Here is a 1,153,433-nt window from a genome sequence, read left to right on the forward strand (position 1 = left end):
CCAAACACATTTCTGTGCTTTGCTACCAGAATGGAAGCACCAGAGAATGGCAGGTCCAAAGGCATCTTGGAGCACCAAACTCACTGCTCAGCTCGTTTTTCAGATGAGGACACTGAAATGTAAAGAGGACACACAGCTTTTCAGTTACCAAGCACAACAAGAGCCTTGGACTACTGAATGCTATAAAATGCTTTTCATATCTCATGGAATAAAGCACAATCTTTAATCAATATTTGTGAATACAAATTTGAAGGCAATATCTACTTATTCATAAAACAACTAATCCATCTAGGCAATCCAGTTACTTAAACAATTAATTCCTTGGCAGGTGAAAGGAGGGTGTATTGCTGATGGGGAAGGGACTGCTAAATTGGCTGCTAAGTCCCATTCTCAGTTCTGTCCAATGGTCAGGAAAAGAAAAAAGTGCTTCATTGGTGTCCCCTCCCCTGCCATGCTGGAGGAACAGGAGGTGGTGCTTAGAGTGGTGGGCCATCCAATTTAACAGAATGAGATGGTTTTCATTCCTCAGGATTTACAGGATACATAATTCTGGCTAGTTGTCAATTTTGTCTTCTTCAAATGCAGGTTAGTTCTGGGTGAGCCATCACACATTTTTTTTTCCTTCCACATTGGCTTATTTCCTCTATTCATTCTCTTCCTCTATTCACTTTCTTTTTCAAAATGGTGCATTGTCACAAGTCCTAACAAAAGATAGACAACTAACTCAAGGGCAGAGTCAAATAGTTCAAAGGGCCTTCTCTGGAATTAAGCAGATATTTGAGTGACAGCCAGAATGACAGATAAAATCAGCAAAAGGTGATTTTAATTTTTTCACTTTCTATGTGCTTCTAGAATTATTCATTTTTTTGAATGAACAGTCAGTGAAGCTGCCTCTCTAATAGTAAGTTTTAAAACACCTAGAAGCTTGAAATGGATTTGCCTCCCATTTCCAATTTCATCCTGGTGTTTTCTCTTTTACAGACATATTTTATTCTCATAGATCTCTGAGTGTTAGAAAACGTTTCAAAGGCCACAGCATCTTTTCCATACGTATTAGTTGTCCCCAAAATGACTCTGCAGAACCACCTTCACTGATGTAGGGCTAGCAGTGAGCTCTGTTGCATCTACTTACACACCACATTTCTAGGTGTCTAACTACTATTCATTTACTCTAAAAGCCCTCGGGCTTATAAATGACGGCACATAAACATCACCACCTGACTTTAACAGCTCAAAACCCCCACGTGCTCATTTGGGAATCCCAGTCCCTCCCTGACTTGATTCTCTAATTATGTGTGTAGGCCCATGCTGGGACACATTCAGTTAGGATTTAGTCCCTCAGGCTCTTTGCAAGGTGCTTCACCAACCTTGCCACTGTCCTTAGGGAGAAGTCTGCTTAGCACAGCAGCCATCTGGTAGTGGCCTCCATGAGCCTTAAGGGGCTTGAGTTGTACTATAATGGGGGTGAGATAGGGCTGGAGACCCTCTAATGGAGACAGGAATGGCCTTCTCCTCAAATCTGTATTGTACTTTGTCACCTGGGTCTCAGAGTAACTAAAATTGGGCTCAAAATCCCATAACGTCTTTGTAGTGGATTGAATTATATCTGCCAAAACTCATTGAAGCTTAAATTGCATCCCCCAAGTTTTATGTATTAGAAACTTAGCCCCCACTGTGACTGTTAAGAGGGTGGGAAATCCTATTATGGTAATTGAAAGGTGGAGCCTTGAACAGGTGATTGGATTGTAGGACCGTGCAGTAGTGAATTGATTAAAAATGGTGGTCAGGGTGTGGTTCTGAGGGCTTTAAAAGAAGAAGAGAGTCTGTCTTTCTTGCTCCTTCTGTTCTCTCTGCTTTTACCATCCTGCAATGTGAGACCCCTGGGTCACTGTTGCCACCACCAGATGGACTTTGGACTTCCCAGCTTCAGAAACTGTATGCAATAAATTTTGTTTTCTTTGTAAATCACTCAGTTTTGAGTATTTTGTTATAAGCAACAGAAACGGACTAATATAATCTTCTGTGAATACAGCACGTTATGTGCTAACCTCTCCTTCCCTTTGTGTTCAAGACTGCTGTCCTCCAGACTGGCGGTGGGATGTGAGTGGTTATGCAAACAGAGGACAATATGCCACCCCCTCCATTCTCTCTTTTCACCTCAGCCCCTTTCATACATACAACAACCACAAGAACACTGCCACCCCCAAAATGCCTCCTTTAGTTAAAACTCAAGTCTCCTTGAAAATCAACTCATGGAAATGTATATATGTGTGTGTCTGTTGGGGAAGGATGCAGAGGCTGATGGATGGGAAAGTTTTTATCCTGAAATCCTTGAACTGAGTGGGGTAGAAAGTGAATGTTGGAGTCACTCCTGTGGGGAGGCCCTGCCTGCAAGGGTGTGCAGTTCCCTCTGGCCGATTGGCCAGGTTGTTACCTAAGCGGGGTGGTTGTCAGAGGGTAGATCCTCTTCTCCATACGTCAGGCCATACATATTGGACTGGCTGTAATGTCTGCCTCAGCTGACTCCCAGGAGAACAGACATGCTGATGAATGCTTCACCAGTTCTTTGCTGAAGATTTCATATAACTGCTCTCAAAACACACAGAGTCAGGGCATGAGGGCGGTGAAATTAAGGAGCTTCTGAACTGCACAAAGGAGCAAGGCCTTGCTAGCTTGGCCTTGGGGCATTCCAAATGGATGCTTTCTTGTTCACTAATTCTCCCTATTCTCTCCTCTCATCCCTTCAAAGCCCCTTTCATCTGTGCTCCCAACATCGTTCTTACCCACTTCCTACTCTCACCAGTAGTCCTAGAAATTCATCACCCTAGGCAGAATAATGGGGTCCCTGTGTCCCTCATTGTAAATTCCAAAATGTGGGGCCTCCATCACATACTATCCATCATGGCTTTTTTCATTGTACCCAGTTATTGTGGCCCCAGGATGAACTCACTTAGAGCCTCCTGGCTCTATGAAAACACTCTTCCCTTCCCTCGCCCCTGTCTTTCCTTCCCTTCACTTTCAGGACGCTTCCTTTTGGAAGACACTGTGCCCAGTCTTTGGGACCGATTTACATTTCTCCTTATTAATGTACATTTGACCTTTTTTTGAGAATAATCCTGGCCTTGTATGTTAAAGACACACTTGATTCCTCCCTGACTAGATTGTATGCTAATGTTTTCTTACACTAATTGACACGAATGGCACCAACTCTACATCTCTTCTTTCTAATCCCCAGATTTCTCCCTGAACACAGAATTTGGGATGTAGGAGTTAGAAGGACTCACAGGTCAAGCAGCAGAGACCATGATTTTTGGGTTGGGAGAACTGTGCCTTGTGCATGCAAAGTTAAGGTTTTACACAGGTTCTTTTGTCTTATGAAAGAGTACACTGAAGACACTAAGTCTTTGACTTGGGTTGGGTCCCCCAGAAACAGAGTCTGAAGAAAGGCTTTGAGTATAGTTGGTTTATTTGGAAGGTCATCTCAGGAAAGACCAACAGGGGAGGAGGAAGTGAGACAGTAGAGAGAAGAAAGGAAGTGAGCATGTGTGCAGGTGGGCTTCCAAGGCTCAGTCCCCTCTCTACCTCTGGGACACTGTGAGGAACTTGTCTCAGAGACATCCTACCCAAAGGGTGGGAAAGGTGGGTGTTTATTCTCCTCCATTATTAGTGAGTGCTGCTCCAGGAGGGCTTAACTTTCCCAGCAGAGTGTTTCTGGCAGGCCCTGCCCTCTGTTAGAAACCAGAGAAAGTCCTTGGGGCAGAGTCGTAAGTGCTTGTGGTTAGAAGCCAATGGCTTGTACTGGGACAGTCAGTGCCCAGGGGAATGGGCAGGGCCCTTGCTTACCCATCTGTTACTATCCTATTCAAAGACATGAGCAGAGGCACACTTTTATACTTTACTGGTCAGAGACCCGAAATGCAGAGAACCATCCTTCCCCTTGTTCAGAAACTATTCCATGCAGTTTGCTGTCGTGGTTTTTGAAATGAAAGCCCTCCCCACCCGCACTCCACAGAGAAGAGCTTAGTGAGGAAGAAGGGAGGTTGCTGGGATGTTGGGTCGTCTACAGATAATCACTGGTCTTTGTTTTGATAGCTCCTAAGAAAGTGGCTAAAGTATGCTTATAAAATAAGTTGAAAATAAACGTTTATTAAATGGAAGAATAGATAAAGAAATTGGGATTGGAACGAAGGATACCTGATCTCACAAGCTGTGCTCTTTTCGTTTAGTTCAGTCTTTATCTCATTAAGGAGTCCCTGAGCCGAGGAGACTGGAAACAGTAGCTGCCACCACTGGTGGCAACGAAAGGGTCCCTCACCGGGAATTGTCAGCCTTGGCTGGTAATGGCTTTTGTGTGTCTAAGACTGGGATCTGTAAATTGGCCTGCCAACCTAGCTAGAATGCAAAAAACCCCACTCCATCAAGGGCCACTCCAAATCAACCAAAATATCAACACTCTTAAAAGGGATCTATTAATAATTCAAATGTTTTAGTAATAATATAAGCACTTTTTCACATTATATCAGAAAATTTGACAATGTTTGCTCATATTTATAATTGTGATGGCTTTATTTTTCAGCAGTAGTGTGATTGTTAAGAACTGATGCATTTGTTTCTCCACTGAATAGTTTGGCTTGACAAAAATTTCCCAAAGCCTGTAGCTCTCCTTTAAATAAATAAAACTTGTCTAGAAAACCTCTGAATTCCTCCCAAGAAAAAGGAAGATATATTTAGCATAGGTTTAGTGGTGTTTCCATGTTTTTGTTTCTTCTAATTCTTTGATAATTAGTTAAGAATGGTATCTTTCTATTCAGGATGCATTCTGTTTCACCGGCTGTAATAGGTAATAAATTTATCATGGAGTAAATTTGCATACAAATTATGTACACGTGCATGTGCATTTACACACTATATTCATTCATTTGACAAATACTTATTTGCTTATCAATGCATTTGTCATTAAACGTATACACTTATTTGAGGGCCCATAATAAGTTAGTTGCTCTGCTAGAAAGGAAAATAGTCTTTGCCTTCAGAAAGACCTTAATTCAAATCCTATGAGCTACATAACATTGAGTAAGACTCTTAAACCCTCCAAGTCTGTTTCTAAATTTGTCAGATTGTAATAAATAATATGTACCTCAGGGTTAAATTAGATAATATATGTGAGTAAATTAACGTTTAATTCTATGGATGACCCTATAAGGTTGATATTACTATGCACATTTTTGTACAGAAGGCAATCAAGATTCTCTCAAATATGATTCCCTCAAACTTGCACAGAATGTCATCTATGTAGTTAATATATTGAGACTACATTCTGATTTATATGTCTGGCATCTTGCTTTAAAGTTCTCAGGGTTATATAGAAGTAGCAAGAGGATTCCTCTTATCTCAGGTGACACTACAATTGCTCTTATCAGGTAAGAGACATAGAATCTCTCTTTTATCAATTAGATACTCATTAAGGTTAGCAAGCTTTAATTGATTAGTGAAGGAGTGTGTGGCTAGTTAAAGGGGTAGTAGCAGCTTAACTGTTAACTGCAAAGCAGGGGATGCCTAACTACTCTGAAAGTATTTTCATTTATTTCTACTGGGTTTTATTAAACATCCAGCACCAAGGCCTAGGAAGGCTGTTTAAATATTTGAAGGAGAATTGATTGTGTATTTTGACATAGTTGTGCTTTTGCAGGAGTTTCAATGATCATATGGATTGGTTGTCCGTTTGATGAACTTCTTGCATAAGCAATGTTGACAAAGTCAGAATATTCCTTAAAGTGCATGTTTGGTTTCACTAGCATCATTCTCTAATATTGGGGTAAACATTCTTCTTTGTGTGTGGGAACACATTTCTAAAATCACAAAGGCAGGCAGTGAGAATACGTGATTTTTGTATATAAATATTTACCGTATAGACAACTTTTCAGGAACATTTAGTGCATAAAGGCAAGTAGATCTATATATCGATCAGGCTGCCTGGTTTCCAGGGTAGAGGACTCGATTCATCTCCCATAAATTCACTATTTTCTTTACAGTTTCAGGATTTTCACTGGCAGCATTTCTCCCTAGGCTATAAGGCCTTTGCCACCTACTTGGGCATGGGCAAAGAAGAAAAAAAAAGAATAAAAGAAGAAGGAAGTATGTATGCGAAGAATATTTTGAAGATAGAATTACAAAGCATAAAAAATGTTTACCTTTGATATCTTTTTTATAAGAGACCTAGGAGAAATAATTTTTGTATATTTTCTTCGATTTTTGATCTACTTTTGGCAAAGAAAAGGCAACGATGAGGATGGGTTTGGCGCTTGGCTCACCAGAGCTCTCCTCTTCTCTTTACTTGTCATCCACGAGGCCTGAAGGAAGTTCCCTGCAACCTGAGTCTTGGGCTTGTCACTTATAATGGGTACAATTATAAATACCATACAAGGTTATTGTGAAGATTAAAGAAAATGTATGCCAAGAACCCAGCAAACAGTAAGTAATTAATAATTTTAGCTATTTTGAATTTTTAGAAAGGGTATTATAGCCTTTGAGAAGGCAGAATGTCTGCTAGTTAGAATATAGCATCAGCAGTGAGCAAGGTGCTAAACTCTGTTTTGAGCTTTATCACTGACTTACTGTATACTTGGCCTTAATAATGTAGCCATTTAACTGTAAGTGACAGGGAAAATGTGATTTTGGAATCTGGTGATAATAACAGAGACCTAAAATGTGTTCAGAAAGGGATTTGAAAATGATGGGGGGCAGGGGGAGGGAGACACATCCCACAGAGCCTTGTTGACCATTGTGAAGACTAGGGCTTTGACTTTTACCACTTCAGGGTTTATAAGTAGAGGAGTAAAATGGCCTGAATCATGTTTCAAATGGACTGTTCTAGTTGCTGTGTTGATTGTAGCCTATGGGCTGGAGATGGAGGAAAAATGTAAGGGAGGAATGAGAAAGACCTTTCTCGCAGATATTGCAATAATCCAGGCAAGAGTTGATGGTGTCTAGGATCAGGCAGGTTGCAGTGGAACTTTTGAGAAGTAATCATAGCCTTGATGTATATTCAGAGTAGAGACAACAGTGAATTGGCTGTAGAGTGCAAAAGACAGAGAGGAGTCAAAAATCACTGGAAAGTTTCTGGCCTCAGCAACTGAAAAGATAACATTGCCATCAATTGGGATGAGGAGAACTGAAGTGGAGCAGATTTGGGGCGGAAGATTAGGAGTCCAGTCTGGTACATGCTTAATTTAAAAATGTTTATTGAAGTCTATGTAGTTAGAAATATGAGTCTGGAGTTTGAAAACAAAATCAAGCTGATATAAATTTGGAAATCATTTGCATAGAGATATTATTTAAAGCCATGGACTGGATGAGATCACCAGGAAATTAGTGTTATAGAGAAAAGAGCACCAAGAACTGAGCCCTGGGAGAGTTTATTTTCATTAAATGATGTCTCCCGAAGATTAAAGGAAGAGCAGTATTATTCAAAAGAGGCTGTATCTACATTTGATCATTTTTGTGCCTTGTAACTGCAAAAGATATGTCCTCCTGCATTTGCCAGCCTTCTGCTGAAAGAGAGGGTATAGTGTTGGGGCTCAGAGCATGATACCCCAAAGTGTGGTGCTTTGGCATGCTGGGTACTTAAAACTGAAGGACATTGGAAGGGTCTCAGAACCAAGGTCTCTCTGACCTCTTACCGTCCTGTCTCCTGCCCCTCTTTGTTCCCCAAAGCGAGTCATAGAAACCAGAATTCTTCTTCCCCAAGGTGGATCAGAAAAACTAGAACTTCTCTCCCCCAAAGCAAGTCATAAAACCTGGAAAGTTCACTCTCTCCTTCCTCCCTTGAAGATTCTCATTCCAGAGGGGCCCTGCCCCATACCCAGGAGGAAGAGAAAGGAATGCCACACAGAGAGGCCAAGAAGAATTTCAGTAGATGAGCTTTGCTGGGATTACCCCCTCTGTCTGTTACCATTAGATCATATACTTTCATCTCATCACATTTGTACACGGCTGTCCCTTATTCATCAAACCTAAGCATAAATACAGATAGTTTTCCTTGGGTCTTGAGGTCTTCATTTCTGAAGGTTCCCGTGTCATAAAACTTTGTTTAAATACATATGTTACACTTGTTTCTTGTTACAGGAGTGTCGGCTATGACCCTTATGACAGGCAAGGGAAGGTATCAAACCATCTGCCCCTACGATAGTAAACACCAGATGTAATTTGATCTTTTTGAATGTCTCCTAACTGTCATGGACTTGTATCTGGAATATACAAAGAACATTCCAAATTCAATAATAAGAAAACCAACCTTCTATAAAAACATGGGCAAAAGATTTGAACTGAAACTTTACCAGAGAAGTTATAAAAATGGCAAACAAGCCCATGAAAAGATGCATAGCATCATTAGTATTTACAGAAATGCAAATTAAAATTACAATGAGATATCACTTCATACCAACTAAAATGATCAAAAAACAAACACAAACTAATAAAAAACTGATAGTACCAAATGCTAGGATGGAGGCAGAGCAACTAGGCCTCTGATACAGTGCTGGTTAAGAGTGTGAACTGGTATAGCCAATTTGGAAAACAGGCAGTTTCTTATAAAGTTAAACATGTATTTACTATATTACCCCAGCAATCCATATTTACCCAAAGGGGAAAAAACTTGTGGTTATATAAAAACTGTGCACGCAGGTTTATAGTGGTTTTATTCATAGTTGCCAAAACCTGGAAACAACCCAAATGTCCTTCAACTGGTGAATGGTTAAACTGTGGAACATCCTCACAACAGAAGACTGTTCAGCAACAGAAAGGAAAAATACTGACACACACAGCAACACAGATGAATTTCAAATGTGTTATGGTAAGTGAATAAAGCTAGACTCAAAAGGTTATATACTGTATGGTTCTATAAGGACACTATAAATCAGAGAGCAGATCAGTGGTTGTCAAGGACTGGGATGACAACAAAGGGCAGAAGTGAATATTTGCAGGGGAGAGAACTGTTCTATATCTTGATTGTGGTGGTTATATTACTGTATACGTTTGTCAAAAGGTGAATTTTACTATGTATATATAAGAATTATATGTCATTAAACCTGAGTTTCAAAATCGGTACCATTTCTTTACACTAATAATAAATAGTTAAAAAGAAATAATCAGAAGAAACACAAAGCCACATGGCTTTTTCGTGTTGAATTATTAGGTAACTACCTCAGAAAGTCGAGAGAAAGCCAGTTACTATTCTGAAGTCTTTCCCAAGGGCTGGGCAGTAGATGGAAAGTTGACGAGGTCCTCTTTCATTTGCTGCATCCAGAAACACTTTGAACAAAGCCAGTGACATGCTTGCTGTAGACCTGTTGGGTAGCACATTTGCCTCAGTGGAAGGTGACCCAGACTAATGTACTAGAAAGTGTCAGCATACAACAAGCTTGTGTATTTTCAGATCCCAGACTCAGAGACTCCATGTATGATATTTTCACACGGGGTGAGGTTGACCTAAAACACCACAGGCAGATTCTCTGGAGTAAAAGATTTTTAACTACATGTCAGCAATGATTAGTTACAAAGGGAAAGAGAACTTGCCCCACTTGACAATAAATGACAGAACAATGTGACAAAAGCTAAAACCGGGGAAAAAATCAGTCCTTAAGATAAGAGGTTGATCCCCGGTAGTATTAGGGACAAGTCTTTTGATTACATCTTTTGTCCCATGAATAATAAATCCCTACCCTCAAATGGCTTTCTAGTTTGGTCTCCTAGATTTTGGCCTGGTGACCTCCAAAGTAAATTTGCAAAGTTAAAGGAATCTGACCTGCATTTAATATTTAGTTTCTATATACCTCCACAAAGTGTATTCTGGAGAGGAAGCCAGAGAATCTCATTATCCCCCTATAAATCAGGTACAGCACAGACAACATGTTCTATAGCTTTTTAAAGACCTGGGTAACAGTCTAAAACCCTGATTAGTAAAGATGCTCTTTTAAACCCTTTGTCTTAGGCTTCTAGCCAGACTATTAACTGTGATGCTGGCTTTCCGTGAAGCCTCAGCCACAATAATAATGCAACATGCAAGGCTTTATTCGAGCTAAACATGCAAGGATACAAGACAGGGTCCTGTCATAAGGACTGGCATTAGGCTTTAAAGAGGGAGGACTCAATAATTTAAAAAAAGTCATTATAATAATGGTAATTCAAAGTAGCATATGCTAAATTACAAATATGTGGTAGAAAGAGTAAATAGTCTAGAGAAGCAGCATATCATAAATAGAGATTTGAGAATCAAAAGTTCTGCCCGTAAGTCCAGGTTGCACTCTTTTGTTACTGAAAAGTTGGGCAACTCACCTAACCTCTGTAAGCCTCAGTTACTTTTTCAGTAAAAAAGAGATAATTATAAATTCTAGTCCTGAGACTTGTGAGAATTAAAGAAGATCATGACTGTAAATGTTTGAATACAGTACCTGGTGTACAAAGCACTCAATAGGTGTCAAGTATTGGTAATAGTAGAAGCAGAAGTAGGACTGGAAATAAGCAGATATTTCTGCAAGCTATGTCAAGTGTGCTCTCAGCAGGAGGTCCCGCCTGGAGCTATAAATTTGGGAGTATAAATGGTACTTAAACTTGTGGGGTGGAGTGAGATTATAGAAGGAGAAAATGTAGATAAAAAAGAGGATAAAGCGTAGTCTGGAGCCCTCCAGCACTCCAAAGTTTAGCAGAGAAGGAGCAACTCTGATTGGATTTTTTTAAAAATTCATTTTAAAATTTACCTCTATAACACTTTATAAATTCCCCATAAACATCACAGCAATGGAATTAGAGGACTCTACCTAAATACTGACAGGCATCTCCACTCACTTTTATTTCTGTCATTATTAATGAAATGTGGAAAAATAAGTTAAATAAACTTCTGTTGGCTTATGTCATTTTAGCCCAGGTCTCCATTGTTAGGGTAAAGGGTTGAAGCAATTATCTGGATAATTCAAGCAGAACCTACCAGGCCCGTGGGACCCCTTTTTCCTTCTGCTACTTTTGCCTGAGCAACCAGGGAATCACTTCAGTCCCTTCTCTGCCCGTGTAACTCTGGTCTGACTATGTCTTTAACCATTGGACCTTGTCAATGAGATAAATATATCACACTGGAAACAAATACCAGTGAGGGAAGGTGCTCTCATTTCAAATGTGAGTGTATTTAATTTTCATATGGACTTTGCAATGAGCCAGTGCAAAAGGCAGATCTAAAGTGTGAGGGATAAATGAAGGCAGGCAGTCGGGAACTGAGTCCTTGTCAGTTTGAAAGGAAATCAAGCTCACTAAAGGAAAAGGAGCTGAATTTTCTCGACAAGAGCCTGAATTATCATTTATTGTTATTTATGGCTCTTGAGAAGAATATCAAGACTACTAAAATAAAGGAGAACATTTTGACCCATATCACAAAACACCATGTGAATTTACAGCCTCCTCATTAGAGATATTTTTCTAATCAAGAAGCAGCACATTACACTCATGAAAAAGGATGTGAGGGGATGAGGCTTTTTGGTGGAAAAGCCTGGCAAATTTTACTTGTTTAAATGCCCAGGTTGGGATAAGTAACAGCAGGGTAAGTGCAAATTTCACTAGCAAAGAACATGCTCCCATTTGTGTGACTGAATATAAGTCCATGGGACTTGTGGCTGTGCCCAAATAAAGAGATGCCTCCAGCTCTAACTCAGCATTGACCAAGCCTGTCAGATCTTATCTTAATGAGCTACAGATCCTAGGACAGGAGAGAAACAAAACAAAACTGTGCGATAAGGTACAAAATGCAGTAATTGGATCAAGCTGAGGTGGTGGTGGTCTTTAACAGCAGCTGTGTGTACAAACGAAAGGGCTGTCACTGGAAAATAATTTGCCATGTCTCAGTTTTCACTTTTGTCCACGCAGTTGTGTGTCAGAAGAAAAGTCTGAAAGCACAGATTTTCCTTCTTCATTTGCCTTCCAGAATATTTGTCTCTATCTACACTTCAGCAAATTTAACAACATGGCAAATCCGAGAAGTTTCAAGTCTTATTTACATGAATCTAATAAGCTTTCTCAGATCATACAACTGTACTCTGCCTACTACCGGATGCATCCCCTATGTTGCTAATACAGTGTGGTAATTTGCATTGCCAGTGTTCCCCAGAATATGAGGTAAATACTGATGCCCAGTGCGGAGAAATAAGCCCTCCAGAATAAAGCAAGGATTTGTTACAAGTGAAGAAGCATTTAGTCCCCCATGACAGACATCAATCTTACAACAATTCCGTGGACATCGTTTCAGTAAAATATTGTCATTTAACAACCCACCCCCAAAAGTAGTGGCTTAAAACACCAGTTTACCACTTCACATCATTCTACAATCTGGGTTGGGCTCAGTGATGTGGTTCTGCCCCGTGTCGTGTCTGCTGGGGCTGGAACATATAACATGGCTTCTTCACTCACATGTCTGGAGCCTCATCTGGAATGTCTGGAACAGCTGGGGGCTGCTCAAGCATCTCTCTCCATGTGGCCTCTTAACATGGAGAGCTTCAACTTCCTAACAGCATCACGGTCTCAGAGAAGTCTGACTTTTACATGGTGGCTGGCTTCCAAGATGGAGGAGGCAGAAGCTTCCAGTACTCTTAAGGCCAAGGCTTGCCCCAGCACATCATTTTTTGACACATTGTACTGATTAAAGCAAGTGATAGGGTCAGGCCAGATTCAGGGAGGGGAAATAGCTTCACCTCTTAGGAGATGAAGGAGCAGCATGTGTGTATAAGAAGGGAAGGAATTGATGTTGGCCATTTTTAGAGGACTTACAGATGCTTCCTGGACTGCTCTACTGGGGATGGAGGACCAATGGACGTTGGATTCATTGCTGGGGATTGGTTTAAGCATATTATTTCAGAGATATGAGGAACCCTAGACATCATTTAAACAGTGACTTTCAAACAATTCTGTAGTTATAACAAGGAAACATTTTATATCATCATCCAGTATACAAAACAGAAATTAAAAAAAAATATATATATATATACACATACATATATTTCTGTAATATATGTGTGTATATAAATTTGTGTATATATGTACACCTACACACACATATACGTAACAAAAGTTTCACAAAGCAGTGGTGATTCTTAATATATGCACTGAACTCTCAAGTTTTTTATTCTATTCTGTTTTAAAGAAAGTTGATCTTGACCCATAAAATTGATTTCATGACCTACTGAAGGGGTAGCATTGTAATTTGAAACATACCAATCTAATCCTGTCTACTCATTTTTCAGTTGAGGTTGCTGAGGATTCATAAGGTTGGGTGACTCGTTAGAGGCAGAACTAGAACACAGGTCTCCTGATTCAGAGGCGAATGCTCTGTCAGATCATCACACTGCTTTTACAGACACAAAGTAAGCAGGGATCTAGTGTGAATTACTAATTTTGTTTAGCTTATGCTTTCTCATTGTAGTCTCTGCAAAAGTGTAAATGAGGGATTGTTGTTTCTTTGAAAGTATTTCTTTTCTAATTTCCCTGCAACTTAACCATGCTATGTATAATTTTTCAGGCATGAGCATTAACTCACAGAACTTTCAAGTAAGCCTATAAAGCATAACCTATTCTCTGCCCTTAGACTTTTTTTTTTTCCTGTAGTTTACCTAGTACACAACCCTAGGAAGTATAAAAAGAAATAAAAGCCCATAAAATCATCATATTCACTTATTAATGTATAGAGAAAAAAATTCCTGACTTTAAAGCTATGAAAAACCAGAGTGGTTTCTTAGGGAAGGTGGTGGAAATGTCCACAGGAGATTTCGAGGAATAGGGATGCCCTCCAGGAAGAACTGTAGTATATTTCTGCCTAGAATCGTAGGTTGACTAGATGACCTGTGAATCCAAACCGTTATTGACCTCAGTTTAATGGTGTTATGGGGCTGCATTAACTGATGGCCCAGTTAGTTTTCCAACAATAAAGCTGCTTATTAAGTAAGCCAAACTATCTCTAAATATGGAGCTGAAATTGATAGTGCAGAGCTGTAGAGCTGTGTTTGGTTCTTACTGTAGTTTGATATTCTACTGCAGCACCGCCCAATAGAAATATAATGTGAGCCACACATGCGGCACTACTAAATTTTCTCGAAGTCACATAAAAAAAGTAGAAAGAAAGAGGTGGAACTAATTTTTTTAACTTTACATTTTGAAATAAATTTAGACATTAAAAAGGTGCAAAAATAATACAGCATTCCCGTGTCCCTTTCACCCGGCTTCTTTTAGTGTTAGCATTTTGCTTAACCATGGGAAAGTTAGCAAAATTAAGAAACTGATATGGGTACAATGCTATTAACTAAACTACAAACTTTATTTGGACTGGTGAAATAATTAACCCAATATATCCAAAATAGTATCATTGCATCAGGTGATCAATGTAAGAAATCATTAAGATATTTTACATTCTTTGCTGTGTACCAAACCTTCAAACTCCAGTATGTGTTTTACTCTCTCAGCACATCTCTGTTCAGGCCGGCCACATTTCAGGCCCTCAGTCACCATATGTGGCTGGTGGCTGCCATGGTGGACAGTGCAGTTCGACTGTAACAACTCAGAAGAGACATGATCAGCAGTCTAGTCATTCTGCTGTGAATTACATGTGGGGTACTTGAGTTCATGGAGCACAGATGGTAGAGGCAAAATAGTCTGCTGTGAAGAGCACTGGCTTAAGGGTCAGGCGGAGTGGAATTCCAACTCTGCAACTTATCATTGGCTGTGTGACCTTGACATATAACTCTAAGTTTCTGGTCCTCTTTTTCTTCATCTGTTAAGAAAAAAAAAAAAAAGAAAGAAAGAAAAAAAAAGGGTAAATAAAAAAATGGAGAAAATAGCATCAACTCATGAGGTTATCAGATGGATCGATTGAGATAACACATGTTAAATGCTAGCGCAGCACGTCACCTGGAGTTGGTACACAACGAATGTTAGCTTTTAGTGGTCATCTGTGTCACTACGAGAAGATCAAACATATGTGTACTTTCTTCGGTGTTGAGTGATATTAAAAGTTGGGTTAGGGCTCTGGTTAATATTTTAGAAAGGCTCAACAAATGTTTATTGAGTACCTACTATTTGCCAGACACTGGGCTGAGTGCTAGAAGTATAAAGATGAATAAAGCCTTTATGGAGTTTATTATTTAGTAAAAGACAGATAGCATTTACATAAGAAGCTTACATTTTCTGTGTGCGTGTGTTTGTCTTTGTGTGTCTGTGGTGAAGTGGGGGATGGAAATTACTGTGGCTATTTAATTTATTTTTTAAATTATAAAGTAATTATATCTTTAAGTGTTAGGAAAACAGTTTAAAAATTGAGTATTACCGTAATCCTATCATCTTCACAATTAACTTACTCTCTGTCTCTTTTTTTGTATTTATTTTAAAGTTTTTTTATTTGCTTAATTTTGTGTATTTGCAATCAGAGCATGGGTACAGTCGCTTAACATTTTTATATTGCTAGGTATTTGCTGCAGAATCTGAAAGATCATTTGTAAAAGGGACAGTTACCTAAGGTATTTTTAAATAAATGGATTAAGCTGCATTTATTAGTAGGAATAAAATTTATTTCTTATTACCAAAGGGCGTAGTGAGCTCATGGAGATGGATAGTTTTGTTAAAGGATCCTACCAATGGAAACGATAACAAGAGCTAACAATTCTCGAGCACAAGCATTGTGCAAACCCAACAGCATGACTCCAGAGCTCTGTCTTTGCTAATACCCTCCACTGTCTCCAGTAAAGTTTGTTTGTTTCTTTTAACCTCTGTGTGTCGTATAAGTCCTTTTTTTAAAGCTACATATAGAGAATCAGAAAACAACAGTAGTGACTCTGCCACACTGGTAATTCAGTTGTCTTCGGGAAGTTGTAGTACAGATTATGTACTATCTGTCCTTCCTTCCTACCTTCCTTCCTTCCCTGATTCTCCCTTTTTCTTGATCATAAGCCTAAGGACAATGGAAGCATGGGAGTGGACTGAGCTGAACTAGACAGTGAGCCTTGGTGCCGGGTGTGAAATTCCTAGACACATGCGTGGTTATCCATAAGGAGGCAGCAAGCGAGCTTGCCCACACTCCCACGTGCTTCGTGGAAAAAAAAGTGAGGACACTATTTGCACATCATCCGGGTGGATATTTTGAAAAGTATATTCCTATCCTTTTATAACTTCCTGGTTTAATAGAAAGGCATGAGAAGACATTAAAGGTCCTTGGCCACACTAACAAAAGCTACTTACCTCCTACGGTTTCTACCTCTTTACCTTCTAAAATAACATCTTTGAGAACTGGGCCTGAATATCCTTCTGTCTATTGGATTTCGCTGTCCTCATGTCATAGTCATGCTTTATTATGAGGAGACATTTGAGGCATGTAACTTGCATTCTGTTCCTTCCCCCTGTACTCGCCATGTTTACCTCTGCTTCACACATCCATCTTCCCTGCGTGTGTTCAGACATGACAGTGGAAGTAAATGCTCTATTTCATGTCACCGGGGATGGATGCCATCTTTCCAAGTAGATGCATTTGAACTGATCTTCTCTGCATCACTGACATAATATAAAACTCCCACTCTGCCGAGGTGTCGACAGGTCCGTTGTCATACCTGACTTGTTTTGAGTTGCTGATTCTGAGGAGTCTATCTTGCTCTTGAAACAAATGTAGCCTCCTTTTCTGAGAAGCCCAAGTAAAGTATAGGAGAAAGGTTGTAGTAGTGATATTAATTATGACAATATTGATAATTAACATTTATTAAATAATTTTTTATGTATTGGGTTGCTAAGTTCATTTCTTCACATCCCCTATCTCAGGTACATGTGAAATAGGGTATGGGAGGCCATGTTCACAGTGGTTAGAATCCATGATCTGAAGTCACACTGTCTGGGTTGGAGTTTTGGCAGCATCACTTATTACTGTGTGATCTGATTCCCCTTTTGCCTTGATTTTTAATCTGAAAAATAGGAATGATAATAGTGAGGGTAATAAAGAGCAGTCCCTTATTGCACAGGGTTGTTTCTCAGACTAAATTTGATAATACGTGTAAAGAAATTAGAAAAACACCTGGCCATAGTAAGTGATTCATAAATATCAGCTTTATAAATATCAGTATTATGTTTATCCTCCTGTCAAAAATTAGAAAAAGCATCAAATATGCATGATCCTAAACTGCACCGTGATAGGTGGAATATCTGGACTTAAAGTCAGGTTTGTTTAAGGCTATGTGTTATCTAGTAGCCCAGAGGCCAAAAAGCCCTAGAAGATATTTCTGATATTTGTATATAAGTAACGAATGTTTCATTCTAATATAAGATAATAGTAAACATGCCACGTGCTATATCACATGAGTACATGCTATATCACCCTCAAGAGAAGACCACAGTATTCCCGTTTTACTGGACTTCCTTTTGTACCAGTTCAGGTGGCCCTGACCCACATACAAACTAAAAATCTAAAAAGCAAAAAACTGCAGTTGTGTGAGAAAGTCACACATCAGTTCCTGAGGTGTATATGTAAAAGTACTTTGTAAACTTTAAAGCTCCTATATTTATTATACTGGGGTGTCTATTATGTGGGTACCAACACCTAGGAATATTTGTGCCATCTGGATAGAAATAAAAGCCCCTGGAAGTTGATGTTATAACTCTCAGCACATTTTCCTCTCTATTTTTCTTGTTTCTAATGTTGACAACCGCCCACATGGTATTCACTGGCTCTCAGTGTAGCCCACAGAAATGCCAGCTGGCTGCATGCCAGTGTCAGGAGCATGAGATGGTTGAGAGCTTCCTCATAGCAACACCTTGTCAATGACAAGCATTGTTTCTGAATCTGAAATATTTTTCTTTTTCTGTCCCTTTGATTTCTCTTCCGAACTGGGAGTGGGACTCAGAATGGGTTACTAATTATATCGTGGTAGCTGTGATTCCTAACACCAGTCCGCATATTTATGCAGCATCACTCACGGAGCTGTACCAGCTAATCTGTGGAGACTGGGTGAGGCTGTCAGCATCCACACTCAACATCGCAGGCAAGTCTGTGTGCCTCCTTGTAGTTCCATGCTTGCTTTTCAAAATATGATTTGTTTTGTCCAAACCTGTCCAATGCACCACATCCAGAGAGAAACATGATAAAAACACAATATCTGCCTCCTGCCTATTTTTGGCAATTACAACAATCTTTGTCTTAAATTAATAGAAATGACAAATTTTCCTGTTTGAGAACCAATGACCATCAAAATTCAAACACAGGCATTTGAAAACCAAATACCTTTCTTCTCTCCTGGTAACAACTTCTCAAGTAGCATACAGACTCACTCTAAGGAATATTCTTTATTTGGAATCTGGTCTTGTGCACATTGGATTCCTTATTAGAGCAATAAATGAAGGAAGCTTACAGAGCTCACAGCACTTCCTAGACTGTGTAAAAAACACATTACCTTTTACTTGACAGGCATAATGCTTTAAAAATTGATCTTCACTGCCTTTAGGACCTATTTTGGCCTCCAAATTCTCCCAGCACAAATCTAAGGGATTCTGACTATATGAATTATACACATAATGAAAATACATGGTAAGTCTTCAACAGCTGGGTGATGTGTGCATAACATTTTAATAACTTTATATGTTACTGTGCTTTGGTATTAGTCTTCCAAGGGTGAGATCAGTTCACTGACTTAAGGTTTCTTTAGAGAATAGGGGAGTTAGGACTCATAGGCTTGTCATGCAAAGTATCTTTGGTTAATATTAGGTGCTGTGATAGTTCAGAATACTGTATTATCTCATGAGGAAAACAGTCTCCAACCAAGGGTCCTGGGGGTTGCCAGGTTGGATTCCAAGTGACTCTGGATATGGGTGTGACAATAGAAGAGAGGGTGTAAGATCCGTGCACCATGCACAAACCCGACACGCTGGGATAGCTCACCTCACACAGACCACGAGACAGAGTCCGATGCAATCAAGCAAGAGGAGTTTATTTCCAGCATGCTGGGGTCACTCAGCATTCAAGATATAAGCGACCCCGAATTTACAATACAAGCAGCTTTTATACAGTTTTTCTGAACAGATCTTGTGACAGGATGAGTTGTTGGTTATCTGTGGTGCCTTTAGGTTTACAGGTGGGCTTTAGCAGGCTGGCACCCCGATAGTGCATTTCTCAATTGTTTATCTTCCCTGGGGCCTGGCCAGGTGGCCTTTAGATAAGGAAGCAGTCATTTCCTGGAACCAGGTGGGGGCTATTAATGTTTAGTGTGCTCGGGCCTGACCTTTGTATGGCCCCTTAGAAGCTGCTTTGCTTAAGCATTTGTTACAAGACTGCATACATTAAGGTTATATTTTTCTACAATTCTACTACAATTTTCTATGCCCCCCTACAAGGGATTGATTGGTGCTCCTCTTGTACATGAGGTTTCCTTGTGTCTGCAGTTCCTGACCCAGGGCTGTCCAGTAGTTATCTACAATGTGACTATGATTTGGAATATTTAAGTTGTTCTTTTCTCTCTGAGTATTGCTTTGGTAGAATAACAGATGAATTAGTGTTTACTGAGCATTGTGTTCTAAGGCCTTTACATGTGTTAGTTCACTTAATCATCACAGCAATCCTACAAAGTGGCGTTACTGTTTTCCAAATTTTCAAATGAGGACACTAAAACACAGCAAAGTTAAATAATTTTCCTAGGGTCACACAGTTAGTAAATGGTGGAAGGGAAACAGACTCAGGTCCTCCCACTCTAGGCATAGTGTTTTAAATCACTCTGGCCATAGACTTTGAGAGACAGCTTTTTTGCAGAAGTAGCAGTAAGGAAATTTTCCAATATTAGGTGAATCTAGAAGGGAAGCAAGGAACCTCTGATTTATGATGCACAAACTTCCTGGCTTTTCAGGTTGCTTTGCCCTATTAGTAACAGCTTCTAGGATTCTTTAATTTGGGGGAAATGCTAAATCTATTGTAGCTATACAATTTCTCCTTTGCAATAAAAGTATTCTGAATGTGTAACATACTGAGAGCACATAAAGACACTGCAAATTGTAAGAAGTATGAGCATGAAGATCCCTTCAACATGTGACTGTGGTGGTGATAGAATAGATATTTCCAGAACTGGTGCTATCTGCAGTTAGCCTTCCCTAAGAAAGAGAAAAGTTTCCACTCCAAAGGAACGTAGTGTTCCCTACAATTAAAGCACTTGGTGATGCCCTAGAATGAGGGGCACTGCTGCACCTTCCTATTAGAGGGAACACGGGAACCACATTTTTAAGCTTCGTGCATAGTTATAAGACATGTTCTTTAAATGTTTTGCATGGTGCATTTGCCCAATGACTGGACATTTCAAGGGATGCCTTTGAATAGAAAGTTTTGATTTGCTCCTACTAGGACTAGCCCAGCCTCACAATGATAGAATGAGCCTTAGGTCCCCCTAAGTACTGAGCTCTTGTGAGCATCTGAGGTAGTGCTAAGTCACTGGGATTCCTAAGGGGCCAAAATGAAATGAGGGTCAGTTGAAACTCTACCCTTGGAGATCATTGTGTAGATCTTACCTTGGTCCATGACCAGGATGCAGGAGGGAGATGAGTCATTGGTTCCTTTGTTTCAATTCATTACATATCATTCCATATCACACAATCTGTTTCACTCTGAAGTCATATCAACAGCATTCTCATCTTGCTTTTAACCGGACTGAGTCCTTTAGAAATCCAGTGTTACCTACTGATGATTTTCACTATTGCTCCGCACAAAAATCATTAGCAGCTATTGTGCATGTTTTGGCTGATTCTCCTGCCTGTTTGGCTGCACTTAGAATCCTAGAGTATCTCTGCAAGTGAAAGGGTGTCACAGTAAAGACTCTACATGTTAGGATAATTCAGTAACTTATGGGTGCACTATTAATTTGATTTTGCTGCTGATCAGAGATAGGAAGAGAATTGTAATTGAAATGCATTGCCACCAATTTGTAAATGTTGGCACACATTATCCATCATTGTTATGCTATTATCCTATTAACATAAATTATCACATAGAGGTAATTTAAAACTGTTAACTGACATAGGTATATCTCATTTCTGGTGATAATTACACATAAAGGAAAGAGGTCAGGCTAAATGTTGTAGGGTATTATTGTGTGGACCATTGATAGACAGCAATGACTAAGTGATGTTAGCATCGAAAAATTACTTTGACTCCAGCATTTCTATTATTTTTCTGTTATACATGAATTTAAAGTATCATATTCAAATAAGCAGTAGATTTTTCTTAAGTACACACTTTTGGAACTAACTTTTATAAAGTTACTTCGGCTTCACACTAATTTAATACTGATTTTAATGAGTTTGTGCTTCACATTTTTTTAGCTTCACAAAGTTATGGGACATTAACTTTAAAAAGTTAGAAGACACTAACTCGTTACCAGTGAATTGCTGGTTGACTACATGAACTCCCAATTCATTTGTGTATTGATGAATTGTCTCCCATATTCTTGAGCAAATTAGGACAAAAAAATAGTAAGTTTATGCATCATTTTGTGAGTATGTGGGTATGTGGGAAGGTTCTATATGAAGACTACAATGTGAATAAATATTTTCTGTTTTTCTGTGGAGTCTCTCAGATTATGTACTGTATATGGCCTTTGGGATATAACGAATGAAAAGAAAACTAAGATTGATTATATGATGGAAGATAAAGCCAGATGAGGAACATTGGATTCTCAGATTTAGGCTTTGAAAATCTTACATTCTTGAAGCCTCTCAGCCAGAGATTAGGTTGTCAATGAATATAACAATGAAAATACTGGACAAGTATCATGCCGGGAAATGTTATATGAGATCTTGCTCCAACAAGATGTCAAGGACAAAATGTGAAATGACAAATGTACTCTTAACAGAATAATTGTGCTATCATTCCATCTCATCCAAAGGGTTCCTCAAGTCTTGTACTATTGAGTCTATGAAAGTTGTAGGTTGCAACTATTTATGAGATGGAGATGACACAACATAGGTGATGTTCTGGAGCTGTGAAATGGGAGGCCTACACTGACTCCTTGGTGCTCAGGTCAGGAAATAGTTGCACACAAAGTTATAGAGAACATGCTATAACAATTCTTTGTTGTCCTCAAATGTGGAGTGCTAAATGCCAAGTCAAGACACAGCAGAGTTGTTTCTAAATGATAAATTGTATACCAAATATGAGGGATGAAAGATATATATCATTAAAATTACCCTTGAAAATCTCAGGAAGGTGCCATATTGAAGACTGAGACGATCTCTCAGTGAATCCAGAACCACCAGCTTTATTCCCAGGTTTGGTGGATCACTATTTCTGTGCACCAGAGGTAGTAGGTGCATTCCATTTAGGGCCAGAATGTATGGTAAGTACATGTCTTTAAGTACTAGAATCTGAATCAACATGACAACAATATTTGCATGATGAGGGGCATGGTTGAAGGAACAATTTTTTATATTCTCACATTCCGTCCCCAGTTCCCCCTTGGACATACATGTGCTGAGTGAAATAGCAAAAATCGTGGGATCTATTACTGTATTAAAATGGTTAACTTTCAGTCTCTTCCTCTCTTTGCTCCCTCTTTTTACTCTTCCCCTTCCCTCTCCTTCCCACCACTCCCCCCCCAAATCTCTCAGCAGATAGCATTATTTAATATCACCCTTTCTCTTTGAGATGGGGCAGAAACGTTAAGGCTTCCTAAAACACTGATATATGGTATATGATCTACTCTTAGCTTTAAGATCTCTGACTAGTTTTTAAAACTGAGGTTCTCCAGATGACCACAGATTTCTCCTACCAGCAGGTGGTCCCCATTCTTATGATCTGATATTCTATCCTACACTTTAGAGGGAGACTATCGTGATGATCATGACTTGTCTAAGTTAATTCGTTTGCCCTTTCCCACAACCCAATAATGAATGTGCCATTACCCTCATTTTACTGTTAAGGAAACAGAAGTACAGTGAAGTTAAAGAATTTGCCCAAGATCACACATCTCGTAAGTGGCTGAGTCATGATTTGCACCCATCTGAAGTCTGGTTTGAGAATCCAGCTACTAACCATTATGCAATGATATCTTGCTATACAAAAGAAACTGGGTGTCTTTTCTACTTAGTTTGGTAAAAAAGAGAAGAGAGGATGATCACGGCCATACTGTACTATCAAATTGTAACAATGGTCCTTTCTAAGCAGAACTTCCCTTCTTAGAAAAGAGGATGTGCTGCCTCAGTATTTGATGCCTGCTGTTTACCTGCAACTACATCCATCCAGTCTTATGATCATTCCCCCTGGTAAATACTTGAGTTGATTTCTAGCAGTTCTATAACCTGATTTTAGATTCCTAAAAGGATTATACTTACTTTCCAGAACAGATTAATTCCGTATACGAGGGTACTTTAAAAAGTTCATTGAGAAATAGAATTGAAAGATAATGTGAATATTTCCATAAACTTTTTGAAGTACCCTTGTGTAATTTCAAAGAGTATTTAATAAAAAATAATATTATTTAAGACGCTTGGTCACACATATCAGAAATCTAACCTGTGGTAACTTAAGGAAGAAAAGAAATTTATTGGCTCATGATTTCCAAAGAACTGCTGAAGAGTGAAACCACAGGAGAAAGAGGGATGCTCAGACATGGAAGTGATGCTGAGGGTCTATCTGGCTCCCATCTGCTTTTCTTTGCATTTATTTTCTCTTACTGCCAACTCACTTTCTCCAAATGTCAGGAAATGAACAACTGTTGCTTACAGGTTTTATATTTTACATCGTATCACAAGAGGGAGACAGTTTTGTCATCGTCTTGATGTCAAGTTCAAGAATCCAAGGCAATATATTTTATTGACCTTACTTAGCTTAATTTCCAATCCCTAGAATAAATCAAATATGGCTTGGGATGGAGGGCTAGAATCATGTAAAAACATGTCAGTCTCAAGAAATATGTGGATGGAATAACAGGGTGATAAATAGATAATACTTACTGGTTTGTTATAAAAGACAACTCAACTAAGTTTATTTGTTTAAAGTTAGTAATAAATTATAGAGGTAACTATTGGACAGAGGCTTGGAAATGTATTTCTTGCTTTATGCAATTAGATGAATACATTGGGGAAAAAATAGTGCGCAAACTGAATTTTGTTAATGTAATAAATAGGTCATCATATGGAAAAAATGTATTTTAAATCTTTTAGCAAAAGTAACATGATTGTAAAGTAAACAATACCATTTTTAATTTGGATTTTCCAAGGAGCTTACTTAAAGTGTGCTAAACTTGTAGTGAGGAACCAATGGGAATTAGCAGCACCTGTCTTAGAAGAAGAGCTGTGATTGTTGAATGACTTGTGGGAGAATCAGAGACTGTGATTAAGACAGCTTTAAGCTGAGAATGAAAGTGTCCCCACAAAGTTTAGTGACTGACTCGTCAAAGGTTTTTTTGATGCTATATCTGCCACCTGGTGCTTTTTAATGAAAGAAGCAAAATAGAATTAGTATGTACAGCACATTGAATAACTCAATTCTGAGACATGGGTCTGTGCCAGCTCTTAGAAGAATCTGAAGTTTACAACAGGGAAATATCCCCAGTCTAGCTACAGCTGCCTTACACTGCTGTCATGGTGCTGGGTAAAAGATTAATCTGGACAAATATACTTAGGAATTATGTCAGTGCAAAAGGCTTGCATCTTATAGGGTTCACATTTTCAGCATTGAACTAGAACAAAAATGGGAAGGACAAATTTCTTTCTCATTCCCATTCAGTGAGGAAGACAAATGTACATTTGGGATTTTGCATATTTGACTACACATAAGAGTCAGATTGAAGCCCATCTCCTTGATCAGCATCAGTGAGTGTGAGAAATAATATTGGTCTGTGGAGGAACTCAGCAGCTCCAAACTCCATCATTCGGAAAAATGAATATGAAAAAGTCTTAAGTTTAATACTGTTTAGAAAGATGCTTTGTATTTAGATTTATACTTGATATTAAAAAATCTCTTCTGTCCATCATGAACTCTGAGAACATGATAATGAGAATATTAAGGCTGATTCTTTTGCACCTGGGGATAAATGTGCATTTGCACAGAAAGCTCAAAGGACAATTTAACATTGAATAAATATAATTGCTAGTTTATGGTGAGAGTAGGCTATCTCAGTAGCTTGAAAGGATAAGCTGGTATGTATGGGGAAAAGAGGAAGCAGAGGGATAAAACAGGGCAGGACAAACGCAAGAAGGGTACAAAATTGGTAAGAAACGGTGTGCTTATACAAACTGTCCCTGCACCTAAATTATAGCCATTGATTCTATATAGCCAAAAAAGAAAATAGGATATTAGAATTATAATTTGTGAGAAAGAAAGCCCAGCATCCTCCCTGGTCATTGAGAATTATGAATCATTACCCATTAAGTCATTGGGAGGCATTAGTTGGTCAAGAGTGTGGTTATAGGGTCTAAGTTAAAGAAACTTCCTTCTTACTGGTTGTGTGATCTTGGACAACTTAATCTCTTAAATCTCAGATCTCCCTCTTCAGAATGGGGATAATAATAGAACCTACTTGAGAAGGTTATTGTTCTATGTGAGCAATCCATGCAATATTATTACCAATATTATTGCCTTCTACAGAGCAAGTGCTTAATAAAGTTTCTTATTATTTATGGTTCAATCTTAAAAATAAACCATATACACCTCCTCCTTACTTCTGGGCAGAAAAATATGTACCATTATGAGTCATGCCGCATCCTGGTCATATTCCTTGCTCCAGTATCTTCTGGAATGACCTTGGCATTGCCTGGTTATAAATAATTCTTTGACTAGGGAACAGTAATAGACTGCTCAAGACAGAAGGTGACAACGTCTTAATTACTGTTCCTATCATTGGTTCTTAAAATTTTGGGGAAACCAGGGGTCTCTATGAAAAGCCAAAGACTCTTTCTGCACCTAGTGTTTGTCTGTACACATAGAAAACTGTTTTGCATACAGTCTCAGGGATTCCCCCACCCACCATACCACAATGGGCCCTTGGTTATGAACCCTTCTGATGTTGCCACCTTGAAAAAATACTTTTGGCCAGTTTCAATCTTGTCCCCCTTTCCTTCCTTCATGTAGAACTTTCAGGGTTCCTTACCCGCTATTCTCTAGATCATAAAGACGGGAGCAGGAGATCTAAAAGCAATGTCTCATATGTATGTTTTGTAGCAGCTTTGAACTTAGAGGGCTTCCTCCTGCATCTTTTGGAAATGTTTCAAGAAATATACCACCAATTCCAAGAAAAACACATTCCTACCAAATCCCTCAGGAATGGGCCAAAGAATAAACCTTACGAAAAACATAAATGCAAGAGTGTGTTCATTGTGACAGTTCTAATTTTTATTATGTCAAGAGCAGGGGCTAGCTGGTTAGCTCAGTTGGTTAGAGCACAGACTTACAACACTAAGGTCACAAGTTCAGATCACTGCACTGGCCAGCCACCAAAAAAAAAAAAAAAAAAAACCCAAACAAAAAAGAACATATACAATGAGTTACAGCCTCCAAACTCTGCTGATAGTGGAGAGAAAAAATGCCCCCAATCATTGCTTTCTTTACTTCCTATGAATGATGACTTATGGTTCAGCTGGAAACCTACATCCAAGCTAATGGTTTCCCATGATAAATCATGGAATGATTTATTTTTTCCTTTGGAAAAGTTGCAAACTATCTCTTCATGTGCAAAAGAGTAAATGGTGGTAGACAGAAGGGAATTGAAGCATAAAGAGCACGGTGTCTTCAAAATAACAAATGCTTATTGAGTATTAGTGAAGGAATAAGATGGGGAAGCAAAGGTCAGGGTGGGGTGAAGAGAGAGGAGAAGCCTAGGGAGGCCAGACTGCCAGCTGTCCACTGCCCCCTGCAGATATGTTGGTGCAGAGAGAGATTGGGAGGGGACAGAGACACTGTCCCTTCCATGCTAGACCGAAGCCCCCAGAGAAAAAGGCAGGTGTATTAGTTTGTTTCCATAACAAAATACCACAGATTCGGTGGCTTAAACAGCACCAATTATTTTCTCACGGTTCTGGAGACTAAAAGTCTAAACTCAAGGTATTAGCAGTGATGGTTTCATTCTGAGGCCTCTCTCCTCGGTTTGCAGATGGCCTCTTTCTTGTTGTGCCCTGACATGGTCTTTCTGTTGAGGGCCCACACCCCTTGAGTCTCTGTGTGTCCAAATTTCCTCTAGTTACATTTAGTCTTGTTAGATTAGGCCCAACCCTAACGACCTCATTTTAACTTAATCACCTCTTTAAAGGCCTTATGTCCAAATGTGGTCACATTCTGAGGTACTGGGGGTTAAGGCTTCAACATATGAATTTGGTAGGTGGGGAAGGGGACGCAGTTCAGCCCCTAACAGCAGGACAGCTCACCAGCTCACCAACCTCATAAACAGGCATCCTTACACAGGTAAGCAAAGTTTTTGTCTTTTTTATTAGAGCAATGTCTCTGTAAGGTAGGGTGACGCAGAATGTGGTCATCATCTACCTTTTCAGGCATCAGGACTCAAGACATAGGGTAGACAGTGACTAAACTGGCTCTTTGGCCCAGGTATATCCCAACCCTGCACCAGTTGTATCCTCTGGAGACTGAAGTACTTGGGGACAAAACACCCTTGTGAGCCTAGGAATGGACTCCAAGAAGGCTGCCAATGCTGCTTGAAAGGTTTGGCTACCATCCAGCTAGCACTGCTGCTTTTATTCACCATGGAGGTGCATTTCCAATCCTGTCAGCTTGTCTTTGATTTTACATTTTTTATAGTAACTTTCTAGCCAAATATCAATGCTGCTCACCGTCTTTTATATGTGCAAAATCAAAAGTTGCACAGTGGTTATGTTTTTATTTTATTTAAGGATTATTTCTATTTTTGGCGATCTTTGACAGCTCTTTTCAGCACCGGGTGCTACAATAAACCTATTGAAACTCTAGCTTTTATGGAGAACAAAACAAGCCAGAGAATTATTTCACCCAACTAAGTTGGGAGATAGATTTTTCTGCTCCCTTCAGCCTTCATAAATCCTGTGGAGTTCCATTATACGTTTACCTTAAGAATGGAATTTTGTGTCTTTCTTGCATTTTATGAATTTTGTCTGGAGTATTTCACATAAAAGAAAGAAGTACTTTCATATCTTTTATTTAAAGCCAAGACATCATCTAGACCAAAAAGATGACTTTAGAAATGCAGCCAGGACATGATAGTCTGCCAAAAATGGGAGGCAAATCTAAAGTGTGCTGAGCTAAGAAGCAAGACAGGTTTCAAAAACCTCTTACCATATTTATTTTTATGTGTATACTTTGTCTTGTGTCTATTCCCATATGATCTGCTATCCATTACCCAGTGGTAATGAAAACCTCCATGTTTTTTACAAGCTAGAGACACAATAAAAGTAACTGGAGGCCAGCAGGGCTGTCACTTCAGCTTCCTGCTTACTGGCCTCCCCGACACTCCCCTGACTCCTAACCCCTGCCCTTCTCTCAAGCTCCATAGATATATCTTTTCCTTTTCATCTTTTAAACTTCTTTCTCATTTATTTCATTGGTAAAAGTATAATGTTGTGTTTCAAAGCACTTTGGAATCAGATAGACCAGGAATTGAGATCTTGGCTCTCCACTTGCTGCCAGCTTGGGCAAGTTTCTTACCCTTTCTCTGCCTTAGTTTTCTTGTCTCTAAATTGGTGCAAATATGAAAAATAAATAAGGTTATATTTATAAAGCACTAAGCCTAGTGCTACATAATATATGTAGTGCTACATAGTATAGTCTTGGCTACATAGAGTAAATGAAAGCTATTTTTATCTGTCTTATTCTTTCTCTTTACTGTTTCTTTGATCTGGTCTTTTTTTTTTCTTTCCTTTTCCCTCCTCTCCCCTTCCCGTCCCTCTCCTTCTCTCTTCTCCTGTCCTTTTCTCTCTGTCCTTTATTGTCCAGGCTTCTCTTCTCCTAACAATGACAGAGTACACACAAACACACACACACACACACACACACACACACACACACACACACACACACACACACCTTTTCCTGTGACCTAATCCAGTGAGTCTCAAACAAGACACTATACTGGGTGTCCTTAAGGATTTTTAACTATTTCAAAAGCCTGAAGGAAGCCTTAAGTTGATCTGTGACAGCATTTCATTGTTTCTTCTCTTTTGGCTCCTTTTAGGTCAACTCAGTATAGTGAAACTGTCCAGTTCATGCTGGTCAGAAGCACTGATGAGGAGTTACAAATGTTTTAGATTTTTAAAAAAGAGAGTGGGGAAAAAGGATCAACTTATAAATGTACTTTTTCTGGGAGTAATGTCTTTCAAGATGTGGGGTCCATGAGGATTAGGGAGGAAAACAAACAAATTAAACTCTTTGTATTTCTCTCTTCATATCTCTAAAATTAAAGAGGTGAATTAGGGAATTTTACCTGTTCTGAATAATGGTTGTAGGACCGTGTCAGGGTGACTCTTTAATTAAAAGATGCTTTGATGTTTGAGGCCCTTTCATTAAAGTAAGACTATAAGAAATAGGTTTATTAATCCCATTGTACTAGCAGTTTAGGAATATTATTGAGGACTTGTCTACTACATTGTTCCATGTAGCCCTTATATGAAACCCATTTCACTAGTTCACATTGGCATCTAGAAAGCTTAGAGTCCAATTGAAGTCTCAACTATGGTCACTGAAGGGGTCTTTGCAGGTTTACCAGCTATACTCCATTGTCCCTGGTCCTGGAATTAAAAAACAATTTATTGACTTCCAGTTCCCAGTTCCACACATAAGGAGTTTGAAAGCCACCACTTCCTCCTAACAAGTAAAAAGTTCCGCAGACTGAAAACTCAACAACTTTTCTTGGATTTATAAGGAAGATGGACACAGTTTACCCTGATCGGAGAGACAGATGGGCAAATGCAGGGAGCCATGGCTTACCAGAGCAGACGCAAGAGAGAGAACTCACATGGAAGGAAGGGCTGGAGAAGGAAAACCTGAACTGTAATTAATGAATTGCTGGTAGCTTAGTTCAGGCATGTCTGCCTAGGGGGACTAGTCATAGGGGACCTCACATTTTTGTGTGTTTTACCTCTAGGAGCTCAACCAGGTTCTCACAATAAATATCAGAGAAGAATTCCCTTGTGTTTCTGGCAGGAGGAGGAGAAAAGAAATCATTCTGAAATATGCTGGAGAACGATGTTCCTAACAAGGCCTGCCTTCAGAGTAAACTAGTTAACCAGAGCCTAGCCCGTGGGAATAGTTACCAGAGCCTAATTCACCTGGCGGAAGGGAAATACCCAATTTCAGTCAGCTCTAACCTTCCACATGGGAAAGGGAAATACCCAACTCCAGCCCACTGTAGCCAGACTGTTTCACCTGAAGAGGACTGGGGAACTGCGAATGACTTGTGTAGTGCATAGACCAGAGGCACAGGCTCACAAAAGACTGGAGCATATCTATTGCTGCCAAACGAATCTCAAATTTAGCTACTTAAAACAACAAATATTTATACCACAGTTTCTAAGGGTTAGAAATGCCGGCACAGCTTAAGTAAATGCCTCTAGTTAAAAAAAACAAAAACCAAAAAAACACTGAGTCCTAATTATAAAACTATAGAATGCTTCCTTTCTCCCACACCTTACCAGCACATTACTAAAGGCCTATTTACAGCCATTTCTTTTACCTTGTTCATCATATCCAGCTATTGAGAAAAATTACAAGCAAATACTAAAAGGCGAAAAACACAGTTTGAGGAGACAGATTAAGCACCAGAACCAGACTCAGATATGATAGGAAAGTTGAAGTTATCAGACCAGGAATTTAAAACAACTATGATTACTGCCATTTGCAACAACATGGATGGACCTAGAGAGAATTATATTAGGTGAAACAAGTGAGGCACAGAAAGAGAAATATCACATGTTCTCACTTATTCGTGGGAGCTAAAAATAAAATAAATACACACAAAAAAAATGGGGAGGAGGAGGAGGGAAGAAGACACAACAATTACAATTCCTTGAAGTTAATACAAGGGAACATATATGAGGTTGTTAGGAGGGAGGGGGGAGAAGGTGGAGGGAGGGAGGTTTCGGTAATTGGCCACAATAATCAACCACATTGCATATAAAAATTATAAAAGAAAAAATATAAAACAACTATGATTAAGATGCTAAGCATTCTAATGAGTAAAGTAGACAGCATGCAAGAATATATAAGCAATGTAAGCAGAGAAATGGAAATTATAAGAAAGAACCAAAGATATATGCTAGAGGTAAAAAAACACTTTAACAGAAATGAATAATGCCTTTGATGGGCCCAGTATTAGACTGAAAATAGCTGAGGAAAGAATCTCTGAGATTGAGGATATGTTAATAGAAACCTTCCAAACTGAAAAGCAAAGAGAACAAAGACTGAAAAAAAAAACATTAAAAAAAAGACTGAGAATTTTCCAAAATTAATGTCAGACACATACCCACAGATCCAGGAAGCTCAGAGAATGCCAAATAGGATAAATACCAAAAAAGAGAAAAAAGAAAAAAAAAAAAAAAGAAAGAAAAACTACACTGAATCTTATAATTTTTAAACTTCAGGAAAAAAAATCCTAAAAGAAGCCAGATTAAAAGAACGCCTTACCTTTAAAGGAGCAAAGATAAGAATTACGCCCAACCTCTCCTCAGAAACCATGCAAGCAAGAAGAAAATAAACTGAAATATTTAAAGTGGTGAAAGAAAAAAACCCACCAAACCAGAATTCTATGCCCTGAAAAGTAAGATGACATATAAACAACTCAAAAGTCCATTAACTCATGAATGAGTACATAAAATGTTCTATAGCCACACACACACACACACACACACACACACACACACACACACACACACACACACACACAAACGATAATAAGGAATAAAGACTTTTTCAGACAAACCAAAATTGAGGGAGTTTGTTGCCCAGTAGACCTGCCTTGCAGGAAATGTTAAAAGAAGTTCGTTAGAGAGAAGGAAAATAGTATAGGCCAGAAATGAATCTACCTAAAGAAAGGAAGTGCATCAAAGAAGGAATAAATGAAAGTTAAATAAAAGGAATAAGTGAAAGTAGAATAAAAACTTTTATTTTTCTTATTCTTAATTGCTCTTACAGATAATGGTTTGTTCAAAATGACAATAGCAATAATGTATTAGATTACATATGAGCTTTTGACTATATCTTGGGTGTGTATATATAATATATCATATATATGACTATGTATATATATATATATATATATATATATATAAAGTAAATGACAGCAATGATACAAGGGACAGGAGAGAGGAGCTAGAATTATTTGTTATTATAAGGTACTTGTACTACCTGTGAAGCAGTATAGTGTTATTTGAAGGCAGACTTCGATTAGTTATAAATGTATAGTACAAACTTCAGGTCATCCACCAAGGAAAAAAAATGTATAACTGTTACACAAAGAAAGGATACAAAGTAAAATCAAATACAGTGTTCAATTAAAACATCAGAAGGCAGAAAAAGAGTGGAAGACAAAAATAGGAGCTAAGAACAAGAGAAACAAATAAAAAATAGTAACATATATGATAAGTATTATTCCAATTATATCAATAATCATTTTCAATGTGAATGGTCTAAATGTACCAATTAAAAGACAAGGGTTGAAAGACTGGATTAAAAAACAATACCCAGGTATATGTTGTCTACAACAAAAACACTTTTGTTACAAAGGCTACATATAGATTAAACGTAAATGGCTGTAGAAAAATACACCATGCTAACAGAAATCAAAAGGTAGCAGGAGAAGCTATATTAATTTCAAACAGAGCAGAATTCAAAGCAAGGAAAGTTATCAGGGATTAAAATAGGGCATTACGTAATGATAAAGGGGCCAATTCTTTAAGAAGACATAATAATTCTTAATGTGTATGTGTCTAACAACAGAGCATCAAACTACATAAGGCAAAAATTGACAGACATGCAAGGAAAAACGGATGAATCCACTATCATATTTAGAGACTTCAACACTCCTCTGTCAGAAATAGACAGATCCCACAGGCAGAAAATCAGTAAGTACTGAATTGAATTCAACAGCACCATCAATTAACTGTATATAACTTGACATTTATAGACTATTTATCCAATGACAGCAGAATACACATTCTTCTCAAGATCACATGGACCATTCACCAAGGTAGACCACATTCTGGGCCATGAAACATACCTCAACAAATTTAAAAGAATAAAAATCATACAATGTTTACTCTCAGACCAGAATGGAATTTAAAAATCAATAGTAGAAACATAACTGGAACAATCCCAAAATATGTGGTGAATAAGCAGCAAACTTCTAAATAACACATGGGTCAAAGAAGAAATATGAAGAGAGATAAAAAATATTTTGAACTAAATGAAAATGAAAACACAACTTATCAAAAGTTGTAGGATGCAGTCAAAGTTCTTAGAAGGAAATTTATAGCCTTGAATGTACATATTAGAAATGAAGAAAAGTCTACAATTAATAATGTAAGCTTCCATCTTTAAAAAAAATAGAAAAAGAAGAGCAAATTAAATCCAAAGTAAACAGAAGAAAAGAAGTAACAAAAATTACAGCAGAAATTAATAAAATTGAAAAACTGGAAATCAATATAGAAAATTAATGAAACCAAAAATTGTTACTTTGAAAAAAGTCAATAAAATCTATAAGTCACTAGACAAGCTAACTAAGAAAAAAAGGGGGAGGACACAAATTACTAATATCAGAAATGAGAGAGGAGACATCACTGTGGCTCCTATGAATGCTAAAAAGATAATAAAGGGATACTATGAATAACTCTATGCCCACAAATTTAATAACCTAGATGAAATAGCCCAATTCCTTGAAAGACACAACCTGCCAAAATTCATACACAAAGAAATAGACTATTTTAATAGGCTTATATCTATTAAAGAAATTAAGTCAATAATTAATAAGCTTCCAAAACAGATGAATTTCACTGATGAATTCTACCAAACATTTAAGGAACAAATTAAACCACTTTCCTGCAATCTCTTTCAGATGAGAGCGAATACTTCCAAATTCATTCTATGAGGCCAGCATTAGCATAATATCAAAACCAGAAAAAGATGTTTCAAAAAAAGAAAACTACTGACCAATATATTTCATCAAGATAGATGCAAAATCATCAACAAAATATTAGCAAATTGAATCCAATTATGTATAAAAAAATTATATACCACAACCAAAAAGAGTTATTCCAGGCACACAAGGCTAGATAAATATTAAAAAATGAAATAAGGTAATCTATCACTCAACAGACTAAAAAAGAAAAATCACATGATCATATCAATAGATGCAGAAAAAGAATCTGACAAAATTCAACACCCATTCATTCATGATGAAAATTCTCAGTAAACTAGGAGTGCAAGGGAAATTCCTCAAGTTGATAAAAACATCCACAAAAAACCCACAGCCAACATCATATTTAATGGTGAGAAACTAGAAACTTTTCCACTAAGGTAAACAAGTCATGAATATCCTCTTTCATCACACCTTTTCAGGACTGTGCTGAAGTGCAAGCTAGTGCAATAAGACAAGAAAAGGGAATAAAATGTGTGTAGGTTGGGAAGGAAGAAATAAAACTGTCTTTATTTACAGATGATATAATCATATATGTAGAAAATCAGAAAGAATTGACCAAAAAAAAAAAAAAAAAATCCTGAAACTAAGTGATTACAGTAAGGCTGCAGCATACAGGGTCAGAGTATAAAAGTCAGTGGCTTTCCTGTATACCAGCAATGAACAAGTGAAATTGAAATTAAAAATCTTAATGCCTTTTACATTAGAATAAAAAAAACCCCAAAACACTTAGGTATAAATCTAATAAAAATATGTACAAGATCTGTATGAGGAAAACTACAAAGCTCTGATGAATAAAGTCAAATAAATAAATAAATAGATATTCTATGTTCATGCATAAGATGACTCAATACTGTCAACATGTCAGCTCCTCCCAATTTAAATTTGTACATTCAACGCACTCCCAATGAAAATCCCATCAAGTTATTTTGTGGATCCAACAAGTTGATTCTAGAGTATTTATGGAAAGGCAAAAGACCAGAATAGCCAACACAATTTTGAAGGAGCAAAACAAAATTGGAAGACTGAGACTATGCAATTTAAATACTTATTATAAAGTGGCAGTAATTAAGGCAATGTGGCATTGGTGTGAAAACAGACAAGTAGATCAATGGAACAGAACAGAGAGACCACCAGAAATAAACCCATGTAAATAGAGTCAACTGATCTTTGACAAAGAAGCAAAGGCATAATGAAGCAGAGTCTTTTCAACAAATGGTGCTGGAAAAACTGAACATCCACATGCAAAAAACCAAAAATGAATCTAGACACAGACTTTATACACTCTACAAAAATGAACTCATAGACCTAAATATAAGACTCAAAAGTAAAGAACTCCTAGAACTCCTAAAAGACAGCAAGGAGAAGATCCAGATGACCTTGGGTTTGGCAATGATTTAGATATAGCACCTGGGCATGATCCATGAAATAGTCAACAAGCTGAATTTCATTAAAATTAAAAACTTCTGCTCTGCAAAAGACAACATCAAGAGAATGACAGGACAAACCACAGACTGGGAAAAAATATTTGCAAAAGACACATCTGATAAAGTACTGCTATCCAAAATGCACAAAGAACTCAAAAAACTCAATAATGAGAAAATGAACAACCAGTTAAAAAATTGACAAAAGTCCTGAACAGAAATCTCACCAAAGGAGATATAATTAAGCATGTGAAATGATACTCCACATCATACGTCATTAGGGAAATGCAAATTTAAACAGTGAGATAACCTCTGCATGCCTATTAAAAAGTCCAGAACCCGTAACACTGACAACATCAAATGCTGACAAGGCTGTGGAACAACAGGAACTCTCACTCACTGCTGATGGGGATGCAAAATGGTACAGCCATTTGGAAGACACTCGGGCATTTCTTTACAGAACTAAACATACCATACAATAAAGCAATAACGATCCTTGGTACTTATCCAAAGGAGTTGGAAACTTATGTCCACACAAAAACCTGCACAAGGACTTCATAGCAACTTTATTCATAATTGCTAAAACTTGGAAGCAACCAAGATGTCCTTCAGTAGCTGAATGGATAAATAAACTGGTATTCACAGACAATGGACTATTATTCAGCACTAAAAAGAAATGAGCTATCAAGCCATGAAAAGACATGGATGAACCTTAAATGCATATTACCAAGTGAAGGAAGCCAAACTGAAAAAGCTGCAGTGTTGTATGATTCCAACTCTATGACATTCTGGAAAAGGCAAAACAATGGAGACAGTAAAAAAAATCCATGGTTGTCAGGGGTGGGGGAAAGGGGAGGAATGAATAGGTGGAGCACAAAAAATTTTTAAGGAAGTGAAAATATTCTGTATAATACTATAATGAAGGATACATATTATTACACACTTGTCCAAACTCATAGAATGTACAACACGAAGAGTAGACCCTAACGTAAGCTACGGCCTTTGGGTGATTATAGGAAAGCATATGTCAATGTAGGTGCCGCAGTTGGAGAAAATATCCCCTCTGGTAGGGGCTGGTGATAACGGGAGAGGCTATGCACTTGTGGAGGCTGGGGGTATATAGGATATCCCTCTATCTTTCTCTCAATTTTGCTGCTAAAACTGCTCTAAAAATGCCTTTAATGGAGAAACAAAAAAACCAAAGCAAAACAAAAGCAGAACAAAACAAAAAAAGAAACAAGAGTCAAATTTTCATTTTATAATATTCACCTTAGATCTCCTTAGAAAAACTAAGAGTATACATTAATAAATATTTCTCATTCTTTCCTCTGGCTTCTCTAACTTCTTAGCACTTATGGATATCATTTCCTCCAGATACTATTTCAGTCCTACACTTTCTCAGGCTCTGTTTACCTTTTGTACAAAATCATTGATTAATAATTTGTGCACATACATAAAAGGGAAGGGGGGGAGGTCTGTAGTTCTTCCTTCTCTCCTGATCTTTAACTTTCACATGTAGACTTTTGTTTGACTTGCAGATGTCATTTGGTAAGAGGAAATCTACTCTTTAGTGGTACCCCCACATCATACCTGACTTCCATTCATGGTCTTAACTTTGCTGATGAAAAACTCTATTTTCTATTTTTTTCTTTTGTTGGTTTTACTTTGGAATATGCCATAATTTACCTTGTGGAGATGGGTTCCAAACAAAATTCTTCCTGGATTACTTAGTTTGTACCATACCTAAAACCAATTAGTTATTGCAACCCAGATTACCCACAGAACATTATTGGCTCATGCCAACTTTTGGTTTAGTAATTCACTCTAGGTTATTAAAGCTGTTTGGCATTTTAATTTTGCATATTGCTTCAGGAGGGTTTTGATCATTTACAGCAAAACTTTATTAGGCAAGATACACATAAAATATTATTTTATAAAGGAGAGCTGAGACACTGGCATGTGGTTGAGCACAATAGTAAATGGGCTCTGGAATAGGACTACTTGGGTTTGAGATCAAGCTTTTTCGTTTAATTACTGTGTGAACTTGAACAAATTACTTAGCCTTTCTGCACTTCAGTTATTGCTTTTGTTTTGTAATCTGTAAAATGGACATTAAAATAGCACTTTTAGCTTAGCTCAGAGCCTGGTGCATAAATAGTATTATTACTTTGGTGATTTTTCATTGTCAGGATAAAACAGTCAAAACTGGACTGCAATAAACTTGGTTGGACATAATTACACTTAATTGCTCTCTCTCCATGCTTCATGGACCTTTGCTGTTAACTTTTCATTATGCACAGAAAGCTGTCCTTTGCTCCAACTCTGTACTTGGACTTTGGAGAACAAAAGAAAAGCTAGCACATATGAAATGAAGCTAAAAAGAAGTTGATGATTTAAGTAAATGAGCATGTTTGTTATAAAACCCAGGAAGGATAAAGAGCCCCACTCAGTTCATTAACCAGTTACTAAATGGTGTTTGCATTATCCACATGAATACTAAATGAACTCATTATGACATGTGCTATTACAGTGAATAGCAAATGAATTCATAACTATGGGCTCCATAAAAATATTCCTAATGGAGAAGTTATGCATCGTCAAGTTTGTTTCTAGAGTAGTTGAGGCTTACATTGAAATGGGGAAAATGCATAATCCTAGGCACAACATTGGTTAGTTGTAGTTATTTGAGTAGGACCTACAGAACTGGAAACACAGTTCATATCTTAGTAATATGTCAGTAGCCTCAGATGACTTGATTTTTGGTTTCTGTCCTTTATTACTGATGGCTGGTGTCTAGTTTTGTCTTTGTTTCAAAGAGGATACAATTATATTCAGTTGGCCAACAGGAGCACTTTGGTTTGTGGTTAGGAGAGAAAGTCTTGAAGGATTGTCCACCTTTTCTGATTAAAGGCTATTGAAGGAATGGCTATCACACTTGGTCAGTTTCAGGTCAGCTGCTTTATATAAAATCCAGTGAACTCCCTCATCTGTCCACTTTTGCTCAGCTGAAGAAAAAAAAAATTTAGAATTAACAGCGTGAATGATGTATCCTTGAAGCCATATTTAGTTTTTATTGACCATCATAAATAGATTATGAAATCATGGCAGCAACAAAAGCACAGATGGTGTCTTATTATAAACCTGCAAACTACAAGTGATGAGCCTGAAGACTAGTCAGAGGGCACTCGTGGGCCATCAGTGGTCTAGAAACCACACTATACACTACAATAACCTCTCATCTAAATGCAGAATTAATTTCTTAGAAAAAAGGACACAGCTTCTTGCTTTCATAATAAAATTAAAATACTTCCAGGGCTTAATTTTCAAAAACCACCGGTTTTATATGTTATCCTAATTTATGGATTGCATTTGAGCCTATGAGAGTAAAATTTGGCAAGTAGTATAAAAAGTAGAAGAAATAGAAAGTAAAACTTTACTGATGAAAGCAGTTTAACAATTCAAATAGCATTACTTGCAGGCCTAAAATGTACAAGGCATTGTAGGGAATACATACATGAGAGACTGTGTTAGTCTTTAAGAAATTTTCATTGTATTCTGTTGTCTATCTATTTAAACATGATATAACTTAGACTGGAATAATACTTAGAACCAATATACACATATGGAATGTGAATAATAGTAGCAGAATAATAGTAAACACTTATACAGCACTTTCTTTGTGCCAGGAATTTTCTAAGCACTATACGTGAATTAACTCATTTAGTTCTCACAAAAAGACTGTGTAGGCACTATTATTATCCCCAATTTACATGTGAGAAAACTGAACCACATGCAGTCAAGTAACTCAGAGACAGCTAACTGATCACAACCTTTTCATGCTTTCCTTCCACGAAGGAGGGTTGTTGCTGAGAAGCAGCTGCTAGGTGTACAGAATCAGGAGGTTGCAGAAGAGAAGAGAGTCACAAGGTTCATGATACCACAGCAGAGAATTTTTGCAGATCAGAGAACTCGCAGAGCTTTAGGGTAGAACTTTTCAGAAAAGAAGGTGACATAAATGTAGATATAAAACAGGATAACCAGTGAGAAAAGTATAAAAAGTATTTGATAATTAGAACCACAATGATTTTTTTATTGGTTATGAATATTCATGAGATACAAAGCTGATTGTCACCCCTTGTGCCAAAGATGTGAAGGCCAGATCCATACTGGCATCATGCGCATTACCACAAATTGTGTTTGTACCCCATGTCCCCCACCCAATTATCTCCAACTTCCCTGCCCCTTCCCCTTCCCCCACCCACTCCACTTTGTTTCCCTAGGTATGCTCTCTCCCTCTGTAAGTCCAACACACCACTGTGGTCTTTCTTTCCTTCCTTCTTTCTCTCTTAGCTCTCACTTATGAGTGAGTACATGTGGTATTAATCCCTCTGTGCTTTGCTTATTTCACTCAACTTAAGTTTCCAAGCTCATCCATGTTGTTGCAAATAGGAGAATTTCATTCCTTTTTATGGCAGAGTAGTATTCCATGGTGTATATATACCACAGTTTCCTTATCCAGTCATCCACTGATGGACATTTAGGTTGGTTCCATGTCTTGGCTATTGTAAACAGAGCTGCAATGAACACAGGAGTGCAGGTATCCCTTTGACATGATGATTTTCAGTCCTCTGGGTATATATCCAGAAGTGGGATGGATTAAAGACTTAAGTATAAGATCTGAAACTGTAAAACTACTAAGAGAAAATATAGGTGAAACACTTCAGGAAGTAGGTCTGGCATAGGCTTTATGAACATGAGCCCAAAAGCACAAGCAGAAAAAGAAAAACTCAACAAATGGTACTACATCAAACTGAAAAGCTTCTGCACAGCAAAGGAAACAATCAACAGAGTGAAATGACAACCTACAAAGTGGGAGAAAATTTTTGCTAACTATGCATCTGACAAGGGATTAATATCAATAATATACAAAGAACTCAAGCAATTACACAGTAAAAGAACAAATAACCCAATTAAAAAATGGGAAAAGGTCTTGAATAGACATTTTTCAAAGGAAGACACACAAATGGCCAACAGGTACATGAAAAAAATGCTCAACATCGTTAGTCATCAGGGAAATGCAAATTAAAATTACATTGAGATACCACCTCACCCCAGTTAGACTGGCTCTAATCAAAAAGATGGTGAATAACAAATGCTGATGAGGGTGTGGAGAGAAGGGAATGTTCCTGCACTGTTGGTGGGACTGTAAATTAGTACAACGACTACGGAAAATAGTATGGAGATTTCTCAAACAACTACAGATAGATCTTCCATGCAATCCACAATGATATTTTTAGGTAAGCAGTATAAGGAAGTAGTAGGACATGGCAATGGTTTCAAGATTATATTTGGTTAAATAAAGATGAGGACATAAAAAAGTAAAGACAGGAAGTGAAGCCTGTTCTTTTTGAGAATTTTGGCCTTGGGAGCCAAAATAGGTTATTTAAAAAGTAGAATTAAAAAGCTTTACAAGAACAGCCTGGAGTAAATTAAGAAGGATTATCAGCAGGGAAGAGTCAATGGAGACAGAGAGATTGAAGATATGATCACCCTTTATGATACTGTATACCTCTTACACCACTGGTAGCATGGGAAATTGGTCAAAAATACAGCTTTTGAGTTAGTCACGTTGACTGGATACCACCCTTGTGTAAGGATCCATATATCTCAGTAGTATTCTTCCCAGTTCAAATTCTTTAATTAACTAATGGATCTACTTTATTTGCAATCATGATCCACAGTTGGGAGGAAAGGAGCTAGTGACCAAAATAGAGAAGGAAGTGAAACAGGGAATACCTTCAGGGAAGCCAAAAGAAGAGTTTTCTAATTTTTTAAAAATTTGGGCCATTTTAATATCATTTCAATATTTCCTGAAGAAATTGTTAGCAATCTTTAAGACTCCTGGAACTTCACTAAAGAAAGCCTTTTAAATACACACACGTGCACACACACACACACACACATCTCCAGTTAATATAACTGTAACACTTAAGAGTTGTAGTTTTGAACTGAAATATATAATATATGCTATGGTTTGAGTACTTTTGATTATTCTTAACTTAAACAACAGTATTAGAATCAGTCTAACTTACTAATGACACATTTCAGAAGAGAAAGGTCTTCTCACACAGTGGCTAGCAAAATGTTAAATGAAATAAATGTAATTAAATGAGATTTAACACACATCTCATTTAATACTAACAAGAATCCTGTGAAGCAGATATTATTATCCTATTTTATGGATGAGAAAACACGTTAAGTGACTTGCTTAAGGTCACACAGGATAGAAAGGAAAAGCATGGTCATGGATGGTCTAAATAGCCTTCCTACTAGTACTTTCTCCTGCATTACATTTGTTTTATTTGTACTTAAAAACGAAGGTATAAGGCAAGTATAAACCTCACCATGCTATTAAAAATTGTGGGGTTTTTAGTGTAATGACTTCTAAAAACTGTTCACAAGTATTGCACTATGGCTTATACCTCAGCAGAAATAGCTCTCAGCATTTCAAAAGTGGGACTTTTTTACAGCCAAAACTTGCTCTCAGATAAAGCTACTTAGTAGCAACTCCACTGACAACCTCCTGAATGTAATGTTAAGTAAGATCAGAATCTAAATGGGAAGGAATATTTTTCCGGGGGGGGGAGAATGTGGTTATTATCATCCTCATATTTATGTTCTTAGCATGATATTTGAAGAAAAAGCAGTGATGTGCATTTATTGATACTGGTCTCTACTATCCTCCTGGAGGTAATTGATCATCAGTTACTGAATTGTTCTCAATATCTTTTCTATTTCTACCATAAAGTTCACAATAAAAACAACAATGTATTAATGTAATCACTTATTCATTCAAGAAACTCTTTTTGAGTAATTATTAGGGGCTGGGCCCTGGGATTAGCATTTTGAATACAAAGACAAATAAAGTACATAATCCAGCTATCTTGAGGTGCTTGTTCTCTAGTGTGTGTATCTGAGGTATTTATAGATATGGACGCTGGTATGTAGTACTGCACCTAGAACTTTAAAATGTGCGATAAAAGAAAATATATTTATGAAAACCTGGCATTATGCTTCAAACTAATAGTTGTCCCCAAGGATCCAAATTCTAAACTTTTCCAAGAACTGCCTTATACAGCTTCTCCCTTCCCCACCAGCTGGTACAACGCCTTAGACTTAAGTGAGTGGGCAAAAATACTACTTAAATGATTTCTTGATTGGCCTTGGGGATCCTTATTCCTTAAAGGATATACTTGGCATTTTTCTCATGGCAATGATGATTTTTAATTAATCAGTTGGATTAATTTATTCTTTCATCAAACACTCATAAATGCCAGATGTCCTATGTAGTGTATGGATTGTTGCCACTGAATTCAATTTACATCTAAACAAAGTCTTGATGCTGCAGGATCACTTAAGAGGATTTGACATTCTGTCAAAATTATTTCTAAAGAACAGTGAGCCAGGCACTGTCTATATGATGGTAGCACTTTCAGTGTTCTAACTTTCAAATGCAAATGCGGTAGCCCCCCTTATCTGTGGAGGATATGTCCCTTTTTTAAAAAATAAATTTATTATTTATTTATTTATTTATTTATTTATTTACATTCTAAGATGGTGTGGAGCAGTTGGGAGAGAGGGGGAGAAGAGAAAGGGGAGAAGGGTAGAGTGAGTGGAGGAGGGAGAGGGGTATGGTCAAGGCCCATGGCACCCCCCTCATTCTGGCAGGGGAGCCTAGGGTGCTTCTGGCAGTGGCTCAGTCGTGGCTGGGCTGGATGAGGATGTTGCGGGGGAGCGTGGAAGGGGCTATCAGCCCCTACTGCCCAAGCTCAGGAGCCCAGGGCTGCTTGCGGTGGTGGCCTGGTGGTTGTTGCTGGGCTGGATGCGGACATCAGGGTGGCATGGTTGAAGCCCTTGGCCACCACCACCCCAGCTTGGGAGCCTAGGAGGCTTCTGGTCCTTCTAGGATTTATATGTGTTCTTTGGTGGTGTTAGACCCTTACTGGTTAATATCAGAACTTTGTCTCTGATCTGTGGGTTTTTTGTTTTTTCATTCAGTTCTGTGCTGGATTATTTGCTGCTCCCACTACTTAAACTCTGCACTGGAACTAATTTGTTGTCCTTTGCTTACTCCTAAAATGGAGGAACTTCCTGTGGGAACCAGCACTTGAGCCCTGTGGTTGAGCTAAATTGCTGCTTTGCTGCTGACTCCCTGGGAAAGGCTTTTTGTGGAGCTCAGATTGTAATTGTTGACCTTGTAAGCACTTCCAGGTCGCATGAGGTCTGGTATACCCGGGTTGTGTGGAAACTCTGGTCTGGGCCTGAGTCTTTTCATCAAACTGCACCCCCTGCAGTTCTATATCCCTGACCAGTCTCCCCTGAGTGGTCCTGCACTGATCGGGGGGCAGATCAGCTGCCCATGCTATGCCCCAGTGTTCCCCCAGTGGGCCCATCTCCCCCACCCCTGCACACCAAACACCTCCCATGGGTGGGCCGTGTGCCCATCCCTTGCGATGACTCACCAGCCTTTGAGTGGCTCCTTTTTTCAGTTGTCTGTGGCTCCTTGCTCCTATGTGGGTCCATGGGAATCTTGTTAATGATCTTGCTGGCCTGGGGGCCACCAAGGCCCTCTTCTCCCCTGCAGCCTCCAAGCAACTTCATATGAAAGGCACAGCATCAGCTTTCACCAGCTCTTGCTCTGTGTGCTCACCAGGGCCAGGCTTGAAGTGGTCAAAGTGGTCCCTTCTTTCTCTCACTGTGGCTTCTCTTGTCTTCATGCACTCCGTAGGTCTCTCCTCCTCTTCCCCTGAGCTGTAGCAGCCCCAGCTTGGCAGTCATTGCTTTTCAATAGTTGTAAATTGGTTTATTGTGGGAGAGAGTGACACTGGGGACCATTTATTTCACCATCTTGATCGGAAGTCCGAAGATATGTTCTAAGACCCCCAGTGGGTGTGCCTGAAACCGTGGATAATACTGAACCCTATACATACTACATTGTTTTGATCTGATAACCAAAACAACTAAGTCATTAATGGGTGAGTAGCTTTTACAGCATGGGTACGCTGGACAAAGGGATGATCCACTTCCTGGGTGGGACTGAATGGAACAACATGAGATTTTATCACGCCACTCAGAATGGTGTGCAATTGAAATTGAAAACCTATGAATTGTTTATTTCCGAAACTTTCTATTTAATTTTTGGGTCACAGTTGACCATGGGTAACTGAAAGTGAAACCACAGATAAAGGGGGCTACTTGGTGCTTTATGTTTGCTCATCAGGGGAGGAAAAAACTGAGGAAACCAAAACTAGCTGGTCACTGAAGGTGACGTGTGCAGTCAATTGTCCTGCCTCTCTAGGAAGCTGTGGCTTCAAAACACATAGGATGTATCTAAGCTGATAGAGTGGCTGATGCTTCAAAATCAAAAGAAAACTCAGAACTTAAGGCCCTTTACTTAAAAACAAAACCAAAGAAAGTTAAGTGACTTTGAGGGAAAAGCTAGTGTTTAGCAGCCAGAGATATACCACATGGAGTCTTGTGGGAGACTGAAGATGAGAACTTGGTTTGGATCCTACTGTTTTAATGAATGTTTATGAAATGACTAGAAAAATCATATTGTTGTCTCATTTTGATTAGGGTCTAAGGTAATAGAGTGGGACAAATTTGATAATGAAACAACTCCGGGAAATCTGATGTTTACTTTTAAAAAACCAAAAAACAAAATCCACAAAGCTATTCTTTTTACAGTGTAGGTGACATTTTTTATTTTATGAAAACCACTTTATTCTGTATCAGCTTGGGCTCACTCATTCCAGAGAAGCCAGAATTATGTGTCCCCAAAGTTGATGTATATTGTGAGTCAAAAAAATTGGCCCAAAGAGTTTAAGGTCATTTCATGATTAATTAGATTTTTAATTGGTTCTTTTGTGGCGCACTCTGTGGTAAATCCCATAAACAAACTTTAGAGTGTGCTTGTGTGTGTTTTGTCCTTTGGGTAATATTCAGTCCTGCTGACCCCTCCTTATTTTTTGAAATGCTCTCTGCCCTTGGAGTCCACAACAGCTTCTCTTAATCCTCCCCATCTTTTCACTTCTTAGTCTCCTTTTGGGGGTTTGCTCCTTTGCCCCATATATTTACCATAACTCCTACTCAGGTTTCTGCCCCAGGTTCCTTTTGCATCACTCTGTGCATGCTCTCTGAGTGAGCTCCATGATGACACCCACTTCTGCTCAAATACTTCTCCTAAGATCCCTTTGACTGCCTTTATGGGACTTCTCGACTTTGCTGTCTCTTAGACACTGAAAGTTCAGCATATTAAAAACTTGAGCTGTTATTTTCCCTTCAAACTTGTCCCTTTTCTTGTGTTCACTATTATTACTGTTGAATGCTGTCTCCTCAAATACCAACAGCACAACCTATTAATGAGATAAAGTTCAGTTCATTATTTACCAAGGTAAGGGATGACACCACCTCAGTAGAACTTTGGTGGTGTCTGGGAGGTGGGAAAGCAAGGTTCGAATGTATTGGGAATTGAAGCTTTGGTTTAAGATGGGTGTTTCAGTGTGGGGACTGATTACGATTGCCACCATCTCAGACTGGTGAAACTAGCAAGGTTGGGATTTTTGAGAAAGGGATTCAAAGAATCGTAGGGTACAAATTGTTGATACTTTTCACTGAAAAGTTGATGGGTTTTCCACAAGTCTTTCCCGTGAGCAATCGAACCATTTGCCTGAAGTAGAGTCTTCTGGAATGGTGAAGTCTTATCAATGAAGATAATAGAAGAGTACAGTTATGCTTACATTGACAATAAGTTATATTTGAGAGTGGAGTAGGTAGTCTCCACCCTCAGTATCTAATCTGTGTCCAATCTGTGTGTGGAGGCAGATGGTTTTGGTTGTCATATCCACAGACTTGCTTTAGACAACTGGGCAGATGATGGCTATGTGAAATGCACTTCAGTGTTTAAGCCTTAATCACATTAGACCTCTCTTGCAACTTCTCAAAAGAGTGCGTTTACAAATGATCATTGCTAATAAAAATTCCTTTTAAGACATATGTAATTGGATGACACTCAGCCTGAACATCTAACAGAGTGATTTCTATTCCCATCTGTGATCTCCTCTATGCACGACTCTTTAGTCCTCAGTTTATTTCAGGTACGTAACTCCGGTACTACCCATGACACTCTGGGGCACCTCTTCATCTATATATTGCATGTGTATTTTCCCTGATTGGTTGAAAAATCTTTGAAGGCAGTTCTTAGAGCAATTTGCCTGCAGAACAGACAATAGGAGTTCAATAAGTACATGTTGAAAAAATACGGTTTGATGATTTTGTACTTATTCTTATATGAGGTAATTTTCTTGGTAAAAAAAAGTATAATAACATGTTCCATTAATATTAGCTGATGTAAATGTTTATAAATCATAAACTCCTCATACCATTATGTAATTCCAGTTTGGATAACTGGCTGAAGGGTGGAGGTGTAGTAGATGGCAAAGAACATAGGTTTGAGGCAGACTGATTTTGGGCTCTTCAATACCCATGGGACTTTGAGAAAATATTTTAGCTTTCTAAATTTTAGTTTTCCCTTTGTAATATGGCAAGATAATTATATCTGACACTATCTATTTCCTATGGTCACTATAAGAAAATGTCACAGACTGGGTGGTACAAAATAACAGAAATTTATTGTCTCTGTTCTGGAAACCAGAAGCCCCAAATCAAGTGGTTGTCAGAGCCATATCCCTCCTGAAGCCGGTAGGTTGCCTCTTTCTAGATGTTGGTGGGTTGCCGGCAACCATTGGCATGCATTGGCTGGCAATTGTATAACTCCAGTCTCTGCCTTTGTCATCACATGGTGCTCTCCCTGTGTGTGTCTGTCTTCACATGGCTATTTTATTGGAGTAGGGTCCACCTTACTCCAGTATGACCCCATTTTAACTAATCACATCTGTAAAAACCCTAGTTCCAAATAAGGTCAGATTCTGAGATACAGGGGTGAAGACTTTACTATATCTTTTGGGGGGAGGATCAATTCAACCCATAACATTGACTTACAAAATTCTTATTTAAACTAGAATGACACACCATTGGCATCTAGTAGGTGCCACAAAATCATATTCCCTTCCTTCCTCCTTCATGCCGGGTTATAATTACAGTGACTGTTCATGACTGATTTCTGTCTGTCCCAGTGCCCTTATGCTTGTCAGAAAATGTGCACTCAGTGTGGCGAACATTGGGTCATCACACTGATTCCTGTCGATCCTCATCAGCTGGCAGGCTGTTTCTGAGGACGAGGGCTCATTAATGCTATTTGGTGTTTTCACGTAGTGAATCATGTTTGCCCTCATGCAGTGTTTAGCCACTGCTGGTTTCTTTCTTTGTCATTTTGTTCGGTCTCACTGTACTCCCTTCTACACCACAAAATGCTTTTGTGCGAGGAGCCAGCTCGCTCCAGAGAGAGGGTTGGTGCCCAACTGCCAGCGGACCCCAGCAGCCCCAGCTCTGGTACAGGAGGTGAAATGGCTCCAGGCGGGGCAAACTGTCCTAAGTTAGGGATGTTCATAGAAGGGTAGTTTGTTCTTAATTGTAATACTTTACTTTTGGCTGTACTTACCTTCTGCCAGATTTCTCATTCCCTTAACATTTAAGATTGCCAAATCAGGCCATCTGTAAAGATGGGAAGTTGTAAAACTGGGGTCTCTCACCAAAGTGATAGTTTTAATATTCTGAACAGAAGAAAGACTGGTTTTCCCAGTCCTGAGAGTTCCAAATAATATAGTTTGGAGTGGGTATACCCTCTGTCTTCTCCACCCTCGGCATTTCTTAGGGTTTCTGGATGTAGATGGATCTTGGTTTTTCTTTCTTTCTGTCCTGAATGTGCCTTGGCAACCGTTGTGGAGAAGCCCAGCAATGCCTTCATGAGCCAGAAAGGTTAAAACTGAGCTGACAGGGACAGCCCCAGCTCTCTGCTGTTGGTGAGTTATTCTGTTTATTCTACATATGTTTCCTTTTAATTAAAATGTCATTTTTAATTAAAAATGAAATGTCAAGAAGGAAAAAAAAATTGGCAAAGTCTGGACTATTACAATGAATATAAGCAGAAAAAGTCAGTAGAGAGAAATAACTTTGGAAAGGATGAGAACAGTATCATATTCATCATTTTGGTAAGAAAAAAACAAGAAGAGGTTTGGAGAGTTTTGAATGCCCTTTTTTGTTCATGGCGCATACACAAACACACACACCTGCTTTACAGTTTGTTCCCACAATTAGTGTGTGTATATATATACATATATATATATACATTTTTTTTTTTATGTGTGGGTACACGATTTAAGTTAACGAGTGATGCTGATGGGTGGCACATTTTTTGTAAGTGACAGAGCCACTAATAAGATGTAGCACTGACTGCAGAGGGCACCAATAAATTGTAAAAAACACCCCCGCTGGCCATTTATTTATTTTATAGAAATGTAATGCTTTATAGTTTAATATGGAGCTTTCATTTTGTTATAAAGACTCAAGACTACAATGGGTTTTTCAAGATTTTTCATCATTTATGCCTCCCATTTCAGCATTGCTCTGATGGAGAACATTACACATTATGATTAAATCCTCAAAGGGATGCTTCCATAGGCAAAAACAACTGTGCTATAGTATATGTCACCTTTTCTAGAGAGCGGAGACTGACGCGTGGTTAGAAAAATGGTGGATCTCCTAGAAATCAGTTGTGGAAGAATGACAAAAGGTAGTTTTGGCACTGGTTAAGGGAAAGGACAACAGGAAGTCAGCCTCTCCAGCAGGTGGAATCTGATCTGGTCTTCCCTTCTCTTTCTTTTTATACCTTTTTTGCTCTTTGGATCAGGCAGAGAGACGTCCTCTCCCTTTCCATGTTTGGCGACTTTTGCCTCACTTTCTTTCTTATAAGGTGCCATGCTTTTTCCTGACTGAGGTCTTTGCAAACTCTTTCCTCTGATCAAAATGCAATCTCCCTTTCCCCATACTTTCCATAACTCTTCACCTGCCCTCTCCTACTCATCCTTTGGAGCTCAGTTTATAAAATCAATTTTCAATGTCAATCCAACCTATCTTGTAACGACTACCTTTTCCTCCTGTCAATAGATCCTGTGACCTTTCCCCCATTACATTCTTTCAGAACTCCCTGGACTTCCCCTTTGTAGCACTTACAGCACCTGAATTAAATGCTTACCTGCCAACTTACTTTGCTTACATTTTCTAGAATGTAGGCTCTAGGAGGGCAGAAATGGTGCCTACCTTGTTTACAGCTGTGTCCCTAGCTCCTGGCACAGCGATATTTACAAATATCAGATAAATATTTGTTGTTGAAAGAAGTTTTATTCTCAGTAAAGTAAGACTCTGTACGTATTTGTTTAGTGTGTTTGGCTAAAAAGCAAGTTGAACGTAGTACTGGTACATACATAATATGAAAGTGCTTTACAAACAATTGCACATACCACTAGCCTACCTTTTGCTGTCTCTAGTCCTGCTGCAATCCATGAAAATAATAACTATACTAGAGTTTCATTCTCGTAATGATTTGAAAAAAATGCCATTTTATGGAAACACAATTCAATAAACCTATGTTGAGATCCTATGTGCCGGGCAGTGTGCTTAGCCCCTACAGTTCCTACATCTTAGGGGCTCTCAGTTTAATAACATTTGTTGAGCAAATAGGAATGAAAGAACACTTTATCTGTGCTAGCTGTCTTTTTTATTTCCTCATCAGCAAATGTTATCTGGAGGAAAATGAAAGTCAGGTGGCTGCCCAATTCTTAACAGCGTATATAATGAAATATACCCGTGTCTATTTATAAAACATAACCTGAAGGAGGGTGAGATGCTCTTCCCCTCATTTACCTCATCAGCTGATTAGTATGAAATTACTACTTTGTTAAAAAAATAAATAAAATGGTCAAAATGGTATTATGCATGTATTAATTTCCCTGTCTGGAACTTAATTTTGTAAATCTGAGAAGTTAAAGAAAAGACATCTCTTATCCATTTACCTGGTTGTTTTTTGCCAGTTATCTTTGAAAAATTACTGAAAAGGGTCCCCCATTTCTCTTTATCACCATGATAGTCAAGAAGTTCTGCCTTGTGTCCAATTGAAATTTCTCCTGCTTTATTAAACCAATTTCTGCTTGTTTGCGCCTCTGTATCCATGGAGAAAAACTGAGCAGCATCCCTCATAGAAAACGCTTTATATTCTTGGAGACAGTAATTTCCTGTGAAATATTTAGTTGAAAGTTCCATAAACTTTAAGAGAAAAAAAGGGCTGTAGTTAGCATATACTTTATGAAACTATTATTCCAAAGCTTTAAACATAATGATAGTTACATTTACCTCTTTGTGTGACAAATCAACTTCAAACCCCTTTTTAATAGCATTTGCTTTCCATCATAATGCATTTAAATTACTTATTTCCTGTCAAGCATGGTTAATTATTTTTAAAGTGTATGCATATAGCAACTCTTTTTGGCTTCTCTTTAATTTCTTGGTAAATCTTTTTGACTACATTCTAAAATTTAAATTTATAGTTGTCCCAATATGAATTATTACTCATTTCAAATTGATTCTGGCAATTTGATTCTAAAACCTTAAAATCTGATTATGGATAACCAATAAGAAAATATTCACATGAGATACAGAAAAAAATATTGTCTTTTAGAGTTGAGTGATTTTATTGCATGAGCAGTTTTTTTTTTTCAGAAAGTACCTAATCTCTAGTATTAATTTCAGAAGATCAGAGTTATTCACAATAGTTTAAGAAATTCAAACATTTATGTAACATTAAAAACACAATGTCACTAAAATTGCAAATATTTGTACAGCAATCTAGATGTGCAGACATTTTCTGGGATTGACAGCACATGGTATTAACTATCTCATAATTTTTTCATTCTTTATGTCAAGGAGCTCTTCTCCTTGGAAGTTCTATGATTGGAGCAGTCTCTATATACATTAGCAAAGAGTTGTGCCCAAGTATTTCCTTGGTTTTGGTGAAAGGCTGCCCTCTGGTGCAGAGATGAAAAGCAACTGTTAAAAAAACCTCATTTACCTTATTAGCTGATGCTATTTCTGTTGGATTCTGAAATGGAAGTGATTACTATGCTTAGAACTCACAAGTCATCATTTAGAAATACTGAGAATTCACTCTTAACCTTTCTTTGGACTCTTTATCTGAATCTTTATACAACTCATACCAAAGATAAACTCTCATCTTCAATACAAGGAAACAGTTCCCCAGTAGGAAGAACCTGTAGGGGTTCCCTTTCCACAAAGAAATCATGTGTTTTTTTCTAATTTAAAAATATTCTGATTTGTTAATGAACAGAATCGTATAACTAAATGAAAAAGAATCACTGCTTTGGGTCTGTTGAAGGCTAAGTGTTGGCTTTGTCACCAGTGGGGGAGAAGAAACTTGGAGAATCGTTCATAAAATTAGCTCTGAAAAGTGAAAAATAGGGCACATGCATTTTCTCACTTTGTTTTGTCTTATTTTTCCAAGCATTTAGTTCCATTGAAGAAGTAGTACTTCCAAAATGTGTATTTGATAAGTAGATAAGATAGATGGATTATTGTATCTGATATTTTAATAATAAGTTTTATTTTATGCAAATGCTTTCTCACACTTTTTAAATTTAGGGTTTTAAGGAATTAAAATAATTATTGTCACTTAAAAAAGAATTAGTTGAATATCTTTGCAAAAGTTATAAGAATGACTAAGAATACTGAGCAATGCTATCTGAATTAATTATTCTGTCTCTAACTCATAACTCACAGAATGTAGAAGTAAAGCTTTGATGTGGATTACAGTTTAGAATTCCAAGAAGTCTTTTGTCATCGGAGGATGTTTGAGTCCTTTTTTAAAGATAAAAATGACTTAAAAACAAACAGAGCCTCAAGAAAAATGAAAAGAGATGTCCCCGCAAAAACTTGTACACAGAAGTTTATAGCAGCATTATTCAAAATACCCATAATAGCCAAAAGGCAAAAACAACCCAACTGTCCATCAATTGGCAAAATGTGATTTATCCATACAATGTAATATTATTCAGCCATAAAAAGAAATGAAGTACTGATTGATACACTCTACAGCATGGATGAACCTTAACATGAAATATTATGCTAAGCAAGAGAAGCTAGACACAAAAGGCTACATAATGTATGATTCTATTGTGGGGAAATATCCAGAATAGGCAAATCTATAGAGACAGAAAGTAGATTAATGGTTTTCGGTGGGGGATGGGGGTGGAGAGAAGATGAGAGAGGTGAAGAAGAAAAGGGGAGTGACTACTAATGGGTACAGGATTTTTGGGGGGGATAATTGATAAAAAGTGATTATGGCAGTGGTTTCACATCTTTGTGAATATACTAAAAACCCTTGAATTGTATACTTCCAGGTGAATTTTATGGTGTTGGAATTATATCTCAATAAAGCTGTTATTTTTAAAAAAGAAAAACTCAAAAAGAAAAAAAGAAAAAAGAGAAACAAACCCACTTTGTTCTGTAAAAAGTCTTTTCCTTTATTTCAACAGCTGGTAGAAGGCCTTTATTTGGCATTTAGAATTCCTCGTATGCATGCAGTTAGCCTCATAGAACCTTTCTTGGTTTTAAAGATTTTATGTCTCGGATTCAAATCTGTTTTCTTGTTTTATGAGTTATTATTATGAATAATCTTCCCTCAGACTTTTTCCACCTCCCGGGACAAAATGCCTTGGAGGGAATGTAAATATTTTAAGTGTTGTTACAATATTTATCGGAGCAGAAACAAAGGCCAAGGGCGATATTTTTCCCTAATGGATGCTAGCACAGGCTTTGAGGTCAGACAGATTAAGACTCAAATCCTACTTATTAGCTGTAAAATCTTCCAAAGTTCTTTTTCAGTCTCAGTTTTCTTAGCTCTCAAATGGGGATAGCAGTACCTTCTTCATGCAGCTGTTGTCCTATGTATTAAATGAGATAATGTATTTTAAGCCCTTCACAAAGTTGCTTGGACATGGTAGATGTTCAAAAAAGATAGAAAATAATAATAATAATAATTCTGAAGGAAATAATTCTATTTATTTAAAAATAATCTTTATTTAAAGTGCCTGAGTACAAAACAAAGTTAACAGCTTCCTCAAGCCATTTTAATGTTAATTAGGAAGTTTTTGCTTTGGTCTTTAAAAATATGAATATTTATAGAGAGTTCATATTAAGATGCATTTTTTTTTTCCTCTTCAAAAGAAAAGCTGGATACAAACATGTAAGGAACCATTGTAGCTCTGGGGAAATGGGCAAAATTATTCTCTTGAGGTATTATTTTCAAAATAATGGATTTTACTTGTTGTAGGAAATTTTTTTCTGCCTTTCCATCACAATTGCAATCAGCATACTACCTGCTTTCAGCAGCAACAGAAACAGCTGGATCACCCATTTTGATGAGGGATTACTCTTCAGTATTTATAGTAACACCCATTTCACCAAGTGGAGCCCAAAAGAAGAAAAAAACAAACAACCAGCTTTTCCTATGACAGGTAACTGTTTTCTTTTGTATTAAATTTCCTTTCCTATTGCTTTCACTGGCTTCAGATTCTAAAGCTCATTTCACCACTCGGGGGACACTTAAAAGCAGCCAAAGCGATGCAGCCAATAGAAATTTAATTTTAAAAATATAAAGCTTTGCTTTAAAAAGTCTGTAGAAGCATTAAGCAAAATATTGGGAGATAAAAACAAGCACATAAACATACCAAAGGCCTTGAAATCTGAACAGGATTATATTCGAAGTCAGACATGCATAAATATGTGTCTTTTCTCAGTGATATTAATGAAACGGTTAATTCTGTTGTCATGGCAACAAAGAACAGCTGTGATAAAAAGCTAAAGGTCTACACATAATGCCCAATACAAGGTCTCTAATTCTGAAGCTGATTTTCTTAGCTACAATAGAAGTGATGTGTTTTCAATATCATCCTAAGCTTTCACATAAAATCCTTCTAGTTAATCCAATAAATAGACCAGTAGCATAAAAAGGAATATATGTTTGCACATTATAAACCTTATAAAAGAAGTTTACCTATGTCCAATCTCAAGAGGGGATCTGGAAAGTAAACACATGCTCCTTCAAAATAAAAACCTATTCTGCGTGAAACCTTAAAAAATAGAATATGTTCAAATGGGATATCAGGGTAATTATCAAATACATTATTATCTAGCCAGTCAGTAGGAATGTATTATAGTTGAGATAGTATCACCACTACCACCAACAGCAACACAACACCAACAGAATTCAATTTTAAAATCTCACTAGAATATAATAATGTAAGCAGCAGAGTTTGTACTAATTGGCCTATTAATGTCCCTCATGCAAAAGTGAGTTCACTACAATTTGCTGAATTTATCAAACCAGTTATCCACCCCAAGTTGTAGGTGAATTTCAGGCTCTGATAAAGACCCGTGCAATATTTCAGCTGTATTCGTAAACCTCTTCTCTTCACCGTCTTCTTGTCCCTGGGAGGTGATCTAGATTTTCTTGTCTTCCTCATCTCCACTCTGCATAGGTCTCTATCAGAAAAGACCTCTCTACTCTATTCCATGTTCTTAGCTCAGGTACCTGTAGTTTCTGCCCTGGATTACTGTAATCAAACAGGTCTGCCATGCATGCTACACTCAGATGTCAAAGTGATCTTTCTAAAACACAAATCAAATTGTGTTGTTTCTCTTAAAATCTTTCATATTTTCTCCCCTTACTATCTGAGAAAAATCCAGAGTTCTTAGCATGGCTTAGAAAGGGCCTCATGATCTGAACCTTTGCAACATTTCTGCCATCTCCTCCGATGCCCAGTATCTTACTCTGTAGTTAAAACAACCTTCTGAGAAGTTCTCTGAATGGGCAATCTGTTCTCAATATCTATGTCGTTTTATGGCTCTTTGTTCTTTTGAATGTCCCTTTTTGCTTCTCTGTGTAATTCTCTCTAATTTGTAGTTTAAAATTTAACTCATTTTCAAAAACAGCAACATAAAGCTTTATATATAATAGTATAAAAAGGGTCTAAATTTAAATGTTCCACAGTTAAATAAATAAGTGAAATAAATTGTAGCACAGGCTACCAACTATGCCAGAGATGCATATGTTTTGATGCAGAAAAATATTTGTTGCTATCTTTTCAGGTTGCTATTAGGTTAAAAAATAGTATATTCAATGTGATTCAAGGTTTTAAAATTAACTTTACTGATGTATAATTTGCATACTAGAAAATGTACACATTTTAAAGGTACAATTTGATGGGTTTTTAAAAATGTATACTGCCATGAAACCACCATCACAATCAATATATAGAACATTTTCATCACCCAAAAGACTCCCCTGTTCCCTTCTCTAGTCAATCCGCACTCCGATCCCGTCCCCAGGCAACCACTGATTTGCCTTCTATCACTATAGATTAGATTTCTTTCCTAGAGTTTCATACAAATGGAACCATATAGCATGTTCTCTTTTGTGTCTGGCTTTTTTGTTTTAGCATAATGATTTTGAGATTCACCCATGTTGTTGTGTGTACCAGTCTGTTTGTTTTAATTACTGTACAATATTCTAGTTGGAAACTCAGGAATTTATCTATTCACATGTGGGTTATTTCCAGTTTTTGCCTATTACGAATAAATCCTCTATGAATATCCAAGTACAAGTCTTTGCACAGACATTAGTTTTCATTTCTCTTGTGAAATATGTAAGAGTGGAATTGTTCAGTTGATTGGTGTCTTAGTCTGTTTGGGCTGTTATAACTAAAACACTATAAACTGGGTGTCTTAAACAACATTTATTTCTCACAGTCCTGAAGGCTAGGAAGTCCTAGATCAAGGCTCCAGCAGATTCAGTGTCTGGTGAAGGATTGTTTCCTGGCTTATAGATAGCCATCTCCTTGCTGTGGCAAGGGGCAAAGGGTTTCTCTGGGGTCCCTTTTATAAGGGCACTAATTCCATTCATGAGGATTCCACCCTTATGACCTGATCACCTCCTAAAGGCCCCACCTTCTAACACCATCACACTGGGAATTTCAACATATGAATTTTGGGAAGACACATTCAGTCCATAACAACTGGTAAGTGTATGTTTAACTTTAAAGGATACTTCCAAATTGTTTTTCAAAGTGATTGAACAATTGTATCTTTTTTGATGAGTGTTCAAATCTTTTGCACATTTTTCAACTTGCCTTTTTCTTGATTTCTAAGATTTTTAAAAACTTTTTCTGACAATAAATTTTCTGTTTTATATGTGTATCACATTGTGTTACATAATATTTTCTCCCTGTCTATGGTTTCCTTTTCATTTTCTTAATGATTTCTTTTAAAAAGAATAAACTTTTATGTGCTTACATTTTTGTAAAACTACAACATACACATCCCCCTATCAAATGCAGAAAAGAACCTGGAAAAATATCCACACAATGTATGCCTCTGGATAATCTAAGTGATTACCTCTGGGTGGTATTATTTTTTCTTGTTTTTCCTTCTAACTTTCCATAATGAACATTAATTACTTTCATAACTCAAAAATAATACTATACATGGTATATTATATGAATAATGTATGACATGAATAATATGTAAGAATATCTATTGCTGTCTATCTCAACAATCATCCCAGTTATGGTGTTTCCCATTGGGAACTGGTAATATTTACACTCTTCCAGTCCCTGGGGAGGTTAGATGACATGCTCTTCTTGTTGAGTTCCTTAATGTGTCTTTCATTTTTGTATTTCTGGAGCCTAGCTCAGTATCTGGCATAGTTCAGAAGAGCTATGAATAAAATTTGATTGAATTCATTTAACATATATTTACTGAACACCTGCTATGTGCCAGGAACTGTGCCTAACACTGGAATGCAAGTCATATATGAAATATAGATCTTGCAAATAAGTAACTTATAACTGGATAAACCTCTATATTATTTGTGCCTAGTAAAATGCCTAGCACAATGCCTAGCACTTACAAGCTAATTGAAAGACATGTCGATAAATGAAATAGAGACATAGTAGTTGAGTCTTGTATTTCTTAGAACCATTTTTTTTCAGATATATTACCCATTTATATGACAATTTTTTTGGCTTATTTAATATGTTCCAGGATTTGATAAAAAACTGAGAAATGTCTGTAGTGCAGAGACTTGCCTAGAATAGCCAAACCAAACGAGCTATTTACTTTGGGGCCTCTGAAGAGCTGACGAACCCTAATTTAAAGAGGTATAGAGAGGGGTCTGGCAAATAAAACTTTATTATTATTATTATTTTCTAGATGAGTTCATCCATAAATAAAAGTGGAGCCACTATCATCTGCCTGACACTGTCTTCTTTTTCTTCTTTGTTACAAGTGGTCAGATCAGATCTCAAGTCACTTAGAATTATCTCAATTATTAACAAGACCATGGTCATTCTCTACATAGATGTTGCCTATGTATTTCTTGGTCATTAGAATCAGGACAATATCATTATCCACATAATCAAATTGGATGATTTCATCCTCTGGCTCTAATCTGCATGATACTATTAACCAATTTCCTGTGAAACATTAACTGCCAGATAGTGGACATAACGTTGTTGGTTACTATGTTTGGTTACTATGTTTGATATTATTAGCTTTGGTTACTATGTTTGAACCTTTTTCTAATAAGGGCAAAGAGAAATTGTGATCGCAAGAAGTCTCAAGAATGTATGAATAAGGAAAATGTTTTTTCAGCAGGTAGGTTCTAGTTACATAATCATTCATACGTAAATAGAAAAGGCAATTAGGAAGGTGTGAGGGATATTTTTCCTGGTTAAATTGAACATTGACTATGTTTTTAATAGTGGAATGTCTTTTTTCTTTTTAAGCTAATATTTGAAGGGCAGGTTTTTTTTGTTGTTGGTAACCATTTATGACTGGAGATTAAAGCACGTTTTAAAAAAATTTTATGGCAGCATTTCATAAGATGAGAATTTTTGCAAACTGCTTCACTCTGAGTTTGCTTCTATATTCTGTTTTGCGGGTAAATCACTACTTGTGGGTAGAGATATACATCTTGATACGTTTGGTAATAGCTTTGTAGCAGAAAAAACTTTTTTGAGTGCAAATAGAGAAAATGTACATATTTTAATATTTAGGGTTTTTATTTTTATTATTATTATTTTTTGATCTTTAGTTTTTCCAGACAGGAAGAGGTTTCTGAGAAACAGAGGTGGTTGTTTAATTCCTGGTGAATTCTGAACTCCTTAACTTTTATTAAATTAAACTGGGGTCATCCCTTAATCTGGTCAATGCATTACTTTATTACATTTACTAAATCTTGCAGGACCCCTGATTTTAGAATCTCTTAAAAGAGTTAGACTTATTTTTTAAGCTTTTTCTTTTCTTCCAGTAGATGATAGAAATTGTTGTAGAAAGTCTGTGGAGACACCAGTGGACTTTGTCTGGTTTCATTTGTACTCACATGAGAAAACTCTGAAAGGGAGAGCAATGCTTCTTACGTAGTCAGAAAGCCCTGAAATAAGTCAGTTTTCGAGTTGGGGAAAGGTGGCTTCTATTATTCTGCCATAACTCCCTCTAAAACCCTAGTGGTTGAAGAAGAGGGCTCAGAGGGAAGAAGGAGTGATTAGAATTCTATCCTTAACAGTTAAAAACAAACAAACCAAGACCCAAAGTCTAACCCAATTGTAAACATTACCATCTCACCAATAAATTCAAGAATTTAAAAAATTTCTAAATGTTAAATCTGTAAATTTGTAAATTAAGCTACCAGTGCATCAACATCTTTATCTGTAAAGTGGAGATCATCTTGGTATCTACTTCATTGACATCTTAAAGTTAAATAAAATTATGTACATAAAGCCATTAAGACAATAGATTACACACAGTGACTCAAATATTAACAATTATGATTATTACTGTTAGTACTATTGTTACTACTATTTTTGACTTTTATTAATAATTTCTTCCTGGTGACCTGTTATGATTAACAGTAAAATCTGCAAAATGAAAAAATGCTGAGCATTCATCTTTGGTATAATCAGAAAGCAGAATTTCCCTTCAGGGAGAAGCATCGTCAAACATTAGAAACCATTGTATCCTACTTATTGAGTAGAAGAAATCAGTCTAAGTCTTTTAGGCCTATAGCTTGGAGGGAGAGAGTGCTGTGAGAGCCTGTCGGCACCTAAGCTAAGGTCCAGGGGCATGACAGTGTTTCCCACCGGACTGAGATGGCACTAAAGTTGAGCCAAGAGTTGGTAGTAGTCAATTCACAGTTTTATTTAGTAGTTCAGGTCCATAGTGTCTTTCCACAGTTCTGAAATATAAAAAGCTCCCCAAACCAAGAGGTTTCTTTTTGCAGGGTAGGTGTGGGGTAACATCATTTGTCAGCAAAACTAACCTGACCAGCACTCATTTGGGGGAAAATCTGAACTGATGTGATGATGTGAGTGTATCGTACATTGCTTACTGTCCTTAGAGTGAATATTATATGCATTCACCCAGAGATGTTAATGACTTTCTATATGGGGTACTGCCCTAGACCCCACTGATGGTGTTATATAATACCAAGTATATGCATTTTTTCCTAACATGAAAAATTCTAAAATAGAAAACACCTGTGGCCCCAAGCTTTGTGGATAAGGGACTAAGAATTCTACCTACTCACAGAATATTAGAGATACGAAAGGACCTTGGTTCCCCAAGCTCCAAGAAACAAAGGAAGGAAGGGGATCTCAGCCACGGGAGGTGACTTTCTAGCCCCAATGCTCTGGACTCTTTAAAACTGATGTTTCTAAGAGGTAAACATATGCTGGTTTGAGAGTCCAGTCTCCTTGGTTGTTCTGGGTCTTATTGTACATTGATTTTATGTAACGGTGTTTGTGATTTGAGGTCGTAGGGGTGCAGTCCAGGACGTGGAGCTGGCCCTGGTGCACGTGTGCTCACACGCCCTCAAGCCTGAGCAATGGAGGCTGTCACCCTGGGAAGACTTGTTATGGGCAGGGTCACCCTGCTCTTGCTTATAGAGAGCAGCCAGGGGACCAGGTGAAGCTGACTACAGGTGACTCCTCTGTTGTTAGATGTGAAATGTGCATCTTCCCCTGCAGTTTTTTTTTTTTTTTCTTTCCTGAAGCAAAACATCTATTTTAGTACTCTTCACACTTTTTTAAGGTTAGGGCACATCCAGCTGACAACAATTAGTCAAATAAAAATATTTACTAAGTCTGTTTATCTATTTTTGGTGAGGCATGCAAAAGAAGTAAAGAAATGTTCCTGCCCTGGAGAAACGAAACTAACAAACTTTAAATGAGAAGAAAACATTTCTGTTGTTAAACCAGGGCAGGTAAGTGTAGCTGTTTTGATTGACAGGGAGAGAGTTTGCGACTGACTTGGTTAAAGGAGAGAGGGAAGCATGATGAGCTGACTTGGTGACAGATTCTAAAAACTTGTAAACAGAAAAGAAACATCCATGTCTGCAGGGACCAGGCAGGAAATAGGAGGGGTGACCAAGGCCTGGTGTGGGTGGTGGGGATGGTCTGTGGACCTGGAGAGCTCACACCCTGCCTGAAGGGGCAGCCACCTCTAGTTTTAGCTCAGGGGTTGTAATTTTCTTGTAATGAGGCAGATAGTAAATATGTAAGGCTTTTTAGGCCATACCTTCTCTGTCGCAACTCAACTATGCAACTCTGTTACCCACAGAAGCAGCCACAAAGACGATTACGGAATGGGTATGACTGTTTCAGTAAAACTTTTATTTTCAAAAACTGGAGGCCATGGTATGGCCACAATAGTTTTCCAACCCCTGCTCTATAGCTGTCAGATTTGAGTTTTCAGAGGAATTTAGAAATCAAAGTTATGATGTGAGATATCTAAATTTTAAGATGTTGGCTCAAAAAAATTTTTTTTAATGCCATCTGATTCAAGAGAAACATTTCTTTGACCCCATTGCAGCCAATCTGCGTACTCTTGTAAGATTTGATATGGGCTTTATGGACAAGAAGAATTTGAAAACTGAAGAGAAAGGAGCTTTCTCAGTAGGAGGAGTAGGAAGGATGTCATGGGAAGTAAGGCATTCACGGTGGGCGGTTCAGGAGGGTGCACGCTGCAGTCAGATTGGCTTCGGGTCCCGTGAGACCTTAGACAAATGAACTCACCCCACAGGCTCGGGTTTCCTCATCTCTGCATTATAGGGATTATATGAGTCATTATTCATAAATGCATTAAGACAATCCCTGACACACAAAAATGATCAAATAGCTATTGGGTTAATAATAATAAAAAGACCTGTTAGGAAGACATATAAAGAACAAGCTAGATTGTTAAGGCCAGCTTACTATTAGAAATAAGCAGCAATTCTGTCACTCACTGTACATTTCCCATCAATGAATGAGTTTTATTATTTGTAGTACAGATTAATGTACTCTGTACAAGCAGAGCACTTGCATTTGTTCCAGAGTCAAACTCCACTCCTGACTGGTCACTCTCGCCCTGCAAATGCTTCTCTTGGTCCCAAGGGGGACCAGAAAGTATAGAAACATACATAAAAATACCAACTGGGGAGGAAGAAAAGAGAAGGAACATCTAAGGAAGTCTGTTATATGCTAATTGCCTTATGAATGCTCAGTGTAGTTCTACTACAATCCTGTGAGATAAATATTGCAGTCTTCCTTAACCCTCCGAGTCCTGTAGCTTGCTACTGCTAAGTGGCAGTGTCAGAAACTCTAACCAGATCTAAAGTCCATGCTCATGTTCTTTCTTTCTCTGTAGCTAGGGTTGCCAAAAAGGTGAGGGTTAATTAACCATGTCCTGGAATTTCAGAAACTGACTATCAGGTCCTTGTGAGCAAAGATCTTGTATGTCTTTATGTTGAAATCACCATCAGTAGGTGTCTGTTAAACAAATGCATGAGTACATGAATGAATGAGTAAATGAAGGTGCTGAGGACCTTCACTCTTAGCCTGTTTCAACCAGAGCAGCTCCACTTTCATCTGTTTTATCCTGTAAGATCTTAAAGAGGAGCTCATATGGAAAGAAAAAGTTTGGAGGCCACTGCAGTGCACACCACTGCCTCCCCTAAAATGCACATTCCTGACAGCAACCATTATCTTCCATGCGACATTTGAAAAAAAAAAAAAAATCAACAAATGATTGTTATGGCTACATTTCAGTAAGGAGGTGTTTCCTGTAGGTCTGAGCTGAGATTCAGATACATCTGTCAGTTTTCAGGAGCTCACATCCCCAGCAGTTCAGCAGAACTTCTAATGCTTGCACAGGATTCTTCTCCAAGTCTCCTTCCTAAGGGCAGACCCTGCCATGCAGTGTGCACATCCATAGGCCAGAGGGACATGCTCCTTGGAGGAAAAGGAAAGTTGTTTTTTTGGTTTTTTTAATTGAACCTATTATTTGGGCTAAGGTGTCTGTGTGATGCTGTTCCCGGATAGAAACAGAGAGAGGTGGGGAGAGAAATATTTGGGTTGGTAAGGACTCCATTTATATGTACTCTTGCTCCAGGCCCCAAAAACATTAAGACCACTTCACTGCACTCCTTTTAGGTAATACAAGGAGTGGGGGCACTTTTTCTTCTTCTCACCCAGCAGTAGAGGTGATGTAGCACTAAGAGGATTGAGAGTTTTGGTAACTGTGGTAACTTAAAAGTAGAATGTGAATAACAGGATATTGATAATGGAGTATTACATCAGCAGTATCCCAGGTTTGGAGTGATGGAGCACCAGTGTCCCTAGGACATAGGTGAATGAGAGAGTACACATTGTCCTTTGGAGTCACATGGTAATCCTTCTGTAGTTTTTGGAAACTGGGAAAGTGGTGTGCTCTAAAAAAAGACTAAGCTTGCAGGTGAGGGTTAGTTAACCATTGAAATTTATTTCATAATGTTAATGATATCTCATCTGTCTACACAAGCTGGTGAGGCCTGAAGATATTCAAGTTAGGTTAAAATTCATCTTGATGTTGTTTGATAGTTCAGCATCTCTACCCATCTGAGCAGACTTTCTAAAATTCAACCCTCCTTGCAATAGTTCTCTTTTAGTATGCTTTGTAATTCCTTGGATGAGGTTTCCTAAGAGTCTATTATATTAGGGAGCCCCAAATCTGTAATTTCCTTCTAATGAGGCCTGTTAATTGGAAGACAGCATTATCAAATCTAAACACCACCCTCCTTGGTCTGTAGGGTGCTTCGTAATGAGATGGATCCAGGGGACAGAGAGTTGCCAGACACATTAAAGAAGCTAGTGTCCCTGACTAAGGAAGGACTTATTAATGATTTTAGTCCCAAAGGAAGAGACACACAGAAAATCTTCAGAAAGAACGAAATGGCAATAGTGAAATCAAAGCAACCCAGATGGCCTATAAACAGGCTAATTATGTGGAAGACCCAGAAGCAACTCTGAAGTTTCTTCCTCAGCTGACTATGGTGTCTGCCAGGTAGCCAGATGCTGGCCAGGCAGACTGGCCTGCCACAGGTCATCAGCAAATGGTGCTCCACATTACAGCAGACGATAGCCCCCCAATTCATTTCTTTATGTAACGAAAGGACATTTCAGATCGTACGGGTGAAATTCTAGAAGATTTATAAACCTCCATATTATTCAGTGGATAAGAATTATTATGCAGATTGTTTTTGTTGCTGGAAAGGCATAATTATAGAACACCACATATATGTATTTGTGCACAACAATAAACATATTGTCAAATTGAAAAGAAAATGATTCCAGTATACTGTTAATTTCTTGTAATTTATAGATCAATGGCAAAATTTTGATGAATAATGTCATTTCTAGTCAGTGTTTTATTTATCATCTTAGAAGGGTCAAGTTCAAAGCTTGGCTCAGATGCTGACATAAGATGCTGTGATGGAACAGCTCTGCTTGTTCTCTAAGCCTTCTCCACAGCCTTTGTGACACCCTCTGACGGGCATCCGAGGGCAGGTAGCATAGGCCCTCTTGCTAATTGTTTTGTGATTTCAGCAATATGTGCAGAGAAGACAGGCACCCAGATTCAGAATGGAGAACAAGACAGAGGGTGGGAAAGGAAAAAGTGACTTTCGGTGTAAAACTAATAGAACAATTTAACCATGGCCAGGGGGAACATCATTAAAGATAACAAGAGGTACATTTAAGGGGACCTGCCTCAGTTTCTTAGCCATTTTTTTTTTATCATACTTAAGATTTTCTTCTTTTTAAACGTAGGAATTTCCATCTCTCTTTGTGCTTTTATTCTTGGTGATGATTAATTTTTGGGAATTGCGTATGAGTGGAAAGACTATAGACATGCAGGTATTATGCAGGTGCCACTTTTAACGATGCCTAATAGGAAGAGAGAACCACTGTTTGTGGTAACTCTGTTCGCTATCAGGGCTCAGTCTAGAAACCTAGAAGAAGAAACTCCCAGCCAACTCTTGCGCTCTTCCAGGCTCACACATTGTTATGTTGCACTGGCATTTTCCCGCGTACCTACAGGTCTCTCTCACAGTACTGTGTTTCCTGAAGGTAGGGGCCAGGTAGTAAGAAGTTTAATTCAAAATTTTATTATGGATGAAAGGTTGGTTTTTTTCATCAAATTGTGCTGGTACAACTGGAAATCCATATGCAGAGAAATGAAGCTGGATCCCTACTGTTAGCCATCTGAAAAAATTAACTCAAAATGGATCAAAAACTTAAATGTAAAAGCTAAAAATAGAAAAATCTTAGCAGAAAACATAGGTGTAAGTTTTGCGACCTTGCATTAGCTAATAGCTATTTAGATAAATTACTCTCAAAGTATAAGTAACAAAATAAAAAAATCGATGAATTGGTCATTATCAAAATCAAAAATTTTTATGCTTCAAAAGACATTATCAAGAAAGTAAAAAAGACAACCCACAGAATGGAAAACATTTTTGCAAATTGTGTATCTGATAAGGGGCTTGTATCTAGAATATACAAAGAACTCCTACAACTCAGTAATAATAAGACAAATAACCCGGTTAAGAATAAGCAGAGAATATGAATAGACATTTGTCTAAAGAATATATAAAAATAGACAATACACACAAAATGATGCTCACCGTCATAAGCTATCAGGGAAATGCAACCAAAACCCTAATAAGATACCACTTCACATCGCTAGGATGGCTAATATCCAAAGGGCAGGAAATAAAAAGTGTTGGGGAGGATGTGAATAAATTAGAACCCTCACACACTGTTGGCGGAAATTTAAAATGCTGTAGCTGTTCTGGAAAACAGGCTGGAATGGGTAAAGGGGCAGGAAAATCAAGTACAATGTATTTTGAGAAGTAAAATTAAATTAAATGAAATTTAAAAATAAATAAATAAATAAATAAATAAATAAAATGTCTAAAAAAAAAAAAAAAAAGGAAAACAGTCTGTCACTTTCTTAAAAGGTTAAACATAGAGTTACTGTGTGATCCAGCAATTTCACTCCTAGGTACACACACAAGAAAAATGAAAACATACGTTCACAACAAAACTTATCCCTGAATGCCCTTAGAGCCAAAAAATGAAAACAACCCAAATGTACAGCAGCTGATGAATGGGTAAATAAAATATGTTATGTCAATACAAAGGAATATTTTGCAGCCATAAAAAGAAATAAAATACTGATGATACATGCTACTGTATGGATGAACCTTGAAAACATTTTGCTAAGCAAAAGGAGTCAGTGACAAAGGACCATATATTGCATGGTTCTATTTATAAGAAATGTCCATAATAGGCAAATACACAGAGACAGGAAGTAGAGTAGTTGCTTTGAGAGAAATGGGGAGTGACTGCCTATGGACTGGGTTTCTTTTTTGGTGTGATGAAAATTGATTATGGTGACGATTGCATAACTTAATGTACTAAAAACTATTGAATTATACACTTTGTATCTCAATAAAGCTGTTATAAAAAATAATACATTGTGTACCCAGCCTACTATATGCCAAGCCCTGTACCTGGCTCTGGGAATAATACAAAGGTAAATATGACAACGGCTTGGAACCTGGTACACTAACACAGGCAGATGCACAAGGGGCAGAGATATTACCGGGAGGGAATGATTAATGCAGGCAGCTGGGAATGTCCTCAGAGAGGAGGCCCCTGCTACTTAGGTAGTTTTTGAAGAAAGAAAATAAATTTGCTCCAAGTGTGGGATGACGAAGGACAACACAGAATGAAGGGAGAGCACATGCTAAGGCAGGGGGGTGTTTTATGTCTTAGATTGTGGTATAAGAATTTTTAAAAATTCTTTGTTGCAAAAGGAGAAAAAGAAGGTTGGAAAGCACCATGTTGGGCAATTGTTCCAGGACTGCTGAGAGGTGGCAAGGATATAGGTTCAGGCAACAGGTGTGGGATGGAGTGGAGAGAGGAGACTAAGCAGGGGCACGTGTGTGGAGCCCTTGCTGTGGGGCTGTGCAGAGTGCCTCCCCTCATTTGTACACAACCCCATGAGATCTGCTAACTCTTTTCTCCATTGCAGAGACAGAGGAAGAAAGGCACAGAAAGGTAAGGTCACCTGCCCAAAGACTAATGCTGCTGAGTGGCAGAGTCGGAATCCAATCCTGGAATGTCTGTGGTCAGAACCTGAGCTCTCAGCCTCTACTCTTATTTTGAGGACATTATTCAAGTTCTGTATCCCCCATGAGTACTGGCACAAGGCCTGGCCTATCACTGGTCCTTGGAAAATAATGGTTGATTGAATAAATCTGTTTAGCTCAAGGATCCCATGCCTTGAACCCCCTCTTGAGCATGGGCAATGCCACTCCTTATGACCAGAGAAGCTAGAAATGGAGTTCCTGGCCTCATGTTTCAAGACAGCTGCCTCCTTCCTTCCTCTCTTATAATGTCCAGCAGGCAGATCCTACCACCCAGCAGCACTGTTCCAAATAGCCAGTATTTATTATTATTTAATTTTATATTATACCATTGGTATTATTGAGCCACTGCTTATTAACACTTTCCATGTGCAGGCACTGTGCTCAGCACTTTGCATGCATAATCTCCTTCGACACCACAAGAATGCTGAGCAGTTGATCCTCGAGAGAGTCAACAGTGTGGATTCAGGAGCTAGGCTGCATGGGCTCAAATTTTAGCTCTGCCATTTACCAGCAGTGTGGCCTATGCCCTGCAGTACCTCAGTTTTCTTATCTCTAAATTGGTGTTAATAATAGTACCTAATTCACAGGATTGTGGTGATGGCTAAAAGGATGACTGGATGCACTGTATTCAGTACTTCCATGTGGTGACTGCTGTTTAAATGTTAGTTGTTATTGATAACCTCCCCTCTGCTTCTGTTTACAACTGAGAAAACTGAGATTTAGATTATTATGTACCTTCTACGAGAAGGCACAGCTAAGAGGCAGAGCCAGAATTCAAACGCAGGAAGTCTGATTCCAGAATCTGCTTTCTGAACAGTATACACCACTACTCTACCAGATTCAGTCCACATGATATATATTCTCTGTGAAACATCCTTTGTCTTCCTCAGATGGACTTAGGGATGCTTTTATCTTTATTTCCATAATCACATGTTCAACATTTTATTAGAAGTATACAACGGTTTGTATTTCTAGTATTTTCCTATTACTTTATACAGTGGCTGGTATCTACTAAGTTCTTAACAAATATATGTTGTTGTTCTCACCTCTATGGCTAATTGTTTCTTCAATCCATTCCCTCCTCCCTAACCCCACTACTGCTGCTTTATTAGTCCAGGCACTCAACATTTCCTGCTTGAGCACATGTAACGGCACCCTAGTTAGACTCTGCTGCTATACGCCTCACTATACACACCGATGTGAGATCATCTGAATGAGTTTCTGTTCTGTGCAACAAAAAGAATCTGCAGTTTCCCAGATGATAAAATTGGCCTAAAAGCTAAATGTATATATGTGTAGCCCAATGATTTTATGATAATTTGGATAGTGCTGCCACCTGAAAGTCCTTAATAATTATTATTTGATGGATGTGGAATGATCTCTGCTATTTAAAGCATCGTGATGAAGAGTGTTGATTTGTAAACAGTTCTTGGCTGAGTGTAAAAATGGTTGACTTAATAGTAATATGCAAAGCATGGTTTTCCTTACTGTTGCTGTACCAAACAAGTTATTGAAAAATTTCAGCTGCTTGAAAAGTTCCATGTGGGTCTGTTTATGATCATGAACATCTTTAGGGAAGGGGTCTTAGTCTGTTCAAGCTGCTATTACAAAATACAAAGACCGGGTGGCTTACAAACAGCAGAAATTTATTTATCACAGTTCTGGAGGATGGGAAGTCCAAGATCTAGGTGCCAGTAAATTAAATTTCTGGTGTGGGCCCATTTCCTGGTTCAGAGATGACACCTTCTCACAGTGTCCTTACATGGTGGAAGGGGTAGATAGACTCCCTGGGGCCTCTTTTATAAAGGCACTAATCCCATTCATGAGGGCTCTGCCTCATGATCTAATCACCTCCCAAAAAGCCTCACTTCCTAATACCCTCACTTTTGGGTGTTGAATTTCAACATATGAATTTTTGGGGGACACAAATAATCAGACCACAGCAGAAGGTATCTTTTAAACTTTCCAAAATTGACAGTCATCCATTCATTAAAATTTGATGCAGAAGTTAGTAAACTTCCTTTTCTAAATAAAAAAATCCTTTACAATGCATAAAGGCTAAGAGGACTTCATTTCTCATTTGCCTCAGCATGAAACTTGTAGGATAAGTTTTAACTGCTCAGTTATACAATGTGGTGAGAGGCCAGGCAGATTCAGAATTTTCTATTTGCATCTTACTCAAGATGTGGATTCTGAAAAAATACTGTTTTAATTTTCCATACCTTGATGACCAACGAAGTTAAGCACCTTTTTATACATTTATTGATCATGTGAGTATCCTGTTTTGTGCAGTGCCTATTCATGTCATTTGCCTATTTGTTCTATTGGTGGTTTGTCTTTTGTTAAAAAAATTATTTATTCATTTTTTTAATATTCTGGACATGAGTCCTTTGTCAGTTTTATGTATTACAAATGTATTTTCTCACTCCGTGACTTATCTGTTCATTCTCTTAATGGTGTTTTTTGGTGAAAAAAGACTCCTAATTTTACTGCAGTCATTATTAACTTTTTTCTTCATGATTAGTGCTTTTGTTTGCTGTTCATGAAGTATTTGCCAGTATACACCCACCAGAATAGCTAAAACAATTTTTTTCTCCTAATATAATATGTTATCAAGGATGTAGAGCAACTTGAACGCTGCCGGTGAAATGTATAATGCTATAACCATTTTGGAGAACACTTTGGTAGCACATAAAAAACTAAACATGCACAATTTCTGTGATTTATTGATTCCACTCCTGGTTATTTATCCAACGTAATGTACAAATTTGGGCATCAAAGGACACACACAAATTTTCATAGAACCATTATTGGTAATAGTGAGAAAACCTGCCAACAACCCACATTTTCTTGAATAATAACAGATACAAAATTATAACACACTCATGCAAGGAAATACTACACAGCGATGAAAATGACTAAATTACCATTATAAGCAATGACATAAATTACTTTCCCAAGGATAATAATGAGTGAAAGAAGACAGTCATTAAAAAATATATACTGTTTGGTTCCATTTGTATAAAATTCAAAAATAGCCACAAATAGCATGGTGTGAGAGATCAAGACAGTGGTTACCTTTGCAGAGAAAGGAAGGGGTCCAAGGAGGGTTTCAGGGATGCAGGGAGATTTCTTGATTTGGCTGGTGGTTAAATGAGTATGTTGTCTTTGTGGTGCTTCATCAAAGTAAAACATGATTTGTTGCTTTTCTGTATGTGTTAGATCTTAATAAAAGAAAATTATCAAAAAATAAAATTAGCACATAAGACAAAAATAATATTAAATTTCCTTTTGAAGATATTTGACTTTGATTTTGCTATGTCTCATCTCCCATATCCATGTACTCTGCTCAATTTCTTGGGACCATATGAATGCTTAGTTTTTAATTCTAAGGTCACATAAATAGCTACTTCAGATGTTTTCTCTTCATGTCTTAGATACTAGATTCCAGAAACACAGAAGTAGAATGGACCTTTAAAATAATCTCTTTTGGGCCGAGCCTGTGGCGCACTCGGGAGAGTGCGGCGCTGGGAGCGCTGCGACGCTCCCGCCGCGGGTTCGGATCCTATATAGGAATGGCCGGTGCACTCACTGGCTGAGTGCCGGTCACGAAAAAGACAAAAAAAAAAAAAAATAATAATAATCTCTTTTAATTCCCTTATAAAGACCTAAAACAGGGCAGGCAGGAAGAATAGAAGTAGATGTGACAACATTTATTTCAAAAGTAGAATTGATAGATATCGGCAAGGAATACCTATGGGAGGAATGAAATGAGACACATTGTAATTGTTTTGTTTTGTTTTTCCCCTTGGTCCATCCATCATCCATTTATCCAAATTTGGTGACAGCAGAGACATAGAAGAAAGACAGGAGACCACAGAAGTTTCTTGATTCTTGTAGCATGTATAAGTTTCTTACTGCTGCTATAACAAATTACTCTAAACTAAGTGGCTTAAAGCAACACAAATATGTCTTATCTTATGATTCTGGAGGTCAGAATCTAAAATGGGTCTCACTGGTCTAAAATCAAGGTATGGGTAGAACATTCCTTTCTAGAGGTACTAGGGGAGAACCTATTTTCTTGCTTTCTCCAGTTTCTAGAGGCTGCTTGCATTCTTTGGAATGTGATCCAGAAATGGCCTGTTGAGTCTCTCTCATGTTGCATCACTCTGACACTCTCTTTTGCTTCCCTCTATTACTTATAAGGTCTCTAGCGATTCCATTCAACCCATCTAGATAATCTAGGATAATCTCTCCATATTTTAAGGTCAGCTGATTAGCAACCTTAGTTCACTTACTACTTAATTCATTTAATTACCCCTTGCTATGTAACATAATGTATTCACAGGTTTCAGGCATTAGGACATAGGCAAATTTGCAGAAGGGGAGGGCACATTATTCTGTCTATGGTACAGAACAATAAAGATAATACAAACTTTGAGCTCAAAGGGTGCCATGCAGAGCTTGAAAATAAAACCACATAAAACAGAACAGTTCCGATGATGCCTCTGTCTGAAACTCTGGATTCAGTAAAAACTAATGAACTCAACCTCTGTGCTTTTTAATTATGTGAAGCAGTAAAACTTTTTTTCTTTTCCTAAACCAGTTTGAGTTGGGTTTTTTGTCACTTGAAATCAAGCATCCTGACTGACATGAGGCAGAAAAGAAAAGGAAAAGGTAAAGAGTAAAGAGAAGGAAGAGTTTTTTGCAAATCAAATTATCAATCTTGAGTGACTGGGAGAAGCATGAAGCTATTATACATGTAGAAGGGAGGGAGAGAAGATGGGAACGAAGGAGGAGTCAGAGTGACTTTAGGCATATTGAGTTTGCAGTTTCAATTTGAATATCCATTGTCCAGTAAGAAGGGTTATATATATAGGTTTGAAAATCAAAGAAGTGGGGATGACAAAAATAGATTTTGCAATATCTAATCTCTTCCTTTTTATCTTTAACATAGATGTTTTATCTATGGTGTTCTTGGTTTGCTAGGCCCTTGGACTCCTATAACACCATTTTTAGCAGAGGTGAATATAAAGATACCACATCCTTATATTTAGAAAACTTTCAAAGGTCTTATTTTAATGGTTAGCTCAGATTTATACTGCAATATAAGGCATTGTCATTGACTATAATTGTTGGCAAAAGTATGATAAAAATTTCTCATGCTCATAGTCTCAAAAGAGAAAATAAACTGTCAATTCTATTTTACCCAACCCCAACCACATATGTTGGTTGAAGGTTGTATTAGTTCATTTCTGTTGCTTATAACAGAATACCTGAAACTGGGTCATTTGTAAAGAAATGAAATTTATTTCTTTCAGTTTTGGAGACCAGGAAGTCCAAAGTCCAGGGAACACATCTGGTGAGAGCTTTCTTCCTAATGGAGTGACTCTCTACAGCAATGCAGTGTATCACACAGCGAGAATGAGCTGAGCCAGAGAGCTAACCTTCTCAATTGCTCTCCTTTTAAAGCCATGAGAGCCACACCCATGACAATTCATTACTCCATGAATGGATTCATTGAGGGCACAGTCCTCAAGATCCAATCACCTCTCAAAGGCCTCACCTTTCAAATATCATAATTAGATTTCCCACCCTCTTAACACTGTTACCATGGGGGTCATTTTCAATACATGGGATTTGGGGGATACATTTAACCCACAGCAAGTCCCATCAAAACATCTCAGACTATAAGAAGCATAAGCAAAATGCAGTCTCCCAAATGCTGCAATACAAAAATGGGGTTTAAACATATTCATGATTAGCTTCCTACAGTCCTGTCCCAAATCCCTAAATCCTCCCTTCCTATTTTACTCAAAAGCTGCTCTTTTAAAGCAGAGGAAATATCTTTGTGTGTCTTGACTAAAGACATAAATCAAAAGATTCTTATACTCTACTTGGGTTCTCATATTTCCAGGAAAAATATGCAGAATTAACTTTTTCACTAATCTTAAATTTTATCATATATGTGTGTTTATACATACCGTGTGTGTGTATGTGTACAGTATATTTATTTGGTGCTTTATCTTTGACCACATACCTAGGCTCCATGGAGATGGATACCATAGAAGGTCAGGAAAGATGAATAAGCCAACACTATTAATAGGCAGGTAGATCTCATTTTAAATAGAAACACACAAAGGAAAATTACTGGTAAGAGAGGAGGTCTTGACCCACATGTTGATTAATGCAAATCTCCAAAAACTGCCAGCAGTGTATAAACTTGAATTAATCTATGGTAGTGGAATAAAGAAGGAAGGGCCATAGAAAGACAGAAGTACGCAGAAGTCTCTTGTTGCTTGCAGAACACAGAATATGGAAAAGCATTGCATAAATTCTGGAAATAAATAACTGCACAGATTCATAAGTTAATATGATTCGCTACTTTAGATTATTTTCCAGTGACAAAAATGACTTGGATTCTTTTATGGCACAGCAGTTTATAGTGAATATTAGAAGAATAATAAGTATGGATATAATGAAAGACAGTATCAGAGTTTATAAATGCTCTAGATCATTTAATAAAAGGCTGATACACTCAATGGGACACTAAGCCATGCATGTTTCCAGCACTAATGAACGACTTGACTTAAAGATGTCATCAGTAATTTTTAAAATTTAAGCAGTGAATACACATTAATTAATAAAAGAGGTACCATAATAATAGTATCATATTAATTAATACTCTCCTGTTAACTAATAAAAGAGAGAGCTAGCTATGGGCTACACAAACCTCACAGAACTGTTAAGAATCTGGTCCAAGTTTTCACTCGGCAGGCAGTTTGCTGAATTGTGTGCATCTGTGGGTAAGAAGAAAATGTTACAGCTCCAAATAGATAATAGTGTGTCTAATGGCTTTCTTGTTAATTGGATTAACTTCATAGGATAGAAGTAGACCAGATCCTGCCAGGTAATAAGCTCATTTCTAAGGGCACTATCTTTCAAGCAGTATTATTACATGATTTTGCCAGGCCATTTATAGGTAACTTAAGAAGTGCAAAAGTGAATAATGCATCTCCAAATATCCATATTATAGCAAAACATATAATACTCAGCAAAATGATCTGACAGGGAGGGTGGTGCCTGAAAGTCAAGTCAACTGAGCTTCATTCCCAAATACAGTTCCAATTAAGCATGCCAATTTATGTAAGCCACTTATCTGCTTTGTTTTTTAATTTCCTTTTTAAATTTTTATTTCTAGAAAAGAAGAATTATTTTATTTTATTTTATTAATATTATTTTTTTAAACTGTATGATGTTGCAGAGCAATTGGGAGAGAAAGGGATAGGGCAAAGGGGAAGGAAACGTGATGGAAGAAGGAGGAAGGAGGAGGGGCAGAATTGAGGCCTGTGGCACCCCCCCACATTCCCACAAGGGAGACCAGAGGGTTTCCAGTGGTGGCTTGGTCATTGCTGGCCTGGGTGCAGATGTCAGGTGGGTGTGACAAAAGCCCTCACCTCCCACCACCCCCAGCTTGGGAACCTGGGGCGCTTCCTGTGGCAGCTTGGTGGTTGTTGCTGGGCTGTTTGAGTGTGTCAGGGGGTTGTGGCCAAGACTCTCTGCCCCCCACCACCCCAACTTGAGAGAGTCTGGGGCACTTCCTGTGGTGGCTCACTGGTTGTCGCTAGGCTGGTTGCTTATGTTGGGGGATTGTGACCAAGGCCCAAGGCCACCATCCTTGGGACTGGTTGTGGGTGTTGGGGGGCATGGCTGTGGCTCCTGGCCTTCCCCCCTTTCTGGCTTGGTAGCCCAGGGGACTTCCAGTCTTTCTAGATGTTATAGGTGTTCTTTGGTGAAACGAGACCTTTACTAGTTAATATCAAACTTTGTCTCTGGTTGTTGGTATTTTGTTTTTTCTTTCAGCTCTGTGTTGGATTTATTTGCCTTTCCCACCACTCAGACTCTGCACCGGAACTAATTTGTTGTCCTTTGCTTACTTCTAAAAAGGAGACCTTCCTGTCGGGACCAATACTTGAGCTCTGTGTTTGAGCTAAATTGCTGCTTTGCTGTTGATTCCCTAGGGAACGCTTTTTGTGCAGCTCAGGTTTTAATGATTGACTTTATAGGTACTTCCAGGTCTAGTGAAATCTAGTGCACCTGGGTTGTGTAGAAACACTGGTCTAGGCCTGAGTCTTTTCATCAAACTGCACCCTGTGCAATTCTATATTCCTGACCAGTTTCCTCTGAGTGGTCCTATGCTGATTGGGGGCAGATCAGCTGTTCTTGCTGTGCCCCAGTGCTCCCCCAGTGGGCCCATTTCCTGCACTGCTCATGCTCCGAACACTTCTCATGGGATGGGCCATGGTCTGGTCCCTTGCAATGACTCACCAGCCTCTGAATGGCTACTTTTTTTCAGTTGTTGTGGCTCCTTGGTCTTATGTGGGTTCACGGGAACTCTATTAGTGGTATTGCTGGCCTGGGGGCCACCAAGGCCCCCTTCTCCCCTCCTGCCTCCAAGCAACTTCATCCAAAGAGCACAGCTGCGGCTTCTGTGAGCTCCTTCTCCATGAGCTCAGCAGCCCCAGCCTGGATGTGGCTGGGATTCAAAACAGTCAGAGGGATTTTTTTCTTCCTCTTATTGTGGCTTTTCCCATCTTCATGCAGTCTGTAGATCTCTCTTCCTCTTTCCCTGAGCTCTAGCGGCCCCAGCTTGGCTGTTGTTGCTTTTTTATAGTTGTAAATTGGTTGATTTGTGGGAGAGAGTGACACTGGGGACCATCTTGACCAGAAGTCCTTAATTTCCTTTTTTAAAACAAGTAGAAATAACCAGCTAATAGAATTGAGAAGATAAAATGAGATCGTTTTATATTTATATCTTTATACATACATTTATATATTTAATATTATATTAATATGATAAATGTGTTTATTATAATTGCATTTTACCTTCTCAAATATATATATATATATATATGTTATATATAAGGAGTCTTCAAAAAGTTCATGGAAAGATTTGCATTATCTTTTAGTTCCATTTTTCCAAAATCTTTTTGAAGTACCCACTTGTATATGTGTTAAGATTCATTACTGGAATCTTTTATTTTTTTGACAAATTGGTTATCTTACTTTAAGAATTTTTTTTTGATCTTTCTACTTCATGAAATATCTTTTTTCCAGGTTGCTATGATGAAGGTTAGCTTAGGAAGGTATACCATCAATTATTACTATGACTATCTGACTCTGAGTCTAGCAAATGTAGATTTTATTCAGTACCATTACATCTTTTAAAACTGTACTTAAAATTTCTATGCCCATGAATAATAGCAACAGTAATTATAATTATATCTAACTTATTAAATGTAAGGCCATTATCTTCTCCATTTTATTGATGAGAAAACTGAGGATTAGTGATCTAGTTAATGTGTCCAAGTTCACACACTCGGCAAGTGGCAGATCCAGATTCTATTATCCTGTGTGTCAGGTGAATACCTATTTTCACGTTAGCAGGAAGTTTGAGAAGCTCAAGTGAAGGTGAAGCACATTCGCTGTGGGCTGTGGAGTGGGTGAAGGAGTACCGGGTTTAAATATTGACTCTGCAATGTGTGGTCTTGGACAAATCACATACACTCTTTGAGCCTGTGAAATGCGGCTGATAAACCTACCTGACCAAATTACTGTGTAGTTAAATGACGTGTTTTATTTACATTTCAATTTTGGCATTTTCTTTTTGTCAGTAGTTTTAAAACAATGCTAGAAGAATTTGTTTTGCATTAAAAAATGTATGACTTATATAAAAATTCTTAGTATTTACAAATAATGTTTTTTCTTAATATACAAAGTCAGCATGAATTTTTAAGCTATTTTATTGTAGTGACAAAGCTCTCACATGAGTATTTAACATAAGATAAACCTTGATGTTCATAAAACAATATTAGATAGCACCTTAGTTACTGAGTGTTTTTTTATTATTGAAATTCTCTATTTGTTATGAAGTATAACCTGATTGGATGAGCTCTGGTATAAACTTTTTTTTAAGTGAACACATGTTAAAAATTTTATTTCACTCATTACTGAAAGATATTAATGAGCGAGCTGGTAAGATTACAGTTAGTTGTGGTATAAACATTTTGATTATAAAATAATGACATACAAGAGAAAAGACATTGGGGGGTGGGACAGGGAGAGGCTGGTCAACAGGTACAAGTTACCGTTAGATAGGAGGACTAAGTCCTAGTGTTCCATTGCACAGTAGGGTGATGACAGTTAATAAAAATATATTGTATATTTTAAAATAGCTAGACGAGAGGATTTTGAATGTTCTCACTGCAAAGAAATGACCAATGTCTGAGGTGATAAATATGCTAATTTTCCTAGTTTGATTATTATACACGTACTGAAACATCACACTGTATCCCATAAATATGTACAATTATGTGCCAATTAAAGAAAAAATAAAAATTTAAAATAAGAGATAGAATATGACATATTCAAAGCATTGTTTTGAATTAATTAATTATTTTAAGAAATTGGGTCACACAATTTGATAGGGCAGGTGGGCAGGCTGGAACCGTAGGAAAGAGCTACAATTCAAGTCCAAAGGCAGTCTGATGTAAAACCAGGAAGAGCCAAAGTTGCAGATGAAGTCTAAAGGCTGTCTTCTGAAGATTACCCTCTTGCTTGAGGGAGGTCAGCCTTGCTCTAATCTTTGTTTTAATCAGACCTTCAACTGATTGAATAAGACCCATCCGCATTATGGAGAACAATTTGCTTTACTCAGAGTCCACCAATTTAAATGTATATCTCATCCCAAAACACCCTCACAGAAACGTCCAGAATAATGCTTGAGCAAGTATCTGGGTATTGTGGTCCAGCAGAGTTGACATATAAAATTAACTATTATATATGTAGAACATTTAGTATAGCTTCTTAGACATTAATTAGGAAAGTACTCACTAATCAGACTTTCTGGTCTGGCCCTATGTCCCCACTCATGTCTGGAGGTAAAGAACCATGACTATGTGTGTGTTCGGATCAATGGCTTCTGGTCACTTGATGGTATAATGTGATTTTCATTCTTTTCTATTTTGAGTCTCTCTGCAAGCCACACATGTCAAATTGAGTTATGTTGTCTACAAACAGCATGGAAAAGAAAAGTTTCTTAATATAAAGCAGAAAGAAATGTGTATAAAGGAACAAAACTATTGTAAAGTCATGAATTGCCATGGCCTAACACAAGGCTCTGGTTATTCATAGTTCCCCAAATAGTTCAAGAAAAGAGCTAAAGCATTGTGTCCCCTCTTAGAAAGGGGTTATGTTTTTTGCCATCGCTATTAAGGGGATTTCTGCCTGGTAGTCAGTGTCTTAAAGAGGACTCAGGCATATATGCATGGGAAGTCTTTCATAATATCCCCAGAGGAGTGATGAACTTCCATTGGATTGAGGTGGGGGATAATACATTATGATGACATCCACGCAACCCTGGCAAATCTCTCTTCTAGATAAATGGAACGTTTTGCTAAGTGTTATCAACTCCAAAAGTGAAAATCCCCCACCATGTCAAGAGTGCAAAGGAGTCTGTTTATGCAAGTTTAAATATTGCAAAACTATCTGAGGGTAATATGAAGGGACATGCATGCTTCCTATAGTGATGATGGTGCCTTCAAGGTAGGCAGGCTGCTGTTTCCCGTGTGTCTGCTCATGGGCCATTGCAAGAAACCCGGCCTGATCCCAGCGAAAGATGCATTTTGGCAGAGTTGAATCAAATTCAGTAGGTAAAGCTGAGTAAGAGGGACAGGAAGTGAATCATTTTAATAACTACACTATCATCACCCTCATTAGATCGGAACATGTATTATATATACATTTGGATAGAATTCACTGTAGAACTTACCAAAACCTGCTCTACCTCAAAATCTAAATTGTTGACATGAAATTGCATTTGCAAAAAGAGGCAGCAAAAGACCATGGTTAAGTTGCTTTATAAAATTTTATTTGATAGTATTCAGTCATACAGGTTTTGTGGTAAATATACATTTCTAAAAGTGCATAATCAAATGTTTGATTTTTCTAGATCGTGCATTTGTCATACAAATATGCCACAGATTATTACTTTCAAATTTACCACTTAAAGATTCATATTAAAATAGGAAAAGATAAATGGATTCATAGGACACTATTTACTGATTATGAAAATAGAGAAATACAAAAATATTATTTAGCAATGACAGAAAATATATATTTTGTTTTTATTCCATTACTTTTGAAATTAAACATAAACACTAAAATAGAGAGCAGTCAAATGGTTTTGCACATTTAATATATATTACCAATACCATATTACTTATTCTTGAATAATGAAGCACATGACTCAGCCCTGTATAATTTGGGCTTTGTTCAAACATTAATTGCTATAATCATGAAAGTTACTATTAAAAGCAGACAGAGCAGATCTGTGCACAGCAGAAGAGTGGATTTAACTGGAGCTCCATCCTAAAATCTTATTTTGTTAGGAACACAGTTTAAATATTTAAAGAAGAATGTCATGTTGGTCCATTGGTGAGGAGTTTAGACATCTGTCTCAAGCATGAGTGGCAAGCAGTATTTAGTTAGTATGTATTCTTGCTTTCAGCATCCAGCACCCATAAGAAACTATTTCAGTGAGGGGGGCCTTAAGAAAGTTTTACAGTCCCTCTTTCAGGCTTTCTTTTCCTGCCATGCTAAATAATTATTTCACTTTCTTCATTTGTACTTTATGGAGCTAATTACATTTTCTTAGAAACAGCATTAAAATTAAAGGTAATTTTTAATTATAAAATGTTTCCTTGGAAACATTTTCTGGTGTGTTAAAGTGTCCTTTGTTCCAAAATACTTAATTTCATTTACAATTAGAAATGAAAGATGGAGCACAGCATAGGGCAATTTGGAAATTGTCACACTAATTGCCACAAAAAAGTTAATTTTTCACAATAGACAACTAACAGTGAACATCCAATTAACTGCTACACAGTTATTTAACAGCTATCATCAGGAACGAATTATTCTATTTTATGACCATTAATTGGCCCCTGGCATTAGACATTTTATCAATTTAGAAATTTATATAGAAATTATATATTTTATTTGGTATTTATTTAGAATTTATGTATTTGTTTTAATTTGGAAAAAGCTGAACACAATGATCACAATTTTGAAAGATCAGCATATGTTGGTGACATCAAAGTTCACAGCAACTGTTTCACAAATCCCCTTCACACACCGGATTCACAGCTAAAGGTAAGCCTCTCTTTGGCTTATAAGGCGTTGTCCTGGAAACCATTTTGATGCAGTCAATAATAGGGCAGACACTGAGACACAGAGTACAGCCTGTACAAGTGTCAGTAACGGTTGGCAGGTGGGTTTCCGGATCAAACTGTATAGCCTGCAAACAGAAATAAAGAGTATTGATGTCACTTCCTACAAAGGTCAGGAATGTCCCCATTTTAACACTAACATGTTTCTCTACTGCAGCGGAGCTGCTCTCTGAGACAACTACGTCCAGCACTGTGGTGCAACTGTAGCAACAGTTGAGCTGATGGAGGAAAGAATGAGAGACAGAGAGAAAAAAATCCTTTAAAATTAGAAACACAATGTTTAAAATTCCTTAGAGGTATTTCTCTTCATTGTGTAAGGAAAGTATTTCTTAACATCGTCACTCTCCAGTTTTCTTTGTTCTGAGCAGAGGTCGGGTCTTCCCAGTCCCACCAGCATGGGTGTCTTCTACTGGAGGGTGTCAGAGGGGCTTTCACACACCCTCCTTGTCCTCCTCGCACTGTTTGTTACCATCAGATGAGGCAATGAATGCACTTGTTTGGATTTCAAATAATGCATGTAGTTTTTAGAAGAAAGCAATGGAAAACAAATTAGCTTAAAAGCCAGCTTCGAGTTTTAAGGATTTCCAAGTGGATTCCAGGCATTTTCTGTCCCACAGCCAAGGGGACAAAGCACTGAATGGAGAGCAGAACACCTGTTGTCCTTTCCCAGCTCTGACACTACTCAGCTATACAACCAGGGCTAGGCCTCCAGCTCTGAAAGTGCTCAGAATTTTGAGAAATTTGATAATTTCTTTTCCTTTTTTCTTTTTCTTTCTTCTTTTCTAAACATGAAGCAATCTAGAATAAGCAATAAAAATACCTTGTTTGAAATTTAGGATTGATTTTTTTTTTTTTTTAGTTCTAATGATTATTTGCCTATTAAAGAGAAACATTTCAACAATGGAGACAACATGCAAGTCCTCAGTGGAAGCTACGAGATTTCTTTCTAGGAATGACATTAAGGCAGCTATGGCGGGGAGTAGGGAGGGGTCAGATGGTGTGGGCAGAGGGGACTAGGGGACTGGCCTGGCAGTCTCACTTGCAGAATGAGTACAATGTTTTTACTGAGACTGTGTAGACTGCGTACTAATTTGGAGTGATTAGATAGGTCTGAGGAAAATGATGAGGGAAATTAAGTGATCCCTCTCTCCAGTTAGTTACTCCTTGAGGTCAGATCTGCAAATCTTACATTTTCAAATGATTTCATGATTCTGATACTTTTTCCTGTCTCATACCTGTGTTATAATCCAATTCAAATATATATATATATTTCATGTTTTTATTTTAAAAATTCCTTCCTAAATGAAGCTACATGTAATTATATATTTATTCTACTTTTATACACATAAAGATGAAAATGGTCTTTTCAGAGTAAATTATGATAGATTGCTTAAAAGAAGTGAAAAATAAAAATAAAAGAGTCTGATCTTTAAGGAAACAACCATATTATATTTGAACAAGAACTACAGCTATAAAACCATAAGAAAATTTGTGCACATGAGTTATTGCTATGTTTTGTAAAGCAATCCAATGAAGTAATTGGTAAAAACTACAGTAATACTTACACTTTGAAAATGTGCAAGCATATAGAACTTGACATTCAATTAAAGATCTTCATTTTCTATTTTTCATATTTTGAAACAGAACAGTCAAAGAAGGACTTAATTTTTTTAAATGCATAGTAGTGCTGTTTTTTCTCATTACTAAGACCATTTTTATTGAAGTTATGCCAATGCTAGAATTCCAAGGTGAGAGTCATATGTTCTAAGATTTAAGATATTAGAACCCTGATGCTATCATAGTTATAGGACTTCTTGACTTATCTCTGACTGGTTAATTAGAGGAAAGATGAAACCAAACTGAATGTGATATAATTAGCATTTTCAAAATAACCATTAGAGACACCTTTCAGCTAGAAAACAGTGGCACATTAGGCAAATATTTGGTGTAGAACTAATGTGAAATTAAGGAGGAAGAGATTTTTTTAAAAAATTAAAATATGCCTGCCATAAGAATTTGCAAAATCCTACCATAAACAACATGGGACCTGCCCCTAGGTCAAATAATGTGAATAAACTTCACTTTCTAAAGATGGCATATTTTATCATTTATCTAGAAAATTGCATTGATTATTTCTTAAAAGGATTTTGTTTTACTGTATTTTACTTCTTTATAGCTTGAAATTTTAATGAAAATAATATTATTGTGTAGTTTTTGGCAACTTTTAAAATTTGATTTCTCCAAAGTCCTTATCTTAAAAAAAAATTCCCTTACTTTCACAATAAATAAGGCCTTTGAGAAAAACTCACGTTTAAAGGTGTTGTTATGATTATTTTTTTCATTCATTCAAAATTCAACCAGTTCACAGTCATAGCTGTGTCAAATTCTACTAAAAACAGCAGCTTATAAATATATAGGAGTATGAAGAAACAAATTAAAAGTCAAAGAGAAATTCATAGAATGTGTTTTCCAGAGGATATCGTACCCTGAAGGAGTCATATCCCCAGCTTTTCTTTTTTGCCCCTTGGCAGACTCTCAGCTGAAGGATGAGGAACTGGAAAGTACCTATTGTTCACTTCATGAGGCAGGAATACATCTTCTCGGCTTTTCCAGCTACAAAGGAAATCCTGGGATCGACCTATACAACTAGTTGGTGGGAAAGTGCTTTACTTTCTTACTGTAGTAAAAGCCCAATCAATACTGAACAGAAGAGAATTATTTTTTGGCAGAAGGAATCAAGTACTTTCAGAGTCATGGCAATAAATGGTAGTTCTTTCGCCTTCTCTCTGCATTGAAGCATAATGCTTTCCTAATTGTCCATAATTTTGTGTGAATTTCTCTTTCAGTTGGATTTTCCCTCTAACTTTATGGAAGATGAAATTATATTACAATAATACTGTGCATTGAATAGTGCATAGTTAGTATAAGTTATGACTTTCCTTTTAAAAAAATCCTATGCTACAAGGGTGAGAGGACAGAAAGGCCACTGCAGAAGAGCAATATTTGACACATCTGGTTTGAATTGCATACTTAGCAACAGAAGATGCTTTCTGCCACAAAAGCCAGAAGAAACATGCCTCACAGCACCCTAATTCCAGCAGGATTCTTACCTGGTAGCCGGAGTCATTACAGGTCATGTAGCATTTCCCGCAGTTGATACACATTTCTTCATCGATCATAGCCACAACTTGTTCCACATTGCTCAGTTCGCCATATGTTCCGAGGTACTGCAGTGCTTCTCCAATTACATCCTAAAAGATAGTTACTGAATTACTCATAGTGCTCATTTGAAAATATTTCCATATAATAAATAATCTCAGTCCAATTTTCTCTGTTTTCATATAATGTTGTATTATGTTAATTTAGGAGACTTTGGGTATTATAGTTCTCATAGATAAGCTTTCCATGATATTTATAGCTTAAATATTCCTGTCTTCTAGAAGATGGGCAATATGCATGTTTAGCTTCAAATACAACACCTAATTAACTGCATTCAATAGGTGTGCTACTGGATGATCTAAAACAGTATTTCTGTGGACAGAAATAAGAAATGACACCCTTTTCAGTTGTTTCAGCTTACTTTTTCTTAATTTTGGACCTTGAAGAACCCAGCAGTAATGTGAAGTGACAATGGGTAATGTTCTTATACCAGAAAACTTTAGATTGCTGGCAATGAGAGGCATAAATGTGTATGCGAATGCTATGCATTTACACCACTGTATTTGGATTCTAGATTTTCATTTAGAAAAGTGCTTTGATAGCACACTCACCTGTCATGTCTTGAAGAGTATATTTATATTTCATTATTTAAAAATTCTAATTTATGTTAATTAATTAGACTGATCCAATAGTTAAATCAGATGTTTTTTACTTTTAAAGAACTAGAATTTTCTTCATTCACCACTGGAGATCTTTCATGCGGTTGGTTACACATTGCTTTGTGATTCACATTAATTGGAAGTGTGCTTAATATGTGAAGCACAGACGATGTTTCATCAACAATAAGAAACACTTTGTTTCATAAAACACAACAGAAGAATGTAACAATGTTTGTCAAATTAGTATGCTGTCAAGATTTTCTGCTTTTGTTTTTAACTTTTCAAATGAGAATCTTTTGTTTGAATTCAAGGTCCATGTTCAAGGAGGTCTGACTCTTACTTAAAGCCGTTTTTCTATATTCTTTTCGGTATTTTATTTTCTGCTCTTCTTTTTTATGACCTTGGTTACTCTGCTTTACTTTTTTTTTCTATTTGAGCTGTAAATGACAATGTGCCCAATACCATGAGCTTTCATACTGAGACAAATTTTACATTATTTATACATTTGTATACACATACATACATTTGAATATCTCTCAAGTGGTAAGATGATAGAAAACTTCCAATACTGTGTTCCCTATTTTCTTTTCAATGTGTTGAAGTTATAATTTCAACTATACTTCAGTCTGTTTGTAGGTGGGTCCTTGATGTCCTAATCAATATCTGTATTCTGAATTGTTCTCACAAACTCGAGATCTACATTCATCAGCTGCATGAAAGCACTATCACTAGAAATGGCTACTGCAAACTCACCACCCACTGAACTTATCATTAACAACACAGAACTAGATCTTCCTTCATATTTCCTTAGCTTTGTAAATAACATTAGGATTTTTCCAATACTGGAGGCTTGGAATTTCAGAGTTATGCTTCACTCCAATTCTCATCTGGATCATGTTGCCAAATTTTCTGAGTTCTGGATCTACAATATCTTTTGAATCTTCTTTCTTTGTCTGCTACCATCTTTAACCATTATTAATTAATTTCCCATTATTTTTCATAGTTGTCAGGGCCTACTTGATATGTTTTGTCCTCACATTTTCCTTTCCCACTCTACCATATGCAATGTTGCCATCTTAATCTAGGCTGTAAGGCACAGACTAAATTTCTCACTAATTTACTCAAAAATATGTACTTAAATCTCTTGAATGAAGTACAAGTTCACCAGGCTGGCATTTGAGGCTTTCTACCAACATGTCTTTTCTATCTTATCTCTCATTTCCAAACACGATGTACTTCAGCTACACTGGACACACTTTTCAACTGACCTGTCTGAGGCCTAATGTTATTATGTTGGGTCCTCTGTCTAAAATACCCTTCCTCCCTATCTCCACTTTGAAAAATCCTACTACGCATCCTTCAAAGACTTCTCAAATGACTCTACTTCATAAGGATTTCCTCGACCCTTCCTTCTTTCCTAACCAGTATGCAGTGTGATCTCTCCTTCTCTTCCTTCCTCCCTCTTTTTCCCTCACTGTCTTCCTTTCCTCTCTCCCTCTCCCTCTCCCTTCCCCATCCTCTTTCTTTCTTTTTTTTCCCCCATTGGCCAATGATATTTTATCTATTATGTGGTACTAATGATAACATAACTTTTGAGTCCTTACTATATTTCAGGCCACTGCCATAATTTTAAAACATGCTCTTCCTTAACCCTTATGCATTTTGTAGATGATGAAGTGACTGAGATTTAAGGTATAAAATTAGGTAAATGATAAAGCAGGGATTCAGACCAGTGCTGTCTGAATTCAAATACCATGATCATAAGCACTCTGCTATGCTGACATTTGGTATTTCCTATTTAGCAAATTCTCCTTCACGTTATAGATATTTTCTCCACTTAGCTTCCTATGTTGCAGTCTCTTAGTAGGCTTTTTATTCATCTTTGTATTTCACATGGTACATCTTATTCCCACAGATCATTGAAACATAATGGGTAATCAAATATTTGTTGAGATAAATATATCTTTCGTATATCTATGTACTAAACATATAGTATAGTAGTAGGCACATAGTTATATGGGATATAGCTACTTTACTAAACATTTTTATTAATGAGTATTTTAAATACAAAATAATAATAGTCAAAGTATCTGAATATATTTAGTAATTTTTAATAGTAATAAAGTCATGACATGAGGGCACTATCTGGCTGTAAATGGCTATTTATATGTGATAGAAATTATTTTTTGAATCTAGTAAATAAGTCAGTCAAAATATTTGTTTCACTGAATCAGGTGATGGCAATTAAAATCACCAGTAAATATTCAAAAGATGATTAAATGTGAAACTCCCCAGTCATCAAGCTTATAAGGCTTACTCAAAAGAAATAATGTATATGTCTAAAGGGTTTTATTTTAAGAAGCAAGTCCACATTCAGTGTACATTAAATATGCCTTTTGCTCTATATTGGAGACTTGCTGTTGTCATTTATTAAAACATCATTGTCTAATGTGAATCCAAATAAAACAAAGTCTTTGGAGCGTCTAGAAATTATTAGCACATGGTGTTAAAAATTCACCCCTCATTCATCGTAGTTCTTTAAGAAAACTGTACTTTTTTAATCTGGAAGAGGATAAAAGAATGACAACTATTTTAAATCATTTTGGGAAAAAAGTATCAAAGAAAATGAATTATCATTCTATGTGGCTGAAAATGTGGACAGTTGTTTAAAACCCAAAGCCTCCAGGTAGTACTGCCAGCTTATGAATACCCTTGAGTACATGTCCTAGAATTTGGAGTTCACCGGAAGATGCATATAATCAGTAAAGCACATATTGCTAGTCTAGTCCTTCTTGGACACACATTAGTGGAGATTAGGGAACGTACATTCATTATTCCACACAGGGTGTGGATATACGAAGGTCGAGCAATGTGTTGTAGCCATCCCTGATTAGTGGAAATGTTTACGTGTGGATATGTGTGCGAAGAAAGTGATGCTAAATCCTTTAAATTATAGATAATACATTTGGTTTTAATGTAGATGTTCATGAAATTTATGTTGTGAAGGACCACAGAATTCCAGAATCATGTTTGGGATCATCAAAAGTTTGTTTTAAAAGATGAACCAGTCAATATTTCTGTTTGATATAAAGTTTAGGGCCAAAGAGTGAGGAACTAGAGGGCCACGATCCTATCCCTGATGCTTGATACTTAATTAATTATGATTAATATGAATGTATTAGTTTTGGACTATTTTAAATAGCTGGTTGAAGGATTTTCAAATTACAATTTTTATCTGGCATGCTAACTGTTCTTTCTGGCTTCAAGTCTTCGCATTTAATTATCATACTTTCTATAATTCCTGTAAATAAGTGTCTTCCAAAGGCCGGGACCGCAGCTAGCATGCTGTGGGCAATCACCATGACTTCTAACCTAAAGAGATATTTTAAATCCAATATTTAAATTATTTGAGTGTAGATGTTTAATCACTTAACTATTTCCTTATCTGTACCATGACCAATGTCACATATTCTTATCTCTTTACACCATGTTCACTCCTTGCCTAATAAGGTTATCAAAATAGAAAATGAGATCATTTGGTTTGCTCTCACTGAATTTATGCTGATTCTTAATAACTTCTTCCTTTACTAATGATACCAAGTGAAAATTTTAATAATCGTCATAGAATTCCACCGGGGTTAGGTCTCCATCTTTCTGGTCTATTTCTATATTTTCCCCACTACCCCTACCACATTCACCTTTTCTTTTTTATAAAACCTGGGGCAACATTTATTTTTCAACCATGTAGAAAAGTTGATCTCATACAAAAGAACTTTCAAGAATACAGCATGCAGTCTGTCCTCGATATCCTCTGTAATGCCCCCTGAGAGAGGAGGAAGGGAGGAACCTAAATATGCTGAGACAGAAGGGCAGATACCAACTAAGCTCTAGAAAATGAAGTAATAGATTGGCCAGAGAGCATGAGAAAAGCAAGCGATGGGACAGAAACAAGTGAGAGTCTGGGAACTGAAGTGGTGATAGAGGGTAGGGTGGGAGGGAGCTTATGAGTGAGAGAGACAATTGGGGGAGGATTGGCTGGGACCAAGGTTGGTTCCGTACAGATCTGTGGCCCTGATCACTCTATTCTTTCAATATGGGGTGGGCTCAGACTATAAAGTAGCAAGTTATTGCAGGACACCTTGGATTTAAATTCATTTAATGAAGCCAAGTGTGTTTTTGTGATATCCTTACCTATCTTAGGCTTTAAGTCTCAAATATGTTTTCCCTCCCCTTCTCAGTTCTAAGAGCGTTCTCTATGGAGATGCCAAAAAGATAATAGGAGTGGAACAGCTCTTCTCTCTAATTGTAATTTAACAGTATACCATCTGCTCTAAGTAGTGGGTGTATTTTCTCTTTTTTACTTTAAATAGACAAAAATACGTTTCTATTTTTCTTAATATTTTTTCCAAACTCAGACTTTTGCACTTCTGACCCATCCTTAAATCTTGCTGCCACTCTTCTTGTTCGTCGTAAGTAATGTGATCTGTCTTTTCTCATATGGCCATTGAACACTGAGTTATCTAAATGCTTAACCTTTTTTGTACTCCTTGGGAAACTTAGTGATTATGTCATCAAATTTCTATTTGACAGCTTCTCATTCTTCTTGATCCACCTTCGGGTTAGAGTTGCTGACTATGGGATTGTATTTATTGCTTTCTCTGAACTTCCTGAAATTAGATTTACCACAAGTGGCATACTTGTATGTCTAAGCTCAGACCTCCATTCCTTGGCCTAATGAAGTTAACATGGGATGGTTACTTTCCCTCAAGATTCATGTAGCTGCCATTTTCCCCAAACAGATTTTCATAAGGAGCCAGAAATGAGCCAATGCAGCAAATCCCCTCATTGCTTCTCTCTCTTTTGTGAGACTGGATTTCCAACAAGACAATGCAATAATTTTTCAGGTGTTTTGCCTTTCATGGAGTGGGATTTGCATCTGAAGTCTGTAAAAGCTTTCATCACTCCTCTATCTTGCCTGTCCATATTAACCATCTGGTTATGAGATCTCTGATGTAGTCCCACGACAACATTTTTGTGTTTCTTTCATTTCACTTTCCTGCAGCTGCTTACTCCTTGCTTGACTCTCTGGTTTATGGATTTCCACTCATGTGTATATCTTTTTGACGTATACTGCTCCTCTCCAAGCCCTTCAATTAGACCTACTCATTCCAAACAAGATATACCTTTCCACTGGCATATTCCAGTCAGGAGTTACATCTCAACATATCCCCAGAAGACTGAAGAGATTATTTTTACCAAACTCTGTTCAGTTTTTAAAGTTCACTCTGATAATTTTTCATCTGCTATTTGTTGGTATACAGAAAACTGAGAATATTAACGCTGCCCCCAGCCCATTTCTCTCGTATCTTCTGAAAATTGCTGGGCTAGTCCTCTACTATTTTTCTTCCTGTGCTTTCCCCTTTATGCTCCATGGTATCTAATACAGTCTTACAGTTTTATCTGAGTACTTTTCTCCTTCCTTTCACAATTCAATTGAAATAATAAACCACTCGATCAGGCTGACTGGTCTCCTGCCAACACTGTCTTGCCAGTCTTATGAGATGCCGTCCATCTCTTACTAGAAGCAGCAGGAAGAAGAGATGAAAACATCACTGGTGCTCCTAAACCATTCATTTTTCTACCCAGAAATTCAAAGACATTGAAGATACATTCCTGGCTTCATAAAAAGAATGAAAATTCATTCTCATATTTATCCACAGAAGTGGGAAGCATTCGGGAGACTTTAAAAGTCTTGGCAGACTCTCAAGTCTCTGTTATATGCTGCCTGGGAACCAAGCACGTTTCTCATTTAGCTGGGCCAATTGTGCACACTGTTACTTCAGTTCTCCCCAGCGAGGAGGCAAAGCTGACTCCTGCAGGAGGTGTTGCCTGCTTTCTTTCCTCCAGCTCAGGTGAACCTGTGGACTATGGTGGTAGCTTCCCCAGAAGGTCCTGTTCCACCTCTTAGAAGGAAACCCTTACATGATTGCAGGAGGCCAGGTCTCTTTTTCTTCTTTTGTCTCATTCTTCCCCTTCAGCCTCCCAGCACTGTTTTTCATTCCCTCTTCTTCCTCAGAATCCTTTTCTTTCTATTTCCTTCACAGAATGAGTTGCTCCACAATATGGCAATATGCATGATAAATGCTGTCATGATGAAATGGAAATCAACATGTGGCAGTGATAAAGAGGAAATTGACCAGATGCCAGGCTGTCCCCAGGGTCTCAGGTCTTCCCTGGGATAGGACTGAGAGCCTCTGAGGCCATTTTTCAGCTTCCAAGGGGCGAGGAGAGGGCAGGATGGCATGTTGGCTAGCAAGGACTTCTGGTTCTCAAGGACCCCCTAGTCACCATGTAACATTGGGAATAACCACTCTTGATGCTCTAGCCGAAATTTTTAGTGGTTTAATTAGTCTAACCCTTTCTCTTTTATATCATGCTGTTTAGACTGATTAAGAAAACTGAGTTATTTTCCTCATAGTGAGGATACAAGCAATAGCTTCTCGGTTCTGTCCTCTGTATGAATTCCTTTTGAACAGAAGAATAAGTTTACCACTTTGATGTCCCTACTTGCTTGATCCAGAAATTGAGTATTGAATTTAAGGTCCTGTAGCTGCATGTTATTACAAGTATGTTTGAACATGTGCTTTGCAAATATTCTGATTTGCTTGAAATGACACCTTCCTTTCCTTTCCTTTTCTTTTTTCATGAGAGACAGCAGAGGACAGTGCTTAAAGGTCCAAGTTCTAGGGCTACACTTTGAAATCAAATCTTGGTTTTTGACTTTGATACCTTTCTAGCTGTGTGATTTGGACAAGTTATTTAACCTCTCTGTTTGTCAATTACTTAATCAGTAAAATAGGACTAATACAAGCACTTCATAGGGTTATGGTGAGGATTAAATGAGCTAATTCACAAGCACATAGCAGTGCTGAAATCTCATAAATACTCAATAAATATTAGCTTTTATTATTAATTCTCTGCTTAATTAACACTAATTTATTAAATTCCATTTAAATATCACCATCTCTGTGAAGCTTTCCACAATTACCCGAGGCAGAACTAATTCCTTTCACTCCTATGTTTTCCCAGAGCATTTTGTACATATTTGATTGAACTGTAAATAATTTTAACATGTGTCTTTCTCCCTTGCTAGACTATGAGCTCCATAAGGATAGATTTCTTTCTTTTTAAAATTCATGTTGTAGTCCTAGTTTCTAGCACAATTCCTGGATTGCAATGAGTGCATAAAAATATATGTTAGTGCTACCTCTCCATTGAGATTGCAAAATCCCTGAGCCTTGTACCATGCCTCCTATGTCTCTGGAATCTCCCACAGTCCTTAGCACACTGCTGGTCACATAGCAAATACTCAATAAATATTTGCTGATTGACTGATATTGAAACTACCTATCTCTGAAGCAAAAGACCATTAAATCATATCTGAGGCATTTGAAAGGAAGAAAAGAACAAAAGATGAGATCTATTGAGCATAGCTTGCTTTGAAATAATATTGTCACATTCATAACCAAGGAAGATGGGGTAGATTAGAAACTTGAATGCATGACTGAAGGACTCGTTCAGACAAGAGGGGCTTAGTTAACTTTGTAGGCGATGGGGCTCTTTCTATAGCAGATGGGGAATAATATACTGTGGTAACTGAGAGGATAAACAAAGCAGTGTCATGGAGTTTAAACTATTGAACAAAGGAATCTATAAAGAGGCCAGCAGAGAGGAGGGAAGAAACAAGCTAGAATAAACAGATGGGTGGACAGAGAAAATATTAAGCATGAAAGCAGATAACCCGGACCTTCCAGGAAAAAAGGAAGCAGGAAAAATGGGATGTCGAGAACAGAAGAAACACTGCAGGGAAAACACGAAAGTAATAATGAAGCAGCAGAGGGAAGTACATGGCATGCCTGGGTACGTGCGCTAGAAAAAAACAGCGTAAGGACAGAAGCTGTGTCTGATGCACTTGCGGAGAGAAAATGACTCTTAAAGGGAACGTGGCTGTTATTTTCAATGGGGACTGAACAATTCATATAGCCACATCATCTAGATGGGGTGTGAAATCATGGACTAAACGGCAGGGGACTTGTATGAAAATTACAATAACCAAGGCTCCTTACCTTTGAATAGAACTGTGCCGTTCAGGGTACTTTCACACACATCCTTTCATTTAAAACAATGGAGTTGAGGCCTTCTGACATTATCTAGCATTTTTTCTCCCTCCTGCCAGTTTCTTGCCTGGATTGTTACAATAGCCTCCTAACTGGTCTCCCTGCTTCTGCCCCATGCCCCTCTCGAACCTTGTATCGTCACTGCAGCCAGAAAGATCCTTTGCAAAAATAAGTCAGACCATATCATTCTTCTTTTCAAAAAGTCTCAGTGGTTTCCTGAGAAGGACTTCCTATTTTGGGGTGTTTGCACTTTGTTTTCCTTCTGAACGGAACGTTCTCCCCTCAGATATCCACGTCGTTTATCCCCTCGCTTTTTCAGATGTTTCCTCAAATGCCATTTAATCAGGCAGGTATTCCCTGACCAATCTCTCTAGCAATTTCTATTCTCCTCCTAATTCTGCTTTATTTTCTCCATGATACTTGTCACCATCTGACCTACTGTGTATTCACTTGTTTATTAGTTATTGTTTCTCCCTACAAAAATGTAAGCTCCATGAGAGCTGGGATTTTGTTTGCTACCGGATTGTGCAAATGACTATAGCAGTACTGGAGCATAGTGGTTCTATGTTAATAATTATCAGGTGAATGAAGAAATGTGCATGTGGGTGAATATAATAATTGTTGCCAACTAGAAGCTGTAATCTCATTGACTGCATATGAGAGACAAAATGGAACAATACAAGGTGCTGTTGGTAAAAAGATCAGTTCTTTTTGATTCTGTGGGCCCTGTCCTCATTCTTGAGACTTCTTCCTTTTTTCTTGGTTTCCCCACACCATCATTTTCTTCTGGTTATTCTCCTGGGTTTTTTTTTTTTTTCTTTTTTGATTACTTCTTATTTGCCTTCCCCCAAACTCCCTACACCCTCATAAAGAGTTAGGTTAAGTAAGAAATAAGAAAACATATGTGAAGCCTCTGTCTCGTGTCTGGGACACAGTAGGCAGGTGATATGTCAGTTCTTGCTCCTTTATATCCTCCAGAACAGGCCCAGAGTCCCTTGAGTTAATCAATTTCAATATACTCAAATCTAATTTTTTTATCCCATAACAAAAAAACCCCATCAAACCTAAAAACACTAAGAATGAAACCCTGATTCATTATATATTTTTCTTTATCTCAATGGAACCATCAAAAATCTAGTCATGTCAGCCTTCTTATTCTCAACTCCTTACTAAGAGAATCACTAAGTCTTGGGGGAAGAATTAATAGGACTTCCTTAATTTTATCTCTGTCTCTATCACCATGGCTACTCACCAAATCCAGGACCACGTTATGGTTCAACTGGAATATTCCTCAATCCCCTTAGCCTTCTAACCCCTACCTAGTCTACAGAACTTCTTAAACTTCCTCAGGCGAGGTCTTCCTGGGTCCCTTCAACCTAAATTAGGTTTCTCTATAAAAGAGATTCCATACATCTTGTATTTTTCTATATAGCTCATATTACAAATATAATTTTTATTGTTAGTGTGATTCTTTGTTTAATATTTGTCTCTATCTCTATGCTTCATGCTTTGTAAGGACAGAGGTTTAGTCTGTCCTATAGATGATAGCTTAATTCCTAGAGCACTGCTTGTCTCATGGTAGGAATGCAACAAACTTGGTTGGCCTCCAGAGCTTTACGTTTTCCTACTGTAATATACGTTTTCCTACTGCACGTTTCCTGGCTGTAATATAAAACAGACGAACCTTTCCCTCTAATCCATTCCCTCTTCTTATCACTTTCCTTCTGATCTTGCTCAAGTTACCTCAAGAGCACTCTGTACACTCACACTTTATTGTTACTTTCTCAACCTTCACTCATTCTTCAGCTTGCCACCTCCAAGATTCTACATTTTGTCATTCCACTAAAGCTGCTTTTTAGGCCAGGATAAGTAAAACGTGATGGGTCTGAAGGTTACAGGAAGGGATTTAACGTAAGACTATAGTAATGATGGGGGAATTTTAAGAAAGGGGTACAACAACCGGATCCGCATTTTAAAAAGAGTACTTCATAATAGTTGGAGGATGGATTTAGACAAGAGTGACAAAAGAAAGCAAGAAGCCAGTCAATAGAACGTTTTAGAATTTCAGGAAAGAAAATGGAAGAAACTGCACTATGGCCTCAGCAGCAGGGGAAGAAGAGAAAAGGAGGGATAGTGTGAGAGATAAAAACAATAGACACGAACAATAGACGGCTCATGAACAGGATAAGTAGTAGGATGGAAACGAGGCTGAACGGCAGGATTGTGACAGATAAGAGGCTGGGTCGGGTGCTGTTCTCACTGAGCCAGAGGACCCAAAGGAAGAGCAGGTCTGGAAAGAATGGGAATCAGTTTAGTTCTAAGTAGGATGGCGCTGGGGCTCCCTGTCTAGATTCTCCAGGTGGAGGTGTCCAGAGACAATGAGTAACACAAGTAGGAAGCACAGAAAAGAGGTTCAGATGGAGAACAGTTGAGTAACCACATAGGAAAACTGTAAATGAATCATAAAGGAAGCTGATGTAGAGAGAAGGAGGCAGAGAGATGAAAACAGACGCCAACATCACGCCCGTCGCTATGCTCTTCTGCTCTTCTCCGCCTGCACTGTCGCTTCCGTCATACCAGGCTCCATGCTGCTCCCTGAACTCATCAGTCTCCTCAAGGCCCAGCCTCCCTGACCTTTTCCATCTGGCTAATATCAAGAAGAAGGGCCTATATGAGGGGTCTTCAAAAAGGTCATGGAAAGATTCTTATGTTTTAATTCTAGTTTTCCATGCACGTTTTGAAGCACCCTCATGTTGAACATATTCCAAAGTAAAGAATCAACATCATAGTATGAGAAACACTTTGGCCTTTTTGAATTAAAGTAGTAATGTGTAAGTAGTCTGGCCTTAAAGTAATGGGCTTATAGCTCAGAATTTTGAATTTCATTAGAAGTTTTTATTTATAAAGTTTTTTTTTTAACTGTTTATTATTGGGCAAAGAATTACTTATGGCATAAAACTTTTTATAGAAATTGACCATCCTTATCAGAACCTATCTAATCCATTTCTGATTCATCTTTGAAAAGTATTAGCGAATTCTGAGAGGTTAAAAATTTGAATATAAAGTAAGTGATGCAATTTATGGTACATTTTTGTTATTGAATTATATTTGAGAGATGGAAGGGATCACTTTAAAATGCAAATATTGAGGTCTTGGAACAGTCGTCTACTTGAGGAAAAAAGAAAGTTATAACAATACTTGATACTTTAGGACAAAACAAATTTTAGACTAATTAAATAGTTAAGTGTAAACATTAAAAATGTTACAAGAGGCTGGCCGGTTGACTCAATTGGTTAGAGTAGAGTGCAGTGTTATGACACCAATGTCAAGGGTTCTGATCCCTGTACTGACCAGCCGCCAAAAAAAAAAAAAAAAAAAAAATCTTAAAAGAACTAGATGGGTGAATATTTATACAATGTTATTGTAGGAAAGGTTGAACTAAGCAAATAAAGAAAGGGTGAAATCACAAAATAAACTTTTGCTAGATATGATTTCATAAAACTAAAACTTCTGTGCATATATATAAAAACACCATGATACAAATTATGAGACAAATGACAATCTTAGAAAATATTTCAGAAACATACTTGACCAGAGTACTATTATTTTTGAAATATATAAAAATTTTTTAAGAATCCAAAGGACAAAGATAAATGCTCCACCAGAAAATTGGTCAAAGGAAATGAGCAGCAAATTCACAAAAGAAGAAATGGTAAAATAAATATAAAAACATGCCAATCTCACTAGTCCTTAGACATTTAAAATTAAAGGAAAGCAAAATAATTTTTTACTATTACATTCACTAAAGTTAAAATAAATGAGTCATTAATGAGTGTCTAAGAAAATGGACCCTCTCTTACATTTTTGGCAGGAATGTAAACTTGCACTTTCTTCCTGGAAAATAATTTGGCAATATGTGTTAAAAAGCCCCAAAATTTCACTAATTGTAATTTCTCTTGAGAAAATAATAAGAGGTATATACAAAGATTTCTGTACGATGATTGTTATAATAGCATTATTTGTATAAAATTGTGGAAACAACCTAAAGGCTCAGCAATAGGTGAATTAAAACAATTAATAATAATAAATTCATATTATAAAATATATAAAACCATTAAAATGATGTAAAAAAAGCAATATATCCATTATTATGATATTTTTATGTAAAAAATTAAGGGTAAGAGAATCAACATTCTATGTTTGTTTTAAAATACTATACTTCGGTACAGGAAAAGGACTAGAATTTTATAAATCTAAGTCTTAATAGTGGTTAAGTCTAGGTGGTAACATTATGGTAATTTTTATATTAATCTTTGTGCTTTTAACATTAAAACAAAACCAAACCAAAATAAACATGCAACTATTGAAGGTCAGGGAGGAGGAGGAGAGAGTGGGAAAGGGACAGAGGCTTTCCTGTCCAGTACCTTCATTTCACAGGTTTCTTATTAGATATTCACTCTAAATCAAGTCATTTACTAGTACAACTGTGGCAAAACCCATATGTCCCAATTCCCTTACGAGTGATTCTCACTGCTCCATGTTGAAGTCCTCAACTTCTGTGAGCTATCGCTAGGTCTATTCCATATATTATCTAGAAAGGATCCAAAAGATTCTAGTTATCCCATATTAAGAATCAATCTTTTGACTCTCCTATGCCAGCAATTCTCAATCTCACCTCCATCTCCCATCCTACTACTTGTTTACTATGTGCATTGATCAAATTATTTAATCTCTTGTTGTTTCTCAATTTTCTTATTTGTGAAATGAGGATAAGGTTAGAATCTATCCTGGGCATTGCGAGGGTTAAACATAACATGTATAGTATTTGGAACAGTGTAGACTTTTTAGAACTATTAGTTGCCACATACTTCCATGAGAGTTTCCAGGAGATAATCTCTCCCATTTTGGGAAGTCATACTGGAATATGAATGAAAATGGATCTTATTAAGGGAAAACTGCTCTAATTAAAAAATGCAATTACAAATACACGCACACACACGGGGTCTTCAAAAAGGTCATGGAAAGATTTGTATTGTCTTATACTTCTACTTTTCCACGAACTTTTTGAAGCACCCTCATATATACGTTAATAAAAAAAGTACCGTCATACATGCATACATACATGTGTATGTATATAAAACTATTGGTAACAACACCATGATCTAGAGATCATGGGTCATCTGAAGCCAAGATGGACCGATGGATATTTCTGCGAACAGAAAGAGAATTCTATACCTTCCTTCTTCCTCTAAAATATGTGCTGTCTCCCACTCTATTATAAAACCTTGTAGAAAGCAAGATGAAATGAGCAGTAATTTGTTCTAACAAATTTAATTTCTCATTTTCCAAAGAGATAATTGCACTTAGAAAAATGAAAATACCCTTCTTCCAAAAAAGGCCCCCCACCATTATCAGTTGCTATTATGCTTTCTGACAGGGCAAATCATCTTCCTAGAAATGACAGCAGGTGGAATGGGTATAGAATCTCTGAGGAGAAGCCCAAATTAGTGGAAAATCCAGTGGACATTGAGAAGATCCACCAAGCAGCCTCTTACTGTGTCAGCCCTGATATGGTCTAAGATGCTGGTAAGATGGTATTTACAATATCTTGAGGCTTAAGTAAAATATAACACCAAGGATACTTCACTCTGGATAACCTATAAAGTGAGACAACTTAGGACAGGAATGTAAACCTGTACTGGTTTTAATAAGACTCTTTATATCTCCTTGATACTTTAAAAAATCTTTACTTATTTTCCTGACTTCATATTTTTTTTTTGGTTTATGTATTTCTTCTGAGTTGGATTTTTTTTTTTCTTTTTTGGATTAGTGATCTGCCAGCTTTAATTCAACCACTGTAAGTTTTTTGTTTGTTCTGTTTTTGTTTTACTCCTAGGTTAGCAATACATTCCCTGAAGGATTAGATGGCTACAAAGGTCAAAATGCCTTTATAATCACCTTACACATCTTTTATTTTAAATATAAATATTATATTTCTTTTGAAATTTTGATAATAAGGAAAAGATGCCTAGAGATTGAAATATTACATTTAATTTAAATTAATTAAGAAGATAGAGCTGGGAGAATTCCCACTTAACCCGAAATCATGTACTAATCATAGACAAACATGGGGCGAAAAAAGGCTTGTGAAGAGCTGCAAGAAGTGTATTTGTCTTTCCAATCAGTTTTCAGGTCATTCCTTTAGTAGCACACAAGTAATTCAAGGGGAACAGCTCAAAAGATTATTTGGGGCTATCATGCTGTTAAAAGTCCCAACTGTTCATTTTATTTGTAATTATGACATTGAAGTGCTGATAGAGTTTGTTGTTAGCAACTTCCATTTTTCCTTTCAGAACTCTGCATAGTTTAAATTTTGCAACATCAAGTCTAAACTACACTGTCTTTAGCATGGGACACACAAAAATTTTTTTTCTCTCATAGTAGAGGGGATTTTTAAGGGTGCCAATCTCCAGCTGACTACTAAAGATGAACTTCAGCTAGGTGTACCTAAGAGTAAAATTTTCAGCTGATGTTTCAAACAGAAAATGGACATGTGGGAGTAGGTGGTCACCAAATAAAGAATAAATTTCAGAAACTGCAAACCACATTTCAGTGATAGTGGTTTCAGAGAGAACGTCATCCAATAACACCCTCTTCTTTTCAATATGACAGCTTTAAAACAATTCCATCTTTTAGGGGGGCAGGAAAAAGGTGGGTGTGGCTACAAAAGAGCAAACTGAGGTATCCTTGTGGTGATGGGACTGTTTGTATGTTCACTGTGGCAGTGGATACACAAACCTACATGTGTGACAAAAATGCACAGAACTAAATACACACACACACACATGAGTAGAAGTAAAACTGGAGAAATCTGAACAGGATTGGTAGATTGTGTCTGCGCAAATGTCCTGGTTAGGATATTGAACAATAGTTTTCAACATATTGCCACTGGGGAAACTGAATAATGGGTACATGTGACCTGTCTGTATTACTTCTTACAACTGCATGTGAATCTCCATTTCTCTCAAAATGAAAAGTTTAAGGAAAACAGCAAGAAAGGTATACACACACAATTCCATCTTAATGGTGATTTTTGTTGTTACCCAGAAAATAATCTCCTGACATCCAAGTAAATGTACAGGCTTTCACAGGCCGAACCAGAGGAAGTTTTTCCAAAATGTAAGATATCATATTGATATTGATGATGCCTATCGATAATTTAGTTGTATCGTGTGACTAATATGAGATTTCTCAGTTAGTTGTAGATTAAAATATTTTCAAATGACTATGAGAAAACAAAAAATTCACCTTAATGTCTCCTGAGAAAACAATAAGAGGTCTATACAAAAATTTCTGTAAAACACATGCTTGACATTGCTCTAAAAAGTATAAAATATACTAACAAAAGAGGTTATTCTATTATTCAAATGCATTTTTCACCTGAAACAGAATTTTTAAAACTTTCAGTATATTTGTAAAACAAAATCAGTGATACATTTATATAGTAAATAAACATTTAAACTATATTTGTGTATTTAAGCAGTGAAATAGACATTTTTACATTTAATTTTTACCTTGATGGTAGGAATAGGCTTTTGGGGGGTAAAATAGTTTCTTTCAAGCAGTGAGAAAGCTGTATTTTGTTCTTTCAGTCTAATCTTGTGTTCTGCTATGATTTTCTTGCGCTGCTCAAGATAAGGTCCAAAACTTGGCAGTTTCTAAAAGGAAAACACACAAATAAGAAAGCACATTAGTTCATAGAAGAGAAAGATGGGAGGGTACAAACACAGATTCTTCTAGGTATCAGATTCCATTAATTATTAGAAAGAACAAAAGAGCACAATACCTTTACCAAATATGTATGTATTAGATATACAAATGTTACTTAAAATTTATTTCTAAATGGAATAAAGTTCAGATTTGGTAAACCAAATCTATTCACTTAAAACAATAGCTATTAGTTCAATAATTTGTTTTGTTTGTATAGACAAAAGTGAAATCTACTGATGCTTTTTTTCCCCCTTCATCAGGTTTTTTAGCACAATATAGACACAGCGTAGTCCTTGACAAATGCCTTTGTCAATAACAAAGGTACTTTGCCAAAGTTCTAATCTGTGTCTCTATTTTATTGTGTTCAAATTCTTACCACATCTCTTTAAAGATTGTAACTAATGTTGATTGCAATTTACTGGAATAGCTGAAAAACAAAATGGTAAAAATATTGATTTCTCTGTACAGAAAATAAATTTTATTTTACACGAAGCAGGCAAAGATAGAAATGAAAAGCAGAGGAAATATCAGTGTTTAAACAAACTACATCAGTATTCAAAATCACATCATGGAGCTTTAAATCTCAAGGTTATTCAATTGTACTCTACGAAGTTCATTTAGAAAGATACCTGGGTGTCATGGAAAAATGCTAAGTGGTTTCAAGTTAACACAAAAATGCCCTTATACCATTCATTATCCCACAATGATTTCCTCTTCACTTTGTCCTTACCCTCTTCTACAACCTTTGATCTTCACTTTTACTGACACATACTTCTAGTGAGAGACACCACTGAATTCCAAATGTTTTGTGTCAGCCTGTAACCTGGAATTGCTAGGTCTCTTTTATAAGACTGCAAAAACACCCTCTTTCTCCTGCAGAATAAAGCACATTTATCTAGCTGATGGAGGTTTGGAAAACTACAGCACTGCAAGGTCATCCTGATCTCTGACCTAGTAAGTATGCTGGTGAAAAATCACACTTCTTTCTGAACACTGGCCTCCTCTTGCCAGGTTGCATAATGCCCAAGGGAATGAGTTCTCTGATCCTCTAGAGATCTCAGCAGAGTTAGGTAAACTAAGCTTAAACCATATTCCAATCAAGCCAAGTGGCAAACTGCAACTATAAATTTATATTAGCAAAGAATGTATTTATGTGGAAATATCTAAGACTGATACTTCCATTATCAATTCACTGTAATTATATCAACAAGTCAAGTAAATAGAAACAATGTTATGAATGCTGAATTAATTTATATACAATTAGACTAGAACTATGTATTTCATCTCTGCACCTTAATGCTTTCCTAAATTACAATATTTAATGCTTGCAGTAATATGAAATGATATGATGGAGGAGGAGAACATTATGTATTTGTATTACCATAAAACAAGTTATGCTGACTTATTGAAAGCATCAAATAGATAAGACTATAAAACAAATCCTCAATACTCATCACATATGTAAGCCTCCTTTATATAGAAAAGATAATCCTTGCTTGAAAAGTCCATTTATGAAATGACTTTTTTCTGGGGCAGATGAGGTGTTATGGATTAAACTTGGTGCCAAAGAAATGCCCTTGGGGTCCAGATAACACCTCATAAGGTGGTGAACACATGTCCACATGATATAAATCTTGTCATAATGTCACTCTCTCCATGCATCTCTTACACATCAAGGGCACCTCAACCCTAATCTTATGTACTTGAAGATTATCGAGAATGGGTTAAGTGTTGAAGCACATGACCTCTGGTTCCAGCAGACTCTCACGTTAGCAAGCTCCAGGAAACTCTGAACCATTACCTTGGCTCCCTGACTGGGTTTTTTACCTTACTCAACACTGTCTAATTCCACCTAAGACTTTTGTAAAGGCTGTTAAGAAAACATTATTCCTGGAAATTTTGATATATTTTGCTTTAAACATAGATCAGAGGAGAATTTTTTTTTTCCATTTAGCTTATTCTTTTCCAAATGGAGAGAAAGAATGCAGTTAAATTTAAACCGTGATGATTTCAAATTGTTCCAAAAATGGCAATAATAATGATGATAATGATGACAATGAGGATGATGATGGTGAGTATTTGAAAATCACTTGATGCTGAAAGGAATACAGCTTGAGTAAACATCCAACAGCCTATTTTCTGTAATTTTTTGCAATAGTTGACTACATTGGCCACATATAAATTTATGCCATGCAGACTTTCCATGATTAACAGTGCTATAACCCTAATGCACTAATCTTTTATAATTATACCTAAGAAGGCATTCTCAATTTAACATAAAGATTACTATAGGATCTTCTCTGTGCATTGGTTAGCAGAATCCATGGACTTAAAGGAAAACTGTTCCCAAATTTTTCTTTAAATTGAAAGTGCACACGCACATAATATCAACGACTACTCCCTCAACCTTCCATCGCTCATCTCCAGATCAAATTGGTTCATTTGTGTGTAACTCCTCACTGTCCTATGGAGATCCTAGAGGGTAAGGTATAGTACCAGCTTCCAAAACTTCAAGGCTGCCATAGGCATTTTGCCTTCTTCATTAATATAAAAAAATTAAGTGCTTCAAAAAAATTATGTTGTATGTGTTTAAGTGGCTCTAGGATATTTGGGTACTAAACACTTTAAAAGCTAAGTTTTCTGAAAACATAAAAGATCAAGTCTCTTCTACACCAGAGGATCACCTACATTTGGGCATATGCTTGTGTTCTAATATTGCCAAAACAAAACAAAAAATCAACAACAAAGTAAAACAAAGATAAGAAAGAAGGAAGGTGAATGCACAGTTGGCCACTGTGTATGTGTGCAATCAGTGATGATTAATAAAGCATTTAGTTCAGATCTCTGCCTGAACATATAGTTAATTGATTTCCTATCGCAGGAGGAGAAGCAGCAGGGCCTGACAGAGCCAGCAGCAGGAGCTTTTCCTCTTTACTCATTATTTTCTTACAGAAAAAGTTGAAGCCTGAGGTAACTTGAAGTGAGAGGTTTTGAGCAACACGCTATATTTCTTAAACAAAGGAAAAAGTTCTTTAGGACTATCAAAAGCTGCTTTGTAACTGATGAACTGAATAAAGCTCAGAAATGGTGTGATTTTTGTTTCAATAGTTTCTCCAGGGATTCATCATTGATGAATTTTCTCTCACCAGAAAAGCTAAATCCTACTCATTTAAAGATAACAGTATCTCCCATGAAAACTGTCTCTATCCAGATATAAAAAGCATTACATTGCCGATAGAAAAGTGACAACATAATGAATCAACACTGATACCTTAAGCCAGCAAAGCTTTAAGGTAAAGAAGTCTATTTGGATTATAATTTATTCATGGATCAATCTAAAGGTAATTGAGCATATTATGAAATAGAAAAGTGTTCTTGTTTCTAATAGAAGCAGGCACTTGTATCTTCCAGTTTAAATTGCATAATTTTTATGAGAACAGCAGTAAGTTGGCTAATAGCACTAGTCTACAGTATTGTAATGAATCAACTCTATTTTCTTAATCATACTCTCTTATCTGATTGGAAACAATAATAGCAAGAAAAGTAATTACTTTGATATCTAAATGGTAATACATGAAAAAATAAAAGGATTTCAGGTATATATCACTTAGTATCTCTGTACATGTATGTCACTCATTGTTAACCTCAAATCAATCAATCTCCTTTATACTTGTGTGTGTGTATGTATGCGTGTATACACTGACTGAAGGATAAGTTAGATATAAAGGATGTTTCACAACTAAAAGTTGACCATTTTTTTCTTTCAAAAGACATGTTCACATATACTGTAGTTACACTACTTATCAGTCTTTCGACGTTTATTCAACAAATACAATATCAAATGTCTACTCGGGCCAGCAACTGTCCTGTGCTACGTTGAAAACTAAATAATTTCATATGATTTGTGTACAGTTACCATTGTTATTAATTTTATAATTATCTCTTGTTATTCATTAATTCAGATTGGATTATATACCAAGTATAGCTGGTTATTGCAGTTATCTCAAGGCATGATATACCACACTCCTTGGAAATCTGTTTGAACTCAATCAAGTGACCAACAATAGACAGAAAAATGAAGAAAATAAATCTTCAAAGAGTTGATCTTTAAAAAACTTAAGAAGGCAATCGGAGTAATTTTTGGACACCTAAAATAAAAATTATGGGAGCAGCATGGTATAATGGCTGGGAGCATGGGTTCTCTGAGTCTGTCTGGTTATCTGTAAGATGGCCATTGTGAGGTTTAAATGAAGTTATCCATGCGAAGTTCCTCACACACCCTAATTTCAACCACTGTGTGCTCAGCATGATTCAAAGTAGTATGGGAGAAGCTGGTTGGTTAGCTCAGTTGGTTAGAGCATGGTACTTACAGCACCAAGGTCCAGGGGTCTATCCCTGTACAAGCCAGGTGCCAAAAAAAAAAAAAAAAAAGTAGTATGGGAGCTAGAGATAAGAAGTCTCTTTTTTGTTCTACTCAGTTACTTTTCTTTTTCTCTTTCCCCAATTATCAAAGTAATCAGTTTCCTACATTTGACTCTGGTTTTTATTTCAAAATCAGTTTTAGCATGATTTAGATTCAGAAACAGATTTTTCCCTTGGGTAATTGGCATGTAATGCTTAATCACTGATACAACCATAAGCAATTTTTCATATTATTAAATTTGGACAGTGGAAAAAAATAAGAAGACAAAGAAGGAAGGACCATTTACATATTACATGCTATGTGGTGCCCAATGGTGCAAATTGGGACACTGGAGTTGAATGTGCAAAATACATAAAACATGACTATTAGTTTAACCTGATAAATTTAAGCATACAACTTTTGATCAAATATCTGATGTCTAAATCAGTCAAAAGCAATGACAGTTCATGTTTCATAGTGAAATTAGAAAGTCAACATTCACATAGTGGTTAGGGTACTGATTTAGAAGTCAGAATTTATATTAAAATCACAGTTTTGCATTCATTAGCTGTGTGACTATGAGCCAAATACTTAACTATTCTGCTACTAATTTTCCTTATCAATGAAATGAGAACGACAGCATCTAACTCACGATGTTGGTATAAGCATTAAATGGAATAATGTTTGTAAAATGCGCGCCTGCCAATTTATTCCCATAAGCCTTAAGTGCTTCTTTTGCATTGTGTACCATGCTCTGTTTGTCCATGTTTGCTCATGCATCCCCTCTACTAAGAATGTCCCATCCTTGACTTTTTCCCCTCGTACATGCCAATCTGGCTTTTTAGTTTCAGCTCAGCCTTCACAGCATTTAAATGGTCTCCTTTATTGCTACTTCTCCTCCCTGCCCAGTGTCAGTAGCTCCTCATGTGCTCCAGGGTACTCTGGGCACATTTTAATGCTTGCACCTATGGCTCCACCTTATCACTATTAGCCTTTGCTTCCACCTTCCCCACTTGAGATCCTAGACAGTTTTTGATCCAAAACATAATAGATACTCAATATATTTCTAAAAACTTAACAAGTGAACGAAGGAATGAATATCTTGAATGTATTTACAAAATCTTGCTGGTTATTTGAAGTGTTGAACAATCCCAAACAATTACTTTCAGAAAGAAGTTAAATTATATATTAGGTTCTTTTAATATTAAATGTTATATAAAGTAAAAAAAATCATACTTACACAACAGTTGTGACTCATAAATTCAAAAAATATTCGTAAAGTGCCAGACACTTGAAATTTATATATAAAAGTCTGTGACCTAAAAGAGCCTATAGTTAAAAACAGTCGTAGTACCCTGCGACAAGGGCTGTGGCATAGGTGACACAGGCTGTTATATCAGCGATGACAATGTGTACCAAATCCAGGCTGAGGGTCAGAAATTTTCTAGAGGAGGTGACGTCTGAGCGAAGTTCTGAAGGAAAAGGTGAAGGTAGGGTGGCAAGCACTGCAGATGGAGGCGTGAGGGTCAGGAAAGGGGAAGAAAATCCTCCAGGTGGAAGAAACACCACAGGGAGAAGGGTGACACTTTAGTAGAGCCCTGGGGAGCCAGCAAACTACTAACCCTCTGCTGTGTGTTTAACAAGACACAAGAGGGTGAGGAGCTTCCTGTGTGAAAAGCAAGCAGTGCACACTTTATTGTGAGGTGACGAAGTCAGAAAGTGTATGAGGAATAATGTCGATCAAAAGAAAAACATCTGACATACATGGACTGCCGGTGGAGGACGATGGAGGCAATATTTGCTTTTTGCCAAGGACTGTGAAGGTGCTGGGGCCTGGGGCCACAGAGACGAGCAGGAGGTGGCTCTTTCCAAAAGCAGTTTATAGGCTTGTGACGAAGACTGACTCATAGTCAAAGGAACTGGGATGAAAAAATTATTATTTATTATTGAAATAGCATTTAAATGACTCATATCAGGTTTCTTTAAAGAAACAAATTTAAAGCAATACCTTTAAGTTGAGCTTTGAGAAATGGCATGATTTAGAAGAAACCAATAAAGAGATGGTACAAACACTGTTGCTTTTGTGTTGCTTCACCCCCCATGGATTTGTCACCCCACTTCCCCTGGGTGATGGAGATGCAAAGGATTACTCAAAGCCCATCTCTTCTGAGCAGTGAGAAGCCCCAAAGTGGTTAACTTCCCTGTGATGTGGAATATGCTATAAAGCATATGTACCTCACAGGGCCTGGTTTTCCAAAGCCTTGCAGTTTCAAATATTGACCTTGTGGAGGACTGGAAATTTTCCTCAGGCTATAAGTCTCTGGTGTAAGATAAAGATTTGTGGCACAGCAAGGTTGCTGGCTTAAAGACAGTTACTGATTGTTATGTAAAGATACTGAGAAATTGCTGTAAGATCACTTAATTGTCTACTGGAATGTCATCTGGCTTGTTTCACTGAAAGTTACCAGCCTATATTGTTAAACTATAACCCCACCTATGTCTCTTCCTGTAAATTCCTGGTCTGTAAAATAAATGCAGGAAGAGAACCCCAATTCGGGGTTAATTTCCTGAGGAAGGGTTGCCTATTGTGGAGGGTCCCAGGAAAGTTAACCACTTTGGGGCTTCTCACTGCTCAGAAGAGATGAGCTTTGAGTAATCCTTTGTGTCTCCATCACCCAGGGGAAGTGGGGTGACAAATCCGTGGGGGGTGAAGCAACACAAAAGCAACAAAACACTATGTATGGAGAAATGCAGAAGAATTTTGAAGCAGAGGGAGAATGGAGATGAGAGAAGAGGGTAGAGGAGGAGCAAAAAGAGAGGGCAGAGCATGGGGCAGAGACGGAGCAGGGCCTGATAGAATGAGGGCTAAAGGACTTCCACAGAGATGGAGAGCCAGTGTTCAATCTGAAGAGGACTGCATTGCTGCAGTCTAAATCCTGTTCCATGACTACTATTTAATAGAGTCTGCTACAGGCTTACGGTCCTCAGTGAGAAATCTGTATGAAAACCAGGGAAATAGGGTTGAGTTTCATGGCTGGGTTGGCATACAGCTGAGAAGAAAACCAACGTGGGGTAAGATTTCAGAGAGATTCAGAATGAGAGAAGGAATTTATCACAAGAAGTGACCAGGAGAACGTAATGTCTAGGGATTTTGTAGCAATCTCCAGAAGGACAGGACAGCTGGCATCTGGGTTACAGTGGTAATAATAGGGAGAATAGGATAAGTAGAAGAAGAGACGTACAAACAGTCTGGTGTAACCCAGATCCAATGAGCAATTAATACCAACTAAGAGATTACAAAAGGCTTTATAGTGAAGGATGAATTTAAACTATGAAAGCAGGAAATATAGTGCTTGAAGAGAAAGGGAGATAAAGAAATAAAGTGAAGAAACTACTAGATGAGCTCACTCTTCTGTGGCTAAAATATACTAAGTGACAGGAAGAGTAGGGGATAAAGCTGGGAAATCTAAGGAGGGCTCGGAATTCTGGACAAAGCGTTTGGGTTTTACTCTTTAGGGTGTAGGGAAACACCAGATGTTTGAAAACGTGGTGGCAGAGGAAGTGTGGACACTGGGAGGTTCGGGGCGGTGGAGAGAAGAGAATGATGCAGAATGTGGGTGGTGGGATTATGGTAGTAGGAAAGTAAACTAGATTACTTATAAGATCATTATTATTATTTTTAAGATCCTATGGTAGGGAATTAAAAAGATTCTATGGTGTGGTTGTTACTTTTACGTGTCAATCTGACTGGCTGAAGGGATACCTATACAGCTAGTAAAACGTTATTTCTAGGTGTGTCTGTGAGGGTGTCTGCAGAAGACGTTAGCATGTGAATCAGTAGAGTGAGTGGAGAATGTGGGTGGACATCATCCAATCTGCTGAGGGCCCGATAGAACAATACAGTGGAGGAGGTGTAAATTAGCTCGCTCTTCTGGAGCTGGAGTTGGAGCATCCATCTTGTCCGGCCCTTGGACGGCACAGCTCCAGGTTCTTGGGTCTTAGGCTCGTCCCCATCCCACTCCAGCGGTTCTCAGGCCTTCAGCTTCAGATGCAGAGTTACATCATTGTTCTCGGGCCTTCAGACTCAATTACACTACAGGCTTTCCTGGTGTTCCAGCCTGCAGATGGCATATCATGAGACTTCATGGCCTCCATAACCAAGTGAGCCAATTCCCGTATTAAATTCCCTCTTATTATATATCTCTATATATCCTATTGGTTCTGTTTTCCTGGAGAACCCTGACTAATAATGGTATTTAGGAAAATAGAGAACCAGTGCTGACTACGTATCCCTACACCAAGGGTCCAACACTGATGTTCACTTCCACACTTCCTGCTGACTGCCACGCCCCTGCTCTCCCTGTGACTCTGCCCTGAAACCAATCCAAGCTCTCATTCTTCCTGACAGACCTTTATCTCTACCTCTGTGCTGGTCATCTTTCTGCAAATGGCCCCTCCTTTCTCACCATCCCCTGCTCAGTCACAGTCTCAAACAACTTTCAAAATTACATAGGAACTTGTGTTAACTGGGGGCTACATGGGCTATGAGCTGTGAAAGAGTCATTTCTCAGTCAAAATGAACATGACAAAGTGTCGGTGGAGAACCTGGGAGGGGGGAAATAGAATTACTTGCACTCTTGAGGACCCTTGGTTGTATTTTGTAGTGATAATGAGGTGGAGGAGGAGACATGGGGAAAATCAGCTTCCTCACCAATAGGTGCAGTGAGAGGTGATTTCAAGTTCTATGAAGGAACTCCACCCTCCTCCTCCTCCTGAACAGCACATGTATTTAGTGTTGCTGTATGCCAGACCCTTTGCAAAGTACATGAGTATGTTCTCTCTCCTTCACTGCAACCCTTCGAGGTGTGTATACTTACGTCCATTTACAGAAGACAAAACTGAGGTTGCAAAAGGTTAAGTAAATCATTCCTATTCTCACCATTCATAAATGGCAAAGCCAGGATTCAAATCCCAGTCTGCCCGATGCTAGAGCCGGTGCTATGCTGTCACTCGTGCTGTCACTTATATTTCTTTTTAGTCTTCACAAAGCTTTGTATAAGTATTTAATATACTTTTTATTGACACAAAGAGGCATATTATACACACACACACACACACACACACACACTCTCCATTCCTTGAAATATGTGCTTCTTGTTTTTCTCATCCCATAAACTGTGAATGGAAAAATGTTCCACACAGTAGAAACCATTAAAAAAAAGTGCTGAACACATACCAAGGAAAATATCTGAATTCAGTCTTGTTTATTACCGGCCTCAAGTTTAATGAGCTAAGTTAATACAGGTGAAAGGCCAGATTGTTACATGCAGCAATTAATGAAATACCATAGAGCTGCTGAGAAAATGATTAGCAGCCAAATGTGAATTTAATATACTTCATCTTCAAGAAGCAATACCCCATGGGAGGCATCTTGCTGGGGGAGGCAATGTGGTGTATTGGAAACAGTACTAATTTGAGAGTTAGGCGATAGGGTTCTGATCTTCGCCTTGCTATCAGCTGGTTTTGTGACCTGTGACAGGGTGCTGACTCCCTGAGTCTCAGTTTTCTCATCTGTAAAATGAGGGAGCTAGTCTAGATGGTTTATGAGGTCCTTTCAGAGATACGTTTTGTTTTCAAATTCACAGAGATTCTTAAGGTTTATGCCCAGGTGGCATCACATAGTCTGTGGATGAAACATTCAATTGAGTCATAAATTATAATAACCCTTTCTCTCCTACTTAACTATAAAACATTCTGAGCTGACTTAAACTGAAAAGTGTGGATATCATGGATGTTTATTGAACTTCCAAGGTTGAATGAGTTCATAAACTGTTTTAAACTTTATTAGAGAAAAGTACAACCAGAGATATCATAGCTATTTTTTCTCATTATTAAATAATGGTAATCTGTATAGATAATTAATAGAAATAAAAAATTTTTAAATGCATGGTGTTATAATCTTTATTAATTGGGAAATTCATATGGATCACATCTAACAGTACACAAAGTTTGATGTCTAGTTACAAACTCACCTGAGACACATCCTATAGAAAATCAACCACACAAATATTAGAAGTGAGTATAAATGATAACAGGCATGAAATTACCAAGGAAGTAAGAATAAAAAATATATACATACACTTGGAGCTGCATTTGGCATATATTAGAGTTTAGGACACTGGAGAAAATGTGACCCTTTGATAAAGCAGGGAAATGTGCAGAATGATCACTGGTCTTAGGATGCACAGACTGGCTGAATGACTTGGGGCAAGTCACCTGCCCTCTGCGAGCTCAGTGTTCATCTGTGTAAAGCAGAAATGAAAATGTTCGCCTTGCCTCTTTGCTCTTTACAACTGTTTGAAATAAGAAAAGCATTAAGAGATTACTAAAATATGGCTTTTACTATTTTGAAAATTGTAAAGCTCTATAGAACAGAAGTATTATTATACTGAGACTAAGTCTGATTTATGCTCAATATAATAAATGATGTAAAGATGAAGTGAGTGTTCTGAATTATAAAAATGCCACAAAATATTAACTACACATAAGGAAGACTTTCTGAGGTATAGTCCTTTTAATGCCTTGGGAGGATGTGGAAGAAATAATTTGCTTTTGAAATCTGCCCTTAAAATCCTACTGCTTTTGTGGCTAAATGTTGCATAGAATATCAAGAGCAAAAGCCAATGAGGGAAAATGGAATAAAAATTACTCCACACAATGGGATGGAAAAAAAGGAAAACATAAAAATGAGGCGATGAGGAAAATGGAAGGCAGCTATGCTCACCACTATACCACCAACGCGCTCAGGCGATGAGGAAAATGGGACTGCCATAAATATGAATGAAAATCATCCAGAATTCAGGCTATATCTGGAGCAGGGGTAGATTAATCGTTTTTTTCCATATTTATTCAATATGTTACTTAATATCTTCCTACACAGAAACACCTGAATGACTATACTTTAAGTCTTTGTACCTGCTAGTGTGGCACAGGACATAAAATATTAAAAATTTTGATCCAATCTAAAACTGTATTTGGAATTATAGTTCAGGACATATTTGAATAAAATGATCAGCACTTTGAAAGTCATTGTTTAGTGTTTTATGCTAAGTGGGAGGATTATATTGGAGAGAAAATGAAAGCAAGTGCAAGTATTTTTAGTTTAAAGGAAATAATTTTTAATATAAGTAATGAGTAAGAAATATTTAACATGGGAAAAACATCTTTTATGCGTTTGTCAAAGTGCTCCATAAACAATAGCTTGTGCATGCAGATGCAGAAACACTAACAAAAAACCCTAAGACAAAATTCATCTCAAACCGAAATCTCCCACCTTCAAGATTGGTGCCTTCCCTTCTACATTGACTGGTCATGTCCTTACTGAACTTTTTGGCTGCTATTTTGCCCAACAATACTGTAAAATTTTTGGTGTTTTAGGAAAAGATGCTGAGGGAAAAGCCTAATAAACTATATTTTGGGGAAAGCATCATTCCTTCAGAAATACTTATTATTTACTCTTTGTTTAGCACATTCCATGTGATAGGCATTGAAGACAAAATAAATGGCAAAATAGGTACGATCCCTGTCCTTGGAGAATTTGTGGTAGTTTTTATGCAATAGGAGTAAACATAAATAAATAGATAAACATACATAACATTCGTTACAATTTGAAATGATAGCTACTTGTCTGATTATTTGTTTAAGGTTAATCCTATAAGGAACCAATCCCTATATCTTTGCTGTACTCACCAGGCAAATCTTAGCTCATGTCAAACCCAATCATCCAGTTATTCCATATCTACACCTGAGAAACTGAATATGGCTGAAGAATATGACTGCTCCCCTCCAGATTGCCATAATTGCAGATGGATACTCATAGTGCCCAATAGGCCAAGCTATGCAACCAACCTTCAGCTTTCTTACTCTATAAAATGACATTTTCATATCTTCTTCTCTCTTCTAAAATTTAAATTGCCACTCCTCCTTATTCTCAGTTGATGATCTCAGATTATTAGCTAAAAATATAGAAGTCCTGTTCTAAATTTTATCAGCCCCCTTATCTGTACTCTGACTCTCTGTCTTCTCTTCTGTTATGGTGGGAAGTATCTAAAGTTCTTTCAAAGGACCCATTCATGGGTTCTATCTCACATTTCCTCTGGTCATCTGAAGAAATTTGCTTTGGTAACTTGTATCTTTCACCTTCCCACAATCCACCCTTATTTTTGGATTATTTCCATTAGCACACAGAGGTATGCTTTAATCTCTCCCATCCTAAAAACAAATGCACAAAACAGCAAAACAACTCCTTTGACTCTACAGCCACTTCCAGGCATCATTTATCTATTTCTCCTCAAACTTCTTTTACTTATTGCTAAGTAAGTGTCTGTCTTCACATCCTCACCTCACATACACTCCTCAACATACTCTTCCCAGGAAATTGTCCTCGATTCCAAGCCACTGAAAATAACAGGGTCAACAACAAACTTTATTTTGCAAATCCTTGGGCCACATTTTTGTGCTCATCTGACTTTGTCTGTCAGCATTAGTCAACCTAGTTGATCCTTCCCTCCTTCTTAAAACACTATCCTACTTTTCCTCCTACATCACTTCTGAGCACCTCCTTTGCTGGGGAAACTTTCTCTGCAAAATCCATACCTATTAGAATATCCAAGGTTCAGCCCTCGATGCTCTTTCCCCCTCTGTGGACACACTCTTTCCAAGTGATTTAATCTAATCAATGGCTCTAAGTAGCATTTATGCTTATGGCTCTCAAACTTATAGCTCCAGTTCTGTCTTTTATACTGAAGTCTAGACTCATATATCCAGGAACTTAACTAAAATATTTAATTAAGTATCGAAAAGTGATCTCAAATTTAACGTCTTAAATAGATCCCCCGTTATTTCACTCCAATTATTTTCCTCCTCCAATCTTTCCCACAACAGTTAACAGAACAAATGCTCACCCAGTGAAAAACCTAGGGTTGTTCTGGGTTTCTTTCTTTCTCTCACCTTCCCCTCCAGATCCACTCCTTCAGAAAATCTTCTAGACTCCACCTCAAGCATCCATCCCAAATCTCTCCATTTCTCACCATCTCCATTCCTATGGCTCTGTCCAAGCTCAACTGTCTCTCATTTGGAATACTGCAATCCCCTCCTAACTGATCTGCCTACTTTCTCTTTTGACTTGCTATAATATATTCTCCACACAGCAGCCTGAGCAATTGTTTTGAATAGAAATTATAACACGTCATTCCTCTGCCTGAAATCTTCCCATGATTTCATTGTACTTAGAATAAAATCTAAAAATGTCACCATGACTGCAGGCTTATCGGGCCCTTGCCTACCTCTTTAATTTTACTTCTTACCTCTCTCCTCTTTACTCACTATACTCCAGCCATACTGGTTTTCTTGCTATTCTTAAAAAGCCTTACAGTGGTCTTATGGCCTGAGGGCCTTTACATTTACTATTCTTTTTGTTTGTATCCTGATCTTTGCACGGTTGGATCCTTCACATGTTTTAGGACTCAGATAAAATGTCGTTCCTCAGAGAGGCACTCTCTGACCTCTCATCTAAAGCAGGCTCTCCAAATCACACTCCTCATATATCCCTTTTAATGATATTCACATTGTTTATTTGTTTATTTTTTACTTCCATTCCTTCTAGAGGACAATGAGCCACCAGAACAGCATGTTTACTTTGTTTACTAATGTTTCCCTGGAACCTTGAATAATGCCCAGTCCCTTGTACTTTCTCAAATGAATCAATGCACTGGGTACCAGTATATTCACAAACAGTGCAGACTTTGCAAGTAGCTTGGCTTCCAAACCTGGTTCCACTATATACTAGGTTTTTGACCTGATCAGATTTTGCTTAACTTTATCTCAGTTTCTTCATTTATAAAATGGGAATAACATCTAGTAAGGTTGTAGTAAGGATTATATAATTTATATAAATGATATAAAATGAAGTCAGAGCTTGGTACACAGTAGGTACTTAATAGTTCTTACCATCAACATTCTTGTTGTTGTAGAAATTCTAGCAATAGTTTTCTTTCCATGATTAACCTTGTGAATTACTTATGTACACAATGAAAATACTTTAATGTATTTATTTTAAATATGTGCTTTAAAACATTTTGCTGTGTGCTTTATATTATGCTAGACATTCCCTGTCCCTCCAGCAAACCAGTTTTTCAGCTTTCTAAGGGAAGTTAATGAATTAAGCATGTTCTACATGACGGAGAAGTGCATATTTCACACTTAGACTGCATACACTCTATAAAGTCAGGATTGCTAATAGAGTTATGTAATTTTATGCCACACATGGTCAAATAAGTAAAATTAAGAAAATGAAGATTTGATATTTGAAGAGTAAACATAAGCCCTAGTGCTGAAAGAACGAGAGTGAGACCATTCTGTAGCCTAAAGTAAATGCTGTCACCTGTGGGGGTTGGGAAGGATGCTAAGATCTGAGCCATTACCGTGCTACTTCATGAACATCTGGCAGTCTGTCACTTCACAGGCAACAACATCTTCTCTAAACAGAAGAGACTCCAATTCATCAGGGATCCCCGTAGTACAGTATATGCTTAACTTAAGTACCTGCTTTTCCATGATTTCCATAGATTATCATATTCATGACACTGTGGAGTGAAAGCATTCTTCTCACTCTCTAACCAGAACATGAAAAAGAAATTAAAACATTGGCAGGCACTTTGTCTCCAGTTTGTTGGACAAGTAAGAAAAGGACTTTCCACCCATTAATGTAAATGAAATTCTGTCAACTTAGAGCATTTAAACAAAGATGACAGCACGCTGTCTATTAATAAATACCTGACAGGATAACAATTATGACTGTAGTTGACTGTTTTTCTTTCAATAAATGTCGGTCAGTGGGAATTTTTAAAGAATCTATTTAAAATAAATTTGCAAGTCCCAATAACTTTTCCCCTCATCTCTATTAACCCAGAAAGAAACTTTAACATTTAGATTCTTGACTTCTTAAGAGTGGTTTTAGAACAGTGTGGCCAAAGCTTTTTAATGCATGTAACTGTCTGATTATATATGTGTGTGCTTACTGTGTGTGTATACACATGCATATCCACACAATGCATATATATAAATACATGCAAGGCATCCACACTCTAATCCAATATTTTGAATTCTGTAGAAAGATATAAAGCATGGTAGGCTCTTTGTTATCCAGGGGTGGTTATGGTTGAGAGATTGTCTAGGTCCTTTCGCTGCTACTTTTATCTGACTTTGGATTTTTTTCATTGTTGACTATCAGAAAAGAAGGATAAAGAATGTAATAAATTAATCAATCTGGTTACTCCTCAAGCTTTGGGAATACAGTTGGTAAAGGAGGAAGAAGTAAATCTAATAAATAAGTTGAGTTAAATAATAAAGTATTGATTATCTGCAGAATTCACTAATCCAGCTGGCCCAATGCCCCATTAGTTAGATTTGAGTAAGCTAGTTTTTAAACAGAATCCAGGTGAAATTTTAAAATTTCCTTTTGTGGAAAGTCTTTCTAAGAGAATGTGCTTTTTCTAAGGGAGAGTTTGGGAGAGGGTCTATGTTGGTGTATTAGAATGCCAGTTACAAGTACAGGGTACTAATTTTACCTTTATCTATTACAAATTGAAAGCATAACACTGTATTTCATTACATTTAAGATGCTATCATACATTCTTCTTATTCATACAATATGGAGGTAAATACAAGCAAAACAATTATTTAAAATATTGCTAAAATTTTTTCAGATTTAGAGTCTGATAATTTCAAGATGGTATCAATGATAACACATACTGATTCAGAGATATCAAAACATGAAAAAAATGCATGCCTTAGATTTGGTGAAATGCACGATATTCCCCAAATACTTATTGGCTCAGTTCTAAGTTTCTTTCTCATCACTGTTAGTAGCCATAATAAAGGTATCTCATTTTTCCTAGAGCAATGCCATGTGCAAATTACATCATTCCTAAAATCGTATTCATGAATAAAAGTCCAACTTTTAGAAGTATTAAAACTTCAAAAAAATTATCCACAAAGAAAAGCAGGGAATAAATGTCGGTCTATTTCCAGCTTTATCCCGGAAAACATTGTGTGAATATCTCAGAAAGAGAAGGTAAGAGGGAAAATCACTGGATGTCACTGAGTTGGGTTAAGTTCAGGTTGAAAGCTTCTGAGACAGGTGTCTTTGTTGTTTCTTGACTCCACTTTCCCCTCCATATCTCCTCTAGAAGTATGTGATGCCAACTTTTTTTCTCTTTTTAAAGAATATGTACAGTATGCATTTCAATCTTCTAATGTGAGTTCGAGAAGAAAATACCATAAACATCATTTGTTCCTTCAAAGGAAATTATCATGCCCTGACCATTTTTAAAGAGCATTAGTTCCCTCTTGTACTTTTGCATAAATGTCTTTCTTTGCATGAGCTAAATACCTGAACAGTTCACAAACTTAGTTATTTCTAAGGACAAAGTTCTGTTGATCAGCCTGCAGGGGTAATTCTAGCACTGCCCCTTACAGATACTTTTTCTAGGGCAGAATGAGCCACAGAGAGAAAGATATACAGGACAATGTCAAAAGGATATAGGATCATTATGCCATTTAGTGGCTGATGTAGGTTACATCAACCAATAGTCCCAGGAAAGTAGGTGTTTCCTGAATAAGAACGATTCAAAAAGATAATGTCATATTTTATTAGAGTCAATAAAACCACAAGCAAATACCATATATTATTGTTAGTCATCTAATGATGGAACTGTGAATACACTAATGGATTCCTTTAATGCAAATTACTGCTCAATTCCTAAGAAAACCGTTCCCCACTTCAGAGCCATTGTAATCCGTCTCTTGTGTCAGATGAACAGCAAGACTTATCCTCTGATCGCATAGGCTTTACTGCTTTTCGTCATTCATCTCTCACACTAGTAATCCTTTTACCTCTCCTTTCCAAGTTTATAATTTAAATGCAATCTATTCACTACCAAAGAAAGGACCCTAGTGTAAATAGAATGTCTTTTAGTTATGGCCACGGAAGCCATTACTGGTTCTACATGGTCTGAGTTCTATTACACATGACAATATGGGGAGCCTCACTTCTCACTTGCCTTCATCAGTTTTTTGTGTCAACACACAGAATTAAGGGTGGGTGCTGAATTTAGGGTCTTCTCCTGCTATGACTTCTTTCATATGGTCTTGCAGCATTTCATATTTGAGAACAAAGTCCTTGAGGACCAGAATTGGCCCCCATGAGTTCTTTGGTTTGTCATTAAAATGGATTTTGATTTTATTGCTTATAAGTTCCCAAATAGCAGATTGGGTAAATTGGTATTATTCTTCAAAATCCTAGGTGGCCATTAAAAAGAGAATTATGTTTAGAAGATTTTAAGAAGTATGTAAAACACTTCCATAATATATTTTAACGTGAAAGAAAAAGCGGAATTAGAGCAGTATATGCAGTATGATTCTAATCTGGTTGAAGAAATGATTGTTTATGACTATACACGCACACACACATACACACAGTTGGGATCTTTGCATAGTGAAATTAGATTTTTTTTTAATACTTACATATTTTCCTAATTTTGTACAGTGAGCACGTATTACTTTTATAAGCAGAAAAATGTTCTTAAAACAAATACTGTCTTAAAAACACACTAATGAGAAATATTATAAAAACCTATGCCAGAATAAAATTACAATTATTACTATGGCCACAATCCTATGTTTTTTAATATGAGCCTCAATCATACTTTTGAATGGCAGTTATCAGGAAAATTTATGCTGTGGGTGGATACATAGATAATGACTAAACAGAGAGAAATATGATAAGCAGATCTCAGGCCTACTTCTAAAATACAGTTAAATACATAATAAGTGAGAAATGTTTATTCATGCTAGCAAAGCATTGTATATATTTGAGGATATACATTTTTATTTCTGAGAATATGGAACTCCTAAATTTTAGTTCTATATAGGGTGTTGGTAAATTAATATCCTTCAAAAATTACAGTGTTAAGCTAACTTTGCAAGAATTAAAACTATAATGCTAGCTTTTATTAGAATGAGTTCTTTTTCATTTATATTTCTCAAAGAAGATATACATTTAGATATATATGAAAATGTTTATATATACATATATATATATCACAAAACACAGAATAAACTTTTCCCCTCCAAAGTTCAGCTACCTAAACAACTCTAGTTTTCCAAATGGCCCTGAGCCTGAAAGTATGACGTCTTTTAGGCTTAGAAGTTAGACTTCTCAAAGAAGGATCTTTGGTGGCAGGTATTATCTGCAGTTCCATATAGAATGAATAGAGTAAAGAATTAATATAGAGCTAAGTGCTACCCACACTATGTTCTGATTTCTCTATTTGTAGATTGAAAAAGCAAAATATTTTTGATTGGCTGGTGATGTTTTTTATATGCCAGTCATTTTTATGTATAAGTCACTGAATATGGAATTAGAAAATGAAACCAATTTATAAAAAGGTGAAGCAAAGACTTTGTATAGATTAGAGGCAGCAAATACACTGATATTGGAAAAATTAGGTATCAGTAGAGAGTTGGAGGATCTATAAACAGTTCATGAGAGAGAGTCAAGGCTGGGCTTTATAAGCTTTGGAGACCCATAAAGGCAATAACTATTTCACCAAGCATTTAAAAATGGATGTTCATATTTCACTAAGGCCTACCATACACACACACATATACCATATATAGTATATAAAATATGTATATATATATATAATATGTATTATGTATATAATACACCCACACACACACCCACCTACACACACAAGTATACATGAAAAGAAGCCAAGTGTATCATAAATTACATTCTCCTCTAGAAGCAAAAGACAAATTCATAAAAAAGGAAACAGGGCATGTGCACATGATCTAAAAACAGGGTAAGTGAAGAAAAATGCTAATGGGTCAATAAAATATCCATTTTTCCACTATCTACAATATTGAAGTCCAGATAAAGTAGCTGTGGAGACTGCAGACGCTGAGTCATCCAAAGTGATTTGAAAGTCTGGACAGTGTTCTGTCTGAATGATTCAATTACATTAAACCAATGTTTACGGAGCACCTACAGTTTTTTAGGTGCTGATCCCTCTAGTCGGCTCACTATTCAGTGAGGACACCCACCCTGACTGCACATGGGTGCCATCTGAAGGGTGGCTATGGTGCTCTAGATATATATATATGCAGCTGGTGTGAAATAACCATCATGGATCTATTGCAGAAATGGATAGTTTTTCTCACGAAATTAATATTTGTACGCAATCTCTTTCCTGAAATGTTTTATGGTACTGATGAATTACCAGTTTGGGTCACTGTCTATCCCAGAAGATGTTTTAACAAACAACTCCAAAACCCTGGGGAGAAAAGCATAATGACAGGTTGAATGTGCTAACACTATAAAGTTTCCAAAACAAAACCTTTATTGATTGAATGCCTTATCATCATTAAGAGTCACTCATTTATCCACTGCTTTCAAGTATATGTAAATGTATGGATGAACAAAGACTATTTTCCTGAACAATGTTCACTAAAAGATCACTTCAGAATCATGGGCTAAACTAAAGCTTTATTGTCACTGTGTAATGGCAGAGGACACTTAGAGGAAACTGGGTCAAGCACTCTTATCATCTTTCTCATATACTGATTCAACCTATATACTGGGATTTATTCAAACTCTTCAAAGTTAATGCAGGGACAACTAGAGGAGAAAGTTAACCCATTGTATAGATATTGCATGGAACTTTTAGTCTCATTATAATGTCAAAGGTATATTTTTTAATATTTTGTTTGGAATTTTTGCACCTTTATTTATAAGTGAAAAAGTTTCTATAATTATGGCCTACAATTTTTTTGATTGTACTATTATCAGGTTTTGGTATTAAAGTTGATTTAGTTTCATACATTTATTGGGGAGTTTTCTGTACCTTTCTATGTGGTGGAGTTATTTAAATAACATAGAAACTCTGATAAAACTATCAGCTATTCAGTTGTAAAACCACCTGTGCCTGATATCTTTTTAATGATTGTATTAGTCTGTTTCTGTTGCTTATAACAAAATATCTGGAACTGGATACTTTGTAAGAAAATGAAATTTATTGCTTACAGTGTCAGAGGCTGGGAAGTCCAAAGTCCAGGGAACACATCTGGTGAGGTTCTTCTTTAGTGGTAGCTTTACAATAGTAACTCAGGGATCTCACATGGCAGAAAACCACATAGCAGAGAGAGAGATAGCTCCTCACACCTCATCCTTTTAAAGACCTCGGAACCATGCCCATGACCACTACTAAATCATCAGCTTAATCACCTCTTCAAGTCTCCACCTTTCAGTTACCATAATAGGATTTCTCACCCTCAACAGTTACAGTGGGAATTAAGCTTCTAACATATGGATGTGGTGGACACAGTTCAATCAATCCACAGCAATGACAAATTTTTAAATTTGCTTTCCAATTCCATTTATAATTATTGGCTGCAAATTTTTTAAATTTGGGTGGTTTTTATTTGCTAAGAAATTATTCCTCCCTCTAGATTTCATCATCAAAGAATTATACATAACACTTTATTACTCTTTAATTCTCTCCTGTATCTGAGGTTACAGTTGCTTTCATTCTTTCAGAATATGTTTTTGCTTCCTCCTCTTTTGAGCTTTTATAATGATTTTACCAATTTCAAATGTCACTTTTTGTTTTATTCTTCCTTTTTTCTTTTCTTCTTGGTTATTCCCCAAACAGACTTTGCTAATGTTCAGGAGAAGTGAACATTCCCTGTGGGCCCAGTTTCTCTCCTCTCAGTCAAGGCTGGCCTTTCCCTCCGGGCATCCTGAGCTCTCTTTATAACCTGCAGGTCCTATTGTTTTTTTTTTTGTTTTTTTTTTTTTTTTCCCTCAGCATTTTTTTTTTTTTTTTTTTTTTTTTAATTTTATTTTGTTGATATACATTGTAGCTGATTAATGCTCCCCATCACCAAAACCTCCCTCCCTTCTCCCTCCCCCCTCCCCCCCAACAATGTCCTTTCTGTTTGCTTGTTGTATCAACTTCAAATAATTGTTGTTGTTATATCTTCTTCCCCCCCCCCCCCGGTTTGTGTGTGTGTGTGTGTATGTGTGTGTGTGTGTGAATTTATATATTAATTTTTAGCTCCCTCCAATAAGTGAGAACATGTGGTATTTCTCTTTCTGTGCCTGACTTGTTTCACTTAATATAATTCTCTCAAGGTCCATCCATGTTGTTGCAAATGGCAGTATTTCATTCGTTTTTATAGCTGAGTAGTATTCCATTGTGTAGATGTACCACATTTTCCGTATCCACTCATCTGATGATGGGCATTTGGGCTGGTTCCAACTCTTGGCTATTGTAAAGAGTGCTGCGATGAACATTGGGGAACAGGTATACCTTCGACTTGATGATTTCCATTCCTCTGGGTATATTCCCAGCAGTGGGATGGCTGGGTCGTATGGTAGATCTATTTGCAATTGTTTAAGGAACCTCCATACCATTTTCCATAGAGGCTGCACCATTTTGCAGTCCCACCAACAATGTATGAGAGTTCCTTTTTCTCCGCAGCCTCGCCAGCATTTATCGTTCATAGTCTTTTGGATTTTAGCCATCCTAACTGGGGTTAGATGGTATCTCAATGTGGTTTTTATTTGCATTTCCCGGATGCTGAGTGATGTTGAGCATCTTTTCATATGTCTGTTGGCCATTTGGATATCTTCCTTAGAGAAATGCCTACTTAGCTCTTTTGCCCATTTTTTAATTGGGTTGCTTGTTTTCTTCTTGTAAACTTGTTTGAGTTCCTTATATATTCTGGATATTAATCCTTTGTCAGATGTATATTTTGCAAATATTTTCTCCCACTCTGTTGGTTGTCTTTTAACTCTTTTAATTGTTTCTTTTGCTGTGCAGAAGCTTTTTAGTTTGATATAATCCCATTTGTTTATTTTTCCTTTGGTTGCCCGTGCTTTTGGGGTCGTATTCATGAAGTCTGTGCCCAGTCCTATTTCCTGAAGTGTTTCTCCTATGTTTTCTTTAAGAAGTTTTATTGTCTCAGGGTGTATATTTAAATCCTTAATCCATTTTGAGTTGATTTTAGTATACGGTGAGAGGTATGGATCTAGTTTCATTCTCCTGCATATCGATATCCAGTTTTCCCAGCACCACTTGCTGAAGAGGCAGTCCCTTCCCCAGTGAATAGGCTTGGTGCCTTTGTCAAAGATCAGATGGCAGTAAGTGTGTGGGTTGATTTCTGGATTCTCTATTCTATTCCATTGGTCAGTGTGTCTGTTTTTATGCCAGTACCATACTGTTTTGGTTATTATAGCTTTGTAGTATAGCTTAAAGTCAGGTAGTGTTATGCCTCCAGCTTTATTTTTTTTGCTGAGCATTGCTTTGGCTATTCGTGGTCTTTTATTGTTCCATATAAATGTCTGAATAGCTTTTTCCATTTCTGAGAAAAATGTCTTTGGAATTTTGATGGGGATTGCATTGAATTTGTATATCACTTTGGGTAGTATGGACATTTTCACTATGTTGATTCTTCCAATCCAAGAGCATGGAATATCTTTCCATCTTCTTGTATCCTCTCTAATTTCTCTCAGCAGTGGTTTGTAGTTCTCACGCTACCGAGTGCGCCAAGAACTGCAGGTCCTATTGTAAAAACACCTTTTTCCGGCTTCTACTTATCCCTATCCCTAACCTTCTGCCCAGGCGCTTTTTCCATGTCTCTTTCTTTTTAACATTTTGTTTTTCAAGCCAGAAACTTTGGCTTCCCAATATACAGAACCATTTAAATATGCATGTATAGAAAGTAATAGATAACTATAAAATAAATTCCATGCTTCCTGGCTTTTGCAGAGGGGCAGTGACCAGGGAGGGTATCAGTCAGGTCCAACAATACGAGCTGCATTTCTGTTCGTTTAAGTACCAGGAAAGAACAACGCCTGCTGAAGAGTATTGAATCTCGAATCAGAAGATCAGCAGATTAAGGTTCTAGCCCTTTGACTGAATTATCTTTCTGCCATATTCAAAAATTAATCTTATCTAAGGGATTGTTCACCAAATTTTTACCTTATTATCTTCTCAAAAGATTAGAGAAGTACATAGAGCCATACTGGGGGAAAAATGGCTAAGTTTCACAATCACATTCATTTGCTTCCAAAATTTTAAAAAGCTTGTTTGTTGGCTTTTAACAACTTACATTTTAGAAGTTTAGACTAAGTCACCTGAGGATTGAAGTTTAGTGAGAAAATCACTGTGCCAGTTGCAAATGGGAAAGAAGTTTCTAAATTTAGGCAGGCGCATGGCTTTGGAGATCTCAGATTCCATTACCTGCACATTTACCTGAGCAAGGAACACAGCTCCCATAATGGACCCCTCTTATTTGCGTGAGTAAGACAAACTCTCTGTCATCTTTAAAAATTTTTTTTCATGAAAGAGGATAGATAAAATAATATTATTTAGTGATGAAGGGAAAAAAATACCTTATTGTTTTTCACAGGCTTTGGAGACAAAAAGTTCTTGCCTTCAGGTATGGGCAATTTTGAGCAAAAGGCATTCATTATGAAGCATATGAGGAATGTGATTTATTGTGATTTCTAGTGACATAATAGAGCCCAAATAGAACAGTATTTGAAAAGAAAGCCCTGAAGTGCATTCTATAATTCTGGCTTACGAACATTAAGAAGTGAATTCTCACATTATCTACAATACATCTCAACACTTTAGTGTGTCCCCAGAAATCTAGGAAGGGTTCTCGGCACTAGAAGACCATTCAAGGCAATGACATGGAAATTAGCATGCTGAGGGTCCTGCTTTGCAGCGAAGTCCCTTGATTTCCATGATCTGACAGGAAGATGACATCAAAGACTGCAGAAAGGTGTTAAGGGGTAGCTCGAATGTGTGTGGTGGAGCAGGTGAGCGGTTAGGATTGCGTGTCACAGACTGACAGGAGAGGGAGTGTCGAGCTACCTTGCAAGAGAACATGGGCCTATCATAGAAAATATGCTTTTAGTTAAGCCTCTCAATGTCTAGAGGGAGGGGCAACCTTTCTGGCATGAATGCGCTACTGCTGTGAGGATCCAGTAAAAGGTCTTCTCAGGGTTTGTTTAAAAAGGTCAGCTCAGGAACTACTGACCCCCATGACTTCATCCTGACAGTTTTAGCCCTCTCACAAAATCACTCTTGTCACTTCTAGCCTCCTGAGCTTTTCTGAAAACAAAACCCTCTACCACCTGCCGTCCATTATTCCATCACTGAGCAACATGCACTCTCTTCGGCTGATATTTCAATTTATTTGTGGTTAGATGTGCAGTAATCCTCTGACTAAAGCCGAGGGAGCAGTTTAAAGATTTAAAACAAAACAAAGCCAGTGCTTCAAACATCTCTTCATGCAAAGCTTACCAGACACAGAAACGTGGCTAATTTTCCTCCATACAAAAGCAAAATGAAGACACGCAGATGGTCAGTGCCTGCCCTCTGCAGAGGGAGAAGCAGGGTTTGCTCCAAGTAACAAATAATTATCCAGGCCCTTTGTAAATCAAGTTGTACCACTTCTCCTGTGAGCATCCACAAAGACGGCTGCATATATTTGCTATTAGCTTCTCCTTTGTCTGGAGATTTTGTTAATGCCCTTTCTTCATATAAGTTTGTGTCGCCTTGTTCTCACATTTGACACTGACTGAAATAGCCTTGCCCAACCTTTGTTTCTATTTTTTTCAAAATGTGTATTCCTCAATGAGGTTTCATCTTAATCTTTTCTTTTCAAAAGGATATGAATTGAACATGCAGAGAATCGGCCTAACAGGACTGATTATCAATTTCCATTTCCTTTCAGCGCCTTTGCCACCCGTGGGCCACCTAGACAGCTTTCCTTGAAGACAAAGGGTGTCTGAAATGGACAACTTTATTATATACACTGGTTTCTTAGTGGATGACAGAGACTCATCACCCATAATAAATCCTCCTTCTGACCCTTTTATATAATGCACAGCTGAGCTAAAAAGGAAATCGATGTTGCAATTTTAATTTAGCACTTTCATTCTGTTAATTTATCTAAAAAATCCTATGCCACAACTTTCCCCTGTCAAAACAGCCAATTCCTGTCAATGTGAAAATGTGAAAATACTTCTTCCTTTTTTATTTTTTTAAAAATTGGTGTATGGCTGTAAAAGCCATGGGTCACCTACTAAACCCTCTATGTTTTTCTTGTGAGTGCAAAGCTCCTTTTGAAAGCAGTGTGAGCTCAGCAAGTTGTAGAAATATATAGGGTCTCTAGGGAGAAGAGAATCTGAACCTACATCATTTGCTAGCATTGCTAAAAGTTAGCATATATGTTGCTAAAGATGTTTGTGAAATGCTACTAAAATGGAATGCCAAGTGTCTGAAGTCTGCATTTGGTCATGAAGCTTGATCATACTAGTAAACTGGGGCTATTTACTCATGATTAATCCCTGGAGAGAGCTCTAAGTAATGAGCAACACCATATTTCTGTTAGAGCACCAAAAAATGATTCTGCTTTCACTCTTTTCTCTCTGTATTTCAGAACTTGAAAAAAGGCCATAGATGGAGACCTATCCTACTCTGGGTATGATGCTGTGATAGAGGAAAGAGGCCACCTGAACACCACATTGCAACCAGTCCCATGGTGGAGATGCAGGGCATGTGGAGCACCCCTGGAGAGGTGGAATCTGCTGCCTTTCTAACAGGAATCTCATGGCAAGAAATTGTTTCTTCAAGTCTTTGTTCAAATATCATCTGCTTAGTGAGACTTTCCCTAACTATCCCATTTAAGTTCAAGTTCTTCCCTGCCTCTACCTCTCTCCAGATCCCTATACTCCTTCCATGCCTCTTTCACCCTTTAGCACTTATGATTTTTAAACTTACTTTATAATTTACTTTAGTTTATTGTCTGTCTCCATCCCAACAAAATGTAAGGGTCCTGACTATTTCTTCGCTAAGTTGTCCTCAGAATACAGAAGAGTTTTTGGCATACTGCAGGTGCTCAATAACTATGTTTCCCAGAGAATCGTTATGAGGTCACTCCTTGCAAGTTGTCTCTTGAGTGCAGGAGTGGCAAGCATTGCACCCCTACTGTCACCCCAGAATGGAGGCCCAGTGTAGAGGGGTTACTGCAGGCTGGTTTACATAATGACTGCGTTTGGAAAGAAAAACACCTCTTGCTGTCAGAATCGTTGTGCCCTCTACAAGATCAGAACCTGGTACAGGAGAGGAAGCCCAACTCCAAACCCAGGATAAGGAATTAGCCCAAGTGTGGGCTTGTAAATAGAGTCAGATCCTAGGACTTGTGTGTGGCCAAACAAACCTAATTGGCTTGGGTTTGAAACAAAACTTCAGCTGTTGGTCCAGTGTGCTTTAAACAAAGTAATTCAATGAGGGCCATCATAGCATAGGTACCATGCTTGGCACCTCAAGTCCTGGGTTTATAAGTAGACTATTATCTAGAAAAGTTAGCATATATGTTTCAAGTCCAGAGCAGGGCATGGAGTATGCTATCACGGGGAATCAGGGAGGGTTTTTCCAAGACAGTGTCTTGGATCTTGAAAGATGGCAATGCTTTCAGTAGCAGAGATGAGATAAATGGCATTTAAGGCATTGGGAATGGTGTAAAGAGAAGCAGAATGCATTTGAGGAATAACAATAAGCCTCATGTAGTCTACTTACCTTGTAAATGTTTACTGGAAGGAAGGTGGGAAATAGAAATAATTCTAGAAAGACAGGTGACTATTTATATTGGGAGTTGAGTTTTCCATGTTGTATTATTTTATTGGGGAACTGCCAACAGCTTTTAAGGAGAAGACAGACTTCATTCGTAAGTCTCTGCTGTAGGCAGAATGTGTTATTTTATTTTGTTTTTGTGGCAGTGATGGGGTAGGGGTAAGTAAAATTTGTCAAGTAAATAAATACTTAGAAGTCCTGGACTATAAAGGTTAACAGTTATGGAATCTATCCAACTTCTAACCTTTAAGCAATAAATGTAGAATATTCTAGAACAGAGAGTTGTGACCTTGTTTTTCAAAGACCCACCAAACAGACTTTGCAATCTTGCTCATCATTCTTTTTAGTACTGTTAATCTGAGTGGTTAATAATTCTTTCTTATTTCCAAACCAAGCCTCTTTACCTTAATTATAAACAATTTTATCTTATTTCGTCCTCCATATACACAGAGAATTACCTTATGTCATTACCAAAAGTTAGCTTGCTGTATGCCTGAGAGAGTAAGCAAGTAACTGTTGAAACAGTCTCCTGTTCTTTTAAAAAACATGTGCTTTAACCTTTAATTATATCACTTATTTTATCCTTATCCCTTCAGTTAAAAAAAAAGCCTCTTAGCTCTTTGCTATCTTTATATTTTTTCTGAATATTGACAATAAAACTGCATCTTTCCCTGTGAAGAGTGTGACTATTGTAATAACTAGTGGATGATCATTTCATGACTCTTTCATATCATAAATTGCCTTGAGTGCAACTCAGTTGCACTGCTCTGATTAGTAACATTAAATACAAGGTGGCTTATACCTACAGATATCAAGATCAGACCATCCTCCATTATCTTCAAAGTAAAGGTTAACTACTATGAGGCCAGAGAATACTAAAATATGGTTTTGACACACTTACTGAAGTTTTAAAAGTAAAACTCAATTTCTGTTGATAAAACATAGGCTGAAAATTCTAATGCTAAACATAACATTGTAGGTTTTCATCTGATTTCTGAAAATTGGGTATTTTTACATAGAAGAAACATACTCACTTTGCATGTCAGGTAGTATGAAGATATACACACAAAGAGTTTACCACACTTCCTATAGACAAAATTTATTTTTTCTAATAAATTCTGCTTCTAACATTAAGGTTGAGTTTAACCAGTTCATCGAGACTTGGCCCTTTATTGTCTTCTGAAATTGGTACCATCAAATAAATTTAAGAAAAACAGTAAAAATCCAACTGAGTAGGGTTTGAAATATAGTACCTTCAATAGCCCAGAGGACTTTTACTTTCAAATCCGATAAACAAAGTAAATATATGAAGAAAAATACGTGCTCCTTGGCATCACATTTATATACCAGCTTATTTATGAGAAATTTTTCTTTATTGGTCCTTTGAATGTTAAGAAAATCAACAATCTAGATGCTTTAAAAATGGACGAGAGCATTTATTAACCAAGAAAATACACATGAACACATATAATTGAATGCATATAAACATTTACTTTTGGTTTAATTCTCCCATTCATCTTTCCCTAATTTTTCTATTTTATAGTCTATCTAATACTTAACAGATTTTTGTTGTTGTTGTTGTTAGCTTCATTACAACATCCTAAGTATCCTATTTCCTATTTAGCTGCTGCGCTGCTGTGGTTAGGCAGACACTTTTATTGAGTTATCAGAGGACTGTGCAGGTTCCGAACTCTGCAGCATACAGAAGTAGCCTGGGTGATTCGGGTCAATGTGCAGTAATGAATCTGGGTCCCTGCCAAATGTGGTCTGCCACTGTGAAGTTCTATCCCTGCCTTTTAAATTGTGATGTAGTTTCTTGTACTTCATTTTTCTTGGGTCTTGCCTCCTTAAACAACTTTGAAAGAAGTATTTTATACTCTCAATTTTTGCATGGAAATCATTGATTAATTGGTGAATTTATGGTTTTGGATGACACAAAGCCTGATCTGTAGGAACCAGAGGAAAATTTCATAATAAACTTCTTCCTTATCATTTTACCAAAGCAAATGCCCTTCAGCCCTGCCCTGTACCAAATAGCACAGATTTCTGGTATTTTAATGTCTTTAGTTTGATCAGACAGATTTTAATCTCTAATAAAATAATTCTCCTAACCCTTAGGTTATTTATTTCTTAATACTTTGTTATGAGAAAAGGCAAATAGTCATGTTAACTGGGTTGCAATGCTTTAATATAACATTAGTAAATTTTAAGTAATTTTTAAAACGTGGAGGGATACAGTTTCCCAAAGGACAGCCCATGGAAACCAAAGGACAAGATTTATTCCAAGCACAGATTCAATAGGCCAGAGTTCACATAAGAGTTTGTGTTTTGCATTTTATATTATTTCTTTCGACATGCTTCAGTGTCTACCAAGGATGAGAGAATATAGCCTCCACTGTCCACTTGCAATTTCTGTCTCCTATTTGGACAGACAGTAGGGACAAAATGTTTGGTTTCAATGGATAGAAGTCCACTGGGAAAAATTAGATGCTACTAAAATTTTCTTGCATCTTTGCACTCCCTGGCTGTTGTACTTCACCTTCCCCTGACTCCAGATATTTGTGCATCCACACAGGGAATAGTTTGTTTGATCTCCTCTTGTTGGAGTGAGCAGGACTGAAGCCATGTTGGGACCTGAAACTGCCTGGGCTGCAAGGAGGGGAGAATTTTAAAAAGGACAGGTTTTTTTTTTTTTTCTTTCCACTCTTTCTTCCCACCCCCTGACTTTCTTATCTTGCTTGCTAAATAGGAGAACAAGGCGAAGCAGTTCATCAGTACTTTGCAAAGCTAAGAGTTCTTTCTTTGAGATTTGTAAAGTTTTGAAAACTGATCAAGGCCGAACAACTGGAAGCTGACCTTGAGCACCAGCCAAGTCAACCAGAGCTCTGTGAAGCAAAACTACGCAAAAGACTTTGCAGAAGAGTTGATTCTACTATGGAGCAAGTAAAAATTTTGCAGGGTCCTGAGATAACAGCAAAGATAAGAACAGAAATGAAACAAAGCCTTGGCAAGACCCTGTACCTGACTCATAGACAGGGACCCCTTGTAAATCATGTCTCCTTCTCTCCTGCTTTTCACTTCCCACGTTCCATTCCCTTTTCCCACACCCACCCTCCTTTAAAAACCCCTCAGTAAATCTAAGCCTTTGAAATGGGGTAGTCTACCACCTTCTTCAGCTGAATACATCTGCTTTTCTAAACACCAACCATTTGACTTCTGGGTCTTTTTTTCTTTCCTTCTCGAGGGGGAGGGCAGCCAGACCTGTGAGTTCGATATCAATTTTGGGGAGCCTCAGCCAGAAGTTGAGCAAATTCAGTAACATTCAGTGATTTGCTGGGTGATTTTTTGCTTTATGAATTTAGGAAAGTCACTCATTCCTTTTTATCTGCTAAATGAGGAGTCCATAAAAAGATATAACAAATTTTATTATTTAACATGCTAGGAAGGAACAAAGCATAGGGAAATCACAGGACAGTAATGTCCCAAATTCTAATGGGGGTACAGACACTTGCATACCAGTGTTCATAAGAGAAGGTGAGGAGAAGTACAAGCCCCAGAACAATGGCCTCAGACCAGGACCTCGCAGTGGCAACTACATTTTCAGCAAAGAGGTAATATTTTTAAATAATCACTTTTTCTTTACTAAGGTGAGAACTGTTTGTTAGTGAGTGGACACTGAACATGTATGACCACATCTCCTATTTTATGTGGGTGAATCTTGTTTTAAAAGACTATCTCGACCACATGAGATCAGTTTTCTTAACAAACCAAAAAACTTACATCTTAGACATTGTGATCCTCTTTTGTCACTCATATGAAGCATATCATTTGTTGTAGAAAATTAAGTAGATTTTAGTAAAACTTCAGATGTCTCCCTTGGTACAAAAGAGCAATTCCAATCTTATAACTTACTAGTACATATCATTATTAGAACTATAGGGCTGGGATTTAAAAGACTCAATTTACTGAGTAGGCCACAATAAACCATAATAAGCAACTTCTGTGGTCTGAATATTTGTTGCCCCCCAAATCCATGTGTTGAAATCTTAATCCCCAAAGTGACGGTGTTAGGAGGTGGGGCCTTTGGGAGGTGATTAGGTCACGAGGGAGAAGCCCACATGAACGCAGTCAGTGCCCGCACAGAAGAGGCTCCCGGGGAGCCCCTCCCTCCTTTCACCACGTGACAGTATCCTGAAAAGACGGCCATATGTGGACTGGAAAATAGGCCCTTACCAGACACTAACCCTTTCAGTGCCTACATGTCGGAATAAATTTCTGTTGTTTGCAAGCCTCCTAGTTTATACTATTTTATTATAGCATCCCGAATGTATCAAAACAGCAATTAATTATTTTTATATAAATGGTTGCTCTTAAGATACTTGGAAATAGTTAACACTGTTTAGTGGAGAAATAATTTATATCAGTCCTTTCTTTTGAGACTATAAATGGCTTAGCACAACAGTAATTACAAAAGTAATCCTTTTGAGATTGTTAGTACAACGATCAACTTTAGCTTTTCTCCTGTCTAACTTGTCACAGATTCTGTTTTCAGGATAAAAATGAATGCAATTTACTGTACACTTGAGGCTCTTTCTAGAACTTTCCTTTTGGCCCTCATATTAAGAGCTGTGGTATTATGTGATAAATAGCTGGAGAAGTTGAGGGACAGTGGCCATTTCAATACTTTCAGTACAAGGCTCCCAACTGACTTAGCTTAGGATATCTTCTCTTTAGATTCCAACTTCTAAACATGAATATATGATAAACTTGCTTAAGTAAAGCTTCTAATTGTATCTGACAAACTCTTCTTTTGCCATCCTATTCATTTTTTAGTTACCTATAGATTGTAAAGCATTTCTATATAAATGTCTTTTCAAAAGCTCTGGATCTTAACAAAACAAGCCCTTGCTTTGGCTCGCCTCCCTGGCCCACTGTTCCAATTGTCCACACTCAGGCTGCAGCCAAACTAAATTCCTTGCAGTCCTCAAATGCTCCATTACATATGCCCCTCAGCCTACACAAGTGTTCTCTGGGCCTTTTGTACCCTTCCTCCATCCCTAACCTAGTGAATCCCTAGAATTTCCTATGTCTCTCCTTGATCTTGCCTCTTCTAAGAAGCACTCCCTGCTAACACTCACTTCCATAACACCTGGGAGCAACCCATTCATATCATTTATTGCACTGCCCTGAGTACCTACTTTCCTCCTAGGCTTAGTTCCTTGAAGGACGAGGACAGAATCTTGTAGTATTATTGGTATATTGCTTGTCTCATAGAGGTGCTTAAATATTTTAGTTGAGTAAATGAATGGGTGAATGGGTAGTTAACACTTCTTTTTTTTCCTTTTTTTTTTTTTTTTTTTTTTTGTGGCTGGCCAACCTGGGGATCTGAACCAGTGACCTTGGTGCTTTAAGGCTGCACTCTAACCAACTGAGCTAACCGTCCAGCCACATCTTTTGTTTAATGTGTTTTCTGTACATGATTTCCTCATTTCAGTTCTGGAAATGTCACCTTGGAATATCCTGGAAATAGCACCTTGGAATTTTCCCAAATTTTATGTTTTCTTTGGTATTTTTCTGCTTTGCTCTGCCTGAACAGTCATTCATTCATTCAACAAATATTTCTGAGTTTTGTTCATGTGCAAGGTACTTTGAAAGGTTGTACAAAGAACCTCAGAAGAAATAATACTTGATTGTTGGCCATAAGGGTCTTATAGTCTAATAGAAAAGGGAAGGCAGGCATAGAGAACAGAAACAATGGTAAGGGTCACAGAAGGGAAATGACATATCGAATTGGAGGGATAAGTCAGGCTTTTCTGAGAGAAGAGAACCATAGTTACTAGAAGTGGAATGGGGGAGAGGGAGAGGAGCAGAAAGGGGATTACTGAGAAATTAATGAGAAATTGGTTAACAGACACATTGAACCACATATTGTAATGATGAATAAGCTAACTATCCTGATTCAACCATCACATATTGCACACAAATATTGATAATAAACTTTGTACCCCATAAATATATATAATCATTTATGCTTCAATAAAAAAGGAAAAAAAAAAAGCAAAACAGGCCTTTCTGAACATAAACAAGATCTTAAAGCATGTGCAAAGCCTAGACATCATAGCATAAAGAGACAAGACATTCCAAGTCATGACATAATGTGTATGAAGAAGAAAGAAAAACAGACCATGTAAATTACAGAGAAAAGCTATGGTTCTGATTGGAGCTCAGTGTTTATAAAGAAGAATGACAATGCTGAGGTATGTTAAGAAGGGAGCTTGGGCCAAGGTAGGTAGTGGAGCATCTTGAATGTCAGGCTACAGAGTTAGATTTCTGTAGGCAAAAGGGAGTAAAGAAAGCTTTTGTGCAGAGTTGTACATCTCTCATTAGCAAACTCTGCCTCATCATCCTACACAATATTTCAGTACCTCACTCTTTTTTCTATGAAGCTTCAGAAACACCTCTTATCCCATTCCAGGTTCTTTTACCAATTATTTTATTACATTCTAAATGATTCTTCTAGAACGTCCAACTTGAAGGCTGCTAGAAAGGTCATTTTCAACCCATTTTTCCCCATCCCCATTAAGCTCTATTACTAACATCAGGGTCAAAATCCCAATAATTAGCCTCTACTCTAGTTTCCTTTTGGCACCCTTTCAATACCAACTTACTTGCTACAGATTATCCTAGTTCTTTTGAGACCTTTGACATCAATTTTTCCATTTCTGGAGCCATTTCTTTGTCTTACAGCCTTCTGTATTCTCTTTTATGAAAGACCAACTCACGGACAAGATCCCTTGGACATCATCTTGGATTACGGAAAAAGTGTACCAAATAGTGGCCATTAACCCCCTCCCCTCACAGTACTGTACATTGCAATAATAAACCTTGTGTTTGTTGCTGATTTTGCATGAACCAAGGACATAGTAGGAGGTATTCAATAAGTGCTTAATGAATGAGTGAATGAATAAATGTGTGTTGGTTCATGTTGGAATACATGTTCCTCAGTATGAAGTATTAGTTTTTCTATTCTGTATCCTCAACCATTCTCAGTGGTACAGACATTAAATATATTTTAATTAAATGAAGCTATTAATCCCTTCAGAAAAAGAATACCTATAGAAAAATCCCAAGAAACTGCATAAAAGAATAAATTTTCTCACCTCAAAATACAAAGAGCATCATGTATGGTATTTAGGATAATCTAGATAATACAGAAACACTCATACTCTTTAGCACTCATTTACTGATGCCTGGCATGTAAACTTTCAATAAAGTATAGATGCAATTGATTTTTTTTTTAAAAAAAAACCTGACTCAAAGGCTTCATAGCTTTGAACTAAACAAGAGTTCTGAGTTTTTATGACCTGCACAAACAAACAGAAGCTGGATATGGTTAGAGTTATCTGTGCCCAATATTTTAATTCCATTGTTCAATAATTTCCATTTCTTTGCATTACTTTTGCTTTATTATACTCTTATAATACTCTCAAATATATCTATAAAACTTTACAACCCTTTTCCAATGGCATATGGTGTGTGTTCTGAAGAGAAACATGTTTATGAGCTGAAAGATGGGAAGAAAATGTAAGTGCTCTTACGGGACTTGGCAAGGACTGCTGCCTGCCTGTGTGGCAGGAACACTGCAGTGTATCAGGTTCTCGAAACCTGAACAGGAGCCCTCCTATTTCAACAATGAATGGAAGTCTGAGAATGTGCTATACCAACTTTGAGGCTACTATGGATTTTTTATTGTTTATTTTTCTTTTTTTCTGCTGAAGACTGTAGTCAATAGATCCTGAAACAATATTTTAATTCTGTATGTGCAAAAGAGCATCAGTTGGGAGGGAGGGATGGAGAGAAATTTAGAGTGTGGATGGAGGAGTAACAAAAAGTAGTTTTACTGTCCTCTCCCACCAGAGTCCATCCAGACTTTGACCAGGCCAGAGTTGGCAACAGTGCTCCTGGGGGAGCTTTTTCTTCCAGAATCATCAGAAGCCTGCAGATACTTATTTTGAAAGGTCCTGCTGTGTTCTTAAAATGCTCGCTTGTTGAATACTAGATTCACATTTTTAGCTTCCTCCTGAATTCCTTTTTTTGTCTTCTTTGTCACAATCATTGATCTAATCAGACACACAGGCTAGATACCTTAGTGTGATCTCTGACTTTGTTCGCATTGCCCCCTGGCTGGTGACCAAGTACAGTCATTTCTCCTTTCCTGTTCTCCCCTCCCAGCTTTCCCTTCATCTTCATTGCTCTTCCCTAGTTTTAGGTCTTTATCTTGTCTCACATGGCCTATTTCAATTGTTTCTTAGTCAATCTCTTCTAAGTCTAGCCTTTCCCACTCAAATTACCCTCCAACAGGCCACCCACAAGATTGCTAATTCTTTTAGAAAGCCTTAAATAGCCTATTAAATAAACAACCCCTTTCCCTCCTCTCTAGTAAGTTGCTGGTTGTTTGCTTATAATTAACACCTGTTTGTAATCTTGATCCAGTACACCTTCGTAGCCTCACCCCGCGTGGTGGCACTGTTCCACACATCCTCTGTGTCTGCAGTGTTGGATGCATGTATGATCTTCTGCACACTCTGCTCAACTTTGATCCTCTTCAAGTTCTTCACTCTCTGAAATATGGCTCCTCTATCAAATTGGAGCTCAAAGGCTCTTGCATGTATTTCTGGATTTCTCCAATTAGAAACAGTCCCTCTTCTCTGCTCCTTGACTCTACTTTGATTGCATCCTATTGTACCATTTTTATTCTAGTTTGTAATTTTAATTCTTGTTGCACTTAGTAACCGTAGATTAACATCTTTATGTTGTCTTCAGCATCTTCGTTACACATTTGACAGTGTGTTTTTAATAGATACAGAATTGTCTTCGTACAGAATGTTGGTTCTAGTCACAAGGATTCCCCTGTTCTATATCCAGATGTTTCTGAATGCCTCAGCCTTTCTTGTAGATACTCTGTTGAAATGTGACATAAAAAGGCATGGATCTGCCTTTAATCAACAAAATGGGGAATTTCACTGTAGATCAGAAGGGGTACTCTCATGCTGTCTGCCACCCAGTGCTGATCAATCATAGATTTAAAAATAAAATGTTTAAGGAGAACTAAAGGATCCACTTTTCTGGATTCTTTAAATTTTACTTCTAGGTGCTCTAAATTTAAGCTAAATCTTTAGAGATCTACTTAGCTGGATGGTCCTTTGTAAAATTCTTGCCTCTGTCAACAGTGAAAAAGGACAGTATAAAATACTGAACTATGAAACCTCTTATTGCATTTATATCAGAGATGTGGCCCCAGAAAAAAAACCTGTCTTCTTTGTAAGGACATATCAGACATTACTTGAAGGCTTCCTACCAAAAACAGCTGTGCTTTGCTTCTGTTGGTTTGCAGCTGTAGGTCTTGTGAATTGTTTATGTGATTGCTCCACTCTTTGCACTAGTTGTTAGGCAGCTCCGAGTCTTATTTTCAAGCTCCCTCCGTTAAGGATGCAATCCCTCCTACTGATCTATACTCAGCTTATTACTGATGTGTACTTAGTCACTAACTCCATTCCACCTCCACTTTATTTTTTTCACTTTAAGTTCTACTCTCTGATTTCCTTTCCTGTCTACCTATCATCCATCTATCAATCATCTATTTCTCCACCTATCATCTTTTACCTAACCGGTTATTACTTTGTTGAAAATCATTATGAGAAGTTTTAAAAATGAACAGAGTTTGGGAATAAATAAAAACATATTCTAGTAAGTTCTATTTCATACAAAGTACTGAAGATAGCCTTTTACACATAGAAGGTACTCAAGGGTTTCCTGACAGAATTCAAAGAGTTTCAAAGCACTGAAAAATCCCAGAAAAAAGGAGCCATACTTCAAATGTAATAAGACACTTGAAGGAACTCAAATAGGCTTTTGATAAAAGTTGAACATAATAATACGGTACTCATCATCATTAGCTTCCATTAATTCCTAGTAAGTCATACTTCATAACTTTAGGTAAAAGCAGTGAGGCAACATATGACATATGTTTTCTTATGATAATTGTCATATAGAGGATCTAAAGAGAATGGTACTTTTCATGCATGTAATAATACTCAGGCACCACTGTGATCAGCTAACTCTGCTAGACGGCAGTCAGAAAAAGGGCATCAATAGCTCTCTTACCTCCACCTGAGAAAGATTAGTGCTATGGAATGTGCACAAGAAGAAGGTCAAGGAGCACAGATTGCTGGTGCCTGCTATATGTCAGAGCAAGACAACTGAAATACACTGAGAAGGTCAAGAGCAGTGGAAGCTGAAGAGACAACCATTTGCGTGCATGAATGTTCAAAGGATCTGAAGAAACTTGAGCACAAATGTCAGTGTTCGTGACCTGATCACATATGACTCAATACAGGGGTGAAATCCAGGTGCTCCTACTGAGGCGTTCAAAGTAGAGACCCCTATAGAATAAGACTGCAATAAGCCAAGAGATCCAGGTCCTAACAGGAAGGAAATCCATGAACAACACTTTTCTTTTTTTTTTTGTGACCGGTAAGGGGATCGCAACCCTTGGCGTGGTGTCGCCCACACTGCGCTCAGCCAGTGAGCGCACCGGCCATCCCTATAGAGGATCCGAACCCGCGGCGGGAGCACCGCTGCACTCCCAGTGCTGCACTCTCCCGAGTGCACCACGGGGTCGGCCCATGAACAACACTTTTCACACTAGAAATGAAGAAAGATCAATTAAAACTAAATAATTTTAGTTTCTAGTGTTATCTAGTAGCATTTTTTATGTAACAAAACTTTATGGCCACTTGTCCTTTACATAAATGATTTTTAAATGAAGACATATGGTTGCTAAGATGCTTACAATTTAAAATATGTTAGAAAAGATTTCTGTGACAGTCACAATTACTGAACTATTAAAAGTAAACACAACTAAAATTGGGAGGGACACAGGGAAAGAAACCGAGAAAAATTTTGGTTAAAAAAAAAAACAAAACAACAGATATTTTTAAAGACATACAAAATATGTAATTCCTTTATTATCCTCATCAGACTTTCTTACATCTCAGCATTCTTTAGGTCAATTAGTCAAATCAGTGCTAATTCTTTCTTCAACAAGAACATCATGACTGAGGTTAATACTTCAGCACAAGAACTGTTACTAATAATAAAAATTTATAATACCAAGAATTTTTTTCCTGGTGCGATAAACAAATACCCTTACAGATAAATAAAATACTATATCTTCCCACTAATCTGTTCTAATCCACATTCATTATTATAACTATTAAATAACCTACTGGGATAGAAATGAATGAGATAGAGGAAATCTTCACAGTTCTGTATTTCTAATATGAAATAGGAAATATGCATAAGAAATTGTTTCTATATTTTTCAATTATAAAGGTAAAGTAACTATACAAAATTTGACAAATGGGGAAACAACTACATAAATTTAGCTCTCTAAAAATCTTATTCTTATGAGTTCTCTTTCCACATTTTTCATGTGGAAATCATCAAGATGCAAACTGACACTTGAGTATGTTTGCTCACTTGCATTGTATCATGTGGAGTGTGCCAGACTGATGCTTAGGGATTAAAATACTACATCCAATGGACATACCATAATTTAATCAACTTTTTTCAGTATTGCTTCTAAGTTTTTAATGTGACTATCATTTGATTGTTAAGTAACAATGAAATGAACTTATGCATGCATATTTTTAAAAAACATATTTTGAATTATTTACTTAGAATAATTTAAAGATTTTAGATTACAGGATTTCTTTTGCAAAGAGTTGAACCCATTTCTAAAGTCACCAATATTCGTGAGATCACCAGTTTCAAACCAATACTCAATATTGTCTTAATATACGTGAATATGATTTTTTCTGCCTACTTAGTAAGTGATGTAAAAATGAGACCTTTCTTTACCTTTACATTTTTAAAAATACTAGTGAGCTTCAAAAATTTTCCTGTTTTTTATTAGTTGTATTTCTTGTTTTGTGAATTGTCTGAATATAGAGGTGTTAAAATTTTCTTCTTAAAAATGTATTTAGCCTTTTCTAAAATAAAAGCATTAACTCTGCCACATTTATTATATTTTCCCTAAATCTATTGTTAGCCTTTTCAAATTTGGGTTCTATATTATGCACATAGGTTTTACAATTTATCCAGATAAATCTATTTGTTGATCTTGTCTTTATTTTTTAATTGCTTTATATAGTGATATAATAGTTTTATTTTTTTCTACTTTTTTTTTGATTGAAATAATATCTAACTTATGCAGAGAAATCTACTTGTTAGTGTCTTTTTGTTGTTGTTTCTTGGTAAAATTGATTACCTGCACAATTTTGGTAATTATTCGGTTTTATTTTCTTATACATGTACTTTGGTTTGTTTTTATATATAAATATTTATTCCTTTTGAGATTTGTTTTGGGGTATGATAAGGAAACATTTTTGATTTTTTTCCTCTGCAATTGCTCTACATTATCATATAGCACATTTTAATTAAAAAAAAATCCTTCCCCATTGTTGTATAAAATCTTTTATGATACTTATTGAATTACTATACATATTAGGTTCTACTTTTTATTTAAAACTATATTCTAATTATATTAGGAGGAGACTGTTATGGGCTAAGTGTGGGCAGTAACATTACATTCATGATAACTTTTTATCTTGTAGGTAAAAATTTATGGCCAGGCTAGGGCTTTATACAGCTGGTGCTGAGCTGATCCTAAGTTTTCATAAAATGGGAAGAATATCACTTTCAACATTTAAATTTTTTAAATTTTTACTCATTTATTTTTTTGGTGCTGGATGGTATGGGGTTCTGAACCTTTGACCTCGGTGTTATAACACCAGGCTCTAACCAACTGAGCTAACTGGCCAGCCCTCTCAACATTTAAATTGAGGTTTTATTCTATTTCCAAAATGAAAATAACCCTCTTTATTAAAATTGAGTGTAAATATTTGTTTTCCTTTGATAAATGATCAGTTTAAAATAAGACTGAATTTTGTATCATCTCATGCATTCTGAAGCCAGACTGCCTGAGTCCAACTCTCTGGTCTGCTACGGACAGACTGGATAGTTTGGGAAAATTACTTAACTTTTTGTGCACTACTTTTCTCAGGGGTGAAAGGACAGTAATAGTAATCATTATCTCCTGGGGTTGTTACAAGGATTAAATACATTGAAGTAATAGTTACACTATTTCACCTAGTTTGAGAGGAAGGAGGGAAGCATGTCAGCAAAGGCGACCATTAGGCTAAATCTCAAAATATAAGTACGTGTTTGCTCTTTTAATTTCCCACTTTTTGACATGAGTTTCTGAAGCTGGTGGTGGCCTTTTTAGCAGAGGAGTTTTACTACATACTTTTAAAGGATCTGCTCAGACCAGCTCTACAGGGCATGTAGGATGTTGTTTCTTATCAATAGCCTTCGGACTAATGATGAGATCAGTCAATGTTGTCTTTGACACTTACCTCCTCTCAGTAAAATGGGGGTGTTGAGACCCTGGTGTTGAGAATTTAAATAGAAAAAGATCTAAAAAAACCCACGATCTACAAAAGAGTAGTGGGTTACTCACTACAAGCAGGATCTTACATATATTTTTTATTTAAGAAGTGTTCTGGAGGTAATTGACATTTTAAAAAATCAGCCTAAAGGGCAGCCTAATCTGCCATTTTTCTGATTTCTCTAAGCATTAAACTCGGTCACCATGAAGCAATGCTCCTGGAGTTTATTAGCTTAGCTTTGCTCAGGTATACTTACATTGAGTTGATTTAGCTAATACTTGGCTTTTACTGAAAACTGATATGGTTTAGCTATGTGAAAGACATTTTTGTATCTTTCACAAAACCCCAGTTATAGGCATTGTACATTATATTAATAAGTTTTCCTTACACATGAATCCATGTCACAACATTTTCCCAATATTTAGTACCAGGAGCAAAGTGTTGTCTCTTACAATAAACCTAGACGTCCTTTTTATTAGACCACAAGGACTGTAAAGCCCATGAGTTTCTTTAGTTTCTTGGCTACCAGTAAGTTTAGAGCGAAACTTAGTGTCCTGTTTTAGTAGCAAAGCTTACCTTTGGTTTCTCAAACAAGTGTTTTGTACTTCCCAAATGATTACTGATGTGTCTTAAATTTTAAAAATTGTGCTGTCTTAAATCTGTAGGCTACTTTAAATGGCATATAGGTACATGAATGAAACAGTTATTGTCTGCATTCCTCATCTGACCCTTGGTAAATATTAATTTTAAAAAATAAATTTTAAATAAATTTTTTTAAAGTAAATATTTTTCTTTTTTCAAGTAGATTTCAAGGTCCTACAGAAGGACAGAATGTCTTGTATTGTATCCTCTATATTACTTGCATATAGTATTCAATAGCTAGTCTGATTGATAGCTGTCTTTTGAAAGAATATGCCTACAGAGGATTTTTAATACTGGACTTCCATTAAAAATTGAATTGAATTGGGCTAATAGCAGAAATATTGGGCTAGATAGAAAGTCTCTCTCTTATTTTCAGAGTACTCCACAATGGACTATGGCTATTTTCCATATGTAGGGAAAACATATCCAGGATCACCATTCTTTAAATTGGAAGGGATTTTGATAGAGTTCAGCTCCCTCATTTCAAATTAAGAAAGACCCAGACAATTAATACCATTGGCAGAAGCAACATGCTGATTACAAAGTTAAGACTGGAATTCAGGCCTCCCTGTTTGCCAATTGTGTTGTCTGATGCCAATCCATTTATTCACTTTCTGCCTCCACACAATAGGAATGACCTGCATAATTTCCAGGGTTTGAAATCCAGCATGATCCTACACCAGAATCTCCATTCATAAAACCCTATGCGTTCAAAGTGCTAAGAATCATGACACAAATAACAAAATCCTAAGCACTCACTGTGCTATGCCTTGTGCTAAACATGTTTCTTTTTTCATGTAATCTTCACCATCACCCTTTTGGGTACGTACCATTATTATTCCTGTGTTGGAGATGAGAAAATGAACAGCAGGTCCCATGTTCAGCACCAGGATTCAGTGGAACTCTCATACACTACGCCCACTACCCCACACACATTTCCATGTTTTCCTTTTTGGTTATTTAATGAGATTTTCTCCCCCAAGCCAGACTGGGCTACCCTAGTAGCCCTCTCATGATATTCTCAATTCCCCTACTTAAAGTCTTTTTCCTGGAACTTCCTGCTATCAAAGCAGAACTTCAAATGTAGTGCTTTATGACTGGAAAGTCACAAACAGTGCTAGAATCCAAGAGAGCCTCAGATATTTGGACAAATCCTGGAGAAACAGTCACTCCCACCCCTTCAAAATAAAGACTCTCAGTGAAGATAAGGTGCCACCATTAAGGATACCTTGGAAGAATGCAGGAATGCAAAATGCAAACTTACGATAAGAAGAAAGGAAGTATAAGCCAAAAGCAGCTGAATACTTTCATCTTTTATGCCATCCTCAACCCTGGTAAAGAACAGCATGGTAGGTATTCTCGGACTAGAAAGAAGAGCTAAAATAGACAACCAACATTATAATATTTAAAAGTGACACAAATCAGAGAAACTCTCAGCTAACAAATCTCTTCATTCCACAACTGTGATATTTGTTAAAGGTGATCACCTGTTAATTTTTCTGATGAAGCCTCAGGAATAATATGACAAATACTAAGGAAATGGTTCAATTTGAACCAGGTTTATTGTTCAGCTGCTGGTGCACCATACTATGTAGTGCTCGTGAACTCTTTTCTAGTTGTGGAATAGCAGACCTTCCGGGAACACTTAAAATATATTGTCTTTCCAGAGCTGAACATACTAGACACTGCTTCACTGATGCATGTACCAGCTAACACCATGCCACACAATCCAACAATGTTTTCAGCATATTCAGTCATCTGCCTGGGAGAGACTGAAAATATGACTATTGATTTGGCTTGGTGTTTAATGCGGTGGTTAAATTTTAAATCACTGTACAATGACCAATACTTTGGGTAGTAATGTAATTCTTCCAGGTTTATCATCTCTCTTGAAGCTTGACTATTTAGTATATTGTGTAGCATTAAATTCCAGACAGGGGGAATAGGTTTAATAACACAAACACTTAATAAAAAAACTTTTCCACAAGCTTTCTCATAAAGGTATTAACAGGAAAGGACAATTTCTCTCATTGTGCTTCTCTGCAGACATTCTGCCAGCCCTGTATCTCTATCAGTTTTTCATAATGTGCTCTTGGCACACTTACTTTAATACTGCTGGTTTGAGAGCACTGTCTTTTTTATCCTTGTCACCAAATGTGCTATTCTGAGTACTTGAGATGTGCTGCAAGCAGGGATATACTGAGTTATATTGAGACTACAATGGCAAGGCACGTAGGATCATCTACTCCTTTGAAATGAGCCTTCAGGAAACAACTTCGTCTTGGGAATATCTCTGGCTACTCTATGCAATTTTTAAAAAGGGCTGATAATTAAATGTACCAGGCAACACTCCTTTCATATTCACTGCTTATATGCAGAGTGGTCTTAGTGGGTGCACACCTTACTACAAAGGGGGTAATTACACACATCTGGCCTTTGTCACAGAGAGTTTGACATCTCAACTGTGTACACAGCCCTGATCCAAGATGTTAGTGAACACATCTCTTCTGAGCAGAAGAGCTTTCAAAGGTTTTTCCAGTTTGGATAAAGGATGTTAGCTAGGTATGTGGCTAAGCACAGATGCATCTGGATATTCAAGTTGACCTGACTAGTAGATGCTGGATATACACTGAACCTGGACTGGCTGAAACCTGTTTTTGTGTGTGTGGCATGTGAAAACCAGCACAGATGGTGGGGTCAGTAATAAGCAACTTGTTTGTTGCTGCTGATTGGAGGCCATTTCTCCTGCCAGCATGACTCCACAGATTTATCCTGGCATTGGTGACCAAGGAGAGACAAACAATGTTGTTCAACAAGCATTCTGAATGATAGCATATGGCCAGAAAGAACTCTCTAGAGAATACCAGGACGTGTTGTGTTGTGCTATACTGTGGTAGTATTGCTCCTAAGCAGTAGCGGGCATGGTGAGTTCAGCTGGTTAGATGTATAAATAGAGGTAACTGAAAACAGCATGAAATACAATTTGGTGAGCTTGTGAACTGGGGAGCAATTGTGTTGTGTGCTGCTTCTAAGATTATTTGCTTAATAAACTGCATTAGTTTCATTCTTTTAGTCTCATTAGTTTCAGAAAATATTCATATAGTTTGGGTTCTAGTGTGACAAAGTGATGAGAATTCTTGTTGATTTAAAAATATACATATGAACTAATGAGAGAGAAGTATTAATGATGTTAGTCTAGAAGCTTAGTTAATTGGGAGTCTCTGGAGGAGTCACTCAAGTTGGTTTCTGCTAATTAAGGCAATGCATTTTCCAGGGACTTAGAGAACCAGTGGCTCTTCTGACTTTATGACTGCTCGTGGGGTACTGTGCCGCAGCAGTGATGAGCTTTCACTGATTCTAGTCACATGGCTGACTCGGTTAGACACATTCCCCTTTCATAACAAAGGCCCGTGGGCAGTAAACATCAATCATTGGATAAGTCACTAACGTGATTCTACATTAACTTTTTACAAGAATTCTGAAATTTTGTCATTGAGTTTTATTTATCCTTTCAAAAAATAAGAAATCTGCGAGAATTGTATATTTCTTCATAACCTTTCTGGATTCACAAATCTTATTCCAAACGTAGATTAACTTTTTGAGATAGCTTCAATTTAGGAATTCTGGTTTCCTGTCAATCTGGTACTGACCCATGCCAGGTCAGGTTCATAGTGCTTCAGATCTCTTCCCCTCATTTCTGATGCTGGAGAGGATTTCCCTAATTACAACTGGGTCAAGCCAAAGGAATTTTTAGAAAACTGAAAAGTACTTTCCATTCTTCTGATCAAAACATTATAAAAAAAAACCTAGTAATACTCTCAACTTCTGGATATGCAAGACAACAATTAAACAATATCAAACCCAAAGACTTGGTTTTATTCATGGATTTAAAAAATCTTGGACTTCTAGTATTTAAAACTTTTTTCCCTATAACTTGGGTTTAGCCAACTGAAGCATCATTATATCCTTGGTCTTAATGCTATTACCACACTTAGTGTTATTACCACACATATTTCTAGCCTGAAAAGACTTTTTATGTTTACAAGCAACAGATTGAAGGCAAAGACAGAGGCTGAAAACAAACTTAATAGTACTATTGTAATGGGATATCATAGGATGTTTCTTTTAGTCTCAGATGAGGCCCCCAAAATGAAAGAAATGTTGGCAAATCCCCTTCTTTCTAAAGAGGATTGGGCAGGACTTGGTAAGATGTCATTCAAATTTGTTCTGTAGATCTTAGATGTTGTCCCATCACCACGTCCAGCCTAAGGAGAATCAGAGAGGATATCCGAGAAAAGAGAATTTATTGTCAGCCTAGAAAAAGTGCTGTATTTTTCCCTTTCCTGCTATCTCAAACCAAGTGATAGCAGTCATGCCAGAACCTATTAAGAGTGGGGAGCTTGGCCAAAAGGGCATATAGTATTTTTTACTCTGGGCCAAATGTTTGTTACCTATAAAAATCTGCCTTTATAGGACAGTTGCTGACTTATCCCCCTTTGTGGGACAGGGAGCAGTCTTATCACCCTGGACGTGGGCATGCCCCTGGATGTTTGGGTGGGTAGCTGATAAAGGATGAAAGAAAGGAAACCAGTGTCTGACTATTGCCTATAAAGATCTAAAGTTTAGAGGTTGGCTGTTAGGGTTCCCTGATAGTAGGATCAGGAGAGAGAAGTCTGCACAGGATGGCAGGGCACAGGAGCTCATTTTGGGGACACCATGGAAAACTGCTGCAATAGAACTTTCTTGAAAGTCCTCCCAAAGAATGACAGTTCCAGTAGAAACAGGCTTGAGGGGTAAAATGTTAAAGCATAGGGCAGGGGCAGAGGGTGTCACTGCGGCTAGAGGATGGGAAGGGAGTCTCTGAAGACTCACGAGGGTATCTTTTAAGAAAACAAGCCAGCACTTGGGCATCTGCCCCACTTGGGATGGGATCAATACCAAACGGCAAGAGCACCACACAAGCACCTTTTAACCCTGTACGCACAGTGGAGGAATTGGAGGTGATGCAGAGAAGAGGAGAAGTAGGGTGAAAGGAGACATGGAAAAGTCACAGAAGACCTAAGTATGCCCACCATTTCCTCTACTGCCTGTAGGGCTTTGTGCAGGTTAAAACAGAGAATCTGTATATAAGGAGAGCTGAAAGTTTTCTGGCTGGATACTTTTTTATTATCTGACAGTGTTCTAATACCTGAAAGTGACCAGAAAAGATCTGGGATTTTATCTAAAAGCAAGAGCAAGAACCTAGTGGGTTTGAGAGAGAATAAAGATGTTTCTGGCCTGTTCTGAAAGTGCAGTTCATTCAGTAAACTGTAGTATTATTTTTTTTTCTAACATTCAAGTAATTAATTTTTGTGTTATATCATAAAGCAAAATTTAAGTGTGATCTGAGAGTGGGCCTTAAGTCTAATAGGTCTGCAAACATCTGAAGTGTAGGGAAAAGTCACTTCTGAGTACAAATTATACCTATGAACCTTGTCATAATGATCCAAATAGAGTGGAATGGGAAATCCTAATGATGTGTGGTGATCTTCCTTCATGCAGTTGTGCTTGCATTTTTCTAGCATCATCCCTGGCACATGATGGAAGCTTGATAATTGCATATCAGACTGGGAAGCTTAGGGGACTACAGGGGTGGGAGGTGCACAGAAGGTGGCCAGCAGGTTCTTGAGTTAGAAGGAAACCAAGTTAGGGCATGAAGTTGGCCACTCTTCTTCCACCCTGCCTTGCCTATGACTTTATCTCCTAACACTCCCTCCACCCACTCTGCTCCAGCCATACTGCTCTTTGCTGTTCTTTAGAGCTTTTTCACTAGCTTTTCCTTCTGCCTGGAAATCTCTTCTCACAGATATCCACATGGCCTATTGCTGAGTTCCTTCACATCTTTGCTCCAATGTCACCTTCTCAATGAGGTCTGTACTCACTGCTTTCCAGCCCTTCAACTGCTCCCTGTCTCTTGACCCCCACACTTTTCCTTTTTACATAGCCCTTATCATCTAACATACTATAATTTATTATCTTTATTGTTCATTTTTATCTCCCTTACTTAAATATAATTTCTATAAGGGTGTATTTTTTTTTCTTTTTATTGATATATTCCAAGCATCTAGAACAGTGTCTGGAATACAGCAGGGATTTGATAGTTATCTTTGCTGAATGAATGGATGACAACAGATAACCAGAGGTTTCTGTGCCATGTTAACTGGATTCCATTTGAGGCATCACAGAACCCTCTGGGGCAAGTGAGGATTACTGACTCCTTTGCCAAATACCTCCTATCAAAACCAGCATTCTGGGTATTCTAAAACCACACTCCAGAACTGCTCAGGGGCTTTTAAGTTGGAGAGCTCCTCTGGATTCCTCTTTGGTTGTTTGGAGTAGGGTTTACTAAATTAGATATGGAGGCACTCAAGGTTTATACTTTGAGTGCTTCCCTATATAAGGTAGAGGGCATGAAAATCTTGATACTAATGAAAATTAAAATAAATTAAAATAAAATCAATTTAGATAGTTCCTCAAATCAACTGGCACTCAGAGAGCATGAGATCATTTTGGCACAAATAATAATACTGCACAGTGGGGATAAGTCTATCTTCAGTAGGACTTCACCAGATAGTTCCACTGTGAAGAACCATGTTGAGAATTACGATAAATGCATTTTAAAGAAAACTTCATGTAACATTAGGGAAGAAAAAGAAATGAATTCCCATCATATGGTACTATACACACAGAGTTAGAAGTACATGAGAATTTCTCTTTTTCTCAAAGCCCAAAGAAAAGAAACAAAAAGAAAAACAAAAAAAGAAAAAGAAACAGAAAACATTTCAGAGATTTTTAAAGTTTCTTTCAAACAGCTCATTCTCAAGAAAGCATAGCTCTGTCAGACTTAACTTTCTCATATAGGTTTTATTTCCCTCTCTCACTAGGAAACTTAGAAAACTCTTACTCCTTTTATAAACCTTTACATAATCATCTGATTTTTGGTTTTTTTTTTTTTAAGAAAAATAGCAATTTATTCCTAGCCTCTCTTTGTTGGCCAAACTAATTTAATTTATTCTCCAAGCTAGATAATACCAGTTCTTTATGCCCTTCCCAGCTTTGCTTTTTGGCACTTGAATAGTCTGATTCTTTTGATTTTGGCTCTTCTAAGGCTATTTTGATGAAATATTTGATCAATAATTCTTTAGAGACTCATACAAAACTTTCCAAAGCTACTGCTTTCATTTTTAGTCTTTCTCACTATAAAAATATATGCTCATTACAGGAAATTGAGAGAATATAGAAAAGAAAAAGAAGGAAATAAAAATCACCCAGGATTTCAGCTTTCAAATATGTCCCTTAATATATGGATAACATCATACCATTTTTCTGTCCACATGTACATGTGTGTTGAACAAAACTGTAATTATATTTAGATATAGTTTATTCCTTCTTTTTTTTTTTACTTAATAATATGAGAATTTACTAGAGCCAGTAAATATTATTGGGGTGTCTCAGCATCTGCTTTAAGCACACTGAAATGTATTTGGGAATGAGAATATTTGACCAGTTACAGCAAAGTCTTTGAACTGAATTAACCCAGTTAATTGAACCCAGTTCAAGTCTTTAAAGTGATTTAACCCAGAAAAGTGACTGGATGGCCACTATTACTGACTGAAATGCCTGAACCACTTGTCCACAGGTGAAAAGAAACATCAGAGATGAGTGAATCTAGACTCTGGAGTAAGGAATTTTACTACTATCTGGTAACTGTACCAATTAGGGAGACCCTTCTGCCTGGTGACTCAGTATCAACCTCTATAAAATAGTAAATATAATTGTCATCTCTTTTCCACAAGGGTTTCTTAAAATTTAAATTTGTCAAGCACTTACAGATTTAAAAGTAGCTCTTTTTAGTCATAAGAAGTGTTTACCGTACTGTATTTCCAGGCTACTTGGCTATTCATTACTTCATACTTTTCGTTTCTGAGGTGAGTCAAATTTTAAACCAAAAAACATTTTGAAAATGAGTTTTACAACCATCTTTGTAAGGCATACATTGTCTTGCAAATTTCATTTTACCAGAATTTGGGCAAAGAGAATTATTCTCAATAAATGTGTAAAGGCTGTTTTTTTGTGTCATTAAGAAGAGTTTTTCAACAGCCAATGCTAACTGATGCCTCCAGTGTATGCTTTATCCCCAATTACAGACCTCCCTAACATGATAATTATTATTCCTGCCTCAAACCTCTGGTCATCAAACCCTAGTATGCATCACCATAAAACAAATGTCCAATAAAGGATAGGTCTCAGTACAAACTCAGAGCCAATTTTGACTCTCTAACCCTGGAAAAACATTCTCTGACTTTAAGACCTTTGATAACTCAAGTGACTTTTTAAGCAAAAGGACAACAAATGGGTATGCTTCCTTAATGCAGCACATAGGCAAATTATTCTCCTTCAGCTGTACACAAAGACAGTAGAAAAATCTTTCATATTCTGAGCAACCAACTAGAAATCAATCAACTGGCATATGAAATAAGCTAAACTATAAGTTCCAGATGTTACAGGGAACAAATACACTCAGTCATTGGAAGGAAAAAAATCACAGCCCTCAAATGGAAGGAACTAGAAGTTATGTGGTCATTCTACATGAAAAGTTCATGTTGACATTTCTCTTACATTAGCAGTCTGTTCCTGCTTTGATGGCCTTGGAAGAATGAACAGCAATATTCATAATCTCTACTATTAACTTTGCTAATTTTTTTCCCCAAAGAACACTGGGTCTTTATTACCCTGCAACTTTTGCTACTTGAACTGTTCCCACTTCTACAATAAATAGATGAAAATCAACAGAAAAAAGTTCCGAAAAGTGGCAGGCAGCATTATTGGTTTTTTGGGGGGGGATGGTGATGACTCCTTTACACACAGGTCATTTGAGTCATCATGAAACATCAACTATTCAGAGTCACATGCTGTGCTTTTCTGTGCTTTGGTGTATCAGAAAGGCAGAGAACTTGGGTCCATCACTATAATCTGATGTGGCAAAGAGGAGTGACAACTGAATTATTCTTAGATGAGTTATCATTTTCTTCTTACAAATCACATTCTTATTTGTGCTACACATGTGCCAAAATAGCACTAGTTCTCTCACTAAATTTAACAAATAAAATAGCATGCCTTTCAATGTCGTGGCTAAAGTTGGGTGATGTTGAGAGAAGGATGATATGCAGAAAGAGGTTAGTATGGCACAGGGTGTTGGTGGTGCTGATGGTGGTGGGGGGCAAGTGTGCACCGTTAATAGGAGAAGATGTCAAAAAAAATGAAGCATAATAATAGTGCAATTTATCCTTGCTAAACGTACTGCAGTGTGCTATAATTAAATATGAAAACCTAAATTTATCTCTGTGTTCGGTTGTCATTAATTTAACAGGGAGTGCACATGTTCTAATCTAATGGCTGATTTTTTTCTCCATGTGCAGCATATTAAAATGTATATTAGCCTCAAGGTGCATAAACACAAAATAATAGACCAAAGGTTTTGGCCTGTGGAGAAAAAAATCCATGCTCAAAGGCCGTCAAGTAGCTGTGATGCAGGGGAGACACTCACTTAGCCTCATTAAGCCAAAGCTCTCTTTTGCTTGTCTTTTGTTCTGCATGACAGCAGCCTCTTTGTTGTATAATAATTCATTCCAAGTTCGTTCCAAGCTACCGAAACTGGTGAACTGTGGCCATTTTAATGAGAAGTATTGGTGGTATGCATAATCTGGAAGCCACGTGGGCCAGACAATCACAGAGCACTGCAGCCAGCAAAATGAGATATTGTCGAAATCACAAATTTGTCAAGTTGTTTTTGGACAGGGTATTATAATAAGCACTAAAATATGCATCCTATTACTCTGCATCTGCCAGTCAAATATCACTGTAATGAATGCGTGCTGCAGGGTATAACCAGGCCGTTTTCCTAAGTAAAACAAACCACAGAGTACAGAAAAGAATTATGTGGGCTTTTTTTTTTTTTTCCTTTGGCATTGTTTGACTTTTTTTTTTTTCCCCTCTAAATCCTTTTGCACCAGGAGTCAGGTTCTCCTGGCATGGTGTCCACTGCTAGCGGTGAATACACAGAGCCTGCTGGTGCCAGGGAGCTAACGTGAATACATTGCTTTTTTAATAGCTGTGCTTACCAACTGAGAATACAAAACCTCAAACTCAAGGCTTAAATTGAGTCTAATGAAGAATTCCTGGGAGAGAAAAGAAAAAAAAAAAAAAAAAAAGACAGAAGAAAATCTCTCTCCCAATGATCCAGAGCCTGATGTTTTATCCTTTTCTACTTCAAATGGCTTAGCCTTTGGGACTTGTTTTGTTGTTTTTGTTTGTTTTTCCTATTTATTTATTTTTGCTTTTTTGTCTATTGGTTGGTTTGCTTTTCAGATGAACCTGAAGCTTTGGAAAGAAATGGTGGGATAATAACATCCCACTTCCGTACTAAATTGTTTAAGAAAATGAATACAACATTGATGTGTAAGATGAGTCTTTTCACTTGTCCATAAAAATAGTCCTTAGAAAGAATGACCATGTAATTTATCATCTAAACCAGAACTCTTTTGAGAGTAAAAGAGGGTGAATGATCAATAATTACAGGCATAAAAAAACAGGATTGTCACAGGCAAACTGGCACCTATGATCATCACCACCATAGGTTCTTGAATTGGCAAATGTGAAGGAAGCTCACCATGACCAAAGGCAGTACAATATGTTCTGTTATTTTGGAAAGTCTGTATTAAACATTTAGGAGTTTTTTTTTTGTTTTTTTTGTTTGTTTGTTTTTTTGCCTTCAGCCAATGGTCTGTCAGGTCTGGATAGAAGTATAACGATTGTGAAAGATAATCTAAGAACAGGGGGAAGGATCCACTCTTTCAGTCTTTTCCAGCCACTCATTAGGCAAACCTTACTGAAGCTTTGTTTTATGATTAGCAGGTACTATGTAAGACAGAGAGATATAAGATATTGTCCTCATGATGTTTATAACTGGGGCTATGGGTGGAAAGACGAGTAAAACCACGTACACATTGACTTAAATAAATAAGTATGCACAAAATAAATGTTAATATAGTTATAAAATAGATGGTCTCTTAGAGGAGAGGAATATTATATCTGGTGGGGGGAAAAAATGAACAAAGCTTCCTGGAGTAGGTAATGACAACACCTTGAAGAATTAGTAGAATTTCAATAGGCTGGGAAAATAGAGAGTCACAGTAATTGCCATGTCTTGGGCCATGATACTGAGGCTGTTATAGGAGGGAGCAGGGCATGTTTGGGGGCCACTTGACTCAAAGATGATATATATGCAAAGAAATAACAAAAATAAGATGGACAAAACAGGTTGCAGTGAGATCACAGTGAGCCTTGAACGCCTGGTGGAAGAATTTCTTACATCTGTTGGTCAAGAAGTGTCACTGAAGGCTCTGAACAGGAAAATAGGTTTTGGAAAGAATAAACTGGCAGTGATATATAAGAAGTCTGGAGAGAGAGAAGCTGGCAGGAGAAAGCCTACAGTTATACAGCAGGAGAGAGGTCCTAAAAGCTGACTAAACGAGGATATTGATATTTGAGATGGACAAAGACAAGGCTGCCCGAAGTGCTCCTATTATTTCCTGAAATATTTCTACTGTAAGATTTACACATATTTCCCAAGTTGTATCATATCTTCTCATTGTCTTCCGTGTCCTTGGCCCACCAGTCCCTCTTATGAAACTCTGTGCACTATCTCTGGCTCAGTGATCAGAGAGCCAGTGCTAACTCTTTTCAACCCTACTTTGAGAACGGGTAGGACCAAGAGAGTGAGGGTAGCATCAGCTTCCATGACTTGATAGAGCCTAAGCTAGTAGGCATTTTCTTTTACCTTAATGTTTCAAGGTATGAGTGCTTTGGGGATATGAGTACTTTATTCTGTTGCTGTAGATTTGAAAAGGAGATAAGTGCAAGGCAAACCAGAGCCCTGAGTTCATGTCAGGAGATACAAGCTAGATGCCCTGCCCATAGCTGGAATCATGGAAGCCTGAACGTGTAACAAATGTCCTGGGATCTAATGTCTGGAGTCCTAAATCCATGATGCATGACAGGCGAAGCTCTTCAGTGCCAGAGGTCTCCGTCTCTGGGGCACTGGTACAACCCTCCATTGCCCACGTGTCTTCTGTTGTGTACATGCATAGGAGTGCACGCACGCGTGTGTGTTAGTTTTCCTTTGGGACATTTGCTTTGAAGTCTGGCTATCAAACTAAGCTTTTCCCTGGTGAGAGTTCCATACTATAGAGAAAACATCTACATTTGCATGCAGTTTGTATAACTGAAACCGAAGACAGATTTGCCATGCAGCAACCAGGATAATTTCATTTATCTCTTAATTTCATTGGATTTCTATCTACTGGTAAAAATTCTGGATCTACTCTTCAACTCTGATGATGAATACTAAGAATTATTTTAATTATAGATCTATTTCATTTTGCAGGGAATAAGGAGAGTGTTTTTAATTTTTTTTCTTTAAAGACCTCAATAATATTTATCTTCTAAATGGGATTTTCAAATATACCACAGCAATCTTATGGCTTATTACATATTGGGAGATGTCTATTATGGAATCCCTGGCAATATCTGGTTTTAATTAAAATGAAATGTCACAGTAATGTCATCCCACATTCTGGTGTCATGGCAAAAGTCTTTGAACTTCTGTGATTAAATATGCAGAAATACTTGATAAAACTTCTAATGATCCTTCTATAGAAATGGAATCTCTTACACAGCATTGTTTGTAACTCCTTTACAAGTACAGTATATCCTTCTTTGTGTTATATCTATTCAAGTCTTAACTTCCAACTAAATTGTAATCTTTTCATAGAAAACACCTGCATCACTCTAAGTTCACAGCACAGCACATTTTGCATGTTTTGGGTTAAATAAATACTAGTGCGATGGAAAGGTAAATGTAAATATTTCACATCCTTTGGAGTTTATCTCTATTGTGAATACATGATATGCAGATGCACTAACAGAAGATGACAAATAATTAGCAATCTTTTGAAAATTAGTATTTGTTAAATGGATAGGATATGTGTTGATTATTGTAAGTTAATGTATAAACAATTAAAATGTTCTATATTGAAACATAAAGGGCCATATTGAAAGCTCCTGTTGGGGGCAATCTGATACTAAATTTTAGTTTTATTCTACCTGCAAAACAAAGATCACTTTTGTCTGATCTCAGTGCCATTATCCTAGTGTGTGGCAATATCATCTTGCAACTATATTTCTATAACAGCCAGTACCAACTACATAACCTATGAGTCCAGTGAAAAATAAATAAATGTAAGCCCTCTAGTTTATATATAAATCATTAAGGATTTCAAGATGGGGTCAACAGAGCATTAATCCAAGAGAAGGACCCTTCTGAGAGGGGAGTCTTGTGTGACTGCACCGGTTGCGTACCTGTGAAGCAGACCTGGTAACAGCCTCATGATGATGTCTCTGATTTCACTTTGCACATTTCCTATATATTCTCACATAGAAGCACAATGATGTATTTAAAATAAAATGTAGATAATGTCATCATTTCTGTGTAAAATGATTTGGTAGCTTACCGTACACATTTAACAAAATCCAAATTCTTTGTCATGGCCAATAGCCTCCACATGATGTGGCCATTGACAACCTTCCTAATCCTATGTGGTGTCCCTTTCCCTTTTTTCTCTAACTTTGGCCATCGGGCCTTCATTCAGCTTATTGCACACCTTCGCAGATGCCGTTCCCTCCCTCCAGGTGGAATGCTATTCCTTGGTTCCTTCTTATCCTTCAGATCTCACTTCAAATGTCTTTCCTTCAGAGAACTCTTCCCTGATACCCAAACCAAAGTAGCTACACATTTCCCATTATTTTCTTCCTAAGCATGCCTTTTTCCCCTTCAAAATCATTTGCACAAAATTTAACTTTTAAAAAAAACTAGTAGCATTTCTCTCCATCTTAGATTGCAATCTGCAAAAGGGCAAAGACCCAGTGTATCATATTCATCACAGTATGACAGTGTTTAACACACTGCCTAGATTATAGCAGGTGATAAACATTTCCTGAATGGATGAATAAATGAATGAATGAAAGCACCACTCAAATTCCCAGTAACATTTTTCTATTATCATTCTTTTCATGTAGGTAAGATATAATTCACTCAGGCAACTAGAAATAGAACAGCCTCACCCAGGCATTTTCTTGTGGGTCCAGGGTTCTCTCTGTACCATGAAGATGACTTTTTCTTAGAATAATCAGCATTTATTAATATTTATTTCTCTTACACAAAACAGAATCCCAGAACAAGGTACATTTCCTGCATCATCTGTTTTCATGACATCTGGATGGAGTGAAATATGAGTCTTTCTAGGTCCTTCTATTTCCGAATTTTCTACTCTACTTAAGAGTGAGCTGTTGACATTTAACAAACCACCTTGTTCTTCTTTAGCTTCAAAAAGAACTAAGGCTGTTTATAAGAAAACACACACAAATAGAGTATATTGCTTCTTCCTGGAATTCTAGTACATTATATTGACAAATGTTTTTCAATGCGATATTCATTGTATTATGTTCAACTGTTTTTGTTGTTGATCTAGAAACACTAGAAGTATAATTTTTAGCTTTGATAAAGTAATAAACTCAATAGAATAAAACTTTGTTAGGATTATGGAGTCTTGTTATAAGCAGCAAAGCTAAATCAATACACATACGGAAAACTGATATTGATATCAAATCTGGCTATTTTATTTTAGAAATGAGAAATCATTACATTCTAATAGCATTCTTCCATGGAATGTATTCCTTTTATAACACTAATACTGTAGAAAACATAAAAATGCCTTACATATATTTATATAGCACCTTAACTGCACTTAGAAGCATATACATGCGTGCGCACACACACACATATACACATGTATATATAATCTCTTTGATTCTTCCTAACAGTTCTGTGAAGTTGATAGGGAAGATTAAATTATCTCTGTACTCTAGAGGGGAAAACTGAGGCTAAAAAAGATTATCTGGTACCATGTAATCAGCTAAGAATACAGTCAGAATCCAGATTTTCAGATCTCTATTCTTTCCACTTTACTGTTACGTGTTTAACAAATACAGCAGATAAATGCATTTTAGATTAAAAATATACTAATGGGCATACTGTGCTATTCCATGGAACAACTTAAAAGCAAAAAGATTATTCATAGAAAAGTTTTCATTCAAAGAGTATACTATTTGAATCTCTTTAGTACTATTTATTCAGCTCTCTTCAGCATTTACCCATCAAAAATAAGTATTACATTAACATTAACATTATAGTTACTTAAGAACTAACTTTTTTTTTTAGCTTGGTTTAATTTTATGGATAAAGTATTAAACATTATGGACTAAGATTTCCCACCAAAAGGCACTTGAGAACGTTTTTATGTACTGATATTTCCAAGAAACTCTTCCTAATTTTGCAAAGCATTTACTTCATAGGAAACATTTTAAACACTTCTGGTGGAAAAATACATGTGCAATTTTAGCCAAAGTTTCCAAAGATGGGGCTGATTTATTTCCTTGCCTAAACCATCTCTAAATGAGATTTAAGAGTTTAAGAGCTGGGAGTGAACGTATGGTTGGGTTACAATATATTCAGAAGAATGAGATTTATGAAGTTAATGTCAGTATTACATTTAGGTGTAAAATACAAAAGTAGGAAGTATGAATGATGCCTCCACTTTGTTAGGTGATGACTGACTCCTCACACAAAAAAGAAATACACACACACAGATATATGCAGAAATACACACACACAGAAATACATATGCAGACACAGATTAATATATCTAATAAATGATGATGGTAATACCACATATACATACACAGCCACCCATATTTAATAGATATTAATATATAGTATATTTACTAATAGATATTACTCTATATAATATTATGTATACACAGGCACACATAATAGATATTTTCAGATATAATATATTATGTAGACTAATATACGAACATATAATTATCGTATTTATATGATATTAACACCATCAGTTTTTTTCTGTTAGGTTGTTACTCTCTCAGGTATAGCATGCCTGAGAAATGAATACCTTTTCAAGTTTATGTTTAGATGATTTTTGCAGTTATGTTTTCCCACTGATAAAGTAGAATTTTAAATATAACTTGTCTTATTTTTATCTGTCCTCAATTTGAGTGCATCCTAGTTCATTAAATTTAGAAATCCCTTCCCATTGCCCCTCTGCCATGTAGTTAATGATCTGTAAAACACAAACATGAGAGGAGTTCATTTTTTAAAAGGAACCCTATGGAGAAGCCCTCGGAAACGTGAGAAAGTCTTTTGTAATCAGCCACTTATTTATTTGTGCTTTAAGTACTGATTTTCATAAAATAGAGGTGTTTTTTTTTTTTTTTTTTTAGCAAGGCAAACCTGAAGTACCTTCTTTGGCTTAATCTGATTATAGCTGATAACATCTTAATTTTTTTCCCATAACTATTGACACCAAAACTAGTCTGGAGCTAAATGAGGCCAACTGCTAAGCAGGGGAACAGGATTTAGGTTCATGCTGGGGAAAAGAGAATAAAAGCTATGTCTACATTCCTCTCCCATTCTATCATGTTCATGAGGAATATGATGACATAGCAGGACATGGGAGTGTAGGCCCCGTTGCATGGCTCCAGAAGAACATGGGGAGCACAGTATTAAAAGCATGTGTCTAGGTAACTCACATGGTAGGTAGTCTTGTTCTAGGTAAGTTAATGTGTTTTGCCTGTTCCATGGTAAAAGTGGAGCAAGGTAGAACTATTTTAGACTGTTTGGCTTTTCTCAAGACCTGGGAAAGAGGTGGGGAGTTAGCAGCAACTGGTTATTTTCTCTTTAGGGGAACGGTTATGTGGCCTGAATAGCTGAGCACAAAGACTTGGGTTGGTTGGTGCTGTCATATATGTGGGATGTGTGTTAATATTTGGGACATATTTTTTTTTTTCTGTGTGATTTCACTAGTATACTTCAAATTTCATGCCTCCTAAAATCAAAGGCTTTCCGTATTCATATTTCCATGCATTGTCATAAATCAGACTTTGGAATCATCATTTAAACAATTCATAGTTCTTTTCATCTATCAAAATTTATAGCCTGTTGTTCTCTCGATCCAGTGTGAAGCCTGAGCTTTTCTGATTTTGTGTCCAAATATTCTCTGTGAATTGTCACCTGAAAATTCATTTAAAAAGAACCATTATCTGCCTCTTCCATGATGTAGCACTGGGTAGGAGCCCCAAATTGCATTAGTTGTTTTTATTATCCTAACACAGAAAGCCTGATTTTACTGTAATTTGTTCTTCACTTCTATCCCAGCACTAGGTCTCCTGATAATACTACTTTCTAAATTGTGTCTATTAAATGTCTTATTTGGTATTATTATTTCACAGATTCATATCTTACATTCACCCAGGTTTCATTTCATTTCTTCTTTCTTATTTGTAAGCTTGTTAGATTCTTTTGTGCAAGTTATCTTTTTTTGAGAATTGAAAATAGCTCCAAAATTATAGCCATCTACAAATTTCCTTAATGTTCTTTTGACCTCACTTTCCAATGATATTACTAAATAAGACAGATGAGATGCTTCTTCTACTGACATTTTATTTTATTGTGGTATATACTGTAATACTTCTTCAACTTTAACATACATATCAATCACCTGGGGATCTTGTTAAACTGCAGATTGTGATTCAGTAAGTCTGGAGTTAGGCCTGAGACTCTGCATTTCCAACAAGCTCTAATGATACTGATGTTGCTGGTTTGGGTATCACACTTTGAGTAGCATTGATCTAGATGATTCCAGCTGATACATAACATAAATAACTTGATTACTCTCAAAGTTCTTAACATAACATTTAGATTTCTATTCATTGAAATTTTTTTGAAATGGTGATTATTTGAAATGAATGAATTTCTTTGACCTTGGATTAGAGAAAGGATCTAACTTTAATATGACTTAAGAAAGGAAATTAGAACTTGGTTTTCCCTTCTTCAGACTCTAGGGTTCCGTTCTCAGGTAGGAAATCTTAACTGGGTTCTTTTCAAACCTCTTCTTGATAAACTATATTACCTAGTGTTTTCCCACATTTCAAATACATTTCACCTTTTCTGCCCATTCACACAGAAATTTAGAGATCCCTTTTCAGTGTATTGCCATCATCTTGCCTTTTTCTTATTGGGAAGATTTATCTGCTTATGTGGGATTTTATTCCTCAAATAAGACAGGTTTTATTACTGACCCCGAGGAACACAAATGCCTAGTTATCCTTATCTGTAGTTTCCTATTATTAACTCAGCTGTCTATCCAGGACAACAAAGTCCCTCTCATTTCCATGGTGACTGAATGGAGAAGCAATGATAATAAGGCATCAGCCAGAACATATGAGGCAGAGAAAAGAAGGCTTGAGATTTCTCCAGACTCAGGAAATATGTATTCTATGCACAGAATGGAGTATTGCTTCAGAAATATTTCACTTTCTGCAAAAATTGCCCACACCTCTTGATGGATATATTTTCAAGTTGTACAGGCATTCCCATACCTATAATATGTGTATAAGCCCTCCTTTACTTTTGACACTTTTATTCATCCTTAATGGTACATAGAGCTAAAAGTGATATATGTTCTAGACATGGCTTGATTTCAGGTGATGTATTATCTGCAACTAAAGAATAAGATTCTTTACAATGAGCAATGTTGAATAAGCGCTTCTATAATCATCAGGCATCACATATTTGGACTTGACTGCTCAGGGTAACCATATATATTCTTTCTGAAGTGCTGGGCTCTTAAAAATGTTTTACTTCATTCCTCAGTTAACAAAAATGACCCTGAAAAGTACACTGATAGCAAGTGGTATTGCACCAATTATACCCTTCACTGCATCTGATTGTAGGGTTTTCTCTTTATTAGCTTAAAAGTGAGCAATACCAAGTCCAATTCCCCAGGGCCTTTTGTGCTTCCACAAATCATGTCAAGTTGCTCACAACCAGTGAATTCATTACTCTGATTTAGAGATGGCAAGTATGTAGGATGAGAACTTAAAAACGAAAACTGCAAAAAACATTTATGTCTTCATATTGTAGAAATTTGCAGTTTGAAATGTTTTATATCCAGGTGAATTTTTTTCCGTGAGGATTTCTCATGTTCTTTGTTTACAATAGATGATTTTTGGACAGTCCCTCTTCTGTTAATGGCAGAGTACCTCCTGTTGGGCTTCTCCTGCAGATAACTCACCACACACACACAAAAGCCATCCAAAGGCACCGAAAAATGTCCAAAAGAAGGCAAAAACTGGAGAGGAGTTGGTACTTCGAAGAGGGAATAACACCATCCTTTTTTGCCTGAGGACAGATCCAGGGGGCACCATTCAGGGAGGTTAAAATTCAGAGAGAAATTCACAATCTTACTAGTTGACAATTCAGGGTCCAGGGCCATCAAAGCATGTAGAAACTGGGGCAATATCCATAAAGCAGAAAGCTAGGGAGAGTTAGCACTGGATTCTCCATGTGTACTCTACCCAAATTTCTGGCTGACTTCTAAGTTATGCATGTACTTGACAGGTACCAAGAAGCCCTGCTAAGGCTAAAAACAACTGTACAGATAATTTGGTGTGCTGCTAACTGTAGAGGAGGCTGAGTTTTGGGGTTTGCATTCGGAGAACTGCCTGCGAGAACAAGCAAAAATCAGTACTTTTAGGTGTAGAGAGTCCTGAGTCTCTCTACAATGTATCATTCACACAGTTCAGATACAATACAAAATTATCAGACATGAAAAAGCAGGAAATTAAGACCAGTTTCAAAAGAAAAGGTAATCAATTGAGATTAATCCTGCAGTGGTCCAGATATTCAAATTAGCAGTCAAAGATTTTAAGTCAGCCATTAAGACTATGCTCAGGATATAAAGATAAATATGCTGATAATAACTGATAAGATAAAAAATAATGCAGAGAAAGAGGAATGATAAAAAAGAAGCCAAAAGAAATTTTAGAATTGAAAAATGTAATATCTGAAACAAAAAATTCACTAGGTGGGCTTAACAGCATAATGAAGATAGTACAGGAAGAAAGACTCAGTGCACCTGAAGGGAGATCAAGAGAAATTGTCCAATCTGAAAAACAGAGAAAATTAACTGATTGAATTAAAAAAGCAAAAGAATCTCAGGGATGTGTGACATAAAATCAAAAGATCTGATACACATTTAATTGGAGTCAGAAAAGAGGAAAGAAAGAATGAGAAACAAATATTATTTAAAGAAATAATGACTACATGTTTTCCCAAATCTGGTAAAACACATACAGGTTCAAGAGGCCCAGAGAAGTTTAAGCTGGATAAATACTATAGATGATATTTTGAAGATTTATAACATTTTAATATTATGTAAAGGGCACATTAGGGAAAAGCAGGTAGGGGCAATTTTGGGACTCTGAATTTGTAGTATGTTTGGAAAAAACTGTAGCAAAAGAGATATGGAAAAATGGGAAAATAACAAAAATGAATTAGAAATACACTCTATTTCTTCTAAAACCTAGTATTAGAATGTTAAATAAGAGTATTGTATGAATGAGTTTATCCATGGGATAACTAAACACACATGATTATTCAGTTGCTATGCCACTGAAATAAACCCTAAGATTTCCTTTCATTTTCCTCTCCCTTCTTTTCTTTTCTCCCTCCCTTCCTTCCTTTCTTGTACCTTATAGAAAGACAAAGAATAATATTTCTCTTACTGACACCATTCTATTGAGGAAGAAATGGCATTTTACGACTTGGGTCAAGAGTCCTTGTGATAACCAATGGTTTTATATTTATAATGTTGCTGATTTAACTAATTTCTCAACAATTACTAATCAGTAGGGTGCTGGGCTTTCTAAGAGGATTTTACAACAATTTCAATTTAAAAGGCATATTTTAAAAAAATAAGTGATCAAGAAAAAATAATAATGACAACTTTTCTCTCTTCTTTTTTTTCAGAATATTTTTCAGAATAGAATAGGAATACTGGGAAGCGACACTTGAGGTGCAGGATGAAATGCTTTCCCTCAGCTCCTCATAGAGGAACGTTAGTTACACATCCTCAACTGAACTGACGCTGCATGTTTTCTGTAGTACTGATAAGAAAGTTGAAAATGGATAACTCTTTAGTATACCATCTGACAAATGTGAGATTAGAGAGTCCAGAAGAATTTTAAGGCCAAGTAATGGGTGTCTGATTCTGAGGGATAAGCTAACTTTGTAAATAGAAGAGAAAGATTGCAAGATATTTATCCCCTTCTATCAGGCCCCCTCTAGTTCCCAGGGTTTAAAATCAATTATAATTGCATTGGTACTTGAATTTTCCCTTGTCACGTACTTTGAATATCTGAACTTCAAAGAGAGCATGACAGCCTTACACACAGAATCCGTCAGCGGGAGCAGGAACGGTAACACCGAAATTATTTACTTTGTCCGCAACAGACTGTACGATCACTGGGATTCAATAATGTGATATCTGAATAAAGCCTTACTTTAATTACTGTTTTCATATTTTTTTTCCCCAAAGCCCAGTTCTTAAATTTTGAAAACAGAAATTTAGGTCTGGTCACTGTTCTCAAGGTAATTTTTCAAATAGCTTCAGGACAGCCTTAGCTAACTTGGCAAAATACCCTCAAAAGTGAATTAGCATGTTTAAACTTGATCACTCACTGTCACCCCCCCCATCCTAAACAAAGCCTGTTTAATTTTAAGCAGGCATTTTAGCATACAGTGGTCTAAATTCCGTCCTGTGTTCATACCTTGAGTTGGCTGATTTGGAGGCATGCAGACATTTTTCTGTATCTCATTTCAATTTAGAAACAACAGCAGATTAGTGCTTAAATTGGCTGAACAACTTCTGGCTTATATCAATTAATTTCTTCAAGGATTTTTCCTTAAATAAAGCATCTTTTCTACACAGCTTCAGGAAATGTCTCAAACAGCCCAAGTACATACATCACCATCTGAATATGTTCATTTTTAATGTTAGAAGCTCTGTCACAGAAAACAGCCTGGAAAACTCTGTGAGAGCAATGCAACATTACTCTGCTATATTGGTACAAGTATAAGAAATAACAGTATCGATGGTCCAACAAATTACCATCCTTTGTAAAGAAGAATTCTCTCCAGCTGAAAGCACCTGCAATCATACGGGAGCTGCAGGAATTTCTGAGCCACTCAACAAAGAGCAATACATCCGGAATATATAGAGGTATTCTCCCTTCTTTTTAATTCAGCGTGAAGCCTAAATCATTTGTAAACTGACTTTCCAAATGGAAAACAAACAAAAAACCAAAAACCTACTGTCAAAGTCCATACAATGGTTCCTGTGAACAATACCAGAAGCTAATGAGATAAGCCTCTGTCTTATTCCGTCTGTGCTGCGATAACAAAATACTACAGTCTGGGTAAATTATATTCAGTCAAAATTTCTTTCTGACAGTTCCGAATGCTGTAAAGTCCAAGATAAAGGCACCAGCAGGTTTGGTGTCTGTTAAGGGCTGTTCTCTTCTTCCAAAATGGTGTCTTGTTGCCGCATCCACCACAGGGGACAAACACTGTGTCCTCACATGGTGGAAGGAACCAAAGGGCAAGTAAGTGCTTTTTTCAACCTTGAGCCCTTTTATAAGGGTGCTAATACCTCCATGAGGTGGAGCCCTCATGACTTAATTACCTTCCAAAGACCACACCTCTCAACACTGTTGCATTGGGGAGTAAGTTTCAACATGGATTCTGGAGGGGACACTATCATTCAAATGATAGCACCCTCTTTTATGAACAGGTTTGAGAGGATAACCTTGTGGTATTCACTAATTTCTGGTCCACAGAGTTCCATTCTTAAGAAAAAGTGGCAAGTTAAAAAGTTGTATAATAAAACTGAGGCTTCGTACACATATGAAAAAAAGTCACTTTCCATTTAGGATTTTTGTAAGATGACTGATGGTTTGTTTATCTTTACAGTCCCTCAGCCCTTGGTAGCTGACCAACCCAGCTACCTACTCCCTTCAGACTTCCCCTTCTTTCCATTCAGAGGTACAGGCCTTTTACATATCAGGAATTATATTTTGTGTTATGAATTTTCCAGACATAAAGAAGGATCTGAAAATTTGCCGGATGGGACAATACTTATGCTTCAAAGTTTAAAAAAGCAGAATTTAATGCAGATACTGAAATATTATCTAAGTACCATATTATTTAAGCATTTTGGAAAGTTTCCTTATTTTCAATAGTTTTTATTATCACTAATGTTTGTAATCCCTTCAAAGAGTATATTACTAAATTAGGAAATAGTAACTATTTTTTATAGCAAAAGTTTGGATTTATAAAAATATGGGTTTATGCTTTGAATGAGGCTTTTCATGAACAGATTTATATTTCAAGTTTTTCTGATGGAATTTTTTTTTTCTTTTCTTTTCTTTTCAGAAGATATCCCATGGGAAGTTTATATGTCTCAAAAGTTTTAGTGCAGATTAAAAGTTAAGATCATTCTGGCCATCAGAAGAACGTAATAGACACTTCTGTGGAATATCTACCTCATACTGATAGACTCCCTGAATTTATTTAGTGTGCTGGTATTAGATTTAAAAATTAGAGCATATATCACTCCATTTCCTGTAAGTTACCACTTTTGACACTGTACAATTCTTGGACATAATTACTTTGAGTCTCTAGAGTTCAGATCAGTAAGCAACTAATGAAAGATTCCTGGTAGAAGCAGATAGAAGGAGACAATGGCTACATAACTGAGATCAAATTATATCCACAGGGAATATGGTGCTGTCTATATTCTGTGAAAGTCTACTGCGAAAGCACATTAATTTGGATGAATTATGTGAAGAGTTCTTTTGAATTGATGAGAAGTCTGAATTATAGATTATTGGGAAAGAAATGAATTTTCAGGTACATCCACTAGAAAGAATTGCTAACAAACGCTCATTTAAAACACCACATTTATTGTTGGTTTTCATACAAATTTTGATAGTGTACTTGAAAGCTGTTAATTATCTTAAGTAGGTTAAACAGTTTCTTGAAATGTGTTTACACTACTAATTTGTTTAGTAAAGTAGGGCTTTTTATAGTATAGAATAAAGGTATATTATAGCCTTGAAAGGTTAAACAATTTGTATTTTAAGTTAATGTTCAAAATTCACGAGTTTATAGTTCTTCATAACTAGTCTCTAGAAAACTTCCAGGCCTTTCTTTCAGAGGTCCACTGTTCTCATTTAATATTCATAAGCACAACCTTTTAATAAATTATTATATCCTGATAAAGTTATGTTTTCAAGTTTGGATAACAGATTTCTATAGTGGGTGATACGTCTAAAGATTTTCTTTCAGTCAATTTACTTTCTTAAATTCACAGATTCTAATTGTAAATCTGAGGGACTCTGAGAACATGAACTCTTTTTAAAAGTGTGATATTTGCAAACAAGTTAAACTTTTCTTAGGGAAATAAGAATATTATGAGGCTTACCTAATAACTATTTAGCTCTGTGATCCAACTAAAGATCTTCTCCACGGTGTCCAACAGGCTATCACAGTGAGCTGCCAAATGCCTTCCAGAAAGCAAGATACACTTTGTTGGCAGGCATTGTTCACTCTGTTGAGAGGATGTAAAATGCTCTGGGCTTTGGGCTTTGGGCTCTGATCTCCTGTTGCTTGGGTTCAAATCCCAGCTTGACCACTTGCTAGCCTTGCCCCTGTTTTCTCATCTGCAAAGCAGGGATATCAGAAAGACCTACTTGAGAGGTCATGCTGATATTTAGTGCTTGGTGTTTAGTAAGAGCTAGGCTAAAGTTAAAAATTGGTGTCTATTGCCTAGAAATATACTTAAGTACTGCCTGACTATTCTTGCTCATAGAGAGACAGAGCTTTAATTCTCATTTAGTGAATTTTCTTCTGCTCTTTCCAGATTGAGATGATTCTTCTTGGTGGAGTAGGTCTACCATCTTTGTGTCACCTGTAAACATTTAACAATGTTACATTACTTTCCTAAGAGATAATCTAATCAACACCATTTTCATTGCATAGTTCTAAAAAGTCAGTTTTTACTGATGGCATCAATGCCATTTGTGACTTACTCTATTCTTTTCTTTCCAATTCAGAATATGTACATACAGGCCTCTTCCTTACCTTCTGTCTTAGATGAAACACACATTTCCTTCCAAGGAAAAACAGTTGGGAGAAAAAGCCCTTAGTATGAAGATACGCTTACAGATATCTTTTTTTTTTTTTTGATGAATTGAACTAATTTTTGAAATACTGCCACACTTTTCTAATACACTCTATTCTCAACTTGTAACACTTAAACACTACTGAATTAGGCATATTGTTTTAATCTGCATTCTATACATATTTAGCATAAGAAATGAAAACTTCAAAAATACTCTCTGTTGGTGACTGGTAGTGCTGTACACACACTTATGCCCTGTCTTGTTTTGACTGTTGCTGTTTGACTTTCTATGTTTACTAAACTGAAATCCCTCAAAGACAACCTTGGAGCTCTCCACAGACCCCCAACCTCTGCCACTGCCTCATCTTACCCCAACCCAGCCCTGGAATATTACACCTTGTGGCACTCAATAAATAACTAAAAAGTAGATATTTAAATTTTTTTTCTGGGAACTTTTCTTTGGCACAAGAGTGTGAGGCCAGGTATCCTCTAGGGGACATCCAGACAGAAATATACAGGCATACATACCAGTATCATAAAAGGAGGGAGAGCACCCACATACAGATCTAGAGAACTCTCAGACACCACTCATAGATTTTCTTTTGGTCCTCTGCAGACCTGCATTCCTCACAATGCTTGAGTAAGGACTGTATGAATGGAAGCTTCACCTGTAGTTGTAGTGAACACACTCTCAGCTCCTTGGCAGGTGTATCTAGGGGTTTTCCTGCCATTATGTATAAATCAGATATTGCCTGGTACCCTGGACAGCAACAAGCATTAGAAACCCTTTGGAGGTTGCTTACCACTGGGAGTCTGAAGTACCTTCAAATGCTCAGTTACTACCTAGATGGCTAATTTAAAATAAAATTAAGATGACTTAAGAGAGAGGGAATGCAATGTTCACATCCACAGTTTGGCTGGACATCCAGCCAGGCATCCACCCATATCTGCACAGGCACTGCAGCTGCTGAAGGAGCAGCCTAACACTGGGGAGAACCAAGCGATCTATGGGGACCTATGCAGACCTCAGGATCAGACTTCTTCCCACTGTCTGAAGGCTCCCTCTTCCCTATCACTCTCTGGCTTTCCTTATCTTGAACACTTCCAAAGACATAAATAAGCGGACCAGAAGATGAAGTCCATCAAGGCACTTGGTAGGGGGAATATATGCATATAAATAAATACAGGAAGTTGGAACCCAAACAGGATTTGTTGTAGAAGAACTAAAAGTCAAGTAATTGAACATAATGGGGCAGAACAGGAGGAAGTGATGGGCCCATGACCTTTGCCAGGAAACAGAGGGTCCATGGTGAGGATCAGCCCAGTTGGCAGGATGGCAACATGGCTTGATGCCAATGGTGAAGAGCTGAGGAAAGGAGGTGACGTGCCTGCAAAAGCAACACTTTATCCTGAGTCCACCGAATATAAGTGAGCAAGGATCATGTTATTCTCAGTACAGCTGACTGCTGCGGGTCACTGGGAGAGAGGCGGAAAGCTCGCTGATCTGGCTCTGGATTAAAAGAATCCTAATCTGCTATCTGCCAACCCAGAATCAAATCCCAGCATTAGAAACAACGATCCTCTCTGCACAGGGGGACAAGTGGAGGCACTGAAGCGCCGTAGGCTGGTGTGCAGGTTTGTGAGCACACAGCCCAGGGTTAGAATGCTGCCTCTGCTCGCACCAGCATGGGACCTCAGACAACTTCCTCCTTCTCTGAGCTGTACTTTTCTCCACAGGAAAAAGAGAATAATGATTTATACTTACATGGATCGTGCCAAGGATTAAAGTAGATAATATAAGAAGCTCTCAAAATAATGTTAAACAACAACCACTTGAAGGTTCTTTATTTTTATTATCATCATCATGATGGTTCATCCTCCTTTTCTTTGGGCAGATAACCTTGTACTCATGAACTGACTCTAACAGCTTCATCTGTTTTATAAAATGACCACGCACATCATTAAATGGTAGAAGCAGAACCTAACCTGGCTGTGCATTCCATGGATCAAGTTTAGGGGCATCATTCGTCCTCCAGAATAAGAAGACTGATTGCAATGCCAAAAAAACGGGATGACAAGCCCCTGTAAGATAAAGCTCACTAGAAAAAAGGTATCTGTGACACGGGGAATGCTAGTGTCTAGAGAAAGTATAAGGATGTTATTAAACAAAAGGGATCATTGTGTTAATGCTCATGACACAAGAATTAAGGGATCGAAGTAAAAGTGGGTTTCGTGTGCCACAAAATTTGAAGCACCCTCATCGTTACAGTCATATGATGATATCTGTCTTCATAGCCCCTAAGGGCTCTAGCCAGGGTAGGAGAAGGAGATTTGATTTATAAACTCCAGAATACATATATCAATGAGTAAAAAATATTTCTTAGGCTTGTTAACAGATTTTTATTCTAATAAAATACTTAAAACTCATTATATTAGTTTCTGATGAGCCTTAAAATGCTTAACGAAGGAGAGAAATACATGATTCGATACAATACATGATTTGATAGAGTATAGATCTGATTTCTGCATGTAGAAATTCATATAAATTTGCTTTTGTCACACCGATTTTGATAACCTGCCATAAAAGTTTTGTTAATGCTAAGAGGAAAGACATAGCTAATGCTATGAATTCACTTAGATATCTCTGCCTTACATATTTTGGTAGCAAATTAAATTTATCACTTCATTATCCCTTCCTGGCAGTTGGAAGTTGTAGACTATAATGGAAGGTGCCAGAGTTGCTAATAGAATCTTCTCATCACAGATGAAGGAAATGTAAAAGCAAAACTCACAGAAGATTTGATGGGATTTATGCTAAAAGACAACAGCACCCAAAAGCACAAACTAAGAATGAAGATTATGCTCTGTCAGGGGATGGAATTAATTATCTAACGGATTTGTAACTCGTACTCCACTATAAATAAAATGTAGCAATTTTCTCCAATGATCACTTAGCCAGAGCCATCCCCAATACAACGGAATTCATGAGGACATTTACATAAAGGTTATACTGTTTTCATCCCTCAAGACTTAGTTCATCTATCTCTCCCAATTGCTCCTGATCCCCCAGGTTGAAATGCACATTTGTTCTTTTCTGCTTCTATAACTCTGAGAGCATAGTAACAGTTATGTGGAGAGGAGGAACAGCTAAATGGTTAAGGGCACAATTTCTGCAATAAACAGAATTGGGTTTGCATCCTGCTTCCACTACTAAATGTTAAACTTCTTTAGCCTCAGTTTCCACCTTTGTAAAATGGGAAGAAATATATATGTGTATATATGTGTGTGTGTGTGTGTACATAATATATATAAATGCATACATCTATATGTATGTATAATTATGTAAAGCATTTAAAGAGTTTATTACTATTATCTTATTTTTTGCAACTGACTGCCCTTCAGTGATAAAGGGTTTACCTTGTTCATCACTCATCAATTACCTACCACAGTGCCTGGCATGAAACAGATACTCAATATTTGTTGAATGAATACATGTACATATATTTAAATGACTGGAATCCGAATTCAAATTAAAGTTTCTGAGCTAGGCAGAAATATGTGAAATAAATTCTAATTAGTACCAAAAATCCCATCTGTCACAAAAATTATGGGAGTTCAGAAAAGATATGATACTTCTTTCCAGTCATAATTTTCTGGAAATGCATTTTAGATACTAGGAAATACAAAAGGAGAAACTTGAATACAAAAATACCAGAAACAAAGTGCAGTTTTTGACTCTTTACAAATTTGCACAAAATGCACAAAATGTACTTGGAGGAATAGAAATTCAATCTCAAGTGTTTTGTCTTCACATCTATAAATGTTATAATTTTATTATCCACTAATAATAATGCTAATACAAGACATAATGTCAATGCATATATTAAAGCATTAGAAGAGTGTTTGGTTTAAAATTTCCAGACAAATTTCCCACTGGGTTTGCTTATATGAGGGTTGGTAGGACATTAGGGCAAAAGAGCCCAGCCCTGCAGGTATCACTCTATCAGCAATCAATTTAAGGTTCTGTTCTGGAAACTCTGGCCTCAGGCAAGGCCAGCATTTGTTAACAGAGGCTGCAGGCATCGGCTGATCCTACAAAGCAATGTGAGTCGAAGGTCTACCAGAGGACCTAATCAAATTTTCCATTTTTAAGAAGCAGCTTCTCATTTGAATTGTGATGCTACATCCACTACCCACAACACCCCTCCAGGAGCCAGGTGTGCCCCTTGTTGATTTCCAAGCCCTAGCCAGCCTCCCTGATGTGAAAGGCCTAAAGTATTCCAATTCCACACCCAATGCCTGGGAAGTTGGCAGAGGGAAATATACATTTGTTTATGTCCCCAGACATCCATTTTCTTTAAGCCAGTTTTCAGCCAAGATTTTTATCTAGGTACCAGTGATTCTTTTCCAATGGTTAACTTCATAAGGTTTTTAGTTCCCAAAGGCCCCCTGATTAACAGTAATTTATACATATAAAATATCTTTAGTATGTTTTAAACGATGTGTCTGATTTTGTCCCTAGAAATATTACCAAATGCTTACCCCCTAGTTTTATTCAGTTTTTTGCTTTTATCTAAAAAATTAACTTTACGTGTTTATGTAAATTTACACAATCTATGTAAAATTCACAGATTGTAAGTACACAGATAGAATTTAGTCAAGTATATACACCCATGAAGCTATCACCCCAATAAAGACATGGGATAAAAACATCATTCCAGAAAACACCCTTGTGTACCTTCCTTCTAGTTCATCTCTACTTAACCACTGTTATGATTTCTAATCACATAGATTTGTTTCTCTCATTCTTAAACTCCACATACATGGATTTATTTAGTAAGTACTCTTGTATTTTTTGAGGATAAGTGTTTCTGTTTCTTTTGGAGAAATACTTGGGACTATAATTGTTGGATTTCACGAGAAATTACTGAAGAGTTTTTCAAAGTAGTTGTATCATTTTATACACCTGTTGGTGACATGACATTTCCAGTTGCTCTATATCCCTGCCATCATTTGATGCCATCAGTCTTTTTAATTACAGCCATTCTAGTATCTAGAAGTATTCTAGTGAAGTCGTATCTCATTCTGGTGTTCTGCTTCACTTTCCAATCCCACCTACGCATTTTTCTCTTTTTGTCCTCACCCAGTTTGTCAGTCCTTATCCCATGTTGTCCTTTATTTAAGAGAATACTGTTCCTGATCATAGGCCAGGCTACCTAAGCTATGGTGATGTGCAAGGCCACTGGGTGATGATAAAACACAGTTGATACTGATAAAACATGCATTTACCAAAACATTCCCTTGACCTCCTCCTGCTAAGCTTCCTTTGGGTTTCCCAGGAGGGGCAGAAGGAACCACCATCAACACAGCATCACAGATAGACTTATCAGCATGAATTAATTCAACAGATATCTGCTCTACTTTTGGTGCCAAAGGGATAAAGAAACAATAAAAGCAAGGGAAATGGGTCTACAGAATGTCTGCCCATCAACTCTTCCTTTTACCACTGCCATTTTCTCTAGGTCTTCCTCCTTCCTAAACTAGTTCACACATTCCTCTTAGCCCAGGAAAATCATCTTTGAAGCTCATTAGAATCAAGTGCATCACTTATTAATTGACTCAAAGTTGAAAAAAAATTTCATGTAATTTAGGCTAAGTAAATTTTTAAACAGTGCAAATCAATTGAACTGTCCTTTTATGTTGCATCTTTCAACAGCTGAATATTCTATATGGCATTTCACCAAAATATGATTTGATTTGCGAACATCTGCACCAGTCTGGAACACATTTTCCCCTGTACTTGACTTTTAGCTCATTATAGCTCTCAGATGTTCTCTCAGCAATCCTGTGACATATTGGAGTGTTACTGAACAAACATCAGTGAAGCCTATATCTTGAGTAGTGTCAATCTCAGTTGAAAATGTTTCAGCTTTCTTAGCATCAACACTAGAAGAATTTAATTAACCCTCTGAAACTTTCAAAATGATAGTTAATGCACGGAAGAAATGAGAAATGAAAAAGGTGGGTGGGGGGCGTGGGGAAGTGCTTAACCTCCCACAGGCCGATGCCTGCCACTCTCCTCCCCTGCACAGGCAGACCATGAGAAGCCCTGATGCCCTGCGCAGCCCCTCACATCCTGCCATGAAACCTCTGGCTTGCTCGATTGTCCCCATGGAGATGGAGAAGGTGGAGGTGGCAACTACTGCTGTCACACTCCCCTGATCCCCACACAAGGTCAGCTTCCAGCCTCTAATCAGCTCTTATCCAGCTGCTCTCATGTTTTTAGTAGGTAGGGCTGGGAGACCAAGGTCAGAAAAGAGCTGTCGGCAGTGACATGGTTTTTTGCCCACTGCTGCTATTACATTAAGGAAGCAGCTGGTGAGATAATGTATGCCAAAGTGCTTTGTAAATTATAAAGTGCTTATATAATTGTCAGGGATAATCACCACTGTTGTTTTATTCCTAGGTTGCAGAAAGAGCACTGAACTGGGCTATTGGGTGGCAAAGTCCACCAGAAAGCTGAATATATGGGTATGTGAGGTCCAGAGGGAGGTCTTTGCTGGGAGTACAGATTTGGAAGATAATAAGGAGGGTAAAATTGGCTTCATGGGTTGGATGAGCACATTCAGTAATATGAGAGCTACAAGCAGCACAAGGGAATACCAGTATTTAAGGAACAAAAAAAAAAAAAATGTGTGTGTTGGGCATGGGTGGCAGGGATGGGGAGGGTGTCCTAAAAGATTAACTGCAAGAAAAAGGTTCTTTTTACAGACAGAAATGTTGGTTTTCTCCATGTCTTTGCCATGCTTTCTGCCTTAGCCTAGGGTGTTCCTCCCACTCCTACTAGACTTTAAGTTTCAGATTATTCTTGAAAACATTCTTAAACTTCCTTCCACTCCTGAGTCCTGTACATATCTCTATATCATTGTAATAATCACACTATATTATAAATAACTCTTTAATTATCTAATTCCCACATTAGTCTGTGATCCTTTTAGGGGCACTGTTATGTTATTATTAATATTAACATCTATAATGCCTAGCACACCCTAGGTGTTAAAAATTGTTTGCTTGAAAGAAAGTAAGCGGGAATCCAGGAGAAAAGAGTGGTGAAAAAATCGAAAAAGAAATTTTAAGTACGAAGGAGTGGTCACTCATTGAACGTAACACAGACCTAGTAAAATAAAGATTGGGAGATGCCAGGTGGATTTGTTGATCATCAAATCATTGGTAACTTTGGCAAGATCAGTTTTCTTGATTTAGTGGGTGGAGATGCGTAGAAATCTAATTTTGATTGATTGAAGACAGAAAAGCCAGTAAGAAATGAGAGACAGTGAGTAGAGATGATGTTTCCTAGAACCTGAGCTGTGAAAGGAAGGAGAAATTCAGACCCAGTTATATATTTCTCTTGACAGTCCCATGAGATATGTATTATTATCCCAAGTTTTGGGGTCAGGAAATAGGGACTAAGAGAAAGTATGTAAGTAGGCCAAGGCTGACTGCTGACAAGAAAGAAGCCACACTCATCTTGGTTTTCTCAGTTAGATTAGGCCTAATATATATATTGTTGGATATACTTCTAATAACTTACTTAAGACCAGACTGTCTTAGTCTGTTCAGGCTCCTATACCAAAATACCATAAATTAGGAGGGTTATAAACCACAAACATTTATATCTCACCATCGTGGAGGCTGGAAGTCTAAGATCTGAGCACCATAGACTTGGTGTCTGGTGAGGGCTGGCTTCCTCCTAGATGACACCTTTTCACTGTGTCTTCATGTGGTGAAAGGGACAAGGGGTCTCTCTGCGGTCTCTTTATAAGGACACTAATTCCATTAATAAGGGCTCTGTGTTCATGACCTAATTGCCTCCTAAAGGCCCCACCTCCTAATAGCATCGCCTTGGGGGTTAGGATTTCAACATATGCATTTGGGGGGACACATATATTCAGACCACAGCACAGGCAAAATGGAGGAATAAACATTTTAGCTGTATGATATGAAAAGAAAGGTTATCCGGTAGACTCGGGCACTTTGCCAAGAGATCAAACCACTGATGAGATTGATATAATGGGGAACTGCATTATGGCACTAGCTGCCAGCAGGTGGAAAGGGATGCAGAAAGATGGGCTCTTTCATTTTACAATTTTTCACAGGACTAGAGAGCCATCAACCCCTCTGGCAACAGCTACAAGTTACCATGAAGTCTATATTAATCCTTCATAGACTGGTTGCACTATGGTAATTAATCAACCTTAAAATCTTGGTGGCTTAACAAAATGAAAGTTCACCTCTCACTACAAAAAAGTCTTTTGTGTCTCTGGCTGTGCTGCAGATGTCTCAGCCATCTAAACCATCCATTCTGTGTTGCCACCATTTCAACACAAGATGTTCGGTGTTCATGATGGCAGAGGACGGGAGTATGAAGAAGTGAATGCTAGTTATTAAGTGCCTCTGCCCAAAGAGCCACATACCACATTTCACTCACATTTCATTAACTAAAGCAAATCACTTACTTAAGGGAACATCCAAGGGACAGGGAGGTTTAAAGAGCACTATGGAACCAGGAAGGGTCAAAGAGCACAAAATATTAGTGAGCACTAGCAATGTCTGGCACAAATGTCAAAGGTATGAACAGAAACAAATGGTCTTGGAGGCTTATGTATATCTCAGTGAAGACTGTCTGCAGTAGTACTGGAATAATCTTTTCTTAAGAGGACTGGATTACCACAAATGTCATATGTTTATTTTTGTTTGTTTCACGTGGGACCTACACTAAATGGAAAGAAAGACTTGGTACACATTTAGGGTCTTGAAGGTGACCAGCTGGATAACCCAGAAATAATGGGTGACATTCTGCAGCTCAGTTGGACTGGGCATTTGAAGAGAATAAGCACCAGCAGAGGACTTAGAAAAGCTTCTATAGTTTGAGATGAAAAGGGATATAATTGATAAGCAGGAAAGACAAACAAAATGTTTTAAAGATGTATGACAACAAATCTTCAAAGGGCACAGTCTTGAACTGGTTTGCTGGAAACAACCCACAGCAAACTGGACCACATGGTGTGAGGGGCTGGGAGCAAAGGCTTCAGGGCACTTCCTGTCTATGAGGCAACTTCACGAAGGTGCCTGAAACTGTAAATCAAGGGATTCTCTGTGCAGCATTGGTCCCATTCTCTGTGCAGGGTGTAGTCAGATCGTCTCAGACACCTTTCTAGGGGTCACCTGTGACTATGATACACAGACTATATTTTAAGATATGGATTTGAGACACTACTGAGATTGCTTTTCAAGATTATACAGCATAAAATAGAGGAAATATTTAGGAATTAGACGGTTAATTGGGCCAGTTTGGGTAACCAGACAGAATAACTAGGTTTCTGAGAAGAGGACAGAGGATGGATATTTCATCTGGATATCAAAACTGACTGGGTTAAATGTGAGATTGCCAACTATTCCACAAAGGTGAAGATATCCTGGCCTATCCTTCCTAAGTTTCCAGGGTTTCAGTAAAGTGTTCAATAGCAGTTATAATCCATATCATTTTGAAGCTAAAAAATAAATATGAGTTGTTTTCTTTCTCCTTTTTTTTTTTCCTTTTGGTAAACCAAATCCCTACCCCACCACCTTTTTATTTCAAATAGCACATATTTAATTTTTTTCTCAAATCTTAGGTTCGGCCAAAATGGCATAAAGCTCATGTAATTAAAATTTCTGTTGACACTTTACATTATCTGTTGACTCCTCAGAAAATTGTATCTTCAATCTAACACTCCCTTTATTCAAGTGGGCAATGGGCTTAACCAGAGATATAGCAAATACATGTTTTTCTCAGAAAGAGTCTCAGAGGCATAGCTCAGAATTACAGACAGATATTTTGCTTTACTCCATAAAATCAGGATTAGGAACAAAGCTAACTCGTTTGCTATAAATGTCCACTGGTATTGTAGAGTCCGTAGGAGGGGGGTAGGGGATAAATTCAAGGATAGAATTTGAATTCAAACTTTAACTTACACGCATGCTTACTGTAATGGTTTCTTTTTAAATCCTCAATTTCCACTCCGAACAAGAAAAATTCTAATTTTTTTTTTCATGGTATAAAAGTAACATCAGAATTAATGTGGATAAGTTGTGTGGAAGATGAAAAGCACTTTTAAACAAGTTCTAAGTATATAATTAATATTAATAAGGTGCATTCTGATTAAAGTAGTTATATCTGATGAAGTAGGAGGAATTACACTTAACCACTCACTTTCATGAATGTGACAAAGGAAATAATTACATTTGTGCTTGGCAATTAGATATCAATTTTATGTGGTAAGGGAAAATGGGGAATCATAATTTTTACAAGTGTGATGAACAAAAAAAAGGACTGATGGGAGAATGGTAAAACAATGAAAATGTGTATGGCTTATGTTTTATTTCTGGTGTACAATGGTGGACTGCAATAAGGCAGCTGTAGTAGTTGCAAATTCAAAAGCACTGCTACCCAAATTTCTGGACCAGGTGACTTGTTGGTGCTTCACACTCAGACACTCAGATGCAGAAGTGGAAAGAAATGTTCTGCAACATCTCAATTTAATGTCCACGCCCTTGCAGGCACTGGCCATTGATCACACACCTCTGCTGGGCTTGGCTTTGCATCATCACAGCCTCGTCCACATAGGTGCTACCAACTGACTAGAGTCGCCCTGTGTAATGAACCAACTTACCCCTGGAATGGAAGGAACCAAGCTGGGAAGGCTCATAGGGTTTACAAACTGTTCTGGTTATAATCAATGCAAAACTACCACTACCCATAACACGTTGGCCTCCTACTCGCACCTCCCCTAATGGTTCATGTTAAATTCAGATATTGTTACTCCTGATTTGGCAACAGCAGTAGGCTCCTCTCTTCTGCCTATTTTAGGAACAATGATGGACCACTCATGACAAGTTATTTCCCAAATCTAAAATTAACTAATTTAGTTCCATTTTACCTAGACAGTGAACACTTCTGAATTATTTAGAAGCTTTTTGTAAAAGGGGGTGCTTCAAAGGATAGAGATCCTAGCTTTTGACCAGATCAAACAAAACCAAGGTAGTAAGATTATAAGTAGAAGGTGAAGAGAACTTATAAAAACAATATGTAAGTACCACCTGGAAAATCTACACAAAAGATAAAAGAAATCAACTCATAAAGTATTGCTCAAATGCTTACTTTTAGCTCAATATTATCTACATCCTTGGATATGGATATATTGCATATCTAATATTACTCCAAAATTTCTATAATAATAATAAGCACCACCATATATTGATTGCCTATTACATGCTATACACTTTACATATATTATTTCAAATCTTCACAAAGAACTTGCAAAATAGGTATCATAATCTCAATTTGCCTTTATAGAAATGAAGGACTGTGGTATTGATGTGGCTGGCCACGTCCACGTGGAAGAAAGACCCTGTGCCTGGATTCAAACCCAGATCTGCTGGATTCCAAACACTCTCTGTACTGTAGTACTCATTTCACTACAGCACATTGACTTCTTTGTGGGATCATTATACACTGATGAAATGATCAAAAGCTCAGAACTACAAGAGTGGGCTATCAAATCTTATTAGCATTTTTTGCTTCTAAGCATGAATAATCACCATTTATAAAATGGGTGTCTGTCCTCTTCATACAGGATACTTGGCATTCCAGCATTCTACCAAAGATATTACTCAAACCATCTGATGAAATTTAAAGATATAGATTAAGTACTATGCAGTACACTTGAGTCTGGTAATTTTAGAAAGCCTGAACTTTCAGGGACTGGTTCTTTGTTTTTTCTTTTTCTTTTCTTTGTTTCTTTCTTTTTCTTTTTCTTTCTTTCTTTCTTTTTTTTTTTTTTTTTTTTTGCCATGTTCTATGAAATGAACTAAAACAGTAGAAAATATTTAGCCTCATGCAATCTGGCTATAGTCATAAAAAGTGACCTCAGTAATAATGTTTTCTATTTCGATCATTACCCAAGTAACTGATGGAAATGGAAATGTCATCTGGAACTTTTCTAACAATATAATGTAACCATCTGGCAGTTCCAGGGAGAATAACTGCAGAAACAAAGCTGCAGCAGGGGGAGATAACATGAACAGGACTACAGGGCAATAAGATGAACTTGAAGAACAACGGCTTGCCTCTTTCTCCTGTCTTTCCTTTTTGGAGCTATCTCCAAAAGTGGTAATTAGAGAAATAAAGCAAAAAAGTTATTGTAAATGGATGGGAATACGCTGTAAGAGCCTTCTAGCAGGTCGCTCACTACAGCTTTTTCATTGTAAGATTCTATATACTTGTTAAGATTAAATTATTATTCCAGTTTTTATTCAAAAATTATATACATTTATTCTGGTCACATGTTCTTTGTGAGATACATGTGCTATGGATATTTTCCCATTCTGTGACTTAAGTTTTAATTTTCTTAACTGTGTCTTTTAATGAGCAGAAGTTAATTTGATGAAGCACAATTTATCAGTTTTTTTCCTGTATGGTTAGTGCTTTTTGTAGCCTGTTCAAGAAGTTTTTCCTGATCCTATGGTCAGGAAGATATTTACTTATGTTTTCTTTTAAAATTTTGTAATCTGGAGGCAGGGAGTATGCGGCTTCTGCTCAATTTTGCTGTGAACCTAAAACAGCTCTAAAAGAATTATAGTGCTACCTTACCTTTTATTTTACATATATATTTACAATTACTTCTGTGTCCTGTGTAAGGTAGATATGAAGTTCATTTTTTAAAAATTTGGGTGTTCATTAAATCCAGTCCATTTGTTGAAAGGACTTTACTTTCTACATTGGATTGCTTTTGCACTTTGGTAAAAAATCAATTGAGTGTATATGTGTGCATCTATTTCTGGACTTTGTGTCTATTCCATTGATCTATTTGTCTATCCTGACACCAAAACACACTTGCTTGATTTCTGTAGATTTATAGAAAATCTTGAAGGCAGATAGTACAAATCCTCTGACTTTGTTCTTCTTTTCAAGATTGTTTTGGCTACTCTAGATCCTTTGAATTCCAATGTAAGTTTTAGCATCAGCTTGTCAACTGACAATCCCAAAATGCATGTTGGGATTTTGACTGTGATTATGATGCACATACAGATGATTTAGGGAGAACTGACATCTTAACATATCTCATCATTGACGTAATTCTTCTTTAGTTTTTCCTCAGCAATTCTTCATCATTTTCAGTGTGCAGATATTGCATTTATTTAAATTTGTTCCTATATATTTTACAGTTTTTAGATGCTATTATAAATGCCATTTCAAAATTTAATTTTCCACTGTTTATTGTTACAATTGTTCATATAGGAATATAACTAACTTTTGCATATTGTTTTTGTACCATGAAACTTTGCTAAATTCACTCATTATTTTGATAGTTTTCATAGGTTCCTTAAAATTTTCTATGTACACAATCTTACCATCGACAAATAGACAATTTAATTCCTTCCTTTCCAATCTAGACATAATTTATTTCTTTTTATGTCCTTATTGCACTGGTTAGAATCTCAAGTAAAATATTGAATAGAAGTATAGAGAGTGAACATTCTTGCCCAGCTTTTGATGTTCAGAGAAAATAATTTATCCTTTCAACATTAAGTATGATGCTAGCTATAGAATTTTTGTTGATACTCTTTATCAGATTGAGGGAGTTTCCTTCTCTTCATGGATTACTGAGGGTTATTATTATAAGTGGATGTTGGATTTTGTTAAGTGCTTTTTCTGATCTAAGGACTTATACCCAGAATACAGTAAGAACTCCTAAAATTCAATAAAAACACAGTTAAAATGGGCAAAACATGTGAACAGACATTTCACAGAAGAAAATATATGGATGGCTAATAAAGACATAAGGAAGTGTTTAGCATCCTTAGTTATCGGAGTGATGAAAATTAAAATCCCAATGAGATATCAATACACATGTACCAGAACAGCTAAAGTTAAAAAGACTGAAAATATTAAATGTTGGATGAAATGTGGGATAACCAAACATGCACCCCACAGCTAGCAGGAGTATAAAATGGTACAACTACTTTGGAAATCTTTTTGGAAGCTTTTTTGTAAACTTGTATGTCCACCTTATGACCAAATGATTATACTCCTAGGTATTACCCAAGGGAAATGAAAATATGTGTTCACAAAAAGAGATGCAAGAATGCTAACAGCAATATATTCATAATAAAAAAAAGTGAAAACAGCTCCAATGTCATTATGAATGAATAAACAAGTTGTGGTACATTTATAAATTAGAATATTATTCACCAATAAAAAGCATTTAACTATTAACACCTGGAACAACATGAAAAAGTCTCTGAAATATTGTGCTGAGTGAAAGTTGCCACACACAAAAAACACACTGTGTAATCCCATTTATATATTGTTAAAGAACATGAACAAACTAATTTGGGTGAAACTAGATGGTGTTTGCTTCTGGTGGTAGTAGGGGGATGGATAATGGCTGAGAAAGTACACCAGGGGGTCTTCTAAGGTGTTGGCAATGTCCTCTATCTTGGTAGATGAGAGGATACCAGGGTTATGTGCATTTGTCACCACTCCTCAAATGGCTCATTTAAGACCTGCGTATTTTTTTCTATGTAAATTATACTTTAATTTGGAAAGATAAATAGAATGGGGGACACAAAACTTTTAAAATTGTAAATAGGAAATAAATATCTATTGCATTCTTCTGGGGCTGCTATCATTAGGCCTTTTGTAATGGTAACGCTGTTGACGTTACATATTCCTTTTGTACAATTTGATCTCTGTGTTGGACAAATTGCCATAAAAGAATAGATAGTTAGACATCAACATATAAAATTACCATAACCACATAGCAGTAGTTTTATGAAATTGTGTTACTTTTGGCTTTAAAATAACAGAGAATAATGCATCTGGTCATATGGATACAATTTTGGTTTCTATCATCAAAACAAAGTCTCCTTTTCAGAGGTGCTATAGAAGCATCATGACAGCTTTTCTGATATTATCCTTATGAAAACTTTTTAATGAGCACAGATTATGTTCACTTATTAATATCACCAATATGCATTTCATCATGTTTAAATAACTACTGAAAGTATTTTGGCATGCATTTACTGTTTTCTTCTAAAATGACTGCTATTCCTGAAGAGCCTCTCTGGAATTTTAATTATAAATTGGCTTTCTTTTTTCTTCCTAAATAAGGACACCACAGATAGTTTGTGCAATTTAATTCTATAAACATGTTGCTTTGCTCTAGGTTCTTGAAAACCCAAGTATAAAAAAGACATGATTTATGCTTGCAAAATACTCATAATAAGTTGCAGTGATGGACAAGCAGACATACAACTAGAAGATAATGTAATACTTGCAATACTAGCGATAGGAACAACGGGCTATTGGAGAGAAAGGAATGATTTGACTTTCCTATAAGGAAAGGAAGAAAGTCATAGATGGCCTCACAAAGGAAGTGACACTTAAGATGGATCTTAAAATAGATGAGTGATTGATTGATGTATTTATTCAGCAATTTGGCCACCATGTGGTTGCTACTGCATGGCAGACATCGTGTTAGGCACTAGCACTCAGTGTGTGATCTAGGTCCTCAAGAAGCTAATAAGCTAGGCACATTTTGCCACACAAAGAAGGCATAATGGTTGCTGGCCTACTTTACCCTTTCTGTTCTGGCTTCTTTCCATCTCATTTTACTAAACTAGACTCATACACAAAAAAGAGACTTTAAGCTCAAAGGTTGTTTCTTTTTCCTCTATTTTCATTTCTGCTGTAATGGAAAAAGCAATGGCTTGATAAGTAAAGTGACTATTAATTCTTAATGCTTCCTCTAAGCTGTTTTTTCTTTAAAAAATTCATTTCTTCATTCATTCACTTATTCACCCAACATTTATTAATCTCTTATTATGTATCAGTGCATGTCCAAGTAATTGGGACACAAAAATGGATAAGATAAGTGAGCTTACTGTCTAGAAGAGGGAAAAGATGTGTAAAAAATTAAATGCTGTGATACCTGTTGCAATTGAAGTTCAAAAAAAGAAGAAGAGATTAATTCTGGTGTACAAGTAAGGTGCAGTAGATTGAATTATGTCCACCCTCCCAAACTCACTGAGGCTTGCATTCTCTTGCAAGTTTTATGTATTATTAACTTAGCCCCCACTGTGTCTGTTAAGAAGGTTGGAAATCTTATTATGGTAATTGAAAGGTGGAGCCTTAAAGAGGTGATTGGATTGTAGGACCGTGCGTGCACTAGTGGATGGACTAAAAATGGTGGTCAGGGATGTGGTTCTGAGGGCTTTAAAAGAAAAGGAAAGTCTGTCTTTCTCTCTCTCTGCTTCCACCATCATGCAATGTGAGACCACTGAGTCACTGTCACCACCACCAGATGGACTTTGGACTTCCCAGCCTAAGAAACTGTAAGCAATAAATTTCATTTTTCTTTATAAATCACCCAGTTCCAAGTATTTTCTTATAAGTAACCTAAACAGACTAATACAGAAAATTTGGTACCAGAGAAGTGGGGTGTTGCTTATAACAGATACTTGAAAATGTGTAAATGTCTTTGGAACTGGGTGTTAGGCAAAGGTTGGAAGAGTTTGGAGGACTCAGAAGAAGACAAAAAGATGAGGGAAAGTCAGAATGTCTTGGGGACAGGTTACGTGGTGGTGAGCAGAATGCTTACAGATATATGGACTGTAAAGACCATTCTCAGGAGGTCTCGGATAGAAATCAAAAGGAGTTTATTGGAAACAGGGGCAAAGATCACCCTTGCTGTGAACTGGCAAGGAAGTTGGCTGCATTGTGTACATGCCCTAGGACTTTGTGAAAGTTGGAACTTAGGAGTTGTGAAACAGAGCATTTGGCCGAAGAAATTTCTAAGCAGCAAAGCACTAAGGAAGCTGCATGGCTACTTCTAACAGCCTACTCTGAGTTTTGGCAGCAAAGGCATGACATAAAGCTAGAACTTAAAAGAGAAGCAGAATGTAAAATTTAGAAAATTTGCAGCCTGGCCATGTGGTAGAGAAGCAGAGAGCATGCAATGGTGCAGCCCAGAGACCATTAGTTAAGAAGTTTAGTACAAGAGAAGGGGAAAAGGGCCTGAAGGCCCTTTTGGGGCCAATCCTTCCATTTCAGGCCCAGAGACCTAGGGAGACAAAATGGTCTTGGGGAACAGGCCTGAGACACCCTCCACAGACTCACTGCTCAAGACCACCTTGGGAAAGCAGCACCAGCACCCCGGCTGTTTTGGCTGCTCCAGCCATGGCTAAATTGGTCCCAGGTGTGGCTGGATCTGCAACTTTGGAAAATACAAGTTGGAAGCCTTGGCAGCATCCACATGGTGTTAGGTCTATAGGCTCACAGAATGCCAGAGCTCTACCCTGATTGCGAATCTCTACCCCAATTTCAAAGGATGTATGGAAAAGTCTGGGTGCCCAGGAAGAGATCTATCACAGGGGCATAGTCACCTCAGACAACCTTCACTAGAGCAATGCTGAGCAGAATTGTGGGGTCAGAGTTGCAGCAGAGAAACCCCAACGGCACCATGCCTAGTGGAGCTGTGAGAGTGGGACTGCCATGGTGACCCCAGACTTGTGGAGCTACTAGAGTGGAACACCAGCCTGGGTGAGATGAAGTGTAGCCTGAGACCAGGAAAGCCATAGGAGTGGAGCTGCCCAAGGACTTGGGGATCCAACCCCCACACCAGCATGCAGAGGAGGTGGAACACGGAGTCAAAGTACATGATTCACCAGCTTTGAGATTTAATGTCTGCCCTGCTGGGTTTCACACTTATTTGGGACCTCTTTCTTTTGGTCTATTTCTCACTTTTAGAACAGGAATATATACCCTATGTTTGTCCCACCATTGTATCTTAGAAGTAGATAACTTGTATTGATTTCAAAGATGGGACTTTGAAGTTTGGACTTTTGAATTGAAACAAGTTAAGACTTCGGGGGTGGAATGAATGTATTTGTATTTGAAAGGGACATGAATTTGGGAGGGCTCAGGGTGGAATGCAGTGGATTGAATTATGTCCCCCAAAACTCACTGAAGCTTGAATTGTGTCCCCCAAGTTTTATGTATTAGAAACTTAGCCCCCACTGTTTGACTGTTAAGAGGGTGGGAAATCCTATTATGGAAATTGAAAGGTGGAGCCTTAAAGAGGTGATTGGATTGTAGGACTGTGCAGTAGTGGATGGATTAAAAATGGTGGTCAGGGGTGTGGTTCTGAGGGCTTTAAAAGAAGAGGAGACTCTGTCTCTCTCTCTCTGCTCTCTCTGCTTCCACCATCTTGCAATGTGAGACTCCTGGTCACTGTCGCTACCCAGATGGACTTTGGACTTCCCAGCCTCAGAAACTGTAAGCAATAAATTTCATTTTTCTTAATAAATTACCCAGTTCCAAATATTTTGTTATAAGCAACCTAAACAGACTAATACATCAGGGAATAAGTCAAAGAATTGAAAAGTTAACTTGAGAACTGGAAAGCCATTCCAGACACATAGAACAGCACGTGAGAATCCATGCAGAACCAAGTGATCAGTTGTTGTTGGCCTCTGCTGTTTCCCTTTCAAGACTCTTGCTTAGGAGTCCTACTCTCATCCCAAGCACAGAACAGTGAAGACATTTCCTTCCATGCTTTGCTGATTGCAAAATCTGCTGTTTAAATATTGGATTGTCCAATTTCTTTCATGTTTCTGAAGCAAAGAATCTCAATGTAATTCTTATTTCCCACACCCTCAAATACCAAATACTATTTTATTTTCTAATATCGCTAAAATATAAACTTAGCCTCCATCTCTAAAGGAGAATTTCTGGATAAATACCATTTGTAGTGATACACATTTATGTATTTTTCACAAGCCCTTATTTAAAATCCTGGGAGTCAAATGTATCAATTCAGTACTGTTTTTTTGGATTTTAGAAAAGAAAAATGATACATATACCCCATTTTACCAAACATTCCCACCTCCTGCTCCAGCAAGGTGTGGGGTAGCAACCTGGAAGTAAACGCATTAGTCTCTCTGCAGTAAACATTTAAATGTTTTCCAAGAGGAATAAAAAAAGATTATAAAGATCCTCACATCAGTTCAGGCCAGGTTTCCTGCCAAATGAGTTATGTGAAACCATTTGGTTTCAGCACTTTTTGGGTTTTGGAATTGTTAGTGAGGAATTGTGTACCTGTGCTGTGATTATCTTTATTTTACAGATTTAGGAACAGGTTTAGAGAGATGAAGTAATTTGCCGAAGTTACCTAGCTAGTAAGGAAGTAATGAAGTGATGAAGCACCATATAAACCTCGTGGTCTTACTCTTAACTCTGCAAGTAACCACTGTGCTATACACAGGTTTCTTGTTGGGTGTTCTCTGCCTTTGGCCATTCAGAACCCAGTGTGACGCTGCTCTGGATTCCCTCTCTTGCCTCTGTCTCTTTCATTTCTCTTCCAGCTCAAAATCATTTATTACTAGGTTTTTCCATCAAGAGAAGCTTGTGTTCTTCCGGTCATCGCCTAACTTTTCAGTCTCTGACTTCTCTGTTGCTATTGGCTTTTTCATTCCTTTTGGTAATGCAGATCCTGGACCCCTCCTTCAAATCATGATGTTAAAATGCAGATTCCTGGGCCCACCTCTGACCCACTGAATCAGGATCAAGGTGGGTGGAGCCTGGGAATCTACATTTCTCCCAAGCATGCCATGTGGCTTTTAAGTACGAGTAGTTTGAGATCAACAGCTCTATAGTGTGACAAAGTTAATGACTGCTCTTCCTAGGGACTGGCTTTCCTCTTCCAGGAACAGATTTAAATGACCAGCACCATAGGACTATAAATACCCAACTTCCTGACCTTCAAAAGCCACCTGAAGAAACATTGCTTCAGAAGTTTAATCAACTAGTGAGGTAAGTATAAGGCGAGTATATTAAATATATTAATTACTTGAAAGATAACATGACCAACTTGGCCAAATCCTTGTTTCCACACCCGAGGCCTCATTTTCTCTCCATCGTCAAACACTGCATTGTAATTAGTTTCTTCTAAATATCTACTCTAATTTATTCTAGCCTGACCTATGAGTGAAAGATTAAGTAGAATAACAATTGTACTTTCCAAACAAAATTTTCTTGTTTAAAGAAGCCAGCTACTTTTACTGTGTCATTCTAAAAAAGGTCTACGTCTTCTCTCATTTTCCCAATAGCCTGAAAACACTGTGAGGAGCAGCAGACTATTCCTTCGCTAACAGAAGCATGACATGCGCTGTTTTCAAAGACATGCACACAAGTACACACACCAGCAACACTAAGGAGGGACAATTAGGAGGCCACCTGTACCCTGGATCCAGAGCAATTTGATTCGCTGCTAGGATTAAGCTAAAGGGGATATTCACCTATGGTTTTAGTCATGTCAGCCTGCACCAAAGAATCAGGAAGCACAAATCTATTACCAGACCATCTGCTTGTTCCTCAACTTAGTGTTGAAAACTGTATCACTAATATAATCACATAGGCAAAATCTTTTATTTTTTAAAAAAATGATAATGCTAAAAATTGTACTTACGATTTTGATGAAGGCTGCGCTTACCAAAATAAAGTCTAAATCTAGATTCAAACTATTAGAAAATCAACTTTTATTTATGTCATTGATACAAGTGTCCCCATTATTATTCATCTTTTATTTGAATATGCAAGTTTTGAAATGAATCTGAAAGTCCTTTAAAGACGATAAACATTACAGTGCAACACAGCTACCTATATTTCAGCTCACATGGCAACCACCCAAATTTGAGACAATGCTTTTATAGATGGTCATAAACTATCATGTCAGAAACAATTTCCTTGAGATATTTACATTGAATGAGTGTAAAGTCATTTGTGATTTTTTTTTTTTTTTTTTTTTTTTTTAGTTATGAACAACCTTAGGACATTTATAGTCTTTGATAAAGGCAAGAACACTCCCTGTCTAAATACTGCAGACTCAGTTTATGATAATATGATTAGTTACACTAATAATGTTGCTTAAGCACTGTCTGGTTAATTACAATATTATAAATATTAATGTCACAGCCTTTCTGTTTGATTGCCACTCATGGAGTCGTTCATCATGTTATTTTCCCGGAATCCACACTAAAATTTTATTTCTTTCTCCCCTTTTTTTCATTCCTGGACTTGCAATCATACACATTATTCTTCAAGAAAGCTTTCTTTTTGGCTATCTGTTAGGAGAGGGACAGTAATATCTTCCACTAAAACTAGCCAAATGTAAGTCAGTTATATTATTTCTCTTATTATTTCTGCATTCCTAACCCAGACATCCAAGGCAGAATATCCAGGGTTTTTGTTTTCCATTCTTTTTCATGTGACCTGTTTCAAGTTAAGATTCATTTGAATTATTAAATGCTTCCTTAAAGAAACTTTTTATACTGTCTCTCTCTTTTTTTTAAACTTAATTATTGATGTAGTGACAAGCTGAAAAGACTAAGAATTATAATTTTTCCTCCCCTCGTTCAGGACTCAAGAAATGTCTTCTGACAATGGTTGTCTGTTTAGAATAACACAAAGGAAATACAAAGGCAAAATGCTGAATGTTGTTTTAGAAAAGAGTTGCTAAAATCACTGTATTATACAAAATGTAAATGTAGTGTATATTTCTAGGAAAATAGCAGTTAGTAAGAAAGTTGGGACATAACCTTTTGATCCCAGGTTTAACCACACAGCAGAAGCAGTTACAAAAGATACTGATTAGATTTTAATTTTAAAAACGTCATCATATTATTCAGGACTCTAGTGATTTGATTGTCTTGAAAACAGAAAGGTAATGTTATAATTTCCAGAGCTTGTTAAAAGAATAAAGAAATCTCTAGCCTCCCACTGGAAAGAATGCCAGTCATCACCACAGTAACAAGAATTTGGAGGCACTTTACACTACAAACTCCAATCTTTTTCTTTCATATGACCTTATGTTGTATTGGTTTGATAAAAAGGCAACTTGCAAACCCATCATATAGCTGTAATCAAGCCTCCTTCAGAACGATTCTACTACAGAAATCACACCCAACAGGCATGGTGTTTCCTTTCAGTGAGAATGTGGAAGGCAAACAAGATCAGAAATAGAGACGGACCAAGGCAGAATTCTCAAGGATAACACAGGAAAGGTGAGCACATACCTTTCCGGTGAGTTCAGCAATACGTGGAACTGGTTTCCCTTTCTGGTGACTCACAGTGGCTGGACTCTGCCCATCCCAGTTTTGCAGTTCTTCAATGCTTTTCAGATAAAGCAGGGCTTTGAGGCCCGTGCAGTAGTCTTCAATCACAGTGAAATCCTGGTTCTGAATAGCGCTACATACCTAGAAAAGAAGGAGCAACCAACTAGACATCAAACGAAGAGCTAATTCCCCAAACCGATTCACTTTCCATTTATTCAGCAAATATTTATTTCATGTGCCAAGCACTGTTCTAGCCATGACAGGTCAACTGCTGCCTGGTGATGGAGGTAGTTAGGAAGGAGGGACTGCAAAGGCACACAGGGAAACTTTCAGGGACATTGAATATTTTCATTAACATGATATGGTGATGGTCTCACAGGTGTATACACATTTCAAAGCTTATTAAATTGTATACTTTAAATATATACAGTTTATCGTATGTCAGCACAGTTGTTAAGAATGAGATCAAATAGGTTGAGTTTTCAAGGAGTCAAATTTGGCACACCATAAGAAAGGATATTTTAACTCTTATATTCCTTCTGTTGGGATGGGCTACCTGGAGTTCGTTCCCACACCTGGAGGTAAACATCATTTACACTGCCTGTGTCTTCCTCCTTATCTTCCATTGTTTCCTTTTTGTTCACTATGCTCCAGTCACCCAGGTCTCTCCCCTTTTCCTCAAATTGGCCACATTCTTTCCTTGCCTTAGGGTCTTTTCTCAAGACCTTCTCACTGCCTAGAAGGCCTTTCCCTCCTACACATGGCTACCTACCAACCATTCTTCAGTCTCAGGGTAAAATCACTTCTCCAGGGAGGCATCCATGAACCCAGAATGGGTTATGGCCTTCTTTTACTCAGACATCTTTGACTTATAATTATTGCATAATTATTTGATTGACAACTCACTCCCCAATTTGACTGATGCTTCAGGAGGGACAAACTGTATGTATCTTGGTCACTATATTAACTCCAGTGACTAACATGGGGTTTGTCAATTATTTTCTCAACAAATATATGTTGAAAGAAAAATGATTAAAAAGAGATTTTTGAATTTGAGTGACCATATGTCAGAAAATAGAAATAATGAAATTCGAGAGTTAAGGAAGGTTGAATCAGAGAAATTAGGATTCTTCCACTAAAAATACTTTGATTCTGTGATTGTGGTTGGGATTTGAGTTAGAGCATGAAAAACGTGAATTTAGGTAATCACTTCCAGGTTGCCTATTTCCTAAGATACCTCTCCAATTTCGATACCACATGTAGACTCATTTACAATTGTCAGTAGGACATCTTCACCCAGATGGCCCAGCATCACTTCAAGTTCAAAATTTACACCATGGAATTCAATATCCTTCTTAATCTATATTCCAAATTCATCCCATGAAGCAACCACCCAAACAAAACTAAGCAAAGCAAAACTCATTTATATTCTATTTTCCCAGATGTTGAATACCTAGTACATATTAGGGTATATGGCAATGGCAGCCAATAAAGAAAAATCATGTCATACATGAATGAAAATGAGGGAAATACCTGAAAACGAGAGAATAAATAAGATTCTATTTTAAAGATTTAAAGCCTTCTGAATTTTTGAATAAATAAATTTTATTATAATGCTCACGTCTAGCATACTACCTGATAACCTGGCTATGCTAGGTTGGCTAAGAGAAATTATTGAAAATATGCTAAGAGATTCCAGAATGGACAATGGGATTGACAGGCAGGGTAGAGAAAATATAAACCTAGGAGTTCTCAGCAAGAAGTGGTAGTGATTCCATGGTGTGTATAAAAAAGACCAAGTGTGGAATTCTGAGAACACCAGCATTTAAAAGGAAGGCTAAGGAAGAAGATGATGATAGACATGAAACAGAAGAGATCCAAGACAGTTAAGTCAAATTCTGCAGAAAACTCACTAACATCAGAGCTGAAAAGTGATCACTGGATTTAGTAATTAGAGAGATACTTGCTGATATCTGCATTTATAGGGGAGAGCTCTGCATAAAAAGCAGAAGCTTTTTGTTTTGGGGGGGTGGGGGAGGGTTGAGGAACGAATGAAGACTAGGAACTGAAGGTATGGAGACAGACTGCTCTATAAGAAGTTCGGCTTCTGTAAGAGAAAGAGGAAAGCTAGGAGTATAGGTTACAGGGTTTTGTATTTTATTTTTTAAAGAGTGAAAATAGTTAAGTTTGGGGGGACTTTTTTCATTTCAGAATAGGACAGAATGACTTCTGTGCATTGAATTTCTATCAAAATTGAGAATAAAGCAATGTAATAACTAACATGATATGAGCTCTTATAATGGGTCTGTTAAACACTTTTTGATGTATTAACTCATTTAGTCCTCAAAATAACCCTAAGAGATAGGTTTAGTTTTTAGCTCTATTTTACAGATGAAGAAACTGAGTCTTAGACAAGTTAAATGACTTGCTCTAGACCACCTGGCCAGAAAGAGGTGAAGCCACGATTCATGACCACACAATCTAATGTGACCTAGACATAGACGTCAATGAAGAAAAGAAGTTTTAATGTAACTGAAATTATCTTTTCCTTCAACTATTCCATGAACCAAACACATATTTTTAAAAAGTTGATTAAATAATCTTCAACCAAAATAAAACTATTGTTTTGAAAAATCCATATTACTAGATAAAATTTGTCCATGTTTTTAATTTACCTTCTTACTTGTATAGTATGAGTAAGAATAATAACAAACCAAAACCAAAAAGCAGAAACAAAACCCTTCTTTTCCTATTTTGAAGTGCTGTATATTACTGCAATGTAGGAAAGATCATGAAATAACTTCTCAATATGAGCAAGACCATTTCCTATGAAGCCCTTTTACATTACATTAAAAAAATCTGTTTCTCAGGAGGAACAATTGGAGCATTCATTAGGCCTGTTATAAGTTGATTTTTTTTCCCCAGAACAACTATAAAGAGGATCATTATAATTTCCTCCGCAGGTTTCTTTCTTTTTTTGAATTGTAAAAGTCAACTAATGCTTTACGTAATCCTCTGTTTGCTTTGAGATTCTGTTTTTTGTAGAGTATGCTTATGGTTATACTTTTACTATAGTCTTAAAATAGTTCACCCTATGAACATAAGAAATCAAAATTTGAAAAGCACATCATGTCATGTACTTTATGGATGTTCATGACTATTGTAAAAATGTCCTGCTAAAAGGAATCTAGAAATACCTTGCATGGTATGAACAGTAAAGTTGAATCTCAGTCATCTCTGATTTGTCTAGTGAGAAGATACAAAAGCAATTAATTCTCTTAATCCACAAACAGCACAGTTTATATGCCTAAAGGGTGAAGTAATCAAAATGTGGACTTGTTCTCTTTTACCTATGGAAGGTGGGGCCTGCGGCTATGAAGACTTCCTCTTTCCAGCACCCAGCACCTCCTATGCCCTTTATCCTTCGGCGTTAGTGTTCTGCATAATTGGGAGCTATAGTGAGCATGTGAACGGGACACAAAACCTAAATAGAGAGAAGAGACTACAAGACGGTGACTGAGCATAGCTGAAGTGGTGTGCAATGTTGGAATCCCTGGAATCCACTATGTGACACGGATGCTGGAGGGGACCACTCTACATATACTTAATTGTAATGCAAATGTCACACTATGTATTTACCTTCCTGAAGTCAGCAATTTAATTTCTCCTTTCCAATAAGATTAAGCCTATTAATTTTCCTGATAGAATTTCTGATAGTAGGAACTTTGCCCATTTACATTTTCTTTTAAAATTTTAATATACATACAAATCATCTGGGGGGTCTTATTAAAATGCAGATTCTGATTCCGTAGGTTTGGGCTGGGAACCTGGAGTGGGATCCTGCATTGGTGACAAGCTTCCAAGTGATGCTGGTGCCACTGGACAACACTTAGAATGGCAAAGTTTTAAGCACCAGTAGGAGTGGACCTCATCTTAACCTAAAATGCTGTCTGCAAAGTAAACTTCTTCTAATCAAATTATTTCTTAATTTTTCCTATTAGATTATATCAATCTTTTCATGGCCCTTTAAAATACATATAAGTCATGTGTGAAAAAACAAGAGTAATTTTCTGGTTAAACTGTATTAAGACTAAAAATAAACCTTAGGATACAAGCACACCACTGGGAACCGAACTTTGTCCATGAGATCTGATCATAGAAAAGGGAATTGCTCAGAAAAGTGCCTTGTTGTCTGACCTTACACTCCATTGAAGGCTTTATCTCTATCTCAAAGGTAAGTGGTTCCTTTTAAAACTCCAGACATGTAGCTGCTATGCCTAAATGGGTGTATTTTATATGACATCTCCTAATTGTTTGTTTAACAGCTCTGATTAGGACTCTTAATAGCTGTTAACATGTTTGCTTAGTATAATTTGTAAGTTCTTTATGGTGAAGGCTGGTTTATCTTCCTTCACAGCAGGGTATCAGGTGCCATTATAAGGATCGTTGCCACCATTAATTATTTCTAGAAGTGTGAATATACCTATAGTGAGCTGTTTTAAATAGCGGCCCCTAGATTCTCAGCACGACCAGCCCTATGCAGGAGCTGAGTAGGTGGTGGCCCCCTGTGTAGCTTGATTTGAGGTGTGCCATAAAACTCCCATTGTATCCAACAGTCTCCTTCAGGGGTCTGACACAGTGCCCTGGATTTTTACTTTAGGTGCAGGCACATTTAACCAAAGCCTGTCTGTGCAAAGCAACTGTACAAATTCCTGGGAGTGGGGGCTATTCCTGGGAAGGTTGTGGGGGGCTATTCCTTCCTCATTACTTCTCATTAAATTAGATTAAACACATTAATAATAAATTGCCTATTTATGGAGCTTTACATCTTAAAACTCTCCTTTACATCTTATTTCTTTCAATACTCAGAAAAAACCTGGCAGGAAAGAGGTTTTACTTTAAAACTGGAAAGAGCCTGGACTTGAAGTATAAGTTCTTATAGGCAAATCCAGTGGTTTTTATGCCATATCAATTTAAAAGGTTAAGAGCATGCACACAGAAGTCAGGGAGAATAGGGTTCACACCACATCTTGTAATCTGTGTAATCATGAGTAACTTGCTTCACTTAATACTGGAAATTAAATACTTAGCATATAGGAAACTAAAAGGCAACATACGTAAGTGCTTAAAATAGTAGCTAGTACTTAGCTACGTTGGCATCAAAAATAAATTTCATAATATGAATAAATCATCACGGCATGAATTAGGCAGGATATAATTTTTTAAATGGAATTCTTTGGTCTAATGCTGCAAAAGAAGGTCATAGGCCTTATTTGTATTTGCATTAAGTTATGATCAAAAAAAGGAGCTTTGATCTTGTTGTCAGAAGACTCTTGTGAGAGACTTAGCTCTCATTTAGCAGCTGTGTGAACTGGGGCTAGTCATTTAGCTTCTTGAGTCCCCTCTCCCTCCACCCAATCTAAAAAATGTAGATGGTAAGATCTTACTGTTATAAAGATGAAATTACATCATGAAGGTGGAAGTGCTGTGGAAAGTATAAAGCTCAGACAGAATGGTACTAAACCTCATTAGGTATTATCAGGTAATCTAGAATTTAAAGTGCTAGTAGAAGTCAAAATGAAAAGTTTTGTGTTTTCCTCTGAAAAGCCAACTTCCTCTGAAAAGTAAAAGACAATATACCAGGAAGCTATTAAATAAAATCCAAATTAGTTTAAAAATACTAACCCGAGCTAAATAATTTGGCAAAGAAGAGTTCTCCCAAAATAGAACACCTTGTGAATGGCACATGCTTTTGTTTAATAGAGCAGCGCATTTTTCAAATATATTTAAAAATGCGTTAGAGTTTTAATAGAGGGATCTTGATCTATTAGACATAACTCAGATGAACCTATGACCATAATTATCCCTTTTCACTACAGGCCTTAGAAATATCTGTCTCCTGTCTATATGCAAGTAAAATATATATTTACAATTTAAGTCCAAAGTAGTTTCTATATGCAAGTAAAATATATATTTACAATTTAAGTCCAAAGAAGTTTCTAAGTGCCTGCAAATTCGTTGGTAAAAGGAATATTAGAAAGTAACTACATTTATGTAAAAGTGGAAATTCTTCTGCAATGGCTATCACATTCCAAACTACACTAATAACCATGTCTTCTGTGATTGGCAGTGATCCAAGAATCTTCCCATGGTCCATGTATGGAACCACTGAATAAGGAGGATCATCCATCCAATTCTTAAAGATTTTCCAGGGGAAAAAAAAAAAAAAAAAAGATTCTATGATCTCTCCTTACTAATCTATTTTAATAAAGGGTTAAACTGTTTATGTAAAACATCTGCAATATTTTACAAAGTGTTTTATGGTTTTCAAAACAAGCTGTCAAAAAGTCAGAAATATTTATATTGTGATTTACAGTTTTGAAAGCATGCTGACAAATAAGATCAAAAGGAACTAGGCATGTTTCAGACCAGCCTCCTTATTTCACAGGTTATGAGTTCAGGAAGGTTAAATGATCTGTCCACAGTTGCACAGCTAATTGGAGGCAGTGCTGGCCTCCCTACTCAGTCTGAAGCTCTGCTATAGCACTGCCTCTCAAATATCATCTTATTTAGTTCATACATGAATTCTGAAAGGAAGACAGACAACGTGCTATGATTGTTTAATAAGTGAGGAAATCAAAACTAAACAATTGAATGACATGCCCAAATTCAAAAGGTTAGTAAGTGGTAGGGTCAACAGTAAGACTCAGAACTTCTGACCTCTGCTGAGATTCTTATTTTTTTCCCTCTTATCTATTCTTCTTATCTTATTTCCATAAATTTCAAAGCCTTAAATGTGATTAAAGTCTTACATAAGGAACAAACACATATTTATAATTTTCATAAGAAGAAACTCTATATAGTAAAGTGATTTCAAATTTATTATTTAATGAATAATGACAGAAATCCACAGATTTTTAAAACTTAGGATCTTAATATTTGGATGACTCACTTGAAGGTTTACTACTAAAACTGGAAAACTGTCCTCTTCTGTCTTTGGATGGAAATGTTGTTTCCAATTCCATCTGTCCACCACACCCACTGATTAATTCCAAAGGCATAGAATTAGTAATTCCTCAGTGAATTGGGTTTTGACCAGTACTGACAAACAGATGTATAAAACTACAGTGCACTTAAAAAACTCTTTTATGTGTTTATGGGACACAGTGTGTTTCTTCAGTACACATATATATTGTATAATGATCCATTGTGGCTTTGATTTGCATTTCCCTGATGATTAGTGATGCTGAGCAGTTTTTCATATACCTGTTGGTCATTCGTATGTCTTCTTTTGAGAAATGTCTACTTAGGTCATTTCCCCTTTTTTTAAACTGAATTATTTGAGGTTTTTTTTGCTGTTGAGATGTTTGAGTTCCTTACATATTGTGGATATTAGCCCCTTGTCAGTTTGCAAATATTTTCTCCCATTGTATAGGTTGTCTCTTCACTGTGTTGGTTGTTTCCTTTGCTGTGCAGAAGTTTTTAGTTTGATGTTATCTCATTTGTCTATTCTTGCTTTTGTTGCCTGTGCTTTTGAAGTCTTGTTCAAAAAAGCCTTGCCCAGTCCAATTTCATGAAGTGTTTCCTCTGTTTTTTTCCTAGCAGTTTCATAAAAACTACAGTGTACTTTTAAAATAGGTGTACAATACATATTGTTAAAGTAATAATTCAGATTAACAATATTCCCATATGAGTTTTTGCTACAACATAAACATGGCATGAATTCATGAATAAAACACCAAAATTAAAATTTTATAAAAATAGAGGTTAAGAGACAACCCCTGGAGATACATAGCACATGGAGAGATAGATGGGGATATATTTGTATATTCACATAAAACCACAATCTTAGTTGTTCTATCATATTAGTTTCCATTTGTTGGAACTGTACAACATCAAAGTCATGATGTCCCTATATATTGCATTTAGCAGTAATGTAACAGACTACGTGAAGAAATCAAAGTGAGAGTTTCTAAGTAGTGTCCTGGCAATTGAGACAGCAGGCTCTTTCATCTGCTCTGTAACTGTGGCAGTGCATTGATTTAAACTCCTTCTGAGATCTCAAATGCTTTTATATTCTTAGGTCTCTCAAGTAGCTTTTTTCTTTTTTTTAAAGTGATAAAATTCTATCATTCAGCAGAATATCATCTTGTTTCCCCCAAAACAAGAGGGCTTATTTCAGCTTTGCTACTAAACTGCACAGGATCACTAAGTAAAATAGCTGTCCAAATATCATCCTACTAAGAAATCTGGCTTTTCATTCAGTTTTCTATGTTCTGACCATAACAAATTGAATTGGGGGGAAAAACCCAACAAACAAATAGCCCCACAGATGTTTTTCAAAGGTTCAGCTCAGAAAAAAGCTCAATGGATAAGCAGTTCTCTTATTAAATATTTTCAAAGTTGTCTTTTAATTATTATTCATTGATAAATTCTGACATTATAGGAGTCATTAATCTTGTTTTATTATATATTTTGTTATATCATATATTTCATTGTCAATCACATTACTTAGCCTCTTATCTAGCCTCTTAAATTACAGATTGACAAATTCTAAGTACAGGAACTTCCCCTTTTCCCCCCAATCAAGAAGGAATTTCATGGAGCTTGAAAGTCCATTTTTCAATGTCGATCTGTGGCTATTCCTTATCTAATTAATTTCGTAACCCACGTTCTGTTAAAGAGAGATTGAAGAGAATAAAGTGTTTTAAAGGTATTTTGTACTGAGAAACCACATTTTGCTAACCAGAATATAAATCATCAATTTTCCAAGTATTTTTTCAAAGGCAGCATAGGTGATGGGCCACACACTCCCCTATTCGGAAGAGCATTTGTGGGATTGATCTTCTCTGTTGCACTTTGTTGATGACACAACTTGACTGAAGATGGCCTGGGCCGATTAGTCAAAGGGCTGTGCCCTGCTGTTGAGACTGTCCCTGCCCCCTTCCTTGTATTGGTCCCTTACAAAGTGAACTCCAACTGGATTCAGATCTCAATAATGACCTGAACCGAGAGATAATAAAAAAGAGTCATACAGAGACACAGCACCTCTGTCTGCCTTTTATGTGAAGCTAAAGAGAAAATGGGTGAGCCAGGGACAATATATGGGGCCAAAGATTGGTGACTGCCATTCTGCCTCTTCAAAGATGTTGCTTGATGGCCCTGCCTCCCCATGGACATAAATATAGGACTAAAAAGACTGAGGTAACCCCTACAGTCTTCTACTCCCCAGGTTTCTATGCAGTCCATTCTGTGGTTAGGGGTTGTGGCTGCAGTTTGAGGCCACTTTGCTTCAGAGGCAGTAGGATTTTTCTACTAAAATAGTTTCTCACCACCCTGGGCTACTGCTTTGGTACAGCACCAGTTACCACAGTAATTTTCAATTACTCTGCAGTAACACAGGTGGTGGTATAAGAGTTTGCATGCAGCATTATGCATGCTCAGCACCTCTCAAGATAAAAGTGGGGCAAGAAAAGGAAACTAAACATCAAACAATAGCTGTCAGATGACTAAAATCCATAGTTTTAGGCAATCTTTCTTCTTCAACTGAGTCAACACAGCTGGGAAAACTTGATTTATCATATCATTTACTAAAATGTTACATAGAGTTTGGATCATAGGAGAATAAGTCATAATGCCTATAGAGGAAAAGCCAATAGGGAAAATTAACCCATGGAAAAATTTTCTGGACGCTAAAGATAGATAAAGGTATGTGGTCATTCAACAACAAAAGCAGACATTTGAACATTCCAAGAGAAGAGGACAGTTTGCCTACAAAGAAAAAAATTTGTTAAAATGAAAATAGCACCTGAATTCTGTCTACCTTTTAACCCAACAAAGCACTCACAATTCAGTAGTTGTTTGATGGCTATCTATTATTGATAAAAACACAAATTTGTGAGAGAGAAGCTGTTATCAGTGAGTCAACGATCCTGACAGAGTTGCCAGTATATTCTGGGACACAAAAGTTAAAATTCAGCTTATTATGAATGAATAATCTATTCAAGAGTTGAGCACTATAGGAAAAAACAAACAAACAAACAAACAAAAAAACACTACCTTACCAGTATTGAAATTAATATACCTATGGAGAGCTGGAGAAGCAAAGCAATAAAGTCTGTACTTTTTAAGAGGGGATTTAAAAAATACATTTAAGACTCATTCTTAATTCCTTCACTATACAGATGAAAAATATGAAGCTCAAAAAATTTGTGATTTCATGGAAAAACCAGGGAAATAAATCACATGCTCGATTTTGTTTGATTGTTTGTTGAATGAAGACCAAACCTGAAAATAAAAGCCTGGTCTTCAGCTTCCAAAGATGGATCTGCTGGAACATGGTTATAAATGAACAAAAGCAATGTCCAAAGAAATAGTTTTATCTGTGCATTTCTCACAAAAAGGGCACATATTTTATGATTTGTGAATATGGCAATTAAGCTGAAGAAAGATTATAGACACCAATAAAAGTTCTAGGTTGAGGGTTTTAGGAGGATACTTAGAGGTGACCATACAATGCACCATCCGAACTGTGACACTTGAGAGTAAACAGGGAAATTGCTATTAAAAACACTGGGACAATTGGCATAAACTGGGATTGTCCTGGACCAAACTAGAATCTATAATTCTTTTATTTAGAGGGTTTTTTTTTTTTCATTTTTGTACTAAAGAGAAATTTTCACTTATTCTCATGGAAGTCATTCTAAAATGCTATCATTTTAGGTTTGATTTAACATTCTGGTCTTTCAGATACTTATGCAGGCCTCAGAACATTAACATTGGATCAAATCCACAGGGCTTTTATTGAGTAGGTGAGGATCTGTAATCTTGGAGACCTGCCCTTATTCAGATAACCCTAGATTAAAGGGTCTCCCTTGGCCTCCAGTTTTTTAAAAATAATTTATAGATTATTTTGGATTTTGCACATAATAGAATAATTTTCAGACTCATAATTTCTTCAGAAAATTTTTATCACTCAAAAATTACCCAGCCATTCATTTATTCTTTAACTCAACAAACACTAATTTATGCAACAATCCTTTGGTTTCTTTTCACATTCTATTATCAAATGAAACTTCTGACTGCAGCAGCCTGGGGTTATGTGGTTTGTTTTACATCTGTCAGAATGAATCTTCCACGCAGAGCTGTTGTGAGGATCAAATGAGATAAGAATTATTAAGTACTATTTAACAGTAAGGCTTTGTTGGTATATGTGTGACACATTGGGTCTGATTCAGAGGTAAGAATAACTATTCAAGTTCTGAATTTTGTATCCTAACATGCAACTAGTGTTTTTCGAGGTATGTGTGTGTTGTTGTTGTTGTTGTTATTGTTTTCATATTGACTAATTTCTACAATAAGTTACTCCATTAGGCTCCAGGACTAAAATGACAACATGTATGTTGTAAAAAATTAGCTTAATCAAACAGATGAACATATAAGATAGAATTTTGAGACCAGAAAATGACTGAATTTCAATTGTCATGCTTTTTAAAAATTTATTTTTATTTATTTATTTATTTTTAAAAGATAACTGATAAGGGGATCTTAACCCTTGACTTGGTGTTGTCAGCACCACGCTCACCCAGTGAGCTAACCGGCCATCCCTATATAAGGATCCGAACCTGTGGCCTTGGTGTTATCAGCACCGCACTCTCCCAAGTGAGCCACCGGCCAGCCCAATGGTCACGCTTTAAGAGTATAAACTAAAATCTCATTACCATCCCCTCCCCACAAATCAATATGCTACAGCCTTTAAGTCAATTATTGAATATGACTTAGGTTAAAGAAGAGATAAATAAGGTAAATTCAGATAAGTTGGATTTTACATGTTTGTATTTCAGTCTTGACTATAAAATGTCATACTTTAAACCATTGCTTATATTTTGAAGTGGCTCTAATGAACACTACCTGTAGAGGGTTAAAAACCTTGATTCTCATTTGATTTTTAGTATAGGATTTTCAGGGAATACATGTATGTGACAAAAGTCCTTGGTTAGGGAGCAACAGCGCACAGCGGGGGGCAATGGCCCATCTAATCAATTCTAATCACTGATTAGGGATGGGATTATGTACTTTGATTATTTAACATACTGATTGTTGTTAAAAGATGTTGAAAGAATTGCTGTAGGGAAAAATGTGAAGAAATGTTTGCTATGGGCAAGCTGTTTGTTGATGGAAACTTTAGAGACAATTATACTTAGATTTAATCCATAAGAATGCAACTCTTGCTTAAATCATTTAAGGAGAGGTAATATTTTAGATTAGATAATGATCACAGTTTGATCAATTTAGCTTTTACAAATTGTACTTTGGAATATCATGTTGTTAATTTAAATGATGCTACTAGTTTCCATTGTTTAAGCTATACTTAGCCATAGACTTTAGTCACATTGTCCATGTCTTTGCGTCCTTTTGAAATGATTGAATCAACTGATTTTTCTTGTGAAACTTCTTTGTCTTTACAATAAGAACAGAAGGTAACTTTGAATTGGGGCTATACCCAGTTTCGCCTTCTAACAAAGGAGTTGCTGATGTGCAGTCCCTTTGGGATTCTTGTTGCATTCATGTTGCTTTGAGTAACCTTTTTTGCATCTCCGTTACACAGTGGGAAGTGTAACAATTACCTAATTATATAATACTCTAACATGCAACACAACTGGCTTTTTTTTTTTTTTTAACTCCCTCTAGATTTATTTTGTGGGTTTTAGAGAGGCCAGTGAAACAACACTGTTAATTTTGCTGTGTAAGACCAGGCATGTGCAATGGTGTATTTGGCCCTATGGAATTTACTAGTGACTAAATTGATTTTTTGCTTCCATCATTGTTTTCGGGCCCAATGATGCATCATGGAACTTTTCTCTCACCTCATATACATTACTACATCGGGTATCATCCGGACAGTGTTAATATCCATGATGTAGTGATTGATTTAGGGAGATGATAATGAGATTTTGGCTCATGCCCTTAAAACATGACAACCCAAATCCTATCATTTTCCACATGAGGAAATATGCTAAATATTATAATATCTGACATGTCTATCACTGTGGGATTAAGCCAGCTATCTGAAATAAAGGTTTGATATTTTGATTCTTAGACATATTATCTTCTTTTGTCTTATAAACACAAAATAATTGATTTGGGGATAATGGAGGTTTATACCTGCATGCCCAAATTTTTAATTTCAAAAAGTTTTAAGATAGTGCTTGCTTGTTCAGATCTGTCACCTTAAACAAAAAAGCCAACAGAAAGCATTGTCCTCTTTCCCTCTGATTATGTGGGAACAGGACCAGAGAACAGGGTAACAGAGATGTTTAACTGGGAACATTTGCATTTCAAGTCAGGCGAATCTAGTTAGAAAGTTTTCCAAAGACGGATGAATGATGAAAACAATGTGTGGGAAATCTAACCAGTTAAACACAACAAAGAAGCAATGTTTCCCGAATATTTGAAGAAGATGAATTACAGAAAGAATGACTATGTTTTTAAGGCTGACAAATGTTCAGGGTATTTTTCCCCCTTTGTACAAAAATTTTTTCTAGGCACTTTTATTTATTTTATTTTAAAATATACATTTGAGGTACATTTCATTTCTTTTAATCTTTTACTCAAAGATTCATATGTTCTGAAACAGCTTCTGGAATATATCTCTGAGAATAACAAGGCATTACTGAAATGGGCCTATGAACTATTCAATACCCAGGTACTTATTTCCTATATTTAAACATTCACTGATCTAGACTTCCTTCCAGCTGTTCATCTCCCCTCTGAGCATCTATCTGCAAGCATGTATCCACTTTGTGCCTAATATTATTCTAATCACTGTGAGGCAATCATAGGAAGTGGAAATGCATGATATCCTAGCTGAGAGATAAGACATACATTCATTTATCACCATTGGGGTAGACATGGATTTTCAGGCTTGGTACATGTATGAAAAGCATGATAGAAAAAAGCAGATACAACTGACTATCTGAGATCTCCACTGAGATGTCTCCCAGGCATCTTAACTATGGCCCGAATAGCATTCCTAGTTTTCCCATTCCCTGCAAGCTACTACTCCCCTAGTCCAAAACCTAGAAATTATTCCTCATTCCTTTCTTTTCCTGCCCACAAACACCCAATCTCTTAGTAAGTCTTATTGCACTACTTTAAATATATAATATGAATCTGTCTATTTATGGCCATATCCACTGCTTTTCCCTACTCAAATCTATCATCCTCTCTCACTTGGCCTAGTGCAATACTTTTTTCTTAATGCTCCCCCAAATATCTACACAATAGTTAGAATGATTATTTAAAATTATTAATTAGATTATAACTTACCGCTGCTTAAAACCAATGATGTCCTGCCTCACTTTGAAAAAATGGGACCATTTTACATGAAGCACTGCATGATCTGACCCCAGGCACACTGGCCTTCTTTGAGCATGTCAAGCTGATTTCTGCCTTAGGGTTTTGCCCTATCTACCTACAATGCTCTTCTCCATATTTTCACATAGATTGGTGAATCTTCTCATTTAGTTCTCTGCTTAAAGCATACCTCTTCAGAGAAGAGTTCTCCAACCAGACAATCCAGCCATCCGGTCACTGTCACATTATCTAATTTATAAATGTACGCACACACTTTGTTTATCCATTCATCAAGTTGATGGGAATTTAAATTGTCTCCAGTTTTGGGGTATTGGGAACAATGCTGCTATCACTATCTGACATTTTTCTTATATGTCTGTTTCTTATTACTGTACCTAGTATTTACCAGACACTCAATAACTATTTGTTGAATGAATGGAAATTATGACGACTACATAACACTGTTTGATAATATGAAGCTCAAGACTGAAATTCTCAACAGATATTAGTTATTGAGAGTTTTAAAGCCAATCTATCCCTGATCTACTTAACTTTTCTGAGTAATATATAGTTTTAAAAATTAAAACACTTGCATTGGTCATAAGTATTTATACCCAGTATGATTAGTGCTTCTCTGTAAGGAAATACTCTAATTTTAAATACTTTAAAACATGGAAAACATTTGAGAAATCTAGGAATGCTTTTAGCAAGGATGCCTTAATTAGGCAGACATTTAAATGTGCTTCCTTTTGAATTTGGCAGGGTTCACAACATTAATTTGATTACACTTGAGATACTGATAATAGTACAAATATTAATGGATTCTAAAATAAAGGTATTGTATCATTTTCTGGTAAGACTTTGAAGAAATAGAACTCCTAGTCATTATTGATACTCACCTTGTTGACCTTTCAGATTTTTCTCCACCATTATTACTCCTAATTTAGATTTCAAACCTTTAGTATTTATTAACTTTGTTACATATGTTACTTAAGCTATCTCTAAGTATGTGGATTTTTAAAAATAGCATTATTATAGTATAATTTACATACCATAAAACTCACCCATTTTAAGCATAAAAATCAATGATTTTTAGTAAATTTATACAGTTGTGCAACCATCAACACAACCTTGTTTTAGAATATTTCAAACACCTAAGAGTTCCCTTGTGCCCTACAGCAGTCACTCTTCACTGCCTCCCTAAGCTTCAGGCAACTCTTGATTTGTCTTCTGTATTTATAGATTTGCTATTTCCGATCACTTCATACAAAAGGAATTTTTGAATACAAATATTACAGTCTTTTCCATCCACTTGTATTCACTTAACATGTTTTTTATACATGCTAAAACAATCTTTATGCTATATGGCATCAGTCCATTTTACTGCTGAATAGTATTCCATCGTATACACATTTTGTTTACCCATTCATCAAGTTGATAGGAATTTTAACTCCAGCTTGGGGTGTTAGAATCAATGCTGCTATGATCATTATACACAAGTCTTTTTTTTTTTTTTTTTTTTTTTTGTGGATATGTGTTTTCATTTATCTTGGCTAGGATACATACCTAGAAGCAGAATTTCTAGGTTGTATGGTGGATTTATGTTTAACTTTCTAAGAAACTGCCAAATTGTTTTCCAAAGTGGTTGCACCATTTTGCATTCCAACAAGCAATGAATATGAATTCCAGTTTCTCCACATCCTCAGCACCACTTACTACTGTCTATCTTACGATACTAGCCATTCTAGTGGGCAGAAATGTCAACACAGTATACTGCTTAAAATCACAGACTCTGGGCCAAATTGTCTGAGTTCAGACTACAGCTCTGCCACTTATCATCCCGTAACTTAACATTTCTGTGTATAGACTGAGGACAATAATAATACCTATCAGTCTGTTTGGGCTGCCATAACAAAAATGCCACAGACTGGGTGGCTTAAATAACATTAATTTCTCATAGTTCTGGAGGCTGGGAAGTCCAACGTGATAACATTAATTTCTCATAGTTCTGGAGGCTGGGAAGTCTAAGATGAAGGTGTTATCAGATTTGGTATATGGTGAGAGACTGCTTCCTGGTTGGTAGATGGCCATCTTCTTGCTGTGTGTTCACATGGTAGAAGGGGTAAGGAAGCTCTCTGTGGTCTCTTTTATGAAAGTGCTAATAATCCCATTTATGAGGGCTCTACCCTCTTGACCTAATCAACTTACCAAAGACCTCATCTAATACCATCACATCGGGTGTAGGATTTTCCATATAAATTTTGGGGGACACAAACGTTCAATCCATAGCAATACCTATCTCATAGGATTATTGGAGGTGTAAATGAATCAATACAATTATTAGCTTACAAAAGTATCTGGCATATAGTAAATTCTATACAAGGGTTAGTCATTATTATTTTGTTTTGTTATTGTAATTTGCAAAATTATAATGTACTTAGCCTAATTGTAGATTATAGTTAGGCTTAGAAAAGCTGTTTATGTTCTCTTAATGATAATTCCTTATAGGATGCTGGCTTATAATAGTTAAGATAGTTATTGCAATATCCAGGCACTAGATTTCCAGGTACTATGAAAATCAAACTACAGATCTTACATGACAATTAGAATGGGCAAGACTTCCAAATGACCAGATTGATCTACCAGACAACTTCAGTCAAATATGAACACAGAATGACTGATTTAAATAGTGGTTTAGTTTACTTGCACCTATCCATGGGGGGGGGGGGAATGAAAACTGGTGTAGATAAGTTGTTCTCCTTATAAAGTCATCAATTATTTGACCATAAAGGCCTTCTTCCTCTATTTTGTTTACCCCATCTCTTTGTTTCCTTGTCTTCTTTCTCCTTTGCTTGACTGGATGATTAATGAATTACTGGTGCTTCTGACCAAGGAATGTACAAAGAAAGGACAAAAAGATGATATTCTCCCTTTCAAGTCACTGACCTGCCCATTACAGACACTTCTAGAAGGGCTAAAGTTCCATCTCCTTCTGATTAATAGCTTTAGAAGATGTTTTGCATGCATGCTTAGTAAGCTTTTAAAGCACATAACTAAAAGCATTTCAGAGCATTTCCCCTGGGTTTCTAGCTTTAAGCAAAGATCACTTCCCCATTCTTAGGTCACTGCTATCCTAATTTCTCCAGTTTCTGGCAAGTCTTGGGGTATACCAAGTGATTTCCCTAACAGCAAGCTAAAGTTTTCTTGAGACTACCCAACTTCTTATCCTTCTGCACTTCATTCTGGGGCCACCAAACTTCTTAGCTTTCTGTATTTAATTCTGGGAGTGAATTAATCTAGGTTATGATATTGTGAAACATTATTATAAAATTGCATGCTATTTTAATTTACCTGTGTTACCACCCATAGTCATATCAATATAATGTTCAACTACTTAAGGTTTTTGATTTCTGAGATTCTATGCTTCTATGAAAATAGCATGGATATATTCTGTCTAGTTTTAAAAAGAAGTAGGACCAATGGATAAAAGATATATGGAGGCAGGTCTTCCAAAGTTTGAGGAAGTAATTGCTTATAGTTATAACTTGATAACAGGTAAAGTAATAAGTTATCTTTCACTATGAATATTCAACCAGGGGCTTGATAACAAGTGTAAAATAGGTTAGTATACTGGATGAAGTGCCACACTGGGCCATGCCACAGGATGTGGGAGAGGCTTCGGTCAGGTGATAAAACCCAGAAGGATGGGGGCATTAACTCTCCAGAAGGATGAACTTCAACCAGTGGGAGAGAGAAGTGCAGAAGGGAATAGCAGATAAATTATCTCTCCATTTTTCCTGTGGTGGATTGTCCCATGGCACTGCTTTACACTTAGTCTATCTGGAGATGTCCCACATGGCCAACTGGTTTTGTCTCTTTGCAGCTTGTGAAGCTGTGGCTAATTCAGTAATGCATTACCTTGTATTTAAGTCCCATCTTTCTCTGTCTTATTTTCTTTTACTCTTGCTAACCTAGATTTTATCTCCCAATAAAACATTAACACCTGACCCTTTCCTCAGGCTCTGTTTTTTACCAACATGAGCTAAGATACATATGAGTCAAAAGCTAGAATAAAGGGCTACAAATTTAATTTTAGAATTCTATGTCAATGCATAAAACTATTAGCAGGGTGGATGAAGAGGATGATGATGATGGTGGTTAATATCTAGCATCTGTGTGGTACACTTACTTTGTTCCCCGTACTGACATGCTTTACATGTGTTAACATTTAATCCTCACAATCATCTATGATATAAGTATTATTATCTCTACTTTGCAGATAACAAAACTGAAGTATAAAAAGCTCACACATCTAATAAGCCCAAGGTCATACAGTTAATGAGTAGCAGAGCTAGGATTTCAGCTCAAGCAATCTGATGCATTTTCATTTGTGTTAAAGCATTCATAAACAAGATAGAGTCCTCTGAGGCTTCCTGCTCCTATTTGGCAATTCTGAGATTGATATTGCTGTCTGTGTAGCAGACACTGGAAAAGGTGGTATGAGTCCTTGCCACACTGCTTATGACGACAGTATGGTCTCCAGAGAGCTGAGGTTTACTTTCTTTCAAGAACATGTGGTTATTGAGGCATCAGACTCTGCCTCCCAGGCTACTCGGCTTGTATGTTCAAAAGGAAGCACCAAAAGACACTTAGTTGAACCAAAGTCTCTTCTATCTTTCCTCCTAGTAGATGTTTATGAAGCATCCACTTTATTTCATATTTAATTTAGGGCACTTGTAGTTTCATCTTTAATCATTTGTACCCACCATTGCACAGTGCATATTACATCCATCCTGCATACAGACAGACATGCCCAAGCTCAGGCTCACTGCACTGCATCATGTAACTGGGGCTAAAATATAAAGGTTCTCACTTTGTGTCGTGTAAGATACTTATGACTGAAAGTGACCTATACTTTCCCTTTGCCTTTCTGTTGTCTATTTAAAATAATGACTACAGACTCTCTTTCAACAAAAGGTCATTTGTGTCAATGGGCAGAACAGAGGATCAGATCACCTGCAGTAATTGCAAATTAATGCTCTCCTGGTAACGCATTAACTACACACTATTGATCTACAATTGAATCATAGAGGCTACTGAGAAGGGATTTTTACTTTCCTTCTTTTTTTTTTTTTTTGTGCTTTTATTGCTTTTTCCATCATGCATTTTTCTTTCAACTAGAATTTTCTCTAATTGTCTCCATTTTTAATTTCCCACAGTGAGATGACTTCTAACTTGTAATTAGAATCTGTAAAAATTCATGTCTCTGTCTCAAAAGCCTTTTAGAAATCTAAACTGTAACTTTGATGCCATAAACCACATATATGATGCACAGATATGTATTTCCAGACAGCTAAGCTTTTGAATGATTTTTTTTTTTTACTTAAATAGAAATCCATTTGGTCCTCTATCCAAAATTGCAATTTGTTGAGCAATCTACAATAAAGCATTCTAAAGTTTCCCCTGACAGCATTTTACTTGGAGAACATTGATGATGTGTTTTTCTTTCCTAGAGCAAACTTTTAACATATAAGTAAACAGTTTATTTCAGATATAAAATTTTTTTAAAAGTGTGTGAGAAGATGTAAAAATTCAGTAGAGTAAATATTTATATGCGTCTTCACAGAATACGTCTGACAACACCCAGAGTTCCTCATGTTTGTGTTAAAACTTTAACTGATAATATTTCTTCTACCTGGTGGAACTGATCACAAGCTTGTACTTGAATGCTGAATTTGATCATGCTCCTAGTCTAGACAGAGGTCATCTGGTCTAAGCCTGGTTTCTGAACTGTGAGTTGTGAATCACTTGAAATGGAGAGATATTCTGACAGCAATTTCCTTTATCACTTTTAGTAAACCTTGAACTTATCATAGATTTACTATATTTCTAAATAATAAAGGTCTTTAAAAAATGTTTTTAGGCCTATAAGAAGTTTGCTATTTTACTGTGATCTTTTTCATAGTTATTATTTGCAGCAAGAATCACAATTAATACTGCAAAAATAAATGTACTCCCAAACTTTTTGCTTATTCTTTAATCCTTGGTAAATCATTATCATCTGTACCAAGAAAACCTTTAATAAATGTCAATTGCATGACTAGAATTACATACGCCTGGTACTCTTTCTTCTAGGAGTTTATAATTAGAGACAGATACAATCAGAGTTGATATTCATTTTACAACCAATCTTAGAGCTGAACCAGAGTGCAGAAGGCTCCCTGAAGTGCCAATCATTGCTGGATAATGAGAAGGTTGGAGCAGGAGGGAGACACTCTGGGGACTGGGACTCTGAATTGTGATAATTCTTTAACATATTAAATATAATTTCTCTCTTATAACAAGCCAACTAGATAGGCACTATAACTCCATTTTATAGATGAATAAGCCAAGGTTTACAGAGGTTAAATAATCAGCCCAAATTTATCCAGCTAGTAAATGGTGAGGCCAGGAGTTAAACAAAAGATTGTGAAACTTCAAAGCTCCTTTTGTTAACTACCATATTGTCCATGACAATAGAACCACATTTGGATACATAACAATGACACAAAAGTATTATAAAGAACCTTCAAGACTACAAGGAACTAATATTTTCGAAAAATGCTAGAACCAAGAACAGGGTTTCTTAAGTGAATGAGCAACTTAAAACTGGTTTGCCAAAATTAAAAACAAACAAACAAACAAAAAAACATGCATTAGGCAATGATATAGAGGCATAAGGCAGAACTACTCATGTTTAATTTCACCTCATTCATAAGGGATACCACCAGCCTTTACAAAGAAGTTCTCAGAGCTTGGTTATATTTTTTGGTTCAGAGTGGTAGGCATTCTGTATTCCAGCTACTGTCTAACAGTGTCTTCCTCCTTTTCTTTCTCTTCTACTCTCCCTCAGCCTTTAGCAACATCCTGGATCAAAATCAGAAGGTGAACAAATAAATCCCTGCATTTTCTGATCTTGGAAGATGGTTAGAAATGATAGCTTTTCAAATCTATTTCATAAGCAATGAACTAGGAAGAAAATCAGGAGTACATCAACAGAAAAAAGGAAAACAAGAGTAAAATCATAATGCACCACATTTATAGTGATGACCTTTTTAGAAGAAGCTAACTCCAGAGGGTCTAGTTTGTTGTAAACACATTTTCTGGATGGTGACCAAACATGAGACTAACTATAAATAGATTTATACAAAAACGTGTGCTAGTATCTGGAGAATAAAAGATTTTAAGGTTTGGTTTATTATTATTACAAATAGAAATTGCTTCTCCAAAAGGCAAAGATGCATAAAAAATGAAAGGAACTAGTCTGAAAAGAGCTGGAAAAAAATCTAAATCTGTTTTGGACCCATTAGAATAGAGATAGTAATCATAAGGCAGAGAGAGAGACATCATTTAAAAAGAAGAGTGGCCATGACCCATGAGCCTCATTTTCATACTAAGCTAATAATTCAGTGTCATTTCAAAAATGTAATTAAGAAAAGCGATAAAGAATTAGGACAGCACATATAAAGCACAATAGTGGGGTGCAAAATTGAATGTCATGATCAGAAACTCTTAGTGACAGACAACATAAATGATCTAGGTCAGAGTCAAGAAAGAATTTAGCTAGGGACAATTACATAAGGTCAGAAATTTCATATAGCTATATCTGCAAACATCTTAGCTAAGTCATAGTTATTTTCTAACCTAAAATGTCATAGTTTGAAGGTATTTTTTTTTTACCTATAGTAAAATTGCCTTTCAAAAAATATTAGATTTAATTTCAATTAATTTTCTTTGAATCCAGACATTAATCCTTCTTTCAACAGGAGAGTGTGTAGTCATTCAAAAACCTAGCTGGTTTCCATTTAATTTCTTCTCTTTGCTTATAAACAACATTTGTTGTGCTGGAATCAAGATGCTTTTTAAAAATTAAAACCTCTTGAAAATAACCTTCCATCAAAATAATTTAAAATAATGTAATAACTGACACAGTAATTAGAACTTCATTGAATGGATACTAACAGCATGGTTTTTTCTTACATATTATTGCGAGAATATAGAGTTTCTATTTTTTTAAATACCCACTTATATACTGTTATTAAAATTACAGATGAAACGTTCATTAAATCTAGGGAATAAGAAACTGCGTAATGGAAAGAAAATTGTCTATTTTAAATAGCTAGGTGAAACAGTTCTGATGCCACTTGAGACAACTTTGAATGATGTCAACTACTCTTATTTCATATTATCATATTCTGAAGTGAATGATGGGAGAAAAGATATGAAATCATAGAATAAATATTTTCCATCTACTCAATGAGAATTTAAAATAGATTGTGCAAAAATTTTGTCATCTAAAGACACCCATCAATAAAGTGGGAGCACTAATTCTCTGTTTGTTACCAATATTGGTAACAAATCTGCACTCATGTGGAAACAGTGTCGTCATGCTGCTTCGATTAGTTATTTTTCTGTAGTTCTAATAAAATAACACATTTCATGATCACATTAAAAAATTCTATTTAGCTTGAATTAGCTCCATCAGAGCAGCTTTAGCTATTGTTAAAAATTGATTTGGTTATCTGAGTCCAGTGGCCGACCACCATGTGACCATGACTCTCCACAGCAAATGTCCACTATGTTCCCTCTTGCTTCTGTATTTCAGGATTTTCTATTAACTTCAGTGACAAATACGAAAAAGATGGAATTAAAAAAATAAAACAAACAAACAAAAAACCCACCCATACAATCTCCATGAAGTCACAGGTCACAATTGTACATGAATAAACTGATGACTTCCTATAATTTCTGATGTCATGAATCAAAGTCCTTAAGAGATTGAATTGTAATGGCAATATCATTGAATTACAGAAATCCATAGTCATTCAGTGAAAAAAGGTAATAATAGTACTTATATTTTCTACTTATAGCAGTAGAAAAGGGTGAATATTTTATGTTGAAACCTGTCACTAAAGGCAACTGACTCAGTGTGGGTGCTGGTTGTAATACAACCCCCTAAATAGATTTTTAATAGAAATTGTAGACTTAGTACTTAAATCAGAGGATGGGGACATAAGACTCATTGGGAAACTAGGTCTAGGACTAACAAAACTAAAAAAAAAGCCAGTGTGAATTTATTAAAGTTCTCCCTTCAAACTGTTTTAGAGGCAAATTACTAAAGGTATTTATTTACTATCCTCTTCATGAATACCTAATTGGTAGTCAGAAGCAAACTTCTTTTCTTCAGAGTAGCCCCCAAAAGATTTTAAGATCTCGAGTTTATGAAGAGTTTGAGAATACAATTTAACAAGGAGGTATTTAGAAATTTCAGTACCTGAAATTTACTGATAATTTTCATCTGTCCTTTTTATAGCTCTAATTTGCATATTCTAACTAATGAAAGCCTGTCAAATAAGATAAAACATCAGGGATTTCAAACACACTGGGTTCACTTAAATAAATTAGAAGCCAGTTGGGTTGACTGACAAAGTCATAAGAGCAGCTACCCAGGAACACAAACCCATCATCGGTTTTGAACCTTATTTTTAGGCCAGGGTGTTGCATCTGGTTCTGCTGTAACAGTCATTTTCATTCCAAGGTTGTACTAGGGAAATGATCTGGAGTACTCAAATTACTCTTCAGCTAATTTCTTAGTTTTTACATTCAGTATTCATTGATGAATTTTTCCCAATTTTTTAATTGTATATATTAAAGGTGTATAACATGATATTTTGATATACACATACAAAGTCAAATGATTACTACAGTGAAGCCAATTAACATATCCCTTATTTCATATAGTCACTGTTTTTGGTGGTGGTAAGAGCCATAAATCTACTCTTACTCATTTAGCAAATTTCGAGTATACAGTACAATATTATTAACTATAGCCTCATGCTGTACTTTCAATCTCTAGATGTATTCATCCTACGTGACTGCAACTTTGTACCCTTTGAACTACAACTCCTATACCCCTCATTCCCCTTCCCCTGCTGCTGATAACTACTGTTCTACTCTCTGTTTCTACGCATGAAAATGGTTTTTTTTTTTTTTTTTTTTAATATTCCACGTATAAGAAAGATCATGCAGTATTTTTCCTCTCTGTGTCTGGCTTAGTTCACTTAGCATAATTTCCTCTAGTTTCATCCATGTTGTCCCAAATGGCAGGATCTCTTTTTTTAAGGTTGAATAACATTCCATTGCATATATGGACCACAAAATTTCTTTATCCACTTATCTGTCAATAGATACTTAAGTTGTTTCCATATCTTGGCTTTTGTGCATAATGCTGCAATGAACATGGGAGTGCAGCTATATCTATGAGGTGCTGATTTCATTTCTTTTGGGTATATGCCCAGAAGAGAAATTGCTGGGCCATATGGAAATTCTACCTTTAATTTTTTGAGGAATCTCCATACTGTTTTCCATAGTGGCTACACCAATTTATATTCCCATCAACAGTGTACAAGGATTCCCCTTTCTCTACACCCTCACCAACACTACTTATCTTTTATCTTTTTGATAATAACTATTCTAACAGGTGTGAGGTGATGTATCATTGTGGTTTTGATTTGCAGGTTCCTGATAATTAGTGATCACCTTTTCATATACCTATTGTCCATTTATATGTCTTCTTTTGGGCACCTTTTCATATACCAATTGTATATTTATAAGCCTTCTTTTTTTTTTTTTTTATTGTCTTTTTCATGACCAGTAAGGGGAACACCCCACACCGCGCTCAGCCAGTGAGTGCACCGGCCATTCCTATATAGGATCCGAACCCGCGGCGGGAGCATTGCTGCGCTCCCAGCGCTGCACTCTCCCGAGTGCGCCATGGGGTCGGCCCTATAAGCCTTCTTTTGAGAAATGTCTGTTCAGGTTCTTTATCCATTCTTTAACTGGGTTATTTGTTTTTGCTATTGAGTTATGTGGGTTTATTATATATTTTGGATATTAACTCTTTAAAAAAACATATGGCTTGCAAATATTTTCTCCCAGCTTATAGTCAGCCTTTTTGTTTTGTTGATTATTTCCTTTGTTGGGCAGAAGCTTTTAGTTTGATGTAGTCCTGCTTATTTATTTTTACTTTTGTTGCCTGTGCCTTTAGTGCCCTATTCAAAAAATCATTTCCAAGGCCAATGACTAAGAGCTATTTCCCTATGTTTTCTTCTAGGAGTTTTATGGTTTTAGGTTTTACGTGTAGATCTTTAATTAATTTTGAGTTTATCTTAGTGTATAGTGTAAGCTTAGGATCCAAGCCCTTTCATGTGGATATCCAGTTTTCCCAACACTATTTTTTGCAGAGACTATCCTTTCCCCCATCATTTGTTCTTGGTTCCATTATTAAAAATTAACTGACAATGCTTGGGTTTATTTCTGTGTTCTCCATTATGTTCCATTGGTCTATGTACCTGTTTTTATGTCAGTACCATGCTGTTTTGATTACTATAGTCTTGTAATATTATTTGAAATCAGGAACTGTTATGCCTCCAACTTTGTTTTGTTTTCTCTCAGGATTGCTTTGGCTATTCAGAGTCTTTTGTGGTTCCATAAGAATTCTAGGATCGTTTTTCCTAAAAAAAAGTTTCACCTCAAGGAATTCAAAAAAGAAGAACAAACTAAGCCAAAAGCTAATGAAAGAAAGGAAATAATAAAGATAACAGCAGAAATAAATGAAATAAAAGATAGAAAAGCAATAGAAAAGGTTAACACAATGAAGGGTTGGTTAGCTAGTTTAAGAAAAAAAGATAGAAGACTCAAATAAATAAAATCAGAAATGAAAGAGGATATACTACGACTTCTGTCACAGAAATACAAAGGATCATAAAAGACTATTATGAACAATTAGACACCAACAAATTAGATAACATAGAAAAAAATGGATAAATCCAGAAACATGCAACCTACCATGATTGAGTTATGAAGATAAAGGAAATCTGAACAGATCAATGAGTAAGGAGATCAAATTAGTAATAAAAAAAATCTCCCATTAAAGTAAAGCCCAGGATCTGACGTTTTCACTTTTGAATTCTACCAAACACTCAAAAAAGAACCAATATAAATTCTTTTCAAACTCTTCCAAAAAATTAAACAGGAGGGAATACCTCCAGACTCAAGTTATTAGGCCAGCATTATCCTGATACCAAAGCCAGACAAGGACAATACAAGAAAAGACAAAGAAAATTATAAGTCCATATCCCTGATGAACATAGATGCAAAAATCTTTAACAAAGTCATAGCAAACCAAATTCAATAGCATATTAAAAGGATCATTCATCATGATCAAGTGGGATTTATCCCTTGGATGCAAAGATGGTTCAACCTCTGCAAATCAACAAATGTGATATACATCACTTAACAGAATGAAGGATAAAAACCATACAATCATCTCAACAGATGTGGAAAAAGAATTTGACAAAATTCAAAATCATTTCACTGTTAAAAAAAGAAAAAATCTCACTAAATTAGATATAGAAGGTATGTACCTTAGCACAATAATGGCCATATATCACAGCATGAAGCTAACACCACACTCAGTGGTGAAAAGTCGAAAGCCTTTCCTCTAAGATCAGTAACAAGACACAAATGCCACTCTCCCACTTCTATTCAACATAGTACTGGAAGTCCTAGCCAGAGTAATTAGGCAAGAAAAAGAAATGAAAGTCATCCAAATCAGGAATAAAGAAGTTAAACTGTCTTTGTAGACAACATTATTTTATATACGGAAATCCCTAACAATTCCTCCAAAAAACAGAACCAATAAACAAATTTAGTAAAGCTGCAGGATACAAAGTGAACATATAAAAATCAGTAGTGTGTCTATATATTAACAACGAACTATCAGAAAAGGAAATAAAGAAACCAATTCCATTTACAATAGCATTTAAAAAACTTAGGAATACATGTAGCCAAGGAGGTAAAAGATTTGTACACTGAAAAATATAAAACTTTAATGAAAGAAACTGAAGAATACACAAATAATGGATTGAAAGAATTCATATTGTTAACATGTCCATACTACCCAAAGCAACATACAGATTTAATGCCATCCCTATCAAATTCCCAGTGGTATTTTTTCACAGAAATAGAAAAAAACAATTCACAAGCATTTTCAAAGTAAGGTAGTTGGGTGTTTAACCATGGAAATGTTAACATCCTTGCCAAAACAAGATAAAAGAAATAAACAGTGCCACTGAGAAATGATACATTCCTAGAAATGGTAAGAAGAGTTCAAAAAACAAAAATTTCCCATTAAAATGCAATCTAAAGTCCTAAGAGGCATTTCAGTTTATAAACTGCAAGGTGCTCTATAATATTTTGTCTTTTTTTTTTTTTTTTAAGATGACTAGTAAGGAGATCTTAACCCTTAACTTGGTGTTGTCAGCACCACAGTCTCCCAAGTGAGCCACGGACTAGCCCCATATTTATTCGTTTTTATATTTCAGTTAAATTCTCAATTAGCAAGAATTTAAGCAAGTGATGCTACAACTTAGGATTTTTTCTTCAATAAAAATTTCTCTGGATTTACAACCTTCAGTTTTTATACAAAGGTTACCTCTTCAATGAAGTCTATTTTTTCCCAAGGCACTTATCATCTTAATACATACCTGATAATATACTTATATTTCATATATTATATATATTATCTCTCTTCCCTCACTAGAATGTAAGCCCCATGAGGTAATGGATTTTTCCTGGTTTTATTTATAGAAGTATTCCAAATTCTTACAACAGTGCTAAATATATAGTGGGATCTCAATAAATATTTATTGAATAAATGAATGAATGAATGATTCTCTGTGAGGCATATTGATTAATAAGGAAGGCATGTTCTATTATACTTATCCAACTTATACAAAAAGTTTAGCTTTCCATTTTTGAGACACTGGTACTTTTTCCAAAGTCACATGGCTTAATTTTCAAACACATGGATTCATTTAAAACTAAATTTAAGATTACTACTTTGAGGATAAATCTTTATTCCAGTAGTGAACTCACCTATCTAAATAGTCTATGAATGTGATGGGTAGTATATGAAGAAAATCAGAATCAAAATATGTATTTATATTGCCTTTTCTGTACTCATTAACTCTATTTCTATACCCCAGTGTATCAGCACCATCACACAGATATTCAAACACATTTCATTTGTCTGGTCAAAGGCCTTGTAAAAAATGCATTTTGTGAGTACATACTTAACTTCCGAGTAGAAATTATTAAAAAGTAGATTTGATAAATCTTATAGAACCAGAGAAAATGGATTGAGTTGGGCAATAAAAGTCAATGAACAGATGGCATCATTGAAATGGGAGGGTTTCAGTGGAGGGGTTTAGGGCTTTGAGGTATGTGAAAATGATCTGAACTAACTGCTAGAGTGAGTTTGATATGAAGAAATAAAATAAATAAATAAAGAGGGATGCTGAATAGCACCCAAGGCCCAGCTGACATTTAACACTGTGAACTTGGAGTAAATCCTATTGGCAGTTACTTGAATTTCTCCAACAATATTCAGGAGCCTGGAAGTATAGAAAATGGAATATTAGATTAACCCCGCATTAGGGAATAGAGCAGGGTGAAATTCAGTTACAATGAAAGGGAGATAGAAAAATCATACATTCTCCACCCCACCGAAACCAGTATCTTAATACTGGTTTTCATTCATACTTCAGTTCAAATTAGTTAAAAAATATTTTCTGGCTGAATGAAAATCTGATTCAAGGTAATGGTAGGATTGATAAATAATCTGTAATTTTCTACCAGTGAAAGCCTATGCATGGAACTTCACATTTTTAACAAAATCATTTGGGACACAATATTCTACAGAGCTGGAGAGTCTCTGGGACATTCCTAGTCAGAACTGAAGAGGCAATGACCTTTTATACCATGTGAATCCTTTTATCTCCTCTTCACAATTTTAGTAAAAATATCACAACTCAAGCACATTTAACAAATTCATTCAACAAATATTTAGTATTTCTGCTATGCACTAAGCAGTCAATACATGGGATAACCCACGGCTTATCTTTTCATGCCAGGCCTCATCATAAGGTGAGCCAAAAAACCCTAACAGATATGAGGCTAGTGAGTCATTCATGTAGAAATTGGAGCTGGAAGATCACCATGTGAAGTGGGTCCTAAGGTCATGATGGCCATGTGCTAGTCAGAAGCTCAGAGGGGGCAAAAACAGGGAGTAAACCATGGAGAGAGAAAGAGTAGATGGAACTTTAGATTCTTCTTAGGGAGAAATCACAGGGCCCACGAAAGAGAAATGGCAAAGGTCTCTCCCCAGAAAAGCACACCACTGTTTCTTGCTGTCCCAGTTCCACGGTCCATTCATGTATAGAATACAACTGGACTGATACTTACTAGATGTGGGACAGGGGGAGGGGAAAGGGGAAGAGGGAGAAATACCATAAGGGACACAAAAACTAATTACAATTTGTAATAATGAACATGCTAATAATATTGACTTGATCACTACGTAGTGCACATAAATACTGATAGTCAACTCTGTACCCCATAAATATGTATAAATAAAAATAATGAAAATAAAAACAATAGGCTTTGTTTTCTTAGTCTGAGTGGGCCTCTGAGTCTTGATTTAAGAGGAACCTAAGCAGAAACTGAAATTTGAATAATTATTTCTCCACCATAGTACTTCACATATGCGCACTTAGGACACATAATGCTGGTTTATTTTTCTGTTTTCACATTTCTTCACCCTTGGCTTGGTGTCGTCCGCACCACGCTCAGCCAGTGAGTGCACCGGCCATCCCTATATAGGATCCGAACCTGCGGCCTCGGTGCTACCAGTGCTGTGGCACACTCTTGAGAGAGCCATGGGGCTGGCCCCACATTTCTTCTCTTTGAATCCTGACTTTAAGGAGTAAGCTGTAGCCTGAACATGTAAGCTTGGAGTAGGCATAGAGGGCCTGACTATTACCGATATTTCCATGTTATAGGTCCTGTGACGGGGAACAGGCAGTGTGACCAGTTGGAAGAGTATTGGCTTTGTGTCTGTGAAACCCTAGGACTGAGTTCTGGCTCTAGTCATGTGACTGTGCCTACACAACTTACATCTTCCAAGTCTCAGTATCAATCAAAAAATATAAAGCTATGTTACTCTTGGGTAGGTTGTAGAAATACTGCATGCATCAGCAGCTTCTATCAGCACATGGTAGACAGTTGAAACTCTTCTCTCCCATGTGTGACTTATCCATGATCATGTATCTGGCAATGAGCAGGAGTCTGTTCTGGAACCCACTCATACCTCTGGTCCATACAATCCTATGTGTTCATGAAAATAAATTCAGGTCATATTCAAGCCTGGGTATGTGTTATCTTCCAGATTCTTCTTGTTTCACTGCTCTATATTCTTCCTTCCTTTATGATGTCCCAAGGTACCTCTTTTATGATTTTCTTTCCTCTTAAGGAACTTATTTTAGTCATTCTTATAGTTAAGGTCTCTGGGGAATAAATTCTGTTAGTTTTTCTTCAGCTGAGAATATCTTGATTTATTCTTCATTCCTGAAAGATACAGAATTCTGGGTTGACAGTTCTTCTCTTTCAGCACTTGTTGAAAAATGTTGTCACACTTCTTTCTAGATGCCATGGTTTCTGAAGAGAAATTCACTATCATTAAAATTGCTTGTCCCCTGCAGGTAAATAAGGTCTCATTTCTCTCGCTGCTTTCAAGATTTTTTTCTTTTTCCTTAGTTTTTGGAAGTTTGACTATGATATGTTTTGGTATGGATTTCATTGGGTCTATCCTGTTCAGGGTCCACTCAGCTTCTTGAATCTATATGTTCATGTCTTTTGCAAAAACTGGGGAGTTTTCAGACATTATTTCTTTGTCATCCCCACCTTCTCTCACCTCTCCTCTGGGACTCTAATGACATGAATGTTGGATCTTTTGTTATAGTCCTACAGTTCCCTGAAGCTCATTCATTCTTCTCTTCAGTCTTCTTTCTCTCTCTTGTTCAGATTGGTTCATTTCTATTGCTCTGTTTTCTAGCTCACTGATTATTTCTCCTTTTCTATCCATTCTGCTGTTGAGCACATCAATTTTAGCTATTGGGTTTTTCAGTGTGAAGATTTCCATTTGATTCTTCTTTACATTTTCTATGTCTTTGTGAAGAATTTCTGTTTTTTTTTTTTTTTCATTTGTTTTAAGTATGTTTGTAATTGCTTATTAATGCAATTTTATGATGGCTGCTTTAAAACCTTTGTCAGATAATTCTAACATCTCTGTCATCTTGGTGTCAGCATCTTTGAATTATCTTTTACTGTTCAGTTCCTGGGTCCTGGTATAATGAATGATTATTGATTGAAATCTTGGCATTTTGGGTATTATATTAAGAGACTCTTGATGTTATTTAAACCTGCTTTGGCTGCCTTTCCTTGACACTACTCAGGCAGGTGAAAGGAGGGTGCTGCCCCTTACTGCCAGGGAGAAGCCCAAGTTCCCTCCTTGGCCTCCTTTGGCACCTGAAGGGCATATCTCCTTGTTACTGCTGGGTGAGGGTGGGAGTTCTGGCTTCCCACTAAGCCTGCACTGATACCTCCCTTGCTAAGAGGGGGGGAGGGCCTTGTTGCTGCTCCCCATTTGGCCTTCACGGACATCATAGGGAGGATGAAGGGAGTGTGGCCTTACTGCTACAGGGTGGTGATGCAAATCCTGAGTCTCCACTAGAGCTCCTCTGACAACACCCCGGAAGAGAGAATGGATACCTCACTACTCTCGGGGGTGGGGGGGGGTGTTAGTCCAGGCTTCCCACATAGGGGAGCTCACCATTTCCCCTATTTATATAGGGGGCTGCCTGATGGGATGGAAGTCTAGGATCCCCACTTGTCCTTTGCTTGCCTGTATGGGTGTGGGGATGAAGTTTTTATATAGGGTGTTTGGCTGGAGTAGAGTATTTATTGTCTAAAAGTCTTCTTGCTAGGCTGCCCTTTTCCTTTCTTTCTTTCTTTCTTTCTTTCTTTTTTTTTTTTGGCCAGAGAAAGCAGGCTTTTTGCCTGCAGCTGTTGTTGTTTCTGGGTTGCTGGGCTTCTTTGGCTCCAAGTGTGGGATATATGAGTAAAAAACAACAACCAGGAAACTCATCACTGTGCTGTTCTTTGAGTCTCAAGGTCCCTAGACAGTCTGCCTATTCTCCACCTTTCAGAGTCTTTGTCGGGTCTGCTGCCAGGCGACCCGAACAGCCCTAGCCTCATTCCTTTAGGTGGGCGAGTGAACGGCCCGGGATTCCTCTTTCCCTCCTGTCCCCTTTGGAAGGAGACGGGGGAAGAGAGCCGTGAAGAGAGGTGAGCACACTGCCGGCCCCCCCCAAAACAGCCTGGTTAAAGGACACTCAGAGGCGGCGGGGGGTTCTGTCCAGCAGTTCCAGTTATTATCACACAAGCACTTGCTTTTATAGGCAGATAGGGAGGGGAGGTTTTAACATAATCCAATCAGCTTAAAGGTCAAGGGCATGCATCTTGTCTCAATGCCTAGCTATTGCAACCAGGCAGTGTTCACGAGCGCAGAAGCGCGTATTTGGCCAATAAGAGCTAAGGCAAGGTTCCCGCAGACACCCCCACTCTACTTCCTCCTGGCAGTGCAGTCTTAGGCTGCCAGATTAATACGCCCTTGTGGGCCTATAATGGCGCCGCTTGCAATGTCACTTAAGGTGGTGTTAGTTCTTAAGGCCCAACAAGTCTTCTTACATTATTAGTTTTATATTTAAGGGTTTTTAGTCGTACTCAGTGGGAGGCACAGAGAAAAGTAAGTTTACTTCATCTTCATGGAAGCAGAAATTTGTCTCCATTAGCATTTTGATACATATTATTTCTACCTTCGATTGTAAGTATTTCATAAGACAATGTTAATTCTGATTGTCAAAGCAGCAACACAAGATATTCGTATTCTACTTTTTTTCTTTGCCAAAGAATGTACGTAATGCTAAACTCTCTGCCTTTCAATTACCATCAGTGCTAGGTAGTGAGAAGTCATGTTAACAGAGGATTACCTGACAGTTCACATTCTTGTCATCATATGAAAAATATTATCCCTGGGTCAAGGTAGACCACAAAACCTGCATATCTGGCACCTCGGAGAAATACTTATGCTAAAACATGCTAACACACTAGGCCCATATTGAACAACATTCTAAAAAAATAAGTGCCTAAATAATAAAAAATAATACCTCATTTTTAGAATTTGTAAGGGTGCCATTAAGAGTACTATTCACTATATCTGAAAGAATCCTTTATGAAGACAATGGATGAATTTCCCTCAGCTTTGTACTACAAGAAGCAAAACAACCAATTTATTTTTATATTTTGAAAGTTATAAAGTCAATAATTTCCTAATTTCCTTCTTTGAAGGCCTGGTAGTTCAGAGTCAAACTTACTATCCCCCACCCCCAACCCCAGTACCTTATGTACCTTGTGTTTATTGGCCTTATCCTTGATTTAATTTTATTTAAGCCGAGATTTTATTTTTATCCAGATTTACTCATGTACTTGTTTATCATTCAGTAGTACAGTATGCATTTTGGTACCTGGTCTCATTTATTTTAGAAACAGATGGATGAATGAATACATGAGAAAAAGAGGGTTTGTAAATTCTCCATAGGACAGGAAATGAACCTCAGGTTTGTTCTGACTCACAAGAGGAATTTCATGAGTGCTGCCATGTTGATCCCACACTTTCTCTTTCTCAAGAGGCCCTAAAATAACATATTTGTTGTCACATAATTTGCATTGTATTTGTGAGACGAAGCTTTTTAAAGGGGCAGGAAAACACAAGTACTACCTGGAGGACCGAAGCTCCACTGTGGAGAAACTGAAGTCCACTTTCTGCTGAGTCAATTCCACCAGTGGCCAAAATGGGAAATCCAGGTAAAGCACGGGCAATGGAGGTCACAGCTCTTAAAGCAATAGGTCTGATCGCTGTCCCTACAGACAATGAGAATAATCAATGGTCAGCATATTGCCTGTATTAGTCCATTTCTGTTGCTTATAACAAAATACACAGAGCTGGGTAATTTATAAGAAAATTAAATTTATTACTTACAGTTTTGGAGGCTAGGAAGTCCAAAGTCCAGGGAACACATCTGGTGAGGGTCTTGGTGGTGGCGACAGTGATGCAAGGTATCGTATTGTAAAATGGCAGAGCAGAGAGACTAATATCCTTGTTCACTCTCTTTTTAAAGCCCTCCAAACCAAGCCCATGACGACCATTTTTAATCCATTCACCACAGCATGATCCTACAATCTAATCACTTCTTCAAGGCCCCACCTTTCAGTTATCATAATAGGATTTCCCACCCACTTAACAGTCACGGTGGGGGCCAAGATTCTGATACATAAAATTTGGGGGACACAATTCAAGCTTCAGTGAATTTGGGGGGATATAATTCAATCCACTACATTGCCTTATACTTACCATTATATAATGGCAATGTTGTACTGGACAAATTTCAAATTTCTTTATCTCTTTTTAAGATGTACACATACATAATGTATAAACGTTTTTATGATTCAAAGTATGTTGATGTGTCAATGAATGTGTATTTATTTTAAGGACTTTGATGCTATTATTGAATGCAGAAGTGTTATGTAAGTGGGTATAGCAACCCTAGAACGCTCGCATAATATACATGCATATTACAATTTGATATACAGTAATATATAAAAGACTGCATGGAACACTCAAGCATCTGTTTTAAAAAGAACAAGGAACTGCAGATTTAAAAAAGAAAAACAATCACTTACATTACATAAATAGACATACAGCTCTGTTATGTTTCTGCAAAGTATAAAGCAGCTGGTGTGAATACAGATACTGTAAAAACAAAGTGCTGATGAACTTACAGATTCCATATTGCTTTTTACATACATTTCCCACAATTTGAAGAAATAGTAGTTCTAATCTAATTAGGAAGAAATAGTGAGCCTATTCTAATTTTTAATATATTAGAAAGTTCTACCAAGTTAAAGAAGATTTACTAGAATCCAGATAAGAGTGTATCTGTTTAGTTGTTTTTTTAAAAAAATTTTAATTAATCAGACTTTACCAGTATTATTTTCTAATAATAATAATAACTGAATGGATGGACAGAACACTTTAGGGTCATTTGAAAAATAAAGATACTGTAGGAAAGCTCCTTTGGACTCTCAAGTATTAAAATCCCAGAGAAATTTAATGCTTTTATAACAGAGGAATATAATTTAATATTCCTGGTTTTCACTCATAGGTCAGTGGTCCTTTAATGGCATTTTCTGAACTAAAGATATTTTGCTTGTGTAAGAATTTGACATTGCCTTAAACCAGGGCCCCACAACATACACAAGCAACTGGTTCAGCCCCACGTGGTGGGTACTTTATCATCACCTTTACCACCACAAGCATAATCACCAGCACTGTCAATATGTATTTATTGGAGTCTTACTTTGAGGAATTGCACAGAGCTTTCCTTAAAATCAGTGTCTTTCTATCTAAAAAGGGTACATACTATATGATTCCAACTTATGACATTTTGGAAAAGGCAAAACTATGGAGACAGTAAGAAAATCGGTGGTTGGGTGGTTGCCAGGGGTTGGGAGGGATGGATGAATAGGCAGAATAAAGAGGATTTGGGGGACAGTGAGTATACTGTGTATGATACTCTAATGGTGGATTCGTGTTGTTATACAGTTGTCCAAACTCATAAAATGTATAACACCAAAAGTGAGCCCTAATGTAAAGTACGGACTTTGGGTGATTATTTGTATGTGTTAAGGTAGGTTCATCAACTGTAAGAAATGTACTACTCTGGTGGGGGATGTTGATAATGGGAAGGCTGTGCATGTGTTGGGTATATGGGCTACCTCTGTGCCTTCCTCTCAATTTTGCTGTGAATCTGAAGCTCTAAAATGATAAAGTCTTTAAAAAAACAGTGGCTTTCTTTTTATCTTGTTCATATCCATTTCAGATAAAACTTAACTGGTGCATAAATAATGCTTTTGCACTTAACACCAAAGTGTTTGTGGAAATGTCTACTTGTTGCTTCCACATCTAAAAAGCTTCCTGTAGATATTAGTATTTCTTAGTCAAGAATATTCAATGATGACACTTCAAAATTTCATAACAGACATTTAGAATACAAGATATTAAGTTAGGGCAAATTAGAAACTGGATGTCAAATTTATTTCTGTATCAAATTATTTATCAATGATTTCTTCTTAGTTTTTATGTTTTAACCATAAAAAAAAAAAAACCCAAAAAACTAACAGTGCACAGGAGAATTTATAGTGAGAATATAAACACACATTGATAGGCACAAATCTTTAGCTATACTAAAAAGAAACCTAAGTAAGAATAAAAGTTAAAGAAAGGCATTTTTAAGGAAATCAATAATTTAAAGAAACCTTAAGATAGACACACATCTATCACCACATAACATAACTGACATGCTCAATACATACTGAGATGATGTCTTCTTTACATATATGTTACTTTGAAGTAATAAAGAAATATTGGGATTCTTTTTTCCCCCTTATTTAGCTGACCCAAGAGAGTAAAAGAAATTTGAGGTAAGCAGATAAATAATTTATTTCTAACTGCACTGTTAGACAACTATCATTAACACTAAGGGGTAAAATTTCAAAGTGGTTTACAGGGATTTGGCCGCATATGCCAACTGATATTAATGGACATCAAATGGCAAAACTCCAGAACAGAGCTTTGAAAATTTAACCAGTTACATTTAAAGGGCAACATTACACAGGTGTTAAAAAACATCAGCACATCCTCACTGGCATTTGAAGATGTTCAATTAGGTCAATAAGACATTTTCTATTTCATGTTTTTCTTCCTTTTCTAAAACTTTTCTAATCTATCTAATAAACATGAAAACCTTTCAAACTAATAAAAATTACCTTTTTAAAAATTAAGATCAATTATGTTCTCTGAAGAAATGTGTTCCAAAAAATGAAGAAATGGATCTTTCTGTTGCTGAGCAATAGTAGATTCAGTTTTTATTTCATTATACACTCCATCTGATTTTTTTTTTTGTAACTCAGCTGATTTAACATGAAATTTAATCTATGTGTTCTCAGCATTTTTACGGGGAAAAGGTTTTAAAAATGACTTTCACCCACCATGAAAGATTTATGGAAGAAAACTGAATGTGTATAAAAGGGTCTTTCTAAATTGTTATATAGAAATTTCTTTTTAGTTTTAAAATGACGGAAATGAAGAAATAATAGGTTCAAGATAGAAATAAAATATTTGGTGTAAAGAAAATACATATATCAATACTTTATAGAGTTGTACATATAACAAATAAAATGCATAAAGACTTCCAAAATCACAGTTACTGAGGTAAAGATTTTTAAAATTTTGTCACTGCTACAGTGATTAATGATTTTAGACCAAAGACTAGGGAGGAAGAAGCCAGTTTGAGAAGCTCAAGGAATGTGAATGTGAACTCCATCCTTAAAGAAACAACAAGGTTTAAATCAAGAAATTGAAATCCTACAAGCTTAAATGAACTAATAGGTAACATACAATTAAAATTAAGTCTTCATCTACATGGGGTGGCCAGATGAACCTGATGGGAAATTCATTTACATCAAGCCATTCTGTTTTAACTGTGCGGAATCCTCCAATAAAAATCAAGCCATTCTGAGTCTCCATGTTTGGAAACAAGCTACAGTTTCAAACAAACAAACAAACAAAAAATGAACTGGACCTCTGAGTTGCAACTTTGGTGTAAAGAAATCTGTTATGCACCAAAGTGGCCTTTGTGGACTAGATTGAACTGTAACTTTTGGTATCTAATCAATGTAGGCCCTCCATGTAATCACGACTTAAAATGCAAATCAGTGTGTTGAATTCACAGATTGTTGATAAACTACACAGACCTGTTTTGGATTGATTCATGTTTTAGTAAAACATTTTTGTAAGCCAGAGATTTTGAATAAAGTTAATCAATATGACTTTGATGAAACTTTTTTTCTTAAGAAAATGATACTATCATTTGTCAGATATTTTAAATACAATTTCAAAAATGCTACCATTAGCTACTGTATTATGTACTGATATGTATGTATTAATGTACCATGTCTTAATCAGGTTCCTTACCCAGTCTTCATTTATCCATTCATCTGTCCATCCTCTATTCACAAAATATTCATTAAGTACCTGTGGCTTTTTTCCCTAGTTAATCAGTTTGGGTCCTAACCATATACCCAGGATAGATACTCAAAACACCAGCCCTTATGATCTTAGTAGGTTGTTCAAGGTAAATAATTTGAGTCCAATTATTCATTCTGTACTAGTGTTCCATTAGGAAAAATTCATATTTGTTTGAACATTGTACATTTTATAAATATTATTAGTGTAAATTCTAGAAAAAAGAGAATTTGAGATGAACTAGTTATATCAGACAGAAAACAGGGCCAACTGCTGAGGTTCAAATCCTAACTCTACTACTTACAAGCTGTGTGACTTTGTGAAAATTTGCTAATCTTACTGTACCTCAATTTTGTCATCTATAAAATAATGAAAACTGCAATAACTTCATAGAGTTGTTTTGAGGATTAAATAATTTAATAACTAAATAACTATATATATATATATATATATATATATAAAGGGGTAGCATATAATAAAATGGTAGAGATGTTTGCTATTATAATCTGTACCACCCTCAAGGACAATTGATTTCAGAGGGAGCATTTATTTAGTTTATGCTGACATTGTCCTCTATGTTGTTCTTGTGTGTTTAGCGATGCAATAAAACCATTTTTTAAACTGGAGACAAAAACATGATGCCTACAATGATAGAACTTTACAGCCTGTGATACCTTAAGAAAACCATACATGTCCCCTCCTTTTTCTCCTTTCTTAACAACTATCACTTGGCAGTATCATAACGTTAATAAGATTATTTTTACTCCAAAGGTAGAAATCTCAAAGGTAGACATCAATTTATTTAAAAATTTTTTGAGAATCCAAAGATCTATGCACTAGACTAATATACAAGAATTTTAATGACAACCTCAGAACTCAAGTTTATTGGCAAAAAGGAGGCAGAGATTTACATTGCATGACTAAATCCTTGAAGAGAAAAGAAATTTTTAATGGGCAAGATAGTGTGGAACATATGCTAATTTGGGGTAACTGAATTTTTGAATAATCTAGCTTAATTCTGTTTGTTTTTTCCCTAATCATTTGACTCCTAGGACAGCTACTGTTACACAATTAATTGTTAGAACTAAGTCCACAATAAACTCCCGGATAATAGCTCTAGCTGGCAATAAAACAGAAATTGGGTTATAATACTCACTCGTGCTCACTGTGTGTACAAAAAGAAAATGTAGTTTTAATTTGCTTACATTAATTAAAATATAATGAATGAAGTGGATAACAAATTCATTAGAAATTGAACTTTGACTGTCTAATTGTTACTAGTTTTAACATCATCCAGAAGAAAGAAAATATTAGCGAATCAAGAATTTCAAGGATTTGGGAGTTGAGAGATTGATTTTTATAAAATACACATAAATCAAGCACCAACAAATTTATGCTTTACTGAAGCAAGTTTAAAATGTTAATGAAGCTAATATACTGATAAATATGTGAAGCACAGCTATTTAAAAATACATCTTTACACATGAATTAAGGTCCTCTGAGAACATTAGCATAACTCAACCAGAAACTGAAGTATTAAAAGGATCTAGAGTTATATGTAAAGATGTGAAATCTAAAGGGAAGAAATGGGAAAAACAAGATCAATTGTTTTATGTTATTGTGTTGTTTTCGTTTTTTTTGGAAAAGCTGAAAACTTTCTTATGAAAATGTTTTAACTTTAGTCGAATTTTTCATGATTTTTTCCCTGAGTCTCCATATCTTTATAGCTATGTTTATCTGCTTCATAACACATCGAATGTGTTTATAGTCAATTCGTATTCAATAACTCTGTACCTAGCATGTGCCATGCATTTTATTTAAAGGCAATAGAGTTAACAATATTCACCAAGAAGTGGGCCATTTTCCTTTATGAAAGTGTCAGTTGCCATTATTGGAAGGGGATGGAGCTCTCGCTGATGGAGTGATTTCATACGCCAGACACTGAGGCTGGAGCTTCACACACGTTGTGCGATTTAACCCTTACAACTCTGTGAACAGAGATGCTGTCACCCTTATTTTGTATATGAAATAAGGGAAGCTGGAGCTCAATAAATAACTTGTTTAATGTGATACAGTTTAAAAGGCATACACTGGAATCAAAAATCAAGTCTCTGTGACATGAAAGTCCTTCCTTTTCAGTTATTACTGAGAAGTGATAGTGCAGCAATTGCAAAGCGAACCATCTTCATGTCATCTCTGCATTAGACCAGTATCATTTAGGCCTACTAATAAGAGCTCTGGTGCCAAAGTCCAGCCAATTAGGTTTAAGTCTCAGCTCAGTTGCTTTATGCAATTGGGACTTTGAGCAAGCTCCTTAACTTCCTAAAACATCAATTTTCCTTATGTACAAAACAGGGACATTAATGCCAATGATATCGTAGTTACTTGGGGAGTATTAAATGATACAATTCACAGAAAGTACCTGGCTCAGTGCCTGATAGTATATATATAAGTATAAGCTAATACTACTGTCAAAGCCAGAGAAAAGTGATCCACCCCCAAAATAAACATGTAGGGATAAACACTTAATACTTAAGGGGTGTTAATCTCCTAGCCATCAAATTTGGAGATCATCTTGCAATACATGTCATTTCATTTTTTAACAAAACTATGAATATTTGTAGCTTGAGTCCATGACTGCAAATATGTACATTTATGTGAATAAATCTTTATTAGATTTTTAAATGTAATTTGCAATATCTAAATGTACATGTTTTTTCATCCAGAAATTCAATTTTGAGGAATCTATTCCATTAAGACATAGACACAAAGTTACATGTACAAAGATGCTCCTTAAAGTATTAGGTTTTTTTTGTAGCAAAACAGTGAAAACAACCTATACGATCATCAGTAGTTATGCTATTTAACAGATAATAGCTCATCCATGTATGATATACTAGGAAACCTTTAAAACTGACAAGAAAATATCTCTAACATATAATGTTAAGAGTTAATCACAAGTAGGAGAACAATATATATGGTATGACACCATCATTGGCAAAAAAAAAAAAAAAAAAAGGTGTGAGATTACATTTAGTACGTGTGCATGTAAGTGCATAGAATGCTGAGTTTTAAATTGCTCATAATTATCGTCTCTGGAGAAAATGGTGAGTCCAGCTGTGAAGGAGTTGAAGAGGAACCTTCAAGTTTTGAGATCTATACTTCATACTGTTTGATTCTTTTAGATAAGAAGATGTTTATAATTTATTTCCATAATAAAATATAAAATTTTTAAAATGTCTAAAACTCACTTTACAGGAATAGGTATCATCAGAATCTGTGCTGTGAAATTTTTATATATGGGATGTGCTATGATTCTCTCTGTACATTCAGAAGAGCACATCTGGTTCTGTGTCCAATACTTTAAATAAAAGATTAACAGACACCACAGAGTGAATAGAATGATCTCTCGATCCCTCTGTTCCTCTCACACACACATATGATATATATGTACATAATGGTTGAAAAGAATCTTAATAGTTGTCTTCAAATATTTGAAAGGTAACCGAAAAAAGTCTTATTCTATCTTTTTTTCCAAATGAAAAGTGAAACCAATGGTTCAGCATACATAACTGTTTTTATTATTCTTATTTTTTATCATTAATTTGTTGCGAATTCAGCAATGAAAGCGGCTACATTGGGACTTCCCTAACCCTTGAACCTAGGTGGCTACATAGCAGGCAAGATGCAACATAAACCTTTCTGTACTGTAGGCAATATTGGGTTAGATGGTCTCTTCCAACTGAAAATTTGAGCATACTATGAACTTTGTTATGGTAGTTTAAAGAGCAGTTTTACATGCTCCATAGTTTCCCAATACATAACAGTGATGAAGGTATCTTAGAAAAGAAGCAAGTATGAGTTAAAATGAAATTTTATCATTAAATATATTCAATATAAAGATTCCTCCTTTGAGCACTTTCTAATTGCCAGGAATTTTCCTATGTATTTTTGCATACATTGTCCTGATGACATTACTATGAAATGGGTGTTTATGTCTCTAATTTTATAGAGGTATAAACTGAGACTCAGCAGGTAAAAGTATCACACCTTCAGGATCACTCTGTTAGAAAGTGTGGGTCCAGTATTTGAATCCAGGTATACCTGAGTCTTAACAACAATGCTATACTTCTTCCTTATTTTAAATGTCTGAATATAAATTAAGCTGCAAAAAGAAGAGTTAGTGACTTTATTAACTAATAAAGATATATTATCCAGGTATGATAAAACCAAGAAAATTAGCATTACATAAATTATAATTATATTAATTGTTAGGAAGGAATTAAATTAGAGCCAGAGTAGTTAGTAAATGCTATAACTGGAGTGCTCATATGGCCCAGCTTGTCCAGGAGAGTCCCAGTATCTGTACTCTCTTTCACTCTAAAAGTATCCCAGTTTGAATGATAAGTCATAAAATCTTACCAGCTACAACTAAAGATAATCATATAGGACAAAGATAGCTACAGAAGCACAGTGAAATTTGATTTGGAACAAAAACCATAATCTATGAGGAACTTTGAAACTCACTACATGGTCCAAGACTCAAAGGATGTAAAAAGAGTGACACGTCTTTAAATGTTACTAGAAGGAAAAATATATGGCATTCACTAGGCATATTTAGTCTATATGTTTTTTCTATTTTCAACCTGTAGGTGGCCACCACAAGCTACACTTACTAAACAACTCATTAGTAGCATTTTCAATACTGTCATCTTCAGATAATTAGCAATTTATTTAAATAACCAATTTCTGTAGAAATAATTGCCATGAAATGCCCTGAACCTACTTTTTATAAACTATAATAAAAGTGTTAAGATAATCCCTGACATTTGCAAATGCCATTAGTTCACGTTTCCTTTTGATAGTGCTATGGCATTATGTTTAAACAATTACCCGATAACACAGCAGTTTAATGAAACAGTACAGTAAGCACATTCTTTAATATGGCCAGAGAAGACATTCAGATTTAGAAAGAAATCCACTGTGCAGACATGTTTACACAGAGGAAAGACAAAGCTAAAAGAAAAAGCATTATTGAAATAAGTACATTATTGCTATTTCCATGTTGGTTTTGTTTTCATGGTATATGCTACAACATATGTTCTCTCTTTGGAAACAAGAATGGAGAGTTTTGTAAGTTGATTCATGTAATTGGCTGGTGCAAACCGAAATCATATACACTTATGAATATGCATAATATACTCATTATATTATTTGGCCTATAACCTCCATACGGGAGAAAACAACTAGTGAATTTTTCTTACTATTAATCTTAAATACACGTGTTTTTATTTTTAAAAAATGGTGCACATTTTCAAAGTAGAGTTATCAAGGAAAACTATAAATGGCTTTCAGATCTCAGTTGGTATTTAGCATTTAAAACAGACCAGAGTTCTAACTTTCAGTTTCTTCCTTGCTATTCAATTCCCTACTCGACTAAAACCTGTTGATGAAGGATCTTAAAGTGTTTCTGGGTTACAAGTGGTAAAACTCTTTGAAACTTACATGATTTTAAAGATGTTGGCTTTCATATAATAAAACAAAATTAGAATTCAAAGCCAATGGCAATGTCATTTTTATGGCTGAATTGAAATAATTTTGAGAGCTTATTAAGTACCAGTTACTTTGCTAAGTTATTCACACATTATTTATATCCTCACAACATCACTACAAGTCACACATGCATTATGCCCATTTTATAGATGAGAAAATCCAGGCTGAAAGAGGTAGATAGTATGTGCATATCAGAAAGGCAGGGTTGTGTGGTTAAATAATGCATTACAACAATAAAATAATTAGTATACAATGTCACCATAGAATTCATTGCTGAGTTTGAATATGAGGGTTTTTCTTTATTTCCAAATTGCCATATGCCTCAATCTCTCCCAAATAAGTGCTTCTGGCAATACTTCTTGCCTATAAATGTAAAGAGTTTACCTATAAATATAAACAGACTGTTCCAAAAAGGACATATTTTCTCAGCCAAGAAAGTATTCTGAACCATGAGAGACTCAGCAGACCTGGTGTATAAACATTTCTCATGTGATTTTGCTTAAGGATGTCTAGAGCAAATGTTATCACACCACATAAAAACTCACCATTCTATGTGTCGTCAGAAATGGTTATTTGAGGAGGAGAAAGAGGAAGATTATAAGGACAAGGATAATGCTGATGACCAGAACTGCATTTTTACCTTTGAGAGAATGCAGGATAGCTAGAAGTGAGCAGATTTCTGAGTATACATTAAAAAAACAACAAAAAGTCCCCCCTTCACTAGGATTGTATTCTTTCTTTCTTTGGAAAAACATGAGTTCTCTTGTCTCTGAAATTCTCTGCTCTGTTTACTCTGTGGGTGGTTCCATGGCCGGGGTGTCCATGGCAGCACTTGTTGTACTGTATAAAACCTTTCCTTTCATTCTCAGTAATGCATCCTCTCTTTACTTTACAGCGAATTACATGTGTAAATCTCTGCACCCTGTGATAAGACTGCATTCCTCAGAGTCTGCTGAAACCCAGCTGTACAGTAGGCAATGATGTTTTGTTCTCCTTGGGCTGGACAACTCTCAAAGATGTAGTGTGGACCAGGACATCTCTGTCCGGGCCCTTATCTGAACCCTCTGAGAAACAATGCTCGCTATCAAACTGACAAGGCCATTTGGAAAGGAGGGGCTCTGCTGATTAGTTGCTCTCTCGACTAGTTGATAAAATTTCTTTGTAAATTTCAATAGGATAAAAAATGAGAAATCGTTTCCAGTCAAAATTTTTTTCTTGTACCCAGCACCGTGCCAGTTGCTAAAAGGCAGCAGAGTAGGTCCTTCTCTCAGTGAGCTTTATGAAGAGATGAAAACGTGGGCTCCGCATGTTCACATGCCCAGTTTTGTGAGGCAGACCAGTGTAGAGCTAGGGCTAGGGTCTGGAGCTCACAGACCCCTTGAGCCTGTTCACAAACCCTTACACACAGGTCTACGAGCTAGGTAACCGGACAAAACGGTCCTTGGAGCCTTGGCTGAACTAGGAGTAGTCTTTATTCAGCATACACACGTCTAATAGCTAAGCAGTCCAAAGGAGAGTCTCAGAAACCCAACTACTACCAGCAAAGTCCAGAGAAAAACTGAGCAGCTGTCAGCAGAGTAAACATACTCTATTTTTAAACAAGAGCTCTGCTGGCCAGCTCTGCTTCACAAACTCAAGAACACACAATAACAGAAAACTGAAAAGAGACATTGGCACACGTGCACACTAACTCCACTCACACACAACTTGTTTACAAGAAATGTGCTGCTCGACCCCCAACCAGACCTAAGCTGAGGGAGCCTGACTAAATTATCCTATTTTCCCCACAACCAGACATTGCAGAGACTCAGGAGAGGAAGAGCCAGGAAAACTGCGGTTGTCCAGGAAGGATTTGTGGGAGGTGCAGGACTTTAGCTGGGCTCTCGAGAGATGGGTAGGTAGGTCTAGAGTTGGGAACTAGCATATTTCACAATCTGGTAGGGGTTGCAGACAAGGTGAGAAAAATTGCAGACACAGTAATGAACAAATCATGTTTGTGAAATACCTATGTCACTAGCAAAACTAAAGTAACCTCTCGGATTGAGCAATGGTATACAATGTATTCATGTGGGTAGGGAGGTTGCCAGGTGGGCAGGGAAACAGCCCTTCCCCTGTTTCCCAAACTACCAATATCAATCTCTATATGATACTTTATTTTTAAAATGCTTTTTAAAATATTGACCTGGCATAAGAATAAACAGGTTTGAATTTCAACAGTTTCTGAACAAAAGATAGAATGAGAGAAGTCCAAAGGTATTTATTCTATAGTGTTGCTATATTAATAGCAATTGAAGATATTAATAGATTAATAAATACTGCTACTTATTATTAATAAAAATATCTCTCAGGGGAAACTAGAGTATATACTCTTTGTACATGTCCCTGCCTGTAGACTTTCTATAGATCATAAGGATTTTTCTCATCTGATGAAAAAAGTAATATTAGGATTTTTACCAGACAGAAGAGATAAGGATTACAACTAGAATAGTATGATCTACTTTTTCAGAATATAGAGAGCTTTTGTAATGGAAGAGAGTAAACATTCCACTTTATTCAACCACTCAACTATTGCCAATAATGTAAATTTTTGTTTCCATAGATGCATTTACGCTTTTAACAAATATCATAAATATTGCAGAAATCTATAGTATGTATAAAGAGCAGCACATGATCAAGCAATTAGGAAAGGGAAAATAATTTAAAAATAAATTACTTCCAACAAGATCTACTTCAGTCTTTCTTAAAGGAACTCTCATACTACCCTCGACCATGAGGATATGCACCAGTCTGGAAACCTCTCTTAACAGAGGGCAGCTACATGCCAAAACCGGGAATCTAGTCACAAGCTGTGCATGTCAGTGTGGTTCCTGAAACCCCTGATGTTTTAGGGCTTTAGACTTCAAGGGGGTGCTCCTCAGCCAAATAGGTGATTAGAAACCAGTGGCTATTTGGATAACTAATGAATGGCCAAGACTTTCTAATGTACCTCATCTAGAACCAGATAAAACCAAATAGACTAATGTATGTAAAATAGGTAGCACAGTGACAAGCACATAGTAAGTGCTTGATAAGTAGTACCATCACTATCAAAACATTAAAAGGATAATAAGGGGATAATATGAACAACTTTATGCAATAAATTCCATGTTTGAAATGAAATGGACAAATTCCCTGCAAAACACAACTAATCAAAATTGAGACAACAAAGAACAGATAATCAAAATTAGAAAAAGACCTATAATTATTACAGACATTGAATTCATAATAAAAAACATTTTACAAAGCAAACTGCAGGCCCAGATGGCTTCACTGGTAAATTCTATCAAATTCAAGGAAAAAAAAAAACCAGTATTACACAAACAGTTGTAGAAAAAAGACAAAAAAGAAACAAATCCCAACTCATTTTATGAGGCCAGCATAATCCTGATACTAAAACCTGACAAATATATTAAAGGAAGTAAGATTAGAGAACAATATCCTTCACTAACATAGTTCCAAATATCTTTAATAACTTATAAGGAACTGAATTTGGCAATATGTAAAAGGAATAAAGCATCATGATCAAGTGGAGTTTATCCAAGGAATGGGAAGTTGGTCTAACATTTCAAAATCAATTAATGCAAATCACTACATTAACAGCATAAGAGAGAAAAATCATGTGATCATCTTAAAAGGATGAAGAAAGTACATTTAGGAAAATTTGAAATCCATCCATAATGAAAACTATCAGCAAAACAGAAATAAATGAGACCATCATCAATTTGACAAAGGCCATCTATGAAAAGCCTATTGCTAACATTATGCTTAATGCTAAAACATTGCCTTTCCCTAAGTACTTTTAATATTTTCTATATACTATATGGTGGTACTTTAAAAAGCTCATGAAAACATTTCTATTATTGTTTAATTTTATTTTTCCATGAACTTTTTGAAGTACGCTTGTATATTCTATCCTTTTCTATAAGCTAGCAATAAGGAATTAGAAAATTAAAATCTAAAGTAACACAATGACACAAAACAGCAACAAACTGGGAAACACTTATGAAAGATATGCAAGATCTGTTCACTAACAACTACAAAATACTCCTGAGAAAAATCAAAGAGACTTAAAAAAATTAAGGGCTATACTATATTCATTCATAGGCTGGAAGAGTCAATACTGTTATGATGTTAAATTTACCCATATTGATCTAAAGATTCAATACAACCCAAAACAAAATTCCAGTAAGCTTTCTTTGAAGAAACTGATAAGCAGATTCTAAAAGTTATGTGGAAACACAGAGAATCGAGAATAGTTGAAACAATCATAAAAAGGAAAACAGCCTTCAAGGGCACTATTTCAATTTAGGACTTGCTCTAAATCCACAATAATCAAGTCAATGGTATTAGAATATACAACAAATAAATGAAAGAGAACTGAGTCCTGAAATAGCCCCACAGAGCAATTGATTTTTGAGCAAGGCACCAAGTTAGTTCAGCAGGGCAAAGAAAACTCATTCTAGCAAATGGTGTTAGAACAACAGGATATTTGTAAAAGGAAGAAGAAGAAAAAATAAAACCATGACCCTCATCTCAAAAAAACAAATAAAAAAAAGACAGAAGCATAATACTACCAGACTTCAAATTACACTACAAAGCTATAGTAACCAAAACAACATGGTACTTGCATAAAAACAGACACTCAGACTAATGGAATAGAACAGAGAACCCAGAATTCAACCCACATACTTACAACCAACTGATCTTTGACAAAGGTAACAAGAATATACATTGGGGAAAGGACTGACTCTTCAATAAGTGGTACTGGGAAAACTGTATGTATATGTAGAAAAATGAAATTAAATCTGTACCTCTCACCATGTACCAAAATCAACTCAAAATGGATTAAGGACTTAAATATAAGACCCGAAACTATAAAAATCCTAAAAAAAACATAGGGGAATCACTTCAGGAAGTAGGACTGGGCAAAGACTTTATGAAAAAGACCCCAAAAGCACAGGCAACAAAATAAAGAATAAACAGTGGAATTATATCCAACTAAAAACCTTTGGCACAGCAAAATAAACAGTTAGTAGAGTGAAAAGACAACCTACAGAGTGGGAGAAAATATCTGCAAACTATGCATCCAATAAGGGATTAATGTTCAGAATATACGAGGAACTCAAACAACTTAGTAAAAAACAAGCAACCAAATTAAAGAATGGGCAAAAGAGCTGAATAGGTCCTTCTCAAAAGAAGATATACAAATGGCCAACAGACACAAGAAAAAATGCTCAACATCACTAAGAATCAGGGAAATGCAAATCAAACCACATTGAGATATCATCTCATGCCAATTAGACTGGCTATTATCAAAAGACAGAGAACAACAAATGCTGGCAAGGATGCAGAGAAAGGAGAACCCTCCTACACTGTTGGTGGGACTGTAAATTACAGCAGCCATTGTGGAAAACAGTATGGAGGCTCCTCAAACAACTACAGATAGAAATGCCATACAATCGAGCAGTCCCACTGCTGGGAATATAGCCAAAGGAGTGGAAATTATCATGTCAAAGGGATACCAGCACTCCCATGTTTATTGCAGCTCTACTCAGAACAGCGAAGAATTGGAACCAACCTAAATGTCCATACAAAGACAACTGGATAAGGAAAATGTGGTGTATATATATATATTCACAATGGAATACTACTCTGCCGTAAAAAGAATGAAATTCTGCCATTCGCAGCAACATGGATGAACTTAGAGAAAATTGTACTAAATGAAATAAGCCAGGCAGAGAAAGAGAAATATCACATGTCCTCACTCATAAGTGGGAGCTAAAAAAAAACCCAAATAAATAAAAAGAAAGAAAGAAAAGATACAACAATGACAGTAATTAATTAAACTTTCAAAATGAGAGAACAAAATTTTTTTTTTTAATTTTATTTTGTCGATATACATTGTAGCTGATTATTGCTCCCCATCACCAAAACCTCCCTCCCTTCTCCCTCCCCCCCTCCCCCCCAACAATGTCCTTTCTGTTTGCTTGTTGTATCAACTTCAAATAATTGTGGTTGTTATATCTTCTTCCCCCACCCCCGGTTTGTGTGTGTGTGTGTGTATGTGTGTGTGTGAATTTATATATTAATTTTTAGCTCCCTCCAATAAGTGAGAACATGTGGTATTTCTCTTTCTGTGCCTGACTTGTTTCACTTAATATAATTCATGAGAGAACAAAATTGAGGCCACCAGAGGAGGAAAAGGGGTTGGGGGCATAGTGAGAAATTGGTAAAAGGTCACAAAAAATGATTACATTGTGTAATGTTGAATATACTAATTACCCTGATTTGAGCATCACGTATTGCACACAGGTATTGATATTCAATGCTGTACCCACATATATGTAGAATTAATTCTTTCAATAAATAAAAAAATAAAAATGAAAACAAAAACCATGACTGCTATCTCACTTTATAAATTTATTTTTTTTTAAGATTCAAGATGCATTGTAGATCGAAATGTAAAATTTTAAACTATAAAGTTCCTAGATTAGAGAAAAAGAAAAACAGTATAACATCTTTGTAAACTTGAGTTAGGGAAAAATTTCTTGGAAATGATAATAAAAGCACTAAATACTTTTTAAAAAATGGGTAATGTGGAATTCATCAAAAGACATCATTAAGAAAATAATTATAAAGCCAAATTCTAGAAAACACTTTATGTGTACACATATATTTGAAAAAGGAACTCAGATCTAAAATACATAAAGAACTCCTATAAATCAACAATTTAAAAGACGCATAACTCAAAATGGGCAAAGACTTGAACAGATACTTCAAAATAGAAGACATACAAATGGACATTAAGTACATAAAAATTGCTTCACAGCAGGGAAACACAAATTTAAAGCACCATGAGACACCATTTCATACCCACTAAAATGGCTAAAAATGGAAAGGACTGATAACATTGAATGTTGATGAGAACGTAGAAAAAGCAGACTTCTCAAACATTGCTGGTAAGAGTATAAAATGATAGAATCACTTTGGATCATTGTTTGGTAATTTCTTAAAAAGTTAAACACACATCCATTCTATGACCTAGCAATTTCATTACTAAATATTCACCTAAGTGAAGTGAAAACAAGACTACAAAAATGTAGGCACAAGATTGTTCACGGTGGCCTTATTCATAAAGAAGAGAATGGATAAACAAATTTTAGTGAATTAATACAATGAAAACTCTCAGCAACAAAAAGAAATTGCCTACTGATATATGCAGCAACATAGATAAATATATGTTATATTGAGCAAATAAAGTCACACACCACGCATAAGTGCACACCCATGCACACACACACACACATCAAGGGGGAAGGGTAAAAAAGAGAAAGAGAGAGAGAATAAATATTATTTCATTTATGTGAAGTTTAAGAACAGACAAAAAAAATCCATGGTGATGTTGTAAGTCTCAACTGGGGTTGACAGCCAAGCAACTCAAGGGAACTTTCTGGTGAAAAGGAAATATTCTCTACGTTGTTTCAAATTGTAATGATGACAGATGTAGACAATTTTGAAAGCTAATTTCGCTGAACACTTAATATGCGTGCAATGTGTATGAACACTTTATTCAAGAAATAAAAATAGATAAATGCATAAATAAGAAGTAGCAAAAAAGTCCATCTCAAAAGTGAACATCTTCTATTTGAGTTCACTTCTAAGAAACCTTTTAATGGTCAGAATCTTTCAAAGACTTTATTTTATGAAATATGAGATCATCTTCCAATTTGAAAATTGAAAATGAATCAGTGATCTTATATTATGAAAGTTGAATAGTATTAAAGATCATCAGTGCAGTTCCTCATGGAAGGTAAATCTATGTCAACTACATGACACACTGGTAGCAATTTTTATGATGTTATTGGCCTCTTTAAAGTTTGTAATCTCCATGAATTTTTCTTGAAAGCAATGCTTTTAAAGAAGCCACATATATCACATACAAGCATGCCCATACCGCCCTGCAAACCCACACCCACATACACATTGTCAGTGATAAATCACTGATTACTAGGAATAAGGACACAAGGGGCACAAAAGTAATGCATACATAAAGGCAGGTATTATAGCTGGACTATACATCTAAATTATAATTCCAGAATTACACAGGCATGCTAAATACCACCTTAGTTAGGCACAGCTTCAGCAAGCCATAAAAGCAGTTTGGCCTTTTGCTGACTGTTGTGCTAAGTAAGATCCCAGAGCCAAATTTCAAAACGTCAACTGATCACAAATATCGTTAACATGTAATGAGAGTTTCTGTTTCTGCACTTTATTCCCAAATTGATATTTAAGTATATCTATATTTCTCCAAAACAAGAGCACAAGCACTTAAGGGTGTTATTCCTATTAAAACCTTGTAATTATAGACTTATCTTCCCAGTTGAACATTTAAAGAATATTTGGCTTATGGATATGTCAAGTCTATGATGGGTCTGTAATGAAATATCCTTTCTCTATTTGCCACTTTATCCAGTCTTTTATGTTTTCTGATGAAATTTCAGACTCTTGTCAAATCGTGGTTATAACATTGTTGATTGGCATGGATATTTAGGCAAATTGGCAAGTGTGCGATCCTGGATGACTCAAATCATTGCCAAATGGCAGCTAGCTAACTTCTGCTTGCCTGAAAAAGAGACAGCCTATTATCAGGACCAACCTGGTGGGAAAAGGATATATAGTTAGAACCTAACGCACATATCTGAGCAAAATGTAATGCATATGTTTTTCCTTATTCAGAGACACTCTTTCAATTTACATTGTTGCCATGAGTGTTTCATCATCCCAATGCTTAAATTGTGTATAATAATTCCAAATAATATTAGACCATTCTGATTTGGACGTTGAGCATCACAGATGTGCTAAATCCAGTTACAGAATCATGGTTAAAACATGGTTTCCATGCCCTAAGGGGAGAGACTAAAATTAGTAACTTTTGCCAAAACTGATGTACATTGTTTTCTCAACAGAACTCGGAGGTTCTTTGTAATTATGTATAAGTTGACAGAAACCATGTTAGACTCTAATAGTCTTACAAATCTTTTCAAGTATGTCTGCAACCTAGTGTAAATGGGAACAATGGTTGCTGTGTATACCTTTGTTGGAACACTAATGTTTATTTTACTCTGGGCCATAAGAGTAGAGGTGTGAGAAATGGTATGCTCACAGGCAGTAACTGGCATGGAAAAGATCTCCTGTTTGCAGTCTAAGAAGATCATTTATTTACAAACTCCAGAATATAAATCATAACACTCCCAGAATCCTTATTTAGTAAATGCAGAATTGTTACAAGACAGCTCATCAAATTTGAAATTTGAAAATGGCAAAGTATTTAAAAGTCTCAGGAAAAAATGATATATTTCCCATATCTAGCACAAATGGAACTAGGGAAACATATTATGATTACCAAAAAGGGCTAGCACTCTGAAGACTGTAGGCAAACAAAATGCTAACAAGTTTAATTATTCACAATGGCACATTTATGGAGAGTATAATGTGGCAATCAATGATTACAAGCCCACACAAACAGCATTGTAATAATTCTACAAGGCGTGTTCAGAAGTGAAATAATTTAGAATTTGAAATCAATAGCATTTATAGACATTTGAAAATGTCAAATGGAAAATGAATGCCAGTATTTGTATTCTTTCTGGAGCATTTTTATTTCTCAGATTTTAATTATTCCTTAAAAGATTTCCTGGTACCTGAAAATAAAAGCAAACATTTACCCTTTCATGTCTCAGCTCTTTGAACAAAGTTAGATTTGTTAGGCAGCTGCTTTATACATAGGAAAATGACAAGTCTTTGTGAGAGATAAGGTTTTTCTGAGTGTTTCCCTTTAATTTCCCGTCTTTTGGCTTTTTTCCCTAATGCCCTTCTTATCCTCACATGTCGCAATGTTTCTGTCCCATTCACTTCTCATTACTCTTTAGTAGCCTTTAAAATAAAAGCTTTAGCACAGATACTTTCCACCATATGCTATTATTGTAGTAAATTCTTAAATCAAAATACTCCTTATAATTAAGAATAGGTGAAATTGGGTAAGAGGTATATGGAAATTCTCTGTACTATCTTTTCGACTTTTCTGTAAATCTAAAATCACCTCAAAACAGAAGGTTTATTTTTAAAATATCCCTTATTTAACACTTGGATCTTGCTGCTCTTATAAAAATATTAGTCTAGTTTGTCTATACTATTTGGCAAAAACAGAGATACAAACTTGTGAATATTGGAAATAGTTTTTTAAAAAATATTACATTTAATGCTGTTTTTATTAATTACCATTTCCTACTAAGAAATAATAGCAATAATAATAGCTATCCTTTATTGAATGGATTAATATGCATAAAGCAATCTATTAAGGCTTTTATTTAAATCTCACAAAATCCCAGAAGCTATTATTTTTTATGCTACAAATGGTTAAATATCTTGTCTTTGTAATAGTAACTAGAAGATCTGATTCCACCCAAATCCGTTGATTTCCCAATTAGTGCTGCTTTCCACATTGCCTCCCTTCAAAAAGTTAACATTTATATGTACTTAGTGGGTCCAGGCACTGTATATATTTGTACAAGTGCTAAAAAATAACCTGCAAACAAGTTGCTATTAAACTAAAAACAAACATAAAAATCCTGACATTTTCTAGTAAAAGCTGTTCTAGTTAGGAAAGCATTTAACTGTCAACTCTAGTCTTTACTGACGCTTTTTTAGGTTCCTGAAAAAAAGATGTTTTTTGCCATTTGTCCATTAATGGCATGATGTCCAATCACCTTATCTACCAACAAATTACAGATCAACCGAGAAAGAAAGAGAAGAAAATTTAATTTCAGGTTACTCCAGAAGCTATGGCAACCAGGCTGTTTGGCAGCCAAAGGGTGTAAAATCCAGATTAGATAGATGGATGTATTTACATATTCACTTTTACATTAAACAGAGTGGATGACACATCCCTGTATAAAACCTATTATTTAAACACTTCAAGTGAAAAGTGTTAAAATAAATGGCTCATGACTTATGAAGTGTTAAAATAAACGTTTATTTCAACACTATACATGTCATAAGCCATTTATTTCAACACTTCCTACTTCAGAAGACTCACCCAGACAAGAAGAAAAGCTCTCATTTGCTGAGAGTTATGTCAAAAGGCCAAGACACAGAGGATGAAATAGAAGTTTTGATGCTAGAGCTTTGGTTTGGGGAGGCTCACATCAGAAAGTAGGATGGAAGGTTTGATGCCTAACACCTGATGAAAGCTCTGTGGCTATGTGGAAAACTGCTCAGCACTACCACCCACATTGGCTTCATTTAGACAGAACATTTATCTTAACTGATTTTGAGACTTCAGGGCATGCCTGAGCATTAAATTAGGAAGGAAATGGATCATTTGGGGGTATTTCTGCAAAGAAAACCCATGTTTTATTTCATGTCTCCACTTATTAGAGGAGCCTGATATAATCCAAAATCTTCAGGGAACAAAGCTTCCAAGAATAAAAGCAGAGTTTTAGAACCATAAATGCATGCAATTATACAGCACTTCTTATATACCAAGTCCATTCTAAGAGCTGTACAAATACAATTTAATCCTCACCACAATTTGGGCAGGTAGGTAGGTATTTTTATTTCTGCCTTTTTTGTTGTTGTTGTTGTTGTTCAGATGGGAAAACTGAGACCCAAAGTGGCTGAGTAACCTAGCCAAGGGGAACTGGTAAATGGTGGCGCCAGGATTTTACCCCAGGTACCTCCAGAGTCCACACTCTTCATCCCTGTGCTAGGCTGCCACCTTTAGGGACAGAATAGCAGACTGTTCTGTCTTGTGCTCCAGAAGTTATGTAGGCTTGAGAAGTCAAGTTCATTATTTCATTTCCAGGCAAGCCTAGTCCAAATGGGTGAAAATTTCTCTCCTTTGCAGACAAGATCTCCAGGTGAGAAGAATAAATGATATTTCTACAAAAAATTAGCACTGACTAATGACTGATGACAGTTGGCGCTGAGTTCTTTCAGTTTTGCCTGTATTTTAACTTTATTTTCTTACAAAAGTTTGAATATCTACAGGTGAAATGGGAATATCTGAGGGTGACTGAATCATTTCCCTCCAAGAAAGATGCTTCTTATGACCCTCTGATACAATTGCTGATTAAATGTTTCCATTTTTAAGCAAACCCAATAGTATAGTAGTAGACTTCATATTCTGAAGCAATTTTTTTATAGCTATCAATGGTAGGTTTCTCTCTCTCTCTTTCTCTCTCTCTCCCTTTCTCTGCCTCCTTCCCTCATCCTTTCTTCCCTCCCTGATGATTACATTCTCTTCTCCTCTTATTTACCTAACATCTATTCTTTCCTTTATCTTCCATCTGTACATTTTCTCTCCCCTCTCTCCAGATACCTTAGCACTAAGAACTGTGTATTGTTTAATATTTCTCAGTCTTTATAATTTCATAAATCTGTGAATATGATGTAAAACCATGTACTCTATCTGTAGATACATAATCTTGTTCACAAACCAGACTTCAAAATATCTACACCCTTTCACTACTTGTCCTGTCTTTCCACATCACACTACCATAATGATTACCAACCAGTTCCTTTTGAAATCTCTAGGCCAAAAATTGGTAAAAAGAAGACAGGGCATTATGACTCATGAAAAAACATGCTCTTAACATACCACAATGCAAAGAAAAATTCTGAGATAGTTATGTATTTGGTATTTCAAAAAAGAAAACTAAAGTATGGCAAAATTATGAAATGTATTGAGCAAATCAGTGATACAGAACATTTCTTCAAATAATAGCTAGAATAATGTTAAAATATATACTCATATTTATAAAATCTCTGTATTTGATATATTGTTATTTTAATATAAACTACTTCAAATAATATAACTTTGATATTTATTTATATTTATTTATTTTTATATTCTTATAAATGAGACCTGAGATTTAAGAATTACTACCGAGAGCATATTTTGATATTTACTAATAAAACTGCTATGAATATCTTCCTAGCTTTTCTTCAATTTTAAAAAAGTTCCATACTATCAATAGGAAAAAAATGAATTTAAATTTAATTTTTTATACAAATTAAAACTACACATTTAAAATATTCAAATGTTTTCATTCATTAAATCAGCAGACATATACAGAATGCTAACTCTGAAGCAGCTACTATGTTTGGAGGTGGTAACAGAAACAGGAGTTAGACATCACCCCTGTCTTTTAGAAATTTACAACCCAGCTAAAGGAAGCTATAAATGACTTATATCCATGCTAATGGCTGAAGTAAAACCTGAACAAATGACCATGAAAACTCAAAGGAAGGTGTATTGCACTTTGGTTGGTTGGGTCATCTGTACTTGAAGATAAAAATATAAGCTAAGTCTTAAAGGATAAATGGCATTTTAGAAGGCAGAGGAGGGAGGGATGGGGATCACAGATAGAGAGAACAGCACGAGCAAAAGGATCAAGATCTAGAAGGAACTGGAATATTAGGTGTGTAACAAGGCCTAGAGTAAAGGATGTATTAGAAGGGAAAGTACAGAGACAAGGTAGATGGAAAGTGTGGCAGGTGTCTCTGGAACACACATCACAGCCTCCCTCAACAAACTCTGATTTCAACTGCAGCTGCTATGGTCAGTTCAGTGTCACTTCTTGGGGTTGGAGAGAATGATAAATTTGGATTTGAGTAAGTACCTGAGGTTATCTAGGGGGAAAACAGCTGAGCTATTTAAGAACATGGAAGATAGCCTATTATTTATATTTTGGTTTACCATGCACAGTGTCTCCTGTACTGTAATTGGGATTCTGTTATAAATAGTTCTTAGAGCTAAAAGAGGTTGTGACAGTGTTGAGTACTGGAAAAAATTTGCTAAAATGTTATTCAATTGAAAAATCATGTATAGACTTTAGGATCATAAAACCATGGTATATAAATTCTGCTTTCTTCTCTTAAGAGCAACTGTGAGCTGGATTTTAATCACTTTAAAAATAAAGCTATCACTTGTCTCATAAGGTTGTTTTAAGAATCAAAGTAAATTCTGAAAATACTTTGAAATAATTAAAGTGTTATACAAATATTAGTTACCACATCATTTTTAATACAGCTCTAGAAATTGATGGATATATAGCAACATAGATTCGGAAGTTTCTGATGAGGATAAGGATAATTAAGATGATGATGAAAGTTAAAATGTATTATCGTTACTATGTGCTACGTAGATCTCTAAATACTTTCATATTTATTATCTCAATGATGATGGCAGAAATTGGAGTGGTATACCAGTGAACCAAGGACCAACATATTAAATCAAGGTGGGCAGTGACTTGAGGTCTGTGGATCACATCGGCGGGCATAGAGGCAAGGACAGTGGTAAGGTCCAAGTGGCAGAATGAAGGTAAGAACTTCAAAGAATGGAGATGGAAGACTGTACAATGATGATTTGGAAGTAGTGAAATAAAACAATTATATTAATGTTACTAGTTTTTGCTCACGTTAAAGCTCAAGAGCTTTCTTTTCTCATCCTTCCCTCATATCTGTGCAAGTCAGGCTAGGCAGACTGCAATTGGAAGATGATACAGACAATGGATGACATAGATAGGTATGTACGTATATATACAATATATATATATTTACATATATACAAAGTTACCTCTCACCACTGTCATTCCTGGCAGATAAAACACCACAAATCTTTTTATAGTTGAACGGCACACAATGCAAATGAAAGGTCTTCATAGGAAAAAAAAAATATTATGTTTTCACCCTTTTACTTTCTTTAGCAGTGATTAGTTCCAGAAATATAAGGTATCATCACTTCTCAAAAAGTGCTGTAGGTTATAAGATTGCTTCTCTGAAGTTGGCAACATGTAATAAATGTGCTTTATTCCTAAACATCAATCAGTTTCAAGAATGGCAGTTGCTTGCAGAATGGTAATAATAGGAATAGTCAGCTAATAAGTACTATAGGCATTAAAACACTAGATGACAGATGTGAAGACTTCTTGTTATGAAAGAACACTCTCTTATATAATTATGGTTTTATAACTAGTTATATGGTTTCTAATATTTAGTTTTTAGGGTTTCAGTATATTTTTAGTAACAAAACTTATATGACATTACTCTGTACTGACATAACAAATAAGATATACAAATATATCCAAGAACTACAATAGAAGTATCCTGGGTAGGTGTGGTGGCACTAGGCCATTTAATCTGAAGAGTACCACACTTAAATAATTACTAAAAGAGTGGTTTAAGAGCATTTGAACTTATTATAAAAGTATGGAATTGAAGTAAGAATGTTTGTTAAAAGTCTTTACAATTATCATGACATTAAAATGTTTGAGCATTTATGAAACAGTTATATGGATATACTTTATTGAATATGTAATTTGGTTAAAAAAGTGATTTTTATTTTCTAAAGCAAAACTTCATTTTGTGTTGAATACATAGAAAAATTAGGTCTCTAACCTAAATGGAGTTATTTTATGCTGGAGACTGAGCATAGTTATATAATGTAACATATAGAAATGCCAAAGAAGCATAGCAGACAGTTCAGAAGGAGCTCAGACAGCAGGTGCATTCCAGGAAGTACTCAGAGAAGGTAATCACCAAAAGTACAAAATCAGATAAGTGGACCACAGACATTCCAAACTTCAGAAACGTTTTGAAAGAAGGCATGGAAGTAAGAACACATATACTGTTCCTACAGAACAAGGAGATAACAACCATTCACCTTGAGTGGACAGTTTGTAAAATGATCATTGAATTTTAGGCTGGGTTGTAGATGGATGCTGGATTGTGGAGACTTAGTCTAGAATGACTAAGAAGTTTGACCAATAGGCCATTAGCAAAATACCTAGTGTTCTCTTTCTGTGTAGCTTATTGAAGTAGATTCTAAAAGGAATCTTACTACAAAGGTGAAAGGAAAAAAAGGGAAAGGGACCTCTGTGTGCTGGGCACTGTGATGGGCACCTTCTACCTTAGAATATGTTAGTCTTATGATTGTACTTTGTTATAAATATGTGTATTTGGGGTCACATCTATTCAACACTATTTTAGAAATCCAAACAACAACATGAGAAAATTAAGTATCAAATGATACTTGCTAGTGGAGATGAAGTTATGACAACCTTCTTTGAGAAAGAGAGAGAAAGATAAGTATATAAAGAACAGAGCTGATTTGTGTCTCTCACCTAATTTGCTAAGAAGGAAAATTGGAAGGGAAATTGTACCAAATGACTATTTTAGTCAAAGAAAATAGTTTGAGAAGATAGTTGCAAAATTACTTCTGAAGGTAGCAAAGAGTATGAATTTACTTGAAAAGGTAAAACAACATGCTTAGAATTCAGAACTAGGGCTAGGCCAGGCATTTGGTACATAGTATCTAATATTTCCTTCATAATAGCTCTACAAAGTCGGATTTTTGGTATCATCTTCAGTTCACAGAGAAGATACAGAGGTCATCAGCTGGCCAGCACGTTTCTGACATTTAAATTCTCTAAGTTCTTTGTATCATTCATGTGGCCTCTACCTAATAATTCCTGAAACATTGAACTATTTGCAGTTCTTGAGGATATCACATTTATTCAGAGCTCTGTGTCATTTCTTTTGCTATTCCCACCCCCTGTAATTTTTTTTTCCCTTTGTCTCCTCATCTGTTAAGGCCAATTCCAAATATTATGTCTTTTGGAAAGCATTCCGGGACAATTCTCAATCACCACATTCCTTCCTTTTTGTTCTCTCTAGCACAAGGGGAGCACCACCTTGAATAACAGCAGTTTCCACCTGCCTCTTCTCTGTAAGGGCAGGAGAAATGTCTAGTTACAGCCTTGACTGTAGGTATATCCATTGGAAAGGAAACAAGGGAATGCTTTAGGAAGCACTGGGCATGGCCACCCAAGTTTCTCAAGCTCTTTGGGTTTCCTCATATGTGAAAACAAGTCCCATGTAAGTGCCTGTCTCATTGAGTTAAATGAGAAACTGCATGGAAAATGCTCCACACAGAGCCTGACACATTGTAAATGCTTAATAAATGTTAGCTCTTACCACCATGACCTTCATCATCTTTATTCTTAGTAATAAATAAAATTCATTCCTCAACTTCCTGAACAATCCAAAAGGGTTACATTTTCTGCTAAAACTTGAAAACAATTAATTTTAGGTTTTATAAACACTGAAGTTTTTGGTCATGATGAAAAATAATCTTTATTTTTTAATTTATATTTTCTCTTAACTTTTGATCAAAGCCTCTAAAGAATTAGCAATTTGGGATACATTTACTTTTACCGGAAGATACATAAAGGACAATACCATTCTTATTTCTCTTTCCCTTTTTAGCAAGTGGAAATTATAAAACATTTTCTGACAGGGAAGATAATATCAGATTTAGGTGTATAGGCAGTTTCATTCTGGATCCATGCTGGGAGAGAAAACAATGAATGTTACATTTCATTTATAATTTCCACTGTGAACATGATAAGAACTAGTATATTCTCGAATCAAATTAATCCACAGTTGTAGCATTTAAGATACAGTGAAAATCCCTAACTCAAGTGTACAGTATCACCTATAAAGCCAAAATAAATGGGGTAAGATAAGAGTTCTCAGTCTTGGGTTATAGTGTCAATGTAAGACTTGAGCTGTGTTAATTCAACAAGCTTGATCTTGATTGCCAAAGCATGCTTGTCAATATTTAGCTCCCAGGGGGCATGTCAGGGGCCTTTACAGAAACTAGCTTAAATACAAAATACTATAGCAGGATTTGTGATCCTTTTCCTAATACTCAGATTAAACTGCTGATTTTTTTTCTTTTAGCTTTTTAAACTAGATACGTGTTTTCCATACTCCTACGGTAACAAGAAGAAGAGAAATTGCATAGGAGAATTGTAAATGCTGTTATTAGGGTTTCTTGAAACCCAAATAAAATTCTGTCACATGAAATCACTATAAGGCTTTTATCCGAGGTTTGAAATACCATTTCCCTACCATGATTACAATATAGAAAAAAATTTGAAAAAAATGTTAATCTGTATTCAGAAACAAATGTAATACAGATGAGATGATAGGTCGTGATTCCCATAAACTTAAAAACAAATAGTTTACAATTTTAATAACTCTACACTTAGAATCTTCTGCTACAGTAATGCTGTGAGGTTTCTAAGCTTATGTAGCCATTATTTTTTACTGTTTAAAGTGTTGAATCATTAAAGCAATTACACTTAAGAAATAATGGGGACCAACCTTACAATGATGAAAACCTACACTCTCTATGGTGATTAAGAATAAAATGATATTAAAAACAGTGTTTCTTTCTAAATTAATACATGTCTCTTTGCCATCTAACTTTTCTGGATTAATACTTATGGATTAGAAATCTACATTTTACTTTCTATTGAGCTTGAAAAAACATCCTATGATATTGGGTATGATGAAGATCATGACCCTCCCCCCCCAAAAAAAACCAACAAAAACATGTTAAACACATATCTCAGATAATTGAAATATTACCCCTTCATTTGATGATCAAAATTTTCATATATGTCCAGTCCTTATAACATGGCTGAAAATGGTCTTGATAATATATAATATTACCTAGCTGTTTTTTATCCAAAATAAGGGCTAAAGATGAAATAAGATGAATGCTGCAACAACAAACATCAGGCTGAAACAACCAGAAGAGCCAGATCATGATTCAGCTACTTTTGGTTAGCAACAGACAGTTGTGATTGATAATTCTGATTCTTAATATTTACATGACAAATTTCTCTTCTCAATGAATTTCTGAATTGAAAACTCCAATGATTCGTTGAAACAATACCAGTCTCAATTTATCATATTTGTTTTACTAAGCTAAGACAAGAAGAGCACAAGTCACATCCCTAAAAAAATTCTACTTGAAGTTTTTGGCAGTGATACATTTTTCCATTGGTGTTCCTAACTTAAGCTTCCTAAGTGTCAGGTGACCTTCACAACTATTATCATATTTAATAGATGAGAAACTGGACTCAGATGGATCAAGTGTGCACAACTCAACACCACATAGCTATTTCATATGTAAACCAGGACTTGAACCTGAGTCTGCTGATTACAACCTTGGTGCTCTGTCTTTATCAACACGTCTGAGATTTCTTGATCAAGGCAAGGCTTAAATACAAACATGCTGTAACTTCTGGTCCTAAAAATGATTTTATTTTCAAAGAAATATTACTCTCCATCATGTGTCAAAGATCTAGCTAAGGGAAAGATAAAACTTTACAGTATTCCGTTAATATTTTACCTTGTCTTTTCCTGAACAAAACTCCTTCAATTTTCCCCCAATGGATAATAATGTCAAGATCAGGTTTTTTTGTTTTTTGTTTTTTTCACTATCTCTTTTATCTTTGGAAACTGCCCTAATTGGATACTGGGAATCCGAATTATAAATGACATCATTCCACTCTTGCTCTTGTTCATCACACTCCCCCCTCACTGGTATTGTTTTTTTTTTAATTCCCAAATTCATGTTAGTAGGTCCTTTGCATGACCTCTTCCTTCTGCCTGGTGTTCTAAGTATCCATATTATCGCATAATTGGCACTTTCCATCATAAAAGTCTTAGTTCAAATGTCATTTCTCAGAAACAACATCCTTGAGCCCCAAACTAAAGTCCCATTCCCTTCTCTCTCTGTTACAATTATATCACCTAGTTTTGCTATTTCCCCAGCAGCTGGGAGAACCCAGGAATATTCTGACTTACTGTTCATTCATCTCTCCTCCCACCCACATCCTTGCTTACCGTCCTGCTCATTGCTGTATGCTCAGAGTTTAGAACAATACCTGGCATATGGCAGCCTCTCTTATAATAGATGTATAATGGATAAATAATTGAATCAGAATCTCTTTAATATCCAGATATAATACATCCTACAAAAATTGTTTTAAAAATAACATTTGCCTTTATCAGCCCCACCTCTGGGGATTTAAACATGGCAGAATTTGTGTCATCATGATGTACAATTTCATCACCTATTTTCTCTTATGTAGTGCATGGTTTTTATATCCGTACTGATTATGAGATAAATGTAATCTTTTAGTCTTCTCATTAAACTTTTAAACACAATTTTTCTTTCATCATTCCAGGTCTCCTAATAAGATGTTCAATTTCGAACATATAACTTATCTACTCATAAGTCAGAACATTTTGGTAACCTCCACTTAGGTGATCAGTTTTCTAAGAATACCGCATTCCTATATCATACTCTAAGTTTGACTCCTCTACTCAGAATTTTATAAATTAAACATTCCACATCAGATATACTCTACAGCATTTTTTTGAGAAAGGTAATTTATTATGCTTTAAGTAAAAGTAAAAATTACTTTTAAAGTAACATGAATTCAATATTATCAAATAAAGTCTTTGCCGATTACCAATTCTTTTAGATAAAAACACAAAGACATCCAGAAATAAAGAAACTTAATATAAATTTCACAAGAATTAGCTCATAATATTTTTAATAGAACATAAATTTCAGAGAAATACTGTGATATAGAATCTGTATGATTTGTCCCTCTAAGTTCAGAAGGGTATTAATAAATGCCCCTAGGCAGCAACATCCACTTCGCTTAACATGTCAAGGGACAACATAGCTGGAGAATAAAAAATAGCACAGTTGTGCTAAGAATGCTCAGCCACCGGGAGAACATAGCTCTGTACCATGGACAGAGTGCACAGGGACCATCAAGACAGAATCTAGGAGTGCTACCTCGTACAGATTAAATAAAACAGTGCTGGGGCCTGCAAATCAGGGTCCTAAACTTTGGCCTCCCCATGCAATTCAGTTCAATACTCCAATATATCTTGCCTAGTGACCTCTGGTGGATCTGCAATTTTCCTCATATTTTATGTGAATATTTCAAATGAATGCTACATTATCTAGTTCTGCCCCTCCCTTTAGTGGACAAATGAGAAACAAGAGCCTTATTTAGGTCAGAGAAATTTATCTGCCCCAGAGCATAAAGTTCCTGAAGCATCTTAGCCCAAATACTGACTTAAAAGGAAAAATGTTGAGCTGGGAACACAATGTTTTCTTCTTTGAGCTGGGACAAGTCTTTAAAATAGCCTGAAGTTACAGTTCGAAAAGGATTACTATCCCAGATCATTCTTCAATTTTGGTGAGGATAAGGAAGCCTAAGATATGATTTAGTATCTGTCAGTTTTGAGGAAGTATACAGTGTTAGAACCCAACTTCACAAAGGTCCAAAGCCAGTCCGAAAGATCAGGTGGTACATTCTTTTTTCACCAATGTGCTTTCTACTGAGCTACAGGGGAGGAGCTTTGTTATCAGTGAGAAAGCTCTGTACCTAAAGTCACACCAGAATCCTTTTCTTCTGACATCCATTCAGTTAACATACCTAGACAGTTGCTTCCTCTATCTTGATTTGAGTGTTTACCAGGATTCTTCAGAAGATTAAATGGGAGAAGAAACATAAAAGTGTGGGAGCTTGAAGTACCATATGGAGGCACATCATTTGGCCTTCCTGTCACCTTCATTAGCTGAGCACAGGGTCCCTACTATCTGGTGTTGAAGCTCAAAATATGTGCTTGGGGTAAAGATCACACCAAGCATAGCACCTGACTCAGCAGTCAGCTTTTCCTTGGGAATCACCACCTTAGCCCGTGCTATGGTTTGAATCTTTGTCCCCTCCAAAACTCATGTTGAAATTTAATTGCCATTATGAAGGTATTGGCAGGTGGAACTTTTAAGAGTTGTTTGGGTCATGAGGGCAGAGCCCACTAATGCTGTTATTGTGGGAGTGGGTTTCTCATCTTGGGAGCAGGTTTGCCCCCTGTTTCCCTCTGTCTCTGCTCTTCTGCCATGTGATGCCTTTTGCCATGTTGTGATGCAGCAGGAAGGCTCTTGTCAGATGCCAGCACCTTGATATTAGACTTCTTAGCCTCCAGAACTGTAAGCAAATACATTTCTTTTTATTAAAAATTGCCCAGTTTGTGGTATTCTATAATAGCAACACAAAATGGACTAAGACAGCTGCTCAAAAAGAATGTTTGTTAATATCTCTGCCTGGACTCCCACTTGCTCCAAAGTCTAGATCTTTGCATGCCTTTTAAACTTATTTGCTATTTTTCTTATATTCTAGGCAATTGGGGAATATTATTCCCCAAACCATTACCAATGATAATCATGAAGAATTTTTAATGGCATGACAATGTACTTATAATTTTAAGAGAAAACAAATGAGAATAAAATTGAATATATAGTGTGTTTTCGATGATGATAAAATATAAATTGCCTGTGTGTGTGTACATATACATACAGAGGGTATGCAGACACATCATATATAAACAGTGATTAGATTCAGATGATAGAATCATTGGTGATTTTTCTCCTTTTTATTCATTTTTTTATTATCCAGGTACAAATTTTCAACAATAACTTTTTTGTTTTGGTGATAATTTGGATGTGTCAGATCCATTGATTTCGAGGTAATTGCAATGTAGAATGATTTGACATGAGGGCTATTTGTTATATTACTGGTGGCTTTGTCACTGACTCTCCTTCCTTTTCCCAGCCTCAGGTGGGGGCAATACATGGATGCAATTTCTGCCGTCCAAGGATACCATACCTATGCATACAAAGGAGGAGCATCTTTTCTCCCAGATGCTGTTCAACAGCAGCTTCCTTTTACCATTAATGTTTGCCTACTGTAGTTGTGCACTAACTGATTATATTAGTCCGCTCAGACTGCCATAACAAAATTCCATAGGCTGGGTGGCTTAAACAATAGAAATTTTTTTCCTCACAGTTTACAGGCTGGGACGTCCAAGATCAAGGTGCTGGCTGCCTCGGTTCCTGGTGAGGGCTCTTTTCCTGGCTTGCAGATGGCCACTTTCTTGCTGGGTCCTCACATGGCACAGAGAGACTGAGCTCTGCTGTCTCTTCCTTTTCTTATAAGGTTGCCCTCTGTGTTAAATTAGGGCCCCACTCTTATGACCTCATTTAACTTTTATCACTCTCTCACAGACCATATCCCCAAGAAGAGTCACACTGGGGGTTAGGGCTACAACATATAAATGTGGGGGTGGGGAGAGGAAACAATTCAGTCCATAGCATTCACTATCTTTCCAAGTGAATTACTCCATAAACACTCAAATTTATGATAAGATATTTATGCCCAAATTATCCCTCTGAAAAGAGAATCACATTATATTCAAGATCTTACAAAGTCTCTCAGTGATGTAGTACTCCATGAATAAACTTATTTTGAAAATGACTTTACTTAATATTATATTTTGATTATTTTAGGAGTCATCTGATAGAATTATTTTAAATTAGAAGGCAAATACATTTTAAAACTGATTTAAATATTATTCTTGCATAGTGGAGAGACTTCACAACTGAAAAGTCTGAATACTGGAATAATAACCAACTTAGGTAAACTTGTATTTTCAACTTGATATAAATTTTTCAGTGACAAAATCATATATGGTTGCCATCAATATGAACACGTTTCCGTTCATGCCTTTTCCATATTAACTAAGCATTTATCACACACAGTGGCTATAACTTTTGCAGTTTCATGTGTGACAACAAAACTAGAACAACTTTCTTTTCCTTCTTCACAATTTCACAGATAGAAGATTCATTCTTACCACAGATCTTAGCAACCTCAGTATACGATTTAATTTTCTTTCCTCATTAAGTCTAGAACTTTTACCTTTCCATTCAAAGGAAGCACTTTACAGCTTCTCTTTGGCATATATGAATTGCTAGCATAACTACTTAATAACGTTGGGGCCGTTATTAAGTAAAATAAGGGTTACTTGAACACAAACCACTGAGTCACAGCGACAGCCAATCTGATAACCGAGACAGCTACTAAGTGACTAATGGGCGGGTAAGTATATCGGCATGCTGGACAGAGGGACAAATGATCGTCCTGAAAGGGATGGAGCAGAATGGAGTGGGACGGAGTGGGGCAGCACAAGACTTCATCATGCTACTCAGAACAGCATGCAGTTAAAAACTTATGAACTGTTTATTTTTGGAATTTCCCATTTAATACTTTTGGACTGCAGCTGACTGAGGGTTACTAAAACTACAGAAAACAAAACCGCATAATTTCCTAACTAGATTATAAGCACCATGAACGCCTGGGGTCATGTATGTTTCTCTCTCTACTTCTTTCTAGCAGAAGGTCTGGCATATAGTAAACACTCAATATTTGTTAAAGGAAGGAAGGAGGAAAGAAGAGTAGGCAGGAAGGCAAGAGAATCACTAAATCATTTCCTGTTAGCAGTCTAAATTCATAAACAATGGAGAATGGGTTCAGTCTTTCCACGGGAAGGAATTGTGACCATTATTGCATTGAAAGACCTCATGATACTCCAGTGAAATATCTGCAGACTCTAACCTTTGATCCCTCCCGAACTCTGACTTCTTGCATGTCTGCACCAAGTTCTGATATTCCTCATAATTGAGCTACTCCTTTGGGTTAAAGCATTGAACTCTAGAAGAGTCTGATTAAAATACACATAAGTTCTCTGTGGAAGTTCGTAAGCTGCGACATTTGCACCATTCCTCATTAACATGGACCTAATCTCTAAAAGCTGAGCAGGGATAAAACACAGGCAGAGCCAGGACATATTTGGTATATAAGCAATTGCCACCTAAGGGAAGGGTTTGGGAGACAAATGTTTGGCTCACATGAAGAAAGGCAATGTGGAAACTGGCAATTGTCTGCTAAAAGAGGAAGTAAAAGTGAGAGGGACAAAGATAAGTTTTGTCTTATTAAGTTCTTCAAGAGCCAACCTTGCCTAGTCTGAACATTTCAAAGTGAAGTTAGTTACATAAGTTCTCTCACAAGCTCTTATGGATTACAAGCAATTTTAGGCAGAAAGATGTCTACTCTTTATTTAATATCTGCCTCTTGTGTTCATTCCCTGAGCATTTATTGAGTGCCTACTACTACATACCAAAGACGCTGCCAATGGAAGATTTAAAAAAATGACCAAGGGAGCATTTCTGTGCTGAAAGAACTTTCAAACAACTAATAGAGAGATGAAAACAAATAATAATCACACAAAATGGTAAGTTCTTCAACAGAAGCACACTCAGAGTATGCGAAGCCCATCAGAGGGAAAATCTAATTTAGCTAGAGAATTCACAGAAGGTTTGTTTGCACACTGAAGGAAACTAGTATTTCCTCAGAAAAGAGACAAGGTGTGGACTGGAGGGAAAATGGTGGGTTTGAAGAGTAGAGAGTAGTTCCCTCTGGCAGGGGCACAGCCGAGTCTGAGGGCAGGCAGGGAAAATGGAGGCTAGAAAGGTTCTTAGGGATGAGCTTGTGGGCATGACTAATAAAGAGTCTGAAAATGAAAGCAAATTGGGTGTAGTGTAGAGAATGGCCAGGAGATGGGAGAGAAATGAAGGAAGTAAAATCAGGTAAGAGTTTATTTCAGTATTCACAGTCAGAGATAATCCTGTGGGGTTAGAAGAAAAGGACCAGCTCAGAAAAACAATAAGTAAGCAGGTTAGTTTTAGAGACCAACCAGATAAGGCAATACTTACAAGCCTCCCCTTGTCCTCTTCAAGAGGTAATATGCATTGGAGGTAACATTGTAATAAAAATCAGATATTGCTATTTTTAATTCAATGTTTTCAAGAAATTTGCATATTCTCCACACTCTGCTAGATACCATATTTTGAAAGCCCTGCAAAAGCATCAATTTTATTAATGCAGATTACGGTTATGCAGAGAACAAATTACTAGGGCATAAATATAAAGACAATTTTCAATTTATTCCCTACTCACCACTGCTTTCTACTTTACCACTTCCCAAAATAGTTGTATTCCCCATTCTCCCACTTGGTGAACCACTGAATCACAACATTCGAGTGGCAGAACTTCCACACTTTGCATAATTGATCTCAAGCATATTCCCTTATGATTCACGTTCACTGTGTTCTTCTCCCGGAAGTATATTTATATCAATAACCTCAGCTTCATTTGCCCTTATATCACAGTGTTCCTCTTTAAGAACAAACTGATACTCTGAGATAATTGAGAGCCTCTTTTTGAAAGATTTTTTTTCTTTCTGCAATTTAAACTTAGGTCAACAGTTTTTGTCAAAGGCAAATAAGAATATTTTTCTCTTTTAAAAACCCAAGTTTTGAACACCTCTAAAGGTCTCAATTTGATTTAACACTCAGCCAAGTCCTAGGAAAACCCAACTCACAGTCTTATTTATTTTTTCTCTACTTCTCCAACTTCCTCTACATTTTAAGATTATTTTCTGGCCAAATTAATAAAAAATAAACAAAATTATGGTAGAGTGCACAGGCATAGAAGCTTATTTTTAGAATGAGCTACATTTAGCTAGAAACATATTCTGTTGCTTCTAGTTTTGCTCTTTATTTGCACAACAATTAATCAGCTACGGTATGTCTTTTAATTGAATGAATGATCAACAACCTCTCCTAAATATGCTAAGGAGTTCATTTCCATCTGAATTCTCCTGACAAATACTAAAATAGATAACCTTAATAAGCTGCTAACGAGATCATTATAACTAGTTTTGTCTGTATTTAAAGTACAGATTTAAGATCTTCATTAATGATTAATTACTGGAAAACTTTGTTCCATCCCTTGAGCTATTTTTAAATCTCAATATACTATAATTACATATATTGAATCATAAAACTTTCTATGGTGCTGAACACAATTGAACTTTGAATAAGAACAAGTATGTTACAAATCTTGGCTGTTTAAAAAGGTTAAACTTTAAGTAGATTAATGACACAGTGATCTTCACCCATTTCTTTTTTTGACTGAGGAAAGCTATTTCATAATTTTCTGACTGGATTTATAGGAATGATTTCTTTAGAATATTGAACAACCAGAATCTTGAACTTTCTGATTATAAGGCGTCTCTGACATCAGATAAGTGGTACTGGAATGTGGCTTATCACTGACCTCTATTTTCAGTTGTGTTAAAATAAAGTGCACTTTTCTCCCATCAGTTTTAAAGGAGAATATCAATTAATTGTAAAATTATATTTTAGCTGAAACCAATATGTAAACCTTTCAACCCAAAGTTACTTGGGAGAATAGGAAATAAGTGCATTTTACACATGGTACCTAAAAAAATCAAAGAGGAGACAGAAATATGGGATGTTTCCTTTCATTAAAAACAAAATAGTTATTTCAAAAAATGACTTGTAGATAACTTGTACATCATGATGCCCAATTTTCAGAATCAAATTCGGGTTTAAGCCAAATAGTCTCCAGCAAAGAGATGAATTTTAGGAATGTGATTTCCTAACCTGTTCAGGCTTTCAAAACGTGGTTTGCCATGGCCCAACAAGGCCAAGGGTGAAACTCAATATTTCCTGACCCTGAAATCTTTGCAAAAGAGGAATGTTGAAAATGAACACAGAATCGTATAAACTATGTTAAATGTACAGCATGATATTCATCTATACTCTAACTAAACTATTCCCTATCACAAGATTTCACTTTTTATTATAGTACAATTACCTCCATACTGACTGCAAAATGCAAGTTAAACCTTTAAAGTGTAAATCTGTGCTTTTGTGTGTTTACCAGCCAAGGACATTAAACAGTGTGGGAGAGGGCTGAGGAAGGTGGTAAGCTGTTTATAAATCGGAAGGTCTTTTGCATTTATCTAGAAATATAGATATTGTCAATATGTGATTAAATTACTGCACCAGTTTTCCTGGAGGATTTGTATGTTTATTGCTTTTTTGTAAGACATTTATCCAGCTCTCTCAATCCTGTTCTCTTTCTTGCATGAATTCACACATTAAAATGAGAGTGTCTTGCTTGTCTGATATATGTCATTTGCATTATTTGAAACCCTGCAGCCCCCAAATTTCTTGGTATCTGTACAAAACAAAATTATGCAGTAATAATTTTCCAGGGATAAGACAATGATTAATAAAATATACATACAACAATAAGTTCACAAGCCATCTTTTCAGTTTTCCCATTGAATTTTAGGGATAAAGTTGAAGGAAACATTTAGTTTTGAAGGAAAAACAAGACTAAATTATTACCGTCATAGCCCATTGGGCTCACTGGAGATTTTATATGCCATAAAGTTATGGCAATCTTTACTTTAGAAGCTTACACTTTAAAGAAAAAACAAGTAAGGTAAATATTAGCTCAGATATATACATCTAAGTATGAGGAACTTGGAACAATATGAACCAAAGTACATATACTCATTAATAGTGATAATAAAAATAACAGAAAAAAAAATCCATCGAGCATTTACCATGTGCTGCTACACTGGAAACTGCTCCATGCAGTCCAGGAGTGATCAGTGCTGGTGACCACTCTTCCCTAGTGTGTGGAACTTGTGCCAGGAAAGTGCCTGCCCTTCCAAAGTTCTAAGGAACACAGACAAATTGGAAATAGAATACAACATAAGCATGATAGAGAGATGCACAAGAGGCACAGACTCAGGAGGAAGGGCTTCTAAAGTAGTTTGGGGAGTGTAAGGAAAGCACTGGAATGAGTCATAAAGAATACATGAAGTGTGGCTTTGAAGTCAGGAATGCATCTATGTCCAAGGGAGCAGTATGATGGTAGGTACAGAGCAAGAGAAAGCTTGGCACTATGTGGAAGTGTGAGCAGCTTAGCATTGTGGATCATGGCCTTGGGTAGGGCCAGGGAATGACAACAGATGAGGTTGGAGGTGTAAGCTGGAACAAAATCATCCAAGGCACTGGGTGCTATAGTAAGGTAACTTTTATCCTGGAATCCTATCCTTTCTTCAAGTTCTTGTTAAAATGCTACCCCTCTTACCCTGATCCTTCCAGTGAGACGTGATCTCCTCCTCCATGGAGCACCTATAGTACTTTCTGGAATTGCTCTTTTGGCATTCACCACATTTTCAATTGCAATAGGTGGTGGACAGAAAAGAATCAAAAACTAGGATACAGAAGGCAAGGGGTCTACTCCCAATTTTACCACTTAGCAATAGTCTAGTTACCTTAGGGCAGATCTATTAACCTTATTTTCCTTATCTAAAAACTCTGGGTGATAATACTTACAAACATTTGCCACACAGGGTCATTATGAGTATGTGAAAGTGGCTTTAGAAAATTTGAAGTGTTACTTGAGTTGTCTGAGTATATATCATATATTTCCTACAAGAATGTATACATCTTGAAAGGGGGCAAGATTTCAACTCTGTGAAGGGTGGATAGTAGTTTGCCAATTATTTACAAGCCTAAAACCTGGAAGATTTATTTATCAGTCATTCCTTCTTCCAGGAAACCTTCCTTTAGCCCCTTTCCCTGAGGAGTTACCTTGCTCTCTTCTCAGTGCACAGACACGTGCACAGCTACTGCGCTGTGGTTGCTTTGTCACTGTCATGCCTTCTCCCCATCTTCCTCCTCTCAGCTTCCTTCACTGGATCCTCCTGCTCTTCTTGGTCATAAAATGTTGAAATAGTTCTTAGACTTGTTCTTCTTTTATTTATTTTTTAAAATCTGTATGCATTTCCTATTTTAACTCATCAGGTTACATGACTTTTAAATACTGTGCACTGTTTATGGTATGAATGCACAATTCATGTACTCAGCACTTTCTTTTCCCTGAACTTCAGAATCAAATATCCAGCTAGTGACTATGCATCATCACTTGGATGTCTAAAAGACATCTCAAGTCCAACACATCCAAAAAATGAACGGTTGACCTTCCTCCCCCACTCTCCTGCCATGAAGATGTTCCTTTCCAGGGTTTACTTTAAATGGCACCATCGTTCATTCAGATGGTTGGACTCAACTACCGGAAGTCATCTGTAACTTCCTTCCTCTCATATCCCACATTCAGTACTTCAGTCAATCCCATCAACTTTCCTGTGCAACATACCCTGCACACATTCTCGCCCTCCACCCCACACTGGTCTAAGCCACCATCACCTCTTGCTTGGATTCCTGCATGAGCTTTCAAAATAATTTCCCTGCCTCCATTCTTAAGCTTTCCAGTCTGTCTGCCACACAATAGCCATTGTGACCTTTTATTTAAAAATAGAAGTCAGATCATGCAACTCTTAAAAATTAGAATAAAATCCAAAATTCATGCAGGGCCTACATGATCTGTGGTAACCCCTCCAGTCTCACTGCCAACCACTCTTCTCACTCACTTTACCTCACATCACATATGCTCATTTCTGTTCCTGAGCATTCTGCCATCTTTAACCCTTTCTCTTTGCAGTACTGATATATTACAATTGCTCAGTTCACCTTAAGTGACTAACTCTGACAAATGTGCCATGTAAATGTTTACTGTCATTTCATCTCATGATTCAGTCTGTTCTAGTAAATTCAAAGATGGAAAAAAAGTATCTTTAATTGTGGCTTAACATTTTCCTTATTCAGAGGTGTTTTCCCCTCTGTCTTGAATGATACATAACTACTGGTAATGAGTTGTTTTGTTTGTTTGTTTTTATTATTATGAATATTTATGAGATACAAATTACCAGGAATTGCTTTTATACCCCATGTTCCCACCCAATTGTCCCTCAACCAATATCCCCCACCCCCTCTCCTCCCCCATTCCACCTTACAGCCCTAGGAATGTTCCCTCCCTCTGTAAGACCACCACAATACTGTGGTCTTTCCTTCCTTCCTTTCTCTCTTAGCTCCCACATGTGGTATGTATCCCTCTGTGTTTTGCTTATTTCACTCAACATAAGTTTCTTAAGGTTCATCCATGTTGTTGCAAATGGGAGTATTTCATTCTTTTTTATGGCAGAGTAGTATTCCATGGTATATATATACACCACACTTTTCTTATCCAATCATCCATTGATGGACATTTAGGTTGGTTCCATATCTTGGCTATTGTAAATAAAGCTGCAATGAATATGTGAGTGCAGGTATCCCTTTGACATGATGATTTCCATTCCTGTGGGTATATACCCAGAAGGGGGATTGCTGGATCATATGGAAGATCTATCTGTAGTTGTTTGAGAAACCTCCATACCGTTTTCCATAGTGGTTGTATTAATTTACAGTCCCACCAACAGTGCAGGAGTGTTGCCTTCTCTCCATACCCTCACCAGCATTTGTTATTCACCCATCTTTTTGATTATAGCCAGTCTAAATGGGGTGAGGTGGTATCTCAATGTAGTTTTAATTTGCATTTCCCTGATGACTAGTGAGTGATGTTGAGCATTTTTTCATGTATCTGTTGGCCATTTGTATCTCTTCCTTTGAAAAACGTCTATTTAGCTCTTTTGCCCACTTTTTAATTGGGTCATTTGTTTTTCTACTGTATAATAGCTTAAGTTCTATGTATATTCTGGATATTAATCCCTTGTTGGATGCATAGTTAGCAAAAATTTTCTCCCACTCTGTAGGTTGTCATTTCATTCTGTTGATTGTTTCCTTTGCTGTGCAGAAGCTTTTAAGTTTGATGTAGTCCCATTTGTTTATTTTTTCTTTTCCTGCTTGGTGCTTTCAGGCTCAAATTCATAAAGCCTGTGCCCAGACCTAACTGCTGAAGTGTTTCACCTATATTTTCCCTTAGTAATTATACAGTTTCAGGACTTATACTTAAGTCTTTAATCCATTTTGAGTTGATTTCAGTGTATGGTGAGAGATGCATATCTAGTTTCATTCTTCTGCATATGGATATCCAGTTTCCCCAGCACCACTTGTTGAAAAGGCAGTCTTTTCCCCAATGTAGATTATTGCTGCCTTTGTCCAATATCAGATGGCTATAAGCCTGAGGGGTAATATCTGGGTTCTCAATTCTACTCCATTGGTCTGATTGTCTATTTTTATACCAGTACCATGCTGTTTAGGTTACAATAGCTTTGTAGTAAAATTTGAAGTCAGGTAATGTTATGCTTCTGGCTTAATTTTTCTTGCTCAGGATTTCTTTGGTTATTCAGGGTCTTTTGTTTTTCCACATGAAAAGTGTTTTAGTCTGTTTTGTGTTGCTATAACAGAAATACCTGAGACTGGGTAATTTATAAGGAAAAGAGGTTTATTTGGCTTATGATTCTGGGACAGCTGCATCTGGCATGGGCCTCAGACTGCTTCTACTCATGGCGGAAAGTGGCAGGCAGCCGGTGGGTACAAGCAGATCGCATGGTGAGAGGAAGCAAGAGAGAGGAAACAAGAGAGAGAGGGAAGGTGCTAGGGTCTTTTTAAACAATGAGCTCTCACGGGAACTAATCGAGTGAGAACTCACTCATTAATCTCCCTTCCCCCAGGGAGAGCATTAATCCATTCATGAGGGATCTGCCCTCATGACTCAATCAGTTTCCAACACTGCCATGTTGGGGATCAAATTTCCACATGAGTTTTGGAGGGGACAACACATCCAAACTCCATCAAAAGGTAAGATTGTTTTTTCCATTTCTGTGAAGAATGTCCTTGGTATTTTGATTGGGATTGCACTGAATCTGTAGATCGCTTTGGGCAGAACAGACATTTTCACAATGTTAATTCTTCCAATCCAAGAGCATGGAATATCTTTTCATCTTTTTGTGTCTTCTTTAATTTCTTTCAGAAGTGGTTTGTAGTTCTCATTGTAGAGGTCTTTCTCCTCCTTGGTTAAATTGATCCCTAGGTATCTTATTTTTGTGTGTGTGGCAATTATAAATGGGCTTACTTTCTTTATTTCTCTTTCTGTTAATTCATTATATTAGTATATAAATGATACTGATTTGGGGGCATTTATTTTGTATCCTGCAACATTAATGAAGTTATTAACTAGCTCTAGGAGTTTTTGACAGAGTCTTTAGTGTCCGGAGCCAAAGAGCCCGGTCATAGCCTGCCAAGGGTCATGCAGCACTGCCAATAGCCCTCTGGCACTAAAGATATAAATGCTGTGACCTTTCCACCCTTTTCTCCTTCCTACTGCTTGCACAGCCCTAGGCATAGATCACCACTGCATTGCTTTAGATAGCTGAGAAATGTTCCATTTCCTGGAACGATTTGCCCTGTGGTTTTTCCCAGAAAACATCTGCATACTTCCTTATCTGCTGATTCCCTCCTGCTGGCTATATAAGCTGTGACCTTCTGGCTAATAAACGAGACTTGATCAGATTACTGTCTTGCCTCCATTTCTCATGTCTCTTGTCCCATCCAATTCCCACTCCCCCCTCCAGGGTCCGCATTGAATATCCCGCAGGTTGGGACACTTTAGGTTTTTCTGTATATATTATCATGTCATTTGCAAATAGAGAAAGTTTGACTTCATCTTTTCCAATCTGGATTCTTTATTTCTTTCTCTTGCCTGATTGCTCTGGCTAGTACCTCTAGTACTATGTTAAACAGAAGTGGTGAGAGTGAGCATCCTTGTCTTGCTCCTGTTCTTAAGGGAAAGACCTTCAATTTTTCCCCATTCATAATGATACTGGTGGTGGGCTTGTTATAAATGACTTTATTGTGTTGAGATATTTTCCTTCTATCCCTAATTTGTTGAGAGTCTTTATCATGAAGTGATGTTGAATTTTGTCAAATGCTTTCTCAGCACCTATTGAGATAATCATATGGTCTTTGTCCTTGAGCTTGTTGATGTGATGTATCACATTTATTGACTTCAACATGTTGAACCATTCTTGCATCCCTGGGATAAATCCCACTTGATCATAGTATATAATTTTTTTAATATCTTGCTGTATTCTGATTGCTAACATTTTATTTTGCCATCTAGGTTCATCAAGGATATTGACCTATAATTTTCTCTTTTTGTTGTGTCTTTATATGGTTTTGGTATCAGAGTTATATTGGCCTCATAGAATGAGTTTGGGAGAGTAGCATCTGATTCAATTGTTTGGAATAGTTTGAGGAGAATTGGTATTAACTCCTCTTCAAAAGTTTGATAGAATTCAGCTGTAAAACCATCTGGACCTAGACTTTTCTTTGTTGGAAGATTACTAATTACCATTTCAATCTCCTTGTTTGTTATTGGTCTGCTCAGGTTTTCTATCTCTTCTTGGTTCAGTCTTGGCAGTCTGTATGTGTCTAGATACTTCTCCATATCTTCCAGATTTTTGTATTTGTTGTCATACAGTTGTTTATAATGGTCTCTAATGATTCTTTGTATTTCTGTGGTATGGGTTGTAATGCTTCCCTTTTCATTTCTTATTTTTGTTATTTGGGTTTTCTCTCTTCTTTTTTTTTGTTAACCTCACTAATGGTTTGTCTATTTTATTTATCTTCTTGAAAAACCAGCTTTTTGTTTTGTTGATCTTTTCTATTGTTTTTGGTGTCTTTATTTCATTTAGTTCTGCTCTGATCTTAATTATTTCTTTCTGTCTACTACCTTTAAGTTTGGATTGTTGTTGATTTTCAAGTTCTTTGAGGCATAGTGTTAGGTCATTTATGTGAAGTCTTTCTATTCTTTTCAAATAAGCATTTATTGCAATAAATTTGCCTCTTAGTACTGCTTTTGCTATTTCCCACAGGTTTTGGTATGATGTATCTATATTTTCATGAGTTTCTAGAAATTTTTTGATTTCCTATTTAATTTCTTCTTGGACTCATAGGTCATTCAGTTACCTATTATTTAGTTTCCATGTATTTGTAAAGCTTCCAGCATTTTGCTTATTGTTTATTTCCAGTTTTAGTCCATTGTGGGCTGAAAAGATAGTTGGAATGATTTCAATTTTTTAAAATTTGCTGAGACTACATTTGTGACCTAATATGTGGTCTATCCTGGAGAATGTACCATGAGCTGATGAGAAGAAAGTATATTCTTTAGTTGTTGGGTGAAAAGTTCTGTATATATCTGCCAAGTCCAATTGGTCTAGAGTGTAGATTAAATCCTGCTGGGCTCACCGCAGCGTGGGTTCCCAGTAATGTTAATGAAAGTTTGCTTAGTTAGGGGCTTCATCTCAGATAAGAAAGTACAAGAAAGGCTTAAAGTAATGTGTCATTGTATAACAAAGCAGTGTTTCTTGAGGTTCCATTTTTTTTTGTCTCTTTTTTTTTTTTTGTGACCGGCACTCAGCCAGTGAGTGCACCGGCCATTCCCATATAGGATCCGAACCCGCGGCGAGAGCGTCGCCACACTCCCAGCGTCGTACTCTCCCGAGTGCGCCATGGGCTCGGCCCTTGAGGTTCCATTTTTAAAAGTTCCATTTACTACTTCACCACCCTTTTATCACATTACAATTCAGGACAGGACAACCGGAAACTCTGGAAGGTGAGTGGACAGGGAAAGAGACATGCAATTATTGTTGGTAATATGCTAGCACATGACCAAGCTCTAGTTAGATGTCCCTCAGTGTTCTTAACTCAATGCCTAGATTTAGAAAGCCACAGGCCAGTCCCACAATTATGTTGCATTATCTGGTGGTATTATTAAATCCTGAACAGACTTCCTGATGTCTCTTCTCTAAAACTTTCAAAACTGTGCAGAGAAAAATGAGAACAGCCAAATGATGCTAATTTAATGTGTATAACAGAAAGGAAGCATCGTTTAAGAAAAAAACAAAGTTTTCTGTTATGTGGCAATGATGCAAAAAGCTAGAGAAGTCTAAAACTATGAATTCTGCTACTACAGAGAATAATCTGTTTTCCTTGCAAAGGAAATTTACGATTAGCTTATCAATTTTAATTGTGTGTAGATGTATGCACACATACTGAAACATACATATATACATACATAGATAATACACTCTTACTAAGAAAATGAATTAATAAAAATTAGTTTTCCACAACTCTTTGTAGACATTGAGCTATGAATAGCAGGAATTTACTTTTAAAACATATGACATGTTAAATCACTAAGATATCAAGGTTTTTATATAAAAGTTTTCAAGGATCATTTTTCAATTATATTAAATATGACACATATTTTGGTTAAACATGGCAGATTCACCACACATATGCACTCCTTCCTGAAACCTCACTTAAATGACAGTAAATAAATATTAAAATAAAATAAGAGTAAACTTATAAAGAAAAGAAAAGAAGGAAGTCATGATTTGCAGATGGGAAATTTTGGAAGATGGAGAGTGTCCTGAGAAGTGATAACTGATTTAACAAAAACTAAGAACATTCACCACGTAGAACCCCCCAAAAGGCAGCTAAAGACTGGGGAACAGAGGGCACAGTGGAATGCAGGGATGCACAATGGGCTCAAGATGGGAACAGTGTTTGAAGATGGTATGTAGAGCCAACAGGACCCCAAGATCCCTCTCGGACACTGTGCAGTCAGGTTTCTCGTGGTCCACTGGAGGCCAGAGGTTTATTTTTACTGCAGAAGTGTGCTAGATATACAACAGCTATCAAAACAAGTGGAAGGTTGTGATTGAGACAGGAGGATGAAAGGAGGGAAATAAAATGAAAGTCTGCACTTCAGTGCTGGGACTACCACTCACCCTCCTCTGTCCCTTTTTTATAGGAAGGCATATGCTTCCGCAATAGAAGACTTGAGGATCTTCTGAGAAACTGGTTGTCCTTAGAGCAAAGACCTCAACAGACTCACATTTGTCATCCCCAGTAAAAACGATAACTTACCACTCAATCTCTCTGCAATAAAGCTCCCTAGCTGATAAACTTTGCTTACATCCTTGAAGCTTCCAATCAACCTCCTAGTGTCTCACTCTTTAAATTCAATTCAGAGAGTTTCAAATCCCTGGACATTTCAGGTTTTCTACATGAACTAGAGAAACCAAAACAAATTATCAAAATAAGTGAATTACATTCAGAGGAAATAGAGATCATATAAGAATTGAAGGAAAACTGAAAGGAAAAAAAAAAAAATCTTTAGAGAGAGTAAGAGAAGACACTGCCTCCAGAAGACCAGGATGCAATCAAAAAGAAACCAATGAAAAGAAGAAAGAGTTGTAAAAAAATTAAAATATAATGATCAATAAAAAATAATTTCGAGGTATGACATCAAAATTCTCCCAAAAGAGAAAACAATATGATTCAAATAGGATAAACAAGATAAAAGAAATTAGAGAGGAGAATGACTAAAAGAAAGAATGAGCAAAATGGAGAACACAAATAACAAACAAAATAGCACCAGAAAATCCTTATTGTGAAAACCAGAATCTAAATAAAGCATAGATCCTACTAAAATGATCAGAAAGGGAGGAAATATATATACACGATATATATTAAACAAAAAAAGGAGGTAACAGTTGGGATCAGATTCCTCAATAACTGATAGAAAAAATTGGAATATGAGCTTAAAATTCTCAGTTAAAAATGACTTTCAATGTAGAATTTTAAACCCAAATTGTTAAGTATGAAGAAAAAATAGACATTTTTAATTATGCATAACTAAAAATTTTACCTAAAGTTTCTCAGAATGCTTAGAATATCTCAGGAGTTCTCAAACTAAGCTCCAGAATAATGACTAAATATAGCAAAGATGAAGAATATATAGGACTCAGAAACAGAGAGTCTGAAACAAATAGTAAGTTAAGAGATGTCCTCAAACGACCTCAATTAGGCATACGGGGAATAATTTTAAATTTTTCCTCCCATACTGTGTACCATATTGCAATACCACTAGTAGAATATAAAATTCTCTACCTCACTGCCATTTTTGAATTAAATATTGCCTTTAAAATATTTTACAAATTTGATTCTCAAAAATAGCTTACTGTAGCTTCACTTTGCATGTCTCTGCAAACTGACTTTTAAGGGTTTTTGCTTGTAGTTATCGGCTATTTACCAAATAACTCAAATAACTTTAAAAATCCATCTCTACTTTAAGCCAGAGAAGTATAAAGTCCCTTTTACTGACGTACACCTTGATATTATGCTGTAAACCTACACTGAGGGATGTTATCAGAAAGCAAACCCATTGGTGTTAGTGTGTTAACTCTAACACTTTTGCTGAGGATATAGCTAGTATATTACACAGATACATTAATTTATATATGATATTGTATACATGATATTCTATTACAGGGATCACATTAATTTCTTAATGAAGAGTCATGTACCTTAATTCTGAAGTAATTGCATTATTGCTATCTTATGAACAGTGTTTCATATTTACCTTTTAATTTTGTTCATTTTTTTGATATATAAAGTTTTAAAATAATACGCAGTCAAATATATTCAATATCTTCACTGACACTTTTCCATTTTTTAAAAATGTTTAGAAGGCTTTTCTATTTCAAATGGTAATATTCACCTATTTTCGTTTTTTTTATAATAGCTTAATTTAATGTAATTATTTGTTTTTAATCTATAATTTATCTTTATGTATAGGATTAAGAATGATATACTTAGATTTTTTTCTAAATAACTAATTTATTCATTTGTTATCTGTTTAATAATTTTTTTTCCCAATTGATTTGAGTCTTCTTTTATAATGTGTTATATTCTTGGGAATACAGAGTCTATTTCAGAATTTTCTGTTCTTTTGGCTTATCTGCTGGTTTTTGTGCTTGTAAACATTGCTTTAATTATCATAATTGTGAAATTGGTTTAAATAATTTGTAGTGTGTCTCCTTTTTCACCTTTCATCTAGTTGAAAAAATTGCTTAGTAATTTTTTTCCTGTTTGCTCTTGCTCCTAAACTTCAAAGTAATTTTGTGTATTTTAGAAAAAAGCTCATTCCAATTTTGTGATTGCATTAAATGTCAAATTAAATAAATGTCATATTTACAATAATGAGTCTTTTAGTACATGAACATATAAGAACATAATCTGTTTTGCCATTAATTCAAATCCCCTTTATGCTGCAGTAGTTATATTGTTTATTTCTTTCAGTCCCATATATCTTTTGCTAAGGACAAATATTTTATGCCCTCTTTTCCTTTTTTTTTTTTTTTTTTTTTTTGCTAGTCTTAATGTTGTTGTATAGGAAAACAATTAATGTTTGTATGTCTGCTGTACATTGGAGGCACTGTGCCCAAGAATATAAGCTTTGGAATAAGTCAGACTTGACCTCAAATATGAATGCACTTGAGTCTCTGGTACCATTTCCCACATTTATGAAATGATTTCAGGTCACTTTGAGATAATTTTTTTCATACTGGATATAGTTATATAGAATATTATGTTAACAAATGTTGTTAATATTAAGCCATCCTTGCATTCCTGGAATATATTTTTTGGTCAAGATGGTTAGCTCTTTTAATATATTGTTGAGTTTAATTTCCTAGCAATTAATATACATTTAGATTCATAAGTGAAATTGATCTAAAACCTTTCTTTGGTGCTTCTGTAAAAAAAATCACCTTTTAGTATGCTAGCTTCATAATGACTTTTCCATTGCAGAAATATTCTGGAACAGTTTATGTAGCAGTGGCAAAGAAGCAGCAATATATAAATATTACTCATATTTTATATATAACATTTAGTTTAATCATCACAAAAACTCTCTGAAAGAGGCATTATATTTACACAAACTATACAAATGAGAAAACTCAAACAGACAAATGTTAATTAAGTTTCCCAAGTCTCAAAATATAATTCAAAAGTCTATGCATTTGACCAATATGTTGTTTATAATGACTTTCATAAATGTTAGTTTCAAATTATATTACAAAGGCACCATTCTTTATGTCATGCCTCACCTTTAAGCATTCATTCATTCAACAATGTTTATTGAGAACCTACTCTATTTTGTCACTGTTCTAGCAATAGGAGACATATCGGTGAGATAATAGATTATAAATAAGTAAATTATGTAATACTTGTCCTCTTTTAAATTTTCACTGCTTCAAATAGTTATTCCTAAGTTTTTGAAAACCTGTTTCAGTCTATATTTTTAAAATGATCTAAGTCAAGAATGACATTTTTAAAAGTTTCCTGTTTAGGATAAAAAACTATATACCTGAATCCCCACCCACGTACCTTTGTTATTTCTCATTAACTACTCTTTGTTAATAAGCTAGGGATTTAGATCAAAGTTATTTCCTTTAAAAATGTTATTAACATTTGTGGCTTCTCTTTCAGGACTAATTTTTAACACAGGTATTCAGTTTCAAAACTCAATCTCCAATAATTATTTAGGCTTAAATATATGATTTTTTTAAAGATTAACATTTGTGTGGTAACCTTCTAATTCTTGAGTTCATTAATTTAATTCAATGGCTCTCATACTTCAGTATGCCTCAGAATCAGCTAGAGGGCTTGTTAAACTAGACTGCTGGGTCCTGTACCCCAGAGTTTCTGATTGAGCAGTTTTGGGGTTGTCCCTGAAAATTTGTACTTCTAATCAGTTCCCAGGGGATGCTTCCTACCACTCCAGAAACCATAATTTGAAACTGCTGTTGTAATTCATCACTCAGTTGTTTAGTACATATATCTTCAATAATATTTTTAAAGAATGGTATGTTATGCCTTCTGAACCAAGGTATATCTGAGACTTTTCCTCCTGAATTGACATGAGTAATATCAATTTGGATGTGTGATTATCATTTCCCCCAGAAATATGCACCACTTCATTTTCTTCTGGCATTCAGTATTGTAAGATTATATCTGTGGTCAGCCTAATTGTATCAGTTTATTCTTATAACTCAAAGTATTTCCTAGAATACACTTAGATAGAAGTCTCTTTATTGACTTTGCCCAGTAATCACTGGATTCTAACTACACACTTTTAAATTATTATTATAATATTATTATGTATATAATAATACAGTATTATATATAATGTATATATAATAATTATTATTATTCAGGAATGTTAAAAAATTAAATGCATGCCATTTATTATGAGTTAAAATATGGAAAGTGTCTATTAGATGAGTTAAAATATAGAAAGTGAGCTTAGAACAGTGGCTGGTATATGGCAAGCATGTGTAAAATGCTAGGTATTACTATTTTTTCTTTAATTATTCTGCTGCCCACTTCATCCGCCCCATTCCCACAACCTTCATTATGTATTCATTTTGGGGTTGTTTGTCCACCACCTTCTCTTTCTTGATTTTGATTTCTCTGTCCTAGCTCTCTACATTTTTGGGAGAGATTTCTAGCTATCCTTCACAACACATTCAATTTGCCATGATCTCAATTTTGCTCTGTCACAGCAGCAATGTGCATTTTTATGTGCACTACTGTATTTTTGCTTCTTTACTGTCTTGTCATTTCACACCCATTTCCCTATCCATTCTCTATTTTCTTATCTCAACTCCATGTGAATTGCCCCTGCTTTTTCTGTCTGCTTGGCTGAGGAAATCCCCTTTTCATGACTAGAGATGCACACAACACGATATTCCCAGCTCAAAGCCAAATTGGCAGAAGCTATCAGACCTCCATGGGACTCTATGGAAGAGACTAAAGGTGGAGAGTTTTATCTTTTCCTCCTTGCCTTGATTTCCAGCACTCTGTAAAGGTAGGATATGTGTAAACGAATACTAGGAATCTGGAGTCTCAGATTCTACTTGAAGATCTTGGTTTCTCTCTTTAACACCATACATTGCCTCCAGTAACTCCTTGCTCACAGAAAGAGAGATGAGGAATCTTCTTTCATTCTGAGTCTATCCTATGGCATTGGAATAAGAGTAATCCTGCTTGCCTTAAAATAAAGTAGGTATAAAAGTGCTAAGTGTTTCATTCCTCAATTTTTACCTACTCCTAAATTAGGGGGAAAAAACCATGAAAGCTGAACCACTTATCAAGAATATCGTTATAAAAACGACTCTTTTGACACATACAATCATCTACACATTCTCAGAAATACCTGGTTAGGAATAGGAATAGTAAAGAAAGGCTTCTAATGATCCATCATCCAAAGTTTAATATGATAAGTAAAGCTCACTAAATAGAATACTTGTGAAAAGTTTTGATGATTCGGATAATTGCCTGAAAGTCAACTGTTCCTTTGAATTTTTGTCATGCTTCATGTCTTCATACACACACACACACACACACACACACACACACACACACACACACACAAAATTATCACACCTCACAGTGGTGGCAGTGCCCACATTATGTTCCTTGTCTCCCTTTCAAAGTGGAGACTGTAGGTCATAGGTATGGGAATCCTCTGAAACACTTGTTGAAAATATATATTTCTGGCCTTATCTCAGATCTACTGAATTAGATGCTCTCTGGGCCCAGGAATCAGCATATTTAACAAGCTCCTCAGGTAGCTATTATCACACTAAAGATGACTTTGGTAATCCCTGCTGTATTATAAACCTATATAAGAGTAGTGAATCTAAGGAAAGGTCTTTAGAAATGATTTTAAAGTAATATACAAGGAACAAACACTCAACCACCCACCCCCACACACATTATTTCTACAAAAATATTACCACACTCTCATCTAGTATGAAGTTGCTATTAAAACAAAGATTTTGGAAGTTGGAAAGGCTGAGGAAAAAATACATTTCAACTACTCAAAACATTATTATTGGCCCAATTCATTTCTATTATGCTTTTACTTTATACTACTTAATAGAGAAATTTATAATTGCATTTTATTATTGGACTAAAGTAAAAGACCAAATGTTTGGAATTAGTGAATAAAAATCTAACACAGAAATAATTTGATCCACTAAACCTTTGGCATCTGCCTCGAAAAGTACATATGTTTCTTTGTGTTATTTCTCAGTATATTAATATGAAAAATGCATGAAGCACAGAGGTTAATAGGAATACTGAGAGGTTTACTAGACCACTTATAGTTTAATTGTGACCTGTCATTACTGTGATTTTTTTTTAAACAGTGATTAATCTTGGTGCTGTATTTACAGATTATTTTCAGTCAAAATTTTTTGTTAAAGAACTAGAAAAGCAGCTCTTTATGTACTTTCATTCTACCATATGTTAAGAACATTACAAAAGAATAAAAGAATAATTCAGAAACAGCAGGGGAGGGGAGGCATCTGCAGCACAACGGGTAAGTGTACAGTATGAAGAGTCAGACAGCATAAATTTCAATATACCTGGATACCAGCTGTGTGGTATTACATTATTTACTTGCCCTCTCTGTGCCTCAGTTTCTTTTTCAATAAAACAGGCCTAATTGTGCCCATCTGACCCAGCTGTTGTACTAATTAAATGACATAATAAGTGAAAAGCTCTGAGCATCTGGTGCATAGAAAGATATCTTGTATTCTATTAGGTAGAATTTCTTACTAAATTGCCAAAAGATTGCCAGGAAAATAAAGATGGCTAGCAAAGATTAAGAGGCAGTCTGATCACCAAAACCTTAACTGTACACCTCTGAATAGTAAGAATGAAATGGGGTCTCTTGCCTATCTACTATGTGCCTGTAACTTTCCTAGACTTTGGAGGAGATGATGGAAAAGAAGCAGCAACAGCTCCTGCTTTTCAGAAGCTTATAATCCAAAAAGGTCAATCATCAACCGATGTTCTAAATGAACTGAAAGCAATATAGGAACATTCCTTGGACTCTTGGCTTCTGATTCATACACTGTTCAAATTAATTCATACTAATTAAAATTTCTCACACCATATCATATTAGATATATGATAAGAGTTTAACCTTCTTATTTTATGTATTTTTTAAAATTTATATTTCATTTTGCTTTGTTTTAAACCAGGGGAAATAAGAAATGGTGTGGGTTTCTTTATCCCTATTAAAAAAGGCTTAGCAAAGGTTTTTTGGTCTTAAGTTCTTCCCCACCTCACCACCTTCAAAATGTCCTTCTCTCATTCCCCACCTAATGAAAAGGTAGCAAATCTGAGTTACTTACTAGTGCTTTTTGCAAGCTCAGTTGAAATTATACAGATGATACTGCCACTGGGAAAAAGGATGAATCTGTCCAAAAAGAAGGTGAGACAGTTGCAGGAACACATGTATTTGTAACTGAGGATTACAAAGAAGAAATTAAAAAGGACATCCAGGTTTGCTCTGCTGAGAAAAACAAACAAACCTGTCTCAGCTGGGCCAAGTGCTCACATAGTTTATCCAAGTAAGTAAAAAATAAGGTTATTTATTGCTATATTGACAGCAGCTTCATTTCAAGCAAACGCTGCATGCTTACACTTCAGTAAAAATACCTGAATGCTGCCTCTCATTTTTGTTCTTTGGAATGAATTCAAGAATTTTTCCTTAATTCAGCTAGTTGATTCAATTTTCCAATAGAGAGACTAAGTGATATAGGTAATATGGAACAATAATTTTAATAAGGGTCAAGGAGGTGTACACACAGACTTTCAAAGTCAAATAGAATAAATGTTAGATTAGTAAGCAATGTTTGTAGCCTATTAGAATTTAACAAGTAGATTATATTTAGACAGAGACTTAGCATGACAGGTATTGGATGAAGATTCTGATAAACATGCCTAGCAGTTCATGTTTGGAGACAGAGCTGGGCTTGAAATCAGACTACGACACGTTTTGGTTATATAAATTCTGGCAGGTTTCTTAACCATCTGGAGTTTGGTTTCTAAGTATGTAAAATGGACCCAGTGATATTCACCTCATAGGGTTTTTTAAATTAGAAAAAAAGTGTTCAATAAAGTGCTAGGCTATTACATACAGAATGTATCATTCAAAGGCCTCAATATTTCCATGCTGCTGCTATGCATTGCTTGAAAAGCCAGCACTGAAGAATACAGAAATGCTGACCAATTTTGCTAGTAACACAAAAGTCTGCCAACATAAATTTTCAAATACCATCAAGAGCATATATTAACTTATATACTGAGATTTATAAATCCATGAATGAAAAATTTCTTAAAATTGCACATGCTACTTTAAGAGACATAGTTGAGTTTATATAAAAAGGAAAACCAAGGTACTGCTTAGTTGTCATAAAGTTGTGGAAGATTAAATGAAATAAGCTAGTGGTCTTCTCACAGAAGTATACACACCCAGTGTCACGCTTTAGAAGGAATTTTATATATCCGATGAGTAAACTGATTTTAAGGGAATCATTTTCCACATTCCCAATTTCCATATGAATTATTTCTTACATTTGATATGCCTGATAAAGAGTGTAGTCAAGATTACACGCTGGTTCTTCTGCTCCTAACACCTGGGTTTCAACAGTCCTTCCCCCACCTAAAGGGGGGGCATACTCCTCAATGATCTTAAATATTACAATGATATACTGCCATGGAGTGTCAAAATTCTGGGGTACAAAATAAAATGATAATTCAAAATAATGGTGTTGGTTTTAAGAAAGTGATGGATTCTATAATTGTGTGATAAATATTTTTGCAAATTAGGTAACTTCCAAGCTGTTGCTTTCAACAAAATTGAAAGAGGAACCCATTAAACTGCCTGATAATTTTTGGTGAAGATCACTAAGTAATTTTTGGCTTATGATGTGGAAGGTGTTCAAAGATTTGCGAGAAATGACTACAATAAAACTCATCCAATTTCCTTTACTTATGTAGATAAATAAGTATTTTCAGTGGTTATACTTAAAAAATAAAAGCAGACAAGAATTGATGCTGAACCCTTTTTTTAAAAAAGAAATAATATGCTTTTATGGATACATGATCAAAATTAATAAATTTACTTCCAATAAAATTTACTTTTATGTTGAATAATTATCAATATTTATAATATATCCATGTTATTTTGATAAGGCACAAATTATAAATTATAACAATACAGAAGAAAAAATTGTATAATTTAAAGACCTAATACAGGAATTTTAAAAAATATAAATGTCCATTTTTACACATATATTTTCTTAAAGAGCAATTCCACAAGGTGATCCTTAAAAGATATTCAAGCATAAAAAAAATCAAAATAAGATAAACTGTGATGGCAAAATTGATTGGAAATATGAGTTCAAATAGAAAAAATATCATATATATCTTTCCACTGTTATTTAGAGCTTGTTTATGTATTTTTGAATGGCTGACAATAAGTATAAAATAGCACAGTAGAGTTATTTAAACTCTATCAGATTTATTTAAAAGAATGATGAAGAATTTCATTTTAGGAATTAGTGATTGCAAAACATTGGGGATTATGTCTTTTGCTATCACTTAAACTAATGGCTAAAATTTGTAAGGTCAACTAAAAATGGGTAAGGTGTACGTAGTTTGTGATTTTTTAATTGTGGAGTATTTGTAAGCATAAAAGTTTGAAGACCACCAAAAAATGTATGTAAAATCTTTAATACACTTTCTGACCCAACACTTGTTGGACTCCCCAAAAGCATAAAAAGTTAAGTTAGGCTGGCCTGACCTGATTCCTCTGTCACCTCCATTCTGATCCTAACTGTTACCATAATCACTCCTGGATCATCTTGGCAGTCTCCACCTTCAGCAAATACTGTCTGTGAGTCTCAAGGGTTTACTCTGTCCTCATTGAAGGACTTCTCGGACTGTGAGGTGTAGTTTTCTACCAGAGATTCACATGGCACTAAATTGTTGCACACCAGGACATTTGTCTATCCAGAAGAAGATTGCAAGCAGCTTACATGGTTGATGAACAGTGTTATGAACAACTATAAGCATGACTTTGGAAGACTTTCAGGGCATAGTGTAACTGTGTTAACAGCAGGAACACTGTGCATTGAAATAGCTTATCTGCCCAATGTTAGTTATTTCCTTTCTTCTACTGATAAAAGGATGCCAATGTATGAAGATGACAGGAAAGAAAGAGAAGAGCAGTAGGCTACCGATATTGTTGTTTGCTACATTTTAAGTGTTCAAAAAAAAATAACTAGGTAAATTTTTATGTATGCACTCATCCTGGGAGGAACTATTATTCAATATGTTAGTATCTGCACAATGTTAAAAAGAAAAACATAATATTTCATAATTGTGAGTTTAATTTTACCCTTGTCTGCCTCTTACATCTGTTTCCTTTTCAAGGGACTACTGATATCCATAAATTGTCTTCAATGGCACTAAGAATGGTTTCTCTTTGCATAAACATGGTTTGCATTCAACATTTAATCTTAAATGGAGGGACATATTCTTTTCTATTCTGAGACCTCAAATACTGTTACTTTTTCTAAGAATGAATTCTGACCCTACAATTTGTTTCAGATACTTAACTGTGGGCAGAGATTCTGCATTTATTCATAAACTACCATAATCCTCTAATTTCACCATTGATAAAGCCTTTGACATTATTTTAGAAATAAGATATTCAAAGCAAAATGTTCAATGACACTAACCTTTCTTCATCTACTGTTCTTAAAGTGTGCTCCCCAGACCAGCATCAAAAGTATTGTCTGGAACTTGTTAGCAGGGGCACATTCTCAGGCTCTCCCAGACTTATGCACCAGAAACTCTGGGAAAGAGGTTCAGCAATCTTTGCTCTAATAAGCCCACCAAGTTCCAATGGATGCTAAAATTTGAATATCACTGATCTATTGAAATCTGACCTCACCAGTAGGATGTCTGTAAGTAAAAATTGGCTGCAGTTTAGAAGTTTAATAAGAATATTTCCCTTTACCAGGATAGATGAATCCTGATACGTAAAAAAAATCATAAATATAAATCTTATATCTAAAAATTAAAGGTTAATCTAATTTTTTCTTAGGTAGTCAGACATTTGCTTCCAGCAGATTTCAAGATCTTCAACTACTGAGAGGCAATGACATTTTGATAGTCCTCTAGGTGCAAAGAATAGATGTGTTGGGTTTATAGTCAGAGTAATGGTGGAGAGCCTGGTCTGATGCTTAGGGATTTAAGACGACGAATGGATAAAGATGGTGAGGAATCTCATTCTAGTCATGCCCTCCCTTCCTAATTTCCCTTTTCACTGTTTGGTCTTCTTCCCCTTTTCCTTAGGGAACTGAGTGATTGATAGCCTAATCCAATGACTGTATTACAGCTGCCTCAACTAGGACTCTTTTCCTTATCATTAGCAGTTAGCCTATGGTTAAATTCACAGCTCACTGCTTGGTACGGCCCCTGAGATTTAAGGGTCTGGCCTTTAGAAAATATTTAACATAAAACTGAAATCTTGACACACTGAGAACTCAGTTCTCTGCAAGACTTCTTTAATTAATCCAATGTACTGTACCATTGTTCTGTATGAGACTGTGACATGATGAACTGTTTCTGAAGCTTACAGAGATGTGTAGTTCTAAATTAAACAGCCACTGACGTGTACCTACACTGATTTTTTAGTACAGTAGATATGCATGAATCTGTGAATATTTAAATTCAATCTCAACAGTGACACAATACTCTCTAGTTTTACTTTCATAATAGAACATTTTTTGATTAATTTCAAGCTTGAAATCATTCTTTATGAAAAAACACACTCAGAGGAAAGAAATTTAATAATTCATTACCACTGCTGCAAAGGTAAGTTTTCTTAATATGCTTGTCAGAGTCCCTTGGTTTACAAATTCTATCAAATATTTTTTTTAGGAACTGGTACAAACATTAATTTATTTTCCTAATTTTGAAAAAAGAAAAAGATATGCAATATCCAGGTACCCATGAATTTGTTGGCTCTTAAATACTATTTGATTCTATCATTTATTTGCAGGACAATAGTTATTTTAAAATACCTAAGGAAAGGATGTAGACCTTGATCTATGCTTTAAACCTTTGCCCTTGCTCCAGCCTGTCGATGAGCTGTAAGCATCTATGAATATGGCATCTGAGTCCCAGATGAAAAATTATGCATCTCATAAACTGCTATTCTGCTGAAATGTCAAGCCAAGGTAAGGCTGTACCTCAAACTCAGCACTTGGCATTTTCCTTCTGTCTGCTTTGTTGCCATGAAGCAAACATGAACAGTGAGGATTTGTGTAGGGCAGGTAGCAGGCGAGCTCACTGTCAAAAATCTATTATTAGGGCTCTGATCTCCTGCACAGACCACGATGGCTAAACAGAGAGAAACCCAAGCTCCAGGAAAGGCAATATAATGAAAAAGGGGATTCTTTGTCAATCTGTACATGAATATATTCAAATGAGCATTATTTAAATGAGAACATTTCTAATGGTGAGCTTCTTTCAACCAAAGTTATAATTTATAATGAAAATTGTAATTCAGCATCTTTATTTGATATGCCCACTTTGACTGTTCTGCACATATAGTGCATATATATTTGTATAACAAGGTCTTTAAATGTTTGATCAGTTAAACTTGTGAGAGTCAAAGAATGTTTTTACATATGTGAATAATAGACCAGATATTTTTGCATTATTTTGGTATACACACAAAAAGAAAAGAGATTAGTCAGTATAAAACAGAAGGCTCTCCTTTTAATTATTCTTTTTGGCATGATTTATCAGCACATTTTTTATTCATTTAAATTATATCAGGTTATTATAGACATTTCAAAGTTAAAACCTAAGCTCTTATTGATAAAGATGGTTACAATAGATATCTTAAATTGTATGACAGATAGTAGGCGTTTTTTTCTAAAAGGATTTTATGCATCAATAATCATGTGATTGACACATAAAAAAATCTAGCCCATTAAGAACAACTTCCCAATAAAAAACCCCAACACTTTATTTTATGTATAATTATAATGTGTACTGTAAGAACTTAAAGAGACCCTACCAAAATCTTCAGTTGCTTGCATGTATGAAAATAGTTAAAGAAAAATGTAACTAAAACTTTTGACAGTTTCCAGTCTATTACATGTTTTGTCATTTTCCTGATTTTACACAGATATTCACTAATAAATAAGTTTATGATTTCAGTCGGTCACATCGGATTTGTATTCATGTAGTGCCCAGTGGCAGAGCGCATGCTGCTAAGTTATTGCATAGTCCCAACAATTCACATCTAAGTAACTGTCTTGCAAACAAACATAAAATATGCAATGTGGAGTCAATGCTTAAAATCATTTTTTAAGCCACTATATTGATCCTCATTTGTGCAAGCTTTCTAAACTATACACTTTGTACTCACTTCCAGCACTACACCAGCACAGTTACAAATTACTACCAAAATTTCTAACTTGTACTAACAAAATATGTACAGGAAAGTGGAATAACAACAAATCGAAGAAATATGCCCATCCCCCATTAATAAAAAGCATTAAGAATACAAGGAACAACAACAAAAACTCCTTCGAATCAGTAAAACGCCATTGAAAGATGCTTGATTACTCTTTCTCTCGATGCAGCTGCAAACGAATAAAGGTTATACCCTTCAAGTCAGTTGCAAGAAAGACTTATCTTTAGTTTACGCCATGCAGGACTCATTCTTAACCATCTCTAAAATAAAATCATACTCACAGGGAGGACTTCATGAGAAAATGTCACATCACAACTGGATAACACCATTTATACTAGGTGATCATAATCACTGAGTTGGGGGCTATCTTAAGATGTCCTCATTATTTAGGGATGAGGTCAGGAAAAAGGTCAAAATTTGAAACTAGAAAAAGAGAACTAAACTAAAGCTAGGAAAAATGATGAGTAATCCACTCAAGGATGAAATTTATGTTACTGATGAGATTAGGGTTTCTTCCAATTGAATAAATAAAGCCAAAAATTTCTTCTCGCCTTGCTCCCCAAATACCCAACAATCTACTCAACTGTGTGGTGATACATGAATTAATTGCTGTTTGACATAACAAAAGGTTTCTGCATGGATTCTAGAAAAAGGAAAGATAGGTAGTAACAATTTATCAGAGTTAAATCTATACTATCCAAAGAAAGGTAGAGAATGATGGATTCTTTACAATCAACAATTTAGACACAAGTGCTTGTATGGTGGAGAGCTTAATTAGCCATCCTAGTTTTATGAAAATATTCCTTATGAATACTGAACAAGATTTCTTTTGCTATTGCTCTCACTATGAAATCATCCTATCTATAATTCAACTTTAATGGACCCATATTATAATTGAAATTCAGGTTTAAAATCATTCTGTTATGAGTTTGGTTCGTATGTTTGAGGCCCCTCCCCCCGATTCTAATCACCTACAGGTGAGTTGGAAAAACAGTTTCTACAAAAGCAAAGCTGAGGATACGACCTTGGAATGAGGTCCTAATTCTTGATACACTTCTAAACCGCAACAAGTAGAAGTTATCTTTCAGTAGGCTCAATGACTTCTTTTATTTAACGAAGAGAATTCCCTCTAAAACAGTAGCTTTCCAACTTTTTTCAAGTTTACCACAATAAAAAAATGCATTTTATATCATGGTATATGCATGTGCAAATCATGCTTATAATTGAAAAAGTGTGACCAAACAATGCTTTTCCCAACTATGTGCAAAGCATGTGTAAAGCATTCTGACATTTTTTTCTATTCTATTTTTTTAAATGTTGATTACAGTTCATTACACTTGATCGCATAGTATATACTCATGAGTTGGGAGCCAATGCTTGAAAAACATTGTCCTAGAATTCAGGCTAATCATATTTGAAATAATTCAACTGACATTTCTTACCTGAGAGTATATCTTCCCAATGCAAGTCACTCCCCTTTATTAGCTAATGCATTGTAAGAGAACATTACCAAAATGTGACCATTTTTCTATAGCAGGTGCACTACCCCAGATGCCTCAATATTTCCCCATTTAAACAAAACATAACCTTCGTTTCAAAAAGCAGCAATCTTATTCTGAGAAAAAATAATAAAGATTGAATCAAGTAGTCTTCCCTGGCAATGGAAAATATGTGTTGCTTTTCAGGTGGGTATCCAAGTTTGAATTATATTTAGCTTTTACCTAAAAAAAATCTGTGATTCAAGCAGCTCTTTTAAAAGTAGACATTCCAATGCTCTGAGAGGAAACTTGGGAAGACATTAGCACTGTGCTGTGGTAAATTTTTTTAAAAACTTGTAAAAAATACCTACCATATTTTGTGTTATTATCTATATTGAAGCAGCAGTTGAAGTCCTGACAGCCATATTTGATAAACCTCTCCTAAAATTTGAAACCATTATTATTTAACACAATTTTTCTAGGCTAGGTTTTGCTATAATTCACTCTGAAAGTACCTGGTTATAGCACTTGCTTCTGTCCTAAAATATATTATCATAGCCTATTTAAACTGCTTTTCAGATTCTAATACCTTTTTACTAAAGCAAGCATTGCTTTAAAGGAGAAAAACTGTATTAATTTTGTCAATATGGAGAAAGGCTATTTTCAAAACAGATTGTTTAATGTGGAAGAACTTAATATACAACCTATTAGAAGTGAGATACAAGCCCTTAAAAATGTTAGGGACTTTTCGTGGTTTAAAATGAAAGTTCCATTCAGTCTTAGCTGAGCTTATAGCCCAAGTGCATATTTATATATGAATTTATAAATCTTAGAAATAGAGTTTTATGGAAATGCTAACAGGCCCTGAGGTATAGCTGAACTTGTTTTCAGGTGCTGCTATAATTTCCAGTGTGTGTATGCTTAAAGACTGCAACACAAAAGGCTTTCTCTAATGCTGTAATTTCATGGTTTTATTAGACTGAGTTATAGTATGGGAGAATATTCAGAAATTGCAGCTTAAATGAGAAAACGTGAATTGTGTTACTTATATAAAATACTACTGCAATAGTTCTTTTATTAATTTTTAATGTTTAGCACCCTCGTGACCTCCTTTATTCTCTTGCTGTCAACATGGCAGCCTGGAAAAATTGAAATGGCCTGACAGAAAACATCGTGCACGTTACAGCCCAACTCTAGAGTCTCCTGACTCTTTCTGTGGCACTTGCTAACACGGTCCACGTTATTCTGCATTACAATAATATTTAAGGCCCCATGTGATAGCTCCTGATAAAAGAGAGCTGTGTCTGAAGCTTGAGTAGGTGTTCCTTGTCAGCCTTCCCCTTTCTGACGCTGTGGTTATGGCATTCAATTAAAAGCAGGATATGACCTTTTGTTGTTGCTGTTTTTTTTTTTTTTTTATCATGGCTAATAGACATACTTCATACTCTCAAAGCAGAATACCTCAACATGGACAGAGCTTTATTTGTGTCTATCCAGCTTCTTCCAAAAGCACATTTGGGTTTAATTCAGCAACGCTTTTCTTAAACAGGGAAACACTGCTATCTTATGTGTATTTACCACTTTCTCTATCACTGGAGAGATTAATCACCATACCATGACAGTCAAGAACCTCACAGCATTGTCTTTGCAAGATCAACTTCACGTTGTCACAGCCACAGAGTGTGCAGGGCAAATATGATGAATGGGACCTTGGGATAAAAACTTCTCCTTGTTTTTTAAATGCAAGTGTTTGGTGATGAGAAAGAGTGTGTGAAGGTGTGAGGTCTGCAAATGTCTTAGCTGAAGCTTAAATGCAATGCTTTAATGGTTTGTTTAGGGCAGTTGTGAAAGCAAGGCTTTTTGAAGAAGGTAGATCCAAAAAATTCTAGGAAGAGTGGAAACTCATCTAGACTATGAAAAAGACATTATAATCAGGGTGCTTATATTTTTCTCTTGAAGAGCCCTGGTATTAGCTTTACTAATAAGTGGCAAGACAATTATGACAATGAGAAATTCTGAGGAAAGCACAGACCACAAGAGAATAGAATTTGTACAAGACCCTCCCTCGGTACTCTCATCTTGTGCTAACCTTCACTTAAGCTTTCACATTCAGTCTGTTCCATCTGTCGGAACTATTAGCAATACTGACCAGCCATGAGTTATACAAATTTGGGATCATAAAAGACACGATGCTTTTGCTTGCAATATGATCTCATGATTTTTCAGCAACCTCCAAGGAAGCATAATGCAAGGAGAGGGCAACACCTACCGGACACTCCTCCATATGTGGTCCGCTTTCCAATACCCACTGCTGGCCAAGGTGTGCCATCAGCTTTTAATCCCATCAGGCCTGAGACAGTGTTGGTGGCTGTAACGCCATCTGCACCACCTGTGAAAAACACATTGTTTGTCTGCAGTTCTTAAAGACACAATGGTAAAAACCCATTCGAACCCCCAACATCCAGGAGAATGCACAGTCTACTTTCTCTTGAGAATATTTCCTCCCCTCAAATATCTTATTATTTGAATTTTAAGCATAATCCAGATTATGCTTAAAATTCTAGGCATTAAAAAATTTAATTACTATGACTTCATTTTCTCAATTATTATAAAGACTTGTTGATGCCAAATACTTTGCATTCAGTGTCAATTCCCAAGTAATTTACAACGTCTTTGCAAGCCAGGGTGCGATTTCCATGGATGGAATACAAGTATTTATGATTTGTAAAGTCATGCATTGACTTCACAGTTTATGTATTCAACAAATATTTAATGAGCATGTGTTTAAGGAAATGTACTAGACCCTATCAAATATAAAAGGAACTCATAAGAAATTTCACATTGTGGGAGCTGGTATCTTTTTTTTTTTAACTTTATTAAAGGTTCAAATGCTATTGATGAATTGTTATATACGAGGTCATTTATTTTAGAGCGGTTTGCTGACTGTGGTTTTGTCTCAATTCTTCATGTGTGAAACAAGTATTTTTTAGGAAAAATTACAAATGATCTTTTGCTCCCGAGCCAAAGTTTGGGGGCCTTTGGGTCCAGATTTAAGTCTACTGCACATGTGAGATCAAGTGCTCAATTTAACACTTTTCTTAAAATCTAAACAAACATATATACATATGTTTGTGGAAAAAGACCTACTCTAGTATGGCTACAAAATTCAGGCCAATATTTGCAAAACTAGGCAAGTGATGCAACGCCAATTCTTACCTTCCTTTGCGGCTCTTGCGATGCTTACAATATCAGTGACATTTGGGGTCAACTTGGCAAAAAAAGGAATCTGAACAGCTTGCCTAACCCAGCGACAGATGTTCCGCACCAGCTCTGGATCCTGTTCAAATAGGTCAGTTAAATATAGAACATAATTAAAGAATTGTGATCAAAATGTGTACCGGAACAACAGCAAAGCCAGAGACGTGCAAGACAAATCCAACTTGACAATGAGGTACATGATATATTTCTCAAATTCCTCCTCAGTATTACACCTAGACTCATTAGGGAACTGAGGTTAACACACTTCAAGTGAACTGCAAGCTCATCACATAAAGGTTAAATTCCTCAAGGGAGCCTTTGGAAAATAAAATTACAAAGAACCAAATGGAAGAATGTGTTTTCCACTTTCAGTTGAATAATATCAGAAATGAAACATAAACTTCTGGTGGCAAGTTCAGGAAACACTACAGAATTTCTAGTGACCTCATTGGTTTAAGCCTAATAAAAAAAGATTTAAACTGCTGACTCCTGGGTGAATGATATCAAATCTGAAGCATGTGGCTTTCATTATTAGAAGGCTTAGTCTTGTTGAAGTGTATTCAAAAGAAAACCTGAGACTTCATCATCAATCTGAACGTGATATATGCTATATGCTAATATGGAGTAATTCAGCCTTGGATTATACATGAGCTGATCAGTAACTTTCTGTTACTTTTGTAAATGTTACCAAGATCTGTGCAGCATTTTTCAACACTCATCTACTTGAAAGAATTGATCAAAATGACAAAAATGAAATAAAATATCAAATGCTCATTTTTAAAAGTAAGGAATAGACGTTTTCCTGCACCCGTTTTCTGTGATTTTTCAGGCTTTTATTTTCTCGTGGGGAAAGTATCATTTAGAGGGCAAACACCTATCCTTTCCATTGAAATAACTTAGCTGTAGTAATGTTCTTTGGTTTCAACACATAAGATAGTTCTTTTTTTCATCACTTTTAGTGCAAAATTTATTCTGACAGGTACTGATAATGTGCTTTGATAAATTACCTTAAAATATTCAATAGCAATTCATTATTGAACTTGGTAATATTATCTTAGCAAGTTAAAATGTTTTTGAATAAAAGAAAAACCCATAAAAATATAGGCTTATATTTAAACTACGAAATAGTAGGCAAGTATATCATTTGTAATTAATATTTTCAAATGTAAGAAAGTTGCTCTTTGCATTTTAACCTTTAGAATTCTTTTAAGATGAGATTTCTAACGTTATAACCTTTAGAAAGAACCTTTTCATTTAGGTTTAATGTGTCCTGATCCGTCATCCTGCATTATTCTAAAAGTTACGCGTTTTTGTGCTAAGATACTGCAATGAGGTAATTTCTGTTGATTGTTATCATCTCTACTCAGCAAAACTTAATACTTTTAACAAGAAATCTTTGGCTTGGCTTGTTCTCTTTTCAGAACAGTAATTTCTTCATTAAACATAAATATTAAGAAAGTACTATATGGAATGCTCTACAGGGCATACTGTGCATTATGAATAGTAAAATCTGGAGATTTAACAGTACAAATTCTAACTCATGAAAATGGAGATCTGCCCCTGCCCATGCAATGGTCATGAAATATGTATGAACCACTGCATTGGCATTATGAAGGCAGTTGCATCTTTGTGATTTCATTTCTAAGTTATGAATTTCCATGGGACTTAGCCTAGAAATGACAGTAACTCTAGATGATATGAATTGCATGTCCTTTGTGAAAGCTCTCTTTAAGGTAGAGTTTGACAATAATTTAAAGATCATTGCCTAATACATGGAAGGTAGCCTGATAAGAATTACTGAAATAAATTTAAAATATCATTTGGTTCCAATAGAGCAAACACTAATAATCTGATACAGGCTTCTAAGTGACTTTAATACTATTGACCACCATGTCTTTATAACTTACTTTGAACATTTGTCAGATTTTTTTCTGTCAATTTTCTCTCATCGACTACCTTAAATGAGCGCCTCTTACCCATTGTCTAACAATTTGGAATTTGTTCATAGTTTTTCAGTTCCTTAAATATATATGTGCCCTTTGTTACCATTATTTACTTGAATCATCTGTCTCTATTTTGAGATACTATAATTTGACTCTCCTATAGTTCTATGAGTAAGGGTGTTCAGATATATTTTTCTTGTCCTCATACTCAGCCAAGCCAGATACTGACTAATCATCATAGCCAACTGAAACACAATTTGATTACCTGAGAATTTTAAAAACAACTTCTGATCATCATTATTTTGAAAATTGAGTGTTCTGTAAATTGCAAAGTTTTGTTTGACAGGTATAATAGGGAATATTCTAATACAACTATAAATGTGGTGAGGCTAATAACATGATAAAATGAATTTAGATACTTTGGGGAATTAAAGGATAGACTATAACGTCACACTTTCCTGGTTTCTTCACACTTTTGATATGAATGTTCGAGATCTAAACGCAATTAATAGTTTTTCTGTATCTTGACCTTCTAATTTTCTAATGATAGCATCAGATGGCTTTACCTTTAATAAGAAGCCGGTTTTTGTAATCTTATTGAAATGAGTAAACTTTAAACAATTTCTAATACCCCTCAAAATCTTTCAGGATAGGAAACATACAAAGGAACTATTATCTCTCAGACAAATTGAGACTTTAATGTTATTAACACCAACAAAAAGCAAATTAAAGCAATTCTGAACTGTTCTTCCATTTCCAGGCACTCATAAAATATTTGTTGTGTCAATAAATGAAAAATAAATGAAACCAACACATTTCCAACGTATTTCTTTATATTTCCATCAAAAACCTAGACTATGTCTAGATTTAAGAAAATCCAGATATATTTTATGATAGATAATGTCTCAAAGCATAAAATTTAAGAAGACTACTTTACAGACCTGGGGTAATTCTGAAGAGAAATGATGAACAGTTATGTCAAAAAGGATAGCTTAAATCTTCTAAAGTGTCTAGTACACAAAAAGTCTATCTGAATCAACACGTTTGTATTGGCTCTTTCTGCAGGTGTCAATAATGCCCACTCCTGACCATGATTTGCAATCTCTCCCACATAAGCTGCTTGTGTGAGGTGTGTGTGTGTGTGTGTATGTGTGTGTACTTCAACATCTATTAACCCTTCTGTTGTTCATGTGATCACCAAAGGAAGCCCTGAGGCACCAGTGGGTTTCCTGTGATGAAGGTTATGGCCTTATAAGTAAGAGGGCACTGAGACCTTAAGGGAATGAGACCAGGAGAGCAAACAGTGGTCTTGAGGATACTACATGAGGTGAAGGGACCAGACTAGACTTGTGAAGTGCTGAAAAGAGAATGAAAGCAAGAACAGACAGATTTGGCAAATTTGAAATTTTCAATGAGGAGCAGCCAAGCAACTGCAATCAGTATGCTTTAGATTCCTATGAAATCCAAATAATGACCAGAGCAAAAACTAGAAAATGGAGTGCTGAGTACAGCACTTGCTGCAGTAGTTTCCATTGTGCAAAAATGGCTGTTTTTAAAGTTTAATTTCCCATCTGGGCCATAAGATAATTTTTAATTCTAGTAACTAGTGTATCTCTAGTTGCACATTAAGAGGGTTGTATAAATATCCACCTTGCTGCTTTTAAGGCCCTTAAGATGATCTCTCTATTGTAGGGCAGACATTTCCACCAATTACTTAGAGCATCAAATCTCATTGGTTTCATGCTCTCGACAAAGGAATGAGCACTATAGAATGAGACTGAGAATTTCTTGATAAGCTAAATGAGAAGTGAAATTTTTGACTTGAGGGAACATATCTCTCCAATTTACCTGGTAATTTTCACTCTGTACAATTCTTTTCAAAATAGCTGTCTTAGAAGCTGGCATTTCAATGAATCCACTGAAAAACTTTACCGGTTATAAAATGTTTTCCACTAAGGAACTCCTAAGTCTTAATTCACATGACATAGCAAGAGATGACTAGCATTTTTATTATGTCCACTTTTCTGATGGAGAGAACTGGGGCTCAGAAGATCAATCCGAGTACCAATTTCATCTTCTTAATTTTCTTTCCCATTATCATGTCCTAAACCATCATTTTCTTTTGAAATTGCTCCCTAAAGTGAAATTCGGCCATCAATTGTAAACTAGAACTATAAAAGCCTTCTACTTCATTTAGAAGTAGAATGATAAAATGCTTCCACTACCTCTATAAGACTAGATGTCACTGCAAAATAATAGGCAAAAGTGGTGTATTTATCCTTTTATGTCAAAACAATAGGACAGAAAGAGCTAACTACTCCAGATGGTCACTTACTCCAGATATAATTGTTAGTGAATGAAAAGATTGTGTCTTGGTATGGAGATGTTTTAAATTAACTTGTGTTTTAGCATGCGTCCTTCTTGCGTCTGTTTTCCTGACAAGAATTCCAACAGTGGTACAACCACTTTGGAAAACAGTTGGACAGTTTCCTGTAAAGGTAAACACGAACTTACCAATCAACCAAGAGAATCCAAAAGACATGAAAAAATATCTCGACACAAACTTTTGCACATGAATGCTTATAACATTTTCAAAATAGCCCCAAATTGGGAACAGCCCCAATATCTATCAATATGTGAGTGAATAAACAAATTGTGGCATATCCACACATGGAATATGATTAAGCAATAACAAGAAACAAACTACTAAATTATGGCACAACTTGCAATTAATTTAAAAAAGTTATGTTGAGTTAAAGAAGTACACTAAAGCATAAATTATATATGAGTAAAATTATATGAAATTCTATAAAAGGAAAAACTGTGCAGACAGAAAGCAGAGCAGTGGTTGCTAGGACTGAGGATTGGGGATGAAGAAGTAATTAAGTGGGAAGAGGTGTAAGGAAATTTCTGAGGGTAATAGAAATGTTCTATATCTTGATTGTGGTGTACACGGTGTAGACATTTGTCAAAACACTTCAAATTCTACATTTAAATGTGTTCATTCTACTTTAGGCAAATTATACTGCCATAAATGTCATCTAAAATTTAAAAAATAATTCTAAAAATACTCAAATATAAAAGGAAAAATGAAAGCCTGTGGCATAGCTGCATTCTAGGCAACACAGGTTCTGTCCTTTCTGCAAATATTTCTTGACCATGAAGCACTGCAATTGGTATGTGTTGGACGATAACATCAATGAGCAAAGAAGTCAGAGTCCACTAGGAAATACAACCCAGGCACGTAATAAAATGTAAGCTGGATGTTAGGCATCAAAAAAAAAAAAAAAGATCCTGATAATCTATTATTTCAGGTTATTAAAGAGCATGTAGCACAGGACTTGGCACATAGCAGGCATTCAACAAACATTATTAAATTGATAGTACTTACACAGCACAAACTGACACTGACTTTCTCATTTCTATTTACTTAGAAGACAATTGGGAGTATAAAATTATTGGGTCCAGGATAGTCTAATAAACAACTGTTTTAGGCACTATGCACACTATGCACTGTGTTAGACAATGTAGATTTAAAGATGTATATTATACTATTAGTATTTTTTAAAAACAAACTCCCAAATACTTGAGTACATGTGGCATTTATCCCTCTGTTCTTTGCTTATTTCACACAACAGGGGCTTAGCCATTTCTGTCCAATGTGGGACACCTCTAATAGGCAATTGTTGCCCTGAGCTCCCTACTGGGCAAGCAAAGATTTTTCTCACCCCACTATAAGGGTCCAGTGGCTCCCCTCACCCAATTCTACTTCCCCCCTCTTCCTTTCACAGGCATTGCTCCCCAGTAAACCTTTTGCCCTCCTAACTCCATCCTCCTAATTCCTGGAAGACTCAACTAAGTAGTTCCCTACTGGGTTGTGGAATTCTTCCTGTAATAGGATTAAGCTATATTTTATGAAAATCAAACAAGAAAAAGAAACTTGCCCAAGTGACCCAGGATATTTCATTGAGAGGAACACAAGAAGGCTAAACTGAATCCAAACAAATCTTTCAAATCTCTTCTGTTTTGCATTTCTGCCTTTGGCTTGACAGAACAAGGTCTCTTGGAAGGTCCAGGAAACAATCAAGTCTTACTGGTCTTACCCAGCAATAGCCCATATATGCCCCGGGGGAAAGAGAGGGCCTAATACCAAGAAGCAAGGCTAATTTTTCTCCTGTAAGAGAATGTGGTACTGGACACTGATTAGGTGTCCTTTGTTTAGAGACAACTCAGAAACATCCTTGGAGAGTTTGGACACTGACTTGGTCTTTTGATTCAGATCCTGCTGGAAGAGTCACCACTGTGATATGGGACACCAGAAATGATTGTGCAAAAGTCCACAGAAAAAGGAGATGATATCTTTGTGTACAAAAGCCAGATCTACCCATCAACACAGGATGTCCAGGGCAATCAGTGTATATGCTAATTCTCACCCCAATCCTATGTCTCTTGCTCATACAATCAATGACAACTATCTTAATAACACCACGGGAAGGTCACCTGGAAACTCCTTCAGTCTCCAGTGCTCTTTGTTCTGACCTGCACTCTATTGTAATGCCTGCTTTTGCTTTCATAATCCATTCCATTTGTCTGAATTCTAGTTCTGTCTTTCCCATTAATGTCTACATCTGATGTTCCCACTATCAGTATTCTGCATTTCTGCACTTCATCCCTTGTTCACTTTTTTCTGGATTGGACTCCTCTGAGTCTTGAACCTGCCTGAATTGGCCTGCAGTTGCCCTTCTTGTATCCATATTTAACTCATGACTTGTTGTCACATACAGCTAGCCAGTCCTCTCTGCTTTACAATGATTTTCCTTTGCCTCTGCTGGACATTTCCATTTCCCTTATTATAGCTTTTATCATCCTTTTCCCCCTCTAAATCAAGACTGACGCAGGATCTATATGTCTATCTTCATATGCCCTTTGAGAACCATACATTGACCATAGTTCCTAGGGCTTAAAATACTTCAAAATCCTTTACATTAAAACATTTTAGAAAATAGTTTATTCTCTTCCTGTGTGCTTTATACTGAGCTGAAAAAAGACCTTGAATTTTCCTTATACGTTGGATAAATTTTCCTTTTAATTTTCTGTGAACTGAAATTCTGGTATTATCTACCATACAAAAAAGGGTGCCATCCGTAGTTTGCTTATTAATGAGGTTATGCAGCATACCCTGGAAAATCTTAATATATGGAGAAACAAGCTATGCATATATTTTCCTGATACCACCAGTTGGTGCTCCAAATTGAACCCCAGCAGGTTTCCTAATGGCTGCTCAGAACACACTAAAAAGACTTCAGTGGGTAATGAAGTACAGGCAGTTGCTTGCACTACTATGTATGGATCCATTTTGGATAAGGGCAAGTAAGTATTTAAGTGCATAATATGGAATATTTCTTCTTTGCAGACTTCAGGCAGCTTGGCATTTGTTTTCTTAATGCAAAACATTAGTGTAAACAGTCTAGCAGTTGATAATTTCATATATCTGTGGTCTATTCACTTAGCTTATGTTTTCCAATGCTAGAGTTAGAAAACAACCACAAGCACAAAACCTCAGTATCTTTATAATCCCACATTGGTGTGAATGATTAACCAACACAGGGAGGAGGCTAGTGTAAAACAGCATTTTGCCCTGAAGCACCCACTATGCCGATATATTTAGGATGAAGAGAGTCTAGGGAAGTCATGCATCTGTCCTGGGAACTTTATGAAATTCAAGCAAGAAGGAATTACTGCTGAGGCGATTTTAAATAATGTAGCAGAGAAAACCTCAATCCCTTGGCAATGAATGATTTCAGCTAAGGAGAACTCATCCATAACAAGTTGGTATAGTTCCTTAAGGAATTTCTTCCTACTACTGCTAGAATTATCTAGGTTTTGTTTGTTTGTTTGTTTTGCCAGCTCTGTGGACTGATTTCCCTCTATGAGCTGAAAAGGATTTGGAGATACTAAAAGGGGGGTGACTTTGTTAAAAAGTCTTTGTGTGAAAGTGTGGGATGGAGAAGTCTTTAAACATGACCTTTTGTAAGTGTGATATTCACAAACTCTTGACATGAAATTCATGGATACTAGATTTTACCCCAAATTTTGAGCAATCCTGAACCTAACAATCCTTATGAATTTACTTATTTAAACTTGTGTGGTGGTTTGTAAGAGTAAATATCATAGGATTTGAGTGTGTATGCGTGTGTGTGTGTGTGCGTGCGCGTGCGTGCGTTAAAGGGATTCTCTATTTTAAAGTCTTTCAGGTGTCAAAGAAAGGAAACGTGGAGAGGTTACCCCATTGCTGGGGGTTTATTACAAGTACACATGGAGAAGTAGGAAAGCAGGTGAAATGTTTTTGGTAAAGGAAGAGCCTGTCCTCTGGGGACGGGGCTGCTGCTAATTCATCTTGCAGGACGCACAGCAGCTGTAAAGAACAACTCTTGCTTTCTTGTTCTTCCTTTAGGGGTGGAAATCGGCTTTTATTTCTCAGCATCTTTTTTTTTTCTCAAGTTCTACTTCGATTCACTTCTTTTTTCTATATTTCCTTTTTGGTTTGCCAATTTTTCTACTGCCTGCTGTAGAATCTATATATTTCAAAACCAAACTCACAGAGAAGGTTCAACACCATTTGTGTTCTTTACATTTTCCAGCATTTCACCTCCCTTCCTATTTTGTGGGGAATTTCCACTGTATGAAGCATTGGTGGCACACAGAAGCTACCCTGCTCTGTAAGCCACTGAAGAGAGAGTTTTCCTCTCTCTCCTCTCTGGCAACCAAGAAACACATACACGATCTAGGCTTAGCTCACTGAGGGTCCAGCCAAAAATGTTAATCTCACAATCAAAAAAGTGAGTGGCGAGTGCTGCAGGTCTCCTGATGGTATCTAACAATGGCAGTCGTGTTGGACGTCTACACTGGCAGGGGCTGCATGTTAGCTGAACAATTTGTGGTGCCCATTCTCTGGGCCCCTTTGATTTCTGCCCATTTTCTAAGCCTGATGCTTCTGCCTTCTCTGATTCTTTAAGACATCTTTTATCCTGCTAATAAATCTCTTTTTCACTTTTGATATCCAGAGTCAGTTTCTGTTGCTTGCAATTAAGAGTTTTAATTGATACAGGCAGTGAGCCACTATCCAGTACAGAGTGACCTAATTGCCAGAGTTATGGCATCACCCTCCCCGATAGGCTGTTAACTTTTATTTAGTTTACACTTTTTGCTCAGGTTACAAAATCTGCTACAATGAATTGTGGTCAAAGTAGGCAGACACATGCTTTTGTGGCAGCTGTGTGCCAGATACTGCGTCTGGTCACTCTCCTTTACACTTGATCTTAGCCAAAAGGCCGAGAAGCGATAGGTCACTCTCCTTTAGAAATGAGCTAAGGGCCTGGCAGGTCCTTAGCTTCATGGACTATAAAGTAAGAAAATGCCAATTTTTACTTAGCACCTAATAATTAATGTGAAACTTTCCTTGAAATGTAGGAATTGTGAAAGAATGAGGCATAGACTTTGTCCTCAAAGAACTTACTATCAAGTTATAACCACTTAGGCACTAAAAATTTGTCAGAGTTAATAGAATATATAAATGGCCTTAGGGATGGCAGTATGTCTCCATTCCTCTATAAATCACTTAGCATTTGAACATGTCATAATGAGCAAACCCTTGTATAATTCAAGAGACCCCTGCAGAAAGAAGTGATATATATCGCCCAGAACCAGGAAAGCTTGATTTGAAATGTATTAAGAGTAGCTATGATTTCTTAAAAGATGGATATGTAGACAGAGAATGGTAATATAGCCCAAAAGGGAAAATATCTTGAGGCACTGAAATTAAATTAAAATATGATCTCCCTTTCACTTTGAATACCTTCATGATTACCAATTCGACAAGGATCTTTCATTTATCCCAACTCAACTCTATGAAAGTGCCTGAAGCCTACCTTGTTGATAAAACAGTTGATGGAGCTTGCATGGGGGAAAAATCTTCAAACTGCTTGATATACAAAATCATATTAGTACCAAAAACAGATGGGTATTTACTTTTGCAATATTCAACAAATGTAAAGTACCCAAAGGACTGTTAGATAGTTTAAAATTTTGCATTTTTTCTTCACTTAAAAAGGATGTATTATGGTGAACTTTACTGGGTTGTATAGTTAATCTAGATGCAGCAGCAACTAATTAGATTTTTAGATAATATGAGCGAAGGAATCATTCAGCATTATAAGGAAGACTTTACCAGTTGCTAATATTTAACACACAACAGCTGATATCACAAATGCAAATCACATGTTGTTTATCTCTTTGCTCTTTGATAAGTTAAGGATTTTGTGGTGATATCGAAAGCTATTGAATCTGGACCAATGTCCTTAACTGGGTACTTGCAAACACCCTGCAGCTAACTATCAAGGCTTTATGAACAGTATCATTTTGGTATAAGAAACAGACATAAAAACAACCCAAAACAATTTCCTCTACTTGAAATATGTACAAAGTGAATGAGAACTTAGCATTGGAGCGATTACTTTTATTCATTTCTACAGTGTGCATGTATGAGGTGGAGTAGAGGGAGAGAACAGCATGGGTGACTGTAGTTTGGAACACTGAAGGGTTCACAAAACGGCACCAGCTGGAGTAGGGCCAGTGGAACAACACATGAATAAGGACTACATAGGAAATGACTCTAAAGCATGGGACTGTATGGCATGATGTGAAATGGGAAGAAAATCAGTGCATGTGAAGAGAGCAGGGAAGAGGCCTGGCTAGACGGTTCAGCTAGAGTTTAGCATCATATGGTTAGATCCATGTTTTAGAACCATAACTCCCATATGTGTCTGTGGGGTGAGTAGGATAAGGCAGAATGCAAGTGGGGAGACCCATTAAAAAGCTAAGAAGGTTCTAAAATAAAGGAGTTCCAGTGAAAATCAAGTATTTCATGTGAACTGGGATGTCATTTTAAGGATGAATATTTAAAACTTTTAAGATAAGGGCAAATTGGAGTTGAGGAAGGAAAATCAAGGATAGTTCTGCAGATCCCTAACTGTTGGGGGATAGCTATTTCATCAACCAAGTGAGGTAATACAAGAGAAGCAGTCTTGGGGTGGTGGGGGGAGGGAATAATAATGAAGGAGTTTTAGATCCCTGTAGGACAGCTAATTGAAAGAATCTAGTTGAGAGTTAATAGGAATCTGGATCTCAGGGGTTTTGGAACCACATATTTGGAAGTTATTAGCATGTAAATGGTGGTTGAAGTTAGGTGAAGGGATGAGACGATGGAAGGAAAAGGACTTGGGCCTTGGGATCACTAATACTAAGTTGTAGAATCCTTGTAAGGGTCAGAGAGAGAACAACCAGGAAAAATACAAGTGGGAATAGCAACTCCAAGAAGGGAGATGTGGATGAAGTTCTTGATGCAAAATACTGCAGAAAAATCAGGCAGAATGAGGCCCACCCAAAATGTAAGCAATAGACTATATCACTTAGAATCACTGGCAATTTATTGGTATGTAGTTAGAGAGACATAATAGGGTGAGAGACATTGAAGTGGGTTAAGAAGTTAATATCTGCAGACACATATACTCAAAGAAAACCAATAATAAAATTAATTTAAACAATCAGAGCCTAGAACTGTACTTAACATAAAAGATATATGCAACAAATATGTGTAGATTAATCATCATTTTATAGTTATCATAATTAGAACTAATTACATGGTAAAAGAGACCATTTGCTATGTTATGAGGCCATGCATGCATGTAAGGATAAAGACCATATGCTATTTTTTTAAAGGTATCAGTTGTGTTTTAAACAATATCTGAATTCTTGCAATATGAAGTCAATGATGGTTTGAGACACAAATAATGAACTTTGTTAATTAAGTATATAATTGAAATCACAGGCCTAAATAGGACATGAAGAATTTAGTGCATTTTCAGACAATATCAAAACTAGCACACATACGACACAATGCTTTACCAAGTGCTCTCACACATATTAACTTTATTGTGCTTAAATCACTCTAGCTTATCACTTTCTTTCAAATTTTCCCTTTTGAGAGATATAGTAGATCCTACTTCTCACAACATTTGTAATCATCAAACTCACATGAATCTCTTTCCCATCCTGCTACAGATCATAATCATCTTTTTGTTTTACCTTGAAAGAGAAAAAAATTACTGCTTACCATAATTTTTACAATGTTCTTGCATTAAATCTTTCTTCAAATGCTATTTTTAAGAAAGTGTTTTCCTAGTTATAAAAGGATGATTTCCTAATTATTGTGGAAGAAAATAAAAACTTGAATAAAGAAGAAAAATAAAAATTACTCATAATGAAAACAACTAAACAATAGCAATATTAAAAAGGTATATTTCTTTCTATTTCTTTGAGCAAGAATACACTTTCCTCAAAATTTAATTCTTACCATTTTTACAGTTATATATGCTTCATTTTTTCATTGTATCACGGGCATTTCCTATGTCATTAAACTTCTTTAAAAATACCATTTTAATATTTATTTCATCTTATAGATATACCCTATTTTATTTAATTATTTATTTTCCAGTTTTTGTAGTTTGAGATTGTTTCCAGGTTTTATTATAAATAACATTGGACTAAATCTCACCTGAAGGCTGGTGCTCATAATTCCCCTGCTTTTGTCGTTAGAAGCTAGGTTTGTAGGCAGAACTTAAATGCATTATTACAAAAAGAAAACAAATAAAAATAAGAATTTAGAAGATATAACTTGGGCTGGCTGCTTAGCTCAGTTGGTTAGAGGGCAGCCTTCTAACACCAAGGTTACAGGTTTAGATCCCTGTACCAGCCAGCTGAAAAAAGAAGAAGATATAACCCCTGAGAAGACCCAGGTAGTCAATGGACCTGGGCCTGGCTCTAGTGGAAACTTACAATGCTGTATGTTATCTTAGGGACAACTGGTGAAGGAGACAGAATAGTTCCTTCAGTGAATGCAAACTATCTGTCCACAATCAAAAAATCAGGGTTTAACATCTCCCACTCCCTCAAAGAGAGCACAGCATACAGGGCTTCTATGTCTCAGTCACATATACAGTAGATATCCTCTCAGGGTATGTGTAATTTGATTCCTCCACAATGAATAATTTAAGCCTATGTTATTCATAATGGGAGTTTCTTGAACCTTACACACGCACCATAGCTAGCTCTTTAAAGGGATAAAATAATAATGCTATTATACTGTAGCCACAGTTGTTTCTAAATAATTAAAAAATAGGCAATAGCTTATTTATACATATAAACCATGATATACAGTCAAAACCAGTCACTACATAACGTGATAGGAAAGTCATATTAGTCCACTTACATTTAACTACCAGACCAGAATTTATTAATATTGTTTCCCCCATCTACAATATCCTTCCCCATTCACATCACACACACTTGCTCCAGCCCTTGAGAGAATTCATTTCCTCATTTATCTTTCCCTGGGGTTTTATATATATTTTGATTGCTCAATAGAAATTTATTAAACAGATGAATGAATAGATATTACTTGTTAAATCACTGGACACTCTGATAAAAAATATTTGAAAAATATCAATAGTGTTATACATTTCCAAAGACACATTAGTTAGAAAAGATAACAGAACTATATACTACTAATAAGTGAGAAAAAAATCACTGGACTACACAAAATACAAGTTTGCTTTTACAAAGCATCCTTAAGTAATCTCTTGTTAATCACCTGGCAGTTTTATATCGACTCTCTTTTTTTCAATTATTATTATTTACTATAAATTTTGTTTTTATTTATTTATTTATTTTTAGAGAATTATACATACATGTGGGGTAAAATGCTGATTTTCAATAAGTGTATACAGTGTGTGATGGTTAGATCAGGATAGTTAGCTTATTCATCATTACAATATGCAATCATTGTGTCCATTGACCAATTCCTAGTTACCTCCCCTCCCTTTTATACAATTAGGTTTATTTAAAATTTACTGAACTTTTACTGTGATTATGCTACAATCAGTCACTATAGAAAAGAGTTGTCTATGAATTTCTAGATTAATTTTAATTGTATCAGTTCTTTGGACCAAGGGGCTTTATTTCACATTTAACTAAAGCTAATAGTTTGCTTAAATTGTGATAAATTAAAGTAAATATTTCCCAAGGTGAGTGAGAGACAACCTTTGAATATTACTTCCTAGATTTTGGGGCAATTTGCTTTATGCCTAAAGCAGCTACTAAAGAAGGGAAAAGAAGAATAATGGTAAATCTGAATTTTGTTAAGGTTGCATGAATAGGGATGAGCACTGCAAAAGTGTATCGTAGGATTTGGAATTGCTACCAATTTGAGTCCTGCATAAATTCATTTTTATGGTGATGCCATTAACTGTGAATTATCCATATTAGACTGGGAAGAGCCATTTATATTACAAGCACATTCAAAATCAAGCATATTTCTCTTTGAAATATAATCAGTGTTACAAACGTACACTTTTTACTTTCTTTATTTCCAGTATTTAATCCTGATTAAAGTGATACTTGATGAGCACTCCACTGGCTACTAACAGGTAAGGGTAAGTAATAACTCTGAGTTACCATGCACGAAGGGCACACTAGCTAAATGCCTTACCCTGCATTTGAACACCAATACACACACAAAAGAATGACTATCAGATCATTTTTACCGTATTTGTGGATTTTGATCAATATTAAAATTTACAAAGAGTATAAATATTTTGATATTTTATTTCTATGATATTTCCCATTGCTTCTGCAATACCAGGATATATAACGGATTTCAAGAACAGTTAACAATGTATTTAGACTTTCTGAAAATTTCAAGTCCAAACTTGGGTACAATTGTTATTATTATGTATACACATAAAATATCAACATACAAAAAAACTCTTATATTCCTTACTTCTTAATTAGGAAATGGACAACTGTTTGAACACCCTGAGTTTATCCTGATACAATATAAAGTGAAGCCATAAAAATAAATACTAATTTTCCTAACTATAAAAGAAGTCAAGTGAGCTCCTGTCAATCAGCAGCAGCCCTAAAGAAATTGTAAAGATGATCAGTCTATTCTTTTTTGTATAATTTTCTTGTTGTGGTTCATTACTATGGTTGTTCAACAAAGACTTAAACCTATATAAGAACTAAAATATGCACATGGTAAAGAATAAAGCATCATCAGCCATTCTTATCTGCATAGTAGTGGGCTGCATGTTGTGCAACTAGTAGTCCATAATGATCCTTCCTTGGTGGTACTCATTAATTTATTAATTCAACAAATACTTATTCAACTCTATCTGCAGGAGCTTAACAGTATTAAGACAAAGTTCTTACTGTTCTCATGGAGTTTTCTCATGGAAAATACAATAAGAAAAAGATGAATAAACATATAATATAATTTCAAGTAGGTGATAAATATACAACAGGGTAAGAGGATAAGAGGAGAGAGAGTGACTAGGGTGTGGGTACAGTATGCTGGAGATGAGTTACTTGGGTTATCCCTCCAAGAAGGTCACACTTAACTCTCTCTACATATTCTATGACCAACACACGTCATTAATTTGCTTTTATAGTTGCTTTAAAATTATTTTAATTTCACATAGTTAAATTTTTTCTTTGTTCACAGATTTTGAGTAGTTCAAAGTTAGAGACCATATATATTTTTTTCATTATGCAATATCATCCATAGGGGCAAACACAGTACTGGATACACGATAGGTACAATAGATGTATTAATCATTGGCTACATATTTATCATCTTAAATAAAACTTAATTAGAACAAAATGCTACTTCTAAACAAATGTTACCCTGAAATGTTTTACATGATCACTGCCTGTTTCTATCATCTAGTTCTACATATAACACAATAACAAGAACTGAGATGCAGGTGTTAGAAAGCTTGGAAAAGTTAAGTTGATTCTTAGCCAAGTGATTCACTAACACGAACCTCACTGTATGATTCAATTTTTTTCAAAGCTATGTATTGTTATATTTTATATGAGATCATTAGCCATTAGTTGAAACTGCAAATGTTTGCACTATGTTCATATGGATTATTGCTAGGGAGTAAGATTTTCTCTGCAAAGGAGGAAAGGAAGGAAGGAAGACAGAAAGAATGGAAGGCTAAAGAAGACTAGACTTAAGAAACTGAATGAATTAACTCCTCTGGAGCATTATGACATTTGGGTTTTGCTACAAATTAAGAGCGGGTGTTTAGAGCGGCTTAAGAATGAAGGGTAATTTTTGTTATTGAGATATAGATATAGGGTAATAAAAATGAATTGAATGCTGTGCTTTCATTAAGAAAATAACTTTGTTTGAATTTCTACTTAGAAGCTATATAATGTTTAGATTAGGGCAAGAATTCAGAGATATACAACTTTACTGACCTAATGAGATATTCTTGTCACTCTCTTATCTATTATCTAAGAACTTTTACATTAGAAGAAAGAATGCTTTATTTCCCTCATCTTCAAGGTTTATATTTCCAGGCCCTGTTTATTCTGAGATGCTACTGAGACGGTCATTGTGGATTACCTTCTAATTGCGTGCCTAAGAACACTGAGAATTCATCTGGTGTTTCTAAGACTGCATCCACGATCCATAGCTAGACATCCACCCCTCTTGCCCAGTTCTGCTACTGGCACTCTGCAGTCTGAGCTGCTTCTTTAAAATGATGGTACATCTTGTCTATGAGTGAGGTCTCTGAGCTAGTCTCTGAGTTAATTCTGTAGCTTCTGTTTCATAATTTGTCTGCTTTAAAGAGGCCAGATTGCTTTTGAAAAATTTAAAGCAGCTAAATAAAAATGCACATGTATAAAATAGGGTTATTTAAAATTTCTCACACATACATTAGTTTTTATTGATGACACACAGAAATACGTATGTGTTTGTGCATACGTAAGTATGCATATACATATGTGTGTACACGTATATATGTGTACATATATACACACACACACATATTTTTAGTAAATACAATAAGGATGATAGTAATATCAAAATAGGACTAGGAAGAGCACCACTAGAGGCAAATTTTTGAGCTAGGCATTCTGTCTTTGAAGGTCTAATCATTTTGTCGGGTTCTCTGTCTTAAAGGCATCTTCATCTACTCCAAGCCACTCTGTCTTCATGCTTGAGCACAAATACAATTCAAGGTCATTATCTCAAAATGGTAGTGGTCTCATCATGTGACAGAGACTATTTTCCATTTTTTGGATTTCTGGCATAGTGTCAGCAGCAATATAAACCACAAACTCTAGGAAAATAAGCTGTAAATGCATAGTCAAATAAGTAGTTTTTTTTATTACTATTGATGGATACACTGAAAAGCAAAAGAAGCAAGAATGAAAGAAAACTAGTACACATTATAGTAAATCTCTGATATTCATAGACTAAATATTTTTAGTTTCAACTATTTGTGCATGATTACACAGAACAAGTCATTTTAGTCTGTAATTCTGTAAGAAATTTGAATCACACAGTGAGGCTAGTGTTAGTGAGTCACTTAGCTAAACCTGAGCTAAGCTTTCAAGAACTTTTCTAGCTACCAGGTGCACTGAAGTGTAGCCTTGGCATTTTTTTTTTTTAACCTAGAAGTGTAAACTGTTTTTCCAAACTGATAAAAAAAACCCTTTTTCTATAAAATGACACCCAAAGAAAGCCAATTGCTAATTCTTATTATGGAAATTAAGAAAAATTGAAACAGTATTTAAAAGTTGATGGGTCTTAGCCAGAAAATAGAAGTTCTGGATTAATTTGGTGGTGACTCACACAAAAATGAATACACCATATGCTCCATATAGGAATGAGAAAAAGTGATGCTTGAAAATGTTTCAGCCAGTGCTCAATTCAGAATTTATGTTAATAGCATTATAAATGACTTTAGTTCTGTTTCTATAGAATCATTAGGGGTCTACAGGGATCATTTAAATATTTCAGTTATACTTTACTGCTTTTTACGAGGAAAATTATATATTATATTGATACTTAGGGATTTGAGAAGGTCTTGGAACATATCCCTCATGAATATCTAAGTCTCAGCACTAGTAGATTAACTTTTCCCCTATAATTTCTTGTTAATTCTTCAGTAATTGCTAAAATTTGGCTTACTTAGCTTATCACAGAACTCTATTTTTTGAAGATGTAGGGTCTTCTTTCAAGCTACTTAAAAATTTTCCAGTAAAATGCTTAGAAACTTAAGACTTAAGAAGCCCGAAGAACTGCAACCTTTCCAGATGTCCAAGCGCTAACACGGGCCATGGTTAAAGCTGTATCCTCTGCTGCTGCTAGGTCATTGTTTCACTCATTTTCCCACACTTCTTAAAAAACTATGGCAGACATTGTAGGATCTGTAACACGCACATTACATATGGTCTGTGGCCATAGCAGCTTACAGGCTAGGAGGGAAGAAAAAGTCCAAGCAATCATAGCACAAGATAGTAGGGGTGCAGCCTGCGTGGCATAATGAAAGGAGAGGGTTTGGGATCAGCTAAACCTCTGTTTTCCTAGCTCCGTTACCAGCTCCACAATAGGTGCCTAGCACATAGTAGGAGCTCAACAGATTCTAATTACAAAATGAGCAGCACAAACTACTGTCAAGCTCAGTGCTTAGGACAGCTATGTGAATCTGACCTCAAAGAGCAAACAGGCTTGACTAGGCAGACGTTGGAGGGGAATCTGTGCCACCGCCCAGGCGAACCAAGGTGCATGCCGGGAAAAGCCGAGCGTGTAAGTGCGGTACCACGGAGGTTCTGTGCAGGAGTGGGGGAAATCAGCCCCAAAGAGTGGGTTGTTAAAAAAAACACAGGATGCCTGTCAGTGTGATAAGCTTCTAGAGAGAGTATCTCCTTTGTTTTTCATCATGCTTTCCTTTGTGGCATGCCTAGGAAACTTTGCTGTCAGCTTTTGTAGACGCTGTTTCCTAAATTTAATTAGAGGATGTTTCCTAACATGGGAGCAGAGCCTTCCTTCTTCTTTCCAGGGTTGCAGTTGATCTAATCAGACTCAGCTCATCAAATTTCCAGTTTAGCTCTTCTTAACACTGGCTGTGCATCAGAATCAGAATCACTTGTGGAGTTAAACACACACACACACACACACACACACACACACACACACACACACACACACACACACACACACACACACACACACACACACACACACACACACACACACACACACACACACACACACCTGGGAGCCAGGATTCCTGAAGAATCTCATGGAAGAGAGGGTCCATGCATCTGTTTAAAAGAGCTTTGCAGGTGATTCCAATGTTTACAAATGATTGGGGGACAACTTTTAACTCATATCTTACTTCTTAGCAATTCTTTAAAACATGGGGCAAAAGTGGGACCTGTTCAGATATTAAAGCACCATTGTTTGTCCTTGGGATCGTTATATATTTTTCCGTAAAACAACTGAATATATTATCATGTGGCATTGATCATAAAGATATGAAAACTCAAAGGGCCTGCTCTGTTTGCCACAGTCTTTCTGACTAAGTTGGGTCCCCACAGTCTTCTACATTCCCTCTTCCATTTGGCCAACTCAACAGAGAGCTACCAAAGATAACTCTAAATTTCTTATATTTCAAAATAACATGTTGGAAAATAAAATAGCACAGTTGCTGCATTACCTCAAAGGAGTCCACGCACCCTTTCAAGGCAGACACTAGATTGGATTTATTGTTTCTCATTTTCTTTTTCCTCTTCCTCTCCCTCCATCACAGTGATCCGAGTCTACGCAGACTCCCCTCCCCCTTGGGCTCCCTTGGGTTGTTTTCTTTTCTCAGACCTTTCTGTCCCTCTTCCATCTCTCACTCTATCTCGTCAAGGTAAATAGTTTCATATATTTAAGTCACAAACAGCTTAATGGTTTTTCCTTATAAAGAATATTCACATTTTAAGAGAGAACTCAAAAAACAAAGTAACAATGTCTCTACCTCACAGAATGACTCAACAATGACAGATAATTCAAATGTCATGGCATAAGAGTAGAAAAGATACATTTGAGCCATTAGGCCTTTATGAAGTACCTCTTGAATCACACCTTGTAGACTATACAAAGCCTGACCCTGAACAGGTGGATGCAGTATCGATGAGCCGAAATCAATTTTGAAAGTTTTGCGGCACTGTTTAAAAAATAAGCACAAAGAATACTTAAAGAACCAAGTATAGTAAAACCACCAGTCATGAGACCTAAGTAGGAGATACTTAATAAGCATTTGTAGAATTAATGAGTGTGCCAACACTTTTAAATAATATCAAGGAAGAAGAACTGAATTGGTAACTAAGATACTAGTCCTAGTTTTCTGGCCTAGGAGCAAGATGAAAATGGACAAGAGTAGGGGGAAACTGAAGTGGTCACAAGAACCAGAAAAACACAATTTTAAAGAGATGGGAAATAATTTTAAGGAGAGGTTTTAAATAAGGTCGAAATCTGTATAAAAAAAGTGAGAAGGCAAAAGGTTGTAAAAATATTATTGGTGACATTTCTGATAGTGTTTTGAGTAGAGTGAGAGATGTGAAGACAGTTTTCAAGCGGATTAGGAAAGAAGAAATGAAGAAAAATGGACAAGTCTATTGCAAGTGTGGTGATTTGAAACAAGGTTCATCTAAGGGTTTTTATCATGCGTGTAGAAGAGTGGAAAGGAACCATGAGGAGGCAGAAAGAAAAAAATGTAAAAGATGGGGACAGAGTAAGATATTAAAGAAGTTGACAAGGCTGAATTATGTACATGAACAGGGAGGTTTGTCTTAGAAAGGAGGGAGTTCTTCTACCTGATGCTCACTGGAAATACATATTCCCAGGATTTTCAGAGCAGTGAGGAAGCAGAGTTCCTCAGGACTCTATCACATTCCTCTTGCTGAACTTCCTGCCCAAACAAAATAGTACATCCCATTCACTGGGGCCTCCCAGGACAGATCCCTCTGTCTCCCACTGCTCTATGGCAGTAGACCTTCAAAAGAGGTCTTAGCTGAGGGGGCTGAACTCCTAGGCATTTTGCTAAGAAACTGCTAAGGCAAGTACAAATTAAAGAATTATGACTCAACACAAGTTTTGAGAATTGGTTTCCAGAAATTACCCCAAATAAAATCAATACAGGGCTAAGGAGGATTTAAAAAGAGCTATAATACCAGGGTAACTCTCAGTCTCACGGAATGGCATGGGATTACTTAACAGCTGAGCACCATTTAGCTACATTAATAGGTATGGCTGTGCCAACACTGGGCAAGAGCTATCCACCAGCAACAGAACCTGAACCTGTGGCACCAGGATTGGCTAAACAGTGAACTTGTTTTTCTTTATGGGAAGTGAGGCTGGCCAGTTAGCTCAGCTGGTGAGAAAGCTGTGTTATAACCCCAAGGTCAAAGGTTCAGATCTCCATTCTGGCCAGCCCCCCACCCCAAAACCAAAAAAAAACCTGCTTAATTCATGGGAAGTGAGTTATCACTAAACCTGTCAGGCGGAGTGGGGTCCACACTTAATACTATTGCCAACTATATCTCAGTTTCTCCTTTTGTAAATGCACTGGCCCATTGATTATTGTTTATGAAAATGTCTATTGCTATACAGTCTATATACTACAGAATTTTCTAGATGAAGTAGCAGAACATTGTGACCCCATTATTTTGACCTGCCATTTTATCTTCAAAGACATTTTGACTGAGACAGTGAGAAAATTAGATTTATCAGAAATAATTCAAACAAAACAAAGGGAAAAATGAAAAATTGCATAAGGTAAAACTTTCACACTCGGTGGCAATATTTAAGACTGAGAAAATGGATTCTGGGGAGATGGGAAGATGCCAGGCTGAATCAGCATCTATGAAAGCCAACTGGTACCTATGACACTTTCAGTTCCCCAGAGAAGAAGAGCAAGTGTCAGCCTCATTAACCCTGGGGAGGGGAGAAGAGCAGAATTCCCAGCAGGTGTGTAGTTCATACAGCAGACTCCTTGGCCACTGGAGAGGACCCAGCTGCACATGCCAGCAGAGTGCCAATCGTGCAAAGAGCACATCTGCCCAGGTTTCTCACAGTCCTTTGGGAGGCTGCCTCCTCTTGCTGGGTAGGCAGTCTTGAAAGGGTTGGTGCATAGGTGGGACAAGTCACTCTAAGTATTCACCTTTTGGAAGGAACTGACTTTGTCCCGCTTGCACCTAGAGAGTCTCAGGACCTGGTCTCATCCCTTCTCAATGAAGGAGTTATGGATGCCAGTGTGTAACCACTGCCTACTAGACAAAACCACCACAACACCAACAACCTTTCAGTTTTCCATTGCTCAAGAGAACCTCAAACCCTGACCTGTTCTTGTATGACAAAACCTACATTACAGGGCAGTCAAAGAAAACTTACTATGGATTTCATGGACTCTGTTACCTGTGGAGGGAGTCAAGCTGAACAGGTAGCTGCTATTAAGAAAGAGCTAATGAATGAAATAGAGGAGAATGTTAATTTAAATGTAATGAGTATTCTCAAGGAGATGCAATTAGAAAATAAAAATAATAATTACTCAAATGAACAATAATGATTTTCAGAGTTCTAAAATCAAACAGAGAAATTGACAAAGAGAATAGCCACTGCTGAGAACTGAATTCGTTGTCTGAATGATCAAACAAAAGAAAACAAAAGAGAAGGAAATTAGCAATAAAATAAGAGATTTAGAGGAAGATCCAGGTGACATAATATGCAAAGAAGAAGAGTTCCAGATGGGGGAAAATTGAGCATGGAATAGAAGTAATAATCATGGAAATAATAGAATAAAAATTCCCTGAGTTGAAGAAAGACTTTACTGAATGGGCTCACTAAGACTCAGACAGGATTAATTTTACAAAAAGCCACACACCTAGACATAATCAGGGGAAATGTCTGACCTCCAGTGCTAATGAAAAAATTCTTTCTTCTACCCAGAGCAAAAAAATAGTTTTCTAACAAAAGAAAGATTATCTGACTATGCTACTAAAAGAAAAGGACTGTGATCCCAGAATCTTTATACCAGCCAATATAATACTCAAATGTTAAGGAAAAAGCACAATGGTTTTCAACATTCAAGAACTCAGAAAATTTGCCACCCATGTACTGATATCTTATCTGAAGAAAATACTTAAGGAAGTACTCCCAACCTCATAAAAATTCCATCAGAAGCAAATCTCCTTTTTCCAAGAAGAGGAGAGAACAGTACAATAAACAGTGTTAAGCATCTTATTTATATGATAATTCTGTAACTAAGACTTAGAAGAGAAATTATAAAACAGATTCTTAAAATTTATATGTGTGTGTGGGTATGTGTGTGTATTTAATAAAAACCTGGGACTAAAAATTTTCAGCTATTCAGTAAAGCCCAGGAATTATGGAGGGAAGAAAGAAGACAGTAAGCAAGAAAGGAGTCTAGAGGTCTTTAAAAAGGTAGGAAAGGAGGTGTTCAGGGGTAAAAGAGGCAAGTGGGCTGTTCTAGTGCGACTGTTACCATTATTGAACTTGATATTCTAATTAAGGAATATTGTTTTTGGCATTATGAACAGTAGAAGATGAAAGTTCCAAACTAATAGAGTTAGAAAAACAAGGGGGAAAAAACAGCAAAGTAAACAGTAAGCACAAAATAATATGAAATAATAAGTCAAATAAACCAACTACCACTATATGTGCTAATAGGCTGAATTTCCAATTAAAATTAAAAATATCCAGACTGGGTTAAAAAAAAAAAAACCCTAAAATAGAAAAAAAAAAAAAAAAAAAAAAGCAGGAATGACAAGATTAATGTTAAGAATGAAAATCTAGGCCAAAAGCACTAATTAAGACAAGGAGTAACATTATACAATGATAGCAGGTATGATTCCCAAAACCATATGCATAAACCAAATATCAAACAAGTCATGTCACTTACAACTCTAAGGCTTAAGGGTTGCCATAAGGTTTATAACTCCAGGAAAAAAATGGGAAACTATATAAAAACACAATGACAGTAAGAGATTTTAATAGATCTGTTTTAGATTTTGACTGATCTGTCAGACTGAAAATAAGCAAGGATGTAGATAATTCACATGATACAATTAACAAGATTCACTTAATAGATAATTGTGGAATTATGTAATAACATGCATAGCACATGCATTTTTCTCAGATTTCCATGTGAATACATTGGACATACAATTGGCCACAAGAATACCTCAGCAGTTGGGGGGGGACCAAAATAGCTGTTTCATACATTGGGTTCTTTGACTAGAATCTAGTAAATCTGCATGTTAACCACCAACAGAAGATGTATCTCATTCCTTCATCCTCTGCTGATACTTGCAGGAAGGTGTTAACAAAGACTAGCTCCAGAGAGAAACTGGTTCAACAGATGGAGGGGGTACTGTGGCACCAGGCCCCTGTCTCTGGTTTATGGTTTGGCTCTATGAGTCCACAATTTCCCTCACTGGGCTTAGGCTAGTTTGTGTTTCTTTTATGTTTCCATCCAAAAAAGAGCTGATTAACACATAGTGAGTGCTCTCTTTCCCTCTATCGGTCTCTGTGTCTCTCTCCACATAGACATGGATTCATACAAACACCTTCAAATATATCATGTTGAATTGCAAAGACCCTCATTTACTGCAGAAATGCTCAGATTTACCTCTCTATGCACAAGACTTGACAAGTTAGATTTTTCTCATGAACCAGTCTTCTCTTCCCTAAAATAGTATGATTTTAGAAAAAGATCTATTGTATACAGAATATACATAGGGACCTATGGAATTTCCCCCTTTCTAAATTCGTTCACTGAACACGGACTATACCATTAAAGATGGTATAGTCTTTATCTATACCATCTATACCATCTATACCATTTTTGATTTATCTAGCTTAGCATTTATTTATTTATTTATTTTTTGGTGGCTGTCAGGTAAGGAGATCTGAACGCTTTATCTTGGTGTTATGACACCACCAACTGAGCAACTGACCAGCCCCAAAGCTTAGCATTTAAAAAGGGGAAATTTACATTAAAGACTTTTTACTTTCACCTACAAAGTTAATGGTTCCTATTTCCTTTATCTCAAAGCAGATAAGAATGATGACCTGATAAGAACAGCTGGTTTCTTGGACAGTCATTTATTACTTTGTTTCTCTCCTTAATGAAGATTGGCACATCCTTTTCTGTTCATTTTCTAGTCATGCTAATAGTGGCTGCAGAATCAAGTCTTTCACAGATGAAGTCTAACTCTTCCACTGTTGTCCTGGAGCCAATTCCATGTTCAGTGACATCTGGTTGGTAGCTTGAAATTGGCCATGGTGGGAGTATTTGTACCACGGAAACCAGTAAATGCTACAAATCAGGGATTTATTTTCAGTAGAACTACTTTATCAGCATACTACTTGTTTTGTTCCAGGTAGTTGATTTGACAAAGTTTAGAATCTCATATTCTAGTGGGAAGAAATAAATTAGAGAAAAGACCCATTAGAAACTGATTATGTTCCTCCTGAGCAAATGAATTTATTTCAGAGAAGTATAATTTTGTAAAAAAAAGTCATGGAGTCATTAAACTAATAATTTTGGAAAACGTTAAGTGTGAAAAATCATCTTATAAAATTATAAGCCGAGAAAAAAGTAGCACTTTTGCTTAAGGCAAGTTAAAAACATGATCATGTCTACTTTTCTCTTTTTAATCTCCTATATTCTTGTAGTATTGAATCTTTCTATTTTCTACTTCCAAGAACAACTAATTTAATTTTTCAAAAGATAATTGGAGTGGCATTTCAGTGAATAAGAATATTTCATATTATGCCTTAATAAAACTTGGAGACCTGTTATTATTATATGGAAAAAATTACCAAAGCTTTTTCTTTCTGATAAGCACTGAAATATTCTTATTACTTCATTCAACCTAACAATGCTAAGCAAAGTCAACTTATGATCTCAGTGGAATTAATCAATATCCAGCCAATTATAACCAGAACTACATTCAGAAATGGCAAATACAGTTGCCCCTCAGTACTTGCATGTTCTGCATCTGTGGATTCAACCAACTGTGGATGGAAAATATTTGGAAAAAAATTTGGAAAAAAATAGCAATACAACAGTAAAAAATAATACAAATCAAAAAAATATAGTATAACAACTATTTACATAGCATTTATGTTGTATTAGGTATTAAAAGTAATCTAGAGGTGATTTAAAATATAAGGGAGGCTGTGTCTTAAGTTATATGCAAATACTGCAGCATTTTGTATCAGGGACTTGAGCATCCATGGATTTTGGTATCTGAGGGAGTCCTGGAACCAATCCCTTGTGGATACTGAGGGACAACTGTATGCATATCAAAGTCATATATGAAAACTTAACCTGAAATCCCTTAATTTACATACTCAGATGTCCAGAAAAATAAGAAAGGTAAAGACAGGTCAAAACTAAGCACTGAAACTTTTAGCAGTGATGAATGTGCAGAAGTCTAAATGATGGATTTATGTTGGTAGTTGAAGTCATGATAAGAGGGCTGTCAGTAGCATGCAGGGCTCTGGCTTTAAGGATTTTGAGTTGTTTTTAATTAGCATCCTTTGCAATTACTGGCCTTGCCAGCTCATGAAGGAGATTATCATCAGTCCCCCCCCCCCCCCATCTCTACCCCCACGTACTAAACCACTACTGGACAATTCAGTTTATTTTTATGAGAGACCAATTTTTAGGTCTGGATGAAGTCTGCTACATCTCCTGTATTTGACTTACAATTTCAGGTGTTTTTTTAAAAACATTGTTAAAACCAGAAAAAAACAAAGCAAAACAAAACAAAACCCTTACAAAAACATACTGTGAATCAGTACATTTCCTTAACGTTGTAAGGGTCTTTTGAGATTCTTGTGTGTGTGTGTTTAATTGTCTGGCTATCTTCTATGAACTGAGAAAGGCCTTCTTTTGTTTGAATGTGACAGATCAGTTAGAACTGTGGCAACTACTATTTACAGCTATTGATTTCAATGTGACATTAAAAGCCCCAAATTCAACCATTATTCTCTTCAATTGTCACAAACAAAGGTTAATAACCGTTGAGTTTGGACTGAAGGAATCAAGGAAAGATTGCCAACTGAAATTAGAAGGTTGTTTCTCTCTGAGTCACAAGTCAGTATAACGGTCTCTGTTCCTTAGATTGCATGTATGTTGTCATCATTTTAAAAATGTGCCTTTCTCTGAAAGTTATATTTAAAATATAGAAAATGAAAATGTAGTGTCATAAGAAATCATGCCATTTAAAATCATAAACAATTTTAAAAGATATTTCTCCTCACACAGAGCAAAAACATTGTTTTTTGCTCCCATAGCAGCAAAATAATGTTTCTCATAACTGTAAAAAGTGGTATGTGGCATGATTAAACAATATTTCAACACTTTAGTTCATGCAGAGGTTACCAGCTAGAGGGGAGAAAGGTTTGATTAGGTTTATGTCTTCCATGAGAAATTTTAAAGGAAAGCATGCAACTGCTCTAATATATGAGTGCTGAAGCTACAAATGGCTTTCTTTTGTGGGCAGGTATGAAAGAACAAAGTCCGTTTACTATAATAAATAGGTAGAAAATAGCTGGTGAGATATTATAAATCTTCACAAAAGCAATGACAAGTTGAAAAAGTCTGTAAGTCTTTACAATTTCAACTTGTTTATATTTATATCATGATTTACTACCTATTTATCCCAATGGTAAATGGTAAAGTTCATGTGCTGTGTCCATGGTAAAACTTTTAAAACAAGCATCTTTTTAAAAAAAATTAATTCAATACATTTAATTATTATTGATTAATACATCATCATTCAATATTTATAGAACATTATAAAATTATACTTCTCATTAGACAGAAATCACCCTTTTTTGGACTATTTCATAAAAAGGGAACCTAGACTAAGTAATGAGTTTAGGATAATTTATTATTGGTCGTCATTTCTAAAAAATAAAAACAGAATCTTGCCAAAAGTTAACCTGTACTTGTTAATAACCATTCTAAGGAATTTTGAAAGTGAAGCAATATGATTCCAAATAAAAATGCTTTATTCTTTGAATAAAGAACATTTAGGCCTGAATTACTGCTATGCAGTAACATTTCATAGCTCTTAAGATAGCAATAATGGCAGTGAAATTATTTTAACTATATATTCACATCTTGTGTACTCAAGCATATATATACCCTATTAAAACCTCACTTCTCAAGATTAGTTATATTTTAAAACACATGGGAATTAAGAATGGCTCATATATAGAAAATTGTATGAAGAAATGAGATTTCCCCTTTCCCAATCCCAGAGGTTCCAAACACTAGTAGTGTTGGTATCTATTCTTTTCATTTTTACCCTATCTTTACAGTTTACATAGGTACATCTATATATACTTATATGTATTATTATTATTTAACATTCAATCATTCCCTTTTTACTATATATACACGTAAATATATATACATATCTCATATATGAAACTTGTTTTTTACTCTTTCCCTCTGATTAAGACATAAATCTACCTCATTTTTTTAAATAGTGGCAGAGTATCCTATTTCATGGATGTGCCATAATTTACTTAACTATTCTTTAAAGAAGGACATTTAAATTGTTTCCAGTTTTTGTGTTATTATAACCAGTGCTGCGCTGAACTTCATTAATCATGTAATGCACATACTATGATCTAGGATACAGTCATAGAATTGGATTGCTGGGCCTAATCATAAATGCCCCCAAATTTACTTAGATGCTATAAAATAGTTTCCCAAAGGGTGGTATATTTCATTTTCCCACTAATATTCCATGAAAGTGCCTGCTTCTCCACATCTTCTATAGTGCTAATGGTTATCACTCTTTGCCAACCCAATAGGTGAAATCTAATATCTCTCTTGGTTTAATCTGCATTTCCATGCTGGCCAGCTGAGTTGGATGTCTTATCCCGTTTACTGACCATTTATATAATTCTGCTTCTTTGAATTGCCTATCCATTTTTTTTTTCACTGGGTTGTTTGTCATTTTCTCATTAATTGGCTAAAAATCTTTCTTTCTGATGTCCTTTTCCCCCTGCTTATGAGAACAATGCATGCTCGTTTTAGAAAATACATATGGCAAAAAGAAGATGAAAACTGCCCGTATTTCTACCCAAACAGAGATAATATTTTTGCACGCATCTTGTTAGTAGTGTCAAGACAGGGTAGAATCATGTTGTCCATTCTATTTTGCCACCACTTCTCTTCATTCCACAACATAGCTTCAACATTTTTCAATACCCCTAAATGTTCATCCATGACTGAGGTTTTCAAACTTTCATCAAAAGAAGACAAGAATAAAACAATACTAAAATCATTTTCCAAGCAAAATTTCATTTTGAAAACTCAAAAACTGAATCAAAATGAAAGTGCTCAGTTAGCTTCCCCTCATAAGTCATATCCTATGTTGGATAATGATAACTGTGGGAATGCAAGAACACTTCTTTTAATTCACAAGTGAAAAACAGCAGGAAGAAAAGAGAGGGCTACCTCAGTTGCAATTATGTATGCAAACAGGCTCCATTCTTCTGAATACGTTACGTTCTTTAATCTTCACTACAACTCTATGACATGAGTGCTATTAGTAACCCTGCTTTACAGAAGAAGAAATGAGCACAAAGTCACTTGTTTTATGTAAGAACATATAGCATGCTTACAGTCTGAAACCAGAAATCTAGTTCTGGAATCTGTGCTCTTAATCACTAAGCAACCTGCCTGATAGAAGTACAAAAGCATTAATGAAATCATGTGTACTTGGGTCATGTGTTTTTCAACAATTTTTTTCCAAGATTATTTTCCCCAACATGTTGCAAGAATTTTAAAACTAGGGATTTTTTTTTTTTTAAATTAGAGTAAATACAAAAGAATATTTATATTACTTAAAAATATATTTGTATTTCTCATACCTTTGCTTTTTGAAAAGTTTTACAACATACATTTACATTCCTAAATTAATTTTTATATATAATATAAAATACTCCTAAAGTAATTTTTACATATAAAAACTTTTAGTATTAAATATATGCATGGAATAATACTCTTACTTATTCTTCTGCAACTTCAATTTTCATATCAATACTATATCTCAGAGATTCTTTTATATTTTTGCACATAGCTGTATATCATTCATTATTTATTGCTGTATAGTATTCCACTGTATAACTATAAGTTTTTCCATCTCTACTATTGTAAATGGGTATTTGTTTTTTTCTAGATTTTATGTTGTTACCATCTCTTCTCTTACATAGATCTTCAATCCTTTTGCACATTTTTATATTGTTTGTCTTTTTCTTCTTGATTTTAAGAAATGTTTTGATACATGCATACATTGTACAATGATCTAACCAGAATAGTTAGCATATCTATCACCTAAACATTTATCATTTCTTTGTGGTTATAACATTCAAGATTCTCTTTTATGGCTATCTTGAGATATACAATACAATATTATCAGCTATTGTCACCCTAGAGCAACAGAACTTATTCTTCTCTAACTGTAACTTTGTAACTTTGTGCCAGTCTAACACATTTCCCTGGCCTTCCTCCCTCCCCACCCCCTCAACCCCACTTCCCTATCCTGGCATCTTGTAATCACTAATTCTATCAGACTTTCTCTGTAGATCATCAGAAGATATGTGAATAATGTCATGATTTTTCCAATGCTTACATTTTTATTTTCTTATTTTTACATGCTTTTTAAATTTTTAATTTATTTTTCTAGCCTAACTGCATTGGACTTGTATATCTAATACACTGTTGAATGAACATGTTAATAGCAGGTACTCTTATTTCATTTCTGATCTTAAAGAAATGCTCACACATTTCACTATCCAGTTTGATGTTTGCTGCATATATTTTGGAAATATATTTGGTCACTTTAAGGATGCTCCTTCCTATTCATGGTTTTCTAAAAAATTTTTTAAAATTACGAATGGATGTTGAATTGTATCAAACATTTTTTCTGTATCTATTGAGATAATCATGGAATTTTTCTGTTTTAACCTGTTAATGTGATGATATGCATTAATTAATTTTTTTTTTTTTTTGGTCAAACCAACCTTGCTTTACTGAGATAAGCCCTATATGCTCATACCATATTCACCTTTTTTATGTGTTGCTGGATTCTGCATGTTAATATTTTGTGGTATTTTGCATCGACGGTCATGAGTGAGATGGGACTATAATTTTCTTTCCTCACAATGACATTTCAATACCAATATTATGCTGGTTCTCATAAAATAAGTTGAGGGGATATTCTAGGTGTTTTGTTTTGTTATATTTTTTGCTATAGTCTGTAAGAGTTTAAAATCTTTCCTCCAGCACTTCTGATTTTTTAAAGCTTGTTTGGAAGTTTTGCTTTCTGCGCACTAGAAAACAACCTCACTGGAATGTTGGTCTGCCTTTCAACAGTTAAAATGGAAATTAGGAATCTTTTTGACTAATTAGGTTTCAAACAGCTTTTGCTTGTACAGTATATTCATGGATGTTAAGAAGGCATTGTCACAATTAAGATTTTTGCAAAAATCCTTTCCAAGAGGATGTTTTCCATCAACAAACAGAGGCAACATTAAATGCCCGATTAACAAACATAATGTCCTCTTTAATAATTCTCAGCACTCTGGTAATTCTGTTAATATTATTGTGCTATCTACAATTCTCTCCTTTTGTTTCATGTTCTGAATAATTCAATTAAAAGTCTGACAAAGCAATAACAAGGGATTAAATGTTGTCTAATTGTAATTCGAAATAAAACATAAGCTATTTGGGAACATTTATTAAAAATTCTACCAAACCTTTTCAAGTATCTGAAATTGTTGGATTCTACAAAATGAACCGTTAACTGCTTAGCCAAGTTATCCTGCATCCTTTTTTGTTCCTAATTCCAATGAATGAGGAAAACAAAAATGTGAAAAACCAAATAAAATTCTTGCAAAATAGAACACTTGGGAAGGACTCTAAGATGTCTCTCTTTGTCCTACATAGAAGGAAGAGTGATGCCTTTGCCTCCTTTCTCCTGAATTGTGAGGGAAAAACACCTGACACAGCCTGAGCACTGAATAGCAGGAGCTCCTGGAAGGCTCATACACAGGGGCCTACGATTTTGACCTTTCATTTAGAAAACATTAATATACAAGGAATGTGAGGGATATGAAAAGAATGACAGACCTCACCCTTAGAAAGCATTTACTCTGGTAATGGTGATAAGACAAGAGTGTCATGTGTGTCACAAGTATGTGGTTGGTGGACAGAAGGAAGCTAAGTACATGTGGCAAGGTGAATAATGATCAGATGTTAATACCATAGGAATCAGTACCCCTTGCCCCACACATAGATATAATTCTGCTTCCATTCTCTAAGCTCTCATCAGAATTAATGATGAGGAAAGATATGGGAAGGAAATCACCTATCCTTACATCAAGATTTAAAGCAAATAATATAACCTGGTGTCATTTACAGAAGAGCTATGGAGTAGTGGTTAAGTGCGTGGGCCTGCAGTACAGATAACTTGTAGCCAGTCATTTCCTAGTTGCAGAATTTTGGCCAAGTTGCTTAATTTTTCTATGCCTCAGTTTTTGTTTTTTTTTTTAATCTGCAAAAATAGGGACAATAGTAGTACTAGCTCAGAGGATTGCTTGAGAATTAAATATCGTAACTACCAAAAATGGTAACACATTTTCTGGCATATAAGCTCTATAAAAATGAGAGCTATTTGTTATTAGCAATGTAAGTTAATTCTACAAGTTCTTATATAAAAAAAGTGATGATTCTAAGAGAATACAAAAACCATGAGGTAGATTCGAAGAAGGAAAAATTGCTAAATAAGCAAAAGAGAAAAAAAATATATAGAAATGAAAAAATAAAGTTAATTATGAGAAAAAAATTTAAAAATTTAGTGAGAGAAATATGGGAAAAAGATGGAGGTAAGAATGACAAAGGAGGTGATCAAAGAAGAAAGGAAGCTGTTGGGAAATTGAAGTCTCCTTTGTAAATAAATAAAATCAAACTTTGTTATAATACCAGAAAGAGTATAGGCAGTAAAAAGGAAGGAGTTTAATACTCAAATCATAGGCTGTAGTCCAAAATCCTTATTTAAGCAGCTTCCTAATCTGATTTTGTACTGTATACAACCAATTTTTTAAAAATAATCTAACTCTCCACATTTACCTACTTTTTCATTCTTTGTTCACAATTTATACAGAAATGCTTATGACATTTTTGTATTTGCTCACCCATATGTAAAACTAGACAACTTCTGCAAGCAGCTATACCATTTGATAAATCCAAGATGCCCTAAAAGTTTAGGTTACAGGGATCAGTGAAATAAATTAACTGATAAATTAATAGTTTATTATTGGAAAGGTTGTTTTTAAAGTTGGCAAGTTTTGTATTAAAATTGGCACTAGTCAAGGCACAGCCAGAATCGAGCTTCAATTATTAATGATGCTAACCGTCACAAATCAGGAGAAAAATAAAAACATATAACATAGTTGTTCAGGGTTGTTTTATATATCGACTTCAAAATATGATCATTTACCCAAGTGTTTGTCTTAAGTGAAATCTAGTTGACAAAAGTGCAATAGGAGATTCAAAAGAGACATACTGTGCATTTTAACAAATTAGTGTTCCAAGTCAAAGGCGTGTAAAATAGAACCATCAGGCAGAGCCACTTAGTAATGAAATGAATGAAACGCTATAGGGTAAACTTATAGAAAGTCATTGCATTTGGTGGCATTTGCCGCATGAAGTGTTGGTCTTCAGGATGGAATGTGTGGGAGGTTTTTTTTGAACCCCTCATCTTCCATTGTGTCATAAATATTTTCCCTGTGACTAGTTATCACATTTACTTATTGACTTATTTACTGTTAGTCTATTACCTCAATTTCATTTTTTTTTTAAATTTTATTTTGTCGATATACATTGTAGCTGATTAATGCTCCCCATCACCAAAACCTCCCTCCCTTCTCCCTCCCCCCCTCCCCCCCAACAATGTCCTTTCTGTTTGTTTGTTGTATCAACTTCAAATAATTGTGGTTGTTATATCTTCTTCCCCCCCCCGTTTGTGTGTGTGTGTGTGTGTGTGTGTATGTGTGTGTGTGAATTTATATATTAATTTTTAGCTCCCACCAATAAGTGAGAACATGTGGTATTTCTCTTTCTGTGCCTGACTTGTTTCACTTAATATAATTCTCTCAAGGTCCATCCATGTTGTTGCAAATGGCAGTATTTCATTCGTTTTTATAGCTGAGTAGTATTCCATTGTGTAGATGTACCACATTTTCCGTATCCACTCATCTGATGATGGGCATTTGGGCTGGTTCCAACTCTTGGCTATTGTAAAGAGTGCTGCGATGAACATTGGGGAACAGGTATACCTTCGACTTGATGATTTCCATTCCTCTGGGTATATTCCCAACAGTGGGATGGCTGGGTCGTATGGTAGATCTATTTGCAATTGTTTAAGGAACCTCCATACCATTTTCCACAGAGGCTGCACCATTTTGCAGTCCCACCAACAATGTATGAGAGTTCCTTTTTCTCCGCAGCCTCGCCAGCATTTATCGTTCATAGTCTTTTGGATTTTAGCCATCCTAACTGGGGTTAGATGGTATCTCAATGTGGTTTTGATTTGCATTTCCCGGATGCTGAGTGATGTTGAGCATTTTTTCATATGTCTGTTGGCCATTTGGATATCTTCCTTAGAGAAATGCCTACTTAGCTCTTTTGCCCATTTTTTAATTGGGTTGCTTGTTTTCTTCTTGTAAAGTTGTTTGAGTTCCTTATATATTCTGGATATTAATCCTTTGTCAGATGTATATTTTGCAAATATTTTCTCCCACTCTGTTGGTTGTCTTTTAACTCTTTTAATTGTTTCTTTTGCTGTGCAGAAGCTTTTTAGTTTGATATAATCCCATTTGTTTATTTTTCCTTTGGTTGCCCGTGCTTTTGGGGTCGTATTCATGAAGTCTGTGCCCAGTCCTATTTCCTGAAGTGTTTCCCCTATGTTTTCTTTAAGAAGTTTTATTGTCTCAGGGTGTATATTTAAATCCTTAATCCATTTTGAGTTGATTTTAGTATACGGTGAGAGGTATGGATCTAGTTTCATTCTCCTGCATATCGATATCCAGTTATCCCAGCACCACTTGCTGAAGAGGCAGTCCCTTCCCCAGTGAATAGGCTTGGTGCCTTTGTCAAAGATCAGATGGCAGTAAGTGTGTGGGTTGATTTCTGGATTCTCTATTCTATTCCATTGGTCAGTGTGTCTGTTTTTATGCCAGTACCATACTGTTTTGGTTATTATAGCTTTGTAGTATAGCTTAAAGTCAGGTAGTGTTATGCCTCCAGCTTTATTTTTTTTGCTGAGCATTGCTTTGGCTATTCGTGGTCTTTTATTGTTCCATATAAATGTCTGAATAGTTTTTTCCATTTCTGAGAAAAATGTCTTTGGAATTTTGATGGGGATTGCATTGACTTTGTATATCACTTTGGGTAGTATGGACATTTTCACTATGTTGATTCTTCCAATCCAAGAGCATGGAATATCTTTCCATCTTCTTGTATCCTCTCTAATTTCTCTCAGCAGTGGTTTGTAGTTCTCATTATAGAGATTTTTCACCTCCTTGGTTAACTCAATTCCTAAGTATTTTATTTTTTTGGTGGCTATTGTAAATGGGCAGGCTTTCTTGATTTCTCCTTCTGCATGTTCACTATTGGAGAAAAGAAATGCTACTGATTTTTGTGTGTTGATTTTGTATCCTGCTACTGTGCTGAAATCATTTATCAATTCCAACAGTTTTTTTGTAGAGGTTTTAGGCTGTTCGATATATAGGATCATGTCATCTGCAAACAGGGACAGTTTGACTTCATCTTTTCCAATCTGGATGCCCTTTATTTCCTTCTCTTCTCTGATTGCTCTGGCTAGTACTTCCAACACTATGTTGAATAGGAGTGGTGAGAGTGGGCATCCTTGTCTAGTGCCTGTTCTTAAAGGAAAAGCTTTCAGCTTTTCCCCATTCAGGATGATATTGGCAGTGGGTTTGTCATATATGGCTTTAATTATGTTGAGATACTTTCCCTCTATACCTAACTTATAGAGGGTCTTTGTCATGAATGAGTGCTGAACTTTATCAAATGCTTTTTCAGCATCTATAGAGATGGATCTTCATACCTCTTTATATTTTGAGATTGTGGAGTTTTTTTTTTTTTTTTTGGTGGCTGGCCGGTATGGGGAACCAAACCCTTGACCTTGGTGTTACAAGGCTGCACTCTAACCAGCTGAGCTAACTGGCCAGCCCCCATAGTTCTTTATATTTTGTTCTCTCTTCTCTTCCCCAAACTGAGAAGAAAATATTAAAAGTTGGAAATGTGAAATATGTGAAAGTCTAACAGGAGCATTTTACTGCATTTGTAAGCTGGCAGGACAAACAACTTATTCTTGTAGGTGATTAAAATGAATTCTACTACAAGTTTGACAGCTTACTCTAAAAGACCAATTAGTAAAAATAAAATAAGAGAAGTTGTTCCCATTGTGGTTGCAAAATGATCTGAAGGGCACATCAATGTTTCTTTTAAAAATAAACCTGATATAGGAAAAGTTAAGGTGCAGAATTCAAAGTGGCATCGAAAGAGAAAAAGAAATCATGGAATGAAGGAAACACTTAACTGAAAATTTGGTTCCCATTGTGGTTGCAAAATGATCTGAAGGGCACATCAATGTTTCTTTTAAAAATAAACCTGATATAGGAAAAGTTAAGGTGCAGAATTCAAAGTGGCATCGAAAGAGAAAAAGAAATCATGGAATGAAGGAAACACTTAACTGAAAATTTGGAGACATGAGGGAGATTAAAAACAGTAGAGAGCTTTAAAATGTAAAGTAAATGAGCACAGAGACAGAAGAAATCATGTAAGTGGTAGAAAACAGTAAACTAACTTTTTTGAGCTACTATAGCAATTCTTATTTAGGATAACTACAACAAAAATAAAAACAGCAATAAACTTGGAATACAATAAAGAAAAAAACAGAGAAAGGATAATTAGAAAACACAATAGGGGAAGAAATAGAAAATCAAAGGTGATTCAGAGAAACAGGATTAGAAACAAGGAACTAAATATTGTGAAAGAAAGAGGTCAATTGTAGATTTTGATGTAACTCACCGATATTTTAGTGAGTAAACATACCAATTAAATTAAACTCAGCTACTGCAAGTATTGCAAAAATCCACAGCCATACCAGAAATGGGGTTACTGTTTCTGTTTATTTTTAACTGCAACACAAAAATGAGGTGGAAAAAGCAGGCATATTCTTGGGTGTTCACTGCCATGGAGGTTTGAGCTTTCTAATCTGATGCAGTGAATTCAGGCAGAAAAATCAGAAGCCCTTTTTAAATAACTGTAAATAAAGAGTATGAGTTCTAGGTCCAAAGGGATCAAGGAAAAGAAAGTGGAGGAGGTTGGATGGCAAATAACAATGTGATGTGTCCAGAAAAAAAAAGTAGAGAAAGATAACTTAGAAAAACAATAGGGGGAAAAAGGAAAGAAAAAGGAAAAAAAAAAAAAATGGAAGGAGTATGACAAACTAAAGACTACAAAAGACAGAAGAGAACTGATGGTGTCCAGCGACCCCCTCACCTCAGTGATGCCTGCCACATAGTAGTTGCTCAATTAATAACTAGTGAATTAACTGAATCAGTAGATGTTTCACCTACTGGAACTGTCTTTTCAGGCTGTATTCATCAGTGGAAAAACAATAAAGGAATAAGCAGATAGCTGGATTTGCCAGAAATAGTGTCCAAAAAATTGACACTTTGGAGTAGACTTATTCTTGGAGAAAAGATGAAAATACTGGATAATCTGAAATTGATAACAAAAACTTACCAATACTATGTGAACTGATCTACAGGAAAGAAATAGATCTGCGCTGTTTTCAAAAAACGATTCTACTGGTTGTTTTGATTGTTTTTATTGCCATCAGCCTTGGCACTCCTCTGGACATGTGTTAAGAATTCTTGGAACCAAAATGAATAGCACATACAGTAAAGTGCACCTGTCCTGAAGGGAAAGTGACAACTACATAACACCATGTAAAAGAATGCAGACAAAAAGAGAATTTGTTTTTCTGTATTATATGAGACAATAAGGCAGGAAGAGAAAGAAAAGTCAGGCAAACGACTGCACGACAGAAAAGGAAAATGAGGCTCAGAACACACAAGATCAAGAAAGGGGGGTGTGGGAGCCCACGAAGGCAGAAACAAGGTAACAAAAAAAGACAAAACCAGCAGTAGAAAAGAACTGTCAGACACAAAACCCTCAAAACAATAGATAGGAAAAAAGGGAACAAGATGACGGGGAAAGAGCAGCATGGAATCTAGTAAGAAAAAGAAACAAAAATTTCAAATAATGGATTTTCTAACACCCCTGCTGTTCCTCCAGTGCATTGTGTCACAGTCTCACAGAGCAGTGCATAATTTATTATGGTCACTCACTGCCAGGCTTCGATAAAGGGCAACAGCTATATGAAAATATTCCCCACCTCCTGCGTAGTTTAATGATCTACGCTTTGTGGAAGGGTAGGGCTGTGCAATGGCAGGCAAGGGCACAAGGAGCACTTACAGGGCTGGAAGGCACTCTGCATATTTAGTGCTTCCCACCACTTGAAGAAAAGGTGAATTAACTCTAAGGACACCATTATGGGGGGATTTCACCCCTCTTCAAGCATTTCCTAAATAATCACCTTCTGCCCAAAATAGTTTCTTAATGCTCGATGCCACATCTGCCCTCTTTTATGGGAGGGGTGATAGGGTGATGTCAAATTTGAACAACAAAAAATGAATTTTTATAATAAAATCAGATCTTGGCAATTAACATTAACAATTGGAAAATTGCATTATATTTTAACCATGTCTGGAGATATTTTTTAAATGCTAGAGTTTCTCTTTAGAAATGAATATCGGTATGGAAAAATTAAAATCACATAAAAAGAGAGACCATTCAAATTGTTTTTACCAATCGTTCTCAGGAAACTGGCCTTTTCAGCAGTATTTATATAGAGAAGCTTTCATAACCTCCATAAATAGCACTATCTTCATAAATAGCACTAACAGAGAGGCATCACTAAGATTGTATCAATAAGTTCTACGGTTGATAAGGCCAGGAATTATTTCAGTGAAATTCTTTTTAGAAGCAGTAATGCCTGAGGGTCAGGAGCACAGGCTCTTGAGCTGCACGGCCAAGATTTGGATCTCGATGCTTCCATTTACTTGCTGTGTGACCGGGCCATGTCACTTATGTTTTCTGTCTCTGAGTTCCTCCATCTGTAAAATGGGAATAATAATAGTATCTATATGATGGATTGCTGTGAGGAATAAGTGAATTAGCCCTTGGGTTCGAGCCTGGTGAACAGTAATTGCATGCCAGGTGTCACCTATTATACCTGCTCTCAAAGTGTGAGGGGACATTTGGGGCATTTGTAATCCAGAACTGTTCTGCCACTTAGTAGTGGGCACAGAGATGGCTAAAAATTGCACCCCTTAATCCCACTGGTGACCGGGCTGGCCAGTGCATTCTCTTTCTCTCCCTTGATCCCTGGGTTCAGGAAAATAGGTTTGTGAAAGGAAGGAACAGCCAGCCATTTTGATGTCTTTTATCTTCCAAACTCCTATAGTAAAATGTAAAAAACATTCATTCTTAAACAAAAGTGATTACTAAGTTCCAAGGATGGAATATTTGAAAAGGAGATACCCATCTTTCCAGGGCACTGGAAATTGTGGATAATATGCATACTTAAGTAGTATGTACTTCTGGACAAGTATCTTTATTTTCTATTTTTTTAACTTAAGTTTTTATCGAAACATAATTGATTGTACATATCTTCGGATATAGCATTGAATATCAATACCTGGGTGCAATATGTGATGCTCAAATCAAGATAATTAGTATATTCAACATTACACAATGTAATCATTTTTTTGTGGCCCTTTATCAATTTCTTGCTAACCCCTCCACCCCCCACCACCCCCATTACCACCTCTGGTCACCTCAGTTCCATTCTCTCCTTTGGAAAGTTCAAGGAATTATTGTGATTGCTGCATATTTCTTTCTTTTTTTCATTTATTTGTTTATTTTTTTAGCTCCCACTTACGAATGAGGCCATGCCATGTTTCTCTTTCTGTGGCTGGCTTATTTCACTGAACATGATTTTCTCTAAGTTAATCAATCTTGCTGCTAATGGCAGAATTTCATTCTTTTTTAGGGCATAGTAGTATTCCTTTGTGTATATATACCACCTTTTCCTTATCCAGTCATCCATTGATGGACATTTAGGTTGGTTTCAACTCTTAGCTATTGTAAAAAGAGCTGCGATAAACATGGGAATGCAGGGATCCTTCTGACATGATGAATTCCATTCCTTTAGCCATACACCCAACCGTGGGATTGCTGGATCATATGGCAGTTCTACCTGTAGTTGTCTGAGGAACCTCCATACTGTTTTCCATAATGGCCACACTAATTTACAGTCCCACCAACAGTCTAGGAGGACTCCCGTTTCTCCACATCCTCATCAGCATTTGTTATTCTCTGTCTTTTTGATAATGGCCAATCTAGCTGGTGTAGGATGGTATTTCAATGTGGTTTTGATTTGCCTTTCCCTGATGCTGAGTGATGTTGAGCACTTTTTCATGTTTCTATTGGTCATTTGTTTATGTTCCTTTGAGAAATGCCTATTCAGCACTTTTGCCCATTTTTAAAATCAGGTTGCTCGTATTTTACTGTTAAGCTGTTTGAGTTCCCTGTATATTCTGGATATTAATCCTTTGTTGGATGCATAGTTTGCAAAATATTTTCTCCCTCTCTGCTGGTTGTCTTTTCACTCTGTTGTTTCTTTTGCTGTGCAAAAGCTTTTTTGTTTGACATAATCCCATTTGTTTATTTTTCCTTTTGTTGCCTGTGCTTTTGGGGTCTTATTCATGAAGTTTTTGCCCAGTCCTACATTGTGAAGTGTTTTCCCCTATGTTTTCTTTTAGGGGTTTTATAGTTTCAGATCTTATATTTAAGACTTTAATCAATTTTTGAGTTGATTTTAATATATGGTGAGACATACAAATGTAGATTCATTCTTCTACATAAGGATGTCCAGTTTTCCCAGCACCATTTATTGAAGTGGCGGTCTTTTCCCCAAAGAATGTTCTTGGTGCCTTTGTCAAATATCATTTGGCTGTAAGAATGTGGGTTGATTCCCAGGTTTTCCATTCTTTTTCCTTGATTGGAGTGTCTGTTTTTACACCAGTACCATGCTGTTTTGATTACTATAGCTTTGAGGTAAAATTTGAAGTCAGTTGGTGTTATGCCTCCAGTTTTATTTTTTTTACTCGGGATTGCTTTGGCTATTCAGGTTCTTTTGTTGTTTCATATAAATGTTTGGATTGTTTTTCTATTTCTGTAAAGAATGTCATCAGTACTTTGACAGGGATTGTATTGAATATGTAGATTGCTTTGGATAGTACAGACATTTTTACGTGTTTATTCTTCCCATCCAAGAGCATGGAATGTCTTCCCACCTTTTTGTGTCCTATTTAATTTCTTTCAGCAGTGATTTGTAGTTCTTGTTGTAGAGATATTTCACTTCCTTGGTTTAATTGATTTCTAGGTGTTCTATTTTGGTGAGGACTACTGTAAATGGGCTTGCTTTCTTGATTTCTTTTTCTGCTGGCTTATTATTGAAGTACAAAAATGCTACTGATTTTTGCATGTTGATTGTGTATCCAGCAACTTTACTGAAATTATTTATCAGCTCTAAGTGGTTTTTGGCAAAGACTTTAGAATTTTCTATATACAGGATAATGTCAACTGCAAACAGAAACAGTTTGACTTCATCTTTTCCATCCCGGATGCCCTTTATTTCTTTCTCTTGCCTCATTGCTCTGGCAAGGACTTCTAAAGCTTTGTTAAATAGGAGTGGTGATAATGGGCATCCTTGTCTTATTCCTGTTCTTGATTTTGTTGCTGTGGTGTATTAACATGTGTATGCAGTACCATCCTTGCATCCCTGGGATGAATCCCACTTGATCATGGTGTATAATTTCTTGGATGTGTTGCTGTATTCTGATTGCTAATATTTTGTGGAGGATTTTTGCATCTATGTTTATCAGAGATATTGGTCTGTAGTTTTCTTTTTCATTGCATCTTTGTCTGGTTTTAGTATCAGGGTGATGCTGGCCTCATAGAATGAGTTTGGGAGAACGGCCTCTGTTTCAATTTTTTGGAATGGTTTGAAGAGCATTCTATTTAATTCCTCTTAAGAAGTTTGGTAGAATTCAGTTGTAAAGCCATCTCAGGTCCTGGGCTTTTCTTTGTTGGAAGATTGCTGATTACTGCTTCAATTTCACTGCTTGTTATTGGTCTGTTCAGGTTTTGTATTTCATCTTGGTTCAGTCTTGGTAGTTTGTATTTGTCCAGAAATGTATCTATTTCCTCCAAGTTTTCAAATTTGTTGGCATATAGCTGTGTATAATAGTCTGTAATGATTCTTTGAATTTCTGTGGAATCAATTGTAATGTCTCCTTTTTCATTTCTGATTTTCATTATTTGGGTCTTCTCTCTTCTTTCTTTCTTTATTTTTTGGGTTAACCTAGCTAATGGTTTATCTATTTTGTTCATCTCAAAAAACCAACTTTCTGTTTCACTGATCCTTTGTATTATTTTGGGGGTCTCTATTTCATTTAGTTCTTCTCTGATCTTAATTATTCCTCTCTGTCTACTAATTTTGGAATCGGATTGTTTTGTTTTTCTAATTCTTTGAGGTATAGTGTTAGGTTGTTTATTTGAGATTGTTCTGTTCTTTTGATGTAAGCATTTATTGCAATAAACTTCTCACTTAGTACTGCTTTTGCAGTATCCCACAGGTTTTGGTATGCTGTGTTTTTATTTTCATTAGTTTCAGGAATTTTTTTGATTTCCTGTTTAATTTCTTTATGGAACCATAAGTCATTCAGGAGCATGTCGTTCAATTTCCATGTACTTGTACAGTTTCCAGAGTTTTGCTTGTTATTGATTTCTAGTTTTAATATGTTGTGGTCTCAAAAAGTACTTGAAATAATTTCAAGGTTTTTAAAAAATTTTTAAATTATAAATATACAATATAGTTGATTTTCATGTCCCTTTACCAATTCTTCCTTTCCTTCCTTCCTCTCCCAATATCAGTTTTTAAAAATTTGTTGAGGCTTGATTTTTAACCTAACAGGTGGTCTATCCTGGAGAATTTTCCATGTGTTGATGAGAAGAATGGATATTCTCTAGTTGTTGGATGAAAGGTTCAGTAGATATTGCCAGGTCCAATTGATCTAAAGCATAGTTTAAGTCCTGTGTTCCTCTGTTGATTTGTTCCCTGGATGATCTGTCCAATGCTGAGAGGGGAGTTTTCAGGTCCACAGCTATGATCATATTGGGTTCTTTCTCTTTCTTTAGGTCTACTAGTGTTTGCTTTATATATCTGGGTGCTCCAGTGTTGGGTGCATATATATTTATGATTGTATGTTTTCTTGCTGGATAGATCCCTTTATCAGTATATACTGGCTTTCTGTGTCTCTTTTTATGGTTTTTGGCTTAAAGCATATTTTATCTGACATAAAAATAGCTGCTGCTCATTTTTTGCTTCCATTTGCATGGTATATCCTTTTCTATCCTTTCACTATTAGTCTGTGTGTCTTTACAGGTGATGAGTGTATCTTGAAGACAGCATATAGTTGGGTCTAGTTTTATAATCCAATCAGTCAGTCTGTGTCTTTTGAGTGGGGAGTTTAATCCATTTACATTTAGGGTTGTTACTGGAAGCTACTGTCTTACTTATGGCATTTTATTGATTTTTGATTGGATGTTTTAAACATCTTTTGTTTCTTTATTCTCCTTTTATTGTTTGTCTTTGATTTTTGTTGGCTTTTTCTGAGTAGGTAAGGTTTGGTTTCCATCTCTTTCTCATTTGCATATTTGTTCTATCAATGGGTTTTGTTTTTTCTTGTGTATTCCTGGTAGTGATTATCATTTTGTGAATTCCAGATGCAGGACTCCCTTCAGGATTTCTTGCAGGATTGGTCATGTGGTGGTAAACTCCTGTATTTTTTGTTTGTCTGGGAAATACATTATTTTTCTCTCATTTCTGAAGGATGTCCTTGCTGGGTATAGTATTCTTGGCTGGCAGTTTTTTCTTTTAGTATTTTAAATATATTATCCCATTTTCTTCTGGCCTGTAGAGTTTCTGTTGAGAAGTCTGCTGTTAGTCTGATGGGTGATCCCTTATAGGTGATTTGATGCTTTTAGGATTCTTTCTTCATCTTTGAGCTTTGCCAGTTTGACTATAATGTGTCTTAGAGAGGATCTTTTTGGACTGAATCTGTTTGGGGATCTTTGAGCCTCCTGGGTCTGAAGGTTTGTGTCTCTCCTTATACCTGAGAAATTTTCTGTTATTATTTAGTTGAATAGGTTTTCAATGCCTTTTCCTTTTTCCTTCCCTTCTGGAAAACCCATGATTCAGATGTTTGTGCACTTAAGGGTGTTTGCTAGCTTTCTTAGATTTCTTCATTTTCTAAATTGTTTTTTTCCTTTTATTTGTCTGCCTGGGCTATTTTGAAAAGACCATCTTTGAAATCAGAAATTCTTTCTTCTGCTTGCTCTAACCTGCTGAATCCTTCAGTTCCAAGAATTCTGCTACATTCTTTTTTAAGGTATTAATCTCTTTGTAAATTTATTCATTCATGTCCTGGATATTTTTTCTCATTTCATTGTGTTGTCTAACTGAGTCTTCTCGTATCCCACTGAGTTTCCTTAAGATTGTTGCCCAAAATTCCTTTTTAGTCATTTTAAGGGTTTCCTGCTCTAAGGGGTCAAATATTTGAGAATTATTGTATTCCTTTGGTGGTGTCATATTTTCTTGTTGTTTCATTTTTTTTTTTTTTTTTTTTTTTGTATTTCTAGTGTCTCCACATTGATGTCTGATCATCTGGTAGAGCAGTTGCTTTTTCCATTACTCTCGAGTGGGCTTTGAGCAGAGAGACTTCCTCCTCTTTTTCTGAGCTCCACTGGTGACTCCTTGTGTCAATGCAGTCAAGTGGGAGGTGGGCTGTCTGCACAGTTGTCATTGGCCACTATTGTGGCAGCAAGCCACCTTTGTTGTGGTAGTGGCTGTAGTGGTGGCTGTGGTGGCCTATCCACATGAAAGTGGTGTTTGTGGCATGACCTGTCAAGGGAGGGTGCCCACAGCTCCTGCCTGGTTCCCTGGGTATGATCTTGCCATCTGTTGGGTGGCAGAGGGTGCCTGCAACTCCTGCCTGGGTCACTAGACATGCTCCTGCCTTCTGTCAGTGAAAAACATCTTAAGAATGGATTTGAAAAACAGTTTGGAGAAATCAGAGATGTGAAACTTAAAATAGTCAAGACGGAAAGATAACAAAATATCAGAAGAAGATATTGAGACTGGTCATAGAAGGAGGAAAAAAAAATTAAATTCAAGTTCCCAACTTAGATAAAAATCAAGAACTGCCTTACTGAGTCATACTCAAAAATAATCCTGCTCAAGATCTTCTCACTGCCAGTGGCACAAGAAAACCTTTGCATGAAAGGTTTAATTAATTCAACTATTCACTCCATTCATTTATTTCTTCATTATTCTGGCCATAAATTATTTACTGAACACCTACCATGTGCCAGAATCACATTAATCCTTGGGGTTTCAATGGGGAGTGAGTCACTCTAGTCTCAGTTTCTTTATTTGTAATGTGGAGAATGCTCTGTTTTCCCCCTCAAGGTTGATTGGCAGTAAATGCAATCCTCTGGTTGTACTAATTTACATTCACATCAACAGTGTACAAGTGTTTCCTTTTTCCACATCCTTGCCAAAACTTATCTTCCATCTTTATGATAAAAGCCATTAGGACAGGTGTGAGGTGATATCTCATTGTGATTTTAATTTGCATTTCCCTAATGATTAGTGATGTTGAGCATTTTTTCATACACCTGTTAGCTATTTGTATGTCTTCTTTTGAGAAATTTCTACCCAGGTCCCTTGCCCAACTTTTATTCAGATTATTTCTTTTCTTTCTATAGAGTTGCTTGAGTTCCTTATATATTTTGGATTTTAACCCCTTATATGTATATCTCACAAATATTTTCTCTCAATCTGTAGGTTGTCTCTTCACTCTTGTTTGTTAATTGTGCAGAATCATTTTATTCTGATGTAATCCAATTCATCTATTTTTACTTTTGTTGCCTGTGCTTTTGGGGTCGAATCTAAAAAAACATTACCAAGACTAATGTTGTGTAGTTTTCCCCCTATGTTTTCTTCTAGTAGTTTTACAGTTTCAGGTCTTATGTTTAAGTGTTTAATCCATTTTGAGTTGATTTTGTATATGGTTTGAAATAAGGGTCGAATTTCATTCTTCTGCATATGAATATCTAGTTTCCCCAACACCTTTTATTGAAGAGACTGTGCTTTTCCCAATGTGTATACTTGGCACCATTGGTGAAAATCAACTGACCATATTGTAAATGTATGGATTTATTACTGTACTCTCTATTCTGTTTCGTTGATGTATAAGACTATTTTTATATCACTACCATACTCTTTTAATTACTATCACTTAATATTATAATTTGAAATAAGGTAATGTGATGCCTCCACCTTTGTTCTTTCTGCTCATGATTGACTTGGCTACTCAGGGTTTTTTGTGGTTCTATATGAATTTTAAGATTATTTTTTATTTTTCTATAAAAAATGACATTAGAATTTGAATAGAGATTGCATTGAATCTGTACATCGCTTTGGGTAGTGTAGACATTTTAACAATATTATTTCTTCCAATCCATGAACATGGGATATCTTTTCATTTATTTGTGTCTTCATCAATTCCTTTCATTGATGTTTTATAGTTTTCAGTGTAAAAGTCTTTCACCTTTTTGGTTAAATTTTTTTGTTAAGTATTTTTCTCTTTTTTTGCAGCTATTGTAAATTGGATTGGTCTCTTAATTTCTTTTTCGGATAGTTTATTACTAGAGTATAGAAATGCTACTGATTTTGTGTGTTAATTTTGTATCCTGCAAATTTACTGTATTCATTCATTAGTTCTAACAGGTTTTTTGGTGGAATCTTTAGGGTTTTCTATTATAAGATCATATCATAAGCAAACATGAAAGCCATGATCTAATAATAGATTGTCCTGAATTCTTTTCCTATTTGGATGCCTTTTATTTCTTTCTCTTGCCTAATTACTTTGGCAAGGACTTCCAATACTATCTAAATAGAAGTGGTGAGAGTTGGCATTCTTATCTTACTCTGGATCTTAAAGGGAAGGGTTTCAATTTTTCACTTTTGAGCATTATGTTAGCTGTGGGCTTATCATATAAGGTCTTTATTGTGTTCAGGTACACAAAATATTTTAGGTTTTAAGTGTAGGTTTAAAATTGTTCAAAGTACAAATGGCTCCATTTAAAAGAAAGTGTTTAATATGAGCTTAGTGGTGGGGGTTTGGGAGAGCATACTGAAAATACCAGAATCACAGATATCGGTGGATGGTCCAAGGGTGAAAAGAAGAAGAACCCCTGGGATTTGCAATTAGGAACCATGGTTTTTTTCTTAGGCTAGGTCATTAGATGGATAACAAACACCTCTTAATTGAACAGGTCATCCATCATTCCATGGAACAAAGAGAAAGCTAGAGGGAGCAGGAGTCCTGAAGACATCATCCAGTTTCATTGATCCAAGCAATCCTGGAGTCAACTTCAACCTCATTCCAACCAGTTACATCAGCTAAAACATCTGTCTTAGTTTATATTACCAGAATTCCTCCATCTGCACAAGCCAGAAAGCTAAGAATTATCTTGCCATTTACCTCTTCCTCAAAACCTATACCCAACTCATCCCCAAATGCTATTGAATCTATTCCTTATCTTTAACAAGTCCATTGCTCTGGATATCTATCATATTTCCTAATCTAAGCAACAAATAACTATAACTATTATTTCTTGACTGAACTGCTGCAAGGGATTCACAGCCGGTCTTCTCAAGTCCATTCTCATGCTCCTCTATTCCATTCTCTCAAAATGAAAATCTAATCATATAATTCTCATCATCCTTACCACCAACCCCTCCCCCACAACACACACACATGCACAGGCTTGTACATACACACACCCTTAATGTTTTTAATAGTTTTCCATTGCTGTTTGGATAAGATCAAAATGCTTAACATGGCCTAATATACGGAGTCTTACATAGACTGACCTGTACTTTCCTCTCCAACATCATCTTCTACTCTAAGTACCCCATTCTACCGTCTTGCCCTTGATGTGCCTTGTTTCAACAACAAGGCTTTTGCTTACATTTTTTCCACTGTCTGGAATGCTCTAATCCACCCCAATCATTTCAATTAGTGAAATTCCTACAAATATTTCAGTTATCAGCTCAAACATCACTTCCTCAAATAAACCTTCCTTGACCTTTCAAACTAGACCAGGAACTTCACATTACATGCTCTTCAAGGGTCACAGACCACTACTTCATGGTTAGTATCTCAGTTACACTCTTCTGTTTGTGGGGTTATTTGACTGTTTTTCTGTTCTCTTAAATGGTAAACCCCATGAGGACTGAAAACGTTTATTTTTGATCATCATTATATTCTCAGCATTTCACACAACTTTGGTATGTATTATAATTATTTGTTGAATGAATGAAAGTGAAGAAATATTTGAAGATTTTGGGAGCGAGTAATACTTATGGGATTTCTAGGACTCATTTCTCCTAAATAGAAAGGCTATTCTTTTAATGTTTGAGACGTAGGAGATAGAAAGTGGAAGTAGAATCAACAGTGACTAGAGGAAAGAAGAATAGAAAACAAACACTAGTAGTGAAGGGATACTATTGTTCCTTTGTACATCAAGCTCTCTCATATTACACAAAACACTGTTACAAGAAAAACAGCAGTGGTAAGACTTCCATGTTGTCAAACAAATGCTGGGGTAGCCAAAAAGAGAAAAAATGTTACAAAGGAAAACGGAGATTTATGTTCATTTGATAGTAAATTAGAAATTTTACAAATAAGAGAAAAAAAATCTGTAGGTTTTTTTTCTGAGTCATGAACACACAATAAGTGTAATGAAATTTGCAAACTGATTTATGAGGACTTTTAAAGCTGAATAAACCAAATAGAAAGAAACAGGGAGAGACGAGAAAACACTCAAACTGTCAACCCTAGGAGAAAGAAATAACACATAACATGAGGAAAAAACAAAGAGGTTAAAGACACCTCAAAGGGAAAAAAATTGTAATTCATGCTTTAAATTGATTTCTCCTTAAATGCAACTTTTTGTAGAGTGTATATATTTATTACTCATATTGCTACTTAATAAAGTTTGTTCTTTTTTGGTGGAGAACAAAAACAACGTTAGCTACAAAACATGATTGTCATTAACACTTGTGTGATATAATCAATGCCAAGACAAATTTCACGTTTGTGTAAAATCTGTGATTCTCAATAAGCACCACCTCAGGTTTGTTGGGGGGGGGGGTGATATAGTTCTCTGAGAATGTGGCTGCCCAATGATGACAAAAGCCATAGAATCTTTGATCTTCAATTAACATTCCTAAATTATAAAATGCCATGATTTTAATAAATCTATTTTCCTGGACTCATCTTTTGTTGTGGCCCAATACTTCTTCCTGTAGTTAGGAAAATCTATGTACCTCCTTCCTGTCATGGTTCACCTATTCCAGCTGGGAACCTTAAACTGATTGCACTCTAAAAGACTAGTTCTACCCCAGTACGAAGTGTGGAAAAACATCCTCTCTGAGGTAAAAACGTTCTCACTTTCAAGGTGTTCTTGAAAGTGGTGTCTCTTATCCCTTCCTTTGATTTGTCTTATTCATCATCCTCTCTCTTGCCTCATCTTGACCTCAGCTGCTTCTACTCTTAGCTGCTGACTGCCTACTAGTTTTCGGGTCCAATATTGTTCTTTTGCCTAATATGATGTCTCCTTGCTCATGCGTCTCTCTCTAGGCCAATGACATTTTAAATTTATCTTTATGCCATAGCCAACAAACATATAGAAACTCTGCTATATTTCTCAAACTCACTGTGATGTTAACAATGATCATTTGAGGGTAATTTTTAAAAGGAACATTTTTAAATGCTTTTGCTGCTTATTTCTGGAATATAAGAAATGATGAGTACAATCAAAACCACATAAGCTTAAAAATATATACATTTAGCTGTTCTTCCTGCAACTATTCACCAGGTGATCCACCTATTTGTTACTATATATAGCATGTTTTACTGCCACATGATGGCTGGCTTACACAAAAACTATAATAGTCCCTGACCTAGAACTGATACTTCAGTTAGATTTAAATGGTGTTGCTTTCTACTAAAAATGTATAATTTTTAAAAGAAGCAATTATTTTTATATCATTAACCAACGTTAGTAACAACAACTGAAAAACTCATAGACAACCAGCTTTAGGCTAAATATTGGCAGTTATATAAATTCTTCTTACACATCTCCTGTAGTTATCTACTTACACAAGCACCCATGTCTACGCAAATGGCTGGGAATTAAAATCAAATAAAAAGTTGGGCAACATAACATAGTATACAGCAAATATTTCTTTTTGATTGCAGACACTGTCATAAACAAGTTGATCATTTATATTAAAACACTTCAAAAATTATAATGCCACAAGGGTAATAAAAGAGGACAGGATATATCCAATGTATGTGGGTAATATCGATCTTAGTCACTTTTGCAGAAGCTTATGTCATGCAGCCATTTCTCAGGTTTCTTCATGGAGCTATGTTATTTCATAGTGCAATGATTTCCAAACCTGTGAATGTGATGTCTCAGGACTCAACTCGTTGAGGCCAACCTAGCCAATCCCATATTTACCCAGTCAATTCACAGACCTCAAGTTCCAACGCTCTAGCCCAAACCTGCATGTGTCCATGCTGAGTTAAGCATGATGAAACATCACATTCAGGCCAATGAGGCACTTTATCACATACATATCTTATAAGGGCTGAAATCAGAAGGAATGAGAGGAATCAGGAATCTGCAGAGAGGAGGTCTCGTGGGTACATACCTGACCAGTGTCAAAAAGCAAATGGAATTAAGCAGTGATCCTCACCTTAGATTCCCCAAGAGAGGCCAGGGCTGTGGCTTCAGTTGTTGTATTTACAACTGGGGTTCCCACATTCCTTTCTCTAGTCTTTGGTATTTCTCATACCCTTACTCAGGTTTAAACTCTCTGGGATATATATACAAAATTCTATGAACGTCAGCTGTTTTGGCTTTAAAAGAGGTATCTTTAAACTATCTCCTCCACAGACATCTAATGCAAACCTGATCCAAGCAGGGCTGTGGTCATTGCTCCCCGGACAATGTACTGTGTATGAGATACAAGGTCTGTTAACCCAGCTGCTGGAGGAAGACTTTATTTCCCAGGGGAAATTCTAGCACATCTGGGGCAATGTGGTCCTCACATTTAATTTTGGATTCTCTTCCTGTTTACACACATCTGCTCTCTGGCACAGGTAGGAGTCATAATCTGTGGTTAATGTATGAAAAAAATGTCAGCAGTTTGAAACAGACACAAAGCCTCTCTTTTTTAAAAAAAAATAAATAAACATAAGGCCTGTGTAGATTAAGTTTGCACACAGAACAAATCAAGAGGGAGATATCAAAGTATTGCTTTGGGTGATCTTATTTGGAGTAATAATCATTTAAGATCACTGAACATTTTAAGATTTACCACGTTGAAACCTACTTATTCTTGCTTAGTTAAACCATTATGAAAGCAAGACTGTATTAATGTTGAGAATGAGTTAAACATTCCAGTGTGTAGAAGTTCTATGCAGAGGATATGTGTAAATAAAGGGAGGAGGCTGTGAGGTAGCAGGACACAGCAGATGGTAACAGTGGCAGCGTCAGGCTTGTTCAGGCTCTTGCTTCGCCTGCGAAGTGAGAGCAGTCTTCCCTGATTATACTATCATTTTGGAACTTTCCATCCAAAAGAATCTTTATTGAAATAGTTGTGAACTATTTAGCAATCAAATGTACAATGAAGGCATTCAAACCACTCAACAATGGGAATCCTACAAGAGCTAGAGAAATAACATCATCATAGCCTCTTGGAACTGTTAGGTAAAGAATTCCAAATTCCTTGACAGTAACTCTAGGTCACCATAGATTTTAATGAGAGTATGCACCAAGTTTCCACTTTTAAACCTTTTCACATGTAAAGGTTTTCTTCCTTTCTCATGGAAAATTTGGTTAATTGACTGAAGCTATGGGCCTTGCTAGTTGGTAACCTCAAGCTAAGGCAGATAAGACCTTCCTAGTCTCCAATTCCTATCTTGTATATAAGGGGGTTGAACTGGAAAATCTTTAAGCCTCTTCTCAGTTCTAAATTTCTGTGCCTCACTATGCCACATCATGAACTCAAGCAGAAGAAATAAGCAGTTTGTGCACACACACACAAACAAACAAACAAACAAAAAACCAGAAAAAAGTTTTAAAAGTTTTTGTTTTCTGACAGCAGGAAAAAGTCCATTTCCAGAGGATTATGTAATTAGTACTGAGAAGTCCTGTGAACATGCTGTCTCTTGCTCTTCTTTCTCGTCATGTGGAAGACAAAATAAGAAGGCAAGGCATCTTAGCTCATATCCCACCCCACCTCCAACCCCCAGTCAACTATTTTTCTTTTGGTAGCTGATGGAGGGTCTTAAAGGTACAGCTGGCTGAAGAAGGCAGCCTAGAGACTTTACAATGTCAGGAACATAAGGGCATCAGCAAAAATCCTGGGAAGAGTTGATCTCAATATTTAAAGGTTGAATCAGAAAGACACATGCTGATCAAATCCATGTTTGAGGATGAGAACTTATTCTTGGTCAAATGTTTGCTATTACTTACATGTACTGGAAACAGTGTCAGAGGAGCTGAATTAAGCTCTAGTTCCTTATTGCTGCATGGCAATGCAGGCCAAGCCTGGCCATATCTGTCTATTATTTCAAGAGAAGTCAGAAATAGGATTTTTCTGTCAGATCCACTATCATTGATAATAATTTCAAAAACAAAACAATGACAACAACAAAATGGTATTCAAGGCTTATTCAGCACTGGTCTGAAGTTTGGTAAAAAGGTTCTGCAGGATGGAAGTAAAAAACGTCAACATAATTTTAAAAGGACAAAAGAGGGCTATTCACTCAATGCAGTGAGAATAGTTAATATTTAGGAAAAGGGGATGACCTCAAAGAGATGCCATTTTAGCAAGATTTTATAGAATTTATTGTAGTCCAATTGCATTTATAAAGTAATATGCTGTTACAGGATGGGTTTACATAAATTGCATGTGGACAACTTTCAGTCTGAATGCTAAGGTATCAGAGCAGCTCCCCTCGTCCCAGGAGATGGAACCTAAATGGTAGGCTCTGGTTTGCTTGTGTTTCTATATTTAGAGAAATGGGAATTTAGAACTACAAAAGACTTTAGAGCTGACTTAGCCATGTACTTAATTTTCAGCTAATAATAATAACATTTAATGCTAATATTGGAATACCTACTTATTAGGAGCAATACTAACAGATTTCCCTAACTTTGGGCTAATTAAACTGTACACTCTGGTGGCCAATGACCAGATTTGCAACCTAGGAACCACGGGGGACTCATTTTTGCAAAAAGTGGGATAAAAACTCAACCTCCTTCAGAGGGTAGTTATGAGGAGAAGAAAGAATAATGTCATAATATAATTTTGACTCCTTGGAGTGAACACTACCAATACTGGACCAAATTTTATATTTGCTTAAACATCACAGTGATTGGGGACACCATTAACTAAAGTGAAAGAGCAGGCTAGAGTTTTATACTTTTTTATAGACCAAGGGTTGGTTCTGTTTTAGCCACTTTTAACTATAAGATATCCATTTAACCAATGGTAACCTTTTGAACAACTGCTACATAGATGAGATGAATTTATCTCATTCATCAAATAAATTAAAATATACCAAAACATAAGCAACATTGGCTAATGTAAAAACAATTAAGAATCACATAAGTAAAACACTAACTTTATGCCGGCTACAGAAATGACAGGTGTTTTTAAAAAGAGCAACACAATATGCATTCATTTATTTCTTTAGTTGTTTTGGTTTTATCAATGCTCCATGAGGGCAGTTTAAGAACATATTAGCCTGCTACCTATAATGTTAACATTCACAGAATATTAAAGGTGGAAGGGGATTTAGAGATCTTCTTGTTCAAATCCCATTAGAGATGGAAACTTATGCTTCAGGAGAGTGAGTGGCTTGATCAAGGAGACATAGATGGTTGACGGAAAGAATGCAGAATGAGACTTCCTTTAAACACCTGGCAATGTCGAAGTGTTAAAGATTTTATATGAAGCTTCACTTTACAGGAAAGACACAATTCAAATTCCCAAGGTCAGCTTGAGATTTTCTTTATTTCTACGAATTTCATAAATAAATATGATGCCTATATATTGCAGAGTAGACATTATGGCTTTCCCTGTTCATAAATTTCATGATTTTTATATATAGTGATATATATATAAGTGACTAAAAATATACACACACACGTGTGTGTGTGTGTATATATATATATATACAATTTATACCGATTTTACACAGGCAAACTCACTTAGTTACAAAGGCAGTATTCTTCACTTATTATGTATTCGTGGGAAAATATTTGAGATAAAGGGAGAAAATACAGGTGTTTAGAAAGGAAAATGTACAAGAAAGCATCTCTGATAAATAAATAATAGATAAATATTCTAGCCATGTAACTAATATCAGTGTCTCATCCATGAAGCAGACATTGATCAGGCTCTGACAATGTAAACAGCGCTGTGCTTGGCACACAGGACGTTTTCAACAAATGGAATGCAAGATCACAATGCCATGGGGAAGAGGACTGGAATGGCTTCCCACTCCCCTAACACGGAGTACAAATTCCCCATCTCACCAACCTGTGAGTGTTCAAGACTTTGGAACTTAGGGAGGGGGAAATAAACAATGGGAACAGGAGATAGAGAAAGGGAAGAAGAAAGTAGAGGAAAAGGCAAACAAACTCAAATGTGTTTGTTGTCTCCTCCCAAAAGTCAGGGTCATAAGAAAGTTTTGCTTTTTTAAAATATACTAACATTCTTCCTTCCCTTCATTCAGAATATTGAACATTCATGGGTCCGGAGGCAGAGTAACCATTAAAAATATGTTGAAGCCAAAATGATCAAATTTATTTTATTTTTCAATTACATAATTTACAAGAGAATATGATTCAAAAGAAAATTTCCAAACTTGGCTGATAAGAAGAATTGGTTTCAGTTTTAGAGATTATTGCTAATAAATGAAATGGAAATGTTCATATTATTTCCATCAGCCAAGATATCATGGTTTTTGGAACATACATTTTCCAAGAGTTTTAGAAATCTTAATAATATATATGACTGCAAAGTTTTAGTATTTGGCATTCTTATTCAGCCATAGGCTACACAGAAATTTATGTGGCTAAATAACTCTCTAGAGAGGATACACCTAAGACACTTAACATTTGGGTAAATTCAGATACACTCACAGACACTAAAGCCTACGCTAAAAAATAAACTCAGGTGGAATTTGGGCAACATTTAAAAAATAATTATCTTTGTGGCAGGGGATAATTATTAAAATGCATTCTTCCTTAACAAATTAGTCAATAGATTTAAATTCCTCATAGCTGTTTTTATCTATGTAACTAAAAGATACTTTGGTTCAGAGACTGTGAAATGGGTAAAGGGATAATCTTGACTTGAAATGGGAAGAGGCACTCAGGAACTGTTCTAGGTGTCCTTTTAGAAGGCTTCCTCATTTTAATCAAGTTACACATCTTGACACACTGACTGTTACATAATCATGTGACTCATACAAGTCATGCTTTGATTTAATGATATTTCCCCCCACTGGGTAATTCTGAGTCTTTGCTCTGTTACTGAACTAATCTTCTGGTTAACCTGTTGTGAGTGGAATGAGGATACATTTGAAAAATATTTGACTAGCCCTGCCTCTCCAGCTGCTGCATAAGAATGGTTTCATCCTAAGTCACACATCTCTTCTGAATGTTAATTAAATATTTACAAAGTACTATAAAATACTCCCTAAATGCTAATATGAAAATAGCAACCTATGTTCATTTGAATAAGCATAAATATTTCCCTTCCCAAATTAAAGGCCTCTGAGTTTCATTCAAATCAATTTGATGACTTGAGGGAAAAAAAAAAAAATGTTGGGCACCTACTACTTACAAGGTCCTCTGCCAGATGTGAAGATAAAAGTAAACTTTACAGAACTAGAGTATCTGTCAGAAATTACATTTCATCTTATTTAATTCACACCACTTCTCCCTGGGCTTAACAGCTAAATTAGATGCAAAACACTAACCTTTTTAGCATTAAGCTTTTACATTGCTCCTTAACATACAACACCATATCTAGTTACTTAAAGATGAAGTATTTTCTATATATTAACATATTATTTCACATTTTATTCATTAGGTTTTTGAAAGTATTTTAGCATGAAGGTTCCATTCGTTGTATCCAAAAGTAAAAATAGCATCAAAATCTTTTTGCAATTCCCCAAATACAGTTAGGGAATAATGATCATATGCTAAAAAATGTAAAATGCAATTTGTGCTGTGCCCCATTTACTACAAAATCACTATGAACAATGCATTTTGTACAGTATATTGCTCCAGGGAAACTGGATCAGCATCAGGAATGAATAAAGAACATTGCATGTGAAATCAGCTAATTCTGCTTCAGCACTTTTAAAGACTATTTGTTATGATATTACTTCCTGTCAAGCACATAATGTGATATTTTCCTCAATAAAACTAAACAGTTGTTGTAATTTCAGCTTCCCTCATTTTCCACTTTTTAAGCACTAAATATTTAAACAATGCAGACCTGGAAGTCTCAAGCCAGTCATCTGATCCATGCACCTCCCTACCTAAGATATAGTAACTATCCATACAGGGCCTGTTATGCCACACTGGCAGACAGTGCCAGCTGTCGAGGTCCTTACCTGCCCACAGGCCAGGCCCATTCCTCTTTCTCCCATGCCATGTGGACACGATAAATTTAACTCCAGGGCATCTGCTCCAGAAGCCTTTAAAACATGGAAGGAAAATGAAAGAAAAGACTGAGCTTTATCTGTACACCAATATGCTTTCACCAGTGATAACTCAACATAAGTCACTTTTGTCAAACTTTAGCTATGGCACTCTGTTTCCCGCATTACAGTTATCTTGTAAGATATATTTTAACTCTCTCAAATTAAGGTGTGAGTAACAACAACAACAACATATTTATCGAGGGCTTAAAAGATACCCCTCATTGCATCATATGCTTTACATTTAAAATCTCTAATTCTCATAATCCTTGTATTATGATACTGATTTTACAGACAAGGGAACCGAAGCATAGGGAGGTTAAATGACAAGCCCAGTTATTAAGTCACACAGTAGAGATTTTAACTCAGATCTGTTTGACAACACATTTATCTCTTCCCATACAGCCTCTATTTTTTTAGAAACAAATCTTACTAATTCTGGATAATTGATACTGGGAGTAGACATGCAAAGAAAATGTAGTAGGATTGCTAGAATGAACAAGTAAAATTAAAAATGTTTTTAACTGAACATAAATTTTATCATATTTAAAAACAGTCCGTGCTAAGAAACATGAAATATTGATACTTTTGTCTTATTTTAATAATTAAATAGAAATCCTTCTTATTTAAATAATTAATTCCTTAGTATACAAATGGATCCTGTCAAAATGAACATATTTGTTCAATCTAAATATTCTTAGAATACTTGGAGAACCTTGGAATTCTTGAGAAGTCTTCTGTGAAAACCTTTAAGAATAAACAAGACACTTTTAAAGTTTAACACAGCAATTTGAGAAATGGGGGATAAATTAAACAGTTTCAGTTTTATATTCTCTTACCTTACTTGTAGAATTTCTCCAATGCCACTATTTCTTTTTAAGTAAAGCCAACCAGAAGCTTGAATCAATTTCAATAATATTATAACATGTCTATCACATTATGAAATGGCTTTAAAAATTTCACTATTTTCTATGTATACAAGGACTTTTTTAAAGCTAACAGCTGTTTTTTCAAGGTTTCTCTTTCTTTCTAATTATTCAAGATTTTAGCCTATTTTTCCTGCTTTATGAATTTTAATTAGAACCTCGACAAACTTAAGAACTCCAGTTAGCTATTTCTCAGTCGACTTCCTTGCCCATCTTTATTCATTAGTGAGTCTGCTTTTTCCTCTTCACATTTGTGAAAGTCCATTTGATCACTCAGTCTCTTTTCTAACATGGTGTCATTATGGTTTTTGCTTCCCTGATCCAATTTTAAAATACTTCGTGTTATTTGAAAATTACTATAAATCATGCTACATTTTTCCTGCTGCTTTGGTAGTGAGCACAGACAAAGCACAGCCTGACAAACTCTGAGTTCTAACCCTAGGTCTGCTGCCAAGAAATTGCGGAACCTTTGGGCTAGTCAGTTAACTTTGTTTGTCTCCAGCTGCTCAAATGTAAACTGTAGATTATATGACCTATCTCATAACCATGTCATGTGGGGATTACCGGTTTAGTTAAAGGACTGCAGATTGCAATTATATATAACACTACACTTTTCTTATTATTTGTTAGTTACTTCAAATATTTCCTTTAGACTTATTTATTTAGCTGAACTGCAGCAATTGACAGTAAATCAATTCAACAATATTTTGGATTAGACAAAGCTTTAGGTGACAGTTATATATGCATGTGTATTTACATTATTCATATTTCATCTCACACTTATAAACAGCTACCATAGTAGATAAAAACTAACATTAATTGAGTACTTACAGTATGCCAGATACTTTAGTAGATACTTTGTATGTTTTATCTCACTTAGTCCTCACAACAACTCTAAAAGGTAGGATACATCATCATTCCATTTACAACTGATAAAATGGAGCCATAAAGAGTTCAAGTGACTTATCTAACATCCCATAGCTTATAACTGAGATTAGGGTCTTGAACCCAAGCATTTTGAGACCAGACCCTGCGTTCTTACCCAGTATTATAATTTATTAGAGATCCCTTATCTCATGGCTGGAGTTGTTACAATGTGTTAAGAAAAACATAACAATTCAATACTCACACAACTTCTAAATCTGAAGTAAAAATCAACCCCTTTTAAAACTGAAACTAGACATGCATTCTGACTCCTGTTAGTCACAAGCTTTTTAGTTTGGTCACTTAGCCCAGAGTTTATTCTACCTCACCTGAGTGGTTATAAAATCGAGTAACCTAGTAAAGGTAGTGGCATAAGAAATACGCTGTTTCTAATGTCCAACGTTATCTATTTACCATTCATTCATCTATCTATACGAAGCAGACAGTATATGTTAGCAGCGTGGACTCTGGAGCCAGATTTTATGGGTTTGAATCCCACCTTTACCACATACTTGCTGTGTGAATTTGAACATAATATTTAACTAATTTCTGCCTCAGTTTCCTCATTTCAATAATGTGGGAAACACTGGTACTAAGTCATAGGGTTGTTGTCCTGAGGCATAAATAAATTTAATAAAAGTAAATGGTTTGGAACAATGTTGGAATGTAGTAAATACTACACAAGTGTAAGCAAATATTCTCTGTCTATCTGTGTGTCCATCCATCCATCTAACAAGAACCTCTGACCTGACCTTCCTCTGCCTTGATCTGAAAAGGATTTAAGATAACTCACATTGCCCTACATTATCTATACCTCTGGGGGGAAAAGAAAAAAAAGTAAACTACTCTGAGGAATTCTTGGAATAGTATCAGTGGTACAGTTTCTAAAATTCTCTGAATCACTTTATAAAAATGTCAAAACCACAAACCCTGTATGACATACACAACAAAATCAGGTATGAAGCTCATCTCACTTCTCTTTCTCTTCTCCTTTGCCTTGCCTTCTTGATCAACACAGCTCTGAGGTCACTGGGCAGAGCCAGGTAGGTTATCGTGCGCATTGGAGGAGCCATGAGGGCCCGGCGTGGGTGTCACAGCCTGAGCACAGTGAGAAGGACATCTATATGGAGGGTGGCTCTGTGTGGTGTTTCAGAGTCCACTTCACGGGAGGTGGGGGCTGGCAAAATTTACAGCAGCATACTGTGGCAGGGCAATACAATCCCTGTATAATTCTTGTATTCTCTCTTAATTTCTTCTGTTAAAAGAACACATGAGGCCAGATGTTGACTTTCTAAGTAGAAACACTATCATCTAACTATTTTGTAACTATCAAAAACTGGAGATACAATTTCTCCCAGATCTTAAACCTCTCTGAGATGGACCTAGAACACGTAAAACAGTGAACTGGCTTGGGCCCCACTGGACACAAAGTCAGTTACCATCTAGTGGGGTGTCCATCTCCACTGGGCCTTTCTTGCCTCATCCTACCAATGATGGTCAGACCCTTGGCAATCTCTCATGTTGGGAAAATAGGATAATTTAATCAGGCTCCCTTGCCTTAGGCCCAGTTGGGGGTGGTGCTACACATTCTTTGCAAGCAAGTTGTGTGTGGGTGGGGTTAGTGTGCATGCACAGCAGCACAGCTTGGCTGGTGTTTATTGCTTTGGGTGTCTGCCCTGTGCACCCATGTTCTCGAACCTACAGCTCCAAGGACCTTTTTGCTGGTTACCTAGCTTGTAGTCCTGCATGTGAAGGGTTTGTGACCCAGTCTGTGAACGGGCTTGAGGGGTCTGTGAGCCCTCTGCCAGCCCTAGCTCGATAATTGGCATAGTCGTAGCAGGATTCTGAGCAGGTACAGGAACAGAAAGCGCTTGGAAGAAGGAGGAAATGTGGCTACTTTTGAATATGCTCTGCCCTATGGCCACCCTCCTGTTGACCGGGATCTGGTTGCTGCTCACTGTATTGCAAGGCAGCATAGACCAGGCACTTTGGCAGAAAACCCCTTGGGAGGGGGAGGAAATGTGACTCTCCTTGAGCATGTGGTGCCCAGTGTCCATTTTTCTGCTGACCAGAACCTGGCTACTGCTCACTATGCTGCAAACTGATTGAGATTTGCAGCAGAAAGCAGAGTTGTTGGAAGCATGGATGATTATCCTGGAGGATGATGTGCAGCGACTGCCTACTCCTGCCTCTCACATCAGGGAAGACGACAAACCCAGTGGTGAGTTGAGGGAGACCTTGAGTCTCCAGGCACAACCTGTTGTGTCTGAGAAAGTGAAATGCAAGCAGACCATGGGACTGGGTGAGCACCAGTGGGCGATCCACAGGTGACCCAGTTCACCACCTATGTCCTGTATACCCAGGCTGAATTGGTTGACTTGGGGAGACAGTTCAGGCAGAAACAGGGGGAGCCCCTGGCTGCTTGGCTGTTGCGGTTATGGCAGCAGCGACAGAATAGCTGCAGATATGCGCAAGGGCAAGGTAATCACTCCTTGATGGAATGGGTGAGTGCAGCTGTCCAAACCGTGTGGGTGAATGCTGAAGAACTGCCAAAAATTGTGAGTAAATGGTAAACACATGCTGAGTTCGTTCAAATAATTCAGGAGCTGGGGATGTGGCAGTCCATGTTTAACGTGAACGTCCGTGGCCCAGACGATGAAAATTTTACAGGCAGCATGAGAGACACAGTGCTACAAAATGCCCTGTCAACGTCCTTTGGGTCACAGATAGCCATTCCAGCCACATACATTGGTTGTCCTATACATGAAGTAACGACCATGATAGCCAGCTTGGGAGAAGTAGAGGAGAGGAGACAAGCAAAAGGGGTCCAAAAGGTGGAAGACCAAACCCCCAAGAAATGCTCAGGATTTTATCCCGAGGGGGACCAAGCAAGACCAGCTGTAAGCAGATTTGGCTTGACTTGCTTGCAGCAGGGTTGATAACAAGGAAATTGATCGCCAGCCAAATGTGGTTCTGTTTGCCTTGTGGCAGCAATTGTGCCCTGAACAGTGTTTCACGAAATGTCCAGAAACAGGTAGCAAAGTGCACTCAGTGGATTAAAACATCTTTTGGTTGCTCCAGAGGAGGCAGATTAAATGTTCCATTTCGATTAAGGAGCAGGCCAAGGTGCTCATTGTTTAGGGGCAGGCGAGGACTGGAGGCCTCCCATTGAATTGGCAATATATTGCTTGAGGACAAATGTGCAGCGTGTTTTGGTGTTGGTGGATACAGGTGCAAAATGTAGCCTGATGTATGGCAATCCAGATAAGTTTCCAAGGGCACAGTTCGTATAGATGGCTATGGAGGACACACAATTGAAGTCAAAGCTATGTCAGTGCCATTGGGCATAGGATGTTTACCTCCTTGTGTATATACTGTATATATATCCCCAGTAGCTGAATACATCTTGGGTATGGACGTACTTTATGGTCTGCACCTGTAAACAACAGTTGGAGAGTTTCGGCTATGAATATGGACCATAAAGCCTGTGTTACAGGGATATGCTAAACATGACCCACAGGTGTTACCCAAGCCAAGACGTGTAGTTAATGTAAAGCAGTATCGCCTACCGAGAGGACGTGCAGAGATAGGTGCCACTATATTGGAGTTAGAGAAAGTTGGCATTATTTGTCTGGCTCATAGCCCATTTAATGCTCTGGCTGGTATGGCTAGTGAAAAAACCTGATGGTACCTGGAGAATGACTGTAGATTATTGAGAACTAAACAAAGCAGTGAATCCTTTGCATGCAGCTATGCCTTCAGTTCATGACCTGATGGATCAGCTGATGACTAAGCTGAGAACTTATCATTACGTATTGGACCACAAATGCTTTTTTCTCTATTCCAATCTTGGCTGATAGCCAAGATCAGTTTGCCTTCACCTGGGAAGGGAGGCAGTGGACCTTTCAAGTATTGCCCCAAGGCTATCTGCATAGCCCAACCAACTGTCATGGTTTAGTGGCTGGGGACCTAGCCAAGTGGACTAGGCCCAGCACGGTTACAATGTTTCACTACAGTGATGATGTGTTACTAACCTCTGATTCTCTTGCAGATTTAATCCAGGCAGCTCCAACACTGCTAAGTCATTTGGAACAATGTGGGTGGGCCATAAACACAGCCAAAGTGCAAGGACCTGGGCTGTCAGTCAAATTCCTGCAAGTGGTCTGGTTGGGTAAGATCAGAGTCATCCCAGAAGCTATTATAGATAAGATACAGGCATACCCTCAACCCACAACTGTAGCTCAGCTACAGACATATTTGGGGCTTTTTGGGTATTGGAGAGCTTTTGTACCCCATATGGTCCAAATGGCATGCCCACTACATGCACTGACAAAGAAAGGTGCCCTCTGGGATTGGACTGAGGAAGTAGAACAAGTTTATCAGGCTATGAAAAGGGCAATACAGCAAGTATAGCTTTACAAGTGGCCGATCCCACTAAGCTGTTTGAGTTAGACATTCATATAACCCAGGAGGGGTTAGGATGGGGTTTGTAGCAGAGACAGGACTGATTCCACACACCTGTAGGATTCTGGTCTCAGCTCTAGAAGGGTGCTGAAGTGCTCTACACCCTAATAGAAAAGCAGTTAGCAGCTGTGTATTCTGACTTGATAGCCACTGAAGCTATCACAGGAACTGCCAAAGTCCTTGTAAGGACAACATACCCCATATGTTGGCTGCGCACTTGGGCAACCAACCCTAAAACGGGTATAGCTCAGACTCCCACTCTGTATAAATGGGGAGCATATATAGAACAAAGGAGCACTGTGTCAACGAGTCCTCTGTCCAAAGAGTTGCAAACTGTGCTAGGCCCAATAGAGGTTGTGGAGGAAACTTTGGCACAACCATTACCCCTGGAGGTGGAGGCTCCACCTTTCCATGAGGGACAGGGACCTATCACAGAAGAAGCTTGGTATACAGATGACTCTAGCATGGGAACTTCAGCATTGTGGACAGCTGTTGCTGTCCAGCCCTTAACAGATACCACATGGTATGAAAATGGCACAGGGCAAAGCAGTCAATGAGTTGAATTGAGAGCAGTATTGATGGTGATAAAAAATGAGCCTGGTCCATTAACCATCTGTACTGACACCTGGGCTGTGTGCAAAGGTTTAACCTTTTGGATCTCTACTTTGAAGTATCAACAATGGATGGTAGGTAACTGACTCCTGTGGGGACAAGCCATGTGGCAAGAGTTATGGGAATTGGGGCATTAGAAAGAAGTAACTCTTTTCCATGTCACAGGACACTTCCCCTTAGCCAATCTAGGAAATGATGAGGCTGATGCCTTGGCTAAGGTAAGATGGCTGGAGAGAACCCCAGTTACTGATGTAGCCCAGTGGTTACATTGATGAATGCAGCATGCTGGCAGCAAAATCATGTGGATGGCAGCTCAAAGATGGGCCCTGTCTATAAAATGGGAAGATGTAGTGAATGCCTGTTGTGCTTGTCCAGTGTGTGCTCAAGAGAGTCCACAGCCCTGGCGGGTGCCCCATAAAGATGGGTAAATAACTCGAGGAAAGGTGCCCCTGACTTGATGGCAAGTCAACTTTGTCAGACCACTGCCAAGGTCAGAGAATTTCAGAGACATCGTCATTGCTGTTCATATGGCTACTGGTCTGTTTGTATGGCCTTGTAAGGCCCCAGACCAGGTAAACACTGTGAAGGCATTGAATAGCCTTATGGCTATTTATGGTAGGCCTGTAGTTATAAAGAGTGATAATGGAACCCACTTTACTGGACATGGGGTTCAGAGGTGGGCCTCCCAGTTGTCCATTCAGTGGAGGTTACATGTGCCATATCATCCCCAGGCAGAGGGAATGACTGAATGGTACAATGGCCTTTTAAAAAAGGGACTAAGGCTATCTACCCAACCCCCATCCCTGAAGGGGTGGACATGGTGATTATGGCCGACAGTCAGAATTCTAAATGAGAGACTCCACAAAGGTGGACCCTCTCCAGTGGAAGCACTGTTGCATAGGGCTGCAGCACCTATACAGCTGCAAGTCACTACTAAAGATAAGCTTTTGAAGCCAGGATATGGCAAGAATGGAAATATTCTCTTAACAGCCCCAACCTGTTTGCAACAGGGACAGACAGTACAATGGGAGTATCCTTGGAGAATAAAAGCCCCCCATATATGCTGGGTAGGTCTAACAGGGCCTTGGGGAAAAGGATTAGAGGAAGACTAGCAAGTTTCACCTTGGGTAACAAGTACCTGGCCTCCTTGAATAAAGATAACATTTCCTGGAACAGAAAAGCACTCTATCCCAAAGGGCACATTTATATTACCATTATGGCCAATTATGAGTTCCCCTATACTGTTACATGTAGAATCTACAGATCCAACAGTGTTAGCAGATAAAGTATGGTATTATAAGCCAGATAAGATACCTATTCCTGCAACCATCCTTTCTCAGCATATATCTTACCAGAGGGGCAAGAACTTCCCCTATTGGTAACAATAACGCTTCTGTCTTTTCGTCCATAGTGTTCTGGCTGCAGGCACTGCACCAGAGATGACTGGGTACATACATACATTGGCGCAATCATCTATGAATATGCATTGAAATGCCCATCAATATGACTGCAGGATTCGCATGGAGGATCATGCTAATGGTGACTACTAACCAGACATATGCGGCTAATAGGTAAAAGGACAGAACTACAAGCCTTAAGGCACATTGAACAGACAATAGGTTATGCAAATGTAAGGTTCATTTTTCCTCAATAAGGGAACATCGAGGAAAATTCTGGATGCATAGATTGTACAGCGAGGGATACAGAAGGGGTGGATTGTTGGGAAAATAGAATAATTTAAGCAGGCCCCCTTGCCTTAGGTCTGGTTTGGGGTGGTGCAGTGCATTCTTTGTAAGCAAGTTGTGTGTGTGTGTGGTTAGTGTGCATGTGTAGCACTGCCACTTGGCTGGAGTTTATTGCCTCGGGTGTCTGCCCTGCACACCCATGTGCTTTAACCTACAGCTCCAAGTACCTTTTTGCCGGTTACCTAGCTCATAGACCTGTGTGAAGGGTTTGTGACCCAGTCTGTGAACAAGCTTGAGGGGTCTGTGAGCTCTAGACCCAGCCCTAGCTTGACACCTCATCAGGTTTTTGACATAAAACCTTCAGATTTAGATTTTAATCACTTCAAGTTCCTTTTTCTCAAATGAAGATCACTCTTCCCATTTACTCTGGAGTGACCACTTTTTTGTTTGTCACATGGCTATACTTGAGTTCTGAACTTTTTTACTTCATTCAACAAATATTTGTTGGTAGGCAGAGACCTGTGCTTGGAATCTTGAAATTGAGGGTTAAGCAGTGAACCACACAGGGGTCTCCACCTCCATGGAGCTTGCTTTGTAACAAGCAAGACAGAATAATAATAAGTAATGGCTAGTAACATCATTGTTAATCACCACTTTATTAAATGCTGCAAAGGAAAAGCACAGGCAGAGGCAGACCCAGATTTGGGGGAGCACGAACATTAAATAATTTTGAAAACCCTTTTTAGGAAAAAAATGATTAAAAATTTTAAGCACAAAATTAGGTACAGGGGCCTGAAAGTGACCTGTTCAAGTAAGGGCCCTGGAGCTTATGCTTCATTAAATTCATGGTAAACTGGCCTCTGCAGACAGGGTCTTAGGGAGTTTAGGGAGAAGTTTAAACAGGGGGTCAAGGTTGAGGAAGACAGAACATTCCTCGAGGAGGAGAGAATATTCCAGGCCAAAAGAACAGCAAAGGCTCTGAGTTAGGAATGTGTTGGAGGAGTAAAAGAAGGCAAATGGGAGCTGGAAAGTAGAGAATAAACCCAAGATGCCACTGGGGAGGTAGGCAGGGGCCAGACCATACAGGATCAAGTTAAGGTTTTGATTTGCTAAAGATGGAAAGATTCTGAATTGATTGAGAGCAAGATTAGTGGAGCTAGTGTAGACAGACTTGGATTAGGATGGTAGCTATGCACACTGGGCCACACCCAATTTACATGCTTGCTCAAATTAGATGGCCTTCCTTACCACCTAGGGTTTGCCACTAGCTCAAAGGGGAGCCAAGTTCCTATTGCTGTCTTCACACTCATATAAATGTCAACTCTCACAGCCTCCCTCAAGACAAGATCTGGGCTTTGTTAGAGCCTCTGCTGTCCCTATCGAAGTGGGAGCTCCAGGAGCACCAGTGCCCAGGCCTCACCTTTCCCTCCAATTCTGGGTTTAGATGAAGTATCACAACACATGGTGTGGGATCTGGCTTCCCTACCAGCAGCCCAGAGGTAGCAGGGCATATAACCCAAAAGTGCAGAGAAAAGTGGAGTTCTGTGGTGTGAGGTTTGACCAATGACAGGAAACTGGAAGGAGCCTTGGCAAGACCTTGTACCTGACTCTTACACACGGACCCCTTGTAGCTCACGAACGCTTCCCTCCTACTTTTTTTTTCCTATGTTCCATGCTCTCATCCCCCTCTTTAAAACCCCTCAGTAACCTGAGTCTTTGAGATGGCATCAGCCTGGCCATTCTTCTTCAGGTTTACCATGGGGAGATGGTGTTGGTCTGGCTGTTCTCCTACAGGTTTACAGGAGAGATGAGTTAGCCTAACATTTCTCCTCGAGTCTCATCTCTCCTCACTGGTATTACTGAATAAAGGCTGACTTCCATTTTCACCAGCATTTGACTTTGGATTGGTTTGCTTTTGTCTGGCGGGCGGCAGGCAGCCGGACCTGTGAGTTCAATATTAATTTGGGGGAGCTTCAGCCAGGAGCTGAGTGTGCCCTGTAACAACATGACTGATGGGGTTGTGGCCAGCTCTCTACTACACCGTAATGTATCTGCTTCCCTTCTCTTCTACCTCTTCCCTCACTCTCACTGCTCTGGGATTGCATCCTTCAGTAAAGCGTTTTCTTGTTAACTTTGACTCAGGCTCTCTTTTCTAGGCAAATACACATTAAGAAAGAAATAGATTCAGGAGCTATTAAAATGGATTCAAGATCTATTTAAGACAATATTGTGAGCCTTTAGTAATGGCTTAATTTGGTATATATCTGATTACTTATTTAAACTGTGAACACATGTATATAGCCGAAACAATATCTAATTCACCTGTTTTGGCTGGCCAGGGACTTTACCCACTAGGTTCTTCATAAATCTTCCTTTTCATGGAATTGGAATAGACTATCAATGCCTCAGAAAAGCAGGAGAGACTGTGATCAGATACCTGAACGAAGAAAACTGAGCAGAGCCTAACAATGCTACTGATTTAACACCAAACTGTGAAAACTTTTCGAGAAGCTGCTTCTTTTTCATGGTGCTCAAAAACATGACAAATTCAAACCAGGTTGAGAAATATATAGAAGACATTAAAAGCATGCACATTCTAAAGACATTATAAGCATGTACATTCTAAGGTTAGAGTAAAAAGGAAGCTTTGGTTTGGTATGGTTTTATTTCCAGGAGAAAACAAATCTTTCTCAAGAATACGTGTATGTTGGAGAAGATAGACCTTACAAACACTAGCTTCTACTAACAGCATTTAGTTGAACTTACGATATTTTTAAAATGTATCTAGGTTCTTTTTTTTTTTTTTTTAACTACCCACATGGTCTTAAATGTTTACTCAAAATATAGTAAAATAACAGGGTAGGTTCTGGTGAAACCAACAAAAAATAATGACCCCTCCTGTACAAATTTTAATTCTGACAGTTTCTCAGTCTTTTCTTTGTCTTGTTCTTGTACAGTTGTATCTGTTATGCTGTTCCACATGTGTCATTTGTTTTGAGATATAGTAGTAAAAAGCTGATAGCAGGTTTCCTCAGCTCCCTACTGTGTAGTTCAAGACTTAACCTATTGCAAGGAGTATACACATCATCCTATCAAGTCATCTGCCACTTAAACCAGTTGGCATGCTACAGTGCTGGTGTGGTTGGTATCTTTGACTTCTCACATCCCATGACCACCATTCCCAAAGAAATGGACATTTTAGATGGTATAAGAACTTTGGCTTGTTTTATCTTTGCTGATTTGTTTAATGTGGGCTCTTCGATTGTAAGAAAATCTGTTTTAATCTATTTTGAAGCATGTGTTCCATAAAAACAAAACCAAATAGCAACCTTATAAAACATTATTGGGAACCGTGATGGAATCCTGCTGCCTAATGCTACCCTTCAACGGTGCGTGGAGGCCTGGGGATACTTCCTTCATGGGACACCCCTTGCATTAGTCCAGATTTAAAATTATAGGAAAGACTCTTTTTTAATTGACATCATCTAGAGATTGACCTTCTTGATATGTAGATTGCTCTCCTGTGGAGAGATGTCACAGCCTGTTTTGACCAAATGGAAGAAATACTCCTTTTTTTCTTTCTTTTTACTTATTTATTTATTTTTGTTATAGAGTACTTAGAAGATGATATTAAGTAAAACTGCAATTAAAGAAAGATATGGAATGTAAAAAATATCTTTGTTAGCTAGTATGTTTACAATGAAAGGCTTTGGACTTTTTAAAAGTAAATTTGCCTATTTAAAAATTAATGTCCATTATGGAAGAAAATAATTTTCTAAAGTATTTTATTCTTACAGAAAGGCAGAGAAGCCAGCAGCGTGATAAAGCCATTCATCATAGTCAGCTTAAAATTGGCAAAGCTTGAGCCAAGCATGGGCTGTGTGGAAGATTTCATGGTCAATTAGGTAAATACATGTATAAAATGGACCCAGCACAGAAGATCACGAAGCCAATTACTGATCATGTTTAATTTCACCCCCCTAAGTCCCAGAAGTAATTTTTCCCCTCACAGTTTTAAAACATCCAAAGAGAATGTACAGTCAATGTTTCTGAGCACTATAGAGGGTTTTATAATATTTTATGATATAGAGTCAATTAGTTCATAAGTATCATTAGATTTAGTCTTCTATATTTCAGATAGGTTTTCAAGAACCCCCAGCTAAGACTGTCTAGACTATTTTCCATGATAGCATAATGGACATAAGTGTCCAATTTTCAGTATGTATTTTCTATTTGAAATACAAATTTGAGGCACATGGTTAGTTGTTTACATTTGTGCAAGATTCAATTCATATTATAGAAAACCTGCTGACTAGTGTTCCATTCAGGAGCATTCTGTCCTACTATTTTATGCATGTCTGTATTCAAACTGGAGTAGTATTAAATGAACCTTTTATATTTTAAATATTCAAGAGTTTTATATTCAAAATTTCTTCTCTTACTGTCAAACTAGTGTGCCTAAAGGCAAGGTAAGATCAAGTTAGACTCTCAAAGGTAGAATTAAATTTTATCATGGCATCCATCATAATATACAGTTTGCTTAATATGCAAATAAAGAGTATATGGATTCAGAGAATAAAGGAGTTTTTAGGTAGTGTGTGAATCCAAGGGACCACTTTCATAGAATAGATTCCTTTCAAATTTACATTTCCATCATTTTAACAAAAACACAGGATAAACAGATTATAATAGAAATGTTTTAAGTTACATTTTCAATTCAATTTTATGTCTACTGTATTATTTTTCATGGCAGCTTTTATTTAAAACTAATAAAAATAGGAGAGAAGAAATAAAATAAATATATACTATAGAAATCATTACCTCAGCCTTTTTGGAGAGTTCCATCCAGTCATTTTTGTTGTAACTGCACATGATGCTAGAAATGACAATCTTAAAAAAAAAAAAAGAAAAGAAAAGAAAAAAAGAAAGAATATAAGCTGAAATAGTTTTGTTATTGTATACAAAGACATTTAATATTTAATACATGTGTTTGTAATGGTAAACTATATTGTAAAAATTAGCTTTCAATCTGTTGAAAACAAATTATCAGCAAACACCAGGGTATTATAGTGGAGCACAGGATGACATTTGGAGCTTCAGACTTAAGTTAGAGACTTTCTCATTTACTATCGAACACTTGAGAATGTTACTTAAGTTTTCTAATCCTCAGCATTCTCATTTTTAAAATAGAGATTATAATACTGACTTTGCCATCTTCAGAAAGAGGCAGTGGGAATTACAGAAGTTTGTATATGTGAAAGGATTGCCTAAATTAAACAATGCCATAGAAATGTTTATTGATATAATTACTGGTATAGCTAGAAGGTTTCAAGCTATGGAAAAGAAAAAACTAGTATCTCCTTCAATCATAACTCATTATAGCATGGTTAACAATACCTTTCATAGTACATTGCAGTTTTTAATTTTATTAAATATTGATTATTTAACTACAGTCTGAGTAATCCTATAGCAGAGGCATTATAGCCTGGTAGTAGCAATTAGTACCTGCTTTGAATCTGGAATGTCCAGGTTAGAACCCTGACTCTACCACTTACTCTGTGGCCCTGGGCAAAATGTTTAGTTTCCTGACTGGTAATGTACAGATAATAGTACGGCCTACTTAGAAAAGTAATAATAGAAATCGCTACGACTTATGCAGTTCTTTTGATGTGCTAGGCACTGTTTTAAGGATTTTTCCTCTATTAACTTATTAATCATTCTCAGTAGACCCCCATTTTACAGATGAAGAGGCTGAGGAACTGAGATGTGAAGGTCATATAGCTCATAAGGAGCAGAGCAGGGACTCAGACCCAGGCAGTGTGACTGAGGGTGTGTGCTTTTAATCAGTTGGTTTTACTGGCCCAAAGAAAGTACTCAATACATGCCTCTTTTTTATTCTCACCATTTAAAGACTATGAGATTGAGACACAAACAGTTTGTGCCAAGCCGAAAGTCAAGAGTCTACTGGTAGAGTCTCCGAAAAGCCATTCACTCTCACCACATAGAGCTCTTGCATTTATGCGTAGAGAAAAAGGAAAAAAAAAAAAAAAAAGCCCACAAAGATATGTTGTAAAAGTCAGATGAATGTTTTCATCACTGAGAGAAGGATAGAAACTTGTGATCATATTGGAGAGAATTCTGAAAACCAGGGAGAGAAGGCTGTCTGTAATGTTGGGTTAATTTTTTTCTATCCTGATTGGCTATAAACTCCACAGGAGCTGGGACTGTTCTGCACCACTCGTCATTTTATCAATAATTAGTAGCACAAGGTTTGGCACGTAGTAAGGACTAAATGAAGGAGGTCAGCAAAGGTTTAGGAGCCGGGGGCTGCTTTATCAGATCATCTTTTTAAGAAGATTGAGTAGAAATTTTTAAGAAGATTGGGTTAGAGAAGGGAAAAATAAGAATTCACAATTGGTGAAAACTGCTGGCAAATTATTATATGAGTTAGAGTCAAGAGTGATCAAGGCTGATGAAGAGGTCAGTCTTGGTGACGAAAAAGATGTCAAAATACAGGGAACTGCTCAAGTACAGGGAGCAATTAAGAAGTAAGAATAAAAAAATCTGAGAGTCTGAATCTGAGTGACTGAGAAAATCAAAGAACATTAGTCAGAGAGAGGTATTACAATGATCAGAAATATGGAAGTCAGGAGAAAGGGCAGATTTGTATAGATTCCTTAAAGAGAGAAACAAAGAGAGATGATGAATAGAGGAGAAAAATAAAGAATGCCTAATTATTGTTGGTTGAGTTTAGTATTCAACTTTTGTGTCTGGTGAGGATGCAGCTTTTGAGAATTTGGGAGAAAATGGCAGGAATGTTTGTTCCTTGGTCTTTTCTCTAGGAGCTAAAAGAAAGTGAAAAATCATATTCTAAACTTTGCAAGCAGAAAAGCATCACTGGCAGGCAGCTTCAGTAAGAGATGCTCTTTCTGCCCTTTCCAAGTGATCTGATAGCTCTGCCCCACCCTCCAGCTGGAAAACGAACCAGGGAGGAATATCAAAGGGGGCATCAGATCATCTAGGACTAGACCGAATGTTATAGGTATCCCTTGCAAAAAAAAAAAAAAAAAAAAAAAAAAAAAAAAAAAATATATATATATATATATATATATATATATATATATATATATATATATATATATTAAGGACCACATTGCCTTGGAAAGGAAAATTCAACTGGGATAAAGCCTGGGGGCAAGTGACAGATTCTTATTGTCTTCAGTGACCTTGAGGCAGAGGTCAAGTAAGAAACAAATTTAACAAGAAAAAAAAAAGGCTTTAGGGAAGGGGCAGAGCCCTGAGGCTTGTTGCTAGAACTTCAAGGGCAGAATCAGATACAAAGATACAGGCTGAAAAAAAGATTCTAGCCATTAGATACTAGGTCTCTTGTGGTGAAACTGACAAGCAATAGACCTACAGGGTACCATAGGACAACCAGGAAGATCCTTCTGGTGGGCCGCATCCAGCCAGGCAGATGGGCTGACCAGAGAAATCCACTGTCAGGGAAGCAAGGTTTACCAACACTGACAGCAGGATATGATATATGTTCTCAACTAGGCACTTACATGTTTCCCTTTTTCTAAATGGCAATTTTAATTTTGATGAAGCTGTTTTTGCTTCAAATTTATATTGATTGTGCCAGTGTTGGTTAAAATCATTGTTTGCCCTATAGGTTGCTGAGAATCATGAGGAGCTACAACTGGGCTTAATGTAGAGAAATATTTGTCACCCAAAGAATTGTTCTGGATGAACACATAAGTGTTATCAAATGCCTGTGGATTCAGTGGCTGGAGATGATTTCGGTGGCCTCTCAACAGGGAGGGGTTATCACAGGTGGAAGAGATGTATTATGTTGAGCAGAGGCAGGTTTTAATTTTATGTTCTGAGCAGCTAAGCACTAGCACTACCCTGTTCTCCTTTCCCCATCTACTGGAAATAGATTCTAACTTCTTGTTCCAAAAGATGGGAAAGTATCCCAGACTTGACTAATCATAGTGTTTGGTTACTCTGCTCCCATCAAAGTCCTTCACTGGAGCTGGAAAAATATAAGGTCATTTTCTCATTGGTCCCTAAACTAGAATGAAGTATGTTCACAGCTGCCGACTCCTCACTTAACCACCTCCCCTACTGGCCCAAAGCTAGCTACACTAGAAAAAAAATAAAGCAGAGACAGAGGAAAGTGGAGTTGCAAGATGTGGAGAGACTCATATTGCAGCCACTTTTAGGGCCAGGTGCCTCACTAACTTGTGTGTACATGTGAACTAATAAATACTATTTTTGGCTTAAGAAAGTTCAAGTTATATTCTGGTTTTTATCACTTACAGTCTTAAAAATTGCTACACGTAAAACTAAAATTGTCACTTTTGAAATAACTTCCTAAGCAATTTATTTCACAGTCGAGTAAATCTAAAGAAAAAAATAACTTTATACATTATTTAAAAAATGCTAAATGGTCTAAACATTCTATATATCCTTATCTAAAACCAAAGGATGGCTTGTGAAAATATATGGTGTCATTTTATTTCCGAAGAATGAAGATAACCAAGAAACATTTTACTTTTTATTAAAAGAGATTGAGATTTTTCAAACAGTCAGGCTAAAAGATATTAACACTAAAAGGACACTGGGCATAATTTAATCTTTTTTTGATGATTAGAAAGCCCTTCAGTGTTTTGCTGTACTCAGTTTTTAATCAAGCAGGAGAGGTCAGGTTCTTTTTTTTTCCTATGAAAAAAGAGAATTGATGGGTATTTTATATTGTGAAACATCATGCAGTGTAACTAGAAATGAATACTCAATAAAACATATTTTTTAAATTAAAGTAACCTTTCCCTATATCAATATTTCACTTAATTTATGCCATTTCTAGTGCTCCATTTTTCATGGCTCATATTTTAAAACATGATGGAATGAGGTGATATGTAAAGCCAGATGCTACATAGTATTTGAACTTTCTGCTTCCATCCTATGTTTTATTATACAGTCAGGTGAGAGATTTAAACACTGTCAGTTAATCAGTTAACAAGCCAATTGAGCACCTACAATGGTAGGCACTAAATGGCGTGTAAAAGAAGTTTAAGACGTTGACTTAGAGTCTTTGTTCATTCAACATCCAACAAATATTTCTTATGTGCCAGTAACTGTTCTAACTCAGAAGTGATAAACAAAACAGAAAAAAGTCTCTGCCCTCCTGAAGCTTACATTTTAGGGAGGGAAACAGTCATAAAAAGTGAAAAAAATACATTAATAGAACTATTTCTATGTCAAGATTATCATCATGAAGGCAATAATACAGAAGAGTATGACAGAATCACTGGTGTGCACAGAGCTGCTTCAGATGAATGGTCATTAAAGGGCTCTCTGAGTTGAGAGCCTAGAGATTACTGGAGTGAGCAGGATGAAGCTGTCTGTGTTGGACCTAAAACCACATGGGCTGTAGGTAAATTTTAAAAAGACACAGTTTTTTCCTGGCATACATTTCTCTGAGTTCCCTCTTTTCCCATAGTTATTTGATAGTTTGGACATTAGTTATGGAGCAAGATGACTTTATTTACATGAATGCAAAGTTGTTTTCCAGCCAGCCTGAAGCTGCAGACTCTCACATACAACACAAACCCAGCACAAGATGGGAGCAGAAACCAGACGGTGTCCTGGCAAGACTCTGCACCTGAGACTTTCATGAAGTCCTCACTGCTCATGTGCCCCTCTCTCCCGCTTTTCATTTTCCCACATTCCATTCCCTCAACCCCCTCTTTAAAAACCCCTCAGTAAACCTGAGTCATGGAGATGGCTTTATTTTGGCCATTCTCCTTCTGGTTTACTGGGGAGATGGGTTAGCCTAACATCTCTCCTCAGGTCACTGGTATTCCTGAATAAAAGCTGACTTCCATTTTCACCACTACTAGACTTTTGAGTGGTTTGCTTTTATCTGGGGGTAGGCAGATGGATCTGTGAGTTCATTATTATCAAATTTTGGGGAGCCTCACCAGGAGCTGAGTGGCCCCTGTAACAAGAGGAGAAGGCACCTCACTTGAAGAATGGAATGGGGAATTGAATGAAAGCTGGCATTCTAGGTAGAGGGAACTTGATGTGCAAAGACTCTTTGGTGGGGATGAGCCTGGTGTGTTCAAGAAAAAGAGAAGGGCTGTGTGGTTGGAGTTTCATGACTGGACAAGAATAGTATAAGAGAGAATGAGAGAAGCAGGCAAGAGCCATATTTCTGGGAGCTTTGAACCCAGTGGGAGTTTGGGTTTTATTGTACATGCAATGGGAGGCCACTGAAAGTTTTAAAGGAGGGTGATCAAATGATCTGGCTTGCATTTTCAAAAGATGCTTCTGACTACTTTACAGGGAATGGGGAATGGGATAAGGGAGTTAAGGGTGAGAACAAGAAGTCCAGTTATGTTGAAATAATGTGGCTTGCATAATGTCCACAGAGATGCAGTGAAGTGGATAGTTCTGAGCAGGAATTCATAGGACTGGTGAATGGTTAGACTGAGGGGGTAGTAAAGAAAAGGAGAAATTATGGATGATTTCGAGATGATTGGTTTGAATTACTAAACACTAGAATGTAGAAAATTTACTGAGATGGAATAAAGCCCAGTGAAGAAACCAGTAGGGGAACTAAGAAGTTCAATTTTAATATATTACATATAAAATGTATAGTAAGCATCCCTTTGGTGAAGGCATCAATTGTGCCACAGGAGTCCAGAATTCATTAAAGGGGTTGAGGTGAAGGTGAAAATTTTAGAGACTTTGATATAATGACATTTAAAGTCACCTGGGTAGATGACTTCACGGAGGAAAGACAATAAGATAGAGAAAAAGAAAGGGTCCAGGACTGACCTGGAGCCACAAGAGAATGATGGTGTCACACCAAGAGAAGAAGCATCCCAAAACTGTGATGATGCTTCTAAAAGTTAGTATAAGAAAACAGAGAAGTCCACTGGATCTGAAAACACAGACACCATGGATCACCTTTTTAAGCTGGGTTTCAGTGGAGCAGCAGGCACAGAAGTCGGACTGGAATGGCTTGGGTGAATAGAATATGAAGAAATAGAGAGCTTAAACACAGACCTCTCAAGGTTCTGTTGGGCTAGCTAAAAGAGAAATGAGGCAGCAGATGAAGGGTCACGGGAGGTCTAGTGAGAAATTTTTTTTTTTTATGAACCCTATTTGAGTATTTTTTACACTGTTGGAAATGATTTGGAAAGAGAAGAAGCTGTTGAGAAGGCAAGAGGTGTTGAAGAATCCAGAGCACTAGCAGAGGAGGCAGTCTTTGAGAGGGGCAAAGGCATTGTTTTTAGTTTAACAGGGTAGAAGGGAGGAGTAGAGAGAGAAAAATTAGGTTTGGATACAGTTAGGCCTATAGATTAGGTGTGGAAAGGTGAAATCATTCTTCGTGGTGTTTAAACGTTTTTATGAAGTAGGAGGTGAGGTCTCTCGCTGAGAGTGAAGAAAACTAGGGACAGAAGTTTAGAATTATGAGGGAGAGATAAAAGTATGAAATAGTCATTTAAAAAAATGGGATAGCAAATTTACTAGATTATAGTGTGATTACCAGGCCAAAGAGGCAGATGTATTTAATCAGTGTTGATAATGTTTTTAGAAAATAAGATTAATTAGCAAAAATGAAAAGGCAAGATGATTCACAAAATTGGAACACAGATTAGAGCCTCATTTTATGACTGAACATAAAATACAGGTTTTATAGATTGTCTTAGAGTTGAGATCCATCATATCAAGATGCTTTTTGGTGCTTTGGTCATTAAAATTTAATAGGTTCCATAAAAGGCCATTCTTATATTGAATTCTGTTTTGTAGAGAATACTTTTAAATTGGAATTTTTCATAGTTTGGACTTTCATTCTGACTAATGAACATAACAAGAAAATGTATGCTTTCTGTCTAAACATCTAATTTCTATGAGACAAAATTTTGAAGCATATAAAATGCCAACTACAATAACTTATGAGTTAAATTTTGCATGTTTTTCTCACTGAAAAAAATACCTTAAAGTTTAAAAACAATAGCTGGATGTTTATGCTGCAAAAAAGTGGTGCTAAATGGCTTCCATCATCATCTTTCAAAATTTTTAAATTAAAGAATCAAAATTCATAATCAGTTTTTAAATTTTGATGTCTATTTTCTTATGGAATAAATAAAATGATTTTACCGAGTAGTTTTTCAAACTGAATTACAGTAAAACATACACATTAGAAATAAAAGTGAAGAACATCATAAAACTTCCAATTGGTTATAAGCAAACTGTCTTGTCAAATTCCCATTTACTCAAAATCTATGCTTTAAAACACACGTTGACAACACTGTTTTGGTATTCTGTATCATACTGTGAACTACATTGGAAATCCAGTCAACAAGTCAGCTTCAAGACAACCTCAATTTTTTAGTAAGGAAAAACTGCAAAGTGACAAAGGTGAACAACTGTAAATTACAAGTAGCCGAGTTAGTTTTGTCAAACAATTTAACAAAATCATTCCTAACACTCCTGGGATTATACTGAGGGGGAAAAATAGCATGGGGCATGTGGTTTACAAAGACATCTAAACTAAGAAAATGTGTTTTTTAAATATTAATTAACTATACAACATTCAAATTTTAAATGTACTTTATGCCTTAGTTCAAATATAGTAAAAGTGAGACTGGTGCAGTTTTCCTGAAAAGTCCACATTGATTGTAGGATATTTGAAGTGAAACTCATAAGCTTTTCAAATTTTATTTGCTCATTGCTTATTTAATGGTCTTAGATGAGAACAGTATCCTTACAAGTTGTCTTTTGAAATTATTTTAAAATTCTTTATTCTGGGGCCAACAAATCTCTTGTTTATACAACTATTTCAAACATAGAAAAGTCCTATTTAAGTAAATATACAAAGATATTACTTTGACAAAAAACTCTGTAGAAGAAAATTCTAGAGTGTTGAGGTCACTTATGTAACAGGGTGTTTTCAGTGTCATCTCGATATATATAAGAAAGATGGTATGCATTCTCTTTGTGTATCTTCATGGACATAACGTAGCTGGCTTTATATGACTGAGGCTAGTAGGAGACCTAGAGTTGATACGTCAGTTGTTAGAGGTTAGAATGGTCAAAAAGCTCATATTGTAAGTATCCAAGGATGTTAAGTTACACAGACAAAACAGACCAATATAAACCAGAATTCTATATTCTTTTTTAAAAAATTATTTTTATTGAAATGTATTGATCATACATATTTATGGGGTATAGAGTTATATTTCACTACATGTACACAGTGTGTGATGATCAAATCAGAGTAATTAGCACATTCATTACTGCAAAACTTAATCATTTCTTTGTGATATGAACACTGGATCCCCTCTCTTCTAACCATTTGATACATGCAGTAAATTATTGTTAATCATATATGCCTAGCTGGACTCTACACCAATTTATCTGCTAAAGTATATGATGGAGAGTTTCCAATATGTGTATAGCCCTCAAACTTTGGAACAGTTAATTAGCTCCATGTCATGAATAAAGCCATGATAAAAAAAAATCCTATTAAATTTAAATAATATGCACATAGTTTGCATAAAAAATCAGACATGTTTTTGACCACAGTGGGAAAAAAGCAACCACTGTAGACCACTCCAGTAACTCCAGCAACTGCTGCTTTTTCCTCCCCTTTCGATAACTCAATATATTTTCATCTGGTTCTGTCCCCATTGTGCTTAGGAACTAATCTCCCCAAAGTCACCAGTGACTTGTCAAATATATTAGATTCTTTTCAGCCTAGATCATGACTAGAACTCTCTTCAGCATTTAAGACTTCTAACCATCTCCAGCTTCTTGAAACCATCTTCCATCTGAGCTTTGGGAATGCCGCTTTTCCTTACTTTTCCTATTTTTGTTGTTCCTTTTTCTACCTCTGCTCATCTCTTACTTGTTGATGCCTCTAGGGTATACTCATGGTCTTCTCTTAGTCCCCCTTCATACACATTCATTAGACATCATATGTGCAATCATTTCAAATAATATCCACATGCAGAAAAATTCAGTGTTCAACTCTCACCTGCATCTTTTTCCCAAGTGCAGGATCTGTACACCCAACTACCTTCTAGCACCTAAATTCAATTTTCCCAAAACCAAACTTAAATTTTTCTACACTAAATTTATTTATTTCTCCACACTAAATACTCATATGTTTATGCTCCACCCTTTTGTCCCAGGTTAGAAAACTAGAGGGAGATTTTCCTTCTTCATCTCTTTCTCATCACCCACATCCAATTATTCACTGAGTACTCTCTAGTCCACTGGTTCTCAGGTCTGGCTGAGCATTGAAATTACCTAGAGAGTTAAAATAATAATAATAATAATTCCAAGGATTCTGAGTTATTTTTTATGAAGTGAGGCCCAGGCATCAGAGTTTTTCAAGAATCTCTAGGTGCTCTTAATGTGCAGGAAAGTTTGAGAAGTACTGCTCTAGCCTACTTCCCAGATATCTCTTGGAAGTGTGCCTGGCTCATCATCATGACTGTTTTAATTAAGATCCTCACCATTGCTGCCCTGGATTACTGCAGAAGTTTCCTTATTAGTCACCTTCATGTCTGATTTCAACCAATGCTATCTGCCAGATCCTTCTAGAGGCAAACTTCCTCATATCACACTTCTGTTTCAAATCCAACTTCAGGATAAAGTACAACAATGTACTTTAAAAGGCTCTACAAGACCACAATGCAACATTTGCTCTGACCACACTGAATTGCTTTGCTTCCTGAATGTCACACGCATTCTGCATTCTGTAGACCATATGTCTATTCCTTTTGTCTGAATGAATAAGAAATAGTCCCTGTGCTCTTGGAGCATATGGTATAATAAAGGAGACATGTGTAATTTGATACAAAAATAATTATAGTTGTACTAACCAGGACACCGTGACAGCAGAAAGGAAAGGGTGATCACTTATACCTGTGAGAATCAAAGAAGGCACCATACAAAAGTGACACTTAACTGAAATTATCCGTGGGTATTTACTGGAAATGGATAGGAAAATAAAGAAGCAAGAGTGCACCAGGTAGAGTGAGCAGCTGTGTTTAAGAAATATGCTATGTTTAAGTAATCTCAGGCAGTTCAATTTTGCTGACTTTGGGAGAAATGAATGATCATACTTTATGGAAAATAAAGCAGAATGCATATGTAAGAACCAGATTCATGCAGTCAAGGGACTAAAATGGTAATTTCTAATTAGTCAAGCATTTAGACTTGAATTTTAGATCCTTCTGACTAGTAAATTCCTGCTCTTCATTTGGACATAACTTTCAGGAAGGCTTCCCTATTCCACATTCCTCCCCCAACTGTGTCAGGCACCCTGCCTTTTAGATCCCTCAGAATCCTTTGCATTTCTTTGCTATAACAGTTGTTATATTCTATTTAATTGCTTTTATGTGTTTTTAAAAGATGATTGAAATTTTTGGAGGCAGGGTCCATTTTTTTTTATCTCTATATCTCTAGCACCTAATGTTGTACCTTGCGCATAATTGGGACTCAATAAATATTTGCTTCAAAGGAGTATTAGAATAGGTAGCTGAGAAAAGGAGTAATTTCTAATAGTGTACAATTTTATCACAAATTCTAATATCCACATTTATGTTCATTTCTACATTCCAGGAGAGAATGAGAAGGACAAATGGGTGGTACAAGGTAAGGGGTTCAAGAATCTCTTATAATCTATAAAGTAATATTTTGTTTATAGAGTAATAATGCATTATATTTGTTTCTATATTTATACTTAATGACATTTTCACATACATTATTTCATTTATTCCCCACAATAACCTTGAATCTAGAGAACCTTATATTGAGAATAATGAGGCACAGATAATTTAAGTTACTTTTCCAGGGTCAGGTTAATCAGTATCAGAGGCAGGGTCTTTGGCTCCAAGTTCCTCTCTACTACATCGAGACTAGATTATATTGACTTTCTATCCCTTCAATTTATGTTAGAGATTGTAGTTGATTGCACGTCCTCAATCCTCTTGTGGTAGATTGTTTGAAAAAAGGTGTTCTCTCCCTGTATCCATGCCCCTTTGCAGATTTATTTACCCAACTCTTGAGTTTGGGCTGACTTTGTGACTTGTTTTAATCAACAGGACATAGAAGAAGTGGCGTTATACCACTGCCAAACCAAGGCTTGAAGAGGTCTGGTACTCATCTGCCTATTCTCTTGAAATCCTGCACAGCCATGTAAACAAGCCATCCCAGACTGCTGAAGGATGGGAGACTGCAAGACACAGAGATCAGCCACACAGCTGAGGCCATCCTAGACCAGCTAGCCCCTAGACCACCTGAACTTGACCACAGATGGAGTGAGACCAGCTGAGACCAGAAGAACCACGTGGCTTAGCCTAGTTAAGCATATTGCTAACATGCAGAGTCGTGAACTTATAGTTGCTTCAATCTTAATTTGGGGTGTTTTGTTACGTAGTAAAAGCTAATGACGCCACTTTCAGTAAGTACAGCAATAACAACTATCACATGCTGTGTACATGCATGTGCTGAGCACTGAGTTTACCTCTAATCCTTAGAACAACACAACATAGAAATTGTCAGTCCCTTTTTACAGATAGAAAAAAAAATTATTTCAAGAGGTTAAAGAACTACTCACAGTTGCACAGCTAAGAGTAAATACAAAGCTTGAATTGTCTGGCTATAATATTTTTGCTATGAATCATTTTTCTGTGCTTCTTAATCACAAATTTATAGAAAACCTGTGCATTTACTTTTACAGATGGTGAATTTTATTCAATGTGTGTCAATTTTTATTACTTTCATTCTCAGAGGCTAACCTTACTTCTTCTTTTTTTTTTTTTTTGTCTTTTTGTGACCGGCCGCACCGCGCTCAGCCAGTGAGCGCACCGGCCATCCTTATATAGGATCCAAACCCGCGGCGGAAGCACTGCTGCACTCCCAGCGCCGCACTCTCCCGAGTGCGCCATGGGGTCGGCCCTAACCTTACTTCTATATTCTTAGCCAGCAAGTTAATTCACTGTAGTTCTGTGAATACCATCTAAGCTAGATAGGCAGATGGGACTGCCTAGGAAATGATAAAACCAGAGGAAAGAACAAGTGAGCAAGAACCCATGAGGTGATGTACTGTCTCTTGACCACTTAAACATGTTAAGGGCTAAGATTAGGGAGTAGTGGCTCTTTATAATATGGCCCCAAATCAACTACTGCCTGTTACCTTGACACACCAAACTGAACCCCCTATATACTGCCTACCTCATGTACTTTCAGACTTCCATTTTTTTCCCCATGCTGGTCTTGTTCCTGCAGTACCACCCTACCCCTCTGACAGTATATCTCCTATCTACTCCTCAAGGTCCAACTCAGAGCTAACCTCTATTATGCCACTCTCAATGATCTCCGTTATAGAATCACTGTTTTCACTTAGCATTTGAGTGGGGTACACCTACTTCTCCAGCTCCTGTCACACTGCACCACAGATGGATGCTTATATATACCACTGTCTTCTCTTACTTTCCTTCACTCCACTCATTCACCTTTGGTTTCATAGCATTTGGTTCAGCATAGCCTACCTCCTAATGTGCTTTTAATAAATGTCTGTAGAAGGAAAAATGGCTTTTTGTTATTAATTATTTTAACCTTTTGGTTCATCCCTATGAAGATCATAGTGCTTTCTTTTTCTTTTTTTTTTTCTTTTTTTTTGACCAGTAAGGGGATGGCAACCCTTGGCACGGTGTTGTCTGCACCACGCTCAGCCAGTGAGCGCACTGGCTATCCCTATATAGGATCCAAACCCATGGCCTCGGAGCTACCAGCGCCACACTCTCCCGAATGAGCCACGGGGCCAGCTCGATCATAGTACTTTGTAAAGGCAAGAGTGCATATGTGAAACTACCATGACTGCTATATACGTATATATAAAGACCATGACCACTACTATATGAATATATGAAAGTAGTCATGTACTACTAGTAGTAATGTCTTGTGTGTGTGTGTGTGTGTGTGTGTGTGTGTGTATACATACGTATATATGACTTTTTTTTGAGCAGTTTTATATTCACAGCAAAATTAAGAGGAAGGTACAGAGATTTCCCACATGTCTCCTATCCCCACACATGCATAGACTCCTCCATTAGCAACATCCTCCATCAGAGTGGTACATTTGTTACAAATGATGAACCTACATTGACACATCATCATCACTCAAAGTCCATGGTTTACATTAGGATTCACTTTTGGTGTTTGTACATTCTATGGGTTACAACAAATGTATAATGACACGTATCCATCATTATAGTATCATACAGATGATTTTCACTTCCATAGAAACCTCTGTGCTCCACCTATTCATCCCCTACTTCCTCCTCAACTGTGGGAAACCACTGATCTTTTTACTGTCTCCATAGTTTTGCCTTTTCCAGAAAGTCACATAGTTGGAATCATACAGTACGTAGCCTTTTCATGGTTGTATAGGTCACACCATTTTAGTGCTAAATAATATTCCATTGTCTGGCAGTACCAAAGTTTATTTATCAATATCTTGATTGCTTCCAAGTTTTGGCAACTATGAAAAAAGCTGCTATAAACATATGTGTTCAGCTTTTTGTGTGAACATAAGTTTTCAACTCCTTTTGGTAAATTCCAAAGAGTATAATTGCTGAATCTTATAGTAAGAGTATATTTCGTTTTGTAAGAAACCACCACACGGTCTTCCAAAGTGGCTGAATTATCTTGTATTCTCACTAATTTGTATTTCCCGCATAACATATGATGTGGAACATCTTTTAATATGCTTATTTGCCACCTGTACATCTTCTTTGATGGAGTGTCTGTTAAGATCTTTGGCTCTTTTCATATTTTTGTTTGTTTTCTTATTGTTGAATTTTAAGCGTTCTAGTATATTTTGGATAACAGTACTTTATCAGAAGTGTCCTTTGGAAATATTTTCTACCAGTCTATGGCTTGTCTTCTCATTCTCTTGCCATTGTCTTTCACAGAGCAAAAGTTTTTAATTTTAAAGAAGTCTAACTCATCAATAACTTCTTTCATGAATCTTGCCTTTGGATTTGTATCCAAAAAGTCAGTGACATATCCAAGGTTATTTAGGTGTTCTATGATATCTTCTAGGAGTTTTATATTTCTGTGTTTTATATTTACATCTATAATTCATTTAGAGCTAACTTTTGTGAAGGATTTAAGGTCTGTGTCTTGACTAATTTTTTTGCATGTAGATATCCAGTTGCTCATCACCATTTTGTTGAAAAGACTATCTTTTCTCCACTGTACTGCCTTACCCCTTTGTCAAAGATCAGTTGAATTATTTTATGTAGGTCTATTTCTGGGCTCTCTATTGTGTTCCATTGATCTATTTGTCTATTATTTTTAAATTAATGATTTTTAATTCACATGTATTAATCATACACATTTAAATGGTTATATTGAATGTGTTATATTTCAATACATGCATATAATGTGTGATAAATGCATTTGTCTATTTTTTTTACCAGTATTATACTGTCTTGATTACTACAGCTTTACAGTAAGCCTTGCTGGAAGGTAGTGTTAGTCTTCCAACTTTGTTCTTCTCCCTCAATATTGTATTGGCTATTCTGGGTCATTTAAATATCCATATAAACTCTAGAAACAGTTTGTCAATGTCTACAATAAATAACTTGCTGAAATTTTGATTGCGATTGCATTGCATCTAAAAATCAAATTGGGAAGAACTGATATCTTGACAATATTGTCTTTCTATCTATAAACATGGAATATCTCTCCACTTATTTAGTTCTTTTTTTATTTTGTTCATCAGAGTTTTGTAGTTTTCTTCATATAGATCTTGTAGTATTTTGTTAGATTTATACCTAAGTATTTCATTTTTTTTGGTGCTAATGTAAATAGTACTGTGATTTTAATTTCAAATTTGACTTGTTCATTGATGGTACATAGGAAACCGATTGACTATTGTATGTTAATCATTTATCTTGCAACATTTCAGTAATTGCTTGTTAGTTTTAGAAGTTTTTTCTTTACCATTTAAAATTTATTTTCTATATATGTGAATATGTTATCTGCAAACAAAGACAGTTTTATTTTCTTTTTTCAAATATGCATAATTTTATTTCCTTTTCTTATCTTATTGCATTAGCTAGAACTTCCAGTGATGATTTTTAAAAGGAGTGGTGAAAGAAGACATCCTTTCCTTGTTCCTAGTCTTAGTGGGAAATCTTGTAGTTTATCACCACTAAGTATGATATCAGCTTAAGGTTTTTTTATAGATATTTTTTATCAAGTTGATGAAGTTCCTCTGTATTCCTAGTTTACTGAGAGTTTTAATCATAAAATCCAATGATTTTGTCAAATGCGTTTTCTGCATATATTGATATAATCATATGATTTTTCTTTTTTAGCCTATTAATGCGATGCATTACATTCATTTATTTTTGAATGCTGAACCAGCCTTGCATGCTTGGGATAAATCCCATTTGGTTGTGGGGTATAATTCTTTTTATAAATTATTGGATTCAATTTGCTAATATTTTGTTGAAGATTTGTGCATCTATGTTCAGGGGAGATTTTGGCCTGTAGTTTTCTTTTTTGGAAAATCTTTGTCTCATTTTGGTATTAGGGTAATGCTGGCCTCATAGAATGAGTTAGAAGATATATCCCTTCCTCTGAAAGAGATTTTAGGGAATTGGCACGATTTTTTCTTTAAATGTTTGGTAGAATTCACTAGTGAACACACATGGGCCTGGTGCTTTCTGTTTTAGAAGTTTAGTAATTATTGACTCAATTTTTAAAATAGATATAAGCCTATTCAGATTTTTATTTCTTGTTGTGTGTGTTTGGGCAGATGTATCTTTCAAATAATTGTCACATTTCATCTAGATTATCAAATTTGAGGGCATACATTTGTACATAGTATTCTTTATTATCATTTTAATGTTCATGAGATCCGTAGTGATGTCCAATCTTTTATTTCTGAAAAAGACCTCTCTCTTTTTTCTTAGTTGTCATGGCTACAGGCTTATCAATTTTATTGATCTTTTTGAAGAACAAGCTCTGGTTTTGTTGATTTTCTGTGCTGATTTCCTGTTTTTAATTTCATTGATTTCTGCTCCAATTCTTATTATTCTTTTCTTCTGCTTGCTTTGAATTTAATTTTCTTTTCTTTTTCTAGTCTTCTAAGGTAGAAACTTCTTGATTACTGATTATAGATCTTTCTTCTTTTGTAATATATGCATTCAGTGCTATAAATTTCTCTCTAAGCACTGCTTTTGCTGCATCCCACAACATTAGATAAGTTGCATTTTAATTTTTATTTAGTTAAAACATTTATAAATTTCTTTTGATATTTATCTTTTGACTTGTGTTATTTAGAGGTGTGTTATTTAATCTCCATTTATTTGGGGATTTCCAGTTATCTCTCTGCTATTGATTTCTAATTTAATCCATTGTAGTCTGAGAGTAGACATTGTATGGTTTCTATTCTTTTAAATTTGAAGGTATGTTTTATGGCCCAGAATGTAAAATATCTTGGTGAATGTTCCATGTGAGCTTGAGAAGAATGTGTATTCTGCTGTTTTTGGATGAAGTAGTCTAGAGATGTCAAATTATATCAAGTTGATTGATGGTGTTGTTGAGTTTATGTCCTCACCAATATTCTGCTTGCTGGATCTGTCCATTTCTGATAGAGGAATATTGAAGTGTCCAGCTATGATGATGGATTCATTTATTTCTTGCAGTTCTATTAGTTTTTGCTTCACATAGTTTGATGCTTCAGTGTTAGGTGCATATATGTTAACAATTGTTATGTCTTCTTGGGAAACTGATCCCTTTATCATCATGTAATGCCCTTCATTATCCTTGATACCTCTGCTTGCTTTGAAGTCTACTTTATCTGAAATTAATACAGCTACTCTTAATTTCTTTAGATTAGTGTTCACATGGTATATTTGTCTTCATCAATTTACTTTTAATCTATGTGTGTTTTTATATTGAAAGTGGGTTTCTTGTAGACAATGCATAGTTAATTTTATTTTCTGATTCACTCTGACAATCCCTGTCCTTTAACTGGTGCATTTAAATCATTGATGTTCAAAGTGATTATTGATTTGGTTGGATTAAAATCTACCATATTTGTTATTGATTTCTCTTTGCTGTCTTTGTTCTTTGTTCCTATTTTTGTCTTTTACTCTTTCTGCTTTTTGTGCTCTTAACTGATCATTTTATGATTCTATTTTCTCTACTTTCTTAACATACAGATTGTACTTCTTTTTTTAACTTTTTTTAGTGGTTGCCCTAGAGATTGCAATACATATTTACAACTGATACAAGCCCACTTTCAAATAAAAATATAATGCTTCATGGGTAGTGTGAGTATTTTATAATAATAAAATAATTCTAATCTTCCCTCCTGTCTCTTGTATCATTGCTGTCATTCATTTCACTTATATGTATGCATACACAAGCACATATAAATAATACATAAGTATGGATCATCAAATACATTGTTGCTATGATTATTTCCAACAAATTTTATTAGATCAATTAAGAATAAGCAAATTAAAATTTTGTATTTACTTTTGTTTATTCCTTCCTTGATGCTATTCCTTTCTTTGTGTAGATCCAAGTTTCTGACATACATATAAAATTTTCCTTCTCTCTAAAATACTTCCTTTAATATTTCTTGCAAGCCACATCTATTGGAAATAAATTCCCTTAGTGTTTGTTTGCCTGAGAAAGTCTATTTCTCCTTAGCTTTTGAAGGATAATTTTGCAGAGTACAGAATACTACATTGGTGGGGTTTTTTCCTCTCAGTACCTTAAATATTTCACTCCATTCTCTTCTTGCATGCCTAGTTTTTGAGGAGAAGTAGGATGTAATTCTTATCTTCATTCTTCTACAGGTAAGGCATTTTCTTCTCTCTGGCTTCTTTCAGGAGTTTATCTTTGATTTTTTATAGTTTAAAAATGATATGCCTAGGTGCAGTTTTGGGGGGCATTTGTCCTGCTTGGTGGTCTCTGAGATTCCTGGATCTGTGGTTTGGTACCTGACAATTTGGTGAAATACTCAACCATTAATATATCAAGTAATTCTACTGTTCTTTTCTCTCTTTCCTCCCCTTCTGCTATTCCCATTATGCATCTAATATACATTTTGTAGTTGTCCCACAGTCCTCGGATATCCTGTTCTGGTTTTCTTTTTCAGTGTTTGTTCTTTTTGCTTTTCCATTTTTGAAATTTTTATTGATATATCCACAATTCCAAAGATTCTTTCCTCAGTTGTGTCCAGTCTACTATTAAGCCCATCGAAGGCATTCTTCATTTCTTTTCAGTATTTTTGATAGCTAGCTTTTTTTTTTTTTTTTTTTGGTTCTTTCTTAGGATTTCTGTCTCTCTGCTTACATTGCCCATCTCTTCTTTCATGCTGTTTATTTTATCCATTACAGCCCTTAGCATATTATCCATAGTTGTTTTAAGTTCCAGTCTGATAATTCCAACATTCTTGCTATGTCTGGTTCTGATGTGTGCTCTGACTCTTCAAATTGTGTTTTCTGCTTTTTGGTATGCCTTGTATTTTTTCCTGATAGCCCATTATGTACCAAGCAAAAGGAACTTCTGTAAGTAGGCCTTTAGCAATGTAGTGAGATAAGGGGGAGGGGAATAGTTCTGTAGTCCTAAGATTAGGTCTCAGTCTTTTAGTGAGCCTAGGACTCTGGACAATGAACTTCACAACTTTTTCTTAGTTTCTTTCTCTCCCCTTGGGTGGGACAAGATGGCTAGAGCGAGCTGGAGTTGCATATTTCCCTTCTTCATGTGTCAGGCTAGAGTTGACTACAGTTGGGTATTTCCTCCCCAGGTCAATTAGGCTCTGATAATACCCTACCTTGTTAACTAGTTTCTCCTGAGGGCATCCTTGTTAAAGTACAGAATGATCTGGCATATTTTCAAATAGTTCCTTTTCCTCACCCCTGATAGACAGAGGAGGGGATTTTTCTCTAATATTTATTGTAGGAAACTTATCAAGCTTCTGGAGGTAAATCTAACAATATTGCGGGAGGCACCATAATTAATGACTGGGTCACCAGCATTTTTTAACTCTTGGACTTGTCTGCACTGATACTCCGGCAATTTGTAATTACAGTTCAGGTTTTATTTCTCTGGTACTCATTTCTAATGTGGCTTCCACTAGTGAATCTCAGCTTCACTAAGCCATGACTCCTTGTATTCATCCCTGTCTCTCCAATCTTGTGGCAGCAGTTTTGTCCTGTGTCCTCTCCTCTCTTGCCGATCCAAGAAGAGTTGATTTTTCAGCTTGTTCAACTTTTTACTTGCTGTTAGGATAGAGTGGCAACTTCCAAGCTCCTTATATGTAGAATTGAAAACCATCTACCATATATTTTACATATAAGCTACCTATAAGCCATTTACTGTTTTCATAGCATGCCTTTGGCACTGACTTGATCTATAATGTCCAACTGAGTTGTTCTACCACTGTTTATCCTTTACTGAGGTTGCAGTAAGTCACTGAAGTCATGAGATTTGAATTCACAGTACACACATAGAAGGGTGTGTTTTCTACATAAAACCTGTGCATGAGATTTTCTTTGCTTTTATTTAAATGGTCATGATATATTGCTTGTATTGAGATGGCTCATTCAGAGATAGATCTTTTCAAAAGAACATAAAGGGGTTGTTTTAAAATGCATTAGGATGTATCTCTATTCCAATTTTAAGCTTTTTTATTCAGAAGCTATAACAAATGTACATTTACTGAACTACTTTTCTAAATTAATAAGGCTAACAGTTAATATAGTGTTAAAATGTAACAGGGGATTAAAGAAAGAAGTTGAAAAGAAAATAATGAAAGTTTTCAATAAAATTACGTGGAATAATGCACAACATTAAATAGTTTGGACACTTCTTCCAATACCAAACCTACAGCACATGTGTGTTGTAAAGATTGTTGAAATATTTTCTGTAAAGATTTTAAATTCCCAAATGAACATTTTATGTAAATACTAAGTATTATTATAATTATTTTATGAGATGTAGCTCTTTTGATCTCATTAATTATGATTGCATGTTTAATGCACTTTCAGTTAGATAATCCTGTTGCGTAAATTAGTTGTACCTTGTCTTAAGCAATGTCTGGTAAACTTCTGGAGAACATGGGCTATGTCTTCCATCTCACCATGCCCCTGTGGGCTGGGACTTGCTGGTTCTGTTTACCAATGTAACTTACACATAGGAGGAACTAAGGTAATATTTTTTGAATGAAGAAATAAATAGAAGAATAGATGGAATGCAATCAATGTTTGTTAAATGCAATGCTTTAAGAAGCCAAGGACTTTTAAAAACACACAACTTACTCTTTTCCAACTATCGTCCTACTTCCCAGAAATTCTTCCCAGAAATGAAGGCTTAAATTCAATTCACTGTGGAATATGCTATGCACCCTCCCACTTGGGAGACTCTGCCCTGGCTACTTCCTCAACCTTGTATATATCGTCCTCAGACATATACGTGGTGTTCTCCCACACCTCCTTTAAGTCTCTTTTCAAATGCCATTATCTCAGTGACAACTCTTTAAAATTGCAAACCATCCCCTCCCAGTTCTATTTTCTTTTCCATGGGACATTCTGTTATACAATTTCTTATTTGATATATTTATTGTCTCTCCACAGCTGAAATGTAAGCTCCACTAGAATAAGAATCTTCACTGGCATGCAGTAGATGCCCTAGAAATATTTGTGGAATGAATAATTAAATACTAACATATCATTTAAATGTCTTTCTGCATCAGCTACCTGATCTATAAAATGGAAATAATTTGGTTGGCCATACTTATTTCATAGGGATTGGTATGAGAATTACATGGTATTATATATTTGACATTAAATCCTTTTCAATGAAATTCAATGATTATTTTTATAACTGAGAGAATAATGTCATATTCAGATTTGCCTTTTTCTATAATTCAGTTAGAGTACAAACAATGACATTTTGAAATAGTGGAATACTTCGGATCTAAACATTCTCAGATAAGACTTTTAAATATATGTCATTTCGTATGCTCCTTTGATCTTTAGGAAGTATTACATCGTGGGCATATTATATTTGTAAAATAATGTAGCTTTTTTTAAAAAAAGAGGTGGATCTACACAACCAAATTTTATAGATGAAGTCACATTTCATGGATATTTTAAAAATATTTTTAGATTTAGCTAAAGTTCTAGGAATTCACTAGTGTTTACGATAATTTTTATTAAATTTTGTTTCTTAGTTGACATTATTATTTCAGAAAGTAGATTGAAAAATTTTTCCACTGACCTAGAAAAAAAATTCTAAGAACTGTGATCCCCAGGCATGTGTGCCTCTGTGATTTGGAGAACCCATAGACAGCTACTATTATAAACTGATGCCATGTCAGAGATAGAATGGTGAGCTGAGACTGGCTGCTATGTTGGGTGAGGAAAGAGTAGAGAGTGAACCAGATATCAGGAACAATGCCCTTTATCTGAGCAGTTCAAAGGGCATGAATTCCAAACCACAAAGCTGGAAGCTTCTTTTCTGACCCAGGCTCTGCAGGAGACATGAATCTTCATTGCACTCTTTCCCCTGTGTCCTTGTATAGTTACTCATTCATCACCTTTCTTCCAATGAGACCGTCTCCTTCAGCACTGCATCTTTAGAGCCCGTCCCTGAGCCAGGCACCGAGGAGCTCAGTGAAAACTAGATGAGTGAATAAACTAAGGACTCCGTGTACTCTTCCTGCATGAATAAATCCATCTTCATTTTTTTTCTCTCTCTCCTTCCTCCCCCTTCATCATGTCCCATCCCCACCACAATTTCCCTCACCTCTTTCAGACCTTTCTGTATAAGGAGGTATTTCCATGTTGGACTCACATGCTTCTACCTCCCTTTTGAGCTGCCAATTCTGCCAACAATGGGCACCTTGATAAACACCAACAGAAACCAAACCGCTAACAAGCTTCACTTCTCAGGATCACAATTAATGATACTAAAAAATAAAACATTCATTTTATCACTAAATACTGATAAACGATTCCCTTGCCATTACACGATGTTGATACATAGGAATTAACCAAGGATGTTTCCCTCATTTCGTAAGCATCTTAGGGTTTCATCTCTATTACAAATTTCAGTTAAAAATGTTTTTTCTCAGAAGCTTGGCAAAGTGATTTACAATAGAAATAATGACAGGACCTTTTTCAAAGTGATTGGAACCTTTGTGGTATAAACTTTATACAGCATAATGAATGTGTTGGCATTTGTTCCTTATTTGCATGCTATAAAAATAAAACAGAGTGTACAAGAAGTACCTGTTAAATTCACATTACCTGTTAAATGAAGAGACTCAAAAGGCAATGTAATCTAATTAAAATCAAGAAATAGTATTCAAGCCATACTTACATACTTCTAAGATAATACGTATGCACTAATATTTACAATGCATGCAAAGGGTATACACCTCATTAAGCATACTAAGGATGAAATTCCCAAATTTCTTTGGTCTAATTAGTCATTTCAAAAAATTATTCTTATGTGAATATTAGCTATTTCAAGTGCTGGACTAAAGTCACGTTTGACTATAATCAATGTATTAGCAGTTCTAATCCAAAGAAAACTCTTAATACCTTCTCAGAGTTTAAAACTTGATGCCTTTTCACAAAATATATTGAAAGTTTGAAAATAAAAAAGTATTTTTTCTCTTAAATGTGCCTTTTTCTCATTGTTCATACTCGCCTGCTTGCTCACAAGTGTCCAGATGTTGATATCAATGCCGTTTTCAAGGAACAACAATGAGGTGTTTTGTGATCTTTTCTCTCCCTTCTCCCACACATAATTACATGATCTTTGAAACTTTCAAAACAAATAGGAGAAAAGTAGTCTCTCAAAATGAAGTAATTGTATGGCTGGAGTTTACAGTCTTCTAAAATAAGAGTAGATTACAGTGTACATTTTTCCCACCGTATAAGATTTGCCAATTTGAAAGTTTACTTAAGAAATAAACTTATAAGCACACAATTGTCTTAGAAATTATCATATGAGGGTATACACAATTAAGAGTCAGGAAAAAGTATAAAACCATAATTTGGGGTCATTAAATTCTTCCTGTTTTGATCATTGCTATAAGTTTCAAAAACCTATAGCATTGATTATTTTAATTAAGCAGAATAAAATGAAGAACAAACCGACTGTAGAATAATTTGACTTAAAAGACAAATTCTAGTTCAGAACCTTTTGAATTATTTACAACCATTTCCAGCTAGTCTATCATTTAAGGAAAGAACAGAAAGGTATCCTTCCCCTACCCCACCTTAAACAAGTCATCATAGCAGAGCACCATAAAAGCTTGGGATGAGGATTTTAGTCTCGGATGCAGCCTATGTCCCCACATGTCTCATAAATCCTTCTAATGCATTTTCACAGGCATGATCGTGAATGCTTGTTCAGTGAAAAGGTTTACCATATGCTGCATTTTTCAACTACCAAGAACAAAGGGCAAATGGTCCCTGGCCTTGTCTTTGGAACAAAAAATATAAAAGCAAAACAAAACCCTCTTACATTTCTACAAAATAAAAGAATGAATGCAGATTGCAAAGGCTGAGTGGAAGCTTCTTTTGGCACCATGCTGCTCTTTCTTGAGACAAAAGTGTTCAATGAGGGACAAATAGGAAGAAAAGGAGATACAAATGTAGTAGACCTCACGTGTCACCCAATCCATCTTCTCCCTAGTGAAGAACTGTTTGCTACAGTACAGCATCAAATGTTTCAGGCAGCATTAAGAGTGATGGGGATTTTTTGCTATTTATTTAGGAAGAATTCATAATACAGTAGGTAGTTACTGTCAAGAGTTTTGTTTTTGTTTTTTTCTTTTTTCCCTCAGGACACTCTTAACTAAGCCTCCTAAATCAGGCTAAACAATTTCCCTCCTCTTTTGTTTTAATATGTTTTAAGACTTGGAGTATTATTTCTGATTAGACAGTAGTCATCCAAGCCAGAGAGATTTACTGCATTTGCTAAATGTATAACATATTCACTCCAAGTTATATGTAAATAATATATGTGTGTATACAATATATAGATTATATACATGTACATGTACACTTTCTCCTCAACTGACTACCTCAGTAACTTCACTCTGAAATAGTCAATCAGGAGCACAAATTACTCAGCAAAAAGAAATAAAACAAAACAAAAATGAAATTAAAACATTAAAAATTCTATAAGTTGAAAGGAAAACTGCTAGTATCCAAATTTAACCCTAAATTTTTGTCCACTCTAAGTAAATGTGTTCTATTCAAACTGTAATTTATTATAATTAGTCTTTCTATCAGTTGGTTACCATCCTTGGTTGAATGCACAAGCAATTTCTGTTGAAGGATTCACTGTACCAAAATACGTTTAATGGCAAATAAGCTGTAGGTGCTGTAAAGCTCATTATATGAGATATTATCCCTGTCTTATACCTATAGTCTTGAAGAAATCCCAGGAAAATTTTCATTCAAAGCAAATTACCAACTACATTTCATGTGCTGAAGGACTTTACAGTTTGGGCCTGGTGGTGGTTTCATGGTGCCATTTCTCTGATGTGCATTAGAAGGACCCATAGCAGAAAATTAACTTGGTTTTCTAACTATCAGTGCAAGATGTTTACCTTCTTAAAACATTCTTGGCTTATTAGTGTTTATTTATGTCATATAGAACTACTCTGCCCTACTCCATTTCTTACTACCCTCTTATTTATTTGTGGAAGAGGTTTTATTCTCTATTGAATATGCTGTAACTGTAAAATTTCTGAGAGTAAAGTCTTTCTAGGCCCAAAATATTTTAGTTGCCAGCCTATATCTTACTAAGCTTCCCAGCAATCAGCAGTACTGGAGCATTTCTGTTGCCTGGCTTAGCTTTGATCTGCACTGAAGGGTCAGCGTGTTCTTCTCATCTATTCATTGTAAGTAACTTTGTCAGTAAAAATTTTTTTTAGCTCACTCCAAAGAATCTTACCTAAATGAATCAGGATGCTCTTTTCCATAATCTTCATCATTGATCAAATAACACTTCATTTATAACTATAAAAACTACTGTGTTTCCCGAGGTGTCTATATTTAAATGAGGTTATTTATCAGGAATATGACATCTTCCATGGTGAAGTTTTTCCTGACATCTCTGCTGAATCACCCTTTCTCTGTTAAACAGATGGTGATTATAGCTTGTATAAGTATGGTTTTTATGAAGTAATGCCTTTTTGATTAATTGTTATTTTTGTTAGTAAGACAGGTGATTTTCCTGTCTGCCCAACAAGTTTATACTCTTTTGATGAAGGGGATTCTCTTATAAGCTTTATTTTTCCATATACAGTGTTTTCCACATATTAGTTATACACCTGTCTTATTACCAAAAAGACGAAGGAAATGATTAGTTTAGCAAGAGCAATCCAATAATATTGATGCTTACGGACCATTTTTCAGTTCTCATTTCGTCAGAATTTGGTATTACTTCACTTTTTGTTGAGAATCTGGAAAACGGGTCACAATACAGGATCCTTTACAAAGAGGGCAATCTAATTCCTTATGAAAGGACTTCAGACTGTGTCATTCCATTTACCTATACGGAATAAATTCACATGAATTAGCCTCTCATGTAATGTAGTGCAGAAACTTATTGTGTGGTCAATACTTCATGTAGAGTTATAATTTGGAAATAGGTAAAGGAAATGTATCCTGTGACTGTGCATGGAGCTAGATCCTTCCAGAGTCAATGATTGAGAAAATGCTTTACTCTCTGATTTTTCTTATCCATTAGATATGAAATTTTTGGACTCCTCTCATTTTTGACTTTGAAAATGCTATTTATACAGCAACCTATTTCCATCAGAAATGGATCCTAGAATACTTTAAAACCGCTGGCATATCACTTCTCTGGAAGTACTTCTGTGGAGTCAGCAGTTGGTATTGCCTGTGGTAGAAAACTTCACATTATTCTTGGTGAAAAGAAAAAAAATTCTACCTGGAAATCATTAGGGATCCATGACCTATAAAGCTATTTGCAAATACAACAATTTTAAAACAACTTTAAACAAATGTAAAAGTATCGCTCCACTTATCACTGAGATGACAGGATTAATCCATTCTCTCCGGGGTATCCCTAACCCAGAGGTGCTCATCAAATTCTCCTTTAGTTAGGCCCTCACTTCGCCTCCGGCCTAATGAATTTCTTGTTGACCCATATTTTCCTACCATTGGATCTCAGCATTTATCCTCAGATATAATACAGCCACACTAATATTAATTAATTTTAATTTTATAAAGAGTGTATGGAAAGATCTGGAGACAGATATCTCCCTTGCTGTCTAGCTGTTTGGCCACCGACAAGAGACATACTTCCCTAAACCTTACAAGGGAGCCCATCTGATGTTAAAAGGAGCGTGAGCTTCCACATTTACTAGCTGTGGACTTTGGGTGAGTTTCATAACCTCTTGCATAAATCACTAACTTCTGTGAGCCTCAGTCTCCTCACCTGTAACTTGGGATTCATAATAGCTGTTTTAGTGAATTGTCGAGTTAGTTTTTAAAGCATTCCTATTTGTCTGTCAATTTATTTGTCCCTACTATTATCTCTACTCCAGTATCCACTGCTACTCCTATATCTATATTTTTAAGTGATAAACATAAATCACTCAAAAATATTAGGTAGTTCTTTTGCCTCTACAATTATCTGAAATTACTGTATACATGTATATTAAATACTAAACCAAATAAGTAAATATTTCAACAACTAACATACTGCAATATACGTCTCTCAATAGTAGAATCGTGTCAGCTGAATGATCGAAGGAAATACAGAAAATACATTCCTTTCAAACAAAGCTATACCCAGTAAGCAGAATATCTTTTAATTGTTGCCTGGTATATTTGTTTTTGATTTTATTTTACTTTGTTTGTTTTTATTCAATTAAATTTTTTTCAATATTGAAATACAAATATGCTTCTCATTAAAAACTACCTTGAGCATCAAATCCCATGCAATAAGATTGTTAACCATTGTAAACCCTGTCATGTCTCTGAGAAGCAGAGGAATTATCTTGTTATCAATTTAATAATGGAACACTGAAGTAAATGATGCCTTCCACTGACACCAGTAACACTGTCTCTCTGGGGAAATTCATGCCTGTGAGAACTGTCAATCTAGATGGATATGGACATATTAAACATACCCCCTTCAATCCATAAATCTACCCTTTCTGGAATGCCTTAATAAAAAGATTCCTTATTTTGATAAAGACAAACTATGCAGAATATCTTGACATTACTGACCTATAATCTCTTTATTTAAAAAAAATATTTTGTGGATGGTTCAGTAAATAATTTAATAAATTTATCTCTACTTTTTTTTTCTTTTAGCATAACTTACATGGAAATAGGTTTCCAAGGTTTTAAATGAATGAAATATTAATAACTACACAGAGATGTGGTTAGTGGATATAATGTATTTCCTTTAGCTTTGGCAAGCTTTCTGTGAAACACAGATCATCTTTGTTTTTTGCAGTAAAATTGACTCTAGTTCTAATTCAGATGGATATAAGATGATTCCTTATATTAAAAGTATCATACATTTTTCCCATGAGAAAATATGACAAGAAAAGTAAAATTTATAAACGTAAATGTACCAGTCAAATAAATACACAGTAGTAGAAAATAATGAAAATCTCAGTACAAAAATACATTGTAGAACAAGCAGAAAGCAAGAAACTAGTTCAGGTGCACTGTTAAATTATCAAAATGTGTTGGTATCTAAGATTGCTGGTGCGGACTAAATTTCATTAATGGACAAGTTTTAACTAAATCCTAGAAGCAACGGCACCCACCCTAAGCACTGAAAAAGGAAGAACAGACATACCGACAAGGGAAACATCCACAATTGGACATCCCACAGGCCCCAGATACTCCATGTACCCATCATCTCCCTCCTCAAATCTATGCCTCCGGGTGCATTTTCTCTTTAGTGAATGGAGCCATCAAATAAACAGTTGCTTAAATAATAACTGAAAATCATTCTATAATACTTTTTCCCCCTTACATAATAAGCTCTACTATTGCTACTTGAATAATCGCCATCTCTGACAATTCCACCTCCTACCCCACTCTAAAACCCATCACCTCTTCCATATCCATTACCCTTTCTGTAGTTCAGGTTGTCTTCAGGAATTACCAGGTCTTCATATAGATCTGGTAGCGAATAGCCACTCAAGATATATCATGACTCTAGTTCTGACAACAATCCCATGAGATAGGCACCAATACTCCTATTTTAAAGATATTTTTGAAAATTAAAAATAATCTTTGTTAAAGGTTAGATGATTGAAACAATTTAGAAAAATCCAGTATGATGAGTAAAAAACCTACCTCCAACCCTACCCTCTGCCCTGAGGCCTTTCCACAAATGTAAACTCTATTAATGTTGCTTATCTCTATAAATATATGTATTTTTACCAAAGAGATAATATTATGCATACTGTTTTTTAACTTGCACTTTAATTCCAAAATTTATCCTGGAGATTTATTAAATCAGTCTCTATGGATACGTATTTTTTTCATAGTTTTTTTAAAAAAAACATTAAAAAATGCCACAATAAATATTTTTTACACATATGTTGGAGATTACATCCACTTCGTGAAGTTTTCCTTGAGAGATTTCTGGGTCAAAGGACACATGTATTCAAACTTTTTATTGCTACGATCAAATTATTCTGTAGAAAGGGTACACTAATTTATAATCTCACTCAGTGTATGAAAATATGTATTTTCCCCTATTTTCTTATATTCAAGAGAGTCCTGGCAGGAAACAAACAGCACACTCAATTTTGGATAATTTGAGTAAAGAATAATGCTACAGTCTGAATGCCCTCCAAAGCTCATGTGGAAGCTTGATCCCCAATGTGGCAGTGTCAAGAGCTTGAGGCTTTGGAAGATGATTGGATTGTGAGGGCTGTGCCCTCATAAATGGATTAATCCATTCATGGATTCATGGATTAATGGAGGAGTGGCACTGGTGGATTTGCAAGGAGGGCTAGTGAGCTAGTTAATACATACTCAGTCCCCTCACCATGTGAGCCTGGGGACTGTGCAGAGAGTCTCAAGAAGAAGGCCCTCACCAGACATGCTCCATTGATTTAGGATGTCCCATCCTTGAAAACTGTGAGAAATAAATTTCTTTTCTTTATAAATTACCCAGTTTCAGGAATTCTGTTATAAGCGACAGAAAACTGGCTAATACAATAAACAAAGGGACTGCTCACAGAGATGTAGGCTTGTGTAGGAAAATCACGTGGGACAGTGGAGGGCACTGGGGGAGTCGGTAGGGAGCCATCATCATTCCAAGACCAGAAAGCTGATGAAAAGAGCCACCAGACAGAAGCTGAGATTTCAGAGGTGTCCACTGCCACTGCACAGTGACCCTGTAGCGAGTGAGCCCCTCCCTCTCCTCAGTCTCTCTGATCTTAACTGAGACCCAGTGGAAGACAGAGGGCAAGTGGCCAGTTGATGAAGGCAATCTTCTAGATACAGACACTGTGTGGAACAGAGCAAAGTGGATCTGAGCGGCAAACTGAAGACTTCAAGCACACCTTATAATTCTCCAGAGTGAAAACGGAAAAAGGGTCTGTGTACAATGCAAAAGTTTGTGGATTTTTTACCCTGCCATATTAGATTCTGAACTATAATAAGCTCCTTTGCTAACTGGCTTTTTTGTCTCCATTCTTGCTTTCACTTGCATAAGTTTCTGCAGAGCCACTCAGGAATCTCTCCAAAATCCAAATGGGATCATATCATTTCTCTGCATAAAACCTCTCAGTAGTTCTCCATCTCTCCAGGGTAAAGCTGAAACTCCTAGGCAAGCATAAATGGCCCTTCACAATCGGGCTCCTGTAGTCCAGAGGTATGTCTGCAACATCACTCCTGCTGCCATCCCATTTGCATTCAGCACTAGAGCAGTACCAAGCCATTTGTAGTTCCCAGTTGTGGAACATTTTCTCATACAGCCATGGGACTGCATCGTTCTGCCAGCAATGCCAGTGCCTCCTTTGTCCGCACAGTGAAGTCCTAGCCATTCTTCAAGATACTGCTCTAATCACCTCCGCAAGGTCCTATCGCTCTCTCCTGTGGCAGAGTTAGGCACTTGGTACTCTCAACTCCTTTGTGTCACTGCATTTCTCACCTGCATACAGTTTTCTGAACCTACTTGTTTGCTTCTTTCCCCTTCGGAACAGGAACAACAGGGCAGAAGGGGTGTGTGTCTTGCCTGCTTCATTCACCTTTCTCTTTGGCACCCAGCACAGATGCCGATGTCCGATGGCCTAGGTGTCAGTCCTGGCTTCTTTACTAACTTGCCATGGCACTTGCTAAAGCCCCTTCATTTCTCTAAGTTTCTTTGCTGTGAAATGGATGCAATAAGAGTGTTAAGGGCTTGGAAAATATTACTCTCTTAACTCTCACAACAACCTGAAGAGTTAATACTCGCCAAGCCCTTAGGATCACATCTGGCATACAAGTGCTCAAGAAATGTTAGCCATTGATTTTATCTCCAAAATCTTTCTGTATGGTACTAAGGCAGCAAGGATCTTATTTCCAAGAGGTTGTGAAAGACTGTTTGCATGAAAACCCACTAGATTTCCCTAGAAAAATGTGAAAAAAAGTTTTTGGCCTGGCACTAAGCCCCCTGAGGCTATCAGGGTTCAGATTTCTTTCTTTCTTTTTTTTTTTTTTTGGTGGCTGGCCAGTACAGGGAACCAAACCCATGATCTTGGGGACATAAGGCTGTGTTCTAACCAACTGAGCTAACCAACCAGCCCCTCAAGTTTAAGATTTCTGAGCAAGGAAAAAGAAACAAGTGGTTACCCAAAACTTTGGTTGACTGAAAAACACAAAGGTGTTTTTTTTTTTTGTCGGTTTTTGATCTTTGCTTAATCCACAGCATACAAGAGCGCCTAGCACATAAGAGATGATAATAAACACAAGAATACTTCAAAAAGTTCATGGAAATATAGAATTAAAAGATAATATGAATCTTTCTGTGCATGTTTTGAATATCTCTTGTATATGTCAGAAAAATGTATGTGCCTTAGTCTGGGGCACAAGCTACTTATCAATATGGAACACTGCTGTGGCCTGAGGTAAGATACAGGCCCCTTGTCTTACTGCCGGGGAAATTATTGTAACTACTCAGGGAAGTTGAAACGCACCATTCAAAGAGCAAAGCCACAGTCTGAGGGTCTTAAAAACTGTTATCTCTGGTGACAAATTCTCCTTCAGATTAGAAGACCCTATGGCAACAGCAGTAGGAAGAATGTTTCTAAGAACAGAAGCAGGGAGAACTGCTGGCAGAGGTGAGGTTCTGAAATAGTAAGAGTGAGATAGTGAGACACGTAAAGCAACAGTCCCTGTGGACAGGAGCAGAAAGACACAGAACAGGGGTAGCAGGGAGTGGAGTTCTGCATTCATACCGGATGCTGGTTCTGAGTCAAACACCCCAAAATTGTTATTCATTCTCACACCTTGTGTTTCCTCTAGGAAAAGCAAGAGATATGGAATTACCCTCATGAATAATTGCAAGTGATATTGTAAATAAACTAAAAAAAAGCAAAAACCTGATAATCTCTTAGTCACTGATACTGGTTTGAAAAGGATTTCTACATTATTATATATAGGTACCAATATTTGAATATGGAATTGTTTGCAGTTTAGAAAATGTACATTTTAAATAAAATAATAGCTTTATTAGGGAGAGATTTACAATACAGGGAAGAAGGCTTTTTACAATTCGATGGTTAGTCCTTATCAAGGGAGCATGGACATAACTGGAGAGGGCTTCCGAGGATACAAAACTCTTTCTTAGATGGTTGAGGTCATGTTTGCAGACTTCCTCTGATAACACATGTGCTGCTGACTAGAGACTGCAGTAGGCTGACTCATTTCCTACCTCCATCATGCTGTTGGGTGGGTGGCATTTCCCCAGATTCTGCAGGTCACGATAGAGACCCTGAACACATACCCGGGTAGTAGGCCCTGGTACTTCATTCACTGAGCACCTACTATGTAGAAGGAACTGGACTAGGTTCTGGATATATAGTATTCAAGAAAACAGATGTGATACCTGTATACTTCAATTATATGATCTAGTGGAGAAGAGAAACATTCAAGGAAGATAAAATGGTGTATCACTACAAAATGTGGCAAGTGCTGCAAACTAGTTTCTATGCGAATATATATAAGTGAATAAATAAATGAATGAATAAATAGGGACTTAATATAGCTCGCCCTTTTAGGCAATGCCTCCACATAGAAATGACATGAAAGTGGAAATCTGAGAAATGAGTTGGAATCTATTGGATGAAGAATGGTTCAGTTCAAGTAAGGGGAATATCACACAAGTACATCAAGGCCCAGATACAGTGAGAACTAAGCATGTTTAAATAAATTTTAAAAAGCCAGTACTGCTGGATGGTAATGACTGAGTAGGGAATGGAATGAAATGCTGTCAAGGAAGCAGACAGTAGCCACATTAACATGTTGGTCCTAGCAAGAGAAACCATATTGTGATTTTACTAGGGATGAGGTAGAAAACTCTCCAGCTCTCCCATGCTGCCCATATGCCCATTTTCTTCCACTTGAGGATGGAGATGAACAGCAGTGAATTCTTGATTTTATTCAAGTCTGCGAGTAACCACACACCCTCTAAGCTCATTTTCTGTCTGGCTCATAGTCTGGCCAAGTAGAAGGAGGGGTGTGATTATGGCTAAGCAGGGTGGGTGGAAGGAAAGCAGAAACTTCTTTTGTTCCTTCCCTTTCAGACCTGATATTATCCTAAAGAAGAGAGTACAAAACGACATTGCATCCCTCCTGCTGGGGAGAGTGCAGAATTGGTCATGGGCAATTGTGAACACTGAGATGACATAGTACCCTGGTGACCTGAATGAGTTAATGCATTGTCCAGAAGCTCTAATTTACAACCAGGAAGAATTTGGGGCATTGAGAGGCAGATTGAATAGGCCCATTTTTACCCATTGTGATTTTAGTGACAGGTCCAGTTTGCTCTAGTCTAAACTGGCTCACCAAATCAGGCATTCAGACAATTGAATCACCAACCCTTTGACATACTGTAGAATCTGGGCAATGTAACACAGCACTGTCACTTCAGGTTCCAGCTTAATGTGCCCTTTACTTTCTACTCCTCTTCTCTTTTCAGACATTTTGTACTGAAAAGCTTTTTTGAGACACATTTTAAAATAAGAAATTAATATTGTCACTTATCTTTCCATTAGCCTGTAAGTGCAAAATCTTGCCGATAAGCCCACAATAAAACCAGATATTCAACCAAAAGTACAGCTAGTCTTCCTGATTCCAAGATTTGCACTTTAATACACCAGCACTGTCACATTTGTCTTTTTGTATAGAAGTGTCTTAGGATATAATAATTACATTTGTTTTTATCTACTAATGATAACGAGACAATTCAAATAAAATCTGAAGCCAAAGACAATTTTAAAAGACACCTCCAGAGCTTTTCATAAAATTAATACAAGTGATATCTAGAAAGCTCTTAATAATCTTCAGATTAAAGGCTATATGGAAAAGCGGTTCCTATAGTAATGGGTTTTCACTGGTTACTTGCCAAAGCTCCGGAACTTCTGCTAGGGTTATGCAGGAAGAATATAATACTGCTGAATAAATGTAGGATGGAAATATAACTCTTTCACCACGTGAGTAGAAAAGACAATCGAGAGTGGTGGTCAGAATACTATGGGCAAAAAAACAGACACGCTGTTTGGGTAAGAGAGAGAAATACAGTATGGAAACAAGACCTGTTAGAATATGAAAGAAGAATCTTTTGGTCCCACAGGTTAAAGTATATAACCACTTAGAGAGCAGTGTTATATCACCAAGGTGTAGAGTTTGGATCCCTGGACCAACAAGGAAAAATAAAAATTGATTATACTGCTATGTGTCTTTATTAATTATCATAAATTATTATTTATAATGAAATGCTTTATACCACTCATTACAGAGTGTGGTAATTCTTACAGGATTCTTTTTGTCACCTTCATAAGATCAATGCTAAAGAGCATTCCCCTTCCCCAGATATGATATTAGCATGTGAACTAGTGGCACTCTTTGAATGTTATATTTTGTATTCTTGTGCATGAAGTAAGCAAAACCCTTTTCTGAACCCCAGCAATCAAAAGTTCCTACACTGGCTTTTACCCACTTCTCACATTATCTTTATTCGAGCAGGTTCTTTTTTTTTTTATTTTTTATCTTATTTTGTCGATATACATTGTGGTTGATTATTGTTGCCCCTTACCAAAACCTCCCTCCCTCCTCCCTCTCCTCCCTCCCCCCCAACAATGTCCTTTCTGTTTGCTTGTCATATCAACTTCAATTAATTGTGGTTGTTATATCTTCTTCAACCCGCACCCGGTTTTTTGGGGGTGTGTGTGTGTGAATTTATATATTAATTTTTAGCTCCCACCAATAAGTGAGAACATGTGGTATTTCTCTTTCTGTGCCTGACTCGTTTCACTTAATATAATTCTCTCAAGGTCCATCCATGTTGTTGCAAATGGGAGTATTTCATTCGTTTTTATAGCTGAGTAGTATTCCATAGTGTAGATGTACCACATTTTCCGTATCCACTCATCCGATGATGGACATTTGGGCTGGTTCCAACTCTTGGCTATTGTAAAGAGTGCTGCAATGAACACTGGGGAATAGGTATACCTTCGACTTGATGATTTCCATTCCTCTGGGTATATTTCCAGCAGTGGGATAGCTGGGTCATATGGTAGATCTATCTGCAATTGTTTGAGGAACCTCCATGCCATTTTCCATAGAGGCTGCACCATTTTGCAGTCCCACCAACAATGTATGAGAGTTCCTTTTTCTCCGCAACCTCGCCAGCATTTATCGATCAGAGTCTTTTGGATTTTAGCCATCCTAACTGGGGTTAGATGGTATCTCAGTGTGGTTTTGATTTGCATTTCCTGGATGCTGAGTGATGTTGAGCATTTTTTCATATGTCTTTTGGCCATTTGGATATCTTCCTTAGAGAAATGCCTACTTAGCTCTTTTGCCCATTTTTTAATTGGGTTGCTTGTTTTTTTCTTGTAAAGTTGTTTGAGTTCCTTATATATTCTGGATATTAATCTTTTGTCAGATGTATATTTTACAAATATTTTCTCCCACTCTGTTTGTTGTCTTTTAACTCTGTTAATTGTTTCTTTGGCTGTGCAGAAGCTTTTTAGTTTGATATAATCCCATTTGTTTATTTTTCCTTTGGTTGCCCGTGCTTTTGGGGTCGTATTCATGAAGTCTGTGTCCAGTACTATTTCCTGAAGTGTTTCTCCTATGTTTTCTTTAAGAAGTTTTATTGTTTCAGGGTGTATATTTAAATCCTTAATCGATTTTGAGTTGATTTTAGTATATGGTGAGAGGTACGGGTCTAGTTTCATTCTCCTGCATATGGATATCCAGTTATCCAAGCACCATTTGCTGAAGAAGCAGTTGCTTCCCCAGTGAATAGGCTTGGTGCCTCTGTCAAAGATCAGATGGAAGTAAGTGTGTGGGTTGATTTCTGGATTCTCTATTCTATTCCATTGATCAGTGTGTCTGTTTTTATGCCAGTACCATACTGTTTTGGTTATTATAGCTTTGTAGTATAGCTTAAAGTTGGGTAGTGTTATGCCTCCAGCTTTATTTTTTTTTGCTCAGCATTGCTTTGGCTACACATGATCTTTTATTCTTCCATATAAATGTCTGGATAGTTCTTTGCATTACTGAGAAAAATGTCATTGGAATTTTGATGGGGATTGCATTGAATTTGTATATCACTTTGGGTAGTATGGACATTTTCACTATGTTGATTCTTCCAATCCAAGAGCATGGGATATCTTTCCATCTTCTTGTATCCTCTCTAATTTCTCTCAGTAGTGGTTTGTAGTTCTCATTATAGAGATTTTTCACCTCCTTGGTTAACTCAATTCCAAAGTATTTTATTTTTTTGGTGGCTATTGTAAATGGGAAGGCTTTCTTGATTTCTCATTCTGCATGTTCACTATTGGAGAAAAGAAATGCTACTGATTTTTGTGTGTTGATTTTGTATCCTGCTACTGTGCTGAAATCATTTATCAACTCCAAGAGTTTTTTTGTAGAGGTTTTAGGCTGTTCGATATATAGGATCATGTCATCTGCAAACAGGGACAGTCTGACTTCGTCTTTTCCAATCTGGATGCCCTTTATTTCCTTCTCTTCTCTGATTGCTCTGGCTAGTACTTCAACACTATGTTGAATAGGAGTGGTGAGAATGGGCATCCTTGTGTAGTTCCTGTTCTTAAAGGAAAAGCTTTCAGCTTTTCCCCATTCAGGATGATATTGGCGGTGGGTTTGTCATATATGGCTTTAATTATGTGGAGATACTTTCCCTTTATACCTAACTTATAGAGGGTCTTTGTCATGAATGAGTGCTGAATTTTATCAAATGCTTTTTCAGCATCTATAGAGATGATCATATGGTCCTTGTGTTTGAGTTTATTAATATGGTGTATCACATTTATTGATTTGCGTATGTTGAACCAACCTTGCATCCCTGGGATGAATCCCACTTGATCGTGATGAATAATTTTTCGTATGTGTTGCTGTATTCTGTTTGCTAGTATTTTAGTGAGGATTTTTGCATCTATATTCATCAAGGATATTGGCCTGTAGTTTTCTTTTTTGGTTATATCTTTACCTGGTTTTGGAATCAGGATGATGTTTGCTTCAAAGAATGAGTTTGGGAGATTTGCATCTGTTTCAATCTTTTGGAATAGTTTGTAAAGAATTGGTGTCAATTCCTCTTTGAATGTTTGGTAAAATTCTGCTGTGAATCCATCTGGTCCTGGGCTTTTCTTTGTTGGGAGCCTTCTGATCACAGCTTCAATCTCCTTTATTGTTATTGGTCTGTTCAAATTTTCTACATCTTCATGGTTCAGTTTTGGGAGCTTGTGTGTGTCCAGAAATTTATCCATTTCCTCCAGATTTTCAAATTTGTTGGCGTATAGTTGTTTATAGTAGTCTCGAATGATTCCTTGTATTTCAGATGAATCAGTTGTAATATCCCCTTTTTCATTTCTAATTTTTGTTATTTGAGTCTTCACTCTTCTTTTTTTTGTTAGCCATGCTAATGGTTTGTCAATTTTATTTATCTTTTCAAAAAACCAACTTTTTGATGCATTGATTTTTTGTATTGTTTCTTGGGTTTCTATTTCATTGAGTTCTGCTCTGATCTTAAGGATTTCTTTCCATCTGCTAACTTTAGGTTTGGATTGTTCTTGTTTTTCTAGTTCTTTAAGGGGAAGTATTAGGTTGTTCACTTGCCATCGTTCCATTCTTCTGAGCTGAGCATTTAATGCAATAAATTTCCCCCTTAATACTGCTTTTGCAGTATCCCACAAATGTTGGTATGATGTATCATTATTTTCATTAGTTTCAATAAATTTTTTGATTTCCTGCTTGATTTCTTCTTGGACCCATCTGTCATTTAGTAGAATGCTGTTTAATTTCCATGTGTTTGTATAGTTTCCAGAGTTTCATTTGTTATTAATTTCTAGTTTTAATCCATTGTGGTCTGAGAAAATACAAGGGGTAATTCCAATTTTTTTGAATTTATTGAGACTTGATTTGTGACCTAATATGTGATCTATCTATCCTGGAGAATGATCCATGTGCTGATGAGAAGAATGAATATTCTGAGGTTGTTGGGTGGAATGTTCTGTAGATATCTGCCAATTCCAATTGGTCTAGAGTCTTTTTTAGATCTTGTGTTTCTCTACTGATTCTTTGCCTAGATGATCTGTCTAATATTGACAGTGGGGTGTTCAGGTTCCCTGCTATTTTGGTATTAGTGTCTATTTCCTTCTTTAGGTCTAATAGAGTTTGTTTTATAAACCTGGCTGCTCCAACATTGGGTGCGTACATATTTATGATTCTTATGTCTTCTTGATGCATCAGTCCTTTTATCATTAAGTAGTGTCCCTCATTGTCTCTTTTTATGGTTTTTAGTTTAAAGTCTATTTTGTCAGATATAAGAATAGCTACTCCAGCTCGTTTTTCTTTTCTGTTTGCATGGTAAATCTTTTTCCATCCTTTCACTCTTAGTCTATGTGAATCTTTATGGGTGAGGTGGGTCTCTTGTAGGCAGCATATAGTTGGGTCCTCCTTTTTAATCCAGTCAGCCAGTCTGTGTCTTTTGAGGCGGGAATTTAAGCCTTTTTCATTAACAGTTGTTATTGAAAGGTGCTGATTTATTCCTAGCATTTTATTGGTTGTTTGGTTGTCTTAGGTGTCTTTTGTTCCTTGCTTTCAGATTTACTGTTTGGTTTTTGTGTTTGTTGGTTCCTTAGGTTGTAGATAGCATTTTTGTTTGTTTGTTTTCTCTTCATGAATGCCATTTTTATTATACTATTGGGTTTTGATTTTTCTTGGGTTTTTATGGCAGTGGTAGTTATTTTTCAGGAACAAAACCCAGTACTCCCTTGAGGATTTCTTGTAAAGGTGGTCGTGTGGTAGTGAACTCCCGCAGTTTTTGTTTGTCTGAGAAATATACTATTTTCCCTTCATTTTGGAAGGATATCCTTGCAGGGTAGAGTTTTCTTGGCTGACAATCTTTATCTTTTAGTATTTTGAATATATCATCCCATTCCTTTCTAGCTTTTAGGGTTTGTGATGAAAAGTCTGATGTTAGCCTGATTGGGGCTCCCTTATAGGTGATTTGACGCTTCTCTCTTGCAGCTTTTAAGATTCTCTCTTTGTCTCTGAGTTTTGCCAATTTGACTATAACATGTCTTGGAGAGGGCCTTTTTGGGTTGAATACGTTTGGACATCGTTGAGCTTCCTGGATCTGAAGATCTGTGATTTTTCCTATACCTGGGCAGTTTTCTGCCACTAATTTGTTGAATATTTTTTCAATGCAATCTCCATGTTCCTCCCCTTCTGGAATACCCATGACTCGGATATTTGAGTGTTTAAGGTTGTCTGATATCTCTTCAGATTTTCATCAACGTCTTTGATTCTTTTTTCTTTTTTTTTTGTCTGCTTGTGTTATTTCAAACAGCCCATCTTCAAGTCCAGAGGTTCTCTCTTCAACTTTGACAAGCCTGCTGGTTAAACTCTCCATTGTGTTTTTTATTTCGCTGAATAACTTCTTCAGTTCAGCAAGGTCTGCTACATTTTTTTTCAGGACATTGATTTCCTTGTACATTGCCTCTTTCAGGTCCTGTATACTTTTCCTCATTTCATCATGATATCTAGCTGAGTTTTCTTGTATCTCATTCAGTTTCCTTAGAATTATCACTCGAAATTCCTTGTCAGTCATTTCAAGGGCTTCTTGTTCTATAGGATCTAGAGTTTGAGATTTATTAACTTTTGGTGGTGTACTTTCTTGATTTTTTGTATTTCTGGTATCTTTTTTTTGATGTTTATTCATTGTGGCAGGGGGTTTCACAGTCCACCGGTTTGAGACTATTGACTAACTAAGATGTTGCTCTGGTTGCCAATTTGGTATGGCTACCTCCGTGACTGCTCAGTTGGCCTCTAGTGCCTTGTGTGTGTGGTTGCCTCGGGTCTTGGGCCTCGCCGGGGAGCCACCTCTCTGGTCAGCTTGGACTCTGCTGGGCTGCTGGATCACGGGGCGGTACCGCAAGGTGTGTGGTCTCTGCTGAGCTTCCACTTCCCGTACAGGACTTCTCCCTGTTCCGTGTGCTCTGGCCCGGCTGCTAGATCACGCAGTTGTTGCCCCACAGGGTGTGTGGTTACTGTCGAGTCTCCGCCTCCCTAGCCGGACGTCTCCCCGCTCTGTGCGCACTGGGCTTGGCTGGGACGTGTCTTCTGTAACCCTCGTCTGTCAGCTGGGCCTTCAAGACCCTGCTCAGCACCACCTCACCCATGAAGTCTACCAGGTTTCTGCTAGGCACAGACAACCGGTCACTCTGGGTGCCTTTGTAGCACTGTGTAGATCTTTCTCGGGACTTATCACCTTCCTCCTGGTATTGCGGTTATTTGTGTACTTGTCTTATCTCCCACACCAGAGCGTGAGCTCCTCTGAGCAGGAGCCCGCAGCACAGGGTTCACCTTTGAATCCCCCCGGCGTGGACTGACTCTGGTGCCTGCCCGCAGTCAGCTCTCCGGCAGGTTCAAGCGAACTCGGGAACTCTCCGACCACACTATTCCTAATCAGAAATCGGTTAGGAGTTTTTCTGGACTGGCGGCCACAGAGATGGTATCTGCCTCTCGGTAACAGGAAGTTTACCGGGGGCTGGAGCCCAGGGTGTGGTGGAGTGACAGTCGGCCCAGCCCATACTTTCTTGCCCTCCCGACGCTGGCCGGGGACACCCCATGCCACCAGCCCCTCCAGAGAACCACAGAGGGAGTGGGAGGGGAGGCCAGCCCACAGGCCCCAGGAAGCCCTGCGCTGGGGCAAACAAGTGGGAAGGCTCAGTGAGGAGGCGAGCTGGGCGAGGAGGACAGGCTTGGCCGAGCCAGGCTGGAGCCGCCACCACCTGAGAAAATGGAGGCAGCCCCGGGGCCGGTGAGTGGTCCGGAGGGGCAGGTGGAAGCCGGGCGGGCGTCCACCCACCGAGCAGGGCCAGGCCGGGGGTCACTCACGGGGCTGTGCTGGGCCGGGCGGCTCCCTCTCTGCCTCTGTGTTGTCACCGTACCTGTTCTTGGCTGCCGCCGCCTCGGGCTGATCACTCAGTTCCGCGGCGCGGCTTGGGCGCTCTCAGGAATCTTCTTTTATGCTGGCCTGAAACCTCGAATCCTGAATAGGGCAGCTGGCCACCTTCAGCACGGCCCCAGCCTCTGGGATCCTGGCAGCGTCAACAGCGGCCCGGCGCCGTGTTCACTGTTTAGAGACTCGCTTTTGCAGCTAAGAAACAGTTCTTTTCCTGCTCCATACTTCAAAGCTGTTGCCTTTAAACGAGGCAGCCTCTCCTGCCAAGGGCAAAGTGGCGGTCAGCCCCCATGACTGGCCACCAGCAGCGGTCCTCCCTTAAGAGACGGCAAGAGGAAGGTCCACCTATTCGAGCAGGTTCTGAATGCACAGGCCTAAGCAATTCAGTTTTTCAGATCTGAAATATTTTTGTACTAAAAAGTATTTGAAGTTATAAGAATAAGTCACATTTATTTCATATAAATTACTCAAATAATAAGTCTTCCCTAGAATTTTAGGCCAAATGATGACTATGCTTTGAGTATTGCATTATAAAAAACTGATAAAAAAATCAATGGAATGAATTCATTACTTTGAAATTTTAGGTAATAAATATATGTACATCTGGCACATATAATTAATTTTTTTAAATGTAGGTGAAAATCAACAGGACAAGTACATGTTACCAAAATATTTCAACTCAAGAAAGACAAATGCAAAATATTTGGCAGAGGTCTCCCCTTACAACAATATAATGCAATAGATTATTAAGCTGTTCTCTTTAATAAACTGATGATTTGCCTATTTAGAACCTTTTGGTAAAACATAATTAGTCAAATGAAGATATTTCAGTGTAACATAAGAATTCTACAAAAGTAACAATTATCAAAGCAGATGGTAGAATTATGACATTATCCTGTTAATTAAATATTAGCCAGGAGTATTTTTTTACTAAAACTCTAAAGAAATGAAGGGGAAAAAAGAGAATTAGAGATTTCTACTCTCCTTTCATGACTACAGCTTTTTGAAAACTTTAGTGTCCTTTAATAACCCAACTCTTTGTTACTCCACATAAAAACTTAGAAGGGATATTTTATAGAAAAACATGCCTATGATGAGTAAAGATTCATATATGGTTGGGATCCTACACTTACAGTTAAACTTCAATGGAAAAAAAAGTATATTTTTTTGCAAAATGACTTCATCCAATCACACTATGGCTTCCTCTAAATCCCCCAACTCTGGTCAATTCTCCTTGCATAGCATTGTAAAAAAGTTCTCATGTGAACCTTGACAGTATTCTTTTAGTTATTCTCTTTTTCATAAGTTTCACTTCTTGTTTGATTTTAACTGCACAGTTTCATACATATTATATACGTTGACTTTCATTTACTGAAAAATAAGTCTGCAACTTCTTAATTCTTCACAACTATAATCAAAGAACCTAGCAAAGCACACAGAAAAAAAATTGTAACATTTGTTAGCGTTCTTGAATATTTGGGGGTGAGGAAGTTACACACAAATGTGTTTGTTATATTTTCTATAATTTCCATAATTTTTCATTTTTTACAAGATTAAAATAAAAGCATTAATTGAAATCTGTGCTTATTAAATGTAGGTTAGAAATGGAAGGCTATAGAACCAGGAAACAGCTGAGAGTTGGAGAGAAGCGAAAGGAGTTAGGAGGCAGGAGGTCACAGAAGTGTCAATAAGTATGTGGGGCGGGAGACAGGAAAAGTATGAGCTTTTGTTCAGATAACAGGATCTCGCCTTTCAGGACTGTAGAGGTTGCATAATTCTTTGGGAAAACAAGATAAGGAGCTGTCTATGGAGGAAAGATAGTGACAGGATGGCAAAAGTAACCGGAGGATAAAAAGTTAAGTTGTGATAACAAAGATCATAAGCGTTGATATTTAAAGTTGCCTGGGTAATGGCAAATGAAGATTACAAGTAATATGCCAAAGCACACCTTTGGAGGTGAGGAGGAAGAAGAGAAAGACATGCAGAGCAAGGACCCACGGGACTGTGGGATAGAAAGTATGGCTTAGTCTCATGGAATATGGCTTGGTGATGTAGAATGTCGGACTCAACACCTAGGAGTGCCCGTGGGAAGCAAGAAGAGTGTTGGATGCAACTACCGGCTTAAAAACAGAGGAGTGCATGAGTGGTGGGGTGGGGTGGAGGGTAGGCAGGGAGAATGGAAAAAAGTGACCTCTAAGAGAGTTTTGAGGAATGCTCCTCTTTTTCAGAGGAAATAGGTATTCTAGTGAAGGCAAAGAGTTAGATGCAAGGGTCTAAGAAAATACTGAGGTTATCAGGAGACGACAAGAGGCTATGGGTTTCAGAGGGCAGAGTAAGAAGGTAGGTGCTCTAGGAAAAAGCAAAGTTAAGTGCTCTTTCGTGATAACTGGTTACAGGGGATTAACTGTCAGCAGTGATGCGGAACTCCTACTAGAAAATGAGAGGAGCTAAATCAGTAGATGTCTGATTAACCATCTAGGCCAAACTAGAATTTTGTTTCATATGATGATCCTACAAATTGCTATGGCATGAGAGATTTAAGATTTAGAGTTGGTAGAAGGACTCCGTTATTTATGTGGCATATAGTAAGTTAACTTGTTTTGAACCTGCACTATTTCTTTGTTAATCCTCAAATGTGTCCGTTGAGAAAATTCCTATCAAAAACTACTGACTTGCAATATTTTGACCCCAAAAAAGAGGCATATAGCCAAGGATTTATATTTTTTGTTTGTGTATTTTTGGAGTTAATTATGTATTTGTTGGTATATCCATCAAAAGGTAAAGTTTCTGATATTGGAAGTCTTGATGATCGGACAAAAAGAACCTTCTTGATTTTTTTTTCCCCTGATTATTATCTCAAGAAGTAACATAAACCTACTCCTATTTCTGCTGGACCAAATGACTGACATTTTTGTGTACCCAAAGATCTATATCTTCATCACATAGGACAATAATACAGAACTCCTGTTTGTCTATTCTAGGAAATTACTAAAAAAAACCATAACCCCAATCCTTCACTGTACACTAGGTACCAAAATAATTTCACAGCTGATTTAAAACTCTTACCCTCATCTTCATGCCCCAAGTGCAATGTGACCTGTCTAGCCAGGAAACTAACAGAGCATTCTCTCCCTTCCTCTTTCTGCCTTGTGTTCCCTAGCTCCCAGCAGTGGTCTGTTCCCATAGTTAACCTCACAGAACAAGATAAAGCTTTCTTGCCCAATGAAGCAAGAAAAAAAAAAACTCTCCCTGAAAGTGTATCTCCATCTCAAAATATTTTTTCCACAAATAGATATTAATCCTGCCCCTTTGCCTACTCAGCCAACAGTCAAAGAACCTCAGAATATAAAAATTCTTAGTAATTTTCGATGTTGCTCCCATCAAACCATTTCATTACATATGACTAAAATGAAGTAGGGAATAGAAAATAGTATGTATTCACCTCTGGAATGATCTCATATATTTTCTGTGCATGAGATCCCACTGGCTTCTCTTATGTGCAATTCAAAGATGCCAAAAAAAAAATGGCTAAGTATTTACAGTTCGGTTAAAATGTAAAAGCTCTTTCTTCTACTATTCAATACACACTGTAACAATACAACAAAAGTTATATGTTACAAAAGTGATTTCTGAGCCTCGGTGAGTGATCCATTTAATCAAATTATTGTCAGAAGTGTAGTATCTTTTTTTTTTTTTTTTTTTGTCCTTTTTTGTGACCGCGCTCAGCCAGTGAGCGAACCGGCCATCCCTTTATACATCCGAACCCGCGGCGGAAGCGCTGCTGGGCTCCCAGCGCCGCACTCTCCCGAGTGAGCCACAAGGTTGGCCCAGAAGTGTAGTATCTTTAAGACAGGGATAACCTTGCCCAACCTCTTTGTTTATAGATGAGATGGTGACTTGCCCAAGTTCAGATAGTTGGCAACAGAGCTGTGAAAGATTCTAGTTCTCCCAGATTCTGATACAGTATTTAATCATTTATTTTGTTACACTCCATGATTTCTCCCCTTATCTAATCTCCCCCTCTCCAAATTAAAGCCTCCCTAATCTATCAACCAGCTGCTTAAATCTATTTTTGGAAAGAAAAGCAGTTCTTCAATTTCTGAACATGAAAAATTAAAAAATTTAAACTTATTAGTCAACAGATACTTATTTGAGTGATTATAATATGCCAGGCACTGTAGAACAAGAACATGGAAGTAGTGGTGGTAGGAAGGCAGGTTTTGTTCACAAGGAAGCTTCAGAGTTTCAGCTCATTATTTAGAAGTAATAAAAGGATAGAGTGCTAGTAGGAAGCAAAGACTAAGAAATCCAATCAATCAGCCAACAAACAACAACAACAAAATCTACCTGAGGCTTTTCAAAAAACTAATAACATCTCTTACAGAAACAAATGATTCATATAATTTGAAAATGAAAGTGTTGCTCAAAATCCAGCAAAGTCCTTAATTTTATTTATTTTATTTTTTTGAGTGTGTGTAGATGTTTTTATGTTAGTGTGTATAGATGTTTTTATGTTTCTTCATGTGAGTACCAGTAAGGAAGATTTCTTTTAGAAATACGTATATGGTTATGATTAAACTGCAGTATTAATTTCGGTGAGAAAATGGCTTTTTTTTTGTTAATAGATTATTGGGTAGATACAGTATTAACATTTTTAAAGAATCTAGAAAATGTTATAAGGATGCAAACGAAATAAAAATATCAGCTCAGAAAAATTTTAGAGCTTAAGGAGCAACATAGTGAGTATGTTTAAAATCGGACATTAGACACAAATTTGGATTTTGGGAGTATTACAAATTACAATACAAATTACTATGTAATGTTCTTAACCATACAGAGAAAATATCATACATTTTTCTCAAACTATTAACCAGTGTAACATGATAAACATTTTGGTAGATTTGAGTTAATGAAGAATTATTTTTTTACTCAATAGGACATTACAACTGTACTAATTACATGATTGTAAAGATTGTAATGCATTATAGCTTGTTTTATTTTTCATAATTTTATTTTATATTTTATGTGATCAACTAGTATGCTTCTTAAATTAACTAATTAATTTATTTTTATAGTAATATACCATGTAGTTTTACTTAAAAATATACAAAATCATGCAATGTATTGTTTTGTATGTATAAGTACATGATACAATGTCTTCTTTTTTGTTTTTTTTAAATTATTGGAAAGGTGCACACCAACTCCAGCACACTGGGTTCGTTTGGGAAGGGTGAGAAGGAAATGAAAACAGAAAGCAGGCACAAAGAGCCTTAATCAATAGAAGGAATATATCTATGATAGTGGTCTGCAATTTTTTTTATTACTTTTTCTTTTTCTTCTTTCTTTTTTTTTTTTTTTTTTGAGGAGATATGATTAGGTAGATGTTAACATTTATCAGTGTTGTATATGGAAAACTTTGGAGTTCAATTCCTGGCTTTGGCACTTTCCAGTGCTTTCATCTTGGGTGAGTTACTTTTCGTTTTTTAGGATTAGTTTCCACATTTGTAAAATAAGGACACTAATACCTCCTGTCTAAATTTGTGCTGAGGATTGGTGATAAAGCATGTCTATTACTCAGCATAGCAACTGGCACAATGATGGTTAGTTATTACTAATGAATTTAGTCATCATTAATTATGATATTCTAATAGACATTGGCAACATGCGATTCCAAAGGATGAGCATGCGAAATTTAATATTATCCTCTTGATGTGTTTTACTTTGTGGGGGAGAAGGGAAAGTTGCAATAATCAAAACCATATATTTAGGAAAAGAGGGATGGTGTGCTTAATGTAGACAAACTGAACACAAGTTTGTATAACCTGTGGACCGAAATCTCTAACCTTTAGTTTTTCCCTTAGTAAAAAACAGACTGAGCCAGATGATGCCCAATAATTAATAATTCAAATATTCTCTGGCATCCAACGACTCTCTGCTAACAGTTCAGACATGTTTGTTGAGAATGCTAAATAATAGCAACTCCAATTTTTGTACTACGATCAGCTTTCCCTCTAAGATTAGAAGGCTGCTCCAGTGATGAGTGAGGCTAACTCTTACTACAAATCAGAAAACCACAGTAGATGTACAGAAATTCTTTAGAACTATAAGAATGGAATATACCTTTGGAGAATTCTACTGTGTGATTTGACATATTCTATGTAATCAGTCACTGAAAGACTCAACAGATTTGGTCAACTGTTTCTCAGACTTAGCACAGATTAGGACACGTGTATTTTAAATAAGAATAATAATTTTGAAATAGTATTTCTACAGCTGACTTAAAAAAAAACTTTTATGGCATGTGTCCTTTATTTATATGACTTATTTTTATAGATTATTAAAATGTTTAAGAATGTCCCCTTCCACATAAAATTTAATAACATGTTACGATGTGTGTGAAAGAGGAGGCATGGGGCTTGGCCCTAGGAACATGGAGAGATCACTGTCTGGTAGGAAACAGTGGCTGATATACACATAATTACAGGGTAGAGTGATGCATGCATTGACAGAAGTATGATTATCCTTCCCACAATATCTGGCCTCTCTTATCAAAGCTCTAAATTACACCTATATCCCTTTTTGTATCTGTTAAAATTGCCTATATGTAGCTCAATCCTTTTGAGAATTTAGGAAAAGGTGGAGCCTGGGGGTTAGAGAGAAAAAAGAAAGAAAGGTAACAAATAGAAGAACAGGCTTAGGATTCTTTGCCAGACAGTCTTGGAAAAGACAATATAAAAGAGGGCCTTAGAATTAACCCATAGGACAATTCATTATTTTTTTCCCAAGAAATATTTATTAAGCTCCTCCCATACACCAGCTACTGTTCTAGGAGGTCAAGATTCAGGGATAACTGAGAAAAAAGAGAAAAAAGATCCTTACCCTTATGAAACTTATACTCTAGAGAAGAAATAAGTTTCATGAGAAAAGAGACCTTGTCTGTCTAATTCAATGCTATGTTCTAAAATAGTGTCTGGCAGTTAGTACATATGCAATAAATATTGGCAGAATAAAATAAAAAATAAAGGAATAATTCATTCAGTCATGAGTACTATTGAGGTGCTAAAACCTAGCAATAGGATTGACAGTGACCAGGGTTAGGGATAGGGGCCTGTTTTCAAAATGATGGTCAAGGAAAGCCACTGGGAGATGGTACCATGTGAATTGATCCCCTCTGCCCCAATCTCTCCCTTATCTCTTTATAAGATTCAATTTATAAGACTCCAACATGTACGTTAGAACCTCAGATCTTAGATACGGTAGCATTTTTCTCTCTGTGGTTTTTCAGTTTCAGTAATTTTCATTTCTCTGGCTTCAACTTCACTGATTCTTTTCTCTGTTATGCCCAGTCTCCCTTAAACCTAGCCAATGAATTCTTCATTCTCATATAGTATTCTACTTTTTTTTTTTTTATTTCTATTTGGTTCTTTTCAATATTTCACTACCCTCTGATAAAATTTCACATTTTTTTCATAAATGTTTTTCCACCTTTTCGACTAGATCTTTTTTTCACATTTATCATGGGTATTTTAAGTCTCTACATGATTATTCCAGTTTTATCCCTAGATCTGCTTCTTCTGAGCACCATGAAGAAAACTCTCTTGAACCCGAGGTCACATTTTTTTCTCGTGTCTTATAATTTTGTATTGTGCACTAGATAGATCATATAAGAGAACAATAGAGAATTTCAGAAGTAATAATTATACCCCAGAAAGGATATACCACTGCTACCATCAGGCTGCTAATTTAGGAGACTGAGTCGATCAAATCTGTAGTTAAGCCCAGTCTGGGCTCTGTGTGGCTTAGTTAGATTCAGTTCTCCACTGGCTTTAAATGCTTTTAGGGTTGGATCAGAATTTTTCCTTAAGCAGGACTTGGGGCTTGAGCTCCAGAAGGACTCCAGAATCTCTTCATTATTATCAGTCCAGCAACCAACTTTATTTACAAACCAAGGGATATTTCTTGCTGCTTTTATAGCCTACCTGTTTTGGGGGTTGCTGGGGAGTTCTCTTTGCTTTCTAGTCCCACCCTGGCTTTTTGTGCTTCAGGATGTCTTTCTGCTGATCTTTCCTTACACTAGCCTTCCAAAAAGTCACTGCAGTACAAGTGAAGGCCTAGATGCATTGGATGGATTTCTCTCAGGGCTCAGCAGCCGTCAGCAGGCTTTTTAACTGGAGAAGGGAGGATCTCTCTCAGCTCAGCTACATTGGCTCCACATTTGGTGGGCAACTCGGTGAAGTCCCATGGGTGAGAGTTGGTTGATGACTGCAGAGATGGTCCTTGCCTGGGCTTGTAGGGGTCTCATGCATCAAAGCACTCAAACACATCCTTTAAAAGCCCTTTAAATTTTAACTGGTTTCTCTATGGTGACTTCCTTTTCTTTTCATGCCTCCAGGGGGCAAAGCAGTTGTGATTTGCTTCTTTCCTTGTCACTTTCTAGAATTTAGTTCATTTGAGTTTACTTGTATGCACAGATCTCTGATAGGTTTTTTAAAAACTTTATTTTGCAGCTTATCAGATTTGTTCTGGTTGTTAAGGTAGGTTGTTCTGGCTCTCTACATCCTGACTAGAAGCAGACGTCCTGCCTGAATTTCAAAGTCATTATCCAACCATATGATACCACTCTTGGTAGTTTGAGTTTGAATTGGGAAGGCCTTGGAAAGTTGTAGGCCAGAAATTGGCAACAACTCTGAGTCATAAAATATGTCATAAAACCATAGAGCTGAATAGTATGCATGAAAACATATGAAATATAAAGTATCTGAGGTATACAGTCTGGGTATCAATAATAATTATTGTTATAGGGTGTTACATGTCATTGCTCATGTTGATCTACACTGTTTCCAGTAAATCATTTAAAAACTTATTGTATACACAGCTTCTCCAGCCTATAATTGTGTTCATTTCCTTTATTATGACATCTCCCCTCCCCTTACCTTGTAACCCAAAAGACATAACTAAATTTACTATTTAAACTAAATCAGGCACAAAACAGTCACTGATCATTTTAATACTGGGGGTTTTAAAGGACACATTATGAAAAAAATTAAAATGCAAAGTGCAGCACAAAATTAAATTAAATTATTTATTATGGAACGATTAGTCAATCTAGTTACTTCCCTAAATTTTGCATGAAGAAAACAATACGGAAAATTTCCTTTTGGATGATCAGTATATAGATCAGAAACTCCCCAAAGAAGTTGTATTAATAAAGTTAACACATTCCTTATTAATGTTGTAGGCATTTTAATAGCATACAAAGTGAAGTACCTACCTCAAAAAATGACTTTAATGATAAGTTATATCTTTGCTTTATGTACACCATGGATAATTAGTTCAGGAAAAAAATCTCAAGGGGAGAAAAAATAGTCAGCTGTGAAATTCTCAAATACTCTCCTTCGATTGGGTACAAATGCTATTTGGGCTAATACTAGGGATGCATAAATTCTTTCTATCCTATTTACAATCCAGTCTTGAATAGTTAGGAGCTCATTTTCCAGTTTGTGAATTATCTAGGTCTTTGATTCTTTCTTCTTTTCCCTCTGGCTGATTGCCTTTCCCATTTCTCTGCTTATTAGCACCTCCACCAGAAGGGGAAGAAATCCAGGTGAAAAGAAAAAGTGAACAGTACATACACGGACAATCCTAAATACTCTGATGCTTAGCTTTAAAAAATAATCATTTTTCTATTGTGAGTGTGTATACGTGCATGCTTTTTTTCTTTACTTTCTCTATCTCTCTGTCTCTGTCTCTCTCTCTCTCTTTTTTTTTTTTTTTTTGAGGCAGTACAGCTTCTTAGCAGCAGACTTGAGCTGTGTGGTCAGATGTTCTGCTATCAGTTGGAAATTCTGTCACTTACAATCTGAGAAATATCCTTGGGAAATTACGTAAATCCATCCCAGATATTGGATTTTTATCATGAAATTGGATGATATTCATAATTCCTTACAAGGTTTTTGTGAGATCAACTCAGAGAAATACAAATGTGTATACTATAAACAGCTATACCAAATTAAGAAACTGTTATGTTTTGAATTTGTACAACCCCTGTGTCAATTCTTGTTTCATATATGTCCCTTAAGAATCAGGGCTTGCTTTGGGAAAATGCTCATTGTCAAAATGTATCTGTTTTTTCGTTTTCTTCCTTTCTCCTTTTCCTTAAATCTTCATTTTTTCCCCTAACATGGTTATGAAATGCATTCTGGTAGACAAGTTGAAATAGACCAGTACATATATGGTTGTATCTTTACTGATGAATTTCATTCACTGATTCTTCCCTATCTGCTATTAAAATGGATAACTACCAGTTGCCTGAATTAGTGTATATTCCTACCAAAATGGCCTTAATTCTAATGTGTCTAGTATTTATATAACTTTCGTTCTTAAAATGAAGACATATCCCACAGAATACAATTTGTACTAAATTAGAGGGATCATTATACATATATTTAACTGTTCTATCAAAGTATACTTCATCTTGATATTTTAAGAACGTTTGGTTTGCTGGTGATTAAACTAGTAGTCCAATGTCTCCCATGACCATTGTCCTTTTAGATGGTTTACAATTAACTGGATCACATTTGTGGGTCACAGTTTTAAATTTTGCTTAAACTGAATCAATTACCTAACCATAAATAATGGTTTAAATAGGAAAACAGTCATTAAAACACAGTATACAACCCTTTAAAGCAGTAATGTGTTAAGTATTTATTTTTTTAAAAAAACTATCTTAAAGAATAAAGAGAATTCTTTCAAGTAAATGTCTTAGAAGATTTAGAGGGAAAAATGTGAAATTAGTTATATGTGAAAAATAAATCTCTGAAGAGTATTCCTTCTAGTACACCACGTAAAAGAATAAAGTACCTCTTGGCACAAAAAGGAAGCTTGGGGGCAAGGAGATGGTTGTTGTTATCAACAAGGCAAAAAAGAAAAAAAAAAGTAGTTTGTAGCAAAGTTAACACAAGACATAAAATTATACGATCTTATGTTGTTATTTAACAACCTTTATGCTGCCTACATTTAAATTTCTCATAAAAGTGATGCTTTTTTCTAACATTGCTTTAAAATTAACAAATTAAATAGTTCCTTTCAGTTTTTTTAAAAAAGATACATTTTAGGGATTTGAGGAGAAAAGTAGGAAAATAATTGTTACAGGTTTGATTTCATCCTTTCTCCTTGTTTCCCCAACCCTTTAAGAGAAGAAAGTATTAAAGTCGAGTTATCAACACTGAGTAATACAAAATATCACCGAATAGATATTAAGGGAGCCCACTGAACAAACCTCTTCATCTCTTTGAGTATGAACTTTATTTTCATTTTTCGACGTGGGCTGGGTGTGTAGCAAACACATGTAATTTATAAATTGTTTCCATCGCCTCTCTCACGAGCTAGTTTGTACCAAGAAAGTGTCTAAATTCAATGGATCCATCATCACCTTCAGGGTCTCTACACAAGTTTCAGTGTGTTAGATGTTGTACTTCCCAATCAGAGAGACAATATTCTTACCCCAAAGGCAGCCTGACAAATTAAAAAGTGGAGGGGAATTGAGAAAGAGTATATTAGAGTCAGTTAATGCCTGTATAATGAGTATTTTTAAAGGTCTGATGGATTTTCTCAAGATTTTTCTTTTACCGAATGACATGAACCACCAACATTTTAATCTCCCACAAGGCTGAAGCTTAAACCTCCTACTAACAGTTCTTTTATTTCTTAATACTGTATAAGGTCATGTTAAGCTCCCCCATGGCTCAGTAACAAAGTGAGGATGGTCAAAATGCTAGACAATTTTGTGGAGGGTGATGATTGACTGGTGGGTAGGGGAGTGGGGTAGGAAATGTAGAGCTGGGTAATGGAGTTTTTGCCATTCAACCCAACTTGGCCATTTGTATGTTTTCCTTTGAAAATGTCTATTAAGCTCCTTTGCCCATTTCTTAATTGGGTCATATATTTTTTTTACTGTATAATTGCTTGAATTCTATGTGTATTCTGGATATTAGTCCTTTGTTGGATGCACACTTAGCAAGAATTTTCTCCCACTCTGTAGGCTGTCTTTTCACTCTATTGATTGTTTCCTTTGCTGTGCAGAAGCTTTTTAGTTTGATATAGTCCCATTTGTTTATTTTTTCTTTTGCTGCTTGTGCTTTTGGGCTCATGTTCATAAAGCCTGTGCCTATGCCTAATTGCTGAAGGGTTTCACCTATATTTTCCCTTAGTAATTTTACAGTTTCAGGTTTTATACCTAGGTCTTTAATCCATTTTGAGTTGATTTCAGTGTATGGTGAGAGGTGCATATCTAGCTTCATTTTTCTGCACATGGATATCCAGTTTTCCCAGCACCACTTGTTGAAGAGGCAGTCTTTTCCCCAATGTAGGTTTTTGCTGCCTTTGTCTAATATCAGATGGCTATAAGCCTGAGGAGTGAATTCTGGGTTCTCTATTCTACTCCACTGTTCAGAATATCTATTTTTGTACCAGCATCATGCTGTTTTGGTTACAACAGCTTTGTAGCATAATTTGAAGTCGGGCAGAGTTATGCCACCAGCTTTATTTATTTATTTATTTTGCTCATGATTGCTTTGGCTATTCTGGGTCTTTTGTTTTACCATATGAAAGGTAAGATTGTTTTTTCCATTTCTGTGAAGAATGTCATTGGTACTTTGATGGAGATTGCATTGAATCTGTAGATCGCTTTGGGTAATATGGACATTTTCACAATGTGAATTCTTCCAATCCAAGAACATGGAATATCTTTCCATCTTTTTGTGTCTTCTTTAATTTCTTTCAGAAGTGGTTTTTAATTCTCACTTTAGAGGTCTTTTACCTCCTTGGTTAAATTGATCCCTAGGTATCGTATTTTTTGGGTGACAGTTGTAAATGGGCTTACTTTATTTCTCTTTCTGCTAATTCATTATTTGAGTATATAAATGCTACTGATTTGGGGGCATTTATTTTGTATCCTGCAACATTACTGAAGTTATTAACCAGCTCTAGGAGATTTTTGATAGAGTCTTTAGGTTTTTCTATATATAGTATCATGTCATCTGCAAATAGGGAAAGTTTGACTTCATCTTTTCCAATCTGGACTCCCTTTATTTCTTTCTCTTGCCTGATTGCTCTAGCTAGTACCTCCAGTACTATGTTGAATAGAAGTGGTGAGAGTGGACATCCTTGTCTTGTTCCTATCCTTAAGGGGAAGGCCTTCAATTTTTCCACATTGAGAATAATACTGTCAGTGGGCTTGTCATAAATGGCTTTTATTGTGTTAAGATATTTTCCTTCTATACCTAATTTGTTGAGGGTATTTATCATGAAGGAATGTTGAATATTGTCAAATGCTTTTTTAGCATCTATTGAGATAATCATATGCACTTTTTCCTTGAGCTTGTTGATGTGATGTATCACATTTATTGACTTTTGTATGTTGAACCATCCTTGCATCCCTGGGATGAATCCCACTTGATCATAGTGTATAATTTTTTTAATGTGTTGCTGCATTCTAATTGCTAATATTTTGTTGAGGATTTTAGCATCTAGGTTCATCAACAATATTGGCCTGTAATTTTCTTTTTTTGTTGTCTCTTTATCTGGTTTTGGTATCAGAGTTATATTGGCCTCATAGAATGAGTTTGGGAGAGTAGCATCTGTTTCAATTGTTTGGAATAGTTTCACGAGAATTGGTATTAACTCCTCTTTAAAAGTTTGATAGAATTCAGCTGTAAAGCCATCGGACCTGGACTTTTTTTTGTCGGAAGACTGCTAATTACCACTTCAATGTCCTTGCTTGTTATTGGTTTGTTCAGGTTTTCTATCTGTTCTTGGTTCAGTTTTGGTAATTTGTATGTGTCTAGAAACTTATCCATATCTTCCAGATTTTCAAATTTGTTGTCATACAGTTGTTTATAATAGTCTCTAATAATTCTTTGTATTTCTGTGGTATCAGCTGTAATGTCTCCCTTTTCATTTCTGATTTTTGTTATTTGGATCTTCTCTCTTCTTTTTTTTTGTTAATCTAGATAATGGTGTGTCTATTTTGTTTATCTTCTCAAAAAACCAACTTTTAGTTTCGTTGATCTTTTCTATTGTATTCTGGGTCTCTATTTCATTTAGTTCTGCTCTGATCTTAATTATTTCTTTCCATCTACTGTCTTTAGGTTTGGATTGTTGTTGTTTTTCAAGTTCTTTGAGGTGTAGCATTAGGTCATTTATTTGGAGTTTTTCCATTTTTTTGATATAAGCATTTACTGCAATAAATTTGACTCTTAGTACTGCTTTTGCAGTATCCCACAAATTTTGGTATGATGTACCTTTATTTTCATTAGTTTCTAGAAATTTTTGATTTCCTGTTTGATTTCTTCTTGGACCCATAGGTCATTCAGGAGCCTATTATTTAGTTTCCATGTGTTTGTATAGCTTCCAGAATTTTGCTTATTGTTTATCTCCAGTTTTAGTCCAATGTGGTCTGAAAAGATTGTTGGAATGATTTCAATTTTTTAAAATTTGCTGTGACTAGATTTGTGACCACATATGTGGTCTATCGTGGAGAATGTTCCATGAGCTGATGAGAAGAAAGTGTGTTCTTTATCTGTTGGGTGAAATGTTCTGTACATATCTGCCATGTCCAGTTGGCCTAGGGTGTGGATTAAATCCTGTGTCTTTTTGCTGACTTTTTGCCTGGAAGTCCTGTCCCATATTGAGAGAGGGGTGTTCAGATCACCCACTATTAATGTATTAGGTCCTATCTCCTTCTTTAGGTCTAAGAGTGCTTGCTTGATATATCTGGGTGCTCCGGTATTGGGTGCATACATGTTTATGATTGTTATGTCTTCTAGCTGCATAGTTCCCTTTATCATTATATAATGGCCTTCTTTGTTTTTTTTAATGTTTTTGGTTTAAAGTCTATTTTGTCCTGTATAAGAATAGCTACTCCTGCTCGTTTTTGTTTTCCACTTGCATGGTGTATCTTTTTCCATTCCTTCACTTTTAGTCTATGACTGTCTTTACTCATAGTAAAGGTGAGGTGGGTCTCTTGAAGACAGCATATACCTGGGTATAGTTTTTTAATCCAGTCAGTTAGTCTGTGTCTTTTGGATGGGGAGTTTAGTCCATTCACATTTAGTGTAGTTATTGAGAAGTGTTGTTTAATTCCTGTCATTTAATTGCTACTTGTTTAGGTGGTTTAAGTATCTTTTGATCATTATTTCCCCTTTTATTTCTCTTCTTCAATGTGAGTTGGGAATTTAAGGTGGAACGATTTAGCTTCCTCTTTCTTGCTGGTATTTTTGTTTAAACTGTGGATTTTGCTCTTTCTTGTGTATTTGTCATGATGGTCCCCATTATTCACATTCCAGATGAATGACTCCCTGGAGAATTTCTTGCAGAGCTGGTCATGTGAAGGTGAACTCCCACAACTTTTGTTTGTCTGGGAAATACACTATTTCTCCCTTGTTTCTGAAGGAGAGCCTTGCTGGGTAAGGAATTCTTGGCTGGCAGTTTTTTTCTTTTAGTATTTTGAATAAATCATTCCACTTTCACCTGGTCTGCAGGGTTTTGTTTGAGAAGTCTGCTGTCAGTTTGATGGGGGTTCCCCTATAAGTGACCTGATGCTTTTCTCTTGCTGCTGTAGAATTCTCTCTTTGTCTTTGAGCTTTGCAAATTTAACTATAATATGTCTTGGAGAGGATCTTTTTGGGTTAAATCTGTTTGGGGACCTTTGAGCTTCCTGGTTCTGAAGTTCTGTATCTCACCCTACCCTTGGGAAGTTTTCTGTTACTATTTCCTCGAGTAGGTTTTCAATGACTTTTCCTTTCTCCTGCCCTTCAGGAATACCCACAATTTAGATGTTAGAGGGCTTGAGGTTGTCTCCTATCTCTCTTAGGTTTTCTTCATTATTTTAAATTCTCTTTTCCTTTTTTTTTTTTTTTTTGTCTGCCTGGGTTATTTCAAGAAGACCATCTTCAAGCTCTGAAATTCTTTCTTCTGCTTGCTCTACCCTGCTGCTTTCTTGTTTTGTTGTGTTCTCTAATGTTCTCTAATAGAGTCTTCCTTTATTTCTTCAAGTTTTCTTAAGATCATTGCACAAAATTTTTTTTCAGACATTTCAAGGATTCCCTGTTCCATGGAGTCTGACTTTGGGGCATTACTGTATCCTTTCAGCAGTGTCATTTCTTCTTGATTGTTTGTGCTTCTAGTGTTTTTTCACTGATGCTCGGTCATTTGATAGGGGTTTGCTTCTGCTATTACACTGAGATTGACTGTGGAGTGGCCCTGGTTGCTACTGTGGGGGGGTGAATTGTCTTTGCTTGACAGTAGGTGTGGTGATGGTTATGTTAGACCACTTTGGTTCCCGTTTGTGACTCTGTGGTCATAGAATGGGCCCCTAGGGCCATGTAGTTCTGCTGGGCCAAACTCAATGGGTCAGATCCATAGGCTGGTGCTACCCCCTTGGTCTGAGGCAGGGTGAGGTGTCTCCATGATGCTGCGCAGTTCCACTGGCTGGTACGGACAGGCTCACCTGCACAGTGCCAGTTTGGGGTGCACAGGCAAGGCTGGACCCCCACCTGGGTCCAAGGCAGTGGGGTGAGGGGGCCATGTGGAGCCACCTAGTTCTGCTGGCCGGGGCTGGTGTTGCCGCTGGCTGCTTCCAGTAGGCTCCCCTATGCAGTGCCTGTTCAGGGTGCAGAGGTGGAGTCTGGAGCCCCCCCCCCCCACGCCTGGTTCCAAGGCTGCAGGGTGAGGGGGCCACATGGAGCCACCTAGTTCCGCTGGCTGGTGTTGCTGCTGGCTGCTTCCGGCGGGCTCCCCTGCATGGTCCTATGAATATTCTTGTAAAATCTTTGCATTAATATATGTCTTGTTTTCTCTTGTGTAAACACCTAAAAGTGGAATATCTAGATCTTATAGTAGGTGTATGTTTAATTTTTTAAGTAACTGCCAAACTATTTTCAAAAGTGATTTTAGCACCAGCAATGTATAAGAGTTTCTGTAGCTCCATATCCTTGCCAATATTTGATATAGTCAGTATTTTAAACTTAGACATTCTAATAAGTATATAGTGGTATATCACTGTGGTTTTAATTTGTATTTCTCTAATGACTAATGATACTGAGTACATTTTCATGTGCTTACTATCCAAAATCTCCCTTGGTGAAGTATCTGTTTAAATTTTTTCAAAACCAGGGGAGTTGTTTGCTTATTACTGGGTTTCAAAGTACCTTATATATTCTGGATATAAGTCTTTTACCAGATATATGCTTTTCAAATATTTTCTCTCAGTCTGTAGCTTACATTTTCATTTTTCTTATCAATGAGCTTGAAGAACAAAAGTTTTTAATTTTGGATGAAATCACATTTATCATCTTTTTTTTCTTTCAAGGATGGTGGTTTGGGTTGTCTAAGAAATATTTGCCTAACCTAAGGTGACAAGAACTTTCTCCTATGTTTTCTTCATGAAGTTTTATAGTCTTAGGTTTTTCATTTAGGTCAATGAATATTTTCAGTTAATTTTTATATGTCATGTAAGAAATGAATCTAGGTTTAATTTTTTGTTGCATATGAACTTCCAATTTTTCCAGCATCATTTGTTGAAAAGACTGCACGTTGTCCACTAAATTGCCTTTTTGCACCATAGTAAAAAATCAGTTTTCATACACCTAATTTGTAGGTCATTTGCAGGACTCTTTGTTCTGCTCCATTAATCTGTTTGTCTATCTTTATGCCAACAGCACACTGTCCTGATCACTGCAATTTTAAAATAAGTTGGAAAATCATAAAATTTTAAACTTTTAACTTGGTTCTATATGAGCTATTTTTTAAGTCCTTTGCACTTCTATATGAATTTTAGAATCATCTTGTCAAACTCTACAAAAAAAAGTCTGATAATATTTTGATTGAGATTGCATTTTATCCATAGATAAACATAGGGAGACCTGGCATCTTAATAGTTACTCCTCTGATCTATGAACACAATATTATCCTTCCCTTTATTTAGGTAGTCTTTAATTTCTCTCAGCAATTTTTTAGTTTTCTGTGTTCTTGTCTTTCATGACTTTTGTCAGATTTATCCCTTAGCACTTCATGTTTATTTCAATGTCCAATTAAAAATACAAAGATTTTTATAAGTTGATCTTATTTCCCCCAACCTTGCTATACTCATTTAATAATTATTTAAAGTAGTACTTTGGCAGGGCCAAGTGTAGAATGAGGCAAGTTAAGCATTTACCCTGGGTACAGAAATTAAGGGAGTGAGAAAAATCTCAGTCATAATGGTAAACAGTATTTAAATATGATATTTAAAAAAATAAATTTTGAAAACTACAGCCTGTATGCTACCTGCTTGTTTCTGTAAATCAAGTGTTTTTTTGTTTGCTTGTTTGTTTGTTTTGGTACATTCCATTGGATTTTCTACATAGACAATTAAGCCATCTAAGAATAAAGACAGTTTTGCTTCTTTTGCAATCTGGATGTCTTTTATTTCTTTTTCTTGTCTTATTGGACAGAACAGAACCTCTAGCACAACATGGAATAGAAATTGGTGAAAGCAGATCTTGTTTCATTTAGAGAAATATATAAAGGATGATTAATTAGTGGTAGGTTTTTTTGTAGATGCCTTTCATCAGGCATTTCCATTTTGTTTTTAGTTTGCTGAGAGTTTTTCTTTTTAAATTAGAAATAGATTTTGGATTCCTGCAAACGTTTTTCTGTTAGGTTTATCGAGATGATCATATAATTTGCATGACTGTGATTATGATTATTATGGCTTAGTTTGTAATTTATGTGAATGAATTACATTACTTCCAAATGTCAAACCTACCTGAAATACTTAGAATGAACCTCATTTCGTCATGATGCATTATCTTTTTGTATATGTTATTGGATTCAATTTGTGAAAATTTGTTTAGAATTTTTGCATTCATGTTCATGAGGTCCACAGTTTTCCTTTCTTGTATTGCTTTTTCTAGTTGTGGTATCAAGGTGCTGGCTCCATAGAATTAGTGAGAAGTATTCCCTATGGTTTACTTTTTTGGAAGAGCATGTATAGAATCATTATTTTTTCTTACATAGTTTGTAGAATCCACTCATGAAGCCATCTGGGCCTAAAGTTTTCTTCATGAAAATGCTTTGAACTAGAAATTAAATTTCTTTGATGTAATCTATTGCTTCTTGATTGAGCTTTGATAGTTTGCATTCTTTAAGGCATTTGTCCATTCATTTAGATAAATTCATTTACATAAAATTGCTCATAATATTGTTTTAGTTACTTTTAATATCTGTAGAATGTGCAGAGATATTTCCTCTCTGATTCTATCTATTGGTTATTTGTATTTTTTTTTCTCTTTTTTTCCTGATCAGTCTGGTTAAAGTTTTATCAATTTGATTGATCTTCTTAAAGCTATGACTTCATTGATTTTTCTATTATTTTTCTGTTTTTTACTTCACTGATTTTGCCCTCTGATCTTTATTATATCGTTTATTTTATTTACTTTGGAGTTCATTTTTTTTTTCCAGTTTTTAAAGGTAGAAGCTGAAGTCATTAATTTGAGATCTTTCTTGATTTCTGGTGCATGCATTTGGTGCTATAAATTTCCCCATGACTAATGCTTCTATGGCATACCACAAATTCTGACATGCTGTATTTTAATTTTCAATCAATTCAAAATACTTTCTAGTTTCTCTTATGATTTCTTTTTTTTTTGATCCAAGGATTATTTAAAAGTATATTTCTTATTTTTAAATATTTAGAGATTTTCCAAATAATTTCCTGTTATTATTAATTTAATTCTGTTGTGATCAGAGTACATGATGTGAACTATTTTTAAATTATTGAGACTTCTTTTATGATCAAGAGTATGGATTATCTTACTAAATGTGCTGTATGTATTTCAAAAGACTGTGTATTCTCTTGCCATTGGCATGCTCTATAAATGTCAATTAGATAAGCTAATAGATAGCATTTTGCAAATCTTTGCTAGCATCATTTTACTGTTTAATTAATTATTTACAGAAAGGAATAGAAATCTCCAACTATAATTATGGGTTTTTCCATTGCTCCTAACTATTCTATCAGTTTTTGTTCCATGTACCTTGAAGCTCTGTTATTAAGTGCATAAACATTTAGGACTACAATCCTAATGACCCTTTCATCATTATAAAATGACCTTTTCTGTCCCTGGTAATAAGCTTTGCTTTGATATCTACTTTGCTATTAACATAGTGAGATTTTATTTGATTAGAGTTAGCAGAGAATATCTTTTTTGATTGCTTCAATTTTCTCCTATTTGTACCTTTATATTTAAAGTTGTTTCCTGTAGGCAGCACACAGTTGAGCACTGCTTTTTTTTATTCATTCTGAAAATCTCTACCTTTTAATTGGGGTGTTTAGGCCATTTTTATTTTTAATGAGATTATTGAATGGTAAGGTTTAACTCTATTACCTTACTTTATGGTTTCTATTTGTCTCATTTCTTCTGTATTCCATTTTCCCCCTTTTTCAGCCTTCTTTAGGATTGAGTGCTTTTTATGATTCCATTTTATATCTATTGTTGGCTTTTTAGCTGTAACTCCTAGTTGTATTATTTTAGTGGTTGTTTTAGAGTTTACAGTATCTCTAAAATACTCTTTAAGATACTCTTAGAGCAACTTTAAAGTAATCTTAATGCATCTTTTTTGACTGTTGCTTTTTTATTTGTTTTATTTTTTCTTAATGCATCTTTAAGTTATCATCAGTTATCATCTTTAAGTTACATTACCTGTAAGTAATATAAAACTACACATAAGGTAGGTGCTAGAAGGTTACAGTAGTATACTTCCAATTCTTCCCTCACAACTTTTGTACTATTATTGAAATACATTTTACCTTTACATACATTATAACCCCACACCATCTTATATTTTTGTTTAAACAAAAATTGTCTTCTAAAGTGAGTTAAATAATAAGAAAAAATCAGTTGTCTTTTTTTCTTCCAGCACTTTAAATATGTTGCTCCACTGTGTTCTAGCTTGCATTGTTTATGACAACAAATCATGGTAGTAACCCTTATATTTGTGCTTTTGCATGGGACATGTCTTTTTTCTCTGGCATCTTTTAAGATTTTCTCTTTGTCACTGGTTTTATTAATTTGATTATGCTGTAAAACCTTATTGTAGCTTCTTTCATGTTTCTTGTACTTGGAATATATTATATTTCCTTTTCTGTTTGTTTGTTTTTTGTGGGGGAGGGTGGGTTATAGTTTTAATCAGAACAGGGAAATTTGTGTCATTATTTATTCAAATATTTTTTCTATACCTCCCAACCAACATTGGGAACTCCAATTACACAGGTATTATTCTTGTAGTTGTCCCCAGCTCACTGACAGTATGTTTATTTCTCTCTCTCTCTCTGTTTCATTTGGGTAGTTTTTGTTGCTTTGTCTTCAAATTCACTAATCATTTCTTCTGCAATTCCTAAAACGCTGTTTATAACTCCAAGTGCATTTTTCATCTCACTCATTGTAGTTTGCATTTGAAGTTTGATCGGGTCTTTTATCTATCTTCCATGCCTTAGCTTTTTGAACATATGAAATATAATTATAATAACAGTTCTACCATCTTGTCAGTTCTGTGATGGTTTTAATTGATTGATTTTTCTTCAATTATGGGTTATATTTCCCTACTTTTTTATATATCAGGTACTTTTTGATGGGGTTCCAAATATTGTGAATTTTACCCTGACTGGTATTAGATACTTTTGTATTTTAATAAATCTTCTTGAACTTTGTTCTGGGTTGCAGTTAAGTTACTTGGAAATATTTTGATCCTTTAAGGTCTTGCTTTTAAAGTTTTCTGGACATGACCAAAGCAGTGCTCAGCCTAGGGCTAATTATTCCCCAATACGTAGAATTAAGACTCTTATTTGTACTCTACACAGTGCTTGTGACCATGGGGTTTTTCAGTCTGCCTGGCAGGAACAGTCACTATTCTCAGATCTATGTAAGAACAAAGTACTAGTCCCTCTAATCCATTCAGACAGCTCCTTCTTCAGTCACTTGTAGTTACTGATCTGTACTCCACTGCATACTCAAAAGGGACCCTCTGCAGCTCTTTGGAGTTCTCTCTGTATGCAACTCTCTGCTTTCTGGTACTCTACCTTGTGAATTCTAGCCACACTGTCTCTCTGCGGGCTAAGCTCTGTCTCCTCAACTTGGCCTGCATACTCTCTTTGGGTGACAGCAGAGCTCATCTCCTTTTTTTTTCTGTCTCTCAGTGACCACTGTCCATTACTGCCTGATGTTCAAAGTCTAAAAAACTTGTTTCACATATTTTGTAAGTTTCTTTCTGTTGTTGTTTCAGTTGGGAGGGTAAATCCAGTCTCTGTTACCCCATCTAAACTGCAGCTAAAGGTTTTTTTTAAGCAACTAGGAATATCCTCTCTCAAGAAAATACTTGGCTACACTGAGACATAAACCAATCAGAAAACTTACATTATGTATTCTTTTTTTTTTTCTTTTTTGTGACCGGTAAGGGGACTGCACCCTGGGCTTGGGGTTGCCCGCACCACGCTCAGCCAGTGAGCGCCCTGGCCATCCCTATATAGGATCCGAACCCACGGCCGGAGCGCTGCTGCGCTCCCAGTGCCGCACCCTCCCGAGTGAGCCACGGGGTCGGCCCCATATTATGTATTCTAATTGAGTTTTGCTTCCTTGTTTTGTGGAATTAAACACATTTTAATTTTCTTTCTCTGCTTCTATGCTGATACCAAGAAAATAATTGTCACTACTTAATGATTATTTTAATGGGAAGCTATGAAATCAAATGAATGAATGATACTAAAACAGGGACAAATAATGAATAAAACATGAGACAAGGAGTCAGAAGACCTTAAGCTATATGAAATATAATAAACTCAAATTCAAAAGAATCACTAAAAAGCCTGTTTAGTGAGTTACTCTTTAATTTTTTAATTTAAAACCAGTTCTAAAATGTCTTTTATGTAAACCATCAATTCACAAAGGATTTGAAAATCAATTGCGTAATGCACTTCAAGAGCTATACACATGCTGTTACCTTTGACTTGCCAAATCTTCCTTTCAGAACACATCAAAAAATATTTTAAAACAGGAATAAAAGCCAAATGCATAAAGGTATTCTATACAATATAATTTATAGTAGTGAACAATTGCAATGTGTCAAAATATCATGCATAATATCTTATTTGAACTTTACAGCAACCTCTGAAGGTAGGAACTCTTGTCACACAGATGAGGAGTTGAGGCCCAGAGTGCCCATAAATAGCAAGTCAGAGGAGATGCTGAGATTCAAACCTTTTCTGACTGTAAACTTTCTGCCTTTAGCTCCTAGACTATATCAACTCTAGAAAAGCAAAAACAGATCTGTTAGGATAACTGGGTATATACAGTTTTACCATCACTCACCTTTACTTTTTAAATTTCCATTACTGCAATGATTTATTTTTATTTTTTGTAAGCCAGATGGATTTTTTTAAAAAGTCAATGAAATAATGTCAGTAGATAATCTGAGTTAAGATCCGTCCCAGAATTTGGCAAAGAAAGGAGGCTTATAAGTAACTATCTATGTCCTCTAGAGTTAATGAACAATATTAGAAAATCACTACTTAAGCTCTAGTATAAAAAAAGGAACTGTTTCCTGGGGATATACTAGCCTTTCCTTCAGTAGCTACTCCAGCAGTTTCCTAATTTATTTAAAATAAATCAGCATGGGAATGTGTAGAAACGACAGAAACACGACTTGGCAAGCTCAAAAAATTCCAGAGGGAGCAAAGGAGGAATCCCTTCAGTACAGGGACTCTCTAATTTCTATTTGTGAACATCCTCTTTGGGATATGAGGATGAACTATGGTGATGTTTGTGTTTTACAAGGTTTGTGATAAGAAAACAAAAGTAACTACCTTGTGCCTGTTACTGCTGGCCTGAGAACAGATATATTATAGTTTCTTTGTTACTAAATTTTATTTTTCTGGGCCGAGCCCGTGGCGCACTCGGGAGAGTGCGGCGCTGGGAGCTCAGCGACGCTCCCGCCGGGGGTTCGGATCCTATATAGAAATGGCCGGTGCACTCACTGGCTGAGTGCTGGTCACGAAAAAGACAAAAAAAAAAAAAAAATTTATTTTTCTAAACGAGTTGAGCGAATAACAACCTCCCACCGTCCCACCCCATTTCTAAGGAGCAGAACTTATTTATAAATACTTCAAAGAAAAGGAAGCCCACTCTGGCTGAGTAGGCCTTCATGGAGATTTGTAAGAAGACTGTACAGGGTTTCTGGGGTAATGAATATCTACTAAACAAGCAGTTAGCATCGTCCTTTTCGGAGTAAACCTAAATCTGACTCAATTACTAGACCTCCCTATTTTTGAAAACAGAATTTAAAACGAGACCAGGTAACAGTTTAAACCAAGGTCCAAACTGAGTCACTGACCTTTTTTTCTACAGACAGCTACATCCTTGCAAAGCATTAAGAACTGGGCTAAAAAATGTCCTGAGTTGGGACTAAGGACAAAATAATGGTTGACTCATGTCAGAACTTCTTTCTTTGTCAAATAAAAGATTTTGTTTGCTTTTCTGAAAGAGCCCATTTGAGGAGGTGGGTAGGGAAGGATTGGGAAAACATTGTTAATTTCTCAGGTTACTCAGGGCCAAATGGAATACCTCTTCAAGGTGTAATGAGAAGATTTCCAATTCTAGTGCCTTGACTCACTAGCTGCGTGACCCAGGACATTTAATGCAATATTTCTAGAGGTCAGTTTTCTCAGCTGTAAAATGTGAAAAAATCTCTGCTTCATAGGTACATAAAGCCCTTCACACAGTGCCTGGAACATACACAATGCACTTGGTAATTAGCTCTGATATAGGAATTTTATAAATATTTAATGGATATATCAAGGGCCATGAACAATACTGGTTGTGTATACAGTAGTATCAACTGATGAGCTTTGTAAAAAATATACACACATACATACACATATACATATATACACACACACATAATACATTCATTGTATCCACACCAGAATTTCTGAAACAATTGAACTAGGATATGGCCCAATCATAAATACCCTTTTGTAAAACTTCACATGAGATTCTAGGGTGCAACCAGAATTGAGAGCTATTGGACACAGGTCCAATAACCTGAGGTCCAGAGACGCTTGATAGAAAACAGGAAATCTATAAACTAGGATGGGAAAAAAATTAGACCTTTATTTTTACTAACCTGCCACTGAAATTTAGTATTTTTCAATCACGAATGCAATAATACATAGTAGCACTATTGACATCTGTAATTTTGCACCAAGAGAAATCACAGAAAATCATAGTAGAGTTGCTGCAGAAATGTCAGGTACTTACACTCACCACTATATCAAAATTGTAGCAGTTATTAGGCCTGCCACTAGATTGTGTTATTTAGTGCCTTAATAAAGAGTAACATATATATCACGCTAAAAAAATATTTTGAGAATTTTATTTTAATATAATATGAATCCTTTGTAACCTTATAAATTTTGGTACACACAAAAAGTTAAGAACTCTGTATTTAGAGGCTACTGGTCAGTAAAACACCTTCAGGAATGCTCATGATTAACTTCTTTGGAATCATTTTTAACTTAATGTGTGCAATACTGATCTCTCAGAAATTAATTGAGAAAGGGTTGTTGCAGAAATGAGGTGTACTGTAATAAATGCATATTTACATTTTGGTTGTTCTTCCATTATGGATTTCTCTAACAAAGCCATCATTCCCTTTTCTATTGCCCAATTGACTCACTGCTGAATCCCAACCTTTTGCCTAACTCTTACGTTAGCTGCCACAAATGATAGAAAATGTCAGTCTTTGCTTGCTAATTCAGTACATTCAGATATTCTTTATTGAAAAAAAAAATTCCCAAGAGTAAAATATATGATTTATAAAGCTTTCACAGTGAAAATGAAAGGATTCACTTAAAATTGATTTTTGTAAGCCCTAATTATATAGCATACTTCATAATAAACATTGCAAAATCTCAGCTTAGGAACAAAAAACTGTTAGTTAGTAATAAATTGTTACTACAATGATCAATGTGCCAAATTTAATTCACAGATAAATAAAAGGACAGAGTGAAAGCCAAGCAGAAGTCTACTATGAGTGGAGGCTTTGGTATAACTCTGTGATAATTAAAAGATGAGCCCTTAGAATACATTTCAGGGGGTTTTGTTGCCTTTATAGTCAAGAAGTTCTTCAGCTGTCTCCTCTGATTCATGGTCAAGTGGTGCCTACCGTCTGTGGAAAGAGACACTAGCTACTAATACGAGCTGACCTATATGCGCCCCCAGTACAATTTCTTTTTCAGAAAAGTTGGCCCTTGCTTTGAAGCTGCCACAGTGAGTTGAATTATCCAATCCCTGTCATTAAAGGTGGCAGCCATGCACTCGAGAATGATGTGGGAAAACTCCAGTGAGAGTGATAATTAAACCTGGAAAATGAAGGGTCACCTTCTTTCATTCAGCTCATTGGGCAAACCTATCAGAATAATTCCAAAACAGCGGGGGATAGCCTACTCTCAGCACGGCAATATTGAGGTGCACACACATTATTTCTGTGGGTTCAAATGAAATGCCATTTTAATTGTATTTAAAATGTTATCTTTGTTATGGGGAGTAAAAATGTTAGAAATTAGTTGTAAGAATACAGAAAAAGAATAATGAGTATAATCTAAATGGGGAAAGAATTAGAAACAAGAAAAGCATGCATTGTTTTCTCAGAAGAAAAAGCACTATAAGAGAAGAAAATTATTGCCAAGGAATTTGAAAAGAACATTTAAAAGTGTCTCTTCCTTCTACTTGACTGTGGAATCACAAAGTGTTTCGTCTCAGCTTCCTTGTCCTCTTTTACTGACATTTCTTGGTGACCATTATTATAACATCTTACTCCTGCCCAAGAGAGGGCAGAAAGCATCTTGTGAGCTTAAGACAAGCTTTGGTGGTAATTATTGTCCAAGAAAAGAAATTTTTTCTGACACATTGGCTTATCTGAATATTACTGATGCAATATTTGAGAAATTATATTTCATACTATTCTTATGTTGCATTAAAAAGTAATACTGAATATTAGGGGCAACACAGACAGGTGCACTAAAGAAAACTATTATTAGACAGGAGCATTGAAGCTGAAACCAAAGTTCAAATTCAAATTCTAGCTTCAAAATATATTAGGCATGTAACCTTGTGTGTGTTACTTAATCTCTGTGTGTCTTAGTTTTCTCATCTATGAAATGGACAAAATAAAAGTACCTAACTTATAGGGTTGTGAAAGACCAAATGAATTAAAAACACGTAAAGCATTTGTAACAGTGCCTCACACACAGTAAGTGCTATACAAGTGCTCACATATTATTATTATTATTATTATTATTATTATTATTATTATTATTATATTGCATGTTCAGTACCTAGCATAGTACTTAATATTGTAGACTAAATTGAAAATATATTAATATTTCCTTTTATATTTGACCATTTTTTTGTCTTTGTCATTCACAGAAAAGCTTTCCAAAAGATGTGGGTCCTTTAAAAAACAAAGCTAGTCATAATTGTTATGTAGAGTTAACTGTACAATGTGAAAATTGAGATAATTACAACATCAAGCTCAGAATGTGCAAAATTCCTAATAAGCAGAAGCTATAGTTTTCATACAGGTCTTGATAATTCCCTTCACATCTGAAGGATTGTCTTGAGGAAGGCAAATTATATTTGCTCTGGGTGATTATATTTTGTTTTAAGAGAAGAGAGAATTTTGAAACAAAATTTTTTGAAACAAACAATTCTGAAAACAAAACAAAACAAGAAAACTAGATAGGCTAGGCAATAGTATGGTATCTGCATTCCTTTGCAGAATTTTGCTATTTATCAGTTTGTAGGTGAACATCCACAAATTTTATCATACGTAAAATTATTATTAGAATACTTAAGGTGTTCTCTTTTGTGTTTGAAGGACATATATAGAAAAACCTTTTCCACCTCATAAACACACACATTGCCCCAAACCTCAACCTCTGTTCACTACCAGCTCATTGAAAGAAAGAATGAGAGCAAAATAAATGTGCATAAGTATGTGTGTTGAGAGAGAGAGAGACAGAGAGAGAGAGAGAGAGAGAGAGAGAGAGAGAGAGAGAGAGAGGGGAGAGGGAAAATAAATGAATGAAATAAAGGATCACTCTAACAGACTATTGAAAATACTTTCTATTATATTTAAGGTGGATTTTACTGCAGTATTTGTGTACTGTTCTTTAAAAGAAAAAAAGGTCTTATAAAAGTTGACTCATTTAGTATAAGGCTTTTAAAATCATTTGGTAAATTATTTCCCATTGAGAAAATATAAATAAAGTATATAAGAAGATACTCTGCTTCTGCCTCAGGTTTATATTTAAAATGATTTATAGTCTGCAATTTCTTCCTAAGGTCATCACCTTCATAAATACTAGCCACATGCAGTGAAAACCAACTCAATAAAATGAGTATTTCATTTGTCTTCCTTCTGCTTATGTAGATACTTCTTTCTTCTACATGGCACCCATTTATAACAAAGCCTCACATTGCATGGATTTTTATGAGTTCTTGAGCTTTTCGTTCTTTTTTATCTTTCTATGCATCAACAAAGCAACTGGCAGATTTTTTAATAAAATATGTTATACACATTAATATTTATAAGCCTATGAATTGGATGTTTAAATAAACATTCACCAACTTATGCCGATTCTCTTGTTTTAGATGTTAAATCACACTTACATTGTCTGGAAAGTCAGCCTTTAGTTCAGTGACACTTTGACACCAATATGCAGCCGTTTTCTCACTGATGAGTTCAATATTTAGGAAGGAGCTTTGTCCAGGGCCATACATGGGGCCAGAGGTGGTCCCCCGGATGATTCTGGGTGAAACATTTGTCACAATGTCCTGATGAAAAAGAATAAAGATATTGAGTCTCCTTTTGACAAAGAAAACCTGTGATCTTTATTATATGCTCATTTCCATATGAAAATACTTTACCATGTTCCTTCTCACATTTTTTTTTTTTTTTTTTTTTGTCGTTTTTGTGACTGGCCACCCAGTGAGCGCCCCGGCCATCCCTATATAGGATCCGAACCCGCGGCGGGAGAGCTGCTGTGCTCCAAGCGCCGCACTCTCCTGAGTGCGCCACCGGGTCGGCCCTCCTGCTCACATTTTTACAGAATAACTTTTAATATACTTTAAATTACAGTTGAACATAAGCTACTTCCAAATGAAAGGGTAAAATGAAATATTTGTTAGCTTTAGCTAAATTATTTCCTGTGATTCTAGGTTTAGCATTGTAAAAAAATAAAAATATTTAAATTCATTAACACTGGTTTTGGCCATACACATTTTAAACTGTTGCAATTACATGAAAAATAAAAATATGGCAGGTAAATATAAAAATATCATTTCAGTCTATTTAAGTATCTCCAATTGTACTTTAACTCCAGTAAGAGCTAATCTTTGTAAAATATTTTTTTTCCTTAAAAGTAATTCCAGTGTAAATCAGCCAAGGAATACATATTGGTATTACCAGCTCATCAAATTTTAACATATATTTGTAAAAACTAACTGGGTCTAATTTCTTATAGGTTTGTATAACTATATATTCACATTCAATGAGAAGAAACTCTCTTTTCCCAAGACTGAAATGAGAATATCAATAACTTCCTGATAACTATAAACAGTAAACAGTAAAATTAACTTGCTTGTTAAGTGTAATTAACAATCCACAACTGCTTCTAAAGCTGTATTAACAAAGAAGAGTAACATTCTTCCATTACTTCAAACTAAAAAGAAACAAAGAAGGAAAATGTTTCTTTTGCCAACTTCCAATTAAAATTAATTTTGAGTAAAGGTCATTTAGTTAAGGATTTATCAGAATTAGTCATTTAAGTACCCCTCCTCACCATCTTGTCACTTTTAGTGAGATAACATGAACCCCCATTAGTATATAGCAATTAAGGTCAATTTACATATTTTAATTAAGAACCACCCCATATAAAACAATTAGCGTAATAGGCATACTAACTGGATTTCATAACATTTGGACGTTTTTCCAACTAGATAGACAGGAAACCTTAATTAGCATTAATTAGTGCTGATCTGCATATGTTTGATAAGGCATACCCTTGCCACAAAAGATTATTTATTCCTGAATCTGCCAAATGCTACAGTTGCAGAGGATAAAAGGACTTTTCTTCACATTGCATGTTAATTTCTGGTACTTTACATTCACTTTTACATTTGAATTAGTATATTATAAAATAAATTGTATAAATGTTACAATAAACCTCCTTAAATATGTACATTTTAACCTATAGGAATCATGCCAATTAATATTTTACTAATTAAGCCATTCCACTTGCATTGTAATTGTGTGCAACATCACCAGCCTTACTTTGATTTGCTATTGTGAAACCATGTTACACAATCTTAATGGATAAAATGACAAATAGAGTCACTCCAGGAAGCTCAAGCCTACTGGGTCAAATTTCCATATTGGCAAATGCTTAAAAGTGTGCTCTGCATCGGTACAGGTACCTCTGTGCAGCTCAACTGGTAGCTACTCTGATGTTGCCACAGGCTGAGAAGACAATTCTAGAAATGTTTCACTCAAATGAGGCTGGTTTTCTTCTATGTTCTGGTTTTCAAGAGCCATACCCTTTAAGCCTTGATGTCCTCCTTTTCCTCTGTTTTACCTCCTACTCTAAATGCTCTTCACCTAGACGAGTCCAACCTAGGCCACCAGTTCTCTGTACAAGAGTACTTGGCCAAGAAGGTAAGCAGAGTCCCTATTCAGTATGCCAAGCCATATGCCCTGGTACTGGGTAGTTCTGCAAATGATGTGGCACCTGTTTTAAATGACAATTTTATAATTAATTGATCTAGAAGTGGCACTTTCTGCTTATTCAACAAAACTGACTCTTGTTAGCATCCTGTCCATTCTTCAGATCTTAGCTCAGACTTCAGTCCCTTTGAGAAGTCTTTCTGATCTCACCAATTCTATCAAAAGTCTTAATAACATGCTCTGACTCATGCCACCATAACTAAAACCTTCAACACTAAAGTAGGTCTTGTCTTGAGGCATGGGAAGCAAAGGTATTTATTTCTGGCCCCATTCTGTTGTTGAACAGACAAATGGGTTTGGACTTCTATTCAAATTTCAGGTACAGGTACTATGCTTAGATCTTTTCCTACTAGTCCATTCCTTTAGAATTCGAGTCCTTACTTGCATCCTCTGATCTCTCCACTCAATACAATCCCCTGCCTCCACCATGGCTAGATCCTGGTACTGGAAGTGCAGTAATACAAACTGATCACTACTACTCCCTCCCCACCCCAGCCTGCTGTGGAGCATCCTTGGCAGGAAGCATGCTTGGACTTCATCACACTGTAGCTTCTAAGGCCTCCCTGAATTCTGGCCATAAACTCCTGGATATAGCTGATCTCTATAATCCAAATAGAATGGCCCCATTCAGATACAATCCAACTTGCAGGCTTTTCTGGTTCATGTGTATGTACATTCCTAACCTGATCCATGACCACTTAGGGTATTTTTAACTTGATGAGCCTATCAGGACTTTAAGCATCTACAGTTGCCTATTGTGTCTTTGCCTTATGCTAGGGTCACATTTACACAGTATGTGTAGGGATTTTTCCAATTTCATAAATTTAAAAAGACACAGAATAGAAGAGTTTCAGCTATACTGAGTAAGAAAAAACCCCATGGTCCAGGAATTCTAAGCCATATGCTACTAACAGTAATTCTCCTAGTAACAGTTGGTCAGCAACACACACTAGCCAGAAAGGTCAATAAGCTAACAATATTTAATGGGTGGACAGTCAAGAAAATGTCTCTTTCTTAAAATTTCCCATTAGTGATACCTTAAAACCCAAAATTCTGCCATTAAGGATTTTTCCTTTGTGTATTGTGAGTTAAGTTTATTGTTAATGTTGGAATTGTTTCATTTTTCTTTTCTACAATCCTGTATTAAACTGTAGATATACCATTGGAGGGTTATCAATGATCTCTTTAACCAAGATAATAAACAGCAAGTACAAAGCAAATCCAAAGGAAATTTTATGTCTACTTTATGATAAGAAATGTTTACTCTTGTGTTAATTTATGATAGGGACTGTTTCTTTAAACAGGTCAGTCTTCTCTTTCCTCAATTCAAGCAAAGATAGAAGATCTTTTATAACTACCCAAATTACAGATGCCTACATGTAGAACTTGTTAACTATGAGTGAGTCAATTGTTAATACAACAGAAATTCAAAAATTCAACATTTTTGAAATTCAACTAAAGTGGCAAAATTCTGATATGGTCATCTAGCAATAAATCAGTGACAGAAATTTTATTCTAAGTTTTCTTTTCCAAATTCACTCATGTTTGCTACTACTTTGCCAAAAATCTTCTCCATTGACTTGAGACTTCTTAGAATTTTTAAATTAAGTGAAAGATGAATGAAAATGTAGATACAACCAATTATCCTTGGTTATATGACTGGAGAAAGGGTTTCAATAATTGGGCAATAACTTACTAAAGTTTTTGACCTGGGAATACTAGAATTTGAGCATGATTTCATAAGAAAATATTCTGCTTTAATATTTAATAGCTAAGTCATATTAGCATTGCTTAAGGGAGTTAATAAAAGAAAATAAACATATTCAAGAATAGTTAGAATAGATAAGAGTTCATTCTCTATAATAAAGATAAATTACCATAGCTCTAATCTTCAGTGCATTAACATTATTCAAATTTTTAAAAATAGATGTTTATAGAAAAGGAAGTGTTGGGTGATATCTCTGCTTTATGTAACATTGTAACTCCCACTATAAAATCAAGTATTACTAACCTCTTAACATTTGAAGTGATGATAGTGATTTTTCAGCATCAGTAAAGAGATTTAAATGGTAAACAGAATGATTGTATTTGTTTAAGTTCATTTATTTGGCCTCTCATGCTAAAATCTTACATTTCCATGGTTACCACTGAATTAAGATAGTTGTGATGACTTCGTAAACAGAAAAAGAAAACTTTGCAGAAATGTCTTGTTAAGAGACTAGAAAAAGAACTGGAGTTCATCAAAGTTGGATGAAAGTAAAAAAAAAAATTGCAGAGTGAATCATAGCTACAAATAACACAATGGATAGATTTTTTAAACATGTTGTTGAATAAAAAGGGCAAATTGTAGAAAAATATATAGAATATGACACCTGAGTCAAGAAAAAAAATACTTATCTGATAAAACTATAAATGTAAATAAGGGAATAACTAAAAATAATTCAGGATAGAGGTACCTCGTGTAGTAGGTAGAAGTTGGGGGAGAAATTGGAGACAATAGGGAGAAGAAGGGCATTCTAAAAGTATTAAAATATAACTTTAAAGAAGCTTTATTCCTGAACTGCAGTAGTGCGTGGTAGAATGAAAGATTTGTATAATGAGCTATGTGGTAGTACAGTGTATATTGTTATAAGCTATAGAGAAAGTTTCATTAGTTTATCTGAAAATCTATAACTTAAAACTAAGGGATATTTGTTTCTTTTTTAATTTCCGAGATTCTGCTGTGATTTTTTTTATTAGTCAAAAAAAATTTCAATTCTTTGGTTTCATAGATAAGAATTTCAAAAATGAAATGCACTGCAGGATGTCTTCTAAAATATATCAGTTTCCTACTAAAATTCTACTAAATATCTAAGTAGAATTTAACTATACATTATTCCATGAAAGAGGAGAATCACTTTGCAAATAAGTCTAACAACTGTTAGACTTATTACATAATAATTATTACATAATATAACTCCATCACTGTAAATGTCATACTGCTACCCTGGGAATAGCAAAAAGTAAAATAAAATTCAAGAGTGGCCCAGTTTGTAGTGCAACTCCACTATTACGATAGAACTCTCTAACATTTTATTTTCTTCATGAACTAAGTATATTAAATTTTGATTCTTCCCCAAAATAAACTTTATGATGCTCAGAATACTTTCTGCTTGGTTTTCTTGGAGGGGCAAAATGGGTAGGATGAGTATTAGTTCTCAATAAATAATTTTTTCCATGCTAGTGTCTTATATAAAGATAGTACTCAAAACATGAGTTAGTAAAAGAATTTACCCCTTTGTCACCAAGAACTTTAAATCTATCTATATGAAAATCACAGTAAGCAACAGTAACAATGTTATCCTAGAAATATAAGTCATCAGAGAAGTGGCATTGAAACTGCAAAAACACTAATAATGATTTACAGCACATCTTTCACATACATTATCTCATTTGATAATTACAACTCTATCATCATATGCTAATGGTAAATCAGAGGCTTAGAAAAATTAAAGTGACTTTTCCATGGTTGCAGAGCTACAATGAGTGTTAGAGCAAGACTAGAACTCAGAGGTATTTATGTGATATGAATAATAGTGATAATTAGTGATCTCTCAACATTTGATGTATGTACTAATAATTAGAACTGTTTTTAGTTGCAAGAAAAATAAATCAACTTGAACAGTTAAATTTTTAAAAAGTGGGGTGTGTTGCATTTGTTTTAATAAAAAGGAATATTTCACACAATGCAATGAAGAAAAGGCAGCTATACCTCAGTTAGGAATGTTTCTGTCTCTTCTCTCTGCTTCTGTTTGTGTACCACTTCAATCTCTCTCTCTACAGAGGTTTTCCTCTCAATTCATATGATAGAACACAGCTCCCTGACAAGTCCCATGTTTACGAGTTATAGGTTTAGCCACTCCCCAAAACTTGTAATCTCTTACGTCAAACTTAAATCCCTGGTAGCAGAGAATGTGATGGGTTTAAGTAGTGTTAGATATTTATCCCTCGCTTAATTAACTATGTCTAGCAGGATGGAATTAATTAGGATTCACATAGATGCTCATGTGAACAAAGATGGAATAATTGAGAGCCGGGCAAGTAGTATTAGAGGAAATGACTGCAACAGGACTAATCTGTGTAAGTTCACCTTTGAAATCTTAGAAGAAAATACCATAAGACACTAGTAAAGTATAATTAACTAGGAAAATGGCTGTAAAACAAACAAAATAATTATCACTTAGTGAAATGAAAACTCTCTACAATCTTGAATCAACCATGAAAATTCATGTCCTATTTCTCTGGCCCCAAATCCACCAAGATCAAAATTCTAAGAATCCTTTGAAATTCACTCATGTTTTTAGACTACAACAGGAATTCTGTAATTCCATTGTGCTGGTATGCTAAAGACTGTCAACGAAAAGTGGCATGGGGTGTACTCCCTCTCAGTCTTGGGCTGGACTGAAGTGACTGAATGGATAGGTATCCTATGTTAGGAGGGTAATACAGTGGAAGAAGTGGAAAGAAAAAAAAAAATAACATCACACTGTGTTCTAGGATGAATAGAAAAACAATTTACTGTAACAGCTGAAGTGACTCCATTTGGTTGTATCTTTGAATTTAAAAGCTTCTTCTTTTCTGTAACCCAGACCACACAGCCTGTAGCTAATTGCCAGAACACAAAGGCTCTTGCTCACATTGTGCATAAAATAATAACAGAAAAAATTATTAACCCAGATGGTCATTCCTTACTAGCTTACTAACCTGATTTTATTTGAGAATAAAAGGAATTGGACCCGTGGAGAATGAAGTATGGTGCTGGTCAGCTCCCACCTGGGAAGTTCCTTGATGATTTATCTGAAACACTCAAGCATGGCTGCATGTCCCCGTTTGGTCACCATGATTCAGCTTTCCACCACAGACCCCTGTAAAACCCTTTGGCAAACCTGAGAGAGGCAAAGATGGTCTTTGAGACATAAGTCCACCATTTCCTCAGGCTGCCAGCTTCCTGATTAAAGGCTACCTTTCCTTACATCAATTCTTGTCTCTCGATTATTGGCTATTGAGCAGTGTACTATACGTCGGGGAAGGAGTCAAGGAAAGAGTTTTACTCACACGTTCTCCACTACACACCCTAGGCCAGACATCCCTCACCTCTTGGAAAGTGTCAAATATTTAAAATACTTGGTGTCTTTCACTGCAGAAATATGAAGATTAATTTTCTGAAACTATTTTTTTTTAATTTTTATGTATGATTAGTAAAATACTGGGCCACAACCTCATGTAGTCTTTTGTCCCCTCTTGCCCTTTTCCAAAGAGCCTGTGACTTTGTAAACTGGATAGTAAAATTTATTTGTTTAGCTGTTTGACCTTCTCATCTAAGGTCCATCACTATAGCATAGGAAAGTTGTAGGATATTCAGAAAAATAATATAGCACATGCCTGCCATGTGGTATTTGATAAATAAATATTTATTCATTCATTAACTCACCAGCTTCAGAAACAGTTAAAACAGAAGTTATAAGAGTTCAGGTAACAGTCCAAGCAACCGGAAATGAGGATGAGAAGATATTATAGAGTTCAGTCAGATTGTAGAGAGTCTTGAATGACTTTTAAGGAGTTCAAACTTTTTTCTGCAGGCTTTGGGAATTCATTGTGTTCTGTCTCCTATTCAAGTTATTAATACCAATAGCTCACAGCAGCTGTGCATTCACAGAGATAAGTTTTACAAGAAACAGATGAAGAGCTTTTTCAGTGCTGATATCAGTTGGATTAGAACGTGATTAATCAACAGACACACTGATTAAATTATTGGGTTCACTGTTCAGATAAGAGGTTTTGGATACACTCTGCCAAACTGTAATTAACTTAGAAATTTCTGCTGGCCTGCTTATAAGATGATCATGTGATATGCTTTGAAGAAATCTTTTAAGGTCCAGAACAGCAGCTGTGAAGGTGTAAGCATGAGTCAGTGCTAATAATTATTAATTACCTTTAAGTATTAGAACAGAATTTTCATTAAAAATTATAAATATTTTTAAAATCTTTATTTTTATGAAACATATATAAATCCTCTGGTTCTACTCGAGAAGCCACTGTAAATGAAATGGCTTATTTAAGGGAATATCTAAAAGAATCAGATAGGAATTTTCCATTTCTGCAATATGGTTAACAAGACATTGAGAGAAATTCCTTGCAATATAGCACACATAAAAATAATGGACAGGATATGAAAAAAAAAAAAAAAAAGAGGCACAGCTGTACTGGTGTCAAAATAAGGACATTTCTGAGAGCAGAAATAATCAAAAAGCAGAGATCCACTAGGGCAAACTAGCTTAGGGTGGTGTTTGCCCTCAAGGTTTCTGCCAATCCCTAGTGGCCTAGAGACTGAGTTTTAATGGCTTAGAAACACCTGAGATAGTAGACAAAATCAGGGACTGAACATGGTGGTAGGTAGATTAGAAACCTCCACATAAAGATAGGGCCAACAAAAAATGATACTCTTAATTTATAAAGTAGAATATTACTAGAGGGCAATAATGGGGTATTTGTCCATTTCAGCCTTAATTACAGATGAAAGAAAAATAAGTCTCCCCTAATAATTCAAGCTTGTGAGGGTCTCAAAAACCAGAAGTAAAAACTTTGCTTTACAAGTGGTTCTTGGTCATGGTGTCCTTAGATAACTAGTAGAAGAAATCTCAACACCTCTCTGGAAAAATTCACTTTACCCAGGTATCAAAAAATTTCCATAAATACATTTCCAAGGAACATAAGTCCACAACATAAGAAAACTACTAAGGACATGAGAAAAAAAAAGACATCACAGGCAAAAGAGTCAATAGGAATAAAAAGTTACAAAGTCAAATCCATTGAAAAACATTTAAAGTGGGATTATCAGATATAGAATATAAAATAAATGTTTAATATGCTTAAAAAATAAAAGAGGACTATAATGTATAAACAAGAATAAGAAACACAAAATTTACCACACAAATTTAAATTACAACCAAATAAAAATTTTTAAAATAAAGAATATATATAATAACTGGGAAAAAAAGATCCTTAATACTTTGGGGTAAACAAGAGATTAGTCAACTTGATGATATATCTGGGAACATCACTTGAAAGGCAGCCCAAACAAGTGTGAAATACAATCAAGAGGTTAGGAGACATGGAAGAGAGATTAAGAAAGTAAAGAAGAAATCTAGCTGGAGTTCACAAGAAGATAAGGAAAATTGGGAGAGGCAATATATCAACAGATATTATCAGAGATTTAATGGAATTGATGAGAGATACCAAACCTCAGATTCAACACTTAGGAAATTAAAAACTGAAATCTAAATACATTTTAGGAAATAAACTACCACAAAGAAAGAGAAGACTTAAAGAGTAACACAAGAAAAAAAGACTACCTACAAAGGAAAGGCAGATCGACAGCTAAGTTTTTGGCAGTAACAATGGAAGTCAGAAGGGAGTAGAATGTTTTTTATAAAGCAGAAGTGTTAACTGAGAATTATACACCTTGCAAAACTATAATGCAAGAATGGGGAGACAATAAAGACACTTTAAACAAAGGGAATGGTGAGCAAATAGACAGCAGATAAACTGAATGAACTAATGCAACTATTCTACTAGGATAGATGTGAAAAACAAAACACTGAACAATAACAAGATAAAAGCAAGTTGCATAAAATATAAACTGTATGATTATATTTATATGCAATACAAAGACAGACAAAACTAAACAATATACTGTTTATGGGAACATTAATGGAAAGACATGTACAAAAGCAAGAAAATGATTATTACAAACTCTAGAATAGTCACCTCTTGAGGGGAGAGAAAGGGATACAATTGAAGAGGGATACACACAGATCATCAATGGTACAGGACTTGCTTATTTTCTATATCTTATTCTGTGAAATGAGAAAAAAAGCTGTTCATTTTATTATATCTTAAACTGCATGCCTACATTATCTATACTCTTTCATAGGCATGCTGTTTTGCATAGTTAAAAAAAAAGTAAACTAATCAAGCAGTAAAAAAGAAGGTATACCATGCAAACCTGAAGGTGGCAGTACTCTGAAGTTAGCAGTCTAGGACTCTAAGATTGGCATGTTGTGCCTCAGCATTGCGGCCTTTGGTGATATGTGGCTGTGAACAATGTTTTAGAAAGAGTACTGATTCTAGACATTCCTCTAACAAAATGATAAGATTTTATGACATGATCTTTAACATCACATTCAGGTACCACTGATTACCAGAGCCAAAAGTCATTTATCTATATAACTCTAAAATGTACAACATGGAAACATTTCAGATTGGAGATGTTTCTATCTTAAACCCTTGACACAAATTTATGATATAGGGTTAATCTCAAACTTCTATTTAAATCCCTTCTGGCAATGCACAGCTATGTTTTGACTATCTAAGGGAATTCTCCCTACCAATATCCTACTGACTAAAATGGGAAGACACAGCATGATGGAGAAAAGAAAAAAGTTTCTGCCAAGAATATGTGCAACCATTCAGCTAATGAAAAATCACTCATTTGAGCATATATACAAAGCCAATCTTTCCTAAATGTAAGCTAAGCAGCTATGAGATTTAATAATTAAAACAATAAAGTTTAAAGTCTCTTCTCTCATCATTCTAACACCCCTACTCAATAGCATTCTTTCATATATTAGGCGATAAAGACACTTGTATTATAATTACAAAACACCATTTAAAAAATGTGTTATGTCCTACAGCACTTAGCCTTGACAAACAATTACTGGATATCACATTCAACTGAATACAAAAAGCAATCTTTATCACAAGATTAAAATTAGCCTTGGAACAATAAATGCTTTCAAAGCCATTGTAAACTCCAAACTGCTTTGCACCAGTCCCTTTTGAGGAAATGCAAACAAGTAAACTGAAGGACATTTGAAAAACTTCCTGTCCATGTCCTCTAAAATTTTTCAATTTTTTTTTTCTTAGTTTCAAAGGGACAATCATGCTGCACCTGAAAGGTGATTAAGGCGGCTTCAAACAGAAAGGTTTTACAAATCAAAATCGAAACAATACAGAAACAGATAAAAAAAAAAAAAAACAACCAAGGAACCCCTGATAATACACAGAATGTGTTTATGCACAGTAAGACTTCAGAAAGTGTTATACATCGTAGGACTCTATTTCAATTATCAGGACCTCTTTCTAGGCATTATTGTAGGGGGAAAAAAATGAACAACAAAGTATTTCCTTCATGGAGTAGAGACCTGAAAGCAAATGAGTTTGTTAGTTCGTTCAAACCAAGTGTTCTGAGATAGTATATTTTCTTGACAACTCATCCTTCAGAAGACAGTATAAGTAGAATTTTGTTACTTATGTTACTTCAAAAATTACTTTAATCATGATAGCTACTATTTCTGAAAAACATAAAATCAAAATCATAACAAAGAAGAGGTGGGAAAATGGAAAAGGTGTATATATCCAACGCTAGGGCTCAGAAACAGATATCGCAAAATATGGTGCTTTGACACACTGGACTAAAGAAGCAACCTCAAGGTCTTTCTGACCTCTCCTTCCCCTTTCTCTGAATCTTCTCTGTCTCTCCCAAAGCACTGGATGGGGTGCCAAGATTGACAAAAGCATCTCCAAATGATAGTTTACATTTGTACAGTGCTCTACAATTACCATTTGTTTTTATATATAAAGTAAAATTTGACACTCTTAAACATCCTATGAAATAAGGAAACATTTTCCAAGGGTGTTCTCTGGGATATTTGAGGATGGATGGGAAGTTAAGTGACTAAACCATCTTGGGGATGTGGACCTGAACCCCTTCCCCCACCCTTAAATATTAACTGACTAGCTTTTCTGCTTCTGTAATTAGCTTGCGCAAGGTTTTACAAGCCCCTGCGGGTGGGACTTTCTGGTAAGGGCAGAAAAAGGACTTCCCAAACCACCCTAAGTTCACCCAGTTCCGGGAAGGGCCTAACCACACAAGGGGTGGGCTGTTGGGCAATTCCCCAGTTCCTTGTCTGTATACCACCCCACTGAAAGCCACCAATGAATTTAAAAGTCACCTCAGGTGACCAATAAGCTATATACAACTCATCCTGTTGCCAAAGTCTGCCTACCAAACTGTATAAAAAGTGCTCTTGTTAAGAGCTTAGGGCCGCTTCTGTCCTGAAGATGGAGTGACCCCAGCATGCTGGAATAAAAAAACCTCTTGCTTGATTGCAGCGATCTCTGTCTCCTGGTCTTTGTGAGATGAGCCTTCCCAACAAGTAAGATTCATGCTTTCGGGCCAGTCTTACAGGGAAACATGGAAGAGATATTTTTTTCTTGGGGATTCTTAATACATCTAAGCATATTAAAGGTGTTGAGAGACCCAGTACTAAACCTGCCTTATATGAAGCATAATTTTCTATATTTTCTCATATAATTTTCTATAGCCCATATTTTTGTATTTTCACAAACCTGTTTTAATCTAAAACTTTTTCTGTTGTATTACCCAAAAATATCTTGCAGGAAATTAATATTTTATAGTAAATGGATTATGATATATTCATGTAGGTCAGGGATCCCCAACATTTTTTGATCACGTACTACATCAACAAAAACAAACTTCTGACCATCCATCTCCAATAAAACATTTACAAAAATAGGAATTACAAAAAAAGAGAGAAAAATAATATAAATGGATAATTTTATACTTTCTTACCCCAATGCTTTAGAGATCTCTGAACCCACAATAAACAGGAAAGCATTGAAAAAGATCTTTCCAGAGTGCAGAAAGAAGAGGAATTTATCCAGAAAGGAAGCTTAAAATCTGCCTTACAAAGGGCAGGAAGATTGTCCAGAGCAGTAGACAAACTTCTATTATAGAGAGTTAGATAATAAATATTTTAGAGTTTGAGGGCAATATGATCTCTGTCACCACTACTCAATTCTGCCATTGTCACATAAATTAATGAGTAAATGTGTCTGCATTCCAATGAAAATTTATTTATGGACACTAAAATTTGAATTTCATATGTATGCATGTATTGACCAGCTGTTTTCTTCTTATTGCTACTTATATGGATTTCATATAATTTTCACATAACAAATATGATTCTCCTTTCTTTCCCCCATACAATTTATGCTATGGTCCAAATTTTTTTGTTACCCCCAAATTCATATTTTGAAACCTAATCACCAATGTGATGGTGTTAGAAAGAAGGGACATAGGGAGGTGATTAGGTCATGAAGGTAGAGCCCCCATAAATAGGATTATCTCTTATAGAAGAGGCCCAAGACAGACCCCTTGTCCTGTCCATCACGTGAGGACACAGCTAGAAGGCACCATCTATGAACCAGAAAGCAGGCCCTCACCAGACACCAAATCTGTCGGTGCCTTGATGTTGAACTTCTCAACCTCCAGAACTATGAAAAATATATTTCTGTTGTTTATAAGCTAACTGGTCCACAGTATTTTGTAATAGCAGCCTGAATGCACTAAGACAGTTTAAAAATATGAAAATCATTCTCAGCTAATGGGCTGTACAAAGACAGGTGGGAGGCTGGATTTGGTCCTTGGGCCATAGTTTGCAGACCTCTTGTCCCAAGAGTGAAGGGGTAGATTAAAAAGGAAAGCCAAGGATGACTACAGAGGATAAATTAAAACAGCACTTTGATTTTCCCACTATGTTTAAAGGGTGATGGGTGAATAGTTAGTCAAAGATGATTCTGTTTCTTAAGGTTAGTAGGACATAAGTCATTTAAACTGCTTGATAATAAGTATCAGTAAGAAATAAACGGTTAGTTAATACACAATAACTGATTCCAAAAGATAAATTTATTCAAGAAGACAGTTCAAAATATTCTTTAAAAAATGATGGTGCTTTTGACAAGTTTTCAGGAAACTCCAAAATTAGTCAGAGGTGGTAATTTTTGGAAACTCCAAAATTAGCCCTCTGTGGACAGTCACAACTAATGTTTATCAGCAGGAATTGTTTCTGCAAAAATGATATAAAGGAACTGGCTTTTAATATATCAGCCTCGTTAGGAACAAAATACAGTGCTCCTATCTGTAATGTTTGATAGAACTACATATAATTATTTTCAAATTCAGGTGAAGGTTACACAAACATCACAGATTTCCAGAAGCCTTTTATGTGATAAATTTAAACATAATAAAACCTCATGGTTCTGATTACCAAAAGCTAAACAATGAGTTATTTATTCACTACAGGCCTACAGAAGTACAACCTGTCTGCTAAAATAGCCCTAAGGGAAGCTAGAATTGAAAAGAGAAAGACCGATAAATAAAATGCCACTGTTTCGTCAGAAACCTTTTGGTTTGTGGTTGCTTTTTTAAAAAACAGTATTATTACTGATTTTTCTGGTAGCAAAAATAAAACAGTAGTTGTAAGCACCATTATTTAATACTAGCTAGAGAGAAGAGAGTGTTGAAATTCATTCATTAGCATATTGATAAGTTTCTGCTTCTCTAATAAAATTAAATTTCACTAAAGGTTCACAACTTACACTGTAGATACTAACCATAGCACGATATTATGATCTTATAATTGGGTTACAATGTCTTGGATCAATTTTGTAATGGGAGTAATTCCAAAGTAACCTTATTTCCTTTTTGAAATGGTTACAAATCTAATATATAGTGAAATGTGGAAGATCCCAGGTACCTGAACCATAGCAAGCAAGGTATCTGTTTACTTAGAGAAGTTGGAAGAGATGGGTCAGCAAAGAATACTTAAATGGGTTCTTATTCACCTGGAAAAGGGTTTCTAATATGATACAAAAAGGCTCTGCCCTCGGCCACGTCATTTTCATCATTTGTACAAATAACCTACAACTATATAGTCCTGGATATAGACCTAGGGAGATCACATTTATTAAATATGCTGATGTTATTGAGAGAAATTACAAGGTACTCCAATGGACTGAGATAGTAGATTAAGAGACATAGGCCTATACTGATTATCTCAAACTGACTTCATCCATTTCCCCTATATTTTTATAGTCATTTTTTGATATGAAGAAGCAGTATGCTATATTGGTTAACAATAATAATAAAGTCAGATTACCTGTGATTACAAACTTATTCTTTTATCACAGCTATTTAGCTGTGCCACCTAGACAAGTAACAACCTCTTTCTATTTCACTTTCCACATTGGTGAAATAAAGATACTCAGAGATATCTCAAAAAGTTATTGTTGTAAGCAGTAAATAAGGAAAAAGAAGTAAGTGTATTTAGCTTGGCTAAGGTAAAACAAGGGATGTGGCAAGTGCTTAGAACAGTATGTAGCACAATACAAAAGTTTACTGTGATTTCCTGGTCTTCTATGCATTAACATTCTTTACCCTCTCCATAGTTGTGATACATGCAATATGATATCAGTGTATATATTTTTTATCTTTGGTGAACTGATGCTTAGTTTGGGGGAGGTTGTACGTAGCTCTGGATAGTACACTTGCACCAAGATACTGGGAGAACTCTAATCTTCAGGAGGGCTTCTAAGTGCTGATTTGCTGAAGCTGTACATGTTAGTGATACAGTTGGAGCCACAAAAGGATTACACAATTTCTGAATTAGTTCTCCCAGTAACATGCCACACTTCTTGATCAGGTGAAGGGAAAGGATTTGAGCTGAAGATTGTGAGTACTACAGTGTGGAAAAGGTCTAGGTCATACAACTTTTTAAAAAATTTAATGCAAGAACAGAGCTTGAGATGTCTACTTCACTGATGTAAGTGTGTATAATGAGATAATAAAGTTTCCCCAAAAGTTGCACATTGCACTATTTCTATCTTCAATATATTTAAGGGGTCTATTAAGGATATCATAAAGATGAAAGTGGGGGTCCCAAGATGGGGAAAAAAACAGCTACAGTCAGGGAGGGAAAACAAATATGTTGGATTTAGAATCAGATCCAAAGAGATGTTGTGATGGGCCAGAGTGATAGACTTATGTAACAAAATAACATGTAATAAGTAATGTAACAAAATAACATGTAATAAGTAATAATTTTGTGGTCTAAAACTCCAAATGCACAAGTACAAGATAGAGAAGGCATAGTTCATCAGCTGAGAAGCTTAATAAAATACCATGGAGCTTTTATTCCAACATAGGTCAAAAGAGGAAAGGGGGCAGCACAAAAAATTAATGAACATATTAGTAGTAAATTAGTATTAGGAAAAGGGATGTGATTGTCCCACTCTTCAGAGCTATTCAGAATCCTGCCTCCAGTGTTAGGCAAATTAGAATGCTTTCGGTGGGAAATGAGAAAAACAAAACAAAACAAACAAACAAACAAAAAACAGGTCCAGAGACTTAAAGTCATGTCATATAAGGAACAGTTAGAAGAAGTTGGCATATTTTACTTGGGTAAGGTAAAGGTAGGGACATATAAAAATAATCATCGCTTATGTGAAGATCATAGAGAGGGAATTTTGGAATTTTATAATCACCTTAAGATGAGATAACCTGCACAATAATTAGAAACTACTCAAAAGCATTTCAATTGTTCTTTCCTACCTCCAAAGCTATTTACAGAGGCAATTGCCTGTCTCTGGAGAGTTCCTCTTAACTAAAGTGTCTGAGGATAGTGTAGTAGACATCTACTGGATTATCTACCCAGCACTCCTTTTCTGTGAATTGTCTTTTCTTTCCTTCATCCACTGGGTTGCAGGCACCCCCTCACTCACTCCTGCCCACAGAACTTTTGATTGTTTAAGGGCTCAATAACTTCCAACAGAGCCCAGACATGGTTGCAATTTTTATTAAACTTCCTTCGGCAAGCTGCTTTCTTATGTTTGGGATCTGAGGGACATCCCCTTTTATTTTTCACTTATATTTCAGTTGTTGAAATCTAACAAGACTAACATACATATCAGCTAGGATACTGATTGACAGCAAGATTGAGAGGGGGAATGAGGAGATGATGGTCAATAAGCCTGTAAATCCACTTCTAACTGATATTTTGTATTTATGTGACTATTTTTAATAAACATCTATCTTTAAGGGCAGAATTTAGGAATTTGACCATAAAACAATTTGATCAAATTGTATAAAATTAAACAACCATTAAAAGACAAAAAAACAGAATAAAATTTTCCCCAAATACTTTAATGAATTTTAACTGATCTTTTCCAGCTTTATTGAGGTATAACTGACAAATAAAAATTGTATATATTTAAGGAGTACAATGTGATGATTTGATATATGCATCCATTGTGAAATGATTACCACAATCAAGCTAATTAACACATCCATCACCTCATATAGTTACCTCTTTTTGTATGATGAGAATACGTAAGATCTATTCCCTTAGCAATTTCCAAGTATACGATACAGTATTATTAACTGTAGTCACCATGCTGCACATTAGATCCCCAGAACTTATTCATCTTACAGTTGAGCGTTTGTATCCTTGACGAATATCTCTGTATTTCCAAGTCCCCTTCGTCCCCAGCTCCCAGTAACCACCATTCTATTCTTTGCTTCTATGAGTTCATTTTTTTTAGATTCCACATATAAGTGAGATCATACAGTATAGTATTTGTCTTTCTGTGTTTGGCTTATTTTACTTAGCATGATGTCCTCCAGGTTCATCCATGCTGTCACAAATGTTAAGATTTCTTTCTTTTCTGTGGCTGAATAATATTTCAGTGTGTGTGTGTGTGTGTGTGTGTGTGCGCGCGCGCATGTGTGTATACAAATTATTTTTCCATTCATCCATCAAAGGACACATAGGTTGTTTTCTTATCTTGGCTATTGTGAATAACACTGCAATGAAACAAGAGATTGCAGGTATCTCTTAAAAATGGTCAAAGTACCTGCATCAAGATATTTCCAAAGAGGACGTACAAATAGCCAGCAGGTATATGAAAAGGTGCTCAATATCACAAATCATCAGAGAAATGCAATAAAAACCACAATGAGATACTACCTCACACATGTTAGGATGGCTATTATCAAAAAGGCATGAGAGAACAAGTATTGGTGAGGGTGTGGAAAAAAGGGAACCCTTGTGCACTGTTGGTGGGAAAGTAAATTGGCACAGCTATTATGGAAAACTGTATGGACGTTTCTTAAAAAATTAAACACAACTGCCATATGATACAGGAATTGTACTTCTGGGTATATATCCAAAGGAAAGGAAATGATTTACTAAATTTGTTAACATTTGTTAAATACTAATGAAAGGTCACCAAAATGACACAGTCCAAGTTTTAAATATTTTATTATTTATAAATAATTATTTTATAATAATGAACAATGCAGTTCAGCCAGAAAGAACGGAAATGTAATTAATTTGTATTCTAAGTGTAAATATGGACATTAACACAATCAAATACAAATGCTAATACAGCCCAGTTATGCACATTCTCAGTGTTTGACTAAATACAGAAAACATATCAAAGATATATTTAGAATTATAGGTCAGGAGTTATGTCACACATATTTAACATTTTAAATTTGGGGGTACTATCTCTAATAAGTTTTAGATATTTGGAATTCTTTGATTAGAGAGTTCAGATATTAAGTTAACTATTCTTTTAAAAACTTACAGATTAAAATAACTTCTAGTAATTTTACATTAGATATTTTTGAATATACTTATTCACTCATTCATTCACGTATTCATTTAATTATAATTTAGAGGGAAGTTTTTCTGTATCAGTTACTATTCATTATGATTAATGAATAAAAGTAAAGTGAAAGATAAACATACGAGATATGTGTTATTTATATTTAGGTACAAAGTGTCGTGGTATACAATGCAGAAAATGCAGATAGACGTGTAATTTTGGCATTTTGAATATCCTCGGTAATTTTTATTTAATATGAATGATATACATATTATAATCATGGCAAATCTTTGGTATCATTTTTCTTATAAAGAATTCTATAAATCATGAATAAAATGCTATTCCAATATAAATTCCTATCATTGACTTTTGGAATTATAAAAAAAATGAATCTAACTTTTATCTATAAAGTAGTTAGAAAAGCTAAGGCAATGCTGTAAAAAAAAAAAAGGAAAAAAGAGCAATAATATATATTAGCAAAATTAACACATATAATAAAAATCAGTAACTCAAATAGTGTGGTTCTGTCACAAGAAGAAACGGTAAGATCAACGGGCAAAATAAAAGGCCAGGGTATGTGGACATGATGTGTGTGAATATGGCATATAGTTAGGCTACAGTATTCGATCAATAGGGAAATATGAAGTATCCATATTGATGTAATAGAATCAGATGTAATAGAATAATTAATAAATAATTTAGTGAAAAGTAAGCTTAAGTCATGACGATTTGCCATAAACTAAAATAAACTCTAGATGACTTAAAAAGGTAAAAGCAAGCAAATGCAAAATAGGAAGAAGAAAATGTATATTAACACGTCACTCAGCTTTAAATGTTGAAATACTAAGTATAAAGGCAATGACAATAAATGAATGAATAAATGAGTGAATAAATAAATAAATAAGTATATGGAAACAGGACAAGCTAGACTAAATAAAAACTCAAAACATATGTATTTACAAGCCATGTAATTAGAAAAAGACAAATGAAAAACTGGACAGACATTTGCAACATGGCTAGCAAGGATTAATATTCTTGATATATGCAAATGAAAGGATTAACAGCTGAGCAGTGGCCTTTCCTCTGGCTCCCAAGTTGGCAGATTTTTTTCTGTAAAGAGGTATTTAGCAAATATTTTACTCTTTGTGGGTGTGTCTCTGTCACATCTACTCTGCAACTGTAGCATGAAAGCCACCATAGACAATATAAACCAACGGGCACGGCTATGTTCCAATAAGATTTTATTCATGAAACTAGGCAGGGGACCAGGTTTGGCCTGTGTGCCTTAGTTGGCTGACTCCTGCTGTAGCCTCAGAGGTGTGCAAAGAGTTGACCTTTGGCCAACAATCACTCAAAGAATGGATACCTGAGCCAAGATAAATGAGAGTCCTGCTCAGGTCACACTGTACCCACTGGGCACCTGTACCTTATCATTCAGTTTGGTTTTTAAGAAATCTATAGTTGATGATACAGCTACATCAGAGGATTGGTGCTAGCTAGATACCTACTCCAGAGAGAGTCATGGGTTAGCAGGGTAAAAAAGTCTAAATAGATCCCAGAGCTGATGGTTTCCCTGAACTGAGAGACCGCACCAAGTCAGCCTCTTTTCTAGAGACCATGCAAGACCCACAGTGCAGAATGACGTGGAGACACTGAAAGCTGTGCTAGAGAGTCACAGCATTTCCACTTTGCTGTTACTGTGCGTACTGTACAGATCTGTTTAAAATGAAGTAAACTTGATGCTAAGTCTCTGAGTTTGACTATCAGTCCAAATCCAAAGATAACTGCTACTGGAGGAATGAAATATATGTGTGATCATAAAAGGTGTTTAAAACCAATAAGAAAAAGAGAGCCCTCTAATAGGAAATGATCAAAAGATATAAACAAACAGTTGACAAAATAGAAATTCATACGAAAATTAAGTGAAGCAATGAAATATGTTTTTACCTCAGTGATCAAAGATGGAAATATTAAAATTACCCATTTATTATTATTATTATTAAAATATCCCATTTTAAAACTATCAAATCAGAATTTATTTATGTATTAGTAGAAGCTTGAGGAAATAAGGATCTTCATGAACTGTTAGTTAAGCTTACAATGGAAAACTTAAAAGAAACTAGGCAACAAAATGTGCCATAAAATACACTTTTTGAGCTATAATCCCACTTTTCGGAATTTATTTCATAAGCAAGTCACAGAAAATATAAAAAGACATGTGTATATTGCATTTGCAGCATTATTTTTAACAGCAAAAAAAAAATAAATAAAATAAAATCACTCTTTCAATAAGAAGTTATTAGTCATATAAATTATGATGAAACCAAATTTAGCAGACATTGTTCATTGCCTATCCAATATCCATTCCTTTTTTGTTTTTACGAGCAGAATCCTGGTATTATTTAGGGGGCAATGTGCCCAATGTGCCTCTCTAAATTCCCTTGCACATACAAGAGGCCAATTGACATGGATCTGGCCAGTGAAAAATAATCTGAGAATTTCTGGAAAAGCTTTCATCCCTAATATAGATCTGTACCTTCCTGCTTTTCTTCTATTTCTTTCTGCCTAAAAATTATAATTCTCAGTAGCAGCATTAAATGCTAGAAAGCAAGGAGCAATGCATTAGAATTTTTGAAGAAAAATAATTTTTACACCAGAAATTTTAAATCTGCAAGGATTCTAAAAATATTCCTACTACACACCCTTTCTGAACAGCCTTATGGAGGATTGGTTTTAGGAAAATAAAAGATCAAACCAAAAAAAGGAAAAAAATAGAATACAGGAAACATGCAGAGCATCATAAAGTGAGTAATTTGAGGACTCAGAAATGCAAAGAGTCTAAATTGAAATAGAAGAGGTTGGTCTCCAGGAGATAGAAGGAAACTGAAAGAATCTTTGGAACTATGTGTATAAAAAGTATTTACGCACATGTAACAAATCAGGTGAAATGTATAGAAAAAAATTAATGATACCTATGTAAAAAGTAAAACTTTCGTTAAAAGGTGCATGCAAATTACTAAGCCCATGTAAAACAAACATTTATAAGACAAAGGGAACATAATTGTGCACACACCACTGGGGTTAGCAATAAACAGTATTTACATGGTGCAATAAAGTAAAATATTAATAATAGAAAAGTAAATCCTATGGAAGTATAACAGAAAATCAACAGAAAATGTCTATATTGGAAAAAATGCAACATAATCATATTATTCAGAAGCATAGATTTAGAAATCTAAAACATGGTAAGAATTGAAATGATTGCTTTGCAAGAGCAAGAAAGAAAAGTGTGCAAAGATGGGGAAGAGAACAGATGAATTACATCAAAATATTGTTAGTAGTAGTTAATGTTTAACCTTATGTACATATTACTTTGCTAGAAGTGAACTTCAGTTTTAAAAAGTTATAAAAAGTAGGATAAAATATGATATGAAGAACTGATCTGTTAGAGATTATTATCCCCTACTTCTCAAAATGACAGAGGCAAATAACTCAATAGAAAAGTAGTCAAAGGATTTGCACAGTCATTTCACAGAAGAAGAAAGGCCAATATCAACTACAACATGAGAGGGTACTCAACCTCACAAGCAGTCTGGAAAATGCACATGAAAACCACGAGATGCCACTTTTGGCCCATATGATTTTGCCAATATGACAAAAATTTGAAAAGATTGATAACATGCAGTGCTGGAGGTTGGAGGTGGAGGGAAAGATGGATACTTTCCTGTGTTACTGGGTGTATAAACTGTTAGGGCATTTTTGGAAATTAATCTTCAGTGTTTCTCAAATCTTAATAATATACTTCTGAATAAGCTATTCCCCTTTTAGAAATCTACTCTAGTGACAAAATTTTGTAAAACCTAAATTTACATCAAGAAGAAATGGTTTAATAAGTTATTCTATATCTAATCAATTCTATGAATCATGCAGCTATTAAAAATATTAGTGAATAATACCAAAGTATTTGCCTTCATGTGGCTTATATTCTACTATGAGATAACAGACAATAAACAGAAAAATAAAACCACATGTATTAATATAACTGAAATATTAGAAACTTGATAAACTTAAAACTATTTCTTAGGATAAAAAGTAATGATACATTTGATTATGTTTCATTCAACTAATTGATAGCTCAATTGGCAATTGCCAATTAAGTTATTTGCCTTTTTTTCTCACATAAATATTTTAAACTATAAAGTCCTCTTAGAAAACTATATGATCTCTACTTTTTTTCTCTCTGTATATGTGTGTTCATTCACACACATATATTTAGACGCACACAACATTTCTAGAGAAGGCTATAAAGCACTGATAGTGGATTATAAATCATCATTGCATTGAAAATATTTTTTTAAGATTACTTTTACCAAAGTAGATGCATTACCTTCTCCTATGTGGTGGGGAAGGGAAGGTCTATCACATCAAAAGTTATAAAAGGTATATTACATGTCAACTTGACAACAATTGAAGCATGGTGTTGTTATTGAGAGAGGAGTCTAAGAGGTATATATAAAATCCTAGATGTAAAGAGTTCCTGTCAATCAGTGAACTGTACAGTTATTTAATACGTGGATGTATCCAGTTCTTCCAATTTCATTAAACTGTTTTATTCCTCCTTTAAAGTTGTGTTATCCATCTGAACACATATTCAATTACATTTTCCACTAAGGATGAACTGGTAAAATCAATGAGCATATCATAGACATCTGTATTTTTCTTTCTCCATTAGAGTTTAAGATTGCTACAGTTCTATAACTATTGACTGGCATCATTAGATTATTCAGGGTGAAGAATTTGAGGCAAGGATACTGTTTACATGTGAGTACTATAATAGAAAATATAGACTTAAATTCTACATTTTTTTCTTCAAGCAAAGGTGAACCAGATTCAGGTATACATGGCAAAAGTTCTGATTTGGATAAACAATATGCACATACCAGTTTCATTAGTGACAACAAGGAAGCATTTTTATTATCATGGTGGAATCAAAAATAGCAAATTTAGCTCTCATAACATAAGTAGCCATTGAAGAGAAAAGTAGGAATTTCTGCATTGATTGGGTACGGAGAACAGGCCAGCTCTCTGTGTGCAGAGAGTTTTCCTCTTCCCCCACCTCTACCTTCACCCCTAACTTCCTGTTATGGAAGCTAAGATTTCAGTTTTTTTATAAAACCTCTCACACAAATTTATTCTCCTCCAACCTCCTAACACATTTTAACACATTTTCAGTGTTAAGTTTACATACAATATTTTTATGTTTGTAACTATATAAATACTGGTCATCGTAGAACCAAATAACAGTCTGTGATCTTCTTTCTTTTCTTGTATTACTCTCTCTTTTCATTCCCACCAAGATAAGTGTTTTTTTATTTTCTTGGCTTTTCCTGAATCACATGCTGATTCTTTCCATATGCCATGATAACTCCATAAAACGGCTCATAACTGGGTTTTCCACAAGATCAGAGCTATCAGGTAATTGAGCAATTTCCTCTGTTTCCTGAGAAATTCCTCCTATAGGCTCTTGGCTGTTCCACTGGAATTTCCCCTTGCAGTTCTACCAGAATTTCCTTTTGCCTCAGTCCAGTGTTGACTTCTCATTTATTTTTTCATTTTGGTGTAGCATTTTCTCTAGTAGCTTTCTAAGAAACGACTCATGGAAACTAAATGCATTTGTCCACTCTTGCTATGGTTTGAATGTGTCCCCTCCAAAATTCAGGTGTTGTCAATGTGATAGTATTAAGCAGTGGGGCATTTAAGAGGTGATTAGGTCATGAAAGCTCCCTCCTTGTTAATCAGATTAAGGCCCTTATAAAAGACGCTACTTAGCTTGTTTGCCCTTCTGCCTTCTGACATCTCAGGGTGCAACGAGGGCCCCATCAGACCAGACATGAGTGCCTTGATCTTGAACTTCTCAGCCTCCAGAACTACAAGAAAATAAATTTCTGTTCTTTATAATTTACCCAGTCTCAGCTATTCTGTTGTAGCAGCACTAAATGGACTAAGATGTGCTATCTGATTGCGATTTTGATTGGTGCAGAATTCAACATTAAAAATAATTTCCCTTTGATTTTTAGAGGCATTGTCTTCTAACTTCGAGAGTTACTTTTTTTGGACTCTCCTTTCTTTATATGTGACTTGCTTGCTAGAATCTCCTAAGATCTTCCTGAACCCATGTTTAGAAATTGTATGATAAACACTGGTGTGGGTATTATTTCGTTGTACCCTCGTGGCCCCCATGCTCTTCATTTCTGGGACATTTTGTCATTTTATGTCATTGAAAACTGCCTCCCCTTTATTGGTTCTGACTTCTCCATGTAGCACAACTGCTTTTAGGATACTGAGCTACTAGTAATATTCTGTACTCTTCCTCTCTTTTCTCCCCTATTTTCATTTTGTTCTACCTTCTGGAAGATGTTCACAACTTTACCTTCCAAGTCTTCAAATACATATTTACTTTTTGCTATTATAGTTTTAATTTCCAATATTTCTTTCTTGATTTGTTAACTTTTATTTATTTATTTTTATTTTTATTTTTTGTCTTTTTTGTGACCGGCTGCACCACGCTCAGCCAGTGAGCGCACCGGCCATCCCTATATAGAATCCGAACCCGCGGCGGGAGAGCTGCTGCGCTCCCAGCACCGCACTCTCCCGAGTGCGCCACAGGGTCGGACGATTTGTTAACTTTTAAATAGCACTGTAGTCTTATTTCACAGGGTTAGTATATTCTATTATTTTTCTGCACTGATTATCTATTATTTTTCTGCTCCCTGTATTTAATCTGGTAACTGTGACTTTTTTTTTTTTTTTTTTTTTTCTGACCAGTAAGGGGATTGCAACCCTCAGCATGGTGTGGTCTGCACCATGCTCAGCCAGCGAGCACACCGGCCATCCCTCTATAGGATCTGAACCCGCAGCCGCAGTGCTCCCAGCGCCGCACTCTCCCAAGTGGCCATGGGGCCAGCCCTGACTTTGTTTTTTATGTTTGATTATTGTAGTCTCTGTCTTCTATGTTGGAGAATTTCCATAAGTCATCTCTTTACTTTCTGACTACATTGAAAGCTTTTTCTCTGTCTTTCACCTTTTGTTTCACTATGATGAGTGTTGATAGGAGTTTCTGTTCATTTATTTTGTTTGAAATTCATTGAACTTCTTAAATTTATGAATTAAGTCTTTTAACATTTCTGGATATTCTGAGCTATTCTTTCTTTAAATATTGGTTCTTCCCTATGATGTCTTATTTTCTAGAACTCTGACATACTCTAGTTTAGAATTCTCATTATATTCTTGATGTCTTTTATTATTTTGTTCATATTTTCCATCTTTTTTCTTCAGATATATTTTCCAGTTCAGTATTTTCCTCTTTAGCTATGTAATCAATTCTTGAGTTTTCTTTATTTTTTAATTCAATATAACATTTTGATTTCTACTTGTATTTCAAATACACTGGTCATTTTTCATGGTTTAATTTTCAGGAATACAATTGCTGATCCTTTGCAAATTTCTTCAGTTAAACTTGCCTTGAAGCAACTATCTGGCTGCCTCCAGATAGGAAATTAAGTTTCAGGTTTCTTTAGATGGCATTATTAGCCCACTCACTGTCTCTTCCCATAGTTTACTGGCATACTTTGTGAGCTATGTTTAATCACCAGATATGTTCATCATTGTGAGTTTGTATATATGCCACAGTTTTAAAAAAATTTCTTTAAAGAAAAATTTTATTCCATTATTGAAATAGAGTGAAGATTAGGAGATTAACAAGTGTGATGAAACTATGCTCAACAGGAAGTTAATACATTGTATCTAGTGTGAGTAGTTTTTACTACTCATGCACAATCCCAATTAACCTGATTATATGACGATTAATAATTTCAGAGGCACATCATAATTTTACTACTCATGTACAGTTGTAATTATCCTGATTATGTGACAATTGGTAATTTTAGAGGCACATCATAATTTTATCATCTATTCATTGAGTAATCATTCACTTATGAAATTAGTGAAATATTTTTTTGAAAATTTATAAAGTTCATGAATAATATAACAGTAAAGTTGTGATGTATTTGCAAAATATATAAAATCAAAGAATCTGTTTGAATACATTAATACATTATTTTAGTCCTCCATTTTGCAGTTTTTAAGGGCTGAAGGTAAAAATCAAGGTATACTACATTATATAGAAAATAACAGACACACATTTTTGTTTTGAAAATTGGGACTTCCCAAACTTTGACAGGTTGCTCATGAATTTCAGGTTATAATTCATAAAAGAATAATACTGAACTTAGGTCATGGTGATCATGGGTTATGAGTATGTAATTTATGTCATCTAAATAAGTGTAAGATGTTGATGTCACAAAAGACACATTCCATGTCCATTATCCAGAAACACTGCATTAATTTAGAATCCTTTAGATTTAATGTTCCTGTATATAATAGAAAGATACCTTACTGTTAGTCATATCCAAATCAAATTTTATATACATTTAAGATTAATTCAGAATTTCTAACATTCCCAAATAACTGGAACATTTTCATTGAGCCCTTAACTTTTGTTCTTATTTATCATATAGATTTATCTCTAAGTAATTGGAACAGTAAGCTACTGAAATGTTCTAAAACTAAAGTTTTCTCTGTGTATAAGCTATTCCAAGATGTCTATGCAAAATGTATTTTCTCTCCATAAATTATCCATTTTATTATTTTTTCAAAGTTACTAAATAGCACTATTAAAACAGCAAGCATTAATTAAAGAGTAAAAAAAGACAAGATAGAGCTATGTAAAAATAAGGGTTTTTTAATAGTTTTATTTTTATGTAAAAATTAAATAAATATAGGGTGTTTTGGAGATGAAGTCTCTAAGAAACATTTTATCTGTGCTCTTAGGACATATTTCACATACTTTCTCAGAAATAAAAAACTAAAATTTGAATTAATTTTCATAAATTTATGGCACATGGATATTTATTTACTCAACAGCCTGAAATTAAAGATGACCAAGTTTGATGCATAACTCATTACATTAATTTTTTTTTACAATTATGGTATATCCATGAAATAGAAAATTATGTGTCAGTAGAAACAAAAACATAGAAACACAGACATATCTCTACATTTTACTATAGAGTGACTTCTAGGATATCAACTTAAATTTTTTTAAAAATGGGGGGGGAGCCATATGGAGAAAAAAAAATTTCACTAAGGAGAATATACAGATGGCAGATAAGAACATGAAAACATGTTCAACATCATTAGACATTAGAAAAATTCATATTAAAAACCACAATGAGATATCATTACATACCCATGAGAATGGCTCCAATAATTTTTAAAAATAGTGACAAGTAACAATGTTAAATACTGCCAAGGTTGTAGAGAAACTCGATCATTTATGCATTGTTTGTGGGAATGTAAAATGTTATAGCCACTCTGGAAAACAGTGGCAGTTTTTTATAAAATTAAACATACATTTACCATATGATCCATCAATTGCACTCTTGTGTGTTCATCATAGAGAAATGAAAACTTACATCTGAACAAAAATGGGCAGACAGATATTCATAGCAATTTTATTTGTAGTAGGAAAAAAACTGGAAATAATCCAGTTGTCTTTCAACAAACGAATGGTTAAACAAACTGTGGTACACCCATGCAATGGAATATTGTTCAGCAATGAAAAGAAACCAGCTATTGACATGTACAAAAACTTGGATGCATCTCAAGGGAATGATGCTGAATTAAAAAAAAAAAAAAGGCCAACCCCCAAATTTACACACTGTTACACACTGTATAAATCCATTTATATAACATTCCTAATATGAGGAAATTTTGGAGATAGCTGATTAGTGGTTTACAGGCACTAGGGATGCAGAGAGAAAGGGGACAGAAGTAAGTGTGATTATAAAAGAGCAATGTAAGGGATCTTTGTGACAATGGAACTGTTCTATATCTTGACTGTGGTGGTAAATACACAAACCTACACATGTGATAAAACTGCATAGAACTAAATATGTATACACACACACACACACACACACACACACACGGAAAAAAGGTAAAACTGGAAAATCTTCATAAGATTGGCAAATGGCATCAAAGCCAATATTTGTGCCCTTTGTATTTTAGTCTCTAATCTCTATTTCATAACGAATCACAAATTTACAGGTATAAAGTCGGAAAAATGGTGGCTGTGACTAGATGACACCACTGTTTGAATACATAAAACTTAGTAAAAAAAGATAACCCAAAACTTCATTAAACTATTTATGCTCACTGACATCAGGAATCCCACTTTTAGGAGTAAATTATTGTTAGGAAAAATGTATCTTCAAGGAACTACTGAGTACTTGGTATGTGTTATACTAACAGAAGTCCAGGTTTAATGTCGGGTTCATGTGACTACTTTGAAATTAAGGCAAAAGTTCAAGTCGAAAAATGGGATAAATTTAGCATAGTAAAGGTAAAGAAATGCTGACTCAGAAATGCTCAAATATCCCAGAGGATTTCATTCTCATCACAATTACATGTGATAAAATTGCATAGAACTAAACACACACACACACACACACACACACACACACACACACACACAAAGAATAAAAGTAAAATTGAAAAATCTTCATAAGACTGGCAAATAGTATCAATGCCAATATTTGTGGTAGATAATACATATGGAAAACTTATCCCAGGACCCACCCCAGATTTGACATCACGTTACTGCCCTGGTTAGTCCTCTCCCACTAAAATAAGAATGACAAAATATACCAGAGATAATTAGCCTTTGTTGAGCACTTACTAAGCCCTAAGCACTTGCTCAGGTTTTACTTTTGTTACATGCTAAAAGACTACTTGATACATGCATGAACTCAGTAAATTACAATGATTAATATTTCTTGATAACAATTTTACAAATAAGGAAACTGAAACTCAGAGTTTCAATAACTGATACAAAGTCTCATAGCAAGTAAATTGCAGAGCTGGACTTTATTCATTAGTTTTTTTCATTCAACGAATACTTGATACTTGCTCTAAACATGCCCCTTGATAATAAGACCTATAATATTTTTTGAGTACTTACTAGATGTCAAGAAATGTATTTAGCACTTTCGTCACTACACCAGATCAATGATGGACTGTGTGATATTGGTTGGGCAAGTCATTAAACCTTCTATCACTCAGTTTCCTTCCTGTAAAGTGTTGATAATTATAGTACTTTTACCCCATTGTAAAAAATGACATGAAATTGTATATGAAAGATTCTTAGAATACTGCCTGCCACATAATTTGTGCTCCATGAGCTGTCATCATCATCATCTATGCATTGAATATTCATAACAATTCCTTATAGTAGATATTCTCTCATCTGCTCTGCCACTTACTAATGGTTTTATTAAGAGCAACCATTCTGGGTCTCCTGTTCTTGTCCATTGCATGGGACTAATAATGATATATACTGCACAGGGTTTCTGTAGAGATTCGGTTAGTTAATTCATGCACAGTGCCTGGGACATAAGCACACAGGAATTGTTTTAAATCAAGGAAGCACCTAATGGATGGAGAAAGGGAGCATACATAAGTAGCTAAACCCTTAAACTAAAAAAGAGCTGGGAACACTGCTTTTCTGTCTTCACTTTCTTTTTAAGCTGCTTTTGATGTCGATTTAAAAGTGACATTTATAATGAATAAGAGGAGACCGAGTGTGTGGTAGAAAAGCATTGACTTTGGAATTGGATAAATGTGAGTGACAGCTCTGGCCTCACCATTTGCTATGGATTGAATTGGGTCCCCCAAAGTTCATTGTATTAGAAACTTAACTGCCACTGACAGTGTTAACAGGGTGAGAAATCCTAGTATTGTATTTGAAAGGTGGGGCAATTATGAGATGATTAGATTGTGAGGACCGTGCTCTAGTGAATGGATTCATCCATTGATGGTTTAATGGTGGTCACGAGTGTGGTTCTGATGCTTTAAAAGGACAGCATATGGGGACAGCTCTCTCTCTCTGATTCTGCCATAATCACCATGTCATATACCCTGCATCACTGTGTAGAGTCACCACCAGGAAAAGGCCCTCACTAGATGTGTTCCCTGGACTTTGAACTTCCCAGCCTCTGAAACTGCAAGCAATAAATATTGTTTCTTTACAAATTACCCAGTTTCAGGTATTTCTGTTATAAACAACAGAAATGGACTAATATACCATTTAATAGCTGTGCGACACTGACTAGTTTAATTCTCTGAGCCTCAGTTTCCTTAACTCGAATATTATAAAACAATATGAAAAGATTTAAAACTTCTATCTCTGAAAGCTGTCATGAAGATTAAATCAGATAATCTATGTCATAATAGCACATAAACCATTTTTATCATATTGTCCATTGCATAAAGTTTTTAGAGGAAGGGGGAGGTGCTCTACAAAAGGATTTGATTCCTAGGGTTTTGCAGCCTCATTTCAAACATTTTTTCCCCCAAGTAGCAACATCAGCTGATTACCCAACCAACCTTCATGGCAGCACTGACATTGGGAAGACATTTTTAAGTTGTTTTAACTGGTAACAGGACTCATTATGGATACATCTCATGTATTCAGTGACAGGTTTCCCTTTTATGTCCCAATGCCTCAAAAAGATTTCTTCAGAAACTGTATTTTTAATTCATTTCCACTTGTCAATGGGGGGAATATCAGGTTTTATTTCAAATTTATGTCATCTCATTGCTGTGTGATACTTGACATTACAAAATACGAAGCAACTCTCCACACATTAAGCTCGATACTGTCATAAATTTGCACTCCAAGCCCTCATTGACTTCAATAGGGCTTCGGCTTGTAGAATGATTGCAGATCAAGCCATTTTGATATAATGTAATTTTTTTAAGTAGCTTTTTTCCATAAGTAGAAACATGCTGTGAATAGCAAACTACCTGCACGGCATACACACAGCAGTCAGTAATCCCGCTCCCTGTCAAAACATTTTCTGTTCATATGCAAGTGTTGACTGTGGAAAGAGACTTAAAAAGACTTTAAAGAAAATCTCTGTGGCCACACTCTACTATCTATTAGCATAACACAATTTGAGGAACTTCATTAAAGTCCGTTCTTTTAGAGCCACGCCTTGAATGCATTATTACAATAAACCATCAACTGGACTATTGACCTTCTTTGCATGCAGATCATAGTATCATTTCTTTCATTTTAAAATCAGCTTTTGTTTCCAAATGAAGATTTACTTTGTCAGTTGACCATAGTCTGAACACACCCCATAAATCATGAAGGGCATAGTCTGCAAATATATGTTTCAAGTTCAAGCAGCAATGATCTGCTACTTAGAATCCTGAAGACAATAAACATTTTTATCCAATCAACCAGAGTCTAAAGAAATTCAAAGAATGGAAACTCTTAGAAATATACAGGCTTTTGGATATCAAATTACCTTTGAAACCCCCCACCCAGAAATATCTCTAACAAAATCCATTTGAAATACTGCTTCAATATTCTAAAAAATCAATAATTTAAACCACAGGTTGAACATTTTTACTGCTTCCACTGCTGACTGTCATTTTTCGAAATGAAAATGCTAATGATACCGAAGGGGAAAGCACTAAGCAGGAGAGATGCATGAAAGAAACCCTGGATTGGCTAGACTTGCTGGTTTGATCTCTTTCTCCCTCACTCATCTGTGACAAAATGTCTTTTAAAATCAACAACTTTCATTTCAGTGTTTCTACAAAAATGCACTTTTCTGTTGTACATTATATCCTTCTCTATAGGAAGTTAAGGAATGTGCTGCAGCAAGACATTTTATAGTAAATATGAATACAGAATGTAATACCAAGGAGGCTCTATTATTTCAGTGTAATCTATAATGTTGGAACACCTTTAAAATATTGCACAGAGCACTAGGGAGAGGATAATCCCCTAGTACTAACAGTTTCATATTCATACCACTGTACTAAAACACAGGCAGTGAAGGAAGACATGGAAATCCAGAGCCCAGAGGAGTTCAATTCAGAAGAAACTTTTGCATTGCCTCTGAAATTTATCTGTAGTGTTTAAAGATTTAAGAAATGAAATTGTGAGATCAGGGTCATTGCCTTCCCTGTAGGGGTCCTGGCTTCAAATCTGCTCTACCTAAGACCTTGCTAGTAAACTTGGTGAATGTCAGGGTAGACTCATTTTTGTCCAAGGACTGGGAATTGTGATTTATGAGATGTAAAACACCTTAATCAAAGAAGGGCTGAAGAAGGGCCAGGGAGATAAAGCCAACAAAACAGTGATTATTAGTGGATAGTCAAATATGACCCCATGAACTATGGGAGGGAGAAAGCTCCTCCCATAAAAAAAGATGGTTAAAAAAAGGACCTTGGGGACTTTCAAGATGGCGGTGGCTGCGGCGGCTGGCGCGGAGTAGCTGAGGTGGAAAAGGCGGCCACTGGGCCTCAGGTAGCCGGGAAACTTGTGGACCCTCCTCTTGCCATCTCTTAAGGGAGGACCGCTGCTGATGGCCGGTCGTGGGGGGTGACCGCCACTTTGCCCCCGGCAGGAGAGGCTGCCTCATTTACAGGCAACAGCTTTGAAGTGTAGAGCAGGAAAAGAACTGTTTCTTAGCTGCAAAAGCGAGTCTCGAAACAGGGAACGCGGCGCCAGGGCTGCTGTGGATGCAAACAGGATCCCGGAGGCCGGGGCCGCGCTGAAGGCGGCCAGCTGCTCTATTCAGGATTCGAGGTTTCAGGCCGGCATAAAAGAAGATTCCTGGGAGCGCCCGAGCCGCACCGCGACTGAACAGCCTGAGGCGGCAGCGGCGGAGAACAGCGGCGGAGAACGGGAAAGGCAGCAAACCAGAGGCAGAGAGTGAGCGCCCGACCTGGCACAACCCTGTGAGTGACCCCTGGACCAGTCCTGTGGGTGGCAGACGCCCACCCGACTCCCGCCTGCATCACCAGGCCACTCACTGCCCCGGGGCTCCCTCCATTTTCCCAGGTCCGGGCAGCTCCGCCCGGCTCGGCCGCCACTGAGCCCTCCCACTTGCTTGGCCTGGCACGGGGCTTTCCAGAGCCTGCGGGCTGGCCTCCCCTCCCACTCCCTCCGCAGTTCTCTGGTGGGTTGGTGGCGTGGGGCGTCCCCGGCCAGTGTTGGGAGGGCAAGGAAGTACGGGCGGGCCGACTCTCACTCCACCGCACCCTGGATTCTGGCCCCCGGTAAACTTCCTGTTACTGGGAGGCAGATACCATCTCTGCGGCCACCAGTTCGGAAAAAAGCCTAACCAATTTCTGGTTGGGAATAGTGTGGTAGGAGAGTTCTCAGGTCCACTTGAACCTGCCGGAGAGCTGGCTGCAGGCGGGCGCTAGACTCGGTTTATACCGGGGGGATACAAAGGCGAACAAGTCCCGAGAAAGATCTACACAGTGCTACAAAGGCACCCAGAGCAACCGGTCGTCTGTGCCTAGCAGAAACCTCGTAGACTTCCTGGGCGAGGCGGTGCCGAGCAGGATCTTGAAGGCCCAGCTGATAGACGAGGGGTGCAGAAGACACGCCCCAGCCAAGCACAGTGTGCACAGAGTGGGGAGACGTGCGGCCAGGGAGGCGGAGACTAGACAGAAACCACACACCCTGTGGGGTCGCCACTACACGATCCAACAGCCTGGGCCAGAGCACACGGAAAAGGGAGAAGTCCTGCACAGGAAGTGAAAGCTCAATAGTGATCACACACCCTGTGGTACGTGATCCACCAGCCCAGCAGAGTACAAGCTGACCAGAAAGGTGGCTCCCCGGAGAAGCCCAAGACCTGAGGCAACCACACAACAAGGCACTAGAGGCCAACTGAGCAGCCACGGAGGTAGCCATACGAAATTGGCAACCACAGCAACATCCTAGTTAGTCATTAGTCTCAAACCAGTGGACTGTGAAACCCCCTGCCACAATGAATAAACATCAAAAAAAAGATACCAGAAATACAAAAAATCAAGAAAGTACACCACCAAAAGTTAATAAATCTCAAACTCTAGATCCTATAGAACAAGAAGCCCTTGAAATGACTGACAAGGAATTTCGAGTGATAATTTTAAGGAAACTGAATGAGATAGAAGAAAACACAGCTAGACATCATGATGAAATGAGGAAAAGTATATAGGATCTGAAAGAGGAAATGTACAAAGAAATCAATGTCCTGAAAAAAAATGTAGCAGAACTTGCTGAACTGAAGAAGTTATTCAGCGAAATAAAAAACACAACGGAGAGTTTAACCAGCAGGCTTGTCGAAGTTGAAGAGAGAACCTCTGAACTAGAAGATGGGCTGTTTGAAATAACATAAGCAGACAAAAAGAAAGAAAAAAGAATCAAGGACATGGAAGAAAATCTGAGAGAGATATCAGACAACCATAAGCGATCAAATATCCGAGTCATGGGTATTCCAGAAGGGGAGGAAAATGGAGATTCCATTGAAAACATATTCAAAAAAATAGTGGCAGAAAACTTCCCAGGTATAGGAAAAGTCACAGATCTTCAGATCCAGGAAGCTCAACGATCTCCAAACGTATTCAACCCAAAAAGGCCTTCTCCAAGACATGTCATAGTCAAATTGGCAAAACTCAGAGACAAAGAGAGAATCTTAAAAGCTGCAAGAGAGAAGTGTCAAACCACCTATAAGGGAGCACCAATCAGGCTAACATCAGACTTTTCATCACAAACCCTAAAAGCTAGAAAGGAATGGGATGATATATTCAAAGTACTAAAAGACAGAGATTGCCAGCCAAGAATACTGTACCCTGCAAGGCTATCCTTCCGAAATGAAGGGCAAATAGTATATTTCTCAGACAAACAAAAACTGCGGGAGTTCACTACCACACGACCACCCTTCCAAGAAATCCTCAAGGGAGTACTGGGTTTGGTTCCTGAAAAATAACTACCACTGCCATAAAAACCCAAGAAAAATCAAAACCCACTAGTATAATAAAAATGGCAATCATGAAGAGAAAACAAGCAAACAAAAACGCTATCTACAACCTAAGGAACCAACAAACACAGAAACCAATCAGTAAATCAGAAAGCAAGGAACAAAAGAGACCTAAGACAACCAAACAACCAACAAAATGCTAGGAATAAATCAACACCTTTCAATAACAACTCTTAATGTAAGAGGCTTAAATTCCCCAATCAAAAGACACAGACTGGCTGACTGGATCAAAAAGGAGGACCCAACTATATGCTGCCTACAAGAGACCCACCTCACCCATAAAGATTCACACAGACTAAGAGTGAAAGGATGGAAAAAGATTTACCATGCAAACAGAAAAGAAAAACGAGCTGGAGTAGCTATTCTTATATCTGACAAAATAGACTTTAAACTAAAAACCATAAAAAGAGACAATGAGGGACACTACTTAATGATAAAAGGACTGATGCATCAAGAAGACATAACAATCATAAATATGTACGCACCCAATGTTGGAGCAGCCAGATTTATAAAACAAACTCTATTAGACCTAAAGAAGGAAATAGACACTAATACCATAATAGCAGGGGACCTGAACACCCCACTGTCAATATTAGACAGATCATCTAGGCAAAGAATCAGTAGAGAAACACAAGATCTAAACAAGACTCTAGACCAATTGGAATTGGCAGATATCTACAGAACATTCCACCCAACAACCTCAGAATATTCATTCTTCTCAGCAGCACATGGATCATTCTCCAGGATAGATCACATATTAGGTCACAAATCAAGTCTCAATAAATTCAAAAAAATTGGAATTATCCCATGTATCTTCTCAGACCACAATGGATTAAAACTAGAAATTAATAACAAACGAAACTCTGGAAACTATACAAACACATGGAAATTAAACAGCATTCTACTAAATGACAGATGGGTCCAAGAAGAAATCAAGCAGGAAATCAAAAAATTTATTGAAACTAATGAAAACAATGATACATCATACCAAAACCTGTGGGATATTGCAAAAGCAGTATTGAGGGGAACATTTATTGCATTAAACGCTCACTTCAGAAGAATGGAAAGATGGCAAGTGAACAACCTAACACTTCACCTTAAAGAACTAGAAAAACAAGAACAATCCAAACCTAAAGTTAGCAGAAGGAAAGAAATCATTAAGATCAGAGCAGAACTAAATGAAATTGAAAACCAAAAAACAATTCAAAAGATCAACGAATTAAAAACGTTGGTTTTTTGAAAAGATAAATAAAATTGACAAACCATTAGCATGGCTAACAAAAAAAAGAAGAGAGAAGACTCAAATAACAAAAATTAGAAATGAAAAAGGCGATATTACAACTGATTCATCTGAAATACAAGGAATCATTCGAGACTACTATAAACAACTATATGCCAACAAATTTGAAAATCTGGAGGAAATGGATAAATTTCAGGACACACACAAGCTCCCAAAACTGAACCATGAAGATGTAGAAAATTTGAACAGACCAATAACAATAAAGGAGATTGAAGCTGTTATCAGAAAGCTCCCAACAAAGAAAAGCCCAGGACCAGATGGATTCACAGAAGAATTTTGCCAAACATTCAAAGAGGAATTGACACCCATTCTTTACAAACTATTCCAAAAGATTGAAATGGACGCAAATCTCCCAAACTCGTTCTATGAAGCAAACATCATCCTGATACCAAAACCAGGTAAAGATATAATCAAAAAAGAAAACTACAGGCCGATATCCTTGATGAATATAGATGCAGAAATCCTCACTAAAATACTAGCAAACAGAATACAGCAACACATACGAAAAATTATTCATCACGATCAAGTGGGATTCATTCCAGGGATGCAAGGTTGGTTCAACATACGCAAATCAATAAATGTGATACACCATATTAACAAACTCAAACACAAGGACCATATGATCATCTCTATAGATGCTGAAAAAGCATTTGATAAAGTTCAGCACTCATTCATGACAAAGACCCTCTATAAGTTAGGTGTAGAGGGAAAGTATCTCAACATAATTAAAGCCATATATACCAAACCCACTGCCAATATCATCCTGAATGGGGAAAAGCTGAAAGCTTTTCCTTTAAGAACACGAACTAGACAAGGATGCCCACTCTCACCACTCCTATTCAACATAGTGTTGGAAGTACTAGCCAGAGCAATCAGAGAAGAGAAGGAAATAAAGGGCATCCAGATTGGAAAAGATGAAGTCAAACTGTCCCTGTTTGCAGATGACATGATCCTATATATCGAACAGCCTAAAACCTCTACAAAAAAACTGCTGGAATTGATAAATGATTTCAGCACAGTAGCAGGATACAAACTCAACACACAAAAATCAGTAGCATTTCTTTTCTCCAATAGTGAACATGCAGAACGAGAAATCAAGAAAGCCTGCCCATTTACAATAGCTACCAAAAAAATAAAATACTTAGGAATTGAGTTAACCAAAGAGGTGAAAAATCTCTATAATGAGAACTACAAACCACTGCTGAGAGAAATTAGAGAGGATACAAGAAGATGGAAAGATATCCCATGCTCTTGGATTGGAAGAATCAACATAGTGAAAATGTCCATACTACCCAAAGTGATATACAAATTCAATGCAATCCCCATCAAAATTCCGAAGACATTTTTCTCAGAAATGGAAAAAACTATCCAGTCATTTATATGGAACAATAAAAGACCACACATAGCCAAAGCAATACTGAGCAAAAAAAATAAAGCTGGAGGCATAACACTACCCAACCTTAAGCTATAATACAAATCTATAATAACCAAAACAGTATGGTACTGGCATAAAAACAGACACACTGACCAATGGAACAGAATAGAGAATCCAGAAATCAACCCACACACTTCCTGCCATCTGATCTTTGACAAAGGCACCAAGCCTATTCACTGGGGAAGGGGCTGCCTCTTCAGCAAATGGTGCTGGGATAACTGGATATCCATATGCAGGAGAATGAAACTAGATCCATACCTCTCACCGTATACTAAAATCAACTCAAAATGGATTAAGGATTTAAAATACACCCTGAAACAATAAAACTTCTTAAAGAAAACATAGGAAACATAGGAGAAACACTTCAGGAAATAGGACTGGACACAGACTTCATGAACACGACCCCAAAAGCACGGGCAACCAAAGGAAAAATAAACAAATGGGATTATATCAAACTAAAAAGCTTCTGCACAGCAAAAGAAATAATTAACAGAGTTAAAAGACAACCAACAGAGTGGGAGAAAATATTTGCAAAATATACATCTGACAAAGGATTAATATCCAGAATATATAAGGAACTCAAACAACTTTACAAGAAGAAAACAAGCAACCCAATTAAAAAATGGGCAAAAGAGCTAAGTAGGCATTTCTCCAAGGAAGATATACAAATGGCCAACAGACATATGAAAAAATGCCCAACATCACTCAGCATCCGGGATATGCAAATCAAAACCACACTGAGATACCACCTAACCCCAGTTAGGATGGCTAAAATCCAAAAGACTCTGAACGATAAATGCTGGCGAGGTTGCGGAGAAAAAGGAACTCTCATACATTGTTGGTGGGACTGCAAAATGGTGCAGCCTCTATGGAAAATGGTATGGAGGTTCCTCAAACAATTGCAGATAGATCTACCATACGACCCAGCTATCCCACTGTTGGGAATATACCCAGAGGAATGGAAATCATCAAGTCGAAGGTATACCTGTTCCCCAATGTTCATCGCAGCACTCTTTACAATAGCCAAGAGTTGGAACCAGCCCAAATGTCCATCATCAGATGAGTGGATACAGAAAATGTGGTACATCTACACTATGGAATACTACTCAGCTATAAAAACGAATGAAATACTGCCATTTGCAACAACATGGATGGACCTTGAGAGAATTATATTAAGTGAAACAAGTCAGGCACAGAAAGAGAAATACCACATGTTCTCACTTATTGGTGGGAACTAAAAATTAATATATAAATTCTCACACACACACACACACACACACACACACACACACACACACACACACACACACACACACACACACAAAACCGGGGGGGGGGAGAAGATATAACAACCACGATTACTTGAAGTTGATACGACAAGCAAACAGAAAGGACATTGTTGGGGGGGAGGGGGGGAGGGAGAAGGGAGGGAGGTTTTGGTGATGGGGAGCAATAATCAGCCACAATGTATATCGAGAAAATAAAATTAAAATAAAATTTTTAAAAAAAAAGGACCTTGGTAAATCTTTTAGCCAGTTTCTCATTTCTTTCCTAAACACCTATAGCAACCAAAAGTCTACCTATGCAAAACGATGGTACAAAAATATTATTGATTGGTTTTGCCATAGGATAAGTCACATCATATTTCCATCTGGAAAAATAAAAAAATCTCAACATTAAGTAGAAGAGTGTAATACAGCCTTTGCTGAGCCTCTGCTGTGTTCCAGGCACTGAGCTATGACTATAGGGTTCATACAGAACGGGCTGCTTAGAAATCAAAAGCCTCAGTTTATCAGGCAGGTTTGGCTTGAGTAGCGAGTGATCCACATATTCATGTGTACAACCGTGGTCTGTGGACTGAATAATAAAAACATCTGGAGTCCAAGAAATTTTATGTGATTACAAAGAGGCACTTTTATTCTAAGAATCTTAGAGCTTCTGTTATTGAACTCCCTTTCTGTGAAGAGCTGGGTAGGAAATTAAGGCTAAGAGAAAGTTGGGGTGAGATGATAGAAGGCTTTGTATGACACATTAAGGAACATAAACTTTCTCCTAAAGGTAGACAGGAGAAATCTGTCCAAATACACTTTAGGGAGATATATTTGGCTGAAAATAAGTACATTGACTTCTGTCCAAAGAGGCTAAAAAAATTAGACCTAAGAGGTTCCTGGGGTATCCTAAGCATGGAAAAATGAGGCCTTGAATGGAGGATACATGTTGATATACTGTTCTGAATTTGGTAAATGATTCTACAGGAATGGTCAATGTTCCATTTTAGACAGAAAGGAAGAGAAGGAGAAACAGAAAGAGAAAATATTTCTCCTGACATTTTTGTGCGCCCTCTATCTCACTGAAAGTTAAAAGTCAAAATGTAAATATGCACTTAAAAGGATGAATAGTTCTCTTTTGGTACTCTATTCACATGTGAACTCAAAGTTTTAGCAAATTTCTTTTATCAAGCTACATCAAAATGATTTATTCCATTTTTTATTTTATTATTATCGATTATACTATTATTACATCAGCATTTGTACCTGTGGAGTGCTATAAGAGTTCATTAGCCATTTATCATGACACCTCTGCTGGGTGGAAGGATGACACACATCATTATCATTATTATTAAGATTTCCATTTACAGCTGGTACCATGATAAATGATTTACAGATAAATATAGCAATACTCAAGTTATTTATATCAAGTTAATCATATTGATTTAACATCCTGTTCTGTAATTTAACTTTTCTCTTTTAAATGTTAGTTTTAGAACTAATTTTAGAATAATTAAATTGAGTTCAAAATTTAGAACTCTACATTAGTGCCTATATCTCATCTGAAAAATTATTAACATTTTCAGTTCAATATTAATAACTGCAGTTCCTCTATTAGGGTGGCCTTTTCCTTCCAAATATTTGAAGTAATTTTGGTTAGAGAATAAAAGTACCTATTAACAATTTTCTTTTGATGTTGAAAGGTCCTATTTCAATGACTCTACAGAAAACAATACCACATTTTTCTCATCTTATGCTCACTTCCTTTGCAAAACTGCCCTGTCAAAGATTCCACAGTCATTCTTAACTTATCCCTCTCCATATCTAGCTGCAGGCAATGTCACCAAGATTGCTACTTTAGTTTCCTTTATACATTTCAAATAGGTTCACCTTGTTCTAGCTACAACGTTGGGCCAATATAATTTCTCCTCTCGTATGCTGCACCTGTAATCTCCATGAGGTTAGTGCCTTACCATATTCCTCTCCACTCTATTGTCAGCACGCAAGCACAGTGCTTGGAAAGAGAGTACCCCGTCATAAATTACTTGTGCAATAAACGTATGGACCTTCTCCCACATCATTTCTGTTTAGAAATGATTTTCTAAACATTCTCTACACTATTATCAGAGAAACCTTTCTAAAATGCATGTCTTGTCCTTCTTTGCCTACAGTTTATTCATTATCCTTTAAGATAAAGTCCAGGCTCTCCTTGATGGACAAATAAGGCCCCTTATTATTGGTTCCAGTCTAACTCTTCCTGTTCTCACTGTATCATCCTTCCAGTGAAACTAGACTTCCTCTTCCACTGGGCTTTCTTTCTCTTCCTAACTTTACACATGTGCTCAATACACATGTGCTAATCACACACTCACCCCTGACTCATCCACAATGTGCTCCCAGTTCTTTCAACAAGCTCTATTGAGGACACCTCTTGGGTACCATCTTTTATCCAGTGACATTTCTTGCCTCTGTTTCGTTCTGGTTCCCCTGTATTTGCATAGCTCCTTGTTTCTCTTTCATAGCATGTTTTATAAAATGTGTGAATTGTATACTCATGCATATTACCTCTAGATTTTAGGTTCTCTAAGAGCCAAGATTGTGTCCTGTATTTATACAATGCAGGATTCATAAAATAAAGACATACAGAGAGTATAAAAGATAAAGAATACAGTGCTAGGAGTGTCCAGTACATGGCTTGAGAGTGCCCTATCACCGTCCAAATGAACTTGATTAATTTAAATGAACTAATTAAGTTAAGACTAATGTGTAAATGGGAGCTCTTAGAGTAGAGCTAGAGCTAAGGTAAGTCTTTTTAACCCTCATAGTCTGTGCTGTTGGATCTAGAATGATAAAATTACTGACTAAAGAAGAAGTGAGCAGAGAAGAACTGATTCAGACTCCTAGAGTAATATTCTTTACCTTTTCTACATAAATGACATCAAATATTTCTCCTTAGACTTCTAAGTCAATTTTTTTCCCCAAAATTAAGCTTGAATAATTATTCATTTCCTTGAACTATATCTATTACTAAACAGTGAGAGACTGCTCTTTGAATATACACCTCCCCGTAACACTTTCTCCCAAAGACCAGGAACCCATATAAATGGGCTGTTCTTCAGGGATTACCTCTGCCCCTAAAACTCTAATTTTAGACTAGCTATTGTGCCATGGCTCCCATGGAACTGGGTTGAACTGTCCCTGGTGACCACACTCTCTGGAACAAGAGAGACAAAAAACAGCAGGTATTTTAATAGGCAGTTATATAAACTAATTGGCATGCTGTCATGGTTATTAAGAATACTAAGGAAATTATTAGGCCTTCATATTTTTATTATTTTACTTATCAATAATATCAGGAGTCAAAAAGATGGACAATAATGTTGGCGAGTAAGTAAAGAAATTGGAAACATCATACATTGCTGGAGGGAATGTAAATTGGTGCAGCTGCTTTGGAAAACAGTTTAGCCACTTCTCAAAAAGTTAAAAATAGGGTTATCATCTCACCCAGAAATATCACTCCTAAGTATATTCTAAAGAGACCCGAATACAAATGACCACACAAAAACATATATGAATGTTCAAAAAATATTTATAATAAGCAAACAATAGGAAAAAACCCACAAATAGTTATGAATTAATAAATGGGTAAACAAAATGTGGTATATCCACAGAAAGGAATGAAGTTTTGATTTATGCTACAACACGGATAATCTCTGAAAAACTATGCTAAATAAGTAAAAGAAATCAGACACAAAATGTCACATATTCTATTATTGTCTTCATGTTAAATTTCCAGAATAGGCAAATCCATACTGAAATTAAATGCATTACTGGTTTCCAAGGGCTGGGAGATGTGGAGAACAAGTAGTGACTGCTAGTGGGTTTCTTTCGGGGGGTGGGGGGTGGGATGAAAATGTTCTGAAATTAATTAGATAGCAGTGATGGGTTCACATCTGTGAATATCCTAAAAACCATGAAAATGCACACTTTAAAAAGAATGAATTATATGGTATGTAAATTATAAAAAAGAAGTGAAGTATGGCTAAGGTTGCTAATATCATGTTTGTTTACTCTGAATGTAAGATTGCTAATATTATATTTCTTTACTCTGAATATAACTTTCTGAGGGATTAAAAAAGAAATGGTGATTACATTACATACAAACACATACTTTATGTTGGCCTTTAAATATATACTAACTATTAAGTATGTATGTATTTTACAGGCCAAAGTAAAGTATTACATGAAGTTCTCAACAGATGACTACATGAGCTCATAAGTTATGTAATTTATTCTTGTGATGGCTATATATTAATGGAAGCCATCTAGATTTTGATTTAATAGAAAGCAACATTGAAACATTTTTAAACATAAAGGAGAAATTTTTCTTGAAAGTTATGCTTTATAAAAAGTTCTTTAAAACTCTATTTGCAATGGTAGACAGATCTACTTGATATTTATTTTATGCAAACCTTTATCGCTTCCAATAAATAAACTTTTTATACTATTTCTATGAGGAATAAAATGAAAAACTGAGTGGATCAAAATGTAGAGTGGTTGGAGTTGCAAAATTGACCTCTATCTTATTTTTCTCCCTCAGGAGATCTATCTTTAAATAAGCAATTTCAACATTTAGCCTTGTATTCCTTTGGTAAATTCACTTTTCTATTATCTTGCATAATTTCGTTATGAAATCTCCCAAGACTTTGTAACCTAAGACTCCAAATGAAATGAATATGATTTTTCTACATTCTTGAAATAAATGGTATTTTTATTTTACATCTTTTTAAAATCTGCGACTTATTTTAAATCATTGTTCAATAGCAGACTGAAAAACATCCTTTGTGTTAAAACAGTAAATATGTTCACTTACCAGGCATATATCTCCAAGATTAATACTAACTTAAAGATATTTTAGAGAGTGCATAATGTGTATTTCTCTCTTTCTAGCTAAAAGGATATATAGTAATATATACAATTTCAAATTCTCCTTTGAAAACAGTGGGCACAAAAAACGTACATAACCATACGATCCTATACAGACATACGTTTTGTTTGATTAAAAAAGCAGAAAATATTTTGATACTATAACTTAATTCAGGCCTTCTTATCTTTTGGAAATCTTGCTTTGAAATGCTTAAAAGTTTTTTTATGTTTTATTAATACTAAAGTGTAAATCACTCCAAGATTCATTGTTTCAACTGCAACCTAATGCTCTATTCAAAATCTTATTTCAAAATCCTCAAAATATGGTAGAATCAGGGTAGAAAATAGGAATACAGTCAATCATTTGTACCCAGGTCTCTTATGAAAAGACAATTTGTGTACCTAACTTTATCTATAAAGAACATATATTATTCAACTGACTAACTTATTTATAGGGTGAATTTTCATGTTTGTATTTTAACCATACAAACTTTTTGAAATGAAAAGTTAAACTTCCTCAGCTAAAAAGAGCAATAAAAACAACAAAATTATCTTCTAGATCTTTTATTTTTAAAGACATTCAAATTTTTCAGGTAATTCATCAAACACCACTCACATACACTCAGAAATAAAATATGTTTAAATAGGTATTAAAATATTCAGTTTTTATGTATTATTAAATTATAAGCAAGAGCCAGTTGCATGGTAAAATGGCATAAGTGGTAAAACTAAAATTTTTTATTTACTTAAAATTTTAAGCTAAAAAAAACCTTAAATCTGTTATTATGCCTAACATTTTTATAGTTCACAGTGATGCATAAATTAATAATTAAATAATGAACTTAAATATCTTATTTCAAATGTCTTCTAATCAGTCATATTTGTTATCTTCTATTTTCATGAAAACAAATTTCTCCTTAAATGCATGGGATTATCCTATTTTTTTGGTGCGTGAATACCAAATAACATATGTTTAAAGGAGGAACTGTAAAAACACAATATGTAGATTAAAATAATGTGAGATGGTGTATCAGCGGCAATACATGGCAAGCAAGCAGCATATTTTACATTTTGATGTGCATTTTAAGCCTTCTTTTCCTCACATCATTTAGGCTTCCGACGTATTTCTCAATTTCACTGCAGAATAGCTGCAGAACTGAAACAAAACCTTCAGTATAAAAATGACAACCCTTTTGTTTCCACTAAATCTGTATTCTGTCATCCACTGGCAGGGAGCTTTCCAGTCATGTTCTCTGCCAGTCCTTACCAGTTTGCCAATTATACAAGCTGCTTCCCAGACATCAGACACAAATTCCACAAGACTGCTGTGCAAGCGTACCCTAATTAACCATCAGCTTAATTAGACAATTTACTGTGTAATTAGCAGGCAATTAGTCAACACCTCTCAGATCTTATTGACTGCTGTGACAGCCTTTCCGTCTTTGCACATTCCAACATTCCAATACACAACAGCGACCATGTTGCTAGCACTCTTAAAGCCCATACGACACGGTTCTGGCCAGAGAAGTGGGTAATATTATATAACAAAGGAAAAAATCAATATGGAGCCTGTCCAATTATTGAACTGTTTACAAACTTGTCTTTTGTTTAATAGCCAAAGTCCAGTATTAAAGATAGTTTAGGTACCTGATTCAAAAATGGCTATAGAGCCAACTTCTTAGTGTTTTATTTCATGTTTTAATGTAAAACGCTTTAAATTACATTTACTATAAATTATGCCCCATGATTGGCTATGCCCATAGTAATTTGAGTAAATTTCCTGATCTGTGTGTAGGAGACCGACTCGATTAAATCCCATTAATGTTAATAGCAGTTATAGACACAAATCCCACACACACTGAGGAAAGGCGCTCTTGGGTGGGGAAGCAGTTTCTAGGTTTCTTTAAGAGAAACATGAAGAGGTTCTGAAACCAGAAATCATAACTTGACATTTTAACATTTACATTAACATGGTCATTTCACCTTAAAAAGCATTTTTAAAAATGTTTTTCTCTGAGCCCATCTGTATGTCATATAACACCCACTGCTCTTTGCAGAGCAATTTCTAACTCCTATAAAATACTTTCCACTTTCTAAGGATTTCGTGACTGGTAACAAGATCCCATAGCTATAAGGAAAAATGATCCTTTATTATTTTTCTTTTCAGAAATATTAAAGAAGAGTATACATTGTATTGAATGATTTAAAAGTCATAAAATCTGTTAATGGAAAGAAACAGAAAGAAAGAATTTGTGACCACTCCTTCACAGTTTAATTGGTTAGTTGTCATCTACATTTTCTGATATCTGTTAAGATTTGATAATCTACTTATAACAACAGAATTATTCCTGTGTTATTTAGACCTTGCCATTAGCAACAATTTTCTCTCTCTTCTTTTTGAATGGAAAGCCTGAGAATTCCAGGCAAGGAGAACAGTTAGTGAAAAGCCCCATAGGTTGGAAGAACCTGGAGAAGGCCATTGTGGCCACAGCTTACTTGGTACAAGGTAAAGTAGAATGAGATGAGGTCTGAGAGACAGGTAGGAGTTGTATGATAAGATGATCTGTACAAGGATTCTGGATTTTATTATAAGGGCTACAAGAAGCCACTGGAATGTTTTAAGCAAAGAAAGGACATGATCTGATTTAAGTGGTAAGAGACCCCTCTCTGGCTGCTGTGTGGAAGCTGAAAAGTAGGTCAAGAGTTGAAGCAGCCAGGTTTTTTCAAGAGTCTGGTACAGTATTCAGTGAGAAATGATGGGGGCTGCGATGTGGCTGGGATTAGTGGAAATAAAATAAAAAGTGATTTTTCGTTGCTTTAATAAATGATTACATAGCTATTAATGTTTAAGTCTGGCAGACAGATTATAGTAACAAGAATTTTAACTTTTATTGGTATGGTGTTTAACATGTTAAAAATCATTTTAACATCTTTGTTTTTTTTTTAAATTCAATCTGAGCATCACTAGAATACTTCAAGAAAGGCAAAGCAGGTAGTATGGTCTTATTTTATAAGTGAACACGCTGAAGTTTAGAGAAGGTAACTCATTTATCGACAGTCACATTACTTAGGAAAGAGGTAATGTGCAACAGTTTCTTCAGAACAAAGGGAGATACTTGTAACACTTCAATAATAACTAGCATGACTTACTGTGAAAACCACAATGTAAAATTTAAGAGTATATTTTACCTCTCCAGCCTTCCACATGCATGCTAGTTTTTCTTTCCATATTATAATGCTTAACAAAATAATCTTGTATAAATTTCATTTACCTCTAGTTCCCTGCTGTATAAACAATCACATTTCTCTTTACATTGATCAAGAAAAGATTTCAAAATATGATGCCATTATTTGCTTATTCCCCCACTTCAAAACTGTCTGCTAAGTGGCTGCTGACCTAATGCTGAGTATTGTGGAAGGTCCAAATATCCTTGTGGCACATCACAGAATTCCAGCTACCTGGAGCATAGTTGAGCAAGGGCCCCAGCTGCCATGCTATGAATCCATCCTTGTATTTGCATTGCAGCCATGCTTCCCACAGCTCAGCCAATGACTGCAGGGCAGAGGTACCAAGCACGCCCATGCCTGAGAAATGCAAGGACTCCCCATGGCTTTGCTGAAGGTTTCACAGACTGCAAGACATTTTAAGATGCTTCCACCCAACCTTCCTTCCTTCTTTCCTTCACTTGGGGCCAGACTTATATCACTGTCTTAGACACTCCCAACCTTCCTTACCTCCTCTCACAGGTATTTCATCTGTAATACAATTCATGCATGCTTAATCCCATCTTGGCAACTGCTTCTTGGAGGACCTGGACTTAAAATCTGCTGCCATATTAAAAAACTACATGATACCCACTCAATCTAGAAAAAAATTCAGTATGGGAGAAATTTTATGAAATTTAAGGATTATTAAACAATATGTTTTCATGTAATTAATGTCAGAAATTCAAGTTTGACATAGGCATTAGTAATACAACAGAATATTAAAATGTAAATTTGGGCTGAGACCTCAAGAAGCAGTGAAACAAGTTAAAAAAAATAAATTTTCCCCTTGCAGAAATGTTTGAGTAGATGATAAAAATCTACTTAGGGAACCCATATACCCTGCACTTCAACAAGGATAAAAAAAGTTAGGAGTGATGGAGATTAGGAAATCATTTCTTTGGAGCATGCCGATGGTGTTTTATGAGTTTCACTGCCATCCCAAGCTCCAAGGGAGGAGTTAAAAGAGACCCCTTGGAATATTTGATATGTTTCTTGTAGTTTTCTCTCTGTACTCATTTGGAGGGGCGTTGTACAGTGTAAAGTGTCCCCCTCTGCTTGATATATATCTAAAAGGTGATGTCTGAGTTGTCCTCTGCTAAAAAATGAACTAAAAGAAATTTAACTGTTTGGAAACCAGCCTGTATTCCTACAATTTGTCAGTACAAAGGAAATGTAAGATTTTCCTGTGAACCAGTTAAGGGACCCATATAAGTGAGGCAGTGTCAGGTCACCTTAAGTTCTGTTCAGGTTTGAAAGTACCATGAGGAAAGAGTTAGTCTAAAAAAAAGTGTCTCTTAAAGAGGAATATTGTAGCTTTACAAAATTATATTTATCAAAGAAGGTGAAATAGTCTTCAAGTGACAGGGATTTCGTACCAATTTCATATTCACAATATTGCTGAACGAAGTATTACATTCCAAAATAAAATTGTCTTATTCATTAGGCCAGGGAAGTAGTCAGTCAGCAGGTATCTTTCATGGCATGGCCTGAAGATCACAGGACCTGACTTCCAGAGGCTTATGTTCAGGCAGAGAAAAACAGACAGACTTGCAAAGAATCCATTCTACTTTATATCAATTGAGCAAAATTCTATAAAACTAGGCGAATGGAGAGAAGAAAACATTTGGTTAATGTAGCCATAGAGAACTTGGATGGTCACTAGTCTTTTTAATGTTTGAATAGTTAAAAATGTCTTCTTATGAATGAGGAATGAATAAGATATAAAGGATGCAAACAATAAATCTGATGATTAAACTGGACTTATCAGAAAAGAGAGTCTGCATGAGGGGAGAAACAGAAGTTATGGTTGAAATAGTGAATTACAACTTCCAAACTCAATTATGTAATTCCTCTGCTTAAAACTTCTTCAGGTTCCCTGTTGTCAACAATCACATTTAAATTCCTAGGCTAACAGGCCTTTCCCACTGTTGCTACAGCTACTTATATAATGTTATGAGACAGTATGCTGAATCTTAAATATGCTTGGCACACTAGTGACCATGGATGACCATGTGCTATCCCTTTGCCTAGAATAAAAATAGCTCAAATACGAAGTTATTTTTCTTTAAAAAAATACTGTTTAGTAAGTAACATTTTAGTGTAAGAATTTTTGTTGCCTTACATCAGCATTCAATCACCTCGTGTCTTTCAGTGTATATAAGTTTAAGTTTCTAGAGCAAAGACCATTTATATATATATATATATATGTATGATACATATACTCATACGCACACACGCGCACACACATATAGAGACTACATGGTCAGTATCTAACAAATGTCTGCTGAGTGAAGGGGAGAAAAAAATAGTGTATATAAAGGAAATTAGTAAGAACCGTCAGAATACATTGAGTCTTCCATATACCTAAAAAATGACACTTTATTTAATGAGACTTTTAGGTAAATTTTAGCTTTAACAGGGGGTGAATTTAGCAGAAGAGAAGTGAGCAATTATTCCAAACATATGGATAGTGTGGAAAAACATGCAAATAAATAAGCGAAGCAGGATGAAAAGGGCACTGGGCTTAGCTGAAGTGAAAGCAGATGAGGAAGTAAGGTAAGGAAAGGTAATTGGTGTGTGAAAGGGCAGTTCGATGGAATATTTCTCTAAAAAAACCAGTAACTTCCAGTTTCTGACAGTACTTTAAGGAAATTTCCACTAGGCATAATTATGAAAATTTTCCATTACCTTGACATCAGTTGCTTAAAAAAAAAAAAAGGAAAAGAAAGACCCTGAATAAGAGGTATTTTCCATTACAAGTTAGGTTCATCTACCAGCTAACCCAGATCAAAATTGTACATGTCAATTTATATTATTAAAAAGTCCATTTGAGTCTCACCTTGTCCACTCTACCACAATGATTAACTAATTAACAAGTGTGAAATCACAGCCTGAAATGGAAAAGAGGTGAAGATGTAATTATATTGGAAAATTGATTAGTCTGCTTTGTAGTCAACTAGCCCAAACTTGAAATAAAATGTAAAACAGATTTGGAGCAATTTGAATAGCTGTAATAATGTACATGGTTAAAAATATTACTTTGGCTACAGCTAAAGAATTTCTATCTAATATTAGAAATATATGTACTAACCTGTGTTTGGAATATATATTTTAATCTATATTTTCTATTTAACATACTAAGTTTGGCAAATATGAGATGGTTGCAAACAGCAATTAATTTAGAACTTTGGGGAGAGAGAATGGTGCATTTATTAGATTCAAACTTGCAAGATTTATCTTCGATATTGAACATGTACTCACAGTGGGCATGCAAGCACACACACACATTCTTGTGTTGTTGAAGAGATGAGGGTTACTTCATAGAAGATCTTACTAAATAGTCTTGAAGCGAACACTTAGATAAAATCTCCCATAAGACTACTACATGTGAACTGTAGACTTTTAATAAACTCATTCTTTATAATTGGAGGATGAGTCAATTTTATAAATTTCAATAAAATAAATATAAATAGTAATTAAAGAACCTAGCCAGGTGACAATCAAACTATTAGTACACAGAAATAATTTTGGTTTTTAGCATGTTAAAAGTCTCCCAGATGAAAAGTTTACATTTAATTTGTTTATATAATTATAACTCTTTGGTTAATGCATAAGCATATATCAGGAGAACAAAATTATACAATAAATAGAGATTAATTATGCACAAAATTTGAGGCTAAAATTATAGCAGTGAAAACAATGCACTGGACTATGGTTCATTTATTGTTCCATAGACTTTCATGATGAAACAATGTAGGAACTTTTAGTCATAATAAAGTAAATCAATTTGATTCAATCTTTTTAAAAGTCCAGATCTTTATTTCTTTTTTTTTTTTTTAATATTCTATGTCTATGAGATCTTTATTTCTAATCAGGCCTTCTAAACTGAGCTGCAAACATAAATTGTTATTTATGTTCTGTATTGAAATTCAAAGAGATTTACCTACACTCTAAAATATTATATAACATATTTGTTAATTTTCCAACTCTAAATATTATTTTTTGCATTTATCATCCTGACAATGTTATTCCTGAATTCTTGTCTGGTTGATAGGTGCTAGCAATTTCTGCAAATGCAAGCACAACTTCTTCTCAATTAAGATAATGTGGATCGACACAAGTTTCTTGAAATCTACACAAGAGAAAACCTGCATGGTAAAAACTCTGCAAACCTTATCATGGGAGGGAAAACAGTACTATTTAGAAAGGAAAAATAAAAGGCTTATGGATAGAACATGAGAGTTGTCTCCAAGTAACTGAAGAGCTGTCATGTGTAGTAGTGGTTCAAATTAGAATTCAATAATTATTCATTCAGCTAACAAGTATGTATTGAGTCCTTCCTATGTGCCAGATATTGTTCTCAGCACTGGGCATGGAGTAGTAAGCAAGAAAGACAATATCCCTCTTCTTATGGAGCTTAGTTCAAGTGGCTAAAACAGAAAATGAATGAGTAAACAAATAAATGATCAAAAGCATGGTAATTTCACAGGGTGATCACTTCAGTGAGTAAAAAAACAAGGGTAATGAGGCACAGAGAGACTGAGTTTTAAATGGTCAGCAAAGATTTCTCTGAGGAAGTAACTTTTGACTGGAGAACTGAATGAAAAGCAAAAGCAGTCATATAAAGATCTGAGAGGAAAGCATTCCAGACAGAGCAAACACCATGCAAAACAACCCTAAGACAGAGAGGAAGCTACCACATTGGGGGACTAGAAAGCGGGCCTGAATGGCTGAAGAAAAATGACCTAGGAGGAGACTGGCACCTGATAACATTCACAGATGGTTTAAATCAAAATGTCCTCTTTCTTTCTCTTACTAAAATTTTATATAAAAATGTAAAATGTCTATGTAATTTGTATTTCTCAACAGAAGTACAAGTGTAGGTGCCACTCTGCTTGAAGCAACAGGTGGAAAGCCCTCAGTGCACCTGCTCAGCTGAACTCCAGGTCTCTGCAGAACATTGACAAACTGCCTTCATTTTAGACATAAAGTAAGGAGGTCTAGAGAGGATAAATTATGACAAAGCATGATATAGTAGAAAGAGCTGGGATTTGTATCAAACAGACCTTCAAATCCTGATGTGGTGGATTTAAGCCCTTTTGATGGGAGGAGCCATTACCATGCTCTTTCATCCTGATCAGGCCTTGTGACTTGTCCTAACCAATAGAATACAACTAAATTATATCATGCAACTTCTGAGCTTCAGCCTCAAGATGCACTGCAACTTCTCTTCTTGCCTTTTTTGAACACTGCCACCTTATGAACAAGCCCAGTGTAGTCTCTTTGAAGATAAGACAATATGGAAGTACAGGCCTAGTCATGCAAGCTGAAGACCCAGGCATATGAATGAAGCCATCAAGAAGCAGTCACCAGCCAGCCACCAAGCAGACTGTCAACTGACTGCAAATGAATGACTGAGACCAACCAATACCGCATGTTGCAAAGACAAGCCAACCTAGCTGGGCCCTGACCCGATTGCCAAACTATAGAAACAAAAGCAGATAACTTGGTGCTGTTTTAAAACACTAAATTGTGGGTGGTTTGATATACATCAAGAGATAAATGATATGGAAATTGGTTCTGTTGACTAGCACAACAAAACCTAAACTATGTGGCATTGGCTTTGGGATTATAAGGCAGGCAGAGGCTTGAAAAACCAAAAGCAGGCTTTAAGTAAAGGCTGGAAGAATGGTGAATGAACTGTTAACAGAGGCTTAAAATGCAGTGTGAAAATTGTTATTGGTGGCTTGGAAAGGAGTGGACTATATAATATAGTGACAGAATAATTGTCAAGAATGTCACTGCTGATAATTTGAAAGACAGAAAATGAACATAATGCATTTGTGGATCTGACTAAGGAAATCTCTAGACAGAATGCTGAAAATGTCATTTGAGTATTTTTACCCAAGTATAGTAAGGTACTGTAAGAAGAAAAGAGATAAAGAAGGATATATTGAATTTGCTAAGCAAAACTTACAGCAAATCAAAAGGCCCAGGACACACAGGACTAAAAAATAAAGCTATTATTTACAATTAGTCTCTCCTAGATGGAAAGATTCTCAAAGTAAGAAATGACCTTAAAGTAAAGATCACATCAAAGAGTGTTGCAGTAAGATAGTGGATTCTCTCAGACAGACAATAGGGATTCTAAGAATCTTAAGGATATTGTGAGATAGAAGCAAGACATTTCCAAAATTAAAAGAGGTCTGTTTCAAAAAAAATTATGCATGTGGCTTTGGGGCATAGAGTCAGCCCTTAATAGATTCACCAATTTTTTATGAGAGTTTTGTGACAATATCATGATGAGTTAGGACTAAAAGGGACAATTCAAAATAAAAAGAGGAATAGGGGGCCTTAATTTCCTATGGATAGTAACATACTGAGAAAGCTACTCATCCGCCAACAATGGGCCATTTACGAAACAAAACAAAATAACAAAACAACAAGGACAAAATACTCAGAGGAGAGAATCAGCATCTCAGAGCGCAGAGTCAATAACAGACAGGAGCAATGGATTAAGGAACCAGTACCAAGGAGCAGAACTGGATCCTAATTAAGAAACATCTCCCATCCCTGGGAGGTGTTTCTCCCAGGGAGGAAAACACGTGCCAAATGAAATTTCAAAACTGCTATGGACATGTGACTGCTATGTGCCTTCCATTTTTTCCATTTCTGAGTGAGAAACCTATTGTATCTACTGTGGTTCTCTTGAATATATTTTATGTTGGGTGTACTTACCTATTTCACAGAATCCTGGATAAAGAGAATCTAAATGTAAGTAACCTCTTAGACGTTTGGACCTGATGCAGACCACAAGATCATGAATACTGAATCTAATGCCATGATTAGATGACATTTTAGGTGTCTCAAAAAGGTGGCTGCATTTTGCCTATGGGAGGTACGTGAATTATTGTGACCAGAGGGCAAGTTAGGACTGTTTGCAAATATGGCTACAATAATCCTTCCATACCATATGCATGCCACTTTGTGATATGATGTTGTGGTTCTTTTCATCAATAAGTGTATGATATTTACCTACTTCTTGAATATAAGCTGACCTTGTAACTTGCTTTGACCAGGAGAACATGGTGGAAGTGGAGTCTTTATCTCAACAAATCTTTCAGCTTCAACTCTTGTCCTCTTAAAAAACTGTTACCTTGTGAACAAACCCAAATTAGTCTCCTTGATGATGCGATACCATGAGGCAAGAGAGATTATAAAGAGACAGAGAGAAGGGTTCAGCAATGGTAGCAATCCCACTTGAGGCTCCAAACACGTTATTGAGGACATCCCGCCATTCCCCAGGCATTTCACCTGCTGACAGCGGATGCATGGATGAGCCCAGCAAATACCATGTGAAGCAGAACTGCCCATATGACCTCAGCCCAAAGTACCAACCTACATGATTGCAAGCAAATAGCTAATTGTTGTTCTAAGTCCTGAGCAACTTTCTCAGACTATTATTTCATCTGAAAAAACAAAAACAAAAACAACTATCGTTCTCATAGGGTTATTGTGAGGATTAAGTGAGATAACTTGTGGAAAACACTTAATTTATACATTCCAAGCACTCAATAAATGGTAGTTAATAATATGAATAAAATAATAACTATAACAACAATAACCTACAATACTAAACAACATGTCCAAGATAGTGACTTAGAAGCAACTTTGAATGGAGACTGGAGTCTCCCTGGCCAAAGTGCTTTTCCCTACACTACTCTGCTTCTCCATACTTGTTCGCCTTTCTCTAGGGTATTTATTTACTTGAGGAAAAAAACACACACACACACACTATTTTAAAATTTTTTAAAAAATTATATTAATATGTTACACTTATTTATTCCATGAGGTTTCAGAGTACAGAACTATATATAAAACACGATGGAACTTATGAGAAAGCTGATTTGGGGTCTATAAAAGGAATATATTTCTAAAATACATCTTTCCAAGCTATAACAGGCTACATTGCCTTAAAAGACCTGGCATATTTCTTGTCACTAAAAGTATTCAAAAACTGGTTACATTTCTTCCATCAAGATTACTGAGACATGAGCTCAGAAAATTGGACCAGATTATTTTTATGTCCCTTCCTAATATTGTGTGATATTTATTCTGTTTTCTCAAAAATTCTCTGCATTTTAAAAGCTTATTCAACAATCTAAGTCTTAAAACACAATCTATGCATTTAGAAATTCCATTGACATTTTCATGTTTAGATATGTGTAGATGCACTGTAGAAAGCAACATAGGATATGAAAAATTTTAAATTGGCCTTTTCTCCTTTAATAGAGATCAATACTCAGAACAGTCAATTGTTTTATGTGTTAACTGTCTGATCATACAGCTGGGAAAAAAGAAGAAATTCAATATGCTGTTGCCAAAAAAATCTATTTACTCATTTATAAATTCATTTATCCAATGAATATTTATAAAACATTTATCAAACCCTTCCTACGCACTAAGTATTGTGCTATATGGTATAAGGTTGCATTTTACAGAAACAGCTACAATCAATACTTTGATTCCAAAGAAATAACTAAGAAATAAATATTTTTCAGTTTTTAGTTTTCAGTATTTTATGTTGAAAGACTCATTATATGTTTACCTATTTACCTAATCATATCATTAAAACAAAATATATTCATTCAAGACGTTTTCTTACTAAAAATCAACAAGAAGTTTTACACATACATATATTTATATATATAATAGCTTATAAACAAAGTGAACTGTTCCTTAGGTTTGGATTTGATTTAGGATAATAATAATAAACACATCCTGATTGGTTTATTTGAGTAATGATAAAGATAAAGTAGTTAGATGTTATACATTAGCAGTATATACGTAACTCTTTGAGAGGACAAAATTTATGGAGATGACTAATGAGAACAAAATGTTTTTATCTATTTCCTATCAATATAACGTGAACACAGGTCAAAGGTTATTTTATGTGAAGTCCAAACCATCTCTAATATTCCCAGTTAAACAGAAGACTTCTCTGTTTTTGTCACAAAAATTTAGCTTTAATCTAAATTGACAGGTTGATTTCTCTCCCACCTTTTAAAATTTAAAATTGAACCCAATAAATATTCATATATAAAAATAATTTCATAATTACATTTTAAACATCATTGTATCATCTTTATAAAACATAAATAGAATTTCAAGAATAGCCATCTATTTATTTTGGGAGATTCTTGGAAAGGCTGATTTGGAGAGGAAGAATATAGTTAATAAAAGCCATCTCTGATGTTATTTAACACAAAAGCAAACACATATCTTTTTATATTTGATATTAAAAATCTGATCATTTGCCTCCCTAAAGAAAGCACATACAGCTTTTATACAGACCGCACAGAAAAGAATAATAATATTTCTGTTTACTGAGATATCAACTGGCATTTCACTGTAAGTCAATGGTCTATCATTGCTACAGCATATTAGACCTCAATCTGGCATCTACAAATGTCAAGAGTATAAAAAAAAATATAGGATGAAAATCAAAAGCATGTTCTAACCTCCCCCCCAAAAAAATTAAAAAAGGAAAACAAAGTTCACCTAAACATATTTGCAGCAGAAATCAGTGCAATATTCAGCTGTCAATCTAGAAAAACAACAAGGGAGCCACACTGCCAGTAGGACAGGATAATAAAATTTCCAGCAGATGTTCAGGCAGGGCTCTAATTTTTACTGAACTCCCTTGGTAAGCATTTAATTTCTTTATCATATGCAGGCTTGGCAAATTGTACTTCATCAAAACTGTATTGTGAAATATTAATATTTCATATGATAACAAAACTCCATAGAATAATCTTTGTCATATTAAGAGCATCCAAATTTCAAATGTCAAGATTCTGATTTTTAATACATTTTAAATAGATTCTTGAATTGGAATAATAAATTATAATAAGTCTAATCTAAATTGGTATGCTATAATATCACACAAATGTATACAGTACATATGATATTTTAATAGACATTTTTAGTAAAAGACTGTGGGAAAAAGGTGTTCATACTACTGAGTTGTATACTACAACATTTCCTCAATAAAAAAGCATAGTAGCTCATAGGATGTAATTATATATTCACAACAGATTTAATCATTAATTAGGGACAGTATATGAAAACAAAAAAAAGTAGATCTTTATAAGACAAACATACTGCTCTGAAAAATCATGTATGTAAAAATCTTTTCTGGAAATTTAATTATTTAAGCTCAAGGTGGCATCCTTATTTTTATCATTAAAATCTGCACAACTATGTTTAAATTAGCCTTTGCAGAGTATTTTAACCATCATCAAAGTAAGTAAATAGGGCATCCTAAAAGCCCCCATTGTTATGTTTCATGTGCCAAATTTAATTTATTTGTTTATAACTCCCCTTTTGAAACAAGCATTATAGACTTCTGAATTGACAGATTAAATTCAAATTGGAGGTTTTGAAGGAAGTTAGCTTCCACATGTATTTCTGCTGATGATCCTAATAAAGACAACTGCTCCTAGGTTACTGAAAGACACAGCATCACAAATCAATGCATGTCACAACAGAGTAAAGACTGATGTCTCTGATTAATCAGAATTCAATTTTTGCAAGCAAAGAAAACTACAAATTTAAAGCAAACACCTTTATTTTTGCTACAATTCTTCACTAGTACATGATTAGTCACCTATTTTTATTTACACATATACATTTTTAAGTAGCATAACTAATATATTCATTAAATGCTGAGACTTAGTTTTTTCAACAGATTAAACATTGGATTGCAGCTTGCCAGTAATTCTTAAAGAATGAACTGAAATAAAGACAAATATGCTATCAATATTCTACAAGGCTGTAACAATCGATTCATGAAATTCTAAAGCTGAATCCAGAAGATTCTATTCATTTTTACCCTTTGTTTAACGGAAGTATTTCTAAATATTCAGTCAATTAATTTGAAAAAATAACTTCTTTTTAGTTATTTAAATATAAAAATCTTTAAGAAGTATTTATTTTCCTGCACTGTTTTTTCTAACTTTTGAGGATTCTCTAGATTTTCTTGACTACACTTAAACATAGCATCTTTCTTGTAAAGCTGTCAGAACAAGACAGTCCTAATGTTTTAGCCATAATAATGCCAACTATTGATCCTAGAAAAAGGAGAAAGAAGGAGAGAATGTGCTTAATGGGGCATGTTTGTTCTCTATTATTTTCTTTGCCTGAGGATAAGGCTGATTTAAATAATGATATCTTTTCTTAGTCACTAGATTCACACATTCTTATACATTAATTATTACTAACTACCAGTTAGTACTAAATACATTGAGAGGTTTAGCATTTACAATTTTATCAACAAATATTCTAAGAAATGTTAAATTCTGCTGCTCTTTTCTAATTCAAAACCATCTAAGGATGCAACCCTGTACTGCATAAAGCATCATTCTTTGAAAACATGGATTTACACACTTTGTGTACTTCAGAGAATATATCTCAACTTTAATATATAGTTTATTTCCTGTTAAGTATGTTCACTTCTGGTGTGAATAAAAAGTCATAATGTCAAATAAAATTCAGGGTTTATGTTTTTGGGGAAAGTTTCTATATTAAAGAATTCACAAAGAGTCTTATTACCAGCACCAGTGAATTACACTAACAGGTTCTTCTCTACTTGAACTGGATCCCAGGATTTGTGCAAACCAAGTCCATTGTCACCGTCAGTTTGAGTTGAAGCATAAGTCCTCATCCACACATCCAGAAATCATTAAACAATAATGTCAAAATAAGAATGCATGAACTTGTGATTATTAAACAAAAGTCTCTTTTGTAATATTTATGGTTTTGATGTTTCCTAGGCAATACAAAATGAGAAATATATGCTTTCCCCTCCTTCCACAGGACAGAAGGAATGGAAGGAAAGTAAAGACTAAGACTTATGATAGGTCTTGTCAAATAGTTTAATAAATATTATTTTTTGGTCAAAGAAATCTTTCCATTATAGTACTTATGCCTCAATTCAAATACATGATAGAGACTTAAACATGACTTCAATTTTCTTACCTTATCAAGAGAGAAAGTTTTGGTTAGGGCAAAACCCCATCCAGCTTCAAAAGCTCTTCGAATCATTGACGTGCTGGTAGCTGGAGTTGCACTAGCAAGACCAAAGGGATTTATAAACTTCAATCCAGCCATTTCCACACTAATGTCCACCAGATCAATAGGAGTGTAAAAGAGCGGTAGTTCAGGCTTGGGAGAAACTGTAGCTCCATATTGTGACTGCAAAAAACCAAACAGCCAATAATTGCTCTTCTATCACGTCTGAATGGTTTATGTAATTTGTATAAAAATCACTTCCACACAGCATTTGAATTAATATAGATTACATCGGTCTGTTTACACTGATGAAAACTGGTAAAAAGTCAGTTAACAGTGAATCAAATTCATATAATATCATTCTTGTCTTATTTAAAAGGTAGTATGGAGGGCATTAGAAATAAAATCAATTAAATAAATACACAACTCTATTTAAAACATACTGAGATTCAAACACAAAAGGAAATAATTTTAGAATTTATCTCCCTAGTCCCAGTAAACCAGCCTCTTTGTACTTAATTTATAAAAACGTCTTTAGTGCTCAGAGATATGGGCGACAGCAAGTCAGGAGGCCTAAATTCAATTTCCAGTAATCTCACTACTATTTATGTGATTTTAGGAGAGCTACCTAACATGTCCCTGTCTTTTCTCCTCTCTGGTTTTCAATATAGCAGCAGAAATGCTGGCTGCCTAATTTTTTAGCTCATAGGGATATTGGAAAATGCATTAAACCATAAGCCATAGGGAGACACATAATTTGCCAAGTGGGTAATGTATTCATGTACACTAGGGGAGTTGTTTTTGTTTTTGTTTTTTTTCCCAGAAACCAAATAGGTACCAAACAGTTTCTGCTGAAATCTTCAGTTGGGACTCAGAACTAAAATTTACCTTTGTTAAAAGATCACTGTAATAATGCCACCCTCCAGGATTATTGGAATATATTTAATGAAAACACGTATGCATAGTACATGGCATACTGAAGCATAGTAGGTGCTTGCTAATGTTATCCCTTTCTGACTGGGGAGGTTGTTAAAGATCTCATCAGGCCTTTTGTGTGTAAAGTGCTTGTCTCTCTCCCTCTCTCTCTCCCCTTCTCCCTACCCAACTCCACCCCAAAGACAAATAATACTGGAAAATAAAAAAAAGGATAAATTTTCTTAGCCAAATTTGTTTCTGAATGGACAGGTCTAGTTAATTCAAAAGTAGAACTCCTTTCTCTTGTGAATCATCACTCAAAAGAAAAGTTCTTTGAGCATAACTTTAATTTTATAGGAGTGTGTCCTGTGTAGATAAAGATTGCCATGACTTGCATAGAAATTATTTCTAGTCTTCCACCATTTCTATTGCAAAGCAAAGTTCACCTAATATGTAAAAAGGCATCAAACTTTTCAATTGAAAAACTAATGTGTCTCTGTTACCTACAAAGAGGTGTCTGATGGCATCTAGGCTTCAGCCATGGCAGGTGCTTCTTGGGGATGTTCTCTAAAAATAGTTTCTCCTGTCCTTGTATAGGATTGTGATACTGTAAACAGGATTATTAGCAAAGACAAAAGCTATAATGTATAATATAGGGAGATGAGGGGTAATTTAAGGGGTATGTGTGTGTGTGTGTCCATGCAGGTATGTATAGGGATGGGTGTGGAAGAAAAACACCCTCGATGGCATTTTCTTAGCTCTGTGTAATCATAATATAAGTTGAATCAAGTAAGTTTTAGGTTAGACTAAGGAAGAATTTCCTAACACCAGGGATTAGTTAATATTGGAAAAATTTAGAAGCACCTTCCCTATCTGAGGAATCTTAGAAGCAACTTTTGGCAACCATGTGTTTGATGCCAATAGCACAAATACAGGTGGTCCTATGTACTTTATGAGGTGACATAAATGACACTACGAGTTTTCCTCTTTTTTATGGCTGTATACTGAAATATCAAATATCTTTAATCTTACAGATGAATTCTAGTTTGTTTATGATTGTAGATAAATACGGGATTAGGCAACAGCCCAAGGAGAAAGATGCATATGTGCAGTTCGACTTGCATTGCTTAATTTATGTGGTTTTAAATAAATAAAGCATTGTTCTGAAATTCTTAATAAGGTTGCTGCCTTAATATTTAGAAAGGGAATGATTTGGATAAATTTTGTTAGATTTTTCTTAAGCTCCAAAACAAAAGCAAGCAACAAACACACCAAAGTAAACAACAAATAAAAAATAAACATATTTGTGCACACAAAACTCTTTGAAATGAGAAGTACAGCTTTTTATAAAATATATGTTTTCTTTTATTCACAAAAATGCTACTGATGTGTATGTGTGTATAATATAACCAAAAGTCATCACTTGTAATAGGCAGTCTTTTTTCATACTGTGGATAATATACAGGGTTATTTTTGGTTTTGTCTTTGTGACTTCTTGCCACAGTATGGTGCTACAGCAACCCAGTCTGCTCAACTTCATGATATACCCAAGCCCTAATGTGCAATTCCTTTTCTGAAGCTGAAAAGGCTGTTTCTCCCATGCACCTTTGCTTTGGGAACTCAAGCGTCTCAAGTTTCAGTTGTCAGCAGAAAGCTAATTCCTCCCACATCCCAACTGCAACCTCTAAGCTCAAATTTCCAAGACACTTCAAGACCTTTGGATGTGGATGCTTTGTCTCTACTTCAAACTCAACTCCTGTAAAAATGTATCTCATCACATTCTCTTCTAAAAACATGTGTTACCCAGGTTTTCAGTTTCAGACAATACTATTTTTCCAATCATCAAATAGTATTATTAAATAATAGATATGAGAAAATAACCTAGATGTTGAACAGTGGGGATTAGTTCCATAACAGTTCTACTGTAGAAAGAAATGCTGTGCTATCATCAGAAATGATATAGAAGAAATGCAGTGGTGTGAAAGAGTTTTTATTATGTACCATGTGAAAAAATAGTTGGGTAACATTACATACATGCAAATCCAAAGTTTTTGGTAAATATCCACATCTGTATCTACTTTGCTATATGTCTCTGTTTATCCATTTATCACAAAAGGTAAATAAACATCATATGTTAACCAAAGTTATCTCTTAGAATAGGGGTTTTTGATGACATTTAATTTTAAAAAATTTGCATATTGTATGTTTTATATGTTTAATAATGAACACAAATTAATTTATATAAGATCAATAGATTTAAAGGTACACTAAAACAATTTTTTAAAAGAAGTAATGATATTCTAAAACCTATTAAGTGAAGATCAAGGTAAATAGCCTGTTCTTTAGTTTCTTCCAGACTTTCCTGAATCAACCTATTCAGTTATATTTGTAAAAGTTAAAATATATATAAAGAACTAGAACAATCAAAGGATGATCTACTTTAAAACTTTATTTCACACACAAAAAAGTAAGACCAAAGGAGGTTAAGTCAAGAGCTGAAATTTAGTCAATGGCAGATCCACAATAAAATATATACTTTTCTGTCTTGTTGGCTAATATTCTTAAGCTACCCTCAGAAATAAAATGTTTCAATCATTCTTCCTCAAAGGCACTTCACACATCCCTGCCTCTGCACCTTTCATATTCCATATCTTTCTTCTTCACCTCCCGAAAAATTACCCATTCTGAAGCCATCCCTTGTCATTTTAGATAAATGACTTTATTTGGGCCATTCCAAGGGAGTAAAAAAAATAAAATTATTTTAATTTATTAATTATATCAAAAGTATTTGGTTATATGTTAAAGTACTATCATGCTTTAAACGTCTCCATATTTTTCAGGAAACCAACTTGAAATTTCTTTGCATGGCATATTCTGTTTGCTTTCACAAAGTAGTGCCAATATACCTAGTTAAACTCCATTCTTAACATTCATGTAGAACTATTTTCATCCATTTATTTTTTCGGTAGGTATTTATTGAAGCTTGCATACAGAAAAGTACAAATAAAGCTACCAACAAACCTATCACCAACCAATACAAAATGAAAACTACAGACAGTTCATCACATTGTTGTTAAGTGTCTCCATACATTGTCTTATTCATTTTCATCTGCTTAAAATACAAATGCAAGACTTTCTCCATCCATCAAACTACTAATCATCCTTCAAAATTCAACTAATTCATTCAAGCATATACTTCCCAGGACATTTCCTTAATACTTTTATCTATACCCTTGTCTGATGTGGGTTTAAAATATTCCTCTACTTCAACAGTCATCATACTGGTATATACATGCTGATTTTCTCTTCAAATAGAATATAAGCTCTTTGAGGGCAGTGATTGACCATATCTTAGCCAAATTATTATCCCCACTGGAATTAGAAATATATGTCTATATAAAATACCAACTCTTGAGGAAATATATGTCTATATAAAATTCTTCCCTTTGTAGAGACATAGAAAAATAAAATTACTTTTCCACATGGTAATCCTCAAGTATTTCTTAGAACTATAATATACTTTCTAAATCTCCTTTTTTCCCTCCAGCCTAAACATTTTTATCTTTATAATTATTTTTAATACAAAATGCTTCTCAACATTCCAATTGTCGTTTGTTGAATATCTCATTTATCTACATGCTCTGAAATTGAGGAACTTGCTAACATAGTTGAATGGGTTAAAAATAAGAACTTGAATTTTTGCCATTTTTCTTTTTCTAAGAACCATCTTATAATCTGGACATCACCATGACCTCTTTGGTTGTTCAAAATACATTTAATGGCAAAACCAAAAGAAAGCTACAAAAGCAAAAAAAAGCTAAAATGATAAAAAATGAGACAAGGATGGTAAAAACGAAGATCAAGGAAAAGCCAGGTGTCCAGTTTTTAGAGTGCGGAGATAAAGAGTAACATTTCTTTACCTTCATCTAGAAGCCTTTGCCAGACGTATGAGACATCAAAAATGAGAGGAATGTCCAAAGATTGTTTTTTTTTAAAGGCTTACTTTTTTTCCTCCCTTATAATTTTTGGGGGGAGAGGAGATAAGGATTTTAATCACTTATGATAGAATTTCTAAATGTTAACTCCATGACAAGCATAGATCACAAGAGGTCCCAAATATATGGGTTACACTAAAATTTCCTCATTTCATTTCCACCTGTAAATTCCGTCAAGGATTTTCACTACATAAAGAACAATGCACAAGCTCGTATGCATTACACAATCCCAACTGTGATCTGGGCTCTTCCTTCACACCTCTCTCTCCACCCTTTTTAATTTCGTCTCCTATCACTCCTTCACAATATCTAATGCTTCATCTTATTAAACTGTCTACAATTTCTCAAATAAAACTATCTCATTAATGCATCTATGCAGTTTGACTTTCTGGGTTTTTTTTTGGGGGGGGGGGCTCAAATGTTCTTTCCTGTCTGGTTTTCATGCTTTGAAAATTCCAACTAAGCCTTCAAGAGTCTGTACAGTTATCACCACCACTGAGAAACTTCCCTGGCTCCAACAAAAAAGTAGTCGGCTTATCATACTTTGTACTCATTTGCTTACATATATGCATCTCCTGCTTAATTTAATTTCAGCACCTAGTATAAGACTTGGCAAAAAGATGCTCAAAATATTTACCGAATTTGTTAGACTAGTGACCTTGAATACTTAGCATATTTTTCACATCAGTTCCCAGTAAGATGATAATCATTTCAGATGAAATAATTATTAACTTTATCCCAAATATATAAAAGCCCATCATTCTATGATTCTAATGTAGAGTAGTATTCAACTCCTACTTCTGGAAGACTGTTTGAACCTAGCAAAGGCTCTCCAAAAACCATCTAGTGGGAATGATCAGTAATTGCTCTGGGTAATTAAGTTACAATGTAAATACACACATTCTCTAATTCAGTCAGATAAAGTAAAATATTGATTCACCAACCTCACCATCTTGCCAGGGTCTGGTCTAAAATAAAGCATTTTCCTACTCTTCCTGACTTTTAATTTCCAGCTTAGAATGGATTCTTTTGGTAGCAAGTAACAGTAACTAGCCACAGATAGTTACCATGAGGGTACAGGAGTATCTCATGAAACTCAAGCAGGAATGGAGCTGGGCCTCCAAGAAGGGCTAGAAATTCTCTCCTCTTCCATGCCTATCTACTTTCTTCTTCTCTCTCTGCCTGTTGGCTTCCTCTAGTTCTTTATCCAGAATGGTTGATATTTTATAGGTCTAGCACAGTCAATTTCAACTCTATATAACAGAAACGTGAGGAGTTTAAAAAATTCTGATGTCCAGGCCAGATAGCCTCCACATTAGTTACATCAGAATCCCTCACAGTGGGACTCAAATGTTAGTATTCTTAAAAATCTCCCCAAGGGATTGCACTATGCATCCGAGGCTGAGAATCACTTCTCTAATTATATAAATGTTCTTCCTGTTTCCTCATTCTCAAGAGAGAGATTCAGGTTTGGCCATGATTGCATTAGATGTCTACCTTATTCAACTAAGTGGCTACTGAGGGCCTATTTAAGAAAACATGGTATTATTTAAGTTGGGCAGATCCTCCAAAAGGTGTTCATATTATAATGTATCAGCTCTGCCAAGCATCAACACTTTGTCTAAATGTCAAGGCCTACTGTAAAAACAGGACCCTTACTTTATGCTCAAAATCAACAAGATACTTGCCCATTTGCAAGTAATACTTATGCCAGACTTATGCCAGTGATAGATGTTTTCTACATATTCTCTTTTTTCATCACAACTCTTCAAGATAGGCATTATGTTCCTATTGAAAATGAGGAAAGTGAGGTACAAAGAAAGTAAACAGCTTGTCCAAAGGTAAACAGCTAATACATGGTAGAACAAGATCTGAATTCAAAGCTTATACTTAACTACATTATATCAAGTTGCCCCCATCCTACATAAACATTATTTTTCTGAAGTATTAATGTCCTCAGTATAGGAAACTAACCTGAGTTATGCACGATAGTTTGATTGAACACACACACAGAGCACATATACACACACATGGAAAAGCCTTATCAAAAATAAAAAGTATATATCATTCAAATCTTAAGATAATCATAATGCCTTTAATTTGAGAATGGAAATAAAAACAAATACAGTCTTAAACTATATGCTCTATTAATTTACCACTTTATTACTCTTTACCCCTATTTTTCTTCTATTATACCTGGTTGGGCCATGGAATTATAGCAGACAATTATATATATAAAATGGTTATGTTATTGGGGAAAAACAACTCACATCATAATTATGCATCCCAATTGCATTTTCACTGGAATGAAATTTAGAAGAAAGACAGAGAGAGAGAGAGAGAGAGAGAGAGAGAGAGATTACTAAAAGCAAGACTATTGGTAGTACTATATTTAACTGAAGAAGAGAAAATCATCACTACTATGCTCCATTCAATTTAAAATCATCAAACAGCTTTCACTTACTCATTTTATTTATGTTCATCGTGATATAACTACAATGTGCCCTATCTTGGGGTACAGCTGCTCTAGAAGCATCCATTCTGAGATTATTTTAAGGCAATGAATAAATAACATTGTGTAGTGACTTACAGCTAGATTAATTCATAGGTCGGATTCATGCATTAATTAACTCCAGCTCAGTTACTTTTCCCTTTGAAGAAATATCTACTGAGGAAAAAAAACTTAGAAAGTAGAAATTAATTTGGATTAGCTGCTTCCATGACAGAAAAGCCCAGGTCCGGTGATTACAATTACAATGTAAAATAAGATTTCATTTCTCCATTTTGAGAAATTACTACTTATAATGAAAATTTTAGAAAAGATATGGGTCTACAGAAATGTTTCTACAAAATAATTATCCAATTTTTTTCACTTCTTTAAAAGACTATATTCACATTCCTCTTAATAAGATACTTATGACCTCAGCATAGAATAAGGCTAGAAAATTAAATGATATAAACTCAAATCTGTGTTCTCTTTCTCCACCTAAACTCAACCTCTACCCCCACCTAACAGCTCTTTAGAAACTTAAGGTAGCATCATGCAAAAATCTTTCCCCCTTCAACAAAAAACTATTCCTCCTGCAGTTTGCCCCATTTACTTCATGACACTATTGTTCCCCCAGCTTAAGCAAAAAAATCTGTGTATTATAAGAAGACACAACAATCACAGTTCCTTGAACTTGTTAAGACAAGTGAACAGATATGATGTTGATGGGTGGGAGCAGGGGAAACGGAGGGGGAGGGAGGAATCGGTAAAGAGACACGAAAATCAACTACATTGTATATTGATAAAATAAAAAAAAAATCTGTATTATTGTTGATATCTCTTCTCACTCATTTCCCATTTCTATTCCACCACCAAATCTATTTTCTGTCTCCAAATCTGATTTCTGTCTCCACTTTCATCACCACCATCATCTCTCACTGGAACAGTTTCTTACTGGTTTCCCCATTTTCCTTGCCTCCTACTTGAATCCATTCTTTACCTTTCACAGAGGAGCCTTTTAAAAACACACATTTGTGTTATGTCCCTGCTCAAAACTTTTCATTAGTGTCTCACTGGATTTTCTTAATATGCACACTGTTATAGCCTACAAGATCCTTCTTGATCTGCTCCTGTCTACCTATCTAAAATATACTTATGGCACTCTCTCTGTCAACATACATATCAGAGTCACATGATTTTCACCAAACTCTGTCTTTCTCTGGGTGTTTGCACTTGTGCTTACTGTTCTCTGTTCCTGGCATGCCCTTTTTTCATCCATGTAAACTTTAGTTCTATGCAAACTCTTTCCCACTGCCAAGTGTGAGCTCTTTTAGCAACCTAAGGCAGTATTATCAATGAGCCAAGTGAGCTTGTAAAATGTGCTTTCTAAACCCCATGTGTCCCATGATCTACAATGTTTCCTTGGCATATTCAATTTTTCTACATTATCAATTAAGCGCCCCCTATATGGCAGGCATTGTGTCTGGGTGCTAGAACATAGCAGTAAACAAAGTATATTTTCTTTCTTTTTTTAAAAAAAGTATTATATTTTATTTATTAATGATTCAAAAGCTGCTTCACCTAAACCTATTTTGTTATTATTTATATATTAATATAGTGAGAGCAGTGTTATTATACATGCATATTTTCCACAGCTTTGTTGAAGTATAATTGATATACAAAAAAGCATCATTAATGTGGACAATTTGGTGAATATGAACATATGCATACACTCATGTTACCATCACTACAATCCAGGTAATAAAAATATCCATCACCTCCAAAAGTTTCCTTGTGTCCCTTTGTTATTACTGTTTCCTTCCTTCCTTCCTTTTTTCTTTTTGTGGTAAGAACACCTAACATGAGATCTATACTCTTAATGTTTTAAATACACACTATCTTATGGTTAATTTAGACACTATATTACACAGCAGTACTCTGAAACTTACCCATCTCATATAACTCTAACATACCCAATACTCCCATATGCCCCTCGCCCTGTCCCTTGGTAACCACCTTCTATTGTCTACTTTTGTACCTTTGACTACTTTACACACCTCATATAAGAGGAATCGTGCAGTATGTATCCTTCTGTGACTGACTTACGTCATTTGACTTATTTCACAATGTCTTCCAGGTCCATCCATGTTGTCATAAATGACAGAATTTCCTTCTTTTTTAAGCCTGAATAATATTCCATTGTATTAACATACCACAATTTTTTTTATCCATTCATCCATCAATGGATATTTAGATTGTTTCCACATCTTGGCTATTATGAATAATGTTGCAATGAATATGGGAGTTGCACATACCTCTTTAAAATCTGATTTCAATTCTTTTGGATAAACAGTATACCTGGAAGTAAAATTGCTGGACCATAAAGTAGCACTAATTTAAATTTTTTAGGAATATCCATACTTATTTCCACAGCAGCTATACCATTTTACATTGCCTCCAGTAGTGTACAAGGGTATCAATTTCTCCATATCCTTGTGAAAATTATCTTTTATATATATATATATGTAATAGTCATCCTAACAAGTGTGGAAATACCTCATTGTGGTTTTGATTTGCATTTCTCTGATAATTAGTAATGCTCAGCATCTTTTCATATAATTATTGTCCATCTCTATGTCTTCTTCAGAAAAATGTCTATTCAAATCCTTTGTCCATTTTTTAATTGGGTTATTTGACTTTTTTGCTATTTAATTTTAGGACTTCCTTACATATTTTGGAAATTAACCTCTTGTCATATACATATGGTTTGCAAATTTTTTCTCCTGTTCTGAAAGCTGCCTTTTCACTCTGTTGTTTCCTTTGCTGTGCAGAAGCTTTCTAGTTTGATGTTGTCTCACTGATTTAGTTTAGCTTTTGTTGACAGGGAAAGTCTTTATCTCTCCTTCATTTTTGAAGAACAGTTTTTCCAGGTATAGTTTTCTTGGTTGGTAGTTTTGCTTTTGTTGTTGTTGTTGTTTTCAGTACTGTGCAGATATCATTACACTCTCTTTTGGCTTGTAAAGTTTCTGCTGAGAATTCCACTGATAGTCTTGTAAAACTGCCCTTTATGCAACAAGTCATTTTTCTCTTGCTGTTTTCAAGATTTTCTGTCTTTGACTTCTGACAATTTAATTATAATGTATCAGTATAGAGCTTTTTGGATTCAAGCTATTTGGAAAATTCAGGACTTCATAAATGTTGATGTTTATTTCCCTCCTCAAATTTTGGAAGTTTTCAGCCACTATTTCTTTAAATGGATTTTTGGATCCTTTCTCTCTCAATTCTTTTGGAACACTCATAATACATATACTGTTTCATTTGATAGTGTTCCATAGTCCTGTAGGCCTTCCTCATTCTTGTTCATTCATTTTTTCCTTTTGCTACTTTGAATGGATTTTTTCAAATAACCTGTCTTTGAGTTTACTGTTTTCTTCTGCTTGATTGAGTCTACTCCTGACAATCTCTATTGCATTTTTCATTCCTGTTATTGTATTCTTAAGCTCTATGGTTTCTATTTTGGTTTTTTAATGGTTTTTAATTCTTGTTAAATTTTTCTTTTTTGTACATGTATTGTTTTTTCTGACATCATTTAGTTGTTTACCTGTGTTCTCTTTTAGTTCATTGAGCTTTTTTAAGATTACTATTTTGAATTCTTTGCTAGTCAGTTTGTAGATCTCTATTTCTTTAGGATCAATTACTGGAGCTTTATTAGTTTCCTTTGGTGGTGTCATGTTTCCCTGATTCTTCATGATCTTTGTGTCCTTGCTTTGGTGGCTGCACATTTGAGGAAGTAGTCATCTCTTTTTGTCTTTATTTATTGACTTTAGCAGGGAAAGAACTTCTCCAGTCAGTCAGCCTGGGATTTGGGGAAGGCTAGCTTGTAGCAGACTTCTGTAGGTGGGGCCTGCTGCTAGCATCTGCAGTCAGGCAGACCCCACTGCCAGTGCTGTGAGGTTGGATGGGGCTGGCTGGGAGGGCTACATATTGAGATAGGACTGGCTGGGGCAGGAGGGTGGGAACTCTATGGTCAGGCAGAGCTGCAGAGCTGCTGGGTGGACTCCCTGGTTGGGTAGGGCTACTAGTTAGGCTCCCTGGATGTGTGGGGCCCCTGATTGGGCTTAGCAGTCAGATAGGGCTGGTTAGAGGGATTCCTCAATCTGTGAGGCCACTTGTGTATGCCCTGGTTGGCTAAGGCAATTTGCGCAGGCACAGGTTTACAGCCAAGATCTGCATGCCAGTCACTGTGAGGCCCTGCTCCTTTCTTTCTTCCTAGCTTTCCCCAGAGTACTAGCCTTGCCAATTCCCTGTGAGGCAAGGCAGAAGTAGGCCTCTCAGCCAGTGCTCCAAAATAATGGAGAAGATGGAAACTTTTGGTCACTCTTTCCACCACTGAAGAAATCACAGTGTTGTGCCAGCAACACTTCTAGGTGATGTGGAAAAAGTGAAACTGTCCTTCTTACCCTTTCTAATGGGGTTTTCTCAGTTTTGTGCTCCACTGGAGTGCTATAAGTCACCATCATATTACAGGATTCTCTCAAAGGCATTCTCTTCTGTAGATAATTGCTAATTCAGTGTTTCTGGAATGGACTAGGACTGGGGACCTCCTATTCCACCGTCTTGTTAATGTCACTAACAAAGTCCATTTTCTAGTCTCATGAATCTCATATTGCAGTGTGAGGAAGGAGGGAGACAGACAAAAGGTTAGATGAGTGTGTATTTGTACATGCTTTTATGTGTATGTATGTGTGCTTAAGTGGCTTCTCTTCAGAAATAGAATGCAGAGTATATGGACTAGGAAGCAGTGTGGCTGGAGGCAGTGAGATTTCCAATTTGAGTGACCATAAAATGCCTCTTTAATAAATTCTGAGCAAGTGCTAAAAGGAGGTGAGCAGAGGAGTAATGCATTTCTCAACAGATTTTGGTACTCTTTTTATTATCCAAATGAATGAATGGTGCAATTATGTTATCAATTAAACTACAGTAACAACATTGGTTTCATTTATATTCTACCACTTGTCATATAATCTGTTAAGGTAATAGCATATAGACTATTACAGCCTCTATTTCATATAACCCAAAGGGTCTGTTCAATGAATAAAATAGCAAATTCGCTTTAAAAAATAGCTTTAAGTTAGACAGAGATTCCCCCCCCCCCAAATAATAAACATGTTGACAAATTTTCAAAAGTGTCAATCAAGAAGGTAACAATTGCCATATTGACAGGCCCAGGGGCAAAGGTGGTGACACTGCTGACAAGATGTCAATGACCAGAGTAAGAACAGTCTGGTGGCCAACACAGGGTGGTGCCTGACAGCAAATCCATGTAGCACAAAGAAGTCAGTATGATCAAGGTGAGAGTGATGAAGGTAAATAAAAGAAGCTGACATTTAAGAAAGGTGACAGCAGTGATGTTAAATATTAAGACTTGGGAAAAAAAGCTCAAAATTGTAAGTCAACAACATACCAGCAAATCCTTGCTTTGGTGTTAACCTATTAACTCCTGTATTTCTGAAAAGAGAAGTTTTGAAATAGACTAACGTAAAGATAGGATGCAGGTAAGAAAGCAACGTAGTCACTCAGTGGTCACATTAAAATAGGACTAACAATACCTACAGAGAAGGATGTTTGTGAGAATAAATTAGAAAAATTATAAAGTACTGGTAAGCTCATTTTCACCCTTCTGTTTCTATGTTAACTCTACCCCACCATCAAGCACGTCTAAGGTAATATCTATCACCAATGAGCCAAGTGAAGTTGTAAAATCTGTTTCCTGAAACTTATCCAATTTCTCAGCCATATTTATCAAGTACCTACTTATGGCAGGCATTTTATGGGTCAACCACCATGAGACAATTCTAGAGAGTGGTGATACCAAAGGGAACAAAACTATTGAAAACTTCAATTTGGAGGCTACCTTCCCTTGGGGTATTGTGTGGTGTACAATGACTGTGCAATACATTAGAAGTGATCAAAAATGAAATAAGGTAAATGCTGAGAACTGGTTGCATGAATTACAAAAAGTCCAATATTAATTCCCACTCTGGATCAGAGTTCTCATGACTTGCAGGGACTGACTTAAGTGTTCTGCCTTCCACATGTTCAGCTATACCATGAGGAAGACACAGGATAGTTAATGAAAAAAACGGTAGAACTGAGAAATGAAAAACATGGGTTCTAATCCCAGTCCCACTAGGTGATTGCCATCACCTACTTTCAACACCTTAATAAAGGCATTACATTTTCTCCTTTTCCTTTTTATGAATGCTATTCTTGTCTTTCTTTGGAGATCTTTAACATATTTTTATAGCCCTTTCAGTTAATTCCATTATTGTTCTATTCTCCAGAGTGAATTCTCCTACTACTTGTTTACTCTTTTAAAATATGTTCCTCAGCTTCCTAATCCATATATCAAATGGTCAAATCAAATGATCTCCATGGCCAAATCCACCTAAATAGAATTCAGCATAGCTTTTCTAATCTGTAAAATGAGGAAATGATTAATCCAAAGGTAATTTTAAGTAAAAGGTGAATGCTAAGCCCCTAAAAAAAAAAAAATCAGCAAACAATGAATATTTAATAAATTAGATTCTTTATTTTTTAAAATATACTATTGGGCTTTAGAACCAAACAAAATTCAAATTTTGTCCATTCTAAGGATGAAAATAATGAGGTATAAGATAATATATTGAAGATTTTAAAAGTTGTTAAGTCCTTAAGCTGGGAATTCCACCTCTGTGATTACATTGTTCTGTCTTAGAGCCATAAGTGAGAAAACCAAAAAGGTAACATAACATTCCCAAAGGTGTCAACACTGAATTAACGAGTAATTAAGTCAGGACTTGAACTAAAGTCTCTTGACTTTCAGGCTTCTGTTACACTAACTATATCTGGATAGTTTTCAATCTGATTCTTTACAACTCATTTAAGGCTCAATTTTATTAAATCACTGAATGCACAGGAACACAATCTGGTCAAAATTTCCAACTACGTTATTTGGCATTTGAATTTTCCCCACCAACATAAAGGTTTTCAGTGCTTTTTTTTTTTTTTTTTACTGTGGCATTGTCATTAGCCTCAGACAGCCCCAGACAACAGGGCATTGTAAATTTGTTGTGGGGTCCATAACACTTATAGCCCATTTAGACCAAGTGACACTGCAGTGGCTAATTTATTTCATAATATATTTCATCAATATATGCTGAGGTTAGTTTCTTTATGGTATGGATAAGATTTTTCAGAGTTATTTTTTCTGACCATTCTAATCTTGAGTTATCTCTGCCTGAAGTAGCAAGCTACTGCTATATTGGTAAGAAAACATTCTGCCTTTATGGAGACAATTTCACTTTAAATTACTTTTGAGGTCAAATGCTGCCACTTAATAAAAGTTTGGAATCCTATTCAAAGTCAATAAAAGGCATTAAAATTATCTATTAGGCATGGTATTTCCTTTCCCTATCACCAACTAGATAGTTTTGTTTTTGACAGCTCCATTAGGTATAGGCTCATTCCTCACTTTCTCCTTGATTTCTTTTTACAATATATAGTTGTTATAAAAAAAATAGAAGCCCCTCTATATCCCCAAATCTGTACATTATTACAAATAGAATTTTTAATAGAAAAAGTGTCAAGTCTCATTGATGTATAATAATTATTTTAAAATATTAGCTAGGGAACACATCACAAATTAACCTGAGCGCATCATCACCTGAGAGTACTAGAGGGGTTATTGTATGTTTATATATAAGCAGCTGAAACAGACTTCATTTTTCAATGACGCTAACCAAATTTGACTTTACTACTTGTCATCGCAAGGGATAAAAATGAGATCACATGCATTTCTGATACTAGTTAAGTCTAAAGGCTCAGTTACCCAGTGAGACTAGGCTGAAGTCATCTCAACCCTGTGATCCTAACCAAGTGGAAAAACTTAGCATGGAAACAGCATTTAGCCATGACGTACTGCAATATTATTTTTTGGAGGCTATCACTATCTCCAACTAAATCCATTATGATTTAAAACTGTCTTTTTATTGATATTCATTGTTTTTCAACCTGACAGTGGCCAATGATTTATATCAATCTTCTCTTAACACAGGAATTAAAGAGTTTGCAATATATCTTAAACTGAAGGACACTTTTTCAATAAGTCTCAAGATTTTAATACAGTTGTCATTTCAAAAGCTCACCTCCTCTCAGTTGGAAAGGGGTTTAGAAAAGAAGAAGGCAGCTCTGTTGATAAGGTTGTTTTTATCTGAAGCAGTGGAGGATTCAAAAATTAGTATGACATATTGATGATGCCTTTTTTTTTTAAGGCATTTTTATTCTTTAAGTGAAAGAACACTGCAGTTGGCTGTCAATCATTAACCACAAAATGAAGTCCTTGACCTGGCTAGGAGATTTGCAACTATACCAATGCTGGTAAACTAACCACCAAATTATAGCCTTTTCTCCTGCCTCACCCAGATTTCACAGGGGCTGCACACCCAAATAAATGCCTCTTGGCTACCCATTCATCTAACAGCTGGAAAGATGACACTTGACATTTGGAAACTTTCCTGTGAAGATTGCTGCAAGGCTTTCCCATTAGCTTCCTGGTGAGACTGTAAGGTCGAATAAACTGCCTCAAAACCTGCAAAGGGTAACGGAAATACTCTAATATTAAGCCTGTGCAATTTAAATTTCTAATTCTCAAATCAGTTCTTCATATATTGTAGAAATCACTGGCATATTTCAGGGCAAAAGAATGCCTTTGAAGATGTGGAATTAAAGTGATATTTTAAGCAATAACAATGATAACAAGTGTCTTTTATTCAAAGTTGGGATTGAAGGTCTTCTGAGTAACAGAGATGTGGACATTGATAAGTTCTTGCAAGTTTGTTTTTTACAATCCCTGGCTGTCATATTTTTATCAACTGTTTATCTTGGGTCCAGAGCAGAAATTTTTAACATGAGGCACAGTTACTACCATTCTTCAATTTTTCTTTTTACATCATAAAAATTATTAGAAATAGTTATAAAATTCTTACAATCCAGCACTGTGGGTTCATTTTGAAAATCACTGAGCCCAATGTAAAATAAAACACTAAATATGCCATTATTGAGAAAATGTTGTGGCTTTATAAATCTTTCAGGCATAAATACATTCTTTTTCCTCTTCAGAAAGATAATTTCTTTAAAAGAAGCCCTATATCAAAAAGTTTTAATAGCCTGACTGTTCATTAAAGATGTTAGAAAGACAAAATTCCTCACATAATCTCAAACCCTAAAAACGACAGAAGGTGAAAGATTTCATTTATTGATATGAGTGCATATCTCAGTTAGCTTTTATAGGAATGATCTTTTTGCACAGTATTCAATTTCAAACTCCCCACCATCAAAGTGTCTTTAAAATCATCTCTCCTTATTTGTTAACTATTTCTCAAGTGATAGATTGACAAAAATGAACAGTCCCCCCTAAATGTTCAGTCATATGTCCAAATGTAGATGAAATTAATAATATGATTAAAAAGGAAAATGAAACATTTAAAAAATATATGCAGAAGGGAATTGAAGAAACAGGAGACATGAATGATAAAACTTTCAATCTTGAATTAATCACCATCTAAGACCAAAATCACTTTTTAACAGTCAATTTCGTGATGCTAAATTGTACCTCATTAGCAACAATGACAGATAAAAGTTCTTATGGATATGCACCTTATATCTTCAAATCACAAACTAATATAGGTATCAATATAGCTTTCCCATGCCATTTTATCAACAAATCCATGAAAAGGAGGCTCAGCTCACAGCAAGAAGACGAAATACTTAGCAATGATTGGACTTTTCCTTTCTCTTTAAACTGAAATCACAACTACCATTTTGTACTCACTCTATAGTAGGTCTGTGGCATAAATTTGTTTCTGCTAGGTACTGAAATCACAAATTCCTTTTACATAGCCTATTGAACTGCCATCAGATGGTAATGACTTTCTGTCACTCTTGACCTGGAGCAGATCTGAACTAGTGACCAAGAGGTTAAAGGCTCTGTATCTCATTACCAATCCCCTGAGATTCCTAGTTCTCCCAACTACTAGCAATTCTTTTGTGCCTCAAATGAACCAGAATACCATACACAAAATCCTCAAGCAGTAGAAAAGTAGGTCATCAATGCAAGAAATTTATAATAGTTTTAAAGAACTTCATAAACATCTATTTCATAATATACCCATATATACTATATACAACTGAGTAGAATCATGGTAACTGTTTAAAAAACTTTATTATAACATTCATTAACATATCATAAAAACTTCATTATTAGGCTGACAATATTATGGAAACTAAAACTGAAGATACCTGTGCTCCCTGAGCTTACAGGATTAAGAAAGACACTTAAGATTTAGTATGACGTCAGAATATTTATGTATGTATCTGTTCTAAGATAATTCTGCCACATGAGTTTCTGGGGTGTGGGGGAGTGGGAAGTGGGATTGACAAATTGGAAAGAATAATACAGATTCATAAATACAATAGTCAAAACAGTATCAGGCACCTTAACATGGAGACTTATTTTAAGAATACAGCATATTTTAATATAGGATAAAGTTTACAGAAGGAAAAAATATGTCATTTAGGAACATGCACATAGGCAAACTCAAATATATATATATAGTAGAAACATTGACCCTAAAACAATAATGAAAAAATTAACTTTTTGTTGTTGTTGTTGAAAGTTGACCTCAAATGCTGGCTGCCTATAAAAAATATTCTATAACTATTAAACTTCAACTAATCTGGAACTAAGTATTCAGCAACTCTTGAAGTCACATATAAACATAGTATATCCAAAAACATTTTTTTTATATTTAATGCCCCAATGCCTCCTTCCTCAACCTTTGCATTTTCCCATAAGTGTTTGATTTTCATGAAATGAATTCTATCTGAAAGAAAATAGGTCTTTTCTTTTTCATTTCCTACCTACATTTGAAAAGAAGCTCTACAAATTCTTTAGTGTATTTCTACCTCTATCTGTTGATTCCATATTTATCCTTCTACTAATAACTCTTGTCTTTGCCTCTAAGTATTTATATTTCTACCACTATAACTGTTTTTGTAGCAGCAACATGTAGATAGAGTTGATCCCTTTCGCTACCACTAATAAATATTGTGGATTTTTAATGTTGCACCCAGAAGATAGTGAATTTAAAATAGTATTCTTAATAAAAGGATAATGACATGACCAAAGGATCACTCCAATGATGTAATCAAAACGGTGAGTTTTGAGATTATTGGCTTCATATGATACATGCTCATGTTTACAAGAGTTCCTTCTCAGAAGTAACATGACTGCTCCAGGGAAAATGAGCTGCTGATCTGGGATTAGAATTTAGAAGAATTTAGCTTGTGTTCTATTTTTGTTCTCAGTGGGGGGTCATAACATTATGAGATATCATATAGCCTTTTTCTCTCTACTTTTTTGCGGCCAAATCTGTTTATGAGCTAATACTAAAACAAAGTGCTCAGTCTTCCAAATGATGTGTTTTTGTAAATTAATAACATGTGATATTAAGTCTTCCATTGGTGCTTTTGTAAAGAAGGATGTAAGGTCCCTTATAGGCTCTCAAGCAAGTTGGCTGCACCTCACAGATTTACTGGACTAATTCCTTCCCTCCTTTTCCTCTGTGAGACATTCAGAGGATGACAAAGGAGTGCTGGATCTTTATAACCAGTAGAATAGCCCTGTGTGCCTACAAACTTTCTACTCCCACCAGTTGAGCTGTGTGCTATCAAGAGTGAGTTGTATGTTCTTCATCCTATCTGTGTTGGCTGTAAATCTAAATAAGTATTACATAAATTAATGAGTTACATGAATGTGAAAAGAAAGAGGATTCACTCTATGAAAACTAAGTTGAATGTTTTCAAAAGATATGAAAAAGATGAGTTACTAAAAAAAAAATGCTGCCAAATTAGGTGGGGGTTAAACAACTAAAATAACTGCAAAGCAACTACATAAAAATCTGGAAAACTGCTTTGTGTGTTTCTTGAGGATCTCACTCCACTCCACTTTTAACAACAAAAATAGAAATTATAGAAATTACGGATAGGTTTAGACAAGATCATAACAGAACTCCAACTCTTTTATTCAAAGGCCTTAGCACTGAATTTTTTTAAAATGAAAAAGGAAAATGAGAAAATATCAATATACCTTAACTAAATTGATAAATTTACTGTATATGTATATCCTTTTTACAATTCTCCATTTTAACTTTTTCTGAGTAAGCAACTAATTATTCATTTTGGTTCATAGGATAACTTTTTTGTACTTCTGTGTTTTTAAATGAATGTTCTGGATTTATCCAATATATATTGTTAATGAATGTTCTGGATTTACCTATATAATTAAAGTATTGTAGTTTTATCATCAATTAACAATCAGATTTAGGTCTTTAATCATACAGCTAATTTTCCCTCTATTTTCTTTCTCTGGAAGTTAGGAGATGTGGCATGTTTATATTCTTAGAACTTCTTTGTCCACTTAATCATTCTGTTTAAGGTATATTTTTAACCAGAACTAAGTTATATACAGAATACAGCCCGTAATTACAATTTTCTGTTTTCTCCAGAGGAACTCTCAAGCAAAGTTCTAATGCATTATTATATTTTTTAATCTTAATACACATGTACCATAAGGGAAGATGTCCGGGACTGCTGTTAATTGGCAAAAAGAATAAGAAACCAGGGTTCAAAAGTACCAGGGAAACAGTTCAGTATAGGGGGCAATAATAGATAAACATGCATGTTCAATCCTAGTTCCTTTACTAATAAGACATACTTCTTAAATTTTTAAGTCTGTGAAATAAAGATAATGATACCCACTACACAAGGTCATTATAATACAAATAAAGTACAATGTACAAAAGATGATAAACAAATAGTAGACATTATCACAATGATTAACAAGTGAATATATAATGTTATGATTCAAGGAGGATAAAAATCAGAAGCCACTAATTTCACGGGTCTTCTTCAATAGTTCTGGTCAATATTGATCTCTGCTCCTTGACTACTTTAGCATTTATTGGTTACAGTAAATTTAATTTTTCATTATGTCATATGATATATTTTTCTCTAATTAATTTAAAAGGGTAATCCTTAAATTCAAACATCATTATATGCTCCTTAAGAGAAAAAAAGGTTGAAGGATTGATGTGGTTAATTTCCTTTTTTTCCTAGTAGAGAACTTTTATCTATTCACCTGTCCAGACACATGCATGCACACACAGATAATACACACACATGCACACACACTGGTTAAATAAGTCCATTAGAAATATAAAAGTAAAAAGTTCAAATGAATTTTAAAATTTAAGAAAATTTTATGTTTAGAGATATTCATTCAGTTACACACTCGTTCTTTGGGTACACTGTCAAAATTATCCTTGATACACAGTAATTCTTATTCAAGTGGTAGAAGAAAACTTAAATATGCCTCGACTCCACTAACATCAGATTATTATAAACAATTAAGGTGAAGTCATATTGGATCACTTATCAGTACAAGTTATTAAAGAAGAGTAAGTTTAATATTATAAAGTAATGACTCTTAGGAGGAAAATGTTGACAAATTGGAAACTGTGTTTTTTCCACGTGAATGCAGGTCTGACACTATCACTGCTATACGCACACAAATCCTACCACATTGTATACCCCCAGTGAAAACTCCAAACTAGGTATTCTCATCATTGTCTAGCCCCAGCGTAATTACAGATCTTGTCACCCGTTTTTCCTACATATTCTCTAGGTTCAGAAGCTCCACTAGCCCAGTCTATGTCTTTGGGTGAAATAAAAAGAAGGCACTGAACAGGTGTACGGCTTACTGAGCAGGGAGAGCACCTCTGTGAAAATTCACGGAAGGCATTCCTTTCTCTGAATAGAAGCAGCAAAACGAAAGGTTCCATTGTTTGGTGAGTGGAGCTTGGTCTGGATTTCAGCCAGCTCGTTCTCGTCTGGTACCTCTTGTGCAGTGAGCAACCTATAAAATCTTATCCAGCATCCCTATTTAAGTTCTAGCAATTCTAATTACTCAGTATTCTTTTCATTTTTCTTATCTTCTCTCTTTATTTGTACCTTGGTTTTTGTGAAATCTTTGCTGATTCTACATCCTAATACATCAGAATCAATCATCATCTCATCCATGCTACTTCTATACCTTTACATTTTTTATTATTGTGTTAACTATTTTGCATTACTTTTATTTACCCAACTGACTTCCTTATAAGACTGTGAGATTTTTAATGACAAGTTTCATGCTTTAATTCACATTTGTATATCTAGTAATCAGTATATTTAAAATGTATGGTTTATTGAATGAATAAATGAATGCATGATGACTTCATGAATAGACGGATGTAGTACACAATGAATAAACGAATGTCTAAATAAAACACTTTAATAATTACCTAAAATGGCCTATTTCAATCTTTAGCTGTTAAGATCCCATCCTTCCAGTTTCTATCCAAATCTCCTATTTTATAAATTTTTTCTGATCCCATCTTAACAATTCAAATAGAATGATCTCGAATAACTCACAATAACTATAAAAGTGACAAATATTTATACAGCCGGCTCTGTACTAAGAGCTTTCCATAAATTTTCTCACATAATCTTTCCCACAATCTAATAACATAGCAACTCTAATTACAATTGCTTATTTATTAATAAATCACTTATTTACCCCTGAGAAGATCGTGCACTGTAGTGATGAAGTAACTTGCCCAAGATACATGGTTCGAAAGTATTGGAACTGGGTCTGAAATCTGCTCTTTAATTCAGATTCCAAATTTATAACCACTATATTATACCTCTGTTCATTCATTCATTTTGGTACCTTCCCAAAGTCAAGTATTGGGCCCAACAGCTGGTACTCAATAAGAAATAATTGAGCAAATTAACTAGTGAAATTTAAGTGTAGTTCTCTTCAGAACTTCTGAAATTATTGAAATATTGAAATCCCAACATGGATGTCTTTAAATAATCACATTTATCTGAAAATAGCATACTATAAAGAAATTCTAAATATCCAATTACAATGATTACATTCAGTATTTCATACTATAATGTGTTTATTAAATCATTTTTAAAAATACACTATCTAGTGTTACATTTTCTCTCAAAAGAACTAATGTGAAATATAAGACAAAGTGTTATAAGCCTTCATTCATGGACAAACTTTGTACATTACAGAAATTTTTCTTAATGAATGCTACATTTGTAAGAAAACACTATTTATTTATCGTGCTAATGAACTTATATAGCAAGCTCATTACTTTTCTTAACTCCTTTATAAGTTCACTTAAAATGAGTTATCTCACTCTGCCTATTTTTCCTATGAAATAGATGAATATATTTGAGAGTACAACAATAAACAAGCACCGTCACTGGCTTGTGTAGGGACAGACCAGTAAGCAGCCTTCAGTTAAGGGACGCACATGGAAGGCCATGTCACAAAGTCCCTGGAAGAGGAGGAGAAAGCAAAATCTGAAGGACAAGAGGGATTCAGCCAGATGAAGTGGGTGAAGGAAAGAAAAGGCCCAGATTTAGGAGAAAGCTTGGTATGCTGGGGGAAAATTCAAATTTGTATCACAAGCTAACAAGTTTGGCCTTTATTACGAATGCAAAGAGAAGCTACCGAAGGGTTTTAAATGAGGAAATTAGGACCTAACTTTTATTCTAGAAAGATGCCTCTGGCTACAAGTTGGGGTATTGAAATTGATAAGGGAGAAGGTGGAAGCAATCTCAGGAGAGGAGACAGAGGCCAGAACTGAGTCAATAACAGTGAGAGAGAAAAAAATCCCACTATGTATCTTTCTTTTTAGCCTTATCACTGCTTAGCACTTCACATCCTACACCCTGGCAGGAAAGTGGAAGTGCTGACTTTACGTGACAGAGATTTGTACCTACCTTGCATTGTTACTCCATTTTAAAATGTAATTCAACCCTCAGTTTGACATGTCTGAATTCTACAGCCAAACCCAAAACTGCTACTGGGCATGACTTTTTAAATTTTATATTTCAAACACTGTTGTTCCTAGCAATATGTACTTTTAAAACACATGCATGTTTTTCTTCATCATACCTAAAGGTCTGTTTCTCTCCTTTTATAAGTGAATATAGCTTGTTAAAATAATTGCCCTTTTTATTTTTTTTCAGTGTACATTTATCAGATTTAGGGAAAATAAAGATAATAGTGAAGTCAAAAGAAAAGTACTATTCAAAAGTTCTCATGACAGAGAAATGACAAATGTTTTCTCTGATGGATATGCTAATTAGCCTGACTTGATCATCACACAGTGTACACATGTATCGAAATACTACTCTGTACCCCATACAATTATTGTACACAATTATTACATGCTGATTAAAAAAAATTGAAAAAGAATCATCTACAGTGATAACGGTATACTACAAAACTACAATCATAATATATATTTCAGTATTTTTTATGCATTTTAATTGGAAATCTACTGACCCCTATTCAATTTTACCTTTTCAAATCTCTTTAGCATCTCTGCCCTCCCCCATTTTCACTCCCGCATACTGAATTCACACATTCGCTGGGCTTCCTCTGGCCTAACACAAGAGCCTCTTATCTCCTGATTCCACTTTCATTTCTTCAAGGAGCTAAAAGACTTCTCAGTGAGATGTTTGGTCAACCAAAAACTGTAACTCCACACAAAAGATAAGCAAGCTAAAATAAGTGTTCAAAAGTGTTTTCACAGAAACAGAATTGACCAGATATACACAACAGACGAAAGATTGAAAGAAAAGTCAGATAAATAGTTTGTAAATATAGGTGCACAGAGTAGTGCTGTTGTATTATGAGAAAAGTGTGTGCGTGCACATGCACTACAGTAAATCTTTTAATGTGCTTTCCTAAGTAGTATTTCTTATTTTGAGACTGTATCCTTCCCTGCTGTTTTCATAAAATGTTCTATTAATATATGTTGGTAAAAGTTATAATTTCATTTGAGTGTATATTTTAATGCTGTTATTTAGTAAAATAAAAAGCCATGAACCCTATATTAATTCTCAAATTGATTTTGAAGATTTTATTATTTTACAGTGCTCTGAAAACAAGAGTAAATGAGAAAATAAAAACACAGGGTGATAGGTCTCAAGACAGAAAGAGCAAAAGGAGTCAAAGCAGGAGACTGTTCACTCCCGGTAGCTGTACTGAGCTGCTCCCTCTGTGTATTCTCAGGCCATGGAGACTCGTCAAAGCACAGTGCTCCTACCCTCTGTCACTGCAGAGACTGGAGCCTGAGCCACCCACCAACTTATCTCCTTTGGGTTCCCAGGTTCCTCTCTGTTAAAACTGCATTCCATTTTTCTTCATTACCTAGCTTAGTCCCTGTTGACTTATAACCAATTTTTAGAGCATCTTTAAATTGTAGATTTGACACGTCCCTCGACATGCTTCCTAAGTCACAACTTTTTCTCTATGCAAAATCCATAGGCTGCTTACACACATTCTTAGAGCTCTACATTTCTGGGACACCGATCTCTGGCCCAACATCTCAAGCTCCATGACTCAGAGATGCCAGGGATGAGGAGGGAGTAGATAGTTTAGGAAACGATGACTCATTCAGTATCAAGTCCAGGCCCTACCTAGTGGATAAGTGGTCCTGCATGTATTACAAAAACAGTAGAAGGACAGCTAGAATAGATTAAACAGTCATGGCAAAGACGAGGAAATACAAGGAAACATTAGAAACAAAGTAAATTTTACTAGCGTGTGAGAAGCAAATAACAGAAACCAAAAGAAGGGAGGCAGGAAGGCATATCATGAGTAAAGAGTCTTTTCCAAATAGGAAGGAGAGAATAAGAATTTTATTAACAGCAGCAAACTTTTCCAGAAACATTCTATGTAAATGAGGTGATTGTATCCACATTTAATCAAATTATAGAGCAAGAAAAAAACAGAGCATTTAGTCAGTCACAAAGTAAGACTACTAAGATCTAGTAATTATGGCATTTTCCCCCCAAGTCCACATTGTCACTGTACCATTGTATGTTCAACTTTATACTTTGGCATTTTTACATTTTGCATTTTGTCATAAAACTAAATAGTTAAAGAAATAATTACAACTGAAATTCATAAAATATTTGTTTTCTTTACATTTAGGTGCACAGAATTTGGGAAATATATAGGACCTACTCTGGTCCAAATGCACAGACCAAATAGTATTTTGAACTGTATTAAGATCATTATGAATACAGCTTCTATCTCCTATCATATTGTGTACCATTACATTTGATAAATGTATTACCTATGCATTTAAGCCATTGGTAAATACTTAGAACACAGCAGGGCTAACGATTTCATGGCATTTCACTTGTAGAAATGCATACTGAATTTTCAATCAACTAAACAGTAAGTTCTACCACCTGCACTTGCATTTTTAAAATTTTATCCAAGTGAATGTCTGTGACATATTTCATATATACTTACGATATACCTTATAGAAATGCTTATATAGATGAGTACTAAAAATAAAGATGTACTTATCCACTGGAGAAAAATTAACTGAAATCGACAGTAAATGCCTACCTGAATATATCTGTGCATATACCAGGAAGCTTGCTTTCCATCATTCACTGATTCCACTGTGGTGTTAGCCACGCCAACAACATCACCACCTGCAAACACCCATGGTTCACTGGTTTGCATAGTTTCTGGATCTACTTTGGGGAGATCCCATCTGTTAAATTTTATAGGGCTCAAAGCTTCTTTTACTGAAAAAAAAAGTGAAAGACAACAGGCAATGACTAATCTGTGCATCACATAACAATAATGTGAAAATTAAGAAAAATTATGATTTAATTATTGTTCTAGGGATTCAAGCAACTGTTTTTAATGAACCATAAAAATGAAAGGTTAATAAAATAGTGGAGTTAAAACACACTGAATGTGTACTGCCTCAACCAATTGGAAATACAACTCACATGCAGGAATTAAAGACCTCAGATTTGGGCAATGTTTCAAAGCTGGCATTGACGTTTAAGAAGTATAGATCCATGAGGAAAAAAAGTTAAACCCTTTATTTATCCATAACCATTAAATAAATCTGCTACTACTCATACAAGGGTACTTCAAAAGTTCCTGAAAAAATGGAATTAAAAGGTAATATAAATCTTTCTATGAACTTTTTGAAGACCCTTCGCATGATCTCAAACTTGTTCTTGTATCTCACAGCTGTCAATTATATCATGAATAGAGGTCAATGGCCAATCTCCATCTGTCACAGCAAGTCATTTTATCAAGCAAAATGAGACAAAATCAACATTTTCACCAAATTATTTACACTTAACTGTAAAGCAATTTAACAAACCCAGTAATATACTTTACTTTTAGCCTGCAAATATAAATGTAAATGTAATTCTGCTTTGTTTTGTAAAAATCAACAAGTACAAACATTACCATTAGTTCCTTGTGGAAATTGCTCTGTAAAATAGTTTTACAATTACTTGCTAAATATGGTGCATTCCAATGAATCTAAAAGTGTCACGGGAAAGAGATTAAGTTCCTATAGGAAAAATATCTGGAGAAAACTTTGACTGGAAACATAAACTTGAGATCTAAAAAAGTTTAAAATATATAACTTAGAGTGTTGATAACACCAAGATCAAGGGTTAGGATCCATGTACTGGCCAGTCACCCCACCCCCAAAACACAAAAAAAATTAACTTAGAGAAAGGGTTGAAAAAGAAATAAAGAAAGGTAGACAACAACCTATATGATGGAGCAAACAGAGCCGTGTTTAGGATAAAATGTCCTCTCCATGTATTCATGTTATGGTATTTAAAATTCAGCATCTCAGGACAGACTAAGGGCATTATTTTTTACTCCAATTCAAAAGAGAAATTAAAAACTTAAACTAGAGAAGAAGATCATTAGAGATCTGGAAACAAAAGTTAGTTGTTGAATTGATTAATCAATCAAGTATAAAATAAAATCACCAAATGTAAAAAATGTTATTCTGACAAAGCCAATTTCTTCTAAGCGAAATAGAGAAAAACAAAAACAAAAACATAAAAATAAACCTTGGTAAGTATATATTTGTAGCTTTCTACTTAAATATTAGAATTGTAGAAACTATTAAGAGACTACTGCTATTTGTATTTCCCCAGAAGAATGTAGGTTCCAGGAGAACAGGAATGTGTCTCTGCTGCTCACCATTGTACACAGAGCCTCGTACAGTTCTTGGAGCACAGAAGACACTCAATTGCATAAATGATGAATGAATGAATGAGTAGATGGGTCAATGCTATCATAATCAGGTTTTTATTTTTAAAACTTCTACTATTTGTGTTTCTTATGCTTTTTCACCCATTATCAAGAGTAGAATTAAATATTCATGTAATTATTTTCAATGCAGAATGGCATTTTGAGAAGATTTTTTCTAATATCTTTAAAGGTCACATGAAAGGAGACCTTTATCATTTGTTCCCCATTGCACAACAGATCATGACTACCATCTGTTGACAGTTACTTGAGTTGCAAGAAAGTCTCAATAGTGAGCATGGCTTGTCAATTCAACCTATTAAAATAACAGCAACTTTAACACACCATCATTGAACAGTATATGTAATGAGTTTTACAAACATAAGCAAAATTTTAAAAATAATTCTCCTATCTAAGAAACGACCTTATTTGTCCAAAACTTTGATACAAGTTTGACCCACAGAAATCTGAAATAAGCTGATTTTTAAATAAGAATTCAAAATTATTTCACAAAGAGATTAAAGCACTTTTATACATTTATCTCCTTTTTTACAGGAACATTTTTTAAAGTTAAGTACAGACTTCACTCTAAGCTTCAGCAAGGTAGGGATTATACATTAAGTTATCTTTGATTCCCACTGCATCTATTGGAGTCAAAGACATATGACTCCATCATATATACTGCAAAGTTACTGACGGTTAAGTCAGGGTCTCTCACTTGCATGAGCCTCTTTTAAGGCCTGTGCCTAATTTTGAATTTGTAAGTTTTTCTTTTCTTAAAGAGGAGCCCTCAAATTTTATAAGCTTCAGGCCTCACAAAATTTGAATATTTGCTTGAGCACAGTGAACTAAACACAGTAGGTGCTGAACAAATGCTTGATGAATTAAATTGAAGTTCTTGTGGAAGGGGATTCATAATTTTCTTTTTTGGCAGGGGGGTGGGACAGCTTGCCATTACGGTGATCCAAATATTTGATCTTGATGTTATCAGCACCATGCTCTAACCAAGTGAGGTAACTGGCCAGCCCTATAATTTCTTATGATGAAAAAACGTACACAGTATTATTCACTTTAATATCCAAGCTCCATTATGACCTCACTTAATAAGAAGTCTGGAGATGTTACTATGGGTTTAATAAGTAACTGCATTTCTTAAAATATTTAGCACTAACACCATAAGCCACCCTAAAAGCATTTATTTGTGAATTCAAAAGCACTCTTTTTCTGGGTGTTTCCATTGTATATGCATTGACTTATTATATGCCCCTAAACATTCATATATACTCATGTATACTTTTAAAAATAAGGGCCGAGCCCTTGGTGCACTCGGGAGAGTGAGGCTCTGGGAGCGCAGCGACGCTCCCGCCGCGGGTTCGGATCCTATATAGGAATGGCCGGTGCACTCACTGGCTGAGTACCGGTCACGAAAAAGACAAAAAAAAAAGCTTTATTTCCTTGATATTTGACTTACCTTTTGAAGTCTTGTACCTGAATATAAATTGTTTTAATTATTTTATCATTTGAAACCTAACCTCACTAAAAATCAAATGATTCTTTGATACTTTATTCCAAAACAGAAAAGGATCTTTCATATTAAAAATGATCTCCTTTTGAAAATTATCTACTGAATTTCCCCCTGCTCTTTTTGCAGGCCTTCAAGTTTAACATGTTCTTAATTTCATTCTGGAAATAAAAATAAAAATCAATGACAAGTCACACACTGATGAGTATGTTATTAACATCAATCAAAATAGAGATCATTTGTATTAATTTTAATATCCAATATTTGTCAGTATCTACAAAGGATCATTGAAAAAGTAAAACATAGGCAACTTATATGAACATAGTGTTGCTATAGTAGGTCCAAAATGTGTTCTTTTTGTGACACTAAGCAGCTAATCCAGGAATGACTATTTATCATGACCTGAACATCAAATGGTTAGGATCATTTCCCTGTAGGTACAGTAGACTCTATTTAAGTATATGTAATATTCATACAATATTCATATATTTATTGAAACTTTGTTAAATCTCATTATGTATGTAAACAATAACTTTCATAATTTCAATGACTTTTTTGAAATATAGCCATTATATTTGCAAGGATATTTCAAACGGTTCAAGGAAAGATTTGTATTATCTGTCAATTCTATTTTTCCATTAACTTTTTGAAGTACCCTTATATTATTTAACCATATTTTTAAAGCTCCAAAGTATTTAGCTTAGAATGGAAATCAAGTAATAAGTGAAAAAACTCCATGTGCATTTTATTCTTAATTTGTCAGAAAGGAATTCATTGATTTAGCTGCCTCTTATGAAGAAGACTTTCATCCTTGTCATTGTAGCGATCCTTCCATACACTCCTCACATCTCTCTTACATCTCTGCTGATGCATTTAACCTAGTATACAATGAAAATAAACCTCAGAAGCATATCTTCTGTTTTGCCTTGATCCAGCTTGGAAGGAGTGAAAGCATAAGCGGATGAAAAATGTATATTTACATTTGCAAACCAAACAACTGCTTGCCATTTCCTATGAAGTGCTAAATGAATATTAATAGAGGGATTGGATTTTTCTTTCTTGTTTATAAAATAAGGGCAGGGGTTCTGTTGTGATCATGCACAGTTTTCTCACAGATTTTCATGAGATTGCATCTTGACAGAGATTACAACACATGTCCCAGTAGCTCCACAGTTGAACAGAAAAAGAACCCCCAAACATGCTTATTCAGAGTCTGTAATATTCTGCAAATGGGAGAGAAATATGTTAAATGATGTGGTGCCTGGAATTTTATGCAGTCTTTAAAAAGAATGAAAATGTCCTTAATTCATACCAAACATTCAAGATTTATGTTAATTTTCTGCTTTAATTACTACTGTGTACAAATGAGCTTATTTAAAAAACAAAGACACTCTGAGGTAGCTTTAAAACAAGAAACGATTTTGAAATAGGAACTTTTAGTCAATTTAATGCTATGCATGAAATGATTTTTTTATATAGACTTAATTGTATTGTGTGACACACAAGTTCTTCAATAAGCCATAGCTTCAAATCGCAGAAACCATCCCTCAGGGACACATCACTAGCAGATGCAGATTGCCAAGGTCAATTAAACTGATGTAGCTGTGCTGTCATATATGTAGACGAGAAATCCACAAGCATATGACAAGTATATTTCTCAGTATTTATAAAAAGATGTCAAGAATGTTATATTTTAGTACATAAATATAAATTAATTCTCCATAAGCAATAAAACGGTGCAACAGAAATCATAATGAAGAAAGATTATTAGTACTCTTTGGAGGGTTTGATGTATTATAAAATAATGGAGGAAATAAAAACTTTTAACATTGATAATAAAATAATATCCTGAAAACATAGATGAATTCGTCTATGTGCTTGTTGTTTAATTTTACATAATCTATTACCCAGCAGGACCAAAGTTCAAAGAAACTAAAAAGTGAGCTGAGACAGTAATCTTAGTAATTCAGGTCTGAAAGCAAAATTTCAGCAAGATCAAATAAATTCCAATTATAGGGCCAGCATATCAGAGTTCTATTTAAATAGAATAAGCTGGAGTAAGAACAGGACAGAGCAGTGGATGCTTTCAAGTAAGAATACCAAGTCTCAATGTCATGAGTTCTGTCTTCACATCTCCCTTCTGCATCTAAGTACTTTTATCAATATGCTATCCCCAAGCATATTGGAGGCCACAGTGAAGAGTCATCATTTTCCTCTGTAAACCCCTCAGAAGGGAACCTTGATTCTGTACCTTCCTGCTTCTCCAGAACCTCAAATATCATTTCTTACTCTCTTTGATACAGTCTATTTCTCATTTTCTTTCCTATTTTGAAAAACTTTGTTTTTCACATGATTCCCTTTTTTCACTGCTATTCATACATCTTCCATTACCCATTTCTGTGAGAAATTTACACTGACTGCCTACTTTTCTCACCACCTAATTATTCCTTCCAGTCTATCCCTGTAATAAAAATATGGTCTTCATGGTCACCAAATTCTGTGACATCAGTCATTTTCCCCATTGCCTTTCTATAGCATACAACCCTTGAACCACATAATTTTGATTTTCTTTGATTTGCATACTACTACTCTATCCAAGCTCTCCTTGTCTTTAAATTGTCATTCTTGGCCTCCAGCTCCTCCATACCTCTTCATCCTTCTCTCTGCAGATCTCAAATATTCAGTCCATTGCACTTTCTCTGTCAGAAGTTCTACACATTTGGGGTCTTCAACTTCTCTCTGAAAATATCCTCACATTCTACATTGAGCTCTGCCTTTTATTCTGGGACTTCTGGTTACCTGTTAAACATAATCACCTGTTTGCTCTGCTATGGCCTCCAAATCATTACATCCAAAACCCAGTTTGCAAGTTTCCTCTGGGCTTTCCCCTATTTCATGATTTAATACTAATGAGCTTGCACTTTTGCTTCTCCAGCTCATTGTGACCACCATTTTTGCCTTTGTCAGACCTGACTCCTTTTTCTTGACCACATGGTCAGGAGCAGGCCTTGTCTCAAATTTTATGGAGAATCTAGAAGCTATCAATGGGAACTCCCTTGTCTTCTCATCACCAAAAGTACAAACCTACTGGACCTGTACCCACTCTATCTCTCCTCCTTCTTAATATGATTAAAGAATTCTCCCTCCTGTTACAGGTCAGTCCCTCCACATAGGCCCAGAATCCTCTCCTTTTACCAGACAGAGATTTGCTCCCTAGGTCATACCATCTCTTTTTTCTACTATCATCCATTCCTGCTAAATTAGATGTTTCTCACAACTAGGTACATATATGTTCAGTATCTCTCATTTTTAAACCATTCCAGATCTGCATTTTCTTCCCAAAGCTTCACTAAAACTCTTTTCACTAAGATAATTAATTAGTTTGAGGTTGCAAAATCCAGTGACTCTTCTCAGTGATCACCCTGCCTCAGGGCCAGGAATACGATGAGGTGAGCAAGGTACCCAAAGAACAAGATTTAATGAGGCCCTTACCTTCAAGGTTGTGCGAGGTCAAGGCCCTAGTTATGGCACTTCCTTCTTTGATTTCTCAGCAGCATTCAACAGATGACTGCTTCAGTTCTGCTCATAAAAGTTCTTTAGCCAGCAGGGCCTGCCCACCAACTAACATGTGCCCAGATGAGTGCTAGTCCTGTATGCTAATTCCAATGCAGCCACAGACAAATGCCCAAGCTGTAGACAGGCCCACCCACTGTCCAAGTGGGCACCCAGGTGAGTGCCAGTCTCACATATCAACCCCAAAGTAGCTGCAGGCCCATGTCTGAGCCCAGGAGAGACCTGTGCACTGACCAAACAGGAGCCAAGACAGCCCACCATACACTCAACTGCACTAATACAAGAAGAGTCACCAACAGAGCCTATAAATAGAAGAGGAAGTCTTTCCCCTCATAGCCCACTCCAGAGTAATAGAAGAAACAAGTGTCCTACCAGATGACCAAACATCAACAAAAAAATATTAGAAATACATATAAACAAGAAGGTACGACACCACCAAAGGAATATGGTAATTCTCAAGCACCAAACCCCATAGAGCAGGAAACCCCTGAGATGCCTGAAAAGGAATTCCGAGAACTGATTTTAAGAAAACTCAAAGAGATAAGAGAAGAATCAACTAGAAAACACAGTGAAACAAGAAAAAAATATCCAGGATATCAAGAAGGAAATTTACAAAAAGATTAATACCTTAAAAAAGAATGTAACAGAACTCCTAGAACTGAAGGATTCACTCAGTGAAATAAAAAACAGAACAGAAAAATTTCAGACCTCAAAATGGTCTTTTTGAAATAACCCAGGCATACAAAAAAAAAAAAAAAGGAAAAAATAATTTTTAAAAATTTGCAAAAACATCTGAATCATGGTTATTCCAGAAGGTGAGGAGAAAGGACAGGCACTGAAAACCTGTTGAAGTAAATAATGACAGGAAATGTCCCAGGTATAGAGAGAGATTCAGACCTTCAGATCCAGGAAGCCCAAAGATCCTCGAACAGATCCAATCCAGAAAGATCCTCTTCAAGACACATTGTAGTCAAACTGGCAAAACTCAAAGACAATGAGAGAATTCTAAAAGCAGCAAAAGAAGTGTCAAGTCACCTATAAGGGACCCCCCATCAGACTAACAGCAGGATTCTCAAATGAAACTTTACAGGCCATAAGAAATGGGATGATATATTCAAAATACAAAAAAAAAAAAAAAATTGCCAGCCAAGAATTCTATAGCCAGCAAGGTTTTCCTTCAGAAATGAGGGAGAAATGGTGTGCGAATTTCACAGACAAACAAAAATTACAGGAGTACACAACCAGCCCTGGAAGAAATTCTCTAAGGAGTCCCACATCCAGAATCTGAAATATGATAATTACTCTATCACAGATTTACAAGAAAGAAAAAAACCCACTGTTAAAACCAAAATGCAAATGAGAAAGAGAAAGAAGCTAAATCATGTCACCTCAAAAATCTAACTAACTTTGAAAAGGAAAATAAAAGGGGAAGAAAGGAACAAATGATATTTCAAACATCTAAACAAAAAGCAATACTTGTCAATAACAACCCTAAATGTAAATGGATTAAATTCCTCAATCAAAAGACAGAGACCGATTGATTGGATTAAAAACCTAAACCCAACTATATGCTGTCTCCAAGAGACTGACTGTGCCTATAAGACATATACAGACTAAAAGTGAGGGATAGATGGTCCAGCCCCATGGCTCACTTGGGAGAGTGCGGCGCTGGGAGCACAGCAGCACTCCCACCATGGGTTCGGATCCTATATAGGGATGGCCGGTGTGCTCATTGGCTGAGCGCGGTGCAGTCGACACCAAGCCAAGGGTTGCAATCCCCTTGCCAGTCACAAAAAAAAAAAAAAAAAAGTGAGGGATAGAAAAAGATACACCATGCAAATGGAAGATAATGGCAAGCAAGAATAGCTCTTCTTATATCGAATAAAATAGACATCAAACTAAAAACCATAAAAAGAGACAAAGAAGGCCATTATATAATGATAAAGGGATCTATCCAGTTAGAATACATAACAATCATAAATGTGTATGCACCCGACACCGGGGCACCCTGATACTTAAAGCAGACACTCTTAGACCCCTCCCAAAAAGAGACAGACCATAGTATGGTAACAGTGGCTGGTCTGAACACCCCTCTCTAAGCATTGGACAGATCTTCCAGGAACAAATCAACAGATGAACACAGGATTTAAACTACACCTTAGACCAATTGGACCTGGCAGACATCAACAAAACATTTCATCCAACAACTACAGAATATACATTCTTCTCATCAGCACACAGAACATTTTCCAGAACAGACCACATGTTAGGTCACAAATCAAGTCTCAGAAAATTTTTTTTTTTTTTTTTTTTTTTTTTTTTTTAATTTTATTTTGTCGATATACATTGTAGCTGATTAATGCTCCCCATCACCAAAACCTCCCTCCCTCCCCCCCTCCCCCCCTCCCCCCCAACAATGTCCTTTCTGTTTGTTTGTTGTATCAACTTCAAATAATTGTGGTTGTTATATCTTCTTCCTCCCCGCCCCCCGGTTTGTGTGTGTATGTGTGTATGTGTGTGTGTGAATTTATATATTAATTTTTAGCTCCCTCCAATAAGTGAGAACATGTGGTATTTCTCTTTCTGTGCCTGACTTGTTTCACTTAATATAATTCTCTCAAGGTCCATCCATGTTGTTGCAAATGGCAGTATTTCATTCGTTTTTATAGCTGAGTAGTATTCCATTGTGTAGATGTACCACATTTTCCGTATCCACTCATCTGATGATGGGCATTTGGGCTGGTTCCAACTCTTGGCTATTGTAAAGAGTGCTGCGATGAACATTGGGGAACAGGTATACCTTCGACTTGATGATTTCCATTCCTCTGGGTATATTCCCAACAGTGGGATGGCTGGGTCGTATGGTAGATCTATTTGCAATTGTTTGAGGAACCTCCATACCATTTTCCATAGAGGCTGCACCATTTTGCAGTCCCACCAACAATGTATGAGAGTTCCTTTTTCTCCGCAGCCTCGCCAGCATTTATCGTTCATAGTCTTTTGGATTTTAGCCATCCTAACTGGGGTTAGATGGTATCTCAATGTGGTTTTGATTTGCATTTCCCGGATGCTGAGTGATGTTGAGCATTTTTTCATATGTCTGTTGGCCATTTGGATATCTTCCTTAGAGAAATGCCTACTTAGCTCTTTTGCCCATTTTTTAATTGGGTTGCTTGTTTTCTTCTTGTAAAGTTGTTTGAGTTCCTTATATATTCTGGATATTAATCCTTTGTCAGATGTATATTTTGCAAATATTTTCTCCCACTCTGTTGGTTGTCTTTTAACTCTTTTAATTGTTTCTTTTGCTGTGCAGAAGCTTTTTAGTTTGATATAATCCCATTTGTTTATTTTTCCTTTGGTTGCCCGTGCTTTTGGGGTCGTATTCATGAAGTCTGTGCCCAGAAAATTTTTTAAAATTGAAATCATTCCAAGTATCTTTTCAGACTGCAATGGATTAAAACTGGAAATCAACAACCAGGAAAATTCTGGAAACTATTCAAGTGCATGGAAACTAAACAACAGACTCCTGAATGACCTATGGGTCTAAGAAGAAATTAAACAGGAAATAAAAAAATTTCTTGAAAGTAACAAAAATAAAGATACATCATACTAATTCCTGTGGGATTCTGCAAAAGCAGTACTAAGAGGGAATTTTATTACAACAAATGCTTACATCAAAAGAATAGAAAGTCTTCAAATAAATGGCCTAACACTATGCCTCAAAGAACTAGAAAAACAACAATTCAATCCTTAAAGCAGTAGATGGAAAGAAATAATTAAGATCAGAGCAGAACTAAATGAAAGAGAGACCCCAAAAAATGATACAAAAGATCAATGAAACAAAAAGTAAGTTTTTTGAGAAGATAAATAAAATAGACAAATATTAGCTAAGTTAACCAAAAAAAAAAAAAAAAAAAAAGAAGAGAGAACACCCAAGTAACAAAAATCAGAAATGAAAAGGGGGACATTACAACCAATACCATAGAAATGTGAAGAATCACTAGAGATTATTATAAACAACTGTACACCAAGAAATATGAAAGTCTGGAGGAAATGTATAAATTTCTGGACACATACAAACTACCAAGACTAAACCAAGAAGAAATAAAGAAACTGAACAGACCAATAACAAGAAATGAGATTGAAGCAGTAATCAGTATTCTTCCAACAAAGATGGAAGACTGGTCTGGATGGCTTTACAGCTGAATTCTAATAGTGCTTTAAAGAAGAATTAATGCCACTTTTCTTCAAACTTTTCCAAAAAACTGAAACAGAAGCCATTCTCCCAAACTCATTTGAAGAGGCCAGCATCACCCTGATACCAAAATCAGATAAAGATACAACAACAACAAAAATTACAGGCCAATATCCTTGATGAACATAGACGAAAAATCCTCAACAAAATATTAGCAACCAGAATACAGCAACACCTCAAAAAATTTATACACCATGATAAAGTGAGATTCATCCCAGGGGTGCAAGTTTGGTTCAACATACAAAAAGTCAATAAATATGATAAAACACATCAACAGATGCCAAAAAAGCATTTGACAAAATTGAACATCTTTTCGTGATAAAGACTCTCAGCAAATTAGGTATATAAGAAAATTATCTCAACACAATAAAAGTCATTTACAACAAGCCAATTGCCAATACCATCCTGAATTCCCTTAAGAACAGGAAAAGGATAAGGAAGCCCACTCTCACCACTCCAATTTAACATAGTACTGGAAGTACTAGGCAGAGCAGTCTGGGAAGAAAAAGAAATAAAGGGAATCCAGATTGGAAAAGATGAAGTCAAACTGTCCTTATTTGCAGATGACATGATCTTATATATAGAAAAACTTATACACTCTACCAAAAAACTCTTAGAGCTGATTGACAATTTCAGTAATGTTGCAGGATACAAAATCAATAACCCAAAATCAGTGATTTTGAAAGGTATTGAATAGTAGCATTTTTATACTCCAGTAACAAACTAGCAGAAAAAGAAATCAAGAAAGCAAGCCCGTTTACAGTAGTTGCCAAAAAATAAAATGCCTATGTATCAATTTAACCAAGGAGGTGAAAGATCTCTATAATGAGAACTATAAAACACTACTGAAAGAAATTAAAGAGGACACAAAAAGATGGAAAGTACTATGCTCTTCGATGGGAAGATTTAACATCATGAAAATGTCAGTTCTACCAAAAGCAATCAAAGATTTGACGCAATCCCCATCAAAATATCAACAACATTCTTCACAGAAATAGAAAAAGCAATCCTATCATTCATATGGAACAACAATAGACCCCAAATAGCCAAAGCAATCCTAAGCAAAAAAAATAAAGCTTGAGGCATAACACTACCTGATTTCAAGTTATATTACAAAGTTATTGTAAACAAAACAGCGTGGTACTGGCATAAACACAGACACTCAAATCAGTGGAACAGCACAGAAAACCCAGGAATCAACCCACTCTGTTACAGAAAACTTATCTTTGACAAAGGCAACAAGAACATACATTGGGAAAAAGACTGCCCCTTCCACAAACAGAGCTGGGAACACTGGACATCCATATGCAGAAGAATGAAATTGGACCTATACCTCTCACATATACCAAAATCAACTCAAAATAGATTAAGGACTTAAATATAAGATCCAGAACCATAAAATTACTAAAGGAAGACATAGGGGAAACAGTCCAGGAAGCAGCACTGGGCAAAGACTTTATGAAAAATACTCCCAAAGTACAAGCAACAAAATTAAAAATAAACAAATGGGATTACATCACACTAAAAAGCTTCTGCATAACAAAGGAAACAACCCACAGAGTGGGAGAAAATATCTGCAAAGTTTACACCTGACAAGGAATTAACATCCAGAATATACAAAGAAGTCAAACAACTACACAGTAAAAAACCAAATAATCCAATTAAAAAATGGGCAAAGGAGATGAATATACATTTTCAAAGAAGGACATACTAAAGGCCAACAGGTACATGAAAAAATGCTCAGCATCACTAGTCATAAGAGAAATGCAAATCAAAACCACATTGAGATATCATTGCACCCCAATTACACTGGCCATTATTAAAGAGACTGAGAATGCTGGTAAAGACACAGGGAAAGGGGAACTCTTCTACACTGTTGGTGGGAGTGTAAATTAGCACAGCCATTATGGAAAACATTATGAAGTTTACTCATACAACTACAGATAGAATTGCCATATGATCCAGCAATCCCACTACTGGGTATATATCCAAAGGAATAGAAATCATTATGTTGAAGGGATACCAGCACTCCCATGTTCATTGCAGCTCTATTTCCAATAGCCAAGACATGGAACCAACCTAAATGTCCATCAACAGATGACTGGATAAGGAAAATGTTGTATATGTACACCATGGAATACTACTCTGCCATTAAAAAAAAAAAAAAAGAATGAAATTCTGCCATTAGAAGCAACATGGATGAGTCTGGAGAAAATTATAAGTGAAATAAGCCAGAAAAGGAAAGAAATACCACATGTTCTCACTCAAAACTGGGAGCTAGGAAGGAAGGAAGGAAGAAAGGAAGGAAGGGAAGGAGGAACCACAACAATATGTTGAACTTTCAGAAGGAGAGAACAAACCTAAGGATACTAGAGATAGGGAGAAGGAGGGAGTGGGCTTGGGAGTGATAGATTGGGTAAAGGGCATAAAGAAAAACCATAACTTGTAATAATGAATATGCTTATAATAAATGATAAATAATAAAAAAATAAAATAAAGTTCCTTAGCTTTGTACCACATTTTTTGCTTTGCCTCCTGCCTCTATCATAATTTTTTAATCTTCATTGCTGCTTTCTCCTATTTCCCCTTCTCAAACCTAAAAATAGATCTTAATAATCTCAGTATAATCTTTGAATCTCTCATTTCCAATTTTAACATCATATTTTGCCAGCCCATCCAATGGAAATTCTCTCCCACTTACTTCATAATTTTACTTACATCATTTTCACCTAATGAATGTTAAGAAAAGCAACAAGCACATATTCATCCTTTGAACAAGGAAGGCATAATGCTGGACATTTCCATATAATATCTCATTTACATCACAAAAAAACCCTCAAAGATAGATATTATCACCCTCAGTACTTCCTAGAGATGGCAGAGCCGTATCTGAATCCAAACCTTTCTGATTCCTAAGTCCTCCTTGCCACTGACGCTTGGTGTGGGGGTAAGAGAAAGCCTGAATGAATGGGCCAACAACAGTCTCTTAAAGCTTCACCACTGGGGACCACGGAGGAACTAAAGTGAAGAAGATGGAGGCTGGAGGGACAGTGAAGAATCTGGTCTTGACCAGTTACACAGATTCAGCTCTCAGGCCATCTTTTTCTTTGAAACCTTTTCTCTTTCTGTTAAATTAATCACTAACCACTTTCTGTTAAACCAGGCACTGTATGACTTTATTTCAATTATTTGTTTTGCCTCCCCCATTCCTTGAGTTAGGGACCACATATGAGTAAGCCACTTATTCAGCATTTAGCATAATAATTGTCACATAAGAGGAGCCCAATAAGTGTTTTTTGGTAGAAAAAATGTAATACTTGTCCATTCTATTTAGTTAGTACTCATATTATCTTGTCTTAATTGATTATTTCTCTTGTAGATATTATTTCCAAAATTAGAGAGTCAGCTCATGGTGGGGAGGAAACCCAAATATTTCCCTTTCTTTAGAAAAATGCTTCTATAGTGACAAACACACTAAGGAAGAATAGGCCTATGGTTAATTTGTTTTGATTGATTTAACTATTTGATTTCCCTACTGCTCTGGTTAGGTAATTTTCCGTTTGGATATGCCTGTAGAATTCAGGGAGGGTTAAAGTACCCATCTGATTTTCTTCCTCTCCATGCTCAGGATAAACTTAGGATCCCCAAGTTAAACAGAAAGGATGGATATCAGTAAAAGCCTGTAGCAGCTCCTTCTGTTTTACTTGTATTCTATGAGGAGAGTTTCATTTCCATTTCTTAAACTGACCAACTAATCAACTCAGAATTGAAATTGTCCAAGCACTTCACCTTGATTTGCTTATTTCTCTGCAGTAATCCCGTCTATTTAAGACTCTAGACTCCTTGAAAATTTCATTTTATTTTGTCTGAAATAGATCTCTTCAAGGAGGTCAGTGTCCTTGAAGTAAATATATGGGGATTGTTTTCAAATTCTCTGTTGGAATCCCAAATGCTGCACTTTGATTTGCTTATTTATATTCAATGATACCATCTACTTAAGACTACAAACTCCTTGAAGGAACAGATCATCCTTTAATCTGATCTGGACCATAATCATCATAATTCTACGCATATTTGGGTGCTTAATACTTCTTGATAATTACGAGACAGTTAAAAAAAAAGTAGAAAGGCTACTGAAATATTATATATATAGTTCTCAATGAAAGTAATTTTTAAAACGCTGAATGATGCCATCAAGTGATATAAATACTTACGAAAGGGGTTAAGAAAAAGATTTCATATAAAATTCCTATTTGCCACATTTAAAGCATACATAAAAACAAATAGAAAGCCAGTAGTAAATTATGCTACTTGTGAAAACAATATTATTAAAATATAAGTGAATACTGAAAAATATTTTAATTAACAAAATAAATCAAATGGAAAAGATTCCCTAAATAGAGCTTTAAAAGTAAGTCTATGTGTGTTTGACTGCCATGACTAATTATGTATCCATGTAATGTGTGTTCAATTTGGGCTTATTTAAATAGCAGAAATGCTCATTAGCTGCAGTATATCTGTGAAGCTTCAGTAAACAGTTTAATGGTTTTTATGTTTAACCAATTTCATAAGTTCCTGTAATTTTAGCTTTAGCAGCTCATTAATGTTATTTTTTGATATCCATCTTATGGCTTTTTTTTCCCTTGTCAATCGTCAGTAGGCATACTTCAATGCAAACTTAAAACACATAGTAGAATTGTTTTTAAACAATTTTAGTACATAAGTAAATGCGTAATTCAAAAGTATAGCTTCTTTTTCATAGAGCACTAGCTGTATTATCACGCAGTCCAGAAATATCTTTGGCACTGGCAAAGGCTATATTCAATAGTATTCATAATTATAATAATGAAAGTCATTTATTGACCGCTTTCATGAGCAAATGTCTGGTTTGGGGCTAGACATTGTTTATATTTTCTCTTTGGATCCTCACAGAATAAGTATTATCTCAAATTTAGAGTTGAGAAATATAAGACAGATAAGTTACTAGGTCACACCCTTAGGATTTCAACCTAACGATAAATCAGCTACATCTGTACCTACTGGAAATGCCTGGAGATCTCCAGAGTCATCTGGAGATACACCCCTAGACCTCAGGAGAGGGCCCTGCACCTTAGGATTAGCTACAAACACAAGGATGGACAAAGTTCCTGAAGAAAGAAAGCAAATACAGGTGAATATAAAGTCAACCACTTATTTTTAAAGTAGCACCAAGCACAACTTGATCTAAAGCCGGAGAAGGATTTATCAGCTACATGAGAATCAAAATATTCCTAAGCCACACAAGCCAAGTAAACAGGTAATTTCACAAAGTGTCAAATTCAAGAGAAATATAAGGTAGGTAACTAGATTTGGTGATTTGGAGGCCAATAAACAGTAATGAGATGACATCTGGAGTAAAATGGTAAAGGCAAAAGACAGAATGAAGGTGGTGGAGGACAGGGAATCTGGCAGACACAAGGCCGTATGTACAGGCTATTTTTTCTAGGAGTTTAGTAGTAATTGCATAGGAAAAAAATAAAGTGCTAGCTTTCATTCATTCATTCAATTAGTAAACATTTTTGTCTACCACATACTAAATCCTGCTGCAGGCACTGTAATAAACCACAGATAAGGGACCTGTCCTTGTGGGTTGTACTTTTTAGCTGGCAGAAGATAGAAAACAAACAAACAAAAAAAACAGACAAGTGATCTATATGATAGTGAAAATGGCTACGGAGAGGGTTGCACGAAAGAGACTGTTAAGATGAGTGGAGTGAGATGCAGGATGGGAGCTTAAGATCACAGCAGCATGGGAGATCAGAGAGAGCCTCTTTGATGAGATGACATCAGAGCCAAAACATAATATGAATGAGACAGTCATGTGAAGAACTGGAAGCAGATCATTTCAAGAAGACGGGACAGTGGCAGGGCCTTAAGGATAGGTGAGGTGAAGGCACTTGCAGAGTACAAGGAAGGCTTTATGTGGGTGAGGAGAACAAGCAGGATAGGAGGAGAGGAGGCCTGAGAAACAGGCAGGGGCCAGGCCAACCAGGGCATTATAAGCTGTGGGAAGAATTTTATCATAAAATAAAAGTAGGAAACTACTGGAGGGTTTGAAACAAGGAAATGAAAAAATATAATTTCTGTTTATAAAGCTAACTCCAGTGGGATTATGGAAGTGGGAGTAGAAGCAAGATGACCAGTCTTGGGAGGCTACTCTCAAGGCCGGTGGAAGTGTCCAGCATCTGACCATTCCCTCAAGAGAGAGAGGGCTTGCTGGCCCTCATGTGATATTTCACGTAAACACCACTTTCACATGCTTTTGCCCTGTGAATTTTTTTTGGAGAGAGGTGGGGGTACAACGTTGATTTTCAGTAGTTGTGTACAATGTGTGATGTTTAGATCAGGATACTTAGCTTATTCATCATTATAACACACAATCATTCTTTGTGTCTGTTAACCAATTCCTCGTTAGCCCCTTTCCCTTTCATCCTCCCCTCCCCTTCCCTTTTCCACCTCTAGTAACCATGGTTCTTTCCTCTCTTTCTAAAAGTTCAATGTGTTACACTGATTGTTGTTTCTTTCTTTCTCTCTGTGTGTCTCTTTATCATTTTTTTTGTTTATTTATGGATTCAGCTCCCAGTTATGAGTGAGAACATGTGGTATTTCTCTTTCTGTACCTGGGTTATTTCACTTAAGATAATTTTCTCCAGGCTCATCCATGTTGCTGCAAATTGTAGAATTGCATTCTTTTTTATGGCTGTGTAGTATTACATTGTGTATATATACCACGATTTCCTTATCCAGTCATCCATCGATGGACATTTAGGTTGGTTCCATCGTCTGGCTATTGTAAATAGAGCTGCAATAAACATGGGAGTGCAGCTTACTGTGAATTTTCTGTAGCGACAGTTAGAATAAAGCAGTCATTTAATTCTTTTCATCTAAACATTTATCTATCCCCTTCATCCATCATTCAACAAATACTGAGTTAGAGACTGTGCTGCGTACTTTGAGTTAAAATATGAAGAAACTACCCTACTGTCATGCTGTCAATTTAATTTAGAATATATAAGATATACAGAATGAAATAGGAGAAGAGCTGGAGTCAAAAAGGAGAAGTTTGTTTAATTACATGCTCCCTATGTGTGTGAAAGGAACATACTTAATCTACATGTCTCTTTAGATTTCTAGGACCTATCAACTCTGGAATAAAATTCAGATGCCTTAGCCTAACACTAAAAACATTTCATGAATTGGCAATGATATGTTTTCCCACTCTTACTCCACTATTTCATGTTGTATATTACATGATATAGTCAAAGGAACTACTGCATGTACTTATCCAGTTTGTTCACTATAAATAGATTGAGAGGCTGTCTCTCTTCACTTTATTCCTACCAAGTCCTCATCTCTATTACAAATGCCATTGCCTCCATAACAGCTTCTTCAATTCTTGCAGCTGGAAGTCAACTCTCTACCCTGTGTGTTACACTAGCAGTGTATCTGTTTCTCTCTGAGTCACTTTCTACCTAATGGCAATTTTATTTATACATATTTTTCTGCCTCTATTAGACTACAAGCTCCTGTAGGCAGAGACATTTATGTGTACCTTGGAGAACCAAACATAATCATGTATACTTAATAAATATAGAATGAAAGAATGTGAAGTAAGATCTCACAAGTATGTAGGAGGGCAGATTAGAAGGCTGTCAAAATTAAATTGAAGCATTTTAGTTTTAATCCCACCATCAAGGGAGAATAATTTTAGATTCTAAAATAGGAGAATAATGCAATGAGACTGGTGATGTAGAAGTTCATTTGGCAGCAGTGTGCAAATACAGGGGAAAACACTGGGTCATGTTAAACCAAGTGAACTGTCAAAACAGTTTGCAGAGGGCTTGGAAAAATCACTGGATATTTACCAAACACATACTTTACATTATGCTTCACACTCTTTCATATACTTGTATGGGAAAAAGTGGTTATGTAAGTAAAAGTCCTTTAAAACCACTCTAGAGAGCTTCATAATTACAAAATATTATAAATATGGCTGTCACAGAAAAAAAAAGTTTGGCAATAGATGGCATTAATACTTATTACCTTGGGCAGCACCCCTGAATGGATGTTAAAGTTAATACTAGTTTCTTCCTCTGGCAATGCTACCATATTATATTTGAATTGGGTAGTTTCCATATTTGGGGGGATGGATATTAAATATAATTTAATATAATTTTCCAATTTATACAATAACACACGTATGCAGGTCAATGTCTAATTCAACCAAAGAGTATGTTAGATAAGTAAGTTGTCCTTTTTACATTGTGCTTTTCACCAAGAACACAAATGCAAAGCAATTAACAATAATCAGATCAATCTGCAATACAAAATGTGAATTATTAAGAACATTAGTAAATAACCTGTATCATTACATTATAATTTAACTAAACTTTACCTCTTGATTTTATATCTCATAGCAGCTTAGTATAGTTTAACATTTCATAAGAATATTAGGTTTCAGAATAGCCTTTTATTATACTGTAAGCTAACTAGTATTTAAAAGACAAATTCAATAGGCCATGGTCAATAAGGCTCAGGGCAGGTATTATACTCACTGCATCTATTACGCTCACTGCATCTATTACACTCACTATATGTTGAAAACCACTAGCTACATTTTATGATTTCTGTTCTCTGAAACAATTATATTATTTTTCCATTTTCTACCTTCTTTCCCCAACAAAACTTGTTACATGCCACTGCTGTACTTCTTGTACATAATCTTTGATTTGATGGAAAACTACTGAGTTATTCACTGTCTCCCTGTAAGAATGCATATGATATCAACCACTAGTGAAACCTGGAAAATAAAGATAAGAAAAGGCTCTGAACAGAGCTATTCACTGGGGAAACAAACCTATTCCCATGCAGTTATTAGAGGGAAGTAAAATAATTACAGAAATATCATGTTGTGCTTCAAACGGATGTCTAAGGCAGTTGTAAGTGATGTGATGTTGATTCCAAATCACTTTCAATGCTGTTATCAGTTTGACCCTCCTCCTCCTCACCTCCACCCTTTAAAATAATTCCAAAGAAAAACGGTGCAAGGATTTCATTATTTTGTACAGTTATTCAGCAGAAATGCCAGTACCTGCATTAGATTCCACCACTTCTTCATCACTCTGCACAGAATAGAAAGACAATAAATCTTCCAACCAGAAAAAAAAAAAAAAAATCTTTCTGACAATAAAGTCAATTTTTAAGAAAACATGTACAGTTTTACTTTTAGGTTCATGAAAATGTTTTTTGCTCAAAATGTAATTAAAAGCAAGGCAATATACATAGAAAATTTAAAAGGGTTCATTCTCTCATCCCTGGGACAATCTTTAAAGGATATACTGTATCAATGTTATACTCTTCAGGCATTATAAATGAAATGGTAGCACAAGGAACCATGGAATACAACTGTCCTGATGTCATGTCCTTCCTAAGAAATTTACCATCAGAAAAGCAATGGAAGCAAAAGCTTTTTTCTCTGCATAATATGGTAGGTGAGATGCTTCTGGATTTCCAGAATAAATGCCACAAATACTTTCATCATACGAAGGTACTTCAAAAAGTTCATGGAAAGATTTGCATTGTCTTTTAATTCTTTTTTTCTACAAACTTAAAAAGCTGTTATCTAAACTATAGGGTATAAAGCTTTCATTCATTAATTCAATCAATAAATACCCACCATTCTGGGCACAAAGATACAATAGTGAAAAAAACAGGCAAAAGATGTGTACTAATTCCCAATATCTGTTCCCTATTTCAGTTGTTAAATGTATTAGCAAATCCAAATGCAACACATCACCACTCCCCTCAGATCTGTTCTACCTGCTGCATTTGTGAGTTTTGTCAGCATTATAAACATCTGATTACCTCCCAAGTTAGATACACCACATCCAACCTCTTTGTCAAACAAATAACTCTTGATTCTGAATTTTCTTCTGTAATCTCACTTCCTCTACCTTCGTGACTGAAACTACTGTAAAATTCCTTTTAGCTGTTATCACTGACATTTCAAGATTATTGCCACTGTGTAGCGGCATGCTTATTCCACTCTCCCGATGCTTACTTCCATGTGGAGAAAGAACCATTGGTATAAATAACATCAGTGGTGCTCTCGGTACCTTTCTTGCCTCTCCTCAAAAAATGGAAATGCATAAATCTAATTAGTGGATCTGGAAGAAAAAAATAGGCATGTATAGCCTACCATTTTCACGTGTATAGCTTGGGAGCTTCCCACTTGAGCACAAGTTCTCTTTCTTCCCTCATACTGAAAATACGATTGGGGCAACTTCCCACAAGGGGGACCTAACTTGTTGAATCATAGCCTATAACTGAATGAGTAACGTCACCTAATTCAGGAACTCGATATTAGAAAATACACCTTCCTGCTAATATGAACCACCCCAAAAGGTGATTACTTGATTTCTAACTCCCAACTATTTGAACAATATTACAAATGGTTCAAAATCCAATTAGAGAAAAGGAAGATTTAACACCTGCCAGAATTACCACATGCAAGATAAAGATCTCTCCCATACATAACCCTCCCCAGTTGTCACCTAGATGTCTGTAGTATAGAACTCAAAATTCCTAGCTTAGCATATAATCTTTTGACTCCACCTAAATTTGTAGCCAAATTTCCTGCTATCTTATCCCTACTCATTTCCCACCCTTATATAACCATACACCATCTGCTCCAACTAAACAGAATTCGTCCCCATTGTCTGCCCACATGATGCCATTTTGTCAGCCTACACTGTTGCACATGATGTTCCTTCTAACAAAGAAACTCCTATTCAACCTCTAAAACCCAGTCCAAATGTGGTCTTGAATTAGCACATTATGTTGCAATATATGTATTTACATGCCTATTTTTCCTATTAGCCTACAGGTCACCAGAAGGCAAAGACTTTCTTTTACTCTGGTCTGTATTCCTAGTGCCATAGTTGTACATCAAGAAATATTCATTGCATGGTGAATAATAAGAGAATGAATAGTAGATGTCATAAAATAAAAAGTTCTATTTTAGAAATAAAAATGGATAATTCAGACCCTCATTTATGAAGATAACATGCATAAAATAAGTAGGTTGATGACAACTTTCAAAAGAAATACTTTTCTTTTTTTTTTTTATACAGCATTTTAAAATGACTGTAAAATGACTACTTAATCTAACAGTGTGGTGTTGAGCAAAATTGCATAATCTCCCTGTGACTTCCCTCCCTTCCACCCCCATTCCACCTGGAAACTCCTACACATCACTCAGATTTCAATTTACAACCCACTTACTCTAGGAAACTTCCCTGAACACTTAGACTCTGTTCTGTGCTTCCCCGGCACTCTAAACTTCTCCCAGCACAGTTTATTATACTGTGAATCTCCCCAGTTAAACTGTGCATTCCTGGAGGCAAGGTTTGCATTTGTGTTTTCACCACTTTATCCCTGGAACCTAGCTCAGAGCCTGGAATAGGAGGCCATCAGAAGTTATTAAACAAATGAACCTGTGAAATGAGGGAACTAGAATATATGATCTCTTAGGTCTCTTCCAGCACATTTGGAAATAGAGATAAAGAAAATCCCGATGCAAGTTACTGTATCATAACAAATCCAATATGTTATACTGAACTGATCACTTTATTTCTCAGTTCTACCTCATCCATTCTTAGTTATATTAATCATTAGTAAGTTCCTTCCTCTAATATTTTGCTGTCAAAAAGGTCTCCTACCTAGCAATAAAGTACAGTATTCCTTGATCTGTTTTGAAACTTTGCTGCAAATATTTCTGTTTATAAAAAAATGCATACAGCAGGCAAAATTTGACCAATTATGATAGTTGCTCAACTTGGTACTCCTCTCCTTCACCCTCTCCTTTACTTTTGGTAAGGAAGAAAAGGAATTATGCAAGCTGAAGGCCACAAAGGGTGGACAACTGTTCAAAGAAATTTTGCTGATTCTCTAAGTGCCACCAGTAACTTCTAGCAGAGATGGTTTGAAAAATAAAACATGTTGGTAACAAACAAATAACAAACGAGGGTTATTAAAATGTCTAGTAGTCTCAATTCCATTAGTGAATTACCAAATAAGTAACATTTTAATAAGGAGTAAAATAAATCAAACATAGGGTTCCAGATCTTTTAAAGCACAGGTAACTATTATTATTGGGAACCTAAATTATCTAGTACCCACATTAAAACATATTCCTTAGTTTTTCCCCAACACCTAAATAATTGAGGGAAAAATGTACACGTTTGAAAGATTCCTGCATTTTCAGGGTCTTTGCGCACATTTCCTTGTCTAACTGGCAATTTCTAGTTCTTAGGTCAGAACAAGGCAAATTAACTCATGGCCTGCACCTTTTCTCAGTGTGGGGGCAACTGAATCAAAGCTACACTCAAACCTGGTATTGACAGAATGTTTGATTTACCCCATGAGGCTTTCAAAAACTTTTCTGAGGGCCTTCTAATAAGAGGAACTGATGAGTGATTTAAAAACCTTTCTCTCTCTTTTTTTTTTTTTCCTCCAAAACACTCTTTGTGGAACTATTACAATCAGTTCTATAAAGGGAGTTAATTTCTGAAGGTTGCATTAAAGATTCAGAAATATCTGGGTTTTGTGTTTCCTTGTTACCTATAGTTCCTAGTGAGATGAGCAGAAAGAAAATGTAGGCCCTTGGTAAAGTACATTACCTTCCTCTCTACGAGAAAGATCACGCATTCTCTGGCTGTGCCCAGAGCACTCAGTTACCTTGTCGTTTGCTCTCGTGAGTGGCGCTGTGCAGAATTACACTGAGTCAGTTTTATTGTCACCATTCATCCTATCTTCTTTCTTCCCAAAACACAGGCTTTTAATCATAGCGGTATCAGCCCATAATTTTCAAGTGCTTAAAAACTCAAACTTAGAATCCTCAAAAATATTTCTTTCTTTCCTTCTTAAAATAAAAATGAGCAATCATCTTAGATTAAACAAACCATTTGATCCAATTTCACCATTTGTAAAAGAAAAAAACAGTCATTTAAAAAGGCTTTGCTCTAAATATCTGATTTGTGGAAACTCAAAATGGAGATTTCCAGCAAGTAAAAATGAGTTAAAAGAAAATTCCTTTCAATGGTATGGAAACATGAGAATTGATAATAAAATATTTTTAAATATATGATATGGTTACAAACTGTATAATCTTTTTTTCTGTAAATAATACTAATCAAATATATTAAATGTTTTCATATTGAAAAAATCATAATGTAAGAGCATCTGCTTTACTTATTTACAATGACATGTTGACAGGGCCTCCAAGATCCCTGATGAAGTACTGATTTCCAAATGCTTGTATTTTTTCTACACAACATTTACAGCATCATAAGGGTGTAATACAACTCAATTTAATTACTAAAGTTGGTTTTGTTACACAATACTAATAATATCTAAAACTTAAGTGATGCTTACTATGTGCTAGGCCTGTATTTAAATGCTTTACATATATTATTAATTCATTTATTCTCAAAACAACTCTAGGAGGTAGATACTATAATCACCCACCTTAAACGGTGAGGACCATGAAGTACAAAGAGACTAAGTAACTCGGTAAGTTGATAAAGTTAGAAAGAAAAGAGCCAGGTTTCCAGCCAGGCAGCACAGCTCCAGAACTCTGCTATGAGCTGAGGCTCCAGACAGACTCCAATTAGTGCAATATTTACTAAATTATAACAAATGTAACAATTTATGCCAAAGCAAAGAAAAAATCAATAGCAACAGCATAGCAGAATTATTCTTCCAACTTTTACGTTTCAAGAAAAATAAACCAACTCGTAGGAAATAATATAACAACTATCTGTATAAAACTAATATCCTGACATAAATCAAGTGAAATCAGATGCACAAATATATTTGTGCAACTATTATGGGCACATTAACATGTCAGTTGCTATTGGAACTATAACTTACTTATAAAGGTACAATCCTTGCCCTCTTGGGGTTTACAGTCTAATTTGAAGATAAATTATAATAGGTTCTGGAAGATCAAAGGACATAATCTTTTCAAAGTAGACATTTCAAAAGAATAAGAGGATGACTGTGGCACAGTATATAGAAGAGGCACAGAGGCCATGGCATGGGCTACAGTGCATTCCTTCAGCTCTTGGAAAGCATATTCCAAGAACCATAAAATTATGTCCTCTGGCTCTCCTAGGAATACGAAGACTAGGCCAACCTTACCGCCTTAAAAAGTGAAGCTGTGAGGTTGGTGAAAATGGTCAAGGAGTTTCCTCATCAATTCAAAACTAACAGAAAAGACATTCACACATCAGAACTGTCATTTTGGTTCCAAAAGAAAAGGGAGGATAAATTATAATAAAGGCAAGAAACCAAAAGAGACAAAATTCAGTTTGATAAACACTGACATTAGTGTTTAGGAGGAGACTTTCTATATTGGGAAATACATATTTTAAAATAAATCAATGGAAATTTCCAAAGAATGGGGAATATTTGTGGAATATAAATGCCAGCTAGAGGTAGTTTGTGCTTAATTTTTTGATAGAATTTAAAATCAATCTAGAGCAATAAAATCCCAATTTAATGTGATTTGGAATCTTACATACTTAAGAGGAAATAGAGGAAAATTTTTAAAAGGTGGAACCACTTTGAATTTTTCACAGAAAAGATATTAAATAAGGCTAAGGATATTATCTCAATTGAATTAGAAATTGAACACCATTGCCTTTAGAATTTGGGACAGTAGTTCATGAAGGATTCAATCAAATTGAGTCCATAACCACACATAAATTCCATGCACAGGGATGTGGAATATGTAGTCATTTGTTTCAATTTTCCATTCCCTGCTAAAATCCAAAAAAAGAGAGAAATAAAATAGAATTAGGTAAAATAATGATGATTACTTATAATTGTTATTAGCTTTAGAAGCAATAAACTAATTAGCAACTATAATCCAAGAATATTATCCAAATTTATTTCATAAATGTGATATACTTATCTTTTCTGTAGGCTGTTGAGGCACTTACTCTTTGTATGGCAGGAAATAGTTATTACGTATGTACTAGGTGCATAATACTAAATAAAGTTACTTTATATTCTCCATTGTAAAATGCACAAATTAAGACACTTGCAAGAGTCATACAATATATGAAGAAAAAAACTGATATTAAGAATTTAATTTCCTTTAAATTTCCCAACTTAGGTTGTCTTTTCAAATATATTTTGTTGATATGATTGAGACTCTAAAAGTATTTTCATTTAAAATATTGTTACTAGAGACTGCTGAGTATAAATTATCACCGTACTTTATATGTACTCTGTCAAGTTTATTTCATTCCTTGAATTCTTTAGCATATATTATGTAATTCATTCACCAAAGATTTTCCAAGTTATCACTATAGAATCCACCCTGTGTTAGATACTGGGGGGGAATAACTCAATAGAGAACAGCAGAAAATAAAGCTAGATACATAGTGTATATACAGCCATTCACTGAAGTTCCCAGGTGTTAAGGAACAGGAATTTTATCCTATAGTATAGGGTAATATCGGTGAATTTAATAAAAACAAAAACTGGAATTAGAAATTTGAAACTGGGATAACATTTTGAACTTTGGCCATGGGGAGAAAGGTACCATGTACAATAACAGCAAAACTGACAACACATCTGCTTTCAGGAAATCCGATAAAGTGAACTGTCCTCACTCTGTGTGTATCTTTCTTAATGTATTCTTCATTTTTTACCACAATTAGTTGCTTATAGGTCTGCCTCCACCCCAAGTCGGTGAGGTTTTAAAGTACAAGGAACAGCTCATTCATCCTTGTACTCTACAGAACACAATTTGGCACGTGTATACTCAGTAAATGTTTGTCACATGCATGAGCATGAATATGGGATGAAAGGAAGTCTTCTGAGACATGAAGAGTGAGGAACTAGATTTGAGTCATTTTACACAGAAGTGAAACAGTGCCTACTACCTGGCACACAGAAGAAGTTCATTAATATTTTTGAGAAATGAATGCATGTATCAGTAAATGAATGAATGAATAGACAATCAGTTCACTGAATGAATAAACATATTAGGAAGAGAAAATGGGCAAAGTCTGAACTTTGGAAAGTACAATAAAGCTAGAGGAAGAAAAGCAGTCGGTGATAGTCTTGGAAGCGGAATAGTTAAAAGAAAAAGCAAGGAAAGAGAGGGTAATAAACAATAATAACGTGTTGCAGTTTTGTTTCCAAAGCACTTTCATATTATTTCATTTTAATTCTGACAACAGTCCTGAGAGGTAAAGAGAAAATATATTATTATGCCTGTTCATTTTTATAGATATAGAAGCTAAGCCTCAGGAAGGTTAAATGACTTGGAGGAGAGCATTTCAAACAGACAGAAATAGTTAACTGTCAAATGCAGAAACTAGAATAAGGACTGAAAAGATATCACTGTGTTGGGCATGCATTTCATTGCAGCCTGTGCAAAGTGAGGGTGGAAAGGAGAGGGCGGATAGGAAGGGAGGTTAACGTTTTAAGAGAGTGGTTATAGATGAATATATTAAATCACACAGGTATCACATGTGATAATCATATAGGTATCACACAGATATTATAGCACATAGGCATTAAGATGGGACAAGATTTAAGGCAGAAAAGAGATAACATGAAAATCTTCTCACCCAAATGTACAAATTGCTTCCAATTAACTGGTTTTCACCATACCTTAAATAGATGTTTGCTTAAGAAAGTTTTATGAGTTTGAAATTATTATTTTAAGATTTTAAATGCTACATGGGTTAGATCCTCTTGATCAATTTCTAACAAATATTGAGTCCTCCAACCCATTTCTTTAACATTTTCTATCCCCAAAACTATGAAAACATTTTGCCAGTACTGGAGGAATAAATGCTTTCTAACATCCCAGCTCTTCCAGTTTCCCTCTCACTTGAAAAGTAATTTCTGATTAATGTAAACATGGAGGGCCCCTGGTAAAGCAAGTAATTCTAATTAAGGATAATCTCTCCAGGCAGTTTATTTCAAATCAGGAGGAGCAAAATAAAGCATAGTAAAAAACCACTTTTTCCTTGGCTTCTCTAAATGTATGAGGGATAACAGAGGTGAAGTACAGGAAGAAACACACACAGTTAAATTCTGGAATGACTTTGTTCAACAAACTTAAATAAATCTAATTTTCTTCCACTTCATATTTTAAATATTAAATTAAATCTTTTACTATTCGCACACATACGCACAAATTCACGCGCGCGCACACACACGCACGCACGCACACAGAAGCTTAACAAAATTGCATCTGAGACTGCAAAAGCTGTTTTCTATGATCTTCTGAGTCAAATCTACTTAGATTTCTTTAGAAAAAGAACCATTTTTCTTAATATTAGAATTTCCAGTTGTGGAACATAAATTTAGATAGGTAAGCTAAATTATTTTTTGATAGGCGAATCATCAACAGAATTGCTAGTTAAACATGATTGAACATTTTATTCAATTTTTGGTGACGTGCAGAGTACTAGGAACAGTATGATTTTTTTAGACAACAGAAATTCAATTTGCACACTGTTTTTTTTTTTTTCCTTCCTGAACCCAGTAATGAATAAACAAACCATCCTGTGACTGTGTCTACATATCACATAAACATCTAGATGAAAAGTGACAAATTCAGGCCATCATCCAGCTATTTGAAAACATTTTTCTTGATGACATTAAACATCTGGATGTTTCCAAATACCAAGATGTTTGATGTCCTGCAGATAAAATATCCTGATGACTGGTTGGATTTTTTACTTATCTGTGGCATAAAAATGTAGATTTGCATGCACATGTCATTTCCTATTTCAGACACAAAATGTAATTTTCACATGACTACAGTAGAAAGTCATAGACAGCAATCACCAGGTTTAGATTTGCTGCTGTTGTTGTTCTCAATGAATCTCTGACCAAGAGAAATATCTTTTATTTTCTCTCAATAAGTAAAAGAGATCATTGTCATTTCAATTCAGTGTGAATTAAAAGGTACAGAATTTACAAAATGAAGGCATTGAGGTACTTAAGCTTTTATGTACAATGGCCCACAAAAACACTGTGTGTAGTAATCTTAATTGATTGAAGCATTTTCTTCTTCCTTAACATGTCCATTTATATCAACCAGGTGAAATAACAGGAGTTCAAAATTTCTAATTTGATCGTTTTGATTTTTTATAGTGATGGTTTGGCATGCAGATGGTAATAAACATGAATTCTATTTTTGGCTATTCATTAGACCCTAATTTGTGTGATTCACTGAAGACTGGCTGTTCCACCTTCTCTGCTACATTTTCTTACTCTAGTGTAATTGGGGGAAAAAAGCCATTCTTATACAGGATACAAAGCAAACATTATCATATAGTAGAATATATATTTCAGTTATCAGCTTAAAGGAAAGATTAATGTTCTTTTCAATCCTCACCACTCTTAAAATAATTCTGTATAAGCATCAAATACCATTTCTAAGCCTTTTAAATCATTGCTTTAAAAAGGGAAATGAAATGTTAAAGGGAAATGAAATGTTAAAGTGAAAAACAATTCCCTGATAGCCGGAAACTATTATGGCACTAAAATAATAGACCACTGCATAGCTCCCGAGCACTCTACCTTTAGGGTCACTGAGAACTGAACCAAAGGCACTGATGACCACATCGGCTTTCAGGTGGACGATCTGGTCTTCATCCTCATTCCATTTTCCAATTTCATCTTGCTCTGTCCGAACAAACTGCATAGCAACAATTCTCCCACCTTTTACTATAACCTTCCGTGGGGATAGAAAAGGCAAAAATTCACACTTTTCTTCCTTAGCAAGCTCCATCTAAAACAATACAGAACACAGAAAAAAACATGGCAGTGTTTCTTATTTCATACCATATTTGATTTTTAATTCTATTATACATGCTAAAGCTTATGATGTTTAAATCAACATGAAGCTTTTTCTTTCCCATAGCTGAATTTCAGTTATCAGCCAATTACATTTCATAAATTACCGACTCAGGGGAGTCAAGAATTGGAGTCATGATCAGGAAGTTTATGGATCATAACATCGTCAGGTATTTCTCAAATTTTAGGATTTACATGCCCTATGGTTGGTATTGCATGAGGTTTCTGACTATAGTAGCCTTGCCTCCTCATGCTTTCATATCTGTAGATTAAGCTCTCTTTTTTAATCATGCCACATATGAAAATAAATACTTCTGTTTATTACCAGGCTGCATATATCTAAGCTGGAAAAAAGTCAATAAAGTGGGTGAGCCAATCTGTGCAAGTACATGATTAGAATGGAAGGTAGGAGAAAAGACAAGAGAAACTCTCCAGAACTAAGAAATAAAAAAAAACATTTATTCTTCCTTTTATAAAAACACAAGATGCAAATATTATAAATGAAAATTTTAAGAAGGGAAGCATGCTGCTCCTGATGAATTCCCAGTTCTTCCCCATCTCTTAAATAATTCATTCTGTGATAACATCCAGATACCTTGGTTTTTGTTTTCAAACCCATAATAGGATGCCCATCAATGCACAATGTTAATATTTACTCATTTGCTTATTTTTCCACTCATTGTTTTTGGGGAAATACAGACCTTTGTATATGCAATCTGAACTAGTATGTTGAACTAGTATTTTTCTTTTTGGAAAAATGTAAAAATGTCATACTGAAGCAGTTAGGGACATCCAGTTTCAGTCTTTCCATTCCCCATGGAGGCCATGCATATTCTCAGTAGGATCCCTGAGTGAGGTTGAGAAGGTTATGTGTGTGAAGTTTCAAACCAAGAGTTACCTGGGCTACATCAGTATAGAAAAACTGAAACATAAAGTAATATGGTTAATGTTGTCATCAAAGCATAGACCCATCTCTCTACAATCTATCCATAACTAGTGGCTCCTATTTTGGCGTACGTCAGAATCATCTGGAGTGTTTGTTAAAACAGATTGCATGGACCAACCCCCAGAATTCCTAATTCTAACTTCTAATTTTGTAGATTTGGTTGGGGTCTGAGGATCTGCACGTCTAACAAATTCCCAGGTGGTACTATGCTGCTGGTCTAGTGGTGACACCTCATTAATGACTGTCATATCAGACTATAGCTGGCTGGCTTAGAACTTAGTCTATACTATGCATTCTCAATGACAGTAATGATGCTCCTAGGGAGCAAAAATTAATTCTTGGAGGAAGAAAAAGTTCTTAGACATCATAATGGTTTGTGGCCCTCCCAAAGAGCTACGATGCATAAACATATATACAGTGTATCTGTGGTATTAAAATAAAGGGGCGGGGGTAATTAAAAAAAAATCTAAGAAGACTCCCAAGGGGGATAGGAATAAAATAAACAGTTGGAAAACACTGGTCTATATACTATTTATTAGCATGAAGCTACTCATTCATCTTATTTAGGATATTTTTTGAATATTTTCCTTAAAGGATAAAAATTGCACCACATAAATAATTATTGACACAGTATTTCCCTTTATAATTTTTGTAAAATTAGTAGATTAGCAATATAAAAAAATAAATATGTAGGATATTGTGGGTGGTAAGTATATTAAACAGTAGATATAAAACTGTTTACTGTTTAGACAGAGAAATTAGAGTTGAGTGGAATGGAATCAGGTTTGAAAGCCTCTTCTACTGCTTAATTGGGATAGTTTCCTTATATATAAAATGGAAATAACACCACCTAATTAGCTGGTATGAGGTACTTTTAAAACATGAGTAGATAAGGAAACTCTGGTATATCTACACAATGGAATAGTACTCTGCTATAAAAAAGAATGAAATTCTACCATTTACAACAACATGGATGGACTTAGAGAAAATTATATTAAGTGAAACAAGTCAGGCACAGAAAGAGAAATACCACATGTTCTCACTTATTGGTGGGAGCTAAAAATAAGTAAATAAATAAATATTCAAACAAATAAATGGTACGAGGGGAAGAAGACACAACAATCACAACAATTCCTTGAACTTGTTAGGACAAGTGAACAGATATGATGTAGACAAGGGGAGGAGAGAGAAGGAGGAGGAAAGAGGAATGGGTAAAGAGACATGAAAATCAACTACAATGTATATTGAGAAGTTAAAATAAAAAGATAAAAAAATAAATTCAGAAATGTAAAGTGCCTAAAGCAGAACTTAGCATATAGAAGGTATAAATAAATGCAACTTATTCATAGTTACTATTCCCTAAATTCACTTTGTTCTCCGAATCAGTCATCAGCTATTCAATGCCACTTACCAATGGGATTATGATTTCAAGAGAAAAGTGGCCCAATAATGAAGATTTTTAAAAGGCAGGCTAAAGACAAACCTTAGACTCCTCTTTGATTTTCTACAAACTAAAAATCTATGATTTCTGGAAGGCAAACTATTCTTTGAATAATTCAAATTGCAAAACAAATATGGTTTCTGTATGTAAAATATGTTTTCTGTATCATTTTGTCACATTTGTGTAATGCAGTACCTTATAACTCATCACTATATAACAGTTTATTGTGTTTCAAAAATGTCAAGTGAGCTAAATTTTAATGATAATGCCACACTTTATTGAATAACAATGCCAAATGTTTATGGTTTGAATAAATCAATACACAATGAGTATTTATAATAGTACTATTTTCTGTGGAGGGCAGAAATAAAATACTGAACTATGCTGTACATATCGGGAGCATGTCTCACAGATTGATTCAGGATCTGTTTTGTTCCATTTGATCTTCCTTGTCTATTAATGTGTAGATAGCGTCTATTATTGTACATAGGTCATCTCTCATGCTTTTTGGCAAATTTGACATGAAATTTGGAAACAAAGCTAGACACTGCTAACAAATCAAACACTTTTAAGAATTTGAAATAAAAATTAACCATGATTTAATGCTTGAACATATTTTCATGGTATTCTCACCATGGTTTTGATTTTTGAGGACCTAAAAACCATGTATAGTTAAGAACATAAAGAAACTCATTTTAATATATACTCAGCTCACATCATAATTTTCTATATGCACCAGGATCAAAAATGTATATTCAAATATTTAATATTCCTGCCAACTGTCTGTCAGTGAACAGAAGTCAGAGGGTATGAACACTGGCCCCAACAGAGATTATTCTGAATTTCTGCTTTTGAAACTTTAGAGATGTAAATTACTCTCTATCACATGTAGGATTAGAATATTGGGCAGCAGACGTAAATCATGCCACTTCCTGCCATTATGCTATTAAATTAGCTATTATAAATAGATTTTCTATTTTACATAAGTGAGAAGAAAGTGTTCAAAGGAAACATAGGAGGATTTCATTTGAATTTATTTATTTATTTGGAAAGTATTAATAGGAAAAGAGAACCTGAGATCATGACCAGTATTATCTTGGGAAATATGGAAATAGGACAATAAGAATACAGAGTAAAGAAAGCTATATGTCAAGTGAAATATCCTTTGAATTATTTGTGGGCAACGGGAGTTTACTTCTGTTATGGACCAGACTCCAAAGAGAAGTGGTCGGCAGTCAGAGGGTTGGAAAGTCAGGTATTTTATTACACTGGCAGGCCTAGATGAGCTAGCACTCCAAGACCTGAGCCCCAGGTTTAGGTCTTACGGGGTTTATATAGGTGGACTCTTCTGGGGTCTCTAAGTTTTGCTTTCTCAGCATTCATGTGGCTAGTGCAGTAACTAGTTTCGTCTTCCCAGCATTCATGTGGCTAGTGCAGTAGCTATTGGGATAAGCAAGCATAGTTACAGAAACGAGAAGAGTGCGAGCAGTTAATTAACAGTAAGGCTGATCCCATAAGCAGGTACTATTTGAAAGGCAAAACAGGCTACTGAAAGAATTAATTTTGAATTTTCCCAACACTTGCACTATTTAATAAATCTAACAAGACAAATAATAATAATAATGATAAATATTTATAACAGGTATTCTGTTAAGTGCTTTACATGTAATTCACTTTAATCTTCACAGAGAAGATATGTTATGATATCTGTATATTAGTTAATACAAAACAGCATTTAGCTTCAAACCAACTTTGTCTCCCTGTCATGGCACAGAAGGCGAACACTACACTTGATATCATTATGATTTTATAGATTTAGCTCTCAACCTCAGGAACTCTGCTGCTTGTCAGCCTCACAAAAAATCTTGTGTGAAGAAGCATTGTTTCCTACAGAAGAGAAACTGAGGCTCGGAGAAATCAGAGATATGTTAAGAGATGACAAAGTTTAGCTAAAATCTTGATCTGGCTGAAACCAATTTCTATGTGTTCATTACTTCCAAGGATAGCAATTGTAGTATATTTGAAAAAAAAAAAAAAGTGCCAGACACGAAGCCCTATCTGTGTCTATCAAAATGACTGGTACACAGTACACCTTGAAAAAAATTTTCTTTACCAAAATGAATGACAAATTATTATGAAAGCCTAGAAGGCATTCAAATTAACAAATGGACAACTAAATCGTAGCATATTGAGTGAATGGCTGCTAAACACCCATCTCAATGCAGTAACACAAGGCATGCAGATGGCGCGATACCAAACTGGATCATCCTATGCTGCAAGATTGAAGTTAAAAAGCAAATGGTGTTCGTTGGTTGTCAGATATACTGCCATCAGAGCAACTCTGTGAGTTTGGCTTATGAATGCTTTTGTTCGTGGAATATATATACACACACACACATACACACACCTACATATTTATTTGTTTGATGGAGACTGTTCTTATGAGGGACAACAGGTACATCAAGCAAACATGCAAACCTCTCTTGTCTTTATCTCCACCAATAAATACTCAAGTGAATAAAGTATAAGAAGCTATAAGATTCCATTTTTTAGGTTCAATAAGTCAGACTGGCACTTTCTTTTCACACAGAATGAGGAAAGTAAAAAAAAGAAAAATTCTTCTTAGCTTTGATTTTCACCTCCATACTCAGGAAAGATATGTGATTGATGCTGAGTGAAATAAAAATAGCGTGCTATCACATGCAATAATGATCATAATTTTAATGATTAACTTTATGTAATGTGATGATTTGGTCTGATTAATATTATAGGCATCATACTGTAGAAATTATGAAACAACTTAATTTACCATAATTAAAAGCATGATGTCAACTCATTTTTAGATTGCATATAGGCAAAGTAAGCATAGGTTATAAACTATAATGAGCAGAACTCAAAACCAGCATACATTAAATTCTAGAATAACTTCTAATATGCTGAAGTTTGAGAAGCAATATGAAAAAACAATATTCTTTGTAAAGATTATCCTCTAATATTAAGACACTTAACAATTTATCACCTTTAACACAAAGACCTCAAAAAATGTTATTAGGAACCCAAACTGTTTGGTAGTCTTCTCTGGCCAGTGATAATCCTGAAAAATATTATCTCATCTCATCACCATCAAATTATTGTGCGTACTACGAACGCTGATGGCCATATAGTAAGAGCCCCATTCATGTATAAATTCAACTACATATTTATTAAGTACTTATGTGCAAGCAATGGTGCTTGGTGCTATAGTTAATAAAATAATCCCTACTATAAAAAAAGCAGAAAACCAGCCATTATATTCACTGTAATAACGTATGATATATGATCACCCTCAATATCTGATCAGGTTCCTCATCCTCTACTACTCTCCAAGTGATATCTGACCACCTTGGCCTGCCATCAGCAAGAATTGTTGAGTGGATTTAGCCAACAGAATTAAACTTTACCACAGATGGGTTTTTTTTTAGTAACTTTTTACCCACTGACCCCCATCCTATTCTTTGGCTATTAATTCATACTTGCTCATGCTGTATTCAGGGTTGCATTCTCACCTGGGGGGATATAAAGGGTAATCACATATCAAGAGTGGAGGGTTCTTGCTAAAACTGAATTTTACAAGGAGGTGTACAGGCAGGCCTGGAAGAAGGTTCAGGAGCATGACTAAAGTTTGACTAAGGAAAGAATCTTTGCAATGTGCAAACACAGTATACTCTAATGGTACATAAAAGGGCATTTTACACAGCAATAGTGCAGGTCAAGAAAGGGCAGCATGAAAAAAGGTATTATATAAGCTAATCTTGAAGGATAAGTAGAAATTAGTCACTAGGAAGGAATTGTTACTAGCAAGTTCTGATATGGAACCCATTCCATCCCTTTGGAGAGAAAATGTGTGTGTGGGGGGGTGTAGAGGGTAAAGGAGTTAATTTCAAGAAGAAAAGCAACTTAGTTGAATCTCCTTATAAACATGCTATGGTATTTGCAAGTGGAAGAGTCCTTAATGGAATGCTTTTGGCAGGATATACCTGTTAGTTTAGGATTGCTATGGTAAACAAATCTGGAACTATAAATTTATGGGGCATAGATCTCTGTAAAAGAAATCATTAAGATCAGAGCAGAACTGAATGAAATTGAAAACCAAAAAACAATTCAAAAGATCAACGAATCAAAAAGTTGGTTTTTTGAAAAGATAAATAAAATTGACAAACCATTAGCATGGCTAACAAAAAAAAGAAGAGAGAAGACTCAAATAACAAAAATTAGAAATGAAAAAGGCGATATTACAACTGATTCATCTGAAATACAAGGAATCATTCGAGACTACTATAGACAACTATACGCCAACAAATTTGAAAATCTGGAGGAAATGGATAAATTTCTGGACACACACAAGCTCCCAAAACTGAACCGTGAAGACGTAGAAAATTTGAACAGACCAATAACAATAAAGGAGATTGAAGCTGTTATCAGAAGGCTCCCAACAAAGAAAAGCCCAGGACCAGATGGATTCACAGCAGAATTTTACCAAACATTCAAAGAGGAATTGACACCGATTCTTTACAAACTATTCCAAAAGATTGAAACGGACGCAAATCTCCCAAACTCATTCTATGAAGCAAACATCATCCTGATACCAAAACCAGGTAAAGATATAACCAAAAAAGAAAACTACAGGCCGATATCCTTGATGAATATAGATGCAAAAATCCTCACTAAAATACTAGCAAACAGAATACAGCAACACATACGAAAAATTATTCATCATGATCAAGTGGGTTTCATCCCAGGGATGCAAGGTTGGTTCAACATACGCAAATCAATAAATGTGATACACCATATTAATAAACTCAAACACCAGGACCATATGATCATCTCTATAGATGCTGAAAAAGCATTTGATAAAGTTCAGCACTCATTCATGACAAAGACCCTCTATAAGTTAGGTATAGAGGGAAAGTATCTCAACATAATTAAAGCCATATATGACAAACCCACTGCCAATATCATCCTGAATGGGGAAAAGCTGAAAGCTTTTCCTTTAAGAACAGGCACTAGACAAGGATGCCCACTCTCACCACTCCTATTCAACATAGTGTTGGAAGTACTAGCCAGAGCAATCAGAGAAGAGAAGGAAATAAAGGGCATCCAGATTGGAAAAGATGAAGTTAAACTGTCCCTGTTTGCAGATGACATGATCCTATATATCGAACAGCCTAAAACCTCTACAAAAAAACTGTTGGAATTGATAAATGATTTCAGCACAGTAGCAGGATACAAAATCAACACACAAAAATCAGTAGCATTTCTTTTCTCCAATAGTGAACATGCAGAAGGAGAAATCAAGAAAGCCTGCCCATTTACAATAGCCACCAAAAAAATAAAATACTTAGGAATTGAGTTAACCAAGGAGGTGATAAATCTCTATAATGAGAACTACAAACCACTGCTGAGAGAAATTAGAGAGGATACAAGAAGATGGAAAGATATTCCATGCTCTTGGATTGGAAGAATCAACATAGTGAAAATGTCCATACTACCCAAAGTGATATACAAATTCAATGCAATCCCCATCAAAATTCCAAAGACATTTTTCTCAGAAATGGAAAAAACTATTCAGACATTTATATGGAACAATAAAAGACCACGAATAGCCAAAGCAATGCTCAGCAAAAAAAAATAAAGCTGGAGGCATAACACTACCTGACTTTAAGCTATACTACAAAGCTATAATAACCAAAACAGTATGGTACTGGCATAAAAACAGACACACTGACCAATGGAATAGAATAGAGAATCCAGAAATCAACCCACACACTTACTGCCATCTGATCTTTGACAAAGGTACCAAGCCTATTCACTGGGGAAGGGACTGCCTCTTCAGCAAGTGGTGTTGGGATAACTGGATATCGATATGCAGGAGAATGAAACTAGATCCATACCTCTCACCGTATACTAAAATCAACTCAAAATGGATTAAGGATTTAAATATACACCCTGAGACAATAAAACTTCTTAAAGAAAACGTAGGGGAAACACTTCAGGAAATAGGACTGGGCACAGACTTCATGAATATGACCCCAAAAGCACGGGCAGCCAAAGGAAAAATAAACAAATGGGATTGTATCAAACTAAAAAGCTTCTGCACAGCAAAAGAAACAATTAACAGAGTTAAAAGACAACCAACAGAGTGGGAGAAAATATTTGCAAAATATACATCTGACAAAGGATTAATATCCAGAATATATAAGGAACTAAAACAACTTTACAAGAAGAAAACAAGCAACCCAATTAAAAAATGGGCAAAAGAGCTAAGTAGGCATTTCTCTAAGGAAGATATCCAAATGGCCAACAGACATATGAAAAAATGCTCAACATCACTCAGCATCCGGGAAATGCAAATCAAAACCACATTGAGATACCATCTAACCCCAGTTAGGATGGCTAAAATCCAAAAGACTATGAACGATAAATGCTGGCGAGGCTGCGGAGAAAAAGGAACTCTCATACATTGTTGGTGGAACTGCAAAATGGTGCAGCCTCTATGGAAAATGGTATGGAGGTTCCTTAAACAATTGCAAATAGATCTACCATACGACCCAGCCATCCCACTGTTGGGAATATACCCAGAGGAATGGAAATCATCAAGTCGAAGGTATACCTGTTCCCCAATGTTCATCGCAGCACTCTTTACAATAGCCAAGAGTTGGAACCAGCCCAAATGCCCATCATCAGATGAGTGGATACGGAAAATGTGGTACATCTACACAATGGAATACTACTCAGCTATAAAAACGAATGAAATACTGCCATTTGCAACAACATGGATGGACCTTGAGAGAATTATATTAAGTGAAACAAGTCAGGCACAGAAAGAGAAATACCACATGTTCTCACTTATTGGAGGGAGCTAAACATTAATATATAAATTCACACACACACATACACACACACACACACAAATCGGGGGGGGGAGGGAAGAAGATATAACAACCACAATTATTTGAAGTTGATACAACAAGCAAACAGAAAGGACATTGTTGGGGGGGAGGGGGGGAGGGAGAAGGGAGGGAGGTTTTGGTGATGGGGAGCATCAATCAGCTACAATGTATATCGACAAAATAAAATTAAAAAAAAAAAAAAAAAAAAAAAAAAAGAATGATGTAAGCTATGTAACTAACAGTATAAAGTGGAGATGATTCATAATTGAAACAGCTTTCGTTTGTGTAAGTTACGGAGCTACTTACATTACTTAAAGACCACATGTTAACCTGGGTTAGAGCAAATCCAGATGCAGCAAGATGGAACCTGGAGAACTATGTTGGTGGTCCTGCACTTCTTGTTTACCTGATGCATTGTGTTTACTTATATACTTGAAATTATTAATAAAGCTGGGTGCAGAGTGATGTCTAAGTCATGTGAAGTTAATTTCACAATCCAATCTTCTAATTATCTTAGTTACCAAGGAGATGGAGGGAGGACAAAGGAAGATGCAGCAAATTCTGCCCATCCACACTTGATCTCATATTCCTTAATTTTCTAAACAATTGTTTAATATTTTGTAATTTTTGGTTTATACAGATTCACAGTGAGTGGTGGAATACAGAACAATTTTGATATAGCTAACCAAGCTAATTTTGCAATTACTTTTTTTTTCAGTTAATTTATTTTTTTTTTTACATTCTATGATGTTGCATAGCAGTTGGGAGGGAGGGGGAAAGAGGAAAAGGGAAGGAAATAGGATGGAAGAAGGAGGAAGGAGGAGGGGTGGGATTGAGGCCTGTGGTAACCCCCACATTCCCACAGTGGAGACCGGGGGGCTTCCAGCAGTGGCTTGGTCATTGCCAGGCTGGGTGCAGATGTCAGGGGAGTGTGGCAAAAGCTCTCGTCTCCTACCTCCCCAGTTTTTTCTGCAGTGGCTTGGTGGTTGTCGCTGGGCTGGTTGCTCTTGTTGGGGATGCATGACCAAGGCCCTCAGCCCCCAACTGCCAATTATTCTTTTAACTGAGCAAAAAAGTTTGCTGAAACTACAAGTTTAGGTTCCTTTTTTTAGTACCTGCTATGGTGTTAAAGGCTTCATTCACGGTCTGTTTTCACCTTAAACTTTTTAAAATTGAAGAATCTTGAACATAAAGAAACATTTCTCCAAATGAGAGTTATACTACACATTGGATAATACAATTGTCCCTTAACTGAGTCCTTACTAATTGCATTGTGTCACTACTGAGCTGCAAAACTGAGAAATGCAATGTAAGGGGTAATTTAGAGGCTTAAAATGCCTTTGCATAGCTCTCACAAAATACATCTCTTCTAATAGAGTATTTTTAAACACTATTCATTATGATTGATGACATTTTCTTAAACCTGACTAGCTTTCACTGTAGATTTTGCTGGAGTCAAGCATTCCTGGTTGCTGTTGGAGTATCTCACAAAATTATGTTCTAAATAATGTGGTGCCTTTGCGGTATCATCTTCAATCTTGAAATGTGACTTATACAAATTCTGTACAAATCAGGATACTCTGTCATCTTCTGCAACCTGCTAATCTCTCTAATTCTATTAGCTTTCGATTTTTTATATATTGCTTGGTTACATTTCCTTTTTTTTTTTTTTAATGTTCTCAGCTGTGTTTTAAGAGACTGAAGACTAGGGATAATTACCTTTATTTAATATATTTTAATGTTAGGTTGATATGTAATGTGATAAAATGACAGTTTTCAACAGTTAAATTAAAAATAAAATGTTTAAAAGCCATCAGCAGTAATTTCAAGGTATATGTACGTATATATGTATAAATTATATATTTTGAATATTTTATATTCATTTAAAGTCTTCCTACAAGGTTTTCAATGACCTTAAAATATTGTTTTATTCAACATGCCTCACTGATCTGCTGCCTTGAACCAAGGACTATTCTATTCTTTGAGTCAGACACCAAGCTGAATGAGCCAGTCTATTGAAGGAATCTGCATTTTAATTTGTGGGATGGGTATAAAGTAGTAACTACCCTATGTGATAAATGCTATAATAGCAGGAAGCATAAAGAGCTATAAAAGCCTATAGGAGAGAGAAGTTAATTTGGGAGGGAACTAAGGAAGCCTTCAAAGAGAAGATGACATATGGAACATACTTGAGGAATGAAATCGCCCTTTTAAAAGAAAAAAATTACTTTAAAAATAATGACAATTCTTTGTTTTTATGTAAATTCCTATGTGTTTTCACTTATTTTTTGTCACTTAAATGATAAATACATGGACTAATTTGTGCATTTAATAACTTATACAAATTACTTTTTAATATTTTTATTTTACAGGACAAGAAGACATTGAAAAGCTGAGGTGGATATTATAAAAGGGAGAAGGGCGGCTGTTTCAGTCCGTTTTGTGTTGCTATAACAGAATATCTGAGACTGGGTAATTTATAAAGAACAGAGGTTTCTTTGGCTTATGATTCTGGGACAGCTGCATCTGGCATGGGCCTCAGGCTGCTTCTACTCATGGTGGAAAGGGCAGGGAGCCAGTGGGTACAAGCAGATCACATGGCGAGAAAGGAAGCAAGAGAGAGAGGAGGTGCCAGGGACCTGTAAACAACAAGCTCTCACAGGAACTAACAGAGTAAGAACTCACTCATTACTCCCCTCTCCCCCAGGGAGAACATTAATCCATTCATGAGGGATCTGCCCCCAAGATTCAATCAGTTTCCAACACTGCCACGTTGGAGGTCAAATTTCCACATGAGTTTTGGAGGGGACAACACATCCAAACTCCATCAGCTGCTAATGTTCACATAAAAGATAATAGAGTAATAGCAATTTATCCTTTTTTAATAAGGCTTGACAGTGCCATAACCATTGAAAATGTTCACTCTTAATGAATCTGTGTGTATGTATATATATGTGTGTATATATATATACACCCATACATAAAGATATGCATATATTTAGTTAAATATAGAATATATATGAAAAGATTGCTAAACTGTTTTAAAAGTTATATAGGTTTCAGCTCCACAGATATTCCTATTCAAAATAATGCAACAACTGTCCTTAACTATTCTAAAAATAGTTAAGTTTTTTTAAGATATATAATCTTCAATGGGCACAAGGTTTTGTTGCTCCCAGCTTATCTGCAGTATCTTTTTTTCCACTCACCATATGAACTATCATATGCAGTACAGAATTCTGATAACTTCACCTGTCAGCTTCTTTGATATCCCTGTCTTGAATATAGCGAATTTTACCACACCAATTGACTGCAGAAACATTGATTTCAACTTGTTTCAAGTGTACTATTTATAGATATTGCTAAAATTTCCAGTCATTCTGTAAAAAATTAGAGCCTTCTTGTCCATATTCCATATCATTCACATTTCTTTCTCTGAATGCTAAAAATATATAATTCAGTAATTGGAAAAAACCTTAAGAAGCATATAATTACAATACCAATTTTACAGATGGGCACACTCAGACTAGAATATATAACCTTGAACCAAGTGCTCCAACTTTTAGTTCATTTCTTTTTCACTATTCCATTCTACCTTTTCATACTACACTGAATTTTCACACTTTTCAAAAAGGTAAACATATACAGATCCTTGGAATGCTATTTCCCTGTCATCATAAAGTAATAAAGGTGTACTCAATATCTTAGTACCAGGGGAGTCCCTAACTATCATTAATTAACTTTTTGTGCCTAGGGGCAATTTTGTGAGATTCTTTCTTTTTTTGTTTTTCACTGCCTTCAGATAGACCATCATGCTAACATGTCTCTGATTACTTTCCATGAAGAACACCAACTCAGATGATGTGCGGGTGCCAAATGTTGACCAGCTGCTGTAAGCATCACCCTTACTAAGTAGAATGAAATTTGTCACCTTATAGAGGTTATTTCTAATAACAGTCCCAGGTTCATATTTCTTGTAATTAAATAAAAAACTAGGAAGCATCAGTTACTTGTTGAAAAATGCATGTTTAGCCAGCAAGAGATAAATGATCAAACTATCTATGGATGTAGCTTTAACATGATCATTTGATATTAAAAGTGTCTGAGAGGAGGCCTACATGTCACGCCACACGAATGGTCTATTACAAGGTATGCTGGGTGGCTCCAGAAGGATTCAATTAAACCGCACATTTTTTCACATGAAGATGTATGACTTCAGAATTGTAGTAACAGATGAAGAAAATTTTGACTAACAGATCAGGCAATCTGGCATTTTATTTTTATTATTAAAATAGTAAAGTAGCATTAATTATCAAAACAGGTGACAGCTAAATATGTGGAAACAGGCATATCACAGCTAAATCGGTTACCATTTTGACAAAAAATAATGCAAAGCTGAGGGGCACTAGGGAATATCACAGAAACCCCATAAAAATATAGCAGAATTAAAGGTCTATCATGTTTTGCTGCTATGAGAAAACTGAATATATGAACAATGGATTCTTAAAATGTTCTTTCTGTGTGTAATTGTACTATTAAAAATAATTTTGCAACATACTCTTCTCAGTAATAATTATTAAGAACTACAAAGTCCTTTTCTAACCTTATCCTTTAAATTTATCCATTCAAGTGGGTATGTCGAATCCTGACCTTCATGCCTCCTTTTAGGGATTCCCAACCGCCTAAAGCATTCTTTCAGTTCTATCTGATCTGTCAACAGCTTTTAATACCAGCATTTTGGGGGATTCTGTTATCCTGTGAAATTTAATCTCACCTATTTAAGCTTGCAGAAAGTACTGGAGGGAATTATTAACAGATTTTCCCTCATCTTCTTAGAGGATAGCGCTGAGTGATGGGCTGGTTTCCCTAAGGACCCATGGCTGAGAAGCACTAGTTTGTCAGTAGCATCCTATTTAGCATGTGTGTGAGGCCACAAGGGAGCCTGAAAGACATTTGGAATCAGAATTACATCAATATTCTGATGATGCCTCCGTATCTTCGTTTCATCAAACCTATATCCTTTAGCATTAATGCTTTCTTAACTAAGATGGAAAATGCCTCCAAACAGCACACTGCTTATGGCTCCAATTAGACAGCTGGAAACTATGCCAATGATACATTAGAGCAGTGGACCAGCAGGCTCAGCATCACCAGGGAAGTTGTTAGAAATGCAAATTCTCAGGCCCACCCCAGACCTACTGAATTAGAAACTCTGGGGATAGGGTCCAGCAATCTGTGTGTTTAACAAGCCCTCCAGGTGATTTTAATAACACACTAAAGTTTGAAAACCTTTGCATTAGAGAAATGGAATGTGTTTGTCACTGCAGAATCTATGGAGTGGTGCCTCCTAGTTTTGTAAATGAAAATACCTCTGCATCCAATCATATCATTCTTGGTTACTAACCATACACATGGTAATATACATGCTCTCAAACAATTCCATGTTAAATGTATCTGGCCTCTGAAATAATTCATATTTGTCACTAGAGATGAAAAAAAAACTTTATATTGTTCTTTATTTCCTTCTCTCAAAGAATGACAATTAGATTGTAGCTTTAGGTGTATACATGCTGACATTCCTAATGCTGAGGCATTTTTACTAACAAACCATGTTATTCTCAAATTCCACCCAAGAATCTAAGACCAGTAAACAATGCACATTTTTGAGAACAACTCTAAACGCCCCTGAGCCTCAATGTCGATTGACTTTAAAGAAACCAATTGTGGTTGAAGTATGTGTGTATTGGGGTAGAAAGCATAGGGGAAATAAGAGAAATACAAAGGAATTGGGCATGATATTAAATTCTTCACATTGGTTAAAAATGTGTCCTAGAACATAATCTCTCTGAATCCATATCTTGAAGTAGATACATGATATTAAACCTCTACTTTCTGACTTTCCCATTTCTTGAGTGTTAGCACTGCAACATCATGAGCCCTCTTTTGATGTGTACAAAACCAAATAATGGACATAACATATTAACACTGAAACCTCTACACATGCTGGAAGTCCCCAATCCTAAAATGTATAAGCACTGGCCACTGATCCAAGCTTGAAATCTTTGCACACTCTGATAATGTATTACTTATTACTCTTACTCTCATATTGAGGAATTCCCTAAAATTACTAGATGAAACTTCGAAGGCCTATTTAACATTTATCTAACTTGGAAGCTATTTGTCCCTTTAATGCTAGAAGCCCTAGGTGATGATTCCCTCCAGAAAACATTAATTCCACAATTATTTGCTGAACACTTTGTGGCATCCATCATGCTAGGGGGATGCCATTCAGGGTTATCTTCCCTTCCAACCCTCAAAGATCAGCCTTTTGTAACAACTTCTATGTCATTGGAATCTGAACAATAAGATTTAAAATATTTAGTTCAAAACATATTTTTCCAGTACTTATTATTTTCCAGGTCCTCTGCTATGCACTGAGATATCAAGATGAATAAAATCAGCTCCTGTCCTCTTGTAACTTTGGCAAGTTGCTTAACTTCACTATGGCTGTTTTCTTTTTGTTTGTAAAATGATGTGATTGCACTAATTGAAGCCTAAGACTGCACTGCAGGAAAAACTCCTGTGATTATCAGACCACCTTGGATTTTGGAAAAGTCTAAAAGGGTAGATTGAGTGGAGAAAAGCCCAGAGAATAAAGGTGACATTTGAAACCCAGCCATGAACCGGTGGTGACTCTGATATTTTAGTGAGATTAATTTGTAACATGGCTAATCTGCATGTAACAAATTGCCTATTGACCACAGTTATAAGTATTGCTTAGTAAACAGATTCCAAACATGTTCAGGCATTCTAAAGCAAATAAAATTCATAATAATGATCTGAATAAAATGAGTAACTTATCTTTCTACAAATACATTTGCTTCTTGTTCTCATAATTAATATTTTACAGGAAACTATCTTTCCCTGACAGCATTAAAATTTGAGAAGTCCATGGTACATATAACCAGCTAATGCCCAACCCAAGACTAGTCAGCAGTCACCTGTAAAAGTTAATGATCTTAAAGCTCTCGTTTTTAGTAAACTAACTAATTATTAATTCTGAAGAGTGGTTAAAGTACAGATTTTTTTAAAAAATACATTGCAATTTCTTCGTTCTATTTGCTTCATAGCAGAAGGAACTAACTAAGTTTGATAAGATATACATCTCTGAATGCAGCTTGTAAACATTGCTTATGGAAAAATTTCTAATGTCTCTAATTACCACATTCTAATATCTCCACATTTTTTGAAGAGCACCTATTGTTCAGGATATGGAAGACATGACACTTCCACTGTTACTATTTAAATAGAATACATTTCAAAGATATTAACACTGACAAAAAGAAGCACTTGTGTATTGACAAAGATAAATTTCTCATTTTATCCAAATCAGTATTATGAATTTTCTTTTACTTGGAATGTCTGAATTAGAAAAAAACAATTGTTTTTTCTAGGTGTAGCCTGGAAGTTTTTAAATTTGCACTTGAAAATTTCAAGAACATTCTAATGACTTAAACTAGAGAACTGTACATTAACAGTTTTATCTTCTAAAATCTGTTGGATTACAACTCCCTGTTTTGTGATGGTTCCATTTTACCTCCTCGGGGACAGCTCTTATATTAACAAAGCCTTTTCTGAAGATGATGAACACACGGCGGGCTCCGCAACGTAAGGCAGATGTTGCACAGTCAAAGGCAGTGTCTCCAGCTCCAAGTACAATCACGACTCCCCGTATCGATGGCAATGGAGAGTGACAGGCGCACATTCCTGAATGATGAAAGGAAAACCCTATTTTCAAGTAGAGAAACCATTTCTGCATGACAGCTCAAAAGATACTTGTACTCAAAGCAGTGTAAAATTGCATCTTGCAGTCTTCGAGGATGGAGTGTCACTATCAAATTATTCTGCTTCATTGAAAGACAGTTTTATTCCCATTTAAAAAATATGCTCATATATGTAATTTCATAGTCAGTACCTTTAGCCTCTTTTTTCCTTCTAGTAGGATTGCTACAACACATTTTGAAGAGTTTAGGTCATAGCAAACTGGAATCAATCAATTAAAACTCCGTCAAAGTCATGACATGTATTTTTAACTTAGTGTCATTAAATTTCTATTTGTTAGAAGAAAAAAGTGATCCTTATAATCTGGATTAATAATGCTCAGCATTTCATTAAAATGAAAAAAAAATGACATATATTATCTTATACAATTACTAACATATATCTCTGCTATACATTACATTTAGTACACTGAAAATGAACATGCCAAATAAGTGCCCTTTATGTAACCGAAGTATTTCTGAGAATTATTTTTTTGAAATAGTTCAAATAAAACTTTCTTCCTTTTGCTGCTTTTCTCTTGTTTTGTTTGTAAAACTGGGCAATAAAGGAAACATGACTTTCTAAGTGCCCATTCTCAAGGGCATCTGTATGAAAATTTGGTATTCGTATGAAGATCTTTGAAAAATATAAAATGCAGGTGTTTTCTATGTGTTAGATAGCACTGTATTATCAGATTAAATAAAACTGTTGATAAAATGAAATACTATAATTTTTGAAATGGCATTACTCATAGAATAGGCCTATTATCTCAATAAGTGTAATCATTTTGCTTGGAAGACTTTGTATTTGGAATCACACAATTGGCACTCTGTAATTCTCAAATATATGCAAGGAGCACTGTGACCTTCCTCAGAACGGGTTGCAGACACACAAGCGACCAGTTCTCTTGGGAAGAGGAAGGCAGAGATGGGACACATCCTTAGGTCTAAATTTCTGCTGAATGATTTAATATTCAGTTTCTAACCTTTTTAAATTTGGGGGAAAAAATGTAAGTTCTTACCTTTTCCACATGAATTAGATGTAAGAACAGCTATAGCACAGACTTCTTCTAAAATATAGGCTTAAATGCTTTAGATTACTTGGCTTTAGAGAAAATATTACAGCTTCTTTATATCTAAGACAATGAGTGTAGTTGAGCCAAGGCCTGGTATACACTTAGTTTCAGGTTGTTCTTCTTGGGATATATGAAGTGATAGGGTGTCTATCAATATCTTCTACTTTCACTTCATAATATTACTGTTTAAGAAGAGATCTTGAATCTTTCTGCCTGTGTGGTCACAAATCACGTAAGATATGTGATGATTCATCCTATTTTAAAAGAGTTCCCAAACTGAAGCTCCTGCCATTTCTTTTAAAAGCAGCTTCCAATGTTTAAGTACTCTCTTACTTTGAAGCAGTTTTTTATGATGTAGTTTCGAACTAACTGTATGTAATAACAGTGAAAAATCCTTTTGATGATGTTTTATTGGAAGAATGAACAAATAGATAATTCTGGCTAGTTTACTTCAAGTTTTTGTTTTTTTAACTTTACATTGGTATTATTCAAGGATCAATTTGTGATCTGAACAATGTCCTACTGAGTTTGAACTTAATATAAATTTATAATACATAAAACAACACAGACAATATTAAAAATAGAAGACAATATGTTATACCTGCTTTACTGCCTTTGGCGACAAGTGGCAAAAAGTCTTTGGATGTGTAAAACCCCTGGTCCTGCGTCAGGCCTTTGAAGATATGGTCTTTATTGGGTTCTGGCAAACCTAATTAATGAAGTTTATAAGATGTCATTAGCAGGAGGAGGGTCTTTTCCTAATTGTTATTAAAACAATGAAAGCTATGATCTTTGAAATAATGTGATTCTTAAAGAAAAAAATATATGTAAATAAGCAAATCCACACAAAAATATAGATATCACAATATAACAGACCTCAGAGCATACATTTAATACATAAGTAAGCATACATCATAAATCACACATTCATGTACACATATACATACACAGAAACATATTGTGATATACACACGTACACACACATATACATAGCATTAAGGGGAAAACGGGTTATGTTCTTTCTTCATTTCATAAATAAAAATAAGTTTCAGGTGTATTAAAGTGCTAAGTATTTAAAATATCCATAACAAAAACTAAAAGAAAATGTAGGTAGTATTTATCTAATTCCTGAACATGGTAGATCATTCTAAGGAAAAAAAAAAAGGGGAAAGAAAACCTCAAAGGAAAAATATATATTTTACCACAAAAATCAACCACTTCTACATTTCAAAAATATTATAAACAAATTAAAATACAAATTATTAACCAGAAAATATTTTAACAAATAGTAAAATGTCTTTACTATACAAAGTTTTTCAATACCAGTTGAAAAATATTAGCTTTCCAACAGAAACATAAACAAAGGATAATGAAAATTGGGAGAGGAAAAAATGTAAATAGTTATAAGCACTAAAAATATTAACTCCATCTGTAAAAAGCTACTGATTAAAATAATGAGATATGATTTCTCTGTTAAAAAGTAAAAGATTTAAGAAAAGTAAACCACACAGCAAGGGTAGAGATGAAACTTATCATACTGTTTTGGGAGAAATACATTGGTGATTAATTTCTAGAAAAGACTTTTGAATCTGTTCTAAGAAAACACGAAGATATGCAAATAAAGATATAATGTACAAAAATGATCAATGAAAAAAAAAAAAAGAATGGGAGAATACCCAAATGCCAACTGAATAAATAAATGAATTTTACTTTAAAAAAGAAAAAGACAACAGAACAAAATGCATCCATTAAAATGAATATTTGAAATATATAGTACCCGTAGTCAAAACACAGTGCTAAATGAACTAGCAGAATACAAAACTCTGTATCAAATTTTGTAAAAATTAATGTATAAACTGTGTCTTAACAGTGATCATATCTCGTGATGGGATTATAGATATTTTATTTTTTATTTCTTTTTATTTTTATTTATTATTTCCTTATTTTCCAGATTTTCTACAACATGCATGAATCAACTATATAATTAGGAAATAATTATCAAAATTTTGTAAAGAAAAAAAAATAGCAGACTAAATTTTTTTTCAAAGTATAAACAAAGCAAATCATATAGCAGTCAACCCATCCTAGGAAAGTGGAGAAATAATTCATCTCTATTCCGTAAACACAGGTGAAATATGCAGTTTAATTTAATTACTTCCCAAACTCATTCTACCAATGGGCCATTCAACAGAGGTAGTAGTTCATTTTATAATTAAATAAAGGGTAATGGGTGGTTGCTGGTGGACACAGAGTAATAAGCATGGCCCCTAAATGACTTTTGCCATGTGAGGTAAGGCAGATGCCACATATGATCTGAAAGTTAAAGGTTCTTGTAGGTTGTGTAACCAGCAGTAAACCACTGCTGTCTCTTCAAATTAAACTGAACATTTTTCATCCTTGTTCAGCACTCTCTCCATCCCATCCCCCAAAAGATTTGCTCACAGATTATTTCAAGACCTTTTCTTTTTAAAATTATTTTAATTACCAAGGAAGGTGGGCACACCACTTGACTTGCCCTTGCCTCGGCTTCTCTATAAATGAAATAGGGATAAGACTGTTCTTTCATTTTCTGACATAGAAGAATATTCCTGAGGTATACTGGTAACATGACAATGATTATACAAATGTGCGGTTGCTTGTGTGATTCTTTTAGAAAACCTGGGTAGTGGACGGGGGAGGAGGGAGCTATAAAAATAGGCAAATATGTACTTGAAGACTTCCTAATGACAATTTTTTCCTGAAAGCTATTAAAAGATGACTGTAGTTTAGGCTACACTTGATTAGTCAAACCAACATATACATATGCTACATATCAAGATTTAAATAAGGACCTATGTCTCCTCTCTCATCTTAGGGCACTGTAGAGAGAGCATATGTTCTATACCACTTCATTTTCATGTTTAAAAAAACACAAACAAGAAGAAAAACAACCTGAAGTGCTATGCAATTGCAAGGTGATGCGATAAGCAAAAACCCTTAAGGTGGATAAAAAACAAGACGCAGAGAATGTAAGTGATGGATAAAAGTTCCACAGATACTGGCAAATAAGGTCTGAAATCCTTCCTTTACCAACTCCTAATCTGAGCTTTTACACTACTTACTATGGTGAAGGCAGAGAGGGAGCTTCCTGTCTGTAGCTATTTTCTATAACCACTGTTAAAATAACTGTTATCTGAAGAAGCTCAAGGTGCTCTTACTCAACACACCACTGGACCCACAGAGATGACTTTTCCTCTCCTGCAAGGACTATTTCACAAGAAAAATGCTTTGGTAAAATTTAAATTTCATTTTTCCATTTGGATCAAGACACTGACAAGGACAACTGAATTTCTTGTGCTGCCACCTCATTCTGCATTTATCACTGTAATGAAGTTAACATTGATTGTATCAGATTCTCCCTGTAAATGCCAAAGAGGACATCAGTTAGATGTTCTGAGCTATGAATGTTGTCTTAAGGAGAGGAAAAATGAGCCAATGACTGTATAGGATCATTATGATTATGTCATCTCTGCAGCCTACTTAGCCACACCCCAGGTCACACACACATAGTCCATGGAGCCCTTCTTTTCCACATGGGTAGCAATAACCCCTTATGTCCTAGGACAGTGCATCTGAAGCTCTCCTCGTAGATGCCTTAGTAGCCTGCCCCCACCAGCACAGGTGCCCTATCTTCTTCTTCTTTTTTTTTCAGGTTTATTTTATTTATTTATTTATTTTTTAAATTTTATTTTGTCGATATACATTGTGGCTGATTATTGCTCTCCATCACCAAAACCTCCCTCCCTTCTCCCTCCCCCCCCCAACAATATCCTTTCTGTTTGCTTGTCGTATCAACTTCAAGTAATTGTGGTTGTTATATCTTCTCCCCCCCCCCCCGTTTTTTTTTTTTTTTTTTTTTTGTGTGTGTGTGTGTGTGTGTGTGTGTGTGTGTGTGTGTGTGAATTTATATATTAATTTTTAGCTCCCACCAATAAGTGAGAACATGTGGTATTTTTCTTTCTGGGCCTGACTCGTTTCACTTAATATAATTTTCTCGAGGTCCATCCATGTTGTTGCAAATGGCAGTGCATCTGAAGCTCTCCTCGAAGATGCCTTAGTAGCCTGCCCCCACCAGCACAGGTGCCCTATCTTCTTCTAACCATGATGCTGTGCTGTGATCAGGAGGAGGGTCTTTGTCACCATAAGGACTTTGGTGTGAGTCATTCCTCCCCTGTGTCCCATCTCCATGATCTTGTATAAGTTCCACTGATGGTTAGTTTTATGTGTCAACTTGGCTAGGCTAAAGTAACCCAGTTATTCAATCAAACACTAATCTAGGTGTTGCTGTCAAGGCCTTTTGTAGATGTGATTAATTTTACAATCACTTGACTTTAAGTAAAGGAGATTACCTCAGTAATGTGGGTGGATCTTATCCAACTAGTCAAAAATCTTAAGAACAAAACTGAGGTTTTCCTGAGGAAGAACAAACACTATCTCACATCAGCTCCTTCCTGAAAGTTTCCAGTCTCCTGGCCTGCCCTACAGAATTTTGACTTGCCAGCTCCCACAATTACATAAGCCATTCTTTAAAACAAATCATCTCTGTATCTATCTATCTATCTGCCTACCTACCTATCGGTCCTCTACTAATCCTAATGCTTCTGTTTTCCTGGTGAAGCCTGAAATTGAGTTTCTTAATCTCTTTGATTCTCTACTACTTCATTTCTAAAGCAGATATAATGACCACATTTCTCTCATAGATGTGATATTTAAGAGATATTTAATATATATATATATATATCCGTGTGTGTGTGTGTGTGTGTGTGTGTGTGTGTGTGTACATAAGACCTTGCACATAATGAATGCTCAATAAACATTAGCTATTAAGGTAGGCATATTCTGCAGTATATCAATTCTTTCAAACTTCGCATCTCATGGAAAGGAAACAATAAAGCTTAAATCAAAGTAAAGTAATAAACTCTAACAAATTTAAATAAAGTTCTACAAAGAAAGAAAAATGAGGCAACCTTAAGTGAAATATGAAATATAATGAAACTTGCAAATATCCATCTATCAAAGGAAGATTTCCCTGAGAGTAGGTGGCATATTAATAAATAAGGTATGTGTCTATACCAGGATGATTTGAAAATGACACTGAAATGACTTTTTAATTCAGCTTTCAGTGGGAAGAAGAGAATGTATGAATAAAGAGAAATTGACAAAGATTTGACAAACAAAACAGCTCAGCCTAGTATATGTATTAATGTTCTTTGTCATTCAAGAGGGCCAGATAATTTCTTTGTTCCCCTAGTTACTGAAGTTTTTGGTGTCTCAGCATGTATTTATACAGAGGAACACCTTTTTAAGAATTATTGAGAAACGGTTTTCAAGTTCTCTGAAAAAGAAAGAAAGAAAAATTTGCTTATATTACAGAAAATCTAATTTAACATGTATCGACTGCAGGCACTACTCTAAATGCCTGGAATATAGGTGATTTGTATATATTGTCTTATCTTAATTCTAAAAAATAACTCTGAGATAACTAATGTTATTATTATCCACATTTTAGATATGAGGAAATTTAGACACATAAAAATTAAATAACTTTGCTGATGGTCACAGGACTAGTAAGCAGCCAATTTCTAACCGAAACAGTCCGACTGCAGAATCTATTCTCTAACTTCAAAATGCTGCCTTTCTCATGAATAAGGTTACAATTAAGCCCTGTTATAATGTGATGCTACATAGCCAGTGATATCTAAACTCATCACTCAGCATATATGTATTAAGTTTCAGTGTAAGGCTATAAATGTTCACACAACACAAAATGTGTCTGTGGCCAGTTCCCAATCTAGTGGTGGAAAAGACAAGGCTGCTTCTCTCGGCTGCATTTTTGTTTTGTGATTTTCTCTACTATAATTCCTTTCTGCAATGTTTTCCATCTTGAGTGCATTCCCCTCTGGTATCTGCTGTTTATTTTTCACTATTCGATATTCTTTGAAATATGTATCCCTAGTTTGTTTCCAAAGCATCTCTTTGTCCCCTCTAGAACAACAGAATAAAAAAACAGAATAAATAACATCGTGTATATACGGTAAACTCTTTCCTATGCTCACATCAAGTTTTGCAGAACTTCAATTAACATTAACAAGATATTAAATATTCTGTTATATGTCATCTAGTAAATAATGAAGGAGGAATAAGCTCTTAAGGCTTAGTGTTCATAGCTGTGGTAAGATGTGTTTAAGAATTATTCAGGTTCTACAATGTCTGCTCATGTTACTTCACTGGGTCGTTTACTCATTTTAATTGAATCGAGCAAGCATTTGTGTAATGCCTCTTCTTCTTGAAGGCATCCACTTGAGCGACAGCTAAGCCATGATGGGAAAGACAGGCATCAGATAGACCTGTCTTTGGAGATAGCCTCACAAATCTCATGAAAGTGGAGCAAACAGCACATACCACTGAGAAACTGCCTCTGGTTCCTTGCAAAAGGCTGTGGCTTACAGAAATGGGTAGTGTCCTAGAATTCTGAACTCACTCTACAGATACGTCAATTCTTATTACTTCTCACAAGTGCTTTTCCAATAAGAAGAATTTAGTAGAGAAATAAAACACCACTGATTATGTGACTACTCTCAAGTTTATTGGATGAAAACAGCAAAATGTAGCTGATGGCAAAGTCTTAAGTTTTTCATATTTCATTCTCTTCTCAAAAAAGAAAGTGGGTTGCGTTATCTCAGTCCTTATTTTCTAACCCTAGATTGAGGAGTGATGCCGCATTAGGAGGAGGATTAAAATGTGCAGATTAAACATGGATTCATTAAACAAACTTTCACCAAGGGACATCAGGCTAACTTCCACCTGTGTTTTTGTAAAAGTCCATGTAATGGTTGCTTTCCTTTATTTTTGTTTATTGAATGTTTTAAAACATATTAATGTCAACTGAATAATTATTTTCAAGCAGTGTATTGGATAATAGTAAAATCTCTGAAGTCAGACTTTCTGCATTAAAATTCTAGTTCTAGCACTTACTAGCTATTATGATCTTGGCCAAGTAAATTGTTTTTCCTGTGCAGCAGCAGCTCATCACAGGATTGTTGAGAGAATAACATGAAAAAAAAAGCTATGAAAAGCTCTTTGCATAGTTGTGGAATAAATTTTTTCTTTCATTTTCATTCTCTTCCTAAAAGCCTTTATTTAATAAAATGATATATGTGGGTAGACGTAAATTAAAAGTTCATCTAACCTTTAACTTAATGTTAATGTCATTACACATTTAAATGGCTAGTTTGGGACAGATTAGTATCACAGTCCATGAAACTTAGCATCTTTGGCTACAATGAAAGGCTGTGGCCACACAAGGTATTCTTCTAACCTCACTCACTCGACAGACTGCAGTGGACTCAAACCACATATGCATCAAGACCAGGAAAGTAGTGGTGCTGACACCACCAAGGTCAAGGGTTCGGATCCTCATACCGGTCAGCCACACACACAAAAAAAATAATAATAAATAAATAAATAAATAAAAAGACCAGGAAATTAGTGAGATGAGGACCCTCTAATGTTTAATGTGTCGTTCAAATTTGAGCAGTAAGGATAACATCATTTCTCACAGTGCACTGACCTAGGAGTCTGGAGAACTGAGTTTTAGTCTCCATACTTCCACTTTGTAGCAGTACTTGGGTAAAATTGCTTAATACCATGTCTCTCAAGTTCCTTGATTTTAGAATGAAGATAACCCTGCCTGCTGTACAGGGTTGTTCTGAAAATTAGGTAGAAAGTACATATAAAGCACTCTGGTAAATCTAAAACAACATTCAAATGTAAGTCATTATTACTGTCTTGGGTAAAATATAAAAACTATAGAAAATAAAGACTAACATGATAAAGAGATTCATAGTGAACATTTTCAAACACAGAAGATATTGCAATTAATCACACGGAGCTATTTAGATGGTTGTATATAAGATGTACAAATGTAGGCATAAGATCATAAATATAAGTATCTATGTGTATATATGTTTATATATGTATTACAAAAGATAAACTATTTTCCTATATCAAGCCCAAGCACTTGGGACTATAGTATAGAAGTAAAATATGCCTTTCAAGGACCTAATCAGTCCACAATTCCACGATGAACTATAAAGTTTTTCATCTGTCACTTAAAAATCACTTATATGACTCAAAGGATGTATACCTTCCTTCCAAGGGACAATAGTGCTATATGGGTTATCATTCTAGGATCTATATATTGATTAGAAAGAGAACTGATCAATGGTACCCTATCGTGATTCTTTTCTCAATAAAATTCCCCATCTTCTCTCTGACACCTCACTGTAAATACATTTAGTTCTGAGTGTTCAGACTGAATTCAGAAAGAATGGAGTGATTCAATGTAGCGCATATGAAATTAGATCACCATGCATCACAATAGTTTTCATTTTATTGATTTTTCAAATCCCCATTAAACATCTGTTTTGTATAACTGCTGTCTAGTCTCTCTCAATGTGACCACATGCATTAATTGCATGTATCACACAATTAGTTAGAACATAACAAGATGAATAATTTTTAAAAATGTTATGATGGAGTCACCATTTCAAATCATAATTTTTTCTCATGACACAAGGTATTTTTCTGTACAAAACACATAAAACGATAAAGTCCAGAACTATGTGGAGTACTGAGCATTCATTCTTAAAGCAATTTTGAAAATCTGATAGATACTGAACTAAGGTCTTCTTTTTGTATTTATTTTTAATATAGCAAAATTAGGAAATGTTGGAAAAGAGAATGAAATAACCAAAAATGATAATTCCTATAAAGTTGTTACAAATGTATTTCAATTGGCTTTTATATTTCATGTAAAAAAAAAATGTATGAATTCTATCACACCAATGAGATCAGTTCATATAGCTATGTATGAGAACTTACTATCAGACTCCAATTTACATTATGTACAGGTGAGGAAGAATATAAAAATAACAACAAAGCAATGTATTAACAAGTACAAACCCATACGAAATAAATTAAATCTGAGTGGTTAAAACTCCTCTCAAAGATTTTTTTTTTTATCTGTAATAAATATCCTGTAATTTCATGAAAGAAAACAACAAACTCTTTGGACAATAAAAAAAGATGACTTTTTTTTTTTTACTTCTGTGATATTCCAAATTTCTTATAATTAGCAGAAGTTATTTTAATGATTAAAATTTAATTTTAACATAAACATAAGGTCTAGTTAAGATCCCTTTTCTAGAAAAGATATATTAATGTAATTTCATGTTTCTGTCACAAAATTATACTGATTCTTTTGATTTTTGGTATTATTTATTAAAGTGTGCTTTGTCTCTTGGCCCTTTTCTCTTCTCTTCTTTATCTCCCTCCCTTCTCTTTTCTCCATCTCTTCGACTCATTTGGCTTTTACTATAAAACAATTTCCTTAAATTTTATCCCCACATTGATAGCAAAAAACTCAAACAATATGCCTCAGAGAAAGGTTTATTTCCTTAATGATTGGAGTTCTTAGATGGTGTTAGGAAATTACTATTTGGGACTGTGTAAGTATACTATATTCCAAAGTAAAGAAATCATTAATAATAAATTACTAAAAAAGAACAGTTATATTACAAAATAAATCTACCAGGCTTACAAAGAAAACAAATTTGCAACAGCCACCTGCTGTGGAGATGAGGCAGTAATCTCAACAGCAGGAAATAAAAGGGAAGAGAGGAGAAAAATACAAAAGCACAGACATTAAAAAAGTAATTAAAACACTTATCTCCATCGACATACATAAGGAAAAAAACCTTCAACCAACCACCTAAAAACATATTCTATTGAACTGCACAGCAGGAAATAACATTAAAGCTGGCACCATAAACACACATTCTGTAGAAGGAAGAAGACCCCTTTAAAAATGTAATCTCATAAGTATTACTAATGTGTTAATCACCAGTAAATGTACCACACATTCATTGTATTGTATTAGTTACTTTCTGCAAGGTATTTTTTAAAATTGTTCTTCCACGTTTTTTTATTCAAATGAATTCTTAAGTACAGGCACTGGTAACCTCTTTATCTGTAATTGTTCTACAAAATTCTGCAATCATATTGAGACTGAAGTGTTCTGTATATGAAAAACTTAATGCAATAATTTTTAACATAACATGCATTTAGATAATACATTTAAATGGTTTCCTTTATAAGCCAAACTAATCCTCGCTATAGTACTGGAACAAAATGAAGTGAAACACAATGCAAGAGTTAGGGTCATGGATTAAATCTGAAATGAAAGCTAAGAATCATTTTGAATTACCCAAGGATGCTCTGGCCTTCTAAGCTCTGCAGAGTAAAACAATGCAAGCCTGAGGAAGTGAGAAGCAGTTTTTAAAATAAAGACCATGCACCAAATGCACTTGCTGAACAACTTCTCAGCTGCTGGAACTTGCTTTCTAAATCTGTGTGATTCTCCCCAGACATGTCTGTGAAACAATGGAGAGCTGCTCAGTTCAAAACAAGAAGACCTCTCTAATGAACTCCGGACTCTGTTACTTACATAGCTCTAAGTTCAAGTCCAAATCATTAAACTTTAAAACTGTTTCCTCATTTTTAAAGTGAAATGTTACAAAACTGTATCTCCTTATAGAACTGTTAAGTGAACAAATTAACATAACTGCCGAAATAACTTAATTTTACAGGTAGAAAATGTAATACGCAAGCATAGATATTGGTCATGCTACCATATGATTATTTTATCTTTTGTCTTATCTTCACAGCTCAGTGTCATTTCATTTTAATGATGCTTGTTCCTCTTATACTTTAAATGATCAATTTTTGTGCAAAATTCTTTTATCTTACTCTAAATAATTACTGTAATTTATAAATTTTCCAAGACAATACTTATCTCAATAAATTTTTACAAGAAAAACATATAAGAAAAATATTAAATTATTTCCATGCTTAAATATACTTAGAATGCATTTAGTATTACTGACAAGTTGCTGAGTAAGACTTGAAATTAGAATACTTTTCTAGGAGTTCAGAAAATTCCACAAGATAATCACTTTCCAAAAGACATTCTTGATGAGTACATCAGATCAACAATTCCAGAAACACATTGTTGACCCTCTTGAACCTCAGTTTGTCCATCCACAAAATAGGTAGATTACCTAGAAACAGGTATTTGCATATTGCCTGAGTTTTTCAGGGAATCCAAGACTATCAAAAACATATACCTTTGCATAAGCATGCATTTTATTGTATATGTGTACAGAAAATCCATACCTTTCATTACATTCTCTAAGGACCTGTGACTCAAAAATGGTTAAAAAATCACATTCCCCATAAAAGTAAATCAATTACCTTGCACCATATAGCAAATGCCATTCCAAGTGCACAGACTGTGATCATAAATATCAATGTGCAATGTAATTATTCGCACCTGACAATCGCTATACACCATGAATGCATACAAGTTTATATAAGAATGTAAGTATATTAGGCCCAGTACAATGGGAAGCACCGCTTCTTAATGTCAGCCATAACTATGTTCATATCACTACTCCACTAAATACTAAGTATGTAACCCTGCATAATCACAGTTATTTGAATTTTAAGTGTCATTTTCCTTATCTGTAAAACCTGCCTTGCAAGGAGATTGAGTTAGATAATATATCTCAATAACATAATAATTGCTTAGCACAGTGACTGGCATATGGAAAATGCTAACGAATGAGCTGACTTTAATGTATTTTAAAGTTTTAAAAAATCCTATCATTTTCATATTTTACTTCCTTGGTATTTTTCTCTCCCTTGATTTTTAACACAATTTTAATGTAAAATGCCATAACAACAACCATAATGACAACAAAAACTACAGACACTTTTTAAAACTTAGTCCCAATTGAAATTTCCTTAAATATTGGTAATTAATCATGTAAAACTTGGCAGGTTCAATGTAAAGTCATTACGTATCTAGTCTGAAATTTTTGTTATGTAAAAAAAAAAAAGTCTATAATATTCAACTTTTAGATTTGAATACCAGCTGTAATTTTTTAAGAATTGTGATTAAGAGCAGCTGGAAATAGACATATTGGATGTTTAATTTATTTAACTACTTATTCATTAACATTTATTGAGCACCTACTATGGGCTAGACAACATATTAGGTGCTGGGAACACGTAGAGTAATAGCTTCCAGTGTAGTGGGAGAAGGACATGTAATCAAAAATTTAGTATAGAGCAAGCTACATGCTATGAGAGAGGGATGCATAGATCATTACAGGAGCAGTTACACAGAGCACTTCACCTGGACTGAAGACAACGTATTTAAGCTGAATCTTAAAAGATGAATGTTTTCAGCGTTAGAATATAAGAAAGAATGAGCAGTACACACAAAGGTATGAAGGTGTATGATTTCAATCTGACTAGAACTAGGTATGGTCAGGAGAACAGACAGGAGGGAACAGGGAAAAGCAATATTCAAATCCTAACAGAAAGTAGAGACCAGAACATGAAGGGCCAGAGTGTTTGGATTTTACACTGAGCAGACACTTGGGAAAATGATATAATCAGCTTTGTAGATTAACAAGGACAAATTGGTAGTGGTGTGCAGAATTAATTTGCAGGCAATAAGAATGGAAGGAGGCAGATCATGTAAGGGGAATGCTGCATAAAGTCAGATAAGAACTGAAAACTTACCTTGGACTTCTCAACCTGGATTACTAGTAACCTTCACTAACATGGCATTGCAGGGGGTGTCCACAGACTTAGTATAAACACAGCTTATGCTCCTGGAGCAAGAATTTTACTTGAAGATAAGTAATTTAAATTATAGTGTTTATACTAAGACATATATAGAGATATTGAGGAATGAAATACAAATCTTGAATAAAATTTTAATACTTCAAAGAAATTCTATACATGACATTTGGAACTGAGCCTCCAGATTCCCTAGAGGTATGTTTTTACTCTCTTTTCCTGTTACTGTAACTTTAATGGGAAAAAATGGGACTCGTACTAAAATACTGACAGTGGGGATGCAGAAAAATAAAAACATATCCTCAAGATATTTGGGAGTTTATTTCATAGCATTTGATACCTAGTGGTTGTAGGGAGTAGAGGGAATGTCATGGTCAAAGGTGAATCTCAACTTTCTGTTTTGGTGGGTACCTCAATGGTGATGTGCTTTACTGTGGTACAGTATGGAAGAGAGGCAGATTCTAGAGGAACAATGTTATTCCAGTTTGAACATATTTAATGGTGTGTGAGACATGCAAGAGAGTTGTCCTATAGGTAATAAATAGGTACAAATTTAAATCTGACGCTCATGACAGAAATCTGGTCTGGACAAACAGATTTGGAAATTATTGGCAAAGAGATGGTACTGGAAACCAAGGATGCTAATGAGGTGATTGAGAAAGAGTACATATAGTAAACAGAAAAGACGGCCAAGGGGGGAGCCTAGGATAACACACCAACATTAAGAAAACAAAAGGAGGAGCTAAAATGGATATTGAGGAAGAATCAGTCAGTTATAAGGAAGAATCAGTCAGAGACAGGAGAAAATGGTATGCTGGAAGTCAAGAGAAGAGAGGTACCACTTGAAATTTTCTTGTTGTCTACAGAAGAAAAATAGATACAAGATTTAACAACAACAAAAAATCCAGTATATAAAAACACACCATAAAGCACAAAGAAACAGGTGTTCCAAGGAGTACTTCTGATTTTAGAACTCATCTTTCTTGATTTTTAAGTATAGTACAAGGCCACTGACCTACGATTAATATTAGAAGTAATATGTATAACCAAAGGGGATTAATTAGAAGAGAATATTAAATAGAACAAAAGCAACAAAATACAAACACATGTATTGTAAATATGAGAATCAATTTAAATTAGGCAAATCTGAAACAAAAAGGGGACAAACCCTACACTGATATGAACACTGGGAAGTATTCTAGTGGTAGCACCAGCCAAAGTATGGAAAGAAAGATTTTGCCAGAGGAGGAAATGTCAAATGCCTTCCTAGGCATTGGTATTAATGAAGAATATATTCACGCTAAAGTGCTTTCTTAAGAAGTAAGAATTAGTCAATAATGGCAACCCCACATTAATTCAATTCTGAGTGGATAATACAAAATAGATATAACTTAGCTCATATAACATTCGTTTGATTAAATACAATCTTTAGAAGACCTTCTCTTATACTCTTAAAGAAATGCATCTATAGTAAAGCTTTTAATAAGTCATTCCTCCTCCACTGCATCTGGAAATCCCACAAAGGGGCACGTTAATGTGTGGTTTATCCCACCACAAATTTTCCGACGCCTGAAAGCAAAACCAGTACAGAATCCTAGACAGCAGAAATATATGGTTAGGGTAGCAATCCTAGATTTGCTCTCGGTTCTCTCACTTATTAGGTGTGTGATGTGCAGCAAATCAGCCTACTTCCCTCTGCCTTAGTTTCCTCATCTGTGAAATGAAACATTTAGTACCCCCTCCCCTGAGCTCCTCTGAGGACTTGTGAATTACGAAGCACTTACAGACATGAGAAGTTTAATTAATAATATTGAACATTTTTTAATTTTAACTAAAGCACATTACACAGGCAAACTGTTTAGTCTTCTCTTTCCCACTACTAGGTGAAGAAACTATTGTAATGATAGATAGTCAGTTAATCAGGGAAATCTAATTGAGATTCTGGGTTGCTCTTTGGAAATTATTAATCCTCTGTAAGCTTTATATTATATACACATTCACAAATTGAATTATATTCAAAAGCACCTGAACCACTCTAATCATAGTATATGAAGTATACATTTCGACAGCATCAATAAAAATCTCATATTTCTTAAGTTAATATAAAATAATGAATTACATCCCAAATGCCTTTGATTTAATGAACCAAGCAGTCAATGCTTTGGTAAAAAAAAAAATTTTTTTTTTTCAGTTTCTGAACAGGCAATATATATTCTGAGATACAGTTTGGGGGCCATTTTTATCATTGTTAACTATTTTCATATTTTTTAAACAAGTCATATTCTAATGCTCAGTTGTTTGAGTTCCGCTTCTTATAAGTATTTTCTTTTTGTGTGTGTGGTGGCTGACTGTTACGGGGATCAGAACCCCTGACCTTGGTGTTACAAGGTGGTGCTGTAACCAACTGAGTTAACCAGCCTGCCCCTGAGTTCTGAAAGCATGGTGCTCATAAGGCTAACATCGGCAATTTAGTCTAGTTCAATCCAGTTTACACTCTGGCCACAATCTAGACTCATTTGCAACCCTAAATTGCTGTCTTGCCAATGTGTTCTGCAGATTATGAAGAACAGAGAGAATCTAGTTCAGAAGGTCTTTTCACTACTAACCGTCTTAAATACAGGCTTAAGTACATATAAGGGTACTTCAAAAAGTTCATGGAATAACAGAATTAAAAGATAATACAAATCTTTCCACGAACTTTTTGAAGTACCCTCGTATAAGCTCAGTAGTAATAAACATTTTAAAAGTTCACATTTGTAGAATATTTTATTACTTAAAAATATTTCTCCTATATTTAAGTCTGTGCAACTGCTCTATGGGCTAGATATCTTTATGTCCATTTAAAGATGAGCAAACTGAGGTTCTAGGCAGTAAAATAAGCTTTCTAAAATCTCATAACTAGTAAGTAGTAAAGCCAGATTTAAACCAGTCAAAACTCTTACATCCACTGTTTCTTCCACCATTCCACAAAATATATTTTAGGGTACCATATATAAACTCTATCATTATGGAGATAAAAAAGGAGGTCTTTGAAAATTTGGCACACAATGATTTGTGGTACATTAAATTTTCTGAATGTTCATACATCAGTTTAATTCACAAGAAAGAAAAAAACATGCTTTAAAAATCAGTAGTACATATCATCCCACCCACGCTACATTTTCAAATGGTTTTAGGTAAACTATGCCTGCTTACATTTAAATGATGTCTTGTAAAAGTATCTTCTAAGCACTATTCGTTTGTTTAAAAAGCAAAGATCTACAATGACAAACCTATCATGAATGCATTTTGATGAAAGGGTAATAAATAAAGCGTTATTTTCCTTCTTTCACTGCAAGTCATTTGACCTATGTTAAATCAACTATCAAATTTTCATTCATTATTTCTACATGAAAGATTTTGCCAGCTCAAAAAAGTATAAATCTTCATTCATCAAATTTAAACTGTACCTGTCCCAGCTGCTATAAGAGCTCATAGCTCTTATCCCTTAAAAGCAACGAAATATTGTCAAGTCACACAACCTCCCCACAGCCTCAGATGACCCCTGGAATCAATAATATTTGTAACTTGTAAGTGCACGGTTAAGGAAAACAGAAGGCAAGCGCTGTCCTCGTTAACCACATTGAGCTGTGACACTACAGCCAAGTCCCTTGTGTGGCCTGTGATCAATTTTAATCTCCTGACCAAGAATAAAAGAATGCAGACTCCTGATTCTGGATTCATCTTGAAAGGAGATTATAGATTTGTATGTCTGCAGTGGGAATGAAAGATTTAATTCAACTGGCATTCCAGGAAAGAATACATCTAAACTATCATTCCTCCTCATTACCCTCACTGCTTCTAGGTCCTCTATTGACAGAACTAAATACTGAAAAATGTGTACGCAATGGGTTAAAAGCAAAGCTTAGTGGACAGACGATCAACCAACTACAGAAACAGACTCTGTACTGGTTTGTTTTACTACTACATGTTTTAAACTAGAACCAGTTTTTCTATCTCAAATTTCTTTATCAAGATTACAATTTTGTGACAGACTTCCTCATGTGAAAACCATAATTTTTAAGCAATTAAAGAATGCATCATTTACTAAAATCATGACTAGCTGTTTCCAAAATGCATATATCCAGGTATACTGGTACATTTAGGGGGCTTTAAAATGCAAACTGACTATGATGTCAAAATGAGGAGCTGGCCGGTTAGCTCAATTGGTTAGGGCATGGTGCTAATAACACCAAGAGTCTGGGGTTCAATGCCTGTACCAACCAGCTGCCTAGAAAAAAGAGGGGGGAAAAAGAGAGAAAGAAAAGACATTACGAGTTTAAATATTAGTTTTATATCTATATCTGTAACTATATTCATGTCTATATATATGTCCATACATATATATGATAATGCATTTGCACACAAATGCACATATATTATTTTTCTACAAAGATAAAAAATAAGGTTTTATTATTAAAAGTACAGTGAATATACGGTGTTTTAGGGGTTTACAGAGACAATCCATGCAACCGTAATTTGAAAATTTTTATAATTACTATTAAATAGCTTTTTCAATACATCAAAATTTCCAATTCCACATCATCACCACCATCACCACAGAGAAGAGTTCTGAGCACTCAAGATGCATCATGTACCAGGCTAGACAAAAAAAAGAGCATGGTGGTGAACAGCATGGACCCAGGGCCAGAGCTTAAATTCGATTCCTGACTCCGCTACTTCCTGTGTGATCTTAAGGAAGTTGCTTTACCACATTTCCCACAGGCCTTTCATCTGTAAAACAAGAATAAGATCCTTAATATCAGAGCTTATTAGGATTTTTATAATGATTAAATGAGATAATATATAATCCTAATAAGAGCTTATTAAGATTTTTATAATGATTAAATGAGATAATATAAACCTGGAAGTTTTTGTGGTACTCAGTGGTTACTAACTAGGTGTTAGCTGTAGCAGAATATATTCTAGTTTATTTATGCATTCATTCCTTCATAAATGTTCATTAAATGCTCCCAATGTTGGAAGGACTGTGTTAGGAAACAAAGATGAGCCAAACACTTTTAACAATCTGACCTTGGCAAGTCGTTTAAAATCTGGGAATCAGCCTTCTCACTTGCAAAATTAGGATATTAATATTTATCTTGAAGCACTATTGTGAGGATCAAATGAAATTAATTATGTAAAGCGACTATCATAGCACCATTACATATAGGGGATGGTCAACAAATGTTTATTGAATGACAGAATAAAAAACTGAATGGATGAATGGATGGATGCATATATAGGATGCTTTAGGTAAGAGAAGAAATGAGTGAATCTATCATTTATCAGCTCAGAGAACAAATTATAAATAAAATTTTAAATATCACTAGATGTAAAAAATTGAAATATAACAGGTAACCTAAGTTTTTAAATGAACTCTTGGCAAAAAGTAAATTTGTCCTGTTTCCTCCATTATAGAAATCAGTGTCCAGTGAAAATGCAAAATATGTATATTTCTTTCACAGGAGCTGACTTATCTCTGTTGATTAATTGTTGATTAACAGCTCAAAAAGCCCAAATTTGGCAGTGGTAGTCAACTAATATTCCAAAATCAATAAAGCAAGTTATAGTGCTGTTTACTAGGTGGGGAAATTTGTTTTATTATTTGATTTTTAAAACACTTAACATAGTCCTCGAAAAACTGATTGATTTGAAAAGTCTTTGAAGAAAAAACAGGAAAACATAGATGTGGAAATCATTTTGACATTTTTATTTTAAGAACACCGACTCTGCCTCAGACAACACAAGTAAATTAGTAATGGAATCTGCTCTATATACAAATTTTAATAATTAAAAATTATACTTTTTCTGTCTATTAAAACAAATATTAATCAGTTTAAAAATATTGATTCAAAAGGATAGTGACATTTTAACCTATCCAGTATGTCAATCCAGTCCATTCCTGTTCAATGTACATCCAAAACTAGTTAGTTTTAATGAGCTGTTAGTGATGAAGATAATAACATCGGTCACTCATTCTTTTAAAATAGAGAATGCCATGCTAAGTTTAGAGGTAAAATGGAAAACAAACAAACAAACAAAAAATAGGAGTATGTCAGCATCTGAAATGGTAAAGAAACTGGTGAATATCAGACCTAGTCAAGTGTTAAGCAGAAAGATAAATCTAACTGCAGTGTATTCAGTGTGCTCAAGACACCAAGAGCCAAGTGGAATAGCATGAGATTCAGAGTCCAGAGACAGCACAGACTGACAAGGGAGGAGGAAAGAGGAAAAGAGACTGGAATTCAGAACAAAATGAAGCAGCCCTTCTTGTATACCAACTTTTTATGGAACTAAAAACATTTATTTTAGATATCTTAAAAGTACTACACTATCTGACAAAAATGTTGCTATAAATTTACTAATGTAAATTCCAAGTTATGTATGAACTTTAGAAGATAGAACCCATATGTTAACAGAGGACAGATGCACATGTGTATATATAATACATACATATATAACTATATGCCTGCACACATATTTACAACTATACATGCACGAATAAGATCTAAATATATCTATCTGTAAGATATGTATATATGTGTGTGTATGTTTTACAGTATTTGTTAATAATACAAATAGTGTAACTTTAACAAAATGTAAGCAACTTAATTGACCTATCTGGGTCCCTCTAACAGCTCAAACACCTCTCACAAGAGTCAGTAGGTATAGCTGCTTCAGGTAACATTTACAGCTGATGTACTTCCTGATTGATCTGTGCACATGCTTTGCTGGTTATTCAATATTTGAATATCACTCCTGGGATCTATTCAAATTAAAGTGAACATGAGGATGAGAGGCCAGGAAATAATTTCTATGCTAACATGGCAACAAGGCAGGGTGAGGTGGGGTAGAGGTAGGAAACAAAAAGACAGAAATATTCTCCCTTTCCTCTTTTCAAAATACTTAAGAAAACTTGAATTCCCCTCTAACAAACAAAAGTAAATAATCCCATCACCTTATTCTTAACATGATCTTCAAGCATTAGTTCACGACTAGAGGAAGCACGAATATCCATCTATAATCTGGGCCACAATACCACATATTTAGGGTATATACTATTTCCACAGATCCTCATTATTACCTGCATTTATATGTAAGTAGTAAAAAGTAAAAAGGACAAAATAGATCAACATAATATTGTGTTACATTTTTCTAAATTCACCATATTGATGCAACATGATATTATCTCTGTAAAGTCTCATTTCACATGATAAAAGAAACAAGATGCATCTGATCAGTATACAGAAAATCAAGTTACATGTTCCTATTAGGTTGTTCTAACAAGGATTAATCTCAGAAATGTTGGCGCATGCCTAATGCTGTGGCTTTTAATCCTCTCACAGCAGTGGGTCTAAAATACTTGCTATTAGCGCTAATGTAAAAAGAATTAATACTTTACATATGGCCATCCACTCTACTCAAATGAAGGGGTTAATGGTAAAATAAGCCTTGAAGGATGTAAATGATTCCTCCCATGTGGCTGAGAAATAGCTCAAGTGTTTTTCATTTAAAATTAACATATAGAAACATTATTATCTCTGCAGTTAATATGCACCTCATTGAAAATATCATGGTCTGCAACAATTAAGGAAGGTAGCATCCTTAATAAAGTTATAAAACATATATCATTTATTAAGCAGCGAATTATATCTTTAATTTTGGCTTTAATATGTCTTTAATTTTAGCTTTAATGAACATATGCAAAATGTCTTCCAAACCCCCAGGACAAATTATACCATGGCAATTGGGTTTGATCCTTCTACTCTTCAACCGACTCCCAGTGCTGAAGAAGAGTTGTAATTTACCTCAAGCTTCCATTCTATGTGCATGGACTTTTCTAAAATACTGAAACAATCAGGGCCAAGACAAGACTATATTAATGTTCTTCTGTTAAGAATTTTGTATCTAATCTTGATATTTTCTCATAGATTATTGTAGAATATTAAGTAATCGAGAGTGACTGTTCTAAATCAGATTTGCACTACTACTTTAAAAGGCGAAATAGGAAAATATAAAAGTTGAAATGAAGTTAGGCAGACATTTTCTCCCCTTCCTTTCCTATCTTCTCCTTTCTCTCTTTCTTTCTGTCCTTACCTTGATTTCCTTTTCCCTTCAATAAATATTAAGCAGCCTTGATATAAGCTCTGTTCTCTTCTAGGCACAAAAAAAGTTACCTAAATTTGTTTAAATCATATACTAAAATTTTTTAGAGGGGGTGGCTGGCCAGTGTAGGGATCTGAGCCCTTGAGCTTGGTGTTATCAGCACTATGCTCTAACCTAGTAAGCTAATTGCCCTGCACCTAAATCATGTACTAATTTTAATGTAAACTCTACTTGCAACAGCAAAACATAATTTCAGTTATAGATAATCAATAGAGTTTAATACTTTCCTGGAGAAAATATTTCATGTTTTTATAATTCAAGGGGACAATTGCTTTGTTCATTGTGCTCATAGAAATCACTCATATCGAGGAGTTCCGGTCAAGATGGTGAAGTAGTCAGTTTCTCGTTCACTCTCTCCCACAGATTGACCAATTTGCAGCTTTTGAAGAGCAGCGACGGAGGACCTGAGATCTGTGCTGGAGTGGACGGGAGCCTCATGCAGCAGGACCCTAGTTCAGGTGGCTCCCCATTGCATGGAGAGACTTTAGAGCTACTGGGCCCACAAACCCTGAGCCTGCCTGGCCAGAGAAGGCAGGTGCGGCAGGACTTCCAGCCCAGGCCAGTCCTGCTGCTAGGAGAGACCTAACAGCCTCGGGGTTCCCACATCCTGAATCAGCTGAACAGGAGAAGACAAGTGGGGTGGGTCTTGCAGCCCAGGCAGGTCCCCACCTCAGAGAGTGACATAAGAGGCTTGGAGCCCCCACACCCCAAGCCAGCCAAGCCAGAGAAGGTAGGCAGGGCAGGACTTCCGGCCCAGGCAGATCCCCACCACCATTGGAGGCCTAAGAGGCTCGCAAACCCTGAGCCCCAAGCCAGCTCTGCAAGAGAAGACAGGCAGGGTGAGACTTCTGGCCCATGTTAGTTCCTACTACCCAGAAGCGACAGTCCCTCCAGGATATAAACCAGACATCAGGGTGAAATGAGTGGACTGTGATACCCCTGGCCACAATGACAAAACACAAAAGAAAAGATACCAGAAATATAAAAAATCAAGAAAGTACATCACCACCAAAGGAAAATAATAACTCTCAAGTGCTAGATCCTATAGAACAGGAAGTCATTGAAATGACAGACAAGGAATTTATAGTAACAATTCTAAGGAAACTAAATGAGATACAAAGAAATTCATTTAGACAACAAAACGAAATGAGAAAAAAATATACAGGATCTGAAAGAACATGTGTACAAAGAAATCAATGCCTTGAGAAAGAATATAGCTGAGTTTGTGGAGCTGAAGGATTCATTCAATGAAATAAAAAACACAACAGTGAATTTAACCAGCAGATTTGAACAAGCAGAAGAGAGAATTTCTGACCTTAAAGACAGGCTGTTTGAATTAACACAGGCAGACCAGAAAAAAGGAATAAGAATCAAAAAATTGAAGAAAATCTAAGGGAGACAACTGACAACCCTAAGCACTCAAATATCTGAATCATGGGTATTCCAGAAGGGGAGGAAAAAGGAAATGGCATTGAAAACATATTCAATGAAATAATAGTAGAAAAATTCCCTGGTACAGGGAAAGTCACAGATCTCCAGATTCAGGAAGCCCAAAGATAACCAAACACATTCAACCTAAAAAGGTCCTCTCCAAGACATGTGATATTCAAACTAACAAAACTCAAAGACAAATAGAGAATCTTAAAAGCTGCAAAGAGAATTGGAAAGTCACCTATAAGGGAGCCCCAATCAGAATAACATCAGACCTTTCATCAGAAACCCTAAAAGTGAGAAAAGAATGGGATGACATATTCAAAACACTAACTGGACAAAAATTGCCAGCCAAGATTACTTTACCCAGCAAGGCTATACTTCCAAAATGAAGGACAAATAGTATATTTCTCAGACAAACAAAAACTGCAGGAATTCACTACCACATGACCAGCTGTACAAGAAATTCTGAAGGAAGTACTGGGTTTGATGCCACAAAAACAACCATCACTGCCATGAATACACAAGAAAGAACAATACCAACCAGCCAAACAAAAATGCTAACAAAAGAGAAAAAAAATAGTTTATCTATAACCTCAAGAAACAAACAAATATAGAAGACAAACTGAAAATTATAAAGAAAGGAACAAAAGATACTTAAGACATCTAAACAAAAAACAGTAAAATGTTAGTAGTAAATCAACACCTTTCAATAATAACTCTAAATGTAAAGGGATTAAATTCCCCATTGAAAAGACACAGACTGACTGACTGGATTAAAAAGATGGACCCAACAATATGCTGTCTTCAAAAGACTCATTTGACCTGTAAGACACACATAGACTAAGAGCGAAAGGAAGGAAAATGATATATTATGCAAATAGAAATGAAAAATGAGATGGAGTAACTATTCTTATATCAGATAAAATAGACATTAAAGCAAAAACCTTAAAAAGAGATAAAGAAGGCCACTATATAATGATAAAAGAATCTATCCATCAAGAAGACATAACAATCATAAATATATATGCACCCAAAGTTGGAGCAGCCAGATTTACAAAGCAAACACTATTAGATATAAAGAAAGAGACAGACCCTAACATCGTAATAGCAGGGGACCTGAACACCCCACTCTCATCATTGGACAGATCATCTAGGTAAAAATTCAACAGAAAAACACAAGATATAAACAACACTTCAGACTAATTGGATTTGGCAGATATCTATAGAACATTCCATCCAAGAACCTCAGAATGTTCATTCTTCTCATCAGCACATACACCATGATCAAGTGGGTTTCATCCCAGGAATGCAAGGTTAGTTCACCACATGCAAATGTTAGGTCACAAAGCAAGTCTCAAAATGTAAAAAAAACTGGAATTATTCCATGTATTTTTTCCAATCAAAATGGATTAAAATTAGAAATCAATAATAAATGAAACTCTGAAAACTATACAAACACATGGAAATTAAACAACATTCTATTTAATGACTTGCAGGTCCAATAAGAAATTAAGCAGGAAATCAAAAAATTTTACTGAAACTAATGAAAATAATGACACATCATATCAAAACCTGTGGGATACTACAAAAGCAGTATTAAGGGGGAAATTTATCACATTAAATGCTTACTCCAGAAGAATGGAAAGATGGCAAATAAACAACCTAACACTTCACCTTAAAGATCTAGAAAAACAAGAACAATCCAAATGTAAAGTTAGTAGACAGAAAGAGATAATTAAGATCGGAGCAGAAGTAAATGAAATAGAAACATGAAAGACAATTCAAAAGATCAACAAAACAAAAAGTTGGTTTTCTGAAAAAATAAATAAAATCGACAAACCTTTAGCAAGGTTAACTAAGAAGAGAGAAGACCCAAATAACAAAAATTAGAAATGAAAAAGGTGATATTACAACTGACACTTAGAAATACAAGGAATCATTAGAGAATCATATAAACATATATATAGAATCCTATAAACAATTATATGCCAACAAATTTGAAAATCTGGAGGATATGGATAAATTTCTGGATGCACACAAACTACCAAAACTGAGCCAAGAGATATAGAAAGTCTGAACAGACCAATAACAATAAGAGAGATTGAAGCTGTTATCAGAAGTCTCCCAACAAAGAAAAGCCCAGGACCAGATGGCTTCACTGAAGAGTTCTACCAACCCTTCAGAGAGGAACTGATACCAATTCTCTACAACCTGTTCTGAAAGACTGAAACAGAGGCCATTCTCCCGAACTCATTCTATGAGGCAAACATCATGCTGATAACAAAACCAGACAAAGATGCATCAAAAATAGAAAACTACAGGCCAATATCCTTGATGAAAATAGATGCAAAAATCCTCAATAAAATATTAGCTTATAGAATACAGCAACACATACATAAAATTATACACCACGATCACGTGGGTTTCATCCCAGGGATGCAAGGTTGGTTCAACATATGCAAATCAATAAATGTGATTCACCACATTAATAAAAGCAAAGACAAAAACCACATGATCATCTCTATTGATAATAAAAAAGCATTTGACAAAATTCAACATCCTTTCATGATATAGACTCTCTAGAATTTAGGCATAGATGGAAAGTATCTCAACATAATTAAAGTGATATATGATAAGCCCACTGCCTATATCATCCTGAATGGGGAAAAGCTGAAAGCTTTCCCCTTTAAAGCAGGAACTAGACAAGGAGGAACTAGCCCACTCTCTCCACTCCTATTCAACACAGTGTTGGAAGTACTAGCCAGAGAAATCAGAAAAGAGAAGGAAATAAAGGGAATCCAGATTGGAAACAATGAAGTCAAGCTGTCCCTTTTTGCAGATGATATGATCCTATACAATAAACAGTCTAAAGTCTCTATAAAAAAACTCCTAGAGTTGATAAATAATTTCAGCAAAGTTGCAGGATACAAAATCAACACACAAAGATAAGTAGCATTTCTATATTCCAACAGTGAACATGCAGAAAAAGAAATCAAGAAACCTAGCTCATTTACAACAGCCACCCCAAAAATAAAATATTTAGGAATAAAGCTGAGCAAGGATGTAAGAAATCTCTACAAAGAGAAGTACAAATCACTGTTGAGAGAAATTAAAGAGTACACAAGAAGATGGAAGATATCCCATGCTCTTGGATTGAAAGAATTAACATTGTGAAAATGTCCATATTACCCAAAGTGATCTACAGATTCAATGCAATCCCCATCAAAATTCCAATGACATTTTTCTCAGAAATGGAAAAAGCTATCCAGACATTTATACGGAATAACAAAAGACTAGGCATAGCCAAAGCAATCATGAGGAGAAAAAATAAAGCTGGCAGCATAACACTACCTGACTTTAAACTATATTACAAAGTTATAATAATCAAAACAGCATGGTACTGACACAAAAACAGACACATGGATCAATGGAATAGAATAGAGAACCGAGAAATCAAACCCATACACCTAGAGCCATCTGATCTTTGACAAAGGCAGCAAGTCCACACACTGGGGAAGAGACTGCCTCTTCAACAAATGGTGCTGGGAAAACTGGATATTCATATGTAGAAGAATGAAATTAGATCCATACTTTTCACCATACATCAAAATCAACTCAAAATGGATTAAGGAATTAAATATACATCCTTAAACAATAAAACTCCTTAAAGAAAACAGAGGGGAAACACTCCACGATGTAGGAGTGAATACAGACTTCATGAATAGGACCCCAAAAACACAGGCAACTGAAGGTAAAATAAACAAATGGGATTATATCAAACTAAAAAGGTTCTGCACAGCAAAAGAAACAATCAACAGAGTGAAAAGACAACAAACAGAGTGAGAGAAAATATTTGCAAAATATACTTAAACAAAGGATTAATATCCAGAATATACAAGAAATTCAAGAACTTTACAGCAAAAAACAAATAATCCAATTAAACCATGGGCAAAGGAGCTGAATAAGAATTTCTGAAAGGAAGATATACAAACGGCCAATAGAGACATGAAAAACTGCTCAATATCACTCAGCATCACAGAAATGCAATTCAAGACCACTTTAAGATACCATCTCACTCTAGTCAGGATGGCTAATGTCTAAAAGACTGAGAATGATAACTGCTGGAGAGGTTGTGGAGAAAAAAGAACATACACTCACACTTTTGGTGGGACTGCAAAATGGTGCAGTCTTTACGAAAAATGGTATGGATGTTTCTCAAGCAATTACAGATAGATCTACCATATGACCCAGCGATTCCACTGTTGGGAATATACCAAGAGGAATGAAAATCATCATGCCGAAGGGATACCTGTACTCCAATGTTTATTGCAGCACTATTTACAATAGCCAAGAGTTGGAACCAGCCCAAATGTCCATCATCTGATGACTGGATAAGGAAACTGTGGTACATTGACACAATGGAATACTACTCTGCTATAAAGAAGAATGAAATACTATCATTTGCAACAACATGGATGGACTTAGAGCAAATTATATTAAGTGAAATAAGTCAGGCACAGCAAGAGAAATACCACATGTCCTTGCTTATTTGTGGGAGCTAAAAATAAATAAATAAATAAACACACAAAGAAACATATGGTGGTGGGGAGGAAGAAGACAGAACATCCACAAAAATTCCTTGAACTATTTAAATCAAGTGAACACATATAATGGGGGCTGGAGGGAAGTGGGGAGAGGAAATGGTAAAGGGGCATGAAAATCAACTACAATGTATTTTGAGAAGTAAAATTTAAAAAAAAGAAAAAAGAAAAAGAAATCACTCATACCTCTTTGAAAATAATTAGGAAACAGTAGAAATATCACTAAAATCTTTAATAAATTTTTTATCATTATTAATCCTCTGCTAACACCACAATCACCACCTGTTTTACATAAACTATTGGGGAGTTTCAATCACAAAAAGTTAGACTACATTTAGATGCTATTATCTAGAAGTTAGGACTACATATTGTCTTAGTCTGTTTGGGCTGCTATCACAAAATACCTTAGACTAGTTAATTCATAAATAACAGAAATTTATTGCTTATGTTTCTGGAGGCTGAGAAGTCCAAGATCAAGGTGCTAGCAGATTTGGTGTCTGGTGCTTGTTCCTCATGGATGGTGCCTTCTATGTGTCCTCATGTGGTGGAAGGGGCTAACAAGCTCCTTCAGGTATCTTTCATAAGGGCACTAATCCCATTCATAAGGATGGAGCTCTCTCAAAGGCCCCACCTCTTAATACCACCACATTGGGGATTAGGTTTCAACATATGAGTTTTAGGGGAACATGAACATTCAGTATGTAGCATATACTATTTCTCATTAAACAAGCTAATGCAAATATGATCAACATTTTTCACTGTGTGGTAGGTCAAGATGACGGATGAGGCAGCCAGAAGAGGAATGATTCTCCTCCATGCAGGGGAATGTGGCTACAATAGAAGGTAGGACATACTGATGTGTACTGGTGAGACTTTCTAAAACACCCATTTCCAATGCCTGATCTGTCAATATGTGTCAAAATCTTTTTATTTATTTAGTATACATTTAATTAAAGTTATAATTTGAAAGAACTATAGTATTGCTATCATATATACAATTAAATGGATTTTAGTTTATAGATTTTTATGCACAAAAGCCATGACAGAAATATGACAAATAAATAACAATAGTTATTACATATCAATAAATCAACAACTAATAAAGGCAAAAGTATAGAAAAGAGAACAAAACTAGATTCCCTGAACTTACAGAGGATAATGTCACAGAGTCAGGAGTTACAGGCATCATCATGTTATTTTCCTTTGTGCATACATACAATATTATAATTTCCTTTACTAGATCATACTTTTATCTAACAACCTAATTCATAAAGAGCCAGGGAAAGGGTTGGATCTTACTTATAATACCAGCAGTATCTCTCCTGGAGTTGATATTCAAATAACTAATAAATGAAAATTGTATATAGCAGCTACCATAGTTCCACTCATAGTATTTAAATAATTTAAAACTTAATAAATGTATTTAAATGAGGCAAATCTTTAAAGCTCAAGTTAAAAAAAGTTTTATAACAAGGTATATCAAATGGGATCCCCACAAGAAATAGATATCACGCTTAAATTCGAATAAATCCAGAAGATTTTATTTACAAACAAATTATTACAAAGGTGTGGGAAAACTGTCAAGGAACTACAAAATATAGAGACTTGGAACTAGAAGAATTAATCTAACATCAATGTTTCTGATGGATAACTTAAATACTTTTACTCTATGTGATTAGGAGATCAAGAGTTACCTTAATAGGTGTCACAGCATATTGCACTTACAAGACAGTGGTGTGATTTCCCCCATAAGTTTGACAGAATAACATCAAACATAGATACTTTATATAAAACTAAAGAAGACTAAAGCTGGCCAGTTAGCTCAGTTGGTTAGAGCATTAGTGCAGATAACAACAAGGTCTGGGGTTTTATCCCTCTACTGGCCAGCAAAAACAAAAAAGCAAAGAACTTAACTGAATTTTAAAAAAAGAAAAAAAACCCCACAAAAACTAGAGAAAAAAGGTACTTTGAAGATGACTAGCCTCTAGAAGGGATTTAACTTGTCCAAAAATGTATAGCTAATTACTGACCGAGCTGAGGCCTGGATCCAGTTACTTAATTCTCAGTCCACTTCAGTTTTATTAACAATAAAAACATTTATGACTACTTACCAAAACAAATCGAGTGTACATCCTTCTCCATCCACCAAAACACATGCTTTTAAATGTATATTTTTCAATAGTGACCAAGTGTGAATATGATAGGATTATTTAATGTTTCAGGGTGAACATACCTTGGATATTATCAAATCTCACGGTCCGATTTTAGAACTGAGGAAACTGAGCCCTAGAAAACTTTTAAATTGTTAGCTACTAAAATCTAGTTAACAAAAAAGCTAAATATTGCAAATCTTCTAATTCAAAAATCAGCCTCAGGCTTTTAAAAATCTAGGGCAAAATCTAGTTTTCATATATATAACTAAAAGAACTAGCTTAGACTGCTAAATTCTATAATACCCTTTGAATATTGCTAACTATGATTCAAGTAACACACAATTATAGACCTATATAACACTGCTTTGGGGGATAAAAAAAGAAGACTAAGACATGGTTTTGGTTTAAAAAAAATAAAAGTTTATAAATCCATATATCCATATGTCCAACTGCTTACTGAACATCTCCCACTGTTGGTCTAGTAACATATCAAATTCAAGATGTCCAAAATTTGATCCTTCATGTTCCTTCCCAAATATTCTTGCTCCTATATTCCCTCTTTGTGAGCAGTAAGATTTTCATTCATTCAGAATATATTTATAGAGCACCTACTATGACCTAGACACTGTGCTGGGTTCTGGGAATCTATGCTGGCTAACATGAGGTGGTTCCTGTCTTTATGTAAAACATGAAAAAATAATTGTTTACTACGAAGTACACACCAACTATACAGATTACCAAGCAGAAAGCTGGGAGCCATCCTACACAATCTCCCTCTCCATCAAACTTCCTTACTTTTAAATCACCAAATCCTATTATTTTCATTTAACAATCTCTCACTTAACCTCCTCGATCTCACTATTGTAGATCAGACTGTTATCATTCCTTTCCTGGGTGACAAAAAAATAACCTCCCAAACTGATCTTCCCACTTCTAGCCTAACTTTGTTGGAATTATTGCCTGCCATACTGGCAGAGACATTTTTCTAAAAGAGAAAACTCACCATATTACTGATAAAGGACTCCTCTTCCTTAGTGTTTAGCTCCTTAGCATGGAATATAAAGTCCTTCATTATTTGAACTCTAGCCTCATCTCCCCCATCTCTTTGCCAATTACACTTCACTTCTGACAGATCAGTCTGAATTCCATCTTATAGTGCCCTGAATATAGCATTCTCTAGCATTACTTCTGCATGTGAGTCTCTCTGATGGGAATGCCTATCCCACCTGCCTTTGCCTGGCTACCTTTTACCTTGTCCTTAAAAAGCAAATGATAAATCAACTCCTTTCAAATTTACAGACCAGTGTCACCCCTTGCCCAAACTGAGAGAACAGATTCCTACTCTGTTTCTACTCTTTGTTATCCTCACACCCAGTGTTTGAGTCTATTTTGTTGATCATTACTCTATGCTCTAACCAATAATTTCTTATGTTTTGTCTGTAAACTCTTTAAGGACAGGTTCCTGCTTTGTTGTTCTCTGTAGTCTGTTTGCCTAGTACATAGTAACTATTCAATAAATATAAGTACAATGAGGGAATGGTAAATTCAGTTTTTATTTGTTCATTTTTCATTTACTTACTTTCCTCAGCATAGTAAAAGAAAGGTTCAGTACATACATGAATGAATCATCCTTTTTTTTTTCCTCTTAATATCCAAGGATCCAAGTGTAATTTCTGGATAATGAGATTAAAATTATTCTAAGAAAATTCTTATTTGAAATATTACCTTTTGAGACAGATAGGATTACATTCAGAGACCAGAGGGACAATACAGAGATGCTACCTATTGTTCACTTAATTATTCATACAAACTACTTGGATGGTAGACTAAAACCAAGATTTCCAAGCATATTGATATTATAACCCTAAGAATCACAAATATTAATAACCATCTCAACCCACATATCAGCTCAAATTACTTAAGTGCTTAGATAACTATGATATCACAAAAAATAGAGAACTGGTTCATACCAAAAAAGAAAAAAATATATCCTGAATGATTTGTACAAATCATTTGTACTAAACATAGTAATTGTAATTTTCAATTTCAATTGTTAATGCTATGAACAACAAAAAAGCCCAAAGAATTAATATGCTACTATTGCATTAAAGTTTGTAAGTTTATTAGAGCAGAGATGTGTTCAAAAATTAAGGCTAGGATAATTTGCTTTTCTTTCTTTCTTTTGTAAATGATCCAAGGACCTCTTTCTCACTGCTGTGGACTGAATGTCCCCCAAAAACTCATTGAAGCTTGATTCCCCATGGTAACAGTGTTAAGAGGATGGGAAATTAGACTATGGCAATGTTGAAAGGCAGGGCCTTTAGGAGGTGATTGGATCGTGATGACTATTCCCTTGTGAATGGATTAATCCATTCATGGAATAATAGGTTAATGGTATAGTGGGTTGTCACAGAAGTGGCATTTGTGGCTTTATAAGAAGAGCAAGTCTTTTATTGTTCCATATAAATGTCTGAATAGTTTTTTCCATTTCTGAGAAAAATGTCTTTGGAATTTTGATGGGGATTGCGTTGAATTTGTATATCACTTTGGGTAGTATGGACATTTTCACTATGTTGATTCTTCCAATCCAAGAGCATGGAATATCTTTCCATCTTCTTGTATCCTCTCTAATTTCTCTCAGCAGTGGTTTGTAGTTCTCATTATAGAGATTTTTCACATCCTTGGTTAACTCAATTCCTAAGCAATGCTCAGCAAAAAAAATAAAGCTGGAGGCATAACACTACCTGACTTTAAGCTATACTACAAAGCTATAATAACCAAAACAGTATGGTACTGGCATAAAAACAGACACACTGACCAATGGAATAGAACAGAGAATCCAGAAATCAACCCACACACTTACTGCCATCTGATCTTTGACAAAGGCACCAAGCCTATTCACTGGGGAAGGGACTGCCTCTTCAGCAAGTGGTGCTGGGATAACTGGATATCGATATGCAGGAGAATGAAACTAGATCCATACCTCTCACCATATACTAAAATCAACTCAAAATGGATTAAGGATTTAAATATACACCCTGAAACAATAAATCTTCTTAAAGAAAACATAGGAGAAACACTTCAGGAAATAGGACTGGACACAGACTTCATGAATACGACCCCAAAAGCACGGACAACCAAAGGAAAAATAAACAAATGGGATTATATCAAACTAAAAAGCTTCTGCACAGCAAAAGAAACAACTAAAAGAGTTAAAAGACAACCAACAGAGTGGGAGAAAATATTTGCAAAATATACATCTGACAAAGGATTAATATCCAGAATATATAAGGAACTCAAACAACTTTACAAGAAGAAAACAAGCAACCCAATTAAAAAATGGGCAAAAGAGCTAAGTAGGCATTTCTCTAAGGAAGATATACAAATGGCCAACAGACATATGAAAAAATGCTCAACATCACTCAGCATCCGGGAAATGCAAATCAAAACCACATTGAGATACCATCTAACCCCAGTTAGGATGGCTAAAATCCAAAAGACTCTGAACGATAAATGCTGGCGAGGCTGCGGAGAAAAAGGAACTCTCATACATTGTTGGTGGGACTGCAAAATGGTGCAGCCTCTATGGAAAATGGTATGGAGGTTCCTTAAACAATTGCAAATAGATCTACCATACGACCCAGCCATCCCACTGTTGGGAATATACCCAGAGGAATGGAAATCATCAAGTCGAAGGTATACCTGTTCCCCAATGTTCATCACAGCACTCTTTACAATAGCCAAGAGTTGGAACCAGCCCAAATGCCCATCATCAGATGAGTGGATACGGAAAATGTGGTACATCTACACAATGGAATACTACTCAGCTATAAAAACGAATGAAATACTGCCATTTGCAACAACATGGATGGACCTTGAGAGAATTATATTAAGTGAAACAAGTCAGGCACAGAAAGAGAAATACCACATGTTCTCACTTATTGGAGGGAGCTAAAAATTAATATATAAATTCACACACACACACACACACACACAAACCGGGGGGGGGGTAAGAAGATATAACAACCACAATTATTTGAAGTTGATACAACAAGCAAACAGAAAGGACATTGTTGGGGGGAGGGGGAAGGGAGAAGGGAGGGAGGTTTTGGTGATGGGGAGCAATAATCAGCTACAATGTATATCGACAAAATAAAATTAAAAAAAAAATAAATAAATAAGAAGAGCAAGTGAGCACATTAAAGAGTTCTTGCCATCCTCGCCAAGTGACTGTCTGCATCGGCACAGGACCATGTAGAGAGTTCCCACCCAGAAGAAGCCCCTTACCAAATGCACCCCCTGGGACTGTGGACTTCCCAGCCTCCAGAACTGTAAGAAGTAAATATCATATCTTTATCAATTACCCAGTTTCAGGTATTCTGTTATAAGGAACTGAAAATGAACTAAACACTCACAGATTCAGATGGGGCTTAAGTATGAAGGAAAAATGCACATATTTACATATGTATGTGTAAATGTACATATTTACAACCCCCAACTCTATTCTCCAAAACCACAAGACCATGACTCCTCAGAAGTCAGTTTTGAAAACTGCTATACAAGACACACTAAACCAGTCCATGCTAAAATAAAGTTAATTGGCTATGGGCTATTGATTTCAGGCAAATATATTTTTGTATTACAGAACAGTAAGAACGGGTGGCTGGGTCAAACCAGTCAGCCTGTCCTATTCATATTTGGAAGTTAGCATTGAAAAAAATGATTTAGCATTAAATAATATTAAGTTCACAGTGAAGTTCTTAGATCCTTAGCCTTGGTAGAACTTTGGCTTTTGGTGGTCTCCAGGCCAACTGAAAAACGTCACTATTGACAATGAGGACGGGCTGAGGACAAAACATCTCCTATTACCTAGAGAGAGCTACAGAGTATTTTCAGCGAGATTCTATCTCTGAGTGGGGGAACAGGAGTCAGATGCCAGGAACTAGATGGGAGAGAATATCTGAGGGATAAAAAAACTTGTTAAATCCTCATTCCCTAAGCGACATCTGCAAATCTGTAGCATCCACACCATGGAGAAGCTTGTGAGAAACGCAGAAACTCAGACCCCACCCTGAACTCACTGAGTCACAGCTGAAAGCATATCTCTAGGTGATTCATGTGCACATTAAAGTTTGAGAAGCACTATTAAAACATCAGTTCTCAACTCAAAATAAAGAGAAACTTTTATAAAAAGAAAGGAAAAGTCTCAAGCCTCCCTCTCCTGTAAAACTCTCAGTTTGCCACTTGGCCCCCCAAAATATGGGTCATACCAGGGTCAGACCTGCTGTAGGTCTGATAACTGCATAAGAAACGAAATAGGCAAGTATATAGAAAAAGAATTTTTGATATGGTATATAGACCCTTTTAAGTGTTGTCATCTGAATGTCACAAGAGTCATTGCCCTGCCTTGCTTTTTGTCCCATTTTGCTGATAAGGAAATAAAAGCATTGCCTTAATACTGTTCTACATCAGTGTTTCTCAGATACTTCTTGGCCAAGGACCAATCTTCTTTAACTCCAGTCCATTTCAAAAAAGTATTTTTGTAAAACAATGTAAAAATAATTTATTAGAAATAAGAATTGAAAAAGAAATAGCAGGCACAGAATTACATGCCGGGATATTTTATTACTTGATTCATTAGACATGCAATTACTCTGCCAAGTTTCTATAAAGGTTTCTAAACACTCTCAGTGTGTGGGCTTATCTTATTATAGACCAGTGACAACCAGTTCAGAGACTGGCACCAGCATATGGCTATACTACCAGCAGCACTGCTATAAATCACACAGAATATGAACGCAGGTAGCCACACTTCAGAAATAAATTTGAATCCAGGCAGACAGGTTTCAAAACCACCACTTTCAACCATGTCACCATCACTGACCTATGAGGGGACCAGCTCAGCCTGGAGCTCAGGGTTCCTTGCTCATAACCTAATATCGAGCTTTCATCCACTCACCAGATCAAATCACAGGCAGTGTACATAGAAGAAATGCTAATGGGCCAGAAACATCAGAGGATGCAGTTTTGTTCTGCAATACTAGTAAGTAATCTTGATGAAGATGTTTTTATTCATTTTAATTATTTTTCATTATCTTTATTTTGTTTATATTTGGTGTGTGATACACTCCAGACTGTAATTGAGGATAATATATTATATCACTGGGTTGATATAATGATTATATAAAATTTTATTATTTTATTTCACACAGATTGGTAATTTACAAAATCTAGTGTTCTATAGAAATGTAATCAATTGTTTGATTCAAGGGAGATGCCTAATAACATTATTCCTGCTTTAAACAATTTGTACCAAATTATATTCAAGCATCTTATTTATATCAAGCTGACAACTACTGGTTTATGATCAAAATGGAAATGCTTGCTGGCAGGACAAAATACAGTATTCTGTTTGGTTCAGTTGTCTTTAGCATGTGGTAATGCAGAGAAATAACAAGTTAGCTACTTTCCACAAAATTAGAATTAAGCACATTTTTGTACTTAATTGTTCAGAATGTCACGTGAGAATCCTGAAAGAATAATTTACTTTTCTTTCAAATGTATTGCATACACATTCAATACCCACTCATGTTTTAATCAATGCAAGGGAAGCTAACCAATGTTAATGTTACAACCATTGGTTCTATTTTTATAATACTGACTAGCATCAACGATCCAGCAGCTATGTTTTTTACAGCTTTAAAAAGTTGTGGTTTTCTTCCCTACTCTTGGTATCTTTTGTGTTTTTACCATATATACAAACTCTCTAATTTTACTTATTTTCTAGGAAATCTGAAGGTAACTTTTTAAAAATGGATATCTTTAATATAGCAACATTATTTTCTGGGCTTAAAGCCTTAAAGTATTGCCAGTGGCATTTGTGCCTATACTGTTTGACAGCTTTTTCTCATGTTGAAAAATAGATTTGGGGAAGTTAAATCAAATTCAAACATCTGTGATTGCCATGACTGATTCTAAATACAAAAAAGCTGAAAGCTGTAGGAACCGTTTTTAGCGATTCTTTTTATTTAATTTTAAAGTTCAGCAAATCGCCTAGTATAGTTAAACACACACATGCACACACACATGCACACACACGCACACACACACTCACACACACACGCACACACAGAAACTTTGGAATTATTGCCCTGGGTCACATTCTCTGGCTACAGTCACTATTTTAGATGATATATAGGACATTAATCTTAAAGTTCTGCCATTTATTGGCATTTCCATACTTATTTTGAATGCTTTTCGATTTCTTCCTGGCAACATTTCATGGGTTACTGAGAAAAATTTGCCTTCTTAAAATTACCTTCTTAGAATTAGGTAAACTTAGTTGGCAAAAGCTCATCTCACTTAAGCTTCAAATAGTTTACAGTTTTTGATATATAGCTAGAAATCCACATTTACCTGTTATATTCATGATTTTATGAATTTTATTAGTATATGCTCTTTCGTTCTCCAATGTTCCAACATGTGGAGCCCAATCTTAGCCTTCCTTCATATTTCTGCCCTCATGTAATCATTTCATTTAGCATCTGCTGATTCCATCTTGATTATCATTTTTTAATTTTAAAATATCAGCCTCCTACTTGTAAATGCATTATACCTTTATATAACAATTGAATAATTAGATAGTCTTCTTTTTTTAAGAGACTGATTATAAAAAAAAAGCAGTTTATCTAGAATTTCAAACTCAGCTACCTAATAATTGATATATTTGTACATGTACAGTGTAAGTCTGTCTAAACTTATAATGACGGCCATGGCAGCACTGCAAGGAGGTATAATTTCTTTTGGATATCAAAAAAATTATATTTGATTGAGTATAATAAAAATATTAACTATTTTGGAATTCATCAATTGCATAAACATTAAGAACCTATTACACACTCATCATTATTCTAGGTCCTCTTAGTAGTACAGAAATATGCTAAGTATCTGGCACTTATATGTTATTTTTAATATAATGGGTTAGAATGGGGATGTGAGTTAATAATTCTAATACTGTTATACACATACACTGGAATTGAATATTTAGTAAATCAATGGTAGATGATGGGAATCAGGTTTTTCACTGTTGAACTTGGAGGTTACAGGTACATAAGGGCAAGAGGCTAGAATGAGGCTACAGTGATCTATGTGGTAATAAATTAGAGCTAGGGACATCAGTGTGTACTCATTTTTAGCATTAAATAGATACAGATGTTACATACAGAAATATATATATATACATATATTTAATAAGTACATATTAGTATATACATATATATTTCCTTACTCTGTCAGCTGATAGGGCATAGAAGCAACAACACCCCAGTAGCAATGAGCACAGTTAGCTCCCAGATCTTGGTTTCTAATACCATTATCTAACACAATAAATCAGGGCTCTTTGGAGAAATAGCTGATTCTAGGAATGAGGCAGGAAATAGACAAGCATCTTGCGCCAGAAACTAAATGCTAGAACACATGCACATGCACACACACCCACACACACAAAATGATGGAGACATATTAAGGGACACCAGAGTTAACTAAAAGAACTCCTAATGGCCATAGCTGGAACAATTTGAGCAACAAAATAAAGTAATATTAGATTATAGCCAAAAGTATAAAATAAAAGTCCATGAGTCCATACTTATACAAAAAAAAAAATTGAATAAATGGGAAGAATAGATAAATCCTCATGCAGGAGAATTCCAAATAACTTGCACAGATATTCTGCTTCAAGGAAGTGTAGCACATACCTCCCCACTCTTTAAAGGTAGCTGGTCACAGTGACTTCCTTCCAAAGAGTTCGGTATAAAAAGAGTGAAAAAAGAGTGACTTGACAGTGGAGAAACCTGACATATGTGCCTTTATCCAGGTGACAAAGGTAACATCAACCATGACATTGATAGTATGGACCCTTGAAGTGATATGACACAAATAGCAGTTTACCTCTGTGGTCTTCCATCCAAAAACCCATATCCCCAGTCTAATCAAGATAAAACCATTATGTCCTAACTGAGGGACTTCCTAAAAAATATCTGACTGGAAATCCTTAAAACTCTCAAGGTCATCAAAAATGAGGAACCTGAGAAACTAGCAACCAAGAGGAGCATAAGGAAATATAACTACTAAATGTAACATGGAATACTGGAGGGGGATCCTGGAACAGAGTAAGGATAAAAGGTAAAAATTAAGGTCATCTGAATAAAGTATGTACCTTTTTAAATAATAACAAATCAATATTGGTTCATTAATTGTAATAAATCGACCATACTAATGTAAGATATTAATAATAAAGGAAACTGGGTGTGGATTATACAGCAATTTTGTAGTCTCTTTGCAGTAATTCTGTAAATCTAAAACTGTTCTAAAATTTAAAAGTTTACTTAAAAATATAATGGGGAAGAAAAGACTATGTTGCATAACGTATGAGTGCACAAAACAAGAATGTATATAATTAAACATTAAATTATGCGGTACACAGTGTGGTAAAAGTGAAGAAGAAAGTCAGACAGGATTCGAAGGAATTAGGGAAGGCTTCCTGAACAGAATGGTGTTTCTACAGAGTTAGGAGAGCTAAGATTTGCATAGGTGAAGTTGAGGAGGAAGGCCATGATGTTGAAAGACAAAATATAAGCAAAGACTTCAAAGCAGAAATGATTTAAAACCACTTCCCAGGAAAGTAGGTATGAGCTGAGACTCTGGTCATTCTAGTTTTCATCGAGTTGGGCTAGGCTGAGCTTCAACGGAGTTAGTCCAAGGGCACAGTAGTAACCAGTGACTCAAGAAGCAAGAGAACTCTCTCAAGAATCAAGATCAAAAACTGAAGAAGAGGGCTAAGAATTAGGTACAAATTGAGGGGCACTCCAAAGAAGTCAAGCAAGATGGAGAAAGGAGACTTCCAATGGCAAATGAGAACCAATGAAGATTCCTGGTGATTCTGCCCAACAGAGGAGAAAGCACACGCTCTCACTCATAGGACTAGAGCAAGCTGTTAAAGGTGGTCTGATATGGAAAGTGAACAGGATGTTTAATCGAGGGCTGAGATTATTCATTGCAGAATAATAGGAAATAAATTTGGAATCATAGTGTTCATTTGTTACCAAGGCCTCAGAGTGTCAGCCATGGGCAACAGAAGCATTTTGATGAGAGGTTTTTGATTAAAGCCTTAATATAATGAGAAGATAATTCTAGATGGAAGGATAAAATGAAAGAAGAAATTCTGACAGAGAGGCTGCCTTTAAGAGAAAACACTGTTATTTACAAGTATCTGGATTAAAATAGTAGCTGAGGCAATAGTGAAAAAAATGGTTATGAGATGACAACAGACTAATTGCAGATGATATATATGAGAGTATGTGTTGCATCTCCTAAATTTCATATGTTTAAGTCCTATTTCCCAGTACCTCAGAATGTGACTGTATTTGGAGCTAGGATCGTTAGATGAAATTAAGTTAAAATTAAGGTCATTAGAGTGAGCCTCAGTCCAATATGACTGGTGACCTGAAAAGAAGAAATTAGGACACAGACATGTACAGAGGGTAGACAATGTGAAGACACAAGAAGGACACAGCCATCTACAAGCCACAGAGAGAAGCCTCAGAAGAAACCAACCCCACTGACATCTGAGCTCAGACTTCCGACCTCCAGAATTGTGAGAAAATAAATTCCTGTTGTTAGGGCAATCTTACCATCTAATACAGGGATAAAGCAATAATTTTCAGTCTTGAAGTTCTGGAACCTCATATAACAACTGTGACATCACTGAAAGTGACTGGAAAGATGGAGGAGAGGGATGATGTGGGTGAATGATGAACCCCTTGATACAAGTAAATCATTGCCTTCTTTGGGTCATTCCAAAGATCAACAATAAGAAAGCTTATCCTCTTGACTCCTGGACCTAGTAGTCTGTGAACAAAGTGAGGCCAGAGACCACTTCTTTCTTATTGGCCACTCTATCTGTGATGCCTGAAACACAGCAGGAAATATATAAATATGTGTCGAATGAATAAATCTGTATTTCCCACAGTACCAAGCCCAGAGTCTGTTGCATTTTGTCAGTGCTTCATACATGTTCGTTGAAGCAAATCAACAGGAAAAGAATGTTTTAAGCTCTAGTCAAAGTTGTAATTATTTTTAAATGTCAACAATACCAACATAAATGAGAAAACAACTGTTAAAGGGAAAATTAAAGGGAAAATTCACGTAAATACCCAGTCACTTCAAGTACTTTGTTTTAAGAAGATTTTAATCTCAATTTAATTTAGAAGTGAATACTTCCAATGACTACAATCAGTTACTTCAATCACAGTAAAATAAACAAGCAATGACTTCTAAGCCCCACTAAACACCTCTGCCTAACTGAAAATCAGTTCAAATTCTCCCACATATTTCTACTTCTTGAGTCTATAGTTTTTGTATGTGATGCATATATTTCCCAGCATAAATAGTCTTCTAAAACAATGTTAAATTGATATCAGTTATTATTTGCCTGATTTTCACAGATGGAAGGATCAAGTTTCAGCTTATCTTCCTTCTGTATTAGCTTGACAATGATGAAAATGGAAAGTCAGAGAAAGGAAAGAGAATGGAGGGGAATTTTAATTCTTGAAATGCATATTACATGCTGGGTATTTTCTGGATGGTTTATGTTCAGTTCCCAAAGCATCTTTTCAAAATATATCATTATTCTTAGTTTATTAGAAAACTTCCGCTTAAATAGGTTAAAAAGGTATTTCCAAGGCATCTTAGTGAGTTTAGGCTGCTGTAACAAAGTACCATAGATTAGGTAGCTTATAAACAGCAGAAATTTATTTGTCACAATTCTGGAGGCTGGACGTCTGAAATGAGGGTGCCAGCATGGTTGGGTTCTGATGAGGTTCTTCTAGGTTGCATGCAGAGTGCTGTCTTCTTGTTGAATCACTTACATGAAGGAAAGACGGCCAGAGAGCTCTTTGGGGCCCCTTTTATAAGGGCACTAATCCTGTTCATGAAGGCTTCACCCTCATGACCTAATTATCTCCCCAATGCCCCACTTCCTGATACCATTAACACTGAGGTTTAGGATTTCAACATACGCATTTTGGAGACACAAATAGTTCATAACACAAGGTAAAACATCTACTAAGCTGCAGATCCAGGACTGGAATTAAAATTCTACATACCTTAACTTACAACACAGCCTTTCAGGATTAATGACATTTTTGTATGTAAATATTAACAACAATAATTTAAGAAATTTAATCATTTCTAGAAACATAAATATTCATTTATCTCTTCCAAGTATGGGAACTTCTGTTACCTGCCTAATTCTCCCATGAGAGCATCAGGAAGCTAGCCTGCAGCAACTTACTTTATTGTGGGTATTTCCCTCAGATCACCCTCCTGCTCTTTAACTCCCCAAGTGTTCTAAATACCAAAAAATTTATACCCTTATTGCCTTTCTTGCTATGACACTGCATTAGGATGCCTCTGTCTTACCCATTTATGCTATCATATAACATAGGGCCAGCAACTTTGTAAATTCCCCAATCCTCACCCTGCTTTTGATAGAAAATACTGCTCTGAATATACTCATTCCCTTCTCTCCAAGTATTATATCTTGAAACATTTTTGTAGTCTAGATGACCTAGGGGGATTGAACTAATTATCAACAGATTATCACCTGATGTAACATTACTAATAATACTATAAATAATATATTATATATATATAGCAAATATAAATACACAAAACAGTATTATAACTATAACACTATCAGGTTCAAGAAGGCAAAATTATAAAGGGCCTTTTGAATCATGCAAAGGACTTTTGATGCTAATCCTTAGAAAGACCAGTTTGCAAACTGAGTGGTAACTATCTAGTAGTGAGTACCAAGTGCCTGGACTAAAATAATGACAGTAGGAATGAAAAGCAAGGTTCTCATTTCAGAGACATTCAGAATCAGATTCTTCAGGATATGAAAATTGCCTGGATGTGGAGAGAAGAGTCTTCAAACCTTCGGTCACTTTCATGGACCAAATACTCATGAGCACTTGCTTCCTGGGTTTACCCATCCTATTGCCCAGGCTTTCCAACACCCTCAATCTGTACTTTAGATACATTTAGGATCTAGGACTTTTTGCTTTAAAAACCTATTTCCACATTCTCCTTTAAATTACTCCCCATGTGTCCTCATCTGTCCCTAGACCTTGGTTTCAAAGCAACTCAAACTTTGAGGAATACATATTCTTTCCCTATATACCATCCATCATACATAGCAATTCTCTTACTGTGTATGCAAAATAGAAAATATTCCCAGACATTAACAGTTAAATTGTCATTTGGAAATCAGCTCGTAATAAGAGAAGATGCCTTTGGCATCATATATGTTTTGCCTGCTGTTTTAGGTCATGAAATCAAGCATGTAGTAATATTCTCAAACAATTGTATTGAATAATAGTTAATTATAGGAAATTCAGCACCACTTTGAAATTCTGCCAATAATAATAATGATGATAATAATATTACCTCTTCATAATTTTTATGAGAAGAAAGGGGCCATGATTTGTGAAATGATAGCCAAGTCCTCCTTAGACTTACCAATTACTTTACATATGCATGCATGCATGCATGCAAAAAAATTGTTAGAGGAAGATAGATTCAGGACCACCACTCATTACATGCAAACAAAACTAGTAAATACTAACGTATGACTATGCTGTTTTGTGGCCCATGTACTATTTGTGTAAAAGAGCATTGTGTTTCTGTGCTCAGACTCTGAAAATAGATAACTGAGTTCAAATCTTAGCCTCTACATGCTGACTGAAGGAACCAGACTCACAATGATGGGGATTTGGGGATAAGTTATGTGTAACAGTATTAGAATAGTGCCTGGCAATTAGTAAACATGCAAGACAGATGTTATTACTGCTCTTTATAATAGTAATCTTTTTTTAAAAAAGCATATTGCTTATTTCTCTGAATTTCTGTTTTCCTCCCACCGATATCTATCAGTAAATCCTATCAGTCTCACCTCTAAATGGCATGCTAACTCTGACAAACTCTGACCACTTATATTGCTACCACTGTCTTAGTTTGGGGTTTTCCCAGAAGCAGAGTCTGAGACAAGAAATCAAGTGCAAGTATTTATCTGGGAAATAATCCCAGGAAACACCTGTTGGGGAGTGGGGAGGTGAGACAGGGAAGGGAAGAGGGCAAATCAACGGTGTGTTATAAAGTACTGCTAAGGTTTCTAAAAGCCAATACATGCCTCAGAGCTATCCCACCCCAGGGGCAGGTAGCTGGTGCACTTAGGGAGCATCATTCATTGTCTGAAGGCGGCTCACAGAGGCATTAGTTCTTTTAGTACTTCCCGCTTCTACGCTGCCATCTCATACTGCCCTTTACTTAGTTTTTTACAGACGTATTTTATATAACAGACTAAAGCCAGCATGACTGCACCCTCCCAGGTACTCAAATGACTTCTTCAAAGAGGCCATTTCTGATAATCCTATTTAAAATAATGTCCCACCCCTCATTAAAGACAAAAAAAGTATACAAAATGTTAGCAATCTTTGTCCCATATCAACATATTCAGCAAATTTTATGAACAGGCTTTTGAAATTAGGATTTGGACAATATTTATGATCTATGCAAATCATTTAACTTTATTATTCACCTGTAAAATGGGGATAATAAAATCTATACCCCAAGGCTGGGAGAATTGAATAAAATCATACAAATATGTTATAAAGCACTACATAAGTGCAATACAAATGTAATATTCTTATATGTAACATTTTTTATATTTTGTTCTAAAGTTTTCTGTGCAGTGTTTTATTTCATTTCTTGTTTTGCTTTCTTAACCATTTGCTTTTGTTTATTTTGCTTTATCTTTTCTTCCTCAAGTCCTTTAAATACTTTCTGTGCCTTACCACCTCTCAGTGTCTAATTTAGTGGTGCTTTTTCTCCATGACTTCTCCGTCATGCTATTTCGAGCTCCTTCACATCCCCTCCCGGGAGCTCCTTGCTTCCTCTGAGCATTCTGCCAGTGCTGTCTCTCCTGCAGCTCGAAGCTAACAAGACCCTGAACTGCTGCTTCTCTAGGACCTCAGAGCTTAGTATTTTGTCAGCTTCAAGCTGTTTTGGAGAAAGTGCTGGCTTATTTCTCAGCTGTAGCATTGACTTAGCAAGTCTTTCTTCTAAACTTGTAAATAATTCATTTCAGGTCAAGTTTTTGTTACCAGAAACTTTTCCCTGTAAATAACAAGTTTCTTTATCTCCAGTAAGAAAGTATGGTTTGGTGGTAATAGTAGTAAGCAACTTATTAATAAAAGATAAGTTCTATAACAGGAAGGGATAAGCCTTACACTTTGGTGCAATTCTGATTTTGCTACTATTTTTTATGGGAAGCAAAGTAAATAATTATAGTGGTAATACAACTTCCTGACTTTTACAAAGCCTGTCAATAGTAAGTATTATCAAAAGCTTCGAGAGATAAGCCAAACCTCAATGGGACACTAATACTCCTGTTGTCTCGATTTGTTTCATTCCAGGTGCCCTAATAACTTAAATAGTTGAAGAAATGGAGGAAGGTGAAACAATAAAAAAAGTAAGCATGTAACAGGCTTCTGAGCACAAGCTTACCAATTCTCATTTTGCTGATACCACACCAAATGTGTATGGGTGTCTCAGCAGGATTTCCTAGTCACTTCAAACTGTCATTGTCTGAGCTGCCTCAATGATGAGATTGGAATAAAAAATTGGGGGCATTCTGTTTGGTCACTCCAAGCCCAAAGGAATGATGGCTCAAAGCACAAAAGGGTATAAACTCTCTTCTGATTGGCAAAATTGAAAGCCTGGTCAGCCACGATCAAGCCAGCTCAAAGCATAGTTTATTTTCTCTTGTCAATCTCAGCAAATTCTATTTGTTGTTGGCATTTCAACAAGCAAGATTTATTAAGGGTGAAATGTCAATCCTGAGCCTGACTCCACCTTGTCCCAGGTCAGTAGACAACCAAAGTGGTCATTCTAGCAAGTGGCATTTCGCGATCATAAGTGCTTATGTGAAACCGATCTGAAAAATGATTTATGTTGACAGAGTAAGAGAGCAAATGCATAAAGCAATAAAGAGATGGACAAAAGGTGCTTCAAAAGAATATTCTTTTCAGAACTAAGTCAAAAGAGTTTCATATATAAAAATAGATATCAATTAATAAATTCTTAAAATATTTTATTCAGGAAAAGACACACATATACACACAACTAAAATGTAAGAAGAATTAAAAATAGAATTTTCTTGAAATGTATTTAGCAATTTGGATAAATGTCTGTTTTTTAAAGTTATAGGGTTGGGGAAAGCTTTATAACACTGTGCGGGGGGGAAAGGAGTCAGAGAAAACATAACATTAAAAAGATGCATAATAAGAATATTAGACTATTTTATGGATAACACAGTTACAGTTTTTTAAAATGATTTTTAAAGACTCCTTTGAAATGGAGATTTGAATTATACATAAAGATAGCCACAGGGCTAGATTTCTAAAATTCCATACCACTGCTCGATTGTAATCTAGAAGTGATGCCAAGAGTGCATAAGCACAAGCCCATGTAACTTCTTCCACAGTAAAAATAACTAATATAACAGGGAGGGAAATGAAAAGAGCTGGCAATGCATTTCCCCCCCAGCATATCAAGCAGGTTTTCATAAGGAAGCTGTGGTCATCAATCACTACCTCATTACCAGCCCGTCATCTGGGCTTAGGCTAAATGTATTCTGGCTGGCTGCCATACTAAATGTTCAATGAAACATCCTTAAGGCTCTCTACAAGTTCAGCTGAAGTCACACATGCTATACATCAAAGAGGAACATTAGCGTTATCATAGCTTAATAAATAGTGCCATTCTGGCAATGTAATCCTGTGTTCTAGAGTTATCCACCATCCCCAGTATTATACTGCTTAAGTAAACAATCTTTCTGTCTCCTGAGAGGTTTATTCAATGATAAGTGCATGGAGAGATAATTAGTCATACTACTACAGATATACAGATATACTTCTAAACTTGCTCAAAACTTGGACATGAATGAGATTTTAAAAGTATTTTAAGACATCCAACATGTAAAAATAAATATCTTGCAATATTAATCATACATGAACATTGCTATTTATCATTGATGTTTTCACTCTCACTGGAAAATTCTGAAGTCAAATAATGGCCCCATCCTACTTGTGACTTTCACAAGTTCAGCAGATACAGATGTTGTACAGTATGCTCTTTATTGAAATAATTGCTTGCTTTTATTAGTCAAAACCATGGTCTCAGTATTTTTAAGATACTTACAGGTGTCATTATCTTCATTTGCATAAGCTATATCCTCAGATAACTAGATTGGAGGATTGGGCTATTTTTTTTAAGTTGAAAATACACAAAATTGTTTCACAACACTCATCATTTTTGCAATTGTTGATTTATCTTAGATTGGTTTCTGAAGCCTAAGGATATATAGACAATATGCACATTACTAAGAAAGATGTCCCTGGCTTCTCTCCAAGCTTCAAAAACACACACAATTCTAACACAAAATAGTGAGGCCTGCTTTTTCAACTCTATCAAATTTACTCAAGCCACACAGTTTTTGGTTTTCTTGCTCATTACGTGCTTTTGATTAAGTGCCTCCAAAAAATAATAATAATATCTGAGAGACTTGAAAATTAAACCTAAAATATGAAGTCAAATATGTTTATAAAAATTTTGGGTCAACATAGGCTATGCCAATAACAAGATTAAATAAGAAGGAAAAATTAAGATTATTTTGGACTGAAAAATGAGACCAAAATGTATAATTCCAAGCAATACTATAAAGCAAAAGGGACTAAAAGTGAGATGGGGATCTGGAACCAGGTTTTCTCTCAACAAGCCTGTGTCTGGAGTAGAGCTAACAGGGAAAAGTGGCCAAAACTGTTGTCAACCCACTGACTGGAGCTATGACCTTATTTTAAAAGGTGGGCCTGGAGAGGATAGAAGGGCACTGACACAGCCTCTTCACTATTAATCAAACCAAGACATCAGCCACTTCAGACTTCACTGTGAGAAGTACCAAACACATCATGAAGATGTCAGGGAGGAAAAACTTTTCCTCTATCCCCTAATTTTTGTCAATGGAGGCCTGTGAACCAAACTAAAAAAAAAAACACAGATTAACAAGAGAAAAAGCATGCAAACTTTATTAATATTTCCATGTGCAGGAGTTCACAGAAAAGAAGCAAACTCAAGTGGTTAGATTCAGGGGCTTATATACCCTTGTACCAAAGGGGGTTTAGGCTTCAAGGGAAAATTACTCATTGGAAAGTGACTAGGAAATATATGGGGAAATTAATGGAATATACAAGTTTTATGAGTAAGGTTCATTTGTGCAAGCTTATTTCGGTGTTGACTCCCCATCTCTGGTGACTGGAGTTGCTCTTCCCTTCCAGGTACAGAGGAGAGGAGGGAGCACCCCCACAAAAGGACATGTATGCCCTGCTTTTAGGCAGATAAGGGGAGGGAAGAGAACTCTTCCTGCATCTGCCACTTCTCAATTGACCATCAGCTCAAAATAATCCTTATGCCAAAGAGGCATATTTTAAAGTGGCACATTCAGATTCCCTTCAGAGACCTGATTCAAGACTAGAATTTTTGAGGAACAGGTGAAAAAACTGCAAAACCACTAGATAGGGAGGGGGCAGACAGATGAGGAGAGAGAAGAAAGTAAGACCAACACACATTTTTAAAATCCTATTAAAAAATAAGCTTGAAAAACCAAACTTAAATCATGTAAGAGGTTCCAATGCTAAGAACAAAACCCAAATAAGTCAATATGTAAATCATGAATTCACAAAAATTAAATTAACTTTATGGAACACTGACAAAAACTTTAAAGTATGTCAATGCTCAAAATGGAAAAGATGACATACTGGCTTTTCTTAAAACAAAGCATCAAATTATGAGAAATAAAGAGAAATTAGATATAAAATAACAGATATGAAAAAATTATATAAAATGATAGAATAAATATAATCATCAAAATAAACATAACTACAGGTAGAAGATATGAATGACACCAACAGATGTCTTAGAAGTTCCAAAGAAAAAAATAGAAAGACAGAGGAGCACTATCTGAAAAAAGTAGATGAGCATTTTCCCGTATTTGACATTTGTGTCCAGAGTAGACAAACGTTTCCATAAGGCTTATAGAATAGTGTCAGAACACAGCCTCTTCATGCCTGGGTGTAGTAAACTAACAATATCAGGATTTTTAGGAACAAAGAGAAGCCCCTTAGGACCAAATCTAATCTCACTCATCTAGTTGCAATTGCTTGAAATGCTTTTAACTGGAGACAAAGCCTTTCAATCTATAGCTAGAGATAAAGGGTTTAAAATGCAAATAATAAGGAAGAAAGAATGTGTTCATTCCATGCTCTGTTTACTCTGTTGAAGTGTTCAAAACAGGGAGGAGGCACAAAGCACCAGAAGGGATGCTGTTGAGGAGAGTTGTACCTCTGAAGAAAAAGCCGGGAGTGGCACTGCCCTCAGCCCCAAGTTACCTGGGTCTCTGGCTCAAGACTTCAGAAGGCACTGGACTTCAGGAGATACTGCTCTAGATTTCCTTGCCTGTACTCTCTGGGGTAAGGAGTTCTATATGGGCTAAGGTATGTGCCCACCTGAAGCCCACAACTTCCCTCCTTCCAGGTAAAGCCTGGAATTCCCTTCCCAGAAGACCTGAGCCTATTTCCAGAGCCTGTGTGAGGCATGCGCCTCCTCCTTAGTTAATGCTCCATCCATAGGGTGACAGGTCTGCACACCAAGGGCTAGGGGTGGCCAATGTGCAGTTGTTGGGGTGGCAGAGGGATGTACTTCTTAATTCTTCAACTCCTCCTCCATGGGATTATGTGTAAACATAATCGGCAACCACAGTTTAAGACCACCAGCGTAGTTCTTACCCAAGGGACAGAGTAGCTTACAATTTGCCTCAAAATTGTTCTCTAGCTATTAAATACATGGAGGTGTTTCTTAACCAACTGACCTGGAATTCCTCAAGTACTGGGAACACATCTGCTAAAATCTGAATATCCTCAGTCTATATTGTACACATAGTATATTCAGAAATCAGTATCAGACAATTTAAGAGGAAAGATATGGATATTATCATTAATTCAACTCATCATGCCTAAAGTGAAAGAAATTACAATCTCTCCACACACTAGTTTCTCCTCTGTCCCTCACAATTTCTGTCAAAAAACAGTAAGCCAGGCTCCCCTTGTATCATTCACGGCTTTATTACCATCTCCTCATTCCAAGCATTTGGGTAGTTACTAAGTTAATCATTAAAGTAATAATATATTAAGTTGATCTCAATAATAACATAGTAATAATATCAAAGTAATTATATCAACCAATCAAGTCATAATATTGATCCCTTTCATCCCTTCTCTTCCTTTGCCTCTCCCTTTCTACTGACCCCACTTCTCTCAAGGTCAGTATCCCTTACTGAGGTCATGAAGTAGAGTCATGCAGACCTGGGCTGAATATTTACAGCTGTGAGACCTTGGGCAAGTCACTTGACCTTTCAAAATTTGTGTTCTTTATAAATAACATATGGTGAAAAAAAGCTATCAAATAAAATTATATAACAATTTAGGAATTACTGATATAAGGTTCTTGGTACCTGACTTAATACTTTTAGGATTACTTTCATTAATTTTTTTATATGAAAGGGGACATGGGCAAGTGAAGACATGTAATATATAAATTATCATTTTTGTCATTATCACTAAAAAGCATCATCATCAACTAATTCCTGCTTCTAATCCCATGCTTCCACTACTCTCAGACAAACACTGCTTTGCAAATGTTTTGCAAATACTGCTTTGTAAATACTCAGAAACCTTTAATGATTCCCCAGTAGAGCATGAATTCTTTAATTTCTGTAACAAGTGAAGTTACCTTATTCTTGCTATCTTAACACCAGGAATGAGAACTCCACTGGATGTGGGCACTGTCTGCCTTTGCAATGCCTTGACAAACCTACTCAGGGTCATTAAGAAATACTGTGAGAATGGATGACAGACTCACCATGTTGCAAAACACCAGGAACCACAATTCAGACTGTGGAGACCCACTTAGAGCTCCAGAGTATAGAGGTTATATACTCTAAACTCTGGTGTAAAGATTATTTTTAAGCTGAATATATTTGAGATTCAACAGATATAGAAAGAAACTTTCTTGGAGCTTGCTTAATCTGACTAAAAGCAGAAATTTCTGGGAAATGAAGCTGCCACAAATTCCCTCTTCAAGGTGACTTTTACTCCCAGGATGAAGACCAAGAATAAAATTATCATAAATCCCTTCTCCAGGGGAGTTTCATAGCCATGAGGAAGAAGGAAAGACCACTCACACCTGCATAAACAAACATTATCATAAATTTTCTTATATCTCCTTTGTTCTCCTAAAAATCCATTTGTCTTTCCTAAAGAAACCTATTTGTTCTTCCCATAAAAGACTTCCCATCCTCCCTCTCTTTACTAAATTAGGTATATAAGCCTCTAATTTTGGCCACTTATTCAGCTACTTCTTTTGTTAGTCCCTGTATGCATATGAATAACTCTTATTTTCTCCTGCTAATCTGTTCTACTTCACAGACCTTAGCCACTGAACCTAAGAGGGTAAAGAAAAAGTTTTTCCTTCCTGACAACAGAAGTGTCTCATTGTTGGTACGTGCTCAGGAAACAAGGTGAAGGGCTAAAGGGCTTTGCGGCAAACCAGGAGAAGATTTGTTTTCTGTTCCTAGACAAAAAAAAAAAAAAAAAAAAGATCAAGAGAGAAAAGAGAAGGGGAGAAAGAAACCAACAAAGGGGAGTATAGGGGACTTGGTTCCATGAAGGGCACTGGCATTATAGCCAAAGGACACTTTAAAAAGGTGATGCCTACTATGCTTTTTGGTTACTTTTTTCATTGCTTTATTACATACCTCCTTTCCATGTGCTATTCAAATATCTCAAGGAAATACTAACCTTACTGATGGATTTGGTGAAAATCTGTGATAAGGATCATTCTGGGAGAACGGGGTGTAGAACAGAGAAAGCAAGCAGCTTTGCTAACAAGGTCCCCCTTACTTGAAATGTACTCTAAATGCAATACATTTTTAGTGCCCAGTGTCACCTCTCCGTACTTGTCTCATGAGTCCTTGGTGTTCACTCTAAGCACATTTACCTCAAGTAACTCTAAATATTAATGGTGTTCTCAGGAAAAGGGCTGCTTGCTGTCTTCCCTGATTTTAAGTAGTCTACAACAGTGATTTTCATCGGAAGGCAGAGAGTTACAGATGAGAATCACATGGATCACTTTTTCAAAATGCACATACCTTCTTCTCACCCTCTTCTCCTCACAGTCCAGCACGTCAGGATTTGGGGAAGAAAGGAGCATAGACATGTACACATTGGTATACCCCTTTAAGTTATGCTCTAATATTCCTTTCATTGAGAACTGTCCTGGGAAGCTATGACTGCTATGGTTTGAAAGTCCCCCCCCAGCTTATATTGGAGCTTAATTCCTCAATATGGTATTTGAAAGGTGGGGCCTGTAAGAGGTTTGGACTATGATGGCTATGTGCTCATAAACGGATTAATCATTTATGGATTAATAGGTGAATGAATAATTATCACGAGAGTGGCACTAGGGGCTTTATAAGGAGAGCAAGTGAGTACACTGACACGCTCTCACTCAGCCCTCGTTTCTTGATACCCTGAGTCTCCATGGGACTCAGTACCAAGAAGAAGGCTCTCACCAGATGTGCTCCCAGGACCCTGGACTTCCTAGCCTCCAAAACCATGAGAAATAAATTCTACTTATTTAAAATTGCCCAGTTTCAGGTATCTGTTATCAGCAACAGAAAACAGACTAATAAAATGCCTGACAGAGTAAGACACAGATGTTTTTGCAGGTGTGGGTACTTGCAGCAGATCACTATGTCACCTAGGAGATGCTACTTTCTAATAGAAGGCCATCTACGAGCTTACCAATTCTTTATCATTGATGATATAGGCAAAGCAGCAAACCTAATTCAAAAAATAAGTTTAAATCTCCTGACACAGGGTGAGGGATAACCTCCATACCGGAAGATGATATTATAATGGACGCAATATATACTTTTGAAGCTTTAAGCTCATATTTTTCTCCAGAGAACAGTCCTGGATTATGTTATCCAATCACCAGTGCAGCAAGGCTAAAGCTTATCTGCAGGCAGTGGATAAGGCAGAAAGAATATGGACATTAGATTATAATGGACCAGCTTTCCTCATTTACTAATTGTGTGACTTAAAGTTTTCAAATAACTTAATCTTCGTTTCCCCATTTATAAAATGAAAATGACTGTCTACTCTTAGGATTGGTATAATGATTTAAACAGACATTATATGTGATTGGTATATATAAACATTTAATAAATGCTATTCCTTATCCCTTATTGATAATACCATCATTACAAAATTAATAGTATTACTGAATTATAAATAATGTTCTATTACCTTCTTTTATCTACTGCCTCATGGCTCAGACACTGAATAAAATTACTGAACTATACTCACTATTAACTGTTATTGTGTGTGTGTAGATTTGGTTGCTTCCTCCCATTCTGTTTTTTTCTTATTTATATAAATTTTGGGGAAAAAAAACTGGAAGCATTATGAGCTTATAAAAATATAAATAAGATACTGCTGAACTGACTGAAGGCTTAAAAAAACCTCCCCTCTTAACATTAAAGTGATGTGCTATATCAAATAATCAATGGTCTCATTAAAAACAAGACACCAGTCTTACAAATATTCTGTGAAGCTGGGTTCTTGAGTTAGCAGGGTGCATGTATGTGTATTTAATTTCATATAATTGGTAGGTAAACAAAGAAATAAGATTTTCAGATATGACATTGATTCCAATTATCTTATTGTTAATTTAAGAAACCTACTGGAGGCTTAAGATTTACTGAAAAAAACTGAACAAATGAGATCCTCAAATGCATGTATGCATCAAAAGACGATGCATCACATTCCTATTCAAGACAACAGGGTTTCTGAGTGACACTGATAAGGTCAACAGTCCTGTGAAAGCTGGCCCTCATTCCACTCAACTTAATTGAAACACAAGGCTGGAAACAGTATTTTTAGCACTTCACAAATAAGAAGTTACCTATCAAAACAAAAGCAACCTAAAGTCAATTAGTCATCAGAAAATCTGTCTACTCATCTAGGCTGCATATATAACCAACAACTCATCAAAATATATATGAATGAAGTCAAGTTACATAGTAACTTAAAGAGTTTAAAGAGTACAAAATCTCTGATTTGTTTTAAAGAAGAAATTCTTAAGCAGGAACAAGGGCATTTTCCAGGTTTGCTTATTATATTTAAGATTTTTTTTTTTTTTTTTAGCATTGTTTCCAGACTCTTGCAGAAGCAATTTTGTTTACATATTTATTTTGTTAGAAGATTACTGGAGTCTGTAACTGCAACAGCTGCATAACCAAACCATGGCTAACCAGCATGGGGCTTCCCTGGGGCTTCCCTGGTAGATGTGGAAAAGTTAGGACATAGCCTAGGTTTGCCACAATTGCCATTGCCATGTGGCTCTGACCCCTTTACACAGCCATGCATCATGGAAATTTTCCCTGGGTAAATAAAATGGTTACTGTTATGGAATAGTCACAGAGGCTAATACAGTGATAGAAGAAAAGCATGACTCATGCTTGACCCGGTTGCTTGAGGCACTAGGATATGAAACTTAAATACCTTGTTTATGCTTGCGTGCTATGACTTTAAGGGGTGGGCCTTCTAGCATAAAATGCTTACTTGCCATGAAGCCCATGCTTCACTTTTCCCGTTTAATTTGAAAAGTGAGTTTTAGCTTCCCTGTTTTCCTTAGATGGAGATTATGATTGCCAGGCTGGCACAAGAATGGAGTGTAAGAGACAGAGCCTGTCCCCAGGCTTGCACTGGAGATATACCAAATGATCATTCCTTTGGACACAGCTGATTGAATGGAAGACTGTGGGGCTGTGAGCATAACTGACTCCAATCTTGAGCTCTTACTGCTTGCTACTTCCTTTGTGCATGCTTTGCCCGTAAAAGTTATACATTAACTAGGGGTAAGGTAGTTAGAACAATAAAGAGGAACAACCTGCTGATTGTAAGAAGGAACTTAATGATTTGGTACTGGTATGGTGACAGCCAACCTGGCCACCTGCATCAACATTTGGAGTTAGTTACGTTAGCTTGTTTGTAATTGCCTCTTGGCTTTTCCCACTGCTTTGTGTGAACCACCTATATAAACATGTGCTCGGCCAGGAGGTGGTGTGGAGAAACTTTGCCTGCACCTCTGGGTTGTCATTGCCTGATCCATCAATCTGTATCTAAGTTACCTTTCAATAAAATTCTTTGCTTTACTGCATGGAATTGCCCATTTCGTTTTTCAGTCTGAAGATACTTTAGTTTGATGGACATTTTGCCCCTCAGACGGGGGTGACTGCCTAATCTAGGCTCTGACTTCCTATAAATCCACCCAAGTAATGTATTCAGTTAGCAGTGGAGATTGTAGTTGAAATCTTATGCAAAGTACTATAAGGCTGAGGACTCCATTTGAAGAAATGTACAATAAACATATGTAAGGATGCAGAGAAAAGAAAGGAAATGGAGATAGCAGAAATGAAAAGTGACAGTTTGGATATAAAAGATTTTTGGCCACCAAAGGATGAAGAACTTTACTTTTATTCCTGATATTTTCCAGTTCCCATATAGCCTGGGATCTTTTCATTTCCTATCTTTACTATGATTCATCCTTTATTTGAGCTAGCTGCAGTGGCTTTCTGTAGAGAGGCCTGCCACTGGGAACAACAGCAAACATATTTATTGAGTACAGCAGTTCACCCTTATCTGTGGTTTCTGTTACCCAGGGCCAACTATGATCTGAAAATATTACATGGAAAATTCCAGAAATAAAGAATTCGTAAGTTTTAAATTATGTGCCTTCTGAGTAGTCTAATGAACTCTTATGCCATCCCGCTCCATCCTGCCCGGGCTGTAAATCATCCTTTTGTCCACCGTATCCATGCTGTAGAATCTAGCCACCCTTCATTCAGTCACTGAATAGCCATCTAGGTTCTCCTGTTGACTGCCATGGTATCACACACAGCGCTTGTATTCAAGTAATCCTTGTTTTACTTAAGAATGGCTCCAAAGCACAAGAGTAGTGGTGATGGCATATTGTTACAACTGTTCTATTTTACTATCGTTGTTGTTAATCCCTTATTAATGCCTAATTTATAAATTACTCTTTATTATAGGTGTGTATATAGTCAAAAAACAGTATATATAGAGTTCATATATACTATCTGTAGTTTCAGACATCCACTGAGGGTCTTGGAACATATCCCCCATGGATAAGGGGGGACCACTGTATTTACTAATCCTCTATGCCTGTAAATGAGGGAACTTGGGCTAGAAAATCTTAAGCTCCTCCATCTCTAAGAAGTAATTTTAAAATCCTGTAATTTTATATAACTACCAAAAGGTCATTTTAAAAAGAAAGGGGAACACTTATACACTGTTGGTGGGAATGTAAATTAGTACAGCCATTATGGAAGACTGTATGGAGGTTCCTTAAAAAAATAAAAATTAGAACTATCATATATGATCCAGCAACCCCACTGCTGCGTATTTATCCAAAGGAGAGGAAATTTGCATACCAAAGAGATATCTGCACCCCTATGTTCACTGCAGCACTATTCGCAATAGCCTAGATATGGAATCAATATCTAGACGTCCATTGAGAGATAAATGGATAAAGAAAATGTGGTATACATACACACTGGAATACAACTCAGCCACATAAAGAATGAAATCCTGTCATTTGCAGCAACATGGATGAGCCTGGGAGACAAGTGGTATAAGTGAAATAAGCCAGACAAAGAAAGATAAATACTTCATGTTCTCACTCATTTGAGAACTAAAAAAAAAAAAATAAGTTGAACTTTTAGAAGTAGAAAGTAGAGCTGTGGTTACTAGAGGCCGGGAAGAGGGAAAGGAGGAGAGTGAGAGGTTGGTTAATGGACACAAAATTACAGCTAGACAGGAAAAATAAGTTCTACTGGAGTACAGTAGTGCTGGGTATCTATAATTAACAATATTTATTTCGTGTTCTCAAATGGATAGAAGAGAGAAGCTCAAATGATCTCATCACAAACAAATGATAAATGTTTGCAAAGATGAATCTGCTAACTACCTTCATTTGATCATTTCACATTACATACATATATTAAAATACAAATCTATACCCCATTGCTTTCAGACCCTTAGTTAACAGGCCACTGCATGTTGCAAATATTTGTATATATACTTCAGATGATAGTGCATTACAAAGTGAGTCTTACATGTTTTTAAAGGCAAATATGTATAAACTACCTTTTGGAATGTATAATACATTCACATAGTTAAAGCATAAGATATGAAAGATACATTATGAAACATCTCCCTTCATTGTTATCTACTCTGTTTTACGTTTTTTGTGGTAATCTTGTAATATAAACTTTTAATGTATATACAAGTAAATATTCATATTTCCTCTAGTTTTTACACAAAGGATAGTATGTACTGTTTTACACCAACTTTTTTTCACATTACTGATACATCTCAGAGGTATTTCCTCATCAGTATATAAAGATCTTCTTTTTAAAGCTTCATAGTATTCCATTTTATGAATATATTACAATTTATCAGTTATTAGCTAGTTTGTCTTGATGGACATTTAGGTTGTTTCCATTACTTTGCTACTACAAACAATAATGCAGTCAATAAACTTTATAGACACATCATTTCATGTACGTAAAATAATTTCCTAGCAGTGGAATTGCTGGTTTTACATAAGCATTATAGGAGTGTGTTTCCTCACAGTCTCATCAACAATTTGTCAGTCTGAGAGAAGAAAGTAGTACCTCAGGGGAGTGTTAATTTGTATTTATTTTATTATGTGTGAAGATTAGCATCTTTTCAACTGTTTTAAGGGTCATTTTTATTTCCTTTTCTATGAAATGTGCTATTTTATTTTATTGCATGGATCCAACTCTATTACGGAGGATATATCAATTATATCAATGCCATGCATTGAATAATTTGTCTTTTCCATACTAACTTGGAATGGCATCTTTTACATATACTAAATTCCTGTATGCATTTCTATTTCTGGATTTTTCCAATCTGTTCTGTTGATCTGTGTTTTCATGCTCTGATACCATAATATTTTAAATGGTGATACTTAATGATATATTAGGTATATTCAACATACTTTAACTTTTGCTGTTCTTATAAATATGGTCTCTCCTTTTACAACATCTTCTAATGGTTTATAGTTGGCATATATAAAAGCTATTGATCTCTGCACAATAATTTTGAACCCCAATCTTACTGAATTCTTTTATTATTTGTAGAAGTTTATCACCTGATTTTCATTGGCATTCATGTGCAAGTTACATGCTTTTTCTCAACTAATACATTTCTTACATAACTAATTTCTTTCTTTCTCCTTACTGCGCTGGCTTCTACTTCCAATAAATGTTAAAAAATAATGGTGATAATAGACACTTCTGCCTTGGTCCTGATTTTACTGTGAATGAGGATACTGTTTCTCTGTTAAGTGCTATGTTATATTTTGGGCTGGGATAGATATATCTTGTGTTAAGAATTTAGCTATCTTAATCTACTTATATTGCCTATTTATTAAAATAAATAATACTCATAGCTATTGATTTTGTCAAATGACTTCCCATTATCTACAGAAATTATCATATTCTTCTTAGGCTTATCGATATAATTTCCTAATGTTGAACAATCCTTATATTCTGTAATAACCCCCCCCCTTTTTTCAGTGAATTATTGTGTCAATGAAGTCTACTTGCTAAATTTTATTTAAGATTGTACACTATAAATAGTACAAGTGAGATTGTTAATATTGTTAGATAGTTTTTTTCTTTTCTCTGTTTTAGAGGAGTTGGGCACTTTTTGTCAGGTTTGGGATAAAAGTTATCAAAACCTTATATGGAAAACTTAGTTTTCCTTATTCTCCAGGCAGTTTAAAAACATCTGTATTGTTTGCTCTCCTATATAAATTTCCAAACCTGACACTGCTAGAAGGGAAGCTCTGTGACACATTTACGTTTTTTTCAGTGAAAATCAATCTGTTAAGATTTACCTTTTTGAGGTAAGTTTTGGTAAACCTTATATTCCTAAAGAGCTATTCATTTCAAATATATTTTCCCTGCATTTTAAACTACTTTTTAAAGATTCGGGTTTTTTTTGGCTATTTTTGGTTATTTACTGCTCCATAGTCCATACTTTGTGTAATTCATATTTGCTGTAGTTTTCCTTGTTCACTTTTTACCTCTTTTCCTGATTAGTTAACTATTTGTTAACCAAAGAACTAGCTATTAGATTTATTTATTAATTCTGTTTTTCTTTCCAAAGAACTAGCTATTAGATTTATTAATTCTGCTTTTCTGACTTCTAACTAATTTTCTGGGTTTGTCTTTATTAGTTCCCTCTTCGTTTTTGTTCTCAGTTTATTGTTTTTAACCTAGCTTTCTGGGTCAGTTTAAGTCTTTGTTTTTATTCATTCCTTTTTCTTGATAAAATAATTTAAGGCTATATTTTCCCATTGATACCTGATTTAACTGTATTCCAAAGCATTTTATATGCAGAGTTTTTATCCCTCCCCACCTTATTTTCAGAGATATTGTTATTTAAGTTCATATTTCCTCTTTGTTTGAAGGACTATGTTCTACTATATTTCTCAATTGGAGGGCTTTTTTGTTTAGCGGCTTTACTGTGTGTGTGTGGGTGGGTGGGTGTTTTGTTGCTGTTGTTGTTTTACTGTACTGTGTTCAGATAATCAGTACCAACATATTATTGCAATGTGATCAGAATTATGTTTACTTTTGAAAATTCATTGAAACTCTTCTTTGTAGCTTAATACATGGTCATTTCCATGGACACTCAAAAGGAGGATATATTACTGGTTTCAGGGTACAGAGTTTTGTTTATATGTTTTAGCAAGTCATTATTAATTAAGTTATTTAAGTCTGTTTCACTTTCTGTCAACTTGATCTGCTTGGATAGACAGTGGTGCATTAAGTTTCTTACTGGTAGTGTGTCTATGTTTACATCTATTTTTTTCTTCAAAGCTCCTGTAATTTCTTTCTTTCTTTTTTTTTTTTTTAAAGATGGTGAATAATAAATGCGGGCTAGGGTGCGGAGAGAAGGGAACACCCCTACACTGTTGGTAGAACTGTAAATTAGTAACCACTGTGGAAAACAGTATGGAGGTTTTTCATACAACTACAAACAGATCTTCCGTACAATCCAGCAATCCCACTTCTGGGTATATACCCAGAGGAATGGAAATCATCATGTCGAAGGGATACCCACACTCCCATGTTCATAGCACCTCTGTTTACAATAGCCAAGATATGGAACCAACCTAAATGTCCATCGATGGATGATTGGATAAGGAAACTGTGGTATATATACACCATGGAATACTATTCTGCCATAAAAAAGAATGAAATACTGCCATTTGCAACAACATGAATGAATCTGGAGAAACTTATGTTGAGTGAAACAAGCAAAGCACAGAGGGTTAAATACCCATGTGCTCACTCATATGCAGGAGCTAGGAGAGAAAGAAGGAAGGAGAGAAAGAGCACAGTAGTGCTTCGGTCTTGAAGAGGGAGAGAACATTCCTTGGGCTACAGAGTGGAGTGGGGGGGGTGGTGATAATTGGGTGGGGTACAAATGCAATTTCTGGTAATGGGTATGCTACCAGTATGAATTTGGCCCTAACATCATGGGCATGAGGGGTGACAATGTGCTTGGTATCTCATGAATATTCATAATTTTTAAAAAAATAGCCCCCACCAAAAAAAAGCTCCCGTATTTATGACTGAAAATTTGTGTTATCAGTGCATAGATTTTCATATCTTCATTGCAATTTTCAGCATTTAGCACATGAAGTGCCCTTCTTTGTCTCATATAATTGTTTCTGAACCAAATTTGACTTCGTCTGTTACTAACATCATGACCCCTGCTTTATTTTTGCTTTGTTTTGTCTACTGTAACATTCACCACTCTTTTATTTCCACCCTTCTAAATCAATGTAAGAGTCTATGGCCATACCACCCTGAACACACCTAATCCCACCTAAATCACTATTGAATATAGCATACAATTGGGTCTTGATTTGGAATGCAATCTCAAGGCTTGTTTTTGGTTTTGCTTTTGCTTAGTGCCTTTTATGACACAGTGAACATATTTAGTCAGTTCAGTCATAATATTTCATGGTATTTTTTCCTGGTTTTTATATACTTTATTTCATCTGCTTTTTTATTTTAAATGGATAGTTCTTTTTGATATTTACAATTCAATATAATATCCTCAACCTGCTGAATTTTTAGACAGCATCTACATTTCTCCACCATGAAAAAATGATAAGATTCCTTCCCCAAATAGCCAATCTCCACTACTGGCATTTAGTAAATATTATTTTCACTCCAATGTTTTACTATTACACTGTTAAATGTGATTATATTTCTATTTAATGACTTGCACAGCTGTAAATGATTACCTAGACATTAAAGATAAAGCAATCAATTAACTTTGGCTCCATATCCTTTCCTGATTACTTCTCATTTCTGATATTTTAATCATGTCAGCATTATCAGAGCATGTATCATTTACATTGTTCCGTCACCATAATTCCCACATTTATTTTAGATTTAATTCTTCAGTTATATATGTACAGTGTTCATTACCAGTTATTTTGCCCAAGTTTCTAGCATCTTCTCTGATTGACTTGTTTGTTCTCTAGTAGTTCCATTAAGAAGAGTCTCCTGGAAATAATCTTTCCTGAGTTCTTGTATGTTCAAAATCGTTTGCCTGTATTCTTTATATTTGAAGGACAGTTTGGCTGTCCAAGAAAAATGTTTGGCTTGGAGCAGGGGAGGCAAAAGCTCCGCAGAGACTACATGCCCTGCAGTGCCGCCACAAGACCCAGCAGCTCAGCACAGTGTGCAAGGAGCAGGGAGATGTTCAGCAGAGGAGGTGGAAGCTCTGCAGAGACCACACACCCTGAGGTGCCAGCACATGATCCAGCAGCTCGGTCCAGTGCACGTGGAGCAGGGAGACATCCATTAGGGGAGACAAAAGCTCTGCAGAGACCACATGCTCTGCGAGTGCATGCCCAGCCGAGTGCATGCTGACCAGAGAGGTGGCTCCCCAGAGAGGCCCAAGACCTGAGGCAACCACACATGCAAGGCATGGCCAACTGAGCAGACACTGAGGGAGCTATACCAAATTGGCAACCCCAGCAACATACTAGCCAGACAAAAGTGTCAAACCTCTGGACTGTGAAACTCCCTACCACAATGACTAAACATCAAAGGAAAGACACCAGAAATATGAAAAATCAAGAAAGTACACAACCAAAGGGTAATAACTCTCAAGCTCTAGATCCTATAGAACAAGAAGCCCTTGAAATGTCTGACAAGGAATTTTGAGGGATAATTCTAAGGAAACTAAATGAGATACAAGAAGACTCAGCTAGACAAAATGATGAAATGAGAAAAAGTACACAGGACCTGAAACAAGAAATGTACAAGGAAACCAATGCCCTGAAAAAGAATGTAGCAGAACTTGTCAAACTGAAGAATTCATTCAATGAATTAAAAAACACAACAGAGAGTTTAACCACCAGGCTTGCAGAAGTACAAGAGAGAACTTCTGACCTTGAAAATGGGCTGTTTGAAACAATGCAGGCAGACAAAAAAAAAAAAAGGAAAGAAAGAAAAAAGAATCAAAGGCATTGAAGAAAATCTGAGAGAGATATCAGACAACCTTAAGCACTCAAATATCCAAGTCATGGGTATTCCAGAAGGGGAGGAAAAAGGAAATTGCATTGAAAACATATTTAACAAAATAGTGGCAGAAAACTTTCCAGTTATTGGAAAAGACACAGATCTTCAGATTCAGGAAGCTCAAAGATACCTAAACATATTCAACCCAAAAAAGTCTTTTCCGGGACATGTTATAGTCAAATTGGTAAAACTCAAAGACAAAGAGAGAATTCTAAAAGCTGCAAGAGAGAAGCATCAAATCACCTATAAGGGAGCCCCAATCAGACTAACATCAGACTTTTCATCACAAACTCTAAAAGCCAGAAAGGAATGGGATGATATATTCAAAATACTAAAAGACAGAGATTGCCAGCCAAGAATACTCTACCCTGCAAGGCTATCCTTCCAAAATGAAGGGCAAATAGTGCGTTTCTCAGACAAACAGAAACTGCAGGAGTTCACTACCACATGACCACCTTCACAAGAAATTCTCAAGGGAGTACTGGGTTTGGTACCTGAAAAATAACTACCACTCCCATAAAAACCCAAGAAAAATAAAAACTCACTAGTATTATAAAAATGACATTCATGAAGAGAAAAAAGACAAACAAAAAGGCTATCTACAATCCAAGGAACCAACAAATACAGAAAACAAACAGTAAATCAGAAAGAAAGGAACAAAAGACACCTAAGACATCCAAACAATAATTGGTAAAATGCTAGGATTAAATCAACACTTTTCAATAACAACTCTTAATGTAAAAGGCTTAAATTCCACAATCAAAAGACACAGACTGGCTGACTGTATTAAAAAGGAGGACCCAACTATATGCTGCTTTCAAGAGACCAACCTCACCTATAAAGACTCACATAGACAAAGAGTGAAAGGATGGAAAATGATTTACCATGCAAACAGAAATGAAAAACAAGCTGGAGTAGCTATTCTTATATCTGATAAAATAGACTTTAAACTAAAAACCATAGAAAGAGATAATGAGGGCTACTACATAATGATAAAAGGATTGATCCATCAAGAAGACATAACAATCATAAATATATACATACCAATGTCGGAGCAGCTAGATTAATAAAACAAACTCTATTAGACCTAAAGAAGGAAATAGACACTAATATCATAATAACAGGGGACCTGAACACCCCACTGTCAATATTGGACAAATAAATTAGGCAAAGAATCAGCAGAGAAACACAAGATCTAAACAACACTCTAGACCAATTGGACTTGGCAGATAGCTACGGAACATTCCATCCAACAACCTCAGAATATTCATTCTTCTCATCAGCTCACAGATCATTCTCCAAGATAGGTCACATGTTAGGTCACAAATCAAGTCTCAACAAATTCAAAAAAACTGGAATTATCCTATGTATTTTTTCAATGGAGTAAAATTAGAAATCAATAGCAAACGAAATTCTGGAAACTATACAAACACATGGAAATTAAATAGCCTTCTACTTAATGACATATGGGTCCAAGAAGAAATCAAACAGAAAATCAAAAAATGTATTGAAACAAATGAAAATAATGATACATCATACAAAACATGTGGGATACGGCAAAAGCAGTAAAAAGGGGGAAATTTATAGCATTAAATGCTTACTTCAGAAGAATGGGAAGGTGGCAAGTGCACAACCTAACACTTCACCTTAAAGAACTAGAAAAACAAGAACAATCTAAACCCAAAGTTAGCAGATGGAAAGAAATCATTAAGATCAGAGCAGAAATTGAAACCCACAAAACAATTCAAAAGATCAATGAATCAAAAAGTTGGTTTTTGCAAAGAAAATAAAATTGGCAAACCATTAGCACAGCTAACTCAAAAAAGAAGAGAGAAGATCCAAATAACAAAATTAGAAATGAAAAAGGTGATATTAAAACTGATACATCTGAAATACAAGGAATCATTCGAGACTACTATAAACAACTATATACCAACAAATTTGAAAATCTGGAAGAAATGGATAAATTTCTGGACACACAAAAGCTACCAAAACTGAGCCAAGAAGATGTAGAAAATCTGAACAAACCAGTAACAACAAAGAAGATTGAAGCTGTTATCAGAAGGCTCCAAACAAAGAAAAGCCCAGGACCAGATGGATTCACAGCAGAATTTTACCAAACTTTTAAAGAGGAATTGACACCAATTCTTTACAAACTATTCCAAAAGATCAAAACAGAGGCAATCTCCCAAACTCATTCTATGAAGCAAACATCACCCTGATACAAAAACCAGGTAAAGATACAACAAAAAAGAAAACTACAGGCCAATATCATTGATCAATATAGATGCAAAAATCCTCAATAAAATACTAGCTAACAGAATACAGCAACACATACATAAAATTATACACCACGATCAAGTGGGATTCATCCCAGGGATGCAAGGTTGGTTCAACATACACAAACCAATAAATGTGATACTCCATATTAATAAAATCAGACACAAGGACCATATGATCATCTCTATAGATGCTGAAAAAAAATTTGAAAATATTCAACATTCATTCATGACAAAGACTCTCTATAAGTTAGGTATAGATGGAAAATATCTCAACATGATTAAAGCCGTATATGATAAACCCACTACCAATCTCATCCTGAATGCATGCCCACTACACAAGGATGCCTAGTCTCTCCACTCCTATTCAACATAGTGTTGGAAGTACTTGCCAGAGCAACCAGAGAAGAGAAGGAAATAAAGGGCATCCAGATTGGAAAAGATGAAGTCAAACTGTCCCTGTTTGCAGATGAAATGATCCTATATATCGAACAGCCTAAAGCCTCTACAAGAAAAACTCTTGGAGTTGATAAATGATTTCAGCAAAGTAGCGGGATACAAAATCAACACAAAAAAATCAATAGCATTTCTATTCTCCAAAAGTGAAAATGCAGAATGAGAAATCAAGAAAGCTTGCCCATTTACAATAGGCACCAAAAAAATAAAATACTTAGGAATCGAGTTAACCAAGGATGTGAAAAATCTCTATAATGAGAACTACAAACCACTGAGAGAAATTAGAGAGGATACAACAAGATCGAAAGATATTCCATGCTCTTGGATTGGAAGAATCAACATTGTGAAAATGTCCATAGTACGCAAAGTGATATACAAATTCAATACAATCCCCATCAAAATTCCAATGACATTTTTCTCAGAAATGGAAAAAACTATGCAGACATTTATATGGAATAACAAAAGACCACACATAGCCAAAGCAATGCTGAGCAAAAAAAGAAATAAAGCTGGAGGCATAACACTACCTGAGTTTAAACTATACTACAAAGGTATAATAACCAAAACAGCATGGTACTGGCATAAAAACAGACACACTGATCAATGGAATAGAATAGAGAATCCAGAAATCAACCCACACACCTACAGCCATCTGATCTTTGACAAAGGCACCAAGCCTATACACTGGGGAAGAGACTGCCTCTTCAGCAAATGGTGCTAGGATAACTGGATATCACTATGCAGGAGAATGAAACTAGACACATACCTTTCAGCATATACTAAAGTCAACTCAAAATGGATTAAAGAATTAAATATACACCCTGAAACAATAAAACTTCTTAAAGAAAACATAGGAGAAACACTTCAGGAAGTAGGACTGGACACAGACTTCATGAATATGACCCCAAAAGCACGGGCAACCAAAGGAAAAATCAACAAATGGGATTATATCAAATTCAAAAGCTTCTGCACTGCAAAAGAAACAATTCACAGAGTTAAAAAAAAAAAAAAAACCAACAGTGTGGGAGAAAATATTTGCAAAATATACATCTGACAAAGGATTAACATCCAGAATATACAAGGAACTCAAACAACTTTACAAGAAAAAAACAAGTAACCCAACTAAAAAATGGGCAAAAGAGCTAAATAGGCATTTTTCAAAGGAAGATAAACAAATGGCCAAAAGACACATTTAGTTGTCTTGTTTTAAATGGCAAAATTTTTAGTTATTGATTTTATATATTCCATTGCAATCTTTTTCTTGGAAGTATGCTTCATCTGCTGGTAAATTTAGTGGACTTTTTTCCTATAAATTTTCTTACAGTATTTTTATTGTAACGCCATGATAATATCTTATTACTCTTCATATAATGAGCTGACTTTGTTTTGATCAGTTATTTGTAGAATGTTCCTGTGGAGGTGCTTACAGTGAGAGGCAGAGAGAGAGAAGGTAGCCTTTTAAGATTACTAGTCCAAAGGTTCGCTCCTTTTTTGCTGCCACAGACAGACTGCTTCCTACAAATATGGCTCATTTGTGTTTGATTCCTTGTGTAGTTTCACCTACTCTGTTTTTCTGAACAAAATCAAGTACAGGAGTACCAGAAAATTGTTGGTGTTGTTGTTTCCTACCAGCATTGCTCATCCCAGTTCCCACACTCACGTATCAAAGAAGAGCAAAGTGCTATGCTATCTGAGAGCTACTGTTTCTGGGCTTCCCAAGACTCTGGAATACTTGTTTTAACTTCCTCATCTGCAATTTTTGTCTGACTTTAGCAGGTTCTGGCAGCTCCTAAATTACTTTGGAGTGCAGCAGTTATATTCTGATTTTACTAAGAATTTTTTTTTAACTTTTTTGATATTGTTGCTAATTTTAAGAAGAAAAGAGAACTAATTCACTAGAAAATGTAAATTTAAATATTTTTGTGTCCTTTTTACAAGTAAGGAAAATTAAATTCACATATATTGTTCTTAAATTTTAACATCAATTTACACATTTTGTTCTAAGTAATCTTACATTTGGTGGCCAAAAATGATGGGGAGGTAAGTCCAGAGCCCAAATATTTATCTGATTAGAAATGAAAGACAAATTTTCTGGAGCTGAGACACCATATAAAGGATCATGAAACAAACAAACAAAAAAAACCACAATATATTTTACAGTTTTTGTTCTAATATAATATATACTTACATAGTATGGACATCTTACTAAAAGCAGATAACTTTAAATCCAAGATAACATGTTTTCAAAAAGGAAATTTACACATTACATGTGTAATGAAACAACGCTGAGCATATTTAATTCAACGTTATATCTTTATAATTGCTCTGAACTTCTAAATAAACTTGAACTTGTTATCAGACCGTATTATATCTACACAATAGTTTGTATAATTATAAAACTTCTTCTTAGTCTAAAGATACACAAAATCACTCTACATGCAGTTTTTCCTAATAAAATATTAAAATCATTAAACTGTCATGTGCTATATTATAACCAAAATCATGTCCAAAAAAAGGAACTGAAATAAAGTGACCTAACCTCAGAATCTCCTCTATTTTTTTTGACTCATACATCTGAAATTTTGCCAATTACTGATGATTCAACTGTGCCCTTTCCTTCTCATCCATCTTCTCATCCTCATTCCTCCTGCTACTACCAAATCGGATTTTCATTATCTTTCACCTTGACTGTAGCTTTATACAAACATAGAAAGTTATTGTTAAAAGGAACCATGCAGTCATAATTAGGCTACTGAATGTCAGGTTTAGATTTAAATGCAGTTATTATTAGGCAATGGTTTAGAGCCACGAATACACTTGTGGTCTGGCAGACAAAAAATATACTGTCTGCTAAACCAAAAATACACGTATAGCCTCACTATCACTGTGGTAAAGAATCTATGTGGTGAGATTCAATCTGAATTCAATCAAGGAGCAGTCATTATCCAGAAAACCCAACGTTAGACAGCAGAACTGTGGAAATCAGTCTGTAGTTTAGAGTGAAGGTCTAGAGCATTATAGGCAAACTGATCTAAAATTAAGGTAAAAGTGGACCCAGTCCTATGGACTGTGTGTAGAGAAGTGGACCTTAGAGGCAAGTTTGTGTCTGTGGATCATCTCAATAGATACTATGTCATGTGTTTCACAGGAAGCCAGATATTTGGGAAATAAACTGTTATATTATTTTATATAATTAAAGTTAAAATTAATATTTTGGGAATAAATTTTAGAATGTAATTAATAAAAGAAAATCCTTTTATAAATAAAAATTAAGAGAAATAAGGTAGAAGTGCAATTACAACTAGGAATGACATTGATTTCTACCATAAGGACACACAGTTTTATTCATTATGGAAAGTTGTGAATAAGTTATAATAATAGCTAACATGTGTTAAGCATTTGTTTTACGCCAAGCACTTTTCTAAGCATTTTCTCTCTGCCAAATCATTTAATCCTCTTAATGATCCTATGAGGCAAATTGTATTATTATTATTAAGACTTAAAATTAAGAAGACTAAAACAAAGAGTCATTAAGTAACTTTTCAATCATAATCACTTGGAATATAAGAATCTTAGAAACTGTGTATAACATAGTTACTATTACCTCATTTCAGTCAGATGAGACCCTCTACAGAACATTGTTCATATAGGAAGACTGTTCTATAAGAGAAACAAATGAAAAATATCTACATTTTTCTTAGACCTGAATATAATACACTATCTCTGCACAGTAGATTATTTGTAAAGATTGCCATAAGAAATCCTCCCATCCCTGTATGTATACCCCTTTGCAGATGACTTTGTCATTCCTCTAAGACAAAGTGTCTCTTATGCTCCCTTTGAATCTGGGATTGCCCTTTCAATTACTTTGAGCAACATAATGAGTCAGGAATAACATTGTCTGACTTCCAAGGCTTGACTTTAAGAGGGCTAGAAGCCTATACATTCTCTTAGGAAAAGGCTACCTTGTGAACAAGCATGGTCTAGTCTCCTTGAGGATGAGACCCAATGTGAAGAGAGCAACTGTATGCATAGAAAGAGAGGTCCAGATTTCCCAACTGAGGCCTGAGATAGGTCAATGAGGCCATCCTGGGCCAACCAACCCTAACCAACCCAACACCAGATTCAATTGCATGGAAGAACAGTGGATACCATGTGTTGCAGAACTTTCCAACTCAGCCCAAAACAAATTGCCATCCCACAGAAGCATGATAAATAAATGATGGCTGTTTCAAGCCCTTATTTTTGTGGCGGTTAGTTATGTAGCAATAGGTAATTGACATGCTTTCAAATACAAAGATTCCTTAAAATATTGGTCAACCTAATTATTCGTCCTGATTGGTCATTTCATATACTTCTGCTTGCTGACAGTTTCTATTTAAAGTAAGTCTTCCTTGATATTGTTTTCATATCTTAATTATTATCTCGTCTCTCACCCTCTACCTTTCAAGTCCTCTAGGCTTTACTCTCATCTGCAAAATGACTAGCTGATACCATATAATCTCTCTCTCTCTCTCTCTCTCTCTCTCTCTCTCTCTCTCTCTCGTGTGTGTGTGTGTGTGTGTGTGTGTGTGTGTATAATGCCTCTATTTTGTATTAGTCACTCTAGCTTCTCTCTTCAATTGTGTGTGTGAGGAGGAATGGGGGATGATTATTTAAACAGATATTTAATATTCACTGCCTAGAATTACTTTCTAAACTACCTTCCCTAAAGGCAAGTAGGTATCCTTTTGCATGCATTCATTTCTTTCATATTTTATCAGAAAATAACATGAATTACGGCTCTTTCATTTGTTACCCTGGGTCTTTTCCTGGGGCACAAGCCCTACTGAGTATAAACTGTCAAGTTTTCATATATCATGAATATCTTTCAATACTGACAATTAGCTCCTACCTGTATAAATCATCAAATGCTACCGTCTATCCCCATGGCTAGCCTAAAAAATGTCTCCATTATACAAGGTTAAAGGTGTAAGACCTAGGGAAAAATAATCTTAAGGTGTGATTTGTCGGTGTTCAAGATTTCTTAAGAAGGACCTAAGTAAAGATGTAGAGTCTGCCTGTGTCCTACATGGCCAGAAAATCACAGTCAATTTTATGGGAGATTAAAATAAATAAATAAATAAATAAAACAACTCCCATCTCTTTTCATTATTTTATCGATAACCCTCTATTTAGGATCTAGGAATGGTGTGTTTTGCCCAGCGCTGCAAATCCAGTTTCAAGACAGAGTGAGAAACCAGTGTCCTATATTTATCCTAAATTCCTTTTAGATTCCTAATAACTATGCCCTAGATATTATTGCTTTACATATGTTATATCTACATAATTAGGAAGAAGAACAAATCTCTATATGTTCTTTGATGCTAGGGATGTTAGACTAAATTAATATTTGACATCTTAGCAAGGAGTTCTAGAAAACTCCTCAATCTAGAAGGTTTATATTTTCTTATGTTTGCCTACATATTTTAGTTTAATTGAGGAAGCAATTTTTAGTCTTTAATTAATGGGAACTGTAATTATTCAGCCTGAAGAAGTAAATACTAAAAGTCAATTTAATGAAGATTTTCAGCTACATAAGGAGCTCTCCAGATGATGATCATGCCTATTTCCACTTAAAAACTGGATTTATATTATAGAACCACAGATGAAAAACATATTCCTGACTGTGAGAGTTAGTAAATTTTAGAAAATAGAAAGGTTGTAGAAATTCTTTCTACGAATGTGTTATCAAATCTTCTTCATACTTCTTGTTCTAGTTATGATTCTGTCTACACATGAATGTTACTTTTTTTTTTCTTAGCGGATTTATAAATTCATTTGACAATCAGCAGTTAGCTCTCATCCACACTGCAGATTTTTGGAGGTGGTAACAGGTACATAGGTAACCAAAGCACAGAGCTTGTTTGTTGAATCTTCATCTTCATTATGTTTTCTGGACAACCGTACACGGATCTGGTAGGGGACATTCCTTATTCCTTTGGCCAAGCCAACTTTGTTGAGCCTGGTATCAATGCAAACATCTGGCGTCCCCATCTCCTTCATGGAAAACTTCCAATCTCTCTGAGTACCCATGGGGCACACATCTCGAAACCCACTCCACGAATACACTTGTGAATGTTGATGGTGTACTCTTGAAGCACCACCTCATTGATGGCGTATTCTCCAGTGACCACCTCCTTGATAGCAGAACAGCCCTTCTTCTTCTTGCCGCCTTTCTTCGGAGGAACCATTCTGGGGGGCCCGAGTGAGAAAGGAAGAGCTGGAGGGACTGTAGAGGAGGGAAAGCAGTGACCTCATGTACAACTCCCGAGTCACCTGCATCCACCTGAATGATTCTGTGGCTGGAAATAACAACTAATGTGTTTAAATCTGTTCATACTGCAATGAACCATGTATTACTATTTGGTAATAAAAAGTCAGTATTAAAAATTTTTGACATTTCCATGGTGTCAAAATTTGGAAGATATAAGAAAATCTTATTGAAATTGTCTATCAACAGGCAAATGCCACAGTGTTTAATTCAAATGGTAATTAAGACGTTAATAATGCTAAGTTAAATATAAAAGGGGGCTATAAAAAGTAATGATGAGGGCTGGTCAGTTAGTTCAGTTGGTTAGAGTACAGCCTTGTAACACACCAAGGACCAAGGTCATGGGTTCAGATCCCTGTACCCACCAGCAACCAAAAAAAAAAAAAAAAAAAAAATTTAATTAGCAAATAAGAAAAAAAGTAATTATGAAAGGTCTTATTTTTAGGCCATGACTACCCCTGAAAGAAAACAGAGCAACTGGGAGACAGGGAAAAGATTCTGATACCATAGTAGGCAGAGTTGTGTATTCCTAAGTGGGGTAGAATCAATGTCATCATCTCCTGTTCTTATCGACAATCCCCTTGTGACTGTCCCCTAACGGTTTTCCCACCTCTAAGCTTCCCTCCACACAGCTGAAGAAGTGACTCCTTTAAAACGCAAATCTGATAATTTCACTTCCCAACCTAGCTATCTACCACCACCTGTCACTGCCTCCTTTCCTTGTTCTCAGCTTGCACAATCCCTCCTCTCCTCTGGTCAGGAGAGGTCCCCTTGGAATGCTACCTCATAGCTCCCTACACTTCTGCTTTTTATCACTTTCCAAAATATTTCATTACACGATGTGTGATGCATTTAATATCTGTCTCCCACCAGCCCAGGAGTTCCTTGAGAGCAGGGACTATGTCTATTCTCTTCACCATCATATTTCAAACTCCGGCCCCTGCCTCACATAGAGGATGTTCTCCTGTACTCTGTTAAATGAATGAGTAAAATTGCCATGAATGATATTTCCTTCTCTCATCCCCTATTCAGTCACTCAAGAAAATATTTAATGAGGATTTTGTTTATGCCTTGTCCTAAGGCTACAATGGTCAAAAAGGATGTTAAATTTATTAATAACTATTTGTACGACTGTAAAGTTTCATAGCTTTTAAAGAAAAACCAAAAACATGTTTTCTTTCATAGAATTTAGTTTGTTCATGTTGGTGATTATTTTTTCCTAAATTCTCTTGATCTGAAGAGTAGCTTGCTTTTAGTTAAAACATCCAACTTTGCAAGAAGTGCATTTCAGGTGCAGATACATCTCACAAACCACAAAGAAGGAATCAGCAGTACTTCAAGCAGTCCTTCAATCCCACAGATTACTCTAGGTTTATTTTCACATTGTTTCTCATTTCCATTATGACTATTATCAGATTGTGCCTTGAAACATTTTTATATCTTATCTCATTTTCTGTAAATAATTACCTAATATACATGAAATATAAGGTAACTACATTTATAGATAACGTATGATTCTTACCTAAGCAACAATGAATAATTTAAGGTGTATACACACACACGCATATACATTAGAGGTTGAATAGTAGTACCTAAAACAGTAATCCCTTCATTTATATTCTGTTATTTATCATATGTCACCTAACTAAAAACTGTTCAGTCATAAAATGATAGATTATTCAAATGTCTAGCCATAATAGTTGTAGTGAAAAGCCTTAACTCTGAGTATTTGATGAGTGTTCAATTAAGACCTCAACCCTTATATCTATTTGGGCACTGTCGTTTTAAGCATCTACAAATTTATTCATCTTTATACATAAAACATATGTGCAATTTTAATAGTTGTATATGATACAAAATTTGAACATTTAAGGGATGTTACACCACATTAAGTTTAACCCTCATTTATGTCTTGGATGATAGATGCAAGAATTCCAACTGAGGCGATTTTATGAACCAGCTAAATGATTTGTATTCAGAACAGCATTAAAAATCCCCATGACAAAGTGTACTTGAACAAAAATACCCTGCTTGTGACACATCCTTTACAAGTAATGTGTTTCCATTTTTCACATGTTGCATCTCATTTATTTTATTCAGGCACACATACTTAAATCGGCAAGATACCGCAAGCTTCCAATACCTTTGAAATAATAAATCACTTCTTGCAGATGTTTTCACCCACTGCAAGGCTGCCGTTCATTAATCAAACATTATCAGTTTCTATCAGTGCCCAGTGTTAAACAGAAAAGGCACTTCATTTTGAGTTCTGACTTTCATTCACTGGTTAGTCCCTGACCCCACGGTACTTACTGCTTGCATTTTAGAAATGTGAAACCTCCTACAGTGTAATGGATTTTAAAGCAAAAAATCCTAAATGGTATTATATTTCCTGAATTCCATATTGCTTTATCCTGAGCTAAATCAAACTGTATTTCTAAAATGCCAAATAAGTGCAGTCATAATAGCCATTTAAAATTAGGTCCACAATAATAATAAACTTATAATGTAAGCTCCGTTTCTGTGACTGTATCTAACACATCAAATTTCTAGAACACACTTGCATGAATTATTTCTAAAATGTACCTTAATCTATTAAAATCTTTTCAGAAGACAATGAGGGGCAATTTATCTACCTACCATAATTTTTATGACCACAAAAAGAAAATGCAACAAAGTTAGACAATTGTAAAATCTTTCTTAAGTTTTCTTCTTCTCTAAGAAAATATATTACATAAAATTGATCAACTTGTAACATAAGAAATCACAGATGATCTTACAGATCATGAGTCACTAGAGTTATCTTATAAACATACTTATAAAACATACTTATAACCTAAAGAAAAGAGAACTGATATAAACTGAATATCTTTACTGCCTTAAAAATAGCTCAAAAACATAGATAAGGCAAAAGAGAATTTCAGCAATCATTCTCATTTTCTCTTCAAAAAAAAGTCTTGTGTTATTCATCCTCTTTGACTATCAAATCCTGAACCATAAGAACTCAAAGCCAACATTTACTTTAAAATCTGACCTGACAATGAACTAATAAACTGGAGATTGCCATGAAATTGAACACAAAAGAAATGCTTTATAAATATTTAGTTTCACCGTTATGAATCAATATCATTAGTGATTATTCATAAACCCTCTCCCATTAAGATATGGTGTAAAAGCTGTACAGATGGATATGGTCCCTTTCCCAGAAAATTTGTAATAAAAATTATGTGAATTTTTGCAAAAGAATTTTACAGATCAAGATCTGAGGGATTCAAAGTCAGTAACAACAGCTACATGAAAATACGCTATGATTTTACTCAGGTCTCAACTAACCCTATAAATATTGCTTTGAGGGGAGAAGGGAGAGGGACAGTGTTATTGTAGTTTTTGTACGGTGTCACTCCTGAGTATGGTAGGCCTTAGGCAGTATCCTGATGACAGCGATCAGGAAACTCAGATGCTTTTCCACTGCCTCTGGGATAAATATAAACTCTGTAAACTTCTTAACCTCTCATGTATCACCCGTAACACCTTAATTGTCTCCTACCCTCATGCTCTATCTGCTGTCATTTACTCTCTCTTCCCCTCAACATGCATCCTTGGCATAGGCTATACCATATTTACCACAGTTTTCAAACTCACCCTGTTCTTTCAAGTCTTTGTGTTTGGTGGCACCATCTTATCTTCCAGTAATGAACATGCTTCAACTTATCTGTCTAACAAACTCATACCCTGCCAGGTTAAAGACTCAGACCTCTAGCTGGTCAACTATATATCTTCTCTGCTCTCCCTTTGTATTTTCGTACAGTAATTTTTTTTTTTCCTTAAAAAATGATGAGCTTCTCTCAAAAGAGAGTATGCCTAAATTCATTATGGAATCCCCAGTGACTAGCATAGTGCCTGGACAAATGATAATTGCTAAAAATATGAGAAATAATTAAATTAAAAATGGAAAGGGTGAAAGTCGTCTTCAGCAGTCAGAATCCAATTTCTTAATTGTACCTTGATATTTTCTCGTTTTTGTATCTCATGAGAGTAATGTCCCTCTTTTCCTTCTTTTCCATTCTTTGTACCTTCTCCTCTCATCTCTTTATAGGAAGGATATAAATACTTTTATACTAGGTTTTAAATGAGTCATAATGCTAAAATTTTATCCTTCCCAGATACACATACATTTAAATAAGGACAAGCATATGGTATTGTCCCTATGCTAAATAATAAGCCTTTAATTATGAAACTGTAGGTATGGGCCGGAAACTGTTTGAGGAGCAATATCAGAATAAGGCCTCTACTTAAGTCTAAACTAATGTCTAACAGTGATCAATATTGTGCTGGTGCTCCCCACATATGTATACAATAACTTATCAAGGTGTCATCTACAGTTTACAATCCCCATCTTATCTTAGCTAACCCAATAGCCTCAAAAATTAATGGGATAAGTAAAGATGTCATTCACAGATTTGTGTAGGGCCAAATAGGTTACAGAATATGTAGCTATAATATATACTCTTCTGCTTCCATAATGCATTTGAGATAATATAATATAATAGAGGGATAATTACAGTGATTGAGCACTAAAATTAACCCTGAGCTTCCTGGAAATTGAATCAAAATGAAATTATTATAAATTACATAGATATCAATATCTGATGAAAGAAAGTTTCCAGACTCATCAGGAGAGGCAAGCTATTTTCCTATCACAAAATTCTTTATGGAATTTCATGATACCAACCAATATAAAACAATTTATTGAACAATGTTCAATAACAATTCTACAAAATGTATTAGATTTATATGGCCCTCTAATATGCAGAAAAGTCCAGGGAATTATAATAAAATAACTTAACAAACTTAATCTATATATATTTCCATGCAATTTTCAGGATTATGTGAGATATCTTATTATTTATAACCTTTCCGTACAGAATCTCTAATATGTATGATTTGACAAAAAGAGCAATGAAGTGATCCACACAATGAAGTATACCTTTAGAAAGAATAATTTGATGACTACATTGTCTATTTATCAGAAATATCTTTAGTAAAAAGAAACAAAAACATACTGTTATATGGCAAACAATAATAAAAATAATTGAAAACAATAAATCAAAATCAAATGTGGGCTACCATAAAAGAAATATTTTTCTATCTGTTGCGATCTATTTGAATATATACAAACATACTTGAACACCTGCATTCCTTAAGGAAAAAATCTTGACAATTAATTTAGTAATGAGGCATTTTGAAAATAAACAAAACCCTACGTGATCCCACAACGAAGTGTCATGAATTCGATTTTTAAAAAGTTACTGCACAGCTTTTTCACAGAAAAGTACGTAACTCTTTTTCCTCAGAGGCTAAGACACGGTTTCTTGAAGCTTAGCTCTACTACTCTGTTAAGCCTCAAACAGAGCGAGACACATCTATGACTGCTGTTTCAGCTCTCAGAAGATGCTTTTTGTTAAGTGACTTCCAGCGTTGCCCGCTGAAACACACCCAGCATCCCAGCTCCAAAGTGATAGAGGTAATCTCTCATGGAGTTTCACAGTATAGTATTGTTTTGTTTTGGCTTAGACAAGTTGATTTGTAAAATCAGCTTGGACAAGAAAAAACTTTGGTGACTTAATAAAAGTTAAAATACTTAAAAACAGTCTTTTAACAGCAGAAGCAATCAAATTAGTATAACACACATGCACTCAAATATACAAAGCACTGGCATTTACCCCATCTTTAGGAAACAAAAACTCTAAAAATTGTACACATTTGATATAAATTTGAATGGACTTGTGTTAACTTCTGCTATGAGCTGATTAATAGAAATATTGACTTTAAAGTATTTCTCTTGCGTAATACAACTTTCACTGTTTAAGGAGAAGACAGGGCTGAAAAGGAGTTAGCATGCCTTGGAAATCAAAAAGGACGACATATTTTCCCTTTAATTTGCAATGAAAATAATTGCAAAAGGATCCCACCATTTCCTATGCATGAATGAGAGCTCAGAAAATTGCAGGGACTTTTCAAAATAGCAACATCTCTTGATTTGACTTTGTTATATTTCCATATTTACTGTACCATTTTCCAGGAGCTACTGATCTCCTTACAAGTCATAACAACACATCTCATGCAATAAATGGACAAGCCCAACTGCCATATTCTACCTACAGAGCAGATGATCTTAGAGTCCAGTGAGAGAGAAGAAGATTCTCAACTTGAAGCAGGCAGAAAATCACTTCTTTTCAACAGAGGACCCTTCTGTCTTGTGTCCTCCAGAGTAGACACTGGGAGAAGCCACTCCACTGAATGATGGAGTTCTCAAGCTATTCAAGCTGAATGAGAGAATCAAAGGATCTAGCTACTTTTTAATAGACTCTTGACAAATACCCCCATTTGCAGCCTTGTCTTCACTCCTACTTCCACAGCTACCTGGATTTACCAATCTTGAAACTTTATGTTGGTTCAGCAATGTACATTATGATACTGCTGCAGCCCAGTTCAGGATTCAGCTTTTTAGGGTCTGCTCATCTGATCTCATATATCCATCTGCTTTTCAGCTTCCAAAGTTTTGCTGTCATTTTACCTCTATCCTATTCCTTTTTTCTTTTGGACTTATGATATTTTAAAAATCTTGTTGCTTTCATTTTGGTGGCAATCCAGAAAAGGATATAAGAATATGCTTGTATTTGTGCTGCCATTTTAAAAGGAAACCTCATTAAACTAATATTAAAAATAAAAATTTCCATTGGTAAATATAGCTGTATCTTACTTTGCATGAATACTTAGAAAATTTTCTTTTTTCTTGTTAAAAGACTGATTAGAAATAGGAAATTTATTTCCAGTGTGATTTTTCTAAGAATGAACTTGAACTTTATTCCAAATACAACTGCAATTTCTTAAGACTGCTGCATGACTGTATTTTTTAATCCCCTCATTGTTCAGTTAGCACCCTAGTAAGCAAGGCATAGGACAAATAAAATCATTTTATTTTCTGTAGATATTTCTTAAAAATTCTAAGAATAATTAAAATTTGTATTTTTAAATTAAATTCCAAATTCTAACATATGCAATCTTGCCTATGAGCTGCCTCACTCTTGTGACTTTTAAAGTTGTCAGTATTTTATATGGGCAAATGTGATATAATGCCAAATTATTTTTTGACAGTGTCGAATGATCTCCTGTCAAATAGTGACAACACATTTTATTGCCATTACAGACTAAGCAACTGGTTTTATTTTTAATACATTGTGCGTAAATGAACAACCATCCATCTTCTTGTAGTCACAGACATATCTGATAAAAGATGATTTCCTATCAAAGGAACCCTGGGTGTCCAGAAAAATCAGTTTACACTGCATTTTTGTCTTAATACTGGTATGAGAAAACTGATAAGGCAGCATAAACAACATTCCAAATAAAAAGATATTTATTATATATCTAACGGGGGACGTTGAAGACTAGTTGTTTCTTAAATTCTTTGCAGAGACCATGCTCCGGATGATCTAATCACAAAAAATTTGCTAATTAGAATTATTCCTGAATAATAATTAAGGCACATAGCAGCATATGCTTTTGAATTTCTTATGAAAATTCAAACATTCTTTAGACCAACTGATGGTTTAAATACACCTACACGACCAGACCTACAGAAATTAAAAGCTATTCAGTTGCTTGTTTCTATTCATGAATCATTTAGTTTTATTCTACAGAAAGTACCTGTAGTTTGCAGCAAATTAACCAGAAGAACAAGATCAAGAAAAAACTTTGTTTACCCCAGAGTTCAATTCTTGTTAATGCTCTATTAAGCACTTCAATTAGTTGTTATGTTTACTTTTAGTTTTATAAATTATCTTCTCAACATATCTAAATATACATTTTCTAATGAGCTTTAATATTCAAGGAGAAATACAAAAAATGTTTTGAAACCAATTATAGGAATAATCTTACATAATCTACAAATGCTGATGAAAGCATATCATTTCAGTAATGCCAATGTCGGACAATATAGCTTTGTTTGGTTGAAAATAATTATTTTGGTTTTACGGTAATGGTTAGGTTTTATTCTGTGTACATAGAGATTAATACAACATTGAAAACACTAAGCCACAGGAATTTAAGAGTAAAAGACTACAGTATAATTCTAATATTAAGTGGTCATTTATTTTCCAATATTCTCTTTAAAGTACCTGATTTTAAATTACAAGGAAAAAAAGACCTAAACATTTAGACCTATATATTAATTAATTAATTCATCCTTTGCTCAAGTTCAAGCTCTAATCATCTCTTACCTCGATTGTATAACAGCTGCCCAGCTTGTCTCCACATATCCAGTCTTGTCACTCAAATTCATCCCCTACCGTGAGAGCCTATGTCCCTTAAAATCTTCTGATCACTTTTTATATTCAAGCAAATAAAAGCCCAGGTTCCTTAGCATGCTATGCAGGGCCTGTATGACCTGCTTCTCGCCTACTCTCCAGCCTAAAGACTTAACAATCATAGAGTCACAGACTCCAGCAACAACAAACTACTCAGGATTTATAATGCTAGTTCACTGAACACCAGCTGTCTTGAACCCTCTGCCAAGAATAACCCCCTCCCTCTCCTTTCTCTTTTCCTGCTAACTTCTAATCATCTTTTCAACTCTGTAAAGACACCACTCCCTCTGGGAAATCTTCTATGGCTCCCTCCCCCTACTCCATTACACACTCTCATGCTTAAAGTCATCCCAGTAATGTCTGGCATCCCCATTGTGAACCCACAAACTCTGGGCATCTCCCAGGCAATACATACATTATTACATTGTGTTGTAATTAACTTTGCACCCAATGAAGCTTTGATCCTCATGAAGTCAAGCAAAAGGTTTTCCCCATCACTGAACACTTAACAACCAGTACTTAGTACAGATCCCAGTAAATGTTTGTAGAGTGAACATATTTATTCGATATAATTAGATGTGTTCAAACAGGCTACTTGGATTTTGGAACTCTAGAAATTTGGGGGAAAGGTTCCAATGATCAGTTTTATATTACACAGTACAGTTTGTTTATGTGTATAAGGGTGGTATCTGCTCCATATATTCAGTGATGGAAATTCTTTGCTTATCTGTATTGCTTTGAATAGTTATAGCTTAAAAAGATCAATCCAAAATGAGGAGTATTTTCCACACCATGTATATTGAATGATTGTTCTTTAACATATGGCTAATTAAGTCTTTGACAGAAATCGGAACTCACTTTTTCCTTCTACTGAAGTTTTGGCCCAAAGGCTTAGCTTAAAATGAATTACCTCATTCTTCAAAGCAGCAAATAAGATTTTTCAGCTTGCCATTTTCTCAAACATATAATGCTATGCTGTTGACCTAGAATATTTAAAAGTGCACATAGTGTAAGAACTCAAAAGTTTTTGAATGAATGCTAAATTACATTGCCTTTCATTGAATTTGACATAAATTTCTTTGCTGTCTTTTATGTCTTTCTCCTCACTTACCTTCATCTCTTCCATTTCCATCTCACTGTACATAAGTATTGTGTATTCATATGGTCATTACATTTTCAAGTAAGCTCAGTCTACAAAGCTCTGGTAACATAGCATAATATGATTAAGAATGGATTTATTTTCGACTTTCATCTTACAAAATACCCTAATTTTGTTTTAACAGTAATATTCTCTAATGGCATGGTAGCTGATTCTTTCACTACTCATAAGCAAAACGCAAGTTGTTACTAAGGACTGATAACTTGCTAAAATGCTACTGTTCCTGTATTTTATCAAATAATACTCTTGTCATAATAATTTACTAAACAGGTTATTTAACAACCTGATAGAATTAACTCCTTTTTAAAACAATCAATTACAACCTGGGTATAACTTATAGCTGGATGAAATTGACTCAAACTAGCTTTGTGTGTTGATTTTATTTTTATATGCTTTAAGGAATACTTGTAGGTTTCCTAGAATACCCATTTAATAAATAACCACTAATTCCACTGTGAGAAGTGTGAAAGACATTACTTTTGTTTTAATTATAAATAAACAAAAAAAAGCCCTAAGGTTTAATAAAAGTATCATCCCCACTTGTTCCCTCTGTTATAATAAAATGCTTTATTTTTTGCTTCTTTTCACCCCATTGATGTAAACTGGTATTAAGATCTACCATAAATGTAAAATTAGTTAAGTAACAATTTAATATTCTTTGTCTGTATTTCTCTACTTTGTTGTGTGGTTTCTTCTCCCCACATAACATTTTGTGTTCCTGGAGATATTAAGTTAAGGTTCTCTCTCTCTCCATTGACATGACAGAGTTACTTAACACGAACCTCTCTCCATTTCCATTCCCTCCCTTCCTCCCTCCCTCCTCTAACTTCTAGTCAAGGCTTGCTACTGAAAAGAGGAAATAAAGCCTCACTACTTCACTAAGAAGCTAAGGCAAAATGAACACACTTGCTTGAGATGTTCCACCTCAGAATTTTTTTCTATGTTCTCCAAACTATTTCCCTGTCAATGAGGAAAAAGTATTCTTCCAGCTTTTAAAAGTTAATACTTCTGCTTATCCTCTTCTTTTCTGGTCTCATCCTGTTCTTCCCCCTCTTAACTATCATCTCAAACTTTTTTTTTTTTTTTTTTTTAATTTTATTTTATTTTATTTATTTTTTTTTCTTTTTTTTTTTAAATTTTATTTTGTCGATATACATTGTAGCTGATTATTGCTCCCCATCACCAAAACCTCCCTCCCTTCTCCCTCCCCCCCTCCCCCCCAACAATGTCCTTTCTGTTTGCTTGTTGTATCAACTTCAAATAATTGTGGTTGTTATATCTTCTTCCCCCCCCCCTCGGTTTGTGTGTGTGTGTGTGTATGTGTGTGTGTGAATTTATATATTAATTTTTAGCTCCCTCCAATAAGTGAGAACATGTGGGATTTCTCTTTCTGTGCCTGACTTGTTTCACTTAATATAATTCTCTCAAGGTCCATCCATGTTGTTGCAAATGGCAGTATTTCATTCGTTTTTATAGCTGAGTAGTATTCCATTGTGTAGATGTACCACATTTTCCATATCCACTCATCTGATGATGGGCATTTGGGCTGGTTCCAACTTTTGTTTTCTATTCACTTCTTTACCTTGCCATAAAAGGTATACAGATTTTTCTATTAAAAACAACAAACAAACAAAAAGCCCTCTCACATCTCCTCCTCCCTTAAGCCTTTGTACCACCCTTACCTTTCCAGGATTATTGTAAGAGATGCTGTGGACTGTTGGGAAAACCACAGGTTTGGGATTTCTGGTTCTGTCCTGGAGAAACTCAGCGGCCTTATGCAAGCCACTTGCCCACCATGAGCCAGTTTCTTCAGCATTAAAACGAGTGTAATTAATACCTACCCCCTGGGATTATGGTGTCATTTGAATGAGATCATGTGTGCAAAGCCCCTAACACATAGTAGACTTTCAAAAAATGTTAGCATAGCTCATAGGCACTGATGACTAATGCCACATTTGACACTGAGAATTTGACAGATGATCAAACAAGTGTGATTTATTTGTAATAGAAAACAAAAACTCTCAAAAACACTAAGTGGACTTGCTAGAATAGTTTGTTTTTCTTACTTTTCTCAAGTTTATCAAACTACTAATAGACCTTTTAGAAGACTCAACAAAGTTACTTCCCACAACTTAGATTCAGGGCCCTATAAAAAGGCATTTCAAAATTGTCCCTACAGAGTAGTCATGAAGCATTCATTAGCCTGATTCATAGATATTTATAATCTCCTAGATGACCTGGCTCAGGATTTTAGTTCATTTCCATTGTAACTGGTTTGAAGAAAGCTCACACCTGTGACCGATAAGCCTGTGTTTAACTGTTTGGTGTCCTGCCCCTCATCTGCACTGATGGGTGGAATGGTTAGGGATGTGATAAGAATTCCCACAGGATCCTAGAATCCCTTTAGCAACCTATTATAAACACAATCACGTGTCACTTAACGATGGGAATATGTTCTGAGAAATGAGTCCTAAGGTAAGTTCGTCATGCAAACATCTTAGAGTTATGTATACAAACCTAGATGGCATAGACTTCTACACACCTAGGCTATGTGGTATAGCCTATTTTTCCTACTTGGGTAATGCACTGCACTACGATGTTAAAATGACCATGACGCCACTAGGCAATAGGAATTTTTCAGCTCCATTACAATCTCAAGTGACCACCATCGTATATGTAGTCCATTGTTGGAAACATCCTTTTACAGTATATGACTGTGTAAGAAAACTCTCTGAAAAAGCCAATTTTCAGCTAAAAGGCATGTGGTCTTAATGGCAGGTTTGAGCATTTTTAGGGTATCGGTTCTTTTTTTTAATAGAAACTAAAATTAGTGTATTTTTAAATACCGAACAAATTTAATGTATGCCATTCTTTAACAATCATACATTGTTACCAGATTCTAAAAAGCTACAATGTTGGGGAGAAAGAATTTAGCATAATAATTATCAATGTTTAAAAAGACCTGTTTACTTGATTTAACATACACTGTATATGTAGTAATAAGTATTAAGTAGAGTTGTAATGCAACTTATTATTATAAATTCATTTTAAGAGGGTAAACATAAACGCTGAGATCAAAGACTTGCCTAAAATTCCCTCCTCCCTTTTTTTTTCTGTACCAATCAACTTGCAATAGTAAAGCCCATATGTTCAGTTACTCCACATTATGGGAACACTGAATCTGTGAGGACTGATTTTATGTTTCCATAATGCATAATGCATATTTTTTTTTACCAGATCTTAGGCAAATACAATATTTAACTATGACTATGCCAAAAAGTTAATTTTAGAGACAAATCTATCTAATACTTACAAAAATTAGAGAATATTTAAAGGTGTTAAGACATACATTAATATTATGTTTTCATAAAACAGAAAATAAACAAAATCAAGAACAAAGCTCTATGGAAGAAATTTGAAAAGAAACAAATTGCAGCAAATATTGAAAATTTTTGCAGAAAAACTTCATTGGTTAGTGAGAAAAGGGAGATAAATTCATAACTTATTTTAGGTAATAAACATGTCTCTATGAAATAAATATCTATCAATTTTTTAAAAATATACAATATGTTAATTCTTGATAAGCAAATTTGCTTTTTTTAAGGACCCTAAGATAATTTAAAAGAGATTTTCTTTTCCCATTTATCTCTTTTCTAAGTACATATATTATACCAAATTTTCTTTTAAAAGGTATATTTTCATGTATGACAAATACCTAGTATTTCTAAGTTAACTCCTTCTCAAATAATAACCAGGTTCAATGGTGTTCGAGAATTGGCTCTGTATATCAACCAGCTGACATTAAAACACAGTGCTAAAGAAGTTCAGTCCTCACGTGGGCTAACTTTACTTTTGCTTTTTTATCACAAAAGATCCATCTAAATATAGAGAATTACCTAACTAACATATACTATGGTCAAAAGAAGGATGGAGCAATAACAAAACCAAAAATTCACTACGAAAAAGTCATGTTGAAATAATATCCTTAGACATGAGTTAGAACATATTCACTGCAGCCTGTCTGAGTATCACACTCTGTGGCATCAGCAGTCACAAAATTTCACTGTGCTCATTCTGTGTAGGGTGTAATCTCATCAATGCCATGGCTTCACATAATATCTATAAGCTGATAATCCAACTACTAATTTTTAAATCCTACCATTGCCAATTTCAGTGGAAAGGTACTTTATATTATTTCTATTCCTCCTAACAGCCATGAATGATGGGATACTGACTGAATCTGACTAGCGTCAAGACTCATACCTTTTTGGCTAGAGTATACTAGCAAATACTGACAGAATACTGACTCTAGCATCATTTGCTAGAGCTAATGATACCCAATCTGTCTCTCCTGCCCACACTTCTCACCTGATTTCCAGGCCTAATCAGGTATACCTGAGGGCTTCCTGGATATTTCCACTAGGATGTCACAGGAATCCCAAACCTAAGAGGTCAAAAAAGAACTCATAATCTTCCTCTATTTTATTTTTATTGAAAGTTTTCACCCTCATCAACGTTGCTGGTCAAAAGAAGTGCTGAAGACATCCTTGACTTGTACCTACTCTTAGATCCATGCCCTGTCTGCTCCTTCCTACCCCTATCCTTCACTGACTGTATCTAATCAGGTGCTAAGACTTACCTACTGTATTTCTTTATATTTGTTTCCTGCTCTCGGCTCTCACAGTCCTTCTTCAGGTACTCAATATCTCTTGCCTGAGTTATTGCAATAGCCACGATGTGAAATCTCCCAGTACCTGGTCTTGCCTTTCCTCAATCCATTTCCGTAGTGCCATCAAATCAATCTTTCTAATCTCTTACCTCTCACATCAAAATCTTTTATCTTCCACAGTGTAAAGTAAAACACTAAATAACTATCTAAACTTATTTGCATACCATGCAAAACCTCGAAAATCTGGCCCTGCTATATCTGTTTGGCCCTACTTGCCAGTACATGACCCTGCCAGTGAAAGCTCCAGCAACAATATGAAGCTGTCACATATGATATTCCCTGTACCTGGGTATCCTCCTCATTCCCCACCACCCAAGTGTCCCCTGATATGTCCTTTTCCTACAGAAGCTTATAGTCTAGGATGAATAAATAGAAGTGCATACAAGTAACTGAACAGACGATTTTAGATGCTGCCATACCACGTTACATATTGTGGGGAAAAAAGGAATAGTTACCTTGGGGACAAACCAGAAAATGTTTGCATGTCTTTCTCCCCTCAAAACTATAAGTTTCTTGATAACAAGGACATATTAATCACATATCAGGAACTCGGTATTTAGTGAATGAGTGAATGAATGAAGTTACACATGCAATAACAGAGGTGAAAGCTTTAGCATTATAAAAATTATGAGAATGCAGGCCATCTGCTATTAATACTTCAAGCACATGACTGTTGATATTTTGTCAGTGATGCCAAAGTTAGATTTTCAGGATAACATAAAAAAAGATTTTTCAAATATCATTTTAAGGTTGTGAGGGCACAGTTAAGTAAAAAGAAAAATAATATGTATAGAAATATTCTAAACTAATATTTTTTATATAATGCTGAGTCAAAAGATTTCTGTTTTTTTGTTTGTTTGTTTGTTTGTTTTGTGGCTGGCCAGAAAGTTTTCTTAATCTCTGTCTTATTTTGCTCCCTGTTCTTAGAAGTCTTAGTAGTTAGAAAATTTTAAAAATCTGTAAATAAGTTTCGCTTCTTTCTGACCCTCCTTCTGTAGAAATGAGGGTCATGAAGTGAAAATAACTTTAAGATGATGCTGCTCTTAAAATGTTTACTCTTTCCTTACTCAATTCCCCTCAAGCCTACATTTCTCCATAAAGATGACTGTAAGTTGCAAAAGAATAGAAGCTGAAGACATACACACACATATATACACAGACGGGATAAAAAACACACTTGAATACAGCAGAAAGCAGTTGTAGAGAAACGTAAGATCACTTTACCACCAAAAGTCTAACACATTTCCGTCTATTTCACTATTAACAGGAAACCTCACAGTTGGACCAATCACCAGAGACTCATATTCAGTCTTCTCTAAGACCCACTTATAATCTCATATTATAGCCCAGAATTTTCCTCCAGAAATTCTTGTTTTACAGCTACCAAAAACACATTGGGAGGGTGAAAAAAGACACAAACATAACACTGATTCAACTTGCCCTAGAGTACTCCATTAACCAAATATTTCTATAGTCGATAGCTGAGAAAAACAAATATACACATAAAACTCCAATTAATTATTTACATTATTGTGTCAGAGTGATGTTCCTTAGCAAATAACTTTATATACTTAAATGTTCATATTCTAGTAAATACAGATATTAATATAAAAATGATCACCCCTCCCCAAAATGACAATAGTGTTTTTTATTAAATCTTTTTTCATATTGTTTTTATTTTTACTTTTGTCTCTGCATTTTTATAAATACCACAAAAGTAAACAAATTCATTTTAGGGCAAAAAGAACAAAAAATTGAATTAGTCTTGAATTTAATATGTTTTTACAGTAGAACACAAAGATATTGAACTAACATGTTTTGATACACCACCTGGCACAGAAGTATGCATTTCTACCTAATCACATTACCTTCAAAACTAAGAAAAAAATCACAAGTGCTATGAACTATGCAGTTTTCTCTTTTCTTTTTCAGTTTCCTTTTTTCTTTTTTTCCAGTTTTCTTTTTTCTTATTTGGTACTCAGATGAGTCTTTCTCCAATTAATTTCTCAGTAGCGCTTTTCCTATGTTTTGCTAAATAACAAACATGACCTTAGTTTTCTTCTTTATAGAGATGATGGATACGCTTGCATAAAACATTAAAGGACACGTCCCAAAATAATCTCTAGTTTATTTCCCCGAGCACCAGGAGTAAGAGAAATTGTGGTCTGGATGGCTCTGTGTTACTTCCTGGCCAAATTCAATATGTGCTAACTGTCAGAATTCATAATGAAGAATTGAGAAAGAGAACAATAAAGTGGAAAGGAAAGTTAAAGAGGTTTTATAGATCAAGTCCTAGCCCAGAAGCAAATAGGATTTTTCCATGTGTGTATGTTTCCTTTTTTCTTAACTTGTTGAAAAGATGAGAAAAATGAAACTAAACATCAATCATAATTTCTAAGATACACCTTTGGAACTGTCAATCACTTCACAGAAAACTGATTAATTTCAGTTTTCATTTATTCATTCTGTGATTTTAACTCATGGATGAGTTTCTGTTTTTTCTTTGATTGTGAAATCAACTACTTACTTATTTACTAAAGATTTACTTTAAAAGGATAAAACATTACAACTGAGAAATAAACTAATTTTGTCTTTAAAAATTAACTCAAGCATAGCATCAGGAAAAGATATCTATTTGGATACACTTTCCAAATAAGTTATTTGCTAAAATAGTAACTAAGATGTGAAGAACCCAGGTGCTTAAATGAACACTAAAATGTGGAACCCACCTAAATTCAGCTACTTTAATGGGCTAGTACAAAATAATCAGCAATGGAAACATCTTCTGCTTCAAGGACAGGATATACATGTCCTAAAAAGTATTCTGTAAAAGTATTCTCAAAACAGTTTGGTCATGTTAGACAAAAGTTAACTTGATTTATAATATACATGGACTTCCACTTAAAATGATTTTCTTGTCTCACAAGTATAAGACAATATAAGAAATTAAGAAAATTATAAGAAAATATAAGTAATTAATGTACTTAACTACCTGCTAACTAAATATGCCCCTCTACCTATTTTTTTTTAAATAAATTTTTATTGACACATAGCTATGCTCATTTGTTTATATACACTCTGTGGCTGCTTCACACTGCAAAGGCAGAGGATTGAATAGTTGCAAAAAAGACCACATGGCGCACACAACCTAAAATATTTGATATCTGTTCATTTATAGAAATATTTTGCAGATAACTCATTTAATGTTTCTTATTAGTTAGAAACTTAAATAAAAGATATTTAAGTTGTCTCCTAATATTCCTCTCTATAATTTGCCCCTTCCAAATTGATCTTACTGCTGAATTTGACCCTCACTCTTCATTCCTTTGGCATATAATCAAGTTGAGACCCTCATCAATCACAAAAGATAAATGCCATTTCATTTTTATGAGAGAGGTTTTCATTAGCTAATCCATCCTGTTCATTAATTCAACACTTAACCTGTATTTAAAACATTTTTTCTCTATATATTACCACTGTAAGTTTCTGTTGGTAACAGGCAGAATGCAAATAAAAAGTCAATTAAAAACCATTATATACTACTTCACAACCATTAGGATAGCTACTACCAAAAACCCCTGAAAAATCCAAAATAACAAATGTTGGTGATTGTAGAGGGTTAAAAATCTTGATTCTTGTTTGATTTTTAGACAAGGCTCTTTAGCTAAAAAACCTATGGGACAAAAGTCCTTAGCAAGGAGGCAACAGCCTACAGCTAGTGGGACAATAAGCCCATATAATCAATTCTGATAAAGTATATGTTGACTCTGTTGATTTTTAGATAGGGTTTTTAGGTAATGCATGTATGGGACAAAAGTTCTCAGTTAGGAGACAACAGCCTACAGCTAGTGGGCCAAAGCCCATCTAATCTATTCTAATCACTGTTTTGGGATGGGATTATGTACTTTGATTATTAAACATACTGACGGCTGTTAAAAGATGTTGAAAGAATTGCTGTAGGGAAAAATGTGAAAAAATGTTTGCTAAGGGCAAGCTGTTTGTTGATGGAAACTTTAGAGACAATTATACTTATATTTAATTATAAGGATGTAACTCTTGCTTAAATCATCTGGGAAGAGGTTATAGTTCAGATTGGATAATGATCACAGTTTGATCAACTTAGCTTTTCACAAATTGTACTTTGGAATGTCACATTGTTAATTTAAATGATGTTACTAGTTTCTATTGTTGAAGCTATACTTAGCCATAGATAACTTTTGTCATGTTGCCCATGTCTTTGTACCCTTTTGAAATGATTGAATCAACTGATTTTTCTTGTGAAATTTCCTTGTCTTTACAATAAAAACAGAAGTGACCTTTGAATCAGGGCTGTACCCAGTTTTCTCCTTCTAACAGAGGAGCTGCTCATGTGCAGTCCCTTCAGGCTTCTCATTGCATTCTTGTTGCTTTGAGTAATTTTTTTGCATCTCTGTTACACAGCAAGAAGTGTAAGAGGTGATGATGTGGAGAAACTGGTACATTGCTGATATGATATAAATGTAAAATGATACAGCTGCTACAGAGAACAGTAGGATGGTTCCTCAAAAAATTAAACACAAAATTATCAAATGATCCAGCAACTCCACTTCTGAATAAGTACCCAAAAGAATTGACTCTAATAGTAGAGACTCTAAGAGATATTTGTATACCCATGTTCATAGCAGCATAATTCACGATTTCCTAAAGGTAGAAGCAATCTGAAGTCCATTGACAGATGAGTAGATAAACAAAAAATTGTGTACACATACAATGGAATATTATTCAGTCTTAAGAAGGAAGGAAATTCTGAGACATGTTACAACATGTATGAACCTTGAGAACATTATGCTAAGTGAAATAAGCCAGTCACGAAAGAAGAAATATTGTATGATTCCACTTACATGAGGTACCTTGAGTAGTCAAATTTACAGAGTTACTGTTTTATAGGTGTTATAGAGTTTCAGTTTTGCAAGATGAAGAGGTCTACAGATGGCTGGTGGTGATGATAGTACAGCAATGTGAATTACTTAATGACACCAAACTGCTCATTAAACAATGGTTAATACGGTATATTTTATGTTATGTGTACTTTACCGCAAAATATTTCAAAAACTTAAAGAATTTTTTAAAGAAAGGACATAAATAAAAATTTTTAAATCATTATATAAGCTATGCCAACTGAATATACAGATTAAGAGTAGGGCTCTCAGATATACCACAGTTCAAATCTAGTTTCTAGTACTTGAGAAAGTTCCTTAACACCTCTAATACACAATTTACATATATATGAAATGGAGATATAAATAATACAAATCCAGGACAGATCATCTTGGCAAAAAACCAACAGAGAAACACAAAATCTAATCAACAGATGAGACCAATTGGACTTGACAGATATCTACAGACATTTCATCCAACAACCTCAGAATATTCATTCTTCTCATCAGCATATGCAACATTCTTCAGGATAAACCACATGTTAGATCACAAGTCAAATCTCAACAAATTAAAAAAAAAAAAACAGAATTATTCCATGCATTTTTTTCAGACCGCAATGGATTAAAACTAGAAATCAATAACAAATGAAACTATGGAAACTACACAAATACATGGAAATTAAACAATATTCCACTTAATGATATATGGGTCCAAGAAGAAATTAAACAGGAAATCAAAAAATTTACTGAAACTAATGAAAATAATGACAAATCATACCAAAACCTGTGGGATACTGCAAAAGCAGTACGAAGGGGGAAATTCATTGCACTAAATACTTAATTCAGAAGAATGGAAAGATGGCAAGTTAACAACCTAACACTTCACCCTAAAGAATTAGAAAAACAAGAACAATCCAAACCCAAAGTTAGTAAATGGAAAGAAATAATTAATATCAGAGCAGAACTAAATGAAATAAAAACCCAAAAAATGATACAACAGATGAATGAAACCAAACTTGGCTTTTTGAAAATTAAATAAAATTGACAAACCATTAGCAAGGCTGAATGAAAAAAGAAGACAGAAGATATAAATAACAAAAAATAGAAAATAAAAAGGTGATATTACAACTGATACCTCAGAATAGAAGGACTCATTAGAGACTACTATAAACAACTATATGCCAACAAATTTGAAAATCTGAAGGAAATGGATAAATTTTTGGACACTCACAAATTACCAAGACTGAGCCAATAAAATATAGAAAATCTGAATAGACCAATAAAAATCAAAGAGATTGAAGTTGTTATCAGTAGTTTCCCAACAAAGAAAAGCCCAGGACCAGATGGCTTCACTGCAGAATTCTACCAAACCTTTGAAGAAGAATTAATACCAATTCTCAACAAACTATTCCAAAAAAAGTGAAACAGAGGCTATTCTCCCAAACTCATTCTATGAAGCAAACATCACCCCAATACCAAAACCAGACAAAGATACAACAAAAAAAGAAAACCACAGGCCAGTATCTTTGATGAATATAGAGGGTAAAATCCTCAATTAAATACTAGCTCATCGAATACAGCAACACATACATAAAACTATACACCATGATCAAGTGGGTTTCATCCCAGAGATGCAAGGTCGGTTCAGCACATGCACATCAATAAATGTGATATACTACATAAACAAATTCAAAGACAAAAACCAAATGATCATCTCTACAGATGCTGAAAAAGCATTTGACAATATTCAACATTCATTCATGATAAAGACTATAAATTGTGTATAGAAGGAAAGCATCTCAACACAATTAAATCCATATATGACAAACCCACTGCCAATATCATCATGAATGTGGAAAAGTTGAAAGCTTTTTTCAGGAGGAACATAAGAGCAGGAACTAGACATGGATGCCCACTCTCACCACACCTATTGAACACAGTGTTGGAAGTACTAGCCAGAGCAATCAGAGAAGAGAAGGTAATAAATGGTGTCCAGATTGGAAAAGATGAAATCAAACCATCCTTGTTGCAGATGACATGATCCTATATACAGAGCAACTGAAAGACTACAAAAACAGTCTTAGAGTTAATAAATGATTTCAGCAAAATTGCAGGATGCAAAATCAACACACAAAAATCAGTAGCAGTTCTATATTCCAACAATGAACTAGTAGAAAAAGAAACTAAGAAAGCTAGCCCATTTACAATAGTAACCTCAAAAATAGAATACCTAGGAATAAATTTAACCAAGGACATAAAAAATCTCCATGACAAGAACTACAAACCACTGTTGAGAGAAATTAGAGGAAATAAGAAGAAAAGATATCCTATGCCCTTGATTGGAAGAATTAATATCGCGAAAATATCCATACTCTATCTACGTATTCAATGTGATCCCCATCAAAATTCCAATGACATTTTCTTCAGAATTAGAAAAAACAATCTTAACATTCATATATAGTATTAAAAGACCATGAATAGCCAAAGCAATCCTGAGCAAAAAAATTAAAAATGGAAGCATAACACTACCTGACTTTAAACTATATTACAAAGCTATAGCAACCAAAACATCATGGTACTGGCATAAAAACAGACACACATACCAATGGAACAGAACAGAGAATCCAGAAGTCACCCATACACCTACAGCCATCTGATCTTTGACAAAGTCACCAAGACTACACACTGGGGAAGAGGCCGCCTTTTAAGTAAATGGTGCTGGGAAAATTGGACATTCACATGTAGGAGAATAAAACTAGACCCATACCTCTCACCATATACCAAAATCAATTCAAGATGGATCAAAGAATTAAATATACATCCTGAAGCAATAAATCTCCTTCAAGAAAACATAGGGGAAACACTCTAGGAAGTAGGATTGGGTACAGACTTTATGAATATGACCCCAAAAGCATAGGTAGCCCAAGCAAAAATAAGCAAATGTATTATATCAAACTAAAAAGTTTCTGCGCAGCAAAATAAACAATTAACAGAGTGAAAAGACTACCAACAGAGTGGGAGAAAATATTTGCAAAATATATATCTGACAAAGGATTAATATCCAGAATATAAACGGAAGTCAAACAACTTAACAGCAAAAAAAAAAAAATAAATAAGTAACCCAATTAAAAAATGCGCAACAGAGCTGAATATGCATTTCTCAAAGGAAGATATACGAATGGCCAACAACACAAGAAAAAATGCGCAACATCACTCAGAATCTGGGAAATGCAAATCAAAACCACTTTGAGAAACCATCTCACTCCAGTTAGGATGGCTAATATCCAAAAGACCGAGAATGATAAATGCTGGCAAGAATGCAGAGAAAAAGAAACCCTCCTACACTGTTTGTGGGACTGTAAAATGGTGCAGCCTTTATGGAAAATGGTATAGAGGTTCCTCAAACTACAGGTAGATCTACCATATGACCCAGCTATTTCACTGCTGGGTATATACCTAAAGGAATGAAAGTCATTCATGTCAAAGGCATATCTGTTTCCCTTGTTTACTGCAGCACTATTTACAATAGCCTAGAGTTGGAAGCAGACTAAATGAACATCATCAGATGAGTGGATAAGGAAAACGTGGTATATCTACACAATGGAATACTACCCTGCTATAAAAAAAAGGAAATATTACCATAAATAAATATACAAACAAATAAATCAGTGGCAGGGGAAGAGAGAGGGAGGAAAAAGAGGAATTGGTAGAGGGACATGAAAATCAACTACACTGTGTATTGATAAATTAAAAAGTAAATAAACATAAAAAATAAAAATAAATAGTACCAATCCAAAATTACTTTGTGAGAATTAAAAATAACTTATACACAAAACATAGCCAATACTCTGAGAAATGTAGCTACTATATTATCCTGACATGTACAAAAAATCTTATCAATTGCATTAACTTAGTACTTTTTAAAAATGTCATAACTGGTTTTACTTATTTTGCAACCAATAGTCCATAGAATACTGCTAGATATGGTAGAAGCTTAAAAATACACTTTAAAATGCGATTGACCAACAGTAACATTAAAGGAACAGGAACAGTGAAAAAGCACCTGACTGTGGTACAGTCTTCATAAAAGCCAAAAGAGAGGCTATCTTCTTCCACTAAAAAGGAAAATTAACCAGGGAGAGATAAGATAGCAGTAAAATTTAAACTATTATCCTAGCACTAATAAATTTATCAGTGAAATATTAATTTAGACATTAATGCCCAACAAACAAAACTGTCATGTAAATTTTTTTAAAAAGGCCAGAAACACAATATAAGAACTTAAAGATCTATGAAAGCAACTTTCCAATTAAATATGCCTTTCTTCCCATAAATTGGATATGTTAACATAATCTTTGACTTATTAACCCAAATATCAATAATATCTTGTTCTCCAAATTTGACTTATGAATTGAGTTGTATGCACAATTTATCTCAGTAACACAAGCAAAATGAACAACTCTTAACTTTCTGCCATGCAAGTTTGTGTGTGGTGGGGGTGGGTGTGAACAGAGACTCTGATGCCTGATGTTCTCTCCATCTGCACACCAGGTGGCACTGCATGGTTAACCAGAAGATGATAATATACATCAAGATTCTGTACATACTTGGAGATAAGAACATAAATAAAAGTTTGTCTAAAAAACTTTTTTTCTTAAACGTCCACTGTAAATATGCTTAATAATGTTCTTTAAAGGGTTATGTTAACATTGTGAATTAATCATTATTGCAGTATCGTTTTCCCCATGTATGAATTCCTGATATAACTAATAATTTTACTAAGTAATATGAGTTTAACAGATTGAGGAAGAGTAATAAAACCAAAGTAGGTTCAACTTGGGGAACTGGAAACAATATGATTGTGAAGGATGCCCTTAAACAGTTAAAGACAAGATCTGGAAGAAAACTGATTTGATATAAATTTCAACTGTATTGCTTCTAAAATAGATTTGTTACTTAAAATAAAACGGCTTAATAAGCTCTCTTAAAAGTAATGGTCTTGCCTAACAGAATACAGATTTTAAGCATTTAAAGTCAAAGAAGCTGTTTAAATGTCAAAGAAAAAGAATATTAGTCTATTTTATTTAATCCTGCTTACCAAAAATGGTATAGCCTAATCTGTATAAATAGGAAATACGTAATAAATAAAACACAAACTATCCTGCAGAGTTTCACATTTCCAACTTTGGGAAGTTTTTTTTCTAGAAAGAACTATAGAGCATACTTAGAAATATACTTAGTTTCTTCCAATTCGCATCAGTCTCTGCCATTTCCATATCATTTTTCATGACTGTCTTACTAACCTTTCTTTCCTTGTGTGTAATGGTCTTCCTTATTTTACCAAATTTTACACAGTTGTGATTCACAAGGGATAAGATAAATAGAACTGAATGGTTTGTAGTGTGAAAACAGCTATCCCATAGAATGCTTCAGCTGTAATTGAAAATCACCGTATAGTGTACATATGTATTCAATGTAGTATTGAATTATTCCACATTTAATTTTATTGAATTGGGGTGGGGGAGATTGTAAACTGTGGTGTTCCTTAATTCTTCTATGATAATATCCACCATTTCAGTGACTTCTAATTTTGTTAATTATCCTAAAGTTTATCCTTCAACATCAACATCCTACTTCTCAATAACTCAACCTATAGGATAATTATCACGTTAAAAAAGAAAAAGAAAAAAAGAACAAACAAAAAAACCCCCGCCATCACAATGCCTCTTATAGACTGAATGTGCAGCCTCAAAATTCATATGTTGAAGCCCTAACCCCCAATGTGATAGTATTTGGAGATTGGACCTTTGGGAGTTAATTTGGTTTAGATGATGTCATGAGAGTAAGGCCCCCATGATGGAACTAGTGCCCTTATAAGAAGAGGAAGAGACAACAGGTCTCCTTTTCCATGCTTATAAACCAAGGAAAGGCCATGTGAACACACAGGAGAAGCCACTTGCAAGCCAGGAAGGGGGCCTTCATCAGAAGCCAACCTTGCTGGCACCTTGATCTCCAAATTCCAACATCCAGAACTGTGAGAAAATAAATGTTTATTGTTTAAGCCACCCTGTCAATGGTATTTTGTTATAGCAGCCTGAGAAGACTAAGACAATAACCATAGTAAATGAAGGTACTTCAAAAAGTTCATGGAAAAATAAAATTAAAAGATAATACAAATATTTCTGAGAAGTTTTTGAAGAACTCTCATATGTTCAATAACATTCCCTTCCAGGTTCAAATGGTAATTTTCTCTCATGAAAAATTTAACTGGCAGCCATAAACAGCAGTTGAAAAAAAACATTTTGCTTAGTTCGGTTATTTTCCAATTCTTTTATCAACTGCTTTTTAGAGTTAATTAGCTATTGGGAACTACTAAAAGAAAATTAGTGCTTAAACAATGAAAAAACTAAAAATATATTTTTTTCTTTTTTTAATTCAGGCAGCTACCATAAGTGAAATGTACCTTTATTCCATAAAATATAGAGAGAAATATAATTGGTATTCCTCCATGTCTTCATCTAAAGAAATCAAAAGAACATAAAAATGTTCAATATTTAAAAATATAGTTTAAGCTTTTTTATAAAATTTTTTTACATAAAAATAACATGGGCTATAGAATATTTTAAAATAACCTTGCTAAATAAATTACCTCCTTTTTGACTTGCTTTGTTGTGGAAGAAATATACAGATTATAATTAATTAATTTGACAGATATTTATTGATCATCTGCAATAGTAAAGGACCTCTACTAGTAGAAAAAGCTAATAGTTTTTTTAAAAAATTCTTATATCCTCCTCCTCATCATAAAATTCTTACTAAAAACCCTCAAGCAAATAATACTACCTTCAATAATTAACCCAAAATCTTCAAATAAAATACCCAATATTTAGCATAGTACTATAATACATAATGATAAGGTATAAATGTAAAAATGACTTAAGAATGCCTTTGAGTAGTTCATCTGAACCAATAAACATGTCTTTGCATTTTGTCAAAAAATAAATAAAATAAAAGAGGACTTTTAGAAAGATCCCTGAATTTTAAAAGTCTAGATGATCAAGTACAGTCTTAAAATTTCTGAAGAAGTTAGTACACAGCTTTTTATTTCTTCCACTGGTTCTCTTTTCTTTTTCTTCTTCCAATTATTTTACTTCAAAAACCTTTATTTATGTTGTACTATATGTCAAGAAATATGCTGAAATTGTGGAATAGAAAGAAAAAACAAATCCCCACTCTCACAGGTTTTTAATATACTGTGTCTGTGTGTGGGTAGGGGAGGGAATATCTACACATAACCAAAAGTAATAAAAGGAAAACTATATTCATTCCTGTAGATAACACATAAAACGTTTCACTATATATGAACACAGAATAAATATTTATCTCAGCTGGACGAGCCAAGGTACAACATTGGGAAAGTACACGTTTTGAGGAATGGCTAGATGTTTAATAAAAGTCTATAAAGTGGTAGATTTAAGGCTAAAGGGGTAGATGCAGAAAGCTACTGCAGCCTGCTGAAAGTGATACTGAGACCATGTGACTTATTCTGAATACAGTGAACAGCCACTAAAAATATTTGAAGCATTTATTAGAGTATCATATTACTAGGAGAAGCAGAATGATTTGGGGCAACAAAGTTAAACATCAAAGGGACCAGGATTACTCTTACTGGCATGATTAGCATCATTTCCTGTAATCAAACAATTGTGGTGCCAGCTTGGTGAGCTTGGAATCAGAACAAGGAGATCTAGACATCCTTCAAATGGACTGACCTGTGTATCTTGTGATACAGGCTCAAAGACCTTCATGCCCATTGCTCCAGGTTCCTTTAAAGAGACACTGCCAATACTTCCTCAGATTTTTTTCTTCTGTACTTCTGAAGGTGACTAGCCCCTGCTTCCTGCTTCTGCAGATTAATAGCACTTCCCATAGATATGTTAATATGATAAAAGAATAATTGTCCTCTATCTATTTTATCTCCTTCTGGGGGCTTTGCTTAAACTCATTAAGTGAAGATTTAAAGAACTCTCAGCTGGAATTCTAATTTTCCTCATTTCAGAATTCTTGGGAGCCATTTCACAATTATATCCAAATACTTACAAGTGACACTAGATTAAACAATATTACAAATAATAATAATAATAATAATAATAATAAGTGGATTGGCAAAAAATTCATAACTTTTTTTTTGCTTACAATTAAGTCAGGTTTATTATTTTTAAATAATTCTGTTCACAATTGTGGACATTAAGTAAAAAACTTCAGTTTTTAACTGGGGACAGAAGTAAAGAGGATTGCCTAAAAACTTTATTGCATTTTCTTCTAAATAAATAGAAAGTATACATGATTATATAAAATTAAGAAATTCCTGATTAAGAAGCTAATTAAGAATAACTTTTACTGAGAAGAATTCTGGCTCTAAGAAGGCACAAGAGATTTAACTAAAGGCCACACTGTAGCAAATTTAATACCACAAACTCTCAACGGAGTTTCTTAATTGTAATTATCTCTTCTTTGGCTGTTAATAATATTTAGGGATCTTCACATTAAAAAAAATATTTTAAAAATATGAGGATAACTGAAAAAAAAAACTGGTGGTAACAATGAGAAAAGTGAATCTAAATATAAAAACTAATTCTTCCAGAGTATAAGGTCACCATGTTCAAGAATCTTAAGTGGTATGTTACAATGTAGGCAGGTGTCATCAGCTAACAGTCATTGTGTCTTTACCAGCCTTTTATGTTAAAGTACGGACATTTACATCTGTTAAAGTTTTCCTGCCTTCTCTATAAAACTAATTTTCCATGTTTTAGTTGCCATTCACTAGCTTTCTTTTGCCTTTCCTAGTCTTAATTTTCTTATCCATAAAACTGCTAATAATATTCACCTCAGCAGCCATTTTAATAGGTAATGGGATAGAATATATTAATAATTGATCATGGAATCATACTAGCTATTACTACTACTACCAATACCACCACAGCTAATATCACTACTTCTAATGGTTTATTTCATTAATAGTATAATACCAACCTTAAAATAAGGTAAAATGTATTTCCTCCTGGGTTTGGTCAATGTTACAATACTCCAAAATTGCCAACATATTTAAAATCATATAAATTTATTTCAGCAAATAGTCAAAACAGTTGTATTAGCAATTAATAACTAAAAATACTTATAGAGTATTTTTAGCACTTTGCTAGCTAGGAACAGAGGATCTATCAATGAATAAGGTAGACAGAATCTTCAGCCTGTAAGAGCTTAACTTCTACTTGTGGAAACAAACATGTAACCAGCCAATTATAATACAGGGAATTAAGTGCTATAATAAAGCAGAAAGTCCAGTTGGGACATCCAAAATGTCCTGAACAGGAACAAAGGGGATATGGGTGGGAAATGAGGAACAGGCTTCATTTATCCAGCTAAAGAGGGAAGGTAGGGAGTGGATCATTCCAAGTAAAGAGAACTGCATCAAGTAGAAAAAAGATCTAAGTTAAAAACCTAAAAATGAAAATAAAGACAGTTCTAGACTCATATCCAAAAACTGAGGTAAAAAGTTGAGATGAGGTAAAACTGAAAACAGTTCAGAATGCACATGATTTAACGGGAAAGTGATTAGAGACATAAGCTGTGACCAAATCATGAAGAGCCTTGAAAGCTTCATTTATGGCGTCTTTTCTTCTTCCAGAAGGAAATAGGGAGCTCTGGGAGGGTTACAATTAGGGAATGACACAATCAGATCTGATTTTACCAAGATCACTCTATCTGTTGTGTGGATAATGGTGGCCAAAGAGACAACAGAGGAGGTTATAGCAGTGGTCCAATAGCATTAAGGGAGGGAAGTGGTGACGCCAAGAAGTGAATTCAAGAGAAGTCTTTGGGTAGGTACAAGGAAAGCATGTGGTGGTGAAACAGTGACTGTTCATCTCTACAATATCTGCCTGCAGTCTCTGCTCCATATTGTCTACTGTGACTGTCATAATGGGTTTAATGTGGTTTCCCCTGTAACCTTTTCTTCTTCCACATTTTAAAAACAAAAATTCAGGGAAAAAACCTTGTCAGATGAATACATGAAGTTTTATCAGTTATCTGAGGGTGTCTGAGTGGATGTTCTTTCCCTTACATGCTTGTGTAGCCTTTTCAGCATTACTGTGTTTTGTGAAAATGTGAGAGGAAAACTACCAGAAGATGGACAATCAGAGAGAAGAGAAGAAATGGGCTCCTTTGAAGCAAAGACTAAGGGTCCAGCTTTTTAGCCATCTAGAAACTGGGTTCTAGGATAGAATCAACCAAAGAACTTAAAAAGAAAAAAAAACCCAGCCCACCCTCACCATATCCCATTCCTCAAATTGCCCAATATGATTGTTTGAATCTCTTATGATTTTCCTAACCCAACTTAAACACTGAATTCAGATTACTTTATATTTTTAATTTTTAGCACAGTACCAGGAACACTGTGTCATTCAATACTTATTTAATGCATGTAATAGCTACTTATTGATAGGGTTGTGTGTACTATGGGAAAAAGGTGATTAGTACCTCAGAGTCCTTACACTGTGTAGCAGGAGCTATCAAACATTGACTAGAAAGCCACATTTTAAGTATACATTTTATATATAATGTAGTGTGCATGTGTAAGCACACATTAAAAACAAACACACACAACTGCAAAACATTTTTCACAAAATGACACCCTAACCATGTGCAACACACTTTGATATTTTCCTTTATATTATTTTCTGTTCATTTTTTGTAAAATTAAAAAAAAAATACTTGCAACTCATTATATTGATTTCAATACCAGCCAGAGAGCCATTCAATATTTTGAAAAAAGTGTTTTATAGTAAATGTTCTAACTGACAGTAATACACTGTGCAGGTGATTTCATTTCAGTAAAAATACCAAAATTTTAGTGTCTTTGAAAAAAATCCCAATTACTGCAAAGAAAACTCAGTCCAATTTTGAAGATGACACAGGGCTTTATCTCACTACTTAGAAGAAACTAAACCTCATATGAGTAAAGAGAAATAACTCTTTAAGACTCACAATTATGTACATATAGATAATTTCCTTAATGGACTCTGTTAGCATGAGTCAGAGAAAAATATGAAAGTGAGAGACTTTTCACCAGCAATATCACACACAATATTAAAAATATATTAATGAATATTAATATATTAATATTAACATATTAATATAAAGAGTTTATTGTTTATCTTAATCACATTTAATAAAGTTATTTCTCTTTTGGACAAACTAACATATAATAAGACAGTAATTATAAATACATGAGATCTATAACTGTGGCATTCCTGACTACCAAAAGAGAAAGTATTTCCATTTTATTTAAGCTACCTATGAAACCAATATGTAAGCACTAAGTCCTGAGAGCATTTTCTTTGTTGCTACCTGCTTTATTGACCTCATGTGTCAAATATTAATAACGATGCACACCTGTGACAGAGACCTTTATTTGTCTCCTCCTTCAATATCTATTATTCCCCTTCTCTATAATGCTAGATGTTTAATGGGGAATATGTCCACCCAGCTAAAGGCTTCCCAGCATCCTTTGCTGCTAGTATGCTTATATGACCAGGTTACATAGACAATGAGATATGAGAAATTCCTGGGTCATAAACTTTTTTCTTTCCCACTTCTGTTAGCCAGGATGTGATGACAACCCATAGGCCAAAGACAGACATCAGATACGGAAGATGGCTCACACTGCTACATATATGAGAGAACTAAACACATATATTGTTTCAGCCTCTATTGTTTTCTTAAAGCAGCAAAACGTATATCCTAAATAATACGGAATTTCTCTTCTACCATTTAATCTTCCAAACTCAGTGAGAAAGTAGATAAAATAAGAGTGAAGTTTAATTACAATATAGAAGCAAGGTCAATGAACAAAAGCATGTAAGAATGTGAGGCTGTCCAAGTAACAGACAGTTGTATGGTTACAGAAAGGTCATAAGCTCCCAAATCGACAATCAAGAATGTCAAACGAACATTTCCTAGAGGATAGACTACTTGTCTTCCTCAGACTGAAGCTTCCTGGTTTTTGGGGGGTTTTTTTGATGAGATCAAACTTTCTTGTATATATTTCATACAAAATACTGAAATAGAACATAACTGCATTGCTCACATCACTACACCAAAATGTCATAAGACTGACTTCTCAGCATGAAAATGCACAGCAACATAAATATGAAAAGGCACTCCACTTTAAATGTATTCACACCTCAGTGCAGAGTCAAATGGAGGCCACTGTACTGTGAACAGGTGTAGCATTCTCAAATAACTAAGTAAGGGGACTTAACAGAATGATTTTTTTTTTTTAAAGTTGACACATTTTTTTCAGATGGAAGGTGTCTCTTATGGCTGGAACTCCTCAGTGATAAACCATCTAATTGTTCTAAATTTTTGTAATACTTTGCTTCTTATGCAATTAATTTGGAGCTATTTTAATGTATTGTTTATTCATTTGGCTCCTATTTCTTCATGTACAGAGATTCCTTCAAGACAAAGTTCATAGAGATACATGTAATTGTATGACTATATACTACTCCAATAATGGAAAACCTACCTTTCAGGTACAGCTACTGAAGGAAAATACAACGGTGAATTTCAAATAATTATTTGATATCATCACCAATATTTTAAAACTAATGCTTTGACTAAATTTTCCACTTATTGTTGTCCAAGATATTTGAACATGTGTTTGTCGAGAGTAATAGGGACTCATTGATCCAAAATTGCAGATATTAGTAGGATATACTTTACAGCTATAGCTTCTTTACATTAAATTCTCAATACAAATGCAATATTGAAAAGTAAAACCAAAGTCAGGTGTAGCACCTTTAAAAATGGAACCCAGGGAAAACACCAGACCTTTTTTTCCTTCCTATTCTTGATATGCACAATGATTATTATACTTAAAAGAAGAAAATACAGGGAAATTCTGAACGGCACTTGCAAGTTTCTAAGAGGAAGTTCAATACAGACATTTAGGAGATAGGAGACAGTGCAAATATATTTTCCTCTCCACAATTTTTTATCTAATAAAGGGGGTGACAGAAATGGTCTTAGATTTGGTAGAATTATCTAGTAAGATAATATGTGGCATTCTGATAAGAAAAATTTAGTAAGCAAAGAAGCATTAATGATTTCACTCTAGAAATACAATCAAAAAGGACAGCTCCAAAACAAACATTATCCAGTGTGTGATCACTTAAAAAGACAAGAAAAGTTTTCATATCTATGTAGATTTATTATTTAGATATCTATATTCAAGGAGTGTGAACTTCAGAAGAGACAAACTAAAAGACATTAGGATGGACTTATATTAAAAATGAGTAACAATTTAACATATTCAGCTTGTATTACAAAGTTGATGCGACAAAGACCAAAGTAAATCAACTGTTTGTTCTCTGGTCTCCCAGTACACAATAAATTAAAGAATAAAATGTTAAAAAGGTATCTCTATGGGATATTTAGGCAAAATATGGAACCACAGTAAACATTAAGCACCTCAGCAGCTATACATTGTCCATGGGACTCTCAGAACTGTGATTGAACATCTTTAAAATTCAACTAAATAAGAAAATTCTTCAGGAAATTCCAAAAGGTGAATAGAAAAAAATAAAGACCCAATTCTGACCTTCATTATCAATTTACTCAACTGTTTTATCATTAAAAGAAAGCTATGGCATTGCTATGGGTTAAATTTGTCCCCCAAAAGTTCATATACTGGAAACTTAATCACCATTTTGACAGTGTTAACAGGGTGGGAAATCTGATCACAGTATTTGAAAGGCACAGCCTTTGGGAGGTGACCAGATTGTGAGGACTGTGCTGTCATGAAAGGATTAATCCCTTCTTGGAGTAATGGGTTGATGGCAGTGAGTTATCATGGGTGTGGACTGGTAGCTCTATAAGGAGAACACATGGGAGAGCTCTTAATCTTTCCATTCTCACCATGTGATACTCTGGTCATCACAGGATTCTGTAACGAGTTCTCACTCAGAAGAAGGCCCTCATTAGACATGCCCCTGGACCATGGACTTCCCAACCACAGACTTCGCAGCCTCTGAAACTGTAAGCAGTAAATTCAATTTCTTACTCAGGTTTAAGTATTCTGTTATAAGCAACAGAAGATGGACTAATACCAGCATCTAGACAGATTTGGAGCTTCCACAGCATGACATGAAAACATTTTGCTCAATAGAGATCTCCACTAGTGACAACGGTGTGGTGAGAGAATGGGAAAATAAAAAGCTGTCTTGGCAAAATCTATCCATAATGAAGGTGAGGCAGCACAGCTAACTATAAAATCAAAATTTAGCTATTTTTATGGCCAATAATTTCTCTCTGTTTTTCCCTGAACAAATACAACTTCCATTATAAAATGTCTGAAGGCATTAATTCCTCTGAAGACTGTCAATAAATTTTTTAAAAATATAAATAAAAATATTTAAAAGTAAAGCACTTACCTATTCCAATGAAAGCAGCTTTGTAGCCTTCTTCTTTCAAAGTGCTAAGAGTCATTTCATTCACTGAAAGGCTTTTACCACACATTATCTGTAAGAAAATACATTTTAAATAATAATACTTTGGCATCTGATTAATTAAAATCTTGATGTTTAACATCAAAAAGAATGGAAATTCAGTCAAAAAATCTATAAAATTCCACATATAATATGTGGAAATATTTTTGTCTTTTAGTATATAGGCTTACATATACAAAACAGTACATAAATAGAACACTAACCTGTTTTATTTAAGGGCTAAATGCAGAAGAAAAGCCAGTGTAATTAAAGCCAAGTCAGTAAATTTTTATAGCTTGCTTATATGTTCAAAGCACTACGCACTTTTGAAAAATAAAATGATAAAGGAGAAGTTCCTGCCTCAATGTATGGTGAAGTAGAGGCAAAAGACCCATATAAATAAACATCATCTAAAACAGAGTACGATCACCACATGTGTATGGGAGTCCAGAGGATGGAGAGATTCATTCTCACTAAGGTCAGAAGAATGAGAATGCAGAGAGGAAGTGAGATTTCAGTAGCATCTCTAAAATGAATGGACAGAATTTTGATAGGAGACACTGTCCAGGAAGGATGAACAAAGTCAAGAGGCAGAGGGTAGTCACCCTTATCAAAAGTCCCAATACTACTACTCAGTTCCCAGCTATGAGTCAGTTTTCAGATCTGGAACGTGCTGACTGAAGAGGTGGCTGGGTCCCTAGGAGGAGGACCCTGCAACATCCTGGCAAGTAAATACTGTCATGATTCCCCTAGTCCTTTCATAGCAGGAACTATGATCATTTACCCAGGCAACTGTGCACTGGGAAAAGAGAAATAATCAGACATTTCAAGGACACCGGACTACAGATTTTTCACTGACATTGATACCTGGAAAGGAAACAGAACAGTGAGGACCTATGGGGCAAGGTAAAAAATGAAGCCTGACTAAAGACTGGTTCACAGTGGGCCCACTGAGACCACCAGCCCTGTCAGTGATCATTCTCCTAGTCTCCAAGTACAGAACTGAAATTGTTACATACACCTGTCAATTGAAGTAATCCCCACATTGCGTCTCTGGTCTGTGAAGTAAGAGCTACAATAGCTATAAGAATTGGAAAGGCCACATGAAAACATCTGAACACCCAGCCAAGAGGGTAAATCAGACAGTATCATCCTGGGTGCAGATGGGATATGGAGTGATGGTAGTGGTCTCTGTCATATTTCCATTTAATTCACCAGTCTGGCTCCTGCTCGACCAGTTGATTCTTGGAGGATGCCTGTAAACTATAGCAGGCTTAACTAAAAACTAGCCCTGATTGCAGTTTCTGTGACAGATGTGATATTATTGCTAGAGCAGATTTATAATGCCAAGGGTACACTGCATGTGGCCATTGATTTGGTGAATGCATACCTTTTTACATTCCAATTAGAAAAGGGACCAAAAACAGTTCACATTCACAGAATACAAGTAAGAATATTCATTTATAGTTTTGCCTGAGGGAGATGTCGACTGTCTTCTGTAATAATATATGTAACCTGAAGCGATCTGGACATCCCACAGAACATCACAGTGATCCATTACACTGACGACATCATGCAGATCGGACAGCATGAGAAAGAGGTGACCAGTCTGCTGGACACAGTGTCAATACCTGCACTCCGGAGGGGGGAAGAAGAACCCTACAATCAGGGACTCACCACCAGAGTTAAGTTTAGAGATCCAGTTGTTAGGTATGTGTTAGTATATCCCCTCTAAAGTAAAAGACAAATAGCTGCATCTCGCATTCCCCACCATAAAGAAGGAAACACAATGCCTGGTAGATTTCTCTGGGTTCTGGAGGCAATGTTCCTAAAAAACAAGTGTCTAAGCTGAGTCATAGAGGAAAAACAACTTTTACTAGAGAAACAGTAATTGTAGCTAACGTGCATGGAATACTTAACTAAGAACCCTTCCTCAATGAGTCTGGAGAAGTAAATGGTAGAATAGGAATTCCATATTATTTAGGATGTAAATAATCCTAAATAAATTTTGGTCACTTTAAGAAAACAGTAAAGGCTGAAACAATATACGTGTTCAGTTCTCTCACATGTAACAGTGTGAGCCATCTTCCACACCTGACTGAGACCAGTAAGACTTTGTTGTGGACAGGCATTGTGGGAAAGATGGAAGATAACCACCACTGGGCAGCAGCTCCATGGTGGAAATGAGAACCGAACGATAAAACAGCGTTCAGTGGAGATACAGGCACCAAGACTCTTCATGCTCTGTGATTGGGAATCTATTCAAATTTACCTTTCCTAAAAGCCTCAATCCCTGAACATTTGCCATGCAATAAATAACCCACTCTCAGTCAGAAAGAACTAGAAGGAAGATTCTCTGACCAAGAAAAAAAAAAAATTAAAACTTAGCTTATCTTTTGCCTTGGGAAATTGAGCTGAGATGTATAAAACTGGTGTTATAAGACAACTACAAACATCAAAAACATTCCTGTGGCTGAGATGTTATGAAATCTCAACATTATTTGTTAAATAGATATAACGCTAGAAAAAATCACATGGTGGGCATTTTGCTTGTGTTTTCTTACATATGGATTACAGTATATATTCTACCTTACTCTCATGGCTTTAATAACATGTGATTAGACATTTCCTAGCTAATTCAGATAAAAATTCACTCCACTTAAAGTTCAATGTAATAGAAACTACTTTAGTCCAATAGAAGTTCTGAATTTCACAGACCCTGGGATTTGATGGAAAGTTTTTTTTAATCTATAAATAATATGTATCCATATATGTAATGATATTTATTATGCAGGATAAAGGTTTACAAATTTTAGGGGGTGAAACTCTTCAAATAAAACATGGTAGACCCATTATAAAAATATACAGATAACAGTGTACAAGGTCTTCACATTTTTTTGATAAAAAATTTGGTTAAATACACCAAATATTTCCAAAAGCTCTAAGATAGAAAATAAAATAGAATAATTTTGAAAATAATATTTAGCTTCCTTTAGACAAAAAATTGTTTTGTTAGCTATTAACAGACATGTTTCTCACATTCTAGTAGAGATATGATATGATCTTATGTTCATTTTCCAGTACTATCCTATAATAATGAAAATTCTTGCTTCAAATAACAACAGTGCAAAAAAAGATGATATAGAGAGGTTATCAAGAAAGTGATCTCTATTAGATATTTTGTCTCAAATTATGAAGCAGAAGAAATGCACAGCAATTGCAAACTAAATTTAATAAAAATAGAATTCTAACAAATTATTTTGTGTAATGGCAAATACATATATTTTAAACATGCATAGAAAACTGCAGTATCTTTCTATAGATTTTATACTTTTAATTTTGGAAAATTAGAAATATTATAAAGACTACAGAACAGAAATACTAATGTCTACCTAAATTCTAACTTATATAACAAATTTAAAAAGAGTACTTATCCATAAAATTAGTAACAGTCTGACACAAATATCACAGGAGATTCTATTAAAGTCAACCTTAAGTTAAAAATAATTTGCAGGGGTCTATATTGGAATATTTATGATAAAATTAAAAGCTTTTGTAAAATATAAAACCTAAGAAGCTACTTCTCCTAAAAAATAAATACTTTCATTACACTAGAAATTATCCTTTGATGTGAAATCAATTGAGTGCACTTGATAAATTAAAAACTGCATATCCTGCTGATAAGTGAAGTGAGAAAAGAAAAATTGAATTCTATCTTAAAATACATAAGCAAATAAAAATATTATCCTGCACAACTATCATCTAAATGGGAAAAACAAAACCACAATTACTCAAGAAAAATAATAAAGTAATGAAAACACATGGATGCTGACAAAGGTTTATTCTGAGAAAAATGAATAACCTTAAATGTTTTCATTATTCAACCTATAAAATGAAAATTAAGCAAATATACAACTCAAGAAGTTAAAAAAAACAAGTAAGAATAGCAGGGGGAAAATTAATGAAGATATAGTCAGCAATTAATAAGAAAAAATAAAACTTCAAGAACCAGTTCTTTAAAAGAATACATCAACTACGGAAACCATTAACTAATCTTACAAAGAAAAAACGTTAAGAAACACAAAGTAGGTTTAGAGATGAAAAAGCAAATATAATTACAGGTACCGATGAAATATTTTTATTGTGTACTGGAATAACATGTTTAAATAAATACTAATAAATTCAAAAGTCTCAATGAAACAAAATTTTTCTAACAAAATATATATTGGGAAAATTGACCTGAGGGTAAAAAAGGTAGAAAAGATTAATAACCATGGAAGACATAAAGAAAAATGGTCAAATTTCTGTCTCTTATAAAAAGGCTTTCAGGTCAGAAGGACCAAAATTTTAATTAAGTAAAAACAATGTCTCAAGACAATATTCTTATCAATAATACAATAATGAAATGCCTGAATGTTTATTTTTATCAGACTAGTATAAATCTAGTACCAAGACTAACAAAGACAACAAATATAAATAAATAAAGCAATACAAAACAAAATAGGCTCTGTAGATTTGAAACTCTGCAAAGGCAGTAACAGCATTTCACTAGTCCCTGCTATACTTCCAGTTTTTGTTTTTTTGTTTTTTTTTAATTTTATTTTCTCGATATACATTGTGGTTGATTATTGTTGCCCCTTACCAAAACCTCCCTCCCTCCTCCCTCTCCTCCCTTCCACCCAACAATGTCCCTTCTGTTTGCTTGTCATATCAACTTCAAGTAATTGTGGTTGTTATATCTTCTCCCCCCGCCCCTGGGTGGGTGGGTGGGTGGGTGGGTGGGTGTGTGTGTGTGTGTGAATTTATATATTAATTTTTAGCTCCCACCAATAAGTGAGAACATGTGGTATTTCTCTTTCTGTGCCTGACTCGTTTCACTTAATATAATTCTCTCAAGGTCCATCCATGTTGTTGCAAATGGCAGTATTTCATTCGTTTTTATAGCTGAGTAGTATTCCATAGTGTAGATGTACCACATTTTCCGTATCCACTAATCTGATGATGGACATTTGGGCTGGTTCCAACTCTTGGCTATTGTAGAGTGCTGCGATGAACATTGGGGAACAGATATACCTTCAACTTGATGATTTCCATTCCTCTGGGTATATTCTCAGCAGTGGGATAGCTGGGTCATATGGTAGATCTATCTGCAATTGTTTGAGGAACCTCCATACCATTTTCCATAGAGGTTGCACCATTTTGCAGTCCCACCAACAATGTATGAGAGTTCCTTTTTCTCTGCAACCTCGCCAGCATTTATCGTTCAGAGTCTTTTGGATTTTAGCCATCCTAACTGGGGTTAGATGGTATCTCAGTGTGGTTTTGACTTGCATTTCCCGGATGCTGAGTGATGTTGAGCATTTTTTCATGTCTGTTGGCCATTTGTATATCTTCCTTAGAGAAATGCCTACTTAGCTCTTTTGCCCATTTTGTAATTGGGTTGCTTGTTTTTTTCTTGTAAAGTTGTTTGAGTTCCTTATATATTCTGGAAATTAATCCTTTGTCAGATGTATATTTTGCAAATATTTTCTCCCACTCTGTTGGTTGTCTTTTAACTTTGTTAATTATTTCTTTTGCTGTGCAGAAGCTTTTTAGTTTGATATAATCCCATTTGTTTATTTTTCCTTTGGTTGCCCATGCTTTTGGGGGCGTATTCATGAAGTCTGTGTCCAGTCCTATTTCCTGAAGTGTTTCTCCTATGTTTTCTTTAAGAAGATTTATTGTTTCAGGGTGTATATTTAAATCCTTAATCCATTTTGAGTTGATTTTAGTATACCTAACTTGTAGAGGGTCTTTGTCATGAATGAGCGCCGAATTTTATCAAATGCTTTTTCAGCATCTATAGAGATGATCATATGATCCTTGTGTTTGACTTTATTAATATGGTGTATCACATTTATTGATTTGCGTATGTTGAACCAACCTTGCATCCCTGGGATGAATCCCACTTGATTGCGGTGAATAATTTTACATATGTGTTGCTGTGTTCCGTTTGCTAGTATTTTAGTGAGGATTTTTGCATCTATATTCATCAAGGATATCGGCCTGTAGTTTTCTTTTTTGGTTATATCTTTACCTGGTTTTGGTATCAGGATGATGTTTGCTTCATAGAATGAGTTTGGGAGATTTGTGTCTGTTTCAATCTTTTGGAATAGTTTGTAAAGAATCAGTGTCAATTCCTCTTTGAATGTTTGGTAAAATTGTGCTGTGAATCCATCTGGTCCTGGGCTTTTCTTTGTTGGGAGCCTTCTGATCACAGCTTCAATCTCCTTTATTGTTATTGGTATGTTCAAATTTTCTACATCTTCATGGTTCAGTTTTGGTAGCTTGTGTGTGTCCAGAAATTTATCCATTTCCTCCAGATTTTCAAATTTGTTGGCGTATAGTTGTTTATAGCAGTCTCGAATGATTCCTTGTATTTCCGATGAATCAGTTGTAATATTGCCTTTTCCATTTCTAATTTTTGTTATTTGAATCTTCTCTTCTTTTTTGTTAGCCATGCTAATGGTTTGTCAATTTTATTTATCTTTTCAAAAAACCAACTTTTGGATTCATTGATCTTTTGTATTGTCTTTTGGGTTTCAATTTCATTCATTTCTGCTCTGATCTTAATGATTTCTTTCCGTCTGCTAAATTTAGGTTTCGATTGTTTTTGTTTTTCTAGTTCTTTAAGGTGAAGTGTTAGGTTGTCCACTTGCCATCTTTCCATTCTTCTGAGGTGAGCATTTAATGCAATAAATTTCCCCCTTAATACTGGTTTTGCAGTATCCCACAGGTTTTGATATGATGTATCATTATTTTCATTAGTTTCAATAAATTTTTTGATTTCCTGCTTGATTTCTTCTTGGACCCATATGTCATTAAGTAGAATGCTGTTTAATTTCCATGTATTTGTATAGTTTCCAGAGTTTCATTTGTTATTAATTTCTAGTTTTAATCCATTTTGGTCTGAGAAAATACATGGGATAATACCAATTTTTTTGAATTTGTTGAGACTTGATTTGTGACCTAATATGTGATCTATCCTGGAGAATGATCCATGTGCTGATGAGAAGAATGAATATTCTGAGGTTGTTGGATGGAATGTTCTGTAGATATCTGCCAATTCCAATTGGTCTAGAGTCTTGTTTAGATCTTGTGTTTCTCTACTGATTCTTTGCCTCGATGATCTGTCTAATATTGACAGTGGGGTGTTCAGGTCCCCTGCTATTATTGTATTAGTGTCTATTTCCTTCTTTAGGTCTAATAGAGTTTGTTTTATAAATCTGGCTGCTCCAACATTGGGTGTGTACTTATTTATGATTGTTATGTCTTCTTGATGCATCAGTCCTTTTATCATTAAGTAGTGTCCCTTATTGTCTCTTTTTATGGTTTTTAGTCTAAAGTCTATTTTGTCAGATATAAGAATAGCTATTCCAGCTCGTTTTTCTTTTCTGTTTGCATGGTAAATCTTTTTCCATCCTTTCACTCTTAGTCTATGTGAATCTTTATGGGTGAGGTGGGTCTCTTGTAGGCAGCATATAGTTGGGTCCTCCATTTTACTCCAGTCAGCCAGTCTGTGTCTTTTGATTGAGGAATTTAAGCCTTTTACATTGAGAGTTGTTATTGAAAGGTGTTGATTTATTCCTAGCATTTTATTGGTTGTTTGGTTTTCTTAGATATCTTTTGTTCCTTGCTTTCTGATTTACTGTTTGGTTTTTGTATTTCTTGGTTCCTTAGGTTGTAGATAGCATTTTTGTTTGTTTGTTTTCTCTTCATGAATGCCATTTTCATTATATTAGTGGGGTTTGATTTTTCTTGGGTTTGTATGGCAGTGGTAGTTATTTTTCAGGAACCAAACCCAGTACTCCCTTGAGGATTTCTTGTAAGGGTGGCCTTGTGCTAGTGAACTCCTGCAGTTTTTGTTTGTCTGAGAAATATACTATTTGCCCTTCATTTCGGAAGGATAGCCTTGCAGGGTAGAGTATTCTTGGCTGGCAATCTCTCTCTTTTAGTATTTTGAATATATCATCCCATTCCTTTCTAGCTTTTAGGGTTTGTGATGAAAAGTCTGATGATAGCCTGATTGGGGCTCCCTTATAGGTGATTTGACGCTTCTCTCTTGCAGCTTTTAACATTCTCTCTTTGTCTCAGTTTTGCCAATTTGACTATAACATGTCTTGGAGAGGGCCTTTTTGGGTTGAATATGTTTGGAGATCGTTGAGCTTCCTGGATCTGAAGATCTGTGATTTTTCCTATACCTGGGCAGTTTTCTGCCTCTAATTTGTTGAATATTTTTTCAATGCAATCTCCATTTTCCTCCGCTTCTGGAATACCCATGACTCGGATATTTGAGCGTTTAAGGTTGTCTGATATCTCTCTCAGATTTTCATCAACGTCTTTGATTCTTTTTTCTTTTTTTTTTGTCTGCTTGTGTTATTTCAAACAGCCCATCTTCAAGTTCAGAGGTTCTCTCTTCAACTTCAACAAGCCTGCTGGTTAAACTCTCCGTTGTGTTTTTTATTTCGCTGAATAACTTCTTCAGTTCGGCAAGTTCTGCTACACTTTTCTTCAGGACATTGATTTCCTTGTACATTTCCTCTTTCAGTTCCTGTACACTTTTCCTCATTTCATCATGATGTCTAGCTGAGTTTTCTTGTATCTCATTCAGTTTCCTTCGAATTATCACTCGAAATTCCTTGTCAGTCATTTCAAGGGCTTCTTGTTCTATAGGATCTCGAGTTTGAGATTTATTAACTTTTGGTGGTGTACTTTCTTGATTTTTTGTATTTCTGATATCTTTTTTTGATATTTATTCATTGTGGCAGGGGGTCCCACAATCCACCAGTTTGAGACTATTGACTAACTAAGATGTTTCTTTGGTTGCCAATTTGATATGGCTACCTCCGTGACTGCTCAGTTGGCCTCTAGTGCCATGTGTGTGTGGTTGCCTCGGGTCTTGGGTCTCTCCGGGGAGCCACCTCTCTGGTCAGCTTGGACTCTGCTGGGCTTCTGGATCACAGGGCGGTACCGCAGGGTGTGTGGTCTCTGCTGAGCTTCCACTTCTCATGCAGGACTTCTCACTGTTCTGTGCACTCTGGCTCGGGCTGCTGGATCATGCAGCGGTGGCCCCACAGGGTGTGTGGTTTCTTTCGAGTCTCCGCCTCCCTAGCCAGACGTCTCCCCACTCTGTGCGTACTGGGCTGGGCTGTGACGTGTCTTCTGCAACCCTCGTCTATAAGCCAGGCCTTCAAGACCTTGCTCGGCACTGCCTCGCCCAGGAAGTCTACCAGGTTTCTGCAGGTGCAGACGTCCTGTCACTCTGGGTGCCTTTGTAGCACTGTGTAGATCTTTCTCGGGACTTATCACCTTCCTCCTGGTATCGTGGTTTTTTGTGTACTTGTCTTGTCTCCCACACCGGAGCGTGAGCTCCTCGGGGGAGGAGCCCGCAGCACACAGTTCACCTTTAAATTCCCCCAGCGCGGACCGACTCCGGTGCCTGCCCGCAGTCAGCTCTCCGGCAGGTTCAAGCAAACTCGGGAACGCTCCAACCACACTATTCCTAACCAGAAATTGGTTAGGCGATTTTCCGAACTGGTGGCCGCAGAGATGGTATCTGCCTCCCGGTAACAGGAAGTTTACCAGGGCCAGAGCCCAGGGTGCAGTGGAGTGACTGTCGGCCCCGCCCATACTTCCTTGCCCTCCCGACCCTGGCCGGGGATGCCCCACGCCACCAGCTCCGCCAGAGAACCATGGAGGGAGTGGTAGGGGAGGCCAGCCCGCAGGCCCCGGGAAGCCCCACGCCGGGGCAAGCAAGTGTAAAGGCTCAGTGAGGAGCCTGACCTGGGCGAGGAGGACAGGCCTGGCCAAGCCAGGCTAACCGCCACCACTTGAGAAAATGGAGGCAGCCCTGGGGCCAGTGAGTGGCCTGGTGGGGCAGGCGGAAGCCGGGCGGGTATCCGCCCCCCAAGCAGGGCCGGGCCGGGGGTCACTCCCAGAGCTGGGCCGGGCCGGGCAGCTTCCTCTCTGCCTCCACGTCATCGCCGTCCCTGTCCTCGGCCGCTGCCGCCTCAGGCTGCTCACTCAGTCCACAGCGCGGCTCGGTCACTCCCAGGAATCTTCTTTTATGCCAGCCTGAAACCTCGAATCCTGAGTAGGGGAGCTGGCCGCTGCAGCTAAGAAACAGTTCTTTTCCTGCTCCACACTTGAAAGCTGTTGCCTGTAAATGAGCTGATTTTTTGTTTTAATTACAAAAATCTGAAAAATGCTAGAGGCATTTGTTTTACTTTTCCTTCTTCCCTCCTCCCACATGTATACTTCCAGTTTTAATACTCATCACATAAGTAGGTGAATGAAAAAAAAAATGTAAATACTAAGAAAACAAATCTAGTGTACAGGTACAGAAAAAATAAAACATGATGCAAAAGTTGATATATTCCAGAAATGCAAAAATTAATATAATTCAACATATAAAGTGAACATAAGTTTTTTAAAAGGGCAATTGAGAATTTTAAGACCTTTTCTTTATTAAAATATTTTTTAAAGCTTAATAAAATTTGGCAATCTAAGAGTAGAAAAATAAAATATTTATTCAATATGATTAAAAATGCTATCTCTTAGACAAGAAAAAAAGTCTATGTATTTCACAATCACTCTTTTTTAACATACTAAAGATTCCAGCCACTGAAATAGTGTAAGAAAAGAATATATAATGCACAAATAACAGATAGAATTCTCATTATTTTCTTGTAACATGATATTTGACTTGAAAAATTCATCTTAGAACTAACAAGAACTAATTGTGTATTTGATATGAAATAAATTGAAATTATTCAATAGGAAATGCAGCTAAATGAGAGAGTTGCGAGTAGAGATGATGAACTGAACTTGATTCTAGAAATGATTAGTTTATATTATTTGTATGATAGATACGTTTATTCAAGTACTAAGAATACAGGACTGGAGTTCAAAAGAAGGATGATTCTAGGCGGTTCTAGTATTTGGCACATTACTTGGCAAAAGTAAGTTAAATAAATGAAACATCCCTACTAGAAAGAAAAAGAAAAAGTAGAAGAATAAACAAGATAATGCTAGACAATGAAAGCAAAATATAAATACACACATATACTCATCTAAGAGAATTTATGTGCCATATGCTGCATAGGAGTCTTACAGTATGAACCGAGAGAAAAGTTCTTCTCATTGCCAGGAAATTACTGCTAACTTTGAAACATATAATGTTAGCTGAGATGGACAGACAGAAGGCAGATTGTAAGAAGAATCTGGGTGATAAGGAAAAGGAGGTAAGAAGTGTAGACAGCTTTTTAAAAATGTACCCTCCTATGGCTAATATTGACAGATCAGCAAGAGTATCTCTCATCAATAGATGCAAGTCCCCAAAGTGAAAAAGAATCTCTTTGCTGTCTCTCCTCCGAACTATATACATAATTGATTGTTCATAAAGCAAGTTTGAATTCTTTATCTCCTTTGCATCTTTAAACAACCTGAGATGGACAAGACAGTATTATTAACTTCCTCTTTAAGATAGGTTCTAATTTTTTTCTCGATAACACAATAAATTCATAGGGTTTAAAATTAAAATTACAAAATGGTGATAAATTCTTCCCACACCTCCCCAAAGGCAATCTGCCCTATCAGACTCTCCCATCATTCCAGAAATTCTCTATGTATATAAAAATAGATGTTTATATTTTACACAAATGGTAGTAGCTACTTTTTCATTTGAACATATGTTGACCAAGGCTAAAGATATTAATTGACTTTGACAAGGCTATCTGACTATAAAATTAGAAAGTGGCATGACTGTAGCTAAAATGTATATTTTCTGGCACTGGGTACATTGCCTACTATTATGTCTTGATGAGTTTTCAAAAGAGTATTGGGTATGCCCTAATTTATGCAATATACCTGGTAGTTCAAAAACTGAATTCAATCTTGCAACTATTTGTAAGATAAATTTAGAAATGCCTTATACTAATTTCTAATTCATCTTCAATTTGTAGTAACACCAAATATATTAGTTTGAAATTTCAAAAAAATAATCATTTCCTTATTTAATGAGATTTAGGTAAAAACAAATTCAAGATGAAATATATTTAAAGAGCTTTTCAGAATATACTTTTGTAAAGTAAATAACTGCCCCTAAATTGTCTATTTTGAACATTGTAATTTTGAATATTGGGTTTTCATAAAATTGTGCACATCTGCACTGCATTTTTGCTATCAGACATTTTGTTTAGTGATTATATATAAATGTTTCATCATCCGACCTCTGCAAATAAAATGTAATTATAATTGTGAAAGCACAAAGTATTGTTTTAAGTAGTTCCCCTTTCTTTGACTAATTTCAAGTGTCATTGGTAAATGCAACAGCCATCAGTAGTTTGTTAATCATTTTTCAAAGTATCCTCTGCAAATACTTACAGAGTGTATTATGTAAATCATGGTACATTACTGATAATCTATTGTGTTATGTCTATTACAGAAAATTAACATTTGTGAAACAAAAATAGCATATGTTTAAGTGAAGAGCCAGAGCATAATACTCTTAATTAGTAGAAAAGAATCAGAATATCTAAAGCTATATTCTAAAACTGCAGCGTGTCAATTTTTTGACCATCTTTAAAAGAACACTATTTATTTTGCAAAACTATGACAAATACAAAGCTGTTGCTTTCTACCCCACTGATTTACTACTTATGCTGAGAAAGGATTATCACATTAACACTACTGACAAGCTGCATATAATAAATAAAATAAACCTCTCTAAAACATAATGTTCCCAATTGTGAAATACTAATGTGTCAGAGTGCACACAACTTGCATGAAAAAATGAGACTGAAGAAACCAAATCCTTCTATTAGCTGCACTGAACCCCTAAAGCAATGTAAGAATTTGTTTCTTACAGACAATTAATCACATGCAGGCGTGCCAGATGAGAACTATTGATTGCCCTTTTCCAGACTAGTGGCATTCAGACAGTAGACAGACAAATGCCCTAAGCAAAGGGAAGCATCTTTCTGCTTCTGCCTGGTGTAGCTTTTAATTGTTCTTTCCTAAAATGCATGGCATTTGCTGTTAATCTTTAGTGTACAGCTTACTCCTTTCCTTTTGCGGAACACACATATAAGTGTTATGTTTTTCATTTACCTTTACACCAAGGTTCTTCATAAGTTCAATCTCAAAATTCACTACATCATATGGCAGCCGGAACTGAGGGATTTCAGAAGTACTTAAAAAAAAAAAAAAGAAGAAGAATCATTGGCGGAAAAATCACCAATCTTAAAAAATGCTACATGTCTTTACTGATCAGTATTAGCGTATTTATATGTCACATAATGTGAATGTGAGGACATCCACATTTTTATTTTTATTAGCATGGCAAAATATTACATGGAATAAAGCTACAGTAGAAACTGATATTAATAAAAATAAATAAATTATCAACAATGGAAAATAATAAATATAAAATGGTCAAAAGCAACTGCAATGCTTTTAACTTCAGTAAGGTTTTTAGTTGATTTAATTAATAACAATTCTATAAATTCCTAAGATAACAAAATCTTAAAAACTAAAAATTAGTTGAAAGTATATATAGAGTTTAATACAAGGGTAATTCAAAAAGTTTGTGGTAAATAAAGTTAAAAGATAACACAAATTTTTCCATGAACTTTTTTGTATATGAAGTCTTCAAAATGTTCATGGAAGGATTCATATTACCATTTAATTCAACTTTTCCATGAACTTTTTGAAGTACTCTTATCACACACTGTTTTAGTCCATTTTGTGCTGTCTGAAACTGGGTAATTTATAAAGAAGACAGGTTTATTTGGCCTACGATTCTGGGACAGCTGCATCTGGCACAGGCCTCAGGCTGCTTCTACTCATGGCGGAAAAGAGGAAGGCAGCTGGCAGGTACAAGCAGATCACATGGCGAGAGAGGAAGCAAGAGAGAGAGAGAAAGAGGAGGTGCCAGGGCCCTTTAAACAATCAGGTCTCACGGGAACTAACAGAGCAACTAATAGAGCGAGAACTCACTCACTACCCCTCTTCCCCCAGGGAGAACATTAATCCATTCATGAGGGATCTGCCCCCATGACTCAATCAGTTTCCAACACTGCCACATTAGAGATCAAATTTCCACATGAGTTTTGGAGGGGACAATACACTCAAACTCCATCACACACACATATACAAACACATCATATATTCCATAAATATACCTCTAGCTTTTTGAGATTCAAATGTACAATTTTGTATTACCAAGCTGTTTAGAATATTATAGAATCAGTTCCATGTGATCTACAGAATATTTTCACCAGCAAACCAATAGAAGTAAAACAGTCTCCTTTTGTAAAAGCAATAAGTATCCTGAAAGGATACAGTCATTAAAAAGTAACCTTATTTGATATCAGTGTTCATTGCCTATACTTAAAAAAAAAAAGATCACGAGACCTATAGTACTATTATTTCATATTATTATTATTATATAGTAGTATAATAGTTTAGATAATTAAAGGTAAGCTCAAATAACTTTTCAATGTTTTATAGCAATAGAAAGGCTACATGTGTTCGTGAATATATACCAATTCACATTCTTCTGTTTATTCAACAGGCATTTATAAAGTGCCAGGCACAGTGTAAGCTGCAATGATTTGACAATAAATTTTACCAAATTCATGCAATGAAATAAGGTACATGCAATGAAAGAGATATATCCAGGAATTACAGAGATTAATCTGTAAATTAAATAAATAATTGTTGAAGAAGAATCTTCTGTATTATCTAACGCAAAGTCTTCCAAAGTGCATATGCAACCTTTTCATTCTTTGGTAACTTAAGAACTTGATTATTCAATTTAATTCCATCCAATCAGCAAGGAACCATGCTCAGTGTTATAGAAAATGCAAAGTGTTAAACAGCATAACATCAGGGAATTTTCCATCTGGTTAGGAATATAAGATTATATGTAAGAATAAATTTGGGCCACATTACCTCAGGGTCCTTCAAATGCTCTGGGTACCACAGAAGGCTTTGCCTTCAAAGGCTGAGCAGAAAGATTCTTAACTATTATAGGTTGTATGTGGACACAGACAGACACGCAACTTCAGGCATGAGGTTTGGTGGGAGAAAGATTAAAAATGAACTAAAATTGGGATCTGATGCAGGTCCTCAAAAGGCTGGACAGAAAAGCAAAAACCATGGGCAGTGAATAAAGAATTCCAGCCAAATAAACCAACTACAGCAAGATGAAATTTCTTAAATATATGCAGACACAATGTGAGGCTGAGCACCTTCCTATAAGCAAGCCCTACTCTGGGATTTTTATGGGATCTAAGTAGAATATATGCAGTAGAGAGAAAAAAAAAAAATGGTGCTAGGGCAGGCCAGTAGTTCTAATTTAAGAAATAACTCTGAAAGAGCAGGTTACATATGATCCAGCAATCCCACTGCTGGGTATATACACAAAGGAATGGAAATCATTGTGTCGAAGGGATACCTGCACTCCCATGTTCATCACAGCTCTGTTTACAATAGTCAAGACATGGAACCAACCTAAATGTCCATCGATGGATGACTGGATAAGGAAAATGTATATATACACCATGGAATACTACTCAGCCATAAAAATAATGAAATTCTGCCATTCACAGCAACATGGATGAGCTTGGAGAAAATTATATTAAGTGAAATAAGCCAGGCACAGAAAGAGAAATACTGCATGTTCTCATTCATAAGTGGGAGTAAAGAAAAAAGGCAAAGAGAGAGAGAGAGAAAGGAAGGGAGGAAGGGAGGGAGGAAGGGAGGGAGGGAGGGAGGAAGGGAGGAAGGGAGGGACGGAGGGAGGGAAGGACCACAATAACACACCAAACTTTCAGAAGGAGAAAACGGATCTATGGTCACTAGAAGCAGTAAAGGTGGAGGTGGAGGGGGTTAAAGAGAAATTGGGTAATAGACACAAAGAAAGATTATGATTTGTAGTGTTGAACACACTAATAATACTGATTTGATCACGACATACTGTACACAAATACTGATAGTCACTCTGTACCCCATAAATATGTATAACCAAAAATAAATAAAAAATATATTTTTTAAAAAAACCTAAAGTAAAAGGAGAGAACATTGTTATTTGTAGACTTAAGTAAATACTGTACATAAAAATATTTTGTAAACTAGAGAAAGAAAAAAAAAAGGAGCAGGTTATAAGAGCAGGAACAACTTTTCTGTTCTGCAGAAAAAAAGATAGAAGGTCATACTTAACCTAGCAGGAAGAAACCTGAGCAAGGAGGAAAGAGCAGTCATGGTCCACCACAGTATAACTCTAAATGTTGAAGCAGGCACCAGAGGCAAATGGAATGCCAGGCTGCTGAGGCTGCAGCAGCTCTGCTTGGAACCTCATAATCCCCTGAAACCACTGTAGCCAACACTTAGCACAGTGTTAAATAAATGGTGCATGTGTTAAGTGAATAAATACAAGAGAATCGCATTTCCTAGCATCTCTTAGAGGAAATAAGGGGAATGTGAAATACTAAAAAAAACATAGTTAGATTTGGTCATAATCAAGTAGGCAGAAGGTGGGTAAGTGATTATTGATTGTTATAAATGTGACATATTTATATTCACCAATAGAGGAGGTCAGTAAACAAATGGGAGATATACACGTATACACAGTACAATATGACAAATATAAAATACCAAATGTGAACAAGAATGTTTCAAAGGAGGAAAAACTTATTGTGGGATGCGATAATCAGGGCTTTAAATGCCATCAATTTGTGATGACTCTCACATTTTTACCTTAGATCTAAATCCTGGACTTTTATATCCATTTGGGTGTCTAATAGGTATCTCAAATTTATCATGCCTAAAACTAAACTTTGGTTCCTTCCCCTCAGTTTTGGTCCTCAGATAACCCCATGCCATGAGCTGCCCTAGCCCCAAATCTCCTCCTCACACTCTATTCCCTTTTCAGCACCATGCCAGGCCCAGGTGCAGGCAGTGAGGGGGTGCACTGTTTTTACACCATTTAAAAACAATTACAAAATTTACTAAAATTAGCCTGTTTCGTATTATTTCCATGAGATGATAATTCTAGACAGTGTCAGTGATATTCTAAACAATGTCCCCAGCCCCGCAAAAAAACCTTGGTGGGTCTAACTTCTACATAATAGCTATAGTTGCTATAGAGTCTCAGTAATATATATGTAAACAATATTTTTATAAAGATTCTTAACTTACAAATTGTAATTTTACATACTTATGGGGTACAATCTGTTGTTTTGATACATATATAAGTTGCATCATAATCAGATTGGGGTAGTTAATGGATCATGTAACCTCATGTATTTATCATTTCTTTGTGGAGAAAACATTCAAAAGCCTCTCCTCTTACTATTTGGTAATATACAAAACTTAATTGTTAACCACAATCACCCTACTGTGCAATAGAACATCAGAACGTATCCCTCCTATCTAATTGTTCCCCATTTTTAATAAACACGGTGTTCTACAGGGAAGTTAACTGGGAGAACTCCAGTTAAACAGTGGCCACTGGCACATACTGATTCAGTTACAGGCATTCCTCACTCCAACTTCCTGTAGGCAGCAGGTGTCAACACCTCTATGATACTATATGTTCCAGTATTTGAACAGCTGATTTAGAATTCACAAAGTGATAGCATATGAAATAATATGAATTACTTCAATTCTTATCATTTTGTGTGATCACATGGAGTTTTTATTTGTGTTTAAAATGGAAAACAGTGACAGTATGGACTGTATCTTTAATACTAAAATGATTTTCTTGTAATTGTTAATTTTCTGTTTTATAGGATTGCATTAAAAATAATTATTATTACTGATGATTGCATAATTCTTTTTGAAAGTAACTTTATTACATAGACTAGATTATAAGCATGTTTTTAAAAATCCACTAATTTAATACACGAGGCACACCACTAAACTGCCATTTTTATACCCCCTCCCTACATTTATCATCACCTGACATATTCTCTATTAGGTTTATTGTTTGTTTATTGTCTGACTCCCCATCACTAGAATATAAGCCCCATGGGAACAGATAATTTACCTTGTTCACTTTTGTAGCTCTAGTGCCAGAAATAATGACTAGCATATAGTAGGTGATCAATAAATATTGAAGGAAGGAAGGGAGCAAGGGAGGGAGGAAGGAACGAAGGAAGGAAGACAGGTCAATATCAGGTCATGGAGGTCTTCCTGTGCCAGGCCAGATCCTTTATCTCTTAGGTTATGGGGAGTTATTGAAAGATTTCAAGTACAAGAGTGATATAATCAGATTTGGAAACTAAAATAGATTTGAAAAGGCATATCAGGAAGCCAAGAGAACTTTTTGGAAGCTACTGGTACAGGAAGTGTGAGGTAAAGGACACCAGAGCTGGAGAGTTGAGAAGACCTATTAGAAAGTATTCACAAAATACAATGCCAGGATACTGAAGAGTAGTACAGATTGTTCCCATATTTTTTTAGTGATGCCATCCCCTGAGATCGCAAACTCAGAAAGAAGAGCAACACTAGTGTGGTGAGATTTATGAAGAGATGTTCAGAATTGAAATGTACGAGTCTGTTGCTCAGGACAGAGACAAAGTTCAGGGAAGACACAGATTTTTAAATAATTTGCACATAGATGATAATTGAAACCATGAGAGTAAGTGAGATTACCCCTGAAAACTGCGTGGTGAGAAAGAGAATAAAAGGACAGATGACAGAATCTGATAAGGATTCCTTCCAAAGTTTGTTGTACTTATGAAAACAAGCTTTTCTTCTTCTATCTGTGCTCTTTTAGCAACCTACCTAATATTCCAAAAGAAATATTTTCTTGTGGCAACCATAAATCCTTCAGTACAGTCAGTGGAATGTGAGATAACATGGAAAAAAATAGTCTTTCTTCTATGTTCATGTTTCTTTCGTGTAATGGAATTTACCTTTAACAACCCCTTTCCATTCTTTTTAAAGCATAGTTCTCATACTTTGACAGAGCTTTGTTTAGGTTCATTATTGTACCGCCACTAGACGTTAAATGTGCACTGTATCACACATTCTAAAATATTTCCTATTGCTACAACTATTTCATATAGACCCCATTTCTCTTTATTGCCAATCAACAGGAAATGCAACAGACATAATGAAAACTTGTAACTTTTGAAACAGCTAAGGCAAAGGACAGCATTATCCTATCTTGCCTAACAAAAATGTTATAATTCATATATTTTAATTTTTAAGTAAAAGAAAAACATCAGAAAGTATATAATATATGTGCATGCATACATATAATCTCTAAATACCATTTTGCTTATCTGTTACCCTAATATCAAGCCCTTTTAACCCTTTTAAACTCATGTCCTAAAAAGAAATGCCATGGTAGGAGAAAAATATAACTACTGATTATTTTACAAATTTGTTGCAATATCAAAAATACTTGATCAATTGTGTTCAATGCAATAGGAATTAAGTCTGGATATCTATCACTGACTGTAGTGATTTTTTTAAAAAGTGGTTGTGATACTAATTCACCAGGAATAAAAGAATCTGTTTGGATGCAAAGAGAAGGAAAGATAAAACTTGACATCACCTCTTTAAGCAATTGATTTCAAATACAAAGTTAACTTAATCTTTTTTTAGCCACTTTGAAGATACAAGAGAATGAGAAGCCTTTGTAAGCGATAAAATAAATTAACAGAAAAGTTTTGTGGTTGTAATTCTGGCTAAACTCCAGTGTCAGTTTTTATAATCAGTGACATGCCTCTACCATGGGCACCGTACACATGAGACTGATTAAACACTTCATATTGTCCCTAGATTCTGGGAAGATTCAAAGGCAAAAGAAAGAAAATAAATATTTTCAAAAACAACAAAAAAACGCTTTGTTATGTCATGTATCCAAGAGCATCTATCCCACTAGAAAATGTTCAGCAAATATGTAAAAACACAAGTTTAGTGCTAATTTATATGATTTAGTAATGTCTATCCTGCATTTGAATTAAAAAATTTTTTTAAAAAAAGAGAGAGAAATGCTTACAACCATAACCTTCTACCAAAATTGGCAACACAGAATTATTACAAACGGGGCTGTTTCCATTTTAGGCTGCTGTGAAAATGCAATTAAGGGGCAAAGATATTTTCTCCTAGTCTACCAAACTCCACGACAATTAAGTTCATATTTTTAAAATTAGCTCACATATCCACTGATGTGTATAACTGAAAAAAAAATACAATGCTAATACATATATTGTTAATAGATTGTTTTTCCTAATTAATAAAGCTCTGGTGAAATGCAGTTAAAAAAGATAATCTAAAACCTTTCAGCAAAATAATATATAGAGTATTTTGCTTTCTGTGAAAAAAAACATAAAATATGTGTAATCTCTTAAAAGTCATAATGGTAAAACATCAATATAGAAAAATAATTATTTCTTGACATTCAGGTTATTTATGCTTCATATCGTCTCTAAAGTGTCTTCCTAGTATGTAATATTTTTGCTTGATGATTCAGTCAAATACTTTTATATTAATGATAGCTTATATATCAATGTACATGTCAATAAATATATAAAAATATTAATATCAATGTATAAAATATTAATATCAATCTATAAAATAATAGATAATTTTATATTATCTTCAGTTTAGCATATTTTCTCTTGACCAATACTGAAATTTATACATTAACATATTTATAGATTCTAGAAAACGTAAGAAACATCACAAATGTTAGTCACAACTTGATTAAATTTATTCTCTTTCATTACTAGATATGATAAATTTATTGCTTAAAGAATAGTTCAGTATCCATAACAAATTTAAATGTTAAGTGTAGAAACAGTATTCCAAACGGTTATATTTTAGAATCCACAGTTTTTTGACACAAGATAACACACTTAGGAAAAATAACAATAAATTGAATAATATTATTAACTTACCACCCACATTTTTTCTTATTTTTATATCAAATGTTTTAAGCAATATCCACTCCCAATTTATAACAAGTCTTATTTTATTTATTTATTTATTTATTTTTACCATAAGGGGATCGCAACCCTCGGCACAGTATGGTCCACACCACGCTCAGCCAGTAAGTGCACCGGCCATCCCTATACAGGATCCAAACCCACGGCTCACCCAAGTGAGCCACAAGGCTGGCCCAAGTTTTATTTCTTTATGTTCACAAACGTAATATATGTCCAGTATAGAAGTTCTACTTATTTTAAATAAAGCAAAATCCACCTATTTTCTAAGCTTGGTTTGAACATCCGAAAGTCACTGACACGATGCGAATGTTTCCCATTTCATTAAATGAATTCTCATGGGAATAAAATGAGTATGTGACTGAATCCTAGCTTTCAATAATAATGCTGATTGTTATCAAATATTAATTAGGCATCAATTGAATAAAAACTGCAGAAATGTATATTTAAGTAGCATATTTCTAGTAGACTCTAATAACATTGTAATCAAACACAGACTTAGGAGATGGTAAACTGAAAATACGTGAACAGGAAAACATGTCTATGTATAAAACAAAATAAACAGTCCAATATTCTATGGAGCTAGATTTTCCCCATCTCTAATATCCATGATTTTCGGGAATATCTCCATTAAAGGAAAGATTCACAGGGATGAAACAATTTGTCATATTATTGGTTCCTACAACCAAAAAATATTTTGCTGAGATTTGCCTTAAATTCACAGAACTAGACAGAGAAATTCTTAAATTAATATTGCTTAAAGCCAACTGCAAAATATAAAGTGAACAGCATAATTAAAATGAGCATTTGGAAAATGAACATTCAAAATACCATCTGTGAGCCTGAAGTTTCTATATGATTATGAACCAACTATTTATAATTGTTTTTACCCCATCATCTTTGACACTATAAACATGAAATAAACTTAGGCATTACCTTAAGCCACCAACATATTCTTGTTTTTCAAATATAGTGATGTCAGAGTAGCCCAATCGTGCCAAAAAAGAAGCACAACTTATACTTGCAGGCCCAGCACCAAAAAGAGCAATCTTTGCAGAATAGGCTTCAGACATTTTTTCTGGAGGAGGCAGAGAAGGATTTCGGATCTGTGGGATTTTCATTGCTTTGAACACCTACAGAAAATTCAATTGCCATGGTTAAAATTTTTAAACTAACTTTTACATCCTCAAGCATATTTTTAATGTTTCAAATCCATTAATGTTTTAAATACAATGAGCACTACATTTTCAGTATTAATACGGCATTCTTAAAAGTCAAATTTTGTCAAGTCGATGAGGAACTATGGCTAACTAACTCTCAGTCTGAAATTCCTTCCTCGAGTCACACCTCCTCTGGGAAGCATTCCCAACTCACCTTCCCTATTCCCACCTCAAAGCCAACTTAAGCACTCCTCCTTTGAGCTCCAAAAGCATAATTTGTAAGTTTCTAAAATAACCACTTAACATATCTGTTTACGTGTTATATTTCCTTGTCAGTAGAATGTTAGTTCCTTGAGTCAGAAAATATGTCATGTCTGCCACCATTTCCCCATTTTCCATATATCAATTCAACCCCCATTTACACCTTTTTATACTATTATTTTATATACATTTATAACCTAACTTGGTTCATATAGGTGTATATGTGTCTCCTTTTAAGTTAAGAAATAAAATAATATTTTATGGCTGAAACATAGAGATTAGCTTCTTTCTGAAAGTGTCACAGTAAATTTTAAGAATCATGAATTATTCCCTCTTTATGGTTCTCCCTCCCCTTAAATTTTGTTTCTCTCAGCCATGTTTTGTACTTTTTGTGTACAGGTCTTGCACATCTTTTGTAACATTTATTACTAAATATTTTATATTGTCTGATGCTATTTCTTAAAACTTGGAGTTTTTTAAATTAAAAAAAAGAAAGAAAATATGTTATGTAAATGCATTACCATTATACTACCAGCAGTTAACACTAACCTGGCACACAGTACATACAATAAATAATTTCTTGACATGTGCTTCTAGTTATGACAGGTTAACTTTTGAAGGATAACATTTTCAAAACCTGGTTGAAGCATTGGAGAGCTAATGAAGCAAGCCAGACTTGGAGTGGCCAAGAACTCAGAGAGAAAGGAACAGCAGAGAAGTGAGATGACATTTCAGGAGTAACTGTTCCCTCAAGGGCATCTGACTTTTTGTTCCTTTTTTTTTAAATTGAAACATAACTGATGAAACATATTTGTGGGATACAGAGTTGAATATCAACACCTGTGTACGATATGTGATGATGGAATCAAGAAAATTGCTACATTCATCATTACAAAATGTAATTGTTCTTTGTGACCCTTTATCGATTTCTTGCTAACTCCACTTTCATTCTCCCTTTCCCAACTCTAGTAACCACAGTTCTGCCCTCTCCTTTTGAAAGTTCAACACATTACTATGATGGTTGTATCTTTCTTTCTTTCTTATTTATGTATTTTGTTATTTTTTTAGCTTCCACTTAAGAGTGAGGATATGCAGTATTTCTCTTTCTGTGCCCAGCTTATTTCATTTCACATAATTTTCTCTAAGTTCATCCATGTTGCTGTGAATGGCAGAATTTCATTCTTTTTTTTACAGCAGAGTAGTATTCCATTGTGTATATATACCACATTTTCCTTATCCAGTCACCTATCAATGGACATTTACGCTGTTTCCATCTCTTACCTATTGTAAATAGAGCTCAGATAAACATGGGAGCATAGGTATCCTTTTGACATTGACATGATTTCCATTCTTTGGGGCATATACCCAGCGGCGGGATTGCTGGATCATATGGCAGTTCTATCTGTAGTTGTTTAAGAAAACATCTTACTGTTTTCCATAATGAATGTACTAATTTACAGTCCCACTAACAGTGTAGAGAGGGATACCCTTTCTCAGCATTCTTGCCAGCATTTGTTATTCTCTGTCTTCTTGATAACAGCCAGTCTAACTAGGGTGAGATTATATCTCAATGTGGTTTTGATTTGCATTTTCCTAATGTTTAGTGATGTTGAGCATTTTTCAACGTGTCTATTGGCTATTTGTATGTCTTCCTTTAAGAAATGTCTATTCAGCTCCTTTATGAAGCTTTTAGTTTTATATAATCTCATTTGTTTATTTTTTCTTTTGATGCTTATGCTTTTGAGGTCTTACTCATAAAGCCTTTGCCCAGTCCTACAACCTAAAGTGTTTCTCCTATGTTTTCATCTAGGATTTTTATAGTTTCACCTCTTATATTTAAGTCTTTAGTCCATTTTGAGTTGATTTTGGTATATGGTGAGAGGTATGTGTCTAATTTCATTTTTCTACACATGGATGTCCAGTTTTCCCAGCACCATTTATTGAAGAGGCTGTCTTTTTCCCAGTGTATGTTTTTGGTGTCTTTGCAAAGATTAGTTGGCTGTAAGTATGTAGATTGACTTCATTTTTGTTTTTGAAATGTATTGTTCTCTAGCTTTTGGGGGCAGGTCATTTTCTTAATTTATTTTTAATTTACTGTTTTATTTTTATTTATACATATTTATGGGATACAGAGTTGACTGTCAGTATTTGTGTACAGTATGTGATGATCAAATCAATATTATTAGCATTTCTTCACTATAAATTGTAATTACTTTTTGTGTCCCTTACCCAATTACTCCCATCCCCCCTTACCCCTACCCTTTCCCCAACTCTAGTAACCATAGGGTTTTTCTCTACTTCTGAAAGTTCAACATTTTATTATAGTTTTTCTTTCTTTCTTTCTTTCTCCTTCCTTCCTTTCTTTCCTCTTTCCCTCCCTCCCCCTCCCTCCCTCTCTCCCTCCCTCTCTCCCTCCCTCTCTCCCTCCCTCTCTCCCTCCCTCTCTCTCTCTTGGCTCCCACTTATGAGTGAGTACATGTAGTATTTCTCCTCCTGTGCCTGGCTTATTTCATTTAACATAATTTTCCCTTCTCCCAAACTCATTCTATGAGGCCAGCATCACCCTGATACCAAAATCAGACAAAGACATAACAAAAATAGAAACAAAACAGGTCAGTATCCTTGATGAACATAGATTCAAAAATCACAAGCAAAATATTAGCAAACAGAATACAACAGCCCATCAAGAAGACTACATCATGATCAAGTAGGATTTACCCCAGGAATGCAAGGATGGTTCAACATATCGATAAACTCAATAAATTCAGCAAATCAATAAATCTGATACAGCACATTAACAAAATCAAGGACAAAAACCATATGATTATCTCAAAAGGTTCAGAAAAGGCATTTGACAAGATTCAACATCCCTTCATGATAAAGACTCAACAAATTAGGTATAGAAGGGAAGTCTCTCAACACAATAAAAGTCATATATGACAAACCCACTACCAATATCACCCTGAATGGGAACAAGACAATGATGCCCACTCTTATCACTCCTATTTAACGTAGTATTGGAAGTGCTAGCCAGAGCAGTCAAGCAAAAGAAAGAAAGAAAAGGAATCTAGATTTAAAAAGACAAAGTCAAATTATCCCTGTTTGCAGATGACATGATCCTATATATAAAAAAAACCTAAAGACTCTACCAAAAAACTCTTAGAGCTGATAGGATACAAAATCAACATACAAAAACCAATAGCATTTTTATATTCCACCAACAAACTAGCAGAAAAAGAAGAAAGCAAGCCCATTTACAATAGTTACCAAAAAATAAAATACCTAGGAATAAATTTAACCAAGGAGGTGAAAGATCTCTACAACGAGAACTAGAAATCATGCCATTTGCCATTTCCTAGCAAAGGGAGCAAGCTTAAGAGTGTTGAAGAGGACCACAGCTCAGAAGAGACAGCAAGAGAGATTCTGACAATCTTCTAGAACTGGAAGACATAATATTTGGAGAATGCAGAAGGCCAGTAACAGAGCAGAAGAAAGTGCATCAAAATGAGCTTAATTCTTGAGCTGCATAAGACAAAAGGGTAAGGCTCTAAACAGAAAACTTCTGTGAGCAGGAAGGGTGCTTTTTGCAATATGATAGCCTAGAGGAAACAAAAACTGGGAAGCAGGAATGACTAAAGAAGCAAGAGCCCTAGCAAACACCCCAGCGTACAGCTAGAGGGCTACACTCTCTAAGTGGGGCAAACCAGAGGCAGACAATCAACCCGGCCATGAGTAAACTCAGCCCCAGATTTGTGTGAAGGTAACTGGCCCTCACTCTATCCACCAAATGATAGAGTGGACCTTCTGTGGAGGATAATAAGGCAACCTTGTATCTACAAATTTTCATATACAATGCTTGGGGTTTGATTAAAAAGTCCAGGCCTGCCAAGAAAAAAAAAAAATCTAAGAAAATAAAAAGATATGCAAAATAATGTAGCAATTGTAGTTACCAAATACAGACTATATAATAACAATGATTAATAAGTTCAAAAATTATATAACAAGAATGTGAACTTCACCAACAAACTGGAATTTGTTGAAAAATAAAATAAATTTTAGAAGAAAAAAAGTACAAAATCGAAATAAAAAATTAGATAAATGTATTTAATAACAGGCCAATAGTCATTAAACACATACTATGTGCTGGGCTTTAAGTTAAATCTCTATCATTTACTCTTTAGCAATCCCATTATAGGGGTACAATTATCATTTCCATTTCCCAGATGAGGAAACTGCAGTCAAGTGCACATATGAAGGACTTTATCCTAAGGCTTTTTGGCTCCAGAGCCTGAACTATTAAGTGCGCTCATTTTCAAATTTTTATAGTGATTTTCAATAGTAAATTCATTATATACCTATAATATTTCAATAGGAAATATATAACTAAAAAGTATTACATGAATTTATCATTCCCAGTACACTTAGAATATATTCGAGTCATTCTACTAACAACAATAGCTGGCTGTTTTATTATATATATATATTTTTTAATTAATTTATTTATTTTTTTTTACATTTTAAGATGTTGTTGCAGAGCAGTTGGGCGGAAAAGGGAGAGAGGAACCGGGGGTAATGAGAGGAGGAGGAGGAAAGAGGGGGGTGTGGTCAAGGCTCATGGGTCCCCCCTCATTCTGGCAGGGTAGCCCAGGGGGTTTCCAGCAGTGGCTCAGTGGTCCTGGCTGTTATACTTAATAAATTAATGTTACAAACCAACAGTTGTTCATGAAGTGTTTGGAAAACACTGCACTATGCAATTTGGTTTCCCACCACATTATTCTGCCATGTGAGAAACTAAGGCAGTTAGGTGCTTTAGGAGGACGGTTCTTGTTATCAGTAATAGTATTTTATATTTATACCCTTTCTTAGTAGACTTTATTTTGTAGAAGAATTTTAGATTCACAGCAATATTGAGTAGAAGGCACAGAGATTTCCAATGTTCTCCCTGCCCCCACACTTGCATAGCCTCCCCCATTATCAACATTCACCACCAGTGTGGTACATTTGTTGCAGTTGGTGAGCCTACATTGCCACGTCATTATCACCCAAAGTTCATACTTTACATCAGCATTCACTCTTGGTGTTATACATTTCATGGGGTGGGAAAAATTTATAACAAGTGTCCTCCATTACAGCATTATACAGAACAGCTGCACTGCATTAAAAATCCTCTTGTCCTGCCTATTTATCCCTCCCACACTCCTGGTAACCACTGATCTTTTAACTGTCTCCATAGTTTTGCCTTTTCTAGAATGTTACATAGTTGTAATCATATAATATGTAGTCTTTTCAGATTGGCTTCTTTCATCTAGTAATATTCATTTAAGTTTCCTCTGTGTCTCTTCATGGCTTGATAGCTAATTTATTTTTATTGCTGAATAATACTCCATTATCTGCGGCTGTACCAGTTTATTTATCCGTTCACTTACTGAAGAGGATCTCTGTTGCTTCCAAGTTTTGGCAGTTATGAACAAAGCTTCTATAAACATCTGCGTGCAGGTTTTTGTATGCACATAAGTTTTCAGCTCCTTTTGGTAAATACCAAGAAGAATGACTGTTGGATCATATGTTTAATTTTGTAAGAAACTACTACACTGAATTCTAAAGTGTCTGTACTGTACTGCAATAAATGAGAGTTCCTGTTGTTCGACATTCTTGTCAGCATTTCGTGTTCTCTGTGTTCTGCACTTTGGCAATTTGGTATCATCTTATTTGTGTTCCTCCCCAAGATTCATGTTGAAAATTAATCACCAATGTTAGGAGGTGGGGTCTTTTGGAGGTGATTAGATCATGAGGGTGGAGCCTCCTGAATTGGATTAGCACCCTTATAAAAGAGGTCCCAGAAAGCTAGCTACATTGCCCCTTCAACATGTGAGGACACAATGAGAAGGATCCATATACAAACAAGAAAGCATGTCTTCTCCAGATACCAAATCTGCAGGCACCTTCATCTTAGAATTCCCAGCCTCCAGAACTGTGAAAAATAAATTTCTGCTGTTTATAAGCTACCCAATTTATGGTATTTTGTTAAAGGGGCCTGAACAGACTGAGACACCACTCTAATAATATAGTGGTATCTAATTGTTGTTTTAATTTGCATTTCAATGATGACAAATCATGTAGAGCGTCTTCTCATACAGTTATTTGCTGTCTATATATCTTCTTTGGTGAGATATTTATTAAAATCTTTGGCCTATATTTGAGGTATTTGTTCTCTTATTGTTGGGCTTTAAGAGTTTTTTGTACATTTTGATAACATTCCTTTTGGAGATATGTATTTTACAAATGTTTTCTCCCAGTCTATGGCTTGTCTTTTCGTACTCTTTACAGTGTGCTGCAGAGAGGAAGTCTTTAATTTTGGTGAAGTCTAGCTTATAGGTAATTTCTTTCTTGGATCCTGTTGCTGGTGTTGCATGTAAAAAAAGTCACTGCCAAACCCAAGGTCATTTAGACTTTCTCCTATCTTATCTTCTAAATATTTTACACTTTTGCATTTTACACAAAAGTCTATAATCCATTTTGTGTTGATTTTTGTGAAGGGTTTAATATCTGTGTCTACATTCATTTTTATACATGTGGATGTCCAGTGGTTCCAGTACCATTTGTTGAAAAGACTATCTTTCCTCCATTTTATTGGTTTTCCTCTTTTGTCAAAGATAAGCTAACTATATTTATGTGGGTCTATGTATGCAATCTCTACTCTGTTCTAATGATCTATTTATCTATCCTTTCAATAATACCATACTGTCTTGATTACTGTAGCTTTACAGTAAGTCTTGAAGTCAGATAGTGTCAGTCCTCCAACTCTGTTCTTCTCCTTCAGCATTGTGTTGGCTCTTCTGGGTCTTTTGCCTCTCCGTTTAACCTTTAGAATAAGTTTGTCAATATCTACAGAACAACTTACTGGGGTTTTGATTGAGATTGCCCTGACACCTTGACAATATTGCATATTCCTAACCTAAAACATGGCATATGTCTCCATTTATTTAGTTCTTTCATTTCTTTCATTAGAGTTTTGTAGTAGTCCTCATATTTATCTTGTAAATATTTTGTTAGATTTATATCTAAGTATTTCACTTCTATGCATGATAGCATAAATGGTATTATATTTTTAATTTCAAATTCTCATTGTTTATTGCAGGTATAAAGGAAAGTGACTGACTTTTGTGCATTAACCTTATATCCTGCAACCTTGATATAATTCCTTATTAGCTCTAAAAGTTTATTGGTGATTCTTTCAAATTTTCTAAATAATCATGTAATCTGTGAACAGAGAGTTTTATTTCTTCCTTCCCCATCTGTATAAATTTTCTTTTTTCTTGTCTTATTGCATTATATTTATATATTTTTTTAATGTGTTCTGTTTCCTATAAATGTTGTAGCACTTGGATTATTTTAAGATTATTTTAAATTTTTTCATCAGTAGTAGTTAACAAACTTTTATAGAGCCCTACAACATAACAAGCACTGTATTGTAGGGAACAATTAAAAGGCCCTAGAAATGGCCCCAAAAGTTCTAGTTGGGGGCTTATTACAAGGTAAACTGCTGTGAAATTATCTCTAGGCACCAATAACTGAGCACTGATTATCTGCTAAGCACTCTGCTGAGAACTTTACACATTTTTTTTTCACTTAAAAGCATAGCATACAATTTGACTTTCCCAATAAATTACAAGCTATTCAGAGAGTCTTCTCTGCAATCTGTAATCCCAGAGCATAACAGAGTTTACCACAAGTAGGCACTCAACAAAATTTTGATGAATTTCAAAATACCCGCACTCCAGTGACACACTTCAACAAATCAGTAAAAGTCACCAAAGAAAACAGTTCTACCTTGGTGATAATGAAGGACAGTTATTTATAAGTGAATATTCTTCTTGAGGAGTATTTTAAAATAACTTTCCCTACATAATCATCCTTTGACTTCTGACATTTCACTCATCTGGAAAGTGCATTTATTTCATCAGTCCAAATTGACTTCACTAGCATTTTCTCCATAATTTCCACATTATTTTGAGGTAAGGGAGAGATTATCCTGATTTTAAAAATGGAAAGATTGAGATGCAGAAAGGAGCCATGGGATCTTCCTCCAAGCCTCCTCACATTCTGGAGACAGAAACAGCGTAATTTTCTAATCATTATATCATGTTCTACAAATGAAAAAGGACAGAACATTGTAACTGTAAGAATATTTACCAATTGTAATTTGAAGGTAACTCTTTCATTTTAATCTTTCTTACTTTCTAAAATGGTACATAATGAAAATAAACATGAACGTTTGATAGCTGTAAATCTTCCTCAATTATTCTGTTTGTTCTTACTATCCAAGCAATAGGAAAAATAACCTATAGGGAAATCTTGACAAATAGAATATTCTTAGGAATTTCAGAACATCTCCACTAGCTGAAGAATGACTTATAAAAGTATGATTGCCTTCTGCATACCTCATAAGAGGTTTATATTTTGGCAAGTATTTAACTTGGTTTCATGATAGAATGAAAATAATTTCTAAAGAGGTATTATTTTATCAGTTTAGGTCTGAGAGAAATCTTAGTAAAAATAATACATCGGTTTTCATTTTGCTGGTTTCAGTTTCTGGTGTTATTTAATTAGCAGGATGACAGCCTGGTTTGAATGCCTGAGTAAAGAATGATTGCTATTTGTACATTCAAAAGTTACCTCAAATTACATGCCTTCTTGGAGCCATGTCTATGTTATTTTCTATGTAACTTGCTTCTTTTTTAAAAAAGAAGTCAAAGGAAATACTGATTACATACTATTCTATTCACTGCATTCATCCTTTGAAAAGGAATATACTTGGGCAACCAGACAGTTTTCTTCACAGCAATTAAACAAGGGACATCAAAACTAAGAACAGTGTTTCAGATGTATTAGAAATGTATTAGGAAAACTTTATGTCATGGCAAATTTTTAACTATCAAAATTATTTATGTATTAGTAATTCTTAAAGATTTTGTTTCATAATTTTTATATTATTAAAATAGATATTATTGAGACACATCTGGAAAGATAAAAAATATTGTTTAATTTGAAATCAGAATATTCTGTTTTATTCAATTTCCACTTCGATTTGGTAAATATTTTTATGTGCCCTGTATGTTCTACACATCAGTATGAGTAATAACACAGATCTTCTATTAAGTATCCCCATGAAAAAGAGTCCTCATAAATATTTTAAAAATTAAATATAAAAAATTTATTACAATGCAAACTAGTGCATGATTCATTTTTACGATGGTGCTCTGGGAGGGTAAACCTACCTAAAAAAGAGGAAAAGTTAACACCTGAGACAAATCTTTAAAAAACCATACATACATGTTATCTTGAAGAGTACTTCACACCTCTCTAAATGCTAGCTCTGAAATTAAGTGAGTAATAATTACTTCAGCAATTTATTGTGAGGACTGAATAAATCAATGATGATAACTTCCTGTGATTAACTCCATCTCTTTATGAGGCACTCTCAGGGGAGCTTAAAATTTTTATTTCCAATCCTAACAATCTTCAAATTTAGGTGTGATTACTTTTATATACAAAAGAATTGATTCGTAAGTTATTATTCTTACATTATAGTCCATATTCTTTAGATTATACTAAATGTTATCTTTGGCATTTGAGGCTGCACAATTGAATTAAAAAGTCTAAGTTGACCAAATATGATTTGAAAACACAGGTGTTTGTATTTTGGTTATGAGTAACTTTGCTCATCCAAAATCATAGGCAGGCTCAAACCAAACAATACAAGAACCCAGTTTAAATTTCACTCAACTCAACTTCCTTCCCTGTTAAACTGTCTACTATGCTTCCTAGCTAAAGGTTCCCACAGTACTGTCTCACTCTCCTTTGTCAGCACTTCATATTTGCTTTCTTAATTGTCTTTATTCCTATCTTGTTCATCACTGTATCCTTAGCACCCCAACCTAGTACCTAGTTAGTCACTCAGATATGTGTTCAGTGCTGGAGTCGGACATTAAAGATGCCGGGAGACAGGCAATAAATGTTGTATCTTGCTGGGAACAAGAGGATAATAAGGAGACAAGAGAGAGTGACAGTGACACGGTAGACTGGAAAGATCTCCCTCCTCTACCTCATCAGATTCAGATGATTATTCTTAATTAACATGATTTTTCTAGAAACAGCAGTAATGATTAACGATGAAGCCAATGATATTTATAAGCAAACTAATAAAATTATAAAAGGCAAGTGGTTAGAAGGCATCCATAATTGAAATGTACTTGTTATTATGTAATAAGCCAGACAATTATTTATTAAACTATTTTCAAAGAGGTAGCTTTTTGTTTTGTGAAGCATCACTATTTTTGCTTTTATGCTTTTACTCATTATTTTTCCATTATTTTCATGTTTTTCTCCCATGGGTTTGTTCTCTTTCTAGCTGTCTGAGATGAACAATAACCACTTACACATAATCTTTCTTCTACCCTGTTATATACACTTAACACAACAAATTTTCACATAAAAATGACTTTAGCTGCATTGCACAGTTGGTCATTGCAAGTTGTCAGTCAAGTCTAACTATTGCATAATTTCTATTGTGAAATTACACCTCTTTAACCCATGAGTTATTTACGAATGTGTTTTTTAAATTTCTGACCATAAAATTGTTGTTATTTTCACTTTGACAATATTTTTACTTTTTATTCCCAATTGTGTTGTAGAAAAAATAGTCTGTTTATACTGATTTGGATATAATATGCATTTATTATTCACTGTTTCTGACCTAGCACATGAATAGTTTTGATATACGTTCCACAAGTGCATGAAAGGATGCATTTGTTCCATATTAGTTGGGTCGGAATACTTTATGAATTTCTTAAACGAATCCAATAAACCTTATTCAAATAAACCTTACTAATTTTTAGGAAGACTATGCTGTAGTGTGTATACAAGTCTGTGAATGTTACATCTTTTAAGAGTTCTATTCTTTTCATCATTAATTATTTTTCTCTTCCCAAACACTTTTTGTCAATATCGTATAATACGTTATTTCCATATTTATTTTTAACACCTCAAAATGAGTTGTTTTTATTACTTTACAGTCATTACTTAATTATATTTACCACCATATTTTGATGGTTTGTTTGCTTTCTTGCCTCTCTCCTTCATTCCAGGTTTGTTGTCTTCATTCTAAAGTATAACCTTTAGTAGTACTTATGAAAAGGTGAGTGTTAAATCATTTAGATTTAAAATGCCTGAAAATACTTTTATTAATGCCCTTACTGTCAACGGAGAAATAAAGTTCTTTATATTAGATCTTTAAGAATATTGTTCTCTTGGCCTCTGACATCTGTTGATGCTGATGAGAAATCTGGGGTCAGGGTAATTGTCATTTGGTTTTAAAGTAATCTGTTTTCTCTTTCTCTAGAAGCTTTGATTCTCTCATTAACCACAGCATTTCCCAATATTGCAACAACCACATATATGTCTAGGTGAAGGACTTATAACTTTTCTTCTGGAACATTCTCCACCATAACTGCTTTAAGACTGTTCTTTTGTCAATCTCTCTCTACTTCAGCACTTCCTTTTACATCTATATTGGAGTCTTCTAAGCATCTTAACTTCTCTATTATACTTTTCATTTCTTTATATCTCTTTCCTATGTTCTGGTTGGATTTCTCAGATCAATTTTTTTTTTAGTGTACCAATCTGTGCCAATATCCAAAATTTAACTTTTTTTCTGAGATTTTCATTACAGAAAATATTTTCAATCAACTATTTTTTAAATTAAACTCACTATTTTTGTCATCATTTTATCTTATTTTTATGGATTTTTTTATTCCTATTTATTTCAAAGGCCTTATTATAATATTATATGTGTTTCATTTAGCATAAAGTCATGTCCTGTCAGTGAAGTCTTTTGAAAGCACTGATAGCATAGCTTTTCTAATGCAGTTCTAACTTTTTGTTTCAGATTTATGCTAAGTAGAATTTTTCTCTCTTTGCATTTCCCCTCTTGCTTCCTAGCAGGTACTTGGTGGCCTCCACCCAACTACACTCCTTTCTCCCTCCCCCACTGTGGAACCAGGTCTCTTTCTGGAAGCCGAGGCCTCCAGCCCTGAGGTAATATAGAAGGTATCATAGAAGCAAGTTACCACAGCCCTAAGCACATGCCCAAAACACAGCCGGCACAGCTTTCGCTGCTTCTTTCTGAAGCTTTATGTATGCCCCATCCCTGTACAGTAGTTTTACCTATTTTTTTTTTTTTTTATCCTTTATACCAGGGGGAAGTGAGTCCACTCCTCTACCATGCATGATATTTTTGTTACTAATTACCAGACATCAGGCAAACTCCCCAGCAGCCTCTGATTGTTCATGCAAGACTAGCAGAGAGTGACCCAAGTCCCCTGGTTACATCTGAATGTTTCTATACTAATTGTGGCCCAAAAAATTATTTATCTTCCTTTCTAGTTCAGCTTTTAATTTTGTGTGTGTTACTATATTTCATTTTATTATTATTCTTTGGAGCCAAATGGGTAGTTTGAATTTTAACTATTAGCATCATGCCTTTTACAAGTGAATCATACTGATACAATAACACTGCTTTATACTTTACACTACTATTTATCAAATATATTTATGAAAATATACATTTTTTAAGTTAAGACTCAAACCAATGAAAGTCCATTATTTTAAACTGTAAGTTGCCCAAAAGAATATATATTTGGACTTATAAAAAACAAATTTAGAAAAAAACTAATAACAATCTTAACTATTCAATTTTCATAAACTTCAGTTACTTCCCCAAATCACTGCAGCTTACTTTTATTTTTTAAAGCTCTAGATACTAACATAGTTTTAAAACAAATTAACATATTGTGATAAAACTGTCCAACAATTCATCCAGTCTTACAGTTTTATTATCAATCACTGTGCTAGCACTGAGTATTTTTAATAGACTTCTAAAGATTTTTGAAGAAGAATGTCAGATATTTAGTACAATCTTTCGAGACATTATTCCTGTCTATTAAACACTGCATTAAGACTAAAAGGAGACACCAATCAAGTCTTAATATATGTTGCTTATATTTGCATCCCAGAAAGCTACATTTCATCAGGTTAAAAATGATTGATCTTATTACTATTTAATGTATATTTTTTATCTATACCTTATTTCTCCCAGAAATAATTAACCTATTTTTGTGTGTGTGAACAGTCTTTGCAAACTATTGATAATCCTATTTTAAATAGGAGTAGTGTAGAGAAATTTTATTCAAAGTGACAAGTTTGTGACAATAGGGCAAATGTGAGATATCATCAATCTAACAACTATTCTCTAATCCATGTCCTATTTATAAATGACCTGCAAAAGGTATGAGCCATAAATATTGGTTATTATTCATTATTATGGTAACTTATCTTAGTTTTAGATTGGGTACATGAACTGACAGATTTTATTGACCAGTTTGCCAAACTGTAGCATGAACCTGCTAGGCTTATTCTTAAGTATACTTGTATAGCAGCTATCACATAATCAGACTCAGGCTTTCCAAATTAAAATAAAACTGTAAGTAAAAGCTTAAGCTTCAGGGACTCTCACTGCATAGGCCCTTTCCAAGGCCCTGAATTTAAATTTTGTTGTAGTGCCTTATAATTTTTAACAGAAGAAACCTCAAATTTTATTATCTCAAGCACCACAAAACCTGGATTTTCCTGGCTATAGAATAATACTTCCATGGTCAAATTAAGAAAAAAGAAAAAAGAAAAGCTCTTTGGTAACGTGCATAAGTAAGAAACTACTAAACCATATGTTCTGGTCTTACATAACCTATTTTAATGTAGTCGCTTCATATCTAACAGAAAATTAAGGAGCTGTAAGGCATGGTTACTGAGGTATATGTAGCTGGAGCAACAAGATGCAATGGATACCGCTATGAACTTGGAGCTGGAAATCCTGGGTTTACATAGAGCCTGTATCATTGACTCGTAACATTATCTGGGGCAAATGAGAGTTTGTGAAATAATGGAAATTAGAGCACTAGTTTTATATTCTAAATCTTCCTCATACTAGATGTGAGGTTGTTGGAGTCAATTGATTTCATGGAGCCTTTCATATTTTATTCATATATAAAATGAAGATGATAACATTTTCTTGGAGGGTTATTTTGAAGATTAGTTAAGTGCTTAATAAAGTACCTAATATTCTGCAGGAGTTTGTATAATGTTAATTATGATTTTTAATCACTTTGATCCTTAGTTTCATTATGCCCAAAATAGGAAAAACATTACCTCAAGGGTTGTTTATCAACATTTTAAAGTGATATATTACGAAAATGGATTGAACTGCTACACAAGTACATACAGTGTGTTGCACCTCTACATTTCCCCTGCCCAATACTTTTCTTTGCACTAAGGTCTATTCACCTCCAAAACCAAGTGACAAAAATTAATGAAGATTGGATTATCAGTTCAAGCACACCAATGTAAATGCATATGTCTTACTAACTTTACTACAAAATTTCAATTGTTGACTTTTATTATTTCCTGAGAAACTACAGTGTTTCTCAGAAACTGTCATTTAGAAGCCGCCACCATAACACTTAATTCTAATCGATGCTCAATCAATGTTTGTTTGATTAATTGAATTCTTACCTAGTGGGGGTTTATTACACTGAGAGTTCACACAAGCCAGTTTGCTCAAGATGGTTCTAGTTTGTGCCTGCTGCACTGGACTAATTAATAATGTCCTTGTTTGCTCTTCAAAGTATCATAGTCATTTGATTATCTTATTTATAAAGCAATCAACACAATACACAGCTAGAGTATGTACAATCTCACATTTCATTTTATGCACAAGTACTCATTTTTTTTTTTTTTTTTTTTTTTTTTTTTTTGTCCTTTTGTGACCGGTAAGGGGATCGCAACCCTTGGCTTGGTGTCGCCCGAACCGCGCTCAGCCAGTGAGTGCACCGGCCATTCCTATATAGGATCCGAACCCGCGGCGGGAACACCACTGCGCTCCCAAGCGCTGGACTCACCCGAGTGCGCCACGGGGCCGGCCCACAAGTACTCATCTTTATAGTGACTGGTTTTAATTTGAGAACTGAACTTAATTTTTTTTAATTGTCTTCACTTTTGTATTTGATAGATGGGATACATCACAGAAATACATTATTGGAAACAGGACATGTACTACTCTATCGTATATTAGAACACATATTTCTACATTCTTTTCAAATATACTCGTAGAAGGCAAAATTTAAGGATTTTAGTGATGTCCACATCCAAGATGATGATAAGGTAGAAATAAAATTTGCCCTATTAAAATAATCACATACTAACTTGAGTGAATATGTTCCTTCTTCATTCACAATTCTTCAAACTATTTGTTGTAGTGTTTAAGCAAAACATAAATGATGATATATTTTAAATAAATGTTAAACGTTCCTTAATGAAGTCTAAAAAACACCTGGATTTTTGAATTGCAGTAGTATATTTTTTACTGGATTATAAGCACTGATGAATTTGATTTGAATTGTGTCTACTATAGAAATAAATGCTTATAGTCTCTTGGAAAGATAATGGTATATTATTCCTTTAACCCATAAGAAAAATTTCACCTTCATGTTATAAAGGCCCAGAGATAGTCAATAAAATTCTGAAAAAAAGACGTTCAAAAATAAAAATACTTTACCAGATATCAAAACATAAATCTATAGCAATTAATCCAGTTTGTATCAGTACATAGATGCACAAAGAGATCAATGTAAATTAATAAACATCCCCAACTTCCTCCAAAAAACAAAAACAGACAAATTCTCACATATTACTTTGCTATATCAAATTAAAGGCATTACACAGCAGTCTGGAAACAACAAACTATGTAGTAAATGGCACTGAGTTAACTTGTTTTCCGTAGAGAAAACATACAAATGTATCCCAAGTGGGTGTGTTATATAACTAGATTCCTCCTTCACAACATAAACCATACAAGGGGCAAAGAATACAAATTAACAAAAAAAAATCAATAATAGGGAATCTGAATGGCCAATAAACCTATGAAATTTTTCTAAACTTCAACATTCATTGTGGATATCCACACTAAATCTACAACTATTTCGTAGGAAACATGTAAAAATAGACCAGATTCAACAATAATCAGAGTGTTTGGGAAAGAGAATATGAAGGCCTTTAGTGTTTTATTTGTAATATAAGTTTAGTTTGAAGCAAAGAAAACAAAATAAATTTTATCAATTACATGAAAACATTATTGCATTATTGCAAATAGTATATGCTAATGGGACAGGAACTGGGTAATGTCAAATGAGAAGTGACATAAAAAAACTACTAAGAGATACAATTAATGGAAAATCTAAAGAGTAACTGTTTTCTCAGTGACTCATCTAATTTAGTCTGAAATTCCATCTGTCAGTTCCATTCTTAACTAAAAGTACAAAACCTAAATAACAGTACAGTGCCAAGAAGTATATACCATACTAAACAGTATATTTAATAGGTATTAGAAAAATCTCATACAAAGTTTAATGAGAAAAATAAAAACTACTTAGATACTAATTTCATAATCTAGTGGATTCCTAAAAATTCAGAATTGAGGCAGTAAGTTTAAGTACCAATTTTCTGGCCCTCATTCACTTTAACATTTAGTCAAACTTTAGAAGCTTGAAGTTTTAATTTAAATTTTTCTAGATTGCCTCCAGAACTCTTTAACATCACTACAAGGGAACTGATTTGACATGCAGCTAATTTTCTATTTAAAATCATTATTCTATACTATAGGCAATGAGTAGAAAGATGCATTCTCATTTCCTTCTCTTCTTCCAACAATTCATTAATTAAATTTGAAAGGCAATAAGAATCTAGTTGGTCTGTTAAATGTAATAAACATATGATTCCTTAAAAATTCAATTAAATATTCAAATGCTTTTCAAAATAAAATTTTCAAGGGTTATATTTTTGCAGAGAAATTTTAAAACCCTCATGAGATTGATAAAATCCACACTAAACTATTATTTCCAAGTTATCTTATTGAAGCAATATTATTACAAGACTACCATATTATTACCAAGCAAAACTGCCTTCTAGAGAGTCAGAATCACCCCTGTAGCCTGCTCACTGCACTGACATACAGAAATGTCTGAGGCCACAATCATCATACTGCAGATGTGGGAATAGCAATGACAACACAGGACAAAAAAAATTTTTTAAAGCAGCTGGTCTCCTGACTCTAATGCAGGCTATACTTTGTGACTCATTCCTTTTCCACTACAGCCCCTCCAAATCACATGCTTATGTTCAAATGGAGAAGTAAAAGCTATGGACTTAACCAATAATGGCAGACTACCGAGTTGATATTTTAAAAATCACATATAAGTTACAGGAAAAACAACTTTGAAAAATATCATACTGTTTTAGTCTGATTTCCTAACCTTTGCTTAAGTTGGTTGAAAAATAGATCTGTATTTCTTTAAAGGTCAAAAATCAATCATTGTTTTATCAAACAATCAAAACATAAAGTTATTTGTATCATGTTGCACTTTGACTTAGATATTCATGTCAATCGGTTAGGAGTTTGTAAGTATAATATTTTGCACTTTACACTTTTTTCCCACTGGTATTCACTTAATATGTTACTCATGTGTTGCTTACATTCATAACAACTTTGACACCTGGGTAAATTTAAATAAACCATATTTTGACTTGGGGTATACAGGACTTTGTAAAACAACCTGCTATAACAGGCCAACCTAAAAAATGAATGGAAAGTTTGAACAGGTAGTTCCCACAGGGACATTTTGATTTATAATTTGATATTGAAACCACACTTATACAAAGTACAATAGGAATGGAATAGAAAGACACATTTCTATTCTAAACTCCTTGATTTACTAAAAACATATTCATTGCAGTCCTAATAAGTCTTTGCATTAGGATGATACTTACAGAAAGCCCTAAGTGTGGCCAATCTCAAATTTTAGTGAGTTTCTAATGAATTCTGTACAGCAGTGAGGGTACATTTGAAACTCTGTCTTAAATAGATTGTGCTTCAGGAAAGGGTAGTATAACTTCATTAAAACCAAGTGACAAAGTGAGAATTCCTACAGGGATAGTGTCTCCCTGTCTTCGTTGATATCTCTCCTCTCTCTCATGTCCAGATCACTGACAAACTAACAATGTCATTTTAGCTCCTTTTAGTTTAAAATGTAGTGTTAGTTCATATACATACTCTGTGACCTTTCACTTACTGCATCCTGTGTAAGCTTGCCTTGGATCCCCAAAGAAAGATGGGGAGGAATTCAAGTGAAACTTCTCCATTGACAAAGGATTTTCTCATGTTGTAAAGATCATCCTTGAACTGGTCAGGTAAGGCTAATGCAATTTTGAATTTGGTAAGAAAAGAAATTAAATCCAAGAATTTATTGCAACAACTTACAACCTCAAATTGTTTTTATTTTCTTATTCCCAGGAGCTCTTCCTTAGAATTAACCTGTCAGAAAGCAGGTAGGGAATAATCCTGATTTATTACTAAAAGCAAAGTGAGACTTAAGCAAGAGGAATACTGTGGGAAGGGTCCTAAAAGGAGAGAATACATTGCATTTAAGTTGACAAAACCAGATAGGTAAGTCATTAACTAAAAATCTAGTGTTGACAGACATTTAGTTCACCTTTCTAGCCAAACAGTCTCCAAAGATTATAAAATCTTACTGTAACCACCGTATAAGATGATAATTTAAACAATACATGGGAATTGACCTACTAGTTGATTCCAAATAAGAGACCTCAGAGAGCACAAGGACGTCCCAGAGAGTCAGGGTCATTTACATACAATTCATAAAAGAAAAGGCCAGGATCAAAAAATATGGGATACAAAGTAAAAAAATACTTTCATTTTATTTCATTATAAATTTTTATCCAAATAACAGACCTGCTTCCAATCCATAAGTTCACAAAATCCAATAATTTTCCTAATGTTGTTAAAGAATACTTTTCAGTTTCAGGGTTTTTGGAAATTATCTAATCTTTGTTACTCACAGAATATTACAAAATACTGCGGATATACTATTTCGAGCTGTAAAGATTAAAGGGAGTTTCAGGGAAAAGAATCAGATAAGAAAGCCTTTTCATAATAGGATTTCCTTGCCTCACTTCAATGTAAAGTTAATGAATAAGCTATATTTTCAGATCATCTAGTTTATATACTTTTAGTTAAAGTGTTTTAATAACCTACTGGGATTACAACAAATTTGACATATGGTTTTATAAACTTTCATCTTTGTAGCCAACCTGTTGAATAAAAATATTGTTCATTGCACGAAACACTTATACTTTGGCTGTTTATCAAACTAAAAAGTTGGGTATCAACAGAACATCAAGGATTAAAGTTATTTTACGATCTTTGTGCTTGGTGGTGGAGGAGGGAAACAATGTGAATATCTTACATACCTCAGTAGCAAACTGCTGCAATCCACCAATATTAATTGGTCCCTCTTCCGTGGCATATAAATTGCATCCACCTACACAAAGGTCAGAAGTTGGACACACCATTCCGCAAGTCAGACCAAGTGGATTGTCAGAAAATATCATCTTAGCTGCTCCATAATAGTTCTGCAAAAATAAAATAAAATAAAAATTTACTATGTAAAAATGTACCTTAAACATCCAAATTATGATAAACATATTACATCATCTATTAGGTAACTGGGTTGAAGATCAAGATGTATACCAGATGCACAGTTACAATACTATTTACCATTGGGAACCACAAACTAACAACTAGCAAGGCACCTGACACACAGGAATATCCAATACATGGTAGACTGATAAATGAACAATCGATTTTAGAAAACTGAAATTTAAAATATAAATTTTGTGTAAATAGTTTTCATTCGCAAGGTGTCTAACTATATACATATCTTTCCATAAAGTATTCTTTTTGTTTTTAACAAAGATAAGTTAGGTAGCACTGTTTGAACAAGCTTTTAAAACCTAAATCTTAAAACAGCCACAAAAAAAGTTATACTTGGGTTATCCTTCATTTAACTAAATTAAAAGCAGCCATACCTCTCTCTCCCTTCATTTCACCTGGCTTGTCCAAGGATAATATGCTTTATGACACTCTTTGTTGGTTAACATCCTTCAATAATGTGCCATTAACCAAACAGGCAGATGAAGCACATTTTACAAACACTCCTGGATGAAACCTCAACACGTTCATCTTTCATCAGTCCTGTCCTCACATTTAAATATTATAGAATAGCTTAGAATCCCACTCATTCTGCCAACAATTTTTGGAACCTAATTTGTTCATAAATTGGACAACCATATTATTATTTACTAAATAAGGAATGAACAATAAGCTGAATATTTGAGAGTGTTTTTTTCTCTAATCAAAGGTAAGAACTGGACCTGACCAGTACTCCTGAAAACTGTCAAGTGCATGAAAAACAAGGAAAAGTTTGAGAAACTGTAACAGCCACGAGGATCCTAAGGAGACATAACAACTAATGTAATGTGGTGACTTGGATAGGCATCCCTGTCTTGTTCCAGGTCTTAGAAGAAAAGCTCCCAATTTCTGTACATTCAGAATGACATTAGCTGTAGGTTTGTCATATATGGACTTTATTGTACTGAGGTATATTCCCTCTATACCTACTTTGTTCAGTGTTTTTATCATGAAGGGATGTTGGATTTTTTTTTTTTTTTTTTTTTTTTTGTCTTTTTCGTGACCAGCACTCAGCCAGTGAGCGCACTGGCCATTCCTATATGGGATCCGAACCCGCGGCGGGAGTGTTGCCGCGCTCCCAGCGCAGCGGGATGTTGGATTTTAACACGGACTTTTTATGCATCTATTGAAATGATCTTTTTTCCCCATCTTCATTCTGTTGATGTGATGCATTGTGTTTATTGACTTGTATATGTCAGACCATCTTTACACTCCAAGATGAATCCTACTCAGTGAGTGACCTTTTCAACATTGGCTGGATTCTGTTTGCTTCTATTTTGTTGAGGATCATTGCATCTGTGTTCATTAGGGATACTGATCTGTAGTTTTCTCTTTTATTTATTGTGTTTTTTTACAGTTTAGGTATGAGGATAATGTTGGCTTTGTAAAGTTAGTTTGAAAGTATTCTCTCCTCTTCCATTTTTTGGAAGAGTTCAAGAAGAATTATCATTAGTTCTTTAAATGTTTGGTAGAATTTGACAGTAAGTCCATTTGGTCCTGGGGTTTTTTTGTTGTTGTTGGGAGAATTTTCATTACTGCTTCAATCTCATTACTCATTATTGGTTGCATGGATTTTCTAGTTCTTCATGATTCAACCTTGATAAGTTGTAAGTGTTCGGGAATTTATTCATTTCTTCTCCATTCTCCTGTTTGTTCACATATATTTGTTCATAGTAGCCTCTTATGATCCTTTGTATTTCCAGTATCAGTTGTAACGTCTCCTTTTTTGTTTTGTTATTTCATTTATTTGAGTCTTCTCTCTCTCTTTTTTTTTTTATTTTCATTAGTCTAGCTAAAGCTTTAGTGGTTTTGTTTATCTTTTCAAAAAACCAATTCTTTGTTTCATCAATCTTTTTTATTGTTTTCTTAATATCTAATTCATTTTTCTCTGCACTGATCTTTTTTATTTCCCTCCTTTTACTGATTTGGGGTTTGGTTTGTTCTTGTTTTTCTAGTTTCTTTAGGTGTAATATTAGGTTTTGGGGGGTTTTTTTCTGAAGTCTATCTTCTTTTTAGATGTAGACATTTATTGCTACTCTCTTAGAACTGCTTTCACTGTATCCCAGAGGTTCTGGTATTTTGTGTTTTCATTTTTATTTGTCTCCAGGAATTTTTAAATTTTGTTTTTGATTTCTTCTTTGACCTATTCATTGTTTACAGCATGTTTAATTTCCATGTATTTGTACTATTTCTAGTGTCCCTTTTGTTGTTGGTTTCTAGTTTTATTCCATTACAGTTGAATGAGATAATTAATATGATTTAATTTTTTAAAATTTGTTCAGACTTGTTTTCTGACCTAACATATGGTCTGTTCTAGAGAGTGTTCCATGTGCTGCCGAGAAGAATATGTGTTTTGCAGCTGTTGGATGAAATGTTCTGTAAATGTCCATTAGGTCCAATTGGTCTAAAGTAGAGATCAATTCTGACATTTCCTGGTTAATTTTCTGTCTGGATAATCTGTCCTTTGCTGAAAGTGGGGTGTTAAATCTCCAACTATTACTGTATTGGGAGTCTATTTCTTCCATTAGGTCTAACAGTAATTGCATTATATAACAGCGTTATCTAGAGTTAGGTGTACATATATATATTTAGAATTGTTACATCATCTTGTTGAATTAATCCTTTTATCATTATATAATGACCTTTCTTATCTTTTTTTCTAACTTTCCTTGGCTTGAAGTCTATTTTATCTAAGTATAGCTACTCCTTCTCTTCTTCAGTTTCCACAAAATAATATTTAATTAAATATTTAAGCACTCTATGACCCAGTTAAATTGGCACATAAAATTAACAATTATACACACTTTCACAACTTTTGTTCAACATAGTACTGGAGGTTTTAGCTACATAACAAGGAAAAGAAAAAGGGGGGAAAAAGGTATCCAGATTGGAAAGAAAGACACAGAACTGTTTTTATTTATAGATGAAGTAATCTTGTATATAGAAGATCCCAAGGAATCCACTGAAACACGATCAGCAGTAATAAGTACAGCAAGCTAGCAGAATACAAGATCCACATACAAAAACTAATTGTATTTCTATACATTAGCAATGAACAAACCAAAAATGAAATTGAGAAAATAATTCCATTTATACTAGCATCAAAAGAAATAAATTATCTAGAATTATATTTAATAAAAAACTGTAAAAAGTGTAAAATTTATACTCTGAAAACTAGAAAACACTGTTGAAAGACACTAAAGAAGACCTAAATAAATGGAAAGACATCTCATGATCATGGACTGGAAGACTTATTATTAGGAAGGTGATACTCCCCAAATTGGTCTAAAGCTTCAATTCAATACTGTTAAAATCTCAGCTGACTCCCTCGCAAAAACTGGAAAGCCACTCCTAAAATTCCAATGAAAATCCAAGGACCCGAAATACCCAGAACCATGAAAAATAAGAACGAAGTTGGAAGAGTCAAACTTCCTGATATCAAAACTTACTACAAAGCTAAGTAATCAAGGTAGTATGGTACTGACATGAGGATAAGAATATAGATCAATGTAATAGAATTAAGAATCCAGATAAAAGCTTTCACATTTATGTTGAATTGATTTTTGAAAAGAGTTTTAAGACAATTCAATGGGGAAAGAATATTCACATCAATAAATAATGTTGGAATGACTGGATATTGACATGCAAAAGAATGAAGTTTGACTCCTAATGAAAAAGGAAATAAATTGGATTTCACCAAAATGAAAATCTTTTGTGCTTCAAAGGACACCATCAAGAAAGTAAAAAGACAACCCACTCAACAGGAGAAAATATTTGCAAGTCATATATATGATAAGGTATTTGAATCTGGAATATATGAAGAACACTTACAACACAATAATAAAAAGACAAATAACCCAATTAGAAAATGGGCAAAGGATCAGAATAAACATTTCTCCAAAGAAGATATCCAAATCGCCAAAAAGCACAACAAAAGATGTTCATGATTATTAGCCATCAGAGAAATACAAATAATAACCACAATGAGATGCCACTTCTCACCCACTTTGATGGCCATAATCAAAAAGACAAACTGGAGAAAGTTTTGGCAATGATGTGGAGAAACTGGAACCTTACACATTGCTAATGGGTATGGCAAATGGTGTAGCTACTGTGAAAATCAGTTCATAATACAGAGTTACCAATTCCATTCTTTGGTAAACACACAAGAGAACTGAAAACATATGTTCATGCAAAACCTTGTACACTAATGGTCATAGTAGCATTATTCATAATACCTACAATGTGGAAACACCCCAACTGTCCATTAACTGACGAATAGCTAAATAATATGTGGCATAACCATACAATTAGATATATCTTGGAAATAAAAAATAATGAAGTAACAACACTAGCTAAAACATGGATGAACCTTGAAAAGATTATGCTAAGTTAAAGAAGTTATTCACAGCAGATCACACAGTATATGACTCCATTTATATGAAATGTCCATAATAGGCAAAACTATAGAGACAGAGAGCATATTAGTGGTTTCCTAGGGCTGGCATCTGAGTGGAAATGAAGAATGACTGCTAATACAAGGGGTATTCAAAAAGTTGACAGAAAGATTCATATTATCTTTAAATTGCATTTTCCATGGACTTTTTGAAGTACTCTTGTATATGTAGGGTTTCTTACAGAGATGATGAAAATGTTCTCAAACTGATTATAATGGTTGCAAATACAGCTGACATCACGGAATTGACAAATTCATTTACATGAGCAAATGTATGGGATGTGAATATCTCAATGAAGTTGTTATATATTCAAGACTGTCTTTGAGTGTGGGAATTACATAGGCAATTTAATAAAGAAATATTTGAATAAGATTGCTGGATTAGATTTTTAAAAACTGGAAAATATCCTAGAGGGCACTAAAACATAACTTTTGATGTCATTTTCCTCCTGAACAAAAATATTTTGCATCTCTACTGGACACAAATCTACAAGTTATCATGTAAATTCACATCCTGAACGTTTAATTAATATTAAGTAGCAGAATGAACCAATGGTTCTTTCTCCTACCGAACTAAATAATACTTAGGTGTCCCTCTGTATTTAAGCAATCATATTTTAACATGATAATAGAGGGATTTAGAGTCCTCTCCTTGGCCCTATTTTCTAGTTTTAGAAAATTTTCTGGTTTCAGAAAACTTTACTTAATAACAGCCAAGAAGAACAATTACTAACTTAAGAAAATCAGACTATTCCTAAGAAAACATTCTTAGTTTCTTCTTAAGCCATTGATCCCTTCACTCTATACCTGAAACTGAGCATTCATCACTGTTAATCCCAAAGTCACTAGTTAGTATTCTATGCTCCTCTTACTTTACATCTCAAGAATATTTGATAGGATTGATTAACAAATATTTATTGACTGACTTACTGACCAAAAATCTTATTGCATAATTAGAAATATCCTTGAAATATAAAAACAGTATCACAGAAAAAAATCTGATCTGTAATTAGTAAATCACTCATAAGGATTGTTTGAGGAAAAAAGCACTGAATGAATATAATAGAATTAAATACCTACAGATATTTTCACAAGAATATTGACTGGTTAATGAGCTCCAAATTGAGTTTTAAGATTGCACATAAAATGGTGATGCAAGAAAAGAAAGAGACACAGGTCTGAATAAATGAAACAAGTAAAATATTTAAAATTACTCTTATGGCTCATGATTTGCTATACCTGTTGAAGTACTAGAGCCTGATAAGCCATTGCATATTACTGATCATGAAATTGTCTAATAATTCCTCAACACATTCATGACTCCAAGTGTAACCCTTTCACCAAAATAAAAAGTAGAGAAGTATTTAAAAGATTTTTAAGTTAATAAGGATTTATTGAATGGCTTTTAAATCAAAGGCATTATGGGTAATTTTTCTTTTTTATAAAACTCAAATATATGGTTGCTGACTTCTAGATGCTTTAGTACCAGAGTAAGTCATTTCAGGTTGAGGTGGCCAATATTGGTTTTAAATGGGTAGTAGTCAAAACAATTCTGGGTATGACAGGGCTAAGGGATGAGACAGAATGACATCTGAATCATTCTGGATCGATATGAAGAAATATTCAAGAAAGTTCAGAATAGGTCTTGATGTCAAGACATGGCAATTTGGCTAGAATGGTTCATTCACTTAGAAAAAGATGATTAGAAAATATATTTGAAAAACATGCTTGGAACCAATTGTGGAGAATTCTGTCTGCCAAGCTAAGGGTTTAGTATTTAATTGAAGCTTTTTAATAGAAGGATTCTAGTATTAAGGAGTAATTAGGAAGATTACTGAATAGACGCTACAAAAATTCTCAGAAAGAGGAATGAAAGATGGATAGTAAAAGAGAGATTACACGATGATGCCTAGAAAAAGGAAAGTATCGGCATGTATCACAGAATATAGAAGCACGGTTTTGAAAATGTGCTGAGCCAACATTGAACAATGACTCAGAAGTCGCCTTTGCAATCCATCTCTCACAGATCACTTTAAAGAAATGGTAGATAACTTCACTATTCAGGGATCCAGGTACTTAGAGTTGAAGACATTCAGAAACCTATTGGAAGAGGAATACCTCCTCCACTCTTCCCATAGAGACCGTCAAGATCAATATCAATTTTTTCTCTTGTAGCAAATGGGAAGATTTCTTGAGTCCTCCTTCTACACAAGAGGTTTGACTTTTATTCTGTGAGCTCTTCAACCTTTTTAGAAGTAAAGACTATAAAATTTAAATTTAGAAGGGTACTTTATAGACACCCCAGCAATCTCCTAGAAAATACACACCACTTCAACTGGTTTCTTCATGTTATTCAATCAGACACAAGCATCATACTGTTCCATCATGTGAAGAAAAATGTACAGGGCTATGTTAGGAGGGATACAAGATAAATATCTGACCTTTTGTACACAGAGTTATTTTATGTATAAAGCACAAAGACTTTGATCCCTTCTTTTAACAAAAATATAAAGGACAAAAATGATGCCTGAAATGTTCGTTGTTTTTAAATCAACACAAAAGTATAGACATTGAATGATCTCCAGTTCATTAATTTACCCATATTTTGCAGGTGTTGAATTTTATGAGTCCTTGGGGTTTTTAAAGCATGTTCTTAGGCACAAGATATGCCATTTAGGTGAGTTAATTTTAAAATAACTTTTTTTCTTTGCTTTTTATTTTAAAATTATAGCTGGAAACTGCATTAGTATCATTCCTCTACAATTCAATGATTTTTGAAGTCATTATCAGGAACTGAAAAACTCACAAGCTAGCTATCCTGTCATATGGTATAACTAATTTAACAAATAGTCCTATCATATTCAGGCCTTCATATCACTACAAGATTATCAATACAGCTGGTGGATTTATTTTAAAGCATTCTTCCTTCTTCCAATGACAGTTTTCACAGATGGAAGCACACTTCCAAGATAAACTCCAATCTGTTGCCTTTAAAAAATACTTGGGCTAAACTTCAAGAAGTTTGCATGTGTGAGAAGGGTGAATTAACATCACTTATATTTCTGGCTTGAGCTATATAATGGTGAAAGTACTGATGTACATTAATTGAATAGAAATAGCCTCCAGTAGTACATACGGAAAGGACAGGAACAAGGAGTACTCCTATAAAGCTGTCACTATTCTTCAGTGAAAAACCTATGGGTCTTCGGATTTTTGGCAAAAGAGATTGGAGATATATCATGAACGGAACACACAAAAATTCCTGTCCTCATAGTACTCATATTCTTGTAGGGACAAGTGGGGAACAGAAGAATAAGTTTGGCTAGTTTTATTCTGAAAAATACCCTCTTTGTATGTTAATAACAAATTTTAGATAAGTTTTATATGAGTCTGATTAGATTTTAGAACTATGAATTTTGTTTAATGAGTCTCATGTAAACCTAAAGGTCTGAAAATATTAATAATCATCCTTGCAGAAAATAAAACTTTTTTCTGACCCCGAGGAGTCAAACTGGAAAACACACTCATGCACACACTCACACACACACACACAGGTTTTTGAGTCACATATTCCTAAACTTGGGTTCTGTTTATACCATACAACAGGAATATGATTGAGGGGAAAATGTAGTATCTTTTCCCTCAGTTTCACCACTTGAGAAATGTAGAGTAAAATTCCTTAATTAGTCATACTTATGTATAAGATTTAAAAAAAAAAATAACTTGGCATAGATAAGATGTCTAGTCCATTATGTAGTATAAAATAGATATAGTGAAGTTAAGTTCCTACACCACCCCCCTTTGGGATTTTCTCCCTAGAAAGATTTTCTTAAAATGTTAATCCTATGACTTTAAGATTTTAATGTTTACTAAAGAAAACTCATATTAGGAAGCAGAATAAGAAATACAGAGAGAAAGAAGCAACAAAGTATGGACAAAAAAAAAAAAAAAAAGAATCAGTCATTCTCCTAAGCCATAACAAGGAAATGACAAAGAGGTGTGTAAATGGCAGCATGATTCTTTTACATAACTTTTATAAGTGAAAAAGAAGTCATTTCTGTTCCTCCTATTTTCTGCACCCCATCTCCATTTCTCTATTTAATGAACTTGAGACTTTGTAATATTCTCCATGAGTTAGTCAAAATAATTTAGCATATGTGTGTACATGTATTCAATTCATGAATCAAATATGGGAGAGATGCATAAAGAATCAATATTGTCGCCTCTATATTGTTTTACTTAAATAAAATAAAAGTTTCTCCTATGCCAAAATCCATCCTTTTCATACTTTATCATTATTCATAGGACATTTCCTTTAAAAAGCTTTATCAATATTTCAGTCATTTTCCAATTAGAAGAATATTTGTACAATAGCCTTTTGATCATTGTGTTTGTTAATATATATTTATGATAGTCTTATATTTTTCTAACACGTATCTTTTTCTAAATTTTATTAAGGTCAGAGATCATGTCTAATTTATATTCCTTGCCTGAAAGCAAGTAGTTATTATATTATACACTGTGTACAAATAGATTTCTCAAAAAGGTCTCCGTTCTAAGTACATTAATTTAAACCCATTCCTACTTTCAAAGATATACTTAGTATTGATTGTAATAATTTACTCTAAATTCAACAATTTACCAAAGTAGTTTTCAAGAAACTACACCTAAATTTCTTTAACATGAAGTCAACTGCAAATAGTTTTTACCCAACATTTAAGATGTTAATAGTATTAAAAAAATTATCATGATAGCAAATATGTAATTTATTTTACTCTTTATATCTTAATACTGATTAATAATATAAACATTTTATTACAAAAGTACACGGGATAAGAATTCTGGGAAAGTCATTTACTCTATCAAGCAGCTATATGATCTGGGAGAAGTCACTTAGACTTGCTGGGTTTCAAGTTTCTTTTCTATACAATGAGATGGCTGGTTAGACAAAAATTGGTTTTGGTCAAGATTTTGTTACATTGATTTTTTTCCTTATTAATATTTTTAAAAATTCTAACTAGTATCCCATGTGTTTTTTATACACATTTTTCTTTGTTTTGAGATTACTAAAGAAATAAGTTATGATTCCAGTTTACTTTACATATATACATATATAGATTTTACATCATTAGTCTATTTTAAAAATGGTTTAAATTTTTAAAAGTATTTACAAAGGCTTATGTTTAAATTTGTCCATACATACACACAATGACAAACAATATGGTGTTACTCATTTCATATAAAATTGGCTTATGGTGTACAATAAAAATCCTTTCTCATTTAGACTGACATTACTTTTATAGATTTTATATTGCTTACCTTTGTAACTTTGACTAACATTTGCTCTGAGTTACAGAAGGCTTTTTAGAGCTAAACTTTCATCAATTGAAGCAAATGTGAAGAAAAGCAGTGATTATTACACATTATATCAGCTGTCATTAAAAGTAAAAATGTAACCCTTTAAAGTTCCAAAGACATACAGTATATTACAAAACAGAAACAAGATAGATTTTACATGAACATTAATGATTTAGTAGACAGTGTTACATCCATCTATCTTTTTCAGCACAATATATTAAGACGTGACATCGTGAAAATACACTAGTCCTTTATCTTTAACACCATTAAATTTAGTATTCTACCATTTGCCAGATTCAACACTAGGAAGACATATATTAAAATTAAAGACTGGATTATGGAAAATTCAGTTAATGGTTACAACAACTGATAAATGAACAACGCTAGGTGTGCATACATTTGCATTAATAATTTGAAATTAATATTTTATTATAGTCTGAGCATGGTGCTCAGTAATTATTTCATAGAGCTCTTTTACAGTTTACAAAGCTAGTTTTACATGTAGAAAAAAGCTAGGCTATCCTGAAAATAAATGTAATACGCTTTTAGTCAATGATAAAAAATATTGCACAGCATAGCAATTAAAATCGCTTGGTCCTGCTACATACAGATAGATAGGACACATAAAGCATTTGAAAATAGACCTACATAAACATGGAATAAAGTATATGATAAAGGTGGCATTTCAGAAGAGTGGAGAAATTTATTATTAAACAAAATATTTGGAACTATTAGACATTTGGGGGGAAAAAAGTATAGACCCTTCTCTCCAAAATGAATTTACTCTAAATTAAAAACAGAATAGGGCCTGTCATACATTATGTTGAAACTTCTCAGGTTTCATTTTATTTTGCTACTGAATTTTAATTTATTATTTTTAATCATAAAACTACACGTTTATCTTAAGAAGTAAAACAATATGGCGATTTATAAGGAAAATGTTAACGTCATATCATCCTACCCCAATCTCAATCAAATGAGAAAACCAAAGTAAAATTTTATTCTCTCATGCCTTTTTAGTTTATATTTATATTGAATTTTTTTTCTTTTTTTTTTAGAAATAGCATCACGTTATTTATATTACTGTGCAACTTGACCTTTTTCATTTAATAGGGATTCCCTTCTAGATCAATAAATATAATAATACATTTTTAAGAATAGCCTCAAAAAATTCCATAGTATATAGTCTAATAAATTTAAGTGACACTAAAGTCATCACCAGTTGTTTATACTCAAACAATGCTACAACTGCTTCAAATAATATCATTGTATATATGACCATTTACATGATGATACTTTTATTTCTCTAGGCAGAACACATAAGAAAGCATAGCTGATAAAACAGTAAATATACTTGTAATTTTTAAATATATATCCACCATACATTTCTTTCCTGTTGGATAGCACAGGAGGTTACTGAATATTTTAACTTCAAAATCTGATGAGAGAAAAACTGATGTCTCATCTTTTGATTTACATATTTCTGACTAATATGAAAGTAGGACAACTTTAATATGGTAATTTATCATTTACATTACTTCTATAATGTTTATAAGTTTTGCCCATGCCTGCATTGAGCTGTGTTTCTCATATATATTTTCAGGAACTCTTTGATTAATAGAGATGTGAATACTTGGTTTGAAAATTGCATGGCAAATAATTTTTCTGTTGGTTTCAAGTTTGGCTAGTTTTTCTTCTTAAACACATTTTAAGGCGTATGTGGTAAAATGTGTTCTCACAGTTTATAGCTCCTAGTATTCAAAACTATCCTTAATATATTTTCTTTAATATTTAGACATTTAGTCCATCTGAAATGCATTCTAGGAGATGACTGATGAAAGGTTCTAAAAGTAAAGTTAAAATTATCTCAGAACGACTTATCAAAGAAGCCATTCATTTTCCACTAAACTGAATTATCCTCCTCATTATATATTAAGCACTCATATGTACTTAGTTCTATTTACAGACTTTCATTTGTTCCAGAAATGTGTATTCCTGCAACAACACTATATACAATTTTGTTTTTTTTTTTTTTAAATTTTATTTTGTCGATATACATTGTAGCTGATTAATGCTCCCCATCACCAAAACCTCCCTCCCTTCTCCCTCCCCCCCTCCCCCCCAACCATGTCCTTTCTGTTTGTTTGTTATATCAACTTCAAATAATTGTGGTTGTTATATCTTCTTTCCCCCCCCCCGGTTTGTGTGTGTATGTGTGTATGTGTGTGTGTGAATTTATATATTAATTTTTAGCTCCCTCCAATAAGTGAGAACATGTGGTATTTCTCTTTCTGTGCCTGACTTGTTTCACTTAATATAATTCTCTCAAGGTCCATCCATGTTGTTGCAAATGGCAGTATTTCATTCGTTTTTATAGCTGAGTAGTATTCCATTGTGTAGATGTACCACATTTTCCGTATCCACTCATCTGATGATGGGCATTTGGGCTGGTTCCAACTCTTGGCTATTGTAAAGAGTGCTGCGATGAACATTGGGGAACAGGTATACCTTCGACTTGATGATTTCCATTCCTCTGGGTATATTCCCAACAGTGGGATGGCTGGGTCGTATGGTAGATCTATTTGCAATTGTTTAAGGAACCTCCATACCATTTTCCATAGAGGCTGCACCATTTTGCAGTCCCACCAACAATGTATGAGAGTTCCTTTTTCTCCGCAGCCTCGCCAGCATTTATCGTTCATAGTCTCTTGAATTTTAGCCATCCTAACTGGGGTTAGATGGTATCTCAATGTGGTTTTGATTTGCATTTCCCGGATGCTGAGTGATGTTGAGCATTTTTTCATATGTCTGTTGGCCATTTGGATATCTTCCTTAGAGAAATGCCTACTTAGCTCTTTTGCCCATTTTTTAATTGGGTTGCTTGTTTTCTTCTTGTAAAGTTGTTTGAGTTCCTTATATATTCTGGATATTAATCCTTTGTCAGATGTATATTTTGCAAATATTTTCTCCCACTCTGTTGGTTGTCTTTTAACTCTGTTAATTGTTTCTTTTGCTGTGCAGAAGCTTTTTAGTTTGATATAATCCCATTTGTTTATTTTTCCTTTGGTTGCCCGTGCTTTTGGGGTCATATTCATGAAGTCTGTGCCCAGTCCTATTTCCTGAAGTGTTTCCCCTATGTTTTCTTTAAGAAGTTTTATTGTCTCAGGGTGTATATTTAAATCCTTAATCCATTTTGAGTTGATTTTAGTATACGGTGAGAGGTATGGATCTAGTTTCATTCTTCTGCATATCGATATCCAGTTATCCCAGCACCACTTGCTGAAGAGGCAGTCCCTTCCCCAGTGAATAGGCTTGGTGCCTTTGTCAAAGATCAGATGGCAGTAAGTGTGTGGGTTGATTTCTGGATTCTCTATTCTATTCCATTGGTCAGTGTGTCTGTTTTTATGCCAGTACCATACTGTTTTGGTTATTATAGCTTTGTAGTATAGCCTAAAGTCAGGTAGTGTTATGCCTCCAGCTTTATTTTTTTTGCTGAGCATTGCTTTGGCTATTCGTGGTCTTTTATTGTTCCATATAAATGTCTGAATAGTTTTTTCCATTTCTGAGAAAAATGTCTTTGGAATTTTGATGGGGATTGCATTGAATTTGTATATCACTTTGGGTAGTATGGACATTTTCACTACGTTGATTCTTCCAATCCAAGAGCATGGAATATCTTTCCATCTTCTTGTATCCTCTCTAATTTCTCTCAGCAGTGGTTTGTAGTTCTCATTATAGAGATTTTTCACCTCCTTGGTTAATTCAATTCCTAAGTATTTTATTTTTTTGGTGGCTATTGTAAATGGGCAGGCTTTCTTGATTTCTCCTTCTGCATGTTCACTATTGGAGAAAAGAAATGCTACTGATTTTTGTGTGTTGATTTTGTATCCTGCTACTGTGCTGAAATCATTTATCAATTCCAAGAGTTTTTTTGTAGAGGTTTTAGGCTGTTCGATATATAGGATCATGTCATCTGCAAACAGGGACAGTTTGACTTCATCTTTTCCAATCTGGATGCCCTTTATTTCCTTCTCTTCTCTGATTGCTCTGGCTAGTACTTCCAACACTATGTTGAATAGGAGTGGTGAGAGTGGGCATCCTTGTCTGTTGCCTGTTCTTAAAGGAAAAGCTTTCAGCTTTTCCCCATTCAGGATGATATTGGCAGTGGGTTTGTCATATATGGCTTTAATTATGTTGAGATACTTTCCCTCTATACCTAACTTATAGAGGGTCTTTGTCATGAATGAGTGCTGAACTTTATCAAATGCTTTTTCAGCATCTATAGAGATGATCATATGGTCCTTGTGTTTGAGTTTATTAATATGGTGTATCACATTTATTGATTTGCGTATGTTGAACCAACCTTGCATCCCTGGGATGAATCCCACTTGATCGTGATGAATAATTTTTCGTATGTGTTGCTGTATTCTGTTTGCTAGTATTTTAGTGAGGATTTTTGCATCTATATTCATCAAGGATATCGGCCTGTAGTTTTCTTTTTTGGTTATATCTTTACCTGGTTTTGGTATCAGGATGATGTTTGCTTCATAGAATGAGTTTGGGAGATTTGCGTCCGTTTCAATCTTTTGGAATAGTTTGTAAAGAATCGGTGTCAATTCCTCTTTGAATGTTTGGTAAAATTCTGCTGTGAATCCATCTGGTCCTGGGCTTTTCTTTGTTGGGAGCCTTCTGATAACAGCTTCAATCTCCTTTATTGTTATTGGTCTGTTCAAATTTTCTACGTCTTCACGGTTCAGTTTTGGGAGCTTGTGTGTGTCCAGAAATTTATCCATTTCCTCCAGATTTTCAAATTTGTTGGCGTATAGTTGTTTATAGTAGTCTCGAATGATTCCTTGTATTTCAGATGAATCAGTTGTAATATCGCCTTTTTCATTTCTAATTTTTGTTATTTGAGTCTTCTCTCTTCTTTTTTTTGTTAGCCATGCTAATGGTTTGTCAATTTTATTTATCTTTTCAAAAAACCAACTTTTTGATTCGTTGATCTTTTGAATTGTTTTTTGGTTTTCAATTTCATTCAGTTCTGCTCTGATCTTAATGATTTCTTTCCGTCTGCTAACTTTAGGATTGGATTGTTCTTGTTTTTCTAGTTCTTTAAGGTGAAGTGTTAGGTTGTTCACTTGCCATCTTTCCATTCTTCTGAAGTGAGCATTTAATGCAATAAATTTCCCCCTCAATACTGCTTTTGTAGTATCCCACAGGTTTTGGTATGATGTATCATTGTTTTCATTAGTTTCAATAAACTTTTTGATTTCCTGCTTGATTTCTTCTTGGACCCATATGTCATTAAGTAGAATGCTGTTTAATTTCCATGTGTTTGTATAGTTTCCAGAGTTTTGTTTGTTATTAATTTCTAGTTTTAATCCATTGTGGTCTGAGAAGATACATGGGATAATTCCAATTTTTTTGAATTTATTGAGACTTGATTTGTGACCTAATATGTGATCTATCCTGGAGAATGATCCATGTGCTGATGAGAAGAATGAATATTCTGAGGTTGTTGGGTGGAATGTTCTGTAGATATCTGCCAATTCCAATTGGTCTAGAGTCTTGTTTAGATCTTGTGTTTCTCTACTGATTCTTTGCCTAGATGATCTGTCTAATATTGACAGTGGAGTGTTCAGGTCCCCTGCTATTATGGTATTAGTGTCTATTTCCTTCTTTAGGTCTAATAGAGTTTGTTTTATAAATCTGGCTGCTCCAACATTGGGTGCGTACATATTTATGATTGTTATGTCTTCTTGATGGATCAGTCCTTTTATCATTAAGTAGTGTCCCTCATTGTCTCTTTTTATGGTTTTTAGTTTAAAGTCTATTTTGTCAGATATAAGAATAGCCACTCCAGCTCGTTTTTCTTTTCTGTTTGCATGGTAAATCTTTTTCCATCCTTTCACTCTTAGTCTGTGTGAATCTTTATGGGTGAGGTGGGTCTCTTGTAGGCAGCATATAGTTGGGTCCTGCTTTTTGATCCAGTCAGCCAGTCTGTGTCTTTTAATTGGGGAATTTAAGCCTTTAACATTAAGAGTTGTTATTGAAAGGTGTTGATTTATTCTTAGCATTTTATTGGTTGTTTGGTTGTCTTAGGTGTCTTTTGTTCCTTGCTTTCTGATTTACTGTTTGGTTTCTTTGTTTGTTGGTTCCTTAGGTTGTAGATAGTGTTTTTGTTAGCTTGTTTTCTCTTCATGAATGCCATTTTTATTGTACTAGCGGGTTTAGATTTTTCTTAGGTTTTTATGGCAGTGGTAGTTATTTTTCAGGAACCAAACCCAGTACTCCCTTGAGGATTTCTTGTAAGGGTGGTCTTGTGGTAGTGAACTCCCGCAGTTTTTGTTTGTCTGAGAAATATACTATTTGCCCCTCATTTCGGAAGGATAGCCTTGCAGGGTAGAGTATTCTTGGCTGGCAATCTTTGTCTTTTAGTATTTTGAAAATATCATCCCATTCCTTTCTAGCTTTTAGGGTTTGTGATGAAAAGTCTGATGTTAACCTGATTGGGGCTCCCTTATAGGTGATTTGACGCTTCTCTCTTGCAGCTTTTAAGATTCTCTCTTTGTCTCTGAGTTTTGCCAATTTGACTATGACATGTCTTGGAGAAGGCCTTTTTGGGTTGAATACGTTTGGAGATCGTTGAGCTTCCTGGATCTGAAGATCTGTGATTTTTCCTATACCTGGGAAGTTTTCTGCCACTATTTTGTTGAATATGTTTTCAATGGAATCTCCATTTTCCTCCCCTTCTGGAATACCCATGACTCGGATATTTGAGCGCTTGAGGTTGTCTGATATCTCTCTCAGATTTTCTTCCATGTCCTTGATTCTTTTTTCTTTCTTTTTGTCTGCTTGTGTTATTTCAAACAGCCCATCTTCAAGTTCAGAGGTTCTCTCTTCAACTTCGACAAGCCTGCTGGTTAAACTCTCCGTTGTGTTTTTTATTTCACTGAATAACTTCTTCAGTTCAGCAAGTTCTGCTACATTTTTTTTCAGGACATTGATTTCCTTGTATATTTCCTCTTTCAGATCCTGTATACTTTTCCTCATTTCATCATGATGTCTAGCTGAGTTTTCTTGTATCTCATTCAGTTTCCTTAGAATTATCACTCGAAATTCCTTGTCAGTTATTTCAAGGGCTTCTTGTTCTATAGGATCTAGAGTATGAGATTTATTAACTTTTGGTGGTGTACTTTCTTGATTTTTTGTATTTCTGGTGTCTTTTTTTTGGTGTTTATTCATTGTGGCAGGGGGTTTCACAGTCCACCGGTTTAAGACTAATGACTAACTAGGATGTTGCTGTGGTTGCCAATTTGGTATGGCTCCCGCCGTGACTGCTCAGTTGGCCTCTAGTGTCTTGTGTGTGTGGTTGCCTCGGGTCTTGGGCTTCTCCGGGGATCCACCTTTCTGGTCAGCTTGTACTCTGCTGGGCTGGTGGATCACGTACCACAGGGTGTGTGATCTCTGTTGAGCTTTCACTTTCTGTACAGGACTTCTCCCCGTTCCGTGTGCTCTGGCCCAGGCTGTTAGATCGTGCAGTGGTGACCCCACCGGGTGTGTGGTTTCTGTCGAGTCTCCGCCTCCCTGGCCGCACGTCTCCCCCCTCTGTGCACACTGTGCTGGGTTGGGGCGTGTCTTCTGCACCCCTCGTCTATCACCTGGGCCTTCAAGACCCTGCTCAGCACCGCCTCGCCCAGGAAGTCTACCAGGTTTCTGCTAGGCACAGACGACCGGTCTCTCTGGGTGCCTTTGTAGCGCTGTGTAGATCTTTCTCGGGTCTTGTTCACTTTTGTATCCCCCCGGTATAAACCGAGTCTAGTGCCCGCCTGTAGCCTGCTCTCCGGCAGGTTCAAGCGGACCTGGGAACTCTCCTACCACACTATTCCCAACCAGAAATTCGTTAGGCTTTTTTCCAAACTGGTGGTCGCAGAGATGGTATCTGCCTCCCAGTAACAGGAAGTTTACCGGGGCCGGAGTCCAGGGTGTGGTGGAGTGACAGTCGGCCCGCCCGTACTTCCTAGCCCTCCCAAAACTGGTCGGGACGCCCCACACCCCCAGCCCTGCCAGAGAACCGTGGAGGGAGTGGGAGAGGAGGCCGGCCCGCAGGGTCCGGAAAGCCCCGCGCCAGGCCAAGCAAATGGGCTCAGTGATGGCCGAGCAGGGCGGAGCTGCCCGCACCTGGGAAAATGGAGGCAGCACCGGGGCACTGAGTGGCCTGGTGGTGCAGGCGGGGAGCCGCGCGGGCATCCACCCCTCAACAGAGCTGTGCCAGGGATCACTCACAGTGCTGTGCCAGGTCGGGCGCTCGCTCTGTCTCTGGTTTGTTGCCTTCCGTGTACTATATACAATTTTGATTACACTAGCTTTTATAGTGAGTATCAGTATCTGGTACGGCAGATCTTTTTTGCCTTATTTTTTGTTATTGTTTTTATCTTCTACATACCTTTCCAATATTTTCCTACCAAAATCTGGGTCTCAACCAATCTAGACTACCCAACAGTTCTTAAATATTTATTGCACTTTCCCATGTGTATTGAGAACTAGTTATCTGCTATGACTCTTCTAATCAGGAAATTAAAATTATAGGCAAAGTGTCCTTTAAAAAGTCATCTTGGATGTGTCCATGAGTAGGCATGTTTTAAGGAGTGAGAATGACAAGGAAGAAAATAAACAGGCCAGAGAAATAAGTGGAATTATCTTAAAGGCATTGCCAAACCAAGTGAACATCAGCTTTTGTTTTCAGGGCCTCTGAGCATATAGGTTTTAGAAGAAAAATTTCAAGGCTCACCCAAAGTTTGAGTCTAATATTTGACTCCATCATAAAGCATAAGCCTATATCAAAAGATAAATTAAAATTAATGCCACCTCGCTCCCACCTGGAATTGCAAAGAAACCCTCCTGAATTAAACTTGGGTACTCAGCAAAGAGGAGGAAAAACAATAGCCTTAGGAAATTCATAATAATCCAGTCCTCCAGTATGTTTGTAGCTTGAATTCCTGCAAACTGGGTGACTTGAAAAGATATCAAGTGAGAAATTTAGTTTAAGTTGCTCCCAGAGAACTGGCAGTAAAGTCACTACCTGACAGAAGCAAATGTAAATCCTTTCTAAGGAAACATGCATTCATCACAGTCCTCACAGGATTTTCTCTGATAAAGCTTCTAAGAAAAGGAGCAGTCAGAGTAAAAAAAAAAAAAAAAAAAAAAAAATTGATATACAAAGAAACAAAACACTATGAGTGGAGCCAGTAGACAGCACAAACAGTATAATCAGATGCACAGAAATTGGATAGTTAAATTCTCACAGAAAAAATTTTTTTTCATATATTTTAAGAAATAAGTCTTGAAAAAAATAATAAAAAGTTGTCAGTTTCAGAAAAAAAGTATTAAAAAGAATGTTTAGAAATGAAAGATATGATTGCAGCCCAAAACTCAACGGACCATTTTAACAACATATTTGAAATTAGTTAAGAAGTTATAGTAAACTTCAAAATAGAATTGAAGGAAATTATCTAGAATGTAACCCCAAAAAAACAGAGATGAAAAATAAGAGTCATAGAGAACAAAGAAGGCTTAACACATACCTAATAAGAGTTCTAGAAAGAGGAGAGACAAATTTCCCAAAATGATGAAAGATATTGATCTATAGATTCAAAAATTTCAGTGGAAACTGGGGATAAATTAAAAGAAATACAGACACAGATATATAAATTATTGTAAAATTTTTGAGCAAAGACAAAAAAAATTAAGAAGCCACTCCCCAAGACATATTACTCTCTAATGAGCAACAACTAGATTTCCATTCACTTTTCAGCAGCAGCAACAGATGACAAAAACACTGAAGTGATCTTCCATGAGGAAGGGGGAAAAAAAAATCACTGCCAACCCTAAACTCTCTAGATAGTGAAAGTATTTTTCAAAAGTAAAGAAAAATAAAAAGTTTCAGAAGACTAAAACTAAGAGAGTTTGGTAATAACATCCCCTTTCTGAATGCAATTTTAAACTACAGCCATGTACCTTATAACAACCTTTTGGCCAATGATGGACCTCATATATGACAGTGATCCCATAAGATTATAATACTGTGTTCTTACTGTACCTTGTCTATGTCTAGATACACAAATACTTACCATTGTGTTACAATTGCTTACAGTATTCAATTCAGTAACATGCTGTGCAGGTTTGTAGCCTAGCAGCAATAGGCTACACCATATAGCTTAGGTGTAAAGTAGGCTACACCATCTAGGTTTGTGTAAGTACACTCTATGATGTTCCCACAAGACAAAATCACCTAACAACATCCTTCACAGAATGTAACTCTGTAGTAAAGCAATGCATGATTGTATTTATTTCAAGCAGAGGTAAACTGCTTCCACATGGAAATTTTGGGATATACACAAAGAATGAAAAAAATGTGAATAAAGCTAGTCCAACATTAAGTAAATAAAGCATTAACAATACTCTTATCAAGTTTTAAAATGAATATAATTAATATACACAAAACATTATATGCGATGGGAAAGAGGTAATTACTCCATGTGACAACACCCATTCAGATTAACACCCTAAATGACACAAATCCATAATATATATTCAAAAATTGACAGCTCATCTGTAAAGGAAATTGGCACGAGTCCAAAACTTCTGATTTAAACCACATGGCATATTCAAATCTGTGGGATGATGGCTTGTGTACCCTCTAGGAGCATAACAGAGAGTTTTTTGAATGCTTTGTTCTCTTGAGCACCGTCTTATGGCAGGTAGGTAACTTTCTGTCAGTACTCTTGAAATGGGTAGAGGGTGCTCAAAATTATCATCTAGTAATACAGGTGAGGGAATGGACCTGGGTACCAAAGGAAACCTGAAATCTTATCACTATTTTTTGTTTTATATATCTATAATATTTACATTTTAAAAATTACTAGGTGATAAATTATGGACTTCCTAATATTTTTTGTCTACTTACTTCTCTAATTTAATAGTGGGAGAAAGTCCAATCAGCTTATGAAGGTTATGTACTTGGACATTAGTTCCTAGGCACTGGGGAACAACTAAAATTTTTGAGCAAAGAAGTAATATAATTAGAGCTAGGCTTTTATAAAATTATTCCAGAGATGACCAACATTTTGTATGCTAGGAGTATAAACCACTTAGCTATTAAATTGAAAAACAAACCTAAAAGGAGAATGTACCAAATCTATTGATTGCACTACTGCTTTTCTGCTTTGTAACACTTGTATGATACAAATACATCATACATAAATATATATATAAATATATATATATGTGAGGGTACTTCAAAGATTCATGGAATGATTTGTATTACACATCATACACTCATCCAAAAACATACCAAGATAACTTTTTTAAAAAATACAAATATTGTAGGGCTAGCCAGTTGCTCAGTTGGTTAGAGCGCAGACTTATAACACTACCAAGGCTACAGGTTCAGATCCCCCTACTGGCCAGCTGCAAAAGCAAAAGCAAATATTGTTGTCCATAGTATTTATCAGTAAATTCTACTGGTTAGATTTTGTTGTTCCTCTGACTTCCAGTTACTTTTAATAAGGATCTGTCATAAGGAAGACCCCTTTATTTTCATCATGTCACTTAGTCAGCTCTTCACTAATGTGTATTAAACTTATTTATCTATATATAAAAGCCACACAAATCTGAGGACATAGACTCTACAAAAGTATGCAAATTAATGGAAAAATCAATGCTTTACAATTTAACGTAATAGTTTTGAAAAGAGAACCTATCACTAGTGTTTAAAATAAAAGATCATGAAATCAAGGAACACATTTTAAAATAGCCACCTTTTTTACTACATTTATAGATTGACCTCATGCGTTCTTATACAAAGTAGTATTCTTTAAAAGGAAAACTATCAAGAACTACAACCCGATATTCACAGTTTGATGAATCTGAAACGTGTACTTCCAATTGAGAGATACAATTGCAAACAACAGCCTGAACAAACGAAACAGAGAAAAACTGACCGAGGAGGCACAATAGAATTGAGTGTACCTTTCGAAACTAGAGCTGTAATCCAGTTTGTAAGAAAATAAAGAATGGAAGTATTGGCCTAAACTCCACTGAATCACAGAAGCCTAACACAATACAACACAAGTGACATCCTTTTCTCAAAGACGCGCAAGGCTCATTGAGTCTGGCGATTCAATTACCCTCTCAACCTAGAAAGAAGCCCCCTCCTGTGTTGAGGTCCACTGGCAGAGCAATGTGGGACAGCCTACATTGTACACAGCTGGTAAATATCTAAAAAGCTGCAGGCTTTAAAGAACAATAATCTTTGACCTTTTATGATTGCTACAGTGACTCTTCAACAAAACATTACGTAAGATAGCTTCTTAAATGCCTGAGAAAAGATTATATTCGCAGTTAAGTATCTTTAAATATCTTATATTCATATGGAAATCTGTTTAAATAAATACCTACTCACAATGCTGCATTAGGTAGTAAAGAATATGGACAAATTAATGAAACAGAAATAGGTTTTCCTAAAACAGAGATTATTCTGATCTTGCTTAGACATTTTATGAACTTTTCAAAGAATATCATTATTCCCTTTTTGTCTTTTTTCTTATAAATTTGTGTAGACCTTGAATTAATCGAAAATATTCTAATTGGGATAATAAAATAACTACTGGATTTTGGGATATCTAGAGAAAATTTGGCTAGCATGGATCTTCTAAGATGGTCCGTTATAATTCTCATATCTCTTCATGCCTGATGTCAGTAGTGCTAACTTAGATATATGTTTAGCCAAAACACTACACTTCAAACTTTAGACATTTTGTTCCACTCTTTTTCTGATGAGATAATTATTAAACAAATGAGATTTCATATACATTTCATGTAAGTCATTTTTTACACATTAAGACAAAAGGCTTGTAACAATGGATATTTGGGATACTATGAAGTTAATAAATGAAATCCCTTCCCAAAATTCATTTTAATTACAAGGCAAATATTTAAGCATTTATGATTTCCTACAACCTTTAGGATTAAGGCTCAAATATTGAGGTTGGTATTCAAATATTTTCACAACCTGATTCCGAGCTATTTGTCTCTTTCACACCACTCTTTTTCATGTAATCTAGGCTCGATTCTAGCCACACGGAACTTACTATTCCCCACACGCTAATAACTTTTCCTGGATTCATGGCTTGCAGCACTAACCACATTAAATTATGATTAGGTTTTTTTTGTTTGTTTTTGTTTTAATGTGTCTGTCTTTACTCATACATTATGATCTTCCAAAAGACAGAATCATAGCAGGAATCCTGTTTTACCCAGTGCCCAGCACTTTGTTTGGCAGATAGTAGGTATTCCACAACCAACATAAGCAACAGAAAGAGCAATCACTTCTACAGTATTTACCATATTGAATGAGTAGAGAAGTTAATAATTCCACATCAACAAAATATTTGTTGAATAACTACTATGTTAGACATTTTCATATACAAGTATTATTCAGTTTATGCCACAACTTTGTAAGACAGATGCTATCTTTCTTTCATCAATGAAAGTAGAAATTTTCCGTGAGTTCACGGTAAGTGGTCAATCTAAAAATTCAACTCAGACTTCAAATCCTAATAAATCTGACTAAGCATAGATTAGTAATAAACAGATTACTGCTATGCCCCTACACATAAATAATAACTTTTAATTCTTTTGAAATCCTAAAGCAATAAAAATTTGTTTTTCTCATAAAATATGTTTTAAATAATTAACATATTAAGACATGATCTTTATATCTAAAAAGGTACCTGGATGTTGAAGGAGGATGTAATGGAGCTTTACAGCATTTTAGAATATTAATGTTAAACCTAGTGAAAAGAAGGATTCTCTGTATCCTTCTGGGAGACTTTCTTCAGCTTTTGCTCATTTGTTAAAGGATAAGACACTGGGCCAAGAGATCTCAATTCTCCTTTCACAAAAACAATAGTTACTATTAATTATTCAATCAATCGACCATTCACTTAGCGAATAAAAACTGGTGCTAGACTTACACTGATTTTAAAAAACTAAAGATTAAAATTCCTTTTGTTCTACTCATGCCCACAAAAGCCTGTCTTCTATTTGTAACTTTATTTTAGTTATAACTACATCAGTCTCTATGAATTACTTCAAATCTTAAACAAATTAAATTAACTGAATTTCAGTAAAAGAAAAAAGTCCATTCCCTTGATGTATTTCAGGTGCAGTGTGCCAGACTTAATACTAAAACACATTTTAAGACAAAGATATTTCATAAATTTAAAATGTGTTTTGATGATCAATGACAGTTCCTGTCTGTAAGCATTTAGCAAGCTTAAGCTAGAGTCAATGTATTCAGCGAATGCCTTATACACAAAATCATTAATTTCAACATAAACTAATTTTTAAGACAAAAAACAATGAACATGCATGTTCACCATAATCAAGTCGCAACTTGGAAGAGCTTTATTAATAAAGTGTGCCACACTTTCAAATGCCCATAGAAATCACATCTTTAATGCTTTAACCGAATTTACTAACACAAGCTTCATGCCTTAACCACAGTAATAATACAGATTAAGATCAAATGCTGTTGTTAATTTTCATTTGCAGAAATAAATCTCAATTTACCTTGTTTGCAATACTTGTGATGAACGATTTAATATCTAGATTAGTTGGACAGCTCTTCTGACACGGGGCATCTGCACATTTCAGGCATCTAGGGAATAAAATAACTGTTAAGAAATCTACAAAGTAACTAAGATAATTTTCCATACGTATTTCGACCCTATGCCCATTCAGAGTTAGTGTCTAGTAAGTATATAAATAAAATTATTTTTAGGTACAAAACTTTTTTTATACAATAGAATAAATATATAGTATCCATGTTTCATCTTTTGCACACCTCCTGAGGAGCATAAAATAGCACCACTCTGGCTAACAACTGCCCCTCCTCTCAAAGATCCTCCTAGATGGATTGTACTGAAGATATATCATTTGCTCATTTACTACATCAGTCTTGTTTTGTTTCCTACTGTACTGACTGACAATGGTTGGAGCATGCAGTTTTTCATGACGAGGTTTGTATGTCTTGTAGACCACAATTATTATACATATGCAAAGGTAAAGACTCTTATTTTACCACTTACAATATCCTTTCTTCTTTTCTTCCCTCCACCTTTCCACCCTGCCTCCCTCTCTCCTAATTTTCTGATGTCTTTCAATCTATATACAACTGGACTCTGTAGTAGATACTTCAAAACATAGCCCAGATCCACCCCCTTCAGGACAAAAGTATTTATTACCCCAGCTGCCTTGGTCTCAGCTGAAGAGAACAGGCTCAAACAAGGTCATGTCCCCTTTCCAGGAGCAGCCCACATCCAATTACAGGTCAATAAGGGAGGCTTAGAGGCCCGGTCCTCTTGCATGTATTTGGGGAACTAGTCTGCAGGGATCTACTGCAGCCTTTATTGTGACTATCTGCCCAATTCTGCTTCCTTCACTTTGCTATAGTTGTTGACCTTCAAATAAACTTATGTACATTATTCTCATCTCAGATCCTGCTTCCTGGTAAACTAATCAGAGACATGCCCAAACTTTAGTGCACATAAGAACCACCTGGGAAGCTTGATAACCTCAGGTGATTCTGATGTACAAGGTTTGAACTACACTGTGAGAACCACAATTCTGTAATTAATAATGTTAAGTGAAATAAGCCAGGCATGGAAAGAGAAATACTGCAGGTCCTCACTCATAAATGGGAGCAAAGAAGGGAAGTAAGAAGGAAGGAAGGAAAGAAGGAAGGTAGACCACAATAAAACAGTGAACTTTCAGGAGGAGAGAACAGACCTATAGTTAATAGAGGTGGGAAAGGGGGAGGTGAAGGGAGGTTAGGGAGTAGTTGGGTAATAGACACAGAAAATAATTATGATTTGTAATGATGACCACACTAATAATATTGATTTGATCATCACATACTGTACACAAATACTGATAGTCAACTCTGTACCCCTGTAGGGAAAATATAGGAAAATGATCAGGGCCCCTCAGATGTTCAGAATCTTGCCGAGCATTTGACGTAAATACGCACGTGCATCCAGGTGTTCCTTGGCTATTGTCTAATGTAATTGTGCATGTGTACCCAGGTGTTCCTGGATTGTCTGACTTGCACCCAGGTGTCCTGTGTTATCGGAATTGAGTATAAAGGATGAATGGCTCTAATCCACAGTGCCCTCCACCCCCACCCCCGAACATCCCAGGGGGCAGTGTCATGGGGAGGCCACTACTGGTGCTGGAGGCTGTTGCTGCCAGTGCCCCTGGGATGCTCTGGGAGGCCACTGCTACTACTGCTAAAAGCTGCTGAGGAAGCTGAGGACTGAGCTTGAATCATCTGCCAATGGCTCCTGGGATCTTTCCCAATTACCTAGCTTGTGAAACTGCGTGTGTGGGGTCTGGTGACCCAGCCAGGCATACAAGGAGTCTGGTGACCCAGCCTGGCATGTGAGAAGTCTGGTGACCCAGCCTGGCATGTGAGGGGTCTGTGAACCAGTCTGTACAATGGGTTTGAAGTGTCTCTCTGTGGGCTCTAACCCCCCTAGATAATAACCCCATAAATATGTGTAATCAATTATGTTTCAATTCAAAAATAAATTTTTAAAAAAGAAAAATATATAATTACTACATCAAGACAAATGAAAACACTGGCTAGAATTGTCCTCTATTTGCACATTAACTTATGTGTGTGTGCTCATTTATTCACTCAGTTAATAAATGTTTAATGAGCCCCTGTTACATGGCAGACGCTGGTATATATGGATATAAAAGTGAGGGACAAGACCACCATGATCCTGCTCTCATTGAACTTGAAGTCGAAGGAAGTGCAGACATAAAACACATTGCAGTGGTCACTGTGGTCAGTGTAAAGTTGGGTGAATACAGCATGCTAAGGGATTACATAGGAGGGACAACAGTCCTGAAGGGAGAGAGTCAGGAAAAGCTGTTGGAAGGAATAATACTTAAACTGAAGATTGAAGAATTAGTGGACATTAGGGAAGCAAAGAGTGGTGGGATTTGCAGTACATTGTCACTTCAGCGAATAACCCCAGAGTAGAAACAGTATGTGCCAGGGCCTGGAAAGAAAAGAACATGACAGGATAGGTGAGCTAATGGAATTTGGTCTGGCATGCGCATAAAGTGAGAATGGGAAAAAGAAATTAGGCTGGAGATGCAACTTAAGAAACATACTACTGTCACATGTATCAAAAGACCAGAATTCTCCAAGAATTTCACTGAGAATAAATCCTACATTTCTCAGTGACAAAGGTGACTAGCTAGGCTCATTTTCTATCCACTTCCATATGTAAAGACCTCGGTTCCTTTCCTTCAAGAAAACAATACAAGTCTCCTTTTCATTCTTTTGTAAGAGAGCCCTCTTCATTGTCAGAATCAATTTTTCAGTACCTAATTAATATCTTGTTTTTTAAATCTGATCTCTTTTCTCTGGTTTGTGACCTCAGCCTTCTCTCTAAATTAAATTTTACACAATGAATACCGAAGGCTTTTCAAAATCAATTGTCCTCTCTGAAATGTAGTCATTAAACCTCTCCCCTATCATTTCTCTAAACGCCATTGTTAGATTCACGTCTATCATTTAGTTGAATTCCTATCTGCCCATACATATGATTTCTTTCCCTAAAACACTGTCACTGAGTTCAAAAAGAATTTCTTGAAACTATGATCTGCAGCATACATTGCAAAATAATGCAAAAAGAACATAACACGTGGCCTGTTTGGTCCTTGATGTTGAAATGGGGTGATACTTACATGTGTTACTGTCATGTGGATAAATACATTGGGCATTAATAGTGGTTTGAAAGGGTTTCCTATTATGTGGTAATACGGTAATATAAAATCACTAAAAATTTAGTGAATAATGTGCCATCTTAATTATTTTCTCATTTACAAAAAAGTAATTTCAAGAGTTTGAAAATATCTGTCATTGCACAGGAATAAAGATAAATATACACACGCACACACCCATCCATATATGGCACATCATATAGATTCTGGTTATCCCTAATGAAGTCACAAGTTTTCTGCTTTTCTTTTTTCTAACACCCAACTTGCATAATAAGGCAATTAAAAAATGAAATTATAATGTCAGCAGGTATGAATGAACAAAATTAATGCACCGTGCATTTTTCTGTTCTTCCAAAGAAATCTTAAATTCAACATAAACAAATTCACTTAGCACTGACAATGTAAAGATTTTTAGTTGAGGTTATTAAGCCTCTTTACCAAATAATTCTCCTTTTATTATTGAGCTAGTTCACAAATAACAGCTGTTGGAAATGTCAGATGTTAATGAAGCAGGGCAATGCAAACCTGAATTGTAGCATTCTTTTTTTCTTTGGTGCCATGAATATGCCAGAATGGGCTGACTCTGATAATAATACCATCTTGCAATTCTCTAAGCGCTCTGCAGACTAAAGTGCATCAGGCTGCCATTAATCCCACTTATCACTCTGACAGCTCAGTAATTACACTACTGCTATAGCCAGGTAGTCCTAATAAAATATCAACCACTGCACTGGAATGCAAGCCGGTGAGATGTTTTATTAAACCTGGGGGGGGGGAGGGGGCGGGGGTTGATCATCAAGTGACATTAGTGTTGACCTATTTTTCTATTTGACAATAAATTATCCTTTGACCATACCATAATAGATATTACAGAGTGCATTTACTGTACCAAATCAGAAGATAGTGCATTACAATGATGTAGGCAAATGGTGTAAATAAAATAGCAGAAATGCATGTCAGAATGTTATTACCTAAATTGCTTTAAATGATTGATACCATGAAAAATCACAGACACGGTACTTAGGGGAATATGTCAACAATTATTGTAAACCACAGTTCTACATAAATTTTTCCTAAGAAGTATCATTCAAATTACACTTGTTTTTATCTTCAGTCATTTAATTCCCCTTTTACCTTTCAAAGTTACTCTGTTATAATGCAGCTTATTTTTGGATTCATTGTAAGAGGAAGAAATTAATTCAGATATACAACAATGTAATATTATAATACAACCATGTATATAATACAATATATATAATACAACCATGTATATAATACAACCATTGTATATAATACAATATATGTTATAATATATACAACCATGTAATATTATTAATCCCCAAATAATTACATTTATACATTTAAGTATATTATATTTTTAAAGCAATGAAACATCTCAGATTTTTTACTAGCGATAAACATCTCAGTTCCATACATAATAGAGAGCATAACAATGGATTTCATTAAAAGCAAAATATAGAATCCTTAATAAATGTTAATCTTTCATGACTGAACATAACCATTCATATATATATATATATATATGTATATATATATATATATATATATAAACTTCAGTACTGCTACTTAAGAAACAAAAACTATTAAAGATAATTTATCCAGGATTTTTCTCATTTTTCTCTACAGAAAGAGCAACATGATTCCTCTTCCCAAATATCAGTGCAGCTGGACAGTTTTACTCCATAGCAGGACACCAAAAAATATTATAGTGAGTAATGAAATAATAAATGTAATTCTTCACCTTTCTGATAACAGATACCTCCTTCTTTTACTGGGAACCATCCACAGCAGTTGGAATCGTAACCTATGCTTGTTAATGAATTTTCTACTCCATGAGTTTAAATGAGGTAATTACTTTCTTTCTCAGTAAAAAACAAAATATACACACACGTTAATCTACTTGAAAACCTTAAAACTTACTTTGCATTGTCTTGGTTTTGTTAGACTTTGGTTTAACCAAGCCAGCTGTTTCATCAGACTATGCATAATCTACATTAATCTATATATAATGGTATTGGTCAAGTTAATATTTACATTAAAAAATTAAAATATTTTCCTAACATTGATATTGTAATTCCTCAGATTTTTAATGTTCAGTACCATCATTTGGAAGATCTACCTAAGTGAGATATAACAGATGGGTATAGGACCTAGCTTCCCTACCTAATAAGAACTAGTGCAGGCAAATACATAGTTTAATGTCCTTCCCCACCTGTGCAATACTCCTATAGAATCAGGTTGAAGGGTAGATGAGAATCAAGAAATGTAGACTAGGAGTATCATATATGTCACACTTGTATCTGAGCTCCACAGTTTTCATTCCTTGTACCCAGAACCCGTCATAATAAAAGGATCCAAGAAAGATGGTTGGCATCTTTAAAATATGATGAGATTAATTCCATGTTTTAATCCATTCAACAGCCAAAACAGCAAAAAGCCATCATCGGCTTCTGATAATTCTCTGGCTATTTATACCTCTCTCCTTTTCTTAATATTCCATTAACAGCCCTTCCTGTATACTCTCTTACTCTGCTTCTCTGATTACGCTACAGGATCTCTGCATTAGGGGCATTTGGAACTAACTTTGAATATTCTTAATATGCATCTTGGCCCAGTTACTACATTCTGCTGAGCTGAAAGCCATGGTAACATCATTGAAAGTAACTGAATTTTTAATGCTGTGTACCATTCATGTTTTTTAACATGAACCTCTAATATTCATGTTTTGAGGTTTTTAATGTTTATTTGTATTTATAAATAAATAGCAAACATAATTTTTAAATAGAGCTACTTACTTACTAGAAATTTCCATGAGCACACACACATGCACAACTGCTTCAAAACAATTCCAGAAATGCAATGTAGTACAGCATACAATTCATACAACTGATGTTCAAAATAATTTGTTGGATGATGATAATCATGAGTCTGAGAAAAAAACATACTTAAGAACTTTCCTATAAACTTTATGTAGTCTTTGTCAGATAATTATTGGTTTTCTCAGATACCAATAGCTTAAAAATGTATAGTTTATACTTTGAGAGTATTTTGAATTAACAAAGCTTATGTTAAATTCAATACTCACTTTGACCTTCATATGTAACAGTTTCTTAAATGTTAATAAGATTACTTTTATCTCCACTGCATAGGTGAGAGTACTGAGGTTCTAGTAATATCATACTAGAACAATAGAGACCAGTAGGCCAAGGCAGCTGAGGAAACTACTAGAATACATTTAGGATCTTACACCCAGGACTATCCCTTCCATGTATGAAGACAGGTTAAAGTTTAAAAGGTGGTGTTCAACTGACCCCATCTCTTGGTGGCATCAGTGCCTCCTTGCCAGAGTAATTTGCAGACTGAGGAAAAAGCAGGTAAGAAATCACAAACAAAAAAGGACTACAGTATTAGTTTTTACAATATCATCTCTCCCAGAGTCCAATTTTAGTTGAAGAATAAAAAGTAAAAGGTTGTTTTGACTGTCTCCTCAAAAACTTCTCAAGTCAAGATGAAAAATTTAGGATTTTATGATATCACATAGTTTCGATGGCTCACCCAACCTTAGTCGTCATTCAGGCACTGAGACTCAGAGAAGGGAAGTGACTTGTCCTAAATCTTCCACAGAGTTTATGACAAGCTTTTCTAACCCAATGCATTGTCCTTTCCATTTTGCAGCTTGTATTTTCCTCTAATTGATATGATATTGTTAGGAAGCTAATATTATTACAATTTTTTAAGCAACTTTGGCTTAGCTATTTGTGCCGGAAAATACTTTTATTAGCATATTCTTATTTTTAAAAATTAAGTATGCTACAAAAACCTCAACAGCATAAAAAGCCATAAACTCATACACATCTAGTTGTCTTGCAAGCAAATAAAATATTTCCACAAAAACTTAGTACATATCACCTTCTGAAAAATTTTAATCATCCTATTTTACTGCACAGAAAGAATACCATCATGAGTGTCTGAAGAATGCTGCTCTTAAACTTACATTTTTCTCTTTCTTACCCCCAAAGAGATTTGGAAAGAGAAGAAGAAACTTGAAAATAAGTTTCTGATTGTACAGAGGTGGAACAAGAACTGCTGGAAGATTCATTGGAAGAATATACACACATAGCATAAATATAGGCACACATAGAAATAATTAGGTATGAAAAGAGAACAGAGCCCATATAAAGAAAGTAGGTCAGTTCTTAAAGCTTTCTGAATCTACTGGGGCCCTAAGATATTGGAAATAAAAATACTAAATAATAAAGCAAGATTTAAATAATAATACCAAACAACAATGACCAAAACAACAAAAGAAAACAGGTTCATTTGCCAAATGAATGCTACTGATAACTATGCTGAGAAATATGGGAGAGAATGACACCACTGTAGATTGTACCAGGAAAGGAAAAGAATCCTGTTTTCCCACTTCTCTCTGCTACAAATTTGTTGAAAGAGTACAAAATAATGACTTATAAACTGAATCTTTAAAATGGAATAAAAATGAGTTATTACATTGCAACTACATGTATTGGAAGTAATTAAATATTAAGTATTCACCAGTTTTTAATATATCAATAATACAGAAACTTTTACAGTTAAGTCAATGAATATAAAAAAAATAAAATTATTTACTAAATGTTTTTCTAGGCGCTAAAATATCTGATATTATTTGATCCCTGTGACCTGCAGCTACAACAGAGGCATGCTTTAATTAAGAAAACCAGAAAAAAACACAGATAAAAGCTCTGCTTTATGTCCTGGAGGGATGGTCTTGTTGGCTGCACTATCCTAGGAAGCCATTTTTAAAGATGATGGAGACTGAGAGTACTTAAAGCCATTGAGGAAGATAGCTAGAATCAAGACGAAATTAAATGTTTCCTCTGTCTTGTAGTAATGAGATAAATAGCAATAAGCCATGAACCTAGGATAGGGTTCTTTTTAAGATTTGGCTATACTAAATATAGCCAGCATACGCAAGTCAGATAATGCATAGCATATGAGTATACGAATGACACACTGTGTGTGTGCGTGCAGGCATCCAGACTTACGTGTATGAGAATATTAATAAAGTGTTCAAATGTGCTTGCTCATCCAAAGCTTTTAAATGTATTAACTCAGAAAAGCATAGCACAGAGGTTAAAAGTACAGGCTCTGATGCCTGAATGCCCATATTTAATTCTTGACTTCACCTTACTGGTTTTAAGACTTTAGGGCATAAATCACCTAACCTCTCTGGGCATGAGTTTTCTTATGTACAAATGGAGATAATTGTACTTTAAAGGTCTGTTGTGATAATCTTTAAAGATTATATGTTTATACTAAATAGCATGTACTTCTTTAGTAACTTAACAGGCATTCTCTATAATCCTCAAAAGTTCTGCAAGTTATGTATTGCTCTCCATTCTCTAATGTGGAAGAGATTAGAGAATAGTTGTAGTATAATGGTTTAGTTATTTGCATACTTTAAACATAGTAGATATCTGACAAATATAAATATATGCTTTAAGTATTCATCTTCTTCACATGGGATTTCAGAAGAAGGAAAAGTTATTTCCATCTCAGGAGAATCAGAAAAGTGTTTTTAGAGATAATTATGCCGGAGGTTGAAGGACAAGTGGAATTTGACCTTGTAGAGATGAATGTATTAGAGCTTAACACTGAGAGCAACTTATGAATGCATATAGGGTCTCTCTCTTTATCCCACGTAGCAGCTACCACTATACCATGTACATTTTAGCTCCCCAATAATGTGTAATGAATGAATGAATAGGAGAAATAAGGGAAAAAGAAACACTATTGCCTAATGCAATCCCCTCCAACCTACCAGAACAAAAAAACACACTATGGGTTCATCCAGGGCAAAGATTATACTTCATCTTTGATTCTCAGCTCATATGCTAGTAGCTGGCACATGTATAGGTGCTCATACATGTTTTCGGAAAATTTCTCGGTTAGTCACTGCACTTCTTCAGGAATCAAACAGAGAAAATACAACATGTCAATCTCATCAGCAATCCAGTGCTATTTATGTGAAATCTTTTGTTCTTGAGGCTTCTGATTGTTTCCCCATGCTAATGGTATGACATAAAAATATTCTCCTAAAAAATCAGTAAATTAAAGATGATAGGTTGGAGTACACACTGTACTGGAAAGCTTGTACTTTTGAAAATGGCTACATTCTAACGAAAAGTATGGACTGATCTTTATTGTGGATGTATGTAGTTGAGTAAGTATCTGAAGGATGCAACTGGTAAACAAGAGAATCCATGTGATAAAAGTGGCTTTCCTTCACTCTTGCTTCACACATTATCTCCTAGCTCTTCTTTATTTTCAATGCCCATGTCAGGCATATTTCTTCCCCCTTCTTTTTCTATTGCTGCCACCTGGTGAGATGGTAACAAAGTATTTCTAACCCTCCAGTATAGGATAGCACTTTCCCCTGACAAAATGTGCTATGTATATAATATGTAATATGGTCTATGTTATATGGCTTTTCTTTTGTTAACTATTCAGAATTAAAGAAATGCCTATATTTTATAGACAATTTTAATTTGAATAATTTTAGATGCACGCAACCATGTATATCCATAATAAAGATCAGTTACACATTTAGTTAGCATGTAATCATTTTCAAAATCCCAAGCTTCTCAGTACACTTTATAGTCCAACCTGCCCCGTTTAATGTAACTACAACAAGCTATATGTATTTTTTTTCAAGCTAGCATATGATTGCTCACCACGAATGTGGTCCCCTTTACATTCTAGACAGCATTCCATGATGCTCGACACACTTTTGATCCCTTACAGATCTTAGAGGGATCTGGGTGATGGTACTGACAGTTTTTATCACAGTTTCCCTACTATACAATAACTTATTTCACCTAGACTATTTCCGCAGTAGTGTCATAAACTCTTTGATTTTTATTTGATTTATATTGAGAATCTTTCCAGGCTTCATTAAAAAGACTTTTTCTTTGGTAGCATATATATATGCTGAGCAAATTTTCTTTTTAAATTTTGAAACACCTGTTGTACGTTTACCTTAATGTCAACACAGCCACTTCAGGAAGAGTAACAAAAAAAAAGTCATATATCTCAGTCATAGATGCCCTAGAAGTAAACTTTTTGGTAAATTTCTTTTTTTTTTTTTTTTTTTTTTTTTTTTATTTATTTATTTTTTTAAATTTTATTTTGTCGATATACATTGTAGCTGATTAATGCTCCCCATCACCAAAACCTCCCTCCCTTCTCCCTCCCCCCCCCAACAATGTCCTTTCTGTTTGTTTGTTGTATCAACTTCAAATAATTGTGGTTGTTATATCTTCTTCCTCCCCGCCCCCCGGTTTGTGTGTGTATGTGTGTATGTGTGTGTGTGAATTTATATATTAATTTTTAGCTCCCTCCAATAAGTGAGAACATGTGGTATTTCTCTTTCTGTGCCTGACTTGTTTCACTTAATATAATTCTCTCAAGGTCCATCCATGTTGTTGCAAATGGCAGTATTTCATTCGTTTTTATAGCTGAGTAGTATTCCATTGTGTAGATGTACCACATTTTCCGTATCCACTCATCTGATGATGGGCATTTGGGCTGGTTCCAACTCTTGGCTATTGTAAAGAGTGCTGCGATGAACATTGGGGAACAGGTATACCTTCGACTTGATGATTTCCATTCCTCTGGGTATATTCCCAACAGTGGGATGGCTGGGTCGTATGGTAGATCTATTTGCAATTGTTTAAGGAACCTCCATACCATTTTCCATAGAGGCTGCACCATTTTGCAGTCCCACCAACAATGTATGAGAGTTCCTTTTTCTCCGCAGCCTCGCCAGCATTTATCGTTCATAGTCTTTTGGATTTTAGCCATCCTAACTGGGGTTAGATGGTATCTCAATGTGATTTTGATTTGCATTTCCCGGATGCTGAGTGATGTTGAGCATTTTTTCATATGTCTGTTGGCCATTTGTATATCTTCCTTAGAGAAATGCCTACTTAGCTCTTTTGCCCATTTTTTAATTGGGTTGCTTGTTTTCTTCTTGTAAAGTTGTTTGAGTTCCTTATATATTCTGGATATTAATCCTTTGTCAGATGTATATTTTGCAAATATTTTCTCCCACTCTGTTGGTTGTCTTTTAACTCTTTTAATTGTTTCTTTTGCTGTGCAGAAGCTTTTTAGTTTGATATAATCCCATTTGTTTATTTTTCCTTTGGTTGCCCGTGCTTTTGGGGTCGTATTCATGAAGTCTGTGCCCAGTCCTATTTCCTGAAGTGTTTCCCCTATGTTTTCTTTAAGAAGTTTTATTGTCTCAGGGTGTATATTTAAATCCTTAATCCATTTTGAGTTGATTTTAGTATACGGTGAGAGGTATGGATCTAGTTTCATTCTCCTGCATATCGATATCCAGTTATCCCAGCACCACTTGCTGAAGAGGCAGTCCCTTCCCCAGTGAATAGGTTTGGTGCCTTTGTCAAAGATCAGATGGCAGTAAGTGTGTGGGTTGATTTCTGGATTCTCTATTCTATTCCATTGGTCAGTGTGTCTGTTTTTATGCCAGTACCATACTGTTTTAGTTATTATAGCTTTGTAGTATAGCTTAAAGTCAGGTAGTGTTATGCCTCCAGCTTTATTTTTTTTGCTGAGCATTGCTTTGGCTATTCGTGGTCTTTTATTGTTCCATATAAATGTCTGAATAGTTTTTTCCATTTCTGAGAAAAATGTCTTTGGAATTTTGATGGGGATTGCGTTGAATTTGTATATCACTTTGGGTAGTATGGACATTTTCACTATGTTGATTCTTCCAATCCAAGAGCATGGAATATCTTTCCATCTTCTTGTATCCTCTCTAATTTCTCTCAGCAGTGGTTTGTAGTTCTCATTATAGAGATTTTTCACCTCCTTGGTTAACTCAATTCCTAAGTATTTTATTTTTTTGGTGGCTATTGTAAATGGGCAGGCTTTCTTGATTTCTCCTTCTGCATGTTCACTATTGGAGAAAATAAATGCTACTGATTTTTGTGTGTTGATTTTGTATCCTGCTACTGTGCTGAAATCATTTATCAATTCCAACAGTTTTTTTGTAGAGGTTTTAGGCTGTTCGATATATAGGATCATGTCATCTGCAAACGGGGACAGTTTGACTTCATCTTTTCCAATCTGGATGCCCTTTATTTCCTTCTCTTCTCTGATTGCTCTGGCTAGTACTTCCAACACTATGTTGAATAGGAGTGGTGAGAGTGGGCATCCTTGTCTAGTGCCTGTTCTTAAAGGAAAAGCTTTCAGCTTTTCCCCATTCAGGATGATATTGGCAGTGGGTTTGTCATATATGGCTTTAATTATGTTGAGATACTTTCCCTCTATACCTAACTTATAGAGGGTCTTTGTCATGAATGAGTGCTGAACTTTATCAAATGCTTTTTCAGCATCTATAGAGATGATCATATGGTCCTTGTGTTTGAGTTTATTAATATGGTGTATCACATTTATTGATTTGCGTATGTTGAACCAACCTTGCATCCCTGGGATGAATCCCACTTGATCGTGATGAATAATTTTTCGTATGTGTTGCTGTATTCTGTTTGCTAGTATTTTAGTGAGGATTTTTGCATCTATATTCATCAAGGATATCGGCCTGTAGTTTTCTTTTTTGGTTATATCTTTACCTGGTTTTGGTATCAGGATGATGTTTGCTTCATAGAATGAGTTTGGGAGATTTGCGTCCGTTTCAATCTTTTGGAATAGTTTGTAAAGAATCGGTGTCAATTCCTCTTTGAATGTTTGGTAAAATTCTGCTGTGAATCCATCTGGTCCTGGGCTTTTCTTTGTTGGGAGCCTTCTGATAACAGCTTCAATCTCCTTTATTGTTATTGGTCTGTTCAGATTTTCTACGTCTTCACGGTTCAGTTTTGGGAGCTTGTGTATGTCCAGAAATTTATCCATTTCCTCCAGATTTTCAAATTTGTTGGCGTACAGTTGTTTATAGTAGTCTCGAATGATTCCTTGTATTTCAGATGAATCAGTTGTAATATCGCCTTTTTCATTTCTAATTTTTGTTATTTGAGTCTTCTCTCTTCTTTTTTTTGTTAGCCATGCTAATGGTTTGTCAATTTTATTTATCTTTTCAAAAAACCAACTTTTTGATTCATTGATCTTTTGAATTGTTTTTTGGTTTTCAATTTCATTCAGTTCTGCTCTGATCTTAATGATTTCTTTCCGTCTGCTAACTTTAGGATTGGATTGTTCTTGTTTTTCTAGTTCTTTAAGGTGAAGTGTTAGGTTGTTCACTTGCCATCTTTCCGTTCTTCTGAAGTGAGCATTTAATGCAATAAATTTTCCCCTCAATACCTCTTTTGCAGTATCCCACAGGTTTTGGTATGATGTATCATTGTTTTCATTAGTTTCAATAAACTTTTTGATTTCCTGCTTGATTTCTTCTTGGACCCATATGTCATTAAGTAGAATGCTGTTTAATTTCCATGTGTTTGTATAGTTTCCAGAGTTTTGTTTGTTATTAATTTCTAGTTTTAATCCATTGTGGTCTGAGAAGATACATGGGATAATTCCAATTTTTTTGAATTTACTGAGACTTGATTTGTGACCTAATATGTGATCTATCCTGGAGAATGATCCATGTGCTGATGAGAAGAATGAATATTCTGAGGTTGTTGGGTGGAATGTTCTGTAGATATCTGCCAATTCCAATTGGTCTAGAGTCTTGTTTAGATCTTGTGTTTCTCTACTGATTCTTTGCCTAGATGATCTGTCTAATATTGACAGTGGAGTGTTCAGGTCCCCTGCTATTATGGTATTAGTGTCTATTTCCTTCTTTAGGTCTAATAGAGTTTGTTTTATAAATCTGGCTGCTCCAACATTGGGTGCGTACATATTTATGATTGTTATGTCTTCTTGATGGATCAGTCCTTTTATCATTAAGTAGTGTCCCTCATTGTCTCTTTTTATGGTTTTTAGTTTAAAGTCTATTTTGTCAGATACAAGAATAGCCACTCCAGCTCGTTTTTCTTTTCTGTTTGCATGGTAAATCTTTTTCCATCCTTTCACTCTTAGTCTGTGTGAATCTTTATGGGTGAGGTGGGTCTCTTGTAGGCAGCATATAGTTGGGTCCTGTTTTTTGATCCAGTCACCCAGTCTGTGTCTTTTAATTGGGGAATTTAAGCCTTTAACATTAAGAGTTGTTATTGAAAGGTGTTGATTTATTCCTAGCATTTTATTGGTTGTTTGGTTGTCTTAGGTGTCTTTTGTTCCTTGCTTTCTGATTTACTGTTTGGTTTCTTTGTTTGTTGGTTCCTTAGGTTGTAGATAGTTTTTTTGTTAGCTTGTTTTCTCTTCATGAATGCCATTTTTATTGTACTAGCGGGTTTAGATTTTTCTTAGGTTTTTATGGCAGTGGTAGTTATTTTTCAGGAACCAAACCCAGTACTCCCTTGAGGATTTCTTGTAAGGGTGGTCTTGTGGTAGTGAACTCCCGCAGTTTTTGTTTGTCTGAGAAATATACTATTTGCCCCTCATTTCGGAAGGATAGCCTTGCAGGGTAGAGTATTCTTGGCTGGCAATCTTTGTCTTTTAGTATTTTGAAAATATCATCCCATTCCTTTCTAGCTTTTAGGGTTTGTGATGAAAAGTCTGATGTTAACCTGATTGGGGCTCCCTTATAGGTGATTTGACGCTTCTCTCTTGCAGCTTTTAAGATTCTCTCTTTGTCTCTGAGTTTTGCCAATTTGACTATGACATGTCTTGGAGAAGGCCTTTTTGGGTTGAATACGTTTGGAGATCGTTGAGCTTCCTGGATCTGAAGATCTGTGATTTTTCCTATACCTGGGAAGTTTTCTGCCACTATTTTGTTGAATATGTTTTCAATGGAATCTCCATTTTCCTCCCCTTCTGGAATACCCATGACTCGGATATTTGAGCGCTTGAGGTTGTCTGATATCTCTCTCAGATTTTCTTCCATGTCCTTGATTCTTTTTTCTTTCTTTTTGTCTGCTTGTGTTATTTCAAACAGCCCATCTTCAAGTTCAGAGGTTCTCTCTTCAACTTCGACAAGCCTGCTGGTTAAACTCTCCGTTGTGTTTTTTATTTCGCTGAATAACTTCTTCAGTTCAGCAAGTTCTGCTACATTTTTTTTCAGGACATTGATTTCCTTGTATATTTCCTCTTTCAGATCCTGTATACTTTTCCTCATTTCATCATGATGTCTAGCTGAGTTTTCTTGTATCTCATTCAGTTTCCTTAGAATTATCACTCGAAATTCCTTGTCAGTTATTTCAAGGGCTTCTTGTTCTATAGGATCTAGAGTATGAGATTTATTAACTTTTGGTGGTGTACTTTCTTGATTTTTTGTATTTCTGGTGTCTTTTTTTTGGTGTTTATTCATTGTGGCAGGGGGTTTCACAGTCCACCGGTTTAAGACTAATGACTAACTAGGATGTTGCTGTGGTTGCCAATTTGGTATGGCTCCCGCCGTGACTGCTCAGTTGGCCTCTAGTGTCTTGTGTGTGTGGTTGCCTCGGGTCTTGGGCTTCTCCGGGGATCCACCTTTCTGGTCAGCTTGTACTCTGCTGGGCTGGTGGATCACGTACCACAGGGTGTGTGATCTCTGTTGAGCTTTCACTTTCTGTACAGGACTTCTCCCCGTTCCGTGTGCTCTGGCCCAGGCTGTTAGATCGTGCAGTGGCGACCCCACCGGGTGTGTGGTTTCTGTCCAGACTCCGCCTCCCTGGCCGCACGTCTCCCCCCTCTGTGCACACTGTGCTGGGCTGGGGCGTGTCTTCTGCACCCCTCGTCTATCAGCTGGGCCTTCAAGACCCTGCTCAGCACCGCCTCGCCCAGGAAGTCTACCAGGTTTCTGCTAGGCACAGACGACCGGTCTCTCTGGGTGCCTTTGTAGCACTGTGTAGATCTTTCTCGGGTCTTGTTCACCTTTGTATCCCCCCGGTATAAACCGAGTCTAGTGCCCGCCTGCAGCCTGCTCTCCGGCAGGTTCAAGCGGACCTGGGAACTCTACTACCGCACTATTCCCAACCAGAAATTCGTTAGGCTTTTTTCCAAACTGGTGGTCGCAGAGATGGTATCTGCCTCCCAGTAACAGGAAGTTTACCGGGGCCGGAGTCCAGGGTGTGGTGGAGTGACAGTCGGCCCGCCCGTACTTCCTAGCCCTCCCAAAACTGGTCGGGACGCCCCACACCCCCAGTCCTGCCAGAGAACCGCGGAGGGAGTGGGAGAGGAGGTCGGCCCGCAGGGTCCGGAAAGCCCCGCGCCAGGCCAAGCAAATGGGCTCAGTGATGGCCGAGCAGGGCGGAGCTGCCCGCACCTGGGAAAATGGAGGCAGCACGGGGGCAGTGAGTGGCCTGGTGGTGCAGGCGGAAGCCGCGTGGGCATTCACCCCCCGAACAGAGCTGTGCCAGGGATCACTCACAGTGCTGTGCCAGGTCGGGCGCTCGCTCTGTCTCTGGTTTGTTGCCTTCCGGGTTCTCGGCGCTGCCGCCTCGGGCTGTTCAGTCGCGGCGCCGCTCGGGCGCTCCCAGGAATCTTCTTTAATGCCGGCCTGAAACCTCGAAACCTGAATAGGGCAGCTGGCCGCCTTCAGTGCGGCCCCAGCCTCCGGGATCCTGGCTGCATCCACAGCAGCCCTGGCGCCGTGTTCCCTGTTTCAAGACTCACTTTTGCAGCTAAGAATCAGTTCTTTTCCTGCTCCACACTTCAAAGCTGTTGCCTGTAAATGAGGCAGCCTCTCCTGCCGGGGGCAAAGTGGCGTTGAGCCCCCACGACCGGCCAGCAGCAGCAGTCCTCCCTTAAGAGATGGCCAGAGGAAGGTCCACAAGTTTTCCGGCTGCCTGAGGCCCAGTGGCCACCTTTTCCACCTCAGCTACTCCGCGCCAGCCGCCGCAGCCGCCGCCATCTTGAGTTTGGTAAATTTCAAAACTGAAAAACTCTATATTTTGTGACTTATTTGCATGCAATTTCAGAAATAATAAAACAGTGATAGTGATACTGACATATAGATTTATGTCCATTTCTTTTAAAAATTTAAAAGAGAAAGTCAAGTGGTTTAATCCATAAGTAAGAGGTTGATTATTACTATGCAATTCCTAGATGTATAGTATAGATTGATATATGAAAAAATAATATTTGTGCAAATATGTAAACCTATTAAAGGGCATGTGGACTAACATTTGGGGTAGATTTTATTTTCTAGAATGCTATATGTGTGTATTTGTTTGCAATGAGCAAGTATAACTCATGTAATTAAAAAAATAAGATGTAGATGTTGATTGCCAACTAAAATCACATTTTACTGTGTAATTTTTAATTTTTACACTGGTCATATGAGTTGACCCAGCAAAAGCAAACCCACAATGCTACCATATATTTGATCCCTCTCTCAAAACCTCCTACAGTCCTACAAAAGATGCCGTTAAGCGTTTTAATAGGATGACCACAAGGGAATACACTTCGGAGTGGTTGGTGGCTCACAAAACTAACAAAACAAGGGGTCAGTTCAGGTCAAAGAAATAAAGAGTGAGTGACAGCCCAAGTGCTGGAGGGACTCATTAACTAAGTTAAAACAACAGTGAAAACAATATTTGGCTTTAAAATTAAAAGATAGCATTCATGAATAACAGAATTTAGAAATAAATGAATGTCCCCATAACTTAGCTCTCTAGGTATAATAAAGCAGTAGAAATAAATGAACTCAGAATTATTAATTAAAAAGCTACTATGTTCTAAATTCTGTGCTGGTGAAGAGGAGGATTACTGAAACTTACTTGGAAGATGGTCTCTTAAAAAATACTGTACTTCCAGTAAAAGGCCTTCAACAGAGATTTTTGTGTGTAGCTTTTTTTTCTTTGTAAGTGCAACAGTGATTGCAATTATTTTAGAGGCTGAAATTACACATTTTGAGAGCAATGGCCAGAAATAGATTTTCTTCCTCTTGGAACTATTGAGTTTCATGTGTGGAGTCCACACAAGTTTATCTAAAAGTTTTACTCCATAAAAATGATGCCACTCTCCTTTTTTCAGCAGTGAGAAGTAAACCACCTTCACAAACACATCTAATTTAAATTAAATTTAAATTTAAGTATCCACTCACTTTACTTAGATAAATCTATGTTTACTACCCCCAAGTAAAAGGAAAATTTGTTCAGCACATACTCTTTTAAAGTGTTTTCTACAATCCTGATGATCTTTTTATAACCACTATCTGATCATGTCTTTCTCCTGCTTAAAGGCACAAAATAATCTCCAAGTCTTGGCTCCTGCCTATTTCATTCCTGCAGTTCCAGCTGTAACATCTGCTCCACGCTAGAACTGTGCTCGTAGTTCCATGAGCAGGTCAAGTCATTTTCAACCTCTGTACTTTCCTACATGCTCTTTCCTTTTCTGAAGAGCCACACTTCAAGTTTCCTTCAGAACTCAGCTCAAGTGTCTCTCCTGGAGCAATTCTGATCTCCCTTGCACCCTGTGGGTTCCCTTACCAAAAGCAATTGTCACATTGGAATTCAACAGCTGATTCACTTTTCTGTTCTCTCTTCTATTTCCTCCTCCAGTGAGAAAACTGTTGGGTACTTTTGTCTTTGGGGTTAGTTTACTTGGAAATAGATTAACTTGAAATCAGATTTTAAAAAGACAGAATTTTGGCAATACACCAATTATTCCTTTTATTGTTAAGGAAAAAATATTTTTATAATTGTTATTCAATCCTATGTAAATGAGTTACCTTTATAATGAAAAATAATTGTATTTAATTTGTTTAATAAGTACTTAGTAGAGGGTTACTATATGCTAGCACTGTTCTATGTGTTTTATAAATATTAACTGATTTAATCTTCATAATCACTCAGTGAGGTAGATATAAATTTTAGCTCCTTGTATCCTTATAAAAACCTAATGAGGTAGATATTGTTAATATCATTTTAAAGAAAAAGATACTAAGGCACAAAATTTCCTTCTCTGATTTAGGTTTGAAATATTGTATTGCCTATTTCTATGATCCTAGTGATCATCAAAAGTTAATAAATATCCCCTAAGGGTCTGTTATTCCTGTTTTTTCTACCATTTCTACTTTATTATGAAATCCTAATCGTGCATGGTGACATCACTGTCAGGGCTTTCCTGACAGTTTGTGAAAGCCAGATTCAAGACTTTTATCCAGGTGTGACTTTCTTAATGACCAGCCTGTGGATATCAGTGTTTCATTTCTGCAATAGTTCTTATAATAATAGCCAGTAACCCCAGAGATCTTGAAAAAGTTTTCTGATAACAATGATATATTAAAACTGTGCATGTCATAATCACTATTACATAATATATTTCACAGATGCCTGATCTAAAAAGCAAGCTAACAAAACTCTTCATTTATCTATGTAAATCATAATCATGTTTTTACGCATTTGCTCATAAGTAAATTACTTTTAGAAATCAGTAAGATCCAATATTTACAATAGAAATACTAGACAGACAAAATAAAAGCAATTAGAAACAATGTTTACGAGTATCAGAAATAAGAATCATAATAGATAAAATAAAAATATATATTCAACATCTATAATCATGACCAACCCTAAACTATGTTCCTATACAACATTTGGAACATTATATATTGTGGCAAAATAGCTAACACCAAATCTTCCCCACTATTACTTCTCAAAAGGTTTTGCAGGAAATGACGAAGGCATATTTCTGTTCTTAGGAGTTTAATGCCTAAGATTTAATGCTGACATTGCACATGAAGAAAATGTAAAAATTTCAGGAAATTAATGAATATGGGTGAATATAAATATTTAATCTTCTCAATTTAATTCGTATCTTAAGGTGGACCAAGATTTCAGGCAATGGCACTGCTTGGAAAATGAATTCATATGAAGATGATCTCATTAACACAAGATTTTTGAAAAAATGAGCCTAGAAGCTAAAATACACAATGTTGAAATATAATATCTTGAACACAGTCATTAAAATTAGCTGCCTACAGCTTAATGTGATTTAAAATCTAAAAACAGGAAAATAAAAAAGCTAAGGGCAAATAATATATATTTTTGTAAAAATGGAAAATTCCACCTACTAGGCTCCTAATAAAATGCATTACAACACTGACAATGCTGTCACAGTTTGTCACATGCTCCATTAAATTTAAGAAGGCTGAATGAAGAATTTCAGTGAAGATAATAGAACTTAAGTGCTTTTGTGGTCCATGGAATCTTAACACATTATTTCCATTGTTCCTTTATTGTTTCCTTCTTTCCTTCCTTCAATCAGCAAATACCTACAGAGCACTTACTATTTTCTGGAAATTTTGCTGAGTGCTGGAGATAGCAAGATGAATAAGAAGTTCACAGTGGAAAAAAACAAATAAACGCTCATCCTCAGAGGAAGTGAAAGTGTGGTAATGGAGAAATGAAAGATACAGGGTGTACAAACTTGCCCCAAATTTAGAGGAGTGAACCCATCTGTTCACTCCTCTATCTTCAATGCCAAGTGTAATGCTAAAGACACAATGACTGTTCAATTACTGTATGTTGACTGAATGAACGGGGTATAGATTATGGATTTGTTTCTGATGGGCGGTGTGTGTGTCTTGGGGACAGGCCAAGTAATACAGTGCACGAAGAAGTTACATAGTGGGAGGACCTGAGGACATTTGTTACTATCCTACTGAAAATAGAATAGAGCCTGTAGGACAGTTCTCTGGGTGGCCTTGGACCAACCCAGTTCTTCTCTCTCCCTCTTGCTTGTAGTTCTCTAGAATAACTGTAGCATTTACTGGGAATACAACAACCTGAGATAAGGAGGGACCGGCTGGAACAGCCCAGGCTCTGATCTAGTCCCCCTATAAAACAGGATGTCCTTCAAGGCTTTTTAGCCCAGCAGTTCCTATGTCCCCGGGGTATAAAACCCACGCTACTTTCTGGGATCCCTCAGCTGCAGTGCAGTGGGACACACACAGTTAAGACATCATCCGCCTTTGAGCAGCTTTTCTGAGCCTTAGGTGACTGGCTGTCAATGATATTTGCCTATCTGTAAGTCATAAACCTGCTTTGTGTAACTAGTTGCATATGAGAGTGTTCTGTCTTACTGGACTCATACAAGTTGGTAAGCAGTGCACAATAAACCTGCTTCACAGAGCTCTCTTGCCAACTATTTTAATTCACCCGCACTGTAAACTGATCATCTCTTCCTTCAACTAATCTCTCTTCTTTTACCAATACACCACTGGTCAGGTAATTACCATAACACAGTACTATTGCAATGGCTAGATTCCTTGTCCTTCCCACTCCTTTAAATCCTTGTTTTTACCTTTGATTTAATGGTGTTAGCTAATATCTGCCTGTATATGAGTTTTATCTGGAGTGTGTTAAGGGTTAAACAACTAAATAAATTTCTGCACTCTGTAGCTCAGTGGTCACAAGCTTGTTCTTGTGTTAGCAAGAAACCACAGACTGCTAGCTCTTTCCTGAGTAGATAAGAGACCCCTCTTCAAAGCAGACCCCTCCTCAAGTAACCACACTTCCTACCCTTACACCCAGGTGTGATAAAGACCCTTACTCAAAACCATGTACACACTGTTTGGAAACAGTCTTGCTCCTTGACCACGCTTCCTATTGTTGTGCCCAGCTATAAAATGGCTGGGCCAGCTGCAGTCAGCCCCTTACCCAAAGTAACCACTTGCTTAAGACCCCTGATATGGGGGACTCTGCCCAGAGACAGGCAGAAGAGCCAATAAAAATGCTTGCTGCTTACTTACCCAAGGAAAGTATAAAAGCTTAGTCCCCACTGTAAACAGGACTCGGGGCTTTGGAATTCTAATCCCCCTGAGTCAGCCAGCTTAACAAACCTGTGTTTTCCGCCCTCCCTGAGTGACTGAGTTTCCTTGGTGATATTCTTCCGTAACACTATAAGAAGTAATATAGTTCAATGAATTCAGGATTTAAATCCAGCTCTATCACTAGCTTTGTGATCTTAAGAAAGTGATTAAAATCTTTTAAATCTTCTGTGCCCCAGTGTCCTCATCTAAGGTGCTAATTATAGCACAGATATCATGCCATTATGGAGGGATTCAATAAATAATACATGTGAAACATTTAGAACAGTGCCTGCCATACAGTAAGGGCTCAATAATGTAAATCCAGGCTGTAAATCATTTGTATTATTAGCTAGGAACATGGAGAATACAATGCAGGAAATGAGCAATTGTTCAATAGCTACTGAGAAGCACAGTGTTAGGGTGAAAACTAAACAACGACTAAAACAATGACTACCACAAAGTTTACTGTGAAAATAAATGAGATAATTATGACAAGTACCAACAGCATCACATTCATAGTAGCTGCTCAATAAATGTTAACTAGAAAACATGATAAAAATATCTTAATCCGCAAGCCAATTCGAGTGAGTTTGCAGAATATAGAAGTAAAGTGGTATGATTCTGAATAAAAATAAAATGTATAATTACAAGAGCACATAAGGAATAAAATACATTAGTGCCACGTGTACCCACAAGGTTTATAATGAAAGCAATGGCCAAACCACAAAGCCAAACACAAATTGGTTTCCACAGATACCCTGCTAGCATGATGAGTTACATCAAGCAATGACGTGACAACCACTATTTTATTTCTGCAAGTGATTTGCTCTTTACTTTATGAATGGCTTTGATGGGACTGATTCAGTAACCAACTTTGTACTGGGGTAATGCAGGCAACTTTATATGTCAACAGTGAAAGGATGTATTGAAGCCCAGGTTGCTGGGAGTAGGCAGGAAGGTAAATGCATCTTCCTTTGTCAAGGGAAGCTCTCTGAGGAAGGTACAATTTTTTTTGCCTCCTTTATTCCTCATATCTAAAATGGATATTTTTCCAGCACATGAATATATTCCATATGAGGAAACAGCATCTAAATGTTCTACTTTAATTAAACATCAAAAGAAAGAAAGAAACTTATTTAGAAAATAATTTTAAAGAATAAACTTTTCTTATGTACTACCTGTCATTCAAACTATGAAATTTCTCACCTGCTCCCTTCCAGATATTTTTTTAAGGTGAACTTTTCAGAACAATCCCACTGAGAGGAAATTGCTTTGCAAGCTAGGAAGAGATTAATCTGTTCTCCCAGCATAGTGGGTACATAAATCCTTTTTTATTGAAGAGGTGGTGTTGAAATTCTATGTATAAGACGACAGTACACTATTGATTTTGGTAATGCTAATACAAAAGCAGTATTTTCAGTTAAACATGCTATATTCTTTCAATTTTCCTGCCTTTGCTCTTGCTTTTCCTGAATACAAAGCGTGACTCCTCATTCTCACTCCTTATCTGGCAAATTCCTGGGCATCCTTTAAGATGTAGTGTTAGGTGTCTAATCCTCTTGAGAAGCCTTCCTCAACTCCCACCTCAACTCAATTCCCCCCCACCTCTCTTAATGGTATTCATTGCCTTCATATCCCGTTTTTCAGACTACAGTGTAATTATTTTAATCTAATTGTGTCCTCAAATAGCCTGGTAGGTCCTAGGAGTACATGCATTCATTCAAATACTGTTTGAGCACCTGGCAGGGGCAAGGCCGTGGGAAAACAACGGGAAGAAAAACAGACACAGATACTTTTTCAAAGGAACAAATAAACAAATATTTCTTTGTAGACTAAAATAAAAGTCAGCATAGAGCAGTGAGACCAGGGGATCAGGGAAGTCTTTACGCCATCTCAGGGATCAGCAAGAGTTACCCAGGGTGCAGAGACAACTGGAGGAGGCCGAAGAGGTGTGCAAATGCTGTGAGATGACAGGAGGCTCAGCATGTTGGAGACTGGGGCCCTGACAACTAAAGCAGGAAGTGAGGGCCAGGGTGGTAGAAAGGGTAGGAAGAGTGCTGAGCTAGTCTTGGATTTTTAGCAGCTAGCTATACCAGGTGCTCGGCAAGTGCTTTTGAACCAATAAATTGATAATAATAATAATGACAATAATGATGATGATGATGGTGCAACTGCTTGGTTTTTAAAGGTTTGTATTATTCCTATCTCAGGAAAATGAAAACTTTTAGAAGGTAATCTACTTCCCATTACTACAAATAGGAATATTTTGCCTTGTTAAGACTCCTTTCTTCATATACTTAAAAGTAATTTAGAGAGCTATAATTCAGTATTAAATACAGTATGTAAAGTATTTATGATGCAGATAACTTGAAAAACTGGCATCTTATGTACATCTGCTTCCAGAGGAAGTATTTATAATATTTAGAAAGTTTCACTGGGGTTCCAAGGGGATGTAAATTATACAATCTCGTTAGAATAAAATGATCATCATTTTCCACACAGGGTTATCAAATGAATGCCCAAAAAGGCAGCTTGGCACTAACCACTGCTTTCATCTGCACTACTGAATTCCCATAATACACACTGCCAGAGAAAAAGGAATGCCTGCCCTTGACTGATTATCTCATTTAAAGACATCTCTCATCACAAAGTGATTCATTCATGAGGCAGATACCTAAAAATAAACTCTCAGGGGAAGACAGATTAGAGAATGTAATCCATAATTGCCCCTTTGCATTGAAAGAGTACTGGATGAATTATGCTTTCTTACTCCTGTACTGTAATCAACAAATTATACAACCCTGAACAAACTACTTACCCTCAGTTTACTGAGCCCTAACTGATTAGGCCTTGGTTTTCTTACCTATGAGGAATGGGTATACAATTAGTTGGTCTCTAAAGTGCCTTCTAAACAGAAAAACCATGGACCCATGTCCTCTTCACATGTGTCACAAATGTTATTGAGATTATGAGACCAAATTTTTTTTTAAATTCAGTTTGGAGGAAAATTGATTTTTAAAAAAGTCACCATTATTTTAAACTCTGAACGTCTTCTTTAAATGACATAAATTAATCTTTTGATAAACAAAGCATAGTTTGAACCTAATGATAGTTAGACCTCTCCTAAAATTTCATTAGCAGTGAAATCCTTATTTTTAAAAAAATTTGAAGAACTTGAACAAAATCCAATGCACAGCAGTAAAAATGGTGAAATATTTGACAACCCTAATCTGGTCCAAAATGTTTGGCTACATTACATGATGAGGATATAGATTGTTTCTAATTACTTCACCATGTATTTCTTGGCAGTCTGACTAGTAAAATTTTGAAATAAGTCTTTAAGAGAATTACTTAAATCCATTTTTGAGTGTCAGGAACTGAATTCTTCTCCCTACACTACAGTCGGAAATTTCCCATTATTTCTATCCACATCATATCATTTTAGCCTCTGGAACAGAAGACATCAAGCTCCATTGGCCGGAAAGTGTACCACAGAATAACCAAAAGAACACTGGATCTGAGGCCATAAAATGTGAGTTTATATCCTGTCACTGCTACTTAACAGCTGTGGGGCTTTGCTAAGCCATCTAATCTTTCTATGTCTAACTTTCTCCGTCTGGGAAATGATATAATACTGACCTTAGAATTATTAGAAATCAGTAATGCACACAAAGTGCTGAAGCCCAAGTTGCCGTTCAAGACAGTTATTCACCTACACATCCTGTTTGCTGTTGTTCATGTGCATTCCTCCAACACCTCACCTGAAGCGTGCCTCTCTGGGGCTAAATCTTGTAATTTGTATTTTTCTTGCTGCCCAGTCTATGAAGCCAGCATTACTGAATCCCACAGATACAAACCTTTGCTGGGTTGGTATTTAGAAATATTTCAGTAAATTTGTTGTCTTGATAAAGTTGAGAAAGAACGGAAAATGGACAAAAAGAATTGAACTAAAAAAAGAAGGTGGAGTTCCAGTCAACATGGTGGAGTAGTTGGCTCCTGTTGTCACTATCTCCCACAGAGTGACAAATTTGCAACTATTAAGGAGCAACGACAGAAGCCCTGAGACCTGCGCTGGATCAAGCAGGAACCGCGTGCCACGGTACCCCAGTTCAGGTTGCTCCCCACTGCGTAAGGAGACTTTAGAGCTTCTGGGCCCACACACCCTGAGCCAGACGGGCCGGAGAAAGCAGGTGGGGTGAGACTTCTGGCCCAGGCCAGTCCCCACCACCAGGAGAGACCTGAGAGGCTTGGGGCCCCCACATCCCGAGCCAGCCGAGCCAGAGAAGGCAGGCAGCACAGGACTTCTGGCCCAGGGCAGTCCCTGCTGCCAGGAGAGACTTTAGAGGCTTGGGGCTCCCACATCCCGAGCCAGCTAGGCTGGCAAAGTCAGGTGGGGCAGGACTTCATGCCCAGGCCACTCCCTGCCACCGGGAGAGAATTAAGAGGCTTGGGGGCCCCATACTCCAAGCCAGCCATCCTGGAAAAGGCAGGCAGGGTGGCACTTCCAGCCCAGGCCACTCCCTATCCCCGGGAGAAACTTAAGAGGCTCAGGGACCCACACCCCGAGCCAACTGAGCCAAACAATGCAGGCGGTGTGGGACATCTGGCCCAGGCTGATCACGGTGCCTGTGAAAGACATAAGATCTTTGGGGCCCTGACACTCCCAGCCAGTTGTCCCAGAGCAGGCAGGCACAATGGGACCCCCAGCACAGGCTACTACATGCTGACAAGAAGCAGCAGTCCCTTTAGGATCCACACCAGACATCAGGGTGAAATGAGTAGACTGTGATATCCTTGGCCAAAATGACAAACACCAAAGGAAAGATAACAAAAATATGAAAAATCAAGAAAGTACATTGCCACCAAAGGAAAATAATAACACTCAAGTGCTAGATCCTACAGAACGGGAAGTCTTTAAAATGACAGACAAGGAATTTGGAGTAACAATTCTAAGGAAACTAAATGAGATACAACAAAATTCAGTTAGACAACACAATGAAAAGACAAAAAATATAATGGACCTGAAAGAAGAAATGTACAAAGAAATCAATGCCTTGAAAAAGAATGTAGGTGAGCTTATGGAGCTGAAGGATTCATTAAACAAAATAAAAAAGACAACAAAGAGTTTAACTAGCAGATTTGAAAAAGAAGAAGAGAGAATTTCTGACCTTGAACACAGGCTGTTTGAATTAACACAAGCAGACCAGAAAAAAGAAAAAAGAATCAAAAAATTGAAGAAAATCTGAGAGACTACAGACAACCTTAAGCACTCAAATATCCGAATTATGGGTATTCCAGAAATGGAGGAAAAAGGAAGTGGCATTGAAAACATATTCGATGAAATAATAGCAGAAAACTTCCCAGGTACAGGGAAAGTCACAGATCTACAGATTCAAGAAGCCCAAAGATCCCCAAACACATTCAACCCAAAAAGGTCCTCTTTAAGACATGTGACAATCAAACTGGCAAAACTCAAAGACAAAGAGAGAACCTTAAAAGCTGCAAGAGAGAAGTGGCAAGTCACCTAAAAGGGAGCCCCAATAAGAATAACATCAGACTTTTCATCAGAAACCCTAAAAGCCAGAAAAGAATGGGATTATATATTAAAAACACTAAAGGACAAAAATTGCCAGCCAAGAATACTTTACCCAAGAAGGCTGTCCTTCTGAAATGAAGGACAAATAGTATATTTCTCAGACAAACAAAAACTGCTGGAGTTCACTACCACACCACCAGCCCAACAAGAAATTCTAAAGGAAGTTCTGGGTTTGATACCACAAAAACAACCATCACTGCCATGAATACTGAAGAAAGAACAATACCTATGAGCAAAAGTAAAATGCTAACAAAAGAGAAAAAAAATATTTTATCTATCATCCCAAGAAACAAACAAATACAGAAGACAAACAGAAAATTAGAAAGAAAGAACAAAAGTTACTTAAGACATCTAAACAAAAATCAGTAAAACACTAGGAGTAAATCAACACATTCCAATAATAACTCTAAATGTAAAGGGATTAAATTCCCCATTCAAAAGACACAGACTGACTGACTGGATTAAAAAGATTGACCCCAAAATATGATGTCTTCAAGAGACTCACTTGACCTCTAAAGACACACATACACTAAGGGTGAAAGGATGGAAAAAGATATGTCATCAAATAGAAATGAAAAATGAGCTGGAATAGCTATTATTATATCAGATAAAATAGACTTTAAAGCAAAAACCATAAAAAGAGAAAAAGAAGGCCACTATATAATGATAAAAGGATATATCCATCAAGAAGAAATAACAATCATAAATATATACGTGCCCAATGTCGGAGCAGCCAGATTAACAAAGCAAATACTATTAGATCTAAAGAAAGAGATAGACACTAACATCATGATAGCAGGGGACCTGAACACCCCACTCTCATCACTGGACAGATCATCTAGGCAAAAAATCAACAGAGAAACACTAGATCAAAACAATACTTTAGACCAATTGGAATTGGCAGATATCTACAAAACATTCTATCCAACAACCTCAGAATATTCATTCTTCTCATCAGCACATGGAACATTATCCAGGATAGACCACATGTTAGGTCGCAAAGCAAGTCTCAACAAATTCAAAAAATTGGAATTATTCCATGTATTTTTTCTAATCACAATGGATTAAATTTAGAAATCAATAACAAATAAAACTCTGACAACTATACAAACACATGGAAATTAAACAACATTCTACTTAATAACATGTGGGTCCAAGAAGAAATTAAACAGGAAATCAAAAAATTTTACTGAAACTAATAAAAATAATTACACATCATACCCAAACCTGTGGGATACTGCAAAGTTTATTGCATTAAACACTTACTTCAGAAGAATGGAAAGATGGCAAATAAACCACCTAGCACTTCACCTTAAAGATCAAGAAAAACAAGAACAATCGAAACCTAAAGTTAGTAGATGGAATGAAATAATTAAGATCAGAGCAGAATTAAATGAAGCAGAAACCCAAAAAACAGTACAAAAGATCAATGAAACAAAAAGTTGGTTTTTTTAAAAGAGAAATAAAATCAACAAACCTTTAGCAAGATTAACTAAGAAGAGAGAAGACCCAAATAACAAAATTTAGAAATGAAAAAGGTGATATTACAACTGACACCTCAGAAATACAAGGAATCATTAGAGACTACTATAAACAACTATATGCCAAAAAATTTGAAAATCTGTAGGAAATAGATAAATTTCTGGATGCATACAAACTACCAAAACTGAGCCAAGAAGACATAGAAACTCTGAACAGACCAATAACAATAAGAGAGATTGAAACTGTTATGAGAAGGCTCCCAACAAAGAAAGGCCCAGGACCAGATGGCTTCACTGCAGAGTTCCATCAAACCATCAGAGAGAAACTGATACCAATTCTCTACAAACTGCTCCAAAAGATTGAAACAGAGGCCATTCTCCCCCAAACTTATTCTATGAGGCAAATATCACCCTGATACCAAAACCAGGCAAAGATGCATCAAAAATAGAAAACTACAGGCCAATATCCTTGATGAATGTAGATGCAAAAATCCTCAATAAAATACTAGCTAACAGAATACAGCAACACATACACAAAATTGTACACCATAATCAAGTGGGATTCATCCCAGGGATGCCAGTTTGGTTCAACATATACAAATCAATAAATATGATACACCACATCAATAAAAGCAAAGACAAAAACCATATGATCATCTCTACAGATGCTGAAAAAGCACTTGACAAAATTCAACATTCTTTCATGATAAAGACTCTCTAAATGTTAGGCATAGACGGAAAGTATCTCAACGTAATTCAAGCCATATATGATAAACCCACTGCCTATATCATCCTGAATGGGAACTAGACAAGGATGACCACTCTGACCACGCCTATTCAACATACTGTGGGAAGTACTAGCCAGAGAAATCAGAAAGGAGAAGGAAATAAAGGGCATACAGATTGGAAAGGATGTAGTCAAGCTGTCCCTGTTTGCAGATGATATGATCCTATATGTTGAACAGCCTAAAGCCTCTATATTAAATACTCCTAGAGTTGATAAATGATGTCAGCAAAGTTGCAGGATACAAAATCAACACACAAAATCAGTAGCATTTCTATACTCCAACAGTGAACATGCAGAAAAAGAAATCACGAATGCTAACCTATTTACAATAGCCACCCAAAAAATAAAATACTGAGAAGTAAAGTTGACCAAGGATGTGAAAAATCTCTATAATGAGAACTACAAACCACTGCTGAGAGAAATTAAACAGGACACAAGAAGATGGAAATATATCCCATTCTCTTGGATTGGAAGAATTAACATTGTGAAAATGTCCATACTACCCAAAGTGACCTACAGATTCAATGCAATCCCCATCAAAATTCCAATGACATTTTTCTCAGAAATGGAAAAAATTATCCATTTATTTAACAAAATACCACACATAGCCAAAGCAACCCTGAGCAAAAAAAATAAAGCTGGAGGCATAACACTATCTGACTTTAAACTATATTACAAAGCTATAATAATCAAAACAGCATGGTACTGGCATAAAAACAGAAACACAGATCAATGGAATTGAAAAGAGAACCCTGAAATCAACCCATACACCTACAACTATCTGATCTTTGATAAAGGCAGCAAGCCCACATGCTGGGGAAGAGATTGCCTCTTTGACAAATGGTGCTGGGAAAACTGGATATTCATATGTAGGAGAAAAAAACTAGACCCATACCTTTCACCATATACCAAAATCAACTCAAAATGAATTAAGGAATTAAATATACATCCCGAAACAATAAACCTCCTTAAAGAAAACATAGGGGAAACACTCCAGGAAGTACGAGTGGGTACAGACTTCATGAATAGGACCCAAAAAGTACAGGCAACTAACGGGAAAAAAAATGGGATTATAGCAAAATAAAAAGCTTCTGCACAGCAGAAGAAATAATCAACAGAGTAAAAAGACAACCAATAGAGTGGGAGAAAATATTTGCAAAACGTTTATTAGACAAAGGATTAATATCCAGAATATATAAGAAACTCAAACAACTTTATAGCAAAAAACCAAATAACCCAATTTAAAAATGGGCAAAGGAGCTGAGTAGGCATTTCTCAAACGAAGATATATGAATGGCCAATAGACACATGAAAAAATGCTCAACCTCACTCAGCATCTGGGAAATGCAAATCAAGACCACTTTGAGATACCATCTCACTCCAGTTAGGATGGCTAACATCCAAAAGACTGAGAATAATAAGTACTGAAGAGGGTGCAGAAAAAAAGGAATTCTAATACACTGGTGGTGGGGCTGCAAAATAGTACAGCCTTCATGGAAAATGATATGGAGGTTCCTCAAACAATTACAGATAGATATTCTAGTGCAGAGGAATGGAAATCATCATGCCGAAGGGATACCTGTACTCCAACGTTTATTGCAGCTGTATTTACAATAGCCAAGTGTTGGAACCAGCCCAAATGTCCATCATCTGATGAGTGAATAAGGAAACTGTGTTATATCTACACAATGGAATACTACTCTGCTATAAAAAAGAACAAAATACTACCATTTGCAACAACATGGATGGACTTAGAGGAAATTATATTAAATGAAACAAGTCTGGCACAGAAAGAGAAATACCACATGTTCTCACTTATTGGTGGGAGCTAAAAATAAATAAATAAATAAATAAACACAGAAACAAACTTAGGGTAGAGCAGGGGAACGAAGACAGAATAACCACAAAAATTCCTTGAACTGTTTAAGTGAAGAGATACGATGTGGGGGTTAGGGGAGGGGGTGGAGAGGAAAAGGGGCATGACAATCAACTACAATGTATATTGAGAAGTAAAATTTTAAAAGAAAAAAGGAAAAAATTAATGAAGGGATGCATGTAGAACAAAAAGTAACAGTGAAAAAAGAAGTAAGACTACAGAAGGAGAAGAGAAAAACAAGAAGAGAAAATTAGAGAATGGAGAGGGAAATCTTAGATGTATAAGGTATTTATTTTATACTCAGATATATAAAATTCTAGCACTGAGAAATTAAAATACAGTATAAGGTAAAATTACTCAGTTTTCCCAAAACAGAGCTTTCTAGTATTCTTCCCATTCCCTACCCAGAAATTCTTAAACAATTCCAAAACACTTAAAAGCATATTTTGATTTAGATTACAACAATCTATTTCTACATATGCATTATATGTTCAAGTTAATAATAGTGAATACTTTTCAGCATTTGTAATTCAATTCCAAGCCAAAAAATAAGCTTCTCACTTTATCACTTTACACAAAGTTATCTGTCCAATTTTAAGTTTTCATATTTTATGTGAAAAAGGTAAACTAGTACCACTCATAATTAACTTACACTTTACAATAATTTTAAGTACTAGAAATAAGACTTTTTCCTAAGAATAAATATTTATAATTCTTTACTTTGATCTACAATGCTAGTTTACAAATAGTGCAGTCCCCATGTTTTATGTATCCTATTTAGTTTAGAGACCTACCACATAGCTTTCTTCTTGTAGACTGAAAACACTTGTAAAATATTAATTTTAATTCACATTGTATCTCCCATTTTTTGAAGAATGCCCAACAGTTTACACATTCAACAAATGATTGCTGGTTGAATTAATGAACAAATGAGATGTTATGGCTTGAGTATACTTTGATTAATTTCTATGTGAACTAATCTTCTCACGTTTGAGACATTTTTATCTGCTTCTTTCATTCTAGTCCACTTATTACTCCAAGCTAATCTTCTTTAAATATTTATTTCATAAGGATATTCCCCTGTTCCAAAACATTAATTGGACCTATCCTTTCTAAAGCTTAAAAGTCTAAATGCCTTGACCTTATTCAGTCATAGATTTTAATGTTCTCCAGTGACTTACTTTCACTCTTATGAGACTGTTTTAGTTTCATATATGTCATTGTGATAAATTTATTGTGGGAGTTGTTAATAGAGTTTGTGAGAAGTGTATGCTTTTGCAGCTTATGTTTCATTGCTTGGATACTTAACGTTCACATATCAGCAAAGTGTTTTCAGAAATTTGTGTTTAATACACTTCTTTGGGCTAAGGCTGAAGACAGACTTATTGGACCACTATACTCACCAGCCAATACAATAAGGCAGGGACATTGGAATGATTTAAGCGAAAGCTCAGAGGACACAGAACCAGCTGTGCAAGACAGCAGCTACAGCAGTCAGTACCATGTGTCCACCCCAGAAATTACAAATGCTACCTCTAATCAAGAGCTCATACTTCCCAGGGGAGCTTGGGACATAAGCGAGAGAGTAGTTTGGTAGACTTACTCCTGAAGAAGTATTGGCCACTTCTCAGAAAACTGGCTGAGATCAATTAAATGTAATACAGACCTGCAGGATTGTCCATCTGACCCACAGACTGTTAGCAGTAATGTATATGCATTGTTCTAAGTCACTGGGTCGGGGTTGTTTGTTATACAGCAATAGCTAATTGGTAGAAAAAAATGTACCTAGACGTATAATACTGTCTTAACAGAAAAAAATGGTGACCTGTGTTATGTAGCAGCAAATGTAAACTGTTGTCTCTGGTAAATCTAAAGCAAGATAACATACCTAATAAATTTATGAACCTTGGAAAGATGATTTTTTAGGCATTTATATTCAGAATGTCAGTTGGCTTTACTGCATATAAGTTATGTTGATAAGGAAAGAGTCAAAAAAGCACTTGTCCATTTGCAAGCAGATTTTAAAGGGACTATATACAAGGCTAAGGATTGCTGATTTGGAAAATGAACCTGTTTTTCACTTATAGTCTTCCCAGTTGACAAAAGATTCTCAGTGTAAAATGAGGCTTAAAGACTAAGATCAAATCAAGGCTGTGGCTGTAATATCTTTTGCTAAACCTCCGAAAGAATTAAGTAGTGTCCAGCAGGGGGAAAGGAAAGGAGGACAGAAGCTTCTAGAAATCCTAAAGGAGTGATCTCACAGAAGCCAAATCCAACTAGCAGTGGTTAAATGTGTAAAGTGAAGCAGTTCTCAAAAACAACTGTGGTATGGCTTTTGCAGCAGAGTAATATTCTATAACCAGACTTAGAGAAAACCCACAAAGTATTACAGTAAGTTTTGTAGGCAAAAGAGTCACCAAACTATAATAAAAGACATATTGTGCCAAATGAAAAACATCCTGTGGGCAAGAATAAGTCTAAGAAAACCTACCCAGGTGACAAATGCACCATCACTTTATAAGTAGACAAGGAAAGCAATAGACTAGGAAGGACATCAGAGAGGGCGGAGCAAAGACCCCACAGGGTACCACACAGAAAAAATGGACTGGGAAGTTACTCCCAGGGAGCAAAGAGGCAGGACTTAAGAAACTTCCCTCCTTTTGTAGGTGAGGGACTTGTTAACATTTTGCTACCATGATTTCAGAATACTAGAAATCAGTGACTGTTAGGTATCTCTCAATTTTTCCCCTTTTTGGAGTCACATCTGAGGAGCCACACCAGAACTTTGTGTAGTTCATGAGACCCTAAAATTAACATGATGCTAGAACTGGATCAGGCTTCTTGAGCACTGGGATGGGAGTGAGTATATTTTGCTTCTGGGAGAGATGTATACAACTAGGGCCAGGAGAGGTCTTTAATGGATTGGTGACAAAATGAGTCCATTTATTTATCCCTTTCTGTATCCAACCCTTTGCAATGTGACTTTTCAGCTCCTCTCATCAAAGGGTAAAGTCTACTTCCCTATTCCTTCCCTACTCACAGCTAATGCCGTGAATTGCTCTGGGCAAAACGATGATGTGCCAGTTCTAAACCTAAGCCTCAAGAGACCGTGCATGCTTCTGACCCTGCCATTCCTATGTGAGCTACTCCTAACTAGCCTGATGAGGGATAAGAGACCACAGGGAGAAGAGACCAGTTGTTGAAGCCAAAGCTACCCTAGATCACCCTACAGGCAGCCAGTCCCAAATACGTGAAAGATTTCCGCCACGATCAGCAGAACTACCTACAAAACTCAGCCTGGACAGAATGTTAAGCAAACTCATGAGCAATAATAAATGCTTATTGTTTTAAGCCAATGAGTTTGGGATGGCTTTTTATACAGTAGTAGCTAACTGGTATATACAATGATCCCTTACAAATATCAACTGCAAACTAAATAACACTCAAATTGTAACAATGTCTACAATTTATTTCAACAGTTCTCTTTTATAAAAGGACCAGAACTAGATAATCACTTTAGGTTCCTTCAACTTAAAACTTTGTTTTTGCTGCCAATACGCCAGGGAAATAATGAGATTTGGCAAAGTTAAGAGAAAACCCACTATTGCAATAGAAGAGTGTTTGATTTACACTTAAAAGTTCCATAAATAAATTAATAATGCCTCAATTTAACAAGGAAATAATTCAGAGATAGAGCAATCAGATCCTCCGAAGTTTTAGGAATCTGGGAAATATTCTCTGAAATATGCCCATGTATCTCTTCCTACTCATGTATCTCTTCCTAGAATTTCTCAAGCAAGCTGCTTCTTACATTCAAATAATTCTAGATTTTTTAATGTCAGGAGCCATGTAATCTATAGTTCTCTAAAAGTTGTGTGTCTATATGTGTATTTATGTGTGCATTAAACATAATAAAAAATTTCCTTATAATGAGGGCATAGGCTTGGGACTCAGAAAACACGAACTCTTGTCCTGAATTTGCTCTTATCAGTTTCTTTCAATGTTAGCTGATTCTAAATATTCTTTTTGAGGAAGCATTGGCAAACATCATTATACAGGCAAGAATTTCACACAAAACACTGATTGACAGTAAAATAAATTCACTAGTCTTTATTTATTGTCATTTTAGAAGATACATTGAGTAGGTAGAAGGGGAGTTAGCAATTGGTTAACAGACACAAAGAATGATTATGTTTTGTAATGATGAATATACTAATTATCCTGATTTGATATTATATTCAGGTATTGATATTCAACTCTATGTCCCACAGATATGTACAATCAATTATGTTTCAACAAAAAAAGAAAATTAAAAATAAAAATAAATTTTTAAAAAATCTGTGATGATAACATAAAAATTTCAATTATTCCTTCACATTCCAAACTTAGTCATATTCTTTGTAATTGAGATAGTTGAACAGTTATTGTCATGTGAAAATTGGAATAATTCAATCATAAAAGCTAAATTCCTGCTACAAGACAGATAAAAGCTCAACATTTTTTTGCTATAAGTAAATACTGTTTTATGTATTGAGAACTTCGAAAATCACAAACATTTATTTCAAAATGTATCTTTTCCTAATAAAGAAAATCCACATCAGTCTACCACACAAGGAAAGGTTAAATGAGAGCTCTTTCAAATATGGCCAAACAAATTTCACAAAATACAATTTCAAGATACAATAAATACTTGTCATATTAAAGCACATAATTCATCCAAAATAAGGGGGAAAAAGTATTACATTTTAAAGTGAAAACTGTTCGGTTTTTCATATGAGATTACAAAAAGAAAAGCATTTAGTAAGGTATAACTTATAAGAAGCCTTCCAATAGCTATTCATCTTTCTATTGACAGTGTCCCAGATTCTTACAAACTATCTAGAAATTGCTGGTCTTGCCTTGATTTCCATTCAGTAGCAGTATTCTGTAGGAAGGAAAGGTCTTTTTGGAAGAAATGAAGTACTCTCTGGTATAACTATTTTCATTCCAAAAGAATAAGAATACAAGAGCTGGATACAATTACACAAAATTCTAAGGCAATAGAAAAGCAATTTTCAACAAAGTTGTAATAGTTTTCTTTACCTTGAACAGACATATTTTTTTAACATTATCAAGCATACAATAATGTCTATCGTATATCTGAATTATAAAAGACCATTTAACACACTATGCTGGAAAACATTTGTCATTAAGTAATGATGAGTTCATTTAAAATAACTATGAGACTATTTGTGAGGTTTAAACCACTCCATTTTTCAGATTAGAAAAACTGTTTTGTTTTAAAGATTTTCAAAGGGTGGGACAAGATCTCAAAACTGGCCTTCAAAATATTTTGTGAAAAATGTCTCAAAGTCAAATGTAAAGTTAAATTTAAAAATATTTCTTAACTGTTAAAATATAAGTACATACATTTTCAAACTTGAACATATTAGCTGTTTATTCCACATATGAAAATACCTTAAAATATTAAAACATTATTTCTTTTCATAAATTATAAAGGCCACAGAGGGGAAGAAAATAAAGCAGCAAATAGACATTAGAAATAAATTATCCTTCTACTTTGGAGCTCTTCATGTCTTCCAGTATGTTAGAACAAATTAACACAGGAATTATTAATTATAATTGATAATAACTGTTATTAGTTAGAACTGATGAAGCTTTACCTGTATGTAAAACAGTGTATTGGCGTAGAAACTGTTCTAAGGTTAGATCGTTTTATTTTTTTCTTTTACCTTTTTAGTCTTTCCTTTTCTCCTTCCTAATTCTTCCATTGTCACATGTCTGGTTACACATTCAAATTTACTGAATTTATCTAATACATGTACATTTTCTAATTCATTGATATTTTCCTAAAAGACTGTTTTACTGAGATTTCAAAATTTTGGCAGTCTAGCGTTTTATAAGGGTATAACTGACAATTTTTCTGCATCTATGGATAGATCCCCTCCTCATTCCTAATATTCTAATTTTATATTTTAGATCATTTATTCTTATCCATTTGGTTTGTTAGATGTAAATAAATGACGTCTTTCAAAGAACCAGATCTTAGATTGAATTATTATTTTGTCATTTTTATTTGATATCTTAATTTTTTATTTGATATCTTAAAGCCAACTTGCTGACTGTTATGATCTCTCACTGCTATTGGGTTTCTATCAAGCATTCTTTCTAATTCTGATAGTTTTCACATTATAAATGTCAGTACAGTGTTAATTGGTGTATAACATTTTTCTTTATTTTGTGTCTCCCCAATGTCTTGCAAGGTACATATTCTGCTTTGAAATTATCTAGTTGTTTTCTTTGTGTTTTACTTACAGGCATAAATTAGCATATTTTTCTCATGGTCAGATAAGGGTAAAATCACGTATTTTGACTTTGATACAAGAAATTTAGTACATATTTACTTTCCTTTATCCCTACTCTATAGTATATTATTTCTACTCCATATATTCATTCTTTATTCTGAAATTCTGGATTTTACAGGCAGATTATGCGTATTGTGACTATTATATTGCCATGTTTATATTACAATCTATTCTTTCAAGAATATTTGTCTTTTACATTTACTTTTACAAGGATGTTTTAAACCCCATTCTCAATTTCTCATTTTTTCCCATTCAGTTGGAAAGTATTTTCCAGAGTTTTTTTCCTTAAAAGTGCAGGTATATTTGCTGAACCCTTGGATGTCTAAGAATATATTTCCATCACCACCATTCATAAACATCTTACCTCTACATTAAACTATTACACCACAGTATATTTTCTGTTAAAATTCTATAGAAAAATTTTCTGTACTGTCTTCTGATATATGGAATTGAAATGTATAAAGCCAACTAAATTTTTCCTGCTCTTGGTAACCTATTTGTTTCTGTGGCCCAGATATTTCCAGGACTTTTCTTAACTATTGTAGTACAATAACTTGACTATAAATTACTAAAATAGAGAAAGAAAGCATTTCAAATTACACATGAAGATAAAGAAAATATTATTCTACTACCTCTCTAGTCATTGTTTTGTTTCCACTCATTTTGCTCTCTTTGGGGCACACCTATTTCTGCCCCTCTAGTCTCTATTCCCTTATTCTGCTTTTTTTTTTCCTCAAAGTGTTTATCATGCCCTAGCACAGTATATATATTCACATATACCATGTTTACAGTCGGTCTCCCTCTGCAGGAGGTCAGCTTTGTGAGAGCAGGTACAGTGTTCACTCTGTTCATTGCTGTATGTCCACAGAACTAAATGATATACAGCATAGTTAGAAAATAAATATATTTTGAGTGAAATAGTGAAATCACATATTGGGTCATCATTTTGTCCTTAGTATTACAGAGTCTGTTTACCATTTTCATCTTCATTTTCAAGAACTTGATCAAATTTCTTCTCATCACTGATTTTAGTTTTCCTTAGCTACAATTCTACTCATTACTGCCTCCAATGTACGGTTTATTTCATTGTTTTTATATTCTTAGCAGTTCTGTCTTACTTCTTTGTCTTATCTCAGCCTACGTTCTGCTCCTTTTTCATAGAAGTCATGCTTTCATGAACTGTGCGAGGTCCTAAAATTCTGCCATGGTGTACATATGTTGATGTACTTATTCTAAATGTTAATTTTTTTCAGTATGTTCCAATTACCACCAGGGTTCATTGCCTTCATACGACCTACAAGTCTTTATTCTTGGGGCTATCCTCCTAGGAAGGTCTTATGATTTATCTTTCCAGACTCTCTCTCCAGTTTTTGTAGGATTTTCAAGATCTACCTGTATGTATAAGGAGGAAGAAGGAATGAGGCAGACCTGGAAAGATCGTTTTGTACAGAGAGTACAGAGAGGACAGAGTACATTCCAGAAGAGTACAGAGGAACTGATACTAAACTTCCTCATCAAGAAAAGAGTAAGTTCTATAGTCAGAGGTAGAGTATTGAAACATCTTTCTTTCTGGGTCTCAGGCAGTACTTTGCTTTATGGGGCACAACAAAAATATGAAACCTGGTTAAAGTTCTTAGGGGAACTCCATTTGATGTGCACTTAATATATATTTCTTTAAGACTTTATTAGATTGTCTATCATACTTAGTTGTCATTGAAGTTGTAAGACTTGACATTTTTTAGTATATTTTTTGAGAATTCATAAAGGCTGGGAAAAGCTACAAATATAAGTTTTAATTAAAGTAGTATCTATTTTTTTGACAGATATTACATATTCTAAGTGAAATTATCTACAATAACATATAAAGTGTGGATATTTTTTTATCATGATTAAACTACTAATATCTACATTTAATAATTATTAATTGGTATGTCTTTTTTTCCCCCCTGAGAATTCATTATTTCTATCTACCACCTGGTATTGAAAATTTTAAATGATTAACTTTTCCATCCAGATTACTTAAAACATTTTGAAATTAACATATTCCAGGCTTTTAAAAATGTTATGTCTATGTTGTTTCTTCATTTACCATATAGAAAACATTACTTAGTCATTAAAATGACTATCCTTTCACTTATGAGGACTTATAAATCTGTTTCTTGCAAATAGTGCCAACGATATGCCAAATATCCAAGCCTACAGTAATTTCTCTTCTCTTTGAATATCTATTGCATGTTCACTCACTAACATACAACTTAGTGCTCATTTGTAAATTCACAGTATGAAATATTCTTAGGATAGATGTGCCAGAAGGGACCTTTCAGATTATCAAGTTCAATTTACAAATGGGAGAATAGAAATATAAAGACTTACTCAAGATTGGAAAGTTAGCTAATGACAGAACTGAGGCTAGAGCACAGGTCTTCCCATTTCTTTTCCAATTTTATTTTTCTAGGCAAATGGGAAGGTATTTAAGGACAGAGATCATGTCCCCTTTGTTCTAGCAACCTTCTCCACACGTGTGATATTGGAAGAAAGTGAAAAATGCTTAATTGTTGATTTATAGATGGTGAACAAGACATGTATTTGAGTTTTTTTGCTGTTGCTGTTCTAGCTTGACTGTATGGTTAACTAGAAATTATGTACCAAATAATAATAATGTGACAAATAAATGTGACAACCTTCAAATTTTTCTCTCAAAGTAAGATCACATTAGAAAATACTTACAAATAAAAATGAATATATTCTTTGATTGTAATAGTAATTAACAAAAAAAACTCAAAGTTTAATAAGTATACCCACACACATCATCTCATTAAATCCTTCAACAGCCTTGCTTGATAAGCATTATATTATCTCCAGATTGTTCACAAAAAGAAAAAGAAATCTCAGAGGCAAAGTAACTGGCTCAAGGTCACAAAGCTAATGAGTAGGCAGGCAGGAAGTTAAACTTAGTCTACTTCATTAAAAAGCTTAAATTTTTTACCATTTCTCCACAGGTTAATGCTGTTTATTAAACCATGCCGAAACACTCCTGTATTTGATACAACCAAAATGAAAGTTATAACTAGTACACAACATTTAGAAGGGCTATAACTAAAACACATTTCTTAAAACATGTAAACTTATTTATCACTTCTCATTAAAGCATGTTAATGACTGTAACAGAAGGCATTTCTTTTCACTGTTATGTTGCTGTATAAAGGCATAAAGTGAAGGAAACAGTTTCCCACTGTATAGCAGTGAATATTTAATAAATCTATTTCCTAATGATCTTTGGAGTTAGCAGAAGAAAAAATAAAAAAGTAGTATCTTCAATTATTTCCCACATATTCCCTAAGAAATAGCTGCTCAATTTTCTTCAAAAAAACCCATAGTGAAATTTTATGCAAAGTTCAACACTGGCTAAGGAATCACTTGGTGCAAGAAACTCTCTTTCTATACTGATGGTTATCATTGAAACATACTGCCACCTTATGACAATTCTTTTTATATCTTAATTTTTAGAATAGTCTGTTTTAAAAATAAACCCTTACCAGAAATATGACTGTAAAGTATATAAATTATCTAAAATTTATCTGAAATTTTTTTAGAAAGTTTATTAGCTCTATTGAAGGCAGCATGAGAGTAAAACACCTGTGCTTAAGAGAATATTTTTAGATTATGAGTAACACAATAATTTTGATAACATGATGTAGGCACTTTAAATCCAAGAAGCAAGGATATAACTTACATGCTGACAATGGATCTAAAATTTTTAATCTATTTTCCAATTATAGTTTTAGATGCTATATCCAAAGTATTTGCCCCTATTGGATCTATAATTTTGCATAAATACACAGACACACATTCACACAAAAGATTTAAAAACTGCAATGGCTTAGCTTGGAAGGAGGTGTAGGGAAAAGAAACACTAAAATTAAGAAAAGACTGTATACCTGAATACATTCATTATTGTGTGAAATTTACATAGGAAAAGATAAAGCACCACTACAAAATACTGCTACTACTGAAAAATAAAGTACCGACTTACATATAACCTTCTTTTGGAGTGTCTACAATAAAGATTTCTATTGTACCAGGAAATATGGAACTTTTATCAAGGAGATGTTTTATTTTTCTCTATAGATCCAGTGATTCATGTTTGTAATGGGTTCTGTTTCCCTTTTTGCATTAGCTGCTAAAGTACTTATAGACAAATTTATGGTTCATCTTTACCAAGTATATAAGAAGTCACTGCATGCATTTTGTGTACTATTATCACTCCTGGCTGCATGTTATTTTTCTTCCTTATTTTCACATTGAAACTATTTACTTTCATTTTTATGTATATATACTTGATATTATGGAAAGAATATGGATTTTTGGAAGTTAAACAACCAGGCCCAACTCTAACTTTTACTAGTTGTAGGACCCTGATCAGTTACTTCATCCCTTGGATAAACTACAGATTTGCCATTTATAAACTGGGGCTAAAATACCTTTATGAATATTTAATATTTATTGGGTGCCTGACATGTAATGGCTACTCCTATAACTTAATTTCAACAAAGTTTGATTTCAGTAAAGCTTCTGAAATCAAGTTATATTTTATAATTACATTTAATGCAGTACTGTTCTCCCAAAAAGCAGTTTTAAATCAGTGATGTCTCAGAATTGAGGGAAAACAGTATTATCTTCTTGTACCGTACTTTCATAATCACCCTCACGTTCTTTTTGAATTAGGTAGAATCATTAACAAAAATATTTCAAAGAAATGCTCAGCAGAAGTGAAATCATAAATGGGGAAAAACTAGAAACTAGTGAGCAAATAAAGGACATAACAAAGATTCTGACATTGCAGATCTAAGAAAAAAGTTCACAATTCACCAAAGTTTGTGTAAACTTTATGAGCAAAGGAACAAAAATAAAAAAAGAAATTGTGCATAATAACATATTGCTCAGTTTAATTACTTATTTGCTGTTTGCCCAAAAGTTTAATCAAGAGAATTCTTACATGTGAGTAACAATGGTGACATCTGTAAAAGTTAGTGCCACATTTAACTCCTCTAGGGCACTGCAGCACCTGGTGACGCCACAGGGAAGAAATCATGGATACTTCTTGAACATACTGCAACAGCTGTCAACTCAGAAGGAGGTATATTCTAAGTTCTATCAAGCAAGTAGTACTCTACAAAACCTCATTCTGTCCGTTCTTTTAACTGAAAGGAAGCCAGATGGAAACATGCAACTTGTCAAATTGCAAATGAAGAATTACTATAAATTGAATAGCATGGATTTCTGGATGTTCAGCATTAAGTATGTGGTTGCTCAATTTTCAGAATAATTTCACTGACATTTTAAGAAAAGCTAAAGATGCTTGATGCTACTCCAGATAAAGACAATATCATACCTTTAAGAGAGTACGATTAAGGTAAAAACAATGGGAATATGATTATCTTTAACATAATATCAGAACGAAGAAATAGCAGGTATCATTCCAGAAGTTTCATACTGTCCTGAATGACTACAGCTACAGCATGACTAGCCATCTCTCGCAACAGTTAATGGTACTATCTGCTTGGAGCACACAGCCACAGAAAACTGAGAAAACAAGCTGTATTATTCATGATACAGCAGTCTTAGCTGTGCTGCTATGGCTAAACCTCCACCTGTATCTCTATTATAGCTTTCTATTTCTATTCATTGTATGAAATTGCCATAATAATTTTAAGTATACTATGGGCAGGTTTAATTGTAAATGTATACAGAGATCAAAACTAGGCATTTTGCTTTGTTATTTTTGGTATAAAAATTAGTTATGGTTTTAGGAACACCAAGAAGCTTTTCATGAAGTTGGACATATATAATTATTTCATATTTACAGTGCAAGCTCTACTGTTTCTAAGGTGCCACTGGCAACATGCTGATTTGCTTATCCATTCATGTATGCCTGCAAAAAATCATTGAGTACCTGCGATATAACGTAGTTTTAGTTACATGGAACTATCCCTTCAACATCACTAAACATTTCTTTAACATTTCTTGCCTTGTTTAGGGAAGAAAAAATACTCTACAAATTCTGAAAGAGAATAATTTGTATCAAGAACTTAAATCACATCATAAACAGTTTCCTGTGAGTATAATATCCAAACGATGTGATAGAGATCACTGAATACCCAAGAGCATTTGTTAACATTTCTCTCAAAGCTTTGTGGCACAAACAATTTCTTAGCAGCTTTATAATGATATACATTATTTACTTCTAAATAAAGCCTAAAAATTACATAAATGATTTTAACAAGTCAACTCTCATTTTTCTGTACCAACAATACATTTTAATATGATTAATCAACACTAAATAATATTTTCAAATGTTTATAAATTTACATATGGTTTATTTCAATGATCAATACTACATGGCCCATATACTGATGAGAAAACTGAGTCACACAAAGGTTGAGAAAGCTGCTTACGATCATAGGGAAACTAAGACTATAGTGGTCTGACTGACTGATTCACTTTCGTGTCAGACCCATGTGTCATTAAAATCTCTTATTCTCTGATATAAGCTTTTAGGCAGAAAAGGCAAATACTGAGAGGTATTCTTCTGCATATGGCATAAGGGAACCACTAAGAGACAGAAAGAATTTAAGTTGTTGAGGAAGTAAACTCAGACACTATTTTCTGCTTTCTCTCTTCCTCAACTTCTCATTCTAACAGATGCACAATTAAACCACTGCAAAGGTTTATGTAAGATGCACTATCCATACTGCCTGGTTTCTGTGGATTACATAACTCACAGTGGGGTAGCTACTGGCAACCCCACCACTTCTGGAATCCTCACTTCTCTACAGGTCATTTCACCTCACCTATCTTTTCAAACCGCCCATTGAGTTTCCTCCTGTGGCACCAGACAGCTGCTGAGCACATGGAAGGGCTGTCACTGCAGCCTGGCTCAGCGCATGCTCCATGGGATGTCCTCATCCCCAGCAGCTGCCTCTCTCCTAGATAAGAAGCCCGCCACAGTGAGCTCTTCATTATCTGCAGGTAGAATATCTGCATTGGGAATGACCCCTTTGCTGGGGACACTTCCATACACACTCATTCCTCTTCCCATGCTACCAAGCAGCACTCTAATTTAATACAGTTGCCTGTTTACATTTAAAACTCCAACAAACACACAGAAAGTAAAAGCAAGACCATTGGGGAAAAAGGACAACTTGGAAATAGGCCACAAATTCATAGCTTTATTGTACATATACCCACTCTGTCATTACCAGGATTAACCAAATGCCTTAAGTCATTTATAAACAGTAAACTATTTTCCTTTGCTACATTTGACAGAACAAATGGCCAAATTCCTTTTCTGCATTTGTCCATATGAATCAAAGCTGCGAAAATATTCCCGGAACATCAGTTGGCAGTACGATCAGGGTGTTGCTATGGTTCTTTTTGACTCAAAAATATAAAATGTGAGCCAACATAATGAAGGCATAATCCTAGAGAAATGTGCAATAATGTGGCAGGCACTGGAAAATTCTAAAAGTATGGGGTAGAGGTGGGTTGGGGAGAAGCACAAAGTGTTAGCTTTTATTATCCCTGAGTTAAGCATCTTTCAGAAGTTCCCTTCCTAGTTCTACAGAGCCAAGGCTGTTAAGCATAAAAACACAATAGAAAACCTTGATTTTTGACAAAATAATTAAATAAGCATGACTACAATAAAAAGAACTGCATGGCCTAGTTTTACATGGATAGGTATTGATCATCCGATTTAAAAGTAATATTTTTATACAAGCTGACTTAGACCATAGGAAATCAGATGTGCTTACTTATTGGGTATAGGTGTAGAGGCTGCTACACTAGGGAAGATGCTTCTAAATGAGGGAAGAATCCACACTTTATTTCATGTTCAAGCAAGGGTAAGGAAGTATCATTTCCTGGGGGTTGTAAAACTGGAAAAGACAGAAAAGGAGTAGATTCTAAAGACTATTCATTCAGTGGAAAGACCGCACCTCTTGCATGATCAGTACTTTATCATAAATCCCAAATCTGACCCAATGTCATGGAACAGAAAGCATTCGCTTTTCCCTACATTCCCTCATACTACTAATAAAATGATGGTCCCCACAGCCTTGAGGATATCTCAGGAGAGGTAAGTTCAGAGTAGAAATTATAAATATATCTTGGCTTCAAGAGCAGGGTTAACACTACCATGACAGTATTATCTTTTCACTGTTTTCTGTTAGTAATAGTAGCAAGAGTTTGCAAGAGATATGAATCACATTATAAGGCAACCAATCTAATTTGCAATACTTGACCTCATTTGGATTTCTAATCCAAAGAGATTAAGAATATTCAATATAAAAGGAATATTAAATAAAAGCTAAATTGGGGACATTTAAATTCCTGCTGATCATTATTTCTCCAAAAATAATGTTTCCTTCGTTAGGCATAAGCTGTGTTTCCTTTTCTTTTTTTCCCTTTAAATTACTCTAACAGTATAAATAAAACCAATTTCTCAGCTCTTCATACCAACAGTGGAGAGTACAGATATGTCTTTAGCAACCAAGTTTCCCTGGCTAGAAGCTCTAGAGAATATATGAAGCATCTCTTCAGAAGAAAAGGACATACAAAACAAGAGAACACACTTAAACCTCTAAGTTTTGTTTTGTTTTTTTCTTAAAGGTAAATATGTGCCGTTTTACAAGACTAAACCATCTTCCTCAAGAAATGTAGTACAAAATGTATTTTGGGTGGTTCTAATTTAATACAATAGGTTACTAATTTGCCAAGAAAGGAAAACCAGGTTGAATTTTCTATTACTCATAAGGGCGCTAGGGGTGCACTCTCTCTCTCTCTCATAGATGGTCTGTGTTCAAATCCACTCATCATTCTTGTACTTCCCTTTCCAAATGTCCCTTCTAATTACTGTGAAAAACATGTGAAGGATTCATACTACAAACTGCCCAGACTGAAGCATGTTATCCAAAATGACACTGTTATGAGATTGTGATTTTGATGGTCTTCTATATCATTCTTCTTAATGTCTCCACTTATTGTTGTGTTTAATATAAACTAACAAAGGTAGCCAATACATAAAAATGTGTACACAGAAGAATTTAAACAACAAACAGAAGCTGAGAAAACAATCCCTGTGGTGGTTATTTTTGTGTCAAGAAATCATGTAAACTGTGCTTAAAAGTAAGAAAGGCAATAAGCTATTCATAGAAGATAATATTTTATAATTTCATGGTGCTCTGATTTTAATAAGCAAAAATCATTTATTAAAATTTTGCTGTTTAATGAGAATTAGAGTCACATCCTGTTTAGTAAAATCATTAAATGAGAACATAGCTAACTCAGACTTTAATTTGTAGAAAGAAAAAAACAGCAGCACAGCAAAAAATATACTTGCCTTTCCAACAAGCTTCAAACAGCATGAAGTCCATTAAACATTTAATTTAATGAATATGCAGATTTTATTCATCATTTTGGTAACATTTAACATATTTTCAAAGGCCTTTACTAAATATGAAAAGGTCAAAATTTATCTTTTTGAGTTTTTACAATAGATACCATATGCAACACACACGTTTTCTCTGCTACTACCATATAAAGCAGTTTGGACCATTGTTTTATGCTATGCATATTATTTAATTTGAATAAATATTTAGAGTAGTACTTTTCAAATGGAAGAAAATAATTATTTACACACATATTTGTGATTCAAAGCTTTCATTAGGCAATGACACAATCTACAATCTTTCGTACCATATGATTTTAGAGCATTTCCCTAAACACGATGAGAACCTTAATATTCAGTGAGATTCAAGCACACTAGACACCCCTGTGTTTATTAACATCTTTATGCTGGCCAAAAGAAAAAGATGACCTTTTCTTATAGGACACTGACTCCTGACTACAATGATATGTAACTAATTTGGCCTTTAAATCTTAGGTCATCAATATGCCTCAGCCAAATTTAAAAAAAACAAAAACAGATTCAACTTCTCTCAAAATAATTTAAAGCAATCATAAAAGATGAATGGTATTTAAATCCTATTACTCTAAAAAGAACAAAGGCAGTTTTCAGAAAAGCATTCCTTTATCTTTTTATACAATTATTGGTATCTAACACTTTACCATTCTAACAAACCATTCTAAAAAACTTGATGATTGGTGCCTTAAAAACAATTAATATTTGTAATGAAATCCATGGATTTTCTTACTGTAATGATGAAAAAAATAGAGTGATATCTGAAAATGTGGACACTTATGACTTCTTGTAATTGGCCTTCATTTCTACACAAATGACGTCACCCTTGTAAATGATTTTTTTTTTTTTTAAGCACAGAGTTAAAATGCGCTCAGTCCACTCTGAATTACTGTAATGTTCTCATTTAAAACCACCATCTGTCAAAGATTATCTTATTTTATACCAACGGAATATCCATTAATTATTCATTCTCCTCATCCTGGAAATATGATCACATACAAGAACAGGGCCCTACCTGAGGAGAAATTAGTATTATTCATTTTATTAGCTCATCTCTGAATGACACTTAAAATAGACACCTGAAGTTTACACCTAAAGAGTAGCACTCTTTTTAGGCAGGAAAAATGTGATTTCTGAAGGCCGATATTAATTTACACATTCTGAGGCCAACGAGTTAACTTATGTTATCTTGGCAACAAGCAGTTATCACTTATTTTTTACCTAAAAATAGCAAAAATTTGCAGAAGGAAAGCTTGTTGAAATATAGCATATATCTGCAAGAATTTGGGTGGAAATAAAAAGCTAACGCTAGCATAACTACTGAGGGGAAAAATTGTGTAAATCATTCTCTTTTTGCATGTAAGTTCCCAACTTCTAGACTAGTTAAGCACTGCTTCATATTTTGTGCTTTATTTCCCTGGCTTTGGGGAAAAAATACACAGGTCACTGTGAACTAAGACAGACCTTAAAATATTCATGCAGCTTCTATTCTCCATACAACAGGAATGAGAAAATTGAACATTTTGTTCAATTACGGAAAAGACTACTACAAATTTTAAGTTATCTTTGCACACAAATAATACCAAAATTTGGGAAGAAAATAAAGCTTCCTCTCTTATTTTACAGAGTTCCCGTAAGGATACTCCATATAGGCAGTGAAAATATTTGAAAGCACAATAAGCCCTAATTGTATTTATATCTAAAGTGAAATGGATTAAGTGAGATTTTCATCCTAAACAGTGAACTAGATCATAATGACAACACTTTGGAAAGAAAGAAGTTTTAGGTTGCTATATCATAACTGCTGGCTTAAATTGTCAACCTGCATTTCCAGTCTGCATTTAGAATAGTGGCAGTCATCCATGGCAAGATTCCGCTGCTAGTCTGTAATACATGAAGAAGAAAGAGGTCTATTTACAAGATTCAACTTACCCTTAGGCAGAGAAGTAGCAAACCCTTTAAAGAACAATTCTTGGCAAAGACTGCAAGTCTAAGATACAAAATTCAAAATAATAATCCTTCTGCAATTTTTATAATGTCTTTCCATTTGTTAAAAAAACAAACAAAAAAAACCTGCTAAATCTTAGGGGAAATTCTGAACAAACAGAAGTTCAGTTGAATAAAGCTATGGTAATAACATAGTACTTTTAAAAACAGAGTTAACAATTCTCTAAATGTCTTTTTCTGAAAATAATAGAAGGTATTTATATGTAAATGTGAAAATAAAAGTGTATGTTAACATTGATATTACCATTATCAATAGCATCCGCATAGAGATCACTCTGACATTGACCTTCATTGGTCACCTGCTGCACACATCTGAGAGACCAAGGTTAATAATAAGACTTACTCTAGAAAAATCACACTGTAGTGGGGAAAAGGCAGTTGAAATAATAATTGTAACATAATGTAACAACTACTTCATTAGTTCTGTGGTAGATTTTCTTCAAAGAAAGTGCCAACAATTCCCCCCATCCCTGTATGTATATGCTGCTTCTCCCATTAAAAGACCTACTCCATTTCCCCTCCTTTAAATCTGGGCTACTTTTGTCAGTTCCACTGACCAATAAATGGTGGCAGAAGTGATGCTGTTACTAGTTCTGAACCTTGTCTGAAAGAAGCCTGCCAACTTACACTTTTGCTCTCCTAGAACAGAGATGCTATGTTGTGAGACACTAGTTTAACATACTGAAGGATGAGAGGCCATGTGGGGGACAAGAAAGGTAGCTCAGCCAACAGCCAGCACCAAGCTTGAGCTCCCAAATCACTGAAACCCAATGAGGGAGACCAAGCAAGATCCCCAGAAGAACTATTCACTGCGTCCTGCCTAATGACACGTTACAAGAAATAGTAAATTGTTTTAGGCCACCACATTTTTGGATGGTTTGTTTTGCAGCAATGGATACCTAACATAAAGTGAGAAAAAAGTGGTCATGGAGTACACAGACCTGTAGAATCTAACCTGATTTTCCCAAGGATAATCAGCTTGTAAAGGACAAAAAGCTAATTCCCCTAAATTCTCATCCAGGAATGAATCACAGTGCAAGCCAAAAACACAAGCTTAAAACAAAAACCTGTGGATGAATAGGACCCACCTTAACCTGCGTTGATGGTATACATCAGTTCCCTCACTGAATTATTAACTCATAGTGATCCAAAATCCAGCCAAGGTTCACATAACAGCCCCAACTTGAGAAATACAATTAATCTACAAACAACCCAGTATCAAAAATTTGAAAGTGCTATCCATTTACTAAATATTTCAGACATCTATATAACAGGACCATACAAGAAGAGCCTCCCTTCATAAAGCTTTATCTAAGATAAACTTTAATGATGTGGCTTCTTTTTTTTTTTTTTTTTTTTTTTTTTTTTTTTTAATGATGTGGCTTCTGACGGGGAGGATCAATCATTGAATAGCTTTCTTTCTTTTGTAAAACTGAATGATGAGCTATTATTCACATGTTTACTATTGATCAGTAAGATAAAAACACCTGATAGCAAATTCTAGTAATTTAAGTGTGGGAAAAATAGTTTATGAATATGAATTTTAGGCTTTTGACCCCATAAAATAAATCATATTACTTATTACAGATGTCGAGCAAAACTTTAAGTAGCCACATTTTTTTATCTATTCTTCTCTTACCTCCCACACTTCTTTCCCAGCCCAATGGATCTGATGCTGGCCTGAGTTCCTTTTTCTATTTCACAATCTTCTCAATTCCCCAGAAAAGCAATATTTGAATAACAAAATTAAGTATAATGTAAATATGTCTTCCCAGATACACCTCCCAAAAGACTTCGTGTCCACAAATGACTCAACTCCATTCCCAAATCAACACACTCAGCCGCTGAGTACAACTGATCTCAGCTAATTATTTGCAAGAAAGCTTTAACATAAAATGATTAATTTACAAACTGCTTTAAGTCTTTGGTAAACTTAGAGATGAACGGTTTTGAAAAATAAAGGAAGGCCTTCAAGATTGCTAGGGAGAAAGTCAAGTCAAAGAACAGAGAACGCACTGGCAGAGGGTGTGTGTGGGAGATGGGGGCAGCTTTGGCAAAGGAACAAGGCTAATAAGGATCTCCCTTAACAGGAACTTGGGACCTACACTGTAAACCTTTCATTCACTTCCCTCAGGAAATCCTCAGGAATCTCTTTACAGTTTGCTAACCATTTCTAAGAGTGAACCTTTTCTGGTGATGGAGAAAAGTGATGAATTTTGTCTCCAAGTTAATATAGACCCAAAACAGACACTACTCAAGGACCCAGCTGACTTCGGGATCACACTCTTTTCAAATAGAAAAGTTGCTGTTAGAAGAGGTCACTTTTTCTGCACAAAAAGGAGAGCAATGATGCAAGTATTTTAGTCTCTAAAAGTTCTTTCTTAAACATATTGAAAAGGATGGTACAAAGCGCAGAGGGATTTTGTACCAGAGGACCCTGGAGAGAACTGATTTTCTACAGAATTCATGCATTTCAAACAAAAATACAATGTTTCCATGGAGGGCACAGAATATTCTGCAACAATGTGATTTATATGATTCTCTTACTTTTTTGACATTTGTTTCAGAGAAATTGCCTGAATACATTCTACTTTTCTGCCAAAGGTGGATAATAACATATGTTGGAAAAGTAAAAATAGTGTGGTTATTTTCTAGGTTCTCATATTATTTGGATATTATTTCTTAATCTCTTTACATCTCTTCTTTACTCTTCTTTAGAATTCTTCAAAAGACTAAGCTTATGTAACATCACATTGGAAAAAGTAGAATTACTAGAAGGACGTTTTCTTGAGTTCAAAATATTCAATTAGGAAAAAATCTATAGATGATTCAATCAAATCGGTAGGCATGATTAAAGATTATTTAAAATTATCACATAGAAATATGTCCTTATTTGCTTTAGTATAAGCTGCAATCAAAAAATAGATTTCCAGTTATCTATTAAATTATTGAAATATCATTTATGAATAGGTAAGTTATTCTATTGAGCTTATAGCTTCCTTATTAATGTTTATACATTCAGTCAGGAAATAGGCAGTTGGTTCATCCAAAGTATATCTAAATAAGAGTTTAATTCACAGTGTTAACAAATACAGATTTCTCTCATATGACATCAGGATTACCCACAGTTTCTCAAGAGAGGTATGATTCACAATTTGTAAGGAATAATTAATTCTTCCTTTTTGTAAAATGCTTTCCACAGCATTATGGGATGTTTTGTATCTCTTACCCCCTCTTATCAAGTGCCAGAGCACTACCCATCATTGTGACAACCAAAAATGCCTCCACACATTTCCAAATGCCCCCTGAAGGGTAATAACACCCACTCTTCCAGTTATGAACTACACGACTCACTTTATGATTCAGGAGGGAGAACATCTTCACAAAACTAAAACTACTGAAACCTCTACTTAAATTGGAAACCATAATAATCTGCTTTTGCAAGTGTAGCATTTGAGCATTGGAATAAGTTTTATGGTCTGTGTGCATTTACAGTATAGCTGTGCTAAACATTTTTGAAGGAGAGAGAAATACGCATTTGTGATAATGCCGAAAGCTTCCAGGGGAACCAAGCTCAAGTCTAGTAACTATGTGGTGGTCTGCTCGTTAATCAGTTACCCTTAGTTACACTTCTTTTTACTACTTTAAAATCTTTGTTTTGAGAAAAAGAATATTTAAATGATAGTAAATAGATAAGCTAATTTATCCTATTCAGTATCCCACAAAACAAACATTTTATAGACCTGTCTGAAGATATTCTCAGCATTGAAATCTGTGTACTTAAATACTCAGCTACACCAACATTTTAAAAGATCTTTCTTTTTTCATTAAATTGGGGTAAAGATAAAAAAGTATAAATATAGAAAGGGAGTTAGTAATAGGAAAAAAGAAAAAAGAAAATTTTCTCAATTCTCTATTGCTCTATGAAGCGCAGTGGTCGTAATATTTTGGGTTTAAGAAACTGATTTCAGAAAATTACAAATATTAAAAAAAATGCTCTAAGAGCATGGATTCATGATTCTTTAATAGTTCTAAGTCAAAGAGAACATTCTGTCTGGTAACCTTTATTATGCATAGTCATAATACAGTATAGAATAAAGATATTTCAATTGATAACTGTTTACTGTATGCCCACTAGATACAAGGAAAGCCAGTACTAAAAGACCTTAATAACAGACATTGCCCTGACACCAATGTATTCATATGACCTTGCCCATCTCTCAAAGACAAAAAAAAAGGTACTACTACTGAGCTCTTTAGTCTGCATCAGATCTTCTTTGTGCTAAATATGAGAGGTCTTCAAAAAGTTCACAGAAAGATTCATATTATCTTTTTAATTCTATTTTTCCATGAGTTGTTGAAGTACCCTCATACTTTACATACATATTTTTCCACTTAGTCTTTACTGCATATCAGCATCATTATCTCCACTTTGACGATGATGAAACTAAGCCTCAATAATGCCATTCAACCCATAAGTGACCTTCAAGTCATATAAAACAGTCGTGTTTAATGCAGTGAGTAGAAAGCTCGGTTAAAGTCATATGTCTTTATGTAAAAGTTACGAGTGTAGGGCAACTTCAAAATGTACAGGAGAAAAAAACTGGGGAGAAAAAAATTTAAATTTTTAATTTCCTACCCTAAGAAAATATTCAGCAAAAAGAGGCCATTTAGTACATATTCACCATAATCCATTAATTTATTCATTCAACAAATATATATAACAAGTTTCATCAAGTTTTTTGACATAGAAAATAATTAAAATTTCACATACATTCATCATTGTAGTTTTTATTTGTTTAAATAATGAGCAAAATATAAACACTCCTATACTATTATTTTATCTTTCAATGCTTAAAAATTTTATTTAACATATATACCTGCTCAATAAAAACAGTATAAAATATGACTTTCATTCTCTGGAGAATTTCATTATTAAAATTACTGTTACATTATTAGGATCACGTCTCATATTGTTGTCTCTTCTGTATAATGAAATACTATTTCTTATTTTAATAAAATACAATGAAAACTGCTCCTTCACTGTGTTACTATTGTTATGTGACATTTCCCTGCAAATCTTCTTTCCTAATGACACCAGTTTTTCATTAAGAGATGCCCCCAGTAAAGACATGGTAGTAACAGTAATGCCTTAAGACTTTTATTGTGTTGTACAACTTAAAATTCTCTTTCTTTATTTTATTTATTTATTTATTTTTTTGTCTTTTTCGTGACCGGCACTCAGCCAGTGAGTGCACCGGTCATTCCTATATAGGATCCGAACCCGTGGCGGGAGCAGCGGGAGCGTCGCTGCGCTCCCAGCGCGGCACTCTCCCGAGTGCACCATGGGCTCGGCCCTTAAAATTCACTTTCACTTATCTCTCCTTTAATCTACACACCAATTCTTTTAGGCAGGGATTATTACTATACCCATTTTATAGACGGACGCATTGAAGCTTAAAGAAATGACTTTTTCTTGTCTCAAGTCACATAGTTAATTAAGGAAGTTAGGCTTTCATTCATTTTTCTCCAGTGCTTTTAATCACATTAAACTGATTCCTCTATTCAACATATGAATTTAACTTTCTATGAAAATAAAATTGGAATTGCTCAGTGTACATTAATCACAGACTGAATATATCCTCTCAAAACACCAGGAACATCTGTTTTAGTCCTTTTATATCTTTGATGTATGTGAAGATCCTAATCATGCACATTAACATGCATAAGTCCTCACCCAACTTCAATATAACCCTTTCTTAATGCCAATATAAAAAATACTCTATGTTGGTACTTATAAAAAAGGGTTCAGGGAGATTCTGAACCAACGAGGGACAGAAGATATAGGAAGGGAAGTAAAAAGACATAGAAGGAGGGAGAGACAGAGAAACAGAGAAGAGACAACAAACATCCAGGAGTAGTGATGCGAATTATTTGCTTAGTTACCACAAAAGTAATAATTACACTGTAATTCCATGGGAAAAACAGTAATTTCACAGTAGCTCACATTACTGTTATCACCCTATATCCTGATAACTATGAAATTAATTTGTGGCACTACTGTATGTGTAGGCCATAAGCTGTTCCCTTGGTAACAGTATTATGCTACCATAGAGAAGGAATGTTTGGCAGTAAAATGGGAAGCAGCAAGCTGATTATACAGGGAAAAGCTTCTATCCAAATACACATAGCATAGCAATCACCCCTGGAACAACTACATGGCTTACCAAAAGAGTTCTCTCTGTTCACTCTCCATAATCTGTTGACTGAACTAGTTCAAATGAAAAGCAAGTAATGATCAAATTACCGGTTTATATTTAGCAACAGAGCCTTCTTATCTTTAAAAAAAAAAAAAAAACTGCAAGGAGAAAGTACAAAAATGTAATACATTTCTCTTTTCTATTTCCTCCCCCTGAAATTATCACTATGCTATTAGAAGCCAAAAAAATGCATATATATATACACACACACACACACACAAACACACACACACACACACATACACACATATATATACACTTCAATGAAAAGCATGCATGCAGCTGATAGCTAGACAAGCCTGAGGTATAAACAAAGATACCAGACAAATTTTTAAAACAATTTTGCTTAAGGGGAAATACATTTAAGAAGGAAGATCAGTTACTCTGCAGCCTACTACCTACAAAGTCACAGAAGGAAAAGTTGAACATGTGGCTGAAAGGATAGTAGTTTACATTTCTTCTTTTTCATTCTCAGCATAAAATTTTGAAGACAGCATACGCTAAAACAGAAGAGCACACGATATCATAAGAAATCCTGAATTAGAGGTGTACATGTATAGGGGCATGCACCTCAAGCTGCCAACAGCTTAACCAGAGGCAGAGGCCAGCTTTGCCAGCTCACCCCTTTCTACCCATCTTTCATGATACTAGCCAGTCTGAATATAGTTCCAGGATGAAAATAAATTGGCGGGGCATACTGCTTATATTAGCAAATATTTATGTGCCTGTGCTAAACCAAGCATCATGAGACTAGCACTGTTTTGCCATTTTTTTCAGGTAAAAATATGAACCCTTCACAATACAGTCCTTGTGAAAATCTACTTTTGCTTTTGAAATGATAATAACATACCTAAAGATATGACTTCATCTAAAGATTTATGATAAGTTTTTGATAAGTAATATTTTCTTTATATATGCAATATAAAGTTAATATTTACTACAAAGTCTTTTTTTGGCATATTATAGATTTCTGTCAACCAAAACAACTAACTTCAGGGAACATTAGGTTCTGACAACTTCAGAAAAAGAATGAAATCACAGACAAAAATTTATTGAATCTTAGTTGGTTTCTACCCACCAATACATTCTTTTCCAAGTGCCTGAAACATAGTAGACTTTTTCAATATTTGTTGAATTGAATAAATATCCTCAAAATTCTTATTTGGCCATCTCCCCAATAGGACATAGTCCTAACCTATATGTACAGTCCTCTGTTCTGAACCGACTTCTCCAGAATTATTCTCCTAATCAGATCTTTGGGTATTGTCTCTGCAATTGTCTTAGATCATTAAAAACACGAACTATGGAATTTATTTTTTAATTTTTATAATCATGTAGCCACACATAGAATAACTACAACTAGGTTAATAAACCATGGCTTAACAAAATTCTCTGTGACAATCAAGTAAATAGTAAAACAGTTTTTCTATTATGAATTTACCATTTACTAAGTGTATGACCATAGACAAATCTATTGACAAATCTATTGACTTATCTCAGTCTCTTCATACATAAAATGGGTATAATGATAGTACCTACCTCATAGAATTGCTATTAGGAAGAAACAAGATAATCCATGCGAAGTATTTAGTATAGTATTGGAAAACTGAAAGGTCAGAATAAACATCTGTTATTGCTTGTTATTTAAATAAATCTAAAGTACGTTAAACTGTATTCACTTCAGTGAGTAAAATTTTCATCTGCCATATAACATAGCCTATATTTGTTCAAAAACACTTGTTAATTATCTACTACATACTGGACACTAAAGATGGTATTGAAAAAGAACAGACTTCGGTGTCAGGCAGACAGGAGTGTAATCTAGCTTTGTCACTTATGAGACTTCCCATCTGCAAATTATAGAACCTTTTTGAATCTCCATTTTCTATCAATAGAAAAGGGTAGAGATTATAAGTCTCCACCTGCTTCTTACTATCATTAAAATAAGACTCATACTGCTTTTAATGGCAAGTCTTCCATTGTCTTAGGGCTCATCTCCCTCTTCCAACCCTCAACCATGCTGCCTTCTTCAGGATTGTCAAATATGCCAGATTTGCTCCCATATCAAGGTGGGCCTGGAAGGCAATACCCTTTACCTCGGTGGTACACTCCCTCTCAACCCATGGAACACAACATGGGGGCACAGAGATTTTATGCAATCAAGTAAGAATAACAGGTTCCCATGAAGCTTGTACATTTAAGTAGCTTTAGTACTTCTTAGGAAACACTAACTATTAAATGATCCTTGCAATTTAATGTGGCCCTGATTTGTGTGATCAAGTAGCAAATTTTCTAGGTAACTTCTAGACAGTAACTTCTAGAGGCAAAAATATGCCTGCATGAATAAATTCTCATTCTGAAAAAAGGGGGAAAAAATCACCTTTTGAAAATCTGTGCTAGTTATCCAAAATAATAAAGGTGAAGTACAAATTACATGATCCATCATACCCTAAAATAAACATGTGTTGCTACTCTGTGATTTTGGTCTTTATCCCAGTCTGACCCATTTCTTGAGATTGTTACCTCAAGATGCTCTCCCATGGAGTTTTCACTGAGAATACTTTAATCCATTTCCCTAAAAATCCATAACAAAATTACTAGGGTCTCAATGTCTTATCAAAACTCTTTGTTTCAAAAATGATATATGAAAAAGATAATCTTCAGTTTGCAGTATTGAATTGTTCCACTGGAGTACAGCAGGAAAAAAAGTTCACACTGTCAATAAGAGAACTTTGTACCTTATGTTCTTTCTGAATTTACTAATTCGAACATTCCATCATCCCATAGGAATCTCCAAACCGATATCACCAATTAACAGAGCTCTCAACAATGCACAGCAAAGGAACTTACTTCTTTGGTCAACTTCCCACTATTCTATTCTCCAGAGCAACTCTTTAAAACTTTGTTCTTTTTCTTCTGATTTCAAAACCAGTCCTGACCCATTCCTTCATCCTCACCAGACAACCTTCCTTTCTACTCTGGTGATAAAATAAAAGCTTTCAGGTGGTGCTCCCAGACAATGCTGCCACCATCTCTCTAAACCCATTTTTGACTACCACTGTCTTTTCTTCTGCCCCTTACCACAATAATGTTTCTAGCCCTCCTCCTATCAAAGAAGAATCCCACAAATGTTACTAGATTCTATCTCCTTCCCCCTCCTCCAGAGTCACGTTTCTAATTTTCACCTCTTCTATCATTTCCTTGAACCTCCTTATTACCATTTAATTATTTTTGATTACTCCAATCTAATAACGTTTCTCCCTGAATCCTACATCTCCTTCCTCTGCCTGTACTGACAATCTCCAGTTCCATTCTTTCCATTTGTTCAATCATTCTGCAGTCTATTCCAATTGTTAAACTGAATATTTGTAGCCCCCAAAATTTATACATTGAAACCCTAATCCCAACGTAACAGTATTTGGAGGCTGGGCCTTTGGAATGTAATCGGGTCATAAAGGAGGAGCCCACATGAATGGGATTAATGCCCTTATAAAGAAAAAAAAAAACCCAGAGAGCTAGTTAGCTCTCTTTCCACCATGTAAGGATACAGCAAGGAGAGAGTTCTCTGTACACCATGAAGAGGTTTCGCCTCCACCAAGAACCTCTGCTGGCACCCTGATCATGGACTTCCAACCTCCAAAGCTGTGAGAAAAAAATGTTTATTGTTTAAACCACCCAGTCTATTGTATTTTGTTAAAGCAGCCCCAGCTAAGACACTAATCTAGTGTCTAGTGTCTACTTCTCCAATGAATACGGCTCATGTCACTCATTATATCCGTGCCACTCAATTTAGAGAATACTTTTTCAGATCTCCTCTTCTTTGATCTTTCAGAAGCATTCAATAAGGTTGACTACTCTCTCCATCTAAAACACTCTTTTCTTTCACTTTCAAAACATTTTATTTTCCCACTACCTATTTGGCCATTCTTCACTCTCTCTCTTTTTTCCTTTGTTTTGTTTTCCCATCATTTTCCTAAATAATTGTTAAATTCTGAAATTCTTCAAGGTTTGGATGTGGTCTCTTCTTTGTCTCATTGTACACTCATTTTCATGGCTTCAGTTATATCTCCATACTTACCTGCTATATATCCAACATTCTCAAATCTATACAGCCCATCTCTGTCCTTATCTTTGGACTTCTATGCCAAATATAATTATTACATCCATTTATTCATTCATTCCACAAATACTTACTGAGTGTCTTCCATGTCCCAAAAAACTGTCCTACATGCAGGGGATGTACAGTGAACAAACACACAAAACTTCCTACCTTCATAGAGTTTCTATTTTATTAGGGAAGATCAATTAAGGACAAACAAGTAACATATATAGCATATTAGATAGCTGTAAGTTCTCAGAAGAAAAATAAATTAGAAAAGATGGTTAACAAGTGTCAATGGTATAAGTTGGGCCACAATTTTATATGGTAGCCAAGGAAGGTAAAACTGAAAAAGTACATTTGAGAGAAGAGCTGAAGGATAAGAGGGAAGAAGACACGCAGATATCAGGAGGCAGAGGGAAGAGCAGATGGAAAAGCCTATTTTTCTCCCTTGTTTTCCTTCCTTCATGTGTTCTATGAAATTATTTTATGGTTTGCCTCCTCTCTCCCTTATTGAATCTTCAGCCATGTACAATAACTATTCTCTGCTTAGCATGTTTTTCTTTAAAATTTCTATACTCCTTTTCTTAATTGTTTACTTTGAAATAAGTGAAAAATATTATTTACTCTGTTATTTGACTGGTAGTGTAATTTTCATGAAAACTCTATTTGATACATCCCGTTTTAATTCCTTTTAGAAGCATATAAAAGATATAAGTAAGCAGCATATAAAAGATAAATAAAAAAAATAAGCAAAACTAAAATACATCAATATGTGAACTGAGCTTTCACTTTGTAAAGGGTACTAAGTCTAATAGAAAAAAGTGCAGCCAAACTGTACTAGCTTGAGGTATGACTCGGAGGTAAAGACATGGAGTCTACTTGTTCAGATGACATATTCAAAAAGCTTGGCAGTGAAACACCTTCCAGATAAGTTTGTACTTGGATACAGCACAACTCTGTCAGTTGGCTCTAGTGATTCTTTCATGTTTTTAAAACTATTTAATTATGAATATATGAACATAAGCCTTAATTAAGACAAATCTTTCTTCTGCCTGAATAAGAACTGCCAAGATGTCAGAGGGTAAGACTAAAAATTTCTGTGTGAACTCACTACATGATCTCCACATGTGTAGATGTATAAAGCCCCCATGCCACCAGGAATCACTAAGCATGTTCTCAGTCAGGTTCAGGGTCATTTCTTCTCAAGATCTTTGGACTTGTACAAGAAATATATCAGAAACCACTGAGTCAAAAGCAGTAGCTTTTACTCAAAGCAGCAATATTTTTCTGGTGCCTCAAGACCTACCCCTTAGATATTTCTCTTACCAAAATTCCCAACTATATCTTTTCGAGACTCACTGCCTGGGACACCTGAATTTTGGGATCTTATTCTCTATAGTGCAGATGTTCCAGTTTTCCTACTTATCTTTCTTGCCTTGGTTGATCTTTCTGAAACACAGACTACATACTATTAAAAAAAAATGTTTTAAATTTTCCACAAATCCATATAAAAAACATTTTTCCTCTATGCTCTAGTCCAAGATGCAGTATATAATCCAATAAATTTCAGTTTATTTTTCAAAAGTTCTTTTGGAGCCTATATCAATTTTTTTGTTATGCTTTTTTGTTTAGTTCATAACATCAATTAACATCTTTTCCTCAAACTAAACTGAACTGGCTCACTAAGACATAGTTAAGTAAACAGGCACCTGCAAAAAATTGACACAAGCAAAAGCAGCATTAAAATGAATCAAAGTTTAGTTCTTATATGTCGTCGACATATAAGATTATTAATCTTTTCAAATGAACACATTATTTTCTCAAACCAAAGGTATGAAATTATTACTATAAAAGCAAACAAACTATATTAAATGCTGTATAATTATCTCATTTATATGGCTAAGGTGATTAGCTTATATATGATGTCTTTAAAATAATTCCCATTTGCAGTTACATTTCAAACAGCAGATTTGACGCACCAGCCAAGAGGAATGCCACAATTCCTGCTGTGCTAAACTTACTGAAACAAATAGAAAAAACACTTTATTGTGTTTTGTTCCTGTTTTACTATTTCGTAATTGGACTACACTATAGGAAATAGTCTTCTTTATAATATATCACTGAGTTACTACAATAACCGTGTTGTTTCATATGCTTCCCTTATATATAACATAAGCCTTTCTGAATTATCATTTTATATCAAGTATAAAAATAGTATGACAGAAAAAATTTAATAGACATTAATCAAAAAGGCGTTTTAACCTACTTGTGGCAGTTGCTCTTAATAACATGATTAAATGTATATTTTAACAATAAAAATATGGGCACACATACCTATATGCAAATATCTATGAATTGGCACTACACAAAAACAGAAATAAGAAGTACTTTGAAAATGTGTCTTTTACATTTTTAAATGATTAATATCATATGTCTTAATATTCAAAGATTATAATGTTGATTTTTTCCCTTTTGATTATTAAATGAAATATGGCTAAAAATCAAAGTTTCCTTGTAAATGAAGTAGTCTTGAAATTCATTTCTGGAAACTGTGATTTAGGGTTATATTCCAAGATTCTTATATACTACCTGTGTTCCATAGTTAGTTTTGCCAAAATAAATAACTTTTATAAAATTAGTAAAATATTCATCTGTGAAATATATAAATTCACACACACACACACAAGAAAAAAAACCGGGGGGGGGGGGGGGGGGGAGAAGATATAGCAACTACAATTACTTGAAGTTGATACGACAAGCAAACAGAAAGGACATTGTTGGGGGGGAGGGAGGAGAGGGAGGAGGGAGGGAGGTTTTGGTAAGGGGCAACAATAATCAACCACAATGTATATCGACAAAATAAAATTTAAAAAAAAAATAATAATAATAATAAAATAAAAATAAATAAATAAATAAATAAATGAGATAACAGGAAAAAAAGTGATCTTTAGAAAATACTTGGAACTCATAATACCTGGATTTCACATATTAAGACCATTTTTAGAGTAAAAATAACTTTTAATGGAATTATTTTGTCACTGAAGTAATACAATTCATTTAAATGGTTTTTAAGTTGTAGAAGCTTTATGAACAATTATGCTGAATAGCAATGAAATTTCATTTCTAGTGAGTAATAAAAAGTCTTATCACAGTCTAGAAAAAAACAAAATTTGTTGTTATTTTAATGTTATTTTTATTCATTCTACTTCTCATGTAATGTAGATATCTGAGGGGAAAAATAGAGCTTATGTAATGGGATAGAACATCCAATTTAGAGCTTTATATAAATAACACCTGTTCCTTAAGTACTACAGCATTTACTGAGGATCAGACAATAAAGATACCAAAAGATTTTATTTCACATAAAAACACATATAGAATTTCCTCAGAAATAGAAATACTTGTGCATATTATAGTAAAAAAAAGAAATTAACTAAACATAATTATGCAAATTACATCATATATAATGATGTCCTAAAAACCTATCCTAAAACTCACTATTTGTGAGGTCTCAAGATTTCAAGATGTTATGCGTTTTGACTAAGGAAAAGAAATGAATGCATTTATTTTGTAAAACTTTAATTAGACAAACCCTATACTGTATCTTTGACTTTATCTATCTGTACAGTCTCATTGATAGTTATCTTCCTATATCAAAGTCAAAGTCATTTAATTGTGTTCACCCAGGTGTAGCATACTCAATGATACAGAACTGCCTCCAGAGAAAAGAAGAGGGAATTAAAGAAATCAGAAGATAACAGGTTGCATATTCTAGCTGTAAAAACACTTTAGGAAAGGTAAGTACTTAAGTGGACTTATAAAAAGCTTGTATAAAACTAATTTACCTCTGTCTCTTTGAATTTGTAGACCTACACTTTTGAGCACTGAACTGAGTTGACAGGACCAAGTTATCCTTAATTGTTCCTTATTTAACTAGACTAATTAATAACGAATTATTACCAAAGTAGTAAATTATTTCATTTATATATAAGGTAACTTGAATATATACTATTACAATTTTGAAAAAAAGATAATTGTTAATTTGGTACTTGATAAAATATTTTACTAAAACAAGCAGTAGCCTAGCTATATTTTGATTCGTTTAAATAAAATATAAATTGAAAATGAGGCTCACAGAGGTTAAAGGACTTACTAAAAGTTACAAGTAGTCTCAGTTAAAGAGTCAAAATTAGAACCCTAGGAACATAGGTGACCAATTGAAAGGTAAAGCAAATACACTTTTTGTTTTTGAGACCACATGCTGAGACAAAAATCAAGTTTCAAAAGATTAAAATCTTACAGGTTTTACTTTCTCGCTATAGTGGAAATAAATTAGAAGTCAATTACAATAAAATCTAGAAGAATTCTACCAATAATGTTAGAGACACACAGTTCTTTCACATCCTCACCAAAATTTGGGGGTTTCATAAGTCTGCTTAATCTTTATCATTCAAGTGGGTATAAAATGGCATCTCACTGTTTTAATTTGCATTTTCCTGATGACCAATGAATTGAGCACACTATCACATACCTATCGGATATGTGTATATCACCTTTTGTGACATCTTTTATTCAAATATTTTCACTATTTTTTAAATGCTATACTTTCTTTTTTTAGAGTACTTTTAGGTTCACAGCAAAATTCAATGGAAAAAACAGAGTTCCCATACACCCTCTACCTCCAGACACCTACAGACTCCCTCACCATCAACATTCTGAACCAGATTGCCACATTGGTTACAATTATAAACTGATCTTGACACATCATTATCATGCAAACTCTTGGTATTGTACATTCTATGGCTTTTGACAAATGTATAATAACGTATCCACCATTACAGTATCATACAAAGTATCCTCACTTCCCTAAAAATTCTGTGATCCAGCTATTCATATCTTTCTCCCAAACCTCTGACAATCCCTGACCTTTTCACTATCATAATTTTGCCTTTTCCAGGATGTTATATACTCAGAATAATACAGTATATTGCCATTTTCCATGTCGGAATAATATTACATTGTCTGGATGTGCCACAATTTTATTTAGCCATTCATCTACTAAAGGGCATCTTGTCTAGCAATTATGAGTAAAGATGCAATAAACATCTGTGTGCAGGTTTCTGTGTGGACATAATTTTTCAACTCTGTTCGGTAAATGCCAAGGAATGCAATTGCTGGATTGAACAGTAAGAGCATATTTAATTTTATTAAAAAACACCAAAATGTCTTCCAAAGCAGCTGTACCATTTTGCATTGCCAGCAACAATGAACGAGACTTCCTGCTGCTCCACATCCTCTCCAACATTTGGTGTGTCAGTGTTCTGGATTATGGTCATTTTAATAGTGTAGTGGTATCTCATTGCCATTTTAATTTGCAATTCCCTAATGACATGTGATACTTAGTATCTTTTTACATGCTTATGTGCCATCTATATAGTTTCGTTGGTGAGGTGTATGTTCAGATTTTTTGCCCATTTTTAAATCAGGTTGTTATTGTTCAGTTTTGAAGGTGTATATTTCAGTCCTTTATCAGATATGCATTTTGTAATTTTTTTTTTACTTGTCTGTGGTCTGTCTTTTCATTCCTTGACAGTGTCTTTTGCAGCACAAAAGTTTTTAGTTGTAATGAAGTCCAGCTTTTCAATTCTTTCATGATTTTTTCATGGATTTTTTTGAAGTTCTATTTAATAAATCATCACCAAAACCAAGATCCTCTAGATTTTCTACATTACCTTTTTAGAACTTTATACATTTGTGTTTTACATTTAGGTCTATTAACTTTGAGTTAATTTTTGTAACTTTAGACTAAGTCTTCAGTTTGGGTAGTGTCAGTCCTCAGACTTTGTTCTTCTCCCTCAATACTGTGTTGGCTATTCTGGGTCTTTTATCTCTCCATATAATGTTTAGAATCAGTTTGTCCACATCCAAAATCTAACTTCCTGGGATTTTGGTTGTGACTGCAGTGAATCTACAGATCAAGCTGGAAAAAAAACAACTTGAGAATCTTGAGAATATTGAGTCCTTCCACTTAGAAACGTGGAATATGTCTTCATTTTTTTAGTTTTTTTTCTTTAATCAAAATTTTGTAGTTTTCCTCTTATATATATTTTGTGATATTTATACCAAAGTATTTCAATTTTTCAGTATTAATGTAAATGATATTGTCTTTTTAATTTCAAACTCTAATTGTTCATTGCTGGTATATATGAAAACAATTCAGTTTTGTATATTAATCTTATATCTGGCAACCTTGCTGACTAGTAAAGAACTAATAATTGCTTATTAGTTCCATTAGGTTTTTTGTCAACTGTTTTAGGATTCTTCACATAGACAACCATGTCATCTGTGAACAAATACAGTTTTATTTCTTTCGTTCCAATCTGCATATCTTTATTTCCTTTCCCTATCTTACTGCATTAACTAGGACTGCCAGTACAACATCAAAATGAGTGGTGAGAATGAACACCTTTCCCTTGTTCCCAATGTTATCATACTGACAATTTTTTAAATTCAGGTTTTTATCTTTTTATTATTTAAAATAATTATTCAGATATCCATAATCTTTTTTTCAAATATGGTAAAAACAATGAGTGATTTAGTTCTGTAAAAAACTGCCAAACTGTCTTCCAAAGCATCTGCAAACTTTCTTCTAAGTGACACGTTTGCTGCATCTGACAAGTCTTGATGTTTCATTTTCATTATTTAATTCAAAATATTTTTTAAATTTTTCCTTGTGATTTCCTCTCTGACCTAAAATTATCTTGAAATGTGCTAATTTCTAAATGTTTAGACCAATGTGGCTGAACTTAAGAGAGAAACTGGGTCCTAAAATACAAGGTAAAGGAGGCAGTGGAAGGATTCCAGACCATATAGGGAATTTTCAGAATTTTCTCCTCTACTGTAAGAGAAGTGTGAAGTCACTAGTGGATTTGAACAGAAGAAAAACATGATCTAACCAAATTAATAAGATTATCTTGGCTGCTGAGTTGAAAATAAACTTTATAAAGTTCATTTGCAAGAGTAATATTTAACCTTAGCTGCATTCTGAAATTACCTAAAATGGGATGCTTTAAAAATACTGATTCTAACTTCTACCTCCCAACACACATACACACAACTCCCATTTAATTGATCTGGAGTTTGGTTTAGGTATTGGGACTTTAACATCCTCCTCCCCAGCCCAAGATGATTCCAATGTGATCCAAGGCCTATTCCAATAGTCGGGAGTGATGGTGGCTTTGACCAAAATGGTAGTCAGAGAGGCTTTGAGTCTTTGGACATTCTGGATAAATTTTTAAAGGAGTGTCAAAAATAGTTTCTGATGGACTGAATGTAGAGTGTGAGGGGGGAAAAAAAGAAAAGTCAAAGATGACCCAAGATATTTGGTTAGACTAACTTCATTGATTACAAAATAAATCAATGGTAATGAGGAGGTCTAGGGTGGCTGAGGTAGGGTATAGGATACACTATATCATAGAAATAAGCACCTGAGGGAATATGAGAGCAGGTGCATTAAGGTGGGGAACAAAAAATCACTGGAGAGGAATTCAAAGAACTGAAGCCAGGTACTGAACACCTCTACTATGTGGGATATTGGACTCACCAAGAATTAAGACAAAGGAAGTTGGACAGAGTAAGTGAGCCAGGAGTTAAATGTTAAGAAACAAGGAGTATGACCCAAGAATCTGTGTGTGGCTACAGAAAGGAGAGGTAACAGGTGACACATATTTGAAAGGTTTCTGGAGGAGAAAGAGAAAACAAAGAAGCATCAATGAGAAATAAGATGGGCACTTAGCCACCTCAATTGGTATAACAGATGTGGAAGAGAAAAATTATTTAATTTATTCTGAGACAGGGTTGCTAAAATCTCCAACTGTGATTTAGGTTTGTCAATTTTCTTTTTTCAAATTCTGACGGTTTTTGTTTAATTACCCCTCCCTCATTTTGTTTTGTTTTGTTTTGTTTTGTTTTTCTGTCTGCCTTTTAGAAGTTTTAACCTTGCTCTTTAGCTTCCTACATGCCACTAAAATTCAGCATATGTCAAGTGGGGAAACAGCCATGTTTGTCCTCTATTTTTCTATTTCTAAGCCAATCAAATTTAGCAGTGGGGAGTTGTATACCAACTTTAATGACACTGATGTTAGTAAGTTCTGAAAACTCACTACCATCTAACCAGCCTAGCCTCTTAATTTTCCAATTATGATACCCCTCCCCCAATGGCAGCTAGCACAAAATGTTTTGCTGATTTCTCCTCATCTCATCTTTAGAAAATTCTCCTCTCTCAGGAAATTTACTTTGTCTAATTCTCCTTGCTTTCTCAGATCTCTTATTCCTCTAAAAATGTGATTGTGGTTTATCCAGCTTTTTCCATTTTGGGGGGTAGGGGTAGCTGGCTGATTAGGGGATCCAAACCCTTGACCTTGGTGTTACTGCATCGCACTCTAACCAAGTGAGCTATTATAGGATAAGATTCTACTGGCAGAATTACAGATTAAAGGTAATGAACATTTAACTTTGGTTACTGTCAAATAATCCTCCAAATAAAAGTTGTACCAATGTACATTTTTACCAATCAATAGTGTTCCCTATCCATCCACTTACACGAGGACCTGACAATTAACTCTTCTTGGCCACTCTTTTCTCCTGTCCTTCATATGTTTTACATCCTAAACATCTCTCCAATCCCTTGCACATGACTTGAGCTCTACTTCCTATCACCACCACTAACCTAAGCCAGTATGGGAGAGATTCATTTGGACTTCCGTTTTAGATCCTCTTGAATCTTTCTCTTTATTTTGGCAAGAGTGATTTTTTTCATTCCACAATTATGGTCATGTCACTCTCATGCTTAAATAGTTTAAATGCTTACACCTACTCCTAATAAAAAGACAAAATTTATCAGGATTTTCAAAGGTTAGCCTCTACCTGTATTTTCATCCTCATTTCACCCAATGCATCTCCTTTGCCCTCTGCTTTCCAGGCACACTGGTCTTTTTCAGTTCCTCACATCCATCATATGCCTATGAGAACTTTGCACCACAATAGTCTCCCATTTGTGCCTTGTCCTTTTCCCTCAGCCTACAATCATCCATCCTTCTTTCAGATCTCAGATCAATTCACTCTTTGAAGAAGTCATCCCCATCAAATCTTCCTATAATTTATACTCTTAGCAATACTTCCTCTCTTTTGTAGAATTACCTTAGTTATAATTTTATATGCATTTGCAGTTATTTGATCAATGCCCACCTTCTCTCCCATTAGACTATGAGGGTAAAGCTCATGAAAATTTACTCATAATTGTATCCCTAGTGCCTATCAGTAGTTTGCATATGTAAGAACTCAATAAATATTTGAAAGAAGGAACCAGGTATAAGAGTAGCCATCTCCATAAACTTCCAATGTTACTGCATTTTTAATGAACTTATACTGTACCTATCATACTAGAGTCATCCTTTATATATAAACGCTGTTCATGTTCACAAATAGAAACATTATTCAAAACAATAAATATTTTAATGCAATAACAAAGCTCTCCTTCTTACTCAAATCCTCTAAAAAGTCATAGATGAGATCTGAGCCCACTGCATATAAAATATAACTTCATTTCTAAAATTCAATACATTGTACTATCAATCCCAATACACACAAAAATTTTTAAAACTCTATTAGAATATATAATCATGTTGCAATTGTATATATCACTTTTCCTCAATTGTGATTTCCAAACTGTTGGTTGAAATGCAAGTCTCATGTAAAGGTGCACTGTGGCACTTAGCTGCAGATAACCCTTACAAACCAATAATACTCTAGTTATCAATCACAGAAAAAGAGCCTGAGGTCACTAACGTAAAGAAATTAATTTAAAACTACAAATAAAAACTTGCTAATAAATATTTGAAAAAAATCAATCAAGACCAGAAAATCACTAACTGTAAGGGGAAATTTAAAAAACAAGTACAACTGAACTATTGTTTCCTGGTGGTACTTTCTTTGTTTCCTTATCAGTTACCATGTAACTGTGATTATTTCCAGATTTTCAGCTTTACCTACTGCTTTTTCCCCACTGGTTTTGTTTAATCTCATCTCATGATTTTGAAATTAATAAATGCATGCTGATGACTTACAACATTTTATAAACATCACTGGCTTTCATCTAAACACTTTCAAAAAGCCACCTCTTTTGCCAGTAAATCCACCCCTAGGCATTAAGCTTTAAAAGCAGAGATTGAGGGCTGTTCGGCCTTACGCTCCAGCACCCAGCTTTGTGCCTGGTGTTTGGCAGGCCTGTAATTGAATGGAATTTAACAATCAAGAACAGAAAAAGGTTTGCCTAGCATTGTTTTTAGTAAATATATATGGTAACTGTAATCACTTTCTGTATCACCAGAGATAAACCAGGTACGTTGCAAGATATTCAAAGACACTCAATTTGAATCATGCTACATGGAGTGTGTGAACGCGCGCGTGTGATTGTAATACATGAAGGTACTTTAAAAAGTTCATGGAAAAATGGAATTAAAAGATAATACAAATCTTTTCATTAACTTTTTGAGACTTCTCGTGTATATTATGTTTGTGTGGGTATAATATTTACATATGTTTTCAAACACTAAGTTTTTTTTCCAAAGTGCATTTATAAAACTGAGTAGTCTAACAGTAACAAAACCACCTGGATTTACTCAAGGAAAATTAATCTACCATGTTATATACCTATGAGGACATAAAATATAAAAGTTAGTTTAAGGAGATTTTTTTCATGGTCCTAAACTGACTATTTGGCAATTTGTTTAAATACACTATTTCTATGTATTATATTTAAAGTGTATTTATTGTTATACATAAGCAGACAAAAACATAAATAATCAGAGGTATGCAATAATTTAGATATGTCTAGAAATTCTTAGTTTGCTCATACAGTTACCAGTTTCAGACAATACATGTTAGTATTGATATAGTCAAGATACCTTTTAGAATAACTATATTGTTTACAGAAACATGTAAAAAAATGTTTGTCATGCTCCTTAAAAACAGACATATTTTGGTGGAAGTACTGAAAGAACAATCAATACACATAACATTTCAGATGAGCAGAATATAATCCTGAGTAAATATGAATTGCAGGGCAAATCTCTTCTTAACACCAAATAACAATAGACTTTCATTTTAGTGGAATGACCTAACTGAAGGAACGACTCTCAGGCTGCAATTAATGGTAGTAACTGGCTCAAACTGACTACCCAATGTTTTTTAATTACTTCATATACTTTATTCATATGCAATCATTTTCCTTTATGTGTCAAAACCAGTAATTTTTTTCTAATTTTTTTTATGTATAGGAAAAAACATTCTTATCCTTGTTTCACTATTAAAAGGAAAAAAAATCTGATTCCCCAGTTTTTTCATCCAGGCTTTTAAAATTTCATCCCAATTCTTACCTCTGAGTGAGAAATGTCTCAAGCAATAGACCTTCACAGAATATGAAATTATAAACAACATCTAAGGGGATGAAGGAAGAAATAAAATATGAACGAAAAATATGACAATGACAAATATAATACCAGGAAGTAATTTAACCTTATTGTAAATCATTTCTCTTTTGCATCTAAAAGAAGAAAACAAAAATCTAAAACTCTTCTGAAAGATAGAGGAAGATACTGGCAAGATAATTGGTTTGTGAACATAGCAGAGTTCAACTAAAAGGATTATCTCTGTGTTACAATGATAAACACCCATTTTCACTGAAAGTTGATGCTATGAAAGATCCTCTAAATAAAATTACTACTATTACTTCTTATATTCCCCAGCCAAAGTAATGGCCCTTAAAATGGGAGAGAACTAAGGCTAAGTTAAGAAATATAAACTAAACTAAATTTCTTAGGCTCCTTGGAAAACATCAGGAAGATTGAACTCTAAACATATGTATATCACTTCATGAAATACCTACAGTTTTATTCCTTTATTCCTTCACTGTAACTTTTCTCTAATATGTTAGTAATGTGAAGTAACATGGTAGTTATAACCCATGGCCTAGATAGAGGGGAAAAAAAAAAAAACTAAAAATGTCTGAGAAGTAATGAGTTCTGCAAGAGAAATGAGTCTGGGTTCAAATTCTAGCTCCTCCAATTTTGTACCATATGTTCAAATTACTTTACCTCTTTCATTCAATCTTTATTCACCTAACCTTTATTGATCCCCAGTTGAGAAGGCAACATGGAAGCTGAGAGGTATATGGCAAGAAGCAGCAAAGTATGGGAGAGCTGGTTGGGAGGAGGGACGGGCCAGCATGAGACCCACTCTCGGAAAGTTTGAGAGACAGGAAGAGGCCAGTTTAGTAGGAGCTTTGAAAGCATGGATAAAAGTGGTCAGGAACATGGCTGATAATGAAGCCAGAGGCAGATCACAAAGGGACTTGCAAGACAAGGTAGGGGTAAGGAAATCGTATTTTATTCTAAGTAAAATAGTAAACTAGTGAAGAAAATGTTACAAGTGGTTCATCTGGGTGTTCTCTGATAAATGGATGTCAGGGGAAGAGTGCAAAAAGAAAAACCAGCAGTTCAGGTGAGAGGCAAGGAGGATGGCAGGTGAGAAACTGAGAATTGGACAGATTCCAGCTATTTACTGTGTTAGGGTTTTTTACAGAACTTTCTTGCTGATTAAATATAGATGTGAGAGAGGAAATTTTTCAATGAAGTCCATATTTATAGCTCTGATATCTGAGTGGATGTTACTGCCATTTACTTGGAAGGAAAGACTAGTGCAAGAGCTCAATTGGTGGAGGATTACGGTGAGAAATCCAGAGGTCTATTTTGGACATGTTAAGTTTGAGTTGTCCATTAAATATCCAAGTGGCTACATCAAGTAGGGGTATGGATTTGTAAAGCTGAAGTTTAGGGGGGATAGCAGAACCAGAGATGTAAATATGAGAGTCGTCGGCAAAATATGGTTATTTGAGTAATGAGTTAGATAATAATTCCTTGTCTAGGAAAAGACGGAGAAGAGCAGAAGAAGGTATCTCAATACCAAGTCCTGGAATATGTCGATATTTAGAGGTTGAGAAGAGGAGGTGACAGCTGCACAAAGGAGTGAAAAGGAGTGGCCAACAAAGTGGGAGGTGGCTGGAATAAAAGAATGTAGAATAGCTGAAGGCTAGGGTGGAAAAATGCTTCAAGAAAGAAGGAATGAATGGTCAATCGAAGCAAATGCTGCTGAGGGGTAAGATACGAATCAGGGATGTGGCAACACAGAGCAGTCTCACTGAAATGGCAGGAAGACATGCCCAGGCAGAGTGGATTAAGGTGAGATTGGGGGGTAGAGAATGGAAAGCCTTTATAGACATCTCTTTTGTTAGGTTTCATCTTGAGGGTGAAGAGCAAAATGGGATGGTACCTGCAAAGGAAAATATAGAAAGGTTTTGTTTATTCATTTGTTTTTAAGATACACTATATGCAAAGCATTTGTGTATGCAGATGGAAATAATCACAGAAGAGGGAAAAGTTAGTGTTGCAGGAGACAGGGGATAATTGCAACAGGGAAATTTTTGAAAAGGCTACTAGAAATAGATTCAGGCCACGAGTGAAGGGGTTGGCCTTTTACAGGAGCAAGGCCTCTCCAGCCATCAGTAGAAGCCATTGAAAATAAGACTAATCTATTTCCAGTTCATCTTTTGCCTGAACATAGAATAGCTGTCACCAAATATCAACTTTCACAAGAGTGTTTTTTTTTTTTAAAAGAGTTCAGAATATTCCATTTGCCAGCTCATTTCATCATCAAAGAAACCTTTGTGAACTACAAGAAAAATACTTACTCATTATTCCCTGATTTATTAAATACATATTTATCGATTAAACTTTTGAGTGGAAGTAATTCTTTAGATAGTCCCATGGGTACAAAACTTATAAAGAAGTTGAAATAATTGACCACAGAATATACCACAATATTTTCCCAATCAATGTCAGATATCATATATGTACCTTAGTAGACATTATGATTCTTCATCTATTTATAAGAATAATGGATAAACTAAAATGTCACAATGCTATCTTTCTATAGGTATCACATTGTAGTAAACTGTTGTCAAACTAAAGAGCAACATTATACTGTTTCATAGTTGATGGTTCTTCAGTGATTATTCCACATTTTCACTATAAACATAAAAAATCAATGCTAATTAATAAGTGGCATTGATACCTTTGCCTCATGTTGGTTGCATATTGGTGATTTTACAAGCTAGATTCTCTTTAATTGTTAAATCGTTTATTTATTTAAATGAGTAATGAGTAACTACAACTGAGTGAGTAACCTAGAAATTATAACATTCGATTTTTTAAAATAGCACAGAAATTAGGAGATATGAAATCTCGATGTTCTATAGTCATGCTTATTAATAAAATTGTGCTGCGCTTCATAGCGTTTTTTAGTATTAATCTATCAGAGACAATCATAAATTCAATAAGTCAAGTCTGCCCTCAACTAGGGGTCAGCAAACTACAACCCATGAGCCAAACCCAGCTGTCACCTGTTTTTGTAAATAAAATTTTATTGGAACACAGCCAATCAACACAGCCACACCCATCCATTCACATATTGTCTGGATGCTTTTGCAGCACATCAACACAACTGAGTAGTTGGGACAGAAATCATACAGCCCCAGAAAGCTGAAAATAGATGTTATCTGGCCTTTTACATAAAAATGTTTGCTTACTTATGTTTTAGACTATCAAATTACCATGCTTTTGTCATTTGAAGCAATAAATTTTTTTAAAAAAGTAAATCTAACTTACTATCTGTCTTCTCCACTTTTCAGAATGGGACACTTTTTCTCCCCAAAAATAAACACAAACGCCCCAAATGGATGGAATTTCTTACGTCATAATAACCTGTAGAAATACTGTATAAGAAAAGGTATTAATTTTCTGTTAGATGTCATATGATGATAAATGAAAAATAAGAAACAGCATGGCTAAATGTCAATGTATACCTTCCAGAGAAGATTACTTACGGGGGGAAAAACAAAATTGGAACCAGCTATTATATTATAGTATATTGTGGAATGTAACCAAATTTATTAGAATAGGCAATAACAGAAAATGCAAATGTGCTTATAAACAATAATCTATTATCGATAAATCTATTCTATTATTCTTAAGTTGTAGAAAACGCCCAATATAATTACAAAATACATATTCAAAACATGTGAACCACTAATTTTCCACTTGTAAAAGCCTGATTCAAAAAGCAATTTACTTTATGGTTTACTTAAGCTTTGCAACTACATTAAAATACGATAGTATATACACAACAGCTTGTTAACAAGATTATCATAACATTAAAATCATAATGTGGCACTTCAATTATGGATACTTAAAATTAAAGCTAATCCTCACAGTACCAATTTTTATCTCCTAAATAATTTTAGCTATTAGCTGCTCATTCAAAGTCTGTATCCAAAATGATAAGCATTGTAGAGTAATGACTTAGCTCTGCACTTTTCTTTGGTAGCAAAACAAAAGCTGCATCCCTTCTTTTCTAGTCTTGAACACACAATCTTTTAACAGTATGGAGCAAATGCAATTTTTTTTCCTGGCCTTAGTTCAGTACTTCTTACTCATGTCATTGTTGCTAATGTTGTTGTTTCAAATAGATACCACCCTACATAACAATGGCACATATTTCCTTTTCTGGGTTTATCATTCCAAATGCATCAATCTGTCATAGATGGCATTTGCAATACTAATTTGATTTTTTCTGCAAATACTGCTCTTTAAACATTGCCTACTGCATAGTATGCACCAAGTTGAATAAATCAATACTTACATTAATGGATATGATAATGCATTTTATAAATAAACAATTGAGTTAACCTATGCCTGAATCCATTAGTGCTGCTATATCACGAAATTTATAATTGATAATTACATAATCAATATTTTTCACATTCAAGTTCTAATTAATGTTTAAAGTAGGGAAAAAGATTCTAAATTAACATAGTTCTAAATTTATATATGCCAATTGTTACTAACTCCATAAATAATCCAAATGTATTATTGCTGGGCATATGTTTGGTTTTATTAAACATTAGTAACAATTAATACAGGACTTTCCTTCTATTCCCCATGAATGGTAGAACAATTAAATTATCTTTGGGACATCTGAAACTTAGTGTCAAATCTTGCTTTCGCTCACCCCTGAAGTGAGTGAATGAAAACAACATTCCTAACTTACATGGTAAACAGATGATACCAAGCGTGTGCATGTGCATGTGCATTCATGTGTAATATATATAAATATATATTTATATTACACAATTTACATGAAATAATTACATAGATCACATAAATGCAATCAACTACATATATTTTTTGAGCTGTATTTCAATGATATTTATTAGATTAGATGCACCATCATTACCTAAAAAAAGCGATGTGCTTTTGTCTTTAGATTTCAAAAAATCTAAAGGTATTTAATCTTATTGCCTTATTCATGTGTTAGGTGGCATAAACCAAACCAAGGAACCTACTGTGGGCATGGTAGAATATGTGTCTCTTTATAATAGAAATGATAAAGATAAGATGTTCTCTACATAGAAGACAAGAGGATACTCTTGTACTGTCCTGATTTGGGGGGCAGGGCTTTCAGGAGATTCCCTAAGATTTATTTAGTAAAAAAAAGAAAACTTGGAAGAATGTAATTAAAATAGGATCAAAACATTTAATTAAAACAGAATATAGCTAACACATTGCTTTTGAATACAATTTCATTGGTCAAACTTTACATATAGTTAAAATACACAAACATACACAGGTATTTCTGATTATAAAAGCAATTTATGTTCGATTTTGAAAACTTTGAAAATAAAAAATATGTCACAAATGTTAAGTCTTCTGTAATCACTGATATCATTACATAACATATTCAGGATTTTTAAAATATTAATTTACTTTCCATACTATTTAAAAACCTCCTGATTTTACTAGAAGTATAGAAGTAAACTATTTTGTTAATACTTTATCATCATTTTACTTATTTTATGTCCTTCTTCAATGCCACTTGAATTTTTCTCATAGCCTTATATTTATTTTCTAACCCATTTAATTAATTCTCTACTCAAATATTTAAGGTGCTTTCTCCTTTCTTTCCCTTATTTTTAAACTATTATAAAATAATTTCATGGAATCTCCTTGTATCTTTGTAATCCTAGTACATACCTGGAAAGCAAAAGGAACTCCAAACTCCAAATGCTGTCACATTGAAAGTTTTCCTTGACTTGGAGGGGGAGATTTTATACACACACACAAACACATATAAAATACATACACACATATAATACATGTATACCCAAACACACGCATACACACACACACAAACTTTTCTGCAAGAATAAGATTAAGTAGGATAATGGTAATACCCTTATCTTTATTTAAATCTTATTCAGATGAACAAAATTACTCATAAAGACAGTCTTTTACTCCAATTCATGTAGAAGTAACAATAAAAGAAACATCAGTGTAGTTTAACCACTACACTTAGCAAGGGATGCAAGATTAACATAACTAAAACAATAAACAGCTAAAACAACACCTATACCTATGTACCAGAAGCAACACAACCTTTAGATAGGATGGTAATCAGGCCCAGTGTTACTGAATACTAACAGAGGAGTGAAATTAAAAATGTACTTTAGGCTAATACGGCTAGAAGGAATATACCTGAAAAGCTGAAAAATACCTCTTTTAAATGTCATGGGCTCTCTCTTCGGACCTCATTCCTTCAATAAAAAGTTTAGATTGCTATTTATATTTCTTCAATCTCTGAGTCAAAAGTAAAGAAACAAGCACATTAAAGCAATTTTAACCTTTTGACTCAAATAATATTTAGAATTGTTATATCTCTTACAAACTATTTTCCAAGTTTACCTGGTTGTGCTTTAATATCTAACTCTGTGTAAATAGCTGGGTTTATGACATGCCTACAAATACTATTACACACACCAGAAAAAAGCCAGCAAACATAAACTGTGCAACTCAACATCACCATCTAGTGACAAAATTCTTAACACGTGATGAAGCTAAGCAAAAAGGTCAGACAGATTTCAGAGACATTATGTCCTGGTAGTACATCTATATAATAATAATTTAAATATAACAGTTCTCATTAAATAGACATCGCTCTACAAATAAAGTACAAACCCCTAATGGGCAATGCTGGTACTCCAAAAACGCAATCTATATTCCTGTCATTGAGGTATATCCATAAATCTAACCAATCTGTATTTCTGTGGATTTATTAAGCCACTGCCAAAAAGCTTCCATAGTATTTTAACTGTTTTTTTTAATGAGCTGTATTCTCTGTGTACCTCTTCTTTTTCAGAATTTGACATCCCCTTTTCTCTAGTTATTCAATACAAATGCCTTCCAATTCCATGTATCTACTTCCCTGGCGCTATACTGTCTATGGGACTGAAAAAGGACACAAAGACACAATGCTAAAAACGGCACCACCTTTCCTCTTGATGTTTAGAATTTATTACAGGGGCTAAGACAGGTGCAAAACTATGATAATACAGAAATCAAATCACCTTGGCATGATAAGAAGGTTGAATCAACCGAGATAAGGAGAAAATATGACAAAAAGAAGCTTGAGAATTTTAGGTGTAAGTTCATTATTATAGTAAAGAACAGAGATCTGACCTAAAGATGATGAGTTTTTTTCTGTCCTTAAAATGTTTTCCTTATGTCATCATTTTCCAAAATCCATATAGTCATTGCACTACAATGGGCTCTGACTAAGTTAGACAAGAAATATTCTCTTTGGTATTCTATATTCTAAGATTATAGTGAAATTTTCCAGTCAATTATATCAATTATGTATGACATGGTGAATAATTTTAAATAAGCAGTATATATATTATTTAAATAAAATAATATATACAATCATAATATTTTGTCTTATTTTGATTAATTTTCATAAATTACAAAGCATTCTCTCATACTTTATCCTCATTCCTCATATCAATCCTAAGAGTTTTTTAACACTGTTTTACAAAAAGTAAAACTAAAGGTAACAACTTACAAAAATTACAGTTGGAGTCTCAAATACGGTTCTTACCACCTATCCTAGTATTCATTTCATATTTTGTTCTTTTAATTTTCTTCCTATTTTTACTTCATTATTTTTCTAATTATTCATAAAATATTCCCATTACAGAAAATTTAAAAGAACAGGAAAGTAAGTATAAGCCTGGAAAAGGTATCTGAAAACCAACCACCCAGAAATAATTGCTGTATTTCATTTCTATATTTTTTTCTCTATATTCTCTATGTTCAGTTGCGATCATGTTCTACATGTAATTTTGTTTCTTGGTATTTTCACAGAGTATTATAACATTAGGATTCTTGTGTCACTAAAAACACTGTGCGAAAGACCATTTTAATGTCCACATAAAAGTAAATCTGCCACAATTTACTATATCTTCATTTCCTTATTTGTTTCCTTAATAGTAGACAATTAGGTTCTATTCAATGTGTTCATGGTTATAGTCCATAATTTCAGAACCAGATTCAGAATGTAATATTTCTATGGCTTCTGCATGATATACTTCTACAAGGGAAATTAATTCAAAAGGGTATGTTTATCTTAAGGCTCTTAGTATGTATTGGCACACTTCTTTCCTTAAACAAAGCAGTAGTTTCCAATCCTGAGAATGGCTGTCTTACCATTCCATCTCTAACACTCAAAAACCTGCTCTCCACTGAACTGCAGTAATGGCAACAAGCAAGATACTCATATATTTTTATGAAATTTACATTCTGTTTGCCATTGGAATTGAATATTTTCAAAAGTTTCTTAATCATACTTGGCCAATTATCTATTGAGCTCCTAATTTTTTAAAATTTGTCATACACATATTAATGCAGAACACTGATGTTTTCTAATTTTATATTTTTTCCCATTTACAGAAGCTTTCATAATCAAGGCTTAGTGATTTCTTCACCTACTTTTTAGTTTATCATATCTTTCCCCATCCAAACTTCAGAGACACAGCCAATTCCATAAACCAATGGACTTTGGCTGTTTCATTTACAGCGATGCATCCATCACATGACAACATTTTGATCAATGACAGACACATATAACAGTGGCTATATCTTATATCCTTGATGTATAGCAGGCTATAACATCTGGGTTTGTATAATTGTTCCAGAAGTAAACAATTCATAAGTTTTAAATTGTGTGCTATTCTGAGTACTGCGATGAAACCTCATGTCATCCTGGCTCCATCCCACCTTGAACGTGAATCATCCCTTTGTCCAGTGTATCCACACTGTATATGCTACCCACCTGTTAGTCACTGAGTAGCCCCCCCTCCAATTACCAGATCAACAGATCAGAAGAAGGGTGAGTTCAGTACAATAAGATATTTTTAGAGAGAGAAAAACCACATTCACTTAACTTTTATATTGTTATAATTGTTCTATTTTATTATTAATTATTGTTCATCTCTCTGTGTGCCTAATTTATAAGTTAAATTTGATCATAGATATGTATATATAGGAAAAAACATAGTGTATATAAGATTCAGTACTATCCACAGTTTCAGGCATCTACTGAGGGTCTTGGAATGTATACCCCATAGATAAGAGGGGAATACTTGAGACAGAAAAGCTCATTTATTTCCATTTTTATTTTGAATATGACCACATTAATAAATTCTCTTATTAATTCTTAAAGTGGTTTTGTCATTAATTCTCTTGGGCTCTCTAGATATAAATCATGCCATTAGAGAATAACAGTCACGTTGTCTTCTCCATATCAAATCACACTTATGAGTTTTAGTTGTATGTCCGTTACTACGTTATGGATCTACCTTTCACTCTCAGTTTTCTAAGAGAGTTTGTATATGTGATGTGTGTAAATGTGGTTTAGCCTCACTCTGGCCTCTCCACTGATAAGAACTCCATCAGTGAGAGGCAGTTTAGAGTCACTTTAGCAATACAAAAACATCCCTCTAGGGCGGCACTGTCCAAACCACAGCCAGTAAAAACATGCAAGTATTTAAATTTAAATTAATAAAAATTAAATAAAATTAAGTATTCAGTTAATACCTCAGTTACACTTGTGATATTTCAAGTGCTCAGTAGCTTCAAGTGCTCAGTAGCCACATGTACCTAGTAGCTGTCATACTAAATGGCACACATACAGAACATTTCTATCATCACAGAAATTTCCTCAGGGCAGCACAGCTCTACATGTCTCCATGACCACAAAACAGTGGGCAGGAAACCACCCCTGCCCCCGTCTTTTTCTTCTCAGATGCACAGAGCATATAACAGTGTCCTGTACTTACTATGTTAGAAAAGATTACATTTTTAAATTCCAAAACATGTTTTTCTCTGATGCACACTTTCCAAAGCCCAATATTTTCTTAGGAATCTGGGTGGACTCTCTTTTTCCTAATTTGGTGCACTACTCTTGGCAATCACACGCCTTCCCATGGCTACAAGTATCAAAATACTAACAAGTCCCAAATGTGTACATAAACTCCTAGTCTTCTTCCTGAGTTGTAGAATTATATTTTCCCTCTGCCTATTGCACATTTACATGAGTTTACTTGAGCTATCTCAAATTCATCTGAAAACCAAAATCTTCTTCGTTAATCCTCTTCTTTTTTTCTCTCAGCCTATTTCAGTGAATGCCTTTATTTAATGCTTTATTCAGCCAGCACATTCCAGAGAAGGTTGCAGCCTCTTGAGCTACAGGCTCGGGGCATCCTCACACCTGGGACTGGGGGAAGCTCAGGAGGGGTCTAAAAGGATTCATGCACTGGGGTACTGATGAAAGAACAGGTTCAGGACTGCATGGCAAAGACTGGCCAGAAAGAGAAACTGGATGAGGTGGCAGAGAATTAAACAAGGGCAGAATTCTCCCTTTTCTGTTCTAAGCTCATGGAAATAGTATAACCTTAATAAACCAGGAGGTACCCAACTTAATGAAAGGCACTAACACAGCAGCCACAATATGTCAATCTTAGATTTAGTCCAGTTCTGCTCTATCTCCTACTGGCTAAACACGCTCAGGACAAAAGCACCTTAATGGGCACCCGCAGCCTCCCAAGAGCTACCGAAGAGATCAAGCTTCTGAGAGAAGGGCATGCTCCCAAAGCCAAATTATGCCATGCCAGTGAACCAAGAAGGAAACTACCATGAAGTTTCTGGGAAAAGAGAAAAGAACAAGTACTTGGCCTCTGGGTTTTCATGTCAAGTAGTTGATTTTCTTGTCTCTTCCATTAGACCATTAATCCTCGAATGCAGGGACTGTCTCATACATATCTGTAACCCCATTACCTGATATATTACAAAAACCCAATAAATGTTCATTAAATGAATGATTGTATCTATCCCTACATAGTATCTTCTTCCTGTACTCCAACTCTACACAGCTATAAAATTATCTTCATAGTTTTTACATTTAATATCGTCACTCCAATCCTTTAAAACCATGGCTCCCCAAAATAATTTATGTTCTTTATCATGGCAAGCTAGACTCCATATAACTGACCTCTAAAGTACAGAAAAACGCATTTTCAGCCAGCCTCTTGAGACCAGCCTCTGTGCTAAGTCAGGCTTTTGGCAAATTATTCACATCTGTGTCTCACTGCCCCCTACCCTACTCAGATTGTGAATTGCCCCCACCATCCCTGCCAACCCAATACTGCTCCATTTCCACCTAAGATGTCATGACATAAGAAGACACATTACTGGTAGAAAAATTCTGCCTATTTGAGCTTCGCAGGAAAACCTACATTCAAAAAAACTTGAAAAATCTTGCTTTCCATCACATCAATTACTGTTTCTGAAATGCACTTTGCACCTGCGGGCCTCCATGCCTTTGCTCCATACTAGTCCCTCCACCTGCAAAACTGTCCATATCTTAGAGCCTAGATCAAATTTCTTATCCTCTTCATGGTTTTCTTTGATCCAGATACCCTTCATATAAGGAAAAATTGATCACTGCTGAGCTAACAATGCATTTTGTTATTTTCGTATTAATCACATTATACCTTTTTGTTTGTTTCCATAATCTCACGTGTAAAAGAATGAGCACTTGCTGCATTTTCTAAAGGCAAAAAAAAAAAAAAAAAAGGACATGATGCACAGTATGCTAAATTATGGAATGGTATTAGTTACTACATTATTTCACTGCATTCAGTGAATCTAAACATTACCAGTAATATGTGTGTGGGTATAAAATACGTAACCTATGTAAACAAGTGCATTTCACAGCCATATAATTAAATTCTTATTTAAATTAACTGGACTGCTGCTTTATCTCATAGCATTGAGTAGTTGAGAGGTTACTACAACCAGGTAATACTTGTTTTTCTCACTAGTTCACCTCTACTTTTTTAAAAGCAGGACATCTTGGTGTGTCCTAAAATGTTATGTAAAATTTGGCAGAATTTAATAATCTTCATATGCAATTCTCCCGTCATTCAGTTTGTTGTTTCTTTATGCCAAATTGCCTACACTGATTACATGTCCTTTCCTTGTTCACTGCATTTCCCTCACTCACATCCATTTTCATTCACATTGCCCCTTTTCAACGCTTCCTATGTTTTGGCCTTCAGTCTTTTATTCAACGCATGAGAGCTGCCACCCTCTTTGTCTTCCTGTTTGTCTGTGTTTTTGCTTCAAAATGAATAGATATGAAAATACAAGAAATAACTGTTGTTTTCTAAATAAATAGTGGTATTCATGTTTAATGTATTCAAAATTATTATAAGCATGTACAAAACATGATGTGTTCAATTAATAACTGTGGTAGTTTTAGATAGAGTATAAAGACTACGTGGAAACACAGGAGTTCATTCATAATTTCTGCATTAGTCTTTTCCACAATATAGTTTACACTTTATTTTTAATTTACAACTATTTTCAATAACTTGAATTTTCTGAGAATATCTGATTGCATTTTATATATACACAGATTCTCCATTGTGTACTCAGTTTTATTTTTTCCTCTTTTTTTTATTAGTAAAGACATTAACAATAAAATAGGCTCACTTGCTCCAGCTGGTAATTTCTCAGTACTAGTAATATATTATTCCTCTTTTTGTGACATCATAATCATCTATACAGAAGTACCGTGTATCTTTGTGTAGAAGCTACTGTTTCCATTAAATTTAATTACCTCCCCCTGTGGTTTTAAATAGAAGTGGCTTCAAAATGAGGGCAGCTTCTATTAAATTTAATTACTTTCTCCTGCTGCTTGCATGGTAAAAGGGAGGTTACTAAATGAGAGCAGCTTCTAAACTAAACTATGTGGTAACTGTGTGCTAGCAATAACAAAATTGTATCTAAACTACCCTTGTAGGAAGCCTCTTAAGTTTATCCTTTCTCTGATTTTAATTTTATTTAGCCTTAAGTTCGTTAATAAAAAATGAGCATTAAGATAGAATAAAATATATTTTAAAAATCAATTTTAGTTTCATAGGCTAAGTAAAGGTAAATATACTATTTCTTTACAAAGACATTGGAAATTATCCCACTCAAAGGTTCAATCTCAGAACTTTTCAGACTAATATAATTTGTTGTTTTCTCCCTCTAAGAATGATGAGTTTTATTCCTCACACATTATTAATATCTAGCAAAACGCCTTCCTTGATTCTATCAAAGAGTTTAAAGAACATTTCACTAAAATTATTTAAAAAGCATCAAGTTTGGGGTGTTTTCAAAGAAATACTCAGAAATAGTCATGTTATGTTAAGAAAAGAAAAAAGAAAAAAATCAGACTCATTATAGACCACTGTATTTGAAAAGAAGTTAATCACATGCTTTGTAATTGTGTAAAAATGTAAATCACTTTAAAAACACTATAATATAATCCTATAAAATGTAATAGAAGATGAAATTTAAGAACCTCTTTTTTTAATTAAATATTAATTAGGAGGAAATACTACCCAGTTAAACCACCACTGTACAATGTTTATTTTTTTATATACAGGCAGAATTTAGATGAACAATATTTTCATTCAATCACACAGTTTAGTATAAATATAAAACAAGACACCCTTTAAGCATTTTAAGTAACAAATTAAACATTTACATTTTTTACTGTGCACTGAGGCTTAACATTTATGCAGCTTCAAAACCAAAGTACAGCCTCAAGGGAAGTCTCTCCACTGACAAATTAATACCTTAGAGAACAGAGCTGAATGGTGGCAATGAACTCATTTGTTCCCCCAATAATGAAGAATGACTTTTTCTTTACCACATCTGTGACTGTTGCTATGGTGACCCAGACTTACCTCATTGCTTCTCGGAGAGCGCCTCGCTCACCAAGAGTTGTGTGCTTGATGTCATCAAAATTATTCTCCAGCTTCTCGCAATTCTGCCACATATTAAAAAATTGCATTAATCCTCCAACATCCTGAGAAGAAGTTTATCTATGCAATTATGTAAAAATATAGTTGATCATATTGATTACGGATGCATAAAAAATATGGACACCACTTTAATTGAGTAACATTCATTAAAATCGACATTTGAATTCAACAGTAACAAAATAAAAAAATCTCATGATATATCTGTCACAGAACTATTTTAATCAATTTTTCAAAATGGATAAATGAAAGAAATTGATATTATATAAAAGTAGCAAAACTTCTAGAGTTTTGTGGAATAAAAATGAATTCTCTAAAATAATCTCAAGTATATCAAACCAATTAAAATTCAAAAGAAAAAATAAAGTTTTAAGTCACAGTAAAGGACATTAAATAAATATCTACTTCTAAACAAGTTAGCATTTACTAAGATGGAAAGATAAAACCCAGGTATAATATAATAATAAAAGTTCTGAAAATTTTTAATCAAAATTTTGTAATCATATCTTTAAATTACAATTTTATATATATTTAGTGTTTATAATTGTACATACACATTTATTTAAAATAGATAAGTCCAATTTTTAAAATTAAGTGACATTATCTCATGTTCTTAGAAGAATATTAAAATGGAGTAAATATAACATAAGCAATTTAAACTTCATAAATGTTTCTATTTTCTAGTAGCATTACTGGACTAAACTTCTTTTTTTTTTTTTTTTTTTTTTGTCTGTTTTGTGACCGTCCGCACCGCGCTCAGCCAGTGAGCAGTGAGCACATCAGCCATCCCTATATAGGATCCGAACCCGCCGCGGGGGCGCTGCTGCGCTCCCAGCGCCGCACTCTCCCAAGTGCGCCACGGGGTCGGCCCTGGGGTTGGCCCCTGGACTAAACTTCTTAAAAGGACTTTTTAAAACTTTACTACAATTTTAAATACAACTATGTATTTAAAACTGACTTAATCTCACATAACCCTAATATGTTTTAAGAACATAAAATATGGAATTAAATTTTAGACTAAAAAAATTACCTGTATGAATCTTTTGGCACATCAGATTTCTTGTAGAATTTACTGTTATTTAGGTAATAAAATATCTGGATTTAGTATTTAGTTAATTTTACAAACAGAAAAACTAAATAATAAAATTTAAGTATTAATGTGTTTTTTCTATTCTCAAATTGTAAATAATAAGTTTGCTGGATTTTAAAAAATTACAGAAGTTAGATTAATAAAGACCAATGTGTAAAGTTAATTAATTTAAAATCTATTAGTATATAAACCACTATTTTTACTAATTTTTATTACCACTATTTTTATTAATATTTTTTAACTCAGCCAAATTAAGGCAAAGATCATTTTAACACACAGTTATAATAAAAATCTTGAAAATTACCAAAATAGATCTAAAATAATTTGAATTCTGGATATAAAGTCCTTTGTTGGATATGTACACTACAAATATCCTCTGCTGCTCTGTGTCTTGTCTTTCACTTTTTGAGTAGTGTCTTTTCATAAAGAGAATTTCTTATTTTTAATGAGGCCCAATTTATTATTTTTCTAATTAAAGGTTAGTGCTTTTTGTATCTTGCTTAAGAAATTTAAGAAATTACTCAAAGTTATATATATAATTTCCTGTATTTTTTCAGAAAGCATCATTATTTTACATTTCACATTTAGATATACAATCCATTTGGGATGATATTATGAGTATTACATGGTGTGAGATAGGAAATCACACCATATAGGTAACAAAATTGTACTATTAAAATTGTCCTAACATAATCAGTACTATTTATTGAAAAGGCCATCATTTCCCTACTGTAATTTTGAGTCATTTTTTCCATAAATTAATTCTCAGTATATGCAGGGTCTATTTCTGAACTCTATTCTGTTCAACCACTCAATTTTCTATACTTGCACCAGTATAACACTATCCTAATTACTTATATCTATAGCAAATAAAGAATTCCTCTTACAAATAAATATTAAAAAGACAGATAACTCAATGGAAAATGTGCAAAAGACTTATATAAATGCTATACACACACACACACACACACACACACAAAAGAGAATAACAAAATAACAATTAGAAAAAAAATATGCTCAACATCATTAGTCATCAGTAAAATGCAAATTTGAACCATAACAAGATACCACTACATATTTTGGAAATGCTTAAAATGAAAAATATAAACTACACAGACTGTTTTTCTTATGTGTGTAAAAAGTAATTGAAACACCGCTGGTGGAACTGTAAATTAATACAACCACTTTGTAAAATTATTTGGCAGTACCTTCAATAGCTGCACATTCCAGTATACCTTATGACCTAGCAGTTCCATACCTAGAAATACACCCAGAAAAAATGTATGATGTGTTCACTAAGATTTGTTAATAATAATAGAATGTTAATAGTAATACTATTCAAAATAGCTCCAAACTGGAAACATGCCAATTACATATCAAGATGTAATATACAAGGGTACTTCAAAAAGTTCATGGGAAAATAGAATTGAAAGATAATATAATCTTTCCATGAACTTTGTGGAATAGCCTTGTAGAAATAAATTGTGACATATTCATACAATGAAAAAATACATAACAATTAGAATGAACAAACTACTGCTATGTGGAGTAACAAATGCGTCTCACACACAGCATTGAGTAAAAGTGACACACAAAAGGGAAGAGAGTCAAAATTATCCCATTTATATGAAATATAAAAACAGGCAAAGCTGCAATGAATAATTCAAAAACAAAATTAAGACAATTTCATTTACAAAAGCATCAAAAAGAATGAAATCATATGAATAAATCTAGGAAAAGAAGCGTAAGACTTGTGCAACTGAAAACTACAAAACTTCACAAAAAAATTAAAGAAGACTTAAATAAATATAAAGACATCCCAGGTTTATTAATTGGAAGACGTAACATTGTTAAAATAGTACAGCTCCCTAAATTAACCTAAAGATTAAATTCAATTTGTATCAAAATCCCAGCTCACTTTTTTTTCAGTTTTTAACAATCTGATCCTAAAGTTCATATGAAAATGCAAGAGACCCAGAATAGCCAAAACATTCTTGAAAAATAGAAGGACAAAGCTGTAGCACTCATACTTTCCAATTTCAAAACTTACTACAAAACTACAGTAATCAAAATAGTGTGGTACCAGCATAAGAAAGAAAATACAGACCAACAGAATAGAATTGAGACTCAGGAAATATAAACAACCTTACACTTACAGTCAATTTAATTTTGACAAGGGTTCCAAAACAGTTCAATACAGGAAAGGATAGACTTTTCAACAAATGATGCTAAGACAACCGGACACCCACATGCAAAAGAATAAAGTTGGACCCCAGCCTTATACAATACACAAAATCAACTCAAAATGGACCACAGACCTAAGTGTGAGAGCCAAAAATTTAAAACATTTAAAGCAAAATACAGGAGTAAATGTTTGTGACTTTGGGTTAAGCAAAGGTTTCACAGATAGGACAACAAAAGTATAAGGTATTAAAAAAAAAGATAAATGAAACATTATCAAAATTGTAAATGTTTGTGTTTCAATGGACACCATTAAGAAAGTGAAAAGACAGCACAAAGAATAGGAGAAAATATTAGTAAATCATATATATGATGAAGGACTTGTATCTAGAATATAAAGAAGTCTACAACTCAGTAAGAAAAAGACAATCTAATTTTTTAAATGGGCAAAGGTTCTGAATAGACAGTTATCCAAAGAAAATATAAAAATGACCAATAAACACATTAAAGATATTCAACATCATTTGTCCCCAGGGTAATGCAAATCAAAACCAGATTGAAATACCACTTCATACCCAAAAGGACAGCTATAATCAAAAAGAAGGACAATAACAATATTGGTGAAAAGGTAGATTAATTTGTAGCTTCATACATTGCTGGTGGCAAGGTAAAAAGGTGCAGCCACTTTGGAAAACAGATTGGCACAGCCTTAAATATTAAACACAGAGTTACCATATGAACCAGATGATTGTAACAGGAGTATAATTAATAGAGTTACCATACAAGGGTACTTCAAAAACTTCATGGAGAGATTCATTTTATCTTTCAATTTTATTTTCCACAAACTTTCTGAAGTATCCCCATATTACCCAGCAATTACACTCCTATATATAAAGAAGTGAAAACATATGACCACATAAAACTTTTGTATGCAAATGTTCATATACACACAAATTATTCATAACGGACACAAGGTAGAAAACAACTCAAAAGTCAACCAAACAACCAATGGATAGATAAACGTGGTATACCAATAAGACAGAATAGTATTCAGCCATAAAAAGAGAAGCTGTAAAACATGCTCCAATATGGACACACCTTGAAACAGCATGCTAAGTGAAAAAAAGCCAGACACAAAAGGCCATATTTTATGATTCCATTTATATGAAATGTCCAGAATAGGCAAATCAATAGAAAGCAGATTAGTGGTTTCCAGGGGCTGGAGAGAGGGGAGGATGGGGAGTGGCTGCTAATGGAAATGGGATTTCTATTGGGGGAGATGAAAATGCTCTAGAATTAGGGGTGATCAGTGTACAACTTTGTAAATATACTAAAAACTATTGAATTGTACACTTTTAAAGGGTATACTTCGTGGCATATGAATTATATTTCACTAAAGCTATTATTTAAAAAATAGGCAAACTAACCTATAATGTTGGAAGTTGGCAGATAGTGACTACAGGAGGCATGAGATGGTCTTCTGGGCACTCTTTAATTCATTTGTGAAAATTCACAAAACTGAATACTTAAGATTTGTTTACTCTTCCATATGTAATTATAATGCAATAAAGAGTTTTTAAAAGATAGTTTGAATTCTGATTAAGAAACATAATGCAACCTCATTTATGATGGTTAAAATTTTAAAGTGCATATAAAGCACTTCAAAATGTCTGGCATGATATTAGCTACCAGCTGTTGTTTTTAGTTATTATTTATTTGAATTCTGTACTAAAGATCCAATTCCTGTAACTGAGTCTAACTTATCCTGATCAGCTTTTGATATTTCATTAACTAAATTGTGAACTTTTTCTCTCTAGAGTGATGAGTTTTTAAGCATGACATTTATACAATCACAATTGCAAATATGAATAACTAAATTATTTAGATTAGATGGGCCTCTGAAGAACACTTTTGCAGTACTTCTGGACTAAAAATTAACTTAACTTAGAGCCTGGGCCTCTAAAGTAGAAAACAGTTTTCTTTTCTCTTTGCCCTAATACTGACAGTCACAGGAAAAAAAAAAAAAAAAAAGTAAAAAATAGACATATATAAATTTTACACTTTACAGATTGTATTGTCTTTTCAAATATTTCTGCAGAAATAATACTTTTCAAAAGAGTTTTACACATACAGAGGTTCATTGTAGCATTCTCATGGCAGTGAAAAATAGGAGAAAAATCCTAAATGTTCAACATTAGCGGAATAGTTAGAGAACTTTAAATTTGAGGGATGCTATTTATTCATTACAAATGCGATTTAAGTAAATATTGAACAAGCCAAGTTTATATGACAACACGTAATTTTTTAAAAGAGATGTCATGAAATTGAATATGTTGTATATTATGGAAAACAAGCAAAGCCAAAAAAGGAAATAACTCATTATCTCAGAATGTTGAATAAATAACATTCCTTTTACTTATGCTTTTCGGAATTTTCTAAATTTTCAACTAAGGGTTTATATTTCTTTTTGACTTCAAAATAATTCATAAACAAGCGAGGTTTTAAGGTTTTTGGAAATATTTCTACATTTTATACTGGATTTGCTGGTTTTGTACACCATAACAACAAAATAGCAATAAAAGAAATTTAACACAAAACATGACTAGACTTTTTCAAGATTTCTCAATTTTTCCTATTAAATATGCATTTAACCAATTAAAATTCATGCCCCTTCTGATTGCATGGCAATGAGCTCATGAAAGTTTTCATATTTCTAACTGTCCCAAAAAAAAGTTTCCAATCATCACTTTGTTTTTTTTACTTTTGCATACCCAAAGCAAGACATAAGGATGTACACAAAGTAATAAAAGAAAATAAAGCCATGTAACAAAATCAGTCATATTCATCCGATACATTCAACATACAGCAAAGCTTAATGTTAACAACCGCTACTCAAAAAAATGCCACTTGACTGTATGATTAGCAGAAAAGACCAAAATACAACTATTAGGTTTATAATATCTGGAGTTTTCTGCTTTTATCTGTCATATATTTAAGCCTAGTATGACATGACTACTATCTTTTCATGATTCTAAGCAAACTTTGCAGTACAGTTTTTAAAGTCATATAATATTCCACTGTACCTTTGCACTATTATTTATTGAGCCAACATACTTTTTTTCTTACATTTAAATCTTAGTGGAAGTTTTCACACCTACTTTTTTTTGCATTCTTTACACTACTGACGCTTGATAGAGAAAACACCACCTATCATTAATTTGATACTTCCCCAGAGATGGTTTACAAATCAGATGTGGTAGTAAATACTTCTTTAATTACCATGATATTATTTTCAATATATCTCCAATTTTGGATATGTACGTATGTGATATATATACATACGTATATATACAAAATATACATCTTTGCCATTTAATAGAAATAATTCGTGCCTCTGACAATATTTTTGTTTGGTTTGGTTGGATTTTAAGAGAACCTTAGACACTTTGCATTTACCAATAGGGATTAACAGAATTAAACAACAATATATCTGAATCTCTTTGTTTAAAAACACTTGTTTTGAGTTAGGGTACTATCTTTAAGACCAGCAATGCTACAGGAAATGTGTGATTTAATCATTAATACCAGTGGAAGAGCCTGATAATTGCACAGTTTAGCCATTTAAAGTTACTCCCTAGACTAGAGCAATAATGCTCATGGTAAAAGAAAGTCACAGATAAAGATTTAAGGCAGCCTACTGTAACAGGGTGACACAGTAGCTTGAAGTCAAAAGCAAACACGGATTCCACAAACCTCTTGTCATCCTAATATCCATGCTTGAAATCCCTCGGGGAAAAATATATAATAAAATTTAATAGAAATTACAAATAAAATTTTAACATTTCCCATAACATATAAATTCTTCCCAAAAAATGAATGTTAATATGATTGTTTTTTTTCAAAAGGTCATTTTGTATTAATATCCATGTATAGACAATACATATTTTCGTTTTTTCTGTTTTAAAACATATAGTTTTTGCTTTAAAAACAAAATCCTTGAAGAAATTTTACTTTTTCAGATTTATGGTTTAAAAAATTATACAGATGGTTTGAGGAATCTCAGACTGGTCCAGATGCTACGACAAAATCGCATTTGCCTCCTTTTCTATCACAATGCGGAGTATTGAGACCATAATGAAAAATATACGGTTTTTTGTCTGTTTCTTTTTGGCCCTGAAATCCCTTATCGCCATCCTTCTCTTTGCCAATCTCACTGCAATTTTAAACTTTCTCTTGGCCTCCACCACTGTAAGGGAAAAAGATCATCAAAATAATTAAAGAAGAAAGTAAATTATTGGATTTTAATTTTTTAAGGATCATTCCTAGCATAAACAGTAGGGTTGGAAGACTAACTGACTATCTAGTTTTCCCAGCCATGAAGACAGGAGATCAAAATATTCTCTTAGATACAAAAGAGACAGAGAAAGTGAATACAGAAGGCCTGAAGTAGCCCCACTGAGCTCTCAGTGGCTCCGGGAACTGAGGACAGTCAAATTCCTCAGAGTTAGCTAAAGGAGAGTGTTCTGAGCATCTGAAGGAGTTTCTTCATTTTAATGAGGAGAAATCACCATTTTAGTTGTGGCTAAAGTTGCATACTCAGCCATGAGTTGGAATGGGAACCCAGAATGAGTATGAGGTTGACTAACAGAAAAAGAAACAACGTTCCATGTTTACACTCGGAGTCTGCATAAAGCTTATTGTGTCCAAGGCCAATAAAGGAAATAAGTGAGCACTGTAAGCAGTTAAGCAATCTGTTACATTGACCACAAATTCTTCTATGTACGGTATTTGTATGGATCAAATCCAAGATTTTTTTATATTTCGGGAACAATATATAAAAATACCAAAGAACAGATATATAACTTGAATTCTAATTCAGACAATATTAGGCTCTTGCCATATGGGATAAATATCTCAAGCAACTAACTTCTTTACCTGCTCATTTTCTCATAAATAAAATTAAGCAGCAGAGATCCACTGGGTGAGGGGCAAATAGGCTTACTGTCATGTTTACCATCAATAGAATTTTCCTAACACAGGGGACAATTGTGGGTAAAATCAAGCCAATATCCTATCAAAGTCCATCTTCAGCCCAGTTCACATGGGCATGGATCTGAGAAAAATTACAAACTTATTTTTAAGTGGCAAATATCTTAATATGTTATTCATTCTAGGAGATTCTATTTGTTAGCATAGGACTAACCAAGAATACAATTTTCAGCATAAGTAGGACATAGAAGACTTATTTTCCAGGATAAAAATGTTATCAACAATTCTAAAAAGTTACCTTGTCTGTGGTGCTGACTTGCACTTTCCATCCTTCAAGGACCTCCTAATTTCCTTTGACCAATATAATCGCATGTGAAAGCTGCAATCATCACAGCAGAAGCAAGGTGGGACGTGTTTTTTGTAAGAAAGTAGAAAGGCAAAGGTAAAGGGTAAATAAAAAGGAAAAGGGGACAGAGAGAGAGAATGAGCAAATAAACTACTCAGATTAGCAAACACAAGAATAAGAAAAATCAGTGATTAGTAATAAAACACTGGAACATGAAGCAGGCAGGCCTACTAGCAAGTGGACACAGGAAAAATGGAAGGTCATGAACATTGTTGAATTTAGTGCTGACCAGACATTCCATTTTCTGTAACAGACCAACGTTATCCCTTCTTAATTAGGAAACTGGAAATTCATATCAGCAACCTTGGTCAAGTTTTATTTGGTATGTAAGGATGAGTTATAGTAAACTAGTTAATATTGCAGATTTATTCTGTTTTAGGCACTTTTCTAAGAGCTTTACCCATTTAATCTGCACAACAACCGTATGTATCCCTATTTTACAAATGAGAAACAGCCGAAAGAGATTAAGATAGTTTAGCCAAGGTTGTAAAGCTAGTAAGGGATAAAGCAGGGATTTGAACCCAAGTAGTCTAGCCTCAGAGTCCGACTCAAACCCCTCAGGAGACGGGTTCTGAAGAGTAAACTTCATAAAGTGAACATAAAAATTTCCGAACAGGTCCTCCTCCAGGTGTATCCTTAAATTTAGAAACTGGACTGGATGGATAACAGATTTCTAGCAGAGTAAAAAGGGGCACAAGCTCTTGAAAATTTTCTCTTATTTCTGTATGGATGAGCTATACTTTATAATATGATAAAATAAGGAATCCAGTATACACATGTTTAGGCCAAATTAATACCCATAAATATTTTGCATGCAACAGTCTTTATTTGGGTCTGTGACACCACTGTGACAAATATAATGAGCAATTAAATTCCCAAGTGTTCAGATTTTGGCAGCAATTAAATTAGAAACTGGAAACCAAGCGTCAGAAAGAACTGGTTTTGGTGGCCTCCTGCCAAATGAATCCCCATGGGTTGAGGGAAGGTCTAGAGTTTCAACTGTGATAGATTTTATAGGGTTTTATATCTCATCTGTGTTAAGGATTGTGTGAAAGTATAATAAAACAAATGAATGGAATACCAACAGAAATATGAGAGAAAATAACATACAAGATTTCTGAATGCTGAGAAATTTAAATAAGATCGCTGAGTTATCTTTGCTTAGACTACACCAAACAATAACAAAGTTCATCCAGACAGCTACTGATTCATGTGCTGGATGGAGCTGGAGAAAAGCAAAAAGGAAAAACTAGCAAATAGCATTATTAAATAAAGCAATTCACTGATATTTCCATAGGACTTAAATTCCCACGGGATTGCATTTCTTTTACGAAACAATTACAATAACTAAAACTAAATAAGTCAGACCTAAATTTATATACTAATTGAAATTTAATAAATTAGGAAACAAATTTTAATAAATGAAAGGTCACAGAGAGTTAATACCATAGCCATTAGAATTTAACTCTCAGAATTACTAAGGAACAAAAGCTCAAGTTAATCAATTAAATTTCAATTCAGAAAAAATTCTTGGAAATCTACTATAAATCCGGCATAATACCAAGCACAGGGATATAAAGGTAAGTAAGACCTCAACTTGTTCACAATCTAGTGAGAATACAGAAAAGAGAGAGAAATTAACTCTCCTGAAGCAGAGACGTCCATGAGTTTATTACTTCTGAATATCTTTAAAATGATTTAAAATTCTCCAGATTAAGAGGGGGGAAAAGGTAGCTAAGGTAATAGAACTGGCTCTATCCTCAGACCTCATCTTTATTGCCTACTAGCTTTGCCCTTAGGCAAGTTACTTAACTCAGTCTCCTCTAAGTTAAATATACTTACCTAGGGCTGTCAGCAGAATTAAATGATATAACATATGTAAATTGCTTAGTACACTGAGCAAATAAAACGTTTTCAATTAAGGTGGAAGAGAAGGAAAGAATAAAAAGGAGGAAAAGGAAGAGTATCTATGAACCCCAACTCAGTCCTAATGGATCAGATTTTATGGGGTAGAGAAATGTGCATTTTTCATGTTTTCCAGGTGATTCTTATGAATAATAGAGTAAAAACAAATACAGTACGTATGGGAAAAAATATTTTTCACTTTTTGATCTAAGACCCTTATGAGAATATAATGAAAAGCATAACCTTTTCCCTTTAAAAAATTAAAGTTTTACAAAAATAAATACACACAAATATACAATATGCTATATATAACTTCAGTGGGCTGATAGAACCACTGAAGCCCATCTATGGTACAATGTCTATGCTCATTTATTTTAATATCAGAAGAAATGATTTTACAATTCACCTAGACAACATAGAAATCATAGCAATGAATAGAAGTAAAATCATTTGTCCAGGTACCTTGAGAAGCAAGGAATCCAATAATTAGCAAATTTCAATTAGTATTTGATAATGAAGCATCTTAAGTTCAAATATTCAAATTATTAATAAAAAATAAGATGTAAATGTCAACCCTGATGCCAAGCTAGAAATGAAAGCCAGTCATTCACTCACTCATTCATCCAATACTTATTTAGAACCTAATGCCAGATACTGTGCTAGTCACTGGGGATAGCAAGATTTAAAATCAATAAATAAATACTTTTTATTTTTTTAAAAAATTCAGTTCAATAAGGTAATTGCTGTAAGGCAAGTATGCCTCATATCCAGTGGGAGAATCACTGGCATGTATTAGTGATATATTAGTGATAATTACAAATCTCAGATAGTTGGAAACCTGCAGCATACATTTTGGAGACCCTTGGGAAATTATCACCAAAGAGTCCACCATTCTTATGAAGGCACTAATAAATTTCACATCTTAAAATATAAAAAGTATTTAAGTAAGATGGCACACTCCCAAGTTTTACTACTACAAGTCTAAGGCAGTTTAACATTGGTTAAAATAATGGTTTTCTTTAGACCAGAAGGTAAACTGGGAAAAGGTAATACAAGTGCATAAATTTCTTATATAGTCAGACTTCCCTAAAATCTGGGTTCTTCTAAAGAATGAGTCAGTTAGGTATACTTATTCTTCCAGGAAAAAGTTATATTTTAATTATGGCACTCAACAAAAAGCCTCAAAACTAGCCCCACTGAAGTTCTTTACCACAAGTCTGAGTAAGAAATAACTACTGTGGTTTAGATTTTCAGAAATTCCAGATGAACATTCTAATATCAATATACGATTTCCAGTTCTAATCAAGAGATTCATATTTCAATAGATAATTGCTTTTCCCTTCAGTGTGTCTTAACTAGTCTAATCCTTTCAGGGAACATTAAGAGGTAATCATATTTAGCTAATATCATTTCACTAATGATGGCCAGCTTACAATCAGGCCCCGTCTAGGAGAATCTTATATGAGTCACAGTGAAATGCAATATAATGTAGTAGGAGAGACAGGAGCTGTGGAGACAGAAAATGTTTTTGAGTTCCAGCTTTGCAACTAAACTGCTTATGCGATCTTTGGAATATGCTTAATATCTCAATCTGAAAATATTCATTTGTAAAATATTTCAATCTGAAAGCACTCCCTCATAAAATGAGGATATCAATGAAGATACTAAAGTAATAATACCCATTTTGAAGTGTCATTGCGAGGATTAAATTAAATGAGATCTTGTATGTGAAAATGTAAACGAGAAAGCAGTGTTAAAATATTACGACACATTTTTCAGAGGATGAATAAATCTCATTTCTTGGTTCATAGTCTAAATTAAAAGGTATTTTAGTTATATTTGAAGCATTTTATCTAAGATTTCAACTCATATATGGTAAGAATTAAGTAATATTTTATTGCTGACTTGAGGCAAAACAAAAATAAAAACAATTCTACAGAATCCTATCTGCTGAATCCTACCACTCAGTCCTATATATATGGGAGGTCAATAAAATTCAAGATTAAGTATTTGCTTTTTAATCTTAACTTCTTATTCAAAATCACCACGCATTTGTTTACATAATGCATGGCAATGTTTTGATTGAGGTTCTCATTGTTTACACAACAATCAAATGAAACACAGTATCATTATTCCAACAGATATCAAGGGGTTGTATGGGTCAGGTACTTTCAACTACAAATCACTATACAAACATTAATATTTGCTTTTTGTAAACCATTATTAATTACTTACTCACTTAATCTTGACAACAAGGAAATCTTCCAAAGAACATTTTAAATAATGAAATTCTACTATATCACCAGGGAAGCCTGTTCACTTTTAAAATCTGTATAATCTGACCAATCTCATTTCCCACCAGGCTTCTTGTGCCCAATTTCCTCCAGTCACAGTTCCTCCTTGCTGTTTCTTGTACACAAAAGTACAACTTTCCCTCAAGGCCTTTCTACATGATTATCCCTCTGCTTAAAATATTCTTCCGCCAATATTCAAGTCACTGTTTAAAATGCCACTTCTTTAGAATATCTTCCCTGACCACTGTTCTCTAAAAACAAACACACCCTCACTATTTTCTTGTCCTGCTTTAGTATTTTTTGTAACATTTATTCTACTTGAAATTATATTACATTACAGTATTTTCAAAATACTAAGTTCTGTAACGGCAAGACATTTCTTTTATTATTTACTACTGTATTTCCACCTAGTAGTTAACCATTAAAGATCTATTGAATGGATGTTGTGAAAACATCCCAACATATGTTTAGTCATCCCAAACATAAATCAGATACTACCTTCAAATCAGAAGTGTAAAATAAAGTTAGTGAAAGCAGCTTTCCTCCAAGAGACCTTCCGTTGTAGCGTTATCTTAATGACCACATCATGGTCCAAATTTGATTCTTTGGTCTTGCAAACTAATAGTAAATTTTGTCAGTGCATGACAATGAGTCTGCCTTTCATACTGCCACACATTAACCAAGTTGATATAAACAAATGTACAAAACTAGAGTGCAAACGCAGTCATTCATTACACGAAACTGTTGCATTTACCAGGCGACCGTGATGACATGAGCAGTGAAATTCTGCTTTTAAGAAATTCAGTGTGGAATGGTAAATAAAAATCAAATGCTGCTTTGTGAGCATAGGTTCTAATAAAAAAAAAAAAATCAGAAGCTTTTAAAAAGCTTTCCTTCCAAAAAAAACTGCATAGAGTATTCTTGCATCCCACAGAAATCATCACAAGTGATATTACTTGGCTTGAATGCACACTGCCTTGTAGAGCTTTATAACTCATCTTCTCTTGTGATTCTAGATATAAGCCCTCCTGATGGACACTTTGGTAGAATAAACCCAAACAAGGCTTGCTCCATCAGTCTAATCTCCCAAACTCTTTAAGATAATTTTTCCTCCATATACTTATAAATCACAATCAAATGCTCTTTCTGGTGCCAAAAAGAAAAAAAATCTAAAATAAAATTATTTGCAAGTCATATATAGTATGAAAACAAGGACTTCCAATAAAATATTTAAAAATTGCTAAAATAAAGAAAAAAGCAAACAAAAAAACCCCTGAAAATGCCAGGAACTAATGATGTTCACAGAATCTGCCTGATAAAAAGTTTAAAAATTAAGGAAGAAGTTGGAATATTATAAATCATAATCTACTTTTGCATCATTTTCTCAAGAAGATTCCCATTTTTCAATTCCCAGTTGATTTCCAGTACTCTCACTCCATTTCAGCCCTATGACACTTACTAAATAGTTTGATTACATATGGTTTTTGATGAGAGGTAAAAACCTACATACCAAACTCACCTTCCCAGGTTCAATAACGCAGTTGAAGCTGGACAGAAAGCCAGAGAAGAAATGGAAGCCGTAATCATCCTATTTGTTTCTTAACCTGGTGTGTGCACACACTCACATTTAAACACCCCTTCAGCACTGGAGTAGGTGGAGACCACAGTTAACACCATGATTAGCTTCCCTTCTGGGGAACACTTTGAGCTCCAGTTGGCTACATGAGGCCAATCCTAAAAATCTAGGAAGATCAGAATACTCCCACATGACAAGTCTTCATGTATGATACATTTATGAATTCACTTCTATAAAAAGTATTTCTATCAAAAGAGTATATCAAACTCATTTTCATAATACTACTACATTCACTGTACTGAGCACATCCTGTACTGACTGATCTGCTATCATACTGGAGGACTGATGCCAGCACTGAGCCCTCTCTATTAAAACAACCATCAACCACATGAACCACATGTACCAGCCATTTTTTTCTTTGGCACGTGGAAGCTTAAAAAAAAAACCAACCATTTTCTGATAGTTCTTACTAACATTAGTATACCCCCACTAAATTAATTACTCCCCAGGAAAATCACAGATACACAGTTGCTCTCCAGGACCTTAACCTTATCCAGATAAGAAATTTGATGTAATCTAGAGGCTTTAAACTTATAACAACCCCTTGTCCTTGGGGAATATTTCTCTGAAGCAGCAGGCAATCCCTGCTAGAAGGCGTGGTGTCTAAGCAGATGAGGAAAACTTTGGGGTCAGGAGTGAGGCCGGGTAAAGTCAAATAACTCTGTTGTTACTACTCTGGCATCAGCAGTGCTTCTTTATATCCCAAAGACAATTTTGGATAGCTAAGTTTTTCATATAGAGGATTAATTTAAAAATGGTAAACAAATGTCTCATTTACTGATTCTAATGGGTTTATTCATGAATTTATTAATGACATAGAAAATACATTATTCTTAGTGCTTAGCAATTAATTTTTAATGCACGTTTAATTTGGTCAAAATCTAGAAAAATCAACTTAGATCATATGGCTGTGTAAAGCAATGCATGATGTATTATAACACCATAAAAAGTGTGCAAGAAATAAACATAGGCATTAGATAAACACATGAACCGTCTTTTCCCTAATACTGAGAAAAACCATTTATTCTAAAATTCTATTTTATTTTTTAAAAAATAATTAACAGGTGGATATATACCATTTTACATTATCTCAATTTTCTTGTTTGGAATAAATTTTTTGAGATCACAATGAAGTGAGTCTATTCCAACAGAGAGGAGAAATTTAGTGGATTGAGGTTCTGAAAATTAACAATCTTTAATGCATCACAAATTTTAAATGAACATTACAAAGAAAAATATACAAACCAATTCCACATAAGCCTCAATAAACAGCACCTAAATTGATAAACTGATTTTTGTCTACAAAGGAAAAATATGCCTAAGATTTCCTTATATAGTTATGGAATGCTTGGTACTAGAGAGATATCAAACAAAAAATCCTAAAATAGTATTTCTAATCATTTATCTTTAAAAGCACATGTGCATTTTAAATATGTGAGGGAAGATTAATAGAACTATTTAAGTTCCTGTGTTAAGTTAAAATTCTGAAAAGCAATCATTTTTAAGTCACAAAAGATAAAGCCTTCTAATATTCTTTCAGTTTTAGAGGAATAAAGGCTTTTACTTGACTGTTACTCACATGAATTTGTATCAAAAAGAGAATTTGGCAGAGACTTCTAAATTCAAAACAATTGTCTATTAGTCTGTTTTTAATAATTTTTCTTTGGCATGTAATCCTCTTTAATTAGATTCCACTCTCTGTTGTTTCAAGACTCCATAAACTGGTGTCTTATATACCAGCTGCTAAAGCAGGAGTTACTGTCTAAATGATATTCACAATGAGTATTTAGAAGGTTTACAATTATACCCTTGCTAATAAATTGTGCTATTTTCCCCAACAATTTTAAGTGCTAATCTTCAGAAGGCATTTTAAAATTAGCTAAAATTCTGTCAAGAGATTTACAAAAATTGTTAGCATGAAGATAATTATGTCACAGTCCTTGGACTCCATCTCTGATTGTGTGCATAAATCAGAAAATGTCAGCTGTGTTTTCCCTTAATAATTATCCTTGCATCAATATATTATAGGCTAAACTCCTATTAGAATTTTTGTTTTTGGTTTCTAAAACACCAGACAGTTATTTCAAAAGTTTGGAACTGATTAAATAATTCATATTTCCCAGAATAATAAGTGATTAGCAATTCTAAACTTTAAGTATCAATAATAAGTAGATCAATATGGAAGAAATAAATTCAGTTTTCATGAAAACTTTATGTGAAAGAACCAAACACTTGAATGTGGTAATGGCTTTTCTAAAATACTAATTAGGTAAAAATCTAACACAGCAGATAGTACGCAAATAGAGGTAGCTATCTGAGTAGAGTCCTAAAATATACATTTTTTTAATTTCAGTACCAGAGACACATGAAACACAGGCATCTGAAATATGTATTGTTACTTATTATCTGTTAAATTACCACTTTTTATCCTTCTTATAAAGTATATAAAAACTTAACCTTAATTTAGAGAAAGTATGAAGTAAAAAAATAAATTATTTCCTTTCATCCAATAATCATAAAATACAAGTGTGTTTTGATTTTCTCTGATGAAACAGATTGGACCAAAGATAGAATTTTGATATAAGATAGAATTTTGATATGATAAAAACAAAAGTCTTAGACAGTGACCTTACACTCAATTAGCTATAATAGGAAGCATTTTGTTTGGTATGTTTCTCATGATATCAAGTATTTTAAGATTAGAAAAGATAAAAATTCCAGTTCCCTGAATACTTTCATGCTGTAATTTGCCAAAGCAGGGGTATGTGGCTCAGAGTTTTAAGTATGCAAAGACAAATGAAAAACAGAGTGCATTTTCATGGAATATTTCATGAATGATATTTTGGAAAAAAGTTTTAAAATTCTGCCTATCAAATATAACCAATAGAGTCACATTTTCCATGAAGTCCAACGTTTTGTCATTTCATTGGCATCCCAGAGTGGAAAAAGTTACATCCATTAAGTAACTGAAAAACAATGGAACTTAGATATTATTACTAAAGTTAAACATTATAAACTCTGCAGTCAAAACAAATGAATAGGACCAATGCTAGAATAACAAGAAATGTAGGAGCTAGACTCAGTGAGTTCAGCAGATCCTCATGAATCAATTTTCTGAAAATAAGTTTGTAGCCTTAGAAACCTGGCTTCTTACCTCTGGTTAAACCAACCAACAAAGAAAACTTTCTCCTACAAAATACATCAAACTCTTCCATTCTTCCTTAAAAATGTTGTAGTAATAACACACCATTAAGCTACCTTCCTTTCACAGTATAGCCTCCAACATAAAAAACATGAATATTATAAATGGATAGGCATTTTTAAGTTTAATTATTTAACTTCAATCTTATTTATTAATTTGATGTTCAATTACAACAGTAATATATGCCCTTATGAAAAAAGAAAAAAATACAAATTTATGTAACAATTTATAATAATTTCCTGTCTCCAGCTTAACATCTAATTCTACTCCTCTGAACTAGCTTTTTTAAGCACAATTACTATCTTCCTATAGAGATTTCTATGTTCACACAAACATACGTTTTATATTGTAGTATTTTCCCATGTGTGTGTGTGTGTTGTGTCATGTATGTGTTTGTGTAGATGTTGTTTTTCAATGGAGTCCACCTTTAAAAAAAATCAATCAGCAATTTTTTTTCCACATAACAAGAATAAATGGATATACCACCAGTTCAACAAACATGTCTATAAAATTCCAAAAACTGCTTAAAAGTCCATATTTTATTTAACAATTTTATTAGTGACAGAAATGTAGTTTTTTTCTTTAGCATTTTGCTGTTATGAATAATGCTATAATATACACCCTTGTACATGTGTGCTGGTGACTTTTCTTATTGTGGAATAAAATTTTCATAGTGCAAATGTTAGAATTTTTTGTTGTTTTTTAACATTGTAGTATATATTACTAAATAATCCACCAAAGTTTTTAACAATTCACAACCCACCAGCATTGTACAAAAGTGCTTAGTTGCCTGAAAGTTTGCTGGTGCTGGATATTACTAATCTCCCACATTTGCCAATTTGAGACTGAAAATCATTTTATAATTCCCTGGATACTAATGAGGTTGAGAATCTTTTCATGTGTTCATTGGCTGTTTATATTTTTGTTTTTAGATAGTGCCTATGCATACCCTTTGCCTTTTTGTGTGTGTGTGATTTATGTTATAAATATATTCCCAAACAATCATTTCACTTTGACTTGTTCAGGGTAACTTTTGCCACACAATTGTTCTTCATTAGTTTGTTGTTTGTGTATAAAGGATATTAAGAACAATAATAAAAAATGACATAAAAATCTATAAGATGAAGCTAAAGTGAATATGTAGAAGAAAATTCATAGCACTGAAAAATATAATTCAGGAGACAAAAACAAAGTTATGAAAATTATAAAGTGCTTTTAAATATGCATAACAAAATAAGTCCCTCTTGCTTGTCCAATAAAATAGGAATAAACTTTTGAAGCCTAATGTTATAATATTTCAGTTGAATCTGCGTTGTGCCAAAAGGAAGCATCCAAGCAGAAAATGGGGTTGTTATTTATTTATGTCCGAAATATAAAATTTAATATATTCAAATAACAACTGAATAACTGGTTCAGAATGGAGGTTAGCAAGATACTGCATTTTTCTGTGATGAAAGTATGGACATCAACAATTTTCCTTATTTGTGCCATATTCACCATTTCACCCCATTATTTTTGATGATGTGTTCGTCTTCCAAATAAAGTTAATCAATGAAGAAAATTTCATTAGGGTATGTGAGTTTCTCCTTTCATTTCTTTTTATTATTGTTCAAGAAATATTGTATTAATTGGAAAAATAAGTGGAGTCATGCGCACAAATGATGCCAAATTCATGAAGGGCAGAAGTACGAGGAGATTCCCCAACATCCAGGTCAGGCCACTTTTGATTCCAGGAGCTATAGTCTCGCTCTCAAATTATACCTTGTCTCAAAGAGTCTGCCTCTTTTTTCTTAATAGGTTTGTTTAACTGGTAAAACAGCTGAATTCTATTTTTTAAAAAGTTTGAGGTTTCAATCATTGTATCTTCAGAAAAATTTTAATGAAATAAACAGGAATGTGGATAGTTTGCTCCACTGAACTTCACTGGAGAAAAGTGTTGGTCCAAGAATTTTTCTCCATAAAGGAAAAATGATGCTCTGTCAGAGGTTAAAAACTGAAATAAAATATATCAACCTAAATTCATTGCTCACCCTACTACAGAGATTGGAAATGTGGCCCATATTGTTATACTCTGGGGCATGATTCATGAAACAATTATAAGGAAAACAGCATGTTTAGGGTACATGACCAAAATACTGCCATGAAAATGAAATTTGAAAATTGTATGAAGACAGTTGATTATGTAGATTGCAAGGCTCAGATCATTTATATGTAATGAAAATTACAATATCAGTTTTAAAATTAATGACATTATCTGTCATCATTATTCCCTTAACTGATCCTTTTAAGAGATTATCACAGAGATAAGAGGCTGACCAAAAGATTAGTGACCCTTTCATCCCATCATAAACCATAAGTGGCTCAACTTTCATGAAAAGATACACTTTATCAAAATTTCCATTAACGCAGCTTGGTAATATTTTACTGCACTCCTTCTTTGACTCAGTTCTGGGTATCTCTTATAGTGATTATCTTGATCTACTTCATAAGCAGTGAAAGAGGAAACAGGATGGCATCTTTCCCCACATGACTGTGTGCAATCTCCAATGCTGTGAATGCTAAAGAATGATAATCACTTTCTTGCTGAAATTAATGTGATGTAAGTACTTAATGTAAACCAGTTTCCTAAACCTAATAGGATCATTGAAACAGGATCTGATCAATTACCCAAAAGCAGCAGCAGGAAAAACAAAAGGTTATTCCTCAGCATAAGCAAATTCAAATACGTTAATGTCAAAATGAACAAACAGTATAATAATATTACATACTATATATTATACTTATTTTGTTTTTCATTAACTTTGTCAAACTAGAATGCACTGTCTACAAGAGAAGGAGTTTTCCTCTGTTTTGTTCATTACTGTATCCCCAGGGATTTAAAGAGTGCCTGACCCATGGTAGATGTTCAATGAATGAATAAAAGCCATATTATATGCTGAATACAAAATATGCATAAATCTTAAACTTAACAAAGGAAAGTCTTCATAGATGTTTTCCTTTGTGGGCTAAAGGCTCAGACCTTCTCTAGTATGCAATAGTTACTTTTTACCATTAATGGAATTTCAGTGGAAAATTTGATATGCAAGATGATTTCCTTTCTCACTAATATATTATTTATTTATTTCTATCTAAGATGGTATAGGGGTCAAGGGAGACTTTCCCTTCAACCACATTGAAGGTTCACTGAAAAATCAGCTGATAAACACAGATTAACAGGGGGGAAAAGGCAAAATAAATTTATTCAATCATAGTTTTACATGACATGGGAGACTTCAGAATGAAGATCCAAAGATATGGAGAAAACTGTCCATTTTTATGCTAGGATTCTATAAAGAAGGGACAGCTGTGTAGAAATGTGATTGGACAAGAAAAGTATGATCTAATGCAATAGACTGAGTGGGGAAACCCAGCGAGGCCTGTCTGTTCAGATTCTTCTTGGCCTCTGTGTGCAGCATTCCTTCCTCCTGAGTATGGGCTCCTCTTCTGGAATGGAGGGTCTTGTGATCAGCAATCAGACAAGGTAGGTCAGAGAGAATTTCATTATGGTCAGCTCCAAGACAGAAAGAGGGGGCAGGAGATTGAGAGTAGACTATAATTTTACTCTTTCTAGATAGCTTCGAGTAAAAGAAATTCTGATTCTAGTTTGTATGGCTTGCCTCAAAGGAGAATGAGGCTGAGAGACAAGGGTAGGAGAAGATCAGAGGAAATCTTTGCTTTTTGTGAGGCCTTCCCTTTGGGGTATGGCTTTCTGAGCCCCAACAATATCTATACAATATATTTAAAGAGTCCTAATCTCTTAATGCTTCCTACAATTCATACAGGAACTTAAATTGCATAATGATTCCCTACTAAATGTACCTATTAATACCTTTTATTTTTACTCTTTTACAGATTTTGCTAAATTATTATTATCACAGTTAACATAATGATGGTCATATTATCCTAAATAGCTTAAAGATTGACTAGTTCTACAAAGATTTCAGCACTCTATTCATTAGCAGGTTGCTGAAATCACTGAATTGCAAGGGACCTCAAGAATGTAAAAAATGTTTGTTGAAGTGAATTGACACTACTGCCTATTGATAGAGTCATAAAGGGAGAATCCATATTGTTTAAAAGACTTTTGAAAACAAAATTCATAATCTCTCAAGAAATTAAAATCTTCTCTCAGGATATCCTTTAGTTCTAATCTAGAGCCCTTATGCTTCCCATCCTCTTGTTCTGCACTCAGTGGAGATGTTCAATAAATATTTGTTAAGCCTGTCCTCTTGTTCTGTACTCACTGGAGATGGAAAACAGCTAGTCATCTCTCTCTTGTGAGAATCCTTCATCCTTAAAGACTGATTAACTCCCCACTTTTCTAGTCTCAAGCCTGAACAATCCAAACCTCTAGCCTTACTTCATCATTCTAATTTGTTTTTAAATCTCAATTTATACACATGCCTATCTTAACAAATCCTCTTCAGGTTCTCAACTTCGCTTCTTAATAGAACTTAAAACTGAGCAATCTATCCTTTCATTTAACCAATTTTGAATATAATCAACAAAATATTGCTTTATAGCTTCTCACTGTAACAATTACTACCCCCCACATCTCCCAATCTAAGGAATTAAAATGACACTTCAACTCACTAATTCAGATTTAGTAGCAGAAGCTGTTTTAACTCATAGGAAACAATGTTACCTTTCAGTATATTCAGCAGGATTTTATCATAATTTCCTTAGCATAATCTGATTATATGTAAACTAAATAAAATTTTAAGACAAATCAAAACAGGGTTAAAAATAGCCATGTGCATTATATGATGGCTTTGAATAATTCCACTGTCTGTCCCAAATCCATTGTTTGTGGAGCCTTCTGAACAATCTCCAATGAACATTATGATACTGCCTGCGTGAGAACATTTATTTCCCTGGCCAAGCCAGAAATGTAAGCTTGATTTTTTTTTTTCCAGTTATTCACAGGCTAATACTTTCCACTGTAATAACTAGATTAAATGAAAGTCATGTTTCTTTGCTTAAGAAGTCAGATGTTCATGAATTGAGTGAGCAATACTCTAAAATAGACAGTCCAAAATTCTTCATACACACAAATCATTTGTATGAATTTGATCTATATGAATTGATTAGAAAAAAAATTTACAATGCTTTTAAGGTTTATTCTAAAATTTCTAGCCCTCTTCCATCATAAAGCTTATATTTTAATGGAGGGAAAAGAGATAATACAAATCTATACTTAAAATATCTGATTTAAAATAGGATAAACATATATACCTCAACTGTCTATACTTAATACTATCTGATAGTATTTAACACTGTGGGGAAGGAAAGGAGGGCAATGTGATGGTAAGGGAAATGGGGATCTGGTATGAACAAGATGGCTGGAGAGGGGGAGACCTTTCCAAGGTAATGACAGAGAAAAAGAAATTGCAAAGACTCTAAGGCTATTGACTTGGAAATTAAGAAAGTCAGCATGCCTAAAGTATACTAAATAAGGTACATAACCGTGGAAGGCAAAATAGGAGAGTAGAAAGGGACCAGATCATGTAGAATCTTGCAAAACCATTGTGGTATTGTGATATAAAAGAAATATGTATTTTGTTTTCGGTTTTTTGGTTTTTTGGTTTTTTAGCATTACACAATGCAAGCTTTTTATGTGGCCCCCTTCAACAATTTCTTGGCACAACAGGGCTCTTAAAACCTTGGAATGGCAGAAGTGATACGTGTCTTTTTGTATGTTAATGAGATTACTGATGCCTAGAGGCTCCTGTAGACACTCAGATTGGGGGCTGGTTGCCAGGGGAATCAACCAAGTGATCAGAGGATTGGGACTTCCCACACCAACTCTCAACCCCACGGGAGGGAGAGGTGCTGAAGGTGGAGTTAATTCAAGAGTAACCAATGAATTAACCAATCATACCTACATAATGAAGCCTCCATAATAACCCACAAGGATGAGGTTCAGAGAGCTTCTACATTGGTGAACATGTGGAGGATCTGGGAGGGTAGTGAAACAAGAGGGCATGGAAGCTCCACATCCCTTCTCCCACACCTTGCCTTATGCATCTTTTCCATCTGGCTGTTCCTATGTTGCATCCTTTTATAATAGACTGGTTATCTAATAACTAAACTGTTTTCCTGAGTTCCATGAGCCATTCTAGCACATGACTGAACCCAAGAAGGTTATCATTGGAACATCCAATTTATAGTCAGTCAGTCAGAGGCACAGGTGACAGTCTAGACTTGTGATTAGCCTCTACCATGGTGGCAATCTTGGGGGACTGAGCCTTTAACCTGCTGGATCTGATGCTAACTCCAGGTAGATAGTGTCAGAATAAAATAAAGTTGCAAGACACCCAGTTGGTGTCCTCAGAGAATTAGAGAATTGCTTGGTGTGGGAAAACCCCACACATCTGGTGTCAGAAGACAACAGTGGTATGAGTATAGAGAAGAAACAGTAGTTGTTTTTTCTTATTCAACCAGGATAAGAAGTTTCCATTTATTCAAATTATAACAAGTTTTGACAGAGAACTAGTTATTTACCATCACTGTCTTAAAGGCATAGAAAAAAAAATCACATAGTAATTTCTGTTCTGTTTTTTAATCACGATTCTTTGTTTACTAATTTTTTAACTTCTTAAAATATTAGTTCACCATGTTTCCATAACAGACATACACATCAATAGTGGAGATTTCTAAAAAACAAGACAATGAACAAATTACCGTCCAGTTTGTGGATTTAAATAAGAATAAAGGGGAAAGTGGAATGGCTGCCCCAGCTATCCTGTTTAGCTATTTACCCTCAAATCAAACTTACACTTCAGATCTCTCACTTAAGAATCAGTCTTTTATATTTCCAACTGACTACTGTGAATTTAGAACTGGACTATGTCCCACAACATGTCTGACATAAAACTTTACATTTTTCCTCAATATAAATGGCTTTTCTCCCAGGAACAATAAAACAGTTTTGAAATACAGTGACTGCTGTAAACTAAGAATCCAATTTCTACCAAAAAATCTCAAATACTTATTCAAACAAGAACTCACAACATTTGTTTTATTTCTTATATACAAAGAAATTGTAATATAAAAATGGAGATAAATAAGAAATAAAAGTGTAAAAAAACCTTAAGCAAATGGTAATATAATTGTTCTCAATATTCTTATGAAGATTAGTAAAAATATTTTAAATTATTCTTAAAAGAAAGTTTTCCTTACCAGCCAACCACCAGAAATAAATAAACAAAAAGTAAAACACATTTCAAACACAAGTTTATTCTAATAAAACAACAGAAGGTAATGTTATGAGGAAATAAATCATACTAAATTTATCAGCTTAAATGAAGGGTCTCAATAGAACCTGACTGTACTGACTCTTATTTTTTGACTGTAGTAGAGAAATCAATAATTCAATTATGTTAATGACTTAATATTAAACCATTATTAAATCAAACTATAGAGTATGACTTGCTAATCAAGACAAAAATTGAAAATTTCATCCAAAAAAAAAGAAAGAAAAAGAAATACTACAGACATTGTGGGGTTGGGATGGGTTCTAAGATAGCATTTGAATTCAAGTCCAAATATATAAATTAAACATAAATGAAAAATGGTTAAACTTTTCTATTAAAAGATTCTCAGAATCAAAAATAACCAAATAAAGGCCCACTTTGTTATATAAAAGATATATCTCTATATCAATTGCCAGAATCTAAAATAAAAGGATAGGCCAGGTAATACAAAGCACAGGATTGTTTTAGATTAACAAATGGTAAAATCCACAAAGAAGATACAATGATATGAAACTGAGATGAATACATAGCATTTAAAATATTTAAAAATATTCAATATCAATGAAAAACTTTAACACAACTCTCTAACAATTAGAAATTATATTTGTGTTTAAACACCTTTGAAAGATTTAAGTGACTATTCTCCTAAAATGTCATATTGAGTAAAATAAGCTAAATTCAAGACAGTTCATCCTTTAAGAGGATTTGAAAAGTATGAGTTTAGAGAAGACAGGAGGTTGGACTGTCATATGTAATTATATTTTATGTTATTACGGCAGCAGATATACCAAAAGAAGTTTTCTTTTAGGTGTATATAACACATAAATATCAAGCACCATTATGTGAAATACACCCGTATATAATACCCATTTAAACTGACTTTTTATGGACTGGCTGGTTAGTTCAGTTGGTTAGAGCACAGCCTTATGACACCAAGGTCAAAGGTTTGGAACCCTTTACCAGCCAGCCGCCAAAAACAAAAAATTAAAAATAAACAAATTGACTATTTTTTAACTACTAATGTAAATCAACTAATATATGAAATGACTAATTTATACAACTATGCTTAATTAGATACGAATTGGTGCTATTGTGTTTTAGTTATAAAAGAAAAACTATGTTGTATAATTTAGGGTAAGTAGAATCTGCCTCCTCTGTATGGCACCATTAGTCATCACCTTGAGTACTATGCTTGTTTTGGAGAAGCTCAAATAAAGACCAAAGGGTTTTCAGAGGAAAACAATGAGGAAAGATTAAGGACTTTTTTCTCTATGTATTATAAGGAGATTAGGAGTCATAGATATGTTTCCAAACATTTGACTTGGGATTAATTTCAGTTGACTTTAAGTTATAACTAATAACTGAAGAAAAAAATTTCATATGTATTTTAAGGAAATAATCTCAAATATGTGAAATGATGGCCATTACAACAATATGACTGAGGTATTATTTATGGCAACAAAAAAAAAAACACCAAAAAAAACCCTGAATGAAAACTTAATGTTCATATCTAGGGCACTGGATAACTACATTATCATATTATTGTGATTCTAAAGTCATTTAAATAATGTGTAGTATATTATGTGACTGCTGGAAAATCTGCATATTATCTTAAGTAAACAAAAAGATGTTACAAACTAAAATTAATCAATAATTACACTAGATTATAGTCTAAATCTTTTTAATAAAAATTTTATTTTTTAATAAAAATCTATAGTCTAAAAAATGTATTATTTAACTATTTTTTTATACAGTTCTATATAGACACAGAATGAGACTGAAACAACACACTTCAAAATGCTAGTGACTCATTTTTGGGTGGTAGGATTTCAAGTGATTCTATTTTTCTCTGTTCCGTCTATATGTACTTCCTAAATTCTCTATGCTTTAAAAAGCCTTTAATAGCTAACTCCTTATGAGTTCTTACTCTGCACCTGGCACTGCTGTAAGTGCTTTATATGTGTCTTAGTTCACTTCAACCCTACAACAGCCCTGTAAGAGAGCCATTACTGTATTCAGATGAGGAAACTGAAGCCTAGAGGTTAAATAATTTCCAGAGCCTAGATTTGAACATTAGTATTTTAGTACCAGGACCCACATCATACCCTAAACACTCCACAAATAAAAACTGAATTATCTTTCATAATTTTTGAAACACTGTAATACTTATGTTAAAAATTAAAGGAACAAACTCAATGAATGTAAGGATTGCCATGTTTTGTATTTGTCACCAAGATCAGTTCTAGCTCCTTTCCTGCATTTTTACAGGAAAAAATATGGGCAAATAGTCCTCAGCTATGCTTGCATAGAGTTTTTCCGAAAAATAAGTCTCTTTCAAACTTTTAATTTCATGACTTTCTTTTAACAAAACCAAAATATCACGTGTTGCTGTTGTCCTCAGGAGCACTAAGAGATTTCCTGCTTGAGAAGTAAATGACAGAGGGGGAAAAATTAAAGACCATTATGGCATGCTCATAATCCAAATTAGATAAACAAACACAAGCCACGGAAAGGAAGAGAGAGCAAACGCATCCGGCAGAGAATGATGATAAAGGGTCATGGACAGCTCATTCTCCGCAGCAAAAATTGCACAAGCTGAGCTGTCTATAAGGGAAATGAGTCATCTCATTTTCAAGTTACAAGGGAATCTTACAGAATATTTTGAGTTTGAATAGCTAACACTTCAGGCAATTGAAATAAGTCTCCAAATATCTGATTAAAGTCACACATGATTACAACTGGTACAGAATATTTTTGTGCCTCTCTTACAAACGGTAAAATGTAGGTTAAATGTCCAGTTTTCTCTGTAACTGAACTTCTAAAGTAGGTATTAAGGAAGTAAATTAAGATATGCTTAACTAAATTCTTAGATATGAAAATTAAGTCTAAAACTCTTTATTAGGATATTATTCATTGTGACAATGCTTCTTAACGAACTATTTTGTCCTTTGATTCAATAGTCCTATTATTTCACATGAATTCTTTAACATAAATGGATTTTTCAGCACCAGAATCTAGTTTTAAATCTCTTAAAAAAAAAAAAAAAAAATGGCCTCAGAATACTGGAGTGACTGAAGAGGAGGAAAAATGAGAAGAGGAATAATATGAGGGGTGCTATGCAATCATGACAGATAAGAAACACAGGAGATCACAGGGAAAATAAAACTACTCATAATGTCAACTTTAGAATTAAGTATCCTATTTTTTTCTAACTTACTTTGATCATGCAAATTGCCTACTGAAACCACCAGGCTAGGTGATTTTTATATTTTACTGCTTATAACTATAACTCTACCATCTGTTCTTCTACAAATGATATATTAAAAATCAAATCAATGGTGATTTTTAAAACATATGTCCTTTTGAAGAATACAATATATTATCTCTCATCATCGCTTATCAATTTGCTAATGAGAGGAAAAATGCACTGTCCTCTTTTTTCTTAAGTTGTCTATGTAATAAAACACAATAACACATTTTATGGAAAACAGTAAAACAGAACTTCATCCATCACTTTTCATAAGTTAAGTATATCATAGTGTTTTATCATTTGACAAAGCAATGATGCTTTAAAAAGATAATATCTGACAAATAGCCACATCTATGGTAATAGAAGGACATTTTATTTTAGATTTTTGTATAATATGATAAGCCTTTAGTAAGTTATAATTTTGGAACACAAATTATCATTTGTCTAATTCCCATATGTGTCATTTCTGTTGCACTTTATCTAATAACCTTATTCCAACAAGTACGTGGAAAGTATTGGTTATGATGAGGTCAGATTAGGATGCCCTTTTTTTAAAGCTACTATAACATAACATTTTATTCATTATTGCTTTCACCAAACTATAATATATTAAATCACCTACCTAAGTGCAGACATCACATACAAGACCAAGGACAAATAAAGGTAAAACACATGAAAGGCATATAGCATCGTAGAAATTTGAGAAACAGTAGCTATAATTTAAACATGAAGTTGGGTCTCTCCTACGTAGTCTTTTTTGCCATTCTTTTTTTGGGGGGGTGGAGGGAGGCTGGTCAGTCCAGGGATCTGAACCCTTGACCTGTTACAACACCATATTCTAATCAACTGAGCTAAGCGGCCAACCAGCCCTGTAGTCTTTTTCAAATCTCCACATATTTATACCACGAGAGGTCTTCAAAAAGTTCATGGAAATATTCATATTATCTTTTCATTCCATTTTTCCATGAGCTTTTTGAAGTGCCCTCATATTTTACAGAGTGTTCTTGACCCTAAATTCAAATATGATATTGAACACTAGTCCCAAAAATTCTGCAAATTCCAAACCAGGCCATGCCTTCTTTTGTAATGTCCACAGCAGCCAATGGTAGCAGCAAAAAATAAATAAAATTAAATAAAAAGGAGCTGGGCTCTGAACAAATAAATGTGAAAGCTTTCTGTAAATTGTAAAGCACCACAAATAAGAATTTTATGTCTATGTGTGTGTTTAGTAGAATTGAGTAGTACCAATTTATTTCAGAAGAACCAGGATTGTAATTTAAAGGTCGCATCTTTGAACCAGTCAAGAGTTATATGATGGCTGAAGAAAACAAAATGAGGAATGAGAAAATTAAGTGGAAATTAGGCAAGTTTTGGTAAACATTCAAGGACCAGCATTAGGGAATTTCAAGTACTACACTATCAAATGTAAGAATCTATTACCTAGATTCTTAAAATCAGAAATCCCTACATTAAAAATTAATCAATCATTCAAATTCTATTTATTTTCTGTTTTCTCTTACTTGTAATAACAATACCCAATAAATACTACTATAGCTTACATAGCTATTATGTGTCAGACATAGGGAGTCACATGTTAATACTATTACTATCATATACTAGTATTATCAATATTAATAAATATTAGTCATCCTCATTTTAAGGATGAGAAACCTAAGGACCAGGGAATTGAATTAACCTCCCGAATACCACAGAGCTAGTAATTGTTTATACTGGTTTCCCCACTTTTAAAATGGAGAACACAGCAAAATAACATGGAATCTATTATAATATTATTTTATTAATGATAACATTATCCACATTGTACAAGTGGAGCTGTGGCCAATGGGCACTGAACATTTGCATTTTTTAAAAGTCATTTCCATTGTAAATAGCTTTCTTTGTATAATGCTAACTTTCAATTAATCTAACTCAAATTCACATAGCTTTCCAATTACAATTCGATTTCTGATGGGTTTCCTTTTTTCAGTCATGCTGATTTCTCAGGTTAAATCAACAACAAATTTTTGGTGAAGATTTGCTATCCCATGTAGCTCAAACACAGGCAGAAAATGATGTTCATGGCAATTCAAATAATCTGGCATACGGAAGAAATATTTTCCTCATTATAAATTAATAAACTGGCACATTGGAAGGTATTTTAGCAAGACCTAGTCATATATATTCCCCTCATAAATACTTTACCAATTTATTAATGAGAACCAATTGGCTGTCAATACCCAAACCCCGCAGTGCAGTCTTTGTATCTTGACATCACCTCCAGACAGAAGTCTCTCCTGACATACCCACTAACCTCATTCTGGGTAATGATCCCAGAGAAGAGCTCCCTAGAACTTGTGCATCTATCTATCATGTTATTTCTCTTGTAGTATTTAGTCCTCTGTTGACAGGTCTCTCTGACTCACTAAACACCCTGAGGGCAGGAACTGCCTTCCGTGTACAAATGCCTGGTATGTATTCCAGTGCTTGGTCTATAGTAGGTCCTCAATATCAGTTTACTGAATTAATTAACAATTAATTTATATTTAAATCAATTCTTCAGGAACTTCTATACTGTTAATGTAGTTATGCAGAGTCTTCAATGAACTCTTTGGGTGTTGTCATACATTATTACAAATAAAGTTGCTGTGAACATTCATGTCTTGTTGTTTCTGAACTAAGTGAAGCACTCCAACAAGAAAAATTAAGATTCTGCTGCTAAATGTGGGCATACCTGATAAGCAAAAACCATTATAAAATTGCTGAGCACAATCTCAAAGCTGATATTTTTCCCAGCCAAGTGTATATCACACCATACGTGGTCAAGAGTCTATAACTAAAACATTACCCAAATAAAAATTTTTAGTAAATCTAGTAAAGTGTGTAAATAGAGTACCAGCTATAATTTATTTAACTTTTTTTTCAAAATGTTTTTACATATCGTCTTCATTTATCTTCAGAATAACACTTTTTTTAGGAGGTAGACAACAAGGATATCATCAGATAACAAGAGATCATCAGATAATGCACAAGTAGTCAAGTGACTTGTCTAGGATTGAGTAGTTAACATAAGTAGAGTGTTCTACCATTTTTTCCAGTATTGCTTTGCTTGTGCAACTATCCTCAGAAACTTAAAAGAAAAAAATTATAATGATAAAACAGTCCATTCCACATGAAGGCAAATACATCTTATCCTTACAAAAAATATTAATTTATTTATTTTTGTTTGTTTGTTTTTATGTTAATTTAATAGCTCTGTTGAGGTATAATTTACATAAAATAAATGTTTAAAGTGTACAATTTCGTAAATTTTGACATGTGCATACACTCATGAAAATCTCACCAAAATCAAGATAATAAACATATCCAATACCACCAAAAGATTCTTTCTTAATGATATTTTGTAATCCCCTCCTCCTTCCACAATCTATTCTCTGACTCCCAGGCAACCACTACCTGCTTTCTATCAGAAGAAACTAGTTTGCACTTTTTGGAATACTTCAAAAAGTCTGTAGAAAAATAGAACTGAGAGATAATACAAATCTTTCCATGAAGTTTTTGAAGTATCATAATAGAACAACAATGTATGTACTCTATCTTGTCTACTTCCACATGGCAAAATTATTTTGAGAAACCATGAGGTTGTGTCATGTATTAATAGTTCATTCCTTGTTATTAAGTAGTATTACACTTTATAGATATACCATAATTTCTTTATTCATTTGCCTCATTAAGGACATTTGGGTTATTTCCAGTTTGAGGTTATTCCAAATAAAGTTGCTGTGAACATTTATGTCTCTTTGTTTGAGTACACGAGCTTTCACTTCTTTTGGTTAACTACCTAGGGTTGGTATGGCTGTATCATATGATAGATATATTAGGCACATGTTTAACATTTTTTTAAAAATTTTAACCGCTCAATATACATTGTAGTCGATTTTCATGACCCTTAACCCATTCCTGTTCCCCCCTCTATTTCTCCCCTCCCCCCCAAATAGCTGTTCACTTGTCTGAAAAAGTTCAAGGAATTGTGGTGATTGTTCTGTCTTCTTCCCCTCCCCACCCTAAGTTTGTTTGTGTGTTTATTTATTTATTTATTTTTAGCTCCCACAAATAAGTGAGAACATATGGTATTTCTCTTTCTGTGCCTGACTTGTTTCACTTAATATAATTTCTTCTAAGTCCATCCATGTTGTTACAAATAGTAGTATTTCATTCTTTTTTATAGCAGAATAGTACTCCATTGTGTAGATATACCACAGTTTCCTTATCGACTCATCTAATGATGGACATTTGGGCTGGTTCCAACTCTTGGCTATTGTAAATAGTGCTGCAATAAACACTGGAGTAAAAGTATCCCTTTGGCATGATGATTTCCATTCCTCTCAGTATATTCCCAACAGTGGAATTGCTGCGTCATATGGTGGATCTATCTGTAATTGTTTGAGAAACATCTATACCATTTTCCATAAAGGCTACCCCATTTTGCAGTCCCACCAACAGACAGAAGTCTCTCCTGACATACCCACTAACCTCATTCTGGGTAATGATTCCAGAGAAGAGCTCCCTAGAACTTGTGCATCTATCTATCATGTTATTTCTCTTGTAGTATTTAGTCCTCTGTTGACAGGTCTCTCTGACTCACTAAACATCCTGAGGGCAGGAACTGCCTTCCATGTACAAATGCCTGGTACCCAACAGTGTATGAGGGTTCCTTTTTCTCCACAACCTCTCCAGCACTTATCATTCTCAGTCTTTTGGATATTAGTCATACTACCTGGAGTGAGATGGTATCTCAAAGTGGTCTTGATTTGCATTTCCTGGATGCTGAGTGATGTTGAGCAGTTTTTCATGTGTCTATTGGCCATTTGTATATCTTCCTTTGAGAAATGCCTATTCAGCTACTTTGCCCATTTTTTAACTGGGTTATCTGGATTTTTCCTGTAAAGCTGTTTGAGTTCCTTGTGTATTCTGTATATTAATCCTTTGTCTGATGTATATTTTGCAAATATTTTCTCCCACTCTGTTGTCTTTTACTCTGTTGACTGTTTCTTTTGCTGTGCAGAAGCTTTTTAGTTTGACATAATCCCATTTGTTTATTTTACCTTTAGTTGCCTGTGCTTTTGGGGTCCTATTCATGAAGTCTGTACCCACTCCTACTTTGTGGAGTGTTTCCCCTATGTTTTCGGAGTTTTATTGTTTCAGGATGTATATTTAATTCCTTAATCCATTTTGACTGATTTTGGTATATTGTGAGAGGTATGGGTCTAGTTTCATTCTCCTACATATGAATATCCAGTTTTCCCAGCACCATTTGTCAAAGAGACAGTCTCTTCCCCAGCATGTGGACTTATTGCCTTTGTCAAAGATCAGATGGTTGTAGGTGTATGGGTTTATTTCTGGGTTCTCTATTCAATTCCCTTGATTCGTGTGTCTGTTTTTATGCCAGTACCATGCTGTTTTGATTATTATAGCTTTGTAATATAGTATCAGGTCAGGTAGTGTTATGCCTCCAACTTTATTTTTTTTGTTGTTTTTTTAAATTTTTTTGCTCAGGATTGCTTTGGATATGCTTGGTCTTTTGTTATTCCATATGAATGTCTGGATAATTTTTCCATTTCTGAGAAAAATGTCATTGGAATTTTGATGGGGATTGCATTGAATCTGTAGATCACTTTGGGTAATATGGACATTTTCACAATGTTAATTCTTCCAATCCAAGAGCATGGGATATCTTTCCATCTTCCTGTGTTCTGTTTAATTTATCTCATCAGTGGTTTGTTGCTCCCTTTGTAGAGATTTTTCACATCCTTGGTTAAATTTATTCCTAAAGTATTTTAATTTTTTGGTGGCTATTATAAATGGGCAAGCTTCCTTGATTTCTTTTTCTGCATGTTCAGTATTGGAGTATAGAAATGCTACTGACTTTTGTGTGTTGATTTGTATCCTGCAACTTTGCTGAAATCATTTATCAGCTTTAGGAGTTTTTTTGTAGAGGCTTTAGGCTGTTCAATGTATAGGATCATATCATCCACAGACAGGGACAATTTGACTTCATCTTTTCCAATCTGGATACCCTTTATTTCCTTCTCTTTTCTGATTGCTCTGGCTAGTACTTCCAACATTATGTTGAATAGGAGTGGTGAGAGTGAGCATCCTTGTCTAGTTCCTGTTCTTAAGGCAAAAGCTATCAGCTTTTCCCTGTTCAGAATGATATTTGCAGTGGGCTTATCATATATGGCTTTAATTATGTTGAGATACTTTCCATCTATACCTAACTTGCAGAGAGTCTTTATCATGAAAGAATGTAGTAATGAAGTGACTTGCCTAGCATTGAGTAGTTAACATAAGTAGAGTGTTCTACCATTTTTTCCAGTATTTCTTTGCTTTGTGCAACTATCCTCAGAAAATTAAAAGAAAAAAGTTATAATAATAAACCAGTCCACATGGAGGCAAATATGTCTTATCCTTACAAAAAATATTTATAACCAAAAAAGAATCATGTATGAGAAATAAAATACATTCTAACTGCAATGGAATTGAAATACTGCTTTGTCTCATCTTCCTATTTGTTGCTCACACATTTGACTGCTGATATAACAGTAAATCTTCAGAATAAAAAGGAGATACCACTCCACCATTTGTACTATCCAGAGAATTTAAACATTTAAAAGACATTTATAATATTTAATTATGTGCCTTTTTTGTTGATTTTTCTAACTTCTATGCAAATAAAGTTTTGGAGCAAAGAGAGAGATGTACACCCTGACAAATCTTAGAAACACGTAAACTTTCTGCAGAGGAATTTATGAAAATGTCTGTATTCACAGATATTTTTTACAGATGCTTAGACTTTAATAAGTAGCCTGTTTAATATCATACATCAATTTTCAAAAGTTTATTTAACTCACCGCACATTCTCCAATCTGATTATCAATAGTAGCTAAAAATAATGTAGAATACATTTCTGTAATACATAGTTACAGTTCCAGGGGCTGTCTTCTACATTGAGAAGAAGCTTAGGTGGCCCAACACTCCTATCAACTTGAGGAGAATTCTATTGAGTATCAAACAGCCCCTAAGATTAAAATTCTGAACATCAGCACCCAGAGGGGCTTTTTTGTGTTATTAAACATTCTACCCCTTCAGGAAGAAAATGAAAATCATGACTTTTATAGTTGAAGTCCACATTATTGATTCTATATGATAACTTTGAAAATTCTACTGAATACTTCCCTCCTTCATTTTTAAATGTGGTATCAGTGAAGAAAGTTGAAACCCTTGGTTCAGTCTCCCATAATCACTCCCATAACCCTTGTCTGTGTATATTCAAGGCCAGCCAGACATAAAGAGGGCACTAAGTTGGGAGATTCTTGTGGCTCTTTGTGAGCAGGATGAGGTCTCTATGGACACAGAATGAAAAGTTTATTCAAGAGAAGAAGGAGCAATAGCCAAGGTTAGGAGCTGCAGATCCAACACAGCTCAGCTCATTCCTGAATGCTCTGTGGGTATAACAAGACCTTCACCCACCTCACTTCCTCAGACAGCAGGGCAGCCCGTAGGGAGTCCAGAGTCTGGCCATCACTGGGCCTCTTGCATATCCCCTGGGGTCATGTAATTTAATTGTGGTCTCTGGGTGTCAGGATCTGAAGGAGGTGAAAAGGCTCTTTCTACTACGCTTGTTTCCCCTCCCGGACCTCCACTGAGGTCTGTCATGGTTGCCAGGCACTTGTATGGTTCTGGACAGACTGTTCATCAGTGTTCTCTGCAGTCTCTTGTGCTAGGCAGGCTTCTAGCAACTTGGGGTAGTTCAGCAGTGGCCTCAGGGACCCTGAAGGGTCTGCTGATGGCCATGATGATGTTTATGCCAAGCTGGTCCTGGAATTACTATCATAGGCATTGATAGTATTGCCTGAGGTCCTTGCCCCAGGCACAGGTCTCTGCAGATTGCTGGGGGAAATAGTAGTATTGACAGTCATAGTAGTATTTTTAATTATTAAAAAGCCTACTTTATGCAAGTAGGGAAAAAAAAACAGGTTACTAGAATTTTCATCATTCTGGAGGAAAGAATATATTTATGAAAAGATTAGACTCATTCAAAAAAAATTTGGAGGACTTGAGTCAACTTCAATAGAAGACAGTTAACAGAACAAATTATTAGAAGTACACAAACTTGAAATCTTTAATAAAGCACTAGAAAGCTCCAACTCCTTGGTTGGGCTTATAAAAGAGACATTTAGAAAAGGACCAAAATAAATAAATAAATAAAAATGTTTAGAACAAGTTAAGCTGGTATCTTAGGATACAAGAAAGTTTCAGTTTGTAGAAGATGCACTAAAACACAACCAATTTCATGTAGCTGCAACCAAAACAGCCTTCAAAATACATCAGAAGAATGAAGAACAACTTCAGATAGCAGTAAAAGATGCTCTGGATAAAAATCTGATCTTCAGAGAAGCACAGAGCTGTTTTCACAAGAAGCTGAAGAATAAAAAAGGGAAAGGGAGCAAACAGAATAAAATGTTAGAAAACTCTAAAGTGCACATTAAATAAGTTCTAAGAGGTAAAGAAAGACCAAGCCTCTGTGTGAACACTAAAGATGAGAGACTGGAGAAGACAACATGGATGGTGGGGATTTGGAATTGGCCATAAAGGTGCATTAGGAAATGGAGACCCATTAGAAGATGACTCAAAATTCTGAACAATTTGATTGATGCAGCTGAGTTATTTAAAACTCTTGATGAAAAAAAAAAAACATGAATGCTAACTAAATTAAGTGAATAAGGTAAGAGAACTGAGGTACTTAAAGTTCATATCAAAAGTCTCCAAACTCAGAAAGCTTCACTGCAATCAGGAAAAAAAAAAAAAAAAAAACAACCCACAAAAACACACAAAAAGAGAAAGGCAAAGACTATGGTGGAAACTTTAGGTCCTTCCTGAACTGAATCGAAGACATAAAATGTATTTTTTTAAAATATTAAATTCAGAATAAATTTACCCTATAAAATAAAGGTTAACCTTTTCAAGAGAGGTGAAAAGATCACTTTTGCCTTTGAAGAGAGGGTCACTTATAAAATATAAGCCCAAAGACACCTTCTTTATTGATTTTAGGGTCGGCCCCATGGCTCACTTGCGAGAGTGCGCCGCTGGTAGCACCAAGGCTGCCGGTTCAGATCCTATACAGGGATGGCTGGTGCGCTCACTGGCTGAGCGTGGTACAGAACACACCATGCTGAGGGTTGCGATCCCCTTACCAGTCAAAGAAAAAAAAATTATTGATTTTAATTGTACATTATTATGGGGTACAGTTAGTTTGTGGTTTTTGTTTTTTTAAAAACGTGGTATTTGTTAAGTCCAAAGTGTTTTAGAAAAAATTCAGGGAAAAAAATCATTGGCTTATTATCAGATCAAGCATATTTCCCATGGGAGAAATACTCAGATAACAGGTTAAGAGTTCTGTTGGCTGGGTAAAACCTAGACAACGTAAGAAAATAAAATACCAGCACATCAGACCTCTGAGAAGCATCAAGCTTGGATGGTGTGTGCATGCAGGGCCTCACATCTGGTAGGGACCAACTGCCACCCACCACCCAGCCCAGGGTTAGGACCACAGAAGCAGTACTCTTTCATTAGGCCAGCTCCCTCCTGACACAGCAGGTCCTCCATTAAAGACAAAAGTGAGCTTGTCCTGGGGTTCCTCACACTGGTGGATGATTCAGATGTTCTTTAGGCTGAACTCTCCTACTCATTTGGAGTTGCTGGTTCAGGCCCTGGTGCTGAGTCTATCCCTCCTTCTATCAGAAGTAAGATATTACAAAGAGGTGCCCAGGGGCAAGTACTGAGAAGAGGATTCCCTATCCTACCCCCTATTCTGTAAAGTAAAGATGAGCCTCCCCAAAAATCCCCATCCGCAGGGACTTCCCTCAGCTAGCACATTGTCCCCTGACAAGAAAGGTCTCACACCAGCACCGGATTTTATCTATTGACCACACAGCCTGACAAGAGAAGTTAGTCAATTGCCTGGCTGATCTTACCTTCCAATGAGTCTGCCTCTAAAGATTCAGAACCATAGCAAAAGGTTTTTCTTCTGTATTTACTAAAGGAACTTTGACTTTTTTTCTTTTATTTCTTTTACTATTAAGTGATTATAAAATGGCTCAAATGGAAGCTTGATGGGATTATAATCCATAAAATAATGTTTTATAATTTTAGATTATTTAAATGTGAGTCATAACTAAATTGCTTCCTTATTCCTTGATTTGTACATAGTGAATTGTAGCACTGTTGTTAAGTCTGCTAAAATAATCTGGAAGCACAGCAAATATATTTTGTCTTCAAAAATATTTGTGATTTTTTTTCTTCATGGCTATTATTTAAGTGATTATGGAAACTTGATGTGATTATAATTCTAGCATAGTGTTTTATAAATAAACTGACTTAATAGCAAATTTTACGGGTAACTTGCTCACTTTCTTCTATTTCTAGATAGTATAAATACAGTACTTCTGTTTTTGATGTTTAACTAATATCCCTAAGATTGGCTGTAATAAGAGTTTTATAAGAGAAATACTGCAGTTGAGATAAGTGAAACTCATATTTTATTTCTGTATTCCAAGGTCTAATTTTAATCAAGTTATGAAACTAATATTTTTACCAAAATAAACTTCAGTTAAAAAAAAAATTAAACTACCTAAGCATATAGATCTTTGGGGGAAAAAAATAGATGTTACTGTCTATTACTGCAAATCCATACTACAGTCAAAACAATTTTAATATTAGTCATAACGTATGCTTAATGAATACACACATGAAATCTTTAATCCCAAATGCGGAATGTATTTGACAAATATTACGTGGCAGTAGCTCTTAATTTTGATTCATCATACATGCTATGTTATAGTTCTATGAATTTATAATATTCTACATCTAATGTTTAATTTTATTTCTGTTTTTCTAATTTCTCCTTAATTTTCCTTGTTCTGTTTATTTCTACTGGTAATTTTCAATGATTTCCCTTTCTTTGGATCATTCTTTGTTTTTGAAAATATCAAGTGTTTTTTTGTTCTTGTTATCTTTGTTTTATTCTTGAGCTTTAAGATTTATATTCGCTTGCCTACTACCTAAATGATTCCAAGCAATACTCTTTTTAAGCCAAACAATAGGTAAGCCAAAAGAAAATACTTTCTGTGGTAGTGTGTTGTCTATCCACACATTCATCGTCCTTTTCAACACACAGCAGCAATAAGGATTCCTTCCCTTTCTGTCTCTTCAGTTCACTGGTAAGCAAAACGTTTCTTTAACTGTGTCTCTATTCATGGTAAACACAGACAAAAATATAAATGACAAAGATATATAATTAGTATATGTATTAGCAATTAGGATAAAAGGTGATATGGTATGCTATGAGGACATCCAGCAGAGGAATATGACAGGGGCTACAGATCCAGGGGTAGCCTTCCCTTCTTTTCATAAGTGCCATACTTTTAATGTTCTCCCAAGCTCAAGTTGGAACTTCAATATGTTGGAATCTTCAATATGGTATTTGAAAGGTGGGGCCTTTATGAGGTGATAGGACCACGATGGCTATGTGCTCAGGAATGGATTAATGTATTCATGGATTAATAAATGAATGGTTATCACAGAAGTGGCACTGGGGGCTTTATAAGAAAAAGTGAGCATGTTAAGTGCTCATGCCATTGTCACCATGTGATTGCCTGCATCACCATGGGACTGTGTAGAGAGTTCTCACCAAGAAGAAGTCCCTCATATGATGTGCCCCTGGACCTTGGCTCTCCCAGACTCCACAACCATAAGAAACAAATTTTGCCTCTTTATGCAGTACCCAGTCTCAAGTATTCTGTTATAAGTAACAGAAAACTGACTAACACAATAAGGAAATGCCATACGATCATCAGATCATGAGAAAATCTCTCTCACACACACACATACATCTACACAGGAAAGGTTTAGAAGGAGGAGAAAACAGTAGTTATACTATCTGGGGGAGTATAAACTGGTAATCCCTTTCTGGCGACTAATTTGCCAGCATTCATTGTTTGAACCAGCAATTTCACCTCTAAGAAACTATCCTACAGAAATATGCAGATATATGCATAAAAAGGTACATACAAGGAGGTTTACTATATCATGGTTTGTAATGGTAAAGACTAGGAAGTACTAACTGTCCTTGAAAAGGATGACTATATATTTACATAGTATATTATAGAATATTAGGTAGTCATTAAAATTAATGGAATAGAGCAATATGTATTGTCCAGGAATCAGTTAAAAATTCTCTTATATGTAGCAACTAATAACCAACTCTTCTAGAAGTCTGTAATCTGATCAGCAATTCATTGTAACACTAAGTAACAATGTTACATATACTTACATATAATATTAAGTTTCTGGAGAGCGATTATTAAAAAAGCCCCCAAACTATAATAAAAAGAAAATAATTAATGCATATAACACAGTAATCTAGATCCTTCCTGAGGGAACTCCTATTTAGGGCCCTACTAAAGCATGAAGGTGGCATTAGAGTAAAGCTAATTTGTATAAAACCCTGGAATATGGGAGTAGAGATGAGGCTAATTTGGCAAGAGTACTCACTGATTAGCAGGAAAGGCAGATTCAAGAGTCAATAAACATTTTTTCAAGCATATAATAAAATGCCAGGCACTTAGTATGTAAAAGAATTTACAGTATCCTTGGGAAGAAAGACAAGTATACAAGCAATGTTAACACAAAGTAAGTAATTTTTAAAACAGTATAATTTTCTTATAAGTTTTTGTTGTCTGTATCTCCATAAAGTGAGTCCCATAAAGCAAAGATTTTTGTCTGTTTGGTTATATTTCAAATGTTTACAGCAGTGCCAGGCACTTAATAAGTCCTCAACAAGATTAGTTGATTGAAGGAAGAAAGGAGAGAGAAAAGTAAGTAGAAGGGAGTGAGGGTGGGCTGCACTGGAGGTCAGCTCAGAGTGCTAGGGAGCAGGGAAGTAATCAGAGAAGGTTTTCCAGAAGATATGAAATCTTAGCTGGGACCTGAAAGACAAGATTTAATTTAGCTAATGTATTTGAATGGTAAAAGACGGTTTGGGAGCCTGAGTCAGATGGAAGACTGCTTAGACAGAGATGGTGCTATAAGCCAAGAACTGGAACTGATTAGGGTAAAAAAATATCATTTTATTTGGCAATTAATGTTCCTGTGAGGTATCTATGGATGAAATCCAGTAGGCATGCATATATATATATATATATATATATATATATAATACCCATTATATAACATATTATATATATTATATATTTTATATATTATAAAATATATTATATATTATATATACTATATATATGTGGGTAACTTCAAAAAGTTGTGGAAAAAATGAATTAAAAGATAATACAAATCTTCCTATGTACTTTTTGAAGAACCCTTGTATATGGATCCAGAATTCAGTAGATAAATCTTGACAGAAGAAAGCTTTGAAACTCCTCAGACAAAAAACAAGGGCAAAGGGGAGATGGGCAGAGGGATTAGTGAACAGTGACGATGGTGACTTGGAAGGCTGTTTGAGAAGGAAGAATATTTTAGGAAGGAAGGTATCCACAGTGTTAAGTTATACAGAGTTCTAGTAAGAAAACACCTGGAAATATGTGCATGTGATTTAGCAACACAGAGACCATTTGTGACCTTGATAATCGCAGTCTCACTGGAGCAGAGGAGGTGGGTTTAAGAGTAAGAAAGATGAGAGCTTGGCATTTCCAGAGAATGGACAGTGTTTTTGAGGGCTGATTCTAGGTGAGGGCAAGAGATCCAGTTATACCCGGAAATGCCTCTAGTTGTAATATGTACTTTAAATGACTTTTTAAATAACAAACCCTAAGCTATGCGATTGTGGAAGAGGAAATATTACTGCAGAGGTAGAGGGGAAAAATGTAGCCTACATTGTACATGTCAGCTTTTTCCATATGCTTTTGGACATGTTCACAGGGAGCTTGCGAATCAAACAGTATAAGATAACTTACTGACATTGTTTGGTCTGGGGAAAGACTTGCCTGCCTATTATCTGGATTTGAAAGGAAAAGAAAAATAAACAGCTCTAACAAGCAGAGTAAGCTTGCTCACTGAACTGCATGAAATGCATTTAATTCTTCTCACCACAGGTGTGCTCAAGCTTCTATACACTCTGTGCTTTTGATTGCTCTAAGACAAAATTTGTGGAAGTACAGAAGTATTTCTGCAGATATTTGAAAGTAATTTATTAAAAATGATATGAAATATTGAGACATAAAATTCATGATTTATTAATTACTGGGTATTCATTCACGTACGTAATGGAAAATTCCACAGTTTTTATTACTATCATTTTCTCATTCTATTTTTCTGTTTCTTCCAAACCATCCTTTTTCACTATCTGATTATCTACATAGTTCAATTGTTACCACAATATGTAGTAAGTAAATATTTGCTGAAAATTAACAGTAAATTTTATGTTTGTTATAACATAAGAGGTAAGTCTCAAATGAGCATGAAAACCAATAACATTACATTTATTTTGTTAAATTTAAATGTTTGCAAAAGTCACCCAGAAATTTCATCTACAGCACATAAAACATACTTTAAATATGAAACATAATTTCATCTACACCACATAAAACATGCTTTAACTTCTAAAATCACTGTTAATATTTGACAATATTATAATGTAGTAATTGGCACTTTTCTTTTAAAGATTCTTTTATGATTAAGTGCCAATTATATTTATGAATATGTAATTGAGAGAACTGTATATGGGCAGACCAAGGAGCTTTTATTTGAGCTATTCTGAACAGCTATTCTAGTCAAACCATGCCCTAAATGTCTCTACCTAAAACCCCAGGTTTTTTAATAAAGTCTAATACAAATAAGTACCTAAAATAATTGAAAATATCAACACTAACACACATTTTAAAATGGCATATGTAAGAACACCTCCATTTCCTTATTATTTATTAAACTGTTCGGCTATAAGTGGCTATACAGACATAGGTAAAGCAAAGATGATTAAGACAATTTTCACTCTAAAGTAGCACACATCATCTTTGAATTAGGAAAAGGTTACTATGCTGTGAGTTCTTCTGATATTATATGAGAAGAGATAGGCATGCAGTTACATGGCCACAGACAGAAAACTTCCTTACTTAATACTGGAATGAATTCTCAAAAAGTTTTTCCAAAAGTACATATAAAATAAATCTTTATTTTCCATTCACTCTCCTAACCACCTTACCATAGTCTCTGAAAGAAAAGACTTTTGGTTCAGTTGAGATGCCACAGGAGAACTCATGCAGAGTAATCATGCATGCTATGACCCTAAGTGTGACTTCTAAAACAGAGCTTTTCAACTGGCCTTCTGCAAACAAGCAGAGAGGTGTGACAGTAGAGACTGACGGATGTAAAGGAGTAACATTTTTCACAGTGATAAAAATCGAGTCATTTTTATAACCTTTCAAAATTTACAACACTTAAAAATATAGTTAAACAATATTTGTTTAGGACCTTCTGCTAACTTTCTGATCTTAATAATTTGAAAGATATCCCATGTGAAAGTTTATTTTTATAAATAATTCTTAATGTCTTCCCTAGGTATATAGTATTTCCTGTATTATATTCTATTATTTATAAATTTGTGTTTATTTGTATGTAATTACATATTTAGGTAATACGTTTACTTATATATATTTTTGTTGACATAAATTATAGTTACATGATATAAGGAAATCTAATTAACTTAATTGCCAAGCCCCACATAAACACCTCCAAATACTCCCCGGTACCTCAGTGTGACACACAAATATTGTCAATGTCTATGTGTGCCATGATGTTACAAAACAAAAGAAAGAAAGAAAAAAAAAGGCTAGGAAGTGCTGCACTAGATGATTCCTCAATTAGTAATAATGGAAGAACTTCAATATCTTTGCCGTAAACTCAGTAGTGTTCTCATCAGCTACATTATTCTGTTTGTGAAAATTTAACATGTAAATAATATTGTAAAGTATGTCCCCCCATGAATTCCACAATTTTACATAATGTCTAGTTCTTAAGTGCATCAGGGTAAGAAACATGATTACTGATTACATTTGGGTACCAGAGAAAAAGTATATAAGACTCTTAAAGCCCTTTATACAAAATAATTCCAGATAAAATTTAAAAACTCTCATTATAACAGTTCTATGGTGTGAGTTATCTAATATTTTTTTCTTTTCATGACTTAAGACACCTTTTTGGTCAAAAGTCAGGATAACAGCTATATTTTCTTATTTACTTATAGAATGTGAGAAACATTTTCCTCACTAAAAAATACAATCAGATGGTATCCTGAAAGGGAAAATCAAACATTCTACTACAGAACTCTTCATTGACTCCACTGGGGTCTAATACTTCTAATTTCCAATCCACCCCAAAACTGATACAACATGCATTTATTGGTGTTCAAAGAAGCCAATGAATTTGAAAAAACAAACTTTAAACGTGAACTTCAATTTTTATACCTGTGACTATATTTATTTTTTATTTCACCAATTAAATTTGAGATAGTAGCATGGTGTAGCCTCTAGAATCTTAGTTCCATTCATTCAAGTATCTACTATGTGCCAGGTATTGCGCTACATCCTGATGATACAGAGTGAACAAAACTGACTGAGGTATTGCCCTCAAGAAACTTACATTCCAACATCAGATTGTACCCCATAAATATGTACATAATTACAAAGTGTCAATTAAAATAAACTTTTTTTAAAAAAAGAAACATATTCTAGAGAAGAAAAGAGGCAATAAACAAACCACTATATATAGAAATGATAATAAATTCTACAGAAAAAAGTAAAATGTGGCTAGGAGAAATAAGGAACACAGGGATGAGACATGTTGCTATGTGATGTTGGTTGTCAGAAAAGATCGCACTGATTTGATAGCATATGAGCAGAAATCTGAAGAAAGCAAGGGACTGCACCATGTATGTATATAGGAGAAGAGTATTACAAGCATAATGAAAAGCTAGTGCAAATGCTTTAAGGCATGAGGCTGTAGGCAATGTTCAAGAGAAATCAAGGAGGCCAGAAGACAGTGAGCTACTGGGAAGAAAACAGAAGTTGAAGTAAGAAGGAGAGCAGGAAATGACATAGGGTTTTATAGGCTACATAAGGACCAGGTATGATTCAGAGTGAAACTGGAAGACATGATCTATTTCAGATTTCAAAATAATAATAATTTAGTTACTTTTTTTTAAATGAGGACAAGGAGAGAAGCAGGGAAACCAGAGAGGAGAACACCAAAGTTCGAAACTGCTCGAAACCTAGGCAAGAGAGAGTCACTTTGGAGAACCTCCATATCTCAAATAACACACAAACACAATAACTTTATTAAAGAAGAGCCCATTTCTGTCATTTTGAAATTGGAACTAAGACCTGGCATAGTTCACAACTCTGGACCTCCATTCTCATTATCAATCATTCAGGCCACATTGAACATTTCTCTACATCTTCCGTCCTACGTCCATAAAAATGTGAGGATAATATGAATTATTGTGGGCTATGTCACTGCTGACAGATGAGATAAAAACTCCTTTGAAATGAAGGAAAGATTTGAGTTGCAAAAGCCTTAGGTAAAAAAGTTTTTTAAAAAACTTAACTATTCAACAAAATACTAGCAAACCAAATTCAACAACATATTAAAAGCATCATTCACCATGATCAAGTGGGATTTTTTCTGGGATTCAAGGATGGTTTAACAAACACAAATCAATAAATGTGATGCATCCCACATTAACAGAATGAAGGACAAAAATCCTATGATCATCTCAGTAGATGCAGAGGAAGCATTTGACAAAATTCAAAATCCTTTCATCATAAAAACTTCAAAAAAAAATAGGTCTCAAAAGAATGTACCTCAACACAATAAAGGCCATATATTGCAAGCCCACAGCTAAGATCATATACAGTAGTGAAAAAAACTTAAAGTTTTTCTTCTATACTCAGGAACAAAACAAGGATACACACTCTCACTACTTCTACTCAACATAGTACTGGAAGTCCTTGCCAGAGCAATTAGGCAAGAGAAAGAAATAAAAGGTATTCAAATTGAAAAAGAAGTTATATTATTTCTGTTTGCAGATGACATGATCTTATATACAAAACCCCACCAAAAAACTGTTAGAACTAATAAACAAATTCAGTAAAGTTGCATAATACAAAATCAACACAACAAACCAGTAATGTTTCTGTATACTAACAACAAACTATCCAAAAAAGAAATCAAGAAAACAATCCCATTTACAGCAGCTACAAAAGAAAATAAAATACGTAGGAATAAATTTAACAAAAGAGGTGAAAGATCTCTAAAAGGAAAACTATAAAACATTAATGAAGGGAACCGATGAAGACACAAATAAATGAAAAGATTCCTGTATTTACGGATTAGAAGAATTAGTATCACTAAAAAGTCCAAACAACCCAAAGCAATCTATGAATTCAATGCAATCTCTATCAAAATTACAATGGCATTTTTCACAGAATTAGAAAAAATCCAAAACTCTGTAGGGAACTACAAAAGACCCCAAATAGCTAGAGCAATTCTGAGCAAAAAGAACAAGGCTAGAGTCATCATACTTCCTAAGGTCAAAATATACTACAAAGCTACAGTAATCAAAACAGCATGGCACTGGCATAAAATCATGCAAACAGAGACTAATGGAAGAGGATAGAGAGCCCAGAAATAAATCCACACATTTACAATCAATTGATTTTCACAAAGATGCCAAGAAAACACAGAATGGGAAAAGGACAGTCTTCTCAATAAATGCTGCTGGGAAAACTGGATATCCACATGTAGAAGAATGAAATTAGACCCTTATCTCACACCATACATAAAAATCAACTCAAAAAGGATTAAAGACTTAAATTTAAGAACTGAAACTGTAAAACTACTAGAATAAAACATAGGGGGAAAGCTCCATGACACTGGTCTGGGAAATAATATTTTGAATATGACCCCAAAAGCAAAGGCAATGAAAGCAAAAAATAGACAAATGTGATTCCATCAAAGTAAAAACTTTTGCACAGCCAAGGAAACAACAACACAGTTAAGAGACAACCTACAAAATGAAAGAAGGTATTTGAAAACCACATCTGATAAGGGACTGATATCCAAAATATATGAGGTGGTTAGAACACAGTGTTATAACACCAAGGTCAAGGGTTAGTTACCCCACATCTGCCAGCCAAAAAAACAAAACAAACAAACAAAAACCAAATTAAATAAGGTTCAAACAACTCAATAGTAAGTAAACAAGTAACCCAATTAAAAAATGGGCAAGGACTTAAATACATTTACATTCCTCTAAAGAAGACAGGCATAAGGCCAACAAGTATATGAAAAAATGTTCAACATCACTTACCATTAGGGAAATTCAAATTAGAACTTCAATGAGATATCACTCCACAACTTTCTAACTGTTAGAAAGGCTACTATAAAAAAGATGAACAATAACAAGCATTGGCAAGGATGTGGAGAAAAGGCAACCCCTCATACACTATTGGTAGGAATGTAAATTAGTATAGCCATTGTGGAAAACAGTGTGAAGGTTCCTCAAAAATTAAAAACAGAACTACCATATGATCAAGCAATTCCATTACTGGGTATATATCCAAAGGATATGAAATCAGTATGTAGAGGAAACATATGTACTCCCATGTTCACTACAGCATTATTCACAGTAATCAAGATAAGGAAACAACTTAAACATCCATTGATGGATGGATGGATAAAGAAGTTGTAGTATGTACATACGATGAAGTATTATTTAGGATTAAAAAAGAAGGAAATTATGTTATTTGCAACATGCACAGACCTGAAAGACATTGTGAAATAAGTCAAATGAAATTTATCAGTCACAGAAGGACACATATTGGGTGATTCCTCTTATATGAGGCATTTAAAGTAGTCAAAGGTACAGAAATAGACAATAGATGGGGGAATGGGGTGAGGGAGATGTGGGAAGTATTGCATATACTGTTACACTAATATGAGATGAGTAAGTTTCAGAGTACTACTGTATAACATAGTGCCTATAATTAACAATAACATGTGAATACAGTGTAATATTATGTGACTTTAAAAATTGTACTGCAAAATCTATTTAGAATTATGAAAAGATGCTAGTCATGCAATATTAGATTTAAATATATAAAGTATAGAAACAAAATGAAAAATAAATTTCATAATCTAAAAATACAATAATTTATAAACTATGCAGTATTTATTTTAGTATTTATTCAACAACCACTAGCCCATCAACAGAATGTATAAAAACCATATTTCTCAATTTTGTCACTGTGAGTACAAATTTGTTAAAATAGGAGGATAGAACATTAATTAACACTTTTTTCTTTTGCTTGATAGCTTTTAAATATTTAGACATATGATATGTGGGCCTCTATTTGTACTCTTACCTAAGCCAAACAAATGTCCCAGCAAGGGTGGCAGCCAGCAAGGCCACATATGGTTGTGCAGGCTTTGCACCACACTCTAAAAGAAAACACTCACACAGATCATGATGTAAATGAAGCTCCCTTGAAGAGCAGAAGGTGAGATGTTGTCTTCTTCTGCATTTATTCTGAAGGTAGAACTAGTTTATTAATAGAGTTGACACAATATGTGACAGAAAATGAAAAATGAAGGATCCAATATTTCTGGCCAAAAAATTAAATAGATAAAATTGCCATTTACAAGCTTTTTATACATTTGCTCCTGAGGAAAATGACAGAACAATAATACCTACCATAGAAATACTTCACCAAGGTGATGAGATGAATGTCAAGTGTTTTGAGTTCCTTAGAGGAAGACATTCCATAAATGCAAACTGGAATTACTATCTTGATATTACATTTATGATAGCATTCAAAGGATTTCTTAGAGCAGTTGTTCTGTCTAGGTACTTTTCTGATGCCAACACTGTGTTAACAAATCGAATGACAGACCTAAAGGTCCAATGGAAGACTCACATATGACACAAGTCTCAGTACAAAAAAATCTCTCATCAACATTATTGTTTTCAGCATTTCAGCATTATTTTTCAACAATATTGAATTTTATGGTCTTTCACATATAGCTTTCTAGATGTTGACTCACGCTATTAAAATTTTTTTCTTACTTTGTTTCTATTTTTAATTAATAATTTCTTATTTCTTTTTAAGTTATTACCTATACCGTACCATTATTGCTTTGAGACCTACTCCAAGATCCATTAACATAGTTATTTCTTTTAACATAAACTTCAAAACAATTTTCTGTTGGACATATCAAGCTGATACTGCTTAAAATAAAGTTTCTTTGGAAAAAATTATTCTGAAATTTGGGCAAACCTAGTAAAACTTGCCTGATTCTATCTTGGTAATGAAAACATCAATTATAATAACAAATGGGTAGCACAGCAACTGTTTCTGCCTTGTTTCAGTTTAGTACAAAAATATCTCAGACATTTCATTTCCTCTTGTAAATACATAAATATGTTTTTATATATTCTCAAGTGTGCTAGGACATGCAGATACCCAATTTCATCTCTAGATGTTAATATTTCACTTACTAGCTACGTGACGTGGACCAAAAAAAATTAAACAACTCTAATCTTCTGTTTCCTCACCTTTAAAACAGGGATAACTCTGGTACTTACACATCATTGAATTACTGCAAAAATTAAATAAGTGTTGTTCAATCTCTTCTTTTAAAAGGGCAGTTAGTAACGTACACTGAAAGGCCCTCATGATCTGGTCTTTACTATCCTGTCTATTCTAGTAATATCATACTACATGTAGTTAGTTAAAATATGGCACTGTTTTATAAATCCATGAGACTACGCATATTCTTCTGTGTAAGAACACAAATCATGAGGCTACACACATGCTTCTTTACCCTTCCCTCCCCTACTCTTTCGGCCTTGGAAATCCTGTTTCATCTTCAAGACACATATTACCCCACTTTCTCCTCAAGGAAACTATTTTAATTTCTCCTGGAAGAGGTCATTGTTCTATAATTATGCAATTATGTATTTAACAAATATTTATAGAATGTCCACCATTATCCAGTGTTCTAGAACTTATTGAAAGATTAAAACCAAGGTACTACAATGACATTCATTACAAAGAAAACCATATTTCAGTGCTGGAAAAAATATACTATGAGCTATTATCCAAGAAGGCACAAGATGAATGTAGCAAAAAAGAATAATGTTATTATATTATATAAATAAGGAGTGATCAAAATAACTCTAGTAGTTCTATGATGATAGTATCCTAGGCAAAATCATGAAATAGTTTAGGTCCTAAGAAAAATATACAAAATCCCTAAAGTTTTTATAATTTTTTTCACAATCTGAACCCAGTCTTCTTTTCTAGACATTTCCCTCACCACCCTTCTTTCCAGATTGTTTCTTCCATTGTTTTCAGAAATAAATCTCCCAGTTTTTACTATCTTTACCCAGTTCTTAATATCTATAATTTATTATTAAAAGATGTAATATTCTTCAAATAAATCCCAAATAAATGCTTTATCATCTAAAATATGAGTCATTCCCCATATTTGTGTAAAAATGAAATAATAAAGAAACAATAAAGGCATGAAGTGATGAATATACTAACTATGCTGATTTGATCATTATACAATACATTATATGTATCAAAACGTCAAACTATACCCCATAAATATGTACAATTACAATGTGACAATTTAACAATTCAAAAAAAAAGATAAAATAATAAAAAGTACCATTTAGTGGTTAAGTTGCCATGTGCTAAACCTTATACCGTACCCTTTTAAAATTCACTAGTCCACTTTACCTAAAAATAATTTCATTCGATGGCTATAGTTATCAGAATTTCCATTTTACAGTGAAGGAAACTGAAGGTAGCTGGTAGAGGTGAAGAATCATATCCAAGGTCAAGTTAGAGAGACATGATTTAAGCTAAGACAGTCTGTCTCTGACCAGGGGCTGATTACATTATACCATACTACTGCCTGACATACCTTATTGTAATTTAAACATATGCCCTAAAAATAAAACACCTTTTACTAAGTCATTAGAACTTGATATATACCACTGTGCTCCTTAGGGTTTTTTGGTTGTCTATATCTGAAACCTGCTGTAGATAATTTAAACCAAAAAAAGGAGAATATATTCAGATCCACAATATCTCACAAAACACAAAGTTTCAAAACTCCTCCCATAAAAAGCCATGAGAAACCCAGACAGCTTCTTCATCTACATCTGCCTCTATATGCTCTCTCTTTAGTCTGGCTTTTTCTTCTTTTCAATATACATGGCAGGTGAAAAATCACCATGTCTCTGAGTCAAGCTTTCATGTTTTTACTGCTCAAACAGCCCAAAACAAAAGAGAATCTCTTGTCCTAGATTTCTGGGAGAGAATCTGATTTTCTCAGCTTGCGTTAGTTTTCTCAATCAGATTCAAGTAGCCAGAATCAGAGCCAGAGTCAGGCAGTAAAAAGAAAGCTTCACGGGCGCACATCTATAAACCTGTGGGTCTGCGGCATTGATACCCTCGAAAGTATACATCAGTCATATTTATCCCAGAATTTATAATAAATATTTGTGTCTAGTGGAAAAGAATCCTGAAACTAAGGAACATAATAAATAAACAAAACTCAATCCTGAGACATGGTACATGAGGGGATCAGTACATGCCACCCCAGAATACACCAGCTTGGCACAGGACTATTTCAAGCTGAAGGCAATTAAGAAGCAGCAAACACAGAAAGAGCTCTTTGCTCCCCCCACACACCTAAAAGCAGACAAAAATTTCCTTTTGTAAAGGTATTCCTCTCCCCTTTCCTGTATCAGGAACAACACTTGTAACTGATGACAGAAAATTGGCACCAAGATGGATCTGCATAAACAAACCTTACTAAAATGACCCTATATCCCTCATAGCCTTTTTTTTTTAATGGCTGGCTGTTAAGTACTGATAGTACTACACTCTAACCAACTGAACTAATGAGCCTGACCCCCAGTAACCTGCACATACTTACCTTCTCATAATTTATCACCCCTAGAAACCCAAACTTCTTTTCCTTTCTCTTGTCACTTCTCCACAATTTATCAACCTTTGTTAAAATAGTATATAAGCCCCTGGGTCTAACTGCTTCTTTGAGTCTTTATTTTTTTATATGAAGGCTCCTATGTTTACAAAAATTAAAACATTAACATCAAAATGTGTATGCCTTTTCTCTTGCTAATCTGTCTTTTATCAGTTTAACTCACATGCCCCAGCCACAGAATATAAGAGGTTAGAGAAAAAGTTTTTTCCTCTCTTATATACATTACAGATATATAGCATATACAGCTATTGATATTTGGAGTTACATCTTCAAATATTAGTACTGATATTTTGTTTGTTTGTTTGTTTGTTTTTATTTTTGTTCTGTTTTGTTTTGTGACCGGTAGGGGATCATAACTCTTGGGTTGGTGTCGCCCACACCGCGCTCAGCCAGTGAGCACACCGGCCGTCCCTACATAGGATCCGAACCCGCGGCCTCAGTGCTTCCAGCGCGGCCGCGCTCCCAGTGCCGCACTCTCCCAAGTGAGCCACGGGGTCAGCCCTTAGTACTGATATTTTAACCACTGATTCAATCTGCAAATGTTGAGTAGATATTTATGTTTTTAGGATCAATCACATGAAATGTTTTGGGGAAGAGGTTAGCAAAATCTAAACAGATATTAGAAATTCTGAGAGAAAAACGAAAATTTTACTCTGACTAAAGATTATTGAATCAAAGCATGGCCATGCACATAAGGTATGAAATGTTTTTGTTTTTTGTTTTTGAATTAAAGCAATTCAAGATAGGTAACACAAAAAATACCCTGGTTTAAAAAAAAAAAAAAAAAACATGCAATGCAGTTAGGATGTGCTGATCTTGATTCGGTTATATAAAATCCAAATATTTCAAAATTCATAAACCTCAATAATGAAGGACTAGGAAGGCAGAGTTCCACGTTTTTGTTCATATTCAATTGTAAGTGCATGACTGCAGAAAGATCTTTTTCATGCTATTTCTCAGAGCAGTGCATGCAATATTAATGTTCTCCGTTTTGTGAGTACACAGCATAAACCACATCTCCACTAAAAGAAAAGCTCCTCACTTCCTAATCATTTCAATAGGCTCTAATGTAATATTTCCTACACTGGAAATCACAGCACTTTATTTAAGGAAATCAGTCTGGCCAAGTAAGCTCTGTGAAGTGCAGCCTGCACAGACGTCAGTTCAAAGGATCAGATGTCAAAGTGCTCCCTCTAATGTCCCTTAATCATCACTCCGATTAGTGCTTGAATAGGACTGTGATTAAAAACGCTGCTGCCATTGTCTACCTATTCAGGCGTCTAGCATTCTACGTGGGTTCCACGATTAGTATGTGAATAGGGGAGCGATTAGAAAGACAGCTGCCATTGTATGCCCATTCAGGAAAACAGCAAAACTCACATATTTATTTTCTATGAGCACCAAATAAATGTTTTGCAAAGGTAAAATATACCATTAGTCTCTAAAGACAATTTAGCTGATTTCTTTTGTTCAGAGCACTCTATTTTCCCATATGCAAAGATATTTCTTATTTGCAAATACTGTAATATGCTTCATTAATATCTTTTAAAATATACATACTCTGTTTTTATAGACATAGTCTTAACACACATCTGCTTTATTATATAGTACTTATTGACCTACAATATATCTTGCAATTCCACTTTAATATTTATGATTATGCAAAGAATTTCTGTGTAAACAAATCAAATCAATTTGGTACCAGATCTTTTGGATCTCTTCTCAATATTCTTGGACTAACATGTAGTCTATATGAACAACTTCTTCCAAAGGAAGTTTCCTTGTCAGACACTGAGAATAAATATATCACTCTTGGGCCATTCTAGCAGAGAGAGCATATTTCAGTTTAGCACTTAGTACTTCTGCAGGAACTCACACAGGAGAGCTTCAGCCAGGGTGGAATTCCCTGTGACAATCCAGAGCTCTAGCCTATCATGAAAACGGGCCAGGACTAGGTCCCGCTGAGGCTTTGTGGAGAAGGGAGAAGCATAGCAAAAAAAAAAATTCACAGGGAACAAATACATTACAAGTTTATGTGCATGAGGCAGTGCTGGAAAAATCTGGGGGCTTTCTCACTGTCTGTCTCTGTCCATCTTGGTATCTCTGTATCTCTGTCTCCATCTCTCTCTCTCTCTCATACACACACACACACACACACACACACACACACACACACACACACACACACAAAATCTGCTACCAGGAAATTTCTGTGCAATACAAGAAATGCTCTACTTTCCATTACTATCCTTAGTATCTTCCTGTTGATCACCCCTCCACATTCTTTCCATATTTAGTCACTCTATTTTTCTGTATCCACAGTCATAATGGACCCTACATATGTAAGAACAGAACCAGACCTGGGAGCACCCAACCCATCAATACTGATAATGATAAGGCTTTACACTAATAGAGGGCCATATATATGTCAGGCACGTTTAAGGATAGTACGACAATGATTCATTTAATCTGTCAGTAGATGCTATTATTATATTCATTTACAGATGAGGAAAAGAAGGCAGAAATTGATTGAGGAATTTACTCAAGATCATTGTTAAACAAAATTATGGGAGGCCATTGTTTTTGACTGAGCCCCTACACTAGGCCCCAACAGACCAGACCAAAGCAAAATGGAGTCACCAGTGCTAACTGCCTCAAAATCAAAGTGAAACTTTAAGGAAGCAGATAGATCCCAAAACAGATCCCTTTTTACTGAAAACAGGAGATTCCCATCTACCTGAGGCATAGGAATGAGGAAGTCCCATCTGCTTTAACCCTTACCAATAAAAGGAACCCTAAGTAACCTGATGTTAACCAATCAGCTTTTTTTTTTTTTTCTTTCCCTATTGTCCTGTTTCCTTGTTCTCACTTTACAAAACCCACTGTTCTGTTATTGCCCAGTGGGAGTTTGCATTCTTTTTTGTAGAATGGAAACCACACCAGATTCAAGATTCACACTCCATTCTAATCAACAATAAAGTTGGTTTAAAAAAAAAAAGAGCAACCACTTAATCATTATCAAAATTTCAAACTAGAGAAGAACAAAATAAAAGTAACAGAGCTGATGGCTGACAATTACAAACGAGTTTAATTTGTGTGTCACACAGACGTAGAGAATATTGCAATCAGTGTGAAATAAATAATTAAAGCGAAGCATTTTAGTAACAGCCTCAGGACATCAAGAGTTAACACTTCTTTTTAGTCAATTACCATTTTATTACATATTTCTGCCTGGAAAATAAATCTCTGACAATACTATTCAATGTGTGGATGAAGTACCAAGAAGACACATACTTTCAGAGAAAGAATGTAATACATGGCAAAATTCTAAATTGTAGCATGTAGCAAAAAGTGTGCCTTCCTAGTGAGATAACAATTTCTTCTCTTAATGAAATAACCGGACTACAGGACTTTTCAGTGGATGTAATTATTGATCATCATCATTGATAGCACTACTCCTTGCTGACCTGCTCAGCCTCATCTCTGGGTATTTTCCCTCATACTCTACAACTTCAGCCATGCAGTACTGAAACTGTTTTAGTACCTTACGTTCAATATGATCTCTCATCTTAGGTTTTTTTGATATACATTTTCCACTCTGGTAGGATCCCTCTTTTTTCCTTTCTTTCTTTTAGGGAAAGTGAAGATAAATGGTCAGAGTCCCTCGGGGTTTGGAGTATTGCCAAGCATTTGATATAAATATTCACATGTGCCCAGGTGTTCCTTGGTTATTGTCTAATGTAACTGTACATGTGCACCCAGGTGTTCCTGGGTTGTCTGACTTGCACCCAGGTGTCCTGGATTATCTGACTTAAGTATAAAGGGCGAGTGGCTCTGATCCACAGTGCCCCCAGCCCCTGGGATGCTTGGGGAGGGGGGGTGTCACAAGGAGATCACTACTGCTGGAGGATGGTGCTGCAAACTGTTGCTGCCAGGGCCCCCAGGACCCTCCAGAATGCCATTGCCGCTGCTGCTGCTAAGGAAACTGAGGACTGAGCTCGTGTCATCTGCCAACAGCTCCCAGGATCTTTCCCAATTACCTAGCTCGTGGACCTGTATGTGAGGGGTCTGGTGACCCAGCTTGGGATGTGAGGGGTCTGTGACCCAGTCTGTACAACAGGTGTGAAAGGTGTGAGCCCTAGCCCTAGCCCTAGCAATACGAGTGGCTTCATCAGCAGGATTCCAACTACTGCCTTAACCATACACTTCCTTCATCTTTATTTTCATCTTTATTTTTGGCCTCAAGGAAGCCAACCTTGAATCTTGAGGCTGGTTTATGTACTTCAGCTATAACTAACTCCCAAGGCAGACTGTACTAATGAAACTTGACTATAAATATGAGTTTAATGCCTGTGTGAATAACTGCAAGTTGTTGGGGCAGCGACAGTTTTTGTCCCTTTCTCCATCATGTATCACAGTGGTTGGCACATACCAGATCTTCTATTAATATTTTATGGTAATAAATTAGTACAATTCAGATTCAAGTAAATATATTTGTACTATGTTCAGTCTTAAAATAACATGGAATAATTAATCTGTAATGGTGTCACAAAAAATATCAGTAAGTGTGATGCAATAAATTAATTCTTTAAGAGGGCTAATTGCCGTGGAAAGTAACTTATTTTCAGCAACTGAATCACCCCCAAAAATATTCAGGAGATGCTCTTTAGAGTTCACACTTGATATATGGACAATGGAAACCAATTAATGACTTTATATTTTAATTGCTATTTCAGGGTATACTTTGTACTCTTAAAGAAATCCAGCTATATATTAGGAGATGAGACTTATTACATAAAAAATATTTTCAAAAAAAGATAAATTTTTATATATGTGTAGAGAGTATCTGTAGAGTTAGCAGTACTAGCTCTATCACTTATAAAACATGTGACACTAAGCAATTCACTTATCTTCTCTAAGCTTCATATTTCCCATGAATAAAAAGAAGATAACAGTCATAATAATTGGTAAAATGACAATAATCATTCTCATCCACCAGAATGTAAGTTCCATGAGAGCAAAGACTACTCGTACACAGTAGTGTTCTCAGCACCAAAAACAGTATCTGACATATACCAAGAACTCAATAAATATTCCATTCAATCAATTATTTATTGAGCACTTGCTACATGTTTGTCACTATTTCAGGTACTGAGGATAGAGCTGTAAACAAAACAGGTCCTCATAGACCTTACATACTTATGGGGAGAGAAAGACAAAAAAGTAAACAATTGAAATATGGAAATCAGGACGTTATATGTCACTATGTTCTATGTAAAGCAGGGAAGGGAGTATAAGGAGTAAATGCATGAAATAGTAATTGCTCCATAGAGTTGTTAATTAATTTAGTTATCATTACGAAGAGCTTAGCTCAGCATCTGTCACCCTCTTGTCTTCACTGTCATCTTTAACACCATTATTATTTGAGATACCATCACATAGTGTCGCATTGTGTCACACAGCGTCACACAACAGAATCCTGCCTTAGATGCAGTCCCTAAATCTTAGAACTTCAGAAAAAGTAAGTGAAATGTATTTACTTCTAAGGATAGAGATGAAAAGAATATATGAGAAGCTGAATTATGAGACGTAATCTAAACGAGGCATTTTTTATCAGATTCTCAAAAATGCTTTGTGTACAATAAGTATGTCATAAATTCATAAGAAGGGAGAAATACAAGTATTTTATAGATCAGGAGCATTTATGCCACTTATGTTTACATAATTTATTTGCAGTAGTGGGTGCATGTAGGGTTTTCCTCAAATCAAGATGCCATAGGCAAACTCATCTCTCTATTCAAATGTCTATCAATTTTGAGTTAAATTAATTTGGAGAAAGGAAAATAATATATATGAGAACCCTTAAAGATGATGTGATTTAGACTCTCAGAAGAATTCCTTTTTATTTGGAAAATAGCAAAAGAGAATTATCCTAATGTAAGTTGAACTGCAATCTTGCAGTTACTGTGGAAATTGTCCATACGTACGTCTTTATTTTCAATAGGTTGCCTTTTCATGTATTTCCATTGCTATGAAAAACCACCATATCTACCCATAACGTCATAAAAATTGAAGACTACTTACTTTAATCAAAGTATTTTCTATTCTCTCTATATATGTTTTATTTCATAGAACCAAAGACAACACAGATTGTAAGATATCAGTTTTACACCACTAAAAACAAAAAAAAGCTACTAATGAAACTGTTACAATGCTTTTTTATCACAACTGTAAGATGAATCTTAATTCCAGAGATGTTAAACTGTGCTAAAATATGCATCTTAGAATTGATGAAATGTGGTAAATATGGCAAGTTCCACAATGCTGTTCTGATTAATGGTTCCATGTAGAAATGAAAATCAGATGGTACAAAAATATTAAATGAATGTATCTGATATATTTAAATTGAAGTCTTCCTTTACTCTATTTTAGTTATAATATGGTGGGTGTTGATGATAGCATTTTTAGGGTCAAGAATGGCTCCAAGGTTTCTTGCCTGTTGACAGAGTGATTATTGGTGCTACCAACATAACTGGAAGCAAAACGAGGTAGAAGTAAGCTTAAATAATTTACTTTTATACATAGTAATATTGAGAGACAAATATAACATCCAGGTGAAACTATCTTAACAGTCGTCTTGATACAGATGGGATTTTGGATAGAGATATTGATATAGCTGTCAATAAGCACAGAGATGACAGTTGAAACTATGACAGTAAATGTAATTAGCAGGAGAGGCATAATTGAGATTGCCCAAAGTTTTCCTTTTGAAATCTATAACTAGATTTTAAAACTTCTACCAAAAATGCCTTCCCATAAGCAGTTTGTTAATATTTTAAACTAAATACTACTTATGTGTCAGAATTTATACAATGTAAGATCACACCTCAACTTCAAAATTACATCCTACATGTGTCTAAATGACCACAAGGCCAGGTTTTAGACTCAGTATCTGTATTAGTCCATTCCTGTTGCTTATAACATAAATACCTGTAACTAGGTAATTTATAAGAATACAAAATTTACTGTTTACAATTTCAGACGCTGGGAAGCCCAAAATCCAGGGAACACATTTGGTAAGGGTCCTCCTTGGTGGTGGCTTCAGAGACATAGGGTATTACATTACAAGATGGCAGAAGCAAAGAGAGAGAGAGAGACTCTTGCGTGCTCTTTTTTTTAAAGCCCTCAGAACCACACCCATGACTACCATTATTAATCCATTCCTCAGGGCATGGTCCTCAGAATCTAATCACCTCTTCAAAGCCCTACCTTTCAATTATCATAGTAGGATTTCCCACCCTCTTAACAGACACAAAGGGGATTAACCTTCTAATACATAAAACTTGGAGGACACAGTTCAATCCATATCAGTATCCCTGTTCTACTAAAAGTTTTATATTCTGACAGCAGGATTTCTTGATAGTCACATTTCACAGTATATGTGTCCCTATGTAATTTCTTCCCTTTGCTGAAATTTTAAACTTGTATTCTCTTTAAGGTGTCAAATAGTTTCTCCAATTAATTTCTACCCTAACATACATACACAAAATTAATCACTAAATTTATATAGTAATAACTTGTAACAATTGTTAGAAATAAGAGATTTCCAGTAATGACAACTTAAAATATACTTATTTCAAAACTAACTTTTATTTTTCTAATCTGCTACAATGTTCTCAACAAATGCAACAGGATAATAATTTTTTAAATGTAAAAGCTAAAACTGTACCAAATCAATGGATACAAAATTTCAACAATGCATATTGTGTAGTAATGTTAACTACATTACTGGGAAGTTATTTACAATTACATTAACTGGGAAGTTAATGTAATGAGCAGGGAAGCCCATGCTGTTAGCTAGCAAGTAGTTCTAGGGCCTCCCATGCCATCCAAATCCATCTGGGTCCTTACTGAGGTTTGACAGTTGCTACCCAAGTTTAAATAACCACGGGGACATTCCCAAGTCCTAAGGCTGGCAGGTACCTTCAGGATAGTGGAAGCCCCTTGGTTGGCAGCAATTCTCAGGGCCAGTAATTTGGTGAAGTAAGTGAAGCACCTAAGGCACAAAATTTAAGTGGGCACTCGCTCTCAGGTTGGCAAGTACCATCCCAACTTCCCAACATGGGGTTCCTACGGCCTTGCCTGCACTCACCCTCCTTTCTATAATCTCTCCCACCCCAAATAGGAACTTTTTTTGCCATCTCCTCCCACCCCACCAGCCCTTGTTTGAGAACTTGCTGGATAGAAGATAGGAGAAAATCATCAATCCTGTTAAATCAAAATTCAAAATCAGACTTTATGGGGTGGTAGTTTTGCTATAACCCCTTTCCATTCCTTCTAGAAATTTATACCCATTAGACAACAAGTCCAGTGGGTTTTCTTTTCTTGAAGGAAAAAGTGTTTCTGCCAGACATAGGATTTCAGAAGTCAAGTTTTCAGGGAAACTGAAAGGACCTGAGTGATTGAGAGTGGATTTAGGAGGAAATGTGTGATGAGTTCAAAGCAATTTTTCCCCCCAATCCTATCCTTCCCAATTAGACTATATACATATTTTAGGAGTGGAGAGACAAGATGAAGACCAAAGGGATGGGAAAGGCCCAGAGACTGGTAGATCCTAGAGAAAGAGGATCAGTGCCCTGATCCTCAGGCAGCCAGGTGTGTGGAAATCACAGGAATGGGAATCTGTGACTCTCTAGCCAGATGAAGCCCTGGGGGAAATGATTGAACCATGAAGTTTCCTGAGCTCCCCTGCTGAGAAAACATCAGAATGATTGTCATGTGTTCAAGGGTGGCCTCAAAGTAGTAGAGAGGTGAGGGACAGGAAGGTATGTAGTGAATGGAAATGAAGAATGACTCCAAAGCCCCCCATGATGAAAAGACAGCATGAAGAATCAACAGGGCTCGCCTGCCTCGCCTACCACACTTACCAGCAACTACCTTGAAATTCAGATACCAGTCTAGAGAAATAAGGGACAGTGTGAGACAAGCAGGAAAAAAGTTTCCACTCAGAGTTACTCAAAATAGGGTTCAGTTAGAGGAAAGTAGAAGAGGTTAAACTACCTGCATGCCTGAGCTTCTAGTCAGATATCGGTATTCTCTACAGGAACACTGCATTTTTCACCTATCAAAGAAGGCATTAAGTTGCAAAGAATCTTGGCTTTGGTTATTTTATTACTTTTATTTTAGAAATCCTGTCAGGAGTTGAGTCTATTTTTAGAGGAAAGCTTTTGTCAGCAATCAAGAAAGCAAGTTCAAGCTTGAGAAATTGTTTTAAAATATAGTGTAAGGAGAGGCAAGAATAGAACAGGGCTTTCTTTCCTACTATGAATCTGGTCAAAAGTGCATTTAATTTTGGAGCTTCAAAATAGGAATCCAAATTGTAAATCTGGTATACCAATATTGGGACCTGCATTCTATATCAAATTTAAGGGGGCCATGTAGCTGGCTATCCAAACAAGAGTAAGTGAGATTAAGTGGTAACTTTATTACCTAAGTGGATTTCATCCCTTCAGCCATGTAACCTTGAGAAGGAAAAATGGACCCAGAAGACAATGAAAACCTTAAGGATTATTTCCAATAGTAGAAAAATTAACCACATTTGGAACACAAGTCATCATATTTGACCTCTCCTTCCTTGTAGCACCTCTCTCCCCCTATGCTCTGTAGGTCTCACCTCATCTGTCACAGTGCTTCTAAATTCTCATCTCTGCCTGTCCTTTGCATGCTATGTTCAGTGACATGCTGAGCCACATCAGAGCCTGAGGCAAAAGGAAAAAGGTACACTCCCATAAGCATATGTTATTTTATTTTTTTATAATTCATCTTGATTATTGAGTCTTTTGGTAACCCCATATGTTTTAAACCTGAGGCCAGTGCCTCACTTCCCTCACCCTAATTCGTGCTCTAATCCCAAAGGTCTAATCTCCACTCTCTTCCCATTCTATACACTCTTCCTGGGTATCTCTATACACAGGCTTTTTTTTTCTAACTGAAACATAGTTGACTGTACATATCTGTGGGGTCCAGCACTGAATATCAAATACCTGTGTGCAGTATGTGATGCGCAAATCAGGATAATTAGTATATTCAACATTACACAATGTAAAAAGTCTTCTTATCCATAAATATGATATACACACAGATCTTGATGTTTCAAAATTCCTCATCTCCATCCTTGACCCTTTACTGAGCTACAACTTTTGTAACTAAACAAGATGAACCACAGGCACAATGAACTCAAAAGAACCAAAACTGAATTCATTATTTCCCCTCAATTTACCCTATAAAAACGTAAATACACACATAAAGTCAACTCCCAGGTCATATTTATTTTACCTCCTAAACATATTCAAGCTTATCCTCTCTCCTACATACCCACTTCCCCTGGTCTTCAGAATTTGTCTTCCAACCTTCTGCCCCAGTCCCAGAGTCCTGGTCTCCCCTCTTCTGTTAGACCCATCTTCCACATGGAGAGCTAGACTGTTTCAGCTGAAAGCAAAACTAACCAACTCACACTCATACTCATAATTCCTTCATTTTTCTTCCTTTGAAAGGGTACTGTTATTATTTATTGATATTTCTGTTTTCTTCGGAAGAATGTGAGAACTTCTTGGCAAGGCCTACATCATATTCATCATTATTTCATAGTGATAAGTGGCACAATGCCTGGCCCTTTACAAATAGGTAATAAATGCAGAAACAAACTAGGGACTGCAATTATGAAGCTCACACAAGGAAAAATAAATATTTATCAAAACCTATATGCTACTTTGTCATTTTTATTGTCTACAAGGAAACAAGTCAATGACTTATTTTTATTTCCTTATTCAAAAAAAATTCTACTTGAGCTCTTGTGCCAGGTTACCTGGGTTCAATCTCTAGTTCCACCATTTAGTTGTGGACCTTGGACAGGTTTCTTAAGCTTCCCTGTGCCTCAGTTCCCTCATCTATGAATGGAGAAAAAATATAATATCCACCTTATAGGGTGGTTCTGAGGCTTAAAGGAGTCATTTCCCAAAAAGCATATAGAAATAGGACTGCAGGTAGCAAATCATTAATATACATTACGGTTTATTTGTATTTATCTTTCTACTGTGAGCACTCACTATGTGTTATGTATTTAGAGAAAATTTGCTAAAATTCTTAAAAACACGTCTAATAATTGCCTGTCTTCAACTGCCTTTCTGTTTTATTTTCACTCAGGATAAGTTTTCTGATTTGTAACATTTTCTGGTCTTTGAAAATTGCTCATGGAAGATGAGTGCAAAATATTTACGTAATTAGGACAGTTCAACATTTTCAAAAATGGCAAAAATAAACAGCAGTTATGGAACACCTGCTTAAAAGATACTGGAAATAACTGCTTCATGCTTCATTAACCAGTATAAACACATTTGCCATTTTAAATCCCCTACAGAATTGAGAATTTCCAATCAGTACTAGAATGGTATTAAACTGCCAAGTGAAGAAATCTGGGGGGAAAAACTTCAGAATTGCCATTCCTAAATATTTTTACAGTTCAAACAGATGCCTATTTCCTTAGAAGCCTATAATTTATTTATTAAAACCAAATTTATTTCTATTTTAATAAATAACAACTTTAGATTACTTATGATGCAGATTTTACTCATCTTTGAGTAGTAGCATTCAGTACAGTGCCTGAAATATGGATGCTTCAAGTAACAAAGAAATGGAAGGAAGGAAGAAAGACAGGAAGAGAGGACTACAAAATGTCTCAAGAAAAACTGCTTCTCTGGAACTTCAAAGAAACCCAACCTACAACCCCAATGCAGACATGCAAAGAGCGGTGTCAGTGATTATCTGAATCAACAGAAAAAAGAACACTGTAAGGACAAAGCAAAATAGAAAATCAAGCAAAATAAAAACAAATAAATGAAACTTTATATGTGGTGGTCAGGGACTTGCCTGAAAATGTAACTTTTTGGCTATCTTCAGAAATTATGTAAAATTACTGGTCACAAATGTGACACAATCTTCATCTTCCTTAACTTTGATATACCTATTTTCTCATAAGCTTATTTGTCTTTTCTAAGAAGGTGAAGTGATATGCTGGAAAAGTCACAGTAGGTCCAGATGACCAGAATTCTAGATCTGGCTGCAACACTAAGTAATTTTTATGAGTTTAAGTAAATAACTGAACATTTTTCAGCCTAGTTTTGACATCACTAAAACCAGGAAACAAATCTGAGTTGTCCACATGCCTCATGGTAAAAATCAAATGCAATATGTAAAGGTACTCTGGGAACTGTGAATCACTATACAAGAAAACATGTAATCCCTATGTCTAGTATGTAAAGAATAAGTCAAAGAAGAGTACTATTCATTCAACAGATATTTAGTGAGCACCAACTGTGTGCCAGGCAGCATTCTGGAAGGTGGGGACACAACTAATGAAACAAAACACATGACAAACAAAACACAAAAATCCCTGCCATGTCAGACATTATATTCTAGTGAGAAAAGATACATAATAAACAAATTGTGAGTAAAAAATATAGTATATCAGTGATGAGTGCTAAAAATAAAAAATTAGCAGGGAAGTCTAAGAAGAGCTAGGTGGGAAAGGCGGTTAGAGTTCTAAACAGGGTGGCCAGAGAAGGCCTTGCTAAGATGACAATCGTGCAGAGGAAATTGCACAAACTCCGAGTGAGCTGGAAAACCACTGAAATATTCTGAGCACAGAAATTTTTAAAAGAACTCCTCAGATGTACTATTAAGAATAGACCCACCCCTACTGGGAAAGGGCATAAGCACGGATACTTGTTTCAAGGCTGTTGCCGTATCCCAGGAGGCAGATGATGGTGGTGGCTTAGAAAGGTTGGTTATTGATGGAGGTGGCAAGAGGTATCAGATTCTGGATATATTTGAAGACCTAGCCAAAAAGGATCTTCTAATTAGTTATGGAATATGATAGAAATTGAGGACTCATATTTTGCTCTAAGTGGAAGGACAGATGGAGAAGACTACAGGGAGAACAGGTTTTAAAGGCAAAATCATAATTTGGATTTTCAACATGTTAGGTTTGAGATGCCTATTAGACAGTAACTGGAGGTATTCAGTAGGCATTTGATTGTGTGGTCAGACATACATATGTAGGAGTCATCTGTCTAAACATGGTATTAAAAGTGAGGAGACAATGAGATCAACAATGTACTGAGTATTTTAAATGAAACAGAGTCCTAGACACTGTAATATTTCATGAGATGAAAAATAATTAACAAAGAAGGGAAGAAGCAGATGCCAATGAGGTAAGAAGAAAACCAAGGAGTTTAGTGTCCTGAAAGCCAACGGAGGAAAATATTTCAGGAAGGAGACTGTGACTGGCTATATCAGATGCTGCTGATGAGGGCCAAGACCAGGTTCTTTGTTCAGCAATTTCAAGTTCATTTTCCCTAGAAGCAAAATTAGAGACAGGGATTTGGGTGTATGTGATTATTGAGTGATTGCTGTAAAAGAAAAATCTGAGGCACAATAACAATTTAAAGAATTAATGAGTAAGAAGCAATTCATAAATTAGGGAACACCAGACACAAAGAGGTTTAGAGTTCCAATGATAAAATGTCAGAGGCACGTATTTATTGGGAAAATGCAGAAGCAAAGTAAAGAAGTCATTTGACTGGTTTGAAATTACAAAATTGTCTCTTTTTTTAGGTGCATTGTTGGAAAATCCCTAGTTACTAATGTCTTATTAGTTGGCTGCTTATGACTGGCTGAGGTTTTCGGTTACATCTAACATAAGGATTTACCAGAAATGACACAAATCACATGTCACCTATGTTTGCAGTTTTAACAAAGTTAAGGCTATTTTTTTAAGGCCTAGTTGGTTTTGTTTGCTCAGGAATTTTTCAGGCCTGGTCTCCATGTTAACTTTGCCTTTACAGCACTATTCAGGAAAAACCAATCCAGGAGGGATGAAGCAGCGTAGGAAGGAGAGAAAAGCTGGGCAAAGACACAGTCCATCATAGTGTCCATTCACAGCAGATCCACAGAGGAAGACTCCAGAGCACAGAGCTCACAGGACTGTCTACCTTGAGGCAAGTGGGCTGGCAGCTTTGAAGATGTTTTCTTTATATTTAGGTTTCAGAAGATTATTTATGATGTGTCTTGCTATGGATTCCTTTGGTTTTTTTGTTTTTAATTTTTACTGAATCACAATTGACTGTACATATTTTGGGGGTTCAATATCGAGATATGTTGATCAAATCAATATTACTAGCATACATAATATGTTATAAATTGTAATTATTCTTTATGCCCCTTGTTCAATCTCTCCCAATCCCCCTCTCCCTCTCCCTCCCTCCCTCTAATTAGCCTAGATTTCTTCTCTACTTCTGAAAGAATAATGGTTACTCTGTTGATTTGTTACCTAGATGATCTGTCCAATGCTGAGAGGTGTGATCAGGTTCCCCAATATTATCATAATGCAGATGCTTCTGTCACTCTGAAATGGGCTTTGTGGAGAGAGACATCCTCTTCTTTTATTTATCTCTGCTGGTGACTCTCCTTGTGTCAATGCACTCCAGTGGCTGGCGAACCATCTGTGTGTTGGTTGTGGCACCTAGCCACTTTCACAGCAGCCATAGTTATTGTGGTGGCTGTGGTGGGCCACCCACATGGAGGTAATGTTTTTGGCATGCTCCTTGATGTTGGCAGTGTGCCTGGTTGTGGGAAGTGTCTGGTCCCTGGCTCCAAGCCTTGGGTCCCTGGGCGGGCCCCAAGGTGCTGGTGCAGTGTGCCTGGTTGAGGGAGGGAGGATCCAGTCCCCAGCTCCATACCTCAGGTCCTCAGGAGGGTCCCAAGGCACTGGCACAGTATGCCTGGTTGTGGGAGGGGGGTCTGGTCCTATTCTCCATGCCTCATGTCCCCAGGCAGGCCCCAAGGTGCTGGCATGGTGTGCCTGGTTGTGGGAGGGGGTCCGGTCCTCTTCTCCATGCCTCAGGTGCCTGGGCAGGCCCTGAGGCACTGGTGTGGTGTGCCTGGTTGTAGGAGGGGGGTCTGGTCTCCTTCCCCATGCCTTGAGTCCCCAGGCAGACCTCAAGGCACTGGCATGGTGTGCCTGGTTGTGGGCAAGGGCTCTGGTTCCTGGCTGCATGCCCCATGTCCCTGGGTAGGCTCCATTGCGCTGGCAGTGTGAGTGGTTGTGGGCGGGGGTCCTGTCCCCTGCACAATGCCTCATGTCCCCTAGCAGAACCCAAGGCACTGGTGGTGTGCCTGGCCAAGAACTAATTTTTTGTCCTTTGCTTACTTCTAACACAGGGGAAATTCCTGTGGGAACCAGTACTTGAGCTGTGTTGTTGAGCTAAATTGCTGCTTTGCTGCTGTTTCCCTATGGAAGGCTTTTTGTGTAGCTCAGGGTTTAATGGTTGATGTTATTGGTACTTCTGGCTCTCCAGAGACTCAGTGCACCTTGGTTGTGTAGAAACTCTGATCTGGGCCTGAGTTTTTTCATCAATCTGCACCCCATGCAATTCTGCATTCCTGACCAGTCTCCTCTGAGTGTTCCTGTGCTGATTGGGGCGCAGATCGGCTGTCCTTGCTGTGTCCCAGTGTTCTCCCAGTGGGCCTGTCTGCCCCACTGCCCATGCTGCAAACACTTCCCACGGGGTGGGTCCTGCGCTGGTCCCTTGCATTGACTCACTGGCCTCTGAATGGCTCCCCTTTTTCAGCTGTTCTGGCTTCTCACTCCTGCATGGGTCCATGGGAACCCTATTAGTGGTCTTGCTGTTCTGGGGGTCACCAAGATCCTCTTCTCCCCTGCTGCCTACACATAACTCCATCTGAAGGGGCACAGCTGTGGTTTCTGCTGGCTCCTGCTCCATGCGCTCAGCAGCTCCAGCATTAAAGTGGCTGTGGCCCAAAATGCTCACAACAGTTTTTTCTTTCTCTCATCGTGGTTTCTCCCACCTTCATGAACTCCATAGGTCTCTCCTCCTCTTCCTCTGAGCTCCAGTGGCCCCAGCGTGACTGATGTTACATTTTTATAGTTGTAAATCGGTTGATTTATGAGAGAGTGATGCTCGGGACTGTCTATTCCACCATCTTGACCAGAACTCTGCTATGGATTCCTTTGGATTTCACTCCGGTTTTTAAATCTGTACGTTTATGTCTCTTGTCAAATTATGGAGGCTTTCAGCCATTATCTTTTCTGAGTTTTCTTTTTCATCCCTTCCCTTCTCTCTTCCTCTGAATGGCAGTGGAAGCCCAGTGGTCCCTCCACTGACATCACAGAGGGTGGCCAGGGAGGTGGTACCTGCTCAGGTACTGGTGGGGCATCTCCTTATTTCATCACAGGGTGGAAGTCTAGTTTGCCCACTTGCCTTTGCTGCAGTGCATGGGCATGGGTCATTTTTTTACTTTTTATTTTTGGTAGTATTTGGCTGGAGTAGAGCAGTTACTGTCTAAAAGTTTTCTGTCTTTCTAGGCTGACCCTTTCCTGGTCCTCTGGGTACAGAGAGCACGCTTTTGTTGGGGCTTTTATGTTGGTGTTTCTGGGTTTCTGGTTTCTTCCACTTTAAGTCTGGGATATATGTGGGGAAAAAAGAAAATCCAGGGAATTGTGTCATTCTTCAGGTTCTGTATCCTTACCTCCTCTGCCTTCTCTCCATCTTTCAAGGTCGTCTTCTGTTTGTTTTACATATAAAGCTTTTTAATTTAGATGAGATTATAGAACACAAATATGAAAATTCATAAAATAAAAAATAAATCTTAACTTTTGGTGATAATTTCATTCAATTCTTTATGCAAGCACAAAGAGCATAATAATAAAAAGAAAAGGAACAGCATTTTCTAACCACATTGAGGATAACTTTCAACCCTCACTCCATATTTCCCCTTTAAGAATGAACCTCACTGCTCTGGTCAATCCATGTGTGTCACAGAGAGTTTTCAAAGTGATGGCCATCCAGAGCAATAAATCTGATCTTACAAATTGATATTATTTTAACACAGATTTAAAGCTTTCATTTTATTTTTCCACTAATGCTCATTCCAGAAAACTTGACTTGAAATATATAAAAGTGCCAAGAAAAAGCATATAATCACTATTAATACTTCAGTATGTTTTCTTTTATTCTTTGTGAATATGTATATAGGTATGGTTGTACATATAAGTGCATACAATCACTATTCAGTACAATAATGTTTCATGCTTTTTCCATGTAATACAGATTGTGAACTTTTATCCAGATTATCATTTCCAAAATAATTTTTAATGGTTGCATAATTTGCCACTGAATGGATTAGCTCTAATTTCTTTAATTATAACCCAGTGGTTGGAATTCAGTGGATTTTCCCACATATTTTTCTGTATCAAATAAATAATGCCTGGAATACTTGTCTTTATAGTTAATTTTTTACCTGCATTCATAATTCTTTCCTTAAGATATATTGCTAGAAGATGAATTACTGGGAGTGAGTGTTTGATAATTTAAAGGTGTTGTTATGGGCTGAATTGCATCACCTTAAAATTCATATGCCAAAGTCCTAACCTGCAGTACCTCAAAATGTGACTATTTGGAGACAGAGACTTTAAAGGGATAATTAAGTTAAAGTGAGGTCATTAGGGTCAGTCCTAATCCAGTATAACTGGTGTCCTTATAAGAAGAGGAAATATGCACACAGGGACATACAGAGGGATGACTGTGTGAAGAAGATGCCATCTACAAGCCAAATAAATCACCCTTACTGGCACGTTGATCTCAAACTCTTAGCCTCCAGAACTGTGAGAAAATAAATTTTTGGTTTTTATGCTACCCAATCTATGGTACTTTGCTATAGCAGCCCTAGCAAACTAACACAAGTATTAATTAATATTGTCAGAGATTTCCATCAAGTAGCTTTCCTAAAAATTTGTGCCTCTCTCTCTCTCTTTATATATATATATATATATATATATACACACACACATATGTATAAGATGGAAAACCCAATCTCACTGCATCTTTGCCAATTACAAAAAAAAATGACAAAATAAAAAACTCAATTTATAGGACCATATTATGGGATCTAATGCTAATTTCCATAACATAACAACAACAACAGCAATCATGATAGAGAAAGACTCTTTTCTAAATAAAATCCTGACCATAAATAATTTGATCACCTATAAATGAGAGACCTTTATTCAGTCATCTTGCTATCTTATTTCTCTGGATCATAGTTTCCACACCTTTAAAATGAAAGATTTAGACTTGATAGTCTTTAAGGGTTTTCTAAGTTTAAAAATTATATGGTTCTTTCCTCAATGCCCTTCAACTCTTCTCATCATTATACAGGGTCATGCTTTGTAATCAGCCTATTCTTGATCTTATTTGGACCAGTATCCTTCCAGAGACCTCTACTAGAAGTATCATTGTTGAAAGCAAAGCTCATAAAACTGTAGCAAGAAAGACTGGATTCCAAATCCAGGTCTGCTATTAAATGGCTATGTGATCTTCTCATGTCATATTGTTTCCCTGTGTTTGTTTCTTTTTCTTAATTCAAAAAACTTTGCTGGATGGCCAGTGATAAAAATAAATAAGTAATTAGATAAATATACACACATCTGAGGACATACCCTCAATACCCATCCGCAAAAAGTTCATAATATAGGGAAGAAGACACAAGCACATAAAAATAAACTAAAATCATACATACTATAAGACAGTATATACAAAGTTCCAAAAGAGTAAAGGTCTCAGTAATTAATTTGGTAAAATTAATTTTTGGGAAATCAGGTAAAAACGAATCTTTCCAAATTTAAAGATTTATATGGCCCTAAGATGGCATTTTAAATATATTCACTTCAAGGCTGTACTTTTGCCCCATTTCTGGTCTCATAGTCCCAGCTCTATAATCACCTCATTGGCCCAGTTAAATAAGATCCTAGCAATCAGTAACTGAAGAGAAACACTGTTTTGCACCTGCCCCTCACCTGTAAATATTAGATGTGCATACTGAATGACTAATTAGAGTATATTTTCAATCAGTTTGTAAATACCAGTTTATCTAAAACCTTCTTCAATTAGACTATATGTGTTATATGAAAACTCTTCTGTATCATTGTGTCATTATACAAAACAATTGTAAGAGAAATCTTAAGGAAAGAAATTTTGGCACCAAATTTCAGAAGGTGTTTTAAAGAAGTAAAATTAAAAACATACTTTTGAAATTACTCAAATATAAAATATTTAAAATATGAAACAAATCACAGATGTACTTTAATACTTAATTGTATTTCTAAGTAGTAAAATCTTATCTTACAATGTGTGAAGTGAGATCATTTTCAGTGTGAAATCATGTATCAGTGGTACTTACAAAGCAGTTCTTGTCAGCATTTCTTTTCCAATGTTTCTTGTCTAATTTCTTGGCCACAGTGGAACGCAGAGTTGCATGAGTTTGTATGCGAGGATTTAAAGCCAGGATGCTCTGAAGACAGCATAAATAATGTATAAACATATGTAAACATGTCGGCATTAAAAAAAATCAAAATTTTATTTAGGATTACCCCCACATCCCATTAAAGAAAGGCTTAGCTGGGACAGAAAATTTATTATACATGAGAGAAAGATTACATGTGATCTAAGCAAATTCAAAGAATAACCCAAAGTCAGCAAGATGGTGTGTGAGAAAAGTAGATGAGAAATCCTATACCTGCTTTAAAAAAAAAAAATTGTTCAGTATGGGAAAATCTTGGTTAAAAAAAATTCATATGGAAGAAGTAAGAAGGACCAATTTTCTTTTTAGGAAAAAATGAGTAAGAAAAAACCTTAAGGGTATGAATTGACAAAGTATGTACAAAATGTGACATGGCTTCTCAGTTACCTTATATTAATAGACTTAAACTGGACAAAATATGAACGGAGTAATTCCTATTATATTTTCTAGTAATTTATCAGAAACAATTCTTAGCAAAAAAATAATTCTTCAGGAAAAGCAAACAAACATCAAAAACAATAACAACAAAAACAATAAAACAAATTTCACGTTCACCAGAGAGGAGAAAGCATGGTGGCAAATGCTTCGGTTTAATTCAATTAACATTTTCCCCCAACATTTTTCAACAATGTTTATGTTTTGAAAAGCAATATGCAATCACTGAAGAAAAACCTAGAGAAAAGATTTAGAACAGACATAGAGGTTTTCAATTGCTGAAGAGCTTTCACATGGAAAAGAGACTTAATTTATTTTGCATTTGAACAGAAAGCAGAACTAAGACTGTAGAAATTAAAGAAGTGGAATTAAATTCAGATAATTTTTTTTTCAAGTGGCAGCTGAGATTGTAGTAGAAATCATACTACCCAACTTCATTGCAGTCACTGAAAAGGACACTCATCTCAAGGAAGGTTCCCCTGACTAATCTAGATCTAGGTCATCTTTTTGTCCTAGATTGCTCAAACATCCCTACCAGGACATACCAATGTGAACAGTAACTGCTGCTTTATGGATTTTCTTCCCTCCTAAACTGTGAATGCTTTGAGTTGAGGAATTCACAGATTTTTTTTTTAATCTTTGACTCTCGGATATGCAGCACCAAGGAGGTAGCACACGTTCATGGCTGTAAAATAAGTGTTTCAAAAATCCTCAATTTGGTTTTTAATTTCTACAGGCAGGCCATATAACTTAAGAGTAAACAATTTATCCTTTTTTGACCTTTGGTTTCCTCACATGCAAAACAGGACAATACCTGGATCAAAAAATTGTAGTAAAGCAAAACATACATGATACAACATGTTTTCTAAACTATAAATATTCTAAAAAGTAAAATGTATGAAAATGGAGTCCAGAGGCTATGAGCAACAGTAATTCTCTGTCCATGATTTGTTCATGCAGGGGCTGGGTAAGAATTTGACAGGGGAGAGTTTCAAGATGGCGGCGGCTGCGGCGGCTGGCGCGGAGTAGCTGAGGTGGAAAAGGTGGCCACTGGGCCTCAGGCAGCCGGGAAACTTGTGGACCTTCCTCTGGCCATCTCTTAAGGGAGGACTGCTGCTGCTGGCCGGTCGTGGGGGCTCAACGCCACTTTGCCCCCGGCAGGAGAGGCTGCCTCATTTACAGGCAACAGCTTTGAAGTGTGGAGCAGGAAAAGAACTGATTCTTAGCTGCAAAAGCGAGTCTTGAAACAGGGAACACGGCGCCAGGGCTGCTGTGGATGCAGCCAGGATCCCGGAGGCTGGGGCCGCACTGAAGGCGGCCAGCTGCCCTATTCAGGATTCGAGGTTTCAGGCCGGCATTAAAGAAGATTCCTGGGGGGCCGAGCCCGTGGCGCACTTGGTAGAGTGCTGCGCTGGCAGCGCGGTGACGCTCCCGCCGCGGGTTCGGATCCTATATAGGACTGACCGGTGCACTCACTGGCTGAGTGCCGGTCACGAAAAAACAACCAAAAAAAAAAAAAAAAAGATTACTGGGAGCGCCCGAGCGGCGCCGCGACTGAACAGCCCGAGGCGGCAGCGCCAAGAACACGGAAGGCAACAAACCAGAGACAGAGCGAGCGCCCGACCTGGCACAGCACTGTGAGTGATCCCTGGCACAGCTCTGTTCGGGGGGTGGATGCCCATGCGGCTCCTGCCTGCACCACCAGGCCACTCACTGCCCCGGTGCTGCCTCCATTTTCCCAGGTGCGGGCAGCTCCGCCCTGCTCGGCCATCACTGAGCCCATTTGCTTGGCCTGGCACGGGGCTTTCCGGACCCTGCGGGCCGGCCTCCTCTCCCACTCCCTCCGCGGTTCTCTGGCGGGGCTGGGGCTGTGGGGCGTCCCGACCAGTGTTGGGAGGGCTAGAAAGTACGGGCGGGCCGACTGTCACTCCACCACACCCTGGACTCCGGCCCGGTAAACTTCCTGTTACTGGGAGGCAGATAACATCTCTGCGACCACCAGTTTGGAAAAAAGCCTAACGAATTTCTGGTTGGGAATAGTGTGGTAGGAGAGTTCCCAGGTCCGATTGAACCTGCCGGAGAGCAGGCTGCAGGCGGGCACTAGACTCGGTTTATACCGGGGGGATACAAAGGTGAACAAGACCCGAGAAAGATCTACACAGTGCTACAAAGGCACCCAGAGAGACCGGTCGTCTGTGCCTAGCAGAAACCTGGTAGACTTCCTGGGCGAGGCGGTGCTGAGCAGGGTCTTGAAGGCCCAGCTGATAGACGAGGGGTGCAGAAGACACACCCCAGCCCAGCACAGTGTGCACAGAGGGGGGAGACGTGCGGCCAGGGAGGCGGAGACTCGACAGAAACCACACACCCGGTGGGTTCGCCACTGCACGATCTAACAGCCTGGGCCAGAGCACACGGTACGGGGAGAAGTCCTGTACAGGAAGTGAAAGCTCAACAGAGATCACACACCCTGTGGTACGTGATCCACCAGCCCAGCAGAGTACAAGCTGACCAGAAAGGTGGATCCCCGGAGAAGCCCAAGACCCGAGGCAACCACACACACAAGACACTAGAGGCCAACTGAGCAGTCACGGCGGGAGCCATACCAAATTGGCAACCACAGCAACATCCTAGTTAGTCATTAGTCTCAAACCGGTGGACTGTGAAACCCCCTGCCACAATGAATAAACACCAAAAAAAAGACACCAGAAATACAAAAAATCAAGAAAGTACACCACCAAAAGTTAATAAATCTCATACTCTAGATCCTATAGAACAAGAAGCCCTTGAAATAACTGACAAGGAATTTCGAGTGATAATTCTAAGGAAACTGAATGAGATACAAGAAAACTCAGCTAGACATCATGATGAAATGAGGAAAAGTATACAGGATCTGAAAGAGGAAATATACAAGGAAATCAATGTCCTGCAAAAAAATGTAGCAGAACTTGCTGAACTGAAGAAGTTATTCAGCGAAATAAAAAACACAACGGAGAGTTTAACCAGCAGGCTTGTCGAAGCTGAAGAGAGAACCTCTGAACTTGAAGATGGGCTGTTTGAAATAACACAAGCAGACAAAAAGAAAGAAAAAAGAATCAAGGACATGGAAGAAAATCTGAGAGAGATATCAGACAACCTCAAGCGCTCAAATATCCGAGTCATGGGTATTCCAGAAGGGGAGGAAAATGGAGATTCCATTGAAAACATATTCAACAAAATAGTGGCAGAAAACTTCCCAGGTATAGGAAAAATCACAAATCTTCAGATCCAGGAAGCTCAACGATCTCCAAACGTATTCAACCCAAAAAGGCCTTCTCCAAGACATGTCATAGTCAAATTGGCAAAACTCAGAGACAAAGAGAGAATCTTAAAAGCTGCAAGAGAGAAGCGTCAAATCACCTATAAGGGAGCCCCAATCAGGTTAACATCAGACTTCTCATCACAAACCCTAAAAGCTAGAAAGGAATGGGATGATATTTTCAAAATACTAAAAGACAAAGATTGCCAGCCAAGAATACTCTACCCTGCAAGGCTATCCTTCCAAAATGAGGGGCAAATAGTATATTTCTCAGACAAACAAAAACTGCGGGAGTTCGCTACCACAAGACCACCCTTACAAGAAATCCTCAAGGGAGTACTGGGTTTGGTTCCTGAAAAATAACTACCACTGCCATAAAAACCTAAGAAAAATCTAAACCCGCTAGTACAATAAAAATGGCATTCATGAAGAGAAAACAAGCTAACAAAAACACTATCTACAACCTAAGGAACCAACAAACAAAGAAACCAAACAGTAAATCAGAAAGCAAGGAACAAAAGACACCTAAGACAACCAAACAACCAATAAAATGCTAGGAATAAATCAACACCTTTCAATAACAACTCTTAATGTTAAAGGCTTAAATTCCCCAATCACAAGACACAGACTGGCTGACTGGATCAAAAAGGAGGACCCAACTATATGCTGCCTACAAGAGACCCACCTCACCCATAAAGATTCACACAGACTAAGAGTGAAAGGATGGAAAAAGATTTACCATGCAAACAGAAAAGAAAAACGAGCTGGAGTGGCTATTCTTATATCTGACAAAATAGACTTTAAACTAAAAACCATAAAAAGAGACAATGAGGGACACTACTTAATGATAAAAGGACTGATCCATCAAGAAGACATAACAATCATAAATATGTACGCACCCAATGTTGGAGCAGCCAGATTTATAAAACAAACTCTATTAGACCTAAAGGAGGAAATAGACACTAATACCATAATAGCAGGGGACCTGAACACTCCACTGTCAATATTAGACAGATCATCTAGGCAAAGAATCAGTAGAGAAACACAAGATCTAAACAAGACTCTAGACCAATTGGAATTGGCAGATATCTACAGAACATTCCACCCAACAACCTCAGAATATTCATTCTTCTCATCAGCACATGGATCATTCTCCAGGATAGATCACATATTAGGTCACAAATCAAGTCTCAATAAATTCAAAAAAATTGGAATTATCCCATGTATCTTCTCAGACCACAATGGATTAAAACTAGAAATTAATAACAAACAAAACTCTGGAAACTATACAAACACATGGAAATTAAACAACATTCTACTTAATGACATATGGGTCCAAGAAGAAATCAAGCAGGAAATCAAAAAGTTTATTGAAACTAATGAAAACAATGATACATCATACCAAAACGTGTGGGATACTGCAAAAGCAGTATTGAGGGGAAAATTTATTGCATTAAATGCTCACTTCAGAAGAATGGAAAGATGGCAAATGAACAACCTAACACTTCACCTTAAAGAACTAGAAAAACAAGAACAATCCAATCCTAAAGTTAGCAGACGGAAAGAAATCATTAAGATCAGAGCAGAACTGAATGAAATTGAAAACCAAAAAACAATTCAAAAGATCAACGAATCAAAAAGTTGGTTTTTTGAAAAGATAAATAAAATTGACAAACCATTAGCATGGCTAACAAAAAAAAGAAGAGAGAAGACTCAAATAACAAAAATTAGAAATGAAAAAGGCGATATTACAACTGATTCATCTGAAATACGAGGAATCATTCGAGACTACTATAAACAACTATACGCCAACAAATTTGAAAATCTGGAGGAAATGGATAAATTTCTGGACACACACAAGCTCCCAAAACTGAACCGTGAAGACGTAGAAAATTTGAACAGACCAATAACAATAAAGGAGATTGAAGCTGTTATCAGAAGGCTCCCAACAAAGAAAAGCCCAGGACCAGATGGATTCACAGCAGAATTTTACCAAACATTCAAAGAGGAATTGACACCGATTCTTTACAAACTATTCCAAAAGATTGAAATGGACGCAAATCTCCCAAACTCATTCTATGAAGCAAACATCATCCTGACACCAAAACCAGGTAAAGATATAACCAAAAATAACCAAAAAAGAAAACTACAGGCCGATATCCTTGATGAATATAGATGCAAAAATCCTCACTAAAATACTAGCAAACAGAATACAGCAACACATACGAAAAATTATTCATCACGATCAAGTGGGATTCATCCCAGGGATGCAAGGTTGGTTCAACATACGCAAATCAATAAATGTGATACACCATATTAATAAACTCAAACACAAGGACCATATGATCATCTCTATAGATGCTGAAGAAGCATTTGATAAAGTTCAGCACTCATTCATGACAAAGACCCTCTATAAGTTAGGTATAGAGGGAAAGTATCTCAACATAATTAAAGCCATATATGACAAACCCACTGCCAATATCATCCTGAATGGGGAAAAGCTGAAAGCTTTTCCTTTAAGAATAGGCACTAGACAAGGATGCCCACTCTCACCACTCCTATTCAACATAGTGTTGTAAGTACTAGCCAGAGCAATCAGAGAAGAGAAGGAAATAAAGGGCATCCAGATTGGAAAAGATGAAGTCAAACTGTCCCTGTTTGCAGATGACATGATCCTATATATCGAACAGCCTAAAACCTCTACAAAAAAACTGTTGGAATTGATAAATGATTTCAGCACAGTAGCAGGATACAAAATCAACACACAAAAATCAGTAGCATTTCTTTTCTCCAATAGTGAACATGCAGAAGGAGAAATCAAGAAAGCCTGCCCATTTACAATAGCCACCAAAAAAATAAAATACTTAGGAATTGAGTTAACCAAGGAGGTGAAAAATCTCTATAATGAGAACTACAAACCACTGCTGAGAGAAATTAGAGAGGATACAAGAAGATGGAAAGATATTCCATGCTCTTGGATTGGAAGAATCAACATAGTGAAAATGTCCATACTACCCAAAGTGATATACAAATTCAATGCAATCCCCATCAAAATTCCAAAGACATTTTTCTCAGAAATGGAAAAAACTATTCAGACATTTATATGGAACAATAAAAGACCACGAATAGCCAAAGCAATGCTCAGCAAAAAAAATAAAGCTGGAGGCATAACACTACCTGACTTTAAGCTATACTACAAAGCTATAATAACCAAAACAGTATGGTACTGGCATAAAAACAGACACACTGACCAATGGAATAGAATAGAGAATCCAGAAATCAACCCACACACTTACTGCCATCTGATCTTTGACAAAGGCACCAAGCCTATTCACTGGGGAAGGGACTGCCTCTTCAGCAAGTGGTGCTGGGATAACTGGATATCGATATGCAGGAGAATGAAACTAGATCCATACCTCTCACCGTATACTGAAATCAACTCAAAATGGATTAAGGATTTAAATATACACCCTGAGACAATAAAACTTCTTAAAGAAAACATAGGGGAAACACTTCAGGAAATAGGACTGGGCACAGACTTCATGAATATGACCCCAAAAGCACGGGCAACCAAAGGAAAAATAAACAAATGGGATTATATCAAACTAAAAAGCTTCTGCACAGCAAAAGAAACAATTAAAAGAGTTAAAAGACAACCAACAGAGTGGGAGAAAATATTTGCAAAATATACATCTGACAAAGGATTAATATCCAGAATATATAAGGAACTCAAACAACTTTACAAGAAGAAAACAAGCAACCCAATTAAAAAATGGGCAAAAGAGCTAAGTAGGCATTTCTCTAAGGAAGATATACAAATGGCCAACAGACATATGAAAAAATGCTCAACATCACTCAGCATCCGGGAAATGCAAATCAAAACCACATTGAGATACCATCTAACCCCAGTTAGGATGGCTAAAATCCAAAAGACTATGAACGATAAATGCTGGCGAGGCTGCGGAGAAAAAGGAACTCTCATACATTGTTGGTGGGACTGCAAAATGGTGCAGCCTCTATGGAAAATGGTATGGAGGTTCCTTAAACAATTGCAAATAGATCTACCATACGACCCAGCCATCCCACTGTTGGGAATATACCCAGAGGAATGGAAATCATCAAGTCGAAGGTATACCTGTTCCCCAATGTTCATCGCAGCACTCTTTACAATAGCCAAGAGTTGGAACCAGCCCAAATGCCCATCATCAGATGAGTGGATACGGAAAATGTGGTACATCTACACAATGGAATACTACTCAGCTATAAAAACGAATGAAATACTGCCATTTGCAACAACATGGATGGACCTTGAGAGAATTATATTAAGTGAAACAAGTCAGGCACAGAAAGAGAAATACCACATGTTCTCACTTATTGGAGGGAGCTAAACATTAATATATAAATTCACACACACACATACACACACACACACACAAATCGGGGGGGGGAGGGAAGAAGATATAACAACCACAATTATTTGAAGTTGATACAACAAGCAAACAGAAAGGACATTGTTGGGGGGGAGGGGGGGAGGGAGAAGGGAGGGAGGTTTTGGTGATGGGGAGCATTAATCAGCTACAATGTATATCAACAAAATAAAATTAAAAAAAAATAAAATAAAATAAAAAATAAATGCTTTTAATAGAAAAAAAAAAAAAAAAGAATTTGACAGGGGTCCTAAGAATGAAATTCCTACCAGATTTGACCAACTCCAAGATCACCTGCCAAATCCAAATTCTATGATTCCTTGAAAATTAATGGGTCATGTTCATCTTTTTCATATTTAAAAATGAACACTTATTGGGATCCACAAAGAACTATCAAAAAGACAAAAATAAATAAATAAGTAGATAAAATAAATTATTATACTACTAGACAAATAATAAATATAGTGTTTTCCCTTCTGTTGCTGTAATTCCACAATAAACTTATCTAAAGTAATCAGCCAAGTGATATCCTACCTGATTTTATAAGAATATGAGATAATATGAATTTAAAAATCATGTAAACTATAACAAATTATTCTCTAAGATAAACTTTATACTTAGCATTTTTAGATAAGAATAAAGTCAGAAAAAAGGCACTTCAATTCATTCTGCATTTGACCTAAAGTGGTAATAATAATACTCTCCATTTTAAGTTTTTAGAATTTAAAAGTGCTTTCACATGTGTTATTTAATTTAACTTGCAAACAGCTACTACTATCTCAATATTTTGGATGAGAAAATAAGCTGACAGTGGTTAAATAACCTGCTTACAATCTCAGTTAACATGCAGAAGGGACTGAATTAGAACTCAGTTTTTCTGAGTATGAGACTGTTATTCAAATTCATCCAAAGATGCAGTCTATATTTAATGGTGACTTTTTGAGGTATAAGGTAGAAAATGTTTTTAACCACATGTGTAAATAATATTAAGTGGCACAGCACCTGAGTAACTCAGTAAAGAGTTATTTTCCAATACTGTCTTAAGCAAGCCTTTAAAACATAACCACTAGGGGGTCACTTCTAGAATGGTGGAGTGAAGACCTCTACAGACCAACTGCCAGCAAAACAACATAACTGATAATAATTAGTGAAAATCACAACCCTTTAAAGTCTGTGGAAATTGTCTTAAAGACAAACAGCAAATGAAGAAACATTAATTCAAGAAAATCTACTAAAACTTGGTAAGAACAGTGAGGGTCTGTGGCTTTGAAGTATAACCCAGACCAATCTTCCCGCTCCCAGCTCAATGTGATAGTCATTCCACCTCCGATGAGTGTGCCCTCTGCCCCCAGCCCCCAGTTATAAATACTATGGTATTTCCCAGGGAGAGGCAGGCTGCCAGTATTTCTCATTCCCACCCCCATTCCCCTGCTACGCAGAGACTAAACTCCAGGAAAGTGCAGCTGAGAAGTCAGGAGTTGCTCTATCCAGCCCCAACTCCCAGAGCAGAGGCTCTACCTCAGGAGCATTATGCCAATAACACTGTGGACCTGTTCACCCTCATCTCACCTCCCTCATGGGGTAGAGTATGCATTCCAGAAGCAGCAAACTGAGGAGACCAGAGACTACTGCTCACACCCAACACCCTGATCATAAAGCAAGACTGTCACTCTGAGAGAAGTGGACCACTGTCACTACCCCCCAGCTCTGGACATGTGGCCCAGGCTTTTCTCCCAGAAGAAGAGACAGGCTATCAGAAGAGACAGGCCATCAGAACAGACAGTTCTCACCAAAGGAACTGACTTTATTTGAATCCATATGTGGGGGAGTTCAAGTCTAAGAGTAATCTCAAAAACAATAAAGAGTTTGATGGCAAACAATTACAAAAAGGCTGGTAGCTTCATGAGAGCAATAAACTAAACTATAAGGCATATAGTTCATCTGGGATAACCAGGAAAAGAAACACTAAGAACAGCCCTCCTGAGGGTACATAAAACCTCAAGGACTCATCTCAAAAACTAACCCTTGAAAGAGGCCCACATTCAATTGAATCACACTCTGAAGTAAATTACATCTCAGAGCATTGTCATAAATAATAGAAAAATCAACCAGAAATCAGCAGAACTAAGAACTGGATGTGATACCAACATAGGCAGACAAATTAACAAAGAGATCAGGGAAAAAGACAACAAGAGCACTGCTAAAACCACTCTTTTCCCAGAATGACTGAGCACATGTCTGAGGCTAAACCCTATGACAGTGATACCAGAGGTTCACACTGTGTGAAAGCAGACTTCCCTAAAATACTTCACTCAGCCAATAAACAAATATGCAAATAACAGGAAGCCCCTTCTCCCCCAGAGTGGGGGACTACTATCTAAAATTGCTATATTACCTAAAATGTTAAGTTTTCAATACAAAAAATTATGAGCCACGTGAAGAAATAGGATTGTGTGATCCATACACAAGGGGAAAAAAAGAGGCAACAGAAACAACCTTTGAGAGGGCCCAGTTGCCAGATTTAACAAAGACTTCAAAGTAGTCATTATAAAGAAGGTATGACAACAATGTCTCATCAAATACAGAATATACATACAGAAATAGAGAACATAAAAAGAACCAAATGAACATTCTAGAGGTGAAAAATACAATAGCTGAAATGAAAAATTCACTAGAGAGGCTTAACAGTGGATTTGAACTGGTAGAAGAAATAACCAAGAAACTTAAAAAGAGATTAAGAGAAATTACACAATCTGAAGAACAGAGAGAAAAAATTTTAAAAAAATTAATAGAGCCTCAAAGATATGTGGTACAGCACTGAGTAAGCCAAAATACTATAATGGGATTACCAAAAGGAGATAAAAAAGAGAAAGAAGAGAAAACATAAGATATAATGGCTGAAAACTTACCCAATTTAATTTTTTTCAAAGCAAAACAAAACATTAAACTATACCTCCAAGAAGCTCAACAAATGTGAAGAAGGGTAAGTACAAAGAGATGTACACAAAGAGCATTAGTAAAAATGCTAAAAGTCAATACCAAAGAGAAAATTTTGAAAGTAGCAAAAGAAAAATGATTCCTCATGTTTCCCTTATGGGAAACTCCAATAAGTTTAACAACTGATTTCTCATCAAGAACAGCAGAGGCCAGTAGTGGGATGAGATATACATAGTACTAAAAGAAAAAAGTTATCAAAAATCCTACACCCAACAAAATTATCTTTCAAAATAATGGTAAAATATAGACATTCCCAGAAAAACAAAAAATGAAAGAGTTTGTTACTAGCAAATCTGCCTTACAAGAATTACTAAAAGAAGTTCTTCAGGAAGAAATTAACAACAAACTTCCTTCAATTCAAAGTCACATGAAAAAACAAAGGTCAACAGTAAAGTATAGATAATTATTAAAGACAGTATATATGTACACTGTCAGATTGGATAAGACACAATATTCAGCTATGTGCTACAGGAGACACTTTAGATTCAATGACAGAAATGGGTTGAAAGTAAAAGGACAAAAAGAGCTATATCATGTAACTAGCAATCAAATGAAAGAAAGCTGGAGTGCCTATACTAATATCATAACAGACTTTAAACAAACAAACAAAAAATGCTAATAGAAATAAAGAGGGACATTTTATAATGATAAAGGCTCAATATATTAGGAAGACATAACAATTTTAAATATATATGTTCCTAACAACAAGGCCCAAAATACATGAAGCAAAAACTGACAAAATTAAAAAACAGACAGTTAAACATTAATAGTTGAAGACTTCAATACTCCACTGTGAATGAAGAATTGAGCAACTAGGCATAAGAACAACAAGGAAATAGAAAACTTGGACAACACTATAAATCAACACTACCTAATAGACATCTATAGAACACTCCACTCCAAAAGAGTAGAAAACACATCCTTTTCAAGTATATATGGAACATTCTCTAAGAACATATGCTAGGTGAAAAAACAAGCCTCAATGAACTTAAAAGAATTAAATCATACAAAATAGTTCTCTGATGGCAATGGAATAGAATTAGGTATCAATAATAGGAAGAAATTTGGAAAATTGACAAGCAATGTACATGGTAAACAGTATGCTAAGTGAAAGATGCCAGATACAAAAAATATCACATATTGTATGATTCCATTTATAAAAAATGTTCAAATAGGAAAATCTACAGAGGCAAAAACTAGATTAGTCGTGGCTAGGGAATTGGAGAGAAATGGGAAGCAATTGCTATAAGATATGTGTTTTCTTTTTGGAGTGATAAAAACTTGATTGTTGTGATAGTGGCACAACTCTGTGAATATACTAAAAAGTCTTAAAATTCTAAACTTTATATGGGTGAATTATTGATATGTGAATTATAGCTCAATAAAGCTGTTACCAAAAAACAAACAAACAAACAAACAAAACAAAACAAAACAAAAACCCACTAAATACTCCATTTAGTAGATTTTAGTTGTATACTGTATGACGGTACTTTGAAAAGTTTGTGGAAAAATAGAATTAAAAGATAATACAAATCTTTCCATGAACTTTCTGAAGTACCCTCATATTCACTCTAATAAATATCACTGGGGTTTGCTTTATTAGCCCAATATAAATGTGATAATATTTTTAGTAATTCTGATGTATGACAGACACGATATTTCTCCAGTTTATCAAGTTAGATGTCTGAGTTTTCTGGACAACAAATACATAATAAAGCTATAATTTTAAAATTGTTTATTCCTGCTGATTGAATAATGCCAGAGTAACCCATTAACAAAAGCCAATATTAGAAAATAAAAGTAATTGCATTTTTAGAGAAAAACTGAAAACATTTTCTTATTATAAAAGTTTTTTGTTTGTCTATTTATCCTCAAACCATTGCTAATCCCATTCATTAATTCAATTTGAGAAATAAAAACATAAAAATTTTAAAGGTAGTTATTCTGGCCAACATTTAAAGCAAAGAAACTAGGTAACATGCAAGAAAGATGGTTGCATTTATTTCAGATTTTACTTCCACAATCCATACTGTGATAAATTATTATGTTTATCTGTGTCAGCATAACAATGTAACTTTTGAAAATAAACATTCAGAATGCAATTCATTGGCTGCTTATCACAGTAACTTTACTTTCACATAGCTTAAGTGGAAAATGTAACATAACATGAAATATTGGGTTAACCTTTTGCAAAAAGGCAATGAGGCGAATTCAATGCATCTTGGGTAAAATAAATTAGATTGTGGAGAATGGTTACCAAGGATTTGACTCAATAACATCCCAAAAGAAAAGTAATGTAAAACAAAAAACACAAGACATGAGCGGTTGAGACCTGTTAAAAATAACTTTCCAAAGCAAGACTTTTTAAAACTAAAAGTCAATATCATCAATAACTAAGCAGCTGTCAGAATAATACAGGACAGTTCTAAATTGTATTCTTCCTAAGAAATGACCAAAGCCAGGTTCTAACAGGGTCATAAGGTCCCCTCTCTGGATAAATTTAGCACTTTAAGAGGCCTATTAACTCTTTTGGATATAGGGTATATTACTTATAGAGGAACAGTTTCTCTCATAAAAGAATTTGGTCTTTGGCTTTCCCAGTCATTTTCAGTAGTGCAATAAAAATGTACTGGTGATTCTAGAGGCAGAAAAATAGAATTTGAGAAAATTTAATTGCATTAATTTTATTTAGTTTAAGAAATGATAGAATGTGATCCAGAGCCAAGTATACATGAAATCAAATCAAAGTTATGTGTTATCACTGCTTTGTCTGTTAACACTATTCTAGGAAGCAGCTGGAATACTGAAATATACAAACTAGCATTTTGCATCGGAAGAGAGTTTTTCTGTATTATCATTGAGAGCACAAATAGGAGCTCACATTGATTACAAGCACAGGCCCTCACTTCACAAATAAAAGCACTAACTAAATATTAGCCATAACGTATTGGGGCTTCAGTAATATTCAAAAGCTTTAATTCCAATTGCAGGAAGCTACTTGACCAACATGTCCCCTTTCTAAGAAAGTTGGCATTGTTTTATATCACAATATTGATTATCCAAACATACTACACCACCTCACCTTTGCATTTTAAATTATAAACAAATGTTTCCTATTCAATACTGGTCATTACCTGCTATAACTCTGAGCCATTAAAATGATACACATATAATGACATTTTGGACATACAAGCTTAGGCTGATGACTTAAATTCTGTCATATTTAAATTATGCTTAAATTTAGTCTTTGATGGCTTATCTTGAATCCTCCATTAGTCATCTCCTACTTTTCCTTGCATCAGGTAAAAAAAAAACAAAAGCAATGAAAACCACACTTCTCTCACTTTTTCATAATTGGGCATAAATACCTTAATTTCAATATAACATTGTATTGTGCTGCCATTTTTTTTACTCAATAAATATTCTCAGCTAACAGGAAAGTAGGAATACCTATTGATTAATGCTTTTGATCAATAATTGTTGCTTCATCCAGGCAACAATCTAACAAATAGTAATTAAAGGAGAACTGAACTTTTCAGTACTTGCTTAATGGTCACTTGCTTACAGGACCTAATCTCAGCCAATTATCCCACCCTTTTCCATGTCTATAATTAGTCATAGCATAAGGTATGTCTACCATGAGTGTAGGGTAAGTTTAAATATCTTAGGAATTTTCAAAGGTGCCCTTGGTTCTTTGATAAGCTCAGAACTGATGTGGCCAGTCTCCTGTTGGGTGGGAAACACAAGAGAAGAGAATGCAGCTTCATTTTGCACCAGGGTATACACTTGAGATAAAAACAACCTTGCAGTCTGAAAACCTTAGAAGTCAATGGTAATCAATCCTCATCAAGGACTTACATTATTACATTTTCCTAATAATTTTTTTTTTTTTAATGAACTTCCATACTTTGCCCAGGCATAGGCTTCTTTTCCCTTAGGTTGGCCTGTCCCAAGTAACTTATCTTCCTTTTTGTTTTTTTCTTTCTTTCTTTTTTTTTTTCTTACAAGCTCTATACAAAGGCCAATTTTCCCTTTATGCACAGTGGCTAACTCATTGCAGTTGATAAACAACTGATGAAGAAAAGAATCTCTGACAGTCCTAAATCTTACAACTTTTATTATATTTAAACTCTCAAGCTCCCTACTTCTTCCACTGTAAAATGGTGATTAGTAATGGTACCTGCCCCATAGGGTTGCTTTGGAGGATTAAATAAGATAATTAAACTGTCTAGAATGATGCCCACAGTAAGTGCTTACTACATGTTAGCTATTAGTATGTGAAAGAACTAGGTTTTAGTCACCATTCAAACAATATATATTCATGTCCCTATATTGTCAATTCTGAATTTATACATGGGAATCATTTTCTAAAAGTACAGAAATATAAAGATGAAGGCAACAGGTGAAAAGGTAACTATAAATAAGGAAGTACGAAAAATAGAGATGTATCTCAGGTGAAACCAAATCAGTGGCTTAGTCATGGATCCCTGACCTTATCATTGCCCTAAGCTCTACAATTTCAAAGGCAGACTGCCTGAAAATACAATATGCTCTTCACAAATTAATATGGCAGTGTGGAAGGGTCATGAAATTCAAACACAGATTTTAACATCCATTACATGCATATAGCAGTGCAGATATCATTTTAGAAAATACACAACTGTGTAAAACTCATAAACCGTTGGTCCCAACTTATTTAGGTGAATTTACATTACATTTCCTTCCCAGGAAAGATAGGTCAGATGAAAAAGGATGAATTTAACAATCATAAAAAAACTCATCAACTGGAAATGAATTAACCCCTTCAGAATGCTAGTCATATTGTCTGGGAAATTTGATTGATTTCTATTGAACAAACAGCTAACACAAATAAAATAACTTACTCATCTTAAGACATGACCTCTATCATGTCACTCTACTACTCAACTAGCTAAGATCTGCCACATGAAGCTCTTGTCTGGCTTTGCAAGGCCCAGTATGTGACTCTCCTTCACTTATAAAATACACACCCATCAACACGTGCCTCAGTGCTCTTTAACTGAAGAAAAAGTCTTTTTATTGTCTTTCAGAAAAAACTGAGAACTTAAACACAGGAACCATAACTTAAACATCTGATATTAAGCTCATAATTCTCAACAAAGAGCAGAATATGCCAAAGGTGGTAAGTGATTCTGACTTAGAAAATGTATTAGTCTGATGGGGCTGCTGTAACAGAACACCATAAACTGGGTAGCTTAAACAACAAACACTTATTTCTCATAGTCATAGAAGCTAAGAAGTCCAAGATCTAGGTACCAGACAATCTGATTCATTTTCCTGGCTTGCAGATGGCCACCTCCTCACTGTGTCTTCACACAGTGAAGGGAGGGGAGGGGAGGGGAGGGGAGGGGAGGGAAGGTAGCACAGCAATCACTCTGCTGTCTCTTCTTAATAGGGCACATTGTGAGGACCTCACCCTCATGACCTCATCCACCCCTAATTACCTCCTAAACACTCCACATCCAAATACCACACATTGGGTGTTAAGACTTCAACATATAAATTTTGAGAGGATACAAACAGTTCATACAGACATGGAAAGGACTCTAGTATCTGTGGAACTATGCAAATATTGTTAATACTTGGCACCAACTTAAAAGAGTTTTAGCTTAAAACTGCAAATGGTACCATATTGATTCTACACTTTTATTTTATCAAGAAGAAACTTCAGAATAACCAAAGGAGACATGGTATTGCTTAGATTTTTAAAAATAAAAATAAAAACAGTATTAAAGAATTTAGCATTAGCCATTAAGTATGTATCTTCCTTTATTCTTTAAACAATTTGAACAGCAAAACACTAATTAACAACATGTATACTAATATATATACTGCTTACATAAGGGTACTTCAAAAAGTTCATGGAAAGATTCCCATTACCTTTTAATTCTATTTTTTCATGAACTTTTTGAAGTTGCCTCATATATTTTCACTACAAGAATTAAAAATAAAGTACTATGTGCAGAAACTTATGAAGCAAATTAAAAATATATAAAAGATGAGAACTGGTATTATAGATATTTTATTTTAAAATTTCACTACTTTAATTATAAACTGTTTCTAACTTAATATAATGTTGCAAAGCACCCACTGAAATTAAAACCAATATTTAGAAAAGCCATAACTACAAAAATTCATGCTAGAATAGTGTCTTGTGTTTCTAAGAGTTGAATATACGTATGAATCCACACATAAACTCAAGACAAAATTCTGAAAAGACAGAATTGATGGAGATCATTAAATTACCAAAAAATTCACCAGTTCACTAGGTAATTAAGAAAATCCACCCAAGAATTTATATTTTTTGGTTCATGAAAAATTAGTCATTTCACCTCAAAATTTGCTTTACAGAAATTGTTTGCTCCTATGCAAAATGGGCCTTAGAGAGTCTTTTTAAGTAATATGAAAACTAATACAATTTACCTTTAATCTACTAACTTTTGTGTATAAGATACACTGATTTATAAGAGTCTGCTCACAAGCATCATTTCAGTTAAAAAGAGGCTAAGTGTTCCCCAGCATGCTAAAAATAAAACACCAGCTGACAAATAAGGAAGCTGGAAAACAAAGCTGCAAGGAGAAAGATGGAAGCAGGATCTGGTTTAACAGAGTTTGGTTCCTTTTTTAATTAAATAAATTGAGTAAGTAGCATGATTTTCAGGTTCACAAAATTGTAATAATTCATAGATTGACTAGTCATCCATAATCTATATGGTTAACAGGTAAAAGGAAACATATATGGGCTATCAAGTGATTTATATATTAGAAATAAGAACTAAAATGATCAAAAATGACTTTTCATTTTGGGATTTTATTAATTGAAGGATTATCATAAGATATCTGTTCCTTTGAGAGGGAGGCAAGGAGTTGGGGAGTTGGAGAATTGAGGAGTTGGAGTACTGAAAATCAAGAAAATGCCATATTTTAGGACATGTATGTTATTATTACACTACAAGTCTTAGTTTCTCAACTCTCCATGACTTTATGCAGTATTCAATACTGTTGATTGACACTTCTATCCAGAAGCTCATCTGCTTTGGTTTCCCTGACATTCATAGCATTAAGACCTCTCTTTCTCTTTGCTCCCTTTATTGTTGTGACTTCTATTACTCCTCTGGACCACAGTGAGGGATTTGTGGACCTCTACTGCATGCCCCTCTACTCTTCTTCCTTGGAAACAGTCAGTGTTTGGCATGAACAGTTATTTTTCTGCAGCTGAGTTTGATATTTACATTCCAAATCCCGAGCTCCTCATATCTGCAGTCATCCACGTCACTGAATGCCAAATATCCCATCTGCATGTTCCATCATGATCTTAATCTCTTCATACCAAAAAGCAACACATTGCCTTTTTTACCCCCAAACTTTTAACTCCTCTTGACTTCTGTCAATAATATTACCATTTCTCCAGTAAACTGGATTTCATATTGTGGTCAATCTATAACCATTTCTTCGTCTTTATTCTTTAAACTCACACAATGTCAATCTGTCAGTCACATCTGGCCTGTCTTTTGTAATCCCCATTTCTCCAACCTTTTGCAGATCCTTATTGCAGAATGCCCCCATAATATAATAGTACTCTCCTAATTAAACTATTGACCTTAAATCTGTGTTTTCTCTTTCTTATATAACAGATACCCCTCAAAAATATCCATGTCCATGCACACACATGCACAAAGCTTAAATAGCTCCCCATTACATACATAATACTAATAAAAACCATTATCTTACAATTCAACCTACTCATCTACCACTCAAACTTACCTCCACTCTACTTGTTGTTTACTAAATATATGTGCAATCCTATTTCCATACCTTTGCTTACATCATTCCCTATGCCTAGGATGTAGCCCATTTATGTCAGTCTAAATGTTAACTTTAAGTTCCAAGAACCATTTTCTCCAAAAGTGAAGAACTCACCTTCCCTCTATGTTAGATTGTACCCATGAACTTCTAGAGAACCTTTTGCCACTATCATTTATTTGACACATAGATATCATATCAAGTAATTACTAATATACATGCCATTTCCTATCAAACTGGTCAGTAAAACTCTCAAAAGCAGGGATGTAACTTATCTATCCTCCTGTCCCCAAAACCAAGCATAATACTTCATAGAGAAAATATGCAAAAAAAAAGCTATTAAGGAAAAAAATTTCTTAGCAAAGCAGTCACAAAAAAGGGAACAAACGTCTACTGGAGAGTAAAAGGACTTTAATGGTGGCAGGACAAACAGAATTTGTTTTCTTCTTAGTGTTTGTTATATACCAGAAGACAAAGGAATACCATTCAGTCCTTGTCAGCAATTACAAAGATTTTAAGCCATATAATCATTAACTGCTCCAAAATGGGAATCAGTGTTTTCCTCACTTTCATTTAAAGGTTTAATCACGCAACTCACTTGCTGAAGCAGCAATAAAACACTTTGAACTGCACCTTGCAAACTGTAGTAATATAACATCGGCAACAAGTTCTGACTAGAAAATAAATGCATTACGTGTTATTTGTTCTTAAATTGTTCTAAGGGCAAAATTTTGGATTTATTGTACAATAACAGGAACCTCCAATGTATGAAAGAGATGGTCCCTACAATAAAAGAAGCTGCAGACCATTGGAGGAAGGAATAAAGCGGTTTAATGCACAAGTGCTACGTGAGCCCTGAAGTCCAGGAAAGGCTAGATTTGAAGGATGTGTGCTTTTTTAAAATGCTACTATCATAATCTATAAAATAAAAGGAAATCCTTTAAGAAATCTTCCTTAAACAAAGAATCATTTGTTATTTATAATAATAAAAAGTGGGAAAATAAACCCTGGCAAGAAGAGAAAAGTTAAATTATGGTCTACCTGCAGTGAAAAAGAAAAATATTTGTGTATATTCATATATATCATGTATATGTATATATAATAGGTGTTAAATATATATATATCATATATATTAAAATCATCTTTAAAAGGCTATTTACTAATATGGAGAAGAAGTCTTGATAACATGAAAAGTTGTCAAAAGGAAGAGAAATCAGGGCTGGCCGGCTTGCCCAGCTGGTTAGAGCATGGTGCTGATAACACCGAGGTCCAGGGTTCAATCCCTGTACCAGCCAGCTGCCAAAAAAAAAAAAAAAAAAAAATAGAAGAAATCAAATCTATATCTAAAATAAGATCTGTTCCATTAGAAACATATAATTTAACATATTAGATAACTTTTAAGTAATACAAAATTTGTGTATATAATTACTACTTAAGTCACTTTTGCTCTCTTAATAAGTAATATTTTGGATTCTTAATTAACCCTCTTTGTTTGAACACCTAGAGAGAAAGGATGTACTAGATTAATACTAATAGTATTAATAATAGTATTAGCTAGTAGAAAATACGCAGTATGAAGTCACATTAAGATATCCCAAATCTTAACAAGTGCTGGTGAGGATGTGCAGAAAGAGGAACTCTTCTATACTATTGCAGGGACTGTAAACTAGAACAGCCATTATGGAGAACAGTATGAAGGTTTCTCAAACAACTGCAGATAGAGCTAACATATGATCCAGCAATCCCACTTCTGAGTATATACTCAAAGGAATGGATATAATCATGTTGAAGGAATACCTACACTCTCATGTTTATCTCAGCTCAATTTACAATAGCCAAGATATGGAACCAACATAAATGTCCACTGACAGAGGACTGGATAAGGAAAATGTGGTATATATACACAGTGGAATACTACTCAGCCATAAAAATATTATGAAAGTCTGCCATTTGCAGCAACATGGATAAGCTTGGAGAAAATTATGTTAAGTGAAATAGCCAGACACTGAAATAGAAACACCACATGTCCTCACTCATGGGAGGGAGGGAGGGAGGGAGGGAGGGAGGGAGGGAGGGAGGGAGGGAGGGAGGGAGGGAGGGAGGGAGGGAAGGAAGGAAGGAAGGAAGGAAGGAAGGAAGGAAGGAAGGAAGGAAGGAAGGAAGGAAGGAAGGAAGGAAGGAAGGAAGGAAGGAAAGAAGGAAGGAAGGAAAGGAGGGAGGGAGGGAGGAAGGAAGGAAGGAGGGAAGGGAAGGGAACGAAGGGGAGGAAAGAGAGGAAGGAGAGGAAGGAAGGAAGGGAGGGATGTAAGAAAGAAGAGGAAGATAAAGAAGAAAAGGAAGAAAGGAAAGGAAGACCACAATAAAACGTTAAACTTTCAGAAGGAGAGAACAGACCAATAGTTACTAGAGGTGGAAAAGGGGAAGGGAGGTTAGGGAGTAACTGGGTAAGGGACACTTAGAGTAATTATGATTTGTAATGATGAACATGCTAATAATATTGATTTGATTATCACATACTGTACACAAATACTGATAGTCAATGCTGTATCCCATAAATATGTATAATCAAAATAAATAAATAAAATTTTTAGGAAAAGAAAAAGATAACTCAATTCATTAACAACAACCTAGCAATTTCAACTTAGGGGTGCAAATAGTTCATGTAAAATAATTTAAATTTAAACCTACTGCAAGATATAATAAAGAAATAATGCCTCTTTTACTAATCTTCAATTATAATTAAATACTAGTTAACCTAAACTGGTTTCTTTCCAGGCATGAATAAAATTAACTCTTTGCATCTTCTTTGGGTCCCTAGGATTTAGCACATTAGAGTTGGAATGGACTTTAGAGATTTCCCATCTTAGTTCAGGAATCCTGTTCCAAACACTCTTTGAACTGTATCAATTAAATTCAACAAAAAAAATGACAAAAGGTTAGTCTCTTTAATATATATAAAGCTCACACAAATTGACAAGAAAACATGAAAATGCTATTAGATAGATAGGAAAAGGGCATGAACAGTTCACAGAAGAATCCATGCATATATCCAGTTTTAAGAGAGAAAAAAAGATTATGTTCTGCCACCCATTGAGTATTCACTGCAAATCAGTTACTGCTGGAAATGCTCTTGTCTGATGACGAATATATTGCCCAATACTTTCTCTGTGCTATTGCTATCATACATTTTACTCTTCCTCCCATATTTACTGTCTTTATTTTTTCTTTTTAAGTAAAGTACCTTTTTATAATAGCTTTATTGAGAAGATATAATTCACTTGCTACACAATTCACATATTTAAAGTGTATAATTTAAAGATTTTTAGTATATTCAGAGTTGTACAACCATCACCGTAATCAATTTTAGAACATTTCATCAACCACCCCTACCCCCCCAAAAAAAATACATACTCATTAGCAGTCACTTTACATTTCCCTCAAAACTCCAACTACAAGCAACCATTAGTCTACCTCCTGACTCTCTGGATTTGTCTGTTCTGGACATGTCATGTAAATGGAATTACACAATATGTGGTCTTTTGTAACTGGTTTCTCTCCACCCCTCCTTTCCTTGGAGAATTTCATTTACATGTATATTAGGCCACTTGAAGTTGTCCCACAGCTCACTGATTCTCTTCATTTCTTTTTTTCACTGTGCTTCCTTTTCGATAGTTACTATTGCTACATACTCAAGTTCACTGTCTTTTCTCCTGCAATGTCTAATCTGTTCTTAATCCCATCCAGTCTATTTTTCACTTCACACATTGCAGTTGCCATTTCTAGTAGTTTGATTCAGGTCTCCTACCTATCTTCCATGCCTCTATTTATCTTTTGGAACATATAAAATATACTTAATACCTGTTTTAATGTTCTTTACTAATTCTAACATCTGTGTCAGTTTTGAATTTATTTCAATTCTTTCATTTTTACCCTCATTGTAGGTAGTATTTTCCTACATCTTTTCATGCTAGGTTATTTCTAATTGGATGACAGGCACTGTGAATTTCACCTTGTTTGGTGCACAATGTTTTTGTATTCCTTTAAATATTCCTGAGTTTTGTTCTAAGACAGTTGAGTTACTTGGAAACATTTTGATCATTTCAGGTCTTGCTTTTAAGATTTGTGAGGTAGGACTCCAGCAGCATTTGGCCTGCAGCTAATTATTTCCCATTACTAAGGCAAGAAACTTCTGCATACCCAATTCCCAGACCCATCTGGAGTGCCAGATATTGTTCCTCCTAGTTCTCTCAGACTGTTCTCTACCAAGTCACGGGTCACCTTCTCACATGCACACACTGATCACTACTTTGTGGAGTACTCTAGGGGGACCCTCTGCAGATCTCCAGCTTTCTCTGTGAACAGCTCTCTCCTCTCTGCTACTCTGTTCTACAAACTCTAGCTGCCTTGGTGTCCCCAGTCTCTCAGCTCTGTCTCCTCAATTGATGGAGACTATCAGCCTCTTTTTGGGTTTCCCCTTCTTGAGCTACAGCCTATGAACTCTCTCAAGACAGCAAGTTAGGAAAAAATTAGAGTTTCCCTTATTGTTTTCCATCTCTCAGGAACCACTGTTTTTTGTTCCCTGATAGCCAAGCCACTGTCTTGAAAACAATTGCTTCATAAATTTCGTATCATTTTTATTGTTTCAGATGGAAGTGTACGTAAGAGAGGGTTAAGTTGATAGGCCTGAGTTGCTCAAATCCTGCACATTCCCAAAAAAGGCCTGTTTTCCAAAGTGGCCTTCGGCCCACTCCTGGGAACAAAGCTGAGGAAGTTCTATCTGATGAGTGTTTTTTTAATGCCTAATGCCTTGGACCACACCGAACCAATTTGATTACTCTATGCTAACATTGTGATCAATGATAAATATCTGCTTTTTATCTGATGGTCTGGAGCTTGAGTACCTGAAGTCAGTCACATAGCACATGTGCCTTCATGACTAATACCCAATAAAAACCCTGGACACCAAGCCTTGGGTAAGCTTTCCTGGTTGGCTTCACACTTGTCATATCAGTACTGGGGAAATTAAATGTGTCCGAAATAACTCCGTTGGGAGCAGATCTGGAAGCTTGTGGGTGGTTTCCTTCAGACTTTTATCTATTTGCCTTTTTCCTTTGTTTATTTTAATCTATCTGTTCATGATAATAAACTGTAACCATGAATATAACAACTCCTAAGTCCTAAGAGTACTTATAGTGAATCAATGAACATGAGGGTGGTCTTGGGACCCCCCCCAACACAAAATGTAAATCCATTCCTTACTATTCCACCATGAGTGATGCAGATATAAAATGCGAGTACTATATTTTAATGACCATTCCCTCCCACATGGCTTAATTTTGTAGAGTGCCATGACAAAAAATATAAAAAGTTTTTGGAATGGCAATAAGTGATTTTTCCATTCACTTCTATATATGAATCTTATGTGAAGATATTAGAGATTTATATTTGATTATGGAGTCATGGACTTTAAAGTAGAAAAGGTTAACCTATCACAGACACCTTGGACTGAACCAGATGCATCAGAATATAATATCTCAGATCTCTCCATACACCTGCTAATTCTCTGTGGATGGGCCTCTGGAATCAGTCAGTTTAACAAATGTCTAAGGCAAAGTTTGTGAATCTCTTACTTCAGCATCCATTCCATTCTTCTTCTTCCTTCGTAGCAAATCCCTATTACAATTTGGGAGTCACAGTTCTCAGCTAAATATTATACTTCCCAGCCTTCCTTGGCTGCTAAGACAAGCCATTCAACTAAATGCCAGGCAATAAGATGTATTCGGAATCAAATGTATTTGGAAGCATGGGTCTTTTAGGGAGTCTCATTTAAGGGAGAAGTGCACCCTTCTTTTCCCTTTTCTCCCTCCTTTGGGAGCTCTAGATTCCAACTTGAACAAGGAGGTAAACTTGAGCATATCAGACTGAAAAGACAGAAATCTGTTGACAACAAAAAGGTACTACCTGTCCTGTAGAATGTATCTCTGGATTTCTTTTACATGAAGAAGAAATAAATTACTATTTTGTTTAAACCACATTAATTTTTTTCTATATTATGCCTCCTAATCTGGTTCTTACAGTGCCCAAGATGATTCTGGTGGCCAATTAAGTGCAGGAATCAGCAAGTTAAAATATTCAAAACCAGGATACATTTAAACTTCAAAATAAAAGCATTTGACATATGTACTTAAATGACAAATGGGAAATCACATCAGCATAAGTTAGTATTTTTCTTGAAATCCATCAAGATGTCAAAAATCCTAAACCAAAAATTATTCATTTCAAAAAATGATCAATGGACATTTTGTTGTGCCAGCACAGAAAAAAAGTGATTCATTTTAATCTCCATTGATTGACTGCTAATAGGTTTCTCTATTTTAACTGACATAAATTTTTTACAATACAGTAAAATGATGTGAATAAAAATTTACCCAAGCCTCCTTTGGAAACTGTTTTTTAAAAACCTTTTAATCATCCCCTACACACAACTCCTTCCCCACATCCTCATCCCCAACCAGTCTGGGTTAAACTCCTCCTACCAGGCTGTGGTAAGTAACACACTTCTGTGCTCCCAAGATACACCATGCAAAACATCCTGCACCTATCAATATTCCATGACTTAATTTCAGAATTTGTTCTCAATCTAATATATGATTTAACCAAAAGACAGTTAAACTCCTATGAAGCAAAATTTAATAATGTCTTTTATTTGAGAAAAAAGACTTTTTTTAAAAACATTCTTGCATCAGATGACTATTTATAATATCTAATGTTGAATGAGGGCTTGCAGTATGCTAGTCACTAAGTGTTTCTCAAGTTGATTTCACAACAATCCTATGATGCTGTTAATATTATTACTGCCAGTTTACAGATGAGGAAAAATCATGAGGAGATTGAGTAATTTACCCAGGAAGTGACAGAGATTATAACATATTTTGGCTTCAGATTCTATCTGTTTATTACTACACTGTAATTCCTCCATGGGCAGCAATAATGTTAGCTTCATATTTTCTTTTAATGTATGTAATTCAAGTATTGCTGCATATTCACTGTAAATACTGAAATCAGTTTTGCATTACTACAGATAACTATGTTAACAAGACCAGAAAAAAGCCAGACTTAAAGAAAAGTCTATCATCTGTCTGTTATCCACAACATCTACCAAACTTCTTAGTACACACTGGTTATCTGTGTCTGGTTGATATAAAGAGAAGGAAGCAAATCTCAGAAATATTGTTAAGAAAGCTCCAGCGGGACTTGATGACAACAAACACAGGTTGTGAACAGAGAGAAAAGTAAACGTACCTCCCATGTCAACACTTTGTGATTATAAGGGAAATGGTAACCACAGAAAATAACTGTTGGGAACTGGCTTAGAATGTTCAGTTCTTTTTTGGCACATCAATTGTAATCTGATATTTTACAAATGACATATAGGCTAAAATAAAAAACTGACAGTGAAATACAGCATGTTTCCAATGACTTGTAATTGTTGGATATGAATTAAATCTAGGCATCTTATCTAAAAACTAAGATTTTTCCTTAATTGTGAAAAAAATAAGTTGCTCTGGTACCAAAATTGGTTTACAACTCAGAAATGTCAAGTAACACTACTTTGATCATAACAAAAATTCCATGTTTAACATTTATAAATTTATAAAATATTTTTACATATATTATCAGACTCTCAAATTCATGTATTCCAATTGAAATCTGCTCTATCTAAAATTTTCTGTATAAATGCCTGTCTGCCCCACTAGACATTAAGCTTGAGTATAATGACTGGCTATTACCATCTCAGTACTTCTAGTAACTTGTATAAGGAATAATACAAAAGAGGTGTGCAATGAATTAAATTGCATCTCCTTAGGATGTAAAGGCTATAAGGGACTTCCACGTAAAGAGGGCCCTAGTGAGGTGAAAGGACAACCCAAGGTAAAGACAGAGTCAAGATTAGGAGTCAAGACAAGTCTCCTGACTCCATCACAGCACCACATTCATAAAAAATGTTGATACAAAGAGGCTCTTAAATATCTTGAATTATCTACTGTTCTATATTGCCTATGACCCCACTTCTGATAGGAAGCTATATATAAAAGTAGCATAAGAGCAAGAATCAGAAGACATATAAAGATTGGTGAAGTCAGAAGTTCAGTGTTTCCGATTTATTGAGTAAAACTAGTTTTCTTTTATTTCTACAGGAAGGATTAGATGATCCCTATATTTAAAATAATTCTTTATGCATTGAAAGTTTGCCATTACCATTGAAATACTCTTCATCTCAAAGATGAGCAAATTATCACCATCACCTTCAATACAAAGCTTCTTACACTTCAACTGTCATTTTATAGATTCATAATGAAAATAAATTTATTTATTTTAAATAAATTTAAAGCAGAGTTATGTTGCTATGTAATAAGTAGAAGTTTCAGCAAATTAGTAGCATTCAGCTTCTCGTGAGATTTATTCTTCTATTCACAGAATATTTTGTAAAAGGAGCACACTAAACAGAACCATTCACCTTTTAAGACTTAATGGGGGCCTACCACTAGGAAACAATCAGCTATTATTCTCCATTTCAATCTAAATACAGTACCTGTGATAATTTCCAGGTGCTTGAAAAAAGGTACTTCCCATCACTGCATAGTTTTGTGCTTTCTATAAGCCTTCTGGACACTTAAAGTTATTCAAAGGTATAAACGTTTTTCCAAAGATTGATCGACATTAGGTTGTAATTAAGGTTATTTGTGTTGGCATAGAAGAGAATTTGACTTAACTGAAGACTATTTGTGATGAAAGTTAACAAGTTTGCCAATTAATCACATAACAGAGTGGACTGTGAGCAACATGCTTTTTACACACTTCTTAAGGTTTAAGGAAGCAAAGGCTAGACAATACATCTATTGTGATATTCACTATGAAGTGAAATAAAAATTTACAGGACTAGAAACAATCTGCATTTAACAATTATCACAGAGAATGTAATATCTCAAGATTCCTTTTGCCTTAAAAGTTGTTACATTGAACATAATATATTTTTTTTGGAAAAAGTTTTAGTTCAAATTAAATATAACTTCCCTAAAATGCACACTATGAAGCTAGATGAAGCATTTGATAACTTTTTAAAAAAATATATAAATGGTGTTTCTCATAATTCATGGATCAATTCTACCCATCAATTCCAAAGGAGAGCTTCTGCTCTATATTGCATAACCAGAATCTTGAAATGGGCAAAACACATTAATCTAGCAAAGCAATATCTAACATGGACAAGGCTGAGGAAAGGCCTTGGTTATTAAGTTAACTACATATTAACACAGCAATATATTTAGTATCAACAGTATCTTTTAAAAAATATTCCTTGGAAAATTTTTCTTGGTACCATTGGATAATTCATCTTTTTTCACTTTCAAGCCCATTATTTGGTAATTTTAAATAGCTTAAACTATACTAGAGGAACTTACAAATCCAAATATCTAATGTTTTAAAATCTTAATCTAAACTTTATGCAGACTTTTAATAAACTACTTTTCTAAGACTGCTAGGCAAATAGCCAAAGACAAGATTAAAAATGCCCCAAAATTTGACAGATGAATAGAAATCTGAACAGTACCAGCAGATGAATTAAAAAGAGAAACAGCTAAAAGTGTTGCTTCTGGAAAAGAAACGGGGAGAAGACAGAAAGGGATGAGGAGAAGTTCATGGTGTGCTGGACCCACCTCCAACGGACACTGGAGACATGACAATCTTTCCCACTCACTTTCTTAGGGCTTAAATCCGCAACAGAGGATGCATGTACCCAAAAGTAATCAGCAAGCTGTACAAACCAGGGCTTGCCTCTGCACTGTCCCTCCCCCAGCTCCCGATTAGTTTACCAGCATGTCACAGGGAGGATTAGAAAAGGGCACCATTGCTGTCCCTTAAAAGTGCTTCTTTATTTTTTTATGTTTATTATGTGCATGCATTGTACTAATAAAAATTAAACTACATGTACAGATGTCATTATTAAAACAATAGGATAATTCAAAGATTATTCCACAGGATCCAATAAGAGGCATAGTACTCATAACATTTCAGTGACAGCACCTTAGTAATGGAAGTGTGGGAGACAAGAATATGCTCCTCCAAAATACGAAGGACTGTTGAGCTGAAGGCAATTAAGAAGAAACAGTTACATAAGAAAGCTCTCTGCCCCTCCTCCATTTGACTAAAGACAGGACATAGATTTACAAGGACAAAAGTTATCCAGCCCTCTCTCTAACAGGGAGAACAAAGACGGCTTTACAGACCTTTATTAGCCTGCCAATGGTATCAGAGGAATCTATACAAACAAGCTTTACTAACTAACCTTTATTTGCCATTTATTTGCCTACCCCTCAAGCTGCTGCCCATACAGACTTAAAGTCTATCTTTTGTCTTGCCACTTTTCTAAAAAGTTACTGTTCTTTGTTGAAGATGCTATATAAGCTGGAATTCAAGCCACTTCTTGGAGAATTACTTATGTCCCGGGTGTCTCCCATATATATATGAACTATACATGTTAATAAACTTCTGTGTTTTTTCCTTGTTAATTCATCTTTCTTAACAGGGGTACATTCCAATTAGGAACCTATTGGGGGCTATTATTATTCTCATATAGTTCTAACTCAAAGTTCCCTATCAATCCAAAGCGGTTGCCATGGGTATTAATAGGCACTACAGATCTTGAGTAATAGCATAAGAACTTGCATATGCAATTAATTTAATTACCCCAGAAAAGTTGACTCAAAGAATAAAAGTTATGAAACTCAAATCTATATTTATTTTAAAGTTATAGGTTTTTATAGAAGTATACTATTTTAGAATTGATAAACTAATTACACAGATTCTGGATTGATTTCATTTTCCGGTTAACTAAGAACTAGACAAACTGTTTTGAACACTGTCATGCAAATTGTAATTACCCATTATGTACCACTAAGCATTTGCCATCATAGCATAATTAATTAAAAATTCTACAGGACTAAAGATGCAAAGGGGCAAGGGTTAAGCTAATATAAATTAACCTTAGATCATACCCTTGTAATTACATTTTTTCAGTCCTCAAATATGAACTGGTTTTCTTGACAGTGACATCGTTATTATTGTAAAGTAGAATATAAAAGACAAACGTCCTTCAGTTGAGGGCTTCAGTGAATCAGTTTCATAACACATGTCTAAATGTATATGCACTTTAAAGAAAAGAGAGGAGAAAAAAAGAAATACAGAATCCAAAAACCAATTTCAGCCCTGTAGTTTATTTTGCGTATTTCTTTTTCCTAATTTCTCCAACAAATAAGGATTCTGTCCTGTCAGAGGTCAAAGTAGTCTGGCAAAAGGCAAAACTGGCCAGTTGACATCACGTAGAGAAGAGATTGATGAGAGCTCATCAGCTCCCCCCACTGCAACCATCTGGCCTGTGGATTAGAAGCCATTCACACCTTGCTTCATTTACACATGTGAAGGACTCCTTGAAGAATCGAATATTAAACATCTTATTGGGAAATTCTGTGAATGCATATAGTCGGAAAAAATGAGGTAACTTTTGAAGGACTTTCCTCTTCTACACTTCTAAGATTCCTAATTTTCATGTCATGCATTTTAATGTCTGAATAAACAGCAACGTAAAATGAGCGGATTCACAATCTTAGTTTCCAGTTCACTACTGACTTTAATCAAACCATTTAAACTTTCCAAGTCCTTGGTTTCACCATTTCTGAAACCAACCAATATATCTTCCTAAGACTGAAGAAACATGTTCTTAAGTAGGGCCCCAGGAAAGAAACAATGCCATGAGTGCACAGACCCACAACTACCCTTAACTCTAACTCTGCCAACTCCTATACTTACATATGTCTACCCCTGACCCATCTCAGCAGGACAGCCTTCCTCCACCTGTCACTGGAAACAGACCACCTAACTCATTTTTCAGTCTCTGAATCACTGGATATTGAAGTGAAGGAGGAGGGAAATTGTAAAAAAACTTACATGAATTTCTTTATTATCATTTATTAAATATAATTAAAATAATAGTGTAAAACTAAATTAATAAGTTCCGTGAATGTGAATTTATAACATGGATACTTAAATTCTAACACACTAATTCTGAACTATCACCCCCAAGTACTTATCGCTTTCTGTCTTAATTTATTGTTCTTTGTGAATCGGCCTCATCTTCTGTTCTCTATCATAAGCTCATGTAGGGGAGACACATTTATCTTTGTAGCCAGTCCCCACACAGTACTTAATGTAGGGCCTAAGATTTAGCAAATACTAAACAATTACTTGTACAATTGAATGAAGGCATAATAAGCGGATAACTTAAGCTTTGGCAAAATAAATATTGAATTTTTAGTGTGGATTTTAAAAACTATCTACTTGGTTCATTTCCATATTTGATAACAAACATCTTTTATGCTCATAAAAGGACTGTACACATTTATAAATTAAATAACTTCATGATAATAACAGCTTACATTTGCATTTGTCCTTTATTTGTTGCAAACAATAACACTATAAGGTAGTCAGGAGGGACAAGGATCATGATCACCATTTCATAGACAGGGAAATTAGCTTAAGTTCACCGAGCTAAAAAGTGGCAAAACTAGAACTTCAATAACATATTTGGGATTCTATATTTGCAATATTTAACTTAAACTATGAATTTGAATTTAATAAAGACCTTTTCTTACAAATGTTAGATATCCCCAGTCTCACTACTAAAATTTCCCCAGTATCCGCCTTCCTCCCTCCTCCCTTCCCTACATTTTTCCTCCCTCCCTCCCTTCCTCCCTTCCTTCCACAAATATCCCTGCTCCTTTGCAGTTTATACCAAAATCTGCATTTCCTTGCCAGGGCTGCCACAGAAAACTTGGTGGCTTAAAACAACAGAAATTCATTGCCTCACACTTTTGGAGGCCAGAATTCTGAAATCAAGGTGTCACATGGGCCATGTTCCCTCTGGAACCTGCAGGGGAGAATCCTCGCTCACCTCCTCTAGGCTCTGGTGGTTGCTGGCAGTCTTTGGCAGCCCTTGGCTTATAGATGCATCACTCCAACACTCACTGTCTTTGTAGTCACATGGCTGTTTTTTCTCATGCATCTTGACATCATTTTTCCTCTGTGTTCTATTCCCCGTAACTCTGTGTTCCTGTCATCTACCGACCCCTTGGTCACCACACCACCCTCTCTGCCCACAGTCCGTGAGAATCTTCTACTCTGCTCTATTTTTCACACCAGTCTTAGTAACTTCAACTGACACTTGGGTCATTCAGCACCTGCCTCTTATTTGACCATCTCAGCAACAATGATTTTTTTTCTTCCACACCATTTCAGCATCCATCACCCTTTGTTATACTTTTGACCTGGTCATTATTAATTATTGCACCATCTCCAAAAGCTTTGCTTCAAACATACCACTCTCATCATCATGTCCTATGCCATTCCACCTTCTAATAATTTTCTGAACTTACTGAAATCGTCAGTCCACTGAGCATATTCCTGGTGTTTTCACTTCCCATCTTCCCGTCCTATCCTGATTTCCCTCAGATTAAATTCCTTTATCCACCATTATGATTACTTCTCAACCCCTTTAATTCCCTGCCCCTCTCACACTCCAACTTGATTGCTCAGGCAAACCTTAACTCAATTAAGCCCATTTCTTTAACTCCTCTTTGCCTGAACCCAAGCAGTTAAAAGTGGCTAGATAAAAATCCACAATTATGTTCACTGCTCTCTTGTTTAATTCTTGACCACAAATATGATATAGAAAAGACACACTGCCTAACGATTGTGCTATACTTCCTTACTATTTCCATTAACCCACTTTCCAGATAGTCTATTCATACTTTTCACCTGTTCTTCAAACCTTTGATATCCTATTTTCTTCTCGCTCTCAGTTAAAAATCTTGCTTCATACTCATTGAGAACACGAAAACCACCAGATGGGAACTATCTTATCCTTCCACCACCCAATTTACCACCCCTCTTTCTTCCCTACTATTCTAATGCTTATATTATCAATCCTATTCTCTCTCACCAAAAGAATATTTTTGTACAAGTAATTATTTTCTCTGTGTCCTTCAACACTGGTCCTTCTACTGCATCTCTTCCATTAACAAATGTACATGCCTTACTATCCCCCTCCAGCTACGTCCCTATTTTTGTGTTCTCCTTTAAAGCAAAACTTTCCTCCAGAGTTCTCTCATGTCACTGTTTAACTTCCTGATATCCTATTCTCTTCTCAACCCATTCATATTGGGCTTCTTTCCCCAACAGTTATGGTCAAAATCATAATTTCTTCATGTTACCAAATTAAAAGGGATCCTTCACGCCCTCACCTTATTTTCCCAGCAGCAGTAAAGAGAGTTGACTATACACATGTCCTTCCTCCTTCCTTGGTTTCTGTGTTACCACAGACTACTGGGCCATCTCCTCTTCTTCTCGATACCTAAATCCTTAGTCCTTTGTCTACCCTCATTGTTTTAAGTGATCTTAATCAGTTCCAGGACTGTAAATGCCATTTTTATATCAATAATTCCTCAATTTTTATCCCCAGCTATGACTTCTCTATGGATCTCCAGAAGCTTATTTCTAGCTGCCTACATGATATCTTTACTTTGGTATCTGATAGGGATTCCAAACTTAATGTCATTGCAATATTTGTATCTCCCCGCACTTGTTACTTCTTTTTGTTTCTCAGACTAAATTCAATCCTACCTCTTTGATTTGCTTTCCTTTTTCCTCAAAAGCCCTGGCAGACTCCTCACTGTCGTCTAGGTTTCAGTTCAAATGTCACCTCCACATAGAGGTCTTCTCTGACTGCCACATATAAAGGAGGCCCTACTAGTCATTCTGCATCACATTATCCTGTTTTTTCTTTTTTTTTAACCAAAGCTCATAATATCTGAAATCACTGCACATTTTTTAAAAAATTTACTCCCTATTGTTCTTCTACTATAATGCAATTTTATTGACTGCAGAACTCTTTTCTGTCTTTTTTGCAAGTGTGTTTCCAAAATCTGGACCAGTGCCTAGCACATAGCAAGAAATTAATAAATACTTTTGAATAAACAAAAGATAAAGTTACGGTAAATTCCAGTGTTTTAAAAGAATTTTAAATAACAGATTGCCAAAGAGCTTAGAAAGCCATTGGAATCAAAACAGTAAGTGGACATTATTAATATTTTAATACCTAATATTGAATACTTGCCACATGTTGAAACTATTAAAAATAATGAATACAAAGTATTTCCTTAACAATTCTGCCCCCATTGTGCAATGAGGAAACTGAAACAAAGTTATTTGCCCAGGTCTGAACTACTGTGGCAGAGCTAGAAGATAAACACTAGCGCTCTAATTCCTGAGCCTACACTCTTAACCACTAATCTATGCCACTCTTCCATTGTAATTAGAATAAGTAACAATGACCCATTACTTAGTGTCAATAAATTTTATAATGGGCTAGTCTACTATTCTACTGCTGTTTCTCAATACATTTAAGGTTAGTTTGGGTGGATTATGTGTTTCCAAAATAGCACTAATTTTGTTGTGATTTTATAATTTGTCAGTATCTAATTTTCTTAAAATCTGTGGTATTTCTACTTTTCTTATTTTGTATTTTTTATTTCCATTTTTGTCTTATCTTACCATTACATTAAAATTCTGTTAAAATAATTTGTGTAAAAGAAAAGCCAGACTATTTTAATATGTGGTAAAACTGTTCAACCTTGCCAAAATTCAAACAAATGCAAATTAGACCAGTCAGACAGGTATTTTCATCTAGTTGTTTATTTAAGAAATAAAAATAACTATTAACACTAGAAAGGGTATCATTTTATACACATTCATACGCTGTGAGCAGCCATATGAATTAGTGGTACCATGTGGACAACAACTTGAAAATACTTCAAATCCTTAAAATAGTTGTGCCTACCACTGGTGATTTCTCTTCAAAGATCCTATCATAATATTGTGATCTCAAATAAGTATAAAGGATATTTTTAAGTTTTGCTTATTACTTTCTAGTCTTGGAGTGGAGGGGGTCATGGGCAGTGATTTTCATGAGGTATGTTAAAATTTTCCTCTGTAAATGTTTTTTTATCTCTTTCAAAAAGAAAGGTTTAAGCACACCAATGTTTGGAGTTCATGTTGCAAGTAAACTGTAACTTCAAAAGGTAACATGAATCAACAGTTACTTTGGTTAACACACCCAAGGCAGAAGAATGTTCTGCTTTATTAAATTTGTCACTGTGAGAAAAATGTATTGAGTCAAAAGCAATTATTATACTGAGTACCAAAAAGAAAAAATTTTATACGTGAAGATGCTATGTGTACATATACACACACACATACACAAGCATAATCACTCATACTTCTAACGTAAAGGCAGGCTAGAGTAAAAGAATCCTTTAAGAATCTGGTCTGCCAAAGTGATCTAGTCCCAGGAGAGAGGTGGAGAGGCTGGAATAATACAAAAGTGTCCATCACTGGTCACATGAGGGGACAGCTGCCGTTACTGTTACATTCATTCATTTAAGATAACAACCCAAGAAGTATCCATTCAAGATAACCTGAAGCCCAACTTTATTCTTGTTCTCGCAGAGCAGAAGAAATAACAAACTGTGCTTGTGGTCAAGCCATGCTCTAGAAAGAAGCATTAAATAAATCAGCACTGGGTCCAATCTAAAGCACATCAACATCAAGGAAAACTACATCCAGATCTCTGAGTGTCCTGTAAACTAGAATCAGTACTGACACGATCAGGCAAATGGGTAATTGGTTTCATTTCCATTTTGTCCATTCTGTCTGCATCCAAGAACGGCCCTATTCCTTTTCTAAACTATCTTTGTAACGATGCTTAATTCAGTTGAAGCCTGTGGTTGAGAAGGGTCAAACTAAAATGCACTACATATCATTGAAGCCAACCCTCTCAAGTGTATTCCAACACAATACTTTAAGCAAACAAACAAAAAAATTGTCAAAGCAGTATTCTATTTTTTTTTAACTCACACATTGTAACTTTAGATACTTATAGGGTACTATCTGACATTTTGATACATATGTGTTGTATAATAATCAAGTCACGGTAGTTCATGTATCAATCAATCACCTCACGCATTTATCATTTTTTTGTGGAGAAAACATTCAAAAGCCTCTCATCTAGCTATTATGTATTATACAGAACTTAACTGTTAACCACAACCACCCCACTGTGCAATAGAACACCAGAACTTATTCCTCCTATCTAATTGTAATTTTGTACTCACTGGCCAGCTTCTTCCTGTTTTCTTTCCTCCCCCTACTTCGCTCCCCAGTCTCTGGTAAGCACTGTTCTATTCTCTGTCTCTATGATGTCAACTTTTTTTTTTTCTTATAGTCCACATATGAGTGAGGTCATATGGTATTTATCTTTCTGTGCCTGGCTTACTTCACTTAACATAATGACTTCCAAGTCCATCCATGTTGTCACAATGACAGGATTTCATCCCTTTTTACAGCTGAATAGTACTCTATTGTGTATTTATACCACATTTTTTATTTTTTTTATCCATTCATCTGTTGTTGGACACTTAGGTTGACTCCATATCTTGGCTAATGTAAATTGTGTGAAGCAGTACTTTTAATAACTGACTACTAAAATCAAAATAAATGTCTGGTAATAAAAGGGAGGCTTGAATAAATTTTGATATCAACACCTACATGGAATCTTATGCTGCTATTTAAAACAGTTTAAAAGTTAATAAGAATGTGAGAAAATACTTCTGATGAGTCAAGAAAGCAAATATAAAATTGTATATAAACTCCTTGGGAAAAAAAAAAATACCTCATGTGTAGAAAAGTACCAAATCAGTATCAACATGGCTGTTTTGGGTGGTATGACTATATGATTAGGGTCATCTTTTTACTTTTTTGGAATCTTTTAAATCTAATGATTTAATGATCATGAAAAATAATTTTAAAATTAAAGCACAGAAAAGAAAGAAGTTTAATAAAAGTTAACACAGAAATGAGCATTTTGCTGTTAAAGGTGTCATGCTTTAGCCCTAGGGATCTGTGCAAGAAACCAAATGCATTTCTTCTTTGAATTATGGAGGATTTCAAATTTTTTACCCCAGCATTCCTCAGTATTTGACATGGAAGAATATCTGAAAAGAAGGCTCCCAAAGCTTTCAGCCTACTGTGGTACAAGGAGTCAGAGAAAGGTTAATTGAATTCCCTAGTAGGCTGGTTTACACTGGCAATCATCAACTAACAAACACACTGGAAAAACTGACTTAGAGAGTCCTATCTCCTTTTTTGAATCTCTGCACTTAATTACTAGCTAAAGACAGCATTATCCAAGAAACACAAAAATGTGAATTTATTAATTCCAGATTACCCTCACAGAGAACTCAAGCCATGTATATATATATATAGTAGGATTAGATTTTTCCTGAATGCTCAGGGGAGATTTAGATTTAGCTCACTCATTTATTTAAAAAGGAAAAGGAAGTAGGAAAGTGTAAAGAAAGTTAAAAAATAAGGTGAATAAGTATATCAAATTCATATAGCTGGTATAAATGGTCCACTTAATCCTACCTAGCATGTAAACTGAGCAGCTATGAAAACACCACCTCTGCATTTATTTAATATGATCACACAGCAGGTCACATTTCCAAACAATTTCACCATTGCCATATTTTATTACAAACCATCCATAAAAGAGAGATCAATAGTAAACTCACTGAAGAATCAGCAAATTTTCACAGTGGCTGAATGATTTCACAGGGTCAGAGAGCAAAGGATCTATCGTTTAGAGAAAAAACATCACCATGCTTGTCCCCTATCTTGGGATACTCATCTTAATCAAGAAATAGTAAATACATATTTTCTTCTATTATTTTGCTGAAATTTTTCACACGATCTTTTCATTAAACATGCTAACATTTTTAAAGTGTTAACATACTACGATAGCATATTTTTAATATCACTCAAAGAATTTCACAAAGGTTAAGATCTACATAGATATGTAAATCCTGGGCAGGTAAAAAACAAGTTGAAAATTGCGGGATGAAGTTTTGGGAGAGAAGTAACGTGGCAGGGCGGGGGGCTGAGAACCAGCAAAGATTAGCAGGGAATAAAATATGAGAGGAGGGGGAGGTGCAGTCAGAGTTCCATCTAGGATCCCCATCTGTATAAATCAGGCCTGGAGTTGACATGTAATTTTGTGTGGGTCCCCTGAGTAGTGGCCCTCAGGGCTTAATTATTGATGAAGAGATTTTTCTTCAAAGTGGCCCAGTCAGGAGTGCCTCAAGGGGACATTCACAAGCACTCATAATATCAATTTCCAAGCACCTGGGAGGTAGGGACACAGATGTCTCTTTAATTATTATGATAGAGGTAGAAGATAGTGAGAATGCTATTCCATAGCTAAAATTCTCAAGGAAATAAAATTATTATAACTAGTTTAAAGAGTTTAATATCTGAGTCATCTTTCAGACAGGGCACCATTTACCTTGTCGTGGTGCAAAATAGGTTGATCTACAACCTACTCCTTTCTAGGATTTCAATGAGTTATTTACAAACAAATACACTGTGTTCAAGGAAGTTTAAAATTCTAAAAAAAAAACTTTCTCTGAAGCTAATACATCTGCTTAGAGAGAAGATAAGTTTACTCTAGTTAGTACAAAGAGATATCTGTGTTGAGTTAACTGTGTAGCGATTTCTTTTCAGAAAAGAATAATATCAAACCCTTCTAAATGTCAGCGAATGCCAAAAAAATAATTTTCACCTATGCATTAGTCCTGATCTACTCTCAAAAACGCTCAGAAAAACAACAAAGAATCAATCCATTTGTATGTTACAGTAAAAAAGCATAGGTTGGGTGTCAGCCCTGCATTTGAATTTTATATTCCCTATGTAATAGATGTGGATAAGCACTATACATGTCCTTTGTATTTCCTGAAGCTTATACTAGAGGGCTAACAATAAAACATGTATTAAAAATATCTTTTTAAATAGAAATGATATGAAATGCTTCTCTTTAATTTGATCTGAATTTCAGAAACTCCCCCATCTCACCTGTAATATTGACAAATGGAATTCATTAACTTTTTCATAATACATATCTGCAACATTTATGAATTTATAATAAGCCTCCCTCATAATTCTCTTAACTTTATTAATTCTCCCCTCCCTCACAGATTCTAACAGACTTCAATACCACTAGTTAATTCTTGGAGTTGAATACATTCTGGCCAACTGACATTTATATAACACACATGATATATGCAGTAATAATATTTAAAATAAGTAATACCATTTAAAAATCATATATTTTATGTGACAGACGCTGTCTGAGGCATTTTATGTACATGACTTCAATTAATCCTTACAGCTATTGGGTGAAATAAGTAGGATTAAATCCAACATATAAAGAAAGAAATGACAGTCCAGGAAAGAAGTTGACCACAATAACACAAACAAAAAAATGACACAACTAAGATTTGAATCCCAGTCTGTTTTAATATAATGTTTTTTTTTTTTTGTACTAACCATGAAATGAAGTTTCATTTGGTGAAACAGAAAATAAATAACTTTATACAAAGGTATGCAGTTCCTAACATCAATAAGTAGATATCTATGGTGAATCATTTTATTTTAGATGCAAAATAAAAGCTACATGTTGAGTTAAATGCAGATGTTTCATATCTACTAGTGTAACATTTTAATTAAAAGCAATGAAAGCAGTAATAATTATAAACCACAGGAAAGACATAATCCTATTAAGAGTTATCTCAGTAGTATAATTGGCTCCAGGATATCTGTGAACACCCACACTATTGATATTTGAGGCCAAAAAATACCTTCTGTCTTGATACAGAGGATTAAGAGCAAATGAAGTCCAGAAGGTGAACATGTCAAATTTGAAAATCAAAGTCCTAATTATAGATGAATTTATAATGTTCAAATGTCTTATTAAATATTTTTGAATTAAAATAGAATATAAATGAAAAAAATTTTTCTTTACAGTTTTAAGGACTTGGGTCCCTGCTACGTTTGTCATGTGTCCGTATAGCTAAGAAACAGAAAAATAAATTGGCCAATCCTATTTTAATTCTTCTCTTTGTCTGTATGGAAGCCTGGATTTCTCATCATATTTTCTTTGTCATGATATTTTATGATAGTCTTTTTTGTCTTATTTTGTTTTAGTGTTCCAAATTTTGTAACTTAAATTTATGCTAATTATTAGAATTCTCCCATTGTGATCAGACATCTCTACCTTATTGGGAGGTCTAGTTTTCAGCCCCAAATGCTGTATTCAAAGAGTTGAATTCAAAGAGTTAAAGAGTTAAAGAAAGATCATCCAATTATCACAGCATTTTGACTCCAGATCTTCTTAGTATTCTTATTAATTCCTTTCATTCCTCCAGAATGTAAGAAAGGAGGCTTTTGAATTCCAGCACATTTTACAATTAAGCAGTCAACACTATCTGCTATCATTAGGATTAAGCAGATCCAATCTAAAAATTTCCCTAGTGATAGATTCATCATTAGTCATTAGTCTCACAGTTCTTAATTAAACTACCAAACTGTTCATCTGAATTCACATGCAAGAGATAGAATTTAACTATACTGAAATACAAATGAACATGCTCACCTATAGAAATGTATATTACCTTGAAACTACAAGGAGCTATCACTGGAATCACTGACTCTTCACATCAGATAATCAGAAACATTTCTATTGCCCAGCTAAACTCCTTAGAAAGGAGAAACACTTTGAAGTAAAACATAGTCCACAGAACAGTTTAAAGTAGGAAGGACAAACACACTTTCAACAACTCTAACTCAAAAAATAGGTTTAAAGTAAAAAAAAAAAAAAAAAAGCTTTAAAAGCCTTAATAAGTAAAAAATACATTTCCACAAGGTTTGTAATGCCCAATCATTAAAAGGAAGAAGAAAGCACTTACACACTCGGCAAAAAAAAAAAAAAGAAAGAAAGAAAGAAAAAGAATAATTTAAATAAATAAATAAATAAATAACCCATGAAGTTGAATCTTTATTTTCTCCTTTGGATCCATGACCCTCAAGGCTCCCCAGGGGCAAAAGCAGTTATGATAAAGGGTGTTCTGAAATACTTTTAGCCATCTCTGTCAATTCATAACCCATGCTTTTCATTTTTAAATAATTCCCCTTAAAATTCACTTTCTTCAAGTCATTTCCATTATGCTCCCATTTTCCAAATTCATCATTTTTTAATGTCATTTTCTTAGTTAATAAATACAGAAAATTCTCAATTACTTTCTCAAATAAATAGAAGTCATAGTATCAATAATTCAGAAACCATTCCTATTTAACTCAAAATGTATTTAATTTTGTGGACAACAGACTAAAATCCCTTTTTTTTTTTTCAGGGTAAATTTGTAATGAGTTTATAACCCCTTAACACTCATCAACTGGTAATTCAAGGAATGGAGTGGCCTTGCGATTGTGGGAGTAATAAAGTGAGAGGTAGCAACCTAATTTGGCTGTAAATACATACCAAACTATTCAAATAGTGAAAAGCTTGCTGCAGCTGTATACATTTTCATAGTCTATTCTCAATCATCCCTGCCAGTGGAGGGGAACAAGATAGTGAACAAAAGTCAACTCTTCCAAAATCATTCCAACTTGCTTTTAAATGTGTAGATACTGACATTGTACTGGCTATCAATTCAATCTAAATGAAGCATTGTGAAGTTACTGCTGAGGTCAGAGAAAGTGACCAATGTCTGATACTGAATTTGTCTGAAATCTTCCCAGGAGAGTTTATATTCAAAAGTCACCCTTGACAAAATTCAGTCTTTATCCAAAAAGTAAGTCCATAAAGTAAATTAACTTTTAAAAATATATAGCTACTGTTAATGAACTTTAAAATACTAATTATTTCATTGTCAGTGATTTCCCTAAAAGAATAAGATATCTTTTCTTTAGTTTTTAACATTTGTCCTTGCTCCTGACAAGCAGCTGTCAACATGTGACATTTGTTTACTATCCTTACTATTATTAGATTCCTTTCTTCACAGATTATGCAAATACGGCTCAAAGAAGCTAGGTAACTTGATCAAGGTTACACAACTAAAAAGGGGTGAAGCTAGACCTCAATTCCTCAATTCCAGGCACTAAACTCCAGAGGCCAGGCTCTGAGCCACATTAATGTGTCTGGAAAAAAAAAATTCAACTTCTCATGCAACAGCTATGATTACTTACAACAACAATAATTTTTGAGTGTATGAGTTAGGTCCTAATAGCAAGTAATGCATCCTTTCGATGACTATCACCAGCCCAAGGATACTGCAGTTTTGCAGTTTGGTGACCCAGTTGTTTTCCATGTTCCCAACCCTTCAAACCCTGATGTGATATTGGATTGGACTGAAGCCAGAAACTATGGAGTAAGCAAACAAAGCAAGTTTGCATACTTCAATAACAAAGTTATTTCTTGGCTGTTTCACCGAAACCTGAGATTCTGAAAGTAGCTCACAGGGAAAATTAAATCGCTATTATAGTGGTTGTTCCCATCATCTTCTGTTCTTTTCACATTTATCAATGTGTTCTTACCACATTCATTATCTGTTTCATACCAGTACTTTTTTTTTTAAAGATTACTTGATTCTCTGTGGATCTGAGACTAAGACAATGATCACAATTTGATCATTCTCTAGACAATGGTTTTTAATGAATTTGTTCAAGGAAACTGTCGAAATTTGATAGAAAACTGAGCCTTCATAATTCATTATGATTCCTCAACAGAAAAATGAACTTTGGTAAGTCAATAGGATCAACTGAGACAACTATGCTTGAATGTGTTCCCCTAGGTTTAATGTATTTTTTCTCACTGCATTATATTTTAATGGTTAATTTCATGCTCTCTCATGGCATTTTAGCTTTCGAATCATGGGTATTACTTTGAGGGAAAAGTAAAGTACTGTGTGTGATGAAAGATGTCAGTGATTAAAGAGTGTTGCACATATTAACTACACAAAAGCTGAAGGAGTTTGAACACCACTATTCTAGATTATAAGTAGTAGTAGGCAGACTGGCCACACAGACTAAGGTTAGACTGAGTTGAAAGGAGTGGGAAGGCTTAGATTTCTAAAATGTTCTTGGTTGAAACAATATATAAAATTAAGCTGAACATTTAATGTTTCACTGGCATCTTTTTCCTCAATGAAATGTAGGTAAGAACTGATCTCAAAGACAATTGCCAGGGAGATACAGAGAAAGAAATCAGTTAAGCAGATAACAAGGTATTCTGAAATTAAACAGCCAAAGGCCACCCATCCTCTGACACTCTAATATCTGAAATTAGCATTGCCTTAATGCTGTCAGAAGTTTGTTATTTGACCTATGTGACCAAGTAAAATAATAATAATAAGTCAAAGTCACAAGGACCAAAAAGAACTATTACGTAAATCAAATAAGGAAAAAGACAAGTATCTCTTACCCTGTGCACACATAAATATTTCTACTCCTTAAATATTTCATATTGATTAGTACCATATTGATTAGTATCTCTATTCACAAGAGAAGCCACAAGTAAACTAACTTGAGATGTATACATGACACACTTTGGCACTTGTTACTAAAATGGATTTTTCCAACCAAGGGACAATGCCTGGAGAAAACACTACTACCTTCTCCCAAACAGAGTACTACACAAAGTTTCTTCAATCAATGACAGAGGCAAATGTGGCAAAAGCAGCTATTCTGCAAACAGGTGGTTTTAAACTTTTACTTAAGCCACCAAAAGGACTGACAAAAGGAAAATTTTCTTATTCCTAAAGAAACACACACACACACACACACACACACACACACACACACACACACACACACACACACACACACACACACACACACACACACACACACACACACACACACACACACACACACACACACACACACACACACACACACACACGTTCTACCAGAGTGAGGAACTAAAAGAAAAGCCCCAAACAAAATAGAACAAAAACTAAAAAGCAGTTTGTCTTAGCTCGGAAATGCTGACCTTGATTAAGTATGTATAAAATTACCGTTCATAATTCAGTCTTTCTCATCGCGCACATTAAGGTACTAGGGAGAACTCAAAGGAAATGTCCTTTCAGGTAGGACTATATGGATAGAAAGAAGGATGACATTTTTACTGAAACGGAGTGCAAGAGGGAATCGAAAACTGCTGAGAGGAGGGAAAAATACAGCTTACTTATGTTTTTCTGAGGGCACTGCATTTTTCATGTTCTCAATACCTTGCTCCATTCTCCCCTACGTTAAATTATTTCTTAAGCAATACTATGACTCGCGGGGACTGCTACAGCTGACACACAGCTCTCCTTTCATTTCTACTCTCCACCTTTGCAAATAGCAGGATTCAGCTACTGGAGGCGGGGGTAGTGGACAAGTGCCCCTGAACGACAGAAAGGGGGGGCGAAAGAGTGGGAAATGGGAGCTCCCACACCCTAGGGTCCACCTCTCTGGAACTCCAGAGCTTCTTCAGTCACTGCCACTTAGGGCAGGACAAGACAGGCTTCCTTAAATCCCCTCCGAAGTAAACAGCCAGGTCCCCACGCAAGGACACCCCTGCAGTCGCGAGAAGTCCTCCACTTCTCTCCCCGCCTGCCCCGCAGACCTCCGGCTAAGGAAACTTTCCCGCGTCTCCCACTCTTTTTCCGAGCGCGGTGGCCGCGGAGGCCTCCCCGGCAGCGACCAGCTAAGCGCCCCCGCCCGCCCCGGCCGAGCCGGCGCGCAGTCGGTACCTCGATGTCCGCCGCGTCCTTGCTCAGCACAGGGGCCATGGCGGTGTCTACCGTCCGCGGTCACGTAGAGACAGATCCTCCCTACGTCCTCAGGCTCCAGCCAGAAACCAAAGTGACGGCTCGCCAGAGAGCGAGTGGAGAGAGGAAGGAGAGGGTCGGCGGCGCGGGGGCGGGGCGGACACGCCCCCGGGGCGGGGATGCGCGCTCGGGGCTGGGGCTCCACGCACCGGGCAGAGTGCGCCCGCCCGCCCGCTCGCCCCCCACGCTGGCCTTCCAGCTTGTTTTGCTAGTGCTGGCGGAAGACGGGGAGGGAGAGCGCTCGCCCGGGGGACTGGCCTTTACTCTGTAAACAGGTAGAGGCTGAGCTAGGCAGGCGGGGCCAAGATGGGATGAATCCCCAGGATTAAAGGTAAAAACAGTCGGCGTCCCAAGTAACTAATTGCTCCTTTTCTTTCCTTCCGCACGAACCCCGCGAGGTACAGAAACCTTGTCTTAAGGGCAACTGCATCCACAGGAACTCCTCAGGGATAAGACAGTAGATGTTCCTCCATCCAGCAAAGAGGCGGGTAGGGCTTTGGGCTACCGTGGAGGATACCTGGGCCAGGATCTTCTGATCGCTGGAAGTCGGGCCTAGGGGCGCGGGAGGGAGGCAAGCGAGAATATCTACAGCCAGCAGCAGCATGTAGTAGGTGCTGTAGGTGCTACGTAATCAAGGTCGTATTTTTGCCGGACAATCCATTCTAATGGCTATTTTTTTCAATGTTATTCTAAAATGTGAAGCTCTTTTGAAGAATTAATTGTTCTTTATGTTTTGCTCTAGAGCTTACTGGGAAGAGGGGGTGCGATTTCGTTTAGACGTGTTCCCATTCCAGAAAATATTCACCTCATCTTTGAGAATATCTGTACCAGACCTCTCTACCTTTCTCCCCCTGTTGCATGCATCCCCCTCTCTTCCCCTATAACACTTCCTACTTACTTCTATTAAGGCTTTTATGGCACTTTTCTATCCTTTTGGCTATATTGTGATCACCTTGAAGTCAAGTATTTCCCCCTTTGTTATTATTTTTTCATTAGTTCATTGATCACTTTAGTCAACAAATATTTACTGAGCAACTTCAATGTGCCAGACACTATTAGGTTCTCAGGATATTGTCTTCAAGAAGACACATCGCTCTCATGGTAATTATACTCGAAGTAGGCAAATAAGCAAAATGTGATGCCCACTTGAAAGGTAAAATAGGATAGGACAGAATAACTGAAACATGGGTACTTTGAGTGGTTGGGAAGACTTCTCTGAACAAATCATCAGATCACCTTCCAGAACCCAGAATTTATGAGGGGATGCATACATTATTCTTGAATTAATTATTATTATTTTTAAGAGAAACTAGAAAGTTAAATAGAAACCTTGGAATCATCCTTGACTCCCTTTTCCTCACTCCCTCATTTAATCCATCCCCAACCTCTAAGGATTCAACCTCCTAAGTAGATCTTGAATCATTTTTCATTTCTCCATTTGCACTGCATCCACTGTGGTGCAAGCTACTGGCATTTCACCTTCTACTCTTACCTCCTCTCTGAAACACACACCCACACACCCATGGTACAAATCCTTCAGTGGTTCAGAATGTAATTCAGAATATAATACAAAAACTCCTTAGTGACCTCTAAATAACCAGACCCACTCCTCCCCTCCAACTTCACCAGGTGCCATTCTTGCTCTGAATCATTATGCTGCAACCACAAAGTAATCTCATCCTCCAACCATTTCTCTTCCTTTGTTCATTGTCCTTCACCTGGAGCTCTTCTCATCCCTTAGGTCTCAGAGAAGCCTTCCTAGACCCATCCCCACCTACAACAAAAAATAGACTCACCTCGTTTCTGTCATTCTAGTTCATAACAACCTATTTTTTTCTTTATAGACCTGTCAAATATTTGTTTAAATATGACTTATTTAATATATGAGGGTATTTCAAAAAGTTTATGGAAAGATTCATATACACACACACCTATAAATATATAAATACATACATACATATGAATATATTGAGAGAAGGAATATACACACATTTATATATATAATGTATGTATAATATGATATATAATTATGATATGTATTATTCCTCCTCCAATTTAATCAATAAGTTTCAGTTTTCAATTTCCTAGCCTCTAGAGGTACAGACTTATGTGCTCTTTCAGGTTACACTATAATATGAATCTTATCAGTTAGCAATTGATACTTGTTTTATGAGTACAAGTATTTAAGTTATCTTTAAGAGTTAGACATTATGTTTCCATATTTGTTTTCTGTGATTATCATTCTCCTAAGCCACCATACAGGATAAATCCTAAACATGCTGTCTTTCCAAAGGTAAGAGCTTCATCAGTGACAGAAAATAACCAAATATAAAATTAAAATGCTATTTCACTATTTCCCCAACTTCATCAAACACATGTATCCTGTTCTGAGATATTTAATTGAGGCATCTATTCACACTGCTCACGTGCCACAACTATACTCAGTGATCAGTGATTGAATCTAATATTTTAAATCCATTGAAATTCCACATTAAACACAGTTGTACCTGTAAGTAATCCAAGCTGTTTAAAGCTTATTGCAAATGCATTCATACCACACTTTTTGAAAGTTGTAAATTATGATGGCATTTGTCAAGCTGTCCCTCCATCTGGAAGCACAGTCAAATATCAGGTGTTCCACATTAATTTTTTTGTAGGCTTTGGAGAGATAGCTCATCTCTCAACCTAATAGTTTACAATACATGAATGAATATTATTATTATTACCATAATCAGAAGTAAGGCTCATGAGTCATCTTTAATTTCACATCTGAAAAGTTATTCAATATCACAAATTTAGAAACAGTAAAAATTCAGATTTCCATATGCTTTTATCTTTCCTCTGAATTCTAGCAATAAGCAATTTTTTTTGGACACTCTTCAGAAGGTGATTTTCTCCCAAAAAATCAAAGACTTTGATTGATCATGAAACCCATGTTTCCCTCCATCTGATTTCTTAAGGTCAAATTAATTCCTATTCAAACTGGCCAGGAGAATAATGACTAAAGATCAGCTGGGTCCAAATATTCCTGGTATTCTTACTCAAAAAAGATTGGAAGGTATATAAATAATAAACTGGGTATAAGTTATTCAACTCCTATATATGTGTATATAGATATGCTACAGATAAGCACATATTATGTAAATACCATAAAAAGCAGAGGTAACACAGAAAGTACAAATCCTTCTCAGAAATTTATTTGACAGTTATTTGCTGAGTGCTATCGTTTCAGGCACTGATAGGCATTAGTGATACCTCAATGACAATAAAGACATTGTCTGTGTTATCACAAATCTTTAGCCACTTAGGTCAAAAACACACATTGCTACTTAGTGATTTTAAATTAGTGGTTTAACTGAATGGGGTTATTGAGTGAGTCAAAAATCAGAATGTATGCAGTAGTATTTTGAAAATTGCAAAATGCCAACATAAATTAAATATTAAAAATTTAATGCTGTAATGCTCACATTCTGGAAAAATGCCATTGGTGTATGCTTCCCTATGAATGATTTTGGGTAAAATGCACTGGGCGTGGTAGTTTTGTCGACTTGTCTAACTTAAGATGGTGAAAAAACATCCTCTAGAATGAGTGTTCCCTGAAAGAATTTCCCTCACAACTTGGAGGCCTTTTCCTTGGGCTTGTTACCTCTCTCACCGTCAAAAGTTACCATAATTCCAGTGGCTGGCATTTAAAGCTGGTTTTTGTTTTCCGTGCTGTAATTTACTGTTTTGTAATTTCAAGTTCATTTCAATCTGGAATTGATACAGAACATTAATGTAAATTATTCATTGGTCATCTGTACTAGATGCTGCAATGTGGCCATCTGTAATAGTCATCTATTGTAGATGCTGTGATGTGCTTCACAGAAATTCCAACTTATCCCCCAACCTGTTCAGGACTGAGGCATTCATTCCCTCAGCTGCTGGGAATGTTGGTGGTTGACAGCTCTCTGCTGAGTTTCTCTCTGGAAATTACTGCTAGCTGAAGAGAGCGATCTCACCCAAGACTCATGCTTCATCCTGGGGTAGCAAATATCCAGTGACTAGGGGGTATAAAGGCCTGACCCTTGCCTCAGTTCAAGACAACTTTGAGGGGCCATCCCAACTTCCGAGGTCCTTCAAGGGATCAACAGAGACATCTGTTGGGACTGCAGTTGAGTTCAGCTTCTCCGTCTGTCTATCCTGCCTCATTCCCCCCACCCCCACTTGTCCTCAGCAGGACAGCATTGCCCAGTAAATAAACCTCCTGCATTCACATTTCTGTTTCAGAGTCTGCTTCCCAGGAAACCTAAGCTGTTGTTACCATTATATGTAATTTAACAAATAAAATATACTGCGTATAAAATGTACTTCCTTAATTATCTTCATGCCCGGACATAAAAATTGACTCATATGATAAATAAATTAAATAAATCTCATCATTTTTTTCAGTGTTCTGAGATATTTCTGTATTTGTTCATTCATTCTTATCACACATAATTGTGTGCCTAATATATGTTAAGTACAGTGAAAAACACTAGAGGTACCATGGTGAGCAAAATAGAAGTGAGTGCTATGTTCATGAAGCTTGCAGATGAATTAGGGAGATGAACATTTGCCAAGTAATCACACAAAAATATAACATTTACTGTAATAACAATATCAAGGAAAAATAGAGGGCTTTTATAACAGAGAGGACCTGGGAAATCAGTGAAGGAGTCCTTGAGGAAATGACCTTGCTGCTGAGATCTAAAAGACAGCAAGAGTTAAAAGGTCAAAAAGGAAGTGATTAAAAGTATTCCAGGCAAGGGGAGTAAACTGCAAAGGCTCCAAGGCCAAAAGTATCCTGATAGATGGGAAAGGAGGCCCTGACAGCTAAAGTTCAGGCAACTAGCAGGAGAGTGACCCAGGGTCAGGCTTGGAAGATAAGCATGCCATATGGTGTTTTAGTCTGTGTGTAGGATTTTGAACATTATCTTATAAGAAACAGGAAGCCATGGAAGTTTTTTGAAGCACAGGAATGATGTGATCAAATGTGTATTTTGAAGACTCACTCTGATTACAGGGTATGTATAATTCCATATTCATGTGCTCACTTGGGTAGATGTGTGAAAATCAACCAAGGCAAGTGATTTCTTGGGAATGGGTTCAATCATTTCCTCCACATGCTAGCCTGAGTGGTAATCACAGTGTCATTAGGAATCAAAATAGTGAATTTCTACCATATATCAGTACCGTTGTTATTTAGCCTGTTGTAACACTTAAAAAGCAGATCTCTCTATTGAATCAAAGTCTGGAAAGAAAACCCTACACCCCAGAAGGATTCCTGAATCTCAATCAATGGCTATCTTTCTGTTTTCCAACATAAAACTATAATCATCCATTTTTATTCATCTGAATAATGAATGACATGGTGTTCTTATTCTGCAGTTTGTCTTTGGGATTGCTACCACCCCTAGTCTATAAGATGCTTAATGGTTTTGAGTGGGTTGGTCTTATCTTTTTATCCTCCATCCCTAACACAGTATCTACTACATACTAGGTACATAAATATTTATGAGTAAATACCATAGTCTTCTCTTAAAACTTTGTTGCAGTTAAATATTTATTTTTACTTTCTCTTAAATATGGCAGAGGGTATAGAAAGCCTAGGGGAAAATATATCTAGTGATATACAAGTAGATAAAGGACATTAATGAGCAATTCACAAAAAAGGAATAGGAGCACTGATAAAAATGTGAAAATTGAATCAACCAAACTAGTAATCAAAGCAGTACCAAAAAATTAATGGCACATGATTTTTCACGTATGAGACTAGAAAAGATTTTTTAGGGAGTGATCCAGGTGTAGGAAAATGAACAGGTTCATGAATTCCATAAGGAATAAAAACTTGGTACAGTATATAGGCAGGGCAGTTTAGCTATGGATAGCTGTTTTAGTCTATTTAGGCTGCTATAACAAAATGCCATAAATAGGGTAGCTTCTAAACAAACAAAAAAAAAACTTATTTCTCACAGTTCTGGAGGCTGAGAAGTCCAAGATCAAGTCCAGATTTGGTGCCTGATCAGGACCTCCTCTCTGGTTTATAGACAATGCCTTCTTATAGCTGTGTCTTCACATGGTAAAAGAGACAAGGCAGCTCTCTGGGCCTCTTTTATAAGGGCACTAATCCCATTCATGAGGGTTCTGCCCTCATGATCAAAACACCTTCCAAGGGCCCCATCTCCTACTATCACATTGGTGATTAAGTTGCAACATATGAATTTGGGGGGGGGGGGACACAAACATTCAGGCCATAGCAATAGCCAAACCCTAAATATGTGCATTTTCTTTGACTCGGCAACTTCATTTGATATTTTAAAGAAAACAATTATTCTTGCATGAAAAATTTACCCCAAAACATTATTCATTCCCAAGTCGTTTATACAAAAATAAAAAAGTAGTGACATATATGTCATACAACAGATGATCAATGACTGTGGTGAATCTATATAATTCAAGTAACAGACGCGCATTAGTTAATTATCGGAAAAAGTAAACTTTATTTTAAAAGTTCCATTGCATCATGAGCAAATGCACCAATACACATACCCTTTATAAATTTGTATGTGTGTGCATGCATGTAAAAATCTCATTACTCCTACCCTAGTGCTTGGCACATATTAAGCACTCTGTGATCTTTTATATGAAGTATTTTATGTGAAAAACTGAATACCAAAATTGTCTGTAATATTATCCAGTCTGTCCTATGCAAAATAATTATCATAGTCCTAGGTACAAATTTCTTTAAGAGTTATAAAAACTGGCAAATACTGAGAACTATTTACGCTTTATCTAACTAGACAAAATAATCTGAATATCTAAATAATTTCCTATTACAAAATAATCATTTGACTCTATTGACTTATTTAATCTGTAAAACAGTAATCATTCTTTTGCTCCAAAACATCCCTGTCTTCCCATGTCACTCACTAGGAAAAAGTCCTTATGATGACCTATAAGACACCTATGGTCTAGCTGCTTGTTTCTTCTCTCCCCATAATTCCTGCTATTCTTGTTCACCCCAAGTCTATCCACACGTTTTCCCACTTGCCGTTTCCTCTGCCTTCCATGAGAGTCCACCAAGTAGCCCAACAGCTAGCCTCTTATCTGCTTCAAGCATTTGCATAAAAGTCATCTTCTCAGTGAGACTTCCCTGACCACCATATTTAAAATTACAGCTCCAATTTCTTAGATTCACTATGCCCCCTTTCCTGCTTTATTTTTCTCCATAGCACATAATACAAATGACATTCTATTTGTTTTAATTGTGTGTTTTGTTCATTGGCTTATTCTACTATGGAAGTTTTTTAAGGTTGTTTTGTCTACTGCGCTGTCACTGGTATCTGAACCAGTGACTAGCACATTGTAGATGCTCCATAAATGTTTTTGAATAAACACATGAAACAGGTTGTAGTCCTTTATCTTTTTATACTAATGTATTAGCATTTAATAAATATTGTACATATATGTGTTTATCTCACCCACCAAAGAGAACTGTTCAAGGCCAAGAACGATGTCTTATTAATCTTAGAATCCTTCAGTTTACATCTGGAACTAAGTAGTTGTACTCTATGTACAACTCTATGTTGATTGAACAAACAAATGGATTAACAATCAACGTGTTTATGTACTTTCCCAAAAGCACCCACTCCGGTGCATCTTTTGATGTTTAAAATTTGAGATTTGTCATGTATGTCAATCAGATCATCTCTAAACTAAAAGCTTACTCTGAAAAGTATTTCTTGTTTTTATTCTTGTCTTAACAACACACTTGGCAATATTTGATAAATATAGTCATCCATGCAAAGTACCTATTGTGTTTTCAATACATTTGAAAATATTTTTCATTTCCGTATTTATTGTCTTCAACACAGAGTTACATTAGTTTTTTTTTCAAGTATTCTGAATAGTCTCCATTTATTGAAAATGTTATTAAATTTTTAAAAAAATATTTGCATTTGATTTGCAGAGTTCAAGGAAAAGGTTATTTGGTAGTTTTTATTTTAGGCAGGATAACCATTCCTAAAGTATTTTAACACTCTTTTAGAACTGACATATTACATGTTTATGCCATTGTATGTAGTATATATGTGTATACATATATACATATACCGTGTGGGTATATTTAAGCCACTCAACATACTTTTACTGCTTATTGCTGAAGATGAATCATAACTGAACTCATAAACTCATAAATTTAACTGTCATGTTTTAGATTTCAGTTTTTCCTTTTTTTTTTTCTTTTTTTTTTTACAGTTGGGGTGTTGAGGGATGCTGATTACAAGCAGCACAAATACACTTCACAATGTGATCTTTGATAAATGTCCAAATGGATTTTAAAAGTAAGTAAATTGAACTGCTTTTTGATTCCCATAATTTATTCCAGCCATCTGTGTCACACACACGCCTCAGTTTGTTTCTTCAGGGCTTTATGATTTGGGTTTTGTTTTGTTTTGTTTTTTTGCGCAACCCCCAAACCAACACCACCTTTAGGATATAACAACATTAACATATTTCAGGACTGACTTTGGCCCCCTAAAAAGTATAATACATGTTTCAGTTGAGAAACGTTTTTCAACATAACTATTTGCAATTTGGAGATTTAAAAATGTGGAACCAAAAGCATTCTTTTGGCATCATACTTTCTATTTAAAGGCCACCAAATGTTTCTTTCTGAGAGATTGTATTGAGCGGTTGGGATCTTGGCATCCACTATTGTTATAGGGAAAGATTTTTCTGGCCCACACTTGTAGTTCCTGGATAATGAATGACTAGAGTATATGGACAAAGCCACCTTCCCATCTGTACTAGCCTTAACTACCATCGATTGAGTGTTGCAGCCTCTGTTGAACCATGCATGCTTAATCATTCATTTTACTGAGAGCTAATAAAAATAGCTGACTTTATTGATCACCTACTGTATGCCCAGAACATTACACTTAATCTTTGATTTAATTATCACAGTAACCTGAATTTAAAGATAGACAGACTGATGCTTATATGTTTTATTGGAGTTTCTGGTACCTAATTTTCTTCTTTTTTGCAGGCGTTATTAAAACAACAATAGAAATTTGTGGATTTTGTTTGTCTTAAGTGCAATGTAGTTTATAAAGTGCATTTTTAGTTTTATTCATGGAGAATGATGCTAACTTTTGAAGTTCATATTTTTCTAAGCAGTGCATTAAACTATTTTAATTATCATATAGTTAAGAAAACTGGGCTAAGTAATGTTAATGCTATATCTTCAAAAGACTGATGGGTGGAAGATCCTGGATTCTTGCCCAGGACTCCTTTACTCAGTATACCTTCCATTTTACTGTTCTGTCTTGAAATAGAGTAGTATGTTCCCCAACAGAATCTGCCCATCTATTTTTCTGTTCTAGTCTAGTTTAAACTATGACCTATAATAATCTTGATATTTGAAGAATGATGATATTTGTCATGGTTTTTCTGTGCTACAATAATAAACAAATGTATATGTGTGTGTGTGTATGTATGTAATGTATGACTATATACGTGTTACATGTATGATCATATGTATCAGTCACATCCTAAGTAAATATGTATATTTGTAGCTCATACATGTAGTAATCCATGCCTATGTGATGAGCTCTGTGACAGATTTTGACACAAATATAATGTGTTAAATACCGTGTTCTTTCTCCCATGATTCTAACTAAGCTAAATTACTAAACATAGAACACAGATTTCTGAACAATTCATATGATGCATTAATACAAGAAGCAATTTATACTTTAAAGTTGATTGTTCTGAGAATAAGAAAAATTTGGCTCAAATGATAAAAATAGAGAATGATTAAGGAATCTGAGATCATTTAGCCTAGAGAAGATAAAGCTAACTAAGTTTGAATAAGTTATTGCATTTAAATAGGTTTTTAAAATAAAAATAGTGAGCAGTTGTTTTCTATTTTGGCATCAGGTCAGGAAGTGAGTTCAATAAATTAGACAGTTTAATTGAATACAAGAAAAATAAACCCTCTATGTCAAAGATAAAATGTTAGCATGGGCTTCTGAGGAAGATATGAAGTCTTTATAACTGGAAATTTGCACAAAGAACATAAACAACCATTTACCCCAGTCCCCAGAATGCAAACTGCTGGAGAACATGATCTCAAGTGGTCTTTTCTAATTTTTTGTTTTTCTAAACATTATAACTCTTTCTGCCCTTTTCTTTTGTCTTTCCCTGCCATACATGATATCAACTCCTTAAAGCAATAACAATTTCTGGCTTTTATTTTTAAACACATCTGATTACAATATTATTAACTGCAGTTTGTCTTTTACTTGTCATCAAGTGAAAACAGCAATATATCAGCCAGTTTTTCAGTGAAAAGGCAGATTCCAAGGTAACCCACGTTTATAATATATCTCTAAACACATATATAGCAACTAAATTAATGGTTCAAAAACATTTAAATCATAACACTTCCCTGTTAAAAAAAAAAAACTATCAATGGTGCCTCATTAAAATTTAAGTATAATTCATATTCCTTAGAATGATCTGCAGTGACTGAGATGATCTGAACCTCCCTATATCTCTGATCTCGTCTCCTCCCCTTTCTTCTCTAGCTCAAACCACATCAGCCACTGTGACATCATCATTCATCCAACATCTCAAGCATCTTATCTCTTTCTATTCTTTGTCCTTGGCTTAATACCAAATGATACAGAGCAGGCAACCGTCTGCTGGATCAGAATGTTCCATACAGGGAACAGCAAGTGCAAAGGCTGTGGCTTCACTCTTTCTGTCATTTTCCCCAGAATATGCAGAAGCAAATATACACATCAGTGTTCATCTCTTTCTCCTGATCATTTTCTTCACTTTATACCCACTGACTTTATATGTATATTTGTATACTTGTTTATTATCAGCTTTTCCTTGTATATCATGAGTATTGTGTATTCTCTGCTATATTGCCTACACCTGGAATATTGTTTGGCACATGACAGACATTTAATAAATCAACCTTTCACTTTCACTTTCAATTTAAAAGTAGATATTATTTCTGCAATGTCAAAGTCTGATGAAAAAATTGTTTATAGTTGTGCTATAGCCAAAGTCAGTATATTTGTAACGGAATATTATGCTTTCCGTCCATATGGTTTGTCATCATGGAAAGAGAGCTTTAGTCTAAAGGTGAAGTGGGAAGTACAATTTGCAAAAATCATGCCATTTATTCTTTCCAAAACCAAATCAAGGCTTATTGTCTTTGGGTAAAAATATATTATTAAAAAACTCATAGTGAACATCTTTTTTTCTCTATAAGAAAACATATTCTGTTTAAAAAATGTAATTCTCTCTCTGATGTGAGAAGAATTTATTCCATTCCTTATCTGCGAATTTCATTGCCATTTGCATGTTGCCTGGAATACAAATTGTACTAAGTAATCAATCAGTGTTTAATTGCCGCTCAAGTAAACCCTTGTAATCAGACTTGCTGTAAAAATGTTAAGGTGTGCAAAAAGCATAAGGTGGCATTTTCTCCTCCTCCTTATTATGCCTGTGTAACTTCCATTAATACTAATAGGAGGCACAGCTGGTCGTCAACAGGAGATTACAGGTTGCTGTTTAAATCATATTTTATTTTTATACCTTGGCAAGATTTATGTATTGAAATCAGGTGTCCAGATTTTTGCTGTTGTTAAGAAATCTTTTACTCTGAAAGAATGAGATTTGGAGGGGTGGGAATTGAGTCTCACATTTTTTATTTTAGGAATATAAAGACTCAAAATCCAGGCAGCAGCTTGTCCTTATACAGCAAGTCTGTCTTATTCTTTAGCACCAGCTGGAGTCCCATTTCTAATTTGCTGTGAAGAATTAAGTGATTTGAGACCCATACCCTGGAGTATTTGACCTGCAATGTCAACCAGCTAGCGTGCAATTCCCTTGGTTGGAAAGTTTCTCCAGAATTGATTTGAACTTACATCAGTAGTAAATATCTTTGCAAATCTGAGTATGACATTATAGCCATGAAATAAACACACTGCAGAATATTAAAGAAAAGAGTTTAGGAATATGGAGAGGCTTGATGATCAGAAATGGTGTGATAATAAAACCTTTCACCTTAAGGTCATCAGTTTGAGACTGGCACAGTTGGTGGCTTTACTAGCTGAAGATGGTTGTTTGTAGCACATGTGAACTGTGTCAGTTCGCTTAAGCTCATTTCTTTGTGGTCAGATCCATTTGTCATAAAACGCTATTCCTGTATTCTCGATTGCCACAGCATCAACAATCCTAGAGGAGAACTGAAGGACTAATAGGGACATAGTGCAGTATCCTGTTAATCCAAGCACAAGCCAGCCTCCTTTTACTTCAGTCTTCATTTTCTCATGCTGTTGCCCTCATCTGGTTTGTCCCCATTTTTTTCTCTATACCTGATCAAGTCCTTCAAATTATTTTAAATATTTCTTCTTCCTCTCCATGAAACTTCTCCCAAAATATTGTTATTGGTAAATTTCTCTCATTCCTGAACGTGTTGGTACTGATGACCTGAAATTAGATACAATACCAGTGCAAGTAAGTGATAAGATCAGGAGTGCTAGAAGAAACAGTAGGTGATATGACACTATTGTAGCTGGGAGAATAAATACCACTATCCCCACAACTCTTCTTAAACTCCTCTGTCTTTATTCTCTCTTCATCTTTCCCTTCTCCAGCTTTCATTTCACTTAGTCAACCACAACCTATGGAGACATATCTGGCTCCTCACCCCAAGATGTCACCTGGCTTCTCACCCTGGAAACACCACCAACTGACAACCTGTAGTTCTGGTACCCATCTTTTGCCACTGACTACCCTAATTTACTGGGCTATCACCTTCAGCCATAAAGGATACAATAAGCATATAGCCAGGGAAGTCCCCATCCCCTTGACATGTTAAGTGGATGGAAGAGAGAGTAGATGGAAAATGCCAGGCTTGAGATGAGAGCAGAAGGTATAGGTACATTCTGAGAATTCCTTGGAAAAAAATAGCATTTACTTTTCATAACCCATTTTTTCCAAATATATTATTGGCTATGGATCAAATGTCCCCCCAAAACTTATTGAAGCTTGAATTATGGCCGCCAAGTTTTATATGTTAGAGATTTGGCTTCCACCGTGACTGTTGAGAGGGTAGGAAATCCTATTATGGTAATTGAAAGTTGGGGCCTTGATGAAGTGATTAGATTATAGGACAGTGCAGAAATGAATGTATTAGTAATGGTGGTCAGGGGCGTGGTTCAGAGGGCTTTAAAAGGAGAGCACATGAAGAGCCTCTATCTCTCTGCTCCACCATTTTCTGCGTGTGAGACCTCTGGGTCACTGTCACCACTACCAAGGCCTTCACCAAATGTGTTCCCTGGACTTTGGACTTCCTAGCCTCCAAAACTGTTAGCAATATATTTTGTTTTCTTTGTAAGTTACCCAGTTCCAAGTATTTTGTTATGAGTAACAGAAATAGACTAATACAGGAAATTGGTACCAGAGAACTGGGGTGTTGCTTATAACAGATACTTGAAAATGTGGAAGTAGATCTGCAACTGGGTAGTGGGCAAAGGCTGGCAGAATTTGAGGGATCAGGCTAGGAAAAGCCTAGATACTGGTAAGAGTTTATAAGACAAGAAAACCAGGGGAAATTTGGAACTACTGGCCAGTTCGCTCACTGGCTGAGTGCTGGTCACGAAAAAGACAAAAAAAAAAAAAAAAAAAAAAAAGACTGGTTAAATGGTGGTGAACAGAATGCTGACAGAAATATGGACAGTAAAAGCCATTCTGAGAAGATATCAGATGTAAAGGAGAAGGTACTTATTGGAAACTGAGACAAAGATCATATTTGCTATGAACTATCAAGGAACTTGGCTGCATTCTCTTTATTCCCCAAAGTTTTATGAAATGTGGAACTTCAGGATGCTGATTCAGGGTATTTGGCAGAAGAAATTTCTAAGCAGCAAAACATTCAGGAAGCTGCATGGCTACTTGCAACAGCCTACACTGAGTTATGGCAGAAAAGGCATGACATAAAGCCACAATTTATAATTAAAAGGAAAGCAGAGAGTAAAGATTTGGAAAATTTTTGCAGCCTGGCAATGTGATAGAGAAGCAGAGAGCATTTTCTGGAGAAAAATGCAATGGTGCACTAAGAAGATTAGTAGAAAAGAAAGGGATTATCAAGAGAAAGGGGGAAAAGCCCCTGAAGGCATTGTGGAAGCCTCTCAGGCCAACCCTTCCATTTCAGGCCCAAAGGCCTAGGAGGTCTGATGGAATAGGCCTGAGGTGCTCTCCGTGGGCTCACTGCCTAGGGCCACCTTGGGAAGGTGCTTCCAGCACTAGAACCTCAGCTGCTTTGGCTGCTCCACCCGTGGCTAACTTGGCCCCAGGTGTGGCTGGACTCACAGCTTTGGAAAATACAAGCCAGAAGCTTTAATGGTGTCCACATGGTGTGAAGTCTGCAATTTCACAGAATGTAAGAGCTGTGAAGGCTTGGGAGCCTCCACCCTAATTTCAAAGGATGTCTGGAAAATACTGGGGACCCAGGAAGAGATCTGTCTCAGGGCAGAGTCACTGTATAGAGTCTTTGCTAGAGCAATGCCAAGAAGAAACATAGGGTTGGAGTTGCAGCAGAAAAACCCCAACGGCACCATGCCCACTGGAGCAGTGGGAGCAGGACCACCATGGAGACCCCAGATTTGTGGAGCTACCAGCATGCAACACCAGCCTGGGAAAGCTGAAGTGTGGCCTGAGACCAGGAAAGCCATAGGAGTGGAGCTGCACAAGCACTAGAGGACCCAACCCCTGCACCAGCCTGCAGAAAACATTAAACATGGAATCAAGGTACATGATTTATCAGCTTTGAGATTTAATGCCTGCCCTGCGGGGGTTTCTGTCTTGTTTGGGACCTGTTACCCTTTTCTTTTGACCTTCTTCTCCCTTTTTGAATGGGAATGTGTACTCTGTTCTACCATTGTATCTTGGAAGTATATAACATGTTTTGATTTCACAGATGGGACCTTGAACTTTGGACTTGTGAGTTGAAACAAGACTTTGGGGACAAAATGAATGTATTTGCATATGAAAAGGACATGAGTTTTGGGGGCCAGGGATGACATGCTATGGATTAAATGTCCCCTCGAACTCACTGAAGCTTGAATTGTGTCCCCCAAGTTTTATGTATTAGAGATTTGGTCCCTACTGTGATTGTTGAGAGGGTGGAAAATCCTATTATGGTAATTGAAAGGTGGGGCCTTGAAGAGGTGATTAGATTGTAGGACCGTACTGTAGTGCATTAATTAGTAAGGATGGTCAGGGGCATGGTTCAGAGGGCTTTTAAAGGAGAGCACATGAAGAGTCTCTTTCTCCCCTCTCCACCATTTTCTGCCATGTGAGACCCCTGGGTCACTGTCACCACCACCAAGGCCTTCACCAAATGTGTTCCCTAGACTTTGAACTTCCCAGCCTCCAGAACTGTTAGCAATATATTTTGTTTTCTTTATAAGTTACCCAGTTCCAAGTATTTTGTTATAAGCCACAAGAACAGACTAATAAATTATTTTTATTTGCTTGTGGGGCTACTTAGTACATTTAATACAAATGTACTAAGGGGACCCAGTGCTTACCTCTTTGTTGCTGGTTTATTTTGAACTTAATATTTCAGAAATTGGCTTATGTATTTCTTTTTTTGTCTTTGACATTATATAACACATTATTGGGCACTGAATAAATGCTCAATAAATACTTGTAGCTTTGAGTTGGTGGTCTAATAAAATTATAGGATCGAGTCATGGGAATTCAGAGGTTCATGCTCCTACAAATCTTGTTTTTAATTTGAAAGAAATATTTACCCTACCTCCTATTACAGTACCTAGGATTGTATATAATGTTTGTCCTTGTTTTCTACTAGGGAAGTTTTGAGGGATATGTGATAATTTTTAATTTACATTTTTTTTTTCTGAGTATGTGATAAGAAGAATACAAAACACAAAGAAGTAAAGGAGAAAATATAAAATACTCATAATTCCACTGTCAGTGTTTTAATCGATGTCAATTTACACAATTGTTTTGTACAATTGTATTATTTTAATAACCTTGATTTATAATCTGATTTTTTACTTAACGTGAAATATGATTTTTAGTAGATTCGTATTATTCTAAATTTTGGATGTCCCATAATATATTAGTATGCATAGGCTAGGTTATGCTACGATAATAAATTATTCCAGATATTTCAGAGGCTTATTATGACAAAAGTGTATGACTTGCTCATGTCACATATTCCATGTGGGTTGATAGGGAGCCACTCTCTGCTCTACACAGTTATTCAGAAAACTAGGCTGCCAGAGTTTACTTTCTTTTGATTGCATCATCTGGGACATGTGGTCTCCTCAGTCACTGCAGCAGGTTAAACAAATGCAGGAATTTCACCTCAAAATTGAACCAGAAATGACACGTGTCACTTGCACTCATAGTCCAATGGCCAGAACAAATTCCCCCACCCTATCTAATTGTCAGGGGCCTCGAAACTGTAAGGGAACATGTGGAATATTTTATATAACTAATCCTCTTCAATTTCTTTCTTTAATATACTTTCTTCAGGTTTGTATTTAACAGAGTTTTCTCAAACTTTTGAATATAAAAAGGTATCCTTCCCTTTTTTCAAGTGTTGATAAAAATGTAGTAGTTACTAACTTAGACTGCAGAGTTGGGTTCACCAGAAATATAACTTAATGTACCTGTAAGAGAACTTAGTTTCTGTTTTGAGTCCTTAATCAGCCAAATGGCAAAAACAAAATCTCAGCCAGTCTAGTGCTTCTTTGCCCTGTCACGTATAGTTGCTTCTGGATCCGGGAGTGGGGGCGGGGGTTGACAAAGTGCCAGTGTCTCAGTATGGAGGGTAAGGCTCCTGGGCCTCAGTTATGTCTGTGTTCCTGTGTGATGACTGATGAGGTGAGCGTCATCCATTCTGTTCACTGGTCCATACATGTAAAGGACAGTAAACTGCTATTTCCCGGAGACAAGATTTCCAGAGCATCTTCTTCTCTCAGTTACTGCTGTGCCCCTGTGGGACACACAGAACACATTATTCTGCTCCCACAGCCACACTGGGAACGTGGCCGGAGAGCGGATGGAAAACAGGCAGGGCTCATATTCTTTTCTCAGAGACCCACAAGTAACTAGGTTTTCATCTTTGATAGGAAGGATGGGGAGTGGAGAAACTGACTGATCACATGTTCTTTCATAATGTATAATGTACTAACCTTAGATTTAGAAATGAAGGTGCTAAAATTCAAATCTTTTTTACTCACATTCTGTTTTAACAGTCCTCACCTGAAGCTGTAATCCCACTGACTAAAACAAAAAACAAAAAATGAGAAGGCAAAAAATACATACCCATTTATCAAAATATTATTCTGTAACAGATGTTTACATATATATTTACATATATATAACAACAAGAAAGATACATAGGGGGAGGGGGAGAGAGAGAGAGAGAAAGAGAGTTTGTTTATCACATCGAAAGAAATAATGCTACCTGCCAAACTAATAAGTTCCTCTTGGAAGAAATTGCCAAACCCTGAATACTCATAGCTGGTTCCTTGTGAGTAAGAAGGTGCACCTTGCAACTATATCATCCAATAAAATCTGGCTGTCCAGTGTTTATTTGGGGTCTTAGAGCCAAAATTCTCCTCTAGTAATATGCATCCCAATCGTATTCTCAATTTTTGAATATTACTTCAAGATTTAGGTGTTCCCAGAAATAAACATTTTTTAATGGTCTTTTAGGAGTGGTGGTAGTGGGAGAGGGGATTGTTATTGGTTTGTTCATTTGTTGGTTGTTTCTTTCTTTAGAAGAAGCATTTTGTCTGTCATTGGAGGGAGGTGACTCACTGTTTGTGAGTGTAATTCCCTCTGTTTTCTCCATCTGGTTCCTGAGAAGGAAGCCCTGCTGTTGTGTTTCTAAGGACTAATTTTCCAATTATCCTGCCCATGAAACACAGATAGAAAAGTAGATTATTTTGTCATTCTGGTGGAGGGTTTTTTGTACAAATGACCACTTCTTCTTGAGATATAAATCCACTTTATGAGAGAGAATGGGCAGGGATAATGGAAGGCTTATGTTTTGGGAGGTGGGGGTGGGGGTGAGAGAGTTGGTCCTTGGTCCTGAATGGGACATGGGAGGAGCACAAAGAAGGAAAGGAGTGCAGGTTCCACAGAGCAGAGGCCCTCTGCAGTATGGAGGGTCTTAGAAGGAGAAAGCTTCATGGAGGATTTTGGCAAGTGTCTCTCACAGCTAAGACTGGCAAGGAGGAAGTTGACTTTCCATTGGAGCCACAGCCATCAAAGGTACTATGTTTTCTGGGCAGGAATCCTGACCAAAAAAATGGTAGAGCATGTAGTGAAAGATCAAAGTCTCACAGCGGCATTATATGGTCCTTATACATGGTCTCTTTATTTTTTTAACAGACTTTGCATTTTAGAATTGTTTTAGATATATGGAAAAGTTTCAGAGTTAGTACAAAGAGTTCCCAAGTATCTCACATCCAGTTTCCATTATTATAAAATCTTACATTAGTATGGTACCTATGTTAAATTAATGAACCAATTTTTGTCCATTATCATTAACTAAAGTTCATACTTTATTCAGGTTTCCTCAGTTTTTATCTAATATTTTTTACTGTTGTGGTATCCCACTGATACACCATACTACCTTTAATCAGCATGTTGTCTCAGGTTCCTCTTGATTGTTGCAGTTTCTCAGATTGTCCTTGTTCTTGATGATCTTTCAGGTATTTTTTGAGAAGTACTGACCTCATATTTTGTAAAATGTCACTTAATCAGTATTTGTCTGATTTTTTTTCATGCATAGATTGATTAAGGATTTTTGGGAAGGAAGACCACAGAGATAAAGTTCCATTCTCATTGCATCATATCGTGAACATATGCTATCAACATGACTTATTGCCGTTGATACTAAACTTGATCACTTGGCTGAAATATTGTTTGTCAGGTTTCTCACTGTAAATTACTCTTTTCTTCTCTGTTTCTATTCTGTATTTTCTGGAATGAAGTCACTGTGGGAGGCCCACACTCAGTGTTTAAAAAAGAGAAAGATCAATGGTGGTAAAGAGGGGTGAGCAGGCTGGAGAAGTATATAAAAGAAGCAGTGTTTGATCTATGCTTTAAGAAAGAGGTAGGGTTTGGATAGGCGGAAGGGACAGAGGATGGGGAGTCATGCTCCCCCTCCTTAATGACCAAGGACGTACATAAATTATTTGGAATTCTCTGCATGGAAATTTTGTTTATTCTTCCCCATTTATTTACTTTTTCAATCATTTATTTATAGTAACATGGACTGATGGATAATTATTTTATGCTTCAAGTTATAATTCATGCTACTTTGTTTATTTTGTTGCTCAAGTTTTTTCCGGCATTGGTCACTGAGGGCTCTTCCATTAGCTCGTGTATCCCTTTGACATACCCCCATCATTATATTGTATGCATGTATGCGTGCCATGTGTCTCTGTGTGTTTTAGCACTTCCCTACCTTTTGTCACTGCAGTATGTCCTAAGCTCATCTTGCATATTTCCTACCCCAGTTCTAGAATCAACCATTTTTCCAAGGTGCTCTGGTTCCTTTTATTGGAGAATGGTGTTAGAAACAAAGATCTGAGCACCAGGTGTGCTAATTGCTCCTGGAATGTTATTCTTCTAGGCCTTCTCAGCTGAAAGAGCAAGAAAATGTATGCATGTATACTCTTTAGTAAATGCATGTATCTATATTATATATATATATATCTGTAATATATATTAAATAAAGTGATATGCATATTACATTAAACATGGGTTCATACTGATGTCTCCAACTCTAATATATTATCATATTGATTGTTCTAACCTTCTCCTCTTGCTTTTGTGTACCTTGCCATTCCAACAGTGAGAAACTTGGCTCCCATCATCTACCATCCATTTGCTTAATTGTTCAATTCCAGTGTACATGTATAATGATTGTTAATCATTAACAATGAATTGTTAACCCATAACCCCATGAGAAGCAACTTTGTCAACTATGCTACAATGCTTATGTACAATGCCTTTTGTCTTTAGTTTTACAGACTTCACTAATTTCCAAAGTTGCTTCCATCAATACCTTTCTCCCAACCCCTTCAGTGAGATTATTTTAACCATTTGTAATTCAGTTAGATTCTTTTGTCACAGTTTGCATTCCATCCTGGGATTCCTTGATATCCTGATGGAGTTTGGATGTGTTGTCCCCTCCAAAACTCATGTGGAAAATTGATCTCCAATGTGGCAGTGTTGGAAACTGATTGAGTCATGGGGGCGGATCCGTCATGAATGGATTAATGCTCTCCCTGGGGGAGGGAGGATAAATGAATCAGTTCTCACTCTATTAGTTCCCACGAGAGCTTGTTGTTTAAAAGACCCTGGTACCTCTTCTCTCTCTCTTGCTTCCTCTCACCATGTGATCTGCTTGTATCCGCTGGCTGCCTGATGCTTTCCACTATGAGTAGAAGCAGCCTGAGGCCCATGCCAGGTGCAACTGTCCCAGAATCGTAAGCCAAATAAACCTCTTTTCCTTATGAATTACCCAGTCTCAGGTATTTCTGTTATAGCAACACAAAACGGACTAAAACATAAAATTGATACCAAGGAGTGGGGTGTTGCTATACAGATACTTGAAAATGTGGATGCAGCTTTGGAACTGAGTAATGGGCAAAGGTTGGAGGAGTTTGGAGGACTTAGAAGAAGACAGAAATATGAGGGAAAGTTTGGAAGATTTTAGAGATTGGTTAAATGGCTGTGACCAGAATGTTGATAGAAACATGGACAGTAAAGACCATGTGGATGATGAGGTCTCAGACAGAAATGAGGAACTTCTTGGGAATTGGACAAAAGATCACCTTTGCTATACCATAGCAAGGAATTTGGCTGCATTGTGTCCATGCCCTTGGACTTTGTGGAAGTTGGGACTTAAGAGTTGTGAACTAGGGTATCTGGCAGAAGAAATTTCCAAGCAGCAAAGCATTAACAACACTGCATGGTTATTTCTAACAGCCTACGCTGAATTATGGCAGAAAAGGTATGATGTAAAGCCAGAATTTAAAAGAGGAGCAGAGCATTAAGTTTTGGAATATTTGCAGCCTGGCCATGCGGTAAAGAAGCAGAGAGCTGCAGAACAATGCAAGAGTGAAGCAGATAACCTGGTTGCTAAAGACATTATCTTGGCAGTGAGGCAGCCAGATGCTAATAGCCGAGAAAATGAGAGGAAAGCCCTGCAGGCATTACAGAAGTCTGGAAGTGTGCCCCACCCATCACAGACCCTGAGGCCTAGAAGGACTGAGTTATCCTGGAGGACAGACCTGGGGCGCAGCTCCCCTTGGGATCCTGCTCCCTGCATCCCAGTTGATCCAGCTGGAGCAGCCCCAAGTGTGGTTCATGCAGCAGCCCTGGAGAGTAGAGGCCTGAAACCTCAGTGGCGTCCACATTGTGTTAAGTCTGCAGGCCAGCAGGATGTAAGAGCAGTGGAGGTATGGCAGCCTCTACCCAGATTCCAGAGGATATATGGAAAAGCCTGGGGATCCAGGCAGAGACCTGCTGCAGGGTCGGAGCCACTGCAGAGGCCATCTACTAGAGCAATGCTGAGCAGAAAAGTGGGGTCCGAGCCCCCACAGAGAGCCCCCACCAGGGATACGTCAAGGATAAGCCAAGGAAGCAGGGCTGCCGCCAGGACCCCAGAACTTTGGGGCCACTGGTAATGTGCAACGCATGCCTGGAAAAGCCACAGGCACCAGCGTGGTCCACTGGACTGTGCCTGGCAGAAGTATGGGAACAAGGCTGTCTGATGCTTTGGGGGCCCAGATGCCCAATTGTGCCCAGGACGTAGGACTTGGAGTCAAAGAACATTATTTTGGAGCTTTAAGACATAATGTCTTCCCTGCTGGGTTTCAGACTTGTTTAGGGCCTATTTCTCCTTTCTTCTGGTCTATTCCTCCCTTTTGGAATGCGAACATGTACACAATATTTGTTCCACCATTGTTTCTTGGAAGCAGATAAATTTGGTTTTGTTTTTCAGGTTCACAGCTGGAAGGACTTTTGCTTGAAGTAGATAAATTTGGTTTTGTTTTTCAGGTTCACAGCTGGAAGGACTTTTGCTTTTGGTCTCAGATGAGACTTTGGACTTTTAAGTTGGTGCTGGAGCAAGCTAAGACTTTTGGGATTGTTGGGATAGAATGATTGTATTTTGTATGTGAGAGTGACATGAGTTTTGGGGGGCCAGGGTAAGAATGATGGAGTTTGGATGCATTGTCCTTCCAAAACTCATGTGGAAATTTGATCTCCAACGTGGCAGTGTTGGAAACTGATTGAGTCATGGGGGCGGATCCGTCATGAATGGATTAATGCTCTTCCTGGGGGAGGGAGGATAAATGAGTGAGTTCTCACTCTATTACTTCCCACGAGAGCTTGTTGTTTAAAAGACCCTGGTACCTCTTCTCTCTCTCTCTTGCTTCCTCTAGCCACGTGATCTGCTCATACCCACCAGCAGCATGCTGCTTTCTGCCATGAGTAGAAGCAGCCTGAGGCCCATGCCAGATGCAACTGTCCCAGAATCGTAAGCCAAATAAACCTCTTTTCCTTATAAATTACCCAGTCTCAGGTAGTTCTGTTGTAGCAACACAAAACGGACTAAAACATATCCTAAATGATTTTGTTTTAATTTTTCATACAATAAGGTTTACTCTTTGTGCTGTAAATTTCTCCAGGTTTTGAGAAATGCATTATGACATGTGTCTACCATTACAGTATCATACAAAGTAGTTTTATTGCCCTAAAATATCCTCTGTATTTCATCTACTCAAACTTGCCCTCTCCTGGAACCTCTGGCAGCCACTGGTCTGTTTACTAACTCTATTGTTTTGCATTTTCCACAATGTCATATTAATGGAATCATACAGTATGTAGCCTTTCAGACTGATTTCTTTCACTTAGTAATATGCATGTTATATTTACGTGAGTTTTTGCATGGTTTGATAGCCCATTCCTTTTTATTACTGAATAGTGTTCCACTGTATGGATGTACCACAGTTTGATTAACCTTTCACCTACTGAAAAATTTCTTGGTTCCTTCCAGTTTTTGGTAATTATATATAAAGCTTCTGTAAACACTTGTGCAGAATTGATTTTTAGCTTTGTCATTTAAAAAAATTTACATACCACAAAATTCACCAACTTAAAATGTATATTTCAGTGTTTTTTAATACATTCACAGTGTTGTAAAACCATCACCATTATCTAATTCCAAAATATTTTCAGCACCCCAAAATGAAACCCTGTACCCATTAGCAGTAACTCCATAGTCTCCCTTGCCTTCAGCAGCTGGCAAACACTAATTTATTTTCCATCTCTTATAGCTTTGCCTATCTGTGCATTCCATGTAAATGGAATCATACAACATGTTACCTTTTGTATTGGCTTCTTTAACTTAGTGTAATGTTATCAAGGTTTATCCATAGTGTAGCATGTATCAATCAATACTCATTCCTCTTTATGTCTGAATATTTTTCCATTATATGGATGTACCACACTTTGTTAATCCTTTCATCAGTTGACAGACGTTTGGGTAGTTTCCACTTTTTTGCTATTAAGAATATTGCCACTATAAACATTTATGTACAAATTTTTGCATGAATATGTGTTTCATTTCTCAGGTATACATCTAGAAGTGGAATTGCTGGATCATATGGTAATTCTATGCTTAGTTCTTTGAGGAACTTCCAGAGTGTTGTTTTCCAAAGCAGCTGTAACATTTTATATTCCCAACAGCAATGTATAAGGGTTTCAATTTCTACATCCTCTCTAACACACTTGTTATTATCCATCTTTTTCATTATAGCCATCTACTAGGTGTGAAGTAGTATCTCATGTGATTTTGATTTTTGTTTCTCTAATGACTAATGTTGAGCATCTTTTCATGTGCATGGTGTACAGAGTTTTGTATGGACATACATTTTTCATATCAATTTGTTAAATACCTAGAGGCACTATTGTTGGATTATGTGATAAGATTTCGGTCCTAATTTTTATTCAACCAAATAAATATGTATGAATTGCAACCAATATTTGTAAGCTTCTATCTGTTACATACCATGACATCTAGCTATTTGTTAGCCAGAGAGGAAACAGGAAGCTTATGTTGCCCTATGTAGTTCTTACCTGAGTATGGGTAGGAGAGATGTCATCCTACAGGGGAGTTAGCAAAGTGTTGCGGTACTTTCAGTTGTCACAGTGACCATGTGTTCTGCAAGCATTTAGTGTGTGAGGATCAATCAATATTGTGCAGTGTGTGGAAGAGTCTTGCACAATTAAGAAATGTCTTATTCCAAAGGTCACTGAACATTTCAGGTGAAAATAATAGACAGACATATGGGTAAATAGAAAACAAAAGATAGAAAAGGTAAAAGGTAATTAGAAATTTGCAAGTGATAAAAGCAAGTATGGAAAGGAAATAGTGGTTACCTGACAGCTTTCTGTGACTGATGGGTGACAAGATCTCCTTCCTGGAGCTGTCCTGAGTCTTAAATCATCTCTGGGAAGTGTATATGTTATAATCTCTTTATGATGAGTACTGAGTCCCTTGAGATTATTGTTTTCCTCATTTATATTTTGTATGTTCACTCTGACTACATAACATTATTTAGATTACCAAAGTGAATCTTTACAATCAGAAGATGCCAACCAGCACACTTATTTTTCCTATAAATATATGCAGAGGGTGAAATTTGAAGGGTGGGGTTCAAGTTCCCACTTTACTCTGAAGTTATTCATTAATAGCTGTTAGGATTAATATTGCATTGTGGTTAAAAAATGACAAGTAACTTTTGTATCTTTAAATATTAATCCAGCAAGCTCATTATTTGGCCTGCTTGGATTAAGTGTTTTTTCTATTTGATGCTAATGAATTGTCTTCTGAGGTCACACAAAATATGAAATTGAAACCAACTCCAAATCAACATTCAGGTAAGGGAAAGAAGCCAGTGCTTTGCACGTTTATTCAAACTATGTAAGACAGTATGCTAACATTATAAAGTATGACCCAATATTATAAACCAGGAATTAATATAGGAAAAAGTGAATATTTCTCGATTTAACTCCCATTGGTAGGAAGTATAGCTTAAATAGTGGTGAAGTGGAACTTTGTCAAAAGAATAACCAAGTTACACTCTGTACATACCAAAGCATTTAATTTCCGTTTATTTGAATTTTGCATGAAGCACCATGGAGAGTGAGGGGCCCTGAGCCTACATGGAAAGAGACGCCTAGCTTTCTCAACCTCCCTGTTGTCCACAGCTGCCTTGCCCGCTGAATTCACCCACAAAACTGAAAAGGATTTTTAAGAAATTACTCAAAGATAACTTAGCAAGGAAATTATGTGGTTAGGCCATGTTTCAGAATTATGAATTTGTAAGCAATTCAGAGTAGAAGGGGGAGAGATTTGACAAAATCATAAAAAGTCTTATCCACATCCAGTATTTCCAGCAGCTTTCTCTAGAATTCAAAAGAGGGTTTTAAATTCACATTTTATAATTTTCAAATAAAAATAATTATAAATGATAGCACGTACTTTTCTTTTGCAGTTTAGTCAAATGCTTTCTTATGATGTCTTAATAACATCTAATTTTCTTGACCAACAAGTCAAATTCTTTGATCATATAACTCTGATAATCACCCTGGGCTCTTTCATGATACAGTAAATAAAGAGATGTATAGTTTTTCGCACACATAACCTTTGATACCCTGAAAAATGTTGTTTGTAATGACTTTCCTCAGCAATTTTTTTATGCTGGTATGTATATATATATATATATTTTTTTTTCTCTCTTTTCAATTTCGTTTTCTGTACATGATTTTTTATGTTTTTACTGGGTGTCAAATAGTAGAGTATTTCCTTATGTATTTGAATGTGTCTCCTTGTGATGAGAAAAGATGTTTCAGAAAAATAATTCAGAAAGGTACTAAAGGAATTATTGGATGAAAAAGAAAATGGACAGATCTTCCCCAATTCTCATTTCAGTCCCACATTTCTCTTAGAGTATCCTGTGTTGGTGTACTTCATATTATTATTTGCAATTGCATAGAGAGTGTCACAGGAACTAAGAGACAATTATCTTGTTGGAATTTATTACCTTTATAAGCTTTGTAAGCAAGAATTTGTTTATACAACTACTATCCAGGCCGACCGGTTAGCTCAGTTGGTTAGAGCACTGCCTTGTAACCCAACAAGGTCAAGGGTCAGATCCCCTTACTGGCCAGCAGTCAAAAACAAACAAACAAACAAAACCCAAACAAAATACACAAATACTATCTAGTGGGAAACACCCATGCCTGGTAAACAGTTATGGTGGAGTTAGGGCATGAAAAGCAGGTCTATCGGGTCTGTCCAATTTATATTCCTAGGAGGCTGAGCTGGGTTAGTATTTCTTCTAGCTCACAACCTGGATATTCTATTCTACACACCTTTATAGAAATTGATGGAAACCTTTCCAAATTAGGTAGCTTTTTAGAGGGCCTAGTGTTTAATTAAATTTCCTGGATTGGTCTCAGTGCTAATTTAGGCTTTAGTGGCATGTCGTAACTACACGAGGTATTCCCTATGGCCGGAATTGATGTGATATGTGCTTCTGTGATTTAAAGTGGAATGTCATATCACTGGATTCCAGTCAATCCATTTCCCATTGAAACATGTAGCCACGAACTTTAACTGAGGAAGAAATAAATTATAAGATGCATGGTTAATGTTTCTAAATGCGAAGTATGTATAGTTTTAGCTTTGTCTACATCAGAATCTATGTTATAAAATATGGAAATTCTTTTTGAAAATCCAGAAATGCTGAATGTTTTTGGAAAGCATTACTCTAAGTGGAGGCAATTTAGGTTTTAAGTATTGTTTGTGATAAAATATTAAAGGTAGTTTTTGATTTGAAGTATTTAAATTAGAGATGCCTGTAGATTAATTTCAAAATTAAAACTCATAATCAGATGTTAATTCTAATTCTTTTTACTGTCATATAAGTGTAAATTGTATTTTTATCTCTAAGGTAACATAATGAACCATGAATCTAAGATTTGAAAAACTGTATACTAATGAACTTATAATTCCCTTGTGCATATGTTGGGAGGGCTTTTTTCAAAGCATATCTGAAAGTATAAAGAATCTCTTTTTAGTGTTTGATTAGCAGCAAAATTAGTGAGCTAGAAACATTATTCATAATACAATAGAGATGTAGGAAAGTTGGAAACTCTCCAATTGGGTATTTGGAAACAGGGACAACTTAATTGTTCTGAGGTTGAGAGACAAATTATGGATTACTTTTTCCAGTAAAGTAGTCCCTTTAAAATTAAAACTGAATTTGTTGGTATCTTTTGCTTAAAAAATGCTCATTTTCTACTGAATAATGCTTGGCACATAGAAGGTGCTCAATAAATATTTTTAAAATTAATTATAAGTGCAAATATGTCTATTAATTATAACTTTATCAGGCATGCTTCTTATTTGAACTTAATGAAAATTATGGTTTTTATGTTATTTTTCTATTTTATGGACTAGCCACAGTCAGAAGATATGGACACTGATGCCATTTTTGGTGATTTTGTGAAGCAAATCTGTGATTTTGATCTCTATTTCTAGTATTCTATATTCTGTGTGTCTAGTATACAAACAATATCTGACTTTTTAAAAAATATGAAAGGCAATTTGTTGCATATCAAATGTTTTTATCTTTTTTTATATTGCCTCTTAGTCATGTGATTTTTGAATGTAGACCTGAGCAATAAAAGAGTGAAAGTTCCTGCATATTAAATGAAATATTTAGAGGAGTATTCTTAAATTGTGTTCACTCAAACTGAAGGTAAGAATTTTCTAGGCAGCATAAGAGATTATGCTAAAATGAGTTGCCTCTGGGTGTATATGAGTGGGTATATATTTACATTAGTGATGTGTATGTTTTACAATAAATGGAAAAATAAATAATACTTCTGTGACTGAGAGGGAACTTCAGTGTCCCAAGTTGTGTATGTATTAGGTGAGAGAATGTTTTTAATATTTACAATCAGTGTTATGTTTATCTACATTAAGAAAGTTCTACTGAATAGAAGAAACATGCTTACAACAAGCTCAGAGTTGAGAGAGGAAATGAGGATTGAGGATGAACAGGGATATAAGTAAGGACAGCCATGAGCTAACAGAAGTGTGAATATATTTTTATTATTTACTGGACAAAAAATTACAGAACCACAAATGAAGAAAATCCCCAAATCCCCAGATTCTGACATGTGTGGCTTCAGTTTAAAAGATACTGCTAAACAGAGGCAGAGAAACAAGATCAGATATTTCCAAATGATGCTTACATCTGGAAGAAGGGGTAGATATGTCAAGCTTTTTTCTAATCTGCTACTAAATCTATCTGATCTCACCATCAATAAATATTTGTTATTAATCTAACATTTGTGTGTGTACAATGCTATTTTAAATAACAAGAAAACAGAGAATCATTAACATAGTTTCTTAAGTTATATAGTCGTATATATATATTGAAACACCTATGGAAAGGCAATAAGATCTGGTAACATCTGCTATGTTCCAAATATATAACTAACAATAAGTGCTATATTCAGCTATCATATAGAGGAAATATGGTAAGTGTTAAAACCAAATACCCTGGGAGCATAAAGAGGGAGACATTAAAATTGGGGAAAGAAGAAGTAAGATTTTAATAGGCTAAGATTTCATGTAGAGGAAACAATATAGCAAAGGCACTAATGTTAGAAAGATGGAGCAAGATGATGGAGTTGCCCTGACTGAGCATACCACACTATTTATAGTGATACAAATATCCAAAAAAGCAGGTTGATGATAGTAATGAATTTCAGATGTTGGATTAAGGGGTATTAATTATATTAAATAAACCTGTAAAACTATTAAAAATCTTTGAACACTCAAACCTTGGAGTAACACAATGAGATATTGGGTTGAGGAAGGAAACTGATGGAAGGCATTGAAAAGAATAGAGTGAAGACATGGAGACAAGTTGGAAAGTTATTACTATAATGGGATGGTAGGTATTAAGATTCTGAACTAGGAGAACAGAATGAATGGAAAGCAAGAGATAGGTAAAGTTGCAGAGATTGAAATAAAAATACTGTGCAGTCAAATAGATGTTAAAACAGCTAAAATAAGTAGAGATATTAGTAATTAGTATTTGTTACAGTTTTTATATCTATATTAATAAGTAATATCATCTGAAATTTTCTTTCTTTTACTGTCATTGTCTGGTAAGGGTATCAGGGTAATGTCACCCTAATAAACTGAGTTGAAGTTTCTTCCTACCTTATCTGTTTTATGGAAGAGTTTGTGTAGAATTGCTATTATTTCTTCCTTGACTATTTGGTAGAATTCACTAGTGAGGCAATGAATTCAATTCATTGATAGGTATAGATCTGTTTAGGTTATCTATTTCCTCTTGAGTAAGCTTTGAAAGTTTTTGTTTTTCAAGGATTTTGTCTGTTTCATCAAATTCATCAAAATTATTGGCAACAGTTGTTGTAATATACTCTTTGTATTCCTTTAATATCTATGGTATTTGTGGTGATATCCTTTCTTTCATTTCTGACATTGGTAATTTGTGTCTTCTATTTTTTTCTTGACCAGTCTTGCAAGGGATTTATTAGTTTTATTGCTCATATCAAAGAATCAGCTTTCAGTTTCATTGGTTTTCCTCTGTTAGTTTTCTGTTTTCTATTTCACTGGTTCTTGCTCTTTATTATTTCCTTTCTTCTGCTTGCTTTGAGTTTAAATTATAACTTTTGGGGGGGTATATATTCTTAAGATGGACACTTATAACATTAATTCGAGACCTTCCTTTTTAAAAGAAAATGCTTTTAAAAGCATTTGATGCTTTAATTTCCCTTTAACCACTCCTTTAGCTGCATCCTGCAAATTTTTGATATGTGTTTTTTAAAGTTTGTAATTTCAAAATATTTTATATTCCTATTTAATCATCCTGAAAATCATTTGGCACTGGTAGGGAAGATATGATTACAACATGGAGAATGAAGATTCAGACAAATTGAATACTCAGATCTGGGTTTAGAAACCAGACAGTCTGCTTATAAATATCTAGCTCTTCACACTATACCATGTGACTTCTCATGATACTTTCCAAGTTTTCAGTGGAGAGCACTTGAAGAAAGCTGGTGACATCAAATGAAGTTTTGAATACAGGAGGAGAAACTGAATATTTTGGGGGGAAGGGGGGGCATTAGTTGTTTTATACTGTGGTAACTTGGAGCTACTGATTTGAGAACCAAGGCATGCCTGGCTGAAGTATTCATTCCTTGAAACATCCTGAAATCCTCCCCTAGAGACTATTTCATCTAGAGGAAAGGCACTAGCCATTTTCTACTGCTCAGCTACTACTACTTGAATTGGTCTAAATATTGTTTCATTTACTACATCCCACCTACACCTTTCCAAAACTCGGAATGAACAGGAGGAGGATCCTAGAGATGACAGAACCTAGTGGTTCCCAGAGATATAAAATCTATCCTTAAATCCTAGCAGAAAGTCGTGGAAATTCAGAAAAACTCTGGTAACTATGTATTCTGATTAATTATATTTTATGCAAAGACATTTGCCTTATTTTGGAGTGTCAGAGTATCAATCATAGGTATAAGAAGATGTTCTCAAATGAAGAGAGGACTAGTAAAACCTATAGAAATTGTGAAATGTATGGGAAATATATATGTATCATCCTCCCTACCAAATTTATATCTGAACAGGTTATTCAAAATCACTGTTGGAAAATGTGCTTGGACAAGAAAATTTGCTTCTCATCTAAACTGACACACTTGAAATGTGGTTAGATATTGTCTTGTTTAAGAATGATAAAAATAAAGTCAAACCTAAGTATGTGAAATAACAATACAAAACAATGGAAAGTAAACAGCATCTGTATAACCTAGCAGAAAAGTTTGTTTCTGAAAACAATTTGCTACAGGAACCAGAAGGAAATATTAGAAAACAATTAGCATTCACAAATGTATGCAAGAAAACATCAAATTTTATAAAACAGAAGGAGAAAGCTATGTTGAAAGAAAATGTTCAGATTAAATAGTAAGAGAATGACTTAAAACAAGAAATAATTATAAAGAAATTAAAAATTATGGTAAAAGAAAGAAAATCCATAGACACTCCAAAAAGCCTAATGATTATGTACAGGATGAACTTGAGAAGATCAACCAGGAACAAAAAAAAAAAGGAATAAAACAGTAGAAGACTTATATTATATTTAGTCTCTGATATTTCAGTTAAGCATAAAAGTACATATGGAGAAATTTGAGAATCAAGTAAGCTCCATGGATCTTTTTCTTAGAAATATGTACACAGGCATATACACTTAGAACTCATATCACTTTCATTGGGTTCAAAGACCTAAATAGCATTCATGTATCCCATGTTAAGGTGAGGAATTCCCAATATGCAGTGGCTCTGAATAATCTAGTTAAGCATTTCCAAAACCAATACCCCATGGAAAAGATTTTTTTTGCCCCTAAGTAGCCATGACCAAAGTATACCCATTCAAATAAGTTTGATAAATGATAGGATAAGTAATATTAAGCAGATTCCATTCCTTCATTGCTTCTCAGAGCTTCTTACATTCAATGTATCAATATGTAGCTATTTTAAAATATGCTTACTTTCTGCCAGGTACTATTCTAAGTGCTTAACATACATACATTTTACAATCATCCTAACAATCCTATGAGGTAGATACTATGATTTTCCCTATTTTACTGATGTGGAAACTGAGGAAAAGTAACATTAAATAACTTGCCCAAATTCACAAAGCCTGTAAATGGAGGAGCTAGGATTTGACAATCTGGTGCAGACTCTTTGTTATTAACCACTACAATAAAAATAGGAAGCAGAACATATATGAACTATTAAACTTTTTATTATGAGGTGAACCTACTAATATTCAATATCATCAGTGTTTTATAGAGCACAATATGGAAAGTAATCTGATTGGATGGATTGAATAATGTACACATACATACAAAACTTATACACACACACAGTTACATAACTTTAAAAACTAACAAACAATATAAGAACAAAACTGGATCATCCATTAGGCAACTAAAAATATCCTAACGTATTTCTGGGCAGAAATTATACATTCTATATTTTCTGATAATAATGCAATGAAACTAAAAATTATTAACAGGATTAGTTATGATATCATTACCTCTGCTGATGCAGGGCCTCAAAATAAAGGTCTTAAACAAGATAAATGTTTGTTTCTCTCTTACAAACAATTCTTTCATAAACTGTCGGGGTAGATAGGGCAGCTCCTTGGTGTCGGGGACCCAGGCTTCTTCTATTTGCTCATTCCACACAACTCAACCTGCCATTTCCACCTTGGAGTTCAAGGTAGCTTTCCAGCTCCTCTCTCCTTCATGTCTGCATTTCAGGCATTAAGAAGAGGAGGACACACATTTTTCCTTTCAGAGTAAGAGTTTGCATTACTCATTTCATCACTTTCACTTACATCTCCTCCTGGAACCTAGTTACACAGCAACACCGAGCTGCAAGAGAGGCTGGGCAATAGTACCCTTTAGGTTGGTGGTCATGTGCTCAGCTAAAAATATATTACTATATAAGAAGGGGATAATAGTTATTGAGGTCCTGGGGCAGCCAGTAGTTTTGGCTACTCTAAAAGGAAAAATTCTCTGCACTTACATAAACATATGAAATCAAAATTATAATTACAGAGGGCTTAAAACTAGTGGGATGCTGCCAAATGTATATTCAGAAGAAAATTTAATGCTTAAATTATTTTAAACAAGAAAGAATAAAAATAAATGAATTAATCATGCAAGTCAAGAGGCTAGAAATAATTCTCTTAAATGAGTATAAGAAAAGCAAGGGAGAATTAATAAAGATAAAATTGTAGATTAATAATTTATAAATGAGAAAAAAACCCAGTTGAATGATAAGTAAATTTGAATGCTGGCTCTTCAAAAGACCATTAAAAGAGATAAACTGCTGAAAACACAAGTCAATAAAAAAAGATGCAAGTCCTTCACATTATGTATGAAAGAGAATATAACTACAAATAATAATCATAATTTTATACTAGCATGTAGTACAGCTTCTGGCAGAGCACCTGACACAAATACTAGGACCTGAATCATTAATTAATTATTTAATAGACCCTGATCTACAAAAGGCTCTTATCTATAAATTAATATATAAACATATTATAATAACAAAATCAACTTAAGAAGATGTTGGAAATACGAATCACCAAAAGCTGAGAAGGAGGGAAATCAATATTTTTTAGCATATTCAATGTACCAGGTGCTTACATACTTTTTCTCATTTATTTAAGCTTCATAACCTTATAAAGAAGGAATAAGCTGTGGAAACTGAGATTTGAATAGGTTAGTAATTTGCTTAGTCTCATGCAGTAAATAATTGAATTTGTGTCTGTACTAGTCTGCCTAACCTGAAAACTGATGGTCTTTCCAGTACTTTGCCCTTCTGCATTCTTTTTAAGACCTCTCTTCGCAAGAAAATCATACCAAGTTTCCTATATCTGAGCAAGTCCATTTTATCTATTTTACTGATTTAAATAGTATTTAAATATATTTAAATAGTGTATATCTTACATATTTAGATAGAAGGGATTTATGTAAGACTTCTTTTGAAAAAGGATTTTGTTCAAAAATTTTTTTCTGAAAATTATTTCATCTAGTTGGGAAGGAACTTACCTATGGCAGAAATTAATCTCAAGTCTCAGATTGATCCTAATCTATTGGTTTGTTTTACCTTTCATACATTTGTGGGTATTATAATTGACTGTGCTTCTCTTTTCTTTTGGCCAGTAAGAAGATCGAGAAGCAGAGGCCAGTGTATCTCCAAAACCCTGTAACTGAATATCCCATGCGTGTTTTTTGTACTAACCTTACCTCTGATTTTATTTTCCCTACACCTTTTTCCTTTTTGATTTTTATGTCTTTATTTTACCCATGATTTCCTAAATATTTTTGTATGTCACTTAAAATAGTATGTGCAATAGATGTTATGTTTATTAAAATATATGAAGTAATAAATAATTTCCCTAACTATTCTCTTATCTTTGGAAGTATAGTTATTTTCATTATATTTTTCCGCTTTCCTAACATAGTTCACTAGTTTGCTCTGGCACTAACAGTCTTTGAAATTGCCAATTTTACCACTACCATATATACAGTAAATATTATAGTAACCCATATATACTTCAATATTAGTGATGATAGGATTTTGGTATGTAGAGAGAAGAAAGTCAGGATTGGGGAGGGAAAGCATAAGGAATTCATTTGATTAGAGTGAACACCAAGGAGGGTGGTGAGCAAACCAAATCGTGTTTGAAGAGGATATGGCAAGCTCAGACGTGATTTGTTCTGCCAATGATCTCAAAGTATAAGCTGGTAGACTGGAGTGGAGCAGCAGCAATTTCAAGATGGTGGTAATTTTTGTGGTAAAACAGATCGTAGCACCAGGATTTGAAAACATTGTTTCCCAATTTAAAGCAATATCCAGCTAACAGCTAGCATTAAGAATCAGGGTCCAATACCAAGGAAGTCATATCTAGCAGCTATCGGAGCTGATTTAATACGCAAAAAAAAAAAAAATGCTTACTTTTATTTTCATTTTGATAAATTAATCATTTTACCAAATTCTTGAGTATTTATTAAATTTACTTCATTAACACTTTTTATCAACTACTTACATAGCTATTGAGGTATTAATATTTTAATTATTAACTTCTATGAGCTCTTTGTATAATATAGATATTCACCCTTTTTAAGTTTGCTGAAAATATTTTCCCAGTATTTTATTTAAGTATATGAGTATATTATTACAACTTGGAGAACTTCTATATAGCTTTTAAATGTTTCCTTTTTAATATATGTATCACTTCAAGAAGTATTGCTTCGGATGTAATTCCAGTGACTGGTATGATGAAATACCTTGCAATAGACAAAACATTCCTGTTGAGAACAATAAAAGGAGATTTTTTAAAAAATGTATATAAACTCTCTGCACTTTCTAATCAATTCTTCTGCAAACCTATAATTACTCTAAAAAATAAAGTTTATTAATTAAAAAAAACACATGTGTGCTATTGCCTGAATGTTTGTTATTCCCCCACCTCAAACTTACGTTTAAATATTAACCACCCAGGGGATGGTATTAGAAGGTGGTGCCTTTGGGAGGTGATTATATCATGAGGACAGAGCTCTTATGAATGGAATTAGTGCCCTTAGAGAATAAACCCAAGGGAGCTCATTTGCCCCTTCCACCATGTGAGGACACTGTAAAAAGACACCATCTATAAGCCAGAAACCTTTTGTCTTGATCTTGGATTTACCAACTTCCAAAACTGTGTGAAATAAATTTCTGTGGTTTATAAGCTACAGAGTCTATATTATTTTGTTACAGCAGCCTGAACAGACTAAAACAACATGTTTAAGTGCATTAGGGGAACTGCAGAAGGAAGAGGACTAATGACATTGAAGATTTTGAATGAACAAAACTTAAGAGCAGTAAGCTCATAGACTGATGTAGTTTTTTGTTTGTTTGTTTTTTGAGGATATCTGCCAATTCTGGCCTCAGGATAAGGATCTAAGAATCCAGGCTTTCCTCATGTAGCAGAATGAACTTGGGGACAGAAAAAAAGAAAAGAAAAGCAGAGGTTTTGAGTTCTATGGGGCTAAGATCCTAATGAGAAGAAAGAGGGAGGATGGCCCTGAAAGGTTTCCTCAAAGGATATTTGCCAATTTGCAAGTTTGCACAGGTGAAAGCTAAGAAGCTCAACAGCTTTGAAAAATGGGATAGTTTGGCACTCCTGTCAAATTGAGCAGACAAAAATATAATTTCATGGCCTACCATGGAGAACAACCCAAGTGAATAAACTAAGCTCTAGTATGGAAGTAGTAGATGGATACACCAAACAGAAGCAAACCTGAAGTAGAAGAAAAAAAATTAACCCAAAGCAGTAGTAGTCTTGACTTAGCTCAGTTCCAGGGTAAATAAAGCCCTCAGTCTATCTACCTCTCAGGAAACAAAAAAAAAAAAAAAAGATGAACCCTCTCTGCAGGAAGATTATATCACCTGGAGACGCTATAGTAGCAAAAATTTATGAATGACAAACATTTAATTATAAATTACTAGATAAACCAAAAGACAAGACTACGTGAATTTGAAACACAGGATTAAAAAAATGAAGGAAAAAAAGAAAAAGAATAACACATGATAAATGTATGGGAAACTAACAGGCAAGAACTTTTAAGTAAAAAAGAAAGGAAAAAATAGAGAAAATAGATAAAAATTGAGAATTTTCACCAGCAAATTGAAAGGTGTAAAGATAAATTTTGGACTGAAAAATAAAATAATTTCAATTAAGAACTCCAAGATGGGTCTAAGAGGAGCCTAGACATGGCAGAAAAGAAGATAATGAACTGCAAAATGAATAATGAAATCATGCAAACTGAAGAACAGAAAAAAACAAAAAAAAAAAAAGGGAAACAGAAGCCATAGTGAAAAGATCAAATGTACATATAACTGGGTTTCATAAGAAGAGCAGAGAAAGAATGGACTGGCAGTGTTATTTGAATACATAATGGCCACAAAGTTTCAAAAAGTGATGGAAAACATCAACCATAGAGTTCAGAAGTTTTGGCAAACCAAAAGAGAAGGTTATCTGCAACCAAAACTATACCTAGGCACACCAGAGTAAAGCTGCTTAAATCCCAGAACAGAAATAAAACTATAAAAGCCATCAAAATAACAGAAATATTGTCTTAAGAGAGAAACAACAGTTTGACAGTACCATCAAGATAACAGAAACATTGCCTGAAAAGAGAAGCAACATTGACAGTAACTTCTTAAAAGAAACAATAAAACCAGAAGACAGTGAAATGATACTGCAAATGCTACAAGGGGATCCTATTCCCAGAGAAACATCCTTTAAAAAGATGGTAACACAAACATTGAGAAAAACTGTTGCTAGTAGAGTTAAACTAAAAAAAAAAAAAAAAAATTAGAGAGTTCTTCAGACAGAAGGAAAATGACCTCAGAGGAAAAAAAAAAAAATTACAAAAGGAATGAATAGGGAAAGGGTAAGTATATGAGTAAATGTAAATCAATATTGATGTTAAGTAACAATAATACTAATGGCTTGGGGGCTTTACAATATATATAGAATTAAAATGTATTTTAATAGTAACACAAAAAGGGGGAGTGGGACAAGTTCAATCAAATCATTACAAGATCTTTGCACTTTCTTGTCTGTGAAGAAATAGTTTATAGTCAAGGAGGCATGTTTTAATAATTATTGTAACCACAAAAGATGAAGAAAAAAATGTATAACTAACAAAATAATAGAGTCGAACTAGACTAGTAAAAAAAAATTTATTGATTCTAAAGAAGGTAAGAAAGTACATACAAATATAAAACAAGTGGGTTATATAGAAAACAAACAGTATGATAATACCTATCAACACCAATCACTACTATATTAAATATAAAAGGATTAAATATTCTGACTAAAATATTAAAAAATAAAACCTAACTGTGCTACTTATTAGAGATACACCTTAAATAAAAGGACAAAGAAAGAGTGACTGTAAAAAGATGTGAGAAGATATACCATAAAAACACTATTCAAAAGGAAGCTGAGTACTACATTAATGTTAGGCAAACTATATTTCAAGACTAGAAGAATTTCTAAAGAAAAAGATATTTCATACTGATAAAAAGTTACACCAGCACCAACATATATAATTATAAATTTCCAGTGACATAACATATGTAGGTTATTATAGATAGAAACAAAAGTTGGCAAAAACTTTTAAAAAGTGAAATAAACAATTCCAAAAGCATGTGAGAGAGTTTAATAGAGTTTTATCACCACTATTCATAGGTGATAAACAAATAACAAATGGTGAGAATATAGAAAATCTGAACAACACGACAAATGACTTATTGGCATAAATCGAACAGTGTATACAATTATGATAAAATATACATTATCTTTAAATGCATACTGAATATGTACCAAAAGCCAATCTTAATTTCAAATAATTGAATAATCCAGAGAATAGGCCTAAACTATGAAGTAATAGCATGGTTAACTATACAATCTCCAACTTTTGGAAATTAAGCAATATACATACTGTTCAATAATGCGTGAGTTAAAGAAGAAATCCATATGTGCTAAATACAGCATGACACGGCATATCAAACCTTTTGGAATGCCATGAAAGTAATGTTCCTTTGAGACATGTTTATAGTCTTAAATTCTTATTTTAGAAAAGAAAAAGGCTGATAATCAACATGTATGTTTCCATCTCAAGAAGCTGGAAAAAGGAACAGTACATTAAATACAAAAAATGTAAATAATAAAGATAAAAGCAGAAATCAATTTAACAAATAGAAAGCAAACATACTAAAGAGAAATTTAACAAAGTGAAAACTTGTTTTTCATTTTTGAAGAATAAAATTGCTAACTACCCACAGGGCTTATCAAGTAAATAAGAGAGAAACCCCACTTAATTGATACCAGTAACAGCAATGACAAAAGGACATCACTACGGGTCCTCCTGATATTCAAAAGATAATAAAATATTTTGAATAACTTTACAAAAATACATTTGACAATTTAGGTGAAATTTACAAATTCCTTGAAAAAGTAACTTGCCCAAGTTGTCAGAAAAATAACTAGTAAATTAAGTAATTCTATATTTATTTAAAAAATTGATTCAAAATTTTGCACAAAGAAACATCCTCTCATGTTGACTTCAACAGTGAATGCTTCCAAATATTTAGGAAGAAATAATGCCAACCTAACACAAACGCTTCCAGATGATTTAAAAACAGAGGAAACACTTCCCCCCCTTTTTTTTTATGAGGCTAACGAAAACTTGATACCAAAATCTGGGAATAATATTAAAATTAATTAAAATCACACATCAACTCTTTCATCAGCACAAATTTAAAAAGCCCAGCTTTTTTGTCTGGGCCGCTGCCATGACATCCAGACTGAGGGAGACCCGGAAACTTCAGGGCCACGTGAGCCACAGCCACCACTGCAGTATCTGCAAGCACCAGACACATCCCAGAGGCTGGGGTAATGCTGGTGGCATGCATCCCCTCAGGATCAACTTAGACAAATATCACACGGGTGACTTTGGGAAAGTTAATATGAGGCATTACCACTTAAATGGAACCAGAGCTTCTGCCCAACTGTCAACCTTGACAAATTGTGGACCATGGTCAGTGAACAGACACAGGTAAATGCTGCCAAAGACAAGACTGGAATGGCTCTGATCATTGATGTGGCATGATCAGGCTACTACAAAGTTCTGGGAAGGGTAGGCTCCCAAAGCAGCCTGTCATCGTGAAGGTTGAATTCTTCAGCAGAAAAGCTGAGAAGATTAAGTGGGGTGGGGGGGTGGGGGGCAGCATGGTTTCCTGGTGGCTTGAGGCCATGGAGGGAAGTTCATTAAATGCTAACAAATGCCTTCCTCTTGTAGTCTGAGTGTAGGTCCTTTGGTGGTATCTCTACACCCCTACCTGTACATTGGGAACTTACCCTAACAGGTTCTAGGAGTGAAGGACATGAAGGCATGGGTTCCTGCTGACTCTTCTCAAAAAGTGAATGGTAGAGATAGTATTTCCATTTGTAAAGTGAAAATGATACCTGTTGATGATTGAAATAGCTGTTGAAAAGCCTATTTGCACTCTGAATTTTACAGTGAATAGGAGAATGTACCCTTAATGGGGCTCAAAAGGGAAGATTCCGTTTTGATGGGGCATGGATTTTGAACGATAGCATTCTAAAGAGGTTAGGGTGATATGACTAAGCCAGTTCTTTAGGACTTAATTCCTGAGCCTAAGTTTTTCCACCTGGCTCCTTCATCTTGGATCAAATTGTTCTAGTTACAACCAGAATATAATGAATCGAAATCTTGAGAATTCTGAGTTTAAAACAAACCAGTGCTTTTTTCAAAGTGGATTACATTCCAGAAAGCAGTTGTCAGAGATTCATATGTCTCTGTGCATAGGAGTCTTAATGTTCAAAGAACACTAAGAATAATCATGAGATTTAATTTTACGTTTATTCTGAAATGTATCTTGTAGAGAAAATTGGGAAAGGTTGAAGGCCAGGCACTGGAATCAAGTTTTCTAGGGTTTGTATCTCTTGCTACTGCAATATCTTGATGATGACAAATGCTTGTTTACAAATAGAATCCTCACAGACCTCAGGTAATTTATATTTGGCTATAATTCTTCCTGAGATTTTGAACTTTTTTGACCCAAAATAAAATTTATGGTCTAGAACCCTGAAAAAAAAAAAAAAAGAAAAATTCCTGAACAAAATATCAGCAAACCAAATAGAGCAATGTGTTAAAATAAGTTGTCAGTTTTATTCCATGAATTGTAATGGTGCTTTAGCAATCAAAAATAAATCAATATAATTGACAATAACAGAAAAAGGGAGAAAACACATAAAATCATATCAATACATTAAAATGAGTTAAATACCATTCAGTAAAAACAACAACAAAAAGAAAACCTTTTAGTAAGGTAGGAGCTTCTGTTCCTAGATAGGAACTTTAGATAAAGTGTCTACAAACATTATCATTAATGGTGAATTATTGAAAACTTTTCTCAGAAATTGGGAATGGAACAACAGTGTCTGGAGGTCCCAGCTAGTGCAAAAAGGCATGAAAAAAGAAATGAAATGTATAAGGTTATCATAGGAAAGAAAACTGTCATTATTTATAAAATACATGATTACATAAATAGCAAATCCAGGTGAATATCTAGACAAATTATTAAAATTCATAAGTGAATTTATCAAGGTGACTAAACACAATGTCAGTATACCAAAATCAATTATACAAGTATATCTATATGCTAGTAAAAGAAAATATAAAATAAAAAATTAAAAGATAACTTTTACAATAGCATAAAACTTAATCTATTTAGAAATACAACTAATGAAATATGTGCAAACCCTGTATCCGGCAAACTACAAAATTTTGTTGACAGAAATTATTTAAAACCTAAATAAATAAAAGGATGTAATATGTCATGAATTGTAAGAAATAGCAATGTATAATATGGCCATTCTCCACAAAATGATTATAAATTCAATGCATTCCCAATCAAACTCTCAGATAAAAACTGATCAGCTGATTCTAAAAGTTGTAGAGAAAATGCAAAGGTCCAAGAATAGCCAAGGCAGTCTTATAGAAGAATGAAGCAGAAGGACTTTCATTACTAGGTATTATGTTTTATTGTCAAGCTGCAGTAATTACAAGTATAACATTGGCAAAATGATAGACAAATAGACCAAAGAAACAGCTGAGAATCCCAGAGAAACCCACACTCACATGGCTATATGAAAAAGATGATTCTGCAGGGGAATAAATGTTACTAGTTCCATTGAATATCTATATAGAAAATGTAATTTTGACAACTACCTTATGCCATACAGAAAAATAAATTTCAGAAGAATTGTAGATCAAAATTTTAAAATTAAGACAATAAATATTAAGAAGAAAATATAATGGATGTTTTGTTGCTGGAAGAAGCAAAGATTTGTTAATCAGGTCACAGACAACACTAATTTTACATAAAGGAAAAAATGCTAAATAGAATAATATTAGAGTTAAGTATGTAAGTTTTGCTACAGTAGAATTAAGGATGCCCAATGTCCTAAAATACCATAAATACAATCAAAACCAAGACACAGTTGTTAAACTGTATATATATAAAACAAAATACTTTTATCTAGACAAAAAAACTTTTATCTAGACTGTATTAAGAACATCTTCAAATAAATATGAAAAAAAGCATATAGTCCAGTAGAAAAATTGGCAAAGGACTTCAATACACAATTCACAAAAAAGGATATCCAAATGGCCAATGGATAGAAGAGGTGCTCAATTTTACTGATCATCAAGTTAATACATGTTAAAACAAGATTGAGATACCTACTAACCCACCAGAATGGTTTAAATGAAAAATACAGATAATTCCACTGGTGGTGAGGATGTGGTGCAATTGAAAGCTGGTGTAGTGCTAGTGAGAATATGGCCCGGTACAAGTACTTTTGACAGTGATTGGACAGCATCTACTAAGGCTGCATTATGCATTACCAGTAATTCTACTCCTCCATATCCCAACAGAAATATGTACGTACAATTAGTCACCAAAAAAAAAAAAAAAAAAAAAAAAAAAAAAGTTCTAATTATCACAGCAGCACTATTTATTTTAGCCAAAAGCTGGAAACAACTCAAATATTCATTAACAGTACAATGGGTAAATCAATTGTGGTATATTCACATAAGTTAATACTACAAAGTGATGAAAACAATCTTTTGCTACCTGCACCAACATGAATAATACCCAAAGACATTATGTTCAGTAAAAGAAACCAGACAAAATAATAAATACTGCATGACAATATTATACAAAATTCAAAAAGAGGCAAAACTTATTTATGATTTTAGAAGTTGGGATAGTACCCTTGGGGATATTAATTCCTTGGAGAGGACTTGAAGAGTACTTCTGGAGTGCTGGTAATATTTTAGTTCTTGGTCTGGGAGCTGGGTACACAAACATGTTTACTTCAAAAAAATTCATTGAAAGGGATACTTATGACTTTGTGCTTTTGTGTGTGTTATATACTTGTACATCAATCAAAAGATTATGTAAAAATTGCAAAAAAAAAAAAAAAATCCTAGAAAGTTATCCCACCAAAGACTTGGTAACATATTATATTACATAAACTTAAAATATTTTAAATCTCTAATTCTTACAGAATTTTCAACATGTTCATGTGAATTTAAATTGATGTTATATAATTGCTAAGTAGCTGTCATGATAGTACTTATTCATATAACTTCTGTGCTGTTTGAACATGCACTTTAACATATTTTAATCATTTTTCATAGAAGAATTTTTCTATTATATTCCATAGTTGCATATTTCCAGTTTTATTCTGTATCTTGTTTTATTACTGGTTGATTTTAAAATAGACTTAAAAATCTGTCAGGGTATTCTTCCATTACTTTTCATTATTAGATTCATTTTTTTTTATGTGTTTATTTTTTCACATGAATTTTATCCATATTATTTAAATGATTCTTTATCCTCAGTTATTTTAAGTAAAGAAAATGATAAATCATCAAAACTTTTATGCAGGATTTGACAGAATCATATTGGTATCATAGAAAGAAAACACTGATATGAATGGACTGGATTACATAAGGAAACAAACTGTTATTTTAAAGACAAGATGTGACTAGGACATGAGATAAGCACGGGAGTGGCAGGAATAAAGCAGTAAAAGACTTGAGAAATGTTCATCAAGTATAAATGGTGATGAACTAAAGGTGAGGAGCATGAAAGAGGAAGTAGTCAAGAAATAATTCTACATTGAAATATTCAGTAGATGATGATATTTAAAGCTCTAGATTTTAAATAGAAGAGGAGGAAGAGGTTTGGCCTTTAAGATAATGACCGTCACTCTGTAGAGTTTACCTTGAAATTGCTGTAAGTTGCCCAAATGGAAATACGACCTAGAATTCAGAAGAGAATACAGAAGGATACAGATAAAGGTTTGAGAGTCATCAGCATGTATGGATTAAAAAAAAAAAAACACTGGAATTACTTTTTTTGCAGTAAGAGGAGAAAAAAAGAATAAAATTCTAAAAATAAAATTGAATTTAAGAGTTGTTTCATGATGAACCCGTAGGATGAAGGTCAATTCCCCCGAGTGATAACTGCTCTCAAAGCCACTCCAGCTAGGCCCCAGGTTCTTGTCTGTTGCCTTGGTCCCAGTTTCAGCATCTCAGCCCTCAGGTGGATGTGTTTGAAACAGAAATGTGAGAAACTCCATTTATCTAATTGGCATTTTGCTGCATGATGTACCACCCATAAGCAGAATAAATTTTAGAAATTATACAACAAATCCATTCTAGCAGCATTTAGGAGAAGTTATAAAAGATATTTTCATTCTAAAAGTATTCATGGAGGGATAAATGTTAAAAAGATCAATTCCATAATAAGTGGAAAATGTTTGACATCTGGTTAGTGGGAGTGAAGGATGAAAATAAGAAAAAAAAACTGGGGATGGTATAATTTCTGAATCCTTACAAGTTTTAAATATTCTAAACCTAGCATGATGCCATACTCTCTTCTCTCTGAATCTCTCCCTCTCTTTCTCTCTCTGCACTTTTCATTCCTTAAATTCTTTAATTATAGCCCTAAACCAGCTGCAGCAGTGAGGACTCTTAACTATGATTTGCTAACACTCTCTCTCGTTTTTTACTTTGCTACAACTGGCTACCTCCTAAAAAAGATTGCACTTGCACCTCAGCTCTCAGAGAAAAGGTGAGAGAATGTGTCTCATATGCACTACCTGAGTTCTGCTTGAAACCACCTACATCTACGGACCTCAACCATTTGCCTCTTTGGTGATGATGTGAAGAGAGAGAGGCTCCAGCAGAGACTCAAAGCTTTCACAGCTGTGAAGCTGTGGATTCTGCCGCTGGTAATGCCACCTCCATTACTACAAATTTAGGAGCCTCCACACACTGCACTTACTGACATAAAGACACTGTACCTGCCCTTTGGCTGAACTGAACATGTGGAGGCTTTCGCTTTCCCAGCATATACCTGGAGGGGCCAGCTATTACAACTCAGAGACACGGAGAGTTAATGCTGCATGGACAGACTATAACCGATAAAAGATAGGAAACAGAAGGAGCCAGAGATAAATTGTTTTCCTTTCCTTCCCCTTAATGGACTATTCCAAGTTGCAGTAGTTTCATATAGCCTCGCTGGAGACGTCCTGCAACAATAACAACCAATTGTGATGCAAAGCTGTGAAAAGCTCTGCCTCTTCCTTCATGTGTGCTTCTCTGGGATTGTTCCCCCAAGGAAGTTGTAGCCCACAAACTTTTGCCTCAAGATCTGTTTTCTAGGGTGGCTTATGCAAGACATGGGCCATGTATCAGCAAAAAAGACATATTTAGATTTGCTATTGTAAATGGCTACAACTAAACCTAAGAACATGGAAAAGTTGGAGGAAGTATGGAAACATACATAGCAGACAAATACTAATGTGTAAAAATGCTGTTGTCATTCTATTAAATACAAATAAAATAGACTTTAATGAATAAAAAAACATAAGTAATGAGCTGAATAAATGCATCATTTTAAAAAGGTTAATTAATCATAAATATTTAATAATTCTTAACTTGTGTGTGACTAATAAAATATCATCAAAATATATAAAGCAAAAATGACTGAAACAATGACGAAATGACAAATCCTCAATCATAGTGAGAGACTTCTATTCACCTCTTTCAAATGTTGCTGCATTGACCAGAAAGAAATGGGACAATATAGATCATTTGAACACATAATTAACATATTTCCAATAGTAACTTTAAAAACCCTAGAAAGAACCAAAACATCCTCTGACAGATAAATAATTGGGAAAAAAGTTGTTCTCCGTGGAATATTATGCAGCCATGAACATGAGCAAATTACAGCTATCTTTAACAACATGATAAATCTAAGAAACATATCCTTGAGTGAGAAAAGCATGTTTGAGACCACATTGACTATGATAACCATATTATGAATCTCAAAATCTAGAGCTAGGTACATTTATGATAGAAACTATTTTTAAAAACAAAGGAATAATAAAACCAAGATCCAGTATCTTAGTTACCTTTTGGGGTTGTTAGGGAATGGGATTTGGAGGAAAGCATAGACATAGCCTCCATGATACTGATAATATTCTACTTCCTGAGCTGGTTGGAGGGTTCTTGCCTGTTTTATTGTCATGCTTCATTACTTTTATGTAAGTTGCACATATTATTTTTATTGATTAAATATTATATAGTAAAATAATAGGTAAAGTTTAAAAATTAGTTTTAAAGAAAATATCTTGTAAGTAGTGCAAAGTATACCATTAGTTACTGATAAAATAATTTGGAAAAAAATTAGTTTTAACAATTTTATTACAAAGTTTTATTTACTATAGATCTTAAATTTGTTCTAGAGATCATATTCTTTATTATTCTGAGTCTCCTACATTCTAGGTTAAGAAAGTAGTAATTTTTAAATGATAATCTTTGAGTTAGCTCAATAGTCTGCTTTCTGATTTTGCTTCACTATTTTTTCAATATAGAAGGGCTGCATAGGGGCTGGCCGGTTGGCTCAGTTGGTTAGAGTGTAATTTTATAACACCAACGTCAAGTGTTCAGATCCCCTTACCAGCCAGCCACCAAAAAAAAAGGGGGACTGTACAATAATATCTAGGGAAATTTGGCATGTTTTATCTGATTTTGTTCAGTACCATAACTATGATTTTGAAACTACCTGTAAAAATGTGGTAAAAATTTCTGTGTAGAGGAATGCCAGCATACTGGATGTCATTTAAATATTCTTCTTTGAATTACCATATGCCACATATATGTGTGTATATATGTATAAATACATATGTATATATAGTGCTATATATGCCCATTCCCATACATGCAAACCATTAGTATAGTTAGAGCACAGAGCTATAAGTGATAAGCTTAAAGAACATGAAGATGAAGTGCTCTTCTGTTCATTTCAATGCTACATGCAGCCAAAGGTCCATATATAGCCTGTATCTCAAATCTATACAATGTATTAAGAGATAAAGTAATGATTACTAGATGGTTCCAAACAGACTTAATTTATTCACTGATCAGCTGTGGGACTTTGGCAGATTTACTTACTATCTCCCTGCCACATTTTCTGCATTTAAAAAACAAAGATAATATGACTCACCAATTTAGAGGTTTGTAGTAAAGATTAAATAAAATAATACATGTAAAATTCATAGCACAATATCCTTTTCATTCATTGTAAGCTGTTGTCATTATTGTAATATGGTTGGGGTAGTGCAGATGTCTGTGACCAACTTCTATCTAAAAAAAAGCCGCATTGGTATGTTATTTTACTCTTATCTAAGACTTTGGACTAGGCAGGCTCTGCAAGAAGATAGTGTTTATATTTATGGAAACTGGAAATAAAAGAATGATGAGTTTACCAGTTTCAGTTACAACAAACAAAAGACCCAAGTAAAAGTAACAAATGATAAGGAAAATTTATTGTTACATGTAAAAATTCTTTTGTAGAGGTGGCCATGGTGTGAGATTAGTTAATTTGGAAGCTCATGAATTTCACCAAAAACTCAGGTTTTCTTCAGTCTTTCTTTTCTGCTATCCTCAGTGTGTCTGTTACCCTCCCCAGCATTGGAAGATAGCAACAGCATTTTAAGGTAGCTTCACACAGATTTTTCAAAGGTTGGATGAAAAGGCATTTCTTCTTTTTGTCTGAAGACTATGGAAAAATCTTCATAGAAGATATCGTCCCGTGTCTCAGTGACCACAATAGCATCACATGTCCATTTGCAGAAGTAGGGGTGGAAATGCTATTAGGGCAGATAACTGACAGTCTCTGCCACATTGAGGATGGAAAGGAGATGTTGGAAGCAGCATTGAAAAGATTAATCAACCAAAAAAATTTACTATACAGCATCTAGTACAGTGAACCATTCTATGAATATTTGGGGAAAATTACAAAAAATCAAGATGGCAATATATAGTTAAAAAGAAAAATAAATAACATTTTTATGAAAAAAAGCAAAAACACTTCTGGTGACACAGAATTAAGTAAAATTTTTAAAATGTACAGAATTATAAAACAGTACTATCACATTATTTATGTCATTATTCTATGCACATATCCCCTTATCTTTAATTATATTTCCCTCAAGGGAAATAGCACTCATTTTATTTTCAGTATTAACATACCACATGGCTTGAAGAAGTCTTTTTTTCCGGTTGTTACCTGGACACTAACATTTTAAAAATAAACAGAGGAACCCTAGGAAAGTGAAATTATCTACATTACACAATTTGCAATTCAAGAGGAAAATTATAATGATAAACTAAGCACTTAGCATGCATATATAATATTGTACTTAGATTCTTAGGCCTACTGACAAATGATAAGCATAAAAACACTTATGCAAACAAAGAGGTAAATCACACTTTAGTTCAAAGCCATCACAGAAGATATAAAATTTCTTCCTGTGGATTTTTGAATTTGAAAATATTGATGATTTATGTACACCGTGTATTGAATCAAAATGGTCATGAAGAGAGTGACCAGTAAATATTTAATGGACTTGTGAACATTGGGCCTATTATTTTTAACTTGTTTCCATTATAGGTAAAAGGAATATTGAAGAAAAAAAAAACCTCACAGTGGTGTTTTCTGCTGAAGACACCATATTTTTAAGGCTCTGAACTCATAAAATTTTTAAAGCTAATAGCAACCTTATAAATTATTTCATCCTGCCTTCTAATTTTACTAATGAGATCCAGGTAGAGAGAGGTCGAATGACTTTTCCCAGTTCATTCAGCTGGCTAGCTGCTGCCTAGGACTTGCTCTCCCTGCCTTTGGAGTCTGCATTTGGATCTTTTTCACAAGATCTTTCCATTTTCTCCTCTGATGTATTACTGTTCTTGATTTTTTTCACCTTTAGCTGTTAAAATACAAAGAACTTCCCAACCCAAATTTTAAAGTACGTAAATAACATATCTTACTTAAATTTTAAACAACTTTTTTCAGAAATGTAATCATAGAGAAGTGGATTATGTTTTAAGTCAGTTACACTTTTATTTGCACAAGTTTAGGCTCTAATACCTAGGAAGATTATTTCCCTGATAGATGGGAAATCTAAACACCAGCTCTGTTCCTCACAAGCCCCCCATCCTTACTGTTATCTAAAAGAATATTTAATAACATAGCAGAATAACCACAGTAATTATATTACAGAACAGAAAATCAAAGTAGTTCAAAGTCCCTTCCCCAAAGCTGTGTATAGTCCTTGCAGGGAGATTGGTCTGAATAAGGGCTTTTATCTCCAACCCTTGGCCCTGCACTGAAATCTACCACTTTTCCTCTCCTTCCTTCAACTAAAGTGCCCTCAAGGGGACATGGCCCAACATTATCTTCTGACTACACCTCTGGATCTATATCACTTAAGTCATTATCTACTTGATACAAGCACATCCTTTAGGCAGTTTCCACTTGGTCTCATTACTGTTCATGTCCATTTCCTATGTTGGTAAAATCAGCCAGCTATTTTCCATTCAGAGTTTCATTCCTTCAACAAATATTTGTTAAGCACCTGGTGTATTCCTGGCATCTTAATAAGCTCTGGGGATACTGTGATGAGCCAGAAAGACACAATTTCTTTCCTTACAGAGCATTTAGTCCAGTGGGGAAGACAGGCAATTAGATAACTAAACTCAACGTGCTACTTGCTCCGATCCAGAAATTATGGAGTATGATGAGAGTGCATAAGAAGAACATCTAACTTCCAAAAGAAGTTAGTTTAAAACTGGACACCGAAGGCTGAATAGGAAGTTCACAGGCAAAACAGGCCAATTTTATTTTTATACCTGAGTTGGGGAATTCTTCCTTATTTTTCAACAAAATCTTTCTTAGAACATTTTAAAATCTAGAAGCTTCTCATTTGTAAACTTTCAGACTTTTGCCCCAGTATTTATTTGCCAGATCTAGATTTCTGCATTTCCTAGAACTGAGTTTTAACATATGAATTTAATTTCTGCTGTGGCTGTGGTTTCTCAAGGAAAAGTCACTCTCTTAGAATCACTTAGGGTAGTATTTAACTATGAGATTATAGAGACTTATCCTAGTTCTACTGAAACATAATCTTTGGGGGCATGGGGAGAATACTTAAATTAGCATACTTAACAAGTTTCCCTCATAAACAATAAAGTTTGAGACTTACTGACTGACATTACTGAGTGTATATTCAGATGTAACTGAAAGCCTCTTCCCCAATATTCTCCTAATTGCCTCAAAATGGAGTATATGTGTCTTTTTGAGGGAAAACTATCCCTAGCTGTGCAAATGCCAAAAATTTATTTTCCCATTACATTACCTAAGGCACTATGTTGGTATATGAGCATTTCTTGGGACAAAAATGACACATGCCTAGGGCAATCGCCCGTTATTGCAGCCCTCTTACTTGGGAGAAGTAGGAATTAGAAAGGTCAGTGTTCAAAATTCCTGCTTCACCCATCTGGAGTTGTATATTTTTATCTAGGGAAAGAAAATCAGTTACCATAATTAGCCTCTGGCCAATTCAGAAAATTGGAGCAGAGTTTATCAAAGTACCCTAGTGTTTTTGACCCAAGATCCAAAGTTTTACCAACTAAATCATTTTGGTGCCAAAGTATATTGAGTAAAATTATTGCATTAGTTTGGATAAGACTGGCCTGCTGTAAAAGTGATACCCAGTGAAACTCAGTGGCTTAAGAAAGATTCAAGTTTATTTCTTTCATGTCAACTGTCCAAGATGAGTGTTCCAAGTTGGGGGGAGTCTCTGTTCCACATGATTTTTAAATGACCTCCTTTCTCTAGGACATTCTGTTTTCCTGGATGGTAAATCAGGTTGCTAACTGCTCCAGTTAGTGGGAAGAGGAAGAAGAGTATGGAGAAAGGCCAAGAAATGCAAGCATAACTTCCATTCATATTCCAGAAGTAAAAGCCTCGTCTTGCGGTCACATAACTGACACTGGGGCTCAGAAGTGTAATCCCTGACTGGATAGCTACAAGCCTAGCTCCAATTGTATTCCTATGGAAAAAGGGAAGAATAGATATTGGTGTAGTTAGCTGTCTCTGTAACTGTCCTTTGAAATGTAAACTGAATAGTAACACTTTTGCCATTGAAGAGATTATTGGCCCTGAAAAAAATCCATGTATTTTTTTTATGAGCATAAAATTTTACTACTTTAATAAGAAATAAAGCATAGCCCTTGTTGGAAAATAAGTCCATGTCATTTATCTATTGCTGCTTAATAAATCACCCCAAATCTTAGTGGCTTAAAACAAGGATCAGCAAACTCTATAATAAAGATGAAGACGGTAAATATTTTAGGCTTTGGAGGCTGTATGGTTTCTGTTGCAACTGTTCAGCTCTGCCACTGCAGTGTGACAGCAGCCATAGACAATACATAAACAAATGAGTGCAGCTGCATTCCAATAAAACTTTATTTTCAAAAACGTGGTTGTCTGGATTTGGTCTGTGGCTATAGATTGCTGACCCCTGGTTTAAAACAATTCTTTTATTTTTGCTCATGAGTCTATGGGTGATAAATTGGTTCTCCAGTTAGAAGACAGGTTATCTAAAGCTGAATGGTCTACAATGTCTTGCTCACATGTCTGGTGTTTGGTCCAGGGGGTCTCAGCTGGTAAGGCTCATCCCACCTGGTGTGGTCTCTCCTCCCAGCAGCTAACACAACCTTCTCTACATAGTGGTCTCAGGGCAGCAAAGACAGTAAGCCCTAATGTGCACATGCTTGTCAAACCTCTGTTTTCCTCAGGTTTGCTAATGTCACAATGACCAAAGCAAATCACTTGGCAAAGCCCAAATTGAAGTGGGAGAGAAATAAACTTTAGATTTTGATGCAGGGAACAGCAATGTCATATTGCAAAAGTATGTGCAAACAGGGATAGAAGAAACTACTTCAGTTATCTTTATAAATAATCTAACACAAAGTCTTTGAAGTAATAATAGATTTACAATTCAATTCAACTTCAATAATTTCTTTTCCTATTACAAAATTACTTAAATGGATTTTTAAATATTTTAACAACACAATGATTGTCACTTTGTAAACTAGAGCAGAAAATATGTGTGTAAGTTATTTAAAAATATGATAAAGAATTATATTCCACGGCCAGAAATGAAACAAGGATCTAAGAATAAATAATCCATATTAAAGAGTACCTAGATGAGAGAGTTTTCAGCTAGGCAACTAAGCAGGGTTATTACAGACTGTTTAATCTTTGCTTAAATTCCTTATTTCCTGCAGTGCCTACCTTTAAAGTTTCAAGTTATACATACTGCCTGTCATCATGATAGACATAGTGGCCTCTGGCTCAGAATTTTCTATTAAATCTTTCTGAACAGTGGGGTGTACAGCCAGCATCAGTCCTCATATTAACTTATCAAAAAGTTTTGAAGAACTGAAGCCATGGATTTAATCTAATTTGGGGAAGTGGATTAAAATCCCAAGAGATGCCCTTTAAGCTTCTATATATATGATTCACTGTAGGAAAGAGTTTTTTAAAACTAATCATACAGGAGAAATTTACTATACACCTATTAGTAATTGTTTATCTTCTTACAAAAATCTAATAATATTTAAGAGAATTCACTTCATCTGTAAAGTCAGTAAAATAATTTTTACAAATCCTCCTCTCCTGGAATTTTTATGAACTAATTGAAATGCTTTCCAGTGTGTTAGAAATGAAAAATTGTCCAATGTTCTATATTACAGGCCAAATTAAATTATTAGAATGCTACCATTACTTATGTTTATTGTGTACCATGAATCATGTAAAATATATCATCCATTGAAAGTTCTACAGAATCCTGTGAGGACCTGCCGTATCTACACATTTTTTCTTTTCAGATGAAACAAACTAAAGCTCATAAAGGTTAGGGAACTTGCCCAAGGTCCAGTGTCATGCTGGTAAACTGGCACATGGGGAATAAAACCCTGATTTGCCTGATTAAATGTTTGCCAATTTGGGGGTGTAAATAATCTTATCTTGGCTATTTCAAACTACCAGCGTGATGTCACTGAACATGATGTTGGAAAGAGATACACATAATCAGCCATCCTGAGCCAGTAGGACCTGGCTCTGACGCAGCACTGCCAAGATCACAAACACAACAGGAAGTAGAAGAGCCAGGATCTGGGATTCTAGTTTGCTCCTAGTTGTCTACAAAGTCCATCCTCTTAAACTATCATACGATAGTGCCTTCCCAACATAATAAACCCTTCATCTGATGAATCATAAAAATCTTGAATGTCTGTACCATCTTTAATTCCAGAAACGTAGATACTTCTTTGTTCTACATTGGAAATTAATACAGGAAATATTCTTTCAGATTTATGCAAATTATCATATTTTAGAGGCAAAGAAAAACTTTTGTTTCTTTCATTACCATTTCCATTATTCTTTCCTCTCCATCCTAAAGTTTTCAAAATTTTTCTCCTATTCATATTTCATCACCACATTTTCTATTAAAATCTTTATGCGTGGCCCCGCACAGATTCCTTTGTTGCTTCAGACTGTTTGCTACTGCTTCTATTTTTTTTAAATTTTCATCATATATATATATATTTTTTCTTACCTTATAGCGCAGCTTCCACACTTTGAATCTTTGGTTCTTCAACATTCAGGTTTGAGCAAATAAGTAGATGGATAGAAGTCTGTTACTAAAAATAAGGTGCGTTCACAATTTAAGAATTATTTACCCTCTGTGTTCTAGAGTTTCCTCATCTGTAAATGCAGATAATATGGTACTTAACTTATCTTGTGTTTTGTGAGTGGTTGATCAATTAAAAAAAAATAACCATAGACTATAGATAAAACACTAATATGGAGGACCTAAGGTAAGGATAATGCCTTGAGAATGGATAAGATCCAAAATTATTGGATGCTGATGAAAAACATCGTTTCGTGATTGATGGGAGCACATCTTAACGGTTTGGAAACAACAGAACTTTTGAAAGCGATATCATCTTTTCACAACATGAAATAAAATTGTATTTGGGTACTTTCTTCTCATAACATATTTTACTCTAAGAGTTTTCAGCCTTTGTTAAAATAATAAGGATAGAGGATGTATCAGATATTAAACTGATAAGAACAGAAAAAGGAACTCTCATACATTGTTGGTGGGACTGCAAAATGGTGCAGCCTCTATGGAAAATGGTATGGAGGTTCCTCAAACAATTGCAGATAGATCTACCATACGACCCAGCTATCCCACTGTTGGGAATATACCCAGAGGAATGGAAATCATCAAGTCGAAGGTATACCTGTTTCCCAATGTTTATCGCAGCACTCTTTACAATAGCCAAGAGTTGGAACCAGCCCAAATGCCCATCATCAGATGAGTGGATACGGAAAATGTGGTACATCTACACAATGGAATACTACTCAGCTATAAAAACGAATGAAATACTGCCATTTGCAACAACATGGATGGACCTTGAGAGAATTATATTAAGTGAAACAAGTCAGGCACAGAAAGAGAAATACCACATGTTCTCACTTATTGGTGGGAGCTAAAAATTAATATATAAATTCACACACACACACACACACACACACACACACACACACACACACACACACACACACAAAACCGGGGGGGTGGGTGAAGAAGATATAACAACCACAATTACTTGAAGTTGATACGACAAGCAAACAGAAAGGACATTGTTGGGGGGGAGGGGGGAGGGAGAAGGGAGGGAGGTTTTGGTGATGGGGAGCAATAATCAGCCACAATGTATATCGACAAAATAAAATTAAGAAAAATTAAAAAAAATAAAAATAAAAATAATGAGGAATTCATGAATAACATTTACCGTTATCTTAGACTGAACGAATAACAAATGAGAAAATCTATTTTTCCCAAATAATCTTATATGTGTTAAGCTTAAAAAAATTTAAAAAAAAACAATTTTGCACTTTGGTATGAACTGCTATCTGACTGGTTAAGAAGAAATTTCTGAAAGCATACCTGTGATGATAGATCAATACATGTTTGCACCAGGCCAGAGCAAATGAAGAGTTTTAAAACTCATCAGAATTTTTAGAATGTCTTCAAATGGCTGGATTGAAGTGAGCAGATATCCAGTAAAATTTTTTTCATATCCTTCTATAGAAAAATAAGAGTAGAAATTAAGTTAATTTGTCTTTTTATAAAATGAATCCCACTTTATATTTTCTTCCTGTATAAAGATAGGATATACACTGTGACATAGTTCATAATGAATAATTCTCACTGTAAAGAGTAAAAAACAATCTTACCTTTTGTTTGATGTCTCATTTTTATGGATCCATGGCAAAATTGAATGGCATCTTGATTTTCCATTGAAAGTATTATTTTTATTATGTAGCATATCTTAGAGTTTTAAAAAGTTATATAGAATGGTGAATTTTTTTTTTCCTGATGCACTTTCAGGTAACTACAGGCAAATGAAAGTAAATAGACAGGAAACAGAGCTAATTGAGAAGATTGAGGTTCAAATGAAATAAAACCGGCAACAGGAACAATATAGAACTCTGAATCAGGAAATAAAGCCAGGAGTGAATTCGATTTTAAATAGTGGTTAATTATAATTAAACTTCAAACATAATTTGTGAATCATGTATCAGACCACTGCATGGAACATAAAACAAAGTTTGTGTCTTTTTATTTACTTTTCCTCCCTCAGCTCCTCCTACCCCAACATTGCTGTTGTACTATGGAAAACTGTTTCATATGACCAATAGATGATAGTTTAAGACTATGATAATGTTAGGGGCTAGAAGAGAATTCTGGGGAGAAAAAATTATTGACCCAAAGTTTAACCAATATCCTTCTAATAGATGGAAAGCGGTGATGATGGTGTAAATGGTGCCTCAACATAAAGAAAATAAATATATTGAACATACTACCTCTCTGTTTTTTCCAAAGCCAAATGACTCTATTTATTATTCCAATGGTGCTTGTTAAATTTCATCACTCAGTAGACAGAAAGTGCAACTTGGCAATAGCATAGTCATGTTGGCTTTTTTCCCCCCTCCCTACAATTAAAGAACTTGAATTTCCCTTCTGTGTGGCATATTACACTGTAGACATACATGTTATTTCTCTTCAAATTTTGTGTTACCATAAGGTGTGAGCTTCACTTATTAAAACATGGTATTTGAGAGCTTTTATCTTTATTCAGGCAAAGTACAAGCAGGGTCAGTTTCTGCATGAAACTCTGGACTATAGTAAATCCCATTTCTCTCATAATTCTGGGTTAGATTTTTATTGACCTGTAAAATAACATGACATTTTAGAAGCTTATGAAAATTAATTTTATCTGTAAAAAAAGAATCACGGATGTATATTAAATCAACACATATTCTAGTTTAAACAGATTGTAGAGCATAAGTAGTGAGAAAGCTAAATAATAAATAAATTAAAGAGGAGTCAGGATTAGTTGCAAAGTGAAAATGAAAGCTTTAATAATGACAAGGTTGTGAACAAAACATTTAAAGAAAATGCAAGACACACAGCCTGGATATCTACATTTCTATTCTCTCATAATTTTTCTGGGCTTCATTTTATTATTAAATTATAAAATTAGCTTAATGAATATAAAGCATGCTGAAGTTATGAGAAGTGCTATCCAAATTATTATGCAACATAAATATCAATTTTCTAGGTCCTTAATATAACCTCTGTATTGTCAAGATGTTACAGTTAATAGTTTAGTCTTTCCATGTAGACCACTATAATCTCCCAGGTTAAGTTTATTTGGTTATATAAACAACCCATTTCATTACTAAACCTTGCTTTTTTATCTCAAGCATTTTATTTTTAAATTAATTTTAATTTCTACAGAACAGTTGAGAATGTTTAAATTGATGATTTTTTATGGAATACATGGTTTGTCATGAACAACATAAATAAATAGATTAATTGACTTATCATACTTTTATACGACAGATGGGTCCCCAGGCACAGAGCCTAACCTTTTATTTTGACACCTGCCACATTTTACCAGCCCTGACCCTTTTTCTTTGCCAGAGTGTCACAGTGATGTTCACCATGGTTGCACTAATCTGCAGCTTTTAAAAGGCATAATATTGGAACCCTTCTGAGAATCACTGCTATCAATCAGCTGATACTATAACATAAAGTATTTCACGGATCCATCCAACATCCCTTCTCTCCTGTGATTCAAACACATTTTCTCATTTCTATGACCTACTGGCTCAATAAGATTACATGGAGCTTGTTTTAATCTAAGGCCCCATATTGTTAACACCTGACACAAACCATTTAATTTAGTGGTAATACAAAATATAGAATTTACTGGGGAATTAAAAGAGAAGCTATGTTAATTTTTTTTTTTTTTTACTAAAAGATGCTTTTTTACTATAAAGTGAGCATGCTATTTTAATATAGCTAAGGAGTAAAAAACAATCTGAACATTTTCATTTTTAAGAAGAGCATCAAGGCAATAAAACACATTTTGAGAATCACTATGCACTCAATCTTATACCTGCACCTTTGATTTCTGGGGTGATTCCAGAAGCCATTAACACATGATATGTGTCTGGGTTAGTACAACTAAAAGCACATGTCTGGTCCATTACAGTGGGGTTTGGTTCTAAAGAACGCTGCAAATTGGAGAACATACAGACAACAGGTGAATTGTGGAAGCTCATCCATTATTGACATAAATTGGTATAAATTTTAAGGGATTTCCTTCTTGAGAAAAACCAGACTATAGTTAACTATGGAAAATGTCATAATCAATTTTGGGGGGGATTGGAAACAAACAAAAAAATCCCCAGAAAAATAGATAAGCAGTCAGGTAGGTAGGAGACAGATTTTTAGTAGCAAACAGATAGTTCTACCAGATCTACCCAGTTTGGTTTACAATCTCATTGCAGAGATGTGGATGCCAATAACTTGTCTTTCAAATATGGCACTTACTGGTTCTGAAATAAGCTTATTTGGTATAATAGGAAAAGCCTGACACCATGTCCTGGTTAAACTAAGTTTCTTCAATAATTCAGAGATCCATTTATGCCAGATAGGATATATATGTTCATTGCAAGAAGTATGGGATCTGTATGTTAAAATATTTTTAAAAAATTCTGTTTCATGTCTGGAGCTAAGGGATATTGGAGTTGGAAGTAATTCTAGAGTTATGGCAGCTTTATGTACTTCAGCATCAGGAATTCTTTAATCATTAGTGATTCACTATTATCATGACTCAGGTGCACTGCACATATTCCTCTTTCTGCCCTGCCCCAATCCAGCTTTCACATATTATTCAGAATTTCTGCTAGTTCATATTTAAACCATGCACAAAACTTTCGAATGTCATAGAAAATTCTTTTTTTACCTATCAGATTTAAATCCAGAGACAAAATCTAAGGGGTCCAGTTCATGTTTTCTAGCCTGGCCACAGAGTTCATAGATTGTTGGCCAGTCTGTCCTCTGGCCCCAGTCCAAGCAGCTATAAATGGTGGAGGGCAAAGATTCCATGTGAGTAAACATGGCAACTTAGATGGCAGATGTTCTGGATGAGAGTGATTCTCTTAGAAGGGGTACGTCATGACTAATATAGACAATACTCAAAATGGCCCAGCAATTGGAGCCAGTCCATGTGCTATTTGTTACCTACCCACCGAAAATAATAAGCACATTGAGAGTAATAATTTAGGAATTACATTTACAGCTATTTGCTAAAGCAATTTGATGGATAATAACAAATTTGGAGGTGTGTTTAACATAATTTTTGAAAAATTTTTTAGAAATTTGAAAACTTTTTGTTTGTAAATTTTATTCTGCTCATAATAACCTAGTTTTTATCCTTTCCACCTTTCTAAATCTCACTCATTCTTCAAAATGTTGTATAAATCCTGCCTGTGCTATAAATCACTGGCGACATACTAGCTGTGGGTGGAAAACTCTTCTTCCATTACAGATATTTTGAGAGGTGTTAGGTTAGAAGACTTCTAGATTCCAATTGGAGTGCTTCCCTAACCAAAAGTAATAATGATCAATTTTTTTATGGTCAGATTAGAATTCTCAGAATACCAGTTTCCTCCTAATCAAATAGGAACCATAATGGCAGTACTCACCTTCTTAAGTTATTGTCAGTCATTTGAAGATATAGCAAAATGAATTTTGAAAAGTTGTAATAAATAGTCAGAATTAAGGCATTATATTTCACTGTTATTAAAGTCTTTATATACAAACACACATACGTCTCACATGGGAGAATTAAGAGTATATACTCAACATTTTCATAATAAATATATTTATTTTAAATCATCACTTTCCCATACAAAGTGTAAGATATGGCAGTATGGATATTACTGCTTATTTCTGTTGTATTTTCGAGGTTTTGTAAAAGGCAATTAGAAACCAAATTGGTAAAGATTCATCTAGGAAGCACCCTGTTCTCAATAAGTTTACAATTTAACCGATTATACATAAAAGTTAAGTAAAAATACTTAAGCAGTATAATATTCCAAGAACTACCAAGAGCAAGTAGATATTTAATAAATTAACGATACAAATATTAAAGAGTAAAGATATCCAAAGGAAGGAGAGAGGATTTCATGCTGTGGTGGTCAGAGAAGGTTTATAGTACAGGCAGGATTTATACAGTATTTTGAGGAATGGATGAGACTTGGAAACAAAACAAAAGATATAGAGTCAGAGCATCTATGTACAAATGTGTGTGAATATGTGAGTGTGTTATGATAGATAGATAATGTCAAAAGATAAAAGGGATTAGAAACATAAAATAAATAAAATCTAAAGCCCTGAAAATCAAATTTCAAAACGCAAACTTAATTTTTTTATGGTGTTCATCACCTATAGCATGATATTAAATTATTAAAATTGGGCTTCTTGAGATAGAATTTTTTTACATTTATTATTTACTGTCATGCAAATGTTACAAATGTAATTTTAAAAATGACCTTCTCCAAATAAAACACAATACATTATGTTAAAAGACATATTTTTTAAATGTCAGAAACAATTCAAAGAATAAAAACGCAATTTAACAAAGATTAGTATACTTTCCTGTGATGATCTGATATCTCGGACTGATGCAAAGAACAAACAAACTAAATGACAGGAAAATTGCTTCTCCTAAGGAGCAACTTTATAACCTTAGCAATTTTATTACTTTACAATAGGGTCATATTAATTAAGTTACAGAATATTATAGAGTGTTATGTAAATCTGGATCACTATACATATAGCGCCTCACTTAGAAAAATCCACCAAATAAGAATGCCATTGTTTTAAGAAATAAGTACTATGATACTATTGATAATGCAATGTAGTGAGTTTCAGTACAGATTTCTGGTATTCCAGCATTCAGCTATTTGTTACCAATTTGAAGTTACAAAGTACTGGTAATTTTATGTGTATAATATTTTATTTTTTATTCTGAAAGGTTCTACAGCATAAAACTTAAATCAAAGATTTAATTTTTAATCTATGCAAAAAAGACAAACCAACAAATGATCTACAATTCTAAAGAGGTCACTACCTGACATAATAAGCAAACATAATGTTGTGATGCAAACCTGTATTGCAAGAATAATCCTACCCGGCAGCATGTGAATAAGACAGTGTTAAGCAAGAGAGAAAAGTTAACTCTGCATAGGTATCTCCAAATACACAAAATAAAATTAAAGATGGTAAATACAAACTGGAAATGTTTAAATAAAATAGAAATATAAAACAGAGGTCCAATTTAATTGAAAAGGCTGCAGTTCCTGAAAAGAAAAAAGGTAATAAGAAAGATCATAAAATTATCCAATAATAAGTAGGATTATTTGAAGATGAAGTAACCAGAGGAAAATATATAGAATTACAAGTAGTTTACAGCTTCCTCAGCAGCATTTCCCTAGAAATGAAAAAGAGCTTCACGAGCAGTTAAAAAATTTGTAACGAAATGGATTGAATCAAGCTTTGATTCTTTACGTCCCAAATTTATAAAATCAAAGAATATTATTTTGCTTTTAATTGTCTTAACTAATTAAATTTTCTTCATTTTATCTAGTATTTTGCTTGTTATTTTAATACTTTATTTTTATTGATTGAATCTACAAATTATTTCTACTAGAATGATGTTTAATGTTCACATACTATAAATAAATATTTTTGCTTTTGGATTCTTCTTTGTAATATGTTTGTAAATGTTTATATTTGAAATGTATGAAATATTTCGTTTTGCTTTTTAAAATTATTTCTTAACAATATTCAGATCAACTACCAGATAAACTACCTATATGATCAGCCTTATCATTTTGTCTTTGTATGAATTGCCTGTCCAATTGAAGTTCGATATTAATCAAGCCATACTAGCTGATTTCACCTAAGGACTCTTGAGTGGTGAGAACATTATGGTTCTCAGATGATTTTTAGTCAGCTGGATAACTTCTCCTTCTACCTTTTTTTTTTTTTGTCGCTTTTTCGTGACCGGCACTCAGCCAGTGAGTGCACTGGTCATTCTTATATAGGATCCGAACCCGCGGCAGGAGCGTCGCTGCGCTCCCAGCGCAGCACTCTACCGAGTGCGCCACGGGCTCGGCCCCTCCTTCTACCTTTTAAAAAATCTTATAATACCTCCTTTCCATAAACTCTTCTGTGAAAAAACAGTTCATTTTATTCTTACCATTAAAAAAAATATAGCCCTACTGTTCTGTCATTTCCTAGTCATTTTTTTTTTTTTTTCTTTTATAGGTTATGTTTCTTCCACTGCCTGATGTTCACACACATTCACTCTTCAACCACTTTCAGTCTGGCTTGCTGCATCCAAACTTTTCTGTTAAAGACAGTAAGGCTCTTTAGTTATCAAACTCATGGTCTTTTCTTAGAATTAATTCTGAATCCCCTTTTGGTTTTTGACATTATTGGTCACTTGTGTCTTAAAACTCAGCTTTCTGGGCTTCCTTGGCCTCTCTTAACTCTGACAGTTTTTCTAACTTCATCTTTCCATTTCGTCCCAGAATACACACATTTTCTACGGATCAGCTTCCTTTCCTTACTTTACTTTTCAAACCTTTTCCTGAATGCAGCTCTTGTCTCTCCCTACTCTAATCTCTATGAGGTGTTTCCCTAAATCATCACCTTTCACGCTCCCATACATCCAAAAGCATGTTTCTCTACTCTCCATGCATTTTCTTGGTCTTAGGATATTAGGACCATAATCCCAGAAAACCAGGCTTGAATATTAGACCCAGGTCTGACGGCTAACCACGTGTCCTGAGTTTACAAATTCTGGGGATTTTGCCTTAGCAGGATTCCTAACAACTGCTCCCTCCACTAGCTTCTCGTTTTGGCTATTAGTCTTTCATTTAATTGTGATCTAAAATGTCAAAATAAGTATATATCTTCACTCTATGTCCACTTCCTTCTTGAAAAGCATAACTCTGATCATGTCCAAAAACCTCCGGTGACTTTTTATGAGAATTCTAAATTACTTATTTATTTATTTTTTTAAATTTCAATAACCTCCACTATTCGGCTGAACATTCTTGTCTAGCCTATTTTTTAATTCTATACCTTTAAGATACATTTCATCTGTCTTTTCTCTCTCATCCTACACTCCCAGTTTCATGAAAACTAGGACTGTGTGTTATTTATATGTGTCCCCTGGTTCTTTGTACAACACATCATTCTATGATCTTAACATGCATATTTTCATGGTGAATGAACAAATGAATGAAGTAGCTTTTACCAATCATCTCTTCATCCCTGAAATACTGACGTCCCAGGCGAGAAATAGAATTCTCTTAAGATCAAAGCTAATAAAGAGGCTGGTGTGGCAGTTCTCAGCCCTGAATGTGCACTGGAATCACTGGGAAGATTTTGAGAAGCACTAATGCTCCACCTACAGAGATTCTGATTTAATTTCCCTGGGTGGGATTTGGTAAATGATATTTTTAAATGTTCCCCAGACAATTTGAAGTATGCTCAAAGTTAAAAACTTTTCAGCTAAAGAGTAAGTGTAGGCAGTGGAAACTTGAATTTTGAATTTAGTTTAAGATTAATTGTCACATACTATATTTACCCCAACAATCAAATCCACCCAAACGAATCATTTCACTATCTCCGTGCAACAGAATTTTATACTTAATAGATCTACAGCTAATGGAAAATATACATAGAAAAAAAGAACTCATTTTAATAGAAAATTAGAATTTTTAAATATATATGTAATTATCTGAGACTAGAATATTCAAAAGAGTATGTTACAGGACCAGAAAGCAAGCCATCATATTTATGCCTGGCCCTTTTATTCTATTCATGGAGTCATCTATTCCTTTAACCAATATTAATATCTAGTTATGTTTTTGTTATTTATAATTGCAATTTTAATTAATATCAAAATGATTTCAAATTAGGCTATTTAAATGTTAATACATCATAGGTGATCATTAACAGTATTGATTATCTTTGGAGTCACTGGGACCCTGGTAAGATCTTCTAGCTCATAATGGGTTTTGAATCCACTAACTAAGCTTTAAGGATCATTACATTGCACTCATTGAGGGAAAGGGTCTAAATGAAGTAAACACTACTAAGTCTTTGATATTCCTATTATTTTGTCTTGCTCTCTCTTCTTGTTTTAGAAAGCAATTGACTATTTTTAATACCTCAATTGTTGATTCAGCAATCCACGTATTAACCATTTCTTTTCTTGGCAAGACCTTCTTTGCCCCCTCCCTTCCTCCTCTATTCTAATTCTGCTCTGAAACTGTTAACGTTTCAGGCTAATATACAGGTGAAAGAAAAAAAATATTTAGTTTTAATTTTTTTTCTGAAACTGGTTACAAAAACCTTGAAGCCTAGGGGAATGGAAAAGGCTCTGAGTATAGATAAATATTTGAGAGGGAAATTAATTAAAAACTAAAAATGTGTCACTCTCCTACGCGCACTCAGGCTTGCTGAGTGTGGAGGAGTTATAGGGAAAATGATATAGACAGGTTATCTCTCCTCAAAAACATGCAATAGATGTAGTAAGGTGAGCCACCAGAAAGACTAAAGCAGGTAGATCTTAGAACCAGACTGCCTGTGTGCAAATTCCAGCTCTGGGTAGAAATGAACTGCCTAGCTCATAAAACTGTTGCAGGGATTAACAAAGTTGGGGATGCCGGAAGGAATAGAGTCTTACCCAAATCTTTCATCTCCCCATATCCTTCACAACATTTTTTTCCTCTCTTGGCTTCTATAATTCTTCTTCATCCTCATTTCCTCTTACCATTTTGACTATTCTCTTCAAACTCAGCTCCCAGCCCTTGTAAGACCCCTGTCTTTAACAGCTGTTTTGTGGCCAACTACCAAGGTCACAGGCATCCTATGAAGTCCCTACCACATGCTTAAGAAACTTGTCCAAGTTTTGCCTCCTAATGTCTAAGCTGAATCTTTTCATTTTTCTTTGCTCAATCTCTTAAGATGGATCTTGCAATTCGATGGCCCACCAGGCCTTTGATTTGGTGTCTTCCCTCCCATTTTATCACTCTAGCATTAAGCAATGTTTTCTGTGGACAAGTGGAGCACAGCCCCCTGCACTGGACAGGGCTTCCCAGATTCTGCACAGGCCCCACATCTGGGAGCCTCACTTTCCCCCTTGGGATGATCACACAGCCTCCATAGTAGATTTCTCTCTCTCTGATCACCTCTTAAAAAATCAAGGATCCTCTTCTTTTCTTATTCCGTATATTTGCCCAGGCGATCTCCTTTTCTTCCATGGTTTCAACATTCATTGATAGGCTAATGAAAATAATGACTTAATATTGATTGAGTGTTATTATATATCAAGCACTGTTTTGAGACAGTAGTATTATTATCCTCATTTTGCAAATGGGGAAACTGAGGCTCAGAAGGAGTAGATAACATAACCAAAACTCATAGATGGCAGAGGAAAGACTGACAGTTTGGGTCCCTACAGTGTGTTTATACTGAATATGGATTTTAGAAGCAAACTGTCTGGGTTTAATCCTGCTTGGTTTGGGAGCTGCATGACCTCAGATAAACTATTTAAAAGATCTTTGCCTCAGTTTCTAGTTTATAAAATGGGGAAAATTCTGCCTGTCTCCCAGGGTTGATGTGAGTTTTAAGTGTGCTAGCATATGTAAGGCACTTGGTACCCAGCACTTAGAAAGTGCCTTAATGGTTAGTTCTTATTATCACTGTGTGTTGCCTCTCATGATATCCAAATCTCTATCTTTGTTCCAAATTTCTCAAGCTCCAGACCTATTTAGCAAACTCTACTAAACACCTGAATGTTCTGTAAATGTCTCAACTCATTATTATCTCCCTAACTTATTTTTCTAGTATAGCTTACCTCGGTGAAAGTCATCATCACACCACACAAAGGAGTCACTCCAGGCTCTTTCTTTTTAGCCAGTTAACTCCAACCATGAATTTCCCCATATTTTCCCAGCCTTGTATCTTATTCCATCTGCCCTCCTCTCACCCTTACCAAAAAAAGCAGACTAATTTCCAGTAATAGTGAAGTACTTAATGTTAGTTCATTATATTTTTAAAAAGGAACCCTAAAGGACCCCTACTATGCGCCAGGCCAGGCATTAAGGAGGCAAAGATTAATAGGACCTAATCTCTGCCCTGAAGGATCTCACGGTCTAATTAGGAAGATGAACACATTAACAGAAACTGAACACAATGTGGTGGGTGCTTTACAAAACATATGCCAATGTATTTGGGAAGACAGAAGAGGGGATTATGGATGATATGGTAAAGGAGGCAATACCTACCAGAATTCAGTCTAATTCAACAAACACCAATGACACAAAGCTCTGTGCTAGGTTCTGGGGGTATTGTTTTTAACCTGCAGAACAATAGTCAATGGGAGAAGCAAGCATAAAAATATATTTCAATATGGAGTAGTGAGTGCTAAGATAGAAGGCGATACAATGTGTTCTGAGAGCACAATCAAGGTGTTGGTAGTTTCAGAATAAGAAATTTAGGGAATAAGTCAGGATGTTTCGTGATAGTTTGTACCACTTCGTCTACTTGATTTGACTTATCTCATCTTGTCTTACTGGAAAACCTATTTTTAAGACTCCCTTCAGCTGTTACCTTTGGTTTGAAGCTGATTACAGGTTGATTTGATCCTCAGTGCCCACACCACTCTACCCCCAGCCTTTTGTCCCTCTGATCACTGCTCTGTGAGAGCAAATGTAACTTAACTTATTTTTTGAACTTGATTATCTATGCAGTCATCTTCCTCTCAATTTATTATCAAGTGAGTTCTGGGGAGTTTTCCATAAAAATATTAATTTTCTTATTAATCCAATGAATTATCAAAATAATTCATTAGTAATAATAATGAATTTTTATTACTAATAATTCATAGTAATCAAATGAATTATCAAATACTCTATCCAGTTAACAGTAAACTGTACTTAGGGACTTCAGAAATCTACCATGATTGAAAACTAGAATTAAGGATGAAATTTACATTGAAACAAGGTGTTCATTAATACAAATGGTACAAACGAATATAAGATATCTTTAAAGCATTAATTTAGTTTGATATAATCCCATTTGTTTATTTTTGCTTTGGTTGCCCGTGCTTTTGGGGTCGTATTCATGAAGTCTGTGCCCAGTCCTATTTCCTGAAGTGTTTCTCCTATGTTTTCTTTAAGAAGTTTTATTGTTTCGGGGTGTATATTTAAATCCTTAATCCATTTTGAGTTGATTTTAGTATACCTCTCACCGTATGGGGGGGGGGAAGAAGATATAACAACCACAATTACTTGAAGTTGATACGACAAGCAAACAGAAAGGACATTGTTGGGAGGGGGGGGAGGGAGAAGGGAGGAAGGTTTTGGTGATGGGGAGCAATAATCAGCCACAATGTATATCGACAAAATAAAATTTTTTTAAAAAAAGCATTAATTTATTATTAAAGCAGTTAGATTACACTTAATTAGGACTCTTATTTCCATTTATTTAGTGGATTTATTTAGTGATATAACTATTAGTCAAAATGAATTTCCTACATATTACATATAATACTATACATAAGAACTCTGTAAAGTTTAGTCATTATTGTTAAATCACGTTACACAAATTGTTGTTAAAGTACTTGTTACACAAATTTTCTTCATTGATCACATGAGCATTTCTCCAGTGCTTTCTGTGTGCTAAACACTGAATGATCAGACCTACCAGGGCTGCCAGCCACTAACTCATATGGCATCTTTGTACAATTTGGAAAAGGAGCTGTGTTAGTCACCGTAGGCCGCCCTAACAAAATAACATAGTCTAGATGGCTTAAACAACAGAAGTTTATTTTCCCAAAGTTCTGGAGGCTGGAAATCCTAGATCAGTGTGCCAGCATTGTTGGGTTCTGGTGAGGGCCCTCTTCCAGGCTTAGAGATGGCTGCATTCTTGCTGTCCCCACATGACAGAGAGAGAGAGAGACAGAGACAGAGAGACAGAGACAGAGAGAACTTTCTAGTGTTTCTTCTTTATGAGGGCCAATCCCATCATGAAGGCCCAACCCTCATAACTTCATCTAAAACTAATTATATCCGAAAGGCTCCATGTCCAAATACCATAGCATTGGAGGGTAGTGCTTCAATATATGAATTTGGGGAAGACACAATCCAGTACATAACATTCTACCCAGGCCATCACCTACGCACTTTTGTAGGTGGTCCCACCCCTTTGGCTCTGTGGGGTTGCTACCCCTACAGCTCTCGACTCCAGGTGGGGGGGTCCTACCCGCAAAGCTCTGTCAGAGTTGAGTCCACTGAGTGATTTTACCCTCAAGGCTCTGCACAGAGACTTCCAGACTGTTGAAACTGAGGCTGTGGCTCTGATGATCTATGAATTGCCTTTGGGGTCATTTTTTCCTGTTCTTAAAAAATAGTACATGTTCACATTCAAATAGCTCTACCATCCCATCATGTTCAATGCAAGATGTCTAGCAGACTTTATTCATTTCACGCCTCTTTGTCCCCTTCAGTTCAAACTGGCAGAACTTCTGCTCACATAATCCCATAAACTCTTTATCAAATGATTATTCAGAAAAAGCTTTCTCATTTTTTTGTAATATGGATATTCTGAGAATTTCCCAGGTTTTCAATTTCTTGTTCCTCGTTGCTTAACTCCTTCTTCAATCCATCTTTCTCCTTTTGGATTTTACATAAGCAGTCAGGAAGAACCAAGCTGCTCCTTCAACACGTTGCTTAAAAATCTCTTCAGCTACATATCCAATTTCATTGCTCACAAGTTCTACCTTCCAAAAACCACTAGAACATACTTCAGCCAAGTTCTTTGCCACTTTGAAACAACGATCACCTTTCTTCTGGTTTCCAACAGCATGTTCCTCAATTCCATCTGAGACCATGCTCTTAATGTTCATATTTTTAGCACGCACCACAAAATTCTCCAGCCTCTACCCATTATCCAGTTCCAAAGCAGCTTCCATGGGTTTAGGTATTTGTTACAGCAGCACCCCACTTCTTGGTACCAAAATCTGTCTTAGTCAGTTTGGGCTGCCAAAATAAAATCCAATAGACTGAGTGGCTTAAGTAACAGAAATTTATTTTCTTACAGTTCTAGAGGTTAAAATTCCAAGATTAAGGTGTCAGTAAGGTAGGTCTCATTTTCATAAGGTGGCTGCCATCTCACTCTCTGCTCACATGACCTCTTAGTGCAGAGAGAGAGAGAGAGAGAGAGAGAGAGAGAGAGAGAGAGAGACCTCATTCCTCATTAAAACCTAATTATCTCCCAAATGGCCTGTCTCCAAATACCATCACATTAGAAGTTAGGGCTTCAACATATGAATTTTGAAGGGACACAATTCAGTCTATAACAGGCACCTTTCTTCAGGACACTTTATGTCCATCTGTAGGCAATTTATCATAATAAACTAATTTTATTATAAAGAAAAAGCACTCTACTGCCATCTGCCAGAAGATCATTGTAATAAATGCTTAAGTTTGCAAAGTCTACAATGTGAATACTCCTCTAGGGTTGTGCAGTGAGCAACCTGCACGACCATTCACTGTGGTCCAGCTTAGTCTATCCTTCAATGGAGAATTTTTATGTATAAGAAAAATAAATACTTTAAAAATTCATTAAATAAGAAATCATAGGTTTATATAAGTAAACTGTTTACTGCAAAATTATTATTTCAAAAAAGAACATCTTATTAAGTAATGCTCAGTGTATATGCTTTTAATCTCACAAAACACTCTACTGACTGTGAGGCTAAGAAATTGGATTATAAACAGTGATGGTTTTTTGCTGATGTTGACTATAGTCATTATTAAGAAAATCCATTATTTAATAAAACCAGCTGAGAACCTGTCAGATGCAGAATTACAATGTTGAAATTGACCTAAATAGGTCCATATATTCAAAATATTGTTCCCAGAAGGGACCATCCTTAAATTACCTAGAATAAATGAATATCTATCTTTTAAAATAGAGATTAACAATCCATATTATTTTAAAAGTCCTTATATTTAGTTTAAATCCATGGTGCTTAAAATTTAACGTTTTTATCTTATACTCTCAGTGTGAAAATAAATGTTACAGAAGGTATAAAGTGCCTGGGATGTGGTAGGAACTCTGTAGGTGGTAAAAAATTTTTAATTCATGCAGAATCTTTGTTAACTCATTTAGAATACTCGTCAGACTACCTATATTCCTGGCAAGTTATACTATTAACTTTTTGTAAGCAAATATTAATGAACAATCAACTAGTTGATTATAGTATCTGAAATTTTCTTTTTAAAATATGGATATGGCAGACCATGATCTTAGGTTCCAATTAGAACATATACCATAGAAAAGCAAGATTTAACAAGGAGATGGTAACATCATAAATAGTATCATTTTCAAATATAAAGAAAATGGCTTTTTAATGAACTTTGCCAATCAATTTCTAAAAATGGGGAATACTAAGGTTTGATTAATTGAAACAATACAAAAAAAAAAAAAGAAAGAAAGAAAAGGAATTGAGCAGTGCCTTTTTCATTACCATGGGCTCCCTTTGCCTATTACCTTTTTCTTACTTATTTCATGTTCATATTTATTTCCTTGTTGTTTTTTGCAAATACTTTTGCAAACTAGGCCAAACATCTCTTAAAGAGGAAATCAAAGAATTTACCTCCTTGACTTTACCAGGCACTGTGTTACTCAAAAGTTTTTTTTTTTTTTTTAATAGGAAAAAACTCAACACTTCCAAACAGTTAAAAATTGAAAGAATGTGTGATGTTTTAAAAATATAGCTACAATATAAATGAGAGTTATTGATCTGCAGCACATTAATCTAACTCCACAGGAAATCTTCTGAATTATATAATAAACAGATTGCTCTTTTTCTGCTACATATTGCCACTTCTCTTTGTTAATATTACTGTAATAGTTGCTAATATCTGTACCTCGAAAAGCCAGGATCTCTGATAACTGAAATAGCATTTAAGACAGGGGATGTCATTCTTTGTGGACAGCTAATCTTTCAACAATTTCATATTTGACGTATTTTGCATGTTCAAAACTAGATAACAAGATTGAATGCTGCTTAAAACAAAATAAAATAATCCTTTTAGGGGAAACTGGTAAATCTCTTTTAGGGGAAATAAGACCTTTTTTCATATCAATGGAGTTTAACTTGTTATTAAATTGATGATATAGAGGGAAAATAAACTGATTTTGATTACATATTTAATGTTAATTCAAGTGCCTCTTGATATTTCCCCAAATCAATTTAAACTATAAAATAAAAGTGCCTGTTGACAATCTATTTTTATAAATCTTTTGTCAAGAAAGATTTGCATTATTTGTAATTTAGTTGTAGTTTTCACTTAAACAACAAAAAGTGGTGTTTGTAGTAAAATTGTCCTTTATATCTAAAACTTAGTTAAATTGAACAATATCTTTTACTGATTTATCTGCTCACTGTCCCTTAATTACACTCCTTTTGTGGATTTTATTAATTTATTAATGAAATATATCCTTTAGTATTTCTTTCAAGTGAGGGTGGGAAATTCTGTGTCATTGCAAATCTTTAAACTTCTTTATTCCACCCTCTCTCTTAAATGTTTAACTTTGAGATTTATTTGGTAGGCTCTTTGAAGTTATTACTTTACTCTCTTGCAGCCTCTCCTAATGCTGATAAGGTCTGCTATCAGCCTGATTGTTATTTGTAAATAAGCTTTTATCTCTGCTTGTTTCCAAATTTTCTCTTTGTCCTTGATGTTTTGTAATTCCACTACAAAGTGACTAGTTAGGTATAATTTGTATTATTTTGTTTATTTAACTTTTTCAACATGAGGACTCTGCTTTTCAGCTCAAGAAATGTTTCAGCCATCATTTCCAAGATTTCTTCTTCCCTGTCAAGACTATTTTTCTTACAGGAATTCTTATTAGACATTTGCCAGAGTTTCTTGGTTTTTTTCTCCAGGCCTTTCAAATTCTCTTTAACATTTTTCTTTTCTTTCTTTCTCTGTGCTGCATTCAGCATGCTCCCTACTCACTCACTGTCTGTTCATCCATGTCTAGTCTACCTTACATACTGTCTATTATTGTTTTATTTCAAAGACTATGCTATTTTATTTTATTGAAAATCTGTTTTTGGTTTATATTTGTGGGAGAAGGAAACACAGGATTCTATAGTGTTTTAGAGATAACGCTATGATATTGAGATAGTAATTCCACAGAGGAAACTCCTATAATCAGATTATAAGATGTAGGAGAGAAAGGGTGTGTCATTATCTCAGTAGCCCTATTACCTAGTAAACAGCCTGGCAAATGGTATATTCTCAGTAAATGATTTCAGTAATAGATTAAATGTAAACCAAGTAAATGTTAAACTTAGTAATGGTGTGCCTTAACATTAATAGGTTGTCTTTACTAATTGTCAGTTGTTCAAGTACAGTGATTCTCAAACCAGAGATATTAAAAAAAAAAAACAAAAACACCCTGGAAAATGTTAAAATGCAAATTAACAGGTCCTACCATAGAGTTTCTGATCCAATAGGTCTGGAGAAAGATCTACAAATCTGTATTTTCACATAAAGTGTGATTTTGATTCTGGGAGCCTAAGAAGCACCCTTAAAAGAAATATTGTCTGAGTGCAATCAGATGTAGAAATGGTAGAGATAGACAAGTAAACCAAAGATTCCTCTGTATGACTTAGTCAGCAGAGAGGATGGTGAGGACCGGCAGGAAATAAGAGTTTTGGAATAAAGGATCAAAAGTTGAATGATAGGAAAAACATTTGAGAAAGGCTGATCCTGGCCCAATCAACTATCATATCAAAGCTACATTGTTTTAAAGAATATATAAATAATAAATATTTGGTCATTTGCTCTACTAAAAGGCAGCATTTTGTAGTATATAATTTTAAAATTCTTCACTTTTTTTTTTTTTTTATTAATTAAAGCTATTTGGAAATAGGTAGAAAAGGCTAATATTGAATCTGTTTTTTTTGTGGATTTATTATTTTTAAAGCTTTGCACAGAATAACGTAATATAATTAGCTTAATATCTATTTTGTGTTAGATGGCACTCTTATTAAGCAGAACCAACAATCATCATTATTCAGAGTCATAATGGCCCATTATAAATGGTCTCATTTTCCCTAACTTTAATTTTACCTCTTACATTACACCTTTCTAGAATTGTTAAAATGGTTACACTTGGTTTCTTTTATAAACATAATTTTAACAATCACCACAGAAACGTACATCATCTAGTAGTTAAGTCCCACTATTCTGTATATTTAATATAAAACTATTAATGTCTTGGTTTTTCTTAATTAAACTTTCAGATTAACAAACTTCAGTAAATTAAATTACCATCCTTTATGTATCAGAGCTTTAAAATTGAGATGAATAGACTTTTCTTTCTGGGATGCCATTTTTCTGACCCCTGAGTTTATTAAAGTAGGGATAAGCAGTCAGATTAGACAAAAGGACTTGTCTCCAGCAGTCTCCAGGATAAAATGAATTCACAATTTCCCCTTTAAAAACATCATGTTTTATGTTTATTAGGTATTTTATCTTCAGGTGAATACATTTAGGCAATAATCAGATTGTTTTCTGTCCCAACAATTGCAACAAGAAATGGCAGTTTGGATAAGGAAGAGAAATGAAATTATTGGGTCCTAGATATTTCAGGGCAGAGAGGGCCTTAGAAGTTCCCTGATTTTAAGACTGTTATGAGTAACACCAAATATATGTTTAATGTTGTGTAGTTTATTGAGCAGTCTCACTTGCATCCTTTCAGACAGGCCTACACCATTCCTCTCAGACGAACATCACTATTATTTTAAATGTACACTGAAGAGACTACGTGTAATTAATTCACACCCAAGCCAGTTACCTAGTTCGAGTGGAAGCAAAGCTTGAGTTTTTCCCACAACATCAGAGTTTTTACAGTCAGAGCACATCCCAAAGGCTCTCGGTGCCTGGGAACAGAGGCAGAAGGTCAAGGAAATTCAAAAACCAGGGGTTGAAGGTCATCTGAAATACAAACTTTACCATCTTTATATTATTGTCCAGGGACCAGCATGCAACAATTGCTTAGAATTCAAGGAAAGTCAGCTTCTGTCATAGGCACTATAGGTGGCTCCTGTTGCTTTTGAGTAATAATTCTATTTCATCTATACATGATTAAATACAACTTTCTTCTATAAAATTTGTGCCTGGATGAACTAAAGATGTGTTTTCAAGCATTCAAGGGTATGTAGGAAAAAACCAGATCCGTTAGTGGATATAAACATGGATTATAACCTATGATGCCATTATGTAATTTGATGTCGTACTTTACGCTATTCATTTATTTATTTAATAAGTAATCAGTGAATGACAGAAGGTTATACACCGAGGTCACACACAAAAAAGATGCAGTCTCTGCCCTTATAAAGTTCATACTCTGGTTGGGAAGAAAGGCATTCACAACACAACACGATAAATAATATAACAGAATTCCTGGGAGGTCATCATGGCAGGGCAGAGGAAGAGCCATTAAGGCAGCCTTCCAATCATCTTTTGAAATGATTGTTTCAGTGTGATTCATTTACATACATGCATATCAATTATTGAAAGTTTATATATATTATGTGGCTTTACTTTTTCTGGGTTGCCACCTGCTTTGTAAATAAAATAGTGTTCCCAAGAAGTGCTTTAATTGGTTTTGGAGCATGTAGGTTTTTTTGTTTGTTTGTTTGTTTTTGTGACCGGTAAGGGGATCGCAACCCTTGGCTTGGTGTCGCCAGCACCGCGCTCAGACAGTGAGCGCACCAGCCATCCCTATATAGGATCCGAACCCGCAGCCTCAGCGCTCCCAGCACCACACTCTTCCAAGTGAGCCACGGGGTCGGCTCTGGAGCATGTAGTTTTTAACCCAATGGATACTGGACTATCTATATTTATAGGGGTCTCAGTAAGCCATGCTGAGTGTCATTTTTAAAAGTCATGGACAAATTAATTTTAAAATGCTTTTATTTTTAGCCTAACAGATGTTTACCTTCTACTTTATTACCTTTTCTTAAAACATTAGAATCACTGGAGATCTGTAACTGCCCCTGAATCCTGCCAGTTTAGCAAAGTCTTTAATGTAAAGCTAGAGTAACTGAGAAAATAGGGTACTTCTGTCAATATGTTTCAGGAGTATATAACTCTTGATCACAAATTATGGTCATGTAAAAAATCCATGTTCTTCCACTGGAGTTTTTAGATCAAGTAGTTATACCCATTTGTTAATATGAGCAATACAAATTATACAAATTCTAGCCAAGTTATTTGGTCATATTTTTATTATCTTTATTTTAAATAAAGGTCATGGACTTCAGAGTAAATCTTCATAGCCAAATTTCTAAAGTTTTTGCTATCTTTGTCCCTGGACAGGATTTTTACCCACAAGTTTTAGTTTGTTATCTAAAAAATAAATGTAATAACTACCACGTAGTTCCATTGTTAGGATCAAGTCCAATATATTATATGAGGAACTGGTATAGTACCTGATACAGTGCAGTTTCCGAGTCAATGTAAGTTCCTCTTCATGCTTGGCTACAAACCCTGTGCTGGATCATGCTTTTATCATTTAAACACATCTTTTCACAATGTCTCACCAGAGGCATTCAGTCAAAAAATTTAATGATTTCTATTCAACTTATTTATTTTGTGGGGGACATCAAACACACCTGCCAGCCACTAAGTCATGTGAGCCAACCACCGAAAATATTATGTGAGTTGTGTTTTTCCACCAATAAATATTAAGACTTACCAAGTATTTTCCTTTTGTTTTCTCAAAGGTATAGTATTGAGTGATGTCTCACATTCTATTTATAGTGCACATGCTGAAGGCAGTACATTAAGCAGGAGTTGGCGATGCTTTCCAAAATTCATCAGAGTATAACAATATTTTATTTTAAAAATTGAATTGAATATAGATGCATTATCTGACACTATAAGGATAGTTCAGCTTAGCTGGTCAGAGCTTGCTGCTAATACATCAGGTCTGAGTATTCAGTCTCCCTCAAGCACTAATTACAATCTGATTGCTTATTCACTCACTGGATTTTCATTTTGCTTTGTTTTATGTATACCAACAGACTGCAGCTGTAACTTCAACTTGCCAATGTACACTACTGCTCATAGGAGGTCAAGCTGAGAGAGTATGAATGAATCTGTTGTCAGCCCTTTCCCTATTCCTAAAACAAAGCAATCTTGTAGATGTGTTACCGATGAGTCATAGTACCATCTTCATATACAAATGACAGCACTTCATATGGCACTATTTTCAGTGTAAATGATAACAGAGATCATGAGGAGACAGTATAAATTATCTTGGCCCATTGTCTTACTTATAGATTAAAGTAAAATTTTGTTTTTCACTGATTTACATTCTGACATCTTCGTTAATTATCTTATTTGCATCTTTTATGCTCATTTTCCCCTTAGATCTGGAGTGACAATTATTTTCTTTAGTATTCTTTCCCTTGTTAGATTGTTTATTTTCTCTGAGGGGCAGAATACCTTTTTTATTATTATTTTGAGAATGCTAAGTATTTACCTAATTACCCTTCATAGAATATTGGAAGACAATGCTGTTGAACAAATGGATAAACACTGGAAAAAAATTACTAAATAATTATATTATTTCTGGAAGCCTCAGTGACTGATTTGTTTTCTTCCTAATTTCGCATATTTTTCCTCTAGGTTACTATTTTTCTCGTGGCTGGTTTCAAGTTTATGTTTGGTAGTTTTTTTCTTCCTGTTTGAAAAATATTCTGGAGGTATGCAGGTGCTCAGAAAAATATTCTCTATTTAAAAACTCATTAATTTAAGAAACTATTAATGTATTTGTTCTCTTATTTAGAGTGGAAAATATATGATATAGTGTTTATTTTTGTATTTATGCTTTTAGTTAATATATAATGTTAAAAAAGAATTTTAAACCAAGTCTTATGCTAGTCCAAAAATTGAATAACTGATATAAATAAAGGAGCTCAGGCCCAATACAAGATAGTAAGACAGAAAAGAATTCATTAACTCATGTAGGCAATCAGTCATCCATCATGAAATTATTGAAAGGCTACTTTGTGCCAGGGAATTCTCCAGATACAAAGGTGAATAAAACATAGTACATCTTCTCCAAAAAACACATACTCTAACAAGATAGGTGATGATGTGCACATGGAAACATAACACCAATACCATGTGGTAGATCTTTTATACAGGTATGTAGAGTCACTGAAAGGCCTTCTAGTCCAATGAATGGATAACTCAATGTTATTTCTGCTTCAATTTGGAATGCATTCTGATTGTTGCTAGGCAAACTTGTTTTATTACCTTTTGTGTTGGATTGGCTAATATTTATATTGGTTTAATTCCTTATATATATGTTATCTAGAGGTAGGATGAACAATAGATTATGATGAACGATAGAATGAAAGGTCATAAGGGATTAGTATTTGTAATGAATTAATTAGAAAAGCAGAATTCAATACTAAAATGAAGAAATGACTGCAGAATTAGGAGCTCCATAGCATAAGCCTGGAATTCACAATCTGATTCATGGCCCTCTTACTATCTATTCACATTGTTCCTTTAGGGGAAATTTGACAATCATGTCTTGCAAATGTGTTACCACTTTCAGAGATTCTTGCTAGCATTTTAGCAAAGTGGAAAGCAGTTCTGGCATTCTGAGTAAATGTTCCCCAAATCTTCCCTGCCAGACATCTCATTGAGCAGGAAGCCTCAATAATGTAAAGTGGAAAAACAATTTAGATAGAAATTTGACCCACAACATGGTGATTTTTGTAAATAATATTCTGGGAAATCTTCTGTGCTTTTTAGGTACTTAATTTTACTGTTGAAGTTGTATGCCTCTCCTCGTCTATTGTGACCAATAATACCTCCCTGCAGCCCATCACTCCTTTTTAAAGAGAATAGATTGTCAACAAATGTATAAAAACATTCCATAATCTACAGGAGACTATGAAAGAAATGACTGCTATTTCTGAAAGGATAATTTATTCATTATGATCCCACATAAATTTACTCTAAAACATGAAATATACCCCCCACTATTACGATGGTACTTTTTAATAGTAACGTGATAGCCCTTCTTTTAAATATTATATTACTATAATTGTCTCTGCAGAATTCTGATTCTCTTGCTAGAAGTAGACCCCTGAGAACAGGATTTGCATCTTATTTTTCTGTACATCTTTGTATCACCAACCGAGCACCAAACATATGCAAGTGCTTGATCAATATTTCTGAAGGAGTGAATTGATGACTTATCAATTTGATACTTGCTGATATCTACTTATTTTTATGAATATGTCTTTCAATCTGCTTGTCCTAGTCTAATCTCTTTTGTTGAAAACTGGAGGAAAACAGCCCTGCACCATCTTCCTCTCTATCTTGGTTGCCTTTGTCCTAGTGCATGTTCTTAATCTCTCTTGATTGGAGTACAGAAATAGTTTTCTTACTAGCTACATGACATAAGTCAAGTGTCACCATCCCACTATGCCTGACATCACTCCCAGAGTGATCTTTCCAATACTCCAATCTGATTATGTCACACTCCTGCTCAGAATTCTGCCTTCACTCTACTACAAATCTACATTCCAATGTTATTTTACCTAGACATAGTTCCAGGAGTGTATGACAAGTCCCATTTTTTCATTTCTGTTCCCCAGGTGCCTCCCATATGGTGTTAATTAAATATTATTGAATGAATGCTGCATGAGGGAATAAATAAAGATGTATACTGCAGTCCACTTGTACCAAAGTTTCGGCGGGAGAGTTACTTCTTAGAAATTTCTAATGGAGCTGTCTGAAAAGGGAGATGAGTGCTTTAGAAAAGCATGTCTCACACTTGCCTGTGCATAAAAATTACCTGCGGAGTGTTTTTAAAAGAAATATTTTTGAAGTCAGAATTTCCAAAGGAAGACTTGAGAATATTTTCTAAAGTAGTTGCTATAGTTGATTCTCATGTTCAGGCAGGTTGGAGAAAGACCTCTTAGAATAGTAGTTAATATCTGGAGGCTAGATGGCTACTCAGTGTGGAAGGTTGGACTATGTGACCCTAAATTCCCTTCCATGAAGTTTGGTATACTATGATTTTAGTGGAGGTCAGTGTTTACAGATGTGTAGAAGCAGATGAGTGATGAGATTTATCTGAGTGCAGATAGAAGGGTTTCTGAGACAAGTGACGGGTCCAAGTGTCTTCTGATCTAGAGACTAATGACCAATTTTCAAGATTTCTGTTAGAATCCTGCTCTAACCCTCAAGTTTATTTGTTCACTTAACAACTATCTATGGAACACCGATTATGTGCCAGGTACAGTTCTAGGTGTTCAGTATATAGCAATAGCAAAACACACATAATCTACGCCTTCATTCAACTGATTTGTTGCACCTGACCATGCTTTTCTCTGCATCTCTCTATGGTTAAGAGTTATTTTCATAGCCACTTGGTTCTTTTGCAAATTGAAAATGGTCATTCCCAAAGAGCCATTGTTATCCTTATTAAAAATGTATCCATATTTTTTGGTCTGACTGAAAAGTCCAAAAGGGTTGCCATGTCCTCTGTAGGTATAACAGCTGCGTTTGAATTATCATGCACTACTTCTCACCGTATGGGACCCATTTACGTTCTTGACGGAGGAGTTTATTCTAGACCTGGCTCTGAGTCTCTGACCACAAAATATCCCATCATTTTAAGTGGAAATACATTGTATTTTTTATTTTTGTCTTTTGAACTAGGCATTTTTTCTGCTCACTTTGATAATCTTAATACATATTTCAAGCTGTGGAGGTGCGAAGGTCAAGGGGAAAAAATTACGGGCTTTGGAAACTAGATAAACTGATTTTGAAATCCACTTTCCAGCTGTTAAACCGTGGACAAATTACCTAACCTGCTTAGGACTCAGTTTTCTCAGCTGTAAAGTTGGAATAATTGTTCTTACCTCATAAGTTGTGAAAGATATAAAATGGAGTGCTATAGTGCCTGGCCCTTAATACCTATACATTAAAATAGCTCTGTACTGTAATTTATCTGCATTTTATAGGACATTGAAAAACACAGGTTTGAGGTTATTGAGATGACCTGTAAAATGCATACTTACGGTAACAGGGAAGTGTTTTTAATCATTGCCAACTTCTTAGAACATCTAATGTTTCTATGAAATGTAGGCACTTAAAATGATGACCCCACTACAGGCAATGTTTTCTACTACTGCTTTTTTTTTGTTTTTTTTTAAAGATCTTATGTGATAGTCCAAGCTTAGATTTCTTGGTATTTCATTTCTATATAATTCTATTCTCATTTTGAAGAGCAGATTAAGGTGCATCTATACAATCAAATTGCTACATTTTCACAGGAAATTCTTTTAAAGACAAATTCTGCTTAATTAAATCCAAGGACAGTAAAAGACCATATTGAAACACATTAGATTTAAAAATAGAACTCTGCACATACAAAAAGTGAAAACAAAATAATAAGCATGAGTTTGGGGGTTGGTTTTTTGTTGTTTGTTTTGTATTGTCTTGGTAAAGTAAAGCAGTTTTATAAATGTGATGCTTTAGCAAATGGAAGAATTTTCAAGAGCCAAGAATGTCAATAGTGATTTTTGTGAGTTTATATTCAAAGACTAGAAAAAATGTACTGGTCATTAAATATGAATTAAGAAACATGGACTCTTACATACGTAATGGCCCCACAGAAAAGTAAATAAAATATCTTACGTTTTAGGTCAAAAATTCCACCTATACCTGTAGTTGCAAAAATAAAACATGGAGAAAAATGATCTTTGTGAGCAGTGGCCTAAATATCCATGGGGTGGTGCAATTGACCTTTGAAAATAGAAAGCCAAGATATCAAAATAAGTATCCTTTTTTTCTTATATACCAAAGTGAGAGAGATTTTACTAATCAACATGCTGTAAAAGTAAGAGATTTAAAACATTAAATAGTTTCCTATACTGGTCACATTTCCCTGGGATCTTTGAAAGATGATTGCATCAAAAACAAACATATTTTTAAAACTAGTATATTAAAAAAGAAGTTATCTCTCTTCCTTCAGGGTTTTTTTATGAGTTCCAGGTTTATGTATTTATCATTGTAATTTGAAAAATTCCCAACACTATCACCAAATACCACCATCTACTATGTATATTGCACAGCAGGATTTCTTAACTTCCTCTACATGGTGGCACTCAGTGAAAATAGTATTTGTATTGCCCCCCAGGATAAAAAAGAGAAGGCTTCTTCAAGCAGAGGCTGAAAGCTAGGAGAGACCTGGGCTCCACACCTAACCCAGAAGCCTTGAGGGCTGTACGTGTCACTACTGCAGGCACACCTGCAGCTCCGTTGCTCACATTGGGGTATATGGCATGGCAGTTGGGAACATCTGTGTTTGATTTAAGAGAAATGATAACATTAAAAATATTACATATTCTTTTTTTTTGAGCCTAAATTTAGCAAGAGATATTTCTGTATTTTATATCTTAGCTTTCTACTGAAATAGCTTCCATTGTTTCCAATGATGAGAAGAAAGTATTTGAGCTTTAGATCTCAAGTAAAGGCAATTAGCAAACGTGAACCTGTTCATTTTTCCTGAAACTGTCAATCAAAACTTTTGGGTTCAAAGTAGCAAACTGAATTGCTGAGCAATTTTACTTAAGTTAGGCAATTATTAATGGTTTTGGGGAAAAGAATAAGGTTGCATATCTATGTAACTGATATGATTTATCTTAATTTTTAAAAAATTTATAATGTTTAATGTTTCTCATCTAACTTGGGTATAATAATAACAATCTCTAAAACAGAATGCAGCGTGCCAACCAGTTTAACTTTAGAAAGAAATATCTTTAAAGGGATTAGACAAGAAAGAAGGAGAGAGATTTATCAGTTGTCTTTAGTGTGTTCAAAATTTAACAATTCTTCCTGTCTAGAAATTATTATATGTAGCTTTAATCTCTTCTACTACAATGTAACTTCATTTTCTTTTTTTATGTCTTGGAAGGCAGAGGGCCCCAAGAGCGTAAGAGAACTTAAAGAATAACCTGCTGTACAACCACGGCTGGGTAGTGCTGACACAACTATAAAATGAAAGCTATTCCACTTGTTCTATTGCCCTTAAACTTTGGAAGTAGTATCCAATAGTGGAAAATTAAAAAAAAAAAAAAAAAAAAAAAAGTCTCTTTGTTTTCCAAAGGAAAAGGATCTTGAGTATGTCTCTCCCTGATAAATTAGGTCAATTGTATTTCTTTCAAAAGCTTTTAAAAACAAAAGTGAAGTCTCAAAAAAGTTGTATGTCATCATTGTGATATCAGTAACCTTAAGCAATTGATTTCTATGTTCATTTTGTTTTGTTAATAATACTTTGTATATTTTTTGACACATCATCCTCCTCATACTTCTCTAATAATCACTTCAATTTTGAAGATAAGTCTCATTGCAACATGTACTCATGAGCGCTGGTCTCATCTGTTGGAGATTGAGATCATGTATTAGGAACATCCTTTAAGATGTTGTGACCTCAAAACCAGTGTGAAATCGGATCACAATTCCAGAAAAATACCCAGTCTGCAACTATGTGTCTCAGACTTCTTAATGGCAGCTCTTGTACTTGAAATGACTTAGAGAAGACTGTTCCACATCAATTCTTTTCTGAGGAATTTATTGAAATACTCAACATTCATCATTCCTATAAAATTCCTAAGAAGTTTTAGAGAAACTCCTGGTTTCAGTAATGTGTCCCTTGCTTCTACCTTTTGTTTTGTACTTCAAATGAATAAACAATGTGATTTTTCTCATCCTCATAGGACACAATAAATCACTCATCATTTTGAAATGCAGAGGACTACTTACTGACTGTCTCCAACACACATAACATTTCTGATGATCCTTAATAATTATATATGGAATATATTAATTTTACTCAATATATTCACTAGTTATGAAAGTTTTATTGAAAACATTGAATTGATATAAACATTGTAATAATGTTTAGAAATTATTAAACACAGGAAATAGACACTACCATTGTTCTATAGCATTTAGGAAAATAAATAAGGTGAATTGGTGCTATCTCACTTATTATCTGGAAATAATTTTTCTCAGATTTTTCTAAATTGATAAATAAATCTTAAGCATCAATAGATTTATGGGGAAGGCCTTTCTGGTTACGTGTGCTCTCTGAAGGTCAATCTAGAGAAAAGATTTCCAGATTCCACACACACACACAAAACTTTTGTTCATGAATAAATTTATATAATAGTTAAATTTATTTCCAGAACCCTTTCAACTAATGTTTTCTATTAAGCTGTTTTACAATTTTGAGTTGATATGAATTACATCATTTGTGAGTTATGATTCTTCTTGTAACAGTCTCTTACCGAATACTAATTTAACATATTTTCTAACTCTGCCAAATAGATTTTGCTAATTTTTTTCCATATTCTTGATTTAAACTATCAGCGAATTACAATATTGCCTTTTCTATGAACTTCATAGGTCCAAGGCTTTCTCTATAACCTGTTGACCAATTTGAATTAATTTATTTTGATATCATATGATATTAATCTAAATAATCTTTCATAAAGCGAGATTGGTTTAAATCACAAAATTTAATTTCAGGAATATAGCTCCATTCACCTATTTAATTCACTGATGCCAATACCCCAACGTATTGACTAATAAGTAATCTATTGTTCATTAGAAAGTAGAAAAGTCAAAATAATTTTCTGATCTGATTATTAGTAATGATATTTTATGTTCTTATTGGTTTCTATACATAAAGCTACATGAAATGAAGTAAAGAACAGATTAGGTGTTTTTTGTTTTTTGTTTTTTGTTTTTTAACAATCACATGAAGTTCCCTCCAAATCATTCAGTAGTTACTAATAAAGCTACTATTTTGATTGAATATGATTTTTCATATTGTCACTATTACATCTAAAAATTATTTCTACAGAATGAATTAGATTGGATTACTTTATGTCTCCAGTTGTCTACTGAGGAATCTTCTTCATCTGTAAATTTATGAGTATATTTTAAAATAAGGTCCATGTTTGAAAGGCGTGGACAGAAATGGATTCTATCCTGGTCTATGAGTTTGAGAAGTATTTTTTTTTTTTTTCTACCCCAAGAGAGCTCATTTCTTTTGGAGGTCAAGTCCAAAGCATATGTTGTGTAGAATTCCCAGAGTTGTCTGGCCCTGAACTCCACCTGCAAGTCTAGTCATACATTTATTATTGAGAAATTATAGCCAGGCCAGACCACACGCAAGGCCCATCTGCTGTGAACCCATATCTTTAATGCAGTTCTGGCTTCCTTCTTAGCTGATGGTTGATACACATTTAAGCAACCCAAAATGTCACTCCCTAGTTATTAAATTGACAGCATTTACTGAAACTAAAATAAACAATTGATATAAACACAGTGAGATCAACACTTTAAAACACGAATAGTGGGAATTAAATGATAAACCCTCTAAAAATCAATGTGGCAAACTGCATTGAGAAACTTAAAATATTTGTATTATTTGAGGCAGTAAATTCTATTTCTGGACATTTATCACAAGGAAAAACCAGAATACTGACTAAAAATTGTACTGAATGGTGTTTATGAATGTGACATTTGTAATATTAAAATATGGGAATTGCTTGAACATCCAATAAAATGAAACTCGGTAAATAAATTATACTCATATGAGCAAAAGTTATGACAAATAATTAAGATTATTTATAAGATTGTTCATAATTTAGGAAATGCTTTTAACCAAATAAAATGACAATTGAAAAATAACTCTTAAAAAAGATTACATAAATTTATGAGGAATTATATCTGCCTGTATGCCTGTATGTGCATATCCATATTTATACCTATTTCTATCTTTCTATTTAACTAAATTTATTTATCTAAATTTTAAATTTTTAAAATTTCTTAATTGACACATATTAATTGTACATATTAATGGTGTACAGAGTTATATTTTAATATATGTATATAGTGCGTGATGATCAAATCAGTAATTAGAAAATTCACCATCTCAAAAATTTATCATTTCTTTGCGATGAGAGCATTTTAGCTCCTCTCTTCTAGCTGTTTGAGAACATATGATAAGTTATTGCCTAACTATATTTAAAGCAAAACAGCCTTCAAGAGAGTAAAATGGCCAGTCTGTTCTTTTACATTTCTTTACACTTTCACACATTTTCCAAATTGCATATAATTAGATTAAATTATATTTATAATTGCAAAAATCTTATTATTAAAAAAAGTAGACTCAGCCCCTGTTAGTGGAAAGAGGAGTGTCCTTCACCAGTTGATGTGTCTCTGTCTGACATGCATAACAAAAACAGTCCCCATATACTGGAACATTCCATCACTTCTGAGTGACAAATTGGGATATATTTGAAAACCCGATTTATTTAATTATTTCCAATACTTGAAACACTTGGCTTAATGTATAATAAAACTTCTAATACTTCGTTTTTGTCAAGTGTAAAACGATAAAGGTAAATTGAGAGTTTTTAAAAATCCTGAAGAGGGTGTAAAATTGTGAATTAAGAAATAATTATAAAATCATACAGAACAAGACCTTCATGATTCGTCAAATGTACTATAAACTTAATTGTTTTTCTGTGAAGATTTTTATCAATGTATATTTCAAGTGCCTTTTTACAAACAATTTAGACTTTGGGAGAATTTGAATCTGTAATGTTTGGAAACTAATGGGAATTTATAAGTTTCATTTAGGGTATTTCAAAGCCAAGTCTTAGAGTTGTTAAAGGATCTTTGCATTTGTACTAACAATTGTTATGTTTTGTTATATTGGCACCAAGCTGGTAACTACAGAAATGGAAAATGGTTTAGGACAAGAAAAATTTGGAAACAGGTATAACTGCTCCATTTCATCCAGATAACAAAGGTCTGAAGAAAGAATGGCTCGATGAGATGATTTTGTTCATGGTGAACACCACAGCTAAAACCTTTATTTTGGCACTTATTAATTGAATAAATATAGATTTGGAAAAACGTTTATGAATGAATTGCACTGAATTAATGCGTATGAAGTTTGCTTAGCACCAGATACACAGTAGTACGGTGTTCTGCACATAATAGAAACAAGGTGAAAAGAATGTTGAATGAATGAATAAATGAAAGGCATTTAATGAACCCCAATTTCTTCTGGCTTCATCTCTGTTTCTTCCTTAACTGATATGTAAGTCAAAAATTCAAGTCTGCAGTGTGGTCTGGAAGATTTTATGTTAAAAATAATACAAAATGAGCAAAACATTTTTTATTTTAACATAATTTTAAAACTTCTAGAGTAAAGCAAATTTAGTTAGTAGGCAAAATGCTATGAGGTTTAGTTAAATTCAAGTCTCAAGGAAGTGGAAATTCTTATATGTGCCTAAATAATAACCCTAAAATATATGTTTTCATGATTACAATAAAATAACTTATAAGCCCCTACAGTTACACTACTGAGAGTTGCAATCATGATAAATTTGCATGAAGAATGCAAATTTCATTTTTGCTAGAGTGATATGACTTTCTTCACATGTAGCTATTACATTTTTAATGGATGCTTAGCATTTTGTAATGTCTATTTTAGGAAAAGAATCCCATTCAACAGGAGTTAGGAAAAAACCTGTTTTTTACATTATTTGATGCATATTAATAGTTTACCAAGATATTTAAACATTCCCCAAGACCATCTTCTGAATAAATCATTTGCAAAACCATAGAAGTAAAGCATAATTGATGAGACTGACATTCAACAAATGCTTATGATTTGAATTTTATGCGTATTTTATATACAGTATGTGGTTTGTATGGATAACAGGAACTGAATGATTTACCTTTCTTTGGATAGGATTTTCACCGGTAAACCAAGTAAAAACTAGAACTTGATACTGTTTCTTGGGCTAATCTGAAAATGATGATGTGTTTGTTTGAAAATAATTTTTAAAGTATTGAACTACCCTGTAATATTAAGTATGAATTTTATTGAAAATACAACCACAAAACAATTCAGATACTGATCTTTTTTTTAAAAAAAGGGGGAGGGAAGGAAATGAGTAATGGTTTTATTTATCAGTCAATATGCCACTGCTGATTAAAGAAAAATATGAGATTTCAATTGTATGCTACAAAGGAGAATGACATCAAAGTGTCCTCTTGGTAGCAAGCTAGGTATATAAACCACAAAGAGAGAGCTGCATTAAAAATACAGTATATTGAAACAGTAATTTTTCCATGCTATGTAAATACTATGGACATTTTAAATTCAAAGATAAGCAGAATCAGCAGATAGTGACAGTTTTAAATTTGCTAAAAATCAATAGAAGAGCAGTAAAACGCAATTTTCCTAAACCAGGCTGTAACTTCAAGTGAGCTGAACCACTCTTGATGCAAGTGAGAGATTTTAAAATAGATCTTAAGAAAATGGATTTAACATTGTTTCATTTTATTAGTGGTTGAGCAATATAAATGTGAAATGCTTTGAAGTAATCTGCATTATATTTTTATTAGCTTCATAGCCTCTATATACATATTTTATATTCTTTTCAGAAGGTTAAATAGTATTACACTATAATTATTATTTGCAGATGGTGTTTGTTTTTCCTATAATGACCAGCCAGAAATCAGTACTGAGTTCCATGAAAAGGAACCATTTTCATTTTGAGTAGCAGTTACTCAGTATGCATTCTAGCTCTTGCTCTCTCAGGGGGAAAGATTTAAATAATGTATGGAGGGTTCCTTTGTAATGAGGAGCTTTTTTTAATGTTTTGTTGTGATTTTGTCACCTTAGAGGAAATGTCATTAGTTAAAGGGTCACAAATCATATCAAGGATTTTATCAATGCCATATAATTGACCTATATATCTTTAATTGGGTGGGTGAGTGTCATTCAAGGCTCTTGGGCATTTAATTCAAGTACTAAATTTAAGAAACTATGAGCATATTGATGAGTTAGAAAAATATATAGAATTGCGTGTATAAAGCAAGACCTGGACGAACATCTTTTTTTGTTCTCTCTCTTTCTTTCTCATTAAACATTGATCTAAAGATTTTTTTTTGAAGAAGACATTTGATAGCCGCAGTCACTTTTTTGGTTCCCAGAGTAGTAATAAAGAAATCGCTCAATAAAATGCAATTTCCCTTTTCTCTGTCTCCGGTTCTCCCCTCCTCTTCAAACGTAGCTGTTTACTTAAAGCTTCTTTCAAATATGGAGTCTATTTAAAAAAAAAAACAAGAAAGGAAGGAAAAAACAAAAGAATTAAAAAAAGAAAAAGTCAGTGTATGAAGAGCCGGGTAGCTTTTTAAGCACTGGATTAAAGTCTTGCTTCTGAGTGTGATTTCTAAAATAAGCTGTCCTGAAATAATAAAAATAAAAATAACAAACCTTAGCAAATTTTATTTTAACAAAAGAGTATGCTCCCTAATGGTATCTTTCATTATTTTATCATCTCTTTTCTTAAATGTTTCCTGCATGTGAAATCTCTTGTATCCTCTAGCATACTTTACTTGTTCAGGTATTGATATTTATTTTGTGCGTTTTTCTTAATGCCTACACATTTTACTATTATGCCATGTCAGGCCCTTTGTCAGCTGATGGTATGCATAGCCCTTGTATTTTGGATACATGTCTAAGAGGCATAATAAGTAGCAGCAATATACAGAACTCAAATCAGCAACCTCATATACTGGAGAAAAAACGTTTTTTGTTGTTTTTTTGTTTGTTTGTTTGTTTCCAAAGTTCTGTGATATTCTCTTAACTAAAAACACTAGCATTTTAATTTTACCTGCTTTCCAAAGAGCATGCCATTATTATTGACATGCTGCTGGCTTTATGGTTCCAGGTTGCATGAATTATTAGTGTAGCTTGACATTTTAAAATCCCTAACTCTGTAGCCTATAGCCACACTTCCCGTTAGCTATTATGGGCTTTAAGAGGCCATGCAAATTGTTGATCAATGATTGCACAGTAATTCAGAGTTGTCAAATTCTCTTGTGGGTTAAAAAAAAAAATCTTTGTTATTTCTGGACTTTATAAGGCATTATCTAAATGAAATTGTAAAGCACTATTATGTATCCATTGCCTAGAAGACTTCCAGCCTAATTTTTGTGAAAAAACTACATGTACTTTCCCACCATTATTTATAACAATAAAACAATACTATTCAAATAAAATTATTTATTAGGTTTTAGTGCCTTTCTCTCAAAGCATTACAATGAAATATTCTAACAGCACTATATCATAAATAATTGAATAGGTCTGAATACTTATTATCCAAAAAAGTCTACCTGATTAGAAAAATAATGAAGATATTTGAGTTATAGAAAGGCATATCATATTTATGAGTTTTCAATTTTCCAGTAACAACATGCTGATTCTTACTACACTGAGTTTTTAAATGGCTATTTGCTTGTCACTGAAAGATACAGCATCTGAAGCAATGAAACATAAAAGGAGAAATATCAAAGACATCTCCTTTTTTTCAAATAATTATCTTTTTATTTATATTTATATCTTAGTGTTTTTCAAGGTGAGATGTTAACTGAAATTTTGAAATCTTTCAGCACATCAATGCATTCTCAAATATGTCTGTGTTTGGCGTGTTTAGTTGTTAAAGAATTACAATGGAAATATCTTATGTTCATTTTTTCCCTTTCATATACACTAAGCCTGCCCTATCAGCAGGAAGCACTTTCAATTAGGAAACCCGTAATGAAACTCAGCACAATTAATTGCCTGGTAGTCTCATACTAGATCTATACTACCAGTTATGTTGCTAAGTTGTGGGTTTGGAAATTTGCCTTATACAGATTGACTCCCTGCTCATCAAAGGATGTATTCCAAAATTCCAGTGATTAGTTTCAGTGATTAGTTGAGAATACGAACCACATTTTCCAGTGTTCTCCTATTGTGAATCTCAAGGGTTGATTTTGAGCTCCTGTCCCAGCTGATGTCTCTGAAGCATTTCAACCTATGGGGCTATATCCTTTATGTCTTGGAAATACTCTTCCCCTTTGTCTTCCATACTTGTGCTCTTCTCATCCCATCTTTTAAACACTCCTTCTTAACTTTTTTTCTGGCCCCCTTCCCTTTTCCCATTTCTTAGATTCTATTGTCAGTGGTCTTCTCATTTATTCACCCAAAGAACATTTATGAAGTTTTTGCTATAGTATAAAAAACTGAGGGATTCAAAAATGCATACAACCAGGGCATTGTCCCGAGGACCTTGATCTTTAACGTGAAGAAGGCATGGAAACATATCATTCCAACTGGATTATATCGGTTCTTCTCTTGTTCTTTACACTTCTGTTCTGCTGGGTGATCTCACCGATCCTCAAGACTTCAACCACAGTATGCACTGACCATCCCTGACCCCTCTAACTACAGCTGTATTCCCAATTCCTTATTTTTAAAACTCAACATGTTACACCCTCAATTCTGCCTGTACCAGTGCTCTTTCACTCCCCCCCAAATTTTTGTTCGTCTATTGAATTCTCAGTTGACATTGCCACTTGTGTTAACATTTCCCCTACCTCATAACCTCTAATTAATCCTTGATTGGTGCCTCCTATTTTCTTTTTTATATTGAATCTGTTATGAAAAACATGCTGATTTTTCTCAAAAAAAGGCTTCTGAATATCAATCCTCCTCATCATCTTTTGTCTCAGTTTTACATATCACCTTTTATGTGAATGGCAATAGTGTCATATTTCCCTCTCATGTTTAGGAGTGGAATATAAGGGACTTTGAAATCTTTTAAAAATGATTGAAAGTAGAGCTGTATCACTGACTTGGTCATGTGATCTTGGAGGGCTAACTGCTCTAAGCTTCAGTTTTTCTCTCTATGAAATGAAGTAATAATCTGTACATTTCAAACTGGTTAAGAAAATTAGGTCATATCTTACCATAAGGTGATTAGCACAATTGATGGCCTACAGTAAACACACACAAATGGTAGTCCCCTATCACTTCAATTTGTCCTGGACAACACTGTAAAAATTATCTTTCTGTAAAAAATACGATCTTCTTATTCTCCTGTTTAAAACCTTCATTGACTTCACTCTGCCTCCAAGTCACAACTCATCTGGAAATTTTAACTCCAATTAACTCCTCCAACCTCATTTCCTGCTTCTGTTTCTTGCACCTACTGATTCAGTTGCAGCAACCTCTGCACCACCCACTGACCTCTCCAATCTGTGAGCACTCGCTGCCTTACCCTTCCATACTTTTCCCGCACACTTCTTGGAAAGGTCTTCTCCCACTTCTGCTCTTGGCAAAACTCCTACTCATCTTCAAGGTCCAGCTCAAATGGTATGTCTTCTGGAAGTCTTCCCTGACTCATCCAAGAAGAAATAGTGACTCTGCCCCCTGTGCTTCTGTATCACTTTCTTTACAAACATGACAGTGTACTAATTTCTTACGACTTTTCCTATATGAGCTTCGGTTTGCTAAGCAACAACATAATATATAACATGTACAGAGTGCTTACTGTATGTAAGGCATTGAAGGATAAATTTAGGTTGCTTATCTCATTCGGTCCTCACTGCAACACAGTGAGGTAGATGCTGATTTATTCCTGTTTTTACACATGACCAAAATGAGGCTTAAAAAATCTGCAATCAGTCCCAGATGAACCACTTATGTAGATCTGACTTCAGAGTTCATACATAATCACATATAATCTGATTCAGACTCCTGATTCTGACACAGATAATCACGGATTCTCAATATCATATGTTGGTGCACAAACCCTTTTGAGACTATGATAAAGGTAATAGAAAAATACCATTTTCAGATCCACACAGAATTTAGCATATATCATGTAATTCCTGGATCCTCTGAAATACTTCTATGGACTCTTAGAAATCCACTCATCTGCAGATAAGACCCTCTTCTTTACAGATCGAATTATTTTTTTATTCTGTAATTTAATGAACAAGTACTCTCAAACTATTTGTTTTTAAATTAAATCCACATTTAAAAATGACAAACTTCAGTTATCCCCATGTTGTGGCCTCTAAGGAACTTCAAACCCTTTAAGTCCCATGGAAAAAAGTTTGAAATGCATTGGGTTAAGTTACTGGCATGTTAAATTTTTCAGAAAATGTTTATTTCTCTTCATGTTGGAGAGCAAGCATCTTATGAACGGTGCCTGACTTATCATTACATCTCACTCATCATCCGTTTTTTAAAGGGTTATTTACACAATCAAGCTAATTTTTTTTTTTTTTTTTTTTTGGTGGCTGGCTAGTATAGGGATCGCACCCTGGATCTTGGTGTTACCAGCACAACACTCTAACCAACTGAGCTATCCATACAGCTCAGCAATCAAGCTTTTATCTAAATAGTTGACACGAATGGAATATGTTGATCTAGATTTTTGAGACCACTCTGGACATATTTGGACCAATGCTCAAATATGTGAATTATGAATTAATCAGCAGATGAAATGAAAAAAGTTGTGATTATTTATGGGTTTGCAAAGGTTTCAAATTGGCTGCCTGTTAACTGAATTCTGCAAACAAATGTATTGTTTGGCCAACATAATATTTTTAAAAAATTTAAGCCAGTATTTAAACATTGGGATATTTGTTTTTACATGAATCTCTGGGTTTCCAGCTTCTCCTGAAAATTTGGAAACTCTGACGGTACTGGGCCCACATTCTCATGTAGTGACAATTGGCTAGAACTGAGAGCAGCTGTCTTCTCTATGCAGGACACGTACTTTCCTGTTCAGCACAGCTCCCAGAAGACCTACTTCACCCACTTACTGTACCTGCCTGTCCCTTGCTGCAGTTGTAACCCTAGAAGACTGGCCTGGAAATCTGAAGAGTTTATAGGAAACTGCTGTTTTGAATAATGCATCATGTTTTGCAATGCAAGAGAAAAAATCATCTTTAGAGTGTAGGCTGCAAATACACACTTCTAGGTAGCTACTGAAGCAGCTGGGACTCCCAAGAAATGGTGTAAATAGAAAATTCTCACCTCTTTTTGTGTGGATTCATACCAGTTTGACTATGGAGAAACAGAAGACTTGAATTCCAGCCTACTGGTCAAAGGCAAATCAGTTCCACAGGCAATTGTGAAACTGCATGGAAACCCGTCCTCTATGATGTGTGTGAAATCAAACCCAGAAGCGCAGTATTCTTTCAGTGAATAAGGCACCCACAATTAAATGTAACTTTTTATTAATATTTGTTACCTATAAGAAAGACAGGAGGATGAGGTTGGGATGGGGTCAATTTTCTTGTTCTCTCTATTTGGTATTATTTAAATGTGTTATCACCTTGTAACTAGAAACTATAATATAAACAAGCAAAACGTAAATGAGTGAACATTTTACAATTCTTTGTTTTCTGGTATTTTCTGTCTGGTGATGGTGATCATGGTGCTATTAAAATGGTCTAGTGCTCCAGTTATTCTATATCTTATAGTTTGGGCCTTGACCAAAGTGTCCTCTTGAGAAAAACAAAAACCAAAAACTATAAAATAGTTTAATTGTTTATGTTGGTCACTAAATATAACACTAAACTTCTACTCCTAGTGCTTTGTTGAATCTTAGACCAAAGCATACATTGGAGAATTGATTTGATTTAGGAGGGTTTTAAGTCCCTTAAATTATCATGGAAAAACCAGCTCAAATTTCTTCACATGTCACTCATCTTTCAGCAGCCCTGCTAATATTAGAGCACTTCATTTTTTCCAAAGCATTTTCACATCCTGCAAACTTGCCTTTAGGTACTGCAATTAAGTCAGTTTTAGGATTCTTAACCTAATGGAAGTATGAATAAGGGTAGCTCAAAAAAAGGGCAACTAATTCGGGACTTTTCTTTCTGGTTCTGCAGTCCTTAAGGTTGAGAGATTTAGAAACTCTGGTATGTAGGTAACAGGGAAACACTAGGAAGACTCCAGAAATATGAGAGTTGTCATTTATATTATATTCTTGCCATCTATGGATTTATCATTTGAAATTTGACTATTCATGAGCTGCCCCAAAGTTTATATTTTAAAAACTATGATCATATTTTGCAACTTCAAGTTTGAATTATTTTCTAAGTCTGGTAATTTAGAGAGAGTCACAGCTAATAAGTGGATCTAGTCAGCTGCTGAGCAATCATGCTCAATGTTGCGCGTTGTTCTCTAACCATCTCTGCATACAAAGCATCTCTCTTAGAAAGGGTTTTTAAGAAACTGTTCCTTTGTAGAAAGAAAATGATCTTTAGAGGACAGAGACTCTTAGAGAGTCAAAGCAAAAGTGATTAACTTCTGGTGAAAGTATTTCTCCACCGAAATAGGCCAAAGTCCCACACCAGCTTTTCTATATTTGTAAACTTGGAAATTAAAGATTTCAAAAATCAAAAATTTCAAGAGTCTACTATCCTTTGGATATATCCTTTAATACTAATTCTCTTATATTTCAACAATGAAGAACACTGAGTTTGCTGAAAGGCAAATTTAATCTTCATTTAGTGAAACAAAATATATTCATTGAGTGCCTATTTATGCAGATCATGGGATTAACAGAAATCAAAACAAAGCATTGTTACAAATAAGGTTCTTTCCAAAGATACTTCTCTCCCTTTAGATTTAAAGGCCTCTACATCTGATCATATATAAATTTGTCTGACTACTTACATGCCTTTTCATTCTACTGTAGTTTTGGCTATGTCCTTTCTTCCCCCATCAGTAATAAATATATATACATATATATATATTTATATACTCTCTCTCTCTTTCATATATATATATGAGATATCTATATATATATATAGATATATATATATATATGTATATAGTGGCTGACTTGTACAAGGATCAAACCCTGGACCCTGGTGTTATCAGCAGCATGCTCTAATCAACCAGCCCCTCTTAAGTAATATTCTATGTCTAAGTGCTATTTTTGTTCCAGCTTCAGCTCAGGTGGTACTTTCTGCAGGAAACCCTGCCATTGGGAACTATGCACCTTTCCTGGAGGCTACTGCAGCACTCTACACACACTTCTTGTGACATTTTCCATCATATTTAAGTTATCTGTTCATGCCTTGGCTATTGTAAGTAGAGCTGCAACGAACATGGGAGTGCAGGTATCCCTTCAACACGATGATTTACATTCCATTGGATATATACCCAGAAGTGGGATTGCTGGATTGTATGGAAGGTCTATCTGTAGTTGTTTGAGAAACCTCCACTGTTTTCCACAACGGCTGTACTAATTTTCAGTCCCATGGACAGTGGAGGAGAGTTCCCTTTTCACCACATCCTTGCCAGTGTTTGTTATTCTCAGTCTTTTTTATAATAGCAATCTAGCTGGAGTGAGATGATATCTCAGTATGGTTTTGATTTGCATTTCCTTGATGATTAGTAATGTTGAGCATTTTTTCAGGTACCTGTTCGCTGTTTGTATGTTGTCCTTTGAAAAATGTCTGTTTAGCTCCTTTGCCCAATTTTAATTGGATTATTTGTTTTTTTACTGTGAAGTTCCTTGAGTTCCTTGTATATTCTGGATATTAATCCTGTGTCAGATGTATAGTTTGCAAGTATTTTCTCCCATTCTGTAGGTTGCCTTTTTATTCTGTTGATTGTTTCCTTTGCTGTGCAGAAGTTTTTAGTTTGATATAATCCCATTTGTTTATTTTTTTCTTTTGTTGCTTGTACCTTTGGGGTCTTATTCATAAAGTCCAACCTAACTATCCATTGATGGATGACTAGTTAAGGAAAATGTGAAGAAAAAGAAAATGTGGCATTTATACACAATAGACTACTACTGGGCCATAAAAAAGAATGAAATTCTGCCATTCTCAGCAACGTGGATGAGCTTGGAGAAAATTATGTTAAGTAAAATAAGCCAGGCACAGAATGAGAAATACTGCATGTCCTCATTCATAAGAGGGAGCCAAGAAAGAAAGGAAGAAAGACGACAATAAAATGTTGAACTTACAGAAGGAGAGAACATACCTATAGTTACTAGAGGTGGAAAAGGGGGAGGAGGAGGGAGGTTAGGGAATAATTGGGTAAGGGACACAAAGAATAATTGCGATTTGTAATGGTGAGCATGCTAATAATATTAATTTGATCATTACATACTGTACACAAATACTGATAGTCCATTCTGTACCCAATAAATATGTACAATCATGTTTCAATTCAAAAAATAAATAAAAAAAATATCTGTTTATGGGCTTGTCTCTATACCAGTGTCTCCATCACCAGAAGGTTAGTTTACTGGAGGCTCAGGCCATGGTTTTTTCATCTGTGGGTAACTTCAGTGCAAATCAAAGTACCTGGAAGAGTAAACATTCACTTAAGTTCTGATAAAGTTAAGAGAATGAGATGGAGGAAAATGCACATCTGGGAGAATGGGATGGTGCTGTGATGTGGTCACTGTCCTGGAAGGAAGAAAAAGCTGAGAAACAGCAGTCCCCAGTATATATGGAGCATCATTGCGCAGCTAATTGAGAGCTGACAGTTCACTGGCAAATGAGAAAAGAGCCATTACAATGGAGAATAAACTTGCATCAAATCCAGGAAATACAGTGGCCATTTGTTCAATGACCATATGATTGGGCTTTGGTCTGGGACTTCCAAGCAGTACTTCGACAAAATGATTCAGTGAGATGTGTTTCATACCCAAAGGAAATAAAACACTTAGGAAAACCCAATAATATTTCAAACTTTTAAAAAATGAAAATAAAATATCTTCTTGAGAGATGTGTAAGTTACAAAATTCAATCATATATATAACTCGTGTTATGTCTATGTAGTCAAAAAGAGAAATTGTAGAGTGTGCCACTGATTTATTTTGCAATAATCTTAATGCTCTTACATGCTTTCTAACTAAAATGTTAAATAATATAGATATCACATCCAGAAAAGATAATGCTTAGTTTGATAATTGCTCTAATTATGAAAATCTGATGAAATAGGAATGTCATCTGAAATAGTTCTGTTCTTTTGAGTTTCTTTTAAAAATTTTAAGTTTGGCAATATAGTGTCATTTTCTGTCTTCTAATACAAAACAAATAGTGTCTAGCAAATTAGGTCTTTACTACATTGTTTTATTTACAAAGGTTTACTTCATCTTGTCTAAGTTCCTTTCAGAAATTTTACAAATAAGATTCCCAGAAAAATGCTGACTTTAAAGACTGGGAATATGTCATAATGACAACATCTCCATAATATGGTCCTACGTATCTGCCTTTGCTTGAGGATGTGTCTTAAATGAAGATTTTCCAGTTATTATCTGAGGAAAGGAACATAGGTTTTGTAATGCTTTTTTGCAACAAAATACTATCTTTCTTCATGGAGTACTGTGACATTCTCAGCACAATACTAGGCCCTGTAATAACCAAAATTGATTAGAGCGAGTTCCTGCTTTTGAAGAGCTAATAGTCAAGTAGGGAATATAGACACAGGAATAAAAAATGCCAGTACTTGAAAAATAATTAGCTAGACGTTTATACGAGTGCTGTGGGAGCAGAGAGGGAATGACATTTGGGCCAGTTGAGGGCGTGATGAACATGTGCTGGAGGCGATGGTGAGAAAACAGGAGGGGAAAAACTGGGGAAGGGAGTTCCAGGCCAGGGAGACAGCAGGTACCAACACACAGTTGAAAAATAAAGTAGCTGATGAATCAAATCCTTGAACATGCCAAGCATGTTCCCATCTCAGGGCCTTTGCACTTGCTACTTTCCCTTCTTGAATACTTGTTCCCTAGAAAGTCAAATGGTTTATCTTCTCATTTCAGTCAGCTTACTGATTAAATGGCATATAGAACTGTACTTGAATGTCTGTTCAAGTCCTTAGTCCGTTTTCAATTGGGCCTTTAATTTTTTGCTATTGAATTCTTACTCTGCTTTACTTTTTTTCAGATATGTTATTACTCTATACTTATTACTTATTGTCCACATTAAAACCCTCATGAGGGTATAAGAACTTTGTTTGTAGCTGGATTTAAAGTTCCTAGAACAGGGAAAGTATCTCAATGAGAACTTGCTGAGTGAATGAAAGAATGGACCTGTAAGTGTTTATAGCAAGTGAGCATACCTGAGGTGCATCCTTGCCTTTGTGACTACTTCAACACATAAACAACTTATGACAAGAAACATGTTAAACAATCTTAAACTTGAGGGCAGAAGAATGGACCATGAGCTGAATAAAGCTTTCCGCACTCGATTCCTGGTTCTAAGACTGCTCCATCAGCTTCTTAAACCTTTTCTCAATATACCAGAAGCCTAACATATTTTTAGGATAAAGAGTTGATGCTGCATGTTAAAAATTGACTATTTAACCCAAAACTAGTAAATGATATTACAGAATCTATATCAAAATCTTTTTCAAGGCACTTATGTCATGAATTATTCTTGCAATATATTCAGAGCTATAATCTTCTTAACTAGATTTTCTAGTCTGGACTACAAGCCATACTGTCCTAAAACTTTACATTTTTGTCAGGATTTCTCAGTTGTGTAATAAATGAAAACATAAATCTCACTGTCATAAACCAACACATTCGTAACTATTTCTAATTTGGTGCAATTCCACTTCAAATTTTCAAGAAATATGCATTTCTTTCCCAATATGATGATATTATATAATTTATATTTACACATGCCTAAATGTTCTAGACATGCTAAAGTCAGATTGTGGGAAAATATTTGAATTATATTAATAGGAAAGGTAATAATGTTGTTAAAAACAGGCTGTTAATTATTAATATCACACAGTACACATTTTACATTTGAGGTTAATTACTCCAAAATTGTAAAAGGCAGCTATGTTATTTAATTATATGGTAAGTCTTTCATCTGCTTAGTTAAGTTTATTCCTTAGTATTTTATTCATTTTGATACAATTGTAATTGGAATTGTTTTTCTAAATTCCTGTTCAGATAGTTCGTTATTAGTGTATATAAATGCAATTGATATTTGATTTTATATCCTGCAACTTTATTGAATTTGTTTATCATAGAACAACCAATGGAGTGAAAAGGCAAACTACAGAGAGACAATATTAGTAAAACATATATCTGATAAAGGGTTAATTTAAAAAATTGTACAAAGAACTCCTACAATTCAATGACAAAAACCTAATAGCCGAGTTTAAAAATGGGCTAAGGACTTGAACAGACATTTCTCCAAAGAACACATACAAATGTCCAACAAGTATATAAAAAGATGTTCAACATCACTACTCAGAAAATGCAAATCAAAAACACAATGAGAGAACACCTCATACCTGTTAGAATGGCTATTATTTAAGAAAACAAGAAAGAAAAGAAAGGACAAGTGTTGGCAAGGTTGCAGAGAAACTGGAACCCTTGTTCACAGTTGTGGGAATGCAAATTGGTGCAGCTGCCATGGAAAGCAGTCTGGAGGGTCCTCAAAGAATAAATAATAAAACTACCATTTGACCCAGCAATCCCACTTCCGGGTATCTCTCCAAAAGAATTGAAATCAGGATCTTGAAGAGATATTCGCACTCTCATGTTTATTGCAGCATTACTCACAAAACCAAGATATGGAAACAACCCAAGTGTCCGTCGACAGATGAATTGGTAAAGAAAATGTGGCATATTCATACAATGGAATATTAATCAGCCTTAAAAAAGAAGGAAATTCTGAAATATGTGGCAACATGGATGAACCTTGAGGACATTATGCTAAGTGAAATAAGCCAGTCACAGAAAGACAAATACTGCATGAGTCCACTTAAATAAGGTATCTAAATAGTCAAAGTCACAGAAGCAGAGAGTGGAATGGTGGTTGCCAGGGAGTTGAACATCAATGGCATATAAAGCTTTAGTCATGCAAGATGAGTAAGCTCTAGAGATCTGTTGTACAACTCTGTGCCTATAGTTAACAATACTATATAATACAGTTAAAAATTTGTTAACAGGGTAGATCTCATGTGCAGTGTTCTTAGCACAATAAAATAAAAAAAGAATATATTCTTTTAATTTTAAGTATGTGTATTTTATTTTACATATATATGGTCTTTTATATATATACATATATGTAATTTAAACGCCCAAATATTATTTTCTTTTCATTTTGGAAATATAATTTCCATTATTAGAAATAATTGGTCATTTACTTTACATCAACATTATAGCAGAATGGAGGAAAGATTTTTTAAAAACTAGGAATCTGAAATAGTTATTGAACTTGAATTATTCTGGGCAAATATGTAATTATGACAATTTGAGAAATCTTTGAAAATTTGAATATATATTTCAGAGTTTTTCAGAATGTATCTACATGAAGCCAACAGATGTTGGCTGTGTGTATGTGTTCATATTCTTTACAAGTAGTGTAAATAGCAAATACTTAGCATATATATACCACCTTGCAGAGCAGTCAAGCATCATAAAAACATTTTTTTGTTAATCATTAAAGGAAGTAGGTGTCAAGAATAATTTAGAGTATATTATTTATGCCACCAACAGCCTAATTCTATAGACCTTGAAACAGAGGAGTGGAAGAAAAAAAGCTGCTCGGGGAAGCAATTCTCAGGTTTCCACAGCTTAGGGAAATTGGACTGTTACTTACAGTAAACACAGAACATGTAAAAATTTTCTCTCCTATGTGATCTTGGAGAATATTTTTCCATGAATAATAGAAGCTTTCAAAAAGAGAGAGAGAGAGAGAGAGAAAGAAAAGGCCCTAAACACACTCATTATGTAACTTTACATGCAGAATACAAATGGACTGTGAGGTTATGAGGAAAGAATCAGGTCTAAGACCTGTGCCCTAATTGCATTCATAAGTGACAACTGCCAATATACACAGTCTCCACTTGAAAAGTGGAGTGTACCACTTCCAACATCTCTGTGCAAAATATTTAGATATGACACAAAAATAGTTTCCTCTTTTTCAGTTTTTCAACTTAAGGTAGATTCAATCAATGAAAAAGTATATTTATTTATAGTTTTAGCTTATAAGTTGATTTTTAAATTCATCAGTGTAATAACATCTCACTAGCATAAAATATTAATTTCACTAAATCCTATCCATATCTGCCTTTCTGGCAGACAATATTAACAAAACGTACATCTGATAAGGGGTTAATTTAAAAAAAAATGTATATAAGGAACTCCTACAATTCAATAGCAAAAATCTAATAGCCTAATTTAAAAATGGGCTAGGACTTGAATAAACATTTCTCCAAAGGTCATTTTAGTGGTCATGAGGTATATGAAAAGATGCTCAATGTCACTAATCAGCAGGGAAATGCAAATAAAAACCACAATGGGACATCGTCTTTTATCTGTTAGGATGGCTATTATTAAAAATAAAAAAAAGACAAGTGTTGGCAAGGGTGTAGAGAAACTGAAATCCTTGTTCATGTTGGCAGGAATGCAAAATAGTGCAGCTGCCGTGGAGGTTCCTCAAAAAATCAAAACTAGTACTACCATATGATCCAGCAATCGTGTTTCTGGGCATTTATCGAAAAGAGCTGGATTCAGCTCTCCAGGTGAAAGGGAAGAGTTAATATTTAAATAAGTGATTTCACCCGTTTAAACTTTGAGCAGCCAAGTCTCAATTTTTCATCTTCAGGATCGACAATATTTTGATTAATTTTCATGTTTTCAACGGATTCTGATGCTTGAGTAGGTTTTCCAGATCTTTAATATAAGTTATTTACATAGACCTAGGCATTACCAATACTTCTCCTACAAAGAAAGACTTCATGTGAAGGGTAGAATACCTTAGAAATGTATTCATTAGTTTACAAGTAAAAATAACACTAAGGTTAATTTTCTTGAATTAACAAGATGGTTTACATATACCTGAAACTCTTGGCCCAGCAATTTTTACCAAACCTTTCAGGGAAAAAAAATCAGCTGTATCAAATTTCATTCAGAAGCAACTAAGTCTTAAAGTTAGTTACCAAAAAAAGATACGGCTCCTTTTAAATACTGTTTTTTCTTCATTTCTAAAAATAACTAGTACCAGAATGTTTTAGGTAGATTATTCTAAGGGAAGCAGTATAGCATTGGAGATAGAGGTTGAAAAGGGCTCTTCAGTCAGATTGCTTTTTTTAAAGCCATGCTTTAAAATGACAATGCTAATGTTTTCTCCTGCACCCGTTTCCTATCCATCAAATGGAAACAATAATAATGCCTATCTTACTGGGTGAGAATAAAATACTCCATTTAAGCTAAGCACCGTGCCTGGCACTTAGATAATGTTCTATGTAACTCCATTAAAATTGAGCTGGTCTCAATTTAAAAATAAATTAGTCAGTAGATTTTAAGACTGTGAGCTTTGAAATTTTTACTTAAAATTGGTTCAGGGTTTTGTTTCGAGAAATGTTGACAGTATATTTGTGGGAGAACATATTTCTGACTTCTTTCTTCCCTGCAAACTTAAACGTGGAACTTCAGTTGTTTGCATAGCATTTGAACTACTACTTATACATATTTAAGATACTATCTCTGAAAACTACCTCTAGAAGTCTCCTATCTGTTTCCTGTAGCTTGTATTCTACACCTGAGTAGATGAGATAAGTATAACACTGCATGCTAAAATATTCTGCAAAAGTCAGCATGGTTTTAAACAGTTTCATTGGTTCAATTATCATTGGAGTTATCTCTATGTATCAATTATAGTAAGTATTCCAAGCAGCTTCATAATAAAATTCTTCGTAGAAAAACTAACATAGATAAGGACAATTCAAAACATGCTCCTATATCTTCTCTTTATGTATACATTTATTTCATAACTACTTCCGAGTTCTGTTGTTTTGACTGAGTTTTCCAATATTTCTATGGAGTGCACAATTAGTTAAGTCGGTGCTGATGTGTGTTTCAGAGGTCCAAGCCATGCAAGAATATATCTTTATAGAGTCTCTTGCTTTGTCTGAGGTTGCTCAAGATTTTTTGTGATAAGTAGAAAATAAATAATTTGCTATATTTTACACAGACCCCTTCCTTGCAAAAAATAAAATAAAATAAAATAGCCTGTTCATAGTCTTCAATTAGATCAGAATGTTTCTCAACAATGGGAGTAAGTATGTGTAACCTAATATTGCAATTCAAATAATTCTAAATATTAGGCCTTTTAATATTTTTTGTTTTAAGTTGCAGTATTTCACTGAAATTTTAAAAAGCCACTATGATCTGAAATAGTATAAAGTTGAGGAATTTACACCATAAATAGTAAACAACACCTAAATGTTAGAGGATTTTCATACTTATTAACTTTGACCTAAAAAAAAATCAGTTGAAATTAACTCAATATATTTCAACATATTCTCTAAACTATTTTTATTCTATTATTTCATAACATACTTTTTGAAGTTCTAGGAGATTGTCATGATTATAAAATTACAAAGTAAATTATTTTAGATAACAGAGAACTTAGCAAAATTTAAGTCTGCAACCTCCTGTCAGTTAACACAGTAGCGCTTAGTACCCTATCTTATCCCCTCTTTTTTCTCTTAAGAAATAGGTGTCCCTCAAATATCTGCATGTATCTGTGTCCATATGGTTTTGAACATGTGGTGAAAGTATTCACTATTTGCTGTGTACCCACACTTGTATAGTTCAGCTGGAATACCATCTGGCGTGGTACTCTTCCCGTTTTCCTCATTTTGATTGCCTCCTCAATCTGGAAAACGGTAGCTTCATCGTTCAACGGGTCCCCAGATGGCTGCTGGATCATTCTATGTAGTATCCATCAACAACATTTGATGGGTTATTTAAGGTTCATCCAAGGGGACCATGAGTTAATTATTTTGGTCATAAAATATCAGAAATTTTATTTGGGGAAATATCATAATCTCAGCTTTTAGGAATGAAATCTTTTGGATTAGTTTGAGGAAAGAAATAAGAAAACACATTTATATCTTTTTGAGAAGCAGATGGCTACTCTTACAGTGTTCGTTATCCAAAATTGTTTCTATTTTTACCCTTCTATATTGGCTAAGATGACATTTTAGCGGAAACAGCATCCTTACATACAGACCATCTTTGTTCCTTGAAGGACAACTGTTGAAATAAAAAAAGCACATAAGATTAAATTTTTGCAGAGCAATGAGGCAGACCAACATGGCTATAAGAACCAGTTCATGGCAACCGAATCAGATCATGATGATAACACAGATAGGTGTGATTTGAGGCAAGAGTGTAAAAGATGTGAGACAATCGTGATGGATATCCTTATTTAAACATAAACATGCCTAAGGAAATCATGGTTTATCATGCGCCTTTTCTGCCTCCCTACCAATGCGCACCAAAACTTTAGGAAATTTTGGAGCATCAAAAATTTATAGTTTCTTAGTTTATCTTTCAACATTCTTCATTTCCCCATATTTGGTAAATAGGATAGGGGAAAATGTTGTTTTTCTCCTCTCTTCATCCAAATTCTGTTTCATGGGCAGCTGATTTTAACTTTATCTTGATTACATTTCCCCATTCTCTCTTCTCATTCCTTCATTTAACCTTTCATTTCATTAAGGTTACTTAGTGCCTGACTGGAGATTCAGGAGAGAGAACATAATTTAGAGAGAACTATTGTGTACTCAGGGGGCTCTTAGTGAGGACGAAGAACGCATGTGAATCGGTAATTACAATAAAAAGAGACAGAAACCTAAGGCATTCATAAGGAAATACGAAACCACAGAAAGACCCCTACTGTGCCAGGTGGGTTCTGTAGCAATGACATCTTTATATTGTTTTTCTGAATCACTATCTGCCCATAAAAATCTGTGTTATTTTAACTTTCATGCAAGATTTACTGAAGCAGTTCAATGACATCATTTGTTGTATAAGTGGAAGTACTTCACTTCTAGCTGACTCCAAGCTTGAAAAGGCAAACCCTAACTGAGACATAATTTTAAACTTACCTCATTAGTGTAATACCCATGTATAATGTTTCTGAATTAATTATTCCCTCCTTCTTCATACTATGTAAAAATGGAAAGTATGTTCATGATTCTTTTCTGATGTCTCTTTATTCTTTGGGTAAAGCTTTATTTTATAACCTCTAGAACGTGACAGAATTGAGCCTTGCCTTTAAGCTTTAGCCTCCAGGTGAGATTATTACATGTCTCATTTTATAAGCTTCCTGAGAAATTCTTTTTATCTCCAACTTTTGCAAAATGCTCACTCTAGAATTTGCCTTCCTCAAAGTGGATTTGGAGTCTGTTACTATTTGTCTCAGAAGAGATGTTTTGGCTCCCTATTAAGCTCTAGGTTTATTTCAATATTGATGGAAAATGCCATTCAACTGATATTTGTGTTTTAAAGCTGTACTTAAATAAGAATTAGAATTGCCAAAATTAATCTGCAGATTGAGTGGTGCCTACTCCAGGTACTAGGCTAACTTTCATAGAACATACTAGTTTTAGTTTAAGTCTGGGATTCTTACCATTTGATAGAGAAATGCAAAGTTACTGAATTAATTCAATTTTGTATTTATTTCTTTTCACTTTGTACTAGTCAGTTAAGAGCATTTGGACCAAAGAAAATTTCAAAATAGCTGTAAAAAAAGACAAATCCTTACATTATGTACACAAAGCCAATTTAATTTATTTTTCCCCCTTTACTTTTCATTTACTTGTTTTGGAGTTATGTAGATATGTTCTGCAATTATTATTATGATTTTTTATGTCAAATTGATTAAATTCATTTGTATAAAAACATATCTATAAAAGCTTTAGAAAATATTACTTAATTTATTTTTGAAATCTAAGTATTTCAAAACAAAATAAAGCACTCACCAGCACTATGTACTTGTGTAATAAGATGACAGAATAACTTAGTAAATCAGTCTTTGAGATAGTCATGTATTTTTTCCTAAAATTATGAGTTCAACATAAAAATATTTTTGGTTAGTTTTTACAAGCAATTTCTAATATTATCTGTCTTCCTCAAATATCATGTATATTTTGGAAATCAAATGCATTCATTGTGAAAAAGAATAAGCAAACAAGAAACAGCTACTAATCTAAGGATAGAAAATTAACAGAATAAGTTTTCTGTTCTATTAAAAAACCTTTGTCTTTCTAACAGACTATTACAAACAGGAAATCCAAGTAGAGATCATTGTTCTAAGATATTGCAATTTCTTAAAATATAACATCTGGTGGAGAAGAATATTTTAAGTATTAAATACTTCGCCCATTCCCCCCTTTTAAAGCTGTTACTTAGAAGTTATTTCTTTATTTTTCCTAATTAGTACAACTTTTCAAGAATGCCTGATATCTCTTCAGCAAATCTTTGTGCAAAGAGTTGGGATTTTCCTGAGAATCACGTTGATTAATGAAACTGAAGGACAAAGCAGAGAATGTATTCCTAAAATATTTTGATATGTTTCAGTGTCTTTGCACTTGATATTGCCTTGGTTTAGAACATCATTCATCAAGCAATAGTTTCATCTTATTTTTCAGAATTGCAGAAAGATCCCCATTCCACCTTACCTCCTCAGTTTATTTCTGTTTCATCACGGTATTAATTTCCTCTAAAAAAATTTTTACAATTTGTAATTATTTTTCTCTTTATTGATTTGTCTTTAGTTCTCTCTCATCATACTGTAAGCTTCATGTAAATAACCTTGTTCATCTTTTTTTAGCAATGGAGACCCAGTGCCTTGCACGGTGCCTAGTACATAGTAGAGCTCAATAAATACATGTTGAATAAATGAGTGAAATCAAGCTTAAGTATAATTATTTTTTGCCACAATTTTTACTAGCTTACAATGGCCTTGAGTGACATATTTTTGTGTGTGTGTGAAAATCCATACATTCCAAGAAGGTCTTCTAGGTGCTTACAAATTATGTGGGAACAATCATTTATTATTATTTCTGATACAAAATTGTGAAATCATGTCAATATTTATGCAATAGTAATATGAGAGTACAGAGTAATAACTGCAGAAAGAAGTGATAATTCTTTCTACTTTGCCATCATTTACATTTTTGTCAACTTTAGAAAAGGAGAAAATGGTGAGAAAAATCTGTAAAGAGTTTACACACAAAAGAATATTTCAATGAAGGAAAATATGTCAGCTTACTATACCATATTTTGTTCTTTCAAAATATTACAAAATTGACATGGGACATAATGATGTTTGATGTTCTAAGAAAAATACAATATGTTTAGGAGACTGTATATGTGATGTGGATTTATCACTCTGAGAACTATATAAGGAACTGCTAACATTTCAAGAGCACAGATTTCAAAATGGTAAGTATATGTGCCTAAAATTGCTGGTGTGCTGTAATTAATTTTTATTCTATTTTAAAGGGCCACGCACTTATCTTTAATAGACAATTTTCACAGCTTATCATGAATTCCTAGAGCAGCTATGATTAAGTCAATACATTTGCATGAATAGTTATGTAAATGTATTTAGTATTTAAGTATAGTGTTCTCGATATAGCCTAAGGTGTTTTATATGCATATATCCAACATTTTGCTTTTTGAGGGAGAAAAATGTATTTTTTATGCTTCATCACACATACTGTAAATATACCTTATGCTTGTACTATATTCCCACCTTGCTTCACATCATTCATTTAATTTTTTATATATGTAGCATAATAAATGAATGTTGTGAAATTCAAACTTTGTAAGAGTCAGACCCAGAATAAGTGAATTTCATTTTTCTCTGTGCTTCACTGATCTGATCAGAATATGGACTTCCTTTTACATCAACGAGAATTTTGTTCTGTGATTGAAGCCATGAAATTGAATGAAATACCAGAGAAATACTGCTCCATAATATTGTTACTGTGAATGATTTATCAAAATATTTTATTTCTCCAAAAAAAGAAACTGCTCTGGAATTAATTAAAATCACAGAAGATTAACGCTAGTTCTATCACCTAATTCTGCAGTTGAGGAAAATGAAACTCAAAGTGCTAGGCTGTGGTCACATTTCAACTCGTGGGAGAAGCAGGAATAGAACCCAATTCCGCTAATTCCCAAACCAGTGTTCTTCTCAGGAATCACTCATCTTTAGTGGTTATTTCAAGAAGACACAGAAATGGCATTGTCGTGGGAAGAACTGAACAAGGGCTTTAACATAAAGTAGCCTTAGGCTTGTGCATTTACTAGCTGTGTGACTTTGGGTGTGTGACAACTCCTGTGAAACTTAAGTTTTCTTATGTATAAAACATCGATAGTAATACCTGATATAAGATCATTTACAGAAGTAAGTGAAATAACAGATACTGTGTACAATGCCTTCCACATGGTAGTCATTCAATAAATCACAGCTATTGTGATTATCATTGTTTGCCATTCGTATTATTTTTATGATTAATCATTACTATAAGCATCGCTAATCATACAGCACTACATTATGAGACAATTACTAGGTGTGCAAAGCTCACCTGACAGAATAATTCAGATCTGTTTTGGCAGACCCTGGCTGCACCCAGTTTAGAAGTAATTAGTTCTACTCAACCAAAGTAATCTGGAAATTGGCTCTCAGACCATGTTTGCAATATTATGTGGAGAGTCGTGATTCAATATGCAGTAATGGTTAGGTACTTTCAGTGTTCAACCCTGAGGTCCTTGTGTAAATAGGATTGTTGTCGAAATGGGATGGAAGTTTTGTGTGTAAAATGATGACAGGAGCAGCCCCTTAATCAGATTCACACAGAAAAGGAGGGGATTGTACCATGATGTGAATGCCAAGAAGGGGATGCACTGGATATGAAAATCAGTTATTTTTAATGTTAATGTAAATATTAGCACTAGTAACTGGACATAGAGTTGTCCTTCCAGCCTCTGTGTTTCATAAAGGAAAAAGGAATCCAATGTCTGTTTGTCACGTTACATTTGAACAATATTTTAATTTCAAATAAAGGCAGTAAAATAGCTTATAAATTAAATGTTTCATAAGGTTATCCAATGATTGAGCAAACAATGGGAAAATCAGCACTAAACTGTAAGTGAGGAAGAAATATTTTTGTAATAATAATCACTTGTAAGAACAATAATGATGATAGTGACAAATGCTTGACAAGTCAAACCACATGTGTGCTGAACTAGATGTGACCCATGACTTTGGAGTTATTACTATCAGCGGGACTTTTACTGGAGAAAATACTGTCATAGGAAGAGTGGAAACTGTAATATCCCTAAAGCTCAGCTTCTCATCTTTAAAATAAGAGGGATTGTACCAAAGAACCACTTAAGTCTCTTCCTGGACTAAACTCTGAAAACAATTCTATCATTGGTTCAAAGCCAATGATTCAAAGATAGGGTCTTCCTTTCTACGTACGGACCTAGTGTCCATGAGGACAGAGGACTGAGGACTGTGGGGAGACATCCCACCCTGTGAGGTCCTACCATAGGTCAGATCAGTGCGGAGGAATCCTGGAGGATTTCGAAGTGAGTGCAGAGATTCTGCTTCTGTAATCACAACCTATTTTGTTCCTGACCCTTCAGAACAGCATAAGCCTAATTTTGACTTCAATCGTAAATCCCAAATTCAGGGCCTGAAGCAGAATTGCACTGTTTTACAGAAATGGGAATCAGTTGCAGTGTGCTACCCACTCCCTTAGTGAAGGTGATCTCAAAATCAGCTTCCTTTCTCATGTGCTCACATATCTTGACACTTACAGTTTATTACATCACAAATTATCTTCCATCCATGTATTATCTGAAAGGTGGCTGAAGGTACACAGTGGTCTTCAAGGCTCACGATTCCAATTTTTCCAAATTTTAAAGACACATTCATTTCAAATTTCCTTTGTTTAACCTATTCCAGAAACTGAAGTGACTGTAAATACAAATGACAGGATAAAAGAACTCAAAGTCTTCTTTGCCGTGACTATTATGCTTTCATTGTGCACAGTACAGCTTGAAATGCCTCACTTTATGCTGATGGTGGGCACTTTTAGGATTTTTCATCCTACTACAGTTAAAACATATGATGAAATGGCCACTTTCAAAAAGAAATGAAGGGGAAAAGTGACCATAAAATTCACAGAAATCTAGAATATATAAAAAACTAGGTAAGTGTACTTCCACCTACATCTATTTGTAGATACAATTTTAAATTTGCTACACCAAGAAATTTACACTGACAGATTACTTCTTTGGTTAAAATTAGATACCTAGGGGGAAAATATGTATTCATAATAAAGACAGATTGGAAATATAATAAACATCATAAATCAATGTAAATCAAATATATAGACATGGATGTATATAGGTGTATATGGATATATATGGGTGTATATGGATGTATTTAATAATACATAAACAGTTCTAAAAATATACTACTAAAGGAACTGAAATATTAAAGATTAATGTAGTTTATTTTCCAAATAATTTCTGTAGCCACTTGGGTCTGACCACAGAAATAAAATTATTATATGTATATATATATTGAAATAAAAAGAAAATAAAATCCTTTTCTGAATATGAACTTTAATACTTAGTGTAATTTTGTATTATAATAAATGTTAAAAAAAATCAAACTTATGTAAATATCCCTACAACTAAAAAATGGAGAGAAATCAAACTGAAGCTAATTCTTTAGAATAAATTTTTGTAAACAAAATGATAGATTTCTACCATAAGTGCTCTTTCTAATGGCAACACGTAAAGTTAAAGAGAAAAAATGAAAACAGTAATCACCATGTACCAAATATCATTTTGAGAAATCATTTTAGAATCATTTAAGTTAAACTGAATTTTTATCTCTTGATTGAAACTAAGTAGGGGCATCCTTGATAAAATTGGCCTAATTTTTCAAATAAACCAATATAATTAACAGGTGAAAATTATTCAAAATATTATTTTACATTTTTAAATGTAGCCACAAAATTTTACTAAAGTATATGACATCTCTAATTGGTATGTGGGATTCCATTTAAAAGATTAAAAAACTGAGATAAGCTAGGATGAAAGTTAATAAATCAGTACAGATTTGGAATTTGATCTGAAGTTTCATTTAAGAAAAATAGAATGTAACATAAAAAGGATATAAATGATAACTCTTCATATTTTATTTTTTGTTTCTATATTGTTTACTTGTTTCTACATCAGGCTAAGTTGCTTTTTGATTAGTTTTCCTGCCATTTTTGCATTTTATGGAATTCTTTGCAGTAAAATATCAGCTCTGTAGTTTCATGAATCATTGCAAAAACATCAGGGAGTATCATTTATAATGTACAGCAATCCATTTTGATCCAAGAAAATAGACCTTGTTGCAGTGTGCCATTTTTGGATTCTATTTTCATGTAATTTGAGGTAAGTGCTAAAATTATGATCTTGCCTAATACCTACTAGTGAGCCAGTCATGACATTAAAGTCGATTTAAATAAAAAAGAAAGAACAATAAAGAAAGTAATAGAAATATTTTAATTTAATAAATAGTTCACACCTAAAATTTCTTATTTTAGTATGATAATTTTAATAGCTGGGCTTAATACCTAACAAAAGTGTGCTTTCACTTTTATTTCTTTGGTACCTCTTTTTTCCTTATCTTTCCTGTATGGTAAAACATTTCAAGTTTCGTTTTTTAAAAGAAAATGTTCGGTATATAAATATTATTTGAAAGTTTTAGGAGATAAAAAATAATTCAGAATTCAGAACTGTGAACTCCTATGCCAGAAACCAGTATCTACAAATTAAAATTATTAATATTATTTTTAAGCTTAGTCTAAGTAATTATTTTATAAATGTATAGATTTACCATATAATTATAATTGTTAACAGCTTCCTATTATAAATAATAACCCTAGTAATAGTTCCTAATGTAATCCATCATGCATTTTTTAATGGCACTTGATAAAAAATAGATTAAATATTAATTTTTTTATAAATGTGAAATTTCATTTACTACAAACTTTAAAACTTAAATTATTTAAAAATTAGAGTTCAGCAAGTATAAAATAACACATTTTTAGGGGAATAATTGTTCAAAATCCCCTTTTATCATAAATCTGCTTTTATAGACATTTTGAAAAACTTTATGAATAGCATAAGGTAGCAGTCTCCATATAAAATGGTTAAGAGATGGGATTAAATCAATTTTGTTAAACACTTCGAATCTTCTAGAAGAGAGATGTTAAGCCAGTAATGTTTTATTGTTGATAATTAATAAGCTCACATCTGATCATTTTTCCAGCTATCAAGCTAGTAATTTATATTAAATATAATTCCATGATGATGGGATATCTGTGATATAGTCCCACCATAAGCCAAAAGATGTGGCTAAAAAACAAATCTATGTACTCATTTGAGAAAGATCACAATGGGCCTTGTGCTATTACCCAACTTTTTTCTTACTGAAACTGACTTTTCTTTTATAAAATGTTTAAAATAACATTTGTTAACATAACATTTCAAATGTCTGAAATAGCATTTGTTAACATAACATTTGTTTATGTGAAACATAAACAAAATAATTATTGAACACCTAAGAATCCACCACAGAATTTAAGATAAACAAATTGAAACACTGAATAAAAATGTACGACAAGAATAAGCTGTTTTTGATATATCTGAATTTTAAGTATCTTCTCTGCCTAAATATAAGCTACTCAGTACTTAATTTGCATCCTTCTTACAGTCAAAACTACCTTTCTTTGAGGATTAAAATAGTATCCTTTAAATTAGTGTCTATTCAATTTAATAAGTAAATCAGTCAAACTACAGGCCTACTAAAACAATTTCATTTTCCTTTCTGGTTAATCTGAAGTGCTTTATCTTAAAATATTAATTGTCAAAATGATGGACTTTTCTTTCCCCCCCTCATAAAAATAACTTGGACTTCTTACGTATCACTTGGCAATCAGTCTATCTAAACTGGGTGTGCATAAATTGTTCTGCCACTATGACTCTCTCTTAACTTTAGAGTTTAAGTTTGGACAGTGTTGCTCATTTCTACTGTGAAAGGAAATAAAATGGATTTATTCTATAAATCCATTTTAGGATATGTAAATCCATATTCTAAAATGGATTTACATTCCTATGCTTGTAGTCAGAATATATTTTTAAAGAAAGGAAGATCTATTATACAGTTAAGTAATGAACAATTATAAAAAGATAAGTCTGAGGAAATAGAATATTACAGAACACATCAAAGCGTTAAAGGTATAAAGTAAAATACCGCACAATTTATTATTTAATATTATACATTCTACTTTTGTAGGTAATCTTTTGCTACTCAGGCCATTACATTCTATCTTTACATATTAGTAAAAGCAGCATATTTACTAAGAAATATTATAATTAACATTTTGTTATATATTCGGGAATCTTATAATGCATGTGACTTAGTTTATACCTTGATATAAGCAAGCACAGTTCTCCTTAACAAAAGGAAGACTTCAGACTGAGAAAACTTCCAGTGACATTGTCAACCAGTTATTTCAATCCAAACTTATATCCAAAGTGGCTTGAGATTATTTTTTGTGTTAAACATAAAAGCCAACACTTATGGATCAGATGATTAGTCTAGGTCTTACAATATAGAGTGATATAATCTTAATAGCTGTTCTTTTCAATTTTAATTTAAAGTACTAAACAAGAAACAATTCACTATATTTTAGGGCTGCATCTTAAACAGTCTAGTCTTTGAATTTCTAGCATTTCCATGAAAGCTTGAATAAAAAGCTGTAGTCTGAAGAAGTAAGAACATATTTTAGGTTTATGAAACAATCTCCAATTGGCATAATGAGGATCCATATAGTCTGACTGCTTAACCAATAACGTTCATTTTTACTATTATATATTATGAATTCATCTGTGTTCTAAGTAAATTTTTATCAAATACAATTCCAGTAAGCATATTTAGAACATTTATTTGATACTACTGTAATACTGGAATATTTTCTAAATGCTCAAAGAATTTGGTCAGGTCAATTTCCATACAGCAAGAGAATTTTTAAATTCTTTGTGTCACAGATGAATGAGGAAATTTTAATAATGATTTTCTGGACAATCACACACATGAACACAATCTAAAGTTCTTATTCAATGCTATATGCCTTTTATAAAATGAAGCTGATTCTCCCAGTTTCTAAACAGGGACATAACTAAATAGCAGAGTAAAATTTGGGCAGTTATTGGAATTGCCAAAATAATGATAAATTAAATCAAAAGAAGGGTTTAAGTCCCGGAAAATTCTACTCAATGATTTCTATCATAGTTAGAAAGGTGTTAGCAATAAGAGTACTATATAATACTAATAAGAGTATGATGTAAGTTCCATATAAATAGAACTCAAAATAAAGTGGGATATTTGGGAGCAACAAATATTTCCCAAATATTGTCGAATCTGCCAATCAGGTAGTCATGATTTTTAACTTACAATATCTGTTATAATCACATAACTTTAAATCACAACAGAGCCTAAATTATTTCAGTCAGTGTTGCATAGAACCTGACTTTAATTATGATTTTTAAAAAATCAATAGAGAGCAATGGTTCTCAAATTCTAGCAGGCGTAAGAATTGGGCTTGTTAAAATTCAGATTAGGAGGTCCTCATCTCCAGGATTTTTGATTCATGGGCCTATTATATGATCTGGGAATTTGCATTTCTAACAAGTTCCCAGGTGATGTTCTGGCATCACTGATCAAGGGACCCAATTTTGAGAACCAATGATCTGAAGTACAACACAGTGCTTTTAACACTTTTTTCATAACACCTATCCTCGAGTTCTCAAGAGACATTTATTGACTCTGGAAAATAATATTAATGAATTTGGAAGTACATGTATGCTCTATCATTTTATAGTTACTAAAATATATTTTCTGATAACCATAGACACACTAATAATTTTCCTAGTATAATTATGCATTATTATAAACAGTGTTATAACAGTTTAAAATTTGTAATGGTTACTACTGTTGCTTTGAGGTTAAAAAAAATGTGTAATTTATCCTTTTCTTATCAGGTCCTTCCTTGGTCTATTCAGTTCTGAGAGACCATTTATACTCTAAGAGGAAGAAGAAAAAGTAAATCCATTTCTAGAAAGGACTTTGATTATGATTATATCTGTGATGTGTAAGTATCTTCCAGTGAATAGAGACAAGAGGAATGGCTTGTAACAACAATTGCTTTCCTACAATTTAATATTTGATATTAACCATAACCTGGTAAGTTCCTTGAAAGGAAGATGTTGACATTCTTTTGACTCTCCTGCAAAGTTTATAGGAGCCTGGATTGCAATAGGTACTGTAGGCCATGAATGCTACAAAGGCAAGGTCTATTAATTATTGCTCTGTAACCTCAGCAGTTAGAAGAATGCCAGGTACACAGTAGGTACTTATAAATGTTGATAGACCTGAACACATGCCTTATGAATGGTATATGCATAATAGATATTTACTGATTTATTCTGGAAGACATTCTAGCTCTTTTCAATATACAAACCGCTTTATCTCAGCCTGTTTATCAGTCACTGTACAATGAAGTGTGGGATCATCTATGTATACTTGCATTAAGTACTCTTGTTTTTTTTGATTACTGTCAAATTGGCCTTAGTCTACTAATTTTGCCCATTTCTATGCTATAGGAATTTTAATAAAAGTATACTTATACATTTAAAAAAATGTTTTCTTGAGTACTTTTTAATAATTGTGTGACTTTGTACACATACAATATATATTTAAAACACGCACATCATCATTGTTACTTTAATATTAGCTACAGATTTAACAAAACTAGAATGGTGGGAGATGGATTTTGTTCTGTTTACAGCCGTGAAAAGGAGCTTATAACCCAGTACTGGGACTTCTAAGGCTTAAATAGGCCTGTGTATTGTCCCCATTAATGTTAATCTAATTTCTGCTTCTAAAGTATATTAGCTCAGGTATTATATTTGTTTTTTCATCAGCTCTAACTGTGAATTGTACCCCGAAATATACACGGGGAATTAACTGCATCCATTCAGTGACAACTGCATGGTTATAAAGAAAGGATGAGCATGAAACCCAATGACCAAAAAGTTAGGAAGGGGTTCCTTTCTTCTCTCACTGATTGGTACCCCAAACACCCAGGAAAAACAATTATAGCATACAGGATGTGTGATAGGGGAGAAATTGTAATAACACCGTAAACTCAAATGTCTTGATAAAGCTGAACTAATTTTTTCTAACACAATATGAGAAACCACTAAAGACAAAACACTAATAACAGCAGTCATTTAAAGTCTCTTTGTAAAAAAAAGAAATAGAAAAAGAATAAAGATAGAAAAAAGTCCTACCACTCTGCATCTGTTTTTAATATTGATACCCAATAAATACATCAGTCCCTGAGACACGGTACAGAGACCAGCCAGGTGGCTGTGACCTCCCGTCCGACTCCATAAGGAAACGCAGCCCACACCATCACACGCGCAGTGCTGCTTCTGACAAATATCCTTTACTGACTTCAAAGAAAGAACCGGGGAAGAACTGTAAAGATGCTTAACACGAAAGACTGTCTTTCTGCTTCCTTCTCTCTTTCCTCATAAACTGAGTGAAACGTCGTTATAAGACAACATACTGCTGAGTTAATGTAACTCAAAAATTTACAGCAGGTTGTATGCCTGGAGGCACATTATGGGGCCACCTGTAGGCATCTAATTCCACTGAAAATAATAAATAATTGTGGAGAATTCCTCAGAGTCTAGAGGAGAGTGGATAAAAATCACGCTGCTCGTTCACTCCAACACGGATGCTGTTGTGGAGGAGGATTAGAGAACTGCACTCTCTCCAACAAATATGAGTAATCCTTCTCTCCACAAAAGAGTCTGCTAAATGCTACACCAGACACCTGGGTGCCAGATCTACACAGCCATTTTTTGTGCACTTTTGATAATCCACCTGCAGAAATTACCACATGGCAATTGCTTAATATAGCACATCGATCCATTTGAGAACTTTTTTTTTTTTACAGTAAAGAAAGCTATTTTATATTTTGCACCCTGCTTATCTTTTTGGAGCATCCTCATATTCTGACAAGGATAGAGAATGACAGTAAGAATTTCCCTGTATGATTCCAAGCATTTATTTGGGAGAAATTAATATGTGTATTTTAGCGATGCTCACCAACCTTGACCTTTTTTGTACCGAGAGGTAAAATTAATTTACTATAGAGCTGCTTAAAAAAAAAAAAGCAAAAGTGTTTGTTATTGTGCTTTTGCCACAAGGTTGGTGGGTTAATACTTATCCTGTGACTACTCAGAATATATGTTCTACTCAGATCATACTCTGCTATAAGATCAGTGAAATTTTATGTATATGTGTGTGTGTGTGTATATATATATGAACTTTTATCGATTAGGTTTCCAAGCTAGTCTAATTTTTTAGTTGGGTTATAAATTAGCTGCAAACTATATTAATGTAGTCCTAGTCTTAAAAGCACTGCAAATACTGTTTGGATTTTAAATTGATGATAGCCTTTCGCCACAATGATCACATGGCTTTGAATTAAGAAAACTACATTTAAATTATCATTTAAGTACTGAAGATTGGATTCTCGATGGTATTAAGGTTGACATTTCCTTCCTGTTTGTTCTACACGAAGGGTTAATAAGGTTTGCATAACCTTACTCTTTGATGGCTTTTCAGCAGAGGCAGAATATTTCAGAATTGCTGCCAAAACAGATTTTAACCCTTTTAATCATACTATTAATAACCACATTGTGCACAGTACAGAGCATATTGCACATAAGGCAATATAGCTCTGAACACAGTTTGACCTGATATCCAATCAAGGAAAGGTTCCTAGATACGCTTGCCATTTTGGTTGCTATGGTGAGTTTCATATTTTGTGGAAACCACTGCTAGATGTCTTAAAATAGACCTTTGCCAAGAAAAACATTGGTCCAGTGGCATATGCTGCCTAAGCATAGCAAGGTTGCTCAAATTCCTTTCCTTTGTTTTTCCTTCTCCCCCCTGGGGCAACGGCTCCAAGCATCAGCCCACTAGTCTGGCAGACCGAGAATCCAGAAACTTGCTGCTAATTACAGTGTTGACAATTCCCAACCTGTTTACTGGAGCCAGCAATCAAACTGCATCCTCTGGAGTGAACCAAAAAGCAACTTGCTAGCTTTAGCTTCCTGAGGTTCCAAGCTGGCTATATTAATTACTGTTAACTTAAAACTGTATGCTGTAGAGAAGCCGCTTAATTAGCTGGTTTGTGGATTAAAAATCTATCCTTTACAAATTTTAAATCATTTTGTTCTGACCAAATTATGGGAATCCATGAAACATTTTTTCTTGGACAAAATGTTGATTATTTTAGGTGTGGCTTCTCAGAGCTGATTTTGCCACTGTATTACTTTCAACTGAGCATCAAAATAGACCAAAGGAAAATAACTTCTATCTATTTGCCTGTCTGTGTACATATCTTAGAGTTGTGTCTACAATTTGTTTTAAAAATTTGTGGAAAATAATGGGCATAATTATTTTCAGTTATAGTTTACAGTAAATGAAAAAGAAAAACCTTTTGATAGGAACAAAATGGGCTTTGTGAATTTTAAAACAAAGATAGTGACTTACACCATTTTTTTCTAGTGAACTCTCAACTGCTGTGATGGAAGTCTGATTTGGGATCAGTAGTCTTTCAAGTATAAGAAGCATGCTTCTTGGATTGATAACTTGGGTGACCAAACAGTGAGAGATGTATGCTGTAGAGAAGCCCTCTAAATGGCTAAACGACTAGCATTACAGGTAACACAGATGTGTCAGTGACAGACCACTATGCATTTTTCATAAATAGCACAACAGAAGTGGACAAAAGTTTTGCAAAATTGATTATTTTTACTTTGACTCTGTTCTAATCCAAGGTCTGATTTGCTGTCTTTATTCAACAAGACAGCTTTGGATATTTAAAAACAGAAAAAAACAGAATGAATACAATTTTAAATTGTATATTAAAATGTGATTTTATTTCTGTTCTTTGGTGTGAGAACATCATTGGATCAGTGTTATTTAGCAATCTTATTTTAAACTGTCTCTTGAATACACTACATGACAAAAATTTGTCAATCCAATCCTTTAGCAAATATTTGCATTTGGAAGTTTATTATATTGAGTTGATATAATTGCAATTAAAATTTTTCTTGTTTTACTGGAACATGTGCAACTTGGGTAAAAGATCAAGTTATTCTTCTAATTATGATTTATTTTTAGTTCTATATTAATACTAATTTAACCTATAACATTTTCCTAGATTTAAAAAACCCATATGTACAAGCACACTATAGACCTTCGAAAACTATTGGCATGCTCAAATCTGTATATATAATATATATGTTTTTAAAAAGCTTAAATTCGATATATTGGGTAAAAAAACTGAACAGTAGAAAAATATAAGAATTATTCCCAGACACTAGAAAGAGTAAAGTTGAAAGAAAAACTTAAACATTGAAGTTTTAGTATGATGTTTTAGAAAGATTATCTGGATGTCTATGTAGTTACTTCGATTCTGTGTTGTGAGGACTTCATATGTATAGCATGGCTGTTGTACTATATACTAACAATCTGGATTTAGGATAGAAATTTATCACAACTAAATATCATATGTACTTACTGTGGGCTTATCTAAGACTTGTGAAATTTTGTATTCTATGTGGATAATAGACTAGAAAATAGTTAATCAAAAGAAAATAGATGATTAAGTGGAAATGCTATGTCTTTGGAAATAAAGGACAAGCCAGAGAAGGAAAAAAACATGTCAATCTTCTATACCTTTACCATGGTTAATTAACAAATAGCCCTCCTACCTAAAATCTGTATCAATTGCAGTGAATAGGAAAAACTAAACTCTTAGGAACAAGTATCTGTATTTTGTATCAGGAACTATTGCTAATATAGTCTTAAACAAATTTTGCTAGGTTACTTTATTGCTAAAGCCATGGATTCAAATATAACATATATCTTTTCCAATAGAAAAATGTATAAAAGGCTGTCTCTTTTAAGTCATGTCCCCCTTAGGCTTAATTTTCAGTCTGTTCTTTCCTTTGACTAGAGAAACATCCATATTTCATGCCTTTCCCAATTTTCTACATATAAGCTAGCCAAGTTTACTTGGAGATAATTTTTATTTTAATTGATTCACAATTCTATACCACAGCATGACTTTCTACCTAAATAAGAGAAAGCTTTTGAATACAGTTGTAACATACTATGAAATCATTCCTTCTATATAGATAAAACTATGTAAAATCAATATTAACAACTGCCCATCACAACTGGAAAGAGGGCACTATAAAAAGAACAAGATCTCTTCTAAGGTTTCCTAAAATTGATATTTTTTCAGGGTGTATTGGTGCCAGCTACTAGGTCTATCAATAAAATAGCCACCAGGAATTTCATTATTGTTGCTTTGATACATCAAAACCTGCACATTCCTCACTACAGTCCACATCCTTAATATTGTTACTTGCTTTCATTGTCCCTTGTCTCTTGCTAAATTCAATTGTTATCTGTACAAATCGCCAGATCTAAATGTGATACTGTCTCAGAAGTTTAATGTCAGCCGCTATTTTTAATAAATATAGCACTTAAAACTAACAAAACCTGTTTGTTGTAAAGAATCCTTTTATATTGACTCTGTTCTAATATATAATATTAAACAATCTCAAAGCTGTCTTTTGTACAACCACATCCAGTGACAGAAAGAAACATGAGATATTTTAATAAAAGTGTAAATAAATTGCTTCCAAACCTCATGCTCCTACCGTCAGATATCTATTTGAAATCAATTGCTTTTGAAATCTTTGTAGAACTTTTATTGAACCTATTCTCAAAGTTTTAAATGGACATAATGTTTCATGCCCATCATTCAACTATGGATGAATATTATATAAATTATCTGAATAAAGCAATAGCTGATAAACCATACTATTTTAATTTTTAGAGAATGACTGTATTCTTTCATGGTTAAAAGGTCAATTTATAAATAAGTATACTTAGAACATCTGGTAGAGTTATACTTTTCAAATAAAATTATAATTTAGTATGCTTTCCTAGTAACTAATGAAAATAATTTTTTAAAGATATTGCACAGATCCTTAGCTTCAAAAATGTATCTGGGCCGGCTGATTGGCTCAGCTGGTGAGAGCATGATGCTGATAACACCAAGGTCCAGGGTTCTGTATTGGCCAGCCACCAAAAAATATATTAATTAATTAATTAATAAAGTATCTACAATAGTAATTATAATATTGCATAAAGTGTACTTCTATTGATGACTTCTTAAAAATTAAAAACTTATGAATTCTTACAAGTATTTGTACATTTAATATTAAATAAAATACATTATATTCAGCTGGAATGAAATTATTCTATTTCAACAGGAGATTAAACAGCTACTTGGAGTTTCAAAAAGAATACCAGCTTGAAAGAAATGTTCTCATAGATCTTTCAATTATTTAAGAGTTATACCTGAGAATCAGAGAAAATAAATTTTTCTTCTTAGCAAAGAATAACTGCACTATTAGTAAACAAATTTGAGAATTAGAATGTACTTTAACATTAAATTAAACTTAAACATATGCAGTTCAACAGCCATTTTATGTAATAGTTACTTTTAAAAGAACACGAATTATGGAAATATATAAATTCTATATTAACATATGTCCTGAAAGGATATCGTTGCTTTTACTAAATTAATAAACATTAAAAAAATTAATTAATAAACAGTTTTGAGCATCTACCATGTGACAGACACTGGGCTAAGTATTTTAAAAGGCTATATACCATTATGCTAGAGTTTAAATATTCCAGACAAATACTGGTCCTTTTTAAAAGAATGGGGGAAAAAAACATACTAATTTCCCCACTCCTCCAAAAATTGTAATTAAATTTAATAGCACAAACAGAGACAATTTACACACGGAGTAAACATTTCGAAAGTCCATGTGTTTATTCTTTATTCATTGCAGTAATATACACTGACTTTGAATAGAGTTATTTGTGATTTGGTCTCATTAGGTTGAAATGTTTTTGAGGATGGATGCATGGTTTGAAAAGCTTCAAAATTATTACACAGATATACACTACATGCACTATCATGATAACACATGATAATAAATCTGTAAATCATTCTTTTGAAGCTTTTCTTTTCTACTAAAACTTCAAATAAAAAATAAAGCATAGAAAAGTAATAGAAATGTTTTCATGTGTTTCATTTTTAAAGAATTTAAGTCAAAATCTTGGAGACCAATATCTTGTTTGAGATCAAGATGAAATATGTTAGTGAATACCTTTGAAAGATTTATATCTTTTTAAAAGCTTCCTTCTTGGTGTGGTATCAATTTGCACACCATCTATACATAAAATGAAGAGTATAATTCGGAATTAAAAAAAAAAGGCTTTCTTTGAAATGGGATTCTAAAGAGGCAGAAAAGTACTGAGAGGATCTCAATCTAGGCCTCCTTGTGGATGAGACAACTAAAGCAAGCTGTGTGACTGGTATATTGTCATAGTTCACAACAGGACCTATACTCAAAATCACATTTTTTAGTTTCTATTCCAAAGTTTTTTCCACCACAGGATACATTCTTTCCCCCTTCTGTACCATATAATGAGAAATAAATGAAATACAAGGTTTTCCATGTAACTGCTTCAATTTTTAAATTTGCTTTGTCTTTGTAAACACCATCAAAACCTGTTTAAATAATAGTTATGAAAACAAATTGTGCATGACACTGGACTCACAAAATAATCATTCTATAACTTTAATTTCCCTATAGTTATGTGTAAAACAATCCAGGACATTTGCAAGTCTTATATTTCTATTACAAAGAAAGAGATGTTTTTCTTATGTCTGCTTCTGATAGAAAATTAAATATGACATTCACTCATTCCTTCATTCTTCTTGGAGTCCAAAAAGGAATGGAATATTTGGCAGATATATAGATACTATTTTAAATAAGTAATTTTTAGTATATTTTGGAACTTGTTTGAAACAGTTTTTGAAATTGACCACACTTACTCGTGAAGATAAAAATAGACTTCAAACAATTAATCCCACTCATGTATAGGATACAAATTTAAAAAACAAAATTGCAAGAAATATCAATTTCCCAATTAAATTATATCATCTTTACAAAAACAACCTTTTTAAGAACAGTGTTTCCTAGGAGCACACATCATTCAAGTTTACAGATAAACACTACTTTCAAATCATACAATTATATCACTATTGTAAAATAATTTGTCAACTTTTAAAAAAGGGTTTGATATAAATTGTGTTTTAACCAAGAACATAGTATTAGTAATTAGATTACATCAATATGTCTTTTTTGGGTTGATATTTAATTGGGTGAGATTCAGAATTGATTTTAAGCCAGTAAAATAAATGTATTAAGCTTTATTTAAAATCCTTTGAATTGAATGTTTTAGAATTAATAGGGGTTTTTTAAAGCTGTTTTTTAAACTTTTAGTTCTAGTTGTATTTAGGGTGTGTATACTTTTTCAGATACTGTGGATTATTACCAAGTCTCAAAGGGTATTTCCACAAACAAAGCAAATGAAAAGTGTTGTCTTTACACTTGTATAGATACTATAATGCTTTTCATTGGCTTTAAATATCAGATTGTCTTCTTATGTCACATTATTATTAGCCAGAATATAACAGATCTCAGAACTCAAAAGATTTAGGTAGTCACAAATTCATAATCTAGACAACAAAGTAAACATTAGAGATACATTTGTTCTATCATCAGGCTGCACTCAACAAAGTCAACTAATTACTGGGTACTAAACACATGTCAAAAACCTAAAATTTCATAATCTCTTTTCTAGCTCATACTTTTTTGATGAACTGCACTGTTTTCTCAATTAGAAAGCTTATTTCATAGACTCATGCAAAATGTTTTGCAGACTGAAATTCAAGACTTATAAGTCATGATTTAAAGTGTATGTGGCAAGGAAAAAATCTCAAAACATTTAGAAAACAAATTGCACTACAATTTGCTTAGAACCTATTTAGCATTTATGTTTATTGTTATATAGCTACCAATAACTAAATGTAATAGCTAAATGAAATAATAAAAAAGTATTTTGATGCCATTAATATATTTTCTCTTCTCAATGAAAATATCTTCAAAGGAAATTTATTTTCAAGTAGTAAGTCTAATATGCAGAATACACTACTCTCCAACATCATGAGAACATCATTCTGTCATTTCTGTGATATGGTAATTGCACCTGTACAGTATTGAAAAGATCGTGAAGAATTGTGATGGTCTTACACTCTTTTTTCTTCTACATCCTTAGTCCTTCTTCTCTGTCCTACATAATCACAATAATATTTTCCAATATACCCATCATTTCCCACCTTTGTTATATATTTTTTATATTTGAAAATCTACCTTTACTAATGTGGAATATAATAAGAAAAAAGTAACTGTTTATGGAATTTTCCATCCATCAAAATGCTATTTCATTATTGCTCTTCTTTGCTTGGACATTCATTGGGAGCTCTGTTCTGGTTCTAGATTGGTACTGATGTGACACCAAGAGCCACATCATTCTAGTGTGAACAATGGCCTCTGTGAAAGAGCCTAATGCCAGGACATGATGATTTATTAAAAAGTATATTTGGTCAGAGTCATCAGTCTAATACTATTTTTTTTTTTTTTTGTATTCAAATAGGGGTTGTCATGATCGTCTGTGGATCTTTAACTCTGAAAACCGTCATTCCCTGCAATTCTTTTCAAGCAAAAACATCAGAACATGACTCACAAACACAAAGAATAAAATAGGCAAATTCTTTTTAATACAAACGTAGTTTCTATCAAGCTCCTTACCTGGAACTCAGTAGCAAATCATCAACCAAGATGATGTTTCGTATACCTATTAATGAATATCACATTACAATTTAAGTGTTCATACACATTATTACATAAACTTTGATGGGAAACCTAAAATCTTCCATCTATAAGTCTTAAATTTTGTTCATAAAAATTTGAGTATTTATGCAGGCTTGATTAAAGTAAAACTAGTGGACATTAGCAATTTTCCCAAGTTTTCTGTTTTCCTCTCCATTATGCCCTAAATATTATTGTCAAATGAGTGGTCTAAGTTGTTTCTACACTCTTTTCAGGCAGAAGTTTTATCACCTTTGCAAAGCAAAACAAATTTTTGAAAAAGGTTGCTTACCCTTCTAGAATTTGGACATCAATTGAAAAACAATCCAACAATTTTGACTACTTAGTATCACTGGGATCTAGCATGAAATGCACAAACAAGCATTTTTGCACTTCTTTAATGTTGGCTGTGGATACTGACGGCAATAGCAACAACTGGCTAGTGATAATGTAATTTTAAATTCTATTTTCTGAGGGAAAAAGCTGTCTTATAACAAGAGCAATTAACCGCAGTAATTCAATTTAATAAAGTTTAGATTTTTTTCCCCTACTCTTATCTTCAAAGGTCTGAAGAAACATTCCCCCTCCCAACTTAAATAGGAACCAGCTGTCAGACTGACACCTAATGGAAACTTTTGTAAGAAAATAATTCTGCAAAGGAAAAAAAGCAATGAGGTAAGTATTTATACTACCTAAACCAAAAAAAAAAAAAAAAAAACCAACCAAACAAAAAACCCCAAAACAAAACAAACAAAAAACCCAAAATACTTTTTGTTGACCATGAGTAGAGATTTCCTGTAGATTTCATCACCAGTACTTGCAATTATTCCATTCTAAAAATTATTATTTATGAAGCAATTGCAATCATATGCTTTAGCACCACTGCCACAGAACTGAATGAAATAGCTTATTTTTCAAAAGTTCTTTCTCATTCCCTCAACAAATGACACAATATTACATCTACTATTTCTCACAAACTTTATTACCAGATTCCCAGTTCTCTTTCTTCCTTTCAAACTCATTATTTAGCTAACCAGCAAGAAAGCAACTTTCCAGAGATCACCTAGGAACTAAATTATGTAGCTTCTCTCTACTTTTCTAATTTCCCAAAGAAACAATGCCACCAGTAGACATATTGCATTTTGTTAAATACATAACAAGCACAATATTTTAAAGCCCATCATCACCAACTGGTGGATCTCAAGAGAAAGAGGGTAATTCTTGGAACAATGAAGGAAAGAACAGTAGTTGCATCTCTTGCTAGTGATAGAATGTGAGTGTAAAGATAGCATCTGTGTTTTTCTTCCTACTTCAACTCATTCTTAAAATGGACTCGCCCCCGGGAGCTCCAGTGAAGGGCTCCACGTTTTCCCTGCAGACAACGTTCCCTGAGCGCAAGAGCTGTGAGTGTAGATACCCGGAGAGTAATTGTGGGATCAGACACGGTGGGGTGGGAATAAGGATAGGGAGAGGAGGGGCGTGGAGTACCCCTCAATAGAAATACTAAGTACTGGAAGAGAGGCGAGACCCGAGATGAGAAGACATGAGAGGATGCCCGCCTCCTTCAAGGCACCTCGCTGTCAGCCTCTCCAGGGCTCAGGCTGCTCCTGTGGGCAAGAACCTACGGGGGCAGATGCACGTCGTGCCCTGGGAAAAGCCCATCCTCCAGAGTCAGAAACTGTCTGGGGCGCAACTCAGCTTAGAGCAGTCCGGGAGTGCCTCGAGGGAGAGCTTCGCCGGTTCCTAGATTTACTTTTCTTCTCCTGCAGGTTGGACTTCTCAGGAATTTTAGTCTTCGCAGCCCATGCACAACCAACGGGAGCCATGCAGGGAGGAAACCGGCTTGCTGCGTCTGGTGGAACCTTCTGGGCGTCTGGTGGAACCTTCTGGGCGCCTGGTATGTTCTTGTCCCCCGTACTTTCTCCTCCCACTTGGAAGCGCCACCACTGAGTGGGACCTGGCGCCTCGCAAGAGGGAATGGCGAGTTGCAGAGCTTCGTGGACGGCCGCCCGCGGGAGCTGAGAGCTCGAGCCTTGGCCCGCGCCTTCCACTCTGGATCGGTTTCCAGCTCCATCTCGGCCATCTCAACTCCTGCCACGTCCGGTTGTCTCCACGAGTGCCCGGGCGTGCTGGAGGGGTTCGGTGGGCGATTGCTTGCTCTTCGCTAGGAGGGGACAAATCCGAATCGTTTTATCGTCCATTAGTATTTGAAACAAACAAGCAAGCAAGCACAAACTGTAAGTAGGAGGTCAAGACTCTCTCCTCCTCCAGCCCCATTCGCAGCAGACCTGAGAGGGGTAACGTGCCTTGGTTTTTTTGGTGTTTGAGATTCGTCCTACAGGCAGAGGCAGGGAAGACAGCGCTGAAAAGATGTCCCAAACAAATTGGACGTCCGAACAGTCACTGCCTGCCCCAACCTCTTTCAGGAAGATTCCAGTTCTGTGCCACACGGCAGCCAATCCGGTTCCCATTTTGTATCTCCACCCCTTCGCAGAGAAACCGAAAAGAAAATATGGGTTTCTGAGAGACCTGCCGCACTTCCAATCTGGAAGTTCCGCGGGGACCCAGCCCCCGGTCCCCCGCCCCCTCCCCAGCCCCGGTCGCCACGTCTGGTTGCGGAGTGGCACGAGCGGCTGGGGGTGGGGCTCCGGCACCGCCCGGGGCCGGGCATTCGCGAAGTCACGAGCTTCTGCAAGCTTGCTGGGCACCTTCGCCCACGGACACGCCCTTCCTGCGGAGGCAGCCCCCAGCGACCCTCTGCTGAGCTCCAGCTCCCTACTCGCGACGCTCCCCAACTGCTCAAGGCCTTTTCAGCGATTCCCAACTTTAGAGAATCGCTCAGTGCGCGTCTCTTCCCCTAGCCGCATCCCACCCGAAAAGCGGAGACCCGCCGGCGGGGGACGCCAAATCGCCCCGCAGGCTCGGCGGAACAGACCCCCTTCTTTTCCCCGCCCATTCCCTTCCGCCCCACCCCCCGCCCCCCGCGCGTCCCCATTTTACAGTCCGAGTCACCAGAGGTGCGGCGCACCACCTTTCTGGTGGACCCAGAGCGAAAACACCCGAGGAAAGGAAAAGATCAAAAAAGTGCTACCTTGGCAACCACGGGCGTTTAGTGGCCAGCTGGTGGTCTGGGAGGGTCGGCCGTTGCCCGCCTGCCGCTGGTACTCTCCTCGACTACGCGTATTCTTAAGCAATAACAACGTAATCCGTATTATCCACCCAAGAATACCCGTCACCGAAGAGAGTCAGAGGACCAAGCTGCCGCTGCCGCTGCCGCCGCTGCCGCTGCTACTGCCGCCGCCGCCGCCACCAGAACTCTTGCTGCTGAGCCCGCCCCTGTCTGGGGATGGGCTGAGCTTGACCGGGACCATAAATCCATAACTCGATTTCCCTAAAGAAGGATCCAAAGCTCTGCTTGGCTGCTTCCTGCCCAAATCCAAATGGCTGCTCTATTTCCAATTCTGAAAGACAAATCACAAAACCAAACACTTAATACAGAAGGAGAAGAGTGCTCTTTTCCCAGTGAGGAGGGATGATGTGGCAGGGCTCTCTGGGCACAGGGTGGGAGTGACAAGTAACCTTTAGTTTACCTGATGCTGTCCCAGTGCCTTCCTCTGTACTTGCTCTGCTTCTGCTTCGTACCCACTCTGGTCTCGGCCAGCCCACTCTAGGCGCTTTGATTGAGTGTGTTGGCAGCAAGAGAACCCTGTAAAAGACATGCATAGTTAAGCACACAAATATTACAAATGTATTTGCCTAGACTTTAGGAAGAAGTGAGGCTCAAATAAAGACAGGGTCATGCATGGGTGAAATTTTCAGCAGTGTGTTTTGGGAATGCATTTTCTCAAGCCCAAGATCACAGAAAACAAACACTCATTCAATTTACTACTTGAAATCAAATACTTATAGATCTACAAAAATAGGCATCTCTCCTTTGAAGGCTTTAGAGCTATACAACGCAAAGATTTTTAAAGAAATAAAAAGCTTCAAGGCACAAAATAATTAAACCCATTTTCCACAGAATCAGAACTCACTGAATTGACAAGCTGGTAGTTTCTATGATTTAGGCATCTTTTCATAGTATCACAATGTTTAATTTCATAGCCCACTTTCTTAATATACAGTATAAATGCATTACTGTGCAGCTGTTGTGAACACCTCTACAGAAAAACCTTGGAAGCTATGTCTTCATAAAAAATTATTTTATGAAAAAAACCCAAAAACTCACTTGCAAAGTGACTGTAATTTTGACATTCAGAGAGAGAATCCCTGTGATTCTTTAATGATCAATATGGCTCTTACAGGAAAAGCTTTGTCTTAAGACCCTGCAGTGGATATTCTGATAATAGGGGTTTATTGTTCACTAAATAAAATGGACAAGTGCAACGTCACTACCCAAGACATGTTGTAGCTCCATTAGAAAGTTCTCAATTTGCTTTCCCCTTTACTCTCAAATACATGGAAGAACATCCATGTGAGTGGAATAGGGAGGGAATCCAGAAACATGGCAATAGACATTATGATTTCTCAAATTATGTAAGTGCAAATAGCTCTTCATCAAGGAGTAATTATATAACAGAATCTCTCCCACTACCACAACTCATCTCTACCTGACCTGGTTGCAATTTAAGGCACTTAGGTTGTGCTTGCTCTTATTATTTTGTAATATAACACTTCTCCAGGCACACCAACTCATTATTTTCCTGACATGTTACTTACAAAGAGAAAAATCAACATGAATTCTAGGTTTTAGGAACAGATGTTTATTATATGATGTTTGATGCCTAAAATAACTCAAAAGAAAATCAGCATTGCCCAACGACTAGCCTATTTTACATTATTTTCAGATAACTCTTAAGTACACCATTTACAAAAAGACAGATGCCAATTAAACAAATTAATAAGCACTATCTTCTGCCATTAACTAACATAGCTATAAAGTGGAGCTTTTCTCTGGTGCTACAACCAAAAAGAAAAAAAAAAAAATCCAGAAAGCTGACAGGTTCTCTTCAGCTTGAACTCCTAGAAACAAAAGCCCTTAGGGAAAGTAATGCAATACTCTATGAGCAAAGTGTACATTTGCTTGTAAACTCTTCCATTTAAGTCTCAACTAACAATAAAAGGAAAACAAGAAACACATACAGCATTGTGCAGATAGGTTTTGACTTACTAAATAGAACGTTTTAAATTCAAAAGGATGGTCAAGGCACACACACACACACACACACAGACACACACACACACACACACGCACGCACAGCAATATACGGGGCATCAGAATCACAACATAAATATCCACACAGCTTTTCAATGCTTTCCGAGTAGTCTCCTTTAGTTTTGTTTCCTCACAATTAAAATAAAATACACACACACACACACACACACACACACACACACACACACACACACACACACAAGCACAGACACTGTGACCCACAGACTTACATGCTTTAAGCAACTAGAACAACGCAGTTGATATGCTTTCTTTCTACCAAGTAGCAGTGCCAGCCCTTTCCCTACCTACCCAAATATTCCGTCAGCTTCAGCACCTGGACGAGTGGACAGCTCAGCCCGGGCTGACTGCCGGCAGCACTCGCAGCAGAACTGACGCTCTGAGCTCTAACCAAAGCTCTTTCGTGCTTCAGCGGGGCAGCCTGACTTACGAGAACACCATTTCCTACGAGACCACTGCCGCTGGGTGCATATTCAATTCAAACCTCCTTAAGCTGTCGGATTTCCCCCACCCATCTACCCTCCCCCTTCTCCACCCTCAACACAAAAACAGAAAAGGGAAAAAGCCCAGTACCACCAGGGCGTTTGTTGATCAACTTACACTTTGCTTTAGAATATTTAGATACTGCTAGTGGAGCAATATCAGCGGAGGCTTAGGTCCGCATTAAGTACCTTTGTTCATCGACTCCTGCAAGCCATGTTTATTAGAATCTACATTTCTCTCGAGCCCCAATAACTAGAGGTGTGTTTTGCAGGCAGGGGCTTTCAGAACCTTTTGATCTCTCAAGGCTACCGCGACTGACTGCCGGTCCCCACTACTTTCCTACCCTATCCCCCACACTCCAACACCCATCCCAGTTAAACACTTGGTAATTTGCAACCAAATATACATAAAGAAACGCGACCAAGCAATCGGTTTGAGGAAATAAGCCAATTAGGCTAAAGCAGTAATGCCTCTCTCTCTCCCTCTCTCTCTCTCTCTTTCTCTCTCTCTCCCCCCTTGGCTCCCTCCCTCTCCCTCTCTCCTTCCCTCTCAAGTAGAAAGGGGGAAACAGCAAGGAGAGGGAAAAAATCGGGAGGAGGGTGATAGTCTACTCTTACAATCAATGAAAAAACACTATACACATCTATACCGAATAATACTCTCATTCTCAGACAAAAAGAAACAGATTTATCGATGTAAACAGTCTCCCTCTCCCACACATCCTACATCCTTTACGTTTGCTGAGATTTGTCTTGCTGTATAGCAAAGTAACTGTCACAAATCCATCTCGATTGAAGTGCTTACCCTCTAAATCCAGGTTTCAAGCGGAACTCCAACTGTGTGGAGAAGCCTGGAGTCATCTGATGTGCGGTGAGGTAGGCTCTGGGCAGTGGGAGCTGCTTCCCTCCGAGTGCCGGGTTACAGTGTTAACAAGCCCTGGGAAGGGACCTCGGCGCCTTGCGCTGGCTGTGCCCCAGTGCCTTCGCGTGGTGGCGGATGGCTCATGCTTCGGAGGAGTCCCAGGCGATAGCCTTCAGCTGATGCGAGCTTCCAGAAAGGAGTGGGGAACGGAGAAAAAAAAAAAAAAATCATCTAATGCAATCAAATCGATCTGATCTACACCATCTGTCGCCTGCCACTATACACAAACGTTAAAATAGGAAAACGGAAAACACTGACAGCCCGAGAGGGTTGGTCTGCAAAGAGTTCATTTTTAGCAGAGCATAATTGGGTATGGTCGGCGTACAGTTACAAAAGCTGCTGTTAACCATCCACTAGTGGATCCCAAACATGCTAATGGTGGATTAATTGAGGAAGATCTGACGTGCAAGCTTCATAGTCTCTTATTCATGACTTCCCAATGGGAAAGGACCAATGCCTTGTGGGACTATGGTAACATACAGTCAAAAAGCTGCTAAGAAAATGGCTGTGTGTTCACAGCACCTCTCTCTGATAACAAACATATGTCGTCTAAAACGGTTTAGTAGAATGGGGGGGGGGTGTTGGAGAACAAATTTTTCTTTCCCGGTGTAAGCAATCCCCATCTTCTTTCCTTAAAGAAGAGCAAAAATAGATAACATATCTTTACCATAGTGTGTGTCAGGAGTGGGGGGGGGGGCGAGTATATTTTAAAAGGTTTTTATCAAGATCAAACTCTGTCATATAAAAGAAAGTGAGCACTCCTGTTCAGCAATTCCAAAAAGAAAAAAAAAATCTATTATCATTTTTTCCTTACTGTGATCAAAGTAGATCCATAGCATGGGCAGTATATAGAAACTCAGCCCAGTTAATCCCACCAGGATTGACTCAAGGTTGCTTAATGCCAGGTACCCTTCTGACTTCTTGAAATCAGAATGCCTTTTGGGCAAGGTATTTTGTATCATTTAAAATTGACGTAATGAACATTAAACGTGATTGAAGAGAAGAGATGGGGAGAATTTTTATTTTATTTTTTTAATTCTACAATTACTCCCTTAAGCCAAACCCTTTTTGGTCTGCTTCCAATCTTTCCTGATCAGTTGATGGGGGAGATAAAGGGATGGGGGAGGGGTGAAGATACCAAGGGATAGGGAAAGAGAGTGTAGAATATCAATAGCCCGTAAATTCTATTCCATCTGTAATAAAAAATATATAGCAATAGAAGAGAGATTACTTATTAATTGTCAATCATGATATTTAAATATAATCTGGTTTTCAATATTAATGTTTTATATGTGGAAAGAAAACATATTGCAAACAACAGAGTAACTGTCCCCTATCCATTTATAGTTACAATATTTAAAAAAGGAATATAGAGTTTTTTATCTACATATGTGACATTCTTTTACTATCTATGTCCAAATATTCCATATTTCCTTTGATTTTATCATCCATTTGAACATTGAAAGCTGTGTTCATTTTGATTCTGCTGTTTTTTTGACAACATACATTACATAAATTCTATAGTAAACAATTAGTGTTTAGTATGATTCTTGAGATAAGTGAATGTGTCTCTTGAAACTTTGATAATCTCTTTAAGAAAAAAAAAAAAAAAACAAACCCAAACAGTTATGAATTAGATTAGTCTAAAAATTTAGCTTGAAGACAAATCAAACAATTTACCTGATCTTTTGTTTCAATATACATTAATTAAGCACTCTTTCCAACCTACACAACATTCCAGGGTCATAGTCAGAAATCCAAGTCTAATAGCTCAGCAGCCTTTGTTGTTATTCGTGTCAAGCTATTGCCCCCTGCAGGTTAGGCTGAAAATGCAGGCAGAATTTGGCCAAGTCCTCAGGAAATTTATGGCAGTCACATTATTCCGTCTCTCCCAATATTTTAGTAGAGTCAACCTTCTAAATTTAAGTTTGTTTTCATTATGGTTTAAACTATTCATCCAGAAGCATCTAGTAAAATCAGAAAAAATTGAGCTTTAAAGTTAGGTAATTTCAGCATTTCTTCTGAGAACTTAGCTGGATGGAGCAAACCATTTACTTTGTTGTGACACATGAAGCACCTTGATACACTTAATATAGTTTTCTCCATATTTTCTTTTCCACTTTCCACAAGATCCAGCAGAATTCAAAAACAAAGGCAACAAAATTGAAATTAAGATTTCTCAATAATAAAAAGACGTAGTCCTAGGCAATATACTACTTGATATCAATGTGGTAGATATCAATGTGCTCTTGGTAGACTCAATGAAATGCATTCTAATCAAACCTTCGCTACTTCTTCCTACTGCTGATATGATGGAGACGATTACACAGTTTTTCTTGATTATAAAATGAAGCATTATTTCAACCTCTATGCTCTAGCTGTACCATCATTCTTTCCCACAATCAACTTTTCCACATAAGGCACCTTGCCAAGATGAAATACGTTTATAATTGACAGAAGAGAAATTAAATTACATAAACTTTTCCAAAGCATTAGAAAGTGGAGCCAGTTTATAGAAATGATTTCAGAAGGTTTATGGGAAGATTCTTTCATATTTTGGGAGTCAGTAATGTGTCTATTCACAGAGCTGTAAAGAAACCTGAAATGGTATTTCCCAATTATTAAATTATGCATCTCATTGAGCAATGGGATATCATTATGCAAAATTTCATCAATTCTAATGCCAAATTAGAAATTAATAAGAATATTACACAGTGAAATGTTAGAAGAATCATTTCAACATTGTATGGAAGTAGCTAAAAACATGAAATACATTTTGCTATCTTAAAGCTATTCTGAAATGCTCAAGTAAGACTTAAGTAAAGGTTGGTGGCAGGACTCAGGGCTTTCTTGGATAATTGTTTTACTCTAACCACTGATGCTTTTTGCAGATCCTACAGAAAGACATATTGGATAGGAACTGAGGATAACTGAGTCATATTTTAAGTAACGCTAAAAACAACACAAGCCAACACAATAACCTGAATGCCTGTCTCTGTTTTATTACATTTTACAGCTTCTTGTTAAATTCAAAAGGACGATACACCTATAAATTAAGATCTTTGCCTCTACAGTTCATTAGCACTCCTGCTCTAAGCAAAGAGGGACTTTGGACTAGGCTGTTGGACTATTAATTGCACAAGCACTTTGTAGCCAGAATAGCTGATATTTCTAGTTGTCTTTGAGTGGGTGTTTTTAAAGAACAGAATACTCATCTCCCCTTCAAAATCATATATCACATATATGATATGATTATACATGATTGAATATACAGAAGCACATTGCTATTGAGCCAGAAAATTTCAACTATCTTGCTTCAAATGCCTGTCAAATATCTATCGACAGACTTGTTTTTAATTAGCGTCCAGAAAAGAGAGATGGTGTCACTTGACCCGTGCGTCTGAATCAATGGGAACGTTTTTAAGTTCTCCTCATACACGAGGCAGCAGATTGCCCGCAAGTGCCCCCCAAAACGTAATTCTACTCCTCTTACTAGCACCACTTTTGTTCTAATTGTTTCTAAAGGACCAGAACAGGGTTCTAGAAACCTTGTAATGCTGTTAATGCTGTTATTGCCGGAATCCTGGGTAATTAAACATTCTTATCCTCAGAAGCGAAAGACCATCAATCCTATTCATATGCATCCTATGACTCAACTCAGTTTCCACTTGGCGGTGTGTGTGTGTGTGTGTGTGTGTGTGTGTGTGTGCGCGCGCGCGCGCGCGCGCGTGCATCCTGAAAGCGTTTATGTTTTCAGAGGTTTTCAAATGCAAATACAGTGGGAGTGGTGATGGACGTGACCGAGTGCGATGTGAGGGTTTGGGGGGATTTGGGAAGAGGGCATCGCGGGCAATAACTTTATGCAAATTCAAGGCCATCATGACCACTGCAGATCAAAACAACTTAGGTCTGAGAGACCCCCTTAGAAAGATCTAATGCCTTCCCCATCTAAATCGAGGCGAGCAAAAGGCAGGTCTCAGGGCTCGCGCAGTGTCGAGAAAGGGTCCCGAAGCCCGCCCAAGGCCAGTTCTCGCGGGCGGGCCTTGGGGCTAAACTCCCGACTGGCGAAGTCAGGAGCGCGAGCGGCCAGGCCGAGGGCGCCCTCTCGGGGGAAGGCCAGCCGCCCTGCGGCCCGGGCTCGGCTCCCGGTGCTCGGAAGCCCCGCCGCGGGGCAGGGTGCCCCTTCGACCACGTCGACTCTAGTTTCAGCCGCGCGGGCTCGGACCGGGCCTCACTGGGAGTGGAAGGGAGCGAGAACTCAGCCTCCACCCTGGATCTCAGATCGAGGAAAGGAAGCAAAAGCAAGGGTGTGCTGCACGGGACGGCGGTCGACACCCCGCAGCCGCCCCCGCAGCGTCCCCGGCCGCGCTCTCTCTCCGGCCCTCCAGGGCTGGGGCCAGCGGCCTCGGCTCGCCTGCTAACGCCCTCGCGAGGAAGGCTGCCCGGGCCGGAGGCCGGAGCGAGACGGCGCCGCGGGACTCGGGAGCGGGGGTCAGGCGGAGGCTCGGACCCTGTTCACCAAAACGCCCGACTCCTCCGGGACTTTGCAAGTCTAAAGCAGCTCCGGGAAGGCTCCGCCGGCTTTCGGGGAACCCCACTGCTGGTGTCTCTCAAGCCGTCGCCTTCCTCCCCCGGTCTTCCCCTCTCCAGATCCCCGCCCTGCCCGAGTCCCGGGCCGCGCGGGCCGAGCCCGCCGAGCCTGCAGAAGAGCGAAGGGGCCCCCTGCTGGCCAGACGCGGCAGGAGCGGCGACCTGCTGCCGGTTCCCTCCGCCCGGCGGGCGCGGCCCCGCCCGGGCCCACCTCCGCCCTCCCGCGCCCCGCACTGGGGGCAAGTTAAAAGAAACAGAAAACAAAACAAAAACAAACAAAGCGCCTAAACCCACTCTCACCTCGTCTGCTGCTAAAAGGTAAGTGTGAGTTCAGCGTCTTCCACGCCCCTCTCCGATCCTCCTCTGGTCCTTTGGGCTGAGGTCTGGGGGAGCCAAAGGGACCCCTCTAAAAAAGAAATCACGGCTTCTTTTGAAAACATGTTTTGCAAGCATCAAGATCACACACACACACACACACACACACACACACACACACACACACACACACACACACACACACACACACACACTCTGTCTCTCTTTCTCTCTGTCTCTCTCTCTCTCTCTCAACCAGACCCACATTTAACAGTCTGGTAGAGGGCTATGGTGTGCATGTTTCTGGAAGTATTTCATTAGCTGTTGGAAGAAATGTTTACTGATATTTCAGGATATAGGCAACAGCAATAATCATTCTGCGAATTGGGGAGGGGAGGGAAGAGGAAGAAAGATTCCCCTCAGTTTCACCCTCCCTCCCAGACCTGTGCAAGTCCCACTTTCAATCTCAAATCCTGGCAGGGCAGAAAAGTAGAAAAGTTTTCATCATAACGAGAAGGAGAGAGAGAGCGATTCATCTGTTTCCTGTGCCCCCATCTCTCACCAGGAACTGGGGAAGGGATTGTTTTGTTTATCTGGACAATCCATGACTTCTTTTGTCTGGCATTTAAAGTTAGTTTAACCTCGAAACAGGCTGTATGCTTTGAGTGGTGGGTATTTCTGTTCTTAGTAAAAGGTTGTTAGAAATCACAATGCTTTTTTTCCATTCAGTCAACCTATCTTATTATGGTGACTCTCAGTAAAGTCTATTGCCTCTGGATGTTTACTGTCTTTGGAGGATAGTTTAAAACATTTCCCCCCATAATTTGGGGCACACAATAAGTATAGATGGGTAGTAAGGGATCAGTACTATTTGATTCTACTTTCTTCACATTCTTCTGGGGGAAGAAACTAATGGATTTTGACTGTCCCTGAAATTAGTTTATAGTAGGCAAGATCTAGGAGAGAATCTTTTAAAATGGCATCTGTTTTCCTATTTGGTACTTTCAGGTGGATGACAGAATTTTTTTCCTGCTAGTCAGACAGGGAATGAGGCCATCATGAAGAGCGACCTGATGTCTCTCCTTTATATCCATCAGTCCAGGGCATCTGAGCAGGTCACAGAGAGTCACAGCTTCTCCTGAGTATAAAATAACACTTATAATAATAAAAACTAACATGTGTTGAGTGTTTACTCATTGCCAGGTACTGTGCTCTGGCTTTCACCTTCATCATCTCATTTAATGCCCACCGCAGTTCTATGGATTAAGTACTATTATAGTTTCTCATTTTACAGTGTAGGAAAGTGAGGCTTAGAAAGGTTTATTTATTTGACCAAGGTTACAACAGTTGGTAAGCAGAAGAGCAAGGATCTGAAAACAGGCAATAGAAGAGGTGTCTGGAGAAATCGGGTTTATTGTATTGAATTCAGACTGGAAACAAACTAAACTAATACTTTAGGTCTGAGTTTTAGTCTTTCCTAGAAAAGAAAAAAGTTTTGTTTTGTTTTTCTGGAAAGAAAGTATTTGATAGAAGAAAAATATTTACTCTGTAAATGAATTCCCTATCCCCTTTTAACAGATGGGAAAACTGAGAAAATGAATTGACTTAGCTACCTTAGTAACGTGCATAGCCAGGCCTTAAAATCAGATTTTCTGATTGTAGCTCCTGTATCCATTCCACGTAATCACACTGCTGAAACACAGAAAGATCCGTCGTTCGTCTCACAGTGTTAAACAGTAGATCACTAACAGTTCAGATCCTTTATTTCTCAGCAAGGAAGCTTTCTTTCACCTTAATTGTGAATACCTTTTTCTACTTAAAGGATGCAAATGTAGAAATAGTGCTATTCTCAGTGCCGAATTAAATGACATCAAAATGGCAAAAGACTAAAATAACTACATCAGCTTTGCTTGAAAAGCAGTTAAAGCCGTTGAAAAGATATCTGTCTCAGTACAAATTTCATCTTCTCCACCCCCCAAGACCCATCCTACCACAGGAATGACTCCAGGAAAGTAATTCCATATTACATTCTGCTAGCTTTTGTTCACAAAGGAGTTTAACACTAACAAGGTTTGGGTGCTTTCATCTCCATTCATACATTTCTTCCTTGCAGCTGTGAATGGTTACAGTAAAAAGGTCACAACAAATCTCTGGAGTGCCCACTTTAATGTAAAAAAAATATATGCAGTATTAATTGGCCAAAGAATTTGACTGGCATCCACATTTTAATGCACATTCATGATGCACTGAAGTGTATTGAGAAAACTGATTTACCCCATGTTGTAAAGTTAGCTCAGGTCCAGGATGTGCCTCATAGAATGTTCCTCCATTTTCAGTAAGGCTCAAAAAAAAAAAAAAAAAAAAAAGAAAAGAAAACCAAATGAACTGCCTTAAGTCACTGACTGACTGGACTGAAGCCCGTATGTCTCAGCTTTCTCAGTCATTTGTGTGCAAATTATTTGGCCACATGGTCTCCTGTCACGTTGGGGATCTGTGATTTTTCCAAAGGTTTAATTTAGTTGAATATGATTGTTAATGTCAAGTTGGGAGTTTTCTCCCTCCCACCTCTCATTAAAATCCTTAGTATCAATATCAGTTTGGAACTATTATGTTATATAATAAAGCTTGCTTGTGTTTGTGAATTTATACCACAAGTACTTTCAGAGGTTTTTTAGACACAAAGGGCTTTTTGAAATTATCTAGTCAAACCCTTTTATTTTGTGGGTGAGTAAATTGATGTCCTAAGAGGCAATACAGAATTCTCAAAGTCGCCTATCTAGTCAGGGGGAGAATGAAAACTGGAACACTGATTTTTTGTATTCAGGATCTAAGGCCAGTGCATTCTCACAGCATTATGTCCCTTATTTGCTTGTCAGAGATTCAGTCACTCATTCAACAACTAGTTATTGCCATGGACTTGGCAACTGTCCTAGGCATTAGGAATTCAACACAGTGAAGAGAAATAAAACAAATCCCGAAAAAGGCCTTCGTTTGTTGAAACTTATATTCTAGTGTTGGAACAGGACAAAATTAAATGCTAGTCTTAACAATGGCTAGAAAGACATTTTATAAAGACGTTTTTATTAAAAAAACCCCAACTTCTGATGTGTTCTGGTATGCAAGAAATTTTAAATTTAAAAATTTGAAGAAGTTTTAAGGAAATTTGGGAGAGCCTTAGTGCCAAATAATGAAATTACCAACTGGAAATTATTAAATGGACCTGCCACACCTTAGCTAGGTAAATAGAACCCTTTCAGGTGATCTGTTCATGGATCAGGGATGATTCTTTTCCAGAGTCTTTCTGGGAATTGGGGACTAAATGCCTATGAGAAAACTGACTTGTGCAGGAGCTGGGATGAAGAAATAAGAAAGACATCGGAGAGAAAATTATTCAAGATGTTTTTTAAAATGACACACTTCCAAATGAATATTAGATTGTCCTAGCAGATGAACCAAAGGGCCAAGAGAGCACGAGCTTGAACGTTTATGGCAGAAGCTTCAGGGTCTATTATAATTGATTTTTGTAATTAACTCAACTTTCCTCTTTTAGAATAAGATTTATGGTAGTCTCCCTCCTCCTCAATGGAATAATTGGGAGGGAAAGGTGTAAAAATACAATCTTGCAAAATCCTGGGTTCATTATTGTGAGATTCATCAAAAACAATATTTTTCAGAAAATAGAGCTTGTCATTACAAACAAAACATACACTGGACATTGAGATGAAAAATTATCAAATGACTAAGACAAAATAACTTCCTAAAATTCCTCCTCTGCTGCTTCCCCACAAGCATTTTAGCCTGTCAGAGTTTGAACAATAAAGACCAATGGCCAATTGTCATACATCCATTTTTACCACTAATGAGGGGCAGTTTTACTCTATTTGACTTGGTAATGAAATGAAACTCACTCGTAGTAAATATGAAGGTATTTCAAAAAGTTCATGGGAGAATTTGCATTATCTTTTAAGTTTATTTTTCCATGTACTTTTTGAGGTGACCTCACATAAAGAATGGAACTTTTAGTCAATTGGGGGGGACAGGGGAGAGGACGGTTTTTCAGATATTACAAGAGGAAAAAATACCATTTACCCATTGAGGTTTATTTTGCTCTGTTTTCTGCCAATTTAATTTGTATTTTGTTCTGAGTTCTAATAAAGGAATAACATAACAGATATAATATAGCTTATCCTATGGTATGTTAATAATATAATGTAATAGTTTGGATATTTTACATTTCAATTTTTTGTATGTTAGTCATGTGACAGGCAGGACTGCCTGGAAGAAACTACTGGATGACTGTTCCATATTGGGGGCCACCCAAATCCAATTCACTGTATTGTGAATTGTTGAGGAACTCTTGTGGATTTTCTCTTTTGTGTTATCAGATGTCATGTGGTGCTATCAACCAAGGAAATGATTAGGTTGGATCCTCAGGAGAGTCACTGATCTATTTCCTGCCTCCAAGCATAACCAAAACCAAACCACAACTACACAAAACGTTGAATTGAAGAAAAATGGTTGAATTATCTCTACTACTTGTATTACTGAGATTAGAAGTTATAAATAAAGAAATTTGGGTCTCCTTTGACTTTTACTGCCCTTGGGCCAGCTGAAGAGGCAATAGCATGTTCCCCTTCCATGATCACTGAAAAAAGTAGCAAATCTTAAAGGAAAACATGAGATCTGAGGTCTTTTTGATCTGCCTTAAGATTGTAGTGAGCCTATGGAACAGTTATTTTGGAGCTCCCAAGTGATGTGATTGAGGTTATCTTTCTGGAGGGGTGAAGACGTCTTTGTAAACCACACTGCTTTTGGAGCCAACCCTCTATAGAAAGACAGACAGACAGGAAAGGGAAAAAATCTCATTTGAGCTGGGGATTGAGTGACAAGAGGAGCTTTTAGCCTTCAGATTTATTTGCTCTGCACTAGGTATATAATGATACAGTTTTTGTACCTTTAAATATATATTTAGCTAAGCATTAAACTCTAGGAATAATCTGTTGGCAGAAAATAAAGCCATTTCTATTTGAAAACAAGTGGAAAAAAATAATTATTTCTCCCCAAATGTGTACCCTTTTAATTGATCAAATGCATCCAAGAAAATTCTGCCGGCAATTTGAACACTCCGTAGGTGTTATTGCTGCTCTAAATTTGTCTGCAAGAGGAATTGTAAATGGTATTTACCTTTTAATTAAACAAAGCATCTTGCAAATTAAACACATGTTCTTGCACATCAAAATTTAGTTAACATCCTTTTCATTGTTCATCCTGCTGACACTGTGACAGCATCGTGAGTCCACACACAATATAGAATCATGCTGCTCCCCCCTCCTCTGCACTTTGCATTCCTCAGAGTAGATGGTATCACATGCTAGAGTACACTCTGTAACTGACTTCTAATAACTGAGCAGCTTTCCCCATGTAATATACTTAATATTGTGTAAAATATGGGACTGCATTGGTGTGTCCAGAACCTGGAAAGCTTTGGACACTGATCTGACATATGTCTTATGATCTTACACTGGAAACTTGACAGTGAATGACAGAACACCTTAGAGGAATATAAGAAGCTGATAAAGGCAGAAGCACTGCTCATGAATGCAGAGTCTGCTTTCTAATAGCTACATGCTTTTTTACATGCATACCAGTAATTTGACATTTATAATTCACAGTGGAGCTGAATTTCTGTCATTTTCTTACTGTCAAGTCCTCCACATTTTAAAATAAATGTCCCTTCTAATTATTATATGAATTTGAACTCCAACACTCAATTTTTTCCCCTGTCCCTTATAATGGAGTACTACATTTGGCTGAAGTCTGATTTGCAAGACCATTTGGGAAGTGTGATCATTTCAAACATATTCCACAAACTATACATGGGAACCCCTCTCTTGATTGTATTTTGCTTTACTTGTGAAAGTACAGTTTAAAACCCATCCATCAGTACTATTTCTAAGAAAATAAGATTATTAATGGCCAATTGAAACTGAGATAATTAGGATGTAGTCTTAATGAAACAAAAGTCAGAGGGAGGTTTTTCAATAAAGTAAAATTGTAGTTAATGACTGTCACTCAATTGTACTGGTGCTCATTAATCTCTTTTATTTCTGTTTATTTATGATTTATATAATTGAAATAAAGTCATTTGCTTAGAACATTGCCAAAGGAGAAATGCATCCTGCTTTGAAGAGAGGCAACTCAGAATAATAGTTAAATAAAATCCAAGGTTAGATGAGGTCTTCCCTTAGCCTTATGGCCCCTATGAGATCTTTCTTTTAAAAATTTGAGGGATTATTTTCACTGTTAATGTTTAGTTTTAAGATTCAGGCAACTAGCATGTTGAAGAGATGCTACTCAAGTGAGAAACTGCTTTGTGGCACAGAAATGATTGTTATGGATACTGGTGGAGGAGAGGGGAGAGTAGCCCTTTGTGTCACCAGAAAAAAGCCTTAGCTCAAAGGGATATAATACCCCATCCTAACCAAGCTCTGAAAAACATAAGTAAGTAATAAAGGTACGCTTTTTGCAAATACAGAATTTTATGTTTTAAATAAATATTTGTGAAAATTTTGGTAGAGTGATAATTGATGGTTGATTAAAATAAGCCTTCACACATAAATTGAATGTCCTCTCTTGATTTCAAGGAAATGAATAGAATGTGAATGATGAATACACTCAGGTAAGACTTACAATAACCAAGCTTATTTCTCCAGATTTAGATAAGACCAAAGATTAGGGACTTTGGCTAGTTACAAGGTTTTAAAATATTGTTTGCTTTTATACCAGCACAACTACTGTCACCTCGTTTCAATATTTTACAATTTCACTGGATACAGTTTTCTAACTATGAAGAAAATCTGTGCCAGCCAACAAGTTTCAGGAATATTGATTGGAACTGTCACTGATGTGTAAAATGTGCCTGAACTATAGACATAAGATTTTCCATCTGAAAAAAAAAATTTAAGTTTGATATTGATCCTTGTGCCACTTGGTTTTCACTAACCTTATGCAAGATAAAGCATTGATTTAACTCCTCATAGAACTATCCAATGTGTAATAATTTTTACAAGTGATATATGAGACTTCTTTCTTTTAGACTAATTCTATAATGTACTTAATAATGTGCTCCTAAGATATTTTATATATTAATTTCCAAAGAGATAAATGAGAATATTTCAAAAAATAAGCAGTGCCTTCATGAGTGCTGACGAAATGGATGACTTCTTTAGATCTTGCTAAGTGCCACTTACTATACTGAATATGACACATCTGATCCCCTTGCATCTTATAGCAACCCCACATGGAGGTGCTCTGAAGGGACTGAGATTTATGGAGACCAAATACCTTGTTCAAAGGTATTTGTCTGGTAAAAAGTAGAGCCTGGTTTCAAATCAAGTTCTGATGTGTGAGGCAAGGCTCTTATGTACAGTGCTAGGTGGCTCCTTTGTAATTCTCATTTACTGAACACTTATCATGTGCCAGACACTATGCTGAGTAATTTATAGGCTGTAAAATGTATCTTCTTTAGTACCAAATTTAAATCATAGATCTAAGACAAGGAATTTGACTAAAAAGGCTCTTCTAGGTTTAAGCTAAAGATGGAAATGGAGGAATATATAGGCATATTCAAACTAAAGCACAACTACAAAGTGGGCCATGTGTGTCTTTAGTGCCTTTTCCTGTCCAGTTCCATACTCTCCCCCAGGTATACTTCCTATTCCTGTATAACCAACTCTTGGAAGTAGGTACTCCTAGCAAAATTTGAATTTGACCAGGAGGTGTCTGAAAAACTGAACAAAAGTCAAGCTCTAAAGAACTAAAGTCACTTGTGCATTCATTCATTCATTCATTCATTCATTTTAAAGTATGAAAGGGGTGTGAGGGTCAGAGAAACATCTAGAAATCAGATAGTTCAAGGATGGGAAACTGGAAGCTTTCCAAATAGGACCCACATGTACATTATATTTTAAAACATGGAATTTGGGCATAGCTTGTCCAGCGTACCATATTTCCTCACCACTTTACCATACTCTCATCCTTGTTTCACACATTCTCTACTTGGTTTGCCAAATCATTTGAGTTTATGACTACGTTGGAGATAGCCCAATATAGAAAGTTTTTGAGAAGGATGTCTCCAAATAAGTTAGATTCTTTCTCCAAGATCAATGTCACCTTTTTCTTTCCAACACTTAGGATGGTGCTTGGTACATAGGAAGCTTAATAAATAGTTATTGAATGAATGAATGAATGAATGTGGCAGAATTGAGACTGGAAACCAAGTGTCCTTGATTTTGATCTAGTGTTTATTGTACTTTGTTATTTACTTCTTAGGAGGAATAAGGCAACATCTCTACTTTTGTGTGCAGGAAATTTGACTCTGTCTTTTCAGTACATGATTTTTCTTTTTCTGCCTAAATCAAATGAGGCCTAAACTAAAAGCAGTTCAGCCGAAGGAGATTCATTCAAAGGTTGGTTTCAAATTGAAATCACGTAAACACAACTAAATGTACAATACTTTCCAGAAGACCTAGAAAATCACATTTACTTCCAATAAAGTCATGATTATTGATGTAATACACTATCTTCCTCCCTGTGAGTGAAAGGAACAAAGAAGCATCAGACAAAGTGGATAGCTTCGCCAGGCATATTGAGAATGTTTAAGGAGCTTGGAGAAACCTCTGGACTGAGATGATTTCATATCCAAAGATTCAGAAGAAAAAAAATGAATATCTAAGCAGTTTATCTATCTCTATGATTAATCCATACCATACTGGTATCTGGCTCCTTAGAAAACAGTTGATTCCTTTATTTAACATTTATTTGTGTATTTACCGTTATAGAGCTTGGGGCTGATTCTTCTATCATTGTTATAGCGAGTCAGTCATGTGACTGCTCTAGAGAACCTTGGGGTGCCCATTTAATATAATCGCGTAAAGAAAAAGTTATGAATTTTGATCAGGAATGAGAGTTTTTAAGGCAGAAACCAGGTTGCCACAAGTGTGAGGGATATATTAGTTGGGCATATGAAATGCAAAAAGTCAAGGCAGGGTATGATGTCTGGTGTGGATTGAGACCAGGTCCTCATATGTCACGTACCAATCTGCATGATTGTCACATTCCACACTGCTTCTAAGTCTTCAATGCTTTGTATTTTCTAAGGTACATTTAAAAATCCTGAGCCTATCAATCAAGGCTCACCATAGAGGGTGTTCAATAAATATTGTTTGAATGAGTTCATGGATATTTGCTGGCATACATTATGTTCTGCGTTTACCCAAGAACTCTCAAAGGCCTTTGGACCTTGTTTCATGTTTTTGTTTTTGTTTTCCCTTGACCGTAAGACTTTTCCTGTAATATGCTGGGAAAGCTCTTTTCTCACTTCAAGCATGTCCCAAGCATCACCTCATCTATGAAACTATTTATGTCACTGTTCTTGAACATCCTCTGAAAAGTTTGAGCCAAGCACTCTCTCCTCTCTATTATATCGCATTGCACTTTCTTTGCTGCTAATATGGCTTATATCACACTTTACCTATTTTATAGCTGTTACATATATGACTGTATTAGCTACATTTTAGAAGTTAGGTGCATGCCTATATTACCTATATTACAAGTGTTAGGTACATACCTAACATACTTGCCCTTTAAAAAATGTGAGCTGTATGAAGAAGAGATCCTATGTTTTTTAATCCTTGCTTTTCATGATAGGTTTTCAATAAATGTTGGGTCAATCAATCAACTAATCAACTAACCATGTTGGGCTACTTGTATAACAACCACAAAAAAAGCTGAGAGGAAGTGGTGCTATCTTTTGAGATAAATCCATAGCCCTGCTGTTTTTTGCTTTTTCTTAGTGTGCCTATAATGTTTTTCTTTTTTTTTTTCGTACTTTTTTGGGGTTCTTTGACTTACTTTAAAATCTCTATTTAAAAACAAACTATGAAATTTACATAGCAAATATTATTTCACCTTTCAAGATGATCATATTAATTCTGTTCATGTTGACACTGTTAAAACATTTTTTTAATGGTCTCCTCTGGAACTGTTTTTAAAGTCAGTCTTATTACTTTATTGGCAGCATTTACTTTTTCGTCTCATTTTGGTTCATTAAAAAAATTCAACCTGTGCTCAAAATTTGAAGATATGCAACAACTGAAAAAAATCCTAAATACCAAATAAGAGTTATTGGTTAGATACTATAAAATCTTTACCGAAAATATCATTCAATCATTAAAATAATGACACTATGCAAGTAAATAATTTATATAAAAATTATTCATCATTTTTTTGTTTTTGTTGCTAGTGATTATGTTTCTGTTTTATTTTAAAAATTAAGCCAACAAAGAAGTTGAAAGAACAATTCAATGAATACTCGTATACTCTCACCTTGTTTCACCAGTGTTACATTTTATAAGCATTTTTTTTATCTGCTTGTCTGTTTTTCTTTCTGTTTAGATTGACAGAGAAAGGAAGGTAGGGGTGTGTATGTGTCTGTGTCTGTCTATGTGTGTGTTTTTCCTAGGCCCAGAGGATTTTTCTTCACCTTTACAGTCTAAAGTCTAGGAAAATACTAGTTTTATTGGAATTTGTCTGTGTCAGTTTTCCCGGGTACACAATGGATGCTTTTAATATGGAATCAGTTCTTTTTTTATTTCCAGAATTATTTTCTCTGATTGTAATTTTATGTATTAATTCTATTTCATTGTTTTGTTTTTGTTTTTCAGGGTATCAAATTATTACTATATTAAATGTTCTATGTCTGTTTTCTATACCAACCACATTTCCTTGATTCTTTTCTCTTTATTTTGTTTTCATTGACATAGTGCTATGCTTACATTTCTTCAATATTCCTATAGCCTATCTTTTTTGTTGTTGAATTAATTCTCCTTTGATCATCCTGTAAGTTAGTCTTTATTTCTAAGATGATTTTTGTCTAATACAATTTCTTTCTGAGTTTGTCAATTCTCATTTCATATCTTTATCATTTTTTGTCCATTTCTGTTTTGAAGTTTATGAATTATGATTTCAGTGTTTTTTTAAAAAGTCTGTAAATTGAAGGACATTTAATTCAGTTATCTTCTGCTTTATTGTATTCATATTAAGGTGAATTTAAGCTAAAATGCTTTGATTTGCGTTTTCTATTTTCTTTATAAAGTAGTTATGTATGAATGTTGTTTGACACCATCCTAAATTTTTTTAAACATGTTTATTTTTCTTAGACTATAAATAAGTTTTATGTAGACAAAAGAGATGTATTTGGGTGGCTTATTAGGTTTCTTAGGTCAAGAGTATTTTCTTCTTTTGATATGAAGACACTGATTTTCTTTAATTTATTGCATTGACTTTTCTCTTGGAGGGATAGTGGAGGATTTGTGACTCTCTTTTGTTTGTTCAGGCCCTTTAAATTTCATCTCTTGCATCCTTCCTTTCCTTCACCCCCAGACCTCCAAGAGCTCCCTTTGCAAGCTGTCCTTTTCCTTCCAGAAGTAGTGCTTTCTCAGGAGAGCTACTTCTGGTGGTATGCACGTTGTCCCTTCGTTGTTGGTTTCCCAGTCACTGGTGCTCTAATGTATCAGATCTCAGACTTGTTTTTGTATCTCTTCATCTCAAGGTTGGACGTTCTCTTTCTGAAGGTTATTTCAACTGTGTTCTGCACCCGTCAGCTTAAGCTCCCTTCTCTGTCTCATGTGTAGAGTCTCTGCTTGATGTGGGCTCAGGAGCTGCCTCTGCTAGATTTGGGTATTTATTTCCATACTTACACAGAATTTGAAACTTGGTGTGTTTCTTCTATCCTATTTATTCTGTAGGCCTGTGCTATGAGTGGTTTTACTTACTCTCTTTGTTGATCTATGTGGTCCTCTGGACATTATGCGGAGAAATTAATTATCCTGCCGGAACCCAGAATGCCTCTTGTGACATATTTGTTCTTTTTCTTGTTTTGTTATTTTTTTTGGAGTGTACCAGTGGTTGTTATTGGAAATTTTCCTGAAGAGGAGAGGAAAAGATAATACTGGATACATGGAGAAAAACTTGTCACAAATGCTCTTGACTCATCTTTCTCCCTTGAATTGCACATGTGATATATTTTTAAATTGTAAAAGAAAGCAACAGAACAGTACAAATGGTACAACACAGTATTTTAAAAAAATGGTGTAGGAAATTGTCTAGAAACCTGTTTACATTAATTTATTCACTGTGGGTGTAAATAGGTGGTGGGATTATATGTGATTTTCTTGTTTTTTTGTAATAAATATTCTATTACTTAATCATAAAAAATAGAAAAAGGCATTTCTACTTTAGAAAATAAAAAAAGTCACAATTCATTTAAATTCAACAAAGGTTTTACCTTTTAACCATAACAAAAAAATACACTAGGTACTGCATTATGTTCTAAATGAATTTAGAATATGTTCAGTGAATTATAATTAGAATGAAATGAATCATTCATGCATACATATACACACATTTGTATACACATTCAGGAATATTTGTATACAAAGGTAGTCACATCACACTTGAGGAGGTGGATAAAAGGACTGGTGGGAGGCACAGAGAGTGAGTTCCAGCCAAGGGCATCTAGACTGGGAGCAGCCTGTAGCACTGTACCACCTGGCAGGACATGGCCACCAGGCCTGGGAGCAACCAGGTCCTGGTTCAGCAATAATAGGTGTACTTTGCAAGCATTCCCAAGTAATCTGTGACCCTAAAGTAGTTCTGACCAAGGTAAAGGCATAGAATATGGAAAGAAGACAATAAAAAACTGGGTAGATAGTGATATATTGCAAAATATTTGTGCAACAAGATGTTTAATATATTTGGATAATTAATCACTACAGATGTGTCACAAGGATTATGACATTGCTCTCTGGCAAAAGCATAGTGAAAACAGATTGAAAGCAAATGATAAAGGCAACATAATCCTGGTGATATCAATCTTTATTTGCTGGTATCAGAAGTTATAAAGTTTTAGAAGAAAAAGTTAAAATGAGACAAAATTATGTAATCTACAATTAAATTAAAATTCTACCAACAGAAATTTTGATAGATGTAAGATTGTAGATTTATTTTTATTCTTGAGGATTTTTATTCATTCCATTTAAGAATTACATAATTCTTCATAAATGGAAAAATCCAAAGCATTGTTCTGAAGTATGATCTTTCTGATGATATGATCAGAATCAATCTCTCTCTCTCTCCCTCCATTTCTTCCTCCAACTATCCCTCCCTACATTATTCATGCAAACGTGGGGTTAGCATTTTGGAATTGAAAATTTTACACCACAGGTCAATTTTATTATAACTTAATATATATTTCATATTATATGTATATATAATTATATATAAATATAGCTGTATATAAGTTGTATGATTTCAGAACACAATATTTCATTTCTTCAGACACTCCAAGCTAACTTATACTTTCCTTAGGATCTTCACAGGGTAGATTCCCTTTTCTGGAAAAGCCCTTTTCTCCCATGTTTTTATGGCTGGCTTCTATTCATCCTTCTGGTCTCTGCTAGGATGATGTCTTGCTGAGAGCCTTTTCTAACCATCCTATCTGAGTAGATCCTGACCTAAGCCACACCTTCTAGCAGAGCACCTTGTCTGCATTTTCTTAACTTGTAATTACATATTTATTTGCCTGTTACATGTTTGTTGTTTGTTTCACCCTTTAGCTGTCAGCTCCATGAAACTATAACTATCTTGTTCACCACTGTGTAACCTGTGCAAGGAAAACGATGGGTTCAAAGTAGACCATCAATACATATCCTTCAATTAAACAAATGAAAAAAAATTAATAAATGTACATGGAGTAAATACAATGCTGGTTACACAATATTTTATATAATTTTGTGAATTATTGCATTTCCCCCATAATATATCAGTTCTTTTAAGCCCAGGGTAGAAAGTAGGGAAATAGGGGTAGTGCCGAAATTTTGTTTTTTTATCCAAAAGGAGTTGATCCCTATTATTAATATTATTTTACTTTTTTGAGGGCCTATCAATTTTCCATAGGAAGATGGGATCATGTATTTCTCATTTTAAAATACCAATGGAGTATATTAACATTATGTATATGTTAATTAAGAAGTCTGCCTGTGATTATGCTGGGAAAGCCAGGCATTTTCATTTCAGGTTGACACTATACATCTAGGCAAAACAATTGGCTGTTTAATAATAATAAATTTTCTTACAAACATTTTATGCACATATAATACCTAAATATATGTTTTGAAAAGCTTCCAGATTATTATTTTTTCCCTTTTTGCTTTTCTGGATTATTTTGTTTTTGCAAAAATATGTTTTAAAAATTATTTAGAGTGTTCAACTTATTTGGCTCCACTGGGGTCAGTGCCAGCCCCAATCTTTAGAGTTTATGAGTTAAGGACTATAAATGCATTTAGTCACATGTGTTTGGAGTGAAGTTAACGTTGTGATTGTAAGTATTTTATGTAACAGCACTTTCAGAGAAGTTACAATTTTGATGATTCCATATTATCAAAATAGTGACGTAAGAAGAGAATATTGATTAAAAAATAATTCCAGAAGCAACTAGAACATTCAATTTGGTGTTAAAATACTTAGGGAGAATAAGCCTTTTGGATATAATCAAAATAATAATCATTACCAACAATTTATGGATTAGGCACAGAAATTGTTTTAAGAGATGTTTAATCTAAGAATTCAGATATAATAATGTATGCACACAAGCACACAATTTTAGCTAGTTTAAGAACAAAATACTTTACTAGAGTATATAGACACATCATAGAATTTTGGGGGGCTGAAAAAATAGCCTCTAGTCTGAGCTTTCAGAAATGACTTTAAACCACAGCAGAAGAGGGGACTACTGTGTCTACTACTATCAGGAAACTGCAAAATTGAGATGCCTTTCATCATGACTGCTGGCTCTAGCACCTCACGGCTACTACCCTGATCCACATGAGTAACTTGATCAGGTGCCTTGCACATTGCCTCTCCCTTCTCTCCCTGCATAATTCCTTTCCAAATCAAAAGGGAATCCAAGTTACATATGAAGCACAGCTATAAGGGCACACAGGATAGGTCATTTTTAGTTTCTGAATCTCTGCAGCTGGAGCAGATTGGGGTGGGTGGTGAGAGCACCTCTCTAACCCTCATAACATCAAACAAAGTTAGGATTATACTCTATTGGCAGCTTTGAATCTTGCATTTTTTGCTTTAAATGATATTGTACTCATTTCTCACATCATTAAATATGTTATGACATCATATTTTTGAATAACATAACTCAATTATTGAAATAATCATTTTGATTTCATAAATCCAGTTTTATAAATTATTAGAGCCATATATTACCTAGCAACATATGAAGCACTCAAAATATATTTGCTGAATGAATGAACATCACTTGAAGACCCAGGATAACAACTACACTATATTAAACTTGAGGTAGGTATCATAGACCATCATCATTCCTACCTGGGGGAAGGAGGGAAGTACCTGGAGGGTTTTGGGGGGAACTTTGTGGACCAATCTTGGAAGTAAATATGACTTATGCGTAACAATAGCTTCTGCTCACATCTGTTGGAGAGAAAAATCACAAAGCTACATCTAAAGCCAAGGGACAAGTGATGCTAGGAAATAGAGTATAGCTGGGCCTGTTACTGGGATAGAAATGCTGTAGAACAGTCATTACCGCAGGATGAGAAGGAATTAAAGCCTATTTTTCTTCTTGTCTATAAGGCTTCTTACACTTGGATTTTCATTGGCTAATATTATTTTTGAACCTGCTAATTGTTTATAATGTATACTAGTATTTTAAAATGTAACCTTAACAACATATTTTCTCTAGAAGGAATGAATAAACATTAAGTGGGGACATAAAGCATTTGAAATATTTTCATTACAGCAGTTGACTATAGAGTTTAACTCAACAAAATCCTTTTCAACCAGGATGATATGTGATTTTCAGCCAATACAACTCTGTTGAGACAACTGAAATGAGACTAGTTCTGTGCGCATCCAGATTTTCCCCATTTGCCTTGATATACGGAAATGGAATAAAAAATTTCTTCTAATTTTCCTATAAGGAGTCTCCTAAAATGTATTTTATTGGTTTTTGATCTTTTCATTTCACTTACCTTACAATCTAATCCAGACTGCATCAGCAACTGCTAGGAGCTCACATTACCAACCCATTGCTTTTCCAGTTCTTCATAAGATATGGACAATATTCCTTCCCTGTTGTTTTTACAGCTTGTATCTTCTATCATTAGGAAGATCGTAAGTCTTGTTTAGTACATTGCTAATTATGTTATTGCTCAGCAAATGACTCCTATTTCTATGCCTCTGAAATAAACACACAAAATAAGACAAGGTAGGTCAGCCTGACAAATGTTGACTTTGACTAGAGAGGATTTATGGCTACCGCATTGGCTGAGATAAATTAGACCTAATCACTCGCATCATCATTATTTTTCTCCCTAAATTTCTAAATGATAATAATGTCATTTACCTACTCTAGAGTAAGCAACTCAGTCTTGGAGTTATTATACCGCTAAAGGGATAGACATTTCAAATTGTTTATTTTTATGAATAAAGAGCAGATCTTAAAGAGAGAAAGAAGTGTGCAGAATCCACAGAAATAGGCAAAATAAGACTCACTGTAACAAGTTATCGCCTGATTTGGATAATTGAGTATTTGTTTGATTTAGCAACTAAATTGGTTGACCAAATAATCTAATGCGTTAATTTGTAGCCAGTCTTCCACAGATTATAATCTTTTGGCAGATTGCAGACATGTTCATATTTAAATCTTTTTCTTAGTAATTGATCTAAGCAAAATTACATTCTTTTCCCTAAAGACAATAAGACAGATATTAATTATTTTCATTGTTAGCATCTTCAGGAAGATCTTAATTTTAGGCAACTTAAAAAAAGAATAGAAGGAATATTAATAACAAATAATCTTCATTTTGTGCTTACTAGGTGCCAACCACCATGCTAAATCTTTGTTCTTTCAACAAGTATTTCCCAAGGTTTGACTGGTGCTGAGGACACAGCAGTGCAGACAGAGTTGCATGTCTCTGGAGTTTGCATCCTAGCAGGTCGAGGCAGACACTAAATATGATAAATAAGTAAATTACGTTGCATGTTCCAATGCTATGAAGAAAATAGAGCAGAGTGAGGGGGAACAAGAGTGCCTGGACTGGAGTTGAAATTTTTTAACTGAGTGGTTAACATAGTACTGAACCTGTGGGTAGATGAGGACAGCTGTGAATTCACAGACTCACTCCATCTTTCCTGGGTTCTCGTCTCCCTTGCCAGCCCCAGTGTTCAATATTACCGAGTTTGCTTTTATGTGTACCTTCTAGTGTGACTCTGAGTCTCTTCCTCTGTCTCAGGATGAGCAAGGCCTTTCCATCTGGAATGCAGCTTTACCCTTTTCAGCTCAGATTGAAGCCATTCTTCTCTAAGCCAACTGAGTCCTGGTTAACTCACTGTCTTCCACAGTCTGTCCAGAGACACTCCCTTCCAGTCTTTTCTCTGTTGAGAGAACACAGCTAAAAGGTCAAACATGTCTATTTAGTTTCTCTTTAGCCTTCCCTGTACTACCCTAAGTTTATTAAATTTTAGAATAAAGAATGGGGATTTAGTAAACTACCTTTATTGACAAATATTGTGTACCAAAGAGTGTGATGACTACTTTATACTTATCCATGTAAAAAATCCAAAGAAGTAGGTATTGTTATTCCCATATGTAGTTGAGCAGAATGAGGCTCAGTAAGAGATTGATTCAGGGCTCAAACTCAGGCCAGACTTTTTTTTAAAACAGAGAAGAGATGTTTTTACATAATCCCTTCTCCCAGTCTCAGTATTCCGATTCCCAGACACCCATTTTATCTCTGCCACTTTTTGAGAAAGTATAGAAATCAGATATTTGTAGAGTATGTATTATTTGTAACTTTTCATTTCAAGGTTAGATTTGATATTTGTGACAAAATACATCTGAATGTATACTTGTAATTGTAAAAGAATAGGGAAGTTTTCATCATACTGGCATTTTTACATTTTACCTTCTCAACAATCCTGTAATTATGGTATTATTATTATCTCTATTTTACAGGGGAGGGAATTCAGGTTTTCAAAGGTTACATAATGCCTAGGATGACATGCAGAAGTGGTGGTGCTTAGATAATAAAAACAAGTAATAGTTTAATTAATTTCTTTTATCAAAGTACTAACCAAAGGATAGCCTCTTTAAATTGACCATGGAAAAAATGTTATTAGTTAGATTTTGATAAAATGTAACCATTAAGGCTGAAGAATAAATTTAAGTAAAAATCAAACGGGAAACCACATTTGACTTTCAGTTTTATTTTAAAAATCTGGAAAACTATTATGTTTGTTCTGTTTCAAATGAAATGGAATTTTTAAAAGTTAACAATCTTGTAACCACATGTGGTAACTTAACATGCCCCAATATTTCATAATTTTTCTCTTTATACTTAAATATTACTTTTGACAATCACACACACAGACACAGATACAACACATACCAAAAAAGAAACAGCTTTTAATTCAAAATAAACTCAAAATATAAAATGTGCCCTTATATAATGAAAAACGAAATGATGTGTTTTAAAAACTCTTCTCTTAATATTTAAAACATGTAAGATTTGAGCATGAATGTTGCTTTAAGAAAAGTACTCATGTTATTTATTACAAAAATAGAACTTGTGCCTGTGATGTTGCAGTTGCCATGGTTACTACAAATTTGTTACTTAATAGCAGAGCAAATAGATTCATAAACATGCTAATTATATCTGATACATTTTTCAAACTGTTTTATATGAATATGCATATAGTTTGCATAAAAATGAATGTCCCCATCCAATAATTCTGCAAGTTTGGGAAGGTTTTGCTGTGCTCTCTATGATGTAGTGTGTGACCACCTTGACACAGGGAAAAAAAGAAAATGCAGTTTTCAGGCAAATGATTTTATGATTCACAGGGCAGACAACTGTTTTTAATGTAATTAATGTAACAATTTCCAAATACTAAATATTTTAATATCCAATCGGCCCTTGGAAAGGTTAAAATTTGGGATTTATAATAAAGCTCTTTTTATGCTGATATTCCATTTAAAGAAATATTAAGAAAGAAGCAGGTGTGACAAAGGAATGAATACAGTGCTGAATTTTTGACATGAATCAGCATGCTGTAAAATTTGCATATGGAGATGAACAAATCATTTTCCAACTAAAATGTTTTCCTCTCTATAGCTTAAGTGTTTAAGAAAGTTGAATGCACACTGAACATTGCAAAACTCAAGCACCCTGTGCTATCTTTCTGTAAAAAGCAAAGCCATTAACATAACAGGAAGGGAGGAAAAGTCCTGTGCAATTACAACACCAAGAGGAGGGGAAAAAGTTGGCCCAGATTACCCACTGAGCAAGCCCATGATATAACTCAAAATAGAGGCAAGACAGAGGCTGTGACCCTTCCTGAGAAATAGGATTTGCTTGGGAGATTTGTGACTTCAGTCAGGGCCTTGTATAGCTCTCTGATGAAAGAATGGGAATATATTTGTCTCTAGAAAGTTACACCAAGAGGGGTCTTTGCCCTAATCATGTGATTGAGGATGTTACCACTCTCCACTTAAAACAACATCCCACTTTCCCTTTGATGCTCACTTTTCTCTTTGGTGAAGCTCTGGGTAAGAATACCAGCTAGGTGCTCAGAATGAAGTGGTAGTTAGCAACGTGTAGGATATTAGCAATCAGCCACTTATTGGTTTATATGATGTTTTTCAGTTTCACAACCAAAGCACATGGAAGTTGGTTGCTATATTTCAGATGTTTGAACATGTCAGGGACTGACTGAAAAATCTGCTCTGGAGCTCACTGTCATCTAATGATTGATATCAACTGTAACAAGATAAAATGTTATGGCATCATAATTCTGTTTGATGCAAGGTAATCTTTGATCTTTTACTATCAACAGAAGATTATAATATATAGTTAGTGTGATAAATAATACCCTTTCACTGATGTCAGAGAAAGAGCAAGTTAAATTGTTAATGGTTCCAATAGCTAACATTTTATTTGCAATTTTTTTAAGATTGAGCACCCTATGAACAGAAACACTAGACTCCTAAAATGTATTATTATTAAATTATTACAACTTCTATTTGTTAATAATTAATCATTAATTATTCTCTCTTCAAAACTGAACCAAAGGGTGCATTTTAAAAACTGCTAAATGCATAGCCTTGAGGTAAATTTTCACTGGAGGGCACCATGGCACTGAGGCGCCAATTAGAGGCACTAATTTGCCAAAAGATTATGTAAATAAAAAAATCAGGAATTGAATATTTGGTGTGTGAAATACTCTAAATAGTACGAGAAAAGATCTCCCCCCTCCTTTTAAATATACTGTCCAAACTCCTTCCTTACCACATAGAAAATGCATAATATATGTCAGCTCTTAATATTGTTATTTTTATCATTATTAATTGAAATTTTTTGCATATGTAGTGATCTTATGATTTACCCCAGATGTCCCTTGTCTGCCTAGAAAAATTCTTATCCTCCAAGAGACAGCTCAAATGCCACCACTCCCTTGAAGAGGCTATTCAGTGTGCCTTTCTCTAACCTCCCAGTAGGGATTCTCCTTTCTGGTCCCTTGGGACCTTGGTCATTGTTTCATTATTGCTGTTTGTTCTTGCCTTGAGATGACTTGTAGCTTTATGACTCCTCTATAAGACAGTGAGCTCCTCCAGGCACCAGGTCTTGATCGTCTGTGTCCTCAGTGTTCACTAGGTACTCAGTGAATGTTGGTTGGTTGAGTTATTGAACATTTGAATGAGAAAGCCACATGGTACAAAAAGTAAAAGGGCTGAAAAAAGAAAATAGGAAAAATTATCAAGCAATAAATGTAAATGATGATAAAAAAAGAAGACACAAAATCTAATTCTGTCATTTTTGTCTCAGGCCTTACAGTTTTATGGACATCCAGCCAATTTTCAGGCATTGCCCTGGTTTCAGGATTGTCTGGGCCCCTCACCTTTCCTTTCCTTTGGATGCTGGCAGTCTAGCATTTGTAAAAACCTGTGAGTTGAGTTCTCTGATGTGATCCTCACAGTATCCTTGCAAAATAGTCAGGTCAGATATCATTATCTCTTTGTTATAGAACAGGAAACTGCAGCTCAGAGAAGTTAATGGTTTGTCCAGGGTCACATAGCTAAGAAGCAGATTGTAAACATTGTGGATATCTGACTCCAGACAAAGGTCACTTTCACTGATGCCACAGGCCTTTGCTGAGGCTAATTACAAATATTTTACTTATTCAGAAAATGCTTACATTCAAAATCCTTGGTTAACATTCAGAAAGCTACAAAATAAGTAGATTCAATGATGTCTTTGGTAGAATTGAATGTTGGATAACATGTAATATATCATTTTTAGTTATTGCTACCTAAAATGATGTGAGAACATTAGGAAATGGGAATTCTAAAAACTTGGTGTAGCACTTTTAGTCTGTATTTCTGCAGATTCCTCTAGTTAGAATTTATTGTCATGGCTAAGGATTTTTAGAAATATTTTTTTCTCAAATAAGGAATAGTTTAAACGATTCTCTAAGTTCATCTTTAGTGTTAGGTTTGTACATGTAGGCCAGTCCTTTTTTTTTTAACCTGATTATGTTGTATTTATTCAGCTGTAAAAAGGAAAGTATCTCCCAAAATAGCACCTTCCCTTCGACATTTTACAGAATCATTGTTCTGAGAAAAATAAGAGTTTTCAAAAAAAAAAAAAAAAAAAAAAAATAAGAGGTTTCATCTTTCTTTAGCCGGTAAGAATTTGTGCTTTCTAAATAGTCATGAGCAGAGCAGTATTCCAAAACCAAAGCTTCATTTAATTTGGATCTATAATTACTGTCAGCTATAGTCAGTAAAAGCATAAACTTTATAGCTGGGTGACTTAAAAGATAGTCCAATGAACCTTTCTCTGTTTGCACAAGAAGAAACTATGGTACTGAGGTTAAGAGATTCATCCAATTTCACATCGTTAATCTATGGTGAAACCAAGACTTGAACCCAGATTACCTTCTCCCTTTTCAGTATTTTCACTAAAATATGCTGCCTTTTTCTTGGTGGATATATCAGTTATTTACTGCTGTGTAACAAATCAACCCATATGACAGCTGTGACCACTGCTATGGGGCTGTACTAGTGATTCTGTCACATGATGATAAATGTGCATATCTCTAAGAAACAGCTTCTTTATCAATATGTGTAAAGACTTCTTTTCCAACCCCCTGTCTGGTCACTAAGCCACCAACTGATAAAAGAGGTCTTCAAAAAGTTCATAAAAATATCATATTATCTTGTAATTTAGTGTTTGCCCATGAACTTTTTGAAATGCCCTTATATATGCATGTATAGTACAATGATGTAAGTAAAGTGTATGGTTGTTTAGTTTCAATTTCTGTTTTACCAAGAATGGTTCAACATCAGTTAGCTGTAACTGCATATGAAATAGGTTTATTCAAACATAACTTATACCAAATCCCAACAGTGTGGAGTTAGTTATTAGAGGAAAACCAATTTTAGAGACAAAGACCATGGATTTCCCCACACCAGCTGCAGCGTTTTACTCCCCTCTGGAAGAGCAGTTATTTAGGACTGAAGGAATCAAAAGTGTCTTCTTTAGCCCAGATTTTCTTGCTTTCAAAAATTAAAGTGAAGATGTAGACTGACACTTGTGAAGCCAGATATTTATGTAACAATTTGGGAGTTTTTTTTTTTTTTTTAATCATGCTGGCCTTAGTTTCCTCATCTTGACCTTGGTGTTATCCACCCCACATTCTAACCAACTGAGCTAACTGGCTAGCTCTATTTTGGAGTTTTTTGTATCTAATTTATCCTAGTTTCTGAACATTCATCTTCAGGAGAAGTAGGATCTGGAAAAAAATACAAAAAACCAAAAACCGACCAAACCAAACCAAACAAAACCAATGAAGTTATGGCAATAATAAGAAATTGTTGGAAACTAGAATATGGATAACTTAGTAAGATGAGGGAGAAATGATCTATAGAGGATTTGAGGATGGTGTGGAACAGCTTAAATACCAAGGTTCTTTACTAGCTGGCCTGGTCCAGTCATTACTCTGATAAAATGGAATTCAAAACGTACTCCAGCAGAAGCAGAAGGTATTGAGCAAGAATGTAATCAGAAGGAAAGAAGCTATCTAATCTTGGTGTGACCTGGGCTTTCTTTGGGCCCAACAGTTGCAATTTCTAATAATATATAACAAGCTTTTATTATTAATCTTCTGAAAAACTATTGAGAAATAATAAAATATACCATTTTTTTTCCAGAAGAAAAAGGAAACCTAGTGACTTAATCATTTTATTTTCTCCTACTTATATTGGTTAGTAGAATTTCCCCTAATTCTACTTCAGCTGGGCTCAGCTGGGTGATTTTTCTGTGGGTCTCACTTGAAGTCTCTCATGTGAATACAGGAATGTGGGAGGCTTACCAGACTGAATGTTCTCAGATGGTCTCACTGACATGTCTTGGCCAATTGTCAAGAACGCTAGCTCAGCCTTCTTCACGTGGTGTTATTTAGTTTCCTAGTGGGCGACCAAGAGAAGCTGCAAGGCCTCTGAAGCATAGACTTGGCATAACCTAACACCCATCACATTCTGCTGATCAAGGCAAGATATAAGTCCAACCCAAACATAAACAGGTAGAGAAATTGACTTTACCTCTTGATGAAAGAAACAGCAATGTCACATTGCAAATAGGTGTGCACACAGAGATGAGAGGCATTTATGCCCCTCCCTGCTTTTTTGCAGTCTATGTTACTTGTTATGCCAAAAGTTCTTACTATTCTCTTGCATTTGTATTTACACAAAATAATACTTTGTTGAGGTGCAGAGGATCTAATTTCTGTTTTACTGCAGGTAGTTCATATGGTTATGTATCATGGAGACGACTTTTTCTGACTTAAAAGCATGGCAATATTGATACTTTTAAAGTTTATTTTTTTCTTTTACTACAAGTCAATGGGATAGGCTGACAATTTTATAAATGTATATATTTCTTCTTTCGCTCAGAAAGTGGTTGAGGGCAAAACTGGTTTTCTAGTGAGTGTCTGTGTTTTGGTTTCTGTTAAGTGATGATCTATAATTGATTTGTGTGCCAACTAGAACTGCCTCATACTATTTTGTTCTCAATTCAATATGTAGCATTATTCACAAAGAGCGTTACCGGCCCTTTCCCATATAATTAATCATAAGCTAAAGAGAAAAAGACTGTTTTAAATGGAATATTGAAAAAAAAAGAAGTGACTAAATAACTTGGGTGGCGGGAGTATGTTAACAACTATAGAGCTGTGATGTAATAGGACCAACTTTCTTAGCATTCCCTTGTTGTTTAACTTTATAGTGCTAGGGATGCCAGGGCAGAAGGCAAGCGGTTAGGAACAAATATTCAAGCCTAATGTGTTTAGGTAGTTACTAGACAATATGTTATTGAATCATCAGGACAATCCTGTTAAATAATACTATTATAGCCATTTTCAAATTAGAAAACTGAGATTTGGGCAGGTTAGTAATTTATCCAAATTCACACAGACGGAAAACAACAGAGGTGGGATTAAAAACAGGTAAGCTTGAATCCAAATTTATATTATTTTCTTCCATTATATACCATCTTTTTATTTGAGGATATTAGCTTCATTGCCCCTAAGTTTTCTGCAGTGTGTTCAAAAAGGGTCATAAATAAACAGGCACTGTAAACTGCAATTGTTAAATAAACACAAAGAAGATAGGATACATTGTAATTGATAATTGTTCTCCTAGAAACATTTATCAATAAACATTGTCTAAAGAAGCCAGGAAAATATCTTGCCCCTCCTTTCAGGGTGAATATGATATGTGCTGATTTATTTCACTGTTTTACGGTAACTACTGGGAGAAATGTGGAGTGGTAATGAACATTAATGGATTGTAATTTTATTATAGTAAATCTTTAATCTGGCCTTAAAAATATTAATTTAGATGGCCTAGGTTCTATGGTGAAGAAACAAACTAATTCGGTGAGAATCAAATTTAAGGTGTGAAATTTTTCACATTGCATCTCGAATCCGAATTTGTCTTACAACCAATAACAAGAAAGCATTTTGTCGTATTTTAATTGTTTCATGATGTCCGTGATTCAAAATAAAAACAACAAGTTTGAGCAGGTGGCATCACTCTTTTCTTTTTTTTATAGACGAAGTAATTGAAGAACACAAATTTAAGTACCTTGTCCAATTACGCACAGGTGGGTAGTAAGTGGTAGAACCAGGATTTGAACCAAGGAAGTCTGAGCAGCAAGAAAGTCTGAGGTAGCAAAACTAAATCTGCCTTTGGGGTACAAAATGTAAAAAGTGAGTAATTTGGAGAATGGAAAACTCATGAATGACATGTCACTGGGGAAAATTCCCCACACCCTATTCTTTATCCAAATTTTGTCTTTCAAACTCATTCACTCAGTGATATCACTGGCCCTCTGCTCTCTCCTTCTGCACCTTCTCACTCCTTCCTATAATCTTCACTGTCCATCCCTCACTATTCAGCTGATAGTCCCTGGTCCAGAGCTTCAACCAGTCTCTAGTAAAACTCTGTGCTTTCTTCTCCTACTATAGTTCCTTTTTCTCTGACCAGCAAGCCCAAGAATGGGTGAACCCCTCTATGCACTTTCTCAAACAGAAGAAAACCACACAACTGGGGAAATTCACAAACAGCAACCTCAACCGGACGCTCAACACTAGAGAAGTCGACTCTTTTCTCTTTTCAACTCTTTCTCCCATGTTTCACACCAACTCTTTCAAGTATCCTCCACCTGCTTCAAGTCTTCCTTTTCATTTTTTCTCTAATTCAAATTTACTCTAAAATATCTATTTTTATCTCAAGTTATAATGTATCTAAAATGTAAAATGTCATTATAACAATGCTGAAAGATATAACATTAATTCATTGTAATGGAATCAAGAATAAAAATTAGAGGCAGTATAACACGGCCAATTGTAGAAGAGCCGGGCTTAGTTTCCTGTGTGCCAAAAATGATCTCCATTTCCTGTTATCTCAAAAAGTGGCACAAACACACATACACACACAGATACATGACAGCACGTTTATATTTGACATTTTGTTATTTCTTTGTGAATTGGTAATTCATTCATATGGTTTGAAATCACAACCAAAAGCTTTTCCTCTTCATCCACCCCATTTCCTCCTACCCTGTCTAGGTGGGCAAAGACGCCTTCCGGTGTTTCTTTGTGCAAATATGTGCAAATAAAAAGAAAGATGTTTTATCCCTCTTTTTCATATTCAGAAAGTAGCATTATCTATATGTGTGTGTGTGTGTAATTTTTTTGAGAGAAAGAAGTTTCTCCTGGGAGATCGATATACATATACACATGTATTACATATACATATACTTATACATATACATATACGTATGTGTGTGTTCTGCACATTGAGCTTTTCATTTAAAATATATTTTGCAGTTCTTTCCATGTCAGTATACAGAGACTGTCATTCTCTTTTTTGTTTGTTTGATTTTTTAGTAGTTGCATAGCATACTTTTGTATGTACCATATTGAGATGGAACTTCTCCTATTTAAAGGTAATTGGCTCCAGTTCTGTTCTAGATCTTTATTGAAGGACTCTTGGTCTGTATCCAACTTTTGCTATTACAAGCAGTGCTGCAATGATATCCTAGCGTGTCTGTCATTTTGTTCATGTGAAAGTGTGTCTGAGTCAGTTCCCAGAAGTGGGTTAAAGGAAAAGCCTTAGTGATTTTGATGGATATTGCCAAATTGCCTTCCGTAGGGTGTGTACCACTTTCTTTCCCCAAAAGCAGTATACGAGAGTGCATATTTTCTCATAGCTTTAACAACAGAGTATATCATCATGCTTTTGCATTTTTGTCAATATGATAGGTGAGAAATGATGGGTGAGAAATTTTCATATGTTTAAAAACTGTTTGTATTCTTGTGACAGAGAACTATTCACATCCTTTGCCTGATTTCTTATTGTATTTCTGGTCTTTTTCTTCTCCATAGCTTGAAGCTCTTTATTTATTTAGTAGTTTAGTCTAATGTTTCTGACATCAGTTAATATTTTTTCCCGTATTATACTTTGTTTTTTGCATTTAATTTGGTGCTTTTTGTCTTGTAGTTTTTTTTAACATAGTGTAATTTATCAATTTTTTCTTTCCTGATTTCTGTATTTTTGAGTCACAATTATTGAGAACCTATACCTCCAAGGTTATAAAGAAATCTGTCCATATTTTATTCTAGTACTTTGTTATTTTACTTTTACATTTACATCTTTGATCCACTTATCATTTACCTGGTCAAATCAAAATTTGTCTTTAGATGCATACACATTTGTTATAGTACCATTTATTAAAAATTTCTTCTTTGTTTCACTGATTTGAGATGCACCTTATAATATAATAAATTGATGTTTCTATTTAAATCTTTTGTTTATTTTGTTTTATTTATCTGTCTACTCATGTGCCAGTATCTTACTGTTTTAGTTGTTAAAATTATACGGTAGGCTGTTGAGCACTTGGAATGTGGCTAGTATGAAATGAGATGTGTTATAATTGAAAAATACACACTGGATTTTAAATAAAGAATTTTAAATATCTCAGTAACTTTTATATTGATTACCTGTTAAAAGAATAATATTTTGGATATAGTGGCTTAAATAAAATATTTTAAAAAGTAATTTTACTTGCTTTTTAAAAAACTTTTAAGGTTGTATCTACTAAATGTTTTGAAGTTATATATATATATAAATATAACTTTATATATATATATATAAATATATATATATGTGGTTTTCATTATATTTCTATTAGACAGTCCTGCTTTTGAGTACGTTTAATACCTGGTAGAATTAGTCCTACTTCATTGTTCTTTTGGAAAATTTTTATGGTTATTTGTCCTTGTTTATTTTTCCCATATGAAATTAATTTGTATATTAGAATTAGTAGAATTTGTCCTACTTCATTGTTCTTTTAGAAAATTTTTATGGTTATTTGTCCTTGTTTATTTTTCCCATATGAAATTAACTTGTATATTTCTACAACAAATCTATTGATATTTTTATTGGAATTGTGTTTTACTTATAAATAAACTTAGAGAGCATTTATATTTTCATGATATTGAGCCTTCTTATCCAACAATGTGGTATGTTTTTCTACTTATTCAATCTTACATAAGTTTTACTTATACAGGTTTGGAACATTTTTGCTAAATTTACTCCAAAATATTTTATCTTTCTCTTGCTATTGTAAGTGTATCTTTTTTTACATATATCTTCTCACTGTTGTCTCTGTACATGTAAATGCTACCAATTTCTATAAGTTACTTATATTTCTTGCTATCTTAATCAATTCTCTTGCTTCTGTAGTGTTTTTCTCCAAGTTATTCTTTTGTGTTTTCCAAGAATAAAATTACTTGTCTACAAATAGAATTTTACCACTGTCTTTCAAGTGTTACATCTCTATTATTTTTCTCTTGTTGGTACAAAATTAAATAGCAGTGGTGAGTGTGACTATCCTTTTCTCGTTTAAACTTCAGCAGAAATACCTCTGTTATGTGGGATGCCAGTTTGGGGGCTGATTATTATTTTTTCTCTATCTCTTTCTCCCCTCTCTCTCTCACACACACAAACACATACACACACACACACACCCCACATTAAATGTTAAGGCTTATCTACATATTCTTATTTTGGTGAATGTTTTTAAGCATCTAGAACAGATGCTTAATGTCGTCATATGTCTATGTCATATTCATTCAGATGTCATAGTCATTCAGATCTACGGAATGACTATATAATTTTCTCCTTCTACCTATCAATTAGATGAATTAGATTAACAGATTTGATAATATTCCTTGTTGTGATGTCCTATGTTTTTAAAGAACTTCTTGATTTTGTTTTTTAACATTTTAGTTAGGATATTTGCAGTGATATTCAGTGAGATTTGTCTGTAGATGTTTTTGAATAGTTTTTTTCATGTTTTGGCATAAATGCTTTCATTGCTCCATAAATTTTTTTTGAAGATTTGTTGTTTTTACTCTTTTCTGGAATAGTTAAAGTTACATTGGAATAAGCTTTAAATCAATGACTTTCATCCTACTGATATGGAAAAGGGACTTCTCCTGTCTAAAGGTGATTAGCTCTGTTCCAGATCTCACTCTCTTAACTTCTCATAGACTTTGGGCCATCGGTTAAACTCTCTTCCGGATCTTCAGCTACCCCCTCTATGCTGGCCTGTCCTTCAGAATTTAAACATAAGCTTACTTCTCAAATGTAAAACAAAGTGAAACTCCTAGCAAACTTGTTGACGTGAGAAAAACAAACCCTCCTAAAGCCTAGTTATTCCTCTAATTCCTTCAGTATCAATATCTTTCTCTCCTTTGCTGAGCAAACTTTTGGAGTTTTCAGCACTCACCGAGCATGCTCTCCCTTCATTATCAGTCCTCAGCATGCTCTCATCTGCCTTTCCCTTTAGGTTACCAATAACTGGTGGGTCTGCAAATCTAATCAGCCCCTTCCATCCCAGCAGCATTCAATACCTCTCCTCCCTTCTTGAAACACTCCCTATCTTTGGCATCTGTGGCCATTCCCAATTGCTGTCCTGCCCCTCTTCTCTTTCCTGGTATCCATCCACTCAGAGCCAACTCGTTTTTCAGAAACCTCAAACTTAACATATCTGAAAGTGAATTAATCACACTTCCACACCCAACCGCACAGAAAACACTGATTCTCTGCCTTAGTAAATTGTGCCTCCCTCCACGAACTTTTCCAAACCAGAAATATGGGAGTCATCCCTGATACCACTATATTCCCTATATTCCCTGTCTCCGCAAGCACTGTAAACTCTTAAATCTGAACTGCTCAAATCATCTGCTTTTCCTTAATCCATATCCTCCAGCCACCATCCCTTACTTTACTGCCACAGCAGTCGCTCAGATGACCTCCCTGACTCGTTTTGCTTCCTTTTCCTTCCTCTGTTTCTTACATTGCTGCCAGAGCGATCTTTCGAAAACTCAAATCTGCAAATGACTCTCACATAAAAGCCCTCAATGCCTTTCCATTTTCTTCAGGATAAAGTCCAAACTCCTTAGCATGTGTTATAAGGGCCCACGTGGTCTGTCCTCACTCATGTCTAACAGTTTTCTTACAAATTACTCTCCTTACAAAATGAAACTATTTCCACATTTCAAAGTGACAAGATTTCTCTCACTTAACCACCATATGCTGGTTATGCTAGCCTTACCTTTTGGAAATCTTTCCTTTCCCTCTCCGTTTTATCTGAGAAATTTTTGATGTTTCAATTTAAAGTTACTTTGCTCTGGGAGACCATCTTTAACAACTATAGTAAACTTAGCTAGCTTGTCTTATTATAGGTTTCTTTAGTGCCTATACTTCTTTCTTAAGACTGATCACACTTAAGTGTATGTGTATTTATAGTGTCTGTCTTTCTTGCTGAAAAGAAAACTGAGCAGATAAGGACTAACACTTAGATATTGAATATTTACTAATTACATGATTGCATGAAGGAAGCAAGAAAGATTTGTTAGAAGACAGAATTTTGTAGAATTTTGAATTGCAGAAATTAAGTGAGAGAGAGAGAGAGAGTTCCAATTGTATTTGATCCGACAGGCTGGAGGAAAGCATTTGAAATTCTCATTTTGAGAAATGTGATTAAAGTAGTGTTTTTGAAAGATTAATGTGACATTTTTCTGTTGAAACAGATTAGGAACAGATTAGATAGAAATGTGCAGTGATGAGAACATAGGCAAGTGGCTGCACATTAGAGTCACTTGGTGATCTTAACAAAATACCTGATTCCCGAGTTCTGCCCCAGACTGATTATATTCACTGATTGGGAGGAAAGACCTAAGATTTGTACTTTTTTACAAAGCCTTCACACCCAACCGGGACTTTCTAAAGTTAAAATGGTAACAGTTTAGTTTGCATGGCCAAAATATGTTTTTCCTAAGAATGACTGAATACGGATGTGGGCTTTTCAAGTCCAGTGGACCAGAGAACCCCTCTGTAGTGTTAAAGAAATGGTGAAGTAGAAGAGGAAAGTTGGTTTAAGGAAAGAAAGAGAATAAATTTTAGGCATGTTGAGTTTAGTGTTGCAAAAATACAGTTAGGCAGACCCTTAGGGAATGCTGAAAATGCCTAAGTTTGTGTACAAAATCTGCTTTGCTCAGAGATTTAGATATTTTCCTGTCATGCTCTTACTTCTCTTCAGATCTTCTCATTGTTGCTTCTGCTTTCTGGAATGCCTTTACACACACACACACACACACACACACACACTCAAACATACGCGTATATGGGTGTGTGTGTATATGTAATATAATATGTTATATAATCGCATATCATATTTGGTATGTTATATGTGTATATGTTTGTTTGAACATCTGACCATCTCCTATTCAGGTATGACTCAGATATCTCCTTATCTCCTAACATGGAGTGACTTATCTAGTAGGCTTTCTCTCTTCTGCTGGGCCCATTAGCCTAGCTATACCTCAGTAACTGTGGGTTTTTTGGGTTTTTTTTTTTTTTTTGTCTTTTCCCCCACTCAGTTCTAAGCTCCTTGAGTACAAGAACATTGCCTTATTCATACTTGTGAACTCAGTGCTGAGGTAGGACAATGTCATGCATACAATAAACACTCTTTAAGTGTTTGTAGAATGAATTAAGGATGAGAAAGTATGAGACTGGGTGAAATCTCCACAAGAGCAAATGCTAAGGGGAAAAGAGTAAATTGTTGGAGGCATCTGCAGGTTGATGAAGCTAGAGGAGGGGCAGGGAAATAACCTCAAGTGAGAACTCCAAAAGGCTGCAAGATAGCCAGGAGGTTTAGTGTTATAAAAGAAAGTGGAATATGGTCTGTTGAAGGGTGGAGGAATAAACACAGGATATAGTCAGTTGGAATGGAAGCTCAGGGATGAATGGTTGAGTTCTTAGAAGCAAGTAAAGAAGAAGAGGCTGGGTAGGCTACTGCACTCATTTAGTAAATACAACAATGCCACAACCTTGCCTGATGTTAACTATGTTAACAAAGTAATGACATAGTGCTCAGTCTCACTACTCTTCATTGTCCAGAAAACATGCAAGTGATTCCTGTGAAAATTTGTGGGAGGGAATATTTTAATAGGTTAGAAGGATTAGAAAGATCAAGTGAAATGATTTTTGCTTTTTGAACGAATAGAGAAGACTCATTCATATTTGGAGACCCAGGGAAGGAGCTGTGAAGAAGGGGAGATTGAAGATATAAGGTAAAGAAGGTATGAACTTACTCTCAAGGTCTCCCGGCAGGCGGGAAGAAAGAGTGTTGTGAGCCCAGGAGGAGGGGATGGCTTTTGAGATGTAGGATAACATCGCCCTCTCTAGGACCACATTTATATTGGATGATTCATAAAGCAATGGTGCTCAAATAGTCTTTACCTTAGTTATTTCATAAGCCCGTTTTACATTTCATCACCAGTTTTCTTTTTCCACTATTGTTTGAGACACAGAATCAGGAAGGCAGTATTTGACCATAATTGGTTTTTGTCTAGGATTTTTATTTGTTGCATGTGTATATATGTTTTAAAAACTAAGTTCTGGGAAGCTAGCATGGTACTCAATTTTGCTGGATCTTTTGGAACATGTAAGCATAATGATTTCAAACTTATCTACATAAGGGCCACAAAAATCAATTACATTGTATAATGAAAAATATACTAATTATCCTGATTTGAGCATCACATATTGCACACAGGTATTGATATTCAATGTTGTACCCCACAGATATGTACAATCAATTGTGTTCTAATAAAAAATAAATACATTTAAAAATAAAATAAAATATCGTATATTCTGAAAAAAATTGAATTATTTTATTTCCTACCAGAGATTAGTAAGTCTAAAAAATTTCATGGTTTGAATTAGAAGTCCCTGTAGTTTATCCTTCTATTTCATAGAGTACAGAGAGAGAGCACATTTTGTCTGTCAAATATATATTTATGTCAGGTAATATCAGCTTTGTTATCATCATCTATACTCTGCTATATTTTAACAACAATATAAACAGATATATACATATAAACTGTGGATTTATAAGAGATATCATCATTAATTTCCACATAACTAAATGTTTTTGTTAGTTTAAAAAACTTTAGAGTATTAAGTTAAATAGCATATTTTACGTTTGTGGAAGTATTACAGTTTAAAGAAGATTATATTAGAGGATGAGGAAAATAATGCCAAATTAAAGATAGTTTAAATGATAACATGAGGGCAAAAAAATCTGTTTTTGATATGAAAAGAAGTTGTTACATAGTATTGTGGTTATTTACTGAAGACTTATATAGTGCATGATCTTACTATATATTTTAAGTTTGTTAATTGTCTGATAACCCAAAGCCAATATCAACTGCATATTTTCTGTAACAATATATGCAGTAAAATTGTGTGGTTATGTTTACGTTATGATTTCAACACATTTTTTTCTTTCAAAAATTAAGGGATATAATACAGATTATTATTATTCAGCAGAATTTTTTATAATGACACAGATATATTTAGCCAAGATTTAAAACAAAGATTTTGCTGTTTTTTAAGTATATGTTATGTACGAAGTTATACAGATAACGTTATAATCACAGAAGTCAGATAAAAAGAAATTTATTCATAATCTTCTAGACTAAAAAATGTAAATTCTTTAATTTTTTAATCATTTGTAATCATAATCTAGATGCAAATTTTAATAATATATCAGAAGAATTTCCCGTGTTGCTACATAGTCTGTATAATGCTCATTTTAATGAATCCGTAACATTCAAATTAGTATGTTATTATTTATTTATTTAAACACTCCCTTATTGTAGGACAATTACATTGTTTACAATTTTCCCCACTAGATAATGTTGAAATACACTTCTTTGGGACTATCACTTTTTCTTTTAGCTTTAGATTGACCAGGCCTGGATTTAATCTTAGCCTCTCTCACTTACTGATTTAGGCAAATTATGTAACTTTACTCTGCTTTAGTGTCCTCATCTGTAACATGGAGTAACATTGAGTTAACATGGAGTTAACAAGGTAACATTCATTACCTTGCAAAGTTTTGTGGGAAGTGAATTCTATACGTGCTACATTATGTCTCACATATTTATTTGACACATATTCTGTGGCAGATACTGTTCCATAGGAGAAAAACTTCTGCTAGCCTGTCATATTGCTTACATGGGAGAAACATACAATAAGATCTATGTATCACCCATCTATCTATCTGAAAAAAATGAAGTAGTATAAAAGGTACAGAGAGTCTTGGGAGTGGGGATAACTGTTTCTATAAAGTGGTGTCTCACAGTCCCAGGTAAGGTAATTTTGGGCAGAACATATGGAAAGTAGTGGAGCAAGCCATCTGATCATCTGGGTGGGGGGAGTGTAGGTGAAGCAGAATACTGAATGCAGAGAAAACAGCAAGTGAGACGGTCCTGAGGTTGCATTTGTGGAGCAGGGAAAAGGCCATTGAGGCAAATGTAAAGTAAATGAGAATAATAGGAAATGTGGTCAGAGATAAATGAGGATGGTGGTCTGCCCATCATTTAGAGCCTTTTAGACCATTGAAAGGATTTGGCTTTTTCTCTGAGTGAGATGGGAATTATTTTAGAGATTTGAGCAGAGAGGGACGCTCAATCTAATTTAAATTCTGGCTGCTATGCTGAGAGTATAGTCTAGGTTGGCAGTGGTGGAAGCAGGGAGACCATTAAAGGGGCTACTGGAAAAACAAAGCCAGAAATGGTGGTAGCCTAGAGTAAGGTCATAGGAAGAAGTGAAAAGAAGTGGTTACATTCTGGATTTATTTAAAATGATAGGGCCCAAAGGATAGGGCCCACAGACAGTGTGTACAGTATTTGGGAGAGAGGGGAGTTGAAGATGGCCCCAAAAGTTCTGGCCAAAGTAATTGGAAGAATGGCTTTGTCACTGCATGATATATGGAAAGTTTGGGGGTGGAAGGAAAATCAAAATTTGATTTTGGACATATTATATTTGAACTATGTATTTGACACTATTCTAGGGTATTCAATAGAGAGTCAATTACATTAACCGAGAATTCAAAAGGGAGGTCCTGGCTGGATAATTAAATATGGACATTGTCAATGTATAGATGGTTTTCAAATTCAAAAACCTAAATGCTCAGCTATGGATTGGTGAGGTTAGGGAGGAAAAGAATTCCAAACGCTGAGCCATGGTGCATGCCAATATTTAGAGGATGGGCCATAGAAAGAAATCAGAGAAGAGAAATTCATTATCTTAAGGAGGAAAACCAACAGAGAATTGTCTTCTGGAAGCCTAGTGAAGAAGGTTTTTCAATAAGAATGTAGTCACTTATAATAAGAGCAATGCAAAATAAAACTCTTCTATGTTATTTTGGACAGCAACTTGACAATATCTATAAACATTACAAATGCGTGTACCTTTCGACTCAGTAATCTTACTTTCGGGAACTTCTACTATATATAAAATGCACTAACATGAAATTATGTATGAATAATACTATGTAATGAAACATTTTATGTTTAGCAAAATTGGAAGTAACCTGATGTTCATCTTATAGGAGGCTGGGTATATAAACTACAGTGTATCCGTATGATAAAATATTAAGCAGTTCCAGAAAAGAATGAGGAAGCTCTTTACAGAACTAATGTGGGAAGTTCTCAATGTTGTATTATTAAGTGAAAATATATATAGTATGCTACTTTATCTATAATAAAGAGAGAAAAAAGATACAAATCCATAGTTGTTTATATATATATATATATACACACACCTTATATGTATTTATACATATATATACATGCTTATGAATATAAAGTATTCATAGTTGTTTTCCATAGTAATTACATAAAGAAGTTATATAAAGTAATATATGAGGGTACGTCAAAAAGTTTGTGGAATAACATTAAAAGGTAATACAGATATTTCCATGAACTTTTTGAAGTACCCTTGTGTGTGTGTATACATATGTATATGTATAAATACACACTTAAAAATCATTTTGATATATGAATCACATTTTTTAAAAAGAAGGGAGGAAGGAGAAAGAGATCAGCTGTTTCAAATGCTGCTAATAGGTTGCTAAGATGAGCTTGAAATTGACCATTCGATTTAGCAAAGGGGACATTTAAATGAAGAAAATGCCTTCTATAAGTTGTGTTAAAAAGGGGAGGAAATATATGGAATTGTAGCTAGAAGAGATGTAAGGGCAATGGAAAAAATGTCATTAGTTTTATATAGAGATGTGACTAGTAGATCAGAGAGGGAAGTATTGATGATGCAGAGAGAGGGGGAGAGAATTGCTGGTGTGGGTGAAAGACCTAGCAGTGATGGCACACCTGGTCCTCAACTCCTTTTGAATTCCCATTTTTATGCTTAAGACTAATGTTTAATGTTTAATCCGTTTCTTTATTCCCTTATATCTCTGCCCCTTTAAACTATTTCCTTACTTTGTGGCTGCAGGAGAACAGAAAGTTTCGATTACAATTTTTAGAGTTCTAAACCAGGCCCTTTATGTAGATATCTAATTTAATCCTCAAAACCATCCTGTGAACGTCATATTATTCCCATTTTCCAGGTAAGGAAACTGATCTTCAGGTTAACTTGGCCATACTTTTACAATGAATAATGGCACATTCTAGATTCAAATGTCAGCTCTGTCTGAATCTAAAGTGTTTACTCTTTGTGTTTCCATGTTGCAATGACTTCTGTGGATATTCTAAAAAGTCTTTAAAGAATCAGTATGTTATCACTAGCAGTAATAAATTTCCTTTTATTTGTTCATTCACCAAAGGGGCACCTCTCTTGCATTAGGCACTGACCTGGATATGGAAATAAAGGGGTGAATGAGATGGATATGACCTCTGGCCTCATGATGCCTATAGTCTTTTGAGGGAGAGAGATTCAGCAAATCATTACGACAGCAGTAGATGTTAGAAGTAATGTGCTGTCTACAAGTAGAAGCAAAATTCTATACTGAGGGAATAAGCTATAATCGTAAGTGCTTTGGACTATAAGTGAAATAGAATAAACTGTTCAGTTTTAATTCACATAAATTATTGGTCAAAATAGTTATAAATAAGAATAATAAATTATCATTGAAAAAATCTGTCAAGGAACACAGAATAAAGTATCCTTCAAATTTCTCATATATCAGGACTAACCACCCCCAATATTTCATGATACTAAGTATGTAATAAAAACACAGTTTACGTAATTCCTAATTGAACTCTTAACATTCTTAAACTCAATCATAGTTTTAGAAAACTTGAAAATAAAACTCAAACATCTGTAAGTTTTTGGTCGCCAGCCTCTCCAGAGTTTCACGAAAGAATTACAAATATAATCTTTAATCTTTAAAATCACGTTCTTTGGTCTTCTAAAGGAAACACTGTGGGAATACATAGTAAGTATGTAAACCCAGGGTCGAATATAATCTTGATTTTATTGACAAGAATCGACATAAACAAAATAGCAAAGTACAACTCACAGTATCAAAATGTAAGAGGTCTGAGGAGAGACACAAAACTGGAGAAACAATAAAAAAAGAAAGACAAGTGGCATAACTCTCTTAAAATTTTTGAACAGATTGTTATTACAAATAGAAAGTTGTCAGCAATTTTATATTTCTGATTCTATACTTTTGGTCTCCATGTCATGAGAACTATAAAGAATAATACAGTGTTTACCCTTTAAAAATTTATCCTCCTGAAGGTATGAGGCACCCGTTTTCTTCTTTTGTATTTTAGTCACAAACTGGAAGAACATTCTCTGAGTTAGACTTGAGGCTGATGATGCGGTGCAGTTTCACTAAAATGCTCAGATATTTGATATCATGTACACATCTGTTAGTTCGGGAAGAGCAGGGGAAAGACCTGAGTGCTGCTGTTCATGTATGGAAAGTACTCATAACTTCCTTCATTCAGTCAGGGATCTAGTAGCTTTGAAATTCCTCATTGGTTCCCTTTCATTTACAGGATAGAAAATCCACCCAACAAGACACACAACACATGTCGTCTCATCTGATCCTTTCCATCTCCAGGATTCATCTCCTGTCCTTGTCACTTTCGACATTCTACCCAATCCCCAGGATGTCCATGATCTTTCTCACTGTCCCTCATTCACACGATGCCTGAAATGCATTCTGCCTGCTCTTTGCCTTGTGAACCCCTACTCACTTGTCAAGACTCAGATCAAGTTGCCACCTCTTCTGGGACAGCTTCCTTGACCTCTCCAAGTGGAGTTAATCATCTCTGCTTCTCTGTTTCTACAGCATATTTCTTTGGTCTCTCTCAGTTTTTTTCTTGTTTAAATAGCTCCCTTCCTATATTGGTAGTCCTGGGAAGGTAGGTTCTAGTCATCTTAATGTCACTGCCCAGAGATTTGCCTACATCTGATGTATAAGAGATATATGCTTAATAAGTCATTTGGGAAGCAGCGTGGTGGAGATGTACATCAGAGAATAAAAAGCAGGCTCCTATGGCCACTAGCTTTGAGTCTGTGTCATGAAGATTTATTGCTACAGGTGAGGGGAAAAGAGGCAGATCATGCACATGAATTGGGAAAGAAAGGACAACCAGAGTTGGACAGATTTTGAAAGAACTGCATTTCATGTTTTCAGCGTTCATTTCTAAAGGACACTACTTCAAGAGTGTTTCATTGGAGTGTGGTTTTAATAAAGTCTAGAGCCATTTCCTTGTCCTCAAGATGTTCCTTGTAACTCTAAGGCTATATCTAAATTAAAGCTAATGACTGAGCAGAGATTTTTTTTTCTCTGTTAATGTCTAGCAAGAAAGAGCCATTAGCAAATTTATGAATTAGAGTCTGTTTATAAGTTGTTGAGAAAAATCATTGTGTATTCCCTTAAGCAATTCCCTCTATCTTAAAAAGTAAGTATAACTGATACATTCAATGAGCAAGACTCAGGGGATGTAATCAAAAGCAACTTTATTTTGTCTCCCACTATTCTAATAGAATTTATTCAGTGGAGAGAAGTTCCTCTTCTGACCCTGGATAAAATCTCATGTAGTCCAAAGTTCTGTTCACTCTCAGGTAATAAAAAGCCCTGCAGCCATTTTAAGTCACAAACACAGTCTCCACTGAATAATTAGAAAGACCTAGGGCCCCATGTTATAATCAAAGATTCCACTTCATTCACAGTTAGTGGAAGTTCTAGTTGCCACTGAGGGCTGGATGCAGACCAGCACTTTACTTGTCTTCTCTTTCTTTCCCCCTTGTCCCTGGCTAGTTGTTATATTTGATACTGCCAGGCTTGAAGTTCTAGAAGTGAGGATAGAAAAGAGGCTGAAAAGGTCTTAGTTGTCTGACATTGCTGTAAGGTGGCTTTGGGGATGTAAATCTGGGTTTTCCTCTCCTGGGCTTTTTGTTGTGCTCTTCAGAGATCTTCACTGTGAGCCACTGACTGTACTTCCCAAGAGGTGGGTAATTTGGGATTCAGATGGTGCATTTTCCTCTGCCTGGCTGTTTCCTCATCCACCCCTTATGGGTCTATCTAAATTGGGATTACCCACTAGAGAGTTCTCTTGCCAACTGTCCCCAGGCTCCAAGCTGGCTCTTGCTTGCCTGCTCCACAGTTATGAGTCCTTGTCCCACAAACAGCAGAATGTAGCCACCGTGGTGTAGGCCCATGCCCATCTCTTGTCACTGCCTGCCACCTCAGATTTATAGCAGAGCCTCTTTCCTTTAAATTCCTCAGTTACATGCCTGATATCAGTCCACCGTGCCCCCCAAACTCCAGATGTTGCATGTCAGGGCACAATTTTAGCCCCTCTCTCTAAGCTTCAGTGGAAGGGAAGGCATCCTCTCCCCACCCGCTCACAGCACACAGATGGCCCTTCTCACAAATCCTATTTCAGTCTTCAAAAACATGATCATTCATTCTACATCCTCGGTGGGGTGAGGGTTTTCAAAAGTCCTGAAACCACTTTTCAACCATTCCTTTTTAAATTCTAGGCATGGCCGGGCAACTCCTTTGCAATGTGTCCATTATGGTGTGTTGGTGTCTAAGGTGAAAAAAGTTACATTCCTGTTACTGAAGTCAGGAAACAGTAGTATTTAGAAATCTGAATATGTATCCTTCACTGACAGGCATTACTGACTCCTACATATGGATTTAGGATTACTGATATTTACAAAGGCCCCTAAGTAACAAATTAATTAATTGTTCTTTATGCCCTTCATGTTGATCTTGCCTTGATACATTCACAGACCTAGTGAGTGAAGAAGTGAGTGTGTGAATCTTAACTGTTCTTCGAAAATTCTCTAGCTTGTAAGTGGATGGGATTCTAACATATATGCATACGTGTTTATTTGGAATGGAGGAAACGTTTTCTTATACAGTGTTGTAAATAGTTTACAATAAATGTATGGTGAATGCATTAAACCATGATCAGGTATCTAGGCTGGCTCTACAGGAACTCAGTTATGTCACTCAGAGTACTAGCCTATGATCTGTGTCCTACGTACAGAGGGACACATGATATTGGTAGAATAAGAGATTTTTTTTTCTCTTTTTTTCTTACACTCAGTTGGACAAAATGTTTAAATAGCCATTTTAGGTCAGAGGATACAAAGAACAAGTCTAAAGATATAACGTACAACATGAGGACTATAGGTAATAAAATTGTGCTGTATTTAGGATTCATGCTAAATGAGTAGATTTTAGCTACTCTTACTACAAAAACTAAAACAAAAATGGTAACTATGTGAGATGATGCATATGCTAATTTGCTTCACTGTAGTAATCTTTTTACTATCTATATGTATCCTATAACTTCATGTTGTATACCTTAAATATATACAATAAAATTTATTTTAAAAGAATAAGCAAGTAGCTATTGCTATAGTTTGAATGTCCCTCCAAAACTCATCTTGAAACTTGATCTTCATTGTAACAGTGTTAAGATGGTGAGAAATCTCGATCCTTCTTATTAAATCCATATAGCATTAACTCCCTGGTTTCTTCCACAGCTATTTTGCTTCTCTAAACAAACCAAACTGTACCAAAGGCTGGGTCCAATGGGGAAAGCAAAAAAACAAGGAAGTTGCATTATGTCTCCCAGCAGCTACAGTCAGTATCTAAAGAGGAGGCTGATGAACTTCTGTAAGCTACACCCCAAGTTGTGAGTCAGGGTTGGTCCTTTTGAACTGCTTTTCCCAGCTGAGGCAAGAGTAATTTGGCTTGCAAAACAGTGAGAAAGGTAATATTGAATAATGCATACTCATAAAGGACCTGAAATTGCTATGTAATGAATGCTAGATAAAATAACCCTTTGCTACCATATGGAGCAAGTAGGTATAACTAAACTGGAGCCTTTTCCAAGTAAATACTGATGTGAAACATCAGGAGGAAAAATGGTTTGACAAATGCAATGAGTGTTTCACACTAGTAGAATAAGCTATGGGCTTCAACACAAAAGGGGAGAGGGGAGGAAAATCACCAACATGCAAATAATCAGAGGCTATTGGGCTTCCTAAAAGAGTAGAGTTTGGGAACCTGCTGGTTATTTAAGAGCAATGATTCCTGAACGTCTACAACTGTATGTTGAGGAAGATCCTCCACACACTTAAGGAGGTCATGATACCTTTTAATTCAGCTGCAGGAATACTTCTATAAACACTGCACATAGTAATCTTTGGGCCTCAGAGAGGAGCCAGAGTTAGTTTCGCAGCGCTGCCTGCAGAAAGAAAGATCACATTTGTGAAAATAACCACTATGTTTTCATATTGCCAGACATCTGCTCTTGGCTAAGAACACCATGAAAGGGGATTTGTTTTCTGGTAGGGTTCTGTCTTTCTGCAAAGGAAGTTCTTCTTTTGAATTAATTGACCAACAGAATGGCCTACATTCGCATCTGCAAATTAATCTAATGAGGGCCTCCTCCTTGGGTTAAAATTGCTGCTTAACTCTTGTGGACGTCTAACAGTGTTCTTGTCCTTTACGTAAGGGTCAGCAACTACAAATACAAGGTGCATGGTATTTGGGGTTTCAAAAATACAGTGGGATTTAAGAAAGTAGGGAAATTAACATTCAGTGAACACCTGTGGTTTGTATACATCAGGCATGGCACTCTCCGATAAATACCTTTGCAATAAGTTTTAAAGTTGAGGAAGCTGAGCACAGAGGTTAAGTAAATTGCCTAGAATTACTCAACCTGTAAAGGGGAAAAACCAGATTTAAAATCTGGAGCTATATAACCCTAAAATCCAGGATCTTCTCTTGAGATTATACCGGTTCCCTTAAGCGACCTCCTGGCTGCAGTAAAGACAAGACTTATTAACAAAATGCACCTTGAAATACTAAGTACTTATGCTGGGAGGGGTGGTGGTGGGAGAACAAAGCAAAATTCCAGACATTTCACCATATAAACACTCACTCAACAGCATCTGCTGAGTGCACTTTGTGTTTCAGTGTTTTCTCCTCAGTGACACTGCAATTTCTTTCAGGTCAGGACTTTTAACCTTAATCTTGTTTCCTACTATAATGCCTAGCAAAATATTGGTAACAAAGGGGAAGGTTCTATTAACATGTGCTGTCCTATTTTGAAAGGAACAAAGTGGTCCAAATAGAACCCCAGTTCTATCATAAAGATGAGCTATTTACTATATTTCACAGCCATTGCATTTCATGTTTTAAGATTCACAAGCATATCATGTTGTCTTTTTGATTATAAATTGTAGATACTCAGACAAACTAGATATTTATCTAAAAAGGCTTCTTGTACATTTAAGTAGCAAAGGGCCAGAAAACTGTTTTCTTAGGAATAATTTTATATGGCGTGGTCAAAATGCTATGATTGCCTAATAAATAGCAGGTCCTACAAATCAGTCCCCCAGGAGTTCATTGTGATTTCACAGCAGACCCCACAAATCAGCAGCCTGAGTGGTGCTGACACTCTGGCTCTGTACCAGGTAAATACAGTTAAGGCTGGGCTCTGGAATAAGTGTAAATATCCACTTGGGGATGCTAATCGGATTTGGAGGCCCACCCCCAAGTGTTCTCAGTATTGTGCTTTGTTTTTCTTTTTTAAAAAAATCTATAGAATTTAATTAAATGTGAGAAAAATTGAAACTCCCAAATAAACATGAGAAAGATATTAAGTGGCCTGTCTACTGATATTAACTGTGGAATTTACTGAAGAAAAAAAGAGCTAGTGCAAAATCAGCATTGTGTCCAGTTTCTTTCCTCTGTGATGAACACCAAACATTTGACATATGTAAAACAGTTCGGAGTTAAGTCAGAATGTCAGTGGAGCTACTAAGTGTGTTTGTACAGATCTGGGCTGACGAAAAGGACCACTGGACTGGGAGTCAGGAGGTGAGCACCAGTCCTGGCTCAGCTATTGTCCATGTGATCTCACAGAAGTCTCTTAGCTTTTTGTCTGTTTCAGTGACCTCATCTGGAAAATGGGGGAAATAATACTATCTTCTGTTTACCTGAGGATATTGTGAATATCAAACAACATAATTGATGGCAGCAAGAAGCTTTACAAAATATGTATTAATATTATTATTCAGAGATAAAGCTGTTACTATGAAGATCTAATTTGATGTATCTAAGTGAGCTAAGCAATAAAATACCATCTCAGCCAGATCTAGACAATGTCTTTTGTTGATGACAGCACAATATATGAGCATAAATGGGCTTTACTCCCAATTGCTCTGTATTGTTTCCCAAGGAGCATTTCCTTTCACCCCCCCCCAACAAAAATTAAGCTGTAGAGATCTATTATTGTGACATTTAACCATCAGACACTTACTTTACTATTTCACCACTTTCCTTTTTTATTGTCCCTGGTGGTGAATTCACTGGGGATGGAAGCACTGGTAACATGCAGTTTGGCCCTTTGGATTTCCAGCAGCAATAATTGCCTAACTGCTTGCATGTCAGTGGTTGGTGTTCAAAAGGACTCCACTAACGGAGATTTACAAGTTGCCCCCTTTGGTATTCCATTAAGAACATTGTAGAGGGAAAGTGTGCTTTGAAAAATTGTTACAAAAACATGTGAGTTAGGTTTCTAGAGCTCTACCACATGCAGCTTTAGGCTCAACAAGGCAGCGAGGTGCAGAGAAATGAGCGAGAACTCCGACAGTGAAGACCAGTGTTCAAATCTTAGTGCCTCCACTCAGTAGTAGAAATGACTTAGATTTTAGGCACTTTACTGAGTTATTCAGAGCCTCAGTTTCCTTACCTGTGTAAAAAGCCCGATGATGCACTTGTTTATTTAACTCCTGTGTATTGAGCACTTTCCATGTGACAGATATATGCTGGGTTTGCAGGAAACAGGGATGATCAAGACATGCCATGCAGCACTTACATGTTATGACGAAGACAGAAAATAAAGAGATTGACCAATTCAGAAACAAGAGATAATCAGCCTCTCATCACAAAATTTAGTGAGGAGTCAATTTGGAAGGGGTATAGACTGTGAGAAGTATTATGTAACTATGAGGTTAACATAATAAAATGGGGCTAAGCAGAGAAAAGAACTGAAGGAGTATATTTAGAAGACTGTATCTGATAACAATGACAGCTATCAGTGCATTCAAGATAATAGGAGTAATAGCTATCATTACTGAACTACTACTGTGTGCTACATACCACAAAGTGATTTACATATGTTATCTTACTTTATCCACTTTACATACGAATGAAGTAGTTATTATTGTTTCCTTTTACAGAGGAGAAAATTGAAGCTCAGAGAGGTTAAGTGGCTTTCTCAGGTCCCACAGCTAGTGAGTGGAATGGAAGTTGGAATCTGATCCCAAATGTTCTGATGCTAAACAGTCATACACTTAACCACTACACTATACAACCATAACAGCAACAACAAAAAAAAATTGAAATTTTGTGGGAATATTACCTAAATATCTGCTCCCCTTTTGCACACCTTCACCATATATACGGAAGAAGACTCTACAATTCAAGAATTGTGACTAATGAAGAAATTTCATATTATAATCTAACTGTCTACTCCTTTCTTGGGGTTTCCAACTTCCACAGTAGAAAGTTCCTAACTAATATATTTCCTTGACAAATGAAATAAAGCAAGTGTGTTGTTCTACCTGGAAATCTTTAAATTATCTCTTTAGACTTTCAGCACACAATTTACAAGTGACAGGCAACATATTTCATTATCTTTATGTTTGAAATAACTTTCAAAGAGAGTGGAGAGGGGCGTTTGACATTACTGTAATCAATTCTGTCAGAAATATTATTGGATTTACTTGATTTTGTGAACACAATCATTTTTCATTGTTATTCTGAATTTTCTCAGATGTTTTACAGGAGACTAACATAAATAGTGAAATATTCCTCACTAAGACATCTGTTGAAAAAATAATGAGGAAGTGCTTGTCTGAGCAGAGGCACTGTGTAAGCTGTGATGGCTTCCTTTTATAGCAAAAAGGCAAATCCCCAAGCACCCTTGAGCTAACACAAACTCTATCCTCCTCTACCAGGAAGGGCAACATGGTTTCCCATACATAGCCTGAATGTCAGCTGCACTTGGTTAGGTTCAGGAGGAAAGCATAGCCCCGAGAGGTGCTAAGATTTACCTTACACAGCGGTGAGAAGGCTCAAGCCCCAACAAGCTTATGAATCAGTCTATATTGCCACTGATCCAAAGAGACTTGCCCGAAATGGTGCTTCATTGGACTGCAAATCTTTGAGTGAAGGTTCACTTTTCTGCATGGCTACCATTTCTATGTTGGGTCTTTCTTACTGAGAGACAAGGTTGAGGAAGGCACAGGGCAGGCATCCTTGTGGCTGGTAGCCCTGTATGACTCATTTCCACAATCTTCTGGAACATTATAAAGAAAGCATGTGTCTCCTTTTAAGGAGATGAGGGGAATCTGCTTTTATCCCTGGCCACAATTTAAGACTGAAGCCGAAGTATGAATTTTGAGTGAAAAACCTAAAATTTGAAAACTATTATCACATGTCCTTAGTTAACTCTTTTTTGAAAATTAATTAATTCATTTATTTTAATTGACACATTCTAATTGTACATGCCTGTGGGGTACATTCTGATGTTTGGATGCATGTATGTTGTATAATGATCAGGTCAGGGTAGTTGATGTAATCACTACCTCATGCATTTATCATTTCTTTGTGGCAAAAACATTCAAAAGCTTCTCCTCTTACTTAATATACAAAACTTAGCCATAGTCACCCCACTGTGCAATAGAATAGCAGAATGTATTCCTCTTATCTAATTGTAATTTTGTATCTGTTGGCTAACCTCTCCCAGTTATCCCTTCCTCTCTCCCCTCTCCAGTGTCTGGTAACTACTATCTACTATCTTCTTAGTGACTCTTAACTGCTTATAACTCTGTCTTATTTAGTTTTCTAAATAAGAGATTCATTGATCTTATATATAGAATCTGAGAGAATATCTTACAGAGGCCTTTGACATAAATCAAGGAAGGCATGATTGCCCTCATTTTACATATGAGGGATCTGAATATCTGAGAATCTGATGAAATTATGTAATGACTGTTAGCTATTAAGGGGCAAAGCGAAGAGTGCTTAGAATTTAGACAGTTTACCTGAAATGCCAAAATCTCCCATTTGGAAATATTTTGGCCACAGATTAATAGTAGAAATGAGAATCTTGATTTTGCTTGTTCTCACTATTCTACCCCCCATGAACTAATTTCTAAGTCCTTTGGTCTGTAACACTGTGTGTGACTCATGTGTGTATCTGATGTGAGTGTGTATTTGTATAAAATGGGAAATATTCTCAAAAATCTTTAGGGGAGATCTTCAATGAAAACTTTCTTCCATAAATATGAAAGAAAAAGGTGAATTATTTCTATCCAGCAACTAATATTGAGCTATTTTTTGTAATTTGAATAATATTTTGACATTGTAAAGCATGTTTTTTGAGGGGAGGGGAGTAGGGCAGTGAAAAATAGAGTGGTATCTTTACTATTTTTTTATTCCAAGGGCCTAGCAAAGCAGCACATATTGCAAACTCAATAATATTACTGTAAGTTTAAAAGTTTGAATCATAGAATTCCTCTGAAGAACAGCAGTTAATTTCTTTCAAATATATCTAACTACCCAAATCTAGCTAATATGAGCTACAATTACCTGGGAAAGTAGCTAAAATGACCTATTTTGGTAAGTAGTTCAGCGTACCTTAGGGTTAGCATACCAGATATCATGATGTTAAATGAGTAATTCTAAACCACTTGAAAAGCATTTGTTCTATAACTTGTACCCCAATATACTCACGAAGACATAAGTGTAGGATTTTATACAGCTCCATGTTAGAAATTTTGTGAAAGTAAAGCAGTTGATCCTGCCCTCAAGTAGGCTGTTTGGGTAGGGTGGGACTTAAGGTAGTGAACTGCCTGGAGAATAATGCTAGTAACCGGGAATAGTATCTATTACCCAATAGGGCTCCAGGTAACAACGGTTTAAAACAACGGTAATGTAAGAAAGCAGGAAAACATGCAAAAGTAGAGTAGGAAGGCTTCCTAAGGGAGGTGGACTTTGAGCTAGAGCCTTAAAGATTTGGATTAGCAAAAACAAGTCCAGATTAGAACTAGACTACCCAAAGAGCTAGAAGAAAGGGACCGATAGGGCACAAGAGTGAGGCCTTCAAGAGGATAACAAGGAACAGTCAGAGGGACCAAGATGATTGGAAATGATTTTTCCATCATGGATAATTCAGTCTTGGTTTTGCTGCTTGATTTTTCACAAATTTGCATCCAGATTGATGAAGTTATAAGGTATGTGGTCTCTAGCCTGTTGTAAATTTGTGCCTCTGTGTTTATCAGGCATCTTTCTCTCAACGAGCTCCCTTAGAAATCAAGGGAAATAATACACTGTGTAGAGGAAAGAGAATCTGGTCCTTTGTGCATCCCTGCTGTGGTGCAGCATGGTCTGATGACCAAGGGCACGGGATCTTATTTCTAGGATTAGTCAGAAAGGATTGAGCACAAGTCTGTAGACTTTTGCCTCAATATTATATTTTAGATGGTTCAGTCGGAGCTGTTACATTTGGCAGCATTCCTTGTTAGCATTTGATAAACAATTATTGCCAAATGTTAGCAAGGAAACCTGCCAAATGTTACAGCTCAGATTTAACTGCTGAAAAAAAAAAAAAAAAAAAAAGCAGTTTGAAAAAGCCTTTTGCTACAAAGCCATCGCCTGGTGTGCCAGTTCTGAAGCTGCAGGGGACCCCAGTTGGGACAAATTGTGAGTCTAAAGGTATAGGGCCTTTTGCCAGCAGTTCTGGGTTCCTCTCTGAAGTTATGAATTAGTTGTTACCTGTTGGTTTTCAAAGCAATAAGTTTGGGGCAAATCATTTCTGGTGAACATTTTGCTCCAGGGCTTCTAGCCACATTTCCTATTTGACACGTCCTCTTTCTTGGCACTTTACATCATTAGGTAAAGTTGCAGATGATCAGATCCGATAGTCTCTTCTTGCTTATTGGCTGGTGGATTATCCGTTTTCTTTCAGGGCCTGATGTTCCTTAATAGCTATTACGAGATTGTTCCTATTTTCCATTTCCCCCAGGAGACATCTTTCCATTCTTATTTTCTATCCTTGGTTTATCAATAAGAGAAAAGTACCAAGCTAAAATGATCCCCTTTTTTTTGATAGTTCTACCATCCTCGTAAATCAAGAAAATATTGTCAACATGGTACATGTGGATTTTAGTGGGACACTATGTCAGAAATGTTCTAGATAGTTGATTGGGAATAGGGTAAAAAAACAGAAGGCTAGGTAATAGCACAGCTAAGCATCTTTATAGCCCATTGAATGGCTCTCTCGGTGGGAGCTGATTAACTTCAAAATTGAGGGTCTTTTTCTTGGTGTTCCACAGAGCTTTGTTCTCGTCCTTGCTATATGCAATTTGCCAGAGGCTAGTGTTAGGATAAGTGATTTTATTGAATTTGTGGGTGGTTTAAAGCTTAGAGGGATAATTAAAATGTTGGGATATATTCAGGGTGAAGAAAAATAAAAAGGTTAAAATTGTGGATAAAAGGCTGAAAAATCTACTTCATAGGAATTGACAGAAAAGTTGCCTTTATGTTCAAAATTCCATGACATGAGTATAAGTCACATTTGGATTTTCCCTCTGGGATCTAATCCCTCTTCCATTGGTGAGGTAGTTTTCCTCCAACCAGAAACTCAAAATGCCAAATACTTACTTTCCTGGGGCAGCGTTCCAGGCAGCTTGAAGGTGGGTGTATAGTCTTGCCTTGGCTAGTGAGATGTTCTGGTCCAAGACTTTGAATCCAAAGTTAGTGACTCAGGAAGGAAAAACACTGAAGCTTTCATCCTGCAGGAGGTGGTGGTATCTAGGATGATTAGCATCAATGGTTCCAGTAGAGCCATTCAAGGCTGGTGGCAGTGACAGGATATGCTCCTTGTAATGTGTAATAATATTAATCACTATGCTAAATTTATCTTCTAGTTATTTATTGAGACTCCCCATCACTCCCATAAAGATCACATCTTTATGATTTCCTTCCCGAATTGTTAAAAAGAACCCTTAGCTGTGTCTCTATACATTCAAATCTATTTTCTTCATTAACTCTAACCTATTGAGTGATCTATATAAAAATGGAAAAAAATGACTGGAACATTTCAAGAGAAGATATAGTGGAGAGAAGTTAGTTAATGATACAAGATCCATAATGGCATGGAACGGGATTAAGAACATTATTTAAAATAATAGCCTTGGTTAAAATGCAAAAAGGTAAGGATGATGATAAATGTAAATAATTTTGAAAGTTGAGGTAAGAAAATGAGGGATAGATAAATACAGATGCTCTCATATTTGCTTGTGATGTACAAGGCAAGGTAATCTGGTAAGGTTTGGAATGGCATCTTGAAGAGAGATAAAGTTTGCAATATGCACTGAGGGAAGAATGGGCTGACCAAGGAAAATGAAATCATTGCCATGATGAGGACTCCGCCAAGATTAACAACCACAGAAATTGTTGCAGCATCAACGGATATAGCTGTGAAAAGAAAACTCCTTTCTTGACAGTCAGAATGTGGAAGTAAAGACAGTAAAATTTAAACATAATTTACATTTGGGAATTTACCAAAAGGGTTTGGTTGAAGAACAATTTCACCAAAAACTTGAAGATGGTGTTGAGCAAGAATTCCAGTTCTGCAAACATGAAATAGTTTGGGTAAGAAAGGAAGCAAGTCAAAATAAATGGGACAACAATTGAAAGGGGTAAAGGAACTTATTTTGAGATAGAAAAACCAGTTATGGTAAGACACCAATATATGGATTTTTATTCTTTCAAAATTTGAGTAGTTATGGAAGATGACAGATAGAAAGGTGTTGATAGTTAAAATGTAATAAAAGTAAAAGTCACTGCAGTAGGATTTGACTAAAAATCTGATTGGAAGTCTGTATTCTTTTTGGAGGCCTAGAAATATTTTTCTTCATGGAGACAGGAATGGTAGGTTTCACTGGCTACTGCTATTGACCCAGCGCCTTAGCAGAGAGTGCCATACACACAGAGGTTTTCTACTGAGAAGCTTGCTGCCTAAGAACACAAACAGGTCAGCACCAAAACTAATGCAGAAAAATAGTAGAAACCTTATAGTTAGTGTAAATCTTAAAGTTCATATAACTGAAATTTCTCCCCAGTTAATTCAGTTTGTAAGTTTCTGGACCAATTTGAATAAGACTGCAAGTGACAGAGAACTTACTTCCCTTACAAAGCATTCCGTTCTGTTGTGGAGCTGTTCCAGTCATTTCAGGTATTTTCTTCCTGAATTGTGTAAACATGTAGGCGACACGTTTTTTTCTTTTCTTATTTTTTTTTTTTTAAGATGACTGTTAAGGGGATCATAACCCTTGACTTGGTGTTGTCAGCACCACATTCTCCCAAGTGAGCTAACTGGCCATCCCTATATAGGGATCCGAACCTGTGGCCTTGGTGTTATCAGCACCGCACTCTCCCAAGTGAGCCACGGGCTGGCCCTAGGTGACACATTTTTATACTAGTACTGGAAAAAACAGTTCTTCAGTTGTATGGCAACATTTTGCATTCCCTGTACTTCTTTTCAGGATACAGCAAGCCCATTTCCTTCATTTGACCCACATAAGACATGATTTCTAGGCCTTTTGAAATCCAGATTGTGAAGGCTTAGAGCTTGACTTAGACACAACCTTTCATCTTCATTTTCATTTTGGGGGACCCTTGTCTGCTGTACCCTATACTCCAGGCCATCTGTCATCTCAGTTTCCTCTGAGTTGCCATTCACTGCCTAGAATGGCCACCTTTTCATTCTTCTCCCAGTGAACTCTTATTTATCACTTAATATTCAGCTCAAATTACCACTCTTATTCCTCAAGGCAGCTTTGGCTTCACCTCCTTTGTGCTTCCGATGCTTTTTTAATACTAGTGGCCCTTAAATTTATTGTTCCCGCTAGAGTAAATGTCGGTAGGCTGGGAATATTAATCAGCTTTGTATTCCCACTGCCTAGTATGATTCTTCATGTAGAATCCAATAATCATTTTTAAAAATGCATGTTTATTTATTTGTTTAAAGTGTGATGCCCGAGTCCAATGGAATACCTCACTGTAGAGTAATGTGGGAATATCAGGTTACTTGATCTGAATTCTGTATGTCTATTGAGGTGTTAATTTAGTTGCCTTATTGTTTGCTTGCTTGTTTGTGCAGTGGCTCCAGTTTGCTCACACTGTTCTTATACAGAACTGCATTCCCTGTTCTTTTTCGCCAGAATTGCAGTTAAGCCAAATCCCCTCTGTTCTCAGTTCTTAGCAACAGAAACTGACTCTGGCTAATTTAGTCAGAAAATAAAAGTAGTTGTTGAAAGGTGTTGTATAGCTCACAGATGTAACTGGAAATCTGGAATTTAGAAAACAGTCAGAAGCAGGGGGAGGCAGGCAGCTAGAAGCACAGCCAAAACCCTGGGGAACATCGACATTTAAATGGCAGATGGAAGAAAAGAGTCCAGGAAGGAAAACTGAGAAGGAGCCATCAGAGAGACCTAAGGAGAACCACAATAATTTCAAAGCCACAGATGCTAAGAGACTTGAGAAGAGAATTCCAAGAAGATGGTGCTGAACATGGGCAAATGCGGCAGAGATGTAATAAGGTAGTGGATGTAAAATGTCCATTGCATTTGGCAATTAGGCAGTCATCGGAGAGCTTGGTAAGGGCATTTTTAGTAAAGTGGTGGAGATGGAACATAGCTTCTCGTGAGCAGCTGAGGAGGTAGGGTAGACTAAACATTGAGTATGCTGAGTGAAAATTAGTGAAGAAAGGAGTATGGAGCCTCGAGGGAGAGCTTTTATTAGACAAGAGATTTGAGTATTTTTATAAGATGTGAGAAAATGCAGGGAAAGAAGTTGGAATAGAGAAGAGAGATGGTTGATTGGTTAAGAGGTGTTTCTGACACGGCAGGAGGGGTGGGGGTCAGAAGTCAGAACTGTAGTCCTGACAGTGGGAGCACCCCTCATCCTCAGAGGTGGGAGGAAGGTGATTGAGGGGGTGTGAACCTGACAATGAGCTTGTTTGGGATGAAAAGTTGATGGAAATCACCTTTGACTGTCTGGATTTTCTCAGTGAAGTGGAAGGAAAAGTAGTCGACTGAGAATGTGTAGGATTCTTGAGGAGTTGCTTTTTCAGTGTTTTTGTTTTGTTGTTGGCTCTTCTGCTATTATTCACCCCTTCATCTGTGGTATTTGCCAAAGTTCACACTCACCCTAAACAACTTAACCTAGTGCTTCTTGCAGTTGCCTTCATTATAGCACATGGCATATCTTATTGTGACTATTTAGGCCTCCTCCTCCTCCAATAGACAGTACACTTAAAGGAAATACCTATGTCTTATTTCCATCCCTGTTCTGTAGATGGTTCTTGAGCAGTGTTTGCTGAATGAACAAAGGGTTTTATTTCTATTTTTTTTTTTTTGTCTTTTTCATGACCGGCACTCAGCCAGTGAGTGCACCGGCCATTCCTATATAGGATCCGAACCCGCGGTGGGAGCGTCGCTGCGCTCCCAGCGCCGCACTCTTCCGAGTGCGCCACGGGCTCAGCCCTTATTTCTATTTTTTATTTAGTCTTTTTACTCTGGTTTGCTTTAAGGGGTTTTATAATTGGTGTATTGAGAGTGCAAGGCAAAGAGAGGCAGAAAAATGGAGTGCACTTTTATAACATCTCCTTTCAGTTCTCAGCATTTCATCAGCAGGACTGTGTGCTGGACGTCTTATATTGCACATGCGGATGTGTCCTTCCAATAACGTGGGGACTTGAAAGCTGAACAAGTCTATTGAAAGAGACCTATGGTTAAATTCTTCTTCCTATGCATTAGCAACTGGTCCTCTGTGCAACTGCTTAGGGAAGGAGGCAAGTGGCCTGACACCCCCACACCTCCTCAATGTGGCGGGGGAAGGTCCAATTCTCTAAATGGCCACTCTATTCCTATGACTCACCAAGGCAGCATAAGGTGGGACGTTGCTCTGGCTTTTGCTCAAGCATGGGTGATGACCATTAACTCCCTGCTTTACAGTTTCTACTCTCATTTGTCAGAGAACTGTTGTGGTCGGCAGGCCTGCGTGGGCTGTTCACTGTGATTCAGCAGTTCTGGGTCAGAACTGGACATAATTCATGGGCACAGAGACCTGGGGAGGAGAGATGCTTGCTTGGTTGTGAGGCTGTGTGAGACAGTTAGCACACCCTGTGGGGTTAGAAAGGGGGTTATAGGACAGAATGTTTTCTGTATCTTTAGAGTACTTACTTTAGGTCCTCATCAAAAGGAACTTCACATCCACTTAGAAAGGAGTGGAAGAACACCGAGACTAGCTGCAGATTCTCTTCATTGACTCTGATGCATGGATTTTGTATTTCCTTACTGGCTTCATCTTCAATCTTACTTTGTTAGACCACAGGACTGCATCTGTAAAGGCAGCACCACTCTTCAACATGTATACTAGAAGAGAACTGCCTGAAGGAGGGAGCCTACTCTGATTTTTGGGTGCCTGTACAGTCCCAGGATGTTACATGTTAAAACTATCAGTCCTAGACAGAAAGAATCGGTAGGGAGAGGAATGCTTCCCCTCACTCTCCTAAAAACATCAGTAATGATTATCATTGAAAGATTAACTATTATGTGTCAGGCACTGTGCTGGGCATTTTATACTTGATTTTTGCAATAACTCTGAGAGGTAAATATTATTAGCAGATATATACTGAACCTCAGAATGTTTTAGGGAAGTGCCTAAGTCACGATATTAGTAAGTAAGTAGAGCAGTGATTCAAGTCATTTGTGTCTAATTCTTAAGTCCACCTCTTTCCCACTCACTGAGACCCGTGGACAGCTTTGGAGAGGAAAAGTAGCACTAAATTGACACTAGGAATCCTGAAGTTTGGGTAGATGGATGAAAAGAGGCTGTTTTCTTTGCACACCTCCTCTCCGCCCCCCACTCCGAACATTTGCATTGGTAAATATTTGAAACAGGGCAGAGAAAAAAGGAGGAGTTAAAGGCTGATATGCATATGGATTTCTCAGGGTCTCATCGATCAATCTGGGGAGGGGGCTCTATCTTATTTACTCCTCACTTACTCTTCTGTTCAGTTTGCCAGACCCCTAAGGTTTTGACCCAGGATATTTCCCAGATCTCTATACCTTTGAAATTGTCCCACCAAAAGTTTAATGTCACGCAACGTGAGCATAGAAAAGGAATAAGAGAGGCAATAAAAAAGACTGAAGTGGAAAAGGAACAAAAGGCATTTCACCTCAGCCATTCTTTTTCTTTATGGAATTGTCCATTAGCTGCCAAGTATCTTCTGAGTGCAACATCTGTGTTCTTAAACATATGCAAAGAAATTTGGGAAGCTTTTTTTTTTTTTTTTTAACTGGAGGAGTTGCTTATAAATGTGCTGATGCATTAAAGGGTTTAGGGTCTTATTTAAGTTAATGTACATACTAGGAGCAAGAGCCCCAGGCTGATGGAGATCAGGACATCTGGTTTTCATTCTAGTACCACATACATTGTTGGTGTCATTGCCGTCACTGTTGTTAATTAAGGGTTTAAAGCAGATGACTAAGGCATTGGGGCAATAGAACTAGGGCTAGGAGTCGGACTGCCTGGGTCCAATTTTCACATCTACCTCTCAGTAGTTATGGGACCTTGAGCAAGTTACTGGAATTTGCTGTGTCTTGGTTTCCTTATCTTGAACATGTTCATAAAAATAGTATTTTAAGTGAACTAATATATGCAGCACATATTTAACAGTGCCTAGCATGTAAGTAGCCCTCAGTAAAGATTAGTTATTATTATACAAAGTGGAATGACACTCTGTAGAAATCTACCTTAGTTAACCGAAATAAAACTCAGACTCCTTTCTCTCCCCCACTGGAGAGCTCTAGAAGGTGAATCTCTTAATGGGGAGGAGTTGTGTGGTCAAGGGATCAACTTCTTCTACCTTGAGACTCACCTTCCCTTTGGAGTGTTTCCCTCATTGATTATCAGCGTCATCCCACTGGCCTCAGGGGACAGTGCATCTGTGCTAATATTGTTCTAAAACCAGTGCAAGGGAGCAGGTGAGGGTGCTACCTTATGGCCTAAGCTGAGATGATGCTGCCCCCACTACTAGATTTTACTAGAGGCTACTGGAGGACAGAGCTAAGTGAATGTATATCACCTATTTCTATACTGCCTAATATGAAGGCCACTTCATATTGTGGCTATGAGCACTTGAAATGTGTCTAGTCTGAATTAAGATGTTATGTAAGTGTAAGAAACTCTGAATTTCAAAGATATAGTGTAAGAAATGTAACATGTCTCATTAATAATTTTTATATTGATGATATGTAGAAAGGATAATATTTTAGATCTATTGGGTTAAATGCAATGTATTATTGAAATTAACTTCACCTATTCCTTATTTTTAAAATGTGGCTACTAGAAAATTTAAAATTACATGTGTGGCTCACATTTATGACTGATTACATTTCTATTGGGCAATGCTGGTAAAGATAATCTTGCTTGGAAAAATATAGCTTGCTCTCCTGATTTGCTGGTCTTTCTTTTTCTGTGACTTCTTTCGTTCTTTTCTTCCCAGTTTGTCTTCTCTCGCCATGTGGTGGCCAACAGAAACCCATTGCCCAGACTACTATTACTTGACTGCTAGCTGCCTTGAGGTGAGACTGAGAGAATGTGAGTTAACTCCCTCTCCCACAGATGTACACCAAAACAAATGCAGCTCTAAGGTCAAGCCCTGTTTTTGTCCACAGGACTGCATCCTTACTCTTGCCATTCTCAGAAGAAACACCACATTGTGATAAAACAAACATAACTCTGATATTTGCAGAATAAAAATGATCATAAAAGGCACTCCTATGATATAATCTTTCATTTATATAACTAAATGAATTTCATGATATAGGCATGCCAGACGTGTTCATGTTTTGCTTTATATAGCTCATACAATGTGATATGAATGAAAATATTGTGAAGTAGGTAATGTTTACATATGAAGAAACTGAGATTTGGAAATATTAAGTACTATTCCTAAAGCCACATAGCTAGTATTTGTTAAAATTGGTTTACATTAAGGTGCAACTGTCTTAAAGCCCATTCCTGAATCCATTCAGTGTTAGGGCGAAGCACTGTGTTTCTACTCTTAGCTAATCTCCCTGAAAAGTTCATAATTCTCAGCACAGATCTTGGGCAAAACCACCTGGATTTTGCTTCTCTAACCCAAATATTCTTCTGCATTTTCCATGTTAGACTACCCAGTTTTAAAACTCTCTAGAAAGATTCATAAGAGATTGTTCATTTTCAGTTTTGTGGGGTTAAGGAATGGCTTCTTCAAAGAACCAAGAATTCTGAGAACTTGGAACATGGTAAAATATAATGTTGTAATGATATGAATTTTTCTTCCATTCGAGTATGAGGGAGAAGCTGACATATGAGGTTTTCAGTAGCCTTCTCCTGGTGCAGCTCTTCACTCTGAAAGAGTGGAGAAAACACTGTTTCCTGAATTCTTTATGTGGACCTGGTCATATGCAGTGGTTTCGGAGCCAGCCTGGCTTGGAAAACCAGACTCTGATGCTTACAGGCATCCCGATCTAGCTACTTGACCACTTCAAGCTGTAGGTTCCTCTTCTGGCAAATGGCATTAATAATATGCTGACTTATAGGGTTGTAGGATTGGATCAGATGATGCATATAAAGCACCTAGCCCAATGTGGGGCATAGTATATATTCAGTAAGTGTTAGCCATGATTTTCCGTGCGTTAACGCAGGCTGAGACCACTCTAACACAGTGCTTTGCTGTTGTTTCTCAATCCTTGCTAATGTATCCCATAATTTATTTTTGAAACCCATAAAGTTGTCTCAGATTTTGATGGGAAAAGTGTTAAAGTGTTACTGGTCCCCAGAAGGGAGTAAAGACGCTCTGTGCAAAGCCCCTCTGCATTGGAATCACAGTGAGCGTGCAAAGACACAACAAACTCCCGGGTGCTCTCTCCACGCAGCATAGAAAATCATGAGCTACAGCAGCCATTTAGACTGCTAACTTGGGGGAAGAATTCCTCTTCTCCTCTTATTTGAGCAGGATACACTCCTTTCCTTTTTCTTTCTGGCCTTCATGAGTCTTTGAAGGACAGAAATGGGAAGAGATTTGAGGCTCCAAAGGGATGTGTGGTCATTCTCTTTATAAGACGATGATTGATTATTTCTTTGCACAATTTCACTTTAATTGTGTTCACTTAGTTTACCTGACTAATATAAATACATATTGTGGTATATAATGTATCCCCATTGTATGTAAAATCAGAGCTATTATTCCAGTCTGAGTTCTGGTGCTATATAAACAAGCTTTGCTCAGGTAGTTTGCAGCATTGCTGGAATGCCTTGATGGAATTACAGTATTATCCATATACAGTTGGGGGCATATGATTCCTTTTATGTAACATAATACCCTATAACATAATGAGTATCATTAATAAAGTGACAAAATAAAACTTAAATTACCACTTCAGGATATGCTTTATTCAACCAGTAATACACTTTTTGGTCCTTTGTAGTCTCTCTCCTTTGAATTCATGGCTTACTGCATTCAAACTGTGATATTAACACACCAACCAAGCATACCCTGTTGTGTCATAAAACCGTGGTACTGAGGTGTCAAAGGGGAAAAAACAAACATTATTCTAAAACAGAGACTGGGGAATGTTACTGCGATGTTTTAAAAGAAGATATGGTGCTCATGAATAAGCAAATTTATTTACTACACCAAACCAACATTTCTATTTTTATTTTGGGGAAGGTAAGTGTTCTTTACTCAGAAAAATTTTTGTATAAATTCTATATGTCAAAAGGGAGCTAAAAGATAAAGTCATAAATTATTATTACCTAAGTTTAGATATCAAGGGGCTGTACAGAATGCTAAGCATTTTTAAAAAAATCTTTAATTCTTTATTCTTTTGTTTTGGTTCCACTTGATATTAGTCCAGAGTAATTCTTGTAAAGATAGCATCTGGGGTTTTCTCTGGATAGCTCATTTGCCCCGAAAGCATAGAGGATTTAAACATTTGATTGTGGTGTCAAGAATATCAGTTACAAAGGGAGGTTTTCTGCAGGTACAGTCAAGCTGAGCACAGATTTTCGCAAAGCACAACAATATATTCAGAAGATGCTCAGAATCTTAGAAATCGGTTTCTAATTATAGATAGCAGGAAGCCTATATGTACATGTGAGGTATGTGATGAAAAATTTGAAATTCCTTGATATCCAGCAGCAAGAAGAATTACTAAATTTAAGAAGAGGTTCCCTACAGAAGGAGCAGAAGTGAGTCATAAACCTGGAAAGTTACAGGAGAAGGCCTGTAATCCCTATGTCCAGAATCTTATTTTCCTGAACTTTCAGCTTGATACATCAAATGCAAGAATATCACCTCAGTCTTCCTTATAAATTCTAGCATTCATTCAGGTTCAATGTAGGACAGTTTGCAAGCATTATATGATTAAGCATAGCTCAGAGCGAGAATATGAATGAGATAATCGAAAGATGTGAAAAAATAAATTATTACAATTCATCTGAGAAGCTAACATTAGGTCAAGAATTAGTGACAAGTTTTTCTTTCCAGATTTTCTGGCATTAATTTTTCAGTTAGAGAGATTTTTATTATAATGTTCAACTTAAGTAGGATTTTCAAGAAACATGAAAAACATAATGTTGGAGACAAACTGTAAATCATGATTTATCCTTGAAATTTCTATACTTGCTCATTAAGAAAAATATCGAGTGTGAATTTGGTGGTGTCACTATCAATTATAGAACTCAGGATTCAAAAAATAGAAATCTAGTATTTAAATACACATAATGGTATTATTCCAACACCTGCAGGCCAAAGTAATCTGTAAACTTCTAGAGAAAACAAAAGAGAATTTTGAAAAGAACTGTTACTATGAAATTGACAATTAGAAGTTAATCTGTAGAATTGCGACTTCTGCCTCTTTCACCAAGTCAACAGTATTCTCTCACCTAAATTCCTTTGCGGTCACATACTAGTCGATTGGGATTATCGTGCAGTTTTGGAACATGTCTTTTCCCTGAATTACATTAATTGGCTCAAATGAGAAATCAAACCTACACATTTATTCTCACTAGCACCATATGCCTAGTAACCCAAATTAAATCTTCAGTTTATTTCTATGTAATTCACATCCAGGCAGGTCTAGGAGGTCCTAGCACTAAATTATTATTATTGTTTTAATTGTTACACTGGTATACACTGAAAATTTACTCAGTATTTCTCTTTTCAAAATGTGCATGCAATCAAACTTAGACTCTATAGTTGACCACAGTTCCATGAGTTTCCAAATACATAAGAGATCACATGTGAGTGAATGCGTACAGTGATTGTATATAATCAGTTGATGGCCAATACATGAAGCCTCTACTTGCACTCAGTTTAGTATATCTGCAAAATGGTTCAAAGCTGTCTGACTGGTATATTGGTTGGCTGTCATGATCAAATAGAAAAATTAGAAATATTTATACCAGGCACAGAGAATCAGACATAAGCTATCACTATCATTCTAATAGAGCATAAAAGGAAGAAAATGATGTATCCTGTTTAGGGAACATGAAAAAATTCTCCTGCTCTAATTTATCACTCATCTCTGGCTTGAAAGAAATTAATAAGTTATAGAACGATGAATCAGCTCTCATATTCAAAACATGAAAGTGCAAAGGTGACACAAAGTTGTGGCAGTTTATCTCTGTGTCATGTGGCATGACAGAATGAGAAGGCTCACATTTACTTAAATCAAGCTCTTCCCTGGGACTGGACTCCCTAGAACTTCAGGTTGAAACCAAATCTCCAGATCTCCAGAAATACTAGAAAATCTCCTTATATTTCTAAAAAAGAAGGTCCCTTGTGGATGGAGAACAATCAAGGCTTTCTTTTAGAAGAGGCACACTGCAAAGTGAATTATAACCAAAGCTGGTCCTGAAAACTAGCTTATCCTCCCAAAGGTCTCTGGTCATTCTCAGATGAAGGTGGAACTGAAGAATGCTCTTGGAGACATTGCCAGTCTGGAATAAACTCTCTGATTTTACCCCAGTCCTGACATGTTCCCATTTAGGGTAGATTGGGTAACTCCGAAGATGCTAGAACCAGACTGAGGTAAAAGACTAAGGATAGGCTTCCTCATTTAATGTGATACACCAAAGCCTGCTGTGAACCCTCGGCCTCCTCAGCCTTTATTTTTATTTTTCCTAATTGCAGTAAATGGCCTACTAAGTTGCCAACAAGTTAATTAATAAAATGAAAATAAATCATATTGATTTTTTATTCTAAAATGAAGAGAATCACTTTGTTTTAAAATTTTTATTAGCAGGAATAAATGCGCACCTAGTATTATTAGACTAAAATGGTATATTTAGTTGAGTTAACCAAAAGAAGCCTTTATTGTAATAATATTCCTACAGCATAGGATTCTAAGACAGTAATTTTTCTGTTTACAAAGCTTGTATGCAGTGACTTTATTTTTTCTTGGCACAGCCAGACATGAAGAGATAAGGGACATATTGAATGAAATAACAATCCTGTTGTGATTGAAGTTGTATGTTTAGAGAGTCATTCATATCCTATATTTGTTGCTTAAATGTATAAGGCATTCTTTTTAAAATAGAAAAAAAAAAAATAAGAATAACTGCTAGCCTGCCTTTAGTTGCTGAATTTTGCACAAAATTTATGGATGTTGCCTGAGATTGCAGAAATCTCCTGTTTCTTACTAGGTTCAAGCTCTGTCATGTAATCTGCACCACCAACACCAAAACCAGCTGGCAAACTAAAATGGTTTCTCATGTGCTCCAGAACGGGTGATGTAGGTTTTTCCAAACACGATCTGTATTATGCAGTTTAAACAAATGGATTTGAATATTTTTCACCTTGCAATTAAGTCTTCAATGCTGTTTGTTCTGAAATACTTCTTTGCAGAAACCTTGCAGAGGGAACATAAACATAAGAAACTGATTATTTCAGTCAGGAGTTCACTTTGTCTGTGAAGAGCAAAATGCCTTAACTAAAACAAAATTTTTTTTGATGCTACTGTTACACTCTTCCAGAAACGCATCCACCCTCACTTTTTTCTTTAGGCTGTCATCTAAAATATTATGGAGATGGAAATACAGTATTATATAACTGTCCAAATGATTAAAAATCTTGCTTTCAGAATATCTTTAAAGTCAACATACCTTTGACAGTTGGCCTTGTCTCCCCTGGGGCCACTAAGGCACCATTTACAGCAATCCTAATGGACCGCAAACTGCTAAGTATTTGTTTAGCTAGGAGAACCACATTTTTGGAGGGCAGGGTTTAGCAGAGGCAGCAGCAACTGGGCAACTGTCCAGGGTTCTGAACCATCTGCCTGTTTTAAGGCCTTGTGTTTTCTCTTCTGAATCTAAGAACCTGGTGACGCCCGTCCAGCTACTCCTAGGCTCTATATTATTTTTACTGTATGTATCCATAAGATACATTTTAATTTTTTTATTTATCCAGAATAAACAGCTGGCATTTATGTTACCCAATTGATGTGTTCATTTTATTTTCTTTACAAAGTTGTACTACGCTTAGAAAATTTGCATATCCTTCCCTTTATCCAAAGTGGGGAGGTGGAAAAGTATACATCCTCCTCTGATACTGTACTTAAGGCAGTAAAGTTTTTGAAATATAAAGAAAGATCCAATGCCAATTCTGATAACTTTAAAAGCTTTACCATGTTTTTGACTACGGGCTCCTAATGATTTGCTTCCAGCACAATCTCTTTGAGATGTGCTGATGATAATACACAAACTGATCATTCTTCCTGCAGTTTTCCACAAATATAAACCCAAATTTAGCTGAGCAAAACTTCGTGTACATTGGTCGTGATGTCATGAATGATTTTGGTGTTTCTTGCTCCAGGAACCACTATTTTTAAGATATTTTAACCCAATCCAAAGAATAACTCTAACAGTGCTGAGAATCCCTCCTGGGCTAACTCATTCATAAGAGAAGACTCAAGGGCATGTCATTAATCCTATGCTAGAGGAATCTGGCAGAATCGAATCTCTTTACAATCTATAATGAAATATTATCATCTTAGTTGTGTTCTATGACCTTTATGGGTCTTAGCTTTCCTATCTTTAAATGAGAAGTTTGGATTTGATGATATTAATGGTAACTTCAAATTCCAAGTTTCCATATTTAGTACTCTAGGCAAGAGAGTTATAAAATTCACTCAGTATTCTAAGTATGATACCAGTCTGTACTATGCTGGGGTTCCCGTGAGTATTATGTATCTAAAGATATGAGTAGTAACTGCTTTTGCTCTCCTGTGTAGTGAACCATATGAGAAAGCAGCACTTGTTCATGGACAAGTTACCATAATCTCAATTAATCTCTCTGTTTGTGAATGTGTGTTTAAGAGTGAACATGTGTGTGTGTAAGAGAGACAGCAAGAGACAGAGATAAAGATAAAAAGATTGTTCATTGGCATGGGGGAGGAATTTTCTGGTTTAGGGGGTAATAAGCAAGAAATGCTACAAGAAGGAAGCATTAGCTGAATATGAGGAACTCTTCTTATGAGATTTCATAATGTATCAGTTTCAGGTGCATTCTTTCCCACCTATAGATTCCATGCTTAATCTTCTCTCTAAACAATTATGAGGGCAAGGATTTGACTTTATTTGCAGAATGAGTAAAGTCCCAATGATATTTTAGAGCCACAGTGTTTTTTTGACTTTATGCTCATGTTTATAGCATTACTGTTACACTAATAGCAATGATTGCAGGCATTTACAATCATTTAAAAAGTTCCAGAAGATGGCGGTGGCTGCAGCGGTTGGTGCGGAGTAGCTGAGGTGGAAAAGGCGACCACTGGGCCTCAGGCAGCCAGGAAACTTGTGGACCTTCCTCTTGCCGTCTCTTAAGGGAGGACCGCTGCTGGAGGCCGGTCGTGGGGGCTGACCGCCGCTTTGCCCTCGGCAGGAGACGCTGCCTCATTTACAGGCAACAGCTTTGAAGTATGGAACAGGAAAAGAACTGTTTCATTGCTGCAAAAGCGAGTCTCTAAACAGGGAACACGGCGCCAGGGTTGCTGTGGATGCAGCCAGGATCCTGGAGGCTGGGGCCGCGCTGAAGGTGGCCAGCTGCCCTATTCATGATTCGAGGTTTCAGGCCAGCATAAAAGAGATTCCTGGGAACGCCTGAGCCACACGCGAGACCGAACAAGCAGCCTGAGGCGGCGGGAACCGAGAACGGGGAAGGCGACAAACCAGAGGCAGAGAGTGAGCACCCGACCTGGCACAGGCCTGTGAGTGACCCCTGGCCTGGCCCTGCTCGGGGGGGCTGACGCCCACCCAGCTTCGGCCTGCATCACCAGGCCACTCACCTCCCCGGGGCTGCCTCCATTTTCTCAGGTGTGGCAGCTCTGGCCCGGCTCGGCTCCTCACTGAGCCTTCCCACTTGCTTGCCCCAGCACGGGGTTTCCCGGGGCCTGCAGGCTGGCCTCCCCTTCCACTCCCTCTGCGGTTCTCTGGCGGGGCTGGTGGCGTGCGGCATCCCCGGCCAGTGTCGGGAGGGCAAGGAAGTACGGGCGGGGTGGACTGTCACTCCACCACACCCTGGACTTCAGCCCCCAGTAAACTTCCTATTACTGGGAGGCAGATACCATCTCTGTGGCCACCAGTTTGGAAAAACGCCTAACCAATTTCTGGTTGGGAATAGTGTGGTAGGAGAATTCCCAAGTCCACTTAAACCTGCCGGAGAGCTGTCTACAGGCGGGCACTGGACTCGTCTGGGCCGGGGGGATACAAAGGTGAACCATGTGCTGTGGGCTCCTCCCCCGAGGAGCTCACTCTCTGGTGTGGGAGATAAGACAAGTACACAAATAACCGTGATACCAGGAGGAAGGTGATAAATCCCGAGAAAGATCTACACAGTGCTACAAAGGCACCCAGAGTGACCGGTCCTATGTGCCTAGCAGAAACCTGGCAGACTTCCTGGGTGAGGCGGTGCTGAGCAGGGTCTTGAAGGCCCAGCTGATAGACAAGGGTTGCAGAAGACACGTCCCAGCCCAGCCCTGTGTGCACAGAGTGGGGAGACGTATGGCCAGGGAGGCGGAGACTCGACAGAAACCACACACCCTGTGGGGTCGCCACTGCACGATCCAACAGCCCGGGCCAGAGCACACGGAACAGGGAGAAGTCCTGCATGGGAAGTGAAAGCTCAACAGAGATCACACACCCTATGGTAGGTGATCCAGCAGCCCAGCAGAGTCCAAGTTGACCAGAGAGGTGGCTCGCTGAAGAGGCCCAAGACGCGAGGCAACCATACACACAAGGCACTAAAGGCCAACTGAGCAGTCACGGAGGTAGCCATACGAAATTGGCAACCACAGCAACATCTTAGATAGTCAATAGTCTCAAACCGGTGGACTGTGAAACCCCCTGCCACAATGAATAAACATAAAAAAAAAAGATACCAGAAATACAAAAAATCAAGAAAGTACACCACCAAAAGTTAATAAATCTCAGACTCTAGATCCTATAGAACAAGAAGCCCTTGAAATGACTGAAAAGGAATTTCGAGTGATAATTCTAAGGAAACTGAGATACAAGAAAACTCAGCTAGACATCATGATGAAATGAGGAAAAGTATACAGGACCTGAAAGAGGAAATGTACAAGGAAATCAATGTCCTGAAAAAAAATGTAGCAGAACTTGCTGAACTGAAGAAGTTATTCAGCGAAATAAAAAACACAATGGAGAGTTTAACCAGCAGGCTTGTGGAAGTTGAAGAGAGAACCTCTGAACTTGAAGATGGGCTGTTTGAAATAACACAAGCAGACAAAAAGAAAGAAAAAAGAATCAAGAACATTGAAGAAAATCTGAGAGAGATATCAGACAACCTTAAGCGCTCAAATATCTGAGTGATGGGTATTCCAGAAGGGGAGGAAAATTGAGATTCCATTGAAAACATATTCAACAAAATAGTGGCAGAAAACTTGCCAGGTATAGGAAAAATCACAGATCTTCAGATCGAGAAAGCTCAACGATCTCCAAACGTATTCAACTCAAAAAGGCCTTCTCTAAGACATGTTATAGTCAAATTGGCAAAACTCACAGACAAAGTGAGAATCTTAAAAGCTGCAAGAGAAAAGCGTCAAATCACCTATAAGGGAGGCCCAATCAGGCTAACATCAGACTTTTCATCACAAACCCTAAAAGCTAGAAAGGAATGGGATGATATTTTCAAAATACTAAAAGACAAAAATTGCCAGCCAAGAACACTCTACCCTGCAAGGCTATCCTTCCGAAATGAAGGGCAAATAGTATATTTCTCAGACAAACAAAAACTGCGGGAGTTCACTACCACACGACCACCCTTCCAAGAAATCCTCAAGGGAGTACTGGGTTTGGTTCCTGAAAAATAACTACCATTGCCATAAAACCCCAAGAAAAATCAAAACCCACTAGTATAAAAAAAATGGCATTCATGAAGAGAAAACAATCAAACAACAACACTATCTACAACCTAAGGAACCAACAAACACAGAAACCAAACAGTAAATCAGAAAGCAAGGAACAAAAGACACCTAAGACAACCAAACAACCAATAAAATGCTAGGAATAAATCAACACCTTTCAATAACAACTCTTAATGTAAAAGGCTTAAATTCCCCAATCAAAAGACACAGACTGGCTGACTGGATCAAAAAGGAGGACCCAACTATATGCTGCCTACAAGAGACCCACCTCATCCCTAAAGATTCACATACACTAAGAGTGAAAGGATGGAAAAAGATTTACCATGCAAACAGAAAAGAAAAACGAGCTGGAGTAGCTATTCTTATATCTGACAAAATAGACTTTAAACTAAAAACCATAAAAAGAGACAATGAGAGACACTACTTAATGATAAAAGGACTGATCCATCAAGAAGACATAACAATCATAAATATATACGCACCCAATGTTGGAGCAGCCAGATTTATAAAACAAACTCTATTAGACCTAAAGAAGGAAATAGACACTAATACCATAATAGCAGGGGACCTGAACACCCCACTGTCAATATTAGACAGATCATCTAGGCAAAGAATCAGCAGAGAAACACAAGATCTAAACAAGACTCTAGACCAATTGGAATTGGCAGATATCTACAGAACATTCCATCCAACAACCTCATAATATTCATTCTTCTCATCAGCACATGGATCATTCTCCAGGATAGATCACATATTAGGTCACAAATCAAGTCTCAATAAATTCAAAAAAATTGGAATTACCCCATGTATTTTCTCAGACCACAGTGTATTAAAACTAGAAATTAATAACAAATGAAACTCTGGAAACTATACAAACACATGGAAATTAAACAGCATTCTACTTAATGACATATGGGTCTAAGAAGAAATCAAACAGGATTCAAAAAATTTATTGAAACTAATGAAAATAATGATACATCATACCAAAAAATATGGGATACTGCAAAAGCAGTATTAAGGGGGAAATTTATTGCATTAAATGCTCACCTCAGAAGAATGGAAGGATGGCAAGTGAACAACCTAACACTTCACCTTAAAGAACTAGAAAAACAAGAACAATCCAAACCTAAAGTTAGCAGATGGAAAGAAATCATTAAGATCAGAGGAGAACTGAATGAAATTGAAACCCAAAAAACAATTCAAAATATCAATGAATCAAAAAGTTGGTTTTGTGAAAAGTTAAATAAAATTGACAAACCATTAGCATGGCTAACAAAAAAGAGAGAAGACTCAAATAACAAAAATTAGAAATGAAAAAGGCGATATTACAACTGATTCATCTGAAATACAAGGAATCATTCGAGACTACCATAAACAACTATACGCCAACAAATTTGAAAATCTGGAGGAAATGGATAAATTTCTGGACACACACAAGCTCCCAAAACTGAACCATGAAGACATAGAAAATTTGAACAGACCAATAACAATAAAGGAGATTGAAGCTGTTATCAGAAGGCTCCCAACAAAGAAAAGCCCAGGACCAGATGGATTCACAGCAGAATTTTACCAAACATTCAAAGAGGAATTGACACCGATTCTGTACAAACTATTCCAAAAGATTGAAACGGAGGCAAATCTCCCAAACTCATTCTATGAAGCAAACATCATCCTTATACCAAAACCAGGTAAAGATATAACCAAAAAAGAAAACTACAGGCCGATATCCTTGATGAATATAGATGCAAAAATCCTCACTAAAATACTAGCAAACAGATACAGCAACACATACGAAAAATTATTCATCACGATCAAGTGGGATTCATCCCAGGGATGCAAGGTTGGTTCAACATATGCAAATCAATAAATGTGATACACCATATTAATAAACTCAAACACAAGGACCATATGATCATCTCTATAGATGCTGAAAAAGCATTTGATAAAGTTCAGCACTCATTCATGACAAAGACCCTCTATAAGTTAGGTATAGAGGGAAAGTATCTCAACATAATTAAAGCCATATATGACAAACCCACTGCCAATATCATCCTGAATGGGGAAAAGCTGAAAGCTTTTCCTTTAAGAACAGGCACTAGACAAGGATGCCCACTCTCACCACTCCTATTCAACATAGTGTTGGAAGTACTAGCCAGAGCAATCAGAGAAGAGAAGGAAATAAAGGGCATCCAGATTGGAAAAGATGAAGTCAAACTGTCCCTGTTTGCAGATGACATGATCCTATATATCGAACAGCCTAAAAGCTCTACAAAAAAACTCTTGGAATTGATAAATGATTTCAGCACAGTAGCAGGATACAAAATAAACACACAAAAATCAGTAGCATTTCTTTTCTCCAATAGTGAACAAGCAGAACGAGAAATCAAGAAAGCCTGCCCATTTACAATAGCCACCAAAAAATTAAAATACTTAGGAATTGAGTTAACCAAGGATGTGAAAAATCTCTATAATGAGAACGACAAACCACTACTGAGAGAAATTAGAGAGGATACAAGATGATGGAAAGATATTCCATGCTCTTGGATTGGAAGAATCAACATAGTGAATATGTCCATACTACCCAAAGTGATATACAAATTCAATGCAATCCCCATCAAAATTCCAAAGACAATTTTCTCAGAAATGGAAAAAACTATTCAGACATTTATATGGAACAATAAAAGACCACGCATAGCCAAAGCAATGCTGAGCCAAAAAAATAAAGCTGGAGGCATAACACTACCTGACTTTAAGCTATACTACAAAGCTATAATAACCAAAACAGTATGGTACTGGCATAAAAACAGACACACTGACCAATGGAATAGAATAGAGAATCCAGAAATCAACCCACACACTTACTGCCATCTGATCTTTGACAAAGGCACCAAGCCTATTCACTGGGGAAGGGACTGCCTCTTCAGCAAATGGTGCTGGGATAACTGGATATCCATATGCAGGAGAATGAAACTAGATCCATACCTCTCACCGTATACTAAAATCAACTCAAAATGGATTAAGGATTTAAATTTACACCCTGAAACAATAAAACTTCTTAAAGAAAACATAGGAGAAACACTTCAGGAAATAGGACTGGACACAGACTTCATGAATACGACCCCAAAAGCACGGGCAACCAAAGGAAAAATAAACAAATGGGATTATATCAAACTAAAAAGCTTCTGCACAGCAAAAGAAATAATTAAAAGAGTTAAAAGAAAACCAACAGAGTGGGAGAAAATATTTGCAAAATATACATCTGACAAAGGATTAATATCCAGAATATATAAGGAACTCAAACAACTTTACAAGAAAAAAACAAGCAACCCAATTAAAAAATGGGCAAAAGAGCTAAGCAGGCATTTCTCTAAGGAAGATATACAAATGGCCAACAGACATATGAAAAAATGCTCAACATCACTCAGCATCCGGGAAATGCAAATCAAAACCACACTGAGATACCATCTAACCCCAGTTAGGATGGCTAAAATCCAAAAGACTATGAACAATAAATGCTGGCGAGGCTGCGGAGAAAAAGGAACTCTCATACATTGTTGGTGGGACTGCAAAATGGTGCAGCCTCTATGGAAAATGGTATGGAGGTTCCTCAAACAATTGCAGATAGATCTACCATACGACCCAGCTATCCCACTGTTGGGAATATACCCAGAGGAATGGAAATCATCAAGTAGAAGGTATACCTGTTCCCCAATGTTCATCGCAGCACTCTTTACAATAGCCAAGAGTTGGAACCAGCCCAAATGCCCATCATCAGATGAGTGGATACGGAAAATGTGGTACATCTACACAATGGAATACTACTCAGCTATAAAAACGAATGAAATACTGCCATTTGCAACAACATGGATGGACCTTGAGAGAATTATATTAAGTGAAACAAGTCAGGCACAGAAAGAAATACCACATGTTCTCACTTATTGGTGGGAGCTAAAAATTAATATATAAATTCACACACACACACAGACACATACACACATACACTCACACACCAAAACTGGGGGGTGGGGGGAGAAGATATAACAACCACAATTATTTGAAGTTGATACGACAAGCAAAGAGAAAGGACATTGTTGGGGGGGAGGGGGGAAGGGAGAAGGGAGGGAGGTTTTGGTGATGGGGAGCAATAATCAGCTACAATGTATATCGACAAAATAAAATTAAAAAAAAAAAAAAAAAAGAAGGCTCCCAACAAAGAAAAGCCCAGGACCAGATGGATTCACAGCAGAATTTTACCAAACATTCAAAGGGGAATTGACACCAATTCTTTACAAACTATTCCAAAGATTGAAACAGACGCAAATCTCCCAAACTCATTCTATGAAGCAAATATCATCCTGATAACAAAACCAGGTAAAGATATAACCAAAAAAGAAAACTACAGGCCGATATCCTTGATGAATACAGATGCAAAAATCCTCACTAAAATACTAGCAAACAGAATACAGCAACACATACGTAAAATTATTCACCAAGATCAAGTGGGATTCATCCCAGGGATGCAAGGTTGGTTCAACATATGCAAATCAATAAATGTGATGCACCATATTAATAAAGTCATACACAGGGACCATATGATCATCTCTATAGATGCTGAAAAAGCATTTGATAAAGTTCAGCACTCATTCATGACAAAGACCCTCTATAAGTTAGGTATAGAGGGAAAGTATCTCAACATAATTAAAGAGCCATATATGAGAAACCCACTGCCAGTATCATCCAGAATGGGGAAAAGCTGAAAGCTTTTCCTTTAAGAACAGGAACTAGACAAGGATGCCTACTCTCACCACTCCTATTCAACATAGTGTTGGAAGTACTAGCCAGAGCAATCAGAGAAGAGAAGGAAATAAAGGGCATCCAGATTGGAAAAGATGAAGTCAAACTGTCCCTGTTTGCAGATGACATGATCCTATATATCGAACAGCGTAAAACCTCTACAAAAATCTCTTGGAATTGATCAATGATTTCAGCACAGTAGCAGGATACAAACTCAACACACAAAAATCAGTAGCATTTCTTTTCTCCAATAGTGAACAAGCAGAACGAGAAATCAAGAAAGCCTGCCCATTTACAATAGCCACCAAAAAAATAAAATACTTAGGAATTGAGTTAACCAAGGAGGTGAAAAATCTCTGTAATGAGAACTACAAACCACTGCTGAGAGAAATTAGAGAGGATACAAGATGATGGAAAGATATCCCATGCTCTTGGATTGGAAGAATCAACATAGTGAAAATGTCCATACTACCCAAAGTGATATACAAATTCAATGCAATCCCCATCAAAATTCCAAAGACATTTTTCTCAGAAATGGAAAAAACTATCCAGACATTTATATGGAATAATAAAAGACCACGTGTAGCCAAAGCAATGCTGAGCAAAAAAAAATAAAGCTGGAGGCATAATACTACCTGACTTTAAGCTATACTACAAAGCTATAATAACCAAAACAGTATGGTACTGGCATAAAAACAGACACACTGACCAATGGAATAGAATAGAGAATCCAGAAATCAACCCACACACTTACTGCCATCTGATCTTTGACAAAGGCACCAAGCCTATTCACTGGGGAAGGGACTGCCTCTTCAGCAAATGGTGCTGGGATAACTGGATATCCATATGCAGGAGAATGAAACTAGATCCATACCTCTCACTGTATACTGAAATCAACTCAAAATGGATTAAGGATTTAAATATACACCCTGAAACAATAAAACTTCTTAAAGAAAACATAGGAGAAACACTTCAGGAAATAGGACTGGACACAGACTTCATGAATACGACCCCAAAAGCACAGACAACCAAAGGAAAAATAAACAAATGGGATTATATCAAACTAAAAAGCTTCTGCACAGCAAAAGAAATAATTAAAAGAGTTAAAAGAAAACCAACAGAGTGGGAGAAAATATTTGCAAAATATACATCTGACAAAGGAGTAATATCCAGAATATATAAGGAACTCAAACAACTTTACAAGAAAAAAACAAGCAACCCAATTAAAAAATGGGCAAAAGAGCTAAGTAGGCCTTTCTCTAAGGAAGATATAGAAATGGCCAACAGACATATGAAAAAATGCTCAACATCACTCAGGTTTTGGTGATGGGCAACAATAATCAGCCACAATGTATATCGACATAATAAAAAAATTTTAAAAATAAAAAATAAATAATTCCAGAATTCTTTATGCAACTTGAAAGAAACTTTAAAAAAAAAAATAATAATGTTCGGTAAGAAACAAAGTCAATTTTGTACTTTGTAGCTCTGTTGTTTTAGTGATATAAGTGTACTCGCAACATAGGAACAGGTCCAGAAAATTAAAGAGTGAAAAAAACTGTAACATTCTGTAATGAGAAGTTAGAATTCATGAAAAATTTAAGCCAGTAAAGCCTAAAGAACATTGTAAATTCATGGCTGCAGAGTCGTGCATTTGCATACTGTTGATCTCACATTTTATGGACACCCTGAACACGTGGAAGTAGGATGAGATTACTATTACTGTGGGTATTCTTGCAGGTTTTGCCAACTCTTTCAAAGTCATATATGTTTATTATTCACATGTGCATAATGAATGAAATACCTCCAGTAGAGAAGTAAATTAGGCATTTGTGTTTCTCTTTATTCCAACACTATTTATCATCTCTTTCAGTCTGTGTGCCACTTAAACTCCATATGTCTCTTCCTTCTCCATTCCTGTGAGAACCCATCTTCTTTGGTCATGATTTACGGTGTCTGTAAGGCATCCATGAGCAAAAGTGATTGAGTTTTCTCCAAGAGGTTAATTATGTGAAAAAAAAAAAAAGCAGTAATTGTTGCTTTGATATTTTATGTCAATATTTCCTTAAAAATTTCTCCACAGACTTCCAATTATTTGGTAAAATAAGTAAGGGTTTTTTTTTCTTTCTGTTCTAATGTGTGATATGAGGAAGGTCCAGCAGCTGACAAGTAAGTAGCCATTTATTAAAGGTCTATTAAGTGCATAGAGCTTTGTGGTAAATCACAGCTCATGGTGAGATTTATTTCAATAGGGATATAGACAGAGCTCCATGGGCTTTAGAACAAACCTGAACTATCTGTGCTTGGGGTAGTGAGTGAGGCTTTCCAGAGGAAGTAGCCTTTAAGCTGCACTTTAGAGAAGGAAAAAGATAGTAGCATTTTGGTAGTGTTTGTCTCTTGTAATATGGATATAGGCAATCATCGCTGACTGATTGGATAGGCAAATGTGGTGAGGCTGGAGAGTGCTAATTTTTTGTATTAATTACATTAAATTATTATTGAATTAAAAATTTTTTAAATTTGGTAACTTTTCTTATTTTCCATTTTTTCCAGTATCCTACTCTACCAAGGCTTTCAAAATTGGGAATTCTCTGTAAGCTGTGAACAAATTTGAAATTTTATTTGTAAAGGAGTGTTTTGCTAGTACCAATAATATGTTAGGGGGAGGGCAGATATTTTCTCCTTTCTTGGATCATATAATCCACTGCTGTGGTTTAAATGTACCCCCAGGCTAATGTTGAAAGTTAACCCCCAGTATGGTGGTAGAAGGAGGGGCCTTTAAAAGGTGATTGGATCACGAGGACTGTGCCCTTGCAAATGAATTGATCTGTTCATGGAGTAATGAGTTGGTGGTTTAATGGCTTTTCATGAGCATAGTTCTGATGGCTTTATAAGGAGAACAAGTGAGATAGTTAGCTTTTGCCCAGCCATTCTTGCCATGTGATACTCTGTGTTACCACAGGCACCCTGTATAGTGCCCCCACCAAGAGGAAGGCCCTCACCAGATGTGTTCCCTGGACCTTGGGTTTCCCAGCCTTCAAAACTGCAAGAAATAAATTAAATTTCTTTGTAAATTTCCAAGTTTCAGACATTCTGTTATAAGCAACAGAAAACACACTAATACATCTACTATCAAGAGCATAGTTCAAACAAACAAAAAACAAAAAAGTGATCGTATCTAGTACATGAAGGCTGTGTGTGCATAGTGCCCTATTTCATGTGCAGTCTCAGCTTTTGGGTTTCTTTAGATTTTAGGATGTATATGGGATCTCTATCTTCCTGTTTCTTAGTGAATGTTTGGAAATATTAAACCTAATCTTAAATAGGCACATGTAAAATATACAAATTATGTGCTCATTTCTTTCCTAAATGAAAAACTAAATTACTGATTTTTTAAATGTTGTTCCTGCCTGCTTATGCCCTCAGTCCCAAGAAAATCTTACATTTTTGCCAAGAAATTAAGACCTATTCATGGTCCCATGTATGGAACCCATGGGCTCCTCCTAACACTCCTCCTTAATAACAATGTTCCTTTGTAAAGAGTCAAGAGATATAGATCTTTTGTTGAATCCATTCTGTTGTAATTTTAGCAGGATTTAATGCATATACATGTGGACATATATTATCACTTAGATGTTTTATTTTTGTGATGATAATAGAACCATAGGTAGAGGTGTGAATATTTTGTTTTCCCTTCTTGAAAGCCATTATGTTACCTTAACTTATGGCCTTATTCACAGCTGGTATAATTTTTTTAAGAGTTTGCTTTCCCTGAAAAACTTTCATTTTAGTACACTTGAAAATAAGAAGGCTTCAAAATCCAAAAGAATGAATTTATAATGATGAATTTCAAATAGCACAACTGACTTATGGAAAGTGCATAGAATAAGTTGACAGTTAATTATGAGGAAAACTATAAGAAATGAAGTCCACATATTAAAGAGAAACCAGCTATTGGTAAAGAGACAGAATGGATGATCCCAGGAAAAAAGAGAGGGAAAGAGAGTGGTTTCAAGTACTCGGAAATAATTTCAGTTAACTGAGGTGGCCAGAGGTAGGTACAAATACTCAAAGATTCTTGAAATTGGCAGGTTTGACATTGACAGTATATGAAAAATATCATTGACTAGAAAGCCAGTTTTGCATCCTACAGTCTTATCTTTAAACTATGTATGCACATATATGTGTGTGTATATCTGTACACACATGAGGGTTCTTCAAAAGGTTCATGGAAAAATAGAATTAAAAGATAATACGAATCTTTCTATGAACTTTTTGAAGTACCCTCACACAAAAACTCACACAATAGTTGTATTAGTCTGTTTCTGTGGCTTATAACAGAATACCTGAAACAGTAATTTATAAGAAAACACAATTTGTTTTTCACAGTACAGAGGCTGAGAAGTCCACAGTCCAAGGGGCACATCTGGTGAGGGCCTTCTTCTTAGTGGGAACTCTCTAAGGTTCCCATGGCAACCAAGGTGTCACATGGTGATAATGTGCTGAGCAGGAGAGAGCTAACCTCTTCACTTGTTGTTCTGGTAAAACTATCAGAACTATGCCTATTACTCCATGAATGGATCAATCCATTCACAAGGGCACAGTCCTCACAAACTAATCATTTCTTTAAGGTCCCATCTTTCTAATACCATAATTTGATTTTCCAGCCTCTTAACACTTATGATGGAAATTAATCTTCCAATACATGAACTTTTGGGGGACACATTTGACCCATGGTAGGAGGATACTTCAAAAAGTTAGTGAAAAAATGGAATGAAAAGATAATAGAAATCTTTCTGTAAACTTTCTGAAGACCCACCTTGTGTGTGTGTGTGTGTATACATACATATACTAAATGATTAAACTGTAAAACATTTTCCCAATGTAAAAATCATTTTTTTAGCTTAGACCCCAGATCAATTGAGAAAATCAGAGAATGTGAGTGGCTAACCATAGTGGCCATTAGCCAGAAGCAAGGAGTACTCAGGGTGGGAGAACTTCAGGGTCAGAAAAATACAATGAAAAGTCATTCATGGATTATTAAATAGAAAATAATTATAGAATACATTTGAGGAGACAGACTCCCAAATAAATGTGGCTGCAGAGGGATGTTTATCCTGAAAAAGATAAACACCTATGAGGGTAGGAATCAAATACTTAAAAGCCCATAAAGTAGAAAGTGAATTGCTATCTTTTCTTGTGTTTTTGACAAAAGTATGGAATCTAGAAAAGCAGCTGGCCTGAAAGTTCTAGGATGTTCATTTCCAACACATAAAACATGGTGAATTAATGGGTAGAAGCAATAAGTTAGAGATTTCTGTTCAATAAAGCAGGAAACTTTAAAAGTTTCCACTGCCCAGATGGCATATGCTACTCTCAGAAGTTGAAAGTTCCTCATCTGCAGAGAGGTTCTGCTCTAGGTTGATTACTCATAGTGGAAAGATGCTGTGAAGTGATGTAAACCTTTAATCTTAATTAGACCATGATTACTTAAGTCTTTGATTTCTCATTTTCCTCAGCTAAAAAATGGAATATTATTAGCACTAACCAAGGACACAGTTTTAGTGACAGATAAAGCTGGTATTTGAATCAAAGCCTTTCCACACCTTTCTGACATTATCATAAAGATGTCTTAGAACAGCCCCAGTCACATAGAAGGTATTTAGTTTAAGCTATTATTATTATTATTATTATTTTTATATTTTTCAAATATTTAAAATGTAGTGAGAATAGTCAGGTTTAGTGGCTGAGAGTGAAGGTCCTTGAGCCAAACTTTTAAATCTTGGCTCTACCATTTACTATAGGACTATAACTTCAGTGTCTAAGGATCTTCATTTGTAAAATGAGGATAATTATATCACCTGCCTCAAAAGTTGATTGTCAGTATTCAATGAAATAATAATATGAAGTCCTTAGACTAGTAACTAGCACATAATAAGTGCTCAATAAATCACCTTATTATGATTACTAGTTATGCACAGAAGACTATGTTTAGTAGAGCCAGGGCAGAGGTAAAATATCAAAGATGAATATGATGGAAAAGTCTCAGAGGTACTTGCAATTTCATGAGGAAGATAAACTGTGTACAAGTAATGTTGAAAATTAATCTGTGTAACTGTTCTGTGTTTGAAGGTAATGCTCAGTGTAGATGTCGATTAAATACTAAATGAGAGAGAAGCCACCATTAACGTTCCATATCAGAACTTTGGTGAAATAAGAAATTTCACAAGACAGTAACCTCAAACACTGAGAGGTGATCAATATGTTAAACAATAAATATCTGATATTCTGAAAAAGATGCATAATTTCACCAGTGGAAAATGTTAGATATAGTCAGTAGACTGTTGCCAGAAAAATGCTCCTTGACATGTGAAATAATCCAGTAAAATTCCCGAAAGATGAATTATATTCTTGATTTGCATAGCTTGGATTCAATACATTTACACAACATTTGCATTGGAAACATATCTAAAGCCAACCAATGGAAACAATACATGATTTTACCAACATGCTTATACATTAATAACATTACTTGGCAATCTGATGTTTCAAGACCCAGGGTGAATTACTTATTAAAAACCCATATACAGCTATCTGTCTTTATCTTTCTTTCTGTATGAGCCATAATGGCTCTGATTGTTTTCAAAATTATATTTGGACAGGATATGACTGTTACATGAGACCTCTCAAACCAATATCATTTCCCTCACTCATAAAATACATTATACTGCTGTGTGCATTGAGCCACATCATTAATGAAGAAAGCATACCCTAACCTTTGTGCCTCTGATTTGACCAGCAGTTATACTGTAGCAAACTAACATCTTGGAAATGTTTAAAAAGTGAAGCTGACACGATGATGAATATTTATGGTAGATTCACTTATTTCTTGAAAATTCATCCTGCCATCTGAACCATTTCATTATTTTTAACCATTTTCTAAGAGGCTTACCTTTGAGATAGAAAAACAGTCTCTGAATCTTACATTATTTGTGAAACCAAATAACTGTATTCCTGGAATATGTCCCCTCTCTGTATTTATTTAAACATGTAATAGCTACAGTAACTATTTAAAGCCTGTGATATGTGCAGCTTAAGAAGTACATTAACACAGTCCTCACCTTTTTCAGCTTTAAAAATATATTTGGAAGGCAATCATTGACTTGCTATTACTATCTTCAAGGACTGCTGAAGCTTCAATTCAGCAGGTGAAACCAACACTTCCTAGCCAACTGCTTTATCTGTAGTTTTATTTGCATTTTCTGAACTAGGTAAATCTAGAGATCTGGATTTATCAATGACTAGAATTTTTACATAGACATAGAATGAAGGAGTTCATATTTGAGATTAAAAATAATGAATGACCCTGACTTAAAGATTAGCTGTATATAGTTCCATTTAATTACTATTTTTACCATTTTCCAAAACAATCTTACAAGAATAGGAAGAAAATGTGAATTCTTCCTCACAGGTGTAAATGAATAATGTAACTCCCTATTATTTAGGGAATGTCTCTGGTTTAGAAGGAGGAAATATGAATGACTACAAATTAGAAGTTACAGACAGATGTGGCAGGGCTTGGCATAGGGCCTCTGATTGTGATGCAGAAGGCACCCAGTAGGCTAGTAGCAAACCTAAGGTATGGCCTGTGGGTGTATTTATTTGGGCTTTTATAGTTTTGTTTGTCTGTTTGTTTGTTTTTTAATGCACTCTGAAGGGTGTGGACAGAACTCCATCTCAGGTTCACTAGAGCATCTTCCTGTCTTTATTGTTTTTACTCATTTATTATACCTGTTTGGTTGCCATTTGACTTGGCTATGCTTGATTTAAATAGTGACCAGAGAACAAAGGAATCCACCTTGAAGAAAACAGGTCTCAAAAGCATTGCAGGTTTTATGATGGTTGATCCTCTGTTCAGAAAACAAGGACATCAATGTCAGGAGATGCTTTGATGGCAAGAAAATCACCTTGCTTTGCTAAGGTATATTTCATATAAATCCTCACAACCATATTCTGGAAAATTTACTATTTCAGATATCTAATGTAATTCTGAATGATTTAAGCCTTGATGTTTGTAATTTTGCCAGTTATCACTTTATCCTACATATGTCATCCTTTGTAATTGAGATTGCTTTAAAGTATACAAATATGTGCTTAGTAACACAACAGTCATTTGCAGGGTCGTCACCAATGTTTCCAGATTGGATCCTGATTTTCAGGGCCCACTCACAAAACACTCAAACATCCATCATACAAAATTATGGAATTTAGACTCTATTGAAGGTGATTCACTCATGGGCAAATAACACATGAGTGCAGTCCTCTCTTCTGCTGGATGAATTCCTGCAATTCTGAAGCCAGGATTCATTAGGAGTAAGGAAACAGACCAGCACCAAACAGTGATTCAGTCATAAGAGATGACTGTGTAACGATTCCAGCTGTGACCCTTATCTTTGGAGCAGACACAAGCATCACTATCCCTTAACTATCTTTGGAAGGAAGCTACTTCCTCCTGGCTGTGAAGAAAAAAGGAAGAATAGGTAGACTGATTTCCCTTTTGTCATCTTCTCCATTGTTTCCTTTTGCTTAAGACTACTCTCCATTTATTTAAACAGAATGTCCTGACAAAACATAAACTGAGATAGCGTCTAATGCTGCTCAGGGCTGGTATCACTCCCACAGGTACACTGATATGCATGAGAACAATAAAGATGTTTAAAGAATTGTTTTTGTGTGGAAATTTTCAGGGGGTCAAAGACTGAAGAGAGGTACAGGTCAGGGTGTTTTTCTTTACATTCTGCACCCAGGGTCTGGACCTGAGTCCTTAGCAGTCAGTAAAATGTGAGGCATCTGTTGTCATCATTAGCAGGAGGAATAAAGATAACTCAGTGTTGTTTAGTATCATTAGAGTTTTGAAGGGTTTTTTTTTAAACATTGGGAATATCTTGGTAAAAATATTGCAGAAAAGCAGTTTCCCGCAAAGAACACCAGAGACCCTCTCATTAGCAAGGTCACTCCATGGGGTACGAGTGGCCACAGAGAAGAGACATCAAGAGGGGTGATGCCATCAGCATTCGTGAACTATCACCAGACTCACAGCAATAGCTATGATAGTGGCTAAATTTGGGATTATGAACCAACCCATTTTGCATTGCTAATGTAATCTCCTGTCGATCCACCCAAAGGCAGGTGAAGCCCAGGACATTTGAGTTATTCTTGTGGCTAATAATAATGCAAAATTTCAATTATTCACTTTGTTTGGCTGTGACGTGAAATCACATGGCACTGCAAAATGATAAAGTAGAATGCAAAAAGTGCATTCAGGTGATGCTGAGAGTCTGCCTTAAATTGCAAAAATGTTGAGTGCAAAGCTGAAAACCTGCCAATGCCCATCTATGGGTTATAGTAGATAAGCCATTAGTCTTGGCTAGGTGTATCACTTCCTACATTATCGTGCATGCAAAATGTGAACTCTCAAGACTTGTTGGGTATTTATCATTCAACAGAGATATGCCCTTAAGAAAGAGCCTGGATAAGGTCACTGTCTCAGAAACAGATATGGTTTTTGGAGGTTGCTATTCATTTAAAAGACAATGGTTGGGAGGCATAGAATTTACTGGCTTAGTTAATTAAAAGCCACTTAGTGCCCTCCCCCATATAAACCAGGAAGTAACCTACAACTAACCTACTACGTTCTTTTGCAAATGATTGTGATTCTAAAAGCTTGGAATCGAGAATTCTAATAGCTAAGATTGTTTCAGTAGAAATTTAATTGGGCCCTATCACGCAAAGATATCCACTGACATGGAAACTGACATGGAAAACCAGCTTCTGTACAAAAGTGGAAAATGGGCTAATGCTATTGATTATTTCAGGGAAAATAGAGAAAGAAAAGCTTAAAATCAAACAAAGGAGAGCCTGTTTTATGTCAAGATTAAGCCAGAAACTGAAAACTCTGTATAAATTAAACCAATGTTTTGTGAGCCCTTAGGAAAAATAAGAACACTAAGACCCTGCTTTAGGTTTTAAAAGAACAATTCAGCCAATTTCTTTCTTTCTTTCTTTCTTTTTTGGATAAATGATCATTAAAATAATAAATTTGGACATCATCTACATTGACTTCAGTCAAGCATTTGGCAAATTTTCTTATGATATTAATTCAGTTAAGATGAAAAATTATAGACATGGACATTTTTATGGGTTTGTAATTGAACAACAATATCCCAACAGACTGTGAATCAAACAACATGGTTAATATAGAGGGAGATCACAGTGATGTGTCATTAAGCTCTCTCCCCAAGGTACCAAGATAGGGCACTGTCTAAGGAGTATACCAGTTACCATGGTGATAAGGGAATTTACTGATCACACTTCATCAGGGCTCATTGACCAGTGCGACTCAATGATTGTCTGGTCCACGGGGACGTGGGGAAGCAACAGACTGTTAATCCACAAGCAATATAAACATTATTGCCCAAAGAAAATGACTCAAATGGTAACCAACATATCCAACATAGGTATTCTTAAAACAAAAACAAAAAAATCAAGGCATCAGAGGGAAATTAACCAATTGATTTCACATAGCCAGGAAAAATTTTGAGATTCTAAAACAGGGAAATAGACCCATAACCCTAGCTATTTCAGAAAGAGGGACTGGATTGTTAAAACTCTGGTCAAAAAATCCATTCAGTAACTGGAAATAGGTTGAGAGAGCCCATCAGGGCAAATATTTTCACTATAATCTTTCAGGAAATTAGAAATGCCATAACTGAAAATAGCTGATCTGGGAAAGATAAAGGTGACTCCAATAATTTTGTCTATTTGGGAACCAATTAAGGGAATGGAACTTTGGACAAAGAAACTTCAAAGGTGGACACTAAAGGGAAAATGTGAGTTTCTGTAAGGACTTGAAAATTAGAAGTGCTTCAATAAAATATTTTTTCCCAATTTCCCAGGGAGGCTAGACTATTTTAGTTACCAATAATCAAAAAGAGATACACTCAAGTGATGAAAGTTTTCAGAAAGTAGCAACTTTTTCCAATTAGGTTCAATTTTAAATTATCAGATTACAAAACTGAGGTAAAGTTTACTTCTGACTGCATAAACCAGGAGTTGATTTGATATTTTTCCAGGTAGGGATGCCACTTCTAGGGAAGAGCTGCTGTAGGAGCACAGACAAATCATTGGTGGGCACCTTCTTAAAATGGCTAAGAGTCACTGACTACATTGGTCAGAGTCCCATTGCCTTGAAACCATCCC

At 35.5% G+C, this 1,153,433-nt stretch overlaps 1 protein-coding gene and 2 pseudogenes across 1 annotated transcript; 1 reads left to right on the top strand and 2 right to left on the bottom strand.

Annotated features, from left to right (window-relative positions):
- Window positions 1-80,249: 80,249 nt before the first annotated feature.
- Window positions 80,250-935,523, bottom strand: DPYD (dihydropyrimidine dehydrogenase). The gene is made up of 23 exons (XM_063105846.1): window positions 935,437-935,523; window positions 890,525-890,635; window positions 818,744-818,826; window positions 733,429-733,516; window positions 708,701-708,862; window positions 688,782-688,978; window positions 679,993-680,074; window positions 666,790-666,877; window positions 562,567-562,674; window positions 560,667-560,836; window positions 543,478-543,688; window positions 513,797-513,981; window positions 487,774-487,989; window positions 427,905-428,069; window positions 358,168-358,236; window positions 344,649-344,732; window positions 287,577-287,697; window positions 286,630-286,749; window positions 223,145-223,287; window positions 188,974-189,153; window positions 100,016-100,159; window positions 83,557-83,697; window positions 80,250-80,514 (listed from the first exon to the last, which is right to left on the bottom strand). Exons 1-23 carry the CDS (start codon window positions 935,473-935,475, stop codon window positions 80,332-80,334), a joined length of 3,090 nt encoding a protein of 1,029 aa, XP_062961916.1. The 5' UTR covers window positions 935,476-935,523; the 3' UTR covers window positions 80,250-80,331.
- On the bottom strand, window positions 632,650-660,108 carry LOC134383260 (large ribosomal subunit protein eL31-like; annotated as a pseudogene).
- Window positions 935,524-974,680: 39,157 nt separating the features above from the next.
- Window positions 974,681-975,191, top strand: LOC134384215 (large ribosomal subunit protein uL15-like; annotated as a pseudogene).
- Window positions 975,192-1,153,433: the final 178,242 nt, after the last annotated feature.

Source organism: Cynocephalus volans, chromosome 8, assembly GCF_027409185.1.
Source record: "Cynocephalus volans isolate mCynVol1 chromosome 8, mCynVol1.pri, whole genome shotgun sequence".
Classification (NCBI taxonomy): domain Eukaryota; kingdom Metazoa; phylum Chordata; class Mammalia; order Dermoptera; family Cynocephalidae; genus Cynocephalus; species Cynocephalus volans.

Excerpts from the sequence above, each read along its gene's own strand:
- DPYD (XM_063105846.1), bottom strand. The coding sequence starts at position 935,475 with ATGGCCCCTGTGCTGAGCAAGGACGCGGCGGACATCGAG. Across the intron at positions 487,990-513,796 it reads ATATGCACAGATATATTCAG|TCACAATATGGAGCTACAGT; the intron begins GTAGGCATTTAC and ends GGTTTTTTGCAG. Across the intron at positions 344,733-358,167 it reads AACTCTCCAAAAAGGCTGAG|GCTTCTGGAGCAGATGCCCT; the intron begins GTAATGATTTCT and ends CATGTTTTAAAG.